The 1153433-nt window shown below is 37.6% G+C and overlaps 4 protein-coding genes, 3 long non-coding RNA genes and 1 pseudogene across 56 annotated transcripts; 4 read left to right on the forward strand and 4 right to left on the reverse strand.

Moving 5' to 3' along the window:
• The first annotated feature begins 12242 nt into the window (after positions 1-12242).
• ZBTB20 (zinc finger and BTB domain containing 20) lies at positions 12243-913140 on the forward strand. Of its 50 annotated transcripts, XM_071214779.1 has the most exons (16): positions 14273-25728; positions 33154-33228; positions 184485-184535; positions 232265-232338; positions 255225-255326; positions 262532-262577; positions 283121-283187; positions 392378-392451; positions 534662-534709; positions 629669-629793; positions 721851-721890; positions 838194-838294; positions 846615-846776; positions 847148-847335; positions 874999-876603; positions 888429-913140. In XM_071214779.1, exons 13-16 carry the CDS (start codon positions 846766-846768, stop codon positions 888848-888850), a joined length of 2226 nt encoding a protein of 741 aa, XP_071070880.1. In that variant the 5' UTR covers positions 14273-25728; positions 33154-33228; positions 184485-184535; positions 232265-232338; positions 255225-255326; positions 262532-262577; positions 283121-283187; positions 392378-392451; positions 534662-534709; positions 629669-629793; positions 721851-721890; positions 838194-838294; positions 846615-846765; the 3' UTR covers positions 888851-913140. The 50 variants fall into 50 exon arrangements, with proteins under 50 accessions (XP_071070882.1, XP_071070892.1, XP_012373877.1 ...); XM_071214781.1 differs by lacking the exons at positions 14273-25728; positions 33154-33228; positions 232265-232338; positions 255225-255326; positions 629669-629793 and adding exons at positions 12243-12356; positions 190216-190291; XM_071214791.1 differs by lacking the exons at positions 14273-25728; positions 33154-33228; positions 629669-629793; positions 846615-846776 and adding an exon at positions 12243-12356.
• LOC131278252 (uncharacterized) lies at positions 798352-810512 on the reverse strand. Its single transcript, XR_009185562.2, has 5 exons — positions 810318-810512; positions 806723-806785; positions 805618-805788; positions 804076-804393; positions 798352-802767 (listed from the first exon to the last, which is right to left on the reverse strand). It is a non-coding gene; the product is annotated as an uncharacterized lncRNA (long non-coding RNA).
• LOC131278251 (uncharacterized) lies at positions 811746-814908 on the reverse strand. The gene is made up of 2 exons (XR_009185561.1): positions 814201-814908; positions 811746-812181 (listed from the first exon to the last, which is right to left on the reverse strand). It is a non-coding gene; the product is annotated as an uncharacterized lncRNA (long non-coding RNA).
• A 3895-nt stretch (positions 913141-917035) lies between the features above and the next one.
• TIGIT (T cell immunoreceptor with Ig and ITIM domains) lies at positions 917036-943831 on the reverse strand. The gene is made up of 4 exons (XM_004475620.5): positions 943477-943831; positions 941798-942127; positions 928136-928242; positions 917036-920270 (listed from the first exon to the last, which is right to left on the reverse strand). Exons 1-4 carry the CDS (start codon positions 943742-943744, stop codon positions 920037-920039), a joined length of 939 nt encoding a protein of 312 aa, XP_004475677.2. The 5' UTR covers positions 943745-943831; the 3' UTR covers positions 917036-920036.
• A 9698-nt stretch (positions 943832-953529) lies between these two features.
• Positions 953530-955602, forward strand: LOC101439269 (baculoviral IAP repeat-containing protein 2 pseudogene; annotated as a pseudogene).
• A 45083-nt stretch (positions 955603-1000685) lies between these two features.
• ZNF80 (zinc finger protein 80) lies at positions 1000686-1001569 on the forward strand. The gene is given in 3 exon segments (XM_004485225.2): positions 1000686-1000792; positions 1000794-1001102; positions 1001104-1001569. Coding segments are annotated over 3 exon segments (882 nt in total).
• Positions 1001570-1002677: 1108 nt separating this feature from the next.
• On the reverse strand, positions 1002678-1034513 carry LOC131278341 (uncharacterized). Its single transcript, XR_009185687.1, has 2 exons — positions 1034288-1034513; positions 1002678-1003071 (listed from the first exon to the last, which is right to left on the reverse strand). It is a non-coding gene; the product is annotated as an uncharacterized lncRNA (long non-coding RNA).
• A 29073-nt stretch (positions 1034514-1063586) lies between these two features.
• DRD3 (dopamine receptor D3) lies at positions 1063587-1109301 on the forward strand. Its single transcript, XM_058296419.1, has 8 exons — positions 1063587-1063976; positions 1070946-1071250; positions 1080255-1080367; positions 1091302-1091444; positions 1099236-1099432; positions 1100427-1100504; positions 1105535-1105817; positions 1107394-1109301. Exons 2-8 carry the CDS (start codon positions 1070981-1070983, stop codon positions 1107588-1107590), a joined length of 1281 nt encoding a protein of 426 aa, XP_058152402.1. The 5' UTR covers positions 1063587-1063976; positions 1070946-1070980; the 3' UTR covers positions 1107591-1109301.
• The last annotated feature ends 44132 nt before the right edge of the window (positions 1109302-1153433 follow it).

Below are 1153433 nucleotides of genomic sequence, written 5' to 3' on the forward strand. Positions count from 1 at the left end.
TTTTCGGAACTGTTGGGTACCAGAGATGCATGTTTCCCTCCCCAGGTCTCCTTGTGGTAGTGCAAATGTTTATCCTTTGTCTGTCTCTTTGTACACTGGAAGCAGATAAATTGTTTTGCAGGTTTCATAGGTCTACAGCCAGAGGCAACTTTGCCCCAAGACAAACTGTAGTTCTACAAACTGATTATGATGTGATTTTTGTACATAGCCTTGATAACTGAAAGGGTTTAAGGTTTTTTGACTATTTTACTGTCTTTTTGGAATTCAGAGACTGGAGTGTGACAGATTGAGATTTATGAATTCCAAAAAGATTATGATCTGTTCCTCTGGGTGTGTTACACTTTGATTGCATCAGATTCAGCTCAGAAGTCTTTGATTAAATTTTGTTAAGATTAGGGCTTTGATTTTACAACGTCAGTAGACAATAACTCAGGTTAAGTCCCCATCCCCTTGGTGGGCTGACATAAATAGGCATTTACTCAAGACACACAGAAGAAGATACATACAGGAAAAGAGAGTTCCATAGACATGGCAGAGGAGAGAAGCTTGATCCTGCGACCCCAGGAAGAGAGATGAGTCACTTACCTCAAGTTTGCAGCACTGAAAAAGCCCAGAAAGAAACATGCCCTATGCTGGCACGAAGCTGTGAGAGAGGAAGGCTGAACTCTCACAGAGATCAGCAACCATCTTGCTTCAACATGAGGCAACTGAGTTTGGTGAGATATCAATCTTGAGTTGGACCCATTAGGGCCATACAACTGTCAGCTTTTACTCCAAATAAATACCATTTATTAAGGCCAAGAGAGTTTCTGTTACTGTACATAAGCAACTCTTTGGCTAACTAATATACTTCCCAATCAAAAGACATAAGTTGGAATAATGGATAAAAAAGATGGTCCGTCTATATGTCATTTACAAGGGAATATCACTTTAGACTCAAAGGCACAAACAGGCTAAAAGAGAAAAGATGGAAAGATTTATTCTACGCAAACAGTAACAAAAAAAGAGCTGAAGTAGCTATACTAATATTGGGCAAAATAGACTTTAAGTAAAAAGGTGTTTAAGAGACAAAGAAGTATACTATATATTAATAAAGGAGCAATTCACCAAGAAATAACAACCATTAATATTTATGCACCCCATCATAGTGTCACAAAATACATGAGTCAAACACAGGCAACATTGAAGGGAAAAACAGACACTTCTCCAATAATGTTGGAGACTTCAATACACCACTCTCATCAATAGATAGAACACCTAGATAGAAGATCAATAAAGAAACAGAGAACTTCAATAATATGACAAATGAACTAGTCTTAACAGACATATATAGAACACTGTACCCCAGAACAGCAGGGTATACATTCTTCTCAAGTGCACTAATGTACTAAAGCTGGAAATCAATAGCAGGAAGAGAACTGGAAAATCCACAAACTAATGGAAGTAAATAACACTCTTTTAAACAACCAATGGGTAAAAGAAGAAATTGCAAGGGGAATCAGTAAATATCTTGAGATGGATGAAAATGAGAACACAGCATATCAAAAATTATGGGACGCAGTGAAGGCAATGCTGGAAGGGAAATATATAACCCTAAATGTTTAGATTAAAAATGAGGAAAAAGGTAAAATCAAAGACCTACATGCATACCTGGAGGAATTAGAAAAAGAACTACAAATAAACCCCAAAGCAAGCAGAAAGAAAGAAATAACAAAGAGCAGAAATAAATGAAATTGAGAATTTAAAAAAAATAGAGAAAAAATAGAGCTAATAAAACCAAAAGTTGGTTCTATGAAAAGATCAATAAAATGGATAAATCCTTAGCTAAGTGACAAAGAAAAAAAGGAGAGAAGATGCAAGTATATAAAATCAGAAATGAGAGAAGGAACATTAATACTGACCCCACAGAAAGAAAAAGGATTATAAGAGAATAATATGAACAACTGTATGCCAACAAATCTAGATAACCTAGATGAAATGGACACAATCCTAGAAACACATGAATAACTTCCACTGACTGTAAGAAACAGAAGGCCTCAACAGACCTATTACAAGCAGAGAGTCATCAAAACCTCTCAACAAAGAAAAGCCCAGGACCAAATGGCTTCACAGGTGAATTTTACCAATCATTCCGAGAAGAATTACAACTAATCTTACTCAAACTCTTAAAAAACTTGAAGAGGAGGGAACACTACCTAACTCCTTTAATGGGACCAAGATAACTCTAATCCCAAAGCCAGATAAGAAAAAAAAAAATTACAGACCAATTTCTCTTATGATTACAGAAGCAAAATTCCTCAACAAAATACTTTCAAACCTAACCCAACAGCACATAAAGAGGATTATATACTATAGTCAAGTGGGATTTATCTCAAATATACAAGTGTTGTTTGACATAAGAAAATCACTTAATGTAATACATCACATCAAGAAAATGGAAAAAAAAAAAACACATGATCATCTCTATTAATGCACAAAAGACATCTGACAAAGTTCAGCATCCTTTCTTGATAAAAACACTTAGAAAAATAGGAATAGAAGGAAACTTCCTCAACATAATAAACTGCATATATGAAAAACTTGCAGTTAAGACTGAACCCAATGATGAAAGACTGAAAGCTTTCCCTCTAAGACTGGGAGCAAAACAAGGATGCCCATAGTCACCACTGCTATTAAACATTGTGTTAGAAGTTCTAGCTAGAGCAGTTAGGCAAGAAAAAGAAATAAAATACATCCAAATCAGAAAGGAAGGAGTCAGGCATTCATTATTTGCAGGTGACATGATCCTATTTTCAGAAAGTCCCTAAAAACTACAACTAAGCTAATTGAGCTAATAAATGAGTTCAGCAAAGTGACAGGATACAAGATCAACATGCAAAAATCAGGAGTGGTTCTATATAGTAGTAATAAGCAGGCTGAGAAGGAAAAAATCAATTTACAAAGTCAACAAAAAGAATTAAGTATCCAGGAATAAATTTAACCAAGGATGTAAAGGATTTGTACATAGGAAATTACAAAACATAGCTAAAAGAAATCAATGAAGAACTAAATACATGGAAAAACATTTTTCATTCATGGATTGTAAGACAAAATATCATTAAGATATCAATTCTACCCAAAATGATTTACAGATTCAATGCAATACTCATTAAAAATTCCAAAAGCCTACTTTCCAGAAGTGGAAAGGCCAAATTATCAAATTTATTTGGAAGAGGAAATAGGCCTGAATAGTCAAAAACATCTTGAAAAAGAAGAACGAAGTTGGAGGACTCACACTTTCTAACTTTAAAGCATATTACAAAGCTGCAGTGGGTAAAATAGCATAGTACTGGCACAAGGATACATACAGTGACTAATTGAGAATTCAGAAATAGACCCTCACGCCTATGGCCAATTGATTTTTGACTAGGCTGTCAAGTCCACACAATTGGGAAAGAATAGCCTCTTCAATAAATGCTGCTGGGAGAACTGGATATCCATATGTAAAAGAATGGAATTGGCTCCCTATCTCATGCCATATACAAAAATAAGTTCAAAATGGATCAAAGACCTTAAAATAAGAGCCAGGAGTATAAAACTTCTAGAAGAAAATGTAGGGAAGCATCTCCTGCATCCTTTGTTAGGCAATGATTTCTTAGATTTTACAATACAAGCAATGAAAGAAAAAAATAGATAAATGGGACCTCATCAAAATTAAAAACCTTCGTGTAGCAAAGGACTTTGTCATGAAAATGAAAAAACAACCTACTCAACAGAAGAAAATATTTGGAAATCATATATCTAATAAAGGTTTAATATCCAGAATACATAAAGAAATCCTGCAACTCAACAATACTTGAATATATATTTCTCCATAGAGGATAAACAAATGACTAAAAAGCATATGAAGAGATGTTCAACCTCACTATTAGGGAAATACAAATCAAAACCACAATGAGATATCATTTCACACACACTAGAATGACTATAATTTAAAAAACAAAAAAATTACCACTGTTGGAGAGGATGTTTGTGAAATAGGAATACTCATTCACTGTTGGTAGGAATGTAAAATGGTATAGCCACTGTGGAAGACATTTCAGCGGTTCCTTGGGAAGCTAAGTACAGAATTACCATATGACCTGGAAATTCCACTAATAGGTATATACCCAGAAGAATTGAAAGCAGGGATTCAAAGAGATATTTGCACATTTATGTTCATAGCAGCATTATTTACAATTGCCAAAAGATGAAAGCAATCCAACTGTCCATTATCTGATGAAAGGATAAACAAAACATGGAATTTACATATGATGGAATATTATTCAGCTATAAAAATGAATAATGCATGTATTAGGGGTGTTGATGCAAAATACCAGAAACCAGTTCATTTTTATAAAGGGTATTTATTTGGGGAAGAAGCTTACAGTTAACAGGCCATGAAGCATAAGTTACTTCTCTCACCAAAGTCTATTGCCACATGTTGGAGCAAGATGGCTGCCAACATCTGCAAGGCTTCAGGCTTCCTGGGTTCCTCTCTTCCCAGTGCTTGCTTCTCTCTCGACTCAGCTATTCTGCTCCTCTGTGTGCTTACTTCCCAGGCTTCAGTTCAAAACTCTCGCATCAAAACTCCCACCAACTCCTCTGCTCTGCCACATAGTCTTATCTGTGAGTCCCCACCCCCTTGGTGGGTGGGGCCTCAACATCCTACTGATGTGGCCCAATCAAAGCCCTAATCATAATTTAACCATGCCCAGATAGAGACTGGTTTACAAGCATAATCCAATATCTATTTTTGGAATAAAGCATATCAAACTGTTACAATGTACAAATGCATACAACTACATGGATGAACCTTTACAGCATTATGCTGAGTGAAATAAGGCTGGCACAAAAGGAAAACTACTTTATGAGATCGCTGATATGAACTAATTATTATATACAAACTCAGAGAGAGAGAATCTAGGATATAGGTTATCAGTGGACAGACTGTGGTAAATGGGGAGCTGATGCTTACTTTGTACAGATTTTCTATTTAGGTTGATTTTAAACATTTGGGAACAGATGGTGGTGATGGTGACATGTTATTGTGAGTATAATTAACAGTGCTGAACTATGCATGTGAATGTGGATGAAATGAAATTTTGGGTCTTATATGTTACTGAAATGAAACTTAGAAGATTAAACATGGACTGTCTAATACAGTGAAACCTGTTGTGGATGATGGTCTGGGGTCAATAGTACAAGTATAAAAGAAAGCTCTTTCATGAATTACAACAAATGTATGACACTTTTACAAAGTATTAATAATAGGGTGGTATATGAGAAAAATACACTTAATGTAAACTATGGACTATAGCTAAAAGCACTATTTCAATATTTTTTCATCAACTTTAACAAAAGTACCACACGAATGTAAAGTGTCACCAATATAGGGATATACGGGACCACTGCATTTTTTACATGAGTTTTCTGTAAATTTACATCTTCTCTAATTAGAAAATAATTTAAAAAACATGCTCAGTGAAAAAAGCAGACACATAGTACTACATATGATTCCACTTATATAAAATATAACTATATCTATAGAGATAGAAATAGATTAGTGGTTTTGTAGGACTGGGGAAGGATAGATAGATTGAGAAGTAACTGCTAAAGGGTATGAAATATTTCTTTTTAGTGTAATGAAAATGTTCTAAAATTGATTACAGTGATGAATGCACACCTCTGTGATTATACTAAAAGCCACTAATTGTACATTTCGGATGGATTGTATGGTATGTGAATATATCTCAACACTGATTTCAAAAAGTAAAGTGATTTAAAAAATAAAAATAACATTACGTAAATTTTATAAAAATAAATTTTATAATCCAGAAGAAATGCATAATTATGTAAGAAAATTTAAATTACCAAAGATGACTCAGGAAGAAATAAGAGAGCTGCAGTGACCAAACTGGAAAAACAGACAAAGATTTATCCTTTACATGTGAGTTCTATAAAGGAACAACAACAAAAAAAATCTCCTGATCAGAGTAAAAGATGAAAATTTCCCAGTGAATTCTGAGGGTAGCCTAACAAAAATACCAAAATTGGATGGAGTTTGCATGGAAAGAGAAACATAGGCTCATCTTATTAATACCAATCTATTTAAGACGTTTATAAATTCCAAGATAAAAATTAGTAAATTTCATATATTATTCATTAAAATATTAGTAAAACCAAAAAGATTTATCTAGGAATTGACAGGTGGCTCAATATAATTTAACTGGTTAACAGAATAAAGAGTTAAAATAATTGTGATTATTTTATACATATACAGAAATTATATGATAAAATTCAATGGACCTCAGCAATTTTTAAAATAAAATACATTCCAGGCTATGAATATATGGCAACTTTTTAAAAAACTCTCCTCAAGAAATCTACTTAAAGGTGCAATATCAGAAATATACCCATGAAACTCAGAAATAAGATGAAGATGCACCCTAACATAACAAGAATCTACTTAAAGGTGCAATATCAGAAATATACCCATGAAACTCAGAAATAAGATGAAGATGCACCCTAACATAACAAGAATTTACATTTTGTTGGCAGTTCTATTTGGAGATACAAGTGTCTACTCACAAAACTACAAGAATCAACTTATAAATAATAAAAGAGTTCACCAAAATAATTTGGTTACAAAGACCATATGCAAAAACAAGTAGTTTTCCACCACACTGACAACATAAAATGTGATGGAGAAAACATACTTTCTACATTTGTGGAAAAACTATAACATGTTTCTAAAGATAACAATGAAACACCAACTTATATAAATAAAATTGTAAAACTACCAATGGACTTTCATTTAAGACTTAACAAATGTCAAATTCCAAGTGAAGCATACCCAGTTAAAACCACTTTAACAATTAAAAGAAAATAATTAGCGCAGCAGACCAGGGAGCTGAGGTGGTGCAAGAAAATGATCACTTCTCTCCCACTCCAGAGGGTCCCAGGATCGGTTCCCAGAGCTGCTTAATGAGAATATAGGTAGACACAGAAGAGCAAGCAGCAAATGGACAGAGAGAGCAGAAAATGGAGGGAATAAATAAATCTTCAAAAGAAAAGAATTGGTTTGTGGTACTAGGGAAGATAGGGATGTAGTTGGTTTTAGGCACAACTAGGCCCAGGGACTTATGGTCACCAGGTCTCTCATTAAGCTGGGTTTATTGTTTTTACTGTACTCCTTTTGGAGATTGCTGTGCCCACAGTCATGTGACTCATATAGACCTACCAATTATAGAGCTCACCACCTGTTCGCAGGTGGGACACATAATCTACTTCCCCTAAAGTATCTGAAATTGATCTTTGTGTACCATGTGAACTAGGGGATCCAATTTCTTTTTTCTCCCCCTTTACTCCTGTGTGATTTATTGACTTGTCTCTTTTCTTGCAAGTGATCTGTGTTGTCAATCTTTCAAATTATCAAGTTTCCACTTATGCCTGAGTCTGTTTCAGGGTTCTCTTCTGTCCCTTTGTTCATTTCACCTAAACCGGGCCAACACCCCACCAATTTTAGATTTCTTTTTCCCCTCCCCCTACTCTCCTTCTCTAATATCAAACACTTTAGTCAAGTGCATTATATTCTCAATCATGTGAACAAGGTTTTGGCGGAACCTAGTTAAGAGTTTTGGGGTGAATTTGCCATTTAAATGAATAGCCTGGTGCAGGACAGAAAATATATATGGGTGGGGGATGAAAATATATATGGAAATGAAAGTCTGTGTGCACATGAAAATGTAAGCCCTTGCAAATCCACTAAAATATTAGAAAAAGCTTCAGACTTCTGTGTATTGTGGATTTAGGGGTTCAAGGAAAATTTTACATGTTGCTGGGACCAGAACAACTTGGCTCACATCTGGGTTACATGCAGATTTATAGCAATCCTCCTTAAGCTGCTTTGGATATGAATTGTCTAGCCATAATTTCTAGCATATTGTAATGGAGCATAGTTGTGTCCAACTCAAGTTTGTTTCTTCAAAAGGAAGACTTATTTTTATTTAAAAAAGTGTTGTCTTTTACTGGGAAGCGGATGTGGCTCAACTGATAGAGCATCCGCCTACCATATAGGAGGTCCAGGGTTCAAACCCAGGGCCTCCTGGCCTGTCTGGTGAGCTGGCCCACACACAGTGCCATGCCACACAAAGGTGTCCCCTACATAGGGGAGCCCCACGTGCAAGGAGTGCACCCACAAGGAGAGCCACCCTACGCGAAAAGCACAGCCCACCCAGGAGGGCGCGACATACACGAAGAGCTGATGCAGCAAGATGACACAACAAAAAAGAGATGCAGGTTCCCGGTGCTGCTGAGAATACAAGCGGACACAGAAGAACACAAAGCGAATGGACACAAGAGAGCAGATGAGGGAGAGGGGAGGGGAGAGAAATAAAATTTTTTAAAAAATTGTCTAGTACTTGCTCAGGTACAAGTGAGCACATGTACAGAAGAGTGACACCTGTCTTTGGGCAAATGGCAAAAATAGCAATTGATATGTATTTTATAAGTGCTTGTATATGAAGAAGGGTGGTTAAGTATGTTAACATTTCTTTCCAAGATCATCTCAAAAGCCACTTCTATGAAGATTTCCCTGATTTTCTACTCCCATAGCTCAAAATATAAATATTTCTTTTCTGATATCCCATGGTGCTTTACTTTTTCCATCATCAAGACTCTTCCCATTTTGGCTAGAAATGTTATACTCATGTACATGTCTAATTAATGGCCTTATTAGAATCTAAGCCCCTTGACAGCAGGATGTAATTTGATTTACTTTTGTATTCCATATAGTGATGAATTCAGTGTATCAAAAATATTCCTGGCTTCTCAGGAATTAGTCATCCTCTCCTCTGTGTTACCATTTTGTATATTCCTTACATTTACACAGCCCAGTAATCTACCCCTTTACTCCACCTCCCCAATATGTAATGAACTCTTCGGAGAAAGATACTAAAACTTCTTTATTTTTAGTTTTATATTCCTGGTAATTTTAAATACTCAATTAACATATTTAGTATGAAGAAAGAGCACTTAGTATTTGTATGAATAAATGAATGAATGAGTGAGTGACTGGCACAGTGAAAAGAGGCAGGAAGACTTGTGTTTGAAAAAAAACTGTCATTTGTGATGTTAGATAAAGTATTCAAAACCCAATTATCATTATTTATTAACACCAGAAGAGTACATTGGCCTCTTGTGAAGCACTTTTAGCCTTAGAGATTTCCAAACTATTTAGAATTGTCAAAGGCAATAGCTTATGGGACTAACAGAATTTCCTTATAAAATCCTGCTCTACTCAATGGCCATATTTATTTTCATTTTCTATCAGTCACACTTCCATCACTCTCCCTTGCTTTCTTACCACATCATTTTTATGTTAGCTTTTTCTCAATTCTGCTAAACGATTAGCAACTGCTCAGCAAAAAAAAAATCTGCCTTTCTACTTGACATAATTACAGAATTCCTGTTACATCTTTGGGAGTGTTTCTGTGTATCTGTATGTGCGTGGGGGTGTAGGTATGCGTGTACATATGGTTTGGAATATAATGGAGGTATATAGGGTAATGTATATGATGTAAAACAAATATGAAGATTGAGGCATTTCTTACAGAAAGAAGCATTGACAGATTCTAACATCAAGGCAACAAGATACAAAATAGTCAGAATCTTTAATAGAGGCAGTAACAGTCAAGGCCTCCTGAACAATAGTATTTAAATTGGAATATTTTATGCTGCTTACTTACTGACTTATTCTAATCCTAGTAACTCTAATGTTAATATGTTAAATAACACATTTTAAGAAATTGTTGAAAGGTTGGGTTTAGAGGGAGTGGCCACTTGCCCTTGTAATGCAAGGAAGTTATGGGATTAACTTTTTTCTGAACATTTTGTTAAATTTTACATTTTTTCATATGAAATTGATTATACTATACAAAAAAATGATTACAGTCACTATATTGCTTTTAGCTAAGATTTAAATATAAATTCCAAAATTTTTGGCTCACAGACTGAGCAATTTGTACACTTAATTGACTTCAAACTTGACACCTGATGCATTATTTTTCTGGATTCTCAGACTCTCATATAAAATCCCCAAAAGGGGAAGCGGACTTGTTCCAGTGGATAGGGCATCCACCTAACACATGGGAGGTCCACGGTTCAAACCCTGGACCTCCTTGACCTGTGTGGAGCTGGCCCATGCGCAGTGCTGATGTGTGCAAGGAGTGCCGTGCCACGCAGGGGTGTCCCCCGCACAGTGGAGCCCCATGCGCAAGGAGTGTGCCCTGCCCGTAAGGAGAGCCACCCAGCGTGAAAGAAAGCGCAGCCTGCCCAGGAATGGCTCTGCACGCACGGAGAGCTGACACAACATGACTCAACAGAAACAAACACAGATCCCTGGTGCCACTGATAAGGATAGAAGTGGTCACAGAAGAAAATACAGGGAATGGACACAGAGAGCAGACAATTGGGGGGGGGGGGAGGGGACTTAAATAAATAATCTTTTAAAAAATCCCCAAAAGGTAGACCTAATGGTATTTATGAGGCCAAGGTCATACATTTTTTTTTCACCTAAGCCAATTTGTTTTGTTTGGGTTCTACCAAAGATTTCTAACCAAAGCTAGGCATCTTACATAAAATATGATATATGGTCCAAACAAGGCTAGATTAAAATCTAGAGGACTTAATTCAAGTCTATTGGAAACCATACCTCAACTGCATATCCTATCAACAATGTCATTTTCAAATTGGAGATAAAATAAATCCTTTGTATGTGTGTTATTTTTGGTTAAGTTCCTTAGTTTATAATAAATCATTGCTGTTTAAAATCCCTAAAAATTGCAACTTATTTTGGCAGAAATTATTATACTCCTTCGTATAATGAAAGACATTTTTTTCCCCTCTGTTTTAGCCCTTTTTAGGAATCCTTTCTAGAAATCTTCCTTTGGCTCCATGCTGGCCTTGAGCCTCACTGTTTCAACGCTTGAGTCCTGAACCAGTACTGGGTATTATTTTACTCTGGGTAGTGCTATGATGAGTGACAGATGAGGTTGAAGGTTTTAGTGAACATCTGAATCGCATTTAATTTTCTACGCTACTTTATTTGTTCCTTCTAGCTTTCAGGATATTGAATTTAGTGGGCTCGCATTAGGCTGTCGATACTGCAGATGTTTAGTTAGAAGAAACCTAATTTGCTCTTCCCATTAGTCTAAGTCGTCGTCGTTTATATAAAATGCAGTTTGCTCCGAACTGTTTTACAGAGATTTTCCTAAACCTTTCTGAACAAACATACTTTTCCTTTTGAGTCCTGCCATTACTTGGGCGGCCTCAGGTGGCCTCCTGACCTGGCTACCTGCGCCCCAGTCTGCAGGAATCAAGCCTGACCGCGCGTGAGATTCTGTGCTGCCGCCCTGGATCCAGCTTCCATCCTGCTGCCTCAGCTGTCGGCGACAGTAACACCCTTCCCCCACCCCCGCGGCTCCCCCCGTAGTGGCCGCGCCAGACAGCGGGTAACCGCCGCCTCCGTTCGGGCACCCGGGCTCCAAAGGCCGAGCACGCTGAAGACACCTGCCTCTCACTGGCCACGGCCGCTGCCCCTCACCCCGCAGTATCCTCGGCAATTGGCCCCGAACCGACGCTCGTCATCCTCGGGTCTCGCCTCGAGTCCCGCCTCCGTCGCCAGGTCATTTAAGTTTATCACAAATAAATAAATAAAGGAGGAAATAGAAATGCGTAGAAAGTAAAAGCAGTCGGAAGGGGGCGGGGATTTAGAGGAGAAAGAGAGGGAGGGGCGGAGTAGACAACCAAACTCGATCGTCTCCAATTTGGCCAATCACGGTTCACTCTTGTCCGGTCTGACGGGCCTTCTTATCCAATAGTCTTTCACCTCCCAGATAACTGAATAACGAGATACTGCTGACCTCTCCAGAGTGGGGGGAGGTGCGGCGGGCCGGAGGGGAGGGAGTGGGAAGACTTTCGGCCAATCGCATATTAACAATTTTTTGAGCGAAGTTTCTGCGCCCCAATGGATGTTTGAGATAGCGGATTGGGCCTCTTCTAGCCCAATCGAACGTGGTAGAGATGAGGGAAGAAGTGGCTGGAGGTGGGACGAGGGGGGAGGAGGAAGAATGTATTTTGTTTATGGGCGGCAACCTCACGAGGGGCGTCCCATTCTTACTGGCTCACGGAAGCCAAGAGTGGCATGGGAGCAACCCAATTGTGGGAAAAGATAGAGGGTTCGCGGCTTGAGCCGCCCAATGTGGGCCTTTTGCCGGAGAAGTAGGGGCGGGGGGAAGTTTAGGAGTTGAGGAAAGAAGATTAAAGAGCGTGAGGAGGTAACGCCAAAAACTCTAATTTGTTGTGGGGCGGGCGAGAGGGAGGGGTGTGTGCGTGCCGAGGGTGACGAGGCGTCTGCGAGGCTCTAGGAGTGAGGGGCGGCGGGAAGGGGAAGGAGGGGATCGGGGTGTGCTGAGGGAGCGAGTTACAGAGGTACGAGCCCGCGGGCCGTTGGCTGACCAAGCGCGCGCGTCCCCGCGCCCTGCCCGCTCCTCCTCCGCTCGGGCGCCCCTCCTCGCGCCCGGCTGCGGCCTCGCCAGACCCGGCTGGGAGGGAGGGAGCGCGGGAGGGCACTCGAGTCCAGGAGCGGGCGTGGCGTCCCGCAGCTGGAAACGTGTCTGCTGCCTTCTCTCTACTCCCGGCGCCTGGAGCTGCTGCTTCCAAGAAGAGGAGCTGAGGGGCACTAGCCGGGGCTCAGGAGCTGCTACAGGCGCCCGCTTGTCTTCCGCCCCCTCCCTCTTCGCCCTTCCCAGCTTGTCGTGGCTCTCGCGGTCTCTGGAGCGCCTTCAGTCAACCGGGGGGGGGGGGGGGGGGGGGCGGGAGGTGTCCTGGCCCCAGAACCGCTGGACGCCTCTCCAGACGCCGGAGCCACCGGCCCCTGCCTGCTTCGCTTCTTCGTCTAGAGAGGAGGGGGCTTGGGAAGGGAAGACCCACTTTTCCTTCTTCTTTCCTCCTCCTTTGGGCCCCTTTGGAAACATTAAAAAATGTTTACGTTTTCAATGCCTGAGATAAAACAGTTGGAAGCCTTTTGAAAGTTTAAAAGAAATGCCGTCTGTCTTAAATCGTAATGCATTCCTATGTGTGGCTTTCTGATCCCACCACCACCAGGTACCACCTCCCACCGTCTCCCACCCCCATTCCAGAAGCTGTTATCCTTTTTAAGGATGCTGAGAAGGCAGGAGGCAAGGCTTTTCTAAAAGTTCTATTGATAAACACACTTGCACAAACATATGTTAGGCACACACACAAACTATAAACATTAGCGAAAAACACAATATGGCGTACAGCTACACTACCTAGTGCGGTAATCCGCTGGTCTCTTATTCTGAACCGAGTTGAATGGGGTCAGTAGCAGGATGACAGCTCTCCAGTAGAAAGGTGAGTGAAGTAGGAAGAAGTTTCAAAGTGTAATGTCCTCAAAGTTTGGCCCAAACTTAGTTGAACATGTTTACGTGATAGGCGTGAAAATTATCTTGATTACTACTTAACATTAAAAATACCTAAATGCAAATATTGCTAAAGTCAGTTTTACTGTGAGGCCGTGTTTGTTTCTACTAATAAAATTAGTGAAGGCCACTTATTCACCCAGTGTTTTCAAATGAACTCTAAAGGTACTGTCTTGTTGAGATCGGAAATTTTCTATGGAAATTACCATTTAAAAACTAAATTCTATAGCAGTAAGCACTAAATTTAAATGATAATCAGTCATCCTTAAATGTATAAACGATTTGCTTACATACCCATTCATTGCTGCTCCTAATCGCAAGTATCCGTTGCTATCCTGTAGGAATTGTTAAGTAATCCCCTTCTCCCCCATACGTACCTTTGAGCAGTCAATATTAGGCAACTTTATGAATTTTTGCTTTAAGACTAGCTATTTCTTTAGTCTAAGGGGAAGAAATTTGCAGTTTACATTGATCTTCATACCACTGCTGTTCTTAATCAGAATGCAACAAAGTTGATCCACATTCTTCCATACCACTGTACTATCTCAGGAACAGTCTCCCAAGAAAGCTATTGGAATTGCCCTTGAAGAAAGGCCTTGTTTACTCAGTGTTCGGTGCTCAAGGTTTAATTTCTAAATTACAGATTATGATCTATTGAGCTCAATTTTGGAGTGCTTTAGGCTTGAGGATACAAAGTGCTCAAACAGGTGAGAAGAAAAGTGAGTTTTCTAGAAATATATTAGCTGCTTAGTTGGGCACTTTGGAATTTTTGGTTTTGTGATTTCAGAGTTCACAAATGGAATACAGATATTTTGCATATGAAGATCAGGTGTCAAGTTTTCTGGCAACCACCGTCCTGGTTTTAACTTTAAGAAGTTTAAGACTAAACACTATCAAATTTTCCAAATCTAGGAAGTTATGTTTACCTTTCTAGGTCAGGTAATATGCCAATATTTAAAGCTTGCCTCCTACACCAAGAAATTGCAAATACGGATCTTGTGCATACTGACTAGCTACTGAAAGACAATGTGAGATTAAATGGAATAGTAGAGATAAGAGAAACTTTCAAATGGGGTCTGTAATTTTGAGAGGGAGATGGATGTTTAGTTGATGTGATGCTGGTTTCTTAGTTAAGTAGTTAAGTCCCCCAATTTTTAAGACGCATAAATACCCAGCAACTCTTGCTATCAAATTAACAAGAATTAAGCTACTTAGTAAAGGAAAAAAATCTAACGGAAAAATTATTTTATGTTCTTTTTATCTTAGTAGCGAGCATCTTCACAGGACTATCTTGCTAAATTGGACTTTCTAGAAAAAGGTTAGAATAATTATGTTGGAAGAACAATTAAAAGATACAACTAGGTTCCTGTAAAAGATATAAAATATATAGGATAAATAGTAGTTTAGTTGGAATGTCCTCAGAATAGTGGTAAAAAGAGAATGCGTTAAAAGTGGAACTTGAGAGACTCTGCTTTATTTTTTGAAATCTTGTTTTTTTGAAATGGGTGATTACATTCACAAAATTGTTTATGTGCCAGTCACAGACGTTTAGAGTATACCAGTGATCAAAAGAGATGAAATAACTTGCCCTTGTGGAGCTTACATTCTAATGTAACCTAAATCCTGTGTACTTTGGCTTGTTAGGAGTCGTGGTTTTTGAGGGAGGCTTTAAAATGTAGCTGCTTTTTTGTTTTAGGAAATACAAGCTGAAGGAGTTTAAAGAGAGGTTTTAGTGGGTGTGGAATTATGGAGAGTTGTTAGCAAAGTGTGATAAAACAAAAGCTAGATGTCTGTTAATTTTTGGTTAGTACTTGCCTAAATTTTCAATTGTGGTTTTATCAAAGAATTTGTTGTAATTTATAGGTGACATTAAAGAGAGAAAAAGAGAGGACTGAAAAAATGCTTTGTTATTTAAACCTTTCTTTCTAACTACAAAAGTATTTGATTAGCACTTCACTGATTTAATAGGCCATTTGTAATGCAAAAGAAATTTACAGAAGATTTTAGCGTTACTTTAAATCTAATTATTTAGTCTGTAGGTATAAAAATCCTAGATTTCTAACAGAAGGAAGTTTGATGTTTAAGAGAGTATATGGTAATACAGAATTATAAAGAAAATAAAATAATCTACCACTATTAACATGTTAATTCATGTATTTATATGTAGCTATGCTTTTTCTAAAAATGAGATCATATGGTATCTACTATTTTAGAGTTTGATTTTTAAAATTTAACATATGGGTGACTCTATGTTAATAAACAATTCCACACTATCATAATTAAAAAAAAAAGTATATTAAGAATGCGTATATTGCTTCAAGACCTGGTATCTCGTCTTTTCAAAACGTACTTCATAGTTCTCAAACAAGTTCTCATTTTCATTATTTTTCTCTCCCACCGTGGGTCTTATTTTGTTAGCCAAATACAATTCTTAAGTAGGATAACTTTTTATGCACAATTCTTCCTCTTGGCGGTAGTCCCATCTCCTGTTGTGTATGGTGTGCATTTCTGTACCTACATTAGATTTCTACTTATGCTAATTTGTAACGTAATCACCTCCTTCAAAATGGGTACATATTAATGCATGTAGGATCATTTTAAGATTGCATCTGGCTATTTGTATATAGACCTGCCAGCATCTTAAAGCTTGGGAGGATAAGGAAGAAAAGTGAATTATATTGTTTTAGCTAAAATCCTTTTTTAAGGAACAAAGTGGAAGAATGGTAAAAAACTAATAACTACTTTTCCTATTTCTAGTAAGAATTATTGATCACTGTGTATTTGTGTGTGTGAGAGTGTATATTTATATATGAGCAGTTTTATTTTTATCTTGATCTTGACATGGAAGTCAAGTCCCAATTCCCAGGTGATTTTGTTTAATTGACTTTGTTAGTTACCAAAACTTTCTTCTGAGCAACATAGAACAAGCTAATTAAATCTGTACATTTTGTAATTTGGACTAAAATTTTGTAATTTGGAAGTTTTAAAGATCACTATTTTCCGTGCAGTCTATAAAATAAATAAAGTCTGAAGTGAAGAGTTCTTTGAACCTTGAATCCACCTAATTAGACAGTTTAGAGTTTAAAGTGTTCATAGGGCAAAAGATAAAATCTTGACATCTGTCAAATTTTTGCAGTAATAAAAAACATGACTAATTTTATTGATATTCATATTTTTAAGGTACATGTAAGTATGTGTACAGTGCATTGTAAGTCAAAATTTGGGGATGTTATTGACTAGACATAATCATTTCTTTGCCAGAGATACTAGTCTGTGTGAGGGCTAACCATCTGTCAAGTGATAGAGACAAAGAAATGTTTAATATACTGTTTAAAATTTACACAAAATTGTTTGAATTATATTGTTGTTTTGTTTTGGCCTTTAAACTCTGTGTTGAGTATACAATAGAACATTCACCCCATTTTGTTTTATGAACAAATCTATCCAAGTTCCAGATAAGGTTATTGTCACAGCTGATGTGATCTGGAAGCAAGATAAAATATTATTTCAATTTTACTTTCAGGTAATGATAAAAAACTCACAAATGGACCACCACCAGCAGTTTTTCAAATGGCTTTAACCACACTTACTTTTATCCACCCGTTCTGTATTTAGGATCTCTTCATTTTGGTTTATATATTCAAGCCTTGCGCTTCAAACCCATTCCTGAACTGTTTGGGGGAGAAAAGTAGCAATGGGAATCCAGATTGCCTGTTTTAGGTACAATATGGTGTGATGTGAAAATGAAACAGCAGATTGGTGAGAAACTTAGTTTCAAACAAATATAAACTAGTTTGTTTAGTGAAGTCATACACAAAACAGTAGTCTCTATTGACAGGGCAATATTTTCTTCAGTGATTTCTACATAATGAGGTCACTTTGGAACCTTGGGCCAGCAGTCTGTTTCCAATGCTTCGTATAAGAAAAAGGAGCCCTAATATTGCTGACTGTAATGATATACTTAGATATGGCATGCTGAGGAATTATTTATAGTAGTGCTAATTATATCAATAAAAATAGCAATATTAATACTGTGAGTGTCAAAATCCATCCTTGACATTATGAGGTAAACAGAACTATAGTCAAACAAAGCAGCCAGCCTGTCTCTACTGTTAGCTCATGAATATGTGCTTCAAGAAAAATATACACAGTTTAGAGAGTTGGGTGTACTGATTTAATCTTTTTCATTTACATTTTATTTTTTTTAGATGTTCTTTATTTCCTATTTAATGCAATATTGAAAAAGGTTGAAATTTAAGTTTTGAAATTCTTTTTTTTTTTTTTAAAGATTTATTTTTATTTATTTAATTCCCCTCCCCTCCCCCGGTTGTCTGTTTTCTGTCTTTTTGCTGCGTCTTGTTTCTTTGTCCGCTTCTGTTGTCGTCAGCAGCACGGGAAGTGTGGGCGGTGCCATTCCTCGGCAGGCTGCTCCCTCCTTCCTGCTGGGCGGCTCTCCTTATGGGTGCACTCCTTGCGCGTGGGGCTCCCCTACGCAGCCCCACGCGGGGGACACCCCTGTGTAGCAGGGCACTCCTTGCGCGCATCAGCACTGCGCATGGGCCAGCTCCACACGGGTCAAGGAGGCCCGGGGCGTGAACCGCGGACCTCCCATGTGGTAGACGGACGCCCTAACCACTGGGCCAAAGTCTGTTTCCCTTGAAATTCTTGATAATTCATTTTCTTACTGACTTTGAAATTAGTAAGGTTTAAGAGATTTACTTATTTATAGTTAAGTGCTTTATCAGGAATTCATTTTATGAGTATCCTCATTTTTGGAACATAGACTACCACCGTGAAAGGAAACTAGAACCTTTTAACAATATAAAAAACAAAACAAAAAGCACCAAAACACACACACAAACTCTGGATCCCTTTACACATATGAAAGTTCTTTTCCATCATTTAGATTTAAGGAGAGCATAAATTTTCTGTTAATTCATCATTACTTACAATCATTATTTTATTTTGTTTTTTAACTTCCTTTTTAAGGAATTTAAAATCAAGTAAAAGTCCTACTATCCACGGAATTTTTTTTAACTTGGGCAGTCTATATCCAGCTTTTCAATCCCACATTTTATTGCACCATTGTCAAAATTCCAGGATGTAAAGAAAGGAGAGCTTGTTCCAGGTCTAGTGCTACCTCTAACTAGTTGTATCATCTTGGACATGTCATATATTTTGTTTGGATCTCTACCTCAACTTCTTCATCCTCTTTTGCTTTAATAATATGACTATGTGTCTTTCAACACAAGTCTTTTAGCGTTAGATAATGTTACTGCATATGTTTAGGGTAATAGGAAAGAGTAAATGCAAAGTATTTAACTTTGCATTTTATTTTTAGTGCTTGAGAATAGTTTCATTTTAATACTGCTTTCAATTATAGTATTGTAGTGTCAGTGTAGATAAATAAATACTTGAACTGGCTATAAGTATAATTTACTACTAGTCTGCATAATATTTTCACCAATGCACCTTCACTCAAGAAGATAGATTTGTAATAAAAATTTATAAACATGGTTCCTTGCATTTCACCCATATAAAATTGTTTAACTGGGGAAAGCAGGTAGTGACAGATGGAATTAACTTAGTCATTTTTTAATAGATTGATTGATTGATTTCCTCAAAGGAAAAAGTAAACTTGTCTTTTGCCCCTCTCTTGTGTAAGCAAAAGTAATTGTACTTTGAGTAATCAGAAATGGTCTCCATATAGATCTTATAAAAGTGGTAATTTTTAACTACTGTATTTAATTTTTGATCCTATATTAATCTATCCAGGAATAGATTACCATAGGAATGATAAGGTAGGTATAGACGTTTGATTTTATTTTGATCAAGGATAATGGAAAGAATGTTAGAGAAGACTTTGCAAATACTGTACTGTCATGCATAGAAACAACTGCACACAATCTGTGTGCATCTACTTGAAAATTCTTGTGTTAATGATTACCAGCAAATTTTCATGTAAAATTTCACTCTTAGTTTCTTAATTATACTCTGTAATTGACTCTCTTTTTGCTAGAGTGATTGATAGTGAGAGGCTCTAAACCAGCAAAGATTTTACCTATTCATAAATGGAAACAGTGATTTTAAGAGTGCTTTACAATCCTGGACCCCTCCCCATCATAGTCCCATAAATTCCTAGTACTGATCCTAACGTTTTATAATTGAACTTGTGGAGAGACTATGTATGAAGGTCTCCAATATAATAGGTGATACTAAGCTATTCTAGCTAAATAACCAAATATCTAGTTAATAGGGAGAAATCGTAAGAAAAGATTTTAGATCAACTATTGGGTGTAAAAAAATGGTGTGAGTGCTTCAATGCATATAAATAATGGAAAAAATAGTTCCAAATATAGTTGATGGAAGTTGATTTTGGATTACTTGTTAACCAAAACCTATGTTTCTAAAGACATTGGTGCCAAAACAACTAGTAAAATCATTAGTGGGAAGCACTCTGAAAAGGAAAGAAAACACTTTCTATCCTTGTACTAAACAGTAATAATAATAATACGGGAAACGGACTTGGTCCCGTGGTTAGGGCGTCCAGTCTACCACATGGGAGTATGCAGTTCAAACCCTGGGCCTCCTTGACCCGTGTGGAGCTGGCCCATGCGCAGTGCTGATGCGCGCAAGGAGTGCCGCACCACGCAGGGGTGTCCCCATGCGCAAGGAGTGCACCTGTAAGGAGAGCCACCCAGCGCGAAAGAAAGTGCAGCCTGCCCAGGAATGGCGCTGCCCACACTTCCCATGCCACTGACGACAGAAGCGGACAAAGAAACAAGACGCAGCAAATACACACAGAGAACAGACAACCGGGGTGGGGGGGGGGGCGGGAATTAAATAAATAAATCTTTAAAAAATAATAATAATAATAATAGCAACAACAACAGCTAACATTTGACGGCTTACCCTGTACAAGCATTGGTTATAGTTAATTTCCTAATGCTATGAAGCAGGTACTTTTAATATTCCGATTTTAAAGATAAGCTAAGTCTCAGAATGGTTAATTTGTTTAAGGTCACACAGCTAGTAAATAACAATTCAAATTCAAGTCTGACTAGAGAGAGCCCAAGCTTTCACCCCACAGTCATCCCTTTTCCTGGAACCATCTCCATTCTATGCTTCCCCATTTTATCGCTTTTAATTTTAGCAAGAAAGTCATAGTGTATTTAGAGATGGTTCCAGGGAAGGACACAAGGTGAAGTAGGAGGAAGGGTTGCCATGGTAGAGTCTAATTTTTAAAGTTAACTTCTTAGTTTAGAATTACACATTCCGTAAAGGAATTTGTCTAAAGATTATACAATGGATGGGCTTGATAACTGCTGCCTAATTTGGTTCCCTGGACAACAGTGGAGCTGGGTAACATGTTAAATCAATCTTTAGAAATCAGGAGAAAGGAGCCGGGTCAAAGCGATAGATACAGGAAGTACTAGCAAGCTAGAGGCCAAGAAGAACACTAAATCAGAGCAGGTCGAGGAACCAACAACTAGGCATCATATAGAAAAAAGGATGAGACAGAGCAGTAGATGAGTAGGCTGCACAGCTAAATCAGGTATAACCTAGCTGAGTATTTATTCAAATAGGCAAATCCTACTAACTTTGTAAGACTATTGTGGTCCTAACATTAGTTCTGGAAACTAAGCTGGCTTAAATATGGGTCACCTAGAGCTTGGGATATAAAGACCAATATGGTTTTAGTATAAAAGACATTTTCCTCAATACTAGTGTAGAATTCAGCAGTAAGATTAGGTCAGTTACAAAGAATATGCAATTTAGCACAATAATCTATGTAGTAAACTACTGTTTGCCACGTAAACGCTTCCTTAATCTATCTCATTTAATGCACAAAGTAACCACCTGCAGTGATTATTTTTGATGTTAATTTATGGATAGGGAGCAACCTGAGAAGTTTTCCAAAGTCACAAGATTAAAATAGAAAATTATCATGGGAACGGACTTTGGCCCAGTGGTTAGGGCGTCCGTCTACCATATGGGAGGTCCGCGGTTCAAACCCCGGGCCTCCTTGACCTGTGTGGAGCTGGCCATGCGCAGTGCTGATGCGCGCAAGGAGTGCCGTGCCACGCAAGGGTGTCCACCGCGTGGGGGAGCCCCACGCGCAAGGAGTGCGCACGTGAGGAAAAGCCGCCCAGCGTGAAAAGAAAGAGCAGCCTGCCCAGGAATGGCGCCGCCCACACTTCCCGTGCCGCTGACGACAACAGAAGCGGACAAAGAAACAAGACGCAGCAAATAGACACCAAGAACAGACAACCAGGGGAGGGGGGGAAATTAAATAAATAAATAAATCTTTAAAAAAAAAAAAAAAGAAAAGAAAATTATCAGAAAAGATTAAATGAGAGTCTGTGGCTCCTCCCCCGCTGCCATGGTGCATATACTTGAGCAGAAGCTGAAGTAAATGAAGATGTTTTGTGGATACATTTACTCATTTCCCTTATTTGAATTTTCATTCAGAACAATAAAATTTTACTTAATATCATTCTCAGCAAAACAGTACTAGATCGACCAAGGGACTAATCTGTCTACAGTTGTATGGTTTTTAAAATTGAAATTCTACATAAAAACAACTTAAAAGATCTTTACGGTGAAAGTTCACCAATTTTCTTTGTTATTGTTCTGAAATCATTGTTGTTGGTGGGCAGGGGGAGAGGACATTTATACTAAAACTTGCTTTTTGCTTTCCAGTTTCCAAATCAAGAAAATACCTATTAGCTTTCCTAAGGAGTCAATGACTATGAAGGATGAAATAAATTAAACTTATTCTTTAATCTCATTGCGTTTCATTAGGTAATTTAGCCTTTGATCTCCTAAAAACATACATTTTACTATATATATTTTGTTTGTTTGTTTGTTTGATAGCTACTCCCTTCTCACGTTGATGGAGTTGGTGATTTTAAACGAGGCTCCATTTGTCTTGAGGCAGAATAATCTAGACTATTTTTCTTAATTTACCACAATACTGAAAGAAAAGATCAACATTATTTGATATTAAAAATGCATTTCTACCAGAGTAATAGGCCCAAATAATCAGTTCAGGTAAGGCCAATGTACATGAATTATATTTAAGATAGCCGGTATGCGCTCATGAAAGAAGATTATAGAAACATTTTATGTGAATTCTTTTTACTTCAAATAATTTAAATGACATCAAACTAAATACAATGGATATATATACTATGTATACGTATATACTCAATTGCCATTTATCTACAGGTTACTAAGACTTCAAAAGTTTTAAAGAAATAATATTCATTATAATATTCATAATCCATGTATGAGTCATCTGAACAGAGAAAGAATAATGAAAGTATTATACCATCACTTATGTTTCTTTAGTTTTATTAAGACAATATTTCTGGTAATTTTTCAGACTCTTATTTTTAGTGCATTGAGAAATATAGTATAATATTTAGTATGCTTCAAATGGATATTGAGAAAAATATATTGTGAAGTTAGAAAGTTGATAAACATTCAGTTTATGTATGACACCTTTCTCCTTCAGGTTTATTGTCATTGGGACTCTACATTCATTTTTGTTCTTTTGTTTCTGTTTATTTTTTTAATCTGTGGCACCCAGCTCTAACAGCTTTGCTGTTTATATCACTGTCCTTTATATATCTGATCCTCAGAGAAGAACTTTTTGAACTGCTCTCAATAATCTTTCTCATTCTAATGAAGGATTGAGAACAAGGCATTACTGTTGAAGGGGAGATATGGGCTGAAAAAGAGGATAGAAAAAAATTGAATATGATTCCAGGTCCTTCTGATTCAGATAATCTACCTTATAGTCTCAGCATTTGTTATAAATTAAATTGTCAATCTGTATAAGAACCAAAAATAACTGTTGATTTTCTGTCATTTTGGGTTATGCACACCTCTATGTATTAATTGTGTAATGATGTGTTTTATTATGCAAAGGCGGGTGCATCAAGTGTTAAGGAAATTTGATTCAGTTTGGTGTTTTAAACTAAGTTTAAGTCATTACTCATTCTTTGATCACTCAGGAAATGGTCACATTTAGAATACTTACACTGAATTGCAGTTCTTTAAGTGCAGGTACCGTGTTTATTCATCTTAATAGCCTTAGAGTTTAGCACAGTTCTTGGCAATCTGGAGGGATTCTATAAATGATCGTTGATCAGATTTTGTACCTATACTTTAATCCCTGCTTATGTGGTGTTTTGGTTTCTCAGCTGCTAAAACAAATACCATCCAATGGGTTTGCTTAAACAACAGGAATTTATTGGCTTACAATTTAGAGGCTAGGAGAAGTTCAAAATCAAGGTGTCAGCAAGGCAATGCCTTTCCCCCCAAAATTGGAATTCTGCGCCTGGCTGCTAACAATCCTTGGTCCTTGGCTTTTCTATCACATGGCAGTGTACATGGTGGCATCTTCTTTCTCTTCTAGGTTTTGTTGACTCCAGCTTCTGACTGCTCCCCATGGCTTCTTCCTTCTGTGTCCAATTTCCTTTGGATTAGATTAAGGTCCACTCTTATTCAATTTGGGAACATCTTAACTAATAATATTCTCAAAGGTACCAATTTCAAATGGATTCACACCCCCAGGACCAGGGGTTGGGCTCTGAACATGCCTTTTGTTGGGGACTTGATTCAATCCCTATACCAGGCCATCTTTTCTTTCTTTTTTTTCAAACTGACTGGTTCATATCTAGCATTGTTAAAATTGTTATTACCTTATTGGCTTTTTCTGTATTTTTTCAAGACCCAAACATATTTATGCATACTTGTGATTCTTCGTCCTTTTAGATAATGAAATTCTATCATTGTGGATATTTCAATGAAAACTTATATTTAACATGATTCAATGGAGAAATATACCAGAATATTTCCTATTAATGGCAAAGCAAATCTGCTACAATCAATTCAGGACAGGTTGTTGAATAAAGTACACAAAATTATATTACCTTCTGATTCAAGGATGAAATTGAAATTTCCTGTCCTTTATTATTCCTATCTGGATAGTAGGACAAACAACCTACAGTTTTTTTGAAACTGCAGTTGAGATTTTAAATATATTTATGAGCTTACAAATTCTTTTTAAAAAGTTCATAAAGTTTCATACAATTAAAAAAATAGTTCTAGTTTATTTTACTTTGTGTTGTTTGTAAGTGTAGTCCAGTGAGGCACTTTAATATTAGGTGATATAATATCCTTACTCCTTAGGAGAGAGCACAAAAGGTAATTGGTCTATGAAAAATATGGAGAGTAATGTCATAAACCACAAGTAAGGCACATGTTTAATCCGTATATAACAGCTGGCATGCTTTTTTCATATTTATAGGATTTTTTTTAGACATTGGGAAACTTACATGATTGGCCAAAGTCATAATTTGTCTTTACTACTAACTGAAACTACAGCAAATTGATTTGAGTTGTTTCCAAAAGAAAATTTAATTGTGTCCTAGAATAATTAAAACCAAGACTACATTAAAACTTACTTAAAGTGATTAATAGCCATAATATATTTTGGTATTTGTATCCAGAAGCATACAGAGAACATTTTGTCATTTTTACATATTCTAGAATATACTTTCTGAGGAAACGTGATTTTTAGGAATAATTATAATGTTGTCCCAAACACATAAACCCCTTTTCAGTTAAGGCAACTTCTGTGGTTATTTTCCCCTTCATTTCCAATTCCAAGCTGCTGCTTTTCTGAATCAATGTCTGCTGAGATCTGTGATCTGTGGATAACTTCCATGGCTCCTTGGACTGAGAAATACTGCTTGAAGTTTTTTTTACCTTGGATTGGGCAAGCAACTAGAGAATATTGTGTAGTCTCACGGTAAAGATCAGAAAGTAGCAGACATTAGGAAGAAGAATGTGGGCTTCAGAGGTCTGTCTGTGAATCCCAATGGGAGATAAATATTTGCTCATTTTGAGTATTCATATCTCCCTGACTAGCTAAAAAGCCGAAGTAGCTGAATATGCTAGCTGAGTCTTCTCTGTCTCTGAGGTGAGAAGGAATATAGATAGAGGACAAGATATCTTTCTCCAGGTGCCTTGGTAGGGAACCAACAGGCTGTGTACTTTTTCTCCACTACCTATGATACTTTTGCCATTTAGGATACTTCATCAACCTGACCTGAGCTCCAATGAGTTATCAAAGAAAAATAACAGTAACGGTCCATTTGAAGAGACCCAGAAGCAAGAGGGAGAAGATCAGGTAGGAAAATCAGAATACACACCCAGGCAACTAATATTACTAGAGAAAATAGATGAAACCTGAATTTGAAAGAAGAAAAAAAATTAAGATCATTTAAGAGAGTTCAGATAAACACCAAAAAGAATTTCAGGCACTAAGAAATGTCCTATCTCAATTGAACAATATGGTGAATGAATTAAAGGAGTGCATGGTCACTGTTAAAACATAAATTAGATAACTAAAATACCAAGGACCAGAAATATATAAACAATAAAACAAGATGAAGATCTTGAATTTAAAAATGGTGGATAGATCTAGAAGTTATCTTGTGAATAACAGCAATTACAGAGGGAGAAATGAAAGATGGAGGAGGAAAGATGGAGGAAAGGTATAAGTAAATAATAGAAACTTTCTCTGAGAAAAGAGTACTGGGGTCTGTGAATTGGAAGGGTTTACTGATTTATGGTCTCGATTGATAAGAAATGATATATCTGTAAGGATATCCAGATAAAAGTCCTGATCACTAAGATTAAATCAAAACATCTTAAAAGCAGAAATAAAGCAGAAATAAAGGGGGGAAACATCAAAATGTCATAGGACTGCATATCTGAAACCCTGGCTTAACATCTACAATTGGAAAGGAAAATGACTGCAATATAAGAATCTTAATGTTCAGAAAGTTCTGATTTGCTAGTCAAGGTGAAAGAAATACATTTAGTGATTTGCAAAACTTCAAAGAGTGTATAGCAGTTCTACCCAATCTGAGCAAATGTCTGAGAATAGGTTATAAGCAAACAACAAATGAATCAGAACACAGCCTTCAAGATGAAGAACTATGAAGAGGAGAGGAAATAGTGGTGAATAATGAACAGTTCATATATAATGTATGTGTGTGTGTGTATCATTTAACCTAATAAAAATAGATGGCTAATGAATATGTAATATGATGGGTAAATTTAGTTTTTTGAAATAAAAGTATCATACAGCTGTGAGAAATTCTTTAAAGTGCAAAACTTCCAAGAAACTTAGGAGGTGGAAGGTATGGGCAGGTGGAAAGTAAAAGGAAGGAAAAAGGAGGAGAAGGGATGCAGGTAGAAAAAAAAAGGAAAGGAGAAAGAGAAGAGGGAGGGATGGGAACATTCTAAAGGTATGATTTATGTAGGCGAAAGGGATGGGAGAGAAGCTCTTAGTGGATATGTACTTCTGTTTACTAGGGTAGGAAAGGGAAGATAACCCTTAATGCAATAGAACATGAGTTAGAACTTCCATACTAATAAGGAGATAATAGCACAGAGAGCAACTCGATCAAACCAAAAATAAGGAAAAGGGGAATGAGGAAATAATGTAAAATAAATTCATGTAAAGTAATTGGAAGATATAAAATCAAGCACATCAATTATAATGATTAATGTTAATGGGCTAAATTCTCCCCTTAAAAGACAGAATATCAGATTGAATAAAAACAAACAAAAAAACCAGCCAAATTATAAGAAAAACAGAATCTAAGACAAAGTAATTGAAAGGGTTGTTTGTAAAATGGTGGGCATAATGATACCAACTAAGTGCGAACAAAAGAAAACAAAAATGGAATGTGACAATATTGCTATCAGACAAGATGGCATTTAAGGCTTAAAATAATAAATGGGATAAAAATGGACAGTAATTATAAAATGCACAGCTTATGTAGAAAATACCACATATGTATACATCAAACAAAAACTATTGGAAAGTTTCAGAAAGTTGTTTTACAATGCCTAACAGAAATGGAGTAGTATAATTCATAAACTTGATTCAATATGCAAAATCTGACAGTTCTTAAGTCTTATACATGTTTTGAATGTTTCTGTACTTGGCCACAAAGAAAATTTTACCAATTTTAGAAAGCAGAAGTATGCATTTTCTGATTATAAGCAAGTATAATTAGAATTTTTAAACGTCACAAAAGAACTAAATTTAGAAATTAAGGAATACCCTCTCATATTACTGGGATAAGGAGGAAGACACTTGAAAACCAATGGAAAATGACAAGACATTTTTATAATAAAGGTACTCAAGTGTCGTTTATCTGAAAAAAAAAAAACAATGGAAAGGAAAATAATATATGTAAAAATCTGCAAAGTGTCTAAAGCAGTGATCAGAGGAAAATTGATAACCCTAAATGCCTTCATTGTTAAAAGGAAGACAAAATAAAGTATAATCTACTTATTTTAAGAAATTAGAATAAAGAATAATACCAGATGGAGGAAGAGGAAACTACAAAATAACTGAAATTAATGAAGTAGGAAAAGAAAATAAGTAAAAAGCAAAAATAAATATAAATTTGAAAAGAACAAAATGCATAACTCCTTGTGAAGATGATAAAGTTAAAAAAAAAAAAAAAAGAATGAGCCCAGCAATTCCACTCTTAGGAATATGCCTAAGAGAATCAAAAGTACATATTCACATAAAAATTTATACATGAGAGTTTCATAGCAGCATTGTTCGTAATAGCTAGAAAGTGCAAACAACCCAAACATCTGTCAAATGATGAATAAATAAAAATGTGATATAGTCAAACATATGGAATATTATTTAACCATAGAAATATTGAAGTACTAATATATGCAACAGCATGGATGAACCTTGAAAACAGTGAGCTAATGAAAGAAGCAATACACAAAAGGCTACATATTGTAGAGACAGAAAGTAGATTAGTGGTTATTAGGGGCGGCAGAAAGGAGAAAATGGAGAGAAACTAATTAATGGTACAAAGTTTCTTTTTTGGGGTGATGAACAAGTTCTGGAAATAGATCTGGAAATAGATAGTGGTGATGGTTGTACAACCTTGTGAATATACTTAAAACTACTGAATTGTATGCTTTAAAATTGCTGAAATAATTATATGTGAATCTTGTCTCAACAGTAATAATTAAATTTATGGAAAACACACTGAGCATGATAGACACTAATTAAGAATGAGAAGACAAAACTGGAAGACGAAAAGAACTCTAAAATATGAATGATGCAACTATCTTGCAATAAATTTAAAAGTTCTAAGTGGAAGATATTTCAGTCAAATGCAAAGGGAAAAAAATGGATGCCAATTAGCATAATAAGAAGAAAATGGATGACAATTAGCATAGAAGAAATTGGAAAATTGACCAAATCTGGCCACTTAAATTTTAAGGAGTAGTTTTGATGTAATTTAAATTATTTAGGCCATTGAAGAAATTGAAATCTCCCTTAATTTTATTTACTATATTAACCCTGATAAAGATTGTGCAGAAGGAAAATTATGGTACAATCTCATTTTGAAATAAATGCAAGCATTCTAAATATTGACAAATAATACCAGCAGTGGATTAAAACACTAATACACTGGAACTTAAAAGGTTTTTTAAAAAATAGGAATGTAAGTGAATCAACAGCAGGAAATGTATAAACTTAATTCATTGTATTAAGTTAAAGGACGTAAGTTAATATCAATAGATGGTGAAAAAGAAATTGCTATAATTTGACTGATATTACTTTAAAATTCAAGCAAATGGGAGCAAAAGAGAAATACTTAAATGTAATAAAGTATTTTCATTCATAGTCATTAGAAACTATAATTCTAATTGGTTAAATCCTAAAAATATATTAACATTAGAATCTACACAAGAAACCGTCTATCACAACTATTTAACATTGACTTGAGGCTTTAGCAAATGCTGTAGGTAAATGATATATCTGAGATACACTTGCAGAGATATACACTTAATAGAGAACAGCTCAATGTGTCATTTTGCTGATATGACCATATACCTAAAGAAATTCTCAACTCAATTTAAAAATCTAGAAAAATTAAAAAATTTGATAAGGTAAATGGGTAGAAGATAATAGGGAAAAATCAATAGCTTCTTTCTGGAAGCAAAAGCTATCTAGCAACTTTTTTTTCCCAATGGGAAAAATTATTCCATTTCCTAATATAACACAAATTAAGAAAATTTTAGTAATATATTTATCAAGAGTGGCAGGTGATCTATATTGAAAAATAGTAATATCTTATCAAAAGGCATAAAACAAGATCTGATTAAAGGAAGGATAAATTGTATTTTTGAATGGTTAAACAGTAACAAAAATGTTAATTCTTCCAAAATTAATGTATTTATTTAATGCAATTCTAATTAGAATCTCAATAGGGGTTTATTATTAGCTTTTTTGTTTTATTTCATTTTATTTTTGCTTTTTTGAATTGCACAATGTTATTTTAATTATGTAGAAGTTTAAGTGCTAACAAAAGGCAAGGAAATTTGAAAAAGAACAATGAGAAGATACTTGCATTATACATTCTAGCACATCTCACAAAGCCAACTCTAATGGGTGAATCTTGACCCTCAAAAAGATATGTTAACGTCCTAATCCCCAGTACCTCAGAATATTGCCTTATTTGGAAATAGGTCCATTGCAGATTTCATTACTTAAGATGAGGTCACACTGGAGTAAGGTGGGCCATTAATACAATATGACTGGAGTCATAGGAGGAAGAGAGACAGAGACAAGTGAGATGGCCGCGTGAAAATGGAGGCAGAGATTGCAACTAGGCGGCTACAGCCATAGAACAACATGGTTTGTCAACCACCAGTTGAAGTTAATAAGAGGCACAGAAATATTCCTCTGCTGGAGCCCTGCTGACACCTTAATTTTGGACTTCTAGCCTCAAAAACTGTAAAAGAATAAATTGTTGTTTAAAGCCACTGAAACTAATATACCAGCTAATAAAATCAATAGGATAATAGCATAGGAATAGACAGACAATAGCCACTCCTAAAACATGTGGCTATTTAGTTGAAATGTGATGGGTTGTTTAACAAATGGGGCTTGCATAGCTGGTTATCTGTTGGGAAAAAAGAAAGTATAATTTTACACCTTTGTAAAAATAAATTCTGGATAGATGAAAGGTTTAAATTTAAAAATTAAATAATGGAAAACTTGTTGAAAAATCTAGGATACTACTTACAAAATCTATCTTGCAAGTCTGAAAACCCAGAAAGTTTAAAATAAGAGATATACTTGGCTACATTAAGTTGAAAACTTTTATAAAAATATATATTAAAATCAATACGAAAATAAAGGCTTGGAAAAAGTCTTTGATTTGTAATGAACAAAAGGCTAATATCAAGAGTGTTTAGTTATTGCTAAGAAAAATGTTATGAAACAACAAAATTTAAAGACAGTTCACAGAAGAGCACATTTTATTAGTTAACATATGAGAATATATTCAAATACACTAGTAATTAATGAAGTTCAAACTTAAGTAGCAGTGAGATAACTACCTCAAACATTAAAATTTTTGTTAGTGATGTGGGGAAAAGGAGATTCTTAATTTTTATTGTTGGAGATCTGGCATTTTTGAAATGCAATCTGGTAATACATATTAAAGTTAGAAATTTACAATATCCTTTGACATAGTGATCCCTATTTGGAAACGTATCCAGTTGAAATTTAAGAATTGATATTTAAGGACGTAGTTTATTTTCAAAGGTTGTTACAGCATGGTATTGCAAAACTAGGGGTGATGATGCAAAGAAACTCCTTTATTAAGTGAATGACTAATAATGAAAATTCACACAATGGGATATGACAGGGTCATTAAGAAATGTGAATTAAAGCTTTCTCAGGTATCTTGGAAAGATTTCAAGGAGTTGTCATTGCATGGGAACATGTTATAGAAAAATGTAGAATATTCAATTAAAAAATAATGATAAATATCCCTGAATTACTGTATATATAGATACTATCTGTATATGTCTGCTTTATGGTAGAGTTATTTGAGAAGGGAGAAGAATATGGAAGAATGCATATTAAGTTGTAGTTTGTTATTTTGGATGGAAGGGAGGAAATATAGAGGGAAAGAATCAGAGAACCAAGCAATAAGATAAAGACAAAATTGGTGTAAATATTGATTTAAAAATCCTATTTAAACATTTTAATAAAATTAAGTGTGTTTTAATATATATAAAGAAATTAAATTAAAATCTTTAAAAGTGTTATAGCTACTTTTGGTGATAATGAATGACTTCATATTTCTGATTGTTGGCACCCAGAAAGATTGTTTCTTTCCTTTATATTTATGATTTTTCTTTAAATTAATTTTGTACCACATGTTAACAGAATTTTCTACATGGTCACTTAGATCTTTAGATGCTCTTCCAATTATTTCAGACCAAATAAACTTACATACTTACTACTTATAGTTTGGGATCAAACCAAACTCTATATAAATGGGTTAGTACCCACATTCAGGATTGATAAGCAATTGGTAAAGCTTACCAAGTATATTTCGATTTTTTCAAAGTCCATTTTCTTAGGCCAGTATCTTATGTGTCTCTTTTAAAATATCTTTCAAACTATCTCATCCTATGTTATGAATTAATTATAATGCCAATTATGTATAACTCAAATCCTTGCATATAGAAGTTGATTGATAAATATTTGACTTGATAGATTTCAGTTCCAGGAATGCTCAGTGTAATGCAACAGTATAATGAAATGTAGTAACCAAAGCATTTAAAGTTATTAGTTCAAAGAATTAAACTAGAAGGATGTCATGCAAGTCACTTGACTTCTGTGTCTCAGAATCTTAATATTTGTGATAGTGGTACTTTCTTCACTTATTTCACACAATCATTGTGAGAGTCAAGTGAATAACAAATAGTGTGCTTTGAAAAACAATACATTGTGCAAAGAACAATGATAATGATCATGAAAATCTGTAGGTAATTGTTTTAAGTTTCCTGGCTGCTCAAAGACCACGTAATAGGTTAGTTTAAACAATGGGAATTTATTGGCTTACAGTTTTGAAGCATGGATAAGTCCAAAATCAAAATGTTAGCAATGTGTGCTCCTCTACCCCTAAGACTGTGGCTTGTGGCATTCTAGGGCTAACTGCCAACCATCCTTGATCCTTGACTTAAAGTCACATGGCAGTGAACATGGAGGCCTCTCCCATCTTCTCTGTCTTGTCCTGCCTTTAAAGGACTCTAGTAATCTGGATTAAAGCCTAATCTGATTCCATGGAGCCACATCTTAACTGAAATAATATCTTGAAGAAATCTTATTTACAAAAGGTCCACACTCACCAGAATGTGGACCAAGACCAAGAACATGTCCAAACTGGGATACACAATTAAATCCACCACAGCAATCAATTTTTTTTAATGCTTGGTGGACATTTTATATATATTTCAAGCTGCATGTTTGATGCTAAGCCTCTCGAAATATTCGTAATAGAACATATCATTGATGAAACTGTCAAAGACAAAACAGTGGGATCAATGGCAGGTATGACTCATTTAATTGCTTAAAGACCAAGATGGGTCTCCAGATTTTTTTTGGCTCTTTTTCTGGTCACTGAGGAAAATTTTTCATTCAAATACATTTCTAGATGACCTCTTGTTCTAATATAGGGATATTGCTGTTTTGTAGGAAGCCTGTGCCTTCATCACATCTAGACATAATAATGCTATATTATATTTTGACTTACTAGATGTCCTTGGATACGTAAGTACAGCTATGTTATCTGTTATTATTTGTATTCCATTACATATTCTGTCCTTGTAATTTATAGCTGCAGTTAATAGTGACTATAGCATGAATACTTTAAATAGTCAAATCTTTATCATCTTTTATATACCAGACATCAAATTTGCCATTGGCTGTCTTTATGGGGTGTGGGACTCTCAGAAAAAACCTAAATTATGATTCATTTGTTAAGAACAACCGGACAGAAGAGTAAAAATACATTTTTAAAAATTACAGACACATGGAATTGATGTACATGTCTCTCTAGGTCTAAATAAAAGTTTTTAAATTATACCTGACTCTTTTTCCAAGGGTGTATCTCCACATTTTAAAATGTTCTTGCCCCAGTAATTTGGTTTTTGTTTTCTCCATAAATATTCATGCTATATCAGTAGTCCAATCTTTATTTTCCAGTAATGGAGATGCTATAAGAAAGTTGAAAAGACAAGTCTTAAAAGAGACAGCAACGTTTCTTACATTTCTTTAAATAAACTTTAGGTTAGTAATAAAAACTACCTGAACTGATTTTCTTTGATTTTATATATTTCACCTAATAGAAACATTCTAATAATTCTGGTACATTTGTACTTTCTACTTATTTATTAAATACGAAATTATTTGCAATTAGGATGGACATAATTTTAATATATCTCTACATTCTTTACTTAACAATGTTCCTAGACCTCCTACTGAAAGTCTTTTAGTGTATGTCATATTCATTATTGAATGCATTTGTCACTGCCAGTTACTTCCTTTACTGTTCCTTTTCTGTCTTTAAATAAAATTTCTAACCATTTATAATTGCTTTTTTACATGTGAGTTGCATTTTAATAGAGAATGCAAGAAAATCTGTAGATAATCTGTTTATTCCTATCCTTAAGAAGCCAAATTGATCTTGCCTTAATTCTTAACATTCTTTCAGTTTCTTTTAAATTAGGAAAGAAACTTCTTTCACTTCAAAATAAACTCCAAATTCCAGTATCAAAATCTTCAGCTTTACTTTGAGTTGAAACCAAATCAGTATTTCTTAGCACTATAATCAACTTTCCAAACTATGGCACCTATCATCCCATTCTGTGGTGAGTTCTGAGTTCAGTTTATTCAGTTTATCCTTCCAAATGTTTGAATTTTTCTAATCGTTGATGCTCACTCTTAAAAAAACAAACCAACCGTGATTATTGGTGTTTTTCCTTTCTCTAGTTCTTTTTAAAAAACTAAGTTTTAGCTTGACTAAATAAAAAATGCTTACTTGCTTAAACCTTTACTTTTAAGGTTTCCTTTCATTGTTGTCTTGAATAATCTTATCAGTCTTTTCAGCTCCCAAAAAACCTCTTATCTAGATATGAATGATAGGGTGTGTTCTGTGGGACCAGCTGCAATCACATCACCTGAGAGTTCAGAATACAGAATCTCAAACCCCATCCAGAGCTAATGAGTCAGCATCTTCATTTCAACAAGATTCCAAGTGTTTCTCATGTATATTAAAGTTTGAGAAGTATTGTTAAAGACTATGTCATTTTAAAAAATTGGACTTTAAGTATACAGAATTGGCTAAGCATAATCTGATTCATGGTAATTATTCCATGCATTGCCTTCTTTTAATTAATTATTAGTTAATTATTTTAAATCAAATGACTATGTATCAACCTAAGACCCAACAAAAGAGTTAGAATATTAGTAATTTATATCTATTTACGTGTTCTTCCCCTACTCTCAACACCCCCCCAACCATAAGTAATTACTACCTGCAATTTTGTGTTTATCATTCCATTGTTTTTTAAAAAATAATAAAATAATATAGATATACTTATTGTATGATGAAATAGTACAACAATGCTGTATTTATCTTGCAGAATTTGCTTTTTTAATTTTTTGCTGTGAACACTATTAAGATTTATTAATATATTTTATGTAACTGTAATTCATACAGTTTATTTTTATTTCTATATAATATTCTTGACTAAGCTACAGTTTATCTTTTCTCCCATACTTGAATTTACTCCCCTTTTTTTTGCTAATATGAATAGTACTGGTAAAAATATTCTTGCACATGTCTCTTTTGATGTTTGCAGGACATTTTCTTGTATTGGAATTGCTGGGTCACAGGGTATGAAAATGCTCAATTTTGCAAGAGATTATCAAATTATTTTTGCAAACAAATCCATTTACACCCACCAACAATATAAGATATCCCTGTTCTCATATAAGGCCATTTCTCTTTAACACATGGTATTGTCAGATTTCTTAATTTTTGCCACCTTAGTGGATAAAATGATATCTCACTCAGGTCTTGATTTATATGTTCTTGTTTACTGAGTTTGCATACATGTATATGTATTTTTTCTTCTGTGCAATGCTTGCTCCTGTCTTTGCCCATTTTTCTTCCTTTTTAAAAATTTTACAGATCTTTTCTATTGATATGTATCAGTTCTTCATGCATTCCAAATACAATTTCTTTCTCCTCTCACTAGTAGCTTGTCTTTTCACTTCCTTTAAGGAATTCTAATGAACAGAAAAACTTTAATTTTTATGTGGTCATACTTATCATTATATTGTTTTATTGCTAGTATGTTTGTTTCTCATTTTAAGAAATCCATATCTGAAGTTAAGTTTCATCTGTTATGTAGGGATAATATTTAACTTTTTTTCTAAATGAATACCTAAATTTATCAGCTCAATTTATTGTATGTTCTTGCCTTTCACCAGTGATTTGCCATGCCACTTCTCGTATAGAAAGAATCCAATAATGCAAGGGTCTTTTATAGTGTATGCTTTCTTGATTATTGGCTATCCTCATGCCAGAAACACATTTTTCTTAATTGCTAGAACTTCATAATAAGTCCTTATATTTGGTAGATCAAATCCTCCAGAATTTGTCTTTATAATTTTACCTTTCCCTTGAATCATTTTTTTCCTAAGCTAAATTTTAATTTAGAAATTACATGCTTCATTTTTTTTTAATTTAAATTTTTTAAAGATACTTAGATTACATAAATGATACATAAAAAATGTAGGGGATTCCCATATGCCGCACTCCCTACCCCTCCTTCCACACACACTTTACCACATTAACAACATTTTTTATTCGTGTGGTACATTTGTTACAATTGATGAACACATATTGGAGCATTGGCCCAAAGTGTGGATTACAATTTACCTTATAAACTCTCTCTCACACAGTTTTGTAAGTTATGACAAGATATATAATGACCTGTATCTGTCATTGCCATGTCATTCAGGACAATTCCAATGTCCCAAATATGCCCCCATATAACATCTATTTTTCCCCTCTCTCTCCCCTCAGAACCTCCGGTGGCCACTGCCTCCACATCAATGATAAAAGTTCTTTCATCGCTAAAGTAACATTAAGTCTGTAGTAGAATACCAGTAAGTCTGCCCTAGTCCATCGTTCCTTCTCCAATCCTGAAGATTCTGGGATGGTGATGCCTGCTCTTCCTCTTAATTGAGAGGGGACTTAGACCCTGTGGGGCAGATGGATGGAACTACCTTACTTGCAATAGTAGACTCTCTCTGTTCCTTATGTAAATAACTTAGTTATCAGTGCAAATATCTTGTGATATCTGCAGGGTTATCCAAAGCAACTCTTACCGTATCTACTCATTTTGGCTCACAGTTTGTTGATGATACCAGTCTGTGAGATTTAAAAGCAAAAATACAACAGAACATAATGCTGTTCTTATAATATTCAAACTAATCAATTTAAATACCATAGCAAATTTGATTAAATTATTTATTTTAAGATTCCAAGTTGATATAAACATTTCTTAATTTAGCAAAGTACAAAACATAGTATTCACCTACTGTACTTTCAGCAGCTATCTATAAGTCTAAAGCTAAATTATCCCAATGGTATTACGTCCATTCATGGATTTAGTTTTTTGCTAAAATTTTATTATCACTAAATGCCAGGCAATGTTTTAAGTACTTAATATATTTTTAATTATTTGATTCTTAGAACTGCATAAGATAATTACCATTATTGTCCCCATTTTACAAATGAGGAAACTAAGGCCAAGAGAGGTTAAGAAGTTTGATTGTTAGAGGTTCAGATAGTAATGCTAAGGAATGTTTTCTTGTGAAATCATCACTGAATTGTACTTCAACAGAACTAACTTTATGGTAGTTAGAAACTCCAGCCTTCTCTCAGTCCTGCCTCAGGACCCAATATTTTTATTGAGGAGAATCAAGTTAAACTTTAACATTAAAGTCAATCTTGAAAGCCAACAGAAGATATAAAGTATATAACCTGAGATAAGTATGTAAAATTGCCTTAGAAATGGATGATAGGATGTATGATTACTGGGTTTGAATAATAGGTGGATTGTATCATTGTATGCATCAAATGTCAGGTCATATTTAGCTTTGGCTGGTGGAACTGTTCACTCATCTGGCTTTTTCCCTTCTCAGATGTCCAGAGCTTGTTTAGTGGTATACTTGTCAGAAAGGCTTAATGATTTTAAGAGATTTATCTAAAGGAGTAGAAGAAAGATTTAAATTCAGGCAGTGTTAGCCCAGAACCCACACACCTTTAACTTTTTTTTCATTTAAAAAATTTATTGAAGTATATCGCTCATACATAAACATAAATAAACCGTAAGTGTATAGTATAAGTTGTGAACTGACTAAACAAACATGTATAACATGATACAGGGCTCTCATACCTCACCACACCACCAATACCTTGCATGGTTGTGAAACATTTTTAACAAATGATGGAAGAGCATCCTCAAAATATTCATATTAACCAAAGTATTTTACATTTTGTATATTTTCCCCCAACCCACCCAATTATTATTATTTTATTTTTACATCACTCATATATGAACATACATAAAAAGTATATAGTAAAAGTTGTGAACTTATAAAACAAACATGCGTAACATCATACAGGAGTCCCATACTTCAACTCACCACCAACACCTTGCATTGTGAGACATTTGTTGCAAATTATGAAAGAATATCATCAAAATCTTACTACTAACTGTAGTCCATATCTTACATTTAGTGTATTTTTTCCCCAACCACCTTATACTTTTAACTTTTAATGTACTGTATCCTCCTAAATAGGGAGAAACATATGCAAGAAAAGCTAAGGGATCAAAGAAATTTTTTTAAAACTGCTTAACCCAACTTTTAATCAACTTTTTTTAACAAATCAATTTTATTGATAACATAAATCCATCCAGATTGTACAATCAATGGTATTTGGTATATTCCCATAGTTGTTCATTCAAGAAATGATTCTTTAGGTCTTGGGATGTTTTGTGGGGTCTTCTAAGTGATTTATCAACTCTTTTCTCAGAGTTGGTTAGATGAAGAGGGGAGTCTGTTTTAATGAACCACACAGTATTTTAGATGTACTATTTTCCAATATAATTTTGGAGGAAATAAATTGATATTGAGGAAATTTAGTATATCACTGGAGAATATAAAAATACATTTGATTGATAAATTTGATTGATAGTTAACCCCCACCTTAAAACTTTATGATAGCTATTAATGTTTTCAGATGAGCATGTCCTCCTTAATTTAATTTCTTTCCATAATAAGCTATTTTTTAGGGAACTGTTACAAAAATATTTGTCTCTACCAAGTCAAGTCTCAGGTCATAAAATCTTTAGTGATAATAACATGATAATATAACTTATTTCACCTGGGCCTAGGTAAATAATTTAATAATATTTATTATCATCAGATATCACTTTCTTAGAACAAAATCAACCTGTTTGTTAGTTCTGGTTAGAACATTTATACTTTATATATTTTATACTGTATATTATATAGTATATATTTAATAGTTGAAGAATCAGGCTTGATGGAATGGTTCATGCACGGATGACCTAGGTTAAAGTTCCAGTATTGTAACACTTGCAAGAATTTGTGCAAATTATTTAATCTCTCTGAAGCCTATTTATTACTGTGAAAAATTAGGATAATGGAAAATTACTTTACAGGGTGGCAAAAAGATAAAATTCAATAGTTGATGTGAAGGAATTGATTAAGCTTTTATGTGAAAAATAAATGTAAGTTCTTGATGTCAATCATTACTAGAAAAAAGAAATGCATAATACACTAAAATTTGATAACCTTAGGTTTAGGAAGTAAGGAGGAAATGGATTATCATGTAGTGAATTTTTGCTATGGGTTATACAATTTTTATGTTTTTATTTAATTCTATTACCCCATTTTTGCTAATGAGCAAAATTCATTACAAACTGGGATTCAGAGAAGATATATAACTTGCTTAAGGTCACAGCTAGTAAATGTGGATGCTTGATTCAAACCCATGCTTGTTTGGCTTTAAAGCCATGTATGGTTCCCATAAGCCTAGACACATAGTGTACAGTCCATGTATCACTAAGAGTAGGATGAAAGGTTAATCTTTCCGTTTCTTGTTAAGATACAATGCCTCATATTTATTATTCCTCCTTTTACTTTCACATTGATTTGCTTATTTTTTTGTTATAATAGCACTATTAGGCAGGTGGGATAAGTATGAGGTTTCGGATTTGCATAAGTAATTGAATATTACATATTACAAGCTTTTCTCAATCTCATGTTTCTTATCTGAAAAAGGCATCATGAAGAACATTAATGGTTTATACAGCACTTCACAAATGGATAAATTAGTGCATAAAATTAAAAATTCTTAATTTTAGTGAAGGAAATGGTATAATACACTTCAGTAGAAATAGTGAAAGTATTATAATTGATTCCTGATAACATGAATTGACCATATTGCCAATTCTTGATAACATTGATTGGCAATATTGGTAATAGGTATTTCAAATTTTAATTTTAATTTTAAATTGAAATATTTATTTCATATTTATTAACAAGTTTTGCCTGCTTTATGCAGAAAAAAGTTTCTTGTGGAAACTAACATTTCAACATTTCTTATTTTCTGAGGAAGTTCTGAGAAAAAGCAAGTTTTGTGTAGTTTGAGTAATCAAATGGTGTACATTGTACAGGAAGTTAATTTAAGGAGAAAAATGGAGAAAGTAGATTGCATTTAACTTCCTTCTAAGTCACCTTTTCATGTGTTGCTTATTTTATTTGAAGTATATTCTCCTTTGAGAACATTAGACAAACCAATACTAAAATATAAATATGGAAACATTTAAAAATCCAAATAGATATTATTTTTGGATTATCCATACCTTACCTTTCATTTGCTGGTACAAATAATCAAGGGTTGTTATATTTTCAAAAGTTCTGGAGAGTGTTATCTTTCCTGCAAAGGTATAATGGATTATCTATAAAAATAACAGCCTGTCTTACAATGCTTGTGCAGTTAATTGATCATTCCTGCCAATACTAGATTGGCCAGAATTTTTACAAATTATAAACAGCAAGTTATGGTGGTACCATTATAGGTATCATCCATCGACATTAATTATTGAGGTAATACATTCAAAGCATTGTACTTTATTTTCTTGTACAATACAGCATGGCTTTGTCTTCAGGAACCTGAAGTTTTGTTTAAAAGATAGGCATGTAAACAACCAATTTTATTTGTCCTGATAAATTCTCCTTATTTTATACAATTAATTTCTCCTCCATCCCCCTCTCTCTCTTACATCTGGGGAGGAAAAGTAATATTTATCAAACACCCATTATGTGTAGATACTGTACTCAAGAATTAATACATTCAACATACTATAAATGATGCCTTGTACTTTGCAAGCTCTCAGTGAATGCTGTCTAATATTATTCACTCAATTTAATCATCAAAACAACTCGAGAAGTGGATGTGGCTCAACAGACTGGGCTCCTGTCTACCATATGGGAGGCTGTGGGTTTGCTTTCCAGGACCTCCTTGTGAAGGCAAGCTGGCCTGCGCCCACGGAGAACAGATGGCCCACACCTGCAGAGAGCTAGTGCAGCAAGATGGTGCAACAAAGGGAGACAAGCAGGCAAGAAGAACATGCAGTGAATGGACACAGAGAGCAGACAATAAGCAAGCAGCAAGGGAGGGGGATAAATAAAAATCTTAAATAAAATCAACTCTGATTTAGCTATTATTCTATTTTATAGATGAGCAATATGAGGCCCATGGATAATTAACTTAAGGTTATGTAACCAATAATATAATGTTAGTTCAAATTCATATCTGAGGCCAAGACCCATGCTTTACAACAATGGTCTAAAAAATAGGGCGCAGGCTCCTTAGGGAATACACAAGAACACACATTAGGATTTGAGAAGATGATATCAAACATTTATGTAGGGAAGCAGATTTGACTCAACTGATAGAGCATCTGCCTACCATATGGGAGGTCCAGGGTTCAAACCCCGGCCTCCTGACCCGTGAGCTGGCCCACATACAGTGCTGATGTGCGCAAGGAGTGTTGTGCCACACAGAGATGTCCCCCGTGTCAGGGAGCCCCACGCGCAAGGAGTACACCCTGCAAGAAGAGCCACTCTATGCGAAAAAAGTGCAGCTTGCCCAGGAGTGGTGCTGCGCACATGGAGAACTGACACAGCAAGATGATGCAACAAAAAGAGACACAGTGCCGCTTATAAGAATGCAAGCAGACACAGAAGAACACACAATGAATGGACACAGAGAGCAGACAATGGGGGGTGGAGAAGGAGGGAAGGGGAGAGAAATAAAACATCTTTAAAAAACAACAAAAAAATGCATATATATATATACACACATATTTTAAAATTGAAGTAAAGTTTACTAATATGTAATATGCAGTGATGCTGGCAATGTCAGTATCATTTGTCATGTAATTATGAAAAGCATTCTAAATAATCAGGAGAGTAGAAGTTCATTCACTTTATGAGTTGGAGGTACTGAATTTTTATCTGTGCCTAGCAACATGGACATTATCTGGTTTTAACTAAACTAACTTACTAAACAGACATGTGACTGAATAAATAGCAGAATAAAGGTAATATGATCCAAATACACATGAACAAGAACATCTATACTATCTCTTATGAACACTGCCAGCCATATTACAAAATAAAAATAGTGATCTAATCATATTTGACAATAATTCAACCAAAAATAATTATCAAGAAGTCTATTTCAGATACGAGTTTTATTGACTGTAATTAGGGATGAACCTCACCTTCAGTGTATGGTGTGCCTTAAAAGTATTTTCTAATGATGGTGGAAGGCCATCCTGTTTATAAGACATTAAAAGCTATCCAGATCTTGCAGCAAGACCTTACCCAATTTTTTCAGCAATGTGTATTATTACACGATACTCAGTCCAGACTTTCAAAATCATTAAACTTAATGTTTAGAAGCTTTTGGGGGGATATTCTTTCTTAAAAGGAAAATAATTACCATTGGAAACACTGTTCATCCCACAACAGCAGAAATGGCTGAAATAATGCAGAAAAAAATATTATGGCAACAAATTATATCACATTTGTCAGTAAATACAATTAGAAGATGAATAGAAAACAATGTGAAAGATATGAATAAACAAGTGCAGTGTGGAGCTTTACAGGTGAAGAAAGTAGCAATATTGCTAACATATCAGCCAATGGTATTTGCGAGGTTCAATTTCAGTAATATAAAGAACTATGTTTTTATGAACCATTATAAGGAAAATGTACTGGAGAAGATACCTACTAAACAGAAAAATACTCTAAGTAAAACAATGCATTCTGGAAAAACTGTGCTAGATGTACTCACAATTGGAGCAGTTGGTTTGACTGGAATAGAAAAGATTTGTGGGTAAGGTTACAGAGCTACTTCTACACATGAAATTCATTCACTCATCATTCATAGGCAAACAATTTTAGGAAATAAAAGTAAAAACAAGTGTTGCAGGATATCATTGATGTAGTTAGTTTTTTAAAAAATAACTTTAAAATGTAGTAGAAAATGTAGAACATAATGATAGAGACCTTAAAATATTAGTAGGATTGTCATAGTAATTTGTAATTAGTTGAGTGGCCATGAATATCCTTGTGGTGGTGTATCTCTTGAGGTTCACTAGTTATCCAGTGGCAGGGTACTGAGAAGCTCTTCTGCATTTTCTCTTATGGAATGATAAGGGTTCTAATTTTGCTTACCTTTTCTGTGTTGACGTGACTGTCAGTCATGTGGTTTCTAGCATATGTTTTTGGAAAAAAATAAAAATTCTCCATCTGTCTTTTTAAACTAATGCTACTTTTCTAACAATGAGGGTATAATTACTTTTTGAAAGACCTGTGGTATGAAGAGAACATTTTAATACAAATGTTTGTAATTATTTTCATTATGATTTTGTTGCAAAAATCAACTTCAGTGTAAAACTTTAGTTTTATATACTTTTAAAACTATACAAAAACTTTGATCTGTGTATTTTTAAAACTTGGAAGAGATTTTTTAACCTTGCTTTAAAAACGTCCAAATAAAATCTTTAAACAGGTTTTAAAATTTAAAAATTCTCTTGTTAAAAAGATAAAAGTGCAATGTACACCTATTAGTTTATAAGAATGACATCTGGAAAAAATGGAAATTCATTAGTCAGATTTCAACAAAATCTTTTGAATAATTGAAAATCAAGAATTGTGCTTTAGTAAAAAGAGCCAATGATGCTTTTCCATTTCGATCTACTATTTTGTGAAGCTTTTTTCCCCTCACTATGATACAATTAAGTATCACAATAACCAGATTTTCAAATGGTTGTTTTGCAAAGTTTAAAGAAAGAGACATTTAGTCCAATTACTCTGTCTAAAATATTAACTTTTTTTTTTCGGTGAGAACAAAATTTTTAAAATTGTTGATAAATGCAACAAAATTAAAATTTATTTAAAATATTGTTTATTATTTATTTCATTCTTTTAAAATGTCTATTACTGCATATGTTCTATATATATATAGTATAGTAGTATATGTCTATAATTTATACATAATTGAACATAAATATATTAGAATGTGGTGTTATATCAATGTGCATTCAGATATGATTCAAAACAGAGGGACTTTAATCCAGGTAATTGGTTACAAAAGTGTTGGAAGGTCTGGTGAAAGGCAAAGAAGGTGATGTTATTTAGTAATGAGTACCTGCAGAAAGTCTCTACTACCAGGGTTGGAGGAGAACACGGGAAAGTATCGTTTCCCCGAGCTCACAAGCACTGTGCTGATGAGACAGATGGAACATTGCTGCTGCTGTAGCTGTTGGAATCACCAATATCACTGCTTTGCAGGAAGCGGAAGCCAGGCGCCCTTACTCCTAAGGACACTGCAAGAGCCCAGAAGTCCACAGATGAGCTGATGCTGTTGTACTTGTCAAGGCTGCTAGATCTTCCAGTCACCTGATGTCCTCTGTTCTCCTACAAATGTGGTACCACTTGCTGCAGTCAGCAGTCGTGAGGGCAGTATCCCAAGAACTCTGTGCTGCAGCGGCTGCTGGAGCATGATTGCTGAGTTGCCAGTGCAAGGAGCAGAAGGAAAAAAAAGAATTCTCTCTTTTTTACTTTGATCTGCTTTCACATGGATTCTGGCAAAGCAATCTGGGAAATGTAGTTTTCCAATTCCAGCCACAGAAAAGAGCATGGAAAAGTGGGAATGAAGTTGAGAATCAACAGACAAATGATCTGCTTAGCACTCATTTTTTTTCCCTGATGGAATGTACAATTTTCTAAAAATGTAGACTTGGAATTCATTGCTAGAGTATAGGTGTCATTAACTCAGTGGTAATATGAAAACTACATATTATTGAAATTTTTCTTAACTTGTTTTAGGAGATGGAATTTGGTTACCTAAAACTAAAGTTAATATTCAGGCAGTACACACTAATAATCCTATATCCATTATGTATAGCCAGTATCTGTTCTGATTAGTCATATTAACATTTTTGACTGGTCTGTGTTCATGCCTTATCAGCAATAAATATTTTGAACATTACCCACTCCTCCCTAAAACTGTTCTAGTTTGTTATTTGTTATTATATGCTTATTAAATAGCCTTAATCACAGTGAAATAATAATATTGAAATTTAGCCTATGAAAAAACTTCAGATTTTGCTTTAATAATTTAAAATATAATAATTTATTTTATAATATCTAATATTTTACTTTAAACATATTAATTTTAAACATCTGATTCAACTGCTAAACTACAAATGGCACATTGAGCTTAATGCATCTACTGGTGGAAAGAGTTTAGAGGGAAAAGTTTAATTATTTTAGGCCAAAAAAAAATACATGAATTTTATTAAAATTTTGCCTTAAAGTAGATTGAAGTTTGTTTCAATTGCAAACCTTTAGATCTGACATCATGAGAGACAAGTATTAGATTCCCAGACCATTACATTTTTGAAGTGAACTCTACACTGATGATCTGTTTCTTCCATAGCTCTTTTTATAATTAATACAGATTTCATTATAGGCAATGTTCTTCCCTTATTGATAACTAACAAAACTGTTTTCTCAATTGGCGAAACACGTGTTTTATCTTCCTGTTAGGCTTAAATGATGTTAGGAGTATTGTTCGTGTTGCAGAAGTTCCACTCATTACATTTTAAGAAGTAAAATATCATCAGTTTGATATAGAGTAGGTCATCTTATTTGATTTAATGATAAGCCCAAGTTTATAGATATTTAACATGAAGTAGAATTTGTTTCCTGTAGAATAAATGCCTTAACTGAGATATAAATTGACAGACTGGTCAAAATGAAGGAAAAAGATACTTTTGAAATACCAATATTATTATTAAAATAAAATTTAACTTCATGTAATTCATTTCAAAATTTTTATTTCAGAAGACTCTTGTAAATCATATCTGATATTTTATGCATTGTGATGTCTGTACTCTGAATAATGAGTTTTTCTTATATTTGTATTAGTAAAAATTAAGAAAAGAGGATTTGAGTTTTTATGGAGATACTTTGCTAATATTCATATGATTTTGTACTTTTTAAAAAAGGTTATGACTATAACTCTATAACTTATTGGAGTTAAATGAGCTTTCTTAAGCAAACAAAAATAAAAGATACTGTTTTTATGCATTTTGAATTCTCCCTATGGCTTGTTGCCTTAGAGGACTTAGCAGACTGCAATTATGCTGACTCCTTTATTAATAACTGGCTTCAAAATTACTGGACAGATTGTTACTAATGTTTCCAACCTATTAGTCAAACTGGTCCATGGTAGGTTTCTTTTATCACTTTTGAATGTTATTTCTTTATAGATTGCTTTTATTCATTATTCTTCCTTTAAATTTTATTTTGAGATACTTAATACTCTTTTCCTCAAACATACTACTTTCTAAAATAAGTAGTGAAATTAGCTAGGGACTACATGCACTTTTTTAGACCTTTTCCCCATTATTAGTTTTCTTTTTCAAATTTTCTTCTTTATCACACCAGTTTATTATTCTAGAAAAATTTTGGAGTAATTTTGTCAAGCTCTTCCCTTTATCCCTCAAAAATTCCATTTGGATTTTGCTGAGAATGATATTAAATTTATAAATTACTTGGAGTGAATTGATACCTTTATAAAGTCTACCATCCAGAAATTTGAGATTTTGCTCCATTTTTAAAATCTTTTTCACATGTTCTTTAGAGTATTGTAGTTTCTTTTACCTGTGCTGAACATTTCTCCTCAAGTATATACCTTATTATAAACTTTCAGTATAAAATAGGAATTAGATATTTTTCCTCTTGAATATTTTTTACTACTGGTTAATGTTGGTGTGTAATAATGCTATCATCTTTCTGTGTTTTTCAACCTGTCAAAATTGTGGGCTTCAAATGGCATCTTGCTCTTAGTAGTAGAAAATAGAATATGATAAAAATAAAGTAGAAAAGTAAAAATAATTTGTTTTAGAATTCAGTTTTTATGTCTACAATGTTTGAATATTGAACAGTTAAAAATTACATAATTAAGACAATTTGAATTTTCTCTGAACTAAATTCAGCTAGTGTTTTTACTAATTGATTTATCTCAAACACTGTCAGTCTCTCAGGGACAGGCAGATTTCTATCACCATATATTGCAGATCAGAAACCTGAGATTTGGAGAGTTTGAATGATTTGTCTAAGAGCATACAACTAGCACATAGTAAACTGGAGCAGGAACTTTTTTGTTTTTTTTAAGATTTATTTTTTATTTCTCTCCCCTCCCCGCCTGCCCCCCCTCCCCGCCTGCCCCCCTCCCCGCCTGCCCCCCTCCCCTCCCCCCCCAGTTGTCTGCTCTCTCTGTCCATTCACTGTGTGTTCTTCTGTGTCCTCTTCTATTCTTGTCAGCAGCACTGGGAATCTGTGTCTCTTTTTGTTGCATCATCTTGCTGCATCAGCTCTCCATGTGGGCAGCGCCACTCCTGCACAGGCTGCACTTTTCTTTCGCGCTGGGCGGCTCTCCTCACGGGGTGCACTCCTTGTGCGTGGGACTCCCCTGTGCAGGGAACACCCCTGCATGGCACCACACTCCTTGCGTGCATCAACGCCGCGGTGCATCACACAAATCAGGAGGCCCAGAGGTTTGAACCCTGGACCTCCCATGTGGTAGGCGGATGCTCTATCCATTGAGCCAAACTCGCTTCCTGAGGGCAGGAACTTTTGATGGTAGATAGCTAGGCCTGCTTTTTCTTCCTTATTGTTCAGAGCCATTGGTGTTTATACAGATGCCTGAAATACTTAAATAACTGAGACAAATCTGGATTTCCTCTATGGATTTATGTTATACTAATTGTTCTTTCTTTTTTTAAATACTTTATGCCTGCAGTATAAATATATGATAGAATAAATTATGAAAGAATACCCATGTAATCACCATTCAGATCAAGAACAGAACTTTGCCTGCACTCTAGAAGCTATGTGCCCCTTTTTAAAAATCGCATCCCTATAGCTCCCTGTAGAGGAAACTGTACTTTTATACTAATCATTCCTTGATTTTCCTTATAATTTTACCACATATGGTTATTTTTGTCTTATTTTATATAAGCATCACATTGTAGATACTGTTTTACTAGCTTTTATAGTTACAAATCACATGAGATCAATGCAGATTGCTACATGTTGTTGTAGTTATTCATTTTTTTCTGCTATATAATATTCCACTATGAATATATCATTATTTACCAATTTTCTTATTGATGGGCAATTGGCTTATTTCTAATTATTAGCTACTATGAACTAGACTACTATTAATATTCTCATGGTATATGTATCTAGATGCATATGTGAACATGTTTCTCTCGAGTAGGGGTTCTTAATCTTTTTTGTTCCACGGACCCCTTTGGCAGTTAGGTGAAAACCACAGACCCCTTCTCAGAATGTAGGGCAGGTAGTTTTATGACACTCAACATCAGAAGTCAGAGAATGAAGATAAGTTGATTTTTTTCAATCTGAGCTCACGGACCTCCTGAAATCTTTTCAGGGACCCCTGATAAAGAACTCCTGCTCTAGAGTATATATGAAGAGTGGAATGCTAAGGTTCATAGGTTATCCATATATTCACTTCACCAGGTAATGCCAAATAATTTTACAAAGTGGTTGAACCTATGCATACTCCCACGTAGGATACTCCCATCAAGGGTTTATGTGTTTCTTGTGCTTCATATTCTAGTCCAAACTTCTCTGAGTTTAGTTTGTTTTGTTTTATATCATCTTTTTTTTTTTTTTTAGGATTTTATTTATTTATTTAATTCCCCTCCCCCTCCCCCGGTTGTCTGTTCTCTGTGTCTATTTGCTGCGTCTTGTTTCTTTGTCTGCTTCTGTTGTTGTCAGCGGCACGGGAAGTGTGGGCGGCGCCATTCCTGGGCAGGCTGCACTCTCTTTCGCGCTGGGCGGCTCTTACGGGCACACTCGTTGCGCGTGGGGCTCCCCTACACGGGGGACACCCCTGCGTGGCAGGGCACTCCTTGCGCGCATCAGCACTGCGCATGGGCCAGCTCCACATGGGTCAAGGAGGCCCGGGGTTTGAACCGCGGACCTCCCATGTGGTAGACGGATGCCCTAACCACTGGGCCAAGTCCGTTTCCCGTATATCATCTTATTTTTGTTGTCAGTCTATTGGAAGTTATGTTCGTTTTCCCGTTCTTTTGTCATCCATAGTTACAGTATCTTACTGGATTGTTTAGAAATGGAGGCTCTGTAATATAGTGATTAAAAGCATGGAATTTGAGGTTAGGCAGAATTGTGTTCAGGCCTGATTTGTGCTTCTGACTCTCTATGTGTCTTTAACCTTATTTTCCTAATAAGATGAAAACATTAATATTATCTTTCTTAAGATGCTGTTGGGAGAATTAAATGAGATAGTGTATGTAGCACTAAACACGGTTCCTGGTACATACAGTAGTGATAAATTTTAAGAAAATATCCTTGCTAACTAATAGTATCAACTTCTACAGATTGAAAGGATGTGAATACTCAAGTTTTCGGTGTAGCATTGCCAGGCAATGCACTGGGAATCTCACCAATGTGCTGGACAAACATCAATTAAGATGCCGCCTTAGAATCTTCTATGTGACTTATTTTTTGCTAGAATGTGCTCTGTATTTCTGTTTCTTTTTTCTTATGTATTGAATATAACCTGTACATATGAATACACTCTTACTTAAGTGTTGAAACTTAAAAGTACTGTCTTGAGATTTTTTTGGGGGGGAGATTCAGCAGGGAGCAGGAAGAGGAAGAGTTCATGTAGTGAATATCCCTTACACATTTTTCTAGAACCAGCAAGATATTGCAAATGGCATTTTTGTTTTTTAATCCATATACTCAACATTTATTATGTCATGAAAGTACTCTCTTCCCCTAAATTTCTGAAGGTAATCATGTCATTTAAGGCCAGTTTATAGAGGTAGTAACAACAATAACCATAGTAGTTTTATAAGCTAGACATTAATCCCTATGCCTATTATCCCCAAGATCATGTTTCTCCCATGTATTTGCAGAAAAGGGTATTTGACTGATATTCACATCTGGGTCAGTTCTATGTTAAAGATACTTTTTTACTTTTCACTGTTCACTATTTACTATTCATACTGCTGTTCACACTACCACTGGTCACTTCCTGGAACTCCTGGAGTATTTTCTCTCTAATTAAACTGCCATATTTGCAAAGGCTACATTATTGGGGCAAATGTTGGAGAGTATCTTTATTTTCCCATCCCTTTATTCCTCATTGCACTACTAAACAAGGCTGCAGAATATATCAAGATTTCCCGGTAGTTTGGAAATAAGGAGAATATTTGCATCGCAAAAATGTGAACTTCTTGAATTTAATATTAATCACTTTTCTTCAAAATTATTTTGGACATCCTGACCTTAGGAGTTTCTCACTGCCCATCTTTCTTTCCTGTCATTCTCTCTTCTCTTCCTCCCCTTTCATCTCTGTGCTCTCTTGCCTTCAAATTATTATTCATTTCATATGCAATAATGTTACCCCACATGAAGAATTATTTAGGCCTTACTCTCTGATTTCCAACCTACTTAACAAGGTATTTTCTTCAAAGGAAATTATTCCATTCCCATGAGAAGCTATGAAGCTATCTTCAAACTTATACTTGAACACTTATATTGTAGATGAAAAAGAAACAGTAGTAAATGAAATTTAAACTCAGGCTGAATTTTCTTTTCAGATGATGTGAATTAAAATTCTGCTAGTTATAGGGCCATATCTTTTTTATTCAAAATTTTATTATAAAATTTTCAAATAGCAAAGTTAAAGGGTATTATTTTTGTCTATTATAACCAATTTTGTTTGAATCAAGATCTTAAAAGTATAAGAGCTTAAATAAGAATATGTTATTTAGTACATTTTTTCTTAGATGCTATTTAGAAGTTGTTTCCCATCCTTAGAACTTAAATTTATTAAAAATTTTAATTAGTCAAAGTTTATAAATCCTATTAACTCTCTTTGTTCATTTGTTCAATCATTTATTCATTCAAGAAAATTTTATTGAGCTTCAACTGTGCTCCAGGTGTGCTGCCAGGTGCTAGGATGACAAAGCTTATTAAGGAGGGTCCCTCCACTGAAGGTCTTTCAGTCCAGTTGGGAAGAGAGGTATATAAAGAGAAGATTACAACACCTTTAAGGTTGTAGATGTACTCTTAGTGATGTAGTTTACTTGTAATGCTTTTTTAAAATTTTTAATTTAAATATTTTTAAACTAGAATTGAAATTATATATGCATCTCTTCCCAAGTAAGGATCATATTACTGGCCTATTATCAAATGATGATTTGTCTACAGTCTCTCCTACTTTTTGTTGGGATTGATGAGATACCATTTTAAAACAGATGACCAAGATTAAGGATTATAAATCAAATTAGGCCACATGAAATTGACTTTATGATGGTGACATTGATGACAAAGTCATCTACTTAGAGTAGCACTTAATAATTTTTGATTTACTAGTCCCAGACTTTACTTTTCTACCCATGTACTGGGACTTCTAAAACTCCTGTTCTGTGACCATTGTCGCATGTCTTCTATTTTTTTTTGAACCTGAGCAATAAGGGTATCTTTTGGGGATGGCCTTGTGAACAATCTTAAAATATCTCAACATTTTTTTCTTGTTCAGTGTCATATAATTTTAAAAAATCAGTGATTGAAAAAGGACTAGGCAAAAATATACTTGGGTAGATAATGGTACATGCTTTTGAAATTATGTGACTTTATTTCCTTTTCAAAGTTAAAAGATATATCTCACCCTTCATATACTTTTGGAAGTATTCATTTGCCAACAAAATGATCTTGGATCAAAATGATCAAAGACATTTTATCTATCACTAATTTCCACAATTTTTTATCAAGTACATGTAGTGCTGTGTATTTTTATAAGATGCTTTACTAGACACTGGGGAAAACTATTAGGAAATAAACTATTCTATCCTTCAAATCCAACCTCAGCATCTACTCTTACCCCACACATACACGTGTATGCACACACAACTTTTTATGAGCCACATTTTAAATTTAAGCATTTATATATGTTTTGTTGGATTTCATTTTCAGCTTTTTTGGGGGGACACAAAGTTTAAGGCATTGTATTATGTGAGATATCACATTGTATGGATCAAGATTATTTGTTTGCAATAATTATATTGTTTACATGCCTGTCTCCTACCAGCCTGTGACCTCTTCAAAGGCTATTTAGAAGTTGTTTCTACCATCCTTAGTATAGGATATGACTCAAGGTGGACACACAATACATTTTTAATTAATGCACAAAGATCAGAGTATGGTAAATTCTTTTTGCAGAGTAAGTCACAGTATCAATCTTCAGAATATATCTCTAAGTAATTCAAAGTTAAAACCAACTGTATAAAATCACATGATGGTATTCAACATCTCTTAAAAATCATATATAATTGAGTTTTTGCTTTTTGCATTCCTTTTTTAGTATATAGGAAGCAGGAAATGTTCTACTGTGTTTTATTTATTAAATATAAATAAACAGTTATTTGCATTACGATTTGATTTATTTGATAACTGAACTAGGAAATATTTAATAGGTAAATAACCATTGAGAACTGTATATAATGTAAGTAGGTTTTACAAATTGATACCTTTACTGATTACAGGTTATCTTCCAGTTCAAACTAATGGAAGTACGTATTTATGGATTTTTGGAAACAAAGAAAGTAAATTGAATAGGTGGTATAAACTTTTAGAGTTGCTTGACCCTTAAACCAAATGTATGAAGAACTCTGGGTATACATTAGAAAACCAAATTTGTAGTATGTTATAGTTAGCAAGGTATGGTGGAGAATCATCAGGACATATTAGATTTGTCATAGGCACAGACTCTTAGGGTTGGATAGGGTCTTAGCTATCATTAGACATTGGGAGACACTATGGTGCAGAGATTTAGCACCTGGAATGTAAACCAGACAGGTGGGGTTCAGATCCCATTATCAGTAAGCAAGTTTTTAACATCACTGTTTCTTTTCCTGGAAAATACTACTAAAAACCATCTTTACCTCATAGGTTCATTAGTAGAACTTAATGAATTAATAAATGAAAAGTACTGAGAACAGTGCTTGGCATGTAGTAATCACTCAAATATTAGCTATTATCCACATCATATGTTATCTATTTTTATTCCTGTTATAATTTTAATTATTTTTTATATGTAAAATGCCGAGGGCAGTTACATGACTTGCCCAGGGTATACAAACTTTTTATGGCAATGCTGGAACCAGAACCAGTTTTCAAATCCCACCTTAGAATCTTTCTATAGGACCAAATTGCCCCATGGAATATCAACATAGGAAACAATGTAATTCAATAACTTCTTTAACTTCTCGGGTAGACAGTCATTTAGGATTATTGTTAGATGTTTAGCTTCTACAGTCTCAGTTCCATCACGGGTGAGTATATTTTGAGCTCCAGAAAGTACTAAGAATGTGCCACTTATTGTGCTTGGAATCCTGTAAAGTGTGCAGATACAGGAAAAGTGTTGAGGTGCTGTGTACTTTTCACTAAGCCAAAATATTTGTTTTTCTCTTTTAAATTCAAGTAGCTAATTGTTCTTTAGAAAAGGTGAAGAACCTTTTTGGTTCTTTACATTCCATTTGACCCCTGCTGGTAGAAATCAGATGCTGTGGTATTCTCTTTGGATTAATATGAAACAAAACAAAACAATATATATATAGTCTTATTTTTAAAAGTTAGTTATACAGTTATCTAATTTGAACCAGTCAAACTGTGAGGCTCTGTGCTGTTTTAATTGGCATTTTTCTTAATACATTTGAATAAAGCTTTGGAGAAACAGTAGGGCAATAGTAGAAAAACAGAATTGAGCTGTAAGAGGCAAGAGGAACACCCTGAGGTTAGCCACACGAGGTGTATTTTAGTAAGGTTTTCCTTAGGATATGCGACCAGATGTTGGGTTCTGTTACTGCATTTTTAGTGTGTATCTGTACCTCTTCAGTAACCACCCTTGAGAGAGGTAGAACACGTGGGGCCCAAAGAATTAGAATTGGTGCTTTATACTGAAAACTAAGTGTCTGGATTCATGGTTTCTTGCTAGAATTTTCCCAGGATGATCTTCATAATGTGTGGCTAGACATTGGCCTTTAAATTTTTGCGCTATAGGTTATTGAACTAGTTCAAACAATATTGATTTGTATTCTGAAGAAGAACCAAGACTTAACTGAAAAGCCTAAAGAGATTTTTGTGAATTAGATATAGTTGATCTCTAAGTTATTATTGAGGTAATTGTTATTTATTTTATTAATTGACAAATTATTTTTATACAAAAGAGTTAAAACTTACATAGTAAACTAGTTGTTTATGCAAAGGGACACATTTTAATTTTTGAGACAAGTAAAACATCAAGCCATAATAAAAGGATGGCTTTACAGGTAATATATTTAGAATTATTGGTATCCAGATGCAGAATTTGAGTAGGTCAAATACACTCATGTTTTTCTTTTTAATGTAAATTTTCTTTAGAAAATTTAACTTCTCATGTTCCTAAGCTCCATCCAAATGATATGCAGCCATACTGTATAGTAATGTATTTAGAAAGGTGGATTCTAGGTGGATAGTGCTAGAAGGAGGTATGAATCATCTAACAGAGTCTAGTGTTAAAAAATTGTAGGATGAGGAGAATAGCTTGAAACTAGGTCTATTCTGGTGTTTTTAATTCCATAGTTGCAAATATATCACTTGTGGGAGAAAAGGCACCTGAGAGTGGGAATGGGGGTGGGGAGCACATGATGGGGTAAGTAGTGTAATAATGGCATTATTTTGGTTCTAGCATGTGAAAAGAATTTTGTTAGAGATATCAAAGAAAAACAATTTTTTTTCCTTTTAAGGAAGATTTATTAGAAACATTGATTATTTTTATTTCCTCCTTCTTATAAAGGAACAAAGGGTGCCTGCTGTAGTTTCAGACCCATAGTGTATGAAATGTTGTCCTGATTGTGATGATAGCTCCTTTGGGATTTATTTCTGTCGTTGTAACACTATGTACTCTATGCATTGCACCTGTTCACACAGAGTACATCACATTGTGATGTTTGTGCAGATAGATGCTTCAAAGAAAAAGCCAATCTGCCTTTTTTATAAGTGCTAGTCTATTAGTGACTTAATTAAACTTAATTCTGTTTTTGTCTGCAATTTTGTGTATAGTCCTGATTGGTTTCCTGAGCAATGATTTCTATTTTGCAATTAGCAGTTTTGTCTGAGATCAGTTTTGCTATTGTATGGAGTCTGTTCTTACAGAGCCTCCTTTAGGACTGCTCTGACTTTAAAATCATTATTAGGCTTTTGTCAGAGCAGATTTGTTGACATTCTTCTAACATTAAAAAAAAATTAAAAGATTGCACAAATAAGCTCTACATTTCACTATTTCCTGCTAATATGCAAAAAATGTATTTATGATAATTACATGTACTGTGTGCCAGAACTGAAACAATACATTCCTCATAATGGAGCATAAATAAAGAAGGTGGAGCCAGCTGCTCTTAAACTGTTTATTTGCAAGCAGTAATGATATAGAGAATATACCTTTTTCACTGTTAGTCTGGCAATACTGAACCTGTTGCTGCATTAGACGAGTTTTATTTTGCTGGATAGGGGAAGGAAGGCTGTCTGCTGTCTGGTAGGAGGGCTTTGTCTGGGCTTTTCTCTCTGTGTTTTCTTTCTGTTTTTCTTTCTCTCTCTCTCCTCTTCTCTCTCGCTTGCTCTGTCTCTGTCTCTCTCTCCCTCTCTGCCCCCCTCTCCCTCCCTCTCTTTTGCTCTCTCTCTCTCTTCCCGTCTCTGTGGTTTGTAAGGTAGGTTGCAGTGTGTGTATATACACAACATCAAGAGCAGGAAAATGGACTCATTAGGGAGGCAGGCAGTCATTACCACTCACACTGTACTTCCAGGGAGACACCGATTATGAGAAGAGAAACTCAGCGCTGGGGAAGAAGGTAGGGCAGACAACTTTTATAAGAAAAAAAAATCTTGCTTCCTCAATTCCCCCTCTACCTATCATCTTCTTTAGCCCCCACTGCTTTTATTCTTTCTCTCTTGAATTTTAATTTCCAGATTTAAGTTTGAAAGAGCTATTGCTAGCTTAAAATTTGGAACATCTATAGAAGGCCTACCTTCTATGAATTTTCTTCCTACTTATTTAAGGGTGTGCCCTTGTGATTCAGTTTAATTACTTGAAAAATAATTGCAAACCTATTTATTTTTGTCACTAGAGTACCAAATAAATCAGTATTTTCCACTTTTTAAAAACAGACCCCTCCGTATGTTTGTTACTCTCTAAGCTTTTCTTGTCTGTTTATGCAATTCCATCTGTCTGTCTATATATCATGTTGTCCTTATTTATTGCTAACTGGGTTTTGTTAGTATTTGCCAATTAGTTTTAGCTGCAGTGCCAGTGTGGGCATTACTAAAGTGAGACTCTTGTTCTTTGTTATACATAGAAGTTTAAAGTCCATATTTGCCGTTTAAATCTTTGAAGAAGTTGAATAGTTTTTTCCAGAATTTTTATTTGATGGCATTGGACATAAGGGGAGAGATAAGAGCTGAGGATTGGTAACAATCAAGTAATTATTTTTGTCATCACACAGTCTTCTGTATTTCATCTGGGGGGAGTATTTTGAAAGGTACTTGTTTTTCTAACTTATTTTGCAGATAGACTTTTACATTTATAGGGCTATCACTGTGGTTAGTAAAAATGCAAACTTTCTTAACAAGTAGTTTTTATGCTAGGACAGTTTCCTTTTAGTATGTTACTGTTTATTTATGCTTGGGGTGGGAAGAGTGGGGGACTGGCCATCTTTTTACAAAGTAGAAGCTATGAAATGTGTCAGGCCATCTTGTGCAACAAATGTAAGTATTCATTTAACATTTTCTGGATTACAATGTATTTTCTATTTCGAACATAGTTTTGGGGTGCTTTCTTTTTCCTTTTTTTTTTTTTTTATGGTGGGAAAAGTTGTATTTCACAACTAGTTGAAATTGTGGAAGAGTTTTCCCAGAACAGTGTTCTTCGTAATTCAAAGGAGTAGTTAAATGGTTCCATTTGAAATGGGCTCTTTAGTAAAACTGCTATTCATTTGTTAAAAATTGAGTAAGATAGTAAGACAGGTAAATGCTTTTGGCATATACATGAGCAGTGATAGAAAATGGATGCTGATTTGTAGAGATGTTTGATAATAACAATCACCTTTTTTGTAATAAATTATTTATTTCATAGATGTGGCAGGATTTTTCTTTTCATTTTCTAAAAAAACAAAATTCCATTAGGCCTCTCTGACAACAAAAAGAAGTCCAAAAAGCCATATTCTTAGCCTACCTGGAACACTAAAGCAGGTTCCCAACACATGCTCAAGGTTCAAACCTATTAAAATGTTTATTAAAAATCCATTATTTTTGGGAGGGTGGTGAACTTTTGCTGCTAAAAGCCTTTTTTTACCCCTCTTCTTTTAAAAAAATGTATTCTGAGAATTTTAATTTGCTAATCTTTCTTTAACTGTCTTTTAAGTTGGCAAGCCCGGCCTTGGCCAAGAGTAATACAAATACTAAGTATACTAAATCAGGTCTTGTCCGGGATTATTGTTCCCAAGGTCTAAGGGGGAGTCTATTGAAAGTACATGTTAATATGGAATACGGTAAATAATGTTCAAATGTAATTGTCCTCTAGTTCAAACCTTGACCTTAAAATTTGTTTCAAAACTTATGTGTCAAAACTATGCGTATCTCATGCACCTGTCGTTTCCTATTAGCAATGTGAAGACTATCTAAAATTTCTACTTTTTTACCAAAGAAATCTCTCCTGCATCTCTTGATTAACTATTATCTTTTTCTGTACACATACATGGATGTGTGGACTATCTGTTTGCATATTTATGTATGTCTATATTCTCATACATAACATGGATAAATAAATCATTCTTTGCAGGTATGACATTTTAAAATTCATGTCAAGTATTCATGTTAACAGCAAACAAACAAAAAATTGAAAGTCTTACAAAAGAAGATGAAACTTTCTTTTAACCTTCCAGAAAAAATAAAAGTAAAATATTAGTCATTTTAATAGTTGGTTTACTTTTTTGGATGTGTATATGTTTTCTTTTGCATTATCATTATTAGCTTTCAGTAGATCTAAAATATTTTTAGTGAGAAATATAATTTTGGCCTTTTCTTGAAGGAACTGTCATAATCTAAATAGAGCAGGACAATGTAAAAAGTACATAAGTAAGCTTAAAACCAGTGTACTCTGCTGTATAAGGTTTTGGAAAGCTGAAAGGCTTATATCACAGGAGGACTATAAAGTACTGGAAAAATTAATTAACCAGTGTTTCTGGTTCTGATGGGCTCTACCTATCAGCACATGAAATCTGACTGTTTAGATCCCCGAAATCTCAGGTCACAGTGTATTTCATTTTAATATTGGAGCAGACAGTTATCTAACACACCCACATAAGGAAATACTCTAAAGCAGTTATTTCATGCTTTGTCATGCCCTGTAGCTAAAACAATTTGGTACTGAATGACGTGTATATGCTTTTTAACTCCTATCCCATTAAAATCAGCTCTTCAAAAAGAACTAAAACAGTGGGATGGCAGACAGCATAATTCAAATGCTAAGCACATACAGTTTAGACTATTTTTTTTTAAAGAAAGGGAAATTATTTTAACTTAAGGGGAGTTATTTGTTTAACTTAAGGGGAGTATTTTTTATGTAAGGACTATATAGTGATTTCCTGGATTTTACTCATTAGGGTTTCAAAAATTGCGTTTACTTTTCCTCCTTCACATTTTCCTCCACAAATCTACATTTATCAAAAGGATAGCAGCTGCGAACTTCCCCCTGAAATGTTAACAAATAAATGGCATTCCTGTTTATTTATCTATTTTTGAATTTTAATGATTAGTCCTTGTGCTAATTAACAAATTCTCGTATTCATAAAATCTGGCACTTCATAAATATCGAATTGTGTGATTATCTACACATGTTCTGGCTTTCTATAAATATAGAAATTATAAGAGGATGTGTTCATAAACTTGCCCAAGTCTGAGTTAACGGCTGGTCATGCTGCTGTATAGGAAGCCAAGGTCAGGCCCTGAGCAACTGTGTTGCCCCAAGGCCTGGCAGGGTGTGCAGAAGCAGCATCTGGCTGATATTGCTAAGTAGTGATCCTTTCTGGCAAAGTAAGGACTTCTTTGAATGCTGCTAGTTCCAGCCTTCTTCAGCCCCAGTGGTAGGGCTAATGTTGATAATGGATCTCAGAGCTGACTTGTCTTGGAGGCTGCTTTTGAAATAGATTTTAACTAGGTACAGTGGAAAATATACTTTAATGGACTTCTACAAAAAAAGTAGGGGAGTGGCCATAGCTCAGTGGTTGAACACCTGCTTCCCATGTCTAAGGTCCTGGGTTCAATCCCCTGGTCTCCTTAAAAAAAAAAAAAAGTGAAATAGTTTCCCTATCCTATGTTTCTTAACTTGTGACCGTCTAAGTTAGCATGAAAAGTCACATACTATTTTCTTTTAGTTTGTATGGCCATGTACTATTACAAGTAAATTATAGAATTTAGACATTAACTTACATAGGAACAGTATACCCTACATCAAAGACAATAAACACTAGCAACTGGGCAAGTGTGTACATGCAAGAGTTATTATTAAATTAAAAATCAAGACCTTTAAAGAGATTTTTCATATTGTGTAAGTCATTTTGATTACCTAATACAGTCACTAGGTATTATTGACAGTGCTACTATAGTCAATGTTGGTCATTTGATACTTTGCCCCAAACCTTCAAATCATGTATAGAATTCCTAGGTGTTTTGCAAAACTTAAAAGTTGTAATTTTCTTGAAGACTATGTTGAATGTATTTCATTTGCTTTAATAATTTCTAGCATTTTGCAGAATCCCTAGGAAGTACAACCAATGTCATAAAATAACTAACAAGATCTTTTTTTTTTCTTTACCAAAAACTCAAGGGCAATATCCATCCTAGAAATGCTAGAGAATACCCAAGTTCATATTTTCTTGTTATATAGATATACTTTTAATCATCATATAACATTGATGCCAATTTTGTTTAACATATCAGAAATATCCTTGAGCTTTCCTACTTCCAATTTCAGTATAGAGTTTCTGAGGCTGTGGGAAGAAATAATGCTACCTATTATTACTATCATGTATATAGTAACCAGTCCAGCGGATGTTGGAAACAGCATTCAAGGACCTATAAGAAAAAGGGCTTTTCTGCCACTCTAGCTGTTCAACTGTAATAATGAATAAGTGGTGCGCTATTTCTGCACTAAACTATGGAAAATTATGCTGCACTTAGGCGTCATAATCTTTCTTCTATTCCAGGACCAAGCCTTTGGTTATTCTACAGTTCACTGGAGAGTAATCAGCTTGAGGACAAACAACTGAAACTCCAGTCCTGGGTGTTATTTGTTTAACCAAAGCAACCCTTATATAACCGCTTCAACTTAGGGAAAGTTAGGTACTGAATTAAATGACTCATTTAGGTTACAGATGGAAATTGGGGATATTATTATTAATTTCGGAATATTCAGTCTTCCCTGTGAAACTCTGATGGGTAGGGTGATAATTATAGCAGAATGAATTTACCTTGCCTTCCTTGTATTAGAATTTTGACACAGAATACTTCTGTCTCAAGACCTTTAACATTCATATTATACATTATGTACATAAAATAATAATTTATTTGAAAAGTTTCCATATTAAGTTACTAATTAAGTATTTACATTCAATAAATATAAAACTATTTAATGGAGGTTTGGGTTTTTGGGAAACTAAAAAGATGGCCAATAAATTGAAACTTAAAATGTAGAAATGTCAATAATAATCCTATACATAATAGTATTATTTTGTTTTTAGGAAATTTCATACTCTAAACTCTTTCTAAAAACCATATTTAAATTAGTTACTTTATTTAAATTTTTATTCTCTCCAAAGTTTAGAAGGCTTTAGTTTTTACTAAATAAGTCTAGACATTTGATATTTTTACCTTTCTTATCTAAAATGTGCTCTGAATTATTGTTATAATCAAATTGTGATTTTTTTTGTTGGAAAATTCCTTTTATAGTATGAGCTTCTTTCCGTAAATGAAATGCAACTGGTAGAAAATTAAAGGAATGCTATCAGTTTGTTCAGGTGCTATATTAAAACTTAGTTTAAAATTATTACTAGTAGGAAGCTATGAATGTTATAATCTATACAGTTTTTCTGGTAGATATATGTATGTATATGAAAGCCATATGGCTATCATTTTAAACTGTGAGAAAGTTGTTCTTCTCTTTTATTGTTTAAACAGGAACCAGGCAAATATAGTGACAAGGATGGCTTTTTACTGTCTTCTTTTTCCTTAATAGTGGACACATTAAAATTTTTCTTGGTCCAGAAATTGGACTTTGGGTCTGTTCATATTTACCAGTCTTCATGATCATTTATACCTTTTACTCTAGGTAGGGCCAAAAGGGACTTTAGCTGGGACAAGAGAACTGGAATAGTTCTCACTTTTCCTAGTTCTTCCAATCAACAATGACCTTTCCCCACACCACATTTCTAAAGGGAAGAAGTATAGAGATGATTAATAAGCAAGTGGAGATAAGAATATAACTAAAACTGAGGTTGGAGGTGGTGGGTACTTTTGAAATTTCTAAATTTAGAAGTATAATAAAAGAAAAAGCATTTCTCCATAATCCTCAATAAAAGCCACCTGACCTATCCCTGTGTGTCTAAAGCAGATCTATTAAAATTCCCTCTCCACCCAAGATAGATTTCTATGGTACCATTGAAAATCAAAGCACCTCACATTTCTAATATATCCACTGCCAGGTTTCCTTCATACATTTTCACTTTTCAGCCTTGGGCTTGGAGTTGTAAGCAAATTTTCATGGTTGTGGAGAGATTCTATTTTTTTTTTCATAAGAAGCTTTCCCAACAAAGTATTCCCAAAGCATGCCCTCAAACAGCATCACAAACTCAATTAAGGAAGAGATTGACTGAATGCTTTTTTTGGTTTGTTTTTCCTTCTCTTTAAAATAAAGTAAAAAATATTTTACATAAAACGAAGCAAAAGCCGACTTAAAACTTCTTATGAGTCTGAGAGGACAGGTTTCTTTTTTTACATAAAGGCCTTCCGAAACTATTTTTTGTACAAGAATTTTGACCAGCATATTCTGCTCCATCCTTTGCCCACTTGCTGCTTTGCTTTCTGAATGCTGACTGGAGTAATTGATTAGTTAAAAAAATCATGTTTTCGTAACAGATTTAAAATATATTAATGAATTTGAAGATGTGCAGGGCTTAAACACAATTGTTTCAATCGTACCAACTTAGCATGAAAATATATGGATAAAAATTTTTAGAAACTGCTTATCTTCCTGGTTTATTGAGAGTTGCTATGGTATACAAAAAGCACTTCCCATCAGGAAGTACTAATTAACAAACATCCCACCTTGTTCCAAAAATGATTTAAAGTGTTTAAATCTGGAGACCTACTTTCTAGTCGTAATTGTGTGACTTTGAGGAAATCATAATCTCTTTGTTCCTCAGATTCCTCTTCTATAAAATGAGGCAACAAGCTCCTTTTTAGATTTTCTTTTATCGTAAAGAATATATGGCTTTATTTTAAAGAGTTATATATGTAGATGATTCTGCCTGCATCTTCTATGTATAAGTTAAATGGTCACACATACCTGGAAAGAAGTTTAGGCTGATGGTGATCTAAGAATAAAGGGTTTATGTGGTGTGACAGAAGCAAAGTACTTTACATTTTTTTTGTTGTTGTTTTCAGCTTAATTAGATGTCACAGTTTAGTATTGGGCTTCCGTTGTATTTAATGATTCAATGAATGCAATAAACCAAATACTGTCATATATCAGGCAAACTGACTCAGTTGTCTCTGGGTAGTTTGACAAAAGGGCTCCTTTTAACTGTGTGAAACACAACATAGTTACGATGGCGCCATTCCTCCTCACTGGCCACTAGATGGAGAGGCGGTCCATGTCCACGGCCTTGCCCATGGTAAACAGTTCACTTCTGACTTTCTACTGGAAAAGCTGTACTATATGCCTTTGGATATTTTTGTCAACACACACCTGACATTTTGGAGAAGTCATCAGAGAGTATGTTCTTTTCTCTACAGGGATTATGCTATATTCATAAAATGCAAAATGATTCGCACCTCCTTAGGCCACTATTAATGTTGGTAGACGTAGGAGAAAGCCAGCATTACAAATCTGTGGTTTTAGTTGTCACAAAAGGGCCTCTTGCCTCTTTCGAATTTGTCCATTTAGAAAGGGCCCTGAAATGAATGTCAGCACGACAGTGCCACCTTGTGTCCCTGTTGGCTGTGAGAATAACTGATGCATAAGCCACTTAAAAAGGAAAGGACATTTGCCAAAAAATTGGTAAATTGTTCCAAGCTTTGATTTTGCAATAGCTGCACAAAATATATATAATATGTTTTATTATATTTGGCAATTCTTATTACCTGAGGAGAAGTTAGAATGTGTATATTTTACCCCTTCTCTTATACCAGTGTATATTAAAATATTTTTAAAAGTACAGATACAAACAGGGATGTGTTTAATTTAGAATTGGGGGTAGAGCAGGCAGGGGATTGTCAGAGATATTAACATAATTTTTGCCATGCGTAAAACCTCAACACAGTCATTTCAGTGAGGTGCTCCCTTCACATTCTCACAGCAATTTTTATGTGCCTACTTTGATAATATCACTTCTCACATTGTATTGCCATTGTTTGTATTCTCCAACTAAACCATGGACTCCTTGAGGATAGTGCCTCTATCTTATTCATTCTTCTGCCTTCAGAATTTTCTATGGTGTTCAGCACAGAGGCACTCAAATGTTTGAGTGACTGTTTATATATGGCTGGCTTGTAATATTCTTAATAGTTTTATTTTTATTTTGAGTTTTAAATTTTAGGGCACTTTCCTTTTGGAAAAGACCTTCTGAGACCACCTGTACCTGCTTTCCAAATTTCCCTTTATAAATTTACTTTTTATCACATTAAGATGAACTTTTTTCCTTTTTGATAGGCGCACAATGCATTGCCCATTCATGACCATATATTGTAGTTTTGAGTTGTATAACAACCATAACACTTAAAAATGAGTGCCAAGTTTTAAATTCCAGACATTTTTGCATAGAATTTGTATCTAACGTTTCAGTCCACATATCACCAAACACCAGTAAACTATGACTTTAGGTAAGTTGCTTAAACTTTTTAAGCTGTTTTCTTATTTACAGAAAGGTGACAATATATGTTATTATATCTATCTTATAAGGTTATCATGTGGATGAAATGGGTTAATATATAAGAAATTTCTTTATAAATATTAAAGGGCTATGCAGTTAATAAATATTTACCATCTTTCTACTCTAATTAAAGAAGTGGATAGTAAAAGATAGTAAAAGATAGTAAAGAAGTGGATAGTAAAAATCTAAGTCTGAGCAAAATATACAAATTTTAAAACCCACTGATAATCACAGCATCTGGAGATGAGTTGAAATGTTAGCCCATTTTCCTATGTTTTGGTTTAAAAGCCAATACTAATAATGATAATGCTTACCAGACAAACATTATAGTTTTCTATGGTTAAAAGATTTCACCCATCATTCATAAGTTCATTTTTGACAGTGATATTTATTCAAATAAAAGGTGTAAAACATTAAAAATAAGCAAATGTAATAAAAAAATTAAATATCTATTCTAGTTCAATGGTTCTTTTTTAACTTTCTATTTTAAAATATTTTCAAACTTAAAGGACAGTTAAAAATAATACAAACTCTATACACAGAACTTCTGCATATATAGCTCTATCCCTAGATATCTGGATCCGTCAGTTTTAACGTTTTGCCATTTCTTTCTATCTTCCTTCCTTACCTCCCCCCCCGCCCCCGCCATTTCTCTTTCCCTTCCTTCCTTCCTCCCACACTCCCTCCCTCCCTCTCTATCTCCCTCCCTTTTCTAAACACTTGGGTCTAAGTGTATACATCATACTTTTTGAACACTTAATACGTATGTTTCCTTAAGAACAAGGATTTTATTTTTTGTAACCATCTTAAGTGCACTTATCAAGTTTCAAGATTTAACACTGATATGAAGTTTACAGTCTATATTGCAGTTTTTTCATATATTCCACTTTGCCTTTTTGAACTTTCCTTTTCTCTTGTTAAATCCCATCCAGGATTGTATATCACATTTAACTGTCATTGTCTCTATAGTTGCTTTCTCTTTTTTTTTCTTTAAATTGTGGAAACATACTACACATACCATTGCCAAGCATACCATTCAGTGGGATTAATTATATTTACAATATTGCGGTATCCTCACCACCTCCTGTTTCTGAAACTTTCCCATCTTCCAAAACAGAAACCCTATACCCATCATGGGCATTAACTCCCCGTTCCTCCTGACCCCTTTACTCTAATTTCTGTCTCCATAAGCTTGCATATTTTCTGATATTTTCTTTGTAGTTATCATGGGGCATAAATTAAATATCCTAAATCTAGAAAACAATCTTTTTTGCTTTGAAACCAACTTAACTTTAATATTATATGCAAACTATGTTCTTATTCCTCTCTATCCCCCCACCTTTATGTAGTTCTTGTCACAAATTATATGTTTTAAATTATAATTCCCAAACCACTGATAACTCTTTATATTTTATGTATTCCTTTTATATACTGTAGGAAATAAAAAGTAAAGTTACAAACTAAAAAGACAATCTACTGGCATTAATATATACCAGTGTCATTACCTTTACTGGAGACTTTTATTTCTCTATATGGCTTCAATTTATTGTCTCTCATTTTTTCCTTTGAACCTGCAGCATTCTCTCTAGCATCTCTTGTAGTGCCAGCTTAGTGATAATGTGCTTTTGTTTATTTGGGAATGCCTTAATTTCTCCCTCATTTTGAAAGATATAGAATTCTTAGTTGGCAAATTTGCTTTCAACACTTTATATATATCATCCCACTGCCTTCTTGCCTCCATGGTTTCAATGAGAAATCAGGACTATCTCTTATTGAGGCTCCTATGTATGTGACACATTGCTTCTTTCTTGTGGCTTTCAGAATTCTTTGTTTATCTTTGGCATTCAGTAGTCTGATTATTATATGCTGTGGCATGGGTCTGTTTAGACTTACATTGTTTGGAATTCATTGCGTATCTTGCATGTGTGTATTCATGTCTTTCATTAGATTTGGGAAGTTTTCAATCATTATGTCTTCAAATATTCTTTCTGCCCCTTTTTTCCTTTTCCTTCTGGGTATTCCACATTACATATATTGATACACTTGAGGGTTTCCCTCAGGTTCCTCAGGCCCTGTTCACTTTACTTCATTCTTTCATCCTTCTGCTCCTTAGACTGATTTCAGTTGTCTTCAAGTTCTCTGACTCTTCTTCCAGCTCCAATCTTCTGTTGAACCTCTCTTAGGGAATTTTTAATATTGCTACTATGAAGTTAAGCTCTGTTAGGCTCCTTTTCATAATTTCCATTTCTATATTGATATTCTCTTTGTGTTCATCTGTTACTTTCCTAATTTTCTTTAGTCTTTCTCCATGTTTTCCTTTAGCCCTTTGAGCATATTTAGGATCAGTTTTTTAGGTCTTTATCTGGTGTGTCCCAGGCCTTGTCCTCCTCATGGTTTCTAATGCTTTAAGCTTCTTTGTCTGGGCCATTACTTCATGTTTCTTTGTATGTTTTATGACCTTGAAATCTGAACATTTTGATATTTTAATGTGTTATAATTGGAATTTCAATTCTGAAGAATCTGGCTTTTAAAGCTTGTATCCATGTATCAGCTTGTGTTATGACAGAGCTTTTCTTGATCGCCAGGAGCTAACAACAACAACAAAAAGCCTTTGCAGATTGACCTGTGTGAGTGCTCTTCTTCAGCGTTTGTCCATATAGTTTAGAGAATAGCTCCAGGCCAAAGGGTAGGGGCCTCCCTGATCCTTTCTGTGCATGGGTCTTGTGTTGGACATGTGCTGTGGCCTTAGGAATTTACTTGTTTACATGGTTCCAAATGTCTGCTTTTCCCTAGGAAACAGTTTCCTCACAGTTGCAGGTATAGCACTGTGTGTCCTATAGCCAACAATCTCTTGCCTCAGGCAGCATGACTTGACTGCTCTGCTACAGCCTTCTATAGGTGAGTTCCATGGGCTGCCTTCTACATGTAGGGCAAGTTGTGCGACAGCAAGTCTGTCAGGCCACCACCAGGCAGATTGGGACAGGCACACATGCTCCCGGTATATGCTCTAGGGTTACTTTGCTCCCTCAGGAATCGAGACCAGGAGTCTGCACTGGGAGTGTGGACCTGCGCCACCTCGAGCCACTGACGGTTGGTGAGAGGCCAGCCAGGGCACCAGAATATCCTACCACTCTTAGGTAGTCTTTATCTTGATTTGGCACTTGCCTGGTAACTATGGTCCTTTAAGCATTTTCTGGAACTCTGAGAAAGATGTTTCTGTGAGTACTTGCTTGTTGTTCAAAGCTGCTCTGGGGGCACAGAGACTTGAAACGTCTCATTCCGCTATCTTGCTATAGCTTCAGTCCAGTTGTTCTTAAACTTTATGGACATGAAGAATTATCAAATGTGTTTGTAAAAGTCAAATTTCTGAGTTCCTTGCCTGATAGGGCTGGGTGGAACTTAGGCATCTGCCTGGTCCACTGACTTTAGAAATAGAAAAATGCCACTTTAGTTGACTTACTTTTAAAATACACAGATTTCTGGGTTCTACATTCTGTTATACTGAATCAGAATCTCTAGATTGGGATTTGAACATCTGTATTTTACAAACACTCCTTTGTAGATTCTGATATATTGCAAGGTTTGAGAATCACTGTTCTTTTTCCAGGATATAGTGTTAAAATTTATTTACTGATACACACGACTTTATCCTCATCTCTCCCATTATTCCTTAACTAAACTTAATCTCACTTTACATTAAGGGTCAAAATTGATACTGGTATGTAAGAAAAGTTTTTTGAAAAATGAACATTACCTTTCGCCATATAACCCCAAAATTATGGTGGAGAGAAATTACTGAGTTCCTTTCATATAAATTGCTTCATTTAATCTTTTTTCTTTTTTAAAAGATTTATTTTTTATTTATTTCCCTCCCCTTCCCATCCCATTGTCTGCTCTCTGTGTCCATTTGCTGTGTTTTTCTTTGTCTGCTTGCATTCTTGTCAGTGGTACTGGAAATCTGTGTCTCTTTTTGTTGCATCATCTTGCTGTGTCAGCTCTCCGTGTGTGCAGTGCCACTCCTGGGCAGGCTGCACTTTTATCATGTGCGGGGCAGCTCTCCTTGAGGGGTGCACTCCTTGTGCGTAGGGCTCCCCTACGCAGGGAACACCCCTGTGTGGCATGGCACTCCTTCTGCGCATTAGCACTGTGTGTGGGCCAACTAACCACACAGGTCAGGAGGTCCTGGATTTGAACCCTGAACCTCCTGTGTGGTAGGTGAATGCTCTACCCGTTGAGCCAAATCCGCTTCCCTCATTTAATCTTTAAAACAATTCTCTTGCATACCCTGATTTTCTCCCCTTGTTACAGATGAAAAAAACTGAAGCTCATAGAGTAAATTGCCATGTTCACACAGCTGTTAATTATTAAAGCCAGGATTCAGAGCCTATGCTGTTTTCACTACATCTTATTATTTTTCCATTATTCAAAAGTTTTTGCCAGATTCCTGTTATGATAAATGACAATCTCTAACTTTGAGGACCACAAAGTCCATTGCCAATAGGCTATAATAATTATTGCTTACACCATGTTAAAAAATTGAAATTTTTTTCTTATATTCCCTTGAGAGATAATTTTTAGCTGGAGGTAGAATTCAAGGCTTTTGAAAGGTCGGAGGTTTAAGTGGTAATTCTAATCATAAATATTGAACTGTTAGAGAACTTTGCCTATAGGATCTCTTTTAACCACCATGTTCTTGCTATGAGAACCTAGTTACTATGCTTAAGGGACTTACACTAGATTGCAGATCTAGTAAATAGCAGAACTGGGACTGAGCTCTGGTTCACTCTAACTTTGATAGCAAAGTAAGTTCTTTTAACCACCTTGACAGTATATGCCATTTCTGATTCTGCTTTACAGTTTACCAATAGAATTAGGCTATTCCATCATTTGATAAGCACTAGCCACTATATGCTAAATAAACTCTGTAGGATTTAATTTCATTTCCTTTGTTTGGAAAAAACCACTTTGCTACTCTTAAATCAGTAATTTTTTTCTTAAGTCTTATAAAGTTTGCACTTAATACATAATTCTTTAGGGAAGTTAGTTAAAGTGAATAATCTTTGGTTTGTATTTTTATTTGAGAATTGAAACTCTTTAATGGGGACAGATTATGTGAATAAAAATTTCAATCTTATTTATTATGACATACATAAAACACAACAATTTCATGGCATAGGCCCTGTTATTGGTCTTAAAATAGTTGATTTACATTTAAAATCCAAAGGAAAGTGTTAATAGAAGCAGTGCATCAATGTTTCATAAAATTAAGAAATTGATTCGTAAGCTCTCCTGGTGCCCTTGTTTTTAAAAAAAATATGTCTCATAGTATAAATCAATAGCTTAAATACAGTTCAGTGTATACATTAGTACAATTTCTCATTTACCCTAGATAAATTTAAAAAAATATACTTTTTATATATTTAATAATATTTTAAATGCAATAGGGGTATTCACAATTTAAAGGAACTCTGAAATGTGTCATTCAGATATAAAAACAATTATCACATACAGCTTGGGGGATATTCTTAATGCTTATATAATTATATATTAAAAGTTACATTTAAATAAGGACCACAAAAATCATTATCCAGGGGAATATAGTGTTCTCTTTAGCAGACTTTCAAGTTCATTAGAAACTTAGGCTCTAGTTCAACTTTCTTCTCTGCAGGTGGCCTTTTCTACCATTTGCTTGATAGCTTTTAGAGAACTATTTTAGAAAGCTGTCAAGCAAGTAAACGCTACCGCGAAGGGAGAAAGATGAATATAAAGGGAAGAAGTTTACCTGTATCCCTTTTTCAGATGTAGAAATTAAAACAAGATTTTGTAGAAAATCCCATTTAGTAGCAGAGCATGAATTGTAAAATTTGTTCAGTGATTTTTTAGGTTCCACAGGGACAATTCTGTAGGGTATTTTTGAGTACCCTAAATTTATTTTGATTTTTGACCAGCTTAAAGGGCATGTCTATCTTAAAACAGTTCTTCATTTTCCTGAGAAAAATTCCAGTGGAGCTGGTTGTGGGAAGTAGTATTCCAACAATGAATCTTTTAGGGCCAAATGAACACTTTAATACAACTTACTCAATCCCTTTCCTTTAAACCAAAACCTGCCTTGGCCACTGGGCATGTTTAACTTTGACTGCTAATTTTATTTCCCTGTAGAGGCAAAGGAGACAGGAAAGGAGGGAAAATATCTGATGGCATGTGGGTGAGGTTTTGGCTCAGGGAATAAATTTTAAAAGATCTTTGCCAGTAAAGGGACGTAGAAAGCAGTTGATGTCTGAAACTGTATTACCCCTGTTTTACAGGTTAAGAAATAGAAGCCTATAGGTAAAATAACTTGTCTAAAGTTACACAGCAGTTTCCAATGTTGGAACTGTTACAGGAATTAGTTTACTCATTGCTTCAATAGGAAAATTGGTCAGTTTGGTTTCTCCATTGATCATAATGCTCCCTTTTTCTTCCCGCCTTTTTTTTTTTTTTTTTTTTTTTTGCTACTGTTTCTTAACATCTGAAAAATCATATTGCTGATAGTTTCAGATTCAGAAGCTGGTTGAGCATATATATTTTGACTATTCAGGCCATTTAGAACCAGCTGAGCTGTAAGTATGATGTGCAAGTAATCAGGTTATGCCTTCTACCTCTATTTTATTTGGATCATCTAAGTAAAGAACATGGAACCAGAAAAAAAGTGGTTTTATATAAATTGTTTCTGAGCTCATGGCAGAACTCTAAACATGAAAAATGTGATGAATGCCTACTTAAAAATAAGTCACTGTTTTTTTTAAATCCTAGTCATAGTTGATTGGAAGGTTTTTTTGAAATGAACATAATTAATGATATACATTTAGGGTAGAAAAGGGGACCATAGTAGTAATATGAATCAGCCTTTTATTCTTCCAGAAGGGGCTTATAACCACCCTAAATACGTTCTCTGGTTGGACCTTGTGGAAAAATTGCATCTTGTCCCTTGCCAAAGTTGAGTCAACTTCACACTGACTTAATAAACATTTGCTTTAAAAAAAATAGTTAAAAGTTCTTGATCTTGAGTATTTATTGACTATTATTATTTACAACTTAAAGCCATTAGTAAGTTTCTAGATACCAAACAAGATCAACTGGAATATGAGTGTTAATTGGTTACCATCAACTGACTAAATGAATATGCAACAGAGCTTGAAAGTGATGCTATCATATTAGACATGGAATGAACAGGCCCTGGTGAACTAAAACCACGGTGAAAACCAGGTATATGTTAGAGCCCAAAACCCCAATGCAAGTCAGGTATGTGTCCTTCAGATTGACACATCTGCAGCTTTGGTTTCAATTTTAAGAATTGCAAAAATAATTAATTGTGTTTAGAAGCAGATACACATTTTGAATCACTGAATGTGTCTTATCTATCTACAGATTTGCCGTTGGTTTCCTATTAGAGTCTGCTGATGATGTGGTAGTGATTGTTTCTATAGTATAGTTAAAAAATCAGTGGCAGTAAAACACACAGGCTAATTTTTAGAATATAAAGCTTTGTTAGAAATGGAACACGAGCTTCTGGTAATACTCTTCAATTCATACCAAATTGGCAGGAAATTAAATATGGTTCTCCAAGAAATATATTGCAGAGGGTTTAAACTAGAAGTGGTTAAAAATAACCTCCTCACAGGCATTTAGTTATTTTCTACCCCAAGAAATTAATTTCCATTATATATTTTTTTTATTAAAGAGGAGATTGACAGCCTAGAATGACAGTGACCTAAAAGTGTAATATTACAGTTAATGGAGTTTGGGTAATCTTGGGAGGAATATAATCCAGGGTATTTAGCAGTGAGCTAAAGGGAAAAGTGTCGTGCTTTCAATATACTGCAAGTGAAATACTTACTTAAAATTCCCCTAAAAATTTAACAACTTGTTCACAAGAAATTTCTTTGCTTCTGGAGAAATTAAGATTGAAAAAAGGAAACTAGTAGTTATACATTTTTCTTACATTTACATGCTTTTAAGAAGTGTTTTTATTTTTAATACCTAAATTTTGAATGGGGGATGAGATTAGATTAATTGCCATTTAAATATGCAGCTCCAGGTTTATAGGCATATTTCTGAACAAGGGATGGGAACCCCATGTAAAACTAGTGTAGAAATTATATTTCATGTGGTAAAACAAAAACTCAAGGAGTTTTCTGTTATAATAAGGTGAAAGTGGTTACCAAAGAAACAAAAGTTTCTTATCACTCTGCCTGAGGCAAATGTGATATGTAAAATGAATTCTCTTCTCCTGAGTGCACACAACCCTTATTAATGTTTTAGAAATTATGCACACATAGGAAGAGAGGAATAAGAGTTCCTGGATACATTTGAATAAGCATTCATTGGGGCGTGGGGACAATCTAATATCTATGGACACTTCAGTGCTGAACTATCCAGAAATCCTTTAATTTGGGTTTAACTTTAGACCAAATGACTTGCTTTAATTTAAACAAGTCCTTGCTTTTAGTGAGACTTAGGTTCCCTGGTGGCCTGAAAGAGTTAATGCAGTTTTCAAGAGTGTCCAACTTACTTCCAGGGAGTAGTGTGTGCATGTGAGAGAGTCTGGCTCCAGGATATTTGTTCACATCCCAAAACCAATTTGGCACAACTTAAAATGTCTGCTAGGGAGAGGATTCAGAGTGTTGTTAGGCCGCGCAATTAGTGCTTTATTTCATGAGTACCAAATTCACCCATAGTGTTTTGTTTTAAAGAAGAGCTTGAAATTCACAATAACGGGATTCATTTATCAGAGCCATATGGGACTCACCATCTTTGGATATATTTATGAGGCTTTCACAAAGAAGACTCCTTAGGCATCTCAGATTTCACGGATTGGAGGGCAATCTGGATAAATATCATTTTTGGAAATGATGAACTATCTTTTTCATACATAGTCTCCAATTTCAATAATCCTTGAGAAGCTAAAGCAAAAAAAACAGGGAAGAGTTAAGAAAACCTCAGTTTATTAGCTTTTATTGGAAAACAAAGACCATGATTCTTAAATCTGGTTCAAATGTCAAGTACACCTTTAAACTGAAATTTGGCCACCTAATCTTTGCAGTTTGTGATGTGGTATTTGTGAGAGAGAAGGTGGGTTCTAAGTCTCAACCAATTTTTGTACTTTTTGCTATTTCTACGATAGTATATGTCAATGGATGGTTGGAAAGATACCTGAAACAGAGCAGAGTGATAATATGACATTGGAATTCTTTTGTTGCTTACCCATTATTACTTCTGTGCTGCTTCTTCCTTTTCCATACTAATCTGATTTTTAGGGGTCTACCTTAATGCAATATATTCTTGGTATGTTAATGTAAATTGATTTTTTAAATAAATAGTACATTTCCCCTCTGATCTGTAAGTTTTGAGGTTTTTTAAAAATTCAGACTGATCTTCATTTGGCAGTGGTTGCTAACACTTTATTTTTCGTTTCCCAGATTCTGTTAAGCTATTAGTGACCTATAAATAAACACTTAAATGTTTACTGATTAAAATGAATATATTTTAAAAGCATAGATTGCTATTATATTATGACAGGCAACCAATGATTTTATTAGGTTTTCAATTTTTTTATTTTCTTAGTTCTGTATGTTTATTTTTAAAGGACACAATTCTCTTTGATAAGTCTGGTAAGGCAGAATATTTGTGAGTAATAAATAGTTATAGTACTACTTATCAGTACTATAAATAGTAGTTTATAGTACTGATAAGTAGTTCTATTTACTACTATTTAAAGTACATAAATAGCATAGCATAACAACTGCTATGTGCTTATATAAAGTCTATGTAAACTTTGTAAGGATGGCAATTTCAGTTTTATTTTAAATTGTTGTAAGTTTACAATTACTTGAAATAACTCTTGGTCATCATTAAATACAGTCTTATTGAAATCAGACTTAATTTATTATCCTCTACTTTATTCTTTAACAATTTTTTAACACTTTATTTCCTAGTAATGATTATATTGGCATATTTTAGGTTTTCCCAGAGAATGGCCACTGAAGTTTGTCCAGTTCTTAGTATGTTTAATAATACTAAATTAAAATAAAATTCAATTTATTCTTGGCTACCATTTGAACTTTATATTAAGAATATCATATATATTCTATATTTCATGTAGGTTATAAAGTCTCTGCTCCCTACCATTTCTGCTCCCTACCCTTTCTTCTCTAAACATGTACTGCACTCTATAGAGAGAGAACTTAGACATCTGTTACATAGCACACCTGTAGGGTGCACATGTGTATTGCTATGGGCCATTGACTTCCATGCTCTAGGCCAATGAGGCTGCTGGACAGTAGGTAGACTTGGCATTATTGAATGAGCGAGCTATAGCCACCTAAATTAGCTTGAGAATTAATTGTACTGTATGGGCGAAGGTCTCATATTGTCTCTATACTTCATTCTTAAACATTCTAACATATATTGAATATAATCAATTGTTAAAATACCCTTAGGAATATGTTTTCTTATTCCCTTTTTTCTATAAACCATGGGTATTGTGACAATGAGGTTAAGTGTTTTACTCACTGAAAAGTCATTGTGGAACTAAAAATAGAATATTGTTTTGACTGATACCTGGTGTTTTCGTAAGGAATTTTGCCATACTTTCTTTGGTAAGAAAATATGATATCAAGATAGTGGTCAATGTCAATGAAGATAGTAAATATGGCAGAAGGACTCAGGATATATATTATGGGGATGATACAATGGTATTTCATTGGACTGTAGATTTAGTATTAATATAAACCGTAGGCTGTGGAGAGAAGATAGGCACATAGATTTATAAAGAATATATGGATTTAATGATCAGTAGTTCATTCCTTATGAATATTCCTACTTAAGGATAGATGACAGGGGAAAGAAGGACATAATTTGATATAGTTATGCATGAATGAATGATAAAATAGTTGGATGCTGAGAGAAGGAGAATGTGAAGTAAAGATAAAGATTCTCTAGTTTTGAGGCTGTAACTGTCTAGTTTTCTGCATTTATACTGAGTTCTGTTGTAGGGATGAATGGCTCCTATATATAATGCTAGAAATAGAATCTATAAATCATTTGGTCTGAGCAGTAATTTTATTTGCTTGTTATGATAGACCTGTTTGGTTTTGAGGTGTGGTGTGCTATTATTAATACTTCAAGGCCAGAGTAAAGTTTTTTATTGTTTTAGTTCAAATTATAATGTGAGTATATTTTTGTGGAGTAGATATGTGTGTGTGTGTGAGTGTACACCTGCATACATGTAAAGACACTTTTATATCTATTTAACTGTCTCTCGTGTCTGCTGTTCTTTGCCTGCCAGTTTTTCTTTGTCTCTATCATTTTACCATTGAACCCATCTATGTAGAAAATAGAATCCTTGGCTTTTTAATTTTTAATTACTTTTTATTTTCTGTTCCTTACTTCTCTCAGCCTTTTTTCACCTCAAGAATTAAGGCTCAAGTATGAGGCATTTTAGTTGTCACATTAAAGAGGTATTCTGCTTTCTTTCCTATGGGTCCGTTTGTCCATATGTTTACTGATCTCTGATAGGCTGTGCAGTGAGACAGCAGTTTACTATCTGTGTGTGTGAAATTAGCTAATTGGTGTTAGCAGAAATATTTTCACATGTTTTATAAGCAAAGTGCAGCAAGGTATATAAATGTAGATATGATCCAGACACGCGCACGCTCACGACTGTCACTGCTCATGCATAGGCGCTCAGAAGTAATTAATGTTAATAAGATTTTAATGTGCTTGTGAGATCATAATGAGGAGAAATGAATGCTCTGATTAGGAAAAGGTAACTGTGTGTGTGTTTTGGCTTAGAACAAGATTTCAATTTTTATAAACCGCAATTTTAGAACTTGTTTGTGATTGCATCAATTGGTTTTTATTTTCAAATTAGAGGTCTGTTTAGCCATTTGAATGATTAACCAAATAAATGGGTGAAACCCTGATCATAAGGAATGGTGCAGGTTTTCATTTGCAAGGCAATGTTAGTGTACAGCTAAGCTGTGATCTTGTCTTTTGCCAATGTACCATTTTATGTTCTTTTTTAGAGAGCTTTTTCAGGAGCTACTTGTGGAGACACTACTCATTTTTTTAAATGTAGATGTTATCTATATGTTCTAGAGACTAATCAGGCACTGTAACTATGTGTCTGAGATACAGTTCTGCCAGTCTGTAATGGTATATTCTGTATCCAAAGAATACATATGTTTCTTGAAATATTTATTGGAAAAACTGTAAAGCAATCAAGATTTTTCTTCCTAAACATGATCTTGACATACTTTTTTTTTTTTTTTTTTTTTTTGTGAAATAAAATATTCCAAGGTAAGCCAAGATGCTGTCTCATCATGGACTCATATGATATGCAGTAACCAGTTATACCATAGACTGGCTTAAATTCAGCTGGACACCAGGGGTCCTTCTCCACAGCAAATTTAAAAAAAAATATTGTTTACAGAGTTTTGGCATACGTTTGCTTTATTATTTTTAAAAACGATAGAATACATATAAATATCTATTAAGGGCCTATGCCCTATGGCATGTAGAAATCACTTAATGCATTTTTAAAAATAAAAGTAGTGGATATTAAAAAATTATAATACTATTTAAAAAGTAAACATAGTACTGAAATGAAAGAAGAATTATTGAATATGAGTTGGGATATATGATATTGTAGTTTATTTGCAACTAAGTTCTACAGATACGTGGTTTAGACTCACAGGTTTTGGTTCTATTGCTGCACACTTTCTTCTGGGGTTTAAAAATGAAGATGAAGTGAAGCAGAATTTGCTCAACTGATAGGGTGTCCACCTACCACATGGGAGGTCTAGGGTTCAAACCCAGGGCCTCCTGGCGCATGTGGTGAGCTGATGCATGCAAGGAGTGCCCTGCCATACAGGGGTGTTCCCCGCATAGGGGAGTACCTCGTGCAAGGAGTGCACCCCGCAAGGAGAGCTGCCCCGCAGGAAAAAAGTGCATCCTGCACAGGGTGGCACCGCACACATGGAGAGCTGATGCACAAGATGAAGCAACAAAAAGAGACACAGATTCCTAGTGCCGCTGACAAGAATAGAAGCAGACACAGAAGAACACACAGTGAATGGACACAGAGAGCAGACAGCTGGGCAGGGGGGTAGGGGAGAGAAATAAATAAAAGATAAATCTTAAAAAAACAATGATGATGAAGAAAGTCAGTCTGCCCCCAAAAAGGTATTTGCCTTTAATATTGTTTAGTTAACTTCGTTACGTTCCATGCCATTGAGGCACGATTAGGAAAAATGTCTCATGTTCAGGTTGTGAAGTAATTCTGTTTTCTTCCAGTATTTGCATGGTTTCCTATAACAAATTTCCCTATGCAGTTGGATTTATTTATGGATTTTCTGTCCTTTCTCATTGGTTCGTGTACTCATATGCTATTATCTCACTGTTTTAATAATAGAAACTTTATAAAATGTTTTAATATCTGAATTGCCAGCCCCCATCACAATTCAGATCTTTTTCAGCGTTTTTCTGGCTTTTCTTTTCTTGTTCCAAATGAACTTTTTTGAAAACAACAACAACAAAACAGACAAACCTGGTGGCAGTTTTATTGGAATTATGGTAAATTAATGAATTGATATACTAACAACTAATATCTTTATGATGTTGAGTCTTCTTATCCAAGAACATGCTTTGTTTTCCCATTTTATGTCTTCCAGGATCTTCTCTTCCACTATATTTTCTGTTTTTTTTTCTTTTGTCCTGTATAGCAAAGTTATTGATTTTTTAACATTAAATTTATGACAAAATTTTTTTATTGTTTGTGAAAACCCAAAGTGAGTTTTAATCCCTGTTCTCTCATAGTGCTTGGTATCTGTGAGATCATAGACAGGTTATTCTTAACTGTTTTCCTTATCTGTAAAATACAGTTGAGAAAACCAGTCTCCCAGGATGGTGAAGATTAAATGAGATCATATAAAGTATACACCTGGCACATAATAGACCCTCAACTACTGGTATCCATTAATAATGTAATATGATATGATATGTTGCAATATAATATATTTCATCATCATTAAATTATGGTTAATATGCTATTGAATTATTGAAGTTTTGTTTATGAGTTTTTACTCAAGAATGGATGGATTAAATAAATGAAAAAAGCAAAAACTTCCTGATAAACTTTTGTGATCTAAGACAGTAGGGACTGAATTAATATTCTGAGATTAGGTTATTTTGTAGCTCTGTGCATATATATTTCCATTTCTTCTGTTTTAATTATGATTATTGCATGCAAGACTCCTCCGCTCTGAAGGGTAAGTGGAGGGAACTTCTTCATCACTTAGAGTGATTATTCAAAGGAATTCATGGAGTGCATTGATTCTAGCACTTGTTCACTACATAATTGAGATGTGAGCATTTATTATAGAGCACTGTATTTATTGTGTCTTACCTCAAGAATTGGGCAACTTTACTACATTTTCTTAATCAACATTATACTAACTTGTGAATGAGTTCACATGGAATAAATACTGAACATATATGAACTCATGATGGTGTTTGATATAAGCAGGATAATCGTTCAAGCAGCTTGCAGGTGGGTATTCTAATCTTTGATAAAGTTAATGAAGAAACAATAATTGATAAAAATGTAGTTGAAGTTAGTAGTCCAATAACTTTAAGTTTCTGCTCTAATTTAAGCTGATGGATAATAACTTTGTGGATACATTTTTTTTACTTCATGTGACACAAGATACTGTTAAAAAATGAGAATGCCAGAATTTCAGAGCTCATTTTATCTTACCTGTTATTTGTTGTGAGGTTTAAATAAGACAATGTACTTAAAACACTTAACAAGTTCCCTTGCTCATAATAAGTAATCTATAAATGTCAGTTGTTTTTATTGTTATTATTTTATTATCTTTGTCAGTTTTTCACTCCTACCTCCACACACAGATTTTCAACCTATATATAGTCTTGTTCTATGCTTAGAATGAATGTATGAACTATGCCTCCTGACGGTCATTAAAAATAGACATAATAAATCTATAATATACCAATATTGAATTGTTGAGGTCGAAATAAGACTCCATAGGTGGAGTATGTAAAAGCTTTAGTTGCTCATGGATGAAATTTCTGAGGTGCTGTGAATATGAAGAATAATTTCAAAGGACTGAAGGTAAATTTTGTCTATAGGCTTAGGATTTACCAGAGATCTGGTTTAACCCTCCTCCACAGCCTCTATTGTTCCTTTGTCATTCATTTATACGGAAAATATTAATAGAGCACCCATCAATATAGAAAATTGTTCTCGGTAGTGTGAAATATAAAATAGCAAGATTAGTTAGATTGAAGAAGTCTAGTAGAGGGTTCAGACAGGGAAACAACTAGGTTAAGTGCTTGGACTTCGAAGCCAGATTACCTGGTTTGAATTCCTGCTCTAATACTTACTAGTTGTGTGACTTTAGGCAAGGAATTTAGGCTGTCTGTGTCTCAGTTTCTTTATAAAATGAGGCTAAAATACTACCTTATTATATTAGGTTGTCCTGAGGATTAAAAGATTTGTTACATGTACAGCATTTTAGAGTAAGCACTCAGTAAATGTTGGTTAACATTAATGCTATCGTTATATAAAGCAGAATAAAATTAATGCCATAATAACAATGAAAACAAAGTATTATGGTATTATAGTTGACAATAATTTTAATTTTTATTGGGCTAAGGGCAGTGGGATCAGAGAAAGATTATTGGGTGATGTAGTATTTAAACTGGGTCTTTAAGCATGATTTCTCTAGAGTAAGAAAAAAGAAAGGGGTAAGGGTTAGGTGACTATTCCAAGCTGAGGGAATAGTTTGAACAAATATTTAAGGTAGTGTGAAGATAGAAATGAAAACTTCTGGTGACATTGCAGTAAAAATGATTCAGATCTGAAGCCCAGCTCCAGTCTTTATTAGCAGCCTAGTCTTGGGTAAGGCAGGCTCTGTCTGAGTTCCTCTCCCTGAGTGACTATTTGGTCACCCTTCAGACAGTAAGCTACAGCAATTGTAGAACTCAACTCATTTCCCTTTTCTCTGAGATTGCTGTTCTGTGCTGCTAATTGTCCAATGTTGTAAACTGTTATTTTATTTAACATATGTTGTCCAGGTTTTTAGTTAAGATAGAAGGGTATATCCTATATTTGTTACTTCATCATTTTTAGATGCAAGGACTAAACATATTACTTTTTCTTTTCCCTTTGTGATAGTTAATTTTATGTGTCAACTGGCTAGGTTATGTTGTCCAGTTGTTTGGTCAAACACTGGCCTATTTGTTACTGTGGAGGTGTTTTGAAGATGATATTAACATCTGTAGTCAGTTGATCTTAAAGTAAGGGAGAATGCCCTCCATAAAGTGAGTGAGCCTCATCCAGTCACTTGGAGGTCTTAACATAAAGAACTGAGAGTCCCAGAGATCAGAAGGAATTCTGCCTCAAGACTATGCCCTCCACTCCTTGAGTTTCTGGCCTAAGGCATTCGAACTCAAGAATTCAGCATCATACTTACCGGAATTTCCAACCCCCAGCCTGCCCTACAGATTCTGACTTGTCAACGCCCCCAATTGTGTAAGCTAATTTTTTATAATTAATCTCTTTATGTTATATATATACATGTATACATTAGACTGGATACTTTGAGAACAGGGATTTATCTTTATCACCACTATCAACCCATTACCAAGTTTGGGGTCTGGAACATAGCAGGCGTTAATAATGAATTTTGCACTTAATTCCTGTGAATTGTAATTTAGTATTATACTGTGCCAGACATTTAATGCTCTGTTAAAGAGTTTGGATTTTATTCTGTAAACAATTTAAGATATTTGAGGAAGACTACCTGTCTTTTTTTTTTTTTTTTAAGAAAGTAAGTGTAGAAGCATTAAGATGGATGAAAGAGGTTAGAGGTTGAAAATAATTAGATTACTTAGGATTCAAAAAAATAATAATGGGAAGAGATAGGGCATATTGACAGGAGTTGGTGACTAATCTGGTGAAGGCTGTGAAGAGGGAACATAAGAAAAATGGTGACTCAGATTTTCACAAATGGCTGACCAATTCCTTTACAATGAAATATTAGGTTCTTTTGTCTTCTTCAGCACCTAAATGAAGGATTTTTAGCATGAGCATTTATAAGCAAAACTTCATAATGCAAAGAAGTGATTAATAGTAGGATTTATCTGAATTCTATTTTAATTTATTTACTAGAAAGAAGTTTGAATTTAAAACATTTTACTATTCTTAGGGGAAAATGAATGATTGGTTTTATTTCATTGGGTAGAAATAACTTTCAATTATACTACAAAGTTCATTCTCTTTATATACATTTTCTCTTCTTATAGTCGCTTTTCTCTGCTTACTCTGTTTATTTTTCTTTTCCTGATAGTTTTTAATTTAAAAAAATTTAAAGAATCTTTAGATTACGTAAATGTTACATAAAAAATATAGGGGATTCCCATATGCCATAGCCCCACCCCCTCCCACATTTTCCTATTACCAACATCTTTCATTAGTATGGTACATTTGTTACAATTAATGAACACATATTGATGCATTGCTACTAGCTGTAGACTATAGTTTACTTTATAGTTTATACTTCATCCAGCACAATTTTGTAGTTTATGAGAAAATATATAATGGCCTGTATCCATTATATCAGTGTAATGTAGGACAATCCAAATGTCCTGAAAATACCCCCATATTACACCTATTCTTCCCTCTCCCATCTCTTAGAACCTCTGGTGGCCACTGCCTTTATATCAATGTTAAAAGTTCTTCCATTGCTAGAATAATAGTCTATAATAGAATAATAATAAGTCTAATTTAGTCCATTGTTCATTCCCCAAACTTGAGGATTTGGGAATGGTGATGCCCACTGTTTCTAATTGAGAGGGAGCTTAGATCCCATAAGGCAGATGAATGGAAAGACATTGTCTGTTCCTTGGAATGGACATTGCCCATCATCTTCTCCTTGTTCGTTGTTTTAGGTGAGTCCAATAAACAGGAGCGTAGGTGTTGCAACTCTGCTGAGATTCAGGGCTCAACTGGCACATGATCAGACCAAAGATTTAAGTCTCTAGAACATTAGCAAGTATAGTGCTAATTATACGTTCAAATAAAAGGGGTAGAAGAGTAATGTGTAGGGAAACTATAAATGAGTCTTACTCTGTTACATTGGGAAACATAAATTCCAAAGTAAGGCCCACTAACAGGGTGCCAAATTCCTGAGCTTCTTTGCCCTGCTTATATTGTCTAGATGTCTCTAGAGTCTTCAGGAACCCAGCAGTTTGAAGCACTGTTTACTGTCGCAGTCAATGAGATCCTGCTGAGATGTGCATAAGCGTAACCTCTGGAATGACCTCCTGACTCATTTTGAAATCTTTTAGCTATACAACCTCATTTGTATTTAATATTTCCCTCTTTTGGTCAAGGTGTTTTTCGAGATGCATTGCTCGTTGGGGCTCAGTAACAATTCCTTGGTTCCAGGAAGGCTCATCCCTAAGGATCATGTCCCACACTGATATGAAGGTAGTGCGTTTATATGCTGAGTTTTGCTTAGAGAGAGGCCACATTTGAACAACAAGGAGGCTTTCAGGAGATAACTTTTAGGAAATGTATAATACTAGGCTAAGTTTTAGTTTCACAAAAAAAGGTTCATAAGTGCAGTCATCAATATCAAGAGCCTGGCGTAATGGTCTGTCTTTAACTTTGGCACTGCCCTTGTACTTGGGATTCTTGCTGTCCTGTTAGAGAATGTATCAGAACTCCCCAGGATGGGAATTCAGTATTCTTTTGGTTATTGTATGGGTCTGCACCCCCAAGACAATGTCCTATGAACATATTTATAGGCCCTAGAGGCATGACACAGGTGCATCCCCCATTACCAACACCCTGTACCAGTGATCTTCCCCTGCCTCAGTTGTGACACTTCTGTGATCTAAAACCTCTCCAAAAATGAAGCCAACAAAATAATGAAATAATTTGATAAGAAAATAAAATAATAATAGTTTTAAAAATAAGGTACTAAAAGTTTGAAGTAATATAAAAATTTTTTAGACATTGTGTCTTTCATCACTGTATGATCTATTGTCTTATATATATATACGGTGATTTTTTTCCCATATATTCCCCCAATGTTTTTATTTTTCATTTTATCTTCAAAGAGGCTTTAGGCTACAGAAAAGTCACATAGAAAATATAGAGGATTCCCATATGCCCCACCCCTCCCCCTTTTCCTCTCTATTTTTTTAAATTTTTTATTATTTTTTTATTCATTTTTTTAAAAAATCTTACATTCAAAAAATATGAGACTCTCTCTCCTATTAATAGCATTTCACATGTGGATGGTACATTTGTTATGTTTGAAGCATTACTACCAACCATGGTTAATAGTTTACATTATGGTTTACATTTTGGGTCCTACACTTTTCTAGGTTTTGACAAAATTTAAAATGGCCTGTATCCATTATTGTAAGATCATGCAGAACGATTCCAACGTCCTAAAAATACCTTGTGTTCCATCTATTCTATTGTTCCCTCCCCCCTCACCTTGGAACCTATGGTAACCACCAAGTTTCAATTTTTGAAGAATAACATTCATAGTTACTTGCTATAATATTGAGGACTTGACATAGTGGTCTGTTTTCTTTTATTAGGTGCTACCTATGTTCTCGAAGGATTCTTGAGAACATAGCAGGATTCCCCAGGATGGGAGGGTATTTCTGAAAGACTGCTTCTTTTTGTCATTAGCCTAGGAATAGACTTAGGAATAGACTCATGGCTAAAGTTCATTTTGTGCAATTTAATGAGACCGCACCTATAAATAAGTGGGAATTAATCTTTCTCAAATACATTTTAAATTTGCTTTTATAGTATCAGTTTTCATCCACATTGTCTTCTCTTTTTGAAAGAGGTTGAAAGTGCTACTGAGAGAGTGGAAGTGGTAGCAGAAGTGGAGGAATAAGAAACATTGAAACAATTACCTGAATTCTCAAATATCTAACATTACTACTAAACTATAGTAGTAGGTATTTGAAAAGTTAGAACACTTGTAAGAACTTGTTTACGGGTCCAAAGGAGATTAATTAGAACTAATGGGTTTAATATGTAGAAAGGAACTATTTCTCCCAAATGAGTTCTAGTCACTTTGTCATTTTCTTCTAAGACAGTAATGCTTCTTGTAAAGTTTGATCTGACCTGAAGTAAATGACACAATGTTTTAGTCAACAATAGTATCCTGACAGGGTAGAGGAATATTTTGGATACTTTATTCCATTTCTCACTTAAGTTTCTTGTATGAACTATTTGTTACTTCTGTTACAGAGAATGACACAGATAATCACTAGCACTTATTGAATGTATGCTTTGTACTGGTAACTGAACTTGAGGTGAATATTATCTTAATATCTTCATCAACAATGCCAGAAGGTAGATATTGTTTCCATTTTACCAGTGAGTAATCTAAATAACTTCCACAAGGCCACCCATATAGTTACGATGGAATTCATCTGAATCAGTAGAATAATTGGTAAAGATGGATTGCTTATGTGTGGACCCTTATGTGCAATGAAAGGGGCCTTCTCCCCTTTATCCAGTAAACAGGGAGAGATGAACTTTTTGGAACAAGAGTGGGAAAGGGCTAGGGGTGGAGGCCAAGTGTTTGTTTTTGGGGCCAATAAGAGTGAGGTCATCAGAAAATAAAAGTCCAATGCCTCACTGCTGCATGTCTTTCCATAGCCCATGTACTGCTGATGGCACTCTTTTACACACTGATGTTCATGACAGTTGAAGACCTCGCTTACGCCTTGCTCTGGCTAGTGCTGGGGTGAGGAAAACTGGTAGCTGCATGAAAGGTTCTTATGACTCTTACTCTTATTGTACCACCTATGATGGGCAAACTTACCTGCCACAGCTATTCCAGACTGTAGGAGTCCATGGATCCTGATGCCATGTAGTGAATGTCACCTGTTTCACCAGTGATCTGACCTCAAAGTCTGTAGTCTTACTCAGTCCACTAATTTGTATAACAAGCATATTATTCAGTGTACCTGTACAGGAAAGGTTAACACCTATTCTTGTATCCAGTTTTAAACCCCAGAGTAACACTGAGCTCTAGCCCAGAGGAAAAAGTAAATCAATTATTTAATACAATCTTTTACCATATTCTTTTAATTATAAGAATATTCACATCTGGGTGAATTACAGAGATAAAAAGCCTGATTGTTCAAGTTCTGCTAGTAAGAAGTCCAGTTATATGCCTTTAGTTTCAAAAGAATAGTTCCCTAAGTATTTCAAAATGTCCGGCTGACTGTCCCAGCCATTCTTTTTGGAAGCTTCTTTCTTGTCCTTATGGCATATCCCTCCGGCATGCATGACCAGCTGCAAGCTAAACCCTATGGAATAAGAATTCTTTCATCCCTTTGTGTGATGTGTTCCATTTACAGAGTTTGGATGATCCTCTTCGGCAGCAGCAGGCATTGTTAGTTTCAATAGGCAGCCTCGATGCACAAGAACAGTCATCACAGAGAGGCAGGCTCTCAGGGTCCATCCCTTCATGGCCATGGTGCTGTGCACTGTGTTAGATCACTTTTCCCTGTTGGATTAAGGGCAAAAAAAAAAAAAAAAAAAGGGAAACAAACTATACCCAAAGAGTCCAGTGAAAGTATTTGAACTTCACTGACATCCATCCTTCTGTTTTCTTATTAATAATTTCCTAACCTCTGGTTAATTTTTCTGACCAGTAGGATGGAATAGCATAAGCACAAAAATTACCTTAAATACCCTATTTTATTTAGTTTGAAAAGGCATCACTTCTTTGTGTGTAAGGTAGAATAATAGTCTGTTTTTAGTATCGCTGAAATTTTTTTTGGCTTATCTTTCTATCTTTTCTCTAATATCTTCACCAAAACCACTGCCAGGACTTATTGGCTGAAACTGCTCAGCATGCAGAATTTTATCTCTGTTCACATTCTGCATTGTAGCATTAGTTCATTTTTGGCACTATTTGCTTTCTTGAATCTCCATTTCGTGCCACTCCCATCACTGTCATGTTCCTTTCCTGGTTAATCAAGGGCTCTCTTTTTCTACTATGTTATACATGCCACTGTAATTAGGAACGTGATTTAGGCTTTTGGATGTCAGCCTCATCATTTGTGAAGTGACCTCCCCTAACTCTCAAGTTTGGTGTCCAACGTATAAACCAGGATTTCCTGTAGTAATAATTTATATGTATATGATGATTGATAGTTTTAAGATATTTTATTTTATATAATTTTGACCATAGTCCTATGAATGGGGGAAAACAAATATTGCTGGGTCATTTTTTCAGATAAGAATGCTACAGCTCAGGGCTCTAAAGTAATTTACCCCACATCATATAGGTAGTAAGTAGCCGAATCTGAACTTTAAATTCAGAGTTTTCCCTATATATGGTGACACCTTCCTCTAGTAGGGAGAATGTTTCTTTCTTAAAACCTAAATTTATTTATTAATTAAACTTTCTGTGTGTGTGAGTTTGTATGTGCATGCTCTGAGGAAAGAGGCTCTAATACTTAATTGTGGTTCGGATAGAATCTTATGATTTTAGTTTTTGGTTTTTTTTTAAGGATTTATTTATTTTTTATTTATCCCTGCCCCCACCACCATTGTGTTTTTGCGCTCACTTTCTGCTCTCTGGGTCCATTCGCTTTGCACTCTGTGTGCCTGATTGTCTTCTTTTCTTGTCTTGTGATTAGGAGGCACTGGGAACTGATCCTGGGACCTTCCGACACTCATTTGCTTGAGCCAACTTAGCTCCCTGGTTAGCTGATCTTTCATTGTCCCTCCTCTGTGTCTCTGTTGCTTTGTCTTGTTGCCCCAGCTCTATGCGTGGGCCAGCTCTCCACGCAGGCCAGCTTGCTTCCACTAGGAGCCCCTGGGAATCGAACCCAGGGCCTCCTATATGGTAGGTGGAAGTGCAATCATTTGAGCTACATCCACTTCCCTATCTTAGTTTGTATTAGTGAAGGAGTCCCCTAGGATTTCTAGTTAAAGTTGAGAAGGAACCTGATACCTCTTTAGATAGTATAGAATTTTGAAGCCATTGTAAACCCCTTTACCAAATTTGATTATATTTTTCAATTGTAAGTCCACTCTGCCAGAAATCTAATAAACCTGTTAAATGGTATTCTTTGCTAAATATTATAGGAACGGAGTAGAAACCCTCTCAGTGATCCTTGTTTCAGGCCACAGGATACTCTCTAAAATGTGGGTACATTTCTGTTTGAAGTTTACCTGCTGGTATATCTACCTGGAGTCATTTGGGTTTGTTTTCAAACTTGTTTATGACAGTTGAATGTACAATTATAGTGATGCAAAGTTATGAAATATGAATACAAAAATATAAAGGATTGTAGATTTTATGAAATTTAAGTTGAATGCCTTGGAAAGACTTTTTAAAGGTAAATTGATGAAACAATTTAGAGTTTAAATAGTTGTGGACTAGACAACTGTGAACTATTGCCTGGGTTGGAGTGGGGGATGAATACAAAAAATCTGAAGGATCTGCACTCGGCTTGCTTTTCAAATCCCTTTCAACTCTCATCAATTTAAAATAAACCAAAACTGATCATCGTAAATGATACATTTGAATATGATTTAAGCTAAAAAAAAAATATGAAACTACGTTTAGCAGGCCAAGAGTCCATGAACAAGGGAGCCCTTGGCCCTGCCTCAAAAAGTTGGTCAATAGATAAAAAGTTTTGTTTTAATTTTAAATAAGCCAAATATGTTAAAATTCATTTAACTAGCTTCTCTCTCAGTGCCCGTTTGTGTAAAATGAGGATGAAAATAATTTGACCTAACTCAAGGATTTCTTTGTGTGTAAAGATTAAATGAGATAATACATGTATACTATGTAGAACAATGTCTGGCACAAGTAATAAAAGAAGTTAGCTGTTATTGTTATCATCAGCATCTGCTGTAGGGCTTATGTACAGTTATATTATAACTTGCCAGCCATTGGAATACTTAGACATGAGACATAATAGTTCTATTTGGGTGAGCAGTGAAGTCTATCCATTTCCCACACTCAACTTTCCCCCCACCCCAACCTATCTCAGGCTTTGTGAGACAAAGAAGTTTGACTAATATAACTACCCGTTATCAGGAAATATTGACACCAGAAAGGACTATGTGTATAATATCAGCTGAAGGTTGTCAAAAGGATTGTAATATGGAGAGTTTAAGGTGAATTGATGGAGTTGTGTGGCATGCTTACACAGCACCTGCCCAAACCAAGTCTAGATCTAACCCATGTGTTTCTCACTTAAAAGAACACTAATATCACACTTTTCTCTCACAATTGTAAAAGAGAATAAAGGGGAGAAATCTTGGCCAAAAAAACCAATAGTTGTGTGATGTTGTCACCATAGACATTGCAGTATATGCTATCAATTCCTAAACATTTCTGCTGACTGCTAGGTTACAGGTTTTCATTAATGAATCCACATTTAGAAACTGCCATTTCAAGGAGAATTAAGCTTTTACCTGCTTTCTTTCTGAGTGCTGGCACACACATTTTCATATAATTTCATATCCTGTTTCCTACATAAGAATGTGCTCCTAGTGGGAAAGATGCTTGGGCTTCAGGGTCAGAGATAACACCAGCATGGCTTATATTTTCCTCTCTGGTGTGAATGTTATGATATTTGATTCAGTGCTGATGGCATACGAGTGACTGTGCTATCAACCATTTCTTTTTTTTTTTAAATTTTTTAAATAAGTGATCCTATTCATCTTCTATGAAAACTTAAATGGCACATCCATAATCTTTAAAAATAAAGCAAATAGGTAGCAAGTTGGAATTAAAAAGTTTTCAAAGTTGAAGAATGTTAAGATTGGTAAAATCTAAAATTGAGCATCTGTATGTTCACTTAAATACTGCAAGTATTGCAATTGCTCACTTTCTACCTATTACAGGATTTAGGTCTATTCTTTAGATTATATAATACATTCTTATAAAGTTTTTGGATAAAAGAAATATTGTCTTTTTACTTCATGCCTCATCATAACACTGAGGTTACCTCAGATCATACCACATACATTTTCCTACCTCTGAATACTATTTAAAACTATTCAAATTTCTCTTCTCTGTCTTTCCTGTTCTTTTCATTGGATCACTAAATGTCCAGTTTCAGCTGTCCTTAGCCTTTTGTCCTCAGGTATGTCTTCTTAGTATATTTTTCTTTGCTCTTCTGCATATCAGTATTTGTTAACATGTATCCGTTTTTCAAAACTACAGTTTTATTCTTTAGTTTGTTGATTTAAATTTCACCCATTTAGTATCTTTAGATAATATACCATTTCCATAGAGTTATTGCACCTAAGGGCAATAGTAGAACTTATAGAAACTAGGCAAAATAAGTCTTTGTACTGAAGTTAATTAAGCTAGGTATTCAGACTTTTCCTTGGTAGACATCTACCATTATATCCTGATATTAACATGCTATTTCTAAGGAGATAAAGAGGATTTCCTTCTTCATATGAAATTCCTATAGGTAAACATAATATTCAGATCCTCTTTCTTAAACATTTTTCTAGGCAGAGGCAAGAGCCAGCTTCAGTTTAGATATGTTCAGAGTGCTCTGTTCTTGACTCACATGCCTGGGTTGGCCCACCACTTAGTATTTTAGATCTTACTTTGTAGATTAAGGCATTTCTGTAACTGGCAAGTGATGCATTTCTAAACTTCAGGTGATATTTTGCAGTGATGATGAAATTGCTGTAGGCAACTAAATTGGCTTTAGTGCTTAATAGTGGCCAGCGTCTCATGGAAAATGAAGCAGAAGAAATGTACAGTTCAGATGTATGTGCCTGCACAATGCTGCTCTTTCTAACTTGTTTAGAAAATAGTTTGGGTATCATTGCAATGATAGGGCAGTCACTTCATCAGACTCTAAGAAATAAAGTTCTTATTTATCTGTTGGAGAAATGTGGTGTAGAGGATAATCTGAAGATAGAGATACTAATGACAGGAATGTTTCTCTTTTATTTGTTTTTCAAACAGTGCATGCTTTTCTGTTATATTAAAGCATTTTGCTACATTATACATTGAATGATTTAACAAATTCCCAAATAAAGATCAGATTGGTGTTCCCTATAAAAGTCTTTTGGTGATGTATGTATGTGTATGTGTGTGTGTGTGTGTATTTGAAGAAATAATCATGACATTTCTACTAAGTTGATCAGCTATAGAAAGTTTCATTGACTTATTGAGTTTATCAAGTAACAGATAAGCTACTGCTGCCTGGGTTTGTTGGTCTTATATTATCTAGAATTTCATTAATTCATTTGTTCATTCACTGGGCAACTATTATGTTGGCGATTGTATTTGACACATTGGAGAAGAGCAAAGATGGTTAATACATGGTCCCTATCTAATAAAGATTTATATTTTTCTGGCTATTGTAGAAAACATATTTAGATTTGACCTTTATTTTAATACTTTGTTAATGCCTTAGTTATTTCACATTCCAAGGTACATTTGTTACTGTTTTGATCAAACAGTTAATTTGCATCTTCAGTGTTCTAGGTACTGAATTTAGTGTACTGCCAATACCTTTAAAAAGATTATAATTCCAAAAGATAACATAAAATATTATAAATGTGAATAAATATAAAATTTATGGTAAAAAGAACTTTGTCAAATGATTTTATAGGGTTTATACTGGTTTCTAGTGATATTAATCTCTTTCTTTTTCACTGATCCCTTTTCTTTATTTTGGAGAAGAGAAGGGGAAGGACAATTATCATTTGGTGGTGAAAATCCAGGGTAACTAGAGAACACACCAAGAGTGTTTTGATTTCTACCTGATTTCTAGTTGAGTAAAATGCAAGGAGAGGAGTCTCCCCAGGTTTCTATTATGAAGTGTCTTATACATGCTGTACTAAAGAGCCTGAAAGAAGATGTGACCCATTACTTTTATGTCAGGAAATGTCTCCTTAGTTATATTGAGAAAACTTTGGCAACTGAGTATGTGGCAGGAGGAGTGAAAAGAGAGGAGACTGGAGTTTGTGAGACCAATTAGAAGACAATTAGTGGTGATCAGGATGAGATACAGTGAAGGCCTGAACTGAAACAGTGGCTGTGAAGCTGTGAGGAACATAAAGAGGGATAGATTCAAGAGGATTTTAGGAGGTAAAATTGATAAGATTTAGGGAACTGCCTAGATGTGGGATGATAGGTCCTGTGAAGGAAAAAGAGAAGTTTGGGATGACTCTCAAGATTTTTGCTCAAGTACTAGATGGCTCCACTCATGGAGAAAAGGACTACTTTCGGAAGCAGGGTGGCAAGCAGGGCTTGGTTCAGTGGTAGAAGTAAGAGGGAGGAGTAGGAGGTTAAGAAGGATGTAGATATTTAAGGTGAATTTCAAATATAAGTTTATTTTGCTTTGACAAAACATGGTATGATCTTGTGACCTGAGAGAGTCAAAATTAGCTAAGTCTGGCATAATGAGGCAGCCTAAAGAGTGTTGAGTTTCATGGAAGAGTGTTGATAAGGGAGATTCCTTAGAAAATATAAAAGGTTCAATGTCAGATTTTTTTTTTGGAGTCATTGTTTCCTGAACTTTCTTTAATGATAACTTGCCCCCATTTTGTTAACACAAAACTAATCTGATTTTTTCAAATGTTTTAACTTTGGGGTATACCTGGGAATCAGGAAAGAGTACCTACATTAAGGGCTTTTCCATGTGATGAGTCAGTATGGTAATGAAGACAAATTCAAATATGGACTCCTAGATAAATAACCGTGCACACACCACCTAGCCTTTCTGGGCTTCTATTTTCACACTTCTAAAATAAGAGGGCTGAACCACTTGATCCCTGCAATGTTTTTTTAATGGTAAAAACCCTATGATTTTATTAACCTATGGATTACATAATTCAATAATAATAAACCTGTAAGATTAACATCTTCAAAACTTTTAACAGTGAACTTCTAGTTAAACATGATGTTTGAACACATTTTTCCTTGTTCATTCCTAGTAAAGGACTAAAAATGTGAGTAAAACACTAAAACTGATATGAATCCCCAAGCACAAAGAGAAAGGAAGAGAAAGCAATATATAAAAGATACACATTTTTTGGGAGATGTGAAGTGGATAGAGGAGTTAGTGTAGCTGAGAAAACTTAATACAAGTGGCTGGAGAGTGTTGTGCCAATGAGAAGCAAGCTAGTTCATGCTCTAGGACTGGCTCAAGAACTGTAGGCAGTAGTTCTCATGGAAGACAATAGCAGAAATAAAAAGAAATTTTAATTAATATCTTCGGAGAGATAGAAGGTAATGCTTTCATGAAACCTGACAGGATGATATAAAAAGGGAATAATCAGAGAGTAAGTTCTGTTATAATAGCTAAAATAATAACTGAAGTAGAAGGATCGAAATATTCCAGAATATAGAGCAAAAAGTCAAATAAAATATAGGAGAGAAAAGGTAATTCAGAGGATCATTATGATAAGCCCAATATCTAAATAATAGGAGTTCTAGAAAACAGGTGAGAGCCAAGAAAATGATAGGGAAGAAATTATCAAAAAATTATGTGATAAAAATATTCAGAACTGAAGGACATGTGGTTGAAAGGGTCTTCTGGGTGCCTGTAATGAATATAAAGCAGATCTATACCAAAGTACCTAACTAAAAAATTTCAAAATGTCAGCAATAAAGAAAGGTGATAAAAAATTCTAGAGAGAAAAAAATAGGCCCCATTAAGGACCAGAATTTCTTTTTTTTTTTTTAATTTTTATTCATTTTTTAAAAAAATATTACATTCAAAAAATATGAAGTCCCATTCAACCCCACCACCCCCACCCCCCACTCCCCCCACAACAACACTCTCTCGCATCATCATGACACATCCATTGCACCTGGTAAGTACATCTCTGGGGATCGCTGCACCCCATAGTCAATGGTCCACATCATAGCCCACACTCTCCCACGTTCCATCCAGTGGGCCCTGGGGGGATCTACAATAGGACCAGAATTTCTTAATGGCAACATTGCTTTAAAATTCTGAGGGAATATTACTTTTTGTGTATGTGGTGCTGAGGGCTGGGGATTGAACCCGGGACCTTGCATATGGGAAGCTGGCGCTCAACCACTGAGCCACATTGCTCCCCTGAGTTTGTTTGTTTTTGTCTGTTTTGCTTGTTGTTTTTTTTTATTTTTTAGGAGGCACCAGGAACTGAACCTGGGACCTCCCATGTGGGAAATAGGGGCTTCAACTGCTTAAGCCCCATCTGCTCCCAGGAATACTACTTTTAATTTGTAATCCTCTCCCTAACTGTCTTAGTTTCTCAGCTGTGTGACAAATACCATACATGGGTTGGCTTAAATAGTGAGAATTGATTGTTCTGTGGTTTCAGAAACTAGAAAGCTTGCTTCCTTCTGGACCCAGTAGCATTCTGCCTGGCCAGCAATCCTTAGGTTCCTTGACTTCCCGGTCACATGGTGACATCATCTCCTTTCTCTTCTGGGATCCATTGGCTTCCAGCTCCTGGGTCCTCCCCATGATTTTCTATATATATATATATTGAATTTTTTTCTGCTTATAAAAGACAACAGTAATCCAGTTAAGACCCTCCCTCCTTCATCTGTGCCACAACTTAACTAAAAATACTATCTTCAAGAGATCCTGTTTGCAGTGGGTTGGTTCACCCCCAGAGGAATGCAGATAAAGGACATGTATTTTTTTTTAGGGGTACATAATTCAACCTACCTTACAAGCCAAACTATTAATCAGGTGTAAGGGAGAAAAAAATACATTTTTTAAAGTGTAGTCTCAAAAATTTGCCCTCCGTGCTCATGTGATTTCTTAGGAGTTTTTTTCGGAGGATATGCTACATCCAAATGAAAAGTTAAAGAGAAAGGAGGAATTCAGAGGAGTCAGGAAATAGGTGATGAGAATGAGATGAGAAATGTGAAAGGATGCTCCTGGAAAAACGCCTGTGCATCGGTCTTAAGAACAGCCAGTCCTCAGTGAACAAGAAGATGGAAAATTCCAGAAAGGAATGTTTTCAGAGGAAAAAATGAAACTGTTAGAATGCTCAATATTTGATATTATGAAAATTTATACTCAGTTTTACATTTCTGTTTTAGATATTGGGAATGGGAGTCAAAGGAAGTAATATTTGCATTAAGAACTAGAAAGTTACTAAAAGTAGGAAATATATTTAAAATATACTGAATATTGTATATTTTCATATGCAATATGAATATTGTACTCATATTGTATAAGTTGGCTGAATATTGGGAAGGTAGAAGGAAGGGAAATGGGGAGATAATACAGAACTAAATCTTTCAAATCTTTCCTTTCCATAATAGGAAGAACTTAATACTGCAGATTATTTCTAAAAGTTATAAATCAAAACTAGCAATATAAGTATTTTCTTTATTAGAGATATACACAAGAGTTTTAGCAGGGGATCTCAAAGGTTGGCAAAGAAGGGATGTGGGCTGCTGACCTTTGTTTAAACCTTGTGATATTATTTAATAAACTATACCTGTATTGCTTTGAAAACAATGAAAAATGATCATTTAAAAAAATTCTCCTAGATTAAGAATCTAAGTATTGTGAATTTTGTTTTTTTCAGGTAGATGTGTAATTAACTCTTGATAAAGTGTACGTATTTCTGTTCTTTCAAGGAATTAGGCTTATACCCTGGCATTCCTGAAGTTTGGACATTCTGCTTCTTGACAATAAACTTTGTTCGAAGGGGTTTTCTCTTATTCCTGTAAAGTACAGTTGTGGTTTGCATGGTAAAAGCAGTGGTGAGGAATCTAAAAGATGTTGCTACAATTCTCAGCCTTAAATATGTGTCCCAAATAAAAGCATTAATGATGGCTAAGGAGAAATAGATAAAGCATGGATAAACTTTCATCTGATTTGGTACTAATAGCCATATATAAGACAAAGCAAACATAGTTCATTTCTTAAACAAAGCATAGCTTTCCTTCATTCCAAGTAATGCCTAAGTACTTAATTAGATTTTTCTATCAAAAACTTCACATGGCTGGTTCTCATGGAATGCTTTTAACTGTTCGCTGACTCATTGCCTATTCATCTATAACTAATATAAGACACTTTTGTTGTGGTTTACAAAAATATGGAGTTTATGTGATTTAGTACTTGCAGTTCAGCATTTGTATTATCTTTCAGTAATCAAAAACATGCTTTTACAAAAATCCAGTATGAGTGCGCTCAAATTATCAAGTACATTTTGATGTTTTCAAAAATAAACTCTAACAAACAAAAAACAACAAAAACCCAAATGCTTGTCGACGAAAGTGTTTAGCAGACATCCTTAAACCTCCTCAAGAGAATTTTTAGAACATGAGAGGCAGAGACTGAGGTAGAAAAGGGGGAATTTTTCCTTGAATTTTTTTTTAACCAAGGACATTTGGTGTTGAGAAGAAAAGGAGAGGAGAAATGAAGAAAGAACATAATTTGTCTCAAAGATTTATTTTGTGATTGATTGTAGCTTATAAAGGTTTTCATTGATGGTGTATGGGAGGGAGAATTGTAAGTTTCAATGCCAACACTTTTGAAGAGTTGCCCTGTTGTTGCAGCTGCTTGGGCAGCCTTACTCAAGCATCAATGGTGCATTGTGGCAGCTTGTTCTGCTTCCCTGTTTCTGATGGACGTTCTCCAGGCAGTGAAGGGCAAAGGAGCTGGCAATGCTGGTAACCAGCATAATAGAAGTTGTTGGACCAGTTTTGAGAGTGTGTGTGAGTATATGTGTCTGTACTGAACACTTAATGACAGTTTCTGTATTATGGCCACTCAAAATTGAGGGTTACAGAGTGCTGATCAATTAGGGTGGATGGGGATATATACTTTTATATCATCTTTTTATGTCATAGGGTACATGTACATATTATTTAGTTTTTATGTAGCAGTAGAACAGACCATTGCTAGGGCCTTAAGAAAATTTTCAGAATATACACAGATTTAACTGCAGACATATTTCCATCACACAGTAAATAATTGGCTTTTACTTTTCATCATACCTAATTATTGTTTTTTAATCTTCTCATATTAAATATATTAAGCTATTTGTGAAAAGCAGTTCACAATTTTTTTTTTTTTTTTTGAGGTACCCAGGCCAGGGATTGAGCCCTAGACCTCATATTTGGGAAGCCGGCACTCAACCACTGAGCCATGCTGGCTCCCCTGAGTTGATTTTTTTCATTTGTTTGCTTGTTTGATTTTTGTTTTTAGGGGTCACTGGAGAGCAAACCCAGGACCTCCCATGTGGTAAGTAGGCACTTGACTGCTTGAACCACACCTGCTCCCTCCAGTATTTTTTAAACTTTCTTTTTTGTATGACTGATAACACGTTTCAATTTACTGTTTTAGAATCATTAATTTCTAGAAGGGATTTGAAAGGTCATCTCATACTGAATGGATAGGGCCATTACCTGGGAGAATACTTGGGAGAATATGCATTATGTTAGAAGGTGATACAGAGAAGGCAGAGGTGATAAACATTTATTTTGCTTATACTTCTCTGCTAAAAGGAATAATCTTCAAATTGAAACAAAGAAATGGAAATCAATGATTGGATTGGTTAGTAATAGGCCATTTTGGCAAGTATAAGTAGAAGTCAACGGAGTTTGAAAAATTTTATTCCAACGAAGGTGATAACCTTAAAAAAAACTTGGAGATTTATATAATTTGCACCTGTCAAAACATTGTCAATATATTTGCTCACTGGATATTTATGGCACTCCGTAAAAGTAAGGGGGATTATTATTCCCATTTTATAAGTAAGGAGGCAGTTTTGGAAAAGCAGGCACCTAAAACATTTTGAGCATTAAGCACTATGTAAGACTCTTTATCTCTCATGTAATATTCTCTATGCCCCCGAAAGATGCTTTTATCTCCATTTATAGATGTGTTAACCAAAATTAAATACTTTTTCAAGTCACAGCCATCCATCAGAGCAACTAGAATCTAAACTCAAGGACTTTTGCTCCAGAGTCTGTGGTCTTTCCACTGAAATTCATAACCTTCAGAAATGATAACATCTTGGAGAGTTGGAAGGTAACAATACTGACACAAGCAAATGTATTAAATGTAAAAGATAAAATAAAGATGAATTCTGCAATCTGTAGACCTTAACTTCATTTATCTCCAGCAAAACTTTGAAATGAAATATTGAATAGATTATTTGTAAGCATGTAGAAACCAATATGATTACCAAGAGCCACATCATTATTTTACCAAGAGTCATGTCAAATTAATCTCATTTCCCTTTTTTCTAGGATATTAGATAAGAAGAATGTTGCAAATGTGTATCCTGGTGTAAACATGGGATTTGACAGAATGATAGCAGTAGATTTAAAAAGATTCATGAGCTATTAATATTTGAAAAAATTCACCCAGAAAGTCATGTTTATTATTTTTTAATGATCTACTAAATACAAGACAGCTTACCACCCATTGTGGGTGTTGAAAAAAAGAGAGTAAAACATCAAAGCTTCCTTAAAGGACTTTATGATTTAGTATTGAAGGAAAGAAAAAACAAAAAACAAAAACACACATATCCAGTGTCTTAAGAAAGCACACTCTTAGCTTAGATCCAAAGGAAAGGCTTCCTACAGAGGCAAAACATTAGTTCACTTTTATTGAGTATTTATTGTGTGCCCTTTATTTTTCACAGTATCAGGAATGGTAAATATATAGATAAATATAAAATACTTTTTTTCTCTTTTTAAAATTAATTTAAAAGGTAATTGTCTGCTGTAGACGAAAATAGTAATAATGTATTGTGGGATATGTAGAAGTAAAATGTTTGACATTGTAAAATGATGCAACTGTTTATTTCTTATAAAGTGAAGCATACACTTACCATATGATCCAGCAATTCCTCTTCAAAGTATTTATCCAAGAGAAATGAACCTATCTCCTCCTAAAAAGTTGCACATGACTATTCACAGTGTCTTTATTCATAATAGCCTCAAACTAGCATCAACTATTCACTAGTTGAACGCATAAACAAATTATGATATATTCATACAAAGGAATATTACCCAACAATAAAAAGGAACAAACTATATGTATGAATTTTAAGACTACATGATGAATAAAAGTAGCCAGTCCCAAGAGTTTTTATTCCATTTGCTAGGCATTCTAGAACAGGCAAAACTAATCTTTGGGGGCAAAACATCTATGGTTGACTCGGGTGGGGGATGGGGATGGAGATTGAATGGGAAGGGGTGCAGGGAATCTTTGTAGTGATTGAAATGTTTTATATCTTGATTGTGGTAATGGTTAAATGGACATATATTTTTGTCAAAATCCATTGAACTGTATACTCCAAATGGGTTTATTATGTTGTATATAAATGTTACTTCAATAAAGTTGATTTTTAAACAAGGAATGCAATCTTAGGGTACATTAAAAGAAATATATTATCCAGATTAAGAGAGACTCTTATTATACTGATGATTGTTCTGTTGAAGATGACTGAAGATGACAAGTAAAATAGTGGCTCATCCGTCAGAACTGTTGGTGAAGGCAAGAGGGTGATTAGATAAAGTTTAAGTCTGTGACTCAGTAATGATTTTGTAAATTATGTCCAGATCATTGAAGTGTATAGATTATTTCTATTACCAATAGAATATATATCCTGAGATAAATAAGCTCAAAGAATGCTCCAATAAACTGAACCAAACTCTTTGAGGCACTCATTAGACACAAACTTCTAATTGATTTACAACTATTTTTCTTTTTTTTTAAAAGATTTATTTTTTATTTATGTAATTCCCCTCCCCTCCCCCGGTTGTCTGTTTTCTGTGTCTTTTTGCTGCGTCTTGTTTCTTTTTCCGCTTCTGTTGTCGTCAGTGGCATGGGAAGTGTGGGTGGCGCCATTCCTCGGCAGGCTGCTCCCTCCTTCGCGCTGGGCGGCTCTCCTTACGGGTGCACTCCTTGCGCGTGGGGCTCCCCTACGCAGGGGGACACCCCTGTGTGGCACAGCACTCCTTGCATGCATCAGCACTGCGCATGGGCCAGCTCCACACGGGTCAAGGAGGCCCGGGGGCTTGAACCGCGGACCTCCCATGTGGTAGACGGACACCCAAACCACTGGGCCAAAGTTCATTTCCCTGATTTACAACTATTTTTCATTTCAAATTTTATTATTAAATAAAAAAGAGAATTTATTTTTTCTCCTTTCCCCCTTCTCTTCTCAGATTAAGTCCAAACATAAGATTTGGCTATGGAAGAGTTACACGGCTTTAGGATTTAAATATCTAGATGTAAACTGGTAACTACTCTTAAACCTATTGATAAGTCTTTTCATATCTATATGTCTATAGACAACTATTATTGATAGCTATATATATATCTTTTAATAATTTTTGAAGGGAAGACACTTGAAAAACAGAAAGGGAACATAAAGATCCTCCAGTGGCAGCAGAAGCAGTCTTGGGCGCTATTTCGTGGCTGGAGAAGGAAGCACCATTTCCCAAAAACAGGGAAGGGAGAGATGATTGACCATGAACTTTAGTTACTGATTAGTAAATGTGGCTGGTTAAAGTATAATCCTAAGAACAGATAAAGTTTAAACCTGTCCAAGTCAGAAAGAGGCAGGTAGCTGCCACTTTAATTCTGTACCCAGCATGAGGAGAAGCTAGGCTTTTTTGAAAATCACAGTGAAGTTAGGGAACTGTTTCCACCCAGATTGGATTGCAGCACTAGCCTAGAGCCTAGGCTACCTCCAGCAGAAAGGAAGCTGGGGGAACTTGTACCAGCCTCTCTGGACAACTTCAGGAGCTTTTGGCTGTCACAGACCAAATAGTCAGACACCTGTAGCTCCATCCCCACCTCCTAATAGGATAGAAGGGGAGCAGTATTTCCTCAGCCTCTCTGGGCAATTTCAGGTGCTTCTGACTCACAAGAACTAGTTTGTTGAGTGCCTTCAATTCCATCTCCACTCCTACCCACGCCATAGGTTAAGAGAGGACCAGTGTTTTCTCAGCCTCTCGGGGCAACAGCAGGAACTTTCGGCCTACAAGTACTGAACTGTCGGGTACCTATGGTTCCATTCCCCACTCCCTAAACGACAGACCGGACAGTACTTCCTCAGCCATCAGGGCAACTGCAGCAGGATTTGGCCCACATGGTTTAGATTTGGATACTCAGGAGAGTCTTTCCCCAATCCTGGCAGAGGAGGGGAGGGGTGGGGCTGGTACTTCGTCAGTCTACCTGGGTGATTGCAGTAACCTCGGAACTGCATGGCATAGATTGCTGTCCACAACTGCAGCTCCATTCCTGCTCCAAGCAGGGGAGAAAAGGGCGTAAAGCTTCATCAGTCTTTCTGGGCAACTACAGATAGTCTTGGCCTGCATGACTTGAATTATTACACATAGCTGCAGCTCTGTCCATAACCCTGGCAGAAGTGAAAGGTGGGAGAAACTTCATTGGTGCCTGGGGCAATGTGGGCAGCTTCAGCCTCCAAAATTTATAGTGCCAACTATATACTTGGCTCCTGCTACATAACCAGCTAGGGAGAAAGGGCAAAACTAACCTAACAAGAGAAACTGCACCCAGAATACAGACATCTAATAAGCCAGATGCCAAGACACCAACAAAAAATTACAATCCAAGAAACAGTAAGATTTGGCCCAAAGTAACAAGATAAGCCTCCAGATGACATAAAGGAGTTGAGACAGCTAATCATAGATGTTCAAACAAATCTTCTTAGTAAATTAAATGAGATGACTAAAGAGATTAAGGATATTAAGAAGACACTGGGTGAGCACAAAGAAGAATTTGAAAGCATCCATAGAAAAATAGCAGATATTTTTGGAATGAAAGGCAAAATAAATGAAATAAAAAATACACTAGAGACATTTAACAACAGATTTGAGGAGACAGAAAAAAAGTTTCAGTGGCTCGAAGACATAGTCTCCAAAAGCAAACATACAAAAGAACAGATGAAAAGAATGGAAAAAATTAAACACACCCTCAGGGAAATAAGTGATGGTAAGGGACATGCAAATATGTGTCTCATGGATGTCCTAGAAGAAGAGAAGAGAAAAGGAGCAGAAGAAATATTTGAAGAAATAATGGTAAAAAATTTCCTAGCCCTATTGAAGGACGTGGCTATCCATATCCAAGAAGTACAATATATGCCTATCTGAATGAATCCAGTATACCAACTCAAAGACACATACTAATCAAAATGTCAAATGCCAGAGACAAAGAGTATTCTGATAGCAGCAAGTGAAAAGTGATGCATCATATACAAGGGATACCCAATAAGATTAAGTGCTCATTTCTCATCAGAAACCATAGAGGCAAGAAGGCAGTGATATATTTAAGATACTGCAAGAGAAAAATGCCAGCCAAGAATCTTATATCCAGCAAAATTGTCTTTCAAAAATGAGGGCAAATTTAGAATATTCACAGATAAACAGAAACTGAGATTCTTTGTAATCAAGAGACTGGCCTTGCAGAAAATATTAAAGGGAGTGCTGCAGCCTGAAATGAAAAGAAAGGAAAGAGAAGCTTGGAAGAGAGTCTAGAAATGAAGATTATATCAGTAAAAGATAACTAAAAGAGTGGTGAAAATAAAATAGGACAGATAAAACCCTATGGTCATAATGGGTGAAATAAGAACTGCATTTATAGTAATTACATTGAATCTTATTGGATTAAACTCCCCAATCAAAAGACTTAGACTGGGAGAACAGATAAGAAAATATGAGCCATCTGTGTGCTTTCTGCAAGAGACTCACCTTAGACCCAAGAATACCAATAGATTGAAAGGCTGTTAGAAGAAAATCTATACATGCAGGAACCAAAAAAAAAAAACAAAACTGAAGTAGCTATACTTAAATTGGCTGAAATAGACTTTAAAAGAAAAACTGTTATTAGAGATAAGGAAGGATATTTTATATTTTAAAAGGGGCAATTCACCAGGAAGAAATAACAATCATAAATGTATATGCATCTAACCAGGATACCCCAAATTACATGAGGCGAACACTCACAGAACTGAAGGGAGAAATAATACAGTAATAGTTGCAAACTTCAATACACCACTCTTAGCATGGGATAGAGCATCTGGGCAGAGGATCAATAAAGAAACAGCGACCTTGAATAATAAAATAAATGGACTAACCTAATAGACATATACAGAGCATTGCACCCCAAAATAGCAGCATATTCTTCTCAAGCGTTCATTGATCTTTGTCCAGGTTAGACCATTTGTTGGGTCAACAAGCAGGGCTCAGTAAATTTAACAAGATCAAAAGTATACAAAGCATTTTCTCTGATCATAATGGAATAAAGTTGGAAATCAACAAGAGTCAGATAAGGGAAAACTCACAAATATATGGAGATTTAACAACACACTCTTAAATATAAATCAGTGGGTCAAAGAAGAAATTGGGAAAGAAATCAATATCGATACAAATAAAAACAAGAAGGCAATATATCAGAACCTATGGGATGCAGCAAAGACAGTGCTGAGAGGGAAATTTATAGCCCTCAAGGATTATATTAAAAAAGAAGAAAGAGTTAAAATCAGTGACCTAACTACACAGCTTAGTGTAATGAGAAAAAAACAGCAAACTATTCCCAAAGGAAGTAGAAGGGCTGAAATAACAAAGATCAAATCAGAAATAAATGACATTGAGATCAACAACAAAAAAATAGAATTAACATAACCAAAAGTTGGTTGTTTGAGAAGAATCAACAAAATAGATAAACCCTTAGCTAGACTGACAAACAACAACAACAACAAAAAAGAAAATGCAAATAAATAAAATAAAAAATGAAAACAGAGACCTTACTACGGATGCCACAGAAATGAAACAGATCATAAGAGGATACTATGAAACTGTACACCAATGCACTAGACAATGTAGATGAAATGGAAAAGTTCCTAGGAATGTACAAACAACATACACTGGCCCTAGAAGAAAGAGAAGACTTCAACAAACCAATCACAAGTAAAGAGATTGAAACTGTTATCAAACATCCCCCCAAAATGAAAAGCCCAGTTTCACCAGTTTCACAGGTGAGTTCTATCAAGCAGGCAAGGATTTAATACCAGTCTTAACTCAAGCTCATTCAAAAAATTGAACAAGAAGGAATGCTACCAAACTCATTCAATGAAGCAGATATCACCCTAATACCAAAACCAGGTAACGATATGATGAAAAAAGAAAATTTCAGACCAATTTCCCTAATGAATATGGATGCAAAACTCCTCAACAAAATACTTGCTAATTGAATTAAAAAAACACATTAAAAGATTTATTCATCATGATCAAATGGGTTTTATACCAGGCATGCTTGAGTGGCTCAACACAAGAAAATTAATCAGCATAATACACCATATTAATAAATCAAAGTAGAAAAATTACATGATCTTATTGATTGATGCAGAAAGGCATTTATAAGATACAGCATCCTTTCTTGATAAAAATACTACAAAAGGTAGGAATTGAAAGAAACTTTCTCAACATGAAAAAGGCCATATATGAAAAACCCACGGCTAAGACTGTACTCAGTGGTGAAAGGCTGAAAGCTTTCCTTTTGAGATCAGGAACAAGACAAGGATACCCACTGTCATCACTGTTGTTCAATATAGTACTAGAGGTTCTAGCTAGAGCAATCAGGGAAGAAAAAGAAAGAAAACACATCCAAATCAGAAAGGAAGAAGTAAAACTTTTCACTATTCGCAGATGATATGATCTGATACCTAGAAAGTCCCAAAAAACTGCAACTAAGCTGCTAGAGTTAATAAATTATTTCAGTGGAGTGTCAGGATATAAGATCAATGTACAAAAATCAGTGATGTTTCTATACACTAGGAATGTACAATCTGAGGAGGAAGTCAGGAAAAAATTCCATTAACAATAACGACTGAAAGAATTAAATATTTAGAAAGAAACTTAACCAAGGATGGAAAGTACTTGTATTCAAAAACTACAGTACAATGCTAAAAGAAATTTAAAAAGACCTAAATAATTGGAAGAACATTCCATGCTCATGGATTGAAATCCTAAATATCATTAAGATGCCAATTCTACCCAAATTGATAAACAGATTCAATGCAATGCCAATAAAATACCACCAGCATGTTTTAAACAAATGGAAAACACAATTATTAAATTTATTTGGAAAGGTAAAGGGGCCCTCAATAGCCAGAAACATCTTAAAAAAGAAAAACGAAGTTGGAGAACTCTCACTTTAAGACTTTAAATCATGTTACCTAGCTACTATGGTAAAAACAGTATGGTACTGGCATAAAGATAGGCACATAGACCTATGAAACCAAATTGATGGTTCAGAAACAGATACTCATATATATGGCCAAGTGATTTTTGACGAGCTTGGCAAACCCACCCAGATGGGGCAGAATATTCTGGTCAACAAATGCACTGGGAGAACTGGATATCCATATCCAAAAGAAGAAAAAGGACTGTTATCTCACGCTTTATGCAAAAATCAACTCACAATGGATCAAAGAGCTAAATATGAAAGCTAGAGCCATAAAGCTCCTGGAAGAAAATGTAGGAAAATATCTTCAAGACCTGGTGGTAGGTGGTGTATTCTTAAAGCTTACCCTGAAAGCACAAGTAATGAAAGAAAACATGGATAAATGGGAACGCCTCAAATCTAAACACTTTTGTGAGTCAAAGGACTTCATCAAGAAGGTGAAAAGGCAGCCCACTCAGTCGGAGAAAAATATTTGGAAATCACATGTCCGATAAGGGTTTGATTTCCATTCTATATAAAGAAATCATACAACTCAAGAAAAAAAGAGCATGCAATCCAATTAAAAAGGAAAAAGATCTTAGTCAAAGGGGGTAATATTAAATACAAATGAGCTTTTATGGCTAAGAGATTTCAAAGTGAGTCAGGAGGTCATTCCAGAGGTTATGGTTATGCATGTCTCAGAAGATCTTATTTACTGTCACAGTAACAGTGCCTCAAACAGTGGGGCTCCTGAGGACTCTAGAGACATCTAAATGCTATAGGAAGGGCAGACAATCCCAGGAATTTGGCAGCCTGTCAGTGGGCCTTACTTTGGAATATATGCTCCCCAATGTACCAGAATTAGACTCATTTATAATTTCCCTACATGGCTCTTCTGCCCATTTTGTTTGAGCCTATAATTAGCACTATACTTGCTAAATATATCTCCCAGTGATTTAAATCTTCAATCTGTTCATATGCCAGAATCTCAGCAGAATTGCAACACCTACTCTCAACTTCATTGGGCTCACCCCAGACAAGTAACAAAAGGATGATGATGGACAACACCCACCTCCGATAGCGGAAAATGTCTGCAGCTGCAAGCAAGACAGCACCATCCATCTGCCCATGATATCTGAGACATCTCTCAGTTGGAGGCAGGTGGACATCATCATCCCCAAACTCTCAAGATTGAGGAATGAACTAACGTAAGGGTGGAATGCAACTATGGACTAAAATAGACCTATTGTTCTAGCAGTGGAAGATCTTGTATCATTGATAAAAAGGCAGTAGTCACCAGAGGTTCTGAGGGGAGGGAGAGGGAAGAATAGGTGTAACATGGGGGCATTTTTTTGACTTTGGAGTTGTCCTGCCTGGCATTGATATGACAGATACAGACCATTACACATTTTGTCAAAACCTATAAAATTGTGTGGGGCAAAATGTAAACTAATGTAAAGTGTAGTCCATGGTTAATAGCAATGCTTCAATAATTGTAACAAATGACTACACTAATGCAAGGTGTTGTAAGTGGGGGAAATGTGGAGAGAGAAGAGTGGAGTATATGCAAATTCCCTGTATTTTTTTATGTAACGTTTATGTAATCTAAAGATTCTTTTAAAATAAATAAAAAGCATACAGTAGAATTGTTCCACATAATATTTCAATGACAGACACAGTCCATTCTACATTTTGTCAAAATCTATGAAATTGGTGCAAAGTGTAAACCATAAGGTAAACTATAGACCATGATTAGTAGCAGTGCTTCAATATTTGTTCATTAGTTGTAACAAATGTATCTTACTGTAAGTTGTTATTAATAGGTGGGTATGTGAGAGGAGGAGGGGTGGGGTATATGAGAATTCCCTGTATTTTTTATGTAACCTTTATGTAATCTAAAACTTCTTTAAAAATAAAGTTTAAAAAAAGAACATATAGTAATAACTCAGTAAATGTCAGTTACCTTTGATAAATGTTAAAATTTTCTTAATAATATAAAAGGGGAGGGAGAAGACTTAAATAGACATTTCTCCAAAGAGGAAATACAAATGGTCAAAAAGCACATGAAAAAATGTTCAATATCACTAGCTATTAGGGAAATGCAAATCAAAACAACAATGAGGTATCATCTCACACCATAAAGAACACCCATTATTAAAAAGATAGAAAACAGTAAGTGCTGGAGAGTATGTGGAGATATAGGAACTCTCTTTCACTGTTGGTGGGATTGTAAAATGGTACAGCCTTTTTGGAAGATAGTTTGGCAGTTCTTCAGAAGCTAAATATAAATTTCCATATGATCCAGCAATTCCTCTATTAGGAATATATCCAGATGAACTTAAAACTGTGATGCAAATGGACATTTATTTGCACACTGATGTTCATAGAGGCATTCTTGACAATTGCCAAAAGATGGAAACAACCCAAGTGTCCATCAACCAATGAATGGATAAACAAAATGTATTTACGAATTATGGAATACTCTGCTGCAATAAGAAGAAATGAAATTGGGAAATAAATGATAACATGGATAAATCTTGAAGACATTATGCTAGGTGAAGTAAGCCAGACACAAAAGGACAAATATTGCATGGTCTCACTAATATGAACTAAATACAAAGAATAAACACATGGAGTTAAAACCTAGAGTATATTATTAGGAGATAAAAGAAGAGCTGAGAAGGTGTACTGATGCTTAATATATGTAAAAATTTTAATTAACTTTATTATAAAAGTGTGGAAATGGATAGAGTTGATGGTAACACATTATAGTAAGTAGCAGCTGGTTTATAAATAGGATTGTGGCCAAAAAGGGTAGTTGAGGGATGTAAATATCCATTGAAAGAAAGCTAAAGAATAATCTAGGGACTGAATAACACAGTGAACCCAGAGTGGGTGAGAATCGTGGTTAATAATGCAAATGCAAGAATGTCCTTTTGTGAAATAGAGCAGATATATGTCACTGTTGCAGGATGATGGGAATGTGGAGAAGCATGGGAAAAATACAGTTAATGTAACCTATGGACTATAGTTAACAGCAATACTATAATATTCTTGCATCAATGTCAAAGATTTACTGTGTTAATAATAGGCAAATATGGAAAAATATGCCAAATGTATGCTATGGACCATAGTTAGTGGTAATAATCTCATATTATCTCATAATCTGTAATAAATGTTCCACAACAGAGTGGTGTGTTGGAGAAGGGGTGTTGTGTGGGAATTCTACATACATGCATGGTTGTTTTGTAAGTTCACAACTTCTGTAATAAAAATTTATTTTAAAAATTATCTTTTTAAAAAAGGGAACATAAAATACATATTCTGTATACATAATTTTTTTTAACTTAGCAATATAAGAGACGTGTTTGTTAAGATAGATGTATATCATCGTACATGATTCTTGCACATTTAAGGTGTTATATCCTTAGGATAAAACCATTTCCATATCAAAAGGGGACACATATAAGATTTTGATAGGTATTTCCAGGGCGCTTTCAGAAATTTGGGTCCAGTTTACCCTCTAACAGGGGTGTGCTAGTTTCTCTATACCTTCATCAATACCAAATATTTAAATGACACTGACATTTTGGTTTTGTATTTCCTTTTATTTTTGAGCATCTCCTTTTATATTTACTAATCATTTGAACTTCTTTTGTGAAATTCTTATTCACTATTCTATATCCTTTGTGGGTTTTTTTTTTTTTGTAAGAACTCTGTTTTATACCCTCTCCTTCCATATACATACTCACACATGCATCTCAGTATTTTCTAAGACTTTAAATTGTAATGATATTTATTCTTTGCCATATATATTTTCACCCCTTTTTCATTGGACTTTTAGTTTTTATATACAGTTAGACTATAGATATTTTCAATTTTATGCAGTTATATCTGTCAACATTTTCTTTTATAGTTTCATACTTTGGCATTATGCTAAGGAAAATTTCCCTACCCCAAGATTAGAAAAATATTCTTCTTATATTTCTTCTAATACCTTTATTGTTTTATTTTCTATACTCAGATCTTTAATTCTTTGCCCTTATTTTAGTGTATGAATTTTACCCACTTAGCTAATGAAATAAACATGAACTGTCAGAGCGTGAAGCATAGCGAACTTCTGTGATTAATAATGATACTGCTATTTCACTATAATATTGATATAGAAATAATAACATTTATTGAGCTTTCACTGTCTGCTGGGTATAGTCTTTTTACATTTTTATCTTTACAACAATGGTTTAGGTTATATAGCTGTACCTTTATTAGCTTGTAACAGTGACGACACAGGTTGAGAGAGCTAGGTAACTTACCTTACCATAGGCATTACTTACCTATTATTCTATAACAAATTATCTCAAAACTAGTGGCTTAAAACAACAAACATTTATTATCAGTTTCTGTGGGTCAGGAAATCGTGAGCTACTAAGTGGTGTTGTTCTAGCTCAGTCTCTTATGAGGTTTTCAATCCAGGGCTGCATTCATCTGAAGACTGCAGGGTCTTCTTCCAAGGTGGCTCATTGGCAGGGGTACTCAGTTCCTCGCTGGCTGGTGGTAGAAAGCCTCAGTTCCTCATTATATAGACTTTTCCACAGGGCTTCTAAGAGCCCTTATGACATGGCAGTTGGCTTCCTCCAAACCACATGATCCGAGAGACAGAGACAGAGATGCGCGTGCACACACGCACAGGGATTGTAAGCAGCTAAATTTGTGACAGTTACAGATACTTTGTGACTGTATATATTAGTGACAGGAAAAGGAAGGCCAAAGAGCTGAGACCTGCACTGTGAAAATAGTTCTAGTTTCAGTGATCCCTTGAAATGTTTGTATATTATCAGAAAAATATGAACTCCTGTAAAGGTTCTTTTGTAAGAACTCAGGCCAGACGTTGCAAACTATTAATGGCATGAAAACTGGAGCAAATCCTATACATTCCTTATGATTAGGTTCTACATTTTTTAGATACCTATGAAACAATATAAAAGTAAAATTATTTAGTGTGAAAAGTTTAAAATGCTAAGAAAATTCTAGGTAATTGTGTTATCTTTTGGAATAGTTGTACTGATCCCTGTCGGGGCCTACCGGGAGGCCATTACTACTTAGATTTTGTGTAGATCAGAGTGTAAAATCAATCAGTTTTGATTATCCAAGTAATTATTACCTTTATGACAATGGATGGCCTTAAATATTACTCCTGTTTTGACAAACAATAATGAATTATATGTTGTTAATTTTCACTTTGTGTAAACCAAGTCTAGAGAAAATGAAAATAGAACATGGTATAGTGGAGAGGACACTTAACTGGGAAAAGATTTGAGTTTGGGATCTAATGCTGCTACCAAATATCTGCAAAGATCTGAAGCAATTCATATAATCTCCTTAAACCTAGGTTTTTTCATTTTAAATATTATGAAGTTGAGCGAGGAACTCAGTGAATTTGATATGATTACAAAGTTTGTGCTTAAATTAACAAAGTTAGATAGTTAAACTATGTGACTATTATTTGTTATTTCAGTCTTCCTTGGCAAGAAAAGAGAAAAAGAACAACTTATATTGAAAGTTGAAATCATGCCTTTTACTGCTCACCATGAACAGATAGTTTGATATTTTTATTTTAATAAGAAACATTTCCCTCACAGCTATTTCTCTATAGTTTGTTTCTTCATCATTTGTGTCACAGGTTTTCTTGCCTTGTGTATGTAAAAAGCCTTGTAAATTTCAGTGCCACACATGTTAAAATTCTGAATCTTAATTTTACAAAGGAAATATTGAGCAATGGGAGATAGTGGGCCATGATTTTGCCTGCAGAGTAAAGAATAATTTAAACAACTTAAAATGAAAGTCCAATTTAAATGAAATTGAAATCTTTAGTTGATTTTGGAGATGATGTTCTTTGTAGGATATTGCTGGACCTACCACAAATTAAACCAAATAAAAACTTTGAAACATATTCTGATACCAATATTTTCTGTTATATTCTATTTACATACTTCTATTTTTGTTGGCATTACCATATTGTATCTCATAGAAATTTGATTGAGAATTTAATTGTAATGGATTGGTTTGCAGAACATTGAGAATTTACCATGGGGGGAAAAAGGCTTTTGGGGAGTGCTTTTGATGATGCAGACAAATTTTACTTGTTGATTTAGTTACACATGCATAATTAAAATCATATAAGACAATATTTTAATTTACTATATTTTATCTTAAATTTCATGAAATAGTTGTATTCAGATTCTTCACATTTTAAAAATTAGTATCTTTTTCAAAGTTTTCCAGAGTGTATCATCTTAAGTTTCATTTAAGTTATTTGAGTTATAACATGTTTTAAATCCATATATGATACTGTCACTTAAAATTCCATCATGAGACAAATCTATTTGCATAACACTAGAGGAATTGTTTTTCACATTTGTCCCTTAGGTATGTATTTATGACAACCATATTGTAACCTTTTCTAAGTGACCTTTGACAAGCTTATTTACACTGGCATCTATTACTAGGAATTATGAATAAAATTGTCAAGAATTGAAACTAAACTTGTATTAAATTTATTTGTCCCCATTTTTACCTGTTCTGTCAGAATGGCCTCTAAAAGTATCCCAGACTAATAGTGATTGTGATAATTTCTAGCTAATATATCTTTCCCAAACAGCTTTTTTATCTAAAATAAATTAATTGGAAATGTGCCCCATAATTATGAGAGCTTTTGTACAAACTTGTTTATAAGCTACCCCCTCTTTTCTGAGTAAATATTTTGCCTTGCATTCTAAGTGCTAGAGATAGAAAAGTAATAATCAAATACTCCCTATCCTCAAGGAACACGTGGCACATAGGGAGATGCAGACAAGTAACTGGGCATTTTCAATACAATATAATAATTGCTATTGAAGCAATAAACTAGAGAGAGATGTAGAGGCATATAGGAGGGGCACCAAACCCAAGCCTAGCTGATCAGGGACAGCTTCCTATAAGACTCATGGCTAAGATATCACTGGACAAATGAGAGGAATTTGCCAGTGGTAGAAGTGTTATAAGCAAAGGAAGAGCTTGTCCAAAAGCTGGGAGGTTAATAAAAAGGGAGGGGGGCAGGCAGGATATGGCAGGTTCATGGGTCTAGAGTGTAGTTTGCAGGTGAGAGTGTGTCTACCTATAAAACATGAAACTGTAGAAGTATTTTAGATAGCTCAAGGATTACTAAAAATCCCTTTTTAGATACATGTATTTAATAAATGCTCTTGTGTAGATCATCCAAAAATTATGATTTTTGTGTTTACGAAATGGTCAATTAAATTATAAATTAAAAAGAAAAAACAGCCTCATTTTTGTAAATAAAGGTCAGATCATTGATTTCATTTTCTGTGTATGTGGGAAAAGACTGATAGCTGACCTTTCATAGTCTTAGGACATTAACTCAGTGAGAGTAGCAATTGTGAATTTGATACATTTTGTTAAGTTTATGGTTACTTTAAAATGTGTATAGTAATACTTTAACATTTGTTTTAAGTCAGACAATATTGTTTATCTTACAGTTTTATCAATGAAATGACATTCTGTTGAAATATAATTATCATTGTTGTATATCAGTATAAATCACACACACCAAAGGCCCTGACTCTGGTAAAGGATTTAAACCACATTAAGTAGGTGAGCCTTGAGATGGTCTCACGATGAAATGTTACATAGACCTGTGTGGGAAATTTTCTATTTTACCCCAACTAATTTAGGGATAAAGTCTACTAATTTTATTGAGATGAAATAATAGATAATTTTATATAAAGATGCACTTCAAGTGATAGGAGAATTTCTATTTGATATAGTGAATTTTAATAATCACTACTGTTATGTTACCACTGTCAGGATATCTTACTAGCTCTGAGATCAAGAAATTGACACAATCCCAGGATACTGCATAGGGAACACACCTTGTAAACACTCAATTTCATCATACATAAAGTTTAGCTTTACTATAAAACAAGCTTTTTACCACGAATTGAAAAATGAAACTGATTTATTTGCAATTTGAGTAAATTGTGGTAACATTCAGACACAGTTTAAGATTCTTTATGTATCTGTATCCCACAAAATAAAATACCAACCATATATCAGAAGATAGTCCAGAATTTTTTTTTTAAGATTTATTTATTTCTCTCCCCTTTCCACCCCCAGTTGTCTGCTCTCTGTGTCCATTCGCTGTGTGTTCTTCTGTGACCGCTTCTATCCTTATCAGCAGCACTGGGAATCTGTGTTTCTTTTTGTTAAGCCATCTTTTTGTGTCAGCTCTCCATGTGTGCGGAGCCATTCTTGGGCAGGCTGCACTTTCTTTGGCGCTGGGTGGCTCTCCTTATGGGGCGCACTCTTTGTGCATGGGGCTCCCCTACACCGGGGACACCCCTGCGTGGCACGGCACTCCTTGTGTGCATCAGCAGTGTGCATGGACCAGCTCCACATGGGTCAAGGAGGCCCGTGGTTTGAACCACGGACCTCCCATGTGGTCAGCGGACACCATATCCATTGGGCCAAGTCCGCTTCCCAATATTCCAGAGTTTAATAACTAAACTAGAAAAGTAAGTAATACTTCTGCTTTTGAGTATATTTTTTCCTAAGGAAAATTTGGTTACAATGTATAGAGTAAAAACATTTAGCATGGAAAGAATAAGAGAAAGCATTTCCATGTCATATTTGTCCACCATGTGAATTGACAGAAGATTCATATCTGGGGCAGAAATGTCTGATATTCCCCAAAGCAGAACCTCTTAACAATGTCCCTTTTAAGAGTAAAAACGTCTTTATCACGTCAGAGGTTATATAAATTGTGAAGTAAGAAAAATAGAATGAAGCACTGATGAAGCATAATACAAAGGGAGAAGGAAAATGCCTTTTGATTTTGAAAGAAACTTCATTGCTTATCTATAAGCTTCATTCCCTTGGCTCTACCTCTAAAACCTTCCCAGGCCTCTCATTTGCAATTTGCTTAAGGAGGTTGTGGTACTGACTGAGGTGCATAGCCTTTTTAAGGTGGGGATTTGCATAAGGATTTATATCTTAAAGTGCCACACATATGCATGGGTTTGCTGTAAAAATAAAATGAACATTTAGGAAAAAACTACTGAAATCATATCTACAATGTGATATTCTGTTTTGGTTACTTATAAAAGCTATTGCTCAAAAAAAAGATCATTTTGAGGATCCAGCCAAGCCATTTTATACCAAGGAAGCCCATATTTATACAGACTAAAACTGTGCATCTGAGTTTTATTACTCCCAAGATCCGTTGAATGGGGTTTTCTTTAATGTTTCATAATAAGTTATTTGAATGAAGCATGTTTTTCAGCCACAGATAAAGACAAGGGGGATTGTTTAGGATGTGATTGGCTTGCTATTCTTGAAAGTTTCTCAGTTACTTAGAGCAGTTTTCTTGTTTGTAATACAGATCTGCCTTTGCTGTATCACCTGTCCTAACTGAAGACTTCTGGTTTTCGTCCTGTATGACAGTGCTTCTCTATTTGTTCCCTGCAGACCTGACAATTTCTGGGTGCACAATGTGAAGAAATGATTTTTCTTTTAACAGATTTATGGGGCTGAATGCCACCAAAATATGGATTAAGAACCCATTCTGGGGAGCAGATGTAGCTCAAGTGGTTGAGCACATGCTTTCCATGTTTGAGGTCCTGGGTTCAATCCCTGGTACCTCCGTACCTCCTAAAAACAAACAAACAAACAAATGAAAAAACGACTTCTCATCAGGGAGCAAATGTAGCTCTTTCCATGTATGAGGTACTTGGTTCAGTCCCTGGAACCTCCTAAAAACAAACAAATAACATTATTCTTCATTTTCTAATTTGAAACCTTCAGCTTTTTAGGTTCAAATGTCTTTTGATTATTGACCTAGCATCTGGCACATAGTGAAGGATAGCGAAGGTAATCTTCAGTGGGAAACTGCTACATAATCTCTGGGTCAAGTTTTGTTGCAAATATAAAAAACTATCTGACATAGCCACCTCTAACTTGATGGTAATCCCCCCCAAAAAATTGTAAATTATGATTTTTTGATTCAGTAGAAATGAGGAGAAAAAAATTCTGGATTTAGAACCTGATGTATGGCTTAAACAACTCATCATTGATCAGATAGATGCACATTAATGAAAGACTGCAAGAAATAGCATCTTTCCAACTGAAATTGGTGGGCCACATGTTTGTTGAACCTTCACCAGATGTTCTAGCAGATGTCAACAATTTGAGAAACAATGTTAGAATGTTAAAATCTGTGAGGAAAGAGAGAAAGAGGAAAAGATTCATATAAGAATTTGAATTTAGAAAAAAAAAAAGGAGTAATAGAGAAAAAGAAAGAGCCTCTATTCTGAAGATTTTTTTCCTCATTTTTTCAAAGGAAGGGTTAAATCCCATATTCCTCTTTTTAGTTTTTCCTTTGATACTATAAAACTCTTCCCTATTAGTATCATGTGTAGAACTTTATAGCACCATGAATCTGGCTGGATTTATTACATTTTTGCTGTTTGCCCCTTCCCTTTTAATAAATTATAAGGACAGTGCATACAGTGAGAACAATATAACTAGACAAAATTTTCCTGTGCAGATATAGTTTTAGAAAAGTGCATTTTCTTTTTTTTCAGTGGATATAACTTTTATGTGTTTAATTCCAATTAAAGTAACCATGGTTTTTACTAATAATAAAAATGATGCATTCTTTCTGTAGAAATCAACTACTGCAAAAAACTATATGGACAATAAAGAAATCACTTCATTTTCTAGTATTATATATATATGTACATGTAAATATATTTTCTCATGTATATTTATATATGTTTTTCATATATAGCTAGGATAATGGTTGGAATTTAAAATAGAGGAATTGAAGAAGAATATATATAGTATGGTTAATTTAATGAATGGGATTCATGAGTTCTTACGGGAAATTGTATATTGTTACCCACAGAGCCTTTTGTGGTCCTTTGTGGGCCATGAGAATACTGCATTTAAGACAAATATTCTATCAGATGAAACCTAAATATGGTTTGCTGCTTTCTTTTCTGTTTTATCTGTGTAACCTGTTGCTGGCTGTGATTGATGTTGAAAGAACATTCTTTCTTCTCCTTCACAGGGACATCATTTCTCTTCTTTAATGCTGACAGACTCTGTCCATGCACAGAAGCAAAAGTTCTAATAACACCATCAACAAATTTCAAATGTTAAGTGCATACCATGGCTCAGTAACTGTGCTAGGTTATTTGCAAGCATTATTCTATTTAAGCCTTGCAATATTCTCATATGGGCATTATGCTCATTTGGGGGTGAGGAAACTGAGACTGAAATAGATTACGTGACTTATGGAAAGAGATACAGCTAGTGATTAGTGAAGCTGGATTTGAACACACACCTCTCAGGCAAAAACAAGATCAGTAACCAAACAGTTGTTAAAAACAGCTTGTGTTCTTAATAAGTCTGCTAAACAGTTTTAAAGAAAATGCTATGCTCTGTATGCTTTAAACTTGGCATTGCTGAGATTCTGATTTAATCAGTATGGGTAGAACTCTGGCATTCTTATATTTTCAGCATTCCCCACGTAAATCTTATTGTTAACCATGATTGAAATTCATTGATATGGTTAATGATTAAAGTAATATCATTTTTTCCTCAAAATTTTAATAAAAACTCTTTGAAATCCATGAACCAACATCATTCGATTTAGATGTCTTTTCTTTTTTTCCTACGTCATTTTTATGCCTTTCAGATAAGCCAGATAATAGGACTCGGCTACATTAAGCTTTGTCCTCTCATTTGAGGTCTGAGGCTTAAAGAAACATGTATGTCTGATAGCTAGAAATAAAATGAAAGTTTGCTTCTATAAACCAAAACCAGGTTTATGCCTTAAGCTATTGTTTTTGTTAGTTTGTTTTTCTCACTAGGGAATATTAGAGGTTGACTGTAGCCTGGCTGCAGTAAAATGCCAACATTTAGTATTATATTACTTGAAACTTCTTGAGAGAGTAAATCCTAAAAATGTAAGGAATAACAAATGCAAGGAAGTAGGAATAATGGGAGAGAAATAAAGGGACAAAAAAGTGCTGAATAAAACTTTGACTCTCAAAACCTAACCTACATAGTAGATGGCATCTTTTCTGATTCCAACTCCTTTTTAAATAATTCATTTATGGAAGCTATAAGCTCTATCAGAGAATATTTTTCAGTGTGAAAATATTTTAAACTTTAAAACAGTACAATAACTTATAAAAAAACAAAATATCTAGGAGTAAGTTTAAATGAGGAGAAAGAATTGTACACTGAAAACTACAAAACGTTGTTCAAAGAAATGAAGAAGACCCAAATAAATGGAAAGATATCCCATCTTCATGGATTGGAAGACTTGATATTTTTAAGATGTCAATACTACTCAAAGCAATCTACAGATTCAATACAATTCCTATCAAAATTCCAACAGCTTTTTTTTTTTTTGCCAAAATGACAAGCTGATCTTCAAATTTATATGGAATTGTAAGGGTCCCTAAATAGACAAAACTATTTTGAAAAAGAACAAAGTCTCACACTTCCCATTTTCAAAACTTACTGCAAAGCTGTAGTAATCAAAACAGTGTGGTACTGGCATAATGACAGATATATAGACCAATGGAATTGAGTTGAGAATCTAGAAACAGTCCCATGTATCTATGGCCAATTGATTTTTGACAAGGTATCATTTTGGACAACGTGCTAAGTACACTCAAAATATTATGATTGGAAAATTGGATATTCACATGCAAAAGAATGAAGATGGATCCCTACTTCACACCATATTAAAAAATTAACTCAAAATGGATCAAGGACCTAAATAAAAGAGCTGAAACCATTTTAAAAATCCTAGAAGAAAATATAGGGGAATATATTCATGACTTTGGATTTAACAATGGATTTTTAAACATGACACCAGAAGCATGAGCAACAAAAGAAAAAGATTAATCAGACTTTATCACAATTAACATTTGTGCATCAAAGGACATTATCAAGAAATTGAAAAGAAAATTTACAGAATGGGAGCATGTACTTGTCTCATATATTCCAATATATTTTAGTATTCAGAATATATGAAGAACTACAACTCAACAACTAAAATATAAACAATCCAATAAAAAAAAATGGTCAAAGAACTTGAATAGACATTTCCCCATGGAAGGTACATAAATGACATGAAAAGATGCTCAATATCATTGGCTATTAGGAAAACTTAAACAATGAGGCACTGAATAAGATGCCATTTCATACCCACTAGAATGGCTATTATTAAAAAGAAACAAAAAATAACCAATACTGGCAAGGATGTGGAGAATTTGGAACACTTATGCATTGCTGGTGGGACTGTAAAATGGTACGGCTGCTTTGGAAAACAGTTTATTGGTTCCTCAAAAAATTAAACATAGAATTACTATATGACCCCAATTCTACTCCTAGGTATAAACCCCAAAGAATTGAAAGCAGGGACTCAAACAGATACTTGTACAGCAATGTTCATAGCAGAATTATTCACATTAACCACAGAGTGAAACAATTCCAGTGTCTATCAACAGATGAATGTATATGTATACAAACATACACATTGGAATACTATTCAGCCATAAAAAGGAATGAAGTTTTGATACATTCTACTACACAGATGAACTTTGAAACAGTATGCTAAATGAAAAACCTAGACACAAAAGACAAATATTATGTGATTCTATTTATATGAAATATCTAGAATTAATAAATTCATAGAGACTAGAAGAAGATTAGAGGTTAGCAGAGGTTGGGGGAGGGGAGGGAAAAGGAGTAATTGCTTAATGGGTACAGAGTTTTCATTTGGGTTTATGAAACAATTTTCATAACGAATGTTATTGATGGTAGAAAACATTGTAAATCCAAGTAATGCCCCTGAATTGAACACTTAGAAATGATTAAAATGGCAAAGTTTATGATATATATATAAAACTACAATACATTTTTAAAATTAACATATATGTAATTTTCTGATTCATTCTGATATTATAGAGAATTTATAATTCAAGACTATTTGAAACAGTGCCAACATGAGACTTTATGTAGCATCTATATTTTCAGGCATAAGTAAAGGAAAAGGACATGCAGTATTTCTTTTTTTTAACTCTAGGAAAATATACTGGAAACTGTTTTTTACTCATTCCACAAATCAAGATACTTTAAAGGCAGGTCTGTTCTTTTTCAAGACCTAAATGGAAATTTCCTCTGCATTTGGGCAGGCTTCAGCAACTAATTGGCAGATGAGCTGATCCATTGGAGTTTTTACACATGCACCTTAATATATTTTCTAAAATGGAGTTTTCTTTATTGATTGCATAGAGTGCATTGTGATAGGCTTTAAGTATTTGGGACACTGAATTTTAAAAGAGATTGCTGGTACCAGCTCTTCATTTTTCAAGTTCTCAGCATATCTCATCTTCCTTTACTTCTCATCTTTCAAAATCCAGCTCAAATATCCCCTCTGTGAAGTCTTCTTTGATTCTCCTGAAGAGGCTAAACACCATTCCAAAATATTATTATTATTATTTTTTAATGTGCCTCCTTCACCAAGAGCTTACTAGCCATGTCCCTGCATTGGACTCTCTTTTTGTTTGCCATCTTGCAGGCCTTGTCATATATCAGGCTTTGAATAAATGTTGAATGAGTAACTGAATGATTCATTCAGTCAGTGAGTTACTCAGCAATTTGTCAGGCCACAAAACTTGAAGTGAAAACAAGCCAATACCTTTGGAAAAGCAATCACCATTGCATAAACTACTTGTTAAATTGGGAAAAAGGATAATGTTTTAATGTTGTAAAAATTAAAATCAGACAAAAGTTGATTGATAAATGAAGATTCCAGGCAATATAAAGAAAAACAGCCACAACTAAGCACGATTAAATATTTTAGTTCCTAGCTTTGAGAAGAATCATAGCTTCATATGATAAAAATGCTGTTAATGCTATGTAGTCCAACTCCCCATGTTTTGCATAAACATCTCCAGTCTCCTTGTGCTCGCTAACATCACACGTGCTATTCTTGATTATCTCCCCAATCGTGTAAATAGTCAACATTTAACACCCTTGTGTCTTTCAACCATTCATTGTATAGTAAGATTTCTACTCTTGCTACCTTCATTCTTCTCGTTCTTTGAACATTATAGTGTTTCTTGGTCATTATTCTATATCACAATATATTATGTCATTTGACCATTGCTGAGCATAGTGGGACTGTCATCTTCATTTTAGATACTGTTATTCTGTTAACACTTTAAGAGTTAATACGATTTTTTTTAGTTCCTATATCACATGGTTAACTCATATTGACCTTATTGGAGATACTATCCCTTACTATTCAAGGATGCAATAACAGGTCACTAATGATGTCAGAGAAGAGGCCAGAAACATCCAGGAAAAGAGAGTGCTAAAAAATTAACAAAAGGGTGAATTAGATATTTAGACACAATACAATGGCTAATAGCTGGTGAAAACATTATTTTAAAATGCTAAGTCTTTAGATTCCAGTACTTTTATTTTTTTATCTGTACGTATTTTTTAGTTTTTAATAGATTAAAAAAATTTTTAAAGATACATATATTGGGAAACGGACTTGGCCCAGTGGTTAGGGCATCCGTCTACCACATGGGAGGTCCGTGATTCAAACCCCGGGCCTCCTTGACCTGTGTGGAGCTGGCCCATGCGCAGTGCTGATGCGTGCAAGGAGTGCCGTGCCACGCAGGGGTGTCCCCCACGTAGGAGCCCCACGCCCAAGGAGTGCGCCCCGTAAGGAGAGCTGCCCAGCGTGAAAGTGCAGCCTGCCCAGGAATGGCGCCGCCCACACTTCCCGTGCCGCTGACTACAACAGAAGCGGACAAAGATACAAGACGCAGCAAATAGACATAGAGAACAGACAACCGGGGGAGGAGGGGAATTAAATAAATAAATAAATCTTAAAAAAAAAAGAATCCATATTATATAAAAAAAAGATACATATACAAAATATTACATTAAAAAATATGAGATCCCATATACCCCCACTCCACCCCTCCCCCACTCTTCCCACATCACCAAATTTCTTTCATCAATGTGGAACATTATTGCATTTGGTGAATACATTTTGGAGCACTGCTACACAGCATGGATTATAGTTTACATTGTAGTTTATACTCTCTCCCAGTCCTTTCAATGGGTTATAGCAGGATATATGATGTCCTGCATCTGTCCCTGCAATATCATTCAGGACAACTCCAAGACCTGAAAATGCCCCATATCCACCTCTTCCTCCTTCTCCTTGCCCTCAGCAACTCCCGTGGCCACTGTCTTTACATCAATGGATTCCACTACTTTTAGATTGCAGATATGTTAAGGAAACTTTGATAGCAGTATAGTTTCAGAACTACGATATAATATTTCTTCAGTATTTTTAGAATTTTATTTCAATATAACATAACACGGTAAATAGTTTCTTAGAAATACCTATTTTTGTGAAATTTGTGGTTTCTGTAAGGTTGGATACATTCTTTTTATCTTTAGGGACAAAATTATTTCAGTGAAATATGCCCTCAGTTTTATAATAAAAAATTCAACGAAAAATATGATTTGTATAGCAAAACTACATATTAAGAAAACTTCACTGGAACAAGTTTACTCTGGTCAACAAGTAATGTGTTAATTTTATTTTCTTGAATATTTCATAATTTAATGACTAAGTATATGCACATGTTTATTGATGTGACTGTGTTTCCACCTATTTATTTGTGATGTTTTTGCTTTCTGTTTGGATTGTAAAGGCTGTAATGCCAAAGCAGTCTTCACCTTGTTTTGTATTTGCCCTTATAGGACTCTATAGTGTTATTTTGTATACAAGGAGCAAACTTCGTTATTGAAGATTGTTAACTGGGTTTGGGAATGTAGGCTATGTAGTACTTGCCTTGCTTTTTTATTTTTTATTTTTTGCTTTTTAAATATTTTTAAATTGGAAGTGGTATATTTACAGAAAAAAAAACATTCGTAAGTTCCCATATATGTCCCTATTATTAACATTTTGTATTAGGGTGGTACATTTGTTAGAATGCATGAGAGAATATTTTATAATTGTACTATTAACTATAATCCATTGTTTACAATAGGGTTCACTGTTTATGTTGTGCAGTCCTATTTTTTATTAAATTTTATTCTAGTGACGTATATACAACTTAAATTTCCCCCTTTTACCAATGTCTAAATATAAAACCACATTTTAAATATAAAAATGTTTTTAATTACATTCACAATGTTGTGTTACCCTTTGCATTAGTATGTACTGATTAAACTACCTTAGAACTTACATAGATTTTCCTTTCAGGTCTTTGAACCTGTGACATTTATCATCATGTATCAACTTGAGCTGGAAAATTAAGCCAGAAAGTTGCTTTTTTAAAATATACACATGACTATAACTTGGTAATGTGTAACTGTGGTGGTGACACCTGTATGATACTTCATTGTTCGAATAACTATTCTTTCAATGGATGGGATAACTGAGTTAATTATTTAATAAAGGTTTTCAACTCTTTTGAGCAGCTAAAATAGGGGAGCAGATGTGGCTCCAGCAGTTGAGTGCCTGCTTCCCACATGCGAGGTTCCGGTTTTGGTCCTGGTGCCTCCTAAAAACAAAAAACCAAACAAGCAAACAAATGAAAAGAACAACTCAGGGTAGCCAATGTGGCTCAGTGGATGTATGCTGGCTTCCATATGAGGTCCTGGGTTTAATCCTGGCCCTGATACCTCACAAAAATTTTTTTTAAAATTTAAAAAATAAAATAGAATTCCCTATATTAAGATCACAAAGAATAAATATTTTTATTGGATATATTTATTAAAGTATAACTCAAAGCAAGAATTAGCTTTATCTAGGTACAGTTATATGCTTCTGATACTAATCTTCTATCAACCACTGCTTAAATCCCCTTCTCACCCTAGATTTCATTCATCCCAAATTTTCACACTTCTACTTAAAGCCTGGTAGGCATATAGGCAATTTCGTTTGGGCTTTCAGACATTTTAGCTTCAGTTATTCTTGCAAAAGAATTTTTTTTCTATTTTTAAATCACCCATGATGTCCCAGGTTTGAAAGTCCTATTTACCTAGATAAAATCCTTAACTTTGGAGTCAGATAGATGTGACTTTTTAATATCTGCTCCACCATGTACTATGTGACTTGGTTCAGTTTTCTTAATCTCATGATCTTGTTTCTAAAATAGGGAGACTTCATAGGATTGTTAAGAGAAAGAGTTGTGACATATTATGAAGCATTTTGATTGTCATTAGTAATAGCTCAATGAAGAGTAATCATCATAACTATATATTGTTATCCCAATCAAATTTTTGTTTATCATCCATTTGACAGTAACTCCCTGTCCTTAAAGATTGTCCTGAATATATCTTTTGTTGTAAGCTTCCTTCACTAATGAAGCTGAGTGTTATTTTAGTTTGCTTCCTGCTAATCTTGAGGAATGTTCTTAGTTTACTTTTTGTACATTCATGATAAGCTTTTTGAGAATTTAGGGTTATGGCAGAGTTTTTTTTTTTTTTTTTCATTCTGTGGGCCAAATTAGAAAAAGAAAGATCATTGTTCTCCCTAAAAGACCTATGCTTAGCAGGGTGAGTTCCCCTTAACTGTTTTTGTATTATTAATAGTAAGTGACATTTAAAATTTCGTATTCCTCACAAATCCCCATTTCTACCACCAGCACATATTTATAATATTTTATGGAATTTGTTCTCTTTGTAGTGACTGAATAACATATCTCTTCCTGGCTTTTCTCCCTACCCATATCTCCTTCATCTACACACTTCTCTTTCCCCTTTACTCATATTTGAAAACATAGGTTTCTTAAAAGACCTATAAAGTATTTCTTCATAATCTCCAACGATATCAGTCAATCAGTGAGGTACTGTGTGCTTACTCTCAAGGCTATTTTATGGAAAGAGCTCAATCTGGATCATATTACATGAGACAGATGCTATTATTTTGCTTTTTATTTCATGGCAAAATTTCTATAAAATATATTTTTAAAAGATTAGGGCCACTAAATAGGCCCAAGAAGTCATGAGTCTTACCACTGGTTAATTCAGTTCATGTAGACAATTTGAATTTTTCCACTTCCATTGAAAGCTCAAAGGAACACAATTTTGTCATGATAATATGACACTGACTTATCTTTTGATAAGAGCATTAAAAGCAACCAGTCTGATGTACTCAGGGTTGGATAGCATGCCCTGATTTTTTTTGACTAGTGACCTCTAAAACTTATTACATTTGAGCCCACTTAATATCAAGTCACCTAATGGAAGCACATTTCTTTCCACCAAATCATTTTGTACTAATTCAGTACAATTTTGCCCATTTAATATCAATTGACACTGAATGATTTCCTGTGCAATGTCAATTGAAAATCACTGATTTCCCGCTAATACAGCACTTAGTGTCAATTTCTGTGTGCAGCAAAAGCATTTTTTCAATTAACTACACCATATAATTTTTTGTTTTTAGTTGTTTGCATGGCCTGATAATAGTTTTGTAAAACAAAGACATAAGAAGGAGAAAAAGATAACTTTCCTTCTTGGCATTAAATAATTTAAATCTAATGATTTTCTTTTCAGTCTATAGGAGTTCAAATAACTCATTGGAAAACTTTGGAATTTATCAAGCAGTGTGGTAGCAAATTAACATTAACATTAAATGGGACTGTGTGTTTTTGGATGTAGTGTATCAAACCTCTATGTAGAAATGTTTTGACAAATAAAAGAAATCCTTACCAGTACCTCATCTAATGATTTAGCTCAAGAAGACCTACTTATGCTTCATGGAATATTTACTAATGAAAATATTCTGACTGTTGTAGAGGGATAAGCTCACTTAAGATATCCTCATATACTCTTACAAAAATAGTATTGCAATAAACCTCCCTAATTCGTGGAAACTGGGAAAGCTTTGTGGACTGGCACAGTTAGCATGAGCACAGCTGCAGCTGCTCCTTTGATTAATGTCAGGTTTACTCAGCAAGTGCAAGAATTTTTATAATACTCAGTACACACCCACCATTTTGGAGTACTGGTGAGGAAAGGAGGAAATTAGGTTGACCCTTCCTGTCCCAGAGAAATATGTAAAGTATGTATATAAAAACAGTACGTTATTCAAAGGTATAAATAATATATATAATGAATGTTTACTATAGTAATAAGATGTTTAAAGAAAAACACTGTAAGATTCCTAACTAGGATAGAACATGGTCCTTGCCCTAAAACGGCTCAAAATCTGAGAAGAGAGAAAAGATGTATAAATTAGAAATCATTAAATAACAATAAATTTTGAGCAATACATTGTGTGACAAGGTCTGTAAGTGGTATATGTCTGTAGATTTTTGGAATGATCAGTGTATACCTGGGATGCTCTAGGGTGACTCAGTGAGCTGCACACTGGAGGAAGCTTCTGGCATGTCTTAGAAAGGAGGACTTGGACTCATTAAGTAGATCTTTTTCTTTTCTTTCAGCCTTTCTATACTGTTTGATCCTGACTTCCTCTTGACCTTAGCTTCATTTTGTAATAATCCTCATTTTAACAATAATTCAAACTAGTATTTTTAAAATGTGTACTATATAAATGGATATAGTACTAAGCACTGGGGATGCAGAGAGATGTAAAAGATGGTCCTTTTTCTTGAGTGACTTTAATCATAGGAGTGGGGTAACACATGTAAACAGATAATATTGAAGTACTGATCTGATCATGCGCAGCCGTGTGCTATGGACAGACAAAGGAAAGGCACATAGCCTAGCCTAGATATTCAGGGAAAACTTGAATGAAGGGATATTTTAAATGATCCTTGAGAGATGAATAGGGGATGGCTGGACAATGAGAGACAGATGATCTCTTCTATCAGAGGGAAGTACATGAGTAAACGATGGAAAAAAGAAACAACTTGGTATGTGTGGGAAGTCATTATACCTAAACATACATATAATTTACAAAGTTGGGATCCCAATGTATAAACTGCTTTGTAATGCTTTCTTCATTTAACAGTATGTGTTGATCATGGCTTGTAATTTCTACATACTTTTCTGTCATATGTTGCAAATATTTTTTCTAAAGTTGTTTGTTTCTAATTTTGTTTGTTTTCTTATATAAAGACCTTTCTATTTTTTGTGTGGTCAAATTTATTTTTAATGTTATTACTTTTTCCTTTATGGCATTTAGCTTTGTTTTTATACTTAGGAAGACATTCTGTAACCCAGGATCAGATTAAAAATTCTCCTGTATTTGCTTCTAGATCTTTTATGGTTTAATTGTTTACATATAACTCTTCAAACCATCTGGAATTTTATTTTGATATACAGTGTGAGATAGGCTCTAAATTTACTCTGTTCTAAATATTTAACCAGTTGTCCCAGCACCATCAATTGAAAAATCTATGTTTTCCCTGCTGATTTGAAATGCATTATTTATCATATGCTAAATACTTAATTTACAAATGGGTTTGTTTCTTGCATTTCTATTCCATTTCCAGCCTATTTTTCTCTTGAGTTCTATCATCTCTCTATTCTTTGCCTGGACTATGCTATTTTAATTCTTGTGGTTTTTAAAATTCACTTTAAACCTGGTAATGTCTGTTTCCTTTATTTTTCATTTTGAAAGATTATTGGCTATCCTTGTTCATTTAATCTTCCATAAGAACTTTAAAATAATTTAGTCAAGCCCTGCCACCCGCAATTTTATTGGAATTCAAATAGAGATTGCATTAAACTTATCAATTGTTTTGGGAGGAATTGACATATAGATTTCTCATTGGAAGATGTCTTAATATATTCAAGGTATTTTAAAACATTCCTTGGTAAAATTTTTGACTTTTCCCATATATTTCACATACATTCCTTGTAGTGTTCATTTCTATATATTTTATATTTATCATTGGTTACAATATACTGTGTTTTTCTGTTAAAATTTTTACTATTGCTGGTATAGTGGGAAAGCCTTTTATTTTTATGGTATATATTTTTGCAAAGAAGCAACTTACTGACTTCTGCTATTCGAATATTTCTTCAGTTTATGTTGAATTTCTCATGTAAACGTTATCTTTTGAAATAATGGTAATTCTGCCTACTTCTCTCCCATACTTACATTTCTTTTGTGTGTCTATGTGGTATTGCTAGTACTTCTAAATTATGTGCAATAATAATAGGTGCTAGAAGATGTGTTCGTTTCTCTTAACCTCAGTGGGAAAACCTCTGGTGTTTTTCACCAAGTGTAATGTTAACTGTTTTTAGGTAGATATTCTTCAACATGTTAGAAGAGTTTATTCTAGTCATAATTTGAATTTTTGTGATTAAATTGAATAGTTGATTTTGATCATATATTTCTTAGCACATATCAAAATGATTATTTTTCTAATTATAATGATGTGGTAATTATATTAATAAATGTAGTAGTAAAGCATTTAAAATTTCTTAGCCATTCTGAATTATTTTTAATATATTGCTATATTTAGCTTGCTAGTCGTTTAAGAGTTTTGTATCCTTATATATAAATGATGGTCTTTATCAATGTTGTTAATAGAAATCTAATGTGAGCCAGATATGTATTTTAAAAAATAAAAAAGAAACAGGTGAAATTAATTTTAATAATATATTTTATTTAACCCAATATACAAAACATTATCTTTCAATATGTAATCAATATAAAATATTGAGATATTTTATTTTTTGCATATTAAGCCTTCAAAATCTGTTGTGTATTTTATACTAGCCACATTATAAGTATTCAACAGCCACATATAGTAAACTGTGAAGTTGTATTATCAGAGTATTCTTGTCATTTTGCTACATTTAGAAAATGATTATTTTAAAAAAGCAGTACTCATAGCATGAGTTTATTTTGATCCTTAAGTGTTTAATATAGCGTCAGGTGGAGCTCAGTGGTCTGAGTTCCTGCTCCCCATGTACAAAGTCCTGGGTTCAATCCCCAGTACCTCCTGAAAAAAAAAGGTGTTTAATACAATTCACCCTTAAAATCATTTGTTTTGAAACTTTTTGGAATAACTTTCAGGTTTACTGATCTGTTAAAATATTCTACTTATTGAGTCAAATTTGAAAATATTTTCCCAGAATGTCATGTCTTTCACTGAGATTTTTAATTTTATTAGTATATATTTGTATATAGATTCTAATCTTTTCTGAATATTTATATCACCTTTTTTTGTTCTTTATTTTGTATATTTATGCATTCTCTTTCATTTTACTTGATTAGAATTATCAGTGTTTATTCTATTAGATTAATTTTAAAATATTGCTCTTGGATACATTTATAAGTTCTTCTGTTTTTTTTTTTTCCATTAAAGATTCTTAGCAGAAGAATGACAGCGTAATTTGTGTTTTAAATATATCGCTGTGATGCCAGTGGATTTTTAAAAGAATGTTTGGAATCATAGGCTCCAATAATGTTACTGCGATAGCCTTTGCTATCATAGGAAGTAAAATTAGTAATGCATATTGGTGGGTTGGAGCTAGCGGTAAAGGAGAAAGAATAGTCTAGGATGGATCCCAAGTTTATAGCCTAATAACTCAGAATATGTTTGTATTCTTAATAGAATTGGAGAATATTGTCAGAGTAACCGATATTGAAAGGTAATAGTTTATTTTTATTCTTATGGAGTCTGAGGTGACTACATGACACCCAGGGAATGTAATCAAGAAGCATTTGACTCCTGAGCTTTAGGCTGAGGACAGAGGTCAAACACATAGAGAGAGATTTGGGAGCCATCAATCCTTAGATATTTCATAAGCTTATTAATGGGAAGAGATTCCCCAAGGAGAATGTGTTGAATAGGAAGTTGCAAAATCCCCATATAAACACCTGATTTAGAACCATTGAAAGGTGGGTGGAAGGAAACGCTAAACAAACAAGCAAAGAGCAAACCAAGAAATCAAGAACAAGTAGTAGAAAAACTTAAAGGAAATAATATAAAATAAGTAGGACATAATATAACTATTCTTCATATTTTTCTGCTTTTTTTTCTTTATTATATAAACAACTGAAATAACCGAACAACTCCAGTAATACTAAAATAAATTTAAAAAGTGAATAAATTTCCACTCAGCTTCTCCTTTTCAGCCTCCCCACAACAATTTAATGTGTGTCCTTCCATACCCTTCCATAGTCACATATCATTCTCACATACACATTTGTAGATTCTCTGTTTATCTATGTACATGTATACACACTTCTAAGGGATTACTTGTTTGGTAAAATTTTTGAAATTACACTGCCACTTGATTTTTTTCATTTAAAATATAGCATGTACTTTTTCAAGGCCAATATTTTAATATATACTTACTCCATTTATAGCTATATTATATTCCACAATATAAATATTAAATAGTTTCACTCCACTATGATTTTTCAGTAGGTTTTAGTTGGTTTTTTTTGACACTCTGAATAATTCTCTAATAAACAGTATATGTCCTTATGCACTGGTACTTTTGTTTCTGTAGGATAGAAACTCTAAATAGGATTGCTGATTAAAAGGATAGATTGCCTGTTCTGTTGAACCATTTATTTCCCAATAAATTTGTCCCTGCCCACCCCAATGGCTCCCTCATCTGTTTTGCTCATTGTCTGCTCATTGTTTTTTTTCTCATTGTCTGTTTTTGTTTTTTGTTTGTTTTTCTTTAGGAGGCACTGGAAACCGAACCCAGGACCTCCCATGTGGGAGGTGGACACTCAACTGCTTGAGCCACATTGACTCCCTGCTCATTTTTTGTGTTTTGCTCATTGTTTGCTTGGTGCTTTGGCTCACTGTCAAAAAAATTGTTTTTTTCACTCATTGTTCATTGTCTGCTCATTGTTTTTTTTCCCTAATTTTCTGCTCATTGTTTTTGCTCTTTATCTGCTCATTGTTTTTGCTGGATGTCTCCTTGTTGTCTGCATGTCATTTGTATCGTCTTTAGAAGGCCAGGAACTAAAACCCTGAACCTTCCATGTCTGAGGCAGGTGCTCAATTGCCGGAGCCATGTCTGCTCCATTTTCCCCAATTATTTAAATGCTACCATTGTCATATATCAAGTTGCTAGTTATAATTGTATCTAGTTTTGGAATTCATATTCTGTTCCACTAATACATGTGTCTATTCCTGTGCTAATTCCATTCTGTTTTGAGAAGAGTCACTTTCATATATTTTAATATGTTAAAGTATGTCCTCTTGTTTTTTTCCTAGGCTATTATGTAACATTTATTCTTTTACATGAACTTTGATGTTAATTTTTCCACTTCCTTAAAAGTATACATATGAAAATCTTTGTTGAGATTCTAATAGTAATTGAATTAAATGTTTATATTCTTTTGGGACTGAAAGATATTTTAATGATATTAAATATTCCTGTCCAGGAATATGGAATATCTTTCCATTCATATAGAATTTGTTTTATGTGGTTGTTTTTGCTTTCAAACAGACTGAACACTTTTCTTCATTTAGGACCCATACTCTTTTTATTAAATTTATTTCTTTTTGCTTAATATTGTTGTCACTATTGTGAGTTTTTTCCATTCATATCTGGTTATTGCTATTTTTTATCTTGTATTTGCATTATATCAAATGTCCATATTAATTTTAATGGTTTTCATTTTCCCTCTTTGGTTTTATAAATATACAGTTTTGTCTGTTTTACTCATTCCATCAGTCACATATCAATTTGAGAATAAACTTAAATGGACACATTTCTCTTAATAAGAGACCAAGGACTTTAACTTCAGTTAAAAATGTGAAATCTATTTATATTGTTCATCTTATTTAATGATTCCAAATTTTTGTGTTTATGTTGTAGAAATAACCAGCTATGCAAAGATTTATGTACAAACATGCTTACCAAAATTACTTACAATAGCAAAAATTTTGAATTGGCAGTTATCTAACTTATAGAAATGAATAAATTATATTTCATTTCTAGAATGAAATATTTTGCAGTCATTAATGTAATAATTTTAATATTTTTTTAGAAAGTATAATGTTATATGAAATGTAACATTAGGTGAAAATATTCAGATACAAAACTTCAGATGATTATGAGTTCAATTTATTTGTGTGTAACTATGTTAATATTACATCTGGAATAAAATGGCCATGGCTGATGTGAAGATAGGAGATTTGGGTTTTGTTATATTTTACTCTCTGTATTTTCTTTAAAAAAACACACACACAAATATTTTTCACAAAGAAGAATAAACATTTTGAATTTTTTTCTTTAATCAAGGAACTGAGAAAAGGAGAAAGTTGTTACTGAAGTGGGACACAAGTTCAAAGAAAGTTTGTATTAGGTAAAGAGTGATTTCCATGTTTTGAAGAGTAAAGAGCCAGTAGTGATAAGTACAGAGTCACTGAGAAAACGAAGTTGCAGAGACTATAGGAAATTACAAAACTCAAGTACACGGGTAGAGCTGTCAGCCTCAAGTAGAAGAATAATTTTGGTGGGTAGATAAATAAATGAAACCATGACATGCTTTGATTATTTCTGATTATCTCAATTCTGTAAAGTAGATATTTTTTTGTGTTTTTTTTTTTGAACTTTTTTTTATAATTCAAAAAATAAAATAACAAATGAAAGGCAGCTTAACAAACCTTGGGGCCCACCCCCTTATCATTAGCAAAGGGTTGGAATAATTAACAGTTTAAAAGGTACTCACAGGAAGCAGAGTTTGCTCTCTGCCTAGAGGGGCCTGCACCAAATCTTGGTGTGTATTTCTGTCTTTCTCTCCTGTTCCTCAGCAAGCTCTGTTCTTTCCACCATTTCCCAAATGAATTCTTTTGACTAGTCTAACATAAATAAATAAATAAATAAAATGGAAGAGTTACTCCAAATATTCTGTCCAGGTGCTTTTATCTCATCTAATCCTAAAAGCAAACTCAATTGTTTCTCCAGTGTTCAGAAAGATACACAGATGAGAACAGATTGGTTAAATGACATGATCAAGCTCTCCTTGTTAATGAAAAAAATGAAGAGAAAAAAATTCTTAATCATGTTCATAGCTCATAAAACTAAACCCCATATTCTTTCTTCTTTCTTTCTTTTTTACCTTTAGCATTGATATAGTGCCTTTTTTATATTTTTGTTTTACACATGAGGAAGTTGAGTTTTAAAGATGCTAGGTGAGCTGGAAAACAATTTCCAGAACACTAGTGAAACAGGATCTGGGATTTGTGCAAGTTGAAGTGAACAAGATATATGTATGTTATAGATGAAATGATTTCAAACTTCAAGGAATAATTTGGGATAGATTATCCATAAGCACAGTCCAGTGAACATACATGAATTTACAGAAGGTGGGTGGGGGAAATTGCCATAAATAATTCTAGTCAAAATGGACTTTATTCAACCTCAGTTTTCTCCATTTTTGAAATTCTAGCCTTGACACCAAAACTGAGCTTTAGCTATTTATTTAATTTTCCATAGGGCCTTAAAATCTGTAAAATACTTGTTTCTTTGTTTTTTCTTGATAATTGTCTCTAAATATTTAGGTATACTACTGATTTTACATTTGTTTATATCAGTGTTTTTCAATGTATCTAATCTTCAGTCCATCCAACTGTATTAGTCAGCCAAAAGGGGTGCTAATGCAAAGTACCAGAACTCTGTTGGCTTTTATAAAGGGTCTTTTTTTGGAGTGGAAACTTAGTCACAATGCCCTACACAGTTCAACTCAAGGTCCAGTAAGAGGTACTTTCTCACCCAAAGTCATTGGCCATGTGTTGAAACAAGATGCCAGGATGCCTGTGAGGGTTCAGCCTTCCTTCTTCTTCTTAAGGCTCTGTGGTGCCTGCTTTTTCCAATCTTAACTATAGGCTGGTGTAAGGTTCATCTCTATCCCCAGGGCTCATTTCTTTCTGGGCTCAGCTGCTCTTTCTCTTCACAAGGCCAGTTTTAGATTTAGGTTCATCTCATTTCCTGGGGCCTTTGCTGTGTCTAGCAAGCTGTCTCTCTTTCTCTGCCATCTTTTTCTGAGTTCACTTCCATGTGAGAGTCTGTTTTATCATCCCACCAAGGGATCTAGGACTCAATGCTGAGTCACACTGTAATGATTGAATCAAAGCCCTAATCTTAACATAATTTAATCAGATGTTTCTGATTAAATCTATTACAATCAAAGGGTTATCACACCCAGAGGAGCAGAACAGTTTACAAACATAATCTATATCTGTTTTTGGAACTCATAAATAATATCTAACTGCCCTATTAACCAACCAGCCAACCAGCTAAATTTTATTAAGTACTACTTTGGGTTAGGAACTCTATTGGTGCTGAGGACACTAATATGTAAAGTGGTTCCTATTAGTTATGCAGATTCTCTAATTATGATATTGCAGAATCTGTAAAATTTCATGAAATAGGAAAATAAAGAAATAGTTATGTAAACTCTTCACATATCTATCAAGTCTGGAAGCAAATGTAGTTTATTCTGATTTAAACCTTTTATTGTATAGGGGAGGAAACGCAATTCTACAGGTATTAAATTAGTTTTCCCTATATACATACATTAAATGATCTCTTAATATGTACAGTTTTTATTATGTGATCCCATGAATAATTTCTCTAGATATATTTTTCTTATATTTTATTCCTATTATTGTGGGACTCATGCTTTTCCAACTAGAAAATAATCTCTTGATATTTAAAAAATCTGAGGTAAATCTTCATAATAATATTAACAACGCAAATTTTATAATTTTCAGTGATTATAATCTCTATTTTAGTACCAGTAGTAATTAAATTTGATTGTATTTTCCTATTGAGTATATAAGTAGCATGCTTGTGTGGTTTAAAAAATAATAATGTCAAGGCATGTCTAGGATCTTTAATCAGAGAAGTCTGAAGTTTTACAGGTAATAATTAACTCCTTCCTATTGTGATTGAGGCATATGAGGAAGTCCCTCCTAACAGATTTTACCAGCTTAACATACAGTTCTTGACATTCCCACCACTAGCAAACACTTCTTTTCAAATGGAGTGAATTGTTAAAATGCAAGAGAGCTGCCAATGTACATGATGTACTCTTTTAATACCCAGTGTGGGTTAATTTGCAAGATCGTTTTCCCCAGGCACCTACTCAAGAGTTGTGCCTTGAGGGAAAATGGGATTAACCCACAGGTAAATTTTAATGAGAAGGATAGTGAGTTTCTGCAAGTACAGGGAAAATCCAAGGAATAAAATAGAGGACACTGGGTAGACAGATGCAGAAAGAGGGTAGCAATCTACTTTTTACTGCTGTTATAAAATTTACCAAATTATACTGCAGTTATATTCATTTCTCTCCAGTTAGATTGTGAGCTTCTTCATGTCAAGGAATGCTTTTGTCATCTATATTCATGGGCTAGTCCTAGTTCATGGTACATAGGGTTCAGGGACTATTTATGGAATAAATGCAGGGAAAAAAATGGGACTTTTGGAGTTCAGGTTTATTACAAGGAAAAACAAGGAGAATATGAAGACAAACACTATCAGCTCCACTTTTTTGCTTTGATCAACTTTGCCTTTGGCCAGCAGTTGCCCCCTGATTTAGTCCTGCAAGAAGTGGTGAGCTACAAAACTGTCGGTTAGTGTGGTTGGGAAATAGTGTATAGATATCAAACATGACCAATTTTCTTTAAAAAGCGTAATAAAATATATTCATCAACCTACTAGTTATTTATAATATTTGGTTTAGAAAAGAACTTGGAATCATCATTAAAATCCCAATTCAACTCGTGTGGTTGAACTAACTATGCTTAGAACTGTTTACTAGTGTTCTGATTGAAAAGAGCATTTGCTTTATTTCAGCAATTTTTTTCTCTCTCAGTCCTTCAGTAGCACAATGTAAGAATCAGGAGGAGGAAAAAAAAAAAAGGGAGAAAGGGGGAAAAATGTATAAAATTTGAACAGAGTACAAAGAGGGAAGCGGACTTGGCCCAATGGATAGGGCGTCTACCTACCACATGGGAGGTCTGCGGTTCAAGCTCCAGGCTTCCTTGACCTGTGTGGATCTGGCCCATGCGCAGTACTGATGTGCGCAAGGAGTGCCGTGCCACGCAGGGGTTTCCCCCGCGTAGGGAAGCCCCACGTGCAAGGAGTGTGTCCCGTAAGGAGAGCCGCCAGCGCGAAAGAAAGTACAGCCTGCCCAAGAATGCCACTGCACACATGGAGAGCTGACACAACAAGAGGAAGCAACAAAAAAGAAACAGATTCCGGTGCCGCTGATAAGGATAGAAGCGGTCACAGAAGAACACACAGTGAATGGACACAGAGAGCAGACAACTAGCGGGGGGGGGGGGGGGGGGGGGGGGAGATAAATTAAAAAAATAAATCTTTAAAAAAAAAATACAAAGAAATGAAATGAGAGGGAAGTAAGTAAAGGAAAGAGTTACAAGGTATCAGGAGTTACTGAATATATGATAGTGTAAGCGATCTGAACCTTTACCCAAGTTGAGGTTTTCTACAACTATTTTAAGCATCAGGTAAAGGTGTTTTTTTCTTCCTCTTTTGTATTTTCTTTCTAATGGAGTTAAAGATAAATACGTAGCTGAACTTAATATTTTTGTGAGAAATTAGGGGGTTTAAATTCCTCCTTTCAATAGTAGGGCAAACATTTTGTAAATCAATTTGGATTAAAAAATCTGGGAAACATTAACTTATACCTATCAATATTATTTCTTCATTTCCCCCCTTAAGTAGCTGTTTATTGGCAGTGGGCTGGAAAGGTTAATGGAGTTAGCATATGCAGATAACACCACACACCAACGTCACCAGTGAGGCAAGAGTCATGGGGAAGAGGAGCCTGGAGCCTCGGAAGAGGCTCCTTGTCGAGAGTGGGTGTAGGAAGGGACAGGGGCCTGAAGTGATGAGGGAATAGCCTTAGAATGCCTCTGCTTAGTAGGTATGGTAAGAGATAAAGAGGGACTCGCTGAGCGCAGCCTGGCCTGACCACTTGGGGTGTACTTTCCTTGGCAGATGAGGCTGTTGACCAAGGCCCGCTTGATATACTCTTCCTGGCCAACCTTCTGATTCTCCTTCTTCCCACTCCAGGAATTTAGGGCATAGCAGGGCATGGCCATAGGAGAAGGTCAAGGCTCAGGGCTTTAGCGGGGGGCATTGATGGATGTCTCCTCTTCACACTAGCCTCCAGAAAGAAGGTGACACCAGGAACAGAAGGGGGCACCAGCTGCTCAGCACTGTGAAAGTTGACATGGTAATCTTGTTGGAAGAATATTTCTGAGTGCAGGCATGTCCTGGGGTCATCATGTTGGGCTGCAGCAAGGTAGACTTGGTGGTTACTCAGAGCCTTGTAAACAGCAGCTGAAAAGGATTAAAATGTTTATAAATTTTTTAAGGTCTGTGTTTTCATCTAGGGTTATGGCCCGTTTTAAAAATAATTCTGTTAGAATGAAGGCAAGGAGCTCTGGTAATTTTCAAGCAACCTATTCTAGAACTTGGCCTCCCGGCAAATGTTTGTGTATGTGGTAAGAACTTGGTGGACTGAATAGTTCTGTTGATACCTTCAGTCTCTGTTGGCCTGCAAAGAAACTAAGTGCTATTGCCCAAACTAAAACAAAACTTAGGCGATTTGACTTGAAAATGTGTATATTTTGTCATGATGAGTGTAGAGGGTTATATATAAATCCATCATTACTATGGTTAAAAATGATTCAAAAACATGCCTTACCTATAATTTCTGAATATGCAGGACTGAACATATCCATTATGTGGAAGTTTCTTTGATTAAGAGCTATATATTTACTTGCTTTTAGGAAGCAGAGTACATAGACCTCATTAGAAGATAGCTATTTGGGGATTTGACACTAATTTTCAGAAACAAGTTTTCTACACAGTTTAAGTCCTACTATTTGCATTTTCTTTTTCACTTATATATATGAATAAAGTAAAGCACAAAACAAGAGGGTCTTTGATTTGCCCCAGTCCCCTATCTTGGTGTAGTTCCTTTCATTGTTCATAGATAAAGATTCTGTGTATTCTTCTCACGTAAAACACTGAACCAGTTTTTCTTTTACTCTATTTTAAAGAATATAATATTTCTTAAACTGGAAAACATATTTATAATATAATTTTAAGTGTGATTTTAATTTACTTATTTGCATGGAAGGTTTCTAAAATTTGGTAAGGGCTATGTAGCTGTAACTGGTCATATTTATCTCTCTACTTTTCAAGGGTCTCTATGGTACTGAAATTTCTGTTTAAAGAATTTGAAGAACATTCAGTTATACACAGGCCATGCAACATATTTACTTTCCCTTCCTCTTATGTCAGATATTACCTTCCAAATGTTAACAGGATTATACAAGAATAATAATTGTGTGTGTGTATGCACACATGTTCATATGGAGGAGAGGTATATATATAGAGAAAGTGGTCGGTCATTGCATGTAAGCCAAAAGGTTCATTTCTAGGGAGAGGGAGTTTATCCTGAAGAATTTGTTTTTAATTCCCCACTTTTAAATTTATACATTTTTAAAGTAAAATTTTATTGAAATTTATCATTCACACATGAAAATACATTAAGAATAAGTGTATAGTAAAATTGTGAATTTACAAAACAATCATGCATATCATCATATAAGGCTCTCATACATCTCCACCAACACCTTGCATTGTTGTGGAACAATTGTTACAAACTATGAAAGAGCATCATCAATATTTTACTACTAACTGTAGCTCTATGTTACATTTGGTGTATTTTCCCCCAACCAACCTGATTAATACCTAATATTAGTATTATATACTTGTTATCATTCATGAGAGAACATTCTCATATTTGTCTTATTAACCCAGAGACCATTGTCCACCACTGGATTCTCTGTGTTATACAGCCGGATGTTTTGTACAGTCCATTCAAAGTGTACACTCAGTGACTCTCATTTTCATCAGAGTTGTGCTCCAACACTGCAGCGAATTTTAGAATGTTTTCATTACTCCAAAAGTAAAACTTCCAATACCTCCTTACACCCCCCTATTGTTGTCTCTTAGAAGTGAAATATCTTATGGCCATTTTGCAAAATACTATTATATTACTGTAGCTATCATCTATAAGTTAATTAGTTGTAATTTTCCCATGTATCACCATTTTCTCAGCACTTTTGTAAAAGAAGAGCATTCTTATATTTATATTATTAACCACAGTCTTCATCTACCACCCAAATCACTGTTAGATATTCCTTAGATTATTACCTAGTTTCCTTTCAATTGACATTTATATCCACAGATTACCCCTTTCAGCCACACATTTATAAATCAGCAGTGTTAGTTATTTTCACTATAATATTATTATCAACTCTATTCATTTCCATACTTTTACAATTAATCTTATTATTAATCCTACATACATTAAACAATAGCTCCTTTTCTCAACCCACCTTTTATTTCCTAGTGACATATATTCTAGAGTTTACCTCTGTGAGTTTACTCATCATACTTAGTTCACATTAGTGAGACCATTCAATATTTGTCCTTTGTGTCTGGCTTATTTCACTCAATATAATGTCCTCCATGTTCATCCATGTTGTCATATGCATCTTAATTTCATAACTTCTTACAGCTGAATAGTATTCCCATTGTAAGTATTAATATATACCACATTTTGTTTAGTCATTCATGGTTGATGGACACTAGAGCTGTTTCCATATTTTAACAATCGTGAAAAATGCTGCTATGAACACTGGCGTGCAAATGTCAGTTCAAGTCCTTGCTTTCAGTTCTTTTGAATATATTCAGAGTAATGGGTTGCTGGGTCATATGGCAGTTTTACATTTGGTTTCTAGAGGAGCCACCAAACTGTTTCCCACAGAAGCTGCACCGTTCTGCAAACCCACCAACAGTGAAGGAGTGTTCCTGCTTCTCCACGTCCTTTCCAGCACTTGTAGTTTTTGTTTTTTAAAGAATGGATCTTGTATAAGGTGTGAAATGGTATCTCATTGTAGTTTTGATCTGCAATTCCCCAATAGACAGTGATGTTGAACATTTTTTTATGTGCTTTTTAGCCATTTTGTATTTTCTTGTTAGAGAATTTCTATTCTTTTACCCATTTTTAAAATTGGGTTGCTTGTCTTTTTATCATTGAATTTATAAAACATGAATATCAAACCTTTATTGGATATGTGGTTTCCAAATATTTTCTCCCATTGAGTAGGCTGCCTTTTTATTTTCTTGACAAAGTTTTTGAAGAACAAAAGGTTTTAATTTTGAGGAGGTCCCATTTATCTATTTTTCTTTCATTTCTCATGCTTTGGGTATAAGGTTTAAGAAATTACTACCTACCACATCTTGATGACACTTTCCTGCATTTTCTTCTAGGAGTTTTATGGTTGTGGCTTTTATATTTAGGTTCTTCATCCATTTTGAGTTGAATTTTGTATAAGGTATGAGATATGGTTCCTCTTTCTTTCTCTTGGATATGGAGATCCAGTTCTCCCAGCACTATTTGTTGAATAGACTGTTCTGGCCCAGCTGGGTGGGCTTGACAGTTTTGTCAAAAAACACTTGAGTGTAGATGTGAGAATCTCTTTCTGAGTTCTTGATTTGTTTCCAGTCTAACTTTATGCCAGTACTATGCTGTTTTTACCAGTGCAGCCAAGTAATATGCTTTAAAGTCAGAAAGTGAGAGTCCTGCAACTTCATTCTTCTTTTTAAGACATTTTTGCTACTTGGGGCCTCTTTCCCTTTCAAATATATTTGATAATTGACTTTTCCATTTCTGCAAAAAAGGCTTTTGGGATGTTCATTGGAATTGCATTGAATCTGTAAATTGGTTTGTGTAGAATTGACATCTTAATGATATTTAGTCTTCCGATCTTGAACCTGGAATACTTTTCCACTTATTTATGTCTTCTCTGGTTTCTTTTAACAATGTTTTATAGTTTTCTGAATATAGGTCCTTTATGTCCTTGGTTAAGTTTATTCCTAAATGTTTGATTCTTTTAGTTGCTGTTAAAAATAGACTTTTTTCTGATTTCCTCCTCAAATTGCTCATCCATAGTGTATGGAAATACTACTGATTTTTGTGTATTAATCTTGTACCTTCCACTTTGCTGAACTTGTCTTAGTTATAGTAGCTTTGTTATGGATTTTTTAGGATTTTTCTAGATATAGGATCATTTCATCAGTGAATAGCAAAACTTTTACTTCTTCTTTTCCCTATTGGGGTGCTTTTTATTTCTTTATCTAGTCTAGTTTCTCTAGCTAGAACTTGTAAAATATTGAGTAACAGTGGTGACAGTGGGTATCCTTGTGTTGTTCCTGATCTCAGCATAAAAGGTTTCATTCTTTCACAATTAAGTACAATGTTAGCTGTGGGTTTTTCGTATATGCACTTCACCATGTTAAGAAAGCTTCCTTCTCTTCCCATATTTTAGAGTATTTTTCATCAAGAAAGGATCTTGGATTTTGTAAAATACCTTTTCTGATTCAATCTGGAGGGTCATGTAATTTTCTTCTTTATTTATTAGTGGGGAGGGATTATGACATTTGTTGATTTTCTTGTATTGAAAAACCCTTGCATATCTGAGATACCCTCCCCCCATTCCCCCCTCCCAATCATGGTGTATAATTCTTATAATATGCTTTTGGATTCAGTTTCCAAGTATTTTGTTGAGGATTTTTGCATCTATACTAATTAGAGATATTGGTCTGTAATTTTCTTTTATCTGATTTTGGCATTAGGGTAATGGTGTCATAGAATGAGTTTGGCAGCATTTTTTCTTATTTAATTTTTTGGAAGCACTTGAGCAAAATTGGTATTCGATTGTCTTGAATTATACTATTTCACCCGTGAAGCCATCTGGTCCTGTACTTTTTTTTTTTTAATCTGCCCACTCCTTGCAGCTTGGTTGCTATCTGCTCTCTGTATTCATTCGCTGTGCGTTCTTCTGCGTGTCTGTATTTATTTATCCCCTCGCCACTTGCAGCTTGCTTGTTGTTTTTGCTCTCTGTGTCCATTCGCTGCATGCTTTTCTGTGTTTTTTTACTTGTCTCCCTTTTTGTTGCATCACCTTGCTGAGTCGGCTCTCCACAGCACTTGCGAGCAGGGCAACACTCCATGGGGCTTGCAGGCTGGGCAGCCCTCTGTGGCATGCAGGAGAGCCTACCTTCACAAGGAGGCCCCGGGACATGAACTCAGGGCCTCCCATAGGGTAGACGGGAGCCCAACTGATTGAGCCACAGCCACTTCCCTAGCCCTGGACTTTTCATCTTTGGGGGAATTTTGAGATCAATGTCTTTACTTGTGATTGGTTGTTGAGGTCTTCTGTTTCTTTACTTGTGATTGGTTGTTGAGGTCTTCTGTTTCTTCTAGGGTCAGTGTAGGTTGTGCATGTGTTTCTAAGAATTTGTCCATTTTGTCTATGTTGTCTAGTTTTTTGGAATATATTTATTTATAGTATCATCTTATGATCTTTCTTCTTTCTGCGGGGTCAGTATTAATATCCTCCTTTTCATTGCTAATGTTATTTATTTGCATCTTTTTTTTTGTCAGTCTAGCTAAGGGTTTTATGGATTTTGTTGATCTTCTCAAAGAACCAACTTTTAGTTTAGTTTTTATTTTTGTTGTTGTTCTTGATTTCATTTATTTCTACTCTAATCTTTATTATTTCTTTCCTTCAGCTTGGTTTGGGATTAGTTTGCTGTTCTTTCTCTTGTTCCTCCAGGTGTGCAGTTAGATCTTTAATTTTAGCTCGTTCTTCTTTTTTAATATAAGCGTTGAGGGCTCTAAATCTCCCTCAGCACTCAGCACTGCCTTTGCTGTGTCCCATAAGTTGACTTTGTTTTGTTTTGTTTTGAGTTCTGGGGGCTAGGAAATGAACTCAGGACCTTGTATGTAGGAAGCAGCACTCAGCCACAAGGCTTCCTTGAGCTGATTTTTTTTGTTTTGCTTGTTGTTTGTTTTTTTGTTTTGTCTTGTTTTGTTTTCAGGAGCACTGAGAACTGAACCTGGGAACCAGGTGCTCAGCAGCTTGAGCCACATCTGCTCCCCATGTCCTTTAAGTTTTGATATGTTGTATTCTCATTTTCATTCATCTCAAGATATGTACTGAATTCTCTTGCAATTTCTACTTTGACCCACTGGTTATTTAAGAGTGTGTTGTTTAATCTCCATATATTTGTGAATTTTCCCTTTTTCAGTCCATTATTAATTTCCAGCTTCATTCCATTATGATCAAAGTGTTTTGTATAATTTCAATCTTTTTAATTTTTTTAAAAGATTTATTTATTTATTTTATTTCTCTCCCCCACCCCCCCCCACCCCAGTTGTCTGTTCTCTGTGTCTGTTTTGCTGTGTGCTCTTCTTTGTCCACTTCTGTTATTGTCATTGGCACAGGAATCTGTGTTTCTTTTTTTGTTGCATCATCTTGTTGTGTCAGCTCTCCGTGTGTGTGGCACCATTCCTGGGCAGGCTGCACTTTCTTTAGCGCTGGGCGGCTCTCCTTACTGGGTGTACTCCTTGTGCGTGGGACTCCCCTTCGCAGGGACACCCCTGTGTGGCATGGCACTCCTTGCGTGCATCAGCACTGTGCATGGGCCAGCTCCACGTGGGTCATGGAGCCCCAAGGTTTGAACCGCGGACCTCCCATGTGGTAGACGGATGCCCTAACCACTGGGCCAAGTCTGCTTCCCTCAGTCTTTTTAAATTTATTGAGACTTGTTTTGTGACTGAACATATGGTCTATCATAGAGAAGGATCCATGAACACTTGAAAAGAATATATATCCTGCTGTTTTGGGGTGTTATAGCTATAGAAGTCCATTAGGGCTAGTTCATTTATCATATTATTCAAGTTCTCTGTTTCCTTATTTATCCTCTGTCCATATTTCTATCCAGTGCTGAGAGTGGTGTATTAAAGTCTCCAATTATCAGCGTAGAGACATCTATTTCTCACTTCAGTTTTGCCAGTGTGTGCCTCATGTATCTTGGGGTGCCCAGGTTATTAGGTATGTAAATATTTACTATAGTTATTTCTTCTTTGTTACAACTCTTTTGCAATTAAAATCTATTTTGTCCAATATTAGTATTGCTAGTCAAGAGTTTTTTTGGTTACTATTTGCTTGGAATATCTTTTTCCAACTTTTCACTTTTAACTTCATTGTGCCCTTACATCTGAGGTAAGTCTCTTGTAGACAGCATATAGATGGCTCTTTTTTTTTTTTAATCCATTCTAATAGTCTATGTCTTTTGATTGAGGAATTCAGTCCATTAACACTTAATTTTATTACTGTAAAGGCATTACGTGCATTGTCCATTTTATCCTTTGGCTCTCTGTTGTTATATCTTGCTATTTTCTGTCTTTTTACCCTTTATCCTTTCTAATTTTCATTTCTACACTCTTCTCTAAGTCTCTTACTCTTGTTTTTTTCCTGTCAGGCTGTAGCACTGTTTTGAGTATCTCTTATAGATCTGGCCTTATGTAATATATCTTTCAGTTTTTGTTTGTTTGTGAAGACTTTAATCTATCTCTCATTTTTGAAGGATAGTTTTGCATAACACAGAATTCTTGGCTGGAAGTTTTTCTCCTTCAGTACCTTAATTATATCATACCACTTTCTTCTTGCCTACGTTATTTCTGATGAGAGGTTTGCACTTAATCTTATTGAACTTCCCTTGTATGTGGTTCTTTGCTTTTCTCTTGCTGCTTTCAGAATTCTCTCTTTTTAGCTTATATTTGTCATTCTGAATACTAGATGTGTCGGGGTAGGTCAATTCAGATTTACTCTGCTTGGAGTGAGGTTTTTTTTTTTTCCCTGGATATTGATATTTATGTCCTTCAAAAGATTTGGGATATATTGCTTTTTTATTTTCTCAGATAGTCTTTCTGCCTCTTTTCCAGTCTCTTCCCCTTCTGGGACACCAAGAATGTGTATATTTGAGCATTTCACATTGTCATTCACTTCCCTGAGACCTTGTTTCATTTTTTTCAATTATTTTTTCTCTCTGTTCTGTCTTTTCAAGTTCAGATGTTCTGTCCTTGATATCACTAATCCTTTCTTCCATCAGTTCAAATCTGCTGTTATATGCCTCTAATGTCTTTTTTTTTAATTGAAGTTACTGTTCTTATCCTTTTTTTAAATTTATTTTTTATTTATTTCTCTCCCTTCCCACCACTGCCCCAGCCATCCGTTCTCTGTGTCCACTCACTGCACGTTCTCCCTTTTTTTTGTCCACTTCTGTTGTTGTCAGCATCACCAGAAATCTGTGTTTCCTTTCCTATTGCATCATCTTGCTGCGTCAACTTTCAGTGCGTGTGGCACCACTCCTGGGCAGGCTACACTTTCCCTCGTGCTGGGCGGCTCTCCCCATGGGGCGCACTCCCTGCGCGTGGGGCTCCCCTACGTGGGGGGCACCCCTGCGTGGCAAGGCACTCCTTGCGCAATCAGCACTGTGTGTGGGTCAGCTCCCCACAGGTCAAGAAGGCCTGGGGTTCAAACCAGGGACCTCCCATGTGGCAGACGGATGCCCCATCCACTGGGCCAGGTCCACTTCCCTCTAATGTCTTTTTAATCTCATCCATTGTGTCTTTCATTCCCATAAGCTCTGTTACTTTTCTTTGCAGGCTTTCAAATTCTTTCTTTCTTTTTTTTTTTTTTTAAAGATTTATTTATTTATTTAATTCCCCCCCTCCCCCGGTTGTCTGTTCTCTGTGTCTATTTGCTGCGTCTTGTTTCTTTGTCTGCTTCTGCTGTGGTCAGTGGCACGGGAAGTGTGGGCGGCGCCATTCTTGGGCAGGCTGCACTTTCTTTTGTGCTGGGTGGCTCTCCTTATGGGGTGCACTCCGTGCCCGTGGGGCTCCCCTACATGGGGGACACTCCTGCGTGGCATGGCACTCCTTGCGTGCATCAGTACTGCGCATGGGCCAGCTCCACATGGGTCAAGGAGGCCCGGGGTTTGAACTGTGGACCTCCCATGTGGTAGATGGACCCCCTAACCACTGGGCCAAGTCTGTTTCCCTTCAAATTATTTCTTATGCTCACCCAGTGTCTTCTTAATATCCTTTATCTCTTTAGCCATATTTTCCCTCAATTCCTTGAATTGATTCAGGAAATTTGTGTAATTATCTTTGATTAGTTGTCTTAAATCCTGTATCTTGCTAAGATAGTTGGTTCATTCCTTTGGCTGGGCCATCTCTCCCTGTTTCTAAGGGTAGTTTGTAATTTTTCCCCCTGATATCTAGTCATCTGAATATGTTGGTGTATAGTGAATTTTGTTGTTGTTTCACAGCTCTTCTCTGATTTTTGGTTCAACTTATTCTGAGTCTTAAAATTGCATAGCTTAAGTTACCAAAACTGGGCCAGAGACTTACTAATGGGACACAGATATAATCCCAGGAGTTTAGGATAAGAGAGACCTAAAAGCAGTTTTTCTTCTTGCAACTTCCTGGCCAGCCAGCAGATGGCACTCTGCAGGGAATCTTTCCACCAAGATGTCTCAACCTTCTCTTGCCCATGATTCTTGTCTTCCCAGAACTGAGATTCAAAGTGGGCTCTATTGCGCAAATTATCTTCTACTGAAGAGAAGCCACTCTGCACTCCACTACACCTTACCTCTTCCCAGGGAGAAAGATATCTAATCCCCTCTCAGTTGGCTGTAGTGATCCATGGTTTTATCCAGGCTGTGTGCCCTGAGTGTGGGGGATGAGTGCCATTCTTGGCTTCTGTGGAGGTTAGTGATTCATGGTTTTCATTTTGGATTCTTTGTCTCTCTGTCTCTCACCCTCCTTGGGGTTCATCAGCACTCTTGTGGTCTGCTGACCCACAAAGCAGGTCCCTTGGACAGCTTTTTGCCCTTTCTCTGTTGTTTTTGTGAGAGACGTGAGCCCTGCCTGCCTACTCCAACACCATCTTCCTGGAAGTCCTTAATAGATACATTTTTAAAAGGTTTGATACCCTATGGTAGAAATTAATTTAAAACGAAAATTTTACCTTTTTGGTTTAGTTTTTGTTGTCATCAACCAGACATTGAATTAATATCCCTTTAGCCTCTTTTATAAACCTAAATGTTTCATGAATCACAATCTAAATGTTGGAAAGTTTATATCTGCCCTGATAGTTGCTATCACTATTTTAAGCTTGAAGTGAACATTAGTTTTCATAAGTTATTTGTAAAGAACTGAGATTTATTGCAGCTTTTGCCAGCTACTTAAAATGTTCTGTCTTATAATGCTCTGAACAACACTTTGTATTATTATAGTTAACTTCAGTTTAAAAAAGATGAATTGAGATATAAAACCAAGATGATACAGCTTTTTAGCCACATTGATACTCTTTTTTCTTCCTAGACATTCTCAAATGCTTTTCTTCTTTGGAGCCTTACGTGCTCTTCCCAGCTATGGCTTTTTTTTTTGAAACCTTCTTATCTCTGATGTCTCAACTAAAATTCCACCTCTTTGAACATACACTCATTCCCCTTACCCACAACTTTGCTAGTTATTGTTGGAAAGTCTTTCCTTATTTTGTAAATAACTCTTTTGATTATTTGTTTACAATCTATCCGTCTCCCCTTGCAGTAGATGGAAATCTATGAAGACTGAAATATTCTGTTTTATTCATTTCTCTTACACATTTTCTAGAACATTAGGCACTGAGTAGAGTTTATTGGGTGAATGAGTGAAGCCTATGCTTTCTTTCCTATGACATGTTCTCATCTTAATTAGATGCAGTCAGTAAATTTATCCACATGGGAATTTGCATTTTCTTCCTTACCAGTTTGGATCTTTTGGATTGTTCTTTAGTAAAATTTGAAAAACATGAAATGATGGCACTTATTGTATTTCCCTTGAGCATTATTCATTGGCAGAACATGTCATCTTCTTACTTGGCCCACCTAAAATATTGTTAGAGGTTCACAATAATTAACAGGCTGTAGCTGTTTCCCCTGATATGCTTTGGGGAAAGGCTTACCCCATCCCCCATAAGCCTACGTGTCCAAGGGCATGGCCTTCCCCACAGGTTAAATAAAGAAACCACATAGAGATGGGAGTAAAGGAAAATGGAAACCTTCCCTACCTACATATCAGAGGGAGATAAAATTCCTACAAACAAACATCTGCTCCTGCAGCATTCCAAGAAACCATAACTCCCTAACCCTCTATCTTCTAGTCATTATCAGGGAAAGTTCCACCTCTAAGGGCTTCGTATTGGCCCCTGCACTTCAGTCGGACCGTCAACCCCCTCCCACCAACTATCATTCCCCCTCCTAGGAAAGTTCTATATAAATTCAAGTCTTCCCTTCCAGGAGTGGGCTGAAGTCTCTCCTCAGACCCCTACCATGCTGGTGGGGATGCTGAAGTCTGTTCTTCAGACCCTCTCCGTTGGGAGAGCTTCTCAATAAATCTTTCTTTGTCCGTGTTCCAGTAAGCGCTGTTTTTCTCCAACAAATATATTATGACTTTATGTTTTAGCAAGAGAGTCAGAGAATCATAAAATTATACAGCCATGGAGCTGATGGGCAGCTTAGACTATCTCTTCCCATCACCCACATAGGCCCTAAACCTCCTCTATAGCACCTCTAGCAAGTGGCTTTGAGACTCTGCTTGGACATCATCATCTCCCTTTCAAGGCAGCCCTTCTCCTTCTTAATGAGTTTTAAGTCTGACATTTATGTTTTGAGTTTTAGGTATTAATACATTCCAAGTTTACTATTCTCCTCTCAGCTGAACTTTCATTATTTATGGCTTTGCATTCATTTGAAATCTTTTCTGTTTAACCTAATTTTGTTATTTTTTTAAATATAGAAACTCAATTCAGGTAACTTTTTTTTCTGATTAAATTTTGCAAATCCAGAGCATTCATTTTTGCTTCAGTCTTTTATGTAAAATTAATGATGAGAATAGGAGTATTTGGAATTTTTGTGCAAAATATTTCCATCTATATTTGTTTCTAGTTCTCATTGTGCCAATTAGGATTTTTCAATCACTGTACTCACATCATAGTCAGTTTAATGTTTTCAGTAAAATTCTGAAGCCCATTTATTTTATTTTCTTCTTGATTCCTCTGAAAAAAACTGAGGTTTTTTTTTTTATTTTGGAGGAAAAGCATCATTTATTGCCCTAAACTCTTCTTGAAATATTTTTCTTATGTGTAGTACATCATGTAATTTACTAAACATTTGACTTATCCTCTGAATTTTTGTTTGAGGGCTAAAATTTTGCTTTTTTCAGAGCCAGACAGACAGCTGTGGTGCTCAGTTTCTCCTGTTCATCTGTTCTTTCCACTCTACTCTCACCCCATTACAGGTGGTGAGGAAAAAGCCCGTAAAATCACTGGGTTTTGCTATTCTAAGTATGAAATTGGTGAGGAGGGACTCTAATTGAGCAAGCTTATGTGACTCTTCCCTCTAGCCTTCGCTTTCCTAAGAGACTTGTGTATTATTTATTTATTGCCTTACATTCTACAAAGTGCCTATTTATTACTAACAGTAGTTAGTTTTAGGAAATTTTAATTGTTTTGTCTTTATTTTCCTACTTTCGTCCCTGTAAGGGCAAAAAATCCAAAATGGTAAGCATTTGACAGTTTAACGTTCTCTGATGAGGTAGTATGGAGGCTTTCTAGACTCAGCTTTTGTTTTGCTTTTTCATTTTATACCACTACTCCCATTTTAAGGTTATCGTACTTCTCAGTAAATGTCTCTCCATTTGCCCACTTAACTTTTTTCTTAAACTGTTTCTGGCGTGAGAGAATGTAAAAGTAAGAATTTTATCAGTCATCTCTCTCTTTCCTTGACTGTCACATTTCTGAGATTATGGAAGATAGTTTTATTTTGTGCTCCTTTCTTTTTAAATTTTTTGCTAGTAAAGTTTTGAGGGTAAAGGAGAAAAAGTCTGTCAGAAACCTCCATATTTATTTTATTTTGAAAATAATTTTAAAAACTAAAAAAAAGACTAAAAAACAAAACCAAAATAATAATAAATGCATACTAAAAATACTGTGTATAATATCATTTTCTTTTTTATTTACACAAAAGAAGAGAGAATAATATAATAAATGCCTTTGTATCCATCACTCAACTACAATAAGTTAAGACATAGTTAATAAACCTGCCCCCATATTATTTTGAAGCAAATCCTATGTCATAAAATTTCATTCATAAAAATGTTCATATTTCAAATACATTATATCTTTGAAGTTTTCTCTTAGCCCTAAAAAGAAGATATTAGAGAAATTCTCTTGGTTGGCTTTCTGTAAATTAGATTACCACCCTGATCCATTGTAGAATATTTTCTGACATTAATCTGAGTATCCAGAACAGTAGAGGAACAGAGTAGAGCATTTACAGTCAATTTCAAACTGCTTTTAGGCTCTGGTCTGTTTTACTTTTCTTTGCCTTTAAGGCATATATGTAAATTCATTCAACTCAATAAATATTTATTGAGTATTTATTGTGAATAATACACTTTTCTAAATTCTGGCAATATAGTAGTGAATAAAAAATAAGTGCTGTTTTGGAGCTTTTGGTCTATATTTGACATCGAGAGGTTGTTCTAAAGTTCAGTGTCTGTTTTTCAAAGACTGTTTCTCAGTGTGTTTTGAGAAAAGATTTTGCCTTTTGTGTGTTTTTTGTTTTTCTTTTGAGTTTTTTCTCTCATTAAGACATTGACTTAAGCATCGTGTTCGTATGGCAATACAAAACAAAACAAAAAACCCCAAAAAACTACCAGGTCTTTACTCTGCTATTGTATAGCCTAATTTACTAACTTACAAAGTTTTTGTCACTTTATGATATCTAAGAAAACCATTTCACTGAAAACGCTATTAAAATAACACCATATTTTGTAGTTCTGTTATGAGGAAGCCTAAAACGAAGGAGTGGGGAGAGGACTGGGGAGAGCTATAGCCATGCTTGTTTACCTGCTGTGTGATGGATCCCAGATGCCCTATACACCATTGTAGGTAGAAATCATTGCTTATTATTTTAATGTAAGTTTGATTGGAATGTGACTAATTTCATAAGAGAGTTATACAAGAAACATAAAACAGGGATGTTCCAGATCTGCTAATTAAGATAAGCAGTGTGAGGTAAAAATAAGGTATGGTTTGTGCACAAATTAAGAAGTGTACTACTTCATTACTATATGATAAAGTTGATGGCATTATTGTGGACTGAATTCTTAATAAATATCTTAAAGAAAAATTTATGGCATAAATTAATAGTTAAAGATGGCAATTTTCTTTGCAGTAGCTGAGAAAAAGACAATAATGCACTGCCATAGAAAGATATAAACTGAACCACCTATTGAGGAAATATGGGAGTATGTTATCATTAATGCTTTCCCAGGATTAGTTTCATATTAAAGATTTAAAATTTTAAAATTGTATCCTCACCAAATTTTAATTTCTTTAATAACTATTTGTTGAGTGGTGATTACTATGTTTGCAGACATTTTGATGGAATTTGGAGCTACAGTGGTGATCAAAGGAAGTATGACTCACAGATCTTATATTTTAATTGAAGATATAGATAGACACACATATGCACACATACTAAATAACCATGCAAATATATTAATATTTACTTTAAGCTAATGGCACTTTATTGTGATTAACTTTGTGCTGGCAAGAAATATCCAATACATTGAAATTTATATTTCAGTGACTTATTCCAAATTGAAATTTATTTATACCTAAGGTTTTTTTCCCCCTAAAGTTTCTATTACAAATTTAATCATTGCTGCTTTGTATCCATGAGAGTTACTGGAATTTCCTATTTTGTACAAAGTTTATATGTGCTAATATTTTCCATTAGGAAAATAGATTGAAAAATATCTCAGTTGCCTGGAATTTATGACTCCAAGGAAAAATAGTGATTAGTAAGTTAAAAACGTTAGGGTTATTGGGTTAATCATGCCTGCCAGAGAAGCATTACTATCCTTTAAATAAAAGAATTTTTAAGTTAGAAATTTTTAAACATTAAAATTAATTGGGGATTATAAAGGGGAGTAATTTTAGGATTTTTATGCCCTTAAGAAAAGTTTAATAAAATAAGTAAACGAATGTATATGCAGCATCTTATTTTTCTAAGATGATTCTTTCCGTCTCTTGTTGTTTTATCTCCCCATGAGCATGGGCACATAAAGTGATAATGGGGCTAGGGATGCTAGATATCTTGGCTTTTGTTAACTATGGCAATTAGCACCATTTAGACTGATATATTTCCAAGATGAAAGTACAATTTGGACCAGACAAACAAAAAATGATGACATCATTTGTGGAGGTAGGATGACATTGACCAACAAGAAGCAGGAAAGAAACAGCTCACCTTAAAAGACTTGGAATATTTAAAAAATTGATTACATGCTAAGACTGTTTCAACATAACTACAATTCCCTGAGGACTTAATGCTTTGGTAGCATTAAAGTGAAATGAAAAGACACAGGGCAGTCCTCTGTAATAGTTGCTGGCTTGAACCTTGATACATAATGTTCTTAAAATAATTTATGGGTGACTGCAATAAATTGGTAGTGAATATTTTCGTTTTTTTTTTTTTTGGCTCTTCATATCAGATCTACTTGTAGAGAACATTTTGTTCTAAAGATATTATAAAGGTAATTGATCTAGTTTAGAACTAGTTTGACAATTTTAATACAGTGTTAACTTTTCTCCCTTCCAGATTCTTTGAATTTTATCCTTTGCAGCTGAGATCAAATTATGATTAGTCTGGACATGAGCAGTTGGCTCTGTTAAACTTCACCTACTTTAAGTGTTTTGTAATTACTGGGACAAAGAAAGATAAATATAATTTTTTCCCATCCTTTTGTTACCCTTACCTAGCAGTTTAAATGTATACTTCTTAATAAAGAAAACAATTTTAGATGGATTAATTTCAAACATAAATAGTTTGTTGATGAATCATTAATAATCTTACTTGGGGGTTGCACTTGAAATAAAAAGAGAATTGTGGTGCACCAAAAGAAATTCCTATATTTTAAACAAAATGAAGTTTGATAATTACCTGGGACTTGATGAACCAAATTGTCTAATATGGGTTGCTCTGAGGCATTTGATGCATGCCATCTCTGTTTTTAGTTACTTAAGCAGCAAATATCCATGCTGTATATACAATAAAAACAAGATATTACAGACTTAATAAAAATCCAGATAGTCTTGATGGTAACATTAAGTCCATGGAAAATAAGATATCTGAATACCTCATTCATTCCTTTAGTCTTTGGAACGCCTAGGGACATTTGTTTTATATAAAAGTTATATTATAAAATTAATGGACTAAGGGTGGAAAGGGAATTTAGAGGAATGTGAAATAAAGTCTGCACATCTATTGAATGCAGGAAGAATATGTTTGAGGACCATTTATGGCAGCAAATTGCAATCTCTTCCAATAATGGCCAGGCATTCAAAAGCAACAGCAATCCAATATAAAACTGGTTATATGGGGAGCAGATATAGCTCAAGTGGTTGAGTACCTGCTTGCTGTGTATGAAATTTTGGGTTCAATCTCTGGTACCTCCTGAAAAAAACAAAAACAAAACTGATTATATAAAACTGCAAAGAAAATCCTACTCAGATAGAAAGCCCTGAAGAGGTGTCCCTGAAACAATAAAAAGAAATCCCTAGCAAATTAGGAAAAAATATAGTGAGGAGTTAGAAATAATTAGAGAAGAAACATAGAGCCTCAACAATAGGAAAAACAAAAATCAGAGCATGTCAGTGAGCAGCTTCCTAGCTACAGAAAGGAATTTTCAAAATGTGTAGGTGAAGCAGACAGCATGATTGGAGGTATTTGCTCTTTTCTGTGAGAGTGAAAGGGTAACACACTCTTGGGCAAAACAACCATGCTCTATGATTAGCTGCACTTTCCCAAAAGCATTTTGAAGCAAAAAGCTGAAATCCAAATGTCCTCAGGCCTTGAAGTAATACATTCCATTCAGTATTTTATCGCTATACAAAAGATAAATTATATTTTAAAATTGATATGTATCTCAGCATGGTTTATGTTACACCTATGGATTACCAAATATAATACCAATGACAAATTACCAGATTTAGCCTCACTATTTTAAAGATTTATTTATTTATTTATCTCTCTCCCCCCCCCCCCCCCCGCCCCGACCCCGGTTGTCTGTTCTCTGTGTCTATTTGCTGTGTCTTCTTTGTCCACTTCTGTTGTTGTCAGGGGCATGGGAATCTGTGTTTCTTTTTGCTGTGTCATCTTGTTGTGTCAGCTCTCCGTGCGGCACCATTCTTGGGCAGGCTGCACTTCCTTTCATGCTGGGCGGCTCTCCTTAACGGGGCGCACTCCTTGCATGTGGGGCTCCCCTATGCGGGGGACACCCCTGCGTGGCACAGCACGGCTCTCCTTGCGCGCATCAGCACTGTGCATGGGCCAGCTCCACACGGGTCAAGGGGGCCCGGGGTCTGAACTGCGGACCTCCCATGTGGTAGACAGAAGCCTTAACCACTGGGCCAAGTCCGCCACCCTTGCCTCACTGTTTTAAAAACACTTCAAAATGTTTTGTTAAATCCCGTGAAAGTGATTTCAATCAGAAAGGTTTCAAATTTTTGCAGATGACAATGAATTTGTAACATATAATGAGAAATACTGCAGTCAGGTCTAGAGAGAGTAAGATTAATTAATGACCCAACTCATCGATGGCAGCAGCAGTCTTTAACTTTGAGTGAAGGGATCTGGAAAACAGTTCAATGAAGAAATCTTTTTTTTTCTTTCCTTTTTCTTTTTAAGTAATTTAATTGTCTTTTTAAGGGTGATAAAGAAAAGATGAAATCTATAGACTTAACATTGAGTAAACTCATCATATTCTCTCTCCTACCTTATGCATATGTCTAGTTTTCTTCTTTATTATTCATTTCTCTCTTTAAATACCTTGTACACACATACTCTTTTCCATTTATGCTTGCATAGTAAGTCTTTTAAAATACTTATTGTTATATTTGTTTTAGTTGGATTGACTTTATACCACAGTTTTATTATAAATGAAAGATTTCCCCTCTATTAATTGTAATTTTCTCAATACCAGAATGAGACAGAACACTATGAATACAGTATAACTTCTATATGGTTGAATGTCCAATTGGTTTGTAGAACTCTTAGGTTAATTTAAATTTTTACAGGCTGTAAGATGGAGTTTAGGTCAGGATGTAGTCCTAGACTGCAGGCTTTTCATCCCTTAGTTATTTCTTTAGTTTTTGTTTTACATTGGTGGAAAATTTTCGTCTTGAAACTACAGTCAGCTTTACATTTGCATGCTTCTTGATGACACAGAAGTGTGAGTGTGCACACACACACTTTGTAAAAATACTACATATATGTAAATAGTAAAATTCCATTATAAATAATATTATTAGAGTTTCTGTGTAATGAAGTTGTTCTTTTCAGTGATGTTTTACACAATGAAAATTCTGTGAATGCTAACTTGAGTCACTGTTTAAACCTGAGTCCGTTCTAAATTAAATACATTTATATATGCTATTTTATGCAAACTGAGGTCTGTAACTGAACTCTCCATTACCCATTTTGTTCTGCCATCAACAAGCTCTACTTTTAAAATTCAGACAATCTACTTCATACTGTTGAAAAGTTGCCATCCCTTAATGTACATTTAACAAAAGAAAATGGTACATTTTAACAAAACAAAGTGTTTGTATCTTTATCCAAGTAAATATTGTGTTAAAATATTTCATACATTTTCACAGAGAATGCTGTACTTATGAAAAATAGTGTAGACACATGAAAGTGGCTGGACTTTCAGGATCAAAATAATATGCAAATAGTCTAATGATATAAGAATTGATCATATTTTGAAAAACTTTTCTAAGTAAGTAACAGCAGTATTTTGCCTTTTAACACAATTTATTAAGAATTTTTTGAAGAAAAAGTTGAATCTGATCACATAATTCAGGTGTTCCCCATTTTTAAAAGCCTGATTTATGAAAATTAGGATTTGCAAAAAGATAAATTAAGTAACGATTGTGTACCATAGAGAACAACCGTGGTTTGAAAAATATTTTTAAAAGTATAAGTTATTTACAAAATTTGATTTATACTTATTTAATATATAAAAAGGAACAACTCCATATTCTAAAAACTCAGATATTTTTTAAACAAAAACAATTCTGTATTATGTAATGGAACTCTCATGCATCAAAAGGACTATTATTCTTTGCCAAGTAATTACCTTGGGAGTGATTTAAACAGCATAGCCATTGTCTAAACATTGTACTGTGTTGGAATTTCCTTCAGAACCAGTAACATTGTTTTGAATATTTTCATTGACAGCTATTCTTTAATTTACCTTGATTTTTAGTAATAGTCAAGGGTAATTTAGAGCCATGTTTATTGTATAGAGTGGATAACCAAGGTGGACATTTTTTTGTAGCGTTATGGAAGTAATAAATCCATTTATCTTGTGTGGCTTGGTGCAGTCTCTAAAGGAAGTTTCTAAAGGAATGTCCTGGGAAATACAAATCAAAGCTACAAAGAGGTATCATTTCATACCTGTTAGAATGGTCACTATTAACAAAACAGAAAACTACAAGTATTTGGAGAGGATGTGGAGAGATAGGAATGCTTAGTCACTGCTGGTGGGAATGTAAAGTAGTATAGTGAAAGTCGAGGCAGTTCCTATTGAAGTTAGATCTACCATGTGACCTGGCAATACCACTACTAGAACTGAGAGCAGTGACACAAACAGACATTTGCACTCTGATGTTCATAGTGACATTATTCACAATTGCCACAATATGGAAACAACCCAGGTGTCCATCAACTGACAGATAAATGAACTATGGTACATGCACATGATGGAATATTATTCAGCTGTAAGAAAAAAATGAAGTTGTAAAGCATATGACATCCTGGATGAACCTGGAGGACATTATGTTTAGTGAAGAAAGCCAGGTACAAAAGGACAAATATTGTATAACTTCGCTATTATGAACTAAATATAATGAGCAAATTCATGGAGTTAATAGCTAGAATATAAGTCACCAGAGAGAAGAATGTGTTTAGAAAATGGAGAGCTTAGGTTTAATCTGTGCAGAATTGGTAAAAAGTTGTTTGTCAATGTTTGGAAATGAATAGAAATAGTGAAAGCACATCAAAGGATTTGTAACTAGTGCTGACATATGGTTGTGGGTATTTTTTTTGTTGTTGTTTTTTGTTTGTTTTGGAGTAAGAAAAATGCTCTAATATTTATTGAAGTGATGAATGCACAACTCAGTGATTATACCAAATGCCATTGATTGTACATTTTAGATAAACTATATGATTTATGAACAGAAAAAAATAATGTGGTGAATTGGGGCAAAAATGCCCCAAATGTAAAATACAGACTGTAGTGAGTAATACTTTGTTGTTGCTCTTTCATTGTTTGTAACGAATGTTTCACACAATGCAAGGTATTTGTGGTGAAGTAATGTGTGGGAGCTCTGTATGATGTTATGTATGATTGTTTTGTAAGTTCACAACTTTTACTATACACTTATTATTTATGTTCATGTATGAATGATATGCTTCAATAAATTGTTTTTTAAAAACAATTGTTTATAAGCAATAATTTCCAGTCATGATCCTTCATTCTGTAACCTAAAAATGCAACTAGCAATAATAATAATAATAATAATAATAATAATAATAATAATAAAAGACATGTGCTTAGGATACTTTGAGAATGGTAGAATCATCGGAAAGAAGGTATCACCTCCAGTCCGCTAAATGACAGTGATCGTTTAGAGCTTTAACTTTTGGATATCTGTTATGTGTCTTTAGTGCAGTAAATATTTGTTGTGTACCTCTCTTAGGCAAAACCTGTGCTAGGTGTTGAGGCAAAATTTAAAGATGAAGAAATAATGAGCTTAGTCCTGTTAGGACTCATGGACAAACAGGGTAGGGACACCCTTCAACTTATTCCTGTAAGACAGATTTAAATATTCTCACAGAGGTACAAAGTACTACATAAATATAGGTGTGGAAGGGATTCATTTTAACTGGAGAATAATAGTTTAACTGAGCCTAGAAGGACATAGATGGAAACCATGACAGATGGGGCTGGAAGTAGACACTATTAGAAGAGGAAGTAACTTGTGCAGTTGTAGAGCAGTTTTATCTCTAGCAAATGGACACTTTTTTTTTAATCAGAGCTTGCATAGCAAAAACTGTGCTTTTTAAACCTTTGTGAGCCCTATAGGAAATGCCTAGATTTAAGTCAGTTGAATTCAACTCATTTTGTTTTATTCTGTCTTTCCGTGTGTGCTGTGTCTTTTCTTAGTGGTCATGCCTGTGTCTCCTCCCTTTCCTCTCTTTTTCTCACTACCTTTCTCTATCTCTTTCATTCCCTTATTGAAGTCTTCCTTCTGTCTTGATTATCTGTCATAAGGAATCTAAATATATCTGTTGGACTTAGTAATTTTATGTTTCCTGTTCTTAATTTTAGAAATAGGTGAGTTTAACCTTTTAATACCTGATAGTTTCTTTTTTAAAAAATTCCCTAAACTATGGTATATAAATTAAATTGCTCTTTGCTTCCATGTGGTTCTCAATTGTTCTTCCTTTATGTGATTAGAAAACAAGTATATCCCCATAATAAATTTATAATACTCATACTTTCATTCTCATATTTGATGTTTATAGTGGGATATATAAAAAAAATGTGAAGTGTTTCCAACCATATTATAAGTCTCACTGATGTATTCCATTGGAAATAAGAGTTGTTCTAAAAATTTTTTTAAGATCAGAGGACTAGAATTTATGGTGTGATATTTTCCTTTTATCTGTTTTTAAGTGCTCATTTTAACAAACTAGGAAACACTGAAGAGTATAAAAAATTCCCTAGAATTCTATAGCACTGATAATATGGAATATAGGTTCCTGTGTTTTTTGATTTGTATAAAAAGATACCATTTAGAGGGTGTTACTCTGGATATCATTTCTTCCTAGTAATGAGCAAGTGTTTGGTACATAAGAAATGAAGGCGTGGGGCTAGTTCAGCTAAATGTAGACATAAATATGTCACTGCTAGTACATATAGAAAAATTCTATTACCTCAAGAAGTTGATAGCATTTTCCTGTGCCAGGGCTTTTGGGACTGAAGTCATAGAGCTTCCTATTTTATCCCTAGAATTTTCTGCTTACCTAAGTATATACATTTTTTTTTAAAGAACAATTAATTCACAGCACAGCATTTAGTACCTGGTAAGTTCCTTTTGGAGAATGACCCAAAGTAGCAGTGAATTGGGTGAGAATGATGAGTTATGAGTCATACATAGAGATAATTTTTACTCCAAACTTTTTTATTTAAAAATCATAATCTCCCCTTTAAAGTTTCTGTTAAAGTCCTTTTGGGGCGGGGGGTACAAAATACCTAATTTTATAAAACTATTTCTTTGCTAATTCACACACACACACAAATCAAAATTAATTAGTAGATACATAGGATAGAAAATAACATGCTATAAGTAATATTTTAAAATAATTTACATTCATATATATGTTACACTAAAATCATCAGAAATATAATGTGCCTTAGAAAGAAAACCATAAGAATTTGCCTCCAGTAAATATGTTGGAGCAATTTTTCAATAACTGTATATTCCGTGTTAAATAATAGATCGTTTGGGCAAATGAATCTCATGTGGTTAATAGCCTTCTATGACGTGGCATTTAGTTTGTTGTCTTTTTAGAAATAAAAGTCTGACACAAAATAGTCTAGGTCATGAAATGAACTCAGGGTTATGCTTTAAATAAATATAAGACTGTAGCATAAACTAACAAAAGCCAGAGAATTCAAAGTTGTGGCTAAACTTTAAAATTACACTTAATTTCACAGTGGCTTCAATTATCATTGATTTTTTTTTTCTTGATAATGTACCTTTGACCAAAATATCTCCAAATGTTTGGCTGAGATTGAATTTTGAAGAGGCAGTTAAGGAACAGTAATAGGTGGAGTGCTTGTATAGGCAGTGGAAGAAGAATAATTTAAAGGCAGGTTGGAACCTTCCTTCTCTACAGGAACGAGAATGTTGCATTTAACTATCTTTGAGTTGACCTGACAAAGTTACAGCAATGTTTTCAAACTATCAAGGTAGTTACCACAGCTCTTGGGCCAAAAAAAGTGAATAGAGATGTTTCCATTTTGAGAAAAAATTATTAAAAGAATATAAATATTTTAGCAATTTTTTTCTGAGAGTGTAGGTTTATTTTTGGTGTAAGAACAGTAAAAAACTTTATGAATACTTAGATGCAAATAAAGAGGGTAAGTTTGTTATTAAGCTTTTCATAACACCAGTTATGTTTAATAGTTAATATTTTGAAGGTTATCAAAGTTAATCTCATGCGCACTTGTAATTTGTACAAGTACTTACTTTTCTTAAAACACTCTCTTCTCTTGCCTTCTATGGTATTGTACCACATTTTTCTGATTTTCTAACACTCTTCTGTGTTGAGCACTCCTCCTTAGTGTGTTAAATGTTGATGGTCTTCATACCCTGCTTTTATACTTTCCTTTAATGATCTTATATACTCACATGGCTTTGATGGATTTGATAACAATCTCATCTTTATCAGATCTTCTTCAGGAACCTCAGATTCCAATACCAAGTTGCCTACTGGACATTTTCACTTGAGTGATACATGTAGCACAAACATAACATAAACAAAACTGAAGTTATCACATCCAAACCACTTTGTGAATGGCTCCTATTATCCACTCAGATTTCTGAGTCAGATAATTGCCTGATTATTGATCCCTCTTTTTCCCTGACTCCGTATTCAATTACCAAGTCCTTTTGAATCTACATTCTCAAATCCATCCACTTTTTTCCCACTAATCAGTACAAGCCAAGATGTTTAATGCATAATATTCCAATGCCTCTTTCTATATTCTTGTATCCCTTCGTTACTGTTTGAACACAAAAGGGGATGTGACTTTTCAAGGGGTTAGAGACAGGGAGAAGGTGTGACTCTATAAAGGGGTAGCATGAGTTCCTTTGTGGTGACAAAACAGTTCTGGATATTGATTTTAGTTGTGGGTATATGAATACATGTAATAAAATGTCATAGAAATTATACAAAACCGGGTACATATAAAAACGGAAATTCCAGGTAAGATCAGTTTATTTAATTGCATTGTGCCTATGCCAATTTCTTGGTTTTTATAAAATAGTGAGCAATGGGAACAGGTATTTATCTATTCTGTTTTGCAACTTTGTTTGTCTATATTTCAAAAATTTTAAAATAAAGTAAAAAATAAAATGTCAGTTCCTAACTGGATGACTTTGGACAAGTTACGTTTTCTTTCTACTTTTGCTCTTGCTACTCCTCAACAGACAACGCTATTTTCTAGTCAAAAAGGCAATTGATGGGAAGCAGCTGAGGCTGCTCCTGACTACCATATGGGAGGCCCTGGGTTCACGTCCCAGGGCCTCCTTGTGAAGACAGGCTCCCCCGCACACTGCAGAGAGCTGCTGTCCTGCAAGCACTGCAGAGCACTGACTCAGGAAGATGACACGACAAAAAGGGAGACAAGTAAAATCACAGAAGAGTGCACAGCAAATGGACACAGAGAGCAAAAACAACAAGCAAGCCACAAGGTGGCGGGGAATAAAATATAAATACACACGGAAGAATGCACAGCAAATGAACACAGAGAGCAGACAGCAAGCAAGCAGCAAGGGGGGCAAATTTAAAAAAAGGCAATTGAACCCTTCATATAAAAACATTGTGAATTTCCCATATTGTCAAAATTATAAATATTCCTGGATTAGCTGGGCTGGACTAGATTAGTGGCATCCTCTTCTCATACCCTTTTGAATAAAGGAAGTTATCTTATCACTTTTTAAAAAAAGTCTAATCCATTCATCAATGCTCTGAACAACAAGGATTCTACTTTTTCAGCAAGATTGCATTATTGATTAATCGTACATTTCCTGTGTTTTTATGCTTTCTCTCTTTGTAAACTCCTTTTCATCAGCTTCTAAGTTTCCTCAAGTTTCTTACTACTTTAAAAAAAGGTAAAAGAAAATCCTTTCTCAACATTTCATCTCTGTCCTTTTATCTTTTCTTCCCTTTTGAAAGCATTGTTTTTATTGCTTTTGTTTCCTGACTTAATCCCTCTTCTTTTCAGACGACTAGTTTTCAGCCTCATTACCTCACTAAAATTGTTTTTGCTAAGGTCACAAATAATCTCCATGTTACTAAGACTAATGGATAATTTTTAAAACTTGTAATATAATTCACTAATCATACCCTTTTTATGTGTAGAACACAATGGTCTTTTTGAAACTCTGGAGGACAGAAGAACACTGTACAGCATCCAGGGAAGAGCTGGAGGAAGAGGCTGATAAACTACACAAAAGACAGTAAATCATTCTCTCCATAGGTCAGCTCCCAGCATCCATCCCCCACTAGTGCTATGCTGCCTTGGGGTCCAGCCCCTTGTGAGCACACTGGTGACAAAAAGGGATGTAAAAAACCTCTTACCCAAGAATAGGTTTAGACATGGCTAATAACTGATCCAGCTTTTGTTAGCAAGTTCATATGTCTGTGGGCCTGACTCTGAGGGCAGCCATTGTTTTAATCCTCCCCTAAGAATGGTGGAAGTGGTGGAAATATAAAGATGCAGTGCTTCTTCAGGGTTGCAGGGGACAGTTAGCTGAAGGGGTGCATTTACTGGGTAGGCTAAGGAAAGCTCAGCTTTGGGAGCCATTGGAGAAGCTTTTGGTATCCTTCCTGATCCCCTCCCCAGGGCATTTTGGAGAGAGTCCTATCTAGCGAAAATCCTGAAAAATTAACAAAATTCACAATAGAGCTAATAAATGAATTCAGCAAAGTGGCAGGGTATGAGATCAATACCCAAAAATCAGTAGTGTTTCTATGCAGAAGTAATGAATAATCAGAAGAAGAAATCAAGAAAAAAATTCCATTCCATTCACTTTAGCAACTAAAGAATCAAATATCTAGGAATAAATCTAAACAAGGAGTTAAAGGACTTATACACAGAAAAGTACAATACATTGCTAAAGGAAATTAAAGAAGACCTAAGATAAAGGACATTCTTTGTTCTTGGATTGGAAGACTAAATATTGTTAAAATGTCAATGCTGCTCATAGCAATTTATATTCAGTGCAATCCCAAGCAAAATTCCAACACCTTTTTTTGTAGAAATGGAAAAGCCAATCATCAAATTTATATAGAGTAAAGGGTCCCAAATATTTAAAGCCATCCTGATTAAAAAGAATGAAGTTGGAAGACTCACATTTCCCAATCTTAAAACTTATTACACAGTTGACTTGTGTAAAAAAACAGCATGGTCCTAGCACGAAGACAGACACTAAATCAAATTGAGAGCTCAGACGTTAACCTCATATTTATGGCCAACAGACTTTTGGCAAGGTGGCAAAGACTGCTCCATTGGAAAAGAATAGTCTCTTCAACAAATGGTACTGAGAGAACTGAATCTCTGTGAAAAAAAAAAAAAAAAAAGGACCTCCTCAAACTATATATAAAAATTAACTCAAAATGGATTATAGTCCTTAATATAAGAGCTAGATCTATCAAACTTCTAGAAGAAAACAAGAAAACATAGGGAAGCATCTTCAGGACCTTGTGTTATGCGATAGTTTCTTAGACTTTAAACCCAAAGCACAAGCAACAAAGAAAAAATAGATAAATGGTACCTCATCAAATTTCAAAATATGTATTCCTCAAAGGACTTTATCATGGAAGTAAGATGACAACCTATACAATGAGAAAATATTTGGAAATCACATATCCAATAAAGGATTAATATCCAGCATATATAAAGAAATACTTCAATTTAACAACAACAATAACAACAAAAAAACCAATTAAAAAATGGGCAAAAGTCTTGAACAGACCTCTCTCCAAAGGAGATAGACAGATAGCCAGAAAGCAAATGAAAAGATGCTTAACATCATTAGCCATCAGGGAAAAGCAAATTGAAACTACAGTGAGGTAGCATTTTACACCCATTAGAATGGCTGGGTTTTTTTGTTCGTTTCTTTTTTTAAAAGAAAAAATAAATTTTGGAGAGATACAGAGAAATAGGAACACTCATTTCTTGCTGGTGGGATTATAAAATGGTGCAGTGCCTGATTAAGACAGTTTGGCAGTTCCTCAAACATCTCAGTACTACCATATGACCTGGCAATTCCACTGTTAGGTATATACCCCAAAGAACTGAAAGCAAGGACTCAAACAGATATTTGCATAGCAATGTTCATAATGGCATAATCCACAAATGTCAAAAGATAGAAGCAACCCAAGTGTCCATCAAGTGATGAATAGATAAATAAAAGTGTTATATATATAAAATGGAATACTATTTAACTGCACAGAGGAATGAAGTCCTGATATGTGACAACACAGATGAACCTGGAAGACAAATTATTGAGTGAAATAAACCAGGCACAAAGAGCAAATATTGTATAATCCCACTGATTTGAATCAACTAGAAGAAGTAAACTCTTAGAGTCAGAATGTAGAATATAGGCTACCAGGGGACTAGGTGGGTATAAAGATGGTAAGTTAAGGCTTAAATTGTACAGTGTTCCTATTTTGACTGAGAGAAATATTTTGGCAATGAAGGTCATGATGCTGGCACAACCTTGTGAACACAATCGACAGCACTGAAATATGTTTCTGAATATGAGTAGAAAGGAAAATGTTAGCTTGTATATATTAGCACAGAAAAAAGAATCCATGGAACTACACCATACAGTGAACCCTAACAAACCATGGACTTTAATTAATAGTACAATTATTTAAAATATGATGTCATAATTGTAACAAGTGTTCCACACTAATGCAAGGTGTTGGTGGTGGGCTTGTATTTTATGCATGGTTGTTCTGTAAACCACAACTTCTCTAATAAAAACAAAAAACAAAAAAACGCAAACATCACACTGCCTAATTCTAGAACTTTTCATCACCCCCAAAAGAAACCCCAAACCTGTTATCTATCACTCCCTATTAGCCCCAGGCCCTAGCAACCACTAATGTACTTTCTGTCTTTATGAATTTGTGCCTGTTCTGGACAATTCATATAAATGAAACAATACAAGAAGTGTCTGACTTATTTCACTGAGCTTAATGTTTTCATAATAAAGTACCATGTATCAGTATTTCATTAGTTTGTATTGCCAAATAATATTATAAATAGATTTACCACATTTTATTTATCTATTCATCACTTGATAGATATTTGGGTTATTCCCACTGGATATTTTGAATAATGCTGCTATGATCATTCATGTACAAGTTTTTGTGGGAACTTAAGTTTTCATTTCTATTGGATGTATACTTAGGAGTAGAATTACTTGTTTGTATGGAAACTTTATGTTTAACATTTTGAGGAGCTGTCAAACTATTTTCCAAATTGTATGCAATTTTTATATTCACCAGAAATCTATGAATATTCAAATTTTTCCATATCCTTGCCAATACTTATTTTTTTAAAATTTTTATTGGCACCATCCTAATGAAATGATATCGCTCTTGTTTTGCTTTACATTTCCCTAATGACCTATCATTTTTCCCCATTGAAGGTTTTGGTACCTTTGTCAAAGATATTTATTTCTGTATTCTAAGTCACTACTCTATATGTCTATTCTTGTGCCAGTATGGCACTGTTTTGACTAGCGTTGCTTTGCAGTATGTTTTGAAATTTAGAAAAGTGAGTGTTCCTACTTTCTTTTTTCAGAACTATTTTGATTATTCTGAGTCCCTTTCATTTTCACATGAATTTTAAAATCAACTTGTCAATTTTACAAAGAAGGATTCTGATGGGTATTGTGTTAAATCTATAGATAGTTTGGGGATTATTGCCAATTTAACAATATTCAGTCTTCCAATCCTTGAACAGGGTATATCTTTCTCTTTAGTTATTATTTAATGTCTTTCAATGGTGCTTTGTAGTTTTCAGTGTAAAATATCGCATTCTTTCGGTAAAATTTTCCCAAGTATTTTATTTTTTCTGATGTTATTGTAATTGAAAATGTGTTCTTAATTTCATTTTTTTGCTTGTGTAGAAATATAGTTGATTTTATATATGTTCTTAAATTATGCATACCTTCTGAACTCGTTTCATTGACTCTAATATATTCTTATGAATCCTTAGGATTTTCTAAATATAAGATCATGTCATCTGCAAATTGTGTGGTAGTTTTACTACTTCCTCTCCAATCTGGGTATCTTTTTTTTCTTGCCTATTTGCCCTGGCTGGAACCTCAAGTACAGTGTTGAATACAATTGGTGAGAGTTGACATTCTTGTCTTTTTCCTGGTCTTACCTTTCAGTCTTTCACCATTGAGTATGATATTAACTCTGTGTTTTTCATGGATATGCTTTATTGGTTTGAGACATTTCCTTTCTATTCCTGGTTTGGTGAGTGTTTTTATCATTAAAGGAAGTTGGATTTTATCACAAGCTTTTTTTTGTATCTATTGAGATGATCAGGGGAAATTGTCCTTTATTGTGTTAATATGGTGTGTTACACTGAGTGATAGTTCATTGAGCCAACCTTGTTGAGGATTTTTGCATCTACATTCAAAGTAAATATTAGTCTATAGTTTTCTAGTAATGTCTTCGTTTTGATAGTCGGGATAGTACTGGCTTCAAAGATTGAGTTGAAAAGTGTTTCTCCTCTTCTTTTTTTGGAAGAGTTTGTGAAGAACCGTGTTTTGTTTTGTTTTTTAAAGAAATGTTTGATACAATTGACCAGTAAAGTTATTGGTTCTTGGGTTTTTTTTTTTTTTTTTTAGGAAATTATTTGATTACAAATTCCATCTCTTTATTTGTTTTGGGCCTATTCTATTTTCTCTTTCTTTTTGAACCATTTTTAATAGTTTGTGTCTTTCTAGGAATTTGTCCATTTCATCTTTTTTTTTTTGGCATACAATTGTTCATAATATTTCCTTATAATCGTTTTTATTTCTGTAAGGTCAGTAGTAATGAGTGATGCTTCATCTTTCGTTCCTTATTTTAGTAATTTGAATCTTCTCTCTTTTTCTTTGTCACTCTAGCCAAAAGTTTGTCAATTTGGTTTTATTGATTTCTCTATTGTTTTGTCATTCACTGTTGCCTTAATTCTCAATCTCAGCTTTCTTTATTTCCTTCTCCTTGCTTTGGGTTTAGTTTGCTCTTCTTTTTCTAGTTTCTTAAGGTGAGGTAGGTATTTGATTTGAGATCCTTCTTTTTTAATATAGGCATTTACAGCCATAAATTTTCCTGTAAGCACTGATTTCACAGTATTCCACAAATTTCCCCCTCCTTCCCGTCTCCCTCCCCCTTCCCCTCCCTCTTGCTGCCCTCCTGATTTTGTTGTCTGTGTCCATTTGCTGTGTGGTCTTCTGTATCTATTTCTCTTTTTGTCTTCTCTTCTCATCTTTCTCCTCTAGGATTCATCAGGATTCAATCCTGAGGATCTCTGATGCGGAGAGAGGTGTGCCACCTCAGTTCCTGGTCTCTGCTGCACTTCACCTTGACTCTCCACTTCCCCTCTCTTTTGTTGCATCAATCATCGTCTTGCTGCATGACTCACTTGCAGGGGCACTGGCTCACAATGTGGGCACTCATGCGGGCACTCAGCTCACTGCACATGCACTGGCTTGCCATGCAAGCACACTTTCTCTTTTTTTCTTTTCCTAGGAAGCCCCAGGGATAGGACCTGGGTCCTCCCACATGGTAGGCAGAAGCCCTATCAGTTGTGCCACATCCACTTCCCGCATTCCACAAATTTTGTTGTGTGTGTTTTCATTTTCATTTAACTCAAATTATTTTCTAATTTCCCTTGTGATATCTTCTTTGACCCATTGATTATTTGGGAGAGCATTGTTCGATTTCCACATATTTGTTTACTTTCCAAATTTCCTTCTGTTATTGATTTCTAACTTCATTCCATCTAATGAATACTTTCAATGTACATTTTGCTGATCTCCTAAAGAACATTTCAAAGTAGCCGTGTCCTCTTGAAACTCACACCTGCTTTGATTTCCACGGCTTTTGTATTTGTAGATTTTTTTAGCCTCCTTCCAGTTCCACAGGGATTGCTCATAAACCTGTGATAGATACAGTAGATTGGCTTGCTCATCATTTAATTCAGCCTCATTCTAGTGTACTCTCCTGAATAGCAAAAACTGGAAAATTCAAAGTTGTTTCTCAGAATCCCTTTAAGCTAGGATTCTAGGTGTGTTTTAGGATCCTTCATTCAGATGCACTCTTATGAGATTTGGACACAGAATTTAATTAAGGAGTGGCATCATTGTAGGCCTCCATTTTTTTAAGGTATGAAACTATCAGGTGTATAGTGGTGTTAAAGCTAACAGTTCTTGAGGGTGGCTTCCTAAGCCCCAGATGGGAACACCTTCTTGTTTACTAAGGCTGAGATCTTGGATCTGCCAGTTGGGATAGCAGCTTTCTGATTCTCCAGCCTCCTGATTGTGTCAGAGAAAGCAATCCTGGTAGAACTGTAGGCCAGTTCTTCAGTGTAAAATTTTAGGAGTCATTCCTGGAGATCTAGCCTGTAATTTTTCAGTGAGTTTTAGCCACCTGATCCTCTATCTATATTACACTCTGTCAAGAACATGAAGAGACTGGTGATTTCCTTCTTGGTCTTCTCTTCTCCAAACTAATCATCCCTAGTTGCCTCAACTAATGCCACTATTTTAAGACTTCTCAGCATTCTGCATGTGTTTCTCAATAGGCTTTTTGATTTTTAAATTTTACCTGGTTATCATGTATTTATATATAGAGATACAGATATAGATATGCACAAAAGCACATTGCTTTTTGTGGTTTGCTCTGATTTTATTTAGGATTTTTGCATCTATGTTCTTAAGTGAGATTGGCATGTGTTTTCTATTCTCATGCTCTCTAGTTTAGGTATCAAAGTTTTGTCTGCCTTATAATATTACTTCAAGATATTTATTTTTCTTTCTGTAAAAGTTTGTGTAAGTCTGAGTTTATCCTTTCCTTAAAGGCTTGGCAACACTCACCTGTAAAACTATTTGAGATATAACTATTTCGTAAGGAGATTTTAAAAATATCAATTATTGATCACAAATCTATTCAGGTTTCCTCTTATTATATAAAATTTGGTATGCTACATTTTTCTAGGAATCTTTCATTTCATTTGAGTTTTAAAAATTTGATTGTCATTTAGTTACTTAGTATATTCTTTTATGATATTTTATTTTTTCTGTATCTGTAGAGATACATTCTCTTCATTCCTAAAATTTCTACTTAGTGCCTCTTTTTTCTTTTTTAATATTCATTGATTAATAATTTCTTATTTAATGTAGGTTTTACTATTAGGTTGGGTATTGACAATTTCATGATTTAACCTAATATTTTAGTAGTCTTTATAAAGAACCAATTTTGGCTTCATTACATCTATCTATTGCATACTTGTTCTATGTCATTAAATTTTGCTCTAAATATTATATTACTTGCTTCTACTTAATTTGGCTTTTTTCTGCTATTATTTTTTAAGTTCTTAAGTTTGGTCCTAAGTTAATTTATCTAAAAATTTATAAAAATCTAATGTATGCATTTATGGCCATAAATTTCCTTCCAAGTATCACTTTAGCTGCATCCCACTGGTTTTGATATATAACACCTCTTTTGAGTTTAAAATACTTCATATTTCCACTGTGATTTCCTCTTTGCCCTATCAATTACATATAAATGTGCATTTTAGTTGCCAAATATATAGTGATTTTTCATTTATCTTTTTGTCATTAATTTCTGATTTTAGTGTATTGTGATCCAACAGCCTGCATTGTATAGTACTGATTCTTTGGTATTTGTTAAGACCACTTTTTTAAAATCAGTAATTGGTCAAATCTGTAATATTATGCATTAGTTAGGAAAAAATGTGTAATCTGCCTTTGAGAGGAAAAAGGTTTTATGTACCAGTTAGTTCCAGATTATTAATTGTATTATTTAAATCTTCTATATATGCTAGTTTTTTTCTTGCTGCTCTACTTATCTACCTCATGTCTTATTGTACTTAGATCAAGGTTCTGCTCAAATTTCACCGTTTGATAGAGCCTTCCTATAAACATTCTATCTAAAATAGCTACTTCTCCACCTCTTCACTTTCTTTTCCATTACCCTGCTTTTTCTTGGTGTTATTTATTAGTACAGTATTATTAGTTATTATTAGTACATTAGGACATTATATTTTGTAATTTATGTGTTTATTATCTCCTTTACTAGAGTATAAGCTTCCTGAGTGTAGTAACTATATTTTATTCACTAACTGTACCTTCCAGTCCTAAAATAGTATCTGCCCCAAATAGGCATTTAATAAATATTTGTTGACTGGATGGGAAAAAAAAAAAAAGAATATCAGTTTCTGATATTACAGCGAACTCATCTTCAGTTGGAGAAGGTTGTTTTCTGTGAGAATTCTTTGGGTCCTTCCAAAGTGATTTAGCATTTCTTTTTATCCTATGCCCCCAGGATCTCTATACATAAAGGTCTATGGAAATCCTGATAATTTTCAGTTAATTTTTCACGTTGGGTTACTGGTCCCAAACAGATAGTGTAAACGCTGACTCCTAAAATGCCCATGGCATATATCTGAATTTCCTTTCTTGGGTATGAATTTTTCCCAGCCAGAGCCCTAAGTAGACTTCAGGCTTTCTTACTGTTTCTTTAGGTCTGCCACTAGACTTTTTCTAGTCCTCATCTTATTTGTGGGTATACATTAATAAGTATGAGTCTCAGTTGTAGCTACGTTCTCCTTATTGGCTTCTGGCCTTGTCTATTGTCCCTATACCAGTGTTAGTACTCTATTCAGCATTCCAAATATGGGTATGTCTGGCGCTGATTCCTCAGAGGACTACCAAGACTTTATCCCCACCCATGGCTCTAGCTTTGACTTCTTTTCTGGCACCCAGAAATTTCACTTTCTAATCTTTAATTCTAACTTGGCTAAATTTCTACTTAGCAAAACTAGTTGCAAAACTAACCTGAATATCTAGTATTTGAAGAGAAACAGAGATACAACCACCACAGCTAAATCTTCCATATTTACTGGAATTATTAACTTCATAATAGCTGCTTTTGCTGCTAGTAGTTTCATTAGGATATCTATGCTAATCTAGGTAAAATTGTTTATAGCATGGTAATCTCATCATAGGAGCTGCATACAATATGTATATTTAATGATTTGGATCATTTTGCTTTAACTCTTCAGTGGTTGGAATGCTTCTGTGCTGTCTTGTCAATAATCATCTGTGAATTTTTTAAAGAAAACATCCTTTTTTTTTTTTTTATTTATTTTATTTATTTCTCTCCCTTCCCCCCTGCTGTCTGCTCTCTGTGTCCATTTGCTGTGTGTTCTTCTGCATCCGCTTGCATTATCCAGCAGCACTGGAAAACTGCATCTCTTTTTTGTTGTGTCATCTTGCTGTATCAGCTCTCTGTGTATGTGGTGCCCCTTCTGGGTGGGCTGTGCTTTTTTCACACAGGGCGGCTCTCCTTGTGGGGCACACTCCTTGCGCATGGGGCACCCCTACGCAGGGGTACCCCTGCATGGCATGGCAGCACTGCATGTGGGCCAGCTTACCACATGGGGCAGGATGCCCTGGGGATTGAACCCTGGACCCTCCATATGGGAGACAGACACTCTATCAGTTGAGCCACGTCCTCCTTCCAGAAAAGTTAACAGTTAATATTATGCAATGTGTAGAAATGTTTGTGTGTGTGTGTGTGTGTGTGTGTGTGTGGAGAGAGAGGGTGAGAGAATGAGAATGATGAGTTTAGGTGGGGAATGACAGTATAAGGAGAAAAAGGAATTTAGGAGAGAAGGAGAAACAGAAAAGGGTGAGGAGTGGGAAACATCACATTGGTAAGACAGCAGTAGACTAGACAAATCATTGGCAAGGTTGACTTAACCCTTTTCAGTGACTCAGGTAAACTGTATCAGAGGCAGATAAACTCTTCTAATTCCAATCTTCCCTTTACTTTTACTCTTTCCACTTAACTGCTATTTTGCATGTAGCTAAACTGGTACTTATAGCTGATAGCTGAGGGAAGTTGAGAGGTTTGCACTTACACTCAGTTTTTGGCATTTTATGATTTGTGCTATACTCATATCTACAGGGGAAAATTGGTCCCTCTGAGTACAGAGTAAATGACTGTCAGCTTGATTGTGTGTGAAAGCTCCTATTCCATCACGTAATATTATCAGGAACACAGGATCAGCAAACCTATGTTCTTTTGGAACTGCTTTTCTTCACCATGCTGAATACATAGCAAGAGCATAAGTAATAAAGCTATTCAAGTCTTACAATTGAAATATGAACACTTCATCCTCTTTTGCAAATATTGCAACATTTTATGATTCTGTTCCTTATCAGGAAAGAGAAAGAATCTTTCCAATTGTTTCTTTAATGAATCAGTTACCTTATTGAGCTTTTGAAAATGTTGTTTTTCTGATAGACTCAACAATCTTACTCCTATTGTGTAACTTAGTGGTAAGCTTTTTGCATTCATTGTACCTGGGAAGGTCAAGCATTTTATGACCTCAAAAAGCCTGATCCTTGTTTTCTACACACAATTACCTAAATGTTCCCATTATTTAGAATGGACATTTTAACCATCTCAAAGTTTACTTTTACTAGGATTCTCAAGGGTTTTCATTTATTGAATACTGAATCCAACTGAAGCAGCTTTTATAATATTATCTAAAATCTTACTTCATATATTTTCTCATTTTAGTTGTTACAGCAGCTCCAAGACGGAGAATAGAAAATCACTTTGTTACTAATTAATAAATAACTTATTTCATGATGAGATATATAAATGCACTATCATTTACAATCTTGACCAGATATTAGTTTAATTGTTTAGCTGCTTTGTAGGTGGAATGCAATTTTGAGAAACATGGAATGAGTTAAAATACTTTTTGAAAGTAGTTTTCAACCAGCAACAGTGACAGAGCTATTTAGTACTTCGGATATATTAAGGTATATTCCTAATTGGGAAATTTAGAATACTTAAAAAGATTTTGAAGGAGAATTATACTTAAAATAAATGTAATACAAATGACTTTATAGTGAATCTGAAAATATTCTCAAGAAAACACTGAAAGAGAAATCAGTAAACATCTTGAAGACAAAGGAATCATGAGCAATGAACAAGATGGGTTTATTGCAAACAAATCATGACTGACAAAATTAGTAGATGTTTAAAATAGAATTGCAGAATTAGCATGGGTAAGAGGAATGAATTTTTTGAACTTCAACCAAGTGTTTATTTTAGCTTTTCAAAAATAATTTTTAAATTAGGATATAAATAATCTGATAGATTGGATGTTTATGGAAAGCCAGTGAATCAATTGTAAAACCAAAATGTAACACCAAAAAGGCTCTCAAAATGATAGCAAGATTAGGTTACAGTGACAAGTGGTGACTAATGGGGTTGGTGTCCCATAATCTCCATCAACCTCTGACATACTTACATCCTTCACGTAAAAGCAGAATGCGTATGCAAATACAACTTCTAATACAAGTCCTCCTAGCAACACTTCTAATCAAATTTTGTTGCTAAACCCCTCCTATATAGAATTCAGGAGTTTTCACTGATGGGTTTAGATGAGGGGATCAGCAAATCTGGCCCACTTCCTAATTATTTAAATGAAGCTTTATTGGAATACAACCATGTTCATTTGTTTATGTGTTTATTGCCTGTGGCTCCTTTCATGCTAAAATGGCAGAGTTGAATCATTGAGACAGAAACCATATGTCCTGCAAAGCCTAAAATATTTATCATTTGGACCTTTATAGAAAATGTTTGCTGATCCCTGGTTTAGATGAATGCTATTTTACAGTTAGAAGTATTAGATTGTTTTCAAGTGTATGCATAGGAAACCTATTTATTCCCTGCATAAAGGAGGGAGCTGTTATACTTAGGATTTAGTCTTGCCCTGAATATTTCATGTTTCATGGGAGCTGACCCATTCATTCTGACAGTTAAGGTTAGTAAAGGTCATAGAGGTCAATAAATAAAGATAGCAAATATAAAGTCAGTAAAGAGTATCCAAAATGTGATATGGGTCACCTTCAGAATTTCATGCTTTAATTTAGTTCCATTCAACTGTCCATCTTGGTATCATAACAGAGAAGAATGATATGTCAATATGTGTCATTGCGCAGCTGAGAGAAACAATTTTGTTAGTCTTAAGTACCAATATATTTTAGGTCTAATTGTATGTCAATCTTTCAAAATAAATGTCATCAAATTGACTTATGTTAGGGGTAAAACATCTCTTAGCCTGGAATTCAACTGGAAAAAATATCCCCTTGCACATAGTAGGTGCTTCATAAATATTTACGACTTGAGTATTGATTTCCTGATTATTTTTATCCATGCAGTTATTTATTCTTCCTAAGTGCTTATGTGCCAGGCATGATGCCTAGGGGCATATGATTTATCAATGAGCAAGACAGATAGGGTCCATAATATAGATAGATAATGAGTATATAAATAAATAAATTGCAGATAGTGATAACCTGTGAAGAAAATAAAACTGGATAATTGGATAAAGAGAGTCTTGTGTCAGAAAAGGGTAAATAGAATAACTTTGTTCAAAAGGGTGAGGAATACCATTTGAGCCAAAAACTGAATGATAAGATGGGGAAGCATCCTTGCATAGATGCTTCCAGAGGAGCAAATTCAAAAGTCCTGAACAAGTGTGGCCTGATAAGAGTATAGAACGACCAGGGTAGCTGGATCCTAGTGAAAACAGAGAGGCGGGAAGAGAGTCAGAGAGAGAGAGGGAAAATTTAGGAACCTTCATGTTTTGTGTATATGTAAGAGTGTTAATGAGAACAAGGCATAAAAATTAGCTCTCTGTATGTTTTCTTGGTTAATCAAATACTCAGTATATTCTAAACAGCAGTGTAGTATCTGAGTTCAGATGAGAGTGATTTAATTGATTGTATCTGAATCAGCTTTACATCAAGGAGAACAATGTTATGCTTTAGTGTTTGAATGAGAATAAGAGAAGAGGGAGATGGGAGAAAGCAGTGAAATAGTGAGAGTTTTAGAGAAGTTGTAGATTAGTGCGTGGTTCTTTGGTTCCATGACCAAGGAGAAGCTTATTTGAAATATCAGTCTGTCTGCATCTGCTCAGCTGATGTGCATACTGACAGAGCACATGCTCCTACAGGAGAGGACAGTGAGTGAGCAGAGGCACTTAAGGAAACCTGTGTCTTGTATGTGTATGGGCTACAGGAGGATTTAAGAAAAGAATATAGGGTTTTTAGATAATTGATTTTTGACAAGAAAAAGACCAGAATTGGGAATGATCAGACTCAAGTGACTGTATAGAGACATCCCAAACTCTGTGATCTACATGAATACCAACCTCGCAGAGGAAAAACAGGTTGTAGATGGAGAAACTTTGATTGTGAATTGGGCGTATAGTATGTTGAAATTAAAATGTCAGGAAGTGGATAGAGTGTTTCCTATTAATACATGTTTTGACAGAAGAATGAAAAAGGCAGTCAGAGAGTAAAATTGGCTTTGGATAAGAAAGTCAATGGAGAGAATAATACAGCAAAGGAAATAGTCACAGGAAAAAATGTATTACTGAAATGGTAATTGAAATAGTTGTGAAAAACCTGAACTTTATGCAAAAGGAACCACTTGATTTTGGAAGCTAGAGAATAATAAGAAGGTCTGTAATGTAAGTATGGAGAAATAGTAAGTATTTAAAACACATAATTGAAAACTCAATTAATTTAATTCAGCAAATTACTTTAAATTTAAACTCTATTAGTCATATTCTGACTTAAAAGTGAAAATATCTAGTCTGAAACTGAACTGCTAATCTATTTTATATAGCCGGATAGGGAAAAACCTGTGCCTTAATTCAAAGCATGAAGCTTTTCGTATTACTCTAAGGTCAAAAAATGCAAACATCTTTCCTTGTCTGTTTGCTTGGATTAGGTGTTGGTCTGGTACTTCAATCTGGTGCAAACTTGCTAGTTTCACTGTTATCTTTCATCAGCATTTTCTACCTTGACCATGTCCCTGAAATCTTGTGACCAGAACAACCTTGAAAAGCAATGCTTTTCAGTTCCTAAATCATATACCAGGGTCCTGAGTGCTATGATACATCATAGCTTTAATTTATCATACTGGCATTTCTCAAATTAAACTTAGTTCTTGTTCATTCAAAATTTAAAGTAATTGAGAGAATGAACAAGAATCCCTCATGCTAGACTAGATAGAAAAGACATCATAGAGGACATGTTGAGAGTTTATGGAAAACCTGATGTATTTTTAAAAATATTTTAGCTCCAGAAATATTACTTAACACATTTTAGTCCCCACATCATATATTTACTGAATCAGTGTGTATCAGTTTAAAATCTTATCTGATTGAACTGGAAGGTGCAATTTCTGTATTATTTGTAAGTAAGGATAAATAAGAATGATGAAACCAGATTATGGAGGACTTTGAAAACCAAGCACATAGAATTTGAAATTGCAAGTATTTAGGAATCATTATAGGGAATAAGGTAATTATGAGATGATTTCCAAATATTTGTTGCATTATGGAGTATAGGATAACTGATAACTTAGGGTCAGAGAAAGCTGAGGATGATATTGTATTCCAGGCCTACTTTCCATTTTAACCAGCTTCCCATTACCAGTCTGGCTTGACTGCATGAGAATCAATTACTACACAAAGGTCTCTGATTCTGAGGTTAAAAAATGGTCTCAGTTATGAAGATTCTTCCTTGTCATTTTCTCTTGCCTCTGTATTCCTATTTGCTTTGTGCTACACCTTCATTTCCTTTATATCTGATATTTAACCATTTTTCATGATTCTGAATATTCTTCCTTCTTTTGCCCTTTCTGATCTTTGTTTCACTGGTAGCCGTTTACTTACATTTGTATGTAGGGAATAACTAAACATTAAATGGAATGAATTTGTAACCAAGAATTTTTTCGTACAAACTGTAAGATTGGGAAATTTTGTTTTATCAGTCTTTGGTCTTCATGGAATTACTGAAAATATAAAGGTTAGTACACTAAAAGCAAATCCTGTGATACAAATCTGTTGCTATCTCTGGGAACACTCAATCTGTCAGTGAAAGGGATATGCCAAGAAAATTTTCATGTTGCTACAGCTTTAGCCACGGAAGCAACTTGCCTGGCCTCACTCAATATGTATTTTACTTTAGTATTTTATTTTATGGAAACTAAGTCGAAAAAGTAAAAAAAGTCATATAGTCTGATTTGCCCCTCTCTTCATACCAATTAGGAAGAGCAGACAATCCCACCTTTGGGAACTGTTATTATAATAATATGGCCCATTTATACTGTTTTCTTGGTTGGCCATGAGAATATATAATCATTCAATTTTCTATCCCCATCTGAAGTCTTTCCAAAAAGGAAATGAGGGGTCGGTGTTTTTTGAGGGTTCCATCTTTACTGAGCTAGTGCTATCTTATTTTTCTATCTGGACAATGTGACTCTGGGAAATTTACATAGTGTATAATTGCCACTTGCCCAAGGGTAATGCCAGTTTCATCACCAACTTATGAACAATTTCTCAAGTGAATTTTTCTGGTCAAAACATTATGAATATCTCCTGCATGACAGTGAGGTGGTATACATGTATTAAGTATAAAACCACATAAGAAAAAGTCAACTCATGAAGATGGAAACAGGTAGTGTAGTATGGTGTGTAGGAGTGCAGCCACATAGACGGAGAGTGATTCCTAGTTCTGTGCTTTATTTACATATGAACAAAGTGGCGATAATGACAGTACCCACAAAAGTTTTGTGAGGCTTGAATAAGTTAATATACAGAAAAGCACTTAGAATCGGATGTAGGTTATGTTTATGTAAGTGTTTGCTGCTATCTATTGATCTTCAGAAATAAAGGTGAAAAGTAAAGTAGCTTTCTTTCTGACCCTGCCTCCTCTTAGTTACAAAATACAAAAAGAAAATTGTTGCTTCTTCTGGAATGTGGAATGATTTGAAAGCTTCTCTTTAAAAGCTCACAATACTGGTAATGCAATTGTCCTAAAAGGAGGCACGTTTAACCTTTAACCAAGACTAAATAAACCAGAATTGTTTTTGCACTCCCCTTTAGGAAAAAAAAGAGACAAATCATAAGAAAAGAGCTCATTATTAGGGTGTCTTCAAAAAGAAACATCAAACATCCTTGTTAGGTCCTGGGGTCACTGTGTAGTCATTACAGTTTCTTATATTTAATTATTTATAATTCTGTAAAATGAGAAGGCAAGGTATCTTAACCTGAGTCCCTGGTTCCCTGCACGTTTTATAAATTTTTTTGTGAGAATGTTCACTTTACTAAATAAAAAGATTCTTCTTCTTAATCATGTTCTTAGAGGGTCTTATGACACCCCAGAAGTCTAATAGCCATATAAATTTTTCATCTTTAATGAAAGATAAAATTATGTTTATGATGTCTGTTTACTAAGGCAGGGAAATCTATTAGCGTATATTAAATTTGTGGTAAAAAGAATCAAAACAAAAACATTTTTGCCTCCTGATGAACCCTTCCCTTAGTTAACCAGAAATTTTAATCGACTGGCATTCCAGGTAATCAGTGCTTACTTGTGTCAAGCAACAAAAGTTAGCTAAGCTGGTATTTCATCCAGTGAAAATGTTGATTTTTGTCTCTTCTTCCCTCTTTCATTTTTTCCTTCTAGCTTTAGCATTATTGGCATTTTCTAAAGCTTCAAAGCTATAGATATTTTTATGATATGCTTAGGAATAAGAGCATTCTCTAAATGCTTGCTTTAAACCATTTTATTAATCTCTATATTATAATTTAGTACATAATATTTCTATTCATTCTGTCTAAATGTATTATGGAATAAAGTATTTGAAAGAGGACAAGGGAAATTTGAAAGGAAAAAAATTTTATTGACTTCTGAAATCTTAAAACTGAATTATACCTCCTATGTACTTGTGCAATGCCTAAATTCACATTTACTCTGGTGCTTTTTAAATGTTTTTGTTAAATTAGGTTAATAGAATATCTTAAAATAATTGTTTTAGGATCCCTAGAAAGGGCATACATTCCAAGCTCAAAAACTTTACAGTTTTTAGTTTATGGAGATTAAGTAAATAGTTCAGAAATGCATTCTGTTTATCTGTTAATAATTAAGCAGGTTAAACTGTGTACTTTTTATAGCCGTTGAGTTTTCATTTATTTGTGTGTTAATTTTTAAGAATTTATTCAAAGCATTCTACTTTTGGGAAATAAAGATAGGCTGAAGCTGCAAGTAATCAAGGGAAGAACTTGAGTTATTTTTAAAAAGACAAGTTCGAAATTTTTAAAAAATTGATTGGATTTTAGTGTTAAAGCAGTATTTGGTGTATAATTTTTCTGAACTTTGCCCCTCTGTTTGAAAGAGAAACTGGAATACTCAGCACATAGAATTGAGTCAAGTGAATGGTCTTTTTTTTTTTTAATATATTTTTTATTTTTAAAAGTTACTTAGATTATACAAAATGTTACACAAAAAAATATAATGGATTCCCATATGCCCCACTCCCCATACCTCCCACCCTTCCCCACATTAACAACTTCTTTCATTAGTGTGGTACATTCATTGCTGAACACATTTGAAGCATTACTACTAAGTATGGATTATAGTTTACATTGTAGTTTACACTTCTACACAATTCTGTGGGTTATGGCAGGATATATAATGTCCTATGTCTGTCATTGCAATATCATTCAGGAAAATTCCAAGTCCAAATATTTTACACCTCTTTTTCCATCTCCCTGCCTTCTGCACTTCCAGTGGCCACTGTCTCCACATCAATGATATTTCTTCCATTGCTAGAATACCAATATACTATTGGGTTGGGTGGTACAAGTGAATGACCTTTTGTTGTGCTCTGGAGCTCCCAGGTCAATGGAATTTGGCTTGATTTTAGATAAGGGTTTTGCAGGCTACTATTATGAAGAGTTCTTAGAGAAGTCTACCATAGAAATGATCAGAATTCTCTGTACTTCTAAAACTTTCTTAATATTCAAAGTCAGAATGAACACTTCAACCATAAGAGGCATCATTATGGATAGGCTAAAATTAAATTAGCCTTTTTCAGTCTTAGAGGGAATGCATCTTGTCTTCCTGAGCATATAAATGTACAGGTTCTTTATGAAGTTTTTTTTTTTTTGTTTTTTTTTTTAAGATTAATTTATTTATTCCCTCCCCCCTTGTTGTTTATACTGTCTGTGTCCATTCTTCATGGGCTCTCTGTGTCTGCTTGTCTTCTCTTTAAGAGGCACTGGGAAGTGAACCTGGGACTTCTCACATGGGAAAGAGGTGCTCAGTTTCTTGAGCCACCTCTGCTTCTTGCATTGTTGTCTCTCTCATTGTGTTTCCTCTTGTGTCTCTTGTTGCATCATCTTGTTGCATCAGCTTGTTGCGCCAGCCCATTGCGCCAGCTTGCTGTCTTGACTTCTCCAGGAGGCACTGGGAACCGAACCCAAGGCCTCCCATATGATAAGTGGGAGCTCAGTCACTTGAGCCACATCTGCTTCCCATTCTGAGGTTCTTTGAGGATTGTAAATTGGTTTTCATTTGTCATTTTTTGACAGGATATAACCAAACCTCGTGTACATTTTTTTAGCAAAAAATAATTGTGTTTTATAATTATTGATAGAGAATGGCCTTTAGCAGTTCTATTCACTTGTGTCCTAAAATGGAGAAGGTCCCATATAATATGATACCATGGGGAAGTGGATGTGGTTCAACAGATAGAGGTCCACCTACCATATAGGAGGTCCAAGGGTTTGATACTCAGGGCCTCCTGGCTAGTGTGGTGAGCTGGCCCAGATGCAGTGCTGCTGCATGGAAGGATTGTCGGCTCTTGCAGGGATGCCCCTGTGTAAGAGTACCCCTCATGCAAGGAATGGCCCCTGAGCAAGGAGAGCTGCCCTGTGCGAAACTGCAGCCTGCCCAGGAGTGGTGCCACACTCATGAAGAGCTGACACAACAGACACAGATGACACAACAAAAAGAGACACAGATCCCCAGTGCCACCTGATGAGAATACAAGCCGACACAGAACACACAACAAATGGACACAGAGAGCAGACAATGGGGCGGGGAGAGGGAGAGAAATAATTAAATCTTTAAAAAAAAGGTGCCAATAGAAATATATATTAAACATAGTCATAGTCATCATGTAAATCATTATGGATTACGAAGTATTTCTTATGCAGGAATGGACAGCAAGATTTGGTAGTTGATTGAAATAGTCATTTGCTTATTTTTAAATTTTATTTATCTGAAATTTATACTCCTACTTCTGAAACTGATCTGGACAGTTTCATCTGTTCTCATGACATATCGTGTTTCTTTCTCTGTAGTGGTCCTATCATTGAAATGGATGCATAGTTTATCTAGTTTCTCTTATAATGGTATGCTTATTATATATGTAACCCTAAACCTTATACGTTTCTGCATTTTCAGGTTGTGCTTTTCTTTGAGAGTTTAATTAAAGATATGATCAGTAAAAGGCAGGCTGCTAAAATCTAATATATACCATTATAGGTGGTTACTGTTTTGTTACAAGTCCTATTTTTCTTTCCTTTTCTTTTTTCATTTTTTTCCTCTTTCCTTCTTTGTGCTTCCTTTCATCTTTTCTTCCCTACTTCCTTTTTTATCTATGCAGTTAAATGAAGCCCTTCATTAAAAAATATATTTTCAAATGGTTTTCTTAACAGTTCAGGAAATCTAGTAATCATCTTAAATCGTCTAATTTTTTTTTCCTGAAGCATAAACTAGTGCCTTCTTTTAGCCCTTTTTTTATTTTCTAAAAAGTAATTTATGTTTATTGTAGAAATTTGGGAAAAAAATATCCTAAGAAGAAAAAAGTCTGCCATAATCTTAACAGCTGAGATACGTACTAGGTATAATTTAGCATAGGTCCTTAACAGTCACCTATGTTTTTTTCTAATATACACACACATTTATATATTCTTACATACAAAAATTTTGCACAATCTATATATGTATATATTATATATGCACAATTTATTTTTAAAACTGGTATTTATTTTTGACGTATTATAAATTTTTACTTGCCATGTTTCATAGAAGCTTAGTATTATATCACATAAATTTATTTACCCAGTTCACTCTTATGGAATATTTAGGTTATTTTAATTTGTGTTTATTTAATTGCTATTTCAGATTAATATTTCATATATAGCTTGTGTTTCTTCTTTTGTACAAATGTTCAGATTGATATATCTGAATGTAAGAAGTAAAACAATAAAACAGGTCTAAGAAAGTATAAGTATGTAATTATCTGAACTTCAAGATGGGAAAGGTCTTGTTAGCAGAAATATATAAGATAAGCATAAAAATATATGAACTTGGCCACTTAAAATGAAAATCAAAGCAATTTTTCCCTATCTTCTAATTAGTTATATTGCTACCATTTATGGAAATGCTACCTGAGTTATACACTCCATACCAAAGTCCTTCTGGTCTGCTCCGTTAATCTGTCTCTTTCAATGCCAATACCCTACCCTTCACTTACATTTCAATTTTTGGTAAAAACCTATCCATTTCTTTACCCCTTTGCTGCAGGGTAGAAACTTAACCTTGGTATTTTTTTCTATTGAAATTTATTTAGCAAAGTTGTCAATCTGTTTTTGTTTTTTGTTTTATTTGCACTAACTTTAAAGCATTATAACTTGTAAAGGTAGTTTTAGTTCAGTTCAGTCCCACAATTCAGTGTTTGCTGTATGCCGGGGCCTGTACTCATATTAGGAATATATAAACTACCTGGGTAGTAAAGTCCTATCACTAGGAAAAACGTTAAATTTGATGGAGGCAGACAGAGCATGCAAATGGTCAAAATAGTAGCCTAATAATGATAACTTCATTTTCACCCCAATTTTTTCTTTTTCTTTTGTTATCCACAATTAATATTGGCCCTAGACATTTCATGTGTTTTCTTTTTTTTGTCCAGAAAATGTTGTTATGTGACATTCATTTAACAGAACTAGATTAACTCTGGCATATAAAATATGGTGACTTTTTCATATTCTTATAGTCTGTTTACTTTTTCTAATTAATGAACTGATAATTGTGTCTTCCTATTTTCAGATCTGCGAATGTTTATTGAGTTCATGCTAGGCACTATTTAAAGAGCTGTAGAGAAGATAAGAATGAATACCTGTGGCAAATTTATAATCTAATGGAGGGAATTTACAAAATGATTTAAAAAATTATGTAAAATTTATAATTTATAAAAATAATGATAATAAAGTAATAGTTATGAACTGCTGTTCACTGTGTGCTATCCATTGTCCTAAGCAAGGTGGTATGTGTTATTTAATCTTCACAACAACCCAAAGAGTACCCCAGATATATTCTTGACTCTCTCTTTCACTTCATTCAGGTCCCTTCTTATTGTCATCTCTGAGAAGCTTCCCTGTCCGAGTCTTTCTAAAATATCAGCCCATCTTACTCCCCATGACTACCTTGTTTTATTTATCCTCATAGTACTAATTATGTGTCTAATATAATTTATGTGCTTATCGTTTGTCTCTCCTGCTAGAATAAATACTGAATGGAAGAATAAACAATGATTTATTGGAGATTAGTATTATAGAGGATAAAGTTTAATCTATTTTAATTTCTTTAAGCTTAAATGTCTTTTTTAAATAAATATAGATTTAGTGCCTGTTTCATAGATTGGTCAGGCTCTTCATTCTATAATACAACAAATATTCATTGATCTCCTACTATGTGTCAGCCATTATTCATAGAAATGGGGATACTGTGAAAAGGTAAAGTGCCTGTTCTCATAGCACTTACATTCTAACAAAAGAAACAGGCAATAATTATTTTATAGTATTTCATGTAATGGTCAACTTAATTTTCTTAAAGATATCCTTCTCCATCTTGTCCACCCAATCTGAAAGTTTTCTCTATTCCATTTTTAAACACCCTCTATTTATACATAATTAATAGTTTTACCTCATCCCTCCTAACAGATTGTAATTTTCAGTGCCTTTTTTGGTGTTACGAAGTAAGTCTAATATTGCTTGTGTTCCCTAAGTAGTAGAGCAGAACTATCACCTTTCTTTTCTAGGCCCATTTATCTGTTAGTAGAGCCTAAACTCAGGTGTGCCTTGATATTTGAGTCTTTGTTTTTCCTTTTTAAAACATTGCTTATGCATATTAAAGGCCCAATTAAAATTCTTAGACCTTTATTTAATGGGTTTTTACTATAGATGTACCAGTATAGGATCAGTTTATATGTTTATATGTACATTTCCATTAGTAAAATGGTTTTTTTTAATTAAAAAAAATTTTTTTTAAGAGCTACCGGGGATTAAACTCAGGACCTTGTACATGCAAAGCAGGCTGTCAGCCACTGAGTTACACCTCCTTTGCACCAAATTAATCTTAAAGTCACTTTAAAGGCACCTCAACTTGTCTGCTCTGCTGCTCACAGACCCAGCTTTGAGTCTGTAATATCAGATAGATTTGGATAGAAAAGAATTTAAAAGTGACTTATCCATTTGTTTGGCATCATTACCTGCAAATGTGTGTAGGACACTACTATTAGCCTTGCTTCCAAGTAATTATATAGCCAGTCTCAGATGCTAATGCTTTAGGTGCCATTGATCTGTTCAATGTATACAGAGCACATTCCCTTATGCTTCCTTGTTTCCTTCCACCCATTTTTCTTTTTTGTTCTCTTTGGATTATTTGTATTTATGCAAATCTTTCCAGCCCCATTTGCAAATCTTTTTTTTTTAAAGATTTATTTATTTATTTCTCTCCCCTTCCCCCACTGCCTCCCAGTTGTCTGTTTTCTGTCTATTTGCTGCATCGTCTTTGTCCGCTTCTGTTGTCAGCGGCATGGGAATCTGTGTTTCTTTTTGTTGTGTCAGCTCTCCGTGTGTGTGGCGCCATTCCTGGGCAGGCTGCACTTTCTTTCACACTGGGAGGCTCTCCTTACAGGGTGCACTCCTTGCGCATGGGGCTCCCCTACACGGGGGACAACCCTGCGTGGCAGGGCACTCCTTGCGTGCATCAGCACTGCGCATGGGCCAGCTCCACACGGGTCAAGGCGGCTCAGGGTTTGAACTGCACACCTCCCATGTGGTAGACGGACGCCCTAACCACTGGGCCAAGTCCGCCGCCCCATTTGCAAATCTTAAGCTATTTTAAGGCTTGTGTCTTAGGTTTGTATACTCTTAACTCACCAGTGCTTACCTGTGCATTTTGCATTGCAGTTCTTTGAGAAACATGTTAAATAAAAATAAACAAATAAGTCAATAAATGGGATAAACGCTATTTTAAATTAGTTTTTTAAATTATAAAATTATAAATGTTAATACCTTTATTAGTGTAAATGCAGAAAGCTTTAGTAATGCTATAACAAATCCCTTGTTCCCCATCCTTGTCAAAAATGTATACACAGAGGTTTAGACCATACATTTGTGCCACATGTTACGGAGTACTTGTACTATAAGTATACATCTGAATCTGAATTTGTTTCAGTTTACTTTTTCTTTTTAAAACTCTAGATGTTAGTTGACATAAACAAATTCAGCTAACTTATTCTCAAGGCTTGTCATAAATATGAAAATATAAATTGTTTTCTGGCAGATTTCTAATTTCGAATATCTCGTTATTATAGACACACAAAAAGAATGTTAAGAATTGCCCTGTGAGAGTCTGAAGGCTAAAGGTAATGTCCAGTGATATTTTCTTGAATGGATTTTATCTTCTTGAAATGTTTTATAATTATTTAAGGCCTTGGGTTTACTACCTCAGATCTTTCCTTTATAATCTTTTAACACATTGAATATCCTTTTCTATATCTACCTACAATGATCTGAAATTGTAAGTCAAAAAAGAAACCTTTTGAAGTCTTCTGAGAATATTTAAGTCTAGTTGGGTGTTTCTATACTTCTTCTTTCTTCTGTATGGGATTGTGCTCTTCTATTGTTTCTCATTAGTTTGGGACTTTTGATTCTATACCTTGCTCTTTCTTCAACAATCAGGTTGGCTCAGAGCCAAAATGTCAGTATCTGTTTCTCCTTAGGGGCAGTTTTACAACTAACTTTAAGAAAGAAAGATACATTTGTTGGGGACAGCGCAGCCATTCATGTGAGATTTCATGGCTACTAAGTCCAGAATTTCAGGCAAGAAGATTACTATAGACTTGTGTTTTTGCATTGTGTATTAAGAGCTTATAGGAATTGAAGAAGATTTCATAGACAAGAGGGGGCTGTAATTACTTTGCTTCTTACATGCATGGCTACATCTTCCAGCGAGAATAACATGGTAGGGTAATTTATTATAGAAGCGTAAATCCTAGTTACATTGGAGGGGGATGGGATGATGTGATCCTACCATCAGTTTCGTGAATACATATACTTAAGCATGTGTGATAGCTTGTTTTTAATTTCTTTACACCAGAGCACACCTCAAACATTCCATTTAGCAGTGGGATATGCAAATTATTCCAAATGCAGCAGCAGTACTTTCACCTGAATGTCAAAACTGTCAAGGAGCTTTAAATCAAATCTTTATAACATTTTAAAAAATCAACCAGTCCCGAGACTGAGGAACCAAACTCACTGAAAAAACTTGATTCCCACACTTCCAAAAAAACCTGATGTATCAACAGGGTAATGTCAAAGTTCTAATTCACCTGTTTTCTAATTTTAGCCTTTTAAGGATTTTATTTTATTTGGCTTAATTATGATATTTTCTACAAGTTAATGAGAAATGCCTTGATTAATAAAACCAAATGTCAAAGAAAATGATAACTTGATGAAAAATTAATACTTGGCAATATTTTAAGGTACAGAAGCACTATAGATGTACTCTTTTTTTTAAAAGATTTATTTATTTCTTTCTCTCTCCTTCCCCCTCCCCCCTGTTGTCTGCTCTCTGTGTCCATTCGCTGTGTGTTCCTCTATGACCACTTCCATCCTTACCAGCAGCACTGGGAATCCTTTTTTTTTTTGGTTGCGTTATCTCTCCTCGTGGGCCCCACCACTCCGGGGCAGTCTGCACTTTCTTTCGCGCTGGGCGGCTCTCCTTACCGGGTGTACTCCTTGCACATGGGGCTCCCCTACGGGGGACACCCCTGTGTGGCAGGACACTCCCTGCACGCATCAGCTCTCTCTGTGCACATCAGCATTCCCTGCACGCGGGCCAGCTCCACATGGGTCAAGGAGGCCTGGGGTTCACGGACCTCCCATGTGGTAGGCAGATGCCCTATCCTTTGGGCCAAGTCCACTTCCTGGGCACATCAGCACTCCCTGCCTGTATTAGCATTCCCTGCGTGGGGGCCAGGTCCACACAGGTCAAGGAGGCCTGGGGTTAGAACCGCAGACTTCCCATGTGGTAGGCAGATACCCTATCCATTGGGCCAAATCTGCTTCCCTAAAGATGTACTCTTAAACCTCATACTTCACCAGCTCTTTCTGAAGATAGGGTAACCCCAGTTCTCCTTACAACTAAGTTTTCACAGCCCTATGTGTAGATGTCTTTTTGCAATATAATTTTTAGCAATTTGCTGCAAACTTTTTTTAGTTCTATTTGAGATAGGAATATATTCTTAATTTTTATCTCTCTTTCTAGCCCCACAATATTTTTAATTTTTATTTCACAAAACTAAGGTAAGACATATTTTAGATTGGTTACAGAAATGAAGTTAACCATACTAAAAATTTGATTTCTCTGTTTGTGTGTGTGTTTTAAAATAACTTATGGTTTAAAATATAGTAATTGGTGACAAGATATCTGTTAGACTATTATTTTGTTTTGTTTGTTATGAATATTTCAGTTTTTATATTTAAATGTTATTCAGTAAACATAATATATACAAAGAGCCCATAGCCTGTCAACGAGAAAATGATTTTAGGATGTGAATTTGCTTTTTTAAAATATATTTTTCATGATATCTCATTAAAAAACCTGGGTACAAATAAAGACTTGTAACTTGCTCTTAATTGTAAATTGTTAGTTCAAAAAACTGAAGAATGAGGAAAATAATTATTTTATTTTTTTTCTTTTTACTGGAGACTAGGGAATTGGAAGATAAAAATTATAACATGTGTTTGTCCATCTTCACAAATACCAGGATGATTTTTTAATATAAATACTTCTGTGTTTGATTAAATGTTACATGGAAATGGTACTATGTAGGATTATAGCCCATGTTACTTGTTTGTTTTTTTAAAGATTTATTTTTATTTATTTATCTGCCCCCCCCTTGTTGTTTGACCTCACTATCTCCTGTCTGTATCCATTTGCTGTGTGCTCTCTCTATCTGCTCGTTTTCTCTTTAGGAGGCACTGGGAACCAAACCTGGAACCTCCCATGTGGGAGAGAGGTGCCCAATCATTTCAACCACCTCAGCTTCCTGATCTTTTGTATCTCTCATTGTCTTTTCTATTTGTGTCTCCTTGTTGTGTCATCTTGTTGCACCAACTCACCACACCTGCCCATGACTCCAGTTTGCTGTCCCACTCATCTTCTCCAGGCCAGCTCACCACACTTGCCCATCACTCCAGCTTGCTGTACCAGTCATCTTCTCCAGGAGGCACTGGAAACTAAACCTGAGACCTCCTTCTGTGGTAGGTGGGAGCTTAGTCATTTGAGCCACGTCCACTACCCCCATGTTGGTTTTTTATTTTCGTATTTCACAGAAAAATGTCCAACTACATGAAAGACAGCTCAGTGACCTCCTCTGTATTATGCTTTTGTTTTGTTGTTCAGAGATTTTTAAAAAGGCTCATATACTCAATGAAATGGACTCACTTTAACCATCTGTTCAAACTATGACAGGAATGGTCTTACCTATCAACAGAAAATTTTTGCCAACTAATACGAAAATCACTTTCTCTGGGGATTTCTAGAGTGGTGTTTCAGGCATGTTCCTATGTGTGGTGTAGCATAAATAGAAAAGTGTCAGTCAATATCCTATAAACACAATATATTCCAATTCCAAAGGGGGTATATATTCTTCTATGGAGAATCTAGTAATGTTAAAAATTGGAGATGAATTATGCTGAGTCTTCCCTTAGCTGGCTCTAGGTTTTAATTGTTTTTGTGTCTTGCCTGGTTCCAGGCATCCAGTCTATACTGGCAAAACTACTTGATGGGGAAAGGCCACCAACATTGGGCTACCCTGATGGCTTACATACCTGCCACGAATAATAGCTTTGTCAGCTAGTTAATCATTGCATTGTTCTTCTTAGCTGATCACAACCCAGAAAAATTTAAGTTGTAATGTAACACAAAGTTCCTATTATATTCCTATACCTGCAATTATTTGTGTTAAAAGTCATCCTTTCTTCTTTTCTCATATTCCCTTAAATAAGCCATACCCAAATTCTTGGACAGTTCTTAAATTACATATTAAATAATGTGCATTCTTCTTATTTATACTATTCTTCATCATTTCAGCAATTTCCTTCCATGTATGAATCAATTAATTTTTATTCATTAGTTACAAATTTTGGCTAAAGAAATACTAATGCATACCTCACAATCCACAGTTTTATAAATTTTTAGTTGAGATTCTAGTTATTTGAGTAAATATTGTAAGAGAATGACATTCTTTTCACCAAATGTTTATGAACAAGGGAGAAAGACCAAAACCCAAATTCATCTCTAAGAGGCTTTTGCTTGGTGTTACATTTCTTTTTCTGATCCAAGAAATGAGCAGAACTGAACCAACCCTACACAGTTAAAATCTTTTGTTCCAGGGTGTTGTGTTATGATATTTTCAACTTGATGCCTGAATTAACATACACAACAATCAGCTGATGTTCTTTGAAGAATCAAACTCTTTTAGAAAATTATAAAGTGTTAGACTATCTCTCATCCAACAGAAAAATGCTAAAAATGAATGTTTTCTAATGGGCTTAAAATATGTAGCTTCCCAATGTCAAGGACTTATAATTAGACATATCTTCTCTCTAAATGACTTTTTAGCACCTTTGAAAGCTGCTTTCTCTCCTTTACTGTATTTTATTCTGCATGCTTAAGTAATTAAAACCTTCTTTATTTGAAAAGATAATATAGCTCCCAAAGTTATCTAATGTATGACCTAAGTACTAGTAGAATGATCAGTGCTATTGAATGGAATTCATTTACTTATTTGTTTTCTTTGGAAACTTGTAAATATTAATTGAATAAACTATGCTCATGAAACACTGATAGATTAAAAATCAAACAAAAACAAAGGACAAACATTTTCTAAGAAATGTAAGGGATTTGTGTTTCTTTCCTAAACACTCCTCCTTATCTACCATTCCCTCACATATCCAGGTCTCTTTTTGTATTATTTAGTGATGACAACACGTTTTTTATTCCTCTAATGAAATGGAAAGCAGATTAACATGCTTTTCTTTTTTGGAATTAGATACTTATTGTAGTACTGCTCTGCGTATCTTTGTAATAGTCCCCAACTCTACCCACAACTAATTAGTGACTTTCAAAAGTAGGGAACATCTTGATTTTGTGGTAGCTCTATATTTATCAGTGATCAAGGAAGTGTTACTAATACACTTGCCAGTATGAAAAAATAATTAAGTATGGGAAGCAGATTTAACTTAACTGATAGAGTGTCCACCTACCATATGGGAGACCCAGGGTTCAAACGCAGGGCCTCCAGACCCATGTGATGAGATGGCCCATACGCAGTGCTAACACATGCAAGAAGTGCCATGCCATGCAGGGGTGTCCCCTGTGTAAGGGAGCCCCATGTGAAAGGATTGCGCCATGCAAGGAGAGCCGCCCTGTGCAAATAAAGCACAGCCTGCCCAGGAGTGGCGCTGCACACATGGAGAGTTGACGCAGCAAGATGACACAACAAAGAGAGACGCAGATTCCCAGTGCCACTGACAAAAATGCAAGAACACACAGCGAATGGACACAGAGAGCAGACAATGTTGGGGGAAGGGAGGGGAAATTAAAAAAAACAAGTAAATAAAGGGCCAGATGGTTGAGCCCAGCACCTATCAAGAGCCCAGTATGTGAGGGCTTGCCCCATGGAATGACAGAAACATTACCAGGATCAGTGGAGTCAGAATTAAGCTTTTACCATAAGAAAAAGAATGGTTTTCATATTTACTTTCTCAAGATTTAGAGATTTAAATGTGCAGATCTCATTTGTGCTATTAACATTTAAGAGCATGTATTTCCCTGTGCCTCAAGAGCCAACAGTGTCACGTGTGTCAGGAAGGTCTCTTGGAACAGGACATAATGGAATAAAAGTAAACCATTTAGCATATAAACATTTTGCCAGTCAAAGTTTTTGCATTGTTCTCCCATAACAACCTATACTTTTACTATTTCAACATGATTAGTACACTGTACTATAAATGAATCTTTTTCTCCTTCAGGAGACTGTATGCCTTGTGCTATAAGGAACTTTGCCTCTCCTGACCATGTGTTTCCCACAGTGTGTGGCAAGCTGAGGTACTAATAAATATATTCACTTAGTGTTCTGTTGAAATGAAAATATTGTGATAGCAGTTATAATAAGATTAATATGAAGTGAAAAAAATTAAGAAAGCATTCTTTCCCTTTCCTGTGATTTGCTTTTGTATGTATAAATATCCGAACATCAGAGGAGTGAGTGACAAGATTAATTAACCCTAGGCCTTCTTCCTTCCTTCTCTCCCTCTTTTCTTTCCATCCTCCAACAAATATTTACTGAATGCTTGCTCTGAGCCAGGAACTTCTTAGGTATTAGATATAACTATTGAATAAAAGAACATCATCCTTGCCATTGTGAAATATATGGCCTAATAGAGAGATTAGATATTAAACAAATAAGTATAAGCACACTAGAAACATAGATATATAAGTACATGATTTATTTTGTTGAACATCTCAGTTCTGGCGTGAGATTAGGACATTTGGTCTGTACTGGAGAAATTATCTTCAATGGCCTGTCTTCCTAACAGTAGATTACTTCTAGATTAAAGAATTGCAAAGGCCAAATTATTTTTGATTGTGCCATAAGGAGTGGGTTAGCTTTGGGATGAAGATACAAAGTAACATATCCTTCATAATGGTTGAATCATAAAGAAAACTATTTTGTAAACCTGACTTACTGTACATGATATAGATGACCTTGATAAGTATTTTCAAATACCAGCTTGGAAATTTGGGGGAATTTCTAATAAATTTTAAATTATAGGAAATTATTTCTTTTAAAGATTGTTTATTAATAGTCCAGAGGTTATCTGTTAATTGGGTTGCAGTAATAGTGAAGAAAGAGCAGGTGACAGAAATATATATTTTCCCTTCCTTTCATTGCACATGTGTGTGGAACAGCTTTCTCTTCTGATCAGATTGTTCATTTTGCTTCCTTTTGGATATGTGTACTGTTTGGCCTTCCAGCCTTGCGTGTTCATTGAAAGGCATTCCAAGTCGTTATGCTTGCTCAGTAAAAAGACCATTTTCTCCATCAGCTGTCCACTTGGACACACATTCTTCACTCACAAAAGGAGTTTGTATGCATACAGTGTATAATACATAAATTTGTCAAATTAATCGCAGATAATCAGTTTTTTAAAGTTATAATTTGAGCTATGACCTCTCAAACTGTGAATTATAAGATTTGACCCTTTGGTTCATGGTTTGACACAGCAGCCGTTAATTATAGTTTTTAAAGGACATTTTATTTCTGTTAGAATTCATGTTATGAAAACAGTTTAAGTATTTTCCTTTTAACTTTCAGGAATGAATGCTGTAATGTAAATGCATGTGTGTACATGTACATTCAAATATAATAAATAGCTGGCATATATTTATGCATATTATTCATATACAATGTATATTTATAGCAGTACATTAAGTCTGGTATGCCTACCTATAAGGATTTTGATGTAATAACCTACGAGTTAACACTAAGACCATACTTATATAACTCTGGTACCAGGATGAGATCAGCTTTTTAAATACACTTATCAGGGTGAGAGGGACTTATGACCATTTGAATCTAGGCATTTTCTCTTTCCTTTTCCTCGAGCAAGGGATACAGGAGGTGTTTATGAATGCCCAGGTTGATGTGAGAGAATATAAGTTCCTCAAGTGGTTTTAGCAAGTGTTCACAGTTCAAGGTACTAAGACGAAAAGTACATAAGGTCAGTTTAGGTAAGATGTACGAACACTTTGCTGATACCATCAGTATTTGAAATGGAGGAATTTAGTGTGTTTCTTTTTGGATAAAAAGGAAGATTTGCATATACTGAAAATAGTTCAGAGTATAGCTTTGTGTTGCTATTTAAGAAAAATCTAATAATATTTAGATGATTTCTTCACTTCTAAAGCAGGTTTCCTCATTTTGTGCAAAATGTATTCTTTGTTGCCAAGTCCACAAAATTAAATCTAAATTATTATGGAGAGATAAATATTTTTAAAAATTCGGATTGATTTTCTTAAAGGTGTATAACCACCTATTTGTATTTCAAGTATTTCAGAACTGGTTACCTTGATTTTGTTCAAATTCTTCTCTAGATTAAAATTTGTACGATGTGTTTCATAACAGAATTTAATAATTTACACAAAAGCATTGAGAAAAGAGAACTTAAAGAAAGTGACTTTTCTGTCATAGGATAGATAGTATTGCTTTTAAAGTTTTTCCCTATGAAAAATGTTTCCCTTATATGTTTGAGTACATACTTTAAGCTTTTAAAAAAGCATTTAACTTTATAAAAACTTCTCCATTTTAGTTTCAGAATTACGTTACTACCTTAGTTAACTCTAGAGCTTCAAATGATAACTGTCATTAACAGGCTGACAATTTTGGAATGCCTTATTGATAGCTATGTGTAAACTTTTGTTTCTTCAACTTGTTTGTACTATGCTTTCTGTACTGGAAATAGTGTAAAATTTGGAGTTAGGACTGAGTTTAACTTTTGGCTTATCTACTTACTGTGAGTTGTGGCAAGTTACTTTATACTTCTCTGAATTTGAGTCTTCTTGAAGAAGAAAATGGGAAAAATAATACCTATCTTTTGGGGTTATATTTAGGATAGGAGATATTATTAATACATTCTTGAATTCAATGTCTAGCATATAGAAAGTGGACAATAACTGATAGCTGTTTAAACTTGAGCAATGTTCATCAGCTTTCAAAACTTAAAAAGCTTTCTTTTAATGAATTTGTAATGATTTCCTTCATCCCATGTACTTCTTCCCTTTTTTTTTCATTGTTTTTGTCTATCTAATTTTCCCATGTTTACTTTTACACCTGGAATTACCAACTCATCATGACTATACATGAAGAGAAATAGGTGACCCCTCGAAAGAAAGTCAGTGTGCTGTTAGGAAGAAGAACTTAATGTTCCAAAAAGAGGCAAATATTTTGTCATATGGCATGGGTCAGTTTTAAAATTCTCTTAAAACAGGATCTAAGGAATAAAAAGTCTTTTTCTGATTAAGAATGTAGTTTCTTTTCTTTTCTTGTTAAACCCATTCGTTTTGGGGTTTTAAAGAGATGGGTATGGGGAAAGGCAGGAAGAGATGAGAGGTGGAGGCGTCTTTGGGACATGGAGCTGCCCTGGATGGTGCTTCAGGGGCAATCACCGGACATTGTAAATCCTCACAGGGCCCACTGGATGGAATGGGGGAGAGTGTGGGCCATGGTGTGGACCGTTGACCATGGGGTGCGGGGGGTGCCCAGAGATGTACTTGTCAAATGCAATGGATGTGTCATGATGATGGGAGGGAGTGTTGCTGGGGGGGGGAGAGGTGGGGTGGGGGTGGTAGGGTTCAATGGGACCTCATATATATATATATTTTTAATGTAATATTATTACAAAGTCAATAAAAAAAATAAATAAATAATTAAAAATAAATAAATAAATAAAGAGACTAAGAGAAACTACACTATCATTTGTACTTAGAATTTATCCACAACAAAAACATGACAAAAAAGAGTTCTTTCAAAAATATGAGTTCTGAGTTTTTCTTGGTTTACTACTTGATTTCTTTAGGTCTGAGTACTGATTTTGGTGCTTATTTTTGTAGCTATAGTAAGGAAACAAAAGTTTTGTCCTGTACTCTGCAATCAAGTTAAATTAAGACAAATGACATTTTTTTTAGGCTAAAAAAGAACTAAACCATTGACTGGTCAATGTAGTTTTAGAACTGTATACTTGAATTGATAGAATTGAAGGATTAATACAGAAAGTCCTGTAAGTGTTTAATCTCTATAATTTTATACTAATCACAACTAATGATTTTACTTGAAATAGCTTTCTATATGTTTAGAATTACCTAGTATTGGAATTTAGGCAGTGATTCTCCTCTCAAATGGATCTGGTTTGGAAAGCATTATAAAATAATAGCTCCCTTCCCAAAGAAAAATGCAGTTGTGTTAAGGCAGCACACGTTTAATGGTGTCTTAACTGAAACAGGTGCCTTACTTGCTTTGTTGTCTAGGAGCAGCTTTATAGATTTAAGCACTGAGTATACAGTACACAGTGGCACTATTAACAAATAAGAATGAGGCCAAGGGAAAACTCATCTAGGATCCACATAACCTAAATGCAGTTAGTAAACAGAGACACTAACTCTCATTAAGCATAATTAAACCTAATATTGACTGTAAACTGTTACTTACCTTAAACTTCTCTGTAGAGAGTGTGGTAAGGGATTAACCTAGTAGATTGGGACATTAATTACTACCTCTTTCACAATTAATGTTACCATGAAGAAGGGCTATGTTCATAAATAAAACATGGGAGAGATTGAGAGACTGAAAATATATAAATTTATTTTAGAAAAAGAAGAAAAGTCTAAATTTTTTAAAAAGTGAGTTGTGAGTGGTGCCAGCCCCAGTAAAATGGAACTCTCACTAATTACTACCAAAAAAATAGGCTAAGATAATCACAGAGGTGTATCCCTGCCTTCTGACTGACAGAAACCTGCTTCATAGGAGAGACCGCTTTACCAGCATACTCTTCTTCATGCGCTTGCCTAAACTAATATGAAGTTTGAGGAGAGAATGAGGGGAAATAAAATTTCTTTCTTTTTTCCCCAGTCATTAATAGGCCAATATTTATGAAACTGGTTAAAATGATTGTATAAATGTTTGATTTCTCAGCAAGAAGGTATATTGCTGTTTTTGTTCAGTCAAAATGTTATGGGTACTGGTCTCCTGCTACTATTTAATAATCTCCTTCTTGGGTGCAATCTGAAGAATATGTTGTGAGAGATATAAAAATGTCAGCTAAATTTAAGATCAACTGTTAAGTTTTTATATTATATTGCTGCCCCAAGGGGGGAGACCAGGGTCCAGGAGATAAGAATTTAAAGAGAAAAGCAAAGTAATGGCAATATAAACTTATCTACCAGTATTAGAATTTCCCCACAATCCATCAGGCTATCTGTTTGAGGTGAATATTTATGCTATTGCCTATTTCTTGTTTTCTATTTCCTTTCCAATAAGGGACCATATACTTACTTCTGGACTTTCTTATTTCACCAGGAGGGGATTCTAATTTTGGGCATTTAATTCCCACATACAACCTTGCCTGTGGTTGCAGTATTAAATTACTGTCAGGATCCTAACCAACTCTTAGTGCTGCCATGCTAAATTTTATCTTTCAGGTCTTATAAATATCAGAGTAACATAGTAGTTGTGTGTATGGAAATTAAGCCTGGGGCATGAATTCATTGTTTTTTTAGTGCATGAAGGATTTAATTTTATAATAAAACCCCCATTTTTAAAAATTTAAAGCTAGTTTCACAGCTTATTGAAATGAATTAATGTAATAGAAATAATTAATGGACAAAAATCTATCTTTCATTCCCCCCTATTGAACAAAAATTCTCAAACTGGTTAGATGACAGACGATGAACAAAAACAGTGAGAGTAAGAGTACTTCTATCCTCTGTACTTGTAATAATCGTGACATTATGAAATAACCATAACAATGGCACTCTTATTAATCAGACATATTTATACTGAATTAGTGTTGGCTTCTACTCTATATTACCTTTAGTTTTACGTGAACTTTTATTATCTGTGCATATCAAAAGAGACGTGGTGAATGAACAAAGAAGCCCTGTTATGAGACAAGTATTATTTGACATTTTGGGAAGCTCTTATTATAGGGTTTCCTCTTAAGTGAGAATAACAGGAAGGTTGTCATTAGTTGCACTATTACAGACACTCTGGCTTTTTAAAAACAGAAATGGATCCCACTTTTTTCCTTGAAGAAGATTCATCAGTAAGAGGAATTAGAATGATCCAGGACTTCTAATCTAGACTCCTCCACCTAATCACATCTTTTTTATCATATGAAACAATGATATCATAAGACATCTCTCAGGATAATTGTTTTTCCCTTAGTTTACAAAGCAGAATGACTCTTAATTTTAAAAGATGCATAATCATTTTTAGACTTCTGGAAAATCTCTGATTAAACCAAACTGCAGAAGTCTTGCAAGATCTACATCCATACTACAAAAGAGGTGTCCTTTAAGAGAACAGTTCTATTTAAGTTCTTCTGAGGATTTCTTACCAAGCTTGTGACATACCTGACTGGGAATTATGGTGAAAAAGTTTGATGATGGGTAATATTGCCTCTTAGAACCACTGGATCTGTACTTTGGGGGCTGCCAGTTTTCATATATTTTTTGTCTGCATTCATATATATTTTTTATCTGCCTCAAATTTTAAGCCCAAATAATTAAAATAATACTGTTGAAGAGAAAATAGGTGAGTCATTACAGTTGTATCACGTTGGCTGCCTGAGTATAAAGAACATTGATTCTCAAAATAGAGAAAATAGAGATACTAACTGTGGAACTTTTTCAAATGACCTCCAGTCCTGTTGACAATTATTTTATAGACTCTTGTCTAGAGCAAAAAAAAAAAAAAAATACTAGAAAATGATTTGACCAATTAAAAATTTAGCTGCTTTTAATCTTTTAAAGTATCATTAGAATTTTTGTAATTGCAGAATTATCCTCTACCTCTATCACTTCTCCCTAAATTTTATTTTAACAGACAGTCTTGGGAGTTAACAGTATTGGTATTCAATGGAAAAACAACATAACACAGAAGTCCTCAAGAAAAAAAAAACTGCCAAGTTTTCTGAATGAGCCATGAAAAACCATTAAACTTGTCCTAATCACTCATCTATCCTGCATAGCAATAGAAATGACAAAACTGTTTTGTACTTTGAAATATTTAAATTGAATCCTCTTTAAAAATTATTTAATTGCTCATTTGTTTTTAAATTTCTAATGACTTCAACTATACATTTTTATTGGATTTTAGAAAGATGAGCTAATTGATTTTACTTGTGGCTGTTATCCTTTCTCCAAGTTGCCAGGCGGAGAGGACACTTAAACGCTCTTTAAAATTGAAGAGAACACCCTGGCCTAGAGTCAGGGAATGCCTTGGCTTTGACTCCATATATTGAAATGTCTCACTTCAGGGGCATTAATCAAACCATTCATTTAATACTAGCAGCTCAAATACCAATTGGTGGTGGTTCAAAGAAATATGTATTTCCTCGTTTTTAACTCCTATACTAGATGATGAACTGTGGGGGTAGGGAATATATCATTTTTAACTTTGTATTCTCTTCAGTGCTATTGCAGGTATTCAGTGTACTTTTGGGGATGATTCTGATTATATATGGACAAGCTGAGGTCAATGAGGAGTCATCAAATGGAAAGCTAATTGTGTGAACTTTCTTACATCAGAATGGGACTCATTAATTTTCTGATACATAAAATTTTCAGGAAAATAATTTTACTTGACCGACAAATCAGTAATTTCTCCTAGAAGCCAATTATGTATATCTCACCATGACCTAATCTAAAACTAGTTACTTTCAGATTGTCTCATGCCTTTTGTAACAAATCTATCCTTTCATTCACTTGAAATCATTTATTAGTACTATGTGTCAAGCATAGAGATATAAAATGAAAATAGAGGGAGTCTGCTCTTGAGAGTTCTCTGGGTGCTGGGGTCTCAAACACAATAGAATTCTTTAAATTTCATACCTTAGGAGAGGTCTAAAATGTTATTATGACAAGAATTCTATTTAGAGAATTAAGAAAGGATTCATAAGAGAAATTAATGTTTGGATGGAGATTTGAAAGATGAGCAGAAGTTTGATAGGTAAAGGGGAATGGGGAGGTGGTTGCACTGTGGAAGAACATTCTAGGAAAAGAGAGCAGCATGTATGAAGTCCCAGAAAGATAAGAAAGCATGGTTTATTCAGAAATGGCTGCAAATTATGGCAGAAATAAGAAGTTTGGATGGGTAATGGCCAAATTATAAAAGGCCATAAATTGTATGCTAAGTAGACTGGGTTTTATCCTACCACTTTTGGTACATTGTGGGAGGATGAATGTAAGATGAAATTAAAAGTTTAGAAATATAATTAACATTCTGTAATAACCAAATAAAATGGGGAATGTTGGAGAAGTCATGAATAACTCAGCTTCCTGGCTTTAGTGAGTTTTAGTGTCATTCATAAGGATGGAAAATGCAGGTACCTTATAAGGAGGGAGTTCTCATCTATGACTAATCTTTCCACTCCTATCTGCTGCCTCCTTTGCTTATTTAAAAACAAACAAAACAAAACAACAGAAGACCTCCTTGATTGTATATACCCTACTAGCTACTGCCTTCTCTTTTTCCCCTTCTACAAACTTTTCCAAAGAGATTGTTATATGTTGTTTCCATTTCCTTATGAATACATTCATCAATCTATGTTTGTATAGCTTATGAGGCCTCCATTACATCACTGAAAAAGCTCTCATTGAGCCTTGCTGGACTTTGCTGACCATTCCTCCTTTTTGAAGTGCTTTCTTTCCTTATTTTCCATGGCATCACACTTTCCTGACTTTCCTTCTATATTCTTTGACATTCCTTCACTCTTTCCTTTACAAATATATTCTGTATATCTAACAATTAAATAATGGAGATCCTCAAAACTGGATTCAAAGCAGTTATGATAATGCCCAACATCTTGGATATCTTTCTAGGCCTGACACATTGAGATGTTTTCAGGGAACATCTTTTAAGGTCCTTTTTTGCCATGATTCAAAGGTTATATTTAGCTACATAGTCTTGTATGCTTTATCACTAGGTGATAAATAATAGGCAACATTTGCCTACAGGGGAACTCATATGGTACCCTTTGGTCCAACTTGGGACATCTTATAAAATCTTCCTGCAGTTTATATCTTCTAACCTTGGGCAATTATTAATCCTCCTTGAGTCTTCAGTTCCTTAACCTATGTGGGGAGCCATCACGGCTATTTAGGGGTCTGTGATTCTGTGGTTTGATATTTTATTACTTGAAGAGAATAGTGACATCCAAAAGATATGCAGATGACACTTTGAGCTCCAGAGTCAAAATTTATAAAAGCATTTACTGGAATTTTCCACTGCTACACTATATATTTTGCTCCCTATGTCTAAGATAGTTCTGTGTTTGCAGAAATACTTATTCCTAATTCCATGTTGATTAAAAATTTCTTTGCACAGTTTTTGCTGTGAAACTTTATCAAATGCTTTTGAAAATCTAATTATTCCACTTGCAGATGCTTATTTAACTCCACAAGAAGCCCTCACTGATAGACTCAATTCACCAAATAGGGTTTAAGTTTTTTGGAGATCTTACAGATTCCTACTGCCTTTGGTTGCCAAGTCTGCTTCTAAACTGTTTTTTTGTGACTGGGTCACACTGCCAGTCTTTAAGTACTTTATCAAAATGTCCACTTGTAAGGATGAGTTAGTTAGATATTCTGGCCACAGTTATGATCAGCATGCATTTAGTGCCAGTAACTCATTTACATCTAGAAAATACCTTTATATTTGTCAGGTTGAATTTAAAAACATACTAATTTATGTTTCAAAATATATTTGAGGCATGGAAATTTCCCTAATGTTTTCCTCGTATGTATGAGTGTATTGCATATATATATATATATATATATATCCTTTTTAATTTAGTAAATCTAATCTTTGAAGTTCTGAGGGAGGAGTGAGGGAAGAATAATTATAGCATGAGGCATTTTTGGGACATGAGAATTGTCCTAAATGACATTGGAGCTATGAATACAGGCCATTATACATTTTAGCAAAGCCTATAAAAATGTGTGGTGCAAAGTATAAACTATAAAGTAAACTGTAGACTATAGCTAGTAGCAATGCCTCAATATGTGTTCAATTTTAACAAATACACCACACTAATGAAAGGTGTATATGGGGGGGGGGGGAAGTATGGGAGTGGGTAGGGTATATGGGAATCCCCCTTATATTTTAAATATATCATTTATGTAATCTAAAACTTCTTTAAAAATAAAATAAAATAAAATCTTTCAATTTCCCCACTTGTTTTCTAACTGATTATTTCCTTTAGCTCATAAAAAACAAAAACAAAAAAATCCTGAACAAACAGAAAGCAAACCGAAAACCAAAGTCCTGCACACTTGGTACTGGTTTTGATGTCCTTCGCTAATTTGGGTTCTATTTTATTCTGTATGCGTATATGTATTGCCACACTCAATGCTAATAGTTTTTCATTATTTCTTTGGGTAACTTCTCTTGAACTTACATAGTTCCCAATGTATCTGGATCACCCCGTCTCTGGCCCCATTTTCCCCTTTCTCATTTGAGCAATCTTTCCATTTAAAAAAAAGACCAAATATGGCCTCTCTGTAAGCCAAATTCAGCCTATAAATTCCCCCCTCCCCCCCTCCCACCCCCCAGCTTTGGAGAGGAGACTTCCTGGCAACAAGGGATTATTACCAAGCGCTAACTAGGGATGCATTTGGAAAAAGACCTTGACCAAAAGGGGGAAATATTAAATACAAATGAGTTTTTATGGCTAAGAGATTTCAAAGTGAGTCTGGAAGTCATTCCAGAGATTATGCTTATACATATCTCAGCAGGATCTCATTGACTGACACAGTAAACAGTACCTTAAATGGGGGGGCGGGGCTCCTGAGGTCTCTAGAGACATCTAGACACTATAGACAAGGCAGACAATCGCAGGGATTTGGCACCCTGTCAGTGGGCCTTACTTGGAAAATATGCTCCCCAATGTAACAGAGTTAGACCCATTTATAATTTCCCTGTACATGCCTCTTCTGACCCTTTTATCTGAACCTATAAATAGCACTGTATTTGTTGAATATATGTCACAGAGACTTAATCTTCAATCGGTTCATATGCCAGTTAAACCCTGAATCTCAGCAGAATTGAAACACCTACTTTCCAGTTCACTGGACTCACCCAGGACAACTAACAAAAAGGTGATGATGGAAAATGCCCATCCCCCAAAATAGAGGGTATCTACAACTGCAAGCAAGACAGTTCCATCCATCTGCCCCATGGATCTAAGTCCCCTCTCAATCAGAAACAGAGTGGGTATCATCATCCCAAAATCCTCAAGACTGAAGAATGAACAAACATAAGGGGTGAATGCAACTATGGACTAAAGTAGACATTATTATTCTGGCAATGGAAGAACTTGTATCATTGATCTAAAGGCAGTGGCCACCAGAGATGCTCAGGAGAGGAAGAGGGAAGAATAGGTATAACATGGGGCATTTTTCTGGGACATTGAAATTTTCCTGGATGACATTGCAATGACGGATACAGGCCATTGTACATTTTGTCAAAACCTATAAAATTGTGCAGGGCAAAGTGTGAACAATCATGTAAACTGTAGTCCATGGTTAGGAGCAATGCTTCAATATGTTTTCATCAATTTTAACAAATATACCATACTAATGAAAAATGTGAAAGGGGAAAAGAGTGGAAGGGGTATGGTGTGGGGTATATGGGAATCCCCTATATTTTTTATATAACAATTATATAATCTAAATCTTTAAAATATATATATATATATATATATAAATGTCTTTCTCATGTTTGTTTACTCTATCATTTATAGTTATGATAGTCTCCATCACCTCTTCTCTTTTCCTTCCTTTTCCTTTTTTCTTTTTTTAAATTAAATTAATTAATTTATTTATTTCTCTCCCCTTCCCTTCCCCCCCCGCCCCCAGTTGTCTGCTCTCTGTGTCATTCAGTTTGTGTTCTTCTATCCTTATCAGTGGCATCGGGAATCTGTGTTTCTTTTTGTTGCGTCATCTTGCTGTGTTAGCTCTCCATATGTGCGGTGCCATTCTTGGGCAGGCTGCACTTTCTTTCGCGCTGGGCAGCTCTCCTTTCAGAGCACATTCCTTGCACGTGGGGTTTGCCTACCCAGGGGGCACCCCTGCGTGGCAGAGCACTCCTTGCGCGCATCAGCACAGCAAATGGGCCAGCTCCACACGGGTCAAGGAGGCCCGGGGTTTGAACCATGGCCCTCCCATGTAGTAGGCGGAAGGCGGACACCCCATCCATTGGGCCAAGTCTGCTTCCTGTTTCTTGGCAGATATTTACTCTCAAAGATGTTTGAAGGTAAACCTTGAGCAACCTGTGTGATTTTCTATTTTAAAAATACTGTTTTAAGGTTTGCTTATTGATCTCTAACTAGTTGCCCTTTCGTGCTTGTTAGAGGCAATGAGAGATCAGTTCCTCTTGAAGTTTCATAGAGAAAATAAATTAGGAATTCAGAGCATTTATGAATTTCAGGTTTAGTGTCCTGAAACACCTGGTTACACATAGTTTGGTCCCAAGCTATTCAGAAATTGGAGAGTTTATCTGTGAAAAACTTAAGAGCTATATTAGCATTTCTGGGTAATTTATAAATTCAGGTTATTTTTCTTAATATCTTCAAAATTTCTATTATTTGAAACTTGGGAAAGATAACTAAGTTTTAAAGCTTATGAGATAAAGACTGTATTCTATTCTGGATAAAAATTATTCCCCCATTCATGTACAAATGTAAATATTGGGCTCCAATAGGGAGCTACCAGCTGATTTCATATTCATTTTTAAATTTTTATATCTCATACTATTCCTAGATTCTGTGGGGAAGGATGGCAGATGAAACATTATGAGCTGTTTATCACTGTCACACAAAGTAAGTCATTGGAAGAAAGAAATATCTTACTCTAAAAATACTACAAAATAAATTATTTAGACCAGAAACCATGGTTTCTCCTTACTGGATCTTGTCTATAAATAGAGGATCCATCGATGAATAAATAATCAATGCAAGTGAATTGTGAACATTCCTAGAGTTTTGCCTTGAAAAGGAAGCTTTGCAAAGTAAGTATCTTTGCAGCTTTAAGGAAACTATCACTCCTAAAATGCTATGTATTCTAAAGTACAGATATTTTTGTGGAGACACTCAAATAGAAATGTGTCCATTTTAGTACATTGTGTGGGGAGTGACATGTGTGGAACTCCATTAATAGTAATGTATGTTGTGTTCTTTTCATTTCGTTTTGCTAATGACTTGCTAATATCAGATTGATGAGTGCTGGGAAAGGAGACCTTAATTTGCAGAATAACTATAGCAGTGCATACATCCTAGATAAAGGCCTACAAAACTTGCTTTCATTTCAACTTGGAGGACAAGCTCTAGATACAAAAGGGCATTTGGAAACATTTGCTTCTCATCAGGTCTGTATTGAGCTAGTGACCTTTTGTCTGTGGATTAGATTTCTCTATAGAGGGTGACACCATCTCCCCAGTAGGGTTTCAGTATGTGTGGTTGTCACAGTGACCAGGAAGTACCACTGGAATTTAGTGGGTAAGAGAAAGAGATTATTTTAGGTTCTGCAATTCATGGGCTGATTGCTTAGAAAGGAGACTTGACCAGCCCCCAAAGCTAATAGCATTCCTACAGAGAAAGCTATTAAGGCAATCATTAATAGGTATCATTTATGTTAGTGGCTTTCAAATATTTTCTTAACCCACAGAAAGAAATGCATTTAAATCATGACCCAGTAAGCACATATAGAAATATACAATTGAAAAATTTTGCACAAGGTAATATTTATCTTTCCTTCGTGTGATGCACGCAAATATTTTCTATTCTATTCCACTCTGTCCTATCTGATCCTATCCTATCCTTATTTTCCTTTTATTACCTTTTAAAGTCTACAATCTACTGCCTTAATTTCAAGACCACTAAAGGTATGACTTGAGGCTTGAAAACCACTGTTTTTAGTGCTCCTTAAATTTTCTGGAGAGAACAGGATAAAAGAAAATAACTGAGGGGTTGCCACTAATATGGCTTAATTTCCTTTTACCCTAGCAGAGTCCAACACTTCTGTGTGTGACTCCAGTACAACTTTTGAGTAGAGTCCTAGGCCCCTATGCTGTGGGCCTATCTGCTAAAGACTGACTGCCACTTGATTCCTGGTGCCATAACAATGAGAGAAGAGAAATAGAAAACATTAGCCTAGCACACTTATGGCCTCTGGATCCATTAGAAACCGTATTGTGTTATGTCTAAATGAACAGGGTTTCTGAGATGAAATTGAAACATGCTGACCTTTCTGTCAAGGTGAGTCATCCCTAAGCTGTGGAATGGTGGTTTGGCTTACTGGACCTTTTGCTAGCATATTGTTGCTTGAGGAAAATGTGAGTCAAGTAGTACAGTGCCCAATTTATCAGGGTTATAAGAAGTGAATCAAGACTCTTAGTATTTCATAGTACAGTCAGAATATTGGCTTCACAGAATATTTTTAAGGGACATAGTTGCTAATGTCAAAATTACCATCATACCTTAATTTTCTTTAAGTCATTCACCCACTTCAACAGTGGTGATTATACCAATTAAATCTAGTCCATGTTTCTCTGCTGAAGGAGGGAAAGGTCAATTTGACAAAAGCTTCCTTAGTGATTTTGGTATGTCTTCCTAGTTGAAGACCATTATCTGGCTATTTCCAGAATACCTACCCTGCTTTTTTTAAAATTGAAATCATTAGAAGGCACTCAGAACAGAGTTTAGTCACACAGAGGTGAGTTGAACATAGGTATTTTTCTACTATTACCTTCCTGGTCCATATGCTATTCTTCATGAGTATTTGCCAGCCATTTTGAATCCATCTATAAAGTAAAACCATTGTTAGTTGACATCAAACTTCAAAAATAATTTAAACAATCATTAGACCTAGTAGGTTATAAAATTTTACCTCTCCTGGATTGTTTTTATTAGAACCCTATCCTAGTTATTTTTCACTCATGTTGTTCCCTCTATGGAAATAGGCCCATTCCTTACAAATAAAAAAAAATAAAATGCATTATTTCCCTCTTTCCCAGAATTCTTTTCTAATTTGCCTACAAGAACAGATTTCCTAAAGTCAAAAAGTTGATGGAGAAGCAGTTGCCCTTCCCTTTCCTTTTTTGCAGCCGTATTTATTTGAGGAGAGTGACCTACCAGTGCCCTAACCTTTCCTTATAGTGTGAAAAGCCTTGCTTGGAAGACATCTGAGTGGATGGATTTCAGGGTTGGGTAAAAAGGCTAAAATGACAAGGAATTGTCCCAATGGAGTTGGGCAGCATAACAAGAACCAGTGACTTTTTATTTTGTCCCAGTCCTTAGTGAGTAGCTAGCATTAAGCCAGGGAAGCCAAGATGAGAAAATAAGCACAGAGAATTGGTTGTGGTTCAACTGATAGAGCATCACCTACCATATGGGGGGTCCAAGATTCGATGTCCAGGGCCTCCTGGTCCATGTGGTGAATTGGCCCAAATGCAGTGCTGCCACATACAAGGAGAGCCATGCCACTCAGGGTGTCCACTGCATAGGGGTCCCCCACATGCAAGGAGTGTACCCCTGAAGGAGAATCACCCTGCATGAAAAAAGCGCAGCCCACCCAGGAGTGGCGCCGCACACATGGAGAGCTGATGCAGCACGATAATGCAACAAAAAAGAGACACAGATTTCCAGTGCCACCTGATGGGAGTGCAAGGGGACACAGAAGAACACACAGTGAATGGACACAGAGCGCAGAAAACGGTGGGGGGGGGGGGGCGGGGCGGGGAAGGGAGGGGAGAGAAATAAATAAATAAAATCTTTTTTAAAAAAGAAGATAAGGGAAGTGGATTTGGCCCAACGGATAGGATGTTCGCCTACCACATGGGAGGTCCGAGGTTCACACCCAGAGCCTCCTGACCCATGTGCTGAGCTGGCCCATGTGCCGTGCTGATGTGCATAAGGAGTGCCATGCCACACAGGGGTGTTCCCCACGTAGGGGAACCCCATGCACAAGGAGTGCACCCCATAAGGAGAGCTGCCCAGCGCGAAAAGAAGTATAGCCTGCCCAGGAGTGGTACGGCACACATGGAGAGCTGACACAGCAAGATGGTGCAACAAAAAGAGACACAGATTCCCAGTGCCACTAACAAGAATGCAAGAGGACACAGAACACACAGTGAACGGACACAGAGAGCAGACAACAGGGGGAGGGGAAAGGGATAAATTTTAAAAATTTAAAAAAAAGAAGATAAGCACAAAGCACAAAACTAAAACTAACAAGTGAATTCAAATCCAAGAGTTAGGAATGAAGAAAAGCAGTGTGGAAAGAAAAAGAAGATTCTGGGTGAGCTTTATGAACAGAATTCAGGTATCCATATTTTGTTTATATTGTTTTTCAACCACTTGGTACATGGATAGATATGTCTGACTTTTAGTGTCCAAGTAGACAGCAGAGCACAACTATCCTATCCCTACTGATATTTAGGATATTACCCATTGGGTTTCTGTGCTGGAGTAGTAAGAATTCATTCAGTCATGGGAGGACTAATTGTGCTGCTTACCCTAAGCTGGTGAGGGACTGAATGCTTGATCTTCAACTTCCCTGTAGCTGAAGTGGCTGTTCACCTGATGTCCTACCTACTTTGTGTGGGATAAAGTGGAAGCCCAGACTTTTGCTTGGCAAACCATGGTAAAAAGTACTTTCCTTGTAAATGACTTTAGCTATGCTGTGGATAGAGAAATTTTGTCAGCAGGAATGGAAGTTGCAAGTGAAGGCACCTCCGTTTCCCATGTTTTCAGTATCTACCAGGGCAGAGTGGGATCTGACTAGTTTAAGATGTTACTTTAATCAGGATCCTGTGAAGCTTTCTGTTCTTCTGGTATTTACCTCTAAGGGTGATTGACCTCTAATTGCTACTGAATGCACTTAAGGTGCCACAAATCTTCCCTTTGGAAGACAACTGTGACCATTCAGCCTTTGACTTTCAGTTTTCTCTTGCTCATTGCTGGTTTGCTACCTCTTGACTCTATCATCTCAGCCTAAATGAGATCTCCCCAAAACAGCACTTTCGGATCATGTGAAGGTTGGACCTTCTTCTTAATCCATTTAACAACACCCTATTTATTTCCATCTTAGCATATATGGCTCTCTGGAATTGGAGTGTGTGTGTGTGTTTGCACACACTTTTAATTAAAACAGAAATAGGAAGAGAACGTTGCATTTATTTCAGCCTCATTGACTGATTTTTTAATATGAATATGTAGAAAAATATGCTTTTATAGCTACCATCTTATAGATTTTGTGAGAAAATCTTGATTTTCTGTTTTTTAAACCCCTTCACATTATTGAAATATGTAGCTTCTGATTTTAAATCATTTTCCTAAGCAAATATCACCTATATTTTTATATGGGATGCTAAATTATTGATGAATGAATTTCTGAAACAAATATTTGAACAAATACTTAGTTTCATTGCAGTCAAAAGTAATTGTATTATACAAATGTTTAAACATTAAACAAAACAGCAGGACTGTTACCTAAAAAAAGTATGATAAACTATTTGTACTTTCACAGGGAGATCAGCAGAACTTCGTTTCTGCAAAGCTTCATTTTCAATTTACATCTTGAAAAGGTGTGACCTCCTCCTTTCCTTAGCTTTATGCCTGTGCTATTGTGGGTTTTATTTCTGAGCAATTAACTTATACTAATACCTATACTGTAGTTGTTTATATTAAAATAGCACTAACTGTACCAGTATTCTAAAATTTTTGTAAAGGAAATGATCTGTAAAAATGTATACTGTTGATTTCTTTAATGATCATATGCCTTTTCTTTAACTATTTTTCATTCCTTCTATAGAAATATATACTTTTCTAATGTTAAGTCACTCAATTATTATTTTGATCAGAGTTTTACATATCTTCTAATATTAAGTCACTCAATTATTATTTTGATCAGAGTTTTATATATCATAATATTTGAAGTGAGTTTCCTGTAAATAGCTTAAGTCTAGTCATGTGTTTGTCCATTCTGACATTTGTTACCTTTAATTGGTGTGTTTAGACCATTTACATTTAATGTAATCATTGATTTGTGCCTATCATTTTATTTTTGATTTCCTGATTTTTACCTCTGTTTTTCATTCCTCTGTTTCCCCTTATGTTGGATTATTTGAAATTTTTTTAGTATTCTAATTTATTTAGTGTGTTTTTGACTACATGTCTGTATAATTTTTTTAGTGATAAATCTATGCTTTCCTGCAGACATACTTTTAATAGTATTCTTAGAATCGATATTTTATCTCAAGTAGAATGTAGAAACCTTAACACTATGTAAGACCTTTTACTCTACCCATTATATATTATAGTTGTTTTATATATTTCATTTACATACATTGGCTACCCCAATAAAGAATGTTATAAATTTTGCTTTCAACTGTCAAACATATTTTAAAGAACTCAAGAGGAAAAGAATAATTTATTGAGTTTACTAATATGTTTACCATTTCTGTTGCTTTTAATTCTTTGTTGATATTCCAAGTTTCCTTCTGGTATCATTTCCCTTCTCTTTGAAGAAATTTCTTTAGCAATTCTTTTAGAACAGGTTTCCTGGCAACACATTTTCTTAGTGCTTCTTCATTTGACAATGTCTCCACTTCATTCTGCAAAAATGTTCTCACTGGATATAGAATTTTGTGTTGTTTTTCTCAGATCTTTAAAAATTGTGTCACTTAATTCTGGTCTATATGGTTTCTGATGAGAAATTTGCAGACATTTGAGTTTTTGTTCACCTATAGGTAATATATGATTTCCTGGGATGCTTTTGAACATTTTTTCTTGTCTTTAGCTTATAGCAGTTTTGGATTTTGAGGTACTTGAACATGGATTTCTTTGGATTTATTGTTTGTGATTTGCTGTATTTCTTGAATCTGTATGTTTATATCTTCTAATAAGTTTAGAGTTTTTCAGCAGTATTTTCTCAAACTTTTTTTCAGCACTGAAAACTTTCTCTTCTCCTAGTGCTCTTATCATATGAATGCTAGACCTCTTGTAATTGTCCCATAGGTACCCCAATCTCTTTTTATTTTTTCCGAATTTTTTCTGTATTGTAGTGTTGAATAATTTCATTTGTTCAATCAGTACATTGACTCTTTTCTCTGTCATCTTCATTTTATTATTGAGACCATCCAGTGAGGTTTTATATCCCTGTTTTTTAAATTTTTTTGTTTTAGGACTGTTCAAGATTGCTTGTTGGATAATTTTTATAATAGTTATTTAAAGTATTTTTCAGATAATTCCTACCTCTGTGTCATTTCAGTGTTTGTATTTGTTGATTGCCTTTTTCTGTGAGTTGAGGTTTTCCTGCGTTTTCCTATACCTAGTAGTTTTGTATTGTATTGTGGACATTTTTAATATTAAGTTATGAGGTTCTGAGTCTTGGTTTAAATTCTGTGGTGAATGTTGTTATTTTTGTTTTAGCGAGCAATGGACTTGATTAGTTTCAGACTACAAGTTACAAATCTCTTTCTGTGGCTTCAATGTCAGTTTTATTTTCAGTCCTGTTCAGAACTGTCCTATTTGTGCACCACCCAGTGGGCACTCTTGGACCTAGATGTTAGTCTGTATGTTAGTTTAGTTCTCAATTTCTTTTTTATTCTGATTAAAACCAGATCCATGCATTTGCAGCAAAATGAGAGCACAAGATTTCATAACAACTTTATGGGTTCATTTCCCTGAGCTCTTACTTCTCCACAATGTCACCAGTACTTTTTGTTTCCCCAGACTTCCCCTTTGTGGTCCTCTGGCCAGCATGCTAGGACCTTCTACAACCGTGCCCTTGTTCAAGGCTAAGTATTAGGAAGATAAAGAAAAAAATAAAAGCAACAGGAGTTCACACCACTTTCTTGGGCCCATAACTATTTTTAAGCTCATTTTTAATTTAACATTTTAATACAGAAAAATATACATATAGAAAAGTGCAGAAATAAGTGTACAACTAGGTGAATTTTCAGAAAATGAACGTATTGAAGTAAGTAGATGCCACACCAAGAAACATAGCATCAGATCACAGAATCCCCTCATGCCTCCTTCCAGTTCCTCCTCTCCCGTGGATGGCAACTATAATGACTTCTAATAGAATAAGTTAGTTTTGATTGTTTTTGAACAATATAGAAATGGAATCATATGGTATGTAGTTTTTTTTGTCTCTTTTCTTTAGCTTTACATTATGTTTGTGAGATTCATCCATGTTGTAGGGCCCTGTGTGTGGTTGAAATTTCTTTATGTCATTGCTTTCTATTATTACTGTGTGTATGAGTCAGGGTTCTCCAGAGAAACAGAAATGACAGGGTTTATATAGAATATATATATGTAAATATTAAGATTTGACTCTTGCAACCCATCATGGGGATTGGCAAGTCTAAATTCCCTAGGGCAGGCTGCAACTTAGAAACACTGATGAAAGTGAAGTTGAATTCCCTAGGAGAAGCTGACTGGCTGAAGTAGAGAAAGCAATTTTTTTTGTATCTGCTAAAATCATCAGTTCTTGTTCTAAGGCCCCCAATTGATTGGACAAGACTCATCTCATTGCTGAAGATAATCTTCTGTGTTGATTGTGGATGTAAGCAGTCATAGAGGCATTAAACTGACTAGTAATTTAAATCAATCCATTAAATATCCTTATAGTAACAAACAGGCCAGTACTTGGTTGACCAAAGAACTGTACACCATAACCTAGAAAAGTTGACACATGACATTAACCATCACACTGTGTATGAATATATCACAATTTTTTTTTTAGGAGGTACTAGGGGTTGAACCTGGGAATTCATATATGTGTATAGCCACTGAGCTACACACATTCCCTATCACAATTTTTCAAATCACCTTTACTGTATATGGGCTTTTTGGATTGTTTTAGGTTTAGACCATTTATGAATGGTAGTACTATGTGCATTCTAATGCATGGCTTGATGAACATATCTAAGCATTTCTGTTGAAAGTATATCAAAGAATGATATTCCTGGTATGCCTGTGTTCAGCTTTAATGGACATTGCCAAACAGTTTCTAAAGTGATTATACCAATTTATACTCTCTCTAACAGTATATGAGAGAGAATTTCCAGGAATATGGAAGACTAGAAAGACATGGGACTCTCTTCTCTCCCAGAAAAATAGCTAGAGGACAGGCAGAAATGGCCTGGGAGAAGATCTTCTAGGGTTTAGGCCACCAGGGGAAGTCTATACACTGCTCAGAAGAGAGAAGGACAAAGGAAAAGAATGGTGACAGCAAAACTGTGAGTTGAAAGTGACAGCTGCTACTGCTAGCACCCTTGCCATATTAAAGACACTTCTGAATTCTTAGGCTCCCAGGCAGGTGGCTACAGAAAAAAGGGCCCCAGGGATCCACCTCCCCAGGAAAGGGGAGAGAGAGGGACGGAGCCTGAGGTTGATTCAGCTTTTGACCTACAAATTTGGTCTGCTGTGTCCCAGGAGCATTCCAGGCTATGTGGGGGCTGTGCCACTTGTTTGTCCTGGGAGCCAGCTCAGGACTAAAGAGATGGGACTCTCTCAATCTCTCTCTCTACTGACTGGGATGGATTGTTGAGGATGCAGAGGGGAATAGAATTATTTCATACATGGCTGCCAGAGATGGTTGGAGAACTGTCTCTGAGAAAGGCTCTTAGCCTCTGGGCAGGAAGCTGTGTCACACTGATCCACTTCTTGTTGCAGCAAACACACTTCTACCAGGCACTGAACTGAGAGGGCTGCTAAAGACATGTTTTCTGGCAGATATGAGGAAATTAAAAGTAAATAAGTAAGTGAGGCTTTTTCTGGCCTTTATAGCCTCCCTCCCCAAGACCCTAGGAAGTGGGTCTGCAATACATTACTGGGTCCAGAGCCTAGTTTTGAGCAACTAATGGTGACAATCCTAAAGATCCAGGTTGAACCAAGAATCAAAGAACAGCAGTTACACAGTTTCCTGCCAGGAGGAGGAAAGAGAGAGAAATTGAACATCTGAGTAAACTCATCATCCTAATCAGATGCCTAGACATCAGCAAAAAATTATGAGCCATACTAAGAAAATGGAAGACATGACCAAAGAAAATGAATATATCAAAGCCCCAGAAGAGGTGCAGGATTTGAGACAACTAATTAGCATGATGCACAAAATCAAATTAATGACTTGAAAGACAGTATGACTAAATAGATAAATGACATCAAGAAGACATTGAGTGACCGCAAAGAAGAATTTGAAAACCTGAATAGAAAAGTAACAGAGCTCATGGGAATGAAAGACATGATAAGTGAGATCAAAAACACATTAGAGGCGCAGACTTGGCCCAGTGGTTAGGGTGTCTGTCTGCCACATGGGAGGTCTGCGGTTCAAACCCCGGTCCTTGACCCATGTGCAGCTGACCCATGTGCAGTGCTGATACGCACAAGGAGTGCCGTGCCACGCAGGAGTGTCCCCCGTGTACAGGAGCCCCACACGCAAGGAGTGTGTTCCTTAAGGAGAGCCACCCAGCACGAAAGAAAATGCAGCCTGCCTAGGAATGGTGCCGCACACACGGAGAGCTGACACAAAAAAATGACGCAACAAAAAGAAACACAGATTCCCGTGCCACTGACAACAACAGAAGTGGACAAAGAAGACACAGCAAATAGACACAGAGAACAGATAACCGGGGTGGGGGGGAAGGGGAGAGAAATAATAAATAAATCTTTTAAAAAGAAAGTACGTCTTTAAAAAAAACACATTAGAGTCCTACAAGAACAGACTCAAATAATAGAGGAAAGAATAAGTGATACTGAAGTCAGGACAGCTGAAATTGAAGAGAGAAAAGAATGAAAAAAATTGAGAGGGGCTCAGGGAGTTCTAGAAGAAGAGAAGGGAAAAGGGGCAGAAAGAGTATTTGAGTAAATAATAACTGAAAATGTACCAACTCTCATGAAAGAAATGAATACATGTCCAAGAAGCGCAGTGTACCTCAATCAGAATAAATCCAAATAGACCTACTCCAAGACACATGCTACTCAGAATGTCAAGCAGCAAAGTTAAAGAGAAAATTCTGACAGCATCAAGGGAGAAGCAAGGTATCACATACTGGGGATGCCCAGTAAGACTTAGTGCAGATTTCTCATCAGAAACTGTAGAGGTGATTCGATACAATTATGATACTGAAAGAGAAAAACTTCCAACTGAGAATTTTTTATCCAGCAAAATTGTCCTTCAAATATGAAAGTGAGTATAAAATATTTGCAAACAAACAGAAACTAAGAGAGTTTATTAAAAAGAATCCACCTTTGCAGTATATTTAAAGGAAGCCTTAGATCCTAGAAGAAAAAGATGGAGATAGAGGCTTGGTGGAGCCAAGAAAGGATAAACAAAAGAGTAAAAAGACTGGCAAAAATAAAATATGATGTATGAAAACCAAATAATAAAAATGGTGGGAGTAAATAATGCACTTTTATTAATATCATTGAATGTGAATGGACTAAACTGCCCAGTCAAAAGATATAAGCAGAATGGATAAAATAACACATGCCATCCATATGTTGCCTCTAAGAGACTCACCTTAGACCCAGGGATACAAACTGGCTGAAAGGGAAAAGTTGGAAAAAGATACTCCATGCAAATAGTAACAACAACAACAACAACAACAACAAAACCCACGGGGTAGCTATACTAATATCAGATAAAAGAGATTTTAAACACAAAAGTTATGAGATATGGAAGGCTATTATATATTAATAAAAGGGACAATCCATCAGGAATATATGTCATAAACATCTAATCAGGGTGCCTCAAAATACATGAGGCAAACTCTGGCAAAATGGAAGGGAGAACTAGACATCTCTACAATAATTGTTGGAGACTTCAACACACCACTCAAGTCATTAGATAGAACAACAAGACAGAAGATCAAAAAGGAAACAGAGAACTTGAAAAATATGATAAATGAGTTAACCTAACAGACATATACAGACTGTTGCATCCAAACTCAGAGGGTAATGCATTCTTCTCAAGTGTTCATGGATCTGTCTCCAGGATAGACTACATGTTAGCTCACAATGAAGCTCTCAATAAATATAAAAAAATTGTGTAAATATACAAAATACCTTCTCAGATCATGATCGCACAAAGCTGAAAATCAGTAATAGACAGGAAAGAGGTAAATTCGCAGAGTGTGGAGGCCAAACAAAACAGTCCTAAATAATCAGTGGGCCAAAGAAGAAATTACAAGTGAAATAAGTAAATATATTGAGACAAATGAAAATGAGAATGCAACTTATAAAAACTTATGGGAAACAGTGAAGATAGTCTTGATAGGGAAATTCATAGCCCTAAATGTCTATAAAAAGAAGAAAGAGCTAAAATCAAAGATCTAACTGAACAACTGAAGAAACTAGAAAAAGAACAGCAAACAATCCCAAAGCAAGAAGAAGGAAAGAAATAGGAAAGATTAGAGCAAAAATAAATGAAATTGAGAACAACAACAACAACAAAAAAAAATAAAAAAGCAATAGAGATTCTGGTTCATTGGACTTACCCAGGTCAGCTAACAGGGAGGTGAAGATGGTCAAACACCACACCAAGAAACTGAGAGTACCTACAACTCCAAGCAGGAGAATCTCATCTATCAACCGTGTGGGTCTAAACCACCTCTCAATGTAGAGGTGGAGTGGACATCACCATCCCAGGGTCCACAGGATGGAGAAATAAAATATAGATTAGAGTGGACTTACTTTTATTCTACTATAGAACTATTGTGATTAGTAATGGAAGAAACTGTAGCATTGATCTGGACAAAGTGGCCATGGTAGTTGCTGAGGGCAGGGAGAGGGAAGAAGAGATGTGATGTGGGGCATTTTGGGGACTTGGAGTTGTCCTAAATGATATTTCAGGAACAGATGCTGGACGTTATATATCCTACTGTAACCCACTGAATGGACTGGGGGAGAGAATAAACTATATAATGTAAACCATAATCCATGAGGTGCAGCAGTGCTCCAAAATGTATTCATCAAATGCAAAGGATGTGCCACAATGATGAAAGAGGTTGTTGATGTGGGAAAAGTAGGGTGGGGTGTTTGTGGGGTATGTGGGAACCTTTTATAATTTTTAATGTAACTTTTTTCGTGATCTATGTATCTTTTAAAAAAGTACAATAAAAGAAATAATAGAGAAAATTAACAAAATCAAAAGCTGATTCTTTAGGAAGATCAATAAAATTGACAACCCCCTAGTGAGACTAACAAAGAAAAAAAGAAAGAAAATGTGAATTAATACAATCAGAAATGAAAGGGGGAATTTATGCTTGACCCCACGGAAGTAAAAAGGATCATAAAGATCATTATGAGAAACTGTGTGCCAACAAACTAGACAACCTAGATGAAATGAACAAATTCCTAGAAATGCACAAGCAACCTACAAGGATGCTGCAAGAAATACAAGAATTTAACAAAGCAATCACATTTAAAGAGGTGGAATCTGTCATCAAAATCTCCCGACAAGGTGGCGGACTTGGCCCAGTGGTTAGGGCGTCCGTCTACCACATGGGAGGTCTGCAGTTCAAACCCTGGGCCTCCTTGACCCATGTGGAACTGGCCCATGTACAGTGCTGATGTGTGCAAGAAGTGTCGTGCCATGCAGGGGTGTCCCCCACATAGGGGAGTCCCCTGCGTAGGGGAGCCCCACATGCAAGGAGTGTGCCCCACAAGAAGTGCGCCCCATAAGGAGAGCTGTCCAGCATGAAAGAAAGTGCAGCCTGCCCAGGAATGGTGCTGCCCACATGGAGAGGTGACACAGCAAGATGATGCAACAAAAAGAAACACAGATTCCCATGCCACTGACAACAACAGAAGCGGACAAAGAAGATGCAGCAAATAGACACAGAGAACAGACAACTGGGGGGGGGGGGGCGGGGAGGGGAGAGAAAGAAAGAAAGAAAGAAATCTTAAAAAAAAATCTCCCGACAAAAAGAAGTCCAGGGCCAGATGCCCTCATAGGTGAAGTCTACCAAGCATTTTGAAAAGAATTAATACTGATCCTGTTTAAACTCTTCCAAAAAATTGAATAAGAGGGAAAATTACCCAACACATTTTATGAAGCCAACATCATCCTAATACCAAAGTCAGATAAAGGTTCTACAAGAAAATTAAAGACCAAGCTCTTTAATGAACATAGATTCCAAAATTCTCATCAAAATACTTGCAAATCAAATCCAACAGGATAAACAACCAAGTGGGATTTATTCCAGGTATGCAAGACTGGTTCAACATAAGAAAATCAATCAATGTAATACACCACATTAACAAATTGAAGCAAAACTAACACATGATCGTCTCAATCAATGCAGAAAAGGCATTCAACAGAAAATCCAGCAGCCTTTCTGGATAAAAACACATTGAAAGAAATAGATGGAAAATTCCTCAATAGGATAAAAGGCATATATGACAAACCCACAGCCAACATCATATTTAATGGGGGAAAGGTTAAAAGCTTTCCCTTTAAAATAGGGAAGAAACAACGGTGCCCACTGTCACCATTGTTATTCAACATGGTACTAGAAGATCTAATAGCTACAGCAATTAAACAAGAAAAAAAATTAAAAGTATCCAAATAGGGAAAGAGGAAGTAAGACTCTCTCTATTTGCAGATGACATGATCTTATTTTTAGAAAATTCTGAAACGTCTATGACAAAGCTACTTGACCTAATAAATGAGTTTAGCAAAGTGATAGGATAAAAGATCAATACACAAAAATTAGTAATGTATTTGTACAATAGTACTGAACAATCTGAGGAGGAAATCAAGGAAAAAATTCCACTTACAATAGCAATGAAAAGACTCAAATATTAGGAATCAATTTACCAAAGAAAAACAGGAATTATATGCAGAAAACTACACTACAAAACATTGCTGAAGGAAATCAGTGAAGACCTAAAAATTGGAAAGATATTCCATGTTCATGGATTGGAAGACTAAATATTGTGAATATGAAATCCTGCCCAAACTGATTTATAGATTCAATGCAATATCAATCAAAATCCAACAACCTACTTTACAAAAATAGAAAAGGCAATTACTAAATTCATTTGGGAGGGAAAGTGTACCCAAATAGCCAAAAGCATTTTAAAATAGAAGAGCAACATGGGAGAAATTTCACTGCCTGTCCTTGATATATATTACACAGCTACAATGGTCAAAACAGCATGGTACTGGCATAAAGATCAGTAGAATAGGGAAGCGGACTTGGCTCAACAGATAGAGCATCCACCTACCACATGGGAGGTCCACAGTTCAAACCCAGAACCTCCTTGATTTGTGTGGAGCTGGCCCACGCACAGTGCTGATGTGCACAAGTAGTGCTGTGCCATGCAGGGGTGTCCCCCATGTAGGGGAGCCCCATGTGCAAAGAGTGTGCCCCATAAGGAGAGCCACCCAGCACGAAAGAAAGTCCAGCCTGCCCAGGAGTGGTGCCACACACATGGAGAGCTGATGCAGCAAGATGACGCAACAAAAAGAGACACATATTCTGGGCCCCTGACAAGAATAGAAGCGGACACAGAAGAACACATAGGGAATGGACACAGAGAGCTGACAACTGGGTGGGGGGGGAGGGGGGCAGGGAGAGAAATAAATAAAAAAATAAATCTTAAAAAAAAATCAGTAGAATAGAATTGATAGTCCAGAAATTAACCCTTACCTCTACAGCCAACTGGTTTTTGACAAGCCTACCAAGTCCATGTTAACAACAAATGGTGCTGGGAGAGCTGGATATGTATAACTAAAAGAATGAAAGAGGACCCCTATCTCACTCCCTATACAAGAATCAACTCAAAATGGATCAAAGACCAAAATATAAAAGCCAGGACCATAAAACTACTGGAAGAAAATGTAAGGAATCATCTTAAAGACCTTCTGGTAGGCAGTGGTTTCTTGGACCTTACACCCAAAGCATATACAACAAAAGAAAAAATAGATAGGAGCCCCTCAAAAGTAAACTTTTTTGTACCTCACAGGACTTTGTCAAAAGGTGAAAAGGCAGCCAATTCAGTGGGAGAAAATATTTGGAAACCACATGTCCTATAAGGATTTACTATCTATGATACATAAAAAAATGTTACAACTCAATAATAAAAAGACAGATGACCTGACTTCTAAAATTGGCAAAAGAATTGGACAGACATTTGTCCAAAGAAGAAATAAAAATGGCAAAGAAAAAAAACAACTTATGAACAAATGTTCAACATCATTAATGATTAGGGAAATGCAAATCAAAACTGCAATGAGATATCTTTTGATATCTATCAGAATGGCCACTATTAAAAAGGCAGAGAAATACAAGTGTTGGAGAGGATGTGGAGAGTTTGGAACACTTAATCACAGTTGATGAGAATGTAAAATGGTACAGCCTCTGTAGAGGGCTGTTTGGCATTTCCTAAAGAAGTTGAATATAGATTTGCCACATGACCCTGCAATACCACCACTGGGTATATACCAGAAGAATTGAGAGCAGTGACACAAAGAGACATCTGCACACTTGTGTTCATAGCAGCTTTGTTCATGATTGCCAAAAGTTGGAAATAAATGAAGTGTCCATCAACCTATGAATGGATAAATAAAATATGGGGTATTCACACAATGGAATATTATGCAGCTGTAAGAAGAAATGAAGTTGTAAAGCATATGATAACATAAGTAAACCTGCAGGATATTATGTTGAGTGAAGCAAGCCAGACACAAAAAGACAAACACTGTGTAATTATACTACTAGGAACTAAATATATTGTGTAACCTATTGTATGATTCCATTTCTATAAAATGTAAATATAAATCAATTTATAAAGATGAAATTAGATTAATGGTTATGTAGGGCTGGGGAAGGCATGCTAAAGGATGTGGAGTTTTTCTTTTTGGTGTAACAAAATGGTTCTTAATTTTTTGTTGTTGATGAGTCCCAACATTTTGATTATACTAAAGCCATTGATTATACACTTTGGGTAGATTGTATGGTATGTGAATTTATCTCAGTAAAACTTCTTAACAAATAAATAAATAATTGTGCAGGAATAGCCAGAAATAGCAGCTATGTGCAGCAGGGGAAACATAGATTGAGAGGTAAAGAATTTTGTTTGTTTGTCTGATTTTTGTTTATTATCATTATGATTATAGTTGAAATAATGAAAATGCTTTAATAATGATTGAAGTGATGAATGCATAACTATGTGATTATACCATATACCATTGGTTGCACAATTTAGATGAATTGTATGCTTTATTAATATATATCAATAAAATTGATTTGTTTGAAAAAAGTACAAGGCATGGGAGTATATAACACAATGCACCATGTGTTAGAAGATGGACTGTGGTTAACAGGACAAATATGAGAATGTTCTCCTATGAAGTATAACAAATGTACAGTACTAATACATGGTGTTAATAATAGGGTGTATATGGAAAAAATATACCAGATGTATGCTGTGGACCATGGTTAGTGGAAATAGTCTGATCATGTTCTTTCATAATCTGTAACAAATACAGATTATGTGAAGTGTTGGTTGAGGAGAGATATATGGGAATTCTGAACATTATGCATCATTGTTTTTTAAGCTCATAACTTCGCTAATAAAAGAAAAGAAAAAACAAAAAACAAAAACAGCATATGAGAGTTACAAATGCTCCAGTCCTTGTTGACACTTAGTATTATTTGTATTTTTCATTTTACCCAATCTGCTGTGTGTCATGTGGTATCCCATAATGGTTTTAGTTTGTATTTCCCCAATGACTATTGAAGTTAAGCATATTTGCATATTTTTATTTTCCATTTGGATATGCTTTTTTCTGAAGAGTATGTTGAAGTTTATTGTACATTTTCTAGAGGGTTTGTTGTCTTTTTTTCTTATTAACTAGCAGTTTCTTTATATTCCCTGGATTTGTGTCCTTTATGAGATATACAGAGTACAAATATCTTCTTTAATTGAGGCTATTCTTTCTCTTATAATTTTCTTTTGATGAACTAAAGGCTTTCATTTCAATGAACTTTAGCTTATCAGTCTTTTCACTTATAGCTAATATTTTATGTTCTATTAAAAACTCTCTATGAATATGAAGATATTCTCCATTGTTACATTTTTGAAGTTTTGTTGTTTTAGCACTAATATTTAGGTCTGGATTTTAATTAGAAATTATTTTTTATGTAAGATGTGAGGTAGAGGTTCAGGTGGACAAGATTACTTTTATTTGTTTCAGTGAATCTAATTGACCAAGCACTATTTACTGAAAAATTATCCTTTTCCCGGATACTCAGTGCCTACATACATGTGAGTTTATTTATGTACTCTATTCTGTTCCTGCTATAGATTGAATTATATAGTCCAATTTAAACATTTTCTTAATCTTCATTCCTGTGGATGTAAACCCATAGTGCCATATTTGTGGTAGCAGCTCTGGCAAACTATGACAGTTTTTAGTACCAATAGTAGGATGCCACTACTTTAAATACCTAAAAATGTGGAAGCAGCTTTGGAATTGTGTAACGAATAGAGTCTGGAAGAATTTTGAGGTGCTTAATAGAAAAGGCCTAGATTTCTTTGAAAAGACTGTAAGTAAAGATAAGGATATTGAAGGCATTTCTGGTGAGGGTTCAGAAATAAGTGAAAGTTATAGAAAACGTTTCCATCATCTTAGAGAACACATAATTCATCAAAAGTAGAATGTTGGTAGACATATGAACATTGAAGGTGCTTCTGGTTAGGCCTTAGAAGGAAATGATAAATGTGCTTTGGAACTGGAAGAAAGCTGATCCTTGCTATAAAATAGCAGAGAGCAGGGAAAAATTGTGTTCTAATGTTGGATGGAAGGCAGAACTTTTAAACATTGAATTTAGATAGTTAGCTGAGAAGATTTCAAAGCTAAGTGTGAAAGGTGTGGCTTGGGCTTTTTTGGCTGCTTATAGTGAAATGAGAGGGGAAAGAGATAAACTAAGAACTGAACTCAATCACCAAGGAACTAGCAATTGATGATTTGGGGAATTCTTAAACTGCTTAGATAGCATGCTTTAACACTAGGGCAAGAAGTGGCTCTATCAAGGGCCCTCCCTGAGTTCTCAGGAGGTAAATTCCCAGAGAACAGTACTCCATGCGAAGGTGTGACTGCAAAAGTGTGATTGGACAACCCTTTGCTAAAGAGAATAGGCATATAATTTATGGATCCAGTCAGCCATCTCAGAGGAAGTCAAGACTGAAAAGGTATTTGTCTTGGGAGGATCTTCGGAAAATGCTTTTGTTTGATGGTGTGAACCTCTTAAACTGCATTTAAAACCAACAAGGTTTTTTTGAAAGTTTGATATGAATAGAAGAACTGCTATCCTGTACTAAAAGGGATTGAGACAGAAATGAAATGAAGGAACAATGATGTCAAGGACAGGACTGTGGAAGCAGATGACTGTACTGAAGAGAGCTTCTCAGGGTAAGAGAGAGGGTTTCCTGCCTGTGCCTTTGGATAGGACAGGATTTTTGTCCCAATGTTTGGACGGGGTAGGTCTTGCACCCAATGTCCAAGAAGAGTGTTGTCACTACTCTAGTGTTCAGAGAGGGTGGTGCTTATGCCCTGCCACTCACAAAGAGCCTGGTTACCATTCTGATGCTCAGTGAGTGCCTACACCCAGTGTTCAGGGAGAGCATGGGTGATGCCAAGTGCTTGGAAAGGGTGGGATGGCCACTCCAATAGCCCCATAGGACAAAGCAGCAATCCAGAGATGACTCTCAAACCTTGAAATCTAATGGATAAAGAGGTTTCCTGCTATGTTTGGGACCCGCATTCCCTTTTCTCCTTTCAATTTTTCCCTTCTGGAATGGGAATGTCTATCTTCTGCCTGTCTCACCATTGTATTTTTGAAGCAGATAACTTTTTTTTTAATTTTCACAGGTCCACAGGTGGAATGAATTTTTCCCCAGGACAGTATTAGGATAGAATTTATGCATTTTGCATGTGGAAATAACATGTCTTTTGGGGATCTGAAGGCAGAATGTGGTAGATTGAATTACATTCCCTGATTTAAACATGCCTTTAATCTTAATCTGTCTTCCCATGGGTGTGAATATATTGTGTGGTATTTGTGATAGCAGCTTTGGCAAATTGCAGAAGTTCCATTGGTCTATTCGTCTATCCTTGTACCAATAAAACTTTGCTAATTAGTATAGAAGTTTTGATATCAAGTAATGTAAATCTTTTAGATATGTTCTTTAATATTGTTTTTATTATACTTGGCCACTTGCATTTCCATAAAAATTTTAGAATCTGTTTATCAATTTCCATAAAACAGAATTTTCTGAAATTTTGATCAAAATTGTATTTTGAGAATATAGGTATCTAATTTATAAATTCATTACAGTTCCCATTTATTTTAGTTTTCTTCAATTTCTCTCAGTATGTTTTCTGTATGTTCATACTTAAACATATTTAAACATTATAAACAGTATATTACAGTCTGACAGGAATTGTCTTTCAAGAGTAATATTTAGCCTATTTACATTAACTACAATTACTTATATTTGTGAATTTAATTCTACCAACTTACTATATTTTTCTACTTTTCCTACCTGTTTCGTATTTCCTGTTTCATACACACCCCTTTTTGTTTTACATTTTATAGTAGTAAATTATATACAACTAAAAATTTCTCATTTTAGCCACTTTCAAGTGTACAGTTATATTAATTGCAATCATATTAATTACATTCACAATATTGGGCTGCCATTACCAATATCCCTTTCCCAAACTAGCTTATCAACTCAAACAGAAGCTCTGCACTCATGAAACAGTAATTTCTCATCTCCCCTATCCCCCAACTCTTGGTAATTTACAATCTACTCTTATGTCTCTATGAATTTCTTATCTTATGTATTTCATATAACTCAGATCATACAATATTTGTCCTTTTGTGTCTGACTTATTTCACTCAACATGATGTCGTCAAAGATCATCCATGTTGTGGCATGTATCAGAACTTCATTCCTTATTACATCTGAATAATAATCCATTGTATATATATATACCACATATTATTTGCCCATTAATCTGTTGATAGACAGTTGAATTGCATCTGCCATTTGGCTACTGTGAATAATATGCTATGGCCATTGTAGTACAAATATCTATTTGAGTCCCTGCTTTAAATACTTTAGGATATATATACCTAGAGGTGAGATTGCCATGAATTGTGGTAATTCCATATTCAGCTTTCTGAGGAACCATCAAACTGATTTCCACAATGGCTGTACCAGGTTGTAATCCCACCAATAATGTACAACAGTTTCAATTTCTATGTATCCTCCAATACTTGTTATTTTCAGGTTTAGTTTTGTTTTATTCTTTAATAATAGCATCCTAGGGGGATGTCGAATGGCATTTTCATTTCACAGCTAATAATACAAATGCCATACAATGGGTTGGCTTAAACAACAGGAATATATTCGCTCATAATTTTGAGGCTAGAAGAAGTCCAAAATGAAGGGTCAATAAGGCAATCATTTTTCCTGAAGACTGTCACCTTCTGGGCCTTGCTAATTGAGATCTTTGGTACTTGGCTTTTCTGACTCATGGCAAAGCAGGGCAGCATCTTGTGTCTTTCTTTCCAGGCCCCATTGACTTCCAGTTTCTGGCTTCTCCCCATGGCTTCTTTTGCAGTGCCCAATTTCCTTTGCTTATAAAGACTTCAGCATATTGAATTAATGTCCACTCTCATTCAGTCTGAGCACTTAACTAATGGCAACTTCTAAAGTCCTATTTACAAATGGGTTCACACCCACAAGACTAGGGGTTGGGATCTGAACATGCCTTTTGTGGGTAACATAATTCAATCCCCAACAAGTGGTATCTTACTATGGCTTTGATTTGCATTTCCCTGATAACTAATGATATTGAACATATTTTCATGTATTGACTGGCAATTTTTATATGTCTTTTATTTTAGTCTTCTTTAATTTCTCTCAATATGTTTTAAAGTTTATGAGAAGAGGACTTGTATACTTTGTTAAATATATTCCTACTATTTAATTTTTTTATATTCATATAAATGATATTTTTAAAATTTCATTTTGTAACAGTTGCTAATATATAAGAAAACAATTCATTTATATAGATATAGATAAGGATATGGATATGGATATAAATATAAATATAGATATAGATTGACCTTGTAACCAGAGATCTTACCAAATTAAGTTAAATTTTGGGGATTCTTTTGGATTTTCTATGAACATAGTCATAATTGTCTGTTAATAATTGCAGTTCAGTTTTTATCTTTCCACTCCATTAATTTTGTTCCTTTTTCTTGGTTTATTGTATAGGCTGGGCCCTCTAATATAATGTTGAACAGTGGTATAATGTAATTGTAGATTTTTATAAAATTGTAAATATCTTCTATTAGATTGAAAAATAAAAACAACTCCTCAACTCCTGAGTTTGATGAGGCTTTTGGATCAATTGAGATCATAGAATGTTTTTCCCTTTGTTAACATGAATTAATTGAATTAATTAATTTCGAATGTTAAGCTACTGTTGCACTCCTAGCATAAACCCAACTTGATCTTGATTTTATTATCCTCTTTAGAGGAAGCTGGGCTGTGTTTGCTAATATTTTCTTTAAGAATTTTGTCTGCATAAATGCATTATGTTTTCATTTCCTTTAGTTATTTTATTGAGCAGTATTGGTCTGTAATTTTACATTTTCTTAATTTCCTTGTCAGGTTTTGGGAGCCTAGCTGTATCAGCCTCATAAAAGGAATTAGGAAATATTCCCTCTTTAACTGTCCTTGAACAGCATTGTATATCACTGGTATTATTTTTTCTTTAGATATTTGAAAGAATTTTTTGTGAAGCTATTGGAACCTAACGTTTTCTTTAAAGAAAGGATTTAAATTAAATATTTAGTTTCTTTAAAATATACAGAACTGCTCAGGTTATCCTTTTGTTTTAGTGTCCATTTTGGTAATTTGTACTTTTTAAAAAATTTATTCATTTCATCTAAAATTTCAAATTTATTGATGTGAAATTTTTCATGATACCTTCTTATTTTGTAATGTCTGCAGTATCTGTAAGAATGCCCCATTTTCCTTCTGTTAAAGTTACTTATGCTTTTTACTCTTGGTTTTAAGTCTGAATTTCTAGAGGTTTCTTATTTTATTTGCCCTTCCAACAAAAGTAATTTTTACTTTCCTGATTGTATTGGTTACTTAATTTTAAAATATTCATGATATTTGTAGCAGTTTGATATGGTTATGAATTCCAAAAATAGATATTGGATTGTGCTTCTAATCTGATCTGTACCTGGGCATGATTGAGTTATGATTAGGGCCTTGAGTCCGCACACACCAAGGAATGGGGACTCACAGATAAAAGTCATGGCAAAGGACAGAGTTGAGGGCTTTTAATGTTGGAGTTTTGATTTTTGAGTTTCATGCTGAAGACTTAAACTAGAGGCCTGGGAAGTCAGCACGCAGAGGAAAGAGAAGCCAGCCCCAGGAAGGAAGGAACCTTGAAGCCAGAGAAAAGCAAGCCCCAGGAACGTAAGAACCCAGGAAGCCTGAACCTTTGCAGATGTCAGTAGCCATCTTACTCCAAATAGACTTTAGTGAGGGAAGTAACTTATGCTTTATATCCAGGTATCATTAAGCTTCTATCCCAAATAAATACCCTTTATAAAAACCAACCAATTTCTGGTATTTTGCATCAGCACCCCTTTGGCTGACTAATACAGTATTTTATGGTGGACATTTTCTTATTGATTTCTAGTTTAATTCAACTATGGTCAGAAACATACTTTGTATGATTTAAATATTTTGAAATTTATTGAAACTTGCTTTATGAGCCAATTTATGGGTCATTTGGTAAATGTTCCATGTGACCCTGAAAATAAAGTGTGTTTTGTAGTTGATGGATGCAAGATTGTATACATATCAATTGTATCAAATTTACTAAATCTTAGTGCTCAAATCTTTTGTTTATATACTGATTTTCTTTTTGCATGTTCCATCATTTACTGTGAGATACATTAAAATTTCTTTTTATGATTGTGGATTTGTTCATTTCTCCTTTTAGTTTGTCATTTTTTTCCTTTTTGAGGATATATTATTAGTTTTGTACAAATTTAAAATTATGTCTTCCTGGTAGATTAACTCTATATTAAATGTTCTTCTTGTACTGTTTCTTCCTTTAAATTCTCAGACTGATGTGTAAATTCTCAGGTTGATATTTCTTTGGATGAAGGTCATTTTATCTACTTTTTTTTTGTTTCTCATACTTTTGGTTGTCATCTAGGACATAACTGCCAAATCCAAGATTATAAAGTTTTTTCCCCTTGTATATTTCTGAGAGTTTTATGGTTTTAGCCCTTATATTTGGGTCCTTGATCCATTCTGAGGTTACTTTTGGATATGGTATGAGATAGGCATCTAACTTCATTTTATGTATGTGGACAGTCAGTTTTTCCAGCAGCATTTGTTGAAGAGACTATTATTTCCTAATTTAATATACTTAGCATTCTTGTCAAAAATAAATTTGCAATAAATGTTTCTGGATTCTCAGTTCTATTTTATTGGTCTATATTTTATTTTCCTAACTGCTAAAACAAATACTACACAGTAGGTTGGATTAACAACTGCCATTTGTTTGCTCTTGTCTTTGAGGCTAGAAGTCCAAAATCCTGGCATCAGAAAGGCAATATTTTCCCCCTGAAAATTATAGCTTTCTTGGGCTGGCAGCCAGTGATCCTGGGTTCTTGACCTTTCTGTCACATGGAAATGCACATGGCCGCATCTTTTCTTCCACATAGCTTTCTCACCCTATGTCAAAATTTCATTCTACTTATGAAAGACTCTAGTAATTTGGATTTTAGCCTAACCTGAGTATTTTGGCCAAATCTTAACTGAAAATATCATCTTCAAATGTTCTATGAATTCACACGCACTGGAATGGATTAAGATAAAGAACATGTTTTTCTGGGGTACATAATTCAAACTGCCTATTTGTCTATATTTATTCTAGTAACACAGTGTTTTGATTACTGTGACTTTGTGGTAAGGTTTGAAATTAGGATTGATTTAAATATTGAGACCTTTTGTAATTCTGTATGAATTTGAAGTTCTATTTTCCCATTTTTGCAAAAAGTGCTGCTGTGATTTTGATAAGGATTGCACTGAATCTGTAGGTCACGTTGGGTAATGCTGACATCTTAAAAATATTAACTCTTCCTATCCATGAACACAGGATGTCTTGCCATTTATTTATGTCTTTAATTTCTTTCAACAATGTTTTATAATGTTCAGTGTATAAGATGTTCATGTCCTTGGTTAAATTTATTCTTTTAAATGCTTTTGTGAATGGAATTGTTTTATAAATATCTATTTCAGATTCTTCTTTGCCACTATATAGAAATCCACCTGATTTATTTGTGTTAATCTTGTAGACTAGGACTTTGCTGATCTTGTTTATAAGTTCTATTTGTTATCTTGTGGATTTGGGGGATTTTCTCTATAAAGGATGATTTCATCTGCAAACTGAGATAGTTTTATTTCTTCGTTTCCCATTTAGATGCCTTTTATTGCTTTTTATTATCTGGCTAGAGCTTCTAGTGTAATATTGAATAGCTGTGTTAAAAGCGCTTGTTCTTGAACTTAGGGGAAAGGTTTTTAATCTTTCACCATTGAGTATAATGTTAAATATGGTTTTTTCATGTATGTCCTTTATAATTTTGAGGAAGTTATTTTCTGTTCCTATTTTTCTGGGTATTTTTATCATGAAATTATGTTGGGTTTTGTCACATGCCTTTTCTATATCAATTAAGATGATCATGTGATTTTTCCTTCTTTGTATTTATATGGCATATTACATTAGTTGATTTTCTTATGTTGAACTATCCTCGCATTACAAGGATAAATCCCACTTGTTCATCGTGTTTAATACTTCTAATATTGGATCACATTTTTAGTACTTTGAGGGGATTTTGAATCTATATTCCTAAAGAAAACTGACCTGTAGTTTTCTTTTCTTGTGAAGTCTTTATCTGGCCTTGGTATTAGGTTGATGCTGGCCTCATAGAATGAGTTAGGAAGACTTTCCTTCTCTTCATTTTGTTTGAAAGAGTTTGAAAAGGATTGGTATTAATTCTTTGTTTGGTAGAATTCAACAGTGAAGCCATCTGGTCCTGGGCTTTTCTTTCTTGGGAGGTTTTTAATTATTAATTCTTTCTCCTTACTTATTATAGTTCTGTTGAGATATTCTATTTCTTCTTGAGTCAGTTTAGGTAATTTGTATGTTTTCTACTAGATTGTCTGACTTCTTGGTGGGCAGATGTTGATAGTATTTTCTTATAATTCTTTTAGTTTCTGCAAGATCATTAGTAATGTCCCCAGTTTTATTCTGATGTTAATTATTTGCAACCTCTCTCTCCCTTTTTTTTTCCTCTGTCACTCTTGCTAAAGGTTTATCACTTATTGATCCTTTCGAAGAACCAACTTTTGGGTTCATTTATCCTCTCCATTTTTTTTGCTCTTTTGCATTGCATTTATCTCCACTAGAAACTTTATTCTTTCTTTCTTCTACTAACTTTAGGTTTAGTTTTCTTTTCTTTTTCTAGTTGCTCAAGAAGTGAAGTTATGTTTTTGATTTGAGAATGTTCTTCTTTTTTAATGATCACATTTATTGCTATAGAATTCCCTTTGATTATTGCATTTGCTGTGTCCCATAAATTTTGGTGTGTTACATTTTCATTTTCATTCACCTCTATGAAATTTCTGATTTCCCTTGTGAGTTCTTTTTTTTTAAGATTGATTTTATGTATTTATCCGCCGCCCCCCGCCCCCCGGCCAATGTTTTCTGTTGCTGTCTGTTCTCGGTATCCATTTGCTGTGTGCTCCCTGTGTCTGCTCGTCTTCTCTTGATGAGGCTTGGAGAACAGAACCTGGGACCTCCCATGTGGAAGAGAGGTGCTAAATCACCTGAGCCACCTCAGCTCCTTGGTTTTTGTGTCTCTCATTATCTATCATCTTTGTGTCACTTTTGTTACATCATCTTGTGGCATTAGCTCTCTGTGCCTACCCACCGTGCCAGCTCGCCTTCTCTGGGAGGCACTGGGAATTGAACCCAGGACTTCCTATGTGGTAGGCCAAAGCCCAGTTGCTTGAGTCACATTTGCTTCTTTGAACTGTTGGATGTTCAAGATTGTGTTGTTTAACTTTCACATGTTCATGAAATTTTCAGTTTTCCTTCTGTTACTGATTTCTTTTTCTTTTTAAAGGAGGTGCTGGGGATTGAACCCAGGACCTCATACATGGGAAACAGGTGCTCAGCCATAGAGCTGTATCTGCTCCCTGATGAGAGTTTTTTGGTTTTGTTTTGTTTTTTTCTTTTTGTTTTTAGGAGTTACTGGGGATTGAACCCAGGACCTTGTATATTGGAAGCAAGTGCTCAACCATTTGAGCTACATCTGCTCCCCTCTGTTACTGATTTTTAGCTCAATTCCATTGTGGTTGGAAAAGATACTTTGTATGATTTCAGACTTTAAAATGTATTGAAACATATTTTATGGTCTAACACATGGTCTGTCCTGGAGAATGATCCAAGAATAATTGAGAAGAATTTGTGTTCTGCTATTATTAGGTGGAACATTCTATATAATTATTCTATATATGTCTGCTAGGTCTAGTTCATTTATAATATTGTTCAAGTACTCTGTTTCCTTATTAATCTACTTTCTATATGTTCTATCCATTTTTGAAAATGGTGTATTAACGTCTCCAACTATTATTGTAGAACTGTCTGTTCCTTCTATTTATCAATGTTTACTTCATGTATTTGAGGTTCCATTATTAGGTGAGTTGTATGTTTATAATTGTTCTATATCCTTGTTGGTTTCACTATTTTATATTAATATATTATGTCCTCCTTTTTCTCTTGCAATAGATTTTTACTTATACTTTATTTTGTCTAATATTAGTATAGCCACCCCAGCTCTCTTTTGGTTACTATTTGCATGCAATACTTTTTCCATCCTTTTATTTTCATCCTATTTTGTTTTTGGATCTAAGGTAAGTGTTTTGTAAACAACATTTAGTTGTATAATGCTTTTTAAAAAATCCATTCTGCCCATCTTTACCATTTGATTGGAAGGTTCAGTCCATTTATATTCATAGAAATTACTGAAAGACAAGATTTGCTTCATCCATTTTGTCATTTGTATCTTTTATGTCTCATACCTTTTTTGGTGCCTCATTTCCTCCATTGATGCATCTTTTGTGTATAGTGGATCTTTTGTAGTGAAACTGTTTGATACAGTTCTCACTTCCTTTTCTGTATACTTTTTAGATTTTTATTTGTGGTTTATATTAGCTTAAATAGCATACATCATACTTTCTGCTCCTATATCTCTTCTGTGCCTTTTCTGTGTGTTTTCTTGTCACAAATTACCTTTTAATATATGTATCCAATAACATGGAAATATGATTTTTATGTATTGTAGTTTTAGATCATGTAAGAAATAAAAAGTAGTTCTAGATCAAGAATATAATAAATACTGGCATTTTTATTTACTCATGTAGTTATCTTTACTGGATATCTGTATTTCTTCATATATTTTTTAGCTACTGTGGATTGTTCTTTCCTTCCAATTTGAAGCATTCCATTTAGCATTTCTTGTCATGTATATCTAGTGGTGAAAAACTCCCTCAGTTTTTTGTTTGTGGAATTGTCTTAATCTCTCCCTCATTTTGAAGGATGATTTTGCAAGATATAGAATTCTTGACTGGCAATTTTTATATTTTAGTACTCCAAATATGTCATCTCACTGCCTTCTTACCTCCATGGTTTCTGATGGGAAATTAGCACTTAATCATATTAAGGATCTGTTGTACATGATAAGTCTCTTCTCTCTTCTTTTTAAGTTTATCTCTTTGTCTTTGGCCTTTGACAGTTTAATTATCATGTATCTCAGTGTGTATCTTTTTTTAGTTAATCCACTTTAGGGTTCGTTAGGCTTCTTGAATATGTATATTCATGTCTTTCATCAAATTTGGGAAGCTTTTGGCCATCATTTCTTCACATATTCTTTCTGTCCTTTTCTCTTTCTCTTCTCCTTCTGGAACTCCCATAAAGTGTATGTTGGTACTCTTCATGTTGTCTCACATGTCCCTTAGGGTGATCTCTTTGCTTCATTCTTTTTTCTTTCTGTTCTTGGGACCACATAATATTAAATATCCTATCTTCAAGGATTCTTTCTTCTTCCTGTTCAAATCTTCTGTTTTACCCTTCTAGCCTATTTTTTTAATACCCTTATTTTGCTTTTCATGTCCAGAATTTCTGTTTGATTCCTTTTTACATTTTTAAATTATTCCTTTGTGTATATATTGTGTTCCTTATATCTTTTAATTCTGTGTCCAAATTTTCCTTTAGTTCATTAAATTTATTTAGGATAATTGAATTAATGTCTTTGATTAGTTGTTCCAATTTTTTTGGGCTTCCTTTCTTTTTTTATTTTTCTCCTTTGAATGGGCCATCTCTTCCTGTTTCTTTGTATGCCTTGTAATCCTTTGCTGAAGTCTGGGTATTTGAATATTTGTATATTCAGGTCTTCATGAGCATGTGTCTTACCCTGGTAATGCATGGTAGTGTGACTGTTTTTCCCTCCCAAAATAGGATTTGTTCTTGCCAGCTTCTCTTCCTAAGCCCCAGACTGGCTCTTTTTCTGAATCACAATCTATTGCCCCAGAGACTCAGCTTATCAACTTGGCTCTGCTCCACTCTTTCACTCTACCTTCTGCACTACTTTTTTGCCCCAGGTAAATTCTGGGTTAGGGATAGCCCAGACACATGCCTTGAGTTAGTCTTCCAAGAAGCATTTGGAACCAATGGACAAAGATACCTAAACTAATAATCAGGCCCCAGGGATCCACACTTGAATGCACATGGACTACCAAACTGCTAAGACACTGATCACACAAACAGCTGAATCTCAAGAAAGGGGCCTGGACAAGTCCCAGAGCTTTCCTACAGATTTTAGGTTTCCTTTTTCTTGGTTCAGCATTTACTGAGTTTTCTATTCCTATTTTCCAGAGTTCTGAGAGAACCAATTCTGACAGAGTCTACCCATTTTTCACTCTTTAAGTGAGGCCATTGCCAGGGATTTTTACTCCATCATCTTCCTAATGTTATACCCTATTTTTCCTGTCTTTACTTTTTTCATTTCTCCCTCTTTTAGCTTGCTAATTATGTATTTTTATATTCTTTTAGTAGTTATCCTAAGAGAATCTACAATGAATGACAAATCTTAACAACTTAACAGCAAGGAAAAGAACTTTAGCACTGTAAGTTCATTAACCCTTTTCTCACCTTTCGTGGTACTGTTATCTCATATTATAATCCTTCAGGTGCTTTAGTTCCTATATATAATTATTGTTATTGTGTTTAACTATTAACAGTAAAATGTTAATAGTTATTAAAATATTTATCCACATATTAACCTTTTGTGGTATACTTTTCTTCTGGCAGTTCCATATTACTGTCTGAGTTAATTTTTCTTACATCTGAATGATGCTTTTTAGTATTTCTTATAGTGTTTATAGTGTGAGACAACTGATGACAAATTTCCCCCCAATTCTTTTTTTGTCAAAATATTTTTATTTTACCTTCATATTAAATGATATTTTCACTGGTTATAAAATTCGATGTTAACAGTTCCTTTGTAAAAGCACCTTAAAGATATCATTGCTTTGTTCCCTTGTTTCCGTTGTTTCTCATGAAAAGTCAGATAACTATCAGTCTTTACTACTCCCTAGAAGGTAAAGCATTTTTAAAATTTTTAACTTTTTGGCTGATTTTACAAAAACATATGCCCTTTTGTGTTATTTTCTTTGTGTTTATCCTGCTTGGGGTTTTTCAAAATCTTGAATCAGTGTCTTGATTTTTGTTGACAAATTTGGAAAATTCATGGCTATGGTTGCTTTGAATTCATATGGGACTTGAATTATTTATGTTAGACTATTTTTTTTTTGCTATGTCCTATATATTCCTAATATATTTTTTATTTTATTTTCCATATTTATTTCTCTATTTAGTCTGACTTGAAATATTGAATGAATCCCCTCTTCTGCTGTGTCTAATCTGCTTTTAAATCCATCTACTGAGTTCATGATTTCAGTTATTTTTGGTCTAGAGTGTCATTTGATGTCTTTTATAAATTCTAGTTCTATGGCAATTCTCAGACTTTCCATCTGTTTTTATACTATAATCACTATATTCACTATATTTTATACTATAATCACAATATTTAAAGTCTTTTTCTAATAAGTCTCTTATCTGGATCAACCTTGTCTTTTTGGTTTTTGTCCATTCTTTTTTCCCTCTTGGTTTTTGGTTATTTGATCCTACCTCCTGGCAAACATAATGCTTTTTGTATGTGAAAAATTGTTAATGATTTGTATGATATATTCTTCCAGGGAGAACTTAATTGTCTTACTGCAGATAATTAGAATAAAAGTAATTTACCTTAATGTAATAAACAACAGATAATTTGAAGTTAGGTTTCTATCTTTTTGGTTGCTGGTCTATTTCTCTTTCTCTTATTTCTACAAATTGCCCTTCAGAAGGTCAAATAAAATCTTGGAGTGTTTTTCAAGGCCACTTGTTTTAAATCTTAAAGCAGATGTCATCAAGTGTTTTCAGCTTAAACAATGGGAACTTATTAGCTTACAAGCATACACTTTTGAGGCTGTGAAAATGCCCAAGTCAAGGCACCGGTAAGGCAATGCTTTCTTCTCAAGGACAGGGTGCCAGTGATCCTCATCTCCTCTGTCACACCACAAAGCACGTGGTGGCATCTTTTGGTTTCTCCCTTCTCATCTGGGTTTCCTTGCTTTCACCTTCTTGCTTCCTTGGCTTTCTTTTTCTCTCTTTCTGTATTCATTCTGTTTATAAAGGGCTCTAGTAATAGGATTAAGACCACTCTTGAATTAGGTGGGCCAGTCCTTAAATGAAGTAGCCTCATCAAATGATCCTACTTACAATAGGTCCACATGTACAGGAATGGATTAACTTTAGGAACACGCTTTTTGCACATACAGTTTCAAACCTTTCCTACAGCCAATTTTCCTCATTGGTTCCTAAAACTTCAGTTTTTGTCTACTCAGCACTATAAGACTGCTGAACATTCTGCTTACTTTTGTAGTACCCAGATGTATGTTTTCTGCTTGTTTGTTTTTTGGACTTCTTAGTCCATGAAAGGGAATCTGCAAATGCATCCAGGCTTGAAAGTGAAAAAGAATATAGGCCTTACTTCATTGCATTTCCTGTCTCTTCAGGATCTTAACTTTTCTTGTCTGTCTTGGTAGCCCTCAACTTCAATTTTTGTCTTCCTTGTCCCCACAAGACTGCTTAATACTCTGATTTAGAGTTTTGTCCTTGGTCTTTCAATCCTATGCCACCTGAGATAGTCGGCAAATGCCTTGCAGGCAAATATAGTAGACAACATAGGGCTTATTTCAATGTTTCGCCCTTCTTTTCAGTATCTTGGATTGAAATCACTTTGGCTGGTCTCTGGTGATGCCAAACAATTTTTTTTTTAATTTTATTTTTATTTAGCTTTTAAAGCTTTTCTAAGCAGAAGGGGTGTTTTGATACAAAGTTACTCTATCATAGAAGAAGGAAAGATCCTCTTATAGTGCTAATTTGATTAATGGAAATGGGGGAGATAGTTAATTATACTTCTTTACCCAGTAATTTCCGAATACATACAGTTCCTTCTAAAAGTGTTTTGTACTCTCCTCTATATGAATTCCTTACATATTTTTGGTTCTAAATATTATTCCGCTCAGTATTTAGAAGTACAAAAAGAGTTTGGTATAGAAACTTGTTTAGCTTGTATAAATTGATCAATCTTTGTTTGAATGATTAGATTCTTCTCCTTAGAGAAAGCTAAACCGTTCAGAAATCAGGAAATCACCAAAAATAACATTGCTATTTTCTAAAAAGAAAGTTGGTTATCCCAGGTGCAAAAGGAATCTTCTAATTTAGTTAATTGCTTGCATTTTGAGAATCCAAATAATAGTGATAGTTTTAGTAGGCTATAATATCCTTCTCCAGTGTGTATACTAAACTATGATTAATGTTTTATTGTGTCAAAAACTGGTGCCAGGTTCCATTAACAATGGGTAAAGGAGTTTATAAAGGAAGTCAATGTTACTTAAACATTCTGATTCATAGGTATCTTATGGTGATAATAGTGAAGAATGAGGCATAGAAAGTAGTTTTATAAATGGAATTTTAATAGTTTCCAAAGTAAGTTTGATTTAATGATTTTTCCCCCAATTTTTTCTCAACTTCTTGAAAATGTGGTGAACATGTAATCTTCCTATAATGTAAAACTGGCATCTGCAACATTACGTTTTATGTAATGTAAAACCAACATTTGCAGATAAATATTAGTATTTGTTATAGGAGGTCTAGTACTGGAAATGTGGGTTAAATGAAACAGTTTTAGTGGGAGCTGAACAGCATTGCCCTGGATAGACATTATGGGACATGGAGATTTATTCATTTTTATTCACTATCCATTATATTTTTTAGTGATGATAGTCTCAGAAGTTAAGTACTTTCTGAAATAAAGAGCCAAATCTAAGGAAAAGTACTGTTATGGGTTATTGTGTCTCCTAAAAGACATGTTCAAATTCTAAGTGATGGTCCTATGAATGTGACCTTATTTAGACATAGGATCTTTGAAGATGCTATTAGTTAAGATGAGGCCAAACTGCATTATGGTCTTAATCCAATACCGCTACGTGTCCTTATAAGAAAGGGAAAATTGGATATTGACAGACAGAACAAGACAGAATGTCATATGAAGACTGAGGCAGAGGTTGAAGCCCAAGGATTGATGACAAACTACTAGAAGCTGGGAAGAGACACAGAAGGCTTCTAAACTCCAGAACTGTGAGAAAATAAATTTCTGCTGTTTTAAGCCATCCAATTTGTTTCGCTTTGTTAAAGCTGTACTAGCAAACTAAGACATGTACCAATTTTTTATTCCAGGGACTATAGTGTCCTTAGATATCTTTTTACTTACCTTCCCTTTTATCCTTCCAATCAGTGACATGTCCTTCTTTCCAACTTTTAAATTATTGCATGTCTGCTTACCAGTTGCCTGTATCTTAAACTGCTGTGATTGATAGAAACTTATTGTTCTAAATGTTTTGTACAGAATTTATAAAAACACTGAAAATTATGAATTCTTTTGATTTGAAAGTATTTTTTTTTAAACCCTGAAATATGAGTCAGGTAACCAAAATTCTACTTCTAGGACATGCTATTGTTATGTAAGTTTCTATTCTTCTTTGGACTCTAATTTCCTCTATCATAAAATGAAACCTTGTAAAGCACTTACCTTCATTTCTCAAAGACTCATTATGAGAACCAAGTGCAATTATGTATGTGAAAGCCTTTTCCCAAAGTAAAAACTAATATGCAAATCCGGCAGATTAGTTCTGTTATCCTCATCATTGCTGGTGTTGATGATAGCTGCTTACTATAGCACTGATACAACTTTTTTCTAGTTTGCCTGATGATAAATATGAAGTATGCCCTCTTGTCTATAATTTATTAGTATCCTTTGTAGTTTTTTCTTTCGGTGGTGTTATTTTACTTTTTTTTTAAAATGGTTAGCAAATTTTCTCTGTGAATTTAGGAACTCAATCCAGCCACAAGCTTGGATTAATTCCTTCATAAGAATGAATTATAAATTCAGTGAATTTAACAAACTGGGACAGATTCTATTATTTTAAGAATAGGTTCCCTTAGGCCCTTGAATGCATTTTACTCAATGTTGAGTGGAAAAGCAATAGGTTTGTTTGGAACAACCTTACTGAATTACAAAGGGGGAATGGTTTATCCTTGAACTATTAGGAAATTCAGGTGATGGATATTATACCCAAGATCAATTTTGTAGCATAAACATAGAAAATATTAACTCCTTTAAAATGATGTGCATTGTTTTAATTTATGTAACCATTAAATTAATTACTTAAAGACCACAGATCATTTATTGTTGGGTTATAAAAGATAAAGAAGTATGCATAAGCTGAATAAGAAGATAAGTATTCATTAAATCAGAGATGTCATTCAAATAGGTGTGGAAAATACATTTGTTCACTTTTGAGTATGACTGTAATCCATGAAACCAGTTCTTGTGTGTAAATAGAGTTCTACCCTAGAAGAGTTTGGGAGACTAGAACACAACTCAAGATACTTTCACATGGGCCAGAGAAAGTCAGAAGTGAATGGATAATATCCTCTTTTCTTCCTGTATATGAATTAATCAAATTGCAGTCAGGCTCTTGCTCATGTGCATACTAAAATAGTCTGAAAAGGCAATAAAACACATTGCATTCTGAAATACAAATAAGAGTTGAGTTTGCAGACTATAGCATTTTATTTGGGACACCAATGTTTTGCTGCAGCAAAGGAAGTCAGAAAGAAAGTAGCTTCAGGGTTCTAGTGATGGCAAATGACTTTATAGTCATATAAAAAGAAGTTAGCTTGACTCCTATTGATTGGATAAGGGTTCGTTCATCTTATGGGGGCGGGTTTAAGGTGGGTGGGCTTTATTTTGTATTTGGTCAAAGATAGTGAACTATGGGCTTGTTTAGCTATCCGGTTCACCTGCCTTAGTGGGGATTTCAAATTTCAAAAGAAACTAAAGATGGCGTGGCTTTATTTGTTTGGTTGGTTTATTTATTTTTTGTGATTTTTTATTTTTTTTTTGCTTGTTTTTTTTGGCTCTGAAGGGGTCCTCAGGGCTCACTTTATACAATTTTTATCAATTTCCCCCCTTTCTGTCTTTCTCTCAGTTGTAAGGCTTGACAAAAGATGTTTAGTCCCTCATTCACCACTGAAAGTTGCTCATGTTTCATTGCCACTTTCATAGATTACCTGAAGTTTGAGATTTTTGTTGTCTCATTCAAATTGGTTTTGTATCCTCAGTTATATTATTTGTCGAGTTGGTCTCATTCAAATTGGTTTTGTATCCTCAGTTGTATTATTTGTCGAGTTGGTCCCTGTGTAGTAGCAATGAAGAGTAGAAAGATCCAACAATGACTAAGGAATATCAGGACTATGATTAAGAGTATCACAAGTGCCTCTATTAAACATCTCTGAGCCAAGGTTCCCAAGACTCTAGAATCCAAACAAGAAGAGACTCAGATCAGTCAGATTCAGAAGGTGTATATGCTGATTTGGCTGCTTCTCTAGCACTTCTGTTGGCACTACGTCCTGATAAACATCCTCTTGACTGTCATTTACAAATACACAACACTGGGTGCACACACCTCCTAATGCCAGTCAATTTTGTAGTCATTTTGTCAAGTCCCAATCCCATGTCAGCTAGTGAGCTGATGGCTTGTGCTAGGTGGGAAATAGATTGCTCTAACTCTAAAGTTAGCTTTTCCAATACCATCTATAATCTTAAAGTGAATTTTTCAATACAGGAGATATCTGCCCCAAAGACAAGGGAACAATACTTAGAACAGGACATGAGTTTAACCTGGGCTATGGGTTTTTCCATGACCCATTTAGAGCTGTCTCTGATTTGGCAGTAGCATCTTCATAAGTTTTTTATAGTATGGGAAAAGGTCATAAACCCTCATGTTTCTAATTTTCCCTTTTGGAAGCTTATCATAAATAGCTATTTGGGGAACCACATAAGCTATGTAATGCGATAGTTACATTTTTATGGGTAGTTACAAATTTACAGGTAGTCCTTTGTATGTCTGTGTCCACATTTAAAATAATGTCTTTAAAGAGCTTAATAAGGGTGTCTGTTGCCTTTAAGGATTGTATTAGCTTGTAGACTTAATTGGGTGTAAACTCCAAAAGGGGGATCATACCATCATCATGTTCATTGTCTTAGTCCCATTTAACTAACAATTTCCTTTGTCTGACCTCTCAGCGTACCAGAAATTTGTACTTTGAGTAGAATAAGGAATTACTGGAGAAAAATGGAATTCTCTGAAGGGGTCTGACCATACAAATTGCTCCTGGCTCATGCAAGTAAAAGGAGTTTGCCACATAGAAACTGAACATTTGCTGTTTTAAAAGGTGGTCATTTTTATCTGTCTGGTTTCTACTAAAAATAACACATTCCTTGGGTCAAACAGGCCACTTTCTAATCCCAATCATGGAAGCTTTTAGGGCAAAACCCAGAATCAATTCCAGAAGGACATTTATCTGATTGGATGTCTGATGTTTCCTGTTAGGACCAAGTCGACAAGTGTAAGCTGGTTGAGGAATTTGATCCTGTCCGACCATTACAGATTTAGCTTTACTAGCGTTATGTTAATTGACAGATAGAACCTAATTTATATATTCATCTTGCTTCTTGTTTAAAGTAACCCCCACACCATTTTTTTGTTTTGCTGAAGAGGAAATTCCAACCTGTAGCTGACTGTGAGCTCTTCAGGAAAGTATCAGAGTAAAACAATGTAACTGACAAGGATATTTGTTGTTGTTCTTGTTGTTGTTGTTATTGGTGTGTCATGTAGGTTTTAAAAAAAATAATATTTTAAATTATGATCAGTAACACTATACTATTAATATTATCTAATTGTCATACAGGTTTGTATAAGGACATATCATGAATAGTGAAAACACGGTCAAATGTCTAAGAATTTTGTATAACCTTTAAATATGTACATGAATAAAATTTTACCCATACAACTTAACTAATAGAAGGTTAGAAAATTCCTTTTGATTTTACAACACTTCCCATGCAACTCATAACATATCAAATGAACCTAACTATTTCTAGCACCTCTCTTTTTATAAGGTGAAAGAACAAATCCTTTGTGATTTCCAGTGGTCCTCTGGAAAATCACAAAGACAGTCTGAAATTAAAAAAAAAAAAAAAAAAAAAAAAATTCCTTTAGGGTTTGATTTTGAGAAGGCAAAATGTCAAAAGTTATGAGGTTTGAGTACTTGGCTAAATAGTATCATAAGTAACTGATAAACAATAGTTGGTTACCTACTTAACCAAAGTAACAATAAAAGATTCTAAAAGTAAGTTTAGCAGGTATCATGATTGAACAAAAAGGAAACAAAAGCTTAGTTCTTTTAAAAGTGAGGAGACTTGTTCTCATAAACAATAAAGGATGATAAGGCCAATATAAATATGATATAAAACAGAATCTTTGTCTTGTAGGCAGGTTACTCAAATGGTTGAGGAAAACCTTTTATAAACTTTTACTAAGAGCAGACTAATAATCCAAGAAAATTTCATCATTTTAACAGAGAGGAAAACCATTCTAGTTTTGCATGAATATGCTCTTTGGTATAAAAGCTCTTTTAAAAAATCTTATAAATAAACCTATCAAATCATAGTCAACCTTGTCCATGACAAATAAAATTCATTTCTACAAATGTTTTACAACTTTCTACATCCATTTAGGTTTTATCCTATAGTCCTGTTTCTCAGTCTGCAAGAACCAGTCAAATTACTTTAGGAAAAATTATTCATTTTCCTTAACAAGAATGCATCCTAGATAACTTATGTATGTATAGTTCTCAAAAAGATTTTGGAAATTGTCTTCAAGCCAACATCCTACAAAACACAATAGCCCTTGAATTTTGTCAGAATAATAACTCGATTTGGTTAAACACAAATTTACATTTTTCTTCCATTTGGAACATCTAATAGATATAATATTAGCATATTTGATCAGTAAACCTGTATAAATTTAGTAAAAACATAGTAGAATAAAATTGTATGCTTGTATCGTACTTAACTTTGATATCTCAGAAGACATAGCCATTTTAATTTGAGTAACAATATTATTATAAACTAGTCCTGTTTGCCAAAATTTATCCAAATTATGTGCTTGAATTTTTAAAACATTTAGATTTAATTTTATTAATATTCTTTAAATTGGAAGTATTAGAAGTTCAATTTCCTTAATTTCTGGGATTTGGGGACAATTAATTTGTATATAAGCACTTATTCATCTTTAAGCAGTTTGAATAGAATTTTTAAAGGGATTTTTATTTGCTAATTTGGTTTTACCATCTAGAAGTAGAAAAATATACATCAAACAGACATAAATACAGAGCTTATAGCTTTAATTAAAAAGTTTTCAGCCATGAGTCAGATATAAAAACACAGAAAAAGAAATACAAAACTCACTAGTTTATATAAAAGAACTGGCTTTTTCTCCTTGCTCTACTCTTATATTTTTATCAGAATTTTTGTTCTTGGCAGATGGGACGAGTTGAGGTTATTTATGTAATATGAGGGCTAAAACTTTTCCATTGTAATTTGTGGAGGAGACTTTTAAGATATTTTTTGCCCTGACATGTAATCTTACAGTAACTTTGCCCTATATCTCAGACCTATTATATGACATTTAGATTGATTGCAGAAAAAGGAATCTTGTCAGTCCCTTTCCACATTGGGCCAACCAACTTTCACCATCTATGATTTAGCATCTGAGGTTTTGGCAACATGTATACAAGCTGATATATAGGTCAGATAGCCCTGGATCATATGCACCCGAAAGAATTCTAAGCTCTTCCATGGTTATATTAATTAGCCAAATGGGTGCTGATGCAAAATACCAAAAATTGGTTGGTTTTTATAAAGGGTATTTATTTGGGTTAGGAGCTTGTGTTGGAGCAAAATGGCTGCTGACGTTTGCGATGGTTCCTCCCTTCCAGGGTCTTACTTCTCTGGGTTCAGGGTTCCTCTCTTCCCCAGGGCTTCCTCCCTACCTTAAGGCTTCAGCATCAAACTCTAGCATCAAAACTCTAACATCAAAAACTCTCAACCCTGTCCTTTTCCTGACCTTTTATCTGTGAGTTCCCACCTACCAAGGAGTAGGGACTCAACACCCTCATGATGTGGCCCAGTCAAAGCCCTAATCATAACTTAATCATCCCCAGGTACAGACCAGATTATAAACATAATCCAGTATCTGTTTTTGGAATTCATAACCTTATCAAACTGCTACACTGGTCTTATTTGGTGAAATCTTTAATTATAGCTTTTAATTCAGTTTAGGGCCAAGGTTTAAATTCTGCTCTAGTGGGCAGCCAGGTTCCATAAAAGGCTTATCTTTAACGGAGTCTGTTCTATATCATTTTCCCCAGGGTGTCAAGAGGAACCCCTTAGGGCAGTTATGGGGCAAAGACAGGGGAGCCATAGGCCTGGTTTAGAGTTCTTTCCCCCCTGTTCTGTTTTTGGCATTTTCTTTTTCTAATGAACCCTTACTATTGTGGAGGCAGATTGTCCTCTAGCAGCCTCCAAATACCAACCATCATCCTCTCCCTCCTTTTTTAAGGTACCCATAAGGTGCATGATTTTCTTTCTCAGAGTGTCCACTACAAAGACAAATAGTCCCTTGTCAGATCCACCCATAAACAGAAAGTCACAGGTCCATATTGTGAGTATATATATAAAAAAAGCAGGAGTTTTAGCAGGAGTTGGAAAGGAAGATTTAGAGCAGAAGACCCCACTATGCTGAAATCAGACAAATTGTCTCTTGGGCCCCATGCCTTTTCAGCTCAACTGCTTCTATAACTGCTCTGACCTTAGCTAGGTCTCCCCATGATGGAAGTTCCCCATGAGATGAAGTGTCTTGTGCTGAACACAGGCAGCCTAATGGGTAGAAAAGGACTCATTACACAGGAGCGAGAACACTGACAGACCACTCACCCTATGACCTAGGTTTCGTGTTGGCTTATTAAGCCTCATGGATTGCCAAACCCTGTGTCTCCCAGAGAGACAGTAAATTAGAGAACTGGAGGGAGAAATGGACAGTGGACAGATATTCTTAGGACATAGGACATATGGGTACAAAATATGCACTTCCTATAGACAATGTTAGAATACAGGCCTAACACATACATATAGTCACATGACACTATGACCTTTGATTTCCTTACACAGTACCCAGCATATAATGACTCAAATATTTTTTTTTTTACCTTATGTTGAAAAATGATTGCACTAATGAATACAGACATATACAGATGCAGAAGACTTTCCTTATAATGATGGTACAACACTTATACTGAATAATCATAGAGGATAGTATGAATATCAATTTTCATTCAAAGACCCCATTCCATGATTAAAATAAAAATCTCTTTCCCGTCTCCATCTTTGATCTTGTTTGTGGTATGGGGAATCCATGAACCATCCCTGTTGAATTTATGTTGTTCAGAAATCTTAGAGACATAATTTTTTCTCTGTTTCATCTTGATGTTTCCTTTTCTTACTTTCCATTCTAAATCATTTAAAATATGTTGGCTGTTTTTTTTTTGTTATTGTTGTTGTTATTTTTCATTTTGAATACTTCATTCCCCCAAATAAAGGTTATACATTTTATTAAAGAACATTTGGAAAAGTAAAAAAATTTCAAGGAAAGAAAATCTTCCTATTAGCATATTGGTTTACTTTTTCCTCAAGTTAAAAAAATACATCTTTTCCAATGTTTTACCTTTACTCTTAATGGTTACACTATGGTGTATCCTAATTTTAAAATTTTACTTAAAATATGTTATATGGACTTTTCCATTTTATTAGATACAGCATATTCTGTTGAGTAGATATATTCAAATTAAGCAATCTTTTTGCTTCGACTTTTAAGTTGTTTCCAGTTTTTAGCTATTTCAGATAAAATTGTGAAAAGCTTGTTTGTGCATCATATTTTAAAAAAATTATTATTTAGAATTATTTTCTTTGGATAGATTACTAGATTTGGAATGAAGCCATATATGTTGGCCATGGAGGTACCCTACTCAGATCTCCTGTTAAGAGAAATTTTGAGGAGAGGACTGATGATGGAGAGCCTCCAGCTGGCACATGTTTGGATCTACCAAGGTATTCACACCGAAGCCATGCTTTTCTCAGGCTGATCTCAGCCAGTGACTGAGGATGTCAGGAGTACTAGAACTAGGACATTCTTCTCCAACATGGGCCTCTTCCAATGGACAGCTTTTGTCCAGGGACTCCCCATCAACCTGGCTGAGACCTTCCCAGAACTGCTCTGCATATGAAGCTTTTTCTAACTTCCACTGCTTCTTTTCCTCTCTCCTTTCATAGATGTCAGACTTATGTCATGGTCTAAGCACTCTCTCTTCCTAAATCTCTCCCTTTATCATTCATAGGTTCTTTCCACCATAAATATCTTACACATCCAATTCCTCTTGGCATCAGAGGAACCAAAAGGACACAGCATATAATCATTATTAAGGCTCTTGATATTTAGTGCTCAGTTTGCCTTCAGAATGTTTGTACCAATGTACAATTCCACTACAGTGCATCTTTTCAGCATTGGATTTTTATTTTTTCTTTTAATTTTTTGATTTGATAAATGAAAGGACTGTATGCCAGTTTTTAAATTTTCATTTCCATTACCACTGGTAAGATTGAACATGATTTATTTTTCCTTTAAGATCTATTAAAATATATTCATTTTTCACTAAGAAACATTACTTAGAATTAACATTTATAATTACATACTTATTTTTTTGTGGCATTTGAATGAGATTCTTGTTTATCAGTATTTGGAGTAAATTAGGAAAGTTGAACAAATACCATGATCACTAATTTATTCAAGGCTAAATTGAGGTCATAGGTAACATTTATGAATTGTCAGCAACAACAGAACAGCAGAAGTAGAATCCAGGTCTCGTTTGTCTCCTAGGAAAGACATATAGTTGTAACATTTCTGTAATTGAAGCATATATTTGTGAGAGAAAGAGAGATTATGTGCATGAATGTAGAGAGATAACTCGGTGAGAGGTAAGGCTTAAAATTTCTTCCCTTAGTTGTCCTATATATTTATTTGTTAATCTTTTTCTTTTGTTTTCCCTCCTTTATCTGTTTTTCCCACCTTTATCTCCAAGATGTCCCTGATCATCTGATACTTATTAGGTGGTTAAATTATGCATGTCTCAATCTCTGTATCCCCCAACCACATAGCTAATCAAGAATGAAATCATTTATTGCAAATTTACTTCTAGAATGAGTCCTGCTTTCTCTGATTTTGAGGATGGATAGATGCACATTATGATTTGGCTTACTGTTATACCATTCACAGTTAGTGTGTAGATGGGTAGAAGAGTTCTTTGTTAGGTGTTAGGACTTTCATTTCACTCATTTTTAAGACAAAGATTTAAATGTGCTGGTTTAAATTCAATAAGCCCTAAGAGCTAAGTGGCCTTGGGGGTAAGAGGTGCTTAAAACCAAATAGCACAAGAGCTGAAGAAATAATTATATGCCAGACTGGTGACAGAGCTGAAAAAAGAGTGAGATGATTTGGGAACGGGATGGCAAACCAAATTATGTCCCAGGTATCCGCAGACCAAGAAAACAGACCTGAACCATGCTTACTCCTATGTTTTGCACATTTTATAAGAGACAATACTTTTCCGAATGTTCTCTAATCTGATTTCCTTCCTTTTTTCTGCATTTTTTGCTTTAGCCTAAAATTTTATCTTAATTAGAAGGATGTTTTTAGTGAAGAACACAAGACTTCATAATGTAACATACTCTGGGTTCGAAGTGGCAGGAAATAAAAAATAATTGGAGTGGAATTTCAAGGTCCTTATTTCCCTGAAGACTAGCCTTTAACATTCACCACCTCCCTTACCTCTTCCGAAAGACAAGGAGAATGAGTCAAGGCATTATGGGGGAGAGGGAAAGGTGGGAATTACTCTGAAGTCGTTTTTTGGCATTCTAAAGCAGTAGGATTTATTTTTATCTTAGACACTTAAAATGTCCCATATTCTCCAGCTGTCAATGACATGATAGGGAGGGGGCAAAGGAGGCAACAAAGTATGAAGTCTTTCTTCCAAATCTTTCCCAGAGAGTCTGGCCTCTGGTTTAAGGAGAGACTTGAGGACTGGTTAGTAAGAAACAGAAGTGACCATAAGCCCAACTTGATTTAAAAAAAAATTTTTTTCTTTGATGAAAGTCAAAACCATCCTGTTACAAAGTACTTTTGACAGGCCAATCAATCTAACCACAAAAACAAAAACAAAAACAAAAAATACTGAGGTTATTTTATATTTCTAGAAAGATTTTCTTTAAAAAGCCTACTGAGAATATGTGGTTATGCGTTTTTGCCTATGAAAAGACACTTAAAAGTTAAGAAAATCTGTATTCTTGGTGATGATAAATATTAACTCCATTTTTAAACCAGTGTATTTCTCTGTTTCACCATCGCATTACAAGAAAAATTTACAAATTAGAAATAGATTCCTGAACTCCTAAGAGGATACAGTTTCCTCTATTATTTTGTTAATAAACCATATGAAAATTTAAAAGTTTACCATGACCTGTGTACAACTTTATAGAAGACTAAAAGTAAAAGGAGGATGGAAAGATGAAAGGCCACAGCACACTGACTTCTTGCATTCAGCTTTCACTGAGATTAATCTAGAATGGTGAGGAGAGGAGAATAAAGGAACCTCATTCATTTATTTATTCAATAAATGTTTATTAGGCACTTGTTATGTTCCAGGCACAAGAATTGAGGTTCAAAATTATAAGATAAGTACCTGTTTTGGAGGAACTTGTGTTCAATTCTAGGGTAAGGATAAAATACAGAAGACTAAATGAGAAATTTCAATAGAGTGAAGTTCTGTGACAAGACTAGATTTGAGGATGGCGCAGGCTTGAAATGCCAGGACTAATGTCACTAAAAGATGCCCTAAGCAAATGACAGCTAAAAAAAAAAAGTATTAGTGGATAAATACACCAACATCTGTGCCCTTCTTGTGTGTTGACTGTGAGGTGTGTTCTACAGTCTTTCCTGGAGGACCCCAGTAGGACTGAGCTCCAGTTTACCATAGCAGCAACTTGCTTAGTCAATGCACCCTTTATTGGCTTCCTTCTTGTTTTATTTATCTAAGGCTGTGCTAATAAAGTAGCCTAAAATTTAGTGGCTTAAAACAACTACTTTTTATTTCTCACAGCTCTGTGGGATGACTGGACTAGCTGGGTGGTTCTTCTTCACAACCTGGTAATATCTGGAGTCTCTCATATTAGCTGCACCTGGCTAGGAGCTTGTCAGTGGCTGGAATGTTCATGTCTGCTTCACTTACATGTCTGATATCTCAGTGGGGTGGGAGAATGACTGGAGGTTGTCTGGGTCTCTCTCTTTCTCCACATGGTTTCTCATCATTCAATAATCTAGCCAGAGCTTCTTTATGTGGTGGCTACCGTCCAAAAAGGCAAAGAGGAGGCTGCCAGGACTCTTAAGGACTTGGCTCAGATCTGGCACAGTGTCCTATGTTCTATTGGTCAAAATAAGGTACAAGGCTAGGAGAGATTCAAAGGGGGGGGGGGGGCGGGGGGAACAAATTCTAGCTCTTGAAGGGAAGAATAGCATGTTCAAACAGAGATGAGAGGAACTATTGCTGGTTATCTTTGCACTCTATCTTACTTCCCTTCTCTGACTCAATTCCTTTTACCCCTACTAATATTTCCTGAGACCATCTTCCAAATAAACTACTTACAATAAAATTACCATTTTGGAATCTGCTTCTGGAGAAATCTAAACCAAGTGTGTTTGGTAAACGAGACAGAGAAAAAAACAGGTACGTGTATTGAGGGTATTAGCAAAAGAATAAAGTGATGAGCCTAGGGTCTGGACTGGGTGAGAAAGGCAGTATAAAAGGGACTGAAAGAAGAAAAGTAGAAAGATCTGGGGGACTGATTATATCTGTGAGGTCAAAGAACTAGTTAGACAGAATGAGAAGTCTAGAAGGGAAGGAGGGTATGGCCAGAGGTCCAACAATAGTAGAGTTTACTCTGGGGATTCCAAGGAACAGAAACCACTGAAACACAGATGAAAATTTGTTTATTAGCATCTTGACTTTGGTAATGAGACTCACCTCTTCGTAAATAAATTCCATGGCTTGCACTTAAGACAAATACTCCTTCAGTTTGTTGGGTTGCATATGATCAGTGACCCTAGATCTGGAGAGGAGGTGGCTGTTAGTACAATCAGTACATACCCCTGGCAGAACTGCATTACACAAAAACAGCTTGTGGAGAATCTCTTGCCTACCAAAGCTGCAGTCCTGAGAAGTATACTACTTTTAAAAACTGGGATTTGAACAAAAATAAAATGCAAGGGAGAGCACAGACACTTCAGAGTCAATTGGGATCAAGTCATGGTGATGCGTGACATGACAAAAATAACTTGCTTTCTTTGAAACTCACTCCTTTCCTGTATTACATGATGTTATTACCTCATTGGACTGTAGTGAGGTTAAAGGATAAAAGATTTGCCAAGTGGAAAGAAAAAGTAGGATATAAGTGAATGTGAGTTCCCTTTCTTCCATTCTCCCTTCCTATTAAACCAAGATTCATAGTCAAAGTGTATATACTTTCTACTGGTGTAGCCTGTTTAGAAGGAGCACAGCATAGGTAGTCAGTTTCTCCTTAGTTCTTATTCACTTCTAGGCAGTTAGTAGGAAAATGGTAACTGGTATTAAGTGCCAAATATGAGGAAATGTTTTCAGCTTCAGTGGAAGGCAAAGGATACATTGCTAAGTAGCTAAGAGCTACTTAGCAGAATACTCTGCTTGGAAGGTGTTTGCCATTCATAAGGATTTCAGTAAGAAATACACTGTATCTGTACTTTGTTGTACTCTTATTCATTTTGTTAAAATCAATATTCAAAAGATTACGGTTATATTCAAGTAAGAATAAGGGAAACTTTCACCGTGCAATTTGTGGATTTTTGTGAATTGTAAATTAAAACTTGGAAGTTCTTGGATAAAGTATTTGTCTTTTCATATCAAAGGCAAGAGTTAAAATTCTTACTCTTCTTATTATTGTAATTATTATTGTATTACTCTTCTTATTAATTCATTCTGTCTTGTCAAAACAATGTGAAGACCAGTGGTGTCCAATTCCAAACATTTTACAAACATTTTACACATTATATGCAGAAAGGATGCAGCTTAGTTGTGCACACGAGTTACAAAAATAGCCACTTGTTCACCCTGCCAGCGGGCCTTACTTTGGAATTTATGCTCCCCAGTTTCACAGAATTTGACTCATTTGTGGTTCCCCTACACATGGCTCTTCTGCCCCTTCCCTGAGAATGTATAGTTAGTAGTATACTTGATAGGTATATGTCCAAGAGACTTAAATCTTTGGTCCGTCCATGTGCCAGTTGGTCCCGAATCTCAGCAGAGTTGTACGAATCTCAGCAGAGTTGCAATACCTACTCGCCAGGTCATTGGACTCACCCAGGACAACTAACAAGGTGATGATGATGATTAACATCCATCTCAAGGAACAGAGAGTCTACAACTACAAGCAAGAGAGTTCCATCTACCTGCGCCATGGTATCTAAGCCCCCTTTCAATTAGAGGCAGAGTGGGCATCATAATCCTAAAATCCTCAAGACTGGGGAATGAAGAATGGATTAAAGTAGACACTATTATTCTACTATAGACTTATTGTTCTATCAGTGGAAGAACTTTTATCATCGATGTGAGGCAGTGTCCACTGGAGGTTCTGAGGGGAGGGAGAGGGAAAAATAGATGTAATATGGGGGCATTTTTGGGACATTGGAATTGTCCTGCATTGTGTTGCAATGATGGATACAGGCCAATATATATTTTGTCATAACTTACAAAATTGCATGGGACAGGGTATAAACTATAATGTAAACTATAATCTATGGTTAGTAGCAGTGCTTCAGTATATGTTTATCAATTGTAACAAAAGTACACTAATGAAGGATGTTGTTAATGTGGGAAAGTGTGGGAGGGGGAGGGAATGGGGCATATGGGAATACCTTAGTTACCTGCATGGAGCAAAACCTCCATAGAGTTTCTCTATGCCTCTTTCATAGAATTTACCTCCTCCTAACATGTACCATTATTATTTTGTATGTATGTCTTACTGCTTCTTATTGAGATCATAAACTCCCAAAAGGCAAATACAAAATTCTCTCTTGTATTTATATGTTTCATAGTGGGCAGCAAGCACCTTCTATCAACCAGGTGCTTCATAAATGTTTATTAAAGTTTTTGAATGATTGTTATTCCAAGCAGTTGGAAAGAGCTTTTATAAGAAGATAGACATAAGATTCTCAAAATCTTAAATAATATTGCAGAATTGCAGAATATCTTTCTTGAAATTCACTACATATGTCCTGTTGCTTAATCCTCAAATTTGAAATTTAAAATAATTCACAAAATTATCCCACTCACCTGAACTACTGATTTTAACAAGCTTCTTATCTCTGTAGTTAAGACAATCTCAGATGTCAGTTGATGATTTGCTTGAGATTGTTTGTTGGAGACGGCTTTGCTTTTTTCTTTTCTTTTCTTTCTTTCCTTTTTTTATGTTTCTGGGAGGCATGATCTCTTATTCCTGTAATATTTTTCTTGAGCCTGAGATCTGAGGAATTTGTCAGACCTCTTTATGTAGAAATCATACAATATGGCCTCCAACATGGAAGAATCCAGAATTAAAGCTATTTAGTCATAGAATGCCACAATTGGAAAGTAGAAACCATCTGTGCTAGCCTTCATATTTCAAAAAGGAGTTAACTGAAGCCTGTATGGTGAAGGGACATGCCCAAGGTCCCACAGTTACTTAGTGGGGCATTTTTCACTGTACCCTAACAGAAATAGATCCAGAGGCTTTCCAACGGAGAAGAGTATAATTAAATCATTAAAAATGATGGATATCTTGCAGAAATTAGATTCTTCCTGAGTTTTAAATAAGATTTTTATCTTATTATTTGAGGTTACCATGTACTAATGCATCAAGTCTGAAAACAGACTTTTTAATAATAGAAATATGGGCTCTATTTCACATCTACAAAGGGAATGTATTTTTAGCTTTAGTCTTTTTTTTTTATTTTACATTTGAAAGTATGCTTGTTTTTAATTCAGAAATGTAATCTAGTTGGGAGTTTAATCATTGTCAGTTCTTAAGATATTTTCTCAAGCTTTGAGATGTGTTATGGGTTACTATAAATCTTGGTAAAATCTTTAGACAGAGATTCTTTTATGTATGTATGTATGTATGTATGTATGTATATATTTTTTCTACTCTAGTTCTGGGATTTGATGAAGAGGTTTTTGTCTTGAAACATTAGACTGAAATGTTTTTTTCCATTTCAAAACCTTTGTGAATTTAGTATTTATAAATTTGACTTGTATCCTTACCCATTTGGTGACACATATTTCTTTAAATTTATTTATTACCCAATGAATATGTTTCTTTTCTTCATGTGCTATTTGTTCATACCTGTCCCCAAAGCAGATGACATATTTCTAAATTTTATTTTTACCCAATTTATTCCAAATTTTATCTATACTTCTCAGTACTTTTTTCTAGTCTTCTGTATCCAGAATTAATAATAATAGAGATTTGCTTCCGGTATGGAGAGATAAACTTCTAACCAAACAACCCACCTGCAAATAACAACTATAAACTCTGGACAAAAACAAAAGCAAAACAAAAACAAAAACCTAAGCACACAACCATTTTATGGTTCAGGAGCATAGTGGAAAAGTTTTAGAACAGGTTCAAAATTTAGATGGAGCAACTAGCATAGGGGGAGTTTCATGTTTTGTGGCTTTCCCTGAGGGTATCAGCTGAAGTAGCTACATGGGGTAGCTAAGCTCCAAGATAAAGTTCACTCCTTTTTAGCTGGGGAACCCAGGAAGGAGCAGGGATGCCAGAAAGCGAGGGGGTAATATAAGAAAGGAGAGAGTCAGAGATGGGGATCCTCAAATTCTGCATAAATTCTGCCTAAGTCTTGGCTGGCCTAGAATGAAGGCAATCTAAACTGAGATCTGAATAGGACTGAGTTTGTAATCTGAGAGTAGCTATCTAAGTTAATGGCCTGCTAAAACAAAAATATCAACATTTTTTGGACCAAATGACAGAATCCAGAATCTCCACAATTAACATCGACAAGATCCAGGATAAAACCCAAACTCATTTGAAGTGAAAGACACCAGTAAATGTGACCCTTTCTCAAGGGAAAGGAAAAGCAAAAGATGCCAACCCTGATAAATGACATATATATTGCAGTTATTAGGCAAGAACATTAAAGCAGCTATTACAACTATGCTTACAAGGAAAAAGAAAATGTGCTTGAAATGAATAAGATAGGAAATTTCAGCAGAGAAATTTAAAAATGTAAAAAAAAAAAAAAAGAACCAAATGGAAATCTGAGAACAGAAAACTACATTATCTGAAATGGGAAAAAAAAAAAAACCTTTTTTGGAGAGGCTTAATAGCATAATGGAGATGGCAGAAGGAAAAGTCAGTGAACTTAACAATAGATTAATAGAAATTATCCAGTCTGAAGAAGAGTGAGAATAAAGAATGGAAAAAATGAAGCAGAATCTCTTGAAACTTATAGAATATTTTAATAGAGGCCAAATGCTTCCCAAGTTTTTTGAAAGACATAAATCTATATCTCTTTCTACATATTCAGGAAGTTGAGGGAATCCCAAATGCCATACATTTGAAGAAAATAATGCCTGGAAATATCAGAGTAAAACTGCAGAAAGCCAAAAATCATTCTGCATTCAAAATTGGATTTAGTGTAATGGAGAGACTAGAATATGTCATATTTGAATACACTTATTAAAAAGATAATTACTCAATGGGGGTTAGTATTTTAGTACATGGGCTTTGAAGTCTTCTATTCAAACTCTACCACTTATTAACTCTGTGACCTTGAGCTAGTTTCTTATCTTCTCTGAGCATCACTTTCTTCACTTATAAAGTAGTCATGAAAATGAAGATAAAACCACCTTTATTGACTGATGTATAGATCACATTAAATAATATATGCAAAACTCTGAGCAAAGCAATTAGTAAAAGTTAAATAAATAATAGCTGATGCTTTTTTTCTCTGAGTTCTTTTGACTATGTTGACTCTCTTAATCCTAATTATTACAAATAATTTTCCTGTCTCACAATGCCTTTTTCTGCTTTTTATGTCAGTGTTTAATAATCACATAAAATGAGTTGAGGTGCTTTCCTGTTTTCTGTGCTGTAGCTTTTATAATATAGACTTTAGCTGGTTTTGAAGGTTTATAAAATTTTACCTTTGAAAGTATCTGGGCCTGATAATTTCGTATGTGTGTATAGATTTCTAATTATTTATATAATGTCTTTAATTATTATAGTCTATTCAGGCTTTCTTCTCAAACCAATTATATTCTTCTACATAATTATCCATTCCATCTAAGTTTAAAATAACTTTATTATTTAGTTCAAATAAATAGCATAAAGTTGCTCATCTTATTCAATAATAATTTTGTATTTTAACTAGATTTTTTCTTTTTTCTTTTTAATACTGCTTATTTGTACCTTCTCTTTATTTATGATAAAACTTCCCTGAGATTTGTCTGTTTTATTTCTTTTAAAAGAACCAAATTTTGATTTGTTAATTGTCTTCTTTTTTTTTCATTTCACCTATTTCTGCTATTATTTTATTATTTTCCTCCTATATATATATATTTTTGTTTTACCCTACTGTACTTTTTCTAACTTCTTGATAATTTTCAGTGCTTGTTTGTTTTTTTTTTTCTTTTTATCAAATGGATTTAAAGCAATGAGTTTCTCCCTTAGAACTGTTTTAGGTAATTCCATCAGTTTTGTGAATTGTTTTGTCATTTACTTCTATATATTTTCTAATTTTCAAGTTTCATTTTTGTCTTTGGTGATGAATTATATTAAGTTGTAATTTTTTTAAAAATTCTAACTATTGGAGATTTTGGGGGGAGTGGAGGGAAGATAAATCATTTTGATGTTAAAGATTAACTTAATTTGTGTTAGAATTGATGATATAATACTTTTACTTCTTTAGTATATTCTTGGAAGAAATGTGTATCTTATAATTATTAGGCGCCAAGTTTTGTATTTGTTAATTAGATCTGCCTTGTTAAATTACCATTACTTTTTATATTTGCCTTCTTGCTCTAGTGAATCATTAATTACTAAAAGTATTTTAAAAGTATTTAAAATCTTCCATTATGATTAGGGATTTGGCTTTTTATGCATTTGTGTTTTATATTAATGCTGTTGAAGCTTAGAGGGGCAGTATTATTATATCTTGTTGGTGAATTGTTTCTTTTTCATTATTTAATGATCATCTTTATTCCTTAAATGCTTTTTTACTAAGAGTCCTCCTTTGTTTGACATTAATATGGCTACCTCAGTTTTTACTATTGCTGTGTTTTCAAGCATTCTGTCTCATTATATTTTGCTTTTGTCTCTTATGAATAGCATGTCACTGGATTCCTTAAAATTCAAACTGTTGCTTACTTTTAAACAGAAATTTTATTGGTATATTTCTATTGTGATTACCTATATATTTAATTACGAAAATCTTTTGTTCCATTTACTTTGCTATTTCTTTAAATTTTATCCTTTGCTTTTTCCTGTTCCATTGAGTTTTCTTAAGTTGCTTTTGCTCCTTTATTAGTTTGAAAATTACATGTTTTTGTTTTATTTTCTAAAGGGTATTGATTACCTTTAAATTGTAAATACTACTACTTGACTTGACAATGTGAGTGTCTCTACCCTCCTTTCAAACAGTACAAAAACTTTAAAATACTTAATTTTAATCTCCCCATTCCCTATCGTATATGTTAGTATTGTCTAATATTTTATATCTAACTTTTTATATCCCATTTAATAAATGTCACTTATTTTTATAGTCAACATTTATTTGATTCCCTATATGATTACCAGTTTCTAGTGGTATTCTGGAACTGCCTCGTGATGACTGGCAAGAGCTGATTGTGTGTATATTTTTCCAAATCTGCTTTCAGTGATGTTGTGTTGATAGCTTGAAATTGGCCCATGATGGGCATAACTACACCATTGAAATTGGTAACTACTAACAATCTGGGCATTTGTTTGTTTTTGAAAACTTAGTAGTTAAACATTTACCAGCACACTACTGCTAATGCCTTTGTTTTTTCATCCAATCCTTTATTACAGGTTAAATTTACATAATTACTATTTTAATCTTTGTTTTCATTTAATGAGGAACAATGAGTGACTAGCAAACTCTGAAAATGTTTTTCAGTCTCACTTTTTAATGATAGAGTAGCTGAATAGATAATTGCTTGTTTATTTTTCTTTAGCACTTTTCCTCTGTAGGTAATCTGTCTTTTCTCTTTGTCTTTGGTGTTTGTACAGGTCCTAGACTGTTTGGTTCTCAGATTCATTCCTCTCTTTTCTCCTGCTTGGTTGACTTTCAAGAAGTCTGACCATTGCAAGCTGAATTTACTAGACTTCCAAGTAAGTTTTTTATTGGCTGGTGTCAGCCAATAATTTTAGTAAAGAAGGAAGGGAGAAATGAAAGTATTTTTCTAACTTTTATACCTTGAAAGAAATATTCAGCTACTGCTATACCTCTTCAGTGGTCTTAGCTCTTACTGAACTGTCCATCCAGAATCTCTGTTTGTTTCTTTGTCCCTGGCTGTTGCTAATCCCTGCATATATACATATATGCATACATATGCACAGCGAAGAAAGATAATGATTTAGATTGAAAATAAATTTAAGGTGGTAGCTGCCATATTCTAATTGAATTAGTGAGAAAACTGAAAGCAAATGAGTGTGAGACTTTTCAGTAAGTTTTTCATGGTATCAAATTTCTCTTCCAATGTTGGTAGCCACTGACTGATGAGCACAAAACGTAAGGAAAAGGCCTAACTCTATTTTCTTCTGCCTTGTGATTGTACCTAAAGAGGAACATACCTTGGCCTTTTATAACTGCAGGTAGTACACAGAGAAGCAGGATAAGCTCTTACTTTATCATAGTCAACAATAAAGTTCCTGGCTATATTTACACAGATTGAGAGTCCAGTATTGGAACTCATGTGAAGAAGATTAAGTTTCTAGTATATGTTTAATTTACATTTCATTTGATTTTTCTCCTAACTATAACAGTATCAATTATTTTATTTATATGAGGGAAGCCTGTGTCACCTAAGGGAAAAGCTAATAGTGTTCTTGGCAATTTTTCCATCATGTTGAAATCTCTTTCCATTTCGAACTTCTGTGCTAGTCCCATTACTCTGTCTTGCACTTTTTAATTTATTATCCCTAGCACCTACTTATTTTTTTCTGCCTTCAAGTCCTTGTTTCTTCCTTATTTCCCTACATAAAATGTCTGATTCTGAGATGTTTAGTCAAATCATGTCTCTATCTTGCTGCAGACCCCCGCTGGTCAATGTAAAGGGACTACTTTATTGAAAGCCCCTCCTCCTACATGCCATGAATTATACTAGTAGCTGCTTTCATATACTTAATCTCATTCAATTGCCAAAAACACCCTTTATGTTTTATAAAATCCAATTTAAATACCATGAAACTGTGTATCCAGGAGATTATGTTTCCCTATGATCTACACCTAAAAAGATGGAATTCAAACCTAAAACTTCTGGTTTAAAGTTGTTGCTGTTCTCATTATGATTCCATTGCTTCCTTTAGAAATTCTACCCCAACCTACCTAGTTGGTTTTCCTGACTTGCCTTTGGTTGAACGGAACTTACAGTAAAATATTACCTACAACATTGAGACTTCTATATGGTAGATGGAGTTGGAATGAAGAGAAGACAATGATATACTCACCTAGTTTTACTATTTCTTTTGACTGAAAGCTACCACTCCAAACCTCGTATTTATACATTCGGCAAATATTTATTGTATTCTTAATGTGTGTCCTGCACTAAACTAGACCCTGAGTATAGAATACTGAGCAAAAATAGACAAGTTCTTATGTAGTAGGGTACAATCCAGAGAGGAAGAGAGAGAGAAAAACACATAAACCAATAGGCAGACCAATAAATCAAAGTCTGATAAATGCCATAAAAAAATAAAATAGTAGCGATGTCTGTTTCAGAAACTGCTCTTCTGAGAGATCTGTCTCAGAGAGGAGGCCTCTCTTAGAAAGTAGTAGAATGACAAAATTGGTTTGGAACTGTAGGACGCTTTCAGGGTTCTTTTTGTTGCAGCTTCCATACTAAGTATCTGTTAATGAATGGGATTTGGTCACTCACCTCTGCCTAGCCTGGGACTAAACCAGCCAGGCTTTCTAAGCTGGTGTAAAAATTTGAGACCCAGATTTTTTTCAGTTGGTTTTATACTGATTAAGAGGAAAAGTTGTAAGAAAAATTAAAAGAAAAGAAGATGAATATTAATCCTTAAAATACTGAAAAAGAGCTTGTTTAGGAATATGATTCCCTAATTTTTTATGCAGTATGGACTTTCCTAATCATCAGAAATATATTGTTATACTATTCTTTCAACATCCATTTAACCAGTATATAGGGCATATCTGCTATGTATAAGCATGGTGCTAAGAACTAGAAAACCCTGTCCTTAAGTTTACAGTCTTAAGTGAAAGGCAATTACAGTACAGTGTAATGATTACTATGAGCAGATGAAGCATGGGCAGATTCTGGAGGAGATATGCGGAAACAGGACAGTAGAACTATTGTATTCCCTAAGAATAAAATTTTCCCTTCCATATTCATAAATGCAAATTGAAAGTACTTTGAAATATATTTCTTAATGTTTACCTAACTTCTAGTTTTGTTCATTTTTTTATTAGCCCTTAAACTTGCTCTTAAGTTGTCAAATGTAAATAAAATCACCTATGAAAGAAATGCAATCTTTTCTCTTTAATACACTGTGAATTGTGGGCTCCAGGACAAATATATTAATATCAGTTAATATGTTCTTAGTTAGTACACTATAGATCGGGTTTCTACTTGATAATTCATATTCATCATGTTTACACATAAAATTTGATATTAAATTGTTTCATTTTAAGTGGTAACTTTTATACCAGAAAATTCAGACTATCAGGTTGGGTTTTTTGTGTTTTTTTCCCTTTGTAGCTTTATTTTAGCTGGTCTGATCTAAGGACTAGACAGATTAGTGTGCTCTTGGCTTAAGGGGTGTTTGCGGTATAATTTCCTTTTTCTTCCTAATTGTTCTTTATCTGTTTCCAGTTCAAGGAGTAGATATATAGATAACTGTTGTCTTTTTCTGAAAGATCATTTTTTAAGTGTCAAAGCTAAATTCTAGCTCAGTAATTTATAAAAATAAGCACAATTAAAATTTTCAAGTACACACTGAAAATCATAATTCCCTTTACTCTTCATAGGACTTTCTGTTCAGATAAACCCCAGATGTTAGGACACCTCAATTTTAAAAAAATTAAATAGACTTTATCAATGATTAAGGACTACATTTTATAATAACAAATATAAGAATAATAATGATAGAGTACCCAGCTACATAGTGGGTCTAGAAGAAGTAATGACATATTGAATAAAATAAAAGTATTTTGGATCACATAGAGTCTTTTCTCAAAATAGGTCAAAAATTTACAACCTAAAACCCTTCAATTATTCCTAAGGATACTTGCTCAGCCTTGGAGGAAATAATTTTTTTGGTATAAACTCAGGTTCAGAATTTTTTTGGTAATGGATCCACTGTCCTTCAAAACCCAGGTGAGGCCCTTTTCAGTGCCCTAAGTGAATTAGGTATTAGATTTACCATGGCTTAAGAGGCATTATTAAGTACCTTTCTCTTCCTTCATCAGCCAGGCCCAACCACTATGGAAAGAAGATGAACTTTCTTCCATTCCATAATACAGAGTTGGACCTATTGAATTCCCACTGGGAAACACAGATTTACCAACCTGGAAGTAAACAACAGAAACAAACAAACAAACAAAAAAACTACACCAATAAACTCTCTGTAATATATCTCCATCTGGAATGGTGCTGATAGTAATTTCAACTTCACAGGACTCAACCAAATCTAGGGGCTACTTAATCTCCATGGCAGTCCGGTGGCACCGTTGAATAACTCTGGATCTGTTGTGAACTCCTCCCATACCCCACCCCAAATCATAGATAGCAACTAGAACAACATCATTATTCATCCACTTCTTCCAAACCCTGAGAGAAAAACTAACTACCATATTTTTTACTTATATTTGAAAACATTACATTAAATGTTAGCTTAGGTCCTTTGAGTGGTCTCTTTAGCCTACATAAAAAGGTGACACTACCCACCTTTATGTGATTGTTGAGGAGCCCACCACTCCACTCCTTGGTCAATTTCCAGTTGAGTAATTACATTTATTTTATACCTATTTTCCATTTCCTGATTGTGTCTATTATATATGGAAAACTATCCTTCATTTTTCACCCAGAAATGTTGGACAGTAGCTGAATGTATTGTTTAGAACCTACTGTTCTCCTCTTCTGTAATAGGAATGGTGATTAAAAATGCTGGTTAGGAATGCTTATTGTGTCTTTTAATATTGTGATAGTGCTTCTAATTCAGAGGTGTTCCGTGACCATCCAGCACAAGACTGGCTATTGATTAAGCTGCTGAACTGTAAGGGTGATATCTTGGTCAAGCCAACTTTACCCCCCTCTTCCCTGCATTGGAAGAGTGATGCTTGGCTTAAAGGGACAAATTTTCTCTTGCTTTTTCATACAATTATGACAATACTAATAGCTATTGTTTATCAAATGCTTACTTTGTGACAGGCACTGTGCTAGTTCCTTTATGTGCATATAACATATACTCCACACAAACAATTCAAAAGGGTAGTATTGAATAATATGACCATCATTTTATAGACAAGGAAACTGTAGCTTGCTCAAGAACACAAAATTGAAGAGAGGAGCTGGTATTCAATTCCAGGTTTGTCCAATGGCTAAAAACTAAGCCCTTTAATATCATTCTACTTCATGTATGGAATTCTGCTGCTCCCAAGAATTCTATGAGCCAACCTATGGATGATTGATCACACAAATAGCCTCTCTTTGTGCTTGGCTCTACTTCACACAGGCTGGTCTCATTTCCCCAAACCTCAGAACAACTGTGTGGCACTGGCTTTAGCAGAGCAAATGCCAATTATGGTTCCCAACCACAAGGGAAATTTGAATTGCTTTTGAGAGAAGCTCTATGCTGTCATTTCATCTGCACAATAAAAATGCTTTGCTGCCCCACCCCACCCTGCTTTTCGTTGTTATGGATCCCTTCTGAATTTGTCCATCCACTCTATATCTCCTTTTTTTCCTTGTATTGCCATCATAACAGCATGTTTAGGCAGAATTAACAAGTAAATCACTTTGGTTGCTAGTAAATAACAGTAGCCTGCTAATAATTGTGCATAAGCTTTGTATATAGCCTTAGGCAATCTGATACAATTTTATTCATCTGACATCCTAGATTGGATGAATATTCCTTCATACCTGATCTCTTATTATATAACTCTCTATTAAGAAAAAGTAGATCACAAAAGGAATAATAAATACCTAAATTAAAGTGAATCACTAGTGCATTTTACAAATGAAACACATGAGTAATCATGATTTTTTATTGTGCATTACCTTGAATGGATCCTAGATGGAAGCAACATGTCAGTTTCTGCTCAATATCTATAAAATAATAAACTTGATATATATTCTTGCTTTAAAGTATACCAGATATGTCACAAATGCCTTTTAACTATATTGTGTTTACATCTTTATGTGAGCTGCCTGTAGACATCGTGTTGTCTCCTTAAATGGTAGATCTACAATGGTATATGTATCTTTTATCACTTCACAAGAATTAGGTACCTAACATAGCATCTTGGGTATAATAGATGCTCACTAAATATTATTGACTTAGTGAATTAGTCTGTACTAGTTTGAACAGATTTACCATCTTAAATTGTTCTTGCCATCACTTCACTCTGCATAATTAAAGTCCTTTTACTAAAATATAAAAAATATATATTATTTAATTACTGGTGTAGATGTCAAAGTAGTGGGATAAAAAAGACCCTGGCTATACCCCTGTGATGAAGCAGTGAGAATGTTTTCCACTGTAGGTGTACTTAGTGGATTTTATGTGTGACTGAATTAATAATTTCTTTCTTTTAGAAAGTTTGATTTATGATTTCCATATGGCACTTAACTTTTTTCTTTTACCCCTGCCCTGTGTATTAGTGTTTTTCTTATTAGGAAAGTAACATATTTATTGTGGAGAATTATGTATAAATGAAAGTGAGAAGAAAAAACTAAAATCATGCATAATCTAATATCCAGATATAGCCACTTAATTTTTATGTGTTTTTTCTGTTTATTTTTCCCTCGTCTATGCAATTTCATACTGTCCTTGTAATTGGTACCTACCTAGTTATATAACATTTAGTATATGCATTTTCTCATGATGTTTAAAATATTCTTTTAAGTTACACTGTGGATTGTTGCAAATTTCACTTCATATGGATATGCTATGCTTTATGTGATTATTTTTCTACTATTGGACATTTAGGTTCATTTCAGCTTCTCATTATCATAAAAATCGTGACCTTTTTTACATAAATCTTTGTTGGTTTTCAATTATGTAAGATAGATTCCTAGAACTAAAATTACTGTGTAAAAAAATTGTTTGGACTTTCTTAAACACTTGGTACATATTACCAAATAGCTTTCCAGAAAATATTTAGCAATTCACACCCTCAGCAGAAGTGTATGAAGAACCTGTTTCATTGAGCCATCTTCAAAATAGATAATTACCTCTATCCACATTTAAGTGAGTATTTTCAAATAGACCTATGGAATATGTTGCTGTCATCAACTCTGCCCAGAAGTATATAAATTAAACACTATTTCAGAAGGGATTATGAAATATTTTTAAGGGTCACTGTAGTTTGGAAGTCATGTGTAACAGTACAGTTTCTAACCTACATCCAGATATTTTTCAAGTTTAATTGTAAAATCTGCATTTTTTTTAAGCTCATCTTCCATAGTCTTCTGTAACAATACCTATATCATTAACAGTTTTCTCAAAATATGTTGGCTTGAAGCATCATGCATTATTATGTGTGTTGCTTTAGCATTCCCCCTTGCAGCCATCACTGTTTTTCTAGTTGCCGGTGTAACTTTAAGTTAATGAACATTCAAAGCTTACTTTTATTTATTTATGCATTTTTTGTGTGTGGATTGCTCTACAAAGGCACCTTTCTTCCTTACCAATATTCTCTTGAAACTGAGTGTAGATATATCTGAGTGGTTTCATTTTAGAAAGCAGCAATCTTATTTGTATTAGGAAGGCAATAGTCTTGGAGGAATACCAAAAAAAAAAAAAAATCATTTTTAAGTGTTTGCCTCGTCCTCTAGTGAAAGCATTTGCGTTTCAGAGACCATGGTGAGTCTTACTCCCTTGCCAGTACTTGTTTTTGATAACATTGCTAGCATACTCTCTCTCTCTCTGTGTACACATGTGAATTTAGGTGATCTGAAATAGCCTATGGCGAAAAAATATGTATAAAATAATTCATCATTTTAAACACTGAATTCTTTCCTACTTCTCCATTCTTTTCACCAATTTTATGTTATGCAGAAATTGCCTCGAAATAAATACTAGTTCTAACTCAGAGAATTAATTTTTACTTATACTTTTATTTTGCATTTCAGAGTGCCTGATAAATTGCAAGTCTGTCTATGCCCCATAGCTGTTCAGGTATGTATATGAATTATATGTAATTATGTAAATCTATATGTTAATTGAAAAATTATTACATTTTTGTGTACTAAAATTAACAGATTTAATAGTGTGAAAATGTTAATGTTTGATTATTTATAAATATTGGCAGCTTCAAAGGATAGTACATTTTCTACATACATTGCATTTCACTCTATTGTAAGAGTCAAACATTTCTAAGATTTGATGAAGCAGAATAATTTTAATTACCCAACATTCATCTGGTGAAGAGATTAGAAAGTATTTTATAGAACTGTACTATTAGGGCAACTGCTGATGTAGGGTCAAACCATTGCAAAATCACTGTTTTTTTATATTATTGTTTTATTTTTAAACTTTTTTTGCCGCTTTTGAGTTTATTTTCTGTGGTGGTTGCTTTAGTAAGGAGGGTTGGCAGATGTACTGTCTGCTGCACTGTCTCAAGCACCAGAAGAATGGGGGGGAAATGTTTGCACCTGTTTAAAATCTTAAATGCATGGTGGTGTGGTTCCTGGGCAACAGGCAGGAATTCTCAAAAGCTTGGTTGCACCTGCTCAATGGTTGCAGCTGTGTCATATGAGTACAGAGAACCTTGTTAGCAGTTTGCTTGTGCTGTTACGTATTTTGTGTACTCTGAGTTTGAAAGATTCCTACTTGATGTAGATCTTAAACTATTGCATTGGTTTATTGTATATCTCACTAGCTTTAGCTCCCAAATATTTTACCCAAATTCTTTCTTCTGTGTCTCAAATATTTTCTTAGTAGCTGCTGACTGTCCTAGATAGTTTATGATAACCTCTTCAAAGGGTTCCTCTGGATCTCTCCAGATAACTGGGTTGATGATAATTTCTGTCCTGATAGAGACACTTTGTGTTTGGCTCAATTTTACTATGTTGGCAAACCCAGCAAATGATGCTGGATGTAGTTATTGATCCATTTAGCTGAACAGATTTGAAAGCATTTGGCTATTAGTGGACACATGGGGCATATTCAGAAAATTTAAGAATATATTGTAAGATGGTTTCTTGATTTTCGCATGTGTCTTATTGCATTTAGGTGGAAGTCATAGCAGAAAAAAGTGAAAGTTAAATAGTAATACTAAAAGAGGAGCTAAAATCCAGATGTGAATTTTAAGGCTAGGATATTATCTTTTAATTTCATCAAATCATAATCACTGAACATCTTTCCTACTTTTCCTAAGTGTTACCTACTAGTGATACTAACATTTGTGGTTGAAAGTTCTATTTGTTTTCTGAAAAATATCTGTATTTTTTAATGTAGACCAGGTATTAAAGACTGTTGATTACAGTAGTTGGGGAAAGCTCTATAAAGTCTATCCAAAACCTGCATTAAGAAAGTATTGAATTAAATACTTTATTCAATATTCCCAAATTCCAGACATTGAAAACTCATCAAATGATTGTCATTATTCTCCTCAACATATTAAAAACAACAATAAACAAAATACTAAGGAGTTTCCATCAGTGTTCAGTATCATAAAGCACAAGTCTTAGAGGTGGTATATTTTTTCTTTTTATTGACCCATTTGGAATCTGTTTTTTTTTTTTTCAGTAAATCTCTGTAATATGAATTAAACCTTTATGGCAATAGGAAATATAGATACAAATATGAATAAGGGGTTATCCACAAAACCTTAAATATTGCCTTGTACATAGTTGGTGGACAACAAATGTTTAATAAATGCATATATGAATGAAAAGTTTCTGGACTTATACTGGAAACAGAAAGTTCTAGAAACTTGTTACTCATACATATAGGATAACTCTTGATGGACTTCCTTTAGCTCTCATACTACTGATTAGACAGACAAGAGACAGATCAGCCCTGTCCTTAAAAAGAAAAACTAACATGTAAGATTTGATCCTATCTTATTATCATCAATTGACATAGCACTATTTGCAATATGCTTTATATTCATTTTTGTTACATATGAGAAAAATAATTATTATTCCCATTTTAGACACAAAGCTGAGGGATTAAATGGCCCAGTTACTTGTCACTTTGGAAATACTTTGCAGCCTAAGAATACACAAATCTGTGTTCAATTAAAAATACCTTAACTTTCCTGAGCACTTGCTTGTGCTCTTTCCCTATCTCTGTCTCGCTGAAAACAGAAATAAAATGGGTGTTGACTTTCTTCTGGCCAGGTAAGATCAGGTCCTGTTAATAATCTATGTTTTTCTAAGCAGAAATAATGGGCCCTGTGTTTACTGTATATATATTTATAGTTTCTATTATTCTCTGAATTCTACTGTAAATAAATAGAGGTACAGCAAACAGAGGTAAAGTCAAAACGGGGTGGTTAAGACCTGCTTTGGACAGGCCCCTTTAAAGTTCCATTTTGCATGGCACGAGGCCTATTCAATATTCCACAAGAACGGCACAGGCTGTACCTGAGCCAAACAATCTTATTTAGACTTCTCAAATTTTAGTACCGTTGGTTTATAACATTCATAATTACTTTTAGACTTGCAAGTACCTTTTCTCTGGAAACAGATTTACTTTCACCTCACCTTGCTCCAGTGGACTAGAAGCATTATTTTTTTCTCTGAACCTTAATGTGTTAGATAAAACTCTATTCCTCTATTAGTCTTAGCATCAGAATTTAAGTGATGAGCCAAGGACATGTGTTAGTTAGAATATTAGTCATTATGCCAGATAATAGCAGCTGATCAGTAGCCTGTATCAAGAATTATGGTAAAATAATTTCTCCTAGAAAGGAGAAATCACCAAACCCTGGACTCCTGGGCAAATGTGATTCCTGCGTTTAAGGAAGATATCCTACATTTATTGAGAACATAAAATGCCCAGATTTAATTTCTCTATTCCCTTCCTTCCTCATTTCTATCCTTTTATTTCACATGGTAAATGAATGCCTACTCTTTTCAGACACAGTTCTAGGCTAGATGAATAAAGACAAAGTGTTTACTCTCAAAGAGTAAACAGAGTGGGGGACAGAAAGGTATATTAACATAGCTGTCTTTGGCTACTCAGACCATTTATGAGTAGTATGAGCCCAGGCAAGATCTCTAATCTCTCTTTGCCTTTGTTTCCTTATCTGGAAAACTGGAAAAAAAATAGTATCTACCTCCTATAGTATTGTACAATAAGAGCTAGATAATGCAATACATGTAAAATTCTCAACCCAGCGGCTGGCACATAGTAAGCCCTCAATAGGTCTTAGCTATAGTACTATCATTCCGATCACGATCACTACCACCACCATTACCACAACTATAATTGAAGTAGTACTACTGAAGAGAGACCATCTAATTTCCTGGGGAAAGATCCCAGACTGAACATATAGATCATCTCAAAGGTTTTTTCCAAAGCTATGTCTGTTACCAAGGCTTTAGAAGAGATCCTAAGAACCATACAGTGTTAAACTTGGAGTTATTAATGGTCATCTATCTAACATCTTTATTTTACTCATCATGAGAAAATAAATTCTGAACGGTTCAAGCATTTGCTGGGGCTTCACGGTCAAGTAGATAGAGATGCTGAATTTGAACCCAGAACTCTTAACTCTTGGTCTAGAGTGAGGTATCTTATATGAAAAAATATTAGAGTTAAAATTTTTTCGACCAATGATTGGAGAGTTGACTGCAGTAAATGATTACTATCTTTACAATCCAGATAGCAAATGGATAATGTCAAGTTGCTGAAATATTAAACAAAAGACAGGTTATTACTATACTGAATCTAAAGGATCATCATGAAGGATCATTATAACGGGATTGAGTTCATCTAAATTGATTAATCACTTTGCGTTTGTAAATAACATGGTTTCTTTGTAAGTAGGATAAACTGAGTTAGGTTTAGCAAGACTGTACTATTTAGTGACAACACGTTTTAAAGGGATCTGTGAATACATTAAATTAATCAGCATCTTTGGAAGCCAATGATGCTTTTAGCATATCTGGATTCTTACTCTGTTACCTGAATTTGAGTTTAGGAGTTTGGAGTCCGCCTGACCTGAACTCAAATCCCAGCTCCACAATTCAGTAGCTTTGTGACCTGATCAAGGCTGCCTAATCTTACTGAATCTCAAGTTTTCTTACCTATGATATGAAGGTAAAAGTATCTACCTTTAAAATGATGGATGTGAAAATGAAGGGAGATTAATTCAAATACAAAATACTTTATTTAGTGCGCACCAGACACTAGAATTCCTTAAAGATACTATTTTTTTTTTGTTCTACTCTTGTTAAAATATACAAGTTGTTATGATGGGCAATATGAAGAATTGGAATAAATGAGGATTTTGGCAAAGTTTATCATGCCTCTGATGATAACTGTTCAGCATGGCTAGACTGGATTTCTAACTATGCATGCAACACTTCTGTAGACTGATGGGGCTGCTTAAAGAAAATCTTAAGATGGGGATAATCAACACCCCTTCAGAATCTGTTGATTTTAGAATTGTGTTGTGTCTTGTAATGGAAGTAGCTATGGATACAATCCCAGATAACTGTTACCTCTCTTTTGAAAGTCAGATACCCTTGAAACCAATCGCTTGCAAACAATGAAGAACCCATACTCACCAATTAAGTCGTGTACTCTTATGTGCATCCTAGAGAACTAAAGGTGATTCTGTTGGTAAGGTTGCCACAATTAAGCCACGTTAGGCAGGTTTAGTGGGCATGCTTGTCACTGAGAAGATCGCTTATATAAGGCTTTCTTTTTCTGCTGTTAAACTGAGAAGGAAATTAGTGTGGTAAAATGTCCTGATACACTCCTATGCAAACTTTCTCAATGGTAGAAAAGTAAATCTGTGAATTTGTATATGTGACTTGCCCTTAATTATCTTTGATAAAAAATCAGATGATCTTAATGATAGTGTACCATTTTCTTCAGCTAGGCTGTTTATATTGCACCATTGTCTTGCTGAACAGCAATCAGAAAAGAGGTAAGGGAAAAAGCACTAGATAATATATGGAATAAACCACAATTCTGCAGAGTTAATAAAGTTGACTTGCTTAATATTAAGTGGACAGTTTTAACTATGACGAATCAAGGTGAACATTGATGATTAATGGAATTTTTATTTAGTTGAGTTAATAATTAACATTTATTAGTGCCTTCCATATTCCAAGTGTTGCATATATAATTGATAGTCCATATGACAATGCTATTAGATAGATATTATTTTCACCATTTTACAAGTGAGAAAACTGAATTTCAGAGAGGATAAGCAATTTGTCCTAGATCATATAGCCAGAAAGTGTTAAATGCTGGTGCTCAAATCCATAATTCCACACTCCTTATTAATGAATAAACTCTATAATAATTCAGTCACAAGCTGAGTATTTAAGTTTTTTCTTTGTCATTAGAGCTTGTGTCAAAGAACATTGTTACCCATCAAAAATGTTACATTTTGCTGTTGCACAAATGCCTAATCATTAGCTTGCCTACATTCTCACTCCTGAATTTTTGCTGACAGTTGTCCTGGAAAGCTTAGTGTTTTAGCTCTCCTGCACCTGATAAAGATTTTGGACAGGCTGGATTCTGAACATAGACTGCATGGGTTGAGTCTGGCCCTGGTTGTGTGGCTGACATTGATAGCCAAGTCATGCCCAGGGCCTGCTACTCAGCACATGAACTCTCTGCTTTCCTTTTCTTTCTCTTCTCCCACTCATCTTTGTTTTTTACTTTTAAGAGGCAGCCTATGATATTTTTTTCTCTTTTCAACAATCCCTGTCATGGATGAAAATATTGAAAGGTAGGGAGTATGAAGAACGACAAAACAGTAAATACCTCTTTATGTGAAAACCATTTCTCCTGGAGGTGTTTATTATAAACTGGCCAAAGTCATAGTTACTCATTCACACTAAAGGACAAGGGACATTGGGTATACTTATGTAGTTTCCAATATTTCAAATGAAAAATGTTTATTTCTCACTTTGAAGTTTTAAAGCAGAACTTGCACATGACCCAATTTTACTAATAATTCTCTTAACTAACCCTTGCACTCATCCATAGGATTTTTTCCCACCAACTGTCTGTCTAGCCTGGTTTAAAATTGTGTGTGTATATATACACACATACACACACACACATATACTTTTAAATCATTGATTAGTTGGAAAGCTTCCCATTCCTCTGTGCTATATAATAAGGATTTAAAAACTGCACACTGAATTCTGTACAGTGTAATTAAAACTGACCCACATTTGGACCCGAGTACACCAGGACTTAGCCAAACTTGCCATGAGCTGAGTTCTGGTGGCAGATGGGAACTAATGAGGACACACTCCACTCCAGAATTTCCCAGCTGCTTGGCCCCTTTTTGTACAAACAAGGTTTGGAGCGAAGTCCGGATCCCAAGAGCATGTTCTGTAAATGTGCTGTACCCAGTGATTTGGGAAATGTTCTACAAAATCAGACTGCTTCGAGGTATCCTTAGGACCTCAGCTACTGTCAGATTTTAAATATAAAATTTTGAAAGTGTCTTTTTTATCCCCTTCAACCAATTTTTAATTCCAAAGTAAATAAAAATCACTTATTTTTTCTGTCTTTTCTGCTATGCCTAGAGGTAGAAACATCACATATCAAAACCTGTGGCTTTGAAGGTGATTATCTCAAGGACAGTTGTATATCAGGATGGACTAGGTCTCCTAACAACCTATGGGTCTCTTCAACTGGTTTGATGTCCTGGGACTATTCAGGCAGATGTAATTGAATCAGTTTGAAGCAGCTGTAGCTGGCATGTGGTCTCTCAGATTGCTAGCACCTGCTTGTTTTTTTGCAACTCACTAGAGTGAGAGAAGTGCCAAAACCAGCATTGGTCTTGGAGCAGATAAAGCACTCCAGATCCTATATCTCATTCCCCTTCCAACCTAGCCACATCATCACTGGTGTCTGAATTAATAAAACTCTTTTTCATGATTAGATCTGAAGTATACTTTTCCTTTTCATTCTTCTCTGCATTGAAATTCTGACAATACTGTCTATGGTAGTCCAAAAAAATAAGGGAGTATAATGATGATCAGGTGGCTTTGGGGCTCTCTTATCATTATACAACTTGATAGCCTGTGGTCTGCAGAAACATTTAAATGAATGCACCAAATTCATTTGCTGTTCCAGCACAGTCTTATTGGCACAGAGTATGAGCAGTTAATGTAAAACAAACTGTGAACTGTTATGGAATATGATAAATACACTTCCTTAGAGGGGAGGATATAAAATGGAACAATTTCTCTAATGTAAACTCTAAACTAATCAACGTGGATTTCTTCAACACTTACTATGTGCAAGGAGATGCTTTCTACTAAAAATAGGACAAGATTTCTAGGACATAGTAAATATGTAGGATATATATTAAAAAGGTAAAGATTTACTTTTTTAAAAAGGTTTAAATCCATCTTAGGAATACTTCTGTTTACCTTATCTGCTTGTTCCATTATATTATTTGGTTGAAGACATATATTTAATCCATAAGTATTATCAGTTCTCTTATGTTTAATTTGATCTGGTGACAGTAAAGAGGATATGTTTACTTTAATATTACAGTTTATGTTGCAAAGTCCCTCTAAAATGGGTTTAATATTGATAATCTTTTGAGAAACACTAAGAGATAAGTGGAGTTTGAGTAATAATAAGCATGAATTCTAAAAAGTTTATTTCGTTATCATCAATAGATACCTATTGTTTGCAAAGCGTGGCTAGTTGCAGCGGACATACAGAAGAATATACAGTCCTTGATTCTGAGAATCTAACTGTATACTTGACGAGACATGACAGCTGTTTAAAAACAAATAAATAGGCACTCTCAGTGTCAAAAGCATGCTCTAGACCAAGATTCCGTGTCAAGTAAATACTATAAAATTTAACAAAGAAGCCATTCTTCTCTGCACATGAAAGACCTCACTAATCCATGATGGTTCATTGTACCACTAAGCTAGAACTTGGCCTCAGAATCCTTCTGAAGTCTATACTTTAGACAGCCACAGTGAATTGATGGGAATTGGCATGTGAGATGCAACCCTTTTGCTATTGCTGAAAAAGTAAGTACTAAAGATACTCTAAATAGGCAGAGACCTTTGTGAGCTATTATAGCCCTGGAACTTGCTAAGAAGAAAGGGAACTTGAGTCTTGGAAAAAACATAAAACATGAAACATGACAAAACATGAAAATAATAGGATTTAAGTAACTAGAAAGGAGAAAGTAGAACATTCCCAAGCTGGGGAATGGAATGAACAAATGAATTTGGAATTGTATGATATAGTCAAGAATAATGAATAGATCTCAGTTGTAAATAAACACATGGTTTAATGTGTTTCTTCTCTACTAAACTGTAAATTTAGTTAAGTACTGTGTTCTTATTTATTACACAGAGACTTTCTATAGGTTCTTGTTGCTTTCCTTCCTAATAAACAATTTACCTGACAGTTTTGGAAGCACTTTCTCACTGGCAAGTTTCTGTGTTAAGAATTAGGGGGATTCAAAGTGGTTTTTGCTGTAGAAATTTACTAACAGCAATCGTTTTATAAAAGATTATTTTTATCTTTACAAATTTTGTGGTACTCTCAATACTGGCTTGAGTGATTTCTACTTTAACTGTATATTGGAAATTTTTATTACAGAACCCTGGATTTAGGGAATAAAGAGGCAATATATTAATGGACTGATTTTAGGGTGTGGAGGCAGAAGACCTGAATTAATATTATGTACTATTACCTATTGGTTATGAGGTTTGGGGCAGCCCGTCATATGCTTTTAAGCTTAGTTTCCTCATCTGTCAATCAGAGTTTATCTCTATATGAAAACCCTTTGAAATGATAAATTAGCTCTTTCTATTCTCCTTTATCGTCATTATATTCATGACCGTCATATTCTACTCTGAAATCATGTAATAAAATGTTTAACATGGTCTACATGGTCCTCCTTTCTCTACTACTGTTTTTTATTTGTTCTAGCTATTACAGATTTACTGTGCACTTTGAATAGAGCATCACATTTATTTAAAAATAAGCAAGAATTCAAGAAACACTCCATAGCCTAGTCATTGCTAATATTTACTGTTGAATCATTTGTTTTTCAATAACAATTCTCTCTTATTTATGATATAAATGTACCATCATAATAATTTGCATATTTAAATTAACTGTTTTATACTTTTGTGTGTCATTCATTCATTTGACACAAATTGTAATATGCCTTAACTTTTGGTGGTGAGGGGGGAATTTGTATTTATTTATTTTCCCTATCTGTTTCAAAAAGAACTTACGGTAAAGAAAGTAAACTTTAGTAATAGTTACTTTGCGAGTTTCTTTATGTGTTATTCTGTATCATTTTAAAATTTGCTGTGCTTGTACATAAGCATGTAATCAATCTTTAAATAAATTTGTTGAATTTTTGTGTTTTATGCCTGTTCACAGGTATGAAAATTCAGAGAGAGAGATTAGAGAACCATAGCCACTCGAATTAGCTCAATGTGACAGCCATGGGATAGAGGGAGGTGTATACTTATACGATGGATGAGCATGGATAAGATTCAAGACTACTGCTAAAGAGGCCCAATTGTTAGAGATCATCCAAATGCTCCCTTTTCTGCCAAAAATTCTGGAAGCTTCTGTGAAAGCAGTATTGCTACTATTGTGTTTCCACATCCCAAATTATCTTATATTCTCATCATTCTCAGCCCTCATGTCACATTTGGCAACAACCTCCCCTCTCTGTTAAAGCCCTCATCCTTAGCTTTGGTTTGCATTATTAAAAATAACATATTGTATATTATGTTGAACTATCTTCTTTGTCATAGTACTCCAGGTACAAGCATGTATAAAGACTAAGTTTGAGTTATTGTATTGAGTTTGAATTATTGTAGTGTCACCATTGTGAGACTGAGGTTGAGCTGTTTGTTCCTACCCTCAACTCCTGTTTCACCTGTTAATCTCTCAAAACAGAAATCTGGGGGGAAATTTTTGAAAATTTTTTAGATTCTAAAAAATTAAGAATGGATTTAACTTTTTTTAGTTTTTAAATTTTAATAAAGTATTTCAATCATCAAGTTATAGCAATGTTTATTAATAATTTATAGTTTATGGTCTTATTATATAAAAAATTTATTTTGAGTATTAAATTGGCCACAGTCAGGTCCGTCAGCTCCTGGACTTAGCCAGTCTGAAAGAATTCTATCCTTCAAGAATTTCTTAAGTTATTCCAAAGATTTCTAAGGTAATTTACTGTACTTGCTGATAAAAATAACTAATATTTATGTAGTAGTTTGTAATTTCATAAAGCATCTTCAAGTTCAGTATCTTATTTGGTTCTTATTTCAACACTGTACTCTCATATTAAGGTGGAAATTAGAAAGATTAAGTGATTTACCTATGGCCACATCGCTAGAAAGTGGCAAAGTATGGCCTTAACTCATGTCTCCTGATTTCACATCCTAAGTTCTTTCTATCACACTACTGAAGAGTTTGTGTAGGAAGGCACTATTATAATACCGGATGGGGATGTGACAGCAGGTCATGCTCAAAACTTACTATTTGTGTCATTTGCATTGCTGAGCATAATGGTTCCTTCTGTCAGAAATTCCAGCAGTTTTTTGCCCAAAATAAAAAACAATGCTAGGTTTACTGAAGCTGTCCTATCTTCAGCACTAAATTCTTTTTGGTGTGATGTCAGCTCTTGGTATATTAAAATAATGTCCTCTTTTTTGCTTGCTTGTTTTGTTGTGGTGGTGGTTTTTAATCCTCAATTCAAGAAATATGAAGGTTACTGATATTTCCCAAAACAATCTTAGAAGAGAATGTTAGAAAAGCTGCTTTCACCAAACATTCCTGTCTTTTCAGACTGTAACTGCAATAGGAGAACTGAGGACATTTTCTAAATAATTTAAACTATTTTACCACAGTTGTCGAAATAGTTCAGATAATTGTACTCTTTAAAAATTATTGACAAAACTGTATCCACTTTCCACCTGGTTGTATAAATATCCTAATTATCTGTATTTATGTTTAATTGAACCTATAAAATGTTAGGAGGCTCAGAAGTAATTCAAATATAAATAGGTTCTCCGAGTTGTAAGAACCGTTTGTTCCCGCCTTTAGATGAAGTTTGTGACTTGATCAGAAGGCTGACTAAATAAATAAAATTTATAAACTACAGAACAATTGCATTTACTAATAGTGATTAGCACACACCTCTAAAGTTGAAAAAAAATTGACATTTGCAATTTCCTAGAAGGATAATTCCTTTATTCTTTTCTGCTTTAAACAAGTAATGATTCACAATAAATATCTACATGTATCATCCTATGATTTTTTAAGCTCATTTAAAATTTAAAAAAATTTTTTATTGTTTTTTTTTAAGGTAAATAGATCACATAAAACATTATGTTAAAAACTTAAGAAGATCCCATATACCCCACTGCTCACCCCCACTCTTCCCACATCAACATCCCCTTTCATCAGCAAGGCACATTCATGCATTGGTGAATACACCACGGAGCACTGCTACACCGCATGGACCATAGTTTACATTGTAGTCCATACTCTCTCCCAGTGCATCCAGTGGGTTATGGCAGGATAAACAATTTTTCTGCATCTGTCCCTGCAATATCATTCAAGACAACGCCAAGTCTCAAAAATGCCCCATGTCACACCTCTTCCTCCCTCTCCCAGCCCTCAGCTACTCCTGTGGCCACCATCTCCATATCAATGATATAAATTCTTCCATTGCTAGAGTCACAACAGTTATATAGTAGAATACCAGCAAATCCACTCCAGTCAATATTATATTCCTCCATCTTGTGGACCCTGGGATGGTGATGTCCACTCCACCTCTAAATTGAGAGGGGGCTTAGATCCCACTTGGCTGATAGATGCAGTTCTCCAGCTTGGATTTGTCCCAGGTGTGGTGGTTGACCATTCTCACCTCCCTGTCAGCTGACCTGGTTACATCCAATGAACTGGAGAGTAGGTGTTGCAACTCTTCTGAGGCTCAGAGCCCAGCTGGCACATGGACAGTCTAGAGATTCAAGTCTCCTGAGCATATGCAAACCCCAGTGCCAATCATAGGTTCAGTAAAAGTTACAGAAGAGGCATGTATAGAGAGGTCACATCTAAGTCCAACTCCATCACAATCAGGAGCACAACTACAGAGTAGAGCCTACCAGCAAGGCAATGAACTCCAGAGCCATCTACCATGACCGTAGAACTTGGGTGTCTCTGTAACCCTCAGGAGCACCAGTACCTGGGGTTGTATCTACTTTGGCTGTCTCTGCATCCTGTGATTTTTAGAGTCTTTAAGGGGATGTGTAAAAATATTTTCTAATTTTCTAAATATATGCATTTCTGTATATTTAGGGTAAAAATGTGTTAATTGATCTTTCTTCCTTCACATATATTTTCTTTAAAGATTCTCAACTTTTCACAATATCTATTATTCTCTTTTTTGTTCAGAAATTCAAAACAGGGTTGTAATATAGGTCATGAATTTTTAAAGATAAAAACATAAATGAGGATATTCTGAATTTTGAGATTTATGTAGAAGCAAGGGGACCTGTACAGAAAAAATATGTAAACTGAATATTAAATAAAAATTTTTATTTTATAATAACTTATATTATTGAGTAAATAGGAAAGCTAAATTCAGCATTGCTTAAGAAATGGCTAGTGTTATGTATCAGGAGATAGTTAAGACATAATTTGGCCATGTGGTCTGATGCCTCAAGCAAAGCAGTGTATACTTATTAGAGTCTACTTCCTGTATCCATTTCTTCAACAGCATAAATTTTTTTGATAAATGATTTGAATTATGTCTGATTAAGTGATTTCAAACATACCTTTGGTATTTATCAAATACTATAAAATATTATTAAATTTTTTTCACTTTCATATGGTACTTTGGATTTTTAAAAATATGTATCTATTCACTTTTTAAACTCCTACTAACTCTAGTCTCAGACAACTTTCTGGCTTTCTTGTAAATATGAGATTTGAAGAGGATATGTCCCTTTTGTAGAGTATTTTGCTATTAGGTGTAAGAGGGAACAATTCCAACAGTATATTCATTTAAATGGACTTACTACTACTAGCAGCCACCACTACAACCTCCAACTCAGTTTGTGGGCTCTCATTGTACTTGTGTGCTCTCACTAATTGGGCACTTTGAGGTTACCCTTTTACACTTATGAAACTGCTGTAACCTCTTCCATTTTTTTAAAGTAGGGACTACAAGAAGAATCACTTTATTTTTCTGTAGTAAATATGTATGGAAGACTTATTTAAATACTAACACATCCATCCTTTATCCATTCTGTAGTTGACAAAGCTTATTCTGCTCACATTTATAGAATACTGTTGCTTTAGCACCTCTGTGCTTTTTATGAATTTGATTGAATTATGAGTCATTCTCTTTCATTCCCTTTTAAACTACTGAAATATCTTTTCACTATAGATGGTGAACTTGAGGTGTAGAGCAGATAACCAACAGTATTGCAGTCACTCTGCAGATATAGCACAAATTAAAACTGACCTCAGCTGCATCCAGGTTTTCTAAGAATCTGTGTGTATTGAGATGACAAATACATTTTTATAGTCCATAGTACTTTCAAATAATTTTACTCATGACCTAAATCATAACAGAATTTTTTTCATTGTGATATCCAGATACTGTAAGCTAAAGTGTGTATCTGCAATTTAGAGTGAAAAAATCATTATACTAGATGATTGTATGTTGAAATCATAAAGTAATCTAACCTCTATATTTAGCATTGGTAAGATCTTTATTAGAGAACTATGAATCTTGCTATATTTACAAATTCACACCTATTCAGTGAATAACTGCAAATCTTGAGTATCTATGACCAGATTGAAAAAGCAGGAGTGAGCTCAGAGAAGTTAAATTATTTCATAGCCAGTAAAAGGCTTATACATAACCCGTAAAAGACTGAGACAGTTCTGGCCAACTCAAAGAAGTAAATTCCTTTTACTTTTCCCAAGTTATTCTCAATCTATAGGAGATGTTATTCTTTTCTAGAAGAAAGGAAAAGAGTTATTGGTGGCGAGCAAGGAGAGGTAATGAGAGAGGGACCAGAGATTAAAGTAGAACCTCTCCTAAAATAACTGGAATAGAATTGGAAGAATTTGTTGTTGATCTTCTTCACCTCATGATTGTAGGATATTACAGGTAGAATTTTTAAGAATACTTGATGGGAAGCAGATGTGGCTCAAGTGATAAGCCCTCTGCCTACCATATGGGAGAATCCGGGCTTGATCCCTGGGGCCTCCTGGTGAAAAAGAAGAAGAGAAAGTGTGCCTGTGTGGTGAGCCAGTGCCCACATGGCAAGCCAAATGCTCACGTGGGTGCCTGCACAGCAGCTGATTGCCCACGCTGTAAGCCGAGTGCCTGTGTGGTGAGCTGGGTGCCCACGTGTTGAGCCAGTGCCCATGTGGCAAGCCAAGTGCCCACACAAGGGAGAAACACGGCAAGATAACGATGCAACAAAAGAGAGATGAAGAGGAGAGTCTAGGTGAAGGGCAGTGGAGACTAAGAACTAAGGTGGTATAATTGACAGGGACCCTCTCTCCACATCAGAGTTCCCCACGATTAAATCCCAGTGAATCCTAGAGGAAAAAGATGAGAAGACCAAAAAAAGAAAAACAGATACAGAAGATCATACAGCAAATGAACACAGACTGCAAAAACAGCAGGGAGGGGGAGGGGAAATGGGGAGGAAAAGAATTGGTAAACCAAAAATTTGAATTTTTAAAATAGATAATTAGTAGAGTGATTGTATGAATTACAGCAGATCTTATCTACCAATAATTCCTTCCTGGTGTACTTCTGTTCTGGATAACATATAATTTTATAGTCATAGGACAGAAAAAATTAGAAGTAAACATTAGACTGCCCTGCCAAATAAATAGGAAATAGAAATGAAAATGAAAATGAACTCATCTCTGAAATAGTTAATATATAGTTAAATGTGAAAATGTGATTGTGATTTACAAAACTATGATTTGAACCCAAAACACATTAATTGAATTAAGCTATTATAGATTGTCTTATTTCTGTTGCAATAAGCACCCAAGAGAAGAAAGTATTATTTTGCTATATTTCAGATTTCGTTCCGCCACCATGGGTGAACTATTACAAGTCAGCCTGGTTCTAGGCACTGGAGATAGAGTTCTGAACAAAGAAGTCCAAGATCCTATATCTCATGGAGCTAACATTGGGGCTTGAATGTGGAGCGGGCAGAGAAAGACAGTAAACAAATCAACAACTACATAAATAGGATGCATTTAGAAAATGGCATGCTTTATTCAGGAAGTATAATGGAAAAAAAGGAGAGAAAATATCTGGGGGATTGAAGAATGGGCTCATGGGTGGCCTTTCTGAGGAAATAATGCTTGAACTAAAACTTGAATAATGGGAAGGAGCCAATGAAGGGATAATCTTGAGTATAAGTAATTAGATCTCTAGATTCTGTAAGGTTTCTCAGGATTGTGTGTGTGTGTATGTGTGTGTGTGTGTGAGATAGGAGAGTAAGGGGATATATGTTCTGTCTGCTGGGTATTAAAAATGCACAATTGGGGGCCTCCAATTTGGGGGCAACCAGTTGATAACACCGCTTTATCCTGATTGTAACCATGGCAATAATAAGCATTCAGGAATGGATTAAATTTGCTTACGTCTGTCTCCCTAACATTTTATAAACTTATCATTTGTGAAACCAAAGTAAGTTTGACTGCAAAGAGAGGAACCACATTCATGGCCACCCTTAGCTCTCCCTCACCATTCCATTATCCACACTGGTACCAAGGTTATTGGTAGAGGAGCTACAGTTATTGGTAAATCATCTTTTCTAGGAATAACCAACCCTTTTCCTCTTTTTCTGTATGTCAAGGCTGAAAATGGAAAGTCAAAGTGAATATTCTTAATATTAATTTTATTTTTTAAAAATTAGTCCTGTCTAGTCCAAGATTTAACATAGAAATTTTTAGGAATATATAGTTATCTTTCCATTTGAGTTGGGCACAGCAAATCTGTTCTTCTCTACTATCATCTTGAAACTGAAATTCCCCCAAATGCTTCATTCAAAATTAAATTGTTTATCCATAACTAGATAAGCATGTGTGGTGGTAAATTATTGAAAATGATGAGATTTGATTGAATTTTCCTGAGTGTAATGTGTCTAATCAACATAGCACTCACGGCATTATTTTCCCATTGCTTGATGCTTTAACAGATGCCAGTAATACCATGACCCCGGCTGATACTATATGAAAATATGCATTTAGAAGTAGACAATCTACTATGAACATTTGAAAAACAGACTCAAATAACAGTTTCAGAACTGGTTCGATTTGTAGATGAGAGAGTTTAAACTACTATTGACTAAGAAAACTGAAAATCTCTTAATATAATTTTGATAGGCTTTACTTCATTCTAATTTATAAACCAAGCTATGTTATGATTAAATAAAACAGAGAAAAATTATACAATTGAATCTTACCAAGGACATTTTCATTTTTCTGTTCTTACAGTACTGTTACTTACTGTACTGTTATTACAGTAGTGAACACCAGAAATGGAGGAAAGAGCTATTTGCTTTCTCAGAAATACACACTGGGCACAACTTCCACTATGTAACTTGGATGACCATTTAATTTTTTGTCCAAATCATGACGGAAAGATTTTGCTTTAAAAAACCCCACAAATCTATTTAAGTCACGAGAATATTACATCAAAATGGAAGAAGGCCATTATCATGCCAAAGTCTCAAATTTCACAAAGTAAAAACAGGTTACAGAGTAATTGTTATAATTTGTAAGCATGGCATTATAAGGTTATAGAGAGATGTACTTACCAAATGCAATGGATGTGTCATGATGATGGGAGTGAGTGTTGCTGGGGGCGGGGGGAGGGGTGCGGTGGGGGTGGTGGGGTCGAATGGGACTTCATATTTTTTTAATGTAATATTTTTACAAAATCAATAAAAAATATATATATAAGGTTATAGAAATCAGAAACTTTTTAAAAGAGTACTTGTGGCACTATATACCTAAATTATAAACCATTGTAAAATTATGTTCTACTTACATTGTATATGTGAGATCATATATCAGAGTCAGATTGGAGAAATATACCTGGGCCGTGGTTATATTATGTCAGTGATGTGTGTAAGAAAAACATTTGTTTGGCATGTTTCAACAACCTGTAAACTAAACTGTAGAGAACCAGAAGCACTATTGGTGCACTGAGATAATCTTTAGTTTATTCAGCATGCCAAAGTTTTTATCATGTATATTGTTTGCTATTGTTATAAAGCCATGTAGTCATATGTCTACAAAATACTAAATAGAGATTTGTTAACTTTAATAGCTATAGATGCTCAAAATAGATATTTCAATCTCAAATGTATTTTCCCACCATCCTGAATTGGGTTCTTAACATGTATAAGTATATAATGTTAGTTTTAAGGCCCTCCAGAAATTATCTTTTCAGGTAATTCATTTATTTTAGAGGTGAGGAAATTGAAGTCCAGTGAGGTTGAATGATTTACTGTAGATCTAGACAAGTGTAGAATAAGGAACTGAAAACTGCAGTATTTTTTATTTCCATGTATACTTTTTACCATTTATCACTACACTGAACAATTTTTTTGCTGTTTTTATTATTTAAAAATGCTTTTGCATGGTTAAAAATTGTCTTAAATTAAAATGATATAGGGAAGCAGACTTGGCCCAAAGGATAGAGCATCTGCCTACCATATGGGAGGTCTGTGGTTCAAACCCTGGGCCTCCTTGACCTGTGTGGAGCTGGCCCATGTGCAGTGCTGATGCACGCAAGGAGTGCCCTGCCACACAGGGGTGTCCCCCGTGTAGGGGAGCCTCATGCGCAAGGAGTGCACCCTGTAAGGAGAGCCACCCAGCGTGAAAGAAAGTGCAGCCTGCCCAAGAATGGCGTTGCACACACGGAGAGCTGACACAGCAAGATGACCCAACAATAAAGAGACATAGATTCCCATGCCTCTGATAAGGATAGAAGCGGTCACAGAAGAACGCACAGTGAATGGACACAGAGAGCAGACAATGGGGGTGGGGGGCGGCGGGGAAGGGGAGAGAAATAAATAAAAAATAAAATAAAATATTAAAAAAATAAAATAAATGATATGGAAGGATTCAAAATGAAAAGAGTCTTTATCTACTTGTAGTTCTATTCATCAGAGATAGCTTCAAGTGTATTCACGTATGAAAATGTATCTATATACTTTTTTTAATAATGAAAAACGTAAGAAATCATACTCTTCAAGTTTTTTGAACTTTGTTTTATTTCTTAATCTGTATCTTAGAGATTTTCCCATAACATATTTAGTAAATATAGATCTACCATCTCCTTTTTAACAGCTGCTTAATATCTCTATTTTACGGATGCAACAAAATGTATTTAATTACTGCCCAATTGATAAACATTGCAGAGTTTCCACTTTCTATGCTTTTCAAATAATATTGCAATAAATAACTTTCTAAATATTTTTTTGTATTTGTTTTAAGATACACATCGTGTAATTTCCTAGATATGTATATATAATTAAAATTTTGATAGCTATTAAATTTTCCTTCAAAACCATTGTTCTCAGATAAACTTCTAACAGTATACGAGAATTTCTGCTTTACAACAGCTTCAGCAACAACAGGTTTTAACAACTTTTAAAACATTTTTCTAATGTGATAAATGGAAATGATATTACATCATTGTCTTGATTTACATTTCTTTAATTATGAGTTAGAGTAAATACTTTAAAAATTTACAGGCCATTTGTATTTATTTTTTCTGTGAATTGACTAGTTTTCTATGTAGTTTTTCAGAAAAATCTTTTATTTGTCTGACTTCTTCATATATTAACCCCTTTTCTGTAACATGTTAGAATTATATTCTCATTTTCTAAGTATGCTTTTTAACCTTTTGTAGTCTTTTTATATAGGTTCATTTAGCAATCATTTCCTTTATTTCTTAGAACAACTCATATAAAAAAGTACCCATATTTTCTTTTAGCACCATTATGCTTTAATCACTTTTAATACTTATGTATTTGATTCAGCTAGAATTTACTCTTGTACTATATGTTTTTAAAAATTTATCAATACTTATTCTTGGGTATGAAAACGAGCAATTTTATTTTATATCACTTGAAATGAAAGTCACTTTTTTTTCTCACATGGCTCCTTAGGAAGGCAGAGATGAGCACTAAAGTAAAAAAGAAAAAGTATTCTATTGGGAACTGAACTGCCAAAATTGACATATTTTTTCTTTATCAATCACTGATATCTATTGTTTATGACATAAATATCTCTAAGAAACTTTCTTACTTATGAGAATAAATTATTATATTTTGATAATTTAAGCAATGATTAAGTCAGTGAAAGCATCATAAAATAAATTAAACCCCTAGCAAGATACTTTTAAAGTCAATCTAGTTCATATGGTAATGTTAATTTGACTTACTTAAGAGAAGGATTTACTTGCCCACAAAACCCTCTCACTATACAAATGAAAAAAAAAAGAAGTGTGAAAGTTATAATTTAAGTAGGACACAATAGCCAAGTGGTAAATAGATTTACTTTCTACCTTGAAAAGTTCACTTCAAGTAGTCATCATTACTAAGGCAATTACTTTGCATGGTTTTTCTGAGCTTAAAAACCAGCTTGGAGGCTTTTTCTAAAGTTTCTGATGGCTGACATCTTTTTGTAAGATTGGTAAATAAGTAAAGGGTTTGTTCATTTAGAAGAGTTGAATATTTCACAGTAAGAAAACATTATTCAGTTTAACTTCTATTATATTTATGACTGGAATTGACAAAGAAAAAAGTATGACTAGGTGGAATGTGTAATATAAGTGGGGGAGAGGGATCAGGAAATATAATTTAACTTTTTTTCCTATACTTCATTTAATTTTTAATACAGTCATTTTTTTCTATTATAAAATTAATACACCATCAATGTAAAACAAAATACAAAAGGCAGGAAAAAAGAGAACAAAATCACCCTTGATATTACTACTACCACTTAGGGAAGAAAAGCCATTATGAATATTTTGATATATGTATGTATGTGTACATACAAAAACATAGGATTATACTCAATGTATAGTTCTGGATTCTGCATTTCAAACTAGAAATATTTTATGAATGTTTGTTTCTGTTAATAAATAATGTTTCTGTGGCATGATTTTTATCAGTTATCTAGCTTTCTATTCAAGGATGTATTATAATTTGCCTAGCCAATCTCTTATTCTTTGACATGGAAGTTACTTCCAATTTTTCTCTATTAAAAATTACCTAGAATGAATAGCATTGTACAAAACTTTTTGTGAATATCCCTGACTATGTCCTTGGGATAAATTACTATAAATAGATTTATTAAGTCTAAGATATGTGCATTTTTTTAGGCTTTTGATGCATTTAGTTATACCATTTACACATTGCTATGGTCCAAGTAGCAGTCTCTGAAAAATGTTTATTTGCTCATATCCTCATCAATTCTTGGTATATAACTTTATATAGCTCAAAGAAGAGCTCTCAGTGGTCTGAGAAGAAAGAGTACACAGAGGTGGGAAGAGGTCGAGCAGAGGTAAGTAATGTTTTTGTCTAAGGGATGTTGCAGGCTACCACAGGTAATAAAGAGCAGCTTTCTCCAAAGTAAACTCCCATTTTCAAAGGTGGCTCAGATCATGCTTTGCTTGCTAACTTGACATGGTTGAAATGTCCCCATTTGCATTGAAGCAGTGTGGCCTGACCCCTGAGGCACACCCGCGTATTCAGTGATTGAGACCACTTACTCATAAAATCATCATTGCACATAGAAAATACGTAAAAGATTTGTATTCATCACACAATATATTTTGCTCCTCAAGTATCATGAAACATTCAGGGTGTATTAACTGGCAAATGCACACCTGGAGTATGTTACTTAGCTTTAGAAACTGCTAATTTAAAAAAATCAAATATTTAATTTTGAGAGAAAAATCAGTTTTGGATTTTGAGTATATATATCATCTTTCGTTTTGGCCCAATTAATCCAGCAGGTGTGTGTAAATTAGGTCACTACTTTGTCACCGTGGTAACATACTTCGGGGAGGTGGATCTCAACCACCTCCAGCACAGGTGATGGCTGAGTTAGTATTAAGAGGCGCTTACAAAGAAACAAGACAGAATTTAATATGTAGAAAATAGGTCTGTTGATGGATACCAACAGATATTCTGATGTGAAAACAAGCACTGTTTCAAATCTCTATTAACAAGAGCCATCTAATGAGCCTTTAGAAACAAAAATTTCACTTAAATTTTTACTGACGATCTTTGAAAGGAGAGAAACTAAGTACTCATGAGGTGATTGTCTCGTTACCTCATGGAGCAAGGGATTTGGGATTAGGGAGGAGATTCTCTGGAAGTTAAGAAATATTTTAGTCCTAACCCATGGTTTTCAGAGGGTCAAAAACTTTCTGACTCCATATCCTAGTGACTAGAATCGATTATAGTCAGTACCTAGGGTTTTTAAAAGTACAGTGACTAATCATTTTTTAAGTGATTTTGATCATTATTTATAATTTCTTATGGAATAAGAAGTTGGCAGAATTCATCTATGCCGGCACTCCAGCACTAATACAAGTCTCTAACTCAAGCATCTCACCAGGTGGAAAATCAGACATGCTTCAAGATTGCTAGTAGAGATGGTGCAATCTGTTTGACTGCCCAATGTTCCAAATCATGTGGGCATTCGACAGCCCCCACAGAGTGATAAAATTTCTTCACTTTTCACTGACAAGTTCACACCTATTTTGGTCATTAACATTGTAAATTTGCATTATCAGATGCAGAAAACAGGCCAAATTAATGATATTAAATATATTTCCTAGGAAATGCATCTCCCATGACCACTTTCAATACCCAGGCATAGATGATATTTCCACTGAGTCTATGGAGCCAATTCATATATAGCTTTATGTTTTTCTAATAATTTGTCCTAGTATCCTGCCTTACATTTGTATCACTTATACTTTTGAAGCATTTTTATATACTATTTATCATTTTTAGTGATATTTTACACAAATATTTCAGAAAATTGAATCCCTCTAGTGTTTATTTTCAGTTAGTGGTGACCACAGCTTTATAACTTATATGTTTGTAAAATAGTTAATATTTACAAAATACTGAGCAAGCTCCTCAGGATTGCTTATAATCTCTCTCTCCTTGTGTCAAGGATAAGAAGTACAGAGAGAAGAGTCAGAGACTATGTATGTGAATGTACTTTGAAATGATCATTGAGGAGCCCTGGTTTTCCTTTTTTTTTAAAATATTCCCCATGAGTCTTGCAGATTTTGAGACTTACAAAGGGATAACATTGCTGAATGGAGAAATAGTTAACTCAGGTACTCTTTGATCTCTAACTTTTCTTTCACCTTATATTCCTTTCCTATTGTCAAGTCTTCTTTCCCATTGACTCCCCACTAGACATTCAAAATCATTTCTTTTTTGAGGACCTGGTTCATATGATAAAGACATGGAAGTCTCAGTAAACTCTATTACTTGCTAAAGGTAAGGGCTTAACATTGTTCCCTGGAAAACAGTATGTCATATTCTACCCTGCGTGTTTGGGAACAGCGCTTTATCACAGTGTAATTTCAGGTTGTTTTAGGTATAAGACATGAAACAAATGTGAAAAGATTGAATCCATCATACCTAGTAAAGGAAATTATAGTAGAACAAGGAACTTGAACCCCTGAAATATCGTAATCATGCTGGGGAGGGTGGTACAGAAATGGCAGTTAAACGAAGTAGTACTGTATCTCTCTTTCATTGCTTGATGAAATAATTTTTGCTCCTTCTAACTAGTATATTACCAAAAAAAAGTCTGATATATCTGAAACAGACTTTACATAGTCACTGAGCTGGTTGGTTTTTATACCTTCTTTTACTGAGTATTGTCCTTCAGTACAATACAGAGCCATTTCTTTGTTCTCACAAGCTAGCATTTAAATTGTATGTAAATGTATGCAAATTAGATGCTGTCTAATAAAGAGAGTCATTAGATGGAAGAAATATTTAGTTTAGAAAAAAAAAAGCAGGTGTATTGTGTAAAAGAAAACGTAAGGCTACAAAAAAGCCCAAACTTTTGCGGACAGTTATAGAAAAAAATTATTAAAATAGATTTTAAAAGACTTACGTCTTCCTGACCTTTCTTTTGTGCTTATATATATGTGTGTGTTTTTAAAATATTTACATATAAAACTAGGAATTTGGCTTCTTTCCCAGAATTACTGGAAGCACCTTCACCAGGAACATTTGGACTTGAATAATCTCCACAGCAGCGTTTTTCTTCTTGAATTAAATGAATTGTAAAATGGATGATTGGTCCAGGAACCCTGACTGCTTATTTGGGTTCCTTTCCTTTAGGTTGATAGATGGTGGGTACCTTGTACTTGTCTTAAATCATCTTTGTTACTTAAGAATCCCCTTCCACAGTGCTCTAATCTAGCCTCTTAAAGGATACTAAGCTCCTTAAAAATATGTAGACTATAAACTCCTAGAGAAATCAATAGTTCCTTTGGAATTTAATCAGCATTATATTCAATATTTAGTATAATGCCTGGCACTTACTAGGAATTTGTTTTTTAAAATAAGTAAATGATTAAATAAATGAAACAAGTTCACCTATATTAAATATTTTAATGGTAGATAAAGTCAAACACCTTTGTACCCTCCAGCACATAGTCCGCAGAGCAATTACTCAGACTTACATATAGAAGTTTCTTGGTAAATACATACTGAAAAAAAAATTGCTATTTAGTCTCCTCAAGTCCAGTGTACCAAATGTGTTGAGTTTACCACGTGGATCACTCATTGTGACAGCTATTGTGGGAGGCCAAGATAAATGAGGTGTAGTAGTTTTTTTCTGGGAGCTCTGTAGTCTACTAGAGGAATCAAACATACAAATAAAACTGTATGCACTACATACAAAATACTAAGTACATATAGAACTGTGTACAGTAGAGTTTCAGATAAAATATTAAGAGGGCATAAGAGAGGAAAAGAGAAATTCTGACTGAGTGCTATCTGAGATGGTCACTTATAGGAAAGAGGAATTGAACTAAGCCTTGGTGTTAAGGAGTTGTCTGTCATGGGGTAGACACACAGAGTTGCATAATTCTCTATGTTGGAGTTCCAAATTAATAGAAATGTACTAGATTTTCTCCTATACTCCTATGTATTTCCAGCAATAGTTTCATTTTAACCTCTGTGGAAACACAAATGAGGGCTATGATGGATACAATAATTACTAAAGTTAGATTATAACTTAAAGTAAAATTATTAATCACATTCAGCCATTGAATAGGAAATAAGATAAAGTATACAAAAGGACTTTATAAGTTTTTAACTTTAAGGCATTGTAAATATAAAATTTTATTATTATTCTTAATGTGTAAAGTTGTCCATGGTATGAAATAAAATTTTAGGGATAAGAGGATTAGGGATTTTGGATGGTATACTTCAAGTATATATCATGCTTTACAGCTTACAAGCCACCTTCATAAATTATTATTTTATTTTATTTTCACAATAACCTTGAGGTAACAGAACCAGTATTATTATTTCCATTTTTTAGGTGAGGGACCAGAGATTCTGAGGGATTAAATGACTTAGCCAAGGAAACATAGTACATATCCAAGCCAAGTTTTTCTGATAGGTTGTCTAGTTTTTCCCACATTCTTCATTATAACCCAGAAACAACACGTGGGAGAATTATAAGACTATAAGAACAGCATATGTTTTGGTTCCTAACTTTTTTCCAAATATTTCTCATTGGTTTGGTTTTATTTCCTTTTTTCTCCATTTTAAAATGGATAAAATATGTGAGACTAAAACTGAGGGAGGCATGCATGGGCAAGAAATTGATTGTTTAGTAAATATGGATGCAGAAAACCATAATGATTCTATGGATTTAAAGTATTTTTTTTTCTTGACTTCTGAGTTAAAGAAAAGACTTCAGTGTGAAGGTGCAAAATATGCTGCACTGAACTAATCTTGGAGGTAAGCAAAGGGCTGTGGGACTAACAGCTTTTGATATTACTTAGTGCTTATTATTGTTATTATTATTATTTCTTTTTAATTATGCAAAGTGCTAATCAGTTTGATTATGCACAGTGCTAATCAGGTTAATTATGCAAAGTGCTAATCAGTTCTTCTTGAAGCACACGAGGAGAGCAGAGGTGCTGGTGGTGAATGGCATAGCTAGATGGGGGTAGTCACGGCAGTCATTCCTTATTAAGATAGGAGTAGACAAGAGAGGAACGGGGATTTACATCTCCATAAAAATAAAAAAGAAAGGAAAAAGAACTCTGAGCACACTAAAGATTGTGGTTTTGGCAGGATGATGCTTACACACAGAAAGCTTTTTCTTGATGTTGCATAGTTTGGTTGGATAGACTCTGCTATATTTTGAAGGCACTCATTTGAAGCCAAAAAGACTGCAGAGGGAAAGAAACAGAGTATTGTATAGCTAGACAAGTTGTCAAAACAACTTATTGTAGTTGGCAAGCACCAATTCCTATGAGGACACTAGAGGAAGTAGAATCTAATAGACCTATACATGAAAAAGGACATCAATAAAGAGAATTGAAAAATTAAAGGAGTGCCATTCTGATAAAATGCACAAGACTGTCTCACTATTGTATTGTTATTGGGATGGTTGTCTGTGGAGCATGTTTCCTGAGGTGAATTGAGGGCTTCTTGGTGCTAGCAGTGGGCTCTATTAAGAGTGGTGATGACTAATATGACAATAAGGGCTTTATGTAATAGCTCCTAGTTGGATCCGTTTTGTTGCTGCTGAAATCAAAGTGAATTTTAATATTAACTTGCAGATCTGTGCTTATTAAGCTGGGTGATTTCCTGTGAAGATAAGTTTATAGCAAGATGTTCATATGTTTTTATAGAACAGTGACCATGGTGCTCCCCTAGGAAAGCCCTTTTTGTTCAGTTCCCCTGTTCTGTTCTGTGGTTTGATAGGCTATTACTACAATGCTGAGGTGCCTACTTGTTTGAATATATTCAAAGGGCAGAAGGCATTTCAGGATTACTAAGTGAATATTCATTAAAAAAGAAAGAGAATTTCAGTCCATGTTCTTTTTCTTTACTCTGGAATTTGAGCAAGAGCTTTTTAAGTCATTTATAAAATTTCCCCTTTAATAACCTAACAAATAGAGTTCTTACCTCTTCTTTTTAAGCCAGTGTCTTAATTGGTTTGGTTTTTAAGCCAATGTCTTAATTGGTTTGGTTTTATTTCTGGAAATGTCCTAAAAATGGTCACAGTGCTCTGGAGGCAGTCATTGGTGGTGTCTCCAGAGTAGAACATATTAAGGAGGCTTTTCTTCAGACAGCATTGGTACTTGGAGTAAAGACAGGCTTTCAGTTTTCATTTCTTCTTTCACCAGGACCAAATTCATTTTAAAATATGGCGAGAATGGCGTAAATCTTTGGTTTCCAAGGAGAGTCTGTAAGGAATAGATTGTTAAAGGACAGCGCTCACAAATTGAGAAAGCCTGTTGGGGGCCTTTTGGAAATTTGGCTAAAAAGTTCTACTGTAAGCAGTCCTTCTGCTCAGCTTCCCAAGAACTGAAACATTGCTTCCATATTCCTCAAATTCCTCAAATCAGATAAGGATGAAATGGTCATATTAACACTTATTTATCTAAACCTTTTAAGTTATTTTTTATAAGTTTAAAAAAGTATCCTAATAATTCTACCCAAAGGACATCTTGCAAATTCCATTCGTTGATGATAACTGAACTCTTTGTTCGTGATGAAGGCATTTGAAAACAAAGATCTCAATATGTAAGGCATTTAAAATGCCACTGGAAAGTTTTGAGGATAAGTGGTATGATCCAAATTACAAATAAAAATGAATTTAGTAACACCTACCTAATATGGCTAATTTCCTAAATAATTACACACTTGGACCCACAACACACAGCACACCCATACACAAACCCATTCATTCTTTCATTCAACAAATATTATTTCTGATCTGCTTTTATAAAGTGCTTAATATGTGCTGGTAACTGAGCTATGGAGTGTTCTAGATACTGGGGATAAATTGAGCAAAAGAGAGACAAAGTATCTGGTAGCATGCAGCTCACCCACACAATATGACATGATATTTTTCTCATGATCTTCAACCTTAGAAACAAAACTTTTGTACTTTAGTTCTCTTCAGAACGCTTTCCTTGGTGATCTATAGGATTCAATGATTGGGTCTCAGTATCTTCAGTATTTGCCAAATAAGAGGTTGGAATAGATGGTTTCAAAGATACTTCCATCTCAAATATGCTGTGTTACAGTCTATAAACTGATTAGAATATAACGTGAATATATTCTTCTTACCATGTGAGGAGACTTAGGATCATATAAATTCTCTTTTAGAACTTGAGCTTGGAGGAAGTAAGACACACTTGCTGGCTAATTCTCAGGACACAGGGTGGCCTTTGGAATCAGTACTGGGTTTGAATCATGGCTCTTCCAATTACTACCTGAGCAAATCACTTAACTTTTGGTGCCTCTGTTTCCTCATACCCCCTGCCTCAGAGGGTAGATATGACTATTAATTGATATAAACCATTTAAGTCACTGAGTTCAATGTCCAGTGGCACGCTGTACCCTAGCTTTGCTCCATAGTCAGTCCCTCTTTCATTTCTGGCAACTGCAACCTTCCTACCTCCTTCTACCAAAACTGTCTTGAACTAATTCAATTTTGTTTCCCTAAGCTGCTTTTACAATATTGAGCCTATATTTCAAGTAACTCAGTATTTTTTCTTCTTTAAGTCCTCTCATTAAATCCTTGGAGTTATTTCTTCTTGTCCCCTTTCTTATGTACTTTGACAACTTTTCTAGTTATTTTGAGTCATTTTTTATTTTTATATTCACCATATGTAACATGGTTTTGATTATTAAAAATGTGTATAACTGTAATTCAAATCAATTAAACAAACATATGCTGTCTCATTCAGAGCTATACTGTTGTGGAATTTAAGAGAAGTTCAATTATTTGAGTATAGAGAGGCCAGGACTCAGGAATGATTTTGAGAAGGAAAAATGGTTTATTGACGGCCGGCCGGACTCGGGAGCTTTCAGTTTGAATCCCGAGCCCTGAACAAGATTTTCAAACGTCTTTTATACAGAGAGGAAAGGCCAAATGGTCCCTTTGTTTCAGTTCTCAATAGGCTTCAGTTAGCATATATCTTCCACATCTTAGGTAAGCTTTTAGCATGGACTCCAGACATTCTAGATAAGCCTTTAGTGTATTTGGTTTTTGCATTTCCCCTAAATACTTAAAGTTTATAGCCCTTGCATTGTTAAATATTTCCAGGGACTGGAGCCGCTGCCAGTCCCTAAGGGCAGGACTGCAGCCTGTTACCGTTCCACACCCACAAGTCAAATAACTTAGTTATCTCTGAAGAGACAAAGAGCCTTCCACCCATAGCCCACATCATTCCCCCCCCTTTTGCCAAAGTTTACTTGCTAAGCTTTGGCATAATTATTGTTGGAGCTATGAGGTGGATGGCTGTTTGTTGTCTTGACTGATTATTTATCAGTCTTTAGTACAGCATCCAGGACTGTTTTTAGAAGTTTAGAACTTTTCATTCTGGACAGCAGAATCTTGGGCAGGGGCCTCCCGCAGTTATTCTGCTGCCACTGGCACTCACGTGGATTTCCAGTCAGGTTCCAGATCCATCTATTACTTTTATTTTACTCTTAAAGAGTTTACACCTTTAATTTAAAAGGGGTGCTGAAGGGAAACAATCTCTTTTCTGTAACTGCTTCCTGCTGGCCATGGGCTGTAGTCATTGCCTAATAAGGTGTAAAACTCTTTAATTTATTCTAACTGGAGGAAGATGGATCTGGCATTCTGTACGAAGTTGGATGAAGTTTTCATATGGTTAATAAGATGTTCACTCTGAAAGAAACAAACTTAATTAAAAATTTGGAATACCTGTTTTTAAAAGAGGACACATTGGATTACAGAGGTAGACAAGGTTAGGTGCCTATAAAGATGGCATTCCTTAAAAGCTGGTGGGAACAGCATATATATTCTTTTTTAAGTTATCCATCTTTAGAGAGAAATTGCAACAGACACTTAGCTTTGTCTGAAGACACATTCCAAGCTGTTCAATGATTGACACTCATTCGCTCTGTCAGATGCTCCTGGTGAACTGGCACTCCTTGGGCAACTGGCTTCACTCAGGATTAGAACACTAATTTGGAAATACTCTTAGTTTTCACCTGTGGGAGTGATCAGAACTACAGAATACACATTTTTACACCTTGGTTTTCATTGTACAATTTCTAGCAATTTTGACTTGTTCAATAGGTGACTCACCATCAGCAAGCAAGCCTCACTTTTGCTAACTGAGACTGGCTGAGACTGCCACCTTATTCTATAGACATGTTATTAACTGTTTAGAAAATGATTTTACCAGGAATTTAACATGTCTAATATACTTCTGCACTTGATCCAAAATAGAAAAGATAACATTACAATTATTAGGCATATATTTAGTACAGGATAAAAGTGCAGCACTTAATATTAACTAATGTATTACTTAATGCATAAGGATTCAGAGTTGCAATTATTAGTTTTGAGTTTCAGGTTTGTAATACTTTACATGTTATCTCTCCATGAGAGCAGGCCATAATGCCAATTGTGTTTAAGTTTTACTTACAGTATCCTGGTATCATGGCTCCACTTAGCATGTTCTTCAACGCAGTGAGCAAGTTGCAGCATCCTTCATCTTAGAGAGATTTTCCAGTATTCTACTAGCCTGGTGCATAGTGCTCTCTGGCACCATGGAACAGTGCCAGTCTGGAAGCGATATCCATTGTACACTTGGCTGTACCGAGTCATTATTGGCTGCAGGAGCTTGAAACTGCAATATAGTTTCCATCAACTTCAGGAGCAGAACCAGAGACTGATACAGCACATATTTTTAATTGAGGGGTCAGTGACCAGCCTAGCCAATAACTCACATGGAGAGGCCACCTGTAATGTTTTCAAGGCCTGGTTTGAATGCACAAGAGTTTGACAATGTTAAAGTTTATTCCTTGTTTTATATATATTTTAAACAACTTAACGCAATACATATATCAAATGACTGTTTACTTACACAATTTTACTATGAAGATAACAGTAGGTCCTTTACTTTAGTAATAGAGGAAAAATATTATTTTTCATTGTTAGAATGAAAACAGAATATTTCCAATAGAATCAAGACAACTTTTTATTACCATTTACTTAAATGTGTATTTTGCAGTGGCCTTCAGACAGGTTTATTATCATGAAGTTATTTCTGCTACCAATACCAATCTAAGTTTCTTTAGTTAACAATGACTTCTACAACTAGAACTATTTAAACATTTTCAGTTTGGAAGATGTTTTACAAACTCTTTATAATTGACTATAACCACATTGACTAGCCACCTCATGTTTAAATAAACTTACTAAATTACAATTACTAATGAAAGAAATTTACTCTTTATTTAAGAGAGCATATCTACAATCTTTTTCCTTTAGCTTAATTTCACCAATGTGAACTTACAATTTTCATTATTGTAAAGATTTTGTACATATAATGTTAATTTAGTTTATAAATTAACTATGGGAGATTACACTCAAGTTAAATAAAATTGAAACCATAATAGTTTATGCAAGGAATGTTCTCTTTTTCCCTTACAGGAAGCTAAAAACTTCTTTTCTTTAAGTTATGAAAATTATTAAATTAAAAGCATACTGACTACCAGGTTTTAAAACACATTACACAATTACTTAATTTTTTTTTAAAATCATAACCCAGGAAAGCTCTCTCCATAGTTTTTATGGACTTTCCTTTACTTACTGAAATTTGTTAATAGAGCCACTAATTACCTTTATTTCGTTGGAAAGAAATCTTCTGGAAGAAATTAAGGCTCACCAGATTGTGGAGAAGAAAATAATTTATTCTCAATCTTGCAAGAAGGGGTGCAGAGCCAGATATGGCTGGTGCCACGAACAAAGGAAAATGACACAATTTATACCCCTAAGCCTAGCATGCAAGCTCTTCCTGTTTTTCCATAGATTGGATACTTCAGAAGTTACAGCTTATCTGAGATTTAACTTTCCCACGCAAAAGTTTGATTTAACTGCTTCTTTTATCACATTCCAACCATTTTAGTTTTTACCTGCTCCCCCCTTTGTCAAATAAGGAATAGAATTTAGTGCTGAAATGGCACCGACTTAGTTATTAGCTCCTTCTTGGGCATCCTTCCACTGCCCATAGGACTGGCCTAAACTGGTCTCCTCCACTGCTGTCCAACCCGGGAGTGGGAGACTGAGGCAGCAGGCCGCTGGGTTACATCAACATTTTTCTCATGTGAAAATTAGCCTAATCTTTGTTGTTGTTTTTTTTTAATTTATGGCTGACAAAGGTTTAAACTGGGAAATTACCAGGCAAACTGATTCTTAATTCCCTAGCCTAGTAGATAGGTTTAATCTGCCACACCTAGTCTTGCCTTAAAAGCTCTTGCAAAGAGGAGGCCCTTTTCCAATTGTTTCCATAATCAGATTTCTATGACTTTTTCATCTTGCTTAGTTTAATTTGGGCTTTAAGAATATTTATAAATATGACTGCATATTTAATTTTTAACAATTTGAATAGACCTCTTAAGAATTTTTATTTGTTAATTTGATATTATCCTGATGTATGAAGACATACATTGAGCTTTTTTTTTTAAATGGGCAGACACAAAGAGTTAGACACAAACACAACTCATTGATATTACTTATAATTTGCATTATTTTATATACTGTTTAGCTTAATTAATTAGGGGTCCAGAAATACATATTACTTATATAACTGCATATTTAACCTCAACAATTTGAGCAAATAGGCAGACATGAATAGTTTGACACAACAACATGACTTTAGTTACTTTAAACTTTTCAAAGACTTTTGAAACTCTTCTTAATTTGCACTATGACCATGCAGTTTACCACAAGAATTTTCTTTCTTACTTAATGGATTGTAATAACCAAAATGTTCTCAATGCCTTAGCACCATTTTGTTTTAGAACTTTATATTTTACTTTGAAATTAGCAGAATTTTGGATAAGCAACAAGATTAATTTTATATATATTTACTGAGGCTATTTGAAGCCTCAGGGAGACAGACTGCTTTCTCTCATGAATTGCCACTCTTAGGAACACTGACCGTCAAGGCAGGAGACTTCTCCCCCTCCACCCCACTTTTTGATTTTGGAGATAATAAAACTCCAGTGGCCATTTAACCTTATTCTATCAGGCAGCAATTTATTTAGTTTACACTTGAATTCATGAGAGAAAGGGTTACTAATACCAGGAGAGGAGACAGTGATGTCCCAGCTCTTCTCAATTATGAAATAACCATAGGCAAAGGCAAAGGGTGAGGTTAGGCTTGAAGTAACTATAAACAAAGGAAAGGTTAGTGTAGAATTTACACTTAAATAATAGTTTCAGGCTAAATTCACCCAGCTATAAAATCAGTTATTGTCTTTCCACTGTTTTATAATATAAATGCATTTATAAATGATTTTAACTCTTAGTTACAGTTTTTATTAATTTTTTTAAAACCTATTAATTTTATAACACCTTTAAATACCTTTCATTCAACTTATAACATATTAAATGAACTTAACCATTACTTTAATTTTTCCTTTAAAGTAAAAGAATAAATCTCTTGCAGTTAGTTTGAAATAAAAGGCTACTTTTCAGGATTTGATTTCTAGAACATAAAATGTTCTTTTAAAAGAGGTAAGACTCTTCTTCAAACATTGAGGATATGATGAGGTTAAAGCACAAGAGCTATTGATAAAAGATTTTTTTTGTATATTGATCTTACTCAATTTAATCATAAAAATTTTCCTTCCACAAACCTTCTACACTTTCAGTATTCATTCAGGTTCTGTCCCACACTCTACTCTTTCTAATAATCAATCATTTTATCTTAGGACAAAATCATCTTCTGTTTCCTTAACAATAAAAACACACTCCATATATCCCACATACTAAGTTACCAGGCAAACTTCTTACAACATATAATTGCCATTAATACTAAACAAGTTTGTTAAAATAATGAACTTTTCTTCACTTTAAATACTTAGTAGCATGTAATACCAGAAACAGTTTTTTTGGAAGCAAGTTGGCAGGGGAGATTGGCTGCTGAATATGTTTGTTATAAAATTGCCTTTTATTATTATTATTATCAATTCAGTTTTGCTAAATAATGACTCTGCAATTAGCCACTTAAATACCTTAAACAATGCTTTGTAAAACTTTTATATTTATACCCTTAAGACAAATTTTACCTTCACAGAACACATTCTCTTACTTAAGGTTACTACAATACCTTCTAAGAACCTGAGCAGAATGCAAACGTATTTTGGCTTTGACACCCTAAGGAGGAACTTTACCGCATTTATTCCGATTCGGCTTTTCACCCTCTTCGCTTCCCCCCCCTTCCAGGCAGTCAGGCGCACAACAAACAGGAATGCGGCTTATGAATAGAAGGGTGGACTCACTGGAAAGGGGCAAGCCGCTCCCCCCCTTTCCAGCTTTCAGCCAAAATGGGCAGACAGAACCTACTCAAATTTGGCAACTCTCCCAGGGATCCAGCCACCCTGACTGGGACATCCCCAACAAACTTGGGTGAGTGGCGCGGACACAGATGGCCTCCAAGCCCCGGCAAAGGGCCAGACCAGAGACAAGACAGCAGAGCATGCACAAACATCTAGACTCCGCAAACATCCAGACTCCTCAGCTTTTGCCCCAGAATCATTTCACTCCCTTGCCAATGGCAAGGGAGGGCTCCAGCTCAGCTGTAATTCCACTTTACATAAGGACACAACTCCAAAACTAGCCTTGAGCTGACACAGACAGAAGCACAAAGGTCACTAATCTGACCCACAAGTTTATGTATTTATTTTCACCATGGCTGCCCCCACAGCCATCACAAACCTCAGAACACTTAACATTTGGTATAAAGCGAATTCATCCACAAATTAGCACCATAACAAAAGATTTCAGCTAGACTTTTCCACTGTTTAAACTTTACACCCAGACCAAGCTCCACCAGAAAAGCCGATCCATTTTCCTGTAACCAAGTTTTGTTTCCCTTAATCTAGACCAATTTCCAGGACATTAGGACTTGAACCTATAAATAGCCCTTCCTATTAAAATCGAGACTCCACTCCTTTAGTGGATATAAGACCAGTACCAGATTCTAACATGCAGTTAGACAAACCCAAAACACCAGGGCTTTTCCCCGGTTTTCCTCCTTTTCCCAAGCCTAGAGAGAACGGCTTCCCCCCAGCCTTCTGGGGCTACTAGGGTTCTCTCGGGAGGTGATCAGCCTCCCCTTCCTAGCAATTAAAGCTAGGGCCTTCCAGACTGTGCTCACCCGGGGAGTCTTACCTTCTTCCATGTTCGGAGCTCTTTTTCGTTCCCAGAATCTTTCTCTTCAGACCTTCCATTGCCCTTGATTTTTGTCGGGAAGATTCTGGTGGAGCCCACATCTTTTCTGGATTTAAATTTAATCCAGGGGCGCCCAGATTTGGGGTTCACCCAAGTCCTCCCGGCTTCCTTGGGGATTTGGAAGGGGCAGCAAAATGCTACCGTCTCTGGCCTTCATTTGTAGTCCCACCAGAGTCGCCAAAAATGTTGTGGAATTTAAGAGAAGTTCAATTATTTGAGTATAGAGAGGCCAGGACTCAGGAATGATTTTGAGAAGGAAAAATGGTTTATTGACGGCCGGCCGGACTCGGGAGCTTTCAGTTTGAATCCCGAGCCCTGAACAAGATTTTCAAACGTCTTTTATACAGAGAGGAAAGGCCAAATGGTCCCTTTGTTTCAGTTCTCAATAGGCTTCAATTAGCATATATCTTCCACATCTTAGGTAAGCTTTTAGCATGGACTCCAGACATTCTAGATAAGCCTTTAGTGTATTTGGTTTTTGCATTTCCCCTAAATAGTTAAAGTTTATAGCCCTTGCATTGTTAAATATTTCCTGGGACTGGAGCCGCTGCCAGTCCCTAAGGGCAGGACTGCAGCCTGTTACCGTTCCACACCCACAAGTCAAATAACTTAGTTATCTCTGAAGAGACAAAGAGCCTTCCACCCATAGCCCACATCAATACTATAGTTGTTTGTGTTTGTAATTCCTGACTATACTGGAAAAGTCTTGAGAAAGAAGGTAGTGTCTTTAATCCCTGCATTCCCAACCTCTAGCATGGGCTGCTCTATCAGTAAGATATCAAAAATTAAGCAAAGGGGAGTAGGTGTGGCTTAAGCAATTGGGCTCCCTCCTACCATATAGGAGGTCCAGGGTTCAATGCCTAGGGCCTCCTGGTGAAGGTAAGCTGGCCTGTGTGGTGAGCTGGCCCATGTGGAGTGCTGGCCTGCACAAAGTACTGCTCCGCACAGGACTGCTGCCCCCACGCAGGACTGCTGGCCTATGCAGAGAGCTGGTACAGCAAGATGATGCAACAAAAAGAGACATGGAGAGATATTAAAAGACACAGCAGACCAGGGAGCTCAAGTGGGCAAGAGAATGATTGCCTCTCTCCCACTCTGGAAGGTCCCAGGATTGGTTCATGGAGCCACCTAATAAGAATATAAGCAGACACAGAAGAACACAGTGAATGGACATAGAGAGCAGATGATGGGGGCGGGGGGAGAGAAATAAATAAATATTCTTTTTAAAAATCAAGCAAAGGACAATAATTCTAAAGCAGAAGGATATATGATTTACTGGTGGATAAACTGCTGTAGAAATGGAGATTTTGGAAAGATTCATAGAACAGATATTGGGAAGTCTTCCTGGTACAAATAGTGTTTGAGTTTGGCCTTTTAAAAAAAGTTCTTTAAAACTTTTTTTCTTGCTGAAAAAAGGGGAAAAAAAATTATTTCTATGCAGAAGGAAGATCATGAAAAACTCATGCATCCAAAAAGTTGATTGGTAGCTAGATGGCAGGGGATCAGGCTACAGAAAGCAAGGCTAGAAGGGTAGTTTGGGAGCGTATTAGGAAGGATCTATGAGCTGTTTAAAGTTTTGTGTGAATAATCCTAGCTTTCAGAAGTAAGTATATATTTGCAGTAAAGAGAGCATTATGTTATAGAAATATGAACATTAGCTTCTCTTGAAAAGAGAAATTAACAACCAGTGAATATAGGAAAAAGGACACTAAGCAATCATATCATAAAGAAGATGCAGATCTAAGGCCTAGCTGTACTCTACACTTGCTTTGTCACCTTGGACACTTCAGTTCATATTCCTTCCTAAACCATATATCCTCTAATATCACCCACTACCTTTCATTTAAACTTATGTGTGTAAGTACTTTTATTGATTATAATTAAGGAGTGTTCTTACTTTGGATTTTTTGGATCCCAGAACAATGATAATGATTGGTCTTTTTTAAAGAGAAAGATTAATTTTATACAGGTGGTGCATTTAGCTTGAACTAGTGATGGGATGTTTAGGGAAAAGAAAGGAGATAAATAAAAAATATTGTTCTGCCTAGAAGAAGGTGAAAGTTACCTCTATAGTAAAAGTGGCATTATGGCTCAAACTCGCTGAAAGATAGGTTTAGCAGAGATCTGTATTTATGGGAAAAGACATAGACCTGACAAAAAGATACCAGAGAGTCCCCTGATTTCTCTATCCTGTGAATTGAAGTTTTACTCCTGTTTTTGGTAACTAATCAAAACCTGAGATGGGAGAGGAGACAAGGCAGGGGAGAAAATAACTGGCCACTGGCAGGAGGTTTGAAAAGCTTTGAGGTATGCACACATATGGTAAGTACAAAATTATTTTCATTTGAGTATTGATAGCCTTCCTGCTTTCTCTTGACACAGAAGAGGATTCTTCCAATTCTCTCTCTTTCCCTTCCTTCTAAGGAGACCTGCGTTCATGCCAACTAGGTATCAGGATTTTTGTAATGTAAAATGAGGGCAAAGGGAAACACAATTGGAAAAGTGATCATGGGGGATTTTCATCATAAAATATCAAAATTTACTTAAGTGGGAGGGAAATAATAGAAATGGAAGGAAAAAATAAAAAGGAAGTAAAGAAAAATGGCTGTGAAGGACAGAAGAGATGGAAAGAGGTTTTGCCGGGAAGTGAAAGTAAAGGTCGAGAGAGATTGTAAGGTACAGTTTCCATTCATGTGGAGAATGAAGTAGCTAAGAGAGAGAAAAGGGATTCTTCTTTCACTTCTTTTTGGCATTTTCTTGAGAAACTGAACAAAAATTGGAATCATTTTCTACTATATTGGACGACTAGTTCTTTGAATCAAAATTAGGAATAACTTAGGCCAACTTTGTTCCCACATTCCCACCACCATCATCAACACAGCACAGTGAAAAAGTGTGGCTAAGAATTGTTCCTGGGTTTCATAGATTGTAGGCTTCTTCTGTAATTTATGCTCTACTTATTAGTTATTCTTGATGCTAAGCTTAAACCTATAAAAATATGGGAGTAGGGGAATGTCGGTCAACCAGTATATAATTCATACCAGATGATAGTCTGCTCAACAGTGGCCCTAATTTCTCGTATATTTCACCTACATGCTGATCTTAATTCATATGTTTTTATTTGTTAGGGGTCATTTATGTTACATGACAAGGAGTAGAAATTGGAAAAATATTAGTCCTTCATTTCTTTTGACAGTGATATATCTTCAGTAAACACCTAAGTTAATATTATTTTAATTTTTTAGAACATGGATTTCTCTAGAAAAAATGTGAGAGAGCCAGTAGCTTCTTAGAAACAGCTCAGCTTCGTACTGAAGGGAGGTGAATAAAGTCATGATATAATATAGATACTTCATTGGAACAACGCTTCTTATATGAGACTTTTCTCCTGCATAAAATAGTGATTGTTAAATTGGTTAATTGTGGCCTTTTCCCTTTCCCCTTTTCCCTCCCCCACCTGTACAATGTCTTCATAATGAGTTGCCATAATAAGAGTGAAAAATAATCAAACAGAAATATTCACCTTTTATTATAAAAAAATACTTTGAAAAATTATATTGGTATGAGCTAATGCAAAATGACAATTTGTGTATTAAAAAGTGTTTTGAATGTCTTCTTTCATTGATCATGCAACTGTGTATGGTAAAGGCTTATATTTGCATTCCTCTGCATGTTTAGGCATTCTTCAGCAGAACTTAATTTTCTGTTTGTTGATAGGACTGCTCAGAACTATAATTATAATGTATAAGCAGCAGCAACATTTGGTTGCAATAAGGATAGGTTTGTCAGTCAGTGTAGCCAGATGAATTTAAAAGTTCACTGTATTGGTTTTGATGTTTTGGGTGAAGCAGGTTGACTCCATGAGCTTCCCAGTACGCAAGACAAAATGCTGTACTCGGGAGACCTGAAGCATGTGAAGAGTCAAGAAAAGCTGCATTGGTTTTCGGTGGGGCGTGCTAGCTTTTCATCTGCTTGGGGAAGGAGCAGACAGCTGTCAATTACAGAATGCTCTGATTTTGAGAAATGTGTAAGCTGTGGTAACTGGAGATTTTGGTGACAATAAGCACTTTTCCTTGAGAAAGATCAGTGTAGATATCATGCATTGGAATTGGATGAAGTGCTTTTATTTTCTGTTTTCTTTAAAAATCAAATTTGCTTTTTCTTCCTTTCCCAGCTGTTGCAGCTTTCTTGTTTTTTAGCTTAGATAATGGGAAAAACGCATGTTCACCAAGACTTTGAGTAAAACTCACTTATTTTTTCTACGTAAACTTACTGAAGTTATGATACTGGGTCACTAAATAATGATGCTAGGAGGAGATTTGGCAAGAAGAGGTATATATGTGATGAGCTGGGGTAATTGAATCAGTATTTCAAGGATATCGATGTAACTCTCATGTATTAGGAAACTTGAATTTTTCATCTCCAGAATGTTTTTGGCTAAACAGGCACCTAACCTGTGCTCTACAGAAGTCTTTGTATTCCCCATGGTTTATAGCTGGGAACAAAGTAAATACGTAGGAGTTGGATTGGTTGAATTAGTGCACAGTAAGTCAGGCATTAAACAAACCTGACCTTTTCTGTTAATTCCTTCACTTTCCCTGTAACCTCTTACCTCTCAGAGGAAAAGACCACATCTGTATTTCCAGTGAGCTTGACATCATGGTAAAAAACAAATTCCATTCCAGGTCAGTGTAGGGGAAAACGAGAGTAGATTTTATTCCTGATATCCAGATTAAAGTAGTTTCTCTCCCATCTATTTCATGTAGAGTAGCTAGTAATTAGACTTAGCTGCAGATTGTTACTTAAAAATTGCCCCTTACATTCCCCCCTTCTCTCAAGAGTCCAGGACCCTCAGCCTATATCATTCTCCTGCTCTGAATCTATCCTTGCTGTTACTATTGGAGGATGCTTTGCTATCTTATAGTTCCTTTTCCATAGGCTTTCCTTGGGAAAGCAATTTAAAGAAAATTAATTGACTATTTCTAAGTGGTAGGCAATATGGATTTTAGATGCATTGCCTAAATTAATCCTGACTAATCACACCCCAAAATTCTGTGAAATAGATACTATTGTTTGTTATCACCATATTTAATGATTAAGAGTATGGTTTCTGAAGTGAGATTACCCTTATTCAAATTTGCTTACTATATAACCATTGACAAGTTACTTAAGCTCAGTTTCCTTATCTCTAAATTGGGGATAATAGCACCACCTACCTTGTTGAGTTATTGTGAGAATTAAATGAAATGGTGCAGGTAAAACACTTAGCACTGATGACTGTAATATAGCTTAGTACTCAATGAATGCCAGCTACTATTTTTATGCAGAAGGAAATAAAGGTTCATAAAGGTTAAAATCCTTTCCCAAGATCATACAGCTAGTTAATTGTGAAGTTGAAATTTGCGTTGGCATTGCCTGACTCCAAAATTCATGCATTTAACCATTCATCTCTATCAATCTCTATTTATGAGAAAGCAGTATAATCTAATGATTAAGGTTGTGGTGTTAGATTCTGTGAGTTTAAATCCTGTGGCTCTCTCACTGAATAGCTGTTTTAGGCAAGTTGCTTAAGTTCTCTGTACTTTAGTTTTATCATCTGTAAAATGGGGATAAAATAGTGCCCTTCCCAGAGCAATATAGAATCAAAAGTTCTTAGGGCTTCTGCCTGTACCCATAAATTTTAAATGATGGAATTTCCAGGCATAAGAAGACTGTGAAGAAGCATCTTCTATTGCATTCAGATTATACTGGTTGGTACTGGAATTGGTAAGTAGGATTTATGAAATTCCAGGAAGTACTGAAAGTATATTAACATGGTCTTAACAAATAGCCTCATTTTGAAATAAATTTCTTAGGAAACTTTTTGAGAGAATGAAAACAATGGTTTTCATTAAGAATAATTGTATGTATCTTGAAAATGAAGTTGAAACCAATGGATAGAAGGTGGAAGGAAGCCAAAGAGGAATATTGTAGATGAGAACCCTAGGCCTCTCATTGTGACTTGCTTTTGCCCATAATAGAAGCAATGTAAGATCTAGTATCTAGGACCAATATTTCCATCTCCAGTGCATAAGACAAGACTCAGAACTTTAGAATGTTGTATCTAACTTCTCATCATTCAACCAAAAGCAACTGAAAAAGGAAGAGCTCTTGAGAACTGTTCTTTCTACATATGTATTTGTTTTTAGACAAATGTGTCTGTTTGAAGGTCTAAGCACCAAGGAAAGGGCACCATGGAAATGTATAATTGGGGGCAGAAGCCCTAGAAATGTTGGCTCGGTTCTTGATCCTTCTGTGTGGATGGATTAAATGCCACATGCTTCAGTTTGCTGTGTGTGGCATCTTTTAGCATGACTTATAATACATGGGGATCCTATATGAAGGACAATAGAAACTTACTGATCTTTTTTCAAGAGATTAATGAGAGGTGGTTGTCATATGGCCTATTGTTTATGGGAAGAGATCTTTTAGAGAAAATCATATTGTATATATTTCCCCTCCTCCCAAAATGTATTTATAGACATGAAATCAGGTTTAAATTCATATTAATGGCATCTCTGAAGGGGGAAAATAAAATTCATATGCAGATTGAAGGGATTGTGGAAATTAAAGGGCAGAAAGGATAGGGTTAATCCTCTTGCCTGAAAGTGATTGCATATATATATCTTCCTTGACAGTTTTGCTTAACTCTTCAATTCCATTTTAAATTTAACTCCTGAAGAAATATCTAGAAACTTGTGTTCCCTACCAACTCTCTCCCTGAGTTACCTACTGTCCATCTGCCTCCTCCAATTTGGAGTCATCTTAAAATGGACAATAGCTGTGGATATTACATAATTGGAATCAGATGAATAGATTGTGGTGGACATCAGACGAAAATGTACTTTTTGCTATACAATAGCAGTTACTTTGCTAAACCCTTTTAATTTTATTTTCATAGAATAGAAATACTACCTTTTTTTGGCTATTGACATGCACAATGTTATTCAAAGAAAAAAATACTTGAGAAATAGGAGACAAGGAGAGAAAATGTAATTGAGTCTGGAAAGCCTTTTGCCTGGGCTAAATAAATAAGAAATGATAAGAGCTGCAATAAGAAATGGGAAATACTGAGGTTCAAGCAGACTGTTTTATTTAACTCCATTTAGTTTTATTGAATTGAATTTGATAGAGACAATGTCAATGGACACATACATGAAGATTGGTGCTGGGATGCCTGGGGCAGTTGTATCATTGACATAAACATGTATAAACAGAAAAGGATGTTGAGTGTGCTGAATATAGTAGTGATTTTAGATATCAAATTTCAGTTTTACAAATGCACAGAGCTAGCAGGTCGAAGCAGTTCTGTCACCTGTGTCTAGTTCTTAATTCCAATGCAGTAGAAGTACAAATATATGAATTCATATTTTTTATTTTCTTTCCTTGACAAAAATCGTTTAGAATATTTCTTAGCATTGCTTAACTCCCAATTAAAATATATATTTCAGCTTCATTTTTAGAGGAGGAAAACCCTTAAGTGGTCTGCTAGCAAGAGTGAAACATCTAACTTAGGTTCCCTTGACTTCCTTGGGTTTCCTGATGAGAGAAGCTTCTATAGCAAGGGTTCTTAGCCTCTTTTGTTCCACAGATGCCTTTGCCAGTCAGGTGAAATGAATACTACTGTAATTTATTTATTGAATACCTTCATAAGTGAAGGAAATTCTAGATTTCAGTTAGAGATCAGAGAAAATAAAGATAATAAGTTGATTTTTTTCAATTCAAGCTCACAGACCCCTGGTTAAGAACTCCTGTTCTACAGGGTGCCTGAAGAATCAATTTATAGGTCAAAATATTTGTAAAGCTTTATTTCATGTCCCAAAAGTGAAACCAAAAGAACTGAGAATTGAAGAATTAACATCTTAATTCACTTAATATGAGTGAAATAAATTTAGAGATTCATTCTGCTCAGCAAACTATATTTTGGTCAGTTATATTTCGAGAGAGTTTGCATAGTAGACAGAGGTATCACCTGTTATAGTCGCACGGGGTGACCACAGATGCAGTTGTCAGCCTTTGTAGAGTAACTATTCCAATTAACCCATATATGATAGAAAACCCATAAGGCGTTTTTTGTTTTTGTTTTTTTATCTCATCATATTGTGTATACGTCTTCCTTTTTCTTCTCATTGAAATGGCATCATTCTTGAACTTAACCAAGAGTTGTATCTAGATTCTAATTTTGGGCATCCCAGATGAAGCTCTAGAATTTGTTTATATAGATCAAGTTAGGAACTGACTCTATGGATAACTAAAATAGATAACTAAGACCTTTTAGAACTCAACCTAAATGACTAAATTAATCTCTGAGCTATTGATCAGATTGTCTAGGTACTTGTAAGACATCTGCTCCACTTTATGGATATGTTTTAATTCATCCCTATACCTATATTTTGTTATAGTTTCCTCATAAATACACAATAGGAGACAAAGTGTTTGAAGCATTAGTAAATTAGGATAGTGAAATGGTAAAAGTAGACAATCAAGCAAAAGAACACTGGTGTATAGAAAATCTTGCCTCCTAACTGAATTATATACAAAGACTCTGTCCTCTCAGACACATAAATATAATTAAGCTCCACCACAACGACCTTGTCTTTATTCCTAGTACCTCTCATAATACTTGGCATGTATTATGTACTCAATATTTGTTAAATAAATGAATTTTATTGTAAAGAGGTCACTGCTACCCTCAATTTAATTACACACTGGGTCACATCTAGTCTCTTCTTTCTCTTCTACATCCAAGAGCAAATATTTATAGAGGTGGTCCCCTCTTTGAACTAATGGATTATGTTTCAAAATTCAGATAGTTCGTCATTTGGAACTAAGAATGTTTCTCTCATTCATTCATTTATTACAACATATACTAATTTAATACCCACTATGGGCCAGATACCACTCTAGACTCTGGGAATACAGTGATGAACAAGACAGAAGGTCCCTGTTCACTGTAGCATAAACATTCTTAGAACAGTGCCTGGCACATAGTGCATGCTCAATAAATGCTTACTACTATTCTCAAAGATTGTCCCATTTATTTCAGGGATGATTATTCAGAGCCCTTAGTCTCTAAGCTGAGCTACCAACTTTTTTTACTTCCCCAAACAAAATTTGAATGGAAACATCAAGAAAAACCAGGTGCTATTTGAGAAATATTCTTAACTAATTTCATTAGTCTTCCCTGACATCCACTTTCAAAAAGGAAGGTTCTTGCTACTTTTATTTTATTTTTTTGAATTTCCTTGTTAGGTGGCCTTGGCAAGTCATGGGCCCTTCCATGCGATTCTTACCTACAAATAATGAAGACATGATAATATTTTCATTCACAGGCAGAAGACAGCAGAACTTGGTAAATTAATGTTTGCACAGTGCTTAGAAATATGAAGTTGAAAATTGCTAAGAGAAATGTACAGAACTATTATTTCCACTAAAATTATGATAGACATTTTTTCTCTACCAAAAAAAACACACCTTAGTGAATTGATGTTTGTATTTTTAAAGTTGTATGCCACATTAAAAAAAGTATTCTATGTGTGTCTAAAGGAAAAACAAGTAAAGATCATGTCACTTCATTATTATGTGATCTAAAAACTTGCTGGGAAAGCACTATTTTGTGGTGTGTAAATGGCATTTAAGACCTTATGATTCACCAGTCTGGACAGATGGGCGATTATTCTCCTTACATAAATGACAGGTGGCAGCTCCAGTAAAATGGCATCCAAAGTTCTTCTGATTTCTGTTCCCTTTGCCTCTCCTCCTTAGCTTTGTTTGGCTTGGAGCAAAGTGGCAATGTACTCCAATTCCAAGAGTGAGGAGGTTTTCTGTTTATTTTTTATTTATTTTTAGTGTGTGTTGCCCGCTCTTTGGCTAACTCCATTCATTCAGTGGTATAGCTAAAATGGCAGGCAATAAATGCCCCACAGCTAAAGGCTGTGGTTTCAAATCAGGTCTGAATGTACTGTTCCTGGAATTGCGATTATTCCATATTGACCTCATACATTGTTTAGCTTGTGAAGGATCCTTGTACGTGATGCCTCCTCTTATTAGTAGAAGATGAAGTGAGTTCAGCTTGTAGCATTTAAGAGAGCATCTTTCTCCATGTTTTACTTATTCAACAAATTTGTAGGAAACACCTCCCATATATTAGGGACTGTTCTGAACATTAGTGATACCATGAGGAATAAGACAAAAACATTGGCTCACAGAGCTTATATTTTAATAGGGAAGACATATGATAAGCAAATAAATGTATAATTTCAGGAAAGGATAAATACTATGAAGAAAACAAAGTGGGGTAGAGAGTGGTGGGGTGGCAAACTCTTTTGGATATGGTGATCAGTGTAGGTCTCCTTGAAGAGGTAATATTTAATAAGAAGTCAGATTAAAACAAGGGAACAAATATACTAAACATGTATGTGTAATAGCAAGTTCTAAGGCCTTGAGATGGGAGTTAGCTAGGGTGTTCCAGGAAAGAAGCAATACTTTATGAAATTTGAAAATCTTTAAAAATTTGAAGACCCAAATACCGACTATGGCAGTTTGATATTATTTATAAATTCCAAAAAGAGATATAGATTATGTTTGTAAACTAGTCTGTTCCTCTGGGCATGATAATCCTTTGATTGCATCAGATTTGGCTGAGATGCCTTTGATTAAATTAAGTTAAGATTAGGGCTTTGATTCGACCACATCACTAGGGCAACTCAGTTTGAGTCCCAGCCCTCTTTGTGAGCTATATAAACGGACATTCAAGGAGCACTCAGTGGTAGATACACAGAGAAGATACACAGAGGAAGAGAGATAGCTCCATAGACACGGCAGAGGCTCTGTGAAAAGAGAAGATTCATTTGCCTGATAGTTTACAGCTGACCATGTGAAGAGGCCAGAGCAGCTGAACCCAGAAAGAAATGAGCCCCTGGAAGAGAGACTAGCCCTATGCCAGCCTGTAGCTGAGATCAGAAGAGGCTGGACCCAGGAGCCTTAAGAGGGAAGAGGAAGTCTGAACCCTTGTAGGCGACACGGGTCATCTAGCTCTAACACGTGGCAACAGAGTTTGTTAAGGAACTAACCTTGAGTTGGACTCTTTACAGCCTTGCAACTGTAAGCTTTTACCCCAAATAAATACCCTTTATAAAAGCCAACAGATTTCTGCCACTTTGCTTCAGCAGCCCTTTGCCTGACTAATACAGAGATTGACCTGTATTCAATGTACACTTACTTGCCTTATATAACCTACTAGACTTGAGGACATTAAGGCATATTTGCAGAGTGATTTCCAGTCCCAGATTTTAAGACATTTTCATGATACTTATGATTTTAGTAAAACCATAAAAGGAGTAAACACCTTCACAAAAGTGGCACAGGACTAGATCTATTCCATGACCTAAAGTTTGCTCCTCAGAAAATGCTTGGGCATGCCACAAGACAGTTAAAGTACACCAGTGAGTTGCAGGGTGACTCTGAGGTCAGGGAGAAATTGGAAAGCTATGACACTGTATGTGCAGCTTCATTTTCAGTCTCCTTCCACTTAGAAAGCATCTGCCCTCAGGATCACCATGTAGGTGCCTCCTACCCATGCATTTAACTCATCTTGCTAGATGTGCTGAGTTTGAACAGTGTCTGTGGTGATAGTTATGCCTGTGGAAATCTCAGATTGCTCTAATAATTCTGGCCCTTCTTATATTATGACAAACTCTTGAAAAGATTTATGAAGATAAAAATATTACATCAGCTTTTTTTACATATATGAGGTTGCTGTCTCCCCCTATGGCAAATCATTTTGTAAAGCATAACCAGATCCTAATTTTGTTCATAAATTCAAATTTTGTATATTGGCTGTTCATTTTGATAAGCAGCTGTAGAAGCAGAATTACTCTCTGATATCTTCCTTGGAATACGAAAGAAGGGTCAGTCCCTTACACTGTTTTGTCTGTAAAAAATTGTTTAAGCCTCAGAATTAAATCTAGACATATAAAACAGCAAAAGGAATGGTATCTATTAGTTACATTAAAGTAGTATAAAGTCAAATTTGAAACCTTGCTTTATTTAAGCAGCTATCCCACTGTCATATACTTTGTGCCTAAACAAAAGTAATTGAAAGAAGAGTTTATTCACTAGCTTCTCCAGTCTTTTAGAAAATGCTACCTTTGCTTAGGGCAAGTCACACACTGTAGTGTGGAATACTGGAGTCTATTATAAGAATGTTTGGAAATAGCTTGCTCCCTGAAGGATATATCTATAGTCTAGGAAAGAAAAAATATGCCATAAGAAGTCATCCAGATTTTCTCCCCACATCAGCCCTTTGAGCTTTAGAACAAAACAAAAATATTTCCTACCCAAATTTTACTACCTTCCTGTCCCTGAATGAAGGGACAGGAGAGGAAGGGAGGGGAGGGGAGGGAGAACAAAGGAGAATAAATGAGGGAGGGAAGGAGGAGGAGGAATGAAGAGAGGTGGGGAAGAGTGTTTTTCTTGGAATGTGAAAAGCTTCTATTCTTCAGGCATTTTGGCTTTGTTTTAATATTGTTTTGTATCATTATACAACTTTGAAAGTTTAAAACTGACTGGTTTACTGTAAGAAGCATTAAGTAAATGCAGTTTCTATTTTTAATAATGATAGCTCAAATTTCATGTGAGATCACACAAGCTCTCCAATGTAATTAAGTTTATGGTTTTCTTATGTACTTCAAATACCCGTGATATGCAGTTAATAGTATTTTTTTAGATACGTGTTAGGACACCACAGCAGTGATGCTGCAGAGGGCTGCCGTCTGTCAGCAAAGCAGATGCCACCAAGTAATGGAAATTTCAAGACATTTTGGTGTAATTTGTCTAAAAGTTTCATGATAGAGAAGTCTCTTTTACCTGAATGTCCAAAGTGATAAAATGTTGAAGTGTTTGAGTGAAGAAAATGGGTAGGAAGCAAAAGCTGTACTTTGAGGGCCGCAGAACCTTTCTGCACTGCACAGGTATTCCTAGAGGGCTCAGATTTAAGTTTATGGCAGGGAATATGTTCTTGATATTAGACTAGGCACTCCTAAAGCAAATATGATGTCCCATGATTTCTTTTAACATCAGGAAAAAAGCACAAGTAGAAGCTGCAGGTGCTCCCTTTTTATTGCACTGTATAAAGAGAAAATGTAAAATGGACAAGCTTTTGACAATCATGTTCTCTTCATCAAGCTGTTATTGTTATTTTAGTGAGTCCACTAAAAAGAATTATCTAGAGCTTCTTGTTTTTACTTCTTTGTGTACTTGATGAACATGATTACCATTTTTACCTCATGTATATCAGCCTCACTGCCATAATCCCATATTCTGCCTAAAAGCCATGTGTATGGGAGATTTTCCTTTCTCCTGCAATAGTTTTTTAGAGATATGACTGCATTTAACAGGTGTGGTAAATGCATTTTTGGCTCTTTTCACTGTTGTGATATAATTAAAATGAGATTAATAGAGACTGTTAGTAAAATAAGCTTATTTTATAAGGAAGACTTCACACTAATTCAACACAGACTTTCTTTGACAAATTCACTTATGTAGCCCAGCATTGTATGCCTGGAAAGTGAATAAAATTTGATAGGCTTCCTTCCAGAATTTCCCATTAATTGTGATATAATTCCCTTCTGCAGCCTGCAAAGAGAATTCGACATTATTTTTAAATGGAACAAAGGGATTGGACTAGTACCACAAGGGGCGGTGATTGTCAGTATTATGAGACACCTTTAGTAAATGTTGGTCCTGAACTGTTCTTAGTTCTTTTTCTCACTTTAGAATTTAAAACATCCTATTCAAAATGGCCACCCTTCAGAGGAGGAGGGATTGAAGGAAAATAATAAAGAGCAGTGGCAACTGAGTTTATGCTGTATAAATAAGCACATTTACTGTGTCTCTGTTCTGCAGTTTTTATGTTCCACTGATGAGAGAAATGGTTTGAGATGTAAATTGCTTGCCTTTGATTGAACCAGGGAGGAGATGTCATGTAACTCATCTCATCAGCATAGAGTATTGTACGCCTTTGGTGAATTATAGGATAACAGAGCTAGGGAGAATTCCTTAACCTCTCTGCAGCCTCCTTCCAGTGTATAATCACCACCAAGGGGAAGTACTTCCCTTTAGCTCACCTGAGTACCTTCTGTGGTTTTAGTTCATATCTTCTTATCCTGTCCTTAAATATTTTTGAAGGTTTCCTGGGAAGTGCTGTTGTTTTATTTTGCCATGTATATCTGGTAAATTAAAATATAAAGTTGTAGAAAGTCGTTTTGTTTGTTTGTTTATTTTAGGTTGAGAACACTTAAAAGAATGGGGGAAGGAAGTGAAAAAAGGCAATATTTTTCAGGCAATATTTACCAGAATGTATCTTTCTTGTCTGGATTTGGGGTAAATCTTGGAGGGGCAACTCCGCATGAAACTGAGAGTGGATGAGGGGATACCAGTGGGGGTCAAAGCGGAAGAGGTGGGAGCTCCTGTGATATCCATGAGATTGTGTGCTATATGAGAAAGAAATTAGTAAATGGAATTTAAAACAAAAGAACTGAAAGTAGGCCTGCAGTCATTCAATCTAGCCTGGTAACTCAACAAACCAGGGACTTTTTTTTATAAGAAATTCAGGTCAGATATCACAGCCCTATCATGATAGCACGGCCTTTTCTTCCTCCCCTTCTATTAAATCTACATTTTGAAGGTGGATGGTGCTGACTCATAAATTAAATTGGAGTAATACATACAGTGTATATATATTTCTGTCACTTTGTCTCAAATTAAACACGAACCTTCTCCCCTGACAAGATGATAGAAAAGTTAATTGCTCGCCCTGGCTTTAAATTGGAATTTGAATTTGCAAAATGCTAAAGGTTTATGAGATCTAAATCATGAGGAGCTTAAATTACATTCCTGTGATAAAATATTAATAAATCAATTAAAACATAAGCCGAGTATAATATTACTCTTTTTTTTGTAGGAACCTTGAACACAATAATTCATTAGGGTGTAGTGCAGTAACAATTATTGTATCTTTTTTTAATTTTCTTTTTATTAGTTTTTTTTTTTTATAAATACATCATCACATAACATTCCACACAGTAGATTATCACTACCCCAATGCTGCATCCAGAGATTCTGCTGTACCCCTAAACAACAGCTCAAAGCCTAAATTATCTGCTGCTATTTATATTTGTTAGCATCAGCTGCTTCTTTTACTGAAGGGGTATCTTCCTCTTGGGAACATCTGTTCTATGCCAACTCTGCCATTTTGTGGTTTCTGAATCTCCTCTAAAACTGGGAATAATACCACCTCATAACTGTCTTGACGATCAATTAGATAATGTATGTGGGAACTATTTGTAGATTGTAACACCCCATCAAATGTTTCTAATTGCCATAGATTGGGAATTTTTTCTCTAGACGGGCTCTTAGACACCGCTTAGTAACCAACCCCCTTATTTTCAATATGAACAATTGGAGGTCCAGAGAGGTTAACTACATTTCTGAGGTCACACAGCTAGGTAGTGAAACTGTTGAGACTAACATCAGAACTCCTAAATTCCAGCTCTGGGTGTTTTTCACTCTGTTCCCTAAAACCTCCTACAAAAATGCTGGGAAGATCACATCAAGTTTGATATGTTATTTACTCGCTCCTCATTGTTTTCCCTTTGAAGCTAGAGGTTTTTGACTGACTAAACATTAGTCATTTTAGGGATAATTTTCTAAGCAGCCTGGTGGCACAAACACAGCTGTCAAGAATGGTTTCATTTGGCTAAGGAGATACTGCCTTCTCCTGCTGCTCCCCAAATGAAGGCTCAGCAGTGTGTCTTCCTCTCCTACAGGGTCCTGGAGGAAGACTCTCTGATGAAGGAGGATAGTGACTTTCCTTTTAAAATTCTTTTTCCATGCAATGATGGATGAGGAATCACTGACCACCAGTTTTATTTCCTTTACTTCCTTCCTGCTCGCTGGCCCTAGCGTACAGTTTTTCTGTCCCACCCTCACCCACCCCTGACCACCACCATGTCCCAGGAACCACTGGGACTGTTTGTTTGTTGTTTTTTTAAAATTTATTTTGAAATGAAAGAGAACCAATTCTTTAATACTGAACAGACCTTTTCCAAATAAAAATGCTTGGAAATGAATAGGTATGTTTCTTTCTCTGATGCTAGAATGACTCTAGCTCAAAGGGATATTAGCAGATTTCAGAATAAGAGACTATGAGTGTAAATTCTAATTTTCATAGTTACATGAGATGTGATATCTGCCATGTTTTCATCATTCCATTTTTGTTTCCTCCTCTTTCCAATAGCAAAATCAATCTATATTAGTATTTTGGAGTCCTCCATTAAATGATAAAGGATTATATAAATGCTATAGACTAATAATCTGTAGTCTTCTAGGAATGATCTCAGGCAGAGTGGATAAATTCTATAGAATCCTTAACATTCCCATACAAAAGTATTACTTATTAGTGGTATGGTCTTAACAGAATTTTCAGTGCAGTATGAATAAAGAAGATATATTCTCTATCCTGAAGGTTTACGATTAGGATATATTCTTTTACAAGAGAAAAAGTAATTTAATTAAGAGAAAATGAAGTTAATTGAAAAGAAGAAACTATTGGAACTATAAGATTAGCCAGAGACATCAAAGAAAAGTATGTTTTAAGGAAAACTAGATTCTATAGTGGCATCTAGAAAAAAAATGAAATGGTTCATTGATTAGAAAAGCTATTAATCATGGTACAGCAATATATCAGTTGTTAAGTGTCATAAAACCTTCAATTAGGAACACAGAAATAAGCAAAATATGTTTTTAAGCAGGCAAACAAGACTTGATAAAATCTAAGACATATTAGATAGTTCTTCAAGGATGAACTATCCTTGAAGTCCATTTATTGAGCCCATATTATGTACCAGACCTTAGGTACATATGACCTAATTTATGTCTCATAACAATTCTCATAAAATTCATTTTACAGATGAGGAAATAGATTCAGGGATGTTAAATGATGAGTACAAGGACAGAGAGCCAGGATACAAACCAAATAGGTTGGACTCCAAAGCTGCTTTCTCTTTTCATTTCTCTATGCTATCTTTCACAATAGAGTTTTAAAAAGAAAAAAAAAACACAACAAACAAACAAAACAAGAACTATCCCAAATGTACTGTGGAAGAGGAGGCAGGATAGAAAACTCACTGCAAGCAATGAGAAGTAAAATGTCAGTTCAGAGCTTGACTGAACAACTAGAAAAAACACACACACAAAAAACCATGAAATCATGCCGTATTCTATCGGATACATTTCCCTGTATATCTCTGTTATCTTTGAGAGTATCACGATAATTTATTTATGCGTGGGTTGTCTTCTATTAAGTAGACCCTTATGCTCTTCTGGTAGTTTATTAGTTTACAAAGCATTTTGACATATATTATTTTATTTGCCACTCACATAAAACACATAAAACATATAATGTAGGGAAAGAAATATTGCGATTCCCATTTTGCAGATGGGAGAACTGAGGTTTGGGGAAGTTAAATGACTTACCAAAATGTTATTAATAATAAGTAGAAAAAGAGCTTAAGAATCCAGAATGTCTCACTTCAGTGTAGTTTCAGCATATCAAGTTACCTCTTTATTTTAGAAAATCAGAAATTGTCATTGTTAAGATTTCCACCTTAATGCTTAAAATAATATTCTTTAGACAGTTAACTAGGAATTTTACTCGTATAGAATGCTTCATTCTCCTTTTATTCCAGAAAAAAAATATGAAATACTAGGGTAGCTAACTAATTCTGGAGATTAAATCTAGTCCAGCATAAATTTATTGCACATACACATGGGGTAATTTTACAAATGCCAATTGGGGTCCTCTAACTTCTTTCCACATTTACCATATTGTCTACACTCATAGTTTCATCTGGAAGTCTAGGATTTTAAATCCCCTAGCATATTTAAATGTAAATACTTTATGAAGGTAGATATGCAATGATCAACTAATATGAACATTTTAGTTGACACCGTACAACAGATTAGTCCAGGTGTGGGGACTGAGCACTTAATTGAGAGGAGGATTGGAGAGGGGCTAATAGGTGAGGTTCTGCTTGGTTTTTTCTCCAATTAAGTAGATATAGATGGAAAGGTAAATGCAATTCTACCTTTATCTTCTTGCACCAAACCAACAAAACTGAGACATAAAAACTGTCTTCCTTTAGAAGGCAGGCACAATTACAAATCAGAGATCATGGAATATTGTGAAATTTAGACCAAATCAAGGGAGGATGGTAAGAGTATGTTAAACGTACGCAGTAGTTAGGACTTACAAAAATGGGTAGAATATCTCTAAGGGACACAGCAATAATTACTTATGTGTAACAGGAAAGGGTGAGGCCATAAGTGATCTATGGAAGGTTCCATGAGACTTATGGATAACAGGATAACAGAGGAAATGGCAGTGACTAAAGAATGATACTAGCTTGCCACATGTGCCAGAACTAGTTTGTGAGTATGGCAAGGTGAAGATATTAAACAGCAACAAGCATTTGTCACTGTTAATCACATTCAGAGAAAGAAAAATAAAGAAGCATTAGATCATACTTGCAAAATGTGTAAATGCAACTCCTTTAGAATGCCTGCTTTGCCTAATGTGCACAGTTGAGTTGGTGACATAGGGTATAGTATTCAGCAAATATGGCACCAAAATGGAACTCCCTAGTGAGGCAGGAGAGTGTAGGGAAAGAGGAAAGGCAGTTGGGACCTGGCAGAGAATATGGCCGTGAGACCCCACCTACTTTAAAAATGATACTGGAAAGACCCCATCAAGACCTTGGCCATGAGGTCCCATTTGGAACTCTTTCTGGGGTCAAAGGTATGCCACAGATAATTTCAAAAACAAGAACAACAACAAAAAAATGGCCTCATTATTCGTGCCCCGAAAAGGTGGGGCAACGAACCAGAAAAGCAAACAGCTGGGGTCCCTCCCCAACATTAGAAAGGGGGAGGAGGAAAGGTCTTAAAAAGACCTAACCTGGGGCTCCATGTGTGCATCTCACCCTGTAGCATGTCTGCAACCATGTCTTGTTTCTTAAACTGTTTACTTCCTTGCCAACCCTATGTTGTGTCCTTAAATTCTTTTATGTGACATAGCCAAGAACCTAGAAACCCAGAACCCAGAGTGTTCCGCTAACACTAGTGTCCAATTAATTCCCCCAGCCTCTTTTCTTCAGCAAATAGCTGATAGAATTAGCTCATTCAAAACTGAGAAATAATCAGAAAGAAACTAGCATTGGACCCATGCTTAGCTAATTATAAAACAAAAGCAACATAAGGAATGGCAGATCAAGATTTAAACCAGAAGAATTATCCTAGAAAACAATATATATTTTCCACTGTAGCAAAGAAATAGAAGAAATTGTAGCCTTTGTAAAACAAGATGTCAAAGATTATATATACAAGATAAAAAAGATAAGACAACAAAAGAAGAAATAAAATGGACTGTGAGCAATGAGGAAAGAAACAGAAGAGGAAAATAAAACTATTCCAGGATTAAAAAACACATTAGAAGCAAAATGTAGGTAGGGATGGGGGGTTTCTAACAATACTCACAGAATCCTGGATGAGAAAATCAAACAAAATAACATTTTTAAAAAGAATTAAAAAATGATTGAAGTGATATTTATCATTAACAACTTATAACTCTAACAGTAAATCTTAGCTTCCTAATGAATAAGAGCACCTATAAATTTGTAAGAGGAAAGACCAGCAAGTCAATTGGAAAACTGGCACAGAATGTCCCAATGGCTCTTAAACATATTAACAGTTCTTCAACTCACATACAAGAGTAATAAATATTAAAATATGCATATAAGAGAAATGCAGACTAAAACTACACCAAGAGGCCATTTTCATCTATCAGAATGCTAAAAGTCACAATTCCAAATGGAGATCACTTTTGTAATAGCTACCAAAATAAGTACATATACTATTAGACCCATTAATGCTTTTAAGAATTTTTGCCACACAAGTAAAATAACATAGGTACAGGATTATTTGCCACAGGATCCTTCATAAATAGGTTTTTAGGTAAATCAATTATGAGATATCCATCCTGTATATATATTTTCAATGAAAAATTCAAGATGTGGAACAGTATGTATATTATAAACATATACAAGAAGAAAAGAATATATGTTTTTACTGACATATCTGGTTTTAAAAAAGCAAATGATCTAAAAACAGTGGTTAAATAAAAAAAAAATAAAAAATAAAAGCAGTGGTTACCTGTCAAAGAATGGTTTAAGAACTGGTGGTTGGAAACAAAATGAAAGAAGACGTTTCACTGTGTATCATATTACATACTATAATGAAGGGTTATGAATTAACAAACAATTATGATTATTAAATCATTATATAGATGCCTTTATATTATAAAATAGCAAATGAGTAATACCTGAAATTACTCTAGACTTAACCTCACCCTCGTGCATGCTTACTATTGTGATGGTAATTCTAGATTGAACACACCCTTGTGTATGCTTACTACTGGGATGGTAGCCCCTCCTCATAGCTCAGTTCAATATCCATATGTAACTGACCTTTGTTCTGCATACCCCTATCCCAAATCCTTGTGACTGACCCTGCTTTGCTACCCCACCCCTGTCAGTACTGTTCAGCCCTTTAATGTTTATTGATGAAGAAACCTCTGTTCAGCTCCACACCAATTATTCTTGGATTCTCATTCCAAGTAGGATTCTGTCCATGTTGTCTGCTGGGGCCTGAGCTGTGACCCAAGTCTTCCCTTTCCCTATACTAACATGTCACAGTTTATTATGAGAAAGTCTGTGAATACAATTAACTGTATTACCAGATTGAATAAGAAAAAAAAAACATGTTCATGTGATGCTCAAAGGACATTTGAGAACATTTAGGCCACATTCTATCACCATATATGATGAGATGGAGATTAATAAATTGAATAGAAAAAAAAAACCCTATCTATCTGTAAAATTTAAACTTTCAAAATCCATTTTTTAATTAAGGAGGGACTGCAGAATTTACAAAAAATGATCACATAGGGATATGAATAAAGCAGTGTTCAAAGGAAAATCAATAGCTGTACATGTTAATATTACAGGAAAAAAACTTATTTATAAACAAATTAGGATTCATCTCAGGAAGTTGGTCCCACAAAACTAGGCTTCTTTCAGTCTTCCCTACCAATGATGGATAATAACAGCTACTGTTTTCAGCTGGCCTGACTGAGCCAGTCCTTGAACTCTGTGCTCCTTGGGGAGGCTGTCTACCCTTGCACGTCTGAGCAGAGTTAGAGAGGGATTCTGCTTCATGTAAAAGAACCTCTCCTGAAAAGACAGGATCTCTAGCCTCCACTGCAGCTTCCTGTTTGGCCTGTTTCAAGCTTCGTTTAACTGGGGAAGTGGGGTGGAGGCTGCCCTGTATTCCCCTGGCCTCTGCCTCAGTATGTCTTAGAAACTGCCAGCTGGCATCAGTACGAAGGGCAAGGAAAGCAAGCACTCACCCAGAACTCTTTTGCTGGTCAGAGATTCTCTGAGTGTCCTTTCCCAAGCCTGTTCCATGTGTCTGTATTGTGAAGCTTGGGAATCTGGAGAAAAATGGGAAGGGGGGTGTGTAAATGCTGCCCTAAGAATGCTTACCATTCTTTTGTTCTTGTTGGGACCTGTCCTTGGGGAGGGTGGGAGTTTGGGGAAGCCTGACCTTGTGTCTTCATCAATAAACACTCATTTACACACACAAAAAAAAAAAAAAAAAAAAAGAACAACAAACAAACCTTCAACACAGAATAAGTAATAAATGAATTAGAAAATGACAAAACTGACAACCTAATGAGAGCTTTGGTTCTTTGCAAATGGAACAGTAACAAAAACAAGGCAAAGCAATATCACATGATTTAATTAAAATCGAGACAGTACACATGTACAAAATTACAAATATTAATGGGGAAATAGAAATGGAGGAAATTGAAATAATTAAAATTAATACTTTACATATAAATTTGAAAATTTAGACAAAAATGATTTCTAGGTAAATATAAATTACCAAATAGATCCCAAGAGAAATAGAAAGCTTGAACCTATAAATGAAAATGGAAGAAATTTGGAGTTTTCCAGCTATCAGTAAATAAGTAAATAAGTAAATGAAAGTAAATATTCACTAAATGAATGTATATCAACCTTTGTAAAGAAGAAATTTTATTTGTTCTTATTTCTTAAATGTTTTCTCAACTTTTTCCATTTGCATTGTGTAGACAGGCACAGACTAGAATTTCTGTTCTTTCTGTCTACATCAGCGAACATCTTGTCTCATTGCTTTGCTGTATTGAGTCATGTGGAGTCAAACAGAGGCACAGATGGTGCCTTTGTTCCTCACTCAGGTTTCTTCAGCCTTGAAGGCCAGTTCCCTGAGGGGGTTGGGTATGAGGAGGTAAGGGAAAGAGTCCTGGCTTCTAGGCTTGGATCTTCTACCATTTGCTTACAATATGCAACATTTACATTCATTACTTTATGGCTTTATTTTCTTAATCTCTCAACGGAGAGATATGGAGTAGATGTGTGGTTCATATCTTTTCCCAGAAAAGTGTGCCTATCCACAAAATGTCATTGCTTCATATCCCCCCAAGTCCTCTCCCTTGACTGAAGATCTAGAACCATGAACTAGGTAATCCTAAATTATTTCAGTTTTAGCATTCTATAACCCCTGTAACTATATTGTTGTGGAAGCAGAGCGATTCAGTGATCAAATATGGAAGGCCAGGATTCAGTAATAATTTTGGGAGGGAAAATTTATTAATGACTGGCCAGACTTGGGAACTTTTCTGTTCTAAAACCTGAGCCCCAAATAGGATTTTTGAGTTCCTTTTATACAGAGGATGTAGATATTGGGAGTCAAATGGTGCTTTGTTTGAGTACTAGATAAGCTTGAATTAACACATATTCCCCACATTCCCAGTAAGCTTGAATTAACATATTTACTTTGCATTCTCCCTGAATATCCAAAGTCTATAGAGCCTATATTGCTTAATTGGCTTTCTGGGACTGGAGTGGTTGGCATGGTTATGAAAGGTGGAGCTGTAGTTCTTATTGTTTGACACACACACAGCCCAGGTTATTCATGAAGAGATGCACAGCCCCCACACATAGCCCATATCATTCCCCCCTTTAATGCCAGCTTAACTTACTAAACTTTGGCATCACTATTGTTGGAGTTATGAGGTGGGCGACTGTTTGTTGTTTTGATTGATTACCCCACTTATTAATTTTCCACTAAGGGCCCAAAGACAGAGTTCCTGGGGAACATCCAGGGCTTTTTCTTGTTTTCAGAAGAATTCCCTGTTCTGGATAGCAGAATCCTGGGGGCAGGGGCCCTCTAGCAGCTATCCTGGGGTTCACTGATGTCCATGTGCACTTCCTGCCAGGTTCCAGATCCATTTATTAATTCCCTATTTTACTAGCCTGTTTTATTTTTTCCTCAGAGAGTTTACACCTTTAATCTTAAATGGATGCTGAAGAGAGATGAACTTTTTTTCTGTAGCTACTTCCTGCTGGCCATGGGCTATAGTCCCTACCTGAAAAGGTGTAAAAACTTTGTTATTGTTTTTTAACTGGAGGAGGACAGATCTGGCATTCTGTATGAAGCTGGATGAAGTTTTCACATGGCTAAGAAGAGGCCCATTCTGAAAGAAATAAATTTGATTAGAACTCTGGGAATACATGGTGTTTTAAGAAGACACTGGATTACAGAAGTAGAAAAGATTAGGCATCTGCAAGGATGGCACCTTTTTAAAGTTGGTGGGGAGCCGTATATATATATATATATATATATATATATAAGTTATTTTATGTTCTTGGTTAGCCCCAGAGAGAAACTGTAATTGATTACGGTATTAGGCACTTAGCTTTGTTTTTGAAGATGCATCCCAGCTGTCCAATGACTGGCATTCATGTGTTTCGTCAGGTGCTTCTGGTGGACTGGCACTTTCTTAGGCAGCTGGTTTCATTCAGGATTAGTGTATCAAGTTGGAAATTCCTTTAACTTTAATAGCTGTGGGAGTGATTAGAACTACAGACTAAAGTTTTTGTACATTTTGGCTTTAATCGAGTAACTTCTGATAAATTTTCTGATTGTTTTTATCAGGTTTTGTTCACTGAAAATACGTTTGGCTAAGCTGGCCAGGGTATTTTTCCCAGATGAGTGGCTTGGTGAAGTCCATGAAGGACTTTCTGTTGCATTGTTCCTGGTAGGTAGACCTGAGTATCCTTAACAAGCCGTCCATTAGTCTCCAGAGTGAACTCCAGGCCAGCTGCCCTGGTTTGTTTATCCAGGGTATACTGTAGAACTTTAAGTACTGGTACAGGTGTTGGAATAAGGGGTAGGCGGGGGGCCTGGGCTTCTGCTGCCACTTTAGCAGCTGCATCAGCTTGAGCATTTTTCTTTGCTATAACAGTGTTTGTTTTCTGATGCCCTGGACAATGCATAAGTGCTAATTTTTGAAGTAACAGTATGGCTTTTACTAAATTTAGGATTTCTTGTTTATGCTTAATAGGTGACCCACTGTTAGTAAGCAAACCTCGCTCTACCACGCAGAGCGAGCATGAAGGATAAGGAAAGGACACTTAGAGTGTGTGTAGACACTAGCCTGTTTTCCAGCTGCTAATTTTAAATTTCAGGTAAGGGCAATCAGCTCCGTTTTCCGGGCTGAAGTTCCAGGGGGAAGAGCCGTGGCTTCCATGGTCTTAAATCGAGAAACCACTGTATAGCCTGCCTTTCCAATTCCCTCCCCAATAAAACCACTTCCATCTGTGAACCATTTAATGTTTGGGTTCACAAGAGGCTCATCTTTTAAGTCTGGTCTGCTTGAGTAGTTTTGGTTAAGAGTTTCGAGGCAAGAGTGGAGAAGGGGTCCCTCCTTTGGATTCTCTATCAGTAGTAGGGAGGCTGGGTTGAGAGTTTGACACACCCCTATTTGCACCTCGGGGGTTTCTAGAGTTGAACCAGTATTTAATTAACTGGCTACTTGTAAGCCACTGGTGGCCCCTGGCCTTAAGCACAGTCTTTACCTGGTATGGAGTGACGATTGTGAGAGGTTGCCCCCAAGTTAGTTTGGTGACTTTTTAGATTAAAAGTACTGTTGGCCCCACTGCTCTCAGGCAAGATGACTATTTTTATCTTATAGGAATGTTTATTAACTACTCAGAAAGTGAAGTTTACTGGGACTTTTAACATGTTTAATGTATTTTTGCATATGATTTAATAGAAATATCTAGAATAGGATATAGGTACAGTACTTAATACTAATTAACGTACTACTTAATGCATATGCTTTTTTTTTTGAGATGTGATTAATAGATTTAAGTTTCAGGTTTGCAATACCTTACATGTTATCTCTCCATGGGAGTAGGCTATAATGCCAATTTATATTTAAGTTCTACTTACAGTTGCTAATGATTATGGCTCCACTTGGTATGTTCTTCACACAGTGAGTAAGGCACAGCACTGTTGATCCTAGAGAGAGAGACTAGGAAGGTAGTTTTTAGTATTTCACCAGCCTGGTGCATAGCACTCTTTGGCACCGCGAAACAGTGCCAATCTGGAGGCGACATACATTGTACATTTGGTTGTACCAAGCCATCATAAAGGAATTTGAAACTGCAATGTAGTTTTCATCGACTTCAGGAGCACAACCAGAGATGTAGTAGATACTTTTATTGTTTTAGGGGTTAGTGATCAAACTAGCCAATAACTCGAATGGACAGGCAACTTGTAATGTATTCAAGGCCTGGTTTGAATGCACAAGAGAGTTTGACAATGCTGAAGTTTATCGCTTGATTTTATATACCTTTTAAACATTTCCAATATCAAATGACTGCTTACTTTTACATTTTTACCATGAAGACATTAGCAGGTATTTTATTTTAAGTAGATGTAAAGCTATTCTTCATTGTTAAAATGAAAATGGAAGATTCCCAGTAGAATCAAGGTAACTTTTTATTACCACTACTTGAATATATACATTGAGGTAGCTTTTAAACAGGTTTCATTGTTATGAAGCTACTTCTTGCCATCAACATCAATCCAGGTTTCTAGTTAATAATAGCTCTTTCAAACTAGAGCCATTTGAATGCTTCAGTTTGGAAGATGCTTTTACAAATTCTTTATAATTGACCACAACCACAGATTGGCAAATTTACCTTAGATTATAATTAGCAACTAATGGAATTTATTTTATACAATTAAGAGAGGGCAGCCTTACATTTCTTTAACTTAATTTCATTAAACACGAACTTCAGCTTTTATCATTTTAAAGATTCAATACCTATAATATTACCCTGTTAACCTGATATCTCATAAACCATAGAGATAACACACAAGTTAAATAAATTGAAATTGTTATTGTTTAAACAAATATTATTATTTTCTTTTCAGGGGCTTAAAACTTTTTGTCTTTGATAAAATTTTAAAACTGAATAATTTTAAAAGCATACTGACTTTTAGGCTCCGGAACATAAAGTAACTATTTAATTTGTTTTAATTATAATTTAGTAAGGTTTTTTCAAGCTTTTCTATTAGTTTTTATATTCAGATTTCTATATGATTTTTCCCTACCACTTAGTTTAATTTGGGTTTTAGGAATATTTATTACTTATATAACTGCATATTTAATTTTAACAATTTGAGCAAATAGGCAGACATGAATAGTTTGACACAGAAACACAACTTAGCTATTTAAAACCTTTTTCCTTTTTTTTCCTTTAAAATAAGTTTAATTGTAAAACAATATTTGAAAGATTTTTCTGAAGACTTTATTTTGCTGGCTTTTCCAGATTAGAGGTTCATGGTTTTCCCTCTTTGTGGCTTTTTAAAAATTAATGGCTTATAATCAAAATGTTTCTAATGCGATGATACGTTTTTTTCCCTTTGCTTTACAACCATAAGCAGAGGCAAGTGGTGGGCCAGACCCACAGTAACTGGAAGCAAAGGCAAAGTCAGTTTATAATTACATCACAGTAGTTGAAGTCTAGGGGTGAATTTGTTATAAAATAACTATAAGATAAGTTTAAGTTATAATTACTATTATTATAGTAAACTCTAGATAAACTTGAAGTAGCCATAAACAGAGGTAAATTAGTTAAGATTGCTATTATAATAGTTGAAATTTAGGCTACATTTACTCTGCTACAATAATTTCAGTTATAAGTTTATATATATATTATATATATATATAAAATGGTACTTATACAATGATTTTAATTTTTGTGTTTCTAGAAAGTTCTTGCTTAAAATTAATTTGGGTACCTTTATTTATTAATTATGCAATTAAAATAATTTTATTAATAACAATTATGTGCAGTTTTTCCACCTTTTTCAGTAACTAAATAAATTTCACTCACTGGTGATACATTGAATTTACCAGCAAGACAGTATTGGCATTCAAAGATTCATTTCCAGGTTACCTTTTACCATCATCCAACTTCTAACAGGTGAACTTTAACTTTGATTTTCTAGGTACAAGAAAACTGACAAACTTAAGAGTTGAACATAAAATTTAAGTATAGATTAAACAGAAGAATTTTATTCCTTTACATTTCCGGGGCATTGGGAGACAGGCTGCCTAAATTTTATTGTGAAGTTGCCAAGCTGAATCATTTTTTTTTTCTCTGTAGTTTTTTATGACTTTATTGTCTGACAGTTTCCCAGTTAAACTAGCCATCAAAAGGCTATTAAGTGATTAGAGGTTCATTGTTCTAGTTAACAGGCTCTGGGTTTCTGAGGCAATAGTTTTGTTTTTTGGTTTTTGTTTTTGTTTTGCTAGACAAAGGCATTTTACCAGTTTTACCGTTTTTAAACATTTCAAAGCATTTTAACACAGACCTACAAAGAAATCCTGGCCTGTGACCCTGGGGAAGGAATTTCCATTGCATTTATTTTGGCTCTGCCAGGGCACCTTTTTACCTTTTTTTCCCCCTCAGGTAGCTGGGTGTGGTAGACAGGAATGTGGTTTAAGAAGGCATGGATCTGATGGGAGGGGTAAACCCTTGACTCTCTGCCATTGCCATGAATTTCCCTAGGGGAGAGGGTGAGCGAAGGGAAGGCAATGGCAGGCAAGTCCCAGGCTGCTAAAATGGTTTGAAGAAGCTTCTCAGGGCTCGGTGCTTTCCTGGGGGACCTCTGTCTTGGCAGGGCCATGATTTGAGCTACTGTTCTATGACACAGCCATCCTGACTGGGGCCAGATTTAATAAACTTGGGTGTGCAGCACGGACTCGGATGTGGAGAATTCCTGATTGCGCGCACATTCAGACCAAGTGGTCTGCTTTATAAACTACAATTATTCCACTCCTTTGCCAATAGCAAGGGAGGGTTCCAGCTTAAACAAAGTTTACTGTTTCACACAATCACACAATTTAACATTACCATTTGGAGGCATGAAAACACACACCAGCATTTAATAAACATAGAGAGAAGGACAAAGCCCATTAATCCAACTCATAATTTTTACCCCTTTGACACCAGACTTTCAAAAGGACTTTTTGCTTGCCCTTGCTGTTTACAAAGCAACCTTATTTGCAATCCAGCACCAAAACAAAGACTTATTTCTGGCTAAACTTCCATTGTTTAACTCTTATTTAGATCAAGCTTTATTACAAAAACCAATCCATTTTTCTGTAATGAAGATTTTCCAAATCCAGATCAATTTTTCAGGATGCATTAGGACTTAAACTCAAAAACATCCTTTTCCACTGTAATCAATCCCTCACTATCTTAGTGAAGGCAGAACCAGATGCAAACCTGCAGTTAGCTAAACCTAAACATCAGGCTTTTCTCTTTCCTTTCAGAACTGGAAAAGGTGGCTTCCCCACAAATTTTGGAGGTACTGGGACCTTCTTGGGAAGTGATCAGGCTCCCCTTCTAATGTTTAAAGTTAGGTTTTCCTGACACTATGCTCCCCCACCCCGGGTAGGTCTTACCTTTTTGGTGTTCGGAGTTTTTCATTCCCAGAATTTTCTTTTAGACCTTCTAGTGCATCCGTTTGTTCCCAGGAGGTCTCTGGCGGAATCCACATCCTTTTTCTGGACTGAAAGGAGTCCTGGGGCTTCCAGATTTGGGCTTCATCTGAGCCCTCCCGGCTTCCTCAGAGATACCTGAAAGGGGTGGCAAAGTGTTACCATCTCTGGCCTTTGTTGCAATCCCAGACAAGCCCCTAGAAATGTTGTTGAAGCAGAGAGATTCAATGATGGCCTAGGGAAGTCCAGGACTCAGTAATAATTTTGGGAAAGAAAACTTATTAATGACTAGCCGGGCTCTGGAACTTTTCTCTTCTAAAACCCGAGCCCTGAATATGATTTTTGTGTTCCTTTTATACAGAGAATGTAGGTATTGGGAGTCAAATGGTGCTTTTTTGAGTACTAGATAAGCTTGAATTAACATACATTCCCCACATTCCCAGTAAGCTTGGATTAACATATTTACTTTGCATTCTCCTGAATATCCAAACTCTATAGAGCCTATATTGCTTAATTGGCTTTCTGGGACTGGAGTGGTTGGCATGGTTATGAAAGGTGGAGCTGCAGTTCTTATTGTTTGACACACACAGAGCCCAGGTTATTCATGAAAAGACGCATAGCCCCCACATAGCCCATATTGACATGGCTTCAAATTGAATTCAAATTTCAGATGGAATGATCATCCTTGTGAAAAGCAGAACATGGCAGTTAAGAATACACTAGGACAAGCACAAATGAACAGACACAGAGAGCAGACAGCTAGCAAAGGCAACAAAGGGGTGGAGGTGGGGGAATAAATAAATCTTAAAAAACAAATACATCTAAAACCTTTAAAAAAATTTTTTTTGATATTTTAAAAAAGATGTGGTTAGAAGTCCCCTAGGCAGATTTACCCATTCAAGAGGCAAACTGAGCATTGGTACTCAAAAAAAAACAGGGCCAACCAGCAAGATGGTGGTGGAGTAAGGAGCGCCTAGAGTCAGCTCCTGCTACAGGGCAATTAGCGAACACCCAGAGCTCTCTGGAGCTAGCTGAAGTACCTGTTTGGGGGCTCCAGGAGACCAGAAGAGCATCCTGCAACTCTTTTGAAGGAATGGAAGGAGGAGACTGCCCATCTGCAGAGAAGACTCAAAGTAGAGCACTCCACGCCGCAGAGGCCGGTGCCCATCCTCCACTGGAGGCACAAGCCACCTCAGGAGCTGTTCCACGGTTGGAATTGAAAGCTCCACTTCCCCAAAATGGGGGAGGAAAAGATGGTCGGGCACCAATTTCAGCTTTTGATGAGGAAACTCAGGGGGCTATAGTATAATCCTGAAAACAGCTAAAGCTTGAACCTGTCCAAGTCAGAAAGAGGCCAGGAGCTGCCATCTTAACTCCATGCCTGGCACAAGGGGAAGCGGGGTGAACTGAAAACCCCAGTGTTGATGGAGACCAGCTTCTTCCCATCCAGATCATATTGCAGGTCTAGCCTAGGCCCCCGTGCCATGTCCAACAGGGAGGAAGCTGCAGGGACCTGTGCCAGCCTCTCTGGGAAATTACTAGCCAAGTCACGGAGGCCGGTGACTATCCTACTCTAGCGGCATGAGCCACTCCAGGAGCTGCTCTGTGATGAGAATTAGAAGCTCCATTTCCCAGAAACATGGGAGGAGGAGATGGTTGGCTTCCAATTTCGGCTACTGATTGGTAGACTTGGCTGGCTAAGAGATAACCCTGGGAACAGGGGTGTTGTGAACCAGCCCAAGTCAGAAAGAGGCCAGGAGCCTCCATTCTGACTTTGCCCCCAGCCTGAGGGGAAGTTGAGCTGACTGAAATGCTCAGTGTCAGCAGGAACCAGTTTCTTTCAGGCAGATCAGCCTGCAGCCTGCCTAGGCTTCAGCCCCACCTCTGTCAGGGAGGAGGCTGAGGAGCCCTGCACCAGCCTGTATAGGTAACTGCAGGTAGCTTTGGCTGGCATAGACTGAAAATCAGAAGTCTACCAGGGCAACTGCAGTCATCTTGGACCCACACTGCATAGTGCTGCCCACAGTTGCAGCCCCATCCCTGCCCCAGGCAGGAGAGAAAGGGATGTGAAGTTTCATCACTCTCTCTGGGCAACTACAGTCTAGGCCTGCGTGTGGATTATTCCACATAGCTGTGACTCTGCCCCTATCCCTGGCAAAGGAGAAAGCTGGAAGAAGTTTCATTGGTCCCTGGTGCAATGAGGGCAGCTTGAGTCCTATAGCTTACAGCACCAACTACCTGCTTGGCTCCTACTGCACAACCAGCAAGGAAGAAACGATAGGAAGCCCTAAACTGAAGAGAAAAACTGCACCCAGAATAAATACTCTAGTAAACCAGATGTGAAGACACCAACAAAAAATTATAATCCACACCAAGAAATTGGAAACTATGGCCCAGTTAAAGTAAAGGAAGAAGAGAAGCCTCCAGATGACATAAAGGATTTGAGACAACTAACTGTAGATGTTCAAACAAATCTTCTAAATAAATTCAATGAGATGGCTAAAGAGATTAAGGATATTAAGAAGACACTGGATAGCACAAAAAGAATTTGAAAGCATACATAGAAAAATAGCAGATCCTATGGGAATGAAAGGTGCAATCAATGAAATTTAAAAAAAATTGGAATCATATAATAGCAGATTTGAGAGCAGAAGAAAGGAATGATGAGCTTGAAGAAATGACCTCTGAAAGTGAACATACAAAAGAACAGATGAAGAAAAGAATGGAAAAAATTGAGCAAGGTCTCAGGGAACTAAATGACAGCAAAAGACGTGGAAACATATGTGTCATGGATGTCCCAGAAGGAGAAGAGAAGGGAAAAGGGGCAGAAGGAATATTTAAAGAAATAATGGGGGAAGTGGACTTGGCGCAATGGATAGGGCATCCGCCTGCCACATGGGAGGTCCACGGTTCAAATCCCGGGCCTCCTTGACCCATGTGAAGCTGGCCCATGTGCAGTGCTGATGCGCTCAAGGAATGCTGTGCCATGCAGGGGTGTCCCCCGCATAGGGGTGTTCCCCGGGTAGGGAAGCACCATGCACAAGGAGTGCACCTGGTAAGGAGAGCTGCCCAGTGTCAAAGAAAGTGCAGCCTGTCTGAGAATGGCACTGTACACCCAGAGAGCTGACACAGCAAGATGACGCGACAAAAAGAAACACAGATTCCCAGTGCCGCTGATAAGGATAGAAGCAGTCACAGAAGAACACATAGCGAATGAATACAGAGAGCAGACAACTGGGGGCGGGGGGGGGGGGGGAGATAAATAAATAAAATAATAAATTTTTTTAAAAAAAGAAAAAGAAATAATGGTAGAAAATTTCCCAACCCCATTGAAGGACATAGATATCCCTGTCCAAGAAGCACAATGTACTCCCATCCAAAAAAATCCAAATAGACCAACTCCAAGACACATACTCATCAGAATGTCAAAGGCCAAAGACAATGAGAGAATTCTGAGAGCAGCAAGAGAAAAGCAATGCATAACATATAAGGGATATCCAATAAGATTAAGTGCTGATTTCTCACCAGAAACCATGGAGGCAAGAAGCACACAGTGGTCTGATATATTTAAGATATGACAACAGAAAAACTTCCAGCCAAGAATCTTATATCCAGCAAGACTGTCTTTCAAAAATGAGGGTGAAATTAGAATATTCACAGATAAACAGAAACTGAGAGAATTTCTAAGCAAGAGACCAGAATTTCAGGAAATACTAAAGGGTATGCTAGAGCCTGAAAAGAAAAGACAGGAGAGAAAGGTCTGGAAGAGCATCTAGAAATGAAGATTATATCAAAAAAAGTAACTAAATTGTCAAAAGAGTGGTGAAAATAAAATATGACCGCTAAAACTCAAATAGCCAGGAATAAACTTAACCAATGATGTAAATCATTTGTATTCAGAAAACTGCAACTCACTGTTAAAACAAATTTTAAAAAGGCCTAAATAATTGGAAGAACATTCCATGCTCATGGATTGGAAGACTAAATATCATTAAGATGTCAATTCTACTCAAATTGATATACAGATTTAATGCTACCCCGATAAAAATAACACCAGCATTAAAGAAAAAATTGAAAACACAATCATTAAATTTATTTGGAAGGGTAAGGAGTCCTGAATAGCCAGAAACATTATAGAAAGGAAAAGTGAATCCTCATCTCCAGACTTTAAATCATAATACCAACCTATAGTAGTAAAAATAATATGGTACTGGCCTAAAGACAGACACAAAAGACCAATGGATCCACATGTATGGTTCAAAAACAGACCCTCACAGGTATGGTCAAGTGATTTTTGACTAGCCTATCAAACTCACACAGCTCAGGCAGAACAATCCATTCAACAAATGGTGCTGAAAAAATTGGACATCCATAGGTGAAAGAAGGAAAGAGGACCCCTATCTCACACCTTTTCCAAAAGTTAACTCAAAATGTATCAAAAAACTAAAAATAAAAGCAAGAACCATAAAACTTCTAGAAGAAATTATTGGAAAATATCTTCAAGACCTGGTGTAGGTGGTGGATTCTTAAAGGAGATAAGAGAAGGACTGAGTGGACCACTGATGTTTAATGTATGTAGAAGTTTTAATTAGCTTTACTGTAAAATTGTGGAAATGTATAGAGTAGATGGTAACACACAGTGAGTAACAGCTAGTTTATAAATGGGGATGTGACTGAAAATGGTAGTCTAGTTATGTAAATGCCAATTGATAGAATGCTTGAGAATAATCTAGGAACTGGATAGCACAGTAAACCAAGAGGTGGGTGAGAAATGTGGTTGATGGTACAGATGCAAGAGTGTCCTTTGTGAGCTAGAACAAATGTATATCACTACTGCAGGGTGATGGGAATGCGGAAAGGCATGGGAAAAATACAACTGGAGTGACTTATGGACTGTGGTTAGTAGTAATAATATAATATTCTTGCATCTATGCAAAAGATGTACTGTGTTCATACTGAGGCAGTATGGAAAATGTGAGCCAAATGTATACTATGGACATGGTAACAATCAGATGATATTATTTTATCTGTAGCAAATGACACACCACATTGTGTGCATGATTGTTTTATAAGTTTACAACTTCTGTCATAAAAAATATATTTAAAAAATAATAATAGGGTGGGTTGGGGGAAAAACACACCAAATGTAAGATAAGAGCTATGATTAATAATAAGATTTTGACAGTGTTCTTTCATAGTTTGTAACAAATATCTCATGACAATGCAAGGTGCTGGTGGAGGGTTGATGTATGGACCCCTGTATGATATTATGCATGTTTGCTTTGTAAGTTCACAACTTTTACTATACACTTAATTGTTTATGTATGTTTGTATATAAATGATATAAAGATAATAACAATTGGATTGGGTAGGGGAAAACTACTTTGTTTAGTAGTAATATTTTGACAGTGCTCGTTAATCATTAGTTTAAAAGGTTTAAAAACAATGCAAGTTATTGGTGGTAGGGTGAGATGTTTTATATGTTTGTTTGATGTTATATATGTTTGGTTTGTAAGTTCACAACTATTATACACTTTTTGTTTATGTATTTTTATGAATGAGTGATATATTTCAATAAATTTTTTAAAAATTAAAAAAAAAAAAGAGTAGACTATGGAGCCAGACCACTCTAGTTCAAATATCAGCTCCTTTATTTACTTACTATATGACCTAGGGCAAGTTAACCTCTTTGTGCCTCAGTTTTCTCGTCTGTAAAATAGTGACAATAATAGTACCCACTTTCTGAGGTTATTCTGAGGATTAAATGAGTACATACAAATACAGTTCTTAGAACAATGTCTAGCATATAGTAAACTCTCAGTAAGCGTGAGCTGTTATTAATACCTCCTGATAGTTATGAAGTATCTTAGCACACTTCATCAGTCTTTAGTTTACTCACTGGAAAAAGAAAATCCCTGTTCTTTCTTAGGTCATAGCTGAAATGGTGCCTTTCCACTTGTGAACCTATGATTAGGCCCATTGTTGTGCTACTTGCTACTAGTCATGAGTCGTAGTTCATAGAATGCTTTGAGAGAGGCCTCCTGATTTCAAAATTAATTTCCTTAATTTGGGGGCTGTATATCAAGCATCTCTGATCAGTGGAAGCAGTGATTAAATTAAGGTAGGGATTAACTTGACCCTACCTAGCTAGAGAACTATTTTTTCATACTTGTTATTATAGAGTTTTATTTCGTATGTATGTGTCTATAGTCTATGACCTAAGGATAACTACTTTTTTGGAAAACCACAATAAAATGAAAAATGTAAATTTATTTCCATACTTAATAAGAGCATAAATTATTCTCTTTCAGTGGCATTTAAAATTGGGAGATAATTAAGGAAAAGCAAACAGTATTTTGATATTTCAGCATATAGATATCAACTGTCAGAAAATAAAATAGAAAATTAATTTATACATTTTCAAGTAATCCATACAGTTTGCTATGACTTTATCCTCATTGGTAGAAAGCATTTTTGTGATTTACTCATAGTCACAGAGAAAATGTATCCAAGGTACAATTAATATTCAAAATACTGAACTAGCTTATATAGAGCCAATTTTATCTGGAATTTATAAACAGTTATATAGAAGAGAGTCAAATAACATATCAAAGACTGACTTGGTTGTTTATCAGAGATAAAAGCCAAGGTCTTTACATTTAAAAGAAATGTTGATTTATCCTGAATTTCAAAGAAATTGATTAGATTATCCATGTTGTCTAGTTATCATAATTGTCTCATGTGCTCTGCCCTTCATTTATTTTTTTAAAAAACATAGTCATCGCTTTCCTAGGGACCCAGATATGATCATGATACTTATCATTTTTATATTTTTGTTAAATTTAATATTTTGAAAATGTATGAACACAACCTGACTACTTTCTCTCAGGTTTTGTGTTGGGCTGATGCCATCTGTGGTTGCGAAGCCAAATTTTCTGCTGGGGCAGAATAATCAAATCAAAGTTAATGGGGTGACCATCTAAGCAGGGCTCGTTGTCATTAAGTAAGGTCCACTCTTGTGATAGTAGCACATTATCCTGCTGATTGGATTTGTAGGAAGGCATCCACCTGTGGCCCACATTGGCAGAGAAGAGACTTTAATACAGCGGCCGCCCTGGCTAAGGAGAAGTAGGAGGTGGTCGCCCTGGGCAGTGGATTCTTCAGCTGAAAAGCCCAAGTGTGTAGGACAGCACAGGCAACATTAGTTGATGGGTGATTCACTTGTCATTTGGTTGATTTAGGTCCCTAAGTAGGTAAAGGCAGAGAATTAGAAACTGTCATTAGGGAGGTCTTGAGCAGGGAAAGGCAAGTCCATGTAGAAACACTGAGCAGATTATCAGAGCAAATTTAAGCACATGGAACGCTTTACCTTCGTCTCAGGAATGATTTTCTCTGTTTGGAGGAGAACTATTGTAAGAATTTCCATTTCTATTGGGGGCACTGAAGTTCTCACAGTCTATGGTAAACACGATTTGGCTCACACGCTCTCATAATCAGGCTGACTTGCACTGAAACAGAGAGTGCTCTATAGTGGTGCCAGGCCTCTAGCAGTACCAACTGTTAAATAATAAACAGGCTCTGTTTGTTGGCAGCCTCTTCCCCTCCTGCCAACATGGAGTGCCCATTTTCTAGGTTTACCTGCCTGCATGTGTTCAGACACTCAGAACAGTGTGTGTGTTGTGTGAGGTGGTAGTGGCGTGGAAGCATCAGTCTACTTCTAATCTGCTTAGTTTATTATTCTCCCTGGACCTTGGGTGAGCTAGCAAACATGCAGGGCTCTGGCAGCACCAACAATAGCAGTGCTGTCATTCTAAATAGTATTAAACTTTGCAGAGTGCATTGGCTAATTGGTTTTTGTGTTTGTTTGTTTTTTAAACATTTGTTTTCTCTTATTCATATTCTTTCTCTTCCTTTGTATTGTTTTGGAGGGAGTGGGGTTAGAGGGATAAGAATGGTTCTGTGAATAACCACTTTACTTCCAGGAAGTTAAAAAGTATTTGGATTGATTGCTTCATTTTAGTGGCAGTATGTGTTTAGTTTACTCACATCAATAGCAAGTCATTCAGTCAATCAACAAGTACTTACTGAATGCCTACAGGGTACATAGAAACTGGACTAGGTGTTTAAACTTAACTCCTTGTACCTTATTGTGTTACTGTGCAGCAAGTGCCAGGCCAGAGTCTTCTGATTCCAGGTACCAAATGACTGTAGTAGGGGCCAAAAGAGCAGTTCAATTAAAAGCCAAGGCAGAAACACACACATTCATATACACACAATCCCCAGAAGAAAAACAGTTCCCCCAAATCCTCTCCTTGGTCATAGATAATTTTTTTCCATTCTCTGGTGCCAGGGAAAGGGGCCTTGATAATCTCAGTCTTACATTACCGCTCTGGCCAAAGGAGTTTCATATGCCTCACAGATGCAATGGTCAAAAATAGACTCTTAATTCCCATAAGCCCTCTCCAACCCCCAGCAAAGCCCAGGATAAATAGGACATGATACCATTTCCAGGAAGAACCTTTCCAGTGATCAGTGTATATGAGGAACATTCAGAGTAGCAGTGATTAGGGGTATGTAGTGGTATAAGATGGGTCAACAAGCAAAAAAGACTGATTTTCTCATGACCAAATTCTATAGTCAGTAACCTAAGTTTCAAGTAATGACAGTATCCAGGAATAAGTGACTCCCAAAGTAGCCACTATGAAAAATATTCCTTATTAGAGGCATATGTTATAATAGATTTGTTTAAAAACTCCATTCATATTGCTTTATAGGTATGGATACCCCAAAATGAAGCTGCCTTTTGGTTGGAAACCCAAAATTGTTTGCTTGAGGAAAATGAAACTTCTTGTAAATGTGCTTACAAGTCATTCAGTTTCTTGGACTAGGATATTTTTAGACCCAGAGTAAATGTTTGAATTAATAACTCTAGGGACAGCCTAAAGGGGTGGGTTGCAGAAAGTTAGAATAGTAACCCCATATTCAGCCTAAGTTTCTCTGAATTCATGCCTCATTAGTATGCAATGGATATACTTGTGGTGGTGATATTTTCTTTTTGCCAAAACATAAAGTTGTGTCTTCTCATTCTCTTTTAAGAAAAATCTGGTTAATTTATAGTATCCAAAAATGGTTTAAAAAATTCAGTATTGGGTTCATAAATACCTGGTGTTAAAATTCATAAGAAAACACAAATTTATAAAGTAACTATTATTATGTAGCAAAATTAAGAATCCGTACTATTAGATCCATATCTCCTTGTCATTGAGCTCTCAAAGCTTTCCTCTAAGGAAACGAGGCCCAGATTAATTATTCTTCATCTAAACAATTTTTCCCATTTCCACTAAGCCTCCTCCTAACCAGTAGACTTAATGCCCTGACAGGACACTACCTAGATGGACTTGATCAGAGAGCTCACAATGTCAGGCTATTTGCAGCTATCATCGACCAGCTATCATCTGCCCTCTCGTAGTCTTAACCTTTAATCTGTTGTGGATGTAAAAGCAAATATCCAAAGTTGCTAGGCTTGTATCTAAATGGAGACTAAATAGACTCTGAGTGAGGGCCTGAGGAGTTCTCATAATAGTAAAATCCATCAGTTATGAATTCCCTTAGCTCCTTGACTATTTTGTCTCCTGTGTTCCAGTGAGTTGAATTTTTATTTCATACACACCCTCCACATGCAGACACACACTATGTAGGTGTATGTAGGTGCACATTCAAAACTACTACATTTATACTATATATAAATATATTTCTATAACTGTGTGACTTTTTCATCTATCTATATCCCTGGAAATTATTCCTCGTGATTTAGATTCTAAAATCTGTGATGATAAGTTGCATTTTTAAGTACTTATTTAAGTACTCACATACCTGAAGGTCCTCAAGGTGCTTATAGTTTCCATTAGTCCCTTACTTCATGTGGTCAAGGTGTATAATTGAGGACCGATGTAGTGCATTTCCTTATTACTTATTGAAAAATTTCACAGCCCAATTTAGTGTTTTGCATAATATAAGAAAGTTTTTGGTGTTTTTAATAGAAAATATGTGTATAGTTACAGTTGACTTTGGTTGCTGGAAAAATGGGATTGCTGGAACAGCACTTAAATAAAATGAATAGTACTGACCTACTTAGGAAAATTAATTATGAAAGAAAAATAATGGATTATAGCTGCAGATAATGGTTTTGGGGACGCTGATGGTTGAAATCCATCCTGAGGCTTATTTATAATTGGTACAATTAGAGTTTTCGAGAATTCAGCAGCTCTGATTTATTTACAGGGGTTCATATAGGACTTGAGTCAGAGGAGAGATGGAGAATGGTTTGGGTAGGAGATTTATTGCTTTACATTTTAGATCTACAGAATTTAAAATCCATATTTGGGCAGAGAAACATTGTCTCCAAGAAAAGAGCACCAGGTTCTTTTAACCAATGGTATTTAAATTTGGGTATTTATATTAATCAAACTTTTTATTGGAGCAGATAACAAAAATTGAGCATGACTCTGAACTTGAGTCTACCCTATTTTCTATGTTGCCTATAAACTAAGCTTTCATATTTTGCACTTCACTTGTTGAAATTTTAATTTATTTATTTGTGAGTAGGTATTCTCTGAATACTTATTCTGTATCCAGTACCATTCTGGGCACTTGGGATCAATCAGTGAAAAAGATAAGCAAATTATGTTAGGAGATGATAAGTTTACAATCCATTTATGTATGATCCATAAAAGAATATATTGATAAATTAGACATCATCAAAAGTGAAAACTTCTCTTTGACATTGTTAAAAGAGGGAAGTGGACTTGGCCCAGTGGTTAGGGCGTCCGTCTACCACATGGGAGGTCCGCGGTAAAAACCCCGGGCCTCCTTGACCCGTGTGGAGCTGGCCCACGCACAGTGCTGATGTGTGCAAGGAGTGCTGTGCCACGCAGGGGTGTCCACTGCATAGGGGATCCCCACATGCAAGGAGTGCGCCCCTTAAGGAGAGCCGCCCAGCACGAAAGAAAGTGCAGCCTGCCCAGTAATGGTGCCGCACACACGGAGAGCTGACACAAGATGACTCAACAAAAAGAAATACAAATTCCCATGCCACTGACAACAACAGAAGTGGACAAAGAAGACACAGCAAATAGACACAGAGAATGGGGGGAGGGGGGAAAGGGGAAAGAAATAAATAAATCTTTAAAAAAAAAGAATGAAAGAAACAAGTTACAGACTATAAGTATTTGCCAAAATATATCTGATGAAGGACTTGTATTCGTAAAATAAAAAGAACTCTTGTAACTCAATGATAAACAGCCCAATTTTAAGAAATGGGCAAAAGATTTGAGCAGACACTTCACCAAGAAGACATAAGCATAGTAAATAAATACATGAAGTGATGCTCAACATCATTAATCATGAGGAAAGTGCAAGTTAATACCACTGCTACACACCTATTAGAATAGCTGAAATTAAGAAGATTGACCATACCAAGTATTTGTGAGGATGAAGAGAAGCTTAACCCTCATACATTGCTGGTGGAAAAGTAAAATAGTATAGTCACTTCAGGAAACAGTTGGACAGCTTTTAAAATATTAAACATAATCTACCATATGACCCAGCCATTCCACTCCTAGGTGTTGACACAAGAGATATAAAAACATCTATCTTTATAAAGACTTGTACATGATCATAGCAGCTTTATGTATAAACCTAAGAACTGTACATAGCCTAAATGCCTGTCAAGATATGAATGGATAAACAAATTATAGTTTATCCGTACAATAAAATACCTCCCAGCAATGCAGAGGAGTGAATTACTGATGCATACTACAACATGGATGGAACTCTAAATTATCATACTGAATGAAAGACAAAACAAGTACCTATTCTTTCGGCCATCTTGGAGCCTGTGGCGGCCTGCTGGGAACAGGACTTCTGAAACAGCAAATATGTTTGGAAGGTCCTGGTACAAAGCCACTTTTGCTGGCTATAAGCAGAGGCTCCGATACCAGAGGGAGCACAAGCCCTTCTTAAAATTGAAGTTATTTATGCCCAAGATGAAACTGAAACTGAATTCTATTTGCACAAGAGACGTGCTTATGTGTACAAATCAAAAAACAATACAGTGACTCCTGGCTGCAAATCTAACAAAGCGAGAGTAATTTGGGGAAAGGTAACTCATGCCCATGGAAATAGTGGCATGGTTCATGCTAAGTTCCGAAGCAACCTTCCAACTAAGGCCATTGGACACCAAATTCACGTGATGCTGTACCCCTCAAGGATTTAAACTTATTGAAAAGTAAATAAATAAAATTTTGGATTTTTTCTTGAAAAAGCAAAACAAAACAAAAAACCAAGTACATATTTTAAGATTCCTCTTATATAAAATTCTCAAGAATGTAAACTAATATATAGTAACTGAAAATAGATCAGTAATTGCCTGGGGATAAGAAAGGTTGGGAGGAAGGGATGACAAATGGCCATAAGACCAAGAGTGATGAATAACTTCATTATCTTGATTGTCGTAGTGGTTTCATGGTTACATACATATGTCAAAACTTATCAAATTAGTACACTTTAAATATATGAAGTTTATTGTTTGTCAGTTTCACTTCAACAAAAGAGAAATGAAGGTGGACTGGTAGGAAATATAAATAGAATAGTCAGGCTAATTTTTAAAGAAATACTTGTAAGTCTACCCTTTTTTGCTGAAAGAAATCTTTCCCCAGTACAGTTTTCATTAGCACATAACACTTGTTTGGAAAAAGCAATAGTATAGGGTAGAGAAAGGAGATGCTTTGGAGCCAATCAACTAGTTTGAAGTCCTGGCTATCCCGTTTACTGGAATACAACCTTGGGCAGATGACCTAATCTTTCTGATAGTCTTTTCCCCTGTAAAATGGGGATAATATAACTCAGAATCATGAGGATTAAATAAGACGATATATTTAAAGTCTTTTCTTTGCCTTCAAATCTGGAGTCAGGAGGAGACAGATTAAGTGTTTGCCTACATGGAATTAGCAGTAGTGAATGAATAATGGTCCCTGTCTCTTGGGAGTACAATTTCAAGAATTTCACTAGTTGAGGAGATTCATTCTTTTGGATAAAGCATTGTACGTCTATGTTTTTCATTTCGAAAAATACAAATGGGTGGCACATTAACTTATTAGTTCCATTACCATTTTCTGAATTCGTTGGTAGGATCACTTTTTCTCTTTACGACAGTAACCAAGACAGCTAACTTCAACCATCCTTTACATTACAGTTTACAGGTCACTTATTCCTAGAAAAGTTCTTTAACCTCTTCATTCTAGCTCCTTGCCCCTCTCTTTCTTAACTTTAAGTGCATTAATTTGTTATGTCTGCCTTCCTGGAATTGTGTATGTGCCATGAAGGTAAATACTGTGCCCACAAAGTGTCTAGCTTAATAAGTAATTGTTGAGTGAATTAACAAATATTTTTTAGAGAATGAGAGAAGGTAGAGATGGAGCAGGTGGAAAGCTCTAAGAAACAGTTCACCCACTTCATAGTTTTGCTTTAGGTTAGCTTTCTGTCCTTAATGCAATTTAAGATGGTTAGGTTTCTGATAAAATATATGCACAACAGCTTAAAATCTTTAGAGATGACATTTGGACTATTTTCCAGGCTAACACAAAGGAAGAAGCTATCGGCAGCCGATCCTCAAGAGTACAGTAGTGTTTGGAATGAAAATTAAGTTGGAAATAAAGAGAAACAATTTCCAGTTTTAGCACTGGTGTGCAATGACCTCAGGACTAATGTCTTGGAGCCTTGCTTTCCTTATTTTCAGTGAGTTATACTGTCCATCCTGCTTACCCTGCACCCTTGTTTGAGAACCAAAAGAGAGAATGGATTTGCATGCTGAATTGCTTTGGGAAAGTAAGGCTTTGTTATGAAGGGGTTGCAAAGTCCCATAAAGCAATTTTATATGGCTATTGTAGTATTAAAAGCTTATGATCTCAGAACTCTCTCTTAGGTTCTCTTCTCACTTTGAACAGTCCTCCTGGGCTATTTCATTCACTCCCATAACTTACGTTAGAATGTTCATCTGGATGACCCCCACATCTTTCTCTTGTGTTTCACTTACCTCTGGATACTGCCTTCTAGACCTTTTTTTGTGGATGACCCATACGTACTCCAAACTCAACCTGTCCCAAACTAAACTACCCTCCAAATGTGCTCTTATCTACAGTATTATCATATAATTACCCACATTAGAAAACTGGCATTGTCCTTATCTTCTCCATATCCCTTACTGTCCCACATCCAGACATCTAGTTTTTATGATCCTCCCCTTAACTAATTCTTTTACCTACCACTCTAGTCCAAGAAGCCATCATATGTCACCTAAATTATCACAACATCCTCCTGATTTCCTTAAAAATCACTCTTACATCCTGGTCCCTGTCTCCCTTTCTAGCCTGACTCTTTTCACTCGTGCCTTAGTATTCTATGCATTACTCATTCCGAACTTCCTTTTGTGCTTTCAGTGCACCATTCTCACTCTCATTTCTGGTTTTGCATATGTTCTTTGCTTTGTAATACTCTCCATTACTCCCTCCTTCCCCCTTCTGTTCACCATCACTGAAATAGCACCAATTTAACAAGTCTCAGTTGAAATCTCATTTTCTCTGAGATTTCTTCCCTGACTTCCTGAGCAATTAGAATTTCCTTACATTGTACTACTATAATGTGTACTTTATTTTTATTGATTGTTTCCCCTTCGAGTTAGGGAACAGTCTGTCATATTCAAGGTCATATTTCTTGTGCCTAGACCAGTGCCTGATATTGACTATGCATTTAATAAATGCTTGTGTAAAAATGTTTAAATGGATGAATGAGTGAAGGAATAAATATATTTTAAAGTCCACAAATAATAATTTATTAAATTTACACTGAATTTTTTTGTGTTTTTTTGGCAACATTTTTCTTGTTAATCCCTAGAAAAGTAAAAAATAGTAACTCTTGAAAGTTTCTTCCACTTTTATTGTATGTATTGTAAATAATTCTTCCTAGAATCTCAATTTTCTAGTATTAGGAGTTATTCCAGAATATCAAATACATCAACTGCATGATTCCTGTATTTTCCAATAGGAAAATTATTTTCAGAGCTAATTTATTTTCTTGTATGCGTTAACTTTAAGGATAACTGAAGGTGTCCATGGTTAGTATGATTTTGATGACTTTGTGCTGGAGATTGTTATGCTGTTGCCAATTTTCTTAGACTAACATTTAGGAGAATTCTGTTATCACAATCTTTGCTTATATAACTGACTGTCTTAAGCCTTTACTAGAGGGAAGCATTTTCCAGTAATTTTCTGGCCTTAGTGTCCATTCTTTGTCTATAAGAAACTAACTAGAGAGGACATTAAGGATGAGGCAGCCAAGGAGACTGACTGAATATGGTTCCATTGATAACCAAAGAGGTTGTTTAGCTGTTTAAAATGCTGTGAACAGTCAGTTTGTAGTAAAAGTGTGTTGAAACATTTGGTATTGCATAACCAATTTCCATATTAATCAATCCCTTTGTTCTAATTAATACTTGCTAAAATGTTTGTTGATTTTCAAGGAAAACAAGAGTTTTTTAACTTTATAGATCAATGGCACACTTTTGAATTTATTAATAAGTTAAATGAATATTGAATATTGAGCAGAATAACAGTGTTGGAATGCCTACAGAAAGTGATGTCCTTTACATATTTCTAAATCCCACAGTGATACAGCAAGGGAGGACTCACCAGCATTTCACTAGTGAGAAAACCTAGGATCAGAGATAGAAAATAAATTGTTCAAAGCTAGACAACTACTATAGAGAAACCTAGATTTAAACCTGAATCTGTTTTACTCAAACACTTTCTTCTCCATTTCATTGGATCTCTATAAAGCATAATTACTTGTTTAGGTATTGTAGAGACTATTTTGACAGACACCTCTACTGCAGTTATGTCTTCGGAATATTTAGTAGCCAAAGTGCAGAGAGCCAAGTTTCCACAAGTTATGCAAAGATAGATGCAAATGACTGGTTACTGCTAATTCCCAGCAGGGCCAGTTGTGTGTCAACCTGTCATTAATAGGGCAGGAATGATATATTATAAGGATGCTACTTGTGGTTTTCAAGTGACTTGATTAAATCTCAGGCCCATCCTGCCAATTTGGTTGCATATGTAGATGTCAAGAAACATGTTGAAAGACATGCTGGGTTTCCTCCCTGATGCCAACCTCAAAATCCATATATCCATCATGGACTGTTTTGTTATATCTTCTGTGAATTTCTCCACCTTCTTACTTAATTTTTGCTACCTTTCAAGGCAGATATTCTTTGCAATATTGAATAGTACTTCATTCTCCTATCCTAATTGTACTGTTCCAGACATCTCATGCATATCATGCATCTCATGAAAAATTCTGTACTTGCGCTCTCTATAAACGATAATCTCATCATTTAATAGTTCATGATCTAGGACCCAGTCCTCCTTTAACTTTTCAGAGACTGTAACTCCAAGTCATAATGTGGTTCTTCTAATAGCAAGTCTTCACACTTCTCCTTCCATTTAGGCCTTCAAGGATTGTGGAGACTAGAAATGTATTATTATGTGCATTCATATATGTTATAAGTTTACATAAAAATGGGAAAACCTTTCTAACTTGTTCTCCGTGTACTTAATGTGCCCCAACATTTTATTTTTTTGACTACAGTTTTAAGTTAATATCATAGGACCCACTTCAGAGTGATTCATAAATTATTTTTTGAGTTGTATTTGATATCTTAAATTCCAGCATCTTAAGAACACATCTTAAAAATATAATTTGTGTTATTTTCCCCAAAATTATTGCCTTGCATTTGCCCTCATTAGAAATAATAGCTAACATTTATCCAGTGCCTTTGATTTGTGAAGTCCTATATTAAGCATTTCCTATGAATTGCCTCACTGAATCTCCCATAACATGCTCTAACTCTTTTCTATATTTTACAGATGAAAACTGTACTGCTACTTTCTGTTTATTCATGCAACCTAAAGAATCTTCTTATTAGTTATCTCTTCTGGTTTGAATTTCAGCACTTTGAGTGAGATTTTATTAAGTCTGTTTTCTTCTTGATCATTGACAAAATGTTGAATTAAGACAAGTTCCAATACTGATTCATGGGAGGCTCATTGTTTATTAATTCATTTACTATGTGCCCAGAATTATTCTGCACATTAAGAGTACAGTGGTAAGCAATTGTAATAGGGAGTTTCTAAGATGGTTTTCAGTTATTGCCACCTCCTAAAATCCCCACTTCCTTTTGTAATTTCCTTTCCTTTAGTATTGATTGGACATTGGCTAACTTCTAGTAAAAAATGTGACTAAAATGATGGAATCTTGCTTCCAAGGTTAGTTTTAAAAGAGACTGTGGCTTTCATTTGGGCACCTCTCTTACTGTCTCTTGGATCACTTGCCTTGAGGGGAGCCAAATGCCATGTGATGAAGGAGCCCTGTGGAGTGACCCATGTGGCAACAGACTAAAGCCTGCCAAAAACCAAATGAATGAATTTGGAAGATCTCCCACCCCAGTTGAGACCTCAGATGCAAGCACAACCCTGGCAGACAGTTTTACTAGAACCTCATGAAAGACCATGACTCAAAACTACCCAACTAAGCTACCCCAGATTCCTGATCCACAAAAGTTATGAGATAATAAATGCTTATTGTTTTAAGCCAATAAGTTTTAGGATAGTTTTTATGCAGTAATAGGTAAATAATATAGTAACACAGCCAAGAACCTCACCCTCATGTAACTTATACTTTTTTGAAGACTGTACACATGCACACACACACATACATACATACACACAAAAGATATTTTTAAAAATATGCTAGCAATTAAATGAATTGGAATCCTTTGAATACCATGGTCAAGGAAAGAAAGAACTTTTTGTAGAGGTAATGTTTGAGCTAAGAATGAGGAAAGGATGTCGGCCATGTGAAAATCTAGGAACAAGAAAGTCCAGTCAGAGGCCATAGCCAGGTCAGGGATAATAGGAATGGGTTAGTGTGTTTGAAGGATAGAGTCAGAACATAGTAAACAAGGGAAAGTGGTAAGGGGTAAGATCAGAGAGGTGGACAGGCACAGATAGTGAGGGACTTTTTGGTCACATCTAGGAATTTGAATTTAATTCTTATTGCAACATATACAAAATTATACAAGGGAATTATTTGGTCTTCCCTGCTTTTCAAGAGCGCTTTGGTTTCTCTTTAGATAATGGACTAGAAGACAAGAACAGAAGAAATTAATTAGTAGCCAGATAAGAAAGAATCATGATTTGAGTTGGTAATGACAGATATGGTGAGAAATGGTTGGATTGGGGATATACTCTGGTGGTTAAGTTAGTAAGTCTTATTGATGAAATTGATATGGTAGATGAGGCAAAAGAAATCCCAAGCCTCTGAAATTTTGACCAGATCAACTGGGTGAGTGATGGTACCTTTCTATTTGATGGGGAAGGGGAGTTTGGTTGGAGGCAGAGGTGGTAGAATGGACCCTGTGGAATCAAGAGTTTTGTTCGGGGCACAATATGTGACTCTATAGTATATAATACTAGCAAGAAAAGTGCCCATTACTCTCTATCTTGTTTCTTAAGTTCAGTTTCCTACTATGGAAAACCATCCCTTATATAGCACCTAGTTTCTTCGTGAGGTTTTTTCTTTTTTAATTTTGGATATGTAATTTTGTCAGAGACTATTTGAAATCTTAAATAACATCCACTGATTCTGTCTTTTCAATGTAGTGAGTTAATCACATAGTTTCTCTTATATAGTAAGAGATTAGTATAAATCCATTGAGAAAAAAACCTAAGCATAGCATTTTGTTATAACCTGAATAGAGAAGGTTACCTTTGCTCTCTTATTGATTCAGACTTTGTTATAGCTTCTAATCATGCCTTTCTCTATTCATTAACAGATCATTCATTTTTGCCACCTCACTCACCGTAGAAGTTCATAGCAGCTTTACTATGTAAGTCCTCACCTTGCAGTGGGAAATTTGAGTGTATTGTTTCCCTTCTTCTACAAACTCCAGAATGAGAATACGTGGTATGAATAACTATGGTTACATAGGTCATTTTTCTATAAGACAAACTTGGTTGTCTTATAAATCAGAGGACTCCACAGAAAATAGTAATCATACCAATCGTGTTTTATAATAAGAGGGTGAACAACTGTCAAACTCAGTGTCTTAAAGAATTAAAACATTTAGAAAGCTAAATGCCACATTGGCTAGTTGAACCTCAATACCCCACATGAATAGCTAGCAAAAATGTCTTTAGGTATCTATGTTCTGCCAATTATGGAGTGATTCTCTAGCCCACTGGAAAATTTAGAATCAACTCTCAGATACCTAAATATGAAACCGAAAGGCATAGACTTGTTCTGCTAATTCTGGGCCAATGTATTGCAACTGCTGTGCATGGTGATACTAGTATAAATTGGTATATTATAAAATTAAATTGTATTTTATAGTGTTTTGTATTGTTCTGTAAGGCTTTGATATCCTCACTTTAAATAATTCATGGGAAGAAATGATCACTTCATAATGCCACAAAATCACAGCAGGCAAAACTAATTTTACACAATATGAAAACAGATTTTATTTATTTAAAAGGAATATTAAAAAACACAACAACAACTTTTTTGACACCAGCTGCTGAGAAATAAATAGAATACTTTATGACAAAAAATGTCTAAATCTATAAAAATTGTTCCTGAGAGATCAAGTTGAGAATTGTAAAGATACATTTAAATGCTCTGGTCAATGCTGTAAGCCTTATTTTGAGGAAAAAGAGTCATCCAGTATTGATCACTCCCTGTGGGGATAAAACTGTCATAGGAGAAAATTAGCTTTATAAAACATTCCTGACACCTACAACATAATGCCAAAAAAGTGTCAAGTCTTAGGTATTTCTCCAAGGACTATTTTGTACCCAACAGTCTAAATAACAACTATAGGTAAATAGTAACTACTGTCCTTATACAAAATAGGAATTATTGCTTGGTTTTGTCTAAACTAGGTCTTAACTGGAAGTGGAAAAGAATATTTTGATGTGACTACCACAATTTTCCTTCCACTGTGGCTTTAAGAGTGGAATGAAAAAATAAAGTGAAAATATAAAGAGTCTATTTTCTTTTGGAGAATTTATTAGCTGGACTTCTAAAATACAAATTACAAATATTATATGTTTTGGAACAAATAGTAAAAGATCCAAGCCTGCTGTTGAATATGACAAAAACTCCATCAGACTTTGGCTTCAGACAAAGAACCGGACACATACCATGGGTGGGTTTGGGTTTAATCTTAAAAACATGAGGGTCCAGGCGTCCAGACAGTTTGCAGCCCTCTTCCCTGAGCCTTTGGTGAAAGAACAAGTGTGGAGAGAAGGTAGGATTTAGAGTGAAGGATCTAAAGGATGGACAAAAGAGAAAAGAAGAGAGCAGAGTCTAAACGAATCACACATTTTAGCACCAAAGTAATGAAAACACATTCTGTTGGAAATATAAATGTTGATTATTGAATCTTTACTTCTAAAAAGTGTTTAACTTAAAAACGCTTACTGACAGTGGGAATGTAAATCTGAGGCTAAGAGACTCACTCACCAGCAGAAGTTTATTATCTCTGATAATTGCTGAATTCTCTTCTTTTTCATATGCTGTAAAATGGGGTAGATTTGTGTTATCAATGGCCTCACGTGTGAATATAGTGCTTATCCCTAGTGCTGTTAGGTTTCCTTCTGGAAGGGTTGTAAGTCAGGAGTTGGAAATAGATTTTAGATTTAGGAGGGTTACAATTTTGGAGGAACCCAAATTTAACACTTTGATTCTTTAACTTTTCAGTATCTAAAATACTTAAGAATGTAGCTGAGATTTAAATGTTTAATAGGTGTCACCAAACACTTTGACAGGGTTGGTATTTTTAGTAGCTTTCTGTGTTGTCTAGCATATACAGAGTTAATGGTTTTCCTTTACCCTTCGTATGTCAGCACAATTTAGTCTGTACATTAGTAAAGCTGCTTTGGGGATAAAAGAAAGAGGATTGAGATTCCAGTACAGACTATCTAAGTTCAAAGTCTGGCTGAATTCCAAATGCTACTTGTTGACTTCAGGCAACTCATTTTTTTCCTTTTTTTCTCTGCCCTAATCCCTAACCCCTGGCAACCACTGATCTCTTCTCGATCTTTATAATTACGTTATTTCAAGAATATTATATATATGGTGTCATAGATGTTTTATCTGAGATATTAGCTCTTTTCATTCAGCATAATTCTGTTAAGGTCAGAATTAACTGCAGTCACACTGTTGTGTGGATCAGTAGTTCCTTCCTTGTTATTGTTTTATAGTATTCCACGTTCTTGCTTTTGTAATCCGCCTGATAATCTATGCATTTTAATGTAATTTAAACTCTCTGTGTCTTATTTTTTCATTTGCGAATGGGGTTAACAACACCAATCTACATGGTTATTTTATCATTCAGAGAAATAATAGGAAAATTTCAGGGGAAGCTTAAAGTGCTATGAAAAAGTTGATTTAGCCTTTTTTATGATTACATAGATTTTTTTTCTCATAGGCAGTAATGTTATATTTTAAGGGATGACTTTGTACATATGTAATGTAATGTGTGTAAAAATGCCTCACTATCTGCTGAGCATTTTGCTTTCACACAACTGGTGTCAAATGCAAAAACATTAGCCAAAACAAAGCTGGTGTAGCAAAATTAATACCAGACAACTTAAGTTATACTGTAATAATTTTTCAGTAAATCAATGTATATGGGCAGACTATACTCATAACTATAAGATATATATATATATTTTTAGGATCCTTATTGAAAATTAAAGAAATTAAGCCAGAAATTCCAAAATTTCTAGTATTTCTTAGATTTTCTATTTTTTCTACCTTATAGAATATAAAGCTCATATCATTTTCCTTGAAATCTTGCCTTTACTTCAGCATCAAGCTGCTCTTCATAATGCAATGGGCTAACAGAAGAATGAGAGTTAAACATCATTTTAAGCAGAGTTATTTAACAGCTGTATAACTGTTATGAAATTGTATATGTACTGAAATAAGTCTAGTCAACTACCCACCTGCTCAGGCAGATGCTGTAAGTCAATCATCAAAAACAGAATATTGGCTTAAAATGTTTCTCTGTTTTTACAGAACAGGAATGACCACATCGGGAAGTGGGGGAATTCATTCAGTGCACACATTCAGTATCTAAGATTTGAAAACTTGAAGTGGTCCATGCATTTAAGAACACAAATTTAGATACTGAATTTTAACGTAGAGAATTTTAGAAATAGGTAAGGTTATGTTTCATAGCTTTTAGGAATATGATACCATCATTTTAATTTATAGAATATACTGTACTGTCTTTAGTTAAAAGTTAAAGATTTTTGTCATAAGTGAATTTAAGATGGTTGTTCCTTTGTGCCCTTGTTAGACTTACTTTGTTAGAAAGTACTTTGTCACACATTTTGAAAACAATTGCTTTAATGCTGACACCAGTCACCATGCTGGAGATGGATAATAGGGAACATGAGGATCACTGATACGTTAGTTCATAATAAAATTAGTTAAAATTTACATATAATCACAGAATTAAGTGATTTTGGTAGAGAAGGGGTACTCTAACCTAAAACCATTTTGGTGGAAAAGAACATTTAGTGATTGTTGTTATCAATCTGGCATTCCATCCTAATCTGGAATGTGTACTTATCCAAAGGCTGCTTGGTGATTCAGCGAGATTACTGAGAATGGGCTGGGCCAGAGTATGGCAGAGAGAAGCCAGGGTTCCGTTGACCTGGCAGAGGGCTTTGTGCTATCACCTCCATAGTAGCTTTAAATTCCTTTCTATGCAATTATAACATATTTCATTTTTTTTTCAGAATCTATAACATTCTATAGAATCTATGATTCTTATTCTCTTTCATGGAAATATTGAAGTTTAAGTTGCCTGAAATCTCAACAGATTAACATAAATGTTCAGAAAAAAAAAGTATTTTAATGGTAGTCTTCAAATGTAATTAGTAGTGAAATTTAAGCAGAGCCTGGGGGAATAGGATCATAAAATCATAGAATAAAATTATATTTTTTTAGAGTTAAAGGTATAGACCTATCCCTTTGCTTAGTAGATGAAATAGATAAAGTGACCAGCCCAAGATTTCTCAATGTGGAAGAGCTGGGACTGGAAGCAGGTCTCTGGTATCTGATTAAGTGCTTCTTCTAGTAGAGTCAACCTCATATGATGATATAGGTCATATTTATTCCTAGACAATGAGGTATTTTTATCCACTCCCATAGCATCAATAATAATGGCAAGCATTTATAATAGCATTTACAACCTGCTGGGAAGAATCCTAATTGCGTTACTTATATTCTCTCTTTTCAGTCTCCACAATAGCCTTATGAAACAGGGCCTCATGTTATCCTCATTACATAGTTGAAGGAGGAAAATAAAGCACAGGAAGCCTGAATAAATTCACCAAAGAAACACGGCTGTTACGTGCTAAAGTCTGGATTTTATCCCAAGCAGTCTGGGTTCCAGAGCCTATGCCCTTAATCACTATGCTAGGAGGCTTATCCAGCATGTGTTTATTATACACCTACTTAGAAACTGCATGTATAAGGCCTCTGCTTTCTGGAAGAATCAATTGTAAGAAAGAATAAAGCCTGTGAATAGCAGAAAACTGATTTATATAAAATGAAATGTGGATGGAGTGGTGAATTTCACCTAAAGAAGAAAAAAACATGAGAGAGAGATGATAGCTATGGAGAAATGGGATTATACTTGCTCTCAATGACTGTTAAGCAAAACAAGGACCACTGGGTGGAATTTTATGGAGATAGGTTCCAACAATGTAGTAGTAGTGCAGCAATCAGGAGAGCTGGCAGAGCAAGTTCCTTCCTTCTGTGTGTAGAAGCTTACTGGCCACTGTTGCTGTAGACAGGATTCCTGCACCGAGATCCTACATCAGAGCACAACTATGCTTGGTTAGGTGAGAGATAAAAGCCATCATTAAATTTCATCTGGAACATTATTATAAGGTGGGTAAATGCAAGTGCTCCAGATTGATCAGGCTTTGAATCCTGGCACCATCATTTATAAGCTGTGTGAACTTAGTCAAGCTACGTAACCCCTAATGTCTCTGAGTCCTAATTTCTTCATCTATAATTGGAATAATGCTACTAATCTCTTAGAGTCATATTGAGGAGGAGTAAATGAAATCATGTAAATTGCCTAATACTGTGCCAGACATATAGTGAGTGCTTAGAGGATAATAAATTTCCAAGGAGTGAGATTCATCAATTTTTTAAAAAATGAACTACAGTGATACTTTCTGTCTCACCTGGAGAAGGCAGCTTGGCCTGGCAGGTAATAAGTGATAGTACTTAATGCCCACCAATCTCTCACTGCCTTTGGGTAAAGGACCATGGACTCTGGATTGTGAAAAGTGCTTATAATGGAAGTTTTGCAAATCGAGTTTCAAATGCAGTAGAGAGGACTATGATTTAAAAAGCGTCCTGTGGTGAATCCTTTTATAATATGAATAATTACCCCCTAATTTATCTGTTTGTTAAGTTCAGAATTTATTCAATCTCCTTAAAGCAGAGAGTACACCTGCATTCTCATTGCCACAAGGTAGGCAGTATTTTCATGCTGGGCTGAGTTTCAGTGAAACAGGTTGCCTCTTGGTTTTAGGATGGCATAGGCTGGGGAACTGCTGAGAGAACCAAAGTTCTTGTAGTCAGTGAGGATATTCGTTGTACTTTTCTATGCACATTTTAATAAGCATGCAAAGCTCATATGGGTCAGTTGACATTAAACTACAGGGAGGATCATTGTACACAGGAATGTTGCCCATATTGAAGAGTTGAATACTTAAAGTAAATTTCTTTATATTACCTTTACTTTTCAAATGATGTCAACATGAAATTAGGACACAATACACAGATTTCCTTCATGGTAAACCACACAGCCTCAGACGTTGTGCAGAAAGAACACTGGTGTAAGGAACTGGAACTCTGAATAAGACTTGCCAAGTACTGACTACATGGTATGGGGTAGTATGCCACTTATTCTCTCTGTGTCTTAATGTCTTAATTGTAAAACAAGCATGCTGGACTTAGATCTTCTACATCACTTCTAGCTAAAAATTTTTAGTGCATCTGATTTTTAAAACAGGGTGGAACTGATTTGTTTCTTTCCACTAGAAATATTAAAACAGGAAACCATAGAAAGAACACTTTCTGTGAATAGTTGAGAGGGTCTTTTATTCCCAGCCAACAATACTTGCCATTCTGCCTCAGCTTGAACCCTCTTGGACAGATGTGAAGATTTCTAAAACATTTTATTTAGCTATGATATAGATATGAGTATGAATGTGGGCAAGCTCAAACGAAATGGGTCTTTTCTCCCATCAGCCTGAAAATGTTGACCTGTGTTTGGAGAAATTTGAAAGCATTTGAGAGAAAATGACCTCTCCCACAAATTAATTACACCTAGGACTAAAATAATTATATCTTTTCATTGATTCCCTTTACACTGTATCCATGGGAATTTTGCCAATGCACTGTAGAGTACTTTAAGCTTATTTATAACCGATGTGGTTCAAGTACACTTTGAATATATGTTGGTGACTGTGTACTCTGCAAGCTGAATGGGGGAATAACATGAATCAGATGTGCATGCCTAAGCTATATAGTGCTTCTCAAAAAGAGTGTATTACAAGTCCAGGTGACAGCTTTACAAGAGCTCGGAGACTAGTTTGAATTTTCCCAACTTTTCATGCCCGTTGCAATCCACACCAGATGTGAAAAGCAGCCGGAATTTGCTAATGACAGTGGCTTATCTTTATCAAATGAGAACTTAAAAACATTTTTATACAGATGCATTTATGCAGGGCTACCACTAAGCCACTGAATTCCTTATTTGTCAAAAGCTCCCAGGTGATTTAAGAGAAACTTTTAACTTAATTAAGAAATAATGGAACTGCAAGTTTAGCCAAATTGGAAATACACACAAAACCCTAGCAATCCATAAACATCTTCAGAATTATACTGTACATCCTAACGGTGCTAAAGCCATCAGGATGGCAAGCATGTGTGATGAGAAAGAGACCATGGTGCCAGTGCCATAGCTACCAGTGGCCATAAGTGGTTCAGAAGAATCTTTACATTCTGAAGGTGAGGAGGATTATTGCTCCATCTTACTTCTAGATTAAGAAGAAAATTGGTATGCATGATAAAGGCCATTGCCAAAACTTTTCATGTGTAGACAAAGAAAAAACCTGCTCAATCTTCCTAATTAAAAAAAAAACAAAACAAAAACATTAAAAAGTGAATCTTATAATAACAAAATAATTTCCTGCTCCATGTTCCTTTTTCTCTTAGGAATCATATAGAATGCAGCTACCATTTGAATTAACTAGAATAACCATTGAAGCAAGGTGAGGCTATAGAAAACATTTCTAACATATGGAGTGAAGATGAAGATTTAATTTTATGTCATTTCTATCAGGTGCATGGTACAGAAATTTTATATGCAATAAAGGGTAAAGGAATTTTTATGTAAGAACTTATTTACTGCTCAATATTTAATGTTATGAGAAATATTACTACTTATATAAATAATTGATTGACATTGATTACATTTGACAATAATAAAGAATTCTTATCAGTAGATAGGTAAATTGTGAGCCTATTACAAGATTAAAATATGTTTTCTAAAATTTAGTTGTAAGAATGGTCTTATTAGTTAGTCCCATTTAATCTCACTTTGATATCGCAGGATGTTTCTGTAATTGTCTAATTAGAATGCAGATTTTTGGAGACCTCCAAGATCTTTTCTGTGTCTTGAATTTATGGAGACAACAAGTATACTATGAGTAGAAACAAAGTGATTACAAAGGAAAATAAGAACCAGACCCAAAATTTGCTTGAAATATCTTTACATATATATTGAAGTACTGGATATGGGTTCCATGATGGAGTCCAAGTTATGACAAAGCAAAGCATATTTTTTCAGCAATACTTGGTTTCCCTGGTATTGAGAACTCATAAAAGCCCAAGAGCACCCTCTAGTGAAACTTCTGGAGTAGATCTAAGGTGCTTGCTCTTGACCTCAGTTTTCCCTTTCAAGTGACCTATTGCCCATAATGTAGAAGCTGAATTTCTAATACTAGCTCTATCTTCAAACAAGTTCCAGATCACAAAAAAGGTGGTATGCTTGTCAAGTATCTCTACTATTTTAGTGTTTCCCATGATTTTTTTGTTTTAATTTATAATGCCAGGCTGCCACATTTGACCTCTACGGTAGTCATGTGTTAATATAGTTCCTGGAACTAATTAACTGAAGAAATAGTGGGAGACATGAGAAGTGTGTTATTGAATTGCAGTGCTCTGGCACCACCCTCCATCTTTCTTGTGCCTCCCCATTGCCTCAGCCAAGGGTAGCAGGCTGAGATTTTAAGTAGAATTAAAAAAATTATAGAAAGGGTGAACATTGAGTAGCATTTATACCCTTCTGAGTTTTAATTGATATGATTACTGCAAAAATTTATTTTCTCTTAAAATTTTGAGCAGAAATGAAAATAATCAAACCACAATGTTAAAGATAGCATCTTATATCAGAGTGCAGTTTTAGAGAAAGATGACTAAAAAGCAGGTCCTGAATTGAAAGTTAGTTTAAGCTGTCAGTAAAGTAACACTTATTTAGATTAGTAACTGTTTCATAATTAATGAAGCAAATTAAATCATTCCTTGACTTTGTAGGTATAGAATGCTCTTCTTGAAAGGGAACTTAAGAGAGCTCAACCCCCTCATTTTAGAAAAACTTACGCACCTAAATGTTAAGGAACTTGTCCAAGATGATACAATCGTATAGAGGCAGTAGTAGGGCAACAATACAAGTACCTGGTGGCTATTCTAGTGCAATTATACTACAAACACCAACTTATTAAAGAGCTCACAATGTAATTTCAATGTGTTTTCATTCTAATTGGTTATTGGTTATGTAATGGGCATTTGGCAAGGCTTATCACATATTTGTTCAATAGAAATTTATAATTCTTTCATTTCTCAATTCATTACTGTATTCTTAGTCTTAGCTTTAACCTTAAACTGACCACATGTGACCTTAGTATTCAATCTTTCATTCATATTATTGATGATGTTCAGAAGGTGAGGTGGTTGTTTATGGCTACTTAAGGCACAATACCCTGGATTTTGCTGCAAAGTTAGTAATTTAGTGGTAGCTTTGTTCCCTGTTCTTTGCCTATTTGACTATTCCTTAACATACAATGTTGGTGTTAAATTCATAAAACCAGCAAAAACCAGAGCTGGAAGGAATCAGAGAAATCAACAAATCTGATTCCTTCATTTTACAGATAAAAGAAACTGATATCCCAACAGAGAAGAAAGCTGAGTTTCATTCTACAGAGTTTCAATGATAAAATATCATATTATCTGATTTTTCTAAAAGCAACTGAATCTGCTTTTAGAAATAATTAATGGTAAATAATTAATGTTTAATTTCACATTGATATGCTGTACCATGAGATTAATCAATATGTCATCTAGATAGGTTATCTCTAGATAACCCTATATTTTAAATCTATCATTTGAATAGGACTGTACGGTATATATGCCTGCCAGCTTTCTAATTCCTGTCACTTTAAAATGAGGTTAAAGCCCACACTGAAACTCTTAAATTATTATCTTCAAGGATTTTCTTTTTCAGCATGCAAGTAACCAGTTTGAGTAATGAGACTGCTTGGTCTCTGCATGGTCTACTAAATACTTTTAGGAAGTGGAGCCCCTTCTGGAGTTATGAGAGAAACATCACTTCTAAAATGCCTCTAAAAGTATTCTAGCATAAACATTGCACTGGAACATTTCACTTGCTTTTTGAGAACAATAAAGAAATGTGGAGCATAATAGGCTAATATGTTTAAGTGGCCTTGGTAGAACCCTACTTAACTCAGTGGGATTTTCTACAGCACGCAGAGGTGGAAAACCATTCCCTACATATTTATTGTGTAGGACTGCCTCCTTCTTTATCGCATGCAGTTTATATCAAAGAGAAGTGACTTTCCACCTGTAATTGTAAAATAAAGAAAGTCTCAAAATACAAGTTTTAGAAGAATCAATGTTTAGATATGATCATTAGTAACCAGCAGTGCTGGCTTTTGGCACTTTGGATTTCTGTCAACAAAAATGGAAGAGAGGCCAACTAGAATCTCAGTATTTTCTGGTCTCTTTAGTACTTCAGTTGCTATCAGTGTAGTAAGATATGTGAAATTCCTAAATTCCTGAGGTAAAATGCAAGATGTAAGCCAAACCTTATTGGTCACAAATTGCAAAACCTATTTAAATTAATAAAAACAAATCCATTATTTAAATTATCAATAAAACTTGTCAGCACAATATTTGAATTAAGTGGAAAAAAATAAGTTAATGAATATGTTAAGTGGCTATTTTTGTGGTTTTATTAGGATTCCAAGTGATTGTACTGAGTACATTGCTAGACTTGTAGTATGATTCTCTAGCAATATTCTTTATCTCTCTGTACTTCTATTTCTTCTTGTATAAATTGGAAATCATTGCTCCTAGGGACATTGATATTTGTGATTTGCTTGAGCTTTTAGGGAAAATGTAAATTAAGCTCATATTTATAATACTTTAAGTAAGTATAAGCAGACGTGTTTGATGACAAACTAAACGTTTCCATATAGGTACTGGTTTCCTTTGTGTAGGTAAGTTGTCGCCAAAATTTATTGAAAAGTCGTAATTCCTGTTTGTGTGACATTGAGTTAATGATAACAACAACAACAACAAAAAAGCCTCTTGAATGACAGCTCAAGTGGCCGAAGTGGCATATTTAAACCATTATGTTTGTTTGTTCCACTTTCTGTCAAACTCTGTCTTAGAAATACCATCAACTGGTTATATCGATGATAGAATCTGTCTTTCAGTTCTGGATGTGTTTTGTACTAAAATTTCTCTTCACTGGTTTTTGGAATCTATATGCAAAATAACATAAACACAAATGTAAAACCCAGCTGTAATTGTTTCTCAGCATTTGGTGACATCATAAATCTTTTAAGATTTATACTCTCATTGTAAATATCACCAGAACCACTCAGTAGGAGGGTGAAAACTCTAAACAAAACTTATTGAAAACAATGCATATGCTTATTTTTCAGTAGGAGTGTTTCCCAGCTATCCTATTTACCCCAGTGGAATTTTACAGAAGTATTCCTGGGTAAAGTTGGTCTAACAAAGAATCAAGTGGACTTATTTAAAAATTCACCCCTAAATATGTTTTCTGGTTTTGAAATTCTGATTTTGTGCTTATGTAATTAAAAAACAGCTTTGGTTTAAAAACAAAAACTGGCAAAAATACTAGTGCATTATGTGTTCTAATCACGTATGGTGTTTTGAAAAAAATAGACTCAAAATTTACAAAATTGTTTTATTTGGCATTACAGATCAAATGCATGGATGTTCTCTCTCACAAGTTGTATGAAATAAAAATGAAATCAACAAAATATTTTTAAATTAGTAGTATATGAACTTAATTGATTTTTGCAACATACAGTCCAACAAATACAATATAGACACACATTTTCATGCTGCAATTTTGCATCATTCATTCTACAGAGTATACTATGTTACAGTTTGTATTCAAATCTGCAGTGTGCTTGCTTTAGCATCAATTTTAAAGTATCTGCAATTCTTTAAAAAAAAATTTCTCCTAGTGATATGGATAGAACCCAAATTCTAGTATCAGTGGCCTAGCTTATCCCTTTCATAGAGTTCTTTTTTGTATAAATGCTTTTTTTTTTTAAAGTAAAAAATATAACTTAGAAACAGAAGTTTTCCTGGCTCATATTACACTCATGGGACAATGATGATGCTAAAGCCCTTTTCATAATCAGGGCTTTTGTAGGGATTGTCCAGGTATTCTTAGCCAAAATATCCTCTTATTGTACACTACTCCAGGGCAACATGTGGTATGCCAGCTGGATGCTCTCCCTGCATGCCTCAGGTGGCCACAGTTCAATGGTGCCTATAGAGCACAGGCCAAATTCTCATTCTCTGTGTTAATCAGTAAGAGAATTCCCATGGAAAATGGGATAGGAGCATATTTCAGGAAAACTCAAAGAGATTAACCACATGATTAGGCAAGGACATTGTAAGTTCGGGTTTTATGTAGAATTTCTATAGCATTATATTTGGTTGACCAAAGAATGCCAGAAAATTTGGACATATTTTGAAATTTAAAATACTTGTACTTTTTATTCCACTATGCTTTTTCCAAAGAGAATCCCTTTTGTACCTTACAATATTTTTTTTCAGAAACTATAGGAGTTCTGTTTGATTTGTAAATTCAAAAACAACTGATGTACCCAGTAATATAATTTGATTGAAACTTTTTCCCAGGATCTTGAAAGGATCTGAATTCTATTTATAGAAGTCTCATTATGCCTTTTACATATAAATTCTAATCAATTCTACAAATATTTACCAAGTGCTTACTATGTTCAAAGCATGACGATAGATGCTCTGAATAATTCTATATGTGGTGCTTTATGGTACATAAACATATTTTCATATTTGTTATCTCATTCATGTGGTAAAGAGTTATCTTCTAATTATTACATGCTAAAATTTCCTAAAGTTTCAGATGATGTCATATTTTGAGTTTTGATTTGTTTTATTTTTGATGAGTCTGGACATCATCCTAGAAATATATTTAGCTTTCATTGAAGTAAAAACAAAGACATATAACTGTATCATTATACTGAATTGAGTTGGGTTGGAGCTAGTGGTGATCCCTGAAATTTTTTTGTTTGTTATATATACCATTAGGCTCAGTCTGAAGTGTATTTTTAATGACCTAATTAGAAAAGTCCCACCAACATATCTGGAAAAAAATATCATTTTATTTACTTCTCTTCAGTCAGTATAGGTTTACTGTACTTCAGATGCCTGTACTAAAGAATATATATCAAGTTTTACTACTCTAACTTAAAGTCTGTAAGTGTTATTTAACTTCTAGAGAATAGGTAGGAAGGCTGTTATTTTCCATTTAGCATGTGAAATATTCTCTAATCCCATTGGATCTAATGCAGAATTCAATGTTCCATTTCTATAGTGATGTTATAATATAAAGTCTTGTTTGTATATATTTCAAAGATTTTTCAAGTCTTTCAAATCTATTTTGTAAATACTTAAAAAAAAACAGTTTATGTTTTATTTATCAATTTTATTTCCCTTACACATAATATTAAAGTAGAATTTGTTTATCCTTTAGCATTTATAAGATTTTCAAGGAGTTTAAAAGGGAAATCATCTACTTTGAGCACTGAGCACATCATTTTTTTCTATAAACTCAAAACTCAAAAACCAGTAGAAACTTATTCATTTGCTTTTATCTCACATCAAACTTGCTACAAGGCACTCTCCAGGTAACCTGTCAACCATGTCACCCTATGTGTTTGGCCAGAGGGCACATGTTGACCCCATCTGCGAAGGCTGGCTGAACTAGAATCTTGGACTATTAGAATCCCATTCATCAAGGTCCATATAAAGTAGGGTAGGTGGGAAGCAGGGAGACAGATGGTAGGGTCGACAGCAAAGAATATGTTTGCTGACATTGATATAGACTCTTCTTCTTGCCAGAGTGACTCCATGCACTTGTTTTGGCATGGAAGACCAGACCAAAGCTATCATCTTAATAGAAGGTGAACTGCAGGCACACTGGAGTGATCCATGCACAGTAGGTATTTAGGGTTGGCTTGGATTTTGTCTATCAGCTTGACTGTCATGCATACTTGATCGATGTGCAGTGGGGCCTGAAAGTGCTGCATTGATGTTGAGTACTGTGTCATAAGGTTCCTGATATGGTGCACATGTCTGAATGGAGTTGGACATTGAGTATCTTTGCCTATGCCAAGCAACACCAGACTTGAGCACATTATTCTGTGGTTGAGTAGCAGATGGTGAGTGCAGACGTTTGGAGGGGGTGTGACTTCAAACACATTATGGAGCCAGCAAAGTTACTTAGAAGGTTATTGCATGTCTTGACTTTGGCAGCTCTTTTCTAAGCACTGATGAAAAATCCAAGTCCCATCCATTGTTACTCTCAGAATAGTAGGCATGGTTGGTGTTTCAGACAGAAGAAAAGTGGAAATTAAATGTATTGTTGACAAGTTGGTTGCTATTGGTTGAGGGTGACTTCCTTGGTGTTGGTTAAATGGGCCAAATAAACATTCTCAGTGAATATTCCTGAGCTTGGTACCAAAAGAGTTATTAACAGAAAAGTCATCAGAACACTGGAAGAACACTGTGGTCAAATACAGTGCATAGGAATGACTCCCTTGTTCTCTCGTTTTTCTTTCTAGTTCAGGAAATGTTATCTTCTTCAGAAATAAAAATAATATCAAATATATCAATAGATTTTCTTATACACAAAATTATGGAGATTCACAGATGCATAAGCACAATAATTCCATGTATATAGGAAAAGTGATTTTTAGGGGTATTTGATTCTTTCCCTTGAGTAGACTTTGAGCACATATAAATTCATTTTACATCATTAAAATAACATTTTTTTTTCAGATTAAAAAGTAAAATCTGAAACTTCAATTTCCCATTGAAAAAAATAATGGGAATTGAGAGACATATAGTGAATAAAACTGAAATCACTCATTGCCACCAACCAAGGCTGAATAACTAAGATTTTGCACTGCTGGTTCCCAATGTTACATGTTTTTCTGAAGTGCAAATGTGTTTATATATTGTATTTTAAAATAAAATTGTGGATAATATAGTATGTATTCTGCTTTCAGTTTTTTTTGTTAGTTCTTAGTCATAAAATACTCACCTGTAATAGCTGTTTAATATTGTAACTTATTTATATACCAACTTTAAAAAATCGACTCATATTTGACATTTAGATTATTTTCTACCATTATTAATATTGCTCCAAGGATCATTCTTATACAGAAATCTTTATCTTCATCTTAGATTATGTTTTCAGGATAGAGTCTTAGAAGGTTAATTTCTGGATTAGAGGATGTGAATTTCTCAAGGTTCTTTTGGTAATTCCTCCCAAATTATATATGAGAGTAATTTTCTAGCTACACTGTAGCCCACTCTGAATAGTATCATTTTATACATGTTTACCAATTTGGCAGGCAAAAACAGGTTTATTTTGTTTTAATTTGCACTGATTTGATTCATAGTGAACTTGAATGTTTTTCATATGCTTATTTGCTATTGTTTCCTTTTTATAAATTATTTGCTCATGTCTTTTACTCATACTGTCTTACGGATTTGTAAGATTTTTAAAATATTAAAGTCACTTATTTTGTCAAACTTGTTGCAAAAATATTTCTCCCAGTTTCCATGACATTTAATTTTTGTCAATGATGTGAGAAAAGTTTAATATTTATGTGGTCAATCTATTGTATTTTTTTCTCTATGACTAGTTCCATTGCTTTTATCTTCTTTTTTAACAACTTAAAATTTGATAAATATTCACTACATTTTCTGGTAACATCATGATTTTATTTCATATTTTTAATTCTCTTTTTCTTTCAGAATTTATTTTAGCCTAAAATATGACATAAGCATCTTACTTTATTTTTTCCCAATTGTTGGCTGATTGTCCTAGCACCGTTCCCACACCCCGATTTTGATGCTGTGTTTATTACGTACTATTTTTAAATCAGTATTAGAATCTATTTCTAGACTCTCAGGTTTTTTTTTGTCAGTTCTTTCACTGGTTCTATACTGTTTCTATTAGAGTTCCACAATAAGTTTACATATCTGTTAGGTCAAACCTTCCTTATTTCTCTTTTCTCAAAAATGTTTTGACTATGGTCATCTTATTCTTCAAGATTAATTTACTCCACTGAATTGAGAAAAAATGTTTCATCTGTATTTTGATTGGGGTTTTATTAAACCTGTAAATTATTATTGGTATGTTTGCAATATTCAGTTATCACAGTTAGAAGCATAGTAAGTTTCTATTTATGTACTATGTCACACATAAATTGTGTCTTTTTATTCATATTGGTTCCAAAATTCCTTATTATATTTAGATATATGCATACTATATTTATTAGTCAGCCAAAGAGGTGCTGATGCAAAGTACCAGAAATCTGCTGGCTTTTATAAAGGGTATTCATTTGGAGTAAAAGCATACAGTTCCAAGGTCCTAAGGAGTCCAACTCAAGGTTGCTCTCTCACCAAGTTAGTTGCCATGAGTTGAAGCAAAATGGTTGTTGATATCTGTGAGGGTTCAGCCTTCCTCTCTCTCAGCTCCAGGCTTGGCATAGGTCTTATTTCTTGTGGGCTTTCTCAGTGCTGCAAACTATTAAGTGACTGGCTTATCTCTCTTCCTGGAACTGCAGGATCAAAGTTTTCTCCTCTGCTGTGTCTATGGAGCTCTCTTCTCTTCCTCTATGTATCTTCTTCTGTGTGTCTTCTTGAGTGAGTATCTGTTTATATAACCTACCAAGGGGGTGGGGACTTAAACCAAGTTACATCCTACTGATTTGGTCAAATCAAAGCCCTAATCTTAATATAATTTAATCAAAGACTTCTCAGCTGAATCTAATAGAATTAAAGGGGATCACATCCAGAGGAACAGACCAGTTTACAAACATAATCCTTCTTTTCTGGAATTCATAAATAATATTAAACTACTACACTATGCTCTTGCTATTGTCTTTAATTGCATAATTGCTTACCTTCTGTTTTTTAACTCAATAAAAGAGCCATGTCTTTTTTATAATGTTTATTTCACCATTTTATTCAACTCTCTTATTAGTTTTAACAATTTCTTACACATTTTCTTGAGTTTCACAGTCACTTAATTTTCTGCAAACAATGCTTACTTTATTTTTTCCCTCTTATTTCTGGTAAATGTCCCTCTTATTTCTGTAAATTGACTAGAATTTCTGGAACAGTTAAGTAAATCATGGTGATAGAGGCATCCTTCTTATTGATGATAATGAAAATGTCTCATTTTTTTTCAGTTAAGGCAGTTGTTACTTGTTGATTCAAAATAGATATTCTTTGCTATATTGGTAAGTGGATTGCAATGCTATGCTCTAAGCCTTTCTTTGCTTATTAACAATGAGAGTTGAAGTTTATCACCTCCCTTTTTTGGTAAATATTGTCCCAATCTAATTGTGGGCATAGACCTTTCTTGTGATGCATTTTTTTAGGCAAGTAAAAAGAGTTTATTGAAAAATGGGAGAAAGGAACAGAATTACATGCCCAAGGTGTAGATGTGAGCTCCTTTAGGCAAGAGAGAGCCTTGTGATGCATTTTTCTTTCTTTCTTTTTTTTTTAAAGATTTATTTATTTATTTATTTCTCTCCCCTTCCTTCCCCCCACCCCGCTTGTCTGTTCTCTGTGTCTAGATGCTGTGTCTTCTTTGTCCACTTCTGTTGTTGTCAGCGGCACGGGAATCTGTATTTCTTTTTGTTGTGTCATCTGGTTGTGTCAGTTCTCTCTGTGTGCGGCATCATTCCTGGGCAGGCTGCACTTTCTTTCATGCTGGTGGCTTTCCTTATGGGGCGCACTCCTTGCACATGGGGCTCCCCTACACGGGGGACACCCTGCATGGCAGGGCACTCCTTGCGCGCATCAGCACTGCACATGGGCCAGTTCCACACGGGTCAAGGAGGCCCGGGGTTTGAACTGAGGACCTCCCGTGTGGTAGACAGACACCCTAACCACTGGGACAAGTCTGCCACCTACACTTTTCAATTCAAGTCAATTCAACATACATTTATTCAAAACTTACTATTTGCCAGAAATTGTTTGCTAGGCATTAGGACTGCGTTGCATTGGCCCTTTCTTTAAAAAGACAATAGAATGATCTGGAATATGACAGTCAAGGTAATTCACATTAATTTATTTCTCAGTATTAAATTACCCTTGCATTATTAGAATAAACTTTACATGTAGGATTTTAAAGAAAACACTTTGAAGACTTTCTGTAATCTAATTGCACACATGTAGCAATGAGAATTTTTAAAATAGTTTAAATATAAGATGCTGATTTACAATAGAAATTATGAGTTTTCACATCTGAAGAAATAGTGTTCACATCCCAAATAATAGCATAAATATAACTTGATAATGCCTCAGGAAAGCCATGGAATATTGTGTAGTATAAATAGTTTCAATTCTATACTATTATGCAATTGACTTCTAATTATAATTTATCCCTTGTTGTATAGTATAACAGAAATGATATGTGATATTGGAGTAAATCACTTTCATGATGCTACATTTGGTTTTCATTTCTGAAAGTTTCTGAATCATCTGTAGGATTTCAATATGTATTTACATTGATTTCTTGTCAATTGTGGGTTTTTGTATTAATTTTATTGCTTCAGGAAATTTAATGTCATCTAACCTGTTTTACCCATTTAGTGATATAATTTATCTCATTTTTCAGAATAGTTTTGTTCTTTTCTACAGTATGCATTGGTGAACATTTGATATTTTTAAACTATACCCTCTTGACCAAATTCTTTATTTTCCACACAATTCAAACCAACAAATATTTATTGAGAATCAATTTTCTACTCAGCATCATGTTAGTTATTATGAATTATACTACCAAAAAACATGAGTCAATACTTTCGAGAACTTACTTTTTACTTGGAGATAAGATAGAAATAATGAAAAAAAAATCCAAAAGTAACAAATCCTAATGAAATATTCTTTACAGTGGCTAATTAAATACAGTCATATTCTTATTCTGTCATTTAGCAAATGTGTCAGAATTCAATCTACCTTTTATATATTTATTTTATCTCATCTCTTCTCTTCATATTTCACATATTATTATTATAACTTTACCAGTATTTCCTCACTTGCTGTTTAAAAACTGGATTTATTTTTGCAAGGTGTTTTTATTCTCTTTAGAACTACAATGGACAGTCAAGTTTCATACACATTAATCTGTGAAATATTACCGGTTGTAATTTGTTGCACATAAATGTAACCCTGCTCAGAGTTTGGAAATAGAATAGTATAGGTAACTATAATTGTAGACTAAAAATCTTTGTTTCCTGAATCTCCTATTTCATTAATGAATTGGGCCTAAATTTTAGAACTATTAACAAAAGCATTAACATTAAGGTTGGAGAAATCCAAATGCTAACACGAAATTAGCATTTCTACTGAAAGTGAATTTTAGTAATAAGCTCTGGTATATTAGGGAAAAGTTTCCTATCTTTATTCTTTAATGATATTTTTATTTTATGGCCCAGCCATTTAAACTTCAGCACTCAATATGTTATAACCTTGAATATTTATCATGTTTTTGAAAATTTATATCCTCTCAATTTTTAATGCCTACCTTGAATAATGTTTGTCACAGACCACAATTCCTATCCCCATGGAACTGTTATCCCTTCTTAATTCAGAAGCAATACTATTGATTAAGTAATACTTATATCTTCCAAGCTCCAAAACAATTTTCAGCCACCTTTCTCTTTAACCTCCCTAACCTCACTCTGAGCTTCCAGTGTGGTATCATTTGCCTGAGGTCCTTTTAAAATGTAAATAAATTATGTCTAGTATACTTCCTCTATTTTCCTGGCTTGTTACTATATCAAAACAACTGTTTTAATGAAACACATATTGATGTATTGTGTATTTTTTGCCAAACCAAACTGAGGAGAAAGGTATAATGAATATATAACAGAACCCACTTCATAACGGTTTTTGTTAAAACAATTTATGAATTGGAGATAATCTGAGCCATGGGAGATGATGTAAATCTACATGACAGAGTTCACAGAAAGAGGATAACTCCTTAGCTAGAATTGGATAGACTCTTGAGAGATATGCTTTTTGGCTTTTAGTCCATATTACCTTTATTTGCAAAGCTAATTCTCAGTTATCCATACTAATAAAATAGTGTTGTGGTAAAGAGTGTACAAATAAAAATAAAGAAACAAGAATATTAACTAAAATAATTAGTCTTTGGCCTTGGAATATAATATTTGTCTTTTTAACATCAAATTTATCAATTTATACTTATTTTCCATGGATTAGTGAAGTTCTTTCTAACCTCCATATGTCAGAGAAATGATCTAACACTTTTAATATCAGACTAGACTATATGTAATAATCTCCATAGACCATGATTAGATAAAACCAAACTCATGTAATAATAAGCAATGATAATAAATTATATGAATGAATGATCAATAGCAGACCTATGCAACACAATAATATTCAATTAATTACTAAATTACTTTTGTAGAAAATAATAACTATAGAAATCTTTCAATTTCTTAAATACATACCAAATAGTGGGAATAGGAGGCAACTCAGTGGCATTATATTGGAAGGAAATGCTAAAGTGCCTGTAATGGTTGGTTGTCTCTATGTGATCAGACTGTTGGTATTTGTAATTTTTTCTTATTCTTTTCTGTATTTTTCTTATTATCTTTATGATGGGAAGGTATAATTTTGTAGTCAGGAAAAGTTCATGTAAAAATGTGTTATGTATAGCCAACCTGAAGATAATTCATTGAGAGTTACTGTATAAAATCTCTCAGGAAGAGTAGAAGCCACAAGCTAATTTTTTTTTTTTTTAAGAGGTACCAGGGATTGAACCCAGGACCTCATATATGGGAAGCAGGTGCTCAGCCACTGAGGTACAGCCATATCCTTACAAACTAAATTTAAAGACAAAATATTCTACAATACAAATCATCCATTGTCTTAATTATTGAAATTATGTTTTTACTTTTCTAGTTACTTGAAAATCTCAAAATGAAGGCAACATAATCAAGGAGCCAATAATAATATGAATAGCATTATACTTTGCAAGCCACTTCTCTGCTCTACTTAGGAAGAAAAGCCTTTAGACTATAAAAACATGATAACTGATATAAAATGCATTGTTGTCATCTGTGGTAATAACAGACGGTATTAGGAGCATCCTTTTCTTCCTATTCTGTTTCAAAGTCAGTATCCCTGAAGACAAGTGTGTCTATTACCGCTGAGATGTTGTTTTGTAAAGCATTCTTTAGTCCAAGTCATGGAGACCCAACCTCATGTGGTAAGGTCATTGCTAGGGAGCTCACCTAAATATTTAGGTAATGTAACCGCTAAAGAGCCAGCTGACTATCAATGCATTAATTATATTTTGTTAGAAGCACTATATAAACATGTTACAGAGGGCTTCCATTAGCTTATATGGAGCTTCAGTACAACTTAGAAAAAGCGGCCTGTTTGGGCACCTTTGTGTATATTATAAAAAGAAGCAACTTGTTCTAGTAGATGTAGCATGAACCAGAGAGAATGGTGTGTTAAGCAGAGCATACCTTTGGATGCACAGTAGTCATGGCTATTTTCAAAATAGCTATTTTTGCCACATGGGTTCCAAGTTGTTCTGTTCTGACACAGAAAACCTCTTGGATCACTTTGAGGGGACTTAGCAAAACAATGCTTAGCTAAGCTTTAAGTTAGTTGTGGACTCTGATGATACAAACCTATTACTTTACTTCAGATATCCAATTTGACTATAGACAATAGCTTTGAGGATAGAAAAAAACTAAATAACGTCAGCAAAAAAGAGTAGATGAGTTCATTAAGTCTTACTCCTAGAAGAACTAGGTTGATATGTTGAAATCACATCTAAAATTTTGGGGTATCACATAGTAAATTTAGATTAATTCATAGAAGAAATGGCATATGAAAGGAGGAAAAAGGAGATAGAGATGGAAATCTCTGTGTTTATAAAAGAAATTAAGATGATTTAAAAGGATACATAGATTAATAACTGGGTGGATTGGGGAGAAAATACACCAAATGTAAGGTATTGGCTATAGCTAGTAGTAATATTTTGACATAGTTTGTAACAATTGTTCCTCAACAACACAAGATAGTGGTGGGGTGATGTATGGGAGCCCTGTATGATGATGTACATGTTTGTTTTGTAAGTTCACAACTTTTACTATATACTTATTGTTTATGTATGTTCATGTATGAATGATAATCTTCAATTTAAAAAGTTAAAAAAGGATACATAGACATATGTATGTATATATAGCATATGTGTACTTATACATATATAATATTAATAAAAGGAAATGAAATGTAAATGAATTATCTAATATAAATCAAATAATTGAAAAATAAATGGGTAAACTCAGGAAAATATGAGGCAGGGAGAATTATACCTATATAAAACTATCAAATATAGAATATTATGTACATTTACAAATTGGGCTTTAACCATGTTTTGAAGAATTTTTCTGATACTAAGATGAAAGAAATATCTTCCTATCATGTTCTTTAGAATATAAAGGGATCATTGCATTAAATCATGAATTTTATGGTCAATATTCATTCAAGCTAAATAAGGTATATTTTATAAGGCTGCTTCTTTGGTAGCCCTCATAATACACTGATAACATCTCATTAATGTACAATTTAGTATTGATCAAGTTGGAAGCAGGTTTAAAATTCTTTATAGAAATTGTAAAGCCTAACGAAGACACACAACTAAAGAAATGTCCATCCACTTCTCTTGAGAGTTTAGCTGGAGAAGTACCATTCCATGGGATCAGAAATCTATTTTAAAACATTTATTTTAATCCACTCTAATATACCAACAAATGGGAGGTGAAGGCTCTAAGTTTCTTCTTCATCATGACCTGGATATTACCTAATTTATAACCTTATACTGCAAGTTTCAACACATAATCCCTCATCAAACTTCCTCAAGTCATTAAGTAATTTATGTTATATTTCAATGTTTTGTTTTATGTATAAGATTCCTTATTTTTCAGATAGAAATAGTAATATTTACTGTTAAATATTTTGGGTTAAAGGTAAATTGTTCAGACATTTTAGTGTTTCTTTGACATTTTGTAAATATGAAGCATTAATATTGATACAAAGATGTGGACCGTTGACTATGGGGTGCAGTGATGCTCAGAGATGTGCTTGCCAGGTACAGTGGATGTATCGTGATGGTGGGAGAGAGTGTTGCTGTGGGGGGAGTGGGGGTTGGGGCGGTGGGGTTGAATGGGACCTCATATTTTTTGAATGTAATATTTTTTAAAAAAAATTAAATTAAAAAAACACATCTGTAAGATACTCAAAGTAAAGGTTTCATAATTCTGAATTTCTAGTATGCAATGTTTGCTATTTTTTCCCATCATTTTGAGTCTCTTTTAAGAAAAAAAAAAAGAGTTGAAAATTCTTAGAAGCAGATACTACATGTTTGCCTCATTTTGTGTGGTAGGAGTAATTTTGTAAATCTGTTCATAATTTAAATGTTCTTAGAGAGTCCATTCTTAAGGGGATTTTCTTGTGGATCATCATATAATGTAAAACTCACTTTTAATCTTATTATCACTCCTTATTTCTATAGGGGAACTTTCTGATTATAAGAGTTATGTAAGGTCCCCAGAAGATCTTATTCCTTAATAGGTTCCTAAGGAGGTATATACCCTGGGTGGGCACAGGAAACTATGAGGAAAAATGGAGAAATACTAACCTGATCCAAGTAAGTATTTGGATCTCTTCAGAGAGATCTCTGACCTATTTTGCATGAGATAAACTCTAGATGACATGTTTTCCACAGTTGCTTGGAATGGATTTATTCCAGTTTAGCCAAGCCCCAAATTTTTTAGCAATACATTGTGACCCAATGTAATTCAGTCCTTCCCATTTACTAGTTCTTCTCAGCCAAAACTCTTTATCTCCCATGGGACAAGTTTGACACCCTCATCCTATCCCTTCGATCTTCATGGTCCAATTTAGCTGAGAATTTTCACAATTTCCAGACATTCTTCATCTTCCAAAATTTTTAAAGAACAGGTAGTTAAGGATTTCCTTTGCATGTGGAAACATCATGAAAGCTTTCACTAAATGGCAGCTGGATTCAACCAGTTCCCCCTTTCACCTGTAAGTTGGCTTCTGACTCTTGGACTTCAAGGAAAAGAATTAGGCAGTGGTCATTTGCTTAAGGAATGCTATAAGTTGCTTATGCTCACTTTAGAGTAGATCATAAGTATATAACTGAAACGGATACTTTTGAGGATGAAGGAAGCCATATTAAAAATTATGGTGGGATATCAGGCCTAAGTGTGAGTCTGTTTTTCAGCCACAAGCTGCTCCTCCCCATTATGGCTCCAAAGGCCCATTGGCACAGTAGTTCTAAAAGGGAGGGCAAGGTATGAAAACTGGCAACTTCACTGCTGGAGGGAGCTGACTTGACAGAGAAGAACATGGAAAAATCCCATGCCCTGGATGTTGACAAAAATAGTGTATTTTCAGTGGCAAGCAAACAGGAACGGCCTACCTTGAGTTTGCAATCCTGATTGGGGCAGTAATGGACTGGCAGATTAGACAGAAATTTGTCAGGGAGAATTGGAGGAGGATAGGACCATAAAAAGGTCTTGTTAAGCTTCCACATATTTCTGGTGGTCTTAAAGTCTGCATGCATACTCAGGGAAAGATTGGAATGGGTCCAAGATATCCACACATCCCTGAACCATCCTAAGGCTTTGTAGACTAGATAAGAGAGTACCCAATGAAAAGTAATTGCTATGAAAGCCATGTAAAATAATTGAACTTTGAATACATTCTCAACTCACACAAATATCCATCAGCAAAGGGTATTAGCTTATTGGTGTTTGAGCACAACTGCTAACCTCTAAACTATTCTGATACAGGGCAAGCCCTAAGAGGCCCACCTTAAAAATGTAAAGTAGAAATTACAAAAACTGAGCAGATTGTATCCCTAACTTTTTTAAAGAAGAAAAAAAAACCTGATTAGAAACATAAGCAGCTGCACATCATGGATGAGACAGCTTCCACAAAATTAGTCCAGGTAAGTGGCTAAACAAACAAACAAATAAATAGCAACAACATCAAAAATCCTAAGAAGGGAAATATTAGAAACCATAATTTTTATCTAAAATGCCAATTTTCAAGAAAAAATCATAAGACATGCAATGAAACAGAAGAGTGACCAATGCCCAGTAAAAGAAAAAAAGCAGTCAATAGAAACTGCCTCTGTGTGAGTGGGTAACTGTGGGCAGATGTTGGATTTAGCAGACAAAAACTTCAAAGAAGCTATTAAAATATGTTCAGAGAACTAAAGGAAACCATGTTAAATAATTTATTTATCAAATAGAGAGTATCAAAATAAAGATAGAAATTATTTTTTAAAGAAAAATGAAAATTCTGGAGTTAAAAAGTACAATAACTTGAGAAAATCTGAACAAACATAGGCTGCATGAAATGTATAGCCTAAGCGGGACCAAGAATTGAACAAGAGCCTTAAGTCTGTAGAAAGACTTATCCTGTCTACAATAAACTCTAGGCAAGAGGGAGAAACTGACTTTCTGAGTTAGCACATCAAAATAATCAGATGCCCACACATGAGCAAAAACCACAAACCATACTTAGAAACAGGAAGACATGTCTCAGTCAAGAGAACAAATTAAATCTTCAGAGGAGACACAGACTTTGAAACAACTAATCAAAGCAGTTCTAACAAATCTCCAAAATAAATGTAAAGAGTTGAAGGAAAATATGGATAGAAATATACTAAATAAGGCTATAGAGCTAAAGGATTATTAAGAAGACAGTGTGTGAACAAAAAGAAGAGTTAGAAAATTTAGAAAGAAATGAAATAGAAATTGTGGAGATGGAAAACAAAACAATGGAGATTAAAAATGCACTAGAGGTATACAACAGCAATTTTGAATAGGCAGAAGAAAGGATCAGCGAACTAGGAGACAGGATAATCAAAAAATCATACAGTTGAAAGAACAGATTGTAAAAGAATAGAATGAAGTGAGTACTATCTAAGGAACAATGTGTGACAGGGTGAACTATACCAATATATGCATCATGGGAATCCCAGAGGGAAAGAGAAGGAAAAAGAAGCACAAAGAATATGTGAGGAAATAATAATTGAAAATTTCCCAAATCTTATGAAATAAATAAATGAACATGTCCAAAAAGGATAACATACTCCAAAGAGGATAAACTGTAATAGACTTAATCCAGACACATTAATCAAAATGTCAAATCCCAAGGAAAAGAGAGAATTATGAAAGAAGTAAGGAAAAAGTGATTTGTTGCATACAACGGCTCCTCAATAAGAATAAGTGCCGAGTTTTCATCAGAAACCAGGAAGGTAGCGGTATGATATACCTAAGGTACTGAAAGAGAAAACTACCAGCCATAAATTTTATCAGGCAAAACTGTCCAGAAAATGAAGAAGAGTTTAAAATACTCATAGATAAATAAATTTTAAAAAAGAGAATTCATCACCAAAAGACTTGTCTACAAGAACTTCTAAAGGGAGTTCGTCAGTTTAAAGGAAAAGATATAAGAAACTGGGTTGGAGCAAAGAAGAAGTGAAGATCTTCAGTAAAAATTACTAAATGGGTAAATGCAAACCAAATAATACTGTATCCTCAATATATAACTCTTAGATCATATGTATATGGAGAAGAGAATGCAAACGCTATTGAAGTTAGGTTGGTATCTTTTCAAAATAGTAGATTATAGAATTAAGTTGTATAATTCAAACCCCATGGTAACCACAAAGAAAGTATGTTAATAGATGCATAAATGGAAATGAGAAAGGAATCAATCAGTTACATCATAAACGATCAACTTTACACAAAAGGAGACTGCAATAAAGGAAAGGAGAGACAAAATGTAAGACATAAAAAAATCAAAGGATAGGGAAAACAGATGTGGCTCAAACAGTTGAGCACCTTCCTCCCACATGGGAGGTCCCAACTTCAGCTCCCGGTGCCTCCTAAAGAAGAAAAACAAACAATGAGCAGACATAGAGCAAAAACAATAAGCAAGACAACAAGAAAAAACAAAAACAAGCAGGGTGAAGATGTGGTTCAAGCAATTGAGTGATTGCCTTCCATATGAGGGGTCCCAGGTTCGGTTCCCAGTACCTCCTAATGAAAGAAAAAAAAAAAAAAACAATGAGCAGACAACAAGTAGACAAGGGAGCCATCCATCTATCCATCTCGGGGTTGGGGGTGGGGGATTCAAAGGACAAAATAGCTAAAGTAAATCCTGCCTTTATAGTAATAACACTGAATATTAATAGGTTAAACTACCGAATCAAAAGACACAGATTGGCAGAATGGATAAAGAAAGTGCATTCCAACCATATGTTGTTTACAAGAGACTCACCTTCGACTCAAAAATACAAATAGGTTGAAAGGGAAAGGATGGGAAAAGATAATGCATGCAAATAGTAACCCAAGGAGATCTGGGGTTGATATTCCAATATCAGATAAAATATATGTTAAGTACAGAACTGTTACTTTTGAGACTTCTGGGAAGACAGAGGACTAGAGAGGCAGAGAGATCATTTCTCTCCCAGAAAAAATAGCTTGAGGACAGGTGGAGATCTGGGGGACTGCTCTGGGGCTCATGGCACCAGGGGAAGGTGAAATGCCACCCAGAAAAGAGAGGGGCAAAGGAAAATATTCTCAGCTGGCTGGAAAATCCTGTGAGTAAAGCTGCAGAAGCAGCAGCTGGCACTCCCCACCCCCTCAGAACAAAAGCAGTCTGCAAGGAATTCTGGGAAGATGGTGTCAGAGTAGGCAGACAGGGCTCAAGTCTCACAAAAATCGTCAGAGAAAGGGCGAAAAGTAACCCAAGAAATCTGCGTTTTGGGTCAGCAGACCAGGACAGTACTATACAACTCTCAGAAGGGCAAGGGACAGAGAGACAAAGAACCCCAAAAAGCAAATGTGTGTTATCAAATGCCTGTAGCATCCAGGAAGGGATCCCCTCCCCCACCCACAAGATACTAAGGTAGGAGAAAACACCTGGCTCACTGCAGCTGATTGAGAGGGGAGCAGGCCTCTTCTTCCCTGTCAGCTGTTACAAGGCAAAAGAGAGGGAGAGTTAGGGGGCATCTCTTCAGTGAATTCAACCAGCAGAGGCTGCTTTGAATCTTGACTCTGCCCAGACATAAATACAGGAAAGCAGAGATTGAGAGAAATACTTCCATGGAAAGGTGAACAGAAAATTGCCATCTGCTGGCCAATCCAGAAATTGCATGGAGAAAAACTGCTTTTAGACCTTTCTTAACCTGAACTCCTGGGGGAAGAATCTGCAATACATTAGTGAGTCCTAGGCCCGATTTTTATAAGTTAAGATGGGCAATTTTAAAGACTTAAATTGAACCAAATATCAAAAAGAGCTGTTAAAAAAAAACCGGCAAGAGAGGGAAATAGGCCATCAGAGTAAATTCACCAACATATTCAGGTGCCTAGACATCAGCAAAAAATTACAAACCATACTAAGAAACAAGAAGAGATGCCCAGCCAAAGTAACAAACCAAATATCCTGAAGAGATATGGGATTTAAGCCAGTTAATCAATGCTAAGCACGCAACTCTTCTAAATTAATTCAAATAATTGAAAGGAACTATGCCTAAAGAGATAAAGGACATGAAGAAGACACTAGGTTAGTATAAAGAACAATTTGATAGCCTGCAAAGAAAAGTAATAGAACTTATGGGAATGAAACACACAATGGATGAGATGAAAAATACATTGGGAAAAAAATAGGAAAAAAGAAAAAAATACATTAGAGGGGATAGCAGATATGGCTCAAGCAGTTGAGGGCCCACCAACCAGATTGATGTTCCAGAAAGAGAACAGAATGGAAAAAGGGCAATAAGAGTATTTGACAAAATAATGATCAAAAACTTCCCAACCCTTATGAAAGACATAAATATCAATATCCAAGAAGGACAATGCACCCCAAACAGAATAAATCTGCATAGACCTACCCTGAGAAAGCTACTATTCAAAATGACAGGGAAGTGGATATGGCTCAAGTGATAGAGCTTCTGCCTACCATGTGAGAGGACCTGGGTTCAATCCCTGGGGACTCCTGGTGAAAAAGAAGAGAAAGCATTCCTGCATGGTAAGCCAATGCCCATATGAGTGCCCGTGTGGTAAGCCAGTGCCCCACACAAGTGAGTCACACAGCAAGATGATGACACATCAAAAGATAGACAAGGGGAGAGTCAAGGTGAAGTGCAGCAGAAACCAGGAACTGAGGTAGTGCAATTGACAGGGAACCTCTCTCCCCATTAGAGGTCTCCAGGATCGAATCCTGGTGAATCCTAGAGGAGAGAAAATGAGAAGAGAGGACAACACAAACAGTGAAAACAGCAGGGTGGGAGGAAGGGAAGGGGGAAAAGTAAATAAATAAATCTTTGGGGAAAAAATGACAAATATCAGAGATAAACAGAGGATTCTGAAAGCAGCAAGAGAAAAGCAAAACATCACATACAAGGAAACCTCAATAAGATTATGTGGACCTCTTGTCAGAAACCATGGAGGTAAGAAGAAAGTGGTATGATGAATTTAAGGTACTGAAAGAGGAAAACTCCCAGCCAAAAATTCTGTATCCAGCAAAAGTGTCCTTCAGAAATGAGGATGAGTTCAGAGTCTTCACAGACAAACAAAAATGGATAGAATATGTTACCAAACCATAATTATAAGAGATAATAAAGGGCATGCTCCAACCCGAAAGGAAAAAACAAGGGCAAAAGACTTGGAGAAGAGTGTAGAAATGGAGATTATTAAGAAGGGTAAATTAAAGGGTAAAAAGACAAACAATAGTAAAAAAAAAGCCAAAGGACGAAATGGTTGAGATAAGTAATGCCTTTACAGTAGTAACATTAAATGTTAATGGCTTGAACTCTTTAATCAAAAGACATACACTGATAGAATGGATTAAAAAAAATGAGCCATCTATATGCTGTCTACAAGAGACTCACCTCAGATGTAAGCACATAATCAGTTTTAAAAGCAAAAGGTTGGAAAAAGATATTCCATGCAAATTATGACCAAAAAAGAGCTGGAGTAGCTATACTAATATTGAACAAAATAGATTTTAAATGTAAAACTGTAATAAGGGATAAAGAGCATCATTATATATTAATAAAAGGAGCAATTCACCAAGAAGAAATAACTATACTAAATATTTATGCACCTAACCTGAGTTCCCCAAGATTCCTGAGACACACCACTCAACCTGAAGGGAGGAATAGATGTCTCTACAATAATAATTGCACACTTCAATATACCACTCGCAGTATTGGTTAGAACAGCTCTAATAATATGATAAAGAGAGCTCTAATAATATGATAAAGGAATTAGACCTAAAAAACATCTATAGAGCATTGCACCCCAAAAGGATCATGGATCGTACTCCTGGATAGATCAGGGTCACAAGACAGGTCTCAATAAATTTTAAAAGATGGAAATTATACAAAACACTTTCTCTGATCATAATGGAATAAAGTTGGAAATCAACAAGAGTCAGAAAAAGAAAATACTCTTAAATAACCGGTGGGTCAAGGAATAACTTGCAAGAGAATTCAGCAAATATCTTGAGATAAATGAAAATGAGACCACAAAACCTATGGAACACCACAAAGAAGTGCTGAGAAGGAAATTTATAGCCCTCGATGTCTGCATTAAAAAAAAAGAAACAGCTAAAATTGAAGATCTAACTGCACACCTGAAAGAACTAGAAAGAGAACAGCAAACTAATCCCAGTCAAGCTGAAAGAAATAGTAAAGATCAGAGTAGAAATAAATGAGATTGAGAACATAAAAACAACAGAATCAACAAAACCAAAAGTTGTTTCTTTGAGAAGATTAACAGAATCAACAAACTGTTAGCTAGACTGACAAAGAAAAAAAAAGAAGATACAAATAAATAAAATCAGAAATGGGGCGGGGGGAGCATTACTATTAACACCACATACTATGAGAAACTGTATGCCAAAAAACAAGACAATGTAGACAAAATGGACAAATTCCTAGAAACACATGAACCACCTACACTGACCCTAGAAGAGATAGAAGACCTCAACAAACTAATCATTAGTGAAAAGAGTGAAACAATCATCCAAAACTTCCCACAGATGAAAAGCCCAGGAGCAGATGACTTCACAGGTGAATTCTGCCAATCTTTCAAAGAGATCTAATACCGGTCTTGCTCAAGCTTTTCCAAAAAGTTGAACACAAAAGAATGCTACCAAACTAATTCTATGAAGCCAACCTCACCTTAATACCAAAACCAGATAAAAGAAAATTACATACCAATATCTCTAATGAATATAGATGCAAAAATCCTCAACAAAATTCCTGTAAACTGAATTCAAAAGCACATTAAAAGCAGTCTGCAGACTACAGCAGCTGTACACTGCAGTGGCTGTGGATTGAGTGGGTTGCAAGGGTCCTTTTCCCCAAGAAAAGGGAGAGGGAGGGACACAACCTACAGAAAATTCAGATTTTGGCTAGCGAACTTGGTCTTCTGCTTTGGAGGGGTCATATGCTTCCAGGCCAGGTGGTGCCAGAACATTGTTTACACTGAGAGTTGACTGGTAGCTAAAGGTAATTTGCCCTCTTAAACATCCTCCTTACTGCACCTAGGTGGTTGCTGAGGAGGCAGAGGGAGGAAGGGTGCAGCAATCCAAGGGTGAAGAATAGCTTCTGAGAAATTTGTGAGGCTTGGCCAGCACTGAGGACATTGCTCCTATACCTCCTGCCATAGGAGTACACTGGAAAGATTCCCCCTTAGCACCTGGAATGTGAGCTGAGAGGTCTGTCTAAAGAGCACCATCTGCTGTCAGACCAGAAAAGTTCACGAAAAGGGAAAAATAATAATAAATAAGAGGCAATCAGATGCCTTTAATGTCCCGCCTCTCCAAGGCCCTTAGAAACTGGCCTGCACCTTATTACGGAGTCCTTACCCCTCCTAAATATCTAGAACAAGTTGAACCAAGAGTCAAAGAACAGTGGTAGCACACAGCTATTTAACAGTAAATCCTTAGACATCACATGTTGGGCCACAACACAGATCTCAATAAAGTTAAGAAGATTGGAATTATATAAAGCACCTTCTCCAGTTAAAATGCAATGAAGCTGGAGATGAATAATAGTCAGGAAAGGGGAAATTTTTGCAAATACATGGAAGCTAAAAACACAATCCTAAATAATCAGTGAGTCAAAGAAGATATTTCAAGAGAAATTAGTAGATATTTTGAGACAACTGAAAAAGAGAACACAACTTATCAAAACTTATGGGATACATTGAAGGCAATGACAATAGGGAAATTTATAGCACTAAATGCCTATATTTAAAAAGAAGAGATAGGTAAAATAAAAGATCTAACTGAAGAACTAGAGAAATTAGGAAAAGCAAGCAGAAAGAAAGAAAAACAGATTAGAGCAGAAAATATTAAACTGAGAAGGAAAAAAAATAAAGAAAATCAACAAAACCAAAAGCTCATTCTTTGAGAAGATCGACAAAATTGACAAACCACTAGCTAGACTAACAAAGATAAAAAGAGAGAAGAAAAAACAATAGAGAGGGACTAGAAGCGTCTCAAGTAGTTGAGCATCTCCCTCCCACATGGGAGGTTCTGGTTTGGATCCCAGTGCCTCCAAAACAAACAAGCAAGCAAGACAAATGAGAAAACCAACTCAGGGAAGCAGAGGTGGTTCAGTGTTTGAGTGCCGGCTTCCCACATATGAGATCCCAAGTTCAATCCCCGGCCCCAATTACCTCAAAAAAAAAAGAAAAAAATAGAGAAAATCAACAAAACCAAAAGCTGGTTCTTTCAGAAAATCCATAAAATCAACAAACCCTTAGCAAGATTAACAAAGAAAAAAAGAGAGAAGATACAAATAAATAAAATCAGGGACCTTATGACTGACCCCATAGAAATAAAAAGGGTCATAAGATGATATTATGAGGAGCTGTTTGCCAACAAATTAGACAACCTAGATGAAATGGACAAATTCTTAGAAATGCCCCAACAATCTACATTGACTTTACAAGAAATATAGAAACTCAACAAACCAATTACAGTACATAAATTGAATCAGTTTGTATTAGTCAGCCAAAGGGGTGCTGATGGCAAAGTACCAGAAATCTGTTGGCTTTTATAAAGTGTATTTATTTGGGGTAAAAGCTTACAGTTACAAGGCCCTAAAGAGCCCAACTCAAGGTTGCTTTGCTCACCAAATGTCTGTTGCCACGTGTTTAAGAAAGATGGCTGCCAATATCTGAGTGTTCAGCCTTCCTCTTTCCTCTTAAGGCTCCATGGGCTGCTCTTCCAGTCTTCACTGTAGGCTGGAGGGCTCGTTTCTTTCTGGGCTTGGCTGCTCTGTTCTCTTCACAAGGTCAGCTATAAACTATCAGAAAAATGGCTCATCTCTTTTCCTGGAGGACAGAATCAAAGCAAGTAAGTTTTCTCCTTTTCCATGTCTATGGAGCTCTCTCTATTTTCTCACCTATCTGCTTGTTTCCTTGTTTGAGTGTCCGTTTATGTAGCCCACCAAGTGGGTAGGGACACAACCCTGAGTTGCCCTAATGATTTGGTTAAATCAAAGCCCTAATCTTGATTTAATCAAGTAAACATAAAGCTTTTGAATTTAATATAATCAAAGGGTTTCACACCCAGAGGAACAGACCAGTTAACAAATATAATCCTTATTTCTTTTGGGGTTCACAAATAATGTCAAACTGCCACAGAACCATAAAAAAATATTCCACCAAAGAAAAGTCCAGGACCAGATGTCTTCACAGGTGAATTCTACCAAACATTTCCAGAAGAAATAATGCCAGTCCTATTTAAACATGTCCAAAGAATTGAAAAGGAGGGAAAAATTACCCAGCATGTTTTATGAAGCCAATATCCTAATATGAAAGCCAGATAAAGATATTACAAGAAAAGTACAGACCAATCTCTCTAATGAGGAAAGATGCAAAATTTCACAACAAAACACTTGCAAATTGAACCCAACAACCTACTAAAAGAACTATATACCATGATCAAGTGGTTTTTTTCTATAAAGATTTATTTTTCATTTCTCCCCATCCCCCCTGTTGCTTGTGCTCGCTGTCTGCTCACTGTGTCTGTTTGTCTTCATTTTAGGAAGTACAGAAACTGAACCCAGGACCCCCCATGTAGGAGGGAGGCACCCAGTCACTTGAGCCAACACTGCTCCCTGCTTGTTTTGTGTCACTGTGTATCCTTGTTGTGTCTCTTCATTGCATCATCTCTTTGCATCATTTTTTTGTGTCATCTTGTTGTCTCAGCTTACTGTCTTGCTCATCTATTTTAGGAGGCACCAGAAATCAAACCCAAGACCTCATATGTGGTAGGCAGGTACCCTACTATTTGAGCCACATCCGCTTCCTTCAAGTGGGTTTTATAACCTGGTATGCAAGGTTTGTTAACATAAGAGAATCAATTAATGTAATACATCACAATAACAAATCAAAGGGGAAAAAAACACATTATCATCTCAACTATGGAGAAAAGGCATTTTAAAAAATCCAGCATCCTTTCTTTATAAAAACACTTCTAAAGATAAGTATTGAAGGTAAGTTTATGAACATAATAAAGGGCATATGTGAAAACCCCACAGCCAACATCATACTCAACAGGAGAGTTTGAGAGCTTTCCTTCTAAGATCAGAAACAAGTCAAGGATGCGCACTGCCACCACTGTACCCAACATTCTGCTAGAAGTTCTAGCTAGAGAATTAGGCAAGAAAAGGAAATAAAAGGCATCCAAATTGGAAAAGGGTGAGTAAAACTCTCACTATTTGTAGATGACATGATCCTATATTTAGAAAATCCTAACATATCTACAAGAAAACTAATAGAGCTAATATATGCATTGATCAAAGTGGCAGGGTAGAAGATCAACATACAAAAATCAGTAGCTTTTCTATACACTAGTAATGAGCAAGCTGATAAATAAATCAAGGAAAAATTCCATTTACAATAACAACAAAAAGACTCAAATAAACAGGAATGTAAAGGATTTGTATTCAGGAAACTACAAAAACTGCCAAACGATGTCAAAGAAGACCTAAATAAATGGAAGGACGTGTGTTCATGAATTGGAAGGTTAAACATCATGAAGATGTCAATTCTAACCAAATTGATTTATACTTCCAATGCAATGCCAATCAAAACACCAACAGGCTACTTTACAGAAAATAGACGAGTCATATAATGAATTTATTTGGAAAGAAAATGTGTCCCAAATAGCCAAAAACATCCTGAAAAAGAAGAGTGAAGTCAGAGGACACATGCTTCCTGAACTTGAAGTGTATTATAAAGATACAGTGGTCAAAACAGCATGATATTGGCATAAAGATAGACACATTGATCAATGGAATAAATTGAGAGTTCAGACATATACCCTCATGTTTATGATCAACTGATTTCTAGTAAGTCTACCAATTCCCCCTTTCTGGGAGAGAATAGTCTTTTCAATAAATAGTTCTGGGAGAACTGGATATCCATAACCAAAAGAATGAAAGAGATCCTCTATCTCCTTACCAATGTAAGAATCAACTCAAAATAGATCAAAGTCTTAAACATGAAAGACAGGACCATAAAAACCCCAGAAGATAATGTAGGGAAATAGCTACAAGACCTTGTAGAAAGTAGGGGTCTCTTAAACCTTGTACCCAAAGCATGAGCAACAAAAGAAAAAAAATTAGATAAGGGACCTCCTCAAAATTAAACACTTCTGCACCTGAAAGGATTTTGAAGAGGATAAAAATACAGCCTACTCAATGGGAGAAAATATTTTGTAGATCACACATCTGACAGATGTCTAATATCCACGATGTATAAAGAGATGCTACAACTCAACAATAAAAAGACAAATGACCCAATTAAAAAATGGGCAAAACACCTGAACAGATATTTTTCTAAAGAAGAAATACAAATGGTGAAAAAAATAAGTGAAAAAATGATCAGCATCACTGGCTATTAGGGAAATGCAAATCAAAGCTATTCGAGATATCATTTCACATCTACCAAAATGGCCACTATTGACATAGAAATCTACAAGTGTTGGAGAGGATGTGGAGAGATAAGAGTGATTATTCCCTGTTACTGAGAATGTAGAGTGCTACAGCCAATGTGGAAATCTATTTTTTGGTTCCTAAGAAAGTTAGATATGGAGCTACCATGTAACCCCACAATACCACTACTAGGTATATACCTAGAAGAACTAACATCAGTGACACAGACATCTGCACACTGATGCTCATAGTGACATTATTCACAGTTGCTAAAAGATGGAAGCAACTCATGTGTCTGTCAACTGACAGATGGATAATTAAACTGTGGTGTATTTGCACAATGGAATATTACACAGCTGTAAGAAGAAATGAAGACATGAAGTATATGACAACATGGATGAATCTGGAGGACATTATGTTGAGTGAAGCAAGCCAGGCACAAAAGAACAAATACTGTATGATTTTGCTGTTATGAACTAAATGTAGTGAACAAACTTAGAGAGTTAATAGCTAGAATATAAGTCACTAGAGAAAAGAATGTGGTTAGAGAATGGACAGCTGAGATTTAGTCTGTGCAGAATTGGTAAAAACTTGTTTGTAAATGTTAGGAAATGAATAAAAATGGTGAAAGCACATCATAGGATTTGTAATCACTGGTGGGTATAGAGTGGTTTGTCTTGGCTTTTGCTTGTTTATACGGTTTTTTGTTTTTTGTTTTTTTGTTTTGAGTAATGAAAATGTTCTAATATTGATTGAAATGATGAATGTATAGCTTGCTCATTATACTTTAGATAAATTTATGATTAAACAAAAAATATAATAAGGTGAGTTAGAGAAATAATACACCAAATGTAAGATATGGACTATAGTTGTACTAATACTTTTACAGTGCTATTTCATAATTTATTAAAAATGTTTCACAACATTGCAAGGTATTTGTGGTGGAGTGATGTATAGAAGCCCTGCATGATGTTATGCATGTTTGTTTTGTAAGTTCACAACTTTTACTATATAGTTATTGTTTTTGTATGTTCGTGTATGAATGATGTACTTCAATAAGTTGTTTTTACAATGAAAAAAGGAACTTTAAGGGATTTAAAAAATGGTACTTTTAAATAACATATTTGCTTAAAAAGCAAAGAAGGACACTATATATTAATAAAAAGGTCAACCCACCAAGAAGAAATAATAATAATAAATATTTATGCACCTAACCATATTGCCCCAAAATACATGAGGCAAGCCCTGACAAAATTGAAGAGAAATAGATATCTCTACAATAATAGTGAGATACTTTAATATGCCACTTTACTTTAAAAAGTTATAACATTTAGATAGGAGATGAATAAGGAAATAAGAACTTGGAAAATTTGATAAATGGCCTAGACCTAAAAGACATATACAGGACAGTGCACCCCCAAACACCAGGATATATATTTTTCTTATGTGCTCATGAATCTTTCTCCAGGATAGACTTCATTTTGGGCTCCAATACAGGTCTCAATAAATTATAAAAGATTGAAATTATACAAAGCACTTTCTCTCATCACAATGGAATGAAGCTGGAAATCAATAATAGGTGGATGACTGAAAAATTCACAAACTTATGGAGGTTAAACAATACACTCTTTTTAAAAATAATTTTATTGATTCATATTAATAAAGCATACAATGCATCCAAAGTATACAATCAAAAGAAAGGCTGAGTAGGAAATTTATAGCCCTAAAAACCTACATTAAAAAAGAAGAAAGAGGGTAGTGGGTATAGCTGAGTGTTTGAATGCCTGCTCATATTTATGAGGTCCTGGGTTCAAGCCCCAGTACCTCCTAAAACTATTTTTAAATATTAAAAAGGAAGAAAGAACTAAAATCACAGACCTAACATCATACCTGGAGGAACTAGGAAAAAAACAGCAAGCTAATTCCAAAGCAACCAAAAGGAAAGAAATAACAAAAGTTAGAGCAGACATAAATGAAAGCAAGAACAAAAAAATAATAAAATCAACAAAATCAAAAGTTAATTCTTTGCGATGGCAAACCCTTAGCTAAACTGACAGAAGGAAAGAGTACAAATAATTAAAATAAAAAATGAGAGGGAAGACATTACTACTGATGCAACAGAAATAAAAAGGATCATAAGAGATACAATAAACAACTGTATGCCAACAAGTTAGACAACCTAGATGAAATGGGCAAATTAGTAAAGATGCACAATCAACCTATCTTGACTTAGAAGAAATAGAAGATCTTAACAGACCAATTACAAGTAAAGATATTAATCAGTAATCAAAAACCTTCCAACACAGAAAAGCCCAGGATCAGATGGCTTCAGGTGAATTCTACCAAATGTTCCAAGTAGAATTAACACCAATGCTTCTCAAATTCTTCCAAAAAATTGAAGAGCAGAGAACTCTGTCTAAGTCATTCTATGAGGCCATCACCCTAATAGGAAAGCCAGATAAAGATGCCACAAGAAAATAAAATTACAGCCCAATATCCCTTATGAATATAGATGCAAAAAAATCCTCAACAAAATACTAGCAAACTGAATGCAACAGTATATTAAAAGACTTATACACTATGATCAAGTGGGATATATCCCAGGTATGTAAGGGTGATTCGACATAAGAAAACCAATGAGGATAATATACCACATTAACAAAACAAAGGGGGAAACTACATAATCATCTAATTGATGAAGAAAAGGCATTTTTAAAACTCCAGCATTCTTTCTTGATAAAAATGTTTCAAAAGATAGGAATAGAAGGGAACTTCCTCAACCTGATAAAGGGCATATATGAAAACCCACCATTAATATCATACTCAACAGTAAAAGACTGAAAGCTTTCCCTCTAAGATCTGGAAAAAGACTAGGATGCCCAATGTTACCACCATTACTAAACTCTGTACTAGAAGTTCTCGCCAGACCAATTAGGTAAGAAAAAGATATAAAAGGCATCCAGATTGGAAAGAAGTAAAACTTTCCCTGTTTGCAGACAACATGGTCCTATGGGAAGTCCTGAAAAATCTGCAACAAAGTTACTAGAGCTAATAAGTGAATTCAGCAAAACTTATACACTACTAATGAACAATGTGAAGAGGAAATTAGGAAAAAATTCCATTTACATTTGCAACTGAAAGAATCAAATATCTAGGAAAAAATTTAATGAAAGTCATAAAGGACTTAAACACAGAAAACTATAGTTTTCAAAACATTGCTAAAAAGATCAAAGAAGACCTAAATAAATGGAAGGACATTCCATGCTCATAGATTGGAAGAGTAAATATTGCCAAGAACATATCATCTCTATCTAAAATGATTTACAAATTCAGTGCAGTCCCAAGCAAAATTCCAACAGTATTCTTTGCAGAAATGGAGAAGCCAATCATCAAATTATTCGGAAGGGTAAGGGGCCTTGAATAGTCAAAAACGTGTTAAAAAGAAAAATGAAATTGAAAGAGCTCATACTTCCTGATTTTAAAACTTCATACAAAGTTACAATGATTAAAATAATGTGGTAATGGCACAAGGACAGATATATGTGGACTCAAACTGTTAGTTCAGAAATATATCTTTATATCCATGGCCAAGTCAACTCAATTGGGAAAGAACAGTCATTTCAAAAATGGTTCTGGGAAAACTGGGAATCTCTATGCAAAAGAATGAAGGGGGACCCTATCTCACATCATATACAAAAATTAACTCAAAATGTATCAAAGAGCTGAATATAAGAACCAGGTCTATAAAACTCCTAGCAGAAAACACAGGGAGGCATCTTCAGGATCTTATGTTAGGCAATGATTCTTAGACCTTGCAACAAAAGAAAAAATAAATGGGACTTCATCAAAATTTAAAACCTTTGCTCATGAAAAGACTTAAGCAAGTAAAAATACAACCTACTGAATGGGAAGAAATATTTCAAAACCCATAATCTTTAAAGAAATCCTGCAGCTCAACAACAAAAAGACAATCCAATCAAAACATGGTCAAAAAACTTGAATAGACATTTCTCTAAGGAAGTTAGACAAATGGCCAGAATGCACATGAAAAGGTGCCCAACACTAGCCATTAAGGGGAAAACCACAATTAGATACCACATGACAACACAGTAGAATGGCAACTATTAAAATTTTTTTAAAAAATAGCAGTGTTAGAGGTATGTAGACAAACAGGAACTTACATTCATTGTTAGTGGTAAAGCGTCCATCAACAGATGAATGGGTAAACAAAATGTGGTATATACATACAGTGTAATGTTTTGTAGGCATGATAAGGAATGGGGTTCTGATACATGTGACAAAATGGATGAACTTTGAAGACATCGTATTGAGTGAAATAAGCCAGACAGAAAAGGACAAATATTGTAGGATCTCACTGATATGAAATAGTTAGAAAAAGCAAATTCAGTGAATCAGAACTAGTATACAGGTTACCAGAACCTTGGGAGGGCTAGGGAATGGAAAGTTAAAGTTTAATTGATATAGAATTTCTCTTGGTGCTAATGGAAAAGTGATAATGGATGATGTCGATTGTAGCACAATATTGTAATGTAACTAACACTACTGAGTTACATACCTGAATGTGCTTAAAGTGGGAAATTTTTAATTGTATACATATTACCAAAATAAAAAAATAAAAAATCAAGACCACATAACCTTCTTAAAGGATACACACTTAAACCTTTTAAGAAAATCCAGCATCCATCCATGATAGAAATTCTCAACAAAGTAGCAATGCGAGAAAACTTCTGTAACCTGTTTAAGGGCATTTATCAAAAACTTACAGCTAGCATCATAACAATAAAACATCATATTTAATATGATAGACTGACTACTTTCTCCCTAAGATTCAGAACAAGGCATGGTTGTCAGTTCTTGCATCTTCTACTCAGTGTTGTACTGGAGGTTCTATCTATCCAGTATAATCAAGGGAAGAAAAAAAGAGTAGAAAGATCTTTAAAGGCATTCAGATTTGGTCAATCGATTTTGAATAAGGTCCCAAGGAAATTTGATGGGGGAAGAGACAGTCGTTTCCATAAATGTTGCTAGAACACTAGATCTCTTTATGCAAATAAGTAAATTTAGACCTTACTGCAAAGCATACACAGAAATTGACTCAAATTGGACCATAGATCTAAATGTAAGAGCTAAAACAATATAACTTTTTGAGGAAACATAGGAGAAAATCTTCATGACTTTGGCTTAGACACAATTCTTAGATCTGCCACCAAAAGCATTTTATGAAAAAGAGAAAAGCTTCATAATTTGAACTTTAACATAATTAAAAACTTTTGTGCCTCAAAAGACACCACTAAGGAAAGAAAAGACTAGGCATGGACTGGGAAAAATATTTGTAAGTTTATGACTTGCAAATGGTATATCTGATAAAGGATTTCTATCCATAATATGTAAAGAACTTTTCAAGTTAATCATAAGACAAACAACCCAAGTGAAATAAACTTTGGGTAAAATATTTAAATCTACATTTCACCAAAGAAGATATAAGAAAATGGTTAATAATCTCATAAAATTCATTGATCCTTAGGGGAAATAAATTAAAACCACAATTTGAACAAAAGATATTTATGAAATAATTTGTAGGGTACTTAATTTCATAAGTACTTGAAATATTAAAATACCTTTTATAGCATAAAATAACATCTCTTTGTAAACTAACTGGCATAATAAATCAGAAAAACTAACACTACAAGAACTTTATACTTTTACCTTAAATGCTTTCATGTACATGTAACCTAGTTTCATGGTCACTAATCTGAACCTCCTAACAAGAAGCCAAACAAATAATTTACTCTTTAAAAAGTCCTACTTGAGTTTGGAGTATATACTTTTTGTATTGCATCTAACAAGAGTAAAGCAAAAACATATTTTTTCCAAAAAAATCATAACACAATCATAACTGGTAAACAGGAACAAACAAAGAGATCCAAACAAATTACTTGAGAAAAAATAGCAAATATTGGCTGACCGTCCTCAAGAGTGTACACACCAAGATAAAGGATATATAAAGAAAAAGGAAAGCCTTCTTAACCATTTTCTGTGGCAAAATATACAGTAAAATGGAAAATCGGGAAATGTTAACATCTGTTAAGATGCCAACAATAGATTTTATTTGGGGAAAAAACCACAATGAGATACCACTTCATACCTACTAGAATGGTATTGGGGATTCAATCATCTTCCCCTCAAAAGGCATGTTCAGATACCAATCCTGGTTCTATGGGTTTGAACCCATTCATAAATAGCACCTTTGAAGATGTTGTTAAAGTGTACCCATAGTGAAAGAGATTGGACCTTAAATTAATATGACCAAAGAAATCAGACATAGAAAAGGAACCATGGGGAGCATGATTACGGTAGATTTGGTAAGAAATAGTTAGACTCTGGTAGTTTCTTAAAAATTAAAATAAACTTACCTTTATGACCCAGCAATTCCACTTCTAGAAATTAAAACATATTGAAAATTAAAGCATGTCTACACAGAGGTATATATATACATGAATGCTCAAGGCAGCATTATTCATAATAAAAAACTGGGAAAAAAGCTAAATGTCTGTCAACTGGTAAATGGATCAACAAAATGTGACATTTCCATATAATGAAATATATTCAGCAATAGAAGGGAACAGACTACTGCTACATGAATGTATCTCAAGCATATTATGATAAGTGAAAAGAAGCCAGATACAAGAGACCACATCCTGTATGATTCTATTCAAATAGATTGTCCAGAAAAGTCAAATTTGTAGAGACAGAAAGTTGTTACCTAAGACTGAGCTGAGATTGGAAATTGACTGCAAAAGGTTATGTAGGATCTTTTTGGAGCAATGAAAATGTTCTAAGACTGGATTGTGGTGATGGTTACGTAACTCTAAATTTACTAAAAATCATTGAATTTTACATTTAACAAGGGTGAATGGTATATAAGTTATACCTAAATAAGGTGCTTAAAATGAAATTATATTTATTAAAGCTAAGAGAAGAGAAACCTGGCAGACACCATCTTAATCAAGTTAAGTTAAGAAGGTGGACATCACCAGTGATAAGTCATGTTGATAGCAAGTACCCCCTGACATGATATTGTGAGAAACGTTCTTCACCTTTTTGCATTCTTTTCCATAATGATAATCCCATTCTAATTATGGAAAAACACCAGGCAAATCCAAATTGAGGAACGTTCCACAACTCTTTCTACTATCTTTGCAACTTTTCTTAAATCTAAAAGTATTCCAAAAACAAAAAGTTAAAATTTAAAAAACGGGAGAATCATTCAAAATTCATGTGTGGACCTGTTTAGATCCTGATTCAAATTAACCAACTGTGGGGAAAAAAAGAAGTTAAAAGTCAATCATTGAACATAGGATAGTTAATAACATTAAAGAATCACTGTTATATTTTAGGTAGGACAATGATAATTAGTTATGCTTTAAAAAGTCATTATCTCTTAGTGATACATACTAAAACATTTATAGATTGTATGATATAACAAAATTTACTATAGCTCATTGATATATGGGAATTCATTTTACTATGCTCTCTTGTATATGTTTGAAATTTTCTATAATAATAGTATTTCAAAAAATGAATAGGAAGTGGATGTTGCTCAGCAGTTGAGTATCTACTTCTCATGTACATGTTTTCCCAAGTTCAATCCCTGGTACCTCCTTAAAAAAAAAAAAAAAAAAAAAAAAAAGGAAATATAAAACTAAAAGAAATAATGAAAGTACTAAAATTGATTTTCTATGCTGAGCACAGACAAGTTTGACTCATAAAAAGCAAGTCCAAACAGTGTCAGAATGGACGAATCTTAGAGAGTTGAGTGAACTCTCTAAAGCTTAAACCATGGACTGTAGTTAATAGTACAATTATAAAAATGTGCTTTCATCAATTGTAATGAATGCTGTGCATGAATGAGAGGTTTTAAAAATAGGGTGGTATATAGAAATCCTATATTTTATGCTTGATTGTTCTGTAAACCCACAACTTCTCTAATAAAAAAATATAAATAAATAAGCCTTAATCCAAGCAAGGTAGAATAAGTGCTGAATCCTTGGGAGAGCAAGAGAAGTGTCTGCATTTGCATTGCATAGACCTCCTAAACTGAGTGCTTTGTTGTTCTCTCCATGAAGTTCTGTGATCTGGTGCTATCTATGTGAGGATTTTAAAAGGTCTGTGTGTGGTCAGAAGCAACCCTTTCTTCCTAGTCAACGTTAAGCTCTATAGTTTCTACCCACCTTCCTTAGTTTTTATTGCTTAGGGGCTTTGTTTGGGCGTTGTGACTTGCAGGGTAAATTACTATAATATAATGCATTTGCTACTTCTCTGGAAAGCCTTTCAGAATCTTCAGTACAAAATGTGCAACACTTTTGCAAAAGGGTCTCTACCAAGGGAAGAATTCTTTAGGGTTTCATAATTTGCATTTATTACTGAGCCATTTCCTAGTGCATCACTGGGTGTTGACTATAATCTATGAAACTGCGCATAGTTTCATCCTGATTAAAGAAGTTTGACATTACTGGTCAATTTTAATAATGCCTGAAATTGAGCTGGGTAACTTGAAATTTTTAACAGATTTTAGAATCTAAAATGTCAGGAACAAGTTACTCTTATTGATGGCACATACTCTGAAAATCTACTATTTTAAAAGTAGGTTCAGGGTATAGTGTTGAACTTGGAAAAAAAAAAAAAGATTTGGATAGGTAAACAGTAATGCTAAAATTAAGGCCTGACTCTAACTTTCTGCTCCCTAATCTCACCCAACATGCCCTCAGAACATTTTACTGCCTTGAGAACTCTTCTTCCACGTGGTTTCTACCCAATACTAACCCCATTACATAGAGACAGAGAAAATGATTTGTTCATGAAGCAGATTTGAAAGGGGAGCAGTATTCATAACAAAGACAACTGGTCCAACTTCCAGGTCCATCTTTGGGCCAAGATATGTAGTCGCCAACAGTGAGTTGTATTTTTTGAGTCCTGGCGCAAAGTAAGATCCATCTGTTTTGCCCAGCCGTTTGCCCAAGTGCCACAAAATGGTCCTATTATTAGTCTTATTTGTGGTCCCTTTTGAGGTTAGGTATAATGTAAATAAACTTCAGTCCTCTTTGTGAAGAATGCAGCATGGGAATTAAAAGTGGTAGTGTTGGTAGTGGTAAATGATGTTACATCTCTATTTTCTCAACTGCACTGTTTTTTTTGGATTAGGAAGCAGACATTTAAGAATGATTTTGTCATCTGGAAGAGTAGTTGTGACCAAGTTTCCCTTAACAGGATGACAAGATGTTACTTTTGAGCTTCATTACCCTCACCAAGAAAGAAAACTAAAGGGGGGTGGGGATAAGAAATTAAGGAAGAAAGTGAAAGTATGGAAGAAACGGACAGAAATGAAGAGAAAAGAAAGGTCAAAGAGGAGAAGGAATTTCATGAGGGGAGGGGGAGCATGTTACTTAGTAGACCACCTGTCTATTCATAGAATTGTCTTTATTATTTTAACCTATATTTCAAGTCATTCAACATGTGGTGGACTGAGAAAAAGGAAATCTGATGGATGGACTTGAACTGCTAGTTGCCAGTTAAATAGTTACCTGTAAATATACAGCCTAATTTCCATCACCTTTTTTTTGTCTGAACAAGACAGTAGATATGATTCACTATTTGATTGGCGAGCAGGACAATACTAGCTGGTAATAAAATTTATCTAGAGGCAGGCAGTTTTTCTATTTCTGAATCATTTATCAGAAATTATTGTTATTTCATATAATTGTTGAGCACAAGTTATTTTTATCAGTTTCTTTTATGAATGTTTTGTTGCCTTATAAGGAAATATGTGTACTCCCCTCCTCTCATTCAGTTGTCCCTGGTGACGCCTCCATAATTTCTGTCTTTATACTGGTGCATTTTTAGTCTAATCCAGGCATGTGAGAATCAGGGGAAAAGTTTAGTTAGACAACGTCAATGATTTTTTTAACCAATCTCATTCAGAGGGTGGATTTAGTGAGGAAGTTTGCATGTAAAATTTATGTACATCAAATAGACACAATACCCAAAACATTTCTCCATACATTTCAGGGAAAAAAAAAAAGAGAATTCACAAGTAAGAACTAGATATGGAATTTCAGGGGTGATTTATGTCATGCTCTCATATGTGGAGATACTAAAATCTTACTTTGACCTAGTGTGAAGTTGTACATAAACATACCACTCTTCATGCTACAAATATATATATATATATATATATATATAAAGTATTGCCATGCTCTGTAGTATATAAAAGGAAGATAATTATATCATCTCCATTTTACATAAAAAGCAATATTTTTCTAAAGCCTGTCATGTCAGTTATTTGAAGCTAAAAATAGAGATGAATTGATCTTGTGTTTGCATGTTTAAATGTTATCTTATCTATAGATGGGGTTGTATAAAGGACAGAATCGAAAAATAAATGACATTTTAAGCCCAGATATTTATGACATACTTAGAGATTTAATGACAACTCTTAATTCAAAGATTAAAAATAAGTACAAGCAGTTATTTAAACCTGGAGGTCTGGTTCAAATCCTGATAGTCTTCCTGTTCTGCTTCAGATATCAGTGACTGCTTGTGAGAAGATTTATACTATGAAGTGAAGTGGGGCACACTAAGACCAGAATACGTTGCAATGGGCATTTTGTATTGCTAAATATGTTCGTTTACCTCCACTTTACCATCTGCCCCATCACTGATTCAGGCATTTGAAAGTAGTAGATCTAACAATTTTTCCAATTCATTTGAAGTCATAATTTCCTTTTGACATGTGTATTCAGATCCATATAATTTCTTCTTTATTCTCTGAAATTAGCATTTTATGTCAACTTTAGGCTGTGAAATTGTTGTTTCGGATTTTTTTTTAATCAGATAAACTATAGCTAAAATTGAGAGTTTCTAGTCATATCATTATGAAATCCTTAACATTGAGGCATATTCTGTGTTTCAGAATTGCTTTTTTTCCTCTTTAGATTCTTTTCTTTTCATTAAAACTACTCTGGAAAGAGGTTTTTTTGTTTTTTTTTTTTCCCTTAACTGAAAAAAAAAAGGCCACGCTTGACTGATAATGCATTGCTTTGGATGGTGAAACATTATGAAAGTTTAATTTTTAATTAAATCTGAAATACCAATTATAACTGAAAGAGATTTTAACCTGTTTCTTTTCAGACTGCCTGAAGTTACATTTAGAGACTGAAATCACTGCACCTTAAAAACAAAAGATTGAGCCGCACTGAATTCCTGTAAGTAGACGCGTTCTATACCTTCCTCCGTGTGTTTTGTGACCAGTCCAAAAAAGGACAAAAACATTAGTAACATAGTAACCAGACCTGAGTAAAGATTTGAATGTCTCTGAACAGATACACAAATTTAAATGATTTCCTTCTTTTAAAAAAAGAAAAAAGTTGGGCACAATATTCAGTATTTTTTTTAATCCAAGCTAAATTGTGAATCCTTTCTTTTGGCTGGTTTGAAATGCACTAGGGAGGGTGTCACCCACTGTGCATCAGCACAGTGACATACATCCTGTCAAGAAGGATTCTTGCTTTTTTGTACAATTCTCATTGAAGATAACAGAAGGTTTCTTATGGAATCCAAATAGAGTCCCTTTTTCTGTGTGATGTCATTAGACATTTTTAGCCTTTGTGGCAGTGGAAAAGGAAAGAATGAGAAAGTTCATGGTGACATCATAAGATTCTTTTCTCTTGAGGACTTTGAGCAAAACTAAGTAAAATGCATAATTTCCTTGTGTGCGTGTGTTCCCCATTCTGCTATGAAACAGTCAAAATAGCATATCTTATGTCTTCCCGTGAGCTACAAGGCTGTCTCTCAGAGCCCCATTGTTCCATAAATGCATGTCAGAGTCTACCACAGTCTGGTCTACCCTTATTTAGCTGCTGTTTTGTCAATGTACTTGGAAGAACAATTAACATTTGGGATTTCAATGTCTGAATAACAGGCAGTGAATGGAAACTGAGCATATAAAAGATTCAGATGCCCAGGGTAAGAAAACAGAAGCTTGTACTTGGTGGGAGGAAAAAGAAAAGCATTTTAATGCTGCACTCAAAGGTTGTGAAATACTAGAAGGAAAATCAATCTGTTTTTTTTATTATTATTATCATCAAAATTATTATTATTGCTTTAGACCTAAATGTACATTTTAGTAATGAAATCCAGAGGCTTATACTGTCTTCCTAAGTTTTGCAGTTTAATGTGTTGCAAGGTCTTTTCACTAGAGAGTCTTAAAACACTTAAATGTAAATACTTCCAAACATTAAACTCCTTGAGTCCTTGCTGGAACGCTGGATGTGAGGTAAACTGTATCATGGTTTTCAGAAAGTCACTGTCCTATTGCAACAGAGTACACGAAAGGTGATTCAGATGATTTCTTCATTTTGACTTTGGTTCATTACACTCTTTCATTATTGACTATAGCTTTTGTGTATGGACTGTAGATAGTCTTAGAGTTGTTTTAATGTTTCTGTCTGTTGTCTGAATTCCTGCTAGTCCATTATTTTTTGAGAGCTGAAGCACAGACCAAGCAAGATCACTTCACAGTCAGAGTATCTGGTGAAATGGAAGGAACTTTGGCAGTTGATGTATGTTGGCAACTGGCTGGTTTAAGTGAATAAATCATGATTATTGTTATTTTTGTCATAACCACAACAGTTTATATCCACTGACAGTAAGCTTTCTAAGAACATGGACTATTTCTTTTTTCATCTTTGTAATCCCCATGTCTGACACAATGATACGTTATCAAGAAATAGCTGTTGTTATCAGTACAATTATAAAATTTTAAGTCAAAACTTTAGCATTCTATCAGAGAGATTATTTATTATGAAGAGAAGGTGAATGAAAGTTTTTGACAATCAAGAAGACAATTTTAAAAGAATTTCCCATTGGCAAACTTTCTCCTCATCATATTACACTAGACGGCAGTCTCTCAATCTGTCAGTCTTTTTCCTCATTGATTTTACACTTCTTTTTCTTGACCAATAATGAGAAAAGCCAATTCATATCACATCCTTTATGTCTGAGAAATGATGTATAGTACTAGAAAAATCCAGTATAGCATTTTACTGAACCTTTGTAACCGAGGGTTAAGAATTATATAGATTCCTTTATATTATAAAAAATAGAAAAAGGATAATATCTGAAATTGCTGAAACTGGCTGGATTTAGCCTAGAACTGCTATTATTATAGTCATTCTAAACAGGTCTCATTCCTGTTTATGGCTACACAAAACTTAGCCTCTCCCTTGTGTATAACCACTCCACCCTCCTGTTTGATATCCGTATGGGACACCTTGTGACTGACCACATCTCTGTACCTTCCTGTCCTAGAATCTTGATCTCTGATAATGATCATGGCCTTTGTTACTCACCCTAGTTTGATACCCACCCAAAAAGGAACCTGTGTCCAGCTCTGCCCCAATTATTCATTAGCATCCTGATGGTATAAAATATTAGAATCTCTGTATTTTGTGTGTGTAGGGGGGACCTGATTTGAGACTGTATCTCCGGTCTCCTGCCGATAAATAGCTCCTCTTTTCCTTCCTACCCTAGTTTGGTGTGTCTGTCATTTCTGCAGTGAGCAAACGCAGTTGAGGACCACCCTGGCCCCTCTTCAGATATTCAGTAGTTTTCCCTTTAAGCAGTGTGTTTTAAAATATCCCATATACTAGAGTTGTCTCCAAAGGCATGGTTCTAGGACAGATGGTCCTCTGCCTCCTCAGTTTGTCTTATTGCCATAAAATAATGGTACAAATGGTACAATAAGTGTTGGGTGAAGGAGCCAGAGATTTGGGATATTATCATTAGAAATGTATACTTTCAGTGTATGAAAAGCCAGGACCAGTTTCTCAGCACTATTAAGTCCGTGGCTCTTTTTAGACCTCAGAACAATCTGACTCCTTCTAAGTTTAGTTTCATAGTTTTCTTGCAGGAAAGTGTTTTTCCCCCCACTTTTCATTTATTTCCAAAAAGGACCCCTTCATTTTTATTAAATCAGCTTCTGGTGTATGCAAATTAGGGCTCTCATAAAACTTGGCCTCTGAGGCAAAACGAAAATGATAAAATTTAGGCCCAGTGAATTGTACTGTTTTCATGTTGAATAACATTAAAGGACATCAAAGAACTTTATAAACACATTTCCCATTTTTAAGATTAAAAATTGAAGAGAAAGGGATTTAAGGACAGAGCATTATCAAGCACTGTAGCTAGAAAGGATGTAAGAAAGAAAAGTTCAATTATCTCATTTGAAAATAAGTAAACTGAGGTTCAGGGTAAGGAACACAAGTCACACAAACCATCTTGACCACCGGTGCAAATCATCCTAGGACATCTGGGCCTGACAGTAGACCTGAGTTTAGACTCTGAAGCTTTGGTCTTTCCTCTGCGCTGAGAGTCTAGTGTTTCCTGAGGAAAAAATTACCTAAGGCTCATTTTTTGCAACCCATTGAACTCTAGTCCCCTTCACAGTTTCTTTTATCTTCATTTTTCCCATACATTTTACTACCATGCTTTCAGTTGTCCCACAAATCACATAGTGTCAAATGTATTTGATTGACTTAATATTCTTTATGATGATTTACAAAGTGGACAGAAAGCCATTAGAAACTTCAGTAGTTTAATTGGGCTAACAGGTCTGATGAAACTATTTATCTGTACAGAGTCTAATGTGACATGGAACTCAGACTTCCTGAGAGTGTGCATCATGCATGGTATCAGAATGTCACTGTTCCCATGGGTCATTTCCATCAGAGAAAAGTTTTTCAGAGTCTGAAAAAATTGAAATAATCTTTACTAATTTAAAATGAATACTTGTCCTAGTATTTCATTTCAGCCTTGCCTTTATTAGATTCCATCATTTAGCAATCTAAAGAGGCCAGTGTAGGAAGTTTCTATTATTTTACCTAGCACTAAGTCCTAGACACATTTTAGTTTCTTCCTCAAATTTATTTTATCCCATTTCAGACTTTCCTTCCTCCCACCATGAAAAAACTCAAGTCACTGTGTATGAAAACTTGGTGACCTACTCTTTGTGTCCCAGACACCAGGAGACAGTGATTGTAACTTTAAGAATTTTCTGTGGAAGCTTTGGCATATAGAGAAGGTGGAAGTGAACAATGGGATGCCATAGCAGAGCCCTAGATGCTCACCAAGTTCTGTCCTCAGACCTCTTCTCCTTTTTCCCTATCATAATAAATTAAAATTTATTCTATATTCCTAGGAACAGATAAGTAACATTTATTTCCTGTTAGCAAGGAGCTCATAATCTATATTGCAAAGAGATGCATGATTCTTAAAAACAAATGAAGTGTTATATGGGTACAGGGGAAGAAGTAAATAATAATCTGGTTACCATTTCTTTTGGCTCATCAAGGAATAATAAATGAAGAAGACGCCCAAGCAGAAGTTGAGGTAACAGTGAGTAGTAATGGTGTGATTTGGGTTTAGGACACTTGTTGGAGCCAGTGGCTAGAAAGGAGGAAAAGAAAGAAAACTAGAATGTATGGAGGATCAGTGTTTTTTAAAGTGTAGTTTGCATCCCATTGGTAGGTCATCAAGTCAGTTTAGAGGATCACAGTATGTTTTTCATGAAATAGAATGAAATGGAAAAGAAAATTTTTAAGAGAGCATCACTTACCTTTAGGACACTGGATTGTAAAATAAAAATGAATTTCTTACTGGGAATCATGCCTTCAAATATTAAAGCCACTCTAAGGATAAGTTATTTTTTAAAATCTTCAACTCATATAATCCTAAGTAAGGGATCATAATTTCCCCCCATTTTATATGTGAGAAACTGAGAGATTAAGCAGTTTGCCCAAGGTCACAGTAGGTAAATGGTAGAGATAGAGTTGGGGCATGTCAGTCAAACTCCACATTCATACTATTTCCATGAGCTGACTCTGCTTCCCAAAGTTGCATGGCTTCAATTATTTCACTATTGATAACTCACAAATTTATATCTCTATCCCTGATATCTCTCTCAAACTTTAGTCCTCCATTTCCAACTTGCTTAAAGAAATCTTCAATTAAAATAACATGACTTTAAAATGCTGTTTGACCTAATGTAAGGGGGAAATGGAAAGGAGAAATGAGTTTATATGGCTACGAGTCTCTAAAAAAGAGTCTGGAGGCTGCCAGAAGGATTGCCCTTATGCACAACTGAGCAGAGTCTGAGAGACAGATAAAGCAGATACAACCCCCAGATATCGGTTCCTTCGAGGGCTAAAGAGACCCATGGGAGTTATGGTCATGGCCGATGGGGTTAACTACCAGGTCAGATGGCCCCTCTTTGGAACTGGTGTTTATGTGTGATGAATCTGGACTCAGATGGGATCTCTCTTCATAAGACTTTCATGCTAATGTGCTGGAGGTGCAGTTAGTGTCGGGGTTTAAGATATATTTAGGGGATTTGAATCTCTGGACTGACAATGTGATAGCCAGGTCCTGAGCCTCAACAGACTCCAGCACCTACAATCTGACTTATTGGGCTCACCACACTCAGCTAAGATGGAGTTGAAGAAGGACAACCACCACACCATGGAGCCTAGAGTGATTACAACTGAAAGTGGGAGGACTGCATCCAGCATCCATGTGGAATCTGAGCCTCCTCTTGACATAGAGGTGCAATGGACACAACCAATCCAATGTCCACATAGAAAAGGTGGCATTGGATTGAGAAAAGTGGACATGATGGCTGATGGGTATGGGGAAAGGCAGGAAGAGATGAGAGGTGGAGGCGTCTTTGGGACATGGAGCTGCCCTGGATGGTGCTTCAGGGGTAATCACTGGACATTGTAAATCCTCACAGGGCCCACTGGATGGAATGGGGGAGAGTATGGGCCATGATGTGGACCATTGACCATGAGGTGCAGAGGTGCCCAAAGATGTACTTGCCAAATGCAATGGATGTGTCATGATGATGGGAACGAGTGTTGCTGGGTGGGGGTGGTAGGGTTCAATGGGACCTCATATATATATATTTTTAATGTAATATTATTACAAAGTCAATTAAAAAAAATTTTAAAAAATAAATAAATATGTATTGGATTTAATTGTTCAAAAAAAAAAAGAAATGAAATTGAGAGCCACGCTGATGCCCTTGATTAGGTCTTTTGCTCGTATTTTGTATGTTTGGGTTTATAGGAACAGGATTTTACATGGATTGTTCAAACTGGTGCTTGCTGACGTACCTTATTCTGTGGGAAATGAAGAAGGTCTTCATTTCCATTCTCTCCAATACACAATTTTATAAAGCAAAACATTAGATACCTCTTGAATGTCTCTTTAAAAATAGCTCCTAATGAAAATATGTTCTTTTGGTTAGTTGTGGTTATTTGTTTGTTGTTATTGTGGGTAGAATTATTTTATTCCTTTGTCCATGTATTAACGTGTTTATGTAATAAAGCAATGTATACTCCAAAAAAAAAAAAAAAGAAATCTTCAATTAAATATCACACTAGCTTCTTAGATTCAGTATATCAAAACTGATTTTATCTTCCTAATTAAAAATCCTCCTCCTTTTGACTTTCTTTACCCTAATTCTCTAGATCATCTTAGATCAAAATATATCATTCTTTCCTCTTCCCCCTCCTACATCTCTAATGGTGGCCCAGTCTTGGTAATTCTCTTTCTTTGTTACCTCTGCCCTTGTCAGGCTCTCATTTTCTCTTACCTGCAATAACCTCATTGGGAGAGACTGGAAGCAGGAAGACCAGCCTACCTTAAACACTGCGGCCATAATCGTTTTGAAGAAGGAACCCTAAAATTATGCTACCCTTTGTTCAGACAGAAACTTTCAGTAATATCATTTTTACTCCTAAACGATCCCTAGTCAATATTCATGACATTCTAAAATCTAATTCTAACCCCATTTTACCTACTCAATGTCAGCATATCCTACATTCTGTCCACACTCCCTCAGCTGCTTTTATTAATATTATTAATATCATTTTCACCTTCTGGAATGTCCATCATCCTGTTTATTCATATACAAATCTATCCCATCCTTCCAGGTCCACTTCAAATACTATTTCCTCCATAAAGTCTTCCCTCTTTGACCTTTTTAAATAATCTACTCACCTCGCTTACTATACTCACCTAGCACCCATCTATACTTGTCTAAAGGCCTGCATTACTTTCTTTATCTTATAGCAATATTTATGTGCATGTTTATCCCCTTTTTGAAAGCAAATTCTTTGGGGATGGAGTCTGCATTTAATTAACATTTTAAAACTACAGAATATACCACAATAGAATCATTAATTCAATAATAAACCATGCTTTATACTGGGAATATAATAACAATCCCTTAGGCCCTCATGGAATTTATAGTATCCTAAGGGAAACAACCACTAAATAAGTAAACAATGAATAGGAAATTACAAATTGTGGCCCATAAAATGAGCTATGTATGCAAGACAACCAAGGATGGAGGAAATCCATTATGCTTTCCACTGGATGCTAAGGACAGATTTCTTAGAGAAAGTGGCATTTTTGTTGAGATTTGAAGGTTAGAACAAGTCAGCTAAGTGAAGAATTTTGGGTGGGGGTATGAGCCTCAGAGGGAGAGAATGGTCCAGACAAAAACAGCATGGGCAAAGCCCTGAGGCTTTCTAACTCAAGGAATAAAAGCTTCCAGTGTCCCTAGAGCAAACTGAGCAAAGGGGGAGAGTAAATGGAGGAGACATCAGAGAAGTAGCATAGTGAAAAATTTGGATTTCATTCTGAATACACTGTAGACACACATAGTAGTGATGTGGGCTATAGGTGGGAGGTTCTTTGTCTCTTTGGAGATAGCCTTAACCTAAGCTGTCTGACCTGACTTGTGGGTTTGGGATGGTGAAAGACTGCAGCCCTGCCCTTGGTAACCATGGCAATGACTCCAGTCCCAGGAAACAGTTTATCAGTGCAAACTCTATAAACTTTAAATATTCAGGGAAAATGCAAACCAAATGTGCTAAAAGCTTATCTAGAATATATGAAGTCCATGCTAAAAGCTTACCTAGGATGTGGACGATATATGCTAATTCAAGCCTATTGAGAACTGAAACAAAAGGACCATTTGGCCTTTCCTCTCCATATAAAAAGAACTGAAAAATCTTGTTTGGGGCTTGGGTTTGAAACAGAAAGCTCCCGAGTCCGGCCAGCCATCAATAAACCATTTTTCCTTCTCAGAATCATTCCTGAGTCCTGGCCTTTCTATACACAAACAGTTGAACCTCTCTCAAATTCTACAACAGTAGATACTCAAAAATACTAATTGAAGGATACCTCAAGAATAGAACAAGATCAAAAGAATTGAAAGGTAAAAAGTATGTACCTACTTAGAGCTTCTATATATTTATTTTGAATCCTCACTGAAGGTTTACTTCTGAGTTTGAGGAAGGCTAGGATTTCAGAAATATTTCCCATCTGCATTACCAGAGTAAATCTCTGAACAACCTTAAGATAGGGTCAAGTTAATTTTATGTTCTTTCTAGCTGATAATTATTAAAATTCTGTTTTTGATTAATGAAGCTTCTATTTTTGTTTACTTATTTTTAAGAGCTTGTTGTTTAATGTAGGTATGAGTACGAAAAATGTGTTTTACTTCTGGAATGTATTTTTAACTGTTAAACCTTAATCTTATTTTTAATTTTTGTCCTATTTTGCCATGTACAATGACCAGGAGCCTGGCATAGAAAGGCACAGAAAGACTTGAAAATGAATCACCATTATCTTTATTATTACTACCTATAACAACTCTAAATTTCTGGATTGAAGAGAAATCCAGACTGTTATAAAGTATGTTAGTTAATATCCTGAAATGCTACTAAGCCAGAATAGAGATATTGGTTTGTTTGCAAAGTGATGGAAATCATCCACTTCTGCAGTTAAAGAAGAAACAGAGTAGAGGGAAAATGGAAATTAAACTTGCAGAAGTAGGTTAAACTCTAAAGATATGAGGATTTGCTGTAACTCAGTTAAAAGACGTTAGAATCATAAAATATTATAGCTACAGAGAACCTTAGAAAGAATTTATTTCAGCCTCATCATTTTGAAGTTCTGGATTACACAATTCAGACCTCGAATTCTGGTCCAAGTCACACAGTTAAATAGTTAATGGTAGATCCTGTTTTGTAACCTCAAATCTTAGGAACTACATTACCACAGCCAAGTCAGCTAACCTATGATCAAAGCCCCTACGATAACTCTTTTAAGGTCTTGGGCAAAAACAGGAATAGTAAATACAGGAAATTAGTCTACATACAATTCTTAATTAATAAAAATATAAACAACATATATTACTCTCAATCTGTTTACTTAATGAGCCAGATGCTTTACAAAATTTGTCTTTAATCCTTGCTTCCACACTCAGCAACCACTTGGCAAAGAAGGAATTGTTTCCATTTTATAATGAGAAAACTGAGCCCAAGAAAGATTAAGTAACGTATCCAAGGTTACACAGCCATTAAGTTTGTATTTGATGTTAGACCTAATGGGTTCAAACTTTCTGCTGTCTCCTGCTTGGTGTTTTTATCTATTGCATTTTGTTATCACTTTAGCTCATATGGTCACAGGGGTAATTAGGTCTCTAATAGTTCAAATCTGTAAAAACTTGGCAAAAAAAAGTTAGGAAAGAAAGAAAGGAAGTTACATTTATCAGGTTCCATCTCTGCACAAAGCACATTTAATTCTCACAACAGGACTTCAAAATAGATACTATAATCCTTAGTTTGCAGTTTAGAAAGCTAAACCCTTGTGAGATTAAGTTGCCCCACACATTAGCAAAAGTCTTAACCGGGTTTCAAACCCAGATCTGTGTGACTTCAAGTGTTTTTTGCATTATTCCACCTGCCTCCAAGTCTGCTCTTCTCCCAGACCATACCTCAGTTCCTCAAAGCAGGATTGTAATACTATGCTCATGTATTTCCCAAGAAGAGAGTATTGAGAGGCTGTGTTGATTCTTTGAAAAATTATTATAATTAAATTATATCATCTTGTCTAGAAATAATAAAGTGCCCCCATATATTTCTCTCTCAGTTTGCCATTTGCTGCATATGTAAAACTACCGAAATGGGTTTGCTTTTATAAAGGGGATTTATTTGGGGTAAAATTTTATAGTTTCGAGGCTGCAAAAATGTCCAAATCAAGGCTTCATAAGATAGTTTCTCACTAAAGGTCAGCAACTAGCAGATCCTAGAGTACTGCCATATGGTGAGACAAGATGGTGGGTTCTGCTGATCTATCTCTACTTTCTCCTGGGGCTCACCTATGGGTGATCAGGCATCTCTCCCTGGGTCTCTTCTCTTTGAGCCTCTTGGGGCTTCTCTGTCTTTCTGCAGCTGTAGGTAAATCTGGAGTCCTCATTCTCACATGGCTGAGTCAGAATATCAGAGATCCCTTTTCTGTGTGTTCTTGTTTTATATAAGACTCCAGTAAGAGGGCAGAGACCCAACCTGGGTTACGCTTCACTGATGTAGTCCAATGAAAAGTCCTAAATTGATCTAATCAGTGATCTAATCAAAGCCCCTTAACAGAATCTAATGCAACCAAAGGAACCCACACCCACAGGAATGGGTTAGTTAAAGAACAATCTTTTATGGGATTCATAAAATCCAAACTGGCACAGTTTCCTTTTTTGAGAAACAAGGAGCTAGGAAGATTGGTCAAATTCTTGACATTAGTTCTTCTTTCAATTTCTTTATCATCTTGACCTAATTGGATGTCTGTCCTCAATACAACAGTCATATCATATCATATCACATCATGTCATATCATATCAGATAATGGTGCCACTAATCTAGATCATACTGAAAAACACCTTTGAAAAGTGAATGAGAAATAAAAACATTCTTCTTATTGTATTTGTTAGAGCAATGAGAACAAATAATTCTAATATTCATTAACTAGGGATTGGTTTACATTTTCCTTCTCAGATTAACTTAATCGAAGCCTTATAGCTTGACCAGAGATAAAGATACGGAAGTGCTCACCCTTACTGCTACTATAAAAACACAAAACTTTGAAAATTCAGATATGCTTGTGAATTGCTAACATTGTTTTCTAATGACTACTGAGGAATACATTAGAAGTGAACTCCTTTATAAAAGACTGTTAAAGAGAGAGAGAGAGAAAGAGAAACACCTGTTGATAATGGTTCTCACTGCAAAGATGGCCCTGAATTTTCCTTCCACGTATCAACTTTAGCGGCACTGCAGGGATACACTCCCATTTCTGAGGTAGGCCATTTTCTTTATTGGCTTACTTGAACAATTATTCTAAAACCAACTGTCACAGACTAATAAGTGATTCTGGGAATGGGATGTGGGGTATCCATATGGGATATAAGAAGCCACTTGTCATAGTTCTGGACTTGTTTTTAAACTCTTACTTCTTAAGTTTGACTTCCAAGTGTACCTATATGAAAGCCTTAGCAGTCCATCCAAGTCTTCCAAAGTAACCTATTTAAACAACATTCTTACTGCTTAGCAGGGACTTTGTTCTTTAGCTCAGCCTTGCTCTTTGCAATACTTTGTTGGTAGCCCTAAGTCAGAAAGTGCATTAATATATCTTTTGAATTTCTTGGTCTCCTTAGGAGGAAAAAATGTTCTCAAAATCTTATAATATTTTCTAAAAAAAAATTTTTTTTAAATCCCATTCTGGCTCACTGTTTTCTTCTCAATGGAATTTTGAGTGAAAAGAAAGTTTTTTTAAGAGTGAAGAAGCTTATCTAATCTTTCTGAGACTGATGAGAGATAATCAGGAGCCTGATGACTTTGAAACAGTAAATTTCTGAGGAATTTGGCACATGTTTCTTAGCAACAAGAATGAGAGTTACACTTTAGGTTGTAGCACATTTGGCTCTAAATATACCCCCATCATGAATCCCAAATGACAATCTGAAAGCACCATTCTTTGAGTCAACTGGAAAAGAGAGGAGCTATGATGAACTGATATTCCTTCAGGGGATTATGAGAAATTCAGTGCAGAATGAAGGTCAATCTTCTGTTAGTTTCAAATTATCAGAGGTAAAACTTCCTATGGTAAAATGTCTTCAAAGATGTAGGAAAGTCAGTTGACTCATACTCAATAATTAACAGAACATTTAGATTTTTTTATAAACTCTTTTACACGTTTGCAAATGTACGCAATTATATCAAATTTACTTAGACTTCAGTACAACTTAACTGTTCTTTGCTTATCTTATTTGAATATGGTGGGACTTTATTAAATAATCAATAATCAATATATGCCTTACATTCTTACTATTGCCTCTCTTACAATGTTCTGCTCTCTTCTCTAGGTTAGGACTGGCAAGAACAGCTATGAACATGGGTTACACATTTAACCCTACATCTGTCTTATCCTCTTGCAGCATTGGAAAGTGGGAGGAGCCTAGTCTAGTTAGAGTCTCTGGTTTCCCAGTAAATTAACTTAGTTTCATTTTACCTAAAATCTTGTCATTCAAGATTTTATCATAAGCCTTTTCAGGAAATACAGAAATAGATTGCATGAAAAGCTCTTATTTTTTAATAAGAACTGGCTATCATGCTAAAAGGGTCTCTCTGATTGATGACATAAAACTATCCCCATTATCATAGTAGTTACTACTAGGAAGGCACCCTATGTAATTGAAAAGAAAGAGCATTGAGTTGAGTATTTGGAGACTTGACTCAGGGATTGTCAAACACAGTTTTTGTCTTAAGATCATTTTCCTTACTATAGGGAACACTACTCCCTATCTTTCAGACATGTTATGTAAAGAAGCCAGATGATATATATGAAATGTTCAGAACTCCATGGAATAAAGATAGTTCACAAATAGAATGTATTACTATTACAGTAGAAGTATTAGTAAAAGTATAAATCACTTTGAGTTCTCAGGAGTAAGGCAACTTATCCCGAGCTCTTAATGTTTAGAAATTAGTTTGTTTTTTGAGTTGCCATTTATGGAAGTTCTCTGTTCCTGCTAAGTACTGTTCAAATACTGGAAACAATAACTAAGAATGAATCTACTGTGATTTATTACTTTTAAAGATTTACTTTTAAAAACATTCTTTATGAAAAATTCTCTTAAGAAAGTTCTCTCAATTAAAAAAAATGTTTTTTAACTGTTTTATCTCCCATGATAAACAGCAAATTTCTCAAGGGAAAGAATCATGGGTATTGTACTAATTTTCTTTTTCAGTCCCTGAAACTGGCACCAAATAGGTGTTCAGCAAGTGTTTGTTGAATATCTTGCATAAAATTTTATTCCCTGTATTAAGTATACTAATTTCATTTTTTTACTACATCCATATCATGTAATACAGACAAATAAAACATCCATGTTATTGAAGATTATACAACCTACAGAGAAAGAATGAATTATGTCTATGGTTAAAGATCTAGAAGGATGACCATAACTTATTAAGGGAAAAAGCTAATTTTCAGAATAAATATTTAAAAATGAGTGTTACATGTGTTTGTATGAACATGAAGAAAGGTACAGAAAAACATTTACCTTACACTTTATTCTTCACGTTGGTAATCTCACAGGATTGGGAATGGGAAAAAGAGTAAAGGAAGATTATTAATTTTTTGCCTTAAACATTTTTTGTTTCACTAGTTACAATGAACATCTGTCTATTAATAAAGTGAGTTTGAAAATGAATAAATAAAATTTTTTAAATTATGATCATATTTCTTGGAAAAGTAGGCTGAGAAAAATAATCAGCACACAGAAGTTTTAGTTTCATTTGTTCAACTTCTATCATTCAGAGTAAAATACATTTTCTAAGTAGATTGATTCCTTTATTCTTTCATTTATTCAACAAACATTTCCTGAGCACTATTCTGGTAGTAGTTCTTGTTAACAAGTATGATATATATGTGTGTATAAAGCCAAGCTCTTTCATTTCCTATATAGAATCATATACAAAGAACTAATGTTTGAGCAATCAAAATTAAAAGTAGTTTAATTCTTTGCTACAGATTTTCTGGTTGCATAACCTACACAATGTACAGCAGAACACTAAAATCATTTTTCCTCATTTCTCTCACCCTCCATATAACTCCCCATTTCAGCTACCCACAAAGTTTTCCTACCTTTTTCTCAGCCTCCCCTTCAAAAGCTGCCATTAACCCTCCACAAAACAGAACAATTGGGTTTTGCCTCACTTCTAAATTCCTTACTATATGTCCTATTTTTTTTTTTTTTTTTGGTAAATCCCTTTATTCTTTTTGGTTTCTCTTAATTCTCTCACTTGCTGGGAGAAAAATACCCCTGGAAAATTAGGTTCCAGAGTTATACTTCCAACAGTAGGTCCACAGGAGTTTAAGTAACTTAAGGGACAGAATCAGAAGACTTAGATTTTTTTTTTTAAAAGCATCAAAGGTTCCCTTTAGAATGTATTTGAATAGACTTGAATCAATGTGATGGGCAAACCATCTAAACTGGTAGAGTTTGAACAACTGTATTTCCCAGAGTCACATTTTAGATCTGTAGCAGTTTGATATGGTTATGAATTCCAAAAATAGATATTGGATTATGTTTGTAACCTAATCTGTACCTGGGTCTGATTGAGTTATGATTAGGGCTTTAATTGGGCCACATCATTAGGGCATTGAGTCCCCGCCCTTGGTGGGTGGGGATTCACAGATAAAAGGCATAGCAAAGGACAGAGTTGGCGGTTTTTTATGTTGTTTTTGGAGTTTTTGATGGAGTTTTGATGTTGGAGTTTGAGGCTGAAGCTTGAGCCCCAGGGGAAGGAGACAGAGCTGTTTGCCTGATAGCCTGCAGCTGGCTGTGGAGAGAGGCAAAGCCTAGAGAGCCTCATAGTCTACAGCTGACTTTGTGAAGGAAACAGAGGAACTGAGCCCAGAGGAACCTAGAAAGCCTGAACTCTTGCAGACATCAGCAGACATCTTGCTGCAACACGTGGAACTAGACTTTGGAGAGGGAAGTCACTTAGCTTTATGGCCTGGTAACTGTAAGCTCCTACCCCAAATAAATACCCTTTATAACACCCAGCAGATTTCTGGTATTTTGCATCAGCACCCCTTTGCCTGACTAATACAGATCTTGTCACAGTAGAGTGCTGACAGTGACCCGACCTTTACAGGTGGAGGACAGAGGCACAGTAAGCTAAATTTATAACATAGGAAAGTCTAGGATAATAACCATAACTAGTGATAAACAGATATACTTTATTTCAATGTTATAGCCAGTTAGAAAAGAGGTGAGAGGTTTTAAGAAAAAGGAGGAAGAGAGAGGGAGGAGAGCAAGAGCAAGAGCAGGAAAGGAAAAGTGAGAGAAGGCACCTCCCTTCCAAACAAAAACAGGGAGAAGCAGCAAAGAGGGGGAAGAAGGTAATTGTTAGGGGCTTAGGAAGTAAGAAGAAGAAAACCAGACAAATGTATTTTGACACCCAACCCTTTCCCTGTATCTACACAAGTTTTCCTTTGTCCCTCTTGAGTCCTACTCTGGGTGGGCTGGGTTTGCTTGGAACTCCCAGCTAGCCAGCTGTCATCTCCTTCCATTCAGAGTCTCCTGGCTCAGAGTGAACAATTCACAATGTGGGAAACTCTCTTATGATATGATCACAATTGCGTTTGTTGCTCTTAACTCCAGGGCACAGAAGAAGTCAATAAGCAGTTGATCATAGAAAGCCTGCCCAAAGGTGTAGGTTCCCTTCTCTGCTCTAAGCAGAGGCCATAGGATGTGAGTCCAATTTTAATTATGTGATTCCTACCAGTGTCCCAACATTCTGGCAAGAACAGGAACGCTAGTTAGAATGATGTTGAACAATAAAGGTGTGATTAGAAAAGTATATTATATGCATGTTACGTGCCAGAAAATGCTGTATTTGAAGAGATATTAATGATAGGGAAATGCTTATATAATGTCAAGTGATAAAAGCAGGATATAAAACTTACATAAAATAGGAATAGTATTTATTTCTCTTCTTTATTTTTCAAAATACCAAACAAAATAAAGGAAGTAAAGAAAAAGAAAAGATTATCTTCAGATATCCTCTTATTTTTAAGCAAATGAATTAATTTTAATGGTGGCATCTCATAATAAAGCAGTTCCACCTCAAGTGTGAGTGATATATTGTTCTGGCTTAGAACTTTTTCTTTATACACGGCTACTACAGTGCAATCCTTTAGTTATTTTTAATGTTCAGGTGGTCCTTTAGCTCAGGTGGAGTGGTGGAGGGATGAAAACTGTTGGTGTGGGGTAGGTTGATCTTTAAGTAATTATTGGTGATGAATTAGGGTAGCACAAAACAACTCCTGTCAATTCAGGTATGAATTAGCCAAGAGAAGCAGGGTAGGCCACTGGATATATTCAACCCTGCTCCTTTCGTAAATAAAATAAATGTTTACTTTGGTGTTCAATTACTTCATATTCCATTTTATAAACTGCAGTTACTACTAATGTTAAATGGAACAAAAACTGTAATTTCAAGAAATTTGATATTTCCAGAACTTTATAATCTTTATAATCTATGCTTTGCTAAATATTTACCTATTTTTCTTATTCTCACCTTTAATTTTCTCAGACCACTTTCATGGCTTCTGGTCTCAACTGTTCTAGTTTAGGTTCTACAGTTATTTAGAATTTAAATGTTAATTATCCTTATAATTGACAGCTCTTATGCTCCTAAATCCCAGCTTGGGTGTTTCTTCTGCCATTCACAAGTCTAAATAGCTCTTCCCTTCAAATGGATGCTCCATGCCCTAATTACCTTTTAAAATTACCTTTACTTGTAATTTCTTCTAATCTCCCCCTACCTCATGATCTCTTTCTCTAGCACAAAGTTTCCTAAACTTGGCTACATGTTAAAATCACCTTTAGAGTTTTTAAAAAAATACCAATTCATTGGCCCCACTGTGGATGTTCTGCTTTCATTGGTCAGAGGTAGAGTCTAGCTGCATGTTAGACTCTTACAGGAACCAACCTCTTATTTCATCTCAACATTTTCAATTCAACCAAGACTAACATGCTGCTTCACTCTTGGAAATCATTTTCTGGATAATGACTACCTTCTTAATCAGGCAATAATAATCCTTTAACATCATGCATAACACAGTTCAGTCCATGTGTCATCACACGGATATGCATCTGACACATACACACACAAATACATACATTAAGCTAAAGGCCAAACTTGAGGAAATATTTGATAAACATAGAATAGCTATTGTCAAAATAGTTAATTATATCCTATGTATAGCTGACCAAATTTTTAAAATCATCTTTAAACCTAGCTATTGTAAATGCAATGTCTTACATTGCTAAAGGATATCGGAAAATGTTTGAGGTAGTTTGGGGGTGTGTAGGGAAGGTAGCTGGCAAAAATGTCAGGAGAATTGTATATTTGAAAACTTTTAAGGAAATTTCAATGAAAATGGATAGTGGTTACATGGTGCAGTGGCTCAATTGAACTGAGTGTATGTTTACATTAGGCCTACTGTGAAATGTAATGATCTATTAGCTTAAGTAACATTCTCTACCTTGCTATTGAAGACTATCATACTTAGGAAATTTGACCACTGGTAATATATTTGATTCACAGGTAGTCATGACTGTAATAAACTACAGAGATCATATTTTAAACAAAGGATTATTTTTAAATACTTGTAGTTGTGTTAGAATTCTCATTTTGGTCAAACAAGGGCAGAGGCAGAACTGCAGCTTTTTTTTCCAACAATATTATCAGTTACCAAATTGTTTTCTTGATAAGCAAAACCATGGTTTTGTTTGAGCCAATATTTCCCAATAATTAAATCTATAAGCCAGTTGCTTTTCTTTTTTTCCTAAAACATTAAACATTTTTATTAACTTTAATAAATTTGTTGATCTATATGCAATTTTATGTAACTACCTCCTCTATCAGAACACAAGAGAAGTTCCATCCCTCCGGAACTCCATCACGCTTTCCTTTTATCCCCTCCCCTACCACTAATCCCTCCTGCCCACTGATCTATTCTCGTCTTTTTTCATATGAATGGAGTCATAAACTATGTGACCTTTAGAGACTGACTTCTTTCACTTCCATGATGCATTTGAGATTCACCTATACTGTTGTGTATATCAGCAGTTTGATTCTTTTTTTGTTGGTTAGTATTCCATAGCTTGGACATTCCATAGATTGTTTATCCACTCATCCTTTGAAAGACATTTGAATTTTTTCAGTTTGAGGCAATTACAAATAGATTGCTATAAACATTCGTGTACAGGTTTTTGTGTGAAATACGTTTTCATTTCTTTAGGGTATATATCCAGGACTGGGATTGTGGGTCAGTGGCTATGTGTATGTTTAACTTCATAAGACATTGCCAAACCATTTCTCTGAGTGACTGTACCATTTTGCATTCCCATCAGTAATGTATCAGAATTTCCCTAGCTCCACATTCCTGCAACGCTTGTTTTTGTCAATTCTTTTTTAATTTCAGTCATTCTAATAGGTGTGTTGTAGAAACTTCTTTTTTCTTTTAACTACATTACTTTTTCAATCTCTAGAAATAATGTGAATCTGGGCCATAATCTTTCCTGACCCCCCCTTTTTAAAAAAAAATTTGGTTACATATATATAACATCAAATTTGCTATTTTAACCGTTTTTAAGTATATAGTTCAGTGGTATCAATTACCTTTACAATGTTGTGCTACCACCACACCACCACCCATTACCAAATCTTTTCTGTCTCCCAAAACAGAAACTCTGAACCTGTGAAACAATAATTCTGTTTCCCTCCCCATTTCCCCAGTCCCTAGTACCTCTACTTTCTATGTCTATTAATTTGCTTATTCTAGGTATTTCATGTAAGTGGCCTTATAGCATATATATCCTTTTATGTCTGATTTATTTCACTTAGCCAATTTTTTCAAAGTCATCTTATGTTGTAGCAGAACTTCATTCATTTTTATGGCTGAGTAATATTCCATCATATGCATATGCTGCATTTTGTTTATCCATTCATCTGTTGATGGACACTTTGATTGTTTCTCCTTTTTGACTATTGTAAATAATGCTTCTATGAACATAGGCATACACATATCTGTTTGAGTCCTTGCTTTCAATTCTTTTGGTGAATATGCCTTGGAATGTAATTGCCAAATCATATGATAATTCTATGTGTAATTTTTTGAAGAACTGTCCAACTGTTCTCCACAACAGCTGCACCATTTTACAGTCCCACCAGTAATGCATGATGATTTCAATTTCTCTACATCCTCACCAACACTTGCCATTTTTCCATTTTTAAAATAACAGCCATCTTAATGGGTGTGAAGTGGTATCTCATTGTGGTTTTCATTTGTAATTCCCTGGTGAGTAATGATGTTCAGCATAGTAGTATCCTCTCCCATTCTCAACCCACCTGCTATTTTCTAGTAACCTATACTCTAGAGTTTACTCTCATGAGTTTACTCATATTTTTTTAGTACATATTAGTGAGATCATACAATATTTGTCTTTTCACTCAACATAAATCCTCTAAGTTTATCCATGTTGTCATATGCATCCCAATTTCCTTTCTTCTTACAGCTGAATAGTATTCCATTTTATGTATATACCACATTTTGTTTATCCATTCAGCAGCTGATGGACACTTGGGCTGGTTCCACATTATAGTAATTGCCAAAAATGCTGCTATGAAAATCGGTATGCAAACGTCAGTTCACATCCTTGCTTTCAGTTCTTCTGAATATATTCCTAGTAACGGGATTGTTGGATCATACAGCAGTGCTATATATTCAGCTTCTTGAAATACTGCCAAACTTTCTTCCACAGAGGCTGCACCATTTTACATTCCCACCAACAGTGAAAGAGTGTTCCTGTTTTTCCACATCTTTTCCAGCACTTGTAGTCTTCTGGTTTTTTAATAATGGCCATTCTACAAGGTGTGAAATGATACCTTGTAGTTTTGATCTGCATTTCCCCATTACCTAAATGATGCTGAGCATTTTTTTTTCATGTGCTTTTTGACCATTTGTATTTTCCTCTTTGGAGAAAGATCTGTTCAAGTTCTTTGCCCATTTTTAAATTGGATTGCTTGTCTTTGTATTGTTTAGTTGTATGATTTCTTTATATAACATGGATATCAAACCCTTATCAGATATGTGGTTTCTAAATATTTTTCCAATTGAGTAGGCTACCTTTTTTTTACAGTTTTATTAAGAACAAAAATGTTTAATTTTGAGGTGGTCTACCTTATCTGTTTTTTCTTTCATTTGCTTGTGCTTTAGGTGTAAAGTTTAAGAAACTACTGCCTACCACAAGATATTAAAGATGTTTTCCTACATTTTCTTCTAAGAGTTTTATGGTTGTAGCTTTTATATTTAGGTCCTTGGCACATTTTGAGTTAATTTTAGTATAAGGTGGGAGATAGGGGTTCTCTTTCTTTCTTTTGGATATGCCTTCCCAATTCTCCCAGCACCAATTGTTGAATAGTCTGTTCTGGCCCAGCTGGGTAGTCTTGACAGCCTTGACAAAAATCACTTGACCCTAGATGTGAGGGTCCATTTCTGAACCATCAATTTAGTTCCATTGGTGTATTTGTCTATCTTTATGCCAGTATCATGCTGTTTTTACCACTGTAGCTAGATAAAATGCTTTAAAGTTGAAAGTGAAAGGCTCCCAACTTTGTTCTTCTTTTTAAAGATGTTTTTGGCTACTCAGGGCCCATTACACTTGCAAATAAATTTGATAATTGGCTTTTCCATTTCTGCAAAAAAAACTGTTGGGATTTTTATTGTGATTGTGTTGACTCTGTAAATCAATTTGGATAGAATTGACATCCTAATGATATTTAGTCTTCCAGTCTATGAGCAAGGAATACCCTTCCATTTAATTGTCTTCTTTGGTTTCTTTTAGCAAAATTTTGTAGTTTTCTCAATACAGGTCCTTTATATCCTTCATTAAATTTATTCCTAAATATGTGATTTTTTTTAGTCGCTATTATGAATGGAACTTTTTGTCTGATTTCTTCCTCAGATTGCTCATTCATAGTGTATAGAAACACTACTAATTTTTGCATATTTATCTTGTATCCTGCCACTTTGGTGAACTCGTCTATTAGTTCTAGTAGCTTTGTTGTGGATTTTTCAGGATTTTTTAGATATAGGATCATATCATCAAAACTAGTGAAAGATTTACTTCTTCCTCTCCTGTTTGGGTGCCTTTTATTTCATTATCCAGCCTAATTGCTCCAGCTAGAACTTCTAGCACCATGTCAAATGACAGTGGTAGCAGTGGGCATCCTTGTCTTGTTCCTGATCTGAGAGGGAAAGCTTTCATTGTTTCACCTCGAGTACAATGCTAGCTGTAGGTTTTTCATATATGCACTTTTCTATATTGAGAAAGCTTCCTTCTACTCTTATATTTTGGAATGTTTTGATCAAGAAAGGATGCTGTATTTTGTCAAATGCCTTTTCTGCATCAATTGAGAGAATCATGTGATTTTTCTTCTTCAATTTATTAATATGATTTATTACACTTACTGATTTTCTTGTGCTGAAAAGCCCTGCATACGTGGTATAAAACCTACTTGATCATGGTGTATAATTCTTTTAATGTGGTTTTTTATTCATTTTGTAAGTATTTTGTTGAGGAATTTTTTATCTGTATGCATTAGCGATATTAAAGATAAATTTTCTTTTATCTGGCTTTGATATTAGGGTAATGCTGGCTTCATAGAATGCGTTTGGTAGTGTTTTTTCCTATTGAACTTTTGGAAGAGCTTGAGCAAGATTGCTGTTAGATTGTCTTTGAATGGTTGGTAGAATTCATCTGTAAGCCATCTGGTACTGGGCTTTTCATCATTGGGAGGTTTTTGTTGACTGTTTCATTCTTATTTGTGACTGGTTTGTTGAGGTCTTCTGTTTTTTCCTGGGGTCAGTTTTGGTTTTTCATGTGTTTCTAGGAATTTGCCCATCTCACCTACATTGTCTAGAATTTAGGAATAAAGTTGTCCATAATATCCTCTTATGATCTCTCTTATGTCTTCAGAGTCTGTAGGAATGCATCCACTCTCATTTCTGATTTTATTTATTTGCATCTTCTCTCTCTCTCCCTTTTTCTTCTCCTCTTTTTTTGTTCATTCTAGCTAAGGGTTTGTTGATTTTGTTGATCTTCTCAAAGAACCAACTTTTGTTTTTGTTGATTCTATTGTTTTTTTTTGTCTCAATTTCATTTATTTCTGCTGTGATCTTTACTATTTCTTTCCTTTGCCTTGGTTTAGGACTAGTTTACTATTCTTCTTCTGGTTCCTCCAGGTGTGCAGCTAAGTCATCAATTTTAGCTCTTTCTTCTTTTTTAATGTAAGCATTGAGAGCTATAAATTCCCTCAGCACTGCCTTTGCACTTGTCCCATACTTTTTGACATGTTTTGTTCTCATTTTTGTCTCAAAATATTTGCTGAATTCTCTTGCAATTTTTTTGACCCACTGATTATTTAAGAGTGGGTGGTTTAATATCTACATATTTATGAATCTTCCCTTTTTCTGTCCATTATTGATTTCCAGCTTCATTCCATTATGATCATTGAAGTATTTTGTATTATTTCAATCCTATTAAATTTATTGAGACCTCTCTTATGACCCAGCATATGGTGTATCCTGGAGAATGTTCCATTGTTCTTGAAAACAATGTATATCCTGCTATTTTGGGGTTTCATGGTCTGTAGTTGCCTGTTAGATCTAGTTCATTATCATATTATTCAAGCTCTCTATTTCTTTATTTATCTTCTGTCCAAATGTTCTATCCAATATTGAGATGATGTATTGAAATCTCCAGCTATTGTTGTAGAGACATCTATTTCTCCCTTCAGTTTTGACAGCGTGTGCCTCATGTACCTAGGAACACCAAGGTTATGCTCATAAATATTTATTATAATTATTTCTACTTGGTGAATTGCCCCTCCCCCCCTCTTTTTGGTATATGGCTTTCTTCATTCCTTATAACAGCCTTGCATTTAAAATCTATTTTGTCTAATATTAGTATTGCTACACCAGATTTTCTTTTTTGTTACTATGTGTGTGGAATATCTTTTTCCAACCTTTCACTTTCAACCTGATTGTGTCCTTATTACTGAGATGAGGCTCTTGTAGACAGCATATAGGTGGCTCATTTTTTAATCCATTTTATCAGTCTGTGTATTTTGATTGACAAATTTAAGCCATTAACCTTTAATGTTATTATTTTGTCCTTTTATCCTTTGGCTTTCCATTGTCATATCTTAGTATTGTCTGTCTTTTTTCCCTTTAATATACCCTTCCTAATAATCTTCATTTTTACACTCTTCTACTCTTCTGCAAGTCTCTCGCCCTTCTATTTTTCCTTTCAGGTTGCAGTACTCCCTTTATTATCTCTTGTAATCCTGTTATTTTGATAACATACTCTCAGTTGTTGTTTGTGAAAACTTTAAACTCACCCTCATTTTTGAAGGATAGTTTTGCCAGATACAGAATTCTTGGCTGGCAGTTTTTCTTTTTTAGTACCCTAAATACATCATGCCACTTTATTCTTGATTCCATGGTTTCTGATGAGAGATTCACACTTAATCTTATTGAAGTTCCCTTGTATGTGATGCTTTGCTTTTCTCTTGCTGCTTTTAGAATCTATTCTTCATGTCTGGTATTTGTCATTCTGAATAGTAGGTGTCTTGGAGTAGGTCCATTCAGGCTTATTCTGTTTGAGGTACATTTTCCTTCTTGAATACTGATATTTATGTCCTTCATAAAGATAAGGAAGTTTCCAGTCATTAATCCTCAAATAGTCTTCCTGCCCCTTTTCCATTCTCTTCTCCTTCTGGGACACTGATATCACATATGTTTGTGTGTTTTATGTTGTCATTCAGCTCCCTGAGAAATTGTTCCACTTTTTTCCATTCTTTTCTCTTTTTGTTTTCCTGTCTTTTCCAGTTCAGATGTTCTGTCTTCAAAGTCACTAGTTCTGTCTATGAGCAATTCAATTCTGCTCTTATGTGCCTCTAGTATATTTCCCCCTGAGATTATACCCTTGTCTGTTTGCTTGCTGTTTTTGCTTGTTGTTTTTGCTCATTATTTGCTCTTGCTGTCTGCTTATTGTTGTTGTTTTCATTATCTGCTCATTGTTTGTTTTTTGGAGACATGGGGAACCAAACCTGGGACCTCCCATGTGGGAGGCAGGCACTCGACTGCTTGAGCCACATCCATTCCCTGCTCGTTTTGTTTTTATTCATGGACTGCTCGCTTTCTTGCTTATTTTTGCTTGCTGATTCTGCTTGTTGTCTACTTATTGTTTTTGCTCACCATCTGTTCATTGTCTGTTTTTTGTTTGTTTATCTTTTTTAGGAGGCACCAGGAACCAAACCCAGGACCTCTTTCCCATGTGGACGGCAGGTGCCTGATCACTTGAGCCACATCTGCTCCCAATTTTTGAAATCTTAATTCTAATCCATTGGTCTATGTGTCAATCTCTATAACTGGCTCCCATTTTAAAAGACGTTTTATTCCTGTGTACTTTTTTCCCCACAGGAAAAGAATTGTGATGAATTATTATATTTTTAATACTGTTACTTTTTTCCTACTCATTGAGAATCACTATTTTTCCTTATAATAATGCATTAATTCAAATCTTCAGCTTTTCTAAAATTTATTTCTTAAAGATATTGAAAAAATCACCTCTATGCCTAAATCCTCATATAGCCTAAAATAGTATATGTACCTATATAAATACTAAATACCTGGTGTAAGGAAAGTCTTATACTGATTCATACATGTTTATCAAATATTAGCCATGTCTCACTGAGTTAGGTAAAAATACAAACTACAATTGGAAAGAGCAAAGTGCAAAATAATAAATTATAGTTCTGTTTGCCCTTCTAATATTGAGGTCAATTATATTGAAATATAGTAGCTGGAATAAATTTCTTTGAAATCAGTACATCAGGTATTGAGTAAGTCTTAGTCTCTACTTAGAAATGACATTTTTGGAAAAATGTAAACAAATTTATGACAAAGAACACATATATTCTTCTAGAGGAAAGAACCCTGCCCTAGGAGTTGGAATAGCTGCATCATGGCCTCCTTTATGCCATTTTGTAGCTTTTGAGGTTGAGTAGGGTATTTCACTTCTCTAAATTTGTTTTGTCTGTAAAATTAGGCAGTTGGTCCAGATGACCTTTAATGTTCTTTTTAATTTAAAAATTAAAAAATTACATTGTGTGTTTTCAAAACTTATGTCTTAGCTACCAATGATAAGAAAAACAATATTTCATTATTTTAAACATATTGACTTTCTATTGAAATGTGACATAATCAATCAATTTGTTAAATATTCTCCTTGCCTCAGGACATTGCCTGTACCTTGAAAATAAGCTGTTTTTATTTTATTCAACTTCTCAGAAGCATTTCAAAATGTGATATACTCTGTCTTTTTTGTAATATTCTCACCCTTTAGCTCCTATGACCTCACACTCTCAGGTTTTCATCCCACCCTACTAACTTTTCTCAGTCTCTTTTCTTTGATCCTCCTCCTCTTCTCCATTACACTCTCTCTATATATGATCTCATACAGTTCAATAGCTTTAAATATCATCTGTGCGCCAATGGCTCCCAGATTTATATATCAAATACTACCAAAAGGATCACCTGAACTTCACACTTAAAAATGCAACAACTCTTTGTCCTTCCCATTGGACTTCCACTAGCCATCTTAAATTTAGTAAGGGGTTTCCATTCCCCACACTCTCCACCTTGTGTCTGTGACTACCACCATCCTGCCAGGAGGGTTGTACTCCAGTTATTCTGTATCTCATCTTATATCTTATTCTTATATGCTTAGCAATATAGTTTCCTCAGAAACTTAGTTGGCATCTGGTCCATTTGTTTCAGGTCATTTCCATGATTGAGTAACCACAACAGAAAGAATCTCAACTAGGCAAGCCCTAGTCTCTTCCCATCTCTACCTCCTTCAATTTAATAATGGCTATCTTGAGACCATCAGAAACAATAGGCAGGATGGGAAAGCATACCTTTAATCTGTTTTTATTCTGGGCAGATTGCCATTGTCTCTCTGGAGGATAATGCTTGAAGGGAGACCTTATCTTCTGCATGACTGCTACTTTGCTTCAATTTGGGTACAGAAGTAACAGGTTTTGGATTAGTTTTCTAATGTTACTCCTTTGTGAGGATTACCATCTATTTCCTGGTTCAATCTGTCTAGATACCATTTAATGTGTCCCTTGCAGCTGTTTAGGTCTCCTGCTGTACCTTCCTAGGAATGATTTATTCTGAATGAGGAAGATGAACCATTCCACTATTCAGGAACTTTCAGTTATTCTACATTGCTCACAGGAGTACAATCCAACTCCTGAGTGTGACAATTAAAGCCTCTCAGAACTGGACCTTCATAATAAACTTTATAAACTTAGATAATATATTTAGAGGGCATACCACATTTCCGAGAAAATTAAATGCTCCATAATGGTAATTATATCATTAACAAAATTATTTAGGATTTTAAATCTTTAAAGAAAGCACCTTCCAAAACAGAGAGGAAATACATGCTAATTATCCAGCAAGCTACATACAGAAATCTGCCCTTAAGAAATACTTGCACATGCGTTAAGTCAATTTTCATTGTAGTTTTATTTATAATAATACAAGCGTTGAACATACTAGATTTCTGACAAAATAGAAATGGTTACGTTGTTACCGTAAACTCTAGCCATTATAAAGAATAAAATATACTGATCCAAAAAGATTCTTGTAATATATTTTAAGATAAAAAGTAGTAGGTTAATATATGTAATTATCTTACAGTAATACAGAGTGAAATATAACTTTTCAGAAGTCTAGGGAAGAGTGCACTTCAAACTGTTAACAGTGATTATCTTAGGGGGTGAAGTGGGAAGATTGCAGGGACAGAGGGAAGCTTTTCACTTCTTGTTAAAATTTATTAAGTAGTGTGGTTATTTCTGAGTTTTGTTGTGTTTTTTTTTTTTAACTTTGTGTATGTGTGTTTCAGTATTTTTCAATTAAAAATTTTGAACTTGAAAAAATCCCTGTCAAAATTAATGCTGCCATGGAAGAACCTTTAAGAACCATTTAAAATGGCCTGTGCATGAATTCAAACCTATTCTATATCCAAGTATGCCTAGTTCCCAGAAAGCCAATTAAGTGGTATAGGCTCTATGTCTTTGGATATTCAGGGAGGATGCAGACTAAATGTGTTAATTCAAGCTTACCTGGAATGTGGGGGATATGTGTTAATTCAAGACCTATCTGATACTCAGACAAAGAAAATCCTTTTGGATAAAAGCACCATTTGACTCCCCACTCCTACATCCTCTGTATAAAAGGGACCCAAAAATCCTATTTGGGGCTCATTTTTTTACTAGGACAAAGTCTGCTGAGCCCAGCCCACTGTTAATAAATCTTCCTTCTCAGATTCTTGTGTCCTGGCCTTCAATACCATGATCACCCAACTTCTCTCTCCCACAACGCATTTATATGTTATCATGAATTGATTTGTTGATTTGCTCTTAACTTGGAAAATGAATTATAATATTTTGGGAAAATATAAATAGAATTTGGTGAAAGTGAGGCTTTTTGCAGTCAAGATATGTCTACCTAACAATTGTGATAGGGCAAATTTATTTAGGGCCATCAAAGAATTTGTATATCTTTATTCTGTAGATCTTTAACTTTGTCAGAAAGTAGGTGTAATATTCCATATGTAAGTTTCTGTAAAGCAATGCAGAATTGTTAGTTCATTTTCTATTACTTTGATTATTTCAGAAGTATTAAATTATACTTTATATAATTGATAAATCATGAAATTTGACCTCAAATATCTATGGTGGACTTTTTAAAAAATTATTTGTTTATTTTTAAAGAAGCTTTAGATTACATAAGTGTTACATACAAAATTATAAGTGATTACCATATTCCTTACTTCTTTCCCTTCCCATACTTTCCCACATTAACATCCTCCTTTAGTCATGTGGTACATTTGTTACAACTGATGAACCCATATTGAAGCGTGCTACTAACCATGGACTACAGTTTACATTATAGTTTGCACTCTATCCTGCACAATTTTCTAGGTTATGACAAAATATATAATGGCCTGTATCCATCACTGCAATGTCATACAAGACAAATCCAATGTCCTGAAAATTCCCCCATATTACATCTATTCTATATAAGTCTATAATAGAATAAAAGACATCTACTTTAGTCCATTGTTCATCCCCCAATCTTGAGGATTTGGGGGCAGTGATGCACACTTTGCTTCTAATTGAAAGGGAGCTTAGATCCCATGGGGCAGCTGAATGGGACTATCTTGCTTGCAGTTGCAGACACTCTCTGTTCCTTGGAATGGGTGTTGTCCATCATCCTCTCTTTGTTAGGTGTCCTTGGTGAGTCCAGTGAACTGGAGAGTAGGTGTTGCAACTACTGAAATTCAGGGCTCAACCAATACATAGACAGATCAAAGATTTAAGTCTCTGGGACATATATTTATCAAGTATGGTGCTAATTATAAGTTCAAATAAAAGGGGCAGAAGAGCCATGTGTAGAGAACCTATAAATGAGTCTAATTCTGTTACACTTGGGAGCATAAATTCCAAAGTAAGACCCACTGAATTTCTTACTACTGCCGAATTCCTGAACTCTCTGCCTTGCTTATAGTTTCTGGATATCTCTAGGGCCTTCCAGAGACCTGTTATTAGAGGCACTTTTTACTGTGACAGTCAATTAGATCCTGCTGAGACATGCATAAGCATACCCTCTGGAATGACCTCCCAACTCACTTAGAAATCTCTTAGCTATAAGAACTCACTTGTATTTACCATTTCCCCCTTTTGGTCAAGGTCTTTTTCCAGATGCAGTGCTAGTTGGTGCTTGGTAGTAAGTCCTCAGTGCCAGGGAGGCTCATCCCCAGGAGTTGTTCCATGCAGGGGGGAAGGTAGTACATTTATATGCTGAGTTCAGCTTACAGAGAGGCCACATTTGAGCAACAAGGAGGCTTTTAGAAGGTAATTCTTAGGCAATATATAATACTAGGCTAAGTTTCAATTTCACAAGAAAAGGTTCATAAGTACAATCATCATTATCAAGGGCCTGGCATAATGGTCTGTCTTCCTTCACTAGACATTGCTCTTGCACTCAGGGATTCTTACTGTCCTATTAGAGAATTTAACAGAACTCTCCAGGATGGGAATTCAATATTCTTTCAGTTATTATGTGGATCTCCACCCACCAAGACAATGTCCCATGAATACTTGAACATTTTCATATGTCTTAGAGGCATGCCCAGGTGAACGCCTTCCCATGTATCCCCACACCAGTGAATCCCCCCACACACTACTCTGTGACCTGAAACCTTTCCGAAAATTAAGCCAACAAAATAGCTGAATAAAATTAATAAGAAAATGAAATAATAATTTTAAAAATAGGCAATAAAATACAAAAAAATTTAAAACAATTTGAAATTATAAAATTTTTTTTAGATATTGTGCCTTTCATCATTATAAGATCTGTTGTCTTGTATGTACTGTGACATTTTCTTCCATATATTCTCCCAGTGCCTTATTTTTTTTTTTCCATTTTATCTTCAAAGAAGGTGTAGGATACAGAAAAGTCACATAGAAAATACATGTGATTCCCATACACCCAACACCCTCTCCCTTTTCTCCTCTCCCTTATTAATAACATTTTAAATGTGGATGGTACATTTGTTATAATTGATGTGCAAATATTGAAGCATTGCTACTAAGCATGGTGAATGGTTTACATTATGGTTTACATTTAGGATTGTACATTTTTATAGATTTTGACAAAATTTGAAATGGCCTATATCCATTATTACAAGATCATGCTGAACAATTCTAATACCCTAAAAGTGACCTATGAGATGAACCCTCACACACTTCCTAGAAGCCTGCCCCTGTGCCAGATGTCCCCCATTAAATACCTTAAACAGGTAACCCTTCCTTATTATATTTTCTATAGAGTTTTCTTAATATTATAGTTTCAACCACATGTCCAACAATCTCCATGTTCATCTGTTCCCTCCAACTCTTCCCCCAATTCCTTGGGCCAGCTGACCCATTCTCCCAACCCTAGACTCCTCAAGCCTGCAAGCCCCACCCAATAGTATCCCTATGCCCCCATCTTATCCCTTCCCTGTGCAACTACTTACCTCTACTTTATCATAGATTTCACCCATTTAGGCATCAGCTCACAACCTTCCTCTCCACCCTCCCCCCGCAATTTTCCTGCAAGCCTATCATCCAGTTTCTAGCTCCCTGAGACAGTTTTATTTGCTTTTTTCATATCAGAGAGGTCATGTAGTATTTGTCCTTCAGTGCCTGGCTTGCTTCATTCAACATAAGGTCCTCAAGATTCATCCATGTTATCCCATGTGTTTGTACTATATTCCTTCTTATAGCTGAATAGAATTCCATTGTATGTATATACCACATTTTGTTTATCCATTCATCTGTTGACGGGCATTTGTGTTGATTCCAACTTTTGGCAATAGTGAATAATGCTGCTATGAACATTGGTATGCATGTTTCAGTTTATGTCCTTGTTTTCAGTTCTTCTGGGTATATACCCAGCAGTGGAATTGCTGGGTCATATGGCAAAGCTATAAGTAGTTTTTTGAGAAACGGCCAAACTAGCCTCCAGAATGGCTGGATCCTTCTGCAGTCCCACCAGCAGTGGATCAGTATTTCCACTCCTCCACATCCTCTCCAACATTGTAGTCTTCTGTTTTTTCAATAACTGCCAGTCTAATGGGAGTAAGATGGTATCTCATTGTAGTTTTGATTTGCATTTCCCTAATAGCTAGTGATTTTGAGCATCTTTTCGTGTGCTTTTTGGCCATTTGTATTTCTTCTTTGGAGAAGCATCTGTTCAAATCTCTTACCCATTTATTAAATGGGTTGTTTGTCTTTTTATTTTCAAGATATAGGATTTCTTTACTTATGCAGGATATTGTCTCCTATCAGATATATGGTTACCAAATATTTTTTCCCATTGGTTAGGCTGTCTTTTCACTTTCTTGACAAACTCCTTTGAGGTGCAAAAGACTTTAGTTTTGAGGAGGTCCCATTTATCTATTTGTTCTTTTGCTGCTCATGCTTTGGGTGTGAAGTTCATGAAGCCATTTCCTATGGAGACCCATATAATGAGTGGGAAGTTGTACCCCCATCCTGGGGAGGCCTGATGTTCTTGAACATAGGGATTTGTGTCTCTCGAGAGAATTGGTGGCTCCCAATGGGGAAGGACAGTCTAGTGTGTCAAGCCCTCAGCATTGTTGCAAGTATGTATGAATCCGGTCCTCCAAGCAGTGAAGCTTGGTTGTCACTGTGGGCCCTGAGGGGAGAGGGAGGGAGGAATAGAATAGATGGAAGCAGGGTAACTGAGGGCAAGGGAAATGTTCCACAAGATTGTACAATGATGGATATAGGACTTGTTAAATTTCACCAAAATGTATAAAAGTCTATAGGCTGAAATGTAAGCCATAATATAAACCATAATGGAACTAAAAAATTTAGAAAACTGTACAGTCTAAAATATAAACCATAATGTAAACCAAAATGGAACCACGTTTGGTAACTATGTTTCAATATCTGTACATCAGCTGGGCAAGTATAACATGAACATGTAAAAAGATCATTGCTGGGGAAGGGGGAAAAGAGTTTGATGTTGGATATATGAGAGTCCCCTATATTGTACAGGTGACTTTACTGTGATCTAAAACTTTTTTGAAGACAAAATTAAAAATTAAAAAAAAGAAAAAGGGTGTAGACACTGAGGAAGAAATGAAAGAAATTGCCTTGCCACTGTATATACAATGCAACACCTATTATAGTGATGAAAGGCAAAACGTCAAAGACCAAGTTTTATGATATTTTTCCTTTTTTATTACCCCAATATATTTTTTACTTTATTTTAGTTTTTCTAAATTAGTATGTATTCTATTTCTAATCTTTAAACCTATTATTACTATTTCATTTTCCTACTAATTGAATTTGGCCATATATTAGGCTTCATTTTTTAAGAAGTTTTGGACCACAGAGGGGAGGAACACTGGTGTGGGTGTTACTGATGGGGGAACACATGGTTGGGAGGGAGTTCTCCAGGGCGTGTATATAGGGTATACAAAAATAGTCAGATATTTGTTGGGTATTTTCATAGTAGTTACAGTTACAAATGACAACTGAGGGAATGCTGAGTTCCTAGCCAGGGAAGCTCTGCCACATTCCCCACTGGAACAGCAACAATCCCCCAAGTGCAAGGGAAAAGACCAGTGAAGAGGATGGTCCAATGATGGGCCCTTGATACTAATGACTGCTTATGAGCCTGTGTGCCTAAAATTTTCAACTAGGCCTAGAGCTACAGGGTGCCTAAGAGTTACCTCCTGAGAGCCTCCATGTTGCTCAAATGTGACAACTCTCTAAGCTAAACTCAGCATGTAAATGCATTACCTTCTCCCCAGCTTGGGACATGACTCCCAGGAATGAGCCTCCCTGGCATTGAGGGATTACTACCAATCACTAGGTGGTGATGCAACTAGAAAAAGACCTTGAAGGAAAGGGGGATAATGGTAGAGACAAATGAGTTTATATGGCTAAGAGTATTCAAAAAAGAGTCAGGAGGTCATCAGTGGGGTCATGCTTATGCATGTCTCAGCAACATCCAAGAGACAGCCAAAGTAGATACTACCCCAGGTATTGGTACTTCTGAGGGCTACAGAGACACACAGGTTCTACAGTCATGGCAGATGGCTCTGGAGATCAGTGCCTTGTCAGTGGGCCCTACCTTGTAATTTGTGTTCCTGAGTGTGATGGAGTTGGACTCAGATGTGACCTTTCCAGACATGCCTCTTTTTTCACTTTTACTCAACCTGTGGTTGACACTGGGGGTGGTATATACTCAGGAGACTTGAATCTCTGCTCTGGCATGTGCCAGCTGGGCCCTGAGCCTCAGCAGTGTTGGAACTCCTACTCTCTGGTTCATTGGACTTACCCAGGTCAGCAATCAGGGAGGTGAAGATGGTCATCCACCACACCAGGAAACCAAGAATGCATACAACTGCAAGCAGGAGAATCACATCCATCAACCATGTGATATGTAAGCCCCTTCTTGAGTTAGAGGTGGAGTGGACATCACCATCCCAGGGTCCACAGGATGGAGGAATAAAATATGGATTAGAGTGGACTTACTGATATTCTACTAGAACTATTGTGACTCTAGCAATTGAAGAAATCATATCATTGATGTGGAGACAGTGGCCACGATAGTTGCTGAGGGCAGGGAGAGGGAAGAAGGATGTATTGTGGGGGCATTTTTGGGACTTGGAGTTGTCCTAAATGATATCAAAGGGACAGATGCTGGACATTATATATCCTGCCATAACCCACTGAATGTACTGGGGAGAGTGTAAACTACAATGTAAACTATAATCCATGCAGTGCAGCAGTGCTCTAAAATCAATTCACCGAATGCAATGAATGTGCCACAAAGATGGAAGAGGTTGTTGATGTGGGAAGAGTGCAGTGGGGTGGGGTGTGGGGTATATGGGAACCTCTTATATTTTCTAATATAACATTTTTTGTGATCTGTGTATCTTTTTTAAAAAGGCAATTAGATTTAAAAAATTTTTTTTTAAAGTGACTTACATTCCATCTATTCTATTCTTCCCTCGGGACCTATGGTAATCACTAAGTTTCAATTTTTGCAGCATAAGATTCATAGTTAATTGCAATAATATTGAGGACTTGACATATTGGTCTGTTTTCTTTTATTAGGGCCTATGTTCTTGAGGGAGTCTTGTCCCTTTAATTGAGAATATAGCAGGACTCCCCAGGATGGGAGTTGTATGTTTTCTTGATTATTGTGTTGATCTCCACCCACTGATATAAAACACTATGACAAAATGAACACTACATATACCATAGAAGCCTGTCCCAGGTGTGCCCTGTTCCGTGTACCCCCCACCTCTAACACCCCACACCAGTAGCCCTCCACTGCCATATTTGCCAAAATAACATTCCCAAAATTGTAGTTTTAACCACAGACCTGAAAATCCCCAGAATTCACCTGCTTCTTCCCCTGACCCTCCCCCCAGTTCCATAGATAGTACATCCCAACTCTCTCAACCTACTCCCCCTCACAGACCAGCACCACAGAACCCAATCACATCACTGCATCACTGTCATGCTCATCTACTGCACAAGTACATCCTTCCACCTTATCGCAGATTTCACCCATATGTGTAAGAAACAAAGATTAGGTTAGTTTTCACATAAAGGAAGAAAATATTGATTAATGTAACCTGGCAGCCTACTGCCTCAGTCTCCCACTCCCGGGTTAAACAGCAACAAAGGAAACCAGATTAAGCCAGTCTTACAGGCAATAAAAAATGCCCCAAAAAGAGCTAAGTCAATACCAATTCAGCACTAAATTCCATTCCTTATTTGACAAAGGGGAGCAGGTAAAAAAACTAAAATGGTTGGAATGTGATGGGAGAAGCAGTTAATCACAAACTTTTGCATGGGAAAGTTAGATCTTCTCGGATAGGCTGTAACTTCTGAAGTATCCAATCTATGGAGAAAGAGAGGAAAGGCTTGTGTGCTAGGCTTAGAGGTATATTTTGTGTCATTTTTCTTTGTTCGGGGCACCAGCCATGTTCTCTAGTTGTGCGCCCCTTCTTGCAAAATTGAGAATAAATTCTTTTCTTCTTCACAATCAGGTGAGCCTTATTTTCTTCCAGAAGACAATTTCTTTCTAACATATGGGCATCTACTCTTTTTCTGTCTGCTGTAAACCTGTCTTCCATACTCTAGCTCTGTGAGTTTGCTCAATTTGCTTAATTCATATCAATGAGGTTATATAATATTTGTCCTTCAGTGCCTGGCTTAATTCACTCAACATAAGGTCTTCAGGATTCATAAATGTTATCCTGTGTGTTAATACTTCTTTCCTTTGTACAGCTGAGTAATATTCCATTGTATGTATATACCACAGTTTGCTTATCTGTTCATCTGTTGATAGACATTTGGTTTGCTTCCAACTTTTGGCAATCATGCATAATGCCGCTATGAACATTGGTGTGAATATATCTGTTCTTTTCTCTGCTTTCAGTTCTTCTGGGTATATACCCAGCACAGGAATTGCTGGATCATATGGCAGTTCTATACTTAGCTTCCTGAGGGACTGCATGGATGGACATTAATTCTTTTTTCAAAATAGGTAGCTGAGTAAATGATTGTGAGAAAGTAAGTTCTTGACATTTTTGTACTAAATGAGGGCAAGAAAATTACTTCTTTTTGTATGTGTGAAAGAAATTCATATCTATATTGGAAGTCATCTATTTGCTGTTTGTGAAATTATCATTATTAACCATCGATGTTTACAAATAATAACAATAGCAATAATAATGATGAAATATAAAATCCACAGTTTGCAAATCCATCACCAACACATGTGAAGTGTGAATTTAAATTGCCAAATAGTAGTACAGAATAAAGAATTACATCAAGATTCCCTTCAATAAGGAAACTATCTGTATGTTGTGTTTAGTCTTTCATTGTTTTACTGTAACGCCATACTGATTTTCTCCTTTCCTCTAACATACCACTCAAATAACTTTTCAACAGAAAACTTGTTAGGCCATTCAAAAGGGCCTGTGGAAATGCAGTAAAATCTAAATTGTCCTTAGAAAATTTAAAAAATAGGAATCTTCAAGGCAGAAATAAATATTTGATTCTGCAGTTACATTTATCCATTCATTTAATTACTAGAGTATATGGAGTATAGAGTTTATAGATATTACTTTTTATCTAAGTATACTGAAGACATTGAAATGTCAAAATTATTGTGCTTTTAAATTAAGCCAATACTATAAAATCTTGAAGTTAGAATAGTTCTCAGAAAACATCTAGTACTGGGAATTTGATTTCTAGATCAGAGGTTGGCAACCTGTGGCCCACTGGCCAAATCCAGCTGGTTATTTGTTTTTGTATAGGCTGTGATCCAAAAATGGTTTTTACAGATGAACATTTGCAATCAATTTGATGATAGGAACACTGCCTTTTTGAGCCCCAATTAAGCAAAATTTTACCCTGTAAAAAATAATTCTATTTTTCTTATTAGTAAACTTGTATTGCAAAAAATTGTACTTTATTATCATTGTATTTTGAATTTTGTTAATAAAATTGATGGAATTTGTTTTCTCTCTTGTTATATGAATACATACATATCCTTAATTTTGCTGCTTAATTTTGCTATCCTAAAATATTTACTATCTGGCCCTTTATAGAAAATGTTTACGTAAATGACCCCTGTTCTGATGAAATAACTGAGGTCTGAAAAAGCTGATAATATTCCTAAGATATTGGTTAGATCCCTTCCTCTTCTTGGATCAGAATATTTTAATATTGTATGACTCTGAAGTGTGTCTAATTTGAATTCCAAATTCACCTTGTACTACCCTGCTGGCCTTGGGCAAGTTTTTAACTTTGCCTCAATTTCTTTGTTTGTCAAAGAATGCTGTGAGCATTAAATGAGATAATATATGTGAAATGATTACAACAGTGCTTTGTGCATTGTTAATGCTCAATAATTGTTACCTATTGTTATTACTAATGTCAGTGTGTTTCATTAGAATATTATTCTAGAGAAGGGATAAATATTCACATCCTGTCTCTCATTTTCTTAAAATAGGGGTGGTTTATCTCATCTGAAATCTGAGAAAGAATTGAAATTATTCTCATTTGTTGCATGGTTTTCATCCTTCTTTACAATAGCTCTAGGAGTTAATGCAAAGAATTTATGTACTTGTAAAATATATACATACATAAATTCATAGCATTGATGGCAAAAACTTAAACACAGAGTACTTAAATGGCAGCCACACAGCATATCTGTCCTGAGTCCAGTGGATGAGAGTGAGATCCTTTGTTCTGCTATTATGTTTATCCTGAAGACATTTGCATTTTAACACAAGACTATTTGAAGTGATCACATTTCTTTTATTGATTGGCATAAAATGAGTCAGCTGGTTTTTTTGGTTTTGTTTTAAATATTATATGAATTTTTTTGTGCAAAGATAATGTGTTGTATTTCTGTTCATTCTTTTCTATGCTAATCACATAAAACATTTTATTCCCAATTTATTGATGCTTTTTTGTCTACTGCTTAGACTACAAAGCCATGGTGCTGAACTAGAGGAATTCCAGTGAGATAAATGTCTTATGTATTGGATCATTTAGTATTTTATCCTCTTAGTCCTCTAGCCTGTGGCAGCTCTTGTTAACTTCATTTTTTCATGTTAAAAAAAAAAAAGACAGTTTTATTCCTCCCTAAGAGTTGATATGAAGGAGAACAGCAAGTTTTCTACTTTAATAAATGTAGAATGTGTTTCTTAAACAGACCCACTGTGCTGTTGACAATTTCTAGAGAAATATTTATTTTGGCTATACTTAAAGCTTTAATTTGAAGAAGAATCACAACAAAAAGATCAACTCAAGCCTTGACTTACTAAAAAAAGAATTGGTGTTGCCTATAAGTGCTTCTTCTGTGACTCCTATGTTGTGTTTGCTCCATTTACTGGTCCAAACAAGATTTTACTTTTCTCAGTCCTGTAGATCTTATCTCACAAAAGAGAGCACATTTTCTTCTGTTTCGTACAGTATCACCATTATCTTCCTGAGGCTGCTGTCATTTAAAATAAAAGATGTATCTTAACAGAAAAAGAGACACTCGAGTAGGAAAAAAAATGCTACCAGGTTTAGTCTTAAAGAAATTTAGAAAATAAATTAATTTGTGCTTGATGCATCCATAATTAGATATGTAGCTCAAAAGTCAAGAATTTGAATAGCAAACAGTGCAGATAAGACCTACATATAGCAATATACTCTTTGTAGATAAACAAGACCAAATTAGAAGAAATTCAAGGTCAATAAAAACCACTAGAACTTTTTATTTGTCCAAGTATAGTTCTGCCATATTTCTCTAATGAGTTTTCATATAGTTTGCTTAAAAGTATGTAAATCTGAAATATCCAGTACTTCATCTAATATGGAATGTATCCAATTGTAATTATTAATTTAATTGTCTGAATCCACTTCTTAGGCACAGAAATTTTTCTGTCTTGATCACCATGGTATTCAATGCACTCTGCCCAATTCGGAATCTGCTACGCAGTAGGTCCTCACATTTGGTTGGAGGAATGAATGGATGAATGAATAGCCATCATTGAATGAATTTTCTCAGGGGCATTATTATTTTATTTACTTAGACTTATTTACTTTATGAGGGCATATGCATCAACTAATAGCCAGCAATATTGGCATTGCTTAGAGTTTGAAATGCATTTGATGTTTATGTCACCCATTCACAGTTATTTCCACTTATCCCTGCGCATCAGCCAATTTCCAAATTAGGGGTATAATGCTCTATTTTCTGTGATTTAGATTAAGCTTTTCCATCTAGCTCCAGCTCAAATACTACTCCCTCTACTAAGAGTACTTTGATTTCACTGCAGGTAATTGCTTATTCTCTGATCCCCCACAACACATTATCTTGGACTCTGTTATTGTATTTACTTTCAGCTTTTCCCCAATGTTTACTGGTTTGTATATTTGTAGCCCACATTGCTCTTAGTTCCTCTGCCTACATAGTAGGTTCTCAAATATTTGTATATTAAAAAAATTAAGTTATTATGGTTAAAAAAAAAAAAAAATCTAGGGCATTTAGATCCTTTATCCCAGCACAGACATCAGAGATCCATTGTCAGTACCCTAGAGGCCAATGCTTCTACCTCAATATTTCCTTTGTTTGGTAAGAGTGCCTCTGAGGGACTTAGACAGCTCTCCCCTTAGTTAACTAGTCAAGTAATTCTTTCGGTGACTATTTTGCTGAACAACTATTGACTAAAAGTAAATGGGGGAAGCAGATGTGGCTCAAGTGATGCAGCTTCCACCTACCATATGGGAGGACCTGGTTTTGCTCCCTGGGGCCTCCTAGTGAAAAAGAAGAAGAGAAAGCGTGCCCATGTGATGAGCCAGTGCCCACAAGCATGCCCACGTGGTGAGTGCAAGTGCTCGCTTGGTGAGCCAGTGCCCTCGTAAGTGAGTCACACAGCAAGATGATGACGCATCAAAAGAGAGACAAGGGGAGAGTCAAGGTGAAGTGCAGCAGAAACCAGGAACTGAGGTGGCCCGATTGACAGGGAATCTCTCTCCACATCAGGGATCTCCAGGAACAAATCCCGGTGAATTCTAGAAGAGAGAAAGTGAGAAGAGAAGACAACACAGACAGCAAAAATAGGAGGGCAGGAGGAGGGGAAGCAGGAAAAATAAATAAATGAATCTTTAAAAAAAAAAAGTGAATGGGATAATTTTTATCCTCAATAGATCACTGAATATTAGGACAAACAACAACAAAAACAGATATGGAGATGATTACATAGTCAAATGTTATGAGAGACAAGTATAAGATACTGTGGGACCAGATAAATTGGAATTTCACTTGGTGAAGAGTCAGTACCTCCACTATCCTCTGTGAATGTTCTCTCATTGTACCCAGCAATATCAGAAGATGTGTGCATCCCACTAAGCCTCTCTTCTCCCAGTTTTCTCCTTTCCTTTTCACTTCTCATTTGCTTTAGGCCAGAAGTGAGTATGTCCTCTTAAGTCTATTCATTTTTAAAGGATGATATTACCTGTCTCAAACAAATCTAAGCAAAGCCAAACTGAGGCTTTCTTCATACTATGTCATTGCTCCAGCTGAGATGGAATATTGACGTGAATTAAGTTAAGCAACAAATTATAAGACCGAATACTTAAACTAGTCTCGTTAGTGGGAATATCCTTACTCTCAAAATGTTTAACAGGTTTGTACATATTGGTAATAACAGCTAACAGTTATTATATGCTAGGTCCTGTTCTAAAATATTTATATGTAAAGTTATATCTTTCAGTTCACAATAGTTCTTTTAAATACTCCCTACTGTTATCCTAATTTTATTGGTGAGGAAACTGAAACACAGGAATATATTTGCCCAAGCCAAGATGTAGTTCCAGGAATTAATTTCAGACTCTGTGCTTTTTAATGAGTTTACATTTTCTTAGTAGAAAGTCTCCAAATCAAAATTTATCTTTATATGCCTTTACAAAGTATTCACATTTTCTCTGTGTTTTTATGAGATAATGTTTCATTTTAAATGGCCAAAATGGTTTTAACAATGGTCATTGTGTTCCCCTTCAATTTACATGTGCTGGGGAAGAGGGAAGTGGTTTGCAGTCTAGATGACAGTTATCATGTTAGAAATGCAGAATGTTTCCTTATTTATAATGAGTCTTGTGATTCCCTAGAGGGAAACTTATCTAAACTGTTTATATGTTAATAACTAAGCAAGTCTCAAAAGAAGGATGATAACAACTTTGTAATATTTAAGCCAGTCTCCACCAAAGACTTGGATGGCTACCTGAGAATGCATCTCACTATTGAAGTGCCACTTCAATGTAAGAGTTCTTCTTTTTTCCTTTTCTTCCCTCCTCCACCAACCTTCTACTATTAATTTTTTTCTCCTCTCTTTCTTTTTTTTTTTTTCCAGTTTTTTTTTTTATTGACTTTGTAATAATATTACATTAAAAATATATATGTGAGGTCCCATTCAACCCCACCCCCCCACCCCCCCTCTCCCCCCCCAACAACACTCGTTCCCATCATCATGACACATCCATTGGATTTGGTAAGTACATCTTTGGGCACCTCTGCACCTCATAGACAATGGTCCACATCATGGCCCATACTCTCCTCCATTCCATCCAGTGGGCCCTGTGAGGATCCACGATGTCCGGTGATCACCCCCGAGGCGCCATCCAGGGCAGCTCCACGTCCCAAATACGCCCCCACCTCTCATCTCTTCCTGCCCTTCCCCATACCCATCGTCCACCATGTCCACTTTTCCCAATCCAATGCCACCTCTTCTATGTGGACATTGGATTGGTTGTGTCCATTGCACCTCTATGTCAAGAGGAGGCTCAGATTCCACATGGATGCTGGCTGCCATCCTCCCATTTTCAGTTGTAATCACTCTAGGCTCCATGGTGTGGTGATTGTCCTTCTTCAACTCCATCTTAGCTGAGTGTGGTAAGTCCAATAAATCAGATTGTAGGTGCTGGAGTCTGTTGAGGCTCAGGACCTGGCTTTCACATTATCAGTCCAGAGATTCAAATCCCCTAACTATATCTTAAACCCCAACGTTAACTGCACCTCCAGCAGATTAGTATGAAAGTCTTATGAAGGGAGATCCCATCTGAGTCCAGATTCATCACACATAAACACCATTTCCAGAGAGGGGCCATCTGCCCTGGTAGTAAACCCCATCGGCCATGACCATAACTCTCATGGGTCTCTTTAGCCTTCATAGGAACCAATATCTGGGGGTTGTATCTGCTTTATCTGTCTCTCTGACTCTGCTCAGTTGTGCATGAGGGCAAACCTTCTGCCAGCCTCCAGACTCTTTTTTAGAAACTCGTAGCCATATAAACTCATTTCTCCTTTCCATTTCCCCCTTACTTTAGGTCAAACAGCATTTTAAAGTCATGTTGTTTTATGTAGACATGGATATTCTGCTGATCCGCATTGAACCTTCCATATAAGGTCCTTTTCCAGTTGCATCATCAGTTGGTATTTGATAGTGGTCCCTCGTTGCCAGGGAGGCTCATCCCCGGGTGTCATGTCCCACACTGGAGGGAAGGCATTGCATTTACATGCTGAGTTTGGCTTCGAGACTGGCCACATTTGAGTAACATGAAGGCTGACAGGAGGAAATTCCCAGGCACAATGTTGCTCTAGGCCTTGTTCTTATTTTAGGTTTATCAGCTCAGAAGCATAGTCATTAGCATCAGGGGCTCACTGTTGAACCCTCACTCCCTCCCAGTCCCCGCCGCTGTACCTGGGAGACTATCGCTGCTCCCCTAGGGACCACGACAGAGCACCACTGGCCAGGAACCCAGTACCCCCCCTGCTGGGTTTTTAATTGTTGCCACTATGAGTATATCCAATCATTACCATGCACCCTGGACATATGTTCTGTCAGCTATATATCACCTGTCATTGGTATCCCATACCAGTATCCCTCCATTGCCTTTGTTGAAACACTCTGTGATCCAGAACTCCCCGAAATTTGAAGCCCAATATAATGTCATGGTCCCTTACTAGGGAATGGCATATAGCGATTCTCCTCTCTTTCTATAACACATTCTGCTCAATGCAAACTTTATAATGGGCTTTATAAAACATTCACATATTTTTTCATCATTTGTAAAATATGGGATTGGATTAGATGGTCTTAAAAGTCCTTATGAAAGGGAGTTGATATTGCTCCAGCAGTTGAATGCCTGCATCCCATATGGGAGGTCCTGGGTTTATTCCCTGAGCCTCCTCAGAAAATAAAAACAAGCAACAATCAAAACAAATGATAAAACCAACTCAGGGAAGCAGATGTGGCTCAGTAGTTAAGTGACAGCTTCCCACATACGAGGTCCTGGGTTCAGTCCCCAGACCCTGGTACCTAAAAAAAAAAAAAATTCCAATGAGAAGACTCCATGATATATATTTGTTTGATGGAGGTTCCATTTTATTAAAATAAAATTTAAAACTGTGCAGTAATCTAGTACACTATAACCAATATTCATCAAGACATTGATGTAGAAACTTTTTTATCCAGGATTTAAAGTCTGCATTTATACATTATGGAATTATTTTTAATTCACTAAACTCCCTCAAAGAAAAAAATTAACTTACTACTTTTTCTTTTCTTTTCTTTCCCCTCCCCCGCCCCCCCAGTTGTCCACTCTCTGTGTCCATTTACTGTGTGTTCTTCTGTGTCCGCTTTTATTCTTGTCAGCAGCACCGGGAAGTGTCTCTTTTTGTTGCATCATCTTGCTGCATCAGCTCTCCATGTGTGCGGCACCATTCCTAGGCAGGCTGCACTTTTTTTGTGCTGGGTGGCTCTCTTTACAGGGAGCACTCCTTGCGCATGGGGCTCACTTATGCTGGGGGACATCTTTGCAAGGCACAGCACTCCTTGCGAGCATCAGCACTGCACGTGTGCCAGCTCATCACACGGGTCATGAGGCCCTGGGTTTGAACCCTGGACCTCCCATATGATAGGCGGACACTCTATCCGTTGAGCCAAATCCGCTTCCCACAACTTTTTTAATCTATGTAATGTGCATTTGTAGAAGGAGTTTTATAGATCCATCCTTTGAAGAACTAAGTGTGTAATCAGGGGGTGTTTATTGGAGATTTTATATTAAGTAACCGATAATCTGGGACTTTAATTAATTCAGGCCCCAGAAACTTGATGACTAAGAAGTCAAAGACAAGTCCTTTTCATTTATAAGGTACCCATTTGTCTTCCCAAATGTCGGTAGCTCTTGATTTTTGGTTCATTCATCTCAACCATTTCCCCATCAAAACAAACTATGTCATACTAAATTCATATCGTATTTGTTATGACACAGTACAGGCTATTAGCTTTCTGGATCACAATCTATGTTAAAGGAGTTACAGTTCTTTTGTGTTAGGATTGAAAAATATATTTACATATATTTACATATATTATATGTATAAATATATACACGTATTATGTTTTATATCCTTATTACAAAGGTTGTAAAGCCAACTAGAACAATCCCTGCGTTCTATGTAAACTAGTCACAGTTTTTCCTTAAGAATTTACTGGGTGTGGTAGAACTAAGGGGAGAGAGTTAAAAGAAAAACATGTTCCCTTTTCTCTAGGAACTCATAGAAATAGGTGGAATTGTGAAAAATGGGAATGGTCACAAATGCATCCTAGGTTGTTGGAGAATCAATAAACATAGAGTAGCCATAATTGTATGATACTATGCAGCCTACAGAGCACTCAAAACAAAAATATGCATTTTGTTCTTCCAAAGATAAGGTGTGGGTAAATGTTGAAGCAAAACAACAACAACAACAGAAGGACACAGGACTATAAGGATAGAATTTGCATTGATTGTTCTTTACCCTGGACAGTAGAATCCTCCAAGTGCCTCTGAAGTCCTGAGACCTTGAACTTTCTTAGATCAGGGTACAGCTGGTAGTGATAGGAAATGGGCAAGGTAATGCACTGATATTCTCATTAATCATGTTTTCCAAAAATGTAAATGCATGGAGATAACTGCCAGAGTTTCTTTAGGTTCCTGGGACTTTGAAAGCCTTGGGATATCTTTCTTCAATGCAGTAGCTATATTAGTTTTCTCTTAATAAGCTTGCTGTAGTTTTTGGTGTTTTTTTTTTTTAATCTACTGTCAAACAAATGCTCAATCAGTGCAATAATATGAAAGGAGCAAAAAGCAAATGACCATCTTTTATATATTCTGTCACTGGACTGTTACCTCAAAAAGGGGAACTTTTCCTCCATTTGCTTTTTAAAGATACTAAAGAATAGCCAGCATTTCTACTTGATTTTCTTAGTTTTCCTCATTTGCTAATTGATCTGGAATCACTTTAGGCACTCCATAACTTGATTTCTTCATCTGTATCAGTGGACTAGTTCTAGTGGCCCGGTGTTGATTATAAAGCTTAATTTTGGTTGTAGAAAAGTCCAATAGTTGAAAAGAATCGTGAACTTTCTGGCATTTTCCTTCTCCATTTTAATGATGCAGCTGCTGTACTTTTTCATAATGAACTAAAGAAGATGATAAACTGGGAGGTTTGGTTACATAATAGCCACTTTTCTATTGGAATTTCCAGACTTATATGGTACTAGGTTGAATTTAGGTAAATTTTAAAAATGGTTTTTCCTTTGAGGAGTTAAAGGAAAGTTACCTCAAGTATAGAAAGAGGATCTTGACTTTCATATTTACAGTATATGTATGTCAAATATAGTATGTACAGCCAAATCAGTTTTCACTCAAGTTAATTATATTGACAACTGAGTGATGAAAAAAAAGTCTGGTAATACCTTATATATATGAACATTTATTTTAAAGAAAAAAAGAAGATAGCTTTACAAAGATGTCCTGCTTCATATAACATGAAAACTAGCATTAGAAAATTGGAACATTTTACATTCAATCTACATTTACATTTACATTTACATTCAACTTTGTTAAATGTCCTCGAGAACTCCAGCATCTTCACAAAAGCTTTTGTCTTCAAGTCTTGGCACCCTGTTTTTCACTTCGCCTTTACCCTTGGACTTCGGTGATGTCAGGAATGGGTTGAACAATAGGTTGCTGAAACAGCATCTGTATTAATTTCCTGTGGCTGCTGTAATAAATTAACATAAACTTGGTGACTTAAACCAACAGAAGTTTATTCTTTCACAGTTCTTGAGGACAGAAACTCAAAATTAGTATCACTGGGCTGAAATCAAAGTTTCAGCAGTTCCATATACTCTCTCTAGGATCTAGTGGAGATCCCATCCCTTGCCTCTTACAGTTGCTGCTGGCAGCCAGCATTCCTTGACTTGTGGCCCTATCACTTCCATCTCTGCCTTTGGTCACATTGCTTTTTCCTCTTCTGTCTGTGTGCAAGCTCCCTTATAGGGATGCATGTGTTTGCATTTAGGGCCCACTTGGATAATCCAGGATAATTTCCCCATTGTGAGATCCTTAACTTAGTCACATCTGCAAAGTCTTTTTTATTTATTATTTATTTTCTTTTCATCTAAAGTAACATTTACAGGTTCCAGAGATTAGGATGCAGACATCTTTTATTCAACCTACCACACCATTTTCACCCATGTACCTACTTTTCATCACCTGCCTTAGCCTCCCTTCTCATTTCCACTAGCACTCTCAGCCAGACCAAGAAAACTCTAGAGATGCCCCCAAAACTACTTTCTGTTCTACTATTTGCCATTTGGATAGAACAACTGAATAATTAATATTGATAGATCCAGATATTAAGACTTTATAGGAGTGGATAAGGCTAAGGTCCATCAGCAATTGTCTGTAGATTTATATCGTTTCTTTGGCCCAGTTCACATAATTTTCATCTTAGTCTTAAAGACGCTTACCTGAAGAAACTCAGTTCTGCCTTCCTCAGTGTTAATCCTCCTCCATCATTGTGCCTCCGGCAAGGAGAACCCAATGGCTCAATCACATGTCAACTCCCTGTCACAGTCCTTTCAGGAAAACTATATGCCGTAGCAATGGATCTTGAGTGTTTATTCTTAAGCTACATAATGATGAGGGACACTGCAGAAAGGTGGCTGTGGGGAAAACATCTGGAAGAAATAATTTCCTAGGATCAAAGGGTTCCATGTACAGCCCTCAGGGTCCTCAGGGTGCTCCTCAGAGCAAACAAACAATTCTCTTGATGAGTCACTGCAATTTTTTCCTGCCAGCAGCCCACATGTGTTGCAAGATCTCAAGGAAAGGGGGTGGAGTAAAGCAGAGAGAAGTAAAATTAAAGAAGGCAGCAAAAGTGAATTTAAAAATCCTAACCATATGAATAAAAGAAAACATCATGATTGCGATCATTTAATATATCCACCAACAACATTGTATCACACATTGCTACAGAGTAAAATTAAGTGTAACACAACATATCTTTTAAGGCACAAAAAACAGTGGGGCAAAGGAAGGATGTTGGGGAGGAATACAATGCCCTGAAACAACATATTTTTTCACTCTAACACATGAAAATTGGCAGAAGAGAGAGAAGACCAGGACTGTGTCCCAAACCCTAGCCAGTGGCATTTTACTGAGAAAAAAAAGTTACTTATGAATCAGTACAGCCATGCTTTGTTCTGCATGAGTGTTTTAATAGAGCGAGTGTAATATAAGGATCAGGTGGGCTCGTGGGAATGGAACAAAAGGTTTTATAAAATTAAAGCAAAATAATTATAGCTCTAGGTGCAAAGCGAGCATACTCCAGCAGTTGATAGCAAGGACCTGCTTAGAATGGAGAAGGGAGGGGGCATGCTGGAAGTTTTTTTTTTTTTTCTTTCTTTCTTTTTTTTTTCTTACTCACTAACAAAGGCTTTTAATAGGTAACAGTTGTAAAGCGTCTTTGAAAGTAATTAATGCACCCACACAAAAATTTATTAAAATGAAAATTTAAGGAATTGTCTAAAATGAATTAATTAAGAAAAAAAGAACATCATGCCTTTCTTATTTTTTAAAGAGGGAGAGAAGGTTAAGCAAATCAAATTTTTGTGAGATTGCATTTTAAAATATTCTTGGTTTAGTATCTGAATAGCCCTAAAAAGAGAGTTGGCGAGATTTATTATTATCTACCTCTTTAGAAATACTAAATGGGGACAGACATAAAATGGGGATTAATTTGTAGTGCATGAGCCTCAAAGCACCTTAAAATTATGTCTCCTTATAAAATGACCAAAGTTGTTCATAAGTTTGCAGAGACTTGTAGGAAGAAGAATGTGGTATTTGAAAGAAGAAAGTGAGTGTTTTGTTTTTGTTTTCTGTTTGTTTTTTTTTCCTAATGTGGCCTTCTCCATCCTGCCTTACTTTTAACTAATTCAGTAGAGATATGTTTCCTTGCTGTGTACTCATGGAAAACAAAAGAAAATCTGCAAAGGGTATTGCTAGTAATTTTTAATGTCAGTGTATTTTCTGTCTCTTCAGGGAAAAAAAAACTGCATTTATCTTGTTTTTACAAGAATTTTTAATCACTATATTTGTTTTTTCTCCTATTTTCTTTTGTATTATTTCATACTGTGATATAATTATAAAGTAGAATATGTACAACCTGCTGAGAATTTATTCTTTACCGTGAGGATTGCTTTTAATTGATTACAAAAGTATCTATTTTCAGCATATTGTTGGTTATACCTCAGAAAGTTTTAGGTTATAAGCGTGAATAAATCTTCAAAGATCAAGTTCTCTAAACCTTTTGTGCTGGAAATCATTGGAAATTTCTGCCTTTTTTCCAATATTCTTTTGTTCTTCTGAGGCCAGAATCTAGCTATGTAAAAATGTGAATAAGAAAGACAATTTTGGAAGGCATATTGAAAAATAGCTCTAGTGATGCCATATAAAATAAACAACTGCAATTTTTCAAAATAATTTCTTTTGAATGTACGCTTAAAAGACAACTTGTGGAAAGGGAAAATGTCACACCAATATGCATATGATCTGTGAATCTTGGGCAAGTTTGCTTGGATTTTCTTTGTCTTCTTTTCATTATCTCTTAAATGGTCATAATCATCAAGTTTTTATAATCCTTTGAACTAATCTCAGATATTTCTTTCCCTTTTACAAGGTAGTGGACTTAGTTGGTGTGGCAGTTTGAAATTATTTTATGAATCCCAGAAAGAGAAATATTATGTTCTAAACTAATCCATTCTTGTGGGTGTGACATCCATTTGACTGGATTACATTAGTGGGGTGTGATTCATGTTGAGTCTTCAACTTTTTGCTAGGTCTGATAAAAAGGGAGAGATAGAATCACAGGGACAGAAAGAGGGAAAAAGGGAGCCAGCATATTTTAGATTCTGCAATATGAGAGAGAAGATTGCTTAAGCATGAAGTTGCCAAGAGGCTGTGCCCACAGAGCAGCTCAAGAGTAGACCAGCCCTGCTATATGCCTGATAGGTTACAGCTGAACTTGGGAAGAGAGCAGAAGAGCCTAAAATGATATAGGAGGCCTGAAAAGAGACAAGCCCTATAACAGCTTGCAGCTGAAATAATGAGGAAAGTGGAGAAGTTGAGCCTGAGAGAGAAAGCTCAGAGGGGAAGGCAGAGAGTAGGCAGAGATTGTCCACCATTTTGCTTCAAAATGTGGCATATGACTTGGTGAGAAAGAACCTCTTATGGTGCCTTGAGTTAGACTTCTCATGGCCTTTGTACTATAAGCTTTTACCCCAAATAAATACCCTTCATAAATGCCAACACATTTCTGGTACTTTGCATTGGATGTAGCCCTTTCAGAAACTAGAACAGTTGGTATGCATAATGTAGCATTATTATTACAGCATTCTTGCCTGTGATGGAAAGGCATATTTCTGAAGATCCTAGGTGAAGACACTGCCCTTAAGAAGCTATACAGGGAAACGGACTTTGGCTCAGTGGTTAGGGCGTCCGTCTACCACATGGGAGGCCCACGGTTCAAGCCCCGGGCTTCCTTGACCCCTGTGGAGCTGGCCCATGCGCAGCGCTGATGCGCGCAAAGAGTGCCGTGCCACACAAGGGTGTCCCCCGCGTAGGCGAGCCCCACTTGCAAGGAGTGCACCCATAAGGAGAGCCGCCCAGCAGGAAGGAGGGAGCAGCCTGCTGAGGAATGGCGCCGCCCACACTTCCCGTGCCGCTGACGACAACAGAAGGGGACAAAGAAACAAGACGCAGCAAAAAGACACAGAAAACAGACAACCGGGGGAGGGGAAGGGAATTAAATAAATAAATCTTAAAAAAAAAAAAAAAAAAGAAGCTACACACTCATCTTGTCCTGATTTTTGTCCACCAGGCTTGTGTTTTTTCACTTTCTCTGAGAATATGACTGAAAAACAGAGAATCAAGGAAAATGTATTTGTAGTCCCAAGAATTTTCCTGTTATCCTATTAGTGGCTTCTGCTCCAACTCTTTACTATATGATTTTAAACTATTGTTTCTATTGTTCATTGAACTTCAATGGTATATTCGTTTTCCATTGCTGCTATTAAAAAAATACCAAAAACTTAGCTTAAAACAACACAAATTTATTATTTCACAGTTCTGCAGGTCAAAAACTTTGGTTGGCTCAGCTGTTTCCTCTGCTGTGGATTTCACAAGGCCAGAATCAAGATGTCAACTGGCCTGGCTCTGACGAGAATCTACTTCCAAACATACTCATTTTCTTGCACTTGCAGGACTAAGATCCCTGTTTCCTTGCTGGCTGTCAGCTTGGGGCTTCCCTTAGAACTTGGAGACCAGGCTCCAGTCCTTGTCTGTGGGTCCCTAACCTCATGCTCAGAATCTCTCTGACTTCCCCTTATGCCATATCACTTCTCCAATTCCAGACAGAAAAAAACCTCTCTGCTTTTAAGGTGATTAGACTGAGCCAACCCAGATAATTTAGGGTCATCTCTTTGTTTTAAGGTCAACTACCTTAATTACACCTGCAAAGTCCTTTTTGCCCTGTAACGTACCATATTCACAGGTTTTTGGTTTAAGGGAGTGGACATTTTTGGTATGAAATGATTTTGCTTACAACAGGTGAAGTCTAGAAGAACAGCTCACCTCCACAATATATTTCTGGAGTACTGTGAGTATTCATTTTTTACTGTCCAAGTAGAAAGGAAGATTCAGTAAAAAATGCTTATAATCAATTAGTAGGTTTTCTTTAAAAATAGTAAACTTTTATCTTTATATACCTAATTGAACTTGGTAAAGAATGTTTTCTTCAACTTGATAAATAGAGCAACTAAGGCACAGAAAAAAACAAATTGAACATTAGGGCCAGAGTTAGACTAGGGGTTTTCTGACTTTTGGTCCAGGTTTTATTCATCAGTATCCCTGTTATACTACAAGAAGCATGCTAGAACCATAGTGGCTGCCAAACCAGAAAAGAGAAGTAAGCCAAGATTGAGTGAACCAGAATGGGATTACTAGTGTATGAGTAGAAGTGACTCACATGGAAGGCTGAGATAAATGCAGCTATAACTTCTCAGGAAGCAACTGAAATTAAAAGGGAAGTTTCTTAGCACTCTAGGGAAAAGAGACCAGGAATAAAATTTTTGATAAGTTTGAACAAAGGGCCAAAAAGATCAAAAGGAAATAAGATAAAAAGGGGAATAATGGAGAAGAACTGAAGATGAAGTTCATCTGCACTTTGCAATTTTGCTCAGTGATCATTCCAATGACTGGGATGTAATGGTTGCTTTGGATATTAAGACAAAGAAGTAAAAATAAATCCACCAGAGTGTAATTTCTGTGGCATCTTTCCTTAAGGAAGAAATTAGCTCATCTCAGCAATCTACAATATTATGTATTTTAAAATAAGACTATATATCTTAGAGAAAAATATAGGAAGAATTTTCTAGCTAAAGGGTTAAATTTCCTAGGGAAAACAGGAAAATTGAGGATAATCAAATTATAAAATTTTAAATTTTAGGCTCCATTTAATTACAACAGAAACTTGAAAAATATACTCATGTTTTTAAAAAAACCAGTGTTTACTTTTAATTTAAGGAATCTGATTTAAGTAATCTCTTGTCAATTAATTAGGAAGGATGGTAGATGGTAGACATATATGTATTTATATTTTTGTCTCAAAATATCCCCTACTATGTTGTTCATATATTTATGTTGATTTGATTTATAAATGATTTCTCAACATGTACCCCTATTAAATGCAAGATTAATAAAGTAAAAGTTTAACCTAACAGTATTATTTTTCTAACAGGATAAGTAAATGCACATTAGTTTCCCCACACATATAAATGGACACATAAATGCACGTACCCATAGAGAGAGAGTATTTCTGATATATGCAGTATATATTTAAATATATCTATATGTACCTCTAAATCTGCTAATAGTCTTTCCATTTCATTGTGTGCCATGCACAAAACCCTGGCCTGGGGGAACTTTAGGATTACAAATATCCTGAGTATAAACTCATTTGAGAATAAATAATATTGTCCTCATTCCCAAAGAAAGATCATAGAGGCCTAATCAAGTTTTGTGCAATGAACATTTCTTGAGTACAGTGTATATCTAGCCAAAAAATTGCTGGGTAAAAATCAGACTCTCCAACTTCTACCTTTGCTTTGTCACATGTTAGATATATGATATTAAGCACATCATTTAATCATTTATAGCCTCAGTTTCCTCACTTATAAAACAAAAATAATCATGTCTCTTCCATTTTCTTCCCAGAGCTGATATGCAAATCAGACGAGCTAAAGATACCTTAAGGCTTTTAAAATTTATAAAATGCTGTGAAAAAAAAAATTACATTTAGCAAACATAAACTATTTTCATTATTATAGTTAAGGTATGGTAAGTGTCTTAAATATTTGCAATATAGTTAAAGGAACAACTTTTGTATGGAAGAAATCAAGAACACTGTGAAATAGTATTCAATCAAGTGCTGAATCACGTGATTTGATAGCTTTTTGAGCTTGTGAGATATCAAAAGGGTGGGTCATTGAGGATGTTTGTCTTGTGTTGATCCTCTTGACTCCTAAAGGATAGGACGGCTTTAGCTGTGTGTAAAGATAGGATTCAAGCCATAGAAATTGGTGGAAATGGGTCCAATTAAAAAAATGACTTAAGTCGTTTAAGTAGGAAAAATGAAGTTTGGCTAAGAAAGGAGAAGAGATTATTATTTGGGGTATGTATGTAAGTGTGTGTGTGTGTGTATGCGTGTGTGGCGGTAGGGAGAGGTGGCAGCATTAGGTAGCTTTGCAGTGAGGCACCTAGGAGAGGCACCTAAGTCTCTGAGACAAAGACCCATATACACCCTGGATAATCCAGAGGCCTGGACTGTGGGAAGAACGTACATGAGCAAATTTCATGAACCAGTCTCTGATCCTCATGAACTGGAATATGTGGGAGAATATGGAGAAGCAAATGCCAAACTTTATGTCTTGAATAAAGCTGGTTTCAAGAGAATCATTTTGGAGATGTCTCCTCTAAGACCTCAGACCCCAAGCAAGGTAATTTATTACACCTTCATTATAGTTTTATTTTTTGAGTTATTTCCTGGAAAGTTAAGTGTACCCCTGTAAAATGTCAAAATTAGTCTATTTTTTTTTATTTGGTTTTTCTGTATTTGTTGCTGAAATTCCATGTCATTTCTTATATGTCTGATGAGTGGCTAATGAAAATATTAAATAGCAATGGTCTTCAATGTTTTTGTATATGTTAAAAATAGTGTTCAAAATTAGGACCATATTAGACATCAGTGCACTAACAAAGGTTATTAACAGAGAGGAATGTAGAATTGCTGATTAAAAACATACAAAATTGCTACAATATCGCATATCTTTATGCGTTTCTCTATTTTTATAATTTAAATAGTTCATTAGTCAAGTCATAGTTTATTCTAATTTATGGAAGCAATGAAAAGATTTAGAAGCCTAAGGGGAGAATACCTTTTTAATGTTTATATGTTTGTTTGTTTACTTGTATCCCATCCATTTCTCTAGGTGTCTATCCCCATCCATTTATTTTGATTTGGTTCAGACTCTAAAGCCAAGGGTTCTTAACATTGAACTATTGGATGCTTAGAGGGTACAGGGATGAATTTTAGATTTTCTGTGACACCTTTGAAAATTATGCAAGTATACTCTATTTGTATATGTAAAAGTGCCCTTTTAGTCTTAAATGGGCACATGAGCTTAAAACGTAGACCTGTTGAGTTAGAGATATTTGTTTAAAAAAAAGACCATACATTGAAGATGGATGTTTCCTTTTTCCTCCTTTTCAGTTATCCCAGGTGTGTACCAAACATTTGGGTCGAGGTATGTAGTAGGGCAGGAGGGTTAGAGGGCTGACTAGTGGGAAGGAGATGAGTACCTCTATATACTAGCTTTATTTACTTCTATTTAATTTTCTTTTCAATTACCTCTCTTCAACACTATTTTGTTTAAGAACCATATGTGTGTGTGTGTGTGTGTGTGTGTGTGTGTGTGTGTGTGAATGTATATATATTTAAAGCTGTGTCATATCCTTTTCCTCTTTCTCTTCTCATGTCCCTTCCTATTGATGATGACTTTCTACATATTACTCCATCCCAGTTTTGAGAGCATCTTCCCCTATTCTGCAGAAGTCATTTCCATATAAGAAATCAATTAGATATCAGTAGAAAGTAAAGGTAATACCCATATAAAAAAATATCCCTTACCTTCTTTCTCAGCATTTTGGCTCCCAACATAAATACCATCATCTAAGTCAAAATTTCTCAAAAAGAAAGCAAATTATTAACTTGACTTGCAAAGTGTTTATCGCAGAAAACAGATGAGATTAAACTATAATTCTTTCATCTTATTACTTAAGCATTACTGTTTCTCCTTAGCTGATGTTAAACATTAGCCTGCTGATGAACATTACCCACACATAGCTATTTCTAAATCAAGTTTAATACAGGAGTGAAATGAAACAACCTCTAAAACAAACTCATATGAAACAGACATTGTAAATAAGTAAAGAATATGTTCAACATAAATCAACCTTTATGTATGTTAGGTCAATTGTTATCATAATTTTTTTCTGTGAAGTGATAGGATATGAGGTGTTTTCTAAATCTGATATCTCTTCATTACTATTTATTAAAAATAAGACAAGCTATTTAGAGGCATAACTGGGTAATTTTATAGAAGTGGACAGAACAATCTCCAGCTTATGTAAAGAACAGGAAAAGAACCCAGATTACAGCTTTGATCATCTTGATCAAAATATCCTATTACCATAATGTCAGAATTGCTCTCTTCACTTTTTCATTTCATTCAAGAATACCTTTGTACCATTGCTAATTTTCTTTAGAGAGAACAACTTTGAGAAAAGAAGAAAAAGGTGACTCTGTGGATTTCTGTGGGCAGTTGAAAATGTTGTTAAGCAGAGTTTTTCCTCTGCCCTATTCTTATAGCATCTGAATTTTCCAGCTGGATTGATTTTGCTGTCTAAAAGTCAAGTTGGTTTTTCTTTCCCCAGATTAACTTGATATTTGATTGAATAAAATGTTAAGGACAATTAGGAAGTGTAGAATTTTAAAGCTCTTTCACACAACAAACAAGCTTTATAGGGCTATTTTGTTCCCCCTTTAAAAAAAAAATCTCCAGGGAACACATTGTATAAAGTTAGCTTCCTGTTCCATGAAATATTTCTTCCTTGACCCACCTGCTGTAACTACTTAGCTTACACTTTTAAAAAATTGTTTCCATTCCTCTGTTGAATCCTTTAGAGAAAAAACAGGTACAGTCTTTTTATTTCACACAAAAGCATTCAGAGCACCAGTTTTAAAGAGAGCTTAATTCTTGCATTACAGTTTAACTCTTTTCTTGTTCAGAATATAGAAATGCTGCTATCTTTTATATTTCTTACCTGTTTGCAGAACTTTCTAACATTTTCCTTTGTCCATTTCAGATTGACCTTACTCTCAACACCAGCTAGCCTCTCTCATAATCCCTCCCCTGTTGTTTCCATCTTTCCCTTCTCTTATTCTTGCTTTGCTGTAGTCCTCTTAATTTTCCCTAATAGCCAGCATACTTGGAATAGTCTACAATTTCTCATCTGAATGAATGCCTTTTAATTTTAATCTAGACCCAAGTCCCATTGGGGACTACAGGTCTCTTCTAGGTAGATACCCTCTTCTCTACCAATAACTTTTCTTGGTAAACTACCCACCTTCACTAGGTGATAATGTATTTAAGTCTATTTTAAATTCATATTTATCTGCTTTGCTAGTCAAGATACTTCTTAGAGAGTGCGGGCTTTTCCTTTGATGTGTTCTATAGAGCACATGTCATTTTGTGTCTCTTAGTAAAGTTGGTAACATCTCATGATTTAGAAAAGATTAAAAACTGTATACTCCATCTGAAAGAATCATATGGATACAACTCAAACACGAAATGTTTTTTAATATATCCAAGCATATTAATGGCACCTTTTCTGAAAAGAATCTCGTAATCTCGAATTTTTCAACCTCTTATAAGCAAAGTGTTCTGAACATAATTTAGTCTTGACATAATGATTCCTGATCATCATTATGAACATAGTTTTTGAATATAACTCTATTACATTGATTTCTGCAGAAGTCGGTTACCGGCATGTTTGCAAGCTGTACTTGATTCTCAGTCTTGGACGCTGCACCAATCCCCTGTGACTCCTCCTTCATTCTTAGATACTCAATGGTCATTTCTTACATTTATTATTGTGCTCTCTTCTGGAAGTGTCCCACCTTTAAATGAATGGTGGATCCGTATAACAATGTTACTGTGTATTAAGGAATAGTAAATTGGTTTCAAGTTGAAGTCACCCTGATAAGTAAAGATGCATTTGGGTAATAGTGTGCACTTTATGACATCTCTAATACTGTCCCACTTTCTTCTAGGTTCTTGACTATATTAAATTGAGATAGGCCTGTAAGTAAATATGAGAATGCTAGATATTTGAAGTACTAATGTATTATTTTCTCATAACTTATGTGAAGACTAAAGAAACATCTGATAAAATATTAGAACTTAAATTATCTTGTTGTTTTAGTTTCCTAGGCTGCTTAACGCAATATCATGGATTGGGATGGCCTAAACCTTGGGGATTTATTTGCTTATGATTGAGACCAGGAAAATGTCCAAATAAAGGTGTCATTAAAGCGATGCTTTCTTCCCAAAGAGACTGGCTGCTGGTAATCCTTGGCTTCTCTTCCACATGCAGGGCACATGGTGGCATCTACTGGTCTCTCCCTGCTCTTCCAGGTTCCATTGATATCAGCTTCTTGCTTCTGTGACTTGCTTACTCTCTCTCTCCTCTCTCCCCGCCCCACCCCTCGACCCCCATTCATTCCATTTCTTAAGGACTCCAGTGAGAGAATTAAGACACATCCTGGAAGAGGTGGGTCACACTTTACTTAAGTCACCTTGGCAAAAGTTGCCACTTACAATGGGTCCACTCCTAGAGGAATGAACTAAATTTAAGAACAGGTTTTTCTGGGGATATATAAAGCTTCAAACCGCCATGCTTATCTACTAGTTGATCAAGATTTTAGCCATTAAAGGAGGAAAAAAAAGAATTCTCCTTAAAATTCCCTAAGGTTTGAACCCCTCATAGATCAGAACTATGCTTTTGTGTGATTTGTATAGCGTTCATCAGACTGAGATCATTCAATAAACACAATACTAGCACAGAAATGAGTTTAAATCATATGCTGGTTGTGGTAAAGAAATGTGGATAGTGAGTTTTTAGCAGGTATTCCTCCTAGGCTCCTCATCCTACTCCCCTAAGAGCTGACCTTCCAACAGTGGCCCATATGATTCTCAGGGCACCAAACTGATGAGCTGTGTTTATCAACCCATCATGGTTCTGATTTTGGCAGCCATTGTCATATTAGCTCTTTGATCCTTAAAGTGGTTCCTGTAACAATGAGTGCCTCTATTTGCTTTGCCCCTCCCTCTGATCATTACTTCCACCTGGCAGTGTAGGGCAAAATATGAGAGGTGCGGGGAGGGTGGTGAGAGGACTCTCCAGGAACATGGCTCTGACAAGTATGGAAAGCTGCTTGAACAGTTCTGGTTTAAGAGCACATGTAGAACATTTCTGCCAATCATTAGGGAATACATTTTACTTAATATATCATTCAACAGTCTGCAAAAAACCATTTCCCCTGATTCTGTCTTCTCATTCCTGGGGTCTTGAATCCACCTTAAAAATACAGCCAGAGGGGTAGGGGAAGGGGAATAAAAGAGAAAAGAAAAAAAAAATACAGCCAGACACACAAATAAAGGGTAGTATTGCTCCTAGCATCTCCCTGCTTTATAATAATCTTCCTTCATAAGTATCTGTATATGCTTAGAAACATTTAATTCATCTTGTGCCCTGATATTTTAAAATTAATTTTTCAGTATTTATTTGAAAATCAACTTCAGTGGCAAATATATTGTAAATATATTTTTATACTGTATGATATTCTCATTGAAAAGTTTAAATAGATTTTGCAATAACCTATATTCATTCCAACATACTATTTGGTGAAAAAAATAAACGTGATTATACCCATTTTATAGATGAAAAAGTGAAGTGGGTGCTAAATATATTACTTGAGGTTGTACAAGGTTGTGATGGTTTGAAGCTATATGGAACCCAGAAAATCATGTTCTTAAAGCTAACCCATTCCTGTAGGTGTAAACCTATTATAAGTAGGGCCTTTGGATTAGGTTACTTCAGTAAGGCCTGCCCCAGGGTGGTCTTACTCTTCTTACTGAAGTCCTGTATAAGAGACTGAAATTCAGATAGAGAGCAAAAGAAAAAAAGTCACAGAAGCCAGAAGCTGAAAGCAAGGAAACCCAGAAGAGAAGGGAGAGACTAGCAGATGCCACCGTGTACCTTCCCATGTGACAGAGGAGTCCAGGATCACTGGCAGCCAGTCTTTGGGGAAAAAGCATCACCTAATGATGCCTTGATTTGGACATTTTCATGGCCTCAGAACTCTAAGTTGTAAGCTAGTAAATCGCCATTATAAAAGCCAATCCATTTCTTCTTGCAATATATTGCATTTTCCCAGCCCAGTAAATTAAAACAAAGGTGTTAATGTTATTTTATCAACTTTGGTTTTCATTCTGATAGTGTGGGATGTAGGGCTTGAGCATATGTTCTATTAAATGATCTAAAATCCTTGGTTCACATTGCCATTGATTTTATCATTTAGGTATCATAAATAAGAAGACAGAAAACTAAGATTAAGGAGACTATTAAAGGACTTGCAACAAATCACATAGCAAAATCACAGGGAAGCTAAAAGATCTTGGACTTTACTCTGTGAACTAGCTACTACTAGTTTTCTGACGAGAAACATTTCTTCTCTTTCAGGAAATCCCAATTTTCACATATGTGAAGGTTGAAGAGTCACTAAAAAAAGCAATACCTCACAAAATTCTGAAGAAAGTCTAAAGTTTTTAGGTTTTTGTTGATTTTGTTGTTGGTAGCAGGCATTGAACCCAGGACCTTGTGCATGGGGAGCAGGTGCTCAACCACTGAGCTTCACCTGCAAGCCTAAGGTTTTTAACCTTCAACATAGTACAGCTAAATATATTGATCATCATTTAACTATATTAGATATTGGAATTCTAAAATACTTGTTTAGACAGAAATCAAAAATTGAAACTGGAATTAAATCACCTTTCTTGTCCTTAATTATCTAGGGACCACTTAGTAAACTATTTAAATGCTAGCTCTTTATAAATATATAAATAAGTTTGGAAATTGCAAGGTATATTATGCGAAATTTATTTGGAAGAGAGTTATAAAAAGTAGCATCTACTTTGAAATGTCTCTGAAATAGCTTCTGTTTGTCACCATTTTTAATCTAAAGATGATATTTCCCTATATAAGGCTGGGGACTCAGGCAGTTAAATAAGTTAGCAGGGATCCAACCAGGCCAAAGTTTACTAAGATGTTATCAATTCAGGCATCCCAGAGAAAGATTACATGAAGCAGATCTCCATACTTTTAATTTTTCCCAATTATAATTCCAGTGGAGAAATAAACAGATTCTAGAAAGTACTGGCTGCTCAGGAGATTCCATTCAGGTTGATGTATATTGGGCAGTCCCTATGCTTACTCTCTCATCTGTTGCTTTCCCCATGCAAACCTGATCTCAGCCAGAGGCCGTGGAATAAGCACCAATGATGATTGGGTCCAGGTAGTCCCTTATCCTAAAGGAATCCCCAAAGAAGAAACTTTAAATACACATGCAAGTAAATGAAAAGAGCCTTCTTGAAGCCCCTCCAATGAGTTTTCTATGAGGAAATAATTCATTTCACCTAAAACCAGCTTTATCACCCTAAATGTTCTGCTCTGCTAGTATTTGCTCCATAGTTTAGGTCAAGAACTTGAAATTGCTGGACTTAGTCAAAGTCAAGAGAGAAGGAAATATGTGGAGAGGGCATCAGACTGTCTGGAGTTGGAGAAATGTTGGTTGTTAACAGTAAAGTTGCCAGCATATGATTATCTGAGGAGAATATATGATTATACTGACTGGTGACTTCTCCCAGGAGTCCCAGACTAGCTTTTCCATCTCCATTTAAATAAAATGTGAAACTGTATTAATCACTTGGAAAAGTAAGAATTTGTTCTATTGTTAACTGGTAAATTCCTGTGTCATCTATCTCTATGTTGTCTGTCAGCTCTGTTTTCTAAAACACAACCATTTCGATTGTGTTATTAACATCCTGAAAGGAAAATCTACCCGACCCCCAAGTCTAATTTGCAATAGCTAAGACTTTTTTAACATTTATTGTCTAAGGCAGGCTTAGATAATATATGCATCATTACCCCAGAAATAGTACATCTTATTTGTGTTTGATGTGGTTTAACTCTGAATACTTCAATGCCATATATTGTGCAGCTATTGATGCTAGTTTCTATACTATGCATCCTACATACATTATCCCCATTTTAGAGATAAAGACATTGAGTCTCAGAGAACCTAATTAATTTGACCCAGGACATACAGCTAGGAAGTGGCTAAATTAGGATTCAAACCCAGATCTTCCCAATTCAAAATCCTCCTCTCCTCCATTTAAACTATCTTCTCATTCTGCTTCTATAGAAGTAAATTCTGAATTACCTTCTAAGTGTCTATACAGTATTAATTAAAGGAAAGGGAGATGGCATATCATGCTCTTCTGTGGTGCTAGTTTTTATTATCTAAAAGCATGTCCAATTCAAGATAGCTATTGATTTGTCTACTACTGCAGTCTGCTATCCTGTTGACACAATATAACAGTATTTTGAAGTCTTTTCTTTCTTTTTTTAATTGTATTTTTTTCAAGATACATCCATCATGAAAAATGTTACATTAAAAAATATAAAAAGGGAAGCAGATTTGGCTCAACAGATAGAGCGTCCTCCTACCACATGGGAGGTCCAGGGTTCAAACCCAGGGCCTCCTGACCCTGTGGTGAGCTGGCCCATGCACAGTGCTGATGCGTGCAAGGTGTCCCCTGTGTAGGGGAGCCCCACGAGCAAGGAGTGTGCTCCGTATGGAAAGCCGCCCCATGCAAAAAAAGTGCAGCCTGCCCAGAAGAGGTGCCACATACACGGAGAGCTGATGCAGCAAGATGATGCAACAACAAACAACAAAAGAGGCACAGATTCCTGGTGCCACTGACAAAATACAAGCGAACACAGAAGAATACACAGCGAGTGGACACAGACAACTGGGGGTGTGGGGAAGAAGAGGGAACTTAAATAAATAAATAAAAATAAATAAAAGGTTCCCACATACTCCACACACACACCCCCACTCCCCCCACATCAACAACCTCTTTCATCATTGTGGCACATTCATTACATTTAGTGAATACATTTTAGAACACTGCTGCACCACATGGATTATAGTTTACATTGTAGTTTACACTCTCCCCCAGTACATTCAGTGTGTTATAGCAGGATATATAATGTCCAGCATCTGTCCCTGCAATATCATTTAGGGCAACTCCAAGTCCCAAAAATGCCCCCATATCACATCTCTTCTTCCCTCTCCCTGTCCTCAGCAACTACCTTGGCCACTTTCTCCATATCAATGCTACAGTTTCTTCCATTACTAGTCACAGTAGGGAAACAGACTTGGCCCAGTGGTTAGGGTGTCCGTCTACCACATGGGAGGTCCACGGTTCAAACCCCGGGCCTCCTTGACCCGTGTGTAGCTGGCCCATGCACAGTGCTGATATGCGCAAGGAGTGTCCTGCCACGCAGGGGTGTCCGCCTCGTAGGAGAGACCCACACGCAAGGAGTGCGCCTGTAAGGAGAGCCGCCCAGCATGAAAGAAAGTGCAGCCTGCCTAATAATGGCGCCGCCCATACTTCCCATGCTGCTGAACACAACGGAAGCGGACAAAGAAACAAGACGCAGCAAATAGACAAAGAGAACAGACAACCGGGGAGGGAGGGGGGGAATTAAATAAATAAATAAATCTTTAAAAAAAAAAAAACTAGTCACAATAGTTCTATAGTAGAAGAAAAGTAAGTCCACTCTAATCCATAATTTATTCCTACATCCTGTGGACCCTGGGTTGGTGATGTCCACTCCACCTCTATATTGAGAGGGGGCTTGGATCCACATGGTTGATGGATGCAGTTCTCCTGCTTGGAGCTGTAGGCACTCTTGGTTCCCTGGTGTGATGGTTGACCAACTTCACCTCCCTGTTAGCTGTCCTGGGTAGTAAGTCCATTGAACCGGAGAATAGGAGTTAGAACTCTGCTGAGGCTCAGGGCCCAGCAGACACATGGCCAGTCCAGAGATTCAAGTCTCCTGGGTATATACCAACATCAGCACCAACCACAGATTCAGTAAAGGTGATGGAAGAGGCATGGGTAGAAAGGTCACATCTGAGTCCAATTCCATCTCACTCAGGAACACCAATTCCAAATTAAGGCCCACTGACAAGGCACTGAACTCCAGAGCCCTCTGCCATGACCGTAGAACCTGTGTGTCTCTGTAGCCTTCAGGAGTACAAGTACCTGGGGTTATATCTGCTTTGGCTGTCTCTGGGATCCTGGTGAGGCATGTGTAAGCACAACCCCTCTGATGACCTCCTGACTCTTTTTTGAAGATACTCTTAGCCATATAGGCTCATTTGTCTTTACCATTTCCCCCTTTTATTCAAGGTTTGAAGTCTTATTTTGTGAGATATGCTTCTCATTAAATATAGGAGTGTAGCTTAATTCTCTAACTTCAAAAACACCTTAATTTTCCTAGATTAAAATTAATAGTATAAGCATTATGTGTGATTATGTAACTACAAAGTAATGAAACTGATTTTTGGTGGGTACTAGTGGCAATAATTTTTTTATTTTATTGTTTTGACTCTCCATAATACATATCCAGCTTCACCACTTGTATAATAAATCCTCATCTATTAAATGAGGATAATAATATTGTCTTCCTAATAGTGTCATTGTAAGGGTAAAGGAGATAATACATGTAAAGTCCTTAGATCAATTCCTACCATGTACTAAGCACAATAAATTATAACTATTATTGTATATGAATGTACCAGGTATATGTTCAATACAGAGTAGGAGCTCAATAAATATGTATTGAATGGATTAATGAAGTGTCAAATTTTCAAATTGGCTAGGTATTGCTGATCTGTGGTCAATGCAGTAGACTATTTGCTTCCTCACACCATTGAATTTAATAAAACAAAAATTTCCAATGTCACTAAGAACTCTCTGCAGTTTCCAGGAGCATTTTGTGACTCAGAAAGAGTTTTTTCACTGGGTGGGGAGGTGGGGATCATTTCTTCTCTTCCCTTAACAGTCACACTCTTTAATATTGTATAGTGTGTGCTCTCTGACTTTAGGTGTACATGTAACCACTAAATATTTTCCCTTTCCTTTAACAGTCTTGCAGATATGATTTATCTTGTGGTACAATGAAAACAGAAGCTATACAAATATGCACATAGTAAAGGAAGATAAATGGGCTGGAAAACACAAAAAGTCATCATGTGTTATGCATGCTTCCTATTTGCTGAAGACAACTGATACACATTAAAAGTGAGAAAGACATATATTGTCACTCTTTGTGCCAGTTCTTGAGATGCTGCATACTTTTTGGATAATATCAAGACATTATAGGTTTCGGAACTTTTTTCCTAGAAATGTATTTTTAAATCTTGAGATATTTACTGTTAGGGATCCCAAATGATTTTTTATGTATTAAATCCCATGGTTCCTAGAACTAGTAATCTGATTCCAGTATGGGTTTTCGAAAGGATTCAAAGATTTGCCTCTACTCAGAATGTTCATGTTCTTTCTACCACCTTTAGAAACTACCTTTAGAAACATGCATCACTTCTAGGATCCCTGCCACTTGCCCTTTTTTTTTTCTTCCATTTTAAAAATAATTTATTGGCATTTATCACTCATACATGAACATACCTAAACAATAAGTACAGAGTAAAAGTTGTGAACTTACAGAACAACCATGCTTAACATCATTCAAGGCTCCCATACATCCCCCCCACCACCACCAATACCTTGCATTGTTGTGAAACATTTGTAACAAATTATGAAAGAGCATTGTCAAAGTATTACTACTAACAACAGTCCAATTCTTACATGTGGTGTGTTTTCGCCAACCCACCCTCTTATTGTTTTTGTTCATAAACCATATAATGTATCTAAATTGTACAATCAATGGCATATTTTTACCATTGCTCTTGCTACATTGTTTTATAGTTTTTGTTTAGGTGTATAATTTCCCTGTTAGAGTCTACTGACTAAATTGTGAGTTTCTAAAAGACAGGATTCTTATTTATCTCTGGATACACAGTATTCTTCAGTTCCTGGGATAGTGTATGCTCCTCGTAAATGTGTGTCTGATAAATTAAGGAACTTGCAATCACATATATATTAGATCAGGGACATGAATAAAAAGTCTTATGTTTTTGCATATTCCTCAATTGCTTGTGAATCTTTTGATATTCCTTATAAACAGCTTCATATGCTTCAGAGTGCTGTGGTCACATAGAGGAAAATTTTCTAATCTTGGGGAAGCATTTTTTTTTATCTGTTTGTGTTTTTTATTTTTACTCTGAGCATCACTTTTGTCTAGTGGACTCAAGTGTGTTGTCAATTACAGATTACTTGGTTTTATCACACGTAAAGTACAGTAAATCCTTGTTCTTATTCAATCACTACCTATTTGGTAGCTTTATTCAAGTACCTTGTCTTTATATTTTTAAAAAAATACATGCCATATATTGTGCAGTTAACTGGAAAAGTTTTACTTTATAAAAATTCTTGAATTTAATAGAGTGTTTGACATGTAGCTCGGATTCAATATTTGTGGGATATATGAACAAATCAGCCATTGTTATTAACCGTTTTGAAGATGAAGTATGAGATTAAAAATAAACAAACAAAAAAGACTAAAGGAAATGCCCAGTATCACACAGCAGGTCTGTGTTTCTATACTGTTACACAGACACACTGAGAAGGGCCATCTATGTCTGATTTCTCAACTTCACCCTGCAGTAAACTTTTGCAATCCAGAGGCTAGAGACCTCTTTTGTAAATGTTGTCTGCCTAATGACTGTGTTGGCACCAGGGAGGCCCTAACAGATAAAGAGGAGGAACATATGGCTCCCATCTGAATACAAATTGGTGGACAGAACATGGTCATTCAGCTGAGATGTCCTCTATATTGTAAACTGAAAGATCATGATTAGAGTGTTTATAAATGGCATCTGAATCTCCCCACCCCTACCCATCCCCTTTCTACTATAGTTTTTATCAGCCCAAATCATAGCCATCTAGCGTTCCAGTCTCACTGCGTTATTTGCTTAAATGGCAAGCATGAGGAATTATTAATTAAAGCTAACAAATCACCCTGACGAGCTGTGCCCTGGTGTGACTGAAGGTTGATTGGCGAAAGTGTTCTCCTTTGGAGAAAAGACTTTTTGTGCTCGTGACGCAGTCAGGCACGGATTATTGCATATGCAAGTTAGAAGAAAAATCACAGGACAAGCAAATTGAGTATTTACTGGCAAATAATTGCTCTCTTAAGCTGTGGCGCTCTTCCTAAATTCTTAACATTCCCGAGGGTTAAGACGAAACACAGAAAAATGCATCGGTACAGAGTATATTTCAAAAAAAATACATAGACTGATGTTTCAGCCTGGTGCAGGTAAGTGTGATTGTGTGTGCGTGGAGAGTGAAAGAACAAGGGAAAGCAAAGAAAAGAGAAGGAGAAGCATAATTTTTAATCCGGTGTTTTTTGTTTTTTGTTTTTTACCAATGTATTGTTTATTAGAATATTTGAAACTTGTTTATTCGGCGTATTTCTAAGTTGACTAAGAATTATAGTTACAGTGCTGCATTTATTGTGAAAGTTAGAGAAGTGAAGAACGAGGGAGGATTTTCTCAGAGTTACTTTTATGTCTTTATCAGCAGGAGAATATGTTAATGTTTTGCATAGATAATCATTATAAACTTTGCTCGGATATTTGTGGATACATGTATAAAACTGTCATTTGATTTCAGAACTTTAGTTAGTCTCAACATTGTTAATTATGAACCATCTTAACAGTGTTCCAAACACATTTGGGTACAACTATTGCATTTAGTTTTTAAAGTAAACACTATTTTAGCACCAAGCTATTCCTTGTTCAGAATTTTTAAGGGAACATTATAGTTTTGGAATGGTTACTTAACTTTGGACTTTTATAATAACCAAAATGTCCTTATTGTCAATTGTGTAGTCTTTCTATCAGTAATGTTCATCAGATTACTGAGTTTTGTGTACATCGTAAGATAGGAGAGATTAGTTTACAGCCTCTTTCAAAATCAAATTTAAATACATAGAAATATGATAAATGAGGGAATAAAAGTTCATTCTATGTGTAAAATGTAGATATTAAGAAACAGATAACTCTTATAAGTACAAATAGATTATCTGAACAGCACTACCTAGAAAAATATAGACACTGAAGATGAATTGCATATTCTATGAAAACTTGGAAAATGTGCTTTCATCAACAACAAACTGATTTTGAAATTATAATAATTGGCTGTCGAAATAGCATTTTAGGGTTGTAATGATGAATAGCATGGATTTAAAACAAAGACATAAACATAATTTAAACTAAATTAACTAATTAATAATTGCAAAGTGCTCTAACAATAAAGCATCTACATGATAGTAATAATGATAGAAATAATAATATAAATAGAAAATCTGGCAATCACAGAGAAATTAAATCAGATGGCTCTCATAAGGTTTTAGAAAACCAGAACTTTAAAATATAAATAAATATAAGTTTTATTTTGCTTTCTAATCTGTTCTTTGAATTATGCAATATTGTGCTGGTTATGATATTTCTTTATTAAAAAAGTCATTTGTCTAATTGTATGGAAATGGAACTCATAAGAAAGTTTAGAAAATATATCTTTTTAAGGGTTTAATTTCCCCTAGGTTACATTGTATCCTCAGATTCCAAGAAGCAGCCTCCTTAAAGTTTCTTGTGACTTTTTAAGGGCACAATTTGGTCCATTATTTTGTAATTGCAAAGGGGGCATTTAAAGCATATGTTCAGAGACTAAACCATCTGCCTATTTTATTATGAATACCACAGAATTATGAGGAATTGGAAAAGCTCAACATTGAACCAGAGTTCTGTGCAAAATTAAAATAAAAATACAACACTCTGAATTTTAAAAATGTTTTGCAACCACTTGCTTTTGGTAAGTATTTAATTAGTGTTCTGTGGGAGAATAGTATGGTTACACCCTTTTGATATTTGGGAAATGAATGGCAAAGTGTAGTTTAGTTACATGAACCCATGGCAAGTTAATGATTATCCTTTCTCTGTGATTTAACCCACTGAAACTAAATACCTTTTGGAATTTCGGATTAACTTGTCATCAGTGAAACTCACAGTGAATTGGAGGAATATTATAAAATGGTGACTCCTGGAACAAAAATGAAGTCCAGCTGCTAACTTCTGGACTATCTACAAATGAATTGCAAGAGACATGAGGAGGCCAGACTAAAGAGCACTTCTGTAATCTAACTGTGACGTAATGAAAGTATGAATCAGCTATTGGTTTCCCATGCTGGGAAAAAAATTAAAAATAAGCACAACTTGGCATTATTCCTTGGTTGGTACTGTATTCTTTGATATCTGGAAGGACATGAAATCTGAAATTAATACAAGAATAAGAATTATATTAAGGTTCCAACATAATAATATTTCAGCCCAGAGCCCTTGATATGAGGACACATGAAGATGCAGTTCATTGTTAAGATGTCCAATGCCCAATTTATAGTTCTTCTAACTTTCCTGAGTTTTATTAGAGTCTTAATGAGATTGGCTGGGTCAGCAGAAAATAGACCAAACTCAGCCTGAAATACAAGCTTTCGGAGTTGAGAAGACATACTCTTTTTTGCTCAATAAGATCCCTTAATGCAAGTTATTTAATTTAAAAAATAATAATGGAAGGAGAGGACTGAAGTGTTTGGTTTAATGAGTCTCTAAGTAATCTATATATCTATATCTATATCTATTTATTTATAGCAGATGTACATATAAAATACTTTTTAAAAGAAAAATATTTTCAGAATTGTACATTTTAGTTTGATGTCTAAAACTAGGACATTTTTTGCACACTCTGAAGACTGAACATAAAAATTTTAAAACCACCTACAGGTGACTTTCAGGTCTGAAGGATGTCAGCAATAATGATCTGGTGCTGAAAATACCTATGTCTGATTTCATGTGGATTTTCTCATGGTGGTATTTTAATTGCAATCTTGCTAATAATCAAATGATTCAATTTATCCCAAAGACTAGAAAATATCTCATGGAAGTTAGTTTTTACAGTTGATTTAGGGTGTTTATAGTTGATTTAGGGTGTCTATAGTTGACATAGGCTGTCTATGTCCATTTGTTTTGTTTATTTCTCCTACCTTATTCCAATAAGGAAATTAAAGTAGCTGACAAACAGATAATACAGTAAAATACATGCAGTATAAGTAGGTAAAAGTGTAAATAAAATACAATAAAACAACAAAAAGATTATGGATATAAAATTATAGTCCGGAGTGAGGTCAGCACAAAAAATACATTCAGTTAAGTACTAGACATTTGCCTTTAAACTATTTTTGCAGCCAAGTCAAAGAGGTAACCCTGACAAGATATGTAATTCATGTCTATAAGTATAATAAAATAACTTTCAATAGTATTATAATTAATATTCAATATAGAAGTGCTCTTGAAAAATGACAGACTTGTGTTTTTAGAGAACACAATGCCAAGACAACTCACAATGATAGGCTGCAGAGACCAAAAATCAGATCAACAAGAAGCAATACCTTTCTTGGGACATGTATAGAGGAGTAGGCTACAGTAGCCTCTTTTCAATCCCAGGGGTTAAATTTTGAAAATAAAAAATGAATGGTTAGTGCAATGATATTGGCAAGACCAAGATCCTATGGAAAATTGAGTTAAAGGGAAATTTCTAAAAATTATTTCTTATGTATGTATGTATATATCTATCTATAAATAGATGGATTACAGTAAATACTAGCTCATAAGCATCCACTTTTATAACCATTAAAACACATTTATCAAGTAAACCTTCCTTTGAATCAACATTATTTCCCCGAATTAGCATAAACCATTGCTATGCTACTATGATTCATCTCCCACTTTTACTTTAAGCAGACTGTCAATCTTTTTGAACTTTTATAAGAGCCCTTCATGATTGAAATTTAATGGTTTTTTTGCCCCTGCATTCTTCCTTGGTGTATTTTCAAAAGTCTTAGCAAGCTGCCTAATCTTTTCACAGATAATTTTGATAGTTAAGTCACATTTCATGAGGCTAGTCTTCTCTCTATATTGAAAAGGTGAAGCATAAACAGATTTCTTTTCACATTAACCTATAGCCCAATGCATAGTAAGTAGTTATGAACCACCTATATCAGAATCACTCAGCATCCTTGTAAAGTACAGATTCCTAATCTCTATTTTAGGATTACTGAATCAGCAGTTGAGGATGGAACCCAGGGATCTGCAGTTTAGGAAACTAACCAGGTTAGCATATGCACACTAAATCTTGAAAACTATTGTTTCAAGATTCTGACTTTAAAATGTCTAATATATGAGCATAAAATGGAAGGATTTCCATACCAGAGTTGGTGAAGCAGTATTATACTAAGAATAACCAAAACACAAATGCATGTTCAATAATTTGATGATTGCCTTCTAATAAAACTGGAAAGATCTAGCTTAGAAAACACCCTGAGTTTGTTTTAACCCTTTAAGTCCCAGTCCCCATTTTCAAAAAAAATTTTTTTTTTAATTTTACCCATCATTTATTATGAGCTACTCTGTACTAAATCATCTGGGTACTAGAGATACAAAATGGAATAAGAGAGAGAGCCAGTCCCTCATCTGAAGAGGCCCTAGTATGGGATAATTTATTAAAAGAAAAGAAGTATAAATTGCCTCACAGTCTTCTCTTTGAGTAAAACAAGGTATCACATTATGTTAAATCAGTATCATTATATATTTGTTGATAGCAAGTCCATATAGTAGAACCCTGCTACAATTTGGGAGCTTCAAAACATAAGAAACCATTGTTGAGGAGATGATAATGGACAATGACCATCCCAAGGAACAGAGAGTGTCTGCAAATGCAAGCAAGAAAGCTTCATCTATATGTCCCATGGGATCTAAGCCCCCTCTCAATTAGAGATGGAGTGGGCATCACCATCCTAGAATCCTCAGGATTGGGGAATGAATGATAGACTAGAGTAGACCTACTGGTATTCTACTATAGACTTGTGATTCTAGCAATGGAAGAACTTTTAACGTTAATGTGGAGGCAGTGGCCATTGGAGGTTCTGAGAGGAGGGAGAGGGAAAAACAGATGTAATATGGGGACATTTTCGGGTCTTGGGAATTGTCCTGAATGACATTGCAATGACAGAAACAAGCCATTATATATCTTGTCATAACTTACAAAATTGTGCAGGAGAGAATGTAAACTATAATCCATGCTTAGTGGCAATGCTCCAAAATGTGTTCAACAATTATAACGAATGTACCACACTAATGAAGGATGTTAATGTGGGAAAATGTGGGAGGGGTTAGGAGGGGGACATATGGGAATCCTCTATATTTTTTATGTAACATTTATGTAATCCAAGTATCTTTTTTAAAAAACTATATTTAAAAAAGTAAAAGAGAAAGAAAAAGAAACCCTTGTTGGATTCTCCCCTTTCCTCCCTATAGCAGGAGACTATATCTCCCAAGGTTAAGATAGGACATATCCTGGGGACCTTTGAATTCCATCTCTCCCATCACTTTTCAGCATTTTGCTGCTGGGATCCTTCTTGAGAGGTGGAGAGAAATGTGTGACTGAGTGCACTAGACATTATGAGGAATACTGTGTTACTTTCTCTTGCTCTCTGTTGGTTCAGTTGGCCTCCAAGAGATGCTAGAGCCATAATAGTGGCAGGCTCTCTAACTGGCAGGTTACACAATATGGAGGAGCTCAAGGGCTGCTCTCACCTAGGGCTCTTTGCTCCACAAGTCCTAGCAGTGCCAAAAGTTGGGCATTAATGGGCTAGAAGGGAAGAATCGCAAATGAAGGAATTGGGCAGCTGCTCTGAGGAATAGGATAAGAGCTTGCAACTTAATTTGTGATTCATGTTTTCCTGGAACCATTTTGGGGAGGTTCTATATCATTTTTTCCTTTTCTTTCCTTCTTTTCAACATGTATTTATTGCCATGTTCACTTCCAGATACTAGGGATACAGTGGCGAAAAAAGTAAATTCCTACTTTCATGAAGCTTATATTTAGTTGGGTAGAAAGGAATCATATTAATATATAATATATTAAATTGTGAAATAAGATAAACATAAAAAGTAATTTCATTTTTGAGACATTGCCTCCTGTATTCCCTGTTACTTCTCATTATCGTCATACTAGTTCATAATGTGTGTGTGTATATATATAATATATATTCCTTGATGCATTTATTAAGTTTTCCATGGAAAAGTCCAGTCAATTCATGTGGGAAGCTCCTTTCCAAGGGGACCTGCACATAATATAACAGGGAAAGCAAGCCGCTTGCAAGCATAGTAAGTGTGAATAATAATCACAAGATTATTCTTATTCATTTCTTTGCTTGTTCTTGTGTGTGTGTGCACATGCATGTGTTTTCTGTTTATTTTTTCCCCACTAAACTGACTACTAGGCATTAAGTTGCCCCGGGGTCTATGAGGTGGATAAGATATGGGGCCAATCCAATGCTATCCTAGAAAAAGTCAGAGAGTAAAGCAGTAGGAAAGGCTTCTCAGAGGGAGTCACATTTTAAGTGAGACTAACAACCTAATAGTAAAAACAAAACAAAAATATTTTTCAAAGGAAAGTTCTATTTTTTCTCTGTTCACTTAAGTAACGTGTGCCCACGGTGAAAAAATTTTAGACAAGATGAAATGTGTTTTTAAAAAAATAGGAAATCACCTGCTAACTTATCTCTTGTTAACATTTAATCAGATTTTTTTTTGAGCATGTATTATGTTCTAAGCTTTATGCCAGCCAGCCACTGGCTTCTTAGAAGGGAGTATTTTAATTACAGCGCAGTGTGAATGGCAGCAATTCTAACTTTAATTCTTGTTAGCTATCTTCAGATTTGGGCTTATAAAACAAATGGACCCTAAGCCTGGTGATGTAGACAGATCAACCCAAATGCAGCCTCCTTTCTGGGCAAACACTCACGGCACCTGCCATACCCCACCCCTCCCTTTCACTCCACCTAATTAGATATGACAGAGTCAAATCCTGGCTGCGCATATTTACCTGTATGATCCTGGGTAAGTTATTTGACCTTTTTGTGTCAAATAACTAATATACTGGTATATTAGACTATTAACAGTGCCTTATATTAGACTATTAACAGTGCCTTACTCAAGGATATTTTGGGAAATAAATAAGATAATGCTAATCACAGTATGTGGCACATTGTATTTAGTACATGCTACCATTATTATGATGATGTTTACTGTTATTTTAATTCTTACTATTACAGTTATTTCCTATCAAGAAAACTTGCTGAAAATGTTTTGTCCAGTGCAACCCCTTTATCACTATGAACAAAAGAACCCAATCCCCTTTTCCTCCTGAAGGGTCAGAGATGCGATCTTTGTGACACACATTAAGAATCTGGGTTTTATAGCTGAAAATTGTAATATGCCTTAGTTCAATAGATAAATGACACCATGCAGACTAATTTTTTGTTTCTAGGTAGAAATTATGTCTAAAATCTGCTTTAAATGCCCTTTATGTTATAGATTTTGTTTCAGTAATTTATGATTAACTAGGTTTGTTTTATTAAATCCAAAGCCTTAATGTTTGTTAGATAGTGCCTCCTGTCTTTATACCATCAATGACGAAAATGATTAGAAATAAAATTTTAAAGAGGACATCTTCCTTAAGGAGAGGATTCTACATTTTCAAGATCTGTGTTTTAGCATGATAGTGAACATATCATACCAAGCCTAGTGGATACCACGTTATAGATGTTTAAAGTATGTTTATTGAATTGAATTATATTTTTTAAGAAAAATCTTGTGAGCAGCAATCTGGATGTTCTGTAAAAGTGTAAACAATTTTAAGAGAATGATGACAATGGAATAATAAGGCATTAGAAAAAGCAGTCGTGTGGGATTTAACAACACAATATGTTAACTTTTAAAAAATGTAGGCTTGCCTCAGTATGAAAGGCAGTTATTACATTATGAAAAGATCATGGACTCTGTATTTGCAGTCACGTGCTTATCATGTCTACCATTTACAAACTATATTATCATGGACAAGCTACTTATTGAATCTAAATCTTCAGATGGAAAATGGAGTGTTAATATCCTTGTATTAGTTGGAGTTCTCTAGGGAAACAGAACTGACAGACGATATCTGTAAATATTATGAGATTTATAAAATTGTCTCACGTGACTGTGGGGATGCTCAAGTCCAAATTCCACAGGGTAGGCTGCAAGCTGTGAACTCCAATGAAGATTTTCAGTGAATTCCCCAGGAGAAGCTGACTGGTTAAAGTAGAGATAGAAATGCTCTTTTCTGACTGCTGAAATAATCACTCTTTTTAAAGCTTTCAACTGATTAGGTGAGATGTCTTTCATTGTTGGAGGCAATCTCCTCAACTGATTGTAGATATAATCAGCCATAGATGCAATCAATTTACTGATGTTTAAAGTCCACAAAATGTCCTCACAGTAACAATCAGGCCACAGCTTGCTTGACCAAACAACTGGGCAACATAACCTGGCCAAGTTGACACATAAACCTAACCATCACAATCCTCATTGCAGGGTAGTTGTACAGAGTGCCTAGCAGAGTTCTTGGAACATACTAGATACTAATAAATGATATCCATTAACAACAACACTCATAACACATAAAAGCCCTGTGTACAGTGAGCATAACCTCTCAGTGAATGAAAGCTATTAATATATAAATAAAAATGGTAACACTTGAAATTGCCTTGCTTAATGCTTAACACACAGTAGGAGCTCTACATTATAATTTTATCCATTTAAATGCCTTCATAAAAGTATTTGAACTAGAATTTAGTTATTCTAGTTTAATGAAAATACAATTCAAAAATCGAAACTAACTTCATTTTTTGAAAAATGACAATAAATTTAACAAACCACTCAAGGATTTGTTTCTAAAATAGTCATTTGCGCTTTAATGCAAATAAAGAGTGGGGAAGACACCCCACCTCGAATGGTAGAAAAAGTGAATTAGTTTGGAAATTCTTAGGTGATCCCTAATTTGAATAATGTTAATTGGAAACATTTTAAAGATCAAAGGGGTATTATTGCTAGTTGCAGTGGTTGCTACATATGGAAAATGGCTGCAGAGATTCACAATACAAAAATAGTTCATTGCTAAATTCGAAATTCTGTTAATGTCACAAACAGTGGGATGTGAAACACAAATGAATTGTGATGACAGTTGAGTCCCAAGCTGCCTATTTTATTTTCCCTCAGAGCTGCCCATATTTGGCTTTATATTTTCCTCAGTCCTGATTTAACCCATCAATATTTGTATTTTCTGCAGTTAGCACCACCTTAGAGCTCAACACTTAGGATTTTATTCCTAAGTGTTCCTCAATTCTTAGGAATTATTCTTTCACTGCTGTCTTCCACAAATGTGCATTCCTGAATCTTCCTTTACCTCTCACCTCAGAGACAAGAGTTTTGATCACTTTTACCTACAGTTTCTTTACTACAGGATTCTCTATTTCTCTTTATGCCTACCTTACTCTTAAGTGTTTATTTAATATTCATTCCTTCTTATTCATCTAACCAGCCCATTCTTTTCCATGTTGCTTTGAATTGGGTCATTTCCTGTTTTCCTGATAATCTGTATTCATTTCTCCATAGTCTTTTAAAGACCTGGTATTCTGAATGTCACTCTTATCCTTTTTGGTAGAAGGTCTTGATCATCCTGTATTTGGGGTACAAGACTAGATATACCATTTTATGAATTGAATAAATCTCCCCTTTAAATATAGCCATTCCACATACTCATAAGCTAGCTTGACCTTTGGGAAATGTCATTAAAAAATCTCTGGAGAATATTGCTAAAATTACTAAATTATTTAGGCTTAATGGATTTTGTAGCATGGATACCTGATCTACCTCACAGAACAACCATTCTGACTAAATATATTTTATTTGTGTTTTTCTGTATCCAGTGATTTGCCTGTAATTTATTTAGTGACCTCTCTGTACCAAGCATTTTACTTTTAATTCTCAAAACAGTCTTGTGAATTAGACATCATTATCTTCACCTAATAGTTGAGATAACCAAGGTCTAAAGAGATTAAAAGACTTGTTAAGGAATGGAAATGGATTAAAAAACCAGGTTCTAAGACTCTAAAGTGCTTGTTTTCTTTACCTTGGACCTGTTCCTGGTTATATTTTATATTATTGATGGTTGAAAGGAGTTTGTAATATGATCCAACTGGGGGCATAGCCAATTTCATCAAAGCAAAGTGATGATGAGAGTTTATGGTATTATCATTTTATAGAAATATTAACCAAACTATGGATTCACTAGATCTCCAGAAGTGAAAAGCAATGAAATGTCAGGCCATATCCTTTGCAGTTCCCTTTTCAGGGGACATGTTTTACACACTTTGAGGAAAATGGGCCTTAAAGACAGTTCAGAAACCAGATATTTGAGACTTGTCATCAAGAGCCTCCTGTGACTTGTCCTAGTCTACTTTTCAAAAACTAAAATCTGCTGACTATTCTCAGAAAATGAATTCTGTCATTTTTTTCTTCACAAAGTTTTCTGAAGAATTATTGTTCTTATTACTGGTCAGTAGTTTTATAAAGCAAACACATTTTTTACCAGTCAATTTTATTGATACATATTATAATAATAAAGCATAAAGCCACCCAAGGTATACAAGCAATGATATTTAGTATAATCACATAGTTGAACATTCATCACTTCAGTCATTATTAGAGCATTTTCACTATTCCAGTAATAATAATTTTAAAAAATACAAACCAAAAAATTCATACCTCTCAATCTCTCTATGCTACCCTTGCCGTACATAGCTGCTATTCTGTTTCCATCTCTCTAGTTTAGTTGTAATTATATTTGTGAAAATAGTTTTATATATGCAATATTACCTATATTCATATTTCACATGAGTTTCACTATGTTATACAGTTCCATGTTACATTTTCTAGCTTTCCTTCTAGTAACACATGTTATATTTGTCTGCCAAAGGGGTGCTGATGCAAAGTACCAGAAATCTGTTGGATTTTATAATGCAGATTTATTTGGGGGTAAAAGTTTACAGTTCCAAGGCCAAATCAAGATATCAGCAGAGATGCTTTCTTACCAAAGTCAGCTACTGTTGATCCCCGTATGTTGCCATATAGTGAAACAAGATGGCTGCTGATCTCTGCTTTCTTCCTGATTTCAGCTGCAAGTTGGCATAGGGCTTGTCTCTTAGAGCTTCCTCCCTCTCCTGGCGTAGGGCTTGTTTCTTTCCAGGCTTTCTATATCAGTGTTGGCCAGTCTGCACTTCTCCTGATTTCAGCTGTAATCTGTCAAGGAAAATGGCTCATCTCTTTTTGGGGCCTCAACTGTTTAAGATTTCTCCTTTCTGTCACATGGAAGGATCGAAAATGACAGAGATCACTCTTCCTGTGTCTGTCCAGGTTGAGTCCGTTTATATCAGACACACCAAGGCGGTGGGGACTCAATTTGAGTCACGCCTTACTGACATGGTGTAATCAAAAAGCCCCAAAAGAAATCTTAACAGGTAATCTAATCAAATATCCCTCAACTGGATTTAATACAATCAAAGGGTATCACATTCAGAGGAATAGATCAGTTTTCAAGCATAATCTTTCTCTTTCTGGGATTCCTAAAATAATCTCAAACTGCCACACATGTCCTTAGATTTTCCTTTCAACCACTGACATACCGTATAATAACTCTGCTAGTTACAGCATTATGATTTGCTATTCGTTTCCAAAAATTTACAACCTTTTTATCAATTCTGCACAGATTAGCCCTCAGCTTTCCATTCTCTACCTCATTCTATTTTTCTGGAGACCTATATTTTAATTATTAACTCTATAAGTTTAAACAATATATTTAGTTTCTAATAGTTGCTTCATTCAACATAATGTTTTCCAGGTTCATGCATGTGGTCATATGCTTCACAACTTCATTTCTTATTTCAACTACATATTATTCCATCGTGTGTATATGCCACAATTTGTTGATACCTGGCTTGTTTCCATCTTTTGGCAATTGTAAATCACATTGCTATGAACATTGATGTGCAGATGTCTGTTCATGTCTCTGCTTTCAGTACTTCTGGGTATGTATCTAGCAGTGGTATTGTCATATCACTTGGCATGTCTGTATTCACCTTCTTTAGGAACAGCCAAACAGTCCTTGTAGCAGTTTGATATGGTTATGAATTCCAAAAATAGATATTGGATTATGTTTGTAGTCTGATCTGTACCTGGGCCTGATTGAGTTATGATTAGGGCTTTAATTGGGCCACATCATTAGGGCTTTGAGTCCCCACCCCTTGGTGGGAGGGAATTCACAGATAAAAGACATGGTGAAGGACAGAGTTATGGGTTTCTGATGTTGGAGTTTTGATGTTGGAGTTTGATGCTGAAATCTTAAGCTGGAGCCCTAGGGAAAGAGACAGAGCCGATTGCCTGATAGTCTGCAGCTGACCTTGTGGAGAGAGGCAAAGCCTAGAGAGCCTCATAGTCTACAGCTGACCTTGTGGAGGAAACAGGCACTGAGCCCAGAGGAACCCAGAAAGCCTGAACCCTCACAGACATCAGCAGCCATCTTGCTCCAACATGTGGAAATAGACTTTGGTGAGGGAAGTAACTTATGCTTTATGGCCTGGTATCTGTAAGCTCCTACCCCAAATAAATACCCTTTATAATGTCCAGCAGATTTCTGGTGTTTTGCATCAGCACCCCTTTGGCTGACTAATACAGTCCTCCACAGTGACTGTACCATTCTACATTCCCCCAACAGTGAATAAGCATTCCTATCTCTCCACATCCTCTCCAACACTTGCAGTTTTCTGCTTCTTAATAGTGGTCATTCTGATTGGTGTGAAATGATATCTTATTGTGGTTTTTATTTGCATTTCCCTAATAGATAGTAATTGAATTGTTTTTCATGTGCTTTTCACCATTTGTATTTCTTTTTTGGACAATTGTCTACTCAAGTCTTTTGCCCATTTTTAAAATTAGGTAGTTTGTCTTTTTATTGTTGAGCTCTATGATCACTTTGTATATAATGGATATTAAACCATTATTGGATATGTGATTCTCAAATGCTTTTTCCCATTGAGTCAGCTGCTTTTTTACCTTTTTGACAAAGTCCTCTGAAGTGCAAGTGGTTAACTTTGAGAAGGTTCCATTTATCTACTTTTTCTTTTGTTGTACATGCTTTGAGTGTAAGGTTTAAGAACCTACCAGCTACCACAAGATCTTGAAGATGTTTACTACATTTCTGTCTAGGAGTTCTATGCTTATTGTTTTTTTAGTTAGATCCTTGATCATTTTGAGGTAATTTTTGTATAAGGTATGAGGTAGGAGTCGTCTTTCTTTCTTCTGAATATGGATATCCAGTTCTCCCAGCACCACTTGTTGAATAAATTGTTCTGGCCCAGTTGGGAGGGTTTGACAGCCTAGGCAAAAATCACCTGGCCAAAGATGTGAGGGTCTATTTCTGAGTTCTCAATCCAGTTCCATTGGTCAATCTATTTGTTTTTATGCCTGTACCATGCTGTTTTTACCACAACTTTGTTCTTTCTTTTAAAGACATTTTTGTCTATTTGGGGCCCCTTACCCTTCCAAGTAAATTCGATAATTGGCTTTTCCATTTCAAAAGGCTGTTGAGATTTTTATTGGGATTGTGTTGAATATGTAAATCAGTTTGTATAGAATTGACCTCTTAATGATATTTAGTATTCTGAACATGAACATGGAATGTCCTTCCATTTATTTAAGTCTTTTTCAGTTTCTTTTAGTAATTTTTTTTTTTTGTTTTTTAAAGCAATGTTTTAAACTTTTCTGAATAGAGGTCCTTTATGTCCTTGGTTAAGTTTTAGTCCTAAATATTTGCTTCTTTTAGTCACTGTTATAAATGGAATTTTTTTCTGATTTCCTCCTCAGATTGCACATCAGTAGCATATAGAAACACTATTAATTTTTGTGTATTAATCTTGCATCCTGACATTTTGCTGAACTCATCTATTAGTTCTAGTAGCTTTGTTCTTGACTTTACAGGATTTAGATGCAGGATCATATCAATGAATTGAGACAGTTTTACTTCTTCCTTTCCCATTTGAGTGTCTTTTATTTCTTTATCTAGCCTAATTGCTCTAGCTAGAACTTCTAGCACAATATTGAGTAAGAGTTGTGACAGTGGGCAATTTTTCCATCTATATTGAGTAGAGATATTGGTCTGTAATTTTCTCTTTTCAATGTAGCTTTATCTGGTTTGGACAGTAGGGTGATGTCGACTTCATAGAATGAGTTTGGTTGCATTCTTCCCTGCTCAATATTTTGGAAGAGCTTGAGCAAGATTGGTATTAGATCATCTTTGAATGATTGGTAGAATTCAACTGTGAAGCTATCTGGTCCTGGGTTTTTCATCATTGGGAGGTTTTTGATGATTGTTTAAATCTCTTCACTTGTGATTGGTTTGTTGAGGTCTTCTGTCTCTTCAAGGTCAAGGATCAGTTCACAGGTTTCTAGGAATTTGTCCATCCCACCTACATTGTCTAGCTTTTTTGGAATACAGCTGTTCATAGTATCCCCTTTTGAGCTCTCTTATTTCTGTGGGTTCTGTACTAATGTCCCCCCTCTCATCTGATATTATTTTTTTTTGCATATTCTCTCCTTTTTTTTTCATTGACCTTCTCAAAGAACCAACTTTTGTTTTTTTTATTCTATTTTTTTTTTCTCAATTTCATTTATTTCTGCTGTGATCTTTACTATTTCTTTCCTTTGGCTTGGCGTGGGATTACTTTGCTATTCTTTTTCTAGTTCCTTTAAATGTGCAGTTAGATCTTCAATTTTACCTTTTTTTTTTTTAATGTAAGTATTGAAGGCTGTAAATTTCCCTCTCTGCACTGCCTTTCCAGTGTCCCATAGGTTTTGCCTCTTTTTGTTCTCATTTTCACTAGCCTTAACATATTTGCTGAATTCTCTTGCCATTTCTTTTTGACCCACTGATTATTTAAGTTTATAGTTTAATCTCCATGTATTTATGAAGTCTCCCTTTTCTATCATTAATTTATTTCCAGCTTCATTCTGTTATGACCAAAGAAAGTGTTTTGTATAGAATCTCTATCAGCCCATTATCTGGCACATAGCTCCATACTTAAATGTTTAATGAATGACCAACTGGCTGAAGGAATGCATAAATGCATGAGTGAGTGAATAAATGGATTGGTCTATATGATCTAAAAAAAAAATTTATTGAGACCTGTCTTCTGACCCAAGATATGGAGACAGATCCACAAGTGCTTGAGAAAGAATGTGTATCTTGCTGTTTTCAGTGTGATGCTCTTTCAATGTTTGTGAGGTCTAGTTCATTTATCATATTATTCAAGCTCTCTGCTTATTTATCCTCTGACCAGATGTTTTATCTGATACTGAGAGTGGCGTAATGAAGTCTGCAACTACTATTATAGAGACAACTATTTATCCTTTCAGTTTTGACAGTGTGTCCCTCATGTGTCTTGGGCAACCAGGTTAGGTGTATAAATATTTATTATAGTTATTTCTTTCTGATGAATTTCCCCTTTTATTAATATTAATTATTATTAATTATTATTAATATTAAATAATGACTTTCTTCATCCCTTATAACAGTTTGCATTTAAAATCTTTTTCATCTGATATATTGCAACTCCAGATATTTTTCTTGTTACTGTTTCCTTGGAACATCTTTTTCCTCCCTTTCACTTTGAACCTGGTTGTGTCCTTATACCTGAGGTGAGTTTCTTGTAGACAGCATATAAATGGCTCATAATTTTTAAAAATTCATTGAAGTTTATCCTTAATACATAAATATATATAAAAAATAAGTGTATATTAATAGTTGTGAACTTACAAAACAAACATATATAACATCATACAGGACTCTCATTAAAAATGTTTAACAACAATGTAAGCTGTTGATTTTTAACTAATGATTAAAGAGCATTGTCAAAATATTACTTCTAACCCAAGTATTTTCCCCCAAGGCACCCTATTGTTATTATTATCTTTATATCATTTATATATGAACATACATAAACAATAAGTATATAGTAAAAGTTGTGAACTTACAAAGCAAACATGCATAACATCATAGAGGAGTCGCATACATCAGTCCTCCACCAACACCTTGCATTGTTATGAGACATTTGTTAAAAATTATGAAAGAATACTGTCAAAATTTTACTACTAATTATAGTCCTTATCTTGCATTTGATGTATTTTCCCCAATCCCTCCATTATTATTTTTTAAATATTTTTTTATAACTGAAGTTGTAAACTTATAAAACAATCATGCACATGTTCAGAATTTCCAAACAATACCCCTCTATCAACACACCATACTGTGGTGGAGCATTGGTTACAGGTAAGATAATATCATCTCTTTGTTACCACACCCATAGTGTACATTTGGCTCACATTTTCCATACAGTCCCATTATCAACAGGTACATCTTTGGCATAGATGCAAGAATACTATATTATTACTGCTAACCACCCAGAGATCACTCCAGCTGTATTTTTCCTATGCTTCTCCACACCCCACCGCCCTGCAATAGTGATGTACATTTGCTCTAGCTCATAAAGAACACTTTTGCATCTGTACCATAAACCACAATTCTCTTCCACCTCTTGGTTTTCTATACTATTCAATTCCTAGATTATTCTCTAGCATTCTGTCAATTGGTGTTTACATCCCTAGACTACCATTTTCAGCTGCATCCCCATTTATAAACTAGCTATTACTTACTATATGTTACCATCCACTATACATTTCCACACTTTTACAGTAAACTAATTAAAACTTCTACCTACATTAAACATCAGTAGTCCACTCAGTCCTTACCTTATCTCCTTTAAGAATCCACCACCTACCACCAAGTCTTGAAGATATTGTCCTATAATTTCTTCTAGAAGTTTTATGGCTCTTGCTTTTATTTTTAGGTTTTTGATCCATTTTGAGTTAATTTTTGGATAAAGTGTGAGGTGGGGTCCAGTTTCCTTCTTTTGACTATGGATATCCAATTCTCTCAGCATCCTTTGTTGAATGGACTGTTCTGCCTGAGCTGTGTGGGTTTGACAGGCTAGTCAAAAATCATTTGACCATAAATGTGAGGATCTGTTTCTGAACCACCCATTTGGTTCCATTGGTCTATGTGTCTGTTTTTATGCCTGTACCATGCTGTTTTTACCATTCTAGCTAGGTGATATGATTTAAAGTCTGGAGATAAGAGTTCACTTTTCCTTTTTAAGATGTTTCTGGCTATTCAGGACCCCTTACCCTTCCAAATAAATTTGATAATCATGTTTTCAATTTTTAAAAAAATGCTGGTGGACTTTTTATCAGGATTGTATTGAATCTGTCAATTTGAGTAGAATTGACATCTTATTGATATTTAGTCTTCTAATTGGTGAGCATGGAATGTTCTTCCAGTTATTTAGGCCTTTTTAAAAATGTTTTAACATTGAGTTGCAGTTTTCTGAATACAAGTGCTTTACATTGTTGGTTAAGTTTATTCCAGACTATTTAGTTTCTTCTGTCATATTTTGTTTTCATCACATCTGACACTTTCAGTTACCTTTATAGATATAATCTTCATTTCCATACTCTCTTCCAGGCCTCTCTCTCCTGTCTTTTCTTTTCAGGCTCTAGCACACCCTTAGTATTTCCTGAAAATCTGGTCTCTTGGTTAGAAATTCTCTCAGTTTCTGTTTATCTGTGAATATTCTAAACTTGCCCTCATTTTTGAAAGATAATCTTGCCAGATGTAAGATTCTTGGCTGGAAGTTTTTCTCTTGTAATATCTTAAATATATCATACCCCTGTCTTCTTTCCTCCATGTTTTCTGGTGAGAAATCACCACTTAAACTTATTGGGTTTCTCTTACATGTTATGCATTGCTTTTCTCTTGCTTCTCTCAGAATTGTCTGTCTTTGGGATTTGACATTTTGATTAGTATGTGTCTCAGAGTTGGTCTCTTTGGATTTTTTTAAATGGAAGTACATTGTGCTTCTTGTACATGGATATATCTATGTCCTTCAGTAGGGTTCAGAAATTTTCTACCATTATTTCTTCAAATATTCCTTCTACACCTTTTCCCTATTTTTCTCCTTCTGGAACACCCATGGCACATATGTTTGCATGTCTTTTGCTGTCATTTAGTTCCCTGAGTCCTTGTTCAAATTTTCCCATTCTTTTCTTCATCTGTTCTTTTGTATATTCACTTCCAGAGGCCATTTCTTCAAGCTTACCAATCCTTTCTTCTGCCTCCTCAAATCTGCTATTATATGATTCCAATTTTTTAAAAATTCAATTTATTGCACCTTTCATTCCCGTATCTGCTATTTTTCTATGTCTGTTTTTAAATTTTTCTTTGTGTTCATCCAGTGTCTGCTTAATATCCTTAATCTTTTTAGCCATCTCATTGAATTTATTTAGGAGATTTGTTTTAACATCTATGATTAGTTGTTTCAACTCCTTTATGTCATCTGGAGGCTTATTTTGTTCCTTTAACTGGGCCATATCTTCCTGTTTCTTGGTGTGGGTTGTAATTTTTTGTTGGTGTCTTGGCATCTGTCTTACTAGAGTATTTTTTCTGGGTGCAGTTTTTCTCTTTAGTTTAGGGCTTCCTGCCCTTTCTCCCTTGCTGGTTGTACAGTAGGAGCCAAGGATGCAGTTGATGCTAATAAACTGTGGAGGGTCAAGCAGCCCTCATTGTTCCATGGACCGATGAAGCCTCTCCCAACTTTCCCCTTTGCCAGGGGTAGGTACAGAGTCACAGCTGTGTGAATAATCCAAGTTGTGCAGGCCTAGACTGTTATTGCGCAAAGACACTGATGAAATTTCCCACCCCTTTTTCCCCTGCCTGGGGCAGGGACAGAGCTGCAAGTATGGGCAGCAATCTATGCAGTGCAGGTCCAAGATGACCACAGTTGCCCTGGGAGACTTCTGATTATTCAGTCTGTGCCAGCTAAATGTACCTGCAGTTACCTGTATAGGCTGGTTCAGGGCCCACCAGCCTCCTCCCTGCCAGAGGTGGGGCTAAAGCCTAGGCTAAGGCTACAGGCCAGTCTGGATGAAAGAAACCAGTTCCTACCATCACTGTGATTTTGGGTCAGCCCGGCTTCCCCTCATTCTGGGGGCAGAGTCAAAATGGCAGCTACAGACCTCTTTCCGAACTGGACAGGTTCATACTTAAGCTGTTCTTAGGGATATACCTTAGCAGTCGACTTTACCGATCAATAGCTAAAATCGGTGGCCAACCATCTCTTCCTCCCCTGATTTTGGGAAATGGAGCTTCAAATTCCATCCACAGAATAGCTCCTGGGGCAGCTTGCACTGCCAAAGTAGAATGATCATGGTCTCCATGCCTTGGCTGGTAACTTCTCTGGGAGAGCTGGTGCAGGTCCCCCCAGCTTCCTTCCTGCAGGAGGTGGGGCTGGGGCTTACACTAGAGCCGCAATCTGGCCTGGATGGACAGAAGCCAGTACCTACCAGCACTGTGATTTTCATTCTGCCCTGCTTTACCTCCTGCCAGGCACAGAATTAAGATGGTAGCTACTGTCCTCTTTCTGACTTGGACAGATTTAAACTTTAGCTGTTCTTAGGATTATTCTTTAGCCTGCCGAGTTTACTCATCAATAGCTGAAGTTGTGCCCAACTATTTCTTCCTCCCCTGTTTTAGGGAAGTGGAGCTTTCAATTCCAGCCATGGAATAGCTCCCAAGGTGGCTTGTGCCTCAGTGAAGGATGGACACCAGCCTCTGTTACGTGGAGCACCCTACTCATGAATCTTCTCTGCAGATAGGCAGTCTCCTCCTTCCATTCCTTCAAGTATGTTGCAGGATGCTCTTCAGGTCTAGAGTCCCCAGATAGGTGCTTCAGCTAGCTCCTGGTAGCTCTGGATGTTTACTAACTGTTCTGTAACAGGAGCTGACTCTAGGAAATCCTTACTCTGCCCCCATCTTGCTGGTTCATCCAATGGCACATAATTTTTTATCATTATTTTAATCTGTATCTTTGAAAGAGAAGTTCAAGCAATTAAGATTCAATGTTATTACTGTAAAGACATTACTTCATTCATTTTGTCCTTTGACTTTCCATTGTCCTATCTACTATGATCTGTCTTTTTACCCTTTAATTTACCCTCCCTAATATTCTTCATTTCTATGCTCTTCTCCAAGTGTTTTGCTTTAATTTTTCCATTCAGGTTTTCAGCACTCCCTTTAGTATCTCTTGTAATTCTGTTATTTTGGTAACATACTCTCTAAGTTTTTCTTTGTCTGTGGGAACTTTAAACTCACCCTCATTTTTAAAGGACAGTTTTGCCGGATACAGAATTCTTGACTGGCTTTTTTCCTCTTTCAGTACCCATAATACATCATACCACTCTCTTTTCACCTCCACGGCTTCTGATGAGAGGCACTTAATCATAGAGGCTAGCGTGTAGGTGATACTTTGTTTTTCTCTTGCTACTTTCAGAATCCTCTCATTATGCCTGATATTTATCATTCTGAATAGTAGGTGTCTTGGTATAGATCTATTCAGATTTATTGTTTGTGATACGTTGTCCTTCTTGGATATAGATATTTATGTCTTTCTTAAGGGTTAGAACATTGTTAGTCATTATTTCCTCTATTATTCTTTCTGTTTCTTTTCCATTCTCTTCTTCTGGGACACTGATAATGAGTATATTTGTGTATTTCACATTGTCATTCAATTCCCTAAGAAATTGTTGCATTTTTTTCCCATTCATTTCTCTTTCTGTTTTTCTGTATTTTCCAGTTCTAACTTCAAAATCACTAGTTCTGTCTTTGAGCAATTCATATCTGCTCTTATATGCCTCTAAAATATTTTTAATATCATTCATTGTGTCTTTCATTCCCATAATTTCTGTGACTTTTCTTTGCAGGCTTTCAAATTGTTTTTTATGCTTACCCAGTGTCTTTTTAATATCCTTTATCTCATTAGTCATTTTCTTTCAGTTCTTTTAATTGATTTAGAGGATTTGTGTGATTAACATTGATGAGTTTTCTTAAATCCTGTATCTCTTCAGGATATTCAGTTTGTTCCTTTGGCTGGGCTATTTCTTCCTATTTCTTAGTATGGCTTGTTATTTTTTGCTGATTTCTAGGCATCTGAATATGTTGGTGAATACTCTGATGGTCAATTTCTCTCTCTTGCCTAACTCTTTTTTCATAGACCTTCTTTGATTTTTGGTTTTTAAAATTCTGTGTTTTAAAATTGCCCAGCTTATTTATCAAAATCCAGCCAGGCACTCACTCATGGGGCATAGATTTTGTCCTAGGGTTGGGGCCAAAGAGAGACCTAAAAGCATCTTTTCTTTTGCCAATTTCCTGGCTGTCCAGCAGATGGCCCTCATTGGTGAACCTTTCCATGGAGGTATCTTTCATCCTTCACTTTCCCATAATTCTGGTCTGACCAGAGCCGAGATTCAAAGCAAGCACTGCTGGCCAAATTCACTGAAGAGAGACCTCCGACTCACCGTCCTCCTTCCCTTGTAACAGCCATCAGGAAAGAAGACATCTGTTCCCCTCTCAACTGGCTTCAGGGAGCCAGGGGTTTTATCCAGGCTAAGTGTTGAGGGTGGGGGATAGGAGACCTTCCCAACCACCGTGCAGGGTTAGTAATTCATGTTTGTTGTTTTGGGTTCTTTGTCTCTGCTGGTTGTTGTGCAACACCATCCTTGTCTGCAGACCCCCAAAGCTCGTTCCTTGGACAGCTTTTGGCCCTTTCCCCATTGTTTTTGTGAGAGAGCTGAGCCCTGCCTGCCTACTCTGGTGCTCTATCTTCCTGGAACTCTTGCAGACACATTTTTAATCCATTCACCAATTTGTTGCTTTTATGAGATACTTTTACCACTTTATATTTGCATAGTATTTTACAGTTTAAATTTGGAAAATATATGACCAAAAACATAGCACATTTCCTTTTCTTCAAGGTGACTGAGAATAGGAATATGTAATTTAGCCACAATTGCCAAATATAGTAAAGCAGTGGCAGGACTAGCCTTCAAATTGAGAATTTCTGTTTTCCAGGCTGTGTTTGGCCTAACTTTCCTCTTGGTCTTGTGCATTTGAACCTTTGAGTTCACAAGTTTGTACTCTAAGCGCTAAGACCTTGCTTTGAACTAGGACCAGTGGTTAACTTAGAATGGCTTAGGTTGTAACTTTGCCACACCTATTTACTTCATTTGGATCAGACCCTTTTAGAGGAGTACCTGAAATTTCTTTAGAATATAGAGTGAACTTTTAGCTAAAAGAAAGAAAAGAAAAGAAAGCACAATACAACCATACAATCCGGGGAACAATTTCTCTTCAAGTATTCCTCGGAAACGAAAAATGTAAATACTTAGGTTATGATTCTGGGCCATTGAATTAGCGTGAATGCTTTTCCTGGGTTGCATCTCTTATGCTCACCGTCCTCCAGTCACAATGAATATTTTTTCTTTCTCTTAAACTCTTCCAGTCACCAATTTTGATATGTATCATCGCTATTATTTATTACTCTAAAAATAAAGAGTAGATGTTTCTCTAACTTTTTTAAAGATTCAAGAAGTTTTATCAAAAGTCACTGTATAACTCTCTCCAAGTCCTGTTTTTCTTAAACAGATGAGTATTGCCATATTTTACAAATCTGAATACCTTTGCCCACCATTTTTACTCTTTCTTTGATTTTTGGCTCAGCTTATTCTAAGTTTTATTCTTTATTAATAAAATTTCTTTAACTTTTATTCTTTACAACAAATTATTGAGTCTTGGAAATACAAACAAAAAACAGCTTTAGTAGATTACCATAGAAATTTTGCTATTCTTAGGTCTATTCAAAATGGACTGTATAGTTTTCACAAATGTAAGCATTAAATAGACGTTAATGCATCTTTACAGGTACTCCTTATGAAAATATGAAGGAAATTTCACTTAATATATGTCTTAACCCCCACCCACTAACCAATGAATTATTGACATGAGAAAATAAATTTCTAACAATGATGTGTCATGCTATACTTGGAGAATTTTAACATTTGGTGCTCATGTTTGTGAAAAAGATTGAAGATTTAAATACCTTTTTCCTTTTTGCTGCATATGACTCAATCTAATACAGTCTGAATATAAATTCAATATGGTTATAGTCCCAATAATATCACTCTAAAAAGCAATATTCTAGACTGTGTTTCTTCTTCGTAACTCCATAAAGAAAATGAAACCAACCCTAATAATACCTCCTTATAGCATAGAGTGAAATGGGGCTTGCAACAACTGTTTTGAAAAATGGTTTGAACAGTAACTAACAACCAATTTTTCGAACACCATTGTAGCCTTTTCAAGCTTAGAGTGGACAGTACATGAGAAAAATCAATAAATGAAAAGATTTCTGGTTGTCACAGATGAAACCTAAAAGTACCATAAAGACTGATTCCCTCTCTCTATACCTATTATCGCATTCCACTAAAAGGTGTTGAGAAAATCAGCCAACTTCGACTAGAACGAAGTGTCCAGACAAGCAAGTCTGTAAATAATTAAAAGAATAAACTAGAGTAGAAAAAAGGGGAATGGGGAAAAAAGATTAAACGTTTAAAATGTTGAGTGTACCCAAGTCAGAATACTCAGGGAGGAAAGAACATATTCTTCTAAAGAAGATACTTTTCATCCCTCAACAGCAACACTGATAATAAAAGTCCTACGGGTAGGGTTGGTGGCAAGAACACTGTCTTCACAAAGGCTTCACTAGGTGTTCAATTGTCCAGGGCAATCTGATCTGTGCGTCCTTGTTTCTAAAATTGAGTAAACCAAATCAGGATGAACAACACATAGTTTAATAGTTAACTTTTAAAATAAGGGGCAGGGAGATGCTTTTATGCCACAGTCCCAGGGTTCATTCTGATCTCATTGCTAAAGTCTGTTCTGAGAGCATTTCCAGCTTTCCGAAGAGTCTCACTTTGGCTGAACCCTGAAGATGAAAATATAGCTTAATCATCTTTTTGTCCTGGAGTCTCCCTCAATACAGGTGAATCTTTGTTATGAAACATGCTCTAAATTTATATTAGTGTTGTTAATATTATTATTATCATCATTGTCATTCATTTCTTATGTTGGTTATTATCTCTCTCTGTTTTCCTACTCTAGAAATAAGTGAAAGTTTTGTGAATGTACAGTGTTTCTTTCTTTGAGTTTCGCTGAAAAATTTTATATCTCTTCCCAGTTTGAAAGTTTGAGATATTTTGAAATGTATCTAACCTAATCCTGCTTTTTAATGACCAGGGGCAGAAAATATACTAAAAACAATCCTTTATTTGACAATAAAGGAGGGTAAAGAATGGTTTCTTTTGGTTGATTCAGTCTTTAGAGTTCAATATTGTTTAGCTAGTGGTTTTTGTTTCAAGAGCTGTTTTTCAGAATCCTAATCAGACTCTTCCCTTACGGCAAAAGGAATCTTCTCTACTCTTAGCATTTCCTTCACCTCCTCAAAAATAGAGTAACTATGAATTAGTATTAGTATACCTAATGAATGAGCATAGGGTCATGAACAAGTATTGAAGGAAAATGAGAAAATTTGTGGAAAATTCATGGTAAGATCTAAATTTGTAGAACTGTTGGCAGAGTCAGGTATGGAGTTGATGTTAGTATCATAGCAAAACTAAACAGCAACAACAAACACACAACCAAAAAATCATATTCCCTCTTCTCCTCTCTCTGGCTTCATTTAAAAACAACCACTACTATCAAAATAGCTTAGCTAACAGAACAGCACATGTCTGTTTATATTTTATGATCATATATCTTCATTGTAGATCATCTGCCACACTTTAACAGATATTTATCCCTGATGTATCTCAAAAATTGCCTTTGTGCTTGTCTCCATAGCTGTTCCAATAGTGTAATGTCTTCTCTTTATCACTCCCTCCTTTTATTCATTCTTTCCCTCATTCTTATGTCCTAGCTTCTTTGCACACTTTCACCATTTCTCTGGGACAGATGGGCATTTTTCTACATGATACGTTTTTAAGTAAGAAGACAGCAAGGATAGGTTTTGAACAATATTTTACCAGTATTATTGAAAGATTAGCTACTGTAAATTCTATATACATACACAGCAGCTGCAAAAAATATAAATTCTATGCATGTCTTGTCTCCTCTCCACTTATTTAGTGATTATTACTGTCGCACCTAGGCACTTTGTGTTATTTCCTCTTATTATTCTTTACCACCTGATCATTCCAAAGTGCTTTTTACAATCAGAATTTCATTAACAACACATTCCCTCACTTTGTGTTTTCTGTGTCTTTGCATGTAAAAGTATCAAGCATCTTAGTAGCTATATCAGATAAATTACAGTGAAAAGATAGAGTGCTGCTGACAGGAAATAAGGAGGGTGGGAAGAATACACTTCCAAAGCACCTCCTAAAAAACACTTTTTGTTTCATAGTTTCAAAATAATATTACAGAAGTTTCTATATTGGAGTGAAAAGCCAAACAGTTAGATAAGCAATTATATTTATCATGGTTCCCACCAATGCAGTAATCAGAAGTGTGAGGTGAAAAAGAGGAGTACTTCTGTACTTCGCATATAGAGAGGTATGGACAATTGAACCTTCTCACTGTATAAAGCTTATGACTTCCTATTGCCTTCTGAGCCGCCTTTAGCCCAGAATTATAGAAGTCAATCTGTTTTAAAATCCCAAAAGCTACTTTTTATATTTTTTAAGCTAAGAGGATAGAACCTTGTTTATAAAAAGGTTCATTGTGATTATAGATGAAAGTGCGTGGTTGGTATCTTAACAGTTTGATTGAATTAAAATCAAGTTCACTCTGGGGTTTCCTTCTCAGTTCTACTCCTTGCTTTTTCTTTGACTCCAAGCTAATTGCATAACCTCTGGGTGACTTGTGCTCATCTACACATGCAAAATGAAATTCAGAAATGAGGTTATTATCTAGCTAATTTAGACTGGAACATTATTTCTCTAAATATTTCTGCAAGAGAATTTGAGATATCTGAATTAGGTAGCTTATAATAAAAATTAACAATTTTATGCACTATATCCTTTTATCCTTAGACAACAACCCTACAGAATTGGATTCATCAGAATCACCTGGAAGTGATCAGAATCACTGGGAAGCCCTATTAAAGCATAGAGTGCTGTCCTCCTCTTCCCCTTCCTCAGTTTCTGATTCAATAGTTTTGGGTGGGAACTAATAATTTACATTTCTAACAAGTTCTCAGATGATGCTATATTGGTTTTGGGACCAGAAACACTATTATTGCCATAAGTCCAGAAAAAGAAATCAAGGCTCAGAGTGGCCTCAAATGATTGATATCAGTCAAGTAGTGGAGTACAAAAATCCAGGTCTTTTGACTTCAAATCTAACTGTCTTCCTACTACAGACATTTACATTTTGCTTCTACTAGAAACATTTTCACTTAACCTTTATATTTTATATGGCTTTTGGTTGCCTGGAGATCCTGAGTGAAAAAGCACTGTAAAGGAGTGGTAATTGGATCTTTTCTCCTTAAATCTAGTAGCTACTCTTATCAGATTTGTGAGAGGAGGGAGAAAGCTATTCCAAAATTTAGCAATTAGATTTGGTATGAAGGATTTTTAAGGCCAGCCTAACATTTTTCTTTTGTGGATGAGAATAATCAATGTGAGCCTTCTTTGTGTTATTCATCATAGGCTGTAGATGGATAAGAACAGGTTTCTCTTTGGTGGACTTATGACCACATTCTCCTGTGACAATCAATGCTTTATAAAAAAATTAGGCATGTATATTACTGCTCCAAATGATGAAAGAATTTGAAAGAACATGGGGTGGAGGTGGGAGGACAAGGGAAAAGATATGGCAAAAATAATGAGGGTACGTGGGTTCTGGTGCCAGCTTCACCCTGGCACGCTACAACTTTCATGGCAGGCAGTGCAGCATAATGCAGTGATTTCCAATCCAGGCGGCACTTTAACAGTCACCTGGGGGAGCTTTGAAACAAACATACATGGCTGGGCCCATGTGCAAATATTTCTGATTTAATTGTTCTGGGATAGGACCTGAGCCTTAGTCATTTTCAAAAGCTTCCCAGGTAATTCTAATGAGTAGTCAGGGTAAAGAACCACTGGCATAGTGGAAAAGCATCTGGATTTTGTAATTAGACAGATCTGAGTTCATATCTTGGTTCTTTAACTTAGTTATTGTGCAAATTTGGACAGGTTATTTAATTAATCTCTTTAGTTTTCTCATCTGTAAAATGCAAATACTACTACTTGCCTTGTAAGATAATTGTGAGAATTTAATGAGATGATGCATTTATATACTTGACATAGTACCTGGCATATGGTATGACTCATGTTAACTGCTATTATTATTATAATGCACCTCAGTTTCCTTATTTGTAAAGTGAGAGGGCACTTTGGTTTAAGGAACAGAGGACAAATATCTTGTGATTCTCTGTAAATACTTGTCTGTCACCTTGTCCTTAGTATCCTGCTCAGTTCCATTTTATAATTTTCACTCCTACATACACCTATTTTGTTAGGTGCAATCTTTGACAGGCTCAACCTTTATTACAATATTTTACATACCATTACTATTCTGTCTTCTTCCTCCCCACCAAAATTGAAAACTTGAAAAATGGAATAAAACCATTGAAATTCCCATACGAAATTATGGAAATATGATGTGTGATTTAAGAAACAAATGACAATGCTTTGTAAACTAACATGTCCCACTTTACTATGGCAGACTTACTACACAGATGTGTAGGCAACTGATTTTTTAAGACACTCATGATTCTATAAGCCGTTTTGCTTATTTCCACCTACATTTACCGGTTACAATTTTAAGATAATTTTAAAAATTAGATACTTTTTGAAAATATTCCCTTGTGCCTCCAATAAACTGTACAAACTCTGTTTTTGGATAGACAGAGAGGACTTATTTGACTATCCATTAAAAGTACAGATGGTTCCATTTTCCTTGACTCATCTCAAAGCACACATTATCAGGTCAACATGCCTATTTGGGAATTTTTGTAGCACTAGGTCACTTGTTGAGCATTGGGGAGCATAAAAGACTATTTGCCTGGCTTTTAAGTTTGTGGATCTTACACTATGCCTGGCATGGAGATAGGAAGGACATTTTTTTTCCATTAAGCTTTCTCACTATGTTTTGAAAGGAAAAGTTGAAACAGATTCCCTACTGAGATTTTAACATGTTCTGTGGTGGTAACCATAGGAAATAGGGAAACAGGAAATTTTTGGACAGAAGGAAGCCAAGGAGTCCATCTCAGGCTGTCCTCACCTCTCAGATACCAGTTGGACTCTACAATATTATTTTTATCTAAGTGTAGATTTCATGCTTTGTATTTCTTTAACTCTCTTCTGATAGTATGGAAACATTGCTGTTGATCATCATCAGAAAGATCACTCTCTAAAGAGTACTCATTTCCCTCTTCTGGATAAATCAATGGAAGCATTCATTCAGATATTAGTAAAGCTAAATCATGGAAGTTTTCATTTGGAAAAATCCATTTTAGTGTTTAAAGGGATTCTCAAAGGGTGTCATTATAGAACCTAAGTAAACTACAGTTGTGGAGAAAAGTATTTGTTTCACACAAAGATTTATAAATACAGAATAAAGACAGTTTTCTTCATTAAATTCAGGGTTCTTAAGTTTACATACATGCTTATGTACACATACACACATACCCTCCATCTACTTGCCTCCCCTCGCTACCCCAATCTCTGGTAAATATTGAAATCCATATCAATTACCATTTCTGAAAAATCCTATAATGACACTTAAGAAAAAGTTTTTAATAAACAGATCTACTGGTGGTCTTCCATTGTAAACTAAAATGATACATGTATATGTGCATGTTTGTGTGTGTTGCCATGGGAAAAAAATGTCAAATAATCTGATCAGATCAAGCTCTCTTAAATATTCAGCTGCTGCACCAGTTCATTAACATTGTATCTATGCTTAAAGTTTCTACTTCCTTTGTTATATAGCAGTTACCATGAATGAGATTCTAAAACATCACCTCCCACAGCCCCACATGCCTTAGTAGTCATGGCTATTAGTAACTTTTGATATGTATTTGCCACAGTAGTACATATATTTTCTTTCTTATATCTACACTAATATCATACCTTAAAATGAACTATGAAAATTCAAAATGATACGTTTTTGAAAACCACATATTACCAGTTCAGAAATAGTTTCTCACAAGCTGGCATTTGCATCATTCTTATTGCCATTTTCAGTTGAACCACTCCAGAATGCATAATCCTATACTAACACATTTGTAAAATTCAGATTTTTCTGTAGTCCATTTTTGAAAGATAAACTTCAGGCATACATAAGCATAGGTGGCATGCAGCATAGATATAGAGCCCATAAAAGGGTATGTTCTATAAAAGCAGGGGAAGGTTTGCTCAAGGAGGCAAGTTGAAAGGCAGATATAATATCAGAATGCCTATGCAAAGTTTAGACTCTGCCACTAAATGAGTTGAACTTAGTGAAAGAATTTAACTTCCCTGTGTATCTGTTCCCACAACTGACCCAATGTCAATCTAAAACCTCCTACATTTTCATAATGATCAAAATATTTCAGATTAAAATAGTATTTTGAAGTATTCAATATTATATACAAATATAGCCTGTTAGTCATAATCAAGTTTTAATTGTGAATAGGGACCAAATTGTTGGGAAAAGGTCTTGTTCCAAATGTTGAAGACCAATTTATGATGCCAAAGTTTCAAAGATTTATTTGCACAGGTTGATAATACAGGCAGAGCCAGGTAGAAGGGTCTGGGTAAATTAGGGTCAAGTGAAAGTTGGTTTTTCAGATTAAAAGAAGAAATGGGAAACACTGGAATCTTTGAAGAAGGATATAACATGATCAAATTATTGTGCCTCATGAATTCTCTAAATTGTGACACAAAGGTTGGATTAAAGGGTGTATCTGATAAAGAGCAGCTCTACTAAGATAGAGGGGTTTTGCCATAAGACTGTGTTTCTCAAAGTTAATTGTACTTAAGGAATACCTGGGGAGCTAGTATAAAGTACAGATTCTGGAACTATATTCCCAGATTCTAATTCCATAGTAGTTCTGGTGTGGGCCTTGGATTCTTCATTCTAACCATCTCCCATGATGATTTGTGTTTATGTATAGTCGTTTAATACTGTAGTCTTCAGGCTTTGTAGATATGGTTATGAGCAGACTTGAAGAGATTATTTAATGTTCCATAAAGCACACAGACAGAACTATTTTAGAAATGGAAAGCCCGTATCTTTGACTTTTTTTTTCTGTTTGTTCCTACTAAATTTGCATGTTTTAGCTTTTAGAGTAGAACACAAATAGATCTGTTTGGTCATAAGTTTTACTTAGTTGGCATATAGGAATTATCAGGATACAAAGTATTTATGAATTTTGATTCTTTTTATGTATGTGCCCAGCTGTCTTCATAAAACTAAAGTGGACTTTAAAAAATATAAATGAATAGTTCTATTTAATATATTTCCTGTATGTTTTCATAGGAGGTACTGGTATTATCTGATCTAATCTCTCTAAATCTTTGTGTCCATAAGGGTAAGCAAGAAACAGCCCCATTAATAAAAGAAAATTTTTGGAATATGAAAGAAAATCTCCCTATCTTATTCCACATATTCAATTCCCTTGTCATCTTACATTATAAATAAATAACAAACCAATTTGGCACATGCCCACCGATTAAAAATAAAAGTTGTCAGTGAGTGGAGAAAAGACAAAATATGAATTATTAATTATAATATTAAGGAACACAAAAGACCTAACATGAAATGATATTACAGAAAAAGAGATTTTATGAAAATATAAATGGGACAATGATATACTTTTCATCATACAATTACACAGTTGTCATTATTAGCCACAAATAATATCTTTTGCATTTGTACCAAATTTGATGGCAGGATATTTTAATAATGGCAAAATAAAGAAGTTATTTATAGAATAGTAGAATAAAAGAAAAGCTCTATTTTAAAGCCATGCATTAAATTAGCATATTGACCTGGTGGCTGAATTCACTATAACATCATCCTCTTGCATGTTGTTATTCTCTAAATGTCCACTACCATAGTAAAGCTAGAACATATAATTAGCAGAAAGGGAGAGGTTTTCCTTTTTAAAATTATTCTAGAAGTTTAGACAGTTCATACTGAGATGGGCATGAATATGTTAATTTTTTCTAAATGAAGATTTGAAACTAATCTACTTCAATACTGGTTTATAACTAAATTCAGCATAGTGGAATGATTTCTTCTCAAAAAGAGAAGTTATCAAGACTTCAGTGGTAGTATTTCTAACTATGTCTTCTTTAAACAGTTCACCAATATTTGTGACTGTCCTGAGTTTTCTTTTTCTAAGTAGGCTAGCCTTTCTTTATGGTATCCAAAAGTTTTATTTATGATCATTTTTACTTTGTTTCATGAAATGTCTTATAACTTCATTTGTAAAGAAAGGCAAGTATGAAAAAGTTCCCCACATTTTAAGTAATCTCATAAGTTATACATTTAGATTATGAGAAGAACTCTTCCCTTGACATTCCCTTGATATGAATATATGGTTGATTTTGTTTAGTAGTATTTTTATTTCAAACTTTGAAAAAAACTTCCTTGTACTAAGTTTCCTTGTTCCATTTCACTTGTTTTTGTTCATCCTGTCTTGATAGTTTATTCTCTCAAGCGTGATGTTACATTACCATTTCAATTTCCTTGGCAGTATTTTTGTTTTTAGTTTTTAAACTGAATTTAGTGCTTATGGAAGTTGAAAGACAGGTCCATATTCAGGCAAAAGGCAAAAAGCCATACATCTGCATTCATCTTTGCAAAAAACCAACTTTTTGTTTTGTAACCTACATGAAATATTTGTCAAATAACTAAGTTTTTAGAGGGGTATTTAAGAAAACCTTTTTTTTTAAGATTTATTTTTTATTGATTTCTCTCCCCTGCCCCCCCTCCCATTGTCTGCTCTCTGTGTCCATTCGCTGTGTGTTATTCAGTGACTGCTTCTATACTTATCAGCAGCACTGGGAATCTGTGTTTCTTTTTGTTGCGTCATCTTGTGGTGTCAGCTCTCTGTGTGTGCGGCACCACTCTTGGGTAGGCTGCATTTTCTTTCGTGCTGGGCGACTCTCCTTACTGGACACACCCCTTGCACGTGGGGCACCCCTACGCTGCACAGCACTCCTTGTGCACATCAGCTCTGTACATGGGCCAGCTCCACACGGGTCAAGGAGACCCAGGGTTTGAACCTCGGACCTCCCATGTGGTAGACAGACACCCTATCCATTGGGCCAAGTTCGCTTCCCTTAAGAAAAGCTTTTGTGTCATAGAAAACCGTGTCCAATTTCTGCTGATGGTTCCTGATTTTTATTTTATGCGTAATTTTCTAACTTTGGCTGTTAAAAATGTACCATCCTCATTGTTATTACCATCATCTAGCGTTTGTTAAGCATCCCATGTGTTGTGATATACGTAAACTTAGTGCCCCCTCCATGTAGGTTTTCCTATAAAGCCAAATAAGCATTTCCATATATCCTACTTTCTTTCTATTCTTACCATTTGATCAGAGAACATTAGTCCTGTCAGTATTACTCTCTCATCCAAATTTTCATCTAGAAGTGACTTTCTTGGCTCATGAAGTCTTTAGAGACTGTCCATTAAGTTTGGGCTTCTCTTGTAAATCATGTAAGTTTCATGGCCTTCTGATTTGTTTTGTTTTGTTTTGTTTCTTTGGGGTTCACTGATTCCCACCATGTTCAGCCATTTCACAGCTGCTATCATCAGCTACTTTCCCTTGGCGTGATTTATTTTTAATAACACACCTTTTGTACAATTTTGATAACCATTAGTCTCAATAAATTCCTTATAATGTTTAGTTCTTCCTTGAATTTTACTCTTTAAACCACTGAGGAAGAACAAGAAATTAGCACAAGCAGTGACAGAAAAGCAAGTGTAGAACTACCAGAATAAAATCTTGTAAACCTATCTGATGATTGAGGTAGAATGAAGAGATACTAGCTAGAGAACGTTCTAGAATCAAAGAAAAAGAAACCTAAATAGAAGAGTATAGAGTCAATAAATTAGGAATAAAATCATGTTGTAGGAATAATAGCCAGAAAAAAACACAACTGGCTTTTCAGTGTTTAATAATTGCAATTATTATAGTGGATAATATTCATTAGGAGCTTTTTATGTGCTGGGCAATGTACTAAGCTACTTTCATTCCTTATCTCATTTATTTCTCACTACAAATCCAGGAAAATATGTATTCTTATTATTTCCTCTATTTTATAGAGGTAAAACTGAAACTGAGGCAGTTTAAATAACTTATTCAATATCACATATCTAGGAATGTGAAGCCAGAATGGAAACCCAAGTGCATTTGTAGCCTTGACACTGTACTACCTTTCAAGTGACAGCCTTTTAAAAAAATAAACAAATACATACATAATTCTGGCTTGCCTACTCTCTACGAAGATTATGAAAGAACTCATCTCAACTAAGTTTTGACTTATACTTCAGTGTTATGAAAGCTTGAAATGTTTCCGTAGTAAAGTGTAGTTCAGATTTTGGAAGATGGATCTATTTTCAGGTTTGCTAGTCTCATTCTCTGTAATGGTGGAAAATCATTTGAGACTTAACCACAGGTAACAGCCAATTAATGTTAGAAAAAATCTTCTGGAGTCTTTTGATGTAGTGTATTTTAAGTAAATGTAATATAAATGAGTATGTATCCATAAATTATATAATCGATATTTGCAATGCTTTTAGACAATTAAAGAGATTTCCATTGACTTATTTCTTGGTTAATTTCGAAACTAATATATTACTCTTAAGAGTGTTGGGTAATGTTAAGACGAAGTGATGTCTTTCAACATGTAATTGTTTCATAATAATCTATTCCTCACTATAAAAATATCATCCTCCTCAAATTTAAAGGAATGGTAGCCAGTAAATGAAATCCAGTTTGCACCTAGCATCTCTGCTGTATACAGTGGTTGAAGCCAGCAAATTCATAAATTCAGAAACTGAGCAGCCTAGAGTCAAAAGCATGAGAATCACAGTGCCTTGGGTTGGAAGAGCCATACAGTTTATTTGATCTAGGGAATTTTAAAAAATACATTTCTTTTACACAGCATGATGCTCTTTTCTAACTAACCCTATAGGAACCTTTACATATGCAATGATAAAAGTAGTATTTAATAAAATAAATTCACTTTATTTATTCAAGTTATAATAATTGATTATTATAAATCTAATCAATAAGAATATATTGCTGAATATACAAAGAAACAGGAACCCAGGACTGAATTATTATATTGGTCTTAACATTTAGGTATTTTTGTAAGGGTGTGGAGAACTATACAGTATGAAGAAAATCATGAGACACACAGTTAATAGTTGCATAGAGTAACAGTTGTATTTTTAATTAACCAATTTCCCTTCCAATATCAGAGCCCTAACTTTTTTAAGCTTGCATGAAAGCTAGTAAACCAGATTCTACATATTTAACTTGTAACAACTCATTGGTGTCCAGTGGATTTTAAAAATATATAATACATTTAAATTTGCATGCTGTTTTTAAACATAACTTTAAATTGCTACAAATATATATATTTTTTAATTTATATTTTAATTAAATATTTAATGCCTCAATCATCTTTTTGTAAACCCAGAGGCCATAAAATATAGTATGAAAATCTCTAATTTGGTTCAAACACTTTTTAGGAAGTCACCTTGTTTTCTCTCTCTGCTCCTCTTAGTATCTTAATTTTCCAGGGTTACTGTATCAAAGAACCAAAGACTATTGGCTTAAAAAAACAAACAAATTTATTGTCTCACAGCTCTAGATGCTAGAAGTCCAAAATCAAGGTGTCTGCGCAGCCATGCTTCAGTCAAAGTCTATAGAGTTCTTGTGGAAGCTGGCAATCCGTGATGTTCCTTGGCTTGTGGCACAACTGAATCTGTCTCCATCACATGGCTATCTCTATCTTACTGTGTCCAAATTTCTTCTGCTTCTAAAGATCATCATCATAGTGGATTAAAAACTCGCCCTAATCCAGTTTGTCCTCATCCTAAATAATAGAGTCTTTAAATATCCTATTTACAAGTATGTTCACATTCACAGGACTTGGTGTTAGAACTTGAGCATGCTTTTTGGGGCAACACAATTCAATCAATAGCATTTAGTGACACTTGAACCCTTTGGGGATGCTTTATCTTGAGGATTTTGTATATTTAGATTATTTTTCCAACTAGAGATTAAGGTACTGAAAGAAAGCAACCTCATTTTGTTTGTTTGGTTTTGCTTTGTTTTCTCCTTACGCCAAATATTGCAAATTGCACATAAACATAGTGTTGTCCAAAGTCACTGAACTACAATTTCTATACACTAGAAAATTTCGAAGAGGGATCCAAATCTTAATTTCTGAATCCTCCTCCTATCAACTATTCCATGTTTCTATTTCTGTCTCTGTCTCGTGCAGGTGATAGCAGAGCCAATATGCAATCCATTGATTTCCCTTGGCTTCCACTTTTCAAAGCTTCCAAAGTGGGGCTGTGAATTTTGTGTGTGTGTGAAATAAGCCAATAGGGTTTTGATAAATTGTGGCTTTCAAAGGGTGATGCTTTGAGAGAATAAGGTTGGTAGAATAGGAGTACAAGGTTCAGACACAAAACCTTCTGATGAATAGAGCAAAAAGAAAGAGGAAGGGAGGGTTTAGAGGAGGAGAAGAGATGGAAAAGGCTAATTAATTGTCAATATGGAAGAAGAAAGTTCCATGGTACAAGCAAGGTAGTTCTGATACCATTAGTGCTTCTCTGGAAAGGTCTCAAGAGTATACGAGAGTGGCCAAAAATTTAGCATTGATTATCTGGGCCAAAAATGAAAAACTAGGTCTAAAGAGAGGATGTGATACCAATCAAATCATATCAGAGCTAGAATTAGAAAAACTTGTGTAGAACCAGTGACTCTGTACTGATTTTCAACCTATCCATCAAGTTTGGGTATTTGGCTAAGCTTAGCCATTAGGGAACTGCCTATTATGTAAATCAAGCATTATTGAGTCTCTTACTTGATAAGTTAGTAAGGGAACAAGAATAAACAGTATGTTGTGAATCCACAGAACCCAAACTATGTCTGTTTTTATAAATGGGTAACATTTTCTACTAGCTTATTTGGAAAAATAATTTTATAATATACATGTTTACATATAACCAATAAAATGTCTCATGTGTGTTGGAACATTTTGCTTTTATGCTGTCTGTTGGAGCATTTACTGTACCTGCCCTTCAGTGTCTGTTGGAACATTTATTTTATATTCTCTATTTCATTTTTGTTGGAGCATTTATGTATGATTTGTTTGTTACTTTTATCAGTTGATCTTGCCCTCCCCATATGCTCATATCTGACTGGCCTAGTTTCCCACATTCTCTAGCCCTTCTTAAATATTAATTAGTATAATTGAATTCCCTCCAGTATTTCTAACCTCAGGCACCTGAATCTCAGTGTTTTTATTAGACCTGATTTGTGCATTTAAAGTCCAACCTGCATCCCCATCCCCTAAACAACTTTTCTTGATTAGGTAAAGGTCGTGGTAAATGCTTGCCTCAGAGAAAGTCTTCATGGAAAAATAAAAGCATTATATATCACTACTTTTCTCAGTTAAAAGCTGAGAAATACAAAGCTGTTTCAAATCTTTGGTAATGGAAATCATCCAAGGTGAATGGAAAAGGGATCTAACCCTCTCCAGGTGCACATCTAGAAGTCAAAGAACAAAAGTCACTCAGAGCTATGCACAGAGTTGAGAGCAAAGCCTCACCTAATCATAGCCCATTCTCCTCTGCCACTATAGACAGGGACACGAAGACAACACCTTGTTTAGGTCCTCTCTACTTTTTGAGGGTCTGTCTCTGACTAACATCCCACCTCTGGATGCAGTCCATGATTACACATGAGTGTCTCTATTTCTTAGGACATTAAGGAAAAAGGGAAAAGAAGAATCTAGAAAGGGGTAAGAGGTAAGGGAAAGAACCATAGACCAGTGAAAGGATTTATCAATGAAAGCATCAATTAATTCCATAAATGTTAGACAACTAGAGATATAAAAATGTTGTGATTTTCAGAAAATTTAAGCTTAATATCAGTAATGAGCAAGCATCTAGAATGGATTATTTAAGACTTTAAAGCAATGTTTTATGATCCCTCAAAGAAATGGTTCTTTCCAAAAACCAGAATGGATTCAATGCAAGTATGTCTTCAATATTTCCTCTGATCTCTCCTGGGTTTAGATATAAATACAGATAAATGAGTAGTTGGTTGAATGACCACATCTTTGGCTCAATGTCATAGTAGATGGGTTCCTAGGGCACATTACATGGATATCCTAGACTTTTTCTTGGTCACCATTTTTTCCAATTACTTGTATAAAAGAATTTTCATCAGATTTGCAGGTGACATGAAGCCAGATGCATGGAAAAGGTGTTGAATATAATAATCAAGTTCCAGTGACATCTTGAAAGACTAGAGTGATAGTCTAGTCTTCAACATCTAGGCTAGATCGCACCAGATGAAACATTAGAAATGGATAAGTGCAAGATTGTGCCTCTGTATTTTAAAATAATAGCACATGAATGATATAGGGGAGATAATACTTAAAAACAATATATGTATGGAAAAGATTTAGGAGTTTCAGTCTATAGCTAAACAGTATCAGTGAGATACACCTCCCCTCCTCAAAAAAAGGAAAAATGCCTAAACGATCTTAGGCTACAATAACACAAATTGCAGTGTCTGGTGTCTATAACTTGAAGCATCTAGATCTGCACTGTATTGATCACATTCCATCAGAGAGAATGAGTTCAGATCTGGAAAATACACCCCCACTCTCATAAAAGGACTCTAAATAAGTAGTAATGTTTTCAGGAGTAAGTGACTAGGACAGTAGGGAAATGAAACATGCAATTTAAGAAATGGTAAAGGGAACTGGTATTGTTTGGAAATTAAGGAGAAAAGAATATTGTAGCTGTCTTCAAATATATGGAAAACTGTCCCATGAAAGAGAAATTGTGCTGTTTTCTGTGACTCCAACAAGCAGAATAAATGCCACTGATAAAAACTGCAAGAATAAAATTTTTAGGTCAACATAAAAACTAACTTTCTAACAGTTGTAGGTGCTCAAAGGTGGAAAAGAAGACAAGGAGAAAAAATATTGGTTTGGAAGATAGATCTATATTTATATCTTGATTATACCATTACTGATTCTTTTTATGTAGGATGGTTTTTGAACCTCCTTATTTGATTTTGTTTCTCTATCTGTAAAGTGGAATTAAGCAATTCCTGTCTTGCAAGACATCATGAGAATTTTAGTGCCTAATATCAACAAATCTTAGTTCCCTAAGACCAATATATTTAAGCATAGGCTGGACAACCACATTACAAAGAAATTTTTAGGGAGTATTCAAGCCTTAGACAGATGATTTAATATATAATTTTAATAATCTCTACTAACATTGACATTCTATCATTATAAAAATAAAATTCCTGGTATAACATCAACTCTGAAATTCTGAAATTACCTGAAGTGCCCAAAAGCAAGGTAGTTTTTCAGGAACTAAAATAATCCTCTTTCAACGAATATGTGCATTGACTATTCAAAAATTCAGTTTAATTTCACAAATATTATTTAGTTACATAATGACATCTTCCTTGATCTCCACAGCCCAAATTCCCACGATGACTTCTAAGAGAAACCTTGTCTTTTTTGTGGGGAGACATTCCTTTTACAAACCTAAGTCAGAAGCTGTACACATGTAAGTGGGAGGAGAATATATCTTTAAAAACGAAACATAAACACTGCAGCACCAGTTGTACAAGTCAATTCATGTAAAGAGTAAAATTACAAGATGGCATGACAGTTTGGTCAAGAGGTTTCTAACTCTGAATGAATAGCTTTGAGACATTTGAGTTCAGAACAATGAATGAAGACTAATTCTGTTTATACACCCTCAACTATTATGCCCTGTTTCAGTGTGCATGCTGGCCACTTACTTAGAAACTAAGAGTTTGAAGTTGAGCATATGCTAAAATTTGGCCTTTTAAGTTGATTTGTCTTCTTACGAGTATTCTGGTGAAATGGGTTTGCAATGTCTCTTGTGCCTGTGAGTATCTGGAGTGATTTTAAAAAATCAGTTTTCTGAACCAATATAAAAATTCTCTCCCCTTTTCTTTTGACAGATTAAGTAATATTGTAAAGATGCACAGCATCTCCAGGCATATGTAGTTTTTATCAGGCTAACCAAAAACAAACAAACAAACAAATCCTGAAAATCGTGGTTGTGGCATTTACAGCTGTTCACTTAAGAGCATCCTATTGAGATGAGGCAGTTTCTATAACTAAACTTCACAACTGAGAATCAGTATGGTTTGGTGGAAAGAGCCAGGATCTTGGGACGAATTGTCTACCATTTCTGATCTTGGGCAGGTATCAGAATCTCTGAGCTTATTTCCTATTTTGTAAAACTCTATTCAGGCTTCTTTTCAGGTCTGCACAGAGTTTGGCCCAATGCATAAACTTAGTAAAGATTAATTTATTTCCTTCTCTGATCTGTAATTCTCTCACGTCCTGAGGTGTATAATTCCAATACTTTCCCTACTTACCTCTTCCAAAGGATTGTTGAGACAATCAAATAATATGTTTCTGAAAGTTCTTTATAAACTGGAAAATATTGTGCAAATGCTATTTCTTTAGTCTTGTGAATGATTGGGAATGCTTACTAGAAATGAAATTGAGACCAGCCAGGAATTAATGTTGATACTACTCCCTAAGAGACATTTGAGGCCTCATGTAGTCTATTTAAATGTCTGACATGATCTGCAAAATGAAGATCTTTAACAACGGGTATTAAAATTGTCTGTTTTTCTGTGGTTTTTTCCAGGAAGCACTGGAAATATTTTTTACTTTCAATTTTTATTCCTCTATTAGTAGACTGCTGTTTGTTCTTGGAAACACTAAGACAAATTCTTATTCTTTGTAACTATTGGATCTGGGGCCATGGTGCTTACTGCCATTATTTATGTTATTATTCTGTGGTGATTGTTGTTATTATTAATTATGCATTATAATTATACAGCATGTTATTTTAAGGAAAGATAAATGGCTAGGAAATAAGCTGTTATTATTGAGAGATTTTTGAATATTTCAAATCCACTTTTGACCCCTTTTCACAAAGATTTCTACACAAACCTTCAAAAAAAACTTTTTTTTTGTCTGTCATTGAGAATGAAGTACTGACTTGTGAGATACTGCCTCTAGAGTCATATGTAAGAAAACAGAGTCTTTCTGAGCATTTCATTCCTCTTTCTAGATTTTAAAATACTTATTAGAGAAAGTTACTACATAGTGGAAGTTTTGAAGAAGGAGGTGGAGATACTTACTCAGTAGCCTATGCCTAAGTAGGGAGGTCTTGCTCCCCCCTGCTTACTCCTGATTGTCTCTCTCTCAAAAAAAAAAAAAAAAAGCTGAAGGAAGTTGAAAATAGTTTGTAGATTATGGGATAGGCAGTAAATGTAGCCCAAGCACAAAATGTCCAGCATGGATTGATAGAGGTTCTTTAGAATTAAAAACTCCAATAAAATCTTATTCAACTTCTTGGCTCTATTATTTTAAATTATTGAAATATCCTTAATTGGGAGTAAGTCTTCTTTAATTTTCCAGACTAGTTGCCCTGGGCTCTCTTTTGATCACAGTTCTCATCATTCCCACAGTTAAGAGATTGAACCCAATAAAACGCTTAGGATGTAAAAGTAAAAATGTTCTTCCTTAGGTAATTTCCATTTAAGTTCTTCTATGATTTTGTATGCAAGTGGGGGTGAAATATAGGAGATAAAAAGGATTATTCAGTTTTTAGATTATTTCCTACCTTTAGGCCCCTCCATTCAGCTCTGTTTTACCATCTTCTACAGCCTGGTTCTCCTTGGCACTGGCAGCATTAGGGCCACCTGGGAATTTATTAGAAATGTAAATTGTCGGACCCCACCTAGGCCCATTATAAATCAGAAACTTTGGCATAGGATAGGAGGTTGGTGAATGAGACAGTTTTCAGCAATCTGTGTGATTTGATGCATGCCAAAACTTGAGAACCATAGTTCTAAAGAGAAGTTGAATTCCACTGCAAAAGTATTTGGGCAATTAAAATTCTACAAAAACAAAACAAAAAAACAACCACACAAACCTATAAGTGACTTGGAATTCAGACCCTCAATTACCTTATCCCAAATTGTATTTACAGTTTTATCCTACTCTGTATATTTAAGAGTCCCCAAACACGCTACACTGTCTGCAGCTCCTGTCACCCCTTATACACACACACACACCCTGACCTAAAATGATCTTTCTGTCTAAGCAAATCTTATTCATCCTGCATCACACAATTCAAATCCCTCTTTGCAAAAACTTTACAAGTCTTGCCAACATTCTTTTCTTTTGGGTTCCTATAGCTCTCAATATCTGGTACCATTCATTTAGGAACTGACATAGTTCATAGGAACCTGTGATATGTCTTATGTTACTGGAATAAGCTGTCAACTATTAAAATAAACAAAAGCTTGCATTTGCTCAGGACCCACTGTGGTCACCACTCCATACCTCCTCATCTAAGTACTGAGTCTTAAATAGCTTACTCTAGTTCTCACAGTATATAGTAAAAAGAGGATTCTCTCCAAGGCTTCACATTTGACCCCTAGGGTAGATTGTCTTATAATGTTGATAAACTTTTCTCAGTGTTGATGTGTTTTTCCTCCCCTGGTAGATAGCAAGGAGTTAGTGCACATTTGTTGGTATATTGTGTTACAAACTCTGAACACGTTTCTGAAATTTCTCTTACCATCCTTCCCTTAGGAAAATTTTGAGATTGAAAATATTTAAATTGCTCCTTAGATCCAGAAGAGTCTCCATTTATAGATTGGATATCATCATTTTAGCAAATTAATTTATCAGTTGCCTTAATATTCAACTCAAAATTGTGCATTGATTTTTATTATGAATTTTGATTAATGCATTTTTAAAATACTTTATTCTATAATTCCTTTAAAGGACGAAATAGCTGTTTTCTTTAGAGGACTTGCCAATTTTAAAAAAGCTACTTTATTTCTAAGAAGGAAAAGGATGAGGTGATAATGAATCTGACCCATGACTGTATAGTTGCATGTACCTAGTGGTGATTTTAAAAAATTGAAGATAATATAGGTGGCTAAATGATAATTTTTCAGGAAGTATATTAGAGTGGAGAAAAAAAATATTTTTATTCCAAAGGAGTAATCATACATCATAAACATGTTATATTTGCTCATGACAAATTCATCTAACTGAATTCTGACCTAAGAAACAGAAAGCACGGCCACTTCCAAGTCTAGCCACTTCATGGTTATTTTGGGTAAATGTTTGGCTAATTTCTTTTCCTTTATAGCTCTCTTTATCGAAGCGAGGAAACATGACCTTGAGTCAGTCACCTGGATGTTTGCTAAAATGCGTATTCCTGGATTCCACCAGGACCTACTGAATAAAAAACTCTGGGAGTGGAGCCCAGCAATTTCTTTTTTAACAGTCACCTCCAGGTGATGGTTTATGCATAATAAAATTTTAAATCATTCCTATTTGGATTCATTCCTTTTTCCCCTGTGAGTGGGAATGGAGGGTCAAATCCTCCAGAAAACTGATCTGTAAGTCCCAAAATGACATTTTTTAAGGATAGAGGCCCAGGAATAATCTATGGAGATATTTTTTAAGTAATTATTGCATTTACTGTCAACACATTTTTACTGAGTTTTGAGATTTTTGTGTGCCAGGCACTCTTATCTAAATTACTTAATATAAAACCCAAATAGCTCGGTGAGGTTAGTATTCTTGGGCTATTTTAGGGATGTGATAATTGAGGCTCAGAAAAGTAAATACCCCTTTTTGAAAGCCACACAACTAATAATTGAATCGAGTTTGACTGCAGAACATGTGTTCTTAAATCTTGGAATGGGACTAAGACAGAATGTGAACTCACATCATCTCAATCCTGCCTTTCTTTTTAGAAAAACATAGCTGGATAGTGAAGGGGCTAAATTAAATGACAGCTAATTCTAAGCTTGTGTCCACCTCTGAGATTCTATGACGTTAGTCAGTGATCATCTTAAGTTATATGGTTGGTAACTACAATATGATGAGCTCAATCAGTAAACCATTGCCTTCAATGTTATCAATGAATCGATGGAAGCATCCTCAACAGAGAGGACTGCCTACTTTATAGAGTTTTCCCCCTCTTCCACTGTCCTCAGAGACCTGATTATCTATTTATTTTTCTATGTAAAGTCTACTAGGGTGAACTTTTTATCGCCTTATCAAGGGACTTCCCACAACAATATTTTACCTCATTTCCCTCATTGACTTGTTTTGATAAGTCTTTTGCAAATACAGCTAGTACACAGTGTAGTCCTAGTCGCCTATGGACTTGAAAAATATATACAGATGCTTGGGTCTCACTTCCAGAGATTTTGATCAATTGAGTCTGGAGTGGGAACTAGATGCCTGGTTGTTTGCAAAGCCTCACAGGTGATTCTATGGACATCCAGGATTGAGACTCAATGAGTCACCTTGTTACTTAATTTTTTTTTAATTGGGGAATATCATATGCATTAAAGAGGCAATTGAAAGAAGCAAAATCCCTCTATAAATCCTACACTGATTCCTTGAAATAAAAGAGGAACCTGTGAATGCTTGAGAAGCTGTTGCCTGGGCCATTCAGATATTCAGATCTGAGTCTCAGTTGATGAAAAAGAAAGAAATAAGAAGCCATTAGAGAATGGTGCTAAGTGGAATTATTGGAAACCATTTGTATAATGCTGTGGGATTTGGAAGAACATTTTTGTAATAGAAAACAGGGTAATAGAAATGGCAGCATATTTAATTCAATCTGCATTTTCTTCAGATAAAAATAAAATAAAAGGGAGGGGTATATAACCTTTCAAATGTATCTTGATCTGATATTATTTTTGCAAATTAGACAGATGTGAGGCTACCAGTCAACCAGACTCTGGGCTAGCTATCAAATCAGGAATCTCTGGGCTCACTCTTTAAATCCCAGCACTAATCGGAATGATAAAGAGCTACCTTTTGATTAATCCTGACCTGGACTTTAGACGAAAGATACTGCAGTTTAATTACTGAGTAAAATTCACTTTGTCTGATCTGCCTGTCCATGCTGTAATATAATATAATCAGCATTACCACCATCTGAAACATGGGACTGTGAAGTACAAGAGCCTGTGTGATTGGAAGAAATAAAATGATGTTTAAACAACCAGCCATAGTGCAGTAAGTACTCAAACCTTGTTTTCATCTGTATGACTTTCTTCCATTGGCTTGTCATGACAGCAGGAGAGAAAGGATGGGAGAGCATTTGATTGAAAAGGAGATTGACCCGATGGAATCAGACTAGGTGTAGGAGGAAAGAGTCAAGCTGCATAAAATCTTAAGACTAATTAAACTTGTTCTTTCCTTGATATATATTCCACTGGCTGCTACTGATTGCCTAAATCCAAGCTAAGCCATTTAGCTAATGTCTCCCTGCAATTAAAATCTCCCTTTTAGTAGTTTTTATTTCTCTGAAAATAATTTATTTTTCTTTTAAAACTGGAAATTATTTGGAAGAATTTTTTCCTATAGATCTTAGTGTATTTTTATAAAAAACTATTGTAGACTTTCTTCTGTCAGAGATAATGGCTATTGGGGCCATTCCTTTCTAAGTTTGCATGCACCCACTGCTTTCCATAGAAGCACTGAATTCAGAAAGGTACATGGGTTTCTCACAGTTTATTCCCTTCATCTTTACAAAATTTTAAAAGTCATTTGACCTAAGTCCTATAGTTGGAAAGAGACTGAGCCAAGATTTGGAGCTAAATCTGTGTGACTCTGGGTCATGCCTCTTTGACTTTCCTACCTTTCTCTATCTTTATTCTCACTTCTCTATGATGAATACCTTTTCAGTTGATTTACTCAACACATTTCTGTTGAGCATCTCTTCTATAACAAAAAAATGTGCTAGACTCCAGGTATACATTAGTGAACCTAGGAAGGAAAACTCAGTTAGTATCTATCTTCAAAGTGCTTTAAGTCTGGTGGTTCAATTGCATTTGTGATTTTATTGTAAATTGACACTTTAAATCCAAAATCAATTGGACTATGAAGAACAAATAAAAAATATGAAGTCAAGAAATGTTTGAAATTTCCTCTTTCTGTTCATGATATCACCATTCTACTGAGCTACACACAAATATCTCATAGTCATTTTTTATTTCTCCCTGGATCTTATAATTCATATATATTAATAATTAGTCATTAAGTCTTACCAAATCTTTCAAGATCCCTATGCCCAGAGAACACAAAAAGTATAGGGGTAAGAGAGCAGGTTATGTATTCAGATTACCTGGTTTTGAATCCTGGGTTCACCACTTACTAACTGTGTAACCTTGGGAAGGTTGTTCAGTCCCTATCTCTAAAAGGGAAACAATAATATTACTTGCCTCTTAGGGTTGGCAAGCTGTTTAAAAGGAATAATCTATGTAAAGAACATATCCTAGTGCCTGGCACATAGTAGAGTTTTTGTTTTTGTTTTCTTAAAGATTTATTTTATTTATTTCTCTCCCTTTTCCCCCAATGTCTGCTCTCTGTATCCATTCCCTGGGTGTTCTTCTGTGTCCGCTTGCATTCTTGTCATGCAGCACCAGGAAACCGTGTCACTTTTTTTGTTGCATCATCTTGCTGCATCAGCTCTGTGTGTGTGTGGAACCACTCCTGGGCTGGCTGCACTTTTATCGCACAGGATGGCTCTCCTTGTGGAGTGCGCTCCTTGTGTGTGGGGCACCCCTATGCAGGGGACACCCCTGCGTGGCACGGCACTCTTTGTGTGTGGCAGCACTATGCATGGGCCAGCTCATCACATGGGTCAGGAGGCCCTAGGTACCAACCCTGGACCTCCTCCATGGTAGGTGGATGCCCTATCAGTTGAGCCACAACCGCTTCCCCATAGTAGAGTTTTAATAAATATGACTTATGATTTCTTCCCTCACAATATATCTAGAACATGTCCTTTCCTTTCCATTTCTACTGTCACCACTGAATTGTTGTGTTTGGGTTATTTCACTAGTTCACCACACCGTCCCCTCTCTCTTATTTTCTCTTGGTTCCCCAGTTTCACTTCATTTTGCCCACAATTCCCAATCAATTGTATTAAAATACCACCACGATCATGCCAGTACTCTACTTACAAGTTTTTAATAGACCTCTTTTACCCACAGAATAAAGTGGACTTCTTAGTCCAATACTCAAAGACTCCCTTCACTTTCCAGGCTCAACCTATCCTTCTAACATTATTACCTATTACAATTTCAGCTAACTGTTTTATTTGCTGCTCCTAAATATCTCTCTCAGTTTTCTCCATGACTTTTCTCATACCTTTCACATAAAGTGAATCTTCTCATTACTTCCAAAATCTTACACATTCTTCAAAGTTCAACTATCTTTCTCCATCTTAGTAAACCTTTCCATTGTCAGCCTAGTTGTGGGTGAGGATTTCTCTCTAAATCCCTCTTCCAAGCATCGGAATTTCCTTGTATTCTAATTATTTCTGGACATTATCTCAGTAACTAGATGTTCAGTACCACAGGCAAAGGTCAGTGTCTCAATACACATCATCATTGTTTGCCCAGCCCCATCTATCAGAAACTCAAACTGTGTAGGTATACAGTTAATCATGCTAAATGATTGAGTGATCTGAATTTAGAGTTTCTTTCTTGCTCCAACCACTTTTTATTTCCCACAAATTATTTTGACTTTTGTCATTTATTCCTAATGCTTTTCTAGATTTCCTTTTGAATTATTTGAAGGCCCCGCCTCCTTGATCCTCTTCCTCTGATCTTGTATAACAGCTTTCCATTTCCACAGTCACCAGGCTACCCCCTCTCTTGTCATCTTCATCAGAATGGGTCCTAGTTTTTCTCATGCAAGTTTATTCTACACAAACTACATTAATGCTGAAGTGATGTTTGGTTATCTGTAGAACAGAGATGATAAGACCTGTTCCTGTTTAGTTTTGGAGTTGTCAGGAAACCAAAAGTAATTTATGTGAAAGAAGCTTATAAACTGTAAATAGCACTATAAGTACAGGGTATAGTCTATATTGCCTAAGTATTTTCCAAAAAGCAGTATTCATGTATTAAATCTATGATTTAAAATATCAAATGTAAGGTCTGTTGAGGTATATCATATGTTTTTTTACCTCTAAAAAATATACTTGTATATCTGAAAGATTCTACACTTACATATCTTCCATGTTTTTCCATTTACCCCCTCTCCTCCTTTGAGCAAGTCAGCTTGTTTGGACTCACTGTTTCTATCTACAAGGTAGAATTGGAGTTTTCTATAAATGATCTTTACTGGGAAGATTTCTTTTAAATGATTCCCTTAAATCAGCAAGCAGGACTGATCTTTAACAGACTCACAGAAAGAATCTTAACAGCTTCGTAACTATACCTGAAATATCATTAAGGATAAATTGACTTTATCTTACACCTCAGATATCAAGATTGTGCAAATTATCTGCCCATGTGGATTTTCTTGAAATCTTTAGTCAAAATCCTAACTAGAAGATGATATTTATCATAAAGCAATCCAGGTACAAAAAAACCTTTCTGATATTAGTCTACTGCCCAGCCCCCATTTTTTTCTCAGGTGTTATGGTTATATTAATTAGGGGGTGAATTGGTAGACAATAAGATGATGGCTTGGTATTTGGTATCATAGTCCCTAATAATACTGTACCACAGAGAGACATATCATCTCTGTTTTATTATTATTAAATGTGACCAAAGCTGGCAGATCAGACTTCATTCTACTGTTTCAGTAGGAGAATGGTCCCAGAATGCTCCTCTGAGTTTAGTGGCAGGCAGTATGGACCAGCCAGCCATGTGCTGGGTATCTTTAACATATGCTAGTTTAAAAACAAAAATCATATACTTGAAGCACACACTTTTATTATCCCTGAATTCCTGTATACACCTTTATTAGCCCTGAATGCCTATTGATATTATGAGTGGTTTCATATCTGCATGGATTTTCTTTTCCGTGAGGTCTGACGTCATTGTTCTGAGTTTTGAGATTGCGATGATAGGAAGCAGGGGCCTTCCAGGCCTCCTGTCATGCATTCACCACCCCACTCTGACTTTCTGTACATCATCCTGCCACCACCAAAATGCTTCCTTTCCTTACTGTGTCACACTCTTTCAAGGGAGTCTAATAACCCCAGAGGCAGCGAAATCTTTAAGCCTTCCGCTGGCCTTTTGGTTCCTCCTGCTTGTTTGGAGTTTTGAGTTAAATATTTCAAGTTAATGTTTAACTTATGAGATAACTGTTTACAAAATTGTTGGTTGATAATCAGGGCTTTTTTCCTGGATTAATATGGTTACAGTTTAACTTAGTAGAACAGCTCATAAAAAATAATATGTATATAATTAAATAAAACTATTAACTTTGGGAATTTTGTTAATATATTCTCATGACCCAAAATAGCATATGTGCTTTAGTCTAGATAACAGAAAAACCTTGTTTATAGACCTAGCAAGCTGACTCTGTAGAAGAATTTAAGGGGAAAGTAGATCCTGAGTCTACTCTTGGGTGGCAGGTGGCATGCAAATGAGGGGAACATTCCTTTTGTTGTTAAGTAAATGCCCTTTATTCATATTTGTGGTATCATCATAGACAAAAGAAGTTGTTGAGATGCTCTCCATTAGTATATTTGGATAATTTCTGGCTTTGATCAGTCCTGTGATTTTGTCATATTTTATCATGTCAGTGACCTTATATGTTACAATGTGATCAAAACTTGGAGACAGATATGGGTGAAAATCACAATGTTCAGGTTCTGCCCTCCACCAATATTTGTAAGTCAGGAAGGATTGTTTCTTCTTCTGAAACAAAAATGAACCCAAACCCCATCTGACACCAGAAGACACAACACTGCTAAAGTGTACCAAATGTTCTTCATAGAAATCTTCATGATTTTGCTGGGTTCAGGGGTACAACCAAGGACTGAAATCATATTCAGGTTTTATTTCTTGCCATCTAGATCTCAAGGAATAAATGTTGGAAGAAATTGTGTGGAACAATTAAATGAATCTAGTAGCTTTATGAGGTACTGTATATATGTGAATTGCAAGCTTAAAATGGAGGTCTTTGTGAAAATCTCTGGGTTGAAGATATGCTATATGTTCTGCTGAAATGTAGAAATCTGTCCATTTGGCAATTTTCTAGGTAAAGAATCATTTTTGGATATTCAAAAGTCATTTGTCACCATGACTTTAAAATGCTGTTTGACCTAAAGTAAGGGGGAAATGGAAAGGAGAAATGAGTTTATATGGCTACGAGTTTCTAAAAGAGAGTCTGGAGGCTGGCAGAAGGTTTGCCCCCATGCACAACTGAGCAGAGTCAGAGAGACAGATAAAGCAGATACAACCCCCAGATATTGGTTCCTTTGAGGGCTAAAGAGACCCACGGGAGTTATGGTCTTGGCCGATGGGGTTAACTACCAGGGCAGATGGCCCCTCTTTGGAAATGGTGTTTATGTGTGATGAATCTGGACTCAGATGGGATCTCCCTTCATAAGACTTTCATGCCAATGTGCTGGAGGTGCAGTTAATGTTGGGGTTTAAGATATATTTAGGGGATTTGAATCTCTGGACTGACAATGTGATAGCCAGATCCTGAGCCTCAACAGACTCCAGCACCTACAATCTGATTTATTGGACTTACCACACTCAGCTAAGATGGAGTTGAAGAAGGACAACCACCACACCATGGAGCCTAGAGTGATTACAACTGAAAATGGGAGGATTGCATCCAGCATCCAGGTGGAATCTGACCCTCCTCTTGACATAGAGGTGCAATGGACACAACCAATCCAATGTCCACATAGAAGAGGTGGCATTGGAATGGGAAAAGTGGACATAGTGGACGAAGGGTATGGGGAAAGGCAGGAAGAGATGAGAGGTGGAGGCGTCTTTGGGACATGGAGCTGCCCTGGATGGTACTTCAGAGGCAATCACCGGACATTGTAAATCCTCACAGGGCCCACTGGATGGAATGGAGGAGAGTATGGGCTATGATGTGAACCAATGTATATGAGGTGCAGAGGTGCCCAAAGATGTACTTACAAAATCCAATGGATGTGTCATGATGATGGGAACGAGTGTTGTTGGGGGGGGGGAGAGGGGGGGTGGGGGGATGGGGTTGAATGGGACCTCACATATATATTTTTAATGTAATATTATTACAAAGTCAATAAAAAATAAAAAAATTTAAAAAAAAAAACAGAGACAAGAAAATAAAAAAAAAAAAGTCATTTGTCAATAATATGATATGTTGAGTAAACTAAAACTTTAAACCAAAGCAAGAACTATATTTTCTGTTCTATTACTCAGTTTGAAATCATAAAGGCAATATTCAAAACCTGGATATCTCACAAGCACCTTCTTAGAGATTATTGTTTTACCAAATATCCTGTGCCTATCTCAAATCAGAAATAATTTAAGATTGACTTTCTAGTAACAGATTTCAAATTTGTTGAGATTTTAAATGACCAATAAGGTGGAGGAGAAAATGGGAAACAGAGGTGTCCCAGAAGATAACCACAATGTTTAAAGCAGGAGGAAATAGTTAACCATGTTAAATTGCTGCTGAGAAGTTTAGTAAGGTGAGAATGAAAATGTGACCATTAGATTTGGCAACAGTTGGTATGTAGTAGAGTGGAATAGATAAAAGCCTGATTGTAGTCTGCTGAGGAAAGGATAGAAAGTGAATATATGGTAATAGCCAGTGTAGACAATTTTTTCAATAAATTTACTATGAAAGGAAAAAGAAAAATGGGAGGCAACTGGATAGAGACTTGAGATCAAGAGAGTATCACATAAAAATATTCAAAGCATAGTGTTTTTTGGTCTTATTTTGTGTTTTGTTTTTTGTTTGTTTATTCTTTTTCCCCAGTTGAAGAATAACATGAACGAGAATCACAATCTTAAATCTGAAGTAGATAGAGATATGGAAAAAGCAAAAATCAGTACAGTAAAATGTTAAAGGTATTGACTAAGAGTCATTAGATCTCAATTCTAGCTCAAGTTCTACCAGTTACTGTTAAGATGTCCTAAATAATATCTCTGTGGCGATCAGTCTAGTTATTGATGGATAATATCTGAAGTCCCTTTACAATATTCTAGTTCTATAAAGTTAAAAGTAACAGACACATTTCAGAAATTCCTCTTTGATACAAATAAACTTTATAATATTCTTAACCATTTATAAAGTATTTTACTCTTAGAAAGCATACACATCTCCTTAGTTAACCTTCACAACAGTGCTATGAGGTAGGTGGTTATACTATTTTGTTTAACAGATTGAGGAAACCAAGGCTCTGAAGGGTAACATAACTGACAAAATCACTCCCTGTGCAGGCAGCAGAAGCAGGACTCCAACCTGATTCCTAAATCAAATTCAAAGGTTCTGCCGACATGCACTGTTCTCCCAACCCCTACCCCCATGTTCCCTGTAGCCTTTTGTTTCATGGTGTGTTATTTTATCCCCCTTCACTCTTCCATGAATCTCTTTTTCACATTTCTGGTCCAGGTTTCTATTATTGTCTTTCTCTCCCTTCTACTTTCTCTGGGATGTTCTAGGTCTGGCCACCTCCCTAAATATCTGTATTTCTTCATGAAACATAAAGAGAACAATCCCATGCCAAAACTTTTTACCAGACTAGTGAAATTGTGTTTAAAACAACCCATGGAAAATAAATGCTCTCACCACAATGGCGATTATTAGCAGTGGAAACGCCTTTGTAATATTCTTATCATTTGGGCTTCCAAGCTCTTAAAACCAGTGAATGGGAAGGGACGAGCAAGAAGGTACGAGGGAAAAATAGGAAATGGGAAGTGAGAAAAGAGATGGCACAGAAGGTACAAGTGTTGCTTAGTGTAGGCCCTGCAGACCAAAAATTATTGTGTTTCTAACACTATTGATTTTTTTCAGCAGCTGATATTTCAATCTGGGTGCAGTGTGTCTGTGAATCTACGCACACTGTCAAGAAGAAATATGATAGTGTCTTAAAAGATTAATAATATCGCTGGTCCTCTGGAGGCCTGTCTTAATTCACTGGCCTGTTCCCTGGCATGTACTGTAATTTATCTAGTCTGATTTGAATAGCAAATGGCAATCGGCTGCCATTAGGGAAATGGGCATCATTCTTATTGATCCAGCATAGGCTGGATTTTATTTAAGGAGAACTGCAAAAATGTTATTACCTTCAGGAAGAGAAACTGAAAAGGGAGCTTTTCCCTTGTGTATTTTGGACGTGTTCTACCTTAAAAGGTGGGAAGGGGGGGATCGCATATTTAGGAGAACAGAGGGAAATGATGATCCTATTGTTTGAACTGGGACATGTACAGGCTGTTTTCAGCATAATTGTTTACCAGCAGGAAAGTGTTTTCATGATTATGAGTAAGAAGCCATGGGTCTCAGAGGTTAGAACATTGGAGGAGAGGCAGATCTGACCTGCTTCATTGTCCAAATTTGTGAAAAGCCCATAGTTGCTCAGAATCCATTTGCCAGTCAATAAAATGGGCTAAAAAATGCATTATGTTTACTTAGTGTTTGAATCATACCTGGGATTCTTGGATGAAGGGTGCTATGAAATAAAACAGAAAAAAAAGGGGCTTATTTAACATGGGGGGGAAGGTGTCAGTATTGATTACTGCTCTTCATTTAGAACCCATGAAAGGATAAGTTATGCACTGAGCGAAGCATGATGAGCTGACCTCATAATTCTCATTAACCATAATGTGCATCTCACAGGTTACCATTGCATATATTGACTTTAATGTTCCCCTATTAGGGGACATCTAAACCTGAACTTTTACCTTGTTTTAGAATCAAGGAAAGAGGTCAGAAGTATGGTAGCAAGTGTGGGAGACAGTGAGACCCAGGCCTTTCTACCTACCCTTACTGACTTGCCACAGATAAGGTAATGAATGTGCCACTCCATCTCAAGCTTGTTGGGAATTTGCTGGGAAGGAACACACAAATATCCTATTCCCAACCTTCCTTAGCAGCATGGATTAGTGGGAAAGATATCACAAAGGTGGCTAGAGGAGGGGCTCATTGTTACTGAAATTCTTCTCCATCTACCTCTGGTTGTTATGGAAAGAAACGATAATGTGCTAGAGGAAATGGCCAAGTATAAAAGCAATAAAATAAATTGAAAATGACTTTGTTTTTTTGAGCGGCAGTAATTGCTATATGTTGTGATGTTTGCATAAGGAATTAGTTAATGTGTAGCAGAATGGCATGTGATACTTTTTATTTGCCTGATGACTGTAGTCTCTGAGTGAATGACTTATTAAGGTTAATAAAGAAAAATTTGCTTGTGACTTGTAATGATCCAATTGCTAGAATTTAGCATCCCCTTATGCATTGTTGCCTAAAGGGGAAAAGGAAAAAACCCACACACATTAATGGCCGACTGGCTATGATTTTTTATAGTGGTGTGAGAACAAACAATGTCTTCTAAATTGTTGGTCTGTCTATCTTTCTGCCTGCCTGGGCAGGAACGTTATGGCTTTTTTAATTCTCCTGTGTGATTTATCATCCTAAATTCAATGTTTTGCATAACTCTGCTCAAAATGAAGAAATGTCATTATTTTGCAGCGAAAAAGTTGTCATTTGCATAATGCCTGCCATTAATTATTGTGAGACTAATGCAGTTGTTGATATTTTTAGGGCACAGTGGTACAGCCTGCACCTTGTATAATGTCATTCTGAAAACATTGGTAGTTAATAGGTGCCACAACATTGCACAAATGGAAAAGAAGATGATGAAGAAGAAGGGGACACAATGGAACAGGCTGTGATCTTTATTTAGCTTTTTTTTCCTTGAAATGCTTGGTGAGGGAAGACTATAAAAGGAAGCGAATAGAGCAGGAAGCTGTGACATCCAAGAGAACAAAGGGATTGAAAAGCAGAGGTTTTCTCTTTAGGCTGAATTAGTATAACCTGGGTTCTAGCCAGTTTAATGGAGGAAGCGGTGCCCCTTCTGTTTTGGCTTACCTACTCATCCAAAGCCCTGAAGAGGGTATAGGGTTGGGATTTTTTAAACCATCATTTAGGATAAGTGTTTGTTCTGAAATTTGCCCCTCTCAGGTAAGAATTCTCTTAACTTGGCACTTGGCCAAAGTTAAGAGACCCCCGCCAGGGTTTCATGGAAGAGAGAGCTGAAGACTATGCTTTAGGTTTTGATTCATCAGTCTTCTGTGCTTCACTTATTTCAGTATTTGTATATACGACCATAGTTTCCTTTCTTGCAAAACAGCAGAGGAATACAGTATCATATTTGGGGGACTTTTTGTCCTTCTGTTTCTTGCAATAGAACTAACTTTTGAATCTGATTCTAAGGGCACATGCCTTACCAAGGCTTGCTATTTCACACGTAAATGAAAGTCAGTTATAAAAATTCAATCAGAGATGAAACTCATTGCACTCGGTCTGGGAGGCATAAATATTACAAATGTAGGTAACTGTTGATCTTTTTAGTCATGGGAGCTTAAGAAACAGAAATGCATCAAATAGAATTTTTCCCTAACTTTACTGTTTCATGTGTATAATAAATTTAGAAATTTCTTCTTTATCGTTAAATTTAAAAGACATAAAAGACATGGAGTCTTAATAGTATGTCTAGTTGTTAAGGCTGACCAGAGATATTTAGAAAAAAGGTTTGGTCCTTCAATGTTTCAGGCTTGGCATTGTAAACTGTTTGGAAAATGCGATATTTTCCAGACTGTGGCCCAGATTCCCATGGCCGTTCTGCATCCAAACACCAGCAAATATGGCAGAGCCCCCTTAAAGCTAGATGATGCTCATAAGAGGGCCACAAGGACCTTGAGGAGGCCATAAGGGGCTGTTCCAGTTTGTCTTATAAATCTCTCAGCAGAATTAGGGCTGGGATAGTTTTGTAGAACTTGACTTGATTTTTGGAACTTAATCTGTACACACTAGGTTAGGAAAATTTTAATTCCCCACAGTGACATCACCATCATAAATCACCACATTTGGGGTTGTAAAAAACAGATGAGCCCATGCATCAATCTAGACCAGTCTCCATGCTCCTTTCCACTTTGCCCTTTCCTCTGAAGAAAATTGTCCTAACTACAAATTAATGTCCTTTGACTATAACAGAATCAATACAAACATAGAATTTTAAAATATGAGTAAGAGGTCCAATGTAGGGGGGGCATGTAGAGGAAATGAAAGACTAGGAGATTTGCACTTTATATGGTATACTAAGACAACACAGGCAGAATTCCAGAATTCTAGAAATTCTTCATCCTTTTGTATTTCTAGCCTAGTAATGCCTAGTTGTCTATCATATATTCCATGCATACCTATAAATTCTCCATATCGACTCATTTGAATATTTAATGATAAAGTTGTCAATTTATTCCTTGGTTGGGGTGACTAGCTCATCCTCAGTAACCCAGACTTTCTCTCTTTTAATACCAAAAGTCCCACTCCTCAGGCACTGAGACAATTGATCACCCTGACCCAGATGAATACTCGCAAGGCATATTGATTTAATAGTTGCACTTCAGATTTCATCATCTCAGCTGTCACTTCCTATAGTTGAAAAGACTTCTATATTTTGTCAACAAAGTGCTGTTAGGAACCCTTATTTTTATAATATCTGTTTGTAAAGCATTTTACATAGCTATAAGAGAGAATTGAGTAAAGAGGTGAAAATTTTCATGCATTAAATGTCTATCACTTTGATCAGCAATATTCTGGAAAGTAGCAGTCTCATAGTAAATAACCAGCATCAGCTCTGATACCCTGTGTTCAGGAAATAATTTTAGAGCTCAAGTCTTACATAGAAACAGGGTAGGAATCCATATGTTAGTTGGCATGATTTTCATCACCTAACATCTGATAGTCATGTCATACTGGCATTCTTCAATGCTCACTGATTCCTGCCAGGACTTCTAACTTCTCTATCCTTTGCTTTGGAGTTTTTCTCCTTTTACAGCCATAAACCGTGCTTAAGAGATAGGAATACAAAATGGATAAAACTTGATCCTTCACATTGAGTTGTTCAGTCTAATCCATGAAAGGAAAAAAAAAAAATTGCAGGAATGAATTTTATATAGCATGTATCTAACTGAATTTTATATAGCATATATCTAACGATTCATGGAGAATTGTTAACACCGTCACAAAACTTAGAAATAGGAATAGCACACAATATTTTGTCGTTATTTGCTTCATGGATAGTTTATTCATTTGTTTAATAAGCATTTACTGAAACTCTACTCTCTGCTCAGCAATGTTTTGGGCATTGTGCATCAAAGATGTATTGGACTGGGTACTTCCACAAAAATAAAGCAATGAAAAGGATATCTCACTCCCTTTCCAGATTAGGAGTTCCTCAAGGGCAAAGTTGCTATGCCAGCATTCAGTGCCAGGGTCCAGTACCAGTTGAGCCAAGAGTTGATGGAGGTGTGGTATTATTTTTTAGTTAACTTTCTAATTTGACTTTTCTTTTCCCAAGAGCCATTTAATAATACCAGAGCTATAGCATATAGATGGGTGCCCATATTGGCTTGAGCACTGAGATAAGAAATAAAATAAAAAATAGAAGATTCTAGGGCAGCCACTGCATCATGCAGAATTAATATTTTCTATTTAAAGTTTATGTAACCGGAATGAGATTTATAAGTACTGGAACCCTTTTTTCATCCACTTATTCATCCAATCATTAATCATTTATCTAGCAGCTATAAAGTTTAAGACATTGTTCTATTTACTGGGAATATAGTGAGGAATTGAACAAAGTCCAGTATGAAATAACCAATATTAAGTAAGCAAGAAACACAGGATTTTAAATAATGATAAGTTCTAGGCAGAAAATGGGTATAGATGATGGAGAAAGTGCTATGTTAAATAGGGAGGTTAGGGAAGGTCTAATGGAGGGGGTGGCATTTGAACAGAGATTTGAATAATGGGAAGGGCCAAGCATGCGGTGATCTAAGAAAGCATTTTTCGCACAGTGAATAGAAATTGTAAAGGTTTTGAAGTAGCAACAACTTGAAATATTCCATGAAGAGCAAAAAGAAGGGTGTGACTCTAGCGGAGTAAAGTGAGGAAAATCTTGGGGCTAGGTTAGGACCAGATCAGGAAGGCTCATGGGAAAGACTATAACAGGCAGCCATGAGAGGGTTTTTTAAGCTTTGATCTAGTGTACAGATTAAAAACTAACTGTGACTATTCTGTGAAGAGTAGTCTAAAGTCAAAACTTGGACAGTTAGAAGATTGTTGTGGTAGCCCAGGTAAGAAATAGGCAGTGACAGTGGAGGGGATGAAGCGTGGTTCAACTGTGAATAACCTGAAGGTAGGGCTGGCGGCAGTTACTGAGGGATTTGGTGTGGTGTGTATGAGAAAGAAAGATATCAGCAATGAGTCTTAGGTGTTTGTCTTGAGCACCTGGGTGAATGGTAATATCACCAACTCCATAGAGTTGGGAAGAATCGGCAATATCGGGGAGAGAGCAGATTTGGGGCAGCGATAGTTATGAGTTAGTGTTTTGGGCATGTTGTTTTTGGGATCATATTTGCCATCTAAGTGAAGATATTGAGTAGGCAGCTGGATATATGATACAGGAGCTCAGGTGAGGGGTTAGGACTGGAGATAAACCTTCTTTTATCTCTGCATATGTATTTTCTTTAGAATATAAGCCTACAGAGTACAAGGAATGGACTCCGAGCAGTTTTTGGAGGTAAATATACAGACCTTATATTATTTAATGATAAATGTGTAGGCGCTACCTTCATTCATTCATCTGCCTATTGAAAGTCCACACTGCAAAAGGTACCATAAAAACCATATGGACACTTCCTGGGTACACATGTGGTTTATGATCTCACTAAGATGTAAGGCAAACATAAATTACTGTTTCCATTATGATGTAAGACAGAGGGTGAATAACTGGCACAGCGGGAAAAACACATTCTGTAGTTTACTAATGTGAGAGGAATCAGCATAAGTTGGAACGAGGGAGGTAGAGCTTGAACTCACAGTTTTGGCAGTAGGGATGACTTGAACAGGCAGTAAGAAGTAGATACTTGCATTCCAGATAGGGAGAAGTCATGAGCAGATGATTTGCTTTCTTTTCTCTTCTCTTCTCTTTTCTTTTCTTCTTTTCTTTCTCTCACCTTTCTCTTTGTGGGAGAATGGGGAGCGTGAACAAGGAGACTGGCCTAGCAGAAGCAGCGGTTTTCTGTCTGTGAAATTAAGGAAGATGAATTTACAAAGGTTAACTAGACCTGTATTTTTTAATGTCTCAAAGGCTAACCTAAGGAAGTTGAATTTACCCAGTAGCACATTAGTCCTCACTTCTAGAATCACTTTGGGAGCTTAAAAATGTATATGCCTGGATATCATTCCTGGAAATACTGATATCATAGATCATGGAAGGGCCCTGGCATTTGTGTTTCCCACAACTAGCCTGTTCCAGAACATACCTCCTTCCTAACACTGATTTTTTACCAGGGTTTTTGAGTGGAGATAGGTAGCACATATTAGTAGAGTTGTCTCATTCTAGTGTGGGCTCCAGAGCTGGCTCTTCTTTTTTCAGAATGCTTGTTTCCCTACTTACATATAATTGAAGATTGTAGGGCTTTTTTTTTCTATTTTTTAATTATGTTATAGGCATAAGTTGTGGTTTTATTTTCTCTCCTTGTTGATGTATGATATTGAGAGGATATTTGGAAAGTTCAAGTTTAGTTAGCTGTCATTATCTAGTAGAAACCCACAAGTATGCCAGTTGATTACAAAAGTAATTTACTGCCTTTGTAAATGATTGCTGCACAGTTTGTATATCATGGAGACCTACATTTATAATCCCTTACAGGCAACATATAAACTTGCAATACTCCACTTTAGCTATTTGAAATTTCCATGGTGAATTCAGAAACCCAGGTTGTTAAAAAAAAAATGTATATTTTAGATTCTAGTAGAATCTCAAAGTTTGGTTGTCAGGCAATCACAATATCACTGTCATCATAATTGTTATTAATTTAAAGGAGCGGAGACTCTCAGCTTGCTCAAGTGATGGGGATGTGTTTTGGAGATATACATGGCATAATAAAGGAATTCTGCAGAGGTTTTGGTGAGGTCATTTGAGATCGAAGGCCCTTTGAAGCAGGATCTTTATTCTAATTTGCTCTACATATCATGGTTGAGCTTTTCTCCACGTCTGCCTCACTCTTCTTTTAGTGAGAATTGACTGTATATCCTTTTTCTGTTTTATAACTTGGGATCACCTGTGACCTGTCCTGGCTCCTCCATTGTTTCTACCTTATGATACCCTGCACATTCACCTATAGCTGGATGCCTGTGTAAGGGTGAGCAAGAGCCATGGAAGGGGTGGTATCTTTTACAAGGAACTGTGGGTATGGGAAGCACCATGATTATTACATCAGATACTGTATGTGGAATTAGACTGTGTTGAAACAAGCTCCTTTTTATATGATCAACCCTATAATGATTTTTTTCCTGAAGGATTGACTCTTTATGCTTCATTTATTCTCTATAGCACCAGCATATATTAAGCAGAAATAGCATTGATGAAATAAACAAAACAGTTTGGAAATCAAAAAGAGCAAAAGTGTTATGCTGTGGGTCTGTCTAAATAAATCATTAGTGGTATTAATTGATATTATGGAAGCTGAATTGAAGTAAAATTTAAGACTTCAGAAGTAATAGGTACAGAAGCCTTGTTCTAATTCTTAATATTCCAAACCATTAACTCAAAGTCTATTGACATTTTTTCTAAGAAGTACTCAGACTAAAATCAAAGAGCTATTAAGGTTTTTTGTTTATTTGCTTAAGAGGCAGTATATCTATTATATCATACTTCAAAATACTGAGACCCCAAAATGTAAGATTTTAGAATGCAAAGCATACTATCTTTTAAAAAATGGAAGAGAGGGAACTCCTAGGGATAAGAATTCTCATAGAAAACTCACTTTTAGGGAAGGAAGTTTTTGTGAATTAACATTTTAAATAATATTTCACTACAAAATTAATATCCTTCCATTCTAGAAAGTTTCAAAACATAGAAAAGTACAAAATAAACAAAAATTTTTCTGCCCAAAAACCACTTTTAATGATTTTATTCATCCTTCCCAGTTTTTTCCTTTGTGTATAAATCTATCATTTCTCAAACAATATTAGGATCACCCTTTCCATGTTGTTGGTTAATATGCCTTTTCACTTAACAATATTCCAAAAACATTTCTTCTTGTCATTAAGTAGTATTCAGAATATGATTTTTAATAACTGTGTAGTATTCCAGTGTGTAGTTATAGTATCACTTATTTAATCAACTCCCTATTGTCAGACACGGTTGTTTCCAGTTTTTCATAATTACAAGTTATACTGTGATAAAATTCTTGCTTCTAAAACTTTGTGTAGATCTTTGATTATTTCCTTTAGATAAATTCCTGGAGGTGAAATTTCTGGATCAAATGGTATTCATATCTTTTATAAGTTTTTGTTGCACATTGATTACTAAGTTGCTCTTCAGAGAGTTGGACCACTCTCATTCTTTCTATGTTAAGATCTTCAAGTTTCCAAATGAAACCTGGTTTTGAAAGCAGTGCTATTGCTCTTCAGTGAGTCCTAGCTGGTCTAGTTGGTGTAACAGACTCAATTTATCACTTACCTCAATGGTCTCAGAGTAGCAGAAGCATTTTTTGTAGATCATTTATGCTACACGTTAAAGGAATTTAATTTGAGAATGGGATGAGAATGTGTTCCTGTCTTGTGCCTGCTCTGCACAAGCATTCGGCTTATCCTGAATAAACAACAAAGAGAAAGAAAGTGGCGGAAAAGCTTACCCCTTTTATTTGGACTAACAGCACTCACAACATGCTAGGCACTGAAATGACCATGCATGAGACATGAGCCCTGCCCTCTGAGACCTGACAGTTCTTCATAACCATAGAATCATAAGGCACCATGTGAACCGTGGAACACTTTCACTACAGGACAATGCCCTGTAGTGAAAGTACTTAAACCAGGTAGTGCAAGCAGACTACAGAACACCTGAGATCCACACTTGCAGGTGAATTGTGTGAATAAGAAGTCTGGGAAAAGGGCAAGTATGGGTGTTCGTTTCAACTCTAGAATAATACAGACAACTCAAGGGATCCCTGCAAGAGTAAGTTAGGAATAGGTGATGTAGTGAGGGAAGAAAAAATCTACTTGTTTCCACTTCTCCCACGGCATCCCTTCCAGGGAAGTGTGAGCCATAGGTAGGAGGCCAGGTTCCTCCAAGTGGTAGCTTTGAGTTCCTGAGATTTTCAAAACAACTCTAGGGAATGAGTATGACAATAATATAGAGACCATTTTCTTGTGAGGGCAATGGGACAATATTTGAAATTGGGCCTCATGAAAAATATGAAATGTTGCTGTGGACTTGGGACCTCCTATTGTGTATACTGCTCCTGGTTTGTTACACTGCAAGTAGGTATAATGGGGAAAGGAAATTGCTTGATTGAGAATTAAAGAAGTGAAGTCTTTATCCCATTGCTTGGACTGAAAAGGCTTTCCAACAGTTATTTCGTTAGCTAAAACAGGCATGAGCTAGAGGGACAATGTAGCAGTGACATAAAAATTCCAACAGCCCTTCTGAATAGATAGACACACATTTAGAAAATGCATAATAAATGACATATAGTGAAAATGTAAACAAGCCATTTAATAACATTTTAATGCTTGATTCTGATCTCTTAATTAAAATGTGCATAAAAGGAAACAATGGTAGAACATCTGTGTGTGCTACTGGGATAGCAGGATTTATACTGCACCCTGGGCTTTTTTGTTTGCTTCTCAGTGTGTGTGAACGTGGGAGGGTTTCCTCTCTGAGCAGTGCAGTTACCCATTTGAGCTCCCCTGGGTCTGTGTTCCCTCCTACCTTCTCTTGGCTCTGGTTGTCTCCCCTTTGCTTTCTTCTCATACTAAATACTGAATGACTTGTTTTCTGCTTAAACTGCCCATATTATTTGATCTGAAAGCCACTCTTCACCCCATCCCTGCAACCCAAAACCCTGACTTAACCCTGACTCACCCTTGTTATCTCAGCAAATGTACACAGCATTACCTAATGTTTCTGGCCTCAGTGAGTAATCTCAAAGAGCTTGGGGAAAGCATGGCCCTTTGTATTTGTGACCTGGCAGCAGTTATTACTCAGCTGGACACTGTAGTTTTCAGATGGTAAAGACAGAAATTTCTACCTACCCCTGCTAATGATATACATTTTTGTTAATTCTAGGGATGTATCTCTGAGCTTCATTTGCCCAGTTGTTAAATAAGAGTACCAACAATCATAAAAATCAAGGGTTATTAAGTTTTTTAAGATCTTGCAGTGAACATATTATACTATGAAAGGCTCTTATTCTTGTATTTATTTCTAATATACCTGATCACCAAAAAGTTAGTTACTGATTAAACTAACATAAAAGTACCTTGCATCTGTTACTTCCAGAAGAGTTCTATATCATTTTTGCAACAACAGTTACAGTCAAATGGCCTTCTTAAACGTATAATAATTGCTATTTCATGACTCCTTTAATGAGGTGGACACTGTGTGAGGACTATCTATAATCCTCACAATGCTCCTCTAAAATAGGTGGTTTATTCTTTATTCCACAGATGATGAAACTGAGATTCCAAGACCGATAAATGACATGCCTAAAGCTCTATTTTTAGGAAGTGCGAAACCTGGGACACAAACTCAGATCTTTCACTCTCCCTCTCTCTTCCTCTCTCCTTCTTTTTCCCTCTCTCTTGTTCTCTCTACCTCTCTATTTTTCCTTTTCCTCCCCTCCTCTCTCCCTCTCCCTCTCCCTCTCGCTCTCCCTCTCCCTTTCTCTCTTCCTTCCTCCTATAATGTCTCTATAATACCAGACCATAAAATATGATAACTCCCATTTTCCATAGATAGTGGCTAAATGGTGTTTTGAAAGAATTAAGTAAAATGTACCCTGACTGTGATAAATGTCAGAAACTTATCTTTATAATTTGGATTTAATTCACAAATAAGGAGTAATTATCAGTATGTCACAGATGAAGAGGTACATTTCTGTTTCTTGGCTTATGGATGTAGTATGCCCCAGGGAGTTTCACAAATCCACATGGCACCTCTCGGTGCTGGGATCTGTGCTGGCTGAACAAAGTGTAAAGCTTCTATGTGTTGGGGTAGTGTAGGACTGGTTGCTATCTGAGGAGATATGAATAAGATTGCTTTACCATATGTAATCATAGTTTCTTTTCTGAATTTGTTCTTAATCCATGATTTGGGGAAGAATACCAATTTTGGGTATTGAGTTGTGTTTTTTGATGGGTTAATTTCTTTTTGAAAGTTTTGCCCCAAGGGAGGAAGAAGAAGCGGTAGACATGGTTCTTTCCTCCTTTTGCCATTCTCTTTGCACTCTTGTGCCCCTATTTTCTAACTGACTCAATATTACCAGTTTGCTATAATCCTTTTTTTTCTTTAAGATTTATTTTTTTATTTTATTTCTCTCCCTTTCCCCCAGGCCCCAGTTGTCTGTTCTCTGTGTCTATTTGCTGCGTGTTCTTTGTCCGCTTCTGTTGTTCTCAGTGGCACAGGAATCTGTGTTTCTTTTTGTTGCGTCAGCTCTCCGTGTGTGCGGCGCCATTCCTGAGCAGGCTGCACTTTCTTTTCGTGCTGGGCGGCTTCCTTACGGGGCTCGCTCCACGTGCGTGGGGCTCCCCAACACGGGGGACACCCATGCGTGGCACGGCACTCCTTGCGCGCATCAGCACTGCACGTGGGCCAGCTGCTCACGGGTCAAGGAGGCCCGGGGTTTGAACTGCGGACCTCCCATGTGGTAGACGGACGCCCTAACCACTGGGCCAAGTCTGCTTCCCTATAATCCTTTTTAATCCTTTGATGAAAAAGGCATAAAGTATTATAAACTAGAAGTTATTAAGATTTTAAGTCACATAAGACAACTTTTGGGGCAATTTTTTATGTGTATTTCCATTTTCAAGTAAAGGGTATGGAGGCATGTAGGAATATGAGGGGATTTGTAGCTCATTCCTCTTCCACAAACCACCCCCCCCTTTTTTTTTTGGGGAGATACTCTGCTTTAGGCTGGTATGTATTCTGAAACAGACCAGTCATTAAATTTAGATATTGTTAGGCTTTGGTGGTAGGAAAGGATTGGTATGACATTCAGATGTGTTTAAAGGAAGGCATCATGATATAATGGGATGGGCTTTGGATATCACGAGAGCTCATTTGTGTTGCTTACAAGATGTGAAATTTTGGGTGAGTCATATAACTTACCAAGCCACAGATTCATTATCTGTAAAATAAGGATGGATAATAATACCTACTTTATACATATTATGCAGATTAAATGAGATAGTACATGTAAAACATTTAGAACAGTGCCTGACCCTCAGGAAATGGTAATTGTTAAACTTTTATATGTAGCAAGGAAAGAGAACAAAAAAATAAATAAAAAAGGAAAGAACAGCAGTTAGACAATAATGATATTAGTTTTGAGAAAAATGTCTACATCATTTCAATTCAGTCTAGGTAAAAGAATTTCTCTAGAAGATGGAAACCTGGATTTTCCTTCCAGCTTTGCCACTAGAAAGCTGTGAAATCCCTGCTGTTAGACTTTCAGTGTCTCAGTTTGCTCATCTGTATAATCAGTGTATTGAATTACATGATCTCTATTTATATATGTATATAATTTTGCCTTCAGAAGATTTTTCTCCATCCCCAAACAGTCTATGACTATTTCACTAGACTGTGTATGAGTCTCAGAGGCCAACAGCCAATTATCACAGACAAGACTGCTGTTAAAATGTGCTTTTCCCTGTGCATATATGTTTACATGTACAAGTATTTATATTCTTTGTATATTTATCATATGTCTGAGTATTTATGCACCTGCATTCTTATTGAAGTAAGCCCACTAGCATACATTCATACATTTTCTGTGGTATGTGTGTTTATATATAACCTATATATATACAGTATGTGTATATATATAAATATATGTCTGTGTATATGAGAAACAGATGCACTGTAGGCAGATAAAGCAGATAAATATAGATCCAAATAGAAGCATAAGCATATAAATATAGACGCTATATAGAGTGAAAGCAAGCAGATAGCACCATTTCATTATTGCTTGAAGTCTTTGTAATAAAAGAGTGGAAAATCAGTATCTGACATTGAAATTATTGACTGAATGACACTGTCAGATCAAAAGACACAGTGTAAGGTAAGAAAATAACCTTTCTTTCAACTTTGAGGAGCCTTAACAGGAAGGTATATTATTTTAGTTATTTGATTTATGAAATCTTTTAGATGCTATGTAGTATAGTGTTTTTAAGAGTATAGATATGTCACCTTTCCTAAAAACATCACACCAAACAACAAAAATAAGAAAAAATAAGAAAAGAAAAACTTATTCCATTCCTGAGAAAGGACTTGGCAAAGGTGACCTGGATCCCTTCTGTTCATGGGCTGTGATTGGCAGATCTCTCCTATTTCCAGGTATAGACAGATGAGTTGGTTTCATTTTACGTTATTTTTCACAAGCCCTGCTGAAGTCTTTGAGGAAACCCACTTAAAGGAGATATTTTGGAGCCAAGGACAATCACCATTGTTAAGTTGTTGTCACGATAATACTGGCAATTGTGTTGAGTGTGTGTGTGGTGTGAGTGACTACTGGGCTTCCATCTGTTACTTTCATTTCACCGTTTTTACCAGTCAAAATAATTGGTTGTGAGTTTTTGCTTTATTTTGTTTTGTTAGTGGAGGAGTATCTTATGAGTTATTTTTAGCTGGTTTGATTTAACTGGGTAATTTATTTTTTAATGTTGCAAGTTATATTTTGGTCATATGTTTAAATACTATTTGAAAAAAAGAGTATCCCCCCCTCCCCCGCCCAGAACCCCAAACCTCATGCTGCCATGAGCAGATTTTGGCTCTTTGTAAGAACATTGAGAAAAGTTGAACTTTGAAGAAAGTCCTTGAAACTGAGAGGATACAAAGTCTGCCTTTGCCCCATACTACCCAGCTGTCAAAGATTTTGCTTTTTCTGTTGTTTAGGTTACTATTGCTTTTCCTTACAGGATTAAGAGAAGAGGGCCAGAAAGATGTGCTGCCTCTTCTAAATCAGTAGTTAGTATTCTTTCCTGTTCCAAATCTGAGTTTAGTATTAGGGAGAAAAGGAGGGAAGGGCAAAGCAATGAAGTCTTATTCCTTAAATAAGTTGAGGAATATTTTTAATGTAGCGTTTTGTGTGATCTATTAACTTAAAAAAAATAATTAAAAAATTAAATTAATTTTTTTTAAAAAGTTGAGTAATAAATTAGTGCTGCCAAAAGAAACATTAATTCTCCCTACTTTACCCTTGAATCTGTTTGGCTACAGTTACTTTTATGTTTAGTTCTTGACCGAAATATTATTTTAAAAGTACAAAATAAGGTGCACACAGTGGTCTTGAGTAGCATAGTACATTAACACACATACTTCATCATCATCATCATCATCATAAAGTTTGAAAGATTCATCCAAAAAGAACACATTGGATATAAAATGGACCATACCCTATGTTATAATTTTTTTTAAAATCTCGGCCCCCACCCCCCCCAGTTGTCTGCATTTGCTGTATGCTCTTCTGTGACTGCTTCTATCCTTATCAGCGGCACAGGGAATCTGTGTTTATTTTTGTTGCGTCATCTTGTTGTATCAGCTCTCTGTGTGTGCAGCGCCATCCTTGGGCAGGCTGCACTTCTTTCACACTAGGCGGCTCTCCTTACGGGGCGCACTCCTTGCACTTGGGGCTCCCCTACGCGGGGGACACCCCTGCATGGCAGGGCACTCCTTGAGCACATCAGCACTGTGCATGGGCCAGCTCCACACGGGTCAAGGAGCCTTGAGGTTGGAACCATGGACCTCCCATGTGGTAGGCGGACGCCCTGTCCATTGGGCCAAGTCCTCTCCCCATAAATTATTTTTACAAGAATGTTTCAAAGCAATGTATAGATTTGATAAACTCTTTAGATTTTCAGACTTTTCTAAAATGTTCTTAAGGGCTAGTATTATCTTGGATAAGGGTTTATTCATATGAATATATATATAAAGTAATATATCTACATATAAAATTTTCAGTAAAGAGAAGTAGACTTTTGAAAAATAATCATTTGCTAAATTAACATAGTAAAAGTCCTGTATCTTTTCACATATACACACAATCCTGAGTTAGAGCACTATGACCTACTTAGTTTAAGAAAAATTTTTTTAAAAGATTTATTTATTTATTTCTCTCCCCTCCCCCCCCCCCCCAGTTGTCTGTTCTGTGTCTATTTGCTGCATCGTCTTCTTTATCCACTTCTGTTGTTGTGAGCGGCACGGGAATCTGTGTTTCTTTTTGTTGTGTCATCTTGTTGTGTCAGCTCTCCGTGTGTGTGGCACCATTCCTGGGCAGGCTGCACTTTCTTTCGCACTGTGTGGCTCCTTATGGGGCGCAATCCTTGCATGTGGGGCTCCCCTACGCGGGGGACACCCCTGCGTGGCATGGCATTCCTTGCATGCATCAGCACTGCGCATGGGCCAGTTTCACACGGGTCAAGGAGGCCCCGGGGTTTGAACCGCAGACCTCTCATGTGGTAGACGGGCGCCTTAACCACTGGGCCAAGTCTGCCGCCATTAAGAAATATTTTAAGATTATCATTCTGAGGGATGTAATGTACATACACAAACACACATGCATACATCCCTTCCATTTTTTCTTGCATTTTGTTTCTTTCCTTTTCTCCTGGCTTAACATATTTAGTGCTTAGCTTTTGTCAAGTACATTATAGTAATTACCAGAAATTTTGGCAAGGGAAGAAAATTGTATACACACACATAAAGACATTGAAATTTTAATGTGTATTAATCATCTGATTTATATGCATTATATTTTTAAACTTTTATCTAGTATAAATCTTTAAAGGAATTTTTATAAACACTCAAATATCTGGTCCTATTTAAAGGTTCTTGGAAGATTGTGCATTTCCTTACCAAGGACAAAGAACATTCCATTTGTTTCCAAATATGCATTTGGATATTTGCATTTGAATAAACAGGGACTTATCAGAGCCAAGAGCAAAGCAAGAACCTGTCTCTTTTCAGTAGTCATTTATCCTTTCCCACTCCTACTTGGAGCCTGTGATGACTCTCATCACTGGCATGGAGAATTTTTGTTTAGATGGCTTCAGATTCAGTTCCTGAGTTTAGGGTGCATGACAATGCATTGTGGACCTGAGAGTCAAAAAAGCTCCTGATTCAGGCCTTACCTTCACAACTTTATAATTAGTTCTGTGTCCTTAAATAGGTTAGCTAACTGCTCTGTAAACTAGGTTGCTTATCTATCTATTGAACTTGGGCCAATACTACTTTACTTCACAGAGGTATTATGAGCATTAAATGAAATCATAGTAACGAAATATGTGGCATGTAGTGTGCCCTCCATAAATACTAGTATCCTTCTGGCCTTTTTTTTTTTTAACTTTTTATTTTGAAATAGTTTTAAGCTTATAGGACAGTTACAAAAGTAATACAAAGCGTATACAAAGAACTCCAGCATACCGCTCATCACCCCAACCCACCCCAGATACCCAGATCCACCAATTTTAACGTTTTGCTACATTTTCCATATTGTTACCAGATTTTATCTAGGTTCTTGGCTATGCCTCAGGAATTAATTTCAAGAGCACTTCGGGTGAGTTAGACCAGTAGTTTATTCAGGTAGGAAGGGAAGAGAAATGGGAGAAAATAACAAAGCAGGGATCTCAGGTAAAGAGGAAGGGGCTGAAAAGGGATAAAGAGGGCTGATTTACAGACTACAATTCCCCATTATAGATTATAAATGCCCAGGTTTTACTTGCTTGCAACCATGGCAAGAGTAGGGCACAGAAGACAAGAACAGGGGTCCAAAAGTGAGAGAGCAAGTTTAGGCCTTGAGCCTCCTTTTTGAACCATTAATTTTTCTACCTCTTTGCTAATGGAAGGGGAAGAGATCCAGCTGTTTACTGTTTTGATTGATTACCCTACCCATCAATCCCCCATGAGGCCCAATGATAAAAATGATAAAGTCCTTGGGGAATATTTGGGGCTTCTCCTGGCTTCCAGAGGAAATCCTGTACTGAATGGCAGACTCTTGGGGAGGGTCATCCAGCAGCCATCGTGGGGGTTATTAATGTTGCATGGACTCTCTGCCAGGTTCCAGATCCATCTATTGATTCCCTATCTTACCAGCCTGCTTCAATATGATTCTATTATCTCTCTCTCTCTCTCTGTTTCTCTGCCTTTCTGCACACTATTAATTTTAATGTATTTCTGTGATTTCCTTCTCCCAACCCTCCTCACCACTGTGGCATAGCATCACACAGTAGCCATTAGACATTGTAGCCAAGGCTAGAGAAATAGGGGCAAGGAATTTTAAAATTTATTATTATTATACCCTTCTTAAGAATGGGCTTATAAGAAAAGCAATCTAAGGAAACTATTAGAAATTCGTACTTCTTGTAATGTTTTCTACAGAATTGAATTAACAAACATAGGAGTAGGAAACTTCAGCAATGGGTTGCTGAAACCCTTTCTCACCAGGTGAAATGAAATACCCATTCAAGTGTTATACATTAAGGCTTTTAAAAGATTAGGACATCCTTTTTTTGTTCTGAAGGGTACATATACCAATTTAATGTCTTTCATTCCACAGCAGATGTTGCTCGCCTTGACTCACTGTAGATTAGGCTTATTGATTAGTAGTACCAACCATTTTTAGGAAAAGGTATGGAGTTAGATCCAAGTGTCATTGAAGTTGCTTAATAGTTGCTGTATGTTTTCTTTTTTAAGGGAAAGGAGAAAGAAAAACCCTCCCACTCTAAAATATTTGGAGCTACATTCAGTCTGGAGCTGACCATTTTAGTTGAATTATAAATCCCATAAGAATAAGGTTTATAATGGAAACGATGACACAATCTTAATTCCAGTGATCCTGGCTGCAATGTTCCTACTATCTAGAGACCTTCTTTCTCATGTCCAAGTTCTCTTTTAATCTCTTCAGACTTTATTTTCTATGTAATGGCCATTTTAGTGTGCAACTTTTTCTGACTTTTAGCTTCTTGGAATTGAGAGTGTTTGGCCAGTATCATTAAGCCACATCAAGACGCTAAGATTACTCTGGATCTCTTCCTTTTATGCCACAATCAGTCTCAAAATGGTAATATCTATGAAATGGAAAGAAAGAAAAAGAGAAAGAAAGGTGATCTGGTCTAGTGGGAAATGAGTGGCCTAGAAATCATGAGACTTTGCAAAACTGGGTTTCCTTACTGATAATACAGATGTCTAGAAGCTGCAACATTTTATGGAGAAGCCAATAGCTATAGTTTACCTTCAGGTTGTCAATATCTTATTGCAATTTTTAAAAATTTAGACATATACTAAAGGCCCATTTATTGTCTAATATTAAATCCACGTTCTTTCATCCTTTATGTTTCTGAGGATCTCAAGGCATTTTAACAAAAAATGATTTCTATGAGGAAGAAAAATAAAAGTTGAAGAAACAAATGAAAAATGAACAAATAGGAGCAATCTGAGGTTGGGAAATGAGGTAGTAACTGAGTAAAAGCGAGAGAGTAGGATGTGAAGACTCTAGGCAAAGATCCAAAGATTATGAAGAGTAACGTTCTGAACAGTGTACTCAGGTTTAAGATAAAAAATTAGCATCAAATAGCTATGAGGTGAACATTTTACCTAATGAAAGGATTCCTTGTCTTATAAAAGAATCCTTTGACATCTTTCCCTATGGCATTTAAAATAAGATTCAGTTTATACACCTGTGATTTATTCTATGCTATTCAGAAATGAGCTATGAGATTTGGATACTAGTCCCAACTCTGTCTCAAAATATATGTCCCTGGGAAAATTACCATCTGAGCCTCAGAATCTTCATATATAAAATTAGGGGTACAATTTTCATCCACTTTTCAGAATCCATAAAATGAAAAAGCACGTGGGTTGTACTTCTTGACTTACTGCCATGGTGGTTATTGAAGGAAGTTGCTGAATTTGATTATCATACTGATGACCAAAGTTTAAGAGAAAAGTCTTTGAAGGTTTAACTGAAATATACAAGCTTAGTCCTAGATGAGTTAAAAAGATGGGTAACTCCATTTTAAAAGGAAATGTGGCCTAATATACCTTTATTTGAAGCTTCAACTGGAATTTTCAAGAGGTTATAATTGCAATTTTTTTCTCTAAATATCTCATTCTCTGATTATCTGAATGATGGCATTTCTGGCTCTCTAATCCAGAATTTATTTTTCTCATAAACTCCTGTTTAAACAGCAAATGAAAATCAGTACATTCTTGGTTGCCCTTCTATTAATTTAAATTTGCAAACCTAATAAAACCCAACCTACCTTTGCCTTCAACAAATGGCTACATTCTTCTGAGTACTTTTTAAAAGATTAATTATACTGATATTTCATGACTTTCCTTTAGAACATGTCCATGGAAATTAAAAGGGACTTTTCTGTGCCTGAGACTGAAATGAAAAAAAGTCCAAAAGGACTGGTGGAAATGAAACACAAAACTTAGCTGATGGTATCAGTAATAAAATTTCTGTTCAGCATTTCTGTAATAAAATGGAACTGAAGGCAATTGATCCCCCAAATAACTGCCTGATAATTCCTTTACATCATTCTCTGTGTCCATAGATAAATGATAGGGTAACAGCTTAGATTTCCCAGTTTAAAGCACTGGAATTTTTTTTTCTGAAGCACTTCTAGCACCATTTTCCTACACAGCTGTTCCTCTCAGAATCATTGTATTATTTTTAACAAATATTTCCCAAGCATAGAGAATGTGCCAAGCACTGTGCTAGGTGTGGAACCATGTACATACAGCCACTTGTCTTTAAAGCATCCCTGACAAATGGAACCCGTAGGCATCTGCTTAACAATGTAAAAGCTAAAATGAGTGAAAAAAAAGACAGTTGGACAATCAGAAACGAAACCCCAAGCACTTGTTCTTTCCTTTATATGACCACTTTGTAAGGTGTCCTGTTCACCACTTACTAACCACACATTCAGGAAGGAAATGTCACCTTCTTAAGGTGGCTGCTAATAAAGGGAACTTCTATCTCTCCCACCTTAGTGACCATACCTTCTTGACCATAGGAGGGCACTCAGGTACAGGAAGGCCCTGTGATTAGCAGCAGAATCAATTTCACCCTCACTGAAAGGTGAAGCTAAGCTTTGGGGGCTGGGGGCAGAGGCCTGGGGATATCTATGATCATCCTGATCAGAAGTTAAATTTTAAGTGTTCCCCATAAGTATAATGTCAGAAATTATTTAAATTTCTTTTACAAGTTATTGTTCATCAGTTTTGGATCCTTCCTCACTTTGCCCTTTTTTTTTTTCTCATTATCCTATATTGGGCTTTTTTGCCCAGCCTGGTAATTGTGGCATATCTTCTTCCAAAGTAAGTATTCAAAGATTTCTAAAAGGTTTTTTTTTTTTTAATTTTATGGATTTTCAAAGGAGGTAGGTGAAGTAGAACATATTTATCTTTGCCCTAATGCCCTGTTTATTTTTCAGGTAATATTTGAAACCAGGTAAACTAGTTGGACCACAGCATTTGCCTATACATACAGATTCACAAATGTCTAGAGAAGAATGGTATATAACTGCATTCGGAGAAGTCTGATAGTTTAGTGGAATTGAATGCAAATAATTTGATACATTAGTACTTTCAGATGCTCACCTGCCAGTAATCCTCATTAGAAATAAGATTTGGACATTAGGGTCACTAACTGCGTATTTCCAAACGTGAACAATGACCAAAAATCTGAGTAAGTCCAGGCATTAGAATTGTTTCTCAAAATGAGCTCTTACTCTTCTCTCTCGTTCCTCCTTTTTCCTCTCTTTTTCTCTTTTTTCCTCTTTTCCTTCCTTCCTCTGCTGCTCCTTTCTTTTTAGTGTTCTGAATTCATTAGATGGCATAGTGTAAATCAATAGTAAACGCTAACCGCCTACTCTGTACTCAGTTATGCAACATCACATACCCGGTACACAGAGACAAAAAGGGAAAAAGCACACACAGCCTTTACATTCAAAAGCTCTTGCATAATTTTACTTTTCCACAGCCAAAAAAAAAAAAAAAAAAAAAGGAAATAACAGATGGGGAAACATAGTTGGTTTTTTTTCCCTTTTCTCAGACTGTTGAGAAGGGAGTTAGTTAACATCCATGGCCATTTGTAGTTGCCCTAGGCTGCAGCAAAACATCCCATAATTGTCAGTGCCTTAACTGGTTTTAAAACAGGACCTTGTGACCCTGCATGATGTGGTGAATATTCCAGGTAATATTAGACAAAAATTATTCTGAGGCGTTTAATACTGACTTGGTTTTTTATTTATTTTATAGAAAATCAACAACATTTAAACTATGAAGTGAATTTTAAAAATAGAAAGAGGATAAGGAAGACGGCTGTGTGTGTGTGTGTGCATGTTTTCATTTGAAATGTATCCTGATGTAATATTTATGTAAAACACCAGTTATATAAACCCTGTCTTCCTCTTGTTTTTTACTTTGGGGGCTGTATAAAACTCTAATGTTTTTGTTTTTGTTTTTCATGATAACATGTATTCAAACCCCAAAGTATTAATGAAAGAGAAAACATCTAGATGCTACAGCACAGATACTTAATTCAAACTCCCTACAGAATTCATCCCCTAAACAACAGTTCTATTTAAGAAAATGTAGTTTGTGAAATACTCATTTAAAACTTTCCTGTCACATTCTACTCACTGGAACACCTTTGGATTCAATTGTATTGCCTTTAAGTCTCAAATATATCTACAGTTTTGTTTTTTGGTGTGTTTTTTTTTTTTTTTGTATCCCTTCATCCTTTCCCCCACAGCACTGTTTTTCATTGGAGTAAATTCCCTTCCCAGCTTAAAAGGAAACACAGTGATATTTGTATGCTGTTTATTAGCCTTTCTTCCCTGTTATAATATTTTGTTTCATTTAACTGACTGAGATCCTCAGGGAACCAGGCATTGGTCTGATGCAGGAGGTTGGCCTGCTCTTTTGGTTTGTTTTTTCTTTTTAGTTTCTGCCTGACAAATAGTTACAAACAGACTTAAAATGATAGAGTGCACATCATTAGGCAATGGTAGGTATCTACTAGGAGAATGTAAGGTCAGGTGCATGTAGGAGTGGTGGTAGTGGTAGTTTTGATTGTTTTTAATGCAGTCAAGGAAGGTGAAAGTGGGTGGGAGAGAGTATAGATACACCATGGTCATTACTGTATGAGGAGGAACTATTGAGGCACTTCATCTCCTTGTATATGGGAGCAACATCATTCTTTTAGGTCATTTTACTTCTGGATATGAAATTGATTCATCTGATTCTACTGAAGTTATGAGGCTAGTTTTTCCTTAAATTTTTAAAAAGGTTCAGGCTATTTCATAATTTGTTTACCTTTCCTCTTATGTTTTAGCTATTGTAATTTAGGATTCCTTTTTATGCAGAAATCTGGTGCAACGTGATAAAAATCAAAGCCAGAAGAGTATTGTCTGGTTTTTCAGGTTTCATTGTCTGCATTTGTGACTCTCTGTTACAAAAATTTAATGATCAAGATCTTTGGAATTATCATGTCTTTTTATTTATGATATGGAGGCATCTTTTCTTATCTTAATATAAGTATAAATAATGATTAAGTATTTTTTGTATCTGTATATATATATATATAAAATATTTTATAATTACAATTTTCTTTCAGCCTTTTTTATTCTTTTTTCCTTAACAGAATCTATAGGTTAGGTAGATTTCTTTGTGGAAAAATAATGGAAATTCTAGCCTTTAACCAGGAAATAATTCACACGTAAATTTTTCTGTGTCCCTCTACATGTATTATAGCAGAGTTTAGATTCCCAGTATGCATTTGGTATTCATGTACCTGATTACCAAAATGGATTCTGTACCGTGTAAAGTGGTAAAATTCCATGTACTGTAACTGTAACCTAATTCACAATCTGTAAGCAAGTGTTTATTTTTGGCATGTACGTCTGTATATAGAAAGTCATTTTGAGTACTCTGATTTTTAAATGGGTTACCTTGATTGAAAAGAAAACTTAGGACTCTATAGTGGAGGGTGGTTAGCATTTTCATGGTTGTCAAAAATATTTGGAGGAGTCTGGTAACAAAAGAAAGTAAAAGAAAAAGTCTTTGCATTTTTTTCCCTGCCTCACTTTGTCAGATAGCATCCATTTTCATCTTGGTTGGTTTTTAAACTCTCTGAACTATACTTAGGGCAGAATTGACCTTTCAGTGTCCTATGTGTGCCAACTGATTCTGCTCAGAACTCATTTTCTCTTGCAGCCACATCCCTAAGAACATGTAAGTTCCTTCTAATGCTTCTTTGCATGCAGTCTTAGAAAGGACTGACAGGCCTAAACTTTCTGCAGTGTTTTCCAGATACAAAAGAAGTTAGGGAGACTTTTAAAGTCCTCTACATCTCTTCCAACCTAGCTTTTGGTTGCTGTTGTCAATAGTAATAAATATTTTTTTAAGGTTGCAACAAGAACTTCTGTCACTGACTTACTTTTTTCAGACAGAAGCATTCTGGTTATGACCAGCACATGGTAGCTACTTCATAAAAATTTTCCCATGTTTTGGTGTTCTGGTGAGAAGTCTGCTGTGGCCCTTTCTCTCACAAAACAGGAAGTCATGCAGGAGTAAAGAGTAAGATGAAATTATATACAGAACTCTGCAAGCTCCAGCAGTGGACACATTGCCCCCATTTTATAAGAAATCCCTTGTTGCCTCGTCTCTATCTTCATTAAGGTAGCAAATTTCAGAAAGCAAGTATACATCTTTCTTAGAGAGCCTTTTCAGTGGTCGGTGCTGCATAAACCCTAGAGTCATTTGAAAACAATTTTTGGCAAACTACTTTAGTGATCCTCATTAAGTTTCCTATGCAAGTGTGTTAGGTACTTATGATTCTTGGCCTCAAATATACTCGTCTTGCACTCTGCCACAGGGTCCTCTGAATCTTAAATTTTCTCTTTTTTTCTCCAGACATTACTTATTAAAATCTCTTTTATTTATAGAGGGCCTAGGATGATAACTATAGACAAATTTTATGTAGAGTTTTTTGGGGTGTTTTTTTTTTACATGAGGTTTTATTACTTTTAGCTGTGATATTTCCTGATCTTTCTAAATCAGCTTTGGCTTAAAGTTATCGTGATGGTCATTTTCAAAACTTGAATCTGATAATGATAGTGTAAAGGAGGGTGACCTCTGGGAAAATCACCGGTGGCTTCTAAATTAAGAGCAGGTGAAAAGAAAAGCATTGGAAATATTGATAGATGACTGCTTGTTAGGCAAGCAATTTTTAAAATGCAGATTATATAATATTTCAGGATTTTGTTGCTCCACAGTAGAGGCTTTTTTAAATGTTAATTTGGGGTTTGTTTTGTTTCTCTGTGACTTAACATAAAAGGTTTTGGTTTTAAGAAGTTTCAGTTCACTTGTTCCATTTGTCTTAGAGGACTTGGAATACAATACTACACATTTATTTATACTCATGAGGGCGAATCAGGCCAGTAACTCACAACTCATAAAACCAGGGGTAAATAATCCATAACTTGCTCTCCCACCATTGCCACAATATTTATATCCAGAATACAAGTAACAAACAACCAAAAACAAGGAAAAACCAGTTTGTTTTTATTTACAAAATACTTAATCAAAAGTACAGTAAAGTTCAGATGGAGCTGCAAATCCTGGTGGCTTACAATGGTTTGATTTATTTTTTAAAATAGGCCATGGATAATTAACCATAAAACATAACTTTCTCAACGCAATTTATAGTGAGTTGCAGAAATGAACAGCAAGTCATTCGCAACTGGTTGCAACTGGTTAGAGCCCTTCAAGTTAAAAATGCAAGCTGTTAAAAAAACCACTTTCTCAGTGCACAGTTACATTTTTATACTCAAAGAGAAACATCCTTTAATTTTTGTATAGTATCATTAAGTCAGTGTCCCCACGTGAGAAATAAATGGGTTATTTTCTATGATTGCCATGTTTTCATAAATTTATTAAAAGAATTCCTTTCACTTACAGTGATCTTTTCATTTCAGAATGTTTCACCATTCCTAACTGGACATTCGTCACAACACTGCTGTGTGGTAAGTTTCATTATCTCTAAATGACAGTCCAAAATATTGATGTGCCAAGAAGTCAAGTATATTTCTCTCAGGCTCAGAAAGAATTAGATCTAAAGGCTGTCGTGAGACTACCACCTCAAGTACTGAACTCAAACAGAACATGTTTTGACATTTGGTGGAGGGTGGATCTTTCATATCTTTTCTGTTCATTAAAAAAAAATTACCATCTTTTAGAAAGATAAGAAATATGATCCCAAGAACCTATTATAACAGACTTTCGAAAAACATTTTATAATGAAATGGCTGGGTAGGGGTGGAAGTATTCAAAGGACTTGTTTGGAAGAGTATCTAGAGTATATATTTCTGAAGGAGATTCTGCAGTGAATAGAAGAGGTACAGTGGTAAAGTTGGGCACTGATGTTTTTCCCATGTGGAACACTGGATTCTTTGACATTAAACACATACACACACACAAAACCTTCCAAACACATTTAGTGATGCTTTGCACTACCTGTTAGTATTCTGTGATATTCTGCAAATTTGAAAGGCATTTGCTTTATTTGAATCAATCTGAAAATCAGACGTGATTACTCTTGCATGTACCCACAAAAGGAAGGGGAAATGCCCTTAAGCAACATGAATATAGCTACCATCTACCAGCTAAATAAGAGGTCCTAGACCAGGGCTGTGAGCAAAGGCTTGAAGCTTAGTGGTCTATGTGTCTTTTATTGAGAATTTATAAAGTTACCAAAAATTGTATTTTGGTTGCTCTAATTCGTGAGATTACAGTGCCTGGGAAGAGAGAGTAGGTCAGGACTGAGGGTATAGTGGTAGAGCATCATCAAGACATGAAACATCTAAATTTGCTAGAAGATGGCCTGCGCTGAGAGGTACTGGCAAATACACTGGGAAGGGTGCTGGGGGGAAAAGGTGACTTGCCCAGCAGCTGACTGTGTTTTGCCCGGCTCTAGCCAGTACTTTTCAGTCATAAACACCATATTCATCCAAACCTTTCAAAGTCACACTCTGGACTTCACTGTATATGAATGTGTATAAACTGAAGAAAATTAACTTTTGGGGTAATAAAGATAATGTTTCTAACAGGGACTTTCCACAGCCAGTGCACATAATCTGTAGTTGGCACTATATTGTTGTTTCTAATTCTGTTGTACATTTATCTCTGTCTTACTGAACATACCCATCTCCAGTCACAAGTTTTTAGGGTTATAACTCCCCCACCTTCCCCACTCCATCTCCCACACTTCTTATGCTGCCCCCCAAAATGAGTGTTAGAACTCAAGGGACAGGCTTATTTGGTAACTTTAATTTGTGGCTCCCTTTGCATTTATCACAAAAGGACCTGAATTTCATACTCCTGTCTTGCAAAGAAGTCAGTTCCTCCCCTATTTCTGTCCAACAAACAGAAAACTCTTTATGTTTCTATGATGAGATAAAATCTGTACTGATCTTTCTTTTCCTGTGGGTGTATTTCATTTCTAGGTATGAAGATTTCAACCATCAGGGCAATGCTATGTACTTGAAATTTCTCTGTTTTAGTAAATGACAAGCTCCTTGAGACAGGAGAGTGTATCTTATCTATCCATTAATGAATAAATATTTATTTTCATTTTAAAATTATACTTGCTTATTAAAAATAATTTAGAAAAATACATACAAGTAAAATGAAGAAAAATTAAAGTAATTATTTCTATAATCTAAATCAATCATTAATAACCATCTGACATATTTCCTTCCTCTTACTTTTTCCTGAGGGTTTATTTTTTAAACATCCTATTATCATACTTACTGTATAATTTTGTAATTTAGCCTAAGAATGTTTCATGTAACTACATAATCCTTACAAACATCATTTAAAATAAATATATACTGTTCCTGAAGAAGAATGGCTTACTTAACCTAAATGTCCAATAATTGTAATATTGTTTTATTACTTTTTGCCTCTACAGTACCTTACATATAAAATTAAATGAATTGGTAAATAATGACTAAATTAATCAAGTTTAAGTATGCATTTAAAATTTATTTTTTTAATTTTCAAATATAGATGTAGACAGAATACTATAATGAACACCTATGCACCCATCTCCTGGCTTGCACAATTATTAAATATGACCTATCAATGCTTTAATATACCCCTATATATTTTGAAGCAAACTCCAGACATCATAGCATTTAGTCCCATGAGGACTTTTTATACATTAATATTAAAAAATTGAGATAAATACTTCTGATCATTGTGTATAGAAGAATTTATCTGCTGAGTATCACGCCATCATTTTTCTAAGATATAACATTTGATCGTAAAATCTCATCAGTGTGTTTCATAATATTCTTAGGCACAACTGTAACCCAAAGGGCAATTCGGTTCACTAGAGAGATGTTACACAGATTTACCTAGGTTTCTTGGAGAAGCTATTTTTCTTTTTTTTTTTTACTTCATTCAAATTTATGATGATAATTTGCATGTCAAATCTATGCAGCATTAGCTTTACTCATTATTGGATATATGCACATAGTGTGTACAAGTTTGTATCCTAGGTGAAAAGAAAACCTAGTCCTCTGACTGCTTAGTATGGGTTGGTTGCATCCAACCCATATGAGATAATATGTCAAACCCACTTAAACCCAATGAGACCTGGAATTTAAAAGTTTATAGTTTTTTGGGTTTTTTTTTTTTTAAGATTTATTGATAGTAATGTAAGGCAGGTGATTCATCCATGGACCCTAGGAAGTCTGAAAGGGAGAGAGAGAGAGGATTATATAACAATAGTTCCAGTAATTAACATGCTGGGAAAAAAAGAAAGAAAGAACTAAAAACCAAAAACATTGTCTATATTGGGGGAAGTGGGGATGGGGAGAGATGGTATACTGCAGAACAAAGGGTACTCCTTAGGTGCCTATCCATATTGTAGGAGTTTATTTTGAAGAATTGTTTTACAGAAGAATGTTGCCATTTAATTCCCTATGAGCCAGCTTTCCAGCAGCTAGATTAAATCCTTTACACAAGGTATTTGAACTCCTCAGATGAAGAATGCTCTGTGCAAATCGGGCTCTTGGTAGAGAACCCATGGTTAGGGTTTTGTCCTGCTTTACTGTCTGTGAATTGCAGGTCAGTGACTGTTCAGTAGCAATGTGTTGTTCAACAGGTGCGTTATACTCATCAGAAATTCAGAGTGTGAGTAGCTATGTAACATACTGCATCAGTATAAACTGAATTTATGTGTTACTCGGGTCTATTTAATCTTAGCAGCACATTTTCCATTGGCCTCGAAAGTGAGTAGCTAGAATATTGATGTGCCTAATCCTTGGGGAAAGGCAAAAAAAAAAAAAAAAAAAAAAGAATTTCTCTACCACACTAAATCTCTGGAAAAAATATGAGAGTTTACAGTGTAGACACATACAAAATATTTTCAGCCAAAGCTAGTAGAACAAAGTACATAAAGTACCTGAAGGAAGGAAGGAAGGAAGAAAAAGTAAGGAAAAAAGAAAGAATGAACAAAAGCAATGAACTCTCCCAAGCAAAAAGCAAACATCTGTAAAATTTGCCAGATTGGGTGGTGTAAACAATACCAAACTTGTTTTTTTGTTTGTTTTTTTTTTAATTTCCATTTCACTCCCACCCCACCTCCCATCTTCTGATCATCCTGTTTCTCCTTTTCCCTGACCGGGCATCACCATCATTAAAATGTCAGTAAAAAGTCAAAAATGTATTTGACTGCTTGGCATCGAGGCAGGTCTCACAAGGAAAGATAGATAGGAATTAGACACTATATTATTTTAAATCGGGAAGGATATTACCATAGCCCAAATTATTGATGTCTGAAAACAGTTCATTTTTTCATCATTATTTTAAGATTGATATTAACAACACAACAGCTGGACTAATGGCATAATCTTCTTCACTTCTTTCTACTTCTTTTTCTTACATGCAGTATTGAATTATATGGCTCTGAACCTGGAATATAGACTGTCTTTTAAAAAGAAGTTTAAAATTAAAAAAAAAAAAGTTAAGATTTAAAAAAAAAGAAGTTACCCACACTTCTTTTCAGCCTATTTATTATACACTACACTCAAGTGAACCATCAACACCCCATCATGATAATAACATTAATAATAATTGTTATTAATGATAAGGTTTACTTCTTGGTACATGTGTATGTGTGTGTGTATTTCCTTATGCCTAGCCTCTTTGGATCTGAATGTTTGTTCAATCATTGTTGCATTTGTGACCTTGCATATCCTCAAGCTATAAAGCATTTCTTGGAATAAAGTAATATTCCACACCCTCTACCTCCTTCCTCCTCATTACTTTCAGAATCATGGTTGGATGATTCTGCTTGTATGGGGTCAGGAATCTTAGTGCCTTTGGTGATTCTGCTTTACCTGGTATGGTGAGGGAAGGATGAAAAAACCCCACTTGAGGCATAGATATTCAAGATGATTTTACAATTGGTTCACATTGTAAATACTGGGGGGAAAAAAAAAACCTTTATTTTCACTTTAACTGGAGGTAAAGAAGATTCCTTAAAGCCCATGATATGAGGAACATGCTTTGGATTTCTCTTTTGGGACTGCTCTCTTTCATCAGGAAACCATGCTAGGCTCCATAGAAGACTGGTTCTGTTTGTTCTGTCCTGCTCTATGAAAGCACTCATCATGTGCTATTAATTTATACTTTTTGATCAAAAGTAATTTGCATTCCAGGTTTTTGATGGTCACTCTCTGAATCAACCTAATATATTTGTGGTATAGAGATCTGTAATCTCCGAATACTAAGTTTAAATATTCTCATAATTAATTATTTAAGGACAGTTTGGCCCTTAACTCTCTCTCTCTCTTTGTCTATGAACAAGTTGATTGGTCATTGTTTATCTTTCTTGTTGTTGCTATATACATTGTACATAAAACTGGAAAAAGGAAAGACTGCTTGTAAAAGGTAATTACAAGACAAAATTATACTTTCTCAAACAGTTCTTATTCCCTAAGTTTGATTATATCAAGACCTGCACTCTAGGAAGTGTGTTTTCAGTTTTGTCAGGGAAAGTACAGAGAAGAAGTATAAATCTAGTTCTGTAAAGTGAGTCAAACCCAACTTGACACAATTACAAGTATCGATAGTTCATTGGCGCCTGGTTCCTCCACTCCTGAAGGACTTTGATTTCTGGCCATCCCCTGAAAATAAGGAGCCAGAACAAAGAAGAATAGAGACTTTCTTTGAGACCCTTGGAGGTACAAGCTTTTCCAAGGACATGAGGGGCTTAGTTGGCCCTTAGAAGCCTCACTTACTTCCGGTATAGCTCCTCCAGCCTTTAGCAGAATCAGAACTCATGTAGTTTTCTGTGGATCTAATGAAAACTCAAAGGCTAAATAAATCTTTACAATTCTCTCCAGGCCGTTCTTTCCACAAATTATTATTGATGCTTTTATTGATGATTTTTACTGATGTGACAGGTAAATGTGAATCCATTCCTTTTTCTTACCTTTCAATTCCATTTATTTATTTATGTGTTTATTTGTTTGTTTATTTATTTTAAGCCAGGAGAAATCTCCTTATGATTGCTCAGGGCCCTGTGCATATTTGCATGTAGCCAAAAATTCAGTTCCTTTGCAAGAACTCTGGCTGTCAACTGGTGATCTTGCTTACTCTTTTCGCATAGTTCTGCCTGTGGTGCCTGTCACTAGCAGTCAAATAAGGACAATTTTACTATTCTCTCCTGCTGCTCTAATTTTTTTTAGTGCTGGTACATGAATTTGTTATTCTTTATAATTCCCTTTGAAGTTGAAATCCAAGAGGAATCTAAAACCAACCAGATGTTTCTGCTGCTGGAGAGGGAAGAGAGTAAGGATTAAGTTTTTTTAACAAAAACTTAGTCTCTAGGAAAAAAAAAATCATTTCAGCTGGAAATTACCTTTAAATGCATTCTTTTACTAAATGTCTGTTAGTTGACATTTACTGGTCTTTTGTAGGTGAGATCACCTATCAGTTTACTCTGATGACAAATTCATAAATTTTGTGAACAAACAGTCTAACGTTGTGGTTTGCTCACGCTTACTTTGTTTATGGAATTTTAGTTCTGTTATTCTGCATATTCCTCCTCTGTGCTTCACAGTGAGGGTTTTCTGTTTTTGTTGTTGTTGTTGTGTGTTAAGGGTTTTCTGTTGTTGTCGTTGTTGTTGCTGCTTCTGTTGAAAGATCACACATCACATCAGGCTGGGGGTCAAGTCTGCAGACTTTTTGGGTGAATGAGGTCAGTGGGGGCTGCAGTTAGAGACGGAAGGGAAGGAGATCTGCCAAAAGCTCAGCATTTATGGAGAACTTCATCTTTAGGGATATGTAGATCAAAACAAGAGTAGGAGTGATGAAGTCCTTCAGGGTGAAAAAAGGAAAGTCTTGTGTTCTTTCAAGAATTTAGATGACATTTGCAGTCAGTGTGAATTAAATAGGTTGGGAGATAGAAAGTGACAGAATAAGTTAGATATATTAAAACACAAAAGAAAAAAGGCCAGCTTGTGAGAAGACATTCCCAGGGCCATCTCGGAATGGATGTCTAAGGTTTCAGCTCCCTCTTCCCCCATACAAGAGAGAAAAATTATTAGAAGAACAAACAGAATGGAGAAGAATCATAGAAACCAATCAGAGTGTTTTATGGTGTGCTTAGTACTTGATAAATGCATTGGCTTAGGGAGGCAGATTTTTTTATTTGTTAGTTTCTTGTGCAGCATCTCTCAGAGTACTCCCTTGTATTGCTTTCTGGATTTCCAGTCTTTCATAGGGTACAAGGAGAAATCTGTGAAAAATTGTTCTGCACCCTTTATCTTGCTCTATGTTTTAACATATGGAGACATTTCCCTCACCTCATGAGGGATGAATACTTACTACTCAGAATACCCCATCCTATCTTATTTTTTAATTGCAAGTCTACATCCTCAGTAATTATATCAAGTTGCTTAAGCAGCACATATCAATTGCATATACCATTTTAAACATTTTTTTCGCCCTTTCGAGAGAGTTGAAGAAGAGACAGAGAGAAATCACTTAGCAGCTGATTCACTTATTTTAAGCAGCTTTCCCCATTTTAAAATATAAAAAATTCAGATCCTGGAACATTAGGAGATTTGAATGTTCTGTAAGGATTTGAAAAAAGATTTTTTAAAAAGGTCATGTGTTCTTCATTCAAGGACCTGAGTTTCCAATTTAGTCTTTAAGAAAACAGGTTGAAATAAGTGAGTTTTCAACCCAGTGTATCTTCTTCCTTTTCCTTCATGTATTATTACCATCAGTTTTTGTCAAAGCAGAAGGTATGAAAAGTATTTATGTGCTCTCACTGCTGACTGTGCTTAACCTAATAGATCAATACTTGGAACTTGGTATTTCAAAAAAGTAAATGCCGAGGTATTTTCCATTCAAACCAGAATCAAAAGTTTTTAATTAACACCATTAGAAATGAATGGACTGAATGCAGAACAAGACAGCAAGAGGCACTCATTGTGGATGTTTGTATTTTATAATGTATTTTTATTTACTTATTGAAGCAGAGTCCCAGCTGCCTGTTGCATGGCAGAGCCATAAGAGTGAAACCTACAGAGGGCTACTTCACTCCAGCAGCTTCATTTTGCTCAGTGATTATTGTCCTGAGTTCTTTGTGATTGTAATTGGTTAGAAAGTTTGAAATTAGCAAGTCCTTGTCAGCCCATGAAAGCTTTGAAATCATGAGGCTTGCGACAGCTATCAAGCCTGCTGAAGCCTAATCGCTTGTGGGTAAGAGCCTCCAGAGTGGGGAGCGCTCTCGGTCCTCAGGCTTTGGCCCAGTCGTCATTCACCACCCTCTGGAGTTCCTTGTCTTGGGTGGTGGCTTTGTTTGGAGCCCTTTCTTTTCCATCACTGAAGCCGATTGCAGATTGAACAGATTTTACACTGACTAATGGGGCAGGGGGAAGTTGAAAAATGAGAGCAAGTGGGAAAAAAGAGTGAAGTAGAGGATCAAGGGAATAGGAGGAAGGATAAAGAGGAAGAATGAGCATAAAAGAAAAAGGAAGTGGGATATAAGACGGAAAGAGCTCTGTCAGCAGTAAATATTGACATTTGGTTTCTGTGCAACTGGATTTGATGTCTCAGGGATGAGATTCACTGACGGAGCCTAAATAGTCCCTGGGGCTCTTTAGTTGTTTCAGAACTTTTTTTTTTTTTTCCTTAGGTTGCTCACTTATTTTGAAAAGGGAAGCTGCATATATGTTCATATAAGAGACAATTGCCTACCTATCACATTTTCTAGGGATTAGGAATTAAGTCTTTTCCTTTTTTCCTTATAATAGAGGTATAATATTGATATAATAGTTTATCAAGTCTTCCACAGTAATCATAAAGATATCTATTGTTTAACCTTATGCTCTAGGTCCCCAAACCAAAATTCTCCAGGAAACTCCTACTGCTTGATGGGTTGCAAAATAAGCTCATCTTCAACCTTATAGCAATGCAGGAGCATCAGGGATAGGGATGACTAAAGTAGATATTGTCAGTAAAGATGAGATGCTTATAGAACCTTAAATATCTTAACGACTTTCTATAAATTGGATTCATTTATGTGAGACGGCCTTGCGATGAGTACATTTTGGTGCAATCCTTATCTTGTTCTCACTTCTTGTCTACTTTAAAACAAAGAAAAAAAAAAGACAAAAATCCCATTACCATGAATTCAGAATGTAAGGAAAACTTTCAATAGGCAGAATGTAAGGAAAACTTTCCATAGGTTGTCTCATGGCAAAATGCTGCAAAAAATGCATCACCATTTTTCAAAATTCCTCTTAAAGTAATTCAGGCATTTCTTCTCTGAACCACAGTGAGATCAATATAGATCAGACTTCTAGAATAAACCTATTAGCAAATCATCAGTTTTCTATCTCTTACCTAGGCAGTGTTAAATGTATGTCACAAAGTTTGACTTCTTGCACAAGTCAGAGAACCTTATGTGGAATATAATTTAGTAGAGAAAATCTCAGTCTAGCTTGTTCCCAGACCATCCTTTAGAGAATGCTAGATCATATGGCACAATATATTATGCCCCCCTTCCCATGAGTCTTTATAGGCTATTCTCACAGACGTATCTGATAATCCTATCATTTCATCAGTTCACCTTTGGTTTCAACTGCACCTGAAGTAGTTCTCTGTTAGCCTAGACTCCCACCTCAATTATGCTTTTCTGTATTCTGTCCCAGATCCTTATCCAATGCTGGAGAACTCAATAAACCTATACTGGACTGGGGGGGAGGGAACTCTCAACTAAAGGAGCAATAGCATTGGAAGAAATTGTTCCAGCCTGCATTTCTTTCAGCTGGATAGCTGTGGAGCCATTATGTATGCATCCCAGAGATCCTGCCAGGATAGAGCCCAGCAGCCACACTGGTGGTTTCTTTGACACATCCTTATTATTGCCTTTTCCTCCTCTCTGACTCACTCTCCCCACTTGCTCACTCTAGCCTTCTGAGATCACCTTCCAAAAGACTCCCTACACCCAAGTCCTTTTCTCTGACTCTGTTGTGGGGGTTATGCAAAATAAGACAGGTCCTCACGTTTGTTTGTTTGTTCATTTCCATTTCAATTAATTCATTGCACCTTCTTCTCTGTTATCCACTACCCCTGTGAGTCATTGCCCATTAATAACCTGGTTCCCAAAGCCAAATAGAGCCCCAGATGTTCACCTCAATAGATTGTAGCACTGTTCTGGCACATAGTAGGTGCTTAATTAATGTTTGTTGAATGAGTGAATCAAAGCATAGCTTGTACCAGTGAATTTTATTGCCGGTAATAAGTAATACTGGTGTGTTTCGATCAAGTCTGAGGTATGTAACAACAGATTTTTACTAATAAATTTCTGGAGTATATATGTATTATTTATCCTTTTAAAAAATAAATTGAAACAAATATAAGAATGTTCCTGTAATAAAGTTATGCTCGTGCACTTGTGCTTTCTAATATGCTTTATTAAATGGAAGAAAATAGGTAATGATTTATTTTGTACTCCAGAAATTGCAAATAACCCTGGGTAAACTCATGGGAATATGCTAGAATCTAAATATCATCTTTTATGTACATCAAGGGGGGGGCAATTTTTTTTGAGAACTTCAGGGTCAAACTATAGGAATTGTGGCAGTATCTACCACCATTTGAAAAATCTGGTCAAATTCAAATGGAGTGGCTCTTGTTTTAGGATATTGTGGCTGTGATTGTGTGAAGCTAGTCTGCGATGAGACCTGGTGATATCTTAATGTTTGTTTCCTAGACAGAAACATAAGGTCCTCTCTATTCATAATCAGCACCAGGGAAGAGGCCACCTTCTGTAAGAGAGATTAATGAGACTCCACAACACAAATAACATGAGATGGAAAGTTTGAAACTCTCTTCTTGCATCTCAGTGTCCAAGACATGGGATATTTGAAGGTTATTTCCAGGGTGTGGTGACCAATATTATTGTCCTAACACCACAAGTCTCTTCATTCCTAACCCATGTCCCAGTCTGGACTAAAAGAGGTGAAATATGAGGAATGCTCCAGGAAAAGGCACTTTCTTCGATTTTCCACATGGTTTATTTTGATTCCAATGAGTAGAAAGGGACAAGATATTGCATGTTAGCTATATTTCTCTTGGTGCAAAAAGATTTTATTTACTTGTGAAAAAGTTTTCATCCTTTATTCTAGTAAGATAAATAATTGATAATTACTAAATTTGTTTTTAAAAAAGTATCTTGTGTCAAGAGGAAATATTGATTCCCATTCATTTTTTTTTAAAAAAGATTTATTTATTTATTTAATCCACCGCCACCCCTAGCCCCCCCCCCCCCCGTTTGTCTGTTCTCTGTGTTTTTTTGCTGCGTCTTGTTCCTTTTGTCCGCTTCTGTTGTCGTCAGCGGCACGGGAAGTGTGGGCAGCGCCATGCCTGGGCAGGCTGCACTTTCTTTCACGCTGGGCGGCTCTCCTTACGGGGCGCACTCCTTGCGCGTGGGGCTCCCCTACGCGGGGGACACCCCTGCATGGCAGGGCACTCCTTGCATGCATCAGCACTGCGCATGGGCCAGCTCCACTCGGGTCAAGGAGGCCCGGGGTTTGAACCGCGGACCTCCCATGTGGTAGACGGACGCCCTAACTACTGGGCCAAGTCCGTTTCCCCCCATTCATTTTCTTACCATTTGTTGTTCCAATCAGAAAACTATAAAACTGCTAACATTTCAAAACATTTTCTTTAAGAAAAAATCAGTTATTTGGTATGCTGATTTCTGAAGTTGCCTTGTTTGGAATTTGCACTATGCCTTCCAGAATAATTTTCTAACTAACCTCCATACTTTTTGCAGTGGTTATTGATCAACTTCCTAGGATCAAAGACAACACTATTCTTGTTTCCCAGAAAACAACAGCTCAATTGTGAAAGATCCAAAATGACACTCAGAGAGTGATTCTCATGGTTGGCACTCTGTGTGCCCTGTGTGGTTTTGTCCAGTGTACAGTTTGCCAACCTCTGTAGGATCGTTATTGATTCTCTTATACTCAGGGAGAACTGGTGGCAGCTGGAGCCTCAAAAGTTAGTCATAGCTAGCTTCTCAGACTCCTTTAAAGCTCCAATTCCCTTCCAGTTTACCCCAGTAAGGACCACAAATATTACCCTTTTCTACTTCTGCAATGACATAAAAAGCTTGTAAAAACACTAGTCTAATGGATTTTAGCAAAGAGTAAATGAAGGACCAAAAAAAAGAAAGTAGAAAAATTAAGATGAACTTGGTGTTAGAATGCTGCATCTCATAAATTGTACCTATATGTAAGAATTTTTTCCCTAAGACAGTGTTGCAAGGTCACAAATTTATCTGTATATATGTTCGTCCAGAATGTTCTGGGATGCTGTATTCAGCACAGGGGACTCTAGTACTTGTCATTAGCAGGTATGTGTATATGTGTGCCTGGGAATAGATACCAACCACTAAGATGCAAAAGCTGTCATTTGATTTGTTTGCAGTGCCCATCTTCTTTGACTCTTCGGCTTCTTCTTTGAATTGGTTCATCATCACATAAAGATAAAAGTTGTGTTAAAAGTTATCTCCATTCTTATTTGCTTTGTTGCAGACTGTCTTCCCTGTGTGTGGCTGTTTCTCATAGCAAACAACTAGTCACACCACTGGAGACTGTGGTTCCGTTCACATTTCCTTTTTGAGTTTGCCCCAGTTCAGCCCACTTGCACCTATGTGGCTACTATTATCCATCCTCTCTGTGCTCTCTGTGTAGGAGCATTAGCATCACCTGGGAACTTGTTGGACATACCAAATCTGTGGCTCCACTACTGAATGTGAATATGTGTTTAAATAAGATATCTGATAATCTGCATGCACAGTAAACTGTGAGACACACTACCTATATATCTGACTAAAATGCACAGCAGCTCTGGAACTTATCAACTTTATTTTAATATAACTTAACATATGCATGCCAGAAAAAGTATATAAATCTTCTGCCACCAACAGATAGCATTAGCAGTTTTTTGTGTGATATACTAGTTAGCTATTGCTGTGATAATGCTGCATTCTGAATATCCTCCAAAATTAAGTGACTTACAACTACTACAAACATTTATTTCTTACTCATAGGTCTGAGTGGCAGCTGGAATATCTCTGTTTCAGACTATGTTTGGGTTTATATCTTCTCTATGTAATTCTCATTCTGGGACTCAGGCTACAAGGACAAACTTTTCTTGTTGCAAATTGCAGGGATACCAGAGACCAAGTCAAATCACACAATCAAAATTTAATTCATATCATGTCTTCTAGAATTCCATTGATCAGAGCAAGAAATTTAGTCAAGCCCAAAGCCAGGGCTTCCCCTACACATACTCTACTGAGAGTTGCTGGAAAGTCATATAGTAAAGTATAGGAATGTATGGTTCTTTATAGAGATGGAGTGAAGAATTGGGGAAAATAATGCAATCTGTCTAAGACATACAGTTTTGGTTTGGGTGTAGGAACAAATTGGTTTACTCAAAGAACAGCCTTATATGATATAAGAGACATTTTGGGTAGAGGCTGATAGAACATTTGTAATGACAGTCTCTCTAGCCACACACCAGAGTCCTTCTTCATAAATTACTTTTGAATTTATCAATAATGATAACCACTGCATAGAAAATAGAGTCTCATAGAAAACAAGCTAGATTAAAAATTAGGAACCCTGGGTTCAATTGGTTTTTCATCTCTAAATGTGAAGTCCCATACAGTTCTTCTAATGTTTACCCCTCAGGGTTATCATCTCTAAAATAGGAATGTTACCTGCTTCAGCTATTCTTTTTTTATTTTATTTTTCTTATTATGAAAAACATATGCAGGCATTTTAGAATATATACAGTAAATTACAAGAAGAAAATTAAAATCACCCACAATCATCTAGAAATAATTTCTGTTCAGACTTTAGAAATGTGCCTGTCCAGTCTTTTTTTTTCCTGTGCATATATACACATTTTATTTTTGGTAAAACACTGTGTATACTATTTTGTATTCTACTTTGTCATTTAAATTTATACAATGAGTAACATATGCCTTTAAATAATCTTCAACATTCAACATTTTAAGTGCCTGATTTCTATATTCCAACCTCAGTATACTATTTTGGGGAAATTTAAATAAGATGTAAAAATCTTTAAAAAGCAGAATATGCTTTGCAAATAAAAGTGTTATTGTTTTTATTGCAATTATAGAATGTTAGAGATTGAAGAAAATGAGAGAAAAGAACTAATATTTATTAAATGCCTAGTCTTTCATGCTCTGTGCTTGGAAGTTAAAGGTATCTCATTTAATAAATTTCAGCCTAATGAGACAATATAATATGATGCTTAAAATCTGTGAGCTGCAGTGTGAGACGTGACAGTGCACAGCTGCTCACTAGCTGTGTGGCTTTTTGAAAGTTCAATATCTTCCCTGTGACTCAGTTTTCGTACTATAAAGTGGTAATGCTAATAATAGCACTCACCTCCAAAAGATTGTTGTGCAGATAAATGAGTGAATTCATGCAAAATATTTAGAACAGTAGTAAATACTCAATAAATATTAGCTACTATTTTCTATCTTTCAAGGAATAAATTAAGATTATGCTCCTCCATTAACCCTTCCGTGCAAATAAAAATCCACATGGTTAAATGTCTTTGGTTTAGAAGTGGGTTCTAAGAAGTAATGCAATATAATGGAAAAGACCAAACACTTTTTTGATCTTTTAAATTCTGAGTTTGGCTTTTAAATTCTGGCTTTCCTGCTTCTAGTAATGTGGCCTCTGGACAATTTAATTAGCATTCTCATACTCAGTTTTTTGCTGTTGTTGTTGTTTTTTATTTTAAATGGCTAAATACTAGATGTCTTTGTGGGTTTTTTGAGGATTTAACTGAGATAAATGTTTGGAGTCTACTGCCTTGCCTAGATAATAAATTAACTTTGTAAATGTTGGTCTTTCCCCCTTGCATTGTTGTCTATTAATAATTGTTTTATTTGTTTCAGCAATTAGTATCTCTGGGCAGATAATTCATATTCTTGGTCAGTGACACAGGAACTCACTCACACATTAGTGTAACACAGTCAAATACCTGTAGGCCATATGGGAGCAGTAATGCTAAGTGGTGAGCTGGTAAATTTTGTCAGTATTCCAAAGTTTATCACCAGTTTTCTTGACTCTATCATGGTAAGTATTCTTCAGATGTACCCATTGTTTGTTTGATTCAATAATAGTCATTATTATACAGTATATTTCTTTTCTGGTTTGTAGAAGATTTTTATTCAACTGAATAGAAATAATTTTTATAAAGCAACTTTGAGTCCCTTCTATCTGTGAGCATATAAAATTATTGAATGAATAAATGATTGAGTGATTGTATGAATGGCTCAATCTTATTCATCTAATAATTACTGACCATTGATTATGTGAATGTAGCATTTGGGTATTATTACTTGGCCAAAAATATTGGTTCACTGTCTTTTTCTTTTTTGTTTATAAAATTTATATGAAAATTCAAAACCAATGCCATCAGGCAGTTAACCATCTAGATTCTAGAAGGAGAGAGACTTGGAAACAAATAACTTCATATGAAGCAAAATGAAATAAGTGCTATTGCAGAAGAAAAAACAAAGTGCTGTGGGAAACCACAGAAAGCAGCGGTTGATTCCAAGGTGAGCAAGAAGGAAAACTATGGGAATGAAGTGACCTTTCAAGTAGCTGTTGGAGAATGAATGAGGCTTTATCCTTGTGGGAAAAAAAAGGATTAAAGGCAATCCAGCCTGAGGGAACATCAGGCAAACTAAGGCATGTAGCAATGATAGTATCTGGTGTGTTTCAGGAAAGGTGAGATGACTAGTGTGGCAAAATATTAGGGCATGATGGAATTTAGTGGGGGATGAGGCTGTACAGTTTTCAGGAGGAGATCATAGATGTCTCAGAATTAAGTTCTAGTGTTTAGTTAATGGTATCATTAAAGGTGTCTTTAAAAAAGAGAACAGTGCCGTGATTCAATCTATGTTTCCAGAAGCTAGATATTACTCAATTCACACTGGACTCCATTGGTGATGAGACTCTGGATCAGTTAGGGAGTCACACAAGTTTACCCCAAAATACCTTATCCTTGTAAGGTAGCTATTTTAGCCAGTGCAAGTGGTACTATAGCTAAAATGAATGTAAAGTTACCTTGCTAAAACAGAAATTTGATCATATCATTTCTCATCTTAAAAATGCTTCCTCATTACTCATAAAATAAAATCTGAATATCACTGTATGCCATTATAAATCCATTCATAATCAGTCAACTCTGTTTTTTCATCCGTGAAACAAAGGTTCACGGATGAAAAACCTTCCTACAAGGTTGGTGTAAAGTGGTTCATATAAAGCTTCTAGGCACAAGATAGGCATGCAGCTCATGGCAGCTATTATAATCACATTATTATTTCATCTCTGTTCTTTGTCACCATCCCCGTTCACACACCCTTACTATTTTTCAGGCCAAGTTTATTGTTTATATTTTCATTGTCCATTATGATGCCTGGTACATAATAGGTACACAATAAATGTATCCCTAATGAATTAATAAACTATGCTAACTTTCTAAGGTCATTCTTATGTTTAGATAATGCAAAATATGCTTAGCTAAATACAAAATACTTTTTTCTCTGGCATTACCTTTTTAATAATTCTGCATAATTGAGCCTTTAATGACATAATTTTGAGATATCTTTGTTTTATTGGAAGCACTTCCTTTTGAAATTATCGACTCAATCCAACTTAAAGTCACACTTAAGAAGTAATGATTCTGCAGTGTGCCTGAATATTAATGCCTTTAGAATTTCCCATTTCAAAACCTTAACTAGATAGTGTTTAAAATCACAAATGAAATGCCATCCATACCTTCTGTGTGGAGATGAAGGAAATAGCAACAAGATCTGCTAGCAAACTGGAGAATTGGTTTTGGCAATAGTTATGGTCTCTCATTGCCCTTCAACTTTTTCTTCCCTTAAGGTAGCAGCTCTGATTTTGTGTGGGTTCCATGTGTGTGTTTTTAAAATCTTTGTAAAAAAAAAAAAAAACAGTCTTCAGAATTGTGCTCATATTAGTTGATGATGTCAAGACACCAGTGAAGAGTGTATTTTGTAAGTTGAATGTGTTCTTATTTTCTTGTTTGTTGATTTTTAAAGCCAATCCAAACATGTGGGAGAAAAATTAAAATTTGCCTATTTGAAAGGAACAAAAACAGCTAAAATCTTTTAAAATTTCTAAGCTATTATGAGACTATTACAGACAAAAGATTGTACATGAAAGAATTAAAAAAAATAAAACAGGTTGCCTTGCCTCTCCTTAGTCACTTCAAAAGTCTTTGTCAGCTATGTAAAAGAAATATACTCAGGATCAAGAGTAAATATAATTAAAATGGTTCCTTAGCCTTGACATGTAAGCTTCTTATGGACAAAAATTTATATAAATTTAATACGATGGAACTTGGGTTTAAAAGAAAGATAAGAGTGGATAGGAAGAGAAAGGGAGAAAGGAAGAAGTTGATTTTTATGAAAATAAGCAAAGAAAATTAAATGACGTGACATTAAATCCTTAGTTGCTTTTGATGAGAAAATTTAAGATCCATAGTTTTCGTTGTTGTTGTTTCACATTTCTTGTACTTGGCTTGTGTCTGCCTGGCACACAACAATCTTTTTTAAAAATTAGTTAACTAGGGAAGCGGCTGTGGCTCAATCAGTTGGGCTCCCGTCTACCATATGGGAGGCCCTGTGAAGGCAGGCTTGCCCGCAAGCACTGCCCAGTCCTCAAGCACTGCCCAGTCAGCAAGGTGACACAACAGAAAAGGGAGAAAGGGAAAAAAAAATACAGAACGCACAGCGAATGGACACAGAGAGCAGACAGCAAGCAAGCCTCAAGGGAGGAGGGGAAATAAAATAAAAATAAATACAGACACAGAAGAAAACACAGTGAATGGACTCAGAGAGCAGACAGCACGCAAAAAAACCATGGGAGGGGGGAGGGTAAAAAAAAAGTAGTTAACTAATGAATGAACGATATTGAAAAGGACTCATTAATTTGCTTTAAACACAAAGCTTTTGGAAACAGAAATAATTAAGGACTTGATAGATCCATCAAGACCAAATATTTATTGAACACCTAGCTTAAATTCATTCTTTAGGGGGTAATATAGGGTTGTGGTTAATAGTTTAGAACACTTACTAACTCTTTGGAGATTATAAAAGTTTCTAGATCAGAGGCTTATGGGGAGAATTACAAAACATAACATATTGTGCTTAGCAGAGTTCCAGGCACATAGTAAGTACTCACTAAATTTAAGATATTGGTATTGGTATGACTATGGTCACATTAATTCAACAAATATTTGTTGAACATTTGAGAAGCCCTATCCAAGACAATGATGACTTAGGGTGGTAATTTCCCTGAAAGAAATACAATATAATGGGGGAAAAGGTTATGCATATTAAAAGATAAAAATTGGTAATGTTATAGCTAAATGTTTAGGAAGCATTGGCCCTTTGCTGAGCTTTTATGTGCATTATCTCATTTAACCCTCCCTATAACTATATGAACTTGGTATTAGTTGGACTCCTGTTTTACACAGGAGGAAACTAAGTCACTGATACCTGGAGTTAAACCCTTATATCTGACTCCAGAGCCTCATTTTTTTAACTACTGCATTATTCAGAAGAGGCTATGTGCAAATGAATGTGTAGGTGTTCCTAGGAGAAAATGAACACTGAGAACTGGTCAGTGAGGGAAGAGCTTCAGGGGAGGTAAGGAGGACTGGGTTTTAAAAGACCAAAATACTAAGGGAGTGCAGATTCTGGAGTCTGGTTCCCTAGGTTTGAATTCTGACTCCTGTACTTGCTAGATTTGTGATTTGGGGCAAGGCCTTTTTTTTTTTTTTTTAAGATTTATTGTATTTCTTTCTCTCCCCTTCTCCACCCCCATTGTCTGCTCTCTGTGTCCATTCACTGTGTTCTTCTGTGTCAACTGGTATTATCAGGTGGCACAGAGAAACTGTGTCTCTTTTTTGTTGCATCATCTTGCTGCGTAAGCTCTCTGTGTGTGCGGCGCCACTCCTGGGCGGCTGCACTTTTTTCATGCGGGACCGCTCTCCTTGCGGGGTGCACTCCTTGCATGTGGGGCACTCCTATACAGGGGCACCCCTGCGTGGCACAGCACTCCTTGCATGTGGCAGCACTACACGAGGCCAACTCACCACACAGGTCAGGAGGCCCTGGGTATCAAACTCTGGAGCCTCCATATGGTAGGCAGATGCTCTATCAGTGGAGCCACATCTGCTTCCCACTGGGGCAAGGCTTTAACCTCTCTGTGTCATCATCTGTACAAAGGGAGTAATAATTGTATTAACTGATAGAGTAGTTGTGAAGATTTGAGTTAATATATATATGACTATGGCAGTACCTAGTTCAATAAATGCTACCTAATGTTATACCACTGTTGTTATTATTGATGACTGAAATATTTTGAAAATTTTCCCTCCTTAATAAGTGAGCACTTAAAATTTAAAGAGAAGCTAATATTTCTACAGTGTGAGTTATCAGAAAACTTTTGCTTTGTTCCTATTCATTGATACTTCTCAGTTAGCCTCCTTAATAAAACAATAATGTCAAGTAAAAATTTTTTTGTCATGTTTACTTCTTCTGGACACATCAAGCAATACTATTTTTAAAAATATGCACAGAGAGGCTTTAAAGCAAAACCTTGGGGAGGCTAAACCACAGCTCACATCGTCACGTTTAGTCCATTACATTAAAGGAACAGTAATGTGCTTAGTGGCAAAGTGTGTAGAAATAAATAAATAAATAATGAAAAAAAGTACAGTACCATGAGAAGAATGTGATAATATTCATTGACAGGGGGAGCAATTATCCAACCTGTGTCTTTCAGACAATGCTGTCAGTTTTTCCACTTTGATGCGTACAGTTGGGCTTGTGATGCAAGGGCAAGACATTCCAATGTGGCTAGAAGAGAAGGGCATTGGCTACCATAAATACTAGAAATATGGGGGAGGGGGGATCTGTTGAGGATTTTTAAAATGTCTGCAATAGAAATTATTGGCAGCACTTGACTGGATTTTTTTTCTATTAGTGACCCTGGCAGAAAGAGCTTATCAGATGCCCTTCTTCTTCAGCCCTTTTCAGATGCCCTTTGAAGCCAAAAAGACACACCAGAACACCCATATTTTTGAGATGTGTATGTGTGTTTATGTATGGATGTGTTTAAACACACATCACATTTGAAATTTTTGGCAGTGTTGGATACTATGTATCAAATGCCAGTTTTCTATACCTCAGAAGGCATTTCTAGTGTTTATTACTTTATTCAAATAAAAACAGTTACAACTCTGGCTGTTTTTATTCACTCAGTATTGAGTTTTTAAAAATGTAAATCCTTGAGGTTGGGAGTTATTAATTAAGAGCAGGCTACTACATGTATGTCCTTCTCCTTTTTTTCTTTCTTTCTCTTTCAAAAGACTGAACTGCAAACTTTATTGCACGGAAGTACAGTACCTCTTACATACACACTGCAACTATTTTGTTTGTGAGCTATAAAACAACTAGAATTAAAACTTTACCAATGCCCCAAAGCCTGTTCTTCACAAAAGAACCTTTCTTGGCTGATTGTTAGAAAGTGTTTTGAATGATGCATAAGTAAGTAGAGTAACTAAACAATTGCTTTTGAGCATCTGAAGCTTGCCCATTAAGATTTCTATAGCCTTTTCTTTCGCTTTTTGTGGTTTAAGAAGCAATTCATGCTCAGTATATGAAAGTTCTGGATTCAACCCCTTGAGGTCTTGATGGAAGGGTCTCTATGAATCTAATAAATAAATAAGTAAAACAAATAACTTAAGAACTGAGAACAGTTGAGCTCATGTGAGTTTGTGCACCAAAGCATTTTCTTCTTGGGAAGAGAAGGTATCTCCTGTACTTTTCAGTTTCCTAAATTTCAGATCTGGAAACATATCCTAGTTTTCTTAGGCAGTTGCACAGGGAGTCAGATTGATTTTAAACAGGCATTACCTGGAACTTCATAAAATGAGAGCATACTTTTCAGACAGAAACAGCATCACCTTCCAAGAGGATGAATCATGAGCATATTCCAGCTAAGCAAAAGCATAGTCAAGTACCTTAATAATGCTAAATTTTAGATGTTGCTCTGATGAGATATTTTCTGTATAAATAAAAGACCAAAGAGTATAAAACCTCCGGACATGTGGCTGAGTTAGAATTACAATGCAGCTGTCATTTTTGCATTTCCTGGCTTTCATGAAACATTACTAGTGATCCTCTGTCATTTAAATCAGTTGAGAACATGGACTTATCTTAATTTTCACTCTTTGTTTCCCCTTTCTGTGATAATGGTTGTGAGATATGATGATGTAAAGTGTTTCTACTTATAATAGTTTCAGCCTTGTCCCTTGGCAGCCTAAATCTTCTGGCTAATTCACTGATCAGTTAAGTAGTCGAGGTTATTATTATTATAATTATTATTTTACATTTATATAGCACTTTCCTCCAAGGGGCTCAAGGCATTTTACACACAGTAAATTGCCAAATAGGAATTAATCCTTATATCACCCTGTGGGGTAGGTACAGTCACATAAATGAAATTCTACAGTAGTCCCGCCTGTGTCACAGCTCTCAGCTCTACTCCCTAGCCCCTAGTGAATCTACCCTGCACAGCCAAAGATAAAGTAGACTGCCGTTTGCATGGCAGGAAGTGGATGGAAGCAAAATCTTTGGGAAAATGGTCCTGTGTCTTTGCTTTGGTGCTTTGAGCTTCCCTGGAAAATAGAGCAGGTAAGCATTTGTCTTGATTTACAGTTCAGAAAGCTTCACCTACCTCAGATTTTATTTGATACTGACATGAGATCAGTTAGGATGTGATCCTAAAACTTTAATGTGTACAAAAATCTCTTGGGATCAAGTTTGAAATGCATATTCCAGCACTTGGCCCACAGAAATTCTAATATAATAGTCGGGAATGGACCCTGGGATCTCTATTTTCACTTCAGATGATTGTGAGGCAGGTGATGCTTGCCCATGATTTGAGAAACTTGAGCAGACTGAAGAAGAATTGTTAGTGCCCATTCTTCATATCAGAAAAGGATAGCTAAGGAAGGCAACATGTCTCAGTATTTGGCAGACCTTGGACCAGAAACCAAGTTTTCAAATTCCAAAACCCATGATCATTTCATTATGCTGCAATGATTCCAGGAAAAGGAAAGCAGAGAAACAAAAAAAGGATTTGAATGTAAAGGAAAATAAAGAGAGAAAAATAAAAATGAATGTAAAAGAAAGGAGAGAATAGTCAGAAAGATGTGCGTGCAAAATGCTTTGCACTATTAGGACCTGGCGTACTGGCTCCTCTGAAGCCTCGAGCTGATTTGTGGTGCCTGGGTGGGGAAAAGCTCCTGCAGAAAGACAACATGCCCTCCTCGGGGACCATCATCTGAAGGGCAGGGCTGGGCCAAGGTCCATTCTTGAATCTGAGCTCTCTTGTCCCTCTTGCCAAAGAGTCAGTCAACTAACTTTAATCCAGTGGGTACCTGACTGATTTGCAATTTAATTTTTCACCCTGCCCACAAAAAGCGTCCTCTTCTTAATAGGTGCTACCACCAAAATAAAAATCAGCCTTTGCCAGGAAACTTCCTGGCTTCCTGTTTACATGTGTGCACCCTTTATGGGATGGGATGGATTTTACATTTTTATTGGAAGCATTCTTATTCCATTTCTAAGGCAGAGAAAAAAATCTTAACAGGAAATGGTTATGAACAATTTAACTATTATTTTTCAATTTAGTATTCCATTTGGGGTAATTTCATTCTTTTTTCCTTGGATTAATTTTTATTCAGTTTTCTTTAAAAACTGGGATGAGGCATTACAGGAAAAACTGCAGACAGAGACAGTACATCCAAAGTTTTTATTTTGTTCTGAGCTTCTTACACAGAAGTACGAGAATTCTGTGGTGGGGCTTAGAGGTGCTTGTGGGATTTATTTGGGGTTTTCAGAAACCAGAAAAACAGACACGTAGTATTAGTAGTGGTAAAAATTCCCACACTCTGCGTAAACTCACTATACTTTCCAGAAGGTACTACTGTAAATTATACTGAGAGAATTTCCATTCCCTTCATTTTATCAAATGCTGCGGATAATCATTATTGCTCTTCTAGTGAAAATGTTTTTGTCTCTTTAACACACCATTTCATTCTTAGAAATGATCTTCTGTGGGAAATGGATGTGGCTCAACCAATTGGGTTCTCATCTACCATATAGGAGGTCCAGGGTTTGATGCCCAGGGCCTCCTGGTGAGGGCAAGGTGGCCCTGTGAGCTGGCCCACACAGAGTGCCAGCCCACACAGGAAAGCCACCCCATGCAGGAGTGCTGGCCGACATGGAGAGCTGGTGCAGCAAGATGACACAACAACAGACGCAGAGAAGAAGAGAAAATAAGAAGACATAGCAGAACAGGGAGTTGAGCTGGCACAAGACGGTAATCCCCTTCTCCCACTCTGGAAGGTCCCAGAATTGGTTCCCGGAGCCGCCTAATGAGAATACAAATAGAAACAGAAAAATACACAATGAATGGACACAGAGAGCAGACAATGGGGGAAAATGGGGTGGGGGGGGGGTGGGGGGAGGCGAGGGGAATAAAAAAATAAATCTAGAAAAAAAAAAGAAATTATCTTCTGCCTCTGAATATTTTTAACACTATGGTTATTCCCAGTCACTGAACAGACAGATTTTATTTCAAGTAGTCTAATGACTTTGCAATGGTGGGGTAAGATGCCATTTATTAATCAGGAGGGGGACACAGCAACAAAAGGGGAAATATAACCAAGACTTTATATTATGTCCTTGTAAAAGTACATTTTATGTCCTCAAATGTTTGAACTTGAATGCCTATGAGATTTGATCCCTTCAAGATTATTTTTTACCTTGGAGTTTCTGTCTAAAGCTTAAACTATTTGGGGGGTCCTCTTTAAGAATATGAAATTGTGAGATAGGACCCTGGAAGGGGTACATGCAAGTGAGGGGTCCTGAAGCTTAAGGTCCATTATAGTCATGGGAAATCCACTTCTGTATATCCCTGTTTGGAGCTTTAAAGAGCCACTCAATAAATATTACTCTTGCATATAATAACAAGATTATTTGAGGATAATGCTCTTCTTTAAGTGTCTAAACTTTAGATTAAAAGTAAGAAAATGTTTTGAAAATAATGGGAGCTCACTTACAAACAATCTGAATAACTGGTTCCATATAGTGTTTCTCTCCATTTTTTCAGGTTAACCCTAACATAATGCAGGTCAACAAATTCCATTAGAGCAGATATCTCTGCATCTAGCCTGTATTTCAAGAAATATTTGAGACAATAAACTACAGAGCAACAAAAAATGTCAATAGTCCCTTGATGTTCTTTATAATGGGCTTATAGCGATATTATGACTAATATCAGAAACTAGAGTATGCTGCATTTGACCCAATGTGCTTTTTTTCTGAATTGGAAAAGATGTAAGAGACACTGCCACCCAATAGCGCCCAGTTTTACACTTAACTGTGCTGGTTCTTATTGTTCTTTAATTTTTTTTTTTTTTTTTTTTTTTTGTAGATTAATCTTTATCTCTAGTATAAGATTGTAAGCATCTTAAGAACAGAAATCAGATTTTTTTCCTGAATTTCTTACAGTGCTAGAACACTGGTGTTGCCTTCTTATATGTTTTATTTAAATCTCTTTCTGGGTCCTGTTCTAGAAATAATTTGAAGTGGTAGTCTCATGGTAGGAGTGTTTAACAGCTTTGAATTAAACTACTATGAAAACTTACACTTACCTCTGCCCTCTATTCTATCCCTCTGACCCAAGAACTTCCCCTGATGGTAGAAAAATCAAATATTTTGAAGATAAACCTAGAATCAGAATGTAAAAAAGATGGGACATCAAACTAGCAGCTCAGGAATTCGTGAATTTCTACTCTTGGTATCTCTTAAGCTAGTTATTTCATCTCATATTTCCTTGTCAGTAAGAAATGGACCCATAGTACCTGCCTGAGAAGTAACTTTTTGGGCATGTAAGTGGAAAGAAATAAATGCCAATTTTTCTGAGGCCCTCTGTGGCAGTTAGAGTCTTTTGTGGACCCCAGAAAATCCTGTTCTTAAAACTAATCCATTCCTGTGCATGTAAACCTATTGTAGATGGGACCTTATGGTTACATTCAGTTAAAGTACCATCCTTTTGATTAGATCACATCTGTAGGGCATGGCCCAGAATGGGTCTTAATCCTCTTACTGAAGTCCTTTATAAACAGAGGAATAAAAAGTCTCAGACACAGAAAAAAGCAGCAGAGACAAGATGAAGCCTCCAGAAATTGAAGTCAATGAACCAGGGAGATATAAAAGCCACAGAGGGAGCAGCCTGAAGCAGAACTAGCAACCAAGCCTAAAGGTGAGGGGAGAGCCAATGCTGCCTTTGGGCCCTGCCATGTGCCTGTTTGCCCACAGCTGCAGCCTGGTGAAAAAGGATCTCCTGATGATGCTTTGATTTGGACACTTTCAGGGTCAGAACGGTAAGCTTTTAACATAATAAATTCCCATTGTAAAAAGTCAACCCATTTCTGCTATATTGCTCCCAGCAGCTTTTAGCAAACTAAAACATCCTCAATACATTTTAACTTTTGTTACCACTTACCAAAGTAAAATTCAAAAACAAGAGGGCAAGTGGAGTGGTGAGTAAATCTGTGCAACATCAAACATTGATAGTGTCCAAATGCTCACATGAATATCAATTCCAGGCATCCCCTTTCATCTAGAAAATATATATTGCCTTTGACAGGGAAACCCTTAAAAATAAAATGCCACATGTTTGAATTTTAGCAATATTAAAAAGAATTTTTCACAAATTTGATTTTTGTCCAGTTTCAAGTTTTATTTATATTGGTTCTTCTCTTTTGTATGTAACCTGCATCCCTTAACAGCAGAGTTCTGTGTGCAGAATCGTTGTGGTTGATTTGAAAAATAGATTTCATACCTACCTTAGAGCTCATGTTGTGCTCAACCTTAGCTAAAAATGATTCTGGTACAGAATTGGTTCTTAAACTCTTAGCTTTAGCCAGTTTGCCTTCAGTGAGGAGTGGTGTTAGGAATGTGGTATTATGATCTGCACAAATAAGTGTTGGTCATACATATGGAAAATACTATGTGTAGGGAAAAACCTGTCCTAGAAGAATGATTCTTAACTTTTCGTAACTCATTTGGGCTAGCTTTTTAAAAAAAGTGTCCACTGCTTCTTATAAACCATTTCAAAATATTTCCATAACAGGATAATATCACATAGTCCATGGCTTCATATTGCTAGAGTCACTGGAATTCAGAAGGGATATTAGTCTGGTTGGTTCAATAATGTAAAACTATCTGTTTACAATTTATGGCCATAACTAGTTAACAAATAGCTGCTTGCTTTACCAGTTCTTCCTGAGCACTGTGTTCAAATTTGCCAGGTTATATATTTGAAGAGGTATTCCTTCTAGGAAATATTCTGCTGTTAGGCTGTTCCATAGACTGTATATCTTAAGTGTTGACATGGGTGATGGTCTAAGTCCTGTGTTTCTGGGACATCACATTTAATATGGAGTTTCTCAATGGCAGCATAATTCCCATTTTGAACCAGATGGGTCTTTGTTATGGGGAAAGACTGTCTTGGGCATTGTAGGATGTTCAGGAGCATTCCCGCCCACCAGATACCAAATATATTCCTCAGTCATGACACTTAAAATTGTTTTTAGATATTGTCAGTTGTCTCCTGGGGGGCAAAAGTGTTCCTCTGTATCCCCTGTTGAGAACCACTGGTTCATTACATAGGACCAGAATCACTATTATTTTTGTTCATTTATTTGTTCTTAATGGTGTACAGAAGAATCTGATCTGTAGAAAGATGACAGTTCTCAGCTAAGAATTTCTTCCACGGAACTGTGCTGGGTTATGTTTTAAATGTCAATTTACATTGGCAGGCCTTGGAGTTTCCTTTAATGAATTTTTGCATAAGAGAAAGAGCTCAAAGATTCTGTATAGATGTATATTTTATACTTTTCACTTATTTATGTATTGGTCTCCTTATTATGGTGACCAATCTGAGAGGCAGACCAAGCTAGCACACTACTATTGACTTAACAACTAAATTCCCTTTTCAACATTTACCTGCTTTAAGTAGTTTAATAGTTGATATTTTACCCTTAGTAGCATGTACCTAAAGAGAAATGAGGTGCAAACTAAAACCAATAGGTAAATTCATTTTGGCTTTGAGGCAGGAAGACAGACATTATACAAGCAGGGCTTTGCTCTGCTGGTTTGAGAGTCAGAGGCCGGAAGTGAAAAGATTGTTTGCCAAACAAGAGACCAAAGGTCTGTCTTCACTTAATTAACCTGATTTCAACTACTTCCAAAGATTCCGAAAAATAACTTCACATTGACTCTATGAAACCCATGAATCCTCACAGCAATCATAGTAGGCAGGTACTATTATTAATGCAAACTTATAGATGAGGAAACTGGAGCTTTGAGAAGTTAAGTAACTTGCTCCAAGCCACACAGCCTATGAGAGAAGAGTAAAGTTCCAATTTAGGCAGTATTCCACAGTCCATGATCTCCTCTTCAAAGTCCTTTAAAATATTAGAATTTAAGGGAAACTGATAGGCTGGATTTCAAGAACCTCTGAGTAGGACATTTATTCAAAAGAATAAATTTAAAAAATAATCCAGTCTTCTGATTTAAGGGTAGGAAGTGACCTGAAAGAAAGGATTCCAAATTTAAAAATCAGCTGTTATCATTGTAATCCATTCTACTTTAAAAATATGTAGCACTTAAACAAAATCTTCCTAGAACGTTTCATGTCTGTTCATAGAGTCTCACCATATTTTATAACCTGCATTTCCATTTGTGAGTTGAGTGAATATCATTTTGCTCGTGGACATGGTTGTCCTTCAACAGATCATTTCCATTCTTCTTCATTAACCACCAGGTAACACTCCTCTCACTATTATTTTTTTTTTCAGAAAGCATGAAATGTTGATAAGTCAAATTTCATTATTTTCTTTTTAAAAATATGCATTTCTCAGCATCTTTTTTTTTAAAAAAAAAACTATACCCACTATAAAATCCCTAGGTCTGGAATACTGTGATTGAAAAACATATTGATGCTTATAATTTTCTAAACATCAATATTAGCTGTCAGCGAAATGCCCGTAATTATTTTTTCATAATTATTACTTTATAGCATGATAATACCCACTCAAACATTTGCATCATGTCTTTTGATTAGGCTCAATTTTTAAAAGTAATGCCAAAGTGATATTCCGCACAATTCTCAAACTTGTTGGCTGGAGGTTAGACTGCTACAAATCTGTGGCATAGCCTTCTTTACCTCCTGCCTCAGAAGAGAAGCTGTGGGATGGGCCGTTTGGGAAGCGTAGGCTAAACCCTTTCTTCCCAAGTATGTTTCATTATGCCAGCCTGTGATTACAATATATTTGGGTTGATTTCAGAACAGTTTGATTCAATTCACTGTTTATCTTCAAGTCTAATGATATCTATGTTTCTAGGAATGATGAAATTAAACGTGTAGACTCAATAGTTTTAAATGATTTTGTTTACAGTTGAGTCATGCTTAGCAAGGCCATCCTTCATGAACCCAGAAAAGTAATTGCTGATACGCATTTTAAGAGGCATGATTACAGTTTAGGAGTGGAATTCTGTTGTGTAAAAAAATTAGAGATCATTTCATTTTACTCTTACATACTTCATATATAGTCTAGAATTTCACAGGAGCTTTTATTGTTTTGTTTTTCTTAATCTATTTTTAAAATTAACTTGTCCAGCCCATATCTGTTTTTAGTTTTTGCATCTTATTGGGAAAAGTAGTGGTACCAATACTTGGGTACAGATGGAATGTCCACTTGTAGGGACATCACATTCTCCCTATGCCTATATCGAACCTCAGAGACAATTTTTAAAAAGATATCCAAGAATTTATCTTGTATCCTGGGTATTCTAAATCTTCTTTGCTAAATCTGCTCCTTCCTTGCAAATGAAGAGAGCCAATACCACTTTTATATAAGAAGTCTTCAATAATATGTACAATTTTAAGATTACAGAATCACAGGTCTCAGATTTTGAACTTGGAACTCCTGCTAATTGATTATCAAATAAGAAGAGTTTTGAAGCCTATCACCACTTGCCAGAACATTTTATAAGCACAGAAAGTTCACACTTCTTTCTGTGTGCATACATAAAAAAGTGGTTAATCATCTTTGTTGCCTGGTGAATTATCTGAATTCAGAGGAAATAGGCAACTTGTAGGAAGAAAGTTTTTTAACAGGTATTTTAGAATTCTTTCATGATACAATATGATGACTGGTGTTGGTGAGCAAGTAACTAATGTGGTCTATAACAGGAGAACCATTCTTAACTTGTTAGCCTCTATTAGAAAAATTTCTACTGAGGTTAGGAAAATCAAATAATTTCTTTATTTTTGGAAACTACATTATATTTCTTCAACAAAGCAATGTGATCTCCACTCTAGAAAACACTATGACCACTGCTGAGAACTATACAGCTTCTTGGCTCCTCAAAGGGAAGTAGTCACAGGGTTAAGGGAAATAAATAAGAATGGGTGGGAAAGGAGCTCAGATGAGTGACCTGGATTGTATGGTCACAATAGATCAACCCCTGTGAAAATGAGAAAATTTGAGGGAGAAAGGTAGAACGGGGTCCATTAGTTTAAGATTCCAGTCTGATCTTACCAGATGGTACAGCTGGAGGAGGCACTCAATAAAAAGTTTCTGAACAGATAAGTGAATGTAAACATCCAAAGTCACAAGATCAAAATTATAAGGTCAGTTACAGCATGGGGAAAATTAGACTTATTAGGAAGCTACCATGGTAGCCAATTACTAAGAAATGTCAATTTGATGTCTGGTAAATAAACATTTATTAACAACCATATTTGCATTTTCTCACATTAATTGAATTATTATGATATCACAAAATAATTTGTTCTGTACTAACCTACATTTTTTAATCTTGTTTAAATTCTTTAATAACTGTCCTATGTTAAAGACCATGGGGATGTTGTATCATAGGAACATGGTACTTTAAGTACAGATGGTTTTATATGAGTGCAAAATGTTTAATAAAGGGAAATATAATTTTTATGTTCATTATTTCTCTTAATGGTGGCCAAAATTTTGAAGGCTCTTTTGACTAAAAGAGCCCTGTGGCCTTCAAGTCCCTTTCCCAGTTGAGACTTAAACTATCCTTTTCATTTATTTGACCATTTTGATTGTCCTATGTTTACATTGTCTGCTCTCTGCATATCCAGACAAATACTGTACACCATCAGCTTTTTCCCTGTCAGAAACCTTTAATTACATGCACATACTTGGATAACGTATTGCTCCAGATTATTCATTCATCCACCAAGAGTTAATTGAATGTCTGCTCTATATCAGTCATAGTATAGGACCCTAAAATGAGCAAGTCATTTATAGAGGTGTGTTAAGCAAGGTTAGTCTTATTACCAAATTCTAAGGAATCCTCACATGTTTTCTGTGCTCACTACTTTTCATAGTTTTCACACTTATATCCTTTTATGGTTTATATATAAAGCAACTGTTCAGTGAGTGGCTCACAGATGCAAATTTTACACAGTAACCAAGGCTTAACCTAGTACAGTACTTGTATATGTGTGTGTGGGTGTTGTTTGGGGCGTGGGGTAGTAAGTAGTAGTAGGATTGTGAGAGCTGTTTCATACAGATCCAGTTCAAGGAGTCCTTCAAATACTGTCGGCAAATATACCTTCATTAGTTCTGAGCTGCTTTTTGGTTAATTTTGTTTCAATAATTGGCTGCATAGCCACAGGTTGATACAATGCTACTTTTGTTTCTAACTCCAATACTGTTTAATCTTTTTCTCCTTTTTTTTTCTCCTTCTTGAGACTGATATATTTACAGATTCTTATTTCCTTGGTTACCAACATTAATCGTAATGTTCTGCCTAAAGTATAGTAAAGATTTCATTATACTACGGTTTACTATAATGCTTGAAGGGGGAGAGTCACCACAAGTAATGATTTTACTTTACCTCCTTAGCAGCATAACCACAAACTGGACAGTGGCTCAAAATCCTAGGTTTTGCAAGGGATTGTGGGAGAACATATGCAGCCGTAGGGAATGCCTGAAATGCTCAGATTAATTGTCTAGATACAAATTCACTGGTTCACGAACACATACTCTAGAGTTGTAAGGAATTGTAAAATCACTAAATCACTTTTAAATGTCAAGGTAAGCCACTTGGTTTTTTGGGGAAAAGTGGCATTCATTTAAGAAGCAAAATTCTCCTAGCTAAGAGGAAGTTAAGTTAGAACAGCACATGCAAGGGCAGCATCCATGGAACCTGTGGCAGTTACTAATTTTAACCTCTGCAGAGTTAGTTTCATGTAACTGCACTTTCCTTTTCCATATTCAAATTATAGGCAAGTTTTTGTTTGTTCACATGAGTAGACAAACTCATGAAATAGTCTCAAGCAGCAAATGGCTTTGGAAGCCAAGGCAGAGTGAACTAATCTCTGGTTCTTGAATGTGCTGTGTTGCTAAAGGAATGGCTGCATTAACAATTAACTTGAACAAGGAATCAGGGCTTCAGAGATAAGACGCTGAAATGGGTGAAGGAGAAAAATAATGCTAAAAGAAAGTGACATGCCTGAAAAGCAAACTTTGTCATTTTTAGGAAGATTATGCAAAAATCCAACTTGAAAATTATGAGTGGGTGGGCCAATTTGATAAGTTTTAAAGTTCGTTGAAAGAAGGCCTCAATTTGGCTTGGACAAGGCATTTGCTAAATGTGGGTTAAGTGAGGTTAACATATCCAAAATTCCCATCTTTCAATAGTTCTTCACTTACGCTGAACAAAGGTAGCATGAAGGTACAGGTTTCTCCTTCACTACTAGATCTTTCTCTTTCTGTCCTTTTTGTCTGTCGTTGTGTTTTTCTACCCTGCTCCCTCTCTCTCTCCCTTTTTCCCTCCTTCCTCCCCTCCCTTCCTTCCTCTCATCCTCTTACTTCTCTTTCTTCTTCTTCTTCTCTTCCCCCTCCTCTTCCTCTGCCAACTCTGCCATCATTGTCCTTGGCAGTGGCTTCTTCTCCCTCCTCCTCCACCTTCTCTTCTTCTTCTCTTTCCCCCTTTCTTTCCTTCTTTCTTTCTTTCTCTCCCCAGACTATGAGCCAGTTAACTAGGCAGGGTCGTTTTTGAGAGCTTTTGTAATGCCAAGAGACACCAAATGGTAAAGTAGATCAAAGGGACAAAGAATTATAGAGTTAATGAGCCATGTTCCTTAGGACCCTTAGTACAGTGTGAACAGTCTACTTAGCTCCAGGCCCAAACCAAGTATTTTGTAGCAGAACCAGACTGGATTTCTTGGGAAGTTCTCCCTGTTGCTTTTAATAGTTTAGATAATCCATGTGAACAACCTTGATTAAATCAATTGCCTTCAGGCTATGAGCAAAAGCATAATGACTTTCAGTGAGACTCCAAGAGTCCACCCCCTTCTCTCTTCCCTCTCTCTCCCTGCCCCCGCCTCCCTGTCTCTCTCCCTCTCTCTCTTTTCCTCTCCTTCCCCTCTGTCTTTCCCTTTTATCTATCGACCTAATTATTTCCTCACTTTTTTTGGTTATTCAATTTTGGCATTTTTTCCAAAATACTCTCTATCTAGCCAATATAGTGGCAAGTAGAAGGTATTACTGAAAAGATGCAATTCCCCTATTCTTTTCATTATTCAGATTTTCATTTTGAATTACATTACCTGTCCTGCTGTGTTGATTATTGAAAAAAGGCTATTTTCCAGGGGTGGTTTTCCACCAATATTATGGAAGGTCACTAGGCATTTTTCTAGTCACTGATTCTTTTTAAACCAGGCAATTACTCTATCATTTAATAATCCTTACCTAAAGTTCACTGGAAGAAAGTCTGTAAGATTTAAAGGGGAAAAAAAATCCCTAAAAATAAAAGTTAGGCTAGGCTAGGCCAGGGTGGGAAATTCCATTGTGGCTAAAAGCCCATGGCAGGTAGAGTGGAATTTAATGAAGGAAACTGCTGTGTTTTTGTGTCTTTCTGTATGTTTTCCCTTTAAAACCAAGAGCTGGGCAGGCATCCCATTCGACCTGACGTGACCCAAGCAAATTGCTTCTTATATAAAAACAACTGCAGACTTTGAGAATGTGAAAATTCACTGTATCCTTCTCCAACTAAGGGAAACGAAAGCCTGAGAAACTGGACGGCCATGTCAATACTCTTTAAGCAGAACTATCACTCCAGCCTGATAAAGGGAGATTAGAGGAGGCTTCCTTATGCCCAAGGGATTCATTATAAGTTGGACTTCTTTATTTTTTATTTTCCTGAAAAAGCGCAAGTGGTTGATAGAGAATTCATTTTTAAGGGTAGGTTTTTCTGTAGGAGACAATAATAAGCACAACTTTTAGAAGTTTTTTCATGGAAGTAGTATTCTAAATTTTTTTGAAAGCTAATAAAAAAATAAAAAATACAAAGAGAAGCATTTTCCTTTTCTGCCACAGTCTTGGACAAGCAAAGGAGGAGAGATTCAGGGTGTGTCCACTGATATTGCATTCAGATGTGTTGTCTTGGCTTGTGTACTGACAGATTTATTTAAAAAACAAAGTTTAAAAAATGCATTGTGTGCTAGTAAAGTCAGTTCATAAATCTTTTCCTTTATGAATTATTTTGATCACAAAGGCTCGTTGTTTAAATCACTGAAGGACTATTCTCCCTAAAGAAAAATGCCTTCATTTCTAAACTGTTAGTTCAAAAGCCAGCAACTTTCCCTGAACAGCATGCAGGGATGCAAAGGGTTAGAGAATAAAAAGGACCACATAAGTCCTGACATGACATCAGGCACAATCCAGTTTAGATTTTCTATGATTCACAGCAGAAATGCATTTTGAAAATTTGGACTCTGGAGTCCTTACTTTTCTAATAGCTTGGTTTGAAATGGTGATTCTGCTTCAGGAAACTAACAATGGAACACAGCCTTTGATGCAGCTGGTCTGTCAGAGGGCGGAAGGTTAGAATTAGAATACTCTTCAAGCTGTTGCTGAATAATGAAGGGTAGGGCTTCCTAGCTGGGCAGTTACCACAGCTCCCTTGGGAGTCCAGAGGACAAATATTACCTAATGTGTACAACGGATTTTTAAAACGTTCATTATAAGCTGAGTGAGGAAGGTTGGATGAGACAGCAGGGACTAAGTTCCAGCAGAGGGATCCGATAGTCAGGAACACTGCCAGTTGCTTCAGGACTTAAAGGTTTGGGTACCAGTAGAAAGTCAGGTTCTTGAATGAAGAGCTAATATGAAAAGATTACAAAGAAGAGAAAAAGAAAAGAAACATGTGGAAATATATGCATACATGGAGGTTGATGAGATAAGGTAGATGAGGTACAGGTGACTGTGTGATAAGTAGAAATCTCCCTAACCAAAATGTAATGTCCTTGTAGCTAAGGACCTTGTCTTATTCTTCATTTGCTTCCCACACAGCACCTAGAATGATGTTGAGACATAAAAGTAAATAATTAATAATCAGTCTATTATATCAATTTACCAAAGAAATTGGTCAGGTGGAGAAGTAGGTGGTTCCAGATTAAACACTGGAGGCTCTCTGAAAGAGATGACCTTAACATGAGTTCTAAAGTACAAGAGGGATGGACAGATGTGGAGAGGCTATTTCAAGTACATTGACTCCAGATATATTTCTTGACTGTTCTCTGCTTCAGTCTTTCATCTCCATCTTGCTGCTGCTCCACAGCATGAGCAAGAATTGTTTGGATGAAGAGCAAGTTTACCAGACTGAATTAAGCAAGTTGGTAATATAGCAGATGGGAGATAAGATTCATGGGAGATACTACTATTAAAATAAATGATGAGTGCTGTGGATGACTTTGATCTCAATTCTAAGTAGATAGTGAGAACAAATGGTTGGAATATAGCTCTGGAGACTGATTATCTGGGATACTCAGTTTTGTGATTATAAAATCAGGTTAAAAGTACCTATTTCTGATGATTGTTGTGAAAATTGAATTAATTCATATATTAAAAATGCTTAACATATATCTGTTTTAGAATAAAGTTAAAAAATGATGAAGGTTGAGTTGCCCATTTTCCTTACACAACCATACCATACATTCAAAAGATTGAGATATCACTAAATAAATATGTTCCCTGATCATAATGTAATTAAAATAGAAATAACAAACAATAAGATGTCCACAAAATACCATTTGGAAATTGAATAACCTCTATAAATACCAATGGTGGAAAGGAAACTCATGAGGGAACTTACAAAATATTTTAAATTAATCTATATTGAAAGTGCAATATATTGAAATTGGTAGAATGGCACTAAAGCAGGGTTTAGCAGAAACTTAGAGCTTTAAATCCTAAATCAGAAAAGAAAGATTTTAAATTAATTACAAAGGTTTCTACTTTAAGAAAGTAGAAAAATATGAGCATATTAAATCCCAAAGTAATAGAAAGGAGGAAATAAATAATAAAGATATGAGCAGAAATCCATTAAATAGAAAACATACAATAAAGAAGATTAATAAAGACAAAACTTGATCCTTGGAAAATACTAATAAAATTGATTTCCCTCCAGCAAGAATTATCAAGAAAATATACAGAAAAGATAAAAATTACCAATATCACAAAAGAAAGAGGGAATGCTGTTACATATCATAAAGATATTAAAAGAATAACAAGGGAATATTAGTAAAACTTCATAATAATAAATTCATCAACTCTAATGAAATGGATGGGTTCCTTAAAAAGCATCACTTTCTATAACAAGGAAAAATAGATAATCTGAATAACCCTATATTTATTAAATGAATTGAATTTGTTATCAAGCATTTCTACAAAGACAACCCCAGGCCCAGACAGTCTCACTGGGGAATTCTATAAAACATTTAAAGAGGAAATAACACTAATTGCCCACAAACTCAGAAAAAATGGGAGGCAAGAACACTTCCTGATCATTTTATGAGACCAGCATAACCCTGATAGCAAAATCTGACAAAAATATTACAAGAAAAGAACATTATAGACTAATATCCCTCATGGGTCTAGTCACAAAAATCTTTAAGAAAATATTAATAAAGTTGAGCAATATGTTAAAAGGATGATACCTCATGGTCAAATGGGATTTATCTCAGGAATGCAAAGTAGGTTTAACATTTGAAAATAAATCAATTTAATCCACCATATTTTGAAAATAAAAGAAAAAAAATGATCACTTAAATTGCTGCAAAAAAAGCATTTGAAAGTTTTGACATGCATTCATGATTTTTTAAAATCTCAGAAAACTGGAATTGAAGGGAATTTCCTCAATCTGATAAAGAAATTCTATGAAAACCCACAATTAATTGCATATTTAATGATGAAAGAAATGCTTTCTGCCTAAAATCTAGTCAGGACAAGGATAAATTGTTTATACCAGTTCTCTTGAAAATTGTACTAAGGATCCTAGCAAGTCTAAATATGGCAGGGAAAATAAATTAAAAGTTTAAGGATGTGAAAAGTAAAAGTAAAACTGTCTTTAATTATTTATACCATGATTATTTGCTGTCTTACTTTGCCAGGACAGCTATAATGAATATCAAAACTGGTTGGATTAAACAGGACTTGATTGTTTCAAAGTTTTGGAAGCCAGAGTCCAAATCAAGGTATCAGTAGGCTTTGCTTTCTCCAAAGTCTGTAGTTCTGGTAGTTTCTTGTTGGCAATCAATATCTGACTCTGTCACAAGATAATCTGTCTCCTTTAGCCTCCTCTTGTAGATTCTGGTCTTCCTGCTCAGTCATCTTTCTCTGTCCTCTCCTTATAAGGACTCCAGTTATAATGAATTCATTCAATTCAATCAGGCCACACTGATTCAATATGGCCCCATCTAAATAGGATCTTTGAAGATTCTATTTACAATTAACCAGGGGTCAGGACTTGAACATGCCTTGTGAGGGACATCATACAATCTGCAACATTCACATTAGAAAATCTCAGGGAATATGCAAAGCATTTAGCAGGGCTACAGGATCAGTATAAAAATCGTTTGTATTGTCCTGTATTATTGGCAAATAAATCGAAAATGAAATGTAAAAATCAACTTACAATAGCAAAAAATATAAAATACTCAGAAATAATTTTAAGAAAATAATGGAAGACTTCTACACCCAAAACTAAGGTCTTAATAAATGGAGAATTATTTCACACTTATGAATGAAGATTCAAACACACAACCCAGCAAAAATTACAGGTTTTTTTTTTTTGGAGAAATTGTCTAGTTGATTTGAAAATTTATATGGAATTGCCAAGAACCTAGAACAGCTAAACCAACTCTGAAAAAGAAAAAAAGTTGGAGTAACTCATACTACCTATTTTCAAGACTTTCTTATAAATGTACAGTAAGAAAGACAGTCTGATACCTGCTCCCTCCTCTACCTACCCCAAAACAAACAAACAAACAAATGAAAAACAGCAAATAGCTCGTCGGAACAAAATAGTAGGAGAGTCCGGATAAATCAGTGCCATATATATATATATTGTCGGTTAATTGAAATAAATGTGCCAAGATAATTTAATTGGAAGAAAGAAATTCATTTCAACAAATGTGCTGGAACAACTAGATAAACATAAGGGAAAAAAATTGAAGCTTGATCTCTACCTCATACTATATGCTAAAATTACTTTGAGATGTATTAAACCCCCTAACATAAAAAAGATTATAATGCTTCTAGGACATATAGGGAAAATATTTTATGAACTTGGGGTAGGCAAAAATTGTTTAGAGAAAACACAAAAAGCATTAAACATAGAAGACAAAATTAATAAATAAGACCTCATCAAAATTAAAAGCATCTGCTCATCAAAAGGCACTGTTAAGAAAGTCAAAGGCAAGCCACAGACCAGGAGAAAATATTCGCAATAAATATATTGTCAAAAGACTCATGTCCAGAACATGTAAGGAATTCCTACAAATAACATAATTAGAAAAACGACTAAAAAAAATGGGCAAAAGTTTCGAAAGTACACTTTCACAGTGAAAGACATAAGAATGTCCAATAAGCACATAAAAATGTACTCAGCATCATTAGTCATCAGAAAAATTCAAATTAAAATCACAATGAAATAATGTTTTATGCTTACTGGAATGAGTAAAATTATAAACACTGACATTTAAATATTGGCAAAGTATGGAATACTTGGAACTCCTTTACATTTGTTATGGGGAATGTGAAATGGTACAACCACTTAGAAATACTGTCAGTATTGTATAAAGTTAAACATATACCTGCTTTATAACTTGGCAATTATATTCCTGGGTACTTACTAGAAAGAAATGAAAACTATCCTCAAACAAAATTTGTACAGGAATGTTTGTAAAGTATGTATTCATAATTCACTGAAAAGGAAGCACCAAAATAATGGGAAATGAATATAGTCATAGAATGGAATACTAATAAACAAACAAAAAACACCAACAAACCTGTGTTATATATAACCATGTTTGTGAAAGAAACTAGGATGTAAAAGAGTGCTTATTGCATGATTCCATTTATATGAAGGCAAACTAATCTGTGGTGACAAAAATCAGAATATTGGTTTGTTTATGAGAAGTTAGAGTAAAAGAGAACTTTCTGTACTGCTATTGGGACAGTGATTACATAGATGCATATATTTATCAAAACTGTATTGTACACTTTACAATCTATGAATTTTGCTGTTTATAAAATTTACATCTTTTTTTTAAAAGATGTAATATTTTTCCATTGAAGATTATGGTCCCTCTAAGTCAAATTTTTAAAAAGTGCATTCTTAGCCTAATCAACTCACCTGAAGTGCTTCATCAATTTTGCAAACAATTTCCCAGGAAATTCCCTTGTTCCAGTTAACTTTCAAGGCTGTGTTAAAACCTTTGTTTTCTTCCTATTGATCTGATTACAGGAGACATGGAAGAACATAAGTTGTCAAAACTTGGCAAGACTTGGCAATAGTCAAGGTAAAGGAAAAAGGTATCTAATAAGTCAGATATGACCTTGGACAGGCATTGCTACTTTTGCCAAGTTTTCACTGTTCATTTTCAGTTTTCTCTCTTGTGAATGATACTGTTTTCTTTCTTTTTTTTTATTTGTCTTTTTTTAAAAGATACATAAATCACAAAAAATGTTACATTAAAAACTTTTAAAAGAGTTTCCCACATAGCCCCCCACACCCCCCTCCCCATTCCTCCCACATCAACAACCTCTTTCATCATTGTGGCACATTCACTGCATTCGGTGAATACATTTTGCAGCACTGCTACACCACATGGATTAGAGTTTACATTGCAGTTTACACTTTCCCCCAGTACATTCAGTGGGTTATGCAGGATATATGATGTTCAGCATCTGTCCCTGCAAGATCATTTAGGACAACTCCAAGTCCCGAAAATGCCCCCACATTTCATCTCTACTTCCCTCTCCCTGCCCTCAGCAACTATTTCTAACTATGCCTCATTTCTTGGCCAAGAATTGGGGGAAATGGGGTCATTCACATTTACTTTCTGTTTAACTACATATTCTAAAGTTAATAGCAAGCTCTAATTCAAAAATTTCAAAGAATGTCATGGTTCTTAAATTTTTCCTTCTCCTATTATGCAACCAATGGTTTTGTTAATTCCCTGTTTTACTCTGTATTTTTAAATATTCATAGTAAAAAGAATAATTGATATTCAAAGCTGAAAATAAGCAATATTTCACTTTCTTTCCAAATGTAGGATTGCCTCTTCCCTGCTGGTGTTCTGGCAGTAGTAGATGACTGAGAACTCTGCTTTACCTAAAACACTTTTTGTTTTCAAATTGTATACATTTCATCATATCTTGTCTTATTTTACTCCTCTCCACTATCCTCAATAACTATTGTTCAAGTATAACTGTAATGCTGCCTCTCCTTTGTAGTAATTATTGAAGTATTTAATATCTGAGTTATGAAGTGTAGCAAGAGCACATAACCTGGCTAAGGTATTTCCTATCTTGTTTGTTTGTTGTTGTTTTTTAACACATATTCTAGCACAGTCTATCAACGGCCAGATGGCAACTACATTTCGATACACTGAATATTTACCAAATCATGTGGTATGCTTTTGAAGTATTTTTTATACCCTTTCCATCAAATGAACTAATTCATCCCTCATTCATTTATTCCTGCTTTTAACAAGTTGCATTTTTTAGAAACTGGACCTCAGCTTTATCAAAATGATAACTATTTTAAAATGATGCATCAGATGTTCTGAAGGCTTGACTACATCTTACACTCTGTGACTATCATGTATATTGTTCAGTTTTTAAAATGATAATAATGTACCAATTTCTCTCATATATTTCAATGAAAATTTACTACACCTACATTATTGTGAGTTAACATAGAAGGTAGGAGAAGAAGGTAGAAGAAAATATGTATTTAGATAGTTTTAGGATATTCAGGGAATTAAGGCATCCATGGTTAAAATAATTTAAAATGGCCATGAAAATAATCATTGCACAATAGGTATTTATGTCCAAGGCCTAAATAAAGTGCCATAGGTATATGGTCAAATGAAAATAGGGAGCAGGAAGAAGCAAGAGAACAAGAATAAGGAGGAAGAGGAGGAAGTAAAGGAGGAAGAGAGGGAGAAGAAGAGGAAGACGGAGAGGAGGAGGAAGAGAAGAGGAAGAGAGAGGAAGAAGAGGAGAAGGAGGATGAAAGAGGAAGGAAGAAGGAAAAGGAGGGAGATGAGGAGGAGAAAAAAGAGGAAGAAAGAGAGGAGGAAAAAGAGGAAGAGAAAACTAAAGGCCCTCAGAATACTTGTAGTTACTTGATCTTCATGGGACTATGTAGTTGTAAGAGTGCTCTCATTTTTGCATATAGATATTCCTTAATTTAGGGATATGGAAAATAGAAGAAAGTATAGATGGTCAAAGGTACATTGCATTGAAGAATGTGGTGAGGCCATTGCATATTCTAAGAACTCTTTCTGTACTCTTTATCTCTGAAGACTATTTTCAGTTAATACTCAAATTTTTATGGCTACTTGTCAATGATTTTTCAGACATAGAGAGGATAGTGTGTATTTTAAGAAGTTAAAAATCAGTGCTTTGTATAAAAGACTGGAAGTTTGTAAATTTTAAAAAATTGTTACAGTTTTTTTTTCTTCTTTTTATTTGGAGAGATTCAAACACAGAGAACTTTGAAAGACCCTATTTAGTTTTACTAAAAATCTACCATGATACTCTTATCCATTATATTTTCTGGCTCCAATGTGTAATGAAAATTGTTCCTACCTTTTTTTTTTGACAGCACATTTTATATTGTGCCTAGTCTGGAATAGGTTCTCAAATGTACTGATTTTTTTTTTTTTTAGTTTATTTGCACTTATAAAATTCTTAGCATAGCCTGATACATAGTGTGTGCTCATCATATTGTATTATTATTACTTCTTCTTAAAAGAAATTTCTTATCAGCCTTTAGAAATTATCTCATTTAGCCTTCCTTTTATAAAAGATTTGGAAAATTACCTAGTATGAATTTATAGTAATTTGAGTTGGCAGAATGGGACGCTTTAAAGGTAAACCAACACCAACAGTACCCAATTCATTAAGGTCTGGATTAGAGTTAGTTTTTTAAATATGCATATATAATGTGAGATCAAATAAATTTTATCCCTATGACACTTGTGGAATTTCTCTTTCTACAGACTTTGTCAGTTTACTCACTTATATGAACTCCTGAAATAGGAAGTTCATCCTTGCAATATACCCATGATGTCACAAAGAGACTTGAGTCCACTGTGCGCCTTTTTAGGTTTTGTGGATCTACAACATTGTTAGGGTTTCTTTAGAAAGGAACCCCACGGAATTCCACATTGTTCTATTAAATAAGCCCAGAAGATTTTTAACTGACCTTCTCACTTTTAATAGTACTTTTGTGTGTAACTGGCTTCTTGAGAGCTGGAATTTCTGAAGTCTATCTACCTTCTTTATTTTGAGTTCACTTGAATGTTTCTAACTTTCTGGGGTCTTCTCTAATTGAATGGTAACATTTTGCATTCAGTTAGCAAAAGAGATAGCTGTAAAAGCATTGCGATGTACCAATAATAATAATAATATTTTCCTTATAGTTTTAGTGTCTTACTCCCCTTGAATTAGGTAACAATGAAAGAACAGCAAATCTTCTTTGGCTTCTCTGCCAGACAGAATTGTGGGATAATTAAGCTATTTTATTGTTTGGAGGGAATAGGAAATTCATGGGCATAGGCTAAAATTTTGAAGTGTGAGACACTTCAAATTTAATGAAGATCACTTTATTTAGAACCATATTGGTCAACTGCTTAAAGTTACATTCTGTTAAGCCCTTACATATTTCATTTCTGAGCCTGCTAATTAGTCAAAGAAGTAGAGCTGGAGTAAATAACTTTTGCTTACTTTTGTTTGAGGAGGCACTACTTTCAATATGTATTTTGCTTGAGTTTGTTCCCTTTGGGTTGAAACTTCATGATAATTCCGACTGTTAATGAATGATCTTCCCCTACTATTTTATGAACGTTTTCATACACTGGAATGAATTCCAGTCAAGCTAAAGTGTTTTGTTTTTCTATATATAATCTATTTCAGGTAGAATTGCATTTCCCTATTACGTTATTATTCTTCTAGATTATCATGTACAATTTATCAAATATTGTCTTTTGGAGAGTAGCCTTTCAATTCTAGTTAATGTGGCATTATTACTGCATGCAGCACAAGTTAGTAAAATAATTAACAGTATGCTTTTATGAATGATGATTTCTAAATTAAAGATACTACCGTTCATTTATGTAAGTCCTGGGAAGACTATTTTGGATATTGCAAGTTTTCCTTTAACAAGATTATCATGTTTCCTTATTTTTATAATGACATGGTTCACAATACTTTTGACAAGGTATCAACAGTGAAGAGATATATAAAATGCTTAGCAAAATGGTAAGTACTCACACAGTAAGTACTTACACAGTAAGTACTCAAATGTTTCCTGTTAGTATTATACATAAATCTTTATAGCTATTAAAGATATTAAAAATACTGATAATAGTGTGATTAGTACAATGTCTAGCATGTAATAAATACCCAATAACTATTATTTATAATAAGTATTAGTTTCCCCAGTAAATTTTTTATTAACTGGAATGCCAGGACAGTAATAAAAGGAATGTCATAACAAGCTCAATACCACCATTAGAACAACTAGTCAAAATATAGCAGTAAATACACTTAATGTAAATTTATTTATTTAAAATTTACACTTAACTTATACTTTTTTACTCTTCTGATAGACGGCCCTCCCAAAGAATAAATACTGAACACATTCCATAATGTGGGAACACTAAATATCAAATATTTATTAAAAAATACTCCAAAAGGTTAACTTTAAAAACAATAACAATCTAATATTGTTTTTTCTCATTTGATCTTTAGATTTTTCAAGTGATAGGAGTTAGAAATTAATCCTTCTTCCTCCACTCTTATATTTTGTCAATTAACAAATGAAGAGATGTCAACAAAGGACCACACTGTAAATAAAGGATCGATTGCCAAATGATTGTAATAGAGAATAAGCACTCTTAAGATTAGATCTCCCTCCTTTCTTACACATAAAATGTCATGACCACTAGCTCTTTACCCAAGAACCAGGTTTGAAAGTTACTAGAGATCATTACTGAGTACCTTATGATATGTAGCACAGGTTTCATAGTTATTCACCAGTGTAGAGATGAATAAACTGAGATTTAAAGAGGTTTCTGAGACGTCCTAGCTGACACCTATGGCTTGCTATCCATAGGTCCTTTGTCTTTGATTTACCAGAGGTGCAAACATAGAGTGAAGAAGGAAGGGGAGAATGCAAAGAGGAAATGATAAACATTTCACTCCAGCTTCCTCTCCACGATAACAGTTTATCTTCAAGGGAAAAAAATGCAAAAGTTCTCCTTTCTTGGGAAAGGTAAAGCTACCTGGATTAAGGTTCTTCCAATTAGTGATTAACTAGCAACCCTAGCCCAGAAGTCTGGACCTTTTTTAAATTTTTTTTTTTCCTTTTTAAAGGTACCTCATAAACTTTCCCTTCTACTTAATCTGCATATTTTACTGAGGTTATTTCTCTTCTAACATTTTGCAGGTTCCCTTAAGAATATCCTTAGCAACAGACTTCCCTACAAATTGCCTGGGAAAGTTTAAGGGGATCAAATCCCTTGCAACTAAACAAAATAGTGCTTTTGAATGGAAATTTAATAGCAAATTAGATTGGCATCATTACAGGAGAATGAATGAAACTTTTGTTTCCTTACATTTACAGTATAAAGTCAACTAATTCTCCATTATTTAATGGACTGGAAGGAAAAGGTTCTTCTTTTTTATTTTCATTTTTTCTTGTCTGTCTTGCTTTCACTGCTTTCTATCAATTCTACCTCCAAAATAGATCTTAAACCTGGTCGTCCCTCCCTCCCATTCCCATTGCCTGTTGCCTATGCCTTGACTATTACAAATGCTCATAATGAAGTTTCCCTCCTCTAGTCCCTTCTTTCTCCAAATACAAACTCTAATACAAATGGGATGCCTTTCATTCTCTTTAAACGAGGCTGCCACTTTTTCATCCCCATGTAAAAGTTTTCCAAACTTCTCTCAGCCACCACTACTGAGAAGGGGCATAAGGAGACGGCTTGTATCAGTAGTTTCCTTTTAGGTCTATCTTCTCACTTAGGTCATTTCAACATATTCCTTCTTCCTTGTGTAGAGGTTTTTTGAAAACTGAGAAATTTGATAAAAATCTATTTCTAAGATGATTACACACTATTTTTTTTTAAATAAAAGGTCCTAGGAAAATTACTAAGGATAAAAAAGTTCACTCCATCAGAGGTTCCTATCACCTTTAATAATTCTACTAACCTCTTCTTTTTTATTATTATTATTATTTTTTAAAATATTACATTCAAAAAATATGAGGTCCCATTCAACCCCACCGCCCCCACCCCCCACTCCCCCCACATCAACACTCTCTCCCATCATCATGACACATCCATTGCACCTGGTAAGTACATCTCTGAGCATCACTGCACCCCATAGTCAATGGTCCACATCATTCTGCTAACCTCTTCTATGTTCTTTCTGACCTGCTCAATGCTTTGGACTTTATGGCATAGTTGACAGCTCTGTTTTATCAATCTTTCTTCTCCTTTTCCCTCTATTTCTCAAAGTTACATAATTTGTTCTATGATGAACACAGAATGAAAAATCTCCTGCTTTATAATTTCCATACAACATTCTTTGTAATTGGGTCCACTTCTAAATGCTACCAAGAATGATGAAGTCTCAAGTCAGAGAAAAGTGTTTGTGTCAATGAAATTACCTGGTAAAGCCAAATGGCTAAATAAATACTCATTTAATGGATAAAATTAATTTGGCTGCTCCATAAAATTATCCATAGCAAAAGTCTACTTGTATTAAAAGTCTATTTAATTTAAGGGGTCACATCATATTTCCACCACTTAAGATCCTTTTTTTGAGGCACTAGGAAAAAAACTAATAATAATAATCAAATAATAACTTTAACATTCAACAACATTATCCATTGTAAACTGATGCCAGGCAGAGAGACATCAGGAAACAGCTGTCTGAAACAAATACAGTTAAAATAACTCTGGAATTAATAAATGAGGCCAATTTCCGGATAGTGCCAGCAAGATAAAGGAGTATAGTCTTTGAGTAATTAGGGAAAAGGTGAGAAGTGGAGTTGAGGGCTTCTCTTCATTTGGCTATATAATTAATTAGATTTGTGAGTAATGCTTTAGATTGCATTCATAAAGGTTTGAGGTGGATATTAATTATAAGGATTCTTTGTTAATATGTGCTTGAGAATAATTAATAGTAAAGAAAATTTCTATAAATAAATATTATTTACATAAAAATATGTTATTTTATATGAATTCTTGTAGAAAAGAATAGTTCGTCATTGGTAGCCACAAACCAATGTAATCTTCCATAAGTGTCCTCCTGCAGAGTAACATTTTATTTTCATATTATATTTTCACTTATATTTTCATAGGTCTTTCAATTTTGTAATGTTCACCTCAACAGACATCTGTGAGTCCCACAATGTGTGCATATGTGTGTATAATAAAGACATATTGTATTAACATTGATATTTGGTTCATTACTATATGCTGTTTAATATCCGTTATCCATGGGGGGAAAGTTAGAAAATTGATAAATAATTTTTTTGTTTACTAGTTCATTTTCAGACCTAATGAATTCATTTAAATTATACTCAAAGTTTGCTTTATCCTACCTACCCCCAACTACATGATTACATGGTGTAAGGGCTTAATAGGCCCATCTTTCTGTCCTTCTGACTACCTTGGCATCTCAATAATTAGCTACAAAATTAATTAATTACAGTGTTATGCAACAATATGGATGAATCTTAGCAATCTAATACTAATTGAAAAACATTAAATCCCTCAAAATTACATAAATATAAGTTTCTAAATTTCAGTTGAAAGAATGAAAGTGGGCCCCTACCTCAAACCATATATAAATTTTATTTCAAAATTGATCAAGGAACTAAATATAAGAGCTAAGACAATATAACTCTTACAAGAAAACATAGGTAAATATCTTCAAACCCTTATGTTGGAAGCAGACTTGGCCCAGTGGTTAGGGCATCCGCCTACCACATGAAAGGTCCGCAGTTCAAACCCCAGGCCTCCTTGACCCGTGTGGAGCAGGCCCATGTGCAGTGCTGATGCGTGCAAGGAGTGCCCTGCCAGGCAGGGGTGTCCCCCGTGTAGGGAAGCCCCACGCACAAGGAGTGCATCCCATAAGGAGAGCCGCCCAGAGCGAAAGAGAGTGCAGCCTGCCCAGGAATGGCACCGCACACACGAAGAGCTGACACAACAAGATGATGCAACAAAAAGAAACACCGATTCCCATGCCGCTGACAACAACAGAAGTGGACAAAGAGGACAACACAACAAATAGACACAGAGAACAGACAACTGGGGTGGGGGGTGGGATAAGGGGAGAGAGATAAATAAATAAATAAATCTTTTTAAAAATCCTTATGTTAAGCAATGTATTTTTAGATTTTACAGCAAAAGCATGAACAAAAATAACAAAAATAGATAAAATGAACTTCATCAAAATTAGACACTTGTTTTTTTGCCTCAAAGGACACTATAAAGAAAGTGAAAAGGCAACCCATGGAATAGAAGATACTTGCAAAACATATACCTGATAAGGGTTTAATATCCAGAATTTATAAAAAAACTTCTACAATCTAACAATAAAAAGACAAACAACTCAATTTAAAAAATGTGCCAAGGATTTAAATAGGCATTTCTCAACAACAACAACAAAAAATTCAAATAGCAAATAAGTATATGAAAAGATACTCAACATCATTAGCCAATAGAGAAATGCAAATTAAAACTACAATGACATAAAACTTCACACATACTAGGGTGGCTATTATCTAAAAACCTGAAAATAGCAAATGTTGGCAAGGATGTAGAGAAATAGGGACCATCATACATTGTTGGTGGGAAAGTAAAATACTGTAGCCACTGTGGAAATAGTGTGATGATTTCTCAGAGAGTTAAACATAGAATTGCCAAATGACTCAGCAATTCCAATTACAATTATATACTCAAGACAACTGAAAGCAGGGAGTTGGACAGATATTCGTTCACCAATGTTCAACACAGCATTATTCACAATAGCCAAAAGGTGAAAACATCCTAATTGCCCATTAACTGATGAATGGATAAGCAAAATGTGATATATTCATTCCACAGAATATTATCTAGCCTACTATAAAAAAAGTGAAGTTCTGGTATATGCTACACCATAGATGAACTTGAAGATACCATGCTGAGTGAGTAAAATAAGCCAGATACAAAAGGACAACTATTGTATGAGTTCTTTTACATGAAATACTTATAATTATCAATTTGTAGAGTGTGATTTTTGGTTTGGGATGAAGAAAATAGTCTGGAAACAGATAGTGGTGGAAATTACACGGTACATAATGTCAAAGAATTGTCCACTTAAAAGACCTAAAATGATTTTTATCCTATGTATATTTTACTACAACTAAGGATAAATAAATTATTTGAAAAGTAACCAAAATAATGTATAGTTATCCCTTCCACATTGAGGGGGTTAGGGATGTAGTGTCGCTGTGATCTGGAAAATCCATGTAAAATTTTCTGGCCTACCTTCTCACCAGAGAAGAAGTCTGAATTTTCTCTTTTCCTTTTATGAGGTATTTAACAGTAGTTTATTATAAAATTTGGGTTAAGTATTTGACCATAAGTGATGTTATACAATATTATACATATATTTTATGCATTTCTGAATTCCTAAACCATCTGTGTGTCATCTGCTGACCTTTGCATTTCATCTGTAGCTCTCACAAAACTCCCCCAAAATTCCCATTTACTTTCTTATGCCAACCTGTGATATATCAGAACTACAATAGGGAAAGTCTTGCTGTGGAAGGAATAATTATTTATATTTATATATATATATATATATACACACACACACACATATACACACACACACATCAATTTAAGAATACCTGTAGATGTAATAAAATTACATGAAAAAGAAAACAGGAATGATGGACTTGAGAATCAGGATGATGATTTCTTAGGTGTAGGGAGGCAGGGATATAAAATGGAGTAGATTATATGATTAGATATAGGGTATTGGTATTATAAAGTCCTAGCTCTTGTTTCAGGGGTTGAGTTTGACAGTTTTTTATTAATTTATTAAAACTAACTATATGAAAAAAGTAGGCCAAGGATGAGTATGCTTTATGTTCCAAGGATTATGGTTAATTAATCCAATTATTGCACTTACAGTGCCAAAAAAACATTAGTTATACTCACTATATAGTTATCTACTGCTGCACAAAATATTACTTCAAAACCCAGTGACTTAAAACAACAATAAGCATTTATTATCTCCTAGGAATCTCCTAGGTTCAAGAGCAGCTTAGCTGGATTGTTCTGACTTAAGGTCATTCACGGGGTTGCTGTCAGGGTATTAACTTGGTTGCAATTACCCAAAGGCTTGACTGGGGCTGGAGGATCTGCTTCTAAGATGAATCACTCACATGGCTGGAAAGTTAGTGTTGACCGTTGGTCTCAGTTTTTTGCCACATGAACCTTTCCACAGGGCTGCTTGGAGTGCCATCACTATATAAAGGCTGTCTTCACCCAGAGTGAGGGCTCCAAAGGAGTAAGGCAGAAGCATCAATGCTTTTATGACCTAGCATTGGAAATCACACACCATCACTTCTGCCATATTCTGTTGATCACACAGACCATCCCTGATACAATGTGAGTAGACACTACAAGAGTGAATGTCAGGAGGCAGGGATCATCAGGGGGTTATCTTGGAAGCTGTCTACCGCACAAACCAATCTGCCTTATCTTGAACATCTAACTTTTTTATTTATTATGAATCTTGGATATATTAATTTGTCTAATTAAAGGTTTTCCATCATACTTTTTATAATATTTGTGCATTCAACAAATATTTATAGAGTATCTCTCAGATGCCAGAATAGTAGAGTCTCACTGTCAGGAAGTAAAAGTTGGAAGATAGATAAAATAAGCAAAGAAAGAGAAGAGTGTTATAAGGAGATGAGAGGGCAAAACATAAAGTAAGCCATTAAATTAAAGAGTTGGAAGGATTCTCAATTATTCTGCAATACCCTTCCATTGAAAGCAGTTCACTTCAACCATGTCAATTGAATAGTTGACTATTACAATCAAAGATGAACTGAAAATTATATACCTAATTCTAATGTGAGGCTTTGTGAAATTTCAGTCCCTCTGGGAGAGTTTTTCTCTCTTCCTTATAGGTGAGACACATTAAAATAGGGGTTAATTGATTTGATGTAATATGAAAGTGTGTAGATTGATGTTAATAGTAAGAAAAACTTGGCTAGTGTTACTTGGGTAACTGAAAATTAGCCACACAAATAATCCTTTTCCACTATTGCTTCACTACTTGTTAAAAATGCATTCAGGTGAATAAATCACAAAGGGATCAATTGATTGAAGATTGTGCAACATAATATTTGTTGTCCCTCTGTTTCCTATTATCAGTTCACAGTCCACATCTACAAGAAAGGGATTTTTCATCACAAGTTTTCTCTTTTCCCTTATTAGAACTCACTTCATTAACAATGGAAAAGGAAGAAAATTATTTAGAACAGGAAGCCAGCAGTACAACGAAGTAGCACATGGAGCCACTAAAGAAAATTTTGCAGCCTTAAGGAGGAACACTCATGAAGGAATAAGCATGTTCCTACCATATGTTTCCATGTAATAGTTTACAAATGTACCCACCAACATAAAAGCTAAAATTAGCCATGGGGTGGGAAAGATGACCCCTTTTCTTAACAGTGACAATTTATTAACAGTGAATATTTATTTTTTCACTTTAAAGGAGAAGTGATTAACAATGTTAGAAGATGTCATAAAATATTCTTTTTCCTTGAACTTGTCCAGAGTCTTTAATGTTTAGGTAGCTTTAGTCAACGGAAGTTTAACTTAAAATTTGCAACCTTTTGATACCAGGTCAAATATCTTAAAATGATACATATATAGAATAGTATATCACCTTCCATAATCTCTGAAGAAGTGAATGCCTAGTTAGACAATGGAAGAAGAGTGCAAGAACTCTGTTGGCTTTTATAAAGGGTATTTATTTGGGGTAGAAGCTTACAGTTACAAGGACATAAAGCGTAAGTTACTTCTCTCACAAAGTCTGTTGCCACATGTTGGAGCAAGATGGCTGCCAGTCTCTGTGAGGGTTCAGCCTTCCTCTTACTCTTAAGGCTCTGTGGTTGGTCCCAACTTCTTCCATTTCCAGCTGTAGGCTGGGATAAGTCTTGTTTCTCTTCTGGGACTCATTCCTCTCTGGGCTCCCCTACTTTCTTCTCTCCACAAGGTCAGCTGTAGACTCAGTCTCTCTCTCTTCCCTGGGCCTCTCCCGTGTCTATGGAGCCATCTTTATCCTTCTGTGTTTTCCTCCAGTGTATTTACTTCCTGGGGCTCCAACATCAAAACTCCAGCTCTTTCCTCTGCCATGTTGTTTTCTCTGTCTCAGCATTCTACTGGTACGGCCCAGTCAAAGCCCTAGTCATAATTTAATCAAGTAATAGTGAAACCTCTGAAGTTAATACAATCTAATATGCCCAGAGGAACAAACCTGTTAATAAACATAATCCAGTATCTATTTTTCAAATACATAAACGTTATCAAACTGCTACACCACGGTTACCCAGTTGTGGAGATAGTGGGATTAAGCTAGAAAGATTTCCTGAAAAGACTAACAGTTAACTTGTTATGGCTATTTAAAACTTGAGGTTTACAGGCTTCCAGACTTGTTCTGATCTCAGCTAGACATTTGATAATCAAGAAAAGGGCTCATTTTATGGCACTATAGCTACTGCCACTCTTCTGGGCAAAACTGCAAAATATCAGGATGCTCGTATTGCTCACGGATGAACTCCTTACTCCATCACCTGTTCCCACTCCACCAAAATTTCCCTTTCTCTGCCCTGATCTGTTTATTCATTCCTTACTACCAATATCAGTTAAGTGTTGATCTTATGCTAGTACATGAAGTAATTAGGAATAAGGTGTGAATGAGGTTTACAGGTTCACAAGGCAAATTTCCATTTTAAAAGAGGGGCTTGTTAAACACAAATGAACTTCTAATAGATGGAATGTGTGAGAGATATTGTTTTCTCCAAGGGGTGGGGGAAGATTTCTAGAGCTCTTTTTTAGCCCTAGGCTACCAGTTCTGTCTTATTGGTTTGCCTTTCCTCTCTGCAGTCTCTTGTCAGCCACCCTCTTTTTACCCTACTACCTTTGAATGAATTCAAAATAGATAGTCATTAGTTAGGGAAAGAGTTGCTTGATAGAACCTTGAATGTATAAACCTGAAGATCTCATATTAGGCCTCAAGTTAGGTACTAGAACTCTAATTTTCAGAGTTGTCAATTTAAACATACAAGAATGTCAATACAGGATTTGCTCTTCATTTAGTGTATTTGCCTGTTAATTATTTGGATAATTTATAATAACTTTTCTTATAGTTAATAAAAGCTCTAAAGAAATGTCTTTTAAAGAATGAAAAAAAGTCAGAGATTTAAAAAATAAGATCATTTGATTACATTCCTATAAATAAATAAAAACATTTTCTGAAGTGTTTTGATGTCAGATAGACTAAGAGAATTTAGTCTGAACATCCAAATTGCTTTCTGGCCAAAGAACTTAGGCTTTCTAAGGAGAAGAGGACAATATCCATAAGAACGACAAGTATATCTATAAGAATCCAGGAATCTCTTTTAAAAAGGTAGCTGGTATAGAAAAGCTTTCTGCCCCAAGTACTTCTCTTTCTATACCAACTCTTTTCTGCCCTACCTCCAAGTTTCCCTTTCCTTCTGAGGAAAGATTCTCTTTATCAGAGTCCCATGAAACCACTAATGAGAGCTAAAAAAAAAAAAAATACTACTCAAAATCAGGAATACTACATAATTCATGAAAATCTGATTCTCCAAAATCATTCTTATATGAAAATAATAAACTTACAGATAGCAAGATCTACCTAGTTAAAGCATTGATATTAATAAATTTTAGTTTGTCTATTTCTCTTTACCAAAGTTGATCAATATTTTAATTTGCCCTATAGAGAATGATTATCATAAATGGTGTTACAGCATGATGTTATGAATAACTTTTTTTACCCTTTATGTAATGTAAACCTGTAACTTACTCAAACTGAGACACTATTAGTAATTGTGTGTGGGCAACAGGCATGAACTGGACCTAGCCTGGGTAAACAGGGAGAGATGTGTCCCCCAACTTATAAGACATAATTCTGAGTCTGAGAGTGATGCAGTTTTGAATGAAAGAAGGCCAACAAAATGAATATACATATACCTGGCCTCTAACATGCCTTCGTTCCACAATTCCTTGAAGCTGGTTCTTATGAGCATTATTGAATGTTTCAGTCTCATGCTCTGCACAGGAGATGGCAGAGTGCTGGTCATCCTGCAAGACCAATTCAGCAGGAACAGTGCCACCTACTGAGATTCAAACCCCAAAATTTCAATACCACCTAATACTTGGGTGCTTCCATCAAAATACTGCCTATGTGCAACCCAGACTCTCAGACCAAAAGACAAGTTCTGGGTTTGCTGGGTATCCCCAGTAAACCTTCATAGGTGTGTAAATGATAAACTTTAAACCACTGCTTGAACTAGTGAAAAAGACAAGTCCACTTAGAATTAGATTATTTTTATAGTTGATCCAAATAATATTTTGGCCTCATAAGTTAGTAATTGATAAAGGAATTAAACTGCTGAAAGTATAGATTTTTATACACTAAAGCTAAATTTGACAGTCGGGAACTATATTTCATCTTAGGATAGCCTCATAATAGGCATAAGAAATACACTTTACTTTGAAAAAATTATTAGTTATTAGAAATCACTGGTATGTGCTGGCCATGTAACATGCTGTATTTTTTATTTTGTCTGTAAAGTGTTCTGTTGAAAAGCAATCCTAGAATGTGACTCTTGACAGAGTAACACCACCAGAAAATGAAAGGTTGAGAGAAAGTTTAAAAATTATTGCTAACTATTGCTGAATCATTCAGAAATTCTTCAGATAAGATCACTTCTCATCCACCTAACTTAAGAAATATTTTCCCAGTCAGTTTAAAGTTCAAATCAATTTGATTTTGTTCTTCCTGAAAAATGTCAGTTTTCTTGCAGATCTAAACATTTATTTGATGTAGAAAGTAACTAATGAAACTTTGTTGTGGAATAGTTTACAAAGGAATACAAGATGTGTTACGTAATATAGCCCTTTGTGGAACCTCTGGCAGAATCTTTTACATTTTTAGCTCAAACTGAAAGCTGCCACCAAAGTCCTCTCAACTCCAAGCAGCTTGGAGTCTTTTCCCCCCACCTCCTGCCATGATTACTCTGGCTTCTGACAAAATCACACCTTATATTTAAGGTCACTAACCTAAAATGACCCATAGCTACTTATTTCTCTTCTCAACAGTTCCCCATTATTTGTAATGGAAGGTTTGAAAATAGATTCTGATCCAACTTATGTAGTCTTTTCTCCAAAAGCAAATGCTATAATAGTTTCCTCACTTTTGGGTTCAAACATCAGGTGAAAGATTTTGGAAGCTAATTAGTATGCTAAGGAGTCTGAAGCATTTGGCTGAGTCACAGTCATGGTACCTAAGGGATAGAGAAAATATCTTGCTACTAATGATATCTGACAAGTGCTCATTCCTCACTCATTTTTAATAAAACTGGACTACATAGCATTTGTCTTCTTTATATTTAATAGAAATCTTGTTTATATCACCTCTTCCTTAAAACAGCCATCCTTTGGGAGGTTATTCAAATGTCTTATTTCTTACTTAAAATATGTTTCTACTAATTTGGGGCAAACTTCAAAAATTTGCTCTTATTGCATGTAATAATGGAACTAGGTTGTAACAAATTCTTGTCACATAACTTATTTTAAACTCAAATATTTCTTTCTGGATCTTGTTTAATCCTCTTATCTGATCCTAATACAAATTTTCCCTTTGTTTTCTGACTGAAAATTTCATTACATATATTGAATGTCTAGTATATATAATCAAGATATAAAGCAAATGAATATTTATTATTAAGTGCCAAGAATATGACTAATGTTACAGTCTAGTTAAAAAGAACAGTTTGGATAATTCAAATTATGTGTTGTATTTTTTGGTTACCAACATGTTCAACAGCAGGTAACAAATTCTGACTAGACTGGCTTCAACAAATAGGGGTCTGTTTTTCTCATGTAAAAAGAAGTCCAGAGGTAGCATATATAAGATTCTCTTGGCCTTTTTTTCAAGCTTGTTGCCTCATGATCACAGAAGTGCTGCTACAGCTCCAAACATTGTGTCCATATTCGAAAAGGGAAGAAAGAAGGGGAAAGAAATAGCACCTCCCCTTTTGCCTCCCATTTTATCAGAAATGAAAAAGCTTTCCCAGAAACCAATCTGACAAGCAGATTGCCACTTAGATCTTATTAACTAGAACTGGCCACCCATAGTTGTTAGGGATCCAAGGAAATCAGGGAACATATTTGTCATGATTGGCTTAGACCAATAAAAACTCAGCATCCAGGGCTGAAAACATTGCCATTCTGAACAAAATAGGAGTCTGTAACTAGGAAGAATGGGGAGAATAAATATTAGGTAGGCAACAGTGTTTTCTACAAACTGTAGTAGTCTAAAAAAAAAAAGACAAAATTAATGTGAACTGCAAAAACTAGAAAGTAATTTATGGTAGAGGCTGAACTACAAAATAATCAAAGCAATTATATCAGTGAAAAAAAAAGGAGTAGTGCATTCCAACTGAAGGAAGAACAGAAGTTTAACAGTAGGAGTTATGTTGCATATGGGAAGTGGCGCCTAGGTTGTGATGCTTATTGAATCATAGTAAATGAACAGATAGCTTTCCAAACCAAAAGTTCAGAAGTGATTTGATAAATCACAGGGACAATAGAATACTTAAAATTGGGACTCCCTTGGGAATCTAAATAAAGGGAAACACTAATATATCCTGACTATATGCCAGAATATCTGTTGGGAAGTACTGGAATCTAAGATGCCTGAGCAAGGTAGAGTAAGTAATGCAGGCTGAAATACCAAGTTAATAATTTTGAACTTGATCTGTGAAAGCCCCATTATGTTCTAGAATCAAGTTTTTGTAATGCACAACTATTAGTCTACAACAGGGCCACCAGCCATTAGAAGCATCAAGCCTGTTGCTGTCACTTACTCCCCTTTTATGCATTTTCTGGTCTCCATGATCTTCAGAGATTTCCGATGTGTAAGGAGGTTTAGAAAAATGAAAAGTTGTTCATTGGAGATTCCTGCTTTAAAATAACGGAAATTTACATTTATTCTCTTTCTATCCTATGCCAGTCACCATGCTGCAGTTTTTAGATTATAAAAATAACCCTGACCACAGATTGTTTACATTCTAATCAAGGACTTAAATATCTTGATTGATTTAAAATAAATAACAGGGAAAAATCTTTAATGCTGTCAAAAAGAAAAAAAATCAAGCCAGTCAAAATAACAGTTTGACTGGCTTTTATGTTATGGTACAGATTTAACAAGGCAATTCAGCCAAGAGTCAAACAAACTTACTTCTGCAAATACCACTCACTCAAGTAACTTCCATCAAAGGCAAATCTCTCTCATTGTAGGTAGTCTTATTTTTCTTATTTTTTTTTAATCTAAGAAAGGATAAAATGTCCTGTCTTATTTTGTTTCCCCAGTCCTAGAGTTTAAATTTGGTTTACAGTCTACAATGTGGCTTAATAGTATCCTGAATACTAAATGAAAGAAAATAATTTCATTTTTGAATTGCATCTCCATAAATCCCATATAATTTCAAGGATTTGACATTATTGTTCATTTCTGAGGCTTTAATTTTACCTGAAAAATATAACCATGGCCAATGGACTGGCTGATAACATAGTATTACAATGTGCAACCTCAGTAACTTGGCATTTCTTATACCGCTATGGTCTACATCCATTTGGTGAAATTTGCTTTTGTTGTAGATTTCAGGCCCCTTATTATATTAGTAATACTTTAGACTGTTTAAGGTGATATTACTTTCTATTTTGGAAAAAAAAAATCCCACAACTATTTTGCTTTAATTGTTTGAGTGATATATTTCCAGTGGTAGACCTTTAAAAACAACTCCTGCAAAGGCCTGTAACATTATTAATACTGGACTTGAATAAGTTACTTAATTTATCTGAACTTCATCTGCAAAATTAGGTAACTGGACTTACCTTATCTCTAACTACTTTTAGCTCTAAAATTGTGTGATCTCATTTTTCAATTCAATTCAATTCAACTCAACAAATATTTTTGGAATACTTACACTGAAAATGCAAATTTGGGTGGATACAGAGATGAATAACATTTAATTTTTTCATGCAAGCAGCTTATAATTTGATGCACTTCAAAATTGAGATGTATATTCCCTAATGTATCCTAGCTCCTTATTTAGGGATGTCATTTATGAATGAAGATACATGATTTATTCCCAAGGGGTAGAAATTCATTCATTTTTAGTGTTTCTCATCTCTGGATTTGAAACAAAAATGGTAGTTGAACTATCATTTTTAATAATATTGTGCATTTATATCTCACCCTTATTACATAGAATTTATAACGTGTCATAACCATATCTCATTCATCCCTAAATAAGCCCAACATAAGCAGAAAAGAATAAATGGAGTTATTCCTATTTTAAAGATTAGAAAACTGGGTCCTGAGCTTCCTAGGGTTATATACTAAGCCAGTGAGCAAGAATAGATGAAAATCTTGGACTCTAGCTCCCAGACATCACACACCTTTGTGTTTGATGGTTTCTTTTAGCAAGTTCTGGAGAATCTGATTGCTAAAACATCTTCCACACCTGATCCTTCTTTATTCCCTATCCAAACAGCAGCTTAACCATTGATGATTTCAGATGTATCAACAGGGAAAAACGTGTAGTGGAAGAATGGAATGTGTGCGGCAACAGATGTGCTATACAAGCTGTGATTATGTGATATAACATTTCGGTCTTTGGTTTGCATTAAAATTAGAAGTGAAGAAAAGTTGGGACTCCTCCATCAAGCTAATCCATAAACATTTAACTATAGGCCCAGCAGCTGTGAAGAAACCTGCACTTTTGCTAGGTGAGAACATCATTCTAAACAAGCCACCCTGGAAACTCTACCTCATATCTTGGTATCACTAGAATTTTCCTAGTCTGCTTTTGAAAGGAGTCAGGAACAGAAAAAAAAAAAGTCTTTTTAATATTTTTAAACAAATCTTGAAAGCAGAACCTTAGAAACAGGTGATTGTTTTTCTTTCTTTACTTAAATCTTCCTAGGTAGTAAAAAAGTCATATTCATGTTTGGTCTAATGGTTTCCTTAGTTCAAAATTTTGCATCTGAAGCCTAGGAAAATGTTTGGCCTGCACAATTGAATGTTTAAACAGGTGCATGCTGCACTGGTCTGACTGAGGAAAGGTAGTCTCCTCCTTCTGGAAACCATAATATTAAGAGAAAGAGTCTCATACCAGCTTTCAGGGGCTCATGTGAAGGAAACTTCAGGTAATTCTAAAGTCTTATTACCTGGTTACCAACCCACTTGCCTCCCTCCCATTCTGTGTTCTCATGAAGAAATTGATTTAATAGATTCAAGATATTATTAAATACATTCTGCATTAATATTATATGTCCTCTTTGAATTCAAGTGGCAATACAATAGAATTTCATTTTATAAATAACACCTTTCAAGCTAACACCACAGGGCACAGTACAAAAGAATCAAAATAGAACACAAATGCTGTAATCAAATGCAGACCCCAGGAAGGCTGATTAAAAAGGCATGTTGCTAGTAAAAGCAGCCGACAGGGTAAGTATAGTGGGTCAAAGCAGAAAAGCCAGCTGAACAGAAGGGCAAACTAAAATAAAATGGCCTTACCTGCCAGATTCACATGACTTAGGACTCTCCTTTGTCGTCATCTCCTTTTGGACTTAAGAATTACAGGGAAAAGACATGCGTGGATGCGGCGGGGGTGGGGGGGGTGGGGGCTCAGGTGGGGCAGAGGTCATTAAGCTTATACTGAACCATCATACACAGCATAAACTAAAGACAAGCACCTGCAGTAGCCAGCAATGCCTCCGATTTGATTGTGGAGCAGCACAACAAAGTTTGCTTTGCTTGTTCATACTGCTGGTTTTCAGGAAACACAACTGTGAGGAAGTGAGTATACTTCTTTCATAGTAGTGAGATTGTAGTACTGCTTATGTCCAGGCAGGGGTAAAAATAAATGGATTGGTGAGACATGTACTTTGTGGTCTTAGCTCTATGGTAGTCTCTTCTCCAAAGGACTCTCTTCTCACCCAGTTGCTTTTTGTGCTCTCAACCTCAAGGGATTGTGTTTTTAAACCCTACCTCCAATTATAGAACAAAAGGCTCTGTGCCCCTTCTTAAAGGAATTAGGGTGGTGGGAAAAAGTAGAGAAGGTAATCTGGAGTATGCTTTCCCATCTATACGTAAAGCCAGTTCTAATAGTGGTCATTGTATACCTTGAGGAATGCACCAAAATGGTAATTTACTAGAGATTCTTTATTGGTGCTTCTCTATTTAATATTGAAAGTAGGGAAGTGGACTTGGCCCAATGGATAGGGCATCTGCCTACCACATGGAAGGTCCGTGGTTCAAACCCTGGGCCTCCTTGACCCGTGTGGAGCTGGCCCATGTGCAGTGCTGATGCGCGCAAGGAGTGCCGTGACACACAGGGGTGTCCCCCGTGTAGGGGAGCCCCACGCGCAAGGAGTGCGCCCCTTAAGGAGAGCTGCCCAGTGCGAAAGAAAGTGCAGCCTGCCCAGGAATGGCGCCACACACACGGAGAGCTGACACAACAAGATGACGCAACAAAAAGAGACACAGCTTCCCGGTGCTGCTGATAAGAATAGAAGCGGTCATGGAAGAACACACAGGCACACAGCGAAAGGACACAGAGAGCAGACTACTAGTGGGGATGGGGAACTGGGAGAGAAATAAATAAAAAATAAATCTTAAAGAAAAAAAACTGAAGGTAGAACAGTATGGCACAGGAATCATAGGAAAATATCCCCTAGTAAATTCATGGTATTTTTTTTCTAAAAAATAGCAATCTATACTTAATCAACCTCTCACTCCCTAAATAAGTCATGGAACAAGAAAATATTGGTTCCTGAGTCAATGAAAAGAAAAGGAGAGAGAAAGAGGGAAAAATAATAATTTAGGCAGTTTTTACCTTCTCCAAGCTTTTGATTATTTGTAACTACTCTACTGATTATCCAATGAGTTGAAATTCTGGACACATAAATTTAGTTCAATAGTATAATTTTTCTAGATGTTTTTCTTAATCTCTAAAATATAAACAATGAAAAAAAAACATGTGGGTAATACTTGGGGGGAGAAGTTCATTGTACAAATACTAGTATTGCTACACTTATTTAATAGCATTTTATCTGAATTCTTTTTTTTAAAGTTATTTTCTTTTTTAAAAAAAAAGATTTATTTATTTATTTATTTCTCTCCCCTCCCCACCCCACCCCGGTTGTCTGTTCTCTGTGTCTATTTGCTGCATCTTCTTTGTCTGCTTCTGTTGTTGTCAGCGGCACGGGAATCTGTGTTTCTTTTTGTTGCATCATCTTGTTGTGTCAGCTCTCTGTGTGTGTGGCACCATTCCTGGGCAGGTTGCACTTTCTTTTGCACTGGGCAGCTCTCTTTACGGGGCGCACTCCTTGCGCATGGGGCTCCCCTACGCAGGGACACTCCTGTGTGGCACGGCACTCCTTGCGCGCATCAGCACTGCACATGGGCCAGGTCCACAGGGGCCAAGGAGGCCCAGGGTTTGAACTGCGGACCTCCCATTTGGTAGATGGATGCCCTAACCACTGGGCCAAGTCCACTGCCATATCTTAATTCTTATTAAGATATATCTTAGCCATACAAAGAGAGTTAATTTATTAGTAAAGGTAAATGCAGTGCAGTAAATTTAGAACACTGGATGACAATTTCCAAAGTGAGTTATTTCATAAAACTTGTGAGCAAATAATGGTATTTGTGCCAGTTATCAATTTATTGTTCTCAGCTCCAAATTTACCCTTTTTTGCCTGCTCCACAAAAATGCATCTGGATACTTTAAATATTTTGCCTTTGCCATTGGTACTAGGGTGCTTTGTCAGTAGAAATCAGTGGAGAGACATTGCAGAAAGAAGAGGTTTTCCTTCCTGGTTCCCACACACTCCACTGATAGACTCCTACAGTGTCCATAGTTTTCCAGTACCCAGCTTCTGCAGCATGTGCAGCTTCTCCAGCATCTGGCCTCTGCAGCACTCACAGCTGCCTGGTATCTAGGTCCTGAAGCACATGTAGCTTCTCCAATGCCAACTGCCCCCAGCTCTGCCCCATCCTCCCTGCCCCCCTTCCCCAACACACACACATTGGATAAATTTCTAGTAGAGTGTGCTTCAGATTAAATACCTTCCTATGAAAGGCTTTCCCTAAACCCTAGAGGGTGAGTTTCCAGCAAGTTGTGCTGACACAGCTCCACAGCAACTTCTCTAATTCAAGAATTATGTTTCTCAACAAGGTCAGATCTCAGCTTGCAGCCTGGGGAGTAGGGTATGGGACAGGGATATTCCTACTTGGACGTTCTGTCTCAGCCCTGGGCATAGAGGCTATTCCTTATATTTGCTATTATATTCTTTGGAGTTCTCTTTACTTCTCACTAGCTACTTCCTCACTATTCCAGTACTCTGTTATGGTTAATAATTCTCTATAGTAAACTTTCCTCATTCAAATTGTTGTATGGTTTCTTTCTCCCTGACTGATACATACCCAAAGATTATTAAAATAATCTCAATTTTTTGGAACTAGGGAAGGATAAATATACTTTATCTAAATCATTATGGAGTGGATTAGCATGATACAATGTGCCTTATATAATCCTGGCTATTAGACAAGGAATTTTGAGAATTTGACATTCATTTGAAAGTTTGTAGAATAATATGCTATGTACTGTCTTTTTCTTTATTAGAGAAGTTGTGGGTTTATAGAATAATGCATAATAAACAAAATTCCCATGTACTGCCCCACCACCAACAACTTGCATTGGTGTAATATTTGTTACAATAAAGATTGCACACTTTTATAATTGTACTATTAACTAAAGACTTTAGCTATTTACTATTTTAAATATTTTACTTGATTTCACTGCTAGTTTTTAACAAGTAGGGTATAATAAAGCAAACAACAAAAGTATGGACTCAAAAACAATGTGTTGACTTAAAAAGATCTTGCAAAATAGTACTACTATAAAGTGAATTTGTAGATTATTAATCCTAGGGTAATAATGATAACCATCATTTATTGAGAACTCAGCACTCTACATTAATTTATTGAACTCTTATAGGAATAGAGATGGATAATATTATCCCTATTCTACAAATGGGAAAATAGAGGTTGGGAAGACTAAGGAACTAGCCTAATGTGACAAAGACAGTTGAGTTCCAGAGTCAACATTCAAATGAAGATCTGCCTGTGAGCCCTGGATCTTAACCACTGCATTCTGTTCCCAGAATACTATTAATACCTAAAGATGAAATTAAGTTAGTGGTTATAGAGGGCTGGGGAAGTCATGCTAAGAGGTGTGAAGTTTTTCTTTTTGGAGTAATGAAAGGGTTCTAAATTTTTTGTGGTGATGAATGCACAGCATTGTGATTATACTAAAAGCCATTGATTATACACTTTAGGTAGATTTGTATGGTGTGTGAATGTATCTCAATAAAATTGCTTAATAAATGAATAAATAATTGTGTAAGAATAGCCATAAATAGCAGCTATATAAAGTAGGGCTAACAGAGAGATTGAAAGGTGAAGAATTTTCTTGTTTATTTTTTATCTGTTTTTTGTTTATTGCTATTATTATTGAAATAAAGAAAAGCCCTAATAATGATTCAAGTGATGAATGCAGAACTGTATGATTATACCAAATACCATTGATTGTACACTTTGGATGAATTGTGTAGTTTATTAATATGTACCAATAAAATTGATTTGTTAAAAAAAAAAAAGAATCCTACCACTGAAGCAATGGCATGTTGCCTGTGTGAACACACACAGAAGACTTGTTTTTGTTATTTTCATCAAAGATCGAGAAAAAGAAATTCTGAAGTATCTCTAGTATTTATTGTATACCCTAAGATATCTCAACATCAGCCATCTGATTGCTTTTATCTAACAAGATATGGACAGAGTGGGTGAACACTGGTGATCCAATCCGCAGAAGAGAGTGTTAACACTGTATCAAAAACCCAGCAGCTGTTATTCAGAGCTGAACTGGAGGCAGATGAAATATTAACAGCAGTTCTAGCAGCACAAAATGAAATATGAGATCCTGTATCAGAAATTATTAGTAACCTGTTAAAAGAAATGCTGAAAAATGGCAGTTACCAAATTAAAACTGGAAAACAGAGCCCAAATGGGAAATTTCAAAAAGTTTGGAGGAAAATAAATGACAGATTGTCCTCTTGGCTCCTATTACTATGCCATCCTAAATCCTACTTGGCAATGGATGGTAGAGGTGAAATAAGAACTGTATCACTGCCAGTGCTGGTCCTCAAATTTGTAGTCTTAAGTGTCTGTGATGGTATATGGAATTGATTGGAAAAGTAGCTGGAAGTTGGTAGCATTTTAGCTTTATCTAAATTGAAGCTTCTGGAGACTCTTATTCTGAAAGCCTTCCTCTCATTTGCGAATTGGCCCCTTTGCTCCACTTTTAGATGGCTGGCTTCCTACTTGCCGAGCTACTCTAACTGCTCTCTATGTGGGAAAGTATTTTCATTAAATACCTTCAAATTTAAGGCATCTATTTCTATATGCTACTGTTTACTACTCAAAATATCTAACATCAAAAGAAAGAAGTTACAAAGACAAAATACTGGGTAGTAAATGAAGGGGATATTTTTTCATCAGTAACTGAGGGCAGGGAAATGACTATAAGCAAAGTTGTTGAGCAGTTAATGCCAGAGAAAGAAGGAAATGAGCTATAGAACCATAGAATCTTAGTGTTGGCAGAGGCTGTGGAGTTCAGGCAGTCCTACCCTATCATTTTTCAATGAAGAGACTGAGACATGGGGAGTTAAGGGATTTGACTTGCCCAAGACACATAGCTGTTTACTGACACTCAGGCCAAAAACATTTCCCAACTCCCAGTCCGGGACTCTGTAGTTCAGCTTGCTACTGCCATCCTCTACTGAAAATTAACATTAACCCAGCCTGTAACATAAAAATATTCAGCGTCTGTGGGGAGGGAGAGAAAGGATGAGTTTAGAGATAAAAAATCAGTCTGGGAAAAAGAAAGATGAAATAGAGGGTTCTCCTTCATTGTGACTCATTGGCCAGAGGCGTTTAAGACATTTTGGGTCAGTTTACTTTGGGTCAGCATTACCACATACACAAAAATAAAATCATTTGGTTGATATCCCCCTGCGTGTGTGTGTATATGTATGTGTACATATGCTCAGGTTTGATTTGCTTAGAGAATTCTTCCATGTAGAGGTTATCTCCAAGTATAGGTTGGTTTGCAAAAGACGTTATTATTGCTCCTTTCTATTTACATGAGCCTGACTTTCTCTCTCTAGTTGTAAAATGTATTCTAGCATCCCAGTGGGGAGAATCCTCTCCATGGGCCACTCCTAACTGAGAATCAGAAACAGTTTTAAGAAGTAAGAATTATCTTCTATTAAGTCTTGAATTCTAGTACCCCCATGGGGAACTTGGGCCTGTATGTGCCTTTTATTTTATCTATTTACTATTTTTTTATTTCTCCCCCTTCCCTCCATTGTCTGTTCTCTGTGTCCATTAACGGTGTGTTCTTCTGTGTCTGCTTGTATTCTCCTTAGGTGGCTCCAGGAACCAATCCTGGGGCCTTCTGGAATGGGAGAGAGGTGCTCATTCTCTTGCAGCACCTTGGCTCCCTGGTCTGTTGCATCTCTTATTGTCTCTCCTCTGTGTCTCTTTTTGTTGCATCATCTTGCTACATCACCTCTCCATGTGGATGAGCACTCCTGCATGGGGCAGCACTCCGTGTGGACCAGCTTGCCACACGGGTCAGCTTGCCCTCACCAGAAGGCCCTGGGTATCGAATCCTGGACCTCCTATATGGTAGACAGGAGCCCAATTGCTTGAGCCACATCCATTTCCCTGTATGTGCCTTTTAATCAGGCATGTGAGTTATGTGAAATAACTTCCTTTTCTTTGGAAACAGACTAATTTGAAGAAAACCAGCAGCAAAGACACAATAAAAGTGTGTCAGTAGGATTCCCTGTTAAATAGTAATACAGGTCTCTTAAACCAAATATTTTTTTCACAAAAGAGCAGCTGGAAATGAGAGACTCAGACAATGTGATGAAAACTACAGATGGAATGTTTTGCATGAAAAGTGATTATATACAAAGAGAGGGCCCAGGAGCGGGTAAGCATGAAGTTGGAAAGGAGAAGGTAACTTGAAATAAGATAATGCTTGATCAGGTCTAGTAAAATATTCCCTGCCACAACCACTGTTCCGTGAAGAAATTGAGCCAAGAGGCCTGAATAAACTAACCTTAAGTTCGGAGTTGCCATTATGGTGGGAGGCATCAGGGAGAGCACATCCGGATTTGTGTTACACAGCAATCACTGCTGGGTGTCAGCCTTCATCAGCCAGATGGCCAGACCTACAATTAATCAATTAGGTTGGGATGATCAACTGAACTAAGTTTTCCCCTTTGCTAAAAACCCTCATCATACGGTACAAGGCCAATAGCACTTTTATCCTGTTGCTTTAGGAGAAGCTTCCAAAAATTCCTCTTTTCTTTTTTAAACTTCTAGTTACCAGGGACTGGTAGTTTTCAAGTTGCTTTGACAACATAGAACCCCAAATCAAGATTTTAACAGAAGAGATTTTTTTAACATCCTCTGTGGCCAAGTATATATATTTAGCATACCTAGAAAGAAATAAACTTCTTTTTTAAAAAATAAAGATTATTTATTTATTTATTTATTTATACTACCACCACCACCATTATCTGCTCTGTGTCCATTCGCTGTGTGTTCTTCTGTGTCTGCTTGTATTATCATTAGGCGGCTCTGGGAACTGATCCTGGGATCTTCCGGAGTGGGGGAGAGGCGATCATTCTCTTGTGCCACCTCGGCGCCATGATCTGCTACGTTTCTTATTGTCTCTCCTCTCTGTCTCTTTTTGTTGCATCATCTTGCTATGTCAGCTCTCCGCATTGACCTGCAGGGGCAGCACTCCTGTACGGGGTGGCACTCTGTTTAGGGCAGTACTCCACATGGGCCGGCACTCCATGTGGGCCAGTTCACCATGCGGGCCAACTTGCCTTCATCAGGAGGCCCTGGGTATCAAACCCTTGACCTCCTATATGGTAGACGGGAACCCAATTGCTTGAGCCACATCTGCTTCCCAAGAAATAAACTTTTAAAAGCAGTGTTCTCTAAGGGATGTTACTCTACTGAATGTACTGTAGCCTTCATGTTGGTTCCATTCAGTTTACCAGAACAACACTGAAAGGAATTCTTGCACTCAGCACTCGTAAAAATGATATAATAATCAAATAATAATTAAGGCCACTTATTAAGTGTTCCCCATGTGACAGTGCTGCTGTGATAAGGATTTGTGAACACTGATTCAGTCCTTGTAATAATCCAATGAGTATGATCATATTACTTCCATTTCATAGAGAAGAAAACTGAGGCTAGAGATGTTCATTTACCCAAGGTTAAACATTCAATATAAAAGATGTGTTGAGGTGATTTAATACTCTCTGGAAAGAGAACTAAATAAAATTTACATTTTCTCACACATTTATATCTGTGCATCTCTAAAGGATAGCAATTAGGAATATATGGTGGGTCCTTATTATTCCTTTTCGAAGAACTTAAAAGTAAATCTCCAACTCTGTTGATCTTACTCTGTCTTCCATACTTCTCTTGCTCCACACCTTCTGACTCGGGGTTGTTTATTTCAGGCCCATTACTGCTATTTTCTCGTAAGTCTCAGTCTTCACCTCACTTTGCTTATCTAGATGTGGTCCCTCAAAATTTATTTCAGATGCTAAGACGTTTATCAGTTGGCTTAGAGAAATTTGCCTCCTCCAAAGTAACTTATCTCTGATTATTTTTTTATGCTGAAACTGTTTTATCCCTCTGAATGGTATATCTCCCCAGCCTCCCCCACCCCCTCTGTGTTATAGTATTACTGCATAGGGAGAGGTATTTGGAAAGTACTCTTGGTGGGAAGCGTCACCCTCTTATGCGGGTCTGTGCTGACCCCACTGAGTGGAAGAAATATGGACAACAGGTCGCATTTCCCCTGTTTCATCTTTGAATTTGTAGTGCCTCTCTTTTCTCTCAGCTCTTCTCTATCCCAACCAAGTTCAATTTAAGGAGCTCTTCTCTTTTACCATTTTCATCCAGGATTGTGCAGCTATACAAAGACACTATTTACACAAATATACATCTTTGAAATATTGGGCCCTTATAATTGCATCCTTTAATGAAATATAAGGCTTCTTCTTGCTGTCTAACTGTAGCGTTTTGTTTTTTATTTACTTGATTTGCAACCTACAGGCTTGGGAAAACAATACCAAAATACCAGGATAGTATGTAAGTAAATACTGTTTCTTAATTCAAGTTCAGGAGCATGTGGAAAGAAAAGTATTACAGAAGTTTTAATGAGCATCTTTTATCCTCCAGGGTTCTACCAGTGTCTTTTTTTTTTTCCTTCCAACTGTGGTACTCTATTTTATACTTGCTGCATTGGGCAGAGAGCAGTTCTAAGTTTTTTGTTGTTGTTGTTGTTTTTTTCTTGCTTCTCCTTTTTCTACAGTCCTGCAGTCCTTACTCCAGACCTGATAAAGCTCTTTCATTTTGACCTGCAGTATCCCCTTGTGTTGCAGAGCTGAGCCCTGCCATCTAGACTGTCTTTCTGCTTCACTTTGCTCCTGACCTAAAACCCCCCTGCTATTCCAGGCCTGGGCTCTCATGACCAGAGACTGCTGACTCATCCTGGCCTGTGCCAAGCTGTGTAGTCGCTTAGTGATGTGGACAGGAGTCGAAGGACTAGAATGAGATCACTGAACTCATTTCACTTGTTGCTTACGGTACAGTCCAGCATGAGCTGGAAGTGTAGGAACCTCAGCCTCCCGAGCAGAAAGAGTAAGTAGATTAAACACACCGCATCACCAAGTGCTCAAAAAGCAGTAGTTGGGGGGGCGGGTGGGGGCTCGCTTGATCATGACCGTAAGTAGGGCATTCCGGTTCATCAGGAGTTTTCTTTGTCCTCTCTTCTTCCTCTCCTCCACAGTCGCACCCTACCCCCTCCCTGAACTTCCCTTCTGAAAATGTCCGATGGTACAGCGATGATCCGGGCAGAAAGGAGATTTTGCTAATAAGCAGTCTCTGCAAGAAATTCTGGAACAGTGACACTGTTGAAACTGCTTAGGGTAGTCTGTCTACTGGGTACTCAGATGAACTTCCCAACAAAATTCAAAGGGATGAGAAGTCTTTTTTGTTCTCCTTTCCTTCTTGATTCTCTTTTTCTTTCTGTTTGGAGGGAGGTAGTTTCAGGAGACATGGCTGCTTTCTGGTGTAAAGTTTTCCGTCGGGAGATAATAATGTACATTCCTCTGGCAGGACGGGATGGATTTTTTTCTTGTTGTTTCTCTTGCTGTTGTTTATTTATAAGACATTTCCTCTCAGTTAGTGGAAGTTAGATCGTAAGAGGCTCCAGTGATTTTCCTTCCACCTCCCCTCCCTAATTTCTGTGCTTCAGCACTCTGGAACACTGTGAACTGGACAAACTAATCAGAGCAGGGAGCCTAACAGCCAGGCCTGGACACTCTCAAGAGACTGTGTGCTGATTTTCAGTCGTCACTCCTTGGATCAGGAACCACAGTCCTGGTGAGTGGTGACGTTCCAGAATTTGATGTGTCAAGGATTCTATTCTTGGTACCGCCGAGGATGCAGGAAATGAAAGACTTTTTAAAAAGAAAGAATAAAATTTTGGGATAAAAAACTACCAAACAGTCGAACAGGATGATGATTTTAGGGTGCACAGCCGAGAGCACTCTGTGGACAATGGCAGAGCCTTGAGTCTGCTCACAAGGAGCCTGTGGGCATAGGTTTCATGCTGCCACCAATGGATGTCAGCCTTGACATGCCTAGCAAAGATGTTTGTGGGAGGAGAAAGATGGGTGAGTGAGACGGGACAGGGTGTTAGAAGGGGGAAGTGAAAGTGCGATTCATCGTACATTTGGAGCTTTACTTTACCAACTTGTCATGCATTTCTGTTCTGAGCATTTACATTACACTCATAATATTTAAGTACCCAGCGAAGCAGGAAAGAGAATCTATAGTGGATGTAGAGCAAAAGAATGCTGTTAAAACTGTTCTTCTAAAGATCACTTTGCTAAGAACTTGTTCCTTTTAAATGTTAAGGAACCTCCTCCCATCCGACCTTTGGAAAATATTATTTGTCACACCCTCCTCTTTATTCTTCTGTATTCATGGTATCAAACAGAAGAATGCAACGAGAATCCTTATTCGGCTCCAGGGAATTTATCATCCTTACATAGGAAAGTTAGATGACTATCCTCACAATATTAAGCACAAATATAGTATTGTCCTCAATATAAGAGACACTGGTTGAGTGTGCACTGGGAAGTTGCCGAAGGAATGGAATGGGGGTAGTTTCATCTGGTCGGATAGGAGACTAGCAGAGGTCAACAGACCAGCTTTCTTAGCCAATGTGTGCCTTTCTTGTCCTTGTTAATACCTTGGAATCTCCCTGGAAGTGGAATTTCAGTTGGAATGCTTATTTGTCCTTTACCATCAGATCCCTACTTAGTTACTCTCCTAGAGGTATTTGATCTTACCATACTTTCTTGTCTCCTTTCCAATTTCAAGAATTTGGTATGTTCCAAAATATTGAGTGGGAAAAACAAAAAAACAAACAAAAAACCAAAACCATGATGGCCATAAAAGGATTTGACCGTGTGGCAGCATCTGAAGTGAATTGCTCTTTGGAGGAAGGGAGGGAGGAGACTTTGATGTCCTCAATATGGTTCTCATAGGCTAAAACTTCCAAGAACCACAACCCAGCCTAAGGGGCACTTATTCGATGTTCCTAAATATTTGGAAAGAGATGCTAGTTTATTGTTTTAGTTGTCCTTGCTATTAACATGTTGCCAGTAGATTCCTCCTAAAAGTTGAGAATGCTTTAGCAATAGCTCTTTTTACATTTAACCAGATGTGTATTAAAAGTGCCTGTGGTGTGTAGCCCTGTCCAGGCTGGTGCAATGTTCCAGCGTATTTTATCGGTACTTAGCTTTGGAATTTTGCTTACTTCTATGGGCAGTTCAGATTCTTAACCATAAAACTCATGCATGTTCATATATCCCAAGTTCCCTAGGGAGACTGGCTCCTGCTACAGCCTTATCAAGTCTGTTGGTGACCTCTAGGACAAAAAATCAGCTTTCTGTTGCAATTCCAATAGTTTAAAAGGCACGTAAGATTCCTCCGCTGTTAAGACAGAAAGCAGAATCAGTTTCATTATGGCCAATATGCTAAAAATTTAATAGTATATATTAGGAAAGTTAGCCTATGTCAGTTAGGCCATAGTAGTTATGACTATACTATGTGTATATGTAACATGGTTTTTTTGAGGGAGGGAGGGACAGGGATTTTCCATTAGTTCTTGTTTTGGAAAGAAGGTAGCTGAATGGGGAAATGGTGCTAAGAATGTTAAATTATGGTATAAAAAATGAAACTAGCTCTTAGCTCATTATAAAGGGAGTTGCACCTTTCTCAGTTAAGACTTAGACTGCACAGATACCCAGAACTGTCTTTTAGTACCTGGTAGGGAGGTCTATTAGGAATACATGGAAGGCAACCTGGATCTCTAACACTTCGAAAACATTTTATTACTGAAATCTCCTGCCACTGTACAGACAATTTTGAAAGCAACTTTAAGCATATTTTGGAAAACTCAAAATATCTATAAAAGATGATATTTAAAAAATAGAACCTGCTAGAGAGAGTTTCCTTGCAGTTGAAAAGATCTGGAATTCCATGTGAATGTGGAAGAATTCCATGACTAGGCTGTAGTATATATTAAGTAAAAATTTGATCACCTCTGATAGAAAGACCAGGCAGCAACATATTTCTTTGTCGTTAAATAATTATATTAATATTGCCTGATTCCTTCAATATCTATAGTACAATCTATTCACAGTTTACTAAGAATCATTAACTTTTCTAGTACATTAATAAGATTTTAATGTTATTTCAGAGAATGCATGTTATAAATGTATATGTTCTTGCAAGCATACTTTAACTGTAAGCACTTCCTGTAGGTTAAATTAATTGGGCACTGGTAAAAATGAAGTTGCTAAACAACAGAATTGTGATTGCCCTTAGTAAGAAATGGTTCTTTCTTACTTGTATGGAAATACTTTAGGGTATTTTGTGTATTTCTTAATTCCTTAAGAAAGATATATATTTTTGAAAAGATAAAAAGAAGGGATTGATTCCTTATAGTATATGATTGGGTGTGTGTTAGCTTGTAAATGCATAAATGCATGTATAATCATCTATATTTAACTATTAAAAATATAACCAACTAAGTTATTTGCCTTTAAATTCAATCAAATGTTTTGTAAATTGACCATAAGTGAAGGGTAGTTGATATTTTGTCACTCTAACAACACAGAAATTTCATACACATATTTATGGACAGTATCTGCAAAAGGTAAGATTTGTTAGCTGATAAGATTGGTAAATATCCTTCAGCAAACATACATATTAGCTCATAAACCTAGATTTTATTATACACCATTTAAAAATATTAATTGCTATATGTCTTAAATGGTTTAAAAATTAAGTAGAAAGAAATTAAATTTCTAGTTATTATCTTAAAATTGAGAATATATTTAATGAATTCACTTTATTTTATAAGAATGAATACATACACAAATGACCCAATTTATTCTAGTTTCTTAGCTGTTTAGTTATACATATGTTAAATACTTTGATGTTGTATTTACATATGAGCATCAGCAACTATAGTTTACCAGTTATCTTTTTCAAGATACCCAGCCAAATCATATCCTTGCCAAGTCACACTTTTTCACTGAAGCTTTCCATGATAACCCAAACAAAGTGATCTTCCCCTTCTGACATTTATAGCATTTAAAAAATCTCTTCATTTGGCATTACCATATACTGCTTTGAGTTGCAGTTTTTTCTATGTATAAAAGGCAGAAATTGCATATTATATTTATTTCTCTCCTTCACAACCAATATAAAATTGCCTCAATCTCAGGAGATGATCATTGAATAAGTGATGAATGAGTGAATGAATAGATATCTATATACCAACACATCGACAGTAAATATGTCTTTCTTATTTCAATGGAAGAAACATGTCCAGAAAACAAATCAGAAAATTCTTCCACATCAAAGTCCCTTAAGCCCCCATATTAGATCTTCCATGTAGCTGACAGCATTCCTAGCCATTTGCTGAGCTAGCATCTCTAGTCCCCAGAATTCCTGGGTAATATCTATGGGACATGAGACCTTAAACTTGTGGTAGTTCCATCTACTTTCCAGGACTCATGAGGGTGGCCAGATACCCAGCTCCGTCTGCTCATATGGTCTGTAAGTTACATACTCACCTATAATGCATCATATTGACTAAAGGCCCTGTCATTTCTCAGTGCCTGCTTACAGTCAGTCAGTGGTCTTCCTTTCCTCAAACTCAATCTCTAAAGAGCTCACACTGGTGGCACATACAGAAAGACTTGAAGACTGTCTTTGAATGCCCTGTGAATTAAACTGGGGGGTGGTAGGGAGACAGCACAATAAAGAGTAGGGGCGAGAGGACAGGAGACCTTAACAAACACTAATTAAATTTGCTGTTTGAGGAACTAGCCAAAAATTGCCAAGTCCAATTGTTTTTCATTAATGAATACAGAAATTGGTAAGGTTGCTTGGCACTGCTTCAATCATTAAGCTGCAGCACACTAAGGTGTCTTCGGTGCTCTGACTATATCAGAGGAGAGGGAGGTCAGGTTGTACCAGCCTCTAAAAGTGTCGTTCAGTAAGTTCTCATTGCAGCACCCTAAATGCTACCCTACTGACATGAATCACATTCAGGAAGTAACTTCATATGCTACAGACCAATCCTAATAAACAATAATTGAAGGAAACAAAAAATATTGGGTAAAATGTACTATAATTACCTTGGTTATCAATGGTCAATCAACTTGACAATCCTCAAAAAACATCTGAATCTGTCTCCCAAATGGAAATCTTTTCTAGAGATTCTAGTATATAATGAAATATACTTATTTGATTTTCATCTCTTATTTTCCCTACTTACACTTTAGTGGACTGGATTCCTAAGCCATAAGCAGCCAGAGAGAAAAAGAGAAGTGATTTACAAAATGGATAATTAACCCTTGAACAATGAAAAGTTAACTCTCCATAGACATGCCAAAAACTGAAATGTTTTGTTGTTGAATTTGTTCTCCTTTGGGTGTTACACATAGAGGACATCTCCGTTTGTACAAACTTGGCACTAAACAAATTGCTCATCCTCAAGCTACGAATGCCACACTCACCTTCCAGTTCATTCTGGCAGAATTTGAAGCACGATGTTCTCTTGGGTAGTCATGCACAAACCACTCTGAGGGGCAAAATTGTATGAGTGCCTAATCCACTTTTGAAATTGAAAGAAAAGGATCTGTTTTATGAAAAGCACCTAATAAGGAAAGACACAAATTGTAATAAAAAGTATTAGACCCTTGTCCCTCTGCTAATTTCCTTCCTAGTCAAGAGAAACCAAAATAGTGTAATAAATGTTAGAGGTACATCATGAACAGATTGTGGTTATTTGATAACAGCTAAAGGGCAAAGAATTGTATCTACCTTTCAATAATAAATTGAAAAGAGTGGCAAATAAACTACCACATAATAATTTAGGCTGTGAATCTTTCTGGGATTCATCTACTTTGTCTGTCTAATGAGGAAAATAGTACCCATTCAATATACTTCCCAGAGTTGTTGTAAGGATCAGATTACTAAAGCTGTTTCTTCATTATATTCATTAAGCATGAATTTAACATCAATTCATTAATTCATCCTTTTTTTCATTTATTCAATATTTTTGAATCTCTACTATGTATCAGATATGCGAGATGCTAAAGATTGATTCACTTATTAACAAATATCTGTTGAGCTCCTACTATGTACCCCACACTCTTTTAGGGATTGGGAATATTGTAGCAAAACAAACAGAAGTCTCCATTCTTGTAGCGCTTACTTTCTAGGCAGAAGAAATGGATGATAAACAAATAGCATATTATTGATAAGAACTATGGAAAGGAGAAGTTGGGGAGAGTGTTGGGAGGGTGGGTGGATGGGTATGGCAAGAGGAAAGTCAAAATTTTAAGTTGTATGTGAAAGAATACCTCATGGAGGGGATGATCTTTGAGAGAAGACCTGATGACAGTGAAAAGACAAGTTTTGCTGATATCTAAGCAAGAGCATTTTTGGCAGTAGAGTCACCGAGTGCAAAGACCGTGGGCAAGAATGTATGTGGCAGGTTTGAATGTTAACAAGGAAGATTATGTAGTAGGAACAGAGTGGGTGAGAAGGAGAGTGGTAGGAAATGAGGTAAAGTAGGCAGTGGGGGCCTGCTCACATAGGTACTATCCCACTGGGAAGGTTTTGGCTTTTCCTCTAGTGATAGAGCTATTGACAAAACAAAGATTTGTAAGACATAGTCTCCAATTGCTCACTAGAGGAGAGCTAGGGAAACAAGTTGGAATAATGCCGTATGCTACGTTTCACAACTCAAGGATATTCAAGGGAACCTAAAAGCACAAAACAGTAAATGTTCAGCTGAATGTACCTTGGAGTGGAGGATCAGGGAAAGCGTTAAGAAAGAGCTAATAATATCCATGCTGTGCCTTGATGGATTTTCCCAGATAATCAAGGGGAAGAAGACCATTCAGTAAGAGGACCAGGGGAGCAGATGTAGCTCAGTGGTTAAGTGGCTACTTCCCATGTATGAGGTCCAGGGTTCAATCCCAGGCACCTCCTTAAAAAAAAAAGGTCTTTCGTTTGGGAAGCAGACTTGGCCCAGTGGTTAGGGCGTCCATCTCCACATGGGAGGTCCGCGGTTCAAACCCCAGGCCTCCTTGACCCGTGTGGAGCTGGCCCATGCACAGTGCTGATGCGCGCAAGGAGTGCCCTGCCACGCAGGGGTGTCCCCTGCGCAGGGGAGCCCCACGCACAAGGAGTGCGCCCCGTAAGGAGAGCTGCCCAGTGCGAAAGAAAGTGCAGCCTTCCCAGGAATGGCGCCGTACACATGGAGAGCTGACACAGCAAGATGACGCAACAAAAAGAAGCACAGATTCCCGTGCCGCTGACAACAGAAGCGGACAAAGAAGAACACGCAGCAAATAGACACAGAGAACAGACAATTGGGATGGGAGGGAAGGGGAGAGAAATAAATAAAATAAATAAATCTTAAAAAAAAAAAAAAAAAGAGGACCAGCAGGGACAAAGCCACTTAAATAGGAAATAGCATGGCGAAGTTGGGGAATGGTGAGTATCACAAATGCTTAAGAGGAGGGTGTGAAGAAATGATGCTGCAGATATAGATGAGGATCAGACAGGTGAAGACTTGATTGCATGCAAAGAAGTTTTAACTTCTTCTTGGCATTTGGGGAGCCATTGAAAAGTTTTAAGTAGAGAAGGTTAATGATCAAATTGTGTTAAGGAAAATCACCCTGTCAGCAGGGTGGAGGATAGATTGGACGAAGGGAAGAATAGAAGCAGAAAAATGAGTTATGAGGCAACTGAAATTGTTTAGACAGGAAGCAATGCAGCCTTGAACTAGGACAATAACTGTGGGAATTGAGAGGAAGAGACAAGTTCAAGAGATAAGAGGCGAATGGAAACAATTTAATAACCTTTGGGCTGGGCATTGAGAGAAGAAAAAATTTTAGATCACTCCCAGGTTTCTGCCTTATACAACTAAGCAGGAAAAGCTATGAAGGGAGGAGGAACAGGTTTTGGAGGCTGGGGACGATGATAAATTTTCTTTTGAATGTGTTAATTTTGGGATCTTGGTGAGGCATCCAGACTAATGTCTGCTAGGAAGTTGGATTTAGTCAAGAATACTGGAGATAAGTCTGGGACAGAAATAAATAGGTTTGCCAAGTCATCTGAGACATCAGCATCATGGCAGTAGTTGAAATTATGGAGTGGACTTTTATCAAGAAAATTTTATTGACAGTTTTATTGACAGAAAGCAAATGGGAGCAGATCCTTGGAGAACACCACATTTATGGAACAGAAGAAGAGGAGCCTGCAGAGAAGATTATTGTGAACATCTATTATATGCCAGTATTATGTATTCAATGGAGTAATCAAGATGACTGGCACCCAGGTCTTGCCCCAGAGGTACCCCACATTTTGTACAAATGTAAAAGGGATTATTACTACCACCACCAACCATGGGACAATGCAAACAGAGGAAATGCCCTAGCATAACAAGGGAAAGTCATGCAGAATATTTAATTACCATCAAGGGAAATTATTATAAGGACAGGATTCTGGAAAGCTTGCTGCCTGCATTTTTGCTATACAGTTCATTTCTGATTTCTCAGTTCCAGTGTATGTTCCAGTGTTAGCATGGGTTCAAGCTATTGGCAAAACAAGCCAGGTGTAAATTATGGTAGAATTGAAATCGATAGCGCTTTGAAGCACTGGAGTGCCCAGTTCACATCAGGGTGTGCGTCTGTGTTCACTGAAACATGGCTATCAAGTGCACCCTGAGTCATTAGATGTGTTATCCAGTGAATAACAGCATAATGATATTTTAGCAGAGCAGCCTTATGATAAATTCTGCTTTAGTGAAATTCCATATACAGAGCAATTTCTCTGGCCGTGTACATTGCATGGCAAAGAAAGGATATCCTGCTGCGTATCAGAAGGCTGTAATTTCATTTAGGGGTTCTATTGACATCGTAAACTGCAAGAGCAGAGCTCAAGTGGCTATTTAAGTCATAGGAACTTCAAGCTAAAATTACTGCCTAGTCCTAATCGCCACCTCCAGGGGACTCCTGCCTATACATATGTGCTTTATGTTTCTATCTTTGTGTCTATAAATACTCCATCACTCCAGGGGCTGAGATGATAAGCAGTCCTAAAATATGACAGATATCTGTCACCTTTGCAGCTGGTACAAGCTTAAGGGCTAAAGGCAGTTATACCATTCATTGAAGGCCAAAAGCTAAAAGGGGCCAAAAAACCCCAGGCCAAGTTCAGAGTACAGGTGTTCATTTTTCTGCTTCAAGGCATTCTCTACTCAGTTTAAGTTCAGGGTCTTCCTGACATTGTGGCTAGAAAAGGAGGAACTTTTAGATTTATCTGTACCACAGGGTTTATAACCTACAAGCCCTTCCCCATTCTTTTCCCCTCTTTGTCTTGACCCATGCTTACTTGGGAAAATTAAAGTACTTTATAATTTGAGGATCCAGCATAGTGCAGGTTATATAGAGCCCAGGAAAGTTTTCCTAGATATCCAAAGAAAATACTCTTTTTGAGGTACAGTCAAGCTGAAAATAGGAAGCCATTATAATTGAGTTGACTATTTATGCCCTGGAGAAAATAAATTTATATAAAATTACAAATTGTCCAATCATATTAGAGACTGCTTGCAACTGACTCAAGACCATAAAGGACAAATTCTAAGCTAAGAATGTTTCTCCTGGTTTTTTAATGAAAAATTGGTGTTCATGCACCCACGTGAACAATCAACTTTGCCAGTAGTGGATATTGCAGGCTAACCTTCCATCATTAAGGGTCTGATGTTTTTTAGGACACTCTCTTTCTTGGGCTTGGGTTTAACTCTGTCTGTATGCTATCTTAAAAAGAAATCCCAGCAGAATTATCAAGATTTAGAAAGTAACAGTAACAAAACTAATGACTCCTCAAGAGATAAGCCTATTTTATAGTCATCTCGACAATCCTTATGTCACCCTGCAGAGAAATGGAGGTTTAGAGAGGGAGAGAGCTGGACCCACACAGTAAGTCCAACATTAGTACTTTCTTATTAGTCTGTCTATTGTTCTAGTCCTTCACCACAGTACTTCTTTAGTGCTTAAATAGCATACTTAGAAAATCAAAATCTGTAAAAGCCAAATCTGTCTCATGTGTGACCATTATATTTTTATTATATGCCTGGACAGCCTAATAGGACATTGTCATATTTCTTAGAAGGGCTTCTGCTCTAGTAAGAGTACACTCAAATGATTTCTATCCATGAGAATGAAAATAATATATTTTGTGGACATGCACAATATCTGAGATTAGTTAGTGCAACGCTCCTATTGTTCACCTGATTGAGACAGTACAGCAGAGTGATTAAGAGTGCAGACTACCGGGAAACGGACTTTGGCCCAGTGGTTAGGGCGTCCGTCTACCATATGGGAGGTCTGCGGTTCAAACCCCGGGCCTCCTTGACCCGTGTGGAGCTGGCCATGCGCAGTGCTGATGCGCGCAAGGAGTGCCATGCCACGCAAGGGTGTCCCCCGCGTGGGGGAGCCCCACGCGCAAGGAGTGCGCCCGTGAGGAGAGCCGCCCAGCGTGAAAAGAAAGAGCAGCCTGCCCAGGAATGGCGCCGCCCACACTTCCCGTGCCGCTGACGACAACAGAAGCGGGTGCCGCTGACGACAACAGAAGCGGACAAAGGAACAAGACGCAGCGAACAGACACCAAGAACAGACAACCAGGGGAGGGGGGGGAAATTAAATAAAATAAATAAATCTTTAAAAAAAAAAAAAAAAAAGAGTGCAGACTACCTGGGTTCTACCACATACTAGCTGTGTGACCTTGGGAAAAAATTAATTCTCTGTGCATCCATTACTTAACCTGTAAAACAGGTATAATAATAATCCCTTCCTAATTGTTGGAAGTAAATGATCTAATAAATGTTAAATATTCAAACCAGTGCCTGGTATATAGTAAGTACCCACTAAACATTAGTTGCTGCCATAGTCACCATTATCACCCTCTTTATCATGGTTAATATGTTAGGAAAAACCTGAGCATGTGCACTTGTACACGTGTACACATACCACCTGCCTAGGAATGCTCACTTGCCCTGGCTATGGACTTAGAAAAGAGGAACATGTTAATCTCAAGTTTTCATTAAATAGAGAACATATGAGGAATCCATGCTTTGGATGAGATTGACTTGGTACTGAGTTCAGCCTTAATACTATTTTTAAATACTTGATACAAGATCATTCAGTTGCTGGGCCTTACTCTTATCTACTCACTCTGTGACTGCTCTCATCTCATTGCTTACATCCATCATATCTATCTCCCCTCAAAACTCTAAGTTCTGTGAGGCAGTGTCTAGTCCAGTTCTATGGAGTGCTTTACCAGAATAGTTCCACTCAGTAAATATATGTAGGGTGAATGAATGAATGAATGAATGCCCTTCCTTTTCCAGCCTTTTCACTGAGGCCGTAGTCCTGGATGCCTGATGTTATAAACACTGATCTCGTTGTCCACCTAGGCCATTCCATCCCTGATGCCCAGTTTTTGTTCCTAGTCTTCTAACACAAACCCACTTTGTTATGTCTTCTTACCTGATTTGAAATTCCCATTACTGAATGATACCCATCAATAGAGTAGCATACTCTCCTATCTTCATTTCCTTCAAGTAACTATAGATACATTCTTCAAACTGTGTCCTCTGTCCATGCCTCTGCCTGTGCCTTCTTCCCCACTTAGTATTTGAATTTCAAACTAACAGGTGATTCTTTATCCATTTGCATTTTAATCTTATGTCATAGTTTTTAACCTTGGTTTTGATCTTCATATTATTCACAGACCCTTTCCTATATTTATTTTATTCTGAGAGAAAAATACATTAATATCAGTAATAAGTGAAAGCTGATGTCAAACTCTGTCTTCATGATATAGCATTAAACAACCTTGGCAGACTATATCAGACTTTTTTTTTTTTTTTTTTTGCATCTGACACTGGTGCTTATTTTTTTTCCTGATGAACATCAGAGATCCTTTTTTCTGGACTTGGACTCAGTTGCCCTTTACTTGCTCCTCCCCTAGCCTGCTGCTAGCTATATCAAAAGCTTCATTACTGTCAATTTTAACTGAATGATGTTGGCCTTAGTGTAGTATTACAAATATCACATTTAAAAGGGAGAAGACAGGAGCTGATGTGGCACAGTGGTTGAGCACTGGCTTCCCAAATTTGAGGTTCTTGGTTCAATCCCCAGCCCCAATACACTAAAAAATAATAATAATAAAATAGAGAAGATATAATAGCAAAATATGACATTATTCTACTCAGTAGAGAACTCTGCCCATTACATGTTGATATATTTACTATTATTTCCTCTATTGTCAACTCTTCTTTTTCAAAAATCTCTTACCAAAAAGGGGAGAAAGGAGAAGAAAAAGAGAAGACATACAATTCGAATTTAGAAATATATGTGATGCTAAACTTAATTGCTGTTTGTCACAATAGTTAACAGTGTGACTGATTATTAGAGACACAATACTTTTTCACAGGGAGCTTATAGTCTTTGTATTCTTATTGTAGAGATTAGTAATTAGACTAAAATAAATTATGTATAAATTACTATGGTTTATTATTATGCACCAAAATTGGTGGTAAAGAAAGCCAATGAGAGCTACTATAACTCAGATCAGGGTGTCCTAGAATGTTATACAGAATGCTTTATAGTCGAGGAAGAACTTTAACTATAGATCTAGAAGCTGGGCATTGAAGGATGAAATGAAAGGGTATTTTGGAGAAAAGGGAAGATGGCATCCAGTTTTGTGTTATGAGATGATGTGGAAATAACTTCCTACTTGAATGAAGACATGAGAGTATAAATAAAGTTGGTGTAGACAGGAAGTAGGAAATTAGACATGAGATCCATGCTGGTGAGGCTTAGGATATGAATTTGGAAAGGCAGTTAAGTCTAGAATTTATTCTTTGTGGATGATGAGAGCAATGGCTGTCAAATAGAACTCAGTAAAGGTTTGTTGAATAATGCAAACATTTTACAGAGGCAAGCAAAGCTACTGACAGCAGTATTTTAGGAGTTAACTTGGCCATGGTGTGCCTGGTGGATTGAGAGGGTTGAAACTAGTCACAGATGCCAGCTGGGAGGCAATTTCAGTAATTCAGATGCAGGGTGAGCAATACCCCAAAACAGTGGTAACTGTGGAGATGAAAAAGAGACATTTCAAAAAGCAATATTGGCACTTTTCATGTCTCTTCCTCATCAACCTTAATTCTATCAAAATATCAGAAATGAGATGGTTGGCTTTTTTTTCCCCCAGATTTATTTATTTATTTATTTATTTATTCAACTCCCCCACCCCCCCACCCCGGTTGTCTGTTCTCTGTGTCTATTTACTGCGTCTTGTTTCTTTGTCTGCTTCTGTTGTCGTCAGCGGCACGGGAAGTGTGGGCGGCACCATTCCTGGGCAGGCTGCATTTTCTTTCGCGCTGGGCGGCTCTCCTTACGGGGCGTACTTCTTGCACGTGGGGCTCCCCTATGCAGGGGACACCCCTGCATGGCAGGGCACTCCTTGCGTGCATTAGCACTGTGCATGGGCCGTCTCCACATGGGTCAAGGAGGCCCGGGGTTTGAACCGCGGACCTCCCATGTGGTAGACGGACGCCCTAACCACTAGGCCAAGTCCGTTTCCCTGGTTGGCTTTTATAACAGAGATTAGGGTAAAAGCTTACAGTTCTGAAGGTATTAAAATGTCCAGATCAAGGCAATATCAGATATGCTGTCTCATCAAAGGTTGGCTGCTGGCAGATCCTGGACTCCTGCCACATGTCAAGGCAAAATGGTGGCTGGTCTCTCTCTCACTTTTTGCAGTGTGAATCCAGGTTCAAGTTCTCCTCTTAGCTGTAGGTGATCAGACATATGGTTCATCTCTCCCATGGCTATGTCTCTTCAGTTTCAGTCTGCTCTGCTGATTCTAGCCTCAAGCCTCTCTCTCATCCTCTTGGGGTTTCTCTGACTTTCTATGGCCTAGGCAATCCTGGAATCCTCTCTCACATGGCTATGTAAAATGGCAGCTCTCTTTCTCTGTCTCTGTGCTTTCAGTCCTCAGTTTATGTTAAGATTCAAGTGAAAGAATTAGGACCTATCCTAGGCCCCACAATCTAAGCAAAGGTCCTTAACTAAAGTAATATAATCAAAAGTGATCTAACGAAAGGTCCCTAACTGAATCTAATCAAAAGGCCCCATGTACAATATGTCTTACAGTCACAAGAATGGCTTAGCTTAAGAACACAATTTTCTGGGGCCCACAAAAGTCTTACCCTCTAGACACCAGAAATACATATGCGAAATATATTCATTCCATCACAATATATCAAAAGCTTTAAATCATTCCAGTAGCTATGCTAAGTACAAAGTCTCATCAGAATAATTTATAGGCATGCGGTCTGTTTTGGGGCAAAATTCCTCTCTGGCTGTAGACCTGTGAAACTTAAAAAAAAAAATATCTGTTTCCAGTGTACAAAGGAGGGATGGGCATAGGATAAACAGTTCTATTAGCCTAGGGAGAAATTGGAAAAAAAACAAGGGTCCCAAACAGTTCTGAAAACCTGCAGGGCAAACTCCATTAACTTTCAAAGTGATCTAATCAAAAGGTCTTTAACTGAATTTCACCCAAAGGCCACACATACAATAGGTTTACATATGCAGGAATGGCTTAGTTTAAGAGCATAATTTTCTGGGGTTCGCAAAAGACTCAAACCAGGACATGTCACTCTGAGCCTTTTCTCCTCCCTTACTAGATCCCATTCAGGAACGTGTATTGTACTTAATCATTAGTGTAATTGTTAGTTGCCCTTTCTTTTCTTTTTTTTTAAATTGTGGGAATATATTAAAAATATAAACTTTCCCATCTCAATCACTCCCAAGCATAACATTCAATGGGATTAATCACATTCACAATATTGTGGTACCCTCACCATCTTCTGTTACTAAAACTTTCCAATCTTGCCAAACTGAAACCTATACACACTATACATCAACTACCATCCCCCCTGCCCCTGCCCCTCGTAACTTTTTCTCTAATTTTTGTTTTATGAGTTTGGCAATATACTCTGATATTTTCTTTGTAGTTACCATGGAGCTTAAATTTAACATACTAAATCTATAACATTCTCATTTGTTTTGTTACCAGCTTGCCCTCAATAGGATAAAAATTATGTTCCTATACCCTTCTGCTCCCCACTTTTTTACATAGTTCTTGTCACTTTTATATATAAACATATAAAAGATTATATGTTTATACATTATGACTCCCAAACCAGTGATATATTATTACATTTTATGTATTTGCCTTTTAGTAGAAAGTAAAGAGTGGAGTTACAAACTAAAAATAAAATACTCCTGGCGTGTGTGTCTGTGTGTGTGATTACCCTCAATGGAATCTGTATTTCTTCATGCACCTTCAATCTATTTTCTATTGTCCTTTCTTTTCAATCTGTAGTACTCTCTTTAGCATCTCTTGTAGGACTTTTCTGGAGGTGACAACCTCTCTCAGATTTTCTTTATCTGGAGAAATCTTAATCCCACTCTCATTTTTGAGAGACAGTGTTGCTGGATATAGAATTCTTGTTTGGCAATTATTTTTGCTTTCAATGCTTTAAATATGTCTTCCCAATGTCTTCTTGTCCCCATAGTTTTAATGAGAAATCAGCATTTAATTTCATTGAGGCTCCTTTGTACATAACATGTTGCTTCTTTCTTGTGGCTTTCAGAATTCTCTCTTTATCTTTGATATTTGACAGTCTGATAATTATGTGCTGTGGCATGGGTTTATTCAGGTTTATCCTGTTTGGAGTTCATTGAGCATCTTGGATGTGTATATTCATGTCTTTCATAAAATTTGGGTAGTTTTCAGCCATAATTTTCTTAATATTTCCTGTGCCCCTTTCTTTTTTCTCTGTCTAGGACTCGCACAATGTGTATATTGGTATGTTTAATGCTGGCTCACAGATTCCTGTTTGCTTTTCTTTATTTCTTTTTTCTTCTATCTGCTTCTCAGACTGAATTATTTCAATTGACTTATCTTCAAGTTCACTGATTCTTTCTCTTGCTAGCTCCAATCTGCTGTTAAACCCTTCTAGCTTCTAGAGAATTTTTACTTTTGTTATTGTGGTTGTCAGGTCTGTTTGGTAACTTTTCATAATTTCCATCTCTTCATTGATATTCTGTTTGTATTCATCTGTCATTTTCCTTATTTCCTTTACTTCTTTGTCCTTGTTTTCCTTTACCTCTTTGAGCATATCTAGGGCCATTTCTTAAAAGTCTTTGTCTCGTATGTCCCAATGTAGTTGTCCTCATTAATGGTGTCTGTAGCAGTTTGATATGGTTATGAATTCCAAAAATACATATTGGATTATGTTTGTAATCTGATCTGTACCTGGGCATGATTGAGTTATGGTTAGGGTGTTGAGTCCCCACCCCTTGGTGGGTAGAAACTCACAGATAAGAGACATGGCAAAGAACAGAGCTGAGCGTTTGTGATGTTGGAGTTTTGATGTTGGAGTTTGATGCTGAGGACTTAAACTGGAACCATGGGAAGTCAGCACAAAGAGGAAAGAGAAGCCAGCCCCAGGAAGGAAGGAACCTTGAAGCCAGAGTAAAGCAAGCCCCAGGAACATAGGAACCCAGGAAGCCTGAACCCTTGCAGACATCGGTAGCCATCTTGCTCCAAATAGACTTTGGTGAGGGAAGTAACTTATGCTTTATGGCCTGGTAACTATATGTTCCTACCCCATACAAATACCCTTTATAAAAACCAACCAGTTTCTGGTATTTTGCATCAGCACCCCTTGCTGACTAACACAAGATAATGCTTTCATCTCATTTTTTGCCTGGACCATTGCTTTCTTTTTCTTTGTATGTTGTGTAACTTCTTGTTGAAACCTGGACATTTTGATATTTTAATGTGTTATCACAGGAATTTAGATTCTGTGGCATCTGTTCCTTAAGCTTGTATCCAACTAGTGTTATGACTGAGTTTTCTTGAGTGCCAGGAGCTAACAAAAACAAAAGGGAAAAAACAAAACACCTTTCCCAATCTTTGCAGATTGATCTGTGTGAGTGCTCTCCTTCATGGCTTATCCATAGCATGAGTTGTTTGAGAATAATTCCAAGTCAAAATGTAAGGGCCTTCTTGATCCTTTCTGCATGTATCCTGCCTTGGGCATGCACAGTGGCTGTAGGAATTCCATGTTTATATGGGTAAAATGCCCCCCCCTTCCCTAGGAAACAGTTTCCTCATAGTCCTGAGCATTGCATTGTATATCCTTGTAGCAGTTTGGTACTGTTTATGAATTCCAAAAATAGATATTAGATTATGTTTATAACTAGTCTGCTCCTCTGGGCATATTAGATTGTATTAACTTCAGATGTTTCACTTTTACTTGATTAAATTATGATTAGGACTTTGATTGGGCCACATCAGTAGGATGTTGAGTCCCTGCTCCCTTGGTAGGCAGAGACTCATAGAACAAATGACCTGGCAGAGGAGCTAGTTGAAGTTTTGATGCCAGTGCCCTGGGGAAGTAAATACACAGAGAACCAGATAAGTGAAGAAAGAGAGAAGGCTCCTTTAGAAATGGCAGAGGCCCCTGGAAGAAAGATGAACCATTTGACTGATAGTTTACAAGTGGGCTTGTACAGAGAGCAGAGCAGTTGAGCCTGGAGAAAAATGAACCTAGGGGAGAGAGACAAGCCTTATGCTAACCTAGAGCTGGAAACAGAAGGAGCTGGGATCATAGACCCTTAGGAGGAAGAGGAAGGCTGAACCCTTGCAGAGACCAGCAGCCATCTTGTTCCAACCCATGGCAGCAGACTTTGGTGAGGTAAGTAACTTATGCTTTATGGCCTTTTTACTGTAAGCTTCTACCCCAAATAAATACCCTTTATAAATGCTGACAGATTTCTGGCACTTTGCATCAGCACCCATTTGGCTGGCTGATACAGCCCTGCAGCCAGCAATCCCTTGCCTGAGGCAGCATGGCTTGAATGCTTTCCCACAGTGTTGTATAGAAGAGTTCAGCGAGCCACCTTATACACTCAGAACAAATTCTGGGATGGGGAGTTCCTTAGGCCACCACTAGACAGATTGAACCAGACATACATGCTCCCAGAATCCCTCTGGAACTGGGAAAAGGGATCTGCAATGGAGATAAAGGACAGCTCTGTACTCAGCTGGTGAGGAGTAGTGGAGGTTCCATCAAGTATGTCATGAGATCCTTCCTCTTTTAAACTATTCTAAAGAAGCCTTGTGGGTATTTTGACTCTGTTGTGGACCCTAGAAAATTATGTTCTTAAATTGTTTCATTCCTGTGGGTTTAATCAAAGATGGGACCCTTTGATTAGATTAGATTCAGTTAATAGTCATTTGATTAGAATACTTCAGTAAGGTGTAGCCCAGGGTGGGTCTTAATCCTGTTACTGGAGTAGTTTTTAGACTGGAATTAGTGGCATTGTAGAAACAGAGAGTAACCCCCAAAAACTGAGAGAAAAGGCCCTATGAGCCAGAAGTGGGAAAGCAACAAGGCTTGGACAAGAGGGAAGAGATAAGAGGATGCCACCATGTCCCGTGCCATGTGCCTTACCATATGAGAGAGAAATCCAGGACCACCAGCAGCCAGATAAAAGCATTCCTCAGGGGAAAAAGCATTCCTGATGAAGCCTTGAGTTGGACATTTTCACAGCCTCAGAACTTTGTTTATTAAGCTTCTAAGTTAATAAATCCCCATTGTAAAAGCCAACCCATTTCTGGTGTATTACCTTGGCAGCCTTTAGCAAACTAAAACAAGCTTTTTTTTTTTTTTTTTTTTTTTAATTCAGACTCACCCTGTTATTGTAATCCTTTAACTTCTCTCTGGAACCCTGAGAAAGATGTTTCTGCCAGTTCTTGCTAGCTATTTAAAGCTTCTGTGGGGTTACAGAACTCTGAAGCATCTCACTCTGTCATCTTGATTGGAGTAGGGCCCTCTTTGTCTTTTGTTTTGATTTTAGTGAAGGTCATTATTCCTTAAAGGGCAGGACTAGGTGGGGGAGTCAGGCTTACTCAAGTCTCTAAGAAGTGAGGGCCTTATTATATATATTTCTAACCAGCATAACATGCTCTTGAAGGTTGCTTGGAGAATAAATTCAGGGACACACAGACTCTGCTGGGCTCCCAATAATGAGGATATCTACTCGGGAATACTGAAGGGGCATTCATTCTGAGTTCTTGCCTATAAGTTTGCCTATGTTTGACTCTCAAAATGGTGATAGAAGTCTTCTACATTTTATCCCTTCCTACATTTAGTTCAATGGAGACCTGGTAGTCTAGCACCAAAAAGAAACCTCTGGAAAAACTACATTGCTAGCAGAGATTTCAAGACCATCCCCATGTTCTTTCATTACCCTTGAGATAGGGCCAGAGATATGTGACTTGGGTGTGAGAAACTGCTCATTATCTTGTCCTTTGCTGTGTGCCTAGTTCACTCTTCTTAGTCTGTCATGCACTCAGTTGGCCTTGGGACAGTTCTGCCATTATTTGAAGAGTAGCAATTTGGCCAATATTTCATCTCTATATTCCTATTGACCAGGAATTGTGAATCTGTATTGCTTCATCCCTCTCTTAAAACAAGTGCCCCATGTTATATCATGGTTATTTCAGTGAGTACCTTTTCTTACCTACTAAGAGCTCCTTCTAGTAAGACTATATTTTTACTCTTCTCTTTATCTTCTGGGTTTAACATAATGTTTGCCACAGAGGAGACCCCCAGTATATATATTTGTGGGCTCTCCTGATATCAAGGATTTTGAACAGGGACAACTCTCTTTGAACTTGACTTCCTGAGTTCTGAGTTTCTAATATGGGAAATACCTCCCCAGTGAGTCAGCCCAAGGCATAGCCTAGGCCTAATTTTGTCCAGCATTTGGGAAAGAGATTATGAAATTAATGGCTCGGTTTGTCAAACCTGTCTCTCTATACAGTGCAGAGTAACACCATTTTGAGGAAGGAAGTTTGGAAAATTAAACAAGGACTGTTTGATGAGGGAAATCTATAGGATGATATTTTTCTGCCCACAAACTGGGGTTAAGATCTGCATATTGATGTTCTTTTCACCCATTTGTGAATTATGGGTCTCACCCCTTAGTGAGCAAATGTGTGACACCATTGGAAGCTATTATGCATTCTATGTAGATCTGTGTGAGGGAGTTGTAGATATACATAAATATGTACTTGCTGAGAGATATTTGTATTTGTTTGTTTGTCAGCTGAAGCAGTCAAGGCACAGCTCATTGGTGGGCAAGAAATGCAGGTCAAACCAGTGCTCTTGCTGCTGCTGCTGTGATTGCTGTGGCCTTGTCTTTGGTGTCTCGAAGGAGGCTAGGACAGCTTGTTAGTTGTAGTTTAGCCTCACCTGAAAGGCTAACTCTGGTCATTGACATAATTAAAGAGACCTTGCATGGCCACAACCAATCCAATATCCACATAGAAGAGGTGGCATTGGATTGGGAAAAGTGGACATGGTGGCTGATGGGTATGGGGAAAGGCAGGAAGAGATGAGAGGTGGAGGCGTCTTTGGGACATGGAGCTGCCCTGGATGGTGCTTCAGGGGCAATCACCGGACACTGTAAATCCTCACAGGGCCCACTGGATGGAATGGGGGAGAGTATGGGCCATGATGTGGACCATTGACCATGAGGTGCAGAGGTGCCCAAAGATGTACTTACCAAATGCAATGGATGTGTCATGATGATGGGAACGAGTGTTGCTGGGGGGGGGGGAGAGGTGGGGGGTGGGGTTGAATGGGACCTCATATATATATTTTTAATGTAATATTATTACAAAGTCAATAAAAATAAAAAATAAAAAAAAACAAAAAAAAATTAAAAAATAAAAAAATAAAGAGACCTTGCAAATGTTGACTGCCAGTGTTCTTGTAGCCAGCAGAGATGAACACAGAAAACTATTGTCACCCCCATCTATAATCTTTCAAATTGTGCTCTAAGAGTCCGCACATCTCTGCTATCTTCAGGCACTGTCTATAACCTTGTTCTGATGTCTTCTGATCCTCCTGTATACTTCCCTAACTGTCATATATATTTCCTGCTTCAGACGGTTCCATTCAATGCTCTCAGCCATTGCCCCCCTGAAGAGATACAGTCTCTCCCAATAAGAAAAAAAAATTGTTGTACTTCAAGCTTCTGAGGGAAATAGTTTACTAAACTAGGTGCTTATTTTAGCAGCAATCACACCCTACAGCTATATTCATCATTGACCTTGATCATCATCATCTCAATATGAAGTATGAATTGTAAGGAAAAAAAATTTTTCCCAAAGCAAAAATATACTGGTGATGATAAACTAAACTTAAGATTACTTGGTATATACTGAGCAAAATAAGAAGAGTAGCCTTGTGGTTTTAATCTATGCACATTTACCAAATTAATTTGATAGTGGGAATTAATTGTGCAATTACCGATGTAACTATAATACAATCACAATTAACAGACATATTTTTAACAAAATGCAGTCTTTGCTTCCCCTCTCACACATAAGACAGCATGATCCATTCATTTACCCCAAATTTAAGATTTTGGGAAGATTATGTGATTATTGCAAAAGTGACGGGAGTATTTTTAACTGGTTGGTATGCTTGGTATCCATTTAATAAAAGCCTGACTAAAAGACATGCGGAAGTGAGCTCATCTTAGACAGCATTTTCTGACTATGCCTTTCTAAATGTGGAAGAGCAGAAGAGTTCTGTGTCAGACAGAATTTGGGAGGAAATAGACTGACTGATCAAAGAGAGGTGAAATGATGTGAAAGGGCTTTCTACCTGTCAAAAAGATGTAAGACAGACATTTCACTGAGCAGGACAATGACTAGGCTCAATTGTGGAGGGTTCTTTTCTTGTTTATTTTGTTTAGTTTGCTTGATTTTTATTATTAATATTAATGTCTCTGAGTTACAAAATGGGCAGACTGATTTTTCTGAAGATTACCTCCAATAGGGTAGAAATTAGATTGACTGATAGTAAAATAAAAGTTTTAAAAAATCCTATATACCACTATTGGATGATGACTGAGCAAATGCTTTGTTGTTGTTTTTTTTTTAAGATTCATTTATTTATTTCTCTCCCCTTCTCCTCCTGCCCCAGTTGTCTGTTCTCTGTGTCTATTTTGCTGCGTGTTCTTTGTCCACTTCTGTTGTTGTCAGCGGCATGGGAATCTGTGCTTCTTTTTGTTGCGTCGTCTTGTTGTGTCAGCTCTCCATGTGTGTGGCACCATTCTCGGGCAGGCTGCACTTTCTTTCACGCTGGGGGGCTCTCCTTACAGGGCACACTCCTTGCACGTGGGGCTCCCCTGCACAGGGACACCCCTGTGTGGGGACACCCCTTTGTGGCAGGGCACTTCTTGCCCGCATCAGCACTGCACATGGGCCAGCTCCATACGGGTCAAGGAGACCTGGGGTTTGAACCATGGACCTCTCATGTGGTAGATGATGCCCTAACCACTAGGCCAAGTCTGCTTCCTGTTTTTTCTTAATTAAATTAGGGATTTATAGGTTGACACTTCTGTTGGAGTGAGCTAGTTAATAACCCTATTTGACTTTTTACTGTAAGCCTTAAACTTCAGTAAATATGTCTAATGCTATTTCATAGAAACATATGAGTTCATGGTTTGTTATGAGAATCTGCCCTACATAAAAGACACACAGAGGGAAGTGGACATGGCTCAACTGATAGAGCATCCATCTACCATATAGAAGATCCAGGGTTCGATCCCCAGGAGCTCCTGACCCGTGTGGAGCTGGCCCACACGCAGTGCTGCCACGTGCAAGGAGTGCCCTGCCATGCAGGGGCGCCCCATGTAGGGGTGCCCCACGCACAAGGAGTGTGCCCCATAAGGAGAGCCATCCCGTGTGGAAAAAGCACAGCCCACCCAGGAGTGGCGCTGCACACACGGAGAGAGCTGATGCAGCAAGATGACACAACAAAAACAGACGCTGTTTCCCAGGGCTGCCAGAAAATGCGAGCAGACGCAGAAGAATACACAGCGAATGGACACAGAGAGCAAACAACAGGAGGAAAGGGGAGAGAAATAAATTAAAATGAATCTTAAAAAAAAAAAAAAAGACATGCAGAAACACTGAAATGGGATGATTCATTAGAAATAAACAATCTTTTATCTCCTGTGGCAAAGGATTCTGTAGGACGGTGTTTCCCAAACATCCCTGATCCTAAGAATTGTTAGGGTCACTTTTGATATATGCACATTCCTGAGTCCCCACCCCAGACCTAGGAAATCAGAAAACTCACATGGAGAGCATTGTATCTGAAACAGAAACCTGGTTGACTTGTGGTTCAGGGAAGTTTGGGAAATACTGTTCTAAAACATTATTTTTTTTAGAATATATAAAAAGGGAAAATGATTCATTAATTTCTTAAAGAAGGGATTATATATGTGTGTGTGTATGTGTGTAATCTTTCTCCTTATGCTCCTTCTAAGAATTCAGAGGCATTTCAAGTGAATAAAATAGCCTTCCTGTAGGCCATAGACTTTACTTCAGCATCTAAGTCTCTCCTTGTTCCTCTACTTCAGTGATTTTAAGAGTTTACATTCCTCTCCTTCCTACCCTCACCCCTGCTAAAGGAAGGTCCCTACATTAGGAGATTGGAGCTGTAGTTCTAGTTCTGGCTAGGTCTCAGATACTAATCTTAGACTTTATCATTGCTTCAGTTTTCAATTTGAAAACGATGAGGTTGCACAAAGCATTATTTGTGACGCATACCAGTCTGCAATTTTATGAATAATATGTCTTCCCCAACCTTGTTTGAGGACCATAACCATATATGATGATTTTTATGCTTGATGAGAATGTGTGTTCAGCTTAGAAAATCCATAAGTATTATTTAAATACTTTTATCTGTTTCTGAATCCAAGTTGAGCCACAGTTTAGACAAAGATAATCAACTCTTTGGAAGTTTAATTTTCTGGTTTTGGTTGTTAGAAGACTTTTCTAGGGAAATTAATGACAAGGGTTTGTCATAACGACAACCACATGATGGATGCTGGTTTATTGAAAGAGTAGGAAAATGGATGAATGAATGAATGAATGAATGAATGAGTGAATGAAAAATCTTTTGCCTGTTCTTGGTGCTAACACTTTCTTCCATCCACAGAGGCAAGCAGAATTCTACTCTTCAATGTTGTGGGACTGGTAGCCAAAATAATTTTTAGAATAGCACCTATAAAGGGCCATGGCATGGGATTGCTACAAAACTATATGTTAAATACTAGGCTGGGTACAACAGAAAAATTAGGAAAGAGAAAGAGAAAGTGCTGCTCAAGAGGTTCAAAGGTAATGTTAAAGAAGTGTAGCTGTGCAGGTTTACATTTCCTAAACTCCCTTTTCAGCTCAGCATGTCTTCAGTGTAAATACACATGTCACAGTGTCCTGTGCACTCATTCACACTTCAGAGAAGCCCAAGATTTCCTTTTCTCCCTACATTTTAGCAGTGGGCAGCCTGCAACCTTTTGATCAAGCTGACTTTGTACATTACATGACTGAACTCAGCTATGCCAAACATCCTTGAGGAAGTTGACATTTGTGTACTTTGAAGGAAAAAAAAAAAGTGAATCCCAACTGCTACCTCCTGCCCTTTTGATTAAGAGAACAGTAAGTCAGCAGGAGAGGTGCTGCTTTTAACAAGCAGGGGTGTGCAGCAACTGATTGGTATCTTTCTTTGAAAAAAAGTAGAAAAGATTGATGTTAAACAACACTAATCAGAGCTGATTACAGGGACTGAATGAATTCATTGATGGGAAAGAGCCATAGTTCCAGAGACAACAAAAGAGATTAGATAATAGACAGGGGAATAGTATGTGGAATATTCTGCCCATGTCTGACAAACAGGAATCAGTGCCCCTAGCTCTTTAACCACTCCTTAGAATAAGCTTATCTGTACAGTAAATGCTGTTTTCTGCTACGAACACTCTTCTCTCCCAACTTCACATGGTTGGCTCTTTCTCTTCATTCAGATCTCAGTCTTTCCTTGATCACCCTATATAAAGTGATACTCCCATCATGACCTGGATCCTGCCTTCCTCTGCAGTGTCATTTCCGGCCATCCTTAAACACCATCCTGTGATCTATCTGGAACCACCTACTGTTTGTAAGCACCTACTGGAACCCCAAATGGACCACTCTCCCTTATGCTGTGCTTTTTTTTTTTTTTTAATTTAATTCCCCTCCCCTCCCCCGGTTGTCTGTTTTCTGTGTCTTTTTGCTGCGTCTTGTTTCTTTGTCCGCTTCTGTTGTCGTCAGCGGCACGGGAAGTGTGGGCGGCACCATTCCTGGGCAGGCTGCTCCCTCCTTCGTGCTGGGCGGCTCTCCTTATGGGGTGCACTCCTTGCGCGTGGGGCTCCCCTACGCGGGGGACACCCCTGCATGGCACAGCACTCCTTGCGCGCATCAGCACTGCGCATGGGCCAGCTCCACACGGGTCAAGGAGGCCCGGGGTTTGACCCGCGGACCTCCCATGTGGTAGACGGACGCCCTAACCACTGGGCCAAAGTCCATTTCCCTTGCTGTGCTTTTTTATTGGTGTGTTTGTTTTTGCTGGTACCTCTGCCTGCTATCCTTCCCACCCTTTCTAATCTTCCACTTGATCACCTCCTGCCATCCTTCAAGTTTCCACTCAGGCATCATCTCCTCTAAACTTGCTCTTAAATTCCTTCCTCCTGGGCCTAGGTCCCACACTCTGTTTTCTCACAGCTATTTGTGCTTAACTCAACTATAGCCTCTATCGCCCTTTGTTCTAATTAATTGGATATTTACTTTCCCTCCTCCCCACTAGACTGTGAAATATTTGAGTGCAGTGACTATATATACCAATGAGTATATTGGTTGTCTTTTTCTTACTGATTTCTTGCAATTTATACATTAAGATTATTGTTTGTGGTTATGTGTGAAGTAAGTTTTATTGGTGATATGAGTTGCAAAATACTTTTTCCCAGTTTGTCATTCTTTTGTTGTTGTTGTTATTGTTTTCACTTTGCTCAAGGTACTTTTTGCCATGCAGAATTTTATTTATAATGTGACCAGATTTACCCAATCTTTTCTATTACTGCTTCTAGATATTGAATCAGAAGTAGAAAGTCCTTCCCCTTGTCAGGATAATAAAAGGGCTAACCAATGTTTTCTTTCAGTAGTTGGTGATAGTTCTGATTTTTAGATTAAAACATATGATCAATTTATTGAGATTTTTAAACCAGAAGGTATTTTCAGAATGAAAGAAGATCGGAGGAAAAAGAAGCCATACTGTTCCTACAGCTTTGTTTAGCTGTAGCTGACTATTATTATTTGAATAGCATACTAACTCATTTCTTTGTGTCCAGTAGGGTGCAATACAATTATGATGCAAAAGAACACTCTAGATTTAAAAATTATTATTAAGAACAAACAACTCTATCCATTTGAAGGGTTCATTATTTTTCTTTCTATTTTGCTGTTTGTTTGTTTGCTATGAAAAGTGCTATCAGAAGGGCCATAAGCTAATGGCAATAAATATTCGTTTTAGTTTTAGTGTCCCATGCAATTCAACACTAAAATTTCATTGATTATGAAAAACGAACTGGTATAAAATAGTGCATAGAGCCTAGCCCTTTTAGTCCAAAGCTCTAGCCCTGCAGTCAAAAGCCCTGAAATCCTGCATTTCATCTGCTGTCTTGGAGCATCTCTCATTGACATGATTTCCATCTGTATAAATGGAGAAAATGAGATCTGTTATGTTATTTCAGTTAACAGTAAGAGAACAAACAAATATATTTTTACAAGTGCTTTGAGCTTTAACAAAAAATTAGTTCATGGTTCATGAAGTTATTAGTTGATGATATTCATATGGAATATGAATTTTTGTAGGGAGAATTTATGCAGGAAGCTTATTTTGCCATGTTCAAGTTAATATTTGCTTACCTCCTTCCATATTTTTGGCTTCATTTTGAAAAGCATTCTTTCAACTTGTTCTAGGTGCAGAGGACACAGCAGTGAACGAAACAGACACACACAAAAAATTACTGTCTTCAAAGAGCTAACATTCAGTAGGGAGGAGCAGAAAATAAGCAAAACACACATAACATATAAAGCATGTCAGAAGTCCATAAATGCAATAAGAACAATAAAGAGGGAGGAGGATGTAAGTACTAGGAAAAGAGTGTTTCTCTCATGACTAAAATACAAGAATCCTAAACATTTAGCAGTAAAGTTTAAAAGATATGTAAGGAGAGCTCGGAGTTCCAAATACCTGACTTCTTATATCCTAGAGTGAAAACCTGAACTAGACATATATAAGTAACCAATCATTTGTGAACTTGTTGGTGCTATTCATAGTCAAATGACAGCTTCTGTCATCCTTTCAACAGACATCTCACGTGCGCTCAGGATCCTGACCTCTTGCATGTCAATCGGCATCTCCACCAGTCTTCAGACAACTCTGCAGCATTTGTTATTGATAAGGAAAGACCAGTGCAGATGTGATTAGGAGCTGGTGAGATTCTTGTTCAAATCATGTGATTTCATCAATAGATGAAGCTTGATAGTCTCTCAGCTGGAGTAGGACTCATTAAACGTGAGGACCTTCTCTCCACCACTAATGTACCGTTTCCCCTGTGGAGCCTAACGCCTCTGAGGCTGTGTTGGATTTTAACACTCTCTATTGAAATAACGATGGCTCATGAGTTGTTGACTGAACTTTCTCCAATCGTAGATTATTAACACAGTGATGTTCTTTGGTTTGGCCCTCAAGTTCCCCTGTGATCTAGCTCTAATTTACCTTCCCAATTTTATTTCTCATTACTCCCTTTCACAAACCAAATTATTTGCTTTTCCCACTGCATGGTGACCTTTTTGTTCATGCTTGTTTACTCTCCTTGAAATGATTTCTCCTCCTCTCTATATTTTGAATTCCCATCTATCCTTCAATACCTAGTTTAAAGGTATTTAAAGGAATCTCTTTCCTTTGCCTTTTCCTTGAGGGCATGACTCTTGCCTAATTTATCTACCTATCTATTTACCTATCATCATCTATCCATCTCTCAACTCTTATCTACCTACCCATCCTTTCCTAAAGTACTTGGTATTTATTTATTTATTTATTTATTTATTTATTTATTTATTCATTCATTCATTCATTCATTCATTCTAAGATGGGGGATAGAAGACATACATAGTAATATGAATATGCAGTAAAATAAATGTAGTCTTGAGTAGATACCATAGTCTACATATGGCAAAATAGAAAATAAAAGATAAACACACCTTGTTCGAATTGGTCTAGGGCCATGGAAGCTATCTAGTGGCTTGCCAGGGTGCCAACATGTGTGAGATAAAGTAGAACAATGTCTCTTTAGAATTCATGAAGAGTATTTCTGAATTTATATACCCAACCTACCTCTTAAGTGTGTAAGCTGTGCTGACCTCACTCACTTGATACTTGTTGGTGTGCTGAGGTTGGATCTTGTTTCCTACCTGAGCTCTAAAGATAAGAAAGCTAATAAATTTAATATGACTTTTGTACCTCTGATTAGTTAAATCTGGTGTTTCCAAACATCAGTGCTTTTCTCAAAGTCTGGGCATCAGATGTCTTGCTTTTCTAAATTCTGTTCTTTCAGAATATTTTCCACAAGTAAAAGGATGTCCTAAGAGAAAAATATTAAGGCTGTAATTTCAGAACAAGTCCTAGGACCTTATGAAAAGGCAAAGCACCAAGAGGCAGACAGTTAGAGTGGAGTGAATTGCAGGAACATATAGCTTGGCCTAAGTCAGCAACATGACATACTCATATCTGATGAACCAAGTGGGAAAAAATAGCACTTAAAGCCCAGAGTCAGGTTTAGTTATGATTTGAAGGTGAAGTCAGTACTATTTAAAGTTTCATTTTATTTATAGGGCTCTCTAGTAAGTGTAAGGTTTCCAAGAAAGTAGAAGACCTGATTTGTGACCTACAATCCTTTCAGTGCAATGAATATGATGAAGTTAATGCATAGGTATTATTAATACCTATGACCGAAACTTGTAACCAAACTTACAGAGTAAGTAGGGCACTAATTGATTTGCCTAATTGGAAATTTCAAATTAAAGAAATGTTCTAATTATTATTTATAATGTATGGGATAGGACCTTCAGATGATATGCTATTGCATCTAAATCCCATTAGAATTCATAACCAAACAAAACGAAAAGAAGGCAAAAATCTTCTGGGACCTGCTGGAGTAGATTCAGGGAATTACCAAACCAAAGAGGCTGAGGAGAGAAAGGTGAAAGTATCTAGAAAGTGCTACCAACCCACAGACTGTTCTCCGTATAGTATCCATAGGCCCAAGCTTCACCTGAACCTTACATTAAGTTCTCACTTCTATCTGTTAGGAATCTTTTCCTATGATTTTATAATGTAATTGCTCTGTGATTTAATAATGGAAGCTAAAACTGTACATTTTCACAATCACTTTTTCTGGAACACATCCCTTATGCAAAGAAAGAAACTTATATAACAATAATAGTAATGTTTTATTTTAGCTATACTAAGTGCTTTCACTTATTTCATTTGGTCCTCATAATAAATCTCTGAGGTAAGTGCTATCCATTTTAGAGGTGAGGAAAATTGAGTCCTTAGGGAAATTGCATAATGCTTTGTTTGAAACTCTATGTTCTTTCACTGTTATACATGTGTGTACATACACAGAGTAACAGAAAGCTATGGACATCGTTTGGACTTCTGAATGAGGAGTCATGTGGAGCTAAAATAGAAAATGATCTTTTTGCAGTCAGTCTGATGTGGATTTCAGTACTTCATCTACCTCTTATTAGATTTGTGACATTGGGCAAGTTCTCAGCATTTCTAAGACTAGGTTTTAGGAATGATAATAAGCATGATAATAATAATAAGAGGTATTTTGAGGGGGAAATGAAAATAATGTAAACACCCAACCCATAGGAAGGAATCAATGGGAGTTAGCCATAATAAAAGTAATGAATATCACTATTATCTTTTCAGTAACAACAACAAAGGTGGTAAATTTCTTAAATTCGATGAAAGGAAAAGATATTTAAAGGATGAATAGTAGCATCATGTTTTACATGAAGGAGGAGGTTTATAGTCTTCTTCAGAAAATGATCCTTGCCAAGTAAAATATTAAAAGGTGTTGATAATCATTGGGTCAATTACCTAAGAAATCACGCCACGTATGTCACTTTTCTGTGTTCTTCTTTCTGCTTCCTTGGCCTTTGAAGAGGTTCTAAGGCAAAGTACCTTTCAAGGAAGCATTTCTGTATGTTCATCATGAGACCACCTCTGGCCCCAACTCCATCTGTGTCTTATATCATGAGAAGCCACGACCATTATGGGGTGGCATAGGGACCATGCTTTTAAGGGGCAATAGCTAGGAAGGAAGAACCTGTGACATTTTGAGAAACATCACATATAGCATGAGCTTTTCCACCAATATCCTGGTGACCAAAAAAATACCCTGGTAGCTGAGGGTATCCAGAAGGGTATATTCACAAAACAGCCTGTAGAGATGTTTTGGGTTTCCCCATCCTAGAGAAGGTAAAGAATCTTATTCTCAAAATAGAGGGACACAACTCAGCAAAAATTATATGCTAGTTATTGTTGGGTCAGATCATTATAAGGTTTTTCTTTTTAGTACTGTATTATTCTTTTTTTAGTGCTTTCAAATTTCTTACAATTAATGTGAATTACATTCACATTATATGGGGGTTGTTTCTTTTTATAAAATATCATATATTAAGTGTTCTAACACAAAGGAAAAAATTTCCCATAACCTTGCACAATTCTTATCTACATTATTTTTTAAGCCTATAGTTGGAAAATTCAAACAGAATAGAAAAATATAAAATTAGAAGTAAAATCTCCCTCCTCATCTCCTCCAATAAAAATTGTTTTGTATATTCTCACCAAAAAAAATGTTTGTACATATACCAATATATGTTTTGCATATACAAGTATATATTTTATTCATATAAGAGGGATTACACCGTATATATCTTTTATAGCTTATCATATAGCACATGTAAATCTATCATTCCTTTTTTAGCAGCTTCACAGAATTTCATGTATAAGTGTCCCACAGTTTTTTTAACCAGTCACTGAATATTTGGTGAACATTATAACTATACAATCAGAAAAATCTAATACACTTTTAAAAAAGTATTTGCTAGACCTTATGCTAGAATAAACCAACACATCTTTGTTTATTATATGGTCGCAGGAGAAAATTACCATATGTGTATATGTATGTATGTGTTTGTAAAATATTAAAGATTACCCTGAACCAAACTTGTACATTATAAAAGTGTACAGTAGAAAACATTAGAATGCCCCCAGGCAAAGTGGATAATGTCTCTTCATGATCCTGGCTGAATTGTGGTCTCGCATGGAAGTTGGCATACTTCTTGAGAGTTTAATGCAGTCACTGATTATAGTGTCTGTGATTTTATTGCAATTTCCATTTGAGTTAAAACTGATTTTGCCTTCAAAATAAAAGCCTCTAAAAACAGGGGAAATAATTATTTTTTCCCATGGTAGGAAATGTCCTAACATAAAAAAGAAAAGTACTAAGAAATCACTGGCAAGCTGATGCAAAAACAAAACCCCTTTTGAATATTTGCTCTTTGAAACTTAATTCTCCAGGTATCTCCTAATATCCCAGGTACCCAAGACAGAGAAAGCCACATGCTAAAAAATAATATATGCCAAGGTTTATTTTTACACTAGTAAAATGGCAATTGAGGCTTTGTGAAACCATGTTGCTTTAGGTTAAAAAAGCATTTATCCTGTGATTTTGAATCAGAGGAAGAATTTTGTGTCGGGCATGGGCATGATTGCTTTATGTAAAATGCAGAGATTGCCCAACTCTAATATAGAAAAGCAAATGCGCAAGCAAACCATCTTCTAACTTTGAAAATGTTGCTGCTTTTAATGACATGGTATAATAAGTTCAAGAGTTGGTAACCTCAGCAGATGGAAGGCTTTCAAAATTAAAAAGAAAACTTCATTTACATTTAAAATATACTGAGTTACACATGATTTCTAAGGAATACTTGGTTGTTCTAGTTATAAACATGGTTCATTTCTATTATCATGTGCCAGATTATGAGATTTACCTTCTATGGTTCCCTCGTAGGTGTTTTCTGTAGCAATGGAGGAAGAGAGAAGTTAAGGAGGAAGGCATTTTTCAAATTAATAAACCTACTAGGTGTCACCACGTTCAGTGGGACACAGGAAAGAAAGCTACCAAAGGGCACAAGTCCATGCCTTGGTGGAAAATGGACTTCATGACACCTTAACTTTTAATCTCTAATGTATATTGAGAATTGCCTAGGAGACATTTTCCATGTTTGTTCATATCTGTGGTGATCCTGGTTTATTTTATGTGGAGTTATTGTATTTTTTTAAAATTGAGTTTTGTAATATTTATATTCAAACAATATTTTGACCAGAAATAATTTATTGAAGCTATTCTATAACATGTATCTCCCTTAATTTTTAAAATATCTCACAAAGAAATTATTAGAGGTGGTTGAGTGTGTTGGTGATGTAGAATATATTGAGAAAACTTGATCTCATATCCTTTGTAAAAGTTATGTGATTGAGCTTTATAGATGAGATTCACATACTTTCATGACAGTGTAATGGAAGTGATTTTCTTCTTTCTTTTTTCTTACCCTGCCTCTCATTTTGTGTTCTTTTTCTCTTCTTGCTCTTCCTTTCTCTCTCCCACTTTCATGAAAATTCATTTAGCTGTGACATTTAAAGACTGTCTGAGAGGTGTCTGGAGCTGTGGCCGGCTGTGTACATCAATAGTTTCTTAGAATCTGGCACTCTGTCAATATTTGGGGGCCTCAGTAACTGCACTTAAATGCTGTGCCTGCCAGCCACCATGCTCTTAGTGTCTCAGTAACGAGTCTGAATGAATGGATATTAGCATGTCAAATCCTTTCACAACTGGCAACACTTTGTAGACAGTAGATGGGCCTCTTGCATTTTCCCTCTGTTCCTTTCTGGTGTCCTCCTTGTTCATATGATGTCATTTCCCCCTCTACATATAAAAATAGGAATCCTAAAAAAATACTGTTATGAAGACTGAAGTAAATTGCATAATTGTACAGTCTTGATTTGGTAGTTCTTTTTTTTTTTTTTTTTTTTAGGATATAAGGTGATTCTTCATGGACTATTAATATCTTTCATTTTACATCATGCTTTTCTTTTTGTTTTTCTTATGGTATATTTGGGGCCACAATTGTTATTGCTATTTTTATGATAGAAGTATCTGTATGTTTCTATGGGCATTGGGACTTTCAAGGTCAAGGGTCCATAGTTTGTGTGAGCCTAGTGTGAAAGAGATTTTGCTACCTAAAGAATAATGTGTTAGAAGCATGAGATTTTCAGAAAATAAGAACTATTTACATTTTCAAACATTTCTCAGTTGTCCTCCCTACTATGTTAATGAAATGGCCCATTTATAAATTGGATCCTTAAAGGATTATGTCAAATTTCTCATGAACTGTCCGATGGTTTTCCAAGATCTATAGGGGGGAGACCAGTATTAGGGCAATGCCTTAATAACTGAACTTTCGTTTTCTCTTAATTCCTATATAACTTTGGCCATGTCTTGTGGTGATAAGTCAGGAATAAGAACTTTAAAGAGATGAATAAGGAACATGAGCGCTTACCAGGTACTAGTCTTATCTTGGAGATCTGGGACCAAGCTAGGAGAAGTATGGAAGACCTTGCCAAGCTTTATAGCATCCTCAGATCAAATAACCCAGAGTATGTAATAATCCAAGAGAGTATTTGGAACTCTTTATGTTCTTCAAGGAAATCATTAAATGGGCTCTTCCTTGGATAAACTGGACCAGGAATAATTCCTAAGCTGAATGGACTCAACCAAGTTTTATCTCACAGATCTTTCTCAATCTGGATTTTCGAATCAGGTACCTAATAGATGAGTCCCTGCTTTACATTTGGACTCCTGGAATCTTCTGTACATCTTAGGAGTTTTATGGTGGCTCCTGTTGGGACTGAGACTAGAAGTGTATTAATGCAGTTTCAGTACAACAATTGAAGACATGGAAGACCTCTGGAATCTTTAGGTATACTTTAGAAGGATAAATATACATATTTATTTGCTTTGTGATCATTACCCTTTTTTAGGGCTAAAAGATCATTTGGCCAGCTGTGTCTTTTGACTAGCCTAATATCTACTGTCTTCAGATATTATGGCATATTTACAGACATCATCATTTTTTTAAGTCCCATTAGTTATCACCTTGGGGAAGAGGAAGGTCCTTTGGGACTGTTGTGTTGAAATAGGCAGTATGAATTGAAAAGAAATGTCACAGGGGCTCCAATTACCTGAACCATCTGGTAATATAAGAACAAGCCCCTAACTTTAAAAGAAGAAAAAACATGGGCAAAAGGATTGGGAGATAAAGGAAAAGGAAAGCATAGGTGTACATGGGCTTGTAACATTGCCTACTTCAAGGAATTTGATAGTGTGCTTTCTAATATATAAAAATAGTAGCATGTGCAGTGTCTAATGAAGAAATACACATGCTATCCTGCCTCTGTTTATACTTCTTTTGTGGTCCCAAAAGAAGAGGGGAAAAAACCCACCAATATGCAGAATTAACCACAAGTGTTTTATATCACCAAAACTTCAGCTTAAGATATAATAGAGAATGTTTTCAGCACCTTCCATGCATGAATTAGAAACAAGACTCCATTAATGTCAATAAGGCTTTTCTTATGGGCTAAGAACTTACTGTCTTTCTGCTCTGGATTCCAAATTTTATGAGTATATTTTATATTTGTTCTTTTTTGTCTATGTTAAACAATCATCTTTTCTGGGGCTGACGAAGAAACAGAAATGAGATGAGAACTAGAACCAGCCTGAAAGATTCATAAGAACAGAAGGAATTTTGTTTTCTTTTGTATCACTTTAGACACACTTTGAAAATGTATGCGAAATTTGATGGCCTGCAATTTAACCATCTCTCCTCATAATACTAAAATTTTCTCTTGCCTAAACCAGACAAGATTTGGGATCTTTTTCCTTAGAAAACCTAGCAATGTCTTTAGCTCTTTCTTCTGGAGTAAATGTTTTGTCTACTGATCGCAGGGTGATATGAGAGAAAATTAGAATAGTGGGACAGAAGTGCTGAGGGAGTACATCAGATCCCACCTCAGCAGGGAAGGCACATGCATTCCCTTCAGCCTTAGCTACCCCTGCCAGAAAAGAAATAGCTGCCTGGCTATATGGCTCATAATCAACAAAGCATTGGAAAAGGGTGTTTAAAAAGTCTATGTTAACACAAAGTAAAACCTACCCATATTACAGAAATGAGCTTACTAGATACCATGTGATGCTTTAGTGATAGGTACCCTCAAACAGAGACTCATAACTCTATCCCAAAAGGCATAAGAGGTAAGTAGCTTATCTAACTGCAGTTCTGTGTTTTCAGTCACAGGGACACCTTTATTCAGAAATCTCCTTACACCCATCCCCTCCCACCCCCAACTATGCACATTTTGGCCAGTAAATTGTCATGCTTGTTTTTAGTTTATGATCAAATGATTTTATAATGATTTCCACCCTGCCGTCATCAAAAGTCCACGTGGCCAACTTTCAACTTAAAAGAACTCCAAGAAAGAGGTTTTATCTCTACTAAAGAAATGCCTTTTAGTTCTTGCCTCAAAAGATCTACTTAAAAAATATCTGATACTGAATTTTGATGCACATAACTGAGAACTGAGGGGATGGGAGATAACTGCCATTGTTCTTTTTGAAGAAATGAGCTTTTGAAATGGCAGTATCCTTCTCCATAATGAAAGTCCTCTTTTCCCCAGTAATTACATAAGCATACACTTATTCTGTTTTTCTCATGTAATAGTGGACTGCCAGTTATCTGCTTAACCCACCAGCCATGAATCTTGACCATTTATGTACCCAGCAGTAATGCATGTTGAGTTGTATATGTGTATCCCTTCATTATATGCAAGGAGCAGAATAGATTGGGCACATGTAAGAATAGATTAGGCTGGTAGAAAAAGTATAAAATGTAAGAATTAATTGGACAAAAAAGGTCATCATCTTTTGTAAAACTAGACCAAGAAATCTCTTTAGATGAAAGACTCTTTATAAATTTAATAAATGACCTTCTTATTAACAATATTGTTATGCTTATATTTTATGCAATTTAAAAATAAAGGTTAGTATAGAACTTCAAACTGTTATATGAATGGTTCTCTATATGGTGATCACCCAGGCATGCTGCAGTTATGTTCTAGCTTAGCTTACTGGTTTGTGGATGATGACACTTTCACACTTACCTTCATTGTCTCTTCTCCATCAAAATGAAAATCACTATTTAGGAAATTGCACCTGAACACAACCATTTTAACGCTTATATCTACAAGTTATATATATGGAAATCTAACCTCCATGCAATAAAATATCCCAGGAAAATTCCTGTAAAATGGATTTGCCAATCCTTTGACAATACTAGGACATGAGGTAATCACCAGTATAATGCCATACTAATACATTGTTTTCTTTTTTGGCCACATGACAGCTCTGGTGAACTAAGGTAAAGTTAGAGTTATGATCTGACTCCACTTGAACTAGCAGGGCTTTTAATTTTGTCCCACATGACAACCAATAATATTTCTAACCTATTTCTTTGGTACCAAGCCCTTCATTTCCTCAGGAAATGATTATTAGGGGAACACAGTCAATATGGAGAAATGCAGAGGAGGTGTGCCACTGGGGTCTGTCTTGGATCCTGGCTTTTGATATCCTTGATGATCTAGTCATATTTTATAAAATACTGACAGAAATCTCACAACATAATCAATTTTAATTTAAAATTATATTTTATTCAGCATTTTAAGAAGTAGGTAGGGAAAAGCAATGCACAATCACATTAGCAACAGGACACCAGAACTTCTAAATGGTTACAGATCACTAAAGTAGATGCTGAGGACAGGCTATGCATGCTTTCAAAGTTCAGTGCTTTTATGCACAACATCAGATAGTAATTATTTGACAAATGTATAACCAACCACTTCAGAGAGAGGAGAGTCATTTGAAATGAACACTCAGTAAAACATAGAGTAAATAGAAAGTTGTTAAATAGAAGTTACTGTTATTGTTCTTTGAGAGGGAAAGCAAACCTCACAAGTGACTATTTATCCCACTACTCCCTCATCATCTGTATGTAAAATTTCATGTAGTTATGTTAGTTTGCAAATGAATAGCTGTTGAACTAACACCACACACCTGAACATGCATATCCTACTTCCTTCTTTTATGGGGGATTGGATTTTCTTTATAAATTTAAGACTTGTAAGGACTGGCCTGTAACTTTGTTTCTTTTGAATCTTCTGGCAGGTCTAGTATTTTCCATTACCTTTGATGATGCGGTAAATATAGTTGATGTACTCAAAATAAAGAATGACTAGCTATGTGGGCTAGCATCTAGAAGTAGAGCATAGAAAGTTAATCAAGAGGGTGAATTGTAGGACTGAAATGTAAAGAATAGTTCTAATAGTGGAATGTATAAATAGCGGAATATAGATGTTTCTCCCATTTCTGTTGAAAGTAGATCAGGCACTTAGTTCAGAGTGCTTGCTTGAATTCAGCAAAAATTGGATTTGAACTCCTTGGAAAGAACTAGTCATAAACACCCAACAGGATGAAGTTTAAATTCAGCATTTTGAAAAACAAGTACTTGAAGGAAAAGTCAAAGACACTGAGATTTTTTTCATCTTAGAAAAAAGTTTCAGGTAGTGCACTAATTATGAGTTTTTTAGCCAGTTATGGGCAGTGAAAAAAATTGAGAATTTATCTTATTCTTAACTGAAGCCCCAAAGTGGCAAAATAGGTTTGCACTGCAACATAAAATCTTTAGGTTTGATAATGAAGGAAGTTCTTGATCATGAGAGTTTCTAAGCACTGAAAAGGAAGTTGTGGGATTGTCATCTCTGAAGCTCTTTAAACAGGATAGACACACATCTCTCTGGAATATTCTGAATGTATCAAGAAGGGAAGGAATGACTTCTCCATGTAGCTCATATCTTTAAGTAGGTTTTTCAAAAAAAGAAATCACTTTTTTGATGCCACTGTTATTCAGAAGCAGAAACTGCCAAAATCTGTCAGAACTTCCGAATATGCTTGACCAGACTGAGACTGTTACCATAATATCTTATAATAATTGATTTACTACAAACTTAAAATTGTGGGTACAGCTGCTGAAAAATTCACTTGTGAAGAAAGGAATTAGAACATAGTATTCAGTATTATGTAAAGAAGTGTAAAAAAGACTTTTTTTTTTGCAGTAGACTTTTACAGGTAAATGTATCTCATTTTTCTGCCTGTTGCTGTCAATATTCTAAGTCAAACCCATTACCATTAAAGTCAAACCATTCACTTCCTATGGCACTGGGTGAAGTATTTTTGATTCATCTCCAAAAATATGAAGCCAGTATGTGTTCGTCATAATCGCTGTAAAATATGGGAAGAGGTCCACAGAAAACAATGAGGGGAGAAGACTTTCTCAATTTAAAAAATCAAGCCCTTTCTACTTGCCAAGTACTCCTCTGGGCACTGTAGTTACAGGTGAATAAGTGTCAGTACCTGCAGGAGAAATGGGCATTGAGGGAGAAACAGACATGAGAACAGATAATTTCCATGCTAACAGACAGTTATTGGAGTGAAGGTATGCCAGATACTGTATGGGTTTGCCTGGGACAGTTCTGGTTTATGCCTGTGGCCTTTTCACCCTCAAAAGTGTCTTTGAAAATTAAATATGATCACCCTATAAATATCCGTATCAATCAAGTCTGCTTGAGGTTGTCAGGGAATATTTTTCACAGAATACGACAGAAAATAAAAGAGATTAAGAACATTTTACAGGAAGCAGACTTGTCCCAATGGATAGAGCGTTCGCCTACCACATGGGAGGTCCGTGGATCAAACCCCAGGCCTCCTTGACCTGTGTGAAGCTGGCCCATGCTCAGTGCTGATGCGTGCAAGGAGTGCCATGCAATGCAGGGGTGTCCCCCGCGTAGGGGAGTGCAAGGAGTGCACCCTATAAGGAGAGCCGCCCAGCGTGAAAGAAAGTGCAGCCTGCCCAAGAATGGCGCCGCACACATGGAAAGCAAGATGATGCAACAAAAAGAAACACAGATTCCCCAGTGCCGCTGATAAGGATAAAAGTGGTCACAGAAGAACACACAGCTAATGGACACAGAGAGCAGACAACTGGGGGTGGGGGTGACGGGGCAGGAAGGGAAAGAGAAATAAATAAAAATAAGTCTTTAAAAAAAAAACATTTTACAAGGAAGTGGAGGTGGCTCAAGTGATTAGGTGCCTCCCTCCCACATCAGAGGTCCCGGGTTTGGCTCCCAGTGCCTCCTAAAGAAACAAGGAAGATGATCGGACTCAGCAAGTGAAAAACAACAAGCCGGGGAGAGGGAAATAAATAAATAAATCTTTAAAAAGTTTTTTTAAAAAAACACTTTACCACATGTGTTATCTATGGAAATTAGAATCTAGGTAGACTGACGTTCACTTCTCCAAGTGTTATAAGAGTAGAAAGGGTATTTAACTTATGTGGGATGAGGGGAGAAGGACCAAGCAGGACAATCTAAACATAGTGGTTGGTTTATGATATGCACAAGGGTTTTCGTTTAGATGAACATTTAAACTGATTAATTCCCTGAAGCTCTCTAGACTGAAGATTGGATAGGGAAGAAGTAGAAACAATGAAGGGAATTTTTAGAAATACAGGTTAAGGTCCAATATGAAGAAAATATTTTGTACAAATGGAAGTGCCCTAAAAGGGGATGGGCAACCCGTGAAGTCAGGGACCTCATGCCCCTGGCAGTGTTCAGCAGAGGTTGAATGACCACGGTGAGCAGACTCAGACGGCATCTTAGTTAGGGTCCTTTACCACATCATTGCCTTGTGATTTTATGATTCTACTTGCAAGGGGTCTTTTTTGAGTGGCTTTTAGTAGGAATTCTGTTTGGGGAGAACTGTAGAAATGAAAAAAAAAACCACAAAAAACAACAACGTAGAAATGTCATGGGGAAAAAAAAAACAAGACTAGAGTTTGTGTGAGCTGAATCCTCTTGTGTCCTACTTTAAACACACACACTACTAAAAAGAGACCAGAGAATGTCAATACAGATCTTGCCAAGCTTATTCTTTGCCACTCATAAAAGGGAAGAAGCCATTAGACATGTAATATTCAGGAGACATGCCTCACTCAGAGATTTCCACATCTTGGACACATTCATTTTAAGATGGAGTAGCTGTGAAGTCTTGCTTACCAGTTTGATTTGCATAGCTCTGAGTTACGTACGAATGGAACTCATGGCAAAGCTATCATTAAAGAGAAACAAAGCAGAACACTGAACAAAGGATACATTCTGTGCAAAGTTTGAAATTTAGACTGTTTCAGTGATCCTTGTCATGGTAAGAAAGATGTCCGCCCCTTCCCCCACCTAAAAAGAACAGCAGACAAGTGACAAAAGGAGGCTCCCTGGAGGTAACATTGGAGCAAAGAGCAGGGTGAATGTAAGGCTGTACACATGAACAGAGAGAAAGGGAGTTGGCACAGACACAAGCAGATGCCGCCGAACACCCTGCATTCACAGCAAAAAGATACTGATTAGTTTAGAATTACTTTTACCACTTCCCCTGTATATTAAAGCAGGAAAAGGTCAGGTGGAGTAATGGGATGACACCTCGATGAAGTTCAGCTTTTCCTGACATCTAAGAAGGATGGCAGCACAGGTAAAACCAGAATCTTCTCAGTGACCTTTTTATATCAAATTCCTTAATTTCTACATTTATAGATTAATAGGTTTTCTGGTAAACCAGAGAGAAAAGTCTTCTAAAGGCAGTAGAAATGACTTTAGCTCCTTAGTGGTGAACAGTACCTGGGTTTTGGTGTCAGAGAAAACTAGTTTCAAATCTTGGCTACTTACAGATTTATGGTGATGTATTTAAATTTTTCTAAGCCTTAGTTTCCTCATCTGAAAAAAAAAGTTCATAATACATTTACCATAGAGCTCTTCTAAATTTTGTTACACACGTAAATTGTGTAACAAATGCAGCGCCTGGCAAAAGATTAGTAACAATAATTTTTTTGAGTGAGGACGTCTTTCCATTTCTGTACCATTCTCTAATCACTCACACCAAGCTCTGCTTTATTTCACATCACTTCCTGTCTGGTCCTGGCTTTCCACTCTATTCTGGTTTCTATGCCCCAGGTAGTTTACCTTCCTCAGAAATTGTGAGCATCTCCCTATTCCAAAACTTCATGCACTATGTCCTTGAAGAGTTATACCTAGGAGTGTTTATAAATTCAGTACCAACAATAGACAAAAATAACTAATTTAAAATCCTAATAAGAATGCATGACGTTTAGAGAGACCTGTTTTTGCTCTTGTGTTCTGAAGGCATTCTCCATCTTTTATAACATTAACCCTCAGACCATTCACATCAAGGGAACATGGAACAAGTATTAGAGTCACTGCCACCATCACCACCACCAGAAGGTTAAAATGACTTGCCAAAAGTCACTTCATGATCACGGAAAAGGGATCTAATGAGAGCATCCAGAATTCTTAATCCCAAATGTGCCAGGGTCTCCATTTACCATGAAAAAGTCAGCCTGAAGAGGATGATCCCACATGTTCATTTTATTTATAGCATTTTCTTTTACCACACAGTTAAAATGTTTTCTGGAGTTGGATCAGCCCTCTTGTTATATACAGAATACAGGGAGATGGCAGTGTAAATTCCCTTCTCAACTCCTAAAACGGTCCTTTGTCACCAAAACTATCATATGTAAGACCACATGTCAGTGTCTGTGACATAGTCAGGTTTTGGCTTCTCAGGATCTACTAGTTTCAAGTGAGTTTATGTGCCTTGAGGGATATGGCCTTGATATATGATCCTGGAGCAAAAGAGCAAGGTATTTCAAGCTGGCCACAATTTTATTGACTCTCACAGGCTTGCTTTGTAGTCATTCCAATAAACTAGATGAGAAATTTCTGATGTTCCAAGCTATCCAGTCCCCAGGACTCCATTTCATGATTCAGAGTCCAACTAAACAACTAAGAGTGCTTTTGTGTGACACTATGACCAAAGGGATAAATAATTGCTTAGTAATTCTCTTTGAGGCAGAAAATTCTAAACATGGAGGAACCATTTCCCCTTAATGGGAGCCAGAAATCCTGTAAGTGCTTGAAATGGCATTCACAAGTCTGACTGGTAAACAGATAAAAACAGGAGCGCACCAGTTGCACAAATGACTTGCTTGTCACAAACTTGTCATTGCAGTAATCTAACATTTCTTTCACAGAGCCCGATGGAAAGTATGGAACAAACAGGCCCTGCTGACGTTTTGGCTCTGCTAAGCCTTCCTCCGAGCTAAAGCATCTGCAGCATCTTCCTGTTCTAGACCCTTTATCTGCTGAAGTTAGCTGATAGTGTACATGTCAAAGAAATGTTTGACTATTGCATTAACAGGTTGATGACAAGCAAGTTATTCCTGCAACTGAAATACTGCTGCTTTTAGCAGGCTGCCATTTTGACCTTCATTTTATTATAGAGAAGAACCCAAACAGAGCAGTAACACTAGGGAGATACCAACATTTAGCCCTAGGCCTGTGAACATAAACAAGGACCACCTGTCTTGGGCTTCGGCATGGTGGTATAGTGGGCACGCCAGGCAGTTCCCTCAGGGTTGTAGATGGATTTCCTTGTAAAATTTAAATATTGTAAGCACAGTGGGTTGTCCCTAGGATTCACCTTCCTGGGGTAAAATGAGCTGCACTGAAATCCAAATCTCCCCACTCCTTACCCCCACACCCCCAACAGACCTGTGTATGCTTTATGGAATATTAGGAAGCAGAAAAGTTTAATGAAAATTATATACCAGCTTCACACATAACTACTGCCGTTGTTAGAGTTCCTCCTCATTCAGAATAAAATATGGAGCTACCTAAACCTAATAACAAGCTCCTGTTGCCTAACAAGCACCACGTCTCTACTAGTCTCCTCACAGAAATGGTAGGCAGCCCCATCACCACCAGCCGGAGTGATCCTAGACTACAGAACTCGTCTTTCTGTTTGAGGAGGCCTCCCCTGGGGACCCACCAGTGTGTGCCCTGAGTGTGCGTTCAGTGGGTCCCCCCTTATCAGCTCACAGAGCCCAGCCAGAGCCTGGCCTTTTATACCCAAATCCCCTGCCACTCTTGGCGCCCTAGGCATCTCGACACTTGGAACAATGGAGCCTTCCACCTGGGGACTTTGGTCTTTTCATAAAGCTGAACATCTCTTATTTACCAGTGGTGTAAGGGGCACTTTATTCTTTTTAGACCCTTCAGTTTTGTTAAGGGTGCTCTGATATGCCTTGTCTGGTTTAAATATCAATGGAAAAAACTTGTATTCTCAGACTTATTTTCTGGCTGGTGCCCCAGGTGCTTTCATTTGAAAATTTCTAGTGTAAAAATGATTATCAGTGTTCAGCCATGAGAACCCAGATTGCTTGCCAAAGAAGTGGTGGGGTTAAGCTTTCGTTTCGACTTGGCACATTGACCATGGTACTGTCTCCCAGCTGAAATGTTTTATCCCCGTCCCAAACATCTCATGTTGTAATCTATACCTCAGCTTTGTGGAACAACTGCCTCAGAGCACAGGTGGGAAGGGTGTGAGAAGAGGGCCCTGTGGTTTACAGAGTTAAGGATATTGTCACTGGAAAAGGAAATGAAGATAATCTGAAGTGGCTCTTATTTTTTCTGCAAAAGAAAACATATAAACGGGCAATTTGAATTTTAAATGGAGTTTTACTGACCTTTTCATTCTTTTTAAATTTCTAAAAGGATTTCTGTAATTATTTTATATTTTCTTTCCTAATAGAGCTTAAATGGCAAAGAAATAATATGCTATTTTTGATTCAGGAAAAGTAAAATCTTTTTTATGGAAACTCGCTTTTTAAATACACATTAGGGAGTATATAATGGCAAAAAAAAAAAAAAGAAAAAGTTATCCCTTCCTATTCAGGGGGAGAGTTGTTAGGGTGTATAAATGTATTTGTGTTTAATATTTTATTTATTTACTTATTTATTTTTAAGGAAGAAAAAAAGGAAAGAAGAAAAGGAAAACTGTAATGCTGGAGTAAATTTCATTAGATTCATAGGATTGTAGGCCTGGAAAGGCACTTGATGATCAGGTTATGACTTTGTATTACACTTATTTTAGAGATGTGGATAATGATACCCAAAGATGTTAGTAACTTAAGTCCGACCTCAAGTCAGTCAGAATCGCCTCAGAGATTACATTTTTTTAAAAACCATCTTTCAAACAAAGGCGCACTCATTTTAATAATTTACAGATCTGTCCTTAAATCTCATAGGGCATTTGCTATTGGAATAACTGAGAAGGTATAGCGACTAAGCCAAATAAGGGTACACATTGGAACAGTTGGGGACATTTCTTCCCATACTCTATTTTCTGTACTGTGAGGAACATTTATTATTTCAATTCATTTTTTCTCTTGCCAGATTTTGAAGAAACATCTACTACAGTCTCATTTTGAAGTCTGAAAACATGTTTCATTACCGGTCCTTTTCCTTTAATAAGTATTCACTTAAGTAGGTCATATTTTAACATTCTCGGGGATAAGAAATCTTTTATCAGATTAAAATAAATCTGTTTTTTATTTCCACTTTTAGTCATGTTGGAGTCGGTCCTTGTAATTGTTAGTTTCAACAAAACACTGGTTAAGTCAAAACATCAATATTTTTGCTTGTTTTGGTCTTTGGGGCTAACTCAGAAGAGAATGTAAAAATTGCATATACCTTTTTGCAATTATTATAAATATATACTCTAGTTTTCATTTATATGATACTTATTTCTAAGGGTTTTCTTTTTGTTTCATTTCCCTATTTTTGCATTTTCCCAGCACCTCTACCATGGCTTGTGGTGAGAGTAGCAGTAGCTGGCACTTTTTCTCCATGTAGTGAGAGAAAGAGAATTGGTTCAATTAAGACCTTGCTTTCCATATGGTCAACTTGAAATACAGCACTGCAAAGGTGTCATCTCTTTTTCTATTCTAAAAGCAGAGGTGAAACCCACATGCCAATAGCAATATCCATGCCATACAACTTCTTGATTCAGATCAGAAAAGTTTTTGACAATGCATTTTCTACTTCATCAGTTGAAAAACTTAAATGGATGATTTTTGTGTTTGTAGCATCTGTCCATATCAACAATATAAGCCTCTAGTCACTCACTTATGAAAACCTACATTCTACACTTAGTCAAGAAATAAATTGAAAGTTTTTCTTATAGATCAAAATAATCACTTTTTGTGTTTGGTTGTGAAGGGCATATTAATTCCTGGAATTTTGAGATCTCTTGTCAGGAACAGTGAAGAGAAGATGACACTAAAGCCTTCTTTTACCTTGATCAGTTCTAGTTAGGAAAAACAGTGGTTTGTGTTATAATTTTTTTTAAGTAAAATGTTTCAACAGAAAAATATAATGAATAATATGAACACTCAAAAACCCAGCACCCAGGTTTAACATATGTTAATAATTTGGTATATTTATTATGAACCTGTTTTTATCTTTTATTATTTTGGTATAAGTTACATAAAAATGAAGTCCATAGCTTGAATTTTTGTTAGTGTATATCCATGTAACAACCACATGGATGAAGATATAGAACACTTAAAATACCTCAGAAACAAGCCACTCATGGTCCCTCACAAGTGATACATTTCAAAGCTTTAACAAACAGTTAAACACAGGCAAAACCATTCTGACCAATACCATCATGTACTAGTATCATATAAGCCACATATATAGTTTATACAAAACATATCCTACTACATAATAATTAAAGTTTATTGATTGATTTTCTCATTGTCAGATATTGTTTCCAGTGTTTCCCTATCACAATACCACAGTAAACCTTAGACGCATAGAGAGAGGTGGAATTGCTTAACTGTAAGAAACATGCATTTTTCACTTTTCCTAGGTGTTATCAATTTCTCTCTAAAGTGATAATGCCAGATTATATTCTCATTAGCAACCTATGAGAATACCAATTTCTCTACATGCTTTTCAGCTTTGGAATGGTCAGTGTATTTTTTTCCCAGCTAATAAAACAAATACCATACAATGGGATTGTCCTAAGCAATGGGTATGTTTTGTCTCATGGTTTTGAGGTTAGAAGTCCAAACTCTAGGCATCAGCAAAATAATGCTTTCTCCCCAAAGATTGTGGTATTCAGAGGCTGGTTGCCAGTGATCCTTAGTCCTTGACTTTTGTGTCACATGTCAATGCACATGGTGGTGGATTCTCATTTCTCTTCTGGGTTCCATTGACTTCCTCCTTCTGGCTCCTCCCCATGGCTGCTGCTTCTTGTGCGGTTTCCTTTGTTTATAAGAACTTCAGCCATATTGGAGTCAGGCCCTCCCTCATTTAGTTTATCTTCAAAGGTTCTTTTTACAAATGGGTTCACACCCACAGGACCAGGGGCTGAGACCTGAACATGCCGTTTGCGGGAGGACATGACTTAATCACCAACAGTCAGAATTTTGACATTTTGATGGTAATGAAATATCTCATTTTTAAACTTTTCATTTGTATGCCATTGGGATTTCCTGTTTTATACATTACCTGTTTCTATCTTTTGCTCATCTTTCTATTGGTTTGTTTTGCTGCTGTTGCTATTTTGGAGAGTACTTTGTTTATATATTTTTTCACAATATTCTGGATTCTGGATTCTAATCCTGTGGGTTCTATAGTTTGCAAATATCTTTTCTCAATTATTGGTTTTGCTTAACTGTGGCTATAGTGGTATTTATTTTTAAAAGCTTCTTATTTTAACAAAGTTAAGTTTATTGATAATTTCCTTATGGTTTGTGCTTTTATGTCAATTAAGAAGTCTTTCTGTATCCCAGCATCATAAAGAAACCTCCTATATTTTCTTCTTAGAGTTGTAAAATTTTTCCTTTCACATTTAGTTCCCTAATCCTCCTTGAATTTATTTTTGTAAATATGTATCCATTCAATTTTATTCTTTCTGTATATAACCAATTATTCTAGCACCATTTAATGAATTGGTCATCCTTTACCCAATAATTTGTGATGTCATTTCTCACCTACTTCAAATATGCTCTTAGTATCTTTATTCTATCTCATGGACTGTTTATCTACCCTTGTGATAATGCCATAGTGCTTTAATTACCATGGTCTTATAATATTCTTGTTATATTGTAAGGCAAGTTTTTCAACCTTATTCCTTTTCAAATTTTTCTTGGCTCTTCTTGACCCCTTGCTATTCAATATGAATTTTAGAGCCAGCTGGTCAAGGTTGCCAAAAGCCCTACTGAATTTCGTTTGTAAGTACATCGACTCTAGAGAATACTTTGGGGAGTATTGGCATTTTTATAATGTTGGGTCTTTCTGTCCACTAACATACCATATCCCTCTGTTTATTAAGATCTTCCTTTATGTCCTTTAATAATGTTTTATAATATTCACTATAAAGGTCTTGAGCCTATTTTGTTAGATTTCTTCTAAGTTATAACTTAGATCTGTGTGCTGTCACATACAGAATTTGTTTTCCATTTCACTGTTAATTGATTATCATTGGCATATATTTAGCAACTTTGCTGAACTCTAATGGCTTGATTGGAAATGCTCTTAAGTTTTCTAAATAGACATGTATATTGTCAGTAATAATTGCTTTTCTCTTACATCCAATTTGTTTTAAAATATATATGTATATATATTTTTTAAAGATAGAGTGCGCAAAATGTTACACACAAAAAATAAGGGATTCCCATATGCCCCACTCCCCACACCTCCCACCCTTCCCCACATTAACAACTTCTTTCATTACTGTGGTTTATTCATTGCAATTGATGAACACATTTGGAGCATTGTCACTAAGCATGGATTATAGTTTATATTGTAGTTTATACTCTCTCCCACTCAATTCTGTAGGTTATGGCAGGATATATAATGGCCTGTATATGTCGTTGCAATGACTTTCAAGACAATTATGTCCAATTTATTTTTTCTTGTCATATTGTATTTCTAAGGCCTCTATATAGTTTCAAATGGAAGCAGTGATATTAGGAATACATTTTCTGTTTCTTACATCAATGGAAATACTTTGGAGATGTGGTGTTTGCTCAGAAATTTGATAGATGAAAGTTATTGCATAAAGAAAGTTCCCACCATCTATTTCTGGTTTGCTAAGTGGTTTTACTAATCAGTAGTGCTAGTTGAGTTTTCTCAAATGCGTTTTATACATAAAATATATGATAAAATTTCCATTTTTTATATGTTAATAGTTTATTTGCTGTGAATACATTAATGCATTTCCTGAGATTAAACATTTCCTATATTTCAGGAATAACCTCTTCTTGGTCCAGATGGACCTTTTTTACCCACTGTTGAGTTTAATCTGCTAATATTTTATGTAGTATGTTTGAATAAGGGGGATTAATTTTTTATTTTCCTTTCTTGAACTGTTTTTGTTTGGACAGTTTTGGTATCATGGTGATACTAACCTGATTTTTAAAAAAGTTGGGTAACATTAACTTTTTTCTATTAGAATTTTCTATTAGTAGGGACTGGGAAGTATAGGGCAGGCTTTTTTATTATTAGTTTAATTTCTTTCATGGTTATTGGTTTATTCAAGTGTTCTATTTTTTTATTAGGTCAATTTTGGTAAGTTATCATATTTTTAGAATAATATGTAGTTCACAATTCATCCACAATTTCAAATTTATTTCCATAAAGTTGTTCATAATATTCTCATGATTTTTAAATTCTTTTTACCTTCAATTATGCCCCCCTTATCCCTATTATTACTCATCTGAGTCTTTGTACTTCCTGTCTTTAATTACTTGTTAGACATTTGTATGTTTTATTTACTCTTCTTAAAAACTGAATTTTGATTTTGCATTTATTCCTTATTGCTTCATTGTATTCTAACGCTACTTTCTGCTCTTATCAGCCTTATTTTCTTCCTCCTTCCTTACAGTTTTAAACCATTTTTATTTTTCTCTCTTCTATGGTTAAATTATTATTTATTTTCAAAAATTTTTATTATTTTTAAAAATGAATTTCAGACTCTGAATTTCCCTCAAGGTTTTTTATTAGCTGCATACCATGTTTTGATATAAAACTTTGTTCAATTTTTAATATTTTTAATATCTGTTTAGATTTCATTTTTAACTCAAATTATTTAGAATATACATTTTTCTTTCCAAACATATATTTCTTCTATTTTTATTCATGCTAATCTTAAATACATTGTAATTGGAGGATGTGTTTTGTGTAGTTTTAATTGAAAAAAATTTTTTTGAAATTTGTTTTGAACCAGGTACATGGATTTTACAGTTGGGTTACAAGTCCATAGATGACTTATCTGTTCTTCAGTGGTCGTTCTAAAATTTCTATTTGTATACTTAACTAAATACTTTTCTAATAAAAAAAAATCCATTTAAAAATATATCTGACTTTTTCATTAATTTAAAAAGAAGTCTAACATATTTACTTTCACCTGTTTTCTTTTAAACATGTACAGAACTGTGATCATTGAATTTTATAGTCAGTGCATCATTATATTTACTCACATATTTTAATTTTTATACTACGCCTTCCATTATTTTTGGATCCTATGGCTTCTTTCCTGGATTCATTTTTCTTATTTAATTACATCTTTCAGTAATTCTTTATGAGGATCCCAGGTAGTACACTCAATTTTATGTCTAAAATACTTTTATTTTGTCTGTAACTTAAATAATGTAGGTATTTTCACTCAATATTTTGAGGATATAACTGAATTGTATATTTGACTATTGTTCTGTCAACCATTATTGCTTAAGTAATATCTACTCTCAATCTATTTTTCATTTCTTTGTAGGTAATCTGTATTTTCCCTCTGGCAGCTTTTAAGAGTTTCTCTATGACCTTGATGTCATGTAGTTTCTCTGAAAGTTATATAGATGCGGATTTATTTTGACTTATCAGTCACAGGACTTAGGATGTACTCTTTATTTAAGGACTCCAATTCTGGAATTTCTCAGCTATTATTGTTTCCTTTATTGTTTCTTTGTCATTACCTCTGTCTTTTTCTTATTAGATATGTATTGGTGTTTCCTAGTCAAAATGCCAAAATTCAAATGCTATTTCACTTATGAAAAATCTATTTTATTTTCTGTAATTTTGTTCTGAATGTTTTTTTTTTGCTGTTTAAGAAGTCCCTTATTGTAAAATTGTAAAATAAATAGAAAAATAGATTGAAAGAAATTACAAATTTTAAAAGAGAGTGCAAGCCCAGGTTAGATTTAATATAATCAATTATAAAAAATAAATAGCATAGCAACAAGCATTTGTAAATGTGAATCATAATTCAAATATAAGAAAATTAATTATAACGTAATTCTAATTTTGATATTAAAGCTCTAACTATTGGGCATAATAATCTCTAAGAATGAAATAAATTTTTGGTTTAGTTATTTAAATTCCATGTAGGCCATAATTTTTTCTAGATAATCAAATTCTTCACATCTTATTGGAATGAGCCATCTATATGTTTCCTACAAGAGACCCACCTCAGATGTAAGGACACAATCAGGTTAAAAGTGAAACGTTTGGAAAAAGGTAGTCTATGCAAATAGTAACCAAAAAAGAGCTGGGGTAGACCAGATAAATGTAAAATAACAACATTATAGTATATGAACAATAATTACTCAATGCAACTGGCAAATTCTTCCTGTGATCTCTATTCCGTAATTTTTTTTCATACAAAATAACCACTAGCTTTTAATTGAGGAAGACTGGAGAAGAGATATATTTTTGGGTACTTCATTTTCTTTAACCCTTTCTTACTCATACTCTTTAATTAAAATAATCTATCTGGATCAATAATGATTTAGCATGGCTACTGTTGAACAAGATTTTGAATTTTTATGTAATTCATTCCAGTAAGATGATTGAATTCTTTAACTTTACCTTCCAACTCACTTATTTCTTTCCTTGAAATTGTCCTATATTAAGTTATTCCATGATTCCATCAATGAAAATATTTTTCATTTTTAAGATTTCTGATTAGCACTTTATCTTATTTACCTATTCTTATTTTATTTCTGGCTGTTTATAACTGATAATACCTTGTTCTTTTATAAATATGATTCTTTTCTTATCTCTGAGCACCCCAAGCATTCTCATGTTAAGATCATTGTCAGACAATTATATAAAATCAAATTCACCTGGATTAAGCAGTCCAGTTACTGATTTTGTTGGTTGTTTTTCTTAGCATTTGATTTCTTGCTGTGTTTTAGAATTTTCTTTTGCAGGTTAATGCTGATTATAAGTTTTTTTTGTCTTGTCTCTTGGTTTTCTTTCTCTATCTCTTTTTCTTTACTTGATCCTGATTAGTACAATTGCCTATATCTGGATTCCTGAGCTTGTAGCCCTGATCCAAATCTTACAATGGTAGCTTTCAACTTCTCCCAAGAATATGTGATCATGAGGTGGTGTTTTTATCTTTTCACTTCTCAGCGCCTGCAGCTCTGTATAGGTTGTTGAGCTGGTAGTTGTTGGTCAGATTTCTTGCAGTTTCTTCTTGAAATAGTGAGCTGGGCACAGGTTCACCATTTCATATGAAGCGATGTGGATTCAGATTTCAGCAGACCGCTGCCTTCAGCCCCCTTTGCTCCTTTGAGTTTCTGTTCCATTTCTGCTTTACAAAAATGATTATCTTCTTTTTAAGTTTAACTCTGTCTTTTTGGCTTTCTCATTTTATTTTTATCTAAATTTTTCAATGAACAATATATCTTGGAAAACACTCTTTTGATTTTTACCTCTCATTTATGTAGATACTTTATTTAAAAACAAATAATATTATAAATAACAGTTATCATTATTTATTTTTAAATAAAGAATTTGTTTTAAAGCATAGTTTATACTTCTAGTAATGATTTCTTCTAATTTTTAAAAATATGCATTTAATTATGATCGTTAATGAAATCCAGTACTGTATGAAATATTGCATTTACTATACTATTTTTCATTTATCTCTTCCCATCACCCAATTTCTCATTTTTTTGCTATAATACACTATTTTAAGTATAGATTTATTAATTTTTATGACACAGCAGTGGAGAGGATAATCACAAAAAAAGCTGAATTATTTATTGTGTGTGGTGGAGAATTTTTAGCACACAGTCTTGATACTGAGTAAAAGCAGGTTTTTTTCTCCTGATGTATCTTTAAAGCCAATTCCTAAGATATGGGGGTTTCAGAGAGAGAAAAGGTTTCTTTGGTTACACAAGCAAAGAGGGTCAGTCACCTTAGATGGCCCTAAAACGCCTTCCTGATCTGCAGAAATTCTAATAGTTTATAACATCAGGGTGCTAATGAACAATTGGGGTGGAGCTGGACATAGTTTCCTTCATTAACAAACTTTAATGGATTGAACAAGCTAGGGGTGGGCCCCAAACCAGGGGGAGTTACAAAGTTACAATCATTTTCAGAGATGAAGGTTCTAAGATAGGAAAGTACAGAGTAGAGGTCAGTCAAAGGTTGTCCATATGGATATTAAACAAAAGAGGATGGAGCGGTTACCATCCCAATAGTAAACACATACATGGTGAGCTCAATCTAGAAGTACCATCACAAGAGTAAGCAAACACAAAGGGTCAGGTTAAGTCTAAACTAAGCTGGCTAGAGGGATGGGACCACTCTAGCCAATTTTAATAATTTCAGGTGTTAACCTTTTGCTATTTTATAATATAAAGACATGTATTTCATGACTTAGTAATTGTAATTATTTGTTAATTCTTAACCCTCAGTTACAGAAGGTGCTTAACAAAAATTTGTTGAAAGTTGAATGAATGGATCTATTTTGCTTACGCACACATGCACAAAGAGAGAAACATAGTTGAGGTCTCTTTAGAATCTCCTTTTGCCACTGGATGACCTACCTTTCATTTAAATGTTGGATTTAGTAAACTGTTGAAACTCCATATGATTTAATAAATATCATTTCTGCCAATTTCTTTGTTAGACAAACATGTGATTTGTGAAGGAACCCTTTGCAATCAATGAGCCTCTAACCCAAGATTATCTCATTCATAACTGTGTCCATATTTGTCCCTTCTGGCCTATCCTACTCTAAAAGATAATAAATATATTTCACAACTCCCATTCCCACATTAGTGACTACTCTTAATTTTTCATTTCACAAATACTATAAGATTCTTTAATATGAAGTAGTGATTAAATAGCTACTTATTTAATTGCTAATTGCCAGAATAGTTCATGTTGTTTACTATAGTAAATAGAGGCATTTTGAAGTAGTTCCTGTTGTTTTATTTAATGTGAGTCATTCTTAAAGTCCCCAACATTTAAAAGGAACAAATTTTTTAATATAAATGTGCTGGGAAAATTAGGTTTTTCATTTGAATACGATTAGGTATTACCAAGAAACTTAATGATGATCTGCCAAATCCTAAAATAAAAATGCTGTGCTTCTCTTGTAGCAAAGCAGATTAGATAAAACAATATAGATTAGCAAGAAAAAAACTACTATAAACTGGGTCATTTGTTGATGTGCAAATTTTATGGAAATTTTAATGACATATTTGATCAATTTATAAGAAGTACATATTATTCATTTTTATAAGAACACTCAAGCCTTCTATGTTCTATGAGTTTAAAATCTTTTATACATAACAACAGCTTAAAATTAAACTGTCTTCCTAGTTGTTTCTGTTCTTTAAATTGTGAAAATGATTTATATTATTCTTCATTTAAAAAGCACTAAACAGGGATTCAGAAGACTTGGTTTCTAGTCCCAGATCTGTTATTTAACTACATCTATGACCTTGAGTAATTAATTGACTCTTTGGGCCAGTTTCCTAATTTATAAACGTAATGAGTTGATCTTGATGTTCTGTAAAGCCTCTTCCAGTTTTTACATCCTAGTAGCCTATATTAGGTCTATCAGTGTATTACATAAACATATCCACACACAAAAACTTAATAACATATAGGTTCAATACAGCAATAACCAAAGTGTCAGTAGAATTCAAAAGGAAAAATGCAAGAATGATATTAATTTTCCCCTGAGTAAAGCATTTGAATTTAGCCAATAGATAAATAGCCAAGTGTTACTTTGTGTTCTTGAAAAGAACAGACATTATAATAGAGATTATTTTTAGAAGTACTTGTGGGTAGCAGTTTGTAGAATGGGTCAGAATAGAAAATATCTGGAATGCAGATGTGATGCTAAGGTTCAGGGTGAGGAGAGGAGAGTCCAGACTGCAATGACAGAATGAGAGATGAGATGAAAGCAAAAGATACCATGATAAGGAGATGAGCATTAGTTCAAAAAGAAGAGCTTAAAAGAATCTAAAAAGACCAGCCATAAAAGAGGAAGTAGAAATGTCTAATAAATGTCTGAAAAATATTGTAATTTACTAGCACCCCAAGACACGATTTATAAAAATAATTTTCAATGCTGGTAAATGTATGGTAAAAGTTGCGTAGTAGTAGAGTTTGTATATTGGCACAAACTTCTGGAAAGTAATCTGACATTATATTATCAAGAAGCTTACTTTTTAAAGATCCTCCTTGGACCCAGTAATTTCATTTCTAGGAATTTATCTGTAGGAAATAGAGACTCAGACAAAGATTTATGTACAAGATGTTTGTCACAATGTTATTATAAAAGTGCAAGAACAGAAATACAACTTTAAATATTCAGAAGCAGAGGAATTATTAAGCAAATTATGGGACATATATATAATTATATATAATATATGCAAATTATGACATTACTAAATTTATTTTTACCCCAAATTTTTGCTAATAAATTCTCATAAATAACTAAATAATACCATATTAAAAAGAAACAAACTTGTATAGTTAAGATGATTCCAAATTAGAAAATGAAAATATGTGATTATAATGGAAAGAAAGACACTAAAATGGGACCAGTAGTTATTTCTGTATAGTGGAATTAAAGTGATACTTATTTCTTCTTTTTCTCAAACTTTCTGAATACACTAAAAAAGAGCATGCATTATTCTAATGTTTAGAAAAGTAAAAATTTTAAGCAAATGCAAATCATCTGAATAATTCCAAATTTGATAATAATTCAACTTAAAAAATATATGTCTACAATGACAATCCATGAAGGGATTAAAACTCTTTCTTTTCCAATTTCTATAAAGTTCTGAAATGTCCGGGATATAGGTGGTTATTTTCTTCAACCTGAATCATATCATATTTTTGCTATTGCCCCCAGTTTTTCTCAGTTTATCTTTTCCTCTTGTGGATCCTTTTATTTTTTGGACTTTGGTCATCAGTCTGCATTCTGACATTCCTGAGCATCATTTTCTTTAGTCCATCAGTCCATTTGGACATTAACATACTGAAAACACATTTACATGCATATGAGTTCATCTTCTCTTATCAGAAGGGGAGAAATCTAGAACATTATGTTTGCAATTGTTCCTAACTTTTAAATTTCTCTTATTGTAAAAATTCGAAAAAGTTATAATAGCATTTTGAGTGATTGAAACATGAAAATAAAGTAAAGGACACAGTCAGTATGCCACTGTAGAGTCACTTTCATTGGGTGAAATAAAGTTTATTAGGCACCCATCTCCAGAATAGAATCTCGGCTGCTCTGTGTAAGAATGAATAAACATAACAGCTTACTTGGCTCTGCACCCAGAAATTAAGCCAAAAAGAAACCCAGTTGTATGCCAGAAAGAATGTACCAGATAAAGTTTTATCAGCTCAAAATATACAAGTAACTTAGTCTGCCCCTTTTCTCACAAAACTCTATAAGTGAAAATGTAATCTTTAAAATCAAAATTCCTTACACTAGCCAATGGCAAAGTGCTGGAATAACTAAAAATTTCCAGACCTCACCCTCTTTCCTTTCTGCCAGGAGAATGAACAACTCTCTCCCTCAGGCCTCCACTAACTGTACAAGTTAACCCAGAACCATTTGTACACAAACTTGTTTCTTTTTCAGAACTTTAAGTCCAGTGAAGGCAGAGGCTATGTCCTGTTTATCTGTTACCCCAGGTTCTGGCACAGTGCATGATTGTTGAACAAATTAATGAAGGATCAGCAGCTTAGTTTAGATGAATGTAGTATCAATAAAATGTTCTGAGGAAAAAGTTACTTCAATACAAATGCTTGTTACCTTATGTAGTATTATCTATTTCAAGTTTACTAGCATTTAGGCAAGCTCCTTTACAATGATGAGATCACTAAAAAGTGAACATCTTTGGGAGTACAAGAACATTTTTTTCTGCAAGACTAAGTGTTAAAGTGGCATAGTGGTTAAGAGCTCTTTCAGTTTTCAGTGTGTTGCCCACAGCAAGTTACTAAATCTCTCAAATTCTCAATTTCCTTATCTGGAAGATGGGAATAATACTAATACATATCGCATAGGTGATGTTGTAAGATTAAATGGGATATTGCATACTGAACAGCGTCATGCTGTCCTGAGCACTTAGGCTATTATTATTAGAGTTAATGCCTCCCACAGCAAGTAGTTGCACTTGCACATGCACCTGAACGACAGGGGCAGCAGGCATAGAATCAGACAGCTCAAGGTTATATGCCTCTGCTTTTCAGGCTTTAGTAGCATAACAATTACTTGGAAAGCATGTTTAAAATATAGATCTTTGAGTCCCACCTAAAGAGATACTAATTCAATTGGTTTGTTCTGAGGTAAGACCCTGAAATCTATCTTTCTAACATGCTCCCAAGGTGGTTCTGGTACACCTGATCCCAAATCAAGATGCGAGTGACCCTGGCATATGTCTCCATCCCATCCTTGATAGAGAATAACCACCATGGTATAATTCCCCAGGACACGTCCTGCGTAATGCCCATGTGGCTTTGTAGTGGGGAGTTTTGCTATCCCCTTTTGCCTCCCTGTGCCACCAAAGGCAAAAGAGAATAGAGAAGGCAGGGTCAATTGGAAAAACCCTGAGTAGCTGCAGTAAATTATCTGTTATTTTGTATTATTTGGACTAAGAATCTTTGCATTTGTCCAAAAGTGGGCTGATTTGAGAGGTGATCTTGAACTTTAGAACAATACTTTTCTCTCCGTAACTGTAGAATGGCTGACTATGGTGAAATTTACTCTTGTTTTTAATGGAATTGCTATCTATAGAACTTAAATGAATAAGCACAATTGAAGCACAAAGTGTTAAATGCATGCTTTGATTTAGTCGATGCATTTTCACGTTGAAGTAATTAGAATGTATTTAAAAGCATTCTGCTTGCAATACTTTGTTCTCCATTTCCTACAAATCAAATTAGTGAGGGGTAGATTTGATTTTGACATCATTTTGAAAATATTTTCTTTTTCTTTTTTTAATTTCCTTAGTATTACATTTTTACAAAGTTCAAAACACAGCGAACTGTGACTAAACTCATAAAAACAAAACAAAAAGTCCAAAGTGCAAGAAAATGAAAAACAGCACAAAGCAATATGTAGTAGAACAAGGTAAATCATACCTCACAAATATAGTTGTAATAACACACCTTATCCTTATGTGATCAATTAATAACAACTACTTATTCAGAGAGCAAATAACTCTTTCTTTTACTTTGATGAAAAGCCACAAATTTAGTTTCTTCTTCTCAGTCCAAATAAATATGGTAAGGCAGCCAGAACTTTTAAAAATCTTAACCTTTCCTGTTTTCCTTATACTATATATAATGCAATGAATGAATGTAAAGAAAGAATATAAAGGGTGTTGTCCTTGCTTGTTAACAAAGCATTCAAGTGAAATTATTTGTTTTTTAAGTAAAGTTAGATTTGGCAGAACCAAGAATTGGTTATGGCACTATGTAGAATAGTCAAAGGCAGACCTGGGCTTAAATCCCATCTCTGCACACTATCTGCATTATCTCTGACAAATTACTTAACTTCTCTGAGCCTCAGTTTTCACATATATAAAGTAATAATATCTACATTGTAGAGCTGTTTTAAAGATACACACATATTAGAAGTGCTGGTATTTAATACGTACTCAATAATTGGCAGCTATTATTACTAATTCAGGAAAGAGTGTTTAGAGAGATAAGTACTCAAAAACTTCAGAGGGAAAAGAAAATTAAACATAAATATTCTGTGTTCTAACTTTCCCAGAGGCTATTTATAGCAATCACGGATTTTTATCCTTGTATTTTATTGGGATTCGTACAGAAAGACTGTTTTACATTTATAATGTTCTTCCACCACTCCAAATTGTTGTCCTTATTACAAATTATTGACCTCAGAATACATGTTGAGAAATACCCTTTAAAAATATCCTTTGTACTATTGAAGTGCATATTTGAATGAATATAATTTGCAAATACAAATTATCATGTTATTTTGGTAAAGATAGTACTTTGAACTGTGCTCAGTTAAATCTAAATCCTCCTATTTTTTCTCTACTTTTATTTTTCTGGAAGTATATGTATGGGTTTATGCACAGAGGTGAAAGAGAGGGAGAAAGAAAGATGGATAAGAAGAGTAGAAACATTAACCCTGTCTTTAGTGACTAGTTCTGTCCTTCATGTATAGCAAGTCCTCATTAAATATCTACTGAATAAGCAAATGAGGAGAAACAACATGCTAAGGGAACATCTATATAACACAAAAGAAACAACTCAAAAGTAGTATATGCAGTTAGTAGGCAGAGCACTTAAAACTGAAAGCTTCAACAACCCTCCAGTTAGGACCACTCTGTGTGGAATGACAGCTGTCTTTATTCAGAGCCGCTCATTCTTAAATGGAGGAGGCAACTAAGCCAGGAGAGCTGACTGGCCTTCACTCAGAGACCACAGAATGTCTGAGCTGGATGGAACCATTGAGGATTTCTGATCCAAGGACCACATTCACTTCTTAGCTGAATTAACTGACTTGCCCAGACAGTGGTAAAGTTTGTTGTTTCTCAAACTTGGGTTTCCTGATTCTGTTCCAATTCTTTTTATACTACACGATGCTGCCTTTCTATGCCCAAACTATCTGATCCCTAGGCGTTCACATGTATGCACAGTGCCATCTCTTCCTATGCCCAAGGTAGTCCAACAGAGTATCCGGCAATGCCTTTCCTTAGAATCATCTTACTTGTATGGCATTTTCTGTAGACCCTAAAAGACCATAGCCAGGAGATTCCTCCTTTTACTCCTAAATGCGATCTGTTCTTTGAGAATGTACTATATTAAATTATTATCCACCATTAACAACTCATCCAAATTTAACTTTGTTTCAAGTGATTACTAACTGGAGCAGAAGCTAGAGGGAATGGAGAGCAAAGAACCGTTATACTCTGATTGGGGAGAAAGTGAAGTAAGACTTCTTTCATCCGGTATTTGCAAAGGCAGGGCCAGGTGAGCTCTGGCAATGAGATCCAGAGTACCCAGGAAATCACCAAGCATTAGAGAAGAGAAGAGATAAAAAGAAGTAAAGGATTAAAAGAAGAGGTTTAAGGGTAGAAAAAAGGAAGAGAGTACTAAAGAAGAGACTTAATAATTTGGTCTTATGTTTCATTATTTATTATTTGTAACTTCTCTGTACAGTGGAAAAGCCGTTTGTTCAGATCACTTATGTCCTGTTACAATGTATATTGCTATTATCGTGTGCTGACTAAATTTCCTTGATTAGAGTATTAATGACATCCATGAGAGCAGAAATAAAACACGTGGTAGGTAAATATCTTCCTTATCCACCTAAAGAATAGTAGAAATGTTGATGGGCTGTTGATGGTGAGTTAAACTGGCATACCAGGAATTTTTATAAATGGTTTTCCCATGCTCCATTGAATCTGTGGCTGAGACTTTAGTTTTAGTTGTGTACCAGCTGTGCGTGCAAAATCTCATAATTATTCTTACTGTATTAGGCATTTTATAGCAATTTTAGCTCTAAAATGCTATGCAATAGTTTTTATGCAAGTGTACTAGACATGTAAGCTGTTCCAATGAAAACATTTCCTTTCATTTAGACACGTGGTTTTAGGTTTCCAAACTTAGCTCTTTGCAACGATGGAAGAATCTTTAGGACAGACATCAGGGCTTTTGGGGTGTTTTTGTTTGTTTGTTTTGGTTTGTTTTTGTTTTGTGGGGAGAGGAGGGTAGAAATTGAGTTTCCTTGCATATTATTTCTTCAAGTAGCCTCAGTTCTCATCAGCAAAGGTATATTTCACTAATTGTACAGTACTGATATTAGCACATGCTTCTGCTGAGCACTGGTTCCTCCACAGCCTGTCCTACTGAGAAAGGCACTAGCAAGGAAGCTAGGGTTATCTCTGTATCCCTCTGGGGTGTAATGACAAGCAGGCACAAGGACTTGGACTTAACCTCTCTGCAGAAGGCTGACACCTTTAACACTGCCACACATGCTGCTGAGCCGTGCAGTGGCAAGTCTTGGGCCTGAGCCCAACACTGGTGTGGAGTTTGAACCCTTGACATTCTGGCCCAGGGCCAAGTGCTATCAATGGAACCCCACTGACACCTTTAGTTATTCTTCCTAGATTAGGATAGTAATTTACTTGTCTCTTTGATTTCAAGTGTCTGGTTTTGTTTCCAGATGCCTCCCAGCTCATCTGTATTCCAGAGGTTTCAAAAGACTTTAACCTCATTGGTTGTCTCCTTTGTCAGTTCCATTTGGTGAACACAGGAGGGATACAGAGTGACTAGAGAGAGGCAAGGGAGGGGGCTTTGTGTGTGTGATGTAGGGGGCATGTGGGGAGGGCTTAGTGAGACTGCAGGAGTAAATGAAAAGCATATGCACTCTTAGAATATCAGTTATTATGCCAGAGCAAGTCAGGATGGAGTGTAAGAGGTGATATGTAGGACAATGTGGTGAAAAGTGTTATTAGATCGATTCTTGTGAAAAGCCCTCCAACCAGCAGTAATCTCAAACTCCCGCACATGACTAATATATGAAAGAGATGGAGAGACCATAGAAATTTTATCCCAATGCCAATAAGGTAACAGCACTTGGATTTTAACATACTATGGTAGGAAAAGGCATTTATGCAGGGGTGTCATTTCATGTTTACAAGGGCCTGTATAGCACTGTTTATTGATTTTACTGCAGTCTTTTCCCCAGGACCCTGTAGATAGATAATTGCTAGAAATGTCCATCATTAGCACAGCAACGAGTACAACCATCACACAAGGAAAAAGATACACATAGGACCCTGCAAGCAGGCATCAAATGGAGGAAAGGGTCACAAAATAACATGTGCAGCTATAACTCCAGGCAAACACACACACAACACCCTGTGTAGCCATTGCACTGAGAAAATACGCACAGCCCCCTGTACAGCCATTACATAGCAGGAAAATACACACATGACACCCCTATGCAGCCATCACACCAGGCAAAAGCACAGACATAAAATGCTAAGTCAATAGGAATGAACAGCTCATAAAAGCCTACTGGAATAGATCACATCACAGCCAGGTACATCTGTTCTCAGCACTAACCATTATCATTAGCTTAAAATGCTTAAAATCACTGCACATCCTCAGGTCTAGGGACAGATTATTCCAAGAAGATTCTGCTAAATAGATTTAGCAATGCAGTGAAGGGGACCTCTACTACATTAAAGTGATGCATTTTGCATCTCAAAGGCTGTCAACTGTGTTTAGAGGAAGTGTGTGATTGAAGAACAATGCATTAGGATGGGATAGCGATTTTTCTGGCCCTTCTTAATCTGGAGGTGATTTTCACCCCAACTTGAGTTGAACGGGCAGCTATCCAATTGGGAGGTGACTAATAAAAGCAGAATTGGAAATACTTTTCATCTTGTGCTATAAAGTAAGCCACTACATCCTGTTTTAAACTAGAAATCTCAGGTGGTATGTCATATCCAGAGGTCTTAGTGGGGTCAGACTTCAAGCCATCAACTTGAGATAAATAAGTAGTGACTGCAGTCCTCGCTTCATAGAGTTGTCTGCCCAACTGGAGGGAAAAAAGGAGCCACCAACCTTTTCTTTTGCCAGTGCCTCCTCTTTATCCTCTTGCCTTGGTCTGTGATGTTATCCTAGCTGTGTGACACAGGGGTTACCACATTGTGAAGGAAACTCAGCATGCTTTTCTGAAGAGTGGCCCAAAAGACCTGGTTAGAAAGAGTTTCAAGCTATCAGTTCCATATTTCAATTACAGTGGCGTTTTGTGTTTCTACTGAGTGAGAGAAGTTTCAAGCTAGCTTGTTAAGAATGATTTACACCATAATTCTAGGAAAAAACAAATGTGAGTGACTGAGATTTTGAAAGGGAAGAGAAGTGGGGAAGTGCCAGACAAAACGAATCCTAAGTAAGTAAGGGTGGGTTGGTTTTTTGTTTTGTTTTGTTTTGTTTTGTTTTGGAGGGGGAGGGCATTTTTTGTTCTGTTCTGTTTTGCTTGAATTTTTTTTTTTTAACAAAAGTGAAAAAGTATGTATTGTTGGTAATTCCATCTCACACCTGGGTCAAGTGAGGCAAAAGAAAACAGAATTACTCCATTTGCTCTATGTGAAAGCAAATTTTCAGGAGAGGACAGGTGTTTCTCTTAAATTCTCATGGTAACATCTTACTGGGAGGAATACTAGAAATGAGAACTAAGAATTCCGCTTCTTTTTTTTAAATGTGAGAGAAAAGGTTTTGTTAGGGTGAAACAAGTCTTTTCCATAAGACAATGCAGTAGTGACATGAGGTAATTACATGGTGACTGGGACACACCGCATGGTATACTGGAGAAATTGCACAATACCTACGTGATAACTGTATAGTAACTCTAGTTATTGCTACCGTATTATCTCCAGATAACTATATAATTAGTTCGTGACATCAAAGCACCCTAAATGTATTCCTGTTCTAGCTAATCTGGTAGAAAAAAAAATAAACTTTTTGCAAGGGGGAAAAAAAGCTAATGAAGAAAGTTGCCAAGAACAGATATTTTGTAATCTGTGCTAAATCTCTGCTGGAAAACATGAACAGTAACGAAGCTGAGAAGACAGTAAAAGAAATTCGGGGCAAGGTGCCAGACGCCCAGACGGAAGGAGAATGTGGACCAAAAGATTGCGACAATCGGGTAATTATGGTTTATGAATTTCAGCTTTAATCTGTAGTTCAGTGAGTCCTGATTAAATATCTGTTAAACACAATTAAAGTTTGTTTTTGTATTTCACCGTCTTGATCAGAATAATTAGAGACTGCGTGTTTCATGTCAAAAGTAGCAAGAGGAATTTTAGTGAATGAACATCGTTTTTAAAAGCCATTTGTAGCACCAGCTGTTGGCATTATTTTATATTTTAGTGTTATCAGCATAAAGATGGTCCTCTGGATGCTGAATAGTTTCTAGCAGGACAAGGATGTTATGCTGTTATGAGGGGCCTGTGCTGCTGAGGCCTCAATGTTTTAGGGCTGATGCTCACTGGAAACTGTGCAAAGGGAAGACATGGGGCCAGGAACCAGATATTTTAGGTGAGAGAAGGAAGACATTAGAGTTCACTTTACCAAAGCAAAGAGCTGAGTGAGAGGATTTTTCGTGGTAAAATCATCTGTGTTAACACCGGCAAAAGTTGGTTAGCTTATTGAGATAGGTTGTGCATAGTGCCTGAGGGAAGGCTACCAGAGGGGCCACGAAAAGTGCTGGGACTCTGTCCTGGTTGGTTCTTAGCTGAAACCTTGCGCCTTTTATCCCTAGGATTTTTAGATGGAAGTGCCTAAAGAATTTACGATTTTAATTCTTTGGCTAAAGATTGTAGTATGAATTTCTGCAAAAAAGGGCAAGTTGGAATATAAGGAGGATGAATTAAAACTGAGTAAAAGGATAAAAGAAGCTGCTGCAGACAAAAACTAAGACTGTGGTTTTCATAGACATGAGCTGAAGAGAAGCTGTAGAGTTGTATGTTTCTTATCTCTTTAAAACTTGCAAGTGGATACATGAAATTTTCTGTGCATCCTGTTATTTGACATGTGGGCACCTGAAATATTTCTGTCCCTGTGGTAGACAGAATAATGGCCACTCAAAGATGTCTCTTCCTAATCCTCAGAAGTTGTGAATATGCTACTTTATATGGCAAAAGGGACCATGCAAAAGTGATTAAATTAAGAATCTTGAGATGGGGAGATTGTCCTGGCTTACCTGGGTGGGCCCGGTGTGTCACAAGGGTCCTTATAGGGGAAAGACTGAGGCAGGAGAGTCAGAGTCAGAGAAGATGTGATGAGAAGCATGGGGGGTGCGGGGGATCTAAATAGGCTGCTGTGCTGGCATTGAAGATGGAGTAACGGGCCATGGGCCAAAGAACGCAGGCAGCCTGAAGCTGAAAAAGCCAAGAGAGAGATTCTCCCCTAGAGCCTCCAAAAAGAACAAAGTCCTGCTGACACCTTGATTTCAGGAACTCTGACCTTCAGCAGCAATGGGAGTACTGTTCCCATAAACCTGTTCCATGGATTTGATATCCATTTAGAAGTTGTCTGATTAAAAGTGCATCTTTGTAGAGGAAAACAATAAGCACCTATAAATTTAGTGTGTTACCTAAGGTCCTTTCTCCAGGCTGTTCTATTGTATTTTTTGGAGATACCTGTTGTATTAGTCAGGGTTCTCTATGGAAACAGAATCAACAAGAGATATCTGTCAATAGTATGTGATTTTATGAGTCTCTCACGCAGCTGTGGGGATGCACAAGTCCAGGTTCCGCAGGCAGGCTGCAACCAGGGGCTCCAGTGAAAGTTGAATGAAGATTCTCGATGAGTTCTGGGTGATGTTGGCTGTCCAAAGACAGCTGGGAAATTCTCTCTCAATGCTGGAGTCACTTCCCCTTCTAAGGCATTCAACTGATTGGATTAAACGTCACTCATCGCTGGCAGCAATCTCCCTGATCCATGTAACTGTAATCAGCTATGATTTACCACTGCAGTAAAGTCAATGGTGACTGAAGTTCATAAATGCTCTTGTATTACAGTTAGCCCAATGCTTGCTTGACCAAACAACTGGGCACAATTACCTGGCCGTGTTGACACAATAGTCTACCATCACACTTGTTATGGTAAGAATTGAGAAAGCCTGTGATTACAAATTAAAATCATGGGCAAATTCAGCACCACCTCCCAGTACCACTTACCACTTACATTCACATGAGCAAAGATGTTTTCAGTGGGGAGGACTATAGAGTGAGAATAATTACTGTAACAACAGCAATACTGTTAACTGACTTTATATCAGATCATAATAATACTTCATCAAAGCAGATAAGGATAAAATTTGACCTAAACTTAGAATAATATATTTTCTTTCATATTGTCTGTCTGGTACCTGATAATCAGGTTTTTTCTCTCCATCTAGTCTTTCAGGCTATAATAATATAGCTGAGATCAAGCTAAGAAGTCTACAAAAACAAAATGGAAGGTACACTAGGCTTTCCTTTAATTGAGAACATGGTTAGGATACCCCGTCCTTCTTTCTTCCTTAGATCAGACAGCTTTGCCCCATGCCCCTCAAGAAGGGTTCTCCATCCTGTAAGGCTGAGCTTGCCTCAGAATTGGTGCTGGAGAAGAGAATGAATCTCCTCATTTGTTGCTACGATTTTCACAGGAAATTGTCTGTGCAAAAATATAAGCCAGGAATATTCCAGTCTACCCAAGGGGGATTCAGAGTAATCTCTTCTTCATTTTTTTTCATAATAAGGAGACCTTGACTATGTCATTTAACTAATCTGTGTCATCTGTGTGTCTTTTTGAATACTAGAGGAGCAGTTGAGTTAATAGTTGGAATTAGATGAGATAAAAGTACATGGACAGAACTTTTTAGGAGTAATGCTTCCATAACTTGTTGAGCTGCCTTTTCCTATTATTTCATTTTTTAAAAATTTGAAATAGATTTATTTTAAAAAGAGCAGTGGTATTACTTAAAGAGATTCCTAGGCTTAATTTGGTTTATGGCTTCCTTTGATAACCTGATGAAAGCTGTGGACCCTCTCCCCAAAAGAGGGTGCAATATCATTTCAAAGAATTCATGGATTGCTTCAAGTCTATGAGCAGATCTCAGATTAATGATCACTACTACATAGTTGTGTTCTAAGAGAAACACTGCAGACTGCCTAGTCTGACAAAATTTGAGACTAGAATTGCGTATTAACTTACTTGCTACATGATTTTGGACCAGTCAGTAATGTGTACCAAGGTCCTGGCTTTAATTAGTAAAATTAGTACCTTTGATGCTAAATATACTAGGAAAGTATATTTTGTTTTTAAGGTACTTTGAGGTACATTTAAAGATTCATTGTGATGAAGAACACTTGTATTTTCCTTGTTTACTTTTCATTATTTTACACTCATTCATTCATTTATCCATTCTTTCAGCAAATATATATTGAGCCCTTACTGTTCTAGGCACTGGGAATATAGTAGTAAACAAGATGTACAAGACCTTTTGTCCCCAGGATCTTAGATGTAATTAGGAGAGATAGTTAATAAACTTGTAAATGTACCAACACGCTGAGAAGTGTAACATGACAGAGAGATGGCAGTTAACTGAAACTTGAGTGATGCTAGAAGTCAACCATATGAATATCTGGAGGAAAAGCATCTCAGGCAGATGGAACAATAAATGCAAAGGCCCTGAGGTGAAAATTAGGTAGGCATGTGAATTAGGAAAAAAATTATGAAAGCGAACAAGAAGTATATTGGAAATATGGTCAGAAAGAGAGTCGAGAACCAGATTATGCAGGCTTCTAGGTAAGAAGTTTGAATATTATTCTAGTTGCAATAGGTAGCCATTGGAGGATTATGTAGGAGGATCTGATTTCACTTTTAAAGAAATCACTGTGGTTGCTGTATGGAGAATGGAATATAGGAAAACAAAAAGAGAAGGAAAGTAACCTCAACTAATAAGTTAAGAGAAAGTCCAAAGCTAAAGATAATAAATAATCTCATAACAGAGTAATATATTAATGCCTGGTGAATTTTAGAAATCTTGTGTTGGCCAGCCAAGAAAGCAAAAGCTGATTCATGAAGTGTATCATCTCCTATGTCTTTGGTCACTTAAAGGATTTTATTTTGGCCAAAAATGTTCTTCCTGAAAGGAAGAGGAAAAGGAAACATAAGCATAGTCCAGGAATGTTTGCAAATAAACAGTGTTGTTTTTTGGGGACAGGATTATTAAAGTAACTGAGAAAGTCATCAGAACTGGGAACCTCAGTAGATAGCATGCTTATTGAGAGTATAGGCCCATTTGACTAAATTTCACCACAAGTCTGCCTCCTCTGTTTCCTGAAACCTACCCAAGGTCATGTCATCTAACTTCCTCTTCCGTGCCTTCAGGCTTAACCATCCTGCTCTTTCATAACCATCCACCCCTCAAAGTGATCAGCAGTGCAGATGACTATGTTGATTGGTGGCATTATGTAATGAAACTTAAATGAGCATCAAAAAGAGAGAAATTCTATTATGTTTATAGGTGTTTCCCAACAGAATTAAAAGATCTCATAGTTTTTGAATGTAACATTAAAATAAATAAATAAAGACAAAAAAAAAAAACTTAGTGCCATGTAGTGGGAGTTTAATAAACCATTAATATTGCTTGAAAGAAAAATTTAGTTCAATTATTCTTTGTGAATCAATAAGTATCCTTTAATAAATGGTAAATTATAATAAACAGAGCCAAGAAATATGGCCTATGCAAAAATAGTGATTTATTTTTAGCTTATGGACAACTTATTTTCACTAATAAACTAGAAAATTTTATGAGTCATATCTCAGTGATATTCAACAATAAAAATTGGTAAAGGATACAGTTATATCTGAGAATATATCTAGGAAATCATTCAGGAAGAAAGGGGTAAGAATTTCTTCCAAAGGGGCATTCTTATGAGAGTAGGGTTACAGATTATAGGATAAGTGTGTTGACAAGAGAAAATTGCATTAGAGTTAAGGATAAAGAAGGCTTAACAACTGGTTGTTTTGGGGTTTGTTTTAGTTAGTTTGTTGTTTAAATGAAAGTTGAAAAATACTATAGTAGGAATTCTTACCATCCTGCCACTCCAGAGGTATTTTAAATTTCAGCTGTGTTAAACTCTTCCTTCCCTTTCTGCTCCAAAACTTCCCTTTCTCTGGGGGAATAGAATATAAATTATCCTATCTAAATTTCAAGACTGACTATTCCCATGTGAGAGCATTTCAAAGCTGAGAAGAGAATACAGAACTCAACACCAGTACTATTCACACCAGCTCATCTGCTACCTCCTAATAAAACTGGTTGTTAATCTTCCCTGATTTGTCTACATCTTTCAGGTAATAAAAGTGTCTAAACCATATTGCATTCTTCCAGAGAAGATAATCAGGTAGCTTAATTTCTCTCTGCTTTGCAACACAATGTCCCTTTGTTTGCAGTCCTGAATTGGATTGACATTTCAGGCTGACACTTTACATCAAAGGTCATTTTGCTCAGTTTACTATTTGATCATTTTATTGTCTTGTAGCATATTTCTAATTCTCAAATAGATTTATTCATCCCCAGCTGTATACTAAGAGCTTCCAATTTCATTGGTATAATTCATTAATTATTAAGTTCTATCTAATTGGATATTTCTCTTCCCTGGAAAGTATTTGAAGTCCCATCATTAGAGATATTAATAATCAGGATATTGTGAACACCAAAAATATAGTTTAGGCTTGACCTAACCCTGAACTGTCAAGGGAACAGAGGTGACAGCCCAAGTAAAAAGCTTTCCTAACTGCAATGATTTCATGAAGGCCATTCAGTACTTAGTAAGTTTTCTTAAAATGGAGTGAGTCACTGTAAATAAAACATTTGGTTTCCTTTTTTTTATGTTGGGCTGTTCAACTCAGTCATAACCACACAAGGTAGAAAACCATTTCCTAGGCAATCAAGTAACGAGCTAATGTTTTGTGACTTAGCGTGGATGCTACATCCTGAAGAGTATCTTTTCTTTTCTTTTCATTTTTGGCTATCTATACTTCACTCCCTTAAAAGAGAAATGCATAAAAATATCATGATCTAATAAAATAACAGGACTTCCAGAACTTATTTACTAAAAAATGAACTGTAGCCATTATGTTTTTAATGCTGTCAAGGTTATTGAAAAAAAAAATTGGGCAGAAATTAAAAATCAAAGGTCCGTTGGAAAATAACATCACAGAAATATGAAAAATATGGTGGCCTTTCTAGAATCTAAAAGTCCTCAAGAGACAGCACTGCTGATAGAACTAAAAGAGAGAGGATCAATGAAGAGAACCCAAGAGTATATCCAGCCTTAAAAATCTCTCTGTTGAGAACTGAGAAAGAGACCTATGTAGGGTAAAACTTTCATAGTGGTAGAATATTTCCCAAGGTATGAATGGTCTATAGAGCTCAAGTGACCCTATCTTCCTAAGGAGGCATGAGAGTAAAAGTAGGTAAGATTGTGAGGGTAGGAAAGATTCAGTGGAAAAGGTCATTATAGGTTAGATGAAGAAATATACCTTTTGGGAGATAACTTGTAGATTCTTATCATGTAACTGTTCATCTTTACCTTATTTCATAGAAACAGTATGTGAACACATTCACAGATGAAGGGAATCCCTCAAGAAGGAAAGAAAACAGTTAACTTTTCACTGGCATGCTTATTCTGATTTATTTTAAAAATTGTGTTTATGTTGGATGGTGGATGTTACTTCGATTTATAGAGAGGATGAAAAAAAGAAAAAGAAATGTAAGGCAACAATACCTATGCTGGCTTCCCAATGTATTTTTGAATGAGTCTGATCCAACTCTCAGTTTCATGCTGCTTAAATCTATCTCACTGACAGGTCCAAATCTAGTGCTCATATGTTTGGGACAATTAAAATCAGCGGGGTCTGTGGCTCCCTAACCCAGGCTTTATTGTATAAGGGGTAAACAGCCACTTGTAATTTAGTGAGTAAGTGCAGGTCTTTCATGAGGCACATACCAGTCCCACTGAAAACCAACCGATCAATTTCTGTGTTTGGCAGTGGCATTCATAAGTCCCCAATGGAGCATTATCCCATGCCTGAGGGTCATTACTCTTACACAGAGGCACTGACAGTTGTGATGAATGGAGGTACCTGGGAAGAAGAGTGTTTGGATGTTTAAATAGATTACATTTTCCTTTTAGAGCAGTAGACATTAGCTCACACCTTACACTCTCTACCCACATGGACAGTGAGGATGGAATCAGGGCAAATCATATGTGAAAGTAGTGAGATTCAGGTATACCAATCATCATTTCTGTTGGGGAAAATGGGTGAGACTTTGCATCCTGTCATGATATCATATGTGCTGTAAAGCAATAGATGATAGCCATAGCAGGTGAGATGCTGGGCTGCCAACAGACGTGAGATTCCGTCCATCACTATTATCTACAACAAGATTCATTACCTGCTAGCCAGTAAACATCCCGTTTACACCATCTGCAATGAATTAAAAAGTGACGAAAAGAATCAGGATCAGTTTGAGGCCCAACGTGATTGTCAAGTTCATTTTCATGTCTGGAAGCCCTTCAGTTCTTCAAGAGACTTTAGGGAAAAATACATGAGAAAGATACCCAAGAATAGCCTGGCAATTTTCAGGTTTTTAATCAGGAATTTACAAATACAACTAGTTTCTTAAAGTATTAGAGAAGTCTGGGCCTTTGTCAATTCTTCTTTTCTGTTCTTCCCTCTTTCTGGTTTTCTCACATGCTGGAACTGGGAGCCAATGTTTGAAACTCCCAAACTGATGCTGACTATCATAAGAAATATTTCATAAAAATGTACTTTTCAACATGAACTCTAAGGCAAAGTTGCCACTATACCCATAAAGGGAATGATGATTAGTTTCTAATTTACAAGTGTGGTGATTTCTTTGGCAAGTGTGAATTCCATATCCTATGGTACTGTTCTTTGTGGCTGTTCCTCCTTGAAGCCATTTTGGGGTATTAAAAAGATAGAGATGTCTACAGACACTTGAGGATACTTAATTTATATATAAGAAAACTATCTGTCTAACCAGATTACATGTGCGGGCCATCCAGTGGTAGAAACTGCAGAGTAAAAGATCAAATGGTGGTCTCACACACAAACCACATGAGAAATAGCAGAAGAGGTTGGTATTTATTCATTTGCATCATCTTTGGTTTTTTTATATTCCATTTTCATTTTTTATATTCCTTTTTCATTATCGGGTATTCCATCAAGATAGCTTTCATTCTTCCTTCAAGATGGGGGTTCTCAGTGTTGCCTAAGGTACTGCTCTGAGCAAAGAGACCAATTCTGAAATGAGGATATTGAAGATAGGCCCTTCTGAAAATAGCCCTGGTTATGTAGTAGAATTTCACTCCCAGAAATCCATCTCTTCCTCCCACAAATTGCCCTTGTGGTAGTAATATAGGAAGGATATTATATATTACCTCATCTCCTCACAGAGAAAAGGACAAGTGCTATGGGAAAGCTTTGTTTCTTTTAATCATTCCAGGCATCCCCTGCCTTCAATATCTCACTGAAGAGGTCCTCGGTTGCCTTTAGAAAAACACTCTAGTGTGAGAAGAAGAAACAGAGTAATGAAAATGATGACTTCATCAGGAAGGCTTTCTAACCTAAAGAAATAAACTGTCTATGACCCACTGCAAATCTGTGAGGCTGACAAGGATAGAAAGGTAGTATGGAAGTTATAACTATCTCTTCAATATTTTGCTTGGTAACTGTTCTGTCTGATACTACAGTTTGTCAGGTGACATCATCTCTTTATCACAAACTCATCTCTATGTTGTTAGAAGGAAAGATTTTTAGGGCTACTGGCTTTGTGCTAGAATAAGGAAGATAAATGCCACATTATGGGAATAAGGAAGCTATTTTGCAGAACCTAGCAAGAGTGAATGAGTTTTGTTCTCCCTTCCTTCTCCCATCTACCCAATCCCGATCTTGTATGCTGTATTAATTCCACTAGGGCAAAGCCCATTTTCACACTACAGAAGAAGGAATTTACCAGAAAAGTTATACTGTGAATTTATGATGTTCACTTTAACTAATGTAAACTTGGCTAGTCTAATCATAAGGTCAGGTTAGGAATGCTATAACCTATTCCTAAAGCATGAAAAAAGGGAAGCACAGTGTACTTTTAGTAGATGTACATATAATCAAACACAAAATCTTGATTTTGTACTGATTTGCCAAGGTCAAAAGAAATATTTTAGGAAAGATAATAAAAAAGAAACAAAGTATTTGGGGAAAAGGAAAGTTCAGTTATACTTTTATGTATCATATTTCTTACATTATGTACATGCCAAAAATTAGTAATAAATTGATATATGACTGAAGTGTTGATTAATACTTTATGTACCACATAATAGATTTATATATAATATTAAGTCCTAATTGTCTCACTAATATTTAATTGCTGTGGCAGTCTTATGGTAAAGGCTTAAAGAAGATGATATCTCAAGTCTAAATGCCTAATTAAACATGAGACATTGCTCCCAATTGTTCTCTTGGCAAAACATGGTATATATAACTAACTGTCCCATGAAAGAAACCTAGATTCAGAGAGAATATGATGAGATTTTGAAGCTATACTGAGGACACTTCTTGGAGTGATCACCATCAACTTTATGGCTTGGATTTATTTTTTGTTTGTTTTTATAAAACAGTGTGGTTGAAAACAATAATTCTCCAAAGTGATAGCCACGATCTGCTTACACATCAAGAATTCTAAACTTCTACCTAGGACATGAATGAATAAACAGAGAAAGACCATGTTTGAATACCTGGCCTTTATGTCTAGCCTCATCTTACTCTAACGAACACAGAGGTTTTTTTTGTTTTCTGTGTTGTTGTGTTTTTTTTTTTTAACAACAACAAACATGGATCAAATTGCCTGGTATAGCAGCCAGTAGCCACATCTGCAGCAAAGACTTTTTTTTGTGGGAGCTCCCAAAGCTCAAAACCATGGAGTGAACCATAATTATAATGTTCAGAAACCCATGTCAAAGCAAAAGCTCTTTTAACTTTAACCATTTCCCCATTAATTTGGGGCTATTTTGAAATAGACTATAGGAGGGTTTTACCAAGTCTCTAACTTTTCTATCATTTTGATGGCTCCAAATAAGAATTGATTAGTGAATAAAAAACAAGGAATCACCAGCTAAAGAGTTATTGTCTTTGACATGATCTTTGTGGACTTACTTTGATAACCCTCGATGCCGCCTCACTCGATGATCATTCCCAGAGCACTTTAGCGAGAGTCAAAATATATGTTTAAACTATGTAATAGTGAATAGATACATGGATATCTAGAGTCACCATTTTTTTAACTGCAGATGGGTTTCTATTTATTTATAGAATTACAAGTGTACTTTAAAAAAGTGCTGTGAGCTTTATTTGAGGACCACATTCAGAAATTTACAGAAACATCTGTGGCTCAACCAGGTGCATCTACTCATATCCTCTTTCTGAATTTGAAAGTAATGTGCTTCTTGGCTGGGAAAATATTCTATATTACATATGATAGGATTCATGGCAAATTTGCTTCTAGTAAATTATAAGAGTGGAAATGGAATTATTACCTATGGTTTCCATAGAAAGACATTATTTTTTTCTGAATAGTCCACTTTTGCTCTAACATTCTTCATTTGGTTCCTTGTATATACCCCTGTCTTCATTTTCACCTGTCAAGTGTTGTCTATCCTTAAAGACCTTCATCCCAAATACCATTATCTTTTTTTAAAATTTATGATATTGAAACGTATTCACATGTCATACAATCCATCTAAAGTATACATTCAATGACTTTTGGTATAATCACAGAATTGTGCATTCATCGCTATAATCAATTTTAGAGCATTTTTATTACTCCAAAAAGAAAAACCCCCTACCCCTTAGCCGTCACCTTTCAACTCCTCTTCCCTTCCTCTGCCATCCATAACTGCTAATCTAATTCCATCTTTATAAATTTATTTATATTTACATTTTATATAGATGGAGTCAAACAATATGTAGTACTTTGTGTCTGATTTCTTTAACATAAAATGATTATTTTTTACAGTTGATGGAAAAATATTAATGTAGTACTATTTCCTACAGTCCATAGTTTGCTTTAGGTGTATTTTTGTCAAAATGCCATCCTGCTTATTAACATCTTGTAATTTTATCATACATTTGTTCTGGTTCATGGAAAAACATTCTAATATTTGTACTATAAACCATATTCATTGTCCAAAAGAGGGTTCACTATGCAATACAGTCTCATGTTTCATCCTTCAGCTTTTCTTTGAGTGACATACACAACTCTAAACTTTCCCTTTCAACCACTATCGTATCTATGTATTAGCACTGCAGAGTACATTCACTATGATGTGCTATTGTCACCTTTATCCATTTCCAAACATTTGTAATCAACCTTATTACAAATTCTGCACAAATTAAACTTCAGTTCCCTATTCTATATCCTCATTCTAACTTCTAGTGACCTATATTCTAGCTATTAACTCCATGAGTTTGCTCATTATATTTAGTTCATATTAATGAGAACATACAATATTTGTCCTTTTGTGTCTAGCTTGCATCACTCAACATAACATCCTCAAGGTTCATCCATGTTGCCATATGCATCACAAATTCATTTCTTCTTACAGCTGAATAATATTCCATTGTATGTATATACCACAATTTGTTTTTCCACTCATTAGTTAATGTACACCTGGGTTATTTCCATCTTTGGCAATTGTGAAAAATACTGCTATGAACATCAATGTGCAAAGCCATTATCTTTATGAAGCCCTTCCTGCCTACTTCTCCTCACGTCTCCCCATACAAGATGTCCTGATTTGTCTTTTATGTACCCAGAAAATTATATTCTTAAGCTGACTCCTTCCTGTGCTGGTAAGTGCAGTGTAGATGGGACTTTTTGATTAGATTCCGTTATGGGACATTGATTAGATCACTTATGTCACTTACAGCTTTTGATTGGACTACATCAAGGAGGTGTGACCCAGGTTGGGTCTCTGTCGTCTTGGTATAAACTGAGAACTGGAACCGGAAACACAGGAAGAAAGCAGAGACACAGAGAAAGGGAGATCTGCCGTTTTGACCCTGCCATGTGAGATGGAGTACAATGAGAGTACTCCAGGTTTCCCTACAGCTGCAGAAAGGCAGAAGTCCTGAGAGGATCAGGGAGACAAGGTCCAGGGAGAGATGCCTTATGGCCCACAATTAACCTAGGGGTGAAAGTAGAGCAGCCAAGCCTGAGAGAGGAAGTCCAGAAAGAGACAAGCCCTGTGCCTGGTCACCTACTACTGAGCTCTGGGAGATGGTGAGCCTGGAGGGGAAGACAGGGACCTGGGCAGAGATTGGCCGCCATCTTGCCTTGCCATGTGGCAGAACACTAAGATCACCAGTAGCTGACTTTGGTGAGAAAGCATCTCTGATGATGCCTTGATTCGAACATTTCAGGCCTCAGAATTGTATCTTTTTACCCCCAAATAAGTTCCGTTTATAAAAGCCAGCCCATTTCTGGTATTTTGCATGGGTAACCTTTGGCAAACTAAGACACAAGGGAAGTTATCTATTTCTCCTGTAGAAGCCCAACAAACTTTGTTTCACTTCTTTTATGAAACTTAGTGCTTAATTTGCATTGTCTATAAATCTCCTCTGCTAGGTGTGAAGTCTTTAAGTGAAAAAAAAAAACAAAACTCTGCAATATTCATTTTTAATTTTCTGTAATACTTGGTACAATGTCTTAGAGTAGGTACTCAATAAATATAGTTACTCAAATTGAATCTCCCTCATTGTTAACAGGAAATATCTTTAGGAATTTCCCATACTACTTAGAGAAAGATAGACTGCTAAATAAAACCATCTCTACATTCAAAATGAGAAAGACAATAAAAATAAATTTTAATCCTTGTGAACCTGCAAACCTCCTTTGTTTCTAGACACTCCAGTTCTCTTATCCCTGATCCTCTCTCTCTTTTTTTAAATGTATCTCAGGTACTTTTAGGTTCCATATGGGGAAAAGATAACTCATCAATTACTACTCTTAAAAAAAACAACAACAACAAACAGAACAAATCCACAAACTGGAAAAAATTAAGTGATCAGAACAGGAATAGAAAATTCTGAAAATTATAATTTTCTTCTTAAAGGATGAAAGTCTTTTAACAACTACAAGAAAGCATTACTCAGAAAGGTAAAAGAATATGTTTATTGTTTTCAGGGCTTCCTCTATAAGTGAAGAGGAAATGGAGTTGCAGAATGGCAATCTATACTGAAAGCTATAGACAAATCAAACTGCACAGGGAATATGGATCAGCTTCATACATGTACATGCTCCTCGCAAGTCATCAACCAAACTGCAGAAAAAGTGATGTAATTAGAACTAACCCAAAAGGTACTGAGAAAATATTTTAATTGCATGAGGAAAAAAGCATCAGATGTGATAAGGGAGGAAAAAAAGCATTAAAAAAGATAAAGATAGAATCAATTATGGAAGGAAAAATACAGAGGAAGCCCAGTCAGAAAGGCAAAATATAGAAATGAAGTAGTTCAGGGCAGTCACTCAAACAAGTAGTCAGGTACCTTAACTGAAAGGATTGACTGCTAGGTCAATAAAAATCTAATAAACGCATCAGTAAAGAAAAAAGTCAGGCTGTAATCTGTTGTGAAATCAACTCTGCCCATAGTCTTCTAGGAAATGTATTCTTCATAGGATGGTTAAAGAAATAAATAAAACAGAGAAGGACTCAAAGGAGGACAGTAGTAAATTGTTTATGTCCTAAATTGGGCATCAGTAGTATTTTTATAGTTTGGTGGAAATCGCTGTGTGGAAGCCAAATTTCTGTTTTGCAAAAGGAAAGTAAAATGCTATAGTAGAGAATGTATTGTACTGGATAGATTTAAGATATGAGGAGCCATTGTGGTACAAGTAATAGTACCAAGGTGAAAAAAAATTAACAGTGAAGATATGTATTTCACATTAAACAGGATTTTGCCATTACTTTACTCATATACTCTTATTAAAGAAAATGGAAATATGGAACTGTAAATAAATTAGTGTATAAATATCTCCCACTCTTCTAGGTTACCTACTACAAAATTAACACAGAATCCATCTGAGGAAAGTATTTAATTGTACTTAACACAGAAAGTACCCTGCTTAAGAAAAGATCTTCATTTAAAATATAAGGGCTGGTGAATGGGACTATTTACAAATTAGCATATAAAATATTCCTTTATTGGGTGGATACTTAGTAAAGTATCATAAATTGATTTTTTTTTCTTGAATAAGAGAAGAATCTATCATTTTACACATTAGCTGTACAATTGTCATCCTTTATATTTTCTCAGTAGCCAAAAATCAGAAATAAATATAGTAATACCTTGGTTTATTAGAGGGCTTTCTTATTTGTTTATTTCTTTGGGTACTTTTTTTTTTTGGAGGTACCAGGGATTGAACCCAGGACCTTGTACATGGGAAGTAGGTGCTCAACTACTCGCTGAACAACATCTACTCCCCATTGAGAATTGGTTTTCTCATTTGTTTGTTTTTAGAAAGTGCCAGGGATCAAACCCATGGCCTAGTTCATGGGAAGCAGGTGCTCAGCCACTTGAACTATATCCGTTTCCCTGGGCACTTTTATTTTTTAAGTAGTGTGAAAAATTATTTTCTTATCCATGACTAGTTTTCTTCAAAGTAGGTTTTCAGGCCTTAATAATTATGAAGAAATGCAATTCCTACATCCATTTTTTGGTACTTTTTCTTCATATTAACATTTAAGAAATGGTCCACTCATGTTTTTAAAATTTGATTTCCTTTTGGCACACTTGTAGATGAACTCAATTCTGAGACTAACTAGTCTCCCAGCATTTTAGCTCCTTGGATATAAGTTGCATGGGAGAAATAAAATGACATAAGAGATCAGTACTGATGGCCAACCCCCCACAGGTTTGCTCATGCCTGAATTGATAATAAACAAAGGTCACTGCCACTGGATGCCTGAACAGTGGTTTGTGCAAAGTAAGTGTGAGTTTTCCTTTCTCCTCTCACTCCCCAAAAAACAGAGATCCACAGTATAATTGACTGCAGTTCCAGTACCATGGCCATAAAACCAAAATCTGAGTAAAGCATAGAGTATGTATCAGCACAAGTATCCCTGACAGCAAGCCACGCGGTTTTCAGTGAGGACTGATCTGAGTGGAAATTTAAATCCAATGTAAACAACAGCCATCTTATTCACTGGTTTCATTTAAATATAGAAATGGTATTTGAGAAAAAAAGACACTACGAAAAATAACTTGATATAAATTGTTTATAAGTTGAGATGTTACATTTATCACCTGTTGTTGGCTTTAAATTTACAAACAATAGAAAATTAAGGTAAAAAATGAAACTATATCCTTTAAAAATGTTGCAATAAGGTGTAAACAATTTTCTATTTAGTGGGTATTAATTTTTATCTCTCCGTTGTAAACCTTATACATAAGGGCACTTTATCAATACTTGTTTAATAAAGAAATGAGTAATTGAATGAAAGTTGTAAGTTGTGTAATATTTGGAAAGGAAAGGCATTACCCCTAAATTTCCAGTTTATACACACAAACGTGTACCCCCACACACACACACCCTAATCATGTCCATGTCCCATCACTGACCAAATCATCTTCAACTCCAGCCATACGTTTTCTTTTCCCATTACTGTCCATGATGCCCTTTCTTCAGCCACTGACATTGAAGTCATTTTAAAAGCCTTTTCTCTTTTTCCCTCTTAATTTCAGTTTATTCACTAAATCCTGCCAGTTCTCCCCCAACACTGTCTCTTCAGTTGACCTTTTCCTTCTCTTTATTTCAGGGCCCCATAGGGGGGCTTTGGAAATGGTTGTCCTTATCTACTGTCTGAATCCCTGGAAACAGGTGTCCTTCCTTCAGGCTATTTTCACAAAACAACCCTTTCAAACTTCTAGAATAAGTGCTTCCACCCAATATTTTTCACATCTCCTTCTGTGACCTAGAATTCTATACTTCTTTATTTTTATAGATTACAATCCATATCCTCATCTGGCTATAAAGCCCCTCTATTACTAATTAATCTTTCTTGGTCTTATCTTCTTCCCAGCTTCAAAGTCTCCGTCAACTTCAGTTTCCCCTGAAGTGGGGAATGAAGTTGGATTCAATGGCTTGGCAATCTTCGTGAGGCCAAATGAATCGATTCCTAATAGAGCTCCACAACATGTACCTGCAGGTATCCCCCTGCTCTTTATTTTCCGGTTTTCTCTACTTCAGCCAAGTCAGTCAACTTGCCCGTTCCCAATTTCATGCCCTTGGTTATGCTATCTTTCTCCTCCATGACGTTCTCCTCTCTTCCTTCAGAAACTATATATCCATCACTCCCTTCCAAATTATTTTTTAGCCTATTTATTACCTTAAAGTCTTATATACTCTGTGTGCGCTCACTTTTGTGTTGATCTGTAAGGGTTAAACTGTTTTGTCTGATAGGTTCTGTCATTCTCCCATTCTGAGCAAGATTAGAAATGGACAGCATTGCCTTAAGTATTTTACAGAATTCTCCACATAGTACTTCTTCAGTAAATGTTTACTGACTAATTAATGAAACAGATAACCACTGGGTATCAACAAGACGTTTGGGCTGTCCATTTATGATTAAAAGAAATCAGTTGTATGTTGGAGGACTCACTGTACACCAGTAACCCACCAGTCCAGGACAGGAGCTTGAGACTGACACAGTCTCAAGGACTCTTATACTGAGTCTTGATTGAAAGACCTTCAGTGTGTTCTACCTTATGAAGAAAACCAAAGGATCTATGCTTTATGGCCAAATGATCGTTCTCAGAGGCAATGGGTCAGATTCACCATTCAGAGGCAGAAGCTTGCCAAAGTTGTTATAATATTCAAATGAGTTTGTCCTCAAATGAACACATCTGATGAGCATACCCACCCAGCTCCTCTATGAAAATGTAAGTGGGCAACAAAACACAATGTGACTCAGTCAGCTGCCAGAGACTGACTGGCTCCAAAAACATCCACACCCACCACTTTACGCTGTGCAAAATGTACCACTTTTCTCTGGTTGTGCCAGCCCAATGTTTGAGAATTATCAATGAATCAGTAGGGGAAAGATGTCATCAAGATTTTTCCTGTATTTATGGATCTCAGAATTTCTTCATTAGAAATATTTAACCAACTCTCTCCTGGTCTTCAAGACTTTCTCAAGCTATTATGAAAGTAAATCTTCTGACCCTTTTAGCCTACCTAATAAAATCTGATGGCAGCACAAGGATAGCTGCAGGGAAAATAGTTTCAGAGTTAAAGAAGACTAGAATTAAATTTTATATCTTGCCCCCAAAGAAGGACTGCCTTTCTGAGAATCTATGGAAAGACTTTTTGTGGCCATGAATTAAAGAACCACTTTATGAAGATACCTCCGATGTAAGATTTGAGGAAGCCATTACTTTAACTAGAAGCTTGTGCTGTTTACTCTTAGAAACAGTGAAAACACCCTTTTTTCTAGCCTGATAAAAACAAGTAGACAATTGGGAAGTCCTTGGTGTCTCTGCTATGGGTTGTTAATGGTAATAATGCTTTAACTGTACAATTGCTAATCTCTACCTCACTAGAATGTAGGTATTATTATCCCCATTTACAAATGAGCAAATCGAGACTTAAGGTGGTCAAGTGGGTTTGTAAGCACCCTTGTTTCTCTGGTGTCAAAGCCAGTGTTCTTAATCCCTGAACGTTGCTGCCTTCTAACTAGACAACACAATGCATGTGCAAGCATTTTTGCCAACTATAAAGTGGTAGACAAATAGTAGTTTATGTGGAAGACAGAAAGTCCTGAGAAGGGCAATTTCCAGAACACCCTGCAGAGAGAGTCAATGGCTTTTACCCGGAACATGTAAAGGCACTAGCAGTTCTTTTAGTTATATAGAAAAGGCTGTAAGTTGTTCCTCTGTGGGCTCCAGAAACACCCAGAAACGGCAGAGTTTATCTTCCTTTTTGGCTAAGTGTAAGCTTAAACGGGAGCAAAAATATCCAAAGCAGGTTTCTCTTTCTTTATTTACAAGGAGGCTCATGGATAATGCCATTCCAAGGAGAAAGCAGGGATATGAGCAAAATTCTTATATTTTAATTTTAGTATATGCATCACCTTCGTGAGCCCTTTATGTTCGTTTTCTGGCAGGGTTTCTTCATTAGTTCTCGTTTACTGATGGAATAAAATTAATTCCTAGAGATATATCTTCCACGTTCTAAATAAATACAGGCTGAATGAATGAGTCAGTTAGGTTCTTAACATGGCTGGCCAATATCCCACAAATTTGGAAAATCTAGTTTTTAAGAGCTTTATGGTTAATTTGTGTTAGCCTTAGGTAATGTGCCTTCATATAAAATAGATTTTCTCCCCCATATCATTGATTTTTATTAATTTGTTTTCATAATTTCAAAAATGACTCTAGTTGGTAATTTTCATCATTTCAGCAAGAATGTAATAAATTATAAACAAATGCTTAAATTATTTAAATAGTTTATTTATAAAATTGTCTTATAAATTCTTTAGTGAAATGAATCTTAAATGATCACTGTTTTGAATTTCAGTTATCTCTATGACCGATTCCACTAAGCCTACCTATGGCTTGTATTTTCCTGAATGGCAATAGAAGGTATGAGTGTTGTGAGCACTGTGCAAGTAGTCCTAGAGACCTAGTGGGTACTCAATAAATAGTTGCTGAATGATTGAATGGATGAATGAACTCTAAGTTATCATTTGATTTTGTGAGATCTCCTGGGGAGAAGGGCATTAAATGAACACTATTAAGGTATTTCCGAGATTTTTCACACTTATTCTCAAAGGTAATTTTCATATGAAAATCTTTTTAAAAAGACTTCAAGGGGAGTGGGTGTAGCTCAGTGGCTGAGTGTTTGCTTTGCAAGTATGATGTCCTGGGTTCAATCCTTGGTACCTCCTAAAAAGACCTTTAAAAAGTTTTTAAATTATGCTAATATAAAAAGAGAATGCTTTCCTTTCTCAGGAAATAGTCACTGCTTTCTTTTTTGTTTTTATGACTATTGAAATCTTAACTTCTTGCTTTGCCTTAAAAGTGTAAATTATATTATTATAAATATATGCTGGTGTTGTAAAGAAGTTTTGGGCTATGTCTTTGGGTGTTGGAAACTAGTGTGCTTTAAAATAGCTCAGGTAATCTCTTAAATTCCATTTACTTTATAAGGAGGGCACCCTTTTTGCATTTTAGTTGGATAAAATATACATGGGTATATTTCAAGGAAATCATATATATGGTAAATGGGGGGTATGACATTCTTTAGGAGTGTCAGTACTTACCTGTGTGAACTCAGGTAACCCTTGAATGGCATTAAGTTTGAAAGTGAAGAATTAACCCTTCTGGATTCATGCTGGAAAGAGCCTAGAATTTATATAAGCAGGAGATTTTATAGTCAATTTATTAATTGTTGTCAAGAAAATGAAGCACCAAGAAGAGAGGCAACTTGTACACATCACAGGAAAAATCACAGATGGGGACTGAGGCTTGGATTCGTGGATGGTCTTGATTCCCCTTTGTGATTCTGAACTCATTAATCCACCTGCCACTCTCGGGTCAGAGAAATTTCGTCGACACTGTTGATTTAAGGTAGGGAAAGCCAATAGGACTCAGAAATTATTGGTTGCGTATGTTTCAAATGATTATATGCATGTGAATTTTTTGGGGATTCATTAATTGTTACCAACTCTTAATGGTTTCATATATTAATAGATCCTTCCACCTTTCATTTAAGCCCATTTCTTGTATTGTAATATTTCCAGGAGCAAATCCTGGTTGTGAATATGCCAGGGACTGTGCAATAAGTGATCAGACTTTTGAAGAAAGCTTTTGAAGAATTGGCGTTTATAACTTTGGGAAGGAATTTGGCTGTATTAGTCTGGGTGGCTGTGAGTCACCTGTGTACCTCACTGCCAGAGGAGAAAAACCAAGTAGGTGGAACACATGTGTCTTTTGTGTACCAGTCTGCTAGACCTAAAATGAGATTACTGTTGACAGGGAGAAACAAATTTCCTTTTCATTCTGCAGAGTAACTTAGCTGCTTTCAGATGCAAAAGCTCTTCCTCCCCAGCCACAATTCTTCCTCTCTCACCTCATCCCCTGTCTGGAATGGATTCCCCCCAAATGAGGATAATCCTGCCTTAGCTGTTTACTCACTTGGTTACCTTCCTGGGCTCTGCATCGTCCACAACAGGCTTTGCTGCTTTTATTTATTCCTGCCAGAATGCACTTAGGAGTTTTTATTATAGTTATGGTTGAGGTGGCACTTTAGCTTTAAGCTCTTATATTTATGATTTATAACTTTCTAAATTGCATGTCGGACCAGAATTTCTCAAGCATATTCTCTGTTTAACCACAAATGTTTCATAAAATTTGAAGAAAATCTTGGGCAGGCAGCCCACCATCCACGAATTAATTTAACTCACCTGCCTTCAGAGTTAGGTGATATAACTTGGTGCATCATATGTTTAACATATTTGGTGCTCAGTAATAAACCATAGACAAATACCTAACCTAAGGAAACATTTTAAAAAAATAGTTCTATATGCCTTTCAATAAAATTAATGTTAAATGATCATTGTTTTATATTTCACGAACATCCATGGACTTTCAAACTGATTAAATTGTGATATTCGTCTTTTTTTTTTAGTGTAAGAGATTATATAATACTGTGAACTCCAAGAGAACTTTGCAAGGCCTGTGTTGTATGTATTACTTCATTTAATCTTCAAAGAGTTCAATGAAATGGGTATTATTACTCTGATAATAAAGCTTAGAGGTTAATTAATTTGCTTAGACACCTTGGCTAGTAAGGAGCATAACAGGATTTGACTATTTATTGAACCATCTCTAAAGCCTTTGCTTGTTCTATTAGATATGCCCATAAACTGAAATATTCTTTTTTAAAAATATTTATTATTTTTTAAAATTTACTTCTCTCCCCACTCCTACCCCCAGTTGTCTGTTCTCTGTGTCCATTTGCTGTGTGTTCTTCTGTGTCTGCTTGCATTCTTGTCAGGTAGCCACAGAAATCTGTTTCTCTTTTTGTTGTATCATCTTGCTGCATTAGCTCTCCATGTGTGCAGTGCCACTCCTGGGCAGCCTGTGCTATTTTTGTGCAGGGAGACTCTCCTTGCGGGGTGCACTCCTTGCACACGGGGCTCCACTACATGGGGGAGCCCCTGTGTGGCAGGGCACTCCTTGCACGTCGCAGCACTGTGCATGGGCCAGCTCACCACATGAGCCAGGAGGTCCTGGGTACCAAACCCCGGACCTCCTATATGGTAGGCAGATGCTCTATCAGTTGAACCATATATTCCCTGAAATATTCTGAGGCACTGTCTTTAAGTAGTAGTCCCATGTGAATGCCGTTTGATATATTTTGAAGGAATAGACTCATGTGCTGTCATAGGCCACAGCTTGGGTTTTTTTGGTTTTGGGTTTTTGTTTTTTTTTTAATTTATTTATCCCTGCTTCATTGTTTTTGTGCCCACTCTCTGCCCTCTGTGTCCATTCACTGTGTACTGCCTGTGTCTGCTCGTCTTCTCTTTAGGAGGCACCAGGAACCGAACCTGGGACCTCCCATGTGGTGCTCAATCGCTTGAACCATCTCAGCTCCCCCATAGGTTGCTTTTTGGTTTTTGTTTTTTCAAATTAATTGTATTTTCTTCTCCACAGGATGGCTACTTTGTAATCAGAAGTGAATATTAGAAGATTCTTAGGGATATTGACAAATTCTTAACAGGAATATTAATTATTCAGATGTGGCATTACAATTTTAAAATAATTGAATTTTCCAGTATTTTATTTATATAAAACCTTAAGTAGACATCTACAAGTTGAATCCTAAACTACTGTGCTTTATATTCTTTTTTAGTAACTCTAGCACAGACACCTTTAAATTAAAGTATTTTTAAAAACCATGTGAGGAATATTGTAGAACTGGCAGAGAGTAGCACTAGAAACCTTAATTTTAAATTTTGTGACTTTGTGCAATTAAAAGCTCAACCTTAATATTGCATTAACTTAGCTTTTTTGCATTTAATTATAGATATTGGGTTGAAGCTATGAAAGTTAATATTTTAAGCCTCCATTAATGGCTGTAATCAATTTTTTTTGTGTTATTGTTTTCTATAATAATCAAAAGGACATTTAACCTGGACAGGAAATAAATCTGGGATTCCAGAGATTAATATTAAGTCTGCTAATGTATTGCCCTAATATTCCCTGGTGACCTACGTTATCTGATATTATATGCAAGAGCTCACTGGAAACAAGTGTCTCTGGAAAATGTCCTAAATTTCAGTATTCCTTTTTGAAATGTCATGGTAGCATTGCTTCTCTGGTTTCACCGTAGGATTGGATTTTAAGCAAATGAAGGGCAGGGATTCAGAGATAAAAGGAATCAACATAAAAACTAAAGGAATTGCCTAATTTGTAAATTTAACCCTGTATCATGATTCTTCATTAGGGATATTTGCTATACTGATTCAGTACCAAGCACAGGGGGCAAATGGGACAGAAAGGGCACTAACTATATTGAAGATGGCACTAGAAATTTGGAGGGCTCTTAATAATTAGGTACTTAAGCTCACCTAGAGAAGTGATTAGTGCTTATAAGTGGAGGCATGGCTACAGTAACACAGCTAAATCAGAATGGAACAAAATGTCCGATTTGCCACAGTTCTTCAAACAGCTATAGCCTGCACAACGTACACAGGAATACTGTATGTGCCATAAGAGCCTGTTTGGTCCCAGAACTTTAGACTATGGTGGTGCAGATATATCCTAAGCATGAGGAGCCCTGGGTTTATTTTTTTCATATATCCATCACTGACTCACCAGATACTCTCAAATCATTCACTCTCCTGATTTTTCCACTCTCCCACTTATCGCGTGGATAAAATGCTTTCTTCTCAGATTTTGTGAATATTATAATATATTCTTAAATATCACGGGTTGAAAACAATGTGCAACTAAGAGAAGATGAACATTATAACATAAGAGTGACTTGGTAATATAGGGGCTCGAGATACAAAGATGGAAGAATAATTGTCCTTGAGTAGCTCACAGTCTAGTGAGGACTGAGGGGGAACTTGATGGGGTGAATGTAGTCTGGTAAAGAGATAAAATAGTATATGACATGAATGATATTACAGTGGGGCAGAAGAGGGGATGGTAGTTGGATATTTGAAATGTAGTAAAGAAGCAACAGTAAGTAAACCTTAGTAATAGTGTGATGCAATGAAAAGAACCCTGGAGTGGGAGTTTGTTGTGGTCTGACCACTTAATATCAATGATCCAGAGTACTACTCTGTTCTGTTTTTTTATAAAGTGGATGTACTAATCTCTATAAAATGGTTGGATTAAGAATCAAGTAAGAACTATATATGGAAGTATTTTGAAAACTGTGGTGCTATACAAATGTATAGCATCATTACTATTATATCACCAAAAATGGTGGGGAATCAACATAATTAAATGGATGAATCAGACCAAAATGAACTTTACCAAAAATACAAAGTAATTGGGGCTGAAGTAAACTTTAATGCTTAAATTGTATGAATTAGGCCTCTGACTAAAATATTGTTATGTGGACTTGATATATTCTAGCTGCAAACTAGCAAAATAATTGTTCTTTTCAAAATTTTAATCTTCTGAAGCTATAAAATAGAAACTGAAAATTGGACAGAGCCTGGACATGTATACATTGAAAATGACAAGATGAAAAGAAGGGAGTTTGTGCTTTCCCAAATGTCAAAATTTAAAATGCTAATATAATCCAATAAACAAGATACTCACCATGGCTGCAAAACTAGCAAAGGTTAGCATGGACAAGGACTGGAAACCATTTAAGGTACTGAGGGACAAGAATCAATGAGAATATAACCCTTGGGTGAGTTTTACTCTCATTGGCATGTACTCAAGTCATGGGGCTGTTCCTTTCATAGACTGAGCCTGACTATAACGATTATTTATAAGAGATTTTTTAAATGCACATATTATCTCATAATTGTGCTTTTTTTTTTTGGCATAAGAGCAGTTACTTTTGAATTAAAGTGAGAAAACTGTTCTTAGATTATTTAACTCCAACAGTTTGAATAAGATGACGGAATGTTCAGATACAAACAGGTCTTGCCTCTACACATTTTACACAGAGAGGAGAATATTCAAACATGTGTATCTTGTGCTTAATTTAAACTGCGTGGTTGGCTACCTATCTCTTTGGCAATTCAGTATAAAGTTTTATTACTGTGAAATAGAATAGGGTAGGGATTTATGTCACACAAAAATGAATTTCCATGGATGGAAACACACATGAAATAATTTAGGTAAGCAGTATGTCAAACGAAAATTTAAGATGTTGGAACTTGTGGTGAAAAGGGAAGAAATAAAAGAGGAGGTTTGTGTAATAGATGATAAATACATCACACCAGGGAAGAAAAACAATGACAGTGTTTTAGGAAGTTGTTACTAATGTTGAAGAATTGTGGAAAACATTGAAGAATGCACTTTAGGACCAAGAAATCAAAGCAACTGATTAGATGAGGGGTAAATCTCATTTTGAATATCAGTGAATAATATAATACTTAAAATAAGTGTGAGCTGTTATAATTATAACCAGGAATGAATGAAAACCACAGACCTTGAGTTTCTATAGGTTTAGTCATTAGGACATTTTTTATACCATTCTTTTGCAGAGGTTAGGTACAGCAGTGAATAAAGCTCCTGTCACTTCTACAGAAAAAAATCTTTCCTTTCCATTGACTTGATTTTGTTTAAAGCAGTCCCAATAGTGAGAAATTGAATGAGAGAATGTTCACTCTCAGAATAGATTTCACTGGTTATAGTATAATACTGGTATGACAGAAGGGTATGAAAATCTTCTTTTTGTCATTCTGTACTTCTTGCCTTTTTCACATGTTTGTGTAAATTAATTCATACTAGTAAGTCTCTGACAGTGAATTAAATGAAGTCCTATTTTAACCTGCCTTCACTTCTCCAGTACTCAAATTTATGCTAAAAATCTCATAAAAGCTATAAAAACAAAACAGGATTTAAAAATCAATGAATTAATTTAGATAAAGGGACAGGGAAAAGGATAAGGAACCTTTCAGTTTTCTAATTTGATGTCTTCTACCAAGAAAGGAAACACAGGAGGAGAAAAAAAAAGTTTGTCAAGAAATGGACATGTATGGTAGCTGAAAGATGATTAGCAGTTATTAAAATGTCCAGGAGACCATAGCAAATGCAGAGCTCCAGAAAAAGGTTGGGCAGGAGGTAGAGATTCAGGAGTTATCCAGGAGGAAGTGGTAGTTGAAGCCCTGAGAATGGATGAGATGACTCAGGGAGAAGTTGTGATAAAAAAAAAACAAAATGAAACAAACAAAAAATAGGGAAAAATACTAGGAAATTCTAGTACTTAAAGAAACGACTGTCCTAGATGGGGAATACAAAAATCAAGCAAGTGTTTTTGAGGAAACCAAGGTTAAAGTGTTTCAGGGAGGGGCAGTGGTAAGGACAACTAAAAATAGAATTGAAAAATGTCCAAAGAATTTGGTTCAAAAGAGGTCAGTACTGACACTGAGTAAAGCACCAGAAGTGCAGTAATATATTTAAGATAATAGTTTGTAACTTTAATTTCATAGGTGGTCATGTTAGTTCTTATTTTTCTCAACATATCTCTTCATTTATTCCTCTCTTTGGTATTGTTTTTACTGTGTTTTTCAAAATATCAAATTTTCCCTTTATTTTCGGAGCATGGTTATTAGGAAGACAGTATACAAAATATATTAAAAGACCATGGTTTTCATAATATACTTTTATAACAGAAAAACTCATTGTCTCTATTTTCTACCTAAATAGGACAATACAAAAAACTGAAGTTACATTTTAAAATAAAATCTCCTTTTCCCACCTTCTATAATTTCTAAACTGGTTGTGTTTCTATTCAGCAGTTTTTCTTCTAGCTAGAATTCGGTGGTGGAAGAGAAAATGAATTAAACAAAGTTACCATCATCAGAGATCTTATATATCAGTAAGGAAATAGCTACAAAGTGAAAACTAGGTAAAGGAGAAATAAAGCATCTTGGAAGGAAAGCCAATACCTGGTTTAGGCAGTTTATTAGTTAAATTAGTATTAGCTTCTATAATATATAACCCCCCAAATCTCAGTGTCCTATCATAATAGAAGTTCCTTTTTTTGCTCTCGTAAAGAGCAGGGATCCAGGCTAACAGAGGCCCTGTCATCTTCAGCACATAGCTTGGGGATGACCTCCAGCCAAAACCTGGCAAAGAGAGAGAGTGGTGACTGCACAGGAACCTTTTATTGGTTAGGTCTGGAGCAGCACATACCACTTCTACCAACATTCCATTGAATTCGCTCACAAAGCCAAAGCTATCTGCAAGGAGAACTCAAAAATTTAATTTAGCTATGTGTCCCGAAGGAAAGGTAAAAGGGTTTTTTGAGTAATTAGCCAGTCACTGTCCACAGAGTCAGGGAGGGCATCGTGGGTAGAAATCAGACTTTAGACAATGGGGAAGTCTGTGGAAGAGTGGTGCAGAATGAGCAAAAGGGGAATTGAAGGGAAAACCAATTCCAGCTTCAGTCTTTAGTAGGGTCTATAATGTTGGTAGGGACATGTCAGCTTTCTGTCCAGGCTCTTTAACAATGTTGTTCTCTCATATTAAAGAGTATTTCAGAGACAAAATCTGCAATGCAGAGCAATTTCTTCAACTGGATATTGACTGTTAAATCAGGGAGGCATCACAGACTTTCACTCGAAAACCTCCTCATCCGAGAGGTGTAAGGCACGGAAGCCCAGGGAGGGCATGCCCACAGGATCTTACACAGTTATCATCAAAACCAGGGTAAAACCCAGTCCTCTTCCCTTTCATTCCAGTGCTGTTACTGTGCAGAAGGGAAAAGTTTTAGTCATTTTTTAGTCCAATTCCATTCACCACAATTATATCGATAGAAAAATGAAGCTTCACTATAAATTTTTTTTGCTGTTTTGTTTGAAATTCTACATCCAAACTAAAGGAAATCAGCTAATGCAATATAAAATTTCTTCAGTGGTAATCAATATAGTACATATTTATACCTTATGAATGACAAAAATCTTGTTTGTTATTCTGAATATGAGTGTGTATTTTGTCTTCTTCTGGTGCCTAATGTAGATATTTAACAGTTCAAATATTCAGAGCAAGGGTAGATGAAATCAACATGTTTACTGTTATTCTTTTACCTAAATTTTTTAAAGAAAAGAGAACAAAAGGTGAGTGATGAGTGAGTTGTATGACTATAATTGAGATTGTGTTGCTTTCATTGTTATAAAAATGTAATTAGCAAGGATGCTTAAGTGTATATCAAAATGCATGTCACAGCTTTTGTACAAAAATAAATTTGACTTTAGAACACATTTTCTTAAGTGAGAATGATAAATTATCTCAGAGCTTATGATTCTTTACTTTTAAAAATCTTTCAGTTGAAAGATAAAAGTACTCAATGTCCATGCAGTCAAATCTCTTGTATCAGGACATTTTAGAAACAACAACAACAAAAATTACAAAGGGAAGATGCAATCTATCTTCAGGACAATTGGCCTAAGAATGAATTCTTTGATGGTCTCATGAGACTCACTTCTAGAAGTCTCCTATCATAGTCAAGTAAATGGAAATGGTGCTAGATCCAACAAAAAATCTGTTCTAAATTTATTCTTATCATTTTCAACATGGGACTTAATTATTTTATTCTGCTAAATAGCTGATCATTTATATGTCCACATTGCCTTTTCCAAAACAATTGAAATGAATATGTGATTGGCCTTCAGTATAGGAAACATCCATATATAACATTAAATTAGCATTAGTGGTATACATGTATCATGAAATAGTACAAGAGTACAACTATATATCCTTTTGCCCCAGCCTGTTTAACAGTTTTCTCCATGTGTTTCCAGGGAGGAAAATTTGGCAACTATTTTTTCTTACTCCTGAAATTATGACAAGGTATTAGACCATTAGATAATGAAATACAACTGAACATTTATAAAAACCAGATCTAGCTGTGTCTAAATGTATATGTGATGACAGTACTCTAAAACCTAAATATTAAAGGGCTTCTTTCTCACTGCATCCTGTGATGTAATGTAGATATTGCAAACTACAGAGGTTTACTGATAAACCTGTAAGAGTTGCCCTCATGTAAGGCTCCAGTCAGATTTTTGGACCTGCCATCTAGTGGCCACTGCAGTAACAAGGCAATCAAAACATTCTGGTCTTCTTTTGAAAACTGGAATTTAAATGTGGCTCATCTGTAAATAAATAAGGAGGTGCTTCACCCATTTAGCTATAGTCCCCTCCTCCTCCATTAGACACACTGCTGCTTTCACAGAGTGGCTTCAATCAGACCATTTGTTATATTCACAGGAAAAAATATACTTTTTACACAAAATGATACACTTCCCACCTGGAATTAAGAGAGAGAAAAAGAGAATGCAAGTCTTCCATTATTGAAAAAAGATCTGGAGTAGTGCAGTGAAAAGGGGAGGGGGGAGAAGGGGAAGCACAAGAGCAGGCTTATATTCTGTCAAGTAGTTCTACTTGTGAGGCTAATTCTTACAAACTGTGCACCCAGCAGAGTAAACCTCTTATTTTGCTGTTTTTGCTCTGATCCCCCACATAGTTGTAATGTTCCAGTTGTTTTCCCAGTCCTATAAACCACATAGACCTTTGATATGATACATAATGTTGGCAAAGGAACAATTTACAAATGACTTAAGTGGGTAATTATTTATTAAAATATGGGTTTCTAGAAATATATGTTGCTGTAGCAAAACCTAGTAAGAGGTTAGTTTTGTTTCAGTGTGTCTATTATAATCCCTGGTTATTAGTTTTCCTTTTTCTAGGGATTTATGGTGGAATGTAAAAATGCACAGCATGCTATTCTTATTATTTATTATTTGTCAAAGAAACATGTATATACAGAACAAAGGCCAGTTTGTGAACTATGCCAGATACTCTCCAGCCCAAAAGACCTCACAATACAACTCTTAAGCAGGTCCTGAAAAATGCAAGACAGAATGAAAACAGATGGGTGAGTGATACTTATTCAATATCTTAAATATAGAACTCAGTGGTACAGGTGCATCTTCAGATGTTATTTGAAAGAAGAGACAGAATATCTTGGCATTGTGTCATTTATTCATAAATATTATAAATTTTATATTATTTGAGAAGCTATTCTAAATATACAGGGTGGCTTGAAAGAAAGTATGAAAGCCGATTCGCTCAAATGAGACAAAGAGCAAATCAAGAGAGAAAAAAAGACGGAACTTAGGGAGAGGAAGTGGAGAAGAACCAGACCAAGGATGGAGCCAAGGAAATAATATGATATCTAAGAGGATACATAAAGTTTGGTGAAAAAGAATTGCAGAGAATTTTTTAAAAGAAAGAATCAGATGACTAAGGAGGAATATGATCTTGGCAGTTATATCATGAGTATACTAAAATTGCCAAGATGATCAATCCAGGGGAAAAAAAAGGAAAAGACAATGAGTCAGTTATGGAAAAATCTCAATGAAAGACCATAGAATTCCATATGTGGACAAGGGGGATGGTCCTAGTCTTGAAGAGAATACAGCAGGAAGATTAGTCCAATATAGCTAAAAGTAGAATAAAAGGGAGGAAAGGAGTCAATTTTGTTAGATTGTTTGTGGAGGAAGACAAAAGTCAATGAAGCCATTCATAGTGGAAAAAATTAGCCATGTTTTTGTTTTTTCCCGGGCATTCATTATCTGTTCTGTATTATGTCTGTTACCATGGAGTATACAATAGATGTAAGTCAGGATCCCTGGGCCAAAAAAAGGAGGAAAAAACTATATTCAAAATAAAAAGATTACGTTAATCTTGTTACACTTGAAACAATTAGAAAAAGTAAGACAGCTGATGTTATTAGATCTAGCAGTATTATAGGGAAACAAGTGTCAAAGTAATCATGGAAAAGTAACTTAGGAAGCCAGAACCATGTTGGACCTTGAAGAATTGGTATGTGGGGAGCTGACATTATGAACAAGGGAGAAATATGACGAAATCCAACAGGATAGGAATTAACATGGTGTTATGGGAGAGCAGTAAAATTACTGAGTAAAATGGATGGTTTATATGGGAGAAGAAAGGAAGGCTGGGTATTAAGGTGGGTCCAGTGTGTGAACCTGAGCAAATTCTGCTTCATCAGTATGTATGTGGGGCCATTCATTAATTCATTCTAGAAATTTACTGAAGGTATATTATGTGCCAGGTACAAAATAGGCAGGCTTTTCCTGTTATAGAACTTGTATTCTAATGAGGAATACATCCCCCTCAAAAAAAGCAAACAAATAAAGCATAAGATAATATCAGTGATTAGTGCTTAAAGAACATTAAACTAAGTGATAAAGTGACTAGGCTAGTTATGAATCAAAATGGGGAGAAAGGAGAGTAATATTTGAAATTGGAAATTTTTAGGACTTGAAGATAATTGGAATAGAAAGGAGCAAGGGACGTCACAGGTGATTTATAGCTATCTAGTCTGGGAAATTAAGTTTGCTAATGCTAGCCATTTAAACTTGGAAGATGGAAAGTGGTAGGGGGGAAAGTTAAGGAGGGAGTAGGAAATTTCAGTGCTCCCATTACATCTTTTTGTTGTAGACACCTACTGACCCCCTCCTTGTCAAGACCCCCAATTTCTTGACGATTTTAGCTGCTAGCTAATTACTGATCTTTCTATTTCTAGCCCATCACAATTCTTGGGTCATTTTAGTACCAAAATATATTATCCTTCCAGTACCTTGCCTCTCAGTTCTTTGAATTTCTCTCTTTTATGACCTATATTCTACCCTACACTGCTACTCACTCCCATGGCCATACTTTTGACTTTTTAATGACTAATTTCAACCTTTCCATAATTTCATTTTCAAGTGTCTTACTCCCCAATCACTGCCTAATATCTTTGTAGCTCAATCCTTGTATTACCCCTATTACAACAGTTTCTCAAGCCCACTAGGACCTCTGATACATCAGTTCTAATTATATCCCTCATCTACCCATTTCCTCATTTAATTAATTATATATCTTAGATTCTATCGATAGTGGCTATAATCACTTCCTTGCATACACCATCCTCCAAATCTCAACCATACTGATCATATACGGCTCCCCATCTATTCCATACCTGCCTGCCAACTGAATGTGGCTGGAGAAAAGCACACAAGTAAACAGATAACCCTCACTTTAAATTCATGATTATTCAAGGAGGCCCTTTGTGCTACCCAGCAATTGTATTGCCTCCCTGTCCATTCACTCTCCCATTTCTGTAAGAGTATTTCATATCTTCCCTTCTCTCCTATTTCCAATACCTCCTCCGCCATCCTCATTCTCAACTTATGACCTTCCTTCCTACTTCCCTGAGAAAATAGAAGCAATCAGAAAAATCTTGCATAAGCACTTGCTCTCCAGCACACCTACCCTCCCATCTGCATATGTGCCCACATACTCTGCCTTCTCCCCTATAACTATGGCAAAGCTCTGCATGCTCCAGTCTCAGCCAGCCCCTCATCGTACACTAGATTCCACCCCCTCGTAAACAATGCTCCTGAAAAAGCTCCTCTCTTTTTCTTGCTTTATCAATTTTCCCTCTTTCCTTAATCTTTCCTATCAACATATAAATATGTTGTAATTTTTCTCATCCTAAAAATACCCTTTTATGACCCACTTCCCCACCAGTTACTGTCCCATTTCTTTGATTCCTATTACAGTAAAACTCCTTAAGAAATGTCTATAATCACTATATCCAATTCTTCTTCTCAAATTCACTCTTGAACCTTCCCAAATTAGTTTTTGCCCCTACCTTTTCATTGAAAACTGTTCATACTAAGATTATCGTTGACTTCCATGTGGCTAAATCCATTACCCAATTCTCAGTTTTCACTTCTTTTTTTTCAAATTTATTTTATTTATTTCTCTCCTCTTTCCCCCCATTGTCTGCTCTCTGTGTCCATTCGTGTGTTCTTCTGCATCCTTTTGCATCATCAGGAGGCATCCGGAAACTGCATCTCTTTTTGTTGCATCATCTTGCTGCGTCAGCTCTCTGTGTGTACGGTGTCACTCCTGGGCAGGCTGTGCTTTTCTCATGTGGGGTGGCTCTCCTAGTGGGGCACACTCCTTGCACATGGGCCACCCCTACGCAAGGGTACCCCTGCGTGACACAGCACTCCTTGCAAGCAGCAGCCTGAACGTGGGCCAGCTTACCACACAGGTCAGGAAGCCCTGGGTATAGAACCCTGGACCCTCCATATGGTAGGCAGACACTTTATCAGTTGAGTCACATCTGCTTCCCAGTTTTCACTTCTTGAACTGTCAGTATCACTTAACATGACTCACTTTCTTCACCCGGCTTTCAGTTAACAGCACTCCCCTGATTTTTCCCCATGTCACAGGCTATTCCTTCTCAGTCTCCTTTAATGGTATATTCTCATTTCCCCAACCTGTAAACATTAGAGAGTCCCAGCACTCAATCCTTGAACATTCTCTCTTCTTTATCTGCATTTACTCTCTTAACATTCACGCTGAAGCTCATGGCATAGCTTTTATCTCTAGTCCATACCTCTACCCTGAATTCCAAGCTCAAATATTTAACTGCTACTCAATGTTTCCACTGCATATCTAATTAGAATCTCACACTTAACTTGTCCAAAATAAAATTTCTTGTTTTACCCAAACACACAGCCTTCCCCATGTTGGTAAATAGTAAATATCTCCATCCTTCAAGTTGGTCATGCCAGATAGTTCTTTCTCAGCCCTTTATTTCTCTAAAAAATCCAACCTATTAACAAATCCTGTGCCTCTATTTTCAGACATCTAGAATCTTACCACTTGTCATCCTAACCACTGGTACTACCCTGATCTAAGCTACCATCATCTTTTGTCTGGATTGTTGCAACAGCCTTCTGATTATCTGCCATGGTTCTGTCCTTGTCCCTCTTAGTCTATTCTCAAAATGGTAGCCAGAATGATTCTTTTAAAATGTAAGTGAGAGGGAAGTAGATGTGGCTCAACCAGTTGGGTGCCCACCTATCACATGAGAGGTCCCAGGTTCAGTCCTGGTGCCTCCTAAAGATGAACAGATGCCACACCCACCACAGCAATCTGAACTCTGGACCCACAACAACAAGCAGATGTCTAAACAAGTAGTTGCCACAAGCCAATAGATGCCACACCAACAGGGCACTCACCTTCCATGTGGGGAGTCCCTGGTTGGGTTCCTGGTACTTCCTGAGGAAGGCAATCAAAACAATGATCAGACAGATGAGAGAACCATCTGGGGGAGGGGCAGGGAATAAATAAAATTAAAAAAATTTTAAGTAAATAAATAAATCCTTTATGAGTTAGATCATGTCACTCCTCTGCTCATCTGTCTCTAATGGTTCCCCATTTTACTCATAGGAAAACCCAGAGTCTTTACAATTGTCCATATGGTCCTCTACATTCAGTTTCCCCTTTTATCTCTCTGCCCTCATTTAGTGTTTGAACCCTCATTCCCTCCTCTCAAGCTTTAATAGCCTCCTTACTGTTTTCCTCAAACTTACCGTGCATGAGTTCACCTCACGGCCTTTGCACTTGGTTTTCCCACTACCAAAATGCTTTCCCCACATAAGGCTTGCTTGCTGATCTCTTCAAGTCTTTGCTCAATTTTCACTTCTTAGTAAGGCCTTTGGTAACTACCATATTTAAAATTGTACCAATTCTTTGCTTCGTTTTTCATCATAGCTTATCCCCTTTTTCATAGAATATGTTTTATTCGCATATTTACTTATTTCCCTTTACTATGGAATATAAGCCCTACAAGCATAGAGCATATTTTTATTTATTTCTTCCTGCTTTATACTCTGAAAAGTCTCAGTGCCTAGAACAGTGCCTGACACATAGATGTAGTTCAGTAAATATTTATTGAATGGATTAAATAAAAGAATGAGTGCTTCTTTACCTGAATTTGAAGGTGTTTTTATTAAATTCAAACCATAATTTTGCGACATGGGCTCCATGATTCTCCGTGGCAAAATTTCCATATTCTTCAAAATTAATGTTGAAAGTATGAGCACTTTATGCAGATTTATCCAGAATATTAGATAGGCCATTATTTCTGTTCAGCACCTAAAGTAGCAACATCCAAAGCATTTATCCTTTTTTATCAGTAAACATTTTGAAGGGAATCTGAGTATTCTAGACTTGGATAGTGACATTTACAAAATCTCAGAAACAAAAGAGAACTTGATACAATTGGACTGTTGCAATATTCCTGGTGACAGATGATGGCAGCCTGAGATTGAGAAACACCAAAAATTTAGTGGTCACTAGTATAAGATACCTAGTTTGGGGTGCAGGAAGTGACAAATACTATCTATCTTTAACAGACTATAATGGGAAAAATAATTATGGAAGAATTAGGTAAGAGTGGAACTTGAACATGGGGGATATGGGTTATGGAATTCCCTTTAGCAGGTATTGACTTAGAATCCCTTGTTGGTCTAATGACTATAAGAAAATGGTCATTGTGTCCATTGGCGACCCTGGATGCCATTTTGAAAGGTCCTTCCAGATCAGATCTTAATTCTCATTCTTCTGACTCCCTGACTGACACTTGAAAAGGTTTTGAGGTCTCAAATTTTCTATTAGTAACATCACTCTGCCTGAAAGTGATTTATTTCTTATTTTGTACAAAAATTATTAGATTAACAAGGAGAATAATATATGTGTATATAAGTATATATAAAGACCTAATGATGAGATTTTAAAAGTAACTTTAATAAGCTAATATTAGTGTAAAAGCCAGTTAACTGCAAATAAGACTTTTTATGCACAAAAGCATCCTTCAGTCATTTAAAAATTTACATTAGAATTACAAATCCAAATGGGCTGGTGATTTTTTTGAGGGTACTGGAAAAGGAACAAAGATGATGATCCTTAGGTGATGGGCTTGGGCAGACGAGTGAATGGTTTTGTTATTTGCTCACATACGGAACATGAGAGGAAGAGAAAGTTTGAAAAAGGTAAGTTTCAGTTTAGGATGTTTCTGAGGCATCTAAATGTCCAGTAGATCATTTGATATAGAGGACTAGAGATCAGGAGAGAACTAATGACTTAAGGTATAGATTTGAGAGGGCTTTGCATATTAAGAATAATTAAAACCAAGAAGTATGTACTTCCAGTGGGCAGAGGATATATTGATCTGATGTATATGTAATAAAATATTACCAGATATAGAGCTGGGCATTAAGGAATTTGTAATCTCTTAGCTGATATTTTCCTGGACTGGTTTTCTCTGAAATTCACTTCCATCCATCCCTCACACTAACACACATCCTTCCCCCAGCCTTCCTTTCTCTTTAAAAACTTCTTTGACTCAACACCTGGACCCTGTACATTACAGACATATCTTGATGCATGTAAAAAATGCGTACCTCAAAATTGTATGCAGAATGAAATAATGTACATTAGATCACATGGAGGCGAACTATAACTTCTAATTTTGAGAAGCTATAGAATGAGTCTGAATTGTGAACCCTTTTCCCCCTAATTTATCTATTCTCTAAGTTTCTTTGACTAAAGGGCATCACATTCATCCGTTATAATGTCAAACCACTAGTATGTTTAAGGAGACCCCTATTAATGAGAGAGAAGCCATATTTATTCTTCTTCTTTCCACTTGCTGGAAAGGAAACGGAGGCACTCATAGCTTAAGTAACTCCTGGAGGGTCATGCTCGCTGTAGGTTAGCCATCTTACAGAAATGAAACTTTCATTTAATTCTTCTAGATTCTTTTGTTTTCTTGCCTTCAATCGTTGAAAAAAGTTATCTTGCCATACACCTTTTGTCATCCCTATAGGTTATGTAGTTATTTTTTAGTTGTACAATGTCTTATATCTATTCTTTCTCCCCATACTTGAAACTATCCTGAGAGAGGCAGCATTTGAGTAGAAAGTTTATGTTGGTTTTATAGTAGAAGTTGCAATCTCTGTGGTCCTGAGTTTCTAGAATCTGTGATCATCTGGGACTTCTCTTTGCTGTGCCTCTTTATTGGCAATCTCACTTTCTTTCTTTCTTGTATCTTATCTTTATCCCTCCAAAAAAGCTTCTGCAAAATGTGTCTTCCCTACCAATCATAATGCTACACTGTTAGTGTATGCAGTCTCTATGGTAACGGGACACATGCCACAATACCAAGATTGCTGGAGCAACCATCATAGTGGGGAAATCGGCACATGCACTTCTCTGGCACTGCAGAAGTTTCCCCATTGAAACTGGAATCAGACACTAGTACTTTAATATGCAGGGCAAGGAGGAAAGCAGCAGGAAAGGCCAAAAAATCAGTCTTGGTGGAATTCTTGAAGTTGATTTTATTTATCATGAATAAAACTAGACTGGGAAGCTGACTCTGACTAGACATAGATAAACTGGTTGAATTATGGAAGAAGATTCTTTTTTCTTAGGATACTTGGCTGGTCTCAGAAAAAGCTAATTTTACTGAAATATGGATAGATTCTTAGGTGAACTTAGGGAAATTACCAATACATAGCTATAAAAATTATTCACTGGAATTGTAGGGACAGATTTTTTTAGGTAGTTTCTCCAGCAATTGCATATTAACCCAATGGGGGCTGAGAGGCAAAAGGCAAAAATGCCTCTCTCTAAACCCACCTTCAAGTGAAGGCAGTTCTGTTGAGTCATGAAGGGAATGAGATGAATCCAGGAGGTTCTTCTAGTGTGCTTCCTCTACACCTGAACTTCCTCCCAAAGACGTGGAGGATTGTATGGCCGTAGGTACAGCTCAACAGAGACAAAGGGCTTAAAGCGGGGTATTATATCCTTGGCCCTATTCACATTTTGGGCCAGATAATTCTACATTGTACAGAGCTATCCTATGTATTGAAGAATATTTAGCAGCATCTGCAGTTTATACCCACTAGATCCCAATAGTAATCTCCCAAGTTGTGACAACCAAAAAGGTCTCCAGATGTAACCATATGTCTTCTGGTAGGATACAACTGGACCAGGTTGGGTAAGAAATGAAGGTTGGAGAATCCCCTCAAAGGCCCAGAATATTCACTTAGTCATTCGCAGGTAGTTCTTGAGTCACTCCTATTTTCTAGGCACTGTTCTGTGCATCAGGCATACAAAACAAAGTCCCTGGTCTCATGGAGCTTACAGCCTAACATCAAATGCTTCAGGCCAACTGAGGACCAAGAAAAGAAAAACACAAGCTCATATTTGAAGACTCTTTTTTTGGTTTATGAACCTCAAAAAAAGGCTTTGATTTAAAAATGAAACTTGGCAAGTGATTAGTTCACATGTTTTTGTTTATGTTTTAATCATTTTCTGTGTTTTCAAAACAAATGGTGAGATTAGGGTTTTTTCCCTTTCTATTTTTGGTCCCTTTCCTCTGGAGAGTCCTTCTCTTATGTCTAGTCTTGGTGTTCTTGTTATATTCGAAGAGTGTTTTTAGTACTTGAAATATGCACATGTGGATGAAAGGGGACAGGAACAAAGAAACATTAGATTTTTGTAATCCCTGCTCTGAACAATTAGCCATATCCCCCTCCCCCCCAAAGCAGGGTTCCAGCATCACTTCCTCAAGGAAGCCTTCTTAGAAACACCCCATTAGGAAGTCCCCTGACCCAGGTGCTCTCCTAGCACTCTTCATATATCCTTATCATAGTCACAATTAAGTAACTATGAGAGTAGCTGTTCAGTTGTTTCCCCTTAAGGATGTAAGCTCAAAGGGGGTCAGCATCATTCTTGCTCTGTCCACAGGTCTACTACCCCCAGCACAGGGTCTGGCACAATAAGTGTTGGATGACCGACTGAGAAACCTGACTTTTGGGGTTTCCTGTCCGAACTCTTTTTTAACTTGTGCACTGCCTAGTGGATTACCCTCCCCCCACTTTCATACCTGATTATACTGACCATTACTTTGTAGACTTGAAGTAACATGTTAGCTCTCTTGTACCAACAAAACTCCTAAAGCCATGCTTAAATCAGAAAGTCTAGAGAACAACTTAGGTTCATTAATCGTGGTGATATATAAGGCTTATACAGAGATTGCAGGAATAAAAGGGAAATAATAGGGCATGGTATTTAGGAAAAATGTTTTAAATATTACTAATGCCATGAAAATTTTTCAAAGAGTTAAAGGGTTTAGAGCATACAAGTTTAGGGTTAGCAGTGTTGGACACAAATTGAAATTGTATTATATAACATATTTATTTGTTTTCTTGATTAATGTTTATTTCCTCCACTAGGAATTTAAGCTTCATGGAGGTGGAGGATTTGTCCTATCAATCACTTTATCTTCTGCACCTGGAATGGTATCTGGAACGTATTAGGCATTCAATAAATATTTTTGTTGATTGATAGATTAATTGCTTATTAGTGCACCAAAGTTGCAGGAACATGAAGTCCTTAATCTTTCATTAAACAAATACATTTTGAGTGTCTCCTGTGTGCCAATGCACAATACTGAGTTCAAAAAATACATTAGTATGCAAAAATCATATTGTCTTATCCTTGAGTTGCTTATAGGTAGTAACATTTTGATGGTTGACTTCCATTTAGAAAACATTAACCTCTTAAAATAATGTCTAGTTCTATGATTCTACGTTGAAAGCAGTGTGGCAATATTAAATAGCATTTACTAGATCATACGCAAAATATTTATTTATAGAGAGAAAACATGAAGATATTCCTAGAGGCATGAATGTACATGACACTTTTTGTTGAATGATTAGTAGCCTCATGTTACCCAATAGGTTATGTGGGTAGACTGCTGAGAGATTCTGAAAGGAATTTGTATATGAAACCAAGGGGACTGGGCTTTATTTTATAGGCATCAGAGAACCAACACAGGAGTCAAAACTTATTGAACTGTAAAAGTGTGTAAAAAGGGTAAATTTTATTATATCTAAATTATACCTCAATTAACCTGACTTTAAAAAGAAAGAAATAAAAAGATGAAATTAAAGAATGGGCCTTGAGAACTGGTAGGTAGAAGGTTTCTGGTGCTCTTGGTAAAAGTAATTTAATTGGAAACAAAGCTAGAAAAAACAGGTTTTAATGGGTCGAGGATAAATGAGGGTTTAGAAAGTATGGACATGTCACAGAGAAGGGAAAGTCCAAGAAAGATAACTTGTTTGCTAGTTTGTTGTGCTTGTTCTTTGTTATTTTAGATGAGGGCAGCTAAAGCATGTTGGCAGATTATAGGAAAATTGAAAATACAGAAAAAAGATGGAATGGCATTATAAGATCCCAAAGGGGTCATCAGTGCTAGAAAGAGGGATCTCTGAGATGGGTACTGATGGGTTCAATAGTGGAGAGAAAGTGTGTACAAATAGCCATCTGGTAGCTTCTATTTTCTCTATGTAAAAGGAGTCAAGGTTAATTCTGAAAGTGAGGGGTAGAGGTTAGGTTCTATGGAGTTAGAATGATAAACGGAAAACAGGAAATGAAAAAGGAAACTGCTTAAGAACAAAGGAAAGAATTGTAAAGTAGTTCTGAAACTCCCGTTCACGATGGAAACATTGACTCTCGAGGGGTACCAGGCTGTACAATATGTGATTTTCTCCAGCATTGCTCAGCAGCCTGGCAGCAGCTCAGGGAAACACAGGCAAACAGGTTTGTCTAGCCTCAAGAACTAGCTAGGTACAATCAAGAACTGTAGATGCGAATATTGATGGAGCTGGTAGATGTCTTTCAAGTTAACAGTTCTGCAGGTTCTAGAGTGATGAGAAGAAATTGGAGATTAATTGTCTGGGATTAAAGGAGGAAAAAAAGAAAAACAAGTCATGATGAAAAATTTGTTTTCTGGAGCTATGTATGCCCCAACAAGGAAACCTATCCCTACCACATATATCTTCTGTCACAGGTCCCATTCGGACCACCAAAAATAGACTGAACACTTTGGGGGCATAGACTGGCTTCAGAAAACCTAACAGAATCTGGAGATCAGGTTTTCATTCCCAAGTTTGTTACTAATTTAAGGCTGCCATCATTACCACCATTATCACAGAATGATAATCTTCAGGTAAGGAATGTGAACTGTGTGTGTAAAAGTAGAAGAAATAGACTCCCATGGAGCGATGTTGATCACCTTGTAAAGTGGCAAATGTTTTTACTTTTTCCTTCAGATTCCAAAAGTGTGCTGACTTTTCCTTCAAGGTATGCTCTTTTATTTCTCTTATTTAAGACTCTCTATTCTGTTTAGAGAGTCTCCAGAGCATCCTTCTTTTGGCACTCACTCTCCTTTTCTGGGTTTCCTTTTCTTTTTGTTTCTTCCTGTCTCCAGACTAAAATTGTCATATGTCTAAGCAACCTTCCTGCTTCCCTTACCCAGGAACCAAATAAACTATTCTCATATGCTTAGTATTGGAATTTCTCCCCCAAAGACTCTGCTAAGAAGTTGATGCTTAGTTGGGGAAGACTTTTAGGCATTCCACAGATATCCATGTATAGCGAGTCCCTCATCCCTTATGCATACAGATGAACCTGAGTATCTCTCTATGGTATTCATGGGGAGACCCCTGCTCATAAGGGCCCCGTCTCCATTTGTCAGACTGGCAAAGTAACCAACCATGTTATTCACTCTGAGATACCATGCTCTGGTTATCCTTTACTTGCTTGAGTGCACAGTAATGAACATAATATACAGGGTTTAGTGGTTCCCTAAGCCCTATGAGAATTCCTAAGCACCTTCTCTTGATATTGTCTCTAAATATTTGAAAATAGTACTGGGACACTTTTAAGAGACAACTCTTAAAGGTGTCCTGTTTTCCTGGCAAATATAAATCCTTATAAAATTCCTCTTCTTCCTTTTTTCCCCCTGCATCTGATCCTATTGTAGTTCTTTCCAGCAATGCTGAAAACCAGCTAGCCTGGAGATTAATATGACCAGACATACCATAAATTTTTTAAATCACAGAAGTCCCAGTTTCTAGTTCTTGGTCAATCAAATATAGGTTTTTGTCTCTTTTATAGATAAATGTGCAGTATATTATCATGTCTTCTCAAAATTTTCCTTTCACCTTTTTATTTTTGGTCTCATTATTCCCTAAAGTTGTCCTAAATTCTTCTTTGTTACCAAAAGGTAGAACAAAAGAGTAAGAAAGATTATTATATGATGGAAAGAGAAAGAATACTAGCAAAGAAGAAAAACCAATGAGGAAATGGGAAAACTCATCCCTCTTTAACTCAGTCCCCTCTGACTGCTTTTAGGTTTGCTCTTGATATCTTTCTTACCCAATTCCTGCAAATGACCTCCTCCCAGCAGTTTGTTCTGCAAAATTATCCCCCACCCTGCCAGCAAACATCTCTAACCTAATCAGCAGGTTGAAATCTCCTGCCCTAGCAGCTTAACATCCGCTCCAGCCTGCCAGCTTCTACCCACTGACCCGGGGCAGTTGGATCCATTGCCATTAGATCCCCCTACCTGCTGCCTTATGCTGGGATGGAGAGTGTTAATGGCTGATGTCAACCAAAAAAAAAAAAAAAAACTTAAGTAGAAATTTGGTTTTCCTTTATTAACATTCAAAATATAAACAGATAAACTACACATTGAATTCATTAAATTATTCCTCCACTATTTTAAAAAAGATGAAAACTGCATTTTTAAAAAAGGGATTGATTGGTGTCATGTACATATTCATTCACTTCTGTTTATGCAAGATAATAAGAATATTAACATGAAGGTGGAATAATGGGGTTTATAAAAGATGTTTGTAGAAGATGAAAATATCTGAAGAGAAATGGGGGAGAACATTTGCCATTCTGTACATGTATTAAATCCTTCCATTTCTGTGTATAAAGCATAAGAGGAGAAAAACATGTTTAACAAGTTGAGGAAGAGTTACTGTCCTTTAAAGCATGTTTCACTGACATTTACCTAAGATAGCTAAGTTCAGAAAATACTAAATTATAATGGAAGGGTACCTAAGGAACATAGGCATCAGTGACATGTACTCCATTAAATATTCTCTGAATCTGAGATTACTTGAGTAAGATTATGGTCCTCTGTTGGGTGGTGAAATTGTTCTACCCTGGAGAATAGTGAATGCTGTGTCTGGGGAGAACAGTGATTTGTAATTGCTTGTGACTCAAATATGCTTCTTAGGGACTGAGGCAAATTAGATATTCCAAAATTAAAAAAAAAAAAATGGTGCCTCAGATCAGAGTATAAGGACCCATTTCAAAAACTTAAATGGTTCTGGACAGACTTTTATACTTCCCTGGCTATTGGAAAAAGAGAAATTTACTGGGGGTGGGAAAATGGTTTTTATCAATGAAAAAGTTAGCTGAGTTGATAAAATAGGACACAAATTGTTAAACCCCAATTGCTCTGAGACATCCATTAGCCCTCCACCAAGGAGATGGAAAACCTGGTATCTTCCTCTATCCTAGGCCCCTCTGACTGCTTTTATCTTTGCTCTTGATATCTCTCTCATCCAATGCCCCCAAATGATCTCCTCCTGGCAAATTGTTCTGCAGAAATATCCCTCTCACTGCCAGCAAACATCTCCAACCTACCCAGCAGGTTGAAATCTCCCTAAAACCCTCTCCAACACAAAGGGTTGATGGATACCATGGAACAATTGAAAAGGAACAAATTGAGAATAAGAAGAGGGGTTGTTATGGGCAGGCACAGTGATAACTTATCCAAAGTGGTCTAACAACCTGTCAGTGATAATGGAGACATAAAAACTCTCTAAAATATATACTAGAGTGGGAAGTCTTTGAGAACAAGGGTGGAGTCTGGTTAGCGAAGTAACTACTAATAGGCTCTGGAAAAATATCTATTGAATTAAAGATTGGATACATGAATACACCAATATGGGGACCTTTAGTGTTCAAACAAATACATACACAAGTTGTAAGAACTCTTGAGGAAATCAGCTAACCTCCATCTGGGCAATACTTAACTCATTCTTAACTAATTCTTAACTCCTCTATGGAAACCATTTCTCAAAGTAAAGTTGGAAACTCTGTTATGCTTAGTTAAAAATACAGATCTCTCACCAGTGGGAGAATTGAATTCATTTATTTATTCCTATTAGTACATTTATTTATTCCTATTAATAGGAATACATTCCTATTCTTTTTGCCCACCCTCAAAGATAACCATATTCTTATTGTCAATTGAACCAATTCTACCCAACAGTGATGGAAAATGAGGTCAGAAGGAGGTGCACTAGATAGAGCCACATAAGCTGTGATAATGGCTTTGGAATCCTAAGCTTCAGAGATCCTGAAAAAATCTGATAGGTAGGAGAGGCTTTGAAATCGTAACCATAATATTGTTGCAGGATGACCAGATAAGGCAGTGCCAGCCAAAGTTTGGAGGCACAGATGTAAGAGCTTGATTTGGGCTATATGTCAAATATGAAATTTCTGCCTGTGTAAATAGAAATAATCTGTGCCACCTTAGGCACTCCTTTTTTGCCAATTGGGCCAGCTTTGCCCACCTGACACTCCCTGTTGGCAGCTGTACATAAGAGAAGCTTACAGAGCAATAGTGAATGTGTTTTGGAACCTTTCAGGAGGTCTTTCAGTTCTGAAGCAAAGGATTTAAGATGCTACAAACAATAATTTTTGCTATTAGATAGGTTTCCTCTTGTACCAACTACCCACTGTGAAAAAATAATAATTACTGGGCATTTAAAAGTATGTGCATAAATCATTCTGCAGAGAAAAGGGAGGTTGAAAGTTAATACAAGGCGTGCATGCTTTCTGACCAAGTGCTACCAAAATGAACCAATTTGCCACACATGCTTTGAATATGGGCAAGATCTGATAGCTTGCCTAAGATGGGGCATTCAGAGGAGGTCATTTTCTTGTCCATTTATGTATAAATCTTTAACACTCTGAAGCCATATACAAGCTGAGCTGAAGGAAATAGCCCAGAACTTTTCTTATCATATACTGGAGATGACAGACTTTTAAAATCTGATGGCTCTTTTGATAGCTTCTAACAAGAACTAGAACTTGCCTGGCTCCATTTATCGGACCAGGATAGATTTCTATGATTTATCCCTGCAGGTTTTTTAGCAGAACCTTACACTTACTGTCTAAATTAATGATATTCCTTTCATTTGCCATGACAAAAACCACTCTACACTATATACATTATGTTAAAGGGTTTTGTGGTTTTTTTTTTTTAGCATGTGGCCATATTCTGTAAAAAGCTTTTTCAGTTTCATCACGTTGACAAGCTGACTCCATTAAATCACCCACCCTCATCATGTTCACTTTTTTTTTCTTTTTTTGAAAAGTTAGAAAACAGTGATCATCTTAGAGTTTTGAAGGCATTCACTTTAACAAAAATAAATCTGGAAAAAAAAACATGAGCTTATTCCTTGATACAGAAAAAGAATGAGTTATGTCATTCCTCTCCTTGGCCCTTCTCTTGAAACCATTCAAGTGAGGAGGCGGCTGTGGGTGTTTTTAATTTTTTCCCAGTAAAATGGGATGTTTTTTAAATTCTTGTGATATAATCCTGACTTCTTCATCTCAGTATTTGTAATTATTATTTATTTAAAATAGAAATCACTTGAAGTTGAATGAATGGCATGAAAGCATTTCATTCAAGCACCTTTGAGAATTTCTGCACTCTCTGATAAAATGCTATTTGATAATGTTTTAGAACACATTGCTGTTTTGAATTGGGGCAGATACATCTCTGATCCTCCTACCGCCATGCTTTCCTCACTGGGAGGAATAAATAATCTGATCATGCTGCTACTGGGTCATTTAAAGCATTGAATGGATGTGTAAAATGAGAAAGAAAAAAAAAAAAAGCTCAGTATGGAGTTAATTAGCTCTGTGGAGCTGTGGGTGGGTCATTTCCTCAGGACCAAATCATGCAGGAGGAACTATGCATGTGCAGTCTTATAAAATTTAAAGAAAGCTATGAACCGTCAGACTCTGGGCACAAACTGATTGCCTTTGGAAACAGGAAAGGAACCCTTTGGTACAGTGACTACTTTGGGCTACATTGGTCAGAGACGAATGGACTTGCCATTGAACTGTCTGGTGCAGGCCCTTGTCAGACATTGAAAATGAGTAGGTGGTTAAGAAAGCCCTGGCAAGTCTGGCACTTTTTGTAATTTACCTCACTGGCCCTTTTTAGAAAGTTATATTTCTCCATTTCTTTTAAGGTACTTTATTTTCTAGGTCTCATCTTAGAAAGAGCACATCTTTCTGAAAGTATGGGAGAATCCTATATATTTTCATAATTATGTGTCACAGTGTTTCACAGATTATCACAGGTTCCCTGCCTGCTGAGAGCAGCTCAGCCATGGTTTGGCCTGAAGGATTCCCACTAGGTTGTTTACAATGTAATCCTTTCATGAAGCAGGAGGTTAAAAAGGAGGCAGAAAACATTCTCGATCCTTAGATCATTAATAAGTGAATACAAAAATTCAGGTAATTACAAGGAAATCTCACAGACAAGATTTTCTAGGGCAGAAAGATAGCTATATATTGTGAAAAAGTCTCCTTGAATATATGCTGATAGCCAGGAACCAATGGAAATTAACCATGAGGAAAACATTAATGAAGAATATTTTAATAAAGTTTCAGTGTAAACCATTTATGTTTTCTTATGTTTCTGCCTAAATTACTCTGATATCAGCAGAGACAGTAGTACACAGAAGGGTATGGACAGGGAGGTCCAAAAGGTTATGACTTTTGAGAGGAAGAATACAGATACACAATGTGTGTGTGCATGTGTGTGTGTATATTTGTATCTTTATTTGAAGTTAAATGATAAGTGAAATTGGCTTTTCTTAAAGCAGGAAGCAGGTGATTTCCATGGCGGTATAACTGGACTATTTGAAAAGTCCAGGAAAGAATCCTTCCTTCACCACCACCTCACACAAACACATTTACCAAATACCTCCCTCATTACCTGTGAAAAAAATCCCTGAATTTAGATCTTGTAGAGACTCTTACGAAAACACAGATTCCCCTGAAAGTAAGTACAATATAAAACAGTTAAATTAATAAATTTTCAGATAACAGAGCAAGTTGGGAGAGATGAAGAGCTGAGTGAGAGTATCCCAAAAGAGGCAGTCCCAGTCACATTTGCATCCTTTCTTTCAACTACCTGATGACAGGTATGCAGAAGTGGAAAGAAGAGGGAAGAGGAACTAACAACCTAAGTTATCAGCTTACTGTGCCCCAGCATTATAGAATTCAAGTTGCTGGTTAGCTTGACACCTTTGCTTTTCCGTCCATTCCTGTCAGGTGAAACAACATAAGCATTTGTCTGTTATCCTGTTTCTCTATTACCCTGTTTAGCCTATCAAAGTTGGCTTAAAGCTGACCTTGTTTTCTGTCGTGATACTGAACAAAACGCTTCTTTTGAACAGATTTAGACCTTTTTCCTTCCAACTCTTAATCACGCTAATAACCAACCTCAAGAAATCATTAGTAAAGACTTGAAAAATATCCCATAACAAGTCAGCTATCAAGAAATTGGCATAGTTTATTGCTTTGATTTGTGTTCTTATGAAAATAATGGGCTACAGACTGAAACTATATTTCTCTCTCAGACTCTTTTTGTAACTGGATCTTTACAAGTTGCATTGTGACTAATTTTTGTTTCCCTAGCAAAGGTCGAATAACACTCAAAAGGCTTTAATAGCCAAAGTCCGTCTTTAGAAATAGCTTTCTTCTATAATGTACTGCCAGTTTCTTATGTGTGTGTATTTTGACCTTCATGATGCATCTGCTATGGACTGCCAGTTGATTAGAACATGGTAGTGCTTTGCTTATAAGAGTTGGGCAATAGTTCAGTGATCCAGTCCAAATCTGAGCCATAGATAGAATAGGCTCATCTTCTATTTAAGAAATGTAGCAAACTACTTTAAATGAATTTGGTTCGGACTAAGTCATTAGAACTGTTCAACTGACTCTGTGTGCTGTATGTAATGGACACCTCTGCTGAGCTCCAAAGCCACAAGGTAAATAGACAAGAAAACTGGTCATTTGCCACCCCTGTTAGGGCTTCTCCCTGAGTGTTATTAGGTTTACATTCTTAATCATATGGGGCCCATTTGGGTCATTTGAAGGAGTTGTTCTCCTGAGGTCTTTGAAGATAATCTTAGGAGTAATGGTACTGATTTCTTATGTTATTTTTATGAACTTTAAAAAAAATTGGTCATTGAGTTTATATGCATATTTAATACCGGGTTTATGAACTATTCAGCTAAATTTCTTAGACATGAAAGAATTGGTTGTTAGAATGTTGTACTCTAGCTAATCATTATGTTAAAACTACAGTTGATTCAAGTATTTTTCCTCAATTTTATTTGTGTCATATGTGCTTTGAAAATTGAATCTATATATAAGTTCCATATATACCACTTTTAAGGAATTACTTATATACTGTATTCCTAATCCTCTTGAAACTGTAGAATGCATTTCACTCAATTATGGTGGGACTCTATAATTTTTAGGGACACCATTTTATAGGGTTTTAAGCTCTTCAGAGCTAAATGAGACTAAAGAGGTTATTGAAGTCGTCCTTCTGGCTGGAGGCATGCTGCTTTTAGTCCATTCAAAAACAGATGACGCTCTTTCCTATTTTAAAGAGCTGTGAAGAAAGACATTTCATAACCCTCTTAGTAATCTATTTGATTATTTACCATTTGCACATTTAATATCTTTAAGTCTAACTTAACTTCTTCACTGGACAATTTAATATCATTTTGTCCTAGAGACAAAATTGCTGACCATTATCCTCTTTGTAACAACTCATCATATAGTCAGAAAGCTATGAAGACACACCTCAGCTCCTCCTTCCCTAAGCAAAATTATCCCAGTTTTCTTAAACATTTACTTTTGTTCTTATAGCTCTTTCTGTAACAGAGCAGCAGAAGGGACTATTTTAAAAAAGTTCTGTCATATATGATGCCTCTGAGAAAGGCACTGCATATTTTAATTTCACTATGCTGATTTGAAAATAGCCACAACTTTTTCATTATACGCTGATGGACAGAGCATTTGTGTTCATTTAACCTTGCGGTTGAAACTTGTTCCCAAAAAAGTAACTGACTCATAGCATTGGCTAGATCCAGAATAAAGAGCATCAGTTTTCCTAATCTTAAAGCTCATCTTGCCCCCACTCCTAAAACACACTAAAATTAACTTTTCCTTGACCTCTCGCTGGTGCTATTTACTGATTCAATGACTTTTTTCTGTCTTCTTTGTCTCCTAAAATAGATGGCATTTATTCAACAAACATTTAAGTGTCAAGCTATGTATAGGAATGCTAGACTATGCTGGCCTGGGAGACTCAAATGTGAATGACATACAGCTTCTGCCCTCAAGGAGCTCACACTCTAGGGAGAGAAACAGAAGGGCATGGTACAAACTACAACCCAATGTAGTAAGTTCGATGATAGCCATGTGAACAAAATGTTAATGTTCAAAGGGGCAAGAGAAAGCAGTTAGGTAGGAAGGCTTCCCAGAAGACAGTACACTTACCACTGCTACTTGAACGATTGGGAAGGCCCAGAGTTATAGATGTCCTCGGCATGTTCGAGGAGTAGCAACTAGCCTGTCACAGTATATAAGGATGCAGTGGCAGGGGAAAAAAGACTAGAGAGGTGGACTGGGGCCAGATTGTGAAGTCTTGGATGCTCTTTAGGAAATAGTTGGTGATGGCAAGCACCAAAATAACATTTTCCAAATGATATTTTAGAAATGTGTTTCCAAGTCTTTAAAACACAGACTGTGCCCATGTTGTCTTATTGATTTAGTATCTAACAGATTATTGGGTACAAGTAATTGCTTAATTTATATCTTTTGGTATAAATTTTATGTCATGACTTTTCTCTTTGTATTTTTTTAACCAATTGAGGGAACAGTTTAGAGGAAAGGCAACATTCTGTTCACACTAATCTGGACATTTCATTTTCCTACTGTGCTCATATTTACTCCAAGGCCCTTTGTATTACTAATATGTTACCTTCTTTGTTGCCCTGGGATGAGTTTGCCCTAAATAAGCACAATATCTTTGTACCAGATGGCATTAATGATAGGCTGTGAGAAGCATTATAACCAAGTGCTTCTAATTGATTAGGCCATGTGATAACAATGCCAGATATTTTCAGTGTCCCTTATAGGTTATCAATTTACTGTAAGTCAGAGGCCCTGATAAACATATCCATTTGGAATCCATAAAGCTACAACGTCAGGACTTTGAGATAAGGAGGAAAAAGAGTTTGAAATCAGATTGTAAAGGGGTCCTGAGTATCATGCCAAAGAGTTGGAGCTATAGGAACTGTAATAAATCAACCTAAATGTATTAAATTAATCCAACCCCTGCCACACTTTCCAGCACTCTTTCTTTCACTGCATTGTAGTCTCTCAGACCCTCTACCTGTAAGGATCAAGAAGGATTGGGAGGACTTGTATGGGGTGGAGTAGGGTGTTAAATTGTATCACAACAATATCTCAGACTCAAAAACAGCTGAACTTCAGTTTCTGAGCCTCTCTCTTCGTTTATCATTACCTTATTTCATGATCTAAATTTTTGAAGGTAGATGTCCTTTAGGATTTTTTATCATAGCATCTTAAGGATAGGTAAAGCAACCAACCCTGTGATTCCTTTATCATTCTCAAGATGGCTCCAAAATAAAATGGTCTTGTAAAGCAGAACCCAAGATGTGATGACCATTTGTGGTATGTGTTGTCTTCTTATGACTGACCAAAAGCAATGAAAATGTTTCAAGAAACTGGTCTGCAGGACACCACAGAGAACCTAATGGGAGATTGCACATGCTGTCCATGCACATCTTAATAATCCTTCTTTCTGACTTCCGCTTGTAAACTTTTTAAAAAATCATGCCAAAAATACAGAGTTCCCATAAAACAACCCTTCACACTCAGTTTTCCCTGGTATTAATACTTTACATAAGTGTGGTAATTTTGTTACAATTGATGAAACGTTATTATTATAATTATACTATTAACTAGAATCCATTGTTTACAGTAGAGTTCACTCTTCATGATGTTCAGTCCTGAGTTTTTAAAAAATGTTTATACTAGTAACATATATACAACCTAATATTCCCGCTTTTAACCACATTCAAATATATAATTCAGTGGTGTTAATTATATTCACATTGTTGTGCTACCATCACCATCATCCATTACCAAAACTTTTCTATAACCCCAAACAGAAATTCTTTAACAATTAAGCATTAATTCTACATTCCTTACCTCCACCCTGACCCCTGCTAATCTATATTCTAGTTTCTAACTTTAGGCATTTGCTTATTCTAATTATTTTACCTCAGTGAGATCATATAATGTTTATCCTTTTGTGTCTGGCATATTTCACTCAACATAATGTCTTCAAGGTTCATCCATCTTGTCACAGGTATCAGAGCAGCATTCCTTTTTATAGCTGAATAATATTCCTTTGTATGTATATACCACATTTTTTATCCATTCTTCAGTTGATGGATTCTTGGGTTGCTTCCATGTTTTAGCAATTGGCAATAATGCTGCTGTGAACATCTCCGTGCAAATATCTATTCGAGCTCCTGCTTTCAATTCTTCTGGGTATCTGTCTAGAAGTAGGATTGCGAGGTCATATGATAATTCTATACTTAACTTTCTGAGGAACTGCCAAACTGTCTTCCACAGTGACTGCACTATTTTACATTTCTAACAACAATAAACAAGTGTTCCTATTTTGCCATATCATCTCTAACACTTGTTGTTTTTCACTTTTTTAATAGTAGCCTTTCTAGTGGGTGTGAAATGATATCTTATTATGGTTTCAATTTGCATTTCTCTTATTGCTAATGATGTTGAACCTTTTTTTTTTTTTTCATGTGCTTTATCTTCTTTGGGGAAATACCTATTCAAGTCTTTTGGCCAATTTTTAATTGAATTGTTTTGCTTTTTTGTTGTTTTGTTGTAGGATTTCTTTATATATTAAGAATATTAAACCCTTATTGGATACGTGGTTTCCAAATATTCCCCCCAATCTATAGGTTGTCTTTTTACTTTAATTATAAAGTCTTTTCATACACAAAAGTTTTTAATTTGTATGAAGTCCCATTTATGTATTTTCTTTTGCTTCTCATGTTTTTGGTGTAAAGTCTAAGAAAACATTACCAAATGCAAGTTCCTGAAGATGCTTCCCTATATTTTCTTCTAGAAATTTTATACTTAGGTCTTTAATCCATTTTGAGTTATTTTTGCATATGATGTGAGGGAAGGGTCCCCTTTCATTCTTAAGCATATTGATATCCAGTTTTCCCAAGACCATTTGCTGAAAAGACTATTCTTTTTCCATTGAATGGACTTGGCACCCTTGTCAAAAATCAAGTGACCATAGATGGGAGGGTTTATTTCTGAACCCTCAATTTAATTCCATTGGTCTACATGTCTGTCCTTACGGCAGTATCATGCTGTTTCAGTTACCATAGTTTTGTATTGTTATAAAACTGGAAAGTGTGAGTCCTCCACCTTCATTCTTCTTTTTCAAGATGGTTTTCACTATTCCAGGCCCCTTACGCATCATAATAAATTTCTTTGTTAGCTTGATCAATTCTTCAAGGAGGGCTGTTGGAATTTTGGTTGGGATTGCATTGAATCTGTAAATCACTTTAGGTATAATTGATTTCTTAACAATATTTAATCTTCTAATCCATGAACACAAAATGTCCTTCCATTTATTTGGGTCTTCTTTGATTTCTTTCAGCAGTGTTTGGCAGTTTTTTTGTGTTTACAAATCCTTTACATCTCTGGTTAAATTTATTTTCAGATATTTGATTCTTTTAGTTGTTATTATAAATTGAATTTTTTCCTTGATTTCCTCTTAACTTGCAAACTTTTTGCCAGATAGAAAATAGAGAATTAAAAACCTCCCAAATCCAGGGTGCATGAAATGTCATTAAATCTACCATAACATTTCTTGAATCTGTCAGATAAAGAAAATCATATATCCAGAATGAAGATGGAATATCAATTGACGGGAACCTATGAAGCTGGCACTTAATTCTAAGAAAAATACAAATCTAAAAATCCAGTAGTACCTCATCCTTTGATAACACTGAAAGCCAAGAACGTATTAAGAAAATCAGTAAAGTAAAAATCTTCATCCTACCATTTGGAATAGCTCACACATAAGAATTAATTAACACAATACTTCTAGAACATTAAAGACTTGTGAAAATGTCTCTTCTCATAGTAAACGAGGATATAAACCCACCTAACTTCTAGACAGAGTAGTTGAAAAAAGATTGCGAAGACTAAAACCATGTATAAGATGACATTTCTGTCCTATTGTCACACCATTTACCTTCTTCAAATAGAAGGATAATTGTTCAACTTCAGTTCATCTGAATTCTGGAGTTCTGTTATCAATGCCATGGCACATTCTACAATTCTGATTCATTTGTGACAAATAAGCTCTCCCTTTTCTATTCACAATGCAAACAGTAATCAGTGTTTGTGAATGAGTTATGATTACTTATTTTCTGTTTTTATTGTATTGGTACAAAAAAGCACCTGGACAGTACCAGTGCCTAGGCTTGGAGTTAGTCAAGAGGAATGAGAGACACACAACCCAGATTCTGTTTTTAACCCAGCCAGATACCTCAGCTGGCAAGTAGCTCAGCTTCCTCACCATAAAATGGGTATAATAATAGCTTTCTCTTACCACTGTGAAATATTTAGAATTCAAATGAAGCCAAACCCATCTCTTTCCAACAGAGAATCATAAACTAGCCTGCCTAATCCTGCATGAACCCAGATTTCAAGGAAAAACATAGAGTGGGGAACACCTAGAGATAGTTTAATTATGGAGACTTTGTTAAAAATATATAGACTTTGAAATAGTACAGTCTTAAGTTCAGATCCCAGCAGCTGCATGATTTGAGGTGAGTTTCCTAATTTCTCAAATCTTTCTTCTTTTCTCTAGTAAATTGTAAATAGCAGTATTCACTCTTGTGGTGAAGATTAAATGATATATTGTCAACTCTGCTTCTCAAACACTTCCATTTAGGTAATCCTCACTTTAGAGTGAGTGATCTAATATTCAGAGTGCCTGGGACATAACCTAAAGGAACCTGCCCCAAACGAGACCTTTCAGTGAAGTCCCAGGTTTCATCAAAAAGTACACGCAGCGATATCGCTGTGGAAGGGAAAAGGTTTTGTGGTGGATGTGTGGGAGTGCTGTATATTATATATATGAATTGCTGTGGTCTAGGGCTCTTGTTAAGAGAAGTTCAATAATTAGGGGAAAAAAAGAAAAAAAAAAGAAAAAGATAGGATGTAGAATTTTTTCCAAGTCAACACGTATTCTATATCTAACCTTTAAACCCATCGCTATATGCCATTTTGCTAGTAAGGGATCCTGACATTATATTGGGCTTCAATTTTCAGGAAGTTCTGGATCACAGAGTGGTTCAACAATGGCAACGGAGGAATACTGGTATAGGATACTATTGACAGGTGATATATGGCTGACAGGGAGCTATACAGGACATATGTCCAGGGTGCATGGTAATGTTTGGATATACTCATAGTGACAACAATTAAAAACTACAGCTGGGGGGGTACTGGGTTCCTGGCCGGTGGTGCTCTGTCGTGGTCCCTAGGGGAGCAGTGACAGTCTCCCAGGTGCAGTGGCAAGGACCGGGAAGGAATGAGGGTCCAACAGTGAGCCCCTGATGCTAATGACTATGCTTGTGAGCTGATATGCCTGAAATAAGAACAAGGCTTAGAGCAGCATTGTGCCTGGGAATTTCCTCCTGACAGCCTTCATGTTACTCAAATGTGGCCAGTCTCGAAGCCAAACTCAGCATGTAAATGCAATGCCTTCCCCCCAGCATGGGACATGACACCCGGGGATGAGCCTCCCTGGCACCGAGGGATCACTATCAACTACCAACTGATGATGCAACTGGAAAATGACCTTGAATTGAAGGTTCAATGTGGATCAGCAGAATATCCCTGTCTACATAAAATAACATGACTTTAAAATGCTGTTTGACCTAATGTAAGGGGGAAATGGAAAGGAGAAATGAGTTTATATGGCTACGAGTCTCTAAAAAAGAGTCTGGAGGCTGGCAGAAGGATTGCCCTTATGCACAACTGAGCAGAGTCTAAGAGACAGATAAAGTAGATACAACCCCTAGGTATTGGTTCCTTTAAGGGCTAAAGAGACCCATGGGTGCTATGGTCATGGCAGATGGGGTTAACTGCCATGTCAGATGGCCCTTCTTTGGAGCTGGTGTTTATGCGTGATGAATCTGGACTCAGATGGGATCTCTCTTCATAAGACTTTCATGCTACTGTGCTGGAGTTGTAGTTGGTGTTGGGGTTTAAGATATATTTAGGGGATCTGAATCTCTGGACTGACAATGTGATAGCCAGGCCCTGAGCCTCAACAGACTCCAGCACCTACAATCTGATTTATTGGACTCACCTCACTCAGCTAAGATGGAGTTGAAGAAGGACAACCACCACACCATGGAGCCAAGAGTGCCTACAACTGAAAGCAGGAGGATTGCATCCAGTATCCATGTGGAATCTGAGCCTCCTCTTGACATAAAGGTGCAATGGACACAACCAATCCAATGTCCACAGAGAAAAGGTGGCATTGGAGTGGGAAAAGTGGACATGGTGGCTAATGGGTATGGGGAATGACAGGAAGAGACGAGATGTGGAGGCGTCTTTGGGACTTGGAGCTGCCCTGGATGGTGCTTCAGGGGCAATCACTGGACACTGTAAATCCTCACAGGGCCCACTGGATGGAATGGGGGAGAGTATGGGCCATGATGTGGACCATTGACCATGAGGTGCAGAGGTGCCCAGAGATATACTTACCAAATGCAATGGATGTGTCATGATGATGGGAATGAGTGTTGCTGGGGGGGGAGTGGTGGGGTGGGGGTGGTGGGGTTGAATGGGTCCTCATATATATTTTTTTAATGTAATATTTTTACAAAATCAATTAAAAAAAAAAAGTACATGCAAATTTTGCATTCTCATCCTCAGTGGATTTTTGTTTGTTTCACTAAACTGGAAGTTCCATGAGAGCAAAAACTGTTGTTTTTTTCCTACAAGATCCGAGTAATAGTTTAAATTACTTATTAACAAGGCAAAGTGACCCTCCAGGAAGGCATCCATGTCTGTATTATTTACTTTGTGGTTGTAGATTCTCCCCGTCATACTGCCACATATCTCTGGGTATACCCATATCCACATTTGAGAAGCATTTGCTTGGCAAGATGCTTGAAAACCCAGAAGGTACTTGGTAAATAGTAATTCTTGTTATTATCATTTCTCTGCTGATTACTTCTCTACCCCATTGTTCCTAAGGCTCTACGGACTTTTTGAAAAAGATATTATAAAGCACTAGGAAGGTGAGAGTCTGGGATGCCTTTGAAGGAATCTGTGTATCTCGAGCCCTACACATTCATCCACTTGGAGTTCTGTTTTGTATATATTTTATTTATTCCTGGCTTTGGCTTACAACGCTTAGTTGAAATAACTAGAGGCAATGAGCAGTGTGATTGAAAAAGGGTTTTCTTCTCTTTCCTCTTAGGCCAAGGGTTGTTAACCTGGAATTCATGGACGGCCCTTGTAGAGTCTGTGAGCCTCTTGAAAATGGATGTTTTCGAAGAGTTTTTGGGGGGAAAGGGGGTTCCTATAGAGATCTGTATCTTCTCAAAACATTGAAAAGTACATATGGATGTGCTGAACTTGTGCAGAGGGTCTTTTGAGCATTAAGCATGACTGAAGTTTATAAGGGTTTGACTTGTCATTGTCAAGCTAAAATTAATTATGTACTATGTAGTGAGGTTTTTAGCTATTTTAGTGCTGTCCAATAGAACTTTTTGCAGTAAAAGAAATGTTCTGTATATGCACAGTCCAATACAGTAGCCACTAGCCACTTGAAATGTGGCTAATGCAACTGAGGATCTGAACTTTCAATTTTTATTAAACTTTGGTTGAATTAAGTTTAAAAGTTTAAATAGCTAAATATGTCTAATGACTACTATATTGGACCATGCAGCTCAAGATAATACTCATATGAAACTGATCAGACTTTGAAATTGACAAAGAAAAATCTTTATACTCCTTGTGCTGGTCAACAGAGGAGATGACACTTTTGAAAAATACTTATGAGGCTTATCTTTCTTTTTTGGGTTACAGGTAACAAAACTTCGTGGGCTTCTACTGCTGTTCCTTTAGGAGCAACCATTCTACATATACTTTAATGTGCTTTCTTTCTCCTCACTGTGTCATTTGGTTTGTTTTTAATTCCTTATTTTTCCTTTGATTTTCAGTTCCTTGACCATCAGTCTGTGGCCTGCCCCTTCTCTTCCTGTGAGTAAAACTGGTTTCTTTACCTTTCATATAAATGTCAGATTTGGGAAATTTTGGTCTTTATTGTCATGTTTTCTTGTTGACTTTGTTGTGGTTTCTAGCACTTTAGTATGTTTTCCAGTTTCTTTTGTGTTTGAAGCCGATGCTATTGGTGGCAGTGGTAGATGCTATCCATGAGGATTGCTGAAAATATCACCTTATATAAGAACAGTTAAAGACTGCCCTTTTACTTGGCCACAGCTGCTATTTGCAAGAGCCACGGCTCTTCTACACTGTAACGTACATTTTTCAGCCAGATACCGGCAACATTTGGGCCTTTTGTGCCATTGTTAATCAGTGGACAATTATTTATTCTTCTGTTATGTACCCATTTTAACTTCTAGATCAGAGCTTTGGTTTATTGACAAGCATTCTAATATCCTTTTACTAAGAAGTACAAGACCAAAAAGTAAACGGGTTAAAATTTTGTGCAAAATTATAAAGTCCAGGAAAAATTAAAAATAGAGAAATCCAGGATTCAAATGTGCAGGTATATAGGTGCTACTCTCTTTTTAAAAAGGAGGAAAGTTGCTAAAAAAAAAAAAAAAAAAGAAAGAAAAGAAAACACTTTATTTCAGATTAAAAGAGAGAACATCTATTTTTTTAAAGCCTAACCAGGCTGAACAGAGTGCGTTGGGATCAGTTTTACTTTGGGCTGCTTGAAAGAGGTTCTGGGGCAATGAACCCAAATAAGCATTCACCACATGGGACATCACCTGAGAGATTCTACAGGAAGTGTTGGAAATAATCATCAGGCATCCTTCAGCTGCTTTTCACTCTCTGGTGAACACTGCCTCGTTCACAACAAGGGAATAACTTACTTCACTGACTGTTCCTCCTTCTGAGATATTTCTTGTGCTATGGTCAGAAGGAGGGTCCCCATGGCTCCTCTGCTGGTGTGTGGCTCAAAGATGGCAAGGCTGAAGTCCAACATGACATTTATTTGACAGAGAAATGAGATTGATTAGCATCCCCAAGGAGTGGTGCTGTGTGGGTCTTATCTGCCCCTGGCAAGTCTTGCTATTCTCGGTGTTGATAGAGCGGGTCTGTTAATGCTTACGATGTCAATGTCCTGCTTATGGTGACCATTTACGTCTCCACCTCTTTTCCCTCAGTTACATAGCATTGCATATTTCCAGTCTTCTGACTGGCAAATCATTTTGTTACAGTTCTTTTGTGTAGAAACAGTTCACATAATAGCTCTGTGTTAGAAAGGCATTAATCCTCACTGTCACCGGGAATGAGTCAGCACAGTGCACTCCGGCCCGCGTGGCTCAGCTCTTATGACGTCAGCCCTCTAGGGCAAGCCTCAGACACAGGCAGTACAGGGGACTGGAGGCCTGTGTCACAGATTACAAACCAAGGAGAGCTTCAAGAGAAAATATGTTGAAAGGCTGTATGTGGCCCATAGAAAAACGCGAAACTGATTCAGTGCTACATCAGCTATCAATCAGGCCGCTTTTAGAGAGATCCTATTTGTCTAAGCAGAGATAAGGCAGAGAGGGTGATCTGCGATGAGCTGGTCACTCATTCATATACCCATGTACCCACCTGACCTTGTCCTACCCCTGGGCCAAGATTCATGCTTGCTTGATGGTTCCAAATCCTGAGGCTGCCCATATGTCGGGAGGGTGACAGGGTCTACAACAGTCCTGCTGTCCTCAAGTGCCCCATGGACACAGCTGATGACTCCAGGGACAGTGGCCCAGGGATCCAAAGAAAAGTTACTTGGGAACAGATTAGCATATTATCTCCCCAGGGTTCCTAGCTCCTAGATGTTCCTTATGCTTTTCCTCTAGATAGATGCAGAATTCTACCTATCCCGCCTTCTCTCCTTCCTACTGCATTTAGTCCAAAATCCCAATTTGGATTGGAACCAGATTTCAATGAGACCTGAAAAGGAGGCTGCCAGACTTTCTCCCAAGAGTTTTCCATTCCTTTACTTTTAGCAGAAATAAAGAGGGGCCTTCTATAAACTGCCATGCTGCGTTGAAGTAGGTAGCACCGACTTGCCATATTTGGGAAACCCAGTTCTTACAGCTTAGGCCTCTCTGCAGTTCACACTCAGACACCTGTTCAGGACAATACCTTTCAGTAAACTAAGTGTTGGAAAGAGTGATAATTCACTTGCTCAGTAGCAGTCTCTATTTAAAAGAAACTCTTTCACCACAGCATCTATCCTTCACTCTTATTCTTATCCTCATCTCTGTGATAACCATCAGAAGATACTTGAATTCTAGAATCTTCTGCCTTCATTAGGTTGCTAATAAGCTCCTATCATGCTTATAGAAGCTAATACTACTGCCTGGCTTAGTTTTGATTAAGCATAACACATAGCTCTTCATTAGTCAACAAACATGTATGAGATGTTAGTCACAATGCTTGGTCACAAAGATCAATAAGAAATGCACCCTGTCATAAAGGAGTTCATAATTTGGTAACTGAGATAAATAAGTGAATAAAAGCCATACCCGGCAATAGGTGCTGGAATAGAAGTATACACAAGTAGAGGGAGAGCAATAAGCAAGGAGGACCCGCCTACATTGTTAGAGAGGGGTCAAGCTGGGTCTTAAAGTAAAAAAGAATGAATTGCAGTTTACCAAGGAGATGAGGGAGATGGGGAAGTAAAGGGGATCAAAGGCAGGGAAAAGCAAGAGCATCTACAAAGACAAGAGATGGCAAACAGCAGCCAGATACAGAGGCATGAGAGGAGTGAGTGCGACTGGAGCATGGCAGTTGAAAGGAGAGCACTGAGAGATGACGCTGGGAAGCAGATAGGACTCAGCTCACAGAAGGCCTTTTATGCGAGGCAAAGGAGTTTGGACTCGGTCTTGTAGGCTCGAGGAGGATTTGAAGAATTCCAGGCAGATTTATGTTTTAGAAAGAGCTCACTTAGGACAGGTTGGGTGGCAGACTTTTAAAATAGGAAACAAATTAGAGGTGAAAACCAAGAGCTTGAACTGGGCAGTCAGGGTAGGAATGGAGAGGAGGGGTTATTTGGTAGTATTGAAATAGACCTTGACATCTGTATAACCTGAGCATAGCTTGGCCCACTGCATAATCCTTGCCTTCTAGGAGAAAGGCTGATGTGTGGTATGGGGCCACATTTCAGGTCAAAATACATCTTTGTGGAAGCTTCACCAGAGACCTCAATTTGAATCTGACTTCTGAGCACCCTGAAGCACAACAGGGTCAGTGCTCTGCCTACAGGTCTCCCAGGAGGGTGGCAAAGGCGCAGGGAGGCAGTGGGGAGGGCAGTATCTCCTTCTTGACAGACTGACCATGGCAGAAGGGTGGGCAGATTACTTAAGGGTCCTTACTTTTATCTTCTTTCATCTAAAATGAAATAATCCTCCAAGAATGCCCCCGTGAAGGCAGTCAGTGCCCCCACTTTCCCCTCATTTCCCATTGCTGCCTTTTCTAAGCAGAAGTTCCACACCACTGAACTGAATAGCAACTTATGCACAACCGGGTGTTGAGACAATTCAGTATATTCATTCCTTTTTGCTGAATTAGAGTTCACCATAAGTGTGCTTTTCTCTTGTTCACATTGGGCTGCCAGGACAATTTAAAGGGAATTTTCAACAGCTTATGTCTTATGTACCATGTTCTCTTTTGCAAATGGGAGGATGTGTGGGTGTGTTTAAGTCGTCTTTATATTGCTTTCTGAAGAAAGGTTTGAGGAGATGAACAAGACGAGGGATAGGGACCTATTGAAAGCCCAAGTCCCCACAGTGACCTGAGTGCAGTACGTAGGCTGGTGATCAGATGGTCAATTATGTGTTTGTCAAAACACAGTGGGCTGCATTCCAGGCAGCCAGCTTTGGAGGCCCAGCTTCTGCCAACCAAATGTCATCTGAGAACATGCAACACTGGGCACTGTGAAGGAGTTTGAAATAGACCATGCCACAGCCAACCTACTGCCAGTCTTATAGCACCAATATGGCATGCACAGCCGGGCTCCATGTTTCAGAGCTCAGGAATTCACTGTACTAAATTCAAGAGGTCAGATGGGTTCATGTTTTCAAAGCCTACATTCTCTGCTTTGAACATTGTGACTTGCTCCTCAGCAATTTCCAAGGGATTTTTCCAGTCGCATCTCTGTGGAAACCACTCTTTTTGTGATGGTTATGAGAGCCTTGTAAATGTCCCAGAGGAGAGAAAAAAATAAATAAACTTGCTCTGACAATGACTGTGATTCCGACAGAGGGATTCCAACTCTTAGGAAATTACATTAAAGGTGCATAGCTTTTAAAATATCAGGAACCACCTTGGCAACTTATAAAAAGCAGAAGGGCTTTGCCTATTTTATAAAGTGATTTGCATATACCTGCATAAATAATGTCCCCACCTGTACTTTTATGCATTTAGGTTGAATAAATTAAATTCAGTGATCTTTAAAATATTCACTGTCTTTCATTGCTCAAACACCATTTTTAGGACCCTTCCTCCCCTTTTTTTTTCCCTGCAGTAGTACTGGCTATGTTTTTTCAGTCTTTTGACTAATTCAGAGAATGAAATGCTCCATAGCCCAACCTGCCAGAGCCAGGAACATTACCTCCCTGAACTTTCCTGATTGCCTTTTTCTTATTCTTTTTCTACCTATCAGACCATGAGTTCCATATAGTTTTCTTAAGGAAAGATAGGAGAGTGCATTAACTACAATGAAAACCCAGTACAAGATAGGGTCAAGCCCTAATACCTATGTGTGTATCCAGACTTGCACTGACATACAATTCAGGAAAAAACACCCACATTAATCTTTTCTTCCTTTTATCCACTACTACTACCACTTTAGAAACCATCCAGCCCCTAAGCCAGATCAATTCTAACTTGGGCCTTCCAATTAAAGCCTTGTCAATCAGTAGGCCAGCCTATTGCACATTAATCCCGTAAGATGTTATTGAGCACTTATTACATATAAAGCACCATGCTTAATGTAGGAGTTAAAAGGTAAATATAGGACATTGCTCTTACTTGTTCTTAAAAAACTTAAAATTAAGTTAGGAAAGGAATGTATGTTGTTGAATGTTTTATGTACATATAAGACAAAACATATCCCAGGGTCAAAAGGAATGATAGAGTTGAGTACGTACTGTCAGAGTTCATCAGGAGAGAGAACCTCGAGGGCTGGAAAGCTTCATGTAAAAGGTGATTCATCTGGGTCTTAAAAAATGGGTGGACTGTAAAAAAAAAGATGATTCGTAAAGGAATGATATTCCAAGCAAAAATATAAACCCAAATGTTGGGACCCTTGAAGGAGTCTAATAAAGAACACTCCTCTTTCCCCTTCAAATTCTTAACCCATGGGAAAATAAGGCATAAGAACTGATAGCTAGGGAAGCAAAAACTTTGATAAAGCCTGGGTTGAAGGACATTTCTCGGTGTGAGAGGCAAAATGGGCTTGCTAACTCCTTCCCCTTCAGTTAAGACTCTGGAAGAGTCTTCCCAAGGGAAATTTTGAAACTGCATGAAAGCAAAACTTTTCCTGGTCACTAACTCCCACTAGTCTAAGTGGAAAAGAGAAGAAAAAGACTAAAATCTCAACCTTTACAGACTTTAATAGATCACTTCCAGCTAATTAAGGAACATGGACCAATGCTTCCCCTTCCTAATAATATGGCTCATACTACCTCCATAGGGAAGTAGAAGGAATGAAGCAAGAAGCAAGAAGTGTTTAGAAAACTTCCTTCTGGCGGCGGACTTGGCCCAGAGGTTAGGGTGTCCGCCTACCACATGAAAGGTCCGCGGTTCAAACCCCGGGCCTCCTTGACCCGTGTGGAGCTGGCCCATGCGCAGTGCTGATGCACACAGGGAGTGCCCTGCCACACAGGGGTGTCCCTGCGTAGGGAAGCCCCATGTGCAAGGAGTGCGCCCCATAGGGAGAGCCGCCCAGCGCGAAAGAGGGTGCAGCCTGCCCAGGAATGGTGCCACACACATGGAGAGCTGACACAAGATGACGCAAAAAAAAAAGAAACACAGATTCCTGTGCCGTTGACAACAACAGAAGCCGACAAGGAAGGCACAGCAAATAGACACAGAGAACAGACAACCAGGGTTGGGGGGAAGGGGAGAGAAATAAATAAAATAAATAAATCTTTAAAAAAAAAAAAAAGAAGACTTCCTTCTGGAAACTAGGAGTGGAGAAGAGGTACTCCTACTAATACTAAAGTCTGCAGGCTGGGAAACGAGAAAGAAGTACTGAATGAGCCAAGAGACTAAACAAGGCTCTCACAGTCTACTAGGACATAACTGAAGTTGGGACTCATGGTTCTAGAATTATCCAGCGTCTAAAATGAGGGGTCTTTTAGGAGTCTCAAAGTTCAGAACCTGGAGGACCAGGCAAGAAATGAAAATAATGAACTAAAACCTAGTTGGAAGGAATAATATAAAAATGCTTAACTCTTGTTAAACTAATAATAACAAGAAGTAACATTTATTGCTATGCTTTAGATACTGGACCAAATATTTTTAACGCCTATCTGATTTAAAACTACACTATTATATAGCTGCTGTTTTAAACCTAATTTTTCTGATGAGGAAACTGAAATTCACAATATTTGAGTCACAAAGTAAGTAATAGAGATAGAACTTAACCCAGGAATATCTGTCTTAAAAGCCTTGGACAAATTTCAGTAAATGCAAATTGAGTTTCTACTAAATGCTGAAGATAGAAAGGTGAGCAGAACAGACATGGTCCCCGACTTTACAATCCGGTAAATGTAAGCCAGGTATTAATCAAACAATTGTACCAAAAAAACTTATAATTTCAAACTGTACTTACTGTTATAAAGTAAAAGTATGATGCACTCTAAGAGCAATTATAAGAGGGGACTCTAAGTGAGTCTGGAAGTTCAGGAGAATCTTACCTGAGGAAATGACACTTGAGATTACATCTGAAGAGGAAAACCTAAGAGGCGAGGTTGAGTGGTGGAAAAAGGTATTAGGCAGAGGAACTGGCATGAGTGAAGGCCCTGAATATAGCTGGAGAAAGAAAATGAGGGGAAGAGCAGCCCAAGTTGAGGGTGAAGAGAGATAGGGAGGGCCTGCTGCTCTCAGGCACTTGGTAGGCCATTTTAAGGATTTTGTTCTTTGTCCTCAGGACAATGGGAAGCCAAACTTAAGAAGGAGTGTGGCATGATTGGTTTTGTATTTTAAAAAGACTATGCTACTCTTGGGCATTTATCTCAGAGAGATAGAAACATATTCACGCAAAAACCTGTACAGCAATGTTCATAGTTGTTTTTTTAATAATAGCCCCAAACTGGGTATACGTACTTATCACAGAATACTGCTCAGCAGTAAACAGGAATCTTCTACTGATATACACAACTTGGATGGATTGCAAAAGAATTATGCTGAATGAAAAAAAGCCAATCTCAAGATTACATCCACTATGATTCCATATATGTAGCTTTCTTGAAATGACAAAATAATAGAGATGGAGAACAGATTAGTGGTTAGAGTTGTTAGATAGGAGAGAAGGAGGTGAATGTGGCTATAAAAGGTAGCATGAGAGATCCTTGCGACGGAACTGTTCTATATCTTGCCTACAAGGGTAGCCACATGAATCTACACATGATAAAATTGTGTAGAATTAAATACACACACATATGAATATATATAAAACTGCTGAAATATGAATAAGGTAGATAAAGGGTATCAATGCCAATTTCCTAATTGTGCTATTGTACTTTAGTTATGCAATATGCAATTTTGTACAAAATAGGGTGAAAGATACACTGGATTTTTCTGTATTATATCTTATAACTGCATGTTAATCTACTCTGTAAATAAAAAGATAAAAAAATACAGCAAGCCAGCTTCATTGTGGAAAATTATTTTGGAAGGAGCAAAAGTAGATATTGGGAGACGTAAGGAAGCGATTATACTAGAGCAGATAAGAGATAAATAAATGGAACTGAGAAATAATTCCGATGTAAAATATACAGGACTTGTTTATGGATTGGATGTGGGGGAGTGAGAGGTGGTACCTGTAACTTCCGGTTTTAGGCCTAAAAAACCATATGGAGAATGGTGTCCTTCATGAGTATATGAAACACCAGAGAACTGGGGTGAAGGGATGATCTTAAGTTTTGGTTTTGAGATATGGGGTGAGAAGTATTTTGATAGATATGCATGGACATATTGAATAGGCATTTGAATATTTACAACTGGAATTCAAAAGTGGAGCAAAGGCCGTTTTTTTTTTTTAAATCAATTCAGGATAATTGACGTGTAGTGATAGATGAAACCATGGGAATGGGGGGTATTGCCTAGAGACAGGGTTAGATTGAGAAGACGGCCCAAACTGAGACTTGAAGGACTCTTAATACTTAATGAGCTGGTGGGGAAAAGTGAGTCTGTAAAGTATCCTCAAAAAGAACAACTCAAGAGGTAGTAGGAAATCAGAACACTTTGACACAGAAGCCAAGGGAAAAGAATGTTCCAAAAGCAGAGAGTGGTCACTGGTATGAAGTGCTACTGAGAGGTCAAGTAAGTTTGGACTGAAAAATATATATTTAAAAATTAATCTGGAGGTCATTGATGACCTTAGCAAAAATGTTTTGTTGAAGCGTGGAAGCAGTAGCCTGTCTATAATGGGATGAGGAGAAAGTGAAAGGTGAAGAATTTGAGGCAGCAAATGTGGACAACTTTTTTTGCTATGAAGAAAAGGAAAAAGAGCTAGTGTAATAGCTTGAGGGGGGGGGAAGTTAGATCGAAAGAAGATTTGAAAAAAAATGGAGGTATTTGAGTGTGTATACTTATGGGAAGAATACAATAGAGGGGAGAAATTCAATGTACAGGAGAGAGAAGAAGATGGGATGATTGGTAATGCAAGATTCCTGATAAGGCTAGAGAGATGGAATCCTGCGTGTAAGTGGAGAGAAAGAAGGAGGGACACCTCTATGGTTACAAGAAAGAAGGAAAAGATAAGGGAATAGGCAATCCTATGTATGGGTTTGGAACTGAGAGGTTGGGAGATTTCCCAAATGATGCCTCCTGGTGGCAGGGTCCTGCTAAGAATAAGTGGGGAGGAGAGATGAGGAAAGTGGAGGTTTGAAATAATTCTTGGAGCAACTGGGACAGCAAGTTGACCAGAGAAATATAGTCGGGTTCTCCCTGGCAGTGTTGAAGACCCAGGTGAGTTTGGTGGGCTTATGTTGATAACTGTCTACCTTGTGTGATTTTCTGTAGCAGTTCAAAGCTCAGGCTTAGAGGAGATATATATTTGAGCTCAAACTAGGATGGGGTTTCACCCAGTATGTGTGATAGAGCATTAGGGTTTTAGCTTCTTTTTGGATGCTAGCTAAGGTCAATATGGAAAACAGTGAAATGAGTTCAGTTCAATTCATCAAGCCTCTGTTGAGCACCTATGTTGTATCAGGCACAGTATTTGGTACAGAGGATTCATAGGTGAATAAGGCACCATCCTGGCTCTCAAAAAGCTCACAGTTTAAGGAGGTTTGAAGGCTTCCATTTGATACAACAGGCCAGGAGTAAGTGATTTGCCAAAAGACACTTTTCTTCTTTCTCCCTATCCATTCCCTGTGTCCTGGCTTTACCAGGATTCTTAAGGGATATCTACTCTTTGCCTTGGCATTAGCAATGCCAAGTCTGTAAACTATATCATAAATACATAAGTGACAACTCTGATCTCCCCTATCATCACTTTGCTAAAATATGACCATACAGCAACAGTTAGATCATCTCTTTGAAGTGTGGTATTGGTACAGTGTGAATTTTCTAAATTTTAAGAGCTGGGGTCTAATTATTAAAAAAAATTTTTTTTACTTAAAAGAGGGAGGGAAAGGGGAAAGAGGTTGGGCAAGAGGGAGTGAGAAAGGAAAGGAGGAAGGAAGGGAGAGAAGGAAAGAAGGGACAGAAAGCCACTTAGCTAGTTTGTATAGCAGCTTATCCTTGCTCTTCGCAAGAACTCTCATTTGAAAGGCATAGATGAGCCTCCTTCCTCATGGTGGCCTACACCATCAGCCTCCAAAAACAGTTTCCAGACCTGGAGGCATACCAGAAGACGCTAGACTAAATCCCAAATGTTGGCAGCATAAGACAAGATAGGAGGAGAACCTGAAGGAATTGAAGTTCCTGATTTCCACTAAAAGTAGGATTTCATGCTTGGATTTGTTCTAAGCATGATAAAAAGGTGGCTTAGAAAGAAGTGGTGGGAATGATGGCATCAAAGACATACCATTCTCTTGGATTCCTTTTAAGAAATGACATTAAAGTCATTTGACTCAAAACTTAATTGCAGATACATGTGGGATAAAATTTGGCAGCTGTTGAGCAGATGTATTTTTCTTTTAATTTGTACTTCTTTCATGATTCTATAATTCACATTTATTGCAAAATATTAAGAAAGTATAGAGTAAGGGGGAAACATTCATAATGTATATTACACAGAGCATTTGTTGTTAACAATTTTTAAGATCACTTTCTATTCTCTTTTCTGGATTTATTATACTTGAATATACATGTTTGTATAGGATTGTACCCTATTTCATTAATGCACTACTGTATAATAAGTACTATCTATTGTAGTTAGACACACTTTAAAAAACATCATTGTAATGTCTGAATAATATCATATCGTACAAAAAACAGAATTTACTCAGCTATGCCCTTGATATACATATTTAGGTTATTTTCATTATTTAAGCATCGATATTTTAAAGTCCTTTAAGGCAAGATTTAAAATATAGAAGGCAAGACTCAAACTGCCAAACTTGGAGGGAACTTGAGGCAGGCAGTTATGTCACACATCAAGAAATTGCTCAAGTAATGATGTCACCATATTAAGAGAGTTACTAACACCCAACAACTATGAAAAGCATGTAGGAATTTTAAAGTGGTTGTTATAGGGTTTATCTAAATAATTTTTCTTCCCCCAAAGTAAAAGTTCTACTTTTTAATTCTAAAAAGCATAAATTTAGTTTTACTTGAACTCGTAAAAATGCTTCTGTTTAAAGAAAGTTAAATTCATTCAAAATTCCACTATCCAGATATAACCACTATTAACATTTTAGGAAATACGTTTCCGTATGTATCTATTTATGTTTCTTTTTTCTTTCTCTCTTTCCAAAATGAGAGGAAAAGGAGCTTACTATTTTGTAATGTGCTCTTGTCATTCAACATTATATTAGGCACTTTTCCATGTTGTTAAGTAAAAAGCTCCTTTTTTTTAAAGGAGGTACCAGAGATTGAACCCAGGACCTCATATACTAGAAGCAAGCACTCAACCACATTCTCTCCCCAATGACAGTTGGTTTTTTCATTTGCTTGCTTGTTTCTTTGTTTGTTTTAAGAGGTACTAGTCATCAAACCCGGGACCTCATATATGAGAAGTTGGCGCTCAACTGCTTGAGCTACATCCACACCCTACATTATTTTTTGACAGCTGTATTATATTGCAGAGTATGGATATACCACAATTTATTATACCAGTCTCTTATTGGTGGGCATTGAGGACATTTGGATTTTTTTTCTAAATAAACAATACTACAGAAATATATATACATGCATACACCCACGTAGGCATTTTTTAATGCATTTGCCTGATTATCTCTTTAAGATAAATTCCTAGTAGCAGAACTGCCAAAGTAAAATGTATATATTGCTAAACTGCCCTCCAGTATAACTGTATCAATTTACATATCCACCAACAAAGAAAGAAACTGTCCATTTCTCTGTATCCTCACCAGCTCTGTATTTGTTGATTGTTATAATCTTTGCCATATAGATGAATATTTTTGTAATTTTGGAGTATGAAATGCTTTTTCCAAATATGAGATTAAATCCCTGGAAACGTAAACAAAATATATTAAATCTGATTGCATGAGAATAAGAATCTCTATAGTTGAAAATATTAAAAAACTGGGGGAAATATATGTGACATATCCTTAATATTTTAATAGTAGCTATAAAGCAACAGTCAGAAGGTGAACAATACTATAAAAATTGGGAAAGTTATCATCATGTTAACAAGTATTTAGTCTAATTCTTTAATGCATGGGCAGTGCTCCATGAAGTCCTGAGAGGTCACCTCAAGTGTGGTCTGTTCCGACACCCACCCTCTCTGCCCTCCCTGGGAGTGTTGTGGTGAGCAAAACACCAGTCGGGACCTGCAGAGTTTCTGGCAGTAGGGGTTAGTACTTCCTCTGGTTATGTATATGTACATTTCTTTGGCATCACTATTCCCAAACACCCCTGAATTGTTCACTCACATGAATATAAAAACGATCATCTGAGCTCTACTGTCAGACTCCAGAATCAGCAAATTATTGGAAAGGGAAAAATACTCACTGGTAACATTGCCTGATCCATGTCTCCAGGGCAGAATTGACACTATTCTTCTACCAGATGTAGATAGAGATTTCTGGATGTTCTCATAAATAAAGTGCTACAGGCCATGTCATCAATATCCTCCACCTCTCCCTCTCTCTCTCTCTATCTGACTCCCATGTGTATTACTACATACTTAATGAAATGGAATATTTTTCAGCAACTTCAGGGAAAGTGAAAGACGCTAGAGAAGCAGAAATGCCACACTGACAGCATCAGCTTCAGCCTCCACAGTACAAACTGTGACAGGGTGTCTTCCTTGTGTTCTCGGATAGAAAACGTCTAGGTCTTCCAGGGGAGTTGCTGTGCACAGCTCTCTGGTCTTAGTGGTATTCGGAGCATTCCTTCAGCACAAGAAGTTCATTTGCACATGAGAAGGATGAGAAGGGATAACCTGTGCTCTGGAGCATTTCCCCTCTTTTACAGAGAATTGTGTACATGAAAGTCCTGTGCGCCTCACATCCATGAACAGTGTCCAGAAAGGAAATAGAAGAGAGGCAAAACATGTTAGAGACTATGTGGAAGCCCCTTTATTAGGACAACTGCAAGCTAAGGAGAATGGTAGTAGCAACCAGGCCCAGGAAATGGCTTCTTTTTCTCTACCGGAGCAGTCAGATGTCCCATGAGGGGTGAGGATGTGGTTATGAGCCAGGTTTTAGTGCTGCCTGTGGTGTTGTTAGAGACCATGTGGTCTGCTCAGTGTACCCAGTGCTGAGTGCTGAATGTCTCACTTTCTTAATGATGCTCTTAGAAAACTTCACTATTATACACGTGCCTCAGTAACATAGTTTATACCCAGAGGCCAAAGGGGGACACAGTAACAACGATTAATGGTGAATGTTTCTCATGTTCTTTCTCCCTTTCCTTCTCTCCCAAACCTGTTACAGGGTTGCTGGTTCAAAGCTGGGGAGGGGTGCACAACATAATACACATACACACACAAACACACACATACTTGTACACCTACTTATTTGAACAGACACTCTGCTGGGGCACTTGCTGAGACTTCTTATATAAGAGGTCTTAATAGTAATAAAATTAAGATTTTTTTCTCATTATTACCTACTTTTATTCACTTTCTTTCTGTAGCCTCTGTATTATTCCCCATTCCTTCTAATGGAGGGTTATTGAATACAAATATGCCTACTTACCCCTACCCAAGAGAATCATTTCCAAATATTTATTTAGAGCAGGCCGCATTGCTTCTCACAACTTAGTAAATGAGTTCCACCTTTAGTTCTTCCCTGTAAATTTCTAGATCTTTTGGTACATGGAGAATAATTGCCTCCTCTAATATAAAATTAACCATTTAATTTAGGTGAGAGAAGCAACTGTCTCATGACAGAATTTGAGTAAAAGACCTAAACCCTTTAATACTGTCCTTCAGTCTTGTCCTTATAAGCCAGTCAAGGATGCGTATGTGAATAAAAAGTCTTCAGTTAGAAACATTGTCCTGGTATTTTTTCCCCTGCTTTTATCCAACATCACCACTGCTTGAATAATTTCCATTTCATTGGTTCTTCATCAATAGACTCTGTATACTTTTCTACTAGTTTTATGGCATAGCAGTTTCAGTAAAGGTTAATGAGAATCTTAATATTGTTTAGCTTCCCCGGTATGTTGACTGGGAAAGGCATGAAGTATCTGTTGAGAGAGTGTACTCTATCTACCCAATTATATATGAAGAAACAATTTCTTTATCATCTTATACCACCATTCATTAACATGACTCATCTGGAATAGGTACAGAGGCCAGCCACTCCACAGCAGGCTGTATATTTACAACTCCATCCCAAATATCAGGTGCACCCAAGGAAAAGATTTCAGAAATGTAAAGTAACGTCTAGAATCTTAGAATCTACTTCAGAATCTTGGTGAAGGAATCCAAGAGAAATCTTATTGGCCACTGTTATTCAGTTTTTCCCTTTACCCAGTCAACAAAGAATTACAAACAAAACATTTTAAAGAACTCCTTTTGAGCCATTTTAGTGTTTTTTTCAGGTATATTCCTTATTAGAAAATGGGGTGTTGCATTTCAATTTCGGATAGATATTTTTACCTAATAATAAATGAATGTAAAATTGTTGACCCTTGTGATAAAATAATTTTTCATTGAGTTCATCATCTATCACTGATCTCGGCTCTAGAAATGACCAAGAGATGGAGGTGTTCTTTGGAGGAGATGGAACCTATATGAATAGTCCTCCAAATGAATGCAGACTTTGAAACAGGAAGAGTCGCAGAGAGAAAACAGAAAAAGAACTGAGAGCTGCGTTTACCCTAACTGCACCAGCCACTCCAAAATGAGTTAGGCTTTAGTTTAAGTGGGATCAAAAACATACACTCTAGATATTCATCCATTTTTAGAATTGTATAGAATCATAGTTTCCTGTCATCTCTCAGTAAAATACTTTTTGTTAAAAATAACTGAGTCTAAGAAAAAAGTATTTCCCACACCAATACACCCCTTGGCAGACCACACTGACTTACAGGCAAGCATAGGGATCCAGAAAAAATAGGCTGAGCAACCCAAGAGGGGGAGAGTCAGAGCCAGCTACAGACATACATCCATACCATTTATCAAAAGCTTCCCCAAATCAGTCCTTTATTTACTTTCTCAACAATAGGCACTGGAAAACTTAAAGTTCAGAGTTCCTTTTAAGGCCTGAGCTGCTGGTGCTATTATATGGGACTTATTCCTGGGCCAGGTGGAACTGCCTATGTCTGTGATCCAGGACCTCAAAGCACTCCCATGCAGCAACACACTCAGTCTATTGGTGTGGGCTTTTCTCCTGCCTATTAGATGTATTACAAATCTGCTTTTAATGGAACCTTACTGCATTCCAGCAGAAATATTTCTGGAGCTCTCCAGGCTCCCACAACATGTGCCGGTTGCACAACACTTACCGGGTGCACATTTAATATGTTTTAGCTTTACTGCCTGAAGATGGAATCAGGGACATCTACCTGCACATGACAGTGCTTTGGCTCTTGCTGTTGCAGAACTTAATGTATGTATCAGTAATGAAAATCTTAATTAAGAAAGCTGCATCATTGTCCACGAACACTCATTTTTCTCCCCCTGCAAAGCCCTTTGTGTATTGCTGTATATACCTGGTCCAGACAGACAGAGCCCTGGAAGAGCTTGTCTGGCAGATCTCTTGATTATTAACAGCTAGCGAATGACAAAGTCTCACTCTCCTTTTGTCTTGAAGCCGAGGCTTGGAACAGCAGAGCACACAATGTACTGTAGAGTTTGTTTGTGTTTTTTTTTAAACTTGCTTTTATTATGTTGGTGGGTTTAAAAATCCGACAGTGTTGATCAAAACTAATTTAGGTAACTTAGAGTTGCCAAAACACTAGCAGATGCATATTTACACATATACTCTCAGAGAAGTGTATTTTTCCATATAGAAACAATGCACAAATGTAAGAAGGGACAGTGTTAAGCTGTCTGCTCATGCTTCTGGTGACTTTCGCCTCCACCACTTGAAGGCAGCAATATTCCCATTAATGTGACCTTAACAGTTACTTCTTTTTCTATCCCAACTTGCACATGCCATTTTATCATTTGTGCAGAGAATGAGAAGCTTTAGAAGACAGAATAACTTTATGCAGACAACTAACTGTAACCATAAAAATTGAAAGAGTGATTTAGAAGGCCTTTTGAAAACGTGGCCCATGGTTTTGTTTACAAAACGTTGCCCAATTGTAACACATGAATAATGCCCAAATTATAATTCCCAAAATAAAAAAGTTAATAAATTTAAAATTCTCTTAAAAGCCTGAAAGCATTTCACTCTTACAAAGTAGCAATTCCTGTTATCAGTTCTGTGACCTTCAACCATGACCAACATAGTGAGAAGAGAGACTTCTATCTCACCAGCCCCCATGCCATTCAGTCTTCTGCATTTTCTAAGTCTCTGGTCTTCAGTATTAACCATTTTCTGGAAGAGCTATGTGAAAAATTGTCTTGGACCCTGGTCATATATTTATGTAACACTTTCTGCTGGAATAAGACACACCCACCTACAGAAGGTCTCGCAATAAATATTTCAGGCCTGACTTCCTATTATATTTATGCTGTCCTCACCAAGAGGACAAGAGGGGAGCAGACATGCTGTCTGTGATGGTACTAGGGTGCTGTTTATTTACTTCTCAGAACCATGCATGAGTTAGCTCATTCATTTTCAAAATTCCTGTAAAGTAGGTAATAGTCAGTTTTCTATATAACTGGAGCAGGAAAAAATTTGTGTAAATATCTTTTCTGTGTGTCATGAGGAAGACTTAGCTATGGGAATTTTTTTTTTAAATTCTGACATTAAAATCTCATGGTTGCACTCATAACATTTTTAATTAAGGTTAAATATGAAAAGTAAATAAAAACAGGCTTATGGTATTATACTAGAACCATAATAAGAAGTTAGGAGAGATGGTATCAGGGCTTTTGGTCGCTAAAGAAAAAACACTGTGAATAGGTTGTTTTGTCCAGAAAGATTTTCCTTTTTAAGCACCATCTGGTCAACTTTGCCATAAATCCTAAAGCAACTGTGCAGTATTTAGCCTAGATATTTGTTGTAGGTATACAGCATGAAGCATATATTTGGTGCTCAATAAATGTTTGAAGAATGAATAAATGAATGAATGATGTATGAATAAGGGGAAGAATTATAATTTAATTGGCTTTTCAGAAACTAAACCAGAGAGTCAGATGTGTTTCTTAATTTTGGAAAGTCCTTCATCACTAGAAATTATATGATTACTTCCTTTTATTTTCCTTTTTTGTGGTTAAGATAAGGGGAGTCCTTGTTATTCTCCATACTTGGGATCCTCTTCCCAGCATAAAAATAGGTTCAACAAATTTCCCTTCAGACTAGAAAGGAAGGTTTGCTTTCATTCAAGCCCCTGAATGTTTCTTTTTGACCACTATGCTCATGTAGGACTTTGTGGGTATTTATTACAAATTACCTCTTTTTCCTTAATCATGGATTTTCCAGGTCCTTAGTTAGATTTAGATTCCAGAACTATTTGTAGAGCATTTGTGCAAAATACTATGGTCAGCACTTTCAGTATATTTCGTCACAGTTTTCCAAGTAGTATACCCTGAATTACTATAGTAAATATGCTTAGTCATTAATCTCTTCAGGCTGGTATGGAAGGTTTGGGCCCAGAGTAGCCAGAGCCTTGGCTATTCCTGGTTATAAGTAGTCTTATCCAGTTACCCTGTGCATTGTACAGATATTGTCTTTTTCTATGTATACCATGATTTAAAAAATATTGAAACTCTTATTTAATCTTTATACCTTTTGAAGTGAGGTTACCCCCATTTTTTCCCCTAAATCAGGAAACCAAGGCCTAACAATATGAAGTGAAGTGATTTGCTTGAATTCATAAAATAACTAAAAGATAGACCCCCTTCTCTCCAGTGGAGCACATGTCTATATGTGTGGTCGCAGAGACCATGTAGGAATCTGCTGAATTTCTGGACCTTGAGCTTCATCCTTCTGAACAATAAGATATTCATAAAATTATGAAGGACCTTAAGATTTAAAATTTAAGTAGATCGGAGTAATATCTTCGCTCAGTCTGCTTATCTAAAATTTGCTTAAAATTGAAGAGTGATTAGACCCATTAAAGATGGTAGCCTTTTAATGACTTACCCTCTTCTCTGCTTCTCTGCTAACAGCTTGATGTGTTTCTTCATCATTTGTGTGCTTAAAATACCACAGTATGATATCAAGCTAGTTCAGGGCAAAGAAGTATCATGCACCTGGAGTGAAAGGTCTTTTGAAAGCATATTAACCAACTATAAAGACACTCTTCAGTTCAATTGGCCACCCTTTGTTCTTTCGTGGATATCTATCCACTAGCAGTGTTAGATAGAAGTCATCCTATCATAAACGTGAGCAGCAGTGGTCATCTAGAACGTCATATTTATGTTAGTGCTTAATAAGACCTTCATAAAGCAATGGGGAGATTGTTTTAGTTAAATGTCCATGACTTCCTTATTTCAAAAGCGAGTACCGTTAAACATAGTAATAGCATTCTTCTATATGCAAACCTCTTCATATAAAAAAGGTTTACATTTTAAAAACAAACATGTTTTTGAGTTTTATCCAAATTCAAAAAAAGCATCTGAAAAATTTAACAGCTGAAAAACACTTTCTCCTTGCTGGGAAAACTTAAACCTTGCTAGGTTTTATGCAACTTAAAAAAAATCACTTCTGTGCTGAGAACTAGCATGAGAAATCTCAGCATGAGAGGTTGTTGATTTTTTTTTCTTCATAGAGCTAAAACCAATTGTTGGTTTTAGAGTGATGCCATGATATGTATATGCTTTGTCAGGAACAAATATGGTCTAATTTCAAGGGCGTCTTCCACAAAAATTAGGGGGAGATGATAAAAACTACTTAAGCAGAGATACAGCATCTGAACACAAAGGTTGAGGACATCATTTTACCATCAAGGTCTAGAAGCACTGCTAACCTGAGTCAGCTGTTACTGTTTGAAAAGCCTACAGGTATTTGTTTTAGTATTGTTTCACTCAATCCTTATTTAGCCAAGAGTATTTCACAAGGGAAGTGCTGCGCTGTGATGGCATGTTGGCCTTTGTTTTCTATTTGTTTTAGCATTCACTAAATGATCTTTTACCTGCCATTATGATCTGCATGCATTTGCTGAGCAGTTTTCCAAATCAAAACAAATTATGTGACTGTTTCTAGAAAACTGAATCATTTTCAAGATAGTATGATATTAGAACCACATTTAGACATACCCATGCAACTGTGTGTGTATGTGTATATATATATATTTTTTTTTTAAGGATTTATTTACTTTATTATTTTTGTATATCCCCCCCCCCCCCTTGGTTCTTTCATCTATCTGCTCATTGCTGGCTCACCATCTCCAGGAGGCACTGGGAATTGAACCTAGGACCTCCCACATGGGAGGGGTGTGCCCAGTGGCCTGAGCCACATCCGCTCCCTGTGGGCTGCATCTGCTGGACTTGTGGCATCTGGCTTGTTTAGGCATTTGCTCATTGCAGCAGGTGCGGCTTCTGCTCTTCTTCTTTAGGAGGCACCAGAACCCAAACCTGGGACCTCCCATGTGGTAGGTGGGCACCCAACTGGTTGAGCCACATCCGCTTCCTGCAATTGTATACTTATACTGGACACATATGCTCAGGCATAATCAGGAAAATAAGATGTGGTAGTTTGAGACTTACGTGCCCTAGAAAATCATGTTCTGAAACCTGGTCCGTTCCTGTGGTTGTGAACCTATTGTGGGTGAACCTATTGTGGGCTACTTCAATTAAGGTATGGCCCGGGATGGGTTTTAATCCTCTTACTGGAGTCCTTTATAATGGGATGAACATGGCTAGAAAAGAGAGAAAGCCACAGAAGCCAGAAGCTGAAGCAAAGAAACCTGGAAGAGAAGGGAGAGACCAGCAGATGCCTCCATGTGCCTTGTTATATGACAGAGGAGTCCAGGATTGCTTATGACTGATCTTTGGGGAGAAAGCATCGCCTGATGATACCTTGATTTGAACATTTCCACAGCCTCAAAACTATAAACTTGTAAATTAATAAATCCCATTGTAAAAGCCAACCCATTTCTGGCATATTGCATTTCAGCAGCCTAGCAAACTAAAACAGAAGAATAAAGAAAATAGACTGGATAGTGCAAATATGGAAATACAGCTTATCCAAACATTTGCAGCCCTTGCTCCTAACTGTGCACATATGAAGAAGTGATTTTGTAAAGGAGACCTGCTTGTTTGTGCTCACACTAGAGATCATTCTTCTTAGTACTCTTCAACAATAAAAAACGGAAATTAGTTGTTTTAATGTCATACTGGCTACTCGTAGAGTGTAATAGTTTGAGTAGTGCCTTAGGGATGGATGGGAGGAGAGACAACAACATACCTCTATTATTTACATGATTTTTGAGAAAAATAAATCCTTCCTTGAAGACAGACTTAGATATTTCAAGACCTCCTCAGAAAATTTTTTCAGCACCTTCTGTGCTCCAGTTTGAGGCAGTTTGCATCAGTTTCAGTATAACTGAGTAACAGGCTGGCAATTTCCCTGCTTTCCTATCTATTCACTGAAATCTAAAATAGAACTCATAAAAACTCCTTCATCCCCTGCCCCACAAAACACACCCCACTGTGCCCCCCAAGAAGGAACAGACCAAAAGACAAACAGACAAACAAATAAAAAACAGCAAATATAGCCAGCTCTGACAAACAAATTCCCAGCTGTAACTGTAGCACTTTGCTCAGTGCTGTGAGCTTGCTAGTGCTGGCACATTTTTTTATAATACAGATGCATAAATGTACTGGCTGAGGCAGAAGAGTTGCAGCATCCCCTTTGGTTCTTAGATGCCTAGGTCTGCAGTACATTGCACAGTAGTAGCCTTCCCAGAACTAGAATAAAAGACTTAATTTACCATCCAACTACTTTTTTGTTTGATAATGAATGATTTTATAGTGGGCAAGGATAACCAACCAATAGGAATTCATTGTTCAAACCCACGACATATTAAACTTTCTAGACCATGAGATATGCATTTTAAAAAGCAGCTTCTTTTACAGAGTACCCATTTTCTTCTCCAAAATTATTTTCTGGAATGAAAATTTAAAAATAAATAATACTGATTAAAGTTAAAGGAAAGAAAAATACAGTCCAACAAGAGGTCCAGTTAAACATCTAAAATTGGGCAAAAATTTTGTCCAAAATTCAAATCTGCCCCTGAGGGATAAAGATTAGAAACACTGACACCTGTGCAAATGAATGCATGTTACAAAGGCCATTACCAATAATAAGGGCATAAATTCATTCTGATCTGATCTGAATTTGAGAACAGGCCCTGCTTTATTATATGTGCCCTTTTGGGTGAGTTAATTGATCTTTAAGTCTCAGTTTCCTTGCCTATAATATAAGAATAGTAATAATACCAGTTTCATAGAACTCTTGAGAAGATTAAAGAAGATAATACATGTGAAGCATTCAGGCCAGTATCAGCCACACAGAAAATGCTCCATCTAAATTATTTTAGCATTGGTAGCACCTTTCGGAAAAGTGTATAGTCTCCCCAAATTGAAAAATGCCTGGAGATGGAGATGATGCACACTTCAGTGTGTTATTTCTAGCATACTTTTCATTTTATAAGTGGTATTTCTTTATAACCACAACACATATAATTTTTTTGTGAGTGAAATTGTGAGCTTACAAAACAATCATTTAAAGCATGCAGAATTCCCATATATCATATATAAATTTGCAACCAGAAATTTGTTTTTTGCAAGATGGCATTTATTACACAATAACAGTGTGGCAGGTACTATGGTAGGCACTTGATGGACATCATTTCATAATCCTTACTACATCCCTAAAAAGGTACTATTATTATACCCATTTTTCAGGTGAGGGAACTAAAGCATGGAAAGCATCAGTAGCTTGCCCAAAAGTTACACAGGTAGGTAATAATGGTGCTTATCCTAAGAAAATATTCCCAAATAAACAAAACCTGTTGTACATAAGATATTTATAAGAGAAATATATTTTACCTTTTTATTGTGGACATTTCAAACATATACAAAAGTAGAAAGAACATCATAGTGAACCCTCGTGAATCCATCACTCAACATCAATAATTGTCAGCTCATGACAACTCTAGGGGACTGGTGAGGAGTATTATGACATATCCATTATGAGTTATACATTCTATCCATTAGATAGCATTTTTTGAGCCAGTAAAATGTTTATGGAGAGCTTGTAATAACCTGAGCAATTTGTGATACAAGTTAAATTAAAAAGCAGCATACACAATTATAATAACTGTATAATTTCAGCTATTTTGTTAAACGATAGACTGTAGATCTTGAAAAATCTAGGATTTTTTTTCAGTTTTTCATCTTTCTACTTTCCTGTATTTTTAAAATTACATGTTATAAACATGTTTTATTTTTAATGATATAAAATTAATATTTCTAAGAAACAAAAAGTATCGATGTTTTTATGTATAAAGAGAGCCTATTTATCTGACTTAATTTTGGAAATAAGGTTAGTGCAACATAATATCAATATTCTATATAACAGAAGTTTATTCCCTTAATTATCAAAATTTCTTCTTTTATTGGTAATAAGTTTTAATATATAGCTTCTGAAATTTATTATGCATGCCATGCTTTTTATAATATATTTGCCTTACTTCAAACATTTCCAAATGACTCAGGGTCATCATCTTAAAAAACAGGTGTTTTCTTTCTTCTAATGCTGATAAGGGTGTGAAAATTAAAAAATAATGCTGTATATTTGAATATTTTATAGTTTTCAAGTAGTTCCATGTATCACTAACCATTTGGTCCTTAGCCTATAAGATCATTTGCCTCTGTGCTTATTTACTCCTAGACCACTATAATATTTTTAGTTCTTGTGTTTTCTTTTTATAGTGTTTATTTATCTTCCTTGACTATCAAGTTACTTCTTGTTTTGCAAGCCTCTAGAAGCCTCATTCCTTCTCTGCTTTGGACTGGGAAAACAACCAACTTGCTTAGATTGTATATAAAGTACACACATTAATTCATTCCATTGACAAATATTTGTGAGCAGTGCACTGTGTACTCAGCACTGGAGAAAATACACAAATAAGGCATAATCCTGCCCTCAGAGAAGTTTTAGTCTAGGAGCAGAGGTGAGACATGTTCCTACTTTGCTAGAATCTATAGTAAAAAGTGATATGCTCTTTAAAAGTGGTACAGATAAAGTATTATTGGAGATCAGAGAAGGGCTGACTGAGGGCTTCACCAAAAGAAATAGCAATGAATCTGGGCCTTGAAAGGCAAGTAGGATTTGGACTTAGAAGGATGAAGGGAAGAGTGTCTCTGAAACCATGAGCAAATCCCAGTAGAATAAAGGGTAGGGAATCTGGGGAAAAAAAAAAAAAAGGTTGTTTGAGTCTAAACTAGAGCGTGGAGTGTGTGAAGGCCGTAATGGGAAATAAAATGGTAAAAGTAGATTAGGACCAGAATGTGAACGGACTTGATTACTAGGCCAAGGTATTTGGACTTTATTCAGGAGACAATGGGGAGCTATTGAAAGTTTTTAGTAGGAGAGTTACAATCAGAGCTGTACCTCAGGAAGATTAATCTGGCATCAGTGAGCAAAATGGATTGAAGTGGGGAGAGAACAGAGGACACGTAATCAGTAGGAAACTATCACAATGGTCCAGATAAAAGGCAATGAGGACCCTAACTAAGGCAGGGGCAGAGGGAACAAAAGGAGAGGGCAAACTGATTTATAGCAGAAGGAGAATCAATCCATTATATTTTGAGAGCAAGGGAGAGTAAGGCACCAAAGACATTTCCATGATTTTGAGCCTGAGTGGAGCCATACACAGAAACAGAGGGCAACAGAGCAAGAGGAGGTTTGGGAGGAGAAAGCATGAGCTTAATTTGGAACACACTGAGTGAAAGTGCTGAGTATCTGTGAGAGGTCCATTGGGATTTTAAAGATGAGAGACTACAGAGCAGAAGAGAGGAGAGGCTTGGAGATGAGTTTTTGAGTCATCTCTGTCTCATTTGACAGAGATGCAAGAGGCCGAGCTTATCAGAGAGATTTGAGGGATTAATGTGTGGTCTATTTGATGCCAGTTTAGGCTGCTTGCTGGTCTTTTTAATTTTCTTTATGTTCTTTACCATATTTGTAATTCCATAGGAAGCAGTTTTCAGATGAATAAAGCATTGCTTTATATGTATAATCCTGCAAAATACATACTAAGGTAATAAAAGTAGTTTGGCATATAGCTAATGGGGTAAATTTCACATTATCCATAGTCTTTATCTTCACTTAAAATATATTCGTGTATGACTTTAGAGAAATCACTGTACCTCTCTGGGTCTCAAATACTTCATCACTTCAATGAAGAGGTTCATTAAGATCCCTGGTTGGTCCCATAAAAAGGAATGAAGTTCTGATGCATGGCACAACATGGATGAACCTTAAAGACATCATGTTGAATGAAATGAGCCAGACACAAAAAGAAAAATATTGTATGGTCTCGCTCATATGAAATACCTAGAGGAAGCAAACTTCATACAGACAAACAGTAATTAATAGGATTCCAGGGGCCAGGGAGAGGGGAGAAGGAAGAGGGAGTTAAAATTTAATGGGGGATGAATTTCTTTTTAAGGTAACAAAATGTAGGGGTAATGGATATTGGTAATTAGTAGAATAATATTTTGATTGTAATTAATACTACTGAATTGTACACTTGAAAATGGTTACATGGGCAGTTTTGAGTTGTGTATTTGTTACTATAATACAAAGCTTAAAAATTTTTAAACATAAAAAAAATTTTTTTAAAGCAGCAAAGAGTTCACTGTGGCTAAAGGAAATTAGAAGAGGAAAGAACCCTGGTCCCCAAACTCTACCACTTAGAATCCACTGAAATAAAGACTCTATCTAGCTTAATTGCCTTGGTCAAATTATTCAAGTTATCTGGACCTGAGTTTCCTTATCAATAACAGATTAATGATATCCATCTTGCAGACATATTTTGAGGATTAAAAATTATGTATAAAAAGCCAGCATAATGTTTGGTCTAAGTAAATACAAAAACCTATCTAGCTCCTACAGAACATGGAAACAACATTTTTCCATGTTTACATTTTTTAACTCCAATTTGTTGAATAAGTATACCCAGGTAGACAGATCAGGTATAAATGAATTATTGTTTTCAATATTTATTTCTATAAGGGAACTTATCAAGCGGTACATATATAGTATACAAATGCCTTCTGTATGTAAGGGAAACATGGGTTTATCGATGCTGCGTCATAAGAAAAGCCATAAAAAATTATCACCTGATATTTTATGGAGAAATACAGAGGCACTTATGAAACTTCCCTAAAAAGAGACTCCATATTTCAATATATTTAATGCCTGATTTCCAAGTAGAAATATTGCTTTTTACATAAATAAATCTTGACCATTTTAGATAAGCTGAGAAATTGTGTGCTGAGTGTTTTTTGTTTCTTATTTCTAGTGAATTAGTAATTCTGGCCTTCGTTCCATATGCCTTTTTAATTTATGGTAAATAAAGTAATACTGATTTTTCAAAAATTAATGTATATTCTCAAGCCACCAAGTTTCCAAATTATGATATTTCCAATGGCAAATGAAATAACATGCTGTCCATGCAGTTAGTGATTTGAGGCAGTTTGAACATCATGATAAGAGAGGGGGGAATTATAAGCAGTGTTATAATTAAAGGTCTGTTGATTCTTCAGTTTAAATGCCATTGTTGAAAGATTTTTCACTCAGATGTCAAAGTCTGTGGCCAGCCAAAACTTGGCATGTTAGAACTCAGCCCTGGGAAACATTGTGTTCCACAGATTTAAAAACCAAAATCTGTTAAGAACAGAAATGTTGGGCTTGGGCTGATTTCTCATGAATCAGAACCAGAACATAGCCAAATACCACCTCCTCTTTATGAAAGGAAGTAGTGCAGGTGGATGTTAATGGGAAATGTTTGTTCAGATGGAAAATGAGGAAAATTATCATTAGGTACCATCATATAGTGTTCTGCATTAAAGTTTTATGTTATTAAAGCATGTTTCTTTGAGAAGTTCAAAACATTTTAGAAGCCTTTTATAGTTGATCCTTCGTGGGTGATAAAGTGGGAAGCACTATTTACCCATATTCCCAGATTTTTCACAATGAGGTTGTGTTTCTCCACATCACAACCCTTATTACTGGGAAAATGCAAAGGAAAAAAAAACTTTGCTTAAATCACTGTCTAGTAACATATCACCAAGTACCATGTTTCCTTTCTTTAATTTGAAGGCTACAAACCAATGACCTATGGGCTACATCAAACCTATAGAATTTTTTAATTTTTTGCCCATAGAATATTTTAAAATATTTTGAGCCAACATTTTGAGGATTCAGAGATTTCACATAAAAATCCAGATTTTTCCAGCTTCTCTTGAAAAACTGGTTATCTGGCAACATTAGACCTGCATTCATTCATGGCACCAATATCTGGAACTGACTACAGCTGCTTCCATCAGACCTTTTGACAAAATTCTCATCACTCCCTATTTTATACAACAGTCGCTTCACTCATCCTCTTTACCATCCTGGCTCCAAGAGGCATTTTAGTTGTCTTACCTTGCTTGTGGTAGTTGGTATTAATTTTTAAAGCTTCCAAAATTTCTTCCCAATGAGTAATAGCATGGCAAAATCTATGCACAATGGTATTCAATGAAGCATTATTGAAAATTACAAAAATTGAAATGGAATGCAGCTAAAATGTCCAATAATGGGAGATTGGTTAAAAATAGGTTGATACATCCATGGAATGGAATACTATACAGTCTTAGAAAAAAAATATGACTTCAAAGAATGCAGGTTACAAAACAATGTATATATATATAGCAAGATTCCTATGTTGTAGGAGAAAAAATGTTTATGCATTTTTTTAAATGGCTAAAGTAATTTCTCAACACAGTGGGATTAAAGACAATTTTAATTTTCCTTTTTCCTTAGGTTAGTATTCCTCCATTTTTTATCAGAGAAATATATACAAAAAAGTTAGTGAATAAACCCTAGCGGTAACTTTTGTAGGCTCCCTCTACATGCCTTCTCACTCCATTTTTTAAAAAATTTATTGAAATATATCACTCATACATAAACAATAAATGTATAATAGTTGTGAACTTACAAAACAAACATGCATAACATCATACAGGGGTCCATACATCAACCCTCCACCAACACCTTGCATTGTCATGAGACATTTGTTACAAACTATGAAAGAACACTGTCAAAATCTTACTATTAATCATAGTTCTTATCTTACATTTGGTGTGTTTTCCCCCCAACCCACATTATTATTTTTTAAATATATTTTTTAATGACAGAAGTTGTAAACTTATAAAACAATCATGCACATGTGCAGAATTCCCAAACAACACCCCTCTATCAAGACACCTCAATGTGGTGTGTCATTTGCTACAGATAAAATAATATCATCTGATTGTTACCATGTCCATTGTGTACATTTGGCTCACATTTTCCATACTGCCTCAGTATCAACACAGTACATCTTTTGCATAGATGCAAGAATATTATATATTACTGCTAACCACAGTCCATAGGTCACTCCACCTGTATTTTTCCCATGCTTTTCCTCTTTCCCAACACCCTGCAGTAGTGATATACATTTGTTCTAGCTCACAAAGGACACTCTTGCATCTGTACCATCAACCACAATTCTCATCCACCTCTTGGTTTACTGTGCTATCCAGTTCCTAGATTATTCTCAGTCACATCCCCATTTATAAACTAGCTGTTACTCACTGTGTGCTACCATCCACTCTATACATTTCCACAATTTTACAGTAAAGCTAATTAAAACTTTTACATACATTAAACATCAGTAGTCCACTCCATCCTTCTCTTATCCCCTTTAAGAATCCACCACATACCACCAGGTCTTGAAGATATATTCCAATAATTTCTTCTAGAAGTTTTATGGTTCTTGCTTTTATTTTTAGTTTTTTGATCCATTTTGAGTTCATTTTTTGATAAGGTGTGAGATAGGGGTCATCTTTCCTTCTTTCAGTTATGGATGTCCAATTCTTTCAGCACCATTTATTGAATGGATTGTTCTGCCTGAGCTGTGTGAGTTTGACAGGCTAGTCAAAAATCACTTGACCATACCTGTGAGGGTCTGTTTCTGAACCATAAATGTGATTCCATTGGTCTATTGTGTCTGCCTTTAGGCCTGTACCATGTTGTTTTTACCACTATAGGTATGTAATATGATTTAAAGTCTGGAGATTAGTGTTCACTTTTCCTTTTTATGATGTTTGTGGCTATTCAGGACTCCTTACGTTTCCAAATAAATTTAATGATTGTGTTTTTAATTTTTTCTTTAATGCTGGTGGAATTTTTATTGGGAATGCATTAAATCTGTGTATCAATTTGAGTAGAATTGACATCTTAATGATATTTAGTCTTCCAATCCATGCACATGGAATGTTCTTCCAGTTATTTAGGGCTTTTTTGATTTGTTTAAACTTGAGTTGCAGTTTTCTGAATATAAGTGATTTTCATTACTCTTTTGACACTTTCCGTTGCTTTTATTAATATAATCTTCACTTCTAGACTCTCTTCCAGGCCCCTCTCTCCTGTTTTTTCTTTTCAGAGTCTAGCACACCCTTTAGTATTTCCTGAAAATCTGGTCTCTTGCTTAGAAATTCTCTCAGTTTCTGTTTATCTGTGACTATTCTAATCTCGCCCTCATTTTTGAAAGACAGTTTTGCTGGATATAAGATTCTTGTCTGAAAGTTTTTCTCTCATAGTATATTAAATATATTAGACCACTGTCTTCTTGCCTCCATGGTTTCTGGTGAGAAATCAGCACTTAATCTTATTGGGTATCCCTTATATGTTATGCATTGCTTTTCTCTTGCTACTCTTAGAATTCTCTTTTTGTCTTTGGCCTTTGACAATCTGATGAGAATGTGTCTTGGAATTGGTCTATTTGGATTTTTTCAGATGGGAGTACGTTGTGCTTCTTGGACAGTGATATCTATGTCCTTCCATAGGGTTGGGAAATTTTCTGCCATTATTTCTTTAAATATTCCTTCTACCCCTTTTCTCTTCTCTCCTTCTGGGACACCCATGACACATATGTTTGCATGCCTTTTGTTGTCATTTAGTTCCCTGAGACCTTGTTCAATTTTTTCCATTCTTTTCTTCATCTCTTCTTTTGTATGTTCACTTTCAGAGGTCATTTCTTCAAGCTCACCAATCCTTTCTTCTGCCTCCTCAAATCTGCTATTACATGATTCCGATGTTTTTTTAATTGCATTTATTGTACCTTTCATTCCCATAAGATCTGCTATTTTTCTATGTATGCTTTCAAATTCTTCTATGTTCAGCCAATGTCTTCTTAATATCCTTAATCTCTTTAGCCATCTCATTGAATTTATTAAGGAGATTTGTTTGAACATCTGTAATTAATTGTCTCAACTCTTTTGTGTCATCTGGAGGCTTATCTTGTTCCTTTAACTGGGCCATAGCTTCCTGTTTCTTGATGTGGATTGTAATTTTTTGTTGGTGTCTTCGCATCTGGCTTACTAGAGTATTTATTCTGGGTGCAGTTTTTCTCTTCAGTTTAGGGCTTCCTATCCTTTCTTCCTTGCTAGTTGTGCAGTAGGAGCCAAGTAGGTAGTTGGTGCTGTAAGCTGTGGGACTCAAGCTGCCCTCATTGCACCAGGGACCAATGAGCTTCTTCCAACTTTCTCCTTTGCCAGGGATAGGGGCAGAGTCACAGCTATGTGGAATAATCTACATGCAGACCTATACTGTAGTTGCCCAGAGACACTGATGAAGCTTCACATCCCTTTCTCCCCTACCTGGAGCAGGGATGGAGCTGTAGGTGTGGGCAGCAATATAAGGAGTGTGAGTCCTAAGATAACCGCAGTTGCCCTGGTAGACTTCTGATTTTCAGTCTATGCCAGCCAAAGTTCTCTGCAGTTACCTGTATAGGCTGGTTCAGGGCTCCTCAGCCTCCTCCCTGACAGAGGTGAGGCTGAAGCCTAGGGGGGGCTGCAGGCTGATCTGCGTGAAAGAAACTGTCACCCCAGCTTCCCCTCATGCTGGGGGCAGAGTCAGAATCGTGGCTCCTGGCCTCTTTCTGACTTGGGCTGGTTCTTACCCCAGCTGTTCCCAGGGTTATCTCTTAGCCACCAAGTCTCCCAATCAGTAGCTGAAATCGGCAGCCAGCTGTCTCCTCCTCCCCTGTTTCTGGGAAATGGAGCTTCCAATTCCCATCACAGAGCAGCTCCTGGGGCACCTCCTACACCAGAGTAGGATAATCACTGGCATCCGTGGCTTGGCCAGTAATTTCCCAGAAAGGCTGGCACAGGTCCCCGCAGCTCCCTCCCTGCCTGGAGGTGGCACTGGTGCCTAGGCTTGAGCTGCAATATGATCTGGATGGGAAGAAGCCAGTCCCCACCAGCACTGGGATTCTCAGTCTACCCCACTTCCCCTCGTGGTAGGCACAGAGTTAATATGGCGGCTCCCAGCCTCTTTCTGACCTGGACAGGCTCAAATCTTAACTGTTCTCAGGATCATACTGTAGCCCACTGAATTTCCTCATCATAGCTGAAATTGGTGCCCAATCATCCCTTCCTCCCCCGTTTTAGGGAAGTGGAGCTTTCGATTCCAGCCATGGAACGGCTCCTGAGGAGGCTTGTGCCTCTGGTGGAGGATGGGCCTCGGCCTCCGTGGGGTCGAGCGCTCTGCTTACAAGTCTTCTCTGCAGACAGGCAGTCTCCTCCCTCCACTCCCCCAAGCACGTTACAGGATGCTCTTCTGCCCTCCTGGAGCCCCCAGACAGGTGCTTCAGCTAGCTCCAGAGCTCTGGGTGTTTGCTAACTGCCCTGTAACAGGAGCTGACTCTAGGAGCTCCTTACTCTACCGCCATCTTGCTGGTTCTCTCTCTCACTCCATTTTGACCCAACAGTTGAAACATATCCTGAAGCTATTTTTCAATTCTCTATGAAAAGCTAATTATCTTCTTGTCTTTAATTCTTTATAGGATATAATCAAGAATAAGATTTCCATAGTTGTTTTAAGTATACTTGAAAAAGCATACTTGCTTGCATACATACTAGACTGCCACCATAGCAGAGCATGAACACTAAATTCTGAATAGCCTTGACTTGGTTTGTCCTTCTAGAGTGCCTTTTGCTAACACCAAAAAGCATTCAAAACTTCTAAAAATACATCTTGGAACAAAAAAACCTACAAATAAACATACATGAACAATATAACAACACAAAAACTAATTGAGCTAGAACTGAAATTCATCATCACAAAGGCATCAGCTTTGTGCCAACCAAAAGAAGCAGAGCACATAGGTAAAAAGTCACAAGCATTTATGGAAATCTTTCTTATCCTAGCACTTAGCACGATGTCAGGCAGAGAAGAAAGGCTCAAAAATATTTTCTGAATGAAATATGAATGAATTCACACTCCCTCCAAAGGATAATTGACACAAGCATCATCTTTTAAATAAAGATCAAACAATAAAATTTGGGTGTTAGTGACTACTCTTAAAACTTCCAGATAGGGAAGTGGACTTGGTTCAATGGATAGAGCATCCATCTACCACATGGGAGGCCCACGATTCAAATCCAGGACCTCCTTGACCTGTGTGGAGCTGGCCCATGTGCAGTGCTGATGTGCGCAAGGAGTGCCCTGCCATGCAGGGGTGTCCCCCACATAGGGGAGCCCCACATGCAAGGAGTGCGCCCCATAAGGAGAGCTGCCCAGCGCAAAAGAAAGTCCAGCCTGCACAGGAGTGGCACCTCACACGCTGAGAGCTAACGCAGCAAGATGATGCAACAAAAAGAGGCACAGATTCCCATGCCACTAACAAGAATAGAAGCGGTCACAGAAGAACACACAGCGAATGGACACAGAGAGCAGACAACTGGGGGGAGGGGGAAGGGGAGAGAAATAAATAAAAACAAATAAATAAATCTTTAAAAAAAAGATAATATACTATAAAAATAAAAAATTTAAAAAACCTTCCAGATATAGTTTGGGTGCTTCCAGGTTAAGACCTATTCCCTCCCTCCCTCCCACCCCCCACCAGTAAGAATGTTTGTTTATGTGTATGTTTTGTGCAAGCAAGCATTTAGGGGGAAAGTAGAAAGGAATAAGAGGTGTCCTTTCAAAGATGAGTACACTGGTGAAGATTTTAGCTCTTAAATATATCTCTTCCACCCAGCAGTGCTGGCTTCTGTTCGAGATTTGACTGTTTTGACCAATTTCTTGGAACATTCTTACCTTTGAGCCCCATGTCATCTGTTTTCATGGTTCTCCTATTCATCTGATGGTCCTTCTTGCTCCATCATCAATTCTCCCTCCACCTGCCTACAAAATGTTTTAGCCTTTTTTTCTCTGCTCATTGCATTCTTAAAATCTGTGGACACTTTCATGGAACCCACACAGCTGCACCTATACATTTGGATCACTTCCCTGAAGATCTGAGTGTCTAGTCCTGGACTGTAGACTGGCACTGCAGACATGGGTTTCCAGCTGCTAACTAGACATTTCCACCTGGATGTTCCACACACAGCATCTTATACTCCTGCAAAACAGTTGTGCTTTCTAATCTCCATGCCTTTATTCATGCTGTACCCCTTGCCTAAAACCTATCTATCCAATTTCTAAATGTTGGAATTTTTGCCATATTCTAAAACCCGTCTTGCACACTGCTCCCTTCAGATAACTTTTCTCAGTCTCCACCACCAAGTAATAATTCCTCAAGTCACTGAACCCTACAGAATTTTTTTACAACCTTTCTGGTAGTCACCTTATTTTGCATGTTTCAGTTGTTTATTTTTTCCCATATTCCAAATATTCAGCTTATGGCTCCTTACTTATAATGTAGCTATTTTCTAGAGCTTAGCTCCTAGAAGACCTATTTTGCTCACAACCCGTGCTCTTTAAATATATAGTGGGTTAGGTTGGGTTTATTTACTGATGGTCTTGCATGTGCTACAACATGAGAGACCTAGAAAGTCACCTACCCAAGCCATCATATCTTGCTTTGGGAACTTTCTCTTCTATAGATGAGGTGTTTCCACAACACTGGGTCCTTTTTTCTCTAGCAGGCAAACTATTGACTGGTTAATATGTGAGATATGCCATCTTCTAAGAGGCAGAATAATGGGAAGGAGCTTGGGCTCTGCCACTTACTAGCTTTGTGCCTTACTTTTCTTGTCTGTAATATGGATAACAATACTAATTTCCACCTTACAGAAAATGTTATAATTCTTAATAAATAGCTCTAAAGTACTTAGAATAGTGGCTGGCACATTACAAGTGCTAATACACACACACACACACACACACACGCAGAGTTGTTGTAAGTCTCATTTCACACCGTGAACATGATGCAGATCTCAAACTAATGGATAGCCAGAGACATTAAATGTCTGGGAATGGAGAAGGTAAAAGAAAAGAGAACAGGCTTTGTCAACAATCTGAGTTTTATTCACAGTTTTGTCACCGATTAACTGTGCACCTTGAAGAAGATATTTAACCTCTCAGAGACTCAGCTACTTCATCTGCAAAACACCTACCTTTTACATTTTTGAGCTGCTGTTCCCCTAATCATTCTAAGATTGCACCTCATTGTTTTGGTGATGCCTGTCCTTTTCCGCATTTCTTTTCTTGACAAAGTGCATGCCACACTTTTTGTTCTGAACCAAACTTGGAAGAAATGGGTGGCCCTGTTTCAGAAAAATGACAGCAGTACCAGCTTATAATTACAAATTATTAATAATTTAATGCAGTAGTGAAATGTTAAAATATGTACCAATTAATATGCACCAAGCCTAATAGAGAACAAATAGTTGCCAAACGGTGGTTAAATCCTTAATCTAGAACAAATTTACCAGTCAGAACCAGGTTTGTTTTTTTTCCTAATGAAATATCTTCTACCTACGGAAATAATTGTACTGATTCACAGGTTTTATAGTTGGTCATTTTTCAAAGTACAAGAATTTAGATTTTTACTGAAAACAAAAGTCCTTTCCATGTAGTCTTATTTAAAGGGGAAAGGGAAAAAACAAAGGAGAAAAGTAATCTTCAACCTATATACAAAGGCCTAGACATTTGAATCTGAATAAAAAAGAACTTTGTAAGGTAACTTCTCCCATTTAGGCCTGTTCTTGTAGTGCTGTGATGTCGCATTTGATGCTTTAGGGGACCTGAAGCAAGTGTTACACAGCAACCAAAAGGCTCATAAAAATGAGCCTCTTAACAGTGTCTGAGATGGTCTGCAATGGCCTCAGGAAATCCCCCCAGCCATTCACATCCCTTTTATCCACTACATTCTCTGATTCAAAGCGAAGAATCCCTTCACCTCCTTGACCAGAATTGAGCAGACATTGATTTGGTTACCCAGTGCTTTATTTATTCATTTATTAGCCTTCGTCATTTGTATTCCATTAGAACAAAAGAGTACATCTTTTCTTTGCATTAATTTAAGTTTGAGGATGTGCGAATGTGTTTGTGGGAGAGTGAATATTTATATTTATGTAATTTTGTGGGTAGCTTGCTTTAGTTTAAAATATTTTCAATCACAGCTATAGTACATAGAGCCTCACCATCCCCATCATCGTCCCCATCATTTTGCAGAATGACTTTGCATGACACATTAGATGAATTCCTAAAAATGTTGCACATAAAGTGAGCCTTTTAAAAGAGAATCATTTTTTGCCATTCCCTGCTATAATTAGTCAGGTTAAGTATCACCTGGGAAAAATAAGTGGCCCAATGCATAATTTTTTAAAATGTAAGAATCACAACTCTCACCCCAGTGACTATGACACATTTATCTACGGACACTTTATGTGCATTAATTGCACCATGGAAAGCTAGTAAGAAGTGAATCCAATTAAACAACAGATATTTTGAAAGCAAATGCTGCATATAAATGACTATACTGGAGGCAGTAGAAAATTCAGAGAAGTATAAGTCAGGACTTGTCCTCAGGGAGCATATAATCAAGTTAAGAATACACACCAAATGTGGAAAATGGCACTCATTCATTGCTTGTGGAAGTATAAAATGGTGTCCCACTGTGGAAGAAAGTTTGGGGGTTCCTCAGAAGTTAAGTGTTGAATTACCTATGACCTGGCATTCTCACTACTAGGTATATACCCCAAAGAATTGAAAGCAGGGACTGGAATATTTGCTCACCGATGTTCAGAGTGAAATTATTCACAATTACCACAAGATGGAGGCAACCCAAGTGTCCATGAACTGATGAACAGATAAAGAAAATGTTGTATATATGCACAATGGAATATTATTCAGCCATAAAAAGAAATGAAGTGCTCATATATGTGACAGCATAGATGAACCATGAAGACATCATGTTAAGTGAAATAAGCCAGAAATAAAAGGACAAGTATTTTGCGATCTCACTGATGTGAAATAATCAGAATAAACAAACTCAAAAAGTCAGAATCTAGAATATAAATTACCAGGGGATGGAGCTAGGGAGTAGGAAGTTAAGGCTTAAAATGTACAGAGTTCCTATTTGAAACAATGGGAAATATTCTGGTAAAGGAATGGTGGTGATGGTAGCACAACATTGTGAACATAATTAACAGCACTGAAATATATATCTAAATGTGGTTAAAAGGAGAACAGAATAAGACATGGTAACAATAAAATTAAACCATGGACTACAGCTAATAGTACAATTATAAAAATGTGCTTTTATCAATTGTAATAAATGTATCACACCAATGCAAAGGTGTTAATACTAGTATATGGGAATCATGTATTTTATGCATGATTGTTCTGTAAATCCACACCTCTAATTAAAAAATATCTTATTAAAGTATTTTTTAAAAGTAAAAAAAGTATATACAGCAGAAAAGGTGGACTTGTATACAACAATTAAATATTTAAGTAATAGTTTAAGGGAAGCGGACTTGGCCCAGTGGTTAGGGCGTCCGTCTACCCCATGGGAGGTCCACGGTTCAAACCCCAGGCCTCCTTGACCCGTGTGGAGCTGGCCCATGCACAGTGCTGATGCACCCAAGGAGTGCTGTGCCACACAGGGGTGCCCCTCACGTAGAGGAGCCCCACATGCAAGGAGTGCGCCCCGTAAGGAGAGCTGCCCAGCGCCAAAGAAAGTGCAGCCTGCCCAGGAATGGCGCCGCACACACAGAGAGCTGACGCAGCAAGATGACGCAACAAAAAGAAACACAGATTCCCGTGCCGCTGACAACAGAAGCGGACAAAGAATACACAACAAATGGACCCAGAGAGCAGACAACCGGGGGAGGGGGGGGATAAGGGAAGAGAAATAAATCTTTAAAAATAATAATAATAATAGTTTAAGATACTCAGATATGTTCTTTGAATAATTACATTAATGATTTATTTTATGATATATCACATTTCATGTCTCTTCCATTTGTAGTACTCTCTGACTGGTTACCATATATTCTTAAAGCTACCTGAATTCCAACAACATACAAGCTCTTCAGCAGAACTCAATTCCTGGATCTGTTTAAACAAAGTTTGGACAATTCAAAGCAATAATCATTTGCACTGTGGTAGACTACACATTCCTGTCCTTTTAAATGTTGAACAGGCAGTAACTCTACTATAAATTTTCCTTCAGGAATGCTTGTTGAACTAATGGCTATTCCTAAGAAGATATTTGCTGTTATGCAATGAAGGAGTGGCCTTTGAAGGTATTTTCAAACCCTCAATATTAGCTCTGAATGCCATGCTTTCTACAACTTAATATAACTGAATTTGTTCTTACTTAGAGATCACATTCAAATTAGAGTTAACCAGAATGCAACCATTACAAATTCTGCAGGTATGTCTCTTTCATCTATAACTGATCATGATCAACCCACAGATCATATAGGGACTTAAAGGAAATAATATCTTTAGTTATCACCATAGTTATGGCCTGAAAAACAGATTAAGGTAAGTTCATGAGGGAACCATGGATGTATGTACAACTGAAATGTCTTATATTATACAAGCTACTCAATACTCAATACTTAGACATGCCTCTACCCTCCTGCTGAAGAGTAAGTAATAGTCAGATCAATAATGCCCACCAAATGGAATCTGTAGTTTGCCTAGTATTTTGTGTATACCATCACTTCAGATCCTCAAAACAACTTGTGAAATTGGGAGGGTACTTATTGCCCCCATTACAAATGAAACATCTATGAAGTTTAAAGGACAAATAACTTGCTTTGGGACACAGAATTTTTAGAAGGTACAACTGCTTTCCTTGATGTACACATTGTCACTGGCTCAGAGGAAGCAGCAACTGAAATAGAGTCATTACCAAACCTCAGCTGTCCTGCAAAGCACAGAAGAACCGCCAGAATGTGATCTGTAGGCTTCAATCTTCAGAAGATGGAAGACCCTCAGGCCAAAAGGCAGATCTGCTAAGATTTCATGCAAGAAGGAAAAGAGATGATGCGCTGTCTTTTATGAGGTGTTTTTCCCACATACACAGAACCCTTCGTAAATATCATGACTTTTTTTACTCAGAGATTGGATAAAATCCTGATAAGTTTGGACGATTTAATCTGGTTGTGTCAGAGTTTTTTTCAGCCTCCTAAGAATTTAGGCTTGAAAATCCAAAAAGATCTCAGTCCTGATCTGGACAATCCTTCCTACCTACTAGGATTTATATCTTTCCACTGAAAAAAACTGTAAACATAATCAGCTGTCATGGAGCTGGCTTCCTGGAGCTTCTTACTTATTTAAGAACACAGTATGGAAATGAAAGAGATCATGGATCACTTTACTAAAACTCAGTGTCACTGGTAATTGATAGGGAAGTGTGGTTTAAAACCCCACAAGTCACAGATTTTCATTGATGATATAGTATTCAAAGCTGTCACCAAATTCTGCTTCCTGTTGAATAGAAAGGTAGAGTTTCAAATCAAGAAATTCAGCACTTTGGTTCAGGAAACTAATATAATGTCAATGGGTTTTCCATTTAATATCACCTCCTTTAGAAGTCTATATAAGTTCCAGTCTTCATTTCGGCTTGGAGAATTGTACCTGGCATCTTAAGCTTCTTGAGCCTTTTTACTAGTTATTACCTGGAAGGCTCAGTTAAAATGTGAATTATCAAAGTATTACCAAACTTTAGTTCCAGGACATTTTGCAACCCAATTGATGATTCTTCCATAATAATAATCCTGTAGTTATTAAGTGTCTTCATATTCATGATCTTATTAAAGACCACATTAGCCTTTTGCATAGACATGGCAATTATTTCTTTTATTATTATTATTATTATCGTCATGTCACATATGAGGAGACAAATAAGTCAAGGACATATTCTAAGGTCACATAGCTGGCAAGCAACAGAGCTCCATGTTTTTCACTAGCCTTGCTGTGCCTCACAGCTTTGCCCTATGACTGCAATTCTCAACCAGGCATTAGAATCATGCAAAGGGCTTGTGAAAATATGGGCACTCAGACATCTACCCCTGAGTGTCTGCTTTAATAGGTCTGGGGTAGGGCCTGAGAATTTGCATTTCTAAGAATGTTCTAGGTAACACTGATACTGCTGGCCCAAGGACCACTCTTTTAGAAGCACTGTTCTATAACATTTATGCAGTAACTGAATGGTAATGACACATAATAGTTCTTTTGCAACATGTTGCCTCATCCTGCTTCTGTTTCTCCATTGCTGACATCCATTAGAAAATAGTACGATGAATGCAAAGTAAGGGATTACCCAGAAAGCCCTCATTGTTTTAAATAAGCTCATCTGGCACTCAAGAATTGGACAGTGAAACCTTTCAGCTTGCTTCTTACTAGAACATACTGTTGTAGAATAACCTAGAAATATGATTGTCAGCCCACCAATGAAGAGCTGCTATAAGACTGGATATGAGCAAATGTAATTAGATGGATCTACATGCAACTGATCCATTAACCAACAATCTTTAGGTAGGTTGCTTCATGTCAATTTAGAAGGAAGTTCTTAGCGGCAAGAGGGAGAGATCTATCTTTGACCTATCCTAGCTAATATTTTTATTGAAGATGGATAAGAAGTTCTTCCATCATAAACTCAATTAAACTACAAGGTAATATGTCTTCTTAAAAAGCTAAGAAATAGGTCAGGTGTTTTAAGAGATAATATCCAAATCAAAGTAGCTAATGATCTCTGCATTAGTTTCCTACTGCTGCTGTAACAAATGATCAAAAATTTGGCAGCTTAAAACAACACTAATTTCTTCTCTTAACGGTTCTGAAGGCCAGAAGTTCTAAATCAATTTCACTGACCTAAAGTCAAAGTGTCAGCAGATCTGGTCATTTGTGGAAGCTTTAGCAAAGAATCTCTTTCCCTTGCCCTCTCTAGCTGCCAGAGGCTTCCTGCATTCCTTGGTTCATGACCTCTTCTTTGAATCATTCCAACCTCTTGCTTCCCCTCATATCTCCTACTTCTTCCTTTGACCTTTTTGCCTCCATCTGATAAGGACTCTTGTTATTATATTTGGTACCTACCTGGATAATCCAGAATAATCTCCCCATCTCAGAATCCTTAACATCTGCAAGTATCCTTTGCCACATAAGGTAATAGTCTTAGATTCTGAGGTTTATGACATGGATATCTTTTAGGAGGCAGCATTATTCAGTTTAGCACAGTCCTTTGTGCTGTATTTATTAGACCACATTAGGAATATGACACCCCTCTCTCAGCACCAGAATTTAAAAGGTTTATTAATAAAATTTGTCAAAAAGTGGGGTGGGGATAACCAAGATTATGAAGGCAAAAGTATGAAAGCCATCTTGTTTAGTCTGGTGAGGAAAGCATGGGACCTGGAGACAGATGAGCTGGGTTCCAGTCCTAGTTTTGCTTCTGCCAAGTTTTGAGACCTTAAATTCATCATATAAAATGTCTCTGTGACTCAGCACTTCTCTGTCAACTGAGGAAACCAGAGAATCTCCTAAATACTTCCTAGCTCTGAGATTCTATGCTTTTGTAAAATCTATCAGACCATTCCTACATGACATTTAAATTCAAAACCAAGAGCTTACTTACCATGTCTAATATTCAGTATAAATCGTGCCCACTTTTCTTTTGAATTTGAATGCATTATCCAAGGACGTCTTGCTGTAAAAATAATATTGAAGCTATGAAAATCACAATACAAGAGCTCTTCACTAGTTCTTTACTTTTCTACTCAATGATATTACGTTAGACTATCAAACTACTATTCTTAGGATAATAGTATACCCCTTTTACATATTGGAAACTTGAGGCACAGAGAGAATAAATTACAGTTGCATATGAAGAACTAAGGGAATTAACAATTGTTGCCTCCAGCTCTTCTGGGATATCATTTACCACCATGGGCAAGTATGATAGACATATATTGAATATGTCAAACAGAGGTAAAGACCTTGTCCCCAAAGAGCTCATTCTCAAGGCATGAGTGACAAACTAAAGGACAGTCACTGAGTGACTATCATTATTATTACAGTGGTCAAAGAACTGGGAAAGGGCTAGGTTTTTATTTTTATTTTATATTTTCTTGGCTTCTTCTCAGATAAGGGCACAGAGCGTGGCCATTGAGTGTCATAAGAAAATGGAACTAATTTAATACAAATCTCTGTACAGCATTAGGGTCATCCCAACTTTAAATGATGGTTTACAGAGGACCACAAAAAATAATTTGGAGGAAGTTTCTAGGAAGGATAGCTTTGAGAGTTGAACCTGAAAAGGTTCTTGAAAGTAAATCAAATTATGGCATACATTGAATTATGGCATTTATTATTATGTGCACACTCTGCATGGAATTTTGAACTAAAAGCTGAGGAAACACAGGTCTGAAAACTCTCATGCATAGAAAATAAATTAACCCATTATTCTCTTACTTCCCAAACTCCCTGTATTTGGTGACTTGTTCATACATATGTACCCTGGAAAGGACTAATATAACATGCTCTGCTTTGGGTGCATCTAAATGTGTGTGCACAGGATTAAAATGTCGGAGAGAGTGCATTTGGTATCATGTAGACACAGTCAGTATTTCAGAGGCCAAGAATTCTTTTGGAAAAGAGGGCTTGTGTCTGTTTATGACTGTAATACTTTCCTAAGCTTATTAAATTGGAATTCCTTGTTCCTTTCTTCTATAATTTGAAGATTACTCTAGTAATATTTGGAGAAGGAAAAAAAACCCTACCAAATAAGTTAGGGTTAGTAACAGTTCTAAATCCCACAAGTTCAACAAACTATATCATTTAGGACCTTGTCTCATTTTCTACTTTAAAAGATGAGTTTTCATTACTGTTTCTCATAATGGGGGACTACATAGTAAAAGGAAATCAGTTTATAATGAGCAGGTCATCAGTTCTTGAAATATCTGCCATGATTGGAATCCTGTCACCAAGGAAATGGTATAAAAATCTGTTTATTTCAGTGCCAAGTAAAAATCTTAGCTTCAACTAGTTGTCTTTATTTTGCAATGATTTTAAGCCTTTTACCCATTCATTTATTACATGGCTATTACACACTAATCATTTAGAAAAAAATACTATATGATTGTGTAAACCTTAAATATAACTATATGTTTGTGCATGTTCATTTGCTTTTGTAAAGAGCACATTTGTGACAGGAAGTGAAGAATGGCATAGTCAGGGAAAAATTAAAGAGACACGATGTAATTATCCAAACTGGAATTAAGACAATTAATAACCCATGTGCTAACACTACCCTCAAAGTGCAGAAAATGCTGTCAGATATTTAAAAGCCCTGGGTGGTCACAGCCGCACTCTTTACCTCATCCATTTCCAACACCACAGAGGGACATGGCTCACCCTGGCTTCTGAGGAAGGGCTGCCACCTGAAGCAAGATGCAGAAGAGATGCAGATTTTATAATCCAGGCACAGTTTCCCTCAAGAGATTGTGCACAGGTTTTTACCTATTTTTAAAATGAAATCAAAATACTGGTGATGAATTCCTTTGCTCATTAATTCAACACATATTTACTGAATACTTACCCTGCCAGGATAGCATAGTGGTTGAGGATGCAGGCTTGAGAGTCGGATGCCTGGATTTAATTCTTGGCTCCACACTTACTGTTTGTGTGATCTTGAACAAGTTGCTCAATTCTATACCTCAGTTTCTTTATCTATGAAATGGAACTATGCTGCTACCCTAGTTCATGGGTGGTTGTGGTGCAAAAGTCCAGAGAACTGCAAAGTACCTAGCAGAGAGCTTAGCACAGATTGAATGTTTGTTAAACGGTTGGGTCATCATGGTTACTGTTATGAGCCAGGAAATATACCAAAGTCTGGGAACAAAGATACAAAGCAACACTAAGATGACCTAAATCCTTGAAATTTAGACTCCAGAAGTTTAGAATTCTACTTTATTTATAATCTCTACTGCCTACCATTTTATAATAGAGGTCTGTATATTAGATCCCTGCTTTGCAGTACATATTTAGGTCTTAAATCTGCATGCTTTATATTTAATACACTCGGAACATCCAGCGTATATAGTTTTGTTAACTTACACCCTCATTTTATGCATCCTACAATAATAACTACCATGCAATGACTAGCTGTGAACTTTATATGTGTTAGCTCATGTCATTCTTAAACTATTAATAACATTATGGGATCATTATATTATTATACCATTTCCTTTTACAGATAGAAAAACTGAGGCTCTAAGAGTCTCTGTGATTTATCAATGTTATAAGGCTCTGTTCGACTCCAAACTGTATGCCCTTTTTCACTGAATTCACTGGCATGCATTTGCTAGCCTGTACTCTGCTCTGGGTTCTTGCCTCCCATGCATTCTTGGGCAGGAATATGTTCCAATGTCTAAGTCACTGATTTTTGCCCCAACTAAATTGACCGACTGTGTTTTAAACATCTCACAGCAACCACTGTTAGGGAAGACAGTGCGTAAATAAACTAAATTACTCTGGCTATGAGTTCTCTCAGATTATTTGCCTTTTGAGTGGACTCCCAGGTGCCTGACTTTTCTTTCAGTTTTCTTCTTTGGCCCCTAAGTAGCAACATCGTTGCTGAAGCATGACTGAGAGATATTTTTTGTTTTTATGTACACCATGATTCTTGTTTTAGGACAAGAGACAATCTTTTCAATCAAGTAACATCTGATGGCGCTGTCCTCTTCATGAGCACCTTGTCCCCCTGAAAACCATGGCAGCCTCAATTAGCTGTTGTCAAGAGCAGATCTTTATTGAATATGATCATATGTATCCCAAAAAAGATAACACCAAGTTCGTGGGCAGATAATACAGTTTCCCCTTTCTATTTTAGTAGCTCATTTTTAGTCAAAATGTATGACAAAATTTGCCCATAGCTAATCTTTCAATAGAAAATCTCACTGGTGATTTAGAACTACATTGTTAGGTAAAAAAAAAAAAATCAATCTATTTATCCACAGTATGTCTATATCTTAAAAAAAGAAAAAGCTATATGAGAAAACTGCACCTTCTTACCTGGTGATATACAGCAGATGATGTTCACAGAGCAAATTGTAAACTCTGGATGAGGTCTTTGTAAATCAGTTCACTAGCCTTTGCTTGCTTGGACTGGGGTATCACCTATACCTTGCCAGAGACAGGGCCGCCACGATGTTACATTGCTCTACTTTTCCCTGGGAGTGAATTAATAAGGACTTAAATCCCTACCCCTAGCATTCAACTGGACAAAAAATATTTCCACTTAACTATTTAGACATTCTAAAAATTTGGAGGTTTGAACACCAATTGTATAGATGGAAGAATTTCCTTTTTCTGGAGATATGGGCGGTTCCCATACCTGTTGGGCCAGAATCTTTAAAGAAAACTGGAGATTAGCTAGTACAGTAGAAAGAGCAGTGCCTGGTGGGCTTCTGGAGCCCTAGGTTCCAGTGTTGACATCCCTTTTGCCTTAGTAATCTATTACTCTGAGGCTCTGGGCCTCAGTTTCCTCGTCTGCTACATCAGAGGGTTGGAAAGATTCATATCTGAGACAGTTTTCCAGCATTGGCCGCCTTTGGGTCTGCGAATTGCCTTCAGTGTCTGCCATAGTCTGCCTTGCCAGCTCTGTTTGTCACAAAGATTAATCCATTTTAACTGTACCTTGGAGTGTACCCGGGAGAGGAGGATGGATGGATTGTTTTGCGCCTATTATTGCATCAGAACTTTTGCCTTTTTAGATGAGATCGTGCCGTGCCTAAATTCTGTCTGCCTGTCTGCCCACTGACTTTGTCGGTTCTGATCTCTTGCCACCGTGCCTCTTTTTCCAGCATCCATCTCTCTCTAAGATCTAGATTCGGCATCCGACTGTACCTGCCTTGTCTCTGCAGCATCTGTCTGCTGCACTCCTAGACCATCGTTAATAAACTTTCACATATTACATGCAGACCCCTAATATGTTGGCACCTGCACAGAAATGTCTGTGGTTCAGAAAAGTAGGGGAGAAAACTCCATTTTTTAAAAGAAGACCTCTGTCTAGTGCCATTTGTATTTGTACTTTTGGTTTAGTTGTAAGTTTTAATAGTTCCCCCTTTGAGGATTTGTCAGTACGAGCAGTATTGCTTATCAGAACACACCAACAGTCTTTTTGTAATATTCGCTTTTCCCCTTTGGTTCAGCCGAGCCTGCTGACAGATCATTCAAATTCAATTGTTTTATGTCTAAGCCGAACAGCTAATTAAAGTAGGGATGATTAACCTGACTGGCAGTGTCGCTCTTCCTCTCGCGCTCGCTCTCTCTCCCTCTCTCCCTTTCTCTCTCTCCCTCCCTCCTGTTCCAATCAGTCTTTTTCTCACACTCTCTCTCTCCTTCCGTCTCTCTCTCTCTCTCCCCCTTTCCCCCCCTCCCCTTCCTCTCTCCGGTCTCTCTCTCCCTCCCTCGGTTGGTCTCTCTCTCTCTCTCTCTCTCTCTCTCTCTCTCTCTCTCTCTCTCTCTCTCTCTCTCTCTCTCTCTCTCCCTCTCTCTCTCTCCCTTCCTCTCTCTCTCTCTCTCTCCCTCTCTCTCCCCCCTCTCTCTCTGTCTCTTGCTCTACTGTTTTTTTTTTCCTCTCTCTCTCCTAAACGTGGTCTGCTTGCTGATGGCAGAATGGCACTCGGAGATTTGTGCATTGTGTCTGGTTTCCTACGGGCAGGCTGACCCAGTGCCTCCAGGGACTTATCAATAGACCACTCAGAAGAGACACAGACAGGAGAGAGGAGGAGGGGTGGGGGGAGAGAGAGAGAATCAATATCAAGAATAGAAGGAGCTCCGAAGCCATTTTTTTTTTTAAAGAAGTATCGGGACTTGGGAGAGGGTGACAAAGAAGGTTTTTCAAAGAGGCAGTGGAGGAGGTTCTAATAAATTTGGAAGGAAACAGTTCCCTGTCTTGGGAAAAGGAGAACTCCTGACTGATTAGCATTCACACCAGGTATGAGATGTTCGCTACCCCTTATCACCGTGTCGCAACCGAGATGGAAAAGCTTCTTTTTTTTTTTTTCCAGGAGATTGAGGGAGCATGTATTTTGGTGTGTTTGTTGTTGGGGGGTAAGGGGACGGCGTGAAAAGCTTTGGGCATTTGTGTGATGGGAGCAGAAAGAATGGAAGCAGTACAACGGGGGGTGGGAAAGAGTATGGAGTATGTTACTATCTTCCCTGTCTTTGTGCACCCCTGGGGGGTTACCCAAGTTCATTTCTAGCAGGTGGATTTAGACGGGAGTTACTTAACGCTTGACCGCCAGTTTTGAAAAAAAAAAAAGAAAAGAAAAAGAAAAAAACACTGCTTCCTATGTCTATTAAAGGAAGCTCAATTTCTCTCTCTCTCTCTCTCTCTCTCTCTCTCTCTCTCTCTCTCTCTCTCTCTCTCTCTCCCCCCTCTCTCCCTCTCTCTCCCTCTCTCTCTCTCTCCCTCTCTCTCATCCTCCCCCCCATCTCTCTTCCCCTCTCTCCCTCTCCCTCTCTCTTCTTTTTTTCCTCTTCTAACCAGACAGCGGGAGGGTTCCTGGCTCTCAGCCAGCCCAAAAGCCTCTAAGTGTTTTGCACTTGTTTCAGGGAGTAGCTGCCCGGGGATTTTTCAGCATTTTCACTAGAGAACAAAGAGTTCTTTACAAAGGGAAAAGGGGTGGGGGGGGGGGGGGTGGGGGGGGAGTAAGCTTAATGTCTGATATATGTTTTTCTATTTTTATTAGTTTTTCACCTTAAAAGAAAGAAACAGGAACAGAACATTCACTCTATAAAGACACAAAGACATTCAAAAGAAATCCAGTTATCTTTTCTCCCCATCACCCAATATATACACATAAAAAAAATTAAAAGGAAGAAGACTAATTAAGTTAGATATGTTGCTTTTTACCCTTCTTTTAATCTTTCTAAATTCAACTGATCTTATGCTCCCTCTGTGCTATTTTTTTCTACTCACAATAAAAGTTGTTCCGGATGCATCTTCCCTTACCATCTCTGTCCCTTTCCTGGTCCCCAAAATCCTATGGAGAAGAGAACAAGAGAACACCAGATAATCAATTTAGAACGTCTACTTTTGCCACTTGGGTAAAAACTTAATTATGGAATTTGGGTTCCCAAAATACCAGTGGGGTACATCAGTTCATTCAGTCTCACAAGTTTTTGCATCCATCTGTTTAAAAGGTACCGCTAGTGTCACTTGTCAGTTATTAAGAAAAGGTACTAACGGAATGGATATTTGTCTTTTATTTTTGTTTCTCTCTAATTATGTATGACAAAATACCCCCAGAGAACTAACTTGCCCCATCTACGCTGTACTAGTTCAAGGAAAATATAGTTTAGACAGAGAATTTTCAACGATTCAGAGTGCTGTGTAGCTTTGTGTTTTCGAACATTTGATTTTTTGCCTATGCATGTATATTTTTTACCATGAATTTGTGTTTGTAGCAAACACTCCAGAATGCTTAGCATTTTCAAATTAATTCTTCAACAAAAGAAAAAAAGATGTAGATGGTATATGCAAAACGTAGTCAACAATTTCATCTTTGATATATGTTGTACCTTTATACTAATATTCTTGAATTATAAACCCCAAAAATGTTTTCTTGCTGAAAGTTCTCCTAATGCATTTCTACTTTTATTGTCATTTGGAAATCTTTTAAAGGTGCATAATAGACACAAACAAGGGAGAAAAATTTACAAGCACCTCAAAAATCCTTAAATATGTATTTACAGTACCTAACTACAGCTAACTGTTTTACTAACTGGAAAACAGCTACAACAGTTGTTTCAAGATTCAAGAATTCTTCTTTCCCCTTCTATCTTTTTTTCAATTCACTGAAAATATAATCTTTCCATATCCCTGGGGAGGAGAACTATGGGGAAAAGAATATAGATATATGCATGTTCCATATTTATAGAATGCATTTATATAACTGCTTCTTATGGATTTAATACGTATCAGGGCAGAGTATGATGCCTACTCAGAAAACCCTTCTGTCTGGGAGGTGTGAGCGCCTTGTGTTTGAAGTAACTTGATAACAAGGAGTCTTTTCGGGAAATCTTAGTTTGTATGTGTTGCCTCAGTAATGACCCGCGGAGAAAAAAACAAGAGCTAGGTGGTCAGTGTTAGCACTTGAACTCACTGAAAGACATTAGGATTAGGGGAACTTTGGGCAAATCCAAATTTTTCTAGGGTAGTTCACTCTTTACAGTTAAATGTTTTCTTCAGGAAATTTCTTGTATTACCTTCAGACTTTTCTATATTTGTGTAGCATTTTTAATGCTTTAAATAGTGCTTAAGAAGAAAAAGACCTTTAAAAAGAAAGTCGTTAAAATAAAAGAAACTCAGTCTTTAAAAAGTTTGCTACTGAAGGCGAGAGCTTTCCCCCAATGCTTTTTTGGCTTGTTTCACCACCACCACCACCCTAAACTCTTTGGTTGCTGTGAACTGTTTTGCCTACATTTTTGTTTTGTTTTGTTTGTTGTTGTTTGCTTTTTTGTGTGTTTTTTGTCTGTTTGTGATATGACCAAGGGGGTCCATAAATGGGGCAGAGGGGCTAAAACAAGAAGCAGTTACTGAAAACTGGACTAGCCCCCTTGATCCCAACTCAGGCAGCTCCTATCAGGGAGTTACACTGCCAAGAGCACAGTGAAAGGTGATAGCTGTCATTCTGGGATTCTTCGTGGATGTGACCTGAGAGTAACACATTCACAGTCGAGGAGAAAAGGGAAAAAAAAATAGAGGAGGAGGAAAGAAAAGCTCTTTGAGCTGGAATACACTGGCTCTTTCTTCCTGTAGGCAATCCGCTCCAGTTCTTGGCGACGTGTCCTGCACTATCAGATATCATATGACTTTTTATTTAGATTCCTTTTAGGAGAATGGCCTGTTAGGACTCTGTTTGTTTTCTTTTATTTAATTTCCTTCTCCCCTCACCCGCTAGTTTTGTGTATCTGTGTGTGAGAGAGTGTGTGCGCGCATGCATATGTGTGTGCAATTTTTATCTTTGTTTTTGTTCTGTTGATCTGGTGCTTTATTTAAGGACAAAGCTTTAATTATTTCAGTATACTGGATTAATCATTTGCCAAAAAGAAACCTCATTTTAGGCTTTTTGGGGGGTCCATTTGAAACACATCCATTAACACATGAAACTGGGATTCCAAATGCTTGCTGGTCAGACCTTGGCCCACTCCCTCACCTTAATTTAATCCTCCCCTTCATCAGCATGCACAATGGTGTAAGTTAGGAAACACCTGTGCTGAGTTGAGAGGGAAATAAATGTAGAAGCAACTTCTTCAAATCTGCCTCCTGGTTTCACTTTAATAAACTTTTTTTTTAATTGTTGAATTTTTTTTTTTTTTTTTTGGCACCCTCTGCTGAGCTTGAAAGCATCAGAGATAGTGAGCAATATATCTATGGAGATTTTGTGAGGCCAGCTGAGCACCCTGGAAAGTAGAGTAGGGGCTGAAATTCATTCAGAGACTTAAGAATTAAAGAAGAGATTCAAATAAAATTTGTGAGATCTGTGGGCCGTGCAGGGTTTGGTGATAGATGGTAAATGGAATACTTAGAGCTACACGAGGAGAAGGAGAGAAATTTCCAGTCAGAAATGGCACAGACATTCCTGATACAAATAATACTTTAAAAATCTTATTTAATCAAAATTTAATTTTATATATCTCAAAATTAAACCAGTTGATATGTGATTGTCTTCCTCTCCATGCTTGCTTGAAAAACATGAATTTTACTGACATTACTGGGTTTCTCCTAAATTTGTTGTATTTTATTTTCAGTTTTGAAGAGTTCAAGTTTTAGTTAGCCAAAGAAAAGGGTAACTTCTCTACATATACATATGGTTATATGTACATTAATCTTATCTATTTATAATTGTATCAGTATATATTTTTGTATAGTAGCAAGCAGGGCTGCATTGAAGACTCATATTCATATTACATTCTTTAAACACATAGTTTTTAGTTCCTTGTTACTTTCTCTAATATTATTTTTTTTTACAGACCTTAAATTTCTAATGCGTCATCTTAGCCAGAGGTGCATTTTGTTGAAACTTGGAGGAAAATTTATTCCACCCTTTTAAGGGGACCCAAAAGGGAAGGGAGGACTATTTTTCATTCAACAAAAAATTTTAGAAGCCTTTTTCCCCCAGAGGAAAACTCCAAAATAGCTTTGTCTCAGAACGTTAAACTTGGCATGGATAAGAAATGTGAGTTTTGCTTTGTTTGAGGAAATTTGTTTTTGAAACAACAATGTTATAAATATTTTTAAATTGCCTGCGGAGCATGCGCCGTATCTGACTTTGTTCACAGTTTTAAACACACACCAAAGTGCAGTCTTCTGAATGGCCACAGGTAAGGCTGTTGATTTGTGTGATCTTTCTCAGAGCCACCTTCAGGGAGTCTACTCAGTTTTCCAGAAGGGAAAAGGGCGAGAGCTGAGTTTAGACCTGGACACCCTTCTAAATATCATAGAGCAAATGTATATTCCCCCCATTAAGGCTTGCACATTATACTTAGGGTAAGTACTGTTCAACTTTCCTTTCGTACAGTAGTAACCTGCCTTAACTTTTCGACTTGTTATTAGCTGAATAAATTAAGAAAATTTAGCTCAATGAAGTATTTGACTAAAGTAGAAAATTTTCAGATTTTAAGGGTGTCTGTTCTGCATAAATTTGGGGCTACGAATATTTGCCAGAGAAGTGATAGCAGCCCTGTGCTTACAGAGCAAAGATGTACTAGTCTGCACATGCCTGATCTCATCTGGAATCGAAAGCTAAATCTAGGTGGGCCTGTAATAATACCAGAAAAAGGAACACATGTATCTTTTGTGCAACGTTTTTTAAAAAATTATTTTAAGCCAGGCTTCCAAAGGGAGTGGCAAAGAAGCAGGTTCTCCTCTTCCTTAATAAGTAGTCTTATTTTGCTTCTGGAGATATGTATTTCCAGTTGTTTTGAGCTGTTTCATTTTGTTTTGTTGCTGTCATTTTTTGTTGTCATCATAGTGGAAGGATATTCTTTCCTGTCAGTGATTATTAACACTTTCCATTTCTCAGAATGCTTTATCTCCATTAACTCTGTTTGATGTTTCCTCACTTGGTTACCTTTCTCAAATCTGCAGTGAACCTCTCAGACTTTGTAATTCGTATCGATTATTACCAGGATATACTTATTCATTAGCTGTTTTATTGTAGTTATGGTGAGTATAAACTCGTTTTCAGGCCTTTATATCTATCTAAACAAACTACCTTTTGAGGTAAAATTTCTCAGTTATTCTTGACTCAAAACTGAACTTGTCTTGAAAAGGCTTGAAGAAAATCCAATTAGCCATTTCTGCGAAGTAAATATTCTTAAAAAATGCAAGTGAAATTTTTTTACAAAATACTTATTGATATGCAATGTTTTCCTATTTTGTTTTCCTTTTCATACTTTAAAACAGAACTAGAAAATTGAATGTTTTTTTAAAAAAACTGCTAGGTTAATGCTAATATTTTAAATACCCAATTTCAAATAATTCAAAGTTCTGATTTCTATAGCAACATACCACCTTTCGATGTCAGTCAGTAATACTTTGTGCAGGTGTATGTTCATATACAAATCCACTTTACGTTTATTTTAATTCTATTTTTGCATAAAAGAAAGGATTAGCGTTAATGCAAAACTTTTGTTAATTTTTAATTATTTTTCTGTAACTTAAAATCCAATTAACTGTTGCCTCCATCAGATTATTTAATATATGTACATACTTATTAATATCTATTTATATCTAATAATTTATCTTAATTTATGAAGTATTTCCATAAGTCTTACACACTCCTGAATTTTATACGGCTATTCTAATGTTCAAGTTTATTCAGATACAATTTTCTTTGTTCCTTATCCATTCCATGTTAAGAAGCTTTTTACTTTCCTCCTCTAGAAAGAGTATGGCCATTTTTTTTTCCTGTATATTAAGAAGAAACTTTTTAATCATAGGGTCGTTGAAAGCTTTCAAACAAGAAGTCATCTTTACCTTGCCACTCCCCGGTCCATCTCTTTGCCCTCACTGTACCACCCCTCAGCACCAGCATCCCTAAAAAACAATAATAAAGACTATGATAATTTTTTGATCACAGAACCAGGAAATGCCAAGGAAAATTGTGGCATATGTAGGAAAATACCAAGAGCTTCTCCAGTAAAATCAGCTGTTTTCGTACTTTTTTTCCTTCTGAATTTTGTTTGTGACTTTTTTGGCTTGCTGAAGCATATCCCCATAATCTTCCCAAGCCACAGCAAATTCTCAATGCCACAACAACACTGTGCAGCTGGGGAGAGCCCAGAAGAGCTGATCCTGGGTGGCTGCAGACTTCCCCAGCAGTGATGCAAGGCAGAAGCAGTAAGTCGGCTGCTCTTCTCTTTGCTTTTTTTCCTGGGCTGCTCAGCCTGCCAGGTAGAGAGATTTTCTTTCTGCAGTTTTTCCTTCAGTTATCTGAGGCTTTTCCTTCAATCACCAATGGCTTTCTACCATTTCTTCCAAGGGATGGTTCATATAGCAAAGCATCCCTTTTTCCATTTATATTGAAACATGAAAATCTTTGAAGATTGGGAAAGGCAAAGGAAAGTAGCTCAGGGTATCTGGTAAATATCCAAATGGCATCAGGCTTAAAGCTGTCTTCTCTGACTGCTCAGGTCTGTACCTCTTCTCTTCTCTCCAGAGCCTCTAAGTGGTTGAAAGTAGTGAATGGGATAACTATAGGGTGCAAACTATGATCTAGCTGATTCAGTAGATGGAGCTCTTCCCCCTAAGTCTGTATTTAAATTAATGTCCCACTCTCGTTTGTGGGGCTCTCTGTTTAAAGGTGTTTCATACTTAACATGTAAAAGTGAGAACCTTAAGAGCTATAAGAAAAGATTTCCTGGCACTTTTCAAAAGCCATGAAGCATTTGTTCTGAACCACGGAACACAGTCCAGGGGTATGGAGCAGGAATGAAGTTTATCAGCTTAAATGTTTCCCTGTGTTTGTTGCTACTCTTCAGGGTGATGCTAAATCCTAACCGTTACAATTCAAGTGATTATTACTGTGAATGTGGAAAAATGCTTGGGACACTCAGGATTTGGGTTGTACTTACTGCAGTCTTCCAGGCTGTCTGAACTGTGCTGATCTCCTTTCCTTTGATTCTGCAAAGGAATCTTAATACTGTAATACAACTGTTTCATCCAATTAGTCTAGAGAACCTGGCTGAAATGTTACGAATTCTGAATTGTGACAGCGCAGTGTAGGGCAAAGCACCTGTGTTAGTGAGGTGCCTTTATAGAAACGAAAATATTTTCAGCAATGACTGAAAATAGATATCCAGTATCAGTTTTAATATGGAAAGAACTACTTGTTTATTTCTTTGTAAATTAATCAAAATGAATAATTGCCACAAAATTCTTGTAAGTTATATTATTCTCAGTACCAATAGACTAAGTTTGATCATAACCCTCCCTGATGCTGGGGGAGGAAATATATGTATATTATATGTAATAAATTATCTTCCTTAGTGGAATGTCTTCTCACAGATTGAAGATATTACTGAACATCTCTTATTAAATCTTGATAAGATCATTTGGCCAAAGTAGAACTAGGTTTGGCTTTAGTACCAAAAAGAAATAGCATTTTTAAAGGACTTGGATTTCCTTTGCAAACCACGTGTCTGTGTTCCGTACGGTCCAGGAAAATAGAGACGATGAGACAAAATTATTCCTAAGCAGCCGCCGTAGGCCAAACACTGAAACGGTGCCAACCTGGACCAATCAGGCCAGCTTCTCAGAAGGTACATGCTTTTGTTGAGCACTTAAATGAAGAGAAAGAAACTGCATTCATATGAATGATTCCTCACTAATTTCAATAAAGTCCACAGTAATAAATTCAATGATTTTTATTCTTTCATAAAGTAGAAAATTTTAGTTTTCTTGTCCAGCTAAGGGTCTCCAAATGCTGTGCTTTGACATCTTTTGAACAAACTCCCCTTTTGAATTTAAGCAAGTAAAAAACTTCTTACAGAGAGCAAAGAGTAAAATTGATGGAAACTCAAAATCAATTCCAAACCCATTTCTGGCATGATGAGAATAACATTTGTGCTGTGTTTAAAGCAGTTTAAAACAAGAAAATGATAAAATGATCAATATACTTAAAGCCAAAAATAACCAGGACAGAACAATCTGTAATCCTTTTCCAGACCTGAAACGCAGCACTTTTGATTGAACATGACAATAAACGAATGTATCTTTTATAAGGTTGCATTGTAAGCCTTATGATATAAACAGCAATGATGAAATGCCAAGCTTTCGATTCTGTATTTAAGTTATGTTTTCAGAATTTAGCCTAACAAAAATTCCTGGAGTGAAACTATTGGATTTTTTTTTGTTTGGACAACCCTTACCATAGAAAGAGCAGAAAGTTAAGGGATATATAGAATGTCACCATGAACTATGTTGCCACTTCACAAGCTATGTAATGTTTTTATTTTATTTTTTAAAAAAGGTTTTAACTACAGCTAAAAGAATGTTTTTGGCTATATCTGAAAGTCAGTGAAAATAGCAGGCTCTCTTGGTCAGTGTGAAAATGATTTAATATTTCTTTTAAAATACCTTGCATGTTGACTAGTTTATTAAATTCAATATACATATAAATATAAATCACACATATTTTATACTTAATTGCTTTAACAGATTAAAAGGCTAAGTTGGCACTAGGAAATTTTGTATCTGTAGATTCAGGTCATGAAATGCTACTGTCCAGGTTTAAAACAAACTCTTTAGACTCATGATTTTACTCCCAGTGCAATGGCTTTCTACCAATTTTTCCAGAATCATTTGACTGGCTAGTTATCTACTGATCAGATAAAAAAAAAAAATTCTATCTGGATAAAGAAATCCTAAGTGAAAAAAATAAAACGACAATAAATAACAAATGCACTTTTGATTTAGTTGAACTCAGGAAGGTGCAGTAGGAATGATGGTAATTCTAATGAGCATTGTGACGAATATAACTACAATGAAGCATGTGTGATTACATCAGTTAGAATGAACTCAGTGGTCAAGGTCAGAAAGGTGAGGCACGGGAGCCATGACAGAGTGGGGGCAAATGACTAAAGTTATTTGAGATGTTTAGAGCTTATGGCTGGAAGCAAAATTAAGGGATATGGAAAAGAAGAGTCGATTCTAAAAGTGGTAAAAAGGCAACATTTTTCCTAAAGGATTTAATCAACAGTAGAATTTACTAGTGCAAATAATTATAACAACATCATAAGCTTTGACTGTCCAGTGTAATAATACTTGTAAAGAGCTGTTGTGCACATCTGCTTAAAGATTCATATAAGTGTAATTGTTACAGCAACTTGTTATGCTATTGTTTGAAGTTGAAAAGCTCTGCTTTAAGTGTCGACAAAGCAAATGTCAGCATCATAGGATCATAATCTTTGCATGTTAGTGCTTGAAGAAGCCTCAGATATCTCAATGTGGGTGAGTGGGTTAGCAAACACTCCAGAAAGGAATATTGGAATATCTGGTACAGGACCTTGTACAACTTGAAAACAGGGATGGGGTTGGGGGGAACACAATTTATGTATTGTGATGGTTTCTCTTTGGCAAATAACTTTTTTTTTTTTAAGTTTAAAAAACAAAAGAGAAAATAAAACTTCACGAATTTGTGTTCACTAGTGGTGCTATACATTGGATTCTATAAACCAGGGGTTTCTAAACCGGGAGAAGTGACAGAATTTACAGAAAAGCACCAGGTTTTATTTTTATCCAAAGGGGCAGGGGATCTAACAGATTGAGAAATGCTTTTTGGGCTTAAACCACTCACTTCGCCAATAAGAAAATTTGAACACAGACAGGTGACAGACCTTCCTTAAGAAAACAGAACTAGGAAAACTGGGTCGAGATCCCGAGTTTTCTCTCTCCTATTCCTACATCATGAGACTGACCACAAAACAAATTGATGAAAATAAAAATGGATGATATTGCAGGAGTGATTGTGGAGAATGCAAAGAAACCAAGCCCTTAGGGTTTCCGTTTCTGTATCAAAGACTCCACTTTAGATGGAGCAGGGACAGGGAATAGGCATTTGAGGAATGAGGGAAACTGTACCCAGAACCATATGCTCCCTAGAGACCCTCTGGGTTAACACTTCACCCTTGACCCATGACCCCTCCAAGGTAGCCTTTTATTTCATTATTTCATTTCTCTTCTTCCCCTTACTGCCCTCCCATCCCTCCAACTGTGCCCCGCCCCCCCCCAAACAAAAGGACAGAAGAAAAGAAAAAAAAATTTTTTTTGAGAAACTGTGGTCAGAAGATCTTTAAGTGGATTTTGGAAAGACGTCCTTCCTAGAAATATTCCTCTTCAGATCATCATTCTTAGTATCTTCTCAAAGTATGAGTTCTAAGTAGAGGGTGCTGATTCAACAAGCTTAAGCATATTAAAAACTGGACTACTTGTTTCCTAAGCATGCATCACATTTCCCTACCTCTGTTCCCTTTTTCCTGGTGTTCCCAAAAGAGACAAGTTCTGCCACCTGCATTTCTGCAAAACTCCATTTTTTGTAGCTCCTAACATATTCCATTTTACATATTAGCTATTTGTACATTGGTTTGTAATATAAAAAATCAACTCTATAAAATTTTGTGCAATGTGTTTAATTTTACTGGGCCACACTTTCTGCATTTATAAATAGAAAACAATACCTACCTTGCAGGGATTTTGTATAGATTCCATGAAATAGGGTATATAAAGTGCTCTCCACAATGATTAGCATACAGTCAGCCCTCAAGATTGTTGTTGTTGTTGTTATTATTGTTTCTACTCTTTGTTTCCATTAATATTCTCCATAAGGCCATAGATTTATTGAGTTCAGAATCTCCTGAAGCAGCTCTGACATTTATATAATAGGAACTGAATATTTTTTAAAAATTGAATCTTTTTATAAAGCCTATTTTGGACTCATTGCTTCTTTACAAAGGCCCTTGAATTCTGTCCTGGAGGTTCAGAAGAGTGGGTGGCCACGGACATTGCCTACCTATGTTTGCCATGAAAGATGTGAACAACCATCAGTGCCAAATTCTCGTTCAGGTTCCTCACTGACCCCCAACCACTTAGATTGCTCCTTGCAGCATCCGCAGAAGTGTCAGCTTATAGTTCTGGTTCATGTGATTAATAAGCTTGTTAGACCTCTGACTATAGCCTGAACTAGAAACTTCTACTTTGGCGAGCAGGTCAAGGTATTGAATTTAATTTTGGTTGCATCTGTTATAAGTCAATTGTGTATTCATTACATTTATAGATTCCCTCTCCAGTCATATATTTTCATGGTTGTTGAGAGCACCTGAACCTGCATTGAATGTCCTCAGATTTTTCTTTGGAGACTTGAAAATGAGGCAGTGAAACGTTTTTGATAGCTGGCTGTCACCTTTGGCATTTCCTTCCGTTTTGTATCTAATCTAGTCTAAGTTTGAAGAAGTGGGGGAAGAGAGAATTTTTATCTACCTGAAGTACAGTGGTAATTCTCTATTAACAATCGATGCAGTTCATCTACACATTCCTGTTTTTACTGGCATGCAGCCACATCCCATGGAAATAGGAAACTTCTAAAAAATGGTGGTGATAACATAACTTGGGGCATGTAAGTGTAGAGAAGATATGGCAGTAAATGCTCGGGGTCAGCCATAGGCAGAAAAATGTACAAGATGCCCTCTCAGTGTGTATGAATCTTGCTGGTCCTCTGAGGTTACAGTAAATAGTGAGACACTTAAAAAGAGGCAGGTCACGTGGTCATGGTGGAGGAGAGACTGACAGCAGGCTACGCTTAAGTCAGGAAGAATGTTGCATTTTAATCAGCCAGAAATTTCATTTATTTGAGAGTGAGCTGGTATTTTTTGAGGGGAACAAGGTCACATTTAGCGAATTGGTAATTCAATAAAGAGTTTTGGCTTTGCCAGGGTGATAGTATTGGCATGAAGAGAAGAAAGTTTTGCAGATTTCTGTGTGCACTTGCTGTTACTGGTGTTCCTGGTGGGTGGCTGAATCATCCTGATGGCATTCAACAGGAACCAGCTGCTGAGAATATTAAAATGCAAGCATTTATTCCTCTAGAGAGACAGTAGCATCTGCAAAGTTTTCCTATCTTGATAGTACAGATAATCCCAGAGAGCATTCTCTAGTAGTTTTAACTCTCTATTCATTTATATGTTTTCTTTTTACCCTTGTCATCGGTATCCACAGCCCTAACTGGAGAGAGAAGTGCCTGAGCCCAGACCCGGTTGTCGAGACAGATAGTAAGCACCTGGCCGAGGACATGGTAGTGCCTCTTGGGCTTCCCCTGGAGTTGTGATCCTGAGTGGGAAAATGGTCATTTTCCTCCCGTGGCCTGACTTCACAGTGAAGAGTCGTCACAGGCATCTGCGAGCTCCCCCTGTGCGAAGGGAGGCTCCTGGAAGGCCTTGGCTTCTCCACCCTAACATGGGCTTAGGAGCTTCCCTTTTTACACATGAACTTGTGAATTTGTGGCTCTCCTTGTTTTTGTTTTTGCTTTTTTTCCAGCTAGCATCAACAGCTGGGGGGAAAAGAAGGGGCAGAAAGGAGGTTTGGACTCAGTAATTTACTAGGCCTTTTCCATCTCTAATATTTATGAATAATGTATTGACCTGATGGAAAAAATGTTGAATATGTTCATTATGAATTATAGTCACCGGTGTGTTGCCTAGAATATAAAAGAGCAAAGCGGTTGCAGCATAACTAGTTCCTTACAGTGAGTGTACTGGTACAACAGAGCTCTGTATCCTTTCTTATTCCACTGTGTGTCAACCCCAAACATACACTCTACATGTCTGTGTGGCAATTGCAGACAGGGTACCTGAAGGGATGTCAGCCAGACAACGTTCTGACAAGGACAGTCTTAGTGGAATGTGGGTCCTACACAGAAGCTGCCCTCTGGAAGTGCAGCCTTCTTTATGAAGAACTACTGAAGCCAGCTGCACATAGCAGACAGTACTCAAAATGCCCTCATCAGGCAGGGGTTACAGTTCTTATTATCAGAAAAGATACTTATAATTTTTCCCGAAATTAAAAAAAAAAAAAGAGCACAATAACTAATCTGTTGGCAATGTTACATTCTGATATAAAGAAATAGGAGTTAACTTTTTTTTTTTTTTTAAATTTTTTTATTTTTTATTGACTTTGTAATAATATTACATTAAAAATATATATGTGAGGTCCCATTCAACCCCACCCCCCCACCCCCTCTCTCCCCCCCCCCCAACAACACTCGTTCCCATCATCATGACACATCCATTGGATTTGGTAAGTACATCTTTGGGCACCTCTGCACCTCATATACATTGGTTCACATCATGGCCCATACTCTCCTCTATTCCATCATGTAGGCCCTGTGAGGATTTACAATGTCCGGTGATTACCTCTGAAGCACCATCCAGGGCAGCTCCATGTCCCGAAGACACCTCCACCTCTCATCTCTTCCTGCCTTTCCCCATACCCTTTGTCCATTATGTCCACTTTTCCCAATCCAATGCCACCTCTTCTATGTGGACACTGGATTGGTTGTGTCCATTGCACCTTTATGTCAAGAGGAGGCTCAGATTCCACCTGGATGCTGGATGCAATCCTCCCATTTTCAGTTGTAATCACTCTAGGCTCCATGGTGTGGTGGTTGTCCTTCTTCACCTCCATCTTAGCTGAGTGTGGTAAGTCCAATAAATCAGATTGTAGGTGCTGGAGTCTGTTGAGGCTCAGGATCTGGCTATCACATTGTCAGTCCAGAGATTCAAATCCCCTAAATATATCTTAAACCCCAACATTAACTGCACCTCCAGCACATTAGCATGAAAGTCTTATGAAGGGAGATCCCATCTGAGTCCAGATTCATCACACATAAACACCATTTCCAAAGAGGGGCCATCTGCCCTGGTAGTTAACCCCATCGGCCATGACCATAACTCCCATGGGTCTCTTTAGCCCTCAAAGGAACCAATATCTGGGGGTTGTATCTGCTTTATCTGTCTCTCTGACTCTGCTCAGTTGTGCATGAGGGCAAACCTTCTGCCAGCCTCCAGACTCTTTTTTAGAAACTCGTAGCCATATAAACTCATTTCTCCTTTCCATTTCCCCCTTACTTTAGGTCAAACAGCATTTTAAAGTCATGGTATTTTATGTAGACATGGATATTCTGCTGATCCGCATTGAACCTTCCGTATAAGGTCATTTTCCAGTTGCATCATCAGTTGGTAGTTGATAGTGGTCCCTCGTTGCCAGGGAGGCTCATCCCCGGGTGTCATGTCCCGGAGTTAACTCTTTTTGATGTTTAGCTTCAAAATTCATTATACCCTTTTCTCTACCAACTTTCCTTCATAATTATGTTTGGTTTAGGATTTATTAACATCAAATTTTATTTCCTAAATATTTACCAGGTAACATTGGGGAACATTTACCAGAAGTGTGACAAGGGGATTTTTTAAATCACACAATCTCATCTAAAAAAAGTCTAGGATTTTTCAATTCACACAAATAATCCATGAAACAGCTAATAAGGAGTTAAATCATACCAAAATATTCTTTCCCCGGTCAAATTACAGTGGGGCCAATTATTTACCAAACATGTCACCCTAAGTGGCATATAAATGTGTATTTGTAGCAAAATAAAGAAAGACTATCTAAGGTCAGAAACTAAGAGGACGTGGCTCTGTTTTATAGTAAAGAACAGTTCCGAGTTGAAGGAGTGCTACAAAAAGGTAGACCAGAAAGCCCCTGCCCTTGTCTGTGAAGAGCAGGATATTGTCTTGGCAAGGGCTTTGCTTCCAGTCAAGTCCAAGCCAACCCACTAGGTCTTGTGAAGGGTTCTAGACATCGCTTGTAGCAAAAGCAACTTTCATAGTGATGTGAACTCAAATGAACTAATCCAGCATTTTTATCATTATTATATTTCAGAGGTGATTTTTTTTTTCTTGTGCTCTTAGGAGTTAAAACCCATCATAACCCATGATGGGCAAGTACAAATTTGGAGCAGCCACATTTATATAATAATTATGTAATTATTAATTTTATAATAATTTCAGGGTGGGGAAAGGAAGAGAAAATAAGAGGAAGAGAGAGAAATAGTAAAATCTCTCTCTCTCTCTTTTTTTTTTTTTTAAGAAAATTGCCTTGCCCATCCTTTAGATCTGGGAACTCAAAAACATCAATGGTTACCCATTCCAGAGTCGTGTGACATAAAAGCAGATGTAGCAGGCTTTTCTTAGTTCCATTCTTTCTTATAGGACAAATCACTTAACCTGTCTTGGTAATATTGTATTTGTCAAATAAATGGAAAACCATCTATCCTCATCTGCTTCACAGCAGTATTGCTAAGGCTGATTGTGCACACATATATAAATGTATATATTATAGGTATCCATTTACAGCAGGGGAGAATGATTTAAAAATAAATGAATCCATGTTTTATATATGCATCTGTTGTGAAGGTCACTTGTTAAATTTTAAGATGTCCTCTGCTAATTACCAATTGTTAAAACACTTGAAAGTGATGACTGAGCCTATATCACCTCTGGAAAATGGAAGGCTTTTTGAAATCTAAGCATGCTTATACAGATTCAAATGCATTTCCATCTACTTAAGAACCCTACTAGCCTTACTGAAGGCAGTACAAACCTATTGAACAAAATAAATGATTAGCTTTGCCAATGGATATCTAAAAAGAATTTTAAATCAGGGCTATAGCAATTGGTCTAGTATCAAAGTATAATTCTGGCTATAGGAGTGAACTAGTTCTCTATATTAGACAATTAATTTTTTAGAAAATTAGGGAAAGATATGTAGTTAGGATTGGATAAACTCGAGCCTATTCCAACATCCTAGGTATCTGCCCAAGCTACTGATTGATACCAAGGAGAAGCAGGTCAGTTTGTATATATTCCCTGAGATCATTGCAAAAGAGGACACATTCATATATTTTGTACTTCTGTTGTTCTTTTAATGCTATGTTGGCCACTGAAAGCTCTGCTTTCTATATACAGACTTCATTGACATGAGAAGGGCAGGTGAAGATAAATAAATGTGATTTTTTAGACATGACTGTTACCCTCTAATAGCTTTTCCCTGGCCCATTCCAAACATCCAGAAAAGTGAATGTTAGCTGCCATGGAGAGTGAAGTCATTGCTCCAACTTAGTATGAGTAAGAGGAGAGAGAGAACAAGCATGCTGTTAGTGAAACAGTGAGTTTCTACTGGGTTATGACCAGGTTCTCCTGTTTCCTCTATTTTTTCTCGAAATGAAAAGAGTTATTGTAATTTACCTGTGCACCTGAGCCTGTGTGCACATGCCCAAGACCTGTTCAAGGTAAGGCCAGGAAAAAAATCAGGGGGCAGGACTTACATCCAAGAAACTGTTTCTTCTTTTAAATAAATTCTGCTTTTTTGGTTTGTTTGGTTGGTTGGTTTTTAGGGAAATTTGTGTTTTTAGGAAATATTTGTCAATTCCCAGACACTGATATCTGGGACATCCATAGATTGTGATGGAGGTGGGGATTAGTGCTGTGACAAGTGTAGCAGGAGCTGATGCAATTGTAACCTATGAAACATATTGGCAGACCCCAGATTTTTCTGGTCCTTGCTGCAGAATTCAGTTGCAGCCTTATTCTAGAAAGACAAGGTTAATTGAGAGTTTTGAGAGCAGTGTTGCATCTTTCTTAATTTTGGTTTTGGTAGCTAAGAAACTGGAATGCCTTTGTAAAAAAATGTAACTAAAATCAAGGCCAGTTTCATGGATGTGCAACATCCTGCACTTTGAAGGGCCCCATGCATGGTTTCATGCTCTGCTGTTGCCATCTTGAAATTCTTAATAATTTTTTAATATGGGGCCCTTCATTTTCATTTTGTCCTGAGCCCCACAAACTATGCAATCGAACCTGTCTAGAATTTATCTTTCCCTGGAATGCCAACTTAAGGTACCAGTCACTTGTCTCTCTTAATGAAGTTGAGCCTCTCTTTTGATTCCTCCAAGGCTAATCTCGCCCTTAAGCCCTGTGAAGAATTTTGTCCACATGATGTGGTTCAGAAGAACACTCCTCTCCTTTCTTCCTTCAGACACATTGAGATGATTACAATCAAGATGAACATGCTTTGTAATTGATAACTCTGTAGCTGTCTCAGACAAGAAATTTTTTTTTTTTTTGCTAGAGGTTAAGGGTTGGGAGAAATAGCTATGTTATAGTAGCGACGTTTTTGCCTTTTATTGGATAGTTACAATGGGCTTCAGTCATTAAACTGAGATCCATGAAGAGCACAGACCTGCAAGGTGAGAACATTCAGATTATCTTAGCCTAGGGCTTCCCAATCATAGTGTGATCAAACACATCAGTGCATTCTAAAACCAAACTGATTGCTCAGCTCTGGTCCTGGGCTTCTGCCTGTCTCCGGCTCCTGTCAGAGCCATGCTAGCTATGCACTCTGTGTTCTTCCCCGCATTTCCCATGCTGCTTTCAGCTCCTATCAATCCTCTCATCCTTCTTACTCGGAGCACAACTGGCATTAGGAAGATGGAATTCCTCTCTTTCATCTACCTGCAGCGTCTAATGAGAATAATTCTTGCTGAGTTTTGTACATTCACACCAACCACTGCCACCATCTCGGTGAATGTGAATTACAGAATTGTAAGGCCTGGAGCAGACCACATAGTGGTGTATGGGCCTGTCCACAGACACATTTTGTTAGGACCATGCCTCCTGTCACCCAGTCAGGTGTAGCTTTTGATGACTAGGGGAGCCTCAACATTCCTGAAAGATAAATGATAGATGACGGGTCCATAAAGGGGACAAGGAGGAAATACACTAGAGGTGCTAGGACTTGGGAGAAAGAGCCATGTGTGAGAAGGAGCCTGACTGGCAACCTCCAGCTAGTAATTTAGCCTCTCTGAATTGATAAAATAGAACATGCCTTAAAAATGCCTCCAGGGTTGCTGGGAGGATCCCGGAGGTACTCCTCACCCACAGCAGAGGTGCATCAAGGGGTAGCTTCTTCTCCCTCCCACCTCTACCCTCCTTCTACACATCAGTTCTCCCTTCTGTACAAAGGGAGCAAAGCAGGAAGACTCCCATGGAGAGATGCCAGACTGTGTAGTCTTTGTGAGTTTAAGTGATAGATTAGATTAACCTATCCTTGGCTGAACCAGGCATGCTTAATTTTGCAGGTTTTTAAATGGTTGTTGACTTGTCTAGTAACTGTACAACTTTGACCCAGCAGAAGGGCCAAAGCATTATTGATAAGCTCATGGTACCTGCCAAGAGATTTTTCAGTGATTGACCAACTCCAGACAAGTCCCCAGGCCAAAACTTGAAAGAAATCTCAGTTCTTTTCAGTCCTGGCACTCCCTTCCTCCTCTCTCAGGCCTCTGGGGTCCAGAGTCCTTGGGTTCAGCTTTTCCCATTCCAAAATTATCCCTATCTCTTCCCCAGTGCAAAACCACCTTACCCTGAGGTAACCCTCCTGAGGTGGAAGTGATCGGAGTAGGAAGGCACCCTACGATGCTTGCATCTCAGAAGAAGTGTTGGAAATGGAAATGTACCTCCTTAACAAGGGGGCTCTTCTGCTTCTTGCTTACTTCAGGTCAGCGGTTCTTAACAAGGGCGCCATGTGCTTGAATTGAAATTCAAAAAGAGCATTATTCTTGTGGGGACGTGTTGGTGCAAGTGTGATATAGTTATTAAATAATGCACAGTATAGTGTGAACTTAGTAAGCTAAGGGGTACGTAGTTTTCGCCTGACTGGCAAAGGGGTCCATGGAACAAAAAAGGTTAAGAAGCCCTACTTTAGGTGGCTGTCCTTTCTGAGCCACGCTAGTTTGCCTAGAATCAGTCATGTTCCTGATGTAGCTGTACTGCCCCCAGCCCTCTCCTTCCTCTGCCTCTGGCCACCCGTGTGATGTGTACTCAGAAAAGCGTGCATTTCTACCTGGGGGCGAGAAAGAGCATACATTTACACAGTGAATTATCAAACCCATGATGATCGCAGAGGGTCTCTTACCAAAAAATGCCACAGTATTACTTTTTTGATATGAAAATTAGTTTCTATATAGCCTAAGCCCTAATGGATATGGGGTGACAGTCATGCAAATAAGTTTAAAACCCAAATATTTTGCCATAGGTTAAGACTCCTTCCTCTTGTGAACTCTGAGCATTTTGCAAATTTGAATAATCAGTCATCCTGAGTCTCCTCCTTTTACAGATGAGGGTGGTGAGGGTAATGAGGCTTGGGTAGAACACTACTTCTTTCCAGATCACCCAACTTAGAAGCAGAGCTGGCTCTGGGGCCCTTAGGCCCCTAGGGAAGCCCAGTTTTTCTGTCTGATGTTAGGGGAACTCCTAAAAGAACCTCCGTCCAGGCAGCCAGCTTTTCCTTTTAGTCATTTCTCTTTACTAGTTGTAGCTCTTGCAACCTGACAGAAAATGTTAGTGTGAGAATCAAAGGGAGGCTACAGAGCATTAGGGAAACATTAGCAACTATTGAAAAGACATTTTGACCTATTTCTGTAGTTATCAATTTAATACTATTTGTTGCCAGGAAATGCACTGATGGCGGGTGGGAGGTTGGATTGTACTAGCAGCCTGTTCTCAGGGGCCCTCCAGTTACAGGAGGTGGTAATCCCAGTTAATAAAAGGGTGAACTTCAAACACATTTTAACCAAATCAAATTGTAGCGGGAAATATCATATTACTGATGTTCAAGCCGACTCACAGCTGGTAACATTAGTCAGTATATAGGCCCCAAATTCTGACATTTCAGCATTTTCAGATGAATTTCTGGCAGTGAGAGAGTTCCCTGGACACATTGTTATGTAGGAAGAGGAGGATTTTAACTAATGTAGGAGCTAGCATAAATGAAATATTCTTTATTCTCATTGGACTTTTTATAAGATTGTCAGATATTCAAATAATGTGCAACCAAGCCAAACTTCAGGTGGTTGTAGAAATCTCCCAGAGGCATGAGTTTTAAATTTTTTTTCCTCTGTTTTGTTTTTTTCCTATGACATGTTGGCAAATGATTAAAAGCAACTCACTCTGCTAACCAGAGATGCTGGGCAGAGTTCCCCCTGCACTGATTTCATGCCATGAAAAGCACATGGCGTCTGGCCTAGCAAGCGTGATGAAGAGCACGCACAGACCTTGAGTTCTGCTCAGGGTTGAACTCGAGTTTGGCCCCTATTAGCTGTGTGACCAGAGGCTGCTCACCTAACTTCTCTGAACCTCAGACCTCTCACACAGAAAATGGATATAATATCAGTCATTCATTGTTAGTATGAGGATCAATGAGATAGCATATGTAAAGAAATAGTGTGTAAAGAAAAAGTGGACTGGGTATACACCAAATGCTTAAAAGTGATCATTGTTATCTGCCACCCCTTTTGCTTACATTTTGCAAGTTGGTTCTTTTTTTTTTTTGAGTTAAATTATTTTCAAATAAAATACATGTATTTTAATCTAATAGTTAAAGAAAACACTGCTCTGGAGAGCCTGAAGACTGATCTGATCAGTGCTCTTTGAGCTGTTGCCCATTTCCTCCTAGCCCTGGAGAGCATAGAGCTCCTTACATGAGCCTCCTCTGAGTTCATCCAGTCACACCATGGAACACGTTATAACCACATCGACTGGAGACAGTGGGTCATATGAGAGGCTCAAACCCAGCATCCTCCTTCTTTACCTTGAATTAAGAGAGATGTCAGACACCTTTCTGTGGAATTGCCTTCTGCCTGGATTTTTTTCTAAACTTTTTTCATGTGCCTGAGTCTCGGTTTTCACAGAGATTAATTCTGATTTGGTTTGCCTACACTTTGAAGCTCTAAAAGCTTACCATTGTGGGCAGATTATCTCAAATACTATATTTGAGAATAAAAAAAGAAAACTTTCCCCAAATGTAAGCACCATTGAATCAAAGAACTAGTATTTCTTTTTCAATTTCATTCTTTGGGGCTCCAGACAACCTTGAATATTTTACAGAAGCTCATCAGTAATTCCATCCTCCGCACACCAAGTAGAGAAGACTACTACTATTCATGATGCAAAGGGCTAGAGTGTCCAAGAGGAATAAAAATTGAAAAAGAAGATGATTCTGCAGATAGAAGCCAGACCCAGAAACCTGGACATACAAATTCTGTATTCTATGCCATGGGAATCGACCTTCTTGTATGGATCCCAGCATATCTACCCCACCCACCCCACCCCATTGCTGATATATGTAGAGAGCATGGGTTCTGCCTCATCCTCCTTAAGGGGACCTGGGGGTTGATTGTTACTGTTTTGAAAGGCATTGTGATACATGTACCAAGGTCACTTTACACAGGTAAAAGTTTTCCCTAATTTGGAAGGATGAAGCTCTGAACTCTAACTCCCATAACCCTGAAGTGGATAAGACTGAACTCTTCGCAGTAGTATGGGAAGCACATAATGTCACAATAATGCCAACTTCTAACAGGGTATTAATAATCATCTACATATCTAGGGCTAATGCAGGCCCTCTGGCCAGGCCAATCATCCACATTGACGTCCACTCTCATCCATGCATGCTTTTGGTAATCATTTATTTTGTGCCCTTTCTATATTAGACAGTAGGAGGGGTGCTGTAGATAGAGTACATGGTCCCCCTCACAGCCTAGCTAACCCTCTGACCCTCTATGCGTGCTGATGGTTCTTTGATGCAGTTTGGTTCAAGCACCTTCCTTTTTGGGCATTGAGCCATTTAGTATGTCTGTGGATGGGTTGTTTCAAGGCCAGAAAGGCTTGCTCCTTCTGAAGTGTTAGAGCACTTATTTATATGTCTTATGTGGCACTGATTACATAGTTGTCCTGGGCTAGAGTTGTTTATATGTGTCTCATCCCTCCTATCACTGCACAGTAAGCTTCATAAATACAGAGAATATGCTTACACAGTTTGTATCCCTGTCAACCCCTAGAATATAGTATCACAATTGAAAGGTGCATAGTGAATACTGTAGGGTGAAAGAATGTATGAATAAATGAATGAGTGAATGAATGATGAATGGAATTAGCAATGGCATGTAGGTGTTTGGCAACAAATGACCTTGTCCGAACCCCATAAATGCCTATCCAGAAGCTAGCCTACAGAAAGCATCTCTCAATTACATCTGTAAAGCTGAAGGATTTTTTTTCCAATTTAGTATTGTTAGGTTTCTTTCTACCCCACTCTTAATTGGCAGTATCTGCACATAGTATGCTTCAATAAATGGTTGTTGATTTATTAATTAAAATCAAGAATAAAGCAGTGAGTTCCCATTTCTTCACATTAAAATAGTCCTTTTGATTTCCATCTGCATCACTTTTTTTCAGAACTTGTCAACCCTCACAATGCAGATATCCTGGATTTCACTCTACGTGGTATCTGGCTTCGGCTTAGAGGTGGTCATGAGTTTTAATTTGGCCTTGTTATCAGGTCTCCTGGAGGACAATAGGAAAATCACTTTTTGTCTCTGTTTCTTATCTATAAACCAGATAATTGCCTATCTCCTTCTCTTCCTGAGAGGACTATTGCATAGTTCAATGAGATCTATGTCTGTAAAAAATATTTTAATTCCTGGAGTAAAACATAGTACCAAATTTATAATATCAGATTCTCATTCCGGCATAACAAATAAGTTTATGTATCCTATGTTTCAATCTTCTCTGTGGACCGGAGGGGTAAGAGGCTTGTTATTCTAAACTTTTAGGCATATACTGTCGGCACCAGCTATATTAACTGAGTCCTTGGCCCAAATGAGGGCGCTTATTTAATAGGTCCTCTCCAAACACATGAAAGCTTCACCATCACTCTCCAGCCTGACTTGATTCTAAATTTTATCCACACAAAATGATCTGAAACCAGTCATCTTTGTGCTAGGTCACAGGACATGATATAGCAAAGAATTCCAAAATAGACACATTATTCCAGTTTTTACTTGGTTCTTTCTCAGAAAGTCTGTCTCACAGAAAGCTCGGAGAGCCAGGCCCTCCTAGGCGAGACATTCTGTTGAGTCATGTTTACTGTCCCCCTCTGAAAGGTTCCAAAAGCAAAAGCAAGAGGTTGCCGAATGCAGGGACATGTGGCGTGCGTGCTAGTGAGTGAGAGGCACAGCATACACCTGCTTTTTGGCTGTGGCAGGCCATCTTGACTGTGCCATGCCACAAGTTAACATTTTGGATGAGCAATTGCCATTCTGTTGTTTTCTTCTCAACACATGGTGTTCAAAAACAGTTAAAAGAAAACTGTACCCATTTGCTCATCCCAGAAATCTAAAATTTCAAAGAAGCATGCCAAATTAATTTTCACATAATATTTTCCAAGCTTTTCCTTTGCACTGAGAAATGATTTTCACTTTTTGAACTCTCGGTGTCCCGGCCTGAAGTAAATGGGTGCAGTTTCTCTTTAAATGGCATTAAACATATCAAAGCAGGATTATATCTGTCATTGTCTTTTTTTTTTTTTTTCCTAATGGAATCAAAATCCTTCAGGGAGTGTCCCAAATCCACATTAATGTCTTTGAGTGCTAATGTTTCCACCGGGACTTTTACATTAGCAAAATACAACTGTGTGGTTCCCCCCTCTCTCTGCTGTCTGTGTAAGAAAAATACTCCTGCGCACCCGCTGTCCCCATGGCCTCCAGCTAACCCGCGTCGGGGTGGTAGAAGATGACTGGTGATTTGGGTGCTATTGCTTCCTTTTCTACCCTTTCCTTCCAGTGTGCAGCTCACTGGCAACGCTAATGCAAATTCTGTTTCCAACAGGGATGAATCCCAGTCATGAATTTTATTCAAAAAGACTAAGCTGCAACGGCTGTCGATACTGTTTGTTGAGGGCCTTTTACTCCCTTGATTTCTTCTTTGGTTCTGATTGTGGAAAGCTTAGTTGAAAACCCAGCCGTTTAGGGCCTTGAAATCGACAGGTTTGTCATTGATATTGGGATGTCTGTCATGTGTCCTTATTATTGCCGAAGGATAAAATTCCTGTCTACCTAAAATGCATCTAACAAAGCAATTAAAGGTGGTATTTTGTCAGCTCTTGATTATCAAGTCTCAGTGGAAGATGGCAGTGTCAAAGATAGATAATAATTATAAATAATAAAAATAAATATGACATATATAATTCTCATATTATCACATTTAATCTTGGAATGCATCTTTTTCTTGCATTTGAATATGTCCTGGAAAATTGCAGTAATTCTTGAATATTTTTTCTTATATACGGCCAGAAGGGGCTGGTAAGCTCTGTAGTGTTACTCTCCATCCCCGTCCAGCATCTTCCTTCTTTGACTGTCATCCTGGCCACAGAGATTTTCAGTTCTGGAACTAGGAGAACCATCCCTGGAGAGCTGGGAGGCACTTTGCTCTCTAAGCTTGTGCTTTGTACTTTCATTTTCTGGGATACTTCCTATTTCCTGCTTCCTACCTCCTTAGGCATTCTTCTATCCCTTCCTCTTTCTTCCTCTTATCCCCTTTCTGCTTTTCCTTCTCTTCACTTTTTCTTTCTCTTCACTTTCTACTCTACATGAAACTAAGCGAGAAAGTTTGAACCAGGCTATGTATTTGTGTGGATGGCAGGGCATAGCGAAGAGCGAGATCTTCTGTGTCCCAGTCTACCACTAGGAAAGAAATTAGTGTTTTTATGTAAATTACCTTTCCCAGCAGCTAAGGCATCCTTTTCACACTTTAGAGAAGACAAGGTAGATGAAGGCAGTAATAATGTTAACCCTGGATTGAAAATGAAGCGTTTTTGTCCTATGTACGCATCTTTAAATATTTTTTAGGCTAAATCCCAATCCACTAGCAATTAATTGAGATTTAACTGTGCCAGATATGTGGGGGTGGGGAAAGGGGTGAGTGGTGTTGAAAGATTTCTGGAATTTATTTTTTTGTTTTTGTTTTTAAGCATTAATTGGACAATAATTTTGCAATGTCAGGTAGATTGTCTACCGTAATTGAAAAAAATCCCTCTTCTATGTGACTTGTTTGAATTTTCTATGCTAATATTCTATTTGTGGGTCCAATGTCAGTTTGTTCATGCCAGCATATTTAAATGTCAAGGTGGCAGAGAATGTGTGTTTATATTTGTATTAACTTTTGTACATAATTTAGTACCATATATCAGATATTTTCTAAAAATATTGCCAGCAGCATTCATGGTTGTTTCATCTTTAGGCTGCCCTCTTAGCAGACCTTGGTAAAGAAAACAGACTTTGTAGATGGACAAACTTGGATCAAAATATTTCTAGTTTTCTAAGTGTTTTAATCAAGAAAGAGTGCTGGATTTTATCAAATGTCTTTCTGCGTCAGTTGAGATGATCATGTAGATTTTTTCCTTCTTTCTATTAATGTGGTATATTATATTAATTGATTTCCATATGTTGAACCACCCTTTCATATTTGGGATAAATTCCACTTGATCACAGTATGTAATTATTTTAATGTGCTGTTGGATTCACTTGACTAGTATTTTGCTGAGGATTTTTTAATCGATATCATAAGGAATATTGGTCTGTAATATTCTTTTCTTGTGGTATCTTTTTATGGCTCTGGTATGAGGATGATGTCGGGCTCATAGACTGAATTAGGGAATGCTCCCTCCTCTTCAATTTTTTTGAATAGTTTGAACTACTGGTGTTAATTCTTCTTGGTATGTTTGGTAAAATTCACCTGGGAGGCCATATGGTCCTTGAGTGTTCTTTGTTAGAAGGTTTGTGATCACTGGTATATTCTCTTTACCCGTTATTGCTCTATTGGGATCTTCTATTTCTTCTTGAGTCAGTGTAAGTAGTTTGTGTGTTCTAGGAATTTGTCCATTTCATCCAAGTTATCTAATTTGTTGGTGTATAGTTCATAGTATCCTATTATAATCCTTTTTATTTTTGTAGGGTTGGTAGTAATGTCTGCCCTTTCACTTCTGTTCTTAGGTATGTGTGTTCTCTCCCTTTTTTCTTTGCAAGTCCAGCTAAAGGTTTGTCAATTTTATTGATCTATTTAAAAAACCAACTTTTGGTTTTGTTGATTCTCAATTATTTTGTTTTGTTTTTGTTCTTTCTTTCATTTATCTCCACTCTGAACTTTGTTATTTCCTTCCTCCTGGTCACTTTGGATTTAGTTTGCTCTTCTTTTTCTAGTTCTTCCATGGAGATTAGGTCTCTGACTTGAGATTTTTCTTCTTTTTTTTAATGTAAGCATTTAGAGCTATAAATTCCCCTCTCAGCACTGCCTTTCCTGCATCCCATAAGTTTTGGATTGTTGCATTTTTATTGTCATTCACTACAAGGTATCTCCTAATTTTCCTTGTGACTTCTTTGATCCATTGTTTAATATCCACATTTTGTTAATTTTCTAGTTTTCCCTCTGTTATTGCTTTTGAGCTTCATCCCAAGTGGTCAGAGAAGATATATTCTATGATTTCAATATTTTTTTTAATTTATCAAAACTTGTTGTGTGACTTAATGTATGGTCTATCCTGGAAAATGATCCATGGGAACTATAGAAGAATGTGCATTCTGCTGCTTTTGGGTGAAGTCTTCTATATATGACTGTGAGGTCTAGTTGGTTCAGAGTATTGTTCAAGAATTCTATTTCCTTATTAATCAATCTTATGTCTAGATGTTCTATTCATTATCGAAAGTAGTGTTTTGAAATCCCCTACTATTAATGTAGAAGCATCTCCTTCTCCTTTCAAATCTGTCAATATTTCCTTCACATATTTGGGGGCTCTGTCATTAGTTGCATATATATTTATCAATTTTATTTCTTCTTGTTGAACTGACTCCCTGTATCAGTATATAGTGACCTTCTTTGTCCTTCATAACTGTTTTTTACTTATAAGATCTATTTTAGTATCATTATCCCAGCTTTCTTTTGGTTACTATTTGCATGGTATATTTTTTTCCATACTTTCACTTTCATCCTACTTGTGTTTTAATCTTTAAGCTGATGATAGTCCTTGAATATCATGGTTCAAATATATCAGTAAGAATAAAATTGTATTTTGGATATAGCAGGTCAAGTATATAAGTAAAAGAATAAATCTTTAAGCTGAGTATATGTGCAACATACAGTTAGGTTATCCTTTTTTAATCCATCCTGCTTGTGTCTGCGTTTAACTGTAGAGTTTAATCCATTTATATTTAAGGTACCTACTGGTAATGCTGGACTTTCTTCTACCATTTTGGTATTTGGTCATTGTAGTCATACCTTTGTGTGTGTGTGTGTCCCTCAATTCTTCTGTTAATGCCTACTTTCATATTTATTTGATTTGTAGTATTGTACTATTTTGAGGCCCTAGTCCTTTCTTTCTACATCTATTTTTCTTTCTTTCTTTCTTTTTTCTTTTTTTGTGGTTACCATGAGGCTAAAATTTAGCATCCTAAGTCTATAACAATGTTTGATTTTATACCAATTTGTCTTCTATAGTATAAGAATACATTGTTCCTATACTCTGTCACCCCACCTTTTTGTTATAATCGTTACAAATTATATCTTTATACATAATATTCCAAAAGCATAGCTTTATCATTATTTTTATGCATTTGGATTTTAGAACCTGTAAGAAGTAAAAAGTGGTGTTACTTTTTATACCAAATAAATAAATAAATAAATAAAACACAATAGTACTGGCATCTATAATTATCCATATAGTTACCTTTACCAGAGGTCTTTATTTCTTTTTGACATTTTGATCCACTATCTGGTATCCTTTCCTTTCAGTCTGAAAATTCCCTTTAGCATTGTTTGTCTAGTGTTGATGAACTCCCTCAGCTTTTGTTTATCTCCGAATGTCTTAATGTCTCTGTCATTTTTAAGAGACGATCTCACCAGATACAAAATTCTTGGTTGGCCATTCTTTCTTCTCAGCAATTTAAATATTTTGTCCCACTGCCTTCTTATACCCATGGTTTCTACTGAGAAATCAGCATTTAGTCTTATTAGGACTCCATTGTATACAACACTTTGCTTTTCTCTTGCAGTTTTCTGAACTCTGTCCTTGTCCTTGTCCTTTGACAGTTTGACTATTTTTCTAGGTGTGGTTCTCTTTGAGTTTATCCTGTTTAGGGTTTGTTAAACTTCTTGAATGTGCATATTCATGTATTTCATTAAATTTGGAATGTTTTCTGCCTTATTTCTTTGAATATTCCTTCTGCTCCCTTCTCTCTTTCTTCTCTTAGAACTACAAAAATGTTATATTGTTGTACTTGATGATATCCTATAGGTCATTTAAGCTCTGTTTGTTCTTTTTAATTCCTTTTTCATTCTGCTCCTCAGCCTGAATCATATCAATTGCCTTATCTTTGAGCTCACTGACTCTTTCTTCTGCCAGCTCCAATCTGTAATTGGAACCTGGGGAATTTTTCACTTCAAATATTGAGTCTTCCAATCCAGTATTTCTGTTTGGTTTGTTCATTGTTTTCTTATGCCATGTTTTCTTTTATCTCCTTGAGCATATCAAAGATCTTTTTTTTCTGCAAAATTTGTTCAGTATGTCCAAAGTCTGGCCTTCTTCATTGACAGTTTCTGGATTTTTATCTTGTCCCTTTGGATGGGCCGTCCTTTGCTGTTTCTATGTTCTTCTGGTAATCTTTTGTTGTATACTATACATTTTAATATTTTAAAGTGTTAATTCTGGGATTTAGTCCCTGAACTGTCTGTTCCTTATATTTGCATCTAGCTAGTGATATGACTGAGATTTTCTTGAATGCCAGGAGCTAACAAAAACAAACTCAGAAAAAAAACCTTTTATAATCTTTGAAAATTGGCTGTGCTTTGGCTGATGCTCTCTTTCAGTTTATCCCTCCTATCAAGAATATCAGCCAGAGGCAAATGTGAAGTGCACTATCCTCTCTGTCTTTTCCTAACTTACATCTTGTCCTGGGCTTGTGCTTCCTCCTGGTCTTAGTAATTTCCTGGTTTACAGGAATTTGAATGCTCCTTCTATTCCTTATGAAACAGACTTTCTCCTCTTCCTGGGTGCTCTTTTGTATGACTTAAAGCAGGTAACCCTTTGCCCCAGGCCTCTTTGCCTTGTTTCTTACACTGCTTTAGCTGTGTGCAAGCTTCTTCTACACCCCTCTCACCCTGGGCAAGTTCTGGGAATGTGAGCCAGAAATGAGTTTCCTGGTTCAATCTTTCAAGCTGTCACTTGATCGATTGGCATGGACATATAGGTACCACAGTATGTGCTTATGTGTTACTCTGCTTCCTCCAAAATGGGACCATGGTCCCACAAGGGGAGCGCAGGCTGTTTCTACAGCATGCCAGGGACTGGTTGGGGGAGGGGCCAGCAAGGGTTCCATGACCTTCTACTACAGATATTAGAGATGAGTTTTCTTGATTCAGCCCTTGCCCATTTCCTGAAGCCCTTTGTTTCCAGAGTATTGAGGATGATTGCGCTACCACTATTTGCTAGTTGTTCAAAGATTCTGTGGGGGACAATACCCAGGAGTATCGTATGCCACCATCTTGGCGGCCCAGACTCTCCTCTCTTCTTTAAAAGAGACATACTTGGGTGACATGATCACATTTTTTTCCTAAGCATACTATTAGTGATATTTCTCCATCACCAGATTGTTTGAACCAATCATATTCCATTATGTTTTAGTCACTCTGTTTTCATTCTTCCCAAAGGAAATCATTGTTCTCTGTCATATACTAAAATGTAATTGTAGACCAAATGACTGGACAATTAAGGAGTGTGTTGTACCTCACAGAATCATGGTCCAGCCTGGTTCTCTGCTTTATTCCCAGCATCACCCCTAACTTTGACCTAAATAAATTGGCAGAAGTAGAGCAGCAAGGTCTACAGCACTTATAACAAAGGATCATACTTTTACTGCCTAGAAATTTATTTTATACAGACATCTCCTCGCCCCTCTCCCTCTCTGTAGGTGTACTTATATATGCATATGACTATACACATATATATGTGTGTGTTTATATGTATGCATACATATAATTTTTTAAATAACAGGCATTAAGTAACTCAATTCTTTTGGATCACAGATAGCCTTGAATCTGGCTGTATATTCATTAATGCTAAAATTTCCAGATGTATAATTAATTCTGTGACCATTGGCAAGATCTCAGTTTACATTGCCTAGATTAAATGGTCACAAAGGTAGGATACCTTTCCAGCTCCATAATTCTATTATTTCTCTTGGGTAAGACGTGATGTGCTTTTGAGAAGTATGCTATTGTTTGAAATTAGTGTTTCCCCCCTAATGCAAGAATAACAAATTAAAACTACAAGAGTGGTTGGGGACTTGTATTTGTTTTTAAAACACTTGCAGATCTACCATTGAATAGGTGGCTCTTCATTTCAATTAGTTATCATTTAGACACTGGTATTCAACATAGTGGGGCCAGCCTGACCCCCAGTGGAGCTTGCCCTGGTTTTGTGGTCTCAAAAAAAGAGACTGAAATTTCCAAGTCCCTCCATTCTCAGCTCCTTAAGGGAGCCTCTTCTTCAGTGGAAATGAGGCTTGCCAGTCCCCAGGCTAGCTCCATAGATGTTTGTCTAGACTCACAGGCTGTGCTTGATATTAATGACACAGCCTGCCTTGGTCAGCCTCGCCATTTCCAAACTGAGGTGTTTCTGGTGGTTTGGTTTTTTTAATTTTAATACCTGCATATTTAATGCTGTGTGCTATAGAGACTGGTTGTCTTCATCATGAAAGCAAGTGTTAGGGAGATGTCATTAATATGCTGATTTGGTTCCCAAAAGAGAGAGTAAACTGCCAATATGGTACAGTACTTCTGGTTTTATTTTCTTTCCTTTATTTTCTTTTCTTTTACAAGAAGAAAAAGAACCTAAATTGTGCCCTTTGGATTATCCTATACTCCTTTTACATTTGAATTTCAAAATCCCCTTTAAAGGGACAATTCTCAAGGTTTCCATTGTGGCAGCTGCCTTGGGTGTGCTCTCTGTGACTCTATGGCTGAGGGCACGTCTTCCTTTCGGCTCTTTCTTTTTTTTTTTTTTTTTTTTTTTTTTTTAAGATTTATTTTTATTTATTTAATTCCCCTCCCCTCCCCCGGTTGTCTGTTTTCTGTGTCTTTTTGCTGAGTCTTGTTTCTTTGTCCGCTTCTGTTGTCGTCAGCGGCACGGGAAGTGTGGGCAGCGCCATTCCTCGGCAGGCTGCTCCCTCCTTCGCGCCGGGCGGCTCTCCTTATGGGTGCACTCCTTGCGCGTGGGGCTCCCCTACGCGGGGGACACCTCTGTGTGGCACGGCACTCCTTGCGCGCATCAGCGCTGCGCATGGGCCAGCTCCACACGGGTCAAGGAGGCCCGGGGCTTGAACCGCGGACCTCCCATGTGGTAGACGGACGCCCTAACCACTGGGCCAAAGTCCATTTCCCCCTTTCAGCTCTTTCTGAACAGTCTGTGTCCTGGCCTCCTCTCAGAGTCACACTGGCATGCAAACATCACCTCTCCCGTAGATGGGTACTTCTTGATTACCAAAATGCACACTTTCCCTCTATTGCTGTACTCTTCTTCCAGAAGAAGGGTAGTGGAAAGTTGTATTAAGTAACATTTAATTTCTTAAATGGTAAACAGCCACGTTTAGAGTTTAATAAAGCTGAAGAAAAAATCCAAACAGACATCAAATCTTACTTTTGAAGACTACATTTGTACTATATAGTATATTGGTTGGGATAGCCAGGTCTTGCCCATTTGATGAAAGGAGAACAGGGCTTTTGCCTCGTCTGTGCCAGGGATCTCCTCTTCATTCTGCAGTGCAGTCTTGCTTTGGTTTAATTAATCCATTAAGGTCTATCTTAACCTTAGTCAGTAATGATCAAGGGGCTCACCGGAGCCATCTAGAATGGGAGAAATTAGATGGATAATGATTTTTGTACTGATGATGTGTTCTGTCTTTTTATATAGTTGATCCCATGAGGGACATATTTCTTTGGTGTATTCCTGCTGATGTTCTCAAGACAGATATATTACATAGAAATAAATCAGACTATAAGACTTTGCTAGTCTCCGATTCTTGGTGTATAAACTTAATGTTTTAAGATCAAAATTATTTTTTAAAATACTTTTAGCATTATAATATTAAGCAATCAAAAAAGTGAGAGAAATTTGAGAGACTCTCATTTTTATATTATTTTTTATTACATTAGGTTATTAAGTTAATAGTCTTCTTCTGACTACTCCCTATTTCATGAATAAACTGTTTAAGATGGTTCCTCCTTAATCCAATACAGCAAGTGTTTAGTGGCACCTACCATGTGCATGGCAATTGGCAGTCCTCTAAAATCAGTAGACTGAAATGTTTTATATATCTTAAAGTAACAAAACAGAACAGTTTTGTTTTTGGTTTTGGTTTGTTTCTGGAATCAGACTTAATGTTGCAAGGCAATAAATTAATCAAACCATACTGAGTACCCACTAAATTTTTCCTACTATCAATGAATTTATAAGCAACTACAATATACATTTAAAATACAATAAATTTAAAACTTTTGATAAGGGGGAGAAGGAGTGATTTTAACTTTTTTTAGAGGGTTGGCAGTTGGCTGACAATAATCTTAGAAAACTCTCTGGCATAAGTGGAGCTTACATTATAACTTGAAGGAAGGAAAGGTGTTTGTCAGTCCATGAAGGATTGTTCCACTGTTCAACAGATGCAGGATTTATGTGGGAAAGGGTTCAGAGAGGGAGAGGGAGGACTCTCAATGCAGAGAAGCCAGAAGGCAAAGGAGACCTGCTTGGTGGATTATGTGGGCCTTAGTGGTGCTAGTTGCTGACAGGTTGGATGATCATACTTACACAGGGCTTTCAGGACTGGGATTCTGGAAATTGCAGTTGATCTGAAGTAGGATAGAAATCCACTGGAGTATTGAATAGGGAGCCATAGTAGTCAAACCACTGAGAATATGTTTGCAGTGGGGAAGAGATTTTCATATCCTAGGTACAATGTGATTAGGAGCTGGCCAAGGGTAATAGTAAAAAAGGTATATTTGAATTGAACTCCTTATAAGGAAACTCCTAGATTTGATAATTGGCTATATATAAGAAGAAAAATATTTTTAAAATATGAAAGTTTAACAGAAAGTTGGGGCATTGGATATTCATGAATGTGATTATGTAGAATTCAGATAGCAGAAAGATTTAAAAGGATAGAGAGGGTGCTCCTCATCATATGGAATTTGAGGTGCCAACAGGACATCCAACCTGAAGTATTATGAAGAGGAAGTGAAAGCAAACCCTAAGTAAAAAATTTAGGTTATGGGAAGAGATGGGTGAGTACATCAACCCATCAAATACCTGAGGGACTACATATCTAGGAGACGGTGAAGTAAATACTGAGGGAATAATTGAAAGGATAAGATTGAGCCAAGATTTTAAGCTTCAGATGCCAAAGACAGAGAAAGAAATCATTTTGTGAAGAATTTTAGGGACAAAAAAACTAGAAGGAACCTTGCAGGATCATTTGAGCCAACCTCCAAATGCTGTGTATATGGAAAAAAGACTTAGAGGAGAGAAGTGGTCCAAGTGAGCAGAACTAAGTAATAGGGGTACTAGGACGGGGCAAAGGAATCTCATCAGAGTCAAGGGCTCCTTCCACTTCCACCATGTTATGCTGCCTCAGTGAAGGACTTGCTGAATCACCTCTTGCAAGGGTCACCAGTTAAGCAAAGAACAGCTATATCTGTAGTAGCCTAGGTTGACACAAAGTGATTTGTGTAAATGCCTTGAGAAAGGGGGAGAGTAATATTAAAAATCTGTCACTGTCTCAGCTATGGGCAGGATGGTTAGCAGAGCAAGGGTAAATGAGAGTTTCTGAGTGTTTCAGAGCAACTCTCGCTGTCTGCTAAGTGTGAGAACCACATGTATGAAGGTGTGTGAAGGCACCTAGAGACTAACAGCTACACAGTTTTGCATGTGTAGAAGCATATTTATATTTTATTCAAATATCAACTATTGTCAGATTTAGTTCTTCATATTGAGGCAAAATGGTTTGGGTTGTTTGTCAAATTAAAATAGTTAACATTGAACCTAGATTTACTTGGTTAAAAACAATTAAAAAGAAACTGAAGAGTCCTTCACTCTAACCTGAACTGTGAGACTGCTTTGCTTTGAACCTTGACTGACTTTCTTCGGTATAGCTGTGCGAAGATGTGGCCATTGCTGCGAGCCAGAAAACTTGCCATGCTTTCCTTTCTAAAAAATTTTAAACTGCACCCCCCACCCCCCTCTTTTTATTCAGGAAGACCTCCTAGGTTTTGCCTGAGACCATAAACGTGAGCCCATACTAACTGCAACTGTAAGATCTTGCAAGAGTTGGAGGGGATTTTGTGCAATTGTGACATGTTGAAGGGGGCTCCCTGCATAATGTGATCCATGTCTTTAGGAATAGAGCTTTGCTCCCATGTTAATACATTCTGGAAATTGCTCAAGAGGCAGCTTTGGCATTAGAATAGCAACTTTCAAAGCAGTGAACGTCAGCACTTCTATTTCTCCTTCTTCTTGGCGTGCATTACATGAAGCTGGAAGGACTAATTGGCTAAATGAAGGGACTCAGTGTCGCAGAGTTGAAATCCTGGCATGTAAATGGAGAGGTGGGGAGAGACTTTGCATGCATATCTATATGGTCTCCCTTTGTGAATTATCATAATAGAAATGGTTCTGCCCCTTCTCTAGTTTCCCTGTGAGATGAGTTGGGGTGTGAAGTGCATGGTACAGAAATTCATCATGCTTTGTATCTGTGATTACCTATCTCTGTGCATATTTCCCACTGCTAAATTGCATGTTTACCTAAGGTGGCTAAGTAATACATTGTTTAGACTATGTGTCCCTGAATGTAGGTTGTTATATGACAATTATAATATATGGCTGCCTACAGCTGAATACTGTAAAGAAAAGCAATCAGTAAATGACATTTTCGAAAACAAACAAGGAAATCTCTTATTGGTTTTATAGGTGTTAGATTTGCTTGACCTCTGCCAAGCATTTCCAAAGACTGATCAATAATGGGATGAAATAGTTCTTCTGAGATTGGTTCCCTGTGACCGTAGCCAACTTAGTATCTAGGGAGTTCCAGTTGTTGTACAACACATACGGTTTTTATGAAAGAGTCTTTCAGAAAAGCTCTACAAATCATTGTTAACTTTTATGAAGAGCAAAAGTCTAGATTTCGTTTGGTTCACCTCCTGTGCCTTCTGACAGCACTTTACCTAAGTTGTCACAGACAAATGGGGACTAAATGCATTTCATAAAACTTACAATATGACATCAAAGTATTTCATATCAGAATTTAACATCTCCTGAAGCATGTCAGGATTTATAAATCCCAAGGGAGTGGGAGTAGCTCAATGGTTGATTGTCTCCTTTGCATGTGTGAAGTACCAGGTTCAATCCCCCCATCTCCTAAAAAAAAAAAAAAAATGATGTGTCAGAATTTATAAATCCCCCTTGCTTCTTAAACCCATTAAAAAATATATATATTATATATATATAATATATATATATATATATATTCAGCCTGAAGTATAAATAAAGAGCACCTATTAACACATCATCGTACTGATGATGCTTATCAAACACTTCATAATATTTTTGACAAAGGAGAGAAGGCCCCTTGACCTTTGCCCTGAACCCTCTCCAAACTCCCCATTTCTATGAGTTATGAAACTTTGAAGTCCAAGGTCAACCTAAAATATGGGGTAAATTGAATTTATCTAATTTTTTGTTTAATTTTGTTGTCACTTTGTTTTTAAAGTACATGCACCCTAAGGTTTATGAGCACCGAGACTGATAAACTGGAGTGATGGTCTACAATATAAATACCACAGAGACTAATTATTTAACTGTTGGTCATTGAGAAAATAATTTTCAGCCACTGGGCACCATAGTATAAAATTTTGTGATTAAAGTACTCCACAGAAGTTTGATGCTGAAAGAAGAGGGTCATGGTGACTCACTTGAAAGCTAAGGAGATTTTAAACATTGGTAAAATTGAATTTGAGGCTGCCAAATTTGATTTAAAGATCAAATATGAAAATGGGGTCCTTTGACCATAGGAGAAAACAGTTTCCCTAGAGAATAACATGGGTAATGCTAGGCCCTTGCAAGCAACAGATAGGAAACACCATTTGTATGTTGCAGTCTACCCAAGATAGGTAAAATGTGGTAAGCTTCACCTACTGTCAACAATTGGTCATGCCGCTATGAAGGTGATGAACCCTAAATATATATAACATCTTTTTGTCAAATAACTTTCTATATAATTTCATTTATTTCATCAACAAATGAATATGAATATACAGGCATCATTCTCTCAAAATTCTAAATGGAAAAGCTGAGGCTCTGTGAAGTTAAGTCCCTTGTTTAAGAGTTACCTTGATAATCAGTGGTAGACTCTAAACCAGAACCAGGCTAGGTCTGGGATCTACAGAGGGTTGTTTTCAGAGCCATGTAGAACAAAGCTATGATTAGTTTGACTTTAATGAATTTCAGAATCTGGACAACATCTTACACAATGCCTGATTGAACACTGTTCTTCCTGTAAATTTCTAGAAAGGGAGCTACAGTTGGGGTTGAGGGTAAATCTATTTTCTGACAGTGAAATGTTTTTACTCTCACAATCTCATCAGCTGAAATACCAGAAAATTCATATTACATGTCAATTTGCATAAGGTGAGTAATGTTAGGTAGCAATAGATTCACAAAATGTACCTTCTTGCTGCGTGTTCTTCACATGTCAGATTAAAATGGCTTTTGCAAAGCTCCAGCTGATTATTATATAAGGTCCTACTTCCCAGACACGAGACTTGTAGGTCTTTGACACCAGAGAAGCTGCAGCAACAACTCCAAAGGGGCCTCTGCCCTTTGTTGTCTTGAAGCAGCTGCCAGGTGTGCTTTGAATCCCATTGTGAGAAATCCTTGGGAGCAGCAGCAAGGTAGGAAAGCCACGGTTTCAGCAGAAGTTGCAGTGGTCTAAATAAAATGTAGTTAGTCTTTCATGTCTCTTCACTCTTTGTCCTGCTGTCATGCCTGAGGGAGAGAGAAGAGCTGGTTTAAAGAGAAGAAGAATTCCTCTAACCTTCATCTAATTGTATGTTCACCAGGATGGGAGAGCAAATGAAAGTGTGGAACAGAGCTACTCAGGCTCAGTCGAAGCCTTGCAGCACACTAACCTTTGGAATAATTCTGTAAGAGGTTTCACTAAGATATGGCCAGAAACAAAGTGAGGTGGAATGGTGTACCTGGTGGTGGTGGTGGGGAGACAGAGTGATGTCATACAGATAAGGGACATTAGGGGAGAGGGAATATTTTCCTTGAGGGATTCACCACCCACTAAAAGTTAAAAAAACTAGACTTTAAAAATGACTTTAACATCTTATTGTCCCCTTTGTCAGGAAATTAGTATTCAGAAAGTTTTGTGTTGAATGTGTCCTGATGTACATCTAAATCAGGAATGCATTTTTTATGGCTGAGTTATAAACTCATTATAATAGTGAGGGGTTAAAATGGAATGTCTTCAAAAGATAACCTATACCGGGAAACGGACTTTGGCCCAGTGGTTAGGGCGTCCGTCTACCATATGGGAGGTCCGCGGTTCAAACCCTGGGCCTCCCTGACCCATGTGGAGCTGGCCATGTGCAGCGCTGATGCGCGCAGGGAGTGCCGTGCCACGCAGGGGTGTCCCCTGCGTGGGGGAGCCCCACGCACAAGGAGTGCGCCCGTGGGGAAAGCCGCCCAGCGTGAAAAGAAAGAGCAGCCTGCCCAGGAATGGCGCCGCCCACACTTCCCGTGCCGCTGACGACAACGGAAGCGGACAGGGAAACAGGACGCAGCAAACAGACACCAAGAACAGACCCCCCCCGGGGGGGGGGGGGAAATTAAATAAAAAAATCTTAAAAAAAAAAAAAAATTTAAAAAAGATAACCTATACCTACTGCAGGCTTGAAACTCGATTAGCCCAGTTATTAAAACCAGGAGGACAAAATGTTTCTTCCCTGGATACAAAAGCTGTTAGGCTACGGCATGACCCAGTACAAAAGTTTTCTGAATCTCTCTCCACTTTACAAAACGTCAGCTCATAGCTGCCGTCTGCAGTGAAGCTGTTTACAGCTCTGTGCTAAGTGGAAAGTTCAAATCAATTATTGTCCATTAGAGTTTAGGTATAACTGATGAAATATCCCCAGAGGAGTATTGTAAATGTATCAAGACGTCCTTCTCCATTATAGAAATGGGGACGCCTAGTGAATTACTTACCTTCTCTCTTACCCTTAATGCCTCTGAAAGACTGCTGGGCAGACAGAGCTTATCTTGCCTCGCTGGGGTTTAAAGTGAGGATCTTGCCATTTGGTGAACATGTGTCGTGAGCCAGCAAAAAGTTCCAACTCACCTTATATCCTCCCTAAACCCTGTTCTGGACATAAAGGCCTAAGAAACAAAAAGGTAGGAAAGAAAAATGCTAACAATTGGTTAAAACTGCAACCCAGACGTTCCCTGGCAATCAAGTTCTCTTAGAAATAAGTTTCTTGTTAATAACCAAATAGGAAAAACTTTGCATCCAAATTTTTAGCAAGTAATGGTAAGATTTAATGCCAGATAACTTGTGCTGGAATGCTTTTCGTAAAATTGAGTGTCTACATCAAACGTCAGCAGGCCAGAAAAGGAGAGTCATTTAGAGCTCAAGTATGAGAGGGTCAGCACTAGTTTCCCAGAATCTGTTACTCAGTCACTAGAATCCAACAGTAGCTTTCATCCTTAAAGGCCAAAATAGAGAGGAGAAGAGGGTCTAATTGGTAATCTGCTGTGACAGGTTATGGAATAGAGGTCCTTGACTTCCTTTTAAGCTGGCTGTATTTTTTCTCCTTCCCTAGTTCTGCCCCAGAGCAATCTCTGTGCCCTAGAGATCATCCTAAGGCTCAAATACATGGGGACTCATGTTGTCATAGGAAAATCTTGACATTATTCTTTAGAGTACTTTGATTTTTCAAAAACCAGAGAGGTAACAGAGAAAGGTCAAGGAGACATGATTCTCCTTTATCAACCTTTCCTTTCTCCATGTGCTTAGGTGGGCAAGATACCTTTTTATTCAGAACTGGTCCTGTTCAGCTCCAGTGGCTGCCCTGTGGGGAACAACGGAGGACAATTCCAACCCTTCAGCCAGTCATAATAGGGATAAGAAGTATCTTTAAAGTGCAACACTGATTTCTTTGTGTTCCTTTTTTTCTTTTCTTTTCTTTTTTTCTTTGTGTTCCTTTTTGACACCAAGGATAACTACAAGGATGTTTCTTTCCCTTGACAGCTCTGTCCGTGGTGCTAAGTAAGAAATTAGCTATATTTCTTCCCTGTAGTCCATGCCACTTACCTCTGACTCTCCTGGGGCTTCCAGTCATCTCTCTATAGACACCATAATTGTGGTACAGTAAATCTGGTTGAGATGAAACAAAGCTTCAGGATATTTACTGAGGCAAGTTTTCTTATAGATCACTCAGATAATGAGAGATTTCTTCTTGTTTTCCACCTTTATCTAGGTAGATCCATTGTTTTTTTCCCCCTTGAGTTAACAAGGAGAAGTCTTCTGAAATCTACCTTTGATTATAAACCATCAACCCTTGGCCAAATTGTGTGCTGTGAAAACAATCACTCAAAGGAAGCAATCTGACCCCCCTGCCCATCCAGATTCCCCAAATGTACATCTGCTCCCACATCACCAGCCTCTGATAATTTATGATATTTAAAGAACCAACCCATTTCCTTCTCCATTTTTATAGTAAGGGCCACTGGCCTGCTGCATTCAGCATGCATAGGATACATTTCTCTGCATTCTCTCCATTCATTTTTACTACCTGGTATATCAGATTTTTTGGCAACTCAGATTGTACACTTGTTTCTTCTTTGTACTTTTGGAAAATTCTTTTCCATACTAAGTTTGAGAATAAAAGTCAATGATTAAAGTCTAAATCCCTTAAACTAATTAATATTACATAAAGAGTGCTTCCTTCAGATTTATCTTGTGTCTTAATGTTGAAATGCCAGAGAACTAACAGATCCGTGTATTTCTTTGGTGGAAATAGAGTACCTAGAGTCTGTACCTGAAAAGTAAATTCAATGCAAAAGCATTAAATATCTCAGTGCCAAATTTGTGTTTAGACTTATTTTCTTGCCCCTTTATTGCAGACAAGAGAATGTTTAGCCAGTCCTTTCTCACATCAGTTTCACTATTCTGAAGCTCATTTTCTCTGCCCTCTTCTGAGTAACAGCCAGCACACCCATAGATTGCTAATGTGCTTGCTCAGATTTAAGGAGCAGTTCTGATTTTCAAGTTTCTTCTAGCCGTTATTTGTGTTTCAAATGATCTTACTGCATCCGTATTAATTTTCTGTTTCCAAAAGTGAACTCCATGTATTTCAAGGCAGTACAGTTTCTTTTTTACATTTTCCAGGGAACTGGTGTTTTTAATGTCATGTGAGGACAACATTACACAATGGATCTTTGGCAGAGATACACAGAAATGAATACCGTGTGCGAACAAACATTAAATGGCAGTCTTAATTACAGAGTTTGACTCTGTTGTTTTTAATGCCCTTCAATTTTATAATTTGATGGAAAATGCATCAACACAGCTATTTTCTTTCTACCCAAAATGATTAAGGATTGATATACCCCCAAGCCATAGTAGCTTGTTAGAACATTTTGATCAGGTAGGTCTTACATTTCATCCACTAGAGGGCAATAAGGATACACATCCGCACCAACCAATATGTGCAACATATGGTCGATGTGGAAACATAGTAGCCATAGCTTTCGTGTGTATAAAAAAATTCCCATTACAGTGTTGCTTCACTTATAATTATATTGAAAGTAAACACTAATTCACAGACGGACTGCGCATATTTTATTTCAACATACCCCACTAGTGTTTTGTCTATTCTGGTTTAAAATGCCCTGAGTAATGAAACTTCCACTACTTCCCTTGGGAAGCTGTATCAAAAACCAACTGTTTTCTCTGCTCGAATTTTTTAAAAATATACTCAGGATCTATTAGTCTTCCTTCAAGTTCATTTTTGTATTCTATTGCATGCTCCATTTTTTCTTGCAATAAGATTACTTCCAGTCTAGAAAGCAAATGTTTATTGAGAGCCCACTCTGTGTAAGGTATCACTAAATGAAGTGTGTGGCCACAACCTACAAAGGGTGAAACACTGCATCTGACTGGATTTGTATGAGTCAGAAAGCTAAAGGAAAAGCTCCCCCAGGTAAAACATCTGAAGAAAAATCAGCCTAAATTCTAGAGTGATGTCCATAAAGCAGTTACAGCTTAGGCATTGTGCTTAGGTTTCTGCATTGAAACTCAAAAGGTATTACAAATGCATGACAATATCAGATATCACACAGAACTGTGAGGTGTGCAGCTGACGCTCTGGGTTCTTGCCAAGAAATGTTTACTGGATATTTGCTAATGAAGGCTTGCTCCTTATTCCTTTTGCAGCTGGTGGTCAGATTAGTCTGGAGCCTTCAGAACCTATATTGGGGCCCTAATACCCATTTACAAAGGATAGGAAGTGGACCTGTGAGGCTCCCCAAGGGAGCGACTTCACCTTGCTCTGGGTGAAGCTGCATTCTTATTTTGCCATTGACCCTTTGGGCCAGATCTTGGTCACACTACAATACTGTACAATGGGAACCAGGTCCAAGTTCATGTGCAATAATCTGGTTTGCATCAATAGTTTCTTGGCATATACTATAATTCTTAATATCTGAAGGGAGGGTGGAAGAGATCCAAACCAACAAAGTTCCTTTAAGGCTAGAACTCACAAGTACACACTTATTAAAGTCTTTTTTCCCTTTACTTTAGAGATATAGCAAGATTTCTCTCTCTCTCTATTGGCTATAATCATCCGGAATGATTTCTGTTGGGCTGGCTGTCCTGATCACCAAGTTTAATCCCTAGATAGAATGTGTGCAAATAAGAACTGTTCAGACTTCAAGACCAAAAATTAAATAACATCACACAAATTTTAGAAATGGCACTGACATATTTTTAACATCCTTTGAACTTCTGTAGGCAGTAACCTAGTCTCTAGAAGTTTTGAAATAAAGTGCTTTACATTGCCAATGAAGAGAGCAAGAATGCGGTTTTTAGATTGCCTTTAAGAAAATAGTAGAGAAGGTTACAGAACCTTCATGGGAGTCTATACAATACCATAGTCCAGACTTTCTATTGCAAACAAAACTTAGATTTGAAATTTATGTCACCTGCAATAAAATCCACATGGGTATTTTATATGGAAGTAATTAAGTGCAAATGTGCAACAGCCATTTTTGTGCTTTTGTTTGTTTCAAAACACCAGAGGTGATTAGGCCATATTATGAACTAATTACTTACTTAATTTATTTAGGTTGAAATGAGTTTTTGAGTTATACAAGAGCAAAAAACAAGAGCCCATTAATCTGTTCTGCACATCACTGAAAGGAACAAAACAAAGAAGTCAACGCGCCTTTATTTTATTATATTATGACACACCAATATTTTGAACACTGATGATGACCCAAGTGGTCAAAGCATCTGTATCTGGTAAGAAAACTAAACAAATAAACTCTTTTTTTCCCCACCATTTGGTCCTTCCAATGGTATGCAGTAATTCAGAATGAATTACCCAAAGTGCTAAAATGGCATGTCTTTTTTAGTACATTTTCCTATGGAAAGTTTAAAAGACTCTTCAAACATATTTGAAAACAGTAAATAAATAACCTACAAAACTCAATATTTTCTTAAATTTGGAATAAAACCACAGTCATTCTGGGGCTTGGGACTCTGTATACCAAGTTTCAAACCAGAGCATATTTTGGTATTTTGATGGTTGAGTTATAACCCCCTGAAAAGAGGGAGTGATTGTGTACAGTGAGGACAGCTGCCCACGGAACTACAACTGTGCGACTAAAATAAAACTGGTGTTTACATGTCGCTGCAACCAGGAGATGTGAGACTCAGTAGATCATTTCTGTAAGCCATAAGTCAGCACTTTGTGACTGGGTTTCATCCTTTCCATCAACACTTGGTCAAATTCTAGAAGGAGAAAATAAGAGGGACACAATACACTTGTGATACAAAAACAAACAAACAAATGAACAAAAACCCTAGATGCTGTTGAAGATGTCAAAGAACATTTTTGATCCAAAGTTACTTATTCTAATGTTTGATCCTTCATTGTTTATGTTCCTTCATTTTAATTAGTTTTTAAAGTATTGCTAAACAATTCCAGTTATGCTATGTCTGACTACAATGATCAGCTGGTTGTTATTGTTAAGGACCACACTTAATTAAAAATTTTACACGTTCTTTTAAGAAATGATTCTTATTATCTGAGACAAAATTCTGGCATGTGAGCTCCACCTAGATCACTGGGTATCCTACATATAGGCAACGTCTATGTTCAAATATTTTACAAAGAGGTAATGTCTCAATCTTAAATACTGGTTAACTTGTTTCCCACCCCTTCAATGGAAGTATGCTTCTCTTGTCTCTTTTGCTTGGTTTTCCTTTGTAAAAAATATAGAGAAAAAAAATGCCTGTAATTTCCATACCTCAACTTGACGTTGTAAGGATTTGATGAGCTATTTAAATAATCTTAAACCCAGGGGATTCTCTCAGGATTAATAACTCTTTTTTTCTGGAAGAGGGTACTGGGAAGAGCACTCTCAGCTGATTTGAGGGGCACCACATTCCCAAACCACAATTAGTTAGAGCAATACCACTGGCTCGCCATTATTTTGCCCAGGGATTCAGATGCATTGGTACCAAGCCCTATGGTCTCTCTTGGCTGCACTCTATTTTAACCCAGATTAGAATCTTTAACTATGAAAAGGAGTTTTTCTTTTTCCCAGAACATTTAGTCATTAAACAAATATTTACTGAGCAAGTTCTATGTGTGAACCACTATACTAGGTCACCTGATTTGTATGAGAATGGAATCCATGATGTTAACCTCATTAAAACCATGTTTTAACCAAGTAAACTAGCCCAAAGACGACTTACAAAAGTCAGAACTCTGCACCTGAAAGGAGTCCTTCACTTTGTATAAGAAGGCATTTAGGCCCACACAGGTTAGTTGTTCAACCTCAAATCAAGGCATCTAATTAGTATTGAGAGCCAGAACCAGCGCCCAAAGCAGCTGGTCATCATCCAGTTTCTGTCCCAAATATACATGCTGTCCCAAGTCAAAAGCAGAGATCAACTCCTGAAACTTGGCGTTGTGAGGACTAAATCCAAGGGACTGAGCCAACCAGTTTTCGTTGATGTTCACCAATAGAAAGCAGTGAGGAAAATTTATAATTAGGATTGCTGCATGAGAGGAAAAGAGAATCCAATGAATACATGATGTTGCAAGTCTTTTAACACATATAACATCTTTACTGAGAAATTTTTCTCTGAGTATAGACAATAATTCTTGTAGAATTTTCCCTTATCTTTTCTCTTCTTTGGCACTGGTCAGTTTCTTGAGTTCAGTTAAGAATGACATCATGGCACAGCTTTGACAGGTTCGGTAATGCTGCATCCCAAGCCTTGTTTGCAATGAGTTGTCACATTAGTACTGAAGCAAAGTGAGTCTTTAGGTAGGAGGTGTTCTTAAGTCTTAAAAGAAACTTCTGCTTAGAGTTTTTTCAACCCTCTATACATTTCATCAGATCATATATATTTTTCACTGGCCAGTAATATGGGTGATATGATTTGGAGATGGGTGGTCCATATCTAAGGGAATATTTGTGAAAGTTGAATGTTGTCAATTGGTGTGACAGAAATCCATTACATCTGCGGCTAAAATCCTGGGGGTGGGGGGGGGGGGCGGTGGAAGAAAAGGAAACAGAAATGTAGAAAAAGAAAGGAAGGAAAAGAGAAAGGTTTATATATGGTTTTACTCTACTTTTATCTGGATTTTTAAATATTACTCAAAATAGCTCCTGTTCACTTATAAATATATAGAATAATTCTGAAAATATAAAAAAGAACTGGCCCTATTTTACAAAAATAGAAATTAAGATACAGGTGTTTAATAACATATTCAAGGCCACAAATAATTTTGAAAGGCTTATTATTTGTTATAATGGACAGAATCCTCCTAGAACACATTATCATAAGATTTTGGTTGGCAACACTCTTGCATCATAAAATCTCCTGCAACTGAATTTAAACTTCCTTCAATATGGGATAAGTCAATCTCATTATGATTAAGATACTCAATGTCTGAGAAAGTAAACTCTTGATTTTTCTCTGATTTCTCTTCTCCTCCTCACCATGTTTCTCCTCACCACCCAGACTTTTATTGCATTTCCCATCTTCCCTTTTGATAACCCACTCAACATGAGAATTAATAAGGCAAGGAGGTTATGGAGTCCATGATACCTGTTCACATCAACAGATGTCACTTTTATTGAAATAAATGAGTTTTGATTAGGAAAACTAAGAATGAATCTTTAGATTATCTGATGAAGAAGAAAGAGTTGCTGTTAATATACACTGTAGTCTGCAGTATTCTTTAGTAATTGATGGCTGCATGTGTTCCCAGCCACCTTTTACCTTCTCATGATCTGTTTTTCTTTTACTCCCTCTTAATGAGAGCTGGAAATATCACATCTTTAATGTAAAGCTGTAGATGTGCACATGATTTGTTAGTAAGACCTGCAGCACACACAGCTTAGATACTAAGTGGAATGGAGAACAAGACTTCATACTGCTTTAATTGGTTGCACTAGTAATCTAAACTGCTAATATATCAGCAGAAAACTACAGCAATATGATTGCATAGCTCTGTAAGCTTTGAGTTCAAATCACAGCTCTGCTGCTTAACCACAGTGTGACCTTTGTTACTTTTCCTCTCTGAACTTCTCTGATCCTTAGTTCTCTCATAACATGGAGATGATGATAATTGCTGCAGAGAAGGGGTGTCATGACAATGCTTAGGTGGTATGACACATATAACTGTAGGATCAAGGTTTTGTAGCACTTCTGGGCCCAGCATGCCTAATTTTTTATGAACATATGGTTATAAGAAAAGTCCCCCCTGGGTCAAGCCCATGGTCCTTTCAGCCCAGCATTCAATGATATACAAGACGTAAGTGTCCATATTGCTAACTTCAGGAATTATTTTCCTCCACACATCCTAGTTTCCCTGAATAACCCACTGTAGACTTATCCATGAATTTAGCTAAACATTTGCGATATTATTTCTGAATTTCATCAGTTCGCTACCTACTATGTAAAGTAGTTCTTTACTTCATCTTAAATTTCTTTCTTTTAAAGAGTAATAAGATGACTTCTAGTTCATATGTACTAGAAATTTATAAACAAACCCATATTTACTTTATCCAGATCTTTCATTTCTTCATAGACATTTACCACATATCTTTCTGGATGTGATTATTTATAAATAGAAATCATCTTATATCATGCTTATTTTAATTCATTCAGGACTTTCTTCTGTCCTTTTTTTATTTTTATTTTTGAAGTACTTCATCCAGAAACAGTGTCCACACATGGGCTGCCATTATCTTGTTCTAGAATTGTTGTGATTTAACAGTCCCCTTCCTTTGTCAGAATCATATTCTAAGTGTGCTGTGAGCTCAAACCAGAATGATCTTAATATGAATGCAATTGTATTTGAGCCAAGCTTCAGCTTACACACAGCTGGCAAAATGTTCAACAAGCAGGACCAAAGAGGAAGAGTCACAACACAAAATGTGGTTCTGTCTGTAGCAAGGTGAGAAACTTGCCTAAAGGAAAAGCTAGAGGCTGAAAATTTGACTCATTTTGGAGATTCTAAACAAGAAGAACAAGGGAATGCTTACCTTGCCAGTTTGTTCCATTGAAACTGAAACTTGGAATAGTAGTGTACTCAAGAATCAAATCTCTTTCTGGCCTCTGTTTGCAGAGGCTACCATTTTGACAACGCATGCTGAACTCTGTGGCTAAAAATTCTAAAATTGCTTGTCTCTATATTGGCTTCCCCAGCATGAAGTAAAATCTGAACTTTAAATGACTCAGGATAAGTGGGTGGCAACTTACTATGGAGGCAATCGGTGAGCCCAAGGTCAAAATCCTGAGGAGAAATCCCTTCTGGTAGGGAGTGACAAAATCAGTCAGCATTGAGATAAGAGATCCTTGTCCTTCCCAGCTTTGTCAGAGCATTTCTTACTTTGTTTCCAAGTCTGTTTCTGGGGATATTTGGCACATCGTTTGATCTGTACTTGGTACCACGGTCTGCTGAAATAAAAATTCTTACATTTGTACAGTGCTTTCTAGAACCCTTTTACATAGATGATCTCTCTTGATCGTCACAGCTGTATGGCAACTGTTAATGGCCCCATTTTATGCATGAGGAAACTGATTAAGTTACTCAAGCAAAGGTAACTAAGTGTAAGTTGTAGAGCAGGACTGGCCTTATGATACTGTGTATTATGCTCTCTCCATGTCGCCATCACAATGACAACCAGGTCATTTCTGAACATCATCCTAAAAATATACTTTCTTTCATTTTTTCCTAAATGTGATGCATTATACTTGCTTATAATGAAGTTGATCTGAACCTGTTCTGGCCAATAGCAAGGCTCATGAGTTTGTCCTGTAGTTAATGTCCATTGACGTGCCTTTTAATATCCAGAATATCAATGGCATAGAGATTTTGCCATGTTTTACAACATCCACATCATGTGGAGAATATTTAATAAGCCTCACCACCAGCCTTGTGTCTGGACATTTGGTCCACAGAAGAGGTCATTGATCCCAACCTTTGACTCTCTTCCTGATCTTCTGGTCCATAATAAAGTAGTTCTCCCAGCCCTTAATTTGAATGTGCTTCAATATTTTTTTAATAACCTCAGTGGCATTTATACCTTACATCTTTCTGTACCCTCCCCTTCCTCATAGAGGGGAAGAATCCCTGAGTGATCCTAGTGGTAAATTCTGAAAATCCTTACATAGATAATGGGTAAAGATCATTGCATTTCAGCTCCTTGATCCTGCCTTTCACCAGCATGTAGAGTTTTTTTTTTTCCTCACAGAATAAATTAAATATGAAAGAGAAGGACTAATGTAATTCAAATAAACATGTTAATGACCCTATTTTTCCATTTGGTAACTAGACCGGATGTGGTGGAATGCCAGTTTTTTACTGAGCCTGTAATTTAAAACTTTCAACAAGGACACTTTTTTCCCCTTTTTATTTCCATCCTCCACTCTCAACCCCTTTTATTCTCACAGACACTCCTTACTATCCAATTAGTTTTGGAACAGGAAAACTGTCCTCGTTGCTGCCTGGAGTCAGAGGGGAGCTGGGTGGTTTATCTCTGTGGGGTGGCTTGTAATTCTCCTGTTTTACTGGTGATTACCCTGCCAGAGCTCTGTACTGTTCAAGGGGGTAAGCAAAGGAGATGACTGGAGCATTTCTTAGGCCTCTGCCGTGGCCCCACACTCCCATTTTATGGATTTTGGAGCTTGCAGCATAAACATATTGGAACAGAATATCTCTTGATTTTTCTCTTGTAATTTTTTTTGGTAGTAACAAATACACATCTCGAAGTTTCTCATTTTAACCACTGGTCCAGTTACAGTTTCTTGGCTTGTTTTTAACCCTTTAAGTAGCCATCCATTTCAGCTACATTTTTTTTAACAAATGTAGACATGACAGCCATGTCTTAAGAACTAAAACCCTGACTCATTGTGCCCCAAACGACTTAGTTTTTTCTTTCCCCTCCTCTGCTCTGAGCCAAGTCTGCCTCAGCATCATTTTCCCCAGCACTCCCTACCTCCTACTCCAGAAAATGGACTGCTCAAAATGAAGAGCTTCCTCTCCTTCAGACTTCAGATTTGCCACCTGTTTGCTAAATTCATTAGCAATTAGCTTTGCAGACTGACTTTTCTCCAAACTGTGTATAATCCCTCATTTCTCCTCCATCTCCAAAATGTGATGTCCCTTTGGCAATTTACCTGCTAGCTTTCTCTTGTTTCTTTTACTTTGGTCAGTTTCCAGTATTTGAACAAAAACTTTTTGATGTGAACACAGGTTTTTTTCCCAATTTACACTGGAGGGAGGAATGAAGGGGAGAGGGGGCTCTAGCCCTGTTACTTCCTGTTAGTTTTTGTTCTGGAGAATGCAGACCATCTGTGTCTCTCAGAAGCTATTCTTCTGCAACCACAATGCTGATTTTGATATTTAATTTCTTAGTTTTCCCCTTATTTCTATCCTTTCTCCAAAAACTCCTAAGCCCCTCATTAGATCTTTCTACCTGAAATTTCTTACCTTAATTGTACCTCTGAATACCGTTCTGTCCCCATTAAGACCAGGATTCAAATAAGTAAAAGATAATGGGAGAGTGAAGGAGCGGCAGGCAAAGGGGAAGCAGGGAGTGGGAAAGGTGGGGGTGGGGGTAGGATCACTTTTTACAACTTGCTGTCACCAATTCCCCTGTCGTCAGATCCATTGCTGAACTACCGCCACTACCTTGGAACTTGCCTTTTTCTGAATAATCATCTATGGGATGTTGGGTCTCTTTAAGAATGGCCTGAAAATGTTCCTCATTTATTTTTCCAGCCACAACAAACTTCATTTAAAGTTGTACTTTCTCATTTAACAATCAAGATGGTTATTTTCCAAAACTAGTTGAGATCTTTTCACTCTTCTGAGGGCTGCTCGATAAATCTGAACTTTTTGTCACTCTGCATAAAAGTTCTGTATTCTTTCTGTGTTTTCCTTTTTCAGGCAATGCCACCAACCAAGGTCTCTAAACAAGTACATTTCCTTTTGGTAGACTAACTCTGTAACTTAAGGAAATTTAACTTTCTCGTAAGATGGTTAAATAGGTTGGTTCCTGAGAGGCAAATTTCCATCTTCACTTCAGATGTCATTGCAATTTAGGACACAGATTTCCCCCATTCGTGCTTTAAAAAAAATCAAAGGACTTTTTTTTTTTTTTAACTTTTGTTCTTAAGGTCAGAATTTTAAAAGCTAAATGAATTCCAGGCTTCAAACTCTCAGAAATTTATTTCAGCCAGTTCAAGCCAAAAATGTACTATCAACAGTCCACTGGTGAACTACCTTCATGTCGTGACTAAGTTGAAGTAAGCCTTTAGGCTTTTTGAAGCTACAGCCTTTGGTGCCCTCATCACCTTTTTTTAGCAGCTCCTGCTTGTTCCTGCTGTAGTGCCTTCAGCCATGGGCATACTGTCTAATCAGTGGTGTATTAAAATGGACCTAGTACAGTCAGCTACAGCTAAGCCAAAATCGATTGACTATTTTTAAAAGGAAAAAAAAGAGGATAGAAAATTGCTGTTTTAATCTAGGCAAATCAAATTGTGCCTGCTTGCTTTCCACCTGTAGCTAAGTGTAGGCAATAGCATTCTGATTGATGATAGTATTTCTTTGTGCTTCTTTATTCATGCTTATCCACTTGGAGTAAAAGCACCAGGGTATCTTCAGAACTGAGTTTTCTCATTCACGCGAGAAAGCTTGTGCTCTATTTTTCTCAGGGGGGGGGAATAAAAACCTGTCTTCCTTTTTGACCCCTCTTAAAAGATTTTAATAAAAGCTGATGCATTCATCCTTTTCAGTCATGTTGGTCTTTCCTGCCATGAGGTCATACCTGACTGTGACATCACAATGTGTTGCTTTGGGCAGCCTTGTGGTGTGGGAAGACAAGGCCTTAATTGGGTTAACAGAGCACACCAGGACCGGATGGCAGATGAGCGCTGCTCTCCTACTCGGCAGTTCTCTGCTTTAGGCAGTGCGAAAGAAGCAGAGTCTAGCTTGAGAGGAGCAGCTTTTCCAAGGGATTTTTAACTCTGGAGCTTTCTCTTTCATTATCAACCAATGAAATTAATTTTTAAAAGAAAAAAAACTGTAAATTGTGCTTTGTTTTTCAAACTGCAAGAAGGGGGCTGGGAGCAGGTGGGAATGTGCTGGCAGGTTTGTTCTATAGCATTGATCTGTAACCAACAAAGGAAATGTCTACTTATGAGACACAAATCAATGCAACCAGACTGCGAAAGTGCAAACAGAGATGTGAGAAAATTATTCAATCGTTAGCCTTCTATGGAATTTTAAAATATGCCATTGTTCCAATAGAAAAGAAAAGTGAAAAACTAGAAGAAAGGAAAGGAGGGCATGAGGACTGGTTCTAATTTCGTTCAAGGTTTTTCCTCTCTTGATTGTGGAAAGGTCATGCAAGGTTGTAAGATTCCTAAAAGATTAACAATGCTGTGAATGAACTTCAGAACTCAATAACCATGTCCTCAGATGCTAATAATAGTTAAGTTGTGGAAAACTGGTTGGAAGACCAGATTATGCCTGAACTTCGCTGTAATCTGCAGTAACCTTGGTTGCTGTATATTGGCAGTTTCTTGCTAAGTCTCTTAGTCCAAAAGTATTTTTAATCATATAACCACATTACAAAAATTAATAAATCCAACATGAATCTAACCTTAGGTAACTAAAGATTATTTTGTAAAACTTTACCAGTTCAGACAAACTGGGAAAGGGGCAACCCATCTGAATTAGCTAAAAGTTTTAATTAAGGAATATTTTTAAGTATTTTAAACTGAAATTTCAACATGCTAGCAAGTAGAATTTCTTAATTTGTCAGGGGTTATCAGATGGGTGTAAAAGTGATTCAAAAGAGTTTTTCTCCCCTCATATAGGTTAAGCATAGCTCCTACTTCCCACTAAAAAAAATCTAAACTGTTAATTTGCTTAGAAAATCTCATTTTCAGAGAAAATGATTAAGTGAATTTCAACACAACCTCTATCCTGGGTATCATAGATTGTGAATTATGCTGGCTTTGCTACAGTTATCACTTTTAGGGAGAGAAAAGATTTGTTGTTACTTCTCTGAACACAATATAAATAGCTTCATAATTTTTAAAAAAAATTTTCCAATGCCTAGTAAAGCCAGAGTCCTGTTCAAAATTTAGGCAAAAATAGAGGTCCAGAGAAATTTTTCTCTGTTTCTGTTCGTATGATGAAGTCAATTTCCAATACTCTCACTTTTCCCTGAAAATGTGCCTTTTTTTTCCTACTTCTCAGTGTTACCATGTTAGTTGCATTGCCTGAGAAAACCCAGAGAGTGAAATATAATGAGTCAGAGTAAATTGATCAAGAATGGATTTCTGGGTAACCTCATTTAAATAAGAACCTTTGCAGTAAAAGTGCATAAATGTCACACTCTGTGTTTCACAATAATACCTGAAAGTCTGATTTCTGGCCATCTCAAACTCTGAATCACAATCCTGAGCAAAGTAGTAAATGGAGACCTTTGAACATCCAAATGAGAGTCTCAGAGTCTCTGACCAAACCCTGCCTCAGAAAATTATTTTCCCTATAGTTCTCATTTACCTGATTTTCCAATGCAAAGCAGATTAGAAAATATTTCTAGCATGGAGGATTGAGAAGAGATGGCTCTTAGAAATTGAGAAAGTGACATCAGTGAGGTACCACAGTGAATAGTAGAATACAGCAGATACTCAAGAGAAATGAGAAAAGGGTTTTACTGAAAAAACAGGAGCAATAAATATTCACAATTTATCTCATAAGAAAAAAATTAAATGATATCTGCATACTCTAAGAAAATAGGGAGAAGCAAAAGTTTTCTGTTAGAAACCAGTTTAGAATGTATTTCATTGTTCAAAGGCAAATTTATTATGTCATTAAAAAAAAAGAAAAAAAATATATATATAAATAAAACACTTCATGCCCCAGTGTAGCTTTTTGGTTCTTATTTTTTTCCCCAAATTTTTTTACTTCATTGCTTCTAACATTTCTGATACCTAAATGATCCTCTTCTAATTCGGAAAAAAATTCTCTTTTTGTAATTAGGGATGGCTTTGTAGAGACATTAAAAATCAACCTAGCCAAAACTACTCAGGACAAACACCTTAGAAGGAAGTATATTTATTCTTGATTTTTTAAACGTCCAGGTTTCTTAAAATAAAGATGTTCTCTGTCAGTGACCTTAATTTGTAATGTATGCTGTCATCTGGAGTAAGGCACACTTGCTCATATTTAGCTGTTTTACTTTGTAATGCGTCATTATAAGTGACCAAAAACATGGTGCAGGAAGTGTGTTGGTTGTGTGTTTTTTCATTGCTTATGCAACTTCCAAGCAGAAAATGTTCTTGAGACCAGATGGTAAAGAACAGTCAATTGCAAGTTCTATTCTCCAGATGTATTGATGTTTCATGTCTTCTTGAAGCCAGTTCAAATACATTTGTATATTTAAGTCTTAACTTTTAGTAACCCTTTCCTTCCTGCTAGACCCAATTTCAACTGACAAGCAACTGGACTTGAATATTAGTTACAGGCTCTCTAAAGCCAGTTGAACCGAAAATGAGTGGCAATGCCCTGGCCACGTAACTCATCATGGGTGCTATTGGACATAGCTACTCACTGTGCTTCAATGACAGGAATGTGTTTATAGTATCAACTTCTTTTCAGTTTTATCCTTTTCAGTAGTGCACTTTGTTAAGACAGTCAAGAAAATAACACCTAGAATTTCTACTTGGCATTCAATTTTTTAAAAATTTCCTCAGCAATTTGGAAGTTTGCTTGGAACACAGATGAGTTAAGATAAAAGGCTGGTTTTTTGTTTTGTTTTGTTTTGCTTTGCTTTTTTAATGTCTCTAAGTAAGTAAAAATGAAGATACTATCTCTGAATGAAGGTAAAATGTTGTCCCCTTGTATATTTTTAAAACTCCCCAAACCATTCCCAGTTCTCAGCCAAATGTAGCTTACCAAAATTGTCTTTTTGAAAGTAGCAATTCACGGAGATTTGCAGTTAACTGTATATCAAACTGCATTCTCTCTCTTCAGTCCTTGCTCACAGCTCCACCATTTTAGAATACAGCGAGATATGCCAGAGCCCTGCCATCTGTTTAATGGGCTAATTATGTTTACCACATGCCTATTTCACAGGAATACCATGAGTGAGGTTGCCAAACATCATACAAATATACTGTTTGTATATATATATATAGACATATAAATATACACATAAATAAAATCGTATACATACAGATATAAAAAGCACCCAACATTTCTGAGCCTCACTCCATCTTTTACTCTAAGGCAATCTCATGGCCCTTCAATTAAAGTGAGCCAGGCATCGTCAGAAATTATAATAATGCATGGTGTGGCCGCCAGGCAGAGGGGGGCACTCTGATTACTGGCAAGGGGGGTGAAATTCAGATTCTATTCACATATGACTGTCTTCTGTCTACTTTAGCTGTGCCCTATTTCTCCAAACTAAAATCATGACACTTTAGCTTTGTAATTAATGTGAACAAACTTTATGAGACTGTGTGTTGCTGTATCCAACATCTTAACTCCTTTTAAGAAACAAAGTATCCCTTTTCCTTCACTAAAAAACAAAACAAAAATAAGACCTTCAGAATCTGTGCCATTCTAAAACAAACCCTTCTATACAAGGCTACAACTTTTATATACCACAGCTTCTATATTGGGCCTGTTCTTAAAGTTTTTATTTTTCCATTTTACGGGGCCCCTGCAATCCTTGACAACCTTTTTTTCTGGTGTTTTCTGATATGTGTTTCCTAGATATGTGGTCTCAGTGACTCCAGTTTTCATGAGGTCTAATTATCTCTTGCTGTCCATGAAAATTATCACTGGTCCCAAGTTGGATCAGCCTAAGTTGCTTCTTGGAAATGAGGCGTAAGCTGGTGGATCTTGAAAGATATGGGGGAATTCTGAACAGTAATAGGAGACAAGGAGAGGGTAGTCTAGGTGAAGGGCATTACACCAGCAAAGAAACAGGACAGAGATACCTAAGAGCAAGTCATGGGTAACAGGATGCAGTGGCCTGAGAGCTATTGGGAGAAACAGCCGCATCTGTACACCAGGCTATCATGCCAATATGTAGCATTCTCTTAAAAATGAAAAAACAATCAACATATGAAACTCATTGATATAACATTTTATTTAGTCTTTTCTGAGATACAGACATACTTTTCCCCGATTGTGAGAATCTTTTCTTACACTGCTTTAACTGAAATAAATTATTCAGAGCTGTTTTGTTTGTTTTTGTAGCTTTATACTTACCAGAGATTTCATAAACAAGTTGGAAGAAAAAAAAATAGCCAAGATGTAATATACAAATAATCCAATCAGATAAGTCTGCATGGGCATGGATGAGGGCCTGTGGGGAGGATGAGGGAGAATCTTCATCAGTGCCAGGAGAATGATTGTGTTTTTATCTTAGGCATAAGTCTGATTTGAGAAGAGAGGTTGATATGCAAAGAAGTAGAGGATTATTTACCTATTATTCTCCTATGTATTCATGGGAAGATGACTGGAATATTTACTATGTGACCTCTAGAACCCAGAACCCTAAAACCCAGTAGAAACCACATAGACACAGAGCAAGGGAAAGCAAAGCGTTTAGCAAAACTAGAGGAAGCAGGAATTGCTCATCCATCTTTTCTTACTTTTGAATCAACAAATAATAGAACTGGAAAGAATCTTAAAGACACTCCCATTTTACATATGAGAAAAGTGAGCCCCAGGAGAAGTTTTGATGATTTGCCTAAGATCATAAAATAATTTGTAAACATGGCTGGGGACCTAGATTGTCTGATTTAAAGTCAGATGCCTTTTTAGCCAAACCTTTCAAAAATTCCATTTTTCTATAGTCATTTTGGAAAACAACTGAAGCTTTGCCTTATCTCACCAACATTGCTTTGTGTATCTTAATTGTCAACTGGCTTCTCTCATTGCAATTAATTGCTTTGTAGTGAAGTTTATTTTATAATAATTAATTGTCAGATTCTTATAAATGATCTAAAATTAATATGGGTTCTCAGAAGTATTTTGAGAATTCTACAAATACAGAGAAGCTCATTAGATCAACATACCCAACTCCTTTTTATATGAATCCTGTGATACCTATAAAAAATGGACTGATCATATTACTAGAATTTACAAGGTTTCTAGAATCTCAGGCCTTTGTTGGAAAGTATAAATTAGTCAAACCAGATCTGCTTATTTACCCATTCTGGATCGTCCCTAAGATGTTTTTAAACAGCTTTGCCTTTGTAAGGAAGGCATTCCCACTACCATCAACCTTGCCAGTTAACTGCTGTCATCTGCATGGCCAGTTACTAAATATCAATTGCCTATCAGATTCAAAATAACCTGCAGTTCGTGTTTTACTGATATCTTGCTCAGTGTTAGAGGAGAAAGAACATGGTGAGAGCCTGGCATAGCCCAGCTCTCTTCTGTGAATAAAGGGTCCCTCACTGACAGTTGATCTTCACTAAATGCTTATTGAAAGGAAAACAAAAAGCATCCCATTTCTCTTTTTCAAAAAAAAAATCTCTGGGTCATTTGAAAATATATATATATATATATTTTTTTTTTTTTAAGATTTATTTATTTTATTTCTTTCCCCTTCCCCATCCCCACCCCAGTTGTCTGTTTGTGTCCATTTGCTGCGTGTTCTTCTTTGTCCGCTTCTGTTGTTGTCAACAGCACAGGAATCTGTGTTTCTTTTTGTTGCGTCATCTTGTTGTGTCAGCTCTCCATGTGTACAGCGCCATTCCTGGGCAGGCTGAATTTTCTTTCGTGCTGGGCGGCTCTCCCCACAGGGCACGCTCCCTGCACATGGGGCTCCCCTACGTGGGGACACCCCTGTGTGGTATGGCACTCCAGCACTCCAGGGAACACCCCTGTGTGGTACGGCACTCCTTGCATGCATCAGCACCGCGCATGGGCCAGCTCCACACAGGTCAAGGAGGCCCGGGGTTTGAACCGCAGACCTCCCATGTGGTAGGCGAACAACCTAACCACTGGGCCAAGTCCACTTCCCTTGAAAATATTGACTCCAAACTTCTGATACTATGTCGTGTGACTTGTTACACCACATATGGTTATTATGATCAACTTGTCAGCAAAAATCAAGAAATACTCTCTTATTGCAGTGCAAAGTAATATAATAATTCATACTTACAATTTAAATGGGTCTGGCCCAACAAGTCCTTGTTCAGGTGCCACACACACCACTCTGCAGGAGCTGACTGAATAGTGACCCAAATTTTCAGGTAAGAATAATGGTTTCACAGATACATAGAAGAGGCCTGTTTTTTTTTTGGTTTTTGATTTTTGGGGTGTTTTTGAGGCCAAGAGCTCTTCCACAATGAGGAACCATTTTGCAATATATTCATGGTAAGTAAAGGGAAAAACCTTTTGTGACTAAAACGATGGCATCTCGTGGCTTATTAAAACATTTAGTCCACTAGATACCAACTCTAAGAACAATTTAATTCACAAAGCACATGAAATAAGCAGAAGAATCTAGCCCCAACGGCTGCATTCTGCCACTGTGGTTCTGTTGTTACGTCGTCGGTGATTTAGTTGTCAAGATTCCTACTGTTTTGCATTTGAATATTTGTGAGAAAAATCTAGAACTCATTTCCTTAAGAAGTCACACCCCTATGGTCCTTAGCAAAGACCACCAGAGGGCAGTTGTAGAAGCTTTGTTACCAATGCCAAGCAGATTTGCATATAGGGTTTGTGGAACCTTAGTATTTTTCCTTCTTCTTCCTCCCTCTTTTGTTTTTTAAAATTATTTCTCCTCTTTCCTTCTTCTGTTCAAAACTCTTCTGCTCATGAATTGGGAGAGCATTCTGAAAGGAAATAGGCAGGTAAATACTATTTTGAGGGAGCATTCTCACATATAGCCATCTCCATAGGCCTTTTTTTTTTTTAAGATTTTTTTATTTATTTCTCTCCCCTTCCTCCACCCCCCACCATTGTCTGTCTGCTCTCTGTGTCCATTCGCTGTGTGTTCTTCTATGTCCGCTTGCATCCCTGTCAGCAGCACCGGGAATCTGTGTCTCATCTTGTTGCGTCATCTTGCTGCATCAGTTCTCCGTGTGTGCAGCGCCACTCCTGGGCAGGCTGCACTTTTTTTGCGCGGGGTGCTCTCCTTGCAGGGCGCACTCCTTGCACATGGGGCTCCCCTATGCAGGGACATCCCTGCATGGCATGGCACTCCTCACACGCGTCAGCATGTGGACCAGCTCACCACACAGGTAAGGAGGCCCTGGGTTTGAACCCTGGACCTCCCATATGGTAGGCGATGCTCTATCAGTTGAGCCAAATCCTCCATATGCCTTTTTATATCCCTAAACAACTGAAGAGCATGCACAGTAGCTCAGGTGCTGGTCCTCAGTGCCTAGGACATTCTTTGGTTTGAACTAGTCAAGACCACTGTTCCACACATTACTGAACAATCAAAACAGAAGAAAGCTTTCCTTCTGTGGTTCTAGCCCAGATGAGTGGCAGGATGTAGCCTCAGTCTATAATTTTCCACAAAGTCCTCCCCCAGTCTGATTTACATGATATCTAGAGCAACTTGGCTCCTGGGAATTCACACTCAAAAAATACGACCTGCAGTGATTTTTCTTAGGATGGGCAGAATGAGACAGTGAGGAAGTGGAGACATTTATGTTATAAAGTTATGTTGTTTATTTTCCTCACAAACTTTTTTTTGTTCAAAGCACTATACATGTAACAATTTATTTTATCATTCAGAATAAAGAGTTGGTTAAAAGATCCCCCACATTTCTATAGATTTTCCTCATAAATTTTTGAATTTGCTTTTCAGGACCCCCCACTCCTCCCAACATTTCTTTTTCTCAACCAAATGAATGTTTGAAAGGAAAACTTACACTCATAATTTTTAAATAATTTTTCTGCCTGTTCCACTATTTTGCTTTTTGGCCATCACATAAGTCACTGAATGGGGATCGTGTATGAAAAGACCTCATCATATATTATAGCCAGAGAATATGCTCATGGGAAAAGTTCTAGTCCACATATACAGTTCTCTCCTCCCAAAAAAGTGGCTCAGATAATTATGCCAAACATTCTGTATCCTGCATAGTGGGACACAACAGCCTATTTTCAGTTGTTTTTCACTTTCTGGAACTTTATGCAGTGTCTGTGGCCAAGAACCCTTGAATATCAACTCTGGTCAAGTAAAAAGGAAAGGAGAAAAAGTCCTTTTCGAATTAAGCCTAGCTATTGCAAGCTAGTAGCTAATCCAGTTAAACTCACCTTCCATCTTTGAGGTTTTGAGGGTTTTTTTCCGTAGTGGAGTGCTAGAGAAGCTGTCTGTCTGGTGTGTTGGGAGGGTCTTGCCATTTCAAATAGTTTGAAAAGAATGCATGTTTCCTACAGTGTCTTAATCTAGTGCAGTTAAACACCTTGGTCGTCAGGCCCTGTGATGCAGAGTTATTCAATATATTTTAAAATGCAAACAAACTTAACTCTGCTGTTCCTCATTCTCCCGCTGCCTCCTCTCTGACTGTCTCACTCTACAGTGAAGCATTGGAAGTAGAGTGTGTGTGTGTGTGCGCGCGTGTGTGTGTGTCTGGGAGGTAGACAGATTCCCTACCTGGAAATGGCTTGCTATTATTAGACGTTCAGTTACCAGGGGTTATGTAAGACAATTGAAGCTCTGTTTTTTAACAGAGACATGATTCATGCTGCTTGTAGTAACAGTAACCACCTCCAAATGAGACAGAAACCAGACGCAGACAAAGGCTGCAGAAATCAATGCCGACTCCGTAGAGCCATTCTCCTGATACCCTCCGTCTTTCAATCAGAGCACTTAGGGTATCAGGAGAGGAGGCTCCTTCTAATTCTAGATCTTTTCTGTCTCCTGGGGCTGCCAGGTGAACTCATGTGGGCTGGAGCTGCATGCACGGGAAAGCTGGGCCTCGGAGCAGTGATGTCTGAGCCCCCTCCAGCCCTCTGTACACCCTCCCCAGGCTCTCCCCTGGGTTTCAGGCACATCTGGAGGAAAAGGGATTGTCCCAGCACTGTGGCTCAGACTTCTCTGTGGCTTCTATTCAGAAAGGTTGGAACATGAGTGTTTGGCTCGCCCACTCAAGGAACTTTCCTCAAGTGATGCTCTGCTGCGTGCTGGCAGAGGAGAGGGTGGAGTGGGATTTGAGCTGGTGCTGGCACTTCATCACAGCTTCTCCCAAAACCTGAATGGAACTGGACTGGCTGTCAGCTCTACTCCCTCACTCACACACACACACACACACACACTGGACCCTTTCCTGGTTCCTCCAGTAGGCAGTCTTGGAAACGACATTGATTCAACACTTTGCAGTATGCAGAGCACCTCCACATGCTTCAGCTTATTTTATCCTCACACCTTTTTGAGATAGGCAAAGCACACATTATTATCAATACCACTTTACAGGTGGGAAATTTTACAGCTGGAAGGTATTTTACCATTTGCGAATGCCTCACCTGTGATTTCACAAATAAGTAAAATGAGGCTCAGAAAAGTTAAGTGACTTGACCATCCCACAGCTACTTCTTATCTGCTCCAGAAAAAACCAGGTAGATCTTCTGAGTCTTCAGCTAGTGCTCTGCTGCTCTGATTTGCTACAAAGCTTGTTGGCGGCCGTGGCATTTGGTGGAGGGATGGATTTTCTGCCAAAAGACCTTGGCTTTAGACTAAGCACTACTGCTCATTAGCTGGGTGGCTTAACCTCCCTGAGCCTCAGTCTTCTCATCTATGTATCTCATGATGGGAGAACTCATTTTTAGGGAGTGTCTGTGAAAGTACTAGCTAACCTGTAATCTGTCTAAATCAATGTAAAGAATAGCCCTCTCTCTACAAAGGGTGACATCCAGGAAAGAGATGAAGAGATTTCAGTCTTCATCTACTACGTAAAAGAAAATTTTACCACCAAGGAGGAAACCATGATACTTTATAGCAGAAACTGCCCATGACTCTCAGGAAACGGCACTCTTCCCCTAGTGGCCTATTAGGCACCTAACAGGCAGGCCATCCTTCATTTTTCACTCTCAAATGTATAAATTGTCCAGAAAGTCAACTCTAAGTAGAGATATGGCAGAAAAATATCTAAACCATTTAGCTTCACACACCCAATAAAAATTCTAGTTTTAAAACATGTATTATTAATTACTAATAATCAATTCTCTAATACACTGTTAGGAATTTTAACTAAAAACTGATGCAGAATTTATAATATTTTTACCATTATCCTGCTATTTTCATATTACATGGTACAATGACCTATTTTAAACATTCTCGTTTATATAATAGTTTTTAACTACATCTTTTGTTTGTATACCACTTTTTATCCAGGGAGGTAGCAAAGTACTTTGTAGATTGTACTTAAATGATAGGCATTTTCTCTTCTGCTGGAACATGAAAGCATTTGTTGCTACAGTTTTAAGGAAGTAAGCTGAACTCATTTCTCTTACATAATAAAACTCCCTTGACTAGTGATCAAGAGACCCAATTTCTAGTCCCAACCTCACTATAAACTCACTGTTAGAGAATCTATTAAGTCCCAACTTCAGATACTATTTAATCTGAAAAATTTAAAATCCCTAATACCTACTTATTATACACAAGACTGAGGCAACCTGTTCTGTTCATTAATGTAGTATAGCATAAAAGAACTTTATGGAAAAGATAGAGTTCATTGTTTGGGAGTTGCGTGTTGTGCTGTGTGGCTGCCAAAGCTGCCTTGACTTTCCCAATGTGCTGCATCCCCAGACTGACCCAAAGAGCTTGTTGAAATATGACTGGAATGTAGTAGTATGTTCAGTCCTTCGACATTCCACAAGCGATTGCTACATATTCTGTACACCAGGCAGTGTGAGAGGCAATGGACCCTTGCACAAGACTGGTCCTGATTCCTTGTGTGGGAAAATGCCTTTTCTGTTCTACTAAGTTATAACAATTTCATGACCATGAATGGTAATTTCATCATCTGAACAGAGATATTTATTCCAATGGTCCTTTTCATGAGTTCTTTGATGTTCCTCAATTTTTCCCCCCTTCTTTCCATTTTGGTATTAAAGAAAAAGAAGCTGCATCCACCCCTCTGTAACCCATTTCAGATTCTTACTTAAGAATAGAACTGCCTTTTCTCTCCTAGGTCTAACCTTTGCGGCGATGATAACAGTGATGGTGGGTGGCTGCTTTTCTTAATAAGGTGGTGGTAAATTCCAACTGGGCTGTTAACATACTAAACTGTCTAGGGAAGCGGACTTGGCCCAGTGGTTAGGGCGTCCACCTACCACATGGGAGGTCTGAGGTTCAAACCCCGGGGCCTCCTTGACCCGTGTGGAGCTGGCCCATGCGCAGTGCTGATGCGCGCAAGGAGTGCCCTGCCACGCAGGGGTGTCCCCTGCGTAGGGGAGCCCCACGTGCAAGGAGCGTGCCCCGTAAGGAGAGCCGCCCAGCACGAAAGAAAGTACAACCTGCCCAGGAATGGCACCGCATACACGGAGAGCTGACATAACAAGATGACGCAACAAAAAGAAACACAGATTCCCGGTGCTGCTGATAAGGATAGAAGCGGTCACAGAAGAACACACAGCGAATGGACACAGAGAGCAGACAACTGGGGGAGGGGGAAGGGGAGAGAAATAAATTAAAAATAAATCTTAAAAAATAAAAAATAAACTGTCTCAATAGGTACAGAAACCAAGTTTTGACCTATCATGTCCTAACATTATCAATTTCTGTGGGTAACCAATAGCATAACCAGTAAGCACTTACCATGCCCAAAGGGTTACACTATATAATGGATAAAATGAGGTTCATGCCTTAGATGATTTACATTCTCACCAAGCTTATAGAAAACAGAAATTAAACTGTAACCATTCAAGTGGTAAGTGAATGGCAGAGGTCATTATGGGCCAAGGCAGTTTCACAAAGAGAAGTTTCATAAGGGGTACAAGTTTTAATTTAGGCCTTTAAGAAGAGGAAAGGCCTAGATAAGAAAGAAGTGATAAAGGCATTCCAGTACCAAGTGTGTTCAGGGACACAGAGATATAAATATGCTTAGTCTTTCTGATACCCTGTGAGCAAACTGACGAAACGAATGGGATATTGATGAAAAGGAAATCTGAGACGACTTAGTTGGTATAGATTCAGTGAACTTACATTCCCAAGCTGGTTTGGAACTAGGGGAAATTCAGTAAAACGACGTTACCCTAAGTATATTATGAAGTTGTGTTCCACGAAGGGGGGTGGGGGTGGGGGGGGGCTTTGTAATCCAATAGTTTTTAATAACGATGGAGTCTTCAGCACCTTTAATGTTATGTATACTGTAAGTTTGCAAGAGGACATATAATATTCAATGTCCTGTATTTATTTGACTAAGAAACTTTATTTTTGAGAACTTTCAGTTCTAGAGGTCTATAAGGCTCACTTTGAGATGTGCCACATGTAAGGGTAATGAAGAGCAGGACTTGCAGGCAGAGCAAAACAGTATTTTGTGATGATTAATCTAGTAGTATTAGGAATGGATATACCATCAACTAAAGAAAAGAAGAAGGTATCATTGATGGAAACAAAAGGAAGGATAAAGGTAAGAAGCAGAGGATAACCTCTAAGAAGGGAGGGAGTGTGGGGAAAAGTTATAGATACATTTTGAGTAAAACAAAATACTGAAAATTCACAGATGTCTGAGAAAGAGATGAGAGCCAATGAATGTACCATGCTGGATGGCCTAGCTCCTTTTACTAAAGGACACAAGATCATTGTATTAGCCAGCCAAAGGGAGGCTAATGCACAGTACCATAAATCTGTTGGCTTTTATAAAAGGTATTTATTTGGGGGTAAAAGCCTATAGTTAAAGACCCTAAAGAGTAACTCGAGGTCTCTTTCTCACCAAAGTCAGTTGCATCTTGTTGAAGCAAGTTGGTGCATGATCTCTGTCTGGTCTCTCAGGCCTTCTCAGCTACTCAGCTGCACTGTTCTCTTCGGCTGCAAACTATCAGGGAAATGGTTCATCTCTCTTCCTGGGGCTTTTGCTGTTTAAGCCTTCTCCTTTGTCCATGGCAGGACTGAAATGATCAAGTTCTTTCCTCTTCCATGTGTCTCCTTGAGTGAGTATTCACTTATATCAGCCCACCAAGGGGGGCGGGGACTCAACCAAGTCATGCCCTGCTGACATGGCAGAATCAAAACCCTAAATTGATTTAATCAAGTAAACTTAAAACCTTTGAATTTAATATAATCAAAGGCTTTCATACTCAGAGGAACAGACCAGTTTACAAACATAATCTTTTTTTCCTTTTTTGAAAATCATAAATAATCTCAAACTGTCACAATCATCAACTGAAAAAAAAAAAATGGAGAATGGATCTTGAGAAAAGTAGAACATATTAAGAAAAATTACCATAGTCTTGCACTTGAAAACTGGGCAGGAGTGAAGATTCCGATGGCGTGGTTTGCAGGGGTTGTACTAGGAGTGGGAGGGAATGCCAGTGGTGATATGGATCGTGGTTGAACAATGTCAGAAAAGGCATGCCAGAGAATGTCTACATAGAAGGTCGTGGAAACAAAGAAATCCAGAGGGATATTAAGAACGGTGTTGAAATGGTTTATCATTGGGTGAGGTCAGACTGGACAAAATTACCCAGTTAAGCCAGCGGGGTCCTGTTAATGGACCAGGAGAAAAGAGTAGGTTCCTTAAACATTAAGGAAGTTTAGGTCACAGACTAGAGTTGGAACACTTAAGGTCAAATATGAGTTCTTAATTAGTGGAGTAAACTGGAATAATGATGAGGACTAAGATCTAACTGAAGAAGAGTGGTGGTGGTGAAGGCTATTGAAAAGAAGTAGACATGGATTTTTGGATTTAAGTATCAATTAAATTAGAGAAGGAAAACAAAACTCAAGTGTGGAAGGTTTTGAAGTAGGTGAAAAGTAAGTTCCAGAAGGCATTAGAGAACAATAAATGGAGAATCTAGCATAAGCCTATTATGAGTATTGCAAATGAAAAGGATCAAGATATGAAGGAGATCAGTGGTTTGGTGATTGAGAGCTAGGTGAAAGTTAAGCTCTATACAGTTGCGGTTAAAATATGACCTTGAAACCCTTCCCTGCTTTGCCACCCTCTGGTTTCAGGACCCCTGGCAAATTACTTTACCTTTCCTAAATGTCAGTTTCTTCATCTGTAAAGTGGGGATATAATTCCCACCTTCAAAATATGGTTGTAAGAAGGAAAGTTAAATAACTTTGTATGCAAAGTTCCACGCACGATATCTGCTATGCGATAAGCATTAAATTAATGGTAGCCATAACTATTGCTGAGATACTAGGTGTGAGAAAAGGGAAGCGATTGTTCACTTTGGAGTGACAGAGTGCATCATCTGAGGTAAATGCCTTTTTGATATTTCTTGGCACCTGTTTTTCCATTTAGTCACAAAACTATAACAATTATGCCAGAAAACATGCTCTGTACAAGGGGCCAAGTGTGGAAAACGTTTACGTAACACCAGATAACCTGCTGCACCATAAATCATGGTCATGTTGGAATCCTCTTAACATATAACATTATAGCAGAATCTGTGGTGGGCTTTCTGCGCAGGAATATTCCAGCTGACTTGGAGGAAGGGTTCCCATCATCAGGTACTCATTAAAGCCAGAAAACCATCATGATCAACATATAAATTTTTATCACCTGATCCTAAAGAGCTCCTATTTAAAAAAATAAGAATCAGTTGTAACTGATAATGTTAAGGCTCCTGGGATGTGTAACTCACATTAACAGTTTGTGAATTGTCAAAGAGGTCTCTATGGAGAAAATTAACATAGATTTAATGTGACAAACAGTGGGACTATGATTCCACCTTCTGTTGACAAGGCCATCCCAGGGGTCTTCGAGTCAACAGAGGTATTTCTTCTGGATATGGGTATTAACTAGAAGTTAATTAACAAGCTAACTTTTTTAAAAAGTAAAACACTTTTTAAAGCATCAGCACGGTGAAGATAGGGGTTCTGAAGGTTACATTTTTTGGCCATGATGCCTTTAGTGCCTTAGTCATTAAATGGTTTTCTCACCAGTTTCCAGAGAACAGAGATTAGTAATACAGACTTGGGAACTCATTTCAGGTAATTAGTTAAAAAGTTAAAAGTCAAATAGATTTCTTTAACATTTTTAATGGTTTAACAGGTTGATGAGCAACTTAAGTAAATCCCAACATCTTTCTTCTCAGGGGACTGTTAGAGTTTTAAGAGACCTTAAAAATCATAGTATCTACCTCCTCCTCTTGCAGATGGAAAAACTGAGCTCCCCAGAGGCTGAATGACTCATCCAAGGTCACCCAGCTAGTGCTCTGATTTATTTTCTTTTCTTACTCTTACCCCTTTTAACACTCCCTCTTTCTTGCACCAACATTCTGTTCCCCACAACCACCTCTCTGCTGATTATTTCCTTGGTTTTCCTTTCCTTTATTTTCCTGTGCCTCAAATGATGACAGAATGGGTCTTTGCCAATTAGTAACCCCTCACCACTAATTCACTACTACATTTGGGATGAAGAAAGGAGGGAAGTGGAACAATTTTAAATTTACTGTGATCTTTGAGACAGCTTTATCTACACCTGGGAATTGCTGTTAGACAATTAAGGTTAGTAAAGCTCATTGAATTTCTCAGAGGAAAGGTGCTGTTTGAATTATTACCAGATAATTATTGTTAAAAATAACAATAATGTAAAAAGTAGGAACTTTGCATGTTAGAGACAAAAGGGTAGGGATTGGGAGGAAGCCCTGAGGGATCTAGAAATGTGTCTGTGCTCGAAGCTCCTTTAATTCTGCCAGTTGCCTGATGGCCTGACACACTGGCCAGAATTAGCAGCCAGCCATGCCGTGTGAGCTGTTGGCTGTTACTCGGCTTGAACTACTCCTTTGAAAACAGCCCTTGATGGGAAGGAGAGTATCAAACATAAGACCTGTGGTCCCCAGCCCAGGTGTCAGTCTCACCTGGAGCCTTGTTAGAAATGCAGACTCTCAGACCCCACCCGAGAGACATGCTGAATCAGAAACTACATTTTAACAAGTCCCCTGGGTGACTCGTAAGAAGACCCTTTAGAAAGGAGGTAGGAAGGAACTGTACTTATTGATAGTTTCTGAAAGAATTCCTTTGCCTAAAGTCTGTGCTCCCACATCTCTCCCAGTGGCTCTGAACCACCATGGAAAGAGAATAAGTGTCCTCCTTTGCTGAGATCACAGTTAGAAATGTGTCCATATGTGTTTGAGCAGTTGCAAAGAGCACAGAATTAGAGCCAGAAGGTCTGGGTTTAAAGTCTGGCCTCACCGTTCACTAGCTTTCTAATTTGGACTGGTTACTTGACCTCTCTGAGTCTGTTTTCCTCATCTGCAAATTGTAGAGCTATGAATACCTACTTCTGGCATTACTGTGAACATTAAATTATAACATATTTACATATAAAAATGCATGGTGCAATCGTGACAAAATTTAAGCATCCAACAAATGGTAGCTAATATTTTCACTATCTTTTTTTAAGCTTTAGTCCTGAGGGCGCCCTCCATAATTTTGGAATGAGCTGGTGTGATTTCACCAAAGAATAGGAAAGGCTGTACTGTAATGAGACCCCCACAGAAAGTTCCATCAGAGTGCTATGTGGCATTGTGTTACATAATGGCTCTGCTCTTTATGGGCTTCCAAGACAGATCTGCAGAGACATCAACAATGAAACAAGCCAGAAGAGAAGTGACCTGCCAGCTGTTCTGCCTCTGACATCATCAAGAACCTTGCCAGCTGGGTTCCAAGAGCAGCCTCTTTATTACAGTGATGATGTAAGAGGCAGAGGGAATCAGGATTTCCACATTCTGGGGAGATTTTGTGGCACCAGAAGCCCCTCAAAATTGTCTTTGACTTACAAACTGGGTCATGGGTAGTGGAATTGAAGTCATTAAAAGACAATAAATAGGAAACCCAACAAAGCCATTTTCATCGAGTCTTTTTCAGTGTGTAACAGATTTTAAGCAATAAAACAGACCAAATGGAGTAGTTCTGATTAATAGACCTTCAGGTGTGTGCTAAAGCAAAAGAGAAAATTAGAAGAACAGGGTAGGTAGCAGTTTGCCAAAAATGATAAGAGCATAGCAGCAAGGTGTGGGACTGGGAAAGAAGGGTTTGATTAAAGAACAATTACATTACATTTAATTATCAAATGCACACCCTAAATGAAATGCTACATATATTTATAATGTACGTTTATCTAATTACACAATGGATTTGTATGTTTCCATGTGATTTTTCATTGCAAGGTACTAGATGTATCGATCAGAGATTTCCTTTATTGCTTTAATTTAATGGCAGAGGGGGGAACAAAAAGGAATCTCCGTCTAGTGAAGTGTTGTTGACACCTGTGCCATGATATATGGTTTAGTAAGAACAATGAGAAACTCTTGAGCTCGGTTTGCTGTTTATGTGGCTGCTGGGTATTGCTATCTAATGGATGCCTCAGTGCATAGCATGGCTCCACCATACTAGCCAAAATGAATTGATTGATAGTAACAAATTTTTCCCCCGGTGAGTAAAGCACTCACATGGCAGAAGCAACTTAAGTCTTGAGGTTCTGTAGGGCAACATTTAAGAGCTGAGCTCCTCTGGCCAAGTAAAGCTACTGAGGTCCCCTGGAAGAGTCTGGGTAAACACTGCTATCTCCAGAACATGTTTTGCTGGCCTATTCTTCTTCAGGTGAGACCAAATGATTATTTTTGAGGATTAGGCTAGAGAGGAGATTAAACAGTTAATGTTTCTTCTACCACAAGAGGAGAATAAGAAAGACAGAACATACTCATGGACAGTTATCTACTCAGTTCTTCAAGTGAATTAGTAATATAAGGAAATAAAAATAAGTAAAATGTTAAACAAACCTAGAAGATGAATACTGGGCAAAACTAGGTGGAAAAGGAAGTGTTACTGTATCATAATAACAAGATTGTCAATAGCCTATCTTTCTATAAGGTAGTGAATTTAACCACAAAATTGCTATAGTATGTTCTCACCAAGAACTTCCAGGTAAACTGATAGCCTCTGCAAAGCATGGGAAATTTCTTCATTCTGGTTTTCAGCCTGACTTTATCACCCCAGCTGTATTTGCAATATTATCACAATCATTCCTGCTGGTAATGCTAGAAAAGCTCGCTTCTTTGTTCTATAAACCCTCCCTCACTTTTTAAACATATTTTAACTTTAAAGAGATACTTATTAGTTCAGTTCATTTATTTGAATACACAAAACACATTTTTTATTTTTTGGAACACAGTATATCCTTGCAGACTTCACACACCAATCTCTCTCTGTTCTGGTCTTTGCTGATGTATCTTTGGTGCTGGGCAAGTGTTGATGAATATTTAGAGATTTCTGACCTTTTGTATCAGTTATCCTTGCTCAACCACTAACATGGATGTGGCCTTGAGCAAGTCAGTTCCCTTTATCTCCTCACCAAAAAAATGAAGGGGTTGGAGTAGATGAGCTTTAAGCTCTTTCCAATTCCATGTCAGTCAGTTTCCATGACTCTGAGCACAATTTTTTATTCCTTTGAAATTTGGTTCAGCAAATACCAGGTAAGCACAAACTTATGTGCAAGGAATTGTATTCCATAATGTATATATATTAAAAATTGTCCCTGCCTTCAATGAACTTATAAAGAGGGAGTGCAGTTTACAGAAATATTATCAGAGTGGATAGAACATACACAGGGAGTAGTGCAAAAAGTACTTGATTCAAGAAGGGCTCTTCCCTTTGGGAAATGCTTCATGATGAGGTGGACTTTGAGATGGCCTTTAAAAAGGCTACTGATTTTCACCAAGTAGACCTTGGAAAAAGGGAGGAAACTCCATGTACGTGATAGGAAAAGTGGGGATTTTGCTGGAGTGAAGATTAAACTGTGGAGATAAGCATGGAAACAGATTGAGCCATGTTTGGGGGACCTTGAAAACCAAGCTAAGAAGTTTGAATTTAGTTCAAAGAGATTTTGAACAAAGCAGTGATATGTTTGGAATGGCACTTTAGAAAGATTATTGTGGCAATTGGTGTGCAGGATGGGCTTGAGGTAGAAAGAAACTGGAGGCAGGGAAACCAGTCAGGAAGCTCTGACAGGAGTTCTGGCAGTAGGGAGTGAAGGGATAAATAGAGGTTTGGCTAGAAAGAGGGTAGTGATTCAGGAAACACAGCCACAGTATAAACCACAGGACTTAGCAGCTGATTGGATGTGGGAAACCAAAGAAAAGGAAGAATTAAAGATTACCCCTTAATTGTAGGCCCAAGTAACTAGAAGAAGGTGGTACCAATAGCAGGAAATGGGAAGGCTGGAAAAGGAACAGATTTTGAGAGGAAGGCAATGAATTCCATTTTAAATGAAGTGGTCATTGGGACCCAATGTGGCCAAAGGGACAAGGCCTGGGAAAAGACCACTGGATTTGAGGCTCTTGGACCAGCAAGAGTCGAATCAGTACAGGAACCTTAACTCCTTGCAGTTAGAGGACGTGGGAAGAAAGGGAGACTTTGCAATGAAGAACAGAGAAAAGGCAAATGCTCAGGAACATGCCCAGGTGGGTGGGCATTTGAAGAATAGGGAGGAACTGAAGGCTTAGGAAGCAATGAAAAATTGAGAGCACGGAAAGTTGAGTCGCCTGTGGTTAAGGACACTGTCCCCACTCCCCTCACCTTCACCCCCCAACTCAGCCTCTACCTCAGAAGCACAACATCAGCTCCGTCCGCACTGACCAGGTGCAGGTGACATCTCAGGCAGTCAGAAAGACCCTGAAAATGGAGGCTGCCCGGCACCCCCTCTTCTCTCCCTTCCTTGCCTGGCCAGTCCCTGGTGCACAGGTGCAGGGCCAGCCTGTCCACCAATCCCACAGTTCTGTCTATATCCACATAAACAATCATGCTCACCCCCACCCTTTCCTCTAACAGCTCTGTTTTTGTTTTTGTTCTGTCTGATCTAGATGCAGCCGCTCTCGGTTCCCTGCCCCAATGAACATCTTCACTAGGCCCAAGCGTTGGAGTGATTTACCTGAAGAGTGACACCATTTATTTGGAAACTACTGTGAGTACATTATGCTTCAAACGAAAGGCTTCTGAGTTCACTTTGTTTAATTAAAAACGGCCCGCATATGCAATTGTAAAAGCAGGTGAAATTTTAGACGGCTTCATCTATTGAATGCCGCTAGGTAACCAGGCTCAGACCTGCGGCGCCCGCAGTGGTTCTTTGTCTCTGGCCTGGGAAGCGTGCCCTGTGCAGCATCATTCCTTCCTCACCGGATGGCCGTGCCCAACTGGATCTGAGCACACCTTGCCGGGACTGCCGGTGCTTTGCTTGGTCATCTGCACCGCTACCTAAAGCGGTGGCAGCTCGTGTCCCAACCATTTGCCTCTCCTCCTTTCTCTTAATCTCCCTGCAACTTGTTATTTCATACCACCCTGGTCAAATCTGTGAGCCAGCTTGACTGGCCCTTACACACGTGCTGTCTGAGCTGCATTCCTGTGCCTCACTGTGCCCTGCATACCTGTCTCCTTGCTACTCCAGGAGCCAAGGCCCTCCACTGGGGGCTCTGGATTCCTTCAGCCACGTCTCCAGGCCACATCAGTCCAGCTCTGTTCTGCTCTCTGGCTGCATGACTCTGTGTCTTTGGTTTAGTTCCCTGCATACCAGGCATTTATGGAGAAGTACAGCCCTTGCACGGAAGGATGCAAAAATAAGATGGAGTAGGAGATATACCTACCAGAAAATACTGATAAAAAAATTGATATCATTCATTAAACATTGCTAAAAGTAGCAAATGAATATATGCTTCTTTTTTACTGGAAGAGCTAGAAATTTGAATTATTTAGAGGGCATGCATGCAAAATAATGTAATTTTAAATTTTAAAACAAAAATGCATTCTAGTTGTTATAGTCACAAGTTTTCCTATATGGTAAGAGAAAGTAATGGGATGGTGTTTTACAGACATCTCTGTTACTGGAAAATGCTAAATCTGGGAGACTAACATCCCTTTTAGGCTTCAGGTAGAATTTTCACATTTGAATTTTCTGTTTCTTTATCTCCTCTGGCATAAATCAAACTCAAATGGATTAAGCCAGAGGTTTTGTTTTGTTTTGCATTGCTTTTTCCTTTTCATGTTTTCAGTCACCTGAATCATAATTGATGGTACCTGAAGTATAGGTGGTACATGGTTCCTCCTGGCCAAAATGGAGCAGGGAACCATGGGAGTTATCCAAACTTTTGGAAGCCTCTTTAGTACTCATAAGTTCAAGGGGTTGTGGGCTAAAAACATGACTGAAGGTCAAAAATAGAATTTCTTTATTCCATACCCACACAGGGAACTTACTTACATAACACCTTCCTTCATCCTTAAGTTCAAGGGCAGGGAGTGCCTTAGAAATGCCCACATCTGGATAGTTTTCTGAGTTTTCATCACAGAATAACTATGCTGGTGCAAATAGAAGAGCAGTATTAGGATGGAGTCTAGCTCCAAAGTTTCTCTGGCCTTTGGGAGGAGAAAAAAGTCCTTCTACTCCTCTCTCCCTCCACTGCAGAAAACACTGTTACAGACCCAGAAATCAGGACCTCAAGTTTCCTAAAAAGCACAGGGAAGCCCAAAAGTGAGCATCTGTTTCTGCCATAGGAATTAGTTCACCTATGTAGGATGCCAGTGACTGCCTTCCCTTCTCATGGGCCCTAGAATGGACATATAGGCTTATAATCCTAGCACCTCTACTTTCCAGAAACTCAAATTCCTCATATATAAAAGGGAAATAATAAAACTTACAGAGAGAAGTGGATGTGGTTCAACTGATAGAGCATCCGCTTACCACATGGGAGGCCCAGGGTTCAAACCCAGGGTCTCCTGACCTATATGGCGAGCTGACCCATGCGCAATGCTGCTGCACATGCTGTGCAATGCAGGGGTGTCCCCTGCATAGGGGAGCCCCACATGCAAGGAATGCGCCCCAGAAGGAGAGACTCCCCGCACGAAAAAAAGCACAGCCCACCTAGGAGTGGCACCACGCTCATGGAGAGCTGACGCAGCAAGATGACGCAACAACAAGAGACACAGATTCCCGGTGTCACTGACAAGAATGCAAGCAGACACAGAAAAACACACAGCGAATGGACACAGAGAGCAGACAATGGGGGAGGGGGAAGGGGAGAGATATACATAAAAATTAAAAACTCTTAAAAAAAAAACTTACAGAGACTTGCAAGATACAGAAATCAATAAGGTGGATACAGTATAAAAATGTGGACTAATTATGACAACGTGCCCCTTCCTGTGGGTTGAAAATGTCCTGGACCAGGTCTCATGCCTTATGGGTGAACAGGAAAGGAGGGAGTGTTAGATTTCACACCTCCACACCACCAAAATAATGTATTATTTATAGGACCTGGCATATCAGAGGTGAGTCTATTTATTCAGTCAACCAAAATTTACCAAGCATTTACTATGTGCCAGATATTCTTCTAGATACTAAGGATATGGCAACGAAAAGAACAGACAAAAATTCCTGTTCTCACAGAGCTTATATTCAGTTTTCCTCCACCTGAAATTTGGCAAATAGACAAAGTACATACAAGGAAGCAACACATTCTGCTATGTCTTTAGACTGCTTTCAGAAAGTGGGATTGATAAAAGGGTGAAGAAATGGAGAAGGGAAAGAATAGGTATGATGGTTAGTCTCAGCACCTGCCCTCCAACACTCCAGTTCCATCCTTTCCTTTGACTAACCTCTCTTTCCTACATTACCCAGGCTTTCTTGGCCTCTGGTTTCTCTCTGAATTTTGCCAAAAGGTGACACCAGCAAACAATAGGCGAATGTGTGTAGACAGGAGGGTTATTTATTAGTCCTGTCCCCCTTCCCAGGTACAATTCTGGGTGAACATAGAAAACGCCACTCCCTCCCCGTCCTCCTTTAGTTTATCAGCTTAAATCTGAGATTAGCAGCTTTCCACTGGTGCTAATCCCTGGTGTCTCACCATCCCTTGAGGGTCCCTTGACCTGTATGCACCTCACTATACAGTCTTTTCATTCAACTCGCTTTAGTTAAAACCTTTGAGTATGCCATCTGTTTCTTGCTAGGATCCTGCTGATACAGTGAAGGAAAAAGACACTGAAAAAAATTACAAATCAGCCCTGCCAGGAAAGTTTGGGGGAAAAAACAAACAAACAACCAACTCTGAGAGAATAAAATGGTTTAAGCAGGAAAACATCTTACATTGATGTGAAAACATTAGACCAAGTCGTGAAAGGATAAACTGTAAAAAACCGTGATAAGCAAGAGTGCTGCTGTAGGTTGGTTTCAATGAATAGATCATGGTGCTTGGGCTTGACCGGCTTCTAATAGCCAAGTGTTGCTTGCTAGATCCTCAACTTCAAGAGGAGTTCTTGGTATCGCAACAGCAATGACAAATGAGTGAACAGAAAGGTGTCAGAAGGGTAATAGAGTAACGGTGTATTGAAGAATAGATTGCTTATCCCCACATTCATTCTGCCTTTGCTACAGTAACAATCCATGTGCCCCTTCCCCACACCTATATACTTTTAGGAAGATTACTAAAATGAAGAAAGTCTTCCTAGAGCTGAACTGATGAAAACCACAGAGCTCCGCTCTGAGTGAAAAGAGCTACTGTTGCTGAGCACTAACCATGTGCCCCCACTATGCTTACCGCTTCACATGAATTACCTCTTTTCATCCTCACAACAGCCCTAGGAATAGGTATTATTATTCCCAGTTTACAGATAAGGAAACTGAGGCTCAGAGAAGCAGAGTGCTTTGCCTAGGTACACAGCTACGGTGGAGCTCGGTTCTGCTACCAACCTTCCTGTGGGTGGTTGGGTGCCGCCTCTCCAGCCCTCCCTCCTCAGGTCCTCTCATAAGCCTTTTCCTTAAAATATGAGGTGGGGAAAGGGGAAATGGTTACCACTCCAAAAAGACTAGGGAGGGAGGGTGCATCCTGGACTGAATTATAATGATCAGTGACTGAGTGATTATTTTTCTAAAGGAGATTCTGACTACATCCCCCCTACCCATCCAGGCTGATAAATGGAAGCATGCTAATGTGCCAAAGAGGAGGGTGGGAGCCCAACGAAGAAAGAAAATTGGGAGAAAGAGATAGAAGAGAGCACTTTCTTCTCAACAGACCCTGGAGACTGATAAGAGCTCACACAGATAAAATATTTATTTTCCATATGTTGCAGAAATCATTGCCATCACTGTATGTGTGCAATATGTGCAAAGGAGTACGAAATATATACATCAAATGCCACTGATCTGGTTAATTTCCACGAGTTTAACATACTTAATACCTCCCATCACATCAATATGTTTTAATGCGTATTTCTTTCCATATACAATCTGGTCTAGTTAGGAAAAAGCCGACATCACCCACAGCATTACCGCTGTGTTTCAGCCCAAAACTTGTTGCCAGGGCCAGCACAATGAGAGTTAAAAACCAGAAGGTCCTGCTGGCTAACTCAGCCGCCAGTCACCTCAAAACGCCTTCCCAGTTCTTAAAGCAGCCTTTCACTCATAACAGAAGTGTTTGCAGTGGGAAGATAAAAATGATTTGTTTTCTTGGGGCAACTGGGAGATATTCTGTCAGAACGTCAAAACCAACCGTTGAAAGGCAGGTGCCTGCGGCCACGTTTTTGTTTTGTTTTGTTTTGTTTTTTTGAATTCTGAGTTCTACAAGCGTGCGGGAGGAAGCGCACAATGATTGGTCTGTTTCTCTGTGGAAGTGTTCAGAGTACACCCAGTTTTGCTTTGCATATATTTACGAAACATCTGCCCTTTTCTTGTTCTTAAATCCTTCTCCCTCACCAACCCCCTTTCCTTCCCCTTTTCCCTGGTTTCTTTCTTTGTTGTTGGCTTGATTAATTTTTTTCATTGTAACTTTCATTTTCCGGTTGAGGAACAACTTCATCAGAGTGAATAATTTTAACACGTATAAAGAGAGAGAGAGAGAGAAAGAAGGAAGGAGGGAGGGAGAGGGAGAGAGATCGGAGAAATCAAAAGAAAGAAAGAGACTGAGAGGCCAGAGTTTGGCAAAGCAACCTTTGGCATGGTGAGCAGGGGGAAGGTTCTGGTCTGAGTTTGCCTCTCCGAAGCGCCGCCCGGAGTCAGCCAGTATGCTGCTGCCCTCTAAAGGCTCTGGGGAATACTGTGCAGCAGCCACAGAGCCTCGGTGAGACTTGTCCTCAGATGTGCCGTGTTTACATAACGCTTTTTATACAACCAAAGAAGGTATTTTCAATTAATCACAACAGGGTTTGCTCTTTAATTCTTAACAAACTATGAACTGTAAAAAAATGGGATTGAAATGACCACACCTGTGTATGTCTAGACATAGACTGGTGCTATGTTTTAGTGTTTCTCAGCTTCAGAAAAAGATTCCGAAAGAACTATTAGAGATGGTGAGGTGGGAAATGTATTACTTCTAAAGACAGTGATTGGTTGTATGTTATCTCTGGAGTTGGGAAATACCCCAGTGGTAGGAGGGCAAGTGAAGTGATATTAGATAAACAAGGGGGTGTGTCAAAAAGGTTTTCAATATTTCCTGTTTGTAGAGATGGCTCTAATGCCTCTGTGCTATGAATGTTCTCCAAAAGTGATCCTCCAGATAACAAACAGGAAGGTATGGTGCAAGATGTCAGGTAGGACGCAGGATCAAACCTCGGGAAGGAAGCAAGGGCATTTATATGATGAACAATACTTTTTACAATATTAAAAATTAAATAGTAATGGTTGTTTGGCCAGGTACCCCTGTTTGAAAGAGAGCTTACTTGGTTTCCTGAAGCACATGTCTGAAACTAACCTATGCTTTCTTTGATAAGCCTCAAACATATATTTTTTTCTGTTACATAATGTCTGCCATTAGTGTTTAGTGTGTATATTTAAATAAATCATAAGTACCAGCCTGACTTCAGTGAGCAAAATGGTCCTACTTTTATCAAACGCCCTTTATGGATTCAAGTGAAAAGCAGCCAGTCAACTGCTGCATAAAGAGAAGGAAGTAGAATTGGGATTCAGATTATGATTATTCTCAAAATACTTTTTAATTTCAGCTCCCTTTATTCAGTCAACAAACACATATTAAATGACAGCTTTATCTAAGCTTCTCTGTCTATAAGTATAGAATAGATGTTGAACTCTGACAGGGCTAGAACCATGTTTGTTTTATTCTCTATTCCATGTGGGCACATTATAGGGAAATAATAAATATTTATGAAATGAATAAGTGAATAAATGAATGTTGGAGGAAAAGAAGAAATGGATGAACACAGGGAATACAAAACTAAGACATTTCCTTGCCCTCAGAAGGCTTACAGTCTCATAGGCATGATAAGCACATAAATAGCCATTATCTTGAAACAAAATTTAGTGTGTAAAACAAGAGGAATAAAAAATGTTTGTGTTATAGTTTACGTTGTTGTTTACACTCTCCCCCAGGACATTCAGTGGGTTATGGCAGGATATATAATGTCCAGCATCTGTCCCTGCAATATCATTTAGGACAACTCGAAGTCCCGAAAATGCCCCCACATAATCCATGTGGTGCAGCAGTGCTCCAAAATGTAGTCACCAAATGCAATGAAAAGTGCCACAATGACGACAGAGGTTGTTGATGTGGGAGGAGTGTGTGTGGGGGGGGGGTATATTGGAACCTCTTAATATTTGTTAATGTAACATTCTTTTTGTGATCTATGTATCTTCAAAAAAATACAATAAAAAATAGTTTTAAGTGTTTGGGGATTTCAGAGAGAGAAAGAGACAGAGATAGAGACAGAGAGAAATCCTACCTGGTAGAGAGAAATCAAGATAGTTACAACATGGAGACAATATTTAATAAGTATGGAGGATAAGTATGATTGCAACAAGCAAAGATAAAGAGAAGGGCTTTCCACCCAAGAGAAATAACTTGAGCAATGCTGCAAAGCCAAGGATGTAGAATCGTCTGAGAAAATTCAGGAAATTTAAGAGTCCAGTATGGCCAATATATAGGGTACATGAGGTAAGCTAAAGCAGAAATGGAACTAACCTTGAGTGTCGGGCTAATGAGGTCATTTCAGATGTAGTGAAGGAGGAACGAAAGCCAATTAGTAAATAATAGTCTAGATAAAAAGTGTTAAGGTGATTGCAGTGAAAATGGAAAGGAGACATAGATGTGAAAAATACAAAGGAAGCATAATAGTCAGGACATGTTTACTAATTGGCATTCAGGTAGAGGAAGATGTATAACGACTCCGAGGTCTTCAACCTGGTGACAACATTAATAGAAATAGGGATGTAAGGGGAGGCACTGGCTTCCATGGAAAAGATGAGTCAGGCTTTGAATACTTTGAGCTTTGTGTTTAGGAAAACCCGAATACCAGCTCCTTGGGAGCCCATGTAAACACTTAGGATTTGGGGGGTGGTCCCAAGTCACCTATTGAACAAACAGTTGGTAAGGCATTGCAATTTGTAGCTTATCCTATGTGGCTTCCTCCATACTGAAAATATGTCTGAAAGTCTCTCTCCCCTGTATTCTAATCTTTACCGTTTTATCTCTGCCTCCCTCCCTCTAAAGAAGCAGATTTGATTTCACAACCTGTTGGACCAGAAACACAGCATGCTAATCATAACACCATATTCTGCGAGGGCAGATTTAACTACCCAGTACAACAAATTTCAATTCAAAATATTCTGTATAACAAGTCCATTGCCACGCTCATAGAAACAAGGGAAACATGGAAACAAATCTACTTACAACAAATTAAAGGCATAGAGCCAAGAAAATTTGGGGAATGTTCAGGGAATGACTAATAATCCAGTTTGGCTGGGGTCTAGGGTACATTCAGTATAAGCTACATATTAATTTAGTACCAATTGCATTGTTCTGGGGAGAGGAGACCTGAGCTGACCGTTAGCTGAGCTCTTTTACTTCCTATTCCTGACCCAAAAGAGCAATTACTATCATTTGCTTTCTAATTTCCTTCGCTCGTCTTTACTTCATACCCCAAACACACAATCACACTCCTAAACTCCAGGATCATGCACTAAATCAAAGAACAAAGGGACTCTTAAGCTTAGGATGGGTAAAGTATTGGAGTAGAGGGTCCCTTGGTGACCCCTTCCCTTATCACCTACTAGAATGGAATTTAAGCTCTTCTTTTCACTTTTGACTCACTACTTTAACAAAAACTTCCACCCCACCCCCTCATCTATTGGGCCTGAAACTTTAGATTGTAGTTTCAAGTAATGTATTAATTTAAAATAAAATCTAAATAACAGCCAAAATTTTGAATGTTCCATACTGTGTTCCATGAATAGAAACTTAAAATGGAAGGAACATTTAAGGCCTTCTAATCCAAACCCTTTATTTTTACAGATGAGGAAACTGAAGCCCAGAGAGGTGAAGTGAGGTGCCCAAGGCCACAAGCAAGTTAGAGGCACAGCTAGTACCATAGCTCAAGTCTCCTGACTCCCAGTCCAGTGCTCCTCCCATTACTCCACGGGCCCGTCTCTAAGCTTCCTGACAAATGCTAGAACGGTAAACCTCCACTAGTATTTTTCCAGACCATGTTAAAACTCTTAAGGGGGAAAAAAAGGATGCTTTCTTGGATAATGTCAGCCATACGTAGCTCAAGCTGTCTAAAGTTCTGGGACAGGGTCTTTTTATGCAGCCAACAGTCCAAATGTGGTGCTGTTTGCTTGGCCCATATGCTTTCATGTGTTCCCAGTTAGGCCATTACTGGAGGGAAAAAAAAACAAGAATCAGCTTGTTTTAAAACAAGGGACATACTGGACTCCCTCCCATCCCCCCTCAGAAAAAAAAAATCAAGTTATCTTTAACAGATTCTAAAAATGCCTTTTCCCAAATATGCAGTCAGTTCCTTCAAAGGGCCCTTTGTTTATTTTCAGGAAGAAACCCAAGACAGCTGAAAACCAGAAGGCATCTGAGGAGAATGAGATTACTCAGCCGGGTGGATCCAGCGCCAAGCCGGGCCTTCCCTGCCTGAACTTTGAAGCTGTTTTGTCTCCAGACCCAGCCCTCATCCACTCAACATATTCACTGACAAACTCTCACGCTCACACCCGGTCATCTGATTGTGAGTACACCAGAATGGTGATGGTGTCTTCTCGGTGCCTGGAGCAGGGCTTCTCCCATGGGTTCTGGCTTTTTTGCTTTCAGTGCAAGCCATTTCCAGTTGGTCTTCTAAAGTAGCCAGAAGTAACCTGCCACCATTTTGATTCAGCCAACATAATATATTTTCAAAGCTAGAGTGTATTTTAAAGCCAGGTGGCCAGCCATTTGGCCTCAAAAGACTGATTAATTAAAAAAAGGCTGAAAGAGACTACAGTTTCTTTCATAGCATTAACTCACAAAAAGAAGTTGTGATGCTGCTTTATAATTATTCTTTTGTCCTGTGATCTGAAAAATAGCACTTCTTTGACTACTAAGTTAAACAACCAAATGTGGACCTCAAAAGGCCAGTTAGACACAAGGAAACATCTATTTTGAAATTATATAACACAAGTCAGATTCACATTAGTTATTGGAGGCTCATGTAGCTTGGCTGAATTTCTCTCTTTCCAGCTTTTAATTTATTTTGAAGTGGTTAAAGGATAGCATAAACCTACAGAAGAAAAAAGAATAACTTCCAAGAAATCAGAAGCCCCCCAGATTTACATAGCCAATAAGAATCAAGGTTAAAAATATTTTTTAATTAAAAAAACTGCCTAAGGGCTAAATTTGGAAATGGGCAGCTTAATGAGATTGTCGCTATTGAAATCATTTCATTGCTGTTTATTTTTGCTGTCTTCCCATTGATCTGGGAGTCACTTCTAATTCTATTTTAAGAAAGTTGATAAATCACGTTTAGGAGATTTATTTTTTCTTTTTCTGTCTGAAATGTAACCAGATACTTCAGATAGGAAGAAACCTGAGTTGACAATGGAAAGGAATGGAATAACTTTGGGGTCCAATCCCAAAGAATATTCCTTTTATTCTTGAGATAGCCAGCTATTCTGAATTGATCTCCTTAAGTATGTCTCAAGACAGGCAAAGAGCAGGCATATTCTTCTTAGACTGAGTATGATAAGACCAAGAAAGTTTTATTTTCAAAAGAGAACTCCATTTATTCTAGCCACGAAGACAAAAATGTTAATTAGGAAATGAGATTCCACACACCCTGTTGTTATTTTTCTTACAGAACAAAGGTAAAATGCTGCTGCGAAAAGGATAAGAGGTGAATGGGTCTGGGAGATTTCATTCCTCTCTTCCTTCATCATAATAATCTCCCTAGATAAAGAGGAAAGACCTAGGGGCTGGGGCCAGGGTGAAGGGATCTTGTCCAATGTATGGGTGGGCTGAGACCACAGTCCTGCTGTCATTAGAAAATGGACATGGAAGGAACAAGATCAAAATCCCTATGACCCGCGGGGTTTGCAAAATCAAAGTTGCTGCTTCCAGAGGGACACCTGGGGGATCGGAAGTGGAGACTGTATTCTGTGAATGGACGTAATAGTAGCATCTTTGGGATTTCTTGCCCAGTAGTCTCCAGCCTAATAGTAATTACAGGAAGAATTGGAAAATAGTGTGACACAGTGCCTATAGACATGGGCTCATGGTCCCTGCCTACCAGGAAGGTAGCCTGTTCCTGTGGAGAAGAGCCTGAGCTTCAACACGCAGACCTACATTGCCTGCCTTTCTGCCACACCTTATGGGGAAGATTACACAGAATGGCCTTAGCCCAGAGATCCCCTGTTACAGCAAAGCAAGTGTTTTGCTGACTAGAAAAAATACTAGGCTTCATTTATTGTACTTTACCATAAACATCTTCCTGCCAGGCCTTAGCATTAGCATGAAATGTCTATCTGGAACAGTATGAGTATGATGCCACTGTACCGTTCCTTGGTGACCCTGAGAAAGCCAGGTGATCTGAGCTCAGCAGGGTGTCTGAATGCTATTGGAAGGAGAAGAAACAGGAAGGAAAAATCTAATCTCCAGCTGTTAAGAAAGTCATTTTGATTTTGCCATGAAGATGTATAAGTCATATCTACTTCAACCTGTTGTTTAAATTAATTATACTTTCCTGCAAGTATATTTGGATAGCAGTTTGTCCTGATTTGAGCCTACACTTAGAAGAAAATTGTTTTTAGGAAAGATTCACAGAAATCTGTCCATTTGGAGATTGTTTGAGAGAAGACAGGAAAGAGAGTTATTTTAAGCTGTTAAAATTTTGGATGCTCTTCTTGCATTCAAGAGAAATTTTTTGTTTTAACTTTCAAATGTCATTCTTACCATAGATTAATTTAAAACCCTAATTTCTTTAAGGTAAAATATTCAGTTCTGATTTAGAACTAACAGATTTGGGCCATTTAAAAATAGTGCCCTTGACTTGTTAGTCTCTCTAACTTCAAAAACATTCCAGCAGTGTTTGGTGTTCCAAGCTTTCACAAGCGCCTGAATTTTTATAGCACCTTTTTATTTGTCATGTGTTTAACAAAATTATTCTCAGTCATGCCTTATTGCCCATTTCCTGTCAGTCAGTATGATTCTTCCCAATTTCCAGGCCAGAAAACTGAGAAAATAGACACCCAGATAAATGAAACAAAATGCCCATGGTTAACTCATTCAGGTACTGAGGGATATTTATGGATTTGCCCTTCTTGTGAGCAGCCAGATTTTTCTGTTCCAAGTCCAGAGATGGTATTCCTGACTCTGAATGGACATCTTGAAAATGTGTAATTAAGCACATGGGTGACCATGTTATAGAAATACAATGGATAAAACATCTCCACAAAATAAAACTCGGCTGTGAACATGGGCTGGTAAGGGTGGGTAAGCCACAGTGATTTTGCACATCAACGATATAGGCCATATTTTATAGCAAAGCTGACAGGTCTGAACCCTTAAATTCTCAGTTGACTGTTTAACCTGCTGAGCCACTTCAAATTTGGCAAAAGATCCAAATATTCAATATTCGAAACAAGAAGGAATATATTTGAAAAATGCTTTCCTTTGTGAGATGATGAGGTTAATATTGCTTCTGAAATTTATGCTGCTTTGCAGCACAACCACTAACACAATTTCCTTTTAGCAATATTCCTCCATTACCTCTAGCTTGTCACCTCTTCACCATTTCCAAAAAATCTAATGGGAAACAGACTCTGATGATGATAATGGGAAGCATTAAGACAACTCTTAGAATGCAAAGGATACGAAAACCCTAGGTGTTTGTGATGAGCAGTTTCCCACTGAACAGGCAGAGTGTGAGCTGAGCCAAATTCTGCCTTCAAATGCTTAAACAGGACTAGACCCAAGTCAGCAAAGCAGACGACACTCTCCCTATGAAAAACATTTACTGACACCTATCAATTTGTAATTTATCGCAGTCCTATGAGTGTGATTAAGAAGACCGGAACGTTTGCATATTTCTTCCATTTTCTTTTCTTCCAAATAAGGCTCCCATAAAGGGAGAAGGGGTTCTCCTCCCGTGGGTTGGCCTCCCCACTCTTGGCTGCACATACACCTATTCTGATGCCTTTCTTTTATTGGAAACTGGTATCTGTGGTTTCTTACTTTCTCATGTTTTACACTGGCCTCATCAGACTGTCTCGTTTTTTGTGTCCTTGCCAAGATGCACTTATGCATTAACAGTTTTTATTTATTTTTAATTTAACCTTTACACATTACCAAACTGTTATGTGGGTGGGTTTAACTTTAGCTCTGTAGGTAGGATGACTCTGCTGGGGCTGAACACTATCAAGGAGACTGGCGGGCTCTTCCCCTTCTGTCTTTAGCCATCCACCTTCATTGACCTCCCCTCTGCCAGTCCTTTGCTCCACCCACCCAAGTCACCACGATTAAAAATTTTAGGACAGTGGGCTCGTTTTGAACTTTTAAGCAATTTTTTAGAGAACAAAACAAAGAGGATTTTTATGGCAAACTCCATTAATGCCACATTAAGGCTGACATTTTAATTACCCCAAAGTCAGGAAATGCAAAGTTCAGGTTCCCACAGCAACAGAAACTGTCCCCTTTAGTGACTGCATCACGGCAGATTCTTTCATTCCCTGCTCACATGACTGACGCTGGGCATGGGGACACTTTTTCTTATCAATGGATGTGGAAAGGCACATGGCTTTTACCCTTTTTTTTTTCCCTGTAACTACAATTGAGGATACGGGTCTTTAGCTTCCCTCCCCAAACCATCTATATGTATTACCCTGGAACAGAAGACTGTTATAGCTCTACATGTGCACACGGACAGAATTAAAGTTGCTGAGGGAACATTAACTCTGATTTCTGGACTTCCGTGCCAGTTACATTTAAACCATAATGTTGTAATTTTTGGCATGTTATAAATGTGCTTTTCATGTACACAGACAGAAAGAAGCATAAAATGTATTTTAAAGAGCAATTAATTACTAACTTTGTGATTAAAAAACATTTGGTGCATGTTCCTTCCCATTTAGCATCAGCTGCTGGTCTTAGCCAGGCCTAATAGATGACATACTGTGTCTCATCCTGTATCTCAGATGTACTTACTGTATGTTCCTGTTCTTCTAGATAATTAATTCCCTTAGTAAAGCTGTAGGGGGGGGGGAAACAAAATGGAAGGAATATGCAAGCATGTAAATAGGGTAAAGGATATTTTGAAGGAAATGATTCATTTCTGCAAATAAACCTCTTAGTCCCTGATAAAGAGCCAGAAAATCTGCTAAGTGGGTGTAGACAAAGGTTTCTGGCCACCTTGGAGCATCTGGTCCCGGGCCATAAGAATAACTTGCAAGCAGATTTCCCCATGAATTCCGGGCATGCCCACTGGGGGAGTGATTTTACTCTGCAATATACAACATTTTAGACTTAAGACTAAAGAAGTTATTTTACTCTGTAGTAACTTTCCAATTTATATTCAGAGTGGAAAAAGTAAAGTTGTAGGGAATCAGGTAAGATGTGAGCTTTGCCAAAGAACCCTTGACTTAGAGAGTAGTGTTTTTTTCTTCTTTTAGATTTGACTCTTGATGATCCATTTGTATTGGAGAAAGAAGTGTTTCAAAATACCTGTTGGAACAAGTTTGTTGAGTGAAAGGAATCGGTAGCAATACCATAGTACAGTGTTTAAAAATACAGATGCTCAAGCATATACTCAAAAGTGGGTAACAGAGATTTCTTACAGAAAGCATGTGTAGCTTAAACTCTCAGGCAAAGCTTTGAGGGGAACATGCTTATGAAGAATTTGAACCTCTGTTATTGCTATTTGTTCATACTCTCTCCTGTCATATATTATATTTTGTTCAGTTTGGTTGCATATGGTATTTAACCTTTAGGAGAAATACTTGAGTTTTACAGGGTTCTGATTTGCTTTTACTTGTGCTGTCTGTATGTGTGAATGTATGTCTGTATGAGTGAAAACTGTTCAAGCTAGTTTGAAAGTCTCTTTGGCAAGTTTGACTGCATGTTCAGAAAGTTTCCAATCGGAAAGCTGATTCAGTGTAAAATCTTCCAAAAACTTCCTGAGGCACCTGTTCACTTGAAAAGATTGGATTTCTGTTGGAGGTGCTCAGAAGGCAGTGTTTATAACTGAAGATCTCTGTTTGGAGTGCCAAAAAATGAAAAACATTTTGGCCCAAAAAAACTCCATAAATGTTCAAAATGTATAATCAAACAAAAGCTTCATTTGGATTCAAATGCATGTATCTCAGCAGATGTGTCTAAACTAACTGGAATCCCACAGGAACAGCTGAACTTGATTTTGGTATGTCTTGATAACTGAAAGAGTTATTCTTAGACTTTGGAAGGACAAAAATGGTCCATCTGTGAAGAACCGTAATAGAGACATGACAAAAAACAGCATCCTCTGAAAGCGTTTATTTATGGAATTTAGGACAAGTTGGACAATCCTGAAAACATTTTGGGGTCACACTAATATGTAGAAAAAATATAGCAAAAATGGGATGGAATAAGCAACTGCAGTCATTTTCCTAAGGCTTGCTGTTAGTTTTCTAATAGATTCCATATCAGTTAAACAGCAAATAGATCATCTTTGGTATAACTAAATGCTCTCATTGCCCCCAAAGCATCCTGTATTCCTCTTTATTCCGCTTCATATAATGAATTTTATATTTACCTTTTCACTACTAGCAGTTTAATCTGTTTTTTTTTTTTTTCACATTTCATTAACCAAGTAAACCTCTTACTTATTAAGTGTGGATTCATTTCTTTAAAGCTAGTCATTCTCTTCTTAGGAATTTGCTTTTCTGCCTCTGAGTTAATGAATAAAATATCTTTGGAATTCTTTGTTACCTTTGATACCCTCATTTTTGGAAGTTTTAGTGCTTAGTTGACCACTTACACATTAGAAGTCCAGTTAATTTTTTTCATTTACTCTAATTTCCTAGAGTTTATTTAGGGACACATTTATTTTTTAAAAATCACATTTCTTGATGTTTCATGTTTTCATCTATCTCTTTTTATAAAACTTGCCCTTTCCCTATAACATTAATTTATTTGGGTTTCTTCATCGTTGCTTAATGCAGCATTTTCTGTTAGTCTCTCTTATCTCATTCATTCATGCATCATTCACTTAGAAATTAATTTAGTCATTTAACAAACTACCGAACCCCTGATTCTGTGCCAAGTCCTCAGCTAGGACTAAGGATGAAGATACGGTGAACAAGATATTGTCCCCTCGCTTTAGGAACTCACATTGTTCCTAAACACTTTACTAAACACTTACTAAACCCATAAGCCCACGAAGGGGATAAATAAACGCAGTATTAAAGTGTTTGATTATGCACAAAATGCTACTGAGCTCCTGAGGAGGGAGACTGAAGCTGTGGGGAGGCCTTCAAAGGGAAGGACACATTAGACCAGGATAATGGAAAGTGAGCAAGAGTGTACAAGGTCAAAGAAGGAGAGAATGGCATTCCAAGGAGAAGGAACAGAGGCAAAGGCACAGAAGCACAAAATAAGCATGATATTTTCAAGCAACAGCAATTCAGTTATGATACTCAGGCCTTCTTACATTTCACCCTATTTTAATAAAAGGGATAACAGGGAGGTTTGTCTTTGGGTAATGCTTCCATGGCTGCCTTTTAGTTCCTTTTAAAGACTTGTTGCTTTCTAAATAACTAATCAAGCAAGACACGCACTTATTTTCTAACAGGTAAAAAGTGCCCTTCCTTCCATGGAATCAGTAGAAGTAAGGAAATATTATGAGGAATCTAGTGATGATTTATAAAGTCTCTGATTGGCCCAGCTCAAAATAACTTTTCTTACTGAGAAAAGTTCATTCCTGAAGCCACAGATTCACCTGTAGGTGTCATGCCGGAACTCCATCATTGACTTGAGGCTCCCCTCAGATTCTAGCAATCTAGTGCTTTTAAAAAATCTTTCCAGGTTCCTTGGCAATCTGGTTTCGTTGTCTGTTGCCTCAATTACACCATGCCAGATTGCTCTCCCAAATATTGCGTGAATGTGCTTTGATCCCCCACGTGTAATTGTTAAGACCGACTGCTGATTTTCAGGGTTCTGTTCTTCATCTTACCTTCTCATCTCTTGCTGAAGTACATCGCTAATTCTTATTCTGCAGCTGCTAGTGACAGTTTTATATGTGCTTCCTCTGCTAGTGGTAAATTTTATTTTAAAAAATTAGTGCTCCCCCATATCTGTCAGGGTTTCTCACATCCTGACTTAAAAAAAATTCCCATGCACCACTGCCCTCAGAGATGGATCATTTAGGATCAGCTGATAGTGTGCATGAGGATTCTTGAGTGCAGTCTTTGCTTTAAAGAATTTTCAAATCAGATCCAGTTATCGTACACCAGGTAACATAAGTTAAACCCCTTATTACCTCATCAGCAGAATAAGCACTCTCTGCTTTCTTTTTTGCTTTTCTTCTGCCTCCTTTGTTATCTCTAAGGAATATGTACCAGTTACTACATTTTATCAACACTATTAAAGGCTACTTGATATGAACCATTATTGTACAAATGAGGAAACTGAGGTCCAAAGAGGACGACAGTCATGCAAAAGTTTCCCAGCATAAGCAAGAGACAGAAATAGAATCATCTCTCCTTCCACCATACTATGCTGCCTGTTACTGAGTCTGCTTCTGAGAGAAACTTGTATTTTCTGAATGAAACATTGGTCAGAACTATTCATCCATCAATTTACTGAATGTTTCAATGTAGAGGATCATAACCTAGGGATTGTGCAGGATGCAGTTTTACAAACTGAGATCATGTGCATGGAGTCTCCTAGAAAAGAGAAAATCAGATATGCTCACAGACAACAGCCCCACAGGGTGGCTAAAGATACATGCCCATTCACCCAGTCCCCCAGAGCATTGGCTCACTCACTGGGCTAGCATGCATAGGGTTCATCTAATGTACCTGTCACTACACTAAGCTCTTTAGAGGGCCCAGTGATGGAGACAAACAGACCTTGCCACAAAGAACCTTAAAACTTAGGACATGTCTTCAAATCACCACTTTTTAGGTAGAATTTAGAAAGTTCATAAAAAGTATTACAATCCAGTTAATTGTAGCACCCAGTTAAGTGAATCGGAAAAAGTTCCATTAGAGCTTTCTAGGAGAATGAATAGAATTCCATAGGAGGTATGAGTTACGGTGCAGAACTGTGGAAGGATTGTAAGTAAGAGTTGCCAAAAGCAGCACTTGGCTTAGGTAAGATCTAATTTAGCAGAAGACTGTAGAGAATGCCTGGTGGATATGGGATGGGGTGACTGAAGGGAGGAAAGAGCCCCAGGAACCTCTGACAGTAGTTTGTGCTATAAACGGCCTGCAGAGAGATGGTGATAGTGGGAATGGGGAGGAAACTGGAGCCACAGGTTCTGAGGACCAGAGTGGACAGCTCCTGGCACTGGTAGAGACTGAGGTAAGAGAGGAAAGCAGCAGAGATCTTAGATGTAAGATCTAGGATCAAGCTCCAAGTTATCAGGAAGAATAGACCAAAGGTAGGTGTTTAGAGGAACAGAATGTAGTTCAATTTTATACAGTACTGAATGAAACATGAGGGGTATACCCAGTGGAGACAACTAATGTAGAATTAGACATAGGGCACTGGAGTATAGGAGGAAGATTTGAAATTAGGGCTAGCAAATGCTTTGGCCAAGAGGCCATACTTTGAACCATGGATGTGGAAGTAAACTTTAAAGAAGACTTTCCTGAGAGAAAAAAGGAAGAAAGAACCTTGGGGAATATTTACATTAAGGAAAAAGGAAGAGAATGAAGAATCATTAAAAGAGGAAAAGAAAAGAGAACCTGAGCAATAGGAGGGAAGCCAGGATAGTGCAGAGAGATCATCAAAAAGGAGAGAGGTCAGCAATATTGAGTGCTGCAGACACAAGGGAGCAAGAGAACTGGGAAGAGACCACTTTGGATTGGAAGATTGTTGGGTTCCTAATGTCAACATAGCTGATCAGATGCATCACAATAATACTATTAAAAGGGATTAAGGCTCAAACAGGATGAATTTGGAAGCAACAATTAAAAAATACTTTTTAAAGAAACTGTCATTTCAAAAGAGAAATAAAGAATGGGTAACTCAAAAGCAGCGTAGTAGATACTTTTATGATACAGAAGACCCAACCCATTTATAGACTGAGGAATAAAAACCAGTGTTAAGGGAGATGCTGCAATTAAATAAGCAAGGCAAGAGGAAATTAGATCTCCCATTTCACAGAGCAATTGGAATGATAAATATTTATAAAAGAATTCTGAAAATGCTACCCAAACCCAGTGAATCACTAATTGTGTTACATTAGTTCTTTTTCTACTTCTTTCCAACATTGCTTTCTCTTCCTTCTAGCTAAAAAGAACTACTGTTTTTCAAGAATTATTACATGTCCTCCTCAGATGATTTTATAAATATTCACTCAGTTACTTAATTTCAGTTATCCCTAAACATTAGACAGAACGGAAGCAGACTTGGCCCAGTGGTTAGGGCGTCCGTCTACCACATGGGAGGTCCGCGGTTCAAACCCGGGCCTCCTTGACCCGTGTGGAGCTGGCCCATGCGCAGTGCTGATGCATGCAGGGAGTGCCCTGCCACACAGGGGTGTCCCCTGCGTAGGGGAGCCCCACGTGCAAGGAGTGCACCCCGTAAGAAGAGCCACCCAGCGCGAAAGAAAGTGCAGCCTGCCCAGGAAGGGCACCGCACACACGGAGAGCTGACACAACAAGATGACGCAACAAAAAGAAACACAGATTCCCATGCCACTGACAACAAAGAAGCAGACAAAGAAGGACACGCAGCAAATTGACACAGAGAACAGCAGACAACTGGGGCAGGGGGGAAGGGGAGAGAAATAAATTAAATTAAAAAAAAAAAAAACATTAGACAGAGGACGGGTATCATACCCTTTTGGCATCTAAATTTTCCAAAATTTTAAAAATAAGTTATCTCCAAGTCTAATCCTTTTAAAAACACCTGTCTGTGGACATCTTGCACAGGAGTCCCAATTCAAGTAGTCCTGTAGTTACTAATAACCGGCCTTTGTATTGGTCTTATGCCCTCTGTATTGTCATTAGCCATCCTTGGGTTCATTACTCGTGGGTTTTTAAAAGCTGTGTAGTTAGAGTATATTACTCTCCTTGATGGTTAAAGGCATCCCTAGGGTTTACGTCACCTGGGCAACACAAAATCTGCAATTATGTCTGCTTCGGGATGATAATCTGGAACCAAATAGATCAAGTGTTACTTTAACCTGCTCTTAAATTACCTGTAAAACCAAATAAGATTATTTTAGCACTACTAGAAATTATATAAACTACCACATGGAAGAATTTTGAACATGAGTCTTTATAATTTCACAAGGCAGAATGAATTCATATTTGATGTCAAAATGGACCTTGAGTTTTTTGCTTTCCTCTCCAATTCCAAGAAACAATTTACTCCTACTCACTCATCCTGAATAGTTTCAGCTAGGTTAATGTTGTCGGTTTTACACTAAGATCTCACAGAGTATTAAATCAGGGCAAACAGAATATGGGGAAGAATCTCAAGAAGTTGTAGCTAAACTAACTTTGTCAATCACTTCCTTGCTATAATCACTTCCTTTCCTGTCTAATCAATTATTGTCTCTTTCCTCATATCTCAAATGGGTATTTGGATTTAAAGAACATAATGGAATAAAGATGTATACAAATTTGAGCTATGAGCACAATTCCATGTCTCGTGGAAAAGACACATGCAAATTCTGAACTTGAAACCCTTTTAAGTTCACCGCTGGAAAGAGGAACCATGTCCTTTTTTTGGGGAAGTACTGTAGGTCTCTGCATGCAGACCTGGGTGTTTTTTTCCAAATTGGGTGGCACCTGCAGAGATCTGGCCTATTACATTTGATTCCTAGTGTGAAGGTCTCAGAGGGGTGATTGGATCTTGGGACTACTGAGGTAGCCTAATAATCCTGCGCTAACACACCAAGAGGAGCTTCCGAGAGGGCCCAGTTTCCTTGGACAGTGACACAGGCAGAGGCTTGAGGCAGAAAGGTACAGTGCCCACCCCATCCAGAGCAGAAGGTCTTGGCATGGAAGCTGCAGGCGCCACTAGTACCATGACTGGGCCTCTTTCTCAGAGTCAGCAAACCTCCCGAGAAGATATGCACATGTGCGTGCAAACCTATGTGTGCCTTTTCCTGAGACATGAGTTTGCAGCTGTCATCAGATTGGGACCCGAGAACTAAAAGAAGGAAAGAACCACTTCTCCGAGATATATCCCAATCAGAATCTGCCACCTGCAACCTGGCCCTCACGAGTGAACTGAGGCAAGGAGGAGAGGTCTGAAGTGAACATTCAGGAGCTCTTTGTGGCTCCTTCAATATGCCTGCAGGGCTGGGGCAGGTGTGATAACAGAATTCTAAAGCCACTTCTTAAATACTGTTGATCATGGACTAAGATATGGGCCCTGCGTTTTTTAGAAAATATTTTCTCAACCCATGTTCTAGTTATTTGTTCCTTCCAATGGGAGCTTTGGCCTATGAAGACGTTTTGTGTGCCTTTACTTAGCCTCCCTCTACTTCTACTTCCTCATGTTCATAAAGGGAATATAATAAACTCATAGGGTTGTTATGAAGATTAAGTGGAATGCAATATGTAGAGTCCCTAAAACAGCACCAGATAGTCATCACTTAGTGAATTTTAGCCTTAGCTATAGTGTAATGCTCTAAATCACTACATAAAAATGAACTAAAATATTTGCAATGTAAGTGATGGTTGTAGCAGGTGCCCCTTCTTCCCCCTGAGAATGATGGAGACTCAGAAGCCCCACATCTTTTGTGGAGATCATGTGTCAGACAGCTACCCTCTTCAGTCCAGGAAAACACCAGCGACCCTCTCTGCCACTCGCTGGATTCAGGCCCGAGTAGACTAGGAAGCCTACCCATTATCTTTGGGCTTCTTTTATTCCCTCATTTGTCTTCTTTTCTTTCTTCTAAAAATGGAAGAGGATTAATGCTTACTAATAAGCTTCCACTTTGCATCAGATACATTATCTTATATCATTATTACAAAACACCCCCAATTTACAGGTAAGGAAAATAGGGTTCAGAGAAGTTTTAAAAGTCCTTTCTGAATACTTTCTTCTTGGTATAGAGGAGGTTTTTCATGTTAACCTTTGCCTTTCTTCTTGTCCTTAAGTGTATTCCAAACAGTGTGATATTTTCACGGGGTAGGATGCATCGTAGACTCTGTACATGCCCTTGCTATACATCCTTAGATGTCCTCTCACTACAGCCCCCTCCAGCCCTAATACCTGAAGAGGGCACAGCATCAGACACTTAGAGTGGGCAAACTGCTGTGCTACCACATCAGAAAACCTTTTCCAAAGAAATATACTTACAGGTGAAGAAATGCATCTTCTGTGTCTTTAAGAGGCAGACTGCCTGATGACTTCAGAGTATTTCGAAATAATCCAAAATAGAACAAAAGTTACAAGAGAAAATGTGTTTCCTACTGCAGAGGAGGCTTGCTCTTAAACACCTTGCTTACCTGCCCTCCAGTCTGAAGGCATTTGCAGTAGTTCAGAGGAAAAACATAATCTTAAGAAATTCCTTAAGACCCATTGCCTCATCCTTGTACCTAGTAAGCCTCATTGTACCTAGTGAACCTTCCCTTCCCATGGTGCCTACAGTTTTGTTTTTTTTCCCTCTCCTCTTCCCCTCTCGCCACAGTTGTCTGTTCTCTGTGTCTATTTGCTGCATGTTCTTCTTTGTCTGCTTCTGTTGTTGTCAGAAGCACGGGAATCTGTGTTTCTTTTTGTTGCGTCATCTTGCTGTGTCAGCTCTCCATGTGTGCAGCACCATTCCTGGGCTGGCTGCACTTTCTTTCGCGCTGGGCGGCTCTCCTTACGGGGCGCACTCCTTGCACATGGGGCTCCCCTACGCGGGGGACACCCCTGCATGGCACGGCACTCCTTGTGCACATCAGCACTGCGCATGGGCCAGCTACACATGGGTCAAGGAGGCCCAGGGTTTGAACTGGGGACCTCCCATGTGGTAGACAGATGCCCTAACCACTGGGCCAAGTCCACTTCCCCCTACATAGTTTTTGGTAATGCGTGAAGATAATTTTGGACATTTGCTTCTCAGAATTTCTGCTCATTTTTGCTGCTGAGTACAAAATTCTAGAGACTCATAGGCATAGAACTTGATCTATAAGTCTCTTAGTATAGTAATAGATCGAATGCTAAACTAGATTGTTTGCAAGTCTGAATAAACCCCAAGTCAGAGCTTTAAAATAATAACTTACCGAGTCATGATTTCTGCATCTCATATGCAGTATTCCTTAAATCACATGTTGATGGCTAATCAGCAGAATCCAAAGACGCAAATTAGATGGTACAATATTTACAGAGAAAATATATGTTAGCTTGAAAAGTAACGATCCTCGGGGATACAGTCACACACACACACACACACACACACAATGGTAGCAGTTGCAATCTGAAGTCTCAACATTGTAGCCGAGAACAGAGTGAATATAACAAAAGAAAGAGGAAGATTTAAGACAGTACAACTGCATTAAAGAAGCCTGGACCTTCAAGAATTATGCTTCAGAAAGAGTCAGAAGAAATACTAGGTAAGATGAATTATTCCTGTTTCTCAAATAATGTTCTAGCAGCTAAGTTATTAAATGTTTATTTAGGGGGGAAAAAATTCCATGAGGCTAGAAATCCCGTCTATCTTGTTCACTGCTGGATCCCTAGCACCTAGCAAAGTACTTAGCCATAGTAGATGCTCAGCAAATGTTTGTTGAAAGAAGGAAGCACAGAGAATTGAGCAAAAGGTAAGGGTAAGCACCTAACCATTTGTAAGAATACAGGTACTGATTTTTAACCTGTATTTTTTTTTTCATTCAGATTACCTACACAACAAAGTGCATTACAGATACCCTCTGTTATTTATGCTGGGAAACAGAATAGCTTTCTTTGGATGTAGGCTGATACATATTTTGATTCTAGTAGCAATATGGCAGGGTTAAGGTCAACTTTGTAGTATAATCTGGTGCCTGTTTTTGATAGATATCATGGAAATAGATACTTATTTTCAAGATGCTCAAACAGATGATTAGGCAAAAGCTCCAGCAAACCTTGAAACAACAAAAAGGAAAGGTTTTCCCACTCCCACCTCCCATCACTGTAACATCCTGCAGTTTTCTGCAACCCCACACCCTCCGCCTTGTTCACCCCTCTTCCCGGCTATACAAGAATACAGCTTGTGACTGTCAGTCTAGCAAGGAGACAGTTCCTGAGAAATCCACCCCGCACCCCCGCACACACACACAGAGTGCTCCCAAACTCCTCTTACAGGAGTGGCATGGTTTGATCAGCAGCCTGCAAAGCTGGCCCAAGGAAACAAGCGCTTGGCATAGAGTCTCAGCAGCCTCCTGCTGGAGGGACTCTGAAAGGTGGCGCTTCACGCCCACCCTCCCTCAACTGGCTGGACAGTAGAAAGATGTGTAGGAAAACACATTCCTGGCTGAACGAATAGAGGATTAAATGAATGAAAGATGAGTTCACTCCTCCAGAAGTTTCCGCCATCCCACTTGAATAGAAAGCTAACTTTGAAGCCACTCTGTTCTCCATGGCACGATTTTTTGTAGCCTCAGCTTTGGAATATGTTTGCCATCTGCTGCCAGTACATAGGACTAAGGAAGTATTGGGGTGGGTAGGAGGAGGCCAGGAGGCAAGAAATGAGACACTTAAAACGAGCCGATGATCTCCTTTGTGTTGGAGGCTAGGTTTCAGAACATTAGACCTATACTTCAAGAACAGAACACCAGTGTCTTACGCCACACCAGGCGCCGGCATATCAGATAAGGCCTGTGCTGTGTGGTGGTCAGTCACCGCGCCTCAAGAAGTTCTAAATAAAATTAAAGAGCAAACTGGGAAAACTGAAAGGAGAAAAGGCTGAGGGTTAAATGTAATCAGGAGGGCTCTACAGATAAGCGTCTTCAGGGTTACAGTTAGTTCAAAAAGGAATCTAATTAAAGAGTTGGAAAATGCTATAAGTCCCAGGAACTTAAGGATCTTTCTAAGAAGCGAGACACTTTTCCATTCATTGTGATCCCTTAGTAGATCCTTTAGTAGAATCTCGGGGCGAAAGTGACCTAACTCTTATGCACTGTTGTGGATTTAAACAGTTAATTAAGAGTTACATACTGCTGTACTAGAGGCACTGTTGGGCGGTCCTGGAAAAACGGAAAAGGCTGGCAAGCCAAGTCACTGAGACTGTAGAATATCTCTGAAAATCAGTCTCTCATACAGAGGCCCCTAGTTTCCCTGATTTTATCTGTATAAATTGTTGGTCATGGCACCAGAATCATTTGGATAATTTATATACTGAAATATCATGCTGGAGAAATTATTATAATTTATGATATTATATAAGCTCAGGATATGCATTGTAAAAAGTAATGATGATGATTGCAGTAAAATTAACTGTACTTTTTGAAAAAAGTTACCTAGTTGACTAAGTACATTTGGAGACAAGTATTGTTTTACATTCAATAGTTTCTGTGCCTCGAGTTTGAACATTTTATAAGGTGAGGGTATAGAAATCATCCTTCTTGCCATGCAAAGGAATACTCTCATTGGAGCTGTATTTATTAGTATAAACTTAGCCACACTGACAATCCTAGGCATGCAGAATATCACTTTCAAGAGCGCAGAATGGGACAGCAGGCACCACAAGATTCCAAAGTGCAAGTTCCTCTCTTCTGCCATGAGGCCCTTGAGAGCAGGGCTGGTCTTGAGAGCAATGCGTCACACTTGGTGCCTTGGAGTACTGAGTCAGTAAATATTTGTTAACTGTGTCAGCTCTGGCTTTGACTCCTGCCTGCCATCAGGGACAAGTCACACAACTGCGACTCAACCACAATTAGAATATTAGTTATGCCCTAAATTTATCCCTTTACAGTTTCTCTTCCTAGGAACCCTAAGGGCCCCTGTATTCTATTTCATTTGTCTCCACAACATCCCTGTGAAGCATGAGCATCTTTATTTTGCAGATGGGATAACTAGTCCACAAAAGAATTAAGCAATTCTTTGTCTTTAACTATGAAATGGTTGCTAATCTGTATACTAACCCAGCTCATTGTACTATTTTCACATTATTTCGGGTTTCCCAGGCAAAGGACATATTTTATCTTTCTCATTATTATTTTTAATTAGTTTTCCAAAAAGTTGAGATAAAAACAGAATCTAACAAATATCCCATGGAGATATTTGGTGTTCTCTTTTCTTTCAAAAATAAATTAAGACCTTCTCTTCTCCTCTCTGCTGGCTCTCTCGGCAGATAGTCAAAATCCCATGCCAATTTTCAAATGAATAAGGGCTCATTCTAATAGCTTGATCACAGTCCCTCTGTTGAAGAAACAGCCTTTTAACTCCATGCCTGGACACTGCAGAAGTTACTTTTTGTGATAAACGTCAACGGTTTGGCCTGAAGGTATTTGAACAGCACTAATATCTAACCTGGTTGTGAGTTCAGCAATAAATTTATACTCAGTATGTGAAAAGTCAAAGAGAAAACTGTCTTATATTCTCTGGTGACCTACACAAAACATTGCATATTTACTTTGTAAATGAGGACACCCAGTGGCCACCAAGGGAAAAGATACTGAACAATCCCTGACACTGTCAATGCAAATTTAAAAACCCATTATCAGAGCTGATTGATAGAAAGCTCTGTAACACCTGTTACCAAAGCAGTTTAGCTTCCCTAAATTACAAGAGTGGTGGGAGTTTAGCTTGATCATTTGTATACACATCGCAGATGGATCGTCTCTTCTCACTTTGAGTTACAAGATGTGGCTCAGCTCTGAGTTCCACTAAGTTCTCAGCCGACAGGAGGACCCAGTATGCAGTGTCTAGGAGGAAATGAAGTCAGGGAAGAGGGGATAATAGTCTGGCGTTTGTCAGAAATCACTACTGAGAAACCCAGATCTTAAATTGATACCAAAAATTGACCCGTCATGGTTCCCTGCTGAGAGGGGGCAGGGTCCTCAAGGACAGGAAGGGCAGCATTACAGAGCGCTTCTTCGCGGACTGGAGGAGAGCGCCCCAGGTCCACAGCGACCGTCACCGTGTCTGTGATGTGCGATGGAGTGCTGGCCTAATGAGTACTCAGGCAGGAGCCGCTCAATGTCAAGAAATGTGTTGGGCAGTTTCAGGGATCCAGTCAGGTGTGTATGTGTGTGTGTGTCAACATATACACTTAATATGTATGAGGTTGTGGTTACATGTTTAGAGCAAGGCAAGATATTAGCCTTCAAGATTCTTCTTATGAGACAAAACAGGCATACATATGAAAAAAGAAAGAAAGAAAGTGGGGGGGGGTGCTATATTGTACTACTAAGGACTAAATCCTGTGATAGCAAGTTCAAATTTATTTCTCAACATTCATGTGCAAGAAACATTCATTTTTCTAAGTCAAGTTAAATTGGAGGCTCCTATAACCAAGTTAGCAAGAAATTCAGTCAAATTTCAGGGTTGCCTTCCCCTCCCTAGATTTGAGCAGGACAGGCATGTAAGGGAAGGGTGGTTTCTCAGTCTGTGATGGGCTCCACCATTGCTGTCGCTTGTCTACCCCTCAGAGGCGAGTGAGCCTGATCCTTCTGCCTGCCAGCACTGCTGGTCTTCACCAGTGGGAATTAAGAAAAGGAAGAACTCAAAATGGACTCCAATCACCGAAGGAAACTTCACAGAGAAGGAATAACTTTGATTAGGGTTCTTGAAGTGCATATACGATTTGATGAGTAGAGAATGCACAATAATTTCAGAATTCAGGACAAAATCAGAAAGGATAAAAAAAAAGAGAATTAAGAATGACTGCAACTTGCACAGGATGGCAAAATTACCAAATTCTTCAATTAGCACAGAGAGTTTATTTGGAGGAAAAAAGAGAAAATCAGATCAGTTCAAATCAGTGAAGTAAGAAAGTGAGAATGTTAGCTATAGCTATAGAATACTCTTACAGTATACTCTCTGACCTTTAAGTCTTTTTTCCTATAATATATAAAAAATAATAAAATAATTAAAATAAAATGCCTTATTCCTCAGTAGAATAAGGATGAAGTTTGATTTCTACTTCACATATTTACCAGTGACTCCCAGGGTTTTGAGTTCTATCTGACAACACTTATTTAGAATCTTTCACATCTCAGCATGAGCCAAAACAAACAAAATAAAAGAACTTACATCTCATTCTTTCTTAAAGAAATCTTGTACCTGATCTATAATGGATCACCCTGATGGGCAAGTGAGATGTAGTTTCAGCTACTCTCTTAATCTGGTCCACATCAAATCACCTCTGTGTTTCCATCTTAACCAGTCATCCAGAAAAACAGGTTTACATTTTCCCTCTCTTTTGGGATAGAACGTCTTTACTCCTGAGTAAAACAATCTCTCACAACTTCAGGCCACATCTTCCATAGATAAATATTGCAGCCCTGTCCTGCCAACAGAGAGATATACTTGAAAACCAGTTGTCACATTGGAGGCAACTTAATTTTTTCAGGAAGACCCAAGCAAAGACAACATTTGAGCATAAATTTGAAGACCTGCTTCAAAAGCAGTTTTAGAACACTAAAGGAAGTTCTGTGAATTGGGAAGCTCTGTGATTATTTCAGTGAGAAAGCTTTTTTAAAATGACACTGTGGGATTCTGTTTTCTCACTCATTGATGTCCAGATAAAAGTTTTTCCAAAGTCAAATAAATTAGTTTCTTACCTAACTATACTTTATTACCAGTTGATGATACTTTCCAAAGGAATGCCATTCCTGGGAGTTATACTGGATCTTTGAACTCACTAAAAATTTTTTTCCTTTAAAATAAGTATAGGATGATGTTGAGATCAAAGGAACAGATTACTAAGTAAAAGATGCTAATTTTTGTATAATCACCTTTTAAATTTATAGTTCCTTCTCAAGCAAAATAAGGGACTCTTACTAACTACAACCCTTTTTTAAAATTTTTTAATTATCTTTTTTTTTAAGTTAATAGATCACATAAAACGTTACATTAAAAAACATGAGGTTCCCATATACCCTACTCCCCACCCCCATCAATTTTTTTAATTGTATTTTTTTGGAGATACACTGTAGATCCCTTTTTAAGGCCTCATCCAAGGCCAAGTTCAAACTGCATAACTTTGTGAGTTTAACTAGATCCTTTTGTTCATTTTTGTTCCCCACCCATGGATGCAGCATCTCTGTTTTTTTGTTCCCCAGATTTAGTGAACAAAGGAAAAGGTTACAATAGGGCAGCAGCTAAATTTGTAAGGAAAGAGCTTTAGAGAAAAAAAATCAAACTACTAAAAAGGTGTCTCAAAAGGTTTACAATATAAGAGGATTTTAAAGGCATCAACCTCAGATTTCATTGACTTTTTTCCTTAGTCACAGCAGGTCCTACCTTCTCAAGAAAAAAAGCCATTTCACTTAAACTTTGGAGTGAAGGCATAGGTATCTTTCAGAATGTTGTCTGGAATTATAGCTATCCAATGCCTTTGTTCTCAGAGTTAAAACTCTGCTTTCACAAGCATTGCTAGAAGGAGTAAAGGAGGTGTCTGAACATTCCATGTTTTATTTCACTGTAATCAGGTATTCTAAAATAGAAATTCATAAAGCATGTAGCTTGATAATACCCCAAACTGAAGTACATAGCTTATTTAGAATTGGTTCTATAAGTTAATGTTCAATTACTCCTTGATTAATTGTTTGAGTATACCCTTACCTCATAACTAAAGACATTTAAGTTGACTTAAAAGAATATTCATTGTATTAATAAATATATATATACAATTATAATAAATCAGAGTAGAGATAAAATAAGGAATTGACAATATGATGAGGCTGGGATAAATTTTATCTAGAAAACATACCATAGGGTCCTTCATAAATGCCAGCATTTGGCCTAAAGATTCTGAGACCCCTAGTAAACAGAGTCAAGAGGGAAACATGATTAGTTATGAGATTCACATAGTCTAAAAAGATAAAAGCAGAACACAGCTTTTCCTGAGCTCTGAAGTCTGGGAGAAGTTGACTGATTAATGTACATATCAAGTATCCAAAGTTCTTATGGATGATTTCTTCCATTGTTTCAGGTTTTAAATCATCTATGTCCATATGGGTTCTTTTACAGAGAGGTATTCTCAGCAAATGTTTCACTAAATGAATTTGGTGAAAATTCAAGTGTCCCAAGAATTACTTTCATCCATAAATCAGTCATTTTTGCAACTTTGGACCTAATACATTTCTTCGTCCCTTCTTAGGAATAACAGCAGACTCATCTAGGAACCAGACAAACCAGGGTCCTGAGGAAAGTCACAGAAATGGAGAGTCTCTAGGGCCAAGAGGAAATGCTTCCCTGGAATTAGTTCTCCCTTTGGGCTGATAATCCTACTTGTAAGGTCCATGAGTGCCCAGCCTTCAGACGAAGTTTAAAATTCCTATTTTTGGATAAAGTGAAGAGAGGAAAAAGGTGGTCAGGACTAGAGTAAAAGTCCGTATTTGGGGATGGGCCCAAGGATTATCGGGCAAATGTGTTCTTAGTTCACAATTTCTCCCCCTTATTCCTCAAACCTGAAGCTTCAGAAAACTTAATAGTGTGACAGCAGATGAAAGCAAGGAAAGAGGGAGAAAAGGAGGCAAGTAGAGAGGGAAGCAGGCAGGCTACCTGTTAATAGAACTCAGAGCTTTCAAGTCCACCTTTAGCTAAAGTGAACTCAGTTATGTTGGCTGGATTAGAAGGGCCCATTAAGTTTGTTTTTAATTTTTATTCAGTTTATAGCACATTATCTAATTATTTCTCAATCTTAAAGGGTATTTCCTAGCTCTTCTCTAGATTTTTGTTGTCAAAGAGAAGCCATCCACTTGGATAAAAACCTGATTCAAACCAAATTTTGTTAAATAATGGTTACCAAAATTTGGTAAATAATGGTATGTATACACATTCCATTTCTCTGGAGAACTCTGAGTAATATACCCCTAAAACCCATGCATAAACTTATTTAAAGTGTGCTCTAGGATGTTTCATGGATGAATGAAAATCAAGAAATAGTAAAGACGTATCCAACCACAATATTGAGATCATTAATATAACAGTGTTTTAAACACTTTAAGCAAACTAGTAATTTCGTTATCTTTGCCCAGCTAAATTAATAAGTAGTAGCTATGAAAGTACATAAGGCAGTCCCCAACTCTCATAGGTAATATGTTTCAAAAAAATGTGTTTGAAAATCAGATTTCTGAAAGCTGAGCAACTGATTTAAGTTCTATGAGAAGGGTCTGTTATCAGCAGCTTAAAAATGTGATGAAATTCCTGAAGGTTCCTGCTTGCTGAGCTTAGACAATCTGGAAGTTAGAGGAGAACCCTCACTAGGAGATGGCTCAAGCCATCCCCCTTTTCTTCCAGGAGTGGGGAAATGAAGGAGTGTAATTCTCCTTCTCCTAGGCTGATGACCCTCCCATGGTCCTCCTATGGGGGCAGTGACAGCTGGGATGTGCCAGGTAATGGAACCAGGATAGGAGAGAGAGGTCTTATTCTACCAGTCACCTCCCACTTGAATAGGTGACTTCCCCAGTACCCCTAGTGCCCTTAAAGATTGTGGAGGTGCCAATGAGATAGAAAGAGAATTAGGTACCTGATGAGCCTTCTGCTCTGGATGGTGGGCCCTGTGAACAAGTCATCCTGATGCCTCCTACAGCTCAGGGACTAAGCAAGTCCCTCTTAGTGTATAGGTGGAGTAGATAAGACTGAGGTCCCGCCCCTGGCATGGCAATGGATGTGAATTTAGGAAATAAGAGGACTGAGTTACCACAAGCATTCCTGCTTTCTCCAAAGTAGACAGGCCTTTTCCTAGTATGACCACCTTGGTAAGAAGGACTTGCATGTGATAGCTTAGGATCATCATTAATCACCTAATATATGAAACGTCAACCCCAGCATAATAAATGCATCAGGGTATGATGTGGGAAAGACTGTGGTGTATTACTATGTGGTTGGCTTGTGGAGGTCTGGCCACCCTAACCCTGTTTCATGGGCTGATTTCCCTCATCTGAGTCTGGGGCTTGAGGGTTTTTCAGCCTGGCCATTTGACTTAGGCCAGTTGATTTGGTTTCAATTTGAGGGCTGATGTTTCTTCCCAAGTCACAGAGACTTCAAATTCCTATCCCTCTCTACAGCATCTCACCTTGAACTAGTCTCATTTTATATATACTTTTGCTCTCCTCACTGAGAAAGGACTGGATTTCACACCTAATTAAAAGAGATTGTATTGCCTGCTGTTTCCTTTCTTGATTCTTTTCCCTTGTGCATGGCAGCATTTTATTCTCATGCTAAATCCTATCCCCGGACCCCCACAGTTTAAGGGACTGGCAGGAGCAGAGTTCCTATAAAACAAAGAGTCAGGCAGGCCCTCTATCACCTATTTCACAACAAACCCTTCCGTACTCACCCTGCTTCAGCCCCATCCATATTGTAGCCTCTCAGAGAACACGATCACTTACCCTGCAGCACCATTTTCAATGGTAACATCCCTTCCATGTTCTAATGAATGCCGTCACAGGCTGACTTTCTGTTTTCACTCGGGAGAAAAGGAGTTAGACAATAATTTTAAAACACACGCAACTATTTTTATCACTTTTTCATTTTGCCATCAGTTCTCTGTTCATAGCACTGTGGGTCTTTTTGGAAGGTTGGGAGTGGAGAAGCCCCAAATACACATCATAATCTGTGTAAAATTGTATGGTTTTGAAGAATTAAGAGGTTTGTTTTTTTGTTTTTTTGGTTTTTTTTTTGAATAGGCCAATTGCCTATTCAGTGCCAATCTAGGAAAGAATGGAGTTAGCATTTTCACACCATTCCTTCCTATACAGTCCTTGAATAACCTTCTAATCAAGATTTGATTTCAATGGGGGGGAAAATCTTCTACAGTAGAGTATTTCAGATTTATTCCTATACATTAATGCCCATTGGATGAAAAGGACATGTTTCACAAAAGCCCGAACTTCGCCTTGCTGTGGCAGAAACTTTTTCCCACTGTATTAGTGTTCAAAAGAAAAGAAAGCCTGGGAAAGGAATTGCTTCAGCATTGTGTGCTAGAGGCACGAGGCGCGCCTCAATGGAGCGTCAGTTCTACCATCGCGTCTGTACCCATATCAGCAAAAATGAGTCAGCCTTTCATGGCTGCTCTCTTCTGTGCAGGGCCAGAGTACTCAGGGAGTGTTTCAAGTTTGTGTAGGCTTGTCAGGTTGTGTATGTGTGCAGGTTTGAGTTTGTCTCTGTGGCTTTTAATGATTTTAGGGACAACATTACTGAACTATTCAGAACTTAGAATATTTAACAGATAATTTTGGGCTGTGGTCGTCTCTATAGGGCTACCTGATTGTTTAGATAGACTAAATGTATAATCCATTTCAGTTGAACAAGCAGTTTGAACTTTTTCATGAGATTGCGGTGTGTATATGTGAACATCTGGGATATAATCACATTTTTTTGCTATTGACCATTTCCCATCTTTAAAGCAGTGTTCATCATTACTTTCAGTGTCTTTATTTTCTCTTCTATGTCTTGAGAATCAGGATGGTTCTAGAACTCCAGGCAATAGATATTTAAATTCCTCAGAGATCCAGCATTATGAAGTGCAAAGACCATCAAGAGATATGGATTCTACTCCTTGACCCTACAACTTAATACCTATCTGTATAACTTTGGGCTAGTCATTTAGACATTTTGAGCCTCAATTTCCTCTTATTTCAAATAGAAATAATAAGACCTGTCCTGAGAGCCTATAGGATTGTTGCAAGGAATGAATGAGATGTTTCATGTGCAAGAGTTTTATATATTGTAAAACACCACGCAGATTTTAATTGTGATAATTAAGATACAGCTTCTCAGAATTTTCTGCAAGAAAACAACTCTGTCATTTATGGCATTTCTAGTGGTAGCATTGTGATTGGTGCTGTGAGCAAAGGTGTGCTTAAAGACTTTTCACCCATGTGGAAAAATAATTTTAATTAATCTATCAAAAAGAAAGTGATACTTTCTGCTCAAAGATGATGATTTTATCACAGATGCCACCCGTTTTACTGCTTACTGTTTTACTTAAATGAAAGAGACCATGGTAATAGTGCATTGTATGTAGAAAACTCCATTCTTTAGTGCCAGGAAATGTCGTTTTATCTCTTGCATCGTTCCATCTGTAAACTTTTTTAAAAAGTTCTTTTAAATTAGATGATTGGGACTATGTTGCTGAAGTCTCAAGGCCTGGAAACAGGAAAGCCATGCTAACTTCTGGGTATATTTACAAACCTACTGGACAAACCTTTTCACACAGCTTTACAGAAAACCCATGAATAACCAAGACCCAGACCTCCTCTAGGTGCAAAGCATGTGATACAGTGAAGCAGTGAGGAGTGTGAATGCCAGCTCTACCTCCTATTGCCTGTGTGGCCTTGGAGAAGTTTCTGAATTTCTCTGGTCTCAGTTTCCTCATATGTTAACTGAAGACAATAATACAAACTACTCCAAAGGGTCATTGTGAGAATTAAATGAAGTAATATACAAAAAATAGAGCATGTTATTATTGTCGTGGTATACATGCATGGGTAACGCAGTGAGAACTTGGAATTTCATCTACTGACTGATTTCCTGAACATCCTTCCTGGGTTGTTGGTGCCTCCCTTCAGGACCATATTTTATATTAGCACTTTATAGGGACCCACCATGATTCTTCAGGCTGGCAAAGAGAATTTGTTTTGCATAAGCCATGACCTAATGCAATATTTTAAGCATATAACAAACTTTGATAGAGGTTGGAACAAGAAGGAATTCTCTTACATGAATTAGTGCAAGTTGTCCCTTATCACTGAGTGTGAACATAGAGCCTACAGGCATCTATGAAGTTAAGTGGAAATATGGAAGACTGACTATGTGTAAGAATGGGAATGAAGGAAATGAATGATATAGAAAAGGCTGTGGTCCCAATAACTGAGCTCATCTGAGGAGACTGAGGGAGACAAGCTAGAAAGCTATTTGAGCTCAAACTTCCCTTAGCAGTTCCTCTATCTTAAGGCAGGAGAGTAAGAACCTGTAGGCATTCCTCCTGTCTGCAGGTTAGTACCTCTGGGTTTGCTACTCATAGCAACAATCAGTATTTAGGCCACCTGGGTTTGGAGGCTCACTAACTTGGCCTCTCCCTAGTTGATCACTTGGGAGTTGTGAAGGTGAGAAATGGGGAATCCCATAGAAGAAAGGTGTGGAGAGAGAGATTCCTTAGAGCTGAGAGGCAAGATAGGAAAATAGGAAAGAACTAAGACCTAGGGCTAAAACCACCTATTTTCCTTCTCAGTCCCTATGTTACCAACTGCCTTAGTTTTCCAGGGCTGCTTGTAACACAGTGCCATGGACCGGTTGGCATAAACAACAGAAATGTATTATCTCATGGTTCTGGAGGTTAGAAGTCCAAAACTAAGGTGTTAGTAGGGCCATCCTTGCTCCTATGGGGGAGAATCCATTCAATATCTCTCCCCTGGCTTCTGGTGGGTGGTCAGCAATTCATGGCATTCCTTGGCTTATGGTGGCATAAATTAGGCTCTGCCTCGAGCACACGGCCATCTCTCTCTCTGTCTCTCTTTCTGTGTCCAAATTTTCTCTCCTTAAGGATGCCAAGTCATATTGGAATAGAGGCCATCCTAAACCACTTTGGCCTCTTCTTAACTAATTACAGCTTCAGAAATCCTATTTACTAATAAATTCGCATTCATGGGAATGGAAGTTAGGACCTAAACATGTCTTTTTGGGTGACACAGTTCAATACATAACAGTTCACCCTCAAGCTCCCAAAAAGACATGTCCTTCCCATACCCAAAATCCATCCACCCCATCCCTACATCCCAAAAGCCTTAAGCTATTTCAGCCACAACTCTAAGTCCAAAATCTCACTTAAGTCAGTTATGGGTATGGTTCATCCTAGGGCAAAATTTCTCTCCCTTGTGAACCTGTGAAAGCTAGTAAACAAGTTACCTGCTTCCAAAATATAATCGTGGGACAAACATAGGATAGACATTCCCATCCTACAAGGGAGAAATTGGAAGGCAAAAAGGAGTCATGAGTCTGAAGCAAAACTCAACAGGGTAAATTCTATTAAGAGTCAAGACTTGAATGAAGACTGTGGCTGGATATTTTCTCAGAGCCTGCTGGAGCAGCAGCCCCACCCTCTCAGAACACCAGGACGGTGGACTCACCTTCTCCAAACACCAGGGAGCTCCTACTAGGAGCTGCTTGATACATCCCCTCTAGCAAGTGAATAGAGGGCAGCTATTACCTAGGGTGCTCATATATCCCAGTCCTTGTTTAACCTGTTATCCTGGCCTAATTGAGAACAGTGCCCTCTTTCACTCTCAAAAGTGCTGGGTTTGAATCATAAATCTGATCCCTAGCCTACCCCAGTCTCCAGGGTAAATGCTTCCATCTCTGACTTTTTTAGCATTCCTTCTTTGTTTAAACCCTATCAGCAAATGACCCATTTCACACAGAGCCACCCTTTTAGAAAGTGCACAAACAGGTTTTCAGAGTGGCAAGAATGCATAGAGGAAGCAGAGGACAAGTACCCTTTAACTGGCAAATTGCATTCTGTGGCCCATCCCTCAAGCTGAAAAACATTGTGGCAGCTGTTTGGTGGACATCTTAATTTGGAATGAATCCTCCAGTTTTCTGCACACATTGTGTGGGTTTTGGTAATGTGCTATATGAAATAATAAGAAAGGAATTAATTTTCTTTTTGAGTATTGTGAATAAAATAGGGAACTTCAATATGTTGGGGGGAAACGTAAGCTTTCCCAAAGGAGCTTTAGTGGAGGCAGAGAGTTCCATGAGAACAAGTCTTACATATGACTTTGAGTTCTTCTTTGCTGAAGTTGTAGGAGCTGCAGACAATTGACTCATCTGGTTATTAAGCCCCTGTACTTCAACCAATACCCCTGGCTGAAGCCCTGGGGTAGACTCCATACGGATTCAATACCCAAAAGAGCTGGGGTGCCAAGTCCGGAAGGAGGTCTAGTTTCACCAAGACATGGTCTCTTCAGCTTTAACCCCTATGCAACACCTGTCCGCCTCTCCAAGGAGTCTTGCTTATGTCTGCACAGAGGGTGCTTCTGGGAGGGATGAGCATTACCCAGCTGAGACTGAGCCAGCCAGCTCTGACCCATGCCCTGTTTTGTCCGTCTGTCTTGCTGTGTTGCAGGTGACATCAGTTGCAAGGGGATGACCGAGCGCATTCACAGCATCAACCTTCACAATTTCAGCAATTCCGTGCTCGAGACCCTCAACGAGCAGCGCAACCGTGGCCACTTCTGTGACGTGACGGTGCGCATCCACGGGAGCATGCTGCGCGCGCACCGCTGCGTGCTAGCCGCCGGCAGCCCCTTCTTCCAAGACAAGCTGCTGCTGGGCTACAGCGACATCGAGATCCCGTCGGTGGTGTCCGTGCAGTCGGTGCAAAAGCTCATTGACTTCATGTACAGCGGCGTGCTGCGCGTCTCGCAGTCGGAAGCCCTGCAGATCCTCACGGCCGCCAGCATCCTGCAGATCAAAACAGTCATTGACGAGTGCACGCGCATCGTGTCGCAGAACGTGGGCGATGTGTTCCCGGGGATCCAGGATTCAGGCCAGGACACGCCGCGGGGCACTCCAGAGTCAGGCACATCAGGACAGAGCAGCGACACCGAATCAGGCTACCTGCAGAGCCACCCGCAGCACAGCGTGGACAGGATCTATTCGGCGCTCTATGCGTGCTCCATGCAGAACGGCAGCGGCGAGCGCTCCTTCTACAGCGGCGCGGTGGTCAGCCACCACGAGACGGCGCTCGGCCTGCCCCGTGACCACCACATGGAAGACCCCAGCTGGATCACACGCATCCACGAGCGTTCGCAGCAGATGGAGCGCTATCTGTCCACCACCCCCGAGACCACGCACTGCCGCAAGCAACCCCGACCTGTGCGCATCCAGACCCTGGTGGGCAACATTCACATCAAGCAGGAGATGGAGGACGATTACGACTACTATGGGCAGCAAAGGGTGCAGATCCTGGAGCGCAACGAATCCGAGGAGTGCACGGAAGACACCGACCAGGCCGAAGGCACTGAGAGTGAGCCCAAGGGAGAGAGCTTTGACTCGGGCGTTAGCTCCTCCATAGGCACTGAGCCGGACTCGGTGGAGCAGCAGTTCGGGCCCGCAGTGGCGAGGGACGGCCAGGCTGAGCCCGCCCAGCCTGAACAAGCCACGGAAGCCCCTGCCGAGGGTGGGCCCCCGTCACACCAGCTAGAGACAGGCGCCTCCTCCCCTGAGAGAAGCAACGAGGTGGAGATGGACAACACGGTCATCACCGTCAGCAACAGCTCAGACAAGAGCGTCCTGCAGCAGCCTTCGGTCAACACGTCCATTGGGCAGCCATTGCCAAGTACCCAGCTCTACTTACGCCAGACGGAAACCCTCACCAGCAACCTGAGGATGCCTCTGACCTTGACCAGCAACACACAGGTCATTGGCACAGCGGGCAACACCTACTTGCCAGCCCTCTTCACTACCCAGCCTGCAGGCAGCGGTCCCAAGCCTTTCCTCTTCAGCTTGCCGCAGCCCCTGGCGGGCCAGCAGACCCAGTTTGTGACAGTGTCTCAGCCAGGACTGTCCACCTTTACCGCACAGCTGCCAGCGCCACAGCCCCTGGCCCCATCCGCAGGCCACAGCACAGCCAGTGGGCAAGGCGAAAAAAAGCCTTATGAGTGCACTCTCTGCAACAAGACTTTCACCGCCAAACAGAATTACGTCAAGCACATGTTTGTACACACAGGTGAGTGCACCCCTTCTGGAGACCTGGCAGCAGGGACCATGAGGGGGATGTGGGAAAGGAGAGGCAGGGAGATTTGAGGTCATCTTTCAGACTTCTAAGGAGACCCCATCATAAGCCATCTTCTAAAGTCCCATCTATGCCCCCATCATAGGAACGAAGTACTCTGCCGCCGAAAAATAAAATCACAGAAAGCCTTTATAGAGAAGGGCTGTCAGAGTTTGCCAGGGCAGGGCTGCTGTGACAAATATGACACAATGGGTTCACTTAAACAACAGGAATTAATTGTCTCGCAGTTCTGGAGACCAGAAGTCCAACATCGAGGTATTGCCAGGCCATGCTTTCTCCCAGAATCCATAGAATTCTGGTGCTAGCTTGGCTTGTGGAGACATCTCTGCCTCCATTGCATGGCAATTTCTTTCTCCTTCTCTGGCTTCTACTTCTGTGTCTAATATCCTTTACTTATGAGAACATTTGCCCTATTGGATCAAGGCCCACCCTCGTTAAGTTTGGCCACACCTTCATTAATAGTATCTTCAAAGTTCCTGTTTACAAATGGGTTCACCTCCATAGGTCTGGGGGTTAGGACTTGAACATGTCTTTATGGGGGACATGATTCAGTCCCTGACAAGGGCCAAACAGGAAAGCCTGATAAAGAATTTGCAGGTACAGTATACCTTAAATACATTGAGTTTTATAAAACACTCTTTGATACTAGGTGTTTAGAACTGGAAAAGTCCTTGGAGGTCATATATTCCAATCACTTCATTTTATAGGTCAGAGTCATACAGGGATGAGGGTTTTAGTCTAGACCAAGTTCTATATGAACCATCATTACGGAGAGGCCACAAAAAGGCTGATGTACGCTTAGGCTGCATTCATAGTCCCTGAAATGAGGAGGAGTGATGGATTCACAGCCTCTCTCTATTCTCTGTTAATTAATCTCTATTTTCCACATCTGTAGACCACACTCTGTTCTGGCATTGTATTTTAGAGGGAGTATAGACTAACTGGGACACATTCAGAGGAGCATAATTAGGATAGTGAAGAGACATGAAGCCAGGATATTTGAGGCATGGTTGAATGTGATAGGGTTGTTCTACCTGCAGAAAAGACTGATTCAGGGCCTTATAAAAGCCATAGTCTAGTTATTTGAGTTTGAGAGGCAAAACAATGTAGTGGTTAAGAGCTACAGTGGTTCAGAGTTGGACATGGATTCAACTGCTTGGATTTGATTTGGGCTTAGCTACTACCAAACTTTGTCACCTTGAGAAACTTACTTGACCTTTCTCTATTTCAGTTTCTTTGTCAATAAATTGGGAATAATTTTGGTACACTTTCCTTATAGTGCTGATTTAAGGATTAAATGAATTAATATATGAGACATTCATAGAATAGTTCCTGGCACATAATAAGCACTCTATAAATTGCAGCTATTATTATATTATTATTAGGATTAGGATTAGGATTAGGATGGGAGGGAGAAAGAGACATTAGGCTTGTTCTGTTTGGCTCTGAAAAGTAGAACTGGACCAATGGTTGGAAGCTATAGAATGATTTTTTCAACTCACTAAGAGAGAAAAAAAGTAAGTTAGCACTCAGATGGTTAGACTACCTTTCGATGGGAGTGAGTTCCCTGCTATTAGAGGTGTTCAGAGAGAGACTGGATGATCTTTTGGTAGAGATGTTGTAAAAGAGGGCTCATTAATGAAGTGAGTAGTTGGACATGAGATGGTGTTTCATCCCTGGAGTCTATGATTCTGAGCTAAGATCTCCTGACTGCCCATCCAGGGGTCTTTCCTAGCTCCATAATGGGACAGACAGAGAGAGTAGGAACTCCAAAAGGGCTTTTCCAGGTAAGGGACCACCTATATGTGATATGATTTCACATAGATTCTTTTATACCTAAAAATACTTACCCCCACTGATAATTTGAAATTCCCATCATAAGAATCACTCTTTGTTTAACCTCTGGTTCTAGAATATCCCATTTAAATGACAAATCACCTGGGAAAGGTTACATACTTGATATGTGAAAACAAATTAGTTTCTCAAACAAGCTGCTTTCTCAGATCTGCTAGCAGGAAGTTAGGGGATAGGAAATAAAGCAAGTAAGTTGAAATTGGTAAGTAGAAAAGGAGACTAATAGATGCTGAGACAAAGCATCCAACATGAAAGCAAGCAACCTGAATAGACAGAACATTACTTAATGTGAAGTTTGCCTTCTTTGCAGTTCACCTTAAGCCAGGACATTATGTTAATCAATGTTTGTGCCTTCATGTGAATCATTTCGTCTTAAAATGACAGTTTTCACACATCCAAATAAACATAGCAACTCACTATTGAATTTAGGAAGAAAATTAGGTAGTGATGCATCACTATGTTTGTTGGGGTAAAGGTGAATACTCTAATAATTTCCCATGTGATATAGGTATCATCATTAGGTAAATTAATTAAATAGTAATATTTTTACTTATGTTATCACTTTATGCTCTACTCCTCTGAACAGCTGTTTTATAAACCTTCATATTAAGGATTGGAGGGGTTAGGTGGAAAAGAAAACTTTTGTGGAAGAATCTACTTAGCCAAAGTTTACTTTACCATTCTTGGATTCATAAACATATTTGACTCTCCCCTTCTGTGCACCTCTTCCAGTAGACCTGTAGGATATCAAATTTACACATTACATTACATTACACATTGAAGTAAACCTCAAATTTGCAACATAAAAATAGAGTATTACCAAAAAATTGTCTGTTTAATGCACGTACACATTCTGTGGTTAAACCAAAAAACTAGATATGAGCACGAGAAACCCAGCAATGGATTGGCAAGTTTAGATATCATAGAGGCAAAATCTACAAGGAAAGATAAAGTTATTTTACAAAGTTGATTAAAACTCAAAGTGTGATCTGCACATCTCTAGTACCCTCTATAGATCCACAATAAATATGAAGGCTCTTGTAGTGGTGTGTATAATATGGCCACATCAGTGAACAATTAATAATGTGCATATAGCACTTGATCACCTCCTTTAAAAGAAGCAACACTCTTCTTCCCTTTCATTCCAGAATTATTTGGCACTGTCAGTTTAGAAGAACCATCTGTCTATGGAGACTTTTCTCCAACTGAAAGAGTCCATAACCTTACCAAGTTTAAGAGCAATTTTCAAAAGACTAGACAGACTGAGCATATGGAAATAATTCAGAACCAAGATTCCCTGTGACCCACATTTCCAAACAAAGTTCTCTCCAATTTCTTAGGAAAACATAAAAAAAAGAGAGATTTCACAACTTTACATGAGTCCACCAGAACTGATTTAAAATCCAGAGTAAAAAGTCCAAACGTTGGTCTAAAAAGATTCTAGGAAATCCTGGGGATACTTGAAAGAATAGGAATGCATTTGCTGTTCTTGCCCATAGTCTAACTGAAAAAGGAGTAGCTTAGAAGAGTTGAAAGGAAAGAAATGTGGTTTCTCTGCATCACAGCTACTATGCAAGCAAATAGACCTGCATAATAAGTGGCCTTGCATTTCAGTAACTCCAAGGTTTAATGTAAATGGTGCTTGCTGTCAACAACTACAGAGAATCAATTCTGGGATCTTGGTTCCAATGAAAATCCTGTGTAGCTCTATGTTACACATCCACATTGCCATTGAACATGTTTGAGACACATAAGTAGTCCATCATATTGACTTTGGAGCTAAACTGTGCATTAGAGAACCAAGGAATTCCTGATTATAAACCATACTGCACAATGAGTATTACAATATAACTTAGAGCAAAGACAGAAGTGAAAGATGATTGCACTGGAGCTAGAAGGTTTGGGTTCAGTTTTGGTTACTCTAATTAGCTGTATGCCCTTGAGCAAGTCACTTAATTTCATGACCCTCAGTTTCTTTGAGTTTAAAATGGAAATAATGCTTTTCCTGTCTTTTGAGGAACTATAGTGATATGATATGTGTGGAGGCAACATACTGTTTAATGTTTAAAACAATAATCATTATTACTTTAGCCCCTTCCATATAATAATCTCATGATGCATTTCCTTCTATGGAATTCAAATGCTGATGCTGAGGCAATGTGATACTCCTTGGATTTGCCTTGAACTTCCTACATAATAAGAACTATTTTTTTCTTTCCTAAATGTTATTTTTTATTATTTTATTTAATTTTCTTTAAGAGCAAAAGAAAATCCCTCACCTAGTCACTCTCCATCTACTACTACAGTAGTACCACATCCCCTCTAGGAGTTTCTCAAGTTCATCTACTGCAGCTTCAGAGAAATTGTGAGAAAGGAAACCAAGAGTTAAGGACAATGTTTGACAGCAAGAAAATTAGGTGAGAGGGGAGGAAGATAACACAAACCATCCTCTTGTACAACAAAGCAGGGATCCTCTACCCCCCACCCATACCTCAAGAGAAAAAAAGACAAAAGTAAAAATAAAGGAATGGAATGAAAGGAAATAGGAAGGATGTAAGAAGATTATGCCTTGGTGTTAAAGTGCATATAGAAGGCAAGCAAGGGGAAAATTCATAGATTACTGCAGCAGTGGCCCGCATCTGTGCTCCCCATACCAGCAGCATGCACATTCATGAGCCCCCCCAGACCTGAAACAGAAACTCTGGACATGGCACCCCCAATCTGTATTTTAACAGGCCCTTCATGTGATTCTGATGTGCTAAAGTTGAGACTCACCCCCCTGGAGGATGAGCCTAGGTGATTTGGAAAAGGATGAATTGTTCTCTAAAATTCCACTAATAAGGCTCCGTGTGTTTGGAAAAAGTAAATGAGAGTTACAGATAACAATTTGATTTTTCTATGACTAATAGAAACAAATCTCTCGCCTATGAGAGGTGAGATAATTCTTTCAAACTGCTTAGGTATGGTGGTAAATGTACCCCCATGGTACTGCTACTGGATGTTGTCTAGGTTCTTGATTATGCTGTAGAAATGAATTTTAAGAGCATATCAGGTGGGTTAGGCCAATAATTTATTCAGAGAGGGAGGGGAGAGAAATGGGAGAAAATAACAGGTTATGCATCCCAGATAGAGAGGAAGGGGCTGAAAAGTGATAAAGAGGGCTGATTTACAGACTGCAATTCCCCATTATAGATTAGAAATGCCCAGGTTTTACTTGCATGGCCATTATGGCAAAGGAAAAACAGTGAGAGCAGGGTACAGAGGGCAGGAACAGGGGTCCAAAGGCAAGAGAGCATGTTCAGTCCTTGTGCCTGCTTTTTGAACCATTAATTACTCTACGCCTTGGCTAATGGCAGGGGAGGAGCTCCAGCTGTTTGATGTTTTGATTACCCCACCCATCAATACCCTGGGAGGGTCAAATGATAAAGTCCTTGGGGAATATCTGAGGCTTCTCCTGGCTCCTGGAGGAAGTCTTGTACTGAATGGCAGAATCTTGGGGAGGGTCTTCCAGCAGCCATCTTGGGCGTATCGATGTCCATGAGGACTTCTTGGCAGGTTCCAGATCCATCTATTGATTCCCTATCTTACTAGCTGGCTTCAGCACTTAGTTGTACTGACTTGTATTTTCATTATGTGGTATCTTTACCTTCCCATTAGAATGGAAACTCCATAAGAGCAGAAACAATTATAAACATATATATATATAATTCTTATACTTCAATGTACTTAGCATAATACCTTGTACATGGTAGGCATTCAGTAAATACTTGATGAACAAATAAGACAAATCCTTCTTGGATGATGTCTAAATACTTCTGAAAGGATGCGTAGTCTATTTCCACAGAGCTGTTGATTTTATGATGTAGTTCCATAGGCTTAGTACAAAAATAATTGGCATCTTTGTATGTTAAGCACTTTGTCCAAGTTTCTAAGCATGTCTTAGATACTATATTCTGTTTGTTATTACCTTGTTCGTATAACAAAATGGAGCACATAATAAGAGAATGACCAGGAAAACATTCAGGTTATTTATTTGCCTCCAGATGTAGGGATGCCAGATTTAGCAGAAAAAAAAATACAGGGCAGCCACTTAAATTTGGATTTCAGAGAAACAACAAATATATATTTTTAGTGTAAGTATGTCCCATGAAATATTTGGGCATAGTTATGCTAAAAAATTATTCATTGTTTATGTGAAATCCAAATTTAACTGGACACTCTGCATTTCATCTGGCAGTCCTATTCAGGTAGAACTTTCTTTTAAGACTCAGTATTAACACATTTTGCCTTAAAAATCTATAGTTGAATAAAGGCTGGCTTATATAGTTGCTTAACAAATGTTTCTTGAATAAGTAAGTGAATGAATGTTCAAAAATGTGGGCATGCTTTCCAGGGGAATTTTATTCAAGGCATTTATACATAAATGCACTCTTTTCTTAGCAAGACTTTGAAGTTCCTTTCTTTTCTTCTTTTTCACTAGAGAATATATATTAAGGCTCTCTGTGTTCCCCTTTGTGTTTTCTTCACCAATAAATGGTAGAAGTTTGGCCTTTTTCTGTTCCATACTATCAACAGCCCCTTGGTGACTCTTTTGAGCCCAATGGTGTCATCTACACATATGGCAGTTTTACTTATCACTTTGAGAAGCACAGCTATTTCAGCAGTAAAGTCAATGCAAATAGGTATAACAACAGTAGTAGCCTAACAATATCAACAGTAAAGTAATAATAGGGAGATCAAACTAATAATATATACTCCTCAACTGGAGCATGGCCTGTGAATTGTATCAAGCCAGTGGGGTAATGGAGTGAATATAAGGTTTGGAAAACGAAAGCCTTGATTTTACCACTTACTAGCTGAGTGACACTAGGTAAATTCTGTAACCAATCTGAGTCACAGTTTCTTTCCCTATAAGACAAAAATCTTAATAGTACTTAATTTACATGATTGCTCTGAGAATAATTTTTTTAAAATTATGCTAAAGCATGTAATTTTAAATGCTGTAAGTTAACAAAACAATTTAGGAGTATCAGTGTTATATCGTATATAATACCAATGTTTTGTATATATATTATATGTTACATAACATGTATAGTAATGTCATACATTTTGCAGCATAATCCAGACAGTAAGAAATTGTTGACAGGGTAGGGGAGGAGAGGGAATAATCTGACTGGGCTGGCATCATCCTCTGGGCTATTACTGATTTGTTGGATGACCTTGAGGATGTTATTAAATCCAATTAGAGATACCATCTTCTGGGTGTGTTAATGTCTATCTCACTCACAAAGTTGTCAGAAAAGTCAGGTAATGTGCATGGAGTTCCCTGAGATCTTCAAAATTCTGCTTAACACCAAAATTTTTAGTTGTCACTGAAGCCACAGATGTTTTGCAAGTGAAGTGTATCCCCAGCAGGCAATCCACACTGGCACCAGGATGGCACCCCAGAAGCTGGAAAGAGGCAGTTACACCAGTTGTCCCTCAGGTGTGTGGGCCCTGCTACAGCCATACTGCTCTGGGTGGAGAGTAGACACTGCAATCAGTGAAAGCTCCATTTAATTCCATCTGAGCACACTTTGGTTGTTGACACTGAACCTTTCACATTTTCTGGACCAGTCCTGATTTCTCCTTTCAGAGGACCTACACTTTCAAAGGTCCCTTCTGCCTTACTCTCCAGTGGTGGCCTTTCCCCACTCAGACTCTCCCTTCCTTGCTTGCCTGTTGCTGTCTCAGGAAGTACCCACCCTTGGTTTTCTGACCCCTCCCTGGATTCACCCAAAAGGAGAGGGTTGGGCTGGAGCAGATGACCAAGAGGCAGAGAGAATGGGAGCTATGGTGGGAACGGTGCCTCTGAAAAGTGATCTGAAAGCAGCACTTACTGTCCTTTCCACAGCCCAGGAGAAGCCTGATTAGAATGAGAAAGGATCAGCTAAATTGGTTCCTGCTGAGCCCCCAATGCAGAGGTCACTATTTGGAATCAGAGTGTCTCCCCCCAATAGAATGGCTCTTACTTGCACTGTGTAAGCTTTGGGCAGAACCGTCTGCATCCACTAACTTAAGCTATATCTTTCTTCCTCTTTCCTTTTTTTCTCTTGTTGGTCCTGATAGAAAAAGTGTCAGTGCTGGTCCAGAAGAAGGAATTGAGAAGAGGCTCTTTAGAGAGTAGGAATCAAAAAATGGAGGAAAGTACACATGTTCACCATCACCCTTACATTGGTTAGGAGATTCCCGCCTCCCCCTCCCCCCCCCTTTTCTTCACTTGCTGTTTGGTATTTCTGCCTCTTGGTATTTCTTCACTTGCTACTTGCTAGGAAATCCTTTTGTCCATGCTCCTTGCTGACATTGTGTTATATTTATGATACCACTTTTTTCCATTAGTATATATAATTGAGAGTAGACTGTGAATTATGTACCTGTAACATAATTGCTTGCTTTTTTATTATCTCAAATTTTTTTTGTATCATGGGTTGGCTTTCCCATAACATTTCAGTCACTTCTCAGTTGGTTTCACTTATCATTAGTTCCTTTCTGCTGGAGGTAATTGTTTGATTTTTCAAAAAATGAGCAACATACTCTTTAATTTTCAAAACACCTTAAAGAGATAGATACTTACTGTTTTATTTTCAGGTTATAGATAAGGGAACTGAGGCTTAAAGAGGCTCAGTAACCTGCCCAATCACTCAGCCAAGGAAGTCTAGTCCATGTCTCACCCACATATCTGTATAGCACCCAAACAATCATTTTCAAATTGAAGGGGCTTATGTGAGCTTCCCCTTCATATTAATTATGCAAGTGTACACTTTGTATTTTGTATCTCTGACCAACGAGTCAAACTTGCCTTTTCCTGGTCATAAGCTCAGACCTGGAAAGCTATCCATATCTTTGTTTTTCATTTCTCCATTTAAGAAAGCAGCCATCAGCAAACCCCATCCATTTCAGGTGTAATACTAAAAGCCCTCTAGGGATGTCTATAAGTAATATACAAGGAAATATTAACATTTCTGCTGAGTGATATTGTTTCAAATCCATACCTATAGAAAGGAAAGTTCTGGACACTTGACTAATCTGAAAATACACCTCATTTAATCAGACAGTTCCTGAGATGCCTACAGTCTACCATCACAGCACCTTAATAATTATAGGGAGCACCTTCCTTTATGGAGCTCCCAAGTGCTTTGCAAACATTTTTCCTCATTAACTCTCATAACATTTTTCTGTGGCAGGGAAGGGAACAGTATAATTTGTCCTATTTAAAATGTAGGACAGCTGATACATTGAGTGATTAAGCAAGCTGCCCTCAGGTCATATGGTGACAGTACAGGGACAAGAGGCCTCAGGGTTTGTGGGCCACAGCTTTAGACCACTGAATCTGGGAAGGGTTGCGGTGAGTGCTTGATCCAACTCCTCATGTACAGAAGGGTAAACAAACCCAGAGAGATGAACGCACTTAAAAAGCCCGGGGTCACATGGCTAATTAATGGCAGAACCAACACTCTGTGCGATGCAAACAACATATATAGCCTAGGGAGGGATAGATGACAACTCTGGAGAGTCAATTTATAGTCGGATCAGAAGAAAGTGAAAGCAAAAAGCCTTCATCAGTGACCTTGCTTAGAGGAAAAGAAACACACTGTAAAAAGGTGAAGGTTTCAAAGAGCAAGAGCATTTTAACATGGGCAAAGTTTTAACTTCCTGGCAGCCAAAATACCGTCTGGAACTTAAGGTACATTTCCCATCAAAGGTGACAGAGGACATGCTTTAAAAGCTAGTTGGCCAGCCTATCATAATCTGTATAAAGTGTGCCCAAAGCATGATGATGGCAAAGGCCAGCTGAGATCCAAGCATGTTTACAGCTGACAGAAATGTTTCAACTATAAATAACATGCATGAACTGCCATACAACTCTTAGGGTAGCTCTCATTTCAAAAAAATTACCTATGTGAACACTATGCATAGATTGACCTCTTCAGCAAACTGAGACTATTGGGAATGAGGCTTCTCAAACCTTCATCATTTAGTTAAAAAGTGAAATGCTTTTCTCCTGTGATGCTATGGAACATACAGTCCCATCAGTGAGAATGAGGGAAAGAATATCAGAGGCACGTTGAAAGTAGAGGGGGCTGACCCAAAATGTGTATGGACAACTAAAGGAGATAAAGTTAAAAGGCCAATGAAACTGATTCTGAAATTCATGGAGTAATACATAAATGAAACAGCTATTTATTATGATCGCGTGCTTCAAATCATATCCTTTTATGTTTGCAAACACAATGAAAAAGCTTTCTGGTGACAATAGTTAAAAAAACACACCATGGACACATAGTACTTCACAGTGAGTCTGGCACATAGTAAGCCCTCAGTACGTTGTGTTCTCATTATTATCACCACCACGGCACGTCAGACCTCTTGTTTCCTAATGGAAAAAATAGGACCATATTCTAGGCACTTTAAAAAAACGTTAGCTTGAATTTAAGAGGTAGATTTCCTACCCTAATGCATAGCTCAGATGTTGAAATATTACCCTGGGGAGTTCAAGAGGCTTTGGGCTGTAGGCCGCGTCATAGAAGGTCTTTCTTTTCTGAGGTGGGTGCTCGTATTGGGTAAAATTAGTGATAGGGTAGGAGAGATGCACCAAACCCGTTAATGCAGTTCATCCCACTTTCAAGAGCAGAGCTGAGGACAAGCAGCAACAACAAAAACAGGTCTCTAAGTAATTACCAAAAGAGATGCCACAGGCCCATGACTTTACTTATGGAAGAATACCTCATGTTGTCCTTCAGTGACTGAGTCCTTTTGCCTTACCATTTTCTAACAAGTTTGATCATTTGGTTTCTAAGCCAACAAGTAAATCAAAGCAGTAAACTAAGGGGAAAGAAGGGCTTCTGCCAATAGGCTGAAAGCAAAGAAAGAGACAGAAAAACCAATTTCAGAATTGACCCCAGAGTTCAAAAAGCATATGGAACTATTTAATAAGGGATGGGGGGTGGCAAATAGCCTTGTAATATGACTACTCTGTAAGATTCGTACATCACTCTTGGTGGTCTGCAAAGTGATTTCACATGTATTTTATGCCAGTTCAGCACAGTTAGGTAAGTAAGACTGCGTACCTCAGAGGCACTTGCTGATCTGTCAGAGCGGCATGCGTGTGCTAGCACCTGGATTTGAACAGGACCATTTGACTCTGAGGTCGTGTTCTATGCAACCTACTTGACCAACACGCCCGGCAAAGCCAATCTGAAGCTCAGTGTGGCAAATAAGGAATTGTCAGTTAACTGTGAAGTTACATTTTAGGAAAATTTCTGTAACAATTCATAGTGTAGCCCTTCAGAATAACTTATTCCTACAGTGGCCGTACTTTCTAGACCTAAAATCAGGGTATGAGTGCATTTACCAGAGAGAAGGTGGAGCGTGAGGACTGTCCACCAAAAAGCCAAGCTATGTGACAACTGCCCTTAGTTCCCAAAGGAACTAAGTTCTTGAGAGCCCCAAGTCTGCAAAGAGCTTTCTTCTTTCTTATATTTGTTTGAAATGTTAATGGGAAACACGTAGCTAACTCCCCTAATGATGACATTGAAAATGAGCACCCCCCCACCAAAAAAAAAAGGTGTTTGAAGCCCTTTGGTGGTGAATACCTTGTAGCTTTCTGAGAGAGCCATTTTCTGGAATGGGGAAAAGGAAAACTTTAGACTATCCTGGCATCACCTTAAAACAATTTCTCTGATCATGAGAGGCCAGGAAGGATTGGATCTTTCTGAACAAGGATGATCCATTAGCCAATCGGATTTTATTTTTTTTTAATTTTTTGTTTTTGTTTTTGTGTCTTGTTGTCCTGTTTCTCTGTCTCTCATTCTCCCTCCCTTGCTATGTCTCGCTGTCCTGCCTGCTGTCTCTTCCCACATCAACAGGTGAGAAGCCCCACCAATGCAGCATCTGTTGGCGCTCCTTCTCCTTAAAGGATTACCTTATCAAGCACATGGTGACACACACAGGAGTGAGGGCGTACCAGTGTAGTATCTGCAACAAGCGCTTCACCCAGAAGAGCTCCCTCAACGTGCACATGCGCCTCCACCGAGGGGAGAAGTCCTACGAGTGCTACATCTGCAAAAAGAAGTTCTCCCACAAGACCCTCCTGGAGCGACACGTGGCCCTGCACAGTGCCAGCAACGGGACCCCTCCCGCGGGCACCCCTCCAGGTACCCGTGCCGGCCCCCCAGGCGTGGTGGCCTGCACAGAGGGGACCACTTACGTCTGTTCCGTCTGTCCAGCAAAATTTGACCAAATCGAGCAGTTCAACGACCACATGAGGATGCATGTGTCTGACGGATAAGTAGTATCTTTCTCTCTTTCTTATGAACAAAACAAAACAACAAAAAAGAAACAAACAAAAAAGCTATGGCACTAGAATTTAAGAAATGTTTTGGTTTTGTTTTTACTTTCTGATTTTGTTTTTGTTTCGTTTCATTTTGTACTACATGAAGAACTGTTTTTTGCCTGCTGGTACATTACATTTCCGGAGGCTCGGGTGAATACTAGTTTTCCCAGTCTCCCTCGGATGGTGGCCTTAAGGCCTGGTAGTGCTTCAAGAGGTCCACTGGTTGGATCTCTAGCTACTGGCCTCTAAATACAACCCTTCTTTACAAAAAAATCTTTTAAAAAAAGTTAAAAAAAAAAAATCTTTTTTTTTTCACTTGTGAAGAGCACTACAAAAATATATAACAAAATCTAAAAGGCCTACTGTCTTTACGTACACCGCTTGCAGTGTTTCAGTGGACATTTTCACAATTCTGGCCGCTTGGACTTCACAGTAACCAGTTAAAACTGTGGAATATCACTTCTGGTTGAGAACCCAGAGGAAAGGCCCTGCTGTTTTCCACCTACCACGTTGTCTGATTTCATAAAAGGGCTGTGGGGATGGGAAGGGGCCGTGGGTGCCGTGGTGTGGGAAAGGCGAATGGCAGGCTTCTCTCCCAGATTCTGCTGAGACCGCACACCCTGACCCACCTCCTCAGTATCCCCCCCTTTCAGCAGAAGCCAGGAAGACTTGGACAAGCAACAAGCAACAGTGGCTATCGTATTTATTCAGTGTCTTCGCTGAGCCACAGCCTCAGCACAATCACGAGGGACTTTCATGAAAGGCAGGAATGCAGATAAAACAAAGATAACAGAGGTTTGCACCTATGTTTCTAGGTACAAGAGAAGGATTATTTCCAACAATCTTTGCAAAAAAAAAAAAAAAGTGTCAGGATATATTCTTGTGGAAGAGAAAAAGAGAGGAATGGAGGGTGGGGGGATAATAAGAGTTCTTGAGACTTTTTTAATTCAAAATTTTATAGAGGGGCAAAAGTGACGTTTACCAGATAGAATGCTGATTTTTTTAATATATTTACAACAGTATTTGTGTAAAAAAAAAAACAAAAAAAGTGAGATTGTTAAAAAGTAATCTGTTTTCCTTTTGGTTTTGCATACACTGCCACCAATCCCTTCTCTTTTATTTTATTTCACACACATATATATATTTTTTGGTAAGTCAAGACTGTTAAGGTTAGCGATACTGCTTCCAGAGAGAAAGAATAAAGGCAACTAAAGTTATATTTGAGAGGAAGGATATTTCTTCATATTTTGTTTATTTTTCTTAATTTTTATTATTTTTAAGTATTGCCTGGGTTGATGAGGGCCTCTGTGGCCAGCCCATCCCTGCTGTAATTTGAATTGCTGCTTTGTATTTTGATATGTAGTTCTTTGACTTTTAGCAAGCTTAAGTTGCTCCACTGAATATTTTTTTTCAACCGATCCATCTAGAATTCTGTTCTTTCTCATGGGAGGGACTTTATCTTTCAGAAACAGATTTCTTCCCTCTCCTAAAGTTCGTTGAGGTCTTATGGTTCTAGAATTTCTATTAACTTTACTCTTTTCTTTAATGAAACACTAGTAGTCTGGAGGTCTTGACAAATGGGTCCTTTTCTCTTATGGTCAGCCAGGAGAAGGCATTCACAAAACTCTGCCATACCTCCTCACCTTCAGAGCTACAGAGAGCATCATCGTCAGAAGCCTATTACAAAGCAAGATGCATGATGCCAGAATTTCTTTCTTTCCTTCCCAAGTATTACCTTCTGACTATGTCCACCTTGATTGAGAGGGCTAAATAAGATGATCCTTCTTTAGTGGATTTTTTTCACCCTAGCTTTTTGGAAAGGTTTTAGGGACATTAACAAATTTCCCAGATGCCAACGGCCATCGTTCAAAGGTCACTAATCCATTACATCACCCCACATGCCACTCTCTCTCCCTCTTTGGAATTTCTCTCCTCGGTCTTGATCAAGGTATTATAGAGAGTTTTCCATTATAGACAGTGTCCTAAAGAGATTCCAACTCAAATATAGGAATTCTTAAACCAAACTAAAACTCTAAAAATTGTTTCCGTGCTGGGCATGTTTTAACACACTTAAGGGGGGGTGGGACGGGGGGAGCAAGTCTTTTAAACAAAGAAATACCAAACTATAATTTTTAAAAGAAAGAAAAGGCAGAGTATTTTAGTTTCAAAATTGCTTTGCATTTTAATTTAATTTCCCTCCTAATTTTCCTGTCAATATTTTATTTACAAAAACTGGGCAGCAAATGAAGGGAAATCTTCCAAGGCAAGCAACTCTATAATGACTAAATTGGTTTTATTTATATATTTTAGACATTTGATTAGCTTGGGTCTTTTCCATAAGTTCTTTGTAATGTATAGTAGGTTAAGTGCAAACAAAGTATATGTGACTTTGAATTGGTCCTACGGTCCTTAATTCAGTGACTCTCTTGCTAGACGTTTTAATGGAGACTTGGTTGGTTAACTGATTATGAGTATCACCCAATGTGATTTCTAAGAGGAGTCCTGCCAGGAACTGTGTGTACAAAATTGATCTGTTTTAAAAGTTAGTGGAAAACAGCCTCAGAAATAAGAAAAAGTCCACTTCTCAATTGCTAATTTTGCTTTTTAACATTTTGATGTTTTAAGACTCTAATATTTCCACTTACCACCAATAGAGGGAGCATTAGTTAATTAATTATGTCATGGTATTGTTTTGTTATTTTGAAAAATAATCATCGAACCCATAAAAGAAAAAAGAAAAAATTGAATTCACCAATTAAGAAAAAAAGTTTAAATCTAGAGGAAAATGACATGAAAGCATTCCTCATGTGTCACAAGCACAGGATGGCCAAAAGCTCCTTTTAAATATTTTTAACTATTGACGGTAGCCCATTAAAGATAGTATCTTTATTCAAACCTCAGCAAAGTGGGAAGAATTCATAATACCTCCAGGAAAACTGATCTTGGGTGCCATTTGGGGCTACATTTAGCCATCTGCTTCTCAAATCTGAGGTAGACCCTTTTGCCTTAATGCTAATTTGCCATATAAAAAAGCTAAACAATTGGCTTAAGATTCATCTTTTGTTATAGAATATGTGGGAGGAAAAATCCAGCTAGGTTTGAAACCCTGACGATCATCCTTTCCTTGCAAAGAAAGTGTCTCTTTTTAAAAAGTTGAAGGATTCCTAAAGAATTCTTGGTGAGGTGATTTAATCGTTGTAGAACCTGACAGCACTGACTACTAGGTTTGCATAGCAGCAGACTTCTTCCTGCTGTATGTCTCTCTCCCCAAAGATCTCACAGCCTAAAATAATTGACAAATTATTCTCTGAAGGAGAAAGGAACTAGATTGGAGCAGATCTAGCCTGGAAGAGCAGTAAGTTGCTGTGGGGCCATTTCTGTATGTTCTGGCCTCAGATGCTGCTGCTTTCCAAACTGACCTACATTTTAGAAAGTAAACCAGAATTTACCTAATTCAAAGGAATAGAGGTGCTTTTAGATGGTCAGTCCTTAGCTTTTAAATTAACAATCACAAACATCTTAGGAAATAGGAGTGAATATTTTACTTCAAGATCAGAGGATGAGCATGGATCTTTTTTACATTTAAATTCCAACCATCTTCTTGTGTTTAGAACTTCATGCTAGAATGCTATGAGTGTAAAATCTCCCCACGCCCTGTGGTTAGGGAAAAAATAAGAGAATAAATGTAAGCAAATGGTTCAGATTTAAGTCTTCTTAGGATTAGTATAGGAAAAAAGAACTGGTTTGGAAAAGAACATTTTTTTCCCAACAATTTATGATTTAAAACTGAATTTGCTGAATAAGAAAAAGGAAAAAAATCAAATGGGAGTGTTTATCTCAAGACATTTAGGTAAAATTTATGAAAAATTTTTTAAAATTTCCCAGCACTAAAAACATTGGTAGAGTCTCAGCATTGTGGGCAATTTTCTTTCCTTTTAAATACCAACACGTATGTATACAAAAAAGCACCCCCAAATGTATAAGATATAACCCTAAAAAAAAGAAAGGAATTTGAAACAGTGTCTGATACAAATCTATACATGGGGAAAGCTAGAGAAACAAGCCAAGCAAACAAATTTGTTGACATGAAAGTCTCTAGATCAGCATTTTGTTTTACAATATACTTTGAGTTTTAAACTTTTGCTCCTAATGACAGTTTTATAGAGACTTTTCCCTCCCAAAATTCCTAACATTTCAAATATGTCTGCAGCAGGCCTCAACTCTCATGAGGAACACAGCAGATAATTCCCTGCTCATGTTCCTGTTGTACTCAATTCATGCTTCCTAGCCCTCTTGGATGTCATGGTAGCTCCTGGCCTTAGAAGGACTTGGTTTATTTTGTTTAAAGGCATAGGGGTTTTATTTTGGATCATCACAATATTCTACAAGGACAAAAAAGGAAGAAAAGGAAAAAAAAAAAAAAAAAACCTTTTCCAAACCACAAACAGCAGGAATTTGTATATTCTGATCATGAAAAGAGAAAAGTTTTTCTCCAAGTGTGTTTGTTTCACAGAAGGCCAAATGCCTTGACCTACATAGCCTTCCATCACGCAAACACACTGACAGTATGTGCCCAGCCCATGCCCCAGATCAGCAGTTTCCCTCAGCACAGAGGATGAAAATGAGGTGTGCCCTTTATAAAATCCCTTGGATTCCCGAGAAAGCATAATAAAGGCTCATATTGCCTCCTTGCTGAGACTGTTCTATAATGCTCCAACACCTGTGGCCCTTAAAAGAGGGCCTGCCATCGATCTGGCCAGGACCTATACGAGATCGGCATGCTCTGGAGTACCCCTCAGTTGCTGTAGAAGATGGTGTTTAATTAGCATGGCAGGGAGCAGAGGGCTGTGTTTTTCAGGTCTGCCTCTGCTCCAGCCAGTGTGCTGCTGCAGCACAAGGAATCAAAATGAAGGTGCAACGTGAGAGCAGACACAACCTGAGATGCCCTTGGGATCTAGGAGAACAGGAGAGTGCCCTTTCTGTTGTGGCCTGACTCTTAAAAGAAATCTTCTCAAAGAATAATTTAGTAATGAGTGGAGGTCCAGGGTAATGGGAGCTCTGGGGAAGAGAACAAAAGGATTGCAAAATGTATTCAGCACTCAACAATACTAAACCAAAAAAACATCCAATCACAAAACTAGAAAGTTTGGCAAGAAGTAGTTAGAGAAATCTCTGGGCCTTTCCATGGGTTGGGTACACAGACTTTCTTTTGAGTGCTTTCTGGCTCTAAGAAACCTCTTTACTCACTAGAAAAGAACTTTATTTAAATGGCTAATTTTGTCCCCAAAAAAAAGAAATTTAGAAAAGAAAAACTGGACACTAAAGACAGTACCATGTGACAAGGTGACAAACAAAAGGGCACACTCGAATTTCAATGGACTCCCTGGTTCTATAATAAAAGCCAGGCAATGCAATGCTCCCCAACCTATAAGACTCTTCCATCTACAGTGCGTGAAGAGTGGGTACTTGAGCTGAACCAGCAACTAGGCTTTGAGGCGGGGCAGAAATTGCTGACCAGGAAGGCAGCAGCTTCTGTCTCCTCTCTGTTTTCATGAAAGAAAAGGACTGTTCTCTTAGGTGCCCAGGAAATACATTGTGTGGGACAAACTTTCAAAAGCAGTCCCTACCCTGGTGCTCAGGTTGGAAATAGAGGCAGAAGAAAGGGGCACAGAACAACTCTTTCTCTGGAGAGAAAATATTTTCATATTCCCAAGGGCTCTCTGTGTAGAATTGCCATTTATGATACAGCTTAAACCTCCACAAGAAAAAAAGCTGTGGTGACTCAGTGTTCCTATAAACACAGAATGTGGACGTTACTAACCCAAAGCATCATTTCTAGCAGTAGGTTTCAAAGTGAAAACCTGACCAAAATATTCCAAAGATTTTTCTACAACTCTGAAACCTTTTTTCCCTTTGAATACAGAATCCATAGCATTGGGTTATCTGATGGCATCCCATCAACTGTGTACATTAACAGATCACAGAGCCTGGTTGCAGATCAGTAGAGTTTGTTTCAGTTCTTTTAAGGGAGAAGAGGTAGATGATGAGGGCTGCAGAGCAAGGGTTCTTTTCTATAGCTAGGTATTTCCTCCTCACTGACCAGGGGTAAAAATGCCCTGCGTAGACACAAGAAACATCATCTTACCACGCCATTGATCGAAACACCTGCCATTGCATGGTTTCTGTGGGCCCAGCTTGTTGCTCCCTAGATGGAAAGCTTTCAGACTGAAAGCCAAGCCAAGGTGACCTCCATTAAGATCTTTTCTCAAGAAACCACTTAAAGAATTATTGCCTTAAGTCAATAAGCCTAGGAAAGGGGACAGAATATATGAAAATTAGAAGGGCATGAAGATATGGACATGGCTTACTTTTTAAATGGTGGTATTATCACAAAAATAAGCCCTATCCATGGCTGTGGACTGTGGAAACAGTGACTTCTGGGGGAGGCACCAAACCTGTCCACAGCTGGTTGCTTTCAGGAAGTGACTGCAATTTCCCGTCTATTCTATTTCAGTGTCATAGGTCTGAGCTGGCTATAAAATAGGCATAATAATTAGCTGAAGAGTGGATCTCATAAAACATAATAACAAGTGCCTGGGATGCCAGTTTTAAACAACATTTCCTTAGCAGGGAGAACTATCTAAACATAAAACTACTTTCCCTATACAGTGTATATTTCTAGACTTTCTCCCTCAGTTGTAGAGAGCATCTGGTTTATTTTGTGATTCTTTCGTTTAAATGCCAGCTCATGACTCCCAAATCTTGTGAAGGTGCATAATCTGATCATGGGCAAAATCCAGCCCATTACCGGAGTCCCAGCTTTAAGATACATGAGGTATAAAATGTCCCTACCGTGTCTCTTTCAAGTTCAGAGATTTCCTTGGTTCAAAATGCCCCAGTGAGATTTTGATACACCCAAGATGTAGTTAAAAAAAAAAAAAACAAAAACCATAGGAGACATCTGTTTCTACTCCTGATGCAAAAGATAACTGCCCAGCAAAATCATTGCAGTTTATATGTAGGTTCTAGTATGTCACAACTGCTTCTCAAGATGATCTGTAAATGAGCGTACATTATACATGTACACAAACAGTATGAGGTGCTCTCTGTACAAAACTGTTCCACACTCATATTTCCAAGTGACAACAAGATACATTCTGGAGTTTCTTGTTAGGAGTAAAAGGTCTCTTGTATTAATATCTCACATTTCTGCTTCTGCTCAGTTGCCTTAGTTGGGTGCCTCGGTGCCATCGGCTCTGTGGTGAGGCTTAGGGGTATTCTGAAGGAACCTAACCATCAGAAATTTCTAGATTTCCCTTTTCATTAGAAAATTTAATATGCTTGTGTGGAACAGAATGCAATTAACAAACTCTACGGTTCTGTTCAGTTTGCTGATGTGGGTGCGTGCATAACTGCTTGTATGCCTACTCATAATCTGGGAATGTGTGTGCATCTCAAACTAAGCACACACAGGCAGAGGTCCTGGTGCAGAGATCCAGTTGCCTCTTCCCACCACTGTGCTCAAGACTTGTGGCTCCCTTCCCAGGAAGCAGTCACCTGCCCACTCTGTTGCTTTCTGTAGAGTTTCAGAGTTGGGAGAAACAAAGGCAGCTTGTTGGATCCACAGCAAACCCACAATGACAGGCTGTTTTACTCCAGAAGAAGGTAGCACAGAAGGACCCAGCTGGCAAGCAGACAAAAGGGAGCAGCAGTCTGGGGCATCTCACCAGTCTCCTAGTGGGAAGGTACCCAGACCAGGCAGACAAGGCCCATGCAGACGTGACCTGAGGCTTGACATGGCTGAAATGCCTCCATTCCTTTCCTCTATGCAACCCAGGGGGTGTGTGCACACACACCCATATCTAAGTTTTATTCCCAAACTAAAGCTTCCTAATTCTGCCTGCATCTGCAGGACATCATCATAATTCACAAACTGTGTCTCCTGAAACCAATGTGGCCTTTGCCGAAGTCTTTCCAGGAGTGGGTTGTTTACCTTGTCTAGTAAACCAATAGACTATCAGAATGTTTTTTTGGTATCTCAAAGAATCGATGGCTCATACCCATCTCAGATGTTCAAGTAGAATGCCACTCTAGTGTACTATACTGTATGAATGGACCTGGCTCTCGTAGCCGACTTGGAAGGCTTGGTGGCCTAGAAACAGTCAGAGTTAGTTTTCTCACTCCCATGCCCTTCTCTTCCTAGGTGGTTTATTATTTTTATGACCTCTGAATTATTTCTGCTTTACAGATTTCAGAGGACATTTTCTTTCTTCCTCTATTTTAATGATTTTCCCTTCCTCCATTAAGTAAGGCTACTTACAGTTGCAATTTTTTGTTGTTATTTTTTTAAAAAGTATATATTGTCTTTCTGTATCCAAAAGAAGTCTGTGACTGTAACCACAGATATTTCTTTTTACTGGAAAAAAAATTAGGTTTTTTTTTTTTAATTAACAGTACTAGTGACTTTGTGGAAGAATATGAGTTACTATTTAGGTATGCTTACTTAAGTACAGTACACTACATTGCAGTATTTCTGAAACCTACAACAAACACATTATATATAACAACTCTATATGGAAATATATAATACATTATATTCATTTTAACTTTTGAATCTATCTATGATCATGAATTGATTGAAATATTATTTCTTTGCATATATCACCCATCACCAACTTGCTGCAGTTTATCTGGTGCATTTAATAATAATCATTACTCTAGTTTGCTTTTTATATTATCAGCTTCAGTATTGTCCTTACAGGATTTTAGAATTTTTTTAGGCTCAAACTTAGCAAATGTAGGAAAGTGAAGACTTTTTAAAAAACATTTTTGGTGTGTCTAATACAAAGAGGTTCATATTCAAAATTATCTTACTTAGCTGACCCTCAATATCTAAAGAACAAAAGAAGTACATATGAATGTATTTGTGATTTTTCCCCTCTAAAACTGTCACTGTCTATATTTGCTTTTAAAATTATGACCAAGGGGCTGTTTAACCTCCACATGATCTGACCAGCAATTACAGGCTGCATTTCAAAGGGCCTCTCTTCTGAGCATCGTAAGGCAGTGAGATGCCTGATTGTCCCAACTGAATTTTCAAACATTGGTTTTAATACTGGCTCTTTGCAGACTTTCTGTTTTCAGTATGCTTGAAGTTGTTTTAACTAGTATTCAGTGTTTCCCTTCAGGCAGCTTGGCAATATAGTGTTCATTTTACCTAGGAGGTTATTTTTTAACTAAAACCAGAGGTTAGAGAACTTTTCCATGACAGAGGCTGATAGAAATAGAACTCAGAAATATGTTTCTCTTTTCTTGGTGTGCAGAATCCATGAAATGCTGGCCCTTGGTGTCTGGCCCACAGTATCTCCATTTGCCTGTTAAGGTGGGGATTTGTTGCCTTTCTTCTTTAACCAGGCCATCATGGAAACTTCCAAAATCAGGCAGCCTGTCTTGCAAATAAGAAATACTTTCAGATGGTGTTTTCAGATAAAGAGATTCTTCAACTTCCCTCACAATTCAGCCCAATGCCTAGAAAACTTTACATCCATCTTCATTGCCTGAATCCAGTCTCATTTCCTCTGGTCTATAAACAGGACAAAAACGAAAAGACTTGTTCACGATATTCAGCGTATAAAAAGTTCTTCCCACTCTGGACCAATATTAGGAATAACACCAATTCCTTCCTTTCATATTTCCTAACGGATTTCATTTTCTAATCCCATTCTGCTGTGACTCTGACAAGTCTTTTCTTCTTCCTTATATAAGCTCCCCTTCACCCCCTCCAACTGTGGAGCCTGGTGCTCATTACAGAACTACCTACTTTAGTCTACTTTGAAGGCGCTAATATTAAGTCTAATAGCGAAACTACCAATCTGACTCTCCAAAGTTTTTAACTAAATATATTCCTATGAGCCAAACCTAGTTGTGAATTCAGTATTATTGAGGATGCTCTTTTTCAGTGATCATATAATACCCAACTTTTATCTACTTTATTATTTTTCCACTTCCCTTTTCCTGACCTGTTCCCTTTATTTCTTGTTGAGCTTTAAGACTACGTTAAATTGTCTAGTCTTCTCCTCACCAACCCCCAAAACTCTAATAATTATGATCCCTAAGTGCGCATTTCCCTCCCTTCTCTCTACCCCATTCTGAGTATCGTTCTTTAAGTTTTATTTAAAGAGCATTGAAGTGAGTGAGTTCATAGGCAGAGTGCATTTTGTCTTCATTGTAGCTTCAGATTTTAAAACTTATCAATATTCTTTTGAGAGTGGGAGGATCTTGAGTCAGTTTTATAATGTCATCTGTGCTAGCTGAGGTCATTAATTCCTTTTCACCTTCACATTTGGCCAAGAGATAAAGATAAAAATATTTTCTGTGTCTTTTTTTCTTCAAATACCACAGTGTTTGCATTCCTGAAATGAGTAGACCATTTCTGAGGGAGAAAAATAATTTATCAATGTTGTCTCTTTCAATTCCTGCTAACACTTAGCTAAATGACATATTTACCAGGTACTAGGTTTCCAGAAAAGGAGTAATACCAAACTAATCTTGATAACCGCTCAAGCCTCAGTGAGCTCTTCTCAAACAAGTTCAGCCACTTCCACTCAAACAGACTAGGAGACAGGAAGAGTTCTTTCATTTTTTACCTTTTTTATAAAATAAGTATATTGATTAGTTTAAAACTTTAAGCAGTAATTTACAAAGGGATGACAAGATCCACAAAGTTTCTAAAGTGTTTTGCAATCAGAGATTGTTTAAACACAAACTTAATATATATTTAAATAAAGGAGTAATAGAACTGAATGGATATTTGAAGGGCAATGTACTATACTCCCCAGTAGTCAAACACTAATCACATAATTTGGCCATTGAGCTAGATCTCATTCCAATGAGTTACAATTATCTGATCCCCAAAGTATCGCCCAAAATTCTATTACCTTTCTGAGTATGTCCCTTCACAGAATGCTTATAATGTCATCTTCACAATAACCTTCCAACACATTCTTTCCTGGTTCCCAGCCCACCACCCTTGCTCGCCATGATACTTCATTGCCTCTCAGCTCTTATAAAGACAAATTCTGTAACATTTAGAGTACCACTTGATTTTGAGCCCACGTGTGTATACTTTCAGGCTTTACCCCTTAACAAACAGGTAGAATCAACATTTAATTTCAGAGAATGTATTTTTAATTTGATTTGAGGCTTGGCCCAGCTTTTGTTTTAATCAAACCAATTAATAGCCTCACCTCATGCAGTAGGGAGCAATGAAATGAATAGAAGATCCAAAGCTTTCCTGAGTCATGTATCTAGTAGGAAAACAGTTCTGAAAGCCAGTATTTATGTTGTTTAGAACCCAGATCTTCACTTAACAAGTTCTCCTAGTCAATCCTGTCTCCTTCTCTTCCTGTGTCCGCTCTAACTCCCGCATATGTATCTTTGTCTTTAGTCTTCATCTAAAGTGACCTTCTCCTCAGGCATTGGCTTCTGAAGGAACAAAGTATTTTGAGTTCTAAAATACTATCATTTAAAGTATAATGTGGAGTAGGAGAGGATCTGATGCTGATAAGTCTAATTTGGTCCAGTTAATCACAGAGATTTCTCCAGGATGCCTTCTTGCAATTGTTCCTTCTAGTTCCCCAAGCAGAATTCCAATCCTGAGACCCAGTATTTCTCACCACATCCTCTGCATTAGTCTTAGATTAGTGTTTAAATCCTTTAATGTTCTACAGACTCCACGATATGAATTGCTTCTTACTTATGAGCCTCTTGCTTTTCCAAGCTGACGCCTGCCCAGAGCACCAATGACCCTAACAGTAAGGAATGAGACAACATAATGGTCATAAACATTATAGTATATATTTGGGAGGATAAAGAGAGATTTCTTTTTATTTTCCCCATAAAAGGCTTGCTTCTTCCCCTCATAATACATTTCATGAAGTCTGCATCTCGTTTTACAGATACATAGTTTTAGGTTTTGCAAATATAGCTTAGGAAATGTTCTGAGATTGAGGTTGATAGTGAACCAGTTTAATTTTCTGCACTGGACTTTGGGACAAGTGTGCACAGATGCAATTCCTTCAAAGAAAGTGAAACTAACATAGTACAGAAAAGGGATAATACTTTTACACATTAAAACAGTTGCTTGCTATCTATAAACCTTGATTTAAGTATAATTACTGCTTTTTTTTTTACAAACCTTAAACTGGAGGAATGTGTATTTTAGTAAAGTATCTTTGTTAATTTGTTTGTTTCCCTTTATCCATTTCTTCTCAAGGTAGCAAAAGACTTTGATTTTTAATTTGATACTGTCCATGGCCATCTATATCGATCAAATATACCTGCCTGCCCTTCCCACATTTATTTTTCCCTTTGAACGAACGAAAAACTTTCTATCTTACAGAAAAGCAATCTTTTCTCTATGAAAATCTTTATCTTCCTTTTCTAATAGCACTTGAGAGCTTGGGAGAGAGAGATTATCTCTGCACTTTGAGGGTAGAATATTTAAAATTAAAACTATTCCTTGAGAAAGAAACCTTGTTTACCTAAAAATAAGGTCCAGGGCTAAAGAATGGGAACTGATTGCAGGTGAAGGTCGTGAATTTTACATTACAAATCCTTACTGCTCCTCAAATCCTTTTTGGAATAAGGCTGGGAAATTAATTTAATTAAAATCCTCTTTGGATGTTTCTTATTAATATCTAATGCAGAATACTCAGAAACAAAACAGAAAAGATGATTCTAAAATGCCAGGCTCAACTAGTCTATAGATTCCTATAATTGTAGGGATTTCATCTTTTTGTTCATTTCAAGACTGTAATGTATGCATAGAATTCATGCATTCTAAATAGAGAACCATCAACTTCCCTGTTGCTTCTCAACTTCCCCACCTCGGCACTAGATATAATTGTAACAAAGAAAGATTGGCTCTGCATTGCCAGTACTTTACCCATCCCTACCCCCACTACCAGAAAAGAAGGACAAAACCAATTAGAAACTTTTTTTTTTAAGGAAATTGTAGAATTTCATTTGAAAGCATATGGTTTTCAACTCATCTCATTTTACAGACTGCCTGGCCATCTTTTTTATAATCTCATGTGCTGTGATTTACGTTCTTAGTCCAATTTTTAAAATAATTGAAGTTTCCATTAATTGAATACAGGAAAAGCAATGAGGGAGATCAGGGAAAGAATGAAGACATGTGATGAGACTAAATTTGATACAGTTCTGGATTACTCAAGCCAGTTCTCAGGATTACCAGAGAAAGTTAGCGCCACTCATCCCTTGCATTTTTCCCAAGTCTCACTACAATAGTTATAAGAAATAATAAGATAATCTCACTTCTTTGTGATTAAAGTCTGCTCTTAAAGCTATCAAACACATGTAGAGAAATTGTGTAGACCCTTGACTGCTTCTGTAGTTAATCTGCCCTTCAGGGCACAAGAGGAGTATACAGAGGTAACTGGAAAAAAAAAATGGTTCAAATTTTATATACAATTTAGCCATGGTCTAAAGTGCTTTGTGCATGTTCACAGCCAGAAGGATCTTTGAAAGACAAGGCTAGTTACTCTGCTCCTGCTCTCCTTGCAGCATGCCTTGATTTGGAACCAACTGTAGATTTGTAGGAGAAATCTTTCAAAGGTATTTTCAGCAGTTTAAGTTCTTCCTTAGTCCCACTGATTTAAACCTCAGTTTTCTGTGGGGCCTGTTGAGACAGAGATTAAAGGGTAATTTTCATATGTCTGACTAAAATTGCTTTTTGCACTATTGTTGAAGGAATTGTGATTTTCAGAATGAATGAAATCAGGATCTCTTAGTAATCCTTATCATGATAAACAAAAGCAAGAAGCTGATATTATAGAGAAACTCTATGGCAACTTTATAAGTAATTGGAGTGTACTGGCCCCACGATGCCAAATGCCTTTGTTTCTATAATCTATTTGAAATTACATATTGATTCCCCTGAGATTTCTAGCACACATGTGTGGATATGAGCATGCAAGCAAATTTACACTTGGATAGCGGTAACCCAGAGAAACTGAAAAGACAGATTCTTGTGAATTATCAAATGCAAAGTGTTTCTCCAGAATACTCAATACCGCCACATCCCAAACTAATTCTAGATTAATCTTTATGAAGAGGTAAGCTCCATAAGATATCCTACGCTGAATTTTTTTTCTTACAGAGTAACACAAAAGGTACAATGCACTCTTAATTTTTATGTAGTAATTCACTTTATTTAACAATTGTACTTTTGTGTGAGTGTGTCATTGAGCTATTTGTACCAGTTTTCTATCTATCATTCTGAGGGAGGCCTTGAGAATTTCTGTGTATGTACATGTATATGTGTATTTATGTGTAGTAAAAAAAAAAAGTGAATAGGAGAGGAATGAGCAAGGGAGAAGGCGATCAATGTAGAAAAGTGAATGTTCCTAGTGTACTTATTTGTGTTATTTACAGTGGCTGCTGCCCGTAGCCTTTGAGGGATAGCTGATTGCACTACTCAAAAATAAGAACCCAGCACTGTTAAATTTAGGATCATCTTTTGGGCAACAGGAAAACTTTATCTTTTTCTGTACCCATGCCCCTTAGTATTGGAGCCATTTGACATGATGAAAACCATTAAATAAAAACCACTACTGAACTTTGCATTAATTAGCTATTTTCCTCTTCTAAAACCTACCCATGGTTTCAACATGACTACTTCCCTTTATTTTCTGCCTAGTGACTTAATGTTTTACAGAATAATGCGTAAGTGCATGCTAGTTGTTTCTCTCCTTGAGCTGAAACAAACAGGGGCAACAAAAGAGATGACTCAGAAGCGTGAGGTGAAAACTGAATTTCCCACTTTTGTGGCACTGGTAACCTTTAGAAAGAGCTGTTTAAGATTGAGCTTTGGGTCTGTAATAGGGCTGTGTTTTTTTCTTTTCTTTTTCTTGTGTGTATGTGTTTTTTGTGTGTGGGTGGGTGGGTTTTTGTTTTTGTTTTTTTTTGCACTAAATATGACTGCACTGCATTGCACTACTGAAATGTATTTACTTGTGCCGGGAGAGAGTGTATGAGGTAAGGTAAAAAAGAGGCAAGTTATAAAATGAAGAATATCACTAAAATGATGGGTTATTCTTAGTAAGGGTTGGTAAAAATCTGGGGAGTCTTTGCCAACTCTTGACCAGACCTAGAAATTGCCATACTGATGGGACCTGTTTTCTGGTTATAGATAACCTGGGTTAGCACAGCATATTGAGGACACTTACGAAAGAAGCTTGCCCAGTACTGTTTCCAACTAAGCTTTCAGTAAGTTAAGATTGTAAGGAAGCCCACTGGTGTGATGAGAAAGTCTTCACCTTGACCTACACTACAAAGCCCCATGCTGGTGGACATCCAGTAGGGCAGAGGTCAGTGGTATGTCTTCCTTTCAAAAAAACCATAGCCTTGTCCATATTGGAGCTAACCTATCAGCCTGAGCATGCTCTTTCCATCTCTGGGTGAAACCCAGATCAGGCTAACCAAAGAGGAAGGCCATGCATGTGGTAAAGTCCTTTAAGATGACAGTTCAGGGAACAGTGCAATAAACACTGAAAACCAGTGAAGTGAAAGGTTTATTTTGAAACAAGCTAGGCCACCTTTGAAATCGGAGGAAGGTTAGGAGGATTGATCAGAATCTACTAGCTGCTCTGTCATAGATTATCCTTTATTAAGCAGAAGACATTAACAGTGCCTCAAAGTTTAGTTTTGAAATTCTTCTTTTCTAATTTTTTATTGGCTTTATTTGTATTGCCTTTTTTAGACTAGGAATAGTCAGAGGTTGACAGCTCTTCAGTAAATGTTCATAAAGGAATCTTGCACCACAAGAAAAGCAATAGATTATGTGGGACTTAATAACCAAAAGTGAAAATGCTGAAGGACTCTTTCCAAATCCAGGGTGACAGCTTTGAAGATTATGATTCAGTAAGAAAGGTTCACAACCTATATGAATGGCTAATGTCGAATTTTCTGAACGTTATTACACGTAGTGACATCAGTTTGTAAACTCTGTTGAGGCCTCTTTCCTAAACTTACAGCATTGATACCTATTTCTTTCTCTCCTTAGAATCTGTCCGAGTCTACTACCCCCAGTTAAAAAATTGTAAAAGGAAGTTGTCAGCCTTGCTAGTCAGAAAAACTTTCAGAAATAACATAAGTGATCCCTTCAGCACCCAAAGTATTATGCCGTGTCTCCATTTTAAATAAGACACTCTAAATTCAGAGCCCTTGACGTGTACCTACAGATGTGTTCGCGGTAAGCACTATGAGGATATTGGCTGGACAAAACCCAAGTTAAAGAAAGGAATAATTGACCTTTTAAAATATATTCATATTAACTGTTCTAGGAAACTTTTTTGAGGCTTTGTGAAACAACTTCTTCCCTGAAAGTTGGGCATACCCACTCCAGCTCAATCACCAAAGATTTTCATCTCCAGAGCCCAGCTTCCTCTCTCTCAGACAAAAAAAAGTAATATAAAAGGCTCAAGGGATATGCTTTGATGGTCAAGAGATGGCACTTTGGTTTTCATTCTGTTCACAGGAGACATTGTTATTAGAGGAGCTACTGCACTGTCCTTATGACATAGGGTTTGGTCAGAACTGAACAAATAGGAAAAAAGAAACTAATAGTACTTGACACTGTGAACTAGGCCTTGATAGAGTCATAACCTGGACACTGATGGAGAGAAAGAAACTTCCATGGAAGAGAGTGAGCTTAATCATTTAGAACCATATGAGGATCACTGGTGAAACAAAGGGCAAAATATACACAGTGTAAATCAGCACTGTGCAAGGCCGGAGCCAACAATGGCCAGTGGGGTCGGGGAGTCTGGTAACTGGCCAGTGAATTCAAGTGTTGAAGAAGCCATGGTCTAGGCTTTGTTCTGATTGCTGGAGTAGTTAAAATGTCCATGCCAATGGCAAGGAAAATGCTTGGAAGCTGATCTGTTGTGATAGTGCCTTTCTTGTTGTAGCAAGTACTAGTCTAATAATTTGCTCAGTTATGCTTTTCTGGACCATTGTCCCCAGTCTTCTGAGGAGATCTGAAGGGATAGGAGTCACTTAGGATGAGGGATAGGCTATTGCTCCTGGAATGCTGTGATTTGATGATATTTGCACTAGATTCTAAACTCTACTTTAAACTGGAGCAACTGAGTGAGAGAAAAACCAAGGACAGCCCGAAGTTAAAAGAAACCAAAAGCAGTATTTTCTGACTGATGCCCTTTCCTTTTCTCCTCCTCCTCCTTCTTCCACTTTTCCTTTTCTTCCCTTCTCTCCTCCTCTTCTTTCTTCTTCTCTGGAAGGAAACTTCACACTTGTTGGTTATGACAGTTGACTTTAGCCAATTCTTTCTTTTTCTCATTTATTTTCACACTGAACCATCAATGCAACTTAACCATCAGGCAGGGACAGTTAATGCAAAGGACCTCTGCTCTACAATGTCCCATAACCCTGGTCTTCATCAAAGTGGGGGAGGGAGCCACCAGCCCCCTAGGAAGGCCAATAACGTGGATATTATGTTGAGGACTGTGCTGACATCTTTGCTCGGCAAAGGCTGCTTCAGAGAGAAAAGGAAACCAGTGTGTCAAAGAGAACAGGAGAGGGGGAGCAGTGCCCAAAGTTTATCTATTTCTTCTCTCTCCTCTTTCCCTCCTCACCACCATATCCTATCAGAATTGTATTTCATCTCATATATTGTATGTCACCATACAAATCATTTGGTTCCTTGGTTTCTCTCTTTATCAGTGGTCTGGGAACTCCTCCAAAACTAAAAACATACCATTAGCAGCTCCCCTGCGGCCAGCCAGTTTCTTGAATGCTGTCCACATGGTCCTGACCAGTCAACTAAGACAGCGTGAGAGTTTTGTCTGACTCCAACCACCTGACCATTTTATTTTCATTTTGTTTCCATTTCCATTTGAATTTTAAGTTACCCTATGGAAAGGTGGAAATCATGGAAAAATGCTTAGAGGCTGCAATTCTAGGGCATAGCTTGTCAGGAGTTTGTATTATCCAAAATATATCTTTCTACACCAGTTCTCAGTTTAATCTATTGCCCTGTTTATAATTTCTATTATTTTGTGGGTTTTTTTTTCTTTATAAAAATAGAGTCTGTTTGCTATGTCTATTTGAGTAAAATTTTTTTCTATTTTCCCCACATGGATGCAGTACCAACCTGTTGATGAAGTATCTTTTTATTATATTAATATGTAATTCTACTGTAGACCAAAAATATAAAAACACCTTTGTTCATTTTAAAGATATAAAGAACTAGTGAGTAAAAGATTAAGAGTTGAAGAAAAAGACAGAGGAGCAGTGGTTAACCATGTTGAGTTAGAAATCTAAGAGTAGCCTTACCTATTTTTTAACCAGTGCTTGCCAATCTTACTATAGTTAAGATGATATAGTTTTGGCTCCTTCATGCTTATGTTCTGTAACTTGTTTGTCTGTTTTTCTTCGATGTAATTGAGGTTGCACATCATGCTATTTTTGGCAATGCCTGATTTTATTATATTGTACTTTATATCAGTCATTTCCTTTAGAAGGATGGGGGGATAAGTTTTATTTCTTGTTTTAATTTAAAATTTGTTTAATGCACTGGAAATAAAATTGGACACACTTCACTGTTTTAAAAATCAAAAACAAAACAAAAACCACAAAGAAAAAACCAGCAACCAAATAAGCAACAGAAAAAAAAATCTGTACCAAATACGCATACAGAATACATCCCACATGAAAGATAAATGGCATCAAATAAGAAAAAATATGTATTTTAAGCCATGATGCTGAACATACAAAAGAAGCCATGTTCAGTAGGGATCGGGGTAATGTAGGACATTCCCCTGAGCTCTGAGGTTTTGGCATTTTTCCAGTCGATGCCCAAACAAGTTACATGTGGGAAAGGTTGATGGAGGAAATAATCCCAGCCTTCCTCATACTGCTGGAGCTCTCCATTACCTTTTAACCTTTGCTTGAGCTTCATTTTGAGTAAAAAATAAATTTTTTTTTCATTTAAAACAAAAACTAAACAAAAGACCAATGATGTGCTGTGCTGGAGAAAGTCGATTATTTACAGGTATGTGCACGGTCCACATGTGGACACGCCACAGTCCCCTCAATGCCCAGGTGTTACCCTTGCCTGTTTCTCCTCCCCATAAGGGTTCGCAGTGGACGGCCCCACAATGTGGGAGACTCCAAAAAACCCATTAGGACATCAGCAAATGCTAAGGAAGCTTTTGCATCCAACCTCCCTTCTTCAGCATCCCCAGATGCCAACAGAGCCAGTGAATCCATCCAAATGCACAGTGAAGGGAAGGACGGGGATATTTTTCCTATCCAATTTGTTTAAGGTTTGCTGGTTTTTTCTGGGTTTGTTTTGTTTTAAAGCAGGGGTGGGAGTAGATGTAACTTCACAATCCTATTACAGTAATTGTTTTGCATCTTCCATGTTTTATGCAAAAGCAAGCATTTAAATCAATAAATAATTGTGCCCTAGACTGAAAGTTAATGTTTAGGAGAGGAAAATAATTGTTGGAATTTTTTCTACATTTTTTTGTGAAGAATCTTTTTTGGAAAGGAAGGATACATATTTTTGTTGTGTAATATTTTCTATTTTTGAATGCATTTTATTGGTACAAGACTGTTTTTTTGGTGAAGACATTATTTAAAAAAAAAAAGAAAAAAACTAATCGAAAAGTTTGCCCTTAAGGATATGCTGCAGTTTTGAGGTTAAAAAAAAAAACTGATTCAAGATGCGTGTTAAAAGTTGGGATTATATTGTTGTTTTTTGTAATTGTTACAAGAAGAAGTTTGTACCCACTGCTGTTTATTTTGTTTCAGATGAGTGAGTAAAGGGATTGTTCTTGTTTTATTCTTTTTTTAGAGAAAAAAAAAAGCTATTTATGAAATGTCAAAAACACTGGACTGTGAGTATAAGTGTGGAAGCATTTTACCACCCTGTGTCTTCGACCAATTATGGGAAACCCCTTTTCCCTCCCCCCCACCTCTGCCTTCGCCTTGCCAAATGAGAAAAATATAACAGCTGTCAGATGATCCAAGCCCCCGAAACCCTGCTTTAATTTTTATGGTTTGATAAAGTTGGAAAAACCAAAGTTAAATTTGTTTCTGAAATCCCCCTGTCCATACCCTTTTTTTTTTTTTTTTTGTAAGACACAGCCTCTTTGCTTTGCCTCCCTGTCTTGGATCATTGCCTTCTTAGGACTGGGGGCCGACACTGGTGCCGAGGTGGTGAGCCCGAGAGGTGAGGCCCGTGAGGGTCGGTGTGAGTGGGACTTCACCTCGCGATGGGCTGCCACGCTTTCCCCTCCTGAGGTGAGGCTGCTGAGAGAGCAGGCTGGTCAAACGGCTGAGGAGGGAGCACCTCCGTCTCCTTCACCCTCTGCTTTAAAGACCCTCCCGCTACCATCTCTGTCTAGAAGGGCTTTGCCTTTCTCAGCAGCCCACGTTCCAAGGGGGGGACGGGCAGGGATCTGGAGGCAGGGAATGATGGTGGGTGCTATGAAGGCACCCCCAGCCCGCAGGAAGGTGGGGCAAGTGACCATCCAGCACAAGGGATCTTGCCCACCTCATCTGATTCTGTGGATTGTCCATCCATCTGCTCACTGTGAAGATGGAGAGGCACAGTGCCCTGAGGCCGTTCAATAGCTTTTCCATATTTTTTCAACATTGAAAAAATAATTTTTTTAAAAACTGTGATTTTTTTTAAAAAATCATTTGGCTGGAGGGAAGGGAAAAGGGAAACACCAAAAGCTGTAACATGATTAACTGGAGATATTTAACTGGGGCACTTTCTAGACCAAGACAACTAAATTCCGTTCTGGACCCTAAAGCAGCCAAATCTTGAGACTGTCAATGACAGAAAGCTGAAGAGAGGCCTCTGTTTCCTCCTTTCTCCTTTCTTCTCTCTGTCGTAGAATTCTCTCTTCTTCTCTTTTCCCAGCTTCCCTTTAGACTTCCATTTTCCGTGCACATACACACAAACACTTTCAGAATACCATTTTTCTTAAGGATTGTGGGACCGAATAAAATCATGTGCCTTCATTTTTTCCTTTTACAGTTACATGAACCTCTTCGTTTTTTACAGTGTTAAAAAAACACGGGGAGGTTGAAGTGTTAGTGGAGGACTTGGGCATCATTTGAGAAGTAATTTTTGGTTAGCACATTCCCCTAAACATTAAACGCAGACATTTCAACCCCTTCCCGATGCTCTTTGAAAGTTTAGAGCAGCAAGTAACCATACATATGTCAGCCTAAACCCATCTGATGTGAGAGCAATTTCTGAAAATTCTATTTCATCGACTTCTTTGATTTTATCAAAACTGAGGTGAGCAACGGCAAGCAGCCGTGTTCTCCCGATTTGGTGCTTTTGCTTGTGGCGTGGGGTGGGGGTGGGGGGTGGGGAGTGGGTGTGTTTAGACAAAGGGTGCATTCCTAAAGATCTCTGGTGCTGAAGGGCCTCGAATTCCTTTCAGAGACTGCATCTGACACACTTTGGGTACACGCAACTGAACGCTCTCACATGCAATATTTTAATGGAACAGTAGGAGAGGCTCTTTGAAATGGGGTTTTGCATCTTTTTGTAACATTTTGATTTCTCTGGTGCCTTATTCCAACAAGATGCTGGCACTCACATACCCACAGGAAACTGACACACAGAAGTCAGCCTTGGGAGTAGGGACACAAGGGTAAAGCTAAAGGGGGGGGGGACCCTGGGGAGGTTGGTGTCAGGTGGTGGGAGAAGACTAGATGGCATCTCTTAGCTGAAGCCAAGCAGGGACTGCACAAATCCATCACAAAGTTAACCATTCTGACATGTAAACACACAGCACATTCATCCTTCCTCATCTGAGCTTTCCTTCCTTTTTTCTTTTCTATCTCCACCTTCTGACAAAGGTGCTGCTGCTGCTGCTAAGGTGCCCGGAGTCCAGAATGCCCAGTAATCACTCAGGCACAAGCCTGGCACTGCCACATCAGCCCTTGGCATGACCAAACCCAGGTTTCTCTTACGTGGGGCTGAGAACTGTCAGATTTTCTCATCAAAATTGTTTTCAAAGGAATCAGTGGATTACAGTAATTCTGCATTGAAAATGCACTTTAAAAAATAAAATAAAAGCTCCAGACTGTTTAAAATATACAGAGGGAGCAGGGGAAAGATAAGATAAACATGCTAGTGTCTGAACCCAGTTTAGTTTATCTCCAGTTGAAACAATATACACTATATTATGTATAAATGTATACACATGTCCTATATATATATCCACATATATATAGTGTATATATTATACATGTATACGTGTGTATATGTGCATATATACACACATGCACATAAAATCAGATGCTCATTACAAATCCAGATGCTCATTACAAAACCAGATGCTCATTACAAAACCAGATGCTACACAAACAGCAGCAGAGGAAACAAGGTTGGACTCTTGAAACAGATCACAAAAAATAAAAACAGCCACCTGCAGTGACTTTGGTCATTTCTGTATGTTCACAAGGAATGAATTGTAACAAAGAAAAAAAGGAACAGTGTTAGTAAAAGAGGAAAAATGGGCGAAACCATCTTGATCCAATGGAAATGCAGTAATGTTCTATACCATTTCATCAGCGATTTCTTTTAGTCATGTTCATTTGATTTCAGTTTTTGACTATTAAAAATGTTAAGCTCAAATGACCCATAACAAACTGAACAAAACAACTACAGTGAAAGCCCTTTTCAAAGGAAGATGTCAGAAATCTCAAAACCCTTGGCCTGCCTCAGAACGACCATGTGCAAATCAGTACTCATTTAACATTTCAGATAAAAATGGAAAAAAAAAACCTTTTTAAAGCACCTTAATGTGGTCATCCATTCGAGGAGTGGGTGCCACTTTTTTCTTTGAGCACCTTATTGATGTGTTTTGCTATCTGCTGTCTTTCTGTTACCTGTTGGCTGAATGGCTAGCTGTTAACATGCACATATGCACAGACCAGAGGTCTGGGCATGTGTTCACAATGAAGTTTACTGTGGTGACTGCTGAAAGGTGAACCCGTTTCCTGATTTTCCCGCCACAGTGTTGTGATAAGATTCGAAGAAGCCCTATCTCCTGCACAGAAATGTTTCTTATCACATTGTATCTTAGTATGGAAAGGAATATGGTCCCTTTTTTGCAATTGCTACTGTGTATACACACACACACACACAATGTATATTCAGACCCAAAATACACACATGCACACACATGCACAAATATATTCACTGTCCAAATGGTATTTTCAGTGTCTGTGTGCATGTCACTGTTTATGCAGTTTCCATTTCCCAGTGAATTTTGAATGGAGGGCTACTTTTTTAAACAGACTGTCTTCACACCCAAGACCTGGCATTTGGGGAAGAGTTTGGAAAGAGGGAGAGGCAAGGAAAGAGTTTTAAGTTGAAAGAATAATTTCCCAAAGGAACTTGGGCTGAATGACTTCAGAGACTATCCCCTCCAGTCATTGCAGGTGGGCATGGAATACTGCTTGTATCAATCTGTGTACCGTAGAGTCATAAACATATCAAAAACACATCCACCCATCAATCTCTATATGTGGTTTGAGATGAGCAGGTCAATAGTTTTGAGAGGGAGTTTGTTCCTTTTTTTTCTCATTATACTCTTAAATTGTTGTCAGTTATCAAACAAACAAAAAAATTGTTTTGAAAAACCTTGCATACGCCTTTTCTATCAAGTGCTTTAAAATATAGACTAAATACACACATCCTGCCAGTTTTTTCTTACAGTGACAGTATCCTTACCTGCCATTTAATATTAGCCTCGTATTTTTCTCACGTATATTTACCTGTGACTTGTATTTGTTATTTAAACAGGATAAAAAAACATTCAAAAAAAAAAAGAAAAATTAACTGTAGCGCTTCATTATACTATTATATTATTATTATTATTGTGACATTTTGGAATACTGTGAAGTTTTATCTCTTGCATATACTTTATACGGAAGTATTACGCCTTAAAAATACGAAAATAAATTTTACAAGGTTTCTGTTTTGTGTGGAAGAGTAATTGATGTTGCTAAGAATGATGTTTGTTTTTTTGGGGTTTTTGTTGTTTTTTTTTTAAATGTTACCAGCACTTTTTTTGTAAGTTTCACTTTCCGAGGTATTGTACAAGTTCACACTGTTTGTGAAGTTTGAATATGAAGGAATAATTAAAAAAAAAACATTCTTCTCTTGGTTTCCTATTGTGTCTTCTTTACATTGTGGTGGTTTTTTGTTTTAGATGGTTCTCCAAGTTCTTTCATACAATGTGGTCTAAGTCTAGCCTGAGATTATCCAAACTGAGGACTGTAACTCCAAGGCCAGAAAAATTCTCAATATATCAGTGCTCTTGATACAAACAGCAGGACTTCCAGGATTGGTGGTATTGAGGTCACTTTCTGGATATATAAAACAAATCTGGGCATTATCCTCCTCATGGCCAAACCTCAGAAATTACAACATCACTCATTTACCACTATATAAATTGGTTCACACTTTTCTCCTTCCCCATGTACAAATCAGTATATATCTGCCTCTTGTGGAAGTAACCAATCCCATGTGGCACTATGCCTGTCTATTCTTTTATCCCCCCATGATGGGGTAGAGATTAACCCCATCAATCTATAGCTGAAGTCTGTTTTTTACCTTTTGGGTTTCTCATGTCTATATGTGGAAAAGAAAAATTCGTGACACAAAATATGTTCCCATTTAATGACTTTGGCGACCCCCTAAGGGACACCTATATCCTCCACAGGCCCTTTCTTGTGTACACCCCTATCCATAATGGCTCTCTAAATTCATCATTCTTATAGAAGTTGCTAGTATGATGGAGAAAATTTATGTCCTGATTATCCCTTGTGAAGTCAACCCAACTGAACTGATAGCAAGCATCTGTACTTCACTCAACATTGTGCAGAGTATGAATAAAATGTAAGTCTTAACATCCATCAACTAGAAATAAATAGAGGTTAATATAAAATCAAGGGCTAGATTGGACCATGGGAGCTTAAAACTAACAGAAAGATGCTTCGGGGTTAGGGTAAGTCAAGGAAGGCTCTATGGAATAGTTTGGAGACTCACAACAGCTTTGACTTCGAGGAGGTGAGTATGGACAGAAGATTTCCACGAGTTTGAGGAGAACAAAAATACCCATGCATGAGCTTGGGCTGGGCAGGTCTTAAGGAGACCTCTGGACAGAGTGGGCGCCAGTGTACTCTGTGACCTCATGGTGACCCCTATGAATTATATTACTGTCTTCTTGCAACTCAATCACCCAAACTTCTCAGTTAACCTGATAGTCTAGGAGACAGAAAGTAAAGAGGAAGAAAAGTTTTCATGACAATTTGTCCTTGTTTGATTTCTCAGAACCATATCAATATCTTAATGATGCCAGCCTACTTCACGTGGTCTTTGAGCTCTCTTCGCACCATCCACAAACTCTTTAGGTTCTTCTATTCCAGTTGAAAAGGTTGTGGTGGTGGTGATATACAGGCTATAATAATAGCAAATTGCACATACACTTCTTACGTGGCATTGAACAGTTCATAAAGTTGTTCTTCATATAAATTTAATCCATCCTTACAACTATCTTTGTGAGACCCTATGAGGTAGCATTTATTACACAAATTCATAGAGATGTTCAGGTATATGGGTTTTTCCCAATGTAAAACAATTAACCAGTGTTTAATTAACCCATGCTTAAAGTCAGGTTTTCTGACTTTAAGGCTTTTGAAATACAGTAGTATCCATACCATACTAGTATTTTCAAATTTGAGTAATACAAGAACCCTTTATGAAGGAAAAAAATAATACTCCTCACAGATCCCCATTCTGACTTCAGTTGTTTATATTATAATGCTTCTTAAGTGTGCTTAAATATAAAACCAGGTAAGCCTCTTTGCTTATAGCTCTTATAGAACTATAAGACTAAAAAAGTTACAAATGAAATACAAGCAAAACTATAAAATTAATAATGCTTAAAATAACATTAATTTAATTTAATGGATGATGCTTTGCTGAATCTAAGTCACTGCTCATGAAGTGAAGTATTCTGCCTACTTTGGCACATGTTTGAGTTCACCATCAGTGTGCAAAGTGAAGGCGATTCTCTGACCACTTTCCTGCTATTTCAACTACCGCAAAATCTTCCACCACTTCACCCAACTGGAGCAAATGAATCATTTATGAATTAAGCCTCCCTCATTTCTTTTCTCATTTTAACCCCAAACAAGTCAACTAAACATAAACATGGACACTGAAGAAGATGATAGCTACCTGTTAATAGAAGAGGGTCATCAGTATCCAAAATTATTGATGTTTTTGTGAGATTATCTTAACACAAAATTTTTAAATACATACAACTTGTGGACCCCAAGTTATTTCTATATCTCCTAGCATTCCTTAAATCCCAGTGTTTAAGAAATATTTATAATTCCACAGATACTGTGGTTGTTACCAGCAAGGTCTGAAGCCCCCTTGGAGACTTCTGTGGTCTGATAAGCAGTGCCAGGCACACATGCTCATGGGGGCTGATAATAATACCATTAATGTAGCACTTTATAGTATACGAAGCATCAACCACGTCATCTGACTTCATCATCCCACGAACCTTAAAAAGTGGTTATTATTTTTGTAATTTTACAAATAAAGAAACAGGCTCAGAGAGGTCATAAAGTTAAATAGTAGCACTCAACACTTGGACCAAGCATCTCGATTTCCAGTCCACTACACACCATGGTACTTCTCTTATGACCTCTGTGAAATCATTAAAGTTTTATACTCCCAAGAAGTATTCTTCACCACATGCATGAAGTCAGAATGACTTAAGTCCAGTGTAAGTCTTGTGATGTGTGACACCTATAAGCTGCATACCTCTCAATGGTCCTAGCCTTGTTTACATGAACTCAACAACTTAGCTATCTTAGAGAACTTTTGGGAACAGTTTGAAATAAATAAATGCATGGCCTGCTTTTGACCTCGTGCTTTGTCTTAATCAGAGGAAAGGACCTCCATGTTTCTTCCTCATGGTAGCCATTTCAAATGCATAACACCTGTAGCACCATCCGATGTCCTATAAACACACCTCCCTCTGTTTTCTCCATATGCAAAACAGTGTGCTGTCTAATAGGCTAGCCACCAATCATGTGTTGCCATTTACATTTAAATCTAATTAAATATTAAATAAAATTTAATTATCTGTTCCTTATTCACATATTCACATAGCCACATTTCAAGTGTTCAATAGCCACATGTAACTTGTGGCTACCATACTGGAAAACACAAACACAGAAAATTCCATCATTACAGAAAGTTCTATTGAACAGCATTGTCTTAGCCTCTACATTATGCAATGAATTCTCCCCAACAACGAAGTATATAGTTCTGACTTCCAGAAAGCTCAGTCTCTTGCCACACTTAAGACTCCCGGGGTCTCTTGACCCTTTCCAGGTGTGCTTTGGAACATGGGGGAGTCAGAATCTCTAGTTACAGCCATGAAACCAGACTGAAAAACCAGAAGACTGAATAAAACCCACACCCCACAGCTGGCCGCCACAGACATGCTGCCCATGCCCTCCCCTCTATGGGGAGTGGTGTGTCCACCCAAGTGCTGCCATTAGAGCACACACAGCCGCCTCAGGTGACCACCTCAGCATTGGTGAACCTATATGAACCTGAGTATGTGATAACTCATTTCTGGTACTCACAGGGTAGAGAAGAAACGAAACATAACATAAACTTGCATGGGAATGTCCTATCCACTCATGAAGACCATTCATCTCAAAGCCCCAAAGCTCAAGAGTTCTCCCTTTGGACTATAGATCAGATTCAGTAAACTCAGGCTCAGAATGAATAGCTTCATGTGAAGTGATAAGAGGCAAGAGCCAAAAATTGTATTTCTCCCTACACTCTCATTCATTGATTCATTTATTCTGTCCTCCTCCTACCAGGGAATCTAAGATGGAATCAGAGAGAACTTAGGATCACTTTCTGTTTGCACTTTGTGGTCCCCTATCTCAATCTCCCGTGATCATTCCTGTTTGAGTTTCCTAGGCTGCTCAAGCAAATACCATGAAATAGGTCTGGTTAAACAATGGGAATTTATTCACTCACAGTTTGGATACTGAGAAAATGTCCAAATCAAGGCATCATCAAGGCAATGCTTTCTTCCTGAAGACTGGCAGCCAGCTATCCTTGGCTCCTCTGTCACATGGCAAGGCACATGGCAGCATCTGCTGGTCTCTCCCTTCCGTTCTGTGTGCATGAATTTCAACTTCCTCTTCCCGTGGCTTTCTCTGTGTGGGTCTGAATTTCATTCCTTTATAAAGGACTCCAGGAAGAGGATTAAGACCCATCCTGATTAACTAAAGTAGCCTTAACAAATGGACTAATTTACAATGGGTTCACACCCTCAGGAATAGATAAAATTTAAGAACATGTTTTTCTGGGGTACCTACATCTTTAAACCACCACACTTCCTGATATATTTCTCAAAAGAAATAATGAGGAAAAAGTCTCCTCAAACACTTTTCTAAATGAGAAAGAGACAGAGACCAACAGCAGAGACGGACATGACTCCTTTCCTCCCCCGGTACCAGTTTGGCTTGGGTTTAAAGTCTCAAGTTTGTGGTCTGATAGAAATATAATGCATGTCACCTAGGCAAATTTATATTTTCCAGTAGCTGTATGTCAAAAGAAACAGGTGAAATTCATTTTAATAATTTTTTTATTTAGCCCAATATTCTAAAATATTATCATTTTAACATGCATTCAATATTTTAAAATTACTAATGAGATAGTTCGTGGTCTTACTTTTCATATTAAGTCTTCAAAATCTGGTACATGGGGAATGGACGTGGCTCAAGTGTTTGACTGCCTGCTTCCCATATAGTAGGTCCCAGGTTTGATCCCCAGTACCTCCTAAAAACAAACAAGCAAACAAATAAAAAAAAAAAAACAACTCAGGGGAGCTGGTGTAGCTCAGTGATTGAGTCCCAGCTTCCCATATCTGAGGGCCCAGATTCAATCACTGGCCCTGGTACCTCAGAAAAAAAATCTGGTGTGTATTTTACACTTACAACACATCTCCATTTGGACTAACCACACTACAAGTGCTCTGAAAAAAGTTACAGGTGGAGACTGGCTACAATATTAGCCAGCACTTATCTCCATGAATCTGGCTTTTCTGGGATTGTCTTCTCTGGTTTTCAGAGGAGAATGTAGTTCAGTGGATTCCACTTCAAAATTTCTGTTGAATTGAATCTTGTTTTGGTAATCTGACTCATTTCCAAAAGCAATATGCCCTTTCATATTTTATCACCATCCTAATGGATTTTGTAAATCTTTCCCAGTTACCATAACTATGGTAAATAACACACAACAGTTAATCCAGCCTTGGCCCAATATACATTCCTTCATTTCTAAACACCACGCCCTTTTTGAAATTACATTTTTGTTCATTTCCAACTTGTGTCTTGTGTTCTTCTCCAAGCCAGTTTGCACTCATTTTGCAAGAAAAATGCTGTCAATTGCCATGGCAAATAATAGCATTTTACACGTATCTATCTTTCCTCCAAAGAAGTGGGAGCTCGGGACAGATTTCAGCTCATTGCCCTAATTACATAGCTGTTTGGAAGAAAAGTGAGAAAAATAAAAATCCGAGGACAAGTAAGAGTTGAATTGTCTTCCTTTGAAAGCCTGCCTAATTCTGAAGGAGCAGCACAAAGGGTCATTTTCACTGCTGACAAAAGGCAGGCTTGCTTCACATTCTCCCTCCATTCCTGTGCCCATAAAAGAAATCCAGTCACCTGTAAATCCAACCTCCCTGCTCTCCTCTAAGAAAAGTGGTAGAAGGACAGAAGTCCTTTAAAATTCAACCTGAATGCCAGTTGAACAGAAATGAGTGGCTCAAATGCCACTTCCATTCCAGCACGAAGAGATCAGGCAGTAGATCAAGTCGTTCAGAGAGGCTAGTTTGGGGATGTCCATTTTGAAAATCCTCTGGGATCCCCTCCCTACCTTGTTGTCCTAGGAAAGAACCCTATCTAACAAGTCCAGATTTTCCTTTAGGTAGGAAAGCAGACTTTTTGCAATGGCTCAATAAGAAAAGCAGATCACGGCCCAAGTGCCGAGATGAAGCTCCCTCCAGCAGATATTCGTGGCTTCCTGCGGGTTTCCCCAGTGCCCACTGCTGGAGAAGCCGAACTCTCTGTATCGGGCCATCACTAGTGGACTCTGAATGAGTCACAACAAAAGGAGACTTGAAATTGCCTGCCCAGGGAATAAAATCGCTCTTTGGATCCCTTGGTACCAGAGCTTTCCCTTGGGGTGGGGGCGCTTCAATTCCCACGGACTTTAGTTCCCACAAGTTTCCCAAAGACCCTGCTCCCACCAGACTCTTTGCTTTCCTCTTACCTAAGCCCACCTTCCTCCCAGGGGATGTCACCACAGGGAAGCCTATCCTGATCACCTCACTCAAGGAGACATCTCCTCCAAAGGCCTGTGCCATGTATTCTTATCTCATATTTTTAAAGTAGGTGCTGTCTCCCCACTTCATTGTAAGTTCTTAAAGGGCAGAGACTGTGGTTTAGTTATTTTCAAATCTCCCAGGGAGCCTGCTACCATGCCTTATTCATAAAACTGCTGATGAAAATGACAGCGAGCAATGAGATGGGATGTCTCTGAAGTCATGCCATCTTCACCATCCAGCTCAAAGCCTAACCCAAAACCCTGTCCAGCACCGTTAGAAGAAATGTTCTCAGAGCCACAAGCACCCGCTCAATCTGCCATGTTCAAAAACTGGTCAAGCTTTTTTGTTGTTGTTGTTGTTTAAACTTTGCATTCATGATCAAGATTCAAGCTACCCAACCAGGGTCTGCCGCAATGGAATGGAAGGGAAGGGGGGAGGAACTGAGAAGAGGATGGCATCCATTCACTCAACTGAACACACTCATACACAAAGACACAGCAGGGAAACCCATTCAATGCCCAACACACACACACACAGCAGAGATGGAGAGTAGAGATGTTGATACATCAGTCCATAATAGCAAAGACGAGGTGTGTGTCTCCCAGAAGACACTTCTGGGACTAACCAGTTTCTACTGGGAAGCTGAAGCTCCCCAGGCTTCTGTAACTCAGGACGTTAAAGTAGTCGTGCGGCTCCGCAGAGTCATCTTCCCTCTGCGCTCTGCGGAGGTCAGCAGGGGCAGCTTCTGCTTGGATACAGCTTCCAGGGGCTGAGAGAACCCTGGGAGTCCAATCCTCCTGCTCAGATGGCATTCTCCCGAGGCCGCTTTCTGCAGACTGGATTCTGAGAGACTTCTAAAAGCAAACAAACTGCAAAGTGAGAATGTGGAGGTATAGTTCCAGAACCCACTCCCAACATGATACACACATGAATCTCTCTCTTCCTTTCTTTTTTTTTTTTTTAAAGATTTATTTATTTATTTATTTCTCTCTCCTTTCCACCCCCCTACCCGGTTGTCTGTTCTCTATTTGCTGCTTCTTCTCTGTCTGCTTCTGTTGTTGTGAGCGGCATGGGAATCTGTGTTTCTTTTTGGTTGCATCATCTTGTTGTGTCAGCTCTCCGTGTGTGTGGCACCTTTCCCGAGCAGTCTGCACTTTTCTTTCCCACTGGGCGGCTCTCCTTACGGGGCGCACTCCTTGTGCGTGGGGCTCCCCTACGCGGGGGACACCCCTGCGTGGCAGGGCACTCCTTGCGCGCATCAGCACTGCGCATGGGCCAGCTCCACTCAGGTCAAGGAGGCCCGGGGTTTGAACCGCGGACCTCCCATGTGGTAGACGGACGCCCTAACCACTGGGCCAAGTCTGCTGCCCCTCTCTTAAACACACACACACACACACACACAGAGGCAAATGTGTGTTCTTACCCACATCAGTTACTGTCTAATTTCTCAATCTTGCTACACCTAGATGCCAATACTAAGCGCTCCACTGAAACTAGACTTGCTGTGCCTGCACCGCACCCTGCGTCCCATTGCTTCCTGCTCACTAAGCCTGATGGGGCAGCTCGGAGGCCTGCTCAGTTCTTTTATTCTGTGCCTCATTTGACATGGTTGACCTCTCCCTTTTGAAAATGTTCTTCCCTGGCTCCTAGGGCAGCATCCTCTCCTGGCACTCCTCCTCCTCCTTAGGCCCCCCCCTCATCTTCCTCACAGGACTGTTCTTCCTCCTTGCACACCAGCTCCCCAAATGAATGGGGCCCCCAAGGTTCTGCCCCCGGTTTCCTCACACGTAAAACTCTGAGTCACTTCATCAAAAAGTACATCTACAACTGCCGCCATGTCCTCTGGAGATTCCCAAACTGGCCCCAGCTCCTGCCCTGAGCTCCAGGTCCAGGTGTCCTGGTAACAGGGTGTACTCAGCTTGTCCCCAGCGGAGCCACCATACTCCCTTCCCCACAAACTGCTCCTGCTGCTGCTGTCTCTGTCCTGGTTCGTGGCACCAGGTGACCAGCAACCAGGAGGCTAATGCTGAACTCCAATCAGCCGTAAAATTGCATCCAGTTTTACTCCTAAATAACTCTGAAGCCTGTCCCTCTTTTCCATCCCTCCTGCTGTGCCTTGTCTCTCACCTCTGCTTCCTTCACACTCTCCTGCTTCCCTCCTTCCCCTAACCCAGGTTCCACATGGCCATCAGCTGAATGGTCTTTCAAAAACAAAAGTTGGACCGTGCCAGTCTTCTGCCTAAAACCTCCTATGGCTCCCACTCTCCATAAGAGGGTACTTAACCTGGAATCCACAGGTAGAGTCCAGGGCATTTGTAAATCCCCTTAAATTGAACAAAAACTTTTGTGTAGAGGTACATTCCTCTGGTAAGAAACTTCAGAATTCCACTACATTCCTCGAAGGAGACTGTGCTAGCCCCAAAATGCTCTCTGTGACTCGGTCATAGTCACCTTTCCAGCTTCATCTTCTGCTGTGCTCCCCACCAACATGCTCCACCATCTGGCACAAGGCCATGGTCCGGGGAGCCGATGGGTACAAGAGCGCGTCCTGGGCTAGCTTCTCGACGTAAATCACTTCTAATCCCAGCGACATCCCTATCAGATGTCTACTTACAGGCACGGACAGGTGAAGTCACTTGCTGGAAGACAAATCCAGGGAGGCTGAAAGGGAGGGGGGGTGGGCTGTTCGGATGTACACAAAGAGCATGGCTCCGATCCCAGTCATGTTCTTCCTCCTCAACCAAACCGCTTCTCAACTTGCAGCTTCTCAAATGCCACACGCGGTTTCCTGACGCCCCAATTTTATGGATGCAGTACCCAATGTCCATTCCCTGTTGTTCCCCTAAAACTTGACTACTCACTCTTCCAGACTCAGCCCCAAGCTCCTTGTCCAGGCAGCCTTCTCTGCACCCTCAAGAGGGCCACATCCTTCCTCGGTGCTACAGCATCATCCTCGGTGTTCTCTATTGTAACATTCAATGCTTCTGGCATTTTTTGTTTATCTTTCTGTCATCTACAGACCCCAAACTGTGAGCTTCCTAAGAATATAGCCTGTGCTATATTCTTCTTTGTATCCTCAGACTACATAACAGATGCTCAACGTGTGTCTGAGGACACACCTGAGAACTGAAATGCACACACAAACAATCTTCTATGGCCCCATACCTAAATTAACCTGATTTTCCAAATCAAAGTAGGGACTCGTGGTCAGACAACTACGATTGCATTTATGGGGACAACAGGGCAGAACAGTTGGGAAGAGCTATGAGGCTTGGGAAAATCAAGCCTGTAAGGAAACCAACCATCCACATCTGTATGACGGCATTGGAGGTGAGGGTTGTGCTAAGGTAAGGAAGTCAAAAAGCAGCAGGCACAAGCAGGATGTTGGAAGAAATGCTGAATGACATCCCAGTGCAAAGCTGACACCCTCTCAGCCTGACGGGAGACTGCTTCCCAGCAGGTTACTCACCCTACCATAGGTCTGAATGAGAAAAATCACGAAGAATTACAGGCTGGGAAAATAACAGCAACAAGGAAAAAGCAACCTCACTCTGTCCTCTCCTCTTTCCCCTTCTATGCCCAAGAGAGGAAATACAGCACCGCCTTCTGCTAGTCTCAAGCCCAGCAGCGTACAGATATGTGCAGAGAGGCTGAGAGGGAGGGTGGGTGGGGCTGTTTGGATGTGTACAGTGAAGAAATACCAAAAATTAGGGATGGTGCCACTCTGCAGGTCTTGAGGAGCTGGTCCTAGAAAGAGGTCAGAGTCTCAGAAGCACAAAGCCAAGTCATGGGATCCCTTCCCCCAGAATATCACCCCTCCCCCATCACCTGTCTTATTCATTCCTTTACAGTACCAGTGGCTGAACCTTAAAGGAAGTATAAAGAGAAATCATGGTTTTTAAAGGACATGCCGATGATGTGCTTAAAAGAAGTAGTAAATTGGGAAGCAGGTGTAATTCATTGGCTGAGCACCTGCTTTGCATATCCGGATTCCCTAGTTCAATCCCTGGTACCTCCTAAAAAAAAAAAAGGAATAAATTCCTCAATGCAGTCCGATCCATTTTTAAAACATGAATAATTCTTTCTCAAAGAACTAATCGTGACTGTGTGCTACTGTGTTCTAGATCCCATTGTTGGTCAGATAAGTTACCCTTGTCTTTGAATCTTAAGACTATTTTGGTCTCCAAAGGTCCTCTGGGAAATGCAAATGTGCTAGAGATGGATCCCTCAGCTGTTCCATTTCATTCCAACCTGTATGGAGCCTCCATAAATGTGCTCAGTGAAAAATAAGTCTAGGACCCAACCCTGATTCTGTCCTAAAGCGAGCTACAGAGATTGCAGCTGAGTCCTGCCAGGACAAACATTTCTCTCTGTGAGAACATGAGAAGAATGGACAGCTGGCAGAAGTCATTGTCCAGGGGCTGGACATACCATCTCTCTTTCCTCCACAGAAAGGTCTCCAGGGGGCACTTTTCCCAATAACTGCCTAGCAAATGGCATTCATTCATTTCTTCATAATTAATTAATGCAGTATAAATATTTATTGAGCACTAAGTAATATAAAGGACTATGGTAAACAGAATTTATAATAATTATAAGAACTTAATAAATAAGTTATTAATACATGCTGGGGAAAAATGTCAAGTGTCTTACATTGGTTTCCCTTAAATCTAACCACAACCCTATGAGTGTAGCACCATAATTATCCCCACTTGACAAGTAGAAAACTGAGGCTTGGCAAAGTATGGTGACACAGCTATCCACGTGAGAGAACAAGGACCCAAACCTAGGTCTTTCTTATCCCAAAGCCCAGGCTCCTAAATTATGCAGTCTATCAGTTCTCAGGGTCTGATCAGATCCCCTTTACCTGACTAGTGCCCCCATTTCCCAGTATAGGCTGTGAGTGGCTCACAGCTGTCCCTTCTCTGGAGAATTGCTCTTGGCCCCTTCCTGGTGAGCAGCCAGCCATCAATGATGGATCACAAGGACTTCAAAAGCAGACTCCCTTGCCTCACGATAGGGCCAACTCTGGACAATCCCTGTTTCAACCCAGTACCCAGCTGAGACATATCTGTGTGAGCTTTATTGCCTTATCCCTATCCTGCTTCCTTCACTCCCCTTCATCTGAAAGCCCACCCCAATAAGCCATTCTCACAAGAATTCTCATGTCAGGAACTGGGGGCCTGACCTTAAACACTAGGTCCTGGGAATGGTTCTAGGAGGCAAATTCAAAGGACGAGGTTCTGACATCAGCTGGATGTCAATACAGACCCATCACTATGGTGGTGAAATGGGATGGGAGACAGATGGAGGGGATTATGCAACTTGGTGCAAACTTTGTCTCTGGCATTTGAAAAGTGTGGGGTAAATATAATAGTAACTATCGTTAGGACTGTGAGGTTGGATGGCTTTTACTAAATGCCATTGATATGCTGAAGAGAGAAAGTGATAGACTCAGATCTATTAATCAGGAACTTAATGTAAAGTGTGAGAGTCAAAGCTTCTCCTTGGCAGCATTTAAAGAAACACTTCACCAGCAGCTGAAGATCAGGCACAAGCCCTAATAGTGAGAGTGGCAGAATGGCAAATGTGGTTGGATTCTAAGCCTAGTTAAGCCTCCTTTTCCAAAAGCAGGGCCTTGATAAGAAAGGAGGGGTCTCTGTGACTTGGGATGAGGAGTTTGGAGTAGGTGCATTTGAGAACCTTGAACTTCTAGATTCCTTTGTATTATCTGGAACTGCAGAAGAGGCCCACTTCCCCATTTATGGAAGATAGGCTTCTCTCAGTATTTCTGTCTACCTCTCCTACTGGTCATCAAACCTGTAATTTGGTAAAATCTCAGCATATACCCAGTGAGGACATGCTGAGTCTGTTTAGGGAGAAGAGAGGTGATATGCCAAAGCCCTGGTTAACATGCACTGAGAGGGACCAGGAATGGATCCCAAGGATCTGGATCAAAGAGTTGGTGCAATATAAAACTGGATGAAGGAGAGCTCATCAATATGGAGACATGGCCCATAACACAGAATTTTACACTCTCCCAAGGGTACCAGGAGACAAGTCTAATACATTGTAATCCATAGAGATGGCAGCAATACTTCGGAAAACTATGGAGAAAGGAAATGAAATTCTCAGCCCAAGTGGGAATACTAGAATGGATCTGCTAAATGGTCCATGGATCAAATCTGGGCCATTGCTGGGTTTTGTACAGTCAATGAATATGATGCTTAGGCTCTTGTGTCAACTCAGCCTGGTAATGATACCTAGTTGTTGGTCAAGTAAGTACCGGTCTAATTGCAATAAAATAGCACTTCATAGATTCAGTGAGTTGATTGTATAGATGGCTGGTTACATCTACAATCAACTGAGGAGATTGCCATTAGCAATGAGTGACATCTCATCCAATCAGTTGAAAGCCTTAAAAGGAGAAGTGATTTCAGTATTCAGGGAGAGAATTCTCATCTCTACTTCAGACAGCCACTATCTCCTGGGAATTCAACCAGGATCTTCATCAGAGTCCCTGGTTTGCAGCCTGCCCTACAGAACTTGAACTTGTGTATCCCCATAGTCACATGAGATAATTTTATAAAATCTCATACTATTTACAGGTATCTCCTGTTGGTTCTGTTTCCCTAGAGAACCCTGACTAATACAATGAACTAAAAATGTGTTTTATATTTTTTAATGGTTGAAAAAAACATCAAAAGAATTTTCATCAAAACACGAAAATTATATGAAATTCAAATTTGCATTCATAAGTAAATTTTATTGGAACACAGCCATGTTTGTTCACTTACATATTGTCTACAGTCAGCAACAATGGCAGAGTTGCATTGTTGCAACAGAGAATGTATGGCCTGCAAAACCTAAAATGCTTACTGTCTGGCCCTTTACAGAGTTTGCTGATCTCTCTATTAAATAATTTCAAAAGCCCAAGAGCCAATTATGTTTCTAAGGAGGTTCAGAGGACACGCTTTTACTAAGGTGGTGGGTGATGTGCTAGTGAAGAGAGCACAAGGACTACTGAGAAGCTTGGTGGTGTCTCTCCTCTGTAAGTGAGGGATGACAGTGAAGATGCTTTTATAGAACTGGATCCCTGGTGACAATGGAGATGAGGAGGTCCCACAACAGGGGAGAGCAGAGAGCAGCACATAACCAAAGTGGGTTTAATTATTATAATAGGCAGCAAGGTCAGAAAGGTAGCTAAGGATGACCTACAGGGATACTGAAACGCCCGCTAGAACAGTGTTCCTAGGGGAGACAGAGAGGGAGAGTCAGCAAGGGTACTGCTTATATCCATAATCAAAAGAAGCTCCCATGGAAAGTCAAGACCCCATGCCAGTTTCTAGACTTGAGTTAGCTCTCAGACTCAGAACCCGCTAGCTGAAGGAGAGCCCGAGCCCCCAGTGAGGAAGGACCCTGAAATACCATGGCAAAGGTATGTGGCAATGATTCCATCCTTTCCCAAACATACTTGCAGTAATTTACTCAGGTAACCATACATGGGGAAAAGGGGAACATCCAACCATTAAATGAATAACAAGAGTATATAGCTAACAAACTAATAGAGCTTTTTAGTAAAAAAAAAAAAGTACTTAATTAAAAAACAAGGCAAGAAGCGACAGTAAAAGGAACAAACAACAGGCAAAACAAATGTGAAAAAAATAAGATGGCAGCTGTAAATCCACGTATATAAGTAATAACAGGACCAAGTACATAGTCCAGAGAGAGTAATATCAGGGAGGCAGAGTTACGTTGTTAATTGAGTAGAAGCAAAGTTGGAGGGAAAATGAATCAGGAACAAGGGAGAAGGGTCGAAGATGAAGATAGAAAACAGTGTTGGAAACGTGCAAGTTTGCCTTCTCCAAAATGTTTATGTGGTAACCTAAATTAAGGTGACATGGTCTGGCATAAAGTGCCCCAAAGAGTAGACAAATCAAGAAGTAGAAATCCTTTCACTCATTGCAATCAACAATTGCTAGTTTATAATACAAGTATGTTGATATATTTCTTCATGGTTTGCAAAGCTTTCACATGCAATATGCCACCAGATCATCACAGCTCTGTGATCAAAAACAAACAGAATTGTAATCTTCACTTGATAAATGAAGAAACAGAGAACTAGAAAGATTAAATAATTTCCCTAACAACCCACACTCAGGGCTGAGACTAGAAATTAAATCTTACAACCCTTGTCCAGTACTTTTTCAGCCACATGACCTCTTAAGCTAGCATAACAGAGGTTTTACAATATCCTGATTTTACGATGCATCCTTTGGCCCCTAAATCTTTTGAGGACTTATGTCACATCCTGCAGACTTTAGCAGGGTAGCTCAGGACTAAGAAAAGCTTGTGAAAATTAAATGAACTAATGTACAGAAAGCCCCTGGCACATAGAAGATGCCCGAGATACATCAAACTTATAGTAGAGACATCAAACTCTAGGTGATAGCAAGATGGGAAGGACACAGGTCTAACCTCCCAGTGCTCCCAGGTGAGGAGAAGGGCACGGGAAGTGCATAGATAACTTCACTAAAAGGCAAAACAAGTGCTTTGAGAAAGCTCAACGTGCAACAGGGGCTATCACATCTGAGTCTCTGATACAGAAACGTCTTGGCAAAAGGAGTGGCAAGATACCTGGGTAGAAAAAGGACCTGAGAGGGCCGGGGGAGGAGCAGTGGGGGTAGCCATGGCTGAGAACTGCCAATGGAGCCATTACCTTTCTAGCCAATGTGACTGCCCCAATGACCGCTACGCAGATGACCGCCAGCACTGTGCCCATGGCTCCAAGCAACAGGATCTGGAACCCAGCACTGGGCTCAGCCACTAGAAGGAGGAGGAGACAGAGTGAGTGGCAGAGGCCTGCAGCAAAGAGCAATCATTCCCCAGGGAAGCCCCAACTTCATGGCACGAGGTGGGAATTGATCAGGGCCTCTCTCTAACCATAGGACTGGACAATTTAAACCTAGCCCTTTGGACAGCAGAGCTGTAGTGTGGTCCACCACTGCCATCCATTATGGGGCTCTCAACCAGTGATGCCCCTAGCACACTGGACTCCCACAAGGGATCATTCTGAACACTCCCCTCCTCTATATCACAAACTCATTTTCAATAATAAACACGAATTGAAACAAATGCCACCATCTGCAGACTGTGGAATTTTTCTTTTTCTTAAACTTTATAACCAGCAAAAATTGTTTAATTAAAATGAAAAATGAAATTAATATTATTTTATAAAAAAGAAAAAGCATGACTTTTTATTCAATAATTTTTAATCTCCCCTTCAGCTTGAACTCTGATTCTTTGGTTAGAGTCTGACATCAAAGTATTTTCTGTAAATAATTGTTTAGTAATCGATAAGTGAATTTTAATAAAACTGAAACACCTTCAAAAGACATAATGTAACATTTTACCTTGATTCATTCTTTAATTTGAAAACAATTAAAAATTAAAAAGAATAAATTTTTGTTTTAATAATAATAAAATTCAGGAAAATATTTCATATATGAATGAAAATTTGAGTTTACCAAACAAAAATATTACCTCTTACAGTTTTTACTGTTTCACTGTCTTAAATACAAATAGAACCTCTAAGAGGTCACATAAAATGACAGAATTGAATAACTCCAGTTGTTTCCTCATCTTTACAATCCCTATGATATCATTATTTATGATCTACTGTTTAAAGGCAGGAGTATGTAGAACCCACAGGGGTTATGGATACAGACCATGCTTCAAGTGAGCTTGAATTTTTCCCAACAAACATATTTTCAAAACCAAATGACTGAGTCCACGTGGGTCAGAAAAGGACTATATAACTGGAAGTTCTCAGAATGAACTTCTATGTAAAATACAATGATTAGTAGAAGAGAAGTAATAAAAATTAGCTCACTTGCAAATTTCATAAATTCTTAAAACTCAGCAGTAACTACAGCAATTGTTTAGAAATTAGATGGACAAAATATTCAGGGAGGAATATTTTATCACTGACATTGTTTAGAATTGGGAGCATATGGTAATGATTTTTAAAAAAGAGGCTAATTTTAGCAGTTTTATTAATGCTATTAAACTTACTACAGACAATACATCTCTTTATTTTTGCCTACACCTTGGTATGCCAAGGCTGCCCTGGACCCTCTTTCCATGAGTAGCATTTTTTGTCTCTTCTGAAGGGCTGAAGAGAAGCCACTAGCTGTTGATACAGCTGCTCCACAGATTGCTAATCACCAGATTCCTAACTCTCGGGGAGGTTTACATTTTGAGGACCCTGAACTGAGTCCCTAAACACACGATTGGAAGGGATAGTAGAGGAATCTGGTTCAGTGTCCTCAATGCTAAAGCACTGAGAAAACTTAGGCCCAAAGAGCAGTAAGCAGTCCAAGGCCGTCCCACTGGTTACAGGGCAAGCCAAGGGCACAGTGAAGACCCCTGGCCAGTGCTCTGCTAGGGCATGGGGTGGGGGGTGGCATCGAGTTTATTTTTGGCCCCCAATACCAAAACTTCATGCAGAAGACCCACAGTCCTTAAGGGGGTGAGGGGGAGTGGCACATTTCCCAAGACTCAGGACACTGATGGCAAAGAGACCTAGGTTCAAATCCCAGGCCCAGCCACAACCATGCTTTGTGCCCTCAGGCAAGATGGCCATCCTCTATGAGTTTCAGTGGACTTATCTTCAAAGAGGGACAGTGGTAACTACATCATGAGGTCTTCATCAGAATTAAATAAGACAAAATGTGTAAAGTGCACTTGTTCACTTGCCCACCCCTTCATTCATTCCTCTCCACTTTCAAACCCAATTATGCTGTTAAGTAGACTTGAAAGAGTATAAGAAGCCCTCTTCAGCCCTTTGGGAGAGGCCATTTTCTCTGCCTCACTGAAGCACCCCTAAGAATGCCTGGGCATCTGCACAGCCAACAGCCAGGAGCTCCCTGCCTAGAAGAAAGGCAAGGCTGCCCTGGGGTCCAGAGGGAACTGAAAGCCCATGACCATACGAGGGGAACCCAGAACCTGTGCTCCACTTACATCAAGCAGGGCAATGGCCTAGAAAAGATGGTGGGGAGGGTATCCCAGACAGCCAGGCAATGGAGAAGTAAGAGCTTTGCGTTTCTCTAAGAGATAGAGAAGTACTGAGGGGAGGAAGCAAGAGAGCCGAGAAAGCGACATTTATCCAAGTTCCCCTGGCCAGCCTACCCCCAGCATAACCGAGAACCTCACACTCAGCATTTGCTCACATCCCAGGAGGGTAGTAGTTCTGCCCCCAGGAGGGAAAACAATGAAAGGCCGAGATCCAGTGGAAGCAGCGTCCACAGGAGGGTCAGCCAAGTCACTGACCAGCCAGATTTGTTTTACAATACTGCACAGCTTTCCTCTGGGTTCTGGGCAAGGAAAGCTCACCTCATTCCTTTGGGCCAAGAGATAAAGTCATCACAAAGTGACCAAAACCATAAACTCCACCCCTTCCAGAAGACAAGTAGACTGGTTTGCTGGTTTTTTTAATCTATTTATTTGGCTTTAATTTACTCATTAATAAGGTGGAAGATTTTAATTAACCAAATTTCTTTCAGGTTCCCAGAGCCTTCTTAGAACATGTAATTTAGATCATTTATAAGTAAGACCAACATGCTATAGAGAGTATTGTGAACACCAGCTCCTCGAGGTGACCTGCAGTGGAGGCATCTGAAAAGCAGTGAAGGCCGTGCTGGGGCACGTGCCTCAGACATGCCACCTAGTCACTGGAATGCTGTAATAGGCTTAACACATGTCGGATTGAATTGAAAAGTAAAGTGACTTCGAAAACCTAACATAAACACTGCTCTAAAAGTATGGGAGTACCATACTCTAATAATTTACTTAAAGTTTCTTATTTCTACTGCTTCATTTTCAAAAGAGTCAGACTATAATGTCTTGTCTGTTTCTCTCATAAGATGAATGCCCTTCTACTTGAAACTACCATTTTGGAATAAACTGATCATCTGAATTGGTGGTAATCCAATGTGCTACCAATCTGAGGGAATCTGTAGGTTCTCTCATTTGGTCCAGAGTGAGAGAGTGTACCAAATTGGTGGGTTTCTGTTTTAGGGGCATAACTAATTGCAAACATTTTATTGGCTGAGTCTTATATGTTGGGAAAATCTAGAGAAGAGTAAAGCTTAGGACCTATCTGCAATAGCCTGGGTCAAGGTGAAGAGGCACAACAAGGTGTTCTCAAAATGGACTTAAAAATCCCTCATGCCTTTCCCCCTTTCCTGGCTACAATCTGTCCATCCTCAGATTTAGGGAACCATGGAGGAAAGCCTTACTTTGGTGGAAAGAGCACACTGATCAGTCCAAAATGATAATTGTTATTTAGCTTGGGAGTAGTTCTGAAAGGCTCAACCACTTTAAACAAGCAAACCAGTCTTCAGTCCTGCCACTAAAGTGGAGAGTGAAGAAGCTGGGCATAGAGAGGAGTTGTACCTATTAAAAGATTGTTTTCATTTGCTAAAAGCTGCCAAAAGCAATATAAAGAAATGGGTTGGTTTTTACTCTGGGGATTTATCAGGTTACAAGTTTACAGTTCTGAGGCTGTGAAAGTGTCCAAATCAAGGCATCATCTGGTGATGCACTCTCCCTGGAAGACCAGCACACGAGGCATCTGCTTCTTTTATGGGTTTCACTGCTCCACCTTCTGGCTTCCCCTCTTCGGGTTCTGCTCATTTCAGCTTCTTCCTCTCCAGGCTTTTTCTCTCTGTTTCAGGAGCTTTTTCTCTGTCTCTCTCTGTATTCACCCTATTCATAAAGGACTCCAGTAAAAGGATTGAGACCCACCCTGGGTCATGCCTTACCCAAGTATCTAATCAAAAGGAAGTTCCCACCAAAATAGGTTTACTTTGCTTTAAGATTTGCTTTAAGAACAGGGCTTTCTAGGGTCCATAGAAACTTCAAATTACCACGGATAGAGAGTCCAGAAAATGTCTATGCCAAGTTCCTAACCCAGGCTTTTAGTAAATCAAGAAGCACCTGCAATGGAGGAATTTTCCTGGGAATCAGGGTGCTCCCATCTAAAACCTCCAGAAGCTTCCCACACCTCAGGGGTCCTAGAGTTGACCTTCTTCCTCTAGGAAATTTAGAACAATAATTATAAGTACCAAATTTCTTAATTCAACATAATTAAATGGAAGTCAAACTGAGAGGATAGAACATTTTAGTAGCTTGAGGAATACACAAAATTTTAATACCTTGGGAGAGTGTGAAACTCTGTGTGATGAAAGTCTATGAGACCACAATGCACTCAGCTAGTCAGTGAATCTCATTATGTAGATAAAGGTAAAGGCAGAAAAATATTCACCAGACATTCACCTTAAGATATTAAGAATCTAGGAGCAGATGTGGCTCAAACAGTTGAACACCCACCTCCCACGTGAGAGGTCCCAGGTACGGTTCCCAGTCCCTCCTAAAAAAAAAAGGAATGCAAACATTGGTCAGGTGGAGTGATAAATTTGTTTTCAAGAGGCTTTCTGGGAAGCAGACTTGGCATCTGCCTACCATATGCGAGGTCCAGGGTTCAAACCATGACCCATGTGGTGAGCTGGCCCACGTGCAGGGCTGATGCGCGCAAGGAGTGCCGTGCCATGCAGGGTGTCCCCCGCATAGGGGAACCCCATGTACAAGGAGTGTGCCCCTCAAGGAGAGCCACCCTGTGTGAAAAAAAAGTGCAGCCTGCCCAGGAGCAGCACCACACACATGGAGAGCTGATGCAGCAAGACGATACAACAAAAAGAGACACAGATTCCCAGTGCCACTGACAAGAATGCAAGCAGACACAGAAGAACACACAGTGAATGGACACAGAGAGCAGACAATGGGGAGGGGGAGAGAAATAAATAAAAAATAAAATCTTAAAAAAAAAAAAGAGGCTTTCTGTAAGCTCCAGTTTAACTCTTAAGACTTCCTGTTAATCTTTCACCTTAAGCCTATAACAATTATTTTCTTGGTTGCTATAGGAAATTATATATATTAATTATTGTGTGGTTTTATCGACATCGACTTTTGTACCACTTAACCCTAGATATGGGAAGGGGAAGAGCTGTTCCTCTCTTTATATTAATTATGGATCAAGTAAAAACAAATGGTTACTATAGCAGACATACTGTAACATCCTAATGCAGAATATTGAGTCCTGAGCTTTAGAGTATGAATCTAGTGTCTCGAGTCCCACAAGCATCAAATTCTCACATGTTCCAGCAGATGACACTGGATGCTCCTGAGGTGGCCTGGTATTGGGATGATGAGTTTCTCACTAAGTGAATTTGGTTAATGTATTGTTTTTCAATGGCTTCAAATTATCAATAACTTAGCATATTAAAACAACCCAAATTTACTAGCTCTCATTTCTATCAGTCAAAAGTCAGGCACGGCATGGGTGGCTTCTCTGCTCAGGATCCCACAAGGCTGAAATTAGGTATCAGCTGGACTCTATTCTCATCCGAAGCTTGGGATCTTCTTCCAAACTCATGTTGTTGTGGCAGAAATTAGGTCCTTGTGGTTGTAGGACAAAGGTTCCTATTTCCTTGCTGGCTACCCACCAGAGACCACTGTCACCTCAAAGAGGTCACTCACATTCATTGTCAAGTTGGCCCTTCCATCTTCAAAGCCAGCAATGGAGAATATTCCTTGTATCAAATCCCTTTCACATGTTGACTCTCTTTAATGGCTTATCTGATTAGGTAAGGCCCACCAAGAATAATCACCCTACCTTAAAGTGAACTGCTTTGGGACGTTAATTACATCTGCAAAACCCTTTGTAGTCCACCCAGATTAGTGTTTGATTGAATTACTAAGAGAAGGAGCGTATACACCAGGGAGCAGGAATCTTGGGGCCATTTTAGAATTCTGCCTACCACAGGTAATTTTGGCTGAGGGTGCTCAAGTGCAGTCATCTGGACTAGCACAGTCAATTATAAAGTAAGTATCATTGCCCTTTCTTGGCCTTTTCCATGTATCAGGCCCAGTGCTAAGCCATTAATACACATTATCTCATTTAATCTCTCTCTCTTTTTTTTTTTTGGAGGTTCCAGGGATTGAACCCAGCAACTGAACCCAGGGATTGAGTGAGAAACAGGCACTCAACCACTGACCTACATCTACTCCCCTAGTCTATTTAATCGGCACCAAGGGTTATAGTGGTTGAGCAACCTCCTCAGGTTCACACAGTTTAGTGGTAAAGTTAAGACTTAACTCATGTCTGGTAACCAGTTCTGATGGACCCAAAGAAGCCCAAGATTGACACTCTGACCATTCAGGGATATTGTCAACTCTAAGGTTATTTCTTCCATCTCAGTGTCCTCCATTAATTAAACCCTATCAGCCTCCAGAATGGGGATGATTTTAATCACGAAGGCTTCCCTGATCATGATAGCAACTGCCTTTTACTAAGTGCTCATTATTCAGGTTAATTGCTGCATGTAGATTTCCCCAGGAAGCAAGCTCTGAGATAAGTTTAACATACAGGAAGTTTATTAGGGAGTTCTCTTGGGATCCTTGTGGAAGAAAGGGAAGGAAGCAGGAATGGGAAGACAAAGAAATTGGGCTGTGATGCAGTGTCAGGGAAGGTGTCATGGAGAGCTCTGCAGCTCCTGTGGCCCTTCAGAGATGTTGCCCAGTCACTGATGCAGGCTGCCCTGGAAGAGGAGAATGGCCTTGGGTGAGTGGTACTACTCTTCAGTCAGGGCTGACAGCTGAGTGATGTTTTCTAGCAACTCTCCCAGCTTCTGTGGCCATAACTACTTCAGTCCTGAAAAATAGCCAGGCAAGGCATCACAGCCATCCCTTTCACTGCTCAGATTTACTTCTTTGTATATTAAGTTCTGGCTATTCCAAGATTCTGATGTGTCTCTCTTTTCGAAGGAAAGCAGAATATTAGTGGAATTAACTTGAGGGCCTCTCTGTTGATCCAACCAAGACCTTCATCCATAAGAGGTCTGACACCCTAGTCACCAGGCCTTTCTGGGACTCTGGCTGCTGCACTTGCCAGTTCCCATTAAAATTGGGCCAGTGAGTAGCAAAGTGTGTGCAAGTAGATTACCTGGATACCAAACATATTCTTCTCTGCCCCCATTTTGTAATACCAGCCTCATCTCTTCCTAATGATTAGCATCAATTACTCCTGCCAGGTGGAGACTCTTCTTGTCTGCTTGTTTCTTAGCAAAAGGAGCCAGAAGTGCACAGATAAGAATCATGGCTTACAGTTCAATGGTACACCTGGCAGAAGCTTCCCTCTTTGGGAACCAGGACTTGTAAACCTACATAGTCCAGAGTTGCAGGGACAGGAAGCACAAATTCCCGAGACGGTCAGTGGAAGTGACAGTAAGAGGGGTCACTTCTGGTTCTATGCCTTGGTTCCTGGACCCATATATTATACTTATTAAGGACAGGGGATCTTAAGAATATTTAGAGAATATACTGCATGGAGCTCCATTCTCACAGTATATTGCCTTTGAGATGACACCCCACTTCAGCTCTGCCTTCATTAGGCTGTTTATTCTATCAGGCCAGCAGCTTCTGGATAGTGCAGTATGTGATCTGACCAGTGGATGCTAAAGTCATGATGGGTCCACTGCTATATCTCCTTTGATGTAAAGTGTGTCCCGTGATCTAAAACAATATTATGTGAGATCCTATGCCAATGAATCAAACATACTGAAAGCATCAGATAATGGGGCTGGCTGAGGCCTTGTGAGCAAGAAAAGCAAACTCAAACCCAGATTATATGTCAATTCTTATCAAAATGAAGTTTCTGCCCTTAGCTAGGTGGAAGAGGTCCAATATAGTCAACTTGTCAACAAACGGGTGTTTGGTTGCCATCAATGGCAGTGCTGTACTGTGGGCTCAGTGTTGTTCTCTTTGCTGGCAGTCTGGACATTTGGCATCAATAATAGCTGGATCAGACTAGTAAGTAGCAGACCATGCTGTTGGGTCCATGCATATCCACTGTCATGCCACAAGAGCCACATTGTTCATGTGCCCTTTGAGCCTGCACTAGATGGTCAATAAAAAGGCTTGCTGACATCAAATGGTCAAGTCATTTTGTCTGCCTGGCAGTACAGTGCCTCTTCCATGGTGGATGCTCTCTGGGAGGTGTTTACTTGCTATAAAAAGATCTTCAACCTTCGTGTCATTCACATATGTCCATACACATGCATTTACTCCAGATCTTCTTGTCCTTGATTTTCCAAACCTGCCCCTCTCTTGTCCCTGACTAACCAGCTAAGCCATTCTCCACTACACCACTCAAGTATGGATATATTTTAATTTGAGCCTCTTCTCTTTTCACATCATGTAGATGACCATGTGCACAGTCCAAAGTTTCCCCTCTTTTGAGGCCAAACATTATGGGAGTGTAGTATACCAATAGCCTGTTTTTGGTATAACCATATATAATGAAGCCACATGGAACAAGCTCAACCCTTTTCTTCTTTCTTCAGCTGGTCAGGAGTGACAATAAGTGGGATCTGATGAAGAGGTGCCAGTGCATGACATGGAGGTCTGGACCATGATCTGCTTATCTCAATCCCATCTCTCCCACTTCTACCTTCAATATGAGATACTCTATCACTTGTTTCTTCAATGGGCCCACTGAGGGAGACTCTAACCTCTGCCATTCCCCCAGGATGTGATGCTGTTTCTGATTTACTATATTGGTTGTTGAGGGGCAGTTTCAGAGACTTCTGGGCTTCTATACTATGATAGCCTTAAGTGCACAGGTCAAGAAGCCTATATGGGAGTTGTGCCAAGTACCAAGTATGTCTGTTCTAATTTTACATTTGGGAACTGGGAAAATGACCACCACTGCACTCCCATATTTTAATATGTTACAATTCTATAGACAAGTTCCATTAGTCACCCAATTTTAAGACAAGGAAACCGTTTCAGAGAGGTTTTATCACTTGTTCAGATTCCACAGAATGTCAGGCTGACTTCCAAGTCCTTGCTCACCATTCTCTCTCAGGTTCCATCTTTTTGTAGCACAGTGGTTCTCAGACTTTAGTGAGCATCAGAATCACCTGGAGGACTTGTTAAAATATGATTTGCGGTCATGAGTCCTCCCACCAACACCACCCAAAGGCTCGTGCTTTCCTGAGACTCACTATCAGTTACCTTACTAGTCCTCTCCTTGAAGGTCAAGGGCAGAACCATAACAAAGACTATGTGACACCAATGTAGGTGAGAATGTGAAGTGGGTGAAATTCCAAGCTCCGGTTTCCCTGCTTCTGAACCCTTAGCCCCTTTCCTCTCCCATATCCATGGTGCCTTGACCCAGAAATTCATTCTTTCCCCGACAAGATGCTATGGGAATCTGTTCCCTAAGCCCTTCATTCCTTCATTCATGAGGTATAAAGACAGATGGTGAATCAGTTGTTGTCACCACTCCTCCATACACACACACACATGCACATGCACACACATACACCTTTTCCAGGAAATTGCATTTAATTTCAATTAAAGCCTTCCAAAAAAGGTTGAGGTTGACAGGAATACTCTTTTTGACAAAGGGGGCTTCTGGTTTGCTCAAAAATCCCATCACATAGGCAGCTGTCCACCATGGCCATCCTATGAGAGGGGACACCAGTTTTTTCCACCCCTCCACAAACTGCTCCTAGCAGAGAAGAGAAGAGAGGCAGGACAGTGCTGGCGGCTGAAGGAGTACTGATATTGTAACAAGAGTATTAGAGCAGGCAAGGTCACCCTATGACCTTTTCTTCACAGACACATCCCTAACTTCTCCACTCCCCAACCCTCACCTCATACCTACCTGTCATGCTGAACTACTGCAATTCCCCCAAACATGCTCTCCCTCTTCTGGGAACTCTCTTACACTGCTCATGTGCCTAGCCCACTCCTCTGCATGCTTCACAACTCAGTCTTTGTATCACCTCCTGGAAGTTTTTCCTGCTCAGCATGTACTTAGCACAGACCATGTCCCTCTTCTCTTTGACCACCTGTGCTTACCTCTTTCAAGGCTCATCACGTTCTGACATTATTATCTCATTTACTTGACCATCTTCGAGCTAGGCTGTGAGACCCTTGAAGAAATAAGGCTCTGGAGCCTTATTTTTGCAGTTTTCTCAGCACCATAGTAGGTGCTCAATAAATACTTGCAGCATAAATGAAAGCAAGAACAGGAGGATGACTATCAAGACATAAATTGTAACTGGACAGAGAAAGAGGCAGAAAAACCCTGAGGAGATGAGTGATTTGTGATTCAACGAGGGTTTGAGAGAAACAAGACTGGGGCTCTACCACATCCTGCAGTGAAGGAAAAAGGGCTACATTCTACTTTATTCCCCACCCCCACCTCCTCCCCAAGAAATGAGGCAGAACTCAGGGGTCAGGGAAGTCTTGAAAGGCAAAGGGTGCAGTAGAGGCCTGGCCCCCACTTCCCTGAATAAGGGCTTAGATTTCTAGGAAAGTGGACCAGGAATCCAATCCCTTAGGAAAAGGGCAGTTCCTGCAGTGTTCCACAGCACCAGGAGGAGGGGGAGGGCCCTGATTTCCCAGATCACGTTCCTAATGCCCTGAGGACTCCGTCACCAGAGGCTGGGGTGGCCATGGCTTTGGCCACAGTCATAGAGTTAGCGCGGGGAGAAGAGGGCAGATGGAAGGCAAAGCAGTCATGGAGAATACCCCTGCAGGGGACCCAGAGAAGGATGCAGGTCAGAGTGTGGGGACACAGAGCCAGGATGAGGTGGGGGTTCTGTTGCAATTTGAGAATAGTTGAAGAACTGGGGTTACGCCATGATCAGGCTGAGGTAAGGAGTGTGATAATGAATTTGACTAGGTTTAAAACTAGAGTTGCAGCAACAATTAGGGCCAGAGTGGAATTTAGGATATTAGGGATATCGGCTTAATTAGGAACTTTTTATTAGACACAAAAACACCAATTTCTCCATTCAGAGTCACAGCCCCAGAGCAAAGTCTTCAGGGCTTTTGGCATGGGTGGGCTCTGCATGAGGGTATTTAAGGCTTGCACGTATTAACCTGAGTTAGCTTTAGGAATAAATTCAATTTTAGCATTAAGGTTAAAAATAGCTTAAATATTGCAGTTAGTGATAGGGACTTGGGCTAAGGTTTCAGATTAGGGTCTGGAAGAAGTCAGGGCTGGACTTAATGCAAGTGATTAAAGGAAACTTAGCATTCCAAATATGCATCTGACTGCTTGAGAAACAGGAGGGGAGCTGCAAGTTTCTGACTATACTGCATGCCCTGGTGTCAGTTTAATATTATTAATGAATTCCAAAAAGAAATACTGGATTATGCTGTAATCTGGGCATGATTGAGTTATGGGGCATTGAGTCGCCACCCACCAAGGGGACTCACAGATAAAAGACATGGCAAGGAACAGAGTTGAGGGCTTTTAATGTCGGAGTGTTGATGCTGGAGTTTGATGCTGAAGCCTGAAGCTGGAGCCCTGGAAAGTAAGCTCACAGAGGAAACAGAAGCAAGCCCCAGGAAGAGAGGAACCCTGAGCCCAGGAAAAAGAGGCCTGAGGAAGGGAGGAACCCAGGAAGCCCGAACCCTCACAGACGTCGGCAGCCGTCTTGCTCCAACATGTGGAAATAGACTTTGGTGAGAGAAGTAACTTATGTTTTATGGCCTGGTATCTGTAAGGTCCTACCCCAAATAAATACCCTTTATAAAAGCCTACCAATTTCTGGTATTTTGCATCAGCACCCCTTTGGCTGACTAATACACCTGGTGTCTGCGAAAAAAGGCAGAGAGTGGGGAGGGGGTTCGAAACATGGAGGCTCTGGGCAGGGGCTGAACTGGGGCTCAGCGAAATGTCTTCTGCGTGCTCTCCTGGGGGTCCGTGAGACTCAGTTAAGCTCCTTGCACTCATTTCCCCAGTTTCCCACTGGAAGATGAGCTGTGCCGTTGTTTGCCGGTTTCCCACTGAGGGAACAAGCTGTGCCATTGGGATCTCACAGATGCTTCCCTGAGTGCCCTGGCCTGGACAGACCAGCTCATCTCCATTCTCCTTTCCCTGGGACCTGTGCCCACCAGGGCCCTTCTGCCTCAACTCCCTCCTTATCGCTGCCCCTGCCGTCCGGTGTGGGGCCCTCAGCTCAGGACACAGGGTAGAGCCCAGAAGGATCAAGACCGTCATTTTGGCTCCCGTTGCTGGATCCCAACTCTCTGCCCTGTTTATTGTGCCAGGCCCCCTCTAACTAGCACTAGATAGTAATAATCAGCATTTACTCTATTTGTACCAACTCATGAGATTATTCACCACATTTACAGATGAAGAACACTGAGAAAAACTTAAATAATTGACCATTGTAGATGCCCCAGGCAGAGTGAGTCCAGAGCCTGGGATCATAACCACTGGCTGCACTGGCCTGTGTCAGAGCCAGTCCAGAAGTAGCATTTGAAAGGAAACTTCTAGGTAATCTTTTGGCTTCTCAGTTTACACATATTTTTGCCAACTCATAAAACTTAATGTCTAACACAACGGACAGCAGCAAATACATGTTCTGAGGGCACACTTTAGTGGAACCAGAACACCTGTGTTAAAATAGGGTCTACCACTTGCAGCAACTCCAAGCCTTAACTTGCAGCTCCATCAAATGATCAAATGGGAATCATTTTAAGAGCTAACACTTATACAGTACTTACCATGTTCCAGGCACTGCTCTAAGTGCATTTCCTCATTGGAAGGAATTTAACCCCATGTTAGCATCTTGTAAAGACCTACAACTATCCTCATATCACAGATGAGAAAACCAATGCCCAGACACATTGAGTAATCTTGTTTGAGGTCAAGAGGAGATCCAGGATCAGGACCCAGGCAATCTGGAGTCAGAGTCTAAGCTCTAAATCGCTCTGCTATCAGGTCTTTCAGATATGATAATTCTTTGGCACCTTCCAGAGTATTGTTTTGAATGTCCAGGTAGAAAATGAATGTAAGGGCATTTTGGAAACTATGATTATGCAAAGATAAGTGATTGAACATGTGCACTTAAGACACTGTGCTTAGTTTTTAACCAGCTCTGATCTTTCATAACCTTACGGGCTAATTCTAATTTGCAGGACTGAGAACCCTTCTCAAATGACCTCACCAACTGGTCTCCCTGGTAAATATACATAAGATGTGCTTATCACCCAAGGACAGTGCTTCTCATACTGGCCACACACCAGCAACAGGTGGGATGCTTTTAAATCATATCACATCCAAGCTCTACTCCTAGAGATTCTGATTTAATTGGTCTTGGGTGAGGCCCAGGCTCCTGTATGATTTCAAAGCTAAGCCAGGTTTGAGATACCCTGTTCTACAGAATGTTTCATGATGGCATTTTCTACCTGAGAAGAAAAGAAATCATCAACTGCCCCATTCCAGAGGAAATACCTGAGCTTCCTAGGACCTCCAGAAAGATTCTCCCTTGGTAAATCCCATCAGGGTAGGTATGGTAGATGCAGAAGTACTCCCCTGTGTCATTGGTGGTCAGCAACTGGAACGTGAGGCCCAGGCTGGGTCCCGGGACCACTCGCTCACTGAAGGCCGGGTAGACGTGCCACCCCAAGTCTGCATGATGACGGGCCAGAGGTTGGTTCGGCCGCTCCCAGTTAACCTGACTCACTTTGGCCGTGGTGGAGGAGAGGTGACATTGCAAGGTAACAGAGCTGCCTTCCTCTGCAGAAATGTTTCCCACCGTTACTATTCTCCCTGTCACAGCTCCTAGGGGAGAGGAAAAGCACACATGAGTCCTGGGTCAACAGCTGGCCTTGAACTTCTTGGTGGAAATTCCAAGGGATTTTGAGACCAGACCTAACTTTTGGAATGATAATTTTGCCAGTCTATCCTAGTTGTTTCCAGTTTTCCCCATTTCAAGAGATACTCCTCCCTGCGCCTGCCATCCAAGGCTCCCAACCCCACCTCACACCCGCTTTCCAGTCTCCTTCTCCAACATGCACCTCAGCTCTAGTCCAGCCAATCTCCTTCCCTGCTTCCATTGCTTTCTTCTGTCTTCCTCTGCCACCCACACCCATGTGAAGGCCTGTCAAAGCCGCACCCCACCCTCTCCTCTAGGACAACCCCAGACCCTTGTCATTTCACTCCATGCCTGGATTGCGTAATTAGCACCTTATTAGATGCCTACGTGCTAAATGTAAACTCTTTACTCTCTCAAGATATTCTGCTGTAACACCACTCTATGATTAGTGCATTGATTCTTTACATATGCTTTATGTTGTCTTCCCACTTAGATAAAAGCCCTCATCAGCCAATACCACTTCTTGAATTTTTTGTAACTTCCAACAGCCTAGTTCTGTGCTGCGTGCATTATCCTTTGAAACACAACCTGTCTGGTTGATTGCCAGTTAGGGTGCCTGGAAAAACCTTCAGGAAATCCAAGAAAGCCAAGAGAATGGAGACCTAGAGAGAAACTCTTTTTCCCCAGGAAAAACTGCCCTCTTTAGCAGTTATCACCTCCAACAACCTTTGGGCATCTTTCCACTCTAGGATGGTTCAGAAAGCAACACATAAACCTGTTTCTACTACACTTTTTAAATAGTTCCATCCTCCCCCTCAGAAACACTTGCCTATGATTTTTAACATAGAAGGAAATAAATGTAACATAAATTCAATCTCTAATGGTAGAATGTCTGAAATCTGTGAAGAAGATATTTTGATCCACAGAAAACTCCTTAGAGTGTTTTCCTGGAAGTTTCCCACTTTTCTATCCTTAAGGGCAGAAGAGAGGAAACTGGAACAAGAGCAAAACTTCTGGAAGCATCTGTAACTCCCTTCTCTCTGCCTCCTTTCTCCTATCAGTCAGGCAGGCACTCCCAACCCGGGGAGGGGTTTGCCAACATGTTTGTTGACCTCCCAAAACAGAACCACGCCTCATTCACAGAGATTCCCTTCTCACAAGGCTCTAAAACCTGCATTTTCTTCCCCCAAACAAATGTGGCATTCACTCACAGGCTTCCCTGCCTGAGCTCTCCGGTTTCTTGCCAAGCTCCTCCCTCTCCTGCTCCCTGCTCTCCCCCTTCCCCAGGTTCCTAGACCAGGTTTGCTGGCCTTACCTGAGGCGGGTAGGGGAGCCTGCCTCAGCCCCTGGGCCCAGATCAGCAAGAGACACCACTGCATGCTTCTGCCCAGGGGCCCACAGGAAGCAGATGCGGCCTCTTCTGCGACTGAAACTGGCCGACTACAGCTGGGAGGGTGAATCTGATGAGAGAGGGTCTCGGAAAAAATGAGTTCAGCAAAAACAATGTCAAAAACAGATAAGGCTTTCACAAGTACACAGGCTGCATGGGGTGAGCCACAAGAAAGACCATGAAGGAAACACATTAAAAAATAAACAACAAAAAAAAATGTGCTTAGATGTATACTAGCCTTTGGATCATTATTAGCCAATCTACTGTTTTAACTTTTGTGTTGCATTTGTTTTAAATCAGCCTTTATCTAAAGAGCTCAAGGATATCTGTGTAATATCCAAGATTCTTCAAAACCTGTTACTGATGGGGAAACGTTCACTGGGCGCGCTGACTTCAGCCTGCTGAAGGATGTGCAGTGGTAAGGGAGACGGGTTGGGTGCTTATAGGCCAGGAACTGCACTTGAAATCTAATGAGTCAGCGAACCAGAGGCATTCACTTTAGGGACAAGACCAGGGTGGGTCTCAGACAAACAGAGCAATGTCTCTTGAATAAAGTTCTCTCCTCGAATCTTATATCTTCTACCTTGTTTATCTGCATTGAGACTTTGTTGAATTCTGCCTTGGTCCCTTTAACCCAGAAGAATCAGAGGAGACCACAGGGTGAGTTTTCTTGTGCATAGTTACCCCATGAGAGTCAGGAAAGCAGAGAAGCACGAGCCACATTGGTTTGACTTGGGAAGGGGCTTGACTGACACCTGTCTGGAGCTCCCAGCTCATCACCAGGTTCTCCTGGTGATCCATTCCTCCCCCTCCTTCCCTTTCTACCTTTGTTTCATTTGGCAGTCCAAGCCTACAAGAAACATCAGATTCCACACCAGGCTCTGGAGATATGAGGATGAAGAATCATAGTTCCTGACCTCCAAGTTTACAGTCTAAGCATGTTCTTGTGAAGCCATACGATGGGAAGGGGAGGTGAGGTCCACATTCACCTGCCTCTGAGACTAGCCACTGCTGCCCTGGGCAAGTTTATATTCTGAAACTCAGCAGCTCTATCAGGGGAAAACCCGAAGTCTGGCACTCTACTTGCTCCGTTCCAGCTGAGAAAAGGGATAAAACAAAATGGAGTTCCTATGGCTAAGCGATTTAAAATGGAGTCAGGAGGCCATTCAGGAAGTGACTCTTAAGCACATCTCAGCCAGATATCACAAACTGCCAAGGTATGCAAAACCAAAATCAAACATATTTTTAAGTACATCTGCCTCCATGAAACAACTGCAAAATAAAGAAATCAGTAAAGTTTTGAACTTAAAGGGCATTTGAAAATCTCCACACATCCATCAATCATAATTCTTTACAAATAACTTAAGTAATCTTTTTCTTTATAGACCCTTGCTTGGAATAGCCAACACGGGACAGAGTTTGAGTTGCTACCTGAATCCATGCTCCTCAAATTGCAATTCTAAGACCCCCGAATAAATGCTTTTGTTGCTTTACAGCTCAGTTTGTTAGCTCTTGGTGCACGTAGCCAAGGACCCATCCTTCTTCTCCCCTGTAGGTGCTCCATCTCTGTCAGATCAATTCCCTCCCTAGGGACTCACTCTCGATGCTACACCATGATCCATGCGCCCCCGCAGACCACATCCAGCCCCTTGGATCCTGCACAGACTCCTCTCTCCCAATCCCAATTCACCCTGCCCTTCAAGACTTTCATTACGAAATTTCTCCACCCCTTTCAATAGTCACTACCCTTCTGCTGAAGGAGCAATAATACCTAACACATGTCCAAGGGAAGGTGCTGAGATTAAACTGGAGAAGGGCTTCCAAAACAGGTTGTCAAGGCAGAGGAGTGGACATGGGAGAGCACAGGGACAGCTGGTCAAGCAGAGCATAGTGGAGGGAGGGTAGAAGCCATAGAGGTGGGACCTGTCTTACATAAAGAGAGTTCCAAAGAAATAGGATGGATTTTTTTCTTTTATGGTTAAAGAGTTTTTCTGTCTGTGTCTAAGCAATCATTCCAAAGAGGATCACAATAAAGTCCATTTTGATTTCTGAGGGTCTTAAGAGACATTTAATGGCTAACAAATTGTGCAGTAAGAAATACTTGGGTCCAAATCCATTCTGGTTTTCTGACCTTGGGAAAATTACTTACCCATAAGCCTTAGTATCCTCAGCTGCAAATAAGGATAATGTTGTCTTCCTCATAGGGTTATCATGAGGATTCAATGAACTCATATTTGATAAGGTGCTAGCATAGTGCCTGGGACATGGGAAGGGGTCAATAAATCAATATTAGTACTAATAATATTAGTTTAAGAAAACCAGAGGAGAGCAACCCTCTTCGTCTGTACAATATATCTTGCCAGGACTGAACCCCTGGGCTCTTGACTTTAAGGCCAGGGGTCTAGCAGACCCTTCATTCTGTCCTATGTTTCTTTTTTTCTTTTTTTTTTTTTAAAGATTAATTTTATTTATTTCTCTCCCCTTCCCCACCCCTCCCCGCCCCAGTTGTCTGTGTCCATTTGCTGCGTGTTCTTCTTTTTGTCTGCTTCTGTTGTCAGCGGCACACGAAGCTGTGTTTCTTTTTGTTGCATCATCTTGTTGTGTCAGCTCTCCATGTGTGCGGCGCCATTCCTGGGCAGGCTGCACTTTCTTTGGCACTGGGCGGCTCTCCTTATGGGGCGCACTCCTTGCACGTGGGGCTCCCCTACGCGGGGGACACCCCTGCGTGGCACGGCACTCCTCACACGCATCAACACTGAGCATGGGCCAGCTGCACACGGGTCGAGGAGGCCCGGGGTTGGAACCATGGACCTTCCATGTGGTAGACGGATGCCCTAACCACTGAGCCAAGTCCGCTTCCTGTCCTATGTTTCTGACATAAGAGAAGGATCTAATATTCCTGCAAAAAAAAACAAAAAGTGGCCACTGTGTCAGCCAGATCATTATCAGGAAGGTAAATGACAGAAGAACCTCTCCCGGGGCACCTTCCAGAAGTCCTTCCATGAGCCTCCTTACAGAGACTCCACCTTGAAACCTCACTGGCAGCTGACGCCCACGCAGCAACCGCAGCTGCCAGAGCTGAGCCAACGCAGCTGTGAGGAGCGGGTTTGGACCAAGAGCTGCCAGGCAGCACCCTGCGCCCATGGGGCCAATCAGCAACCCCTGTGGCACAACAGCAACCTCGGCAGTCAGTTAAGGACTGACTCACATTTCCATTTGAAAAGCTCTAAAATGGGCCACCTTATTTTCAGGTCACATGACTTGATTTTAGGGGATGTGAGAGGTGAGGGTCTGGTTAGTCTAGAAGCAGCAGGCTGGGTGTAGGTGGCAGAGCAGCGGCCTCATTTGCATTCAAAGGGGAAGAAGTGTCTAATGTAAAACACCCCTGAGGCCCCTCCCATCCTTCCCCAACCCAGCCTTCCTCTCCCCCTGCCCTGCGAACCCCCAAAGGAGCCAAGGCTTGGTCCATGGGCACAGCCCTAGGAACTTTTGGCCTGGCTGGACACAAAAGCCCTGGGCAAAGGAGGGCTGTGGTTGGTCGCACTTTCTGCAAGACCTTTGACGTCTGTAGGAAACACAGCCTGAGGTTCTCTAGGGGCACAGACCATTTTCCCAACTGTGTCTCTGGACTTCAGCCTCACTAAAGCCTTCCCTCAGTTGGAGGGCAGGAGTTTCAGGAATATCACAACTGTCTTCTCCCTCCCACAGCCGCAGAGGGCAGTGGCTTTCTCAAGTGTTTCTACTTCCTGCCTGGTCAGCGCCTCCAGGTGGCAGCCCTGTATTGAGGCAGAGCGGGACAAGGACGCTCCTGCCTCCAGTAGCTTTGTGGACCACAGCACTGTCCACAAAGGACTCAGGGGGTATGGAAGACGGGAGGTGGGCAAGCGGGCTACCAGGAAGAGCCTGCCCTGGGTCCCCTCATTCCCAGCCACAGTCATTGGAGCAATGGGGTGGTCTTTCTGAAGCCCATGAAGGAGAGAGCAGCTTCAGAAAAGCATGAATTTTCTTTCTTTGACTGTCTATGTTCTTAATAACTCTGTGAGCCATAGGCATGTTGGCTGGAACTAGCTCACAGGGAATGCACATCGGGAGAATTTGGGACTGGAATTGTTGGCTCTTGTTTGTCCAAGCTGCCTTGGGTGTGGTGATTCTGAGGATCCCCCAAAGGGGGGTTCGGTGGACTCTGGGAGATTGCCTTTTCCTTCCCAGCTGTGAAAAGAGGATAGGGAATCCCAGGAGAGTTTGGAATGCAGAGGCAGGAGAAAAGTCTTTGGGAATAGAAGTTGATCCTCTTTTCTCAGCTCAGGCTTTTCCTGCACCTTCTCACCCAACAACATTGCTTTACTCATTTGCCTCCTCCATCAAATGTGATGACACTATCAATCCACCCCCCTGAATCGTATCCTCTGCCCCTGGAGCCCCACTTCCTAAACTACCTGGAGCCCTCAGTCGTCCAGGTAGGATTAGGAGAGTAGCATACAGAACAAATCATTCAGAGGACCACTCAATCATCAAGAGTTCTCCCCGCCTCAACAAAAAGAATGCCAAGTCTAAATGGTTTCATAGGGGGATTAAAAGAAACCTTTAAAGAGCAGATAATTGCAATGTATTTAAAATATCCAGACATAGGGCATAAAGGAAACTGCCAAATTAGTTGCATGAAGTGCATTTAAAATTAGTATAAAAATTTAAGATTGCCCACAATAAAAGAACATCAAAGCCTAAGCTTACCTGCAAATATTGAGGAGAATTGACACAGACTCCAGTAGCATATGGAACAATAATACTTAATGACCAGGTGGGGATTATTATTCCAGGACTGCAAAGATGATTCAATGCTAGGAAATCCATTAAAATTAAATACTAGATCTATATAGAAAACTCACATTTTCTTTGATGCTAAAAAGAAATCTAACAAAATCCTATACCATACCTGATTAAAAAAATAAATAAAACACTCAGTAAAAAAATCCAACAAATTCTTTCATGTCTTAACTACACACACACACACACACACACACACACAAACACACCAGTCCCAATGCATCTCTCCTGATAGGGAAACCCTAGAGGCATTCCCATTAAAGTCAGGAATAAACAAGAATATCCACTATGCCCAACTAGGTAACAACTTACTATTAGACTGTGTTAGCCAGTTTAATTAAGTAAGAGAAGCAGTTACAGGCATAAGAATTAGAAAAAAAGGAGATAAAACTGTCTCTCCTTATAGATGATTTTATCAGTGGAACCCCCAAAAGAATAACTGGGAAAAAAAATATCATAAACAATAAAAGGATTTTGTAAATTGACAGGATATAAAATAATATAAACAAACAGTTTTCCCAAATATAATCACTCTGTTAGAAGATATTTTAGGGGGGAAAACATTTACAATAGTAGCAAAAAATACATAAAATAATTAGGAATAAATTTAACTAGAAATGTGCAAAAAAACCATATGAAGAAATCTTTACTCCAAAGAAATCACATATATAAATATATTTTTAAATGAAACCACACAAATACTAAAAATAGAACAGGATTAAGTCCTTTAAATTCTGGAAGTAGGGAAAGTCTTTTAACTATGACTCATAATCAAGAATCAGTAAATAAAAAATAATGACAAATTAGACTACATCAAGTTTTTTTAAAAAGCTTTTTATATTTTAAGAAAAAACTCTAGGGAAGCAGATGTGGCTTAAGAGATAAGGGCCTCCTGGTGAAAAAGAAGAAGAGAAAGCATGCCTGCACGGCGAGCCAGTGCCCACGTGATGAGCTGAGTGCCCGCATGGCAAGCCGACTGCCCATGCAAGTACCTGCGTGACGAGCCAGTGCCCACACAGTGAGCCAAGTGCACGCACAGTGAGCCAAGCGCACACACAGTGAGCCAGTGCTCTCACAAGTGAGTCACACGGCAAGATGATGAGGCAAAAAAGAGAGTCAAGGTGAAGTGCAGCAGAAACCAGGAACTGAGGTGTGCAGCTGACAGGAAACCTCTCTCCACATCAGAGGTCCCCAGGATTGAATCCTGGTGAATCCTAGAGGAGAAAAAAATAAGAAGAGAAGACAAAAAGAGAAATAGATACAAAAGATCACACAGCGAGTGGACACAGAGCAAAAACAGGAGGGTGGGGGGAGGGGAAGGGGGGAGGGAGAAGGGAGAAAGGAAGGAAGGAGGGAGGGAAGGAGGGAAGGAGGGAGGGGAAGGAAGGAAGGAAGGAAGAAAGGAAGGAAGGAAGGAAGGAAGGAAGGAAGGAAGGAAGGAAGGAAGGAAGGAAGGAAGGAAGGAAGGAAGGAAGGAAGGAAGGAAGGAAGGAAGGAAGGAAGGAAGGAAGGAAGGAAGGAAAACTCTAAGGGTCAAATGACAAACCAGGAAAGATTTCATCTTTTTTAAGAATTCCTAGATATTCAGAAGAAAAAGACCCAAAACCCTGAACATGTCAAAGTATCTGAACAGAAAGTTCATGGAAGAAGAAAAACAGAAGTCCCTTAAACACATGGAAAGTTCCTCAACCCCAGTCAAAAGGAGAGAGATACTTATTAAAACCATACCATAATACCATTTCTTACCCACCAAAATGGGGGGAAAAAAACACAAACAACCAAACTTTTGACAATATACTCTATTAGTGAGGCTATGGTTAAAAGAGTGCTATCACATATTGTTGGCTGGAACAGAAAATTATACAACTCCTTTAAAGGAGAATTTGCCAATATTTATCGAGACCACAGTTTTATTTATTCTTGACCCAGCATCTCACTTCTAGAAATCTACTCTAAGGACACAGCTGCACATATATGAAACGAGTTATTCTTTGACTTATTATATGTATTAGTAAAAGACAAGAAACAACTCATTTGTCTCTCAACAGGGGACCATAACACCCAGGCCCCTGTTGAATAAACTGTGGTTCTTCTACCCAGTGGAGATCAGGCAGCCATAAAAAGAATGAGGAATTTCAGTGTATTAATGTGGACGGAATCTCCAGAAGCTATTGTTAAGTGAAAAAGCAAGGTGCCAAAAAATGTGTATAGTAAGCCACCTTGTGGGAAGGGTTAAAGGGGAGTAAGAATGTGACTACAAATTTTCTTATATTTGTAATAAGAAATCTTGTAAGAAATGTAAAAATTGGTAACCTTTCAGCAGCAGGAGAAGAAATTGGGATGGAAGAGAAACTCCTTTACATACTCAAAAATACATATTATATTAAAAAGAAAAAGAAAAGCCAGCCCTAAAATGAAGGGAAAAAAAAAAACAGAAAAAAATGAACCTAGTAGCACAGCATATCAAATTATGACATAATCACATAGAAAATAATTATTCTGAGTGAGTTTAAAATGTTGTACCTTGTATTTCCTTGGTGGGATATACTCTAGGATAAAAGGAACGCCAAAGAAATCTTAAGCGGTCATTCAATTGTATTGCTATTTTGAAACTATTTTGTGTATATTATAAGCAAATAAGTCATTGCATTAGTGGTGGTAGAAACCGAGCGTTTCGGTGTAAGTATAGGCTGGCACCACGGCTGCAAGAGCCTAAGGAGACCTCCAGCAGGCCTGCGGCATCTGTTCTTGTGGCGACAGCATTGAGTTTTCACAGCCTTGAAGAATCTACATTTCTTTAAACCGTGTAGTAATAAACCCCATTACGGAAACCCAGATATTTTATAAGGGGCTATAGTTTGCATTCTGTGAAGTGTAATTTTGCGCATGAATTATGTTTTAAAAATAGTTCAGAAAGGCCAGTAAGGTTAATCACTGGCATATCATGCATAAACAGTAATTCTGTTGGTAGTACCATATTTTTGTCAGACATTTGTGATGATGCTAGAAAAGACAAGCTGCTTCTTTTGATGGGTTGATGCATTGTTAATTGCAAAATGAATGAGATAGATGTACGGCTTTTAAATAAAAGACAGGTTAATTTTTACAAAGATGAGCAATGTAAAAAGTTTCTATTGTGAAAATTTTATGGTTAATTTGTTATGGAGATATACCTTCAGGTGCCTTCAATTGATCAACTGAAAAAAGTGGTGTGCCAAGCTGGTAAGAAATAATAATAATGATGCTGTGGGGCTGATGATGTAACTAGAAAATGACCTTGAATAAAATGGTCAACTTGGACCAGCAGAATATCTCAATCCACATATAATACCAGGAGTTAAAAATGCTTTTTGACCTGAATCAAAGGGGGAAATGGAAAGGAAAAATGAGTTTATATTGCTATGAGTCTCCAAAAAGAGCCGGGAAGTTATCAGAAGGGTTGCCCTTATGCACACCTCAGCAGAGTCCCAGAGACAGGTAAAGTAGATATAACCCCGGGTATTGGTTCTTCTGAGGGATACAGAGACCCACAGGTTCTATGGTCATGGCAGATGGAGTTCAGTGCCATGTCAGTTGACCCTACTTTTGAGTTTGTGTTTCTGTGTGATGGAGCTGGACTCAGATGTGATCTTTGTCCACAAGCCTCTCCTGTTACTTTTACTGGAACTGTAGTTGGTGCTGGGGTTTAATGTATACCCAGGGGACCTGAATCTCTGGACTAACCATGTGATAGCCAGGCCCTGAGCCTCAACAGACTTCAGCTCCTACACTCCAGTTTATTGGACTTACGCCACTCAGCTAACATGGAGGTGAAGAAGGTCAACCACCACACCAGGGAGCCAAGAGTGCCTACAACTGAAAGCAGGAGGATTGCACCCAGCATCCATGTGGAATCTAAGCCCCCTCTTAATATAGATGTAGAGTGGACACAACCATTCCAAGGTCCACAGGATGGAGGAATAGAGTATGGATTAGAGTGGACTTACTGATATTCTATTCATGAACTATTGTGATTAGTAATTGAAGAAAATGTGGCATTGGTATGGAGAAAGTGGCCATGGCGGCTGCTGGGGGAAGGGAATGGAAGGAAGAGATGAGATGTGGGGGCGTTTTCGGGACTTGGAGTTGTCCTGGGTGATGCTGCAGGGACAGTTACCGGACATTGTATATCCTCCCATATTCCACTGGGTGGAATGTGGAAGAGTGTAGACTATGATGTGGACCATTGACCATGAGGTGCAGTGGTGCTCAGAGATGTATTCACCAAATGCAGTGAATGTCTCATGATGATGGAGGAGATTGTTGTTATGGGGGGAGGAGTGGGGTGAGGGAGGTGGGGAGTATATGGAGACCTCATATTTTTTTAATGTAATATTTAAAAAATTAAGACAAAAAAAGAATAGAAAATACTTAACAAAGATGGAAGAGTTAACAAGTTGTGAGCTTTATGCAAAATTTATGTCATTTGACATCATATATATACACCACAACAAGCTTAGCTTCAACAAAGCTTGTGAGTGTTGGCTTCTCCAAAAGTTGTTAACTGAAGCTTATATAACCCATGTAAGTAATTACTATGGCAATAAGCTTTGTGAAATTGAAATTAGCCTTGAGATAATGTAACCTGATGAAGACTATTTTTGTTTACTAGAATAAACCAAGATTTTTTAAAAATTATTTTAGTAATGTACTCATAAGGAAAGAAGCCTGTTGTATATCATTTGTCCATTTTATAGCTTAATCAGTAATTGGCCTAATATACAGACTTCGTGGCTTGTCGCCAGGAAGCAAACTAAAGGCAGAATTTAAGACTTGAATAGCTGCTTAGAATTGGGGGAATATAAGCATCCTTTAAAAATCAGGGGGCTTTTAACATATTTTCAGAAGTACATCTTCTTTCAGTCCATTAACTTAGCATTGCTTGGAATTATGAATAAATAGCTCTTGAGAAACTGAAAAAAGTTGATATAATCCAAAAAAAGTATTAAGTGCCATCTTAGTACAACCCAGGAGAGATAGTCATCCTACCTGAGTGAGAAATCAGGTATAAATCCATAAAGAAGGTCTAGTGAATTCTAGATAAGTAGGAGACTATCATTTGATTGCTTTTTGTTGTAAAAATCTAATTTAGTGTAAAGAGATAAATAATTTCACATGAAAGCTTTTAGCCATCAAAAAGTACAATTACCTACTCATGCACAAACTAACTCTCAAAGACTTGTCCCAGGCCCCTTTCATCAAAAATTTGTGAGTAACTGGAAGATAGCACAATCTTGTCAAATTGGACAAATAACAACAAACAAAAAATGAAATATGCCTTTTCATGTGACCTTTACAGAGTGTCTGCAGATTCAACTTTCCCCACCAGTGCTGTCACTACAGAAAGGAGTTCTGTTCATGCTAATATTATCACACTGGTGTGAAAGACCAGGTCAAATGGTTTGATGCCCTTTAAATGGATAATTGGAAACAAGGAAACATGTTATTGAAAAGCCTAAAAAGTAGTATCATACCTGTAGCTTTGTTCAGAATCTGGTTTCAGTTACTAGTAGTCTGGGATCCACCTCTAAGAATACATCTCCAGTGAGAAACGTTTTGCACATTCATTATCTCCCATTTTGGAACTTAGTGGCTCATTCAGTGATTTTTTTTTTTTTTGGTCTTTATTTATGTTTTTAATGTTACATTAAAAAATATGAGGTCCCCATATACCCCCCACCCCCTCACCCCACTCCTCCACCCATAACAACAACCTCCTCCATCATCATGAGACATTCATTGCATTTGGTGAATACATCTCTGAGCACCGCTTATTCCAACCTTTGACCAAACCCTGTTAATTCCAAAGCAAAGACTTTTCTCTCTTGATGACTAACCCCTATAGTTATGCAATGAATATGAGAGAAGCCAGATTTCTTACTTACCATATGTGGCCATTAGCCCTTTTATCACCGTCAGAACTGGTAAGGGTTGGCTTTTCTTTTATAAGACCCAGAGATAAGGTAGCCTAATTTGCCTGTGGTGGGAAACTGAGTAACTGAGAACCGAAGGATAATGCCATGTCAGAACACCAGAGACATTTCCCAACTGTCCATTTTTGGGAAATTCTATAGAAACCCTGAGGTTTCGCATTTCAAATTTAAGTATGCAGACACATGGAGCAAGATGGAGAATATTTATATACTGGCCAAATAATGGGCCAGTTCAGCCTGAGCAGCTTGCAAGTGTAGGTTTTTATTATGTAGATCGCAACGATGATGTCAAATGTTTTTGCTGTGATGTGGTGCCTTGAGGTGTTGGGAATCTGGAGATGATCCATGGGTAGAACAAGCCAATTGGTTTCCAAAATGAGTTCTTGATACCTATGAGAGGGCAGGAGTTTGTTGATGAGATTCGAGCTAGATATCCTCATATTCTTGAACAAGAGTTGTCAACTTCAGACACTTCTGGAGGTGAAAATGCTTATCTACCAAGTGTTCATTTTGGACCAATAGAAAGTTCTTCAGAAGATGCAGTCATGATGAATATACCTGTATTAAAGCTGCCTTGGAAATGGTGGGCTTCAGTAGAAGTTTGGTAAAACAGTTCAGAGTAAAATCCTAACAACTGGAGAGAATTATGAAACCTCTAATGATATTGCATCAACACTTCTTAATGTCAAAAATGAAAAAAGAGAAGAAGAAAAGGAAAGAAATTGAAGAAATGGCATCGGATACTTCCATTTATTAATTAACTAATTCAGAAGACTAGAATGGCTCTCGCTCAACAATTGACACGTTGAGAGATATGGATAATCCTAATCTGGATAATCTTTTAACAGTCAATGGAATTAATGAACAGGAACATGATATTATTAACAGAAACAAATATCTTTATAGGCAAAATTAGAATTTTTATTCTGATTGATACTGTTTTAGTCAAAGGAAATGCTGGAGTCAACATCTTCAAAAACTGTCTAAGAAATTGACTCCACATTATATAACAATTTATTTGTGGAAAACAATACAGAAATATATTTTAACATGTTTCAGGTCTGTCACTGGAAGAACAATTGAGGAGGTTGCAAGGAGAAAACTTGTAAAGTGTGTATGGACAAAGAATTTTCTATTTATTCATTCTTTGTGGTCATGTGGTATTAGACAGGAGTGTCCCCCTTCTCTAAGAAAATGCTGTGGAAATTTTACGGTTAATTTGTTATGGAGAGGGAAGGAGTTGTGGCTCACCTGATAGAGCATCCGCCTACCACATGGAGGGTCCAGGGTTCAATACCCAGGGCCTCCTGACCCATGTGGTGAGCTGGCCCACGCGCAGTGCTGCTGCACACAAGGAGTGCTGTGCCATGCAAGAGCGTCCCCCATGGAGGGGTGCCCACATGCAAAGAGTGTGCCCCACAAGGAGAGTCGCCCCACACAGAAAAAGCACAGTCCCCCCAGGACTGGTGCTGCACATACAGAGAGCCAACGCAGCAAGATGATGCAACAACAACAAAAAAAAGTGACACAGTTTCTTGGTGCCGCATGACAGGAGTGCAAGCAGACACAGAAGAACACACAGTGAATGGACACCGAGAGCAGACAAGGGGGTTGAAGGTGAGAGAAAGACGTAAAATAAGTCTTTTTAAAAAAAATTTATTATGGAGAGGGAGATGTGGTTCAAGCAGCTGAGCACCCACCTCCCACAAGGGAGGTCCCAGGTTCAATTCCTGGCTGATAAAATAAAATAAAAAGTAAAACAACAAGCAAAACAAATGAAGAAAAAAAAAAACAACTCAGGGAAGCTGATGTGGCTAAGTCATTGAGTACTAGCTTCCCCAGTACCTAAAAAATAAATCAAAATTAAATTTTTAAAAAATTTATTATGGAGATATACTTTCATGTGCCTTCAACTGATCAAGTGTAATAAAGTGGTGTGCCAAGTTAGTAAGAAATAATAAAAATGATGCTGTGGGAAGAGGAATCGAGTATAGAAAATACTTTGCATAGATGGAAGAATTAACAATTTGTAAGCTTTCAGCAAAATTCATTTCATTTGACATTATATATACCATAATAAGCTTAGGTTCAACAAAGCTTTTGTATTGGCTTCCCCAAAAGTTGTTAACAGAAGCTAACATAACCCACGTAAGTAATTACTATGACAATAAGTTTTGTGAAATTGAATTAGCCTTTAGATAATGTGACCTTATGAAGACAAAGAATGAATTATTTTTGTATACTAGAATAGAAAATAGGCTCTATATTAGCCTACATAGAAAAGTTCTTAAAATATTGATCATTTGGAGTCATCTGAGGTAAAGAAGGAATTATTAATTCTTTAGTAACACTCATGTTCTACTCTGCTTTGGTACTAGCAATATTGTGTCCAAAAAAAAAAAGAAAGTATCATATATCATATTCGATCTTAATCTCTTCTTTATTTATAAGGGAGGATTTATATTTGATGAGCAATTAGGTGTGGGGACATACAAGGAATTAAAGGAGTAGTAATAATACTGAGATGTATTTGAAAAAAGATATTAGGTAAGCGGATGTGGCTCAAGCAATTGGGCTTCCACCTACCACATGGGAAGTCCCTGGTTTGGTTCCCAGTGCCTCCTAAAGAAGACAGCGAGCTGGTGTGATGGGCAGGCATGGCAAGCTGACACAACAACAGACACAAGAAGGAAAAAAACATAATGAGAGACACAACAAAACAGGGAGCGGAGGTTCCTGGTGCCTCCTAAAGAGAACGAGCAGGACAGTGAGCTGACATGGCAGGTGTGGTAAGCTGATGCACCAAGATGACACAACAAGAGACACAAAAAGAAAAACACAATGAGAGACCCAAAAAATCAGGGAATAGAGGTGGCTCAAGTGACTAGGCACCGCCCTCCCATATAGGAGGTCCCAGGTTCTGTTTCCAGTGCCTCTTAAAGAAACAAGGAAGATGAACAGTCACAGCAAGTACAAACAACAAAGGGGTAGGGAGAAATAAATAATCTTTTTTAAGAAAGATATAAGTATAAATTCAAAGAATTAATGACCTGTAATGTTAAATTTGAATTTGAACTACCAATATAAAGCCATGATTTTTAAATATATATCATATCTTTAAAGATATGTTTATGTATACACACACACACACACATTGTCTATGTCCATTGCAAGAGCCAAAAAGCACTGATATTCCAGTGGTAATGAGTATCCTTAGAGCCAGATTATTGTTTCTAAATAATATTCTGCATTTAAGGAACCAGGGCTTCTTAGATAAATGGTTGAATCCAGGTATGCAGCAAGGAATACACAAGGCAAGCCTGGGGCATCTAATTGTCTGAGGAAATAGGGAAGTTTTCAAAGATTAATAGAGTCGTGTCAGTGAGACACAGATCAATTTGAAAAGGTCACAACTGGCCAAATTTAAGCCAATTAGAGTGGGAAATACAAAAATGACTATAAGAGTAATGACACTCATATAATAGAAACCCCAAACAAAACAAACCTCACTTGTCACCATTGACAGTTTTTACACCAACCCCTTGTTCGGAAAATTGATAATTGAAGGTAAAGAACATTTATTCTGCCTTTCCAGTCCAAACTGTATTTAAGGATAACTAAATAGCTCCAGTTGATGAGGGAAAGCTCTTCTTTACAGAATAATTCTAGCTAATAAATGTAGAATAAATTATAGAATTTTAAATTACCATTTTGCAAGCTCTAATGAAATAATTCATTTAGTTAAGGATCACCAAAACCCTTAGGTGAAACATGATGCCAAACTGAATGTCCTAAGGTGCTAAAATAGCCACCCACAGATTATTTGCTGGTAAATACACATGGGAGGAATTGGGCTGAAATCACAACTTTATCACAATGATTCAATATCATAAAAACTTGGACAACCAGACATACTATGCATACTAAGGCACGTACGGTTAAGGTCATTTGTCACCTTGGTCAGGTGATAGTGTCAAATTGTTCAGTTAAACAAGCACAAGCCTAATGGTTACTCTAAGGACATTTCATGGACATAAACCATCAGTAAGGTGATTGCATCTATGGTTGACTATATCTACAATCAACTGAGGAGATTCCCTTCAGCAATGAGAGATGGAAGGCTTTAAAAGGAGAAGTGACAATTTTAGCAGTCAGAGGAGAGAATTTCCATCTCTATCAGCCAGCCAGCTTCTCTTGTTACATTCATCAAGGACCTTCATCAAAATTCCCTGCTTGTAGCTTGCCCTACAGAATTTGTTCTTGTGCATCCCACAGTCATGTGAGGCAATTCTTTAAAAAAATTTATAGTATTTACAGATATCTCTTATCAATCTGTTTCCCTAGAGAACCCTGACTAATATGGCATCTAATATGAAGTGTTTAATATCATCTATGAAATGTTCTTGTCCCAAAATGTTTAACCTGAACCAAATCAGTTCTTTTTTTTAAAATTTATTAATTTATTTATTTCACTCCCTTTCCCCCTGACCCCCAGTTGTCTGCTCTCTGTGTCCATTCACTGTGTGTTCTTCCGTGTCTGCTTGTATTCTTGTCAGCAGCACTGGGAATCTTTATCTCTTTTGGTTGCATCATCTTACTGCATCAGCTCTTCATGTGCGCAGCGCCACTTCTAGACAGGCTGCACTTTTTTTGTGCAAGGCAGCTCTCCTTATGGGGTGCACTCCTTGCACATGGGGCTCCCCTACATGGGGGGACACCCCTGCATGGCACAGCACTCCTTGCATGCATCAGCACTGCACAAGGGCCAGCTCACCACAAGAGTTAGGAGGCCCCGGGTTTGAACCCTGGACCTCCCATGTGATAGGGAAATGCTCTATCAGTTGAGCCAAATCTGCTTCCCCCAAATCAGTTCTTGATGCCTAACTTTTAGTTTATAAGAAACCCATTAGAGGGGATAAACAGGTTAAATTACCCCATTACAAAACAAAGAGAAAATGCAGAACGTGGGACAATCGCTTCAACAAGATAATGTCATGGGAAAAGAAGACAGAGGGTAACTACTTTATAATAAAATAAATTTAGGAGAAATGAAAGCAAAAGGCAATTCATAGTCCTTGATAGGTCCCTGGTTTGAAAAAAGACATTTTGGGGACAATTGTAACAAAATCAAGTATGGTTTGGATATAAAATTGTGATAATAAATGATTTTTAATTTTGTGTGATAATGATAATTGTGTTTACAGAGGAAAAAATTATAGAATCCTACTGAAGAGTGAAATGTCATAATGCCTGTAACTTACTTTAAAATCTTTAAAAAGAGATAAAGAAAATGTGGCAAAATATTAAATTTAGGTGATGGGAGTATGGGTATTATTATTTTTCTACTTCCCTATAAGTTCATAATTCATAATGAAAAGTCAAAGATGAAAGAAAAAACTCTCAAATGAAGCTAAGAGAAAGGGGCATCAGGCAGGATACCCCAGGTAGGATGGGGGGGCACAAGGAAGGAGAGTTCATGATGAGGTGACCCTTAGTAGGTAGTTCCTGTGTGTTGAAAGATTGAACTTGAGGTCTTTGTCTTTTGTTTTGTTTTGTTTTTGTTTTGTATAAGTTACTTTTTTCAAAGTGAAGTTGTAGGTTTGTGGAAAAATCATGCAGAAAGTGTAGAGTTCCCATATACCACCACATATACCCGTACTATTTTCAATATTATTAACAATTTGCATTACAAGGTACTTTTGATACAACTTCAATATAATAATATTATAATTATACTTAAACTATAGTTCATAGTTTACATTAGGAATAACTGTGTTGTACAATTCTCTGGGAGTCTTAAAAATTTTAATCCTGATAACATATACACAACCTAATATTTTACATCTTAACCACATTCAAATATACAATACAATGGTGTTAATTAAATTTGTAATATTGTGCTATCTTAACCGCCATCCATTAACAAAACTTTTCCATCACCCCAAACAGAAACTCCATGCCAATTGGGCATTAACTCCCCTTTCTCCAATCCTACCTTGGTCCCTGGTAACCTATCTTCAAGTATCTGACTCTATAAATTTGCAAATTATAACTATTTAATATACATAAGATCACACAATATTTGTTCCTTTGCATCTGGCTTATTTCACTCAACATGATGTCTTCAAGGTTCATCTATGTCAAATGTATCGAAACTCATATCTTTTTTTAAAAAGATTTATTCCCCCCCTCCCACCTGCTGTTTTTGCTGTCTGTATTGTCTTCTCTTCTCATTTTCTCTCCTCTAGGATTCACCAGGATTGGATCATGGAGACCTCTGATGTGAAGAGAGGTTCCTAGTCAATTGCACCACCTCAGTTCCTGGTTTCTGCTGCGCTTCACCTTGACTCTCCCCGTGTCTCTTTTGATGCGTCATCATCTTGCTGTGCAGGGTACTGACTAGTACGCAGGCATTGGCTCACCACATGGGCACACTTTCTCTTCTTTTTCACCAGGGGGCCCCAGGGATCGAACCCTGGTCCTCCCATATGGAAGGCAGAAGTTCCATCACCCGAGCCACATCCACCTCCCGCTTCAACTTTTTACAACTGAATAATACACCATTGCATGTATACACCACATTTTGTTTATCCACTCATCAGCTGACACACACATGGATTGCTTCTGTCTTTTGGCAATTGTGAATAATGTTCCCATGAACATTGGTGTGCAAATATATTTGTTCAAGTCCCTGCTTTCAATCCATTGGGGTATAAACCTAGCAGTGGGATTTCTGGGCCATATGGTAATTCAATACTAAACTTTCCAAAGAACTGCCAAAATGTTTTCAACAGAGGCTGCACCATTTTACACTTCCCACCAACAATCAACATGTGTTCCTATTTCTACCATGCTTTCCAACACTTATTTCCATGTTTTGGTATCTCACTGTGGTTTTGATTTGCATTTCCCTAATGGTTAAGGATGTTAAACATCTTTTCATGGCCATTTGTAAATCTTTTTTGGAGAAATGTCTTTGCAAGTCTTTTGCCAATTTTTCAACTGGGTTGTTTGTCCTGTTGAGGATAATAATATCTTATCAGATATGTGGTTTCCAAATATTTTCCCCATTGTGTAGGTTGTCCTTTTACTTTTATGATAAAGTCCTTTCAGGCACAAAAGTTTTTAATTTTTATGAAGTCCCATATTCCTATGTTTTCTTTTGTTGCTTTTGCTTTGGAAGTACAGTCAATGAAACTAGTGACTAACACATGGATGCTGAAGATGCTTTCCCATGTTTTCTCATAGGAGTTTTACAGTTTTGGTTCTTATATTTAGGTCTTTGATCCATTTTTAGTTGATTTTGTCTGAATTGTGAGATAGAGGTTCACCTTCCTTCTTTTGCATATGGATATCCAGTTTCCCCAATACCCCTTGTTGAAGAAACTGTTATTTCCCAATTGAATAGATTTGCTACCCTTGTCAAAAATCAATTAGCCATAGGGAGCAGCTGTAGCTCAAGTGGCTGAGTGCCTGCTTCCCATGTACTAGGTCCCAGGTTCAATCTCCAGTACCTTCTAAAAAAAAAAAAATCAATTGGCCATAGAGGCAAATATCTATTTCTGAACTCTCAATTCAATTCCATTGCTCTATGTGTCTGTTCTTGTGCCAGTACCACACTGTTTTGATTACTGTAGCTTTGTAATAAGTTTGAGAACTGAAAAATGTGAGTCCTCTAACTTCCATCTCATTTTCAAGATGGGTTTAGAATTGTCATCTTAATAATCTTCCAATCCATGAATACAGAATGCCTTCCATTTATTTAGGTCTTTTAAAATTTATTTTAGCAATGTTTTGTAGTTTTCCATGACCAAGTCATTTACATACTTGGTTAAATTTATTCCTAAATATTTGATTCTTTTAATTGCTCTTGTAAATGGAATTTTTCTCTTGATTTTCTCTTCAGTATGTTCATTACTAGTGTATAAAATACTACTGATTTTTGAATGTTGTTTTTATATCCCACTACATTGCTGACTTCATTCAATGGTTCTAGTAACTTTGTTGTGAATTTTTCAGGATTTTCTATATATAGGATCATGTCATCTGCAAGTAGGGAAATCTTTATTTCTTTCCTTCCAATTTGGGTGCCTTTCATTTCTTTTTCTTGCCTAATTGCTCTGGCTAGAACTTCCAGTACAATATTGAATAACAGTGTGACAGTTGTCTTCTTTACAAAAAGGGAACATTTCTAGTCTCTCACTGTTGTATATGATGTTATTTATTGTTTTTTTTATATGTGCCCTTTATCACAATGAGGAAGTTTCCTTCTATTCCTAGTTTTCCAAGTCTTTTTATCCAAAAGAAGTGGATTTTGTCAAAAGTCTTTTCTGCATCAACTGTCCAGTCAAAAGACAAAGATTGACAGATGGATATAAATGCATGACCCATTTTTTAAAATTATTTATTTATTTATTTTTTTAAATTACATTATGAAAAATATGAGGTCCCATTCAACCCCACCACCCCCGCCCCCCACTCCCCCCACAGCAACACTCTCTCCCATCATAATGACACATCCATTGCACCTGGTAAATTCATCTCTGAGCATCACTGCACCCCATAGTCAATGGTCCACATCATAGCCCAGACTCTCTCACGTTCCATCCAGTGGGCCCTGGGGGGATCTATAATGTCCCGTAATTGTCCGTGAAGCACTATCCAGGACAACTCCACGTCCCAAAAACGCCTCCACATCTCATCTCTTCCTCCCGTTCCCCACACCCAGCAGCCCCCATGGCTACCATTCCCACACCCATTCCACATTTTCTCTGTGGACATTGGATTGGTTGTGTCCATTGCACATCTATGTCAAGTGAGGGCTTAGATTCCATATGGGTACTGGATGCACTCCTCCCGCTTCCAGTTGTAGACACTCTAGGCTCCATGTTGTGGTGGTTGACCTTCTTCAACTCCATGTTAGCTGAGTGGAGTAAGTCCAATAAATCAAAGTGCAGGAGCTGAAGTCTGTTGAGGCTCTGGGCCTGGGTGTCATATTATCAGTCCAGAGATTCAAATCCCCTACATATATCTTAAACCCAGCACCGACTACAATTCCAATAAAGTAGCATGCAAGTCTTGTGAAAAGAGATCCCCTCTGAGTCCATTTCCATCACGCAGAAATGCCAGCTCCAAAGAAGGGCTATCTGTCATGGCAGTGAACCCCTTCTGCCATGACCATAGAACCCGTGGGTCTCTTTATCCCTCAAAAGAACCAATACCTGGGGTTGTATCTACCTTATCTGTCTCTTAGACTCTGTTCAGTTGTACATAGGGGTATTCCTTCTGACAACCTCCAGACTCTTTTTTAGAGACTCACAGCCTTATAATCTCATTTCTCCTTTCCATTTCCCCCTTACATTAGGTCAAACAGCTTCCCGAAGTCATGTCATTATATGTAGACAGGTATATTCTGCTGTTCCACATTGAATCTTTAATTCAAGGTCATTTTCTAGTTGCTTCTTCAGCTGGTATGTGGTAGTGATCCCTCGGTGCCAGGGAGGCTCATCCCCGGGTGTCATGTCCCACGCTGGGGGGAATGCATCGCATCTACATGCTGAGTTTGGCTGTGAGAGTGGCCACATTTGAGTAACATGCAGGCTGTCAGGAGGAAACCCCCAGGCACAATGCTACTCTAGGCCTTGTTCTTATTGCAGGTGTATAGGCTCAAAAGTGTAACCATTAGTATCACGAGCCCACTGTTGGGCCCTCCTTCCTTCCTTGCATGACCCATTTTTATGCTGTTTATAAGAGTCTCACCTAAATTCAAAGACACAAGTAGATTGCAAGTGAAAGGACAGAAAGAATATCCCATGCAAATAGTATCTAAAAAAGAGCTGAGGTAGCTATACCAGTATCATATAAAATAGACTTTAAGACACAAACTGTTATAAGGGACTATATACTGACAATGGGGTCAATTCAACAAGAGGGCATAACAATTTTATATATATATGCACCTAATAGCAAGGCCCCAAAATACGTGAAGCAAATATTGACAGATTGGAAGGGAGAAATGAAGAGTCCTACATTAATAGTAGGGACTTCAATACATCACTTTCAAAAATCAATAGAACATCTATACAGAATTTAAATAAAAATATAAACTTGAAAGTTACTCTGAACCAACTAGAACTAACAGACATGCAATACACTTCACACAACAACAGTAGAATATACTTTATTCTCTCGTGCACATGGAGCATTCTCCAGGATAAACCCTATGTTAGATCATGAAACAGGTCTCAATAAATTTAAAACTATTGAAATCATACAATATCTTCTCTGACCACAACGACTAGGAATCAGTAAAAAAGAACTGGAAAATTCACAAATATGTGGAAATTAAGCAATACACTCTTCAACAACCAATAGGTCAAAGAAGAAATCACAAAGGAAATTAGGAAATATCTTGAGGAGAATGAAAACAAAACCACAGCATATCAAAACATATGAGATGCAACAAAGGCAGTGCTGAAAGCTAAATTTATAGCTCTAAATGTTTACATTGAAAAAGAGGAAAGATCCCAAATCAGGAACCTAACTTCACAACTGGAGGAACTAGAAAAAGGAAAGGAAAACTATACTCAAAACAAGCAGAAGAAAGGAAATAACAAAGATTGGAGTGTAGATAAATGAAATAGAGTATGTAAAAACAATAAAGGGAATAAATGAAGCCAAAACTTGGTTCTTTGAAAAGAGCAACAAAATCAACAAACCTTTAGCTAAACTGACAAGAAAAAAAGAGAGAATGCAAATAACTAAAAGCAAAAATGAAAGGGAGGACATTACTACCAACCCCAACAGAAATAAAATGGATAATAAGATGATACTTGGGAAACGGACTTCGGCCCAGTGGTTAGGGCATCCATCTACCACATGGGAGGTCCGCGGTTCAAGCCCCGGGCCTCCTTGACACGTGTGGAGCTGGCCCATGCGCAGCGCTGATGCGTGCAAGGAGTGCCGTGCTACACAGGGGTGTCCCCCGCGTAGGGGAGCCCCACGCGCAAGGAGTGCACCCATAAGGAGAGCCGCCCAGCGCGAAGGAGGGAGCAGCCTGCCGAGGAATGGCGCCGCCCACACTTCCCATGCCACTGACGACAACAGAAGCGGACAAAGAAACAAGACGCAGCAAATAGACACAGAAAACAGACAACTGGGGGAGGGGAGGGGAATTAAATAAATAAAAAAATAAATCTTTAAAAAAAAAAATGATACTGTGAACAATTATATGCCAATATATTAGACAACCTAGATAAAATGAACAAATTCTTAGAACCGCACAAACTATGTACACTGACTCAAGAAGAAATAGAGGATCTCAACAGACCAATTACAATTAGAGATTGAATCAATAGTTAAAAACCTCCCAATGAAGAAAAGTCTGGGTCCAGATAGCGTCACTGGTGAATTTTACCAAACTCTCCAAGAATTAATGCCTATCATAATCAAAACCTTCCCAAAAAAATTCAAGAGAAGGAAACACTCCCTGAATCATTATATGAGGATGCCATCACCTTAATACCAAAGCCAGATAAAGATATCACAAAAGAAGAAAGACCTTTGTCTTTTAACACACCTGAATATGATATAGGATGATTAGAATTAATTTCATCAGAAGTCTTGTCAATGGAAAGGCTTTGAGAATAGAAAATTTGAAAATGAGTATGGTTTGGCTGTAAAAGATTTCTAATTTCAATTACATGAACTACTAAATATTTAATAATAATTATGCATACAACTGAAAAGTATTTGGGAATATATAATTAATTTAAATGTCATAATAATTAAAGGAGCCTTTCAGTATTTAGCCAAATTCCTCATATTGGATAGGCAGTTACTAGTCTGAGCTGGGGCTGCCTAATTATCTGTCATAACAAATTTAGCAACCCTAACACATTTCTTCATGCCAATCAATGAACAAATATTGAGCATTCACTTTGCAAAACTGCTACACTAGACATTATGGTTGATACAAAGCAGAAAACATTTACTCAAGAGGTTTAAATCTAGTTCAAAGTTTTATACCAAAACAAAAATAATGTAATAATATAAAGTAGTCTGTAAGCATGAATGACTGGTACAGACAAGTGAAGATAGATTTATAGGAATAGTCTTTTGTATCAGACAAAAGGAGAAATGGGGAATTATGTGAGAAGATAAAGATATCTAATCCCACAGCAGAGAGATATGTAAATAATATAAAGACAAACGTGGAAATAGTAGCAAACATTGGCATGCAGCCAGTCTCCGTTCATAGTCATTACAGCAGAGTACACATACACCTAAACTCATGTGCTCCTCAGAAACACAAATGAGACCTTTGGTAATGTTTAGACTGTATATTTAAAAGCACATATTATGAAAATTGAATACAGTGTGGAAGTAGTTCGTGTCACAGCTAAAGTTCAGGTGTGATAAAAGTCATTGAAGAGGGGGCTATTGATCCATAAGTCCTTGTCTGGTCTCAAAGGGGTTGATGTGCTTCACAGCCTGCTCCCTTGATTAAGCAGAGACAAGCAGACACAACTGCTGGATGCTCCTGTAAAAAGTGCCTAAGGAGACAGTGACTCCAGCGGGGAGGACGCCTCAGTGGGGAGCGCCAGGCTGGGGCCCACACAACCATCCTTTCTCAAAGGAGATACCCATCTCTTTCTCTTGGGGTATTAAAACTACTCTTCCAGAGTGTTCAGGAATAATCTTCAAAAGAAGAGGTGAAACATGGCGTGAGGCATGAAGAACCAAGGGCCTGTAAAATTCTGCAGGAGGAAAAGAGAATAGCAAGATTTAGGCGTGACCTCAATCATGATTTGCCTCCCAGGCAGACCGTCCCCCCTACCTCTTTCATAAGCAACTCCCTGCCTCACTACTGTAACATGCCATACAGCCCAATGCCAAATGGAGTTCTTATGCAGGAATAAGCCCAGCATGGCTTATATTCCTGTTCGTGTTAACCAACATCAAGAGTTCCCGCCTCCTAGGCCAATACTCATCACCTGGACTCCCCTTCCTTGATGGCTCTAATCTGACCCAATTTCCTATCATTCTGACTCCTGTAGGCCAATCTCTTCCATTCTGCCTTCTGGATCACAAGGTGTGTCATCATCAAAATCCCTTTAATCTTCAAGCTTTTCTTTAAATCAGTGGCTTTCAAAGTATGTGTCTACCTCATACCAACAGAGATCTTGCTAGAAATACAAATTCTCAGGCTGCATCCCAGACCTACTGATTCTGAATCTCTGGGGATAGGGCCCAGTGAACTGTGCTGTAACAGGCCCTCCGAGGGATTCAAGTGTTGTTGACACAACTGCAAGAACTCTCCTTCCAGATCTGCGTGATGCTGTCTACCTCACTGCCTTGGTCATTGTAATAACCCACCTTCCTTCTGTTACATTAATTAAAATATCCCATTCTAAAATTTATCTGCACTTCTAACTTCTGCCAGTCCCATAAAATCACACACACATACACTCCTGAATCATCTGTCTGAATTTCTTAGAATTTAGAATCGATCCTCTTTTCTCTTACCCTAAAGCAATGGTCTCCAAGTTTCTTCATTTTATTTCATACGTCATCAATTAAAAAAAATAAGTATAATATAAAAATGTGTGTATATTTACATGAAGGATGTATAATGGCTGTAATGATAAATTTTATACATATAAAACAAAAAGAAAGAATAGAAAAGTATTCAAGATTTTTGTAAAAAAAAATATTTCAATAAAAATACTTGATATCTTCTTTATGCATCCCAATGACTCATCTTATGCAAATTACTACAGAGACATCAGCTTTGAAGGAATTAAGACATTGAAAAGCCAGTGGTTCCAATAAAAATTTCTAGACATACTACACAGGGAGCAACAGAGACAGGATTTCAAGTTTGATATTTTTAGTAATCCCAAAGAGAAATGCTGTGCATTTGAAGCCTTAATTCCCTATTCCCTACATGCACCAGCCCTTGGTATCCTATATTCTAGATTGACTCTACGAGTTTGCGTATACTAATTATTTCCTATCAGTGAGATCATACGTATTTGTCCTTTTCTGCCTGGCTTATTTCACACAATATGATGTCTTCAAAGTTCATCCATATTGTTGCATGTATCAGGACTTGATTCCTTTTTACAATGAATAATATTCCATTCTATGTTTACATATAGCACGTATTGTTTATCTATTCATCTGTTGATAGACACCAGTTGCTTCCATCTTTAGGCAATTGTGAATGATGCTACTATGAATATCAGTATGCAAATATTTGTTCTAGTCTCTTCTTTCATTCCTTTTGGGTATTAATATATACCTAGAAGTGGGATTTCCAGGTCACATGATAATTCTATACTTAGCTTTTTGAGGAAATTGCCAAACTCTCTTCCATGGCAGCTGCAACATTTTACATTCCCACCAGCACTTAATGTGTGTTCCTATTTCATCACATCCTCTCCAACACTAGCAATTTCTGTTTTTTAAATAGTGCCTATTCTAGTGGATGCAAAATGGTATACATTGTGGTTTGCTTTGCATTTCCTTGTCTAATGATACTGAGCATCTTTTGGTGTGTTCTCAGCACGGCCTTTGCTGCCTCTCATAAATTTTGGTATGTCGTATATCATTTTCATTTGTCTCAAGATATTTCCTAACTCCCTTGTGAACTCCTCTTTGACCTATTGGTTGTTTAAGAGTGTGTTGCTTAATTTCTTCATATTTGTGGATTTTCCCTTTCACTCTGTTATTTCCATCTTCATTCCACTATGGCCAGAGAAGATACATTGTATCATTTCAATGTTTTTTTAATTTATTGAGACTTGTTTTGTAATTTAAGATATGGTCTATCCTGGAGAATAATCCATGTGCACTCAAGAAAAATGTGTATTCTGTTGTTGGGTGAAGTGTTCTATATATATCTGCCAAGTTTAGTTAGTTTATAGAGTATTTTTCAAGTCTTCTATTTCTATATTAATTTTCTGTCTAGATGTTCTATCCATTATTGAAAGTCTCCTACTATTAATATAGAACCACCTCTTTCTCCCTTCAAACCTGCCCATATTTGCTTCATATATTTTCAGGGTCTGCTGTTAAGTGGAAATACATTTCTCAGTCTTTAGTCTTCTTGTTGAATTGACCCCTTTATCAGTATAAAATGACCTTCCTTGCCCCTCATCTCTCATAACTGTGTTTGACTTAAAGGCTATTTTTGCTTATATTAGTGTAACTACCACAACACTCTTGTGGTTACTACTTGTATGATATATATATATATATGTTTCTTATTAGAGAAGTTGTGAACTTAGAAAACAATCATGCATAATGTGCAGAATTCCCATACAACACCCTCCACCAACATCTTACATTGCTGTGGAATATTTGTTATAGATTATGAAAGAACATCATCAGACTATTACCACTATGTCTACAGCATACATTTGGTATATTTTTTCCACACCCACCTGCCGCTCCCCCCCCATTATTAACACAGTACCTTCTTTGACATTGATGCAAGAATATTACCATACTGCTGTTAACTATGGTCCATAAGTTACATTACCTGTATTTTTCCCTACTTGCATGATATATTTTTTTCCATCATTTCACTTTCAATCTACTTATGTCTTTGATTCTAAGGGGAGTCTCTTATAGATAACATATAGTTGGATCATGCATTTATATCTCTTCTGCCAATCTCTTGTCTTTTGACCGGAGAGTTTAATCCATTTATATTTAAAGTCACTATCAATAATGCAGTGCTTTCTTTTGTGAAATTACTATTTAGTCTTTCCAAGCCTTATACCTTTATGCCCCTCAATTCTTCCATTAATGCCAATTTACATATTTATTTCATATTTTGTATTGTACTATATCAAGTCTTGTAACAGTTTGAAGTTGGGTGGACCCCAGAAAAGATGTTCTTAGAGACAGAAAGAAACCCCCAGAAGCTAAGAGTGAAGGCCCTGGAAGCCAGAAGCTAAAATCAATGGAACTAAGGAAAGAGAAAGCCACATATTGAAGCAACCAGAAACTGAAAGCAATGAAACCTGGAGGAAAAGGGAGAGACAGCAGACGCTGCCATTGTGCCTTGCCACATCACAGGATCCCAAGATTGCCAGCAGCTGGTTTGAGGGAAAAAGCATCATCTAATGATGCCTTGATTTGGACACTTTCATGGCCTCATTACCTTGCAACCTAATAAATTCCCATTGTAAAAGTCAACCTATTTCTGATATATTGCCTACACAGCCTATAGTAAACTGAAACAAGTCTCTTCTCATTTCTATCTTGGTAAACTTTTCATATATTTTCCTTTTGGTTACTATGAATGTATTAGTCAATCAAAGGGGTGCTGATGCAAAATACCAGAAATTGGATGGTTTTTATAAAGGGTATTTATTTGGAGTAGGAGCTTACAGATACCAGGCCATAAAGCATAAGTTAACTTCCCTTACCAAAGTCTATTTGGAACAAGATGGCTGCCGATGTCTGTGAGGGTTCAGGCTTCCTGGGTCACTACATTCCTGGGGCTTGCTTTTCTCCAGCTTCAAGGTTCCTTTCTTCCTGGGCTGGCTTCTCTTTCCTCTGCATGCCTACTTCCCAGGGCTCCAGTTTAAGTCTTCAGCATCAAACTCCGGCACCAGAACTTCAACATCAGAAACCCTCAACTTTGTTCTTTGTCCTGCCTTTTATCTGCAAGGGGTGGGGACTCAACACCTTAATCATAACTCAATCATGCCCAGGTACAGATCTAATTTCAGGCATAGTCCAATATTTCTTTTTGGAATTCATCAATTATATCAAACTGCTACAATGGGGTTAAATTTTAACATCCTAAATATATAAAAATCATATTTGATTTGATTCCAACTCAACTCAATAGCATATACATGCACTATTCCTCTTCCCCTCCATCCCTCTACCTTTTTTTTGTACTTGTTAGCAATTATATCTTGTACATTGTATGTCCAAAATCGTAGATTTATTATTACCCTATATGCATTTGTATTTTAGCACCTGTAGGAAGTAAGATGAGTTAAGTACCAAACAACTCACTACAATAATACTGGAATTTATAATTGCCCAAATGGTTACCTTTATGGAGGTCTTTATTTCTTTATGCTGCTTTGAACCACTGTCTAGGGTCATTTCCTTTCACTCTGAAGAAGTCCCTTTAGTATTGCTCATAGGCCAATTGGTGATGAACTCCCTCTGATTTTATTTATCTGGGAATGTCATCATTTCAACCTCATTTTTGAAAGAAATTCTCACCAGATATAAAATTCTTGGTTGACAATTATTTTCACTCAGCACTTTATGTATTTCAACACACTACCTCCTTGCTTCTGTGGTTTCTGATGAGAAAGCAGCACTTAATCTAATTGGAACTCCCTTGTGCATAACAAGTGGTCTTTCTCTTGTAGCTTTTAGAACTCTATCTTTGACTTTTGAATTTAACAGTTTGATCAATATGTCCCATATAGTCTCTTAGGCTATTTTGCTTTTTATACTTCTTTTTTCTTTATGCTCCTTAGACACTCATCTGAATTGTCTTGTCTTCAAGTTCATTGACTCTTTCTTTTGCCATCTCCATCCACTGTAGAAGCCCTCCTAGGAATTGCTCATTTCAGTTATTGTGATCTTTAACTCCAGCAGTTTTGTTTGGTTCCTTTCAAAAATTCTCTTTATTGAGATTCTCAGTTCATTGTTTTCATGATATTCTTTAGTTCTTTCTCTGTATTATCCTTCACCTCCTTGAGCATACTGAAGAACAAATTTTTTTAAAGTCTTTGTCCAGTGTATCCACAGTCCTGATCTTCTTCATTGATAGTTTGTGGAGATTTTTCTCTACCTTCGGATGAACCTCATTGCCTGCTTCTTTGTTTGTCTTGTAATCTTTTGTTGTACAACCATACATTTTAATATTTTAAAATGTTAACTCTGGGATTTATTCCCTGAGTTTTCTGTTTCTTGAGTTTGTAACTATAGCCATGGCCAGTAATATGACAAAGCTTTTTTTACATGTCAGCTCTTCTATTAGGAAAGTCCACCCAAGGAAATGCAAATGCAGGGTCCTCCATGTCTTTTCTGAAGTTATGTCTTATTCTGGACTTTTGCTTGCTATTGGCCTTAAAAGTTTCCATGTTTATAGGAGTTTGAATGCCTCCTCTACTTCCCAGGAGACAGATCTTCTCCCTCTCCTGGATGTTCCACTGTTGTTGTTAAAAGCAAGTAAACCTTTGCCCCAGGCCATCTGCCTCAATTATTTCTTAGACTTCTTTTATTGTCTTAAACTGCTTTTGCCTGGAGAACAAATTCTGGGAATGGGAGCAAGCTGGAAAGGAATTTCCCAAGTCAGTCTTTCCTAGCAGGAACAAGGCCAGAAACCCACAAAGGGTGCTGATCAGCCCCAAACTGCTCTGGCGAGGGGATGAGGAAGAGGCCAGAAAGGGCACCATCTTACATGGTTGCCAAAAGCTGTACTCTCTTACTGTTCTAAGCAAATGCTGTCTTACATCTGTCCTCCACAGCCTGAAGAAGCATACCATCATTAATTCTCCTCTGCCACCTTTGTTCAGGATGGGTTGGAACAATGACTGTCCTCAGAGCCTTTGTCCCCAGCAATACAGAGTCACTAACCAAAAGCTTTAATTAGTAGTTGGACTGTGCTCACCCCAGATCTTGTAGAAGTGAATTTTTATGCCCCTTCCTCACACCAGCAAGCTATGCTGGGACCAAATCCCACTGCATCCTGCCAGGAAGGTGGGGGATGCACACCAGTAACCACTGCACAGAGAAAGCAGTTTTGTGGTATTTACTGTAAATTACCATCTTTTTCCTCCTGCTCTTCCCTGGATATATACTGTGTGCAACCAGGTACCTGCATATTGAAATTGTTGATTCAGACAATTCCTGGCTGTTTAATGGTTGTTCCTGTTGAAGAACTGATTCCTGGACTTCTTACTATGCCATCACCCCCTTAAGTTAGATTTTTGCAGTTGTGTGATGGTAACTGTTTAACCAGCTCTCCAAGGGAAAAACTCCGATTTGTAGTACTTTCCATCTTCCATAGTATGAATAGTCTTACCGTGGTTGACTTCAGGCTACCAACCTAATAGCCCTGAATGTGCAGTTTAGGGAAGAGACATGCACATCAAGTCAGTCGAGTTGGTTCCAGTACATCCAACTGGGTTCTTTCTGCCCAATGCTTTTTGAATAGGGTCTATTTTGTGGGGACGATTAATTCCCTTTCTTCTAGGGAACTGGGTTTTTAATTAAGTGTTTTCTAAAAAACTTACTGCCTTTTAATTTCTCAAAGTCCCCGGTATGGCTCTTGTGGATTCTTAGTCTCTCTGACTTTGGTGGGGGTCTCTAGGTCTAACAGAGGAAACAGCCAGGTTTGTGAGCCAGATGCTAACCTGAAATTTATCCCATAGGAGATCATGGAAAGGGGAGGGAGAAACAGTGACCATCATGTCTTGGAAATCCTCACCACCTGGACCTATGTCTGAGACATGGGCTTATTCAAAGTAATGTAGCCTATACACAGAGAAGTTAGAATGTAGGTCTTTCCAAAATCCATGTTCTTTAAAAATCATCTGCCTACCTGCCTCTGCCCACCCTCCCCCACCTCCCTATATATAAACCCTAAACCTGACATTAGTGAGTAGGTAGGAGCCCTTGAGTATTTAGAGCCATATGAAAGTTTTTTTTTTAATTAATGAATATGCTTATTTACTCATGTGAACTGAGCATTTACTAAGTACCAGGTACCATTCCAAGTGCTTTATAAGGGCTTTTACTACACCATTTTGCAGATGAAGAAACTGAGGTTTGGAGAGCTTAGAGAATTTGCTCAAGGTCACATAGCTAGTAAGAAGTAATACTGACATCTGAACCCAACCAGTCTGATCCCAGAGCCCATGCCCACTCCTAATATCCAAGGTCTCCTGAGTGTCTGGCACTAAGTGGGCTCTGCATGCGGTAGAAAACACAGAGAAGGGTGTCCCTGTCCTCAAGATGCTTTCAAAAACCTTACAGACTCCTTAGGAAAGCGAGACTAAAGCAAATGAAGTAATTAGAAAATCTTAGCAGACAGCCTGTAATTAGCTATAACTTAGTATCCCCCATGGCTATAAAAAGTGCTTCCTGGTGGAGACCATGAGACCTAACCTCTGCCTCCAGAGCTATAATCACTCTTTTAAAAAATCAGAATCTAGGTCAGACAGGGCCCTCGGCCTGTAATCGGGTACTGTAATTCTCTCTGTCAAGGAATCCCACCTGACCAAATGGTATACCCATTAAATAGCTGTAAATATGTATTGCATGCACATTTCCCCCATTTTCTCAGATTAATGAGAAAATATTTTTAAACTTCTGTTTAAAAGTCTCTGGTTCTCAAGGCCACAAAAGGACTAAGTCAGCTCTGGCCTTTCAGCCCCTCCATTCTCTGGCATATCAATTCTTTGAGTTTGCCCACTGAACCCATCCTAAACTGACCTGTGGATAGAGGAGTACATATCCCTAGAGCATGAGGAACTTTAAAAGTTCAAATTTGTCCCAGTTCCTATTTCTGTGAAATGAATTACTCCCAAAACTTAGTGACTTAAAACAGCAACCGTTTTGTTAGCTTTCACAATTTCTGTAAGCCACACATTTTCTGCAGGGTGAGCTTTCTGTCACTTAGTAGGATTCAGCTGGCAGATGGGCTGATCTAGAGAGTTCAAATGGCTTCAATGTCTGGTGCCTCAGTGAGGATGGCTGGAAGGCTGAGCTCAGCTGTGGCTGTTGACTAGAGAGTCTTTAGGTGACTTCTCCATCATGGCAGTCTCGGCGTAATTAGAAATTATGCGTGTTGGCTGGTGTCCTAAGATAACCAGGCATGGCCTTCTATGACTTGGCCTCAGAAGTCACATACTACCACTTCTGCCATGCTCCATTGGTCAAAGCAGCCACAGACATGCCCAGATTCAAGGGGAGGAGACATGGAATCTCTCTTCTCAAAGAGAGAAATCTCAAAGAATTTGCAGCCATTTGCCACAAAGCTGTTTAGAATTTAGTCATATCATCCATGAACTCTCCTGCCACTCAGTCATCTTGATGAGATGAAAAGAGCTTGATGACACAAGGCATTTTTAGGGCAATGAAACTATTCTATATGATACTATAATGGTGGATACATGACATTACACATTAGTCAAAACTCATAGAACTGTACAACACAAAGAGTGAATCTTAATGTAAACTATGGACTTCAGGTACTAATAATGTATCAATATTGGTTCATCAATTGTAACAAATACACCACACCAATGCAGGAGGTTAGCAATGGGGGAAACAATTGGGGTGTGGGGAACGGGAGGGGCTGGTATGTCAGAACTCTCTGTAATTTCTCTGCAATTTTTCTGTAAACCTGAAACTGTTCTAAAAATAAAGTTTATTATTAAAAAAGAGCTCAATGAGCACTAAAATTATTATCAATCCTCTCTGGGTCCTTCTCCGTCTTCTTGAGGTCTGGTGGAGGTGGCTCCAACTAAATGGTCTCCTTCAATTCCCACCTGCCATCTGACCTCATTAATCCTTTTTATTCCTTCCGAGTGGACCAAACACTTCAACTTCAATTTGTAGAGCCTTCCTCATTACCTCGGCTGCTGTTCCTGGTCAAAGGAAGCCCTGAGTCCCCACAGTTTCTATTCCCACCTCATTTCCTCATTGTGTCCTGGAAGATATTTGTAAACCCTTGTGTTTTCCTTTTTTAGTTATTTTGCTTGGGCTCAGAACTAATATTTTATAATTTGCATGCCACTCACCTGGATGGGCAAGGCTTCCTCTGGCCCAGCAGGCATTTTCTTGCTTATTACCACAAGCTACTTCCATGAGACTCCTTCAAGGAAGCATAAATTCTTGCTCAGACCTTGACACTGTTAAGTCTTAAAACCTCACACACCAGAGATTTTTGAGCTCTGTTTCTTCATCTGTAAATTAAAACTTTACTGCCTGTTCATGAACCTCAAAGTGGTGTTTTAAGAACCAAATTTTTAAAATGAGTTAACATGAGTAGATTATCACTTAAATACATGTGTGCTGATATCCTAAGTCTTTGAATATCTACTTTGTGATATCTAAAGGGACAGTGGCATTTTAACAGCAACTTCCAGGCTTTACCTCTATCTGAGTAAATATCTGTACCCCACTATAAAACTTTTGAATGTAGGGACAGCATCTTATCCATCTTCATATGCACTAATTTTAATGCCTAGCAACTTATTGGGGCCTCATAAATCATTAATAACCACCTTACTTTTGAAACCTCCCACACTAACTCCCCTCATAATGAGGCATCTCTTAAATTCATAATCAACCACCTTATTGTCTCTTTTCTGGATTAGGAAGAACATTAATAATTAACTAATTAAATTCTGCAATCATCTCCATGAGACTATGTGTCATGCTTCTTAGATCTTCTTGAGTCGTTGGCTTTATTGTTATGGGTTGAGTCTGAAATCAGACTTTTCCTACTCTTACACACAATGGAGTTCCTATAGGAACTTGGGAACAGTTCTTCTGTTCCCAAGTTAGGCTTGGGGGCAGAACTTCTGGGCTATTCATTCCTCCTCTGCAGATCTGGAGGAGTGGATGCTGCTGACTGCCTCCTTGGAGAGGCGTAATGATCCAAGTTGATTCAAGATCACCTGGAAAGAGGACCAGGGTTCTCAGAGAAAGGCACATTGTCAGGGCTGTTTGGGGCCACCCCCAGTAGTGACAGACGTAAGCCTTGAGAAGTGAGTGTAGACAATGTTCCCACTCTTCTTTCATAGGCAATAGTTCCCTTCTTCTCCCAACTGTCTAAAACTTGTGGTGTCCTTTCCAGCTCTCTGAGATGTCTGGTGTTGCAGACATCTTTCCCTCTCCAGCCAGAGATCAGAGGGGTTTGTTTGGGAGAGAGAGGAAGTATGAGATTGCCCCCATTTTATGGTCTTTTTAAAAACCCTTGCCACTATTCCAAGGGCCCCAGTTAAAAGAGGAGTTCATGAGTGTGTGTTAATTTGATCTAATTAAATGTACTACATAGGTACTGGCTGACCAGGAATTTTTTTTTTTTTTAATCCTGGATGACTTCTTAGATGTGTAGTCCATGGAAAGAAAATGATTGGAAGGTCCTAGTTGAGCCAAATGATTCTGAACCAAATGACTCTGGGGGAAAATTCGTGTAAGTCATACCCATTGGCCCCAAGCACATTTGCATACGATTGGGAAAACCAGGTGGTCAGAGGCATAGGAATGAGGTGCTCATTTATTTCTTCCACACCTGTACAAACTGATGATATGGGGGCAGCAGTGGATTCTTTCCCTGGTTGACCCACAGGAATTTCAAAGTCACCATGTTCAAACACTCAGACGTGTTCTTCTCCTTGTTTTCTCTCAGTTGTTGGCATTTCCATCTACTCAATTATCCAAGTTAGAAACCCAGAAGTCATTCTTCCCCCTCTATCTGGGTTGCATCATTGTCTTCTGGTGCGTCGCTTTGCAGGGGCCTGTGCCTTACCACACAAGTCTGGGGAGTACTTTTTATTTTTTTAATCAAAAGGTCCTGGGATGGAACCTGGAGCCTCTATATGGTAAACAGGAGCTCAGTTGCTTGAACCACAGCGGCTTCCCAGAAGTCATTCTTGATACCTTATTTTTTCTTCACCACCATCCCAATATCCAATTATCAAGTCCTGCCAAATTTACCCCTTAAATTTATGGAATTTTTTCCTTCTTCCAGATCTCCAATGCCACTGCCCAAATGGAAGCTGTCATCTCTCACTTGGAATATTGCAGTTGCCTTCACTTAGTCCTTAGAGTGATTCACCTAAAACTCAAATCTGAACCTATTTCCTTAAAATACCTCTGTAGTTTCCTTAGATTATAAAATAAATACCAAGGATTCTTTAAAATGATACTTGATGTGGCACTCAAGATCCTCCGTGACCTAATCCTACCTACATCTTCAGTCTCATCTCTCTTCATTCGGTCTAGTGTTTTATCCAGCTGTCATCACAAATTGATCATTGTTTTTCCTTTTGCATTTGGCTGAAGTGGGCCTGGTATTACCTAAAGGTTTTCAGTTTTGCAATCTGCTCTTTTCCTGGACCTGTGGCTAGAGGGAGCAGGATTTTCTTGGGGCTCTTTCTGTCTTTGCCTGTTGGAGGTTCCAGGTTGCAGGCATCACTAGCACCCTGCAATTCAAGATACATTGGGGACCGAAAACAAACTCAGGCAACTCAGCTGTCTCATCTCTCAAGTCCTGAGGTCTCTAGACCATTCAGCTTCTTCCTCCCACTTTCAGAGTCTTCCTGTATTTATTGTATTATGTCCAAGGATTTTAATTGTAAGAGAGGACCAGTGATAAGTGAAGCTACTCTATCTTTGCCAGAACTGGAAGTCCATCAATTAAACTTTGATGCATAAATAGAAGGAGCTGTTTGAGATGTAATAGGAATCATACCTGTTGGGTGTTTTGAAAAAAAGATGTATACTTCTCTATTATGGAGCATGTTGAAGAGAGGTCTACTTAGGGGAGCCCTACTCTGCGATTCTTGGACATGCCATGTACATTGATTCAATGCTGATATTTTCTGAATATGGAAGAGATTCAAACTGTGTTCCCTGTGGGGCACGATAAAAATCTATAAAACTGAACAATGTCTTATAAAGACTTTAGGGGGAAGCAGACTTGGCCCAATGGATAGGGCGTTCGTCTACCACATGGGAGGTCCATGGTTCAAACCCTGGGCCTCCTTGACCCGTGTGGAGCTGGCCCATGCACAGTGCTAATGCGCACAAGGAGTGCCATGCCATGCAGGGGTGTTCCCCGCGTAGGGGAGCCCCACGCACAAGGAGTGTGTCCCATAAGGAGAGCCGCCCAGTTCGAAGAAAGTGCAGCCTGCCCAGGAATGGCGCCGCCCACACGGAGAGCTGACACAACAAGATGACGCAACAAAAAGAAACACAGATTCCCATGCTGCTGACAACAACAGAAGCAGACAAAGAAGACGACGCAGCAAACAGACACAGAGAACAGACAACTGGGGTGGGGGGAAGGGAAGAGAGAGAGAGAGAGAGAGAGAGAGATAAATGGATCTTTAAAAAAAAAAAAAAAAAGACTTTAGGGAAAGAAAGTAGGCTAGAATAAACTGAGCTGTCTTTATAGGGCTAATTCCAGAGTGTGTCACACCACATCTCTAGCTAAAGTCAAAAAATCACTAAGAAATCCCCAGGTGAGTTCCATTTATTCCTCTTGTGGAAGGGAGGCTGAAAATTCTGTAGAGGGACCATTGAAGTCCTTAGATGGCTATTCAGGCACCAGTAGAAGAGTGTTCAAAGATGGCAGCGATTATTGTACAAGAAAACAAGAAGCTATGTCCAATGGCTAGGACTGTCAAGAATGGAAAGGCATGGCTTGAGAGCTCCCCCACTTACACTTTGGTATGGTCTATATGAAGACCCCTCCTTCCACATCTCAGCCAATGCTATATGTCTGGGAATGGCTTGTTGGAAAGGGTTAGAATGAGAGGAGTTAGTTAATGAGTTCTTAGAGATCTCATTATCACTCATATACAGAAGTTTAAAGACTGTTCAGACTGGGCCTCACTAGTTAGCAAAGGACTCAAGGGTTTTGAGATGAGAAATCCTGAGATATATTGCACAAAAATGAAGCAGAGGAACTATGGCAGGGGAGGAGCATTGGTGTGGGGTGTTATTGATGGGGGGGTGGCACATGGTTGGGAGGGACTTCTCCAGGGCATGTATATAGGGGACATAAAAATGTTTAGATAACAGTTACAAACAACAACTGAGGGAGTACTGAGTTCCTATCCAGGGAAGCTCTATCACATTCCCCAGTGGAACAGCAACCATCCCCCAAGTGCAACAGCAAAGACCAACAAAGAAGGATTTTCCAACATGAGCCCTTGATACTGATGAATATGCTTATGAGTCTGTGTGCCTGAAATATGAACTAGGCCTAGAGCTGCAGGGTGCCTAAGAGTTACCTACTGAGAACCTCCATGTTGCTCAATTGTGTCCACTTTCTAAGCCAAACTCAGCATGCAAATACATTCCCCTCAGTGTGGGACATGACTTCCGGGGATGAGCGTCTGGTGCTGAGGGATTACTAGCAAGCACCAGCTGGTGATGTAAATAGAAAAAGACCTTGAATAAAAGGGTCAACTTAGACCAGCAGAATATCTCAGCCCACATGTAGGACCATGTGTTAAAAACTGCTTTTTAACCTTGAATAAAAGGGGGGAAAGGCAAAGTCAAATGAGTTTATATGGTTAAGAGTCTTCAAAAAAGAGTCAGGAGGTCATCAGAGGGGTCACACACACTCCTCAGGAAGACCCCAGAAACAGCCAAAGTGGATACAACCCCAGGTACTGGTTCTCCTGAGGGCTATGGAGACCCACAGGGATATGGTCATGGCAGATAGTTCTGGAGCTCATTACCATGTCAGTTGGTCCTACTTTGGAATTTGTGTCCCTGAGTGTGATGGAGTTGGACTCAGATATGACCTTTCTACACATGCTTCTTCTGTCACTTTTAATGAAACTTTAGTTGGTGCTAGCATTGGTGTGTACTCAGGAGACTTGAATCTCTGGACAGTCCATGGGCCAACTGGGCCCTGAGCCTCAGCAGAGTTGTAGCTCCTTTTCTCTGGTTTGTTGGACTTACGCAAGTCAGGTAACAGGGAAGTGAAGATGGTCAATTACCACACCAGGGAACTGAAAGTGCCTACAACTGCAAGCAGGAGAATTGCATCCATCATCCATGTGGAATCTAAGCCCTCTCTCAATATAGAGGTGGAGTGGACATCACCATCCCAGGGCCCACAGAATGGAGGAATAAAATACGGATTAGAGAGGACTTACTGATATTCTACTTTGAAGCTTTTGTGACTACTAATAGAAGAAATTGTATCATTGATGGGGAGAAAGTGGCCACAGTAGTTGCTGAGGGCAGGGAGTGGGAAGAAGAGATGTAATGAGGGAGCATTTTTGGGACTTGGAGTTGTCCTAAGTGATATTGCAGGGTCAGATGCTGGACATTATATATCCTGCCATAACCCACTGAATGTACTGGGGGAGAGTGTAAACTGCAGAGTAAACTATTATCCACGTGGTGCAGCAGTGCTCCCAAATGTGTTTGCTGAGTGTGATGAGTGTGCCACAATGATAGGGGAGGTGTTGGTTTGGGAGGAGTGGGGTGGGGGGATGGGGGGTATATGGGAACCTCTTATGATTTTTATAATGTAACATTTTTTGTGATGTATGTATCTTCAAAAAACACAATTTACAAAAATGATGGGGGTGGGGGAGTGGGAGGTGGGTTATATGGGAACCTCATGTTTTTTTAATGTAACCTTCTATGTGATCTGTTAACTTTAATTTTAAAAGTTTTATTTTTAAAAAAAGTGATGTACAGGAGTCCAACTATGTGCCCTTTTAATTCCAAACTGGAGTTATATATGCAATTGTGGTTCTGTGAATTCACAGATTCTGCTTCAGACAGGTTGGTCTTTTAACTTTCCCTCCCTCCCTGAGATATATAAATCACATCTAAACCCACAATCTTATGGTCTCACCGCAGGCTAACTGAGACAGTCTAAAAGTGGTGAGGGTAACATTCATAGATCTGGACAATCTGATCTAATCACTTTTTTCACAGATGAAGAAGCTGAAGGGGGAAGTGAATTTCCCAAGTCTGGTCAACAAGTCAGTCCCATCTCACATTTAGACCTCCCCAATTTGAGTTTACCAAACCCTTTTAGACCAAGAAACAATGAACCTTTCTATTTCCTATTCCTGAATGTTTTTAGCGTGATATTAGAGTGAGATGTTGACATCCCCATAACAACCTTTGAGGGATTTTCCATTAGCCCAATAATGGGAAACATGCCTCATTCCATTATACACAGTTGATCCTCATTATTCTCAGATTTCATATTTGTGAGTTCACCTACTTGCTAAAGTTTATGTGTAACTCTCAAAGCAATATTTGTAGCATTCTCTGTGGTGGAAACTTTGAGTTGCCTGACAGGCTTGTTCTCAACTAAGATCAAACAAGGTAATCACTGCCTTCTTGTTACTACAAACAAGTGGGTTTTTTGTGCTATATTTAATGCCACGCTTTTTGCATTTTTGTGCTTTTTGTTTGTTATTTCACTGTTTAAAATTACCCCCAAACATAGCACTGTGCTATGTGCTGTCAAGTCCTGTTAAGTGCAAGAAGGCGATGATATGCCCTACAGAGAATATACTGTTAGGTAAGCTTCATCCAGGCATGAGTTATAGTGCTATTGGCTGTGAATTCAGTGTTAATGAGTCATCAATATATGTTAAATAATATGTCTTTAAACAGAAACACACGTAAAACAAAGTAATGTATTGATTAGTTGGCAAATATGTTGTGACCAGAGGCTCACAGGAATCCAACCCTGTATTTCCCTCAGGAGCAATGGTTAAGCATTTGCAAATCAGCATTCATGGAAACTTTATAGAATATAACTACCATGAATAATGACAATCAACTGTATAAATAGTTGAGGAGTCAAACAACCTGTCAGCAAATGACAGACATGAAACCCATGGGAAACGTCCAGTCAAATAGAATATTTCCTGAGAAAAACAGGAAGTCATCCTTCCCTACAGAAACCACCATGGGGGGAGGAGCTTCAGAATCCACCCTGGACACGTAAGGGGCAGTGGCACCAGGGCGCAGGGGAAACTCGCAGATGAAAAAAAAAACAGGAAGTAACTGACCCTAAATCAGTGGCCAAAGTAGCAATTTGTTTTTACATGGGAAGCCAACTGCTCCTCCACCAGGCAGAAACAGAGCTGTCACACACAAAGGGAAGTCCCAAAACAGAAAACTGAAGGATAAGCTTAATGGGCTTCATGTTTCAAGCTTTTTGTTTCTTTGTTTGTTATGCTTAACATTGTTTGAATCTATGAGCTGTGATGAAATAATTCTTTTTTTTTTTACTTATTTCTCTCCCCTTCCCCACTCCCCCCACACCCCAGTTGTCTGCTCTCTGAGTCCATTTGCTGTGTGTTCTTCTGTGTCCGCTTGTATTCTTGTCAGCGGCACCTGGAATCTGTGTCCCTTTTTGTTGCATCATCTTGCTGAGTCAGCTCTCTGTGTGTGTGGCGCCATTCCTGGGTAGGCTACACTTTTTTCTCACTGGGTGGCTCTCCTTACAGGGTGCACTCCTTAAGTGTGGGGCTTCCCTATGCGGGGGACACCCCTTCATGACACAGCACTCCTTGCGTGCATCAGCAATGAATGTGGGCCAGCTCATCATACGGGTCAGGAGGTCCTGGGTTTAAACCCTGGACCCCCGTGTGGTAGGCGGACGCTCTATCCGTTGAGCCAAATCCAAGTTCCCTGATGAAATAATTCTGAGTCCTTATTCTCATTGTTGTGATGCAGTTCTCATAGTGGGTCAAATACCTTCTGAGAGTTATAAAAGGAATCAAATTAGACAAGACACATTCATTCATTCATCACATGCAAAGCACCATATTTCCTATTCTTTGAGATACCAAGATGGAATTCTTGCTCTCAAGAACTTATAGTTTGGGTAGAGAGTCATGCTGCACACACAGTTGGCTTCATCACCTGGTGGAAAGTGAAAAGTGATGATTTGGGATAAAGAATAAAGGAATAGGGAAATACAAAGGAGAGTTTATCTCTAACATGGAAAATCAGGACAAGTCAGTGTCTTAAAGGACAGGTCATTTTAGTTGGGCCTTGGGTGCTGCAAGGATTAAAAGCATTGCAGGGAGAGGAAAGACAAGGACAATGATTGGAAGGAAGGTACAAGTGAGTTTGAAAAACAGCAAATACTTCCTTCAAGAATCCTGTTCCACAGGAGGTGGTTGAGTTAATAAATTTATAGGACCTGACTGATTATCAGAAGTGCCTGGGAGATTGAGTTGTTGTTGTTTTTGTTTACTTTTGCTTTAAATACACTCTTACGTTGCCATTCCCATCCCACAACCCAGGAACCAGTGTGAAAGAGGGGGACAATCAAAAACTCACCACTCTATGCGGAAGCAGCCTTGGCCCGCTGGATAGGGCGTCCGTCTACCACATGGGAGGTCCGCGGTTCAAACCCTGGGGCCTCCTTGACCCGTGTGGAGCTGGCCCGTGCGCAGTGCTGATGCGTGCAAGGAGTGTCCTGCCACACAGGGGTGCCCCTCACGTAGGGGAGCCCCACGCGCAAGGAGTGGGCCCCGTAAGGAGAGCCGCCCAGCGGGAAAGAAAGTGCAGCCTGCCCAGGAACAGGGCCGCATACAGGAAGAGCTGACACAAGATGACACAACAAAAAGAAACACAGATTCCCATGCCGCTGATAAGGATAGAAGCGGTCACAGAAGAACACATAGTGAATGGACACAGAGAGCAGGCAACTAGGGGCGGGAGGGTGGGGAGAGAAATAAATTTAAAAAAATCTTTGGGAAAAAAAACACGACTCCAGTCTGTTCTTAATCAAGCCTTAAAACATTCCAAGAGCTTTCCTTTCTTTTGTGTTTAATTTTCTTTTTTTCCTCTGAAGACAAACAATATCAGAGTTGAATATATCAGCCATTTCAGTCTCTTTAAAAGCCACCATTTTGATTTTCATTTCCCCGTCTGCATGTCATGGGACCCTGTGGTCAAGAGGCCAGGGCCCAATAGCTTTTTCAGTTTCTCTTTCACTATCTCATTACAGAAGCATTTGGAGGGCCAAGTTCACAGGCTGCTGATGATGGGAGAAGGAATAGGCCTTGGCTAAAGCCAAGATAACCGTGAGATTGGCTGAAGGCAGGAATGGCTGACCTTCAGACAGCTTGGGAGAAGGTGGGCAGTAGCGGGAGGAGGCATCTGAGCAGGCTTAACAGTCCCCTAGTTCTCTTCCAGTTCCCAGAACATCTCCTGATCGCTCTTTTCCCTCCACACAGTCAGCACTGAACAGAAGAGGGGAGGAAGGAGAAACTCCACAGTAAGGCCTTGGGTCAATCTGCAGATTCCTCTTCTTCCTCCGCTGTGCTTTACACAGATATGATAGATGCATGCTACAAGGGAGACCTCACTGACCTAACCATTTTTATAGGATGAATTTTCAGAAGACCCTGGGCCCTTCAGTACATGTTGAGCCCATCAAGAACCTAGTGCCAGATGAGAAAGAAATCCAAGAGCAGGAAACACACTCCCTCTGGATTTTCTTGATGACAGAATTGGAACCCTTTGTAGCTATGACTCATTCAGGTACCAGATTCAAAGACTAAAAGATAGGAATATTCTTTTTCTGCTAGCTGTCAACAGAACAGATCCAGAAAATAAAGCACACACTTTTATAAGATAGGTGAAACACCAGAGCTCACCAGGGGAAAGCTAACCACAGAGAAATGCCTCCTTAAAGTGGAGACCATAAAAGAAATAAGTGTGATGGAGCAGCTGTGGTCCTGAGATGCTGAATTTTCTGTGTGATCCTGTGGAAGTTTATCTGCAGAGAAGTTGTACCTCTGTAGATGTGTCTGGAGAAGTGTGTCCTTTTTAAGAATGGAACAGACTCTTCAAAGTATTGCAGAGAGAATGATCTTCCCCTCTCTCAAGGATTCTGGAAGAAGAGCCCCACAGGGCTTGGGGAAGCAGAGACTGTATTACACAGGGCATTTCCCATATAAAGTGTTATTGAAAACTGAATAACCTATAGTTTGGAAATGTTCAAAGTAGGAGTAATATATAAACAGCAATGTTATATATTGTTCAAGACTAGATATAAACATAGCAAAAGTATGAAAACATGCAAGAAAATGATGAAGTTCATCATTAAGGATAAACAACCTAGTCTACTTCAGAGATGAAGCAGGTGAATTGGATCAAGAAGAACTATACAAGAACTTTCGATTCATCTGTAGGATTTCGCTTCTTAAGCTGCAGGGATGGTCATTATATTATTGCCTGTACTTTTTAGTATGCCTGAAACAAAATGCTGTCATATAATTTTTTTAATTGCTTTATTGAGACATAATTCACATACATGAAATTCAACCATTTAAAAACTGTACGATTCATGGGAGCAGATGTAGCTCAAGCAATTAGGCACTGGCCTCCCACATGGGAGGTTCCAGGTTTGGTTCCCAGTGTCTGCTAAAGTAAATGAGCAGACACCGCACCCAGCAGATGCTACAACCAGCAGATGCTGCAACCAGCAGCAGAAATGGCTCATGCAGTTGGGCACTCGCCTCCCACATAGGAGGTCCTGGTTTTGGTTCCTGATGCCTTCCAGAGAAGACAAGCAAACAGACGAGGGAGCTGTCTTGGGGGAGGTGGGGGTAATAAATATATATGTATTTTAATTGTATGATTCAATAGTTTTTCATATATTCACAGAACTGGACAACCATCACCACAGTTTAATTTTAGAACTTTTTCCTTCCCCCCAAAAGAACACCCACAACCGTTGGCTATCCTCAACTCTGGGCTGGGTAAAGCCCTACTTTTCTATATCTATGAGGGTTTGGTGAACTCAAAATAGACTTGCCTCTTCTAGACATTTCATATAAATGCAACCATACAATATGTGGACTCTTAGGATTGCCTTCTTTGAGTGTAATTTTTCAAGGTTTATCCATGTTTTAGCATGTATTTTGCTCCTTTTTATTGCCAAGTAATATTCCATTGGATGAATATTTCACATTTTGTTTATACATTTGTCAGTTGGTAAACATTTGAGCAAATAATGCTGCTATAGACATCTGAGTACAGGTTTTTCTGTGGACATATGTTTTCATTTCTCTTGGCTATATACTTAGAGTTCCTGGGTCCTATGGTAACTATATATTTAACTTTTTGAAGAACTGCCAATTTTTCAAAAGTGGCTACATCATTTCACACTCCAATCAGCAATATGGGGTTCCAATTTTTCCACATCCTCACCCATACTTGTTATTGTCTGCCTTTTGATTATTGCCATTCTAGAGGGTGTGAAGTGGTATTTTATTGTCATTTTGATATGCACTTCCCTAATGACCAACGTTGTTGAGCATCTTTCATGTGCTAATTGGCCATATGTAAAACCTTTTTAGAGAAATATCTATCCAAATGCTCTGCCCATTTTTTAGTTGGGATTTTACTCTTCGATTATTGAATTGTAAGTGTTCTTTATATATTCTGGATACAAGTCACTTATAAGACATATGATTTGCAAGTATTTTCTTTTTCCTTTATTGATTGTGTCCTTTATTTTTATTTTTATTTTTATTTTTTTTTATTAATTTTTTTATTTTTTATTGACTTTGTAATAATATTACATTAAAAATATATATGTGAGGTCCCATTCAACCCCACCCCCCCACCCCCCCTCTCCGCCCCCCCAACAACACTCGTTCCCATCATCATGACACATCCATTGGATTTGGTAAGTACATCTTTGGGCACCTCTGCACCTCATATACATTGGTTCACATCATGGCCCATACTCTCCTCTATTCCATCATGTAGGCCCTGTGAGGATTTACAATGTCCGGTGATTACCTCTGAAGCACCATCCAGGGCAGCTCCATGTCCCGAAGACGCCTCCACCTCTCATCTCTTCCTGCCTTTCCCCATACCCTTTGTCCATTATGTCCACTTTTCCCAATCCAATGCCACCTCTTCTATGTGGACACTGGATTGGTTGTGTCCATTGCACCTTTATGTCAAGAGGAGGCTCAGATTCCACCTGGATGCTGGATGCAATCCTCCCATTTTCAGTTGTAATCACTCTAGGCTCCATGGTGTGGTGGTTGTCCTTCTTCACCTCCATCTTAGCTGAGTGTGGTAAGTCCAATAAATCAGATTGTAGGTGCTGGAGTCTGTTGAGGCTCAGGATCTGGCTATCACATTGTCAGTCCAGAGATTCAAATCCCCTAAATATATCTTAAACCCCAACATTAACTGCACCTCCAGCACATTAGCATGAAAGTCTTATGAAGGGAGATCCCATCTGAGTCCAGATTCATCACACATAAACACCATTTCCAAAGAGGGGCCATCTGCCCTGGTAGTTAACCCCATCGGCCATGACCATAACTCCCATGGGTCTCTTTAGCCCTCAAAGGAACCAATATCTGGGGGTTGTATCTGCTTTATCTGTCTCTCTGACTCTGCTCAGTTGTGCATGAGGGCAAACCTTCTGCCAGCCTCCAGACTCTTTTTTAGAAACTCGTAGCCATATAAACTCATTTCTCCTTTCCATTTCCCCCTTACTTTAGGTCAAACAGCATTTTAAAGTCATGGTATTTTATGTAGACATGGATATTCTGCTGATCCGCATTGAACCTTCCGTATAAGGTCATTTTCCAGTTGCATCATCAGTTGGTAGTTGATAGTGGTCCCTCGTTGCCAGGGAGGCTCATCCCCGGGTGTCATGTCCCACGCTGGGGGGAAGGCATTGCATTTACATGCTGAGTTTGGCTTCGAGACTGGCCACATTTGAGTAACATGAAGGCTGACAGAAGGAAATTCCCAGGCACAAAGTTGCTCTAGGCCTTGTTATTATTTAGGGTTTATCAGCTCACAAGCATAGTCATTAGTATCAGGGGCTCACTGTTGAACCCTCACTCCCTCCCGGTCCCCACCACTGTACCTGGGAGACTGTCGCTGCTCCCCTAGGGACCACGACAGAGCACCACTGGCCAGGAACCCAGTACCCCCCCTACTGTGGTTTTTAATTGTTGCCACTATGAGTATATCCAAACATTACCATGCACCCTGGACATATGTTCTGTACAGCTCCCTGTCAGTCATATATCACCTGTCATTGGTATCCCATACCAGTATCCCTCCATTGCCATTGTTGAAACACTCTGTGATCCAGAACTCCCCGAAATTTGAAGCCCAATATAATGTCATGGTCCCTTACTAGGGAATGGCATATAGCGATGAGTTTAAAGGATAGATAAAGAACTTGGATAAAGTTAGATAAAGAACTTAGATAAAGAATGTTGACTTGAAAAAATTCCACATCCTATTTTTTTCTTTTTTTTTTTTTTTTTCCCCCCCCCCCCCCCCTAATTATTCAGCTTTTCTTCACAGGAGTCCTAGACCACAGCAATGTATATATATAATATACAGCACTCCCACACATCCACCAGAAAACCTTTTCCCTTCCACAGTGATACTCTTACGCCCTATTCATATCATATTTACTTAAAGTGATGTACAGAGTCTGAGACATTAGCTTTCTAACAAGGTGACATCTGTGTTTACATTATGGTGCATACTTTAGGATACACGGTTCTTTACATTTTTAGTTATCCTATGTTTTACATTATGGTTTACATTATCAGTCTGTCATCTCCTATATGTTATGGTGTAATATTACATGTTTTATATCCATCCTTGTGTACTCTCAAGAAACTCCTCTCTTACCCCCCATTTACTTTGGTTCCACACATTTAACGTCCATTTTCCCTTCCACCTTGGTGCCCTCAGTGATAGCCAACCTCCGTTTCCTGAGGAGCCACTTCCAGAGATAGATGGAATAGTGTTCAGGGCCTAACTTGCTCAACTGCCCCAATGCCCTGGGAGCCACCCTTTCTCTCGAGGGATACAGTTCCCTCTATTGGATGGCATTAGTCCTCCCCAGGATGTGGGTCCACCCCCACTCTCACTACTTGGGTTTCTACCCCATGGTGTCACCCACTCTGGCAGAATGAGCATTTAGACATTCCCCAGGAGCCCGTCCTGCATCAGACCCTCCCCTCCGAGCATTCTAAACAGGTAACCCTCTTTATTATATTTTGATATGATTTTCTCGGCATTTTACTCTCCACCAACACCTGACCCTCTCCTGGTTCGTATGCTACCCCTCCCTCCCCCCACTTTTGGGCAACGTTACCCACCCGTCCCTCCCCAGCCACCCTCAAACCCGCAAAGCCCCAAGCAAAGGCAACCCCTTGCCCCCCTTTTATCTCTTCTTTGTGTTCATACTTACCACCATCTCGTCTTAAATTCCACCCCTGCAGACATCGGCTCATATCCTTCCTCCACCCTCCGATTTCCTGCAAGCCTATCGTTCAGTCTCTTGCTATCTAGGGCAGCTTGTTTATTTCATATCATTGAGGTCATGTAGTATTTGTCCTTCAATGTCTGGGTTGCTTCACTCAACATAAGGTTCTCAAGATTCATCCATGTTATCACATGTGTTTGTAGTGTGTTTGTTCTTACAGCCGAGTAGTATTCCATTGTGTGTATATACCACATTTTATTGATCCACTCGTCTGTTGATGGGCATTTGGGTTGATTCCAACTTTTGGCAATAGTGAACAATGCTGCTATGAACATTGGTGTACATATATTGGTTTGTGTTTTTGTTTTCAGTTCTGCTGGGTATATTCCCAGCAGTGGTATTGCTGGGTCATATGGCAAATCTATGGCTAGTTTTTTGAGAAACCGCCATACTGTTCTCCAGAATGGTTGGATCCTTCTGCATTCCCACCAGCAGTGGATGAGTGTTCCCCTTCCTTCACATCCTCTCCAGCACTTGTATTCTTCTGTTTTTTTCATAGCTGCCAATCTTATGGGTGTAAGATGGTATCTCATTGTGGTTTTGATTTGCATTTCCCTGATAGCTAGAGATTTGGAACATTTTTTCATGTGCTTTCTTGCCATTTGTATTTCTTCTTCGGAGAAGTGTCTGTTTAAGTCTTTTTCCCATTTTTTAAATGGATTGTTTATCTTTTTATTTTCAAGATGTAGGAGTTCTTTATATATGCAAGTTATAAGTTTCTTATCAGATATATGATTGCCAAATATTTTCTCCCACTGTGTGGGCTCCCTTTTTACTTTCTTGACAAACTCCTTTGAGGTGCAGAAGGCTTTAATTTTGAGGAAGTCCCATTTATCTATTAGTTCTTTTGCTGCTCGTGCTTTTGGTGAGATATTCATAAATCCATTACCTATTACAAGGTCCTGTAGATGTTTCCCTACACTACTTTCTAAGGTTTTTATGGTCTTGACTCTTATATTTAGGTCTTTGATCCATCTTGAGTTGATCTTTGTATAAGGTGTGAGATGGTAATCCTCTTTCATTCTTCTACATATGGCTATCCAGTTCTCCAGACACCATTTGTTGAATAGGCCACTCTCTCCCAGTTGAGAGGGTTTGGTGGCTTTATCGAATATTATGTGGTTGTATATGTGAGGTTCTATATCAGAGCTTTCAATTCGATTCCATTGGTCTATATGTCTCTCCTTATGCCAATACCATGCTGTTTTCACCACCGTAGCTTTATAGTATGTTTTGAAGTCAGGTAGTGTGATTCCTCCAATTTCATTTTTCTTTTTCAGTATGTCTTTGGCTATTCGGGGTCTCTTTCCTTTCCAAATAAATTTCATAGTTAGTTTTTCTAGTTCCTTAAAGAAGGCTGCATTGATTTTTATTGGGATTGCATTGAATGTGTAGATCAATTTTGGTAGGATAGACATCTTAATAATGTTCAGTCTTCCTATCCATGAACAAGGAATAGTCTTCCATTTATTTAGGTCTTCTTTGATTTCCTTGAACAATCTTGTATAGTTCTCAGTGTATAAGTTCTTTACCTCTTTAGTTAAATTTATTCCTAAGTATTTGATTTTTTTATTTACTATTGTGAATGGTATTTGTTTCTTGATTTCCTCCTGATCTTGCTCATTATTGGTGTACAGAAATGCTACTGATTTTTGCGCATTGATCTTATAACCTGCGACTTTACTAAACTCATTTATGAGTTCTAGAATCTTCGTTGTAGATCTCTCAGGGTTTTCTATGTATAGGATCATGTCATCTGCAAATAATGAAATTTTGACTTCTTCCTTTCCAATTTGAATGCCTTTTATTTCTGGTTCTTGCCTCAGTGCTCGAGCAAGTACTTCTAAGACAATGTTAAATAGGAGCGGCGACAGTGGGCATCCTTGTCTTGTTCCTGAGTTTAGAGGGAAGGAGTCTAGGATTTCTCCATTGTAAACAATATTGGCTTTAGGTTTTTCATATATACTCTTTATCATGTTCAAAAAATTTCCTTGTATTCCAATCATTTGGAGTGTTTTTATCAAGAAAGGGTGCTGTATTTTGTCAAATGCTTTTTCTGCATCAATAGATATAATCATGTGATTTTTTTCCTTCAATCTGTTTATATGGTGTATTACGTTGATTGATTTTCTTATGTTGAACCATCCTTGCATACCTGGGATGAATCCCACTTGGTCGTGGTGTATAATTCGTTTAATGTGTTGTACGATTAGCAAGTATTTTGTTAAGTATTTTTGCGTCTAGGTTCATTAGAGAAATTGGTCTGTAATTTTCCTTTCTTGTGATGTCTTTGTTTGGCTTTGGTACTAGGGTAATGTTGGCATCATAGAAGGAGTTGGGTAATGTTCTTTCTGTTTCGATGGTTTGGAATAGTTTCAGCAGGATTGGTGTCAGTTCTTTCCGGAATGTTTTATAGAATTCACCTGTGAAGCCATCTGGCCCTGGGCTCTTCTTAGTTGGGAGATTTTTAATAACTGATTCTATCTCTCTGCTTGTGATTGGTTTGTTAAGATCATCAATTTCTTCTTTTGTCAATATGGGCTGTTTATGTGTTTCTAGGAATTTGTCCATTTCCTCTAGATTGTCATTTTTGTTGGAATATAGTTTTTCAAAATATCCTCTTATGATAGTCTTTATTTCTGTGGGGTCAGTGGTGATATCGCCTTTCTCATTTCTTATTTTGTGTATTTGCATCTTCTCTCTTTTTTTCTTTGTTAGTGTTGCTAAAGGTTTGTCAATTTTGTTAATCTTCTCAAAAAACCAGCTCTTGGTCTTGTTTATCTGTTCAAGTGCTTTCTTATTTTCTATTTCATTTAGTTCTGCTCTTATCTTTGTTATTTCCTTCCTTCTTCTTCCTGTTGGGTTACTTTGTTGTTGTTTTTCTAATTCCTTCAAATGTGCAGTTAGTTCTTCAATTTTTGCTCTTTCTTCTTTTTTGATATATGAATTTATGGCTATAAACTTCCCTCTCAGTACTGCTTTTGCTGCATCCCATAAATTTTGGTATGTTGTGTTATCATTATCATTTGTTTCAAGGTAGTCATTGATTTCTTTTGAGATTTCCTCTTTGACCCACTGTTTTTCTAAGAGTGTGTTGTTTAATTTCCAAATTGTGGTGTGAAATCTGGGCTTCTTTCCCTTGCAAATCTCCAGCTTGACTCCACTGTGGTCAGAGATAATGTTTTGTATGATTTCAATCTTTCTGAATTCGTTCAGCCTTTCTTTGTGGCCTAGCATATGATCTATCTTGGAGAATGATCCATGTGCGCTTGAGAAAAATGTATATCCTGCTGTGTTTGGGTGTAGCGATCTATATATGTCTATTAGATCGAGCTCCTCTAATATACTATTCAGATGTTTTGTTTCTTTGGTGATTCTCTTTTGAGATGTTCTGTCCAGAGTTGATAGTGGTGTATTAAAATCCCCCACTATAATTGTAGATGTATCTATTCTTTCACTTAGTTTTTCCAGCGTTTGCCTGACGTATTTAGAGGCACCCTTGTTAGGGGCATAGATATTTATGATTGTTCGATCTTCTTGACAGATTTTCCCTTTGACTAAAATGTAGTATCCTTCTTTGTCTCTCACAATTGTTTCACATTTAAAGTCTATTTTGTCTGATATTAATATAGCTACTCCTGCCTTTTTTTGGTTATTGTTAGCTTGTATGATTGTTTTCCAGCCTTTCACTTTCAATCTCCATTCGTCTCTGGGTCTAAGATGTGTCTCTTGTAGACAGCATATGGATGGGTCATATTTCCTTATCCAGTGTCCCAGTCTGAATCTTTTGATAGGTGAGTTTAATCCATTGACATTCAGTGTTATTACTATCAAGGAATTATTTGTGTTAGCCATATTTTGATTGGATTTGTGTTTGTCATATTTTGTTTGCATATTTTTTTTTTGTCTTTTTTGTTGTTGTTGTTGGTCTTATACTCTCCTCCAACTTTGCCTTTCCTGTTTTTTCCTTTCTTCCTGCAGAACTCCCTTTAGAATTTCTTGAAGGGGAGGTTTCTTGTTGGTATACTCTTTCAGTTTCTGTTTGTCTGCAAATATTTTGAACTCTCCATCATGTTTGAATGCTAGTTTAGCTGGATAGAGTATTCTTGGTTGGAAATTTTTTTCCTTTAGTACCTTGACTATATCATACCACTGTCTTCTTGCCTCCATGGTTTCAGAAGAGAAATCAGCACTTAATCTAATTGAGCTTCCCTTGTATGTGATGGTTTTCTTTTCTCTTGCTGCTTTTAGGATTTTCTCTTTGTCTTGAGCATTGGATAATTTGACAAGTATATGTCTTGGGGTGGGCCTGTTGGGGTTTATGACTTGTGGAGTGCGCTGTGCTTCTTGGATATGTACATCTGTCTCTTTCAGTAGATTTGGGAAGTTTTCAGCCATTATTTCCTGCAACACTCTTTCTGACCCCTTTCCCTTCTCTTCACCTTCTGGAATGCCTATAATACGTATGTTTGAGCGTTTTGCATTGTCATTCAGGTCCCTAAATCCTAATTGGATTTTTTCTATCTTCTTATTGACCCCTTCTACTATCTGTTTGATTTCTGATGTACTGTCTTCCACATCACTAATTCTCTGCTCTGTCTCTTCTAGTCTGCTGATATTTGCTGCAAGTGTATTTTTGATTTCTTGAACTGTGGTGTTCATTCCCATCATATCTGTTATGTTTTTGCGTATGTCTGCAATTTCCCCTCCAAGTGATGTCTTCATGTTGTTAACCTCTTTCATTACTGCATCAAATTTGTCGGTGATAAATGTTCTGAGATCTTTCATTGCTTGTGCCAAGTTTTGCTCCCCTTCGTGATTATTGGTTTGTTGATTGGATTCAGCCATGTTTTCCTGATTATTGGTTTGGTTCATAGATTTTTGTTGCTTTCTGGTCATCTCTTTATTTTGACGAATTTAATCAGTTCCTTAGCTTCTTTGTCTGCTCTTGGAGGATAATTAGTTGTTATTTTTGCACAGGTGTTATATCTTCTCTTTGTCACTTTTTTCTTCTTATTCTAGTTACTTGTTGTTGGTTAAGTTCACTTTAGAGGAAAGTATTAGTGTTGGGGAAAGGCAATTGTGTAAGCAAGGGAAAAGTGTAAAGTTGTATTGGTGATGTATGTTAATAAAGCAGGAATATGAGATCTGGAAGGATGGAGGTTAGATTCATGTAGATTGTATAGAGTTATAGCTGTAGGTAGAGTACCTTTTATGAAGTTGATGACTGAATTTGGGAGGAATATGGTATGAACTACACAGCTATTGTTTTCATGAGAGAGGGAAAAAGAAAAGAAAGGTAATAGTTTCAAGAGTGGATAATAGACAGAAAACAGAACAAAGGTATTAGAAATTAAGAGTTAGACACTTTGTGGATCAAAGAACGGGAGGTGGGGGGTGGAATATAGGAGAGACAGTAGATGATAGTGGATATCAAGATGCAGGGGAAGGGGGATAGTGTAGGTAGCCTAAATCAGTTCACACAGAAATGAGGCAGTGGAGGATGGGAAAACCCAGCAAATGTGAGGTGTTCCCTGTAGCACCTATTGTATACTTGAATTAAAGTAAAAATAAGTGGAAGATGAGGGACAAGAGGGAAAGAGAAAACCGAAAAAAGAAAAAAAAAAAAAAAACAAACTAATTATAATAAAGAAAAAAGAAAGGCAAGAAGAAAGGAAGAAAGAAAAAGAGGATGGGCAAACGGTGGGGAACGAATAGGGAGAAGAGAGATACAGGTACACACGTGTCACAATTGCAACACTATCTAAAACAACAACTTCCCCCCGCTTTGCCCTAAAACCCCCCCGTCTGTCTGCCCAAATGGGTCTGCAAGCACCTCCCTTCCCACAAACCCCCAATAGGCCGCCCAGGGCCCACGAACTCCCCAGTACTGCAGATGCTCAAAAAAAAAAAAAATTAAGTAAAATTAAAAAAAAAAAAAAAAAAAAAAAAAAAAACAAACAAACAAACAAAAAAAAAAAAACAGAAACCCCTCCGCAGGCCCGGCTCCGCCCGCCGCGGAGGCTTGGACCGGCTCTGCCCGGCTCCTCACGCCGCCTTGGCCTGGCCTGGCTCCGCCCAGCTCCGCTCGCTACAGCGGCCCAGCCGGCTCCGGCGTCCACCTCCCGCCACCGCGGCCTGGACCGGCCCTGCCGGGCTCCGTACCCGCCGCGGCCTGACCCGGGCCCGCCCGGCTCCAAACGCTACCGCGGCCCGCAGCCGGGGCCTGCACCGGCCCCGCCCGGCTCCAAGCGCTACCGCGGCCCGCAGCCGGGGCCTGCACCGGCCCCGCCCGGCTCCAAGCGCTACCGCGGCCCGCAGCCGGGGCCTGCACCGGCCCCGCCCGGCTCCAAGCGCTACCGCGGCCCGCAGCCGGGGCCTGCAGCGGCCCCGCCCGGCTCCAAGCGCTACCGCGGCCCGCAGCCGGGGCCTGCACCGGCCCCGCCCGGCTCCAAACGCTACCGCGGCCCGGCTCGGCCTGGCTCGGCCCCGCCCGGCCCCGCTCACCGCAGGCGCAGCGCGGCCCGGCCTGGCTCAGCCCCACCGAGCGGGGCTAGATGCCTCGTCTCCGCCTACCCAAGAAGGGAATCCTCTACAGGTAGCTGGGATCTCCGTGTATATTTCACAGACGAATCCTCTCTGTTACCTTCCCTCCAAATCGATGTCCAGACACCTCCGGACCAGCAAAAATCCCGAAACAATCCGGTCCCAAAGAGTCTCCAATGCCGCCCAGCCGATTCCCTGCAGAAGACTCTAACAGGGATGTTCACTCAGCCGCCATCTTGCCCCCTCTCCTCTCTTTTATCCTTTATTTTTATTTAAACATTTATTTTTTCCCTTCTCCTCCCCCTCTCTCCCCTGCCCCTGCCCTGCTGTTTTTGCTGTCTGTGTCCATTCGCTGTGTGATCTTCTGTATCTATTTCTCTTTTTGTCTTCTCATCTTTCTCCTCTAGGATTCACTATGATTCAATCCTGGGGACCTCTGATGTGGAGAGAGATTACCTGTCAATTGCACCACCTCAGTTCCTGGTCTCTGCTGAACTTCACCTTGACTCTCTCCTTCACCCCTCTTTTGTTGCATCATCATCTTGCTGCATGACTCACTTGTGTGGGCACTGGCTCTTTGCATGGGCACTCAGCTTGTTGTGCAGGCACTTGGCTTGCTGCACGGGCACTCAGCTCACCATGTGGGCACTGGCTCGCCACCTGGGCACTTGGCTCACCACGTGGGCACTGGCTCACCGCACAGGCATACTGTCTCTTCTTTTTCACCAGGAGGCCCCAGGGATCGAACCTGGGTCCTCCCATATGGTAGGCAGAGGCCTTATCACTTGAGCCACGCCAGTTTCCTGATGGTGTCCTTTAAAGCAGTAAAATTTTTAATTTTGATGAAGTCCAATTTATCTATTTTTTGTTGTGTTTTTTGTAAGTTTCGTCTCATATCTAAGAAAAACTATTACCTAATCCAAGATCACACAAACATATTCCTGTATTTTCTTCTAAGAGTTTTACATCTTATATTTAGGTCTAAGATCCATTTTCAGTTCATTTTTGTGAGTAGTGTGAAGAAAGTATCCAACTTCTTTCTTTTGCATGTAGATCTAGCTGTCCCAGCACCCCTTGTTGAAAACATTCTTCCTTCCCCAACATAATTATTCCTTTTAATGAAAGGGGCATTCTCTTATTTCTGAATATTCAAAGGGGGAAATGTCTGAAAATATGTGTAGCTTGTACAGCAGTAGTACTAGGCATGCTGCCCATGGGTGGATCCAAAGACCAAAAAATTGCAGGTGATAGTCTACAGTTACAATGGTTAAGTCACCCACAGCACCCCAGACTGACACAGGGACCCTTGTGAGAAGACCCCGGAGAACTTACAGATAGCAGACTCTGGCTTTAACTTGAAGTGACATAATTTATTCCAATTCCTGCTGAGATACTCAGGTTATTTAGAAGCATTGCTATTTATAGCTCAAATGACAAAAAGTATTTATCATTTTGGAAATTGCTATAAATCATTATAACCAGGTACTGAAAGACCAATCTACTGAAGAAAAAAATAGACTTTTCTAAGAAGCAAAGCTAACTTATTTATTTTGTAATTGCTCACATTATCACAGTTATGATGCAAGTATTCAGTGGTCAGTCTTTTTGAACTCTTAAAATCAATACAACTGAGACAAGAGACCACACTTAGAAGATACATTTGTCAGCAAATATATAGCGTCCTGAGACTGACAGGGGCACTTTTCCCCGTAGGGCTGCCTGATCCTTGAGGGGCTCCTTCGGTCAGTGCCATCCATGGCTTCCTCCCATTCTGGGGAGGGTCTTGGGGTCTGGAAAACACATCTGAGCTCTCTGCCTTGTATACTGACTATGCTGACTTCTATCAAATTCTTTGGGGGAGAAAACTTACTTTTGGGTTTTCCCAGGTGGTGTGTCTGTCTGGTCTTTCATTCTTCTGAGCCTAATATATATTTTATGAAAATGATCTAGCACATACTACCAACAAAAATTTATACTATACACATTCCTACTGTGAAACAATACAAGTATTTTCTTTAAAATCAGGAAAGTGAAAAGGTATGTGCTATTATCCCTGCTCTTTAAAATTGCAGTTGAAGACATTGTGTCTTGGCCAACACAAGACAGAAAAAAAAAAAAAAACATTTTAAGTCGTCACTGAAAGTCAGCCTGCCAGTCCATTTTACTGAGAGACCTACAATGTCAGCATCTTTTAGGTCTCTCCTCTTGAACTGGTCAGATTCCCCAGAGAACCTTCCAAACAGCTGCCAGAAAGAGCAAAGAAGAGTGGATGGTCCCATCAATCCTCCTATTTCCAGTACTTACCGCTGACCTTCAAACTTGCCTTTCCTCTCCCAGTTTCAAGATCCTCTCCTCTCCTTAACACCCAGCTCTTGCCAGTAGGGGAAGGGGTTTAACCAGGACCCTGCTACCATCACTTTCCGCGTTGCGGCCTCCCCTTCCTCTGCCGGTTCTAAGCCCCCAGGGGGACTTGACCCCGATGGGTCCCTAATTTTTGAGGATTCAGCAACGTAAATTGTGATACATCTCATACTCCGCCCGCCAGGGTCCTACCCCCACCTCTGACCCCCGCCTTCCACACAGTGGGCTAGAGCTCTCTGGGGCTGCTAAATAATGTTCATTTCTGTGGAGAAGACGGTTCATCCACACCTCCACACTCTTGCCTGGACTCCCTCCAGGTATTTACTGTTGTGAGCTTTCTAGTTTGTGTCTCCCGGCACACAAATGGGGATGCCTCTCTTTGTGAAGGCCTTTATGGGGCGGAGCCGAACTCTTTCAAAGCGGTGTTACTAATGTAGTACAATCAGCAACACAGAAGAGATCCTGAACGTCCAAGTTTTCTTCAACGAATGGGCATTTTGATCGCACTGACTTTAATGCCCAGCTCCTGGGTACTATTTGATGTGGTCAGGTAATTAAGGCTCCTTCTCTCTCAAACCCTGCAGGTCAAAATCCGTGCATGCATATTTGTCACCGTTTGAAGGTTCTCCCTGACGCAACAACTGGCATCATACACTCGGTCAAATTCCAAGTATCTGCAAAGTGCCTTCCTTCCACCCGGTTCCCAGTCGCAGTGATTGTCCAGAGTTACTTATACAAGCTCCCACGGTTAACGTCGAAAGACGTGTGCTTATGGGTAACTGAGGGCTAAACCCCGCGGAGTGGTTTGAGGGAGGAAAAAAGAAAGAAAGAAAAAGTGGACCTGCCGCCTCTGGGACGCGCAGTTCCGCTGGCGCGCGGTGCGCTCTGGTGTCGGTAGGCGAAGGCGCAGTTTGCGCAGGCGGACGCCGGGCCGCGCGGGGCTTTGTTTCGCTGGGTTCCGTGGCATTGGCGGCAGCTGCGGCACCCGTGGTGGTAACATTTGAGCATGTGACATGCCAGTTATCCTCACTCAGGAAGAGTAGGGTCAGCGGGACCTGGCCTAGAAGACCCTGAATTGGGAGGTAATACTAGGGAGCTGCTAACTCCACGTCTCGCTGGGACGTGGAATTCTCAAAGCAAAATAGTTCTGCCAGCAGAAGAGTGGGTAAGGGAAAGGGAAGAGAAGCCTTTGCCAAAGCGCCTGTCAAGGTGATAAAGCAAAACCCATGACCAGCCAGCTCGTAGGCCAACTTCTCAGCCAACCTTGTCTTAGGGATCCTTGCTGCCCAGACAACTGAGTCAGGGGAACCAAAATGTCCTCCAGGTTGGGGCCCGCCATGGATCAGGAAGGGCTGTGGGACATGCAGAAAGGGCACTTGGGGCTGGGGACAGCCTCCCACAAGGAGTCCCTCCTTAGCAAGATGGGCCCTAAACACAATGAATTGCGGACAGATAATAGTCTGGACTCGGGTTTTGGAAGAGCAAGTCTCTGCAGGAGATACTTTACAGGAGTGTGAGTCACAGGAACCAAGTGAAGACTCCTTGACTCATGCAGGGAAGACCCCCTTCAAATGCAAGGAATGCAGGAGTGTTAACAAACATAGGCTCCTTGTTAGACATCAGCGGATTCACACAGGAGCGAAGCCTTATGGGTGCCAGGAGTGTGGAAAAGCTTTTTGTGAGAAGGTGGACTTTGTTCGACACATGAGGATTCACACTGGGGAGAAACCCTATAAATGCATTGAATGTGGGAAGGTCTTCAGTCGTAGGTCACACCTCCATCCCACAGTGGATTCACACTGGAGAGAAGCCCTATGAATGCAACAAATGTGGAAAGACCACCTACCACTCTGTGTTTGTCCAGCATAATATGACCCACACTGGAGAAAAACCCTATGAGTGCAAAGAATGTGGGAAAGCCTTTTACTACAACTCTTCCTTAACTCGGCACATGATGATTCACATTGGAGAGAAACCCTATGAGTGCAATGAATGTGGAAAAACAGTCACCTACCACTCTGTTTTTTTCTGCCATCGTATAATCCATACTCCAGGAAAGCCTTATGAGTGTAAAGGATGCAGGAAAGGCTTTTCCTATAGCTATTCCCTCAGTCAACACATGAGGAGTCACACTGGAGAGAAGCCCTTTGTGTGCAGTGAATGTGGAAAGGTCTTTGCCTACTGCTCTGCTTTTGTCCGGCGTAATAAGATCCACACTGGAAAAGAAACTTTTGAGAGCAGATAATGTGGGAAAGTCTTTTGTGACAGCTTTTCTCCTCTTTAACACGGGAGTCACACCAGAGAAAAAAACTTTGAATATTGTGAATATAAGAAAGCCTTCATCTGTAGCTCATCCCTCACTCAGCACTGAAGAATTCACACTAGAGAGAAACTGAGTGTAAGATACGTGGGAAGGTCTTTTGCAACTGTGGCCACTTCAGTCAACATCAGAGAACTCATACTAGGAAAACACCTCTTGAATATAACGATTGAGGAAAGTATTTGGCCAAAGGAAATCTCTTACTCAACATCTGAGAATTCATCCAGGAGGGAGACCTGTTTGTTACTCCACACTTAGAAAAACCTTCAGCTACAAGTCTCCCCTTAGTTTATATCACACAGCCATCTCAGAAATATTTAAAAAGAATGAGGAGAAGGAGAGCTTAAAAGAGAAAAAGAGGGAAAATGCTCACATGGCTTCTTGCAGACTTCTCTGTCAAAGATATGAAAATTTGGCATTCATTCTTTATTTTGGGAGTCTCTGAGAGGTAAAAGGACCTTGTCCCTTTATTTGTCTTTTATGTGTATGTTCACTTCTGTCTAGTGAGAAAAATTAGAGAGTTGAGGGCAACACTAGTAAACATTTATTGAAAGCATTCTTTGTTCCAAAACATTGTCTCTATCCTTGAGTATAATCCAATTGTAGGAAGTATGAAGGTTTGAGTCATGAAATACTTGAAACGTCTAAGAAATTAGGATATTAAAAATACTATCAGGGAAACGGACTTTGGCCCAGTGGTTAGGGCGTCCATCTACCACATGGGAGGTCCGCGGTTCAAGCCCCAGGCCTCCTTGACCCATGTGGAGCTGGCCCATGCGCAGTGCTGATGCGCGCAAGGAGTGCCGTGCCACACAGGGTGTCCCCCGCGTAGGGGAGCCCCACGCGCAAGGAGTGCGCCCATAAGGAGAGCCGCCCAGCGCGAAGGAGGGAGCAGCGTGCCGAGGAACGGCGCCGCCCACACTTCCCGTGCCGCTGACAACAACAGAAGCGGACAAAGAAACAAGACACAGCAAAAAGACACAGAAAACAGACAACCGGGGGAGGGGAGGGGAATTAAATAAATAAAAATAAATCTTAAAAAAAAAATGTATTTCTGCTAACAAATACCTAAAATATCAATATTTAAAAAAAATACTATCACATAAAAATATTTTTATATCTAAGGTGATATAAAATGCATACAAATGGACATATTTTACTTCACCACTTAAGACTGTTCAAGGCTTTAAGTAAAAACAAAATTCTGCATGTGGTTTAGAACATCCAGCACTCTCATTTTTTCTTGATCTTGTTTTACTTGTTTGTTGTGATTCATTTTCTCTGGAACATGGGGATGATCATGTTGCTGTGTGGCTTCCCAGGTGAGCCTGATTCTTTCCTCTAACATGGTTTCTTAGCTTCTTTAATTCTCTGAAGAGGAGTTTCTCCAAGGCCATGTCAGCAGTTTTCTAGGGTTTGAATTAGAGCTACAACCAACAAAATAAAAACACAATGCTAACGAATGATAAACTCAGAAAAAAAAGTTTAATAAATACAATGTAATAAAATGTAAAATAAGTTGGTCTAATGACCTGTTAATTTCTAGAAATCTGTTCTAGAGAAATATTCTTTAAAATGTGCAAGTATATATGTATATACAGGGAATAATTGTTGTGATTTTTATTTGTGAAACTTTGAAAACAACCTAAATGTCTATCAATAAGGGAATAAACTGTGGTTCATCCATTTTATGAAATAGTATGAAACAATAAACTATTTCTGCATGTACTGATACAAAACAACTCCAAGATATAGTGATAGGTAAAAGCACAAGTTGCAGGGAATAAATCTGATCTGGATGGATAAGCATAGAACTATAAGCAATGGCTCTCTTTGCAGAATGTGATGGACCTGGGTTGTTTGTAGGATACTTTCAGTGATTATAGTCTTCTGCATTGTTTGCATTTCTTTTACAAAGAGCAAGTATTATTTTTGCAATAAATGTTTAAAATATTTTAGTAAAAATGAGACTAGGAACTTCAAATAAAATTTACTTCCATTATTTCTTACAAAGCATGAATTTTACAGGAGTTTTTAAAGTCCTGGTCTTATTACACCTTTAAAAAAATAACTGACCAAGGATCCAGAACTAATTGATCAAATTTAATAAACGATAAGATTGTTTTAAAAAGATGATGCAACATACATCTAAAGTAATACATTTAAAATAATGAGGATTCAGCATAGGCTACTTTTCAATGAACATTGATTACCTTTAAAATCCTGCTAACTTAGAAATGCCTTTTTGCAAGTGGTTAGGTTTTAGGTGTTGAGTTTAATTTCCTTGGACTTGGTCACAAGAAAAGCACCTTAATTGCTGTTCTTGTATTTTGCATGTACACGCGCACGCGCACACACACACATAATTTGCTGGCCACAGCTTATGTGGTTTGACTGTACTGGATTTACTTTCAGACTGTCATATATATTAATGTTCTAATGAAGAGAAGCAGAGCTGTTTTTTTTCCAACGTAATGTTCATGCCAAGCAACCAAACCTATTTTCCAGTAAGGAAAACAGATTTGATTTCTGCAGTTCATACGTTAGCGTTTTCCTGTGTTCAATTCACAATGCATTAACATTTGAATAATGAAATTTCACTGAGGATTGTCTACTATTAGAAATAGTTTCCCTATTTAAGATTCAATGTGTGGGGTGCTCAAAAAGCAAGCCTGTAACCCATAGGTAAAACTGTGTGCAGACATTTCAGCTGTGGTAGTTTACCCAAAAATGATGCCCCACCAGAGACTGATTTTGTGAATTTTGTTTTCCTGATTAGCAAGAGAATTTGGCACCTGTGTCATAATATATGCAGCTTCTGCCCATTTAAGGACAGTTCCTGAAAGTGGACTGCAAGTGAACAGATCCTCTTGGCTTAGAAGGAGACAGTTTCACCTGGGGGAGATCTCTTTTCTGTGAAAGTCCATTGAGTAGTCTCCCTGGTATTATAAGCGTTCTCGGCAACTTCATTGCCTTAGGAGGAATGACTACGGGACCTTTAGAGTTTCCTGTGATTTTAAAGCTCTGCCTACCTTCTTAGAAGGAAAATGGTCACACTGAGAAATAGGGACAGTAATTCCACATCTGAAGGTGATGATGGTAGAAGAGAGGAAAGAGTGGTGGTGATGTAGGATGTGACCCACTCTTCCTGGGAGGTTATGATTGTCACTTGAAAAGAGTTGTAATTTAAGAGACCACAAGTGGGTATCACTGATTATGCAATGATCTGGACTCATCAGGTTGTCCTCATAGTGGACAAGAATTCATGGAATTTTTCAAGGCAAAATTCAACTGCAGTACGTGTGGCAGTGAAAAAATAACTGCACTGGGTGGTATGAACTGACCAGATCTCTCCACATCTGGCCTTGGAAGAGAACAATCCACTTTGGACTAAGTACTAAATGTTCTTAGAGAATTCGATTTAAGGGGCATGGGAACTCTCAAAAGAAGATTCTGAACTTCATGGTAATGAGGCATGTGGGACATGTGAGAGATCAAGTGGTAATTGGAGAAAAATAGGGTGAAAAACTACCATAATTTAAATTCTCAATTGTGTTGAGAAGTTCACTGCAGTTACTGGTGAAAAAGTGTTTTCATAATGTTGATAAGGTGTAGATATTTGGTGGATGCAATTCTTTAGATATTACATTTGGCTTATCATGGTAAATGTTTTTAACTGAAAGATTTTTAATATATGGCTCTCCTTTAATTTCCATCGATGGTGTTGGGAAGTCAGCTATCTGTTGATTGTCATTCCTTTGGTGATAATTTTTCTTTTCTTCATGACTTCTTTCAAGATCTGTTTATCTTTGATATACTATAATTTCACTATGAAATGTCTAGTTGTGGTTTTCTAATTGATTCTGCTTGGTACTCATTAGGACTTCTGAATCTGAGGATGCTTTTATTCCATCAGGTCTGGAAATTTTTCAACTATTAGAAGTTTGGATACTCATCTCCCCTATTAGCTCTACTGTTACTTTCTCTAACTCCAATAAACTGTATATTGTACCTTTTCACTTTATCCTCCCTTAACTTGTCTTCCATATTTTTAGTCTCTGTTTCTCTGTGCCACATTCAGAGTAAATTATTTCGTACCTATCTTCCACTTCATTAATTCTCTTCAGGTGTCTGACTGAAACATCTAAATGTCATTGGTTATAGTTTTTATTTCTACAAGTTCTACTTTGTTCTTTTTTAAAAATCTGGTTAGTAATATTTTATATTTTCAGTATCTTTTTTATATTGGCTATCCAATAATTCTAATATCTGAAGTTTATATGGGTCTAATTATGTTGTTTGATTTTTCCATTGTTTTTTTTTTTTCTTGTGACATCTTGTTTCCTCATTTATTTTGTGATTTCTAATTTTGGACATAATAGTCTTTAGAATTATATCTGTAGGAATACTTTGAGGAATCAAGGTGCATTCCTTCAGAGGGGATTCATGTTTGTTTTGCTTTTTCTAGGCACTTGAAGGTACTACCAACCCAGATTATTTTGGATTCTCAATTTAGGGTCTTTCAACTCACATTAGTAGTGAGAATTCCAAACCTAAATCCAATGAGAGTGACTCATAGTTATGAATTTTATTAATTTATCAGTAATGTAGCCTTCCCCATATCCAAAGGACTAGACTGGCTATTACATTTACTGGGCACTCTTTGAGGGGCAGGTTTTTTTTCTATTTCCTCTTTTCACTGACCGTATCACCTTTTGGGAGCTCCAGCTTTAGGTAAGAGTCTTTGATCCGATTTCCCACCATGCTCAGATCCTAAAATTTGTCTCTTCTTTCCCAAATGTGGCTTTCTCTGTATTTCTGCTTTTCTCATCATTTTTGGCCTCCAAGAATTTTTCTTTCTTGCCAACACAACTATGAATTTTTTAGAGTATATAATGTTTTCCTATTTTATCCTTTTTTTAGTGCTTTGTACCAGAAGGATTTTTCTGAATATCTAGTACTCCATATTGCCAGAAACAGAACTTCCATCTTTCACTTAGTAAGTTATATAAGATTTCCCCATCCTGTTGGGGAAAAATTCACCAAACAGTAAATTCACCAAACAGTACATTTTAACAAAAAAGAATGGACAGATAGACATAGGCTTGTCAACTTTTTATTCTGCAAGATAGCAACAATTTTAAAAAAATAAAAATAAAAAGAAGCCTAACTACATCCTACTATCACCACCATTCCATAAGGGAAAATTGGGAAGACAAATTATGAGAGAGGAACAACATTTAATTTATTTATTTATTTTTAACAACATTTAATTTAAATTAACCTTATTCACTTAACTTTATGAAAAATCCAAGTACACTGCCCTTATTTCTCACATTTTTTCTGCGATTAGTGACAGTTTCATCATAGATCATCATTGTTCTATGGACTAGCATTTGGGAATCACTGAACTATATCACATGCCATGTAGGCCAATCTATCTTTTATTTTATTTTTTTTAGGAGGTGCTGGAAATTGTACCCAGGACCTCATATATGGGAAGCAGATGCTCAATCACTTTAGCTACATTGCTCCCTCCCCAGTCTATCTTCAGGTGTACTCACTGTAAACTTTATTAATCAGAGATTTCAACCACCAATATCAAGTCAACTACAAAAGAAATATCACATTTAAATTTATGTATTTGCAATTGATCAATTAAGTCCCAATTTAGGGAGGGAGGGAAAGAGGGAGGGAGAAAAAGCAGGGAGGGACAGAGGGAGAAGAAAAGGAAAAGGAAAAGGAATGAAGCATGGGAGATGAAGTTTAAATCTTGAGTTTGAACCATTTCCACTTGGCCAAATCACTTAATCTCTTAGCCTAAGTTTCGTCAACTGTGGTAATAATACATCATTTACACGGACATTTTGAGGACTAGAAGAGGATGTTTGTACTTAGGAAAATACTGTGCAAGTGTTAATTGGAGCTATTAACATTTCTGTTATTCTCCTCCCTTAAAAAATACAAACTCAGTTCCCTAAAGAGGAGTAAGCTCCAAACTCCCCAATAGGACTTGCTTTTCACTCTGGCTCTAGAACAGGCAATACGTTCAGTTAGTGCCTTTCATTCATTTCTGGAGATAGAAATTTTGGCCAACTGAGAATTCCAGGAAAATAAAATGTTCCTGACAAGAGTGATACCCCCACCAAAATATAAGCATGGAAGCTGGGACTCTGTTCACTGCTGTATCCCCAGTACCTATTACAATGTGTGGCACATTATAAAATGTTCAATGCATGATGAGGAATAAGAAAATAAACCAGAAACCTATAATAAAATGAACCAAAATAAAATGTTCTACTAAAATCATCCAACAGGAGCAGAAACCTGTGTTCTACTTCTTATTCTTCCCCCTAATTAATCCTCTTCCCCACCTCCCTCCCTCACCGAAGCAGTACTTCTCCAACAAGTTCTGCACAGCCCCAGAGAAGGAACCTGGCTTAGGGAGAAACAGGCAAAATTAAATTCAATATGCAGAACCATCTTTTCTGGACCATTGCAATCTGTGCATAAGTCTGTCGTGCAATAACTGCTTATACGGTGCTCAGTAGTGGCTCTGAGGGCTTGCTAGGGCATCAGGCAGCTAGACAGAGAATGACCAGCTAAAAGCTATGAATAACAATACTAACTAACATTGACTGAGCATTTTCATTTTGCCAGGCTATATGCTAAGGGCTTTCTATGTATTATCTCATTTAATTCTCAGAGCAACCCAAAAAGTTAGGCACTATTATTGTCCCCATTTTACAGAGAGTGAAGCTGAGGCTTAGAAAGGTTAAATAGCTTGTCTGAGATCATACAGCTAATAATTTGTCAGCCAAGTCCATGTTTTTAATTATGACTCTATATATAATAGGGATTTTATACCACTTCAAAGTATTTGGTATGGGTTATATGTAAATATATACATATTGTGATATGAATTTTCTTTACAGAATATTCGCTTTGATCTTATACTAGGATATAAGTTGAAAAGATAAATATGAAAGAAGAAAGCCAAGTCTAAAATTTAAAATAGAGTTTGAAGTGACTAGAATAAAGAGGAAAGAACAAAACTGCTTCCGTTTCTTATACAGTTTTCTTCCTCCTCTAAATATCTGCCCCGTCCCTTTTTCTTCTTTACTACCCCACCCTATCCAAGTTATTACTATTTTTTACCTCCTCTTCTACTGCAAAAGCTTCCTAACTGACCTCCCCACATCTATTTTTGCCACTTTCCATCCCAGCAATCCTTCAAGCAGTACCCAGAGCAATTTTCTAAACTCTGATCTGATAATGCCTCTTCTCCACGTGTCCTTCTTTTTAATGGCTTCCTTTCACCTTTAGGAGAAAGGCAAAAGTCCCTAGCAGGGCCAGCAAGGCCCTGCATATTGGGCTCTTGCTCAGGCATCCAGCAGTGCTGCCTCTTGTTACTTGTCCTTCTGCCACAGGGTTTGTGCATATTCTCTGCTCACTGCCTGATAAGCTCTTCCATGCTTCTCCAGCTAAGGGAGTCTGACTCATCCTTCAGACTGCTTACCATTCTGTCACCCATGCAGAACATGTGTCTGTTGTATAACAGGGGTTCAGTGGCTGTGCTATGTGAATAAATACAGAAATGAATCTTGGTCGTCCACATGCCAGGTAGGTTGACATCTAGTCTTACCTTTGTATCCCCCTGAATGATGGAGCTGGAGTTCTTTCACCACCTGCCTCTGCCACAATTGGCTCAGGATCTGGGTCAGACCTGGCCCTGCAGGTGAAGCCCATGGCCCAATCCCTCCAGGGACAGAGGCAAGACCTGCCTCAGAAATAAAGTTGCTTGACATGATTGAGTTGAGTGACCTGTGTCTCTCAGGATATCTTGAGACTAAACGCAATGAGTGACCAGGAAGCCAGAAAGATAGGTGTCCCTCCTGATTAAACCAGCAGTGGGCAGACATCATGACTTTGAGCAGAATTAATTGGAATAAGCCAGAGGCCACTTCTGCTCTTGCAAATTCAGTTGCTGTCTCAGTACCAAGGCTTAGCTACCTCTGGACTCTGGACCTCATTACTCATCTCACCTCTCCCACAGTCTTCCCTGTGCTGTGTAGGCTGCCTGGCCCTCCCTTTCATTTCCTCCTCAACCTTGTCCTCCAGCTCCCACAGTCTGTGAATTAGTATCCTAGTTCTTCCAAGTTCCCCACCTCCCATGCCCAAAAAGATCAACATTCCATCCTCAAACCCCTCATCTTGCATTAATGTTAGGAGAGTGTAAGCTGGGTATGTTCTTTAGGCTTCAAGCCTCCCAGTAGCGCCTAGAGACTCCAGGAGAGCTATAGACCTGTGACAGGCACTATGGATTGACTTGTCCTTTATCCTAACCTCCTACTGTCCCTTCCTGTCCTGAAGAAGCCCGAACAAAAAACTACAGTTCCCAGACTCCTTTGCAACTAGGATTCCAGAAAAACACGGGTTTTACCAAATACACAGGAGACTTAAAGTCAGAACTGAATTAAGGGAAGGAGGCAAGGAGTACACATCCATTTGCTAGCATAGATTGAGGCAGAGGCAGCATATTTTACAGTCATAGATTGAGGCAGAGGCAGCATATTTTGCAGTCAGCAGCTTCCTAATTCAGTGGTCTCCTGCAAAAGAAATGCAACTTTCCTGGTTATGGCAGAGATTGTATGATTTGGGGACTGGGAATGTTCTTGGAACCTCATCCTAGATACAACTCATCCGGCCCCTCAGAACATTCTGTAATCACTTAATATCAGGTAAAATCCTCTTCTGTTTAAATTAACTAGGGTGGTTTCTGTTGTATGGAGCTGAAGCCACAAGGCCCAAAGAGTGAACTGTAAGCCTCTGGGGCACTAGGTATAAACTCTTCCAATCTTACCTGGAGGCCTTGTTCCAGGCCCAGGTCATGTCTCATTTGTGAGCATTTCATCTCTGAACAGCACCCTTAAGACACCATGTCACAGGCCGAACCCATGTCCACCCTTTGGCAACCCTGTCAGATCACCCAGAGGCCAGTCTAACTCGCTGGCCCTAATTGCCTTTTTTGCATTCCCAGGTTACTGACTATGCACTTCCTCCCTTGTTTGTCCCACGAGTCAGCTTATGGATTCTCCCAAGGAACTCCTCATTACTCCTACTTCTTGACCCATGAAGCAAAGTCTTAAGCTACCCTTACCAATCACTTCAAATGTAAATAGATACCCCTCTACATGCCCCACAGCCCCCTGTATACCAGGGGTTCTTAAGACAGGCTCCATGAGCATGAAATGAAATACAAAAAAAAAAAAAAAAAATCCTATGGGGATATGTTGGTGTGGGTGTGATATATTTATTAAATAATACACAGCATACTGTAGACTTAGTAAGGGGTCCGTGGTTTTTTTTCATCTCACTGGCAAAAGGGTCCATGGAACAAAAAAGGTTAAGAGCCCTTGCTGTATACACTGCAATGTATGATTTATCACTCTGTATCTAATAACCTGTGCACTTTTCTATAACTCCCATATAACTTATCTACATGAAGGTGAAAACAGAGTCTATTTTATGGAGTATTGACTTCCAAGTGCTTAATACTGTGCTTGGTATGTAGTAGGTGCTCAACAGATAGTTCTAGAATTTGGTAATGAATACATATATGCCTGATGTAAATGTGGTATTTCCACTCAAATCCCAGGATCTTTCCCAACTACTCTGACTTAGCCAAACACCAAAACACTGCTACAGAGAAAGAGAGAATTGCCATGTCCACTGCTTGGACAAATAAGGCTATTCTGGAATTGATAAATCATACAAAAATTGCATAAATTCAGGCTTCCTCTGAGAAATATCAAAATTTTATAAAGCAAAGTCTTTCCCCAGGTTATGATTTTCTTGGGCTGGATACCAAACTTATCTCAATATTGTCTATTAAGGTATAATTATAAGTAGGTTTCTGAAATCCAAAATAAAATTCTTGGGGCATATCAAAGTCCTCCTTGGCAGTTCCTTGTCTTGAAGATTGGCATTCACAGATCTCCACAGTTACACCTAAGTACCCACTCATAGCAAGCAACACACAAATGAATAGCAAATGGTGTCAGAAAAACAATCCTGAACACCTGTGTGTATTTGTTTGCTTTTGGCATTTCATTCAACTGCTAGCTATAAATTAATTATCCCAGTCAAAATTAATTTCTCACTCTTCTGTTGCCCAATAGTATTTCCTTTATTCTGCAACTTCTGCACTTAGCACATTTTCCCATGGATTGCAGAAGTAATGTCTGCTAAGAACTTCACAGTTTATAAAGTACTTACATGTTCTTAAGTCACCTGAGTGTTCCTATAGCCCTTTGAGTTAGAAAGGGCAAGCATTAATTAGACATGAGATGAGGTGAGAAACCTGAAACATGTTCAAAGTACATAGCTAATAAGTACAAAGCTAGCTGATAAGTACAGAGTTAGGATTAAATTCAGGCCTTTTAGCTCAAAAGCCATATTTTTCCCACACCAACCTCTTGAAACAGGAAATATTCTGTACAATAGGCTCCTTGTGGAGTATACTGCACATTACTTATTGTGAGCTCTGAGAAACCCTGCGGTAAGCAAACAGTTACGTATGTATGACTCTAGTTTAGGAAGTGCCACACCATTTATTCAAGACTGCTAGAGAGCCACACCTTCATTGAGATGCGGGGTCCTGCAGACTTAGTTAGGTTCATTCACTAGCTGAATGACTGGCTCTCACATGCCAAGCTCAAATTTATGTTACAGCAATATACAAATGACTTGTGGGTTGGGTGAAAATATTCACTAAATTCATACAAGTTAAAATTCTAACACTTCATTATACAAAAAGAATATCTCAGACCACCTCAGTCAGAATTGCTTAGGGTTGTTACTAAATCATCCATGCTGGTTCCCACACCCCATGGCAGACATACTAAATCAAGTGACCCATTTGAGGGAGAGGACACAGTTATTTAAGAAACATGAGAGATGGGACCCTATCTATTTGGTAGCCCACTGTTTTCCCAATCCTAGGCCTGCGTATCATCAGGTGTTCAATAAAACATTGTTGCTGCTGTTTTTAAATTCCTATGCCTCACTGAAGTTTGAGAACTACTCATTAATGATATAACATACCATGGACAAGAAAAAATCAGATATAGCAGTTTGGTATTATTTATGAATTCCAAAAATAGATAGTGGACTATGTTTGTAAACTGGTCTGTTCTTCTGGGCATATTAGATTGTATTGGATTCAGAGGTTTCACTTTTACTTGATTAAATTATGATTAAGGCTTTGATTCGGCCATCAGTCCCCTGGGGTGGGGACTCACAGAGGAAAAACAGCACAGCAGAGGAGAGAGTTGGAGTTTTTGATGCTGGAGCCCTGGGAAATAAATACACAGGAGAAGAACAGAGAGGAATAGAGGTGGCTGCATAGACATGGCAGAGGCACTGGGAAGAGAGAGAGCCTGATAGTCTACAGCTGACCTTGTGGAGAGAAGAGAGCAGCTAAACCCAGAGAGGAACAAGCCCCAGGAGAGAGATGAGACTTATCCCAGCCTACAGCTGATTTAGAAACAGCTGGGACCATGGAGCCTTAAGAGGAAGAGGGAGGCTGAATGTCAGCAGCCATCTTGCTCCAACATGTGGCAACAGACTTTGGTGAGGGAAGTTAACTCATGCTTTATGGCCTGATAACTGTAAGCTTCTACCCCAAATAAATACCCTTTATAAAAGCCAACAGAGTTCTGGTACTTTGCATCAGTACCCCTTTGGCTGACTAATACATCAGGTAAGAACAAAGTATTAGGAAGGACCAAGATGGACATAATTAACTCTGCATAGAAGGTTCTGGAATTATGGAGATTATGTTGAATTGGGTCTTTTCAGAATAGATTGAAATGAGTCATGCTGCACAAAAGCATGAGCTAGCTTGGAAAGGTAAACCCATCTTAAGTGACAGAGATAAGCAATTTTCCTTGATAGCTGTAAGTTCCAGGACAGGGGGCAGAGGGCAGAGACATGGGGAAGGGAAATTGGTAGGAAATTATATTGGCTGTAAAGCTTGGATCAGACCTGCAGGTTCTTGGGTGGTGATAACGCATGTGTATCTGCACCTGAATTTTCACAGCAGTAAGGGATTTCGGGAGGCAGACTGGCACAGCCATGGTTTAACCTAGCAAGGGGAATGGCTGCTCTAAGAGATGGAGCTTCCACAACCTTTGGTTTGCTTTCAGTGTGTAGTTGTCTTTAGGGGGCCACCAACTAACCATTTTCAGTTACTTGGGTCCTTTCCGTTACACTAATCAGTCAAGTCAAAGGGCCTAAACATGCTGGGATCTGAATTGGCCACGGTGACTGCCAAACATGCTGGACTGTCTGGTTTATGATTTATCTCAAAAGGAATCACAAGTGGTGCCAGTAGTCATTTTCAGAGACCACAGCTCTGGAGCCAAACTAAATTCTGAGAAACCAATTTCTTTTGTGGGCAGAACCCAGTCCCTGGTGTCTGGCCATTGGTCTAAGACTCGTAAGGGAGAAAGCTGAGGAAAGGCTTGGTGACAGGACGGCCCGGCTAGATTTGCTAAGGGCACGGCTGATCGGCTGATCGCGGGGGTAAGGGAGGAATCCTTTTGTCCCTGCCTTCCAGTGGGACTGGAGTGAGTGCCGGCCTCTGGTGACACATGCAGACTTTGTTTCCAGGAAATCAGCGAGAGGGAGGTCTGCAGGAGAGATGATTGGACTTCGTGGACCACAAGAAAGGTGGGCAGGAACCAAACACCAGCGTCATTCTGGACCTTGCTCCTCTGACTCTAGTGCCTGCTCTACCAGAGAGGATGACTCCCACCACCACACTCCTCCCCCCGTCGGCACGTTTCTGCCTCCAGGTGGCTCTTTTCCTTCCCATCTCAGAGGAAGTCAGGAAAACAGCCCCTTGTTCAGCATCTCCTGTGCCCCGAGCTTGATCTTTCCTGTCAGGAGGTTCACTTCCAGTAATCACGGGCACCTTTTCCTAAGCCCTGACCAAAACCCTTACACAGAAGGTCCCATTTAATCCTCCCAGCAATTCCATGGGGCACATTCTGCTATTATCTCCCTGTTACAAATGAGGAAAAGGCAGCACAAAGGATTGAAGTCATCCACCCACCAGCCCCACCACAGAATATTATTCAGCTCCTGCACCACGCTGTCTTCCAGGCAGAAAGGAAGTTTTATTATAAAAGCAATGCAGGTTTGTTATAGGAAATTTGAAAAAAACATAGAAAAATCACAAAAAGTAAAATAAAACTCTCCTGTAATCCCACCATTTCTATCTTTTCAGTCAGGATACAAAGTAAAAAGTCAAAATGCCTTCTTTTTATTTCTAACTTCTGTTCTCAGAGGCAGCCACTGTCCTTCCAGACATTTTTTTTCTTTAATATTTACACAAATATGTGTAGGCATATACAAACACACAGTGTTTATAAGATGGTTTTGTACACATTTTTTGCACATTGCTTTTTTCACTTTATATAACATCTATTCAAACCTTTTTAAATGATTGCATGGTAGTACAGTCTGCTGAATCAAAATTTATTCAACCAGTAATGTAATCAATATGCTTGTCCACATATATTTATGTACCTACCCTAATAGTTCTATAAGATACATTGTAACAAGTGAATCGTGGTGTTGCTTTTTTCATTTTGCTAATTGTCAAATAATGTAGGGTATCTTTAACTCTTTACTTCATGGTGTTAAAAAAAAACTGCTAATATGAATCTACATTAAGTAATGGTAGTTACACATCACTTATTAGAGCATAATTGTAAATGAGACTATATAGTGAAGTAAAAAGGATTCTCATGTAAATTTTAAACTCTTCCCCACTAAGAAACTAGAGAAACACCTCTTGTTGTGGACAAGACAATGTGTCTCTTTTTGGCCCATCTGAAGTCCTCCTCCTGTAATGTCCTTTCTCTCTCTGCTTTGCACAGCTCTCACCCACATTCGCCCACTTGCCTGGGCTGTGTCTTTCTTGCATATGTGACTTGACTTTATTTTCTAAAAACCTACTTTCTCAATACCTGTACTTGTTTAAAATACACTTCAAATATCAATTTTTTACCAACAGCTCTCCTTAATGGCTTGCTCTGATTTTTCAGACCATTTGCCTGGCCCTGCACCTCTGCTCCAGATCTTGTGATCCCAGTGCTCTGCATTTTCTAATCATCAAGAGGCGGGGCACGGGGAGTGTCACTCCTCTTTTGCAGAAAGAGTAACTTCCACATTGAGCTGAGGTTGAAAAACAGACCCCTTGACACTTCCTGGGCAAGACTCTTCAACCTCCTTCCTGACCGCTGCCCCCCAGGGATTTCCCACCTACCCAGCTCACACTCCCTGCCCAGTGGGCCAAATGTCCATCTCTTTGCGGACCTGCTCTCCTGCCTCACCCTCTGATATCAGGCCAGCCCAGAATGCCCCGCTTGTTAGACAACCACAGACACTTTTACATGCGTGACCCAGCCTCTCCTTCTATTAATTACTGCCCCTGCCTAGAGGCAGTGTAACTGATAGAGAGCAAGTGGGGCCTCAGAATCAGAAACATTGCCTTCAAATCCTACCTCTTAAGCCTTGCATCAGTCAGGGTTCTCCAAAGAAACATAATCAACAGGATTTACGTGCATATATTTGTTTCAAGGAATTGGCTCTCTCAATTTTGTGGGCGCTACCAAGTATGAAATCAGCAGGGCAGGCCAGCAGGAAACTCAGGAAGGAGTTAATGCTCCAATCTTTTTTCCTTCATTAGAAAAGTTGTGGGTTTACAGAAGAATCATGCACAAAATACAGGATTCCCAGGAAACGGACTTGGCCCAGTGGTTAGGGTATCCGCCTACCACAAGGGAGGTCCGCGGTTCAAACCCCGGGCCTCCTTGATTCGTGTGGAGCTGGCCATGCGCAGTGCTGATGCGCACAGGGAGTGCCCGAGTGCCCTGCCATGCAGGGGTGTCTCCGCGTAGGGGAGCCCCACGCGCAAGGAGTGCACCCGTAAGGAAAGCCGCCCAGCGCGAAAGAAGTGCAGCCTGCCCAGGAATGGCGCTGCCCGCACTTCCTGTGCCTCTGACAGCAACAGAAGCGGACAAAGAAACAAGATGCAGCAAATAGACACAGAGAACCGGGGCGGGGTGGGGGTGGGGGGGTGGAATTAAATAAAAATAAATAAATCTTTAAAAAAATACAGGATTCCCTTATACCACCACCCCACCAACACCTTGCTTTGCTGTGGAACATTTGTCACAATTAATGATGGCACATTTCTGTAACTGTGCCATTAAATAAAGTCCGTAGTTTAATTTAGGGTTCATTGTGCAATGTAGTTCCCTGGATTTTGTTTCAATTTTTATGGTTACCATATATACCATATTCAGATATCTATTTCATTGCTGTTAATTGTATTCACAATGTTGTGCTACCACCACTATCCATTACCAAAACATTTCCATCATTCCAAATAGGAACCCTGTACTTCCCTTTCCTTATCCTCACCCTGACCCCTGGTAACCTATATTCTAGACTCTGACTCTACGAGTTTGCTTAGTCTAATTGTTTCAAATCAGTGAGATCGTACAACACTTGTCCTTTTGTGTCTGGCTTATTTCACGCAACATGATATCTTCAAGGTTCATCCATGTTGTTCCATGTATCAGAATTTATTCCTTTTTATAGCTGAATAATATTCTGTTGTATTTTATTTATTCATTCATCAATTGAATAAATTGTGAATAATTCCACCAAAAGCACCGATTATATGTTTGAGTCCCTGCTTTCAATTCTTTGGGGGATATACCTAATGGTGGGATTGCTGGATCATATAGTAGTTCTGTACTTAGCTTTCTGAGGAACCGCCAAGCTGTCTTCCACAGTCCTTACACCATTTTACATTGCCACCAGCAATAAATCAGTGTTCCTGTTTCTCCACATCCTCTCCAACACTTGTTATTTTCCATTTTTTAAATAGGAACCATTCTAATGGGTGTGAAATGGTATCTTATTGTGGTTTTAATTTGCATTTCTCTGATGACTAATGATGTTAAGCATCTTTTCATGTGGATTCTGACCATTTGTGTATCTTCTTTGGAGAGATGTCTATTCAAGTCTTTTGCCTATTTTCTAATTGAGTTGTTTGTCTTTTTGTTGTTAAATTGAAGAATTTCTTTATATATTCTGGATATTAAACCTTTATCAGGAATGTGGTTTCCATATATTTTCTCCCATTGTGTAGGTGGTCATTTTAGTTTCATGATGAAGTCCTTTGAGGCACAAAAGTTTTTTTAATTTTGACAAGGTCCCATTTATCTATTTTTTTCTCTTGTTTCTTGTGCTTTGGGTGTAAAGTCTAAGAAACCATTGCCTAACACATGGTCCTGAAGATGCTTCTTTATGTTCTCTTTTAGGAATTTGATAGTTCTAGCTCTTATATTTAGATATTTGATTCATTTTGAGTTGATTTTGTATATAGTGTCAGGTAGGGGTCCTCCTTCTTTATTCAAATGGAGATCCAGTTTTCCCAGCAACGTATGTTGAAGAAACTATTCTTTCTTTCCCAATTGAGTTGTCTTTTCACCCTGTTAAAAATCAGTTGGGGGAAAGCAGATGTGGCTCAAATGATAAGGCCTCCGCCTACCATATGGGAGGACCCAGGCTCGATCCCTGGGACCTCCTGGTGAAAAAGAAGAGACAGCGTGCCTGTGTGGTGAGCCAAGTGCCCATGTGGTAAGCCTAGTGCCCATGTGGTGAGCCATGTGCCTATGTGGGTGTCCACACAGTGAGCCAAGTGCCCACATGGTGAGCTGAGTGCCCATGTGAGTGCCCATGTGGCAAGCCAAGTGCTCAGACAGCGAGCCTATTGCCTGCACGGTGAGCTGAGTACCCATGTGAGTGCCTGCATGGCGAGCCAAGTGCCCACATGAGTGCCCATGTGGTGCACCAGTGCCCACGCAGCAAGACAGTACCTGTGTGGCAAGCCGAGTGCCCATGTGGTGAGCTGAGTGCCCACATGGGTGCCTGCATGGTGAATCAGTGCCCACGCAAGTAAGCCATGCAGTAAGATGATGACGTAACAAAAAAGAGATGAAGGGGAGAGTCAAGGTAAAGCACAGCAGAGACCAGGAACTGAGGTAGTGCAATTGACGAGGAACCTCTCTTCACATCAGAGGTCCCAGGATCAAATTCCGGTGAATCCTAGAGCAGAAAGACAAAAAGAGAATTCAAAAAGAGAAATAGGTACAGAAGATCACTCAGTGAATGGACACAGACAGCAAAAACAGCAGGGCAGGGGAGGGGTAGGGGAAGGGGGAAAAATCAGTTGGGGAAGTGGTTATGGCTCAAGTAGTTGGCACCCGTCTACCACATGGGAGGTTCTGAGTTCAGTTCCCGGTGCCTTCTAAAGAAGACGAACAAGACCACAAGCTGACACATGATGAGCTGGCATGGTGAGGTGATGCAACAAGATGACACACAAGATGACACAATAAAAGCCACAAGAAGAAAACACAATAAGAGACACAACAAGCAGTAGGTGGTTCAAGCCATTGGGTGCCTCCTCCTATATGGGAGGTCCTGAGTACAGTTACTGGTGCCTCCAAAAATAGAAAACAAGCACACAACAAATAGACGCAGAGAGCAGACAGTGAGCACAATGAGTGTGGGGGAAATAAATAAATAAAATAAATCTTAAAAAAAAATCAGTTGACCATAAATGTGAGGGTTGATTTCTGAACTCTCAGTTCAATTCCACTGGTCTATACGTATTTACCTGTGCAAGAACCACGCTGTTTTGATTACCATGACATTGTAATAAGTTTTAAGATCGGGAAGTGTGGGCCCTCCAACTTCATTCTTCTTTTTCAAGATGGATTGAGCTATTCGGGGCCCCTTACCCTTCCATATAAATTTGATGATTTATCAAAAGGTTGTTGGAATTTTGATTGGAATTGCATTGAATCTATTGCTTTGGGTAGTATTGACGTTGTAACAATATTTAGTTTTCCAATACATGAACATGGAGTATCCTTCCTTTTATTTAGGTCTTCTTTGATTTCTTTTAGCATTGTTTTGTAGTCTTCTGTGTACAAGTCTTTTACATTCTTGATTAGATTGGTTATGTTAGTTGCTATTGTGAGTGGGATTTTTTTTTCTTGATTTCTTCTTCTGATTGTTCATTGCTTATGTACAGAAACATTACTGATTTGGGGCTGTTGATTTGTACCCTGCCAAAATGCTGAATCCATTTATTGACTCTAGTTTTGCAATGGATATTTTCAGGATTTTCTGTTTACAGGATCATATCATCTACAAATAAGGAAAGTTTTACTTCTTTCTTTCCAACTAGGATGCCTTTTATTTCTTTTACTTGCCTAATTAGTCTGGCAAAAACTTCCAGCATAATGTTGAATAATAGTGGTTTTAGTGGACATCTTTGTCTTATCCCTGATCTTAGAAGAGAAGCTTTCAGTCTTTCACCATTAAGTAGGACATTAGTTTGGGGATTCCCATATTATCCATTTATCATGTTGTGGAAGTTTCCTTCTATTCCCAGTGTTCTCAGAGTTTTTAGCATGAAGGAGTGCTGAATTTCGTCATATGCCTTTTCTGCATCAATTGAGATGATCAGATTTTTTTCCCCTTCATTTTGTTAATATGGTGTATTACTTTAATTGATTTTCTTATGTTGAACCACCCTTGCATACCAGAGATAAATCCCACATCATCATGATGTATAATCATGATGTATAGTTCTTTTAATATGCTATTGGATTCAGTTTGCTAGTGTTTCTTTGAGGATGTTTGCATGTATATACATAAGATATATTGGTCTATAGTTTTCTTGTGATAATCTTTATCTGGTTTTGGAATGAGGGTGATCTGACCTTATAAAATGAACTAGGGAGTATTCCCTCCTCTTCAATTTTTTGGAAGAGTTTCAGCAGAAGTGGAGTTAAGTGCTCTTGGAATATTTGGTAGAATTCTTCCATAAAACCTTCTAGTCATGGGCTCTCCTTTGTTGGGAGACTTTTGATTACTGACTCAATCTCTTTACTAGTAATTGGTTTGTTGAGATCTTCTATTTCTTCTTCACTCAGTGTAGGTATTCTGTGTGTTTCTAAGAATCTGTCCATTTCATCTAGGTTATCTAATTTATTGGCAATAGTCTTCTTTATTTCAGTTAGTAGTATTGACATCCTTTTCTTTTCTGATTTTAGTTATTTTACCCTCTTTTTTTGCTGTCAGTCTAGATAAAGGTTAGTCAGGTTTATTGATCATTTCAAAGAACCAGCTCTTGTTTTTGTTGATTCTCTCTACTTTTTTTTCTATTTCACTTATCTGTACTCTAATCTTTGTTATTTCCTTTCTACTGTTCACTTTGGGTTCAGTTTGCTCTTCTTTTTCTAGTTCTTCCAGTTTTGAGGTTGGGTCTCTGATTTGACATATTTCTTCTTTTTTAATATAAGCATTTAGAGCTATAAATTTCCCTCTCAGCATTGCCTTAACTACATCCCAAAAATTTTGGTATGTTGTGTTTTAATTCTCATTTGCCTCAAGATATTTCCTAATTTCACCTCTGATTTTCTCTTTAACCATTGGTTGCTTGAGAGTTTGTTCTTTAATTTCCACATACTTGTGAATTGTCCATTTTTCCCTCTGTTATTTATTTCTAGCTTCTTTCCATTGTGGTCAGAGAATTAACATTGTATGACTTCAATATTTTTTAATTTTTTGAGATTTGTTTTGTGACCCAATATATGGTCTATCTTGGAGAAAGATCTAGCGCACTTGAAAAGAATATGTATTCTGTTTTTCTTGGGTGAACTCTACTATATATGTGTTAGACCTAATTTATTTAAAGTATCATTCAAGTCTTGCACTTCCTTATTATTCTTCTGACTAGCTGTTCTATCCGTTATTGAGTGTGGTGTATTAAAGTCTCCTACTATTAACGTAGAACCACCAATTTCTCCCTTCCTATCTGTCAGTATTTTCTTCATATATTTTGGAGCTCTGATGCTAGGTGCAAATGTATTTATGATTGTTACATCTTCATGTTGGATTGTCCCCTTTTTCAGTATATAATGACCATCATTGTCCCTCATAACTGTTTTTGATTTAAAGTCTATTTTGTCCAATATTAGTATAGCCACCCCAGCTCTCTTCTGGTTACTACTTGCATGGTCTATAATTTTCCAACCTTTCACTCTCAGCCTACTTGTATCTTTGAATTTAAGGTGAGTCTCTTTCAGACAGTATTGGGTCATAGTTTTTTTTTTTAAGATTTATTTATTTCTCTTCCCCTCCCTCCATTGTCTGCTCTCTGTGTCCATTCACTGTGTGTTCTGTGTCTGCTTGTGTTCTCATTAGGCAGCTCCAGGAACCGATCCTGGGACCTTCCAGAGTGGGAGAGAGGTGATCATTCTCTTGAGCCACTTCAGCTCCCTGGTCTGCTTGGTGTCTTATTGTCTTTCCTCTGTGTCTCTTTTCGTTGCATCATCTTGCTACATCAGGTCTCCTCATGGGTCAACACTCCTGCATGGGGTAGCACTCCACGTGGGCCAGCTCGCCACACAGGCCAGATTGCCTTCACCAGGAGGCCCTGGGTATTGAACGCTGGACCTCCTATATGACAGACGGGAACCCAATTGCTTGAGCCACATCCACTCCCCGTCATGCTTTTTTTATCCATTCTCCCCATCTCTGCCTTTTGACTGAAAAGTTCAATCCATTTACATTTCAAATAATTACTGATAACATAGGACTTTCTTTTGCCATTTTGCTATTTTAGCATTTGTTAGTCTTATAGATTTTTGTCCCTACTTTTTTATTTATTTGACTTTGTACCATATTAGGTCCCTTCTCATTTTCTCTGGATATATTTTTCATCTACATTCCTTGTGGTTACCATGGGGTTAAAATTTAACATCCTTAATATACAACAATTGTATTTGTTTTGAGTCCAACTTAACTTCCATAGCATACACATATACTTTTCCTATATCCCTTTGTCCCCTCACCATTTTTTGTACTTGTTACCACTTATATCTTTGCACATTGTATGTCCAAAATCATAGACTGATTTTTCATTACTTTTTATGTATTTGCATTTTAGCAGTTGTAGGAAGTAAAAAAAAAAGTGTAGTTCCATACCAAACAATTCATTACAATAATACTGGCATTTATAATTACCCAAATGGTTACCTTTACCCCAGGCCTTTGTTTTTTTATGCCACTCTGAAACAGTTTCTAGTGTCCTATCCTTTCAGTCTGAAGAATTCCCATTAGCATTGCTTGTAGGCAGGTCAAATGGTGATGAACTTCCTCAGCTTTTTGTTTATCTAAGAATGTCTTATTCTCTCCCTCATTTTTTATATCACTGTCTATAAAATTCTTAGCTGGCATTTGTTTTCTTTCAGCACTTTAATTGTTTCAACTCACTGCCTTCTTGCCTTCCTGGTTTGTGATGAGAAATCGGTACTCAATCTAATTTGGATTCCCTTGTACATAACATGTTGCTTTTCTCTTGTAGCTTTCAGAACTCTCTCCTTGTCCTCTGCTTTGCATTCAATAGCATGATCAATAAATTACAGGGTATATTTTTCTTGAAGTTTATCCTGGTTGGTGTTCTCTGGGCTTCTTGGATGTGCATACTCAAGTCTTTTGCTACGTTTGGGAAGTTCTCTGTCTTTATTTCTTTGAATATTCCTTCTGCCCCTCTCTCTCTTTCCCTTCTGGGACTCCCACATGCATATATTGGTGCACTTGATGGTGCCCCAGAAGTGTCTAGGCTCTTAATATTTCTTTTTTCTTCTCAGCCTGATTCTTTTCTAGTGTCGTGAGTTCAAGTTTATTGGTTCTTTCTTCTGCTTGCTTCAATCTGCTCTTGAAACCCTACTGGGCTTTTTTTTTTTTTTTTTTTTTTTTTTCAGTTATTGTGTTCTTCAACACCAGTAGTTCTTTTTGGTTTCCTTTTTAAAATTTCGATCTCTTTACTCAGACTCTCATATTGCTCATTCATTGTTTCCCGGATATTTTCTAGTTCTTTCTCTGTATTTTCCTCAGTCCTGGAGCTCCCTACTCTTTCTCTTCCCACAATCTTTAATGCTGCACTCTTGGAGTAGAACTTCTTCTTTTCTGTGACACCTCAGTTTTTATTCCCATGGCCTTACAACTTATTGAATGAGGCCTGCCCACATTATCAAGGGTAATCTCCTTAAAATCAACTCATTGTATAGGATAGCCATATCTACAAAATACCTTCAGAGCCACTCCTGAATTAGTGTTTGAGCTAAGAACTGGGTACAAGCCTAACTGAATTGACACATGAAACTATCCAGTACAACCCTGATGCTTGTGTGATCTTAGGCAAACCATCGAACTTTTCTGTACCTCAAATTTCCTCAGTTATAAAGTTAGGAAAACAACCTCACAGGACTGTTGAAAGCACCTGGTATATAGTATCAGGAACACACAGACTTGTAATAATTCATAGTGATTCTTAATATTATTCCATGGCCAAGCTACTCAAATGAGGCATTGTTTGGCAATGCCATGTAAAATTTTAGGATTGTTTCAAATTTGGGGATTCTATCAACTGTCTTAATGAGGCTTGGAAGAGGCCCTGAATATTAAGCTTCATTTGCTTCAGAGTAAATCTCTCTTGCTGGTGGTGTGTATTGAACTTGGTCCCTTATACTGGAGAGTGTATGAATAATAGAGTCCTTACAGAGATGGACACATCTCTAAGGAGGGGAAGGCCAGGATCCACAATCTTTGAATACTTGTTCAGCCTCAGGAGCTTGCAATCTGCCAGCCTCCCCATTCAAGAACTGGGGTGGGCATGTATCCTGGACAATTGGCTGACCAGGCCCCTGGTGTGGGGCATATTTGCACTGAGGTATGTTTGCACTGAGGACATTCCAGGCATGTTGTCACTTACATTGATTCTCAGTCTTGGGAGGTTAATGTATGGGGACCCTTTTAATTATCACAGTGTCTAGAAAGTGGGAGGCTCTACTGACTTTCAGTGGGCTGGGGCCTGAGATGCTAAATATCTTGCACTGCTTGAAACAGTCCCATCCATTGAAGACTTGTCCCTCCCAAAATGCCAATAGCGCCCCTTTTGAGAACCATCTGTAGGGTTTAGGCCTCAACCAGCCATTTATATGGATTCCCATCCTGGTGCACTGGGCTGGCACACAGGGGTGAGCTGTCAGAACTCCCCTTGGCCCTTTAGCTTGGAGGTTAGGTTAAAATTATAGATGTCCCACTCCATGCCTCCTTCTCTGAGCCACTTTGGCTACCAATGGCTTCCAATGCAGAGGGGGAGAAGTCAAATGCATACTGTCTAATCTATAAAGCTTTGACCTCAAACCCTTATGCAGTATCCTTGCCAGTAAACTGCCAGTTGACATCTTGCTGCCAGGCCTATGCCCAAAGACAGGCCAACTCAAGGAAAATAGCAGCCACTGAATCTTGAGCCTCCCAAGGGTGATGCAGCCCACTAGCTCCATATCCAATAATGCCATCAATTCTCCACCACCACTGCCTCCACATCCAGGGCTTAGAGTATATCAAATACGGAACCCCAAACCTTACCAGAAGAACCCAAGAAAATAATCCTTCAATACTTTCTGCACCAAGCTCTGTGCTAAGCACTTTGTGTACATTATCTCACTTAATCCTAAGTGACATAAAATCAAGCTCACAATAGAAAAAGGCAACACTATTCCTGTTAATCCAGTCCCTCGGCCTTTGTGGGTGAGTCACTCTTAAATGGAGAGGAGGCTGAAGCTGTGCCCTGGGCCTACCACACTCCCAGAATCCCTCAGTGTCTCAGCAGCTCGTGGATGCAAAGCTGCTAAATTTGTGAGCTGGGAACCCACACAGGGAGGATTTATCTCTCACATGTCTTCTGCCATTAATGGAGATAAATCCAGGTAGTGTTGTTACGGTAATGGCCTCTGTGACTAAGAAGATATAAAGAGAAAGTCAGTGAATGTCAAATATCTTGAAAAATCTATTCACCATGAAGTCACCTTCTAATGTGTTCTCAGGAAACAATAACATCCATTTTCACACCAGATACTACTCTCCATGGTAAATAATATCAATAGATGACTCTACCCTCTAAGTCCCCAGAAATTGTTTCTAATTATTGTCTGAGGCACATCAATTACCAATAGAGCCTCCAGGCAATGCTCACTGTGGCTCTGATTAGAAACAAGTTTTACTCCCATTTTCTTCTGTCAAGCCTCTCAGCCCTCTACATATTTAATTGCTCTGTCTTGGCTGCAGGTCTGCTTTCCTCACCCTCCTCCCTTCAGAACCACCACTCTCATGGCCAAGTCAGCATCTTCCTCATCTCAGCCCTGTGCCTCACCCTCTTTGAGAAGCTCCCTTCAAAAATATTGGGGCTTTGTGACCCAGGCAGCTAATAAGAGTGCTTCAATTATTTAAATTAAAAAAAAGAAAAAACTCAGTCGGGGCCAGGTACTATGATAAGCACATTAAGTACATTATCTAGTTAAATCTTCAGAATGACCCTGTGTGGGAGGTACAATTATTATCTCTATTTTCCATTGGGGGAACTGAGACAAAAAGCAATGAAATAATTTTCCCAGAGTCATATAACAAAGTCCCTGCAACCTGCTCAAATGGAATCTGCTGCAGCCCCCATCCCTCCCCACCCCGATCCGGGGCCAGGGGATGAGTAGTGCCTCCTCTGTTTCTTTCCACTTCTAAACCATTGCACCCCACCCTCTTCCCTAAAAATCCCAAACTTAAAGCCCAAAACTTAATACCATCATCTACAGACCTCTGCAACTCTCCCACTCATTCCCTAAAGCTTTGTTTAGTTGGACCCTTTCCATAGCTACTTCTATTGTAACTCTTGTGCTTTCAAGAACCAATAGACTCCATGGAGCTGGCCTCCAGGGAGCACCACCTGTGTAAAATACAACAGGAGGGGCAGCTCTGGGAGTGCAATGGCCTGGCAAGGAGGTGCTGGCAGCAATGTTTTCACTCCTCTACTCCAATGATTTTGCTTCTCCCATACCTCAGCTAACTATCCCATGTTCATGCTCCCACCTAGTCCTCGCCAACAACTGTGACTTCAGCTGCACCCTCCACTTCAACATCTCCCTCTCTGACCACCGCCTCCTCTCTTTCCATTTACCTTCTGGTATCCTAACTCTGACAATTCTTGGAGAACACCACCCTTTTATTAACCCCCAGCCCCTTCATTACTTCCTTCCCTCTTCATCCCCCTTAGATGCCACCATCCAATATTGTATTACTCCCTCATACACTTTCAACTGCCTCAACCCTTTTTCCTTTCATCTTACTCACCACAAAACCCTAATCCCAGTTACAGCCAGCTCTCCACCTGCTCTATGCCTGCCCTTCGCAATGAAACATGACTAAGAAAATAACCATAATGGTTGATCTCACTGTAAAGTCATTGTCACAGACCTCAAGTCCCCCTTCCCCATTTAGGGCTGCCTGGCAGCAAAACTACATTTCCCTTGCTTACTCACTTTCCAAGATGACTATTTCACATCTTCCTCTCTTTCTTCAAACTCCAACACCTTCTCCTTTTCCTTCTCCTCACTCTTAGTTGATCCCTTTGTTTTCTATTTCACTGAAAAAATTGAAGCAATTGGAAAATAATATGCTCAAGCTCTATTATGGATTGAAAGGTGTCTCCCCCAAAAAATATGTTCAAGTCCTATCCCCTGCTCCCATAAATGCAATCCATTTGGAAACAGGATCTTGGAGATGTTATTAATTAAGATGAGGCCATGCTGGATTAGGATGCGCCCTTAATCCAATGTGCCTGATATTCTTATTAGCAGAGGAAAGTTGCACACAATAGTAAGAGCGGCAGGGAGAGACAGCCCCGTGATGGAGGCAGATTGAGTTATGCTGCATCAAGAAGCCAGAAGAGAGGCATGGAATGGATTCATCCCTTTAGGAAGAAGCATGGCACTGCCAGCCCCGTGATTTCAGATGTCTAGCCTCCAGAACTGCGAGACAATAAATTTCTGTTGTTTAAACCAATTCGTCTTTGGTACCTTGTTACATTAGCCCTGGCAAACTAAGACCAGTACCTACCATCACATCAGCTCATCTTTCTGCATTTAAACCCATGCACTTCACCCTCCTTCCTGTTGCTATGGACAAAACTGTCCAACTCCTATCTAAAACCAAGCCCTTCCTTTACACTAGATCCGCCCCCTCATGCCTACCCAAGGACATTGCATTAGAATCACCCTCACCTTTTTCCACACCATCAATTTTTCTCCTCTATTGAGTCAGCATATGAACATGATGTTATTTCTCCCATTAAAAAAAAAATCCTTTGACCCCCACTTCTAAAACTATAGCTCCATTTCTGTTCTCCTTCACAGCAATACTCCTTAAAATGGTTCTCATTTCTCATTCTCTCCAATTTTTCTCCTTTCACCTTTTCTTGAATACATCACAAGCAGGCTTTTGTCCCTTCCCTTCTGCTGAACTAGGTCTTGTCAAGGTCACCAATGACCACCCATTCCTAAATCTAATGGTAAATGCTCATTCTAACTTGAACTGCCAGCTGTATTTGACTCAGGTACTTACATCTTTCTTAAAATGTGTTCTTCCCTTGGCTTCTAAGACACCACTCTCTCACCAGCTGATCTTCTCAGTCTCCTCTGCTGGTCCCTCCTCATCTCCCTCAACATTTAAATGTTGGGCTCTGCGGCGGTTTCAGTCTTCAGATCTTTTCCCTTCTCAAGCTATGATCATTCCTCGGATGACAGCTCCAGCCTAGCCCTTTCCTTTGACCTCTAGACTCACATACTCAGTTGACCTCCTTGCTGACCTCCCTGCCCCAGTGTCTTTGCACTTGCTGGTCTCTCTTCCTGGATTCTTTTCCCAAGAGGGTTAGTCTCTTCTAGTCTCTACTAAAGTATTACCATATAAGTGAGTCCCTCCCTGCCTAGTTGATCTAACATTGAACCACCACTACCTTCATCCCCCTTCTCCCTAACCCCCACCCTAATGTATTTTTCTCCATTGCATTTATGCAATTTCTTTATATTTGTCTCTCTCCACTGGAACCTAAATTACATGAGAGCTTGGCTTGCTCTTTCCCCAGCATCCAGAATAGTGTTGCATTCATAATGGGCATGCCTTTTAAATATATTTTGAATGAATGAATGAGTTTGGGATCTGAACTCATGCAGTCTGACTCCAGTGGCATTGAGTTTGAACAGTAGAAGAGGAATATCCCTCCCACCAGGGAGTCCAAGAACTATTTGAGAAAAATTTGAAGTGTTGACAATCCCACCTAGTAAGAGCAGAGCCAGATAAATTAAAACTATTATCATAACCTTATTTTTGCCCCCTCTTTGGTGGGCTGAAAAACTCAAGTTACACATCTGTGTTACTGTGAGAGCTTCAAAACACCCCTGTACCCTGCAAGGACATAATTTAACAAGACATATAACTTCATCCATAGATGACTAAGGGCTGTTTATGAGTGGGTTCTTTTATTTTTGTATTTTTTTTTAACTCACTTGTTTGGATTGAATTGTGTTCCCAAGAAGATATGTTTGGCTCCTAACTCCCAGTCCTATGGAATGTGGCCTTATTTGCAAATAGTCTTTTGTTTTGTTTTTGCAAATAGTGTCTTCGAAGATATGATTAATTAAGATGAGGCCAATATGACAGGTATCCTTACAAGAAGAGGGAACTTTGGACACAGGGACAGACAGACACACAGGAGATAGCCGTGTGAAGACCGAGGCAGAGATCAGAGTGGAACCTCTATAAGCCACAGATTGCTGGCAACCACCAGAAGCCGGAGGGGGCAAAGAGATTCTCCCGTACAGGCTTGGGGCAGCGTGGCCCTGCCGACACCTGGAGCTCAGACTTCTAGCCTCCAAAACCACAAGAAAATTAACTTCTGATGTTCTACACCACCCAGGTTGTGGTGCATTTATACAGCAGGTTTAGGAAACTAGTACACTGCCGATTTCTCTTCCAGCTGGCACAGGCTCACCCCACTTCCTCCCCTGCCTAAGGTGTGGGCCTGAGCACACCCGTGCCTGCTCAGGGATAACGGAATCTGCGCCTGTGCAAAGATTCTTGCACTGCTTATTTGATAAGTGTGTCTGTGGCACCCCTTCATCACAGCTGTCATCTTGAGCAGACAGAACGAGGCAAATCAGAGCATCATTGATCTATTGAAGTAAGAATAGGCTTTCCAGGCCTGCTGTCTCTTAATGGAAAAAAAAAAAAAGGCTAACCATCTTTTTGCATTCACCTAGACAATCCTGCCAGAACTTGCATGAGAAAAACACTTCTTTCTGACCCCTGTAGTGATCAACCGATGCCTCAGCGCAGGAAATGTGATTGCCCTCATCTCAGCCTGAGTCTGTTTTACCAATCACAAAATGACTCATCCCCTTTTTAAAACCCAGCTGTGACCATTGACTCTGTGACCCCCTGTGGTAACGAATTCAGTTTAAAAAATAATAATGATAAAATAGCAAAGGTTATCGAAGCTATTATGCTTCAATTCTCAACCTTTTGGGGGCTGGAGGAAATAGAGCAAGCTGGCCAGACCTGAGGAGTTGATAACACACATTTCCTTCCTCCAGAAGCATCATGTAGCTTGTCCCACGCTAGCAGTGACTTCCCAGTCCCGGCCTCTCTCCCGGCCGCTCCCCCAGCAGGAGCGTGCTGACACGCTGGCAGATGAGCCAGCGCCGTCACTTATCGAGTGTGTCCTTCCTGCCTCAAACCTCACAGCCTGTCATCCCCTATTGCCGTGCAGCTCTTGCTCATTCACTCGCTGCTCAGATTAATCTAGAAGATGATCAAAGAAAAACTCCACCAGCTCACCCCCACCTAGATCGGCGCAGGGTTTGGTCAAGCGTGTGCACTAAATATGACTGGATCCTCACCTGTTCTTTCCATTCAGCTCGATTGCTCACTCACTCACTCTCCCTCTCCTCTCCCTCTTTTTTTCTTTCCAAAAAATAAATAAATGAATTCTGGGTTGGCTGAAGATTTCAGCAATGTGACTGCTGTGCAGATGGATCCTGCTGAAGCTGGTGCTGGCTCTCTAGGGAGTAGCATGAAATGCTGGTTTTCAAAACCTGAGCAGCGTGTAAATGGCAGCTAAAAAGGAAATGCAGATTGGTGCTGAGTGTTAATTGTCTCTTCCTCTCTTCTTCACACACTTCAGAGGCTGTGTGGTGGAGCAAGACAGGAAAGCAGGCCTGCCCCCTCGTGGGGTGGGCTTTTTTCTTTCAGGCTGGACTGAGAGAATAACACCTAGTGTCCAAGTCAAAACATAGAATGGGTTGTTGTTGTTTTTCTTTCTTTGCTTTTTTCAAGTTTTCATCTGATGAAAGTCAAGGAGGTGGCACCGAGCTTGTAATGAAAGCTAGAGTCTGCTGAGAATGAGTCGATGAGATGTGACACAGAAAGGGGAAGCAGGATGTCTTTGTTTTGAAATGACAGGCGATAAGCTATGGGGGTGCCTGGTGAGATTTTAGTCCATAACTAGGTAGCAACCTGTCAAAGGCAGGCCTCTTAAATGCATCACAAGAATTCTCACTTGAGATGATTTCAATTCTAGCTCTGCGTGTGTGAGTGTATGCACACATGCATAGCAAAACATAATTGAATGCCAAAAAACATCGCCATGTCCTGTTAAAGGTACAATTGTAATCACACTGGAACCAGAGATCTAATTCCCTCCATTGCCTTACCCGCTTACGCAGTGACAAGGTCAGTTTTATAACCACACTCCAGGCTCAGGGCCATTTATTTTCATCCCTCAAGACCCATGTTAGCTTTCTCCCAAGACATTAATCGAGCAGAATCTTGATTGACTGCCTTCTCCTTTTATGTGTTTTGTCTAGGTGAGATGGAGTTATTTAAATTTGTACAGTTTTGAATAAGACGGGGAAAAAAGAGGAGCAACTGGGCAACTATCCATTGGCAAGGAGAATGGAAAAATCCAGAACATTTATTTTTTTCAGCCATGAAATCCCTGTGCCCTGCCTGTGCTGTTATACCCCATACCTGTTGATGCCTCATTTCCCCATGCGTTTATGAAAAGGTAATGGCTCCCTGCTGTGGCTGCCAGAATGCTAGCTCCATTTAAGCTTGCCAACTGGAGACAAAAGACAAGCAATCACAAATGAAAACAAATTATTGTCTGGATCCATTCTCTCCCTCATGACAAGGAACGTGAAGGTGAGCTGGTCCCCATCTCTGCACTGCACTGGCATAACCAAGAAGAGTGAGTAGTGGACACTGTCCAAAGAAATGGCTCTCTCCTGCTACTCAGCTCCCAATTAGGAGCGTGTCATACTCTAGCCTCTCCTGGCACCTTTTCCTAAGCAGGTCAGGGTATGAGCTCAGCCTAGGATAGGAAAGCGGGTGGGCCAGTTCTTGTTCCAAGTCCAAAGCAGACTCACTCAAGAAAGGAAGGGGACAAGAGATGTCTTTTCAAGGAATTGGCAAGAATTGGCAGGGGGACAGAGGTGAGAGGGTCGACCATCTGATTAGGTGCACCCTCTGAAAGAATTTCCCTTGCTAGACATGGGCTCGGGCACAGGTACGGCCCTGGGCAGCCAGGCCTTTCTCCTTAGAAGTGCCCCCTGAATGAGTTCAGTCACTTACTTTGCCATCTTTTGGCTACTGTCTGATTTCCCAAAGCTGGTTTTTTTGTTTTGTTTTTTTGTTTTTCTGAAAGGTGCTCCCTGCATGCAGGTCACCTAGACAGAATCACCAGGGCCACCTCTAATAAATGGGAGCAACAGTGGCTGCCCTTGAAGAAGGGGATGTGGGTTAATGGTCTTTAGGGCATGGCTCCTCCTTCCCAGACCTAATGGTACTATGCGTGCAGGGGAGAGTCTACCCTCCGATTCCAGGGGTATGTTATGTGCAAACCAACAAGAACTTTGGCTGCTTACATGTCACTAGTGCCCGGCAGTTGCAGATGGGAGCAGTGGTCACAGACACTCTGCGTCTATGCAGGGACGTGAGCTGGCAGGCCAGACAAGTAGTGTGTATGTGATCTGCTTCCAGGTTTACCATGGCAGCCAAAAGAGGGAGGACAGTCACTGCTGTCAGTCTGACCCTTCCCGGAAGTGGCCCAAACAGGACCATCTTAAACCAGTTCTCCCAATCTGTGGGATAGAAATCAGAACCAAGGTGATGTGGCAGGAGAGGGAAGGACTACTGACTGAGAAGGGGCATGAAGTGATGGAACTGTTTGGAAGTGTTGGAAATGCTAATACCTTGATTGGATTTAGGTTACGTGAGCATCTGCATTTGTCAAAACTGATCAAACTGTATACCTAGTATCTGTACATTTCACTGTATGTAAATTATAAATTTAAAAATAAGTAATAAAAAAGCTGTTATCTTCCACATACAGAAGGCCACACAGGGACATCTGTGCTACTCCCACCTCCAATCTACCCTTTTGATATCAGCCTAGAAGGTCCATTCTTGGCTCCCAAGTTCCCATCGTATCCAGTGGTAGATCCATTCCAGAACCTGGAATCCTAAAACCTACATCTGCCACCAAGCCTATAACTTTCAGAAAGTTCCATGATCTCTCTGAAGCTTTACTTTTTCATCAAAGTGGAAGGTAATAATCCCTCCCTACACCATAAGATCCTTACAGGAAACAAATTAATAATAGCAATAATAATAATAATACTTTATAAATTGGCAAGAGATCCAGGTATATAAATTGTACATTATCATCTTAAAAAGATTGTCACTATTTAGACACATGCCTGAAACAGACAAGCTCCGTGGTATAAATGGTAAAACTCCAATTGGACAATCTGTTTGAAAAACTCTATAAACAAAATATCCCTAAATATAAGTAGTGGTATGAATTTTACTTCACAGCACCTAGGTGTGAAAAAAATGTCCTATCTCTTAATTTCTCTAAATCATATCATCGATTCCAAGTTTCCATGGTCGAGAGAACTGTAATCTCCATCATTCTGGGGATACCTTACAACTTACAACTCCAAGTACAGAACTTGGCATCTGAAAGCCTCAGATTAATCACTTTCTGTGGGGCTAGAAAATAAAAACTCTTCACTTTTTTCTTCCTCTTACCCCTGGGATTGGGATGGTAAAATAAAGACAGCACAGCTTGGCTTCTCTTTTCTGGGGTGGGACTTGGGAAATTAGATGTTAACACTTGTTATTAATGGTCTTTACACACACACACACACACACACGCATGGTTAATATAACATTAACATCCCCTCCAGCCTTTAGAGACCCCCTCCAAATCATTAAAGATAATAACAAATGGAAGACTTAAAAAATTAACCGTCAACAGAGATACAGACAACAGTGCAAATGCCTTGCACTGTGGACCTACCAGATCTGGGGTAAGAAAGAAGTTGTGGAGGGAAAGAGAGAGGTCAAACTTGCTTCCACCAAAAGCTCCTTCCCTGCTTGTCATTTCTAGGGAATCACATTTTTCACAAATTCTGAACACTAATCTTCTGAGTAGGAGCTAGGGGAGAGACTACTACATTACCTACTACAATTTGGGGGATATGTGTTCATAGTATCAGGTAAAAGTTACACAAAAGCACAAGTTACCTTTGTTACATCCTCCTCTTTTCATCTTAGTCCCCTCAGGATTTGAAGTGATGTCATCCAGTGCTCTGAAACTGCCCAGCTCTCTTTCTGTAAGGCCGCTTCCCTGTGACATTCTAGACCAGAGTTTCTGAGCCCAGGCCTTGAAGCCGAGCGCCCTGGGGGCTGAGTCCCAGCTCTGCAGTTTCCTGAGAATATGATCACGAGCTGGTTACCCAACCACTCTGTTTCAGTTTCTTCCTCTGTAAAATGAGAATAACAATGCCTCGTTTATAGGTATAAATGAAATAATGCAAATTAAGGATTTAAGAAGGGGCCTAGAATGTACCTGCGATAAATGGTGACAACATTGTTTTAGAGTACTATCACTTTTCTGCCAAAGCTTATAAACATCTGTCTATGGAATTTTAAATGAAGAAATGATGCTTTAACTTTAGTTTCCAGGTATCTGGTGAATAAATTAGATCATTCATTCCTCCACTCAAATATTTAATGGACCTACTTTGTGAATACCATAGTAATATTATGCAATCTTGCTTCATTCAACTGATGAAGTGTAGGCAGGATAAGGAGGTATGAATGAGATAATAGCTTTAACCAGAGTCACTGTGAGATCCAGATGAAATTCCTGGCATTTAAAACCTTCCAGGTGGGTTCCAGTGTCCAGTTCACCTTGTTACAAATGTTTTTTAAAAACCAATATAGGCACAACTCACCCTGCAGTGTGCCTGTGGTCCATGCCTTGGACCGTGTACTTTTCTCATTTTCTTGTTTCTTAATAAACTCTTTACTCCCTTGCCTATCTTAAAAAGAAATAAAAAATTTTAAAAAGGTCAGTATAACCAGTCAACATCCTTAGAGTACACTGCTTCCTGATTATGACTAATTATGAAGACCAAGTCTGCTCATCCTCTTTGGTTGGAAACAAGACTCATTTTGGTACTGTTTATGACAATAATTCGGTAGCTCAGCCTTAACACAAATGAACACCTGTTTGAATGTTCAAACTGTGTGAAGATCCAACAGGCTGATTTTTCTTTAAGAATATAAAGAAATAACAAGAGAAAGATACAATGTGGAGCATATGTAACCTCCTAGGCTACCTGAGAGCCTGCCCTGAGCCATCTCACCCTGTTTCAACTTTTCCTACAGGGATAATTTCTAATGACTTTGTAACAGGTATGACAATAGCCAGTTTGATGTGGCAATTATAACTGACTAGAATGAAATAATTGCTTTGCTTTTAAAATATTCTAATGCTCTATACATGCCTCCTTTCACCAAATGAAATATTAATACATTAGACAATACTTATTCTAACTCTTCCATTCTAGTTCGTCAAAATGCAAAATGTACTCTCCCACACCATAAAGAAACTCCTTCCTAAGTGAGTCATGCAGTGAATTGAATATTTGTTTTGGTTTTTTTTTGGTTTGTTTGTTTCTAATATTTGTTTATTCAACCTATAATTATTGAACACCTACTGTGTGCCAGGGAGAATAAAAGAACATTCTCCCACCCTGTTGTAGTAAAAGTAAAGAAAATAATAAAGTATGGATGATTATCAAGCCTAGAGTTAAACGCTTCCAATGCTAGGCCATTATTTTTGAGGGCTCAGTTACAGTACTGGCAAACCCTAATGGTAAGAAAGTATTGAGGTGAGTAAAGGGGAGGTAGAGTCCCTACTTATATTTGGCACTGGTGGCCCTGCCAGACAAATGTCAGGGACATTGTCAAAGCTATCCCATACCAAATACCGAAGGGAAACTCTCTGGCACAGAGTCAGAATTCCCCACAGAGTCTGCTCCTGTTTCCAGGGTACCTCTTCTCTTCCTTAAGACTTCAGCTTCTCTACTAGAAACATACGTTTACATATAACTAAACTTTGCACTTGTCAAGATTCCCTTCATTTTAGATGGAGAGATTAAGATAGAAACCAGCTCAATCTCTAAACAACAAAAAAGAAACACCTATTCTATCTCTCATATATACTGAGATAATAATTGTCAAGCGTAAGTTGACTTCTAAGGATGAGTAAGTAGTAGAAAATTACTGGACCTCCAAAGAGTTTCTTCAAGTTAAAAAATAATGGTATCTGGTTCTATTTCTGGTTTGGCCAATAAAATCCAACCCGACTGAGGCTCTTGCAGGTGCTGAGGGTAAAGGGAGGCACTTTTGAAATTGTGTTAAAGTTTATTTGGGCAACAAATGATTCCATTTGCAAACCAGGCAGCAGGAAGCCTAAAGCGGTAGGGAGCTCCTCCAGGGCGAGAGGGGGAGCTCCCGCAGGGCGCTGCGGGGCGAGCGAGCAACTGTTCTGAGTGGCTGATGTTACGTTTCCATTTTAGGAAGGGGCGTCTCACAAAGTGGAAAGCAGATACACGTGGATTAATATGGTATGTCCATGATAACAAACTATCTATCCTGGAACAAAACTGGTTTATGACCAAGTGTTGCTACTTGGCAATTCTATAGGGTATGTTCCATTGTTTCCTTTTACCTGAGAGTCCTGCAGGCCAACTGGTGTTGTCTGCGAGCAAATCCTTCCGCAGAAAGGAGTCTCTCTAGGCAACAGCTAATGTAAATGGCCATTTTATTTTATTTAACACAGGTAACAATAAAAAGTTTGCATAAAGTACAAAAAAAAAAGTTAATTATCTGAAGGCAATGGAGAACAAACAAAAACAGGCGTATTGAAGGAGTATTGAAACTTGCAAAGAGGGATTGCCACAAAGTGAGTTTCCCAGTTTTTATGGCATTTAGCCTGCAATCAAAAGCTGCTTAGAGCAGCTAAAATGCCAACAGAATCAGAGGACAGAGTTGGGGTAACCACAGCTCCCAGAAACTGATGGGTGAATCCCAAATAAGAAAAAGCCAGAGAAGGAGAACCCTAAATTTTATTTATAAACTGACTAAATTTCTGGTTGACTCCTAAACCACAATCTTTGGAACAAACTCCAGTTAAAGATGAAAGAAATGACCAAATATTTGAATTACAACTGATAAGGTTATCAAAAACCTGTACAACTTCAACAGTTTCTAAGACCATCTGCAAATACTGCAATAATTCACTTCTATTCCATTTTGAATCTTAACTGTCAAGTTAGGCTACACTCCACAGGTTAAGGGCAATCCTCAACAAGAATCCCCTTCAGGCACCAGTCTCAAGGTTGGAGATCCTAGGTACTCCCACTTTTAACCAACTGGCTGCAAATTCAGGAATTTCCATGCTTCCTCAGTTTCCATAATTCACAAGAATGGCTCTCAAAACTCTGGGAAAGCACTATATTTATGATTATAGTTTTATTATAGTAAAAAAAAACAGACAGAAAAAAAAAGAAAAAAAGAACAAAAACGATAAGAAGAAGTCAAAGAAAGAGTTGCATAGGGCGAGTTCTGGGAAAGTCTCAAATGCAAGTTTCTCCATGTGGAGTCAGAACACATCAACCTCCCTGGTCAGAGATGTATCTTATCAACCTTGGAACTCTTCTGAGCTTCGAGTACCCCAGTTTATGTGGTGTAACTCAGTCCCCAGTTCTCCTCTCCCAGAGTTTGGGGAGGTGGGTTAATATGGGCTGATGTAAGTTGATATATGACTTAAAACCCCAACCCTCTAATCACATGGTTAGTCTTTCTGTCGTGGCCAGCCCCCTACCCTAAGGCTGCAGGTGTGGCTGGCTGCACAGTGTAACTGTTACTTGTGGTACTGGGCACACCATGAAGAACAAAAGATGCACCTATCATGGGGAATTCCAAAGTTTCAGAGACTGGAACAAAGATCAGACAAATTGTTCATTATGCTACACCACCTAACAGAAAAAATTTTTTGCATTTTGAGTGCAATCAGGTCAATGGCCTAATAAAATACCACTAACAAATTAAATCTTGCCAGGAATATGACAGAATCCACATATACCATTCACAGGATAAAATTCAGGATAAAATTCAGAATTGCTCAACATACAGAGAACCAGGAAATGTGACTTATTCTCAAGAGAAAAGGGAATTAATGAATACCAGCCCCAAGAAGACCCAAATGTTGGGTAAGCAGCTATTAATACTTTGCTCAGTGAGGTAAAGGAAAATATACTTGCAATTAATGAAATGATAAGAAGTTCCTGCAGAGAACTATATATAAAAAAGTAAATGCAAATTTTAGAATTGAAAATTAAAACATCTAAAAAATTCACTGAATGGGTTTAATAATGTAATAAAGATGACAAAGGAAAAAGTCAGTTTACTTGATGCTAGGTCAATGGAGATTATCCAGTCTGAAGAAGTAAGGAAAGATGAATTGGGGAGATCAGGCACATTCAGGGTGGTATGGCCATAGATGAGAAAAATGAATTAAAAGGAAAGACCAGAGCTTCAGAGACTGATGGGACAAAATTAAAAGGTTTAACATACATGTGGGGAAGCAGACTTGGCCCAGTGGATAGGGCATCCGTCTACCACATGGGAGGTCTGCGGTTCAAACCCCGGGCCTCCTTGACCCCTGTGGAGCTGACCCACGCGCAATGCTGATGCACACAAGGAGTGCCCTGCCACGCAGGGGTGTCCCCTGCGTAGGGGAGCCCCACGCGCAAGGAGTGCGCCCTGTAAGGAGAGCCACCCAGCGCGAAAGAAAGTTCAGCCTCCCCAGGAATTGCGCTGCACACATGGAGAGCTGGTGCAGCAAGATGATGTAACAAAAGGAGACACAGATTTCGGTGCCGCTGACAAAAACAGAAGCAGACAAAAGAACATGCAGCAAATGGACACAGAGAACAGACAACCGGGGCGAGGGGGGTGGGGGAGGGGAGAAGGGGAGAGAAATAATAAATAAAAATAAATCTTTAAAAAAATTAAAAATAATAAAAAATAATTTAAAAAAACATATATGTGATTGGACTGCCAGAGGAGTAAAGAGTGAAAATGTGGCAAAAAACATATATATATGTGAAGAAATAATGGCCAAATGTTTCCAATTTTTGTGAAAGATTTAAATTTATAGATTCAACTCTAGGAAAAATAAATACAAAGAAAACCATGCCTAGCAACATCATATTATAACCACTGAATACAAAAGATAATGGGAGAATCACTTCAAAGTCCCGAAAGAAAAAAAAGTAAATTCATTAAAGTCCTAAAAGAGAAGATTCAGAATTTTATATCCAGCAAAAAAAAAAAAAAAAAAACCCTCAATAAAGATGGAAAACTAAAAGAAATCATTGCCTGAATAACTGATCTATAAGAAATTATGAAGGAAGTTTTTCAGGTTGAAGGAAAGTGAAACCAGATGGAAAACAGATCTTCAGAGAGGAAAGAAAAGTATCAGAACTGGGAAATATCTGGGACAAATATATGGGAAAAAGATATTTCTTTTAAAATATATAGAACTCTGATGACTCTGGGAAATCTACCCACAATACTACACAATTTTTTTAAAAAGTTATCAACTTAATGATAATGCCAAATGTAATTATTTAATCAGAATAGGATAAGCAACATAAAATTCAATAGTTAACAACAATAATTTGGATAAAAATCTCTATTTTTTATTAACAAAATTAAGAGCTTTAGAGAAGAGACTGTTTTGACTTGCTAAAAGCTGCTGAGAACAATACACAAGAAATGAGTTGGCTCTTACAATGAGGGTTTTTTAGGTTAAAAGCTTACAGTTCTGAGGCCATGAAAGTGTTCAGATCAAAGCATCATCAGGAGAGCCTTTCTTCCCAAGCGGCAGCTGTGGGTAATCAGGCATCTAGTGGTGTCCACTTGTTTCTCCCCTTTCCTCCATGCGTCATTGTTTTCAGCTTCTGGCTAAAGCAGCTTCCTCTCAGCTTCTGTGTTCATTGATTTCAGTTTCTGGTTCCGAGGTCTTCTCTCTCAGCTTCTGGGTTACTCTATATCTCTGCACCTTTTTCCTGTGTCTCCAACTTTTTATTCCTCCATTTATAAAACTCCAGTAAGAGGATTAAGACCCAGCCTGGGTCATGCTATCTAATCAAGTGCCCTTCATTGAAGTAATTTAGTCAAAAGTTCCCACCTACAATTGGTTTACAAGCATAGGAATGGATTAACTCTCAGTACATGATTTTCTGGATTCCACAAACGCTTCAAACTGCCACAGACAGGAAAGAAGTAAATGAATGGTAAATTTCTCACCTAACACAAAGGCAATCAATATACATTTCTTCTTTTCTTTTAAAATAAAAGCCATGAAGCATAATTTTTTAATATAACAGGAAAAACAAACTAAAAAGGAAACTTTAGACATACTGAACTACAGAAAAATATTTCTTCAAAACAAGAACTATGCCATCCAAAAATTTTTCTTTGAAGTTAAAAAAAAACTATAAGAGATTAAATAGATTGTGTGAGGATTTTTCAGCATGAGTCTCTTAATAGGCATAAATTTAAGTTTCTAAGAAATTATACCTCAACAATTACCTCTTAAGCAAACCAAGATACCACTAAGACTAAACACCAAAAAAATTTTTTATTTATAAAAAGATTGAAATTTGAAACCCTGATGATATTAATTCAGAAAGCTGTTTTGAAAGGAAACTAACCTATTAGAAAAGGCAAATTAGTTTCAAGGGCAAAAAAAAACCTTACAGGAATATGATTAAATCTGGTAAATATGACAAGCTCTAAGAAACTATATATGAATACTGAGCATCAGTTTGCCCTCTTCAACCTCCTAAAACATCTGAAAATTTGCTTTATTTTCATTTCCATCAATTGCTTAAATCATGCAGTATAATTTACTTCATTTTTAAAACATGGTTTTCTCATACCCACATTTACTTTTCTCTTAGTTTCTAACTGTATATCTGTGTTTTTGCTACTGTTATATTTTCATCCATAACGATTATTTTGCCTTCATCTCATCAATAGCATACTGTGTATTTCTAGTTTGATATATACATGACTTCTTTTTGAAGACACTTTTCATGGCTCTTCTGATTTTATTAATATGTTATAATTTAGTTGCTTAATTTTTGGCCTTCTGATCAGTTGTTATACTAGGGTTTATTTTTATTTCACTAAGGGCTTAGTTAAAATTGTTCCTGACTCCCTATAATTGGGGAAAAAAATAAACCAGCCAAAACTGATCCAGAAGCGGATTTGACTCAATGGTAGAGCATCTGCCTACCACAAGGCTCAAACCCAGGGCCTCCTGATATTCTATTCATGTACTATCATGATTAGTAATCGAAGAAAATGTGGCATTGGTGTAGAGAAAGTGGCCATGGTGGCTGCTGGAGGTAGAGAGTGGGAGGAAGTGATGTGATGTGGGGGCGTTTTCGGGACTTGGAGTTGTCCTGGGTGGTGCTGCAGGGACAGTTACCGGACATTGTATGTCCTCCCATGGCCCACTGGGTGGGTGGACTGTGGGAGAGTGTGGGCTATGGTGTGGACCTTTGACCATGAGGTGCAGCGGTGCTCAGAGACATATTCACCAAATGCAATGAATGTCTCATGATGATTGAGGAGGTTATTGTTATGGGGGGAGGAGTGGGGTGAGGGGGGTGGGGGGTATATGGGGACCTCATATTTTTTTAATGTAACATTAAAAAAAATAAAGACAAAAAATTAAAAGATGCTACAAACAAATACATGCTGATTAATTAGATTATGCACAAATGCCTAGAAACACACAAACTACCTTCATTAAGGAAGATAAAAAGAAGATCTCAACAAACCAATTACTGGTAAAGAGCTTGACCCAGTAATCAAAAAGCTTCCAACAAAGAAAAGCTCAGGACCAGATGGTATTGCAGGGGAATTTTACCAAGTATTCAAAGGAGAATTAACACCTATCCTGCTCAACCTGTCCAAAAATTGAAAATGAAGGAATACTCCCTGACTTATTCTCTATGTCACCCTCATACCAAAGCCATATAAAGATACCACAAGAAAAGAAAATTACATACCAATATCTCTTATGAATATATTAATGATGCAAAAATACTCAACAAAATACTAGCAAACAGAATTCAATAGTGCCTTTAAAAAAATCCACACCATGATCAAGTGGGATTTATTTCAGATATACAAGGGTAGTTCAATACAAGAAAATCAATTAATGTAATATGCCACATTAACAGAATGAGGGGGAGAAAGTACATGATCATCTCAATTGATGCATAAAAGTCATGTGACAAAATTCAGCACTTTTTTTTTAATATATAAAGTGTATTTATTTGGGGTAGGAGCTTACAAATACCAGCCCATAAAGCATAAGTTACTTGCCTCACCAAAGTCTATTTTCACGTATTGGAGCAAGATGGCTGCTGATGTCCGTGAGGGTTCAGGCTTCCTGGGTTCCTCCCTTCCCAGGGCTTGCTTCTGTTTCCTCTGTGAGCTTATTTCCTGGGGCTCCAGTTTAAGGCTTTAGCATCAAACACCAACATCAAAACTCCAACATTAAGAACCCCAACACTTCTTTTTGATTAAACAATCAGAAAATTGGGACTGGAAAGAATCTTTCTCAACATGATGAAGACATATGAAAAAGCCACAGTTAACATCATATTTAATGGTGAAAGACTGAGACCTTTCCTTCTAGGATCAAGAAGAGACAAGGGTCTTATCCACTGTTGAAGTTTGCTATCGCTCCCATTGCAAAATACCAGAAATGAGTTAGTTTTTGCAATGGGAATTTATTTGGGATAAAATTTTACCACTCCAAGGCTGTGGGAATGTCCAAATCAAGGCATCATCAGAGATGCTGTCTAACCAAAGGTCAGCTGCTGGATCCTGGACTCTTGCCACATGGCAAGGCAAGATGGCAGCCATTTGAGAGGACTCACTCTCAAATTGGCAGGATCAAAATGGTGGCTCTCTTTCTCTGTGTGTTTCTGCTTTCAGTTCTCAGTTTATATAAGACCCCAGCAAAGAGGGCAGAGACATAACCTGGGTAATACCTCACTGATATAGGCCAAACCAAGGCCCTAAAGCAATCTAATCAAAAGTGATCTAATTAAAGAGCCCTCAATTGAATCTATTCAAAAGACCCCATAGACCATGCTTACAGACACAAGAATGGGTTAGTTTAAGAACATAATTCTCTGAGGTCCCCAAAAGATATACCAGGACACCCACGGACACCACTGTTATTCAACGTTGTACTGGAAGTTCTAGCCAGAGCAATTAGGCAAGAAAAAGAAATAAAAAGCATCCAAATTAGAAAGGAAGAAGTAAAATAGTTTGAATAAACAAACCATGGTATATACACACAATGGAACATTATTCAGCTGTAAGAAGAAATTAAGTCATGAAGCATATGACAACATGAATGAACCTGGAGAACATTATATTGAGTGAAGCAAACAGGACATAAAAGGACAAATATTGTATGATTTCACTATAATGAACTAAAGATAATGAACAAACACATGGAGTTAATAGCTAGATGTGAGTCACCAGGGAATAGAATATGGTTAAAGAATAGAAAGCTGAGGCTTAATCTGTGCAGAATTGGTTTAAAAAAAATTTGCTTGTAAATGTTTGGAAATTAATAGAAATGTTGAAAGCACATCATAGGCTTTGAAATTAGTAGTGTTAACATATTAGGTATGATAATGGTTGAAAGAGAATGTCTAAGGAAGTTTATATCACTAGAAAGAAAGCTAAAAAATGACATATAGGATAATAGTGCATATATAAGAATATAAGAATGCTTTTCTCTGAAACACAACAAACATATGTTAATGTTACAAGAGGTTGTTTGGTTTTTTTATTGTTTTGATTTTATTTTTGTTAAGCACTGATTATTGTATTACATTTCAAAGATTTAGATTTTTGTTTGTTTGTTTGTTTTATTGATTTTGTAAAAATATTACATTAAAAAAACAATATGAGGTCCCATTCAACCCCACCACCCCCACCCCACCACTCCCCCCCCCAGCAACACTCACTCCCATCATCATGATACATCCATTGCATTTGGTAAGTACCTCTGTGGGCATCTCTGCACCTCATGGTCAATGGTCTACATCATGGCCCATACTCTCCCACATTCCATCCAGTGGGCCCTGGGAGGATTTACAATGTCCGGTGATTGCCCCTGCAGCACCATCCCGGGCAACTCTAAGTCCCAAAGGCGCCTCCACATCTCGTCTACAAGAGGTTGTTTAATACCAAGGTGATATTTGGGCAAAAACATAACCAAAACAAATCATGGACAGTATAGCAGTTCTATATTATTGAAGGATTCCATAAAGAAATATTGGATTATGTTTGTAAACGATCTTTTCCTCTGGGTATTTAGATTATATTGGATTCAGAGGTTTACTTGATTAAGTAATCAGGTAAACCTCTTTGCCAGTAGGGCATTGAGTCCGCACCGTTTGGTGAGTGGGTCTCACAGATAAAAGGCATGGCAAAGGACAGAGTTGAGAGTTTTTGATGTTGGAGTTTTGATATTGGAGTTTGATGCTGAAACCTAAAGCTGGAGCCCCAGAAAGTAAGCACACAGAAGAAAGAGAGGCAAGCCCCAGGAAGGGAGGAACCCAGGAAGCCTGAACCCTCACAGACATGAGCAGCCATCTTGCTCCAACACATGAAAATAGACTTTGGTGAGGAGTGTAATTTATACTTTATGGCCTAGTATCTGTAAGCTCCTACCCCAAATAAATACACTTGATAAAAACCAACCATTTTCTGGTATTTTCCATCAGCATCCCTTTGGCTGACTAATATAGACAGTAAGTAGTGTACAGTGATATATCAATAATCTTCCATCAATGGGGAAGAAAAAGGAAGCATGCTAAATGAAAGAAACTAGATTAAAAGTACTATGTACTGTTTGACTCTATTCATGCAGAATGTAAATACAAATAAATTACAGAGATGGAAATAGATTGACAGTTATGTAAGGCAAAAGAGGGATAAAGAAATTGAGAGGTGACTACTAAGGTGTAGGGATTTTGTGTTCATTTGTTTGCTTTTGTTTTGTTGCTTTTTCTTTCTTTTTTTCTGAGTGATGAAAATGCTCTAATATTGATTTAAGTGATCAACACACAGCACTGTAATTGTACCAAATGCCATTGATTGTATACTTCAGATGAATTACATGGTTTATGAATATGTTTCAGCAAAATTTATTTTTTTAAACTGCTAGAGCTAATCAATGAATTCAGCAAAGTGGCAGAGTACAAGATCGACAACAAAAATCAGTAGTGTTTTAGAAACTGAATCTGAAGAAAAAAAATTCCATTTGCAATAGCAACTAAAACTAAAACATAATAAATTTACCAAGGATGTAAAGGACTTTTACTTATACACAGAAATTAAGGAAGAACTAAATAAATGGGAGAAAATTCCATGTTCGTAGATTGGAAGACTAAATATTGTTAAGATGTCAATTCTAACTAAAGTGATTTACAGATTCAATACAATCAAAATCATAATTCTAACAGCTTTCTTTCAGACATGGAAAGGACAACCATCAAATTTATATTGAAGGGCAAGGAACTCCAAATAGCAAAGACCATTTTGAAAAGGAGGAACAAAGTTAGAGGACCCACACTTCCCAATCTTAAAACTTATTTCAAAAGCATGGTACTAACACAAAGACAGATATACAGACCAGTGTAATAGAATTGAGAGATCAGCAATCAACTGCCACATATATGGTCAAGTGATTTTTGACAAGGGTACCAATTCCATTCAGTTGGGAAAGAATAGTTTCTTTAACAAATGGTGCTAGGAAAACTGAATGTCCATATGCAAAAGAATGAAGGTGGATCATAATATCACATTACATACAAAAATTCACCCAAAATGGATCTTAGACCTAAATACAATAACCAGAGCTATAAAACTCCCAGAAGAAAAATAGGGAAGCATCTGCAGAACGTTGTTTTAGACAATGATTTCTTAGACTTTATACCCAAAGCACAAGTTACAGAAGGAAAAATAGATAACATTTGTGTGTCAAAAGACATTAATAGGAAAGTAAAATGATAACCTATACAGTGGGAGAAAATATTTGGAAACCATGTATCTGGTAAAGGTTTTATATCCAGAATATGTAAAGAAATCTTACAACTCAACAACAAAAAGACAAACAACCCAATTTTTAAAATTTCAAAATATGTGAACAAACATCTCTCCAAAGAAGATTCACAAATGGTCAGAAAGCACATGAAAAGATGCTCAACATTATTAACCATCAGGAAAATGTAAATCAAAACCACAATGAGTTACCATTTCATACCCACTAGAATGGTTACTACTAAAAAATAGAAAATTACAAGTGTTGGAGAGGATGTGGATAAACAGGAAAACTCATTCATTGTTGGTGGGAACATAAAATAGTGCAAATCCTGAGAAAGACAGTTTGGCAGTTCCCCAGAAAGCTATGTATAGAACTATCATATGGCCCAGCAATCCCACTATTAGATATATACCCAAAAGAGTTGAAAGCAGAAGTTCAAACAGATAATTGTGCACTGATGTTCATGGTGCCATTAGTCACAATTTTAAAAGATGGAAGCAATGCATGTGTTCATCAATGAATGGATAAACAAAATGTGTTCTATACACATAGCAGGATATTTTCATCCATAAAAATGAAGGAAGTTCTGATACATATGCCAACATGGATGAACTTTGAAGACGACATTTTGAGTGAAATAAGCCAAATATAAAAGGACAAGTATTGTATGACCTCACTGATAAGAAATAATTATAATAAACAAAATCATAGAGCCAGAAACTAGAATATAGGTTACCAGGGGCCAAGAAATGGGAAGTTAATTGTACAGAGTTTTTATTTGGGATGAAGGAAAAGTTTTGGTAATGGATGGTGGTGAAGGTAGCATAACATGATGAACATAATTAACAGCATGAAAATATATATTTGAATGTGGCTAAAAAGGGAAATTTTGAGTAATATATATATATACATGTTACTATATATATATTGAAATTTTGAGTGATATATATACATGTATATATATATATACACATGTTACTAGAATAAAAACGAAAGAAAATCTAAGGACTATACAATACAGACAGTAAACCCTAAAGTGAACTATGGACTATAGTTAATAATACAATTATAAAAATTCTGTCATCAATTGCAACAAAGTACCACACTAATACTAGATTTTAATAAGAGTGATATATGAAAACTTTTATTTTAGTCATAATTTCCCTATAAACATACAACTTCTCTGTTAAAAAAAAAAAAACACAGCAAACCTCAAGGAGAAATAAACAATCCATGATTATAGTCACAAATTTAAATACCCTGCCCTCAATAATTGATAGAACAAGCAAACAGAAAGCCTCAAGTAGATAGAGGACTTGTACAATACTACCACCACACTTAATTGACATTTATAGACCACAGCATCCAACAACAGCATTATCCTAATACAGAGTTTTCAACCTCAACACCACTGAAAGTTTAAACTGGATGATTCTTTGTTGTAGGGAGAGGTGTAGTCCTTGGAATTGTTGGATGTTTAGAAGTAGCACACCCCAACTGTGACAACCAAACATGTCTCCAGAGCTAGCCAAACTAGACAAAAAAACTACAAGAACAGAAAACTATTAGACTAATATCCCTCATGAATATATGTCCCAGTTTGAATTTGGTGAATCCTCAAAAAAGAGAAAAATTATATTTTTATTGGATTACATTAATGAGGCAGGACTCAGATTGAGTCTACCCTCTTGCTGGGTCTTATATGAATGGAAATCAGGGAGAGAGACAAAGGAAAAGGGAACTCTGCCATTTTTTATCCTGCCATATGAGAGAGGACTTGAGAATCACTAGCAGCCAAAACTTAAGCACAAAGTCCCCAAGAGGCTGGGCCCATGTAGCAGCTCAAGTCTGAGGAGACAAGCCCTATGCCTGGTTGCCCATAACTGAGCTGTAGAAGATGATAAATTCTGGAGGAGAAGGCAGGGACCTCAGCAGAGATTGGCAGCCATCTTATTTCACCACACAGCAGGACCCCAAACTCACCAATAGCTGACTTTGGTGAGAAAGCATATCCACTGCTGCCTTGATTTGGATATTTCATGGCCTTGGAACTGTAAGCTTTACCCTAAATAAATTTCCCATTTTAAAGACAATCCATACTGGTACTTTGTATCAGCAGCCCTTTGGCAAACTAAGATAACAGACACAAAAATTCTAAACAAAATAATAGCAAATAACATTCAACTAATAAATAATAAATCATGACCAATTGATGTTTATATTAAGTTGGTTAAAACCACAAGTAGAAGGAAACTTCTTTGGCTTCATCAAGGACATATATAGAAAAGCTCTAAAGCTAACACTATTCTTCGCACCCACGCTCCCAAGATGGCTCCCTCGTCTGTTTGCTCATGTTTCTGTTCAATGTCTGCTCATTGTCTGTTTGTCTTCTTTAGGAAGCACCAGGACTTCCCATGTGGGAGGCAGGCATCCAATTGCCTGAGCCACATCCACTTGCCAGCTAACACTATTCTTAATGGTGAAAGACTAAATGTTTTCTCCCTAGGAAGCAGACTTGGCCCAATGGATAGGGTGTCTGCCTACCACATGGGAGGTCCACAGTTCAAACCCTGGGTCTCCTTGACCAGTGTGGAGCTGGCCCAAGCTCAGTGCAGATGCGCGCAAGGAGTGCTGTGCCACGCAGGGGTGTCCGCCATGTAGGGAAGCCCCACGGGCAAGAAATGCACCCCATAAAGAGAACTGCCCAGCATGAAAGAAAAGTACAGCCTGCCCAAGAATGGCGCCGTATACACAGAGAACTGACACAGCAAGATGATGCAACAAAAGGAAACACAGATTCCAGGTGCCGCTGATAAGGATGGAAGTGGTCACAGAAAAACACACAGTGAATGGACATAGAGAGCAGACAACTGGGGCGGGGGTACGGTGGGGGGGGGGGGGGGAATAAATAAAAATTAAGTCTTTAAAAAAAAGAAAAGAAATATTTGAAGAGAAATGGTCATGAAATTTTTTAAAAAATAAAAATTTATAAAATGCTTTCTCCCTAAGATTAGATGTCTACTTTCACCATTTCTAATAAAAATACAAAAAGCAATTGCATTTCTATATACTAGCAATAGACAAAAATTGAAATTAAACACAAATTTATAATATTAATATACATATAATATAAATTATTTATGTCATCCAAAAATATAATATACTGAAAGGTACATCTGACTAAAGAAGTGAAAGACCTACACATTCAAAACTACAAAATATTGCTGAGAGAAATTAAAGGAAACATAAATAAATGGAGATATATACCTTTGCTCATGTACCAAAAGGCTCAATATTGATCTATAGAGAAGACCCTAAATTGATCTATAGAATAAATGCAATTCTAATCAAAATCCTAGCATCATTTTTTGGTAGAAATTATCAAGCTGATTCTAAAATTTGCATGGAAAGACAAAGGACCAAGAACAGCCAAAACAACTTTGAACAAGAAAAACAAAGTCAGAGGTCTGAGACTCTCTGGTTTCAGGACTTACATAGCCATAGTAATCAAGACTGAGTGGATTAATGTAACAGAAGAGACAGTACAGAAATAGACTTATAAACATATAGATGCTCATTTTTTACAAAGGTGCAAAGGCAATTCGGTATAAAAAGAGTAGCCTTTTCAACAAATGATACTGGAACAATTGAATTTCCTTATGTAAAAATGTGAACTTCGATTCATGCCTTGAACAATAAACAAAAATTAACTCAAAATGAATGGTAGACCTAATTGTAAAATCGAATACTCTAAGACTTCTAGGCAAAAAAATAGAAAATCGTTGTGACTTTGGGTTAGGCAAGATTTCTTAGATACGATATCAAAAATATGATCCGTTTAAAAAGTATTCATAAATAGGACTTCATCAAAATTTAAAACTTCTTCTCTTCCAAAGGCAATATTAAGAGAATGAAAAGATAGCCCACAGACTGGAAAGAATATATTTGCAAAGCATATATTGGATAAAGGATTTGTATCCAGAATATATAACAACTCTCAATGCTCAGTAATAAGAAAACAAGCATCCAATATAAAATGGGACAAAAATCAAACACACTTTATACCACAAAGAAACATAGCAAATAAGCACATGAAAAGACGCTCAATGTCGTTATTCATTAGGAAACAATACCTATTTGAATGACTGAAATTTAAAAGACTGGCAATATAAAGTATCAGCAAGGATATGGAGGAGCTGAAATATTCATATACTATTCGTGGAAATGTAAAATGGTACAACCACTTTGGAAAATAGTATGACACTATTTTATACCTACCATATGATCCAGGCATTCAACTCCTAGGTATTTACTCAAGAAAAAGAAGCAGAAGCACATGTCCATACAAAAATTTGTACATTACATGTATGTTCATAGATGCTTTATTTATTTGTATTAACCAAAAACTCGAAATGAATTGTGATATGTCCATACAAAGGAAGACTATTCACTATTAAAAAGGAAAGAGGGAAGTGGACTTGGCCCAATAAATAGGGCGTCTGCCTACCACATGGGAGGTCCAGGGTTCAAACCCTGGGCTTCCTTGATCCGTGTGCAGCTGGCCCATGCACAGTGCTGATGTGCGCAAGGAGTGCCGTGCCACACAGGGGTGACCCCCGCATAGGGGAGCCCCATGTACAAGGAGTGCCGCCACGTAAGGAGAGCCGCCCAATGAGAAAGAAAAGTGCAGCCTGCCTAAGAATGGCACTGCACACACTGAGAGCTGACACAACAAGATGAGCAACAAAAAGAAACACAGATTCCCAGTGCCGCTGATAAGGATAGAAATGGTCACAGAAGAACACACAGCAAATGGACACAGAGAACAGACAACTGGGGGCCAGGGGGGGAGGGGGAGAGAAACAAATAAAAAATAAATCTTTAAAAAAAAAGGAATGAACTATTGATACATGCAACATGAATGAACACAAAATAATTATGCTGAGTGAAAGACACAAAGAGTACATATGGCATGATTCTATTTATACAAAATTCTTAAATATGCAAACTTATCTATAGTAACAGAAAACAAATCAGTTCTGGTCTGAGGATGGGGGAGAGGGGAGTAGTTGGGAGGGATGACAAATTGGCACAAGGAAACTTTTGGGAGCAATGAATATGTTCACTATTTCGATTGTGGTGGTGGTTTCATATTGTGTACGTACATAAAACTTATCAAATTGTACACTTTAAAAATATATAGTTTATTGCATTTATCCTCATTAAAAAAAAAACTCTAGGGGTGATTATGATGCACAGTCAGTGTGAGAATCCCTCGTTAGTCCTTCATCATGGACACTGACCCCTCTACCAACATGGCCATCCTGCTCCAAATATGCTCTGGTTGTGCAACATTCCAAAGTTTACCTGTACATTTCAGAATACAAAGCAAATATTCCCTTCCTGGTTTTGTATACTTTTAAATATACAACCTAAAGTAACATAGCTTCTGAGTTTCATGGATTTTCCTTTATGTTAATGTCACTGTTAAATATTTTTAAGCTTATGATCCCATCAGCCATTCCCCCAAAGCCTAAGTCCCATAAGTATTGTCAAGCCTGATCCCCTCATCCCCTACTCATGCAAATGGTCCTTTGAATGTGAATAAGATATTTTATAATTTTAACTGTCTTATAATGTTATAAATCTAAATATTTTCTATATTGGTATTTAACCCTTTTGAGTCCTAATTGCACTATTCAACATTACAATATACTAGCTATCCCTACCTCCTCTGAATTAACTTCGAATCTGAAAGCAAAACCACCCAGATCTTTAACAAGGCTAATAACTTATAAAAGTCACTCTGTCTCCTACTGTCTCTATTTGCCAATCTCTATTATGACATGAGTAATAAAGGTTGCTATGAAATTTATTTAATTTGATTAGCTAAATTGTGAATAACTGTGTTGAAATATTTTCACAATCTGATACTTTTATCGACATTAATGACTGCAGGCATTGAACCCTTCCTCATTTTGATGTTCACACTTTTGTTAGGGTGTGTCATCACGGTTGGACACACTGACATCGGTACAATGTCAGCATATCCCTAAACTAGTAGCAGTAGGGATGCACGTGTTTGACCTTCATTTTCTGGAGATTCTGAAAGTATCTCCCAGTTACTATAAATAGGACAAAAATGAAACAAAAATAACTTAAAGGGAACAACATTTCTGCCTCTTTGAATTCAGGTAAAACCTCCAGAAAAGGTTTCACTGGTATTTAGTAGCAGATTTATAGGCTCTTCCATAACCCCCTTCTTCACCCAGCTTTATTCTCTTCCACCTTGTTCTCCACAAGGCTTAATGCACTTGATAAGCCTCCAGCTCAGCCTCAAGTGCTTCCTTTTGAAAGAAAATCACTGATGAGTAGATTAGAGCTGATTGGAGATACCTGCCTGGGGGAATTTCCTAAGATTTGAGAACCGACAAGCCTCCCCAAAGCCCAGAGAAAGTTGTTCCTCCCTCACTGTCAATGACTACAAGAAGCAGATTTTGCTCTGAACATTAGTGATAAATGACTTGAAAACAAGAGGAGACTTCATTTTACTTGAGTGATTTCAAAAGAAAAAAAAATTTTCTTAAGATCTTTGCAATACACTCCCAGACTATGCCGCTGTGTCTTACGAAAGGGGTCAATGGTAGGAAATGACTTTTGTGAAACAAGACAGCACATTTGCCTTCAAAGTGACAGAGGAAGGCGGGCACTGAGACCGAGCTCACCACATGTGAAACCATAGATGGAATGTGCCACCGTGTTCTAAGTCTAGAAACGCGGTGTTACCAGCACATTTGTAGAGATGAGGAGAACAAAAAGTACAAGAAATAAATAAAAAACACACCGGCAGTGTCATTTGGAGATACTGTATAGGGTCTGGAGATCACTAAGGTAAACAGATACTCATAAAATGTTTTATGGATAAAAAATCAGAACATATATCTGAGAGATATGAATTTACTTATAGGACAAAACATTTTAAATTCAGAATGACCAGGAGACTCCAGAACGTATGGTGGAAAGAACAGGGAAACTAAACATTCCAATTTGTATCTACTCAATGACTTTTTAAAAAACACCCTGAAATTGTGTTTGTTCATTTATATACCTAAAACACTGAATAAAGTGAAAGTTAAGATACTTATTTTATGATTCTCTGTTCTTCTGTATCTTTATTGCAGGAAGGAATCAGAGTCACACTATTACCACATACATAAACCCCAGGGAAGGGAGAGTGAAAGAGTTTGAGAGACAAATCTATGATTAAAAGGAAGGCGTTTCTCCTCTACTCACTACTCTGCCGTTCAAACCATGTGAGGCTCTGGTAGAGAGAAGGCAGGCTCTGTTTTGGCAGTGCTTCTGAAACAGAATAGCCAGTATAGCCATGGTTGACTCAGATACCCTTCTGTCAGGTACAGAGAGGGAGCCTTCCAACCCTTCTTCAGTCAGGTCAGTCACTGTCTTTGACCCCATGGGTAGGCATTAACTGTTTACTTACCTCTCTATTTCTCTTCTCATTCCATTTGTTCTAGGGCTGTCCGTTGTACAAAATCTATAGGTGTACTTCTCTGGTCATGAAAGTATAATTGTTGCTTTTTAAAAATAATTTCCAACCCACATATAGGAATGATGACTTGAAAAAAAGACATAAAAGCCTAAAATTTAAATATTAGATTTAACAGATAAAAAATTATTTTTTTCTAATTGCTATAAATATTTCTGAATGATTGCTCTCAGTTTTTGTATTTGTCTTGTCTCAGTCGAGTAATAAAATTTGCACGACTTGGTAAACCACACTTTGAACCCTAGAGAATGTTCTATTGACAACTGGAGTAAGTGAACATAAAATGACACTAGGTAACCCTGGGTGTTAGGATTGGAAGCTCATCTAATATTTGTCATAAAATTGTCACCTGTGATTGGTGAGAGCTGTATGACCCATTGAAGGAAAATCTAATAACTGAAAGAAAACTGAAGTTGGAGCAGACACAGGAACAGGTAAAAGAAATGGATTTGCAGGAGCACAGAGAAACATATAGAAAGGTATGACCTACTTATGAAATAAAATCAAGTGTTATTAAGACAAGCTTACTTTTGTTTGGAGAGATCGATCTGTCTTAGAGCTTCCTTAAACATTTCAGAGAAACCAGTGTACTTATAATAACTGATTCCAGATCTCTCACTATTTTTTGGTAATTTCTTTTTCCTTCATACCCCACTTCCAGTCTATCGGTGAGTCCTGTCTACTCTACATCCAAAATATAATCCAAATGAATTCATGTCTCCCATCTCCAGTACTACCACTTGAGTTCAAGGAACATCACCTTGTTTCTTCTAGATTACTAATAGCCTCTTACCTGATGTTCCCACTTCCTGTTTTGTCCTTGTTATGCTCCATTCTCAGAGAGATCAACATTTCAATAAATCATTTCTCTGCTGTTTACTTCAATTGGCTTCTGATTCCACTTAGTATAAAATCCAAACTCCTATACCATCTGGCATCTTCTCTCTCCAGCTTCACCTTGCACCACCACTCCATCACCCACTACACTCGAGTGCACTGACCTTCTTGAACATTGCCATCCTAGAGCCTCTGCACCTGCTGTTCTCTCCACCGGGAATGCTTTCCCCCCTCCTGTTTGCATGGATGGCTGCTTCCTGTCATTCAGATCTTAGCTTAGCCACCACCACTTCAGGGAGGCACAGAAAGCCCCTGGTCTATTATAATCACCCAATCACTGTCACATCACTCAATTCTACCTCTCTGCATAAGGCTCCCCACTACCTGAGATACTTCCATGTCAGTTGGTTTTATTCTCCATCTCCATTCCCCAGAATGCAGGCTCCATGAAAGCAATCATCTGTCTGTCATGTCTACCCCACTGTATCCCCAGACCTAAAATAGGATTAGCACAGGATAGATGCTCAATACCTATTTGTTGAATAAAAGAATTTATGAGAAAATAAACTGCCTGACACTTTCATCTCTGGTAGGTGAAATTATTCCCCTTCCCATACCTTAGCTTGAACCTAACTCCTATGCATTTTAAGACTCAAACCAACTCCCATCTTCTCTCACTCAGCTCATGTGCCTTTCCCCCTTCTTTACATACAGCTATTAACTGTCTGGATGTGATCACGTCCTACCTTGAGAATTCTCTCTTGTAGCCAGTAGCCTCATCCTGTTAAACTCTTTCTTTGCTTCTGAGCTTAGCACATGTACATGTCCTACCAGCTCAAACACATTTTTTATACTTTCTATAGAATAGTGTAGTGAATATAGTGGAAACTCAATACTAATTGTTGAATAAATGGAAAAAAATGCATATTTGCAAAATAGGATAAAGTGTTGCTAAATTGTGCAGACTAGAACCAACAATGAAAGGAGATCAAAACTTAGATAGCAAAACACTTCACTGGGACCACACGGATTATGTGTTCGTGTAAATGGTCCATGTTCCCCATTGCCCATTCATTGCTTTGCTCTGTGGAAAGTCTATTTCAACTCTTCTTTCATCTCTAGTATACGTTCTGTGCTCCAAAGGCAATAGCTATGCCTGGTTGGAATGAAATACACTGAGGACAGGCTTATATGCCCAGAAGGCAGCCAGCCAAGAACTGAAGCATGAATGGCATTCCTTTTGCTTGGCCAAGAAGGAGTTGCTTTGCCACTCCAATGCTCAAACACCAGTTCACCTGGTTGGTGAAGGCTTCTTGATATTTTACTGAACTCACATAGTAGTTGCTTCCCTAGAGTTTGGTCTATAATACTGGCTCTTTTTAAAATATGTAAAAGAGCTAAAATAATGTTTTTAAGAGTGAATTTTCAAAAAGGATCAGCAATTCCACAGGTTACTCCTGCTTTTTTTCCCCATCTGCTGTGACAGCAGGTGTGATTTCACAAGCCCACTCCCATCAATCATCTTCTCCCAACCTGTCTCTGGTGCCTGACAAGGTGTTTATGTGCATAACATGGAAAACCATCACTAGATCTTGCGAACAAATAAGGCTGGCAGTCAACAATAGTCGAAAGGAAGACTCCCGTGGAAATCTAGGCTCAAGTTCAGGTGGGTGATGCATTCAATCACAGCAGTCTCTCCTGCTGGCAGGGGTTGAAACTCAAAGCCCTTCAGGGTTCAGAGAGGCTCCACAAAGATATGAAGCAGCCTGGTGTAAAACAACAAAGAGCGGAGGAAGCAGAGGCCAAAATGGATAGTGCAACTTCTGTCTAAAAGTATTTGCCGTCACATTTACATTAAAAGTGTGCTTGCTAAACATGTGTTTTCTGGGGGCTTAGTGTGACCACCAGTTTTGGTCTCTCTATCTTTATCAGGTTGGTATCCCAACCTGGGACCCAAGCATTTAAGCCTTCCCAAGGACTGCAGATTATCTTAGAATTTATGTATTCCAACTTCGTCCTTTTCCAAGTAAGGGAACTGAGGTCCAAAAGGCTGATAAACCAGTCAGAGGGGACACAGCAAGGATGTGGCAGAGCTAAGACAGAACTCTAGTCTCCAACCTCCCAGTTTGATGATCTTCCAGCTATTTGCTATTGCTTTTCCTAATGTGTGAGTAACAACCTTATTCTTTGTGTTTGGTTAATATAAATATCCCCTTTTAAAATTCACTGCAGTGTTGCAAAAGTAGCAAAGAATGGAAACAAAGGTCCATATATAAAAACTCAATTAAAAGTTGCACCAGTGCAATAAAAGATAACTCAGTCATTAAAGGTAAAATAAAGTAAAATGTGTACAAATATTCAATATGGTAACATAGACTACAAAATAAGATCCCAACTATGCAAAAATATGTGTATATGTGACAAGTACTAGAATGAAATTTACAAAAATGAAATTAATTAGACTAGAGTGTAAGATTCTTCATTGTTATTCTTTTAAAAATTATTTTTTCCAAGATTTATTTATTTGTTTGTTTGTTTCTCCCCCTTTCCCCTCCTTCTGCTCTGCTGTTTTTGTTGTCTTCTCTTCTCATTTTCTCTCCTCTAGTATTCACCAGGATTTGATCCTAGAGACCTCTGATGGGGAGAGAAGTTCCCTGTTAATTGTGCCACCTCAATTCCTGGTTTCTGCTGTGCTTCACTTGACTCTCCCCTTGTCTCTCTTTTGATGGGTCATCTTGCTGCATGACTCACTTGCACGGGGCACTGGCTTACCACATGGGCATGCTTTTTTCTTCTTCTTTTTCACCAGGAGGCCCCAGGGATCATACCCAAGTCCTCCCAGTAGCTCTATCACTTGAATCACATCTGCTTCCCTTAAAAATTTACTTTAATCCTGCTATGATATTCCTTATAGTATTTTAGGTGATCTTCTTTAACAACATTTCTGGGGGTTCACTTCAAACTCAAGGGTGGCCATTCTCCACTTCCTACTCCTGTATTTTGTTCAAGTATCCATTCTTTTCCCTTGTGACTTAGGGGATGTCCTGATAAATCTAAGTCAGTAGCAGTGCTCCCATTCCCTTTGCTGATGATTGGTTATAAAGCATGAACATGTGATGCAAATGTGACCAGTGAGACATAAAGACAATTTGCTGGGGAACTTCTGGAGAAGATTTTCCTCAATCTTAAATATCTTTCTCTATCTCTGGATATTATTGTGAGAATATGAACACCTGGAGTTGCTGCTGCCATTTTGTAACAATGAGATGGGCCAACCTGAGAAAAGAACCAATACACTGAAGTTGGCAGAGCAGAATGATACAGGTGATCCATAATGAATGCAATCACCTAGTCTGGACTTCTTACGTGAGATAATCATTTCTTTATCATTTAATCCAGTTGAGGAGGATGCTTTCTGTTGCTTGCCAAGGCTCCATCAAAATAATGAGATTTATTCTCCCTCTTATATTTTGGAAGGTACACCTGGATACCTTTATGGAGAGGAATAGGCAGAATGACTATGAAACAAGCATAAAATGAGACTAGTATCTCATTCCAGGGGTGTGGTAAGGACAGATGTACAGCCCAAGCAATTTACCTAAGCTACCTGCAATGATTCTACTAGGTTTCCTAGGATGACCAGAGTCTAATGAACATCTTTAAAACATGAAGAGTTGAAACCACTTTGAGGGATAAATTTAAGAGAAAATAAGATGGGAAAGAGAAGGAAAGGGGCATTTCTAGGAACAGTGAGGCCATCCCAATGAACCTGAATTTTTCAACTCCCCGAAGAGTCCTAGTCTCCTCAAGTGCCCTTCTTTGGGTGGTAAATCATATTTGTCCTTTTTCAATCCAGCTACTTTTTAATAGTCTATCATTTTGCTTTATTCTGGAAATGACCATGTTTTAATCGTGGTAGTTGAGTAGGGTTTGCAAAGAGGCTGTGGAGGAGAAAGTTATCAGTGAATGCCACATGGTTATTGTCATTAACTACACAGTTCTACAACTCTCTTCTGCTGGGGAGAACTGAACTTTAGAGGATTAGGAAGTGTAACTCATAGAGAAAGCATTGCAGATACACTTTATACATGCTGAGCAACTTGAAAAAATAGATGCAAAGATAAAGCAGCCCTTTAGTGCTCAAGGATAGGGATCAAGCCCTTACAAAAGCACTTACTCAAGAGAGGCACGGTGTGTGAACACTCACACCCCAACTTGTGGCAACAATAATAGCTCATTTCCAACTTTAAAGAACATTTCTTTCTGTGAAATCATAAAGAGCTTAAATAATGTTTATTTACAAAACAAATACAAACATTTTCATGTATACCTATGCATTTGCAAAACAATAGAGCCTTTTCTATAATGGTAGGTTGTCAATTATAAAAAAGTTAAAATAGCTTTCCTATTGCTCAATCCTATCCCCCATGATACATGCCCTAGCCTGCAAAAATAGAATAATTGAAGCATGTTTCACCTAATTTAAAGTCTCCAAGTCCTTTCGGTCCCCCCCAGTTCCTCACTTTTCCAGCCATTTCTCCTTGTGGCACAGCAATGCTCTTCTCTCTCCCTCATCCTCCACCCTACATGCATACAGCCTCTGATTTCCAAGGGAGTAGTAAAAGCGAATGAGAAATAAATAATAAATTCTCAGGTCTCGCATCTATAGATAGGCTTGTTCTTTATGCCAATGCTTCTAAAATTTTAATGAATAACCTGAGCATCTTGTTAAGATACCAGTTTTGGATTCAGTAAGTCTGAGGTAGGGTCCAAGAATTCCCATTTCTAGCAACTTCCAAAGTGAAGCTGATGCTTCTAGTCCTGGTCAATGGCCCATACTTTAAGTCACAAGGTTTTTTAAGATTTGTAAAAGTAAGATAGGCAGCATCTGAGAGCCAAACCAAAATTACTAATTATTAAATGGCAGTTGCCTCAAAATGAGATAGTATTGGATAGATTTTGAGATGTGCTCTTTCTGAACACTAGATATGGCAACTTTCAGAATCAATGAGTCCCAGTGTATCTATTACCTATTGTGGCATAACAAAATTATTGGCTTAAAACTACAACATTTGTTTTGCCCATGAATCTGAAATTTGGGCAGAGCTTTGCAGAGATAGCTTGTCCCCACTCCATGTGGTATCAGCCAAGACAGGTTGACTGGGGGCTAGAGAATCCACTTTTAAAATGGCTCACTTTTATGGCTGGCAAGGTGGTGCTGCTTTTCAGCTGGAAACTCGGCCAGAGGTGTGGGCCAACAATTGTGGTTGCTTTCCACGTGAGCCCCTCCATGAGTTGCTTGGGTTTTTTTCATAACATGGTGACTCGGTTCCAAGAGCAGGTGTCCTGAGACAGCAAAATGAAAGTACATGATATTTTTATGATCTGGCCTCAGAAATCACATAGCATCTCTTCAAAGACCTGCCAGGGTCAAGAAGAGAGGACATAGGACTCTACCTCTTATTGGAGGAATAACAAGGTTCTAGAACAGAACTAAGGGTGGGAGAGATAATCATGGCTATGTCTGGAAAATGCAATCTGCCATACTTTCCACCAGAAATCCTTCTTGAAAAAATGAGAAATTAAGATCCAATTTTGTCTAGTTCTAGCCCATTCCCATTTATATGTATTTTGGAGAGGAAAAAAAGAAATACAGAACAGATTAGAAAAAATTGAGGAAATGATAGAGCAAAAGATTGTCTGATGCAGGGTAGAAAAAATACAGGAAGAAAACACATAGGAAGTGAAGAAGAAGTAGAAAAAAGAGGTAAGAGGTAAGCACACAGAAGAGTAGATTTAAATATGATTATGAATGTCACTTGTTTCCTTCCATCCTATTTCTTTTCTACCTTTAAAGAGTGGAGTGAGTACCAATCCGATTGATTGAGAAGCCTCTTTCTGTTGTTTGCTGCCATTCTATGGTAAAAAGGAAGTGAAATTGGAGTCCAGTGCTGGATAAAAATTAATGAATTGACCTATTTTTCTCTATTAAGAACAGTATTACAGCAGCAGAATGAAACCAAAAGAAAAACCCAAGATTTTTCAGACAGTCTATGGCAGGAACACAGGGTCATTGGAGAGGGATATCAGATGGGATTGGGAAAAAGCAACCACACTGCCGGAACCTCTTGCTGCATAATAACTTGCATTTGCACTCAACAATTTGAGGTCTGATTCCAGTGAAAAATACACTAAGAGATTGTACTTCAGACTAGATTGGGATCTTGCAATTTAAGATAATCATGATAATCAAATCTTCCAGTTCACAGTGAGAAACGCTCGTTATGATGAGATGTAGATACAAAATGCCCAATGTTTATAAAGAGCCCTGAGAGTTAGCTGCCCACACTGCTTCTTTTGGTCTCCACACTGTCCTGGTGGAGCAAGAGCCCTGTGGAGGTTTAAAGTCATATGAAAAAGTCATGTTGTCCTCAATGGTTGGTGCTCAAGGCAAAGTTTCCTGTGATGAAACAAAAGAAGTGCTACCCTGGAGAAGCATTTCAAAAGAATGTTTCCACCACAAATTTTATGGTGTTTTTTCCTTCCTAAGAAAACCACTGAGAACCCCTGTATATCAGAAGCCCACTGCCACCTGATCCTCACTGCAAACTTCCCACTGTAGGTTCAAAGATAGAGACTTCCCTAGTGAAACACTGTTGACTATTACAGGAGACTGTTCTAGTCATGCTATTGAGACAAGTTCCTAAGAGGAAGATGAGGGAAATTATCTGTATTTTTCTTCTTGGTTTTTGCCCAGGCATGTCTGTTCTGTAGGCGTTTTGGAGTTCTTCCCAGAAGGCAGATCTCAAAATCTTCAATGCCAATCACAAAAGAGAGTCCCATTTATTTAAAAGAATGAAATCTGTTCAGTATTGTGGGTATGAATGAAAAACATGCCAGGTTAAAAGGAGCAATTGCTGATCTTCACTTACATTGAGATCCAGAGAGAGCGAGGATTATCTCAGGCACCCCCTTCCTAGTCCCTCCACAATCCCTTCTTGTTCACTAAGAGAGGAGCTGAATGAAGGCTGAGTGGGTACCTAGATGTGTGACTTTGGACAAATGAGTTAATTTCTCTATCTGTTGCTTCTATGTAGAATTAGAATAAGAGTCTTTATCTATCTTTTTTCTTCCTTTGAGTTCTGCCAAGAAAAGGCACTACAAAAATGCTGAGGAAAATTCTGTCAGCAACATTTATAGCAACCATGTGAGGATAGACTGTGTTTCCATCTCAACATGGAAAGTCTAGAAATATGGCCTTCCCTGCTATATGCATGAATTATCAGGGCAGCATTATAACCAGGCACAATATCTTCAAATGTTAAAGAAAGTCAACATAGGATACTCAAAGGTAAAACCATGAGGTTGAAATCAGCAATGAAAGGCCCTAAACTCCTCAGTAGTCCTCTGCTTCGGTCTTCACAGCCACTAACATACACTACTCCCCTGTTTTTTACATATCGAACATGCCAACCTTTAATAATGAACATAATCTTGATTCCCTACACAAGGGAAGACAATTGTAGGGATTCACAGTCAAGCTGTGAATTCTAGCCTTAGAGCATGTTTAGCATAATTAAGTCACATGACTAGTACATTTATGCCCAATAAATCATGGGCAATCTTGGGTATAGCATCTAACCTCTCTAAGCTTCTGTAAAAAATGGTATCATGAGGTTTGATGTAAGATGCAGACAAGAGTATGAATGAGAAAATGTTTTCTAAATTAAAAAGCACCACACAAATATTATATTATTGACATCATTATTTTTATCACCATAATCTTTATTCTCTCTGACATATTGTCAGTTTCTTGGGAAATCTATCACATTATAACATATACTCATAGCATAGTAGTTAAAAGAATATGCTCCAGAATTAAGATGTGTAGATCCAAAACCTGGCTCCACTACTTATTAGTTATGTGACTTTTAGAAAAAAATTTTAACATCTCTAAGCCTCACTTTCCCTACCTATAAATTAGGGATGACAAAAATACTACCTGACTTGTAGGGTTGTTGAAAGGGTTAAAAATGACTGGCTAATAGTATCTGCTCAATAAACAATGGTTGTTTTTATTAGTAGCAGTATTTAGACTTTGCTGCTGCTACTTCCTTTATCTCAGCCAGCAGAGGTCTCCATCATAGTCGAACTAAGATTAGTTTCCCTAACAGTCAGCCCTGCAGCTGCCAAGCACATCTGTTGACAGAGAAACTATTGAAAGATACCACCCTGTCTGAAGGAAGGGGGAGATAGTAAACATATGAGAACAGAAAATAGTTAGGAGTCCACAGGAAAATGTTAGATGAATGGTGAGCATGAATTAAGAGTGTGCAAGTTCTAGTGCTACTTCAGAAACAGACTTTCACCGACAACACCTTTGGTTATCTTACTTTAGCCAGTCCTAAAGCTGGGTTAAGAAGAAAATATTCACATACACAATAGAGAAACAGTCAAAATGGATTGCAAATGTTTGTAAAGTTCTCTGAAAACAAGAAGTGCTGGTAAATAAACACAACATTTATCATAGAGTTAAGCTTATTTCATCCTTATTGCCAATTGTACTCCATGCCTCGGTTTTGCTTCCACTGTAATATATTTCCATAACCTTCTTTTCCCAGACAGTCTTACACCTCCAAGTTCAATTATTCTGCCAATTATATTTAAAATTGTGCTGGTTTCCATTAACCACTTGTGGTATCAATTTGTTAATCTACTCCTTCTTCTAAAGCAATCATCTTTACACCCACCAAAAGCTGGAAAGTCAATTTAACTGAGGAAAGTGAGAGTTATCCAAGAGAAATTAACATGGATAGGTAAAGAGGGTTGAAAAACTGGAATTAAAAAGAGCACCGGGGGAAAAAATACACATGTACTAAAATGCATAGTACCAGAGCAGATAGAGACACAGAGGGAAAAGAGGAGCGCGACGTAGGAAACAGATCCTGCTTCTGCCTCGTCCAAGTCTCTTTCAGAACCAAGGACAGAGCCTCTACACAGCTGACCCAAGCAACATTCAGTTTAGGGTCCCTCCCAAATCCTCTGGAGAAAACAGATGCATTCTAAAGGAGCTATGAAACATGCAGTGAGGTCTAATAGGGAAGCTGGAAGAGCAGCACTCAAGTGATATCACCTTAGAGGCAAAAATGGGTGATTTCTTGTTCTGTTCATTTCCACAGTTTCTGTGTTCTGGAAAAGGCAAAGTTTGTCTTGCTTGGGTATGTCTGCTGTTGGTAAATGGCTGCAGGAGCTGAGGTGCTAAACTCCAAAGTTTCCAGAAATCAGAAGACATCTTGGGGGTAAGTAATTTTTCTTTTCCTTTCTGATTTAGTACATGATGTTTTCCTGAAAGATTATTTAATCAGCTTGGGGTTCTGTGGTTCTCTAAGAATATGCATTAAATCTCCATATCCACTCATTTAAAAGCCCTGAGGAAACTGTTCTCATTTTTTCCCCTAAATGGTGTGGACAGTAGAAACCTGTTCTGTTTCTTTTTCTTTTCTTTTTTTCTTCCAAATTGGATCCTCATGGGCTCTAGAAGCTGTATCAAGGCAGAATTAAAAGATGGAAAATAAAATGCTGTTATTATTCCTGGGATTTGAATGGAAGTTGATTGTATTCCTCTTAAGGGTTTTTCTTAATTGTAAAGGTCTGTTATTTTAAACTCCCCAATTCAGTTCCCTGGTAATACAGGGCTGAGAGTTTGGAGAGGCACTGTTTTCAATGGTCTATTTAAAGTCAGGCTGTTTCCAAGACAGAAACCAATTATTCCCAACAGAGATATGTAGTACTTGAGATGATGATTGTGTATGTTTCTTTAATGATGGCATATGATTTTGAGGGTTATTGATGTTGTTGTTTAATTGTGAGATTTCCATTACTTACTGTAGCTTATTGGGTCAATGGAAACCATCTCAATTAGGCATTTGTTCCAGTTCATGCATTTTATTTAATCGAATACCATCAGAATGCACACGCAAATAATAATGAAGCAATAGCAAAGTTGAACTTGTATTCTAAACTCATTCTGAATGCTTGCTTGCACTTTATAGGTGATACCCTTTGCTTACTGATACTGAAAGGTCAATAAGATGTCTTTCTTTGGATAAAAGGGGAAAATTGCTGCTTGGCATGGCATTGGGGTCTCTTATACCCAAAGAGAAGCAGAGACAATATGAGAAAGACTCTCACTCAGGCACTTGTTTATTTATATTTGAATATTTTCAAGGTTCTACATGACTAGCAGTAAGCAGAGGTGTTAACCAAGGAAATATACTGACAGTATCCAAATGAGTGCCTGATGTTAAGGGTGATATTAAGGCTGTTTATATTGGAATATGAATTAAAGCAAATATCAAATAGATTTCATACAATATTAAATTCAACTTCTAATATATTAAAGTTTGTCTTCAATTAATATTTACTTACTGACTGATCGATTAAGTTTCCTGTTTTATTTCTGATTTAGAATGTTCTGATGCTCAATCTTTAGAGGTTGTGATGAAAAGTGAAGGTGCTCTGCTTTACTGAGCAGATTTAATTAGGAAAACATATATTACCTTCACCACTCAGGAACCAGCTATGTTATTTCTCTGTACATTTACCAAAAGTGTAAATTTTCCCAAGTATATAACAATGCTATGTATTTCAATGCACTGTGTATCTCTCTTAGGGAATAAACCACACAGCAATGTGCAAGAATAAAGTGCCATAGAAATGCTAAAGACTATCTCTAATAATAATGACAATATAACTCCCACTGATTCTATGAGCAGCGTGCAGGTGCACTGACTTCACCGAGATTGGTCAGGTGATGCGCACAAAATGCTCTGAGCAAGCGAGGTTTTAAAATTAGTCCGCATTTCATGCCTGTCTGCCTCACCCCAGTAGTGGAGCTGTTAAGAATGTGAGCTCTGGAATCAAACAAATCTTGGGTGGTATCTATTGGTTTATTACTTCAGCGAAATACTTAGCTTCACTGTGAATCAGTTTCTTCATCTCCAAAAATATGAATATAATAGATCCTACTTCCTTCATCAAGTTGTTGTGAGGTTTAAATATGAAAATGCTTTCTTTATGAAGCCTGAAATAAAATAAGTGCTCAATAAATGTTGGCTGAAATTTTTAATTTTATCAGGTAATATAAGAAGTCTGAATTCAAGCCCAACCAGAAAAGCTTTAGAGACTGGTGGTCAGAATGTTGATTGAATGAAAGATTAGGGATGGCCATAGCCAGGAATTTGTGATGCAAGTGAAGATTTGGTCCTGAAATCTGCTATTGCGGTGACACATTCACTAAATTGTGAATTTTGGTTTAGGAAGACCCGAGATCAAAGACTGGCTCAAACCAGTCCCTTCCACATTTGTGATCTTGAAAAAAAAGTATTGCAACTTCTTTCTCTCCCAGGTTTTTATCTGTTAAAATACATCAATAGCAACCTTCAGGGTGACCATAAATATTAAAATGAGATGATGTATATAAAGTACTCTCATCTGGCCCATGGTAGCAGCCTAGAAGTGGTAGCAACTATTGGCTTCAGAAGGAAGCTGAAGATGAAGTGTTTTGTTTTTGTTGTTTGCTTGCTTTTAGCTTAACTCAATCTCCTTAAAGAAAGATAACAAATAATTAAAACTCTGTAAATCTGAATGATTGTCTTCCTGACAAACTCAATGCAAGTCTGGTATAAAACCTTCTGCTAAGGAAGCACCCAATAATGCTTCAGGCAGACTGTAGATAAGCACAGGAAGATGGAACATCAAGAAAGCAGGACCCAGGTCACCGCTGGTGGGGGCCTGACCATTCTCTGTCCCTCTGCTCTTTAGAATAGATTACTTACGCACTCTAAGAGATGCCAGAACAAACTAGAAAGACTTTGCAAGAAATGTAAAGATTCATTAAAATCGGTCAGTACTGTTACATGTAACAAATTGTACAAGAATAAGGCAACAATCTTCTAGTCCATGCCCTTTCTACTTTCTTACCTCCCAACCATTAGCAACTCTTAATACCCCTTCTGAGGTCACTAACTTCCAAGTTCATTAGACACCCTGCAACTGTAGCTTATCTAATTTCTTCTCCCATTCCTACAACCTCTCTACCAATAAAAACTACCATATTTCAAGAACTATGTGCCAACCATTATGCTAGAGCAGTGATTCTCTGGGGTGAGAGAATTTTGCCCTCCCCCCCAGGAGACAGGTAATAATGTCTGGAGATATTTTTGGTTATCTCTGGGAGAAGGGTGTCCTACTGGCATCTAGTGGATAAAGGGCAGGGATGCTGCTAAACATCTTTTAATGCACAGAACATTCCCTCACAACAAAGAGTTATTCAGTCCAAATTGTCAATAGGTTTTACATATATAATTTCATTTAATCTTCACAATAACCCTATGGGGTGTGTATGATTATCCCCATGTTACCATTGTGAATTACTTAGAGAGTGGTTATTTAGTTAATAAATCCTCTAGGCTCTTTGCTTCTCACTACCTGAGACCAATTTTCTGTTAGAATATTTATCAAAGGGAGAGAGAAAGAAGAAAGCCCAGCTCTATGTTATATAAGCAGTGCTGGAGGAGGGGGGAAAAAAGATCTAATGAGGGAGGAAGTTAAAACAATTAGCTGAGATGTGGGGAGTAATCTAGCATCTCACTCATCTCTGCTTTCATCTCCCACACACACAGCTCACCAGGAGATGCCTGGACAACCACTGCTACCCCACCTGCTGCTATGAAGAATCTAAGGCCAGAGACAGTACAATGTGAAAAATAAACCAGAAATTCAGGCAATTGTGATTGCAGTATCAGGCTCAGAATTTATTTTCAGAGATGAGGGTTCCCTCCTTTATGCATTTAGCCATTGGCACTCAGCTGTGCCGTTTTTAAGCAGTTGTCATACCTCTTGGCAGGGTAAAGGACCCAACAAGATGGTGACCACCAGCCCAAAGTTTTGTGCTTCCATCTTACTTGACAGGTGAGATGAGGCTAAGCCATCATTAGCCAACTGCAAACTCCAGGGAAGAGCAATTTCTGGCCCTTGTTCTCTGAGGTGGCCCAGTGGCAGGAGGGAGGGCATGAGCTTCACTCCAAGGTGAAAATATCCTTGAACAATCAGAAAATATTGGATTTTACCAAAAAGCTCTTGGCAGCAGTGGTGCTGTCTTCAGGGTAGTGGCTGCCCAACTTGGATAATGAAAAAATTATAAGTATTAAGAATTATTATTTTTAAAATGTATTGAGTGTAAACAATGTGCCAAGAAGAATAACAATTGTTAAACAATTCTCTGAATGCATTCCAAGTCGGTTGCCCCTTCTGTACCATTGACTCATTTTTAAACTTTCACATTCCAGGCTAAACTGATTCAAAATGTTGCACAAAGCAACAGCCACGATTAGGCTGACACACTAAACCAGTGGGTGCTGCAGATACCAGGACTGAAAGTGAATAATCCAGGCCACCAAGCCAGTCTCTGCCTTTGCCAGGCAGGGCTGGAGCAAGAGTTTCCATGTGGCCTATATATCCCATGCTTAAAGTCATAACTAACAAGCCAATAAATAAAATGTAATAATCCTCCTACTTTGACAAACATACCTTCATAGCATTCTGGAGGCCAGGATGAATTTAGAATCCCTGCACCCTTAGGAGTTCCAGACAGAAGCTGAGCCCCACCCCCCACCCTCTTTTCCCCCATGTGCAGCTACACCCTGCACAGCAAGGGTCTTCAGTTGCCTGTGCATGGCACCCCAAGCCCTCCACTCAAACACTTCCAAAGCCACTGCGTGGGTCTAGGAGTGTGTACACACGTGGCACAGTCTTTCCACAGGATGCAAGATCCGGAATGAAGCCTGTGCCACCCCTAAATCAGGCTCTCAGCGATTTGGACAGGGAATGCTGTGAGGGTACCCTGAATCTGGTCTAGAAAGGGGATGTGGCCCCATGACACTGCGGGAGGAATTACCTCATCTGTAGGGAAGGTAAGACCAGAGGAGTTCCAGAGAGGGTCCTTCTAAAGCACAGAGCCCAGGACAGGGGTCCGTCTTACCCAGGTCTAAGGACTGCACTTCAGGCCACAAGTCTCTCCCCAGCCTGAGGGTTTGACACACGTCCCCCACTGGCAACAGGCCTGCTAAATTTTCCTTCTGGACATGGCGACTTTTGTTCCTCCCAGATACATACAAACCTGGCTGTGAGAGCCCAGGGTCCCTTCTTCATGGCTGGAGGCATGGGGCAGCTGAAGGGCTCTGAAGACTTTCTTACCTTTAGTCCAACATCCCCACAGCTGAGGTTGGTTCTCCATAGTGGGATGGTGAAAGTGACCATTGCTGTGGCCTTCAGGTGCTGACGGAGGACTTTTCCATGATGTGGAAGAAGTAGAGGGCCTGTAGGTAAGCTCTGCCACTAACAAGCTGCAGGACTTAGACGTGTTACTCATCTCTCTGGACCAATCGTGAAAAATTGGGAGGTTTTGAATAAAAATCTGTGCATAGATTTTCCCTAAATATCAAAACCATCCTGAGTGTCATGGAGTTGGACTCAGATGTGACCTTTCTACACATGCCTCTTCTGTCACTTTTACTGAACCTGTGGTTGGCACTAAGGTTGGTGTATACTCAGGAGACTTGAATCTCTGGACTGTCCATGTGCCAGCTGGATCCTGACCCTCAGAAAAGTTGCAAATCCTACTCTCCGGTTTGTTGGACTTACCCAGGTCAGCTAACAGGGAGGTGAAGATGGTCAACCACCAAACCAGGGAACTGAGAGTGCCCCCTCTTGATTTAGAGGTGGAGTGGACATCACCTTCCCAGGGTCCACAGGATAGAAGAATAAAATATGGATTAGAGTGGACTTACTGGTATTCTACTATAGAACGATTGTGACTCTAGCAATGGAAGAAATTGTATCACTGATGTACAGACAGTGTCCATGGTAGTTGCTGAGGGCAGGGAGAGGGGAGAAGAGATGTGATATGGGGGCATTTTCTGAACTTGGAGTTGTCCCAAATGATCTTGCAGGGTCAGATGCTGGACATTATATATCCTGCCATAACCCACTGAATGGACTGGGGGAGAGTGTAAACTACAGTGTAAACTATAATCCATGTGATGCAGCAGTGCTCAAAATGTATTCACCAAATGCAATGAATGTGCCACAATGATGAAGGAGGTTGTTGATGTGGGAGGAGTGGGGGGGTGGGGTGTGGGGTATATGGGAACCTCTTATATTTTTTACTGTAACATTTTTTGTGATCTATGTATCTTTTTTTAAAAAGACAATTAAAATATTTTTTAAATTGAGAGGTTTTGAATAAAAATCCGTGCATAGATTTTCCCTAAATTAAAAAACCGTAGTACTTCCTCCAGCCTTCATTGCTCTTGAGAGTCTCTCCCAACACAGTTTCTCAAACCCAACATGTCCTGTGTAAGACACAAGAAAGAGAATGGAGGATTGAAGGAAATGAAGAGAGACAGAGGGAGGCAGGGGGCAAAGCAGTAGGCAATAGGAGATGGGCGGGAGAAAACAAATGAAGGGGGAAAGAAGCTAAAAGAGAAATACCAATAAAAGAAAATTGGTAACACATACAGCTTTCTACTTGCCAGGCATAGCTTACAGTGTCTTCCATCTATAATAGCTCATTTTATCATCTCAGAGTTTCTGAGATGAGTTCCATGATTTTTCCCCATTTCACAGAGGAGGAAACTAAAGCTCGGAAAAGTTTAGTAGCATGACCAAGGTTCCAGAGTAAGCAAATGGCAGCCCTGGGATTCTTATCATCCAGCTGCTGCCCGTCTCACTCAGAGAACAAGGCGTGGTCCTTGTTCCCTCTGCTTGGACAGCTCTTCCCCAGGTGCCTGCGAGCTCTTCTTCCTCATCTCCTCCAGGTCTTGACTCAGTTGTCACCTTCCTGATGAGGGCTCTCCTGATTATCCTAGCTCAAACATGCACTCAGACACCCCAACTCGCACAGACAATCTCTATCCATTCCATACACCCCTCCTGGATTAATTTTTCTCCATAACACAAATTGTCATTGAATATAGTCATCTTTTAATGATCGTGTTTATCCCTGTATTTCCCAAGAGAGTGTAGCCTTCATGAGAGCAAGAATATTTGTCCATTTTGTACAATGTTCTATCTCCAGCACTTAGAACATTCTGGCATAGAGTAAGTGCTCAATAAACATTTGTTGACAGCACTAAATCAAAGAACATACCTAAGCAGCTGAGCTCCAAAGAGCCTGTTTTACCAACCTTGCTTGCTGTCTCTTCCAGGACCCCCCTGGGGGCCACGCCTCTCCCTCCTGGTCATGGCTCCTCTAAGCCAGCTGAGCAGCCACATCAACTCCACCTGCGGAGCCGAGAACTCCACCGGCACCAGCCGGGCCCGCACGCACGCCTACTATGCCCTCTCCTACTGCGCGCTCATCCTGGCCATTGTCTTCGGCAACGGCCTGGTATGTGTGGCGGTGCTGAGAGAGCGCGCCCTGCAAACCACCACCAACTACCTGGTGGTGAGCCTGGCCGTGGCAGACCTGCTGGTGGCCACCTTGGTGATGCCCTGGGTGGTGTACCTGGAGGTAAGTGGGCCTCGCGGGTGGCTGCCCGTGCGACTGTGTACGGCTCAGCTTTCCCTGAGTTCCTGGACTTCGGAGCTCAGAGTACTCCCTACATCTCTTCCAGGCACTGGGGGAAAGAGAGCGCCTGTCATTCTCCCTTTGGTAAGGGAACCTGAGTATAGACACCACTCAGTGTCACTCACCCACATCAGAATCAGGGAGCTGAGACAGATTTGGTTCCCTGGTCTCCAACATCCAGATGACTGAACTTGGTGAGATGCCTCCTAAAAACGGCTCAGGTTATTTCCTGTGCCACTACTCTCAGAATTGAGGGGAAGGCAGTGCAGCCCAGTGGGCATCTTCACCAGCATTTCCATGTATATGGGGGTAAGAGAGTACAAGAGGGATGCAATGCAAGTGGTTGTAGGGATGGGGTGGGATTAGGAATTACAGAAAAACAAAAAAATGTTAATGAATGAAAAGAAAAGAGAGGCAGAACTGCCTGCAAATAGATCAGCCTTCTGTTGATGGTTCAGCTGCTCTCTGACTTGGCTCTTTTCTCCTGGTTACCCGCTCTCCACAGACTCTGCTACCAAAGGAACAGACCAAACCTTCGAATTTATATTTTGATGCCTACATTAATAGTACAGGAACTCGCCAGTCAGATAATGCAGCAGACTCTAGAGAATTCTTCTGTTGAGAAGCATTTCTTAAATTTGAAAGTATTTTCATTTGAAAGTGCAAAACAGAGTCAGGAGGTGATCAAGACAAAATATCCATTCTCTCACAAGGAAATCAGGGTGCCTACCCCATTCCAGAAACAGATATTCTTCCTGAGAAAACGTGCAATTACTAAAGAAATTTTTTTCAAACATCTTTACATACTACTAAGATTTCTTTTTTGCAGCTGTGTCATTCTAAAGAGGTATCCAATGAAGGATCACAATGATGCTATGATTAAGAGAAATTAAGACTCATCAAATTAATATTTCAGTTAATATTAATAGGGAAGATGTCAGTTAATTAAGTATGACATATCACAGGAGAGCAAAAACCTTGAACCTGTACTACCTATGCTAGTACCCATATTAAAGAATGGCTGGGAACTAAAATTAGACTTATGATCTCAAGGACAAGACATGAAAGATAGAAGTAAAGAAAAGAGAAAGAAAGAAAAGTAAAAGAAGGGACATGACAAGGCTGATTGGGATAGATTTAAAGGTTAAGGGAATATCTGGAGCAGAAAAAATCTATTTATTCCTCCCAATTAAGATAATCCTAATGGAGAACAGTTTTGTGTTTATCTTGACTTTCCTACCAACCCAATTAGACTGTGACATCCTTGAAGTCAGAGGCTCTTCCCTTTTCTTTTTTTCCTGTAGTCCCAACACGTTGCACCTGGCACATAACATGTGCTAACTAAATATTTGATATATGAATGATTCAATAAATCTATTTTGTACTTTATGCATTAGATGGGTAATTCCTGCTTACACCATCTGCAGCTGTATCTATTGTTAGAGCCAGGCCTTTTTTGGTGGTGGTGGTGGATGAACTATTTATTTTTTATATCCAGTAATATTAAGACTGAAAAGTTAGAAGCATGTGAAATTTCCATTCAAGAGTAAGGCAGACTTTATGTCCTACAAACTAGTGTGGATTTCTCAATGATTTCATAGCACTTCCCGCAAAGTGTTTCTGTCCATTCCTAATGTGTTACAAGCTTCCTGAGTCCCTGTCTTTGGTGTCTGAAACAAAGCCCTTTGGAACTCTGTCCATTTGTGATTGTTTTCAGGGCTATGGTTGGACTATATTGGAAAACCTCTGTAGATATTTGTCTAGGAGATGGACTCCACACTTGAAACCCGTGGCATTCCCTTCCAGCAACACTTGCCAGCCTTTGTAAAGCCCCTGTTCTACTGCTGAGCCTAGAAAAGCAGCCTGAGGCTACACAGGGTCAGCGAGAAATCTTGTGAAAGGCTTTCGTGGAGGTCTCTGTAGACTGTTTCTATAGGTTTTCCTCATGATGATACCTCTGTTGGGGCTCTTGGTTCCCCTCATAAAAACAAATATGCCCTCTGTCCAACAGGTTATTTGGTGCAGGTGTTCATTAATTAGGAGCATGATCAAATAAATCTACTCTTACATAAGGAAAATTTGAGGAAGCAGAGGTATCTCTCCACAGGAAAGTGGGCTTTGGGGGCCTCTATTTGGTTCTATCAACTTGTTTCAAGTCCTAGTCAAGGCAACTTAATATCTCTGCATCACTTTCTCCAGCAGTTGACAAAGAGTTGCCTCAGTTAAAGATGGGATATTACAACACAACCATCTCTAAACAGGCAATCCAGTTAAGATATAATTTGAGAAAGTTCTAGGGACCAAATCTCTCTATCCCACCCCAGTCTATATTTTTCTTAGTCTTAAATATTTTGCCTTTCAGTGGACATCAAAGACAGACATGTCTCTTAATGAGGGAAAAGAGTACTTTAAGCCATTAAGAGGACCAAGACTATATAAACCCATGTGTCTCCAAGAAGAGCAAACTGTTGCTCTTGCTGACTTGTCCTAATGATGACACAGTTGGAGTAGGCGGCCTAGTGATTATATGATTCTACCTAAGAGCTCCCTTGGAAAGAAGGAAAGGTCCAGAGTTGACCACAGAGACTGTAGGCTTGAGAGCCCCCAAAAGTCTCGGACGCTCATGAAAGAACACCATTTGGGGGCTGAAAGAGTCACCAAATTACAGCCTTTTGTGCTTTGATTTGAACACATCCCTCTTTTTTTGAAGGGAATATGGCTCATATTTTTCCAGACACCAGTATGTATGAGTTCAGAATGTTTTGTCTGTTAACATTGGAAAACTTGACTAGCTGAGGTTTATACAAACAGGGATTATTTTTCCCACATAACCTAGAATTCTGGAAAGAAGCAGTTGTTGGTGTTTGTTCAGCTGCTCCTTGGTGCCATCAAAGAGCCAGCCTCTTCGGTCTTTCCTCTACACCGTCTTTGGAAAGGGGGCTTTACTTCTTCATGCCAGTCACAAGATGGCTGCCATATCCCCCAGCATCATGGCAGTATTCAAAAGTAGGATGGATGGAACACCAGGAAAAAACAGGACCTGCCCAGGTGTAGATCTTCCCTTTTGTCAGCAAAGGAAAAACTTTTCCAGAAGCATCTTCCCAAAGGATTTCTCTTGAGTCTAATTGGTCAGACATGATCATGAGATGCCCCTAGCTTCAAGGGAAGCTGGGAAAAGAAAAAGTGAGAATGTGGGTTTTATTAACAAAGAAGAGATGGGGAATTGCTCTGAGGTAGGCAACAAGGTGTTAATTCCCTCAGGGGGAATTAACTATGATGAATGTCATTCCAACTGCAGGGTGGTGCTATAAAAAAGAGAGTCAAAAGAATACAATAAAATGGAGATACAAAGTCAAAAAAATGGAAGTAATAGCTTTGAAAACTAAAAAGTATCATCTCTAAGTATCTCACTTAAGACATGTTTAGATGAAGGTAAAAGAATCAACTCCAATTGGCATAACAAACAGAATGCACGGGTTCTCACAATTAGAAACTTTATTCATTTTTTAGAGATTTATTTTATTTCTCTCTCTTCCCTCCCCTCTCCTGTCACCCTCCCCCCCCCCCTCACTGTTGTCTGCTCTCTTGTGTCCATTTGCTGTGTGTTCTTCTGTCTGCTTGCATTCTTGGCGGCACTGGGAATCTGTGTCTCTTTTTGTTGCATCATCTTGCTGTGCCAGCTCTCCATGTGTGCAGCGCCACTCCTGGGCAGGCTAAACTTTTTTCGCCCAGGGCGGCTCTCCTCACAGGGTGCACTCCTTGCACATGGGGCACCCCTGCGCGGGGGACACCCCTGCGTAGCACGGCACTTCTTGTGTGCATCAGCACTGCACATGGGCCAGCTTGCCACATGGGCCAGGAGGCCCTGGGTTTGAACCCTGGACCTCCTATATGGTAGGTGGACACTCTATCAGTTGAGACATTCACTTCCCACAATCAGAAACTTTAAAAGTCCAGTGGTAGGATGGGCTACAAGCACAGTTTGATCAGGACTCTACCTCCATTTTCCTACAAATTTTTCAGCTTTGACTTCTTCCATATATTGGCTTCATCCTCAGCAAAAGGGCTCAGTTATAGACCTCATTATGTGAACACCACACCATTCATAGCAAGAAAGACAGTCCATGTTCCATAATTTCCAGCTGAAGGATTGAGATGCACTCTGACTGGACTGACTCAGGGCACATGCTTTTCTCTGCACAGTCACTGGAGAGAAGAATTGGTCTAGCATAGGTTCTGTGTTCCTCCATGGACCACATCAACTCCTCAGGAATCATGCGCCACTGGAAAGAGTGAAGAGGACAGACAGTGCACGTGCAGCACTGTCAGCTTTCACTGATCTCCTTCTAGGGCACACAGGAGCCTGGCTTGGGCGGTGCATAAACGGGACCAGATCCTGACCCACTCAGGTCTTCTCTGTCCTCAGGCCTAGCAGAGAAGTTCAGGACAAAGACCGTACAGCTGACCTCACAGGAGGTTATATTTCAGAGGGCCCTGGCTTGAGTGTCTCTTTAATTCAGTTTGCAGTGTTTGCTTTAAAAAAAAAAATAGTTTCTCTGCCATACCAAATAAGTTCTATCTCAGATTCCCTCTTAAGTTTTTAATTTCCTGCTTTACGGCCTGCAGTCTGTCTGGAGCTCCCTCTCCAAGCACAAACATCCCTGTTTGTTCCACTCGGTTAAACACCTTTTGTGATGTTTAATGCACTTATATCAGGGCAGGAAGACCGCGTAGGAAGCCAGGGCAACATTTGGAATTCTAAGCTCCAAGTACTCAGGTTCCACTGTGGCCAGGAGAAAAGACTCCAGGTTGAGAAATGTAGGCAAACAAAATAGAGCAGGATGGGTTCAGGCAGGGAAGCTCACCTCAGAGAAAAGGGTCAAGGCCAGATAGTGACAACAGGAAAGAGCAGCAATTTATTTTATTTACTCTGATCTTGTAATGATATTGTTTATTTAAAAGTAAAGATTTTTTTTTTACAGACAATTTTACCATAGTTCAAAAAACCCCGATGATAGCAATTAAAACCTCCCTACTGGAAAAAAAAAAAAGAATTTTATTGCAAACTCTTCATGAATTCTGAATTTTGATAAAAGCCATGGAGTATGAAAGCTGGAAAAGCTTGGAGATTATTTCTGCCATCATTTCTAAAATATGATCCAACCACAAGAAATTCCAGAGGTGGACCTCGGAGCCTGTGTTTTCAATGCAGCCCTTCAGTGATTCTTATGCACCCTAAACTTGGACCAGCTCTGAGCTAAACTTTCATGCAGAGGAATGCTTGTTAAAAATAGCCTGCTGAGTCCTGCACCACAAACACCAAACCGGAATTACCAGGGGTGCAGGTGGAAGTCTGCATGAGTTGCAACAAGTCCCCAGCCCCAGACTTCTATGTGGCTCTTGTGCAGCCAGGTGGCCGTCTGCTACAAACTGATGTTTGGGAACCACTGCTCCGTAAAACCCCCTTTACACAGATGAGAAAATTGAGAGTTGGAGAGGAGAAAAATCCTTATTTCTTACCCTGTCCCTTCTCCTGCAGCAACACCCCTCCCCTCAAAAAAAAAAAAAAGATTCCAAGTGTGGCAGACAAAAACAGAGTGAAGACTTTAATTAGAGAAGTAATTCCAACTCTGCCCCCTTGGAGATCTCCCCTATATCAGGAGTTCTTAACCTAGGGAGTCCCCCAACTTGATCAACTTGAATGTAAATAAAATTACTTGTTTATTTTCCCTAAACTGAAATCTGGCTCTTCCTTCCATTATGCTTATAGGCATCAACCCACAATATTAAAACCCTTAGTCACCGGTAAAATTAATAGATATCTTTATTTTTAAATCATATTATGGTTGTTGCAGATATCTTGAAATGTCATTTACACTCATCATTACTTTGAAGTTGCAGCAGTTTTTGACCTGCTGCTATATCTTATAATTTAATGCACTATTAAGGAAGTACATATATTTAATAATCTTCAGTAACCATGTAATTGGTATCCTTTGTGATCCAGTGTATTTTATTTTGTGCATTTAAAATCATTCTTCTGAGAAGGTTCCCTAAGGCCACAAGAATGCTCAGGCAGCCCTGCCTTAGGGACAATCCCTTCTAAAGAGAATGTTCTCGCCTCCCGCCTCCCACCCTTCCCTCTCCCTCCGTTCCCAAACCTTCCAAGGCAAAAAGAATCAGTTGAGGGACTGAGTGGAGCCTGAGAATCATTTCGTTTAACAGGAGCCTCAGGTGATTTGGGAAATGCTGCTTTATAATCAGTAAATTTGGGAAATGATGCCTTAGGCTGTGTCTGTTGAAAATCAATAGCCACCTTGGTACCTGAAGACACCTTGCTTACTCCCACCTTCTGTATTGCGAAAGGGAGTTAGTTATATTCATTAGCAAGTGAGAGTAACACCACCTGGCTGTTGTATGATTCTGAATTGAGATATTCATTAGAATTTAGGAGAAAGGTAGAGTCCTGTCTCTAAAGAGCCCTGAGCCTTGAATCAATCAGACTTTTTTTTTTTTTGGCTTTCTTCTGCTTTAGTTTCAAAAATTACTTTATCTCTCATGTTCCCCAAACATTTTGTACTTATTTCACTATCAGAACTTATACATTGAATCATAAATTGTCTTAGTATTTATTTCTCTTGTCCCCTATTCACCCACACCCACTCATGCACTATCGCCCCTAACACGCATACACTATTCTGAAGCTCTGGGGACAAAACACAAAAACAAAAATCAGGTTTAATTCATTTCAATACACCCAACCAAGCAAAGTGTCAAGCACATGATGGGATTCAATAAATATTAGAAGGAGGGAGGGATGGATGGATGGATGGATGGATGGATGGATGGATGGACAAATGCCAACTCTTCCCCCTCCTTTTGATGTTAAAAAGTATATGCTTCTTAAAAGTGGATTGTCAAGGTGCTGACTTTGGGGAGGGAGAATGGAGTAATGGTTAATATTAAGTGATTGAAATTAGAGTTCCTTTCACTAGCTATGTGTCCTTGGGCAAATCACTCAACCATTCTAGGTCTCAATTTCTTTTTCTCTATAAATTGGAAATAATATTTATTTCATTGGGTTACTATGGCAATGTGTCAGAACTATTTAGCACATTCTTGGCACATTGCTGCTCTTTCTTGATCCCTTTCTATTATTTACTAGGTATAGAGGACTCCAGTTTAAAAAAAAATCTATTACACATCCTACTGATTAGAGACTCACTTTAATGAGTAAACTCCTTGGAAGGCTAAGTGGTAGCACCTTAGTGGAATTACTTTAATCAGCTAATCAGATTGTTTTCTTCTTGACACTTAGCTGAGATCAAGGATAGAATGGGAATTTTGATTTTTTCCAACAGCCCCTCCTCGTTACTCGACACATCCTGTAGCAGTGCTGGACTGCCGGCATCCAATGCCATCTCTGCCTCTACAGCTGCGTGGCCTTTGACGAGGTGCTTAACCTCTCTAAGCTTTAGTTCCTTTCTCTCCAAGAAGACAATAGTCCCCTCATAGGATTATAATAGGCAAGAGAGGCCATGTACGTAAAGAGCTTTGCAGAACACACAGCACTTAATAAGCATTCAATAAATGTTAGCTATTACTATAATATTAATACAGATTATATCAAAGACTAGTCCTTTTTTTTTTTTCAAATATATTTGCATGCTTGGCATTGTCCTAGGAGCTGGGACACAGCAGTGAAAAAGGAAAAGTCCCATCAAGTTGATTAAATAGCAGTCATTTAATCTCCTATCAAGTAAGTGTACAATTTGTCCTCAAAAAGCTCTAAGAGCACACATAATTTCTTTTCTAATTTTTTTTTTCAGTATCTGAAGTTTCAAAGTTATAGACATTTCTGAAATGGGTCATGTGGATGGGTGATCTATGTAGAGTAAATTCTTAATAAACAGTTTTTATTAACAATATTAGGATCTCATAATGATCTATAGTTATTTTAAGAATGCCATGTTTCTCCAGTTATGTGGTAAATTCCTTAAAGATAGTGCCTGTGGTACATTGTTTCAAATCTCTTAAAACACATAACAAAACCTCTTTCTGCTAAGTATTAGGAGTTTCCAAAAGTACTTATTTAGGAAGCCGGAAAGGGAGGGGAAAATATCCGGAAAACACTGGAGTTTTCTGTTCTCCTAACCAACCTCTCTCACAGACACTGCCCTTCCAACACACATACACAAACCTGCACTCACAGTTATGAAAAAGCGTTTTCCCTCCATTTTAAGACATCAATTATATAGGAGACACAACGTTAAAATCAGATTTAGTATACAGAGCTCAACTTCTGCAAGAAGCTTCTACGGCATGCATCCGTCCTATATGAGAGCAATCCCTTCGTTACTCTCTCGGCTCCCTTAAACCATTTTATTATTATGACTAGTTAGCTCAGAATCCTTTTATCTCCCTTTGAAAACATTTTCCTTCTCAGAACTCCCACACATTTATAGTAGACCTTTATTTATGTAGAACCAAGTAGTCAAATTTACTAGAGAGAAAGTAAGGTCACAACCAAAGGAACCAAGACGATGTCTTCATCCTGAATTTGAACTCTTCATTGTTGCTTTTGTACAAAATGCGTTGGGTCAGGGTTTCTCCAAATGGTGGGTTCATGGGTCCCAGGTCCAGGGATTCCGACTCAGTCAGCCTAAGGAGGAAATCTCTCTTTAGGGAGCCCCCCCGTGGAGAAACGCTAGCCTACCTGATGTCGGGGGACCCCTTGCAGCCTAACCTGCCAACACTCTGAGTCTGCCCTTCGCCGAGAGCCCGTGTGGGGCAGCTGCGCCCGCCGGCCGGCCTGCGCTCTGGCACCCACGGCACCCACCCCAGGGCCCGCAGCTGTGCCGGCAGCCGGGGGGACGCCCGCGACTTGAGCGGGTGCTCGTTCTTTCACCGAGGGAGACGCTAACAGCCTTGTGGTCTCTGATGCCAGGTGACAGGTGGAGTCTGGAACTTCAGTCGCGTCTGCTGCGATGTGTTTGTCACCCTGGACGTCATGATGTGCACGGCCAGCATCCTGAACCTCTGTGCCATCAGCATCGACAGGTAGGGCTGGGGTGCCCCTTTCAGGCTTAAGGGAGAGGGGACCGGACAGGTGGTGGGGTACCCGGCCCAGGAGAGCCTCTCTTGCTGTACTCGAGGCACAAGCTGCACCCGAGGCCCTGGAATCACTGTCAGGGGACTTGCCACAGCCTTTCTTGTGGGATGTTTTCTCCTCCACCACCACCTGCCCCCCACCCCCAATCTTTTAAACTATGATTTGCAGGTGAGAACACAGTCCCTGTGACAGGAGAGAAATAATTATCCTATATGTTTGCCTAGCCTTTCCTCTCCCCCCACCCCCCTGCCTCCTAAAGAACATTCTAGCCTTGCTTGGCCACCTCCTTTGGGGTTTCTGTGATTCCTAGTTGGTAGGAAAGGGGTGGGAGGAGAAGGACAACAGGTGAAGAGGGTTTTTTAATTTTAAATTAATGTATTTATTTTGGGTCTGGAATATGGGGTGGGGGAGTAAGTATGGGAGTAGTTGCAAGGAGGAGGAGAGGAGAGATTAGATAAAGAAGAAAGGCAAGCTCAGAAAGCACATGGATGCGAGCGATGTATTCCCCTCACAGGGTTTAAGGAGAGCAACGAAGGGATGACGTGGTTCTAAAGTGGGGTTTCGGTTGCTAGAGTGGATGTCTGTGGCTGACGCTACTCCGCGCGTGTTCCACCTGAGTGCCACCACTTTCCATTCCCAATACCCGGATTCTCTGCCTTCACCCTGGGTCCCTCTGTTCCTCACGTCCGCTCTCTTCTTATTTTCCCATCCTCCATCTCCTCTCCCCGGCCTGAGGCTTAGATTTGCTGTGGCTCCCGCACATGCTCCTAAGAGCCCTGGGGGAAGAGGCCACTTTGGAGCCGGTGGCCTCTGCTGTAGTCAGGAACCTCCAGACTTTCCTTCTCTAAGTCCTCTCCTCCCTGCCTGCCCTTCCACCTCTTCTATTCCTGCATTCTCTCTCCCAGTAGTACCATCCTCCACCCCACAGCTCCAGCAGGTGACCCTAAATAAGAGGACCCCTAAAAAAGATGACCCATTTATTGGAACTTACACATACCGGGCATTATGCTGAGGCTTTGACATGCCCTAACACACTCATCTTCACAACTTACAGGTACTCCAGCTTCTTAGAGAGATCCAGGAATGTTCCCCAAAGTCACACAGCTATCTGAGGCAGTGGCAGGATTTGAACCCATGTTTATTTAACCCTAAATTAATATTCTTAAGCTCGCAGAAAAAGCTTTATGCTAAACCTCCCCAAATTTCCAGCTACATCCCTAACATCTCCTTTGGATTTCCAACTTCCTCCTGAATTTCCCATTGGCTCCTACAACTTAAAATATTAAAAACCAAACACATCCCCCATCAAGGGCTTCCCCTTGCCTTGATGGTCTCTTTTAGGCACCATCATTCTCCTGGAATCCTGGGTTTTACTTGACACCTCTCTCTTCCTCGTCACCACATCCAAGCGGTCAATGCTTTTAATTTTTTCACATTTTTTTCAAAGCTGCCCCTCCTTTTGCATTCTTACTCTGCCCTGATTATTTTAGGTTCACATGGACTTCTGTCACAGCCTCTTAACTGGCACGACCCTCAGAATTATTCTGCCAAAAGTAAACCTCTAATGTCCACTGTCCTACTCAAAACTCTAGTGTCTCCTTGGCCTGTGGAATAAAAGGTAGAACGACTTCAGCTTGGCATTCAGATCCTCCACTATATGGCCTCAGTCGACCTTTTCGGTCTCATCTTTTGGAAGGATTGCACTATAGTCTTTTCATGCCCCAAGATCGTGCACAACTGCCCCCTCTTCCATGAAGCTTCTCCAGATTCCTCAAGCTTGATTCAGTCACCGCTGAACTCTCATGCTGTCTCTGTAACTGTTGTGGCATCTCCAGCCTGCCTTTTGCAAGAGGTCCTGGGGCAGGTCCTCCTCGTTTTCCTGTGTTTGACATTCACAGGGCCCATGCTGTACCCTCTTTATTGACACCCCTGAACCTCCTTTCATGTGCTGAAGTGGAAATTTTGAACAGTAATCAAAAAAAGGAGATGAAAATCTTGCAATACGGTGGGGGGTACTACAAATCAGCCAGACAATTGAATGGTCTGCAGAACTCTGAAAATATACTAAAAACCATTGGCTTGAACACTTTAAATGGGTGAATTATGTGCATGAGAATTATATCTCAATAAAGCTGTTAAAAACTGAAGAGATAGTTTAGGATTTTATATTTTTAGCTCTCTGGGAATAGAACTCTTCTTATAACACCTAAGCCTTTTGTTTGATTTCTGGACATTTTGTACAAGTTTTCAGATCCTATTATTTACAGAAGTAGTGGACTGCATAGCAGTTTGCTTTATCAACATCTCTACTATCCCAAACACATATATGAGACCTAACTTCTATGCCCAGTGAATTTTCCTGCTGCCCCTATTTCAGAGCCTTAAACAAAGAATATTAAACTGAATTCAGAGGTCATTGCCTGAGGCCAGCCAATGTCATGCACTAAATATTCAAGAGAATAATATAGAGCTTCAGAGAGAGACGCTGTAGCAGCAGCTTTCTCCCTGTTCTCCTAGATCCTTATGCTGCTCCCTTCCATCTCGAGTGTGTGTAATACTCTCCCATACACCCATGTACACACACTCAGGACTAGTGGGTGAGGCTGTGCAAGTCGTGCCCTGCACAAAGGTGTGGGAACCAAAATCCAGCTAATGTTTCCTTTGCCAAGGCCGAAGTCCGCCCACAGAGAATGCCCTTTTGCAATTCCTCAACCAGAAAGGGGAGCCTTTTTTTAATTTGCATGAGAACATCATTTTGCCGGCAGCAGCCACCCTAACATACATGTCTACTTTCACCACTTAATACACAACCAGCAACAGTGAATCTTGAATTGGCTTCCGCCCCGTATAGGAAGGCTCCCAGAATGCACAGCGCTCCCCTACCTGAAACCTGCAGCTGTGCCTTAGATCCCAATGGAGAAGGAGCCTCTCTCCTTGGCTTGTGTTTCTAAATGAACCAGCCCACACCAAACCTCAAAATGGAGCCCCCTCCCAATTCTAGGAATGAAAACAACCCTTGAAAAGCTGTCTCCATTATCTTTCACAGCAGTTTGCAGTACACAGCATTAAATTCTGTTCATGAGTTGCCAAATAGCCGGTCAGTTCATTAAAAATTCAGCCATTCATGCAGACCTTTGGTCTTCGCACAATGCCAGTCACCAGTCTGACAAACTTGACCAAATGGATTCAGTATTTTTTGGTCATGAAACCCTGGTCTGTAATAACGGGGTGGTAAGAGAGTGGAAAGAAAAGAAAATGATAAAAAAGGGTTTTTGAAAGCAACTAATACCATTGTCATTAGATTCTTAGGCCTAGCTGTGGCTGTTTGGATTACTGCCGCCTTTTCCTTTTTAAAAAGCAGGGTGGGAAGTCTTCGTGAGCCCAAGCCCCCACCCCCACTCCTGGCCGGCCAGCCCTCTCTGCAGCCTGAGTCAAAACTAACCCCGGGCGAGAGCTGAGAATGTGTCAGAGGAGGAGGACAGGATCCCAGCAGTGAGAAAAGAGTCCTCTGCGAGGAGCCGGGGGATAATGCAACCAAATTCATTCACCAGGGAGTTCTTTAAGTGGCTCTCAAATGGCACCCATCACACAGGCAAGCCTCCGCGTCTTTGCAGCAGGCACAATAGGTACCAGATGAATCACAGGCACCTTGGATTTTTAGTTTGCATCTAAATAAGCACTTTATATTTGCAAAGGGCTTTCCAGCCATTTGCAAAAAGCTTTCTCCTTCAACAACTCCACGAGGGGAGTCCTCGGAACTAAAGATTTATTGAGTCCCCTGTCTGACCAAATAAAAGGTGGTGAAAAGCAGCCTGCCCAGACCTCTGGGGCTCATTAAACCCAGGCCGGGAGTGAGAGTCAGGCCCTCCCACCCAGAGCCAGCCTCCTTCCTCCCCCACTGAGTTTCCTAAAGAAGTGCCTGCATCACATCCCTCCTCCGCCCCCCATCCTGGGACAGGGCTCCAGGTGAGGGTTACATTCTGTGAGGGACCGGGACCTTCCGTAGAGTGACAAGCCACGCAGACCCAAAGAAGGAGCCCCATAGTTTAACTCCTTTTTGTCCAGAAATGTTAAATGCTTACACTGGGTGCCGCAGCCTCTTAGCACAGGTCTGACTCCCCAGCCAGTACTCTGTTTCTTACTGTAAGTGGCCCCTTCATTGGTGGAGGTGAGGACGGGTCTCTGGTCACACGGGCAGCGCACCTCATAGGTGCTATTTCCTTGGAGTGAAAGAGGCACATTTCCTGTCTTCAGTGTACACACTACCTCTGTGCTCATCCTGACTTGCAGGGTTCCAGAAGCAACAACAACAATAAAAACAGCTAGCATTCATTTAACATGTACGATGTGCCAGACACTAAGAGTTTTTCGTTCATTCATTATTGCTAACCCTCACAACAACACAGAAAGGTGGCCGTGGGGATTGGCAGGTTCAAGTTCCAAAGGGCAGGCACATGCTGGAAACTCCGATGAAGGTGAAGTTGAATTCCCCAGGAGAGCTGGCTGACTGAAGCAGAGGCAGAAACTCTCCTGGTTTCTGAAATCCTCAGTTCTGGCTTTTAAGACCTCCAACTAATTTGATGAAGAGACACCCCTCATTGCCCAGGGCAATCTCCTTTGTTGACGGTAGGTACAATTAGTCAGTAGATACAATCACCTGACTAGCTGCAAATTCATCTACAAAATACCCTCACAGTAACAATCAGGTCAGTGCTTGCTTTACCAAACAACTGGCCACCATAACCTAGCAAGTTGACACATGAAATTAGCCATCGCACCCATTTTACAAATAAAGATTCTGGGGCTAGAATATGTAAGTAGGTCACACACTATAGGTGCAGGAGTAAGGAACTGGTCAACCTTTTTCTACTACAACCACTTTGCTTCTGTCAGAGACAGAAATCCCAGCTCTAGAGCTGAATTGCCAGGCTTCAAATCCTGGTTCTCCTACTTAGTAGCAGTGTGACCTTGGCAAGCCAGTTAACCTCTCTGGGCCTCAGTTTCCTTAGTTGTTACATGGAGATAATAGCAACCACCTCAAAGGGATGTTATGAGGAGAAAATAAAAAATGAATGTTTGCAAAGCACTGTGAAGGGTACCTGGCACATAAAGTGCTGTATATTTGCTTGTTTGATAAATAAATAAATGTGAAGTTCCCTGATAACCAGGAACAAGAGCAGGACATCCATAAACTGTCCATATGAACAATCGCAGATTCTTTTGACTAGCACAGTAATAATGATGATGGTAAAAATAAGAATCTTTTAAAATATATATATATTTATTTATTTATTTTTAGGAGGAACTGGCGATTGAACCCGGGACCTGGTTCATGGGAGGTGGGCACTCAACCACTGAATAAACCCACTCTCAGAATCCTGTTCTTTGAATGTTTACTACCGTCCAGGCATTATGCTAAAACCTTTGCAGAGATCTCCTCATTCAGTCTTCACAACAGTCCGATAAGGGAGGGGCCATTATCTCCATCGTACAGATGAGGAAATAGAATCTCGGAGAAGTTAAATCGCTGGTCCACGCCCACACAGTAACTGGCAGAGCTGAGATTCAGACCCTAGTCAATTGGTTTCTAAAACCCAGTATTCAGAGCATTGAAGTAATGCACTCCAGAAAGGGCTCCGAGAGGAAGTTTAGACACAAGGGGGAGAAGGCCGGCACGGGTCCCCGGCGGGGCAGGGGCAGGCGGGGGCAGCGCCGTGGAGCCGCTGGCCAGACCCTGGCCCTGGCGGAGCTCGGGAAAGTGGGGGGCCAGCCCCGCCCTCCGGGTGCTTTGGGGTGCCTTCAGCCTGCGGTCACCTGCAGCCGCTTCCAGAGGAAACCAGAGGCTGAGCGGTCTGTTCGGGTGGTAACTCGGGGTCCCTGTAGGTAAGACTCGAGGAACCAGAAGGGCGAAGCTGTCCCTCTCCGCCTCCCCTTGGCCTGCAGGGCCCCAGGTGAGCGGTGAACTCCACGCCCCAGCCGAGCTGGCAGTGTTCTTGCTGCATTATGGTGCCCTCCGGTGGCTAATTCCGGAACGGCCTCTGTGGCTCCGTCACCTGTGGCTCTGGGAGCCGTAGGATCCCACCTGGCAGCCTCATTTATTCTAAAAGTTAAATCGTGTTTTTAAAAAGCAGTAAGAAAAAAATGTACATGTAGTCTTTTCTCTCACTTCTTATCCAAGTTAACAAGAATCTTTGACAGAGAAATTTCCCTGTTGCTGAAACTAATCATAAGATGCACTTGCTTGTTAAAAATACCCATTTCTGGGGAGCAGATGTAGCTCAGTGGTTAAGCACCCATTTCCCATGTAGGAGGCCCTGGGTGCAATCCCCAGTACCTCCTTTTAAAAACACACATTTCTGGACTCCCCTTCAGTAGTACTCAATCAAAATGTCCGGGGACGTGGCCTAGGAATCTGTATTTTAAGAGGTTCCCCCAGGCAATTAATAGAATCAAGCTAATTGGGAAAACTCAGTTCCAAGCATCCTGGGATACTCTCAAGGTGCAGCCACCGCCCAGTGCAGTGCAGCCTTTCCTGAGGAAGCTTTTGTCCCCACAAAACCTCGGACTTGTCAGTGCCTTCGAGGGGCAGTGGGCAAAGACACAGGCCCTGGAGGTGCTGCCAGTACCACTGTGGGACCTTTGGTTCATCACTTAACCTTCCTGTATCTCTGATTCCTCCTTTAGAAAATGGAGCCAGTGAGGCCTACATGCGCTGAGTTAGTGGCAGCCTCTGAGGAGCTGCTGCAATTCTCAGCAATGCACTGGAGCATTGATTGGCAACAAGAAGATCTGATTGGCAAAATTTTAGGAATATTTTGAGCCAGTTATTAAATATTTGGTGGTGGCTTGGTATTGGCCACAGTGGGAGCAGCTACACCACAGAACTTGGCAAATGTTATAAATTAGGGCTTTTTTCACTGGAGAGCTGGTCGTCAACCATGTCCAAGCACACCGCTGGACGTGGGGGATGGTCAGGCCCTTTATGTCAAAGGGCATTATGTGAACAGAATGGCCCAACTGCCAGTCTGAACAGGAGGGATTGGGTTGCGGCTTTCCTCCTCCATCTCAACTCTCTGTTTGGCCACTGCAGCCACAGGACTGAAGGCCCAGCCTCCTAACCAAGGTGCTTCGGGGATCACTGCTAACCACAGGCCCTGGTAGATGTATTTGACTTAAAACCTCAGCCTGCTTCCTCTGTGGAGTCCTTAGTCCTTAAGAGAGCGAGGGACCTGGAGAACACTGGGTGCTCTTTGCCCTGCTCCTACACAGCCAAGTTAGAGATTGGAGGCAGCAGGTGTCATGTAGGTGCATCAGTAGAAGGCCTTCCTTGGGGTTGGTGGTGGGACCTTAAATTGGCCGTACTGAGAAAGCAGCCACCTCTGTCCCACATCATGGCCGCAAGGCCAAGTCCTGCAGAGTTTGCCTCCATCTCAGCACTCAAAGCTGACTCTTCCAGGGTAGTAACACATGAACTCTGAAGTGAAGACAGATGGACAGGAAGTAGATGCCTCAGGCGGGGCTGGCTCCTTGGTCCTGGGCGCATGCAGGAGGAGCAGCAGTGGAGCACTTCCCTCATCCTCTCCAGCCCAGGGTCTGAATTTCCCTTCTTGAGCCCCAAACCATAAGGTGCGCAAGGCTCCTGTTCTGAATCTGGATCACCAGGTCTCCTGAACACCAAGAAAACAGAAAAATGAGCTTGTGCAGACCCAGCTTAGCTCCCTGGAGCCTAGCTAGAGTTAGAATCATCCTCTTATGGGAAACAGGGCTTTCAAGATCTATGATGAAATCAATCAACAGCTTCTGGGTATGCACAGAGCACGGGATCTTGACTCACAAACAGCTCCAAGGCTGTGGGAGCTGGCTGCCCAGAGTTTTCCAGGTTGACCAGTGTCCAACCTGACCAGCTTCCAACAGAGGCCCAGCACTCTGTGAAAGGTCACACCATCAATAGCCCCTATTGATAGCTCCTTAGTATTAATACTTTGTGCAGGCACCCATGGGGAATATTAAGTGTATAAGATTATCTAAGTCATCAAGTATTTTAAATCATCTGGGGGCTATTTCTCTCCAGACATGAGGCAAGTTCAATTATGATTCAAGGCAACTGCATGCAGGAGGGCAATGTGATTGATTGACAGAGGAGCATTATGAGTTCAGAAGCAGAGGTCTCTGAGTGGGAAAGAACTGGGGAGGTTGCTGGAGTCTGGTCTGAGATAAAGGGAGGGCAAGATTGGGCTACCCAGGGATGGAGGAGAAGTAATAGATCAAGCAAAGACACCAGCTCTGCTGTAGAAGCATAGCCATCGCTAAGCCAATTTTTTTTTTTAAAGATTTATTTATTTATTTAATTTCCCCCCCTCCCTTGGTTGTCTGTTCTTGGTGTCTGTTTGCTGCGTCTTGTTTCTTTGTCTGCTTCTGTTGTCGTCAGCGGCACGGGAAGTGTGGGCGGCGCCATTCCTGGGCAGGCTGCTCTTTCTTTTCACGCTGGGCGGCTTTCCTCACGGGCGCACTCCTTGCGCGTGGGGCTCCCCCACGCGGGGGACACCCTTGCGTGGCAGGGCACTCCTTGCGCGCATCAGCGCTGCGCATGGCCAGCTCCACACGGGTCAAGGAGGCCCGGGGTTTGAACCGCGGACCTCCCATATGGTAGACGGACGCCCTAACCACTGGGCCAAAGTCCGTTTCCCCGCTAAGCCAATTTGACTGAACATGAGAGGACCAGTTGGAGGTCAGGTTGGGGAATGCTGAGAAGTTTGGCTTATCTGTGAAAGAGCCACTGACAGTGTATTAGTTTTCTACTGCTGTGCAACAAGGTGTCATAAAACCAGTGCCTTAAAACTACACCCACTTTTTATGTCACACTTGCCATGGGTTAGAAGTCTGTGCAGGGTCTCACAAGGCTGAAATCAAAAAGTAGGCTGGGGCTGTTCTCATCTGCAGCTCAGGGTCCTTTTCCAAGCTCAAGCAGGTTGTTGGCAGAATTCAATTGTTTCATGGTTACAAGACTGAGATCCCTCCGCACTTTCTTGCTAGTTGCCAACTGGGAGCCATCCTCAGCTGCCAGAGACCTCTCCTCATTCCCTGCCACATGACCCTTTCCGCAACATGACAGTTTGTGCCTTCCAGGCCAGTGGGAGACTGTCTCCTGCTTTGAACCTCTCTGACTTCAGCAAGAGCCTAGCCTCTTCGAAGGGATCACCTGGTTAGGGCAGGCCCACCTAGGATAATCTCCCTTTTGATGAACTCAGAGTTGGTTGATTGTAATCTACTCACAGGGATGATACTCCATCATTTTCAGAGACCCTGCCTACACCCAAGGGCAAGGGACTGTACAGGCATGAATCTTGGGTACTATCTTAGAATTCTGCCCACCACAGACAGTTTTGAGTTGGTGGAAAAAATGATGAAATTTATTTTTGGACCCTGGTGACAGAATGGAAGATGAATTGGGGGAAGAAAATGTTGAGGTCCAGAAGAGCACCCAGGTGGCTGCAGCCATCATAAAGAGCAGGTGGTAGGAAAGGGATGGCCGAATAGATGGGGAAGACATCATCATGATCAAGCAAATGGACCAGCTGTCCCTCTGCCTGGAATGTTCTTCCCCCACCTCACCTCGTGGCTGGCTCCTTCTTATCCCTGCCCACTCTTCCTTTGCAGGTTTGTCCTTCTTTACCTCCTCCATTATCCTCTGACATGCCACCCAGCTTTTTTTTTTTTCATGGTACTCTTTATAACAACATACTTGTTTGTTTTTTCATTGTTTATCTGTTCCATTCGACTTTAAGCTCAATGAGTGCAGGGATGATTTCCCTTTTCCGCATCCCAATATTCCCAGGATAGAGACTGGTCTAGAGCATCAACTCTAAACATTGAATGAGGAGTGAAATGAATGAGTGAGCAGAATGATATGGAAGGGCTAAGGAAGAGTCAGAAAGGCCTGAGTACTGGGTCTGAATGCCTTGAAGAAGGGTGGGAACAAAACCAGATTAAGAGGTGTGGAGAAATGGGGAAATGACTTTTAGATATTTTGAGTTTTCCCAGGTATGTCCAGCAAACAGCTGGAAATGTGTGTGAGGAGCTGCCACACAAAAGACAGCAATGTCCAACAATAAGGAACTGTGCTTTGCCCATTTAAAGAAGCACAAAAACTGGATTTTAAAATTAGCCCCCAGTATTACTCGTCTTTTTTTAAAATTGCTGCCACTTGAAATAGTTTGTCACTAAGAGGGTCTGAATTTATATTAGGATACAAGCAGGGAGGAAGTATCTTCCTTGGACCCAGTTTTATCATTGTCTGAGGAACTGGGGGAATAAAGAAGGTGCACAGACCAGCACCCCCAGTCTCTTTTTTTTAAAAGCAGTTTTATTGAGATATATTCGCATACCACAAGTCTATCCTAAATGTACAATCAATGGCTTTTAGTAAAATCACAGGGTTGTGCATGCATCACCACAAAAGATTTTAAAACAATTTCATTATCCCAAAAAGAAAAACTGCACACCCCTTAGCAATCACCTCAGCACCCTCAGTCTGCAGAACTGAGGCTGAGTGACTGCAGGTCCCAGCTAAGCTGGGCAATTCGCCCCAACTGGTAAAGAAGCTCCCCAGCAACCCAATTTTGTTTTTTTTTTTAAACATCCTTACTCCTTCTTCCTTTCTTTGCCTCCCACCCCTGTCAATGTGTTCTTCACTCACCCCAGCTCAACCATTCAAGTAGCTCTCAAACACCCTTTCTCTCCAACATTCCCCAACCAAATTCTTTTCCTTCCTACCGTCTTGATCAGCCTGCCTATCTCTGCGGTAACACCTCTTTCACCGTGCCTCGTGGACCGCCGCCCACCCTTCTCATCCTGCCTCTCGCCTCTCTCCTCCCTTTGTCAGGTACACTGCGGTGGTCATGCCAGTTCACTACCAGCACGGCACGGGACAGAGCTCCTGCCGGCGTGTGGCCGTCATGATCACGGCCGTCTGGGTGCTGGCATTTGCCGTGTCCTGCCCTCTCCTCTTTGGCTTCAACACCACAGGTAACGATGGTGACTCCACTTCCAGGGCTCGTGGGATTCGCTGGTCATCTCTTGGCAGTGAGTGGTGCTCAGCGCCAGAATTTCTGACCCCTGTTCAGCGTATTTTGTAATCAAATGAGGATGCCATAGACTGCAAAGCTTTGGCCTTTGTTGATTATAAATAAAAGGTAAAACAAAAACTCATCAAGCGTTGGCATGGGAGCAAAAGTTCCGCCCGAATCTATGAACGGTCTGGCTTATCTCTATTTTAAAAGAAAAGAGTCATTGTATACATTTGAAGAAACTATCAGTTAGAAAGCCATGATATTAATGGGTCCCCATAATTCAAGTGAACTTTGCAAATGAAAGATGAAAATTCACAACAGACCACAATGCAAAATAACATATGAAAATCCTAGAATAGAGTATATACTTCTAACCTTTCTTTCAATAAGAATCATTTCTAACATTTGGGAACTAGTACAAATTCCCAAAGTACTGGAATGTGTGTTTTTTATATTTGTAAATAAGTGGTTGGCACATAATACCTCTTCTATAGGGTGGGTAGATGAACTACCTAGATACCTGAATTGCTTAAGTTTACTAAGTACTTGGATACCGATCCAAGTTTACATTCCAGATAGATCAGTGCCTTCTGTGTCGATTCTATGTCCATCTTTCATCCCTAATAATTTCATGAGTTGAATGAAAGTGTTTAGCACACGCAGTAAAGTTACAGGTATTGACAATAAACACTGAATGTACTAAGAGAGAACTGACTGACCAATGGTCTAGTTTCATCTGGATTTCTTGTCTATTTGCATGAGTTTACTCAATTCCTACTGTGTCCAAGGTTCATGATTTTCTGGTCACAGAGCCATTGTGTTGATGTATATGCATATATCATAGGTATCACATTACACGTAACAGGCAAATCCCAATATACAAATAGTTTTTGAAATGTCATTTGTTAGACAGTGATTTATAAATCAAAGTTCATTTAGGAAGAAAGACAGAAACTCTGGAGTCGGAAAAGCCTTGGCTCAAATTCTGACTTTCCTACTTACCAGTTGTGCCTTCTTGAACAAGTTATTTAACTTTTCTGAGCTCAGTTTCCTTAGTGGAAAATTTGGAATAATAATACAGTGAGGCATAAACTTGAGCAAATTCAGCTTACAGACTTGGTCAATAACATTTAAATATTTATTTTTATATATGGCTACATACAAGTTAGCCCAGCAACTTCATCTCTAACAGGTTGCATATGGACTCTTTGAAATGTAATATATGTAGCACGTCTTTACTTATTACTATGCAGGACTGTAATAAAATCATGTATATCTTTATGTGTGATTCAGAGGATTTTCAAAGCAAATTTTGACTCTACATAATTTCATTTTACTCACTGAGTTTAGAATCTAACCCACACATATGATATAGCTCCTCTCTAACTCCTTCATAGAGCTGTTTTGCAATTAAGTGAGGATTAAATTTGGATAACATGGAAATGCCAAGCACATACCACCTGCTCAAGGTCAGGCTTATTTCTCTGCCACATAAAAGGCTAAGTAGCCAAGTTATAAAATAAATATTTGCCTAGTTAACCCAGAATGTTCCTAAAATATGATGTTATTTTCATTTTCGCATTATGCCTTCCCCTTAGTTACTTTAACTGAATGGCCCTTTTTACACAACCACACATGCAAACACACACACACCAGATTAGCAAATCCTCAGCACATCCATGGAGGCTGTCTCCGTAACACTGAAATGCCATTTTTGATGAAAGTTAAACATGCTTTTTTGGTTAGCCCTTCTGTAACCTTGCCTCTATGTGGAAATGCATTCTAAGTTGAAATTTGTAGTATGGAGAACTCACTACCACTGTCAGACCAACACACCGTTACCTCCTGGTCAGTAGCAAATTCTCCACCATTTGCTGGCCCCAGTGTGGTGCCTCTTAGTCATTTCAGGGGCTGGCAGGGACAGTCTTACTCTCACAGACACACACAGTTAAAACAGTTTTAAAATCCACCATCAGACAGAGTTCCCAGATAATGTCAACATCTAAACTGAAGAAGAATGATGAGCTCATTGCAGTACTGTTGCCACCAGTGCGATTGTTACTGTTCTAGAAACAAAACTCAGGAAAACCTTTCCAAAAGGGTTTCAAAGCCTTGAGAGGCACAAAAGGCCCGTGACTTACTATGTATACATTTGGTTCTGTTTCATCTCAGTCTTTCCTCTTACTTTTTTTAAAAAAGATCTATCTATTTATTTATTTATTTATTTCCCCTCCCCCCCCCCCCACCCCAGTTGTCTGCTCTCTGTGTCCATTCACTGTGTGTTCTTCTGTGTCCACTTCCATTCTTGTCAGCAGCCCGGGAATCTGTGTCTCTTTCTGTTGTGTCGTCTTGCTGAATCAGCTCTCCATGTGTGTGGCACCACTCCTGGGCAGGCTGAACTTTCTTTCACGCTGGGCAGCTCTCCTTACGGGGCGCACTCCTTGCGCGTGGGGCTCCCCTACGCGGGGGACACACCAGTGTGGCACAAGGCGCTCCTTGCATGCATCAGCACTGCGCATGGGCCAGCTCCACACGGGTCAGGAGGCCCCGGGGTTTGAACTGCAGACCTCCCATGTGGTAGGTGGACATCCTGTCCATTGAGCCAAGTCTGCTTCCCTTTCTCTCTTACTTTTAAGCTTATTGATTACATTCTAGTGAGGCCTCCACTAATTCATATTTTTGTCAAAGTGTCAGGTCTATTGTAAGAGCCCAGTAGATATTAGCTGGTGTTATTGTTATGACTTTAATTATGGAAAAATTTAAATTAACTATGCACTTGCTAAGGAAGATCTAAACAGTGATCGTAAAGCTGACCAGCCATTTCACCCTAAAACACTGACAGGGAACCAGTGAGCAGACCTCAAGATGGGGAGAGTCCAGCCAACCTTCTCTCACCTTCACAGTACAGCTTCATTATCTTGAGAAATAATAATGAAGCAACTCCCCATCTCCAAGGAAGTTCCCAAGCTCATTCCAAAGCCCGATGTGAATCGCTTCTCTCTCAGCCATGTTCCTACTTCCTCTGTGAAAAGTAGTGGGGGGAAGGGGCAGGATATGGCCAACAGCATCTGATACTGACAGTGGCTGGATTTTCACTCAGAAAACAAACAGCACAAAGAACTTCCTGAAATGGGCCACCACATCGGATTGTGGATGATCCAAAAGCATGAGGGAGAGAAAAGCCTGAGCTTCAATCTCTTCATTCTTGAGTTGCTCTTTCTCTCTGAGGAAGGGGCAGCACTCCTTTCTGGATGCACACGTGGGGCAGGAGCTTGGGTTCAGGGCTGTGGGGCCTGACTGCCCAAGTTTTCTCGGCTGACCCGTGTTGCCCGTCTTCCAACAGAGGCCCAGCAGTCTGCCGAGGGCCCGTCCTCAGCTGCCCCTGTCCACAATGGAGCATGGTGTGTTGTGACAGAGGGAACCCTGAAGATTCCTGAAGAAAAATAACAGTATTTAAATATCTTCTAAATCAGATAGCCATTCTGTTATAAGAAATTCTAGAATGAAGGGGCAAGAGCTGGTGACAAGGGTTTAAGAAACATTCAAGGGAGGAAAAAAGTTAAGAAGACCCTTTCAGCTGGCTATAATTTACATTTGATCAAAGAAAATAAGGGAGTCCTATTTATTTGATGTTAGCAATGGGATACCATACCCACTTTCAGCCACTGAAGGGAGCTTGGTTTGCGAAGCATGAAGCTAAGATAATAATAGGCCTGCCCTAAAATCAGAGTCATCAGGATCTCCTGTCACATCACCATGGGGCTCTAGTTCCTAGGCTAGCGCACAAAGCTTCTTAGACCCCGTAGTGCTTTTCATCACTCAGCAGAACGCCATGAACATTGCAAGTGCCCCCGAAAGGTTTGTTGAGTTAATGTGGATGAATCTTGGCCATCACCCATTTCTCCTTAACTATTGGGATTAATTGGGATCCAAGATCCCAATCTCAGAGAATGAGGAAAACTTCCACACCCTTCCCCAACATCCTCCAGCCGGTGCCTGTTTATGGAATAATCATCTGGTCATTCTCCCCATTTATTCACCATTAATTCTTCTTCACCATTAATTTACTTGTTCAGTAACTACTGTGTTGACAGCACCGTATTGTTTAGGTTAAATAAGGCAGGGCAGAGCGCCTCGTCTCCTCGGGAGGTTTCAGCCATCCTGAGATCTCACTGCTCCCCACCCCAGGGTCTCACAGGGAGAAGCTGTTGGAATTGCTGGCGCGAATGCCTCCCTCTGACACAACCCCAGGCCTGGCTGATGCCGCCTCCCCTCCAGTGTCACTCTGCCTGTTGACAGGCCTCACAAGTTGACTGCACAGTGTGGGGAAGTGCTGGGAGAGTCTGCAAAGCTCCACCTGAGGATGGAGCAGCAGTTTCCTTAGATGGGGTGGGAGGGATGGCAGTGCAACTTCAGTGGCTGTGCACTGAGGGCCATTGATGGGTGACCACAAAATAGCCATGGCTTTCCCTTCTCTCTCCTCACACACACTTTTAAGTTTTTTAATGAAAAAAATAAATACTTGCACATGATCAAACATCTAAAAAGTGTAAAGGGATACGTATACATACATTTATATAAGGGATATATGTATCTTCTATCACAGGTCACTAGTTCCCCAATCCCCTTCCATAGAAGCAAACACTAATATTCTTGAGAAAGAATGCTTGAAATACGCATGTGTGTGTGAATCCATTTTTACACAAATTGGAGCATACCTTACCCATTTCTTTTTTTTTTTTTTTTTTTTTAAAGATTTATTTATTTAATTTCCCCCCCTCCCTTGGTTGTCTGTTCTTGGTGTCTATTTGCTGTGTCTTGTTTCTTTGTCCGCTTCTGTTGTCGTCAGCGGCACGGGAAGTGTGGGCGGTGCCATTCCTGGGCAGGCTGCTCTTTCTTTTCACACTGGGCGGCTTTCCTCACGGGCGCACTCCTTGCGCGTGGGGCTCCCCCACGCGGGGGACACCCCTGCGTGGCACGGCACTCCTTGCGCGCATCAGCACTGCGCATGGCCAGCTCCACACGGGTCAAGGAGGCCCGGGGTTTGACCCGCGGACCTCCCACATGGTAGACGGACGCCCTAACCACTGGGCCAAAGTCCGTTTCCCCCCTTACCCATTTCTGTACCTGACTTTTTTAAACAATAATTCATGTGTAAAATTTTGAAGTCTACCTTCCAGGGCCTGGAGGAAGGCAGAGAAGGTACATCTAGAGGAAACATCCAGCACACCAAGGATAGCAACGAGGACAAATAGTGGGAAAGTAGCCTTGCCACCTCTCGGTCCCCCTTCTCACTGGCAAAACAAACAAAGGCTCTTCTTCACTGTAAAAGGCATTTTAAAGCATGGTCAGAAACTGACAGCATGGGAGCCGGTTTCAGGGGCAGCCTGGTCACTGCCAACCTGCCTCCTTACAGACTGGACACACCACCAACTACCACCCCAGTCCATACCCCCTCAAAGCCATCTCTGCCAAAATACCAGAAGATGCCAATTTGGTGACCACAGCTCAGAACTTTATGAGTCATTTCCCAAAGGATGCTGACACGGCATCGGTCTTGAGATGGCTTTAATTTCATCTTAGTTTTATGCCATCCCCCAAGACAACTGAGAAGTTGGGAACAGCTTATAAAGATTCTGGTGGCAGTGCAATCAATTAAAATGCCTCACTGGCCACCAAGCACTCTTCTTTTTTTAGTTCTTAGCTATGGCTCTGTTCCCTTCCCTATAAATATTGTTCTCCGTAAGTCTCTCAAACTTTCCATTCCAAGTGATACCTCCCTTTTTAAGTTCAAAAAGTAATAATAGTCAAGAATAAACACTAATATCTACCATCCATTCTCTTTAAGCCTCACAACCATTAGACAAGACAATATTTTAATCCTTCTTTTATGATAAGGAAACTAACGAGTGACCAATCTGGTTCTCACATTATATTAGTTTCCTAGGGCTGCTGTAGCAAATTATCACAAATTTGGAGATTTAAAACAACAGAAATGTATTCTTTCACTGTTCCGGAGGCAGAAGTCTGAAATCAAGATATCAGCAGGGCCTGCCCCTCCAAAGGCTCTAGGAGAGAGTCCTGGCTTGCTTTTTCTGACTTCTTCCAGGTGTTCTTTGGCTTGGGGCTATAGAATTCCAATCTCTGTTTCCATGTGGCCTTCTTCTCTGTCTCTGTGTCCCAAATCTCCCTCTGACTGTCTCGGATACTTGTCACTGGATTTAGGGTCTTCCCAAATCCAGGATGATCTCATCTCAAGATCTTTAAATTAATTACACAAACACTTTTTTTCCAAACAAATTCACATTCACAGGTTCTAGGTAGATACATCTTTTGGGGAGCCACTGATCAACCCACTGCACACATTTAAGGCTGTCTGGCCTCTACCCTACCTCGGAAGACAAAGAAGCAAAATAACAAGCCCATGTGGTTGCTGCCCTCCGCTCACACCTGGGGCAGTATCTTCCGAGGCCCAATTTTGGGTTGGAGAATCTGCAACACTTTATGAATATTGACTGAAAATGCCATACCCTAACAGTGGAGGAAGGTGGAGAGTCAACATCACAGAAAGAACATTGGCTTTGGGGACTGGTTTGAGGTACATGTCCTGGCTCCATCCCTTTCAGGCTGTGCAATCTTGGGCCACTAACTAAACCTCTCTGAATTTTATTCTGTTCATCTGAAAATAGAATAATGGCACCTGCCTCCCATAACGTTGTCAAAATTATTAGGTAAAATAATCTGTGTAAAGCCTTTGGCACATCCATTGGCCGATGTTAGGTCACCTCCCTTTTCTCCTCCAAGGTGGGGCAAGTTCTAGCCCTTATCTTGGGCATTAAAAGAATCTCAACACCTGAGAGCAAAGAAGGCAAAGCTACAGGAAACTCCCAAGGAGGAGGAGCAGAAGCATTTCAAGCAGGAATAAGTAAGCTCCTCAATTCACATTTTCCAGGGTGACAATACACTTACTGATTCCCTTCCCATCCCACCCCTGGCCAGTACTGGGATTTCCTGAAAAATCCAATTGCCTGTCATATAATCAGACACCACCTGTCCATATCCTGGATTCAAAACTAAAGAAATAGGCATTCTTAGCAAAGAAGGCAGATTCCTGTCATTGCCTTGCAACGGTCCATTAATAGTTCCACCCCAGCAGGCCCTCTCTGCTGCATCCCTCCAGGAACCTCTGCTGTGACACTGCCCTCAGCCTCCCCAGCTGCATTCCTCTGCATGACTCTTACCACACTGTACGGAAAGAATTATCTGTCTAGACTGTGAGCTCCTTTAAGAACAGACATGGGATCTTATTCATCTTTACAGAGCAGTGTCTGGCATGCAATTACTGGTAAATGTTCTTTTTAAGGATCTACAGGAGCTACAAAGATAAACTAGAGCTCCTACCCTCAAGGAGCTGACAGCGTAGGTGTCTGATTCCACATCTCCTCACCCTCGCAACAAAACAATTAGGCCAAGCATGGTAGCTACACAGAAAGAGGCAAAAGTAAACATCTCTAGGGATACAAAGGAATTAAGAGTTGCTTCTGACCGAGAAACTCCAGGAAGCCTTCACCAACATGGCAGCCTCTGCACTGGGGCCTGATGAGGGGTAGGAGAATGGGGCAACCCCTGTTTCTTAAAGCTCCACGTGGGTGAGAAGATGCAGATACTGCACATAATATGGGGGCATATTTTGTGCTCCCCACTTGTCTGCAAGCAGCTTTACCTTCTCTCCTTCTTTCACCAACAGGGGACCCAAGCATCTGCTCCATCTCCAACCCTGACTTTGTCATCTACTCTTCAGTGGTGTCCTTCTACCTGCCCTTTGGAGTGACTGTCCTCGTCTATGCCAGAATCTACGTGGTGTTGAGACAAAGGAGACGGAAACGGATCCTCACTCGACAGAACAGTCAATGCATCAGTGTCAGGCCCGGCTTTCCCCAACAAGTAAGCGTCCTGGAGGGGGCAAGGGAAAGACAACGCCCATCGCGTGGCTCTACGATGTATGTTTTTGCCTGTGCTACCACGTTAGAGACAAAGATCTGAGCCTGCCCTTTGATCAGCTGGAATTAGCTACGCTTTGCAGGTTGAAATTCCATCTCAAGAGCACATTGACAGTCTTCCCTAGAGCCCGCCACACTTGACAAGATTATAACTTAGTTTCTGAGCTTGTTCTGCTTCCCTTAAGGCCCCACATTGCTCCCTCCCTACACCCCCCCCCCCCCCAATGGCCAGGACAAACGGGACAGTTCAGATATCCTGCAGGACTTAAGCGTGGCAGCTTACCTTGCTCTGCTGGTAGGTCCCCAGCACTGACTTCTTGTTCAGGTCTCTCATTCCAGAAACATTTGGGGTTTATGGAAACCTCTTTTCTTTACTAGATCTTCCCTTAAGCAACTGATGGGATGGGATCCTGGCACATAGTAGTTTACCCACAATGTGTTTGAAACAGAAATAGTTGAATATTGATCACTTACAATCTTCTAGGGGCACCAAGAATATTATACTGCCCCTGCCTTCAAGGAGCTTAGAATCTAGACAAGCAAATAAAGCAAACCTTCTCCCAAAGTTAATGAATAGCCCCAAACTAAACAAGATATTTGCCAAATGTGAGATGAATACAATTAAGCACCAAATATTAAGTGCTGTAGAAGTTAGAAGAAGAGAGTGGCTAATGCTCAGGAAAGAACTGAGTCTGATCTTGAAAGCAAGGTCAACTTGAATGTCTCAGTCAATCTCTGAGGACCTGAATGAGTGCCAGACTCCTAAAATCAAAGTCGTCAAGGCTTGGATAGAATGAGGCTATGGATTCCCATGAACTATGAGGTCAGGGCCCAAGGCTGGGGATATGTACACATTACATTCCAGCACTATCATCTACATGGCTCAACTATGTAGAGCTTAAGCCACAACTGACTGTTTCTCCTTCAATCCCCTCTAGTCTACTTGTCTGCGGCTGCACCCCATTCGACAATTTTCAATAAGGGCCAGATTTCCATCAGATGCTACAGGGAATATGGTAAGTCTTGTCTTTGGTTATCAGGAAGGAATAAAAGAATGAGACCTTTTCCTAAGATGCTGGCTTGTCTTGATTCCACTCCCAACCCAGAATGGAATCGAACCTTAATTCCACAGTTTTATCTATAATATATGCCAGATCTGAAATCCTGCCTAGTTTTAACTACAGAATCAGAAGCATCAGATATTCAGATAGCATAGGATTGTTGGGCTGGAACCCAGTGATTGGAGCCATCTGACCATTGGATGTAGTGTGAAAACACCATCCAGATCCATTTGCACTAGAGGGAACAGAGCACCAATGAAACAAACATGGCATAGTCGAGACAGCAGAGAAGGGAGGCTAATGTGAGACTCTAAGTGATCTGTTTGACATTAAATGTGGGCAAACCAAGACAATTTCTTGTGTAACCTTGGGCCTTGCCCTTCCAACTGAAGTCAGTCCTGTCTTTCCCCAGCACCAGAGGGCGGATTGAAACCTAAAGGTGTTAAATATGTCCAGGATTCTATCTCCCTGAACTCCACAGCCAAGCAAACATTAGGAATAAAGTTTCAAAACCCCATAATGATGAAGGCCTGAGCCTTTTGCAATCTCTGTTTAGCTGAACACTTTTTACACAGGCCTGATGTAGCAGACTCTTGCTATAAATGATAAAAGGTAGATAGGAGGCTCAGACCTTCCTGTAGCTGATCAATCCACCTTCAGTCTATGGTCAAAAGGAGGGAAAGTGGTGACTACAAAAGGATATATTGGGAAATAAGACACTGCAATTGCCAGAAGTGTAGAGAATTAGGTTCTGTCCTGCCATGTGGAAGTGGAGGGCTCTGCCACCCAGACCCAAAGGAATTTGGTGTTGCCAGTCATGAAGATAGTGATTTGCAGAGGGGTCTGAAAAATGCATTTGCCAATATATAGTCTTGGAAGAATCTCTTTCCTTTTATAGAACTGAGTTTCTACATCTATAAAAAGGAGACAAGTTGTACTAGATCAGTATTCTCACATATGAGTTCATAGGCACTGTTAGCAGTTTGATATAGTTATGAATTCCAAAAATAGATATTGGATTATGTTTGTAAACTTGTCTGTACCTGGGCGTGATTAAATTATGATTAGGGCTTTGATTGGGCCCCGTTAGCAGGATGTTGAGTCCCTGCCCCTTGGTGGATGGGGACTCACACATAAAAGACATGGCAAAGGACAGAGTTATAGGTTTTGATGTTGGAGTTTTGCTGTTGGGGTTTTTGATGCTGGAGTTTTTAACTGGAGCCCAGGAAGTAAACACATAGGAGAAGAACACAGAGGAATAGAGACAGCTCCTTACACATGGCAGAAGTCCCAGGGAGAGACAGAGCCGTTCACCTTATAGTTTACAGCTGGCCTTGTGGAGAGGGGCAAAACCTAGAGAGCCTCATAGTTTACACTGACATTGTGGAGAAAACAGAGGAGCTGAGCCTGGAGAATAATGAACCTTAGGAAGAGAGGAACCCAGGAAGCCTGAACCCTAGCAGATGACGGCAGCCATCTTGCTCACAACAACACGTGGCAAAAGACTTTGGTGAGGAACATAACTTGTGCTTTATGGCCTGTAACTGTGGGCTTCTACCCCAAATAAACACCCTTTATAAAAGCCAACAGATTTCTGGCATTTTGAATCTGTTCCCCTTTGGCTGACTACTATAGGCACGCCCCAGAATTTGTCCCCAGTCCCTGAGTTTCAAGAATAATATGTTTCAAATACTCTCACTTTTAGAGAATCACTAGGTGCCAGTGCAATCATAAATATAGTATGGACTTGAACATATGTGGCAATAATTTCACTTTTCTGTTCATTAATTCAATAAATCCTGGCTATAACATGACCATACAGATAAAAACAGAATATGCTTATATGAATTATTTGAAAGACACATCAAAACAAAAAATTTTTAAATATATCACCTTGGAGTCCACAGGAATTCCTCCATGGACCATGGTTTTAAAAACACTAAACCGTCTTGAAGGCCACTTTCATGCATTCACTCCTTCATTCACAAATGGTTTCTGAGTGTGTATAGCATGCCAGCTCTGTGCAACTGGAAGACTGTGATTCCTTGATCTAAGGAGAGAAAAAGTGAAGGATCAATAGAAAACTTCTTGTATTACTGAGGGTTCTTGGTTACTGACGCTGATTTATGTAGAAAAGGAATTTAAGGGCAGTGGATTTGGCTCAACTGATAGAGCGTCCACCTATCACATAGGAGGTCCAGGATTCAAACCTAGGGCCTCCTGACCCCCATGGAGAGTTGGCCCACATGCAGTGCTGATGTACACAAGAAGTGCTGTGCCACACAGGGGTGTCCCTCACGTAGGGGAGCCCCACGCACAAGGAGTGCACCCTGCAAGGAGAGCCACCCCACGTGAAAAAAGCACAGCCTGTCCAGGAGAGGCACCACAACATAAAGAGCTGACACAGCAAGATGACACAACAAAAAGAGACACAGATTCCTGGTGCCACTGACAAGAATACAAGCAAACACAGAAGAACACACAGTGAATGGGCACAGAGAACTGACAATGGGGGAGGTGGGGGGGAGGGGAGGGAGATAAATAAATAAATAAATAAATATATGTATAAATATATAAATAAAATGAAAAGGAATTTACTGGAGAGCTGTCAATAAGATGATGCTGTTCATGCCTAAGAAAGAATCTGGTTAGGAGACTTAGTACACTGGACACTGTCACCACTGCTAGATGAATTTTGAAGTCTCTATTTCACTAGCTCCAGATTCAAGGCCCAGGTGGGAATCTCTGACTGGCTGCGCTAGAGCTCTAGCTGCCAGTGGGGGAGAGGAGGGGAATAAATATCTGGTCTTAATGGCTTCAGTAATGAGAATTAGGGAATCCTGCCTCCTACTCAAGATTGTTTGATTCTTCAAGATTGTCTGACACAGTGTCTAAGTCTTCAAACATGGAAAGAAGTTCAGGTGTTGGGCACTTCTACTCCCCCCACCCCTCCAAAAAAAAGAGGGCCTGAAATATACACACCTTCTCAGTTTTCTACTCTCAGAGGCTGGCTACTCATCCCAATTCATTTTCCCCAATTTCTTTTCTTAGCCAAAGGATGATGGGGGAAAAGACACAGAGCTAAGTGTCCCTGGAATATAAAGTGTCATTGTAATTCTGCCTCCAGCTCTATAGATATAGATATAATGTAGCACTACATAGAGGGACCAACTCAAAAGAGAAGCAAGTAAGGCAAGAGAAAAGGAGGAATAGGGCAAGAATAACAGGGCTCTTCTTTTCATCCCTAATTGACTACCAACCCCTGAACAGCAGTCCTAGATGAAACATCAAAGTTCATTTGTGCAGAGGAGGAGAGAAGGAGGTGAGTGAGTGATGGGGTCAGATTACCACGAGGCAGAGTGACAATCTCCAGAATTCCTGAGTGAGCTCTGCTTCCTCCCAACTCCAAAATTCCAAAATTTTCTAAGATTGAGTAGAACTTTCTCTTTCTAAAGACAGAAAAAAGGAACGTTTCTCAATAAATTAAGCTCTTTTGTGTGTGCTTGTTTCCTAATCACAGTCTTATATTGTAGAAATTAACATCAGTAATAATAATAATTTAATAATAATTCTGAGCCTTGTTAATGGTGATAATAAAATAACAGTCTCCACTTATTGAGATCCTATCAGACACTTTATGTGCCAATTTATTTAATCCTCAAAGCAACCCTTACAGGGAAAATATTGTCATCAGCCTCATTTTAAGAGTAAGAAAATCAAGACTCAGAGAAGTTAGGTGATTTGTCCAAGTTCACAAAGCTGCTGCTCTTCCTTTACAACCACTCTAGACCATGGCTGTGAATACCTGTTCTTTTGGTTTGAGTCTGGTTCTCATTCATTAGTGTGTGACCTTTAATAAGACATTTATGCTCTTTGAACTTTGTTGTTCTAATCTGTAAAACTGAGATGACAATTATAAATAACGGTAACTAATAACATTAAATGCTTATTTTATGCTAGACCCCACAGTAAGCTATATGCCTATAAATCCTATACCAGATCTATCTACTTATTGATCAATAGTTAGATAGAGATGTATATTCTAATTTAATTCCTACAATAACTCTGTGAAGGAGGTATCTCTATTATTGACCATTTTCACAGATAAGGTTCTAGTTCACTTGCCCAAGGTATATTTAAGTAGGAAAGCTGAGAAGAAAATTCTGGGGTTTCTTTGTTTAACTTTTTTACATAAAATTTTAAAAATAACAAAATAGAAAGAGAAATATAAAAACCTTCCCATACTCATTAGCTAACTTCAACAATTCTCAATTCATGGTCAATCATATTTCATCTATACTCCCACCTACAGTCACGTATTCCCACTGGATTATTATAAAGCAAATTCTAAACACCATATTATTTCATTCATAATTATTTCTGTAAGACCTTCTGAAGGATAACGACTCTTTAAAAAAAAAACAAATGACCACAATTCCACATCTCCCTAAAAAGATGAGTAATCCTCTAATATCATTTTATAGCCCAACAGTGTTCAAATTTCCCCAATTATCTTGTACGTTTTTACAGATGGTTTGTTTGACTCTAATTTTAAAAACCCCATACTTTGCAACTGGAAATCATTACAATAATTATTATTGTAATTTATTTGTTGAAGGAATTGAGGCATTTGTCTTGTATAGATTCCCACATTCTAGATTTTGCTGCTTGCATCCTAATGGTGTCATTTAACGTGTGACTCTGTATATCTAAGTCATTCTCACTAGAAAAGCAAGGCCACAGTGGTCCTCAAAGGGTAGTCATTATTCTCAAATGTGCCATATTTGGCAGGTGCTTTATAGTTATAAAGTCAGAAGATTTCATTTAACTTTCCATGATCCCACTACTCAGATGCTCTTCTGTAGGTTTTATGCAATGATGGTGGTTTTTTCTTCCTTCTTTGAATTATCTTTCCCTTCCAGGAACATTCAAAAGATAAAAAATATCCCCAAAAATGTCAGGACCCTCTCTTGTCACACCTGCAGCCCCTCTCCCCTGGCCGGGCACACATGGAGCTGAAGCGCTACTACAGCATATGCCAAGATACTGCCTTTGGGAGACCAGGCCTCCAAGATGGGGATGGAGAGTTGAAAAGGGAGGCAAGGACTCGGAACTCCCTCAGCCCAAACTTGGCACCCAAGCTCAGCTTAGAGGTTCGAAAACTCAGCAATGGCAGGTTGTCAACATCCCTGAAACTAGGGTCCTTGCAGCCTCGGGGAGTGCCACTTCGGGAGAAGAAGGCAACCCAGATGGTGGCCATCGTGCTAGGTGAGTCTGAGTCAGGACAATTTGGATTGGGTTGGATTAGGTTGGGTTACACTGAGTTCGGTGCAGCTGGTGGAGCATAACTACGTCTACCAGAAATTAGATTTCTGTTACATTAGACAGTAACATTTATAATTACATTAGACAGTACCATTTATAAAACACTGACAATACAATTGGAAGGTGTCTGTATGTAAGTGTGAACTCTGGTGGAAATTCGAAAGACCTAGATTGAAATTCATGAAATAGAACAAGTTATCTAATTGAGCTGTTTTTTTGTTTCTCAAATGAACTTATAATAGATAAATCAATAATAAATAAGATCATCTTTAGTAAGTGTCTGGCACACATTGGATATTAGTAAATGCTTACTTATTTTAAAATGTTAAGTGAAAAAATAGGAATGCAAAATACTGCTATCAAACTATGGATAGTGGTATATAGTAATATATTAATAATCTTCCATTAAGCATGGGAAAAAAAGGAAATATACAATGAAGGAAACTAGATGGAAGATATTATATATTGCCTGACTCCTTCTATTACAAAATATAAATACATATAAAGCAGACAGATGGAAACAGAATAGCAGCTCTGTACAGCAGGGGAAGGATAGAGAGATTAAGAGGTGATTATCAAGGCGTAGAGTTTTTTTGTTTGTTTGTCTGTTTTTTTTGTTTTTTTTGTTATGATTTTTATTATTAACAGAGTGATGAAAATGCTCTAATAATGATTGAAGTGATGAATGCACAGTTATGTGATTATACCAAATACCATTGATTGTACACTTTGGATGGATTGTATGCTTTGTGAAAATATATCAACCAAATTGATTTTAAAAAGAAAAAAAAAAGGAAAAAGCACCGCTGTCATGTGGATTGATAAAAACTAGATTATTTTAAATGCAGAGAAAAAGGAACTAAGTTCACCAAGATATCAAAAGTGAGTGTCTTTGGTGGGTGGTTATTTTTCTTCTTTCTACTTTTCTGTATTTACCTAGTTTTCCATACTGTATAAACTCAGGACTACTTTTCATAGCAGGAAAAATATCAACTTTGTTTATATAAAGAAATAAAGAGTTGATATGTCATGGGTCTCATATAGAGTTAATGGCATCCTGTTCAGTGTCACTGACAAACCCCAAGGTTCTCATCCACTGGGGACTTTACTATATCTCCTGGGTCTATTCTCAACAATAGGAACTGTGGCAATGGCATCTTTAAGATCGTCTTCCCTATCAATGCCTAGCTTCCTGTCTTGCATGGGTGGACATTAAATAAATGTCTAAATTCAACTGGGAAGTAAAAAAAGGCTAGTAAGGAATCCCCTGGAGGTCAGACAAGGAAATTCGGTTAGGAACAACAACCTGAGATGAATTAAAGCTGTCAGCATGGAGTGTTCTCATCTACTAAATGGGGATAATCCCACCTACTTCATAGGGTTGTTGTAAAAATTATGAGTATATTAAAATTACAGGAGAGTGAGTAGCATAAAGTAGACAACCACAGATCATTTTTATGTTGTAACAAAAGGAATTAGCAAACCCCTTACCCAGTTTCTCTCTTCATTTGAAACCTAGGGACCTTCATTGTCTGCTGGTTGCCCTTCTTCTTGACCCACGTTCTCAATGCCCACTGCCAAGCATGCCACGTGTCCCCAGAGCTTTACAGTGCCACCACATGGCTGGGCTATGCGAACAGTGCCCTCAACCCTGTGATCTATACCACCTTCAATGTCGAGTTCCGCAAAGCCTTCCTTAAGATCCTATCCTGCTAAAGGAGGAGAGAAGGGAACTCTCCCTGTGCCCACCTCGGCTGCCAGGCCATTGGGCCCCTGGCTAGGGCCTGCTCAGAAAGACTGTGGAATGTCCACTGGCATGTGGTAGGAAGAGGATTCCTGGAGCCAGGACATCCCTGCATGGCAACTGCTTCCTTGAAAACAGAATGTTCTACCTCCCCAGCTAAAATCTGACTTCATTCTGGCAATCTTCAAGTGGTGGGGGACCTGTAAATTATAAGCAATAATTCAGAAAGAAGCTGATAAAACATGACTCTCTACACATACAGAATTGTCATCAGAGGCATGATTCATTACAGTGAACAAAACATGAACAGATTTCATAATTCTCAACTTGCCAGGGGGCCTTGAAATCTCAGCCAGTAAACCATCTTGCAGAACAGCCCGTCTCTCTTCCTTCGAACCTCTAATTAACTGTCAGACTAACCTTGTACTTTTATGGGCCCATTTCCCCTTGATCGCTGCTTTCTCCTTCACTGTGTCCTGAACTATGAATGCTAAGGCCAATGCTTCTACCTGTCTGTAGTATGTGTTTGCCTACATTTGGTGAGGGAATTTTCTCATGCTGGGGGGAGACACTGTCCCACATTGGGACCTGGGCTTCACTTCAAACCTTGCTTCCCTTATAATCTAGCGCTAGCTAAGCAGGCCCTTTAATTCTACTCCCTTACTCTCTTGAGGCAGTTTCAGAGTCTCAATTTCCGGAGTAATTCAGGTTAGGAATATTAAATGATAAAGGAATGGAAATTCCCACTATAGCATCACTGTCAAATCTTGTGGTTCAGAACATGCCTTAGAAATGCTTTCCATAATGCTATAAGGTTTTCCTAGCCATGGCAACTCCACCTCCTGCTTCACAAAGACCCAGTACCTTCCGACTCCCGAGACTTACTAAGTATTAAGTGTCTACTAAGTGCCAGTTATTTCCCCAAGTTCTGGATATGCAGCAATGACTCCTGACAGCCTCTGCCCTCAAGGAACTCACCATCAGCTCCTGCGTTTGCCCGTTTACTTGCCTAAGGGTGTTAGGGACTCACCTAGCTGCCAAAGGACCTCAGAACTGAGAGCGCTGGGCAGGGTGGCTGCCCAAAGCCATCACTTGTGTGGTCCTAGTGCAGATTCTAAATTTCACTCACCAAACACTTAGACTAAAGGTATAATAGAAACAATTTGTAATTGCCTTTCAAAATTGCATTTAGAAGAACATGAATATTCTCATCATTTACCTTCTCACCTACAGAAGCTATTTTTATTGATAGCAGAAATGAGCTTCAATTTTTGTACAGTTCATGAAATGTTGTCCTCCTGAACTTCAGTAAGTTTACTTTTAATGGCTTTACTATTTAGGCATGACAGATACAGCTGCAAAGCTGTTAAAACTTTAAAGTGTACAAGAACTTGACTACAAAGACTGCAAGGCTGCCCTCGTTCCTCTTTTTTCCTTTAACTCTTAAGTATGTAATAAGGAAATATATATATATATATATACACCCCAGTAATTTAGTTACCTGTAACTCCTGAATGCTTTTAATGCCAGCGTTTAAAAATGTTATTATCTATAACAATATTTACATTGTAACTCGGTGGGAAAATTCTGTCTTCCCACTAGTTCCTGTACCTTGGGCCACTAGTTCAACATGTTTATGGTGCAAGCAAATCTGGGTACTGAAACAATTAAATATCTTCAAAAGTAAAAGTATGTGACTCCTAGGTTTTTCCATCTATAATAAACAAAACAGATGGAACCGTGGGGTGAAAAATCCATATAACTCCATGGAAAAATCCGAGTTCTAAAGGTAGAAACATAAACAGCATCAGTATCAGTATATTTGTGAGGAAGAATAATAGCAAATATCTTGTATCCTTTCTTTATATCAAGTTATTCAACTCTTACGATAACCTTAGAAGGGTAAACTTCATTTTAAAGATGAGGAAACTGATGCAGGGAGAGGTTAAGAAATTTGCCCAAGCTCATACCGCCAGTAATTGGCAAAACTGGGAAGCTAGAATTCAAACACGAATCTGTCTGATTGCCCAGGCCATATAATGAATCCCTTTGCCTCCTAACAGAGAGCTATGGGAGCAGAGGGACAGAAAAAATTGGAACAAAAATATCCAGGAAAGTCTTATCTTACCCCACCTAACTCCACCCCTAAATATTCTCAACAACCCCGCCTAAGGCATTAATCTCCCTTTCCTGCCTTTTCAGTTCCTCAATTGGTTATGATAAGAAAAGGAAATAATAGCGTGGGAAATCCACAATCTGCTTTTAGAATCATGAAGGGTCAGAACTTCAAGGGTCGGAGGAGAGTATTGTTTCTACCCTCTCCCTCATAAAGGAAACTGAGTTGCCCCAAAGAGAGACAAGTAGGCAGATCTGTTGAGTCCAGGTTCAGTGTTATTTCCACTTTACCACACTCCCTGAGAGCCCTTTAAAAACTGTAAACGCCATACAGATACAAGGAGACGGTCCCACTGTCACCTCTGCCATGAAACTGAGAGGTACCTTCTCCTTAGGCAGTGTCTGTTATCCCAGTCCTGGACAACTTCTTCCCAGCGTTTTCTTCTGACCTATAAAAGGAGTCCTAAAGAATTCCCAAGCCTAACTCTCAAGCATTTACTTCAGCCTCTTCTTCTTGAGGTCCTTCATTCTACCTCATCTGCTTCTACAGTTCTTACCATGAATGCTACTGAAAGGGCTCACTACTTTCAGAGCTAGTGTACCCAAAAACCCAAGGGGAGACATTGGCTTAGTTGAAACAGAGCAGTTTTTTGGGTGCAAACTTGTGGAGATCAACAAAGCCTCATAGTTGCCCATGCTAATTGGGGGAAATCCAAATAGTATGGAAATCCAAATAGATTACAACCAGCATTCCAAACCTTAAATAAATATTTCCTTCTTCCAGGTCATTATCCTCCAAAGGCTCCATTCATTTACGCATTTATTATGTCAATCATTTATTCAGTAAATACTGATTAATCACATTTTATGTGCCAAGCAGTAGCCTGGTGCCAGGAAGCACCATCAAAGATAACATGGTCCCTGCCCCCAGGAAAGCTTGAAGTCCAATAGGGGAGGTGTATTTATGACCTGCTTGTTGTCTATGGTCATAAATACATGGTTTTGGAATGTCCCATATTCAGGGGATCAAGGACAGCTTCCCAGGACAAGTGTTGTCAGGCTGAGACCTAATAAAAAAGGATAAGGGGTCTAGGCAGAAAAATATCTTTAGCAACCTAAAGATAAGAACAAGCAAGAGGCATTTGAAGAAGTTCAAGTAATTCTGTCTGACTGTAGAGAAGAGGGTGTAGGCATAGGATGGCAAAGGAGTGGGGTTCATTTTAGTGGTCCTCCTCCAGTTCTGCTGAGGGTGTAGCTGGGCTAATGGTGACACATCTTAGAGAAGACTTTATTTATTCCTGAACGCTGGTTCTTGCCTTCCCTACCCTCCATGTGGGCAGCACAACTAGCACATCTGATGCTGGTTTCCATAACAGCTCTCTGAGCTACACTGAATTTCAACAAATGCAGAATTTGGTTTGGATTCTTTGCTGTATTCTCTAGAAGAGGGTTGAATGGAAGTGGAATCAGAGATGGTTAAAATTAAGACACTGAAGGAAGTTTGGGTCAGAAACCAAAGAAGGTTAGACAAAGAGATTTGCTTTCTGGAATTCTTTGGGTCAGAACTAAAGAGAAATGCAGAAAGGATAAGGAATTAACTCACAACTGCCTGTTTCTTGGATGTCCTGACTCTCAGGCCTGTGCTCTAATCATTAAATATCCACTGACATCAGAAAACAGAAAAAGTTTAATTTGAATCAGCACACAGAGAGCAGAGGGGGTGACAGGCAATTAACTTGATTCCTCCTTTCTACCTAATGCTCTCCTCATCAGTTTAGGGAGTGAGTTTCCATGACTACCTCCTAACACAGAGACTAATGAGGGTGATGCCAGTGTCACCTCAGCTCTGTAACACACACTGGTGGAGGCAGAATTCAGTCAATTCTGAGCAGACCTGGGATGGCTCACTCCACCAACCCAAACCTCAATTAAATACCCAAAATCTATCATTGTGCACCGAGTCCCTCCTTTGTGTATAGTCTGCTGAGTACTGGAAAGCTGTAGGCCTCTGAAGATGGATGTGCCCGAGGGAGGAACCCAAGGTAGCTTTGACCCCCTTATGGAAACAACAATAGACAGATAAATTAAGGTCTGAAGTTCTAGTGCTAGCACAGACATGTGTCCTTGAGCAAATGGCTTAAATTCTGTAAGCCTCAGTTTCCTCTTTACTAAAATGGGGACCTGAAAACCTGGCATCCCTTGCTTAACCATTTGAAGATCAGGTAAGATCATATAAATGCTTTGTCAACTGTAAAGTCCTAGTAAATGTAAGATATTATTATTGCTACTAATATTATTTCTACCCTAAACAGCTATTTCTATCATCACCCAGAATCTTTCTTCTCTCCCTAACATAAAGTTATTAGGCACAGTCTTTTCAGCCTCCCAGATGAAATCTTACTTTTTTCAAGTCTGTTATTCCCAGACTTGACTGAGTTTGTAGTCTGATTGTTAGACAAATGAGTAGCACCTAAGAGGGCACCCTTCCCTCCTTGCACAGTCCAAGTGCCCAAGCAGAGCACAATCTAACACCCAGGCAGATTACGTTTGCTGAAGCCTACCTTGGATCCTCTGCTCCTCTCTGAACCAGAGGATGAAGAGCAGAACTCATCCATTTCCCAAGACTTTTCATCTTTGTTCCTCATAATGTCTGAGCTTGACATGCTCTCCTTTTCTTCCATCCCTTCCTGCCTGGGAGGAGTGGACTGGACGTGGTGGGAGTGGCTGGAAGGCAAGGGGACTCAGAGCTCAAAGGGCATGGGGAAATGGCTTATTCAGAATGTGACAGGTCAGATTCCGGCCTTGGCTTACTTTTCCTTTAGGGGCCTGGGTCAGGTCTGCAAACTTTCTGGAGCTTGAGTTTCTTATCAGTAAACTGGTGAGTCTGAATTCCTAAGGCTATGATAAGACAGACTAAAATTAACTTTAGAAGGATATTAATTATCCCCTGAGCCATAAAAACATGTAAACATGCTTATTAATAAATAAGTCAAAGCTGTTTGGAGAAAATCTTTAGTTGCTTATCTATGCCTTAAAAAGGAATTCAACAACAAATTCATTGAGGTTGAGGAAAGCTAAGAGAAAATATTGTGCTATTTCTCCTCCTTTGTGCAGTACCAACTCTAGACTGACAAAACTGGAGGAGAGTGTTATTCCCTCTAAGAAAACTTGATATTGTTAAGCCTTGCTTTATGCTTTGAGCTGGTTTCATATTCTATAAGATTTTATATTAAAGTAACTTAAAAGGCTTCTCATTTATCACACACTGCAGTCATGGGATTTGAGAGTTGGAAGGGACTCTAGCACAGTCCACCAATCTTTGCAGGGATCCTGCCTCCCTCCAACATCTCTGACCCACGGTCACCCAACTGTGCTAGGGAACTGACTCACTTCTGCCCAAGATATGTGATGGTTTGTGTCTGAATAGCTTTCTCCTTAAATGAAAGTCAGCCTCTTTTTAAAATCCACCACTTGGTCTTGATTCATTTCTCTAGAGCAGCAGAGAAACCTCTATTCCATCTTCCCCATGACAGTCATTGTGAGATTTAAGTTCTCCAACATTTTTATTCCTTGATCTCTTCTTTCAAGCAATATTTTATTACACCCACCATCTTAGTTGCTTTCCTCTGGACGGATCTGTGTTGTTCCTGTTTCTCTTAAAATACAAGGCGCTAAATGGAACACTATTTTCTGAATGTTGTCTAACCAGTACAGAGTTCTCTGTACTCATTATTCCCCATTACTGAAATATTCAATTTTTAATGACCCAACTCAAATTGCCTTGACTTTTTAGGGCTCATGTTGAAACTCTGAGAAGATCCATGTAGAATGGGTAAATTAAATGGAATATGCCTTAGGGATCAACACCTGTACAAGAGAGAAGGAAGTAGCATTCGGCAGGGAGAGAAGCTGAAATGCAATGCAGTCCACACAAAGATAATCCCACAGGCAGCTCTGAAGCAAGTTGTCTCACCTTGATAATTTGATAGGAAGTGGGCAGGGTCTTTATGGTTCCAGTTAGTCATTAGATGTGGGCTACCTCCAGGGAAGAGCCACAACTTAGGCAGGGATGCTCTCCTCAGTTGAAAGTCGTCAGATGTCAACAATTCTAGAAACTGGGGAATGACTCCCTCAAGCCTGAAGGTGGGATCTGGCTGGTACACCACAGCACCTACTATTTTCTACCCCTGTGCCTCTTGATTCCACTGTCTTCATATAATAAATTCTAGAGAAAGTTTTGCCAAGACTCTAGTTGATTTCTCTTCCTGGGGAAATTTGCAAGTGGAAAGCTAATGGGATGGACTACAACCACCACCACCACCACTGATGTCAAGGCCAAGGTGTATCTCATTGCCCTTTCCTACTATCTATTTTAGATTCACCTCACTGTTTGTTAGCACTTCTGCTGATGTACGTGGCTTACCTGTTGGAGTGACCCTGGGGTAACTGAGCCTCTGATCACCATGATTTTTTCAGGACATGGCTGCTGTACTTACTATTTACCATCAAAAAATTAGACAAGGAGATTCCAAGAAACCTCAGTAGATCACCCAAGTGACCACTGTACTCTTCCCTGTCCCCATGGTGTAACAACATCCCTAGCTTCTCCTGATGATCAGGATTCAATTACCCTTACTGGGATGCCCCATCACATGTCTCTTTGTCTCTTGACTGGAGGAGCTCCAAATGACTATGTAGAAGTAATACATTAAAGCTTAAAGGGATTATTGTCTCATAATGGACATCTTTATCCTCCAAGAATAAGGACCTCTAACATCCATGTTTTGGGGTTGGAAGACTCAATATTTTTTAAATGGCACTTTTTTCCAAATTGATCTATAGATTCATTATAATCTCTAAGAAAAATCCAACAGGCTTTTTTCCCCCAAAATTCTAACAAGCAGATAATAATGTTCATAAGGAAATTCAAAAGACCTAGAATAGCCAAAAGAATTTGTAAAAGAAAAATGAAGTTGAAAAATGTTTATTTCCTGTGGGAGGAGGGGCACCCGGCTTGCCTCAGTGGCAAACAGTGCGGCAAGAGGTGACACCGCCTCTGCCCACTGGGCCTAGACAAGGTGACCACGCCTGACTGGGCCTTTGCTGCTAACGGCTAGCGGGCACCGCCCTCCCCCTTCCTATCTCCCGCCTAGCCCAGCTCTCACTTCCCCTCCCCCCTCCCTTAAACCTAATCTCTTAGTACACTGTTTGCCCAGCAACAGCTTACAACCACCTATCAGCTTAGTAACAGTGTCAGCCTATCAAGAGTTAGCACATACTCTACTGGCCAATCACTAGCCCAATGCCAGAGCATTGCCTTATATGGAAACAGCATTTGCCCTAGCCAATCAGAACCCGCCACACCACTCCCCAATCCTATAAATCTGCATCCCCTCCCGCAATAAACCAGACTTGTGCCATCAGCCTGTCTCCGCGACTCCTTCCTGGGTCGTGCGCCCTCCACGCCTTCGGAGCCCCCGAGGGAAGCCTCAGCGGCCGTACGAGGCTTTCTTCCCCACGCCAGGGACCCCTCTCATCCCACAACGGGACCCCACTTGTCCCGCAACAGGGACCCCGCTCGTCCCATAACAGGGACCCCGTTTCGTCCCTCAATTTCCTGGTTTCAAAATCTACTATAAAACTAATTTTCAAGGGAAGCGGATGTGGTTCAATTGATAGAGCTTCCACCTACCATAAGAGAGGACCTGGGTTCAATCCCTGGGGCCTCCTGATGAAAAAGAAGAAGAGAAAGCATGCCTGCATGGCAAGCCAGTGCCCGTGCAAGTGCCCGCATGGTGGGCCAGTGCCCGCATAAGTGCATCATGCAGCAAGATGATGACACATCAAAAGAGAGACAAGGGGAGAGTCAAGGTGAAGCGCAGCAGAAACTGGGAAGGGGTGGTGCAATTGACAGGGAACCTCTCTCCCCATCGGAGGTCTTCAGGATCGAATCCCAGGGAATTCTAGAGGAGAAAAATGAGAAGAGAAGACGACACAGACAGTAAAAACAGTAGGGCAGGAGGAGGAGAAAGGTGAAAATAAATAAATAAATAAATAAATAAACCTAATTATCAAGACAGTATGATACTGGCATGAGGATAGACATAAGATGAATTGAACAATATTGGAAGTCCAGAAACAAATCCTTACATTTATGGACAATTTACTTTCAACAAATGTAAACTAGTAGGGAAAAAGAGAGCCTTTTTAGTAAATGGTACCAGGATACTGAATATTCACATGTAAAGCATGAACTTAAGCCCTTACTTCACATCATACACAAAAATTAACTGAAAATGGATCAAAGAGTTAAATATAAGACCTAAAATTATCAAGACTTTCAGAAGAAAACATAGGGTAAAATCTTCAAGACGTTGGGTTAAGCAAAGATTTCTTAGACATGATACTAAAAGCACATCCCATAAAAGAAAAAAAAATTATAAATTGTACCTCACCAAAATTCAAAACTTTTGCATTTCAAAAGACATCATTAATAATATGAAAAGACAAACCACAGACAGGGAGAAAATATTTGCAAAACACATATCTGCTAAAGGACTTGTATCCAGAATATACAAAAAACACAACTCAGAAATATTATGTAAAGGCAAATAATCCAATCCAAAAATATTTTAATGGGCATTTTAACAAAGAAGATAAAATTACTTATAAGCATATGAAAAGATGCTCAACATCATAGGGAAATAAAAATTAAAATCACAGTGAGATACCATTTCATGCCCACTAGAATTATTAAAATTTTTAAAAATAACAATAACAAATACATGTTAGAGAGGATGTGGAGAAATGAGAATCTTAATACATTGTTGATGTAAAATGTACATGTAAAATGGTTTAACCACTAAGAAAAACAGTTTGGCAGTTTCTTAAAATGTTAAGAATAAATTTACCAAATCACACAGTGACTCCGCTCCTGGGTATCTCTAATACCTTAGAGATATGAAAACAAGTATGTACAAAAAGACTTGCACATGAATATTCTTTATAGCATTATTCATAACAACAAAACTTTAGAACAATCCAAATGCCCATCAACCTGTGAAAGGAAAGAGAAAATGTGTTCTATCCATATAAGAGAATACTATTCAGCAATGCAAAGTAACATATTACTGTGTCCCCTGCTCCCACCCTGCCTTTCGCTTCCTTATACTTTGCCCGCCTGTTCCTCGTAACCTCCCTGTATTATGGCCCTTCTCAGCAGCAGTTTGTGCTGCTGCCTCCCTCTGCCCCTCCTCCCAGCCACTGTTATCTTCCCCCTCCCAGCCGATCGCTGTTCTCCCCGCCTCATTTCAACTGCCCTCATCCCGTATCCGCCCCGGCACAACCTCGGAAACAACCCTCTCTGCCATCAATGGCTTACGTCATAAACCGCAGGTCCGCCCTTGCCTCTGCAGCCAATCCTCAGCTGCCCCGCGGACATGCCCCTCCCACAACCTCCCCGCCTCCATGACACTATAAAACCCCATGTACTTCCCGAATAAAATCAGACCTGCGCATAGACCTCGTCTCCGTGGTTTTTCCTCCATCGAACCGCGCGTCCCCACCAAGCCTTGAGCCGCCCGCTGCCGCCCCGGTCAGGCCGTGGCGTAGGCCCGATCCCCGGCAGCGACTCGCCTGCAGTGACCCGCCTGCAGTGCCACAGTGGAGGCCAACAGGTGGCGCCCGAACAGGGACCCCAGCTACGGCCCCTCGTCTGGCCAGCCCGCTGCTGAACCTCGCACGGGACCCATCGCCGTCCTCCCGTGCCGCCGCTCAAGGTAGGGACTCTCCAGCGTTGCTCCCTTCACACCCCTCCTGAGCCCTCTGCCGCGATGGGGGCCTCCCTCTCATCCCGTCAGGTTCCTCAAGTCCGCCTGCTCGCTGCCCTCTTAGAGACTCACCACGTGAAGGTCTCTCTCCGTCAGCTACAGCGGTATTGGGACCTTCTCCTACCCTTTAACCCTTGGCTAGTCACCTGTGCTCTCTGGAGCCCAGAGACCTATGAACGTTTAATTCAGCGGGTGACGTCCGCTATGGAGCACGATCGCAAGCAGTTTCCCCCCGGCCTTATCCCGACCCTCGTCGCTATCCGCGCCTGTCTCCAAGGTGTGCCCTCCCCTGCCTCCGCTCTCGCCTGTGAGCCTAGCCACCCTCTCACCTGCGATCCTGATGGAGACGACGATGCTCGTTCTCTGTCCGCCCAGCTAGAGGCCGCGCTCGAACTGGATCCCCCCACAGCCTCCGATCCGGACCCCAACCAACATGGTGACCCCCCGCCTTCTCCCCCCCCCACCGCGTCCTGCAAACAATGCCAACATGGCGCACCTCCTCCTTCTTCTTCCTCGGCACCCTCTTCCCGCCTTTACCCACCTCTTCCTGTCTCGTCGCCATCCGGTCCCGTCCCGGATGCCTGCCGATTGCCATTTTCGGCTAAACCGGCAGAGCCTCCGGTGCCATCTTGGCCTGTACCTGGAAATGACGTGGCCACTCCTCCATCTTGGCCCGAGGCCAGAAGTGATGTCAGGCGTGACGTCACCGTGCCGCCATCTTGGCCAATCAGGAACACCGTTGCCGCCGCGCCCTCCTGGCCGGTGCCCGGTGGCACCGCCCATGCCTCACCTCCATGGCCCGCTTCACCTCCCGCCTGCCCCAGCAATAGCGGGAGCATCGGGAATCCTCCTCCACCAGCGTACGACACCGCCTTTCTCACCTCCCCCACTCCGCCTCTGGCTCAGATGTTCCCCCTCAATCCCGCTCGCACTCCGCAGAGCCCACAAGCGTGGGTCCCCTTCTCTCCCAAAGACATCCAAATGCTCCGCAACGCGATAAAAGAGGATGGCCTTGCCAGCCCTCATGCCCAAGAACTTCTCGAGCGTATGACCATCCCTCGCTGCATCCCTTACGATTGGATCTCTCTAGCCTGAGCGGTTCTCTCCCCCGGGCAATTCATTGACTGGCGAGCCCATCTCGGTGTCCTGATCGACAATCAGATTGCCGACAATGCTCGTCAGGGTGTGCATTACCCTGCAAACGCATTTCTCGGGTTCGGCCCTTACGGCGATCCCAGCGCCTACACTGCCACCCCGCCTGGGTTTTTCATCCAGCTCCGTGACTGTGTTTTTCGAGCCTTCCGTTTGTGCGCCGCGGCCGCCCCAGAGCCCCTCGTGAAGCTTTTCCAAAAACCCGAGGAGCCGTTTAATGAGTTCGTAGCTCGTGTGCAGGCCGCTGCAGAGAGGCGAGTCGTCGGCAATGCAGCCCGCGAGTCCTTCGTTAAGGACATCCTGCAGGAGGGGGCTAACCCAGCTTGCAAAGCCATCATTCGTCCCCTTCGTGACAAGCCGCTCCAAGACTGGGTCCTCGCATGCTCCGGAGTTTCTGGGCAAGCATCTGCGCTTGCAGCGCTTATTGTCGCGGCAGTCCAAACAACCAACACCTGCTTCCGCTGCGGCGAATTGGGCCACTTCGCTCGGGAGTGCCCCAACCTTCCGGCTCCGCCGCAACCCGTAGTCCAGCCTATGGTGCCACCACCGCACCCTGTTCCTGCCGCCCGGCCGCCCTCCACCCCCTGCCCGCGCTGTGGAAAAGGGTATCATTGGGCTCGCGATTGCCGTGTTCCGAGACAGCCTTTAAACGGGCAGCGGGGCAAGCCTCAGCCCCGCCATCAAGAGGCTCCAATCGCCCCGCGCCAGCCTCGCCCGTAGGCATCCACTGGTCCGTTCCCATGTCGCCCGCTTCGCAGCTGCGCCTCACCATCAAGGTCAATGGAAAGTGGATGGACGGCCTTCTTGACACCGGTGCCGAAATCTCCTGCATCCCACTCTCCCAAGCTCGTGACTTCCCACTCACAGCCGGACCCGTCATCGTAGGCGCCACAGGCCAGTCCTCCTCGCAACAGGCGGCTGAAGATCTTGCCTGGCATGACACCGATGGACGGTCAGGGTTCTTCCGTCCCCTGGTTCTCAGGGATATCAAGCAAGTCCTTTGGGGGCGCGACATTCTTCACCAGTCAGGCGCCGTTCTTTTTACTTCGCAGCCATCGCTGCCCCCCCAATAGTTTTGGCCGTTGCTCGCGTTCGACCTCCAGCACCCGTTCCTCTGCAATGGGACACAGAGGAACCCATTTGGGTGGAGCAATGGCCTATGACTGCCCTGAAACTAGCTATTCTTCAGGACCTCGTGGAAGAGCAGCTCCGTGCTGGTCATGTTGAGCCCTCCACCAGTCCATACAATACTCCCATTTTTTTCATCATCAAAAAATCTGGCAAACCACGCCTCCTCCACAACCTGCGAGAGGTTAACAAGCACATCAAACCCATGGGCTCTCCTCAGCCCGGCATGCCTCACCCGTCAGCCTTCCCGCGAGATTGGTATGTGGCAGTCCTCGACATCAAGGACTGCTTCTTCTCTATCCCCCTGCATCCGGATGACCGCCCACGGTTCGCCTTTACTGTTCCCCAGCCCAACCACCACCGGCCTGCCAAATGGTATCAGTGGAAAGTCCTCCCCCAAGGCATGAAGAACAGCCCTGCCATCTGCCAGCTGTTTGTGGCTACTGCTATTGAGCCCTTAACCTCCGAGGCCACTATCGTGCATTACATGGATGACATCCTTGTAGCCCATCCGAGCGAGCCAAAACTACAAGCTATAGTTGCCAGTCTTCTCTCCAATCTGAAAGATATCGGTCTTCAGATCAACATAGAGAAAGCCGTTTTCCACCCACCGTTTCAATTCTTGGGCTTTGAAATCTCGGAAACGGTCACGCCCATGGCGCCGCTTATAAACGTCCCCAAAACCATGACGCTCCATGATCTCCAACAGCTTTGTGGCCAGCTCAACTGGCTGCGCCCGTCGCTGCCAGTCACCACACATCAGCTGCAGCCTCTGTTCCAGCTCCTTCAGACCACTGGCCCACCATCACAGGCACCCACAAAGAGGGTCACCCTGTCGTATGAAGCAGAGTGCGCCCTGAGCTGTGTCAACTCTGCCCTAATGGACTGCTTGCTCCAGCGAATAGACCCAGACAAGCCATTTGCAGGACTTGTCCTTCCCACCCGTGGGACCCCCACTGGCCTCATCTGGCAGGACGGTCCACTCCTGTGGGTCCATTTAGCCAAAAGCAAGCTTCGCAAAATCACCCCCCAATCCGTCCTGTTCGCGCAGCTCGCCATCGCCCTTGTTGAGCGCTCCACCCACCATTACGGGCGTCATCCAGATGTCATCATTTGGCCCCTTACAACTCAGCAGGTCACTCACTTGCTAAAGGACTCCATAGATATGCAGGCACTGTTCCTCCTATTCTCCGGCCCATTCGATAATCACTTCCCCCAGCACCGCCTCATACAAGGCCTCAGCACGCTCCCCGTCGCAGCTCCTGACCATTTCCCGTTCCCGTCCTCCAAGCCACTCCCCAACGCCGCCATCGCCTTCACTGACGCCTCCAAGCACTGCCTTGCTATAGTCCTCTACAAGCCAAACTCCACACAACCCCTCTGCCACACCCGCCGACATAGCAGCTCTGTCCAAGTGGCCGAATTGAAAGCCGTCACTCTGGCTCTCCAATACCTCCAGGACCAGCCAGTAAATATCTTCACGGACAGTCTCTACTGCCTGCAGGTCTCTCGTATCCTTGCCTTTGCGGCCTTCCTGCCGCCTGCTAGCATCGGCAACCGGGACATCAACCTGGCCTTAGCTGACCTTCAACTCCTCTTAGAGAGGCGGCGACAACCCTGGTTCATTGCCCATGTAGGAGCCACTCAGGCCTCCCAGGCCCCTTGGCTCACGGCAACCATCTCGCTGACCAGGCCGCCCAAGGTGCTTCCATCAATGCCCTCAGCCCCGCAGCTGCCGTAGGAGACATTATCAACCAGGCAAAGACCTTGCATGCGCGCTTCCATCTTGGTGCGCCCGCCCTCCATCGACTCCTCCCAGAACTTCCCATCGAGACATGCAAACATCTGGTGCGTGCGTGCCGCTCCTGCGCACCTTTGCTGCCCCTGGGGCCACTCCAGCCCCAGGGTGTCAACCCGCGCGGATTGCGGCCCAACTCTAGATGGCAATTAGATGTCACACATGTTGCTTCCTTTGGCCGATGGAAGTTCCTTCATGTTGCCATCGATACGTTTTCGCACCTCTGCTACGCCGTCGCCCTCCCGGGAGAGTCTGCCAAGTATGCCACTCAAGCGCTCCGGGAAGCCATCCTCTTCATGGGAGTCCCTTGGGACATAAAGACAGATAATGGCCCCGCCTACCGCAGTGCCGCCTTTGCCGAGTTTGTGAAGCTCTACAACATCACCCACCACTTCGGCATCGCATACAACCCGCAAGGCCAAGGACTTGTTGAAAGAATTCACCAAACCCTCAAGATCCTCGTCCAGAAGACTAGAGAGACTCAACCCCGCCTCACCCCACGTGAAACAGTCACGCAAGTGCTCATCCAGCACAACCTGATGACCTTTGACTCTGAGGGGCTTTCGCCCGTCCACAAGCACTGGGGGCCCTCTTACCGGCCCACTCCAGCCCCTCTCGTCCTCTGGCGCGACCCGCTCACTAGCAAGTGGACCGGACCAGCGCCCCTTCTCACCCAAGGGCGAGGATTTGCCTGTGTCTTCCCGGAATCTGCACCCCAGCCTGTCTGGATCCCTGCTCGTCTTGTTAAGCCCTTCACTCCACACGGCCCTGCCGACCTTCCACCTCCCGACCCCCTTCCCCCTGATGATTCCCCCCTGCCATAATGATGGCCCCTCTCCACACCTCACCCCCCCCATGAGGTTTTTCTCCTCTTGTCATTGCAGATGACGCCTCCAGTCGCCCAGTCGAGCCCGCCTGAGTCTGCCCTTCCCGCGCCATCACCCGCAGGGACCACGCCAGCTCTCTCCCACCGCGAGCGACGTCGACGTCGTCTTCTTGTCCGCCGCTTGAGCCGTCTCTCCCTCGAAGATGCCTCCATCGAGCAGCAAATTCTCCAGCTTCTCCGTCGTGCTCGCGCCTCCCCTGCCCCGCGCCCTCCTACCACCCCCCCCTCCTACACCTTCTCATCATTATGCTCTCCTTAGCCTCCTCAGCCCAGGCCACGCCCCTTTGGGCCACCCTTCTTCAACCGCCTGGTTTCCTCTTTCTCTCCCCTCACTCCCCCACCTTCCCCACCATGTACTCCCCCAACTGCGACTTCCTCCCAGAAAGCTGCGACCCCCTCGCCCTTCCTGTCTCCTCGTCGTTGCCAAATGTCTCCATCCCTATTCCCCTCGCACAGCTGTCCTAGTCCTCTCCCAAAGCCATCCCCTTCCCGAGGAGGCCCGGCACGCCCAGGTGTGGCTCACAAAGGTGGCAAGAGGCGGCCATCGATAGGGCCCATCGTGGTCGCCTCGAGCTGCGGGTACGGGTTCTCTGCCCTCCGCATGGGGAATCGGGCGTTTCAGCCGCCCTCCCCTCTGCTCACGCCCCCCTCGTGCCCCCACGCCCCCTGCTGGTAGCCCCTCCTCGTTCCTTTCTCTCCTATTTCCCCTCCTCTCACCCCCCTCATCTTTCCTCCCTACAAAATGTCAATCCTGCAAAATCTGCGCTTTCTTCAAAGCCGCCAATGGTTCTTATTTTTGAAAGAGGGAGCAATTGTCCCCTGCTCCCACCCTGCCTTTCGCTTCCTTATACTTTGCCCGCCTGTTCCTCGTAACCTCCCTGTATTATGGCCCTTCTCAGCAGCAGTTTGTGCTGCTGCCTCCCTCTGCCCCTCCTCCCAGCCACTGTTATCTTCCCCCTCCCAGCCGATCGCTGTTCTCCCCGCCTCATTCCAACCGCCCTCATCCCGTATCCGCCCCGGCACAACCTCGGAAACAACCCCCTCTGCCATCAATGGCTTACGTCATAAACCGCAGGTCCGCCCTTGCCTCTGCAGCCAATCCTCAGCTGCCCCGCGGACATGCCCCTCCCACAACCTCCCCGCCTCCATGACACTATAAAACCCCATGTACTTCCCGAATAAAATCAGACCTGCGCATAGACCTCGTCTCCGTGGTTTTTCCTCCATCGAACCGCGCGTCCCCACCAAGCCTTGAGCCGCCCGCTGCCGCCCCGGTCAGGCCGTGGCGTAGGCCCGATCCCCGGCAGCGACTCGCCTGCAGTGACCCGCCTGCAGTGCCGCAGCGGAGGCCAACATTACTGATACAAACTATGACATGGAAAAATCTCAGAAACATTATACTAATTGAAAGAAGCAAGTCACAAGAGACAACATACTGTATGAGTTCATTTATACTAAAAGTCCTGGAAAAGCAAATCTATGGAGACAGATAGTAGATTAGTGGTTACCCAGGGCAGGGGGTAGGAATGGAGATTAACAGTAAATAGCTTTGAGGAGTTTCATTGGAAAGATAAATATGTTTTAAAACTGATTTATGGTGATGGTTGCACAACTTGGTAAACCAACTAAGAGTCATTGGAGTATACACTTGAAGTGGGTAACTTCTTTGGTATGTAATGTATTCCTCAATAAAGTTACAGAGAGAGAGAGAAAGAGAACATGGATCTCTAAAGCAGGGGCACTCCTAACTTCAACTGCTTGCTTCCCAGACCCATGTATTCTACTGATTGAGTTGGCACCATATAATAATCACTGATTTTAGAGTGTATAATGTGTCTAGAGGATGGTGATCAGAAAGTATCATCTCCAAGCAGATACCTCAACTGTGCATTCAAAAAATTGTTCCATAGCTCCCTTGCGCTGGCAGCTTCTGGGTGTCTGATATGTGTCAGGAGCAGTGGATCCCGTGGACACACACATGGCCACACCTCCATTGATATAAGCAGTTACCTTGGTCTGATGAGCACTGTCTGGCTGTGGTTGCATGGATAGGAAAGGTAAATCCATACTGGAATGTGTCAGTTCCTATCAAGATGAGTCACAAGGTAGAAGGACCCCTGTGTTCCACATTGGGCTGGAACCATAATGGGAACTCGTTGGTGTCTGTTGCTGGCAGGCTGGATATTTAACAATGGCAGCAATTGAATCCGCCTTAGTGAGTGGGAGCCCAGGTTGTGGAGCCCATGCATCGCCTCTATCCTTGTCACCATTTCTCAGGCCATGGTTGTTCCACTTGTCCATTTACCACCAAAATCGGGCAAAGATGTAGTCATCTCTGTCCATATGTAAGAGCAGTACTGCTCTTTCTGATGAGGAGCCAGGATAGGGACTCTATTCTATGTTCCACTAGTGTGATTTCAGATTTGGGGCAGCCAATGATAGAAGCTGGATGACATCAAGTAGTCAAGACATTCTGTTTCCCAGGTTGTGTAGAATCTACTGTTATTATTCATCATTGCCAATGAATCATAGATATTCTCACCTCAAAGAATTTCTCATTAACAGGTTCACTTCCTGAAGCTTTGTCCATTAAGAAGAATTTTCTTCATCATTATCTTTCAGGCACACCCCTGAGTGGGGCTGCACCCTGAAGTATAGCAACAACCTATTTTTTACTTTTAATCACATACTAATCTTAGTTTATTCATCAGCCAAACTCTCCTTCTTCCCACCCTGCATGCACCCAGGAATATGAACTGAGGGTGAGGCATCAATGCAAGAGAAGTGGATGATATGAGAGTCTGGACCACCTACTCATACAGTTTATTTGTGCTCTCTGGCTTGGCTCATACCTGATCCCAGATGTACCACCCTTCCCTTACCATGAAATGCTGATAGCCTGACTGTCATGACTGACAGTTCTGACTGTATGGTCATTTGGTGCTCTGTTTCTACCAGGAACCTGTAACACACCAGGAACTATTTTCTAAAAGGTATGTAATTCTCTGCCTCCAGACAGCATGCATCACTCCAGAATCCTAAGGTTCTATTTGGGTTCTCCTGTTGAGGCTTGAATGGAACAGCATCTTTCCCATCACTGATGCCTCTGATACAAAAGGGTCCACCAGATCACATGACACAAATCACAGAGCTGCTTGCACTGCAGCCTGGTCCTACTGCAAAGTCCTTTCCTACTCTGGGCCTTTTCCAAGGCTAGTAGGTTTTTACTTCACCTGGTTTATGGGCTGAAGCAATATTCTCAAGTGTGAAAATATGCTGCTTCCAGAAGCAGAGCTTCTTTCTCAGTGGTAGGAGGTGCAAAATGTAGTGATTTGCCATTTACTTTGAAGGATAAGTCCCAGCATACCCCAGCCCAGCATACTCCTGAAAATTTCACTGATGTGGCAAATCCCTGAATCTTCATAGTGTTTTTTTAATCTCCTACCCTTTGAAATACATATGGGTCTAACCAGGCCTGCAATATACTTGTCACTGCTATTTCATTTGGTCTGATTACCATGATGCCATAGATGTAGTGAAACAATGAGAAGTTCTGCAGAATGTCTAGATGGTCCTGGCCCCTTTCAACTATATGACATCAGCAGATGATACTTGTAGCAGTTTATTATATTATTTATGAACTCCAAAAACAGAGAGATTGTATTTGTAATTTGGTCTGCTCCTCTGGGCGTGATACCCTTTGTAGCAGATTCAGCTGAGATGCCTTTGATTAAATTATGTTAAGATTAAGGCATGCAGGGTTGAGTCCCCTCCCCCCTGGTGGGCTGATAAAACAAACTCTCATGCAGAAGTAGATACACAGAGAAGCAGATACGTAAGAAAAGAGAGAAAGCTCCATTAGACACAGCAGAGGCCCCAGGAAGAGAAATGAACCTGTCTATATAAGGTCTATAGCTTACCTTATGAAGAGAACAGAGCAGCTGACCCCAGAAAGAAACAAGCCCTGGGGAGAGAGATGAGCCTTTTGCCAGCCTACAGCTCAGATCAGAAGAAGTTGGGACCATGGAGCCTTAAGAGGAAGAAGGAAGGCTGAACCTTCGCAGACATCGCCTGCCATCTTGCTTCAACATGTGGCAAATGACTCTGGGTGAGAAAGTACCTCTTATGTTACTCTGGGTTGGGCTCTTTAGAGCCTTGTGACTGTAAGCTTCTACCTCAAATAATACCCTCTATAAAAACCAACAGATATCTGGACTTTGCATTAGCACCCCTTTTGGCTAACTAATACAATAATCTACTAGCCATGAGGCAAGGCTATAAACGTAAACTTTTGTTCTTTCCAAGTGAACATATTTCTCATCTTCCTTACTGATAAGGATGGAAATGAACACATTACCCAGATCATGCCAAGTACTTGAGGCCATATTAATCTGCTTCAGAAAAGATATCACATCTGGCACAGCAGCTACAATTAGGGTCACTGAGTTGATTGTGTTGCAGTCACCTTCAATTTACAGGGACCAGAATAGTGAATTGATAGAGACCATCATCCCCGTATCCTTTAATTCTTTAAGAATGGCTCTGTCATTGACCACCCACTCCTGCCAAAACAATATTATTGTAAATTTATTATCTTGTGTAGAAGGGATATTTTCAGAGGCTTCCACCTGGCCTTCCCTAGTAGGTTAGCTCTCACTCCACAAGTCAAGCAACCAATAGATGATTCTGCCAACTACCACATACGTCCATTCTAATTATAAATTGGCATATTAAGGAACTAAAGAAATAATCACTGCATGAGTCCATGGATGCAGTGGGCCTATAGGGAGTCACATCTGGGCCAGTATTTCATTTATTACCTGGATCTCATATGACCTCACTCTACCAGGGGAATCATGATGACATCTTGGGTCCCTCTGAAACAAGCTCTTAGTTGTAGAGCAGAAATTTTATTGGGGAGTTCTCTCAGTATCAATTCCTATGTGGGATAAAGGAAAACTGGGCAGAAAAGAGGAATTCTGAATCAGCTATAACAAGGGCTTCAGCGAATCTCATAGAGTTCTCTAGAACTTCCACTACATTTCAGATTTATCCTGCCTTTTGGCATATGGATCGTGCTTTATATTTACCATATTTTTTTTTAAGATTTTTATTTATTTATTTGTTTCTCTCCTCTTCCCCCCACCTTGGTTGTCTATTCTCTGTGTCTGTTTGCTGCATCTTCTTTGTCTGCTTCTGTTGTCAGCAGCACGGGAATCTGTGTTTCTTTTTGTTGCGTCATCTTGTTGTGTCAGCTCTCCGTGTGTGCGGCACCATTCTTGGGCAGGCTGCACTTTCTTTGGTGCTGGGTGGCTCTCCTTACGGGGTGCACTCCTTGCGCGTGGGGCTCCTCTACACAGGGGACACCCCTGTGTAGCAGGGCACTCCTTGCGCGCATCAGCACTGCACATGGGCCAGCTCCACACGGATCATGGAGGCCCGGGGTTTGAACCATGGACCTCCCATGTGGTAGACGGACGTCCTGACCACTGGGTCAAGTCTGCCACCTACAATATTAATCTATCTTTAAAGCAGCTAACTCCAGGGAGTAAGCATGACCTTGGTGGGGTGATTCTCTTCAGCTGAGAACAATTCTGGGAGAGGGACTCAGTTGAGACCATCAGCTATTAGCCACCAATACCCCCAGCAACTGAAGGAATTATTGCCTTAGTTTTGATAGGGGAATCTAGCCAGTGGGTCATAGCATCACTGCATATGCTCAACTAAAATCCTCAGATTTTTTTTCCATTAAAGTTCTAAATCAAGTCTCACATCTTGAACTCCTGAGGTAGATTTTTTTGAAGCCAATGTTGAATCTTGTATTTGTCATCTATTGAACTACTTCGTTTTACCGAAGGATTCCCACCTGCTAAATCATTTGAATTTTAGTTCTGACATCTATTGTCTCAAACGTCCCTTTACACAAAAATTATACTCAAATGGAAGGAGTCGTTAAAGGGAATACTGTCATGTTATTGATAAAACATTGAGGGAATCGGATTTGACTCAACAGATAGAGCATCCACCTACCACATGGGAGGTCCAGGGTTCAAACTCAGGACCTCCTGACCTTGTGGTGAGCTGGCCCACACGCAGTGCTGATGCATGCAAGGAGTGCCATGCCACGCAGGGGTGTCCCTCGCATAGGGGAACCTCACGCACCAGGAGTGCACCCCATAAGGAGAGCCGCACAGCACAAAAAAAGTGCAGCCTGCCCAGGAGTGGAGCCACACACAGGGAGAGCTGACACAGCAAGATGACACAACAAAAAGAGACACAGATTCCTGGTGCTGCTAACAAGAATATAACCGGACACAGAAGAACACACAGTGAATGGACACAGAGAGCAGACAACTGGGGGGGGGGGAGGGAAGGGCAAGAAGGGAGAAGAAATAAATAATTAAATCTTTAAAAAAAAATGAAAAACACTGAGGCCAGGAACCTCAGAGTGCTGTGATACTTGTCAGACCTTCACAAAGTATCACCACTCTTTCAGGTATCTACAAATTCACTTATAGTTTTAATTATCTGGCCCACAAGTTACTTTTATATTAAAGACAATAAGAAAAAATCCATAAAACACTTTATTGAATTCAATACATGCCTTGAATCACTTAATATACCTTGGCCCCAAATACTAGAAAAGTCTAACTAAAATGGTCTTAAACAATAAGAAAATTTATTATATCACTTATGAAGAATTCTATAGGTAGAATAAGGCTGGCTATTCAGTAGTTCAGCAGTGCCATTATGGATCTAGGCTCTTTCCATTTCCCTTCTCTATCATTCTCAGAGCATTGGCTTCCCCCCACCCATGGGTGCAAGGTAATGATGTAGCAGTTCTAGCAGTCATATCTGACCAAAAATGTCCAACAGCAGAAGAATCACTCTATTCTCATGTCATTTCTTTACCTGACACCCTTGTCTTATGGGCCAGGATTCAGTCACAGTCTCACTCTGAAATCCATTGTAACAAGTGGAATGGAAGACCATGATTTGCTTAGCCTTAACTTAATCATTTGCACAGGAATGGATGCCTTGCTTGCTGATTATTTCCATTTCCTAGGCTGCTTAAGCAAATACCATGAAATGGCTTGGACTAAACAATGGGAATTTATTCACTAATGGTTTGAGGCTGGGAAAAAGTCTGAATCAAGGCATCATCAAGGCAATGCTTTCTTCCCAAATTGTGGCATTCTGGGGCTGACTGTTGGTGACCTTTGGTAGTATCTCCTGGTTTCTCTGTTTTCTTCTGGGTCCCATTGAATTTCAGTTTCTTGCTTCTATTGCTTTTTCTCTGTCTGAATTTTATTCTGCTTATGAAGGCCTCCAGTAAAAGGATTAAGATCCATTCTGGGCCACACCTTATTTGAAGTAACCTCAGCAAAATGTCCCACTTACAATGAGTTCACACTCACAGGAATAGAGTAAATTTAAGACATATATTTTTTGGATACTTACAACTTCAATCCACCATACTGATCTATAGTTGGTAGAATCTAATCTGTCCCCTTTGTGAAAAGACTCAGCCTTCAGACATGTCTCCCATTTGCTTTAATTCCCAATGGATTTCTGACAGAGGCTCTGAGCACCTGGCATTTAATTTCTCTATTTCTAGAAATTTAAATCCACTGACATTCCATATTTTCTTATTCTTTCACCTAGGTGAGACTTTAATTCTCCTTTTCAAAATTGAAGGTCATCTATCCCAAGTCCTTTTCCTCTAACTCCTGCATCTGAAAGTTTGCTTTTATTTTCCCCAGGTTTCCTCAGAAGCCAAGCAGAGTTCCATCTTCTGTTTCCATAAGAAATCCACTTATACCAAATAATGAAAGAGTTTTAGTGGAATTTGCCCAGGATTTGAGCAGAGTGGGGAAGACCATCTTCCTAGCTTTGTCTGTCTCCTATATTTTCTCCTGTTGGGAATTGAGTCATGCCCCACCCCCCAAAAGACAAGTTCAAGTCCTAACCCCATGGTCATGTGGGTGTGAATCCATTTGTAAGTAGAACTTTGAAGATGCTGCTGTTAGTTAAGGTGTGGCCAAAATGAATGAGGGCAGACCTTAACCAAATATGGCTTAAGCAGAAAAGTGAAAGCCAGAAGTCAGCAGAAACCAGAGGAGCAAACACAAGGAGAGAGATTGCCTGATATGTTAAAGAGGATTGCCAGAACACTATAGGCTCCTGAAGAAAGCAAGCCTTGCCAGTACCTGGATGTTGGACTTCTAGCCTCCAAAACTGTGAGATAATAAATTCCTATTGTTTAAGCCAAATAGTTTGTGGTATTTGTCATAGAAGCCCTGGCAAACTAAGACAGCTACTCAACATTTTCCTTCCAGACTCTGCCTGGGAGTTCCCAAATCTTTTCCTATCTTTGATGTCAGACCCTGGAGCTCTCCATTCCTTGCCCAAGTGGGCTAATACAAAGGTATTCCTTCTACACCAATGCAATATCTCTCTAAGAGAAATACAGTTTTCTTCGTTTTATTACAACTACTTTTTTTTAATACCCCACCCCCGCGGCTTGCTCACTGTCTGCTCTCTGTGTCCATTCACTCTGTGTTCTGTGTGTCTGTATTTATTTTTCTTTATTTTCCTCCCCCACTTGGTGGCTTGCTTGTCTGCTCTCTGTGTCCATTCACTGCATGCTTTTTTTTTTTGACTTGTCTCCCTTTTTGTTGGGTCACCTTGCTGAGTCGGCTCTCCACAGTGCTTGCGGGCCAGGCAGCACTCCGTGGCACTTGCAGGCCTTTGGCTCTCCATGGTGTGTGGGCGAGCCTGCCTTCACAAGGAGACCCCGGGACGTGAACCCAGGGCCTCCCATATGGTAGACGGGAGCCCAACTGATTGAGCCACAGCTGCTTCCCTTTTACAACTACTTTTTGCACCTTGGAGAAGAGAGAGGCAAGATAAACAACAGGAAGAAGTCAGAACAACTTAAATTTTGTTAACAGTACACGGCCTTACTTATACTAAGAGCAAGTTGCTCCGTGTTTCTGCTTCTTCTTACCGTAAGCAAAGCATTAAGGTCCTTACCTCAGTCCTTAGCAATTTTTGTAAGGTTCAGTGGTTCCTGACTTCAGCATTCTTTTTTCTGTCCTAGCAGGTTAATGATAGTCTTCTGTGTGCAAGCTTATCTATGATCCCCTCCCTCTGTCTTTTGTTCATGTCCTTTTAAAAATCTGAGCTCTGCAGAGAGCTCTCTGTTCCACCACTGCCGCCTTTAGAAGTTTCCCCCTTTATCACTGGAATTATTTCTTATTATATTATAATCAGAATCTTATTGTTTAAATCTCCCACCTCTTCCAAGTCACATTCCCTTCTAAAGACTCACATCAGAGAATCACACCTGTGGTAAATACTCTTTTGAAGCGAACAGTTCATTTGTAATGCAAATAATTACTTCTTTATCTCATTTTCAAGTAGGAATTTTCATATACCAATTTTCATAAAGACAAATTAGGGTCAAATTATTTCACACCTTTTTCTTCTCTGTTGCTTGTTCTCCTTCCCCCTCCCACTTTCCTTCTGTCCTTTTGCCCTCTGGTTGTTTTCCTGCCTAATTTCAGGATTGGTGTGAGCTCCAAGGTTTCTCTCCCATACTCTGCTTTTGTTGAACTGCAACACTTATTTTCTATTCATGTATTGGAGCAAGTCTTTGTTGTACCCTGTGAACTCACCTACCACCCTGCCTCCAAAGAAGTTCATGAGTAGGGTCAAGTGAAGAAATCACTTCTCTGGGGGAATTTGCTGCATCTTTAATCCCTGACAGCTAAGAATTTCCATTTCCTAACTGTCCTCCTTCTATCAACTCTGATTATAACCCAACTTCTTTAGGTGACAAACTCTAAGGAGTGAATCTCTCTATGCCTCAGCTCCCACAGCAATAAAATGAGGGCGATGATCTCTGTCCTATCAACTTTACAGAGTTGTTGAAAGGAATATATGTGGAGGAAAATTGGAAAGCATAATTTATACATAAAAGAACATCCACTACTTGTGCTTAATCATAGATACGTTGTTTGAGAATATCAAGGAAAGGATTTTTGAGCATAAAACTAGGGAGGAATGCAATGCCTTTGGAAAGGATTTTGAGGCAGAAACACTGAGGGGTTGTGTGTGTGTGTGTTTAAATCAAGAATTGCCTTATCCCACCCATATGGGGAGAAAGCAAAGGCAGAGGAAGTGGGAGTACTTGATGGGATAAAAATGCTGCTGTTCTCTCAGATGATGTATTTCACTTTTGAAAATACTACAAAAACAAGGCCAGTCTAGAAAACTGAGAAGTCTGAGATAGAGGGAAGTGGGTGGAAGTAGAGCAAGTCTTGCTCAGGATTTGTACAAAGTGGTAAAATGAGGACGCAAAGGTTCTATAACATAAGTTGTTCTATATAGAATAGAAATAAAAAAGAAGTAGGAAAACAACCTTATCAAATTAAAATAAATTAAATTATGCTTTAGAAAACAGTGAGAGAGAAACTGTGAAATATCTGTTAGTGTGAAAGAAAAAGAGAGAATTCAGTGAGAGGCTAGAAAGAGATGTAAATCTGTTCAATGAAGAAGAAAATCAAAAGCTTGCTTAGTAATCCATCCCACCCATCTCCACAACACCTCTACAATTTCAAACCTTTATCAGGTTTCACCTTGAGGAAATGTAGGAGAAATTTCAAAGTTATTACATTATTCTTTTAATTAACTTAAAAGACAAATAGGCATTGAATTGCAGATTACAGCATTTTATTTGGGACATCGAAAATTTTGCTGCAGCAAGAGAACCAGAACACTTATGATAATGACATCAGCTTGGAGATTCTAGGCATGGTGAGGAATGTTTATAGACATAAAAAATAAAAATTTTAAAAAAACCAACCTTAGTTTGAGCCCTATTGATTGGCTGGGGGAGTGGGGTACTTTTTGGGGGTGGGGTTAGGGCAGGTGGTCTTCATTTTTTATTCAGTTAAAAGTAACCATCATATCAATTGGTTATCTAGGTCTGCGCCTCAGGGGAGGAGATCAAACTTCAGAAGATTTCAAGAGAGGAAATTAAGAGTGTTTTCAAAAAGAAGTAGGGTGGGAAGTGGATGTAGCTTAGTGGCTGAGCACCTGCTTCCCATGTATGAAGTCCTGGGTTCAATTCCTGGTACCTCCATTAAAAAAAGGAAGTAGGCCATGAGTTTTTTACTCTGAGCGGTCCCCCATGGTTTTTGCTGTATCATTTCTGTCAAATATCTTGGTTGAAAAGCCACATTCTGGAGGTGGAAAGCAGAACATGAATTTTAATTTCTGTCAGGAAAAAATAAACAGGGAGAACAAATAAATATGTGGTTCTCATTGTGCTGCCTTGGTGGTTACACAGTCATGACCCCATACTAGTTCCTAAAGAGGCTTCAAAGGGAAGACAAAGAACTTAAGAGAGGGGAATTGGTGCATCCAGCTGACAGAAATACTAAATTCTGCAATCGTAGGAGTGGCCCATGAGACTAAAATATTACTATTCTCTTAGATGACCTTTCACTTTTGAAAACGTTATGAAATTTATCAAACATTCAGAAAATTTTAGAGAATAATATCTATATCAAATAACTTTATCAAATATTAGCATTTTACAATATTTGTTTCAGATCTTTTACAAATACACTAAAAGTAATCCTCCCTGATAGCATTTCCTTCCTTCCCTGTCAACTTTTATGCTTTGCTAAATATGTAGGTATCCATACAGTATTGGATTTTGTGTTTTTAAACTGCACTTACATATTATGCTCTGAAACTTCATTTGCCCACATAAATTGATACATGTAGGTTTAGTTCATTCACTCTCTTTGATGTATAAGCATACTATTCTGTTGAAAAATCCGTTATTCTCAAAACTTTATTGATTTGTTAAAAACTACAATGAATATTCTTGTACATACATCCTTGAATACTTGGGCTAAATTTTCTCTAGTTATATACCTACGAGAAACATTACTTGTAGAAAGACTTGCATATTTTCTACTTTTGTTGAAATTATCAAATTGTTCCCCAAAGGGGTTGTATTATATTAATTTCTTTCCCTTCTTTAGTGTATGAGAGTTTCCATTTATCCACATTCTTCCATATCTTCTAACTTAACTATTTAATTTGCTAATTGTCTTAGTTTGCCAGGGCTGCCATGACAATACCACGCAAGGTTTGGCTTAAGCAACAGGAATTTATTGTCTCATGATTTTGGAAACTAGAAGTCCAAGATCAAGGTCTCAACAGGCCATACTTTCTCCTAAAGTCTGTAGCATTCTCATGCTGGCTTACTGCAATCCTCAGGGTTCCTTGGTTTGCATCTCTTCCTCTGTCATGTGGATTCTTTCTGTCTTCTACTTCTGTTCAGTCATCTGTCTTTCTGTCTATATTTCTTCTCCTTATAAAGATTTTAGCCATATGGAATAAGGCCCACTCTGATTTAATTTGGCCTCATCCAAACAGGAACTTTGAAGATGTTATTCACAAATGAGTCCATACGTTAACAAATAATAACATCTTCCAAGCTCCTAGTTACAAATGGGTTCACACCCATAGGAACATGGATTAAGATTTGAATATGTCTTTTATGGGATACATGGTTGAATCCCGCACACTAATTTAATGGGTATGATTTTTTTCTAAACACTTTATAACTGTTTTGTGTTTGCTGATGGTATACCACTATCTATTAAAATTGAAGTTTACTTAGTACTGTATATATAAATGCAATTGATTTTTTATATTGATCCTGTATCTAGGAACCTTCAACAATTGTTCGATTAATTTGAGTAGTTTGAAGATTCTCTTAGATTACTTATGCAGTCGAAAATGTTGACTGCATATAAGATGTTTTTTACATTGTTTGTAATTTTTATGCATCCTATTCTTCTTTTTTTTTTTTAAGATTTATTTGTTCCCCAACTCCCTCATTGTTTGTGGTCACTATCTGCTCTTTGTGTCCATTTGCTGTGTGCTCTCTGTGTCTGCTTGTCTTCTCTTTAGGAGGTACTGGAAACCGAACCTGGGACCTTCCACATGGGAGGGAGGTACTCTATTGCTTGAGCCAGCTCAGCTCCCTGGTTTGTTGTCTCTCTTGTTGTCTTTCTTCTTTGTGTCTCTTTAATGCATCATCTTGTTGCATCTGCTTGCTACACCTGCCCTTCACACCAGCTTGCCTTCTCCAGGAGGCCCTGGGAACAGAACCCAGGACCTCCATGTGGTAGGTGGGAGCGCAACCACTTGAGCCACATCCACTTCCCCCTCCTGTTCTTTTTCTCATCTTATTACATTGTCTAGGACATCCAGTATAATGTAGACTAGAAGGGCTAATAAAATTTAATAAAATTTCATCCAGGGCAGCGGACTTGGATGTGGTTAGGGCATCTGTCTACTACATGGGAGGTCTGAGGTTCAGACCCCGGGCCTCCCTGACCCGTGTGGAGCTGGCCCATGTGCAGTGCTGATGCACGCAAGAGTGCCGTGCAATGCAGGGGTGTCCTCCACATAGGGGAGCCCCATGCGCAAGGAGAGCGCCCTGTAAGGAGAGCCACCCAGCACGAAACAAAGTGCAGCCTGCCCAGGAATGGTGTCACACACATGGAGAGCTGACACAACAAGATGACACAATGAAAAGAAACACAGTTTCCCATGCCGCTGACAACAACAGAAGCAGACAAAGAAGACGCAGCAAATAGACACAGAGAACAGACAACAGGGTGTGGGGGGGGGGGAGGGGAGAGAAATAAATAAATAAATAAATCTGTAAAAAATAAAATAAAATAAAATTTCATCCTTACCTTTGTATAAGTTTTTGATAGATACATTTTGTCCAGCTAAGGATGTTTCCTTCTATCCAAATTTGCTGAGAGTTTAGTTGGTTTACGAATTAAAAAGCACTACACATCCTTTCACCTCAAAGTCTATCTATATTCCTAACACTAGTTCCTCAGTTATCAGCATAGTTCACACTTCACCTCCTTCAGGTTTCTATTCAAATGCCACCTGTAAAGGTGCTCTATATAAAACATTTACCCTCTTCAACATTTACTCTGCTTTATTTTTTCTCTTTAAATGAATGAATAAGAAAATGAATGAATGTTTAATTTTATTTTAAAATTTTGGTGGGTAGCTATTAAGTTGACCATATATCTTTTTTCTTCCATTGATTATATAGTATATTAAATCAGTTTTGCATCCCTAGGGTCAATGGTCTTGGCATTCACACACACACACATACTCACATGTACATATTCTTATTCACTGCATGATTTAGTTTACTTTTATTTTATTGAGGATGTTTTCATCTGTTTTCTTAAGTGAGATTGATCTGACATTTTTTTCTTAGCTGATCTATTATCAAGTATATAATAGCCTCATAAAATGAACTGAGTAGTTTCCCTCTTTTTCTATTCTCTGAAACCAATGTTTTTTATCAGTAAGGATTATCTGTTTGCTACAAGTTTCTTAAATTAATCTGTAAAAATCAACTGGAAATTTCTGTTTTATGGTAATGTAAAGTAAGAGAAGTGCCACTGGGTGAAGGATTTTCTCCTAATGGGGGCTTTAGCTTTTTATGAAGCCTTTTTTTAAAAGAAGGGACTGCCAAAGGACTTCTGTTTGCATTCACTGACCAATACTAGGTTACCTGGCCATCTCAGGTACAAGAAAAGCTAGGAAGTCAAGTATTTTCAGCTAGGTACATTGCCTTACTTAAAGAAAAATCAAGCATAGCAGGTGTAGCTCAGTGGTTAAGTGTCTGCTTGGCATGTATGAGGTCCTGGGTGCAATCCCTGGTACCTTCTTAAAATAAAATTTTAAAAATCAAGATTCTGGGTGGTGGACTTGGCCCAGTGGTTAGGGCGTCCATCTACCACATGGGAGGTCTGTGGTTCAAACCCCGGGCCTCCTTGACCCGTATGGAGCTGGCCCATGCGCAGTGCTGATGCGCGCAAGGAGTGCCCTGCCACGCAGGGGTGTCCCCCGGGTAAGGGAGCCCCACGCGCAAGGAGTACACCCTGTAAGGAAAGCCGCCCAGCGCGAAAGAAGGTGCAGCCTGCCCAGGAATGGTGTCACACACATGGAGAGCTGACACAACAAGATGACGCAACAGAAAGAAACACAGATTCCCGTGCCACTGACAACAACAGAAGCAGACAAAGAAGATGCAGCAAATAGACACAGAGAACAGACAACTGGGGTTGTCTGGGGGGGCGAGGAAGGGGAGAGAAATAAATAAATCTTTAAAAAATAAATCAAGATTCTGTTATTAAGGATAGAGAAAAGGCAATAGACATTGGGTAGGCATCTAGCAACACCTTCTATAATAAAATTTGTATTAGATATTTTGCAATGTTGGAATATTTCAATTTCTCCTTCATATCTCTTAATTGAATATATATATATATGTCTTTCTAGGCTATATTCTGGCTGAATTTCTCAAAACTGTCTTCCATTTTCTAATTAATTCTTCAATATTGTACTGATTAAGATGTATATTTTCTATTGTGTTTTATTCAATGACAATATTTTCTTTTCCAAGATTTCTATTTGGTTCCTTTTATACTTGCCTGTCCTTTTTCTACTTATTTTGTTTCATAACTTTTTGCCTTTTTAAATAAAGTTAATTCTTCATTTCTCCCTGAGCATCCTAACTTATTTTAAAGTATTTGCAGGTATATACCATAAAATGAATTTCACTTTGAATTAACTCATGTTCCAATAGTCTATTTTTATTGACTGTCTGTCTTGGCATTTTATTTCTTGTAGGATTTAAAATTTTGGTTTGCAGACATATTTTGCATAGTATGATCTGGTTTTGTTCTCTCTGTATGTGGTTGTTTTTCAGTTGTTTTTACTGAATTCTAGACCAATGGTGATCTTGAGATGTTCATAATTCTAGACCAATGGAGATCTTGAGAATTTTTTTTGTAATTCTAAACCAATGGTAACCTTGAGATTTTTCCAAATCCATTTACAGAGCAGTGTGGAGCTGAATTTGGTTCCTGGTCACAAAGTTATTGCTTTCTGATGGGACAGTTTGTTTATAGTTGTAGTTAGGATGGGTCAGCAAATGTTTTCTGTTAAAGGCCACATGGTAAATAATTTAGGCTTTGCCTGTCATGCTTTTATCTCAACTGATCAAGTCGGCCATTATGATGCAAAAGCAGCCATATACGATTAGTAAAAGAATGACTATGGTTGTGTTTCAATAAAACTTTATTTATAAAAACAGGCAGAGGGCTGAATTTGACCTGTGGTCCATAGTTTGCCCACCCTTGACTGAAAGGCATTTTTCCCAACCTCTTTAACAAGTTGGTGAACCCTGGTTCTGAACCCCTATCACTCACATAAACTTTTTTTGTTTTCTTTACTCCAAGAATATAAACTTCCAGCTGTCACTGCCTGCTCCCAGACTCAGGAAATCTGTGACTTTAGCCCTACCCATTACTTTGCCTTTGTTTATTGAACTTTTTGTACATGCCAGGCATTGTGCTGGGCACCAGAGATATAATGATGAATGATACAAGCATATTTCAGTTCTTAGGGAGCTGCTTACAGTTTGGCAAAAGAGGCAGGCATTAAATAAATATGCACACACACGAGTGTAAAATTACAAACTGAGGTAAGTATTGCGGGTGGTGGGTTTCCAGGTTCTTGGCCATGTCACAGAAATGAATTTAAGGACACATTATATTTTAAGCAAGCAAGTAAAGAGTTTATTGTAATGCAAAAGAAAGAGAAAATATACACCCGAGACAGGGGCGTGGGTGTGCCCAAAGGAGAGAAGTGCCCTGGGGCTGGGGCTGCAGCCTTATTTAAGGCTGCCCCCCACTTCCTTCCTCCATGTGAAAGAAGACTTGTGAGTTACAACATTCTCGTTGAATCTGAGTATGCAGAAGAAGGACTGGAAACACATTTCATAAGTCCTGAGTGTGGGCTGGCCTGAGTGGGGGTCAGAGGGGGAGGTATGAATGGGCTTCCCTTATCTATTGTCTTCAGGTATTAGGCCTTGGGTGGTTAACTCCTTTCTTGTTGGTGGGACTTTCCACTGTCAGGGGCAGGCCACGATGAGTGATGGCAAGCAGGAGTTTTAGTCCTTATCACCCTAATGCTTTCCTACAGGACCCTTTTTTCCTTCAAGTCCCTGTTCTAGCCTGCCTCAGTATTATGAAAGAAACAAGGAGGCTTTAATGAGCAAGACTAATAGGAGAGGCTAGTCTAATTTAGATTGAGAGGCCAGGCAAGACCACTCTGACGAAGTGATACATGAGAAGTCTCTAGGATAGGAATAAGTTTTCCATGAAATAAGTCAGGCGAAGGTTGTTTTATGTAGAGTAAAGGGTATGTGTGAAGGCTTCAAAAAGGAAAAAAGCTTGTGAGTTCAAGAATTTGAAAGAAGGCTAGTGAGTCCATTAGCTGTGCTGTTCAATATGGTAGCACCGGCCACACACAGTCACATGTGGCTATTTAAATGTAAACTAACCAAAAATAGAATTTATTTTATTTTTATTTCTCTCCCCTTCCCCGCCCTCCCCACCCCAGTTGTCTGCGCTCTGTGTCCCTTCACTGTGTGTTCTTCTGTGTTAGCATGTATTCTTGTCAGTGGCACCCGGAATCTGTGTCTCTTTGTGTTGCGTCATCTTGCTGCATCAGCTCTCCGAGTGTGCAGCGCCATTCCTAGCAGGCTGCACTTTTTTTCGCGCTGATGACTCTCCTTACGGGGCGCACTCATTGCGCGTGGGCTTCCCCTACGTGGGGAACACCCCTGCATGGCAGGACACTCCTTGCGTGCATCAGCACTGCACATGGGCTAGCTCACCACACGGACCAGGAGGCCCTGGGTTTGAACCTTGGACCTCCCATGTGGTAGGCAGACGCCCTATCCATTGGGCCAACTCCACTTCCCTGAAAATAGAATTTAGAATCCACTTCCTCAGTTGCACTAATTGTGTTTCAAAAGTTCTATTGCCATATGTTGCTAGTGGCTACCACATTGGACAGCACAGATACAGAACATTTTCATTATCACAGTAAGTTCTATTGGACAGTGTAATGCAGGAAGGTCGCTCTCGAGAAAGCTGACCAAATACAATGATATTCCAAAGAGACCACTTGGGGAGGCCAGCAGCAGTCATGCCATTTATTACGCACATGTCCTGATGATAGCTGATCAGGCAGCAACAAAAGGGGGTCTAGCTAATGCATAGAGCAGCTGGGGGTGCACATAGCCTAATAAATGATTTAACAGTATGTGCATACAGATGGGGGGAATCATGTTGGTTCCCAGAACAGTAAATCATGGTTTCGAGCACTTAACATTCCTTTGCAGCAGACTGTGATTGCTATCTCAGTGTTAAGCTCTCTCCTGTTGAGGAGTAGGCAATCAGCTGGCATGGCCTTCCTCCTCCCAGCCCTTCTGCCTTTAGGTCCTAGAAAGAGCATTCCTTCTCTGGACAGAACTGGTCCAGAGAATATTTAGGGAATTTATAACATATTTGAAATAAAGTTTACATGGAATTTTCATGAAGAGGGAACATTCTCACAATAAATGAAAAATTTTTATATCACTATTCAAACCAGGGTATAAAATGACCACAAATAGGTTAAAAAATAAATATGCAGAAATCTCTAATTTCAGTTCTAATATTTGAAGAGGCTAGAAACCTCACTCCCATCCTTACAACAAGAAAAAAGCTGGGCAAACTGAAAATCATGATTTTTTTCTCTGATCCATCAAATAACTGAAGTATTAGGTCAAACTACTACTCTGAAATCTGGACAGATGAGCTGAATCACAGCCGAGATGAGCTTAAATGGGGTTCAAGTTGCTGGAATCATAACTAATAGGAATGCTTACGTGGTGAGTTTGGTAAATTGTTAGAAGATGAATGTGGACGATGAGAGACAGAGACTCCTGGGGGCACCAGCTTTTCATAGTGAAAACCCAAGGAAAACCCCTTCCTGGCAATGACAGGGGGAGGGGAGAAGTAACCATTTTGAAATGTGCCTGGAGCATTCTCCATAACCAAGACCTGCTCTGCAGAAGAAAAGATTTTATCAGAGCCTTATCTTACCTAGAGGAAATGGCATTTACCTAACTCCAGCCCTCTCTAGTCTTCCTATTTCACCTAATCAAGGAGAAAAAAAGCTAAGGAATATTTGTGAAGGTCATAGTCCACTGACAGAGTCCCACTAAAAGACTGAGGTTTAATCATAAGATTATAAGATGCTACCCCCGCCCCACCTTACCACCACAGTGACAGGACTACAGTATAATAGCAGTGGATTATAGGTGAAAGAGCAGCAAGGTGTAGACTTTATTTAAGAAATAAAGAAAGAGTTCTTAGAAAAACTAAACACAACAAGGAAGAAAAAAAACATGGCACTAGATCAATTGGAAGCCTCCAAAACCTAGAGTTACAACAAACATTAAACACAGCTCAACTCCTATCTAGATTAACATAAAAATCTCACACTAAAGTCCCATTTATCTGAATTCCTATAATGCATGGAATCCTGTCCCCCACAAAGACATAACCAAGACATAACTCCAGTCCTGTGGATATTTACCCATTTGTAAGTAGTATCTTTGAAGATGTTATAATTTAAGGTAAGACCAAACTAAATCAGGGTGGGACTTAATCCAATATGACAAGAATCCTTATAAGCAGATGAAATTTGACCATTGTAGGAGGGGACAGAAGGACATATTGTTGTAGAAGTCAAGAGAGGTTCAATTATTTGCATATAGAAAGGCCAGGACTCAGGAATAATTTGGGGAAGGAAAAAAAAGATTGATTTATGACTGGCTGGGCTCAGAGACTCTCATTCCAAAATCCAAGCCCCAAATAGATTTTTGGGTTCCCTTTTATATAGAAAAGATATAAGGATAGGAGTTAAATGGTGCTTTTATGAAAGAAAACTACTTTCTTTGTTAGTTAACTGTTTGTCTGAGTATCAGATAGGTTTTTTTTTTTTTTAATTTAATTCCCTCCCCCCCTCCCCCCCCAGTTGTCTATTCTCTGTGTCTATTTTGCTGCGTCTTGTTTCTTTGTCCGCTTCTGTTATCGTCAGCAGCATGGAAAGTGTGGGCGGTGCCATTCCTGGGCAGGCTGCACTTTCTTTCCCGCTAGGCAGCTCTCCTTACAGGGCACACTCCTTGCGCGTGGGGCTCCCCTACGCGGGGGACACCCCTGCGTGGCATGGCACTCCTTGCGCGCATCAGCACTGCACATGGGCCAGCTCCACACGGGTCAAGGAGGCCCAGGGTTTGAACCGCGGACCTCCCATGTGGTAGAAGGACGCCCTAACCACTGGGCCAAGTCCGTTTCCCCAGATAGGTTTTGAATTAACATATCGCCCACATTCTGTCTGGATGCAATCTTGAATACACATTCTTTCTGAACATTCAAAATCTAAGGGCCTATATTAGTTAATTGGATTTCTAGGCACACTTGGATACAGAATTAGATAATTTTGAATTCATGTACAGGCTATATTATATTCCCCCTTCGAGGCCAAGCTTAAGTTTATTTAAGCTTCAGCATCACTATTATCAGAATCTCTCTGGACTGACTGGTATGTATATAGAGTTTGCATTGCCAAATTGTTTTTCCTGGGACTGGAGTCATTGCCATGGTTACTAAAGGCAGGGCTGCAGCCTCTCACTGTCCCACATGCACAGCTCAGGACACATACAGCTCAGGTTATCTATGAAGAGATGAACAGCCTCCCACCCATAGCCCACATCATTTTCCTCCCTTATGCTGAAGCTTAATTTGCTAAACTTTGGCATAATTATTGTTAGACTTACGAGGTGAGTGGCTGTTTGTTGTTTTGATTGATTACTCCACTTATCAATTTTTCAGTAAGGACCTAAAGACAAAGTTCCTGGGTAGCATCCAGGGTTTATCCTGTTTTAAGAAGAAGTTTTCATCCTGGAAGTAGAATCCTGGGGGTGGGTCCCCCCTAGCAGTCCTCCTGGGGGTTAATGGTGTTTACGTGGATTTCTTGCCAGGCTCCAGATGCATCTGTTAATTTTATTTTACCCTTAGAGAGTTTACACCTTTAATCTTAAAGGGGTACTGAGGGGAGATGATCCCTTTTCTGTAATTACTTCCTGCTGGCCATGGGTTGTAGTCCTTACATAACAAGGTATAAAAAATTGTTCTTTTATTTTGACTGGAGGAAGATAGATTTGGCATTCTGTATGAAGCTGGATGAAGTTTCATATAGCTAATAAGATGTTCATTCTGAAAGAAACAAATTCAATTAGAATTTTGGAATACCTGTTTTTAAAAGAGGACATTGGATTACAGAGGTAGACAAGGTTAGGTGCCCATAAAGATGGCACCCTTTTTAAAAGTTGGTAAATATATATATTTAAGTTATTTATTTTCAGAGAGAAATTGTAATAGGTAACAGTATTAGATACTTAGCTTTGTTCTGAAGATGCATTTCAGGCTGTTTAATGATTGGCACTCATGTGCTCCATCAGGTGCTTCAGGTGAATTGGCACCTTTTAGGCGGTTGGTTTCATTCAGGATTAGTGCACCAAGTTGGAAATTCTCTTAGGTATTTGAGCTGTGGGAGTGATCAGAACTACAGAATAAAGTTTTTTACATTTTGGTTTTAATTGAATAAGTTCTGGTTACTTTGATGTTCAATAGGTGACCCGTCACTTGTTTTCGCTACACAGTAGAGTACAGTAGAGTAGTAGGGTGGCTGAGCCTGGCACCAATCAACTGGCTACCTGCAAGCCACTGGTGACACATTGTTTTCAGCTAAGACCACCACCTTATTTTCTAGACATGTTTATTAATTATTTAGAAAATGAAACTACCAGGAATTTAACTTGTCTAATGTACTTTTGTACCTGATCCAGAATAGAAAAGATAACATTTATAATTATTAGGCATATATTTAGAACAGGATAGAAGTACAGCACTTAATACTAATTAATGTACTATTTAATGCATAAAGATTCTGAGTTGCAAGTAATAGTTTTAAGTTTCAGGTTTGTAATACCTTACATGTTATATCTCCATGGGAGCAGGCCATAATGCAAATTGTGTTTAAGTTTTACTTACAATATCTTGGTAATCATGGTTCCACTTAATATGTTCTTCACACAGTGAGCAAGTCGCAGCATCGTTGATCCTAGTGAGAGTTTCCAGTATTTTACTGGCCTGGTGCACAGTGCTCTCTGGCAATATGGAACAGTGCCAGTCTGGAGGCGATATCCATTGTACAAGCTATCATTGGCTGCTGCAGGAGTTTGAAACTGCAATATAGTTTCCACTGATTTCAGGAACACAACCAGAGACTGATACAGCAAATATTTTTATTTGAGGGGTCAGTGACCAGCCTGGCCAATAACTCACATGGAGAGGCAACCTGTAATGTATTCAAGACCTGATTTGAATGCATAAGAGAGTTTGACAATGTTAAAGTTTATCCCTTGATTTTATATATATATTTTTAAACATTTTTAATGGAACACATTATATATCAAATGACTTTGTTTATTTTTTTATATTTTTACTGTGAAGATACAAGCAGGCATTTTACCTTAGTAGTAGAAGGGGGAAAAAATATTATTTTTCATTGTTGAAATGAAAACGGAAGATTCCCAATAGTATAAAGGTAAATTTTCATTATCATTTACTTAAATATGCACTTTGTGGTGACCTTCAGACAGATTTTATTACGAAGTTATTCTTTGCCATCCATACCAATCCAGGTTTTTAGTTAGCAATGGCTTCTAGAACTAGAACCATTTAAATGTTTCAGTTTGGATGATGTTTTTACAAACTTTTTACAATTAACCACAACCACATAGACTAGTTACCTTATATTTAAATAAACTTATTAAATTACAATTACCAACCAAAGAAGTTTACTTTATTCATTTAAGAGAGCATATCTACAATTTTCTTTAGCTTAATTTCATTAACATGAACTTACAATTTTCATTACTCCAAAGATTTTGTACATATAATGTTAATTTATTTAATGGGTATTTTATAAACCAAGGGAGATTACACCCAAGCTAAATAAAATTGAAACCATTATAGTTTATGCAAGGAATGTTCTCTTTCCTTTCTTTACAGGAAGGTAAAAGCTCTTTTCTTTGTTTAAGTTCTGAAACTGTGAATAATTTTAAAAGCATACTGACTACTAGGTTCTGAAATATATTATAATTGAAAAATTTGTTTAATCATAATCTAGGAAAGATCTTTCGATAGCTTTTATGGACTTCCTTTTACTTACTGAAATTTGGTAATAGAATTATTAACCACCCTTATTTAAGGCTGTTAAAAGGTTTAAACTGGGGAATTACAGGGCAAACTGATTCTTAATTCCCCATCCTAGAAGATAATTTTCGTATGCCTCACCTAGCCCCTCCCTCAAAGCTCTTGCAAAGAGAAGGCCCTTTCCCAATAGTTCCTATAATCAGATTTCTATATGACCTTTCCATCCTGCTTAGTCTAATTTGGGGTCCAGGAATATTTATTCACATATATAATTGCATATTTAATTTTTAACAATTCGAATAGAGCTCTTTTAAGAATTTTCACTTGTTAATTTGATGTTATCATCCTGATGTATGAAGATATACACTGAGCAAATAGGCAGACACAAATAGAGTTAGACACAGAAACACAAATCATTGATGTTACTTATAATTTGCATTATTTTGTATACTGTTTAGTTTAATTGGGGTTTTAGAAATATATATTATTTATATACCTGCATATTTAACCCCAACAATTTGAGCAAATAAGCAGACATGAATAATTTGACACAGAAACATAACTTAGTTACTTAAAACTTTCATTTTTTCACAAAATAAGTGTGACTGCAAAATATTTGAAAGACTCCTAAAAACTTTTTTCTTAATTTGCACTATGGCCATACAGTTTTGCACAAGATTTTGTTTCTTAACTAATGACTTGTGACCAAAATGTTCCCAATGCTTTAATACAATTTTCCTTTGTTTCAGAACCTTTTATTTTACTCTGACTTTAGCAGATTTTAGATGAGCAAGACATTCTATGTTTATTCACTAGGGCTACCGAAGCCTCAGGGAGACTGGTTTCTCTCATGAATTGCCACTCTTAGGAACCCTGACAGTCAAGGCAGGAAGCCTCCTTCATTTCCCAATTCTTGGAGATAAAAAGACTCCAGTGAATGTTCAACCCTGAGGGTCAAGAATTCCACCAGGTAGCAACTTAGTCCACACTTGGAATCACGAGAGAAAGCAGGATTACTAATACCAGTAAGACAGGAAAAAGAAATGTCTCATGTCCCTGGGCTATAGGGGCAGAAGCTGTCATAAAAGAACCATAACCAAAGGCAAGGAGTGAGGCTAGGCTTGAAGTGACCATAAACAAAGGTAAAGTTAGTTTAGAATTTACACTGACAATAATAGGTTCAGGCTAAATTTGCCCAGTTATAATTTCAGTTATTATCTTTCTGCTCTTTTATAATGTAAATGCATCTATGAATTATCTTAACTCTTAGTTACAGTTTTCATTAAGTTTTAACCTTAAGGTGAATTGAATACCTTTATTAATTAAGTTACAAGAATTTTATTAGTAACAATCCTGTGAAGTTCTGCCTTTTTCTAGTAATGGAACAAATTCTCATCTGCGAGTTATGCATTTAATTCACCAGCAAGACAGTATTGGCATTTAAAGATTCATTTTTAAACTACCCTACCTTTTACCATGAATTCTTAGGCACAAGCAAACTGACAAAAGCCAAATGGATTTTAAAGTTGAGGTTTATCCTTTTTTTTCCTGCAGTTTTTTTGACCCTTAGTGCTGATGTTCCCAGCCAGACCATTAAAAGGGCTATCAAGTGATTAGAGGTCTATTGTTTTCAAGCAATAGCCTCCTTCTTTAGACAAGTTTACAGCTTTAAAACATTTCAAAGCATTTCTACATAGACTCACAGGGAGAGAGATTTGGAAAACCAGAACCTGGGCAGAATGCAAATTTATTTTGACCTTTGACATCTCAGGGAGGGAACTTCATTGCATTTATTTAGATCCTGCTCTGTGTCCCCTTCACCTCCCCCCTTCCAAGCAGTCAGGTGCATAGTGATTAAATAGGAATATGGCTTTTGAATAGAAGGCATGGACTCACTGGAAAGGGGCAAGCCACTCTCCCCTTTCTAGCTCTCTGCTAAAATGGCTTGAAAGAACTTTTCAAATTCAACGCCTTTCCTGGGAACCCAGCCACCCTGACTCGGGCCAGTTTCAATAAACTTGGGTGTGCAGCATGGATATGGATGGCCCCCAAGCCCCAGTAAAGGGGTAGACCCAGAGACGAGAGAGCAGAGCATGCGCAAACATCTAGATTCCGCGGTTTTGCTTTATAAACTATAATCAATTCACTCCTTTGCTAATGGCAAGGGAGGGTTCTACCTTAACCAAAGGTTACCACTCTACATAATTATACAATTCAACACCAGCATTTGAGCACAGACAGAAGCACAAGACATCAATCTGACTTACAATCTCTATATTTTCTGGGCATGACTGCCCCTGCACCCCTTAGAAAGAGAGAACTTTCAATACTAAAATTTAACAGAATTTTCTGTTTACCCTGGCTGTTTACAAAGCAAATTTATCTGCAATTCAGCACCAAAATAAAAGACTCCCAGCTAAACTTTTCTCACTGTTTAACTTTACACCCAGACCAAACTTCACTAGAGAGCCAATTAATTTTCCTATAGCCAAGTTTCTTAAAATCCAGACAATTCCCAGGATGTTAGGACTCAAACCTATAAACATCCTTTCCTATTATAATCAAGCCTTCACTATCTCAGTGGAGACAAGACCAGTACCAAATTCTAACAGCAGTTAGACAAACCCCAAACACCAGGCTTTCTCCCTTCTCTCTCTCTCTCTCTCTCTTTCTCTCTCTCTCTGTCTCTCTCTCTCTTTCTTTTTCAGACCTTCCATTGCCCTCAATTTTCATCAGGAAGATTCTGGTGGAGCACACATCTTTTCTGGACTAAGTTTAATCTAGGGGCACCCAGATTTGGGGTTCACCTGAGTCCTCCCGGCTTCCTCAGGGATCCAGAAGGGGTAGTGAAATGCTACCTTCTCTGGCCTTTGTTTGCAAATCCCAGATGAGCCCCCAAAAATGTTTCAGAAGTCAAGAGAGGTTCAATTATTTGTGTATAGAAAGGCCAGAACTCAGAGATAATTTTGGGAAGGAAAAAAAAAAAAAGATTGATTTACGACTGACTGGGCTTGGAGATTCTCATTCCAAAACCTGAGCCCCGAATAGATTTTTGGGTTCCCTTTTATACAGAAAAGATATAAGGATGGGAGTTAAATGGTGCTTTTATGAAAGAAAATTACTTTCTTTGTTAGTTAACTGTTTGTCTGAGTACCAGATAGGTTTTGAATTAACATATTACCCACATACCATCTGGATGTAACCTTGAATACACATCCTTTCTGAACATTCGAAGTCTAAAGGGCCTATATTACTTAATTGGATTTCTAGGCACACTTGGATACAGAATTAGATAATTTTGAATTCATGCACAGGCTATATTATATTCCCCCTTCGAGGCCAAGCTTAAGTTTATTTAAGCTTCAGCATCACTATTATCAGAATCTCTCTGGACTGACTGGTATGTATATAGAGTTTGCATTGCTAAATTATTTTCCCGGGACTAGAGTCATTGCCATGGTTACCAAGGGCAGGGCTGCAGCTTCTCACTGTCTCACACACAGAGCTCAGGACACATACAGCTCAGGTTATCAATGAAGAGATGAACAGCCTCCCACCCATAGCCCACATCAATATATTGCCATATGACAAAGATAGAGAATAGTTATGCTTTACTGGCAAGACACCATGAGAAATGCTATAAACTTTTGAACTTACAGTCTCCAAAACTGTAAGAAAACAAATTTCTGTGGTTTAAGCCAGTCTATGGTGCTTTGTTACAGCAGCCCTAAGTAGAACTATAGGAAAACTGAGGCTGTTCCTATTACCTGATATTGTAACCAATGTTTAAGAATTAACAAATAATTTTTTATTACTAAATCATTATATATATGCCTTTATATTATAAAATAGCAAAAGGATAATAGTTGTAATTACTGAAACTAGCTAGAGTGGTCTCACCCTTGTTTATGGTTACTCTAGACCTAACCTCATCCTTGTGTATGCTTACCTTTGTGATGGTACCTCTAGATTGACTTTACCTTTGTTTATAGGTCAGGCTCATTGGGATGGTGTAGCAGTTTAACATTGTTTATGAATTCCAAAAATAGATATTGCATCATGTTTGTAAACTGGTCTGTTCCTCTGGACATGATTAAATTATGATTAGGCTTTGATTGAGCCACATCAGTAGGATGTTGAGAGAAAACCACATGGCACAGAAAGAGTTGGAGTTTTGAGCTGGAACCTGGGAAGTAAATACACAGGAGAGGAACACAGAGGAATAGAGACAGCTCCACGGACAGGGCAGAAGCCCTGGGAACAGAGACAAGTCATTTGCCTGATAGTCTACAGCTGATCTTGTGAAGAGAAGCAAGCCTGAGCCCAGAGAGAATCAAATCCTGGGGAAAAAGACAAAGCCTAGAGAGCCTGATGGCCTATAGCTGATCTTGAAAGAAGCTGGGACCATGGAGTCTTAAGAGGAAGAGAGCAGGTGAGCCAGAAAGAAAAAAGCCCCAGGGGAGAGACAAGATTTATCCCAGCCTATAGCTGATATTGATAGAAGCTGGGACCATAGAGCCTTAAGAAGAATAGGAAGGATGAACATTGGCAGCCATCTTGCTCCAACACATGGCAACAGACTTTAGTGAGGAAAATAACTTATGCTTTATGGCCTGGTAACCGTAAGCAATCTACCCCAAATAAATACCCTTTATAAAAGCCAACAGATTTCTGGTATTTTGTATCAGCACCCCTTTGGCTGACTATACAGATAATAACCATTCCATCCTCCTGTTTAATATCCATGTGGAAAACCTTGTGACTGACCTCTACTCCATACTTTACTATCTCAGAATCTTGATCTCTGAAAATGATTGTAACTTTGTAACTCTCCCTGGATTGTGGTCCACATCCAGCTTGTTCAACCCCTTAATATTTCTTAATGAAAGAACCTGTGTCCAGTCCACCCTAATTATTGATTAGGACCCTGAATTTCTGTGGATCAGGGAGGCAGTTTTAGGGTCATCTAAAGGGACTTCCCTCTACTGAGACAGGTTAGTATAGCAAAAGGGAAGACTTGGGTCACAGCTGAAGACCTGGCAGAAATCATTCATGATAGACAACATGGATGGCAGACCACATGGCTATGAGACCCTTCCCAGAAACCTCCTGAGGAGAAGGCTGCCAGAAAGATCCCATGAGACTCTGGCCACCAAATTCCACTTGGAACTCTTTCCAGGGTAAAAGAGCAGCCCTGGATAACCCCAAATAGGCCTCCTCATTGGGCACCTAAGAGCTAATAGGTGGGGATTGTAAGGAAACCAATCAGAATAGCAAACAGCTGGAGCCCCTCCCCAACATTATGGAGGGAGAGAAGTATAAAGGTTTTAAAAGGCCTAACCTGGGAAACCCAGGTGCATGACTCATCCTATGGCATGTCCATATCCACATCTATGACTGTGTTCTCTTTTCTTATTTCTTAATAAACTCGTTACTCCCATGTCTACTGTATTAGTCAGCAAATGGCGTCTGACGCAAAATACCTTATATTTTTTGGCTTTTATAAAGAGTATTTATTTGGAGTAGAAGCTTACAGTCACAAGGCCCTAAAGAGTCCAACTCCAAGTATCATAAGAGGTACTTTATTATCCCCAGTCTGTTACCATGTACTGACGCAAGATGGCAGATGATGTCGGTGAGGGTTCAGCCTTTCTCTTCCTTGTAAGGCTCTGTGGTCCCAGCTTCTTCTAATAACAGCTGTAGCCTCTGATAAGTCTCATCTCTCTCCCAGGACTCATTTCTCTCCAGGTTCAGTTGTGCTGCTCTCTCTACAAGGCTAGCTGTAAAATATCAGGTGAATATTTTACAGCAGAGGCCTCTTTCCTGGGCCTCTGCCATGTCTAATGGAGCCTTCTCTCTTTCCTCATGTATCTGCTTCTCTGAGTATTTACTTCCCAAGTCTCCAGCATTAAAACTCCAACTAACTCCTCTGCCTTGTTGTTTTCTCTGCAAGTCCCACCCACCAAGGGGGCAGGGACTCAATGTCCTACTGATGTGGCCAAATCAATGCCTTAATCATTATTTAATCAAGTAAAAGTGAAACCTCTGAATCCAATCCAATCTAATATGCCCAGAGGAATATGGGAGGGGGAAACCTTACATAGAAAGTAACAGGAATAAAAATTATAACAGATCTCTCATTAAAAACCATGAAAGCAAAAAGAGTGGAGCAAGGTATTTAAAGTATTGAATGAAAAAAAAAAAAAACAAACCAAAATTCTATAACCAGCAAAATTATCTTCAAAAGTGGAGAGACTTTATTCAGACAAAAAAAAACTGTGGGAATTCATTATCAGCAGATCTGCTCTGCAAGAAATGTTTAAAGAAGTTCTTCAGGAAAGGAAAATGATATAGGTCAGAAACTTAGAGCCACATAAAGAAAGGAAGAGCATCAGAGAAGGAATAAATAAAAAGTAAAATATAATCTTTTGTTTTCTTATTCTTAATCTTATAGATAATTGTTCAAAGTAATAATAGCAGAAATGTATAGGGTGATTATAGCATATGGATAAGTGAATTGGATGATTAAATGTTATGAGGGACAGGAAGAAGGAATTTGGAATATACATGCACTACCCAGACGTGTTATAGTGTTATTTGAAAATGGTTTAGATTAGTTGTAAATGTGTAATCACTGAATTTTTTTTTCATAGAGGTATAATTGATTTGCTAAAAGAGGAGAGAAGGGAAGCGGACTTGGCCCAGTGGTTAGGGCGTCTGTCTACCACATGGGAGGTCCACAGTTCAAACCCCAGGCCTCCTTGACCTGTGTGGAGCTGGCCCATGCGCACAAGGAGTGCCATGCCACGCAGGGGTGTCCCCCGCGTAGGGGAGCCCCACGTGCAAGGAGTGCACCCCGTAAGGAGAGCCGCCCAGCATGAAAGAAAGTACAGCCTACCCAGGAATGGCGCCGCCCACACAGAGAGGTGACACAAGATGACACAACGAAAAGAAACACAGATTCCCGTGCCGCTGACAACAACAGAAGCGGACAAAGAAGACGCAGCAAATAGACACAGAGAACAGATAACTGGGGCAGGGGAGTGGGGGGAAAGGGGAGAAAAATAAATAAATAAATAAATCTTTAAAAAAAAAAAGAGGAAAGAAAATGGAATTATCTAAAATGCTCAGTTAAAAACAGAGCTGAAGAAGAGGGGAAGAGAAAAAAGAAATAAAGAACAAATGCAATGAATAGAAAATAGATCAAAACATGATAGATATTAATCTAAATATATTAATAATTACTTTAAATGCATATGGTCTGTATATATCAATTTAAAAACAGATTATCAGAGTGGATGAAAACAAGACCCAAATACATGTTGTCAATAAGAAACCCACTTTAAATATAAAGACTCAGGTAGTTATTAATAAAAGAAAAGGGATGGAGAAAAATATGCCATACTAACACTAACCAAAATAATGCTGGATTTCAGACCAAGTCAACTTCAGAACAAGGAAACTTGTCAGGGATAAAAAGCAGCATTACATAATGATATATATGTCAATTCTCCAAGAGGACATAACAATCCTAAATATGTATTACCTCACCCAGAACATTAAAATACATAAGGAAAAGACTGATAGAAGTGCAAAAAGAAATAGACATCCACTATTATAGTTAGAGACTTCAATACCCCTCTTTCAGGAATTGA

This window comes from Dasypus novemcinctus, chromosome 4 (genome assembly GCF_030445035.2).
Source record: "Dasypus novemcinctus isolate mDasNov1 chromosome 4, mDasNov1.1.hap2, whole genome shotgun sequence".
Lineage (NCBI taxonomy): Eukaryota > Metazoa > Chordata > Mammalia > Cingulata > Dasypodidae > Dasypus > Dasypus novemcinctus.

What these genes read in the sequence shown, in the direction of transcription:
- ZBTB20 (XM_071214781.1), top strand. An exon ending in TCACACCCGGTCATCTGATT is followed by an intron (nt 847,336 to 874,998) that starts GTGAGTACACCA and finishes GCTGTGTTGCAG; the next exon opens with GTGACATCAGTTGCAAGGGG. An exon ending in GCACATGTTTGTACACACAG is followed by an intron (nt 876,604 to 888,428) that starts GTGAGTGCACCC and finishes CCACATCAACAG; the next exon opens with GTGAGAAGCCCCACCAATGC.
- TIGIT (XM_004475620.5), bottom strand. Translation starts at nt 943,744, where the DNA reads ATGTGTTTCCTTCATGGTCTTTCTTGTGGCTCACCCCATGCAGCCTGT. An exon ending in GGCTCCCCTACCCGCCTCAG is followed by an intron (nt 942,128 to 943,476) that starts GTAAGGCCAGCA and finishes CCTCTCCCCTAG; the next exon opens with GAGCTGTGACAGGGAGAATA. An exon ending in CAGTCACATTGGCTAGAAAG is followed by an intron (nt 920,271 to 928,135) that starts GTAATGGCTCCA and finishes GTTTGCTTTTAG; the next exon opens with AAGTCTCTCAGAATCCAGTC.
- DRD3 (XM_058296419.1), top strand. Translation starts at nt 1,070,981, where the DNA reads ATGGCTCCTCTAAGCCAGCTGAGCAGCCACATCAACTCCACCTGCGGA. An exon ending in GGCCCGGCTTTCCCCAACAA is followed by an intron (nt 1,099,433 to 1,100,426) that starts GTAAGCGTCCTG and finishes AATCCCCTCTAG; the next exon opens with TCTACTTGTCTGCGGCTGCA. An exon ending in GATGGTGGCCATCGTGCTAG is followed by an intron (nt 1,105,818 to 1,107,393) that starts GTGAGTCTGAGT and finishes TTTGAAACCTAG; the next exon opens with GGACCTTCATTGTCTGCTGG.